Source organism: Peromyscus maniculatus, chromosome 20 (genome assembly GCF_049852395.1).
Source record: "Peromyscus maniculatus bairdii isolate BWxNUB_F1_BW_parent chromosome 20, HU_Pman_BW_mat_3.1, whole genome shotgun sequence".
Taxonomy (NCBI): domain Eukaryota; kingdom Metazoa; phylum Chordata; class Mammalia; order Rodentia; family Cricetidae; genus Peromyscus; species Peromyscus maniculatus.
The window spans coordinates 41,859,264-42,886,525 of record NC_134871.1 but is presented as its reverse complement, the minus strand read 5'-3'; the positions used below and the strand labels follow the sequence as shown (position 1 = coordinate 42,886,525).

Genomic DNA, 1,027,262 nt, shown 5'->3' with positions numbered 1-1,027,262 from the left:
TAATGACATTGTTTTAATGGCCGAGTAATAGTCCATTGTATAAATGTACCACTTTTCCCCCCATTCTCCTGTTGAGGGACATCTAGGTTGTTTCCAGTTTCTGGATATTGTAAGTAGAGCAGTAATGAACATGGTTGAGCAAATGTCTCTCTAGTAGAATGAAGCATCTGTTGGATATATATACCCAAGAGGGGTATATATATAGAAAATTATATATATATAATTTTAACTTTATTTTATGTGCATTGGTGTGAAGGTGTCAGATCCCCTGGAACTGGAGTTACAGACAGATATGAGCTGCCATGTGGGTGCTGGGAATTGAACCCGGGTCCTCTGGAAGAGCAGGCATTGCTCTCAACCACTGAGCCATCTCTTCAGCCTTGGTATAGATGAATCTTAAGGTCATACGAGTTTGTACTCCCACCAGCAATGGATAAGTGTTTCCAGCATAAGATGTCACTTGTTCGTTCATTCGTTTGTTTGTTTGTTTATTTATTTATTTCGAGACAGAGTTTCTTTGTGTAGCTCTGGCTGTACTCCATATCCTTGCCAGCATGAGCTGTCACTTGGTTGGTTGGTTGGTTGGTTGGTTGGTTGGTTGGTTGGTTGGTTGGTTGGTTTGATTTTTTGAGACAGGGTTTCTCTGTGTGGCCCAGGCTGTCCTGGAACCCACTCTGCAAAGCAGACTGACCTCTAACTCAGAGTCCACCTGCATCTGCCTCCTGGGTTCTGGGATTAAAGGTGTGAGCACCACCATCAGGCTTGTCTCTTGTTTCATCCATCTTAGCCATTCTGACAGGTGCAAATAAAGTAGCTTTGATTTGTATTATCTTGATGGCTAAGGATGTTGAACATTCCTTGAAGTGTTTCTCAGTCATTTGAGTTTCCTCTTTTGAGAATTCTCTGTTTAGCCAAGTGGCTGTGCAGCTGGGGCTACACAGAGAACATATCTCAAAAAAGCAAGAGAGAGAGAATTCTGTGTTTAGATCTGTACCCTTTTTTAAAAAATTTGTTTTTGTCTTTGTTTGGTTGGGTTTTTTTGGAGATAGGCTTTCTCTGTGTAATAGTCCTGGCTGTCCCAGAACTCACTTTGTAGACCAGGTTGGCCTTGAACTCAGAAGAGATCCATCTGCATCTGCCTCTGGAGAGCTGGGATTAAAGGCGTGAGTCACCACTGCCCAGCCCACTGTTCATTTCTAATTTTGTTAATTTGGATATGCTCTTTTCAGCTTTTAGTTAATTTGGATAAGGGTTTGCTTTGCTTCTTAGGTCCATTTGCTTGGAATTTCTTTTTCCATCCTTTTACCCTGAAGTGATGTCTGTCCTTGATGTTAAGGTGTGTTTCTTGGATGAATAGAAAAATGGATTCTATTTTTACATCCATTCTGTTAGACTGTGTCTTTTATTGGGAAATTGAGACCATTGATGGCTGAGAGTTATCAATGAGCAGTGCTGTGGATTCCTGTTATTTTGTTTGATGGTGGTGGTGGAGTGTGTGTGTGTGTGTGTGTGTGTGTGTGTGTGTGTGTGTGTGTGTGTGTTTTCCCTCTTTTGATTTGCTGGTCTGGGATTATTTATTCCCTGTCTTTTCTTGAGTATTGTTAACTTCTTTAGGTTGGAGTTTTCCTTCTAGTATCTTCTGTAGGGCTGAATTTGTAAATAGGTATTGCTTAAATTTGGTCTTATTATGGAATGTCTTATTTTCTCCATCTATTGTGATTGAAAGTTTTGCTGGGTATAGTAGTCTAAGCTGGCATCTGTGATCTCTTAGAATCCATAACACATCTTTCAAGGCCCTTCTGGCCTTTAGGATCTCCATTGAGAAGTCAGGTGGAATTCTAATAGGTCTACCTTTACATATTACTTGGTCTTTCTCCTTTACAGCTTTTAATACTTTTTCTTTGTTCTGTATGTTTAGTGTTTTTATTATTGTGTGCTGTCTTAGTCAATTTTCTACTGCTGTGAAGAGACACCATGACAGCAGGAACTCTTAAAAGAAAGCATTTAATTGGAGCTTGCTTACACTTCAGAGGTCTAGTCCATTATCCTCCTGATGGGGAGCATGGCGGCACACAGGCGGACATGATAGCTGAGAGTTCTACATCTAGATCTGGATCTGCAGGTGGCAGGAAGAGAGGGACCTATGGGCCTCGCTTGGGCCCTTAAAACCTCATAGCCAGCCCGCTTTGACACACTTTCTCCAACAAGGCCACATATCCTAATTCTTTCAAATAGTGCCTCTCTCCCTGGTGATCAAGAATTCAAATCTATGAGCCTAGGGGGGGCATTCTTATACAAACCACCACATGTGCTAAGGGAACTTTCTTTTCTGGTCCTGTCTATTTGGTGTTCTGTATGCTTCTGGTACCTTGATAGACATTTCCTTCTTTAGGTTATGGAAGTTTTGTCTATGATTTTGTTGAAAATGTTTTCTGTGCCTTTGACCAGGGTTTCTTCTTCCTCCATTCCTACTATTCTTAGATTTGATCATTTCATAGTGTCCCAGATTTCCTTGATGTTTTGTGCCAGGAGACTTTTTTTAGATTTAACATTTTCTTTGACCAAGGCATCCACTTGGGTTGTGTCTTGTGTTGCTCAGTGCCTGAGCGTCTCTCTTCCATCTCGTGTATTCTGTTGTCGAAGTTTGCCTGAGGTCTTGTTTGAGTTCCTAAATTTTTCATTTCCAGATTTCCCTCAATGTGTGCTTTCTTTATTGAGTTTATTCCCACTTTCAGGTCTTGAACTGTTTTATTAATATTCTTCCACTGTTTGTGTTTTGGTAGATTTAAGGGATTTATTCACTTCCTCTTTAGGACCTCTACCATATCCACAAAGGCTATTTTAAGGTCACCGTCCTGTGCTTCAGCTGTGCTGATAGACTCAGGTCCTGCTGTGGTGGGGTTGCTGGCCTCTAGGAGAGACACATTGTCCTGGTTGTTACTGTTTTTATCCTGTCATCTAGGCACCTGGTTTTAGGAAGGTTGCAATTCTAGGTGCTGATACCTGGTCTTGTCTTTGTTGGGTGGGTGTTTTGTTCTTTGGTTTCTGTTGCCCTCTCTGGTTCTTAGGAGAGAGTGATAGCTGTGTGGTGCCTGGTAGAGAATTCTTCGGGGATCCTGTTAGGTGTGGTCACTAACACACTTCCAGGTAAAATGTGTTTCTGAGTACTGGGAGCTGATACTTAGGAATGGGGATGGGTTGGGGCAGGGGCCTGAGTGGGTCCACAGGAGAGAAGAAAGCAGGGTATTCCCCAGGATCTGCTTATTTCCCTGGGGATGGGGCAGAGTGAGGAGAGGCCACAGCAGAAGGTCTGCTTTAGAGCTGGGGACGAGAGAAGGAGACTGGACTTGGAGGGATGGAGGGAGAGGCGAAGATCTGCAGTTAGCCTGTTTGCTTCTGTGGTCAGAGTAGCCTGCAGGTTCTCAGAGAGTGTCTGCTGCAGTTGGGGGCTGGGATAAATCAGTGAGTGCAGGGAGGAAGGTTAGCAGGGGAAGGTCCTTGTGACTGACAGGAGATGGGGGATGGGAATGGAGGCCTTCAAAGCAGTTCTGCTGCAGAGCTGGGGATGAGACTGGGGGATTGGATTTGGAAGACCTGAGGGAGAGGTGAAGATCTGTAGTTAGCCTACCTGTTTCCCTGGTCAGAGTGACCTGTGGCTTCAGTGTATTATTTTTTAAAGATTTATCTATTTATTATGTGTAAATACATTATGTACATATTATTATGTATATATGTATTCTATGATTTACTTATTATATATATAGTATTCTGTCTGCATTGTCCCTGCACGCCACAAGAGGGCACCAGATCTCATGACAAATGGCTGTGAGCTACCATGTGGTTGCTGGGAAGTGAATTCAGGACCTCTGGAAGAGCAGCCAGCGCTTTTAACCTCTGAGCCATCTCTTACCTGAAAAGCTGGCAGAGGAATTGATGCACACATGGAGTTTCATTGCACTTATTCAGCTGGAAGAGAACAGGCATCTTTCAAATACATTTTTAAAATAAAATAATGTAAACTTCTTGTGTCTTTTTTTTTTTTTTTTGAGATGTTTGTTTTTAAATCTTGTAAAAAAAACCTTAGCCGGGAAGTGGTGGCGCACGCCTTTAATCCCAGCACTCGGGAGGCAGAGCCAGGCGGATCTCTGTGAGTTCGAGGCCAGCCTGGGCTACCAAGTGAGTTCCAGGAAAGGCGTAAAGCTACACAGAGAAACCCTGTCTCAACAAACCAAAAAAACAACTTTGAGTATGTAAGTATACGTACATGATCTGTGGGGGTCAGGGAACAACTTCATCGTCAGCCATGTTGGTTCTGGGAATCAGACTCAGGTCGCCAGCCACGCCCTTACCAGCTGAGCCGTCATCGTGCCTGCCTGGTGTCCCAGCTTTTAGGGGAAAGCTATGTTGGGGTCTTAGTTTGTGTCAGGTTTGTGTTAGTTCTTTTTTACAAGTTACTGTACTTTATGTGCATGACGGTTCTGTCTGCCTGGATGCGATGTGTACCGCCTGTCCGCCTGGTTCCCATGGAGGTAAGAAAGGGGCATTGAGTCCCCTACAACTGGAGGTAGAGATGGTTGTGAGCCACTGTCTAGGTACTGAGAATCAAAGCTGGGTCTTCTGCAAGAGCACCAAGTACTCCTAACCACTGAGCCATTTTTCCAGGCCCCTACCCCTTTTAGGACAGTGACTCACTATGTAGACCAGACTGTCCTGGAACTCACTGTGTAGACCAGGCCAGCCTAGAACTCACAGAGCTCTGTCAACCTCTGCCTCGTACATGCTAGGATAAGGGTGTGTGCCTGCCTCTGCCTCTGGTATGTGCCTCTCTACTTGGAGTGGGTTTGGTTTTGGTTGGTTTTGGTTGTGCTTTGAAGGTCAAAGCCAGGGCTTTGGGTGTATTAGGGAAACATTCTACTGCTCAACTACCCCTCAGTCCTTTTATTTACTTGAAAATGAAAGATACTTGACACTTTGTGTGTGTGTGTACATTCTATGTCATGTGTGGTCAGGGGACACCTTACAGGGATCATCAGTTCTATCATGTGATAGTAAAACAGCATTTTGACAAAGGATCTCTATGTCATCCTAGCTGGTTTAGAACTTGATATGTAGACCAGGCTGGCCTAGAACTCACAGAGCTCTGCCTGCCTCTGCAGTTCTGGGATCAAATGCATATGCCACCACAAGTGAAGACCGTTAAACAAGAGTGACTTGTTTTATGATTATCTGGGTCTCTCTCCAGTTTGCTGCACTGTGTGATGGTGTGATGGTAACACATTGCTTGTCCCTTTCCAGGGCTCACCTGGGAGTAGTCGGTGTGGGGCATTTACACAGGACGACAGTCAAAGCTGCTCTTTGGGGAAGCTGTTGAGGACTTACCCCTGTGCCCTGCTCTGTAGACGCCTTAATCACAAATTGATTGCTTGCTTTGTTTTTTAGAGTCAAGGTCTTACTGTGGGGCTCAGGCTGATTTTTTTTTTTAAGATTTTTTTATTTATTATGTATACAGTGTTCTGTCTGCATGTATGCCTGCAGGCCAGAAGAGGGCGCGAGATCCATTACAAATGGTTGTGAACCATGTGGTTGCTGGGTATTGAACTCAGAACCCCTGGAAGAGCAGCCAGTGCTCTTAACTGCTGAGCCATCTCTCCAGCCCCAGGCTGATTTTGAAGTTTCCTTTTCTTCCTTCCTTCCTTCCTTCCTTCCTTCCTTCCTTCCTTCCTTCCTTCCTTCCTTCCTTCCTTCCTTCCTTCCTTCCTTCCTCCCTCCCTCCCTCCCTCCCTCCCTCCCTCCCTCCCTCCCTCCCTCCCTCTCTCTCTCTCTCTCTCTCTCTCTCTCTCTCTCTCTCTTCCTTTTGCTTGTTTTTAGGCTTTTCTAGACAGGGTTTCTCTGAATAGCCCTGGCTGTTCTGGAACTACCTCTGTGTACCAGGCTTGCCTTGACCTCAGAGATCTGCCTGCCTCTGCCTCCTGAGTGCTGGGATTAAAGGTGTGCGCCACCACTGCCTGGCGAGTTTCCTTTTCTGAGACAAGGTCTTGCTATGTATCCCAGACTTCCTAGTACTCACTGTGCAGCCTGCTTCAGCTTCCCAAGTGCTCGGACCACAGGCATGTGCTATCACCGCCCCTGGCTTATGACACTCTATTTCTGTAGGCTGTCAGCCTGTGGTATCTGTCTTGTGTGGGTTTACCTGGTGCGGTCTCACATCTGCTCAGGGAAACCCCACATCGTCATCACCCAGAGGACTGGAAAACCAGAGATGGTACCTTGTTGGGCTCTCTATCCAGGGTCACTGACTTTGGGGGGACCGCTTGTCCTTGTTTGGAATTATTGCAGGGGGGACTCCCAAGGGTATCCCGCACACGTGCAGGGAAACATGCTGGGCAGATGCAGTGGCAGGCTGGGCGAATGCACGCCATGTGGGCATGGCGGTGGTGGTGGCAGCGGCCAGTAATTCACAATGCAGACACTGCATCTACATGGAGAGTTTATTATAATACAGAGATGAAGAAAAGAGATGATAGGAAAGAGAGAGACAGAAGAAGAAGAAGAGGGGAGAGAGAGAGGTGGATGGTACGTACCTCGTGGGAGGAAAAAGCAGAAGGGGGGATTTTTCCTCAGAATGAGGCTTTTACATCAGGACGCAGGGTAGCACCAAGGGGTGGGATTTCAAGGGGTGGATCAGAATATTAACATTCCTCCGTTTTGATTATTATAAAAAGAGGCGAGTTACGGGAGCAAGTGGGGGAACAAGGGCGCTGAATTCTCAGGGCAGATCAGAATATTAACCGTTCCCATCTCCTTTCTTGGACTTTGGTGATTATAGAGTACACCGTAAACATCAACATGGCCCCATCCAGCCCCCCTGGATGATTTATGTCACCTGCTAGAAGGACAACACCCAGAGTCACCAAGGCCTACATTTGTGGAAGCTCCTCACCAGCATTTTTCTGTCCGGAGGTTGATTGCCAGTTGCCTAGTGAGCACCCGTTCCTATGGCAACATGGAGATGTTTGGCTTGGACTAAGATGAGGTACATGGCTGGATGCAAGCGCGTCTCCATCTGCTGTGTGGTGGAGCATGGGAGCCAGGTGCTTCTGGGTCACCGTGTCTCCAGGGGGCTGTTATTCAAAAAGAACAGCATGATGGGAGGCACCCACAAGCAGCCACGGGGAGCTGAGAGCAGCAGAGGGAAGACGTGACTCCTGCCTCACGCCTCCGCTTCACCAAGCCCACGCCTGAAGAGATTCCAGTGTTCACAGACCACTTCACAGAAGGCCCAGGGGGTCTCGGTTCCTCACAAGCAAGGGGCCATTGCTTGCAGGCTTCAGGGTACCGGTGGGGCCTGGCACAAAGGACCGTTGGGATCTGAGCCATTGGGGTACACTGGGAGTGTACCTTCCAGAACAGAGTCTATGTCCACATGGTATGGAGAGCCGGAGGCCTCCTGCTCACACTCAGATGTGCTTGCCTTCTGAGGCTGCAGAACACACCAGCGGCTGCCCTGACCGGGGCTGCATCCCAGCATGCGTAATCACACCGGTGTCCTCGGGGCTAGCTCAGCATTCCTTTGTAAATGAATCAGCTTTACCAAGTAAAAGATGGCAGTCATTTGAAACTTTTTTTTTTAAGGGTCTTGAAATGAAATGTTGACTGGTCTGAATGTGTGGCCATCCTCTTGCCTTTACCTCTCAATGCCAGGACTGTAGGCATTAGGATTTTAAGAGCATTAGGAGAAAGCAGTGCTCAGAAAAGAATAAGACACACCCAAGGTGGGGAAGAGGATGTGCTTCCCGAGGGAGAGGAGGAGAAAGTAAAATGTCCCTAAGCATGGTATAAGTGTCCCCTGGGGTAGGAAATGACTTGTCTGAGCAGCAGGCACATAGACCATTGTGGTGGTTCACAAGTTGCATCTCCAAAGTTTGCTAAGGTGCCTCCTTTTTTTTTTCTTTTTTGGTTTTTGACACAGGGTTTCTCTGTGTAGCCCTGGCCATCTTGGAACTAGCTCTGTAGACCAGGCTGGCCTAGAATTCGGAGATCCATCTGCCTCTGTCTCCCTAGTGCTGGGATCACAGGCGTGTGCCACTACCGCCTGGCCCCGCCTCCTTTTTTTCTCTCTCTCTCTTTCTGTCTTTTGATGAGTGGGGTGGTTCTGAGGACCCCTGGGATGGAATTATATGAATTATAGTGATATGATGAATTGTAGTCTGATATGGTGAAACCAGGAGCCAATAGGGTTGCACAAGAAGTTTAGTACTGTGCTTTCCCTATAAATGGGGTTTCTGGTGAAATCCTACAGAATTGCAGGTTTGTAGCTGGAAAGGGAGAAAGGCCTGAAGTAGTTAACTGTGCTCTGAAACTCCTGCCCAGGGAGCTTCAGGCCTACCCCAGTCACACAGGTGGCTTAGATGAGAACCGGGCAGGGGGCGGGGCAGCCACTTCCCCGTCCACTTCCCTTAAACACCTACACTGGGTTAGACTCAGCATGCCAGGTGGTTTCCAGCTCTTTGCTCTCCCTGCCCTGGGAGCCCACCAGCGAGCCAGCTGCCGGTCCGTGCCTGCCGCCGTGGGAAGAAGGGTGCCTGGGGTTCTGGCCTTACGTTGGAAGGGTTCCGAGAACCGAGTCACTCTGTTAGGACAACTTCCTCTTGCTGTCCGCCATTTGGGGCCCATAGTTCCCTTGGCGCGGACATCAGAAAAATGAGCAAAGAACAGTCAAAAAGCCCCTTTCTCCCTCTGTCCGGCAGCTCACCAGCAGCCCTTCCTTGGCCTCTTTAATCCAAGGACAAAGAAAGACCTGCCCTTCTCTTTGAAAGATGTACTTTCAGGACTGGGCTGTATGTAGCTGGGGCTAGAACACTGACCTAGCTTTAGCTCGTCCTGGGCCCTCTGGGGCTTTAATCCCCAGCACTCCGGGAGGAGTTACCATCCAAATAATACTTTGATGAATGTAACAGCTTTATTCTCACTGTGACCAAATTCCTGACAGAATTGCCCTAGGAGAGGAGAGGATTTTTTTGTTTTGTTGTCTTTTTTTTTTTTTTTTTTTGGTTTTTCGAGACAGGGTTTCTCTGTGTAGCTTTGCGCCTTTCCTGGAACTCACTTGGTAGCCCAGGTTGGCCTCGAACTCACAAAGATCCGCCTGGCTCTGCCTCCCGAGTGCTGGGATTAAAGGCGTGCGCCACCACCGCCCGGCTTGTTGTCTTTTTTTGTTTGGTTGGTTTTTGGTTTTTTATGAGACAGGGTTTCTCTGTAGCTTTGGAGCCTGTCCCAGACTAGCTCTGTAGACCAGGCTGGCCTCAAACTCACAGAGATCCACCTGCCTCTGCCTCCTGAGTGCTGGGATTACAGGCGTGCACCACCACCGCCCAGCTGTTTTGTTTGTCTTTGAGACAGGATTTCTCTGTCTGTGTAGCACTCACTGGCTGTCCTGGAACTTGCTCTGAGGACCAGTTTGGCCTTGAACGCAGAGACCTGCCTGCCTCTGCCTCTCCAGTGCTGGGATTAAAGGCATGCACCGCCATGCCTGGCTGAGGGAAGATTTCTTTGGCCTCATCATTTTGGAGTGTTAGGTCCATGGCTGCTTGGCTCCAGGGTGGTGGCTGGTGTGTTAGTGTATTAGGGAAAGTTCTTTACCTTCATGACTGACAGGGATGCAGACAGGCACCATACGGACCTCAGGATCGTAGCCATAACCAGGCTCCCACCATAGCTGCACCTCCTCCCTGCACCCATTCATGCCATGAGCCCCACAGCAGGTGATCTGGACACTGTCACAGACCTGTAGACTATGCTTCACCAATGACCTGGGCACCTTTGCAGTCAAGCTGATGGTCAAGACAACGGTCGAAGTGACTGGGTCATCTGTATCCAAATCATACCTCTATTTAACAAGCTGTGTGATATACATGGGCTCGCAAAGCAACTATTTCCCTTGTCTTTGGAGCCTTTCAGGAAAGTAAAGTCAGAGATTCCAGTTTACACACACATGTGTGCGCGCCCATACACACACACACACACACACACACACACACACACACACACACACACGTGTGTTTGTTTTCAGCCCTTACACATTACTCTTTTTTGTGGCTTTTAAATATATATGTATGTTATGTTACATTTTTATTTTTTGTATTGGTACACGCATGTGCATACACGCATGTGCATATACTTTTGCCTGCCTTCCATGGCGCATGTGTGGAAGTCAGATGATGACTTGGAAAAAGTCAGTTCTCTCCTTCCACTGTGGTTCCAGGGTTGAACTCAGGTCATCAGGTCTGGTGGTGGGAGTCTTTACCACTAAGCTATCTGACTGGTTCTGCTTCATCTATAAAGACAAGGTCTGACAATGTAGCACTGACTGGCTTAGAAGTCACTATGTAGTTCGGTAGTGGTGGCACACACCTTTAATCCCAGCACTCGGGAGACGGATCTCTGAGTTTGGAGCTGGCCAGCCTGGTCTACAGAGCAAGTTCCAGGACAGCCAGGATTGTTATACAGAGAAAGCTTGTCCTTTTTATTTTATTTTATTTTTTTTCCCCAGAGCTGAGGACTGAACCCAGGGCCTTGCGTTTGCTAGACAAGTGCTCTACCACTGAGCTAAATCCCCAACCCAAGAAACCTTGTCTTAAAAAAAAAAAAAAAAGAATTGATTATGTAGTCTGGCTGGCCTGTAACTTGCAGAGATCCTCCTGTCTCTGCCTCTGGGTACTGAGCTGCAGGTATGTGCCCGCATAGGACGGTGTGAAAGCTCCCAGAGCCAAAGCTCTGTTCAGTCAGTGACTATACATCAAAGAATGGAGCCTGGAGGACTATGAGTAACAGGGATTCCCCACCCTGCTGGATCCCATCTGCCTTCATTCTTTACAGTGATAAGACAGTTTTATTTTTAAGTGTCAATATTTACCAATGCCAGAAGTTATCGTTTTTGTAAAGACTGAAACTAATGTAATACTTTAGGTGTCGATTTAATGTGTAGCAGTTTATGAATGAACTGAGTACATTCAGACCTAGACGCAGGAAGAGCCTGGAGACCAGCCAGGGGGGTCTCTTGGGTGGATTGCCCCACTGAGCCTCTGAGAATGGGCTGTGCTTTAGAGTGGGTAGCAGGGCTCAGAGCCAGCTGTATGGTCCCTCTGCCTCAGTTTCCCACCTGCGGGATGAGGAGCCTCGATGAGTGTCAAGAACAGGTAGCTGAGCCCTTAGCTCCCATGGCCCAGGAGGTGATTCTGTCACGGGCTATCCAGTTTGCTGGTCAAGAAACAGCAAGGCTCTCCTCTCATCTTTCTTTTTAAATTGTGTTTTCTTTAAGAGTTAATCTATTCTTAGTTATGGGGTCTTTTATTATCTCAGGCTGGCCTCGAACCTATTATATGGTTGAAGCTGACTCTGAACTCCTGATCCACATGCCTCTACCTTTTCTGTGCTCAGATTTCAATAATGGGCCATCATGCCTGATTCATGTGGTGTTAAGAATAGAGCCTTACCCGCGGCTTCTGTGTGTGCTAGGCAGGCCCTCTGGCCACTGAGATACACTGCCAGCCCTAACCTTCTCACTATGACAACCCACTGAAGTGTGGAAGTCCGCGTTGACTACTGTGACTAAATGCCATAGACCATGGCTTAAAAACAACAGAAACTGGAGCCACTGGCCATGGTGATACATGCATATAGATCCACCTACTCAGGAGGCTGAGGCACTGTAGTAACACAGAAAGAAGGATGGGATAGAGGAAGGAAGGAAAATGGAAAGCCAGCAAGAGAAAGGAAAGAGAGCCAGGTGTGGTTGTGAAGGCGGAAGCCAGAGGGTCAGCCGTTCAGGGCCAGCTTCAGCTATTTATTTGGTGAACTGAGGCCAAGCTGAGCTACAGCAGACCTTGTCTCAAAACCAAAAAGCTAAGAAAGAGACCCTAGTGTCAGGTGATAACTACTTCACGGTCAGAGCTGGCACCTTATCACTGTGTCCTCGCGTGGTTTAAAAGGCAAGGCAGCACTCTGGGGTCTTTGTTGAGATGGGATCTATGTACCCCAGACTGCTTCACCCCCTATGAACTGGGATTGCAGGGGTGCACTTGTGGTCCTCTTTTATAAGGGTACTGTCCCCCTTGAGGAAGGCTCCTCCCTCACTACCTCTGACTCACCCTCCCCCCTTGGGTGAGGACTTCAGCAGGAGTTGGGGGACACACAGTCAAGGGGTCTGAAGCTGTCACTTGACCCACTAAATCCCAGGGTGGGAAGCACAGGGACTGGAGATGGAACACAGGCAGGGGTGGGTCCCATCAAGGGTCTACTTACGTTCCAGGTCCCTCAGCAAGAATGTCACCCCTGGCCTGGTTTGCATTCCCAAGCCCAACAGTGTTCCCATCCCTCAGGCACACAGGACCAGAGCTCACAGTGATGTAATGGGGGTGGGTGGGGAGGTGGAGGGGGGTGGGGGGAGGGGGCAAGTCTTGCAGACTATCACCCTGGTGATAAACACAGGTCCCAAGCTTCATACAGATCCTGTGACTCTTTCTGATCCCGTCGGTTTCTTCTCTGAAGTGTCCCAAGTCTTTGCCAACATTCCTATTATATTGTTACTTTCGCTTCCTTTTTGAGACCCTCATGTATTCTAGATGGATCCTCTGTACATTATATACGTACAAAGGATATATTGTTGAGCATCGCATCTCTATAATACAGTGCAAACATCTTCCGCTCTGTGGCTTTGCTACTCCGGTTTCTTTTTTTTTTTTTCTAAACAGGGTCATTCTATTATGCAGCCCTGGCTGTCCTGGAACTCATTATATAGACCAGGCCAGCAGAACTCACAGAGTGCTGGCTTTAAAGGCATGCACCACCACAGCCAGCAACAAGCAACATTTTTTTTTTCCTTTCGAGACAGGGTTTTTCTGTGTAACCCTGGCTGTTCTGGAACTCACTCTGTAGACCAGGCTGGCCTCAAACTCAGAGCTCTGCCTGCCTCTGTCTCCTAAGGGCTGGGATGTACAGGCATGGGCCACCACCACCCTGGGATGTACAGGCATGGGCCGCCACCACCCTGACTACAAACAACACTTGTGTGCTGAGAATCTTAGCATATGAAAGCTGGAGGGGGCCAAAGAAAGTTCTAGTGTGGCCCTGAGGACAAGAGGACTCTGTGGGCAAGTGTGTTGGGGACAGGTTGCATATTATCTATTACAGCCCAGGCCTGGGTTCTCTCCATGTTGAGTGGGTTCTGGGGCTGTGTTCCACAAACCTGAGCTGAACCGACCTCTGGATCTTCCTGAATTACCCAGGCTATTGTCTTCGGTTAGAGCAACAGAAATTGGACTGAGGCACAATTCCTGTTTCTCTCCTAGAAGCAGGATTCTTCATACATTGCTGAAGGCTCTGAGAAGGACTGCCATCAGAAAACTTTAGGATTTGACTCAATACTTCCCAAATTGACTTTGTTCCCTTTTTTCTTCCTAATATATATTAAAATGTGTTTTAATATATAATACATATTTTGAAACAAGGTCTTACTCTGTAGCTCTGGCTGGCTTGGAACTCACTATGTAGACCAGGTTGGTCTCAAACACATATAGATCCCCCTGCCTCTGCCTGCCAAGTGATGGAATTAAAGGCATTTGCCACCCCGTGTGCTTTTGAGATGGTCTATCTGGCAACCCCCCTGCTGTAGTCTCGGTGCTAGGATTACAAATGTGCATCACCACACCATCTTGAGGGAGCTCAGGGCCCCTAAGTTTGAGTCATCAGGCTCAAGGCATTGGAGCGTGCTTTGTGCAATTTTGCAGGCTCTCTTTTCTCTTCCCTGGGGGGTATTAATCAACAGTGGGCTGAGCTATGGAGTGGCCTGCTTCACTCTCTCAGCCTGTGTCTGGTGTAGCCTACAGCTACATCAGGAGTCCCAGCACAAGAGTGGGAATTGCATGGGGGTGGGGGAGGGGGCGCGCGGGCAAGAGAGGCCTCCAGTGTTACGTGCCTGGCCAGACTGGGAACTTGAGAAAGTTCTAGGCATGGGTGGAGACGACAGACGCTGTTGTAAAAAATTGAGTCCTCCTAGCTTGCAGGCCAGAAAGGAGGCCCCGTGTGGAGAGGAAGAGAGCATCCCCAGCTTTGCTGGTGGGGTCGGGGAACAGGAGGCTTGAGGATAGAAACGTCAGAGGGAGAGACGGTGGCCTTGGCTTGGGCTGTGGGTCGGCAGAGCTTTGGATGGTGCAACAGCAGAGGAGAGGGTGGCTGTACCCTGGAAAAGGGCACCCTGCACCGTAGTGCTGGGTGGCTGGATGTGAGCCCTGGATTTACCGGGGCACTGAGAGACGGGAGGCAATGGCGTCCTTCCACCAGCAGAGGGCAGTGTTGGGTCTCGGTAGAGACACAATCCCGCATTCCTGAGATTAAATCCTGCCTGGAAACAAAGTTCCCCAGCCTCCATCCTACTGCAGAGCCTGCAGCCTTTTTTTTTTTTTTCCCTCCAGGCCCCAGGGTTGTGCAGTGAAGGTGGAGCTGTGGGCCTCCTAGTGAAACGTGGCAGCTGGAACCGCAGGTACCCCAGGGCCCTGCTGCACACCAGCCCTGCCTGCTACCACCATCTTGCCGTCCTTAGGACAGTGGCCGCTTACAAAGGCGTCTCTCTGGGCTATAATTTTGCCTGTTTTGGACCTTTCCCTTCCTCTCTTCCTCCCTCCCTCCCTCCCTTCCTCTCTCCCTCCCTTTCTTTCTTTCCCTTAGAGGCAGGGCCCCCTGCATTGCCTCAGCCCCCGGGAGGCACACCTGGATGCTTAGGAACTCTTCCAAATGAAGTCAGGCTGGCTTGCTGGCTGCCGGCCAGCCACAGCCGCTGCACTTAGCTGCATCGACTGGATCCCATCCACACACACACACCGGGCTCCCTTCTCACTCCATTCTGGAGGGAGTGCCCATGGTGTCCATCCTCCCTGTAATGGGCAGCCATGCCCACTGCTGCCCGGACTTCCTGGTGCTCAGAAACACAGCTCACAATTTTATTTTTTGAGACAGGTCTCATGTATACCAGGCTGGCCTTGAACCATATCTCCACCTCCTGAGTTCTGGGATCCTAAGCATGTGTAATCATGTCCAGTCTTTTTTCTTATTTTAAATTTTAATATTTATTTTTGTGTGCATTGTTCTTTTGCCCGCATGCATGTCTGTGTGAGGATGCCTGATCCCTTGGACCTGAAGTCAGAGACCGTTGTAAACAGCTGCCGTGTGGGTGCTGAGAATTGAACCCCGTTCCTCTGGAAGGGCAGCCAGTGATCTTAGCTGCCGAGCCATCTCTCCAGCTCCTCAAGTCCAGTTTTTGTGGTGTTGAGGATCAAACCTGGAGTTTCTTTTCTTTCTTCCTCTTTTTTTAAAAAAATGTATTTTATTTTTATTTTTTGAGATAGGGTTTCTTTGTGTAATAGCCTTGGCTGTCCTGAAACTCACCTTATAGACCAGGCTGACCTCAAACTCACAGAGATCTACCTGCCTTTGCCTTGAGCGCTGGGAGTGTGTGCCACCGGGGTTTCTTAATGTCTGGAAAGCATTCTATCAGCTGCGCTCCTGTATGCCCTCCCCAACACAAGGTCTTGAGTAGGTGTTTAGTGCTCCATTGGGTCCCCAGCTCCCTTCCACCCGCCCCCCTCCCCTCTCCTCTCCCCTCCCCCAGCCCCCATCAGTTCTGTGTTGCTGGGGCTGAGCAACAAACAGTCTCTCCTGAGTTCAGGAAATCCTGTCTCCATCCCCCAAGTAGTGGTAACCACAGGGTCAGGTTTGTGTCAATCATTTGCAGGGAGACCCATGTCTTTCTTTTATGTATCCTAGATTGGCTTTAAGCACGCCATCCTCCTGCCTCAGCCTTCTGAGTCGCTGAGGTGGCAGCCCTGCAGTACCTCCCATCCCTCCTCCTCCTTTCGATGGGTATTGGAAGGAGAGCTGCTTTTCTCGCTCCTGGGACTGACTTTGAGCACTGCACAGGACAAGGAACCTCCCCCCGCCCCATGCCTGGATCCTTGCAGTAGAACCCTGTGGTCTTTGGCCTGGGCCCTCAGCGTGGGCTTTGAAGACGCTGCATGTGTGCAGGGTGAGGCAGGACCTGACACTGCCACTTCCACAGAAAAGGCTCCAGAGACAGTTGCACAGGACCGGGAGCACGTGCCAGCAACAAGTGGGGAAAGACGTGCTCAGAGCATCCTGGTCCGGGAGGCCTCAGAGCAAAGCCTGGGGGCTCTGACCCCTGGAATGGGGGAGACCCGACCACATCTGCTCCCTGACAGCTGATAAAATTAATCTTGAACTGGCTGTGCTTCCCTTGGTGCTTTATTAGGATTATCTAGGTTGTCGAGCCGCGCCGGGAGGTGGCGGTGTGGTCACGCGCACGGGCCTGGCCGCGTCCAAGTTCAAGCTCTGGGTGGGGAGCCAGCTTCCCGTCGCCGTTTCGTTAATAACTTAAAGAGCCAGGCCGAGGTGCAGGGGCGGGTGCGCGGCGGGACGCAGCCCGGGCTCTAGGCGCTCGGCGCGGGAGGACCCCGACTGGGTCGCAGTGCTGGGCTAGCCGCGCCCGGAAGCCAGACGTCGCCGCGCTCGGCTGCTGGAAAGGTCTCGGCCGGTGTGCTCTGGGTCGCCTTTGGGGTCCCGCACTCGGGGCAACCACTCGAGGGGCCGCCACTGCTCTCCCACCCCCCACCCATCCAGCTGCCCCGCGTGCGCGGGCCGCCTCCAGCCTCCTCCCCTGCCCCCTCCCTCTCTGCCACCTTCCCCCCTCTTTCTCTTCCCCCCCTCCTCCCGGCCGTCCCCTCCCTCGTCGTCCCTCTCGCCCCTCCTCCTCCCCTCCCTCCTCCCGCTCCCCTCCCCCCTCTGCTCCCGCCGCCTCCGCCCGCCGCCCCGGCCGCGTCGGGTAAACCTGTTCTGCGAGGCAACCGTGCCGGGGCGGATCGTGCGGTCGGCAGCTCCTGGCGGCTCGCGGCGTCGGGGCCCGTGGAGCGCGCGGTCGGTCTTCAGCCGCGGCCCTCGGCACCACCACCATGTACTCCGGAGCCGGCCCCGGTGAGTCCGCGAGGCGCCCGGCGCTCGTGCCGCGGCGGTTGGTGGGGGGCGGGCGGGGCGGGCGGGGACGACGGGGCCCTGTGGGGCCGCGACGTGGCCTCGGGGTGGCCGGACAGGGCCTCGGGGTGGGGAGGCCCAGCGCGCCCGAACGGCGCAGCCGGGACGCGTGTGGGGGCCCAGGCCCGGCCTGCAGCGGGTCGCCGTCCTCCCTGCAGCGCTCCTCCCGCCGGCCCCGAGCGCATCGCAGCGGGGTCCAGCCCGCCGGCCCTGGGGCGGGGAGCTGGACGGGTCGGGAACCGAACCCCGGGGCCCCAGGACCGCGATCGGCTGCTCCGGCGCAGTTCCACGGCGGGCAGCCGCCCTCCCCATTCAAGTGCTAATCGCCCTGCGATTTCCTAGCGGAGCGGGTGGCCGCCGTGGCACCCCTTCCCACCAGCGTGCCCGTTTCCCTGGAAAAGTTCCAGAAAACTTAAAAACACGAACGCGTTTTCCCACACCCCGTTTCCCGAGCAGAGTGGAGGGCCGTTTACTCGCGGGGCTGAGAAAACAGTCAAGTGTTGGAACGCTTTTTCGCCTTCTCCCGCCAGGCACGTGGCTCCATTTCCCGGCTGCCCCGCCGCTTGCTCGGGCTCAGCCTGCCCCCCTTTGTCCGCCAGGCTGTACTTGGCGCCCGCGGGCCCTCCCTGCTGCCCACCTGACCTAGTGGTTCGGCCCCGGGGCCTCCCCAGATCTTCCCCACGGTGGGATCTGGAAGCTTCCTAGATCTTCCCGGGTCCCCCGTGGTGCCTGCTCCGAGCCTAGTGCGCCGCCTCTCCTGATGTCATAGGGCTCCTCGAATGCCCACTGACCAACTTGTAAATGCATTCATTATAGGGTTTCCAGCAATTTGGAGGCCCGTTTAACCTTGCGCCTGGGAGGTGGCCAGGTCCTGGGGGCCGATGGTGGGGGTCTGGAGCCTGCCTTCGAAGTGGCGAGGGCAGCCTCCTGCCAGAGTGTGGGAATCCCCCAGCTCAGCGCTCTGGAGGAACCCAGAAAACCTTAGCTCTGAGGCTGTACGTTTTTCCAGCGTGTCAGTTTCTAGTGACTTCCTTGGGTAGGAGGCCAGGCTTTCCTCTGTTTTGTGTGTGGTTCTTTGAGCCCGCCATAGTGGGTCTTCGTTCTGAATAGAGGCAGTGGAGCCTCAGAGACGTTGAGGGCCCTGTAACATCCGGGAGCCAGCAGGCATTAGGGCAACCTGTTTGAACACTCGTATAGAAGTGGCTTCCCAGTCTTCTTTGACCTTGACCCACGCTTGGAACTACCTGTTTGGCGTGGATTCCTCCCAGACGGGGTGGAAATAAGAACCTACTGTGTGTTCTGCAAGGGGATCTTGCCTTTTAGAAAAGAATGCGGTAGCTCTCTGGATCAGCCCGTTCGTTTTTTTGGTCACTGGCAGCTTTGAAGATGGCTGCTGCGGCGTGGGCCTCTGTATTGTGGCCTGAGGGAGAGACAGTCCCCTCCAACCAGAAAGCTTTGGGCGAGAAAAGAGATGCCTGTAGGATAATTCTTGGCTAATGGCAGGCTGGGAAGGAACCCAAGTTGCAGGTGGGCCAGTGTGCTGTAATTGCAAGGCTGGAGTGCAGCTCCATTTTATTGTACATACCAAGGCTTTTAATTTTGCTTAAAAGGACCCCCCCCCCCCGACACACACACACATACACACACACAATCTCTTCAATGAGACGCAACCATATTTCCACATTTAGGAGAATGGAAGGCCATTGGATTTGAATTCTAGAAAACTTTGAACAGAGTTTCACTGCTCCTCAGCTTGATGGGAAGTAAATACTTAGTAAATTAACTTTAAAAATAGAATTCACCGCGGGTTCTTACCCCGCCTGTTACAAACAAATACTGTTACATGTGTGAAGTTCATAGCGTCAGGGGCCAAGGTTCAGAACTTGCTAGGTTTGGGTTTTTTGTTTTTGTTTTTTTTTTCCCCCTTCCTGAAGGATTAGTGGTTTAGGGTATGTAAATTCACTACCCTCCCCGAAACTTCCTACTAGTCCTACATAGTGGGTTGTAGGTGAGATCCGCCACCAAAGGTTCTTTAATCGCCCAGCGGGAGCTTCGCCTCCTGCCTAGGAGAATTTGCTACAAAATAACCTCTGTGACCGGGAAAACTGGGTTGGGAGTTGCCGGTGAGGACTGGGGTTTTGAGCATCGATGCATGCACGCACTGTGGTCTCCAATGCCAGCATTTGGCCCTGCTCCCCGGATTCTCCCCAACTCCCAGTTGGGTCTGAGGGTACCACTGCAGCTTGGCGGCTTCTGTGCCGCAGGGAAAATGGTGCCAACGCCTGGAATGCCCAGCATGGTGGCTGAGCATTTGTGGGAAATCTCCCCCCCCACCCCCCCGCCCCCAGCCCAGTAGCCTGTGGGGGAATTTAAATAAGTGTGGGTGGGGAGGGGGCATGTAAAAGCTTTGGTTTATACCTTCTTAGGAAGCAACATTTTGTAACTTTGAGTTTCTCTGTTAATACAGTTGGGTTCATTCTTTACAGTTCAAGAGACTGAGCTGCCAGTCTGATAAAAAAATGTTTCTTTTTCTTTTTTTAACTTTATGAATTGTTATTGTAGAAAATGTAACACATGATTTTTAAAAAGTTTCTACCGTGAAGTAATTTTACAAACATGAATGCGCCGTGTCTAAAGATTGGGTCTCTGCCTATCCCCTCCCTCCCCAGCAGATGTCTGCGTTCCAGCCGTGGCTTATCAGCTGCCTCTTCTCCCATTAACATCCTAAAGCAGATTCCAGCCCTGCCGCCTCACCCTGCCATGAATGTGTGTACAGAATACACACAGGGATTTCTTTTTCCTGCTCTTGCAGAGACAGGGTGGGCTGTAGAGCCTAGGGTTGTCGCAAACTGGTCCTCCTGCCTCCGCTTCCAGAGTCCTGGGATTGCAGCCTTGTGTCGCCACGGAGAGCTGGCACAGGTATATGTGAACGAACATGGCTCGCTGCCATTGTTACACCAGGTGCGGCCTCTCCTCTTGGCTCCAGAAACGCGATCACAATTAGCTTGCTTTTTAAAAATTATTTTCATTTATATGTATTCGTGTTTGCCTGCATGGATGTATGTGTACCGCATGTGTGCCCGGTGGCCCCAGAGGCCGGAAGAGTGCATCGCAGAACTGGAATCGCAGACCGTTGTGAGCCTCCACGTGGATGCTGGGAACAGAACCTGGGTCCTGCAGGAGCGGCAAGTGCTCTTAACCGTTGAACCGTCTCTCCAGCCCCTACAATTGATTGATAGTAGAATATGGAGTTAATGGAAGAAGATGTAAATTTGGGTGTCTGTCTTCTAAATCTTTCTTGGTTGTATTTCGGTTTTTTGAAACAGGGTCTTACTTTGTAGCCCGGGCTGGCTTTGAACTGGTTTATGTTCCCTGGTGGGAGCTCCCCAGATGTGTGCCATCATATCAGCTTTTGACCAAAGCCTTTTTTTTTTTTTTTTTTTTTTTTTTGAGCTGAGGATCGAACCCAGGGCCATGCGCTTGCTAGGCAAGCGCTCTACCACTGAGCTAAATCCCCAACCCGATCAAAGGCTTGAAAATGGCCTCCACCCCAAACGGCCTCCATCCCCTTTGTCTGCGTGTTCGACTTCTTATTGACACTGAAGGTCTTCAAATCTCCAAGTAGGCATCTCCCTTGCAGCCTGCCTCCCTTGGATCGGTCCTTCAAACTCTCTGCCTGGCCTTCAGAGTCCGCCTGCCTGCTTTCCTGTTCTCTGAGGGCTGAAGGAGACCCACATGCTCGCGTCCACTCCGACTCCCTCATCCTGAGGGTGCTTTTGCACGGGTCGCTTTGAGTTGCAGGGGCGGGGGGGGGGGGGGGGCTCTTTCTCCACGGCCCACTTCCATCTCAGGCGATCCAGGCGGAGGGAATCAGGGATGGCCTTTGTGTAGCTCAGATCTTACAGCCTGCCCTAAGGTGGGTTTCCCCTCCCCAGTTTTGGGCTCAGGTGTGGGGTGAGGCGTCAGGCTCGCTCTTCTGCATCCCCTTATCTGCTCCAGTTATCCTTCGCACCCTGCAGCTTCACCCCTCCGGCATCGCTATCTCCTGGGCAGCCCGGCCGTGGTGGCCCAGCCCCGGTTAGAGTGAAGCGCTTGTGGTGGTGAAATGGCCTCAAGCTCCTACTGATTTCCCACTTTCACCCCTAAAGCCAAAGAACCCCAAATCCCTATTTATTTATTTTCTCTTTGAGCCCAAACAACTGTGCCCTCCTGTGAGCTTTTCGGTAGAGCTGTGCAGGGCTCATTATCTAAACGGGGAGCTTTCTCCAGTCCAGTGAGGGATGGGGACATCGGGGCAGACCAGGCTGGGCCATAGCTAAGTCGGGAGCATCCGACCCCAGTGTGCACCCTTGCTTCACGCCCAGCACATCTGGAGTCCTTCCTGATGCCCAAAGGCACACATGTGGTGTCCCTGAGATGCTGTACCAAAATGTGCCACTGCGGGCCCCAAGCAGGGGCCCCACCAGGTATGTGTGAGGCGGCCAGAGCCTCTGCTGCCTGCCAAGAACACGGTGCCGCTGGCTCTTGGGTGCTGGACCAACATCTGGGGCGTGTCAGCAGACGCCGTGAACATGGTCGTCCCCTTCAGTCCTGTCCTCCTAGTTTGACCTCTGTGTGGGTCTCAGTTTCCGTGTGAGATGTTACCCAGGTTGCTCACAACCTCTGGACCTTGTGACCTGGATTCTTTTTCTGCCGCAGGGGAGCCGTGTGTACGTGTCCCCAGTCATCTTGAGAACGTTCTGGTAGGATGATTGGTGGTTACCCAAGGTAGGCGGACAGGGCCCACTACTGGGCAGAAACTGCTTCGCAATCACTGTGGTGCCAGGTGGTCAAACTCGTTCTGGAAAAACATCCAATAGCTCTTCATGTTGTGTTGGGATGGGAGGGGAAAAAAAGGTTGGGTGGTTGGGTGGTCAGGGCCCAAGGTAAGACATCTCTCTTCTGTGGAGGATGCTTTGGATCGAGTGACCCTTGCCTGGATTTCCTATTACGGTTGTAGGATTGACAGAGCTTGGAGCTCTGTGGGGGAGGTGACAGGCCCGCGGCTAGTCATGGGGACTGCCCTGTCAGCCCTCCCGGCCTCCTTTACCTCCTTCACCTGGGATGGGTTGTGGGTTGTATAATAGATTTTTTTTTTCTTTTGCTTCGATAATAAAGCACCATGACCAAGGCAACTTAGAGGAGGAAGTTTATGGTTTGGTGCTTATGGTTCCAGGGGGTCAGAGTCCATCATGGCGAGGATGCATGCATGGCTACAGGAACAGGAAGCCGAGAGCTCACGTTTTTCAGACATTTACAAGCATAAAGCAGAGCAAAATGGAAATGGCAGGGTCCTTTAAGCCTTCAAAGCCCACCTCTAGTGACGTGCTTCCTCCAAGGCCACACCTCCTAAGCCAACTAGGGATCAACTGTTCAAATGCCCCAAACTAGGGGCATTTCTCATTCAAACCACTACAGGGGTAAATGGAGTAAAACGAGCCACGACCTCATTGTCCCGGTGGGCTGTGAGTCTCTCGAGGAGACTGATCTGTGTACTTCATGAAGTTTGGGTGTGAATGATCCAACTAGACAGGCGCTGAGTTTGGCTGTACCTTCAGCCTGACACCCACTGTTCATGAAACACTGGGTAAGTTAGTTTCATGGCCATGGCAGGAAGAGAGGTCAGATGTCACCGTGCTTTAGGGCTATTAGGTTTGGGGTGCTGAACGGAGCAATCTGAAGCTGGGGTGAGTGCTGGAGGTGGGCCCGGAAAAGCCAGATGAAGTGGGGAAGGCTTTGGGCTTGAGCTGTCTGGGATCCTCAGTTCACACTCAATCAGCCCTCTGGCCCTGAACTGGATGGGCCTGGAGGAGATCCGGAATCACCTGCAGGCTTTGCCCCACCTTCCCCACAGGTGATTGCTGTCCCGAGGGGTGTGGGACTCCCAGGTGCTTCCAGTAGGGCCTCTGAGAAGGGGGAAAACATTCCCAAGAACGCCATGTTAGGCAGGATGGCAGGGCAGACAGGAAGCCCGAGTCGGGAGTGGGGCTGGGCCAGAAACCTGGCTTGCATGGGCCTGAGAGAACTGTCTCTGTCTTGGGCAATGTAGAGAATGGAAAATCAACTGACGACTTCCCAAGAGCTCCCAAACAGTTAAGTTTATCTGCTTCTTGTCTGTCTGCTTACCTGCCCCTCTTTTCTAAAAAAAAAAAAAAAAAAAAAAAAAAAAAAAAAAAAAAAATAGCTTAAGGGTGTACTCCAGGACTGCCATGCCGGGGTGCTAGGACTGTGGCTTGTCTGCTCCATCCTTGAGCCCTGGGGTGAACTTACCATTAAGGAGTTCCAGAAATGCCACGGCAACTGTGCTCTGCATTTTTAAGCACCCGCAGCCACAAGGCTTGGGAACAGCGAGGACCAGGACAGTAACAGGTGTCCTCGCTGGGGATGTGACCTGGAGGGTGAGCGTCTGTGGGTCTGGGAATCCTCCGGCAGCAGAGTCTGGTTTTCCTGGGCCCTGCTGTGTGGTCACCCATTCCTAAGGATGAAACTCCAGGGTTGAACGCCATGAAAAGACTTGGCGGGTGGCTGAAGTAAGCGGAAGACTCGCTGAGGAGTGTGTGTGCGTGTGTGTGTGTGTGTGTGTGTGTGTGTGTGTGTGTGTGTGTGTGTGTGTACGTGTGTGCACAGTGGCAAGCAAAGAGCAGAACGCCGTTGGCCTCTGAGGGGATTTGGATTTCATTCTGTTGGGTCACCCCTCCGTAGAGAATCCTGGTTGCCTGGGGTGGCAAGGAGTGGCCTCAGTGCTCACAGGAGACGGAGCCCTGGGCCTGGCTTCTCAAGAGAGTGCCAGGCCACTTATCATCGGCTGCCACTGGGAGGGTGGAGTGGCCATGCTGGGCCCCTGGGCGTGCAAGGCACAGCCCTCCTAAGCTCACGGAGGTGCCGAGTATCACGCCAAGGAACACTCATTTGGAAACGTGGGTTTTGTTTTTATTTTTGCACATTTTTATTGAGACATGTTCAGATTCATGTTGCCGAATGACAAGTGTGAAGAATCTTGCCAAGCTGGGTGTGGTGGCGCATTCCTTTAATCCCAGCCCTTGGGAGGCAGAGGCAGGTAGATCTCTGTGAGTTCGAGGCCAGCCTTGAGGTCTATAGAGTGAGTTTCAGGACAGGTTCCAAAGCTACACAGAGAAACCCTGTCTCAAAAAACAAAAAACAAAAAACAACAACAAAAAAAAAGAATCTTGCCAAGTCATCCTCCTATGATCAGACCTTAGATGCTGCTGCAGGTGACTCCTCCTCCTTTCCTGCCACTCCAGCCCTGGCCTCTGGGATGGCACCTGGGGCTTCCACTGGCCCTATGGAGGTTCCTTCCTGGCCTCCACCCAGAGTCTGATCAGCAGGACTCTGCAGTGTGTATTGCTCTCATTATCTAGTCCAAGTGGGTCTGCTTTGTCAACAGAGGGGAAGAAAGATGATTGGCGTTTCAGAGCAGGGAAGGTCTTTCAAAATGTCAGCCTTTAAAAAAAAAAATAGCCAAGTTTACGTAACAGAAATTTAACCGTTTAAGGGGCCGGAGAGATGACTCAGTAGTTAAGAGCACAGACTGCTCTTGCAGAGAACCAGAGAACCCGAGTTCCATTCCCAGCACCCACACTGCCTGTATCCAGTTCCTAGGGATCTGATTGTCTGCATCCACGGGCACTTATGTGCACTCACGTGCGCACACATACGATTAAAATAATAGAGATCTTTAAAGAATTCAAAATGACCCCTTGAAGAGCTGCTGAGATGCTCAGTGGCTCAGGGCTCCTGCTGTGCAAGCGAGGGCAGTGAAGTTTGGATCCTTGCACAGAGGGGGGTGGAGGCAGGAGAATGGCGGGGACTTGCTGGGAGTAAAAAAAAAAAAAAAAACCAAGACAGGACTTCCCAGGTTCAGGGAGAGGGAGAGGCGCTGCCTCAGAGGAGTAAGGTGACAGAGGACACCTGACACCCTCGTCTGGTCCTTTGTTAGTCTTGACACACACCTTCATCCATCAGGAACGTCTCCAGTCTTTGGTGCAGTCACAGTACCAATGTTAGTACCTAGTTCTAACCCCCATCCCTGCCCACCAGACTCAGAAGCCAGCGACTTACATGCTATTGAATTGCCTATTGAGGGCGTTTCTTAGGAGCAGAATCATGCAATACCACGGCCCTTTGTGTCTGGGTGTTTTGTTTAGCAGTCTGTTCTCAAGATTTTTCTTTTTCTTTTTTTTTTTAAGACAGTATTTCTCTGTGTGGCCCTGGCTGGCCTAGAACTCACTCCATAGACCAGGCTGGCCTCAAATTCACACAGATCCACCTGCCTCTGCCTCCCCGAGTGCTGGGATTATAAAGGCATGGCGCCACCACCATCACCACCTGGCTTTTCATTTTCTTTGTTATTACCACATAATCTGTCTTATGAATACGCCACCACTCTCCATCTCGCTGGGGTCCTGCCTTCCTTCAGCTGCAGTTAATATGCCCCTCTGAACATTTGGGTCTAGGTTTTGTTGTGTCCACTGTGTTTTCCCCGATATCATGCATGGGGGTTGATCTACTGGAGAACTAGCTTTCTGAGGACCTGGTCTCTTCACTGCCACCCCCTGTCACTGTGCAGACGCCACTGTGCACCTTGCCAGGCTCACTGGCATTTCAGAGTTTTAGAAAGTGAAGTGATATTTTGTTTTGTTTTGTTTTTTTAAGTGGGGAGGGGAGTTGAGGCAGGTTCTTGTCTGAAGATGGCTTTTGAACTTGATATGTAGCAAGGCAGACTGCATCCTGATCCTCCCGAGATCAGGTGTGGAGCACCAGGCCAGGTTTAGAAAGTCAAGTTATTTGGTAATCCTTTTCTGTCATATTTTATTAGCCATCAACCTGATGGGAAAAAAGACTTTTTCCCAGTTGTACCTAAGAGATCTAAGATCTGTTTATCTCGTTAGAACACATTGTGGAGTTTGCAGCCCAGACACTGAGTGAGTGGCGGAACCCTAGGAGTCCAGGATCCTGATCAGTCCTGGGGTCTGAGTATTAGCTGCCAGCCTGGGCTTCTGAAGCAGTGAACACAAGCTTGGCTCCTGCCCTGCCAGCTTAAAGCCCGGGGCACAAATGGGAACCAAGGGTCACTTCCCACATGCCTGGAAGATCACAAGCGGCCCTCACAGAGGGGGGTAAAGTGGGTGGGAAACCAGGAACAGTTTTTTGGCTGAGGAGGAGACTGAGAGGGCCACAGGGAGGCGGAGCAGAACACCGGTTGCTGTGGGCTTGGCCCACTCCATCCAGAAGGATGGGGAGCTGTCTCAGTATGTGTAGGTTCATGAGTGTGGTCACAGCAGGGCCAGGAGGCTGCCCTGTGCCTAGAGACCAGTTACGTTGTTTATAGACTTGGAAAAAAGTGGTAAGGGGCTTCTAGTCGTGGGACATAATTCAAATATACAGAAAAGTAGAGGAGAAAATCTAAAGCCTGTCCATGCCTGATGTCCTGCTTCAGGAATGGACCAGCCCCTCTGATCCCACATCTGCATCCAAGAACATCCTTTGTTCTTCCCTTTCCCTCCTGCTGGGAATGGAAACCAGTGCCTGGCTCCTGAATCTCGGAAATGACTGCAGCCTTCCAGAAGAGAGGAGTTGAGAGTCCTCTGTCAGCACCTGGATTGTGCCCCTGTCCACTCACAGGACCCATTATAGAAGCCAGGAAGTTCCTGGGTGCGTTCTGTACCTCCAGTGTTCGAGTCTGTAGCCCTTTCCAGCATGCTCCCCACGCTGGGCTGTGGTGGTTCCCATCCGTCTTGGCTCTTGTGGCCCTGCCTGTTAACTGTCGGCTCTCCCTCTGTCTGAGCCGATTTCTTCAGAGGAGTGAGGTTAGAAGCCGTAAGCAGGGTGCTGGGGTGCTCACTGCTGCTGGGGTGTCCCGTGGTGGACGTAGCCGGAAAACATTGTATCGGCAGATTCACCCACACTCACCACCCTCCTGTGTTAGTGGTAGAAGCCAGGAGTTCGGGACTGGCTCCAGCCTCCCCCACTCGTCACTGTAGCTGGTCAGCGGGTCGAAGTGCCTGGCCCTCATTACCCAGCGTAGTTGTTTATGTTGTATGCACACAAACTCCTGTGGCCAAGTGAGTCCTTTGTCACCCCTTGCTCTCAGCCCTGTGTCTGGCTCTCCCCACCTCTGGCCCTGCAGTCCACTTTTATTGCCCCGACTTTCGTCTTTCTCTGTCCCGTGAGGGCTGCCGCACACAGTCCTGGAAGCTCTCGTGGTTCATGGCTTTCACCTGCACCGTCTTGGTGCCTCTTCTGTTTTCTCCCTCCAGCTGTCACTTACCTGTGCCCTAGGCCCCCGGGAGCTCATGTCTCCCATTGTGTGGGGCCCTCTCTCTGCTGGGCTGGCAGGTAAATAGTCTGTAGTCGAGAATGACATGGCCACTGGGTTGTGGTTGAAATCTGAACAGCCAGGAGGCTGCGAGCCCTGACTTGGGCAGTCCACCTTGGTGTTGCCCTCAGAGTATCAATTGCCACCAAGTTCATGCCCAAGCTGTGGTTGGCAACTTGGCAACAGTGGCTGTTGAGGCCAGGGATGGCCACCTGCCACCTGTCATTGCGCAGCTTGGCATGTGCTCCCCTGGTGTCTGTGTGGCACTGATGAGGCCCGGCAGCCAGCGGCATTATCTTAAGAGGTGGCACTTGGTCCCTTGGCCTCCTTGTTGAACTTGTCACAGTCTGAGTGTGTACAGTCACCACAACCACATGGCCTTCAGTTTTGTTGTTGTTGGGTTCCTCGTGATCAAGGGGTGTGTGTCCCCATTTCAGAGAACTTGGGAGATAAAGCTGCAGGTGGGAGCACCTCAGAGGGCAGAGGGAAGCTCTGTGAATCCTCTCTTCCCGGTGCTCCGTCTCCCCAGGAGTGAGAGCGCAGGGTTCCTTTCCTGAGAGCTGAGAAGCATCATGGTGTCCTGGGTGCAGTCAGCACCTCTCCAGTGCCTGGTTGGCTCTGTCCCTGTCTTTTGGGATCCCATCTGCGCAGCTCCTCACCTATCAATAGTGACGCTACAGTCACCTGTCTGGAGGGTGGCCGGCTCACTGTTGCCGCCCTGGCCGCCAGCAGTTACTACTGCAAGAAGAGCATCAGTGACTTGGGAGAGAAGCAGATTCCTCCCTGAAAACACGGGCCGCTTGGGCACCATGACTCCACGCTAAGACACATCTGCACCTTTTTTTTTTTTTTTTTTTTTTTTTTTTTTTTTTTTGGTTTTTCGAGACAGGGTTTCTCTGTGTAGCTTTGCGCCTTTCCTGGAGCTCACTTGGTAGCCCAGGCTGGCCTCGAACTCACAGAGATCCGCCTGGCTCTGCCTCCCGAGTGCTGGGATTAAAGGCGTGCGCCACCAACGCCCGGCTCACATCTGCACCTTTTAAAGCGACTGCCTCCTGGGTGGGAACTGCGTCCAAGGTAAGGCAGGGCGGATGCTTGGAGAGGATCTGTGGAAATGGTTAGTGTTCACGGCTCCCTCCCTGCTCCTTGGGTTTCTCCCTTGTCTGTAAAGTGGGAGTAGCAATCGTGCTGTTACTGTTACTCTAAGGAGTAGCTGTGTGTTCATATGAAATTACTTCTGGCATCAGAATAATGAGCACTATGCACTGTGCTTTGTGGCCTTTAGTAGTGTGTAGTTGTCAAGTCGTGGACCGATTGTTCTTGGTCATGGGTCACGGTTAGTAAGTGTTCCAGGGTGTAAATGACTTTGCAGGGTCCTGTGTGGAGGTGTGCTGTGTGGTACACATCCTTGTGATTCTGAGCTTAGAGTGGGAAGGGGTGCCGTGGCTGCTCTGAGGAGTACCAGTGTGCTCTGGGTGCTGGTGAGGTAATGGCTGACTGGGCTGCGGGGTATAGGAGCTAAAGAGGACTGTGTGAGAACCCTACCTTGTCCTCCCAAGAGAACCTGCTGAGTCCTGTGTGGCCGGGTACCTTCAATCCCTAGCATTTTCCCTCATGTCCCGAAAAAGGCTCAAAATTGCAGATTAGGGATTACCAGCTGGGGGACAGTGACTGAGCCTCCCTCCCCAAACCTCCTTTGTGAATGGGAACAGGCATCTTTTGTTCTCACACGGGAGCTTCTAGGCATGTGGTCGGACGTTGTAGGGTTGTTTCAAAACAAAGCCCCGGGAGAGACAGCACAGGGAACTCGAATTCAATCCAGGTCTAGGACAGAGCCAGCCACTCAGGAGCAGAGGTGGTTTTCTTAGCACTGTGGAGAGCACTTGAGCTACTTACAGGAGGGTCGGCCTGGCTTAAAAACCAAGGTCTCCTGCAGGGAAGAGTGCTTCTGGGCTTAGGTCAGAGCCCACAGCACTGGACCCATATTGGGAACGAGGCTGGGACCTTTGATTAAAGAGCAAACGGATATCTGTCTGTCTGTCTCTGTCCCTCCCTCCCTCCCTCCCTCCTTCCTTCCCTCCCTCCCTCCCTCCTTTCTTTCCTTCCTCCCTCCCTCCCTCCCTCCCTCCTTCCCTCCTTCCCTCCTTCCCTCCTTCTCTCTGTCCAGGCTGACCCGGAACTCACAGAGATCTGCTTGCCTCTGCCTTCCAGACGCTGGAATTAAAGGCGTGTGCCACCATGCACTTTGATTTTTTGTTTGTTTGTTTTTAAGGTCGGTGTTTTGAATTCTGAATGCCGACCTGACTTGGTGGTGGTGTGCCTGTGGCCCCGCGAGTGCAGTAAGAACTGGTGTTTTTTGTTTTTTGTTTTTTGTTTTTTTGTTTTTTTTTTTAATCTGGATCCATCGGCTTGCTGCCTCCAAACTCGCCTTCACATTCTCTTGTGAAGGGTGAAAGCCCCTGGTGCTCAGTCATTTCCTGCCTTTCTATCAGAAGAGAGGTGCTCATGGATAGGGTGGGCCAGGAGCCATGTTTGAAGCATGGTTTGTTTGGGGGACCGCTGGCCCTGCTTTTGTGGGTCACTTTGGAGCATTCCTGACTTAGACCATTAGATGGTAGGATGGTGGCCCATTGGGCCATTTGCATCCAGTCCCTTTGTGTTCCTGGCCTTGGGGCTCCACAGAGCTGGAGCAGGAAGGTGCCAGTGTCTCCCCAGTTGGGACCCAAGTCTAGTCTCACACAAGCAGGTGCTCTGCTACTAAGCTTCATACCCAGCCTTTTTTTGTTTTTGTTTTTTGTTTTACAAAACTAAACTGACCGCCCCTCCCCACCCCCGGAAAGAAGGAAAGCAGTGGGTAACCTTGCTGTGAGCCGCGGCTGCAGCCCTCAGTTTCCCTGCCTACTACCGAGGCCTGGTGAGATGCATGATAGACCCGTCCTTTAACCCTGAGGCTTGGCTGCCAGGCGGGGATTGCTGTTTGCCCGTTCTGAGGGCAGAGGCGCCCCTGTTTGCTCAGCGGCTTTTCCCTGGTGCAATTTTATGTATTTTGAAGTGAACAATGTTTACTGTCTCTTAAGCTGGGCACTCAATAAATAGCTGTTTAAACTGAAATAACCAGATAACCGTGGAGGACACAGCAATTTGCCAAGCTTCAGACACCAAGGGCAGGATATGTGTCTGGCTCCCTAGATTTGGGGGTTCTGGAAATCCAGAGCTGGCACAGATGCCATGTGGGCCAAACTCCCTGCCCCCAACCCGGGCTTGGCTTCCGCAGAAGATGACTGACTCAGTCTGAGAACCGTGCAAGTGGGTGAAAGCCCCTGGGGCTGGGGCGGGCAATTGCTGACGACTACCATGACCTTGTGTCAGGTGGTGGCTTCCTCCCGGGGGACCTGGTGCAGTGTGCCACATTCTCACTTTCTAAGACCCAGCCCTTTGCCACACGCTGGGTAGTAGGTTCAGCTCTGAGCCATCGGCTTTCTACCGGTGGACAGAAGACAAGCTGGTGCCCACTGGCTGGGCCTGAGCTCCGTGGGACGGGCTGGTGGCCGCCACCCTTGAGAGGCCTCCACGTGTGTGTCAGAGCTCCCCTCCTCAGAGACATCTGGGGTGGGGCTGTGGGTGCTCTTGCTGTTTGTCAGTTTTTGAGATAAGGTCTCATCGTATCTCCCTAGCTGGCCTCCAAGTCAGAGATCCTCCTGCCTCTGCCTCTCTTAGGGTGTGTATCACCACACTCAGCCTGTGGCCTTGATGCTTTGAGAAGACAAGTGTAGATGGCCATTCATAGTCACATAATGACGTTCAGAAGACGGCTGAAGTGGAGCACAGGGCCTTCATCACCGTTATTGAGGATTCCGAATGCCTTTCTGCTGGGAATGCCTTTCTGCTAATGTGGAGACCAGAACCTGCAGCTTTCAGCTCAGCCCTCAGATGCCAGTGGCACAGGCAAGAGTCATCTGAGCAAAGAGTACTGAATACAAATGGTTTTTGCATTTCGACCCCAAGATGGCTCCTTACATAGCCACAGATGTTGGAAAGTTGGAAACACTTCCCAGTTGGATAGGGGGTACTCAAGCTATAGTAATTTCTACCTTGCCCTGTCCTCCCCATGCCAGCCTTGATCCACCCTTTCCCTCCCAAGGGTATGTGGTGTGTGTATGTTGGTTTCTTTTTGAGACAGGATCAGAGGCTGGCCTTGAACTCCATCTCCCCAGTACAGGAATGCATCACAGAGCTTATAAGGCCTTTGTGTGTTTGAGATACTGTCTGATTATGCCCTGGAACTATTGATGTTCCTGCCTCAGCCTCCCCAGTTCTGAGAGGCCCTGCTTCCACACCGATTTCTTTCTTTCTTTCTTATTTTGAAAGATGTATTTTTATTCTCATTTATGTCTGTCTTTCTGTGTGAGTATATATGTGTGTGGGAAGGTCAGAAAAGGCTGTCACTACCCCGGAGCTGGAATTATAGTTGGGATTACAGTTGTGAGCCTCCAGATGATGGTACTGGGAACTGAACTCACATCCTCTGCAAGAGAGGCAGGCACTCTCTACTCATAAATCCTCTATCTCTTCAGCTCCACAATGGTTTCTTAAAAGTTGGCCGCAGTGTAGAAAAAGCATGTTTAGTTGTGGGTCTGCAGAGTCCTGTAGCCAGGTGTGATTTTTGTAAGCCTTTTAATCATCCATTTTGGAACATAGCTTCCTGAGTCCCTGGACCTTCCCAACATTGACAAATTTGATTCCATGAGATCTAAATATCCTATTCGTGACTGTCACCAGGAGCCTGGGCTTTGGAAGACAGGAGCTCGTGGTGCAAATGGAAACTTCCTGATTTTCAAGTTCCCGTTATAATTTTTGTTTTAAAGCTGGAATTTCATACTTTCCCTTTTCTCTGAAGTGGCCAGCCATTGGCTCATCATTTTAAAGAAAATGTCTGCATGACTCCGTGATCTCAGCTGTGAACTGTTCTAGCCCCAATAGTGAACCTAACAAGATCTGCCCAGTGGTGCATCAGTGGTACAAATATTATGGGAGTCACCAATCACTTTCTTTTGAGACAGGGTTTCTCTCTGTAACAGCTCTGGCTGCCCTGGAACTCTCTTTGTAGACAAATTGGCCTCAGACTCACAGAGATCTGCCTGCCCCTCACCCCCAACCTGATGCTGGGATTAAAGGTGGGTGCAACCACTGCCTGACTAAAAATAAGTCTTAAAAAAAATTAAGGTAAGAAAGGGGGGAAGTCAGTATGGAAGCAGGGCCTCTCAGACCTGGAGAAGCTGAGGCAGAAACATCAATGATTATAGAGCATACATAATGAGAAGCAGCAATCAAATGTCATATGTCCTTGGCTAGGGGTGGGACTTTGTTGCCTATAGCAAAGAGCTGTGGTGGGCTCAATGCTCAAGGCTTTGGTGCTTTCCTTGGATCAGAGCAGCTCTCTTTAGGGGGACTTGCACACTGCTCATCTTCTCAATGAACGTAGACAAGTGAACGCTTTTGCTGTTTGGTGCAGAGCATTTTTCTTGCAGTATTTTGTATTAATTTCATACAATGTATTTTGAGCATATTCCCCCTACCTAGTACCTCTCTCCACCACATTTTTCACTCTCCACCCCTTCCCATCTAGCTTTGAGGGTTTTTTCTTTTCTTTTTTTTTCTTTTGTCCATCAAGTCCATGGGTTGCCTAGCTGCCGTGGAGTGTGTTTAACCTATCGGGGTCACACCATTAAAGACACCTGTCTTTCCCTCTCTCCGCCACCCTCACATTTCAGTAGCTAGATTGAGGGTGGGGCTTAGTGCCCTCCCCACCCCACCCCCTCCATGCTGGGATTTTTTTGTCTGGCAGGAGCCTGTGCAGGTACTGTGTGAGCCGTCACAGTTGATGTGAGTACTGTGTGTCACACAGAATTTCTGACTCTCAGGAGCTTTCTGCCCTCTCTGCCACAAAGATCCCTAAACCTTTCGGGGAGGAGGAGGTTGTGATATGAATGTTTGGTTTAGGACGGAGCACCCCAGTCTCTGCGTATCAACCGTTTGTGGTTCTCTCTGGAAATTGCCATCTGATGAGGACCTTTAACCTGTCTGTTATCTAACTGTGGCCCCTTTATAGTGCCACGATAGGTTCCATCTCATGGAGTGGGCCTCTGCTCTAATAAGAAAATGGTTGGCAATTCCTGTGGCGTTGAGGTGGTTTCCCCGCGTCATGTTTATAAATATCTATCTGCAAGTGTGTGCCGAGGCAGAATCTTTCTGAAAGTGGAACCACAGCGAGTGCCGTGACCGCTGACAGGTCAGCAATTGCACACTGTATCCTTGAGTGCCTTTGACTTGAGCTTGTTTAAGTCAGTATTTGTACACACAATAAGCCATTCAAGCCCCTCCCCTGCTGTTCCTGGGCATTTGGCCAATGTAATTTTACGTTTCTCTTTTTTTTTATGTGTGGGGGTGTGGGTGTGGGCGGGTGCCCATGGCTGTCAGGAGAGGCCATCGATTGATCCCCCCAGGCTGGAGCTACAGGCAGGTGCGAACCCTGCGTGCTGGGAATGGAGCTCAGGTCCTCTGGAAAAGCAGCAAGTGCCCCTAAGTGCTGAGTCATCTCTGCAGCCATGGATGTCAAGTTCTTAGAGATGCTTTCCCGCTGGGAGAGAGCCGGCCCGCGAAGGCACCACTCTGCCTAGGAATGTGCCATTTTTTTTTCCAGTGTACCTTCGCCATGGCGGAAAGCCACGTCCCCCCCCCCCCCCCCAGTGCCGTGTTACTCAGGCATCTGGGCAGTAGCCAGCCAAGTGACTGGGCTACACGGTGGAGTCAGTGCTCGCCCTCCTTGAAGATGGGGTCCTAGGTCAGTGGCCTGGAGCAGGCCAGCGCTTTCTGTCACAAGTCCCTAAGGGATGGAGAGTGGCGGCCCCTGTGCACCTCCCCTTGGCCAAGGGAAGTCACTGGCAGAGCCTGAGTTTAGAAGGGGTGATGTCCAGGGGGGATGATCCCCAAGTTTGAAGCTCGAATAGGTAATACCATGGGTGGGGTCTCAAGTGCAGACCGAAGAGGCCAGGTTGGAAATGGCACACCTACCTGTGTGGTTCCTCCCACGGGAAGTGGCCAGGGCAGGCAGAGCCATGGAGCAGAGCAGATGGAGAGGGATGGGAATAGGAAGCAATGCAGACTACCCTGCAGGCCTGTGAAAGTGTCCGGGATTAAGGAGGTAAATGATTTACATGCAATATTCTGAATGTGTTAGCCACACACCGCGCACACTCCAGTGGTTCAGGTGGTAAATTCTATGAATAGTGGGGTGGAGGCTGCCCTGACCACCCTGCCTCCCGATCTATCAGCCCCGCCTCCGAACAGCCCTTCTCTGGTCTGGAGGGCCCCGGGCTCTTGACTGAGAGGTGGCTTTGTGGCCAGCTGGCTCCTTGGTGACTTTTGGGTTCTGCCTTATGCTAAATACAGCTGCCTGAGCACCAGTCACTCTCCACTGGCCCAGGCAGAAGACCTTACCCACCCCTTCACGGACTGGCATTAGTAGATAGAAACTGTCACGGTGTAGGGAGGGAGGGAACTCTCCCATGAGGCCCACCACGAGATGAAGAACTATAAGCAGCTCATGACTGCTGAGAGAGGGAGCCAGTCTTCAGGGACAATCCCCACCCAGGGAATCCAAACCCAAGCTGTCGTTGTCCTAAACACACGCACACACAAACGCCGCTAAATGGGCTCAGCGGGGGTGTGTGATAATTGAAGAAGTAGTGAATTTTAGGAGTTGGGATAGGAATGGGGGGAGGGCGGCCTAGAAGTGATGTAAATACAGGACGCAAGTATGAAATGGTGAAAATAAATACTTTTTTTAAAGGTGTGTCTCTGCTGGAGCCTGTTGGGGACAACTCCATAATGGGGTCGTTTAAAAGACTGCAATCATGCCCTTCTCTGGCGCAGCCCAGAACTGAAGCCGCCTGTGTCTAGGACTGCTGTTCTTCAGTATTCGGAAGAATGAGGGAACAGTTTTAATTTATTTTAAATTGCAAGCCTGTCTGTCCTCAGGAAGGAATCGATTGAAGGGGCCAAACAGCCCTGTGGATTGTATCTGCTTGATTTCAACAATTTACTCCCTAATTAATTATTCTGACTAGGGAAAAATTTTCCCCTCTATGGGATGCCAGTATTTAGAAGTGACATTTCAAATAGCTGGTGGGACAAATTGGAGACATTTTCTGGTTTCTGTCACCTGTTAAATTTGCTTTTAAGAAGCCCCTCTGGGAGCTGTATTGGGTCCGAGCTGAGGAATTAAAATGAAGTTTGAGGTCTGCGGTACTCATGGAGGAGCGACAGGTACTGGTGGGAGCCCCGTGAGGGAAGTTTCAGTTCTCAGGACAAAGCTGAGGCCGATGTGACTTGGGATCTTCAATGTTTATTTCTTCATCTATTTCTGGTAGGAAGAACATTCTGGGTGTTGTCTGGAAGGACCCTCATGGATCCATGTCTTACTATTCCGGGTGTACCCCATCTTACGAGTGTGAAGGTGGCGTTTCTGTTTGTTAGACTTGAGGACAGGTGTGAGAATTTCTTGCATTTGAAGAGCAACTGACACAAGACACCGGGCATGTAAGCGTGTCACTCCCTGAGGGGACTTTCCTCTCTGTACTGTGGCAGCCAGCCTGGCTCACAGGGTCCTGGATGGTCCTGCTTGGGGTCCTTGTGTGTGACAGAGGCCTCTTGTCACAAGCAGGAGCAGAAGCAGCACCTTCCCTATACAATTCCAGTGTCGGTTTTCCTCCAAGCCAAGATTCTCGAGGAGTCTCCCATGTCTGTGTCGTGACGGCAGCTCAGAAGGATGTACAGGTCAGGGTAGATGAAGCCAGCGCGACACAGACCAGCTGAGATGGCCGTGGCAGTCCACGGCCCGTGGAGTCTCACCTTGTTCTCTTTCAATCCTGGGGCTCGAACCCAGGGCCTTCTTGTGCATGTTAGGCAAGAGCTTCTTCTGACTGAGCTACATCCTCCAGCCTCAGGCTGATTTCTCCTGCATGGAAAGGTAAAGGCTCCAGTGCTCTGCTCCTGCAGCTGCCCACACATTTAACTGCAGCCTCTTCAGCCTGGATGGGAAGGCGTTTGTGTGTGTCCATCCTGGGGCTCTGCACAGCTGGCCTTCTGCCCACCTTGTTCTTAACCACGAAGAGGGCCTTGCATGCATTCAACACATTCGAGACTCACTTTGGTATAAAGTGTGGTGGGCAAGGTGGAAGAGCCAGCGATGATGCCCACATTTTGACCTGAGTAGTGGCCCTGTGGCAGGCACGTGGTGGGTGGGAGCATTTATCATGGAGTCTTGGTGGCTCAGGGACACAGATTCAGAGTCGTCAATGAGGCCTTGCTTGTTTGGAGAGGGGACGGTGGGACTTGGAGCTGGCCAGTGTAATGCCACTCGGGCTTTGGCTGGGCACCTCCGAGGGAGCACAGAGCAGCAGGTCACTGAGAGATTGGAGGGACACGGGCCCAGAGTGGTCCGAGTATGGGAAGGAGCGTGGGAAACCATGTGGCCAGACCAGGTCTCAAGTATACCGGGGCAGAGCTCCCTGGTGGGACACAGCCCTGCAGGTTCTGGGTTACGAGGATGGAGGCAGGAGAAGAAGCCGAGGGGACAGTGGGTCCTGGCTGTGTCTTGAGGGGCTAGGGGTTGTGCTGTGCAGGAGCAGCTTTTTGCGTCAGGGGTTGGGAGGGCAGGAGTGGAGTAGGAGACAGGGAGGCCTGGACAGGTGATGATGAACAGATGGTTGAAAGGAGATGAACTCCAAGGTTTTGTTCTTGGAGTGAATGTCTGGTGGCGGACCTACCTGCTTTTCAACTGAGACATCTTGTTCTTTCTTTTTGTTTTTTTGAGACAGGGTTTCTCTATGTAACAGTCCTGACCATCCTGGAACTCGCTCTGTAGACCAGGCTGGCCTCGAAATCACAGAGATCTGCCTGCCTCTGCCTCCCTAGAGTGCTGGGATTAAAGGGATGCGCCACCACGCCCGAGACATCTTAGAGAAAGTTCTGAGTGTGTAACCAGGGGCCCAGCATTCTCTTCTCCTTGCTCTTGAGCATATTTTGACTCTAGGGCGAGTGCCATTCTCCTTGGGTGGCTAGCGGCCCTGCTTGCTTGCCTAGCTGTTGGCCTGTGTCTATTTCTCATGAACTGGTCTTGTTCACTTGAAGGGACAGGTTCAGCGTCTTTGTGCGCTGTTGAGAGGGACCCGGGCCTCTCTATCCTGGCACAAGCCTCCTGTCAGTGAGGTGGGAGTTGGTAGATGTTACTGTCGATGACTTATTGGACGTGGGGGGTCCCACGCCTCCTTCCTTTCAGGTTCCACCCCTCCTCACCTCACCTTTCTGTGTGAGATCATGTAGAGTGATAAGCTCTGAGGCGAACAGGTGACCCGAGGACAGTGAGCCCGGCAGTCTGGGCACTGGCTGGCGCTGCTGTCTGCCAAGAGGTCCCCATTAGAAGGGCCATTTGCCAGTTCTCCTGGGTGGCAGGTGATACCTTGGCTGGAGAAGGGACCTGTGTTTAGTAGGTTAGTAGAAGATGTTCATAGGTTCTGCTGCCTCAATGGAAAATACGACATTCATTCTTTCCAAGACAGGCAGAGGGCCAAGGCTTGCTTGTAGTTCCACGGGGTGGAGCTGAAGCGCGGGGGAGGGGCCCCCTTTGCTTTCTCCTCTTCTGAGCCTCCCACATGCGGCCCTAGGGTGCCCTGCCCCAGCCCCACGTCTGCCCACTCCCAGTGTAACATTTTCTTCCTGATTCTTTTTCTCTTAAAATGCATCTGGTCTCACAAACTGTAAGGATAACCTAGGCTTAAGCGGACTCCAGTTAGCGGATCTGCGAGATGATTTATTCATAGCCTGTTAGAGATTCAAGCTTAAGGTCCTGCCTGGTCTCCCCTCTCAGCTAAGGCCGGGAAGCTAGTGGTGACAGAGGCCCTGGTCCAGGCCTACCCAGCTACCCTGGCGTTGCACGTACTTGTTCCAGAAAAAGAATTAGAACGTGGCACCAGGCCTGGCCTTGATGAACCGCCACATTATTGGTTGCTATTGATGCTGGCGTGTGTGCCGAAAGAGCACGGGAATTGACAGGACAGTACTCTCCTTAATGGTCAAAGTTGACATGGTGACACTTTTCTTAGCAGGAGGGATGTGAAAGCAAGATCACACTGCTGTTGCCCCTGTGGACTCTGTAATTCCCAGTCCTGAGCGGTGCTGGGGAGGCGGCCGTGGAGGCATGCCCCTCCCGGTGTCTGATGAGTGTGGAAATGGGGCTGTTTTCTCCCGTCCTCACTGAGTGAGCGCTGTGCAGATGGGGAGAAGTTTGGGGAGGAGTCTTCCTATATGGGAGCTAGGTGGACAGTGGACCCCTGGCCAGGCGGTCAGCGTTGGTCGGAGCTGTATGGATGGCATCAAAACTGATGACGTTATTTTCAGTCGTGCAGATGCATTGTGAACGCCCCTAACCATGATGTGAGCCCAGGTCAGGGACTTGGACCTGTTTTGAATGGCAGGATTGCTGGCTGCGGGGCGGAGAGCAGGACCCCTCTCTGGACGAGGTCTCTGGGGGGGGCTGGAAAGCACCAGGGTTTCCCCCGGGCTGTGGGACTATGCGGCACATTAGCTGTGCCCCCACGTGGGAGTGTGTAGTTGTGGCCTCGAGTTGGGTACATTTCTAGGTATGTCTGTTAAAGGGGGGAGGCAGTGGCTGCTCACAGTAACTTTGTCCAACTTTTGGAGCCACGAACCGTTATCCCGGGTCTGCTCACGTTTGCTTTTGTGAGCTTTTTTGTCTTTGTTTTCTTGCTCATGGTTTGTTGAGAACGAGTCTTGCTGGGTAGCCAAGGGTGACCTTGCCCTTCCTGCCGCCACTTCCCAGGGGCTGGGGTTTCAGGGATGCGCCCCTCGCCCGGCCTGTGCAGCCCCTTCCTGTAATTACAGCTTTTGTGGTGGGTCATTTTTTGTCAGCTGCCGAGCATGAGGACCCTTCTTTGTGTAGGACGTTGTCTGCAGGTCTTCTCTCGGTATCCTTCATGACAGACAGTCTGTGGAGGCCGTGAAATAGTTCACGTTGCCCAGTACTCCTGGAAGTGGCCGTATTTATTTGCTCTTAGCCATGTTTTATGTTTTAAAACATTAGCAGTTTATAGTTTTGTGGCCTGTCTGGGATTTTATTTATATTTCGATGTTCGTAATTGAAGTAGAATGACGTCACTCCCTCCCCTCGCTTGCCTCCCTCCACTTCCTCTGAGCTCCCCCTCCTCAAATCCCTCCCACGTCCCCCTCAAGTTGATAGCCTCTTTTATTATTGTTACATATGTCCATAGATGTGTGTGCACGCGTGCACATGCATGCCTGTGCGCACGTGCACAAATACATATAAATACAAACTTCTAAGTCTGTTTTGGTGGTATGTTTCTGGTTTTCAAGGCTGACCCCTCTGGACTGGACAACCAGTAAGGGTGCTCCTCTCAGGGAGAGGCTAATTCTCACTCTCCCGGCCGCCATTAGTTGCCTGTAGTTCTTTGTCTAGAGGGTGGGTTTATTTTATGATACGTGGAAGGGGGTACATCTGGTTCCCTGCCTCAGTACTCAGTGGTGCCCATCCTGTTCTTTCTGGACTGAGGAGCGGCTTGTTCTGCTGACCATCACGGGCCCCACCTGGAGGGCTTTGTACACTTGGTTTTGTCTGTCTCCTAAGGATGGATTTCTGGGAGCTGCTGCCTGCTGTATTTCTGGAGCTGAACGCTCTAGTCCCTGCAGCTGTCCTGTGTTTTCAAGGCTACCTGGGTGACTGGCTGAGGACAGACACATCCTTACAGAGCTCATTCCATCGTGTTCTCTCAAAGTCCCAAACACACCTGCATGCTCTAAAGGGTGCAAAGTCATGTGACTGGGTAGACATAGGGCCTGGATTGGCTAACTCTTAGTATCTGGCCACCTCAGCTCCCTATCTATAAAATGGAAGTCCTTCCTGGCCGCCAGTGAGTTGACATTACCAAAATGATATACGGCCAGATGTGGCGCCTGGCATGGTAGAGGCAGCTTGACTTCTTAAGCGACTGGAGCTTAAAATTGGAAGGAAGGGAATGGTGGTGGTGGGTGGTGGTGGTGGTGGTTTGTGTATTCTATTGGAAGGTAGTTTCAGCATCTTGGATGTATCAGTTTGCTGGAAGAATTCAAAGCAACATGGGTACTTTCCTGATGCTGAACATAGATGGGGCCAGAAGGAATCGATTCTCACTCACCTTTATGCTTTGGGAGGAAAAAGATTTCGTGGTGGTGGGGGCGGGGGCGGGGGCGGGGGATTCATCCCTTACATTCCGAAGGAGCCGCCTGGATTCTTCTGAGGAGGCAGCTGATAACGGACACAGTGGGCCCACAGGAACTTGGACAGCGGAGTCCTTGGTCTGCCGCCTGGCCCAAGTGTCCTGGCTCCTCTCCCCATGCCATTAGGCCTGTATAGGTGCGAGAGATGAATTTGAAAGTCGGTGTAGACACGCCGACACCTTGAACCTGCTGATAGGTGTCTGGTGTCCCTTGCCTGAGAAGATGCTGACTGTCTCTCAAGGGAGCTTGGGATTTCCCCTACAGACAGGCAACATGGAATTATAAATCAATAAAGCAATTTTACTGGTATGGCCATTGTTATCAGATACTCTTTCGTTTCCCTGTGCATTCAGCCAGGCCACAGTTGAACATGAAGAGACCCAGCCGGCTCCTGTGGTCAGTATGCTTACATTCTAGCAAGAGCCCCCACGACCATAAAGCGTGGTGAGGTTAGCTCCAAGAGACTCGGGGGGGGGGGGGGGGGAGCCAGAGGACGGCTTTGTGCCCAGCTTCCTAAGCTATGTCGAGGCTCACCGTGGGGCGGTTTAAACAGGCGCTCAGAGCAGCTGGGCCACCTTGTGGAAGTCGTTCCAGAAAGAGTGACTGGACAAAAAAGATTTTTTGTTTTGTTTTGTTTTGTTTTGTTTTGTTTTGTTTTGTTTTTTCGAGACAGGGTTTCTCTGTGTAGCTTTGCGCCTTTCCTGGAACTCACTTGGTAGCCCAGGCTGGCCTCAAACTCACAGAGATCCGCCTGGCTCTGCCTCCCGAGTGCTGGGATTAAAGGCGTGTGCCACCACTGCCCGGCTCAAAAAAGATTTTTGAGATGGGTTCGTGGGCCATTTCTCAAAGGATGTCATGGTTGGAGTTTCATGTTGAACCACAAAAAATCCATTAAAAACCCCACTGTCGATAAGCTGTTTCAGTTCGAGACGAAAGTGGGCGGTCGGCCCTACACGGTGGGTGTTTTCTCTCACGGCTCACCCTCAGCTGCTGAGGGCGTCCTGCACTCACGGAGCACATTCTATCACCTGCCGAAATAAGGTCAAAACATTTTTAGCAGATTACTCATTAAACCAAAAGGGCCACACGAGAGAGTGTAGTGCTGCTTCCCCCGGGCCGCTCAGGGAAGCCCTCCTCCTCCTCCTCCTCCTCCTCCTCTTCCTCCTCCTCTTCCTCCTCCTCCTCCTCGCCCAGCCCCTTCGCGCCCCTGGAGTGTCACCTCCTCTTGCGTTTGCCCTCCAGGGCCTCGCTTCCTGTCTCATCAAACTACCTACGACCGTGGAAGATTCCCAGGGGGGATTTTGGTCAGCGTGATCAAATCAAAAGACTTGCAGGTACCATGACAGCCTTCAGAGATGACAAGTCTCCAGAGAGCAATCCATGCCTTCTTTCTTGTCACAGAGGGCTATCTTCTGTCCCCGCTACAAAGGAGAATGACCTCACTGAAGTGCCTGGTGATGGGAACAAACGGTTGATCGGGAGACTAGGTGATGGCCAGCATTCCTGGTAATGTGTCTCGAAGCTTTGGGCACTCTGGGACACTTACATTCTACAGTGGCCCCAAACAACTCAGGATCGAGGCACACCCGTAACCTGATTCCTACTAAGTGTTGGTCAGTGCTCACCTCCTGTGCTGCTCAAGCTGGGGTTAGGACTATCACAGTCCACACCGTTGGGGTGCTCACCCTTTCTGCTCGAGAGTTCTGTGTGCCCCCTTTCATCCACATTGCGGCAGTGACCCGGAAGGGCAAAGGCTCCTTCTCTTCCTGCGCGGGTTATGCTGCAGCTCCCTTGTGTCCTTGCTCATTCGCTCAGCTTACAGTAGAGTTTGCCAAGCTCTGGGAGTCAGAGCTGGGGTGGGAGGTTTCTGACCACAGGCATCGTTCCCATCCACGCTGGACTTGGCCGTGACTCTTGAGCCAGATGCGAGGCAGACGTGAGCGTGAGTGTTCCCGTGTTGGAAACCACTCCTCCGAAGCACAGGCAGGGTTTGAGTTTGTGTTCTTTGTTGACAGTTGGTTAGTGGTTCCTGGGGTCTTGCTTGACGGTGGTTTTGCTGATAGCACACAGTAGTTGTGTTCTCTCCCCAGCCAGGGAGCAGACGGCCCAGACACCATTCTTGGTACACATGCAAGGCTTCCTTTTTTTTTTTTTTTTTTTTTTTTTTTTGTCCAAAAAGACCATATTTAATGCAGCTCTGTCAGCATGGGTGGCATGTGGCTCACCTGCATGATAGCATCATGATGCCTCTGCCTCCCGATGCATGGTTATCAAACATGCATCCTAGTCTCCCAAAAGCACCAGTTTGATAGGACCCGCTGTCCGTCTGCGCTTCCTGCAGCCTGTCATGTCCCGCCCCGTTCTGGAGCCTACGGTGCTCAGCTCAGGCCTGGCCATCGTCTAGCCAAGAAACCTGTCAAGTCACTCAACCCTGAAGCGTCAGATGTTTCCCCTGCAGAGCTGACTGAGAGGCAGAGAGGCACGGAGGTCCACGCCTGGCACGGCCTGGGTGTGGCATGGGAGCTTAGGGTCCCTGGCTGTTTTTGTCACATTCTTTTCCTTTATAATTTCTGGCCAGTGTTCAGCACGGCACAGACTTCTAGAAGAAAGATGCGGGGTGTGTCTTCAGCCGTACTTGCTCTGAAGCCTCGGAAAGAACTCCGCAATCAGTGGGTCACTGGAGTGGCAGGGCTTGAAGTGTTCCCATCTCCCTCCATGGATGCCAGGGGCTATGCCTCTGGAGGAAGAGGTCTGGGCTCTGCTGTAGCCCTGCAAATGAAGTTCACCCTGGTCGTAGCTTGTCCTCAGTGCCAGGCCTTTGGTTTTTATCTTTTGCTGTGTTTGTTTGTTTGAGGCAGACTTCCTCGGGGTTTTTGTTGTTGTTACGGATTTTGGTTTTTCAAGACAGGGTTTCTTTGTGTTTCAGCTCTGGCTGTCCTAGAAATCATTCTGTAGACTAGGCCGGCCTCGAACTCACCAAGATCTGCCTGCCTCTGCCTCCCCAGTGCTGGGATTAAGGGTGTGTGCCACCCCCCACCCCCCACCCCGGCTGAGGTAGACTCACTCTTAATCTAGAATGGATCTTACTGTGGCACAGGTGGGTGGCACCATACAGCCATCCACCTGCTTCAGCTTTCTGAGTGTGGGTGTGCTTGTGTGGTGTGTGGGTGTACGTGTTGAGCCCAGAGGCTGGCGTCAGGGGTTTCCCGCAATTGCTCTCTGCCGTAGATATTTTTTTTTCCGACAGTGTCCCTCTCTGGACCTGGAGCTTACCAGTTGGCTAGACTGGCAGAGCAGCTCTAGGGGTCCGCCTCTCCTGACCCTCCAAGTGGGTTTTCTGAGGGGTGCTGGAGCTGTGCGTTCAGGTCCCCACGCTCTTATGGTAAGCGCTTTCCTGGCAGCCCCCCCACCCCGCTTTGTAAGGAACATTGAAGTCACCCAGGAGTGAAGTCATGCCACCTTTGTTCTGTTTAAAGGTCGTATAACTCATACTTAGATGTCACGGCAGGAATGCTTTCGGCAGGTGGGTGGTGACAGGAAGCAGCAGCCAGTCACCGCCCTTCTGGGAAGGCTGGTTATGGTCTCCCTGTTCTCCCTTCTCGCCCACTCACTGAGCCCCTCAGATCCTCCAGTGTGGTAGCCACTTATGTCTTTGTAGACACAGAACTGGCTGATGATTCAGCAGGCTGCACACCAAGGGGTGGGAGAGTGTCTCCTCATGGTTTCCAAGGTGACTTCCTGTTTCCCCGTCCGTGATTTGTCACGTGACACCTGTGGTCAAGGACATGGTCTCTAGCTGGTGCAGGCATACAGTGGCGCACGATGTGTGCTCACTACACAGTAGGTCCCTGACGAAAGCCTGGCTGTGTGGGGTTGGGCTTGAAGGACTCGTCGTCGTCGTCGTCTTCTGCATAACTGCACAGGTTGAGTGTTTGTTAAAAGGTTTATTTTAGCTGGGCGGTGGTGGCGCACACCTTTAATCCCAGCACTCAGGAGGCAGAGCCAGGCGGATCTCTGTGAGTTTCGAGGCCAGCCTGGGCTAAAGAGTGAGATCCAGGAAAGGCGCAAAGCTACACAGAGAAACCCTGTCTCGGGGGTAGAAAAAAGGTTTATTTTTATTCACAGCCGTGTGTGTGTGCCACTGAGTGCAGGTGCCCCTGGAGGCCAGAAGAAAGCACCAGATCCCCGGGAATTGGAACTACAGGTGGTTGTGAGCTACCCCATGTGGGTGCTGGGACTTGAACCTGGGTCCTCTGGAAGATCAAGATCAGCTAATGCTCTTAGCCTCTGGGCTATCACTTCAGACCCTGAACAGTTGATTTTTTTTCCTAGTTACTTTCTATTTATTTATTTATTTATTTATTTATTTATTTATTTATTTATTTATTTATTTATTTATTTATTTATTTATTGAGACAGTGTCTTCATGTGTAGCACAGGCTGGCCTCTTAACTCATGATCCTCCTGCCTAAGTCCCCTACATGCTGGGATCCTGAGTATGCAGCCCCATTCCTCTGGTTAATTCTATGGAAAATCTCTGGACAGTCACACCCATCTGCTTGCACATTTCCCAGAGTGCTTTCCATGTGGACCCATAGCGCTTATATGTGGGAGCGTTTTGTAACCCCCTTGCCCTGGATTGCCTAGTGTCGGGCCCCAGGGCTACATGCTGGCCCTGTGTGGCCATGCCAGGATGCACTGTGGAGGTACAGCTGCCGGGCCTCCTCAGGGCACCAGTCTCCTGATCTGAGACTTGATCCCGCCCATGCTAGCAGCCTGCTTGATGAGCAGATGCAGGAGAGGCCGGTTGCCATGGCAGCAGTAAATGGTGAACTGACGCACATTGTTGCAGCCATGGAGACAGCAGAGCCCTACCATGTCTGCAGGGTGCTGGCCTGACCTCCCAGCCGCTCCTGCCTCAGGAGGGTGGGTGCCACAGTTCCTGAATGGCCCCCAGAGAGGAACACTTGCCCTGCCCATCCCCCATAGACAGTGCAAGGGCTGGTTTGATGTTTTCAGGAGCTAGGCACCAGCTTCTGCATTCAGAGATGAGGCCACTGGCCCCCGGGGAAGCTGGTTCTTACACGTTCAGGTCATGAGTTCTCTTGTCAGCCTGGTGATGCTTGTGTGGGAATATTTTCTAGAATAATGGTTTTCATGGATGAAACAAAATATATAGGGTTGATAGATCAAATTAGTCATACTGAATAAAAGCCATCAAAATGCCAGATCTGATATGTGATACAAAATGAGGACTTCTTCATCACACGCAAGGGCAAAGACCCTCGGGTAATGGGAAGCACATCGCAGAGCTAGGGTGGCTGAACAACCTCTCTGGCCTCAGCCAACTTGGCCTCTTGCCACTGGGACAGACAGGGCTAAGCTTTCCTGAGATGACTTGAAGTGCCAGATTTTAGGTGTAGCATTCAACCCGAGGGAGAGATAGCCAGAATCCAATGGCTTCTCAAAGGAGCATGGATATCAGAAGAAGAATCCTGGGCTGGGATAGAACTCAGTTGGTAGAGTTGGTCTGTCATGTAGAAGGCCCTGGGTTAAACCCCAGCACTGTATAAATGTAGTGGCACACACCTATAAGCTAGCACTGGAGAGATGGGGACAGAAGATCAGGAGTTCAAGGCCATCCCTTGCACAGCAAGTTTGAGGCTAACCTGGGCTACATGAGACCACCTTGGGGAGGAAGGAGTGAGTCTCAGAATCTTGATATGGAGCTGCAGTGTAGAAATCTACAAGCTGGGCAATGGTGGTGCATGCCTTTAATCCCGGCACTCAAGAGGCAGAGGCAGTTTTAGGATAGCCAGGGCTACACGGAGAAACCCTGTCAAGAAAAAAAACCCACAACAAAAAAGAAAGTGATGTGCTGGGGTGAGGGTAGGCTGGAGGGGACCCACGGAGTGCATGTAACCTCTGGCTCCTGTCGGGTCCTTGCGTCCATGGTACACTCTGGGTGCCAGGAAGTGTCATCCATCCAGGAATGGTGGGCTTCTAAGCTGTGAGGTGCCAGGGCCACAGATGAGCTCAGTGAGGTGTCTACGTTGGAGCTGAGAAGCTGTAGACTCGAGGCCATAGCCTGAAGAGGACACAGGTGTATCTGGAAGGCCAGCACTGAGGGAGACTGCTATGTGAGCCCCTGCGGTGGGTCTTAGCTTCTGTCCCAGGATGGAGATGGAGGCGTGTTCTCTCGGGGCGTCGGCCCAGTCTCTGGGTGGTCCAGAGGCACTTTGGAAAGCACTGAGGTAGTTCAGAGACTAGGCTGTGGGCCTAGTGTGATGTTAAATGAAGGAAGGGATGGAAAAACCATGTCAGGTCTAGCTGGTGTGTGCGTACCTAGAAGGTACTTAACAGGGATTGTCTTGTGTGGGGCCATTCTCTACAGTTTCATTTTTTCTGTCTTTATCTTCTGTAACTTTTTATTATCAAGGTTGAAGAGAATAAAGTATACGATAGCAGTGACTCTGTTCCATCTCCACACGGGTAAAGAAACCAGGCCCCTTCACTCAGCCTTCACATGTGCTGTTGGCTGAGAAAATTCCTGTGCCAGAGGGCCAGGCCAGGTGAGGAGCAGTGTGCAGGCTGGCCAGGTCCTCCTCTTCCTAGGCCTGTAAGGAGAGGGAGCATAGGTTTTTCCAGAAGGCGCCATGACCTTCCTTGGTAGTGGTTTGTGGCCAGGCATAGCTCACCATCCTGCAGCAGGACTCCCTGGGTGGGAACAGTTTGTCTCCAAGCCACTTCCTGACTGCCCTGGGAGGAGTGGGCTGGGCATTCCACTCAGGGCTGCCCCACGCCACACCCCTCAGGACACCAGTTCCCCCAGGAACTGTTTACTAAACAGTGCTGGTCTGGGTTGTAGATGACGTTCCAACACCATCCCGTGCCCCCGTCCCACACGGCATGGAGTGGACGGTAATCTGGGCTGCCAGCGCCAGGTGACCTGCCCGAGAGCAGGTAGGAAGATGGGAACAGCAGGCCTCTTCTGCTGACGCCACTCACCTGCTGAAGACCCCTGGGAATGTGGTCTGGACCTACTCCCCATTGCTCTCCCCTTGTACCATCTGCCCAGCTTTTTTTGTTGGTCAGTCATAATGTGGGAAACTGAGGCCCTTCCAGCACTGATGGCTTGGGCCAGATTTGTGCTGGGGACCCAGGGCGTTCCTAGCCTCATGTAGGAGTCCTATAGGCTGCCTCCTGGACCCTCCTGTGACTTTGTATTCTCCAGCCCCCTAGTGTCCCGTTCCCTGTCTGGGGTTGGTGTCTGTGCTTGAACTGAGCATGCAGGCATAGCAATCACTCCCAGAGTGCAGCACTGTCCCTTAGAGGAGTGCTTGGGATATGCTTACCTATGCCCAGGGCGGGTTCTGTTGGCAGGTGTGTGTGTGTGTGTGTGTGTGTGTGTGTGTGTGTGTGTGTGTGTGTGTGTGTGTGTGTGTGTGTGTGTAGCCTGGGGGCAGGTCCCAGCATCCTCTGCCTTCCTGCGCAAAGCCCATGCTAGTGCAGATCCCCGATTCTCCCGGGACTTTTGAGGCCATCCTGTACTGCAGCAGGCTGGCTCACAGGCGCCTCTCTTGGCATCTGTCACAAACACCGAATCCCTTGGTCTTCTGGACCTGGTTGCTCATGCAGGAAGTGGATTACTCATGCTCTGTGTTTCCCTTTCGCTGTTTGTGATGTGGCTCTAAAAATGGAGCTCTATACAAATGTGCTAAGTGACCAGCCAGTCAGCAAACACTGGTGCCTGCCTGTCCCTGGTACCACGCTGTCTCCCTGCCGGGGAACCCGGTCCAGTGAGCCATGTCTAACTTGAGGGTGTATCACTGAAGGGTGGTGGCACTGCTCCTTCCCGGGGCCACCCAGGTCCCTTGTAACCATGAGGATCCACAGAATCCTAGTGGAAGATGCAATTTTTCTTCCCGGTCCCAAGCATTTTCTGAGAGGACAGAACTGGAAACACATGTAGAGCAAGCCTAGGAGAATGGCTGCCAGAATGATGTGTGTGTGTCTGTGAGTGTGTGTGTGTGCGCGAGCCTCTCTCTCTCTCTCTCTCTCTCTCTCTCTCTCTCTCTCTCTCTCTCTCTCTCTCTCTGTGTGTGTGTGTGTGTGTGTGTGTGTGTGTGTGTGTGTGTGTTGCCAGGGTTTGAAGGGAAGGGCAGCAGGTGTCTGGGGACTGTGCCTGGAGGCTGGAGAGAGGGCAGGGCCCGCACAGCAGGGAGTCTTTGGTGCTCTCCCTCACTTACCTTAGCATCCTCAGTGTCAGCCCATTGTGAGGGGTGTGTGGGTGTGCCTCCTTTTTGGCTCTTCCATCTTGGCTCCTTACCTGTCAGGTCCAGAGCCGGGCCCCACAGGCTCAGCCGTCCCCTCCCGCTTTGCTCTATGTTCATGCAGACCCAGCCCCTCTCCAGAGCTTTGGGTCTGATTCTCCCGCTTGTTTGGCAGTGTGCACTTGGGACTCCCCGGGAGTGATAAAAATAGGCCTCCGGTGTCTCCCAGGGACCAGAGTCTCCGAAGAGGGATCCCAGTACTTGGGAAGACATTTAGACCAGAGAACTTGCAAGGTCCAAATGTGATTTTTATATTCTGCGTGCCTTTTCTATGAAATGGCTGCATTTTCGTTCTTTCCAGAAGTAATGGAGAAGTAAGTATGTTGTGGAATCACACTTTCTGTTTCCCTGTTCCTTTTATTAACTCTGCCTGGAGCCCGAGCTGGTTGATGGTGCTCCTTAGTTCCCATGGCGGTGTGATGGGAGGGACTTTCAGGTGATCTGAGAAGTAGACCTTTGTAAATATGCCCTTTGATGAGGCCGCATCAGCTGTGACAGGGTGTGCCCTGGGTGCTCTGCTCCCCAGGAACGTTCTATAGATTGCCTTTGTAAACGGGGGTGTGCCCAAGCAAGACTCCCACGCAGTGCGTGTGTCTGAGCTTCCTGACTGTGGTTTAACTGATCCTGTGTCCTAAGCTCCCTCTCGACCAGTGGAGACCACCTGAACGCAGGGACCACACATCGGTTGACCATTTTTGTTCAGTGTCCTTTGACCTGAAAGGAAGGGACAGGTTTGTTGAGCTCGTCTGGATATTCTGTGTCCTGGTCAAGGTCTTCTGTGGGAAAGATGGCCGGGTCCTGCTGAGCTAATGAAAGCAAACTGAGTTCCTCCTGCTGGGTGACGCTCATCCAGAACAGCCCAGAGCAGTTTTTCTTGTGCCCCTGGTCCTCAGCCTGCCCCCAACATGTCAGGGCCGTCAGAGGGGGCTGGTGGAGGGGTGCCTGTATTCAAAGCTGTGAATATGTCACCTCTGAAGTTGCAGTGGTGTAGAGGAGAGACCTGACTGCTTCCAGATGGCACAGCTCGGCTCAGCGCGCTTTAGCTTTCCTAAAACAAACAGAAAGAGAGCAGGCCCGGGTCTTGCAAGCTTTTCCAGGCCCCGAGACAGTAAGAAAGGCTTGCTGTACTGTTCTTGGTGGCGTGCGTATTCTGTCAGTAGGAACTGGAGTTTTAGAAACACAGACACCTTATCTCTTGAAATAGGACATTGGAATGAAAAAAGTAAAAGTAATCTTTTATATGACAAATATATAGTTGTATTTCTCCTAAATTTGTGAGTTGTCCTCTCCTGGGGTTGGTTGGGGTTGGGGTGACGCATTGCCATGGCTGCATCCAGAGTAGTTAGTTGTGTCACAGTACATGCCTGTACCTGGTTCGTGTACTCCAGAGACAAAATCGGAAGAGCTTGAGCTGGAGGCCAGCCTCTGCCATCTGGAGAGTTCCAGGCTAGCCAGGACTACACAGCGAGACCTGGCTTCAGAATCCAAAGCAGAGTAGACAGAAGGATTTGAACAGCAGTGGGGACACCTTTGCCTTGACAAGTCTGACTTGTGTCACAGATGAGTCTTGTCTGGTGGGTCTCGCTTTCCTCACTGGTAATTCATTCTGCTCCATTTCTCCAGTCCCCCAGAGGCAGCACAGAGAAACCCGAGTCACCACAGCACACCTGATCCCACCCCACCTCCGCTCACCGCACATCACTGGCCAGTAGTTAGCCCAGGGGGTCGCCCCAGCACACTCTAAGTTGGTGGTTGGTTTAGTATTAAAACACCACCTCTCGGGGCTGGAGGGATGGCTCAGCAGTGAAGAGCACTGGCTGCTCTTCCAAAGGACCAGAGTTCAATTCCCAGCACCCACATGGCCGCTCACAACTGCCTGTAACCCCGGTTTCAGGGGATCCAACACCCTCACACAGGCATACATGCAGACAAAACACCAATACACATTAAAAAACAAAACAAAACAACAACAACAAAAAAAAAACTACCACTTCTGGAAAAGTCACATGGTCCATTGCCGGAATGGGGTTCTCGTGGTTTCCAGGGCCAGAGAGCGCCAGTCCTTGAGTAACTATGTGAGTCGGTGCAGCCCATGGAAGTCAGAAAATGTCACAGGTGCTGTGAGTGCCGCTGGGGCGGTTGGGGGTGGTGGCATGCACGTGCATGTGCGGGCTTGTGTGAGCTCCAGCTTCCTTGCGAGGTGGCAGAGAGTCCATCAGGTGTGTGTGGGTTTCTGCTGCGCCTCTCAGACCTAGGGATGGCAGCACAGCATGACATACTGATGCTGGGGTGGGAATAAAAGGAAATGGAGTTTGAAGAGAGAGGGTGTGGGGTAGCGCCCTCCTAGGTGATGGCTCCTGACCATTATGTGGGCTGGGTAGGACTGAAGTGGAAAAGGCCAAGTTCTTGGGCACCGTCACACACCTGGGCACGTGGACTAGATGCTGGAGAGCTACAGAGGCGTTTTTGAGGAAGGGTGGGTATGTATGCTATGACATTCAGGCCAGGTGTATGGGAGAATGCCTGGAAACTGGGATGGGACCCCAAAATCCCACCCAAGCCCCCCATGCTGGGGCTGTGCATGATTAGCTGGGGGACACAGAGGGAACGCAGTAAGGCGCACTGTGGCGCACTGTGTGGCCTCCTGGGAGGGCTAGGTCCCAGGCACGCTGATGGAGTGGGAGCTTGCCGAAGGGAGTCTAGCTGTGGCCACAGTGTGAACTCCCTGAGCCTTGGGGGAGAGATGGAAGTCCCCTGCAGAGAAAAACCTGTCTTAGTGATTTGGGAGAACAAGGAGCGGACCTTGGTGGGGAAAGGTTTGGCACGGTCACTGACCAGCAAGCTGCCCGAGGCAGACATACTGCTGCGTCCTCTGCCCCGGTAGGGGCCTCTGGGATGAGGTGGGAAAGCAAGATAGAGCATGTGGGGAGGTGTGGGCCTCAGGATCCAGAGGTGTGGGGAGGTTGGGCTGTGCGCCGTTATTCTGATGAACAAGTCCGAGTCGCCCATCCCTGATGTCTGATGTCTCCTCGCTGTCCCCAGTTCTTGCTTCTCCTGCTCCGTCGGCATCGCCCATCCCAGGATATGCCTTCAAGCCTCCACCTCGGCCGGACTTCGGCACCTCCGGGAGAACAATCAAACTACAGGCCAACTTCTTTGAAATGGACATCCCCAAAATTGACATCTATCACTATGAGTTGGACATCAAACCAGAGAAATGCCCGCGGAGAGTGAACAGGTAATCCCGCCCATCTGTGTACCTGGTTGACTTACACATGCTTGTCAGTCTTCAGTGCGTCTCCGGACGCTTTCCCATGAAGCTGCTATGATGCTTTTGGCATTGAGATGTAATTTGAGTACAGTGAAGCCCCTACATTGTTAATGTCCTGCTCCAGAAGTCTGAACCCAACACCTTCTTCTAGTTAGTTCACCTGCCCTGCCCACAGAGGCCATGCAACAAGGTATCTTACCCATTGGTCCTCACATCTGTGGTCTAGCATTTTCTTGAGATTCACCCATGCTGTTCTGTTTATTATAGCAGTTATTTTTAGCGTTAAGGAGTATAACATTGAATTGTGCCTGCATGTGGGGGCGGGGGCAGGTACATGTCCATGTGTGTATACGTGTGGATGTGGATGCCTGAGGTTGACGTTGAACAGCTTCCTTGATCGTTCTCCACCTTACTCATGGAGCCAAGGAGTCCTTTAAATCCAGAGCTCTCTGTTAAAGCTAGTCTAGCTTGTCCTGGAATGCCCATGTCTCCACCAGTGGCTGCCCATCTCCACCAGTGGCTGCCATGACTAGCTGGCATTTGCATGGGTTTTAGTGACCTGAACTATAGTCTTCGTGCTTGTGTGGCAAACAGTTTATCCATTGAGCCACCTCCTAGCCCTTGTTGAATACTTGATAATTTAGCCCTTCGTCTTCCTGCTAACGCTTGAGTGGTTTAGACTTAGACTGTTAGGCATGAAGCTCCCATGAAGGAGCACCCTCTTTTTCCATGTCTTCCTGTTGTGAATGGATATGGGCTTTCCTTCCTGACAGTTGCCAGGGCAGGGCTGGGTTTCACTACCTGGTGTCTGCCAGGCTTCTCCCCGGCAGCTGCAATGTTCTGTTTCCATCAGCGAGTCAAGGAGAGCGGCCTGGCTTAGCCACACCTTGTCAGCATCTGGGCCATTTCTGATTCTCTCCTGGATGTCCTGGCCGCTCCCGTGTGTGGCTTTACCTCCCCCCACCGCCCCACAGTCGATGAACATCTTTCTGTCCTCATGAGGAGTGGTGACACCTTCTGCCCTGATGGCTTGATTGGTAGGGTGTCCTTTTGCCTCTGCATGATCTGGGGTCTCTGTTGGGAATATTCTCCTCCAGTCTGAAATCCGCTTTCTTTTTGTATTAGCGTTTTGTTTTTTAAGATAGTGCCTTTTAGTGAGTAAAACTTCCAAGTTTAGTTGAAGTCTAGTTTGTAAGCTTTCAGAAATGACAGGGGTCCTCTACAAAGTTTGTCTCAGCAGAGGTCATAAAGATCATGTTTTCTTTGGGAGAATTACAGTTTGGGCTTTTGTGTTCAGAGCTGTGCTTCATCCTGAACTGGTTTTGTGTGCAGCCTGAGGTGAGGTATTGAAGAGGCTTTTCTGTTCCTGTCTATTTATCACAGTGCCTTTGAAAGGGAGGGTCAGTCAGCCGTGCACGTGGCAGTTTTGGTACCTGCTTTGGTCTCTCTTTAGGCCAATAATTCATCAGCTTGTCTTGTTTATGGTACACATGCTAGGCCAGCGCTCAGCCTAGGCTGGAGTCTTTACACTGCTGAATTCTCTGAGTTTGTTTTTCCAAATCTAGATCTTTGCTTCAAACAACAAACAAAAACCCAAGAGAATAATAAGCAGGAGGAAGAAAAAAGGCAATTGATTTTTTACCAGAAAACCCTTTGGAATTCTAAATTGCTACCATTTTGAATCTAAAATGTTATATTCTTTGCTTTTGTAGCTAGCTTCTTAAAATGTCATTTTCCAGATGCAGAGTGACAGCCAAGGATTGCAGAGGCTTATTTGGGGATGATGGACATGCATCACACTTAAGTGGTGGGATGGGTGTCCAAATTCCAACTCACTGAATCATTGAATTTACACTTTTAATGGTGAATTTTATGCGAATGTGAATGTTAATTCATTTAACAATTTGTATGTATTTGAGTGTTTTGCCTACATGTATTTTATGTGTACCATGTGCATGTGGTGCCCATGAAGACCAGAAGGAATTAGATCCCCTGGAACTTGAGTAACAGGTGATTGGGAGTCATCAGGTGGATGCTGAGAACCAAACCTGGTCGGCCCTCTACAAGAACAAGTGCTCTTAACCACTGAGCAATCTCTCCAGCCCCAACTTTAACAATGCATCTTATTTCTTACAATGCGTCTTATTGCATCCTTAATGCAGTGTGAGGAAGCCGGCTGGATATTGAGTGTGGGCAATGCAGAGACCACCCTTGTTCTGTCTCTGATTTTAATTGGGAGACAGTTCTTCATCTTTAGGATGTGATATTAGATGTGGGATTTCACAGTGAGAGCTCTTATCCTCTTCTGAGACGAGTCTCCAGCAATCAGCTGAATTCTGTCACTGCTGAGTTGGTTGTTGGTTATATCTTGTCATTTTTTTCATGCTAACATGAGTTGTGGTTTCTAAGCGAGCCGTGCATCTCTGAGAATCCTGTTGTATTCTTTCTATATAGGACTGGTTTGAGTTCGTTTCTGTGGGACGCAGATCTATGATTGTCTTTTGTTCTATTCCTATGTCAGGGTTGTGTAGCATATAATTGAGAAAGTGGCAAAATGTTCCTTCTTTGTACACTGTAAGAGCAAAGTGTGAGGCTCGGGGATGGGGAGATGGATGGGTGAGGAGAGCGTTTGTTGAGCAGGCATGAGGATTTGAGTTTGAAGCCCAGAGCCCACGTGAAGCTGGCCAGGTAGCTTGTGGCTGTAAGCCCAGTGCTCCTATGATGAGATGGGAGGAGGAAACAGGAGAGGCTAGCCTGGCCTAGTCAGCAAACAAGAGCCTGTCTCAAGGTGGAAGGTGCCCTCTGACTCCACACACAACCTCATACGCATATAGATTGGAAGAAAAAAATGTAAGATTTCTGTAATTCTACCATTAAATACCTCCACTGAAATGGGCTAGGTTGGGCTAGTAACTGTGTTTGTGGGAATTGTTTCATATGGCTTGATTTTTTTTTTTTCCCCTTCAGATATCAGGAAGTACCCTTCTGTTTCATTTTGTACATACTTGGGTAGTTGGTGTTTTCAAAGAGTCTACACATGTCATCAAAGTTACTGGATTTTTCTGCAGAGAGATGTTCATGATATGAGGTGGTGTGTGTTGTGTGTGTGTGTGTGGGGTATGTGTGTATGTAGTATGTGTGTATATGTGTTTGTTTTTTTTTTTTTTTTTTTGAAAAACAGGCTCTTGTGTAGCCCAGGCTGGCCTCAAACTCACACAGACCTGCCTGCCTCTGCCTCCAGAGTGCTAGGATCTCAAAGGCGTGCACCACTGTGCCAGGTCCCCATCTTATTCTTTGGTGTCTGTGGGCCCTGTGTGGAGTCCCTTGCAGGCTGAGTATTTTACATTTCCGTGTTTTCTTCTAATCAGGGGGTTGCAGTTACTTCAGTTCTTCGCCCAGAACAAGCATTGGCTTTGTTGACCACGACACTCCAGTTTTTCTGATCTCCACCCCCCCACCCCCCCACACCCCCACACCCCCCCACCCCCACCCCATCCCACCCCCACCCCCGCCTCCGCCCGGTCTCTGCTCGCAGGGTCAGCGTCACCTGTTGGCCTCTGCTGTTTCTTTGCATAGAGCCTCTCCTCCGAGTCGGTCTCACTTGTGGCTTTCGTTTAGTTAGAGGAGCGTTGGGTTCAAAGGTGTGCAGCCCAGCCATGGGTCTTCTTGAGAAACATTCCCCGTGGTGGGGGCAGTGTGCTCTGGTCCTGGGCAGAGGTGACAGGCAGTTTTAGTCCAATCCTTTACAGTCCTTTTTTTCTCATACAAATATGATGTGGACTTGCTTCTCTGCCAGTGGTCTTTTCAGCTCGTGCTTCATGTATTCTGAAGCCCTGTTAATAGGTACTGTCTGTAATTGTTGCGCCTTTTTGTTTTTAAAATACTTAAAAACTACATTTATTCATTGTCTCTCTGCACGCTCTCGCACATGCGTGCATGCGTGCGTGCGGGAGAGCGCATGCTCGGAGATTCGCTTTTGTAAGTTGGATCTCTCCTTCACTTGTGGGACCCAGGGCTGGAACTCAGGCTGTCAGATGTGGCAGCAAGCACCTTCACCCACTGAACCATTTCCCTGGCCCTAAATGTGGGGTTTTCTGGGTTTGGGGGGGTTTTGTTTTTGTTTTTTGTTTTTTTGTTTTTTTTGTTTTTTAAACAGAATTTTACTATGTAACTTTGACTGACCTGAAGCTCTCTGTATAGACCAGGTTGGCCTGGAACTCACAGAGATCTGCCTGCCTCAACCTGAGTGCTGGAATTAAAGGCATGGCACCATACTGCCCCCCCTAGAGTTGTGTCTGTATGTGGTTTTCAGGGCTGCTGCTCAGGATTTAAGGCTTGCCAGCAGGCACCTTGACCCGCTGAGCCGTTTTGCCAGGCCAGCTTTTCATTTAAACGTTTTATTACATGTATTTATGTTCTGTATGTGCTTGTGAGAGAGTGTTCATCCTACAGTGTGCACACGGAGCTCCAAACACAACTTGGAAGACAGCAGAGCTGGCTGGCTGTTCCCATTGTGTAGGTTCCCGGAATTGAACAGCCTCTGTTTGTGAGGTCAGGCTGGGTGGTGCACACCCTTAACCTCAGCACTCGGGAGGCAGAGGCAGGCATGTCTCCTAAGTTCAAGACTAGTCTGGTCTACATAACAGGTTCTAGACCAGGGTTAATGAGTGAGTCTCTCTCAAACATACCCACAAAAGGAAAAAAAAAAAAAAAGCTGCTCACAATAGTTCATATGTAATCTTAATGTTTTTAAGTTAGTTTTATTTATGGGTATGGGTGTGTTGTTTGTGTATTTGCATACACCTGCATGTCTACTATAGTACAGCAGAGGCCAGAAGCAGGAGATGTCCCCTGGGACAGTCAACTGCCATATTGCCCTGTGGGTGTTGATCCTGGATTCTCTACAAGAGCAACCAGTGCTTTTAACCTCTGAGCTAACAAACAGATTAGCTTAAATCCATCCCGCCCCGCGGCCCCCCCCCCCCCCAATCTTTTGAGAGGGTTTCTTTGTGTAGCCCTGGCTGACCTCCAACTCACAGAGATCCACCTGCCTCTGCCTCCCAAGTGCTGGGATTAAAGGTGTGTGCTACCACCATCCAGTCCCTCTTCTTATTTTTAATATTGTTTTTCCATTATATGACTACAGTGTGCCCATGTGTAATTTTCATGGGATTCATGTTTCTTGGACTTGAATCTTGGCCTTTTGTGATGTGTGGGACAACTGGCCTTGGTTTCTGGAAGCCTCTTTCTCCCCTTCCTTCAGAATTGCTGCTCTACTCATACTAGGCCAAGGACATCGACTCCAGGTCGGGGCTGTGATCTAAGAAGCAAAATGCTTTGACTGAAGGTAGAGAGGTGTGTGTGTGTGTGTGTGTGTGTGTGTGTGTGTGTGCGTGCGTGTGCGCGCGCGCGCGCGCGCGCCAGAGGTCACCCTTGTGTGTCATTCCTCATGTGTTTGCCTTGTTTCTGAGTCAGGGTCTGTCACATGGACCTGAAGCTTACAGCTCCGGCCGGCGAGCTCCCAGAATGCAGCTGTCTTTGCTTCTCCCAGCACAGGCAAACACGTCTCTGATGGAGCCATCTCCCTGACCCCTTGAAGATTGCTTTTGGTCTGTTGTGACGTCTGTAAGCGTTGCGTTTGTGCTTGTGGACAGTCCCTCCCCGCTCACTCATTGTTGAGTTTCCTTCCCTAGAGATTTTGTCATGGAATCTTCTCTTATGCTGTACGCCATCTCTGTTGCTGAATTCCATACCCAGGCTGTAATTGTGGTCCATTTATAGGATGCAGTGTACAGTGTGTTGAGGGAATCAATCCAGTCGCTATCTTTTCTGGCCTAGAAATCTCCACCTCAGCTCTGGATTCTGCCGATCTCCTGGGCTGTGGTTTGGAAACTGCTCCAGGGCCAGCATGCCCCAAGTGCATGAGAAGCCTACCTTAGCCCGTTCCCATCCTTCAGTCACCCTAATCCTCAAGCAGCTGCCTCCTGTCTCCTGTGCACATTTTAAGGCAAGAGGCTAAATCCAAAGCCAAGTGCATCATGGGAGAGCTGTAATCTGAGTTACTGACTGGTGTCCCGGGGGGTGCGGGTACCGGGTGAAGAAAGCACCCTTTGCTGGCGCACCTTCTCCTGTCACAGCTGTTGGGGAGAATGAATGTCTTAGGACTCTGTTATCTGACCTGCTGAACAATGTGCCTAGAATATGTTGAATATCAGATGAGATCCTGTTAATGTGCTCCCGTGACAAGTATGTGTCTGCATAAAAGCCACAGGCCCAGCTGGGCTGAGCAGCTGTCAGTGCTGAGGGTCTTTCCAGGTCTTTTATTTTGTCTCAGTGAAGATTGATAAGTGGGTGTGTGGGCTTGCTTGCCAGCTTCTTGGGACAGAAACCTCTGGGTCTCCGTGCTGTAGCGTACACGCGCCAGCCTGGAATGCGGGTGGGAAAAAGGCAGTCGTGTTGTCCGGGCTTTGTGGTTCCCGCGAGGCTCCTCACGGAAACCCTTTCTGAAAGGAGGCGTGGCTCAGGCTTGCACCAGGCACCGCCGTGTGGCTAGCAGTGGTCACGTGACCTGCCAGCGTCAGGTCTGGAAGAAGCCGAGGTTGCCATGGTTTGAACTGCGTCAGCTCAGTTGCTCAGCAACTGAGGGGGCTGGGAACTACAGGCTGAGGCCAGGGCCAGCCCACCAGGCTTGCAAATTACTGGGAGAGCTTCTGGCTGGTTAAATATGCAACCCTTGAATGTTTTCCATTTTGCTGTTAATTGTGGTATTCCCTAAATGGGTCCAGTCTCAAGACTATGATGGTCAAGGTGGTGTGACATTGGAAATAGTGTTGTGCCCAGTTGTGGGATCTCCCCAGTGTTTTGTGCTTGCCGTGGTGATTCTGTGTCCCTAGGATGCTACTCCCATCCCTAGTGGAGAAGAGCACAGCAGGACAGCTTGGCCGTGGACTCAGCAGGCAGGCAGCTGGGTGCTGATTTCACGCTTTCCCCGTGTCCTGGGCATAACTTTCCCTTGCTGCCCCCACCCTGCCCCTGTCCCCATCCCTTTCCCACTGTTCGATGCACTGCAGTCTGTAAAGCCACGGTGGGCCCAGTTTTGAGGCTCTGTGATAGCTCAAGGTGTGTCACTGTTAGTGCTGCGACACCATGATGAGTCCCGTGTGCCTCAGTCTCCAGCAGTGCCATATGTCCCTCCAGCTCAGTCCTGCCTACCCTAATAAGAGTCCCATACAGCCAGCCCTCGGGAAAGAGCTAGGCTCCATGTTGCCTGAGCTAAGGCTAGACTAGCCCAACATATAGTTCCTTCAGGGGAGTATATACCTGCTCATCCATGTCCCTTTCCTCCTGGGGTATAGACTGCTTTCGAGGTTTTTAGAAGTTGGGCCATTGGGTACATATATTAAGGTAAAAATATTACATGCCCCCTGGCCTGGTATTTTAGTTTTAAGTGATTATCTCAAAGGGATAGAGAGTGCCAGCCTTAACAGACACGGGAAGCGTGATCAGTGGCTCGCCCACGGGTTATGGCTTGGTAAGAGCTACATTAATAGGTGATGTGGTTTTGTTGGACATAGTAATAAGGACACATAATAAGGACATATTTCTTCAGGCCCCAGTAGGACAACCTCAGGCCCCAGATATCTAAGTGTGAAAACACGATGAGCGTGGGAGGCTGTAGCGGCAGGAGGATCGGTGAATTTCCCAACACCCACATCGAGTCACTGACAACTACCTGTAGCTCCAGCTCCAGGGAATTCTCCGGCCTCCGTGGGCGCTGCACTTCCATACACACACCCACACACAATACATGTAATTCAAAATAAAACAGAAATCTTTATATCAAACAACAAGATAAAATACAAGAACAATTTTAAAAATGTTGATGGGTCTGTGTTTGGGTAAAAGCTTGGATTGTTCACAGCCAGGCTCCTCCTGGGAAGGCTGGGCTGGGCAGCAGGCTGAGCAGACTTAGCTGTTTGTCACAGTGAGGATGCAGTCACATAAAACCTGCATCATTAGAAACGAACCAAAGTATGTGGGTTTGTGTTGGTCTGCTTGCTTGTTTTTTAAAAGAAGCTTCCAGAACTGTAACAGAAGTCAACAGCCAGTGTGGTTACTGCCCAGCAGATGCTGGGGTTTAGGAAGTAGGATGCAGGAGAGAGAGGCCTTGGTGGCCCTTACCACTGCCCCTTGCTCTCTGTGACTCTGCCTCGGTGTCCCTGCATATGAAATACCAATGGTAGTGTGACCTGTAGGTTCTCAAGGAGTGAGTTCTTCCCCATCCACAAGGAGAAGGCCCAGGAGCTGGCTGCTGGTATCCTTGTGTTCACCTTAACAGCTCTGTGAGGTCAGGAACCTAGTGTGTGCCTGGTGTTCAGCCCAGGGCTTCCTCCTAGATGTCTCTGCTTGACTTGGGGAGGGTAAGTGAGGGGTTTCATTTGGTAAGATATTGGTTGTACTTAACGCCAGTGACTGCTACAAGTGTGGTGCCTTGTTGTGTACCAGAAAATGTGGTCTATGGACTATGGGGGACACTCAGCCTCACAACAGAGGTATGGGTGTCCAGTCTACAACTTTAGGACAGAAATTCCAATGGCTACCCTTCAGTGTACCTGGTAATCTGAGGTTACAGTAGCATCCACATCTGTCCTGTGTAACTCACTTGTGTGACCAGGAAAATGAGGTAAAGCCCACTTCAGGTTCTTGGCTGGTTTCTCCCCCACCCCCACCCCCCACAGGACGGAAAGCCACATGGCATCAGAAGCCCTAGTCTCCTAAAGTGGCTTCAAGCTAGTGTGTATCAGACAGATGCCAGCCTGTGCCGCCTCCTCGACTTCATTGACATTTTCTTGAATTCTCTCTCTGTTTCAGGGAAATAGTGGAGCACATGGTCCAGCACTTTAAGACCCAGATCTTCGGGGACCGGAAGCCAGTGTTTGATGGAAGGAAGAATCTGTACACTGCCATGCCCCTTCCAATCGGCAGGGACAAGGTGAGGCCGCAAGCGCTGGGGTCCAGTCCAACTAGTGCAGTGGGGTTCAGACATGTTCCAAGGTTACGTATTTCTCTGATGATGTACAAAATCACTTATCTGGGAGGCAAGGGCAGCTGCTGGGTGGGGGGCTTGGTCATGAGGTGTATGGTGTGTGCTGAGGTTTGTAGTGAGGCTGATTAAGTGCAACCCACAGACCACTAGACACAGCCCCCCCCTCCCCCCGCCGTGTGTGCGTGCGTGCGTGCGTGCGTGCGTGCGTGCGTGCGTGCGTGCGTGTGTGTCTTACTGGCAACATAACAAGGCAATGTGCTGCAGCGGCCTCCTCTGCAGAGGGTGGGGGGTGAGTCAAGCTGGTGAGGTGGCCATAGAAAATGGTTACCTTCCCTTATTATTTTTATCTTTATCTTGGCTTTATTTAAAAAGTAATAAAGCTTCTACCCAGACTCTGCTACATCTGAGAAGGAAGGAACGGGCACATTTTCTGCAGGTCTGAAAATGGTTGTGTTGCTAAGTGACCAAGTTCCTTGGCTCTTCCGTGCCTGTCTGTATCCCCAGCGGGGCCAGGCAGTCTCCGTACCTGGTGGCTTCTGCTCGGTGTCACCACGCCGACAGGAAGGTACTATGTGAGGGCAGGGAGAGGCCCAGTGACTACACAGCTCTGTGTGTCATGTTCTGATCTCGCTTTTCCCAGTCACCAGTGGCACGTGGGTTGTCGCTGCCACTCCAGGGTAGGATGATGGGCGTAGGGTTCTGAGTTGGAGGGAATCCCAGGACTGAGTGTGAATGAGCTGAGCGGGCTCTCCCTGGCAAATTAACACGCTGTGAATTTGAGATTTATTGATCTTAAGGTTTTTGTGTTTAATTTGCACATTTGTTTTTGTTGAAAGCTCTATAAGAAAGAAAAGCATAAGGAGTTTATTCACAGTTTTGTTGGTACAAATTTATAATTAGACGCTAGGAGGAGCCTGAGGAGAGCCCTCCTGAGGGAGGGGTGGGGCGTCTCCGCTGCTCAGATGTAGACGCACAGTCACAGGCGTTTCCAGCCCAGGCTGGGGTGGAAATAGGTGTGGGTATGCCTTTCTTAGTAATAGGATGTGACACAGGCTGCTTCCCCTTGTCAAGCCAGCTACCTCTCCAGTGCGGGGTAGGCAGCCCCACTTCCTGTGTGTGTGTGTGTGTGTGTGTGTGTGTGTGTGTGTGTGTGTGTGTGTGTGGTGGTGCATCTCGGGGTCTCAGACACAGTGTGGGCTTTCATTACGGTCCTGGGTCTCTGTGTGCTCCTCTCCTCCCACAGTGTAGTGCAAGTAGCAAGGTTTGAAGAGCTCCAGCCCACCGCCCAAGACACATGAGCACCGGGCAGGGATGGTGGATTCAGTTCTTGTCTGTTTGCGCTAGCCTGCACATAGAGCATCTGGAGTCCCAGAGAGCTTGGGAGCCTTTCAGCTAGCACAGGGGTTTCCCTTCTGTCTGAGCCAATGAAAACTCGTTTTCCTCTCTTTTCCTACCAGCAAAGCTTTGTCTTTGTGGCCTTTTTTTTTTTTTTTTTTTTTGGTCATCTGTAGGAAGAAAGGACTCTCCTTGAGTCCGTTAGCTCAGCGTCTACCTGGTGGCTCAGTGGGGACTGTAATGCCTGGTGTGGGTACATGCCAGTGTCCACATCACATCACCCGCCCGATGAGCAGCCCTCTCCAGATCTCTTCTCATTCCTCCATGGGTGTTCACCTCACTGCCAGCCCATGTGGTCATAAAAGCAACTCCTCAGGGCTGAGAATACCTGTGTCCACCAAGCCCGTGGCCTCACTGTGAGATGGGACAGAACTGGGAAGTTACAAAGCAGTGGCTCTAACTTGGGGACTGAAGTCCTCATCTCTGTTTACCTTGGCTCTGTGTCCAGCCAGTGACTTCTTTTGTCAGCCGCCTCCATGTGTATAGCTTCTGACTGCTACCTCCTGGGCCGGGGCGAGTTGAGGGTCCCCTTCCTAGATGGAAGTTATAGCTGAGGTCCAGCTCATGAGAGCTCCTCTCTGTGGCTGCTAAGCTGACCTGAAGGTGTCCAGTAGCCAGGAGCCTCTGGGGAGGCGAGTCACAGGACACGCTGCTAAGAACTCAGATAAGTCTGCGTACAGCCACCCTCGTCACCTGCCGGGGTGCTTCTGGGTCCCCAGCCTACTTCACACGTGCACTGGGGAAGCTGGTGTCCAGGTGTTTGGAGGACCACTGTTCGGGTTGACTTTCTGTTGCTGCGGATAAACACCATGACCAAGAAAACTTGGAGGGGGAAGGGTTTACTTGGCTCACATGTCCTGATCAGAATCCATCACCAGGAAAGGCAGGGGAAGAATGAAAAGCAGGAACAGAGACACAAACTGAAGCAGAGACCATGGGAAAATCATGCTTACTGACTTGCTCCCCATGGCTCGCTCAACTTACTTACTTATTTTTTTTTTTTGGTTTTCCAGTATCAGGTTTCTCTGTGTAACAGTCCTGGCTGTCCTGGAACTTGCTTTGTAGAACAGGCTGGCCTCTAACACACTGAGATCTGCCTGCTTCTGCCTCCAAAGTGCTGGGATTAAAGGCATGCGCCACCACCACCCGGCATCTTATTTTCTTATACAACCCATGACTACCTACTTAATTGTGACACTTCACAGTGTGCTGTACCCTCCCATATCAATCATTAATCAAGAAACTCTCCCTACTAACCACAGCTGGTTCTTCAGCCCCAGCTGACCAGCATCAATTGTTTCAATAAAGCACAAAGTTTCACTAACACAGATTCTTAATTCAAATACGTCACTCCAGTGGCTTTGATAGTTTTTGTTTCTCCCTGAAACTTCCTAAGGCAGGCAGGCTTCCCTTGTCCCCACCACTCTCACCATTCTTAGCTTCCAAGCTCCCCAACAGCAGCTCACTAGGCTCTGAGCACTTCCAACCACCTTCCAAAAGAACAACATGGTCAGGTCTATCACAGCAACACCCCACTTCTGATACCAGTTTCTTTTTCTTTTTCTTCTTCCTTTTTGGTTTTTCGAGGCAGGCTTTCTCTTGTATAGCCTTAGCTGTCCTGGAACTCGCTCTATAGACCAGGCTGGCCTCGAACTCACAGAGATCTGCCTAACTCTGTCTCCAGAGTGCTGGGATTAAAAGCATTCACTACCACCGCCTGGCCTGACACCAGTTTCTATTCTTGTTCAATTTCTGTTGCTGGGATAAAAACAAAAGCAACTTGGGGGAGGAGGGAGTTATTTGACTTCAAGTTCAAATATTATTGAGAGAAGCCAAGGCAGGAGCCTTGCCTCTCAAACGTTGTTGAGAAGAGCCGAGGCAGGAGCTTGGAAGCAGAGGTTGAGGTTGACACCATGACAGAACATGAATCACTGGCATGCTCAGCTTGGTTTTCTTATACAACCCAGGACTGCATGCCCAGGGCAGCTCCACTCAAAGTGGGCGGGGCCCTCCTACATTAAGAAAATACTTACAGGCCAGTCGGTTAAAGGCAATTCCCTCAACTGAGGTTCCCTATTCCCAGGTGATTCTGTTTGTGTCAAATTGACCAAAAACAAGACCAAAAAAACCTACCCAGCCCAGGCTTTCCCAGAAAGCCTTTCGACGGCAGCTCCCTGGGCACATCGAAACAGGATATGACCTGCACGTCCTCATCAGGAAAGGATGCGTGGCACCAAGCCCTGCAGCTGTCCCTGCAGCCTGGCCAGCGCAGTGGTTGTGACACCAGACACCTGCTGGTGCTGTCACTCCTATGGGGATGGGGGTAGGTGGCCCTGCAGCTGAGGACAGGGAAACTTTAAGACACAGCTGCTTCTGTGTGTTCACAAACTCCCCGAACACTGTTTCTTTGTGTCGGGGTGCAGCTCTCCTCTTTGTTTCTTAGTGGTGCGCCATACCAAAAGACACTTCTTTTTGTTCTCCATTGGACTCCGTCTTGCAAGGATGTCCAAACAAGAGCTGCATGGCGCAGTAAAAAAATCAGTGTTTTCAGAGGTTGGTTCCATAGCCAGCTCGCTGTCTTCCCTACCCAGGTTGGTACCATGGGATGTACCAGCCATACTTCTGAACACACATCTGGGTTGTGTTTCCCTCTGAGTAGTGGCAGTAGGCCAGCCCAAAGCCCAGGCCCCTTGCTGCCCTTTCCTGGCCCCAGGGCCTTGGGCTGTTTGCCAGCCCAGTGTCTGGTGATGCATGGAAGATGTGGTGAACCAGGCTCCTTGCTGGAAGGGTCGGTACTAAAGGATAAAGCATTCCAAGAACACGGGACATGTCAACAACAGATAACAAAGCCACTTTGCTCACGCCCCCCCCCCCCCCCGCCGCCCCCAGTCACGAAGCACTGCGGTAGGCATGGATCACAGTGGTGATCCCACAGTGGACATTTAGTTACGGGTAGATTGAACAAATGTTACAGGAGAAAAGTAGCCATGTTGGGGATGTTGCCAGTGTCCTATGTGCTGAGGATTGATCTGAATGCGTTTTTGACCACTGTCCAGGATGCTGGCCACCCTCCTCACACAGCTGCGTGATTGCACATTTGTTAAAAGTGAATAAAGTTGAAGCTGGGGAGGTAGCTCAGTTGGTAAAAAGTGGAAAGCAGTGGAGGAAGACACCTAGTGTAGACCTCTGGCCGCCTCCACACATGCGCATCCCTGCACCTACTCAAAAAAAGTTAAAAATTGAATTTCTCATGCGTTTTGGGAGGAAATGACCTTTGTGCGTTGGTTCGGCAGGTGGAACTGGAGGTCACGCTGCCGGGAGAAGGCAAAGATCGTATCTTCAAGGTGTCCATCAAGTGGGTGTCGTGCGTGAGCTTGCAGGCATTACACGATGCACTTTCGGGGCGGCTGCCCAGCGTCCCTTTTGAGACGATCCAGGCCCTGGACGTTGTCATGAGGCACTTGCCATCCATGAGGTGAGGACATCAGCTGGGAGGGGAGAAAGGGCCATGAGCTGAAGCTCAGTGTTCTCAGAAAGATTGAGATCTTGACCAAGCAAGGGAGGAGCCAGTGGAGCCAGTGGTGATGGCCGGACATGTGATCTCCGTGGCAAACAGTCTGAGATGGAAGAGGGTAGTGTTAGAGTCATCACCAGTGACCTTGCCTGAGGGCACAAGGTTCACCTCCCTGGCTTTGAGCTCACCCCGCCCTGTGCAGAGTCCAGAGCAGCACCTGGACGGCCATCCTTGGGAGACTCCTCTGCAGCTTTTATGACCACGCCCAGCAACAGAGGCATCATCCTACTTCGTTAGAGGATCGCCCTTTACCACACCTAGCAGGGGGTGGGGATCATTTCTGTGGTTTGCCATTTTCCCAGTGGCCAGACAGTGTTGCACTGACTGGCACATGGGACCAAGGCCAGGGAGCCCCATCCAAACTTGGCTCTCACACACAGCACACAGTAGCACCTTAGAACGGTGGGAATGGAGCTGGGAGGTCAGAAGTAAGCAGCAAAAAGCAGGCTCAGTGCTGGGGCCCTGGGACTGACCCCTTTGTGCTCTGGAGAAGATTGGGTCTTCCTTGGGCTCCCTAGCTACACACTTTAGGCCCAGAGGAGACCGCCTCCCAGGGCCAGATGTCACTCTTGGCCTGGCCTGCCTGCCACTCCTAAGAACTGTTGACGGAAGGGAGGCAGGTAGGCACAGAAGTCGCCTGGAATGGTGATTAACAAAATCTCGTCGTCTGTGGTTTAAAAAACAAACCAGTATTTATTTTATTGTGTGGGGGGCATGCCACCGGTGTGTGGAGGTCAGAGGACAGCTCGGTAGGAGTCAGTTCCCCTTTTCTGCCGTGTGGGTCCTGGGGATGGAACTCAGGTCATCAGGCTTGGCGACAAACACCCGTACCCTCTGAGCCTTCTCACCGGCCACACTGAGTGGCAGGAATTCCTACGGGTCCTTTCTTCTGAATTCTTTTGGATAGTTTACACTGATTTTTACAGTCAGGAGACTGTCAGAACACACAGGATTGACAAGCACAGTCAGATGGGAGATGGGCATGCGCCCTAACTTCATTAACACCGTCTCTTCCCTTCGGTGTCCTGAGTGGTGGCGCGTGCCACGTGTCCAGTGGTCTATAGGGGGCACTGGAGAGAGTGTCCACCGCAGGTGGGTGGGCTCTAGCTCGGGTCTGCGTGTGTAACTGGCCTGCAGGCTCCAGAAGCAGGGAGCTCTCCACAGCCTCCTTCCTGCCTGTCATTGATGAATAGGGACCGGGTGCCAGCTTAGACGCCCCATGTGGTCCACAGCCACACGGGGAAGTGGCAGCTCTCGGACTTAGGGCTGACCTGCTCCAGCTGCCTCTGCCTGGTGGCTGTTGGGTTTCCACCGGTGCTAGTGTGAAGCCTGCTCCTGCATCTGTAGCACAGCCCTGGACTGTGTGCAGTGTAAGATGAAAATAAGGAGGAGGAAAGAGAATGGAAATACCAGCTAGAGCCTGCGTTCTGCATGAGTCTTAAGGCCGCAGCTGTAGGCAGAGCCTGTTCCCAGATGAACTCTTGTCCTTTGGAGAGATTCATAAGGAAGGTACCCTCGAAGTGTGGAACAGTGAGTCTGAGCTAGAACCACAGTGGGTCTTGTCTCACACTGACACTGAGCCTGGAGAGAGGTCCCCTTGCACCTCCATCAGCTAATGTGTTTAAACATCTGACGGTCTAAGTCTACAAGGCTACCGCTTAAACGCTGCATGAACGTAGACTACAACACCATATACTGAGCATGAATGGTCTCTGAGTGTAGGTGTGCCTGCAGGGATGACTGGAGGAGAGGCAGGGAGTCAGCCTGGCATTTCCTGACCGATTCCATCTGATTAGGAGAGGGCTTGTCTCCCTGGCAGGTACACCCCTGTTGGCCGTTCCTTCTTCACTGCGTCTGAAGGCTGTTCTAACCCCCTGGGTGGGGGCCGAGAAGTGTGGTTTGGCTTCCACCAGTCCGTCCGACCTTCTCTTTGGAAAATGATGCTGAATATTGATGGTAAGCCCAGGGCTTCACTGCAGGGTCAATGGGGGCCACGCAGCCTCCATTACATGGGGTGGAGACTTGAAAACATGCAGAGGAGGCCAGACCTTAGGAAGGATTCTTGTAGTCATCTCTAGCCTCCGGTGAAGCCAGAAATGTTGGTGTGTTACCAGCCTGTGTCAATCATCTCTTTGATATCTGAGGCGGTTCACAGTTGGGTACCAGAGCCCTTGGAGTATTCCATTCCCAGGGACCCTCGAGCCAGCCGGGGGAGCTGCCTCTGCCAGGCCCTTTGCACTACTAGAACACCCCAGGCGTGGGGTTGGGGCCACGCCCCTCACTTTCTCTCCATGTTTCCTGATTACTCAAGTTGTTGTTTCCATTGAGAAGGGTACCATTGGGCGCCAATAGATAGCCACTGTCCGTTGGTCCTCCAGCTTTGACGGTATATTAGAATTGTCACTGCTGTGACAGGTACCACCTAGAAGAAACCATTGATAGTAGTAAAGATTGGCTCATGGTTTCAGAGGACTCAGTCCGCAGTAAGCTGGTGTTGTCATTCTGAAGCTGAACACCATGGCAGAGAGTGTGACTCAGCATAGCTGCTCATCTGTCTCATCTCACGGTGGCTGGGGAGGAGGCGGATAGAAAAGGGGCAGGGATAAGTGCATTCCAGAAGGCACACCCCCAGCAGTCTACTTCTCCAGTCAGGACCGCCATTTGAGGTTTTACAGCCTCCCAGAAATGCCATCCGATTGTGAGTCCATCAATCCATTGGTTGGTTCAGAGCCCCCATGATCCAGGTAGCTTTCAGTGATGGGGTCCACAAGAGCTTTTGGGGGACATTGTGGCCCCCGTGCTTCCCCCCTGCTTCAGGAGAGTCTGAGTCATGCTTTGTGCTTGATCCCACTTCCGTCTGCCCGAGACCTACAATCAGGAGGAATGCTGCCTCCTCGGGTAGGAGATAAGTTCTGGCAGTAGCTCCAGGAAGGCCCCAGGTCACATTTTGCTCAGGGGCACACTGATTGCAAATGAATTGCACGAATGGAAAACCTCAGAAATGCCTCTTGCAGAAGGAGGCCAGAAAAGCCTACTGGCTGTCCTCTGTCAGGCTAAACTTGTTCAAGACCACAGTAATTCTTTGGATGACTTCTTCAGACTCAGCCAGTCTCTTACCATTCATTGCCTGTGGCTAGAGACAAGTATGGAATCTCCTTGGTCAATCCCTACCTTGGGGTGTAGAGCTCTGGGCATAGTGGCATTGGTTTTCTCATCACAAAGGGCCAAGGGGAGTCCCAGAGAGGAGAAACTAAGGCCAGGCCTCATGAGCTGCAACTAATTAGACACATGTGTTATTCTAGATGCCTCCATCAAATGTTCTTGTCTGTCTCTTGCTTTTCCTGCACACAGTATCGGCAACAGCATTTTACAAGGCACAGCCAGTGATTGAGTTTGTTTGTGAAGTTTTGGATTTTAAAAGTATTGAAGAACAACAAAAACCTCTGACAGATTCCCAAAGGGTAAAGTTTACCAAAGAAATTAAAGGTAAGGGACCACCCAGCAGACAGGCTTGGGGTGAGGGCCTCCTTTGAGGTTCCTGCCCATGCATGGATGGGGTTCTTGTTCCACTCTGATGAGGGAGGTGGGAGCTGTGGGAAGAGTGAGCCACAAGGCACACTGGCCCTGAGATAGATTGTTGGAACTCGTGCACAGAGGGGCCCATGATTCAAACGAGCACAACCACGTGGGTGGGAGCAGCTAGGATGTCTATCTGAGCCACAAACATTTGGACTAGAATCACCCTTAAAGAGGGGTAGTGGTGACACCCAAGTCTTACTATGCTGAATTTTGCTGGCAGAAGGCATCTCTGGACAAGACGGATCCAGCCATGGCATCCTGTGGATAGCCGCATTTCTTACTCCTCAGCTCTAGAACCCCATGGCTTCAGTTGTGGCCAAAGCCGCCATGTGTGAAAACAGAGTCCAGAGTGGGGCTTGGACTGTAGGTGCATGACAAGAGTGGCTCTGACTCCTGCTGTCTGTCACCAGGTCTAAAGGTGGAGATAACACACTGTGGTCAGATGAAGAGGAAGTACCGTGTCTGCAATGTGACCCGTCGGCCGGCCAGTCACCAAACGTAAGGCAGCTGAAACGGCCGTCCCTCCTTCCAAACTCAGGCCTGGTCCTGGTCATAGGATTGTCCTGCACGGATTCGTCTGTGCTCCTAAAATGCTAGTAGCTACTTTTGTGGCTCATTTACTTACTCTCCACTCTACAAAGTGAACCCCAGGGGCTAGAAAAATGCCTCAGTAGTTAAGAGCATGTCTTGCTCTTTCAGAGAACCCGAGTTCAGTTACCAGCACCCATGTAGGGCAGCTTACAACCACCTGTAGCTCCAGCTGCAGTGCCCTGGTACTGCCCTGGTACCGACATCCCCACATGCACAAATCCACACGCACACACACACAATTTAAAATATAAGTTGGGATTTTTTTGTTTTTAAATTTATATCTTCATTTTTATTGTTTGAATGTTTTGCCTGCATGAATGTCTGTTCACCGTGTGTGTACCTGGTCCCTATGGGGATCAGAGGTGGCATCAGATCCCCTGGAACAGAAGTTACAGGTATCTAAGAGCCACTATATGAGTCTGGGAATCAAACCTGGGTCCTCTGCAAGAGCAGCCAGTGCTCTTGACCTGTGAGACATCTCTCCAGCTCCCGTTTTGTTTTTTTGTTTTGTTTTGTCTTAGACAGGGATTCAATACATACACCAGGCTGGCTGGGGCCACTCACCAAGATGGCTCTGCTTACTGGGTGCTAGGATTTAAGGCACGTGCCACATGGCCAGCAAAATAATTTAGGGGGAAAATGGGGGTCAGGGAGTGTAGACAGATGGATCAGTGGTTAAAAATACTGGCTGTTCTTCCAGGGGTCCTGGGTTCAGTTCCTAACACCATGTAGCAGCTCACAATCATCTATAATTGGGGTCCCACGGGAGCACATACCCTATTCTGGTGTGCAGACATATACATAAAAATGAATAAATAAATCTTTTAAAAAACAAGCATATGAATTCCAACACAGAAATCCCATAGGCACAGGGGAGTGGAGGATGTGACCTTAGGTCTCGGAGGTGGCAGGGACACCTGTGGGCATCATTCTGACTCATGGTACAGCTGACTAGCTCTGCTGGCTGAGGCAGTTGCAAGGGTTAACACAGTATCTCTCAACTAATGTCCAGTCATGCTGTCATTTGCCTAGTGGCATGTTTACAATCGACTGTGTTTAGGAGAAAAGTGACAAGTTGAGATACCGTACCCTGCTCTGGGTCTGTTGCTCCTAGTGAGAACTTGTTGGCTTGGTTCATTCCCAGAACACAGACTATTGCTAGGGTACCCGGTCCTCATGGAACAGCAGGGTCTGATGGACTAGATCTGTGTCCTGTCACCTGCCCATTGGACAAGAGGTGACAGATTGCCTGGCAGTCTCCATGGAAGGGTCAGCTCAGGAAGGCTGGGCCACATGGCCTGTCCCACCTGGGGGCTGTTATCCCCCAGCGTGTGACACATAGCTCACCTCCCCTATTTATGGCTTGGTCACCTCCTCTTGTCTCAGTCCTGCAGGGAGGCCCTAGATCTGAGACCACCATTCTCTTATCATGGAAGGTTCCAGTTTCTTCTAGCCATTGGGAGCTTTTGGGTGTAGGAGTTACTTAGAGTCGCCACGGTCTGCTGGGAAAGAGACTTTCTGGATTCATCTTCCTGTGTCCTGGACTGTTTAGTAGAAACTGTGATTGGTGCAGTTTCTTAGCTGTGTGGCTGGTTGCTGTTTCCCAACAGGCATGCGCAGCCTGCGAGTTGCAGGGCTTGGTCCTGGGGAGGTGTGTTGGAGCTCCAGGGTCCAGGGCGCCTGGGAGGTTCTTGCCTGAGTTAAGTCTTTCCGCAGGTTCCCGCTGCAGCAGGAGAGTGGGCAGACAGTGGAATGCACAGTGGCCCAGTACTTCAAGGACAGGCACAAGCTGGTTCTGCGCTACCCTCACCTCCCGTGTTTACAGGTTGGACAAGAGCAGAAACACACCTACCTTCCCTTGGAGGCAAGTCTCTTCACTACACCCTCAGCCGGGGAGGAGGAGCCCCAGCCCAGCCCAGCCTCACTGGCGCTCTAGGACTCAGCCAATTCATGGAATTGTTGAGATTTGTCCCCTCTGTGTACCCCTCCCCCCAAAATGCCATGAGATTAGCGGCTTGGGTGGGAATCCCCGCCACCCCACCCCCCTTCCTTCCTTCCTTCCTTCCTTCCTTCCTTCCTTCCTTCCTTCCTTCCTTCCTTCCTTCCTTCCTCCCTCCCTCCCTCCCTCTCTCTCTTTCTTTCTTTTCTCTCTTTCTTTTGGTTTATTTCGAGACAGAGTTTCTCTATGGTGCCTGTCCTGGATCTCACTCTGTAGACTAGGCTGTCCTCGAACTCACAGAGATCTGCCTGGCTCTGCCTCCCAAGTGCTGGGATTAAAGGAATGTGCCACCACCTCTCGCCAGCCCCCTTTTTAAGGCTCTCACTGTGTAGCCCTGGCTGGCCCGGAATTCTCAATGTAGACCAGGCTAGCCCCCACCTCAGAGATCCCACCTGCCTCAGCCTTGTGAGCCCTGGGATGATGGGTGTCTTCCTTAGGCTTTCTGTTGCTGTTATGAAACACCATGACCAAGAGCAACTTGGGGAGGAAGCGGTTTATTTCACACACTCTTCCACATCACTGTTAATCAGCTAAGAAAGTCGGGGCAGACACTCAATCTGGCCAGGAATCTAGAGGTTGGAGCTGAGACAGAGGCCATGGAGGGGTACTGCTAACTGGCTTATTCAGCCTGCTTTCTTATGGAGCCCAGGGCTACCAGCCCAAGTTGACATCAACCACAATAGGCTGGACCCTCCCACATCAATCACTAATTAAAATACCCCATGACCCAATCCTCCCCCCCCCCCCATAATATTTTTATTGATGATTTGGGAATTTCATATCATGTACCCAGATCACATTCACTTCCTGGTCTTCCCAGATCTGCCTCTCACCCTTGTGCCCCTCCCCCAAAGAAAAGGAAAAAACAAAATACAGGTCTAATTTGTGTTGCCTGTCTACTTGTGGTCAAACTCCCAGTGGCCAGCCCCTAGAGGAAGCTTGAGTCCTTCCCTACCTGCACCTCGCCAGACAGAAGCCCTCAGGTGTGGAGAGCTGCCCTTCAGCATCCTTAGCATGATTGTTAAGAGTTCTCTTTGATGGTTTCCTGTCTAGGCTGTTACTTTTGGGGGTGGGAGCAGGGTACAGGCTACAACCCCATCTTAGGGAAGCAGTTTATCAGTTGAGGTTCTCTCCCATCAGATGCCTATAGCTTGTGTCAAATTGACATCAAATTAGCCAGCAGAACAGATGGGAGCCCCTCTCTTTGCCCTGCTCAAATCCAGAACTCTAGATTGGCACCAGCGTCCCCGGCCTCTGTGACCGGCAGTGCCACCAAAACCGAAGGACACGGGTCTGTCAGGCCAGGTTTGCTCAGTTCTGTTGTGAGTGGTAGGCTATGGAGCAGCCCTACCACTGGCCAGGACTCCGGCTTGGATACTGAGCCCCCCTGAAAAGTCTCCCTCCCACAGCTCATGTGTTGACATGTGTGGGTCTTCTTTGTAGGTCTGTAACATAGTAGCTGGACAGAGATGTATTAAAAAGCTAACAGACAATCAGACCTCAACCATGATCAGAGCCACAGCCAGGTCGGCACCGGATCGTCAAGAGGAGATCAGCAAACTGGTGAGCATTGGGTTCTCAGCTTCCTCCAGGATAGGGCACCATGGCAAAGGCACCCCTCCACACACATTCCTGCACTGTGAGCCGAGATGGCCCCTGGAAGGAGCAGACAGGCCCCCACTGACTTGTCTTCCTCTGTTTTCCTTCCTCAAGATGCGAAGTGCAAGTTTCAATACGGACCCGTATGTTCGTGAGTTTGGAATCATGGTCAAGGATGAGATGACAGATGTGACAGGGCGGGTTCTGCAGCCACCCTCCATCCTCTATGGGGGCAGGGTAGGTACAGATGGGTGGCAACGTGCGTGTGCGTGTGCGTGTGTGGGTGTGTGTGTGGGTGTGTGCGTGCACATATGTGCGGTTGTGTGTGCATGCGCGTGTGTGCGGGTATGCAGGTGTGCATGTGTGCACGCAGGTGTACAGGGCAGGGAGGGTAGCCTGTGTGTTCTCAGGTTTGTTACTACCCTTACTTGTGGGATAAACACTGGGCACTACAGGTGGTTGTTCTGAACTGCACCCATTGGGCCCATGCATGACAAAGACTCTCCTTGCTTGTATCCTTTTAACAAGTTTGCACATTGCTTTTAGTGTTTCTAAAAGTTTGTCTTATCTCATGAAAACTCCACCTCCTTCTAAAGAGTTTTTTCAGATGGTGTCTGACTCTACTCACCTCCATCTCTTCATCTAACCATCCATTCATCTGACTCCACTCAACCTCATCCATTTATGTTGTATACCGGGTGTGGGGGTGTTCACATGGGTCATGTGGTATATCGGGTGTGGGTGTTCATGCAGGTCGGTGGAATCAAGACACAGAGGCACCTCAACGATGATTCTTAGCCTTTTTCAGCTCAGGGTGGATTCCTCTCTCTGGACTGAACCTTAGTCACTTAGCAAAGGGCTTTTTCATTGGTATACAATTCACACCTTTAGCAAGTCAATTCCATATACCCAAACCTCTTAAGCCCCCCAAAAGGACAATGCCAAATGCAAATTCTCAGTGAAGGAATACCACAGTGTTCTGGTTTGTTCTAAACTAAGTTTTCATAGGCTTTGAACCCCTAGGAAACTCGCAGATAAGACCCCAAACAGAAGGTACAGGAGGCAGGAGGGAACCATCATAGAAGGCAGATCAAAGCTAGGTGCTAACACTCCAGAGTCAAACCAGGTGTAGCTCTGTGGGAATTCTCCCAACATATCCCCCCCTTTTTTTTATATGCAACAATCAATTATTTTGGAGATTATGTAGCTTTATAGTAAATTCAGCCTTTTCTCTATTTTACAATCTCATGTAAGTAAGCCAAAACACATTTTAAAGCCAATAAGGTTACTATAGCTAGCACAAGAGTAACACTTGCTAAAACAAGAAATCTATTAAAGTGATTGATTCACAGGGTTGAATGAGGCTATACTATCTGCAAGGCTTTCCGTAACATCCATTCCTGTCATATCAGGTCACTTTTTGGTAAAAGTTCTCTTAATTTCTTACTGTAAACCATAAATCATTTGAGAAGAATTAGGGTGACCCCTCAAATGCATTTTAACTTTTCCCCCAATCATAATTGATTTCATTAAACTTTAAAGGTGTAATACAATAAGACGTAACATTCCAAACACATTTTAATTTTATTTGCTCCTTCCATATTTCTAACTGATCTCCCAACGATATAACAGCTCGTCTCAAATCAGCTACCTCATTAACGATCTCATTATTTTATTTTGTTCAGTCCAAAGTTCTGTAGAATGCTTATGCCAGTCTCTAACGAACTCAGCAGTTTGAATTTCTTTATGATGCGCCACTCCGGCTGTTGCACGAGTAGCAGTCAATGCAATAATTCCCATAATAACTGCAATAATCAGTCCAACCATTCGACGTGTTCTTCTTAATATTCTTTCAGCGAGCTTCTGTACAAGGATCATCAGAGGTGAGTCTTGCCATGGCCTCAGCAACTTCACTGGTATCCAGATTGCTGGCCTTGCTCTAAGAATGTATAAACTTTCAGAGATTAAGTTTAAAGACATACTAGAATTAACACAGGTATGAAGGGTGCAGCGTTCACAAACGATGCTGTGACTATTAGGGTGCCATTGTATTTAGGCCCCTTTAGTAACAAGTATGGCAATGGTAAACATGCTGTGAAAGGATGACTTTGATTTGGTCTAAAGGACAAAGTATACTTATCCTTAATGTTTAACTTTCCTTCCCACACTTTAAGAGGGTGGAAGGCACTTGCTAATTTCCATAAGTTAGTCTGAACAGAATTGCCAAATTGCAGAAGAGGACTTGCCATTCCAACTCCATGCCATTGGATAGGTTCATTAACAGGAGCACTCATTTCTACAGTTCCATTCAAACTATAGCACTTCCACCTTAACTCTGAGTGAGAATATTTTCCTTGAGGGAAGCCTTAAGGGCTCCAATCAATGACGTCTCCGTGGGAGATATTAAGCACGGAGGTTTCTCGCTCTTACACTGTTGCCAATGTGCCCAGTCAGATTCCTTGTTGGTAGCCCACATCTCACAGAACAGTAGATTTGTGGACCTAGTAGCATTAATCTCCTGTCCTTGAAAACCAGATGCATGAAGCATATAAAACTTGATATGATAATAATGGGTAGTATTGACCATGGATAACCATTCTTGAAAGGTTATATTTGGACATTGAATTCCATTTCCCATACAAATAGGAACTCCTTGTACTCCCACAGTATAATTTTTAATCTCTTTACCCTCCTCCATTGGCTGAAGAGGACCTCAGTTGTTATAAGGACCAGGTAGCCAAGAAGATTCATTAGCCACTACAGGAATACCTGTATCTCCCCAACTTACTGCTAAGTTAATTGGAGGATTAGGGAAAAAAGCTTATAATTATGATAAGTTTCTTTTACCTGCACAGTTACCACCAGTAGCATACATAGCAAGGTATAAATTTGTAGCATTCTGAGGTTTCTGAATCATCCGAATTATTGCTTCCCCTTTGTCACAAAAATTCTTAAGCTGTCCCCAGGTGGGAGGATTAGCTGTCTGCTCCAAAGGCCTTTTGTGTTTTTTTCTTCCCAGAGGCATCTCAGCAGCCTAAGCATCTGGAAAATTTCTCTTGCTCATGTCTTAAGTTTTACTAACTTTGTTGGTACCCACAACTTCTCGTTTCCCCTGCAGAAACATAAACATAACCTCGACCCTACCTTAACACTTTCCCCTGGACAATTTTGATGTTGAGACGTTTGTGATACATGGGCTGACTCAATTCATCAGTTCTTTCCACAATTCAATGTCTTTCAGCAGCTATTGTTTCTGTCATGCCGTCTATTCTTGGGGGTCCTCATATCCCCCTTTTGTTTAACAAGCATCTCCTTTAGAGTGTGATTATCCTCAGTTGTTAATTGTTTTGGACTGTTTAAGTCTGAGACATCCTCCAAAATTTGAAACAAATTACTTATTTCTTGAGTAGACAATCCAATGGTAGGACACAACCAATTATTATCACCCCAAATCTTTGAAACTCATTAAGAATGTGGAACTGATCTCTCCTAATCTGTACCTTTTGTGGGTAAATTCTCTGTTTACTTAATTTAAATCCTAAATAACTAAGAGAATCTCCTCTTTGTGTTCTTTCAGGAGGAATTTGTAATCCCCAACAGGGTAAAATTTTCTGTTCCACTTTAAACATTTTTTCCTAAGGTATCTGTATCAGAACTATCCAATAAAATATCCATATATTGATAAATAATAGATTGAGAAAATTGTTTATGAACCATTTCCAGTGGTGGTTGTACAAAATATTGACATAGGTTGGGCTATTTAACATTCCCTGGGGAAGGACATTCCAATGATATCGCCTTACTGGTTGAGAATTATTATAATTAGGAACTGTAAAAGCAAATTTTTCTCTATCTTGTTCTTGGAAAGGAATAGTAAAGAAGCAATCTTTTAAATCAATAACTATAATAGGCCAATCTTTAGGTGATAAAGAAGGTAAAGTAATTCCAGGCTTACAAGATCCCATAGGTTGAATTATCTTATTTATCGCTCTTAAGTCAGTTAAAATTCTCCATTTTCTAGATCTCTTTTTTTATTTACAAACACAGGAGAATTCCAAGGACTAGTAGTTTCCTCTGTGTGCTTAGCATCTAACTGTTCTTTCACTAGTTGTTTAAGCTCCTGCAATTTTTCTTTAGGTAAGGGCCATTGCTCCATCCATATAGGCTTCTTATTTAATCATTTAAAGGCAGACCAGTTGGGTTACCAGCAGTGGCCCCAACTCCAAATTGGGATAGCCACTTTCTGTTCTATCCTGTTGTTGGACAACCTGCATAGCCTGCGATTTTCCTTGACAATTTTTCCTAATATCTTCCCCAGGAACATACCCATTTTTAACATCATTTCTAAAATTGTAGGAATATTAGAGTTCCCCATTGTGGTAACAAATCTCTCCCCCATAAATTCATGGCTACATCAGCTACATAAGGCTTTAACATTCCCATTTGTCCTTCCAGGCTCTATATATTTATTTTATCAATTCTACACTCTTGTTTTACTTGAGATAAGGTTCCAATGCCTACAAACTGATACATCAGCTTTAGTGTCTAGTAGGCCTGAAATCTCAATGCCATTTTTTTGTAATCCAAATTTAGCTTCTTATTGTTGATAACACTTTGTCCAAATACTTTGTTTTCAGTAGTTACAAAACCTCCTGTCCTATAATTGGAGCTGCTTTACCTTTAAATATGGGAGTAAAAACAGTTGAGCAACTTTACCACCAGCATTTATTTGCACAGTCCTTTTCACATAAGCCATCTGTAAAAGCATTCTAAACAATCTCTATAGGATTTTAAGGGGCAACTTTAATCAATACTGTGGAATAGTTTTATAAAGTGTTAAAGAGAGGATCCTTTTTATAGATCCCATGTAACATGTTTATTTAACTTGTCAATTATTAACAGTGTGGATCAAACAATTTGACTGTATTTTATTTAATGGAAAAATAATTTTTATAGGCTCTTTATCAGTAAGAGATCATTTTTATGAGCTTTCACCTTAGTAGCCATATTATCTACTAAGCTAACAGCTCAATCTGTTTCAGGTGTTACATTTTTATAGAATTTAAACAAGTATTTCTAGAAAGCAGGAGTCAAATTTTCAGTAATGATAAACAGACAAGAGCATACCCAATAATACAGTTTAAAATCATGAATTTTGTTCTTTTAGTACATTTACTAAGAAAATTAAACATTTAAGTTAACTAGACAATCAAGAGAAGAGAACGTCCTTTATACAATGAATGGCTAATATCTCTGGAAATTCAAGCAGCGTTGACTTAGTATCTTATGCTGTGACCACAACTGGTTTTTTTGTTTGTTTGCTTGTTTGTTGTTTTGTTTTTGTTTTTTTTTTACTAGAAGTTGTGCTTGTTTGAAAGTATGTCTCTCTCCCATGAAGGGACCATTGATAGTGAGTTATTCCCACTATTAGGGAAAAATAAAAAACATTTCCCACAAGGGATCTTTAATATTGAATTATTTCTGCTCTGAGGGAAAAAGCAAGAAACATTTAAACCAAAGTTAAGCAAACAGGCAACAAGAAAATTCTAAGCTCTGGGCTTGCTGTGCTGGCTGGGGCTGCAGCAGTGAGGCCCACCTGCTGTCCGTCTTTGTAATCCCTCAGCACTGCCCTGATGGGCAGATCTGTGAAAGAGCTGACAGGCAGAAAGGGCTCTGAGTATTTCAGCTATACTCAATTTCTTATATTGGAAAGAGCTTTTTTCTTATTCCATTTTTACTGAGAAGAGGCCTTTTTCATTCCTTTATTTTCCCTCTTCTTACCAGGAAAATCTTTTTTTCTTGATTGATTGAACATTTCTCCCTTTTCTATGGGGAAATTTCCTTTTACTTCCTTTCTTTCCCTTTTCTCTGCTAAGAAGGCCTATTTTCTTGATTTATTCTTTGTCCCAGAAGCCATTCTCTTTCTGTCTTTAAAAATTGTGCAGTTACTGCTTTTTCTTTTAACAAGCATTTTAGTATTTTTTTGCTTCTGAGATGGGGAGTTTAAATTCCTCATGACCCTTCCAATCCTGGAGTCCTCTTACCCTGAGAGCGAACTTTCCTCCAATCCTTAAGCTATCCAGATCCTCTGTTCTTCTTCTTCTCTAACGTTGGGCACCAGAATGTTGTATATCCGGTGTGAGTTCATGGGGGTCCATGGAATCAAGACACAGGGCACCTCAAGGATGATTCTTAGCCTTTTCCAGCTCAGGGTGGATTCCTCTCTCTGGACTGAACCTCAGTCACTTAGCTTTTTCATTGGTATACAATTCACACCTTTAGCAAGTCAATTCCATATACCCAAACCTCTTAAGCTCCCCAAAGGGACAATGCCAAATGCAAATTCTCAGTGAAGGAATACCACAGTGTTCTGGTTTGTTCTAAACTAAGTTTTCATAGGCTTTGAACCCCTAGGAAACTCTCAGATAAGACCCCAAACAGAAGGTACAGGAGGCAGGGGGTGACAATCATAGAAGGCAGATCAAAGCTAGGTGCTAACACTCCAGAGTCAAACCAGGTGTAGCTCTGTGGGAATTCTCCCCAAACATTTACCCATCCTTTCCTACCTCTATCCATGATTCCAGCTCTACTCATCCCATCCTTCTATCTACTCATTTATTCATCCCTTCCATCCATTCATTTTACTCTTCACTCCTGTCCACCTACAACTTCATCATCTGTCCGGCCAGCCAGCCATTTCTCATCCAGCTCGCCACCCTCCATCTAGAACCTGCCATGCTGTCCCTGTGCGTGGGTTCTTGACCGCGCTGGTTAGGGGGTCCTAGAGAGATGGAGACAACACACCGGTCATGGCCTGGTGCATTAGGAGTCATTGTTGGTCTGGGGAACCAGCAGCAAGAACGTTCCCATTTGTTTCCTCACTCCCAACCACTTTATTTACAGAACAAGGCAATTGCCACCCCTGTCCAGGGTGTGTGGGACATGAGAAACAAGCAGTTTCACACAGGCATCGAGATAAAGGTGTGGGCCATCGCCTGCTTCGCACCCCAGCGCCAGTGCACGGAAGTTCATCTGAAGTAAGCCTGCTTGAGACCTCCTGGTCCTGTTTCTGTCGGTCAGAGGGCGGGTCATTGGGGTTCTGATGTCAGCGGTTGGAAGCCTTTCTCTAACAAAGAACACTTGCCCAGCGAGGGTGACCCCCAGGACTTGAGATGAGAAGAGGTCAGAGCACCTGATCAGTGAGTTGAAAATACAGTCGAGCAGAGGAAATACCACACACAGGGGCCTGGGCTCAGTCTTCAGTACAGTAAAACGACAAAAAGCAGGATAAAAGTCCAGGCAGAGTGGCGTGGAGATGCACAGCTGTACTCACAGTCACCCAGGAGGCTGAGGGGCAAAATTTCCTTAATCTCAGCCTGGGCAACGCTTGACTCCATCTCAAAAGAAATTAGTCACTAAGGAAGTAGAAGTGGACACTTAACTCTGAGGTTTCCTCTTTTTTAAAAAAAAAATTCATGGTCTATGTAACTCTGGCTATCATGGAACTCAACTATGTAAACCGAGGCTGGGCTTGAACTCAGAGATCAACTGGCCTTTGCCTCCCAAATGCTGGGATTAAAGGTGTGTGCCACCATGCCTGGCTAAAATTTTTAATTAGATTTATTTATTTGTTGGTGTGGCGGGGTGGATATGTGTAGATCCACTGCAGCACGCATGTGGGTGTCGGAGGAAGTTGGTTCTCTCTTCCCACTATGTGGTCCCCAGGGATTGAACTCAGGCCATCAGGCTTTCCCCAGCACCTTTCCCTAGTGCTGCTGTGCCACATCTGCATTAAGTGAAACGGAAAACAGGGAACTGGATGGGGAGGGATTGTGAAACAGGGTGACAGTCGTGCTGGGAGCAGTGGCTGTTCCCCACGCACATGAGGGGAGGGGTCACAGTGAACCCAGCAAGCTTTGGCATATGCTTTGCCCTTTTTCCAGTAGCTCGGGGCAGGTGGGTACAACAGCCCGCAGAGACCCTGCTTCTCAGCCCAGGACACTGTGAGCATCGTTGGGCCAGTGGCAGGGGAGCCTGGGCATGACCAACCTTGACCGGTGCCAACAAGAATGTGCCCTGGGGTTGTACTTTTGTTCCAAGGCTAGAGGGAAGTGAGACATTTGTTTTCTCCCTCTCTGGGGGCAGGAAAAGGAGGACCCCAGAGCCTGCAAGGGTGTAACTGTCACCTGACCACCTCAGCAAGAGGCCCTTCAGTGACAGTGTCCAATGCAGGGCAGAGTTCCCCGGCCGGAGGCTGTCTCCCGTTGATTGGTGGCATGTGCTTCTAACAGAATGAGCCAGAACCCCAGTGAAAACAAAGGCAGAGGAGAGGCTGGGTCCTGGCCACCCCCTGCCCACCTTCCACCCGTGCCCTCCCTATCCAGAGGCATGCCCACCTGTCGGCATGATGGCAGGTGCACACACACGGGCTCTGTATATGTATGGGGAGGTGATTACCGACCCACTGGGTGGGAATCTTCACTGCTGATTGGACGTGTTCTTACTCTGAGCATAGACGCAGTCAGTCTCAGGGTCACCTGACTCTGCTTGAGTGCCCCTTGTCCTACTTTCTCCTGTTCCTGTGTCTGCTAGCCCAGCTTGTACCTGCATGGCACAGAAAATCCACTCTGTGTCACTAAGGGGAGACAGCAAGCATGCATTTCATATCTGCCATTTTATCCCAGCGTCGACATCCCTGGGCCTTGCGTGGGTGTGTAGCCCACTCCCCCTTCCATGGGTTGATATAGTTTTGATTTCTGCCTTTATCTGAGATTTAATTCTAGCATGGCAAGGTACCTACCCCCTACCTCTAGCCCTTGGAGGCCAAGGCAATAAAAGCTTATTTCTTCATTGTTTAGACAGTCTCGTGTGTCCCAGGTTAGCCTAGAACTCCATATGTAGCCATGAATGACCTTGAACTCTACACCCTCCTGCCTCTCACAAATGCTGAGATTCCAGGCATCCATCACCATGCCTGGAATGTGTAGTGTTGGGGACCAAACCTTTCGCATGCTAGGCAAGCGCTCTGTCAACTGAGCTGCATTCCCAGCCCTGAAGAAACTTAATTCTAACCTGCATAAACATGGTTTTTTGCTTGTTTTTTTTTTCTTTTTTTCTTTTTCTTTTTCCCAAGACAGTGTAGCCCTGTATAGCCCTGGCTGTCCTGGAACTCACTCTGTAGACCAGGCTAGCCTTGTATTCATGACTCAGAGATCCACCTGCCTCTGCCTCCCGAGTGCTGGGATCAAAGTCGTGGGCCACCAGAGACCAGTGGCATCCTCTCTCCACCCCCACTTTGTAAACCTTATTCAGAAACCCTAGTTGATATGGCATCCTTACCATCCGCTATACATCTCACCAAGGTTGCATTTTCCCTCAGGTCCTTCACAGAGCAACTGAGGAAGATCTCAAGAGACGCTGGGATGCCTATCCAGGGTCAGCCCTGCTTCTGTAAATACGCGCAGGGGGCAGACAGTGTGGAGCCCATGTTCCGACACCTGAAGAATACCTATGCCGGTCTGCAGCTGGTGGTGGTCATCCTGCCTGGCAAAACGCCTGTGTATGGTAAATGTCAGCTCTCTGCAGGCTTAGGGATTTGAGTGGCTTACGGTGGGTGTGGGTTGCCTGGTCCCCTTCCTGTTGACTGAACTGAGTGGTTGCTTCTTGCCCAGTCCTAAGCCAGAGAGGGGACAGGGAAGTCTGGTCGCTCTTGTCAGGGTTTGGAGTCATCCTCATTGTCTTGCATGAGGCCACAGTCCCAGGAATCTAGCAACGCTGTTGCCCATAATGTGACTTGAGGGTTGGTTTCATGTTCACGCTGTGGCTGTGGCGTAGTGTTGGCAGGTGGAGGAGAGTCCCCTAATGTGCCAGTGTTCCCTGAGGAAGCCCCACTGACCCTTGAGTCCCCTGGACTCAGCATGTATGACCCCTGCTACCACCCCAGTCAAGGGTGGGCTTCCTTATGTGAGAGGGTATTTGCTCATTTATCAGCGCGAAGCCTGGTAATACTGGCAAAAAGGGAATGAATCGGGTACAGCCTTCTGTTCAGGAGGCTCTCAGGGGGCGGGGAGGGTATATGGATAGGTCTGCAAGGTGAGAGCCGTTTGCTCCCACAGGCTTCCAGCCAGAAGGGTGTTGGTGTGAGATCTGGTGGTGCAGGGGCCAAGAAAAGCAGCTGTCTATTCTATCTAGCCACAGGCAGATACAGACCGGTGAAAGCCATGCTTCTCCCTCCAAGTTCAAAGGCTTTCTTACTCTAGTGGTGGTGTTTGGATTCCATGAGTATTGCCTCTGGAGTCCTGGTTTCTAGAACAGCCCTAGGAGCAATGACCAGCTGCTTCGGGAAGGAATCTGGAGATGGGGGAGTATAGATCCCCCACAGCTCTTTGATGTTGGTTCTGTGTTTGCCAAAGGTTTTGAGGAGGCCGGTGCTTTTATTTTTAGCTACCCAGGCATTTGCTTAACATGAGGTGTCATTCCTTCTGAAGAATGACGAAGCCTCCGTTCTAGCCGGCTTCTGCTCACCCCACCCTGGGCCCCGGTTCACAAATGGGTGGTGTGAGATGTGCCTCCAGCTTCCCGTCCTGATGAGGGTGAGGCAGGCCCAGGTGCCTGGCAGTGCCGGGTTCGGTCGGGAGCTCTGCCCCTCCACCTGCCAGCCCCTGCCACAGACGGGCTGCAGACAGGTGCCTGGGGCAGCTGCCGTGGCTGAACACTGCAGCGTGCAGTCCACGTGGGGGCCGGAGGCAGCCGCTCCTCTTTGGGAGCCGTGACATGTGTACCTCTGCTCCACAGCCGAAGTCAAGCGTGTGGGAGACACAGTGCTGGGGATGGCCACACAGTGCGTGCAGATGAAGAACGTGCAGAGGACCACGCCCCAGACCCTGTCCAATCTCTGCCTAAAAATCAATGTCAAACTGGGAGGCGTCAACAACATCCTGCTGCCTCAGGGCAGGTGAGGTGGCCCCACCCCGCTGCATAGACACCGGCTGGTTTGGATGGTCGGTGAGAGGTGTCTGCAGGTCGTGTGGGATGACTTCTGGGCTCCCTAATAGTTGGAAATTAGTGTGGGGCCACTGCCACCCCTGCTGCCTGTGCTGGGGCCAGCAAGCTCCACTACAGAGTTGTGAGATCGAGGTCAAGAGGGGTTTGTTTGGAATGCCCAGGAGATGGGCCCCCACACCCGTCAGCTGATCCCTGGAGCATTCCTGCGGTGTAGACTCTGGTGTTTGCCACTCGTAGCTCTCACTGGTGGGATCAGAGCACTCTGGATAGAAAGCTCCATATCGGAGCCAGTGTTGATGGGGCCTATGCCTGGCCCAGGAAGTAAGGTCCTCTGGGGGCCTGCTGGCTGCCGGTGTGGAGCTGTGTCTTCTTCCTCGTGTGCCTCCTGAGGTTAGAGGACAAGGCCAAAGTTAATGTTTGCCCTTCCTCAGACTGTGGACCTGTGGTGGAGGCAAAAGAGAGTGACCACAGTAATCGCTTTGGTTGAGGAACTGCCTATAAAGACCAGGGGGAGGATGGACAAGCCTGTGTTCTGGGGGACTGGCTGTGGCTCCGTGTGGCATGGACTCGGGTGGCCTCTTGTTCCAGCCTGTGCCAGGATGAGTCGGGGACAGGCAGGCTGAGGAGCCCAGATTATTTTGGAGAGAGAGACAGGTGGACTAGATTAAAGAGACTGAAGTGGGAGAGCGACAGTCCTCTCAAGCTCTTGGTCTAGTTAGTGTCAAAGACAGGGCCCTCATGACAGAGGAGTGGCTTGGGCTGGGCAGCTGGACTCTGGCCTGTGCCAGGAGAGAGGAGGAGGCTCGTTGTTAGAGCCCAGGCGTCCTCTGGTATTAACGCCACGAGGTTGGATGAGCACCCTTGAGTGAATAGCAAGGAGATCTGAGCCCTGTGCCCAAGGTAAAGTTCAGGGTAGCCGACAGAAAGAGGCGGCAAGGAGGGGAGGCATCCGAGTCATGGCACTCAAGGGAAGTGTGTCTTACATCACAAAATGCCAAGGAGCCATACTGTGTGGCCAGATCATTGGACCCAGTGATGTGGCAGTCACTGGAGACCTTGAAGGAGGAATCTTGTTGCCATGACAGCATAGAGTTGAGTTAGAAGGAGCCTGTGAGGCAGCAGCAGTCCGGGCTCCTGGGAAGCTTTGTTTGGCTACACATGAAAGATGAGAGGAAGCCGAGGGCAGGTGTGTCTTTGCTCATGGCAGGTGAGTCACATCCACCCCTGTGTCGGAAGACAGCTGCTACCCTACCCGACTGTGTCTGCTGGGTGGCTTGGTAGTGGTGGGCACCCAGCTCCTGCTTTAACTGTCCACAGAGGAGAGGGAGACCAGGGGACACAGACATCTTGAGCATGGTTAGCAGGACCATGAAAGGAGGTGACTAGGGTATTGGGAGTTGGGGGTACATGCTGTGGTTGGAGGCCCAGGATGCTACTTCAACTCCTTCTGTGCTCTGGCAGCCCCAAGAGAATGAGTCATGGGGCAGGTGAGATCCTAGAGTACCCTATGGAGGTAGGAGGCCTTGAACGAGGCCCCCCCAGTGCCCAGCCAAGACGGCTGTATACTCAGATCTTGCTCCGGTGCATCCCAGGCCTCGTTGTTGAACCCAGTAGGCTTTCTGTGTGTGTCTCTAAGGATACAGATTCTGTTGGGGTTGCTGGGGATGTCTCTCACTTGTAAAGGGCTTACATAGCATTGGTGAAGCCCTGAGTTCAAGCCTTGGCACAGCCTAAACCAGGTGGGTTTGGCGGTTCATGCCTGTCATCCAGGCAGGAGGGTGGAGGCAGGAAGATCTTTTAGGAAATGTACATATTACCGCTAGGGTTGTCCCCCAGAGAGGGACGGGAACAACTTGACTTATATTGCTTAAGTTGCCAGACATCCATGCGTTGTCCTAAGCCGGGGCCTCCCACACCCACTTTCTTCTAGGCCTCCAGTGTTCCAGCAACCTGTCATCTTCCTGGGAGCCGATGTCACCCACCCCCCAGCTGGGGATGGGAAGAAGCCTTCGATTGCCGCAGTAAGTGTCCACACTGTCCTCTGGGCTCTCCTCTGGTGCCATGCTGCTTGGGGCACCCTTGGCCCTCAAGGGCCGGTGGTCTGTTGCTGTGGTGTGGCGAGGAGAAAGACATGGAGCTTACTCACCTGCTTGGTTGGTCAGATCATGATTTAATGGCAAAATGGTGACTGGAGGGGCTACTGAGGGTGTCACAGGGGTGTGCAGGCTGCCACCTACCCTGCTGTCTGTGGCGTATTTGGTGGGCTTCCCCCGTCCATCAAGGCAGCCTTGGCTGACCATTCAGCAGCCGCTCCCTGTTCTCAGAAGACCTTCCCTGTCACTCTAGTCAAGAATCCAGGGTTCTGGAGCCAGGGTGGCTGAACGTGTTCAAGGAAGCAACAGGCTGTTGTGGATTGCTTGTCTGAACCTTAGTTCCTATCCCCACACGTGCCTTCTGGCACGATCAGTTTCTCCAACATGAGTGCCTCAGAGAAGTGCTCACCTGGTGTGGAATCGGACCTACAGGCCCTGTGCATGCATACAGCCTCGGTCTGAGTGGGCCCCAGCACCCCTTACTCGACATGGCAGTGGCATCCTTACCCCCAGCGGAGCCTCAGCCTCAAGCCACACTCTGCCGTTTCTCTCCTTCAACTAAGCTTAGTCTTTCTGGACTTCTCACACGTCCTGCTGCTGTACTTAGGACCGTGAAAGGACGTGTGAAGTACTTGCTCAGTGCCCGGCATACAGCAGGCTCCAAACAGACTTAACGCCGTTGTTTGATCTGTCTTAAAGGCTGGGGTATGGGATGCCGTATAGGACGAGACCCCATTCCAGCTTCCAGACTGGAAGGAGCCCCCATTTGCGTCATGTGCGCTGGGCAGAGTTCTCAGGTTTGGATTGCAGGTGGCATCTGGAGCTGGGGTACCAGGTCTTTGGCCACACTGGGGCTCCACCTGGTCACCATTAGCTTTTGTTTTTGTTTTTTTGTTTTTGTTTTTTTGTTTTTGTTTTTTTCTGGGTCATTGTGCACAGGTCCTCTCTCTCTGTAGGCTTTGGAGGCTTAGGCCAGTGTATCAGTCCAGAACACACACACATACATACACACACAGATTTATTGGGCGGCGTAGAGGATGTAGTCTTACAATGGAAAGGCCAAGAATAATCAGTACTTGTTCAGTCCATGAGGCTGGATGTCTCTGCAGTCCAACTTGCCAACAAGAGTTTGGACAAGCAGGCAAAATGCAAAAGGCTGCCACTAGAAGGTGCCACTCAGATTTAGGGCCGGTCTTCCCACCTCTGCTGATGCAATCAAGAAAATCCCTCACAGGCATGCCTAGCTGCTTGGGTTTAAGTTGATTTCAAACAAACAAGATTAGGCATCAGAGCCAGGCTTATCAAATTCTCAGGAGCAGAAATCTATGTGTTTATCCCCGGTGCCCACAGTTCTCAATCAATAGGAACAGGTTTCCACTCATGTTGGCTTATTTCTCTTTATACCAGCTTGAAATATCTCTGGGTCTATTTTCCCAAAGTATAAGAGGGAAATTGTAGGTTTGAGAGAAAAATTGTAACCCCAGGCAAGGTCCAGAGCAAGGAATTCTGGGAGGGCATAGAGACATTGTTCTGTAAAGCTTCTCAGAGGGGTAGCAGGTCGCCTGCTTCCCAGGGACACAGAGCCCTTGTCTTAGTGCTTTCAAGGTATAGGGAAGTGTTTCCCCCAGCTCGGAAGTGGGCAGGCCTAGCTGCAGCTGGCCAGTTTACCCTGGAAGCCCCATGGTGGGCACTCTGGCTGGCTCTCTGGTTTGCTCCTTCAGATGACCCCTTAAACAGCCAGCTTGTTCCAAGGGGCTGTGCCCTTCCTAGGGACCAAAGTCTGGAGGTAGTAAGTCTTCGATGCGCATATGACTTTTTGGAGAAGCGTTTGCTCTAGAAAAACTAGAGACTCCCTAGTTGCTTTTTTGCACAGGTAATTCAACCACCTCCTCTGACCTTATACACGGTGAGGGGCAGTTTTGCCTTTTTTTTTTTTTTTTTTCTTTTTGTTTTTTGGTTTTTCGGTTTTTTTAAGACAGGGTTTCTCTGTGTAACAGCCCTGGCTGTCATGGAACTCTGTACACCAGGTTGACCTCGAACTCACAGAAATCTGCCTGCCCATGCCTCCTGAGTGCTGGGGTTAAAGGCATGCGCCACCACCGCCCAGCCAGTTTTGCCTTCTCTTGGGTACCATCTTTAGAAGGTACTTTAGCAGCACCTTCTGCTGTGAGGGATGATGTGGGGAGATGCTTCTTCACAGGCCGTCCAGCAGGACCCTGAAAGAGGGACCCCTGGAGCCCTCGTCACCTGCTAACTGTGTGTCCCACAGGTCGTGGGCAGCATGGACGCACACCCCAACCGCTACTGCGCCACCGTGCGTGTCCAGCAGCACCGACAGGAGATCATCCAGGACCTGGCTGCCATGGTCCGGGAGCTGCTCATCCAGTTCTACAAGTCGACCCGCTTCAAGCCCACCCGCATCATCTTCTACAGGGATGGCGTCTCCGAGGGCCAGTTCCAGCAGGTGGGCTGCAGGCAACTGTCTTCCCGGCCTTTGCTGATTGTCTGGTCACAGGGTGGAAGGCAGATTACAGGTTCAAGCTATGCCATATGAGATTCTGGGGCCCATGGTGGGGGACGACAGGAGTGCCGTTGCAGATACAAGCTCGGGCGTATATAGGTGAGGGTGGGACCAAGCCAAGGAATATGAGCATTGGGTTTAGGGTCCAATGACAGCTTGGAGCTCTTTGAAGATAGTGTTCAGGGACCAATACAGTGGGATTGGAGAGCTGTGGGCCTCATAAGTGCCCAGAACAGTGAGAGGAGGGCCTTGCAGATACTCCAGCCAAACTTCAGTAGCAGTATGAGCCCACTGTGGCCTGAGGAGCTGCTGCCCTGGGGTTCCCCTGCTGGTCAGGGCTACTACTTTCTCCACCTCACCCTAGTCCAAGGTCTGAAGGGCTTGAGAATCTGCTTGCCTTGATCCCAGGCTGATGACATCCAACAGAGGACATGTGCATTTGCCTTCCTATCCGGGGTGCAAGCTGCAGCTCTTCCTTTTCAGAACAGACACTCGTGGCTCCTGGGAAGGAGTACACTGTCAGCCCCGGCCCTTCCTGGCCAAGCCTCCGGAGCTGTGCTCTACAAGAGCCTTGGTGACAGCTTCCACGGTGTACACCGTGACCCAGAGCCCCGCTGCCTCTACGTAGAGCTTTCTGTACTCGCAGGCTTTCCAAGTCCTCCTCTCTGGTAGAGAGGTTGGACCTGCCTTTCTCAGCTCTACCCCTCCGAGAATCCCAGATTCCCCACAGCTGAATTGTCTGCACTAGAGTTCTAGACATACTTTTGAAGCATTGTAAACAGTGTTTGATTGAGACTGTTAAATCTGAGGTGGCCAGGCATGGTAGCACATACCTTTAATCCTAGCTCATGATGCAGAGGCAGGCGGATCTCTGAGTTCCAGTCCAGCCAGGGCAGTGTAGTAAGACGTCTCAGAAAGAAAGGGGGAAGTGGAGAGAGACAGAGAGAGCACTGAAGAGCAGCTTGGCTGCCTATATCTGCAGTCCTAGCCACTCTGGAATCTTGGGTGGGAAGATTGCTTGAGCCAAGGCCTTGTGGCTAAGTTGAGTAGCATGAGGAGACACTATCTTAACCAAAGTCCAAGTACCCATCTATGTACTGCCATTCTGTCCCGGGACACCTTCACTTTCAGGGCTGACAGTTGACAGGTGGACGGAATGGCTGTTGCTGAGTGCCACTTGATGTCTCAGCCAAGGAGCTCAGGTCTGGCTCAAGACAGTGTTTGCCCCATGTGTCTTTCCTGTCCTCTCAGCAAGCAAGTGACAAATGGCTCGGTTGTCCACGTCCACGAGTCTTCACAGTGCTCTTTACTGAGCACTGTGAGAATATAATGAGAACATTGTGAATCCCAGGCCAAGCAGTTTTGTGCACTTTCTAGTTTTAACCATAAAACCTGGGTGCCCTCGGTCTCCATGTAGATAAAAGTTGGGCCATAATTTTTATTATCAAATCTATATAAACTAGAGTTGTCTGGGAAAGGGGAACCTCAAGAAGTTATCTCAATTAGCTCGGCTTGTCAGCATCATATCTGTAGGACATTTTCATATTGCTACTTGATGTAGGCGAGCACAGTCTACTGTGGGCGGCACCATCCCCAGACAAGTGGGCCTGGGTTGTATGAGGAAGCTAGCTGAGCTGAGTGTACTGGTGCATCCTTTTACTCCCCGCCCCTGGGGAGACAGAGGAGGTAGATCTCTGTGAGTTCAAGGCCATCTTTGTCTACATACTGAGTTACAGGCTAATCAGAAAAAGGGGGGGGGGGACAGAACACAAGCCAGTGAGTAGCATTCTTCCATGTTTTCTGTTGAGTCCATGCCCTTCCTTAGCTCAGTGATGGGCTGTGGTCTGGAAGTATAAGCTAGATGTAAGATACACCCTCTTCTCGCCCACGTTGGCCTTTGGAGTCTTTTTTACACAGCAGCAGAATGAAGCCAGGCAAGCTGGCTGGCAGAAGGCAGAGGGGTGCCCCTGGCCTAGCCCTGGCTAAGCTGCCTGCAGAGCAAGGCCCCTAATGGCTGCCCTCTCCTGCAGGTCCTCCATCATGAGTTGCTGGCCATCCGAGAGGCCTGCATCAAGCTGGAGAAGGACTATCAGCCGGGGATCACGTTCATCGTGGTGCAGAAGCGTCACCATACACGCCTCTTCTGCACAGACAAGAATGAGCGGGTGAGTCCCAGCCCTGTGGCTGTCACAGTCTGGGGAGACTGTCCTGAGAGGCAGGGCTTCCTGAGGATCCAGGCTCAGGTGTCTAGCAAGACCAACCACCCCCCCCACCCCACCCCCCGCTTTGGTGAGGGAAGTCCATGCGTGAAATGTCATGTGTCTGATCAATGATCTAGAGGTGTTTCAGAGACAAAAGTGTCAGAACTCATGGCAGTTCCAGTGATTAAACCCGGGTCCCTGTGCTTGTGTGGCATGCACTGTACTGACTAAGCCATCTCCCCAGACCCAGAAATGTGTTTTCTGTGCTTCACCCAGAAGGGCAGGACTGCGGGGTATCTACCAGACCCTGAAGCCAGTACTGTGAATCCAGACCCATCCGCTAGGGTCACCACACTCTGCTGCATGGTGGTCATTGTGGTTCAGCTCTGCCCCACGGCCTCCTCCAGGGTGGCCCAGTGTTTGTCTGTGGGGAGATGGGGGTGTACCTTGCCACAGTGAAAGGAACCACTCAGCAATACAGTACTATAGCTATGTTCTCCAATGTCTCCAGTGCTATATCCTAAAATGACATGAAGATGAAAGACCAACAAAAGCTCACAGAACCTCGAGGGGAAATTGACGAGTGCAGTAGCACACAGGTGGATGATGTGGCACACCTCTGTCAGAACCTGAAAAAGGCGAGCGTGGGTGGGAGCGGGTGGGAGCAGGGCCTGGAGATGGTGAGAAGAGCAGCAGGTGGCAGATTCACATGGGAGGACCAGGAAGCCTCGGGTGGTTTCTAAACCTTAATCTCGTAGAAACCGTATGTTTTGATCATTATGCAAATGAAGTTTAAGAAAGCTTGACACTTTCACTTGGCTGCCCGTAGCTCATGCATTACAGATAGAACAAAGAGAAAACTACAGAGCACTCAAACGGTTTCATACCAAATCAGCTCAGCCTGCAGACTCGAGTGCACCGATTATAAAATGAGAAATGGCCCTGCAGACCATGAAAGGAAGCCGTGGAGCTTCCAGGCCTGTGTCTCTGCTGCCGGAGGTATTAGTGCCTGGAGACAGCCTCCCTCCCCCAGGATGGGCACTAATAAGAAAGGAGTGAGGACGGCATGTGCAGGAGGGAGGGGACCCCCTCCATGGAAGCAGAGGAGACAGGCGACGGCAGTTCCTCACAGACAGTGACACTTAGCCGGAGAATTTTGAAATGTGTCACAGATGCTTATGGAGTTATATGTATTTACAAAATCATCTCTGGAGCTAAAACCCACATTTTTTTTTTTTTTTAAAGTCACCCATGCTGGAAGTCTTAGGGCCCAGAAAGCTTGACAGGCAGATTTCCTACACAGACCTGGGCTGTGGATCCTCACAAAACATGGCAGAGGACAGTAAAGGAGTAAGAACACACATTTTAAAACAACCCACAAAGCTTGTGCTGCTGTAGAAAGGAAGGGTTATTTACCACGTCATAACACTAAGTGTGGACAGGCGTGGGCAGTGACTGAGATCCAGGTCAGAGGCTCCAAGCCAGCATGTCCACACCCCAGCCATGAGGTGTTGTGTCTCCTTCTGTTTCCCTGGTCCTGCCTCCAAGGATAAGGCTGTTGGAGGACTGACCAGAGGACATGGCACCCAGTCCATTTCAAGAGGAAATGCCCACACTGGTGATGGGAGTACAGATCTATCACCAGCTTGGAACACGATTCTGACAGTTTCTGTGTCTGTCCGTCCTGCCAAAACAAGAAATGACCTGAGTGTTCAAGGAGATTGTGTATAGGAATTGTTTGCCTGAGCATAGTGACAAGCCTGTCACCCAGCACTCAGGAGGCCGAAGTAGGAGGATTGCCATGAGTTTGGTCCAGTCTACAATACTCCGTGAGTTCTAGTCCAGCCTGGGGTACAACATGAGACCCTGTCTATAAATAAACAATAGAGGGATTTTATGGCATTATTGTTTGTGCTAGCAAGAAAAGCACAAAAGTAACCACACCCAGCAGAATCTCTGTGTGTTTTGTATGTGTAACTGAAATATTTTTAGCTGAGCACAGAGGTCCACAGTGCAGTCCTAGCACTTGGGAGGTGGAGGTGGGGACCTCAGGAGTTGGTCTCGTGCTTAGCCCCATAGAGAACTGGAGCATAGCTAGTTTATTGGAGCCTATTCAATGCAGATCCTTCAGCAAACAGACTGCTTGCTGGTAGCATCTGGATGCAGTGTGAACAATAACCGCAGCCCAAGTTAAGCTCTGCCCGCCCGCCCCGCCCCGCCTGGTGAGCTCTCTATGTTGTTGCAGGTTGGGAAGAGTGGGAACATTCCAGCAGGCACAACCGTGGACACGAAAATCACCCATCCAACTGAGTTTGACTTCTACCTGTGCAGCCATGCTGGCATCCAGGTAAGAAGGGCGGCTCCATTTGACAATCAGGGATGTCTGGGTTGTTGTCGTACATTTGGGGTGTGTTGTGAGTACGCCGATGGAGCTCCAGGTCATGGTGGGTTCCTGCCCAGGTACCAGAAGACTGGGTCAGACTCTGGGAAGGAAGAAGTAGGAAGGAACCCGTGTGGAAGTGGGTGTGGTAAGACCAAGGCGCAAGAGACAGTGATGGTCAAGGCCAGGGCGTGTGGAGTGTTCTATTCTGGCAGCTAGTGAGCTAGAAGTCGAGACTACAGGAAGAAGCCACTGTGGTTGGGGCCTGGAGAGCACATGTCCAGCTGCATGCTACCAATAAAATGCCGGGACAAGGAAAGTACTGGAATGCTCTGTGGCTCCTGTAGAAGGCAGCAGTCTGCTGTCTTCCTGATGCTAGAGTAGGTCTTTGAAGACTGGCTAATAGAGGGTGGACAGAGAGGAGCCACCACCCTCCCTGCTAGGCAAATGCCACTCTTTCTTGCAGGAGACTTTGGAGGGGAAAAAAAGGCCATCAAATATTTCCAACTCCCACTTTTTAAATGTTAATATTAATATGTGGCTTTGATGGGAGATTTTTTTTCTCTCGGTACGATAAATAAAACATTGTAGAATACCTAATATATCCAGGGGGCATTGTCTTTCAAGCAGCCCCTTCTAAAATGTTCTTTCTTTTTGATTGCTACAGCAGATGAATGTTTATGGGGTGTGGGGCGCAGTGTGATGTTTTAGCACAGGTATGCAGCCTGTGATGGTGGAGGGGAGTACCCTCCACACCCATCCGTCTCCTCAGACTTTGGTCAGTTCTCTGTATTAGAAACACTGAAAATCTTCCCTGCTGGCCGGCTTGAGTCATGGCCACGTTTACTATTACTCAATGACCTGTGCATGGTGATGTTTGCCTGTAATCTTGTGCCGAAGAAGCCGAGACTGGAGACTGTTGAGTGTCGGGTCAGCCCAGATTAGTGTTTCAGGGCCTGGTTGGAGGGCAGGGGAATGTCTTAGCTGTGATTTTCCTGTATGTAAGTACACACATGTATAATCCATTTTAGAGTATGGGGGAAGACAGGGTGTTTCCCTTTTACTGAGGATGGCCTCCAATTGGACTCCTCCTTCCTCAGCCTCCCAAGAGCTGGGCTCCCAGGCATGTGCCAGCATGCCTGTCTTAGCAGGAATAATTAATTACTGTTGTGGTTCCTGGGAAAGGTCTCATGGTGATTCTTCCTGGCCCTCTGACCTCTTCCAGGGGACAAGCCGTCCTTCTCACTACCACGTGCTTTGGGATGACAATCGATTCTCTTCGGACGAGCTGCAGATCCTGACATACCAGCTGTGTCACACCTACGTGCGCTGCACACGCTCCGTGTCCATACCTGCGCCAGCATACTATGCTCACCTGGTGGCCTTCCGTGCCAGGTACCACCTGGTGGATAAAGAACATGACAGGTAAGTGTCGTGCCTGGAAGGCAGTTGAGACGAGGCTGGTTTCTTGTAGGCGGTGAAGAATGCCTTCCATGGAGGAAAGCGGCTGTCTCCTTGGCCATTTGTCAGCCCTGGGGCCATAGCCAGGCCGCTTTCCATGCATGTGTCTGGTTCCTGTTCTTGGATTGGTGTCCAGCAATGACAGTGTTCGTTGTGTCTTCCTCTGCAGCGCCGAAGGAAGCCATACCTCTGGGCAGAGCAACGGGCGAGATCACCAAGCGCTGGCCAAAGCGGTCCAGGTCCACCAGGACACACTGCGTACCATGTACTTTGCTTGACATGTTGTAGTGTTTAGCGATTGTGTACCAAGTTGGATTCACACGAGACCAGCTACACTCAGACCAACAGATGCCCAGCCCCTTCGTGACAGCCAGCATCAACATGAGACGTCTTTGGTTTTATTAGATCCTCCATTTTCCAGAATGCCTTCCGTCCCAGATTTCAAACTTGGATTTTGAGCTGCAGGCCTGTATTGAGACCCCATTGTAGGAAACATGGTTTGCCAAAACCCATAAGCTGCTCACTGAAAGAGTCCCATGTTTCCTAAAAACAAAATAGCAACAACAAAATGTCCTAAAACCAGTCTGTGAACTCTCAGGGCTTTAAAACATTAGTTTATTCGGTCGTTCGATTACTCGTTTTAAACACCTGATTCTCAATGAAATCAATGGGCTCCACCTAGCTGTGAAGGCTCTGAGCGTGAAAGCCACACCATCACCATTGGGGTTTTAAAGCCTGGCCCTAAGAAGTTGTCGCTAATGTTCAGTTCTAAGGGACGCCATGTGCCCTGCAGCCCCAGGGCAGATGGCTGCTAGGTATCCATGGTGTCTCTTGCCTGCCACTGCCTGCCCTCGAGGCCTAAACGAAGGCGTCGTGGCAGCGGACGGTCACATGTGTCTAGAGCAGTGACAGGTCCGAGAGATTGGCAGACAAGTGCCATTTTGATAAAAATTTATTTAAAAGGAGAAAAAAAGACAATATACTGACAGTCTAATCATAAGATTTGTCCTGTGGGACTGTGACATTTATTTTCCAAAGTTTCTAAAGAATACGGGTCTGTGGTGATAAATACAGTACAATCCTTTTTCACTGTTATGTCTTTAATGTAAGAGAAGAATATATATATATCTGGTTTGCAGTATTAATGTGCTAGGTAGATGCTGTTTTCCTTTTGTTGACTATGGGGTGCTTCTTGGGACCTGGTTCACATATCAGGAGCTGTTCGGAGCCTGGAGACAGGCCACCTCTTGTGGCTTTTAGTGCTTAAGTAGAGGAATATGCAACTGGCTTCACGTGACAGCGATGCACCCCCCCTCCTCCTCCCCCCCTCCCCAGTGTGGACTGTGTAGCCTGTACCTCTGGGAAGGACAGCGTGCTTGCCAGTAATTTGCCGTTCTCCCTGCCTCCTCCATGTGTGTCGCTCAGCCGATGAAGCACAAATGGAATTTATTTCTTCTTCCATTGCTGGGAACGAGTTCACGGACGAGCGCACCCCTCTCGGTGTACAGTTCTGGAAGGTGGGTTTCGTAGGATCTATGCACTGAAATGGAGAGAGAGAGAGCTGCCGGCGGGCGGCTCTGCTGGCGTGGGGCTGGCAGGTAGGCACGGAGCATACCCGAGAAGCCGATGGTGGACAAGGCCAGCAGGGAAGGCACAGACTGCTCTGGGTGGCGTTTGCTTCTGGGCCTCAACCTGGCCTGGCCACCCTAGAGACCACTGAACTGAGAGGGACACTCCAAGCGGCCCCGTGGGTGGCAGCAGCCGCTTCAGTGTGTGTGTGTGTGTCCCGTGGGACTCTTTGTGCTTCTCCTGAAGCTGAGCGAGAATCAGGTCCGTGTTCCACACCCGAGTTCCCGGAAGGAGCTGAGACTCCTCTCTCTTCTGTGCTGCTTTGTGCTCTGTGGGTTTTCTCCGCCCCTGCTGACGGTCGTTACCCTCCCCCACCCCCCACCCCACCCCCAGCTCTGCGTGATTTACCTCTGACCCTGCGGTGGAGCAAGGGTGCCCACCCCTGCCCTCCACTGTGGCTGGCACCTCATGCTTGAGGGCACAGTGCCACCTCTGCCCCATCACCCACCTGCTCTGGAGCTGGTGGGCAGGGCGGACGCAGCGACCTGGGAATTCATACCCGCAGCGGGATGTGTATCTGTGTGTGCATGTGGGTGTCTTAACTAATGACATTAGTCTCTTCTTGCTGTGTCTTTAAAAATCTTTTAAAGTGACAAACTCCAGTCTAAGAAGCACTGGGGCTGTCTGCTGTCCCATTGGCAAGTGGCACTTTCTCAAACTGTTTCCAAAAGGATATAAAAACACTCTTTCTTAGCCCACCACGCGTGGTCAGGCTGAAGAACTTGTTCAGCTGGTAAACTTTTAGACTCTGAAATTAGATTGTTTTCGGCCATTCTTCACACCGGATGTCTCAAAGGTGTATCTTTTGCCCCTTGCCATGGGATCTCAGTCATGCAAATGAGTGTGTTAGAATGCAGATTCTCAGGCCTGCTGCCAGCCTCTTGGATCTGGTGCAGCCAGCTGGGCATCTGTATTTTAGGCCACCCCCTCCCCCACCCCCACCCCTGTGGCTGTGGAGGCTTTCTGAGGCAGTCCCCCATGACGCCTCCGAGGGAGCAGGAAGGAACCCTGTCAGAGCTCACACCTAAGGGAGCACTTGTGAGCTGGGAAAAAAAAAAACCTGAGCTGGGAGTTTTGTTTTGTTTTGATCGTCTTGAAGGATAAGTTTTCTTTTTGATGGGCTAAAGTACTTTCTTTGGCTGATGATTACTTGTGACACTTTTAATACGGAAACCATCCCCAGACCAAATGTCCCCAATTGAGTTTAGATGCACATCGTCTACACTTCCGATGGTGCAGTTTATAAATGGCTGGAGTTCCAATTTCTCAGGTAAATAATTGTTTCCCCGGATTTTTGCCCTCCCCTTATTATTAGCGTAAGTTCTGAGACAGTGTGAGACCTCCGAGTCTTCTGCGGGAGCCAGCTATCAGGCTGCGCCCCGTAACTGGCGACAGGGGCCGCTAGCTCCTGAAGTATCTCCCGAGGAGGGGATGCCTGGCCAAGGCTGAGGACCGCCCACTTACTTGCTAGCTCTGTTTCCAACCCCACTGTTAAGTAAGGTGTGCCTTGCTTTAAGCAAACTGAATGTGATTATGTTGTTATGCCCTGTATCCATTTGCAAGGGAAACTAGGATGTGCCTGTCTCTTTAAGAGAGGCTACCCAATCAGACTCCCATGCTGGGACTCTTCCTAGTATGTTGTGAGATAGTCACTTTTCAAAACCCAGTCATGACTTCTATCCCTTTACCACTGTGTACACCATGCAGCAGCTTCTCCCTGTGCTGACGAAGCAGTTTAAAACTCGAGGGAGACCTCAGTGCCCCGTTCTGTAGATGAGCCCTTAGTTGTAATCTAGCAAAACTCCCATCTTGTCACCACTGTGTCGCAAGCCCAGATTCTCCTAGTTCCCATCAACCCTGAAGCTGAGCACACCTGTACTTCTAGAAAGGGGCTGCCTGGGGAAGTCCTCACATGCACACTTGATACTCCTTGGTCCACTCTGCTTTCTCCAGATTTGACCTCTTCGCCACTCACTCCTCACACCCACCCGCTTACTGGCCTCGAGGCCGCAGGGCCCTGCCAGTGGGAGGCCGCTAGCTCCATGCTGTCCGCAGCTAGCCCAACAACTGTTTTCCTCATGTTTACCTGTTACTGAGCGCTCGACAGAAAGACAGCCCCTGCAGTGGGGTTGGCCAGGGTTTTTTTGTTGTTATATGTTATTTTATTGTTTTTAAATGCAGATGTTGCTATTTATTTTTTTTTTCCCTCCTGCTCCAGTTTGATTCACCTGAGTTGGCTCTCCCAATGCATGTGGTACCTGATGGATATGGTAGAGATTATTTCCCCCAACTTTTATAAATGACCCGACGTTTACCTTCAGGCTTGCGGATGCTTTATTTTTGGAAGCCACAGATGTAGTTTTTCTGGATGAATTGTTTTTCTTATAGATGCAGCAGTATGCTTTTGCATTGATCTGCAGGGTGATTTGAATTTTATTTTTACAAGCAGTTTTTCAATCAAATTCTATATTTGATACAGTGTGTTAAGGGTAGACCAGCCCCGAGTCATGCAGCTGGGACCCCTGAGTGTCCAGGAGGCCTTAGGGCTGGGCGGCCTCTCTTGGCAGTCCCTGTGGTGGTAGCAGTGGCTGGTCACAGGAACCTTCAGGGTCCTTCAGCATGGCCCTGACCTCTTGGATTGTTACAAGGATTTTTCATGGGCATTTTGCTACGCAGGCAGTGGACAATCCCGGTGGCCCCGGACAAGCCATAAGCAACCTTCCTGTGACCTTTCCCTGACTCATTTTCCACCCCCATGAAAAAAAGGAATGTCCCCTGAGTAGCAGTTACACTCCCTTGGTGTTCATATGCCTCATCTGTGAATGCAAACATTTTGTTTCTGTTTTGAGCCCTTCCCCAAAGTAACCATGCTGGCTGGCTCACGGTAGGCAGCGTAGTGTACCTCTGTCATGGGTGCCCTGTTGCAGGCATGCTGACTCCCGGAAGTTGCACTGATCTTGCGACAGTTTCCTTTATCGCATCCAACTCCATATCTGCTGTACTCCTCTGAAGGGATTGTAAACAGATTCAGTGGCAGGAGTGATGTGGATGTGGGACGTTGCCTCGCTTCTGCGATCCCAACACACATTTCAGTATTATATGCTAGCGTGTGCGGACTGGACTCTGTTCTCTCCAGCACTGCGGACTAGCCTTGTCCTGCTTTTGGACAAGAAGTTCTCCACCTCTGGACAGGATGGCAGTGCTCTTTGAGACCTGAAGGCTTGAATGTAAACGGATTAGTTAGGAGTCTCTGTGGCACTTTTGGTCTGTTTTCTTGTGGTCCGCCAGGCCCCCCAAAGTATGTCATTCTAGTTCCATGTGACCTTTGTCAGCTTGGACAGCATCTGAATGGCCCAGCCAGTGTTAACAGGCCATCGCTGCATTTCTTTGACCAGCCCTCAACTTAAAGCTGTAAGGTCACGGCTATGTCCAGCTGTCATTTATGGTGCCATCCATGGATGGCAGGGATACCTGAAACCCAGTCCCTTCACGCCTTGTGACCCTGCTGGGGTTCTAAGTACAAGCTCTGTTCAGCCCCACATGAACTGTCTGTGGTCAGGGTACCCAGTGTCTAAAACAAGGAGCTTTTACACTCAAACCGCCGTGTGTGTGTGTGTGTGTGTGTGTGTGTGTGTGTGTGTGTGTGTGTGTGTGTGATGTCAGTGCCATTCCAGAGCCCTCACTTTGTGTCTTTTGGATTTGTTCTGCCATTTTATTGTCTCAAGTTGAATGTATCGGCTTAGCCAAATCACTACAGAAGGTGGTTTCTAAAAACCTTTTAGACAGATGCATAAAAGCTACCTCTGACTTCTCATTGGTTTGTGTTTGCTCTGAAGCATCGCTATCCACACTGAATATAGCCAAAATGTCGCCTGAATAAACCGAGTTGTGAACTCCTCTGTTCAGTTCTGGCTTGAAAACGTGTGTGCCATACTGTGATCTGGGGCGGCCCTCTCTGCTATCCAGGGGCTCCTCAGCACCGCCCAGCTACGAGAGTCTAGCACCAGAGAGGCTGGCAGAAGGGCTTCTCTGCATGGGGAACATGCATCCTCCAGGCTGGTGGGGGGAGTGACTGTCGAGGGCCCCATGCGGCCGAGCCTGGAGACAGCCCGTTTCTACCTGTCTGGGCTTTCCTATTAAATGTAATAAGAAGGCATCTTTTCCCCTGCTGGCTTATGAATGGGTTGTAAGTGGCTTGCTTCCCTGCTCTCTCCTACCTTTTTATACACTATAAACTCATAAAGGTGCTTCAACACCGACTCTCGTGCAGATAATGTATTTACAGCAGTTGCATGGATTCAGAGAGTGCAGGCAGAGCTGACCTGTGATCTTGGGACCCTGTGTGAAAGTGGAGGACTGAGCGCTGTCCTCTGACCCCAGGCTCTCTAGTGTTGGCAGTGCAGAGCTGACTTCCAGAGTTGTCATGGACACCCACCACCTCTAACCAGACCTCCTGTGTGTGCTTGTCCGCTTTACTGTCCAGAAGGTCATCCTCGTACATCATGGCTAGATCTACCTACATCCCCTTAGCCCCTCTCTCAAAGTCTCCTTGGGCTAATTTTGGAAAGTCAGCGTAAGAGTCCCCCACTAGTTGGCTTAGGAAATCTTGAGGACAGTTGGTCAGGGTCATGAAGGCAGGTGCTTGGGTGTTCAGGGGGATGGGAGGGCTCTGCCAACTGTCATCTTTGTGACCCTCCCCTCTAGTTCTGGGGCACGGTTGGCTGGGGCCGGGGGTGTCACCTTACATGCTTTTGACCTGGGCAGCTCACTGCGCTTAGAAGTCCTCACACATTTCTATGTGGAGGGACCGAGGCATGGCATGTGGGGATTCGTGGCACCCCAGCTTATATGGGTCCTCTGACTCGGCTGAGGGTTTGGTGAGACTCCAGAGAGGCACTGGGCTCGAGACATGTTCTGCCTAGGGTCGTGCCCGCCCTCAGAAGGCACCAGCACAGAGGCAGCCTCCCCTCTCATGACTCTTGTGAGGGATACCAAACAACCCAAGGCCTGGCCACTGCAGTCTTCAGCTAACACTTTTTTTTTTTTTAAACTGGTTGCCGTGAGAACTCTGGCTATGTGAAACCTTTCTATGCTCTGGCGGGTCTAGTTCCTCCATTCCTGAGGGCTAAAAACACTGAAGGAGCTCCTGTTTTGTTTAGAGCTGCCTTTATTTGAGTTCATTTAAAGCTAAGGCACCGGACAGTACCTTCTTCCCTGTGGGTGTCACAGGAAGTAGGTGTGGGGACCCTCCTCATTGGGTTCTTTCTGCCTCTTCAATGATGTTAAGGACATCAGTGGGTCACAAGAGCACCTCCACCAGCCATGAGCAGAGTGAGGTGCATATGTGGGATATCTCCATGTTGTAATGGCCACTCAAGGTGGGGACAGAGCAGGCCCTCCATCCTACAGAGCAGGTGGCCCCAGCCCTGCCTCCAGGCTCTGGCTGCCCTGGCTGGACACCTAGTCCCACACCTTGCCCCCTTAAAGTTTAAAGTTTGTTCCTCTCTGTCCTTTTAGAACCCTGCTGGGGCTGGTCTTTAGTTGACCCTGCCTAGAAAGCTCACCAGCCCTCGGCTCCTTCTTGTAAACTGTGATGCCACCCTGCAGCCATAGAGACCCCCCTCAGTCAGTCCCATCCTGGATTCTTCGTGTCCTAACACGCAGGCTCGCCTCTGCTGGGGTTTGAGGAGACAGGTGCAAGACCATTACTTGGTCGGGTGTTGATTACAACCACTGGCAAAGGCCGGTGTTGTGTTCTCTGCCCCTCAGCAAAGGTCTTGTGTTCTCTGCCCCTCAGCAAGCCTGCCTGTTTTAGTGGAAGTAGGGTTAGAGGGAATTGGAATCATGTCTTTGTGAATCTTGTGTGACGTCCTCAGGCGTAAGGTGCTATTTGGTCCTAATGTTTTGGAATGCTTTTTCCTTGTTGTTACTCTGTTCTGTGACTCTTGGGGGAGACTGCTCATTTAGATGTGCTATCACTTCAACCGAAAACATAGGACTCCAGCTTTGACATGCCTATGATGTAATTCTTATCTCTGACCTCAAGCCAGGGATGAAGCAGTTTCCTAGCCTAGTCTAATTAAAACCACCCTCCCTGGCAAGGGGTGTCTTTGTTGGTTTTAATAGGGGAAGTGATCTGTTTTATTTATTTTTTTAATTGCATAGAAAAAGCCTTTGCCTGTGCAGCACTGGCTGTGGAGGGGATAACGCATTAACAATTTTGGTTCCTCTTCAAAACCAAATAGACCGATGTGATTAAACTCGGAAAGGGTACAACTCAGCATTAAATTGAAATTTGAATCCTGTGTTTGAGAAGGAATTTCAGTGTAGTTGTTTAAGTTATGAATTTATGTTTTATAACTGTAGGGACAAACGCTCTTTTATTTAACAAAATAAAAAATGTTGTAAGAGAATAACTGTAAGTTTCTGTGCAGCAGAGTGGCTACTGCCTCATAAATACAGGAAAAGAATGTAGCCCTGAACCCAGACTCTCTTACCTCTCATACACTTCAGATTACCTGCCTAATACGTATGGAGGGGTTTCAGCCCTTTTCTCAATTTTTCTAGTTTTATTTTTATTTTGTAAAATAATTGAAAAAGCACCAAAAATGAATTCAGAAGTTTCCTAGTGGCTCCTTGCCCAGTCTTAATTCCCCTCCCCCCCCCCACTCAAGGGTTTTTAGAAGACATTTTGAATCAAGATGTATTTCATCCATTTAACGCTTGCTACATCCTGAGGAGTGGAGTAGTGGCTAGAAGGGCCTGTTTCAGGTGGTACTCTGTATGTCATGGACATGTCTGTACCTGTACAGTGGACCTGTGTGACAACGTCTTGTGCTTGCGGTTTAGAAACCACGCAGTGCTGTTTTGTAAATTGACAGTCTCTGTGTAAACTATTATTTATAACCCTTGGCCCTCTCTGTATAACTTTTCACTTGCTACATGGATTGTATAATTAATTATAAAATTACAGTACCTGCTAAACCCAATTCTGAGGCTTCATGTCATTGTCTTCGGTTTGATGCCAGTCTGTGGATTGTGAGGACGCCCAGGCCTTGCCTGATACCAGTAGTGATGTCACTTTAAATTAAGCCTTAATCAGATAGTGAATTTGTGCATTTCAGAGTATGCAAAAAAATAAAAATAATGAATAAAATAGGCAGCGTGAGTTTCAACTGTCCAAATCAAGATGCTCAATCGTAACTCAGCACATGTTCCCTCTGGAGTTAAAAAGGGCCTTTCGTTGCCAGGGTTACACTTCTCCTCCTCACTTGTGCTCTCCTGCGTGGCTTGATGAAAACAGATCATGTGCATTTCTGTGGCAGTCTATCTAGAGACCTTTGCAGGGACATCTTCAGACGTCTGATTTCTCTCCTCTGGTCGGAGAGGAGCCTTGGCTGCTGGGAAGATGATCGAGGCGTTGGTTTCACCAACCTGCTCATAGGCTAAGCTCTCTGCAGGTACTGCCACCTGTCGTTGCTTCTGCATAGAATACAACAGGTTTTTATTTCTGTAAAAGCATCTTCGATCTTGAGATAAGATAGAGGGGACCCAGCTTTCTTTACAATGTGGATCTACCTCAGTTAAACAGTTGGGTGCTATTTACTAAGTCTGTCAAATTAAATTGGAGAAAGTAACCAAACGGGTGGGACGTAACTAACTCCACATGAAACTTGAAATCATCACTTCCGTTTATTTAATGGTTTCTTTAATTTATTTTGTGCCTTTTATGTTAACCCTAATGCATTTTTGAAATTCAGAATAGTCATTTTCTCTTGCAAGTGGGGGAGCCCGACTGACCATGCAAGTATCCCATCCGACTGCTGTCGTTATTGGGATCCCAGCCCCCACTTGGGAAAATGTGTCCAAAAGCAAATTTTACACATAACATTGTACACATAACATACCCCAGCTCTCCTATGCATGTGTTCATAGCTATCCCTTCATTTCTGTGCCATTGAAGAGGCACTCCCCCCCAAAAAAAAGATACCCCAAGTACGTGTGTCTGCTTTTTTAGCTGTTCGTATCCCTCTCCCTCCGGCATGTTTTGTATAAGACTTTCTTTCATAAACAGCAAATGGCCAGTTGTCAATTCCATCTCCTGGTTTGCATGGTGAAAGTGCTAACACCATGGGCGGAGGAGGGGCAAGGCAAGCTCACGGCCGTCTGGAGGCCAAGGCTGGAGGTGGGGAAGATGTACATTCTGCGGCAGCCTGTGGTTTCTGAAGTCAGGAACACTTTTTGATGGGTAAGAAAATAAGATCGGAGATCGATGACTTTCCACACTTTTATATTTGGCTGTTTACAATTCTAGACTTTTCCTACTATGGCAATCTTTTTTAACAGTTCTTTGGAGGTAACACAATATTTTGGAGTCTTAATGAATTTGATTTTATACCAATAAGAAATAAAAGTTAGGGAGCTTTCCTGTAGTGTCTAGTCTCACTCTTTTAAAGAGATCTCTGGATTTTAGAAGAGAACCAACTGTACTTGGTGGCAAGACTCCGAAAGGTGATTTGGGAGCTCCCCACCCCCACCCCCCGCCTTGCAGGATCTCAAAAAAGGAAAGAAAAAGATGATTCTAGTTAGACATGTGTGGGGTTTCTTTTGTTTTTAAGCTTCCATCAGGTTGATACTTAAGCTGTATTTTATAGAATTAATCCCCCTTTAGTATGCTGCGTATGGATATGAAGCTCAGAGCTGTTGCACTTTCTCTGTACTCAATGCCCTACAATTGGCTTGCCGGAAGCATTTGTTTTAACCTTGACGAGTCCTTTGGGCAGGTGATGAAATTTACATAGGTACCTCAGTCCAAGACCTGCGTGTGCTGCATTTTGGTTCTTTTGTTTTGGTTTTCGGGGTTTTTTTTTTTTTTAAGCTTTTCTATGTAGCATTATATTTTACTTTATTTTGTTAAGATATTATATTTTTTTGGACCCCAGTAGACTGTCGAAAGGAACCCTAAACCGTTAGTATCCTTCTTTTTTCTCCCTGCAGTATGTGGTTCTAAAGGTCACCCCACAGTAGGAATCTTTCCCAAGCACACCTGAGGAAAAGGGTACTACGCTTCTCAGCAGGCCGTGCCGCTCAGATCCTTTGTGTTCATGCTGCTTCCTTGATTTCCTCCTCCACGTCACCCCAGGGTGGGGACCTCCAGTGCAAAGCTGTGGCATCTTAACTTTTACACACAGACCTCATGTCCACTGAGTCAGTAGCATGACCGTAAAGGCGTGGCCGGCGTGCAGCCGCTGGGCAGCCTGGCCTTGGAGCGGCTGCCTTCGTGTCTTTCCTTCTCAGCTCTCACCCACCGTGCCCGGGTCGGGTGGTCTGCATGGACAAGACAGCTGGTGAAGGAAGCGGAACGCTGAGACGCCGCGCATCTCTTGTCGTGTTTAAGCTTAGCTGGGTCCTTTCGAGTTTGTTTTCACGGCTTACTAGGTTAAATAGTTTGCACTATTTTTGCAATAAATTCATGGGAAACCTAACAGCTACTTATGTTGTTCTTACTGTGTGTATAAACTAATATTAAAAGTTTGGTATAGTGTTTTTTCACCTCCTTATGTAGCCCCCTAACATGCACAGAATGCTGTAAATCTGATAAAATATGATGTGAATGATATTTTATAAAGTTATTTTGTATGGTGTCAATTTGTTTTGCCGCATAGTATGTCAGCAAAAAAATAAAATAAAATTCCTCATATTTACAGCTGCCTATTCCAAAGGTGTCTCTGGTTACTGTCTCCCTTGAGATCATTGTCAAATGCACTGGCAGAGTCCAGTGTCCCTGGCAGAGTGCACCTTTCCTAGGGGTCTGGGTCCTGTTCTACAGTCCCGGGGCTGTGCCCAAAGGATGGACTGGCTCAGCGGCACTCCACACCACCCAAGGATCTGGGGTGGAGTACCAGAGCCAGGAGCACAGTGTTGTGTGTGAGGAGCTGGTGTCCCCACATAGAGAGAAATGTGAGAAGCCATTCATTCAGTTGAGCCCATCATGAGTGAAGCCCTGAGCTCCAGACAGTGTGAGGACCGAGTCCCGATTTTTTGGCCTGCTTGAAGCTAGCTCTGTTGCCCTGAATGGTGTGAACATGGTGGTGTTCTCAAGTCCCTGGAGGCCTCTTTTGACCCGTGTGTCTCTGTGAAGTGCAGGTGGTGCTGGGAGAAGGGGGTTGTCTGAGAAAGCTCAGGCAACTCAAAGTCCCTAGAATGAACTGAACTTTGTCATGGCGGAGCAAGTTCTGGAACCCCTAGGACTGCAGCAACAGGCAAATGGCTCCTGGTCCTCTGCTTTGTTCGTCCAGTCTCGTTTTCAACAGACAGTGGGCAGCTCAGTGGTTGCCAGGGTAACATGGAGATGGAGATGCTGGCAAGAGATTTTTCAGAGGGTGCTAGAACTGCTCTTAATAATGGGCACATGATTGCATGTGACAATCTGTACACCAAAAAATGGATTTTGAAGTGGCCTATTTTAAATCAATTTTAAAAACAGATGTGGCAGGCAAAGTAGGCCGAGAGGATCTTACTGTCTTTATTCCCAGCACAAGAGGCAGAGGTGGGAAGACCTCTGAATTCAGGGCTAGCTCAGCTGGTCTACACAAGAGTTTGAGGCCAGCTAGGGCTACATAGTGGGACCTGGGAGGGGGAAGAGGAAGGTAACAGTGGCCATTAGCATGTAGGGGACAGATTAACTACAGGAGGCATGGGTGTGTGGGGTGGTTTTTTGTTTTTGTGTTGATGTGTAACTACAAATTAATAGTGAGCAGGATTGGTGTGCCCTTATCATCCCTGGTATTTGGGAGGCTGAGGCAGGGTTACAAGCACCAGGCCAGCCTTGGCTACGTACAGCAAGACTATCAAACAAAAATAAAACTGTTTTTTGTCAAGCTTTATAAACCACAAGATGGTTTCACTGGATATAAATGATAACAGAAAAATGAGAACTATGCCCAGTGTCCAGCTTGCTTAAAACACAGTGTTTCAACTCATGTGACTGGTGAGCTGGGGCTCTCCTCTGGAAATGGGGCAGCTACCTACATGTTTCTGCTGTTTGTATTGGTGCCAAGAGCATGCACCCTGGCTCACATCTCCAGACAGAAGTGCTACCTCTGAAATTTCACAAATTATTAGTAAATTATTGGAAAAAGTGTAGAACCTAAACCCTCTTCAATAAATCATATTACTGTGAAATACATACAGACCTTTAATGGAAAAGGAAAAGCAAATTCTGTACAATAAAAATGCATAGTCCATTTGTTAAAAAATACAAAAATTCAAAGGCAGCACATGAACATGAGCTACACATGTAGCCATTTGTGGAAACAAGAAGTTCCTGTGACTAGACAGCTGACATGGAGCTTTCCAGGTCTTCCTGCAAGTTCAACATGAAGCTCAGAGGTATGTGCTGCTGTACCCAAAGGCACAGCAGTGCCACCTGCCCAGAGCTCTCCCGGCCTGGGTTGGGGGGAGGCTGCCCAGTCCTAGCCACTGCAGGAGGGATGCAGTGAGCTGCAAGCCGGAGCCAGCGGCACTGCAGCACTGACGGCTGTGAGGCTGTCGCGGAAGGCTCACGGCTCACTGAAGGCACTGACTGCTGCTGGCTAAGCCAGGACTTCGCCGATGATGTCACTTTCCTCATCGTCGTCCTCTTCCTCCTCTTCCTCCCTCTTCTCTTTGAGCATTTTCAGGTACTTACTAGCCAAAATCTTCTTTGGTAATATATCTTTAAAAAACAGGAAACTTTCATGTCAGTCATTGCTTATGGTGAACTGTGACTACAACAATGCAAGTTTCAAGATGTACTAGTTCCAGCTTGAAGCCTAGAATTGCTACTGAAGGACATGAAGCCCAGGTATACTTCTGGGTGAAGAATCACAGAAACTGGGATTGTTTCCTGGTGCACGCTTACAGACTGTTCACATCCCACAGCCCGTGAACATGGTTCTCTGACCTGATTTTGTGAACAACCCAAGCTAGCTGAGGAAATTGGGCTGGCCCCCTGGGCTTGACGGAAGCTCTTTCTAGCCAGGGTCTGATCCATGGCTGCATGTACCAGTTGCTCTGTTGGGGTGCGGGGTGGGCAGGACAAGTAGACACCTCTGAGTGAGTGCCCAGCCAGCCAAGCGTCTTGTATATATTATCAACTTCTACAATTCTTGGTGGCTCAAATAGAGAAGGCTAGAAAAGCCTCCCTGTGCCCGGGCAGGGTAAACTGAGGCATCACACAGAACAATAAAGGGACAGAAAGCTCACTACAAGTTTTTCTTAACCAGGGTGTCCCAAAGACTAAGTACCTGCCAGGAACTGAAGGGTCTCCGAGTCCTCGGCAGCACTGGCTAAGTCACTGTAGGTCAGTGCTTTCTTGGCCTTACCGCTGCCGTGTCTGTAGGAACAGGTGGCCAGATACTGAACAAAGAGTTCCTAAACCAACAGCAACACATCAAATGAAAGGTCAACTTGGAAAACTCACCACAGACTTTACAAGCTTAAAATTCCATTAATACTTCTGATTACCTTGGTTCCTCAAATTAAATGACAGGAAATCAGTTCACAGGAGAGAGAAACATGAGGTTAGAAAGGAAGCAACCTGTGTAGAGCAGGAGGCAGCAGGCATTTTCTAGCTGAGCTTCAGTGTGTAACATGGAAAGTATTTACAAGTGATTGTAAATAATGACTCTGGTTTCAGGGGAGTGCAGTGGTGCACTATCTGAAAACGGTGATAGGGTGGGGTGGACTGTCACCAGCTCTACAATAAATGGAGCAAAAACCCATTCAAAAGTTCTATCTGGCCTGCCAAGGACTTAATTTAGCTTACAGTTTATTGAGACTAGGTCGCACTCTGCAATTCAGACTAGCCTTGGATTCCTGGAGATGCTCCTGCCTGGGTCTCCCAAGTGCCTGGATTACTGATGTGAGCTGCCACCTATCCAGATCTCGGATGCATATTTTCAGTCTACTTGAATCCCTTGTCGAAGGTTGTTCACTCACGACTATAGTAAAAACCAACCACCTCAAGCTGAAAAGTGACATCTCACTTTGCCAAAGTATCTTCTGGGGTTGGGGGTGGTGGACTGACAAGATCCTAAGGCTCAGAAATAAGGTAAACTGAGCCTTTCCCAAGGTCCAGTATTAGTTCAGCTAGTAAGTGATGAGAGAAGTGTTTGCATCGTTTAGGTCCTTAGGGCTAGAATGAATCTGAACAGAAACCCTGAGTCCCGGGACCACACAGAAACATGTAGTTCACAATGATTTTGAGATGATTTAGAAATGTAAGATGTGTGCGGACTGCTTGAAAATAGTATACCACTGTTTAAAAGGGGCTTGTCACCCTAAGACTCCGGTATTTGGTGGTCCTGGACCAGTCCAAGCACACTGGGAACCACTGTATTTTGTCAGGCTCTACTTAATGTTGGCTCTTTTGCAAAGTCACAAGATTTTGCATCTTCCTTGGCCTTAGTTCAAAATACTGTAAAAAATACTACGCACTGAAGAAGCAGCTGAAAAACGATCTACCAGTAGGTTATCATGACCTGGTCTCCTAACAGGAATGTTCCCTGGACCACCGTTATCAAGACCAAGCTTTAAACCTGGAGCGGTGGTTAAGAATTTCTAATCCCCGCACTCAGAGGGCTGAGATAGCACCGCTGTAGAACCAAATGTGGCCAAAACCAATCGAGCAGGAAGGGCTTGGTGGGTGCCCGCCTCTAATCCCAGCACCTGGGGAGGCTGAGGCCGGTGGATCTCTTTCGAGTTAAGGTACTCCCGGTCTACAGAGTTCCGGGACAGGGAAACACACTTGAGATCTCTCCCGAAATATAAATCAGAATAGACATACAAAGCCATCTGTGCTGGGAAGGGGGCTGTGCGGTTATAACTTGTTTCTGGAGTCTTTCACTTGGGACCAACTGTTGTCTACAAAGATCCTGACAACCTGCCGAGGCCCTGAGGGCCGGAGATGGCCTCGACAGCCCGGCAGGATACCCGGGAAGCTTCGAGAACCGCCCCGCGTCACTCCGCGGGAGGTCAGCGACGGCACCCTTCAGTCGGAACGACGCGCTCCCCGCGGCCGCCCACGCCTCCTTCGCGCAGCCGCACCCTGGACGCCGAGAAGCGCGCGCGCGAGGCAGGGCGGGAATGACGCGGTGGGCGGGGCGCGAGGGACGCTGGGAACCAGGCGGGCCCTCGGAGCGGAAGCGGCCCAAAGGACAAGCGGCGTGGGCGTGGCTGAGACCACAATGGGGGGTGGGGTGGGAGGAAAGGACGGCGGGGGGGGGGGGCGGGAAACGTGCGGAGCGCGCAGGCGCAGGCCGAGGAGGCTGAGGCGCGCGGCCCCCCACAGGGCAGCCGCCAGGCCGGGCGTGTGCGGAGCCCGAGGGGCGGTTAGCGCCCCGCACCCGCCCCTCGCGCCGCCCCGCCGCCGGCCGCTCACCGTGGCCTTGGCCGTGAGCACCAGCGCCTCCTGGTTGATGCTGGACACCTCGGGGGAGCTCTTCATGATGACGCGGATGCGGGACAGGGGCAGCGACACGAGCCGCTGGTCCCCGCACTTGTCTTTCCCCACGGCCGCGTCCGCCATCTTCTGCGTCCCGGCGGCCCGTGATGCCCCGCGCGCCGGCGGCGCCTGCGCAGACGCCGCGCCGCGCGGTGGCCCGAAAGCCTGGGGCGGGGGGTGACGGCGCCCAGGAAAATTCCCCTCGGAAACCGGCCGCGGGCCGCCGAGGCAGCCGACCCGGAAGGAGCGCCTGCTGCGGGCCTCCTGAGGCTGGTCGGGAGTCCCCGAAGCCGCACAGGCTGGGACTTTTCAAAAGCTAAAAAAGAAAGAGAGATGTGTTAGGAGGCCTCGTTGCAGAGGTCGCCCGCCAGCATGTGCCGCACTCTTGTGATAGTCACAAAAAGTCGCAGAAAGGAGCAACGGTGTGGTCAGGGGACTAGGGAGGAGGAGTGCCCTCCCTGCCTGGGCCCTGAGGCCCCTGGGGGTTAGCCTGTAAAAGAGGTGAAGGAGCTAGATGGTCCTGCAGCCTCCTGTAATCCCACCCCAAAGCCAAAAGGATCGATCACCAAGCGTTCAAGGCCAGCCCAGCTACCCAAGCCCTTGCTGAAGAAGATGGCTCCTGTCTTAAGGAGTAGGAAGCAGATTAGGTAGAAGGAAGACTGTTTAGAAACTTTCAAGCAAGTAGAATGGCAGGAAGTCGGGGATCAGGGTGGGTGGAACCATGAGTCCGTGGAATTGTGCCCTAATGAGTTGTGAAGTGAAAATGGGAAAGTTGATGTGTGCCAAAGAAGACAAAACTAAATTGGCCCTAAATTTAATTGGAGGAACTAAACTGGAAGGGTTTTGTAGGTTGGGTCATGTTAGGTTTCATTGTTGTCTTTATCATAATGTACCCTGGCCCAAAAAAGCACATAATAGAGCTGTCCCTCAGGATCTTTGTGTTAGAAATCCTAGCCACTCCCTCAGCTACATGACCACACGTGTGCTGTGCGATGCCTGCGTGCAGTGCATGCGTGACTATAAAAGCGGGTTCCACCTATTCTCCCTCCTCTCTCGTCCTGCACGATCATTATATAGGCCTATGTATTCCGCTTCTGTTCCCTTCCCTTAATAAACTCTTACAGTGGATTTTGTTGTGCCTCGTGGCTTCTCTCTCATGGTAAACAGTGCTGCTTAATAACACTTTGGGGGATTGGTTCTAAGATCCCCACATATACTGAAATTGCACATGCTTAAGTCTTAAAAAAGAAGATAATGAGCTGGGCGGTGGTGGCTCACGCCTTTAATCCCAGCACTTGGGAGGCAGAGGCAGGCGGATCTCTGTGAGTTCGAGGCCAGCCTGGGCTACCAAGTGAGTTCCAGGAAAGGCGCAAAGCTACATAGAGAAACCCTGTCTCGAAAAACCAAAAAAAAGAAGAAGAAGAAGAAGAAGAAGAAGAAGAAGAAGAAGAAGAAGAAGAAGAAGAAGAAGAAGAAGAAGAAGAAGAAGAAGAAGAAGAAGAAGAAGAATATAACGGTTGCACAGACCCTGGGTATATTCTCCTCATATAACACCTGTCCTCTCTTGATTCCCTTGACGAGTGCTCTGTGAATGCCATGTGAGTAGCATGAGTAGCTGCTAGACAGGGAACAAGGAACAATTTCTATATGTCCAGTCAGCAAGTGTGATTTTCTCCCCAGCCTCCCCGCTCCCAATACCTTGTATTTAAGCTTGGTTGAAGTCCACAGATGTAGATCTTATGTCTAGTGTCAGGCACAAGGATAGAGTCAACAAGTTAACCATGTTGCCTGCTCTCAACAAGATTACATTCAGACCCAGATACACTGGAAAAGATACCATTTCCAATGGGAAGTGTCATGCCTGTGTGGTAGGCTGCCTCTGGGAAGTAACATTTGTGCTCAGATCTGAAGGAAAGGGAAGCCATACATTATGGGGACTTATATGGTAGAGAAGAGATTGTAGTAATATAATCTGTCAAAATAGTGAACCATCAAGCTACACTCCTTAGTAACTAACTCCCCTTCCCTCAGACCTCAGAAGCAAGAGCAATAGCCTGCAGTCATGTGACCCACTGTTCTTTTGACGGCACATTTCTTTCTTCCTTTCTTTCTTTTTTGGTTTTTACGAGACAGGGTTTCTCTGTGTAACAGTCCTTTCTGTCCTGGAACTACCCTTGTAGACCAGGCTGGCCTCAAACTCATAGAGATCCACTTGCCTCTGCCTCCCAAGTGCTGGGACTAAAGACGTTTGTCACCACCACCCAGCACTTTTTAATTCTTTAGGAAGCCAAGAATCTCTAAATGCCTAGACCTGAACCTACAGTAACAAACACTAAGACATGGCCAGACAAGGAACCACTCAACAGAAAACCCAAGAAATGCTATCAGATTGGACCTTGAAGGTTTTTTAGTTTGTTTCTTTATCTGGTTATTTTTGTACAGCTTGTTTTGAGAATGTTTGGAAACAGGTTGGGAGGAGATGAGATGAGGAAGATGTCTAGAGAGTCCAGAGAAATGAGAATTCCGAAATTGGAGGGATGAGAAGATTGAGTCATGTAGCATGAATTGTTAGAAGGTCTTATTAATAAAAACAAACCTGGGAGCCAGATATTGGGGTGATCAGAGAAACAGAATAAGCCACTGCCAACCTCACCTTGCCAATTCCTCAGCTGATCTTGTTTCCTCAAACTGAAAGCTTCTGAGTCCTCACCTGAATGGATCTCATCTGAACTGCTGCTCAAAAGTCTAAAAGATTAAAAAGCCTCTAGTTTCTGGTCTTCATACCTTATATACCTTTCTGCATTCTGCCATCACTTCCTGGGATTAAAGGTGTGTCTTTCCAAGCAAAGACATGAGATCTCAAGTGCTGGGATTAAAGGTGTGTGCCACCACACCTGGCTCTGTTCCTAGTGTGAGCCGCCAGTGAAAGCACCACCAGAGCAAGCCTTGCCAGCATGCCTTAATATCATGTCTCTCATGTTGACCACAGTACAGTGATGTATCTCCAAACCATTGTCTGTAGGATTGATCTCCAGCCCAAGAGCCCTCAAAGTGAGCACTGTCAGCAAATCATGACCTAAACCTCATGGTAGGTTAAGCTTTGCTAATGCAGACAGAGAAGATTACAGACATGCAGTAAAGACAGATCTAGATGGAAAAATACATCAACAGGTTACAGTGTGTTTAAAAATGTACATAGGATGGGGTTGGGGATTTAGCTCAGTGGTAGAGCACTTGCCTAGCAAGTGCAAGGCCCTGGTTTGGTCTTCAACCCTGAAAAAAAAATGTACGTAGGCTTGGGAGAGAAAAGAGAAATAGTATAGACAGTCATAAAAATAGTTTAAAGATAATAAAGTCTTTAAAGAAAGAATAAAATAATATAAAGGGAAAAAGCCACGCAAAGATGGGAAAAAAACAGAGAATCTGGATCCTGTATGTTATTGTATTGTCTTTGAATTTTCTGGTTGCTGATGAAGGAGTGACAGATTATGGAAACTGCTGAATTATACCAACCTATATATTTTAAAATGTCTTGGCTTCAAAATGGAAGGCAAAAGATGTGTTACTTTGCGGAAGAGGCTATGCTTTTATTTCCATAGGAAGTGAGAGGCTGTGAATTCATTCCAGGTTGATATGGATCAGATTTGATCAGGGAAGACCCCCTGAAAATCCTGGCTTCAGATATAAAGAAATAAACCTAGAAAAACTGCAAAACACATAACATATTTTACCTGTTTAAACATAGAATGAAAAATCATCTTTGGCTAACATGTACAATGCACAGTCTATACTTGTATTAATACAGATATGTATATTACCTTTAAAAGTTTATGCATTTTTGACTATGGTCTTTGTTACCAATACACTTGTCTTTAACTAATTGGAAATGAGAATGAATGCCACAGGTCAAGGCATCTTCTAACCTTTTAAAACTTGAATATTATCAGTCATTTGTTAGCTTTGGTAGCCTATTATTAAAGTCATTAAGTCGAAGTGTTAAAACTGTTAAAATGGCATACTAATCCCCGTTCTTTAAGGACCTTGTGTGCTCTACTCATTCAAGAGGCCACAGGAACGACCAAGTTTATGCATTTTCAGAGCAAGGGGACCAGACACCAATGAAAATGAATGGCCCAGGTGATCCAGCATCTCAAAATGCCTCTGTTACAGTCTCCTCAAAACTCTGCAGCCAGTACAGATTCAAGGCTATTGGTCCAACCTCACAAACTACTCCAGTCATGACTTAATAATTATCCTGATTTTCTTAAGGTTCCCACAGAGATACCAGTGCCCACAAACAACAGGAAGTAGTGTAGAGAATGACACCCACATTCCCAAGAGATGGGGTATGGGTGGGTCTTGGCTATTCAATGGATTATGGATATTTGACATTCTTTAGGGGGGTTGTTTACAAGTTGTTATTGGTCATAGTAAAAAAAATACACAAAGGAGTTAAATTCAAACATCTCTTTCTAAAGGAAAAAAGGGGGATATGATATAGAAATGATGAGATAAAAGGGAAGATTATTGATTCTACTTTAATTTAAAAAAACTATTAATCTCAAAATATTTTACATTGGTATAGATTCTGGTTTATTGATACAAATTTAAAGTTAATTTTGTTATACTGCATGTATGTTTCTACTCTTGTTTGGGGTATTGTGCCTATGTGACTCATTTAAACACGTAATGTATAATTTAAAAATATAGGGTAATAGTCATCTATAATAATCAAACTTATATTAAGTATGTTTTCAAGGCTAAACAGATATATTTATATAAACATATGATCTTCAAACACTTAAAAGACCTACAGAATATGGCACTTAAAATGTTTTAATAACAAAAAAATTAAAAATATCTTAATAACATAAAGATTTTTTTGACTGCACAACACGTCTGCTCCTGGCAACACCAATTTACTTCAAAGAAAATGATGGGCATCAAAGAAATTCCATATGGAGTTTGCTTTCTTTATGGCAAAAGCTAGCCAACTGGGCAAAGAAACTGCCTTTGCCTCAAGTGCTGACAGTATGCTGTCCAAACTGGACCAGCAGGACACAAAAGAGACTGCCAAGCTTTAAGGTAGGACAATCCTTTAAAATTCCCTGCTTCTCAAAAATGTCTGTCAGATATTCTAGGCCTGTAGGCCAAAGATGGATGCCCCAATGTTCCAGGAAAACTTTGGGTGACTGTACAGGCAGCCAGCTGTCTGTCTTGTTAGGTAACATTACACCCTTCTGGGTTCTTTGATGGAGTTAAAGACTAAATAATCAGACTTAAAGTTATAATAAAAGGTAAATACATATAAAACTTTAGACTCATAAAGATAAGATAAATAATAGAATATTTTCTCTAATTTTGCCAAATACAAATGGACTGCATATTGTAACTGTGATTCTTTTTGTTTTGTTTTGAGACAAGGTTTCTCTCTGTAGCTTTGGCTGTCCTAGAACTCACTCTGTATACCAGGCTGGCCTCGAACTCACAGAGATCCACCTGCCTCTACCTCCCGAGTGCTGGGATTAAAGGTGTGTGCCACCACTGCCCAGCTTATAACTATAATTCTTACTTGATAATGTTTTTGTTGTATATAGTTTTACTATGCTAAAGTTAAAACTTTCCTTTTTAATTAGACAAAAAAGGAGAAATGCTGTGGAATAATCCTGTATGCTGTGAAGATGTGTTGCTCTCATTATTAATAAAAAGCTGACTGGCCAATGGCTAGGCAGGATTTTCAGGGCAGAGAAAATGCTGGGGAGAAGGATGGAGTATGAGGAGATGCCATGAGATATAGAGTGCAGAATTTTAAGTATGTTCGAAGTAAATGAGTCCGGGCCAGCACATAGATTAATAGAAATGGGTTAATTTAAGTTGTAAGAGCTGGCTTGAGACAAGCCTAAGCTGGAGACAAGCCTAAGCTAGCGACTAAGCATTCATAAATAATAAGAAGTCTCTGTGTGGTCATTTGTGATTGTCTGGAGAGACAGAAAAGTTCACTTACAAGCTTCATTGTCTGTAGAAAGGCTGATAGATAGCCTTTGGGAAGAGGGAACCTCAGCTGAGAAAATATCCCCACCAGACTGGCCTGGGGGCAGGCTTGTGGTATATTTTCTTGATTGGTGATTGATGTCAGAGGGCCTGGCTCACTATGAGCAGTGTTACCTTAGAACTGGTGGTCCTGGATGCTGCAAAAGAAAAACAGGTTGAGCAAGCTATGCAGAGCAAGTCAGTAAGCAGCACTCCTCCATGGCATCTGTTTCAGTTCCTGACTCCAGCTTCCTGCCTTTCGTTCCTTTCCCGGCTTTTTTCAATGATAGACTGTGATGTAGAAATGTAAGTGAAATAAACTCATTCCTCTCCAAGTTGCTTTTGGTTTTTGTTGTTTGTTTGCTTGCTTGCTTGCTTTGAAATAAGGTTTCTATGTATAGCCCTGGCTGTTCTGGAACTCGCTCTGTAGACCAGGCTGGCCTGAAACTCAGAGATATGCCTGCCTCTACCCAGAGTGCTAGGATTAATGTTGTGGGTCACCATTGCCCAGCTTCCAAGTTGCTTTTGGTCATGGAGCTTTATCACAGCAATAGAAATGCTAGCTAAGACAGGGTGTATATTGTTTTTGAGACAAGATCTTGCTGTGTTGCTGAGGCTGGTCATGACCTCCTGGGCTCAATCAATCCCTGCATCCTCTAGAGTAACTGAGAACACTGGCCTGTACCATGTGCATAGCCTCACAAAGGTCCAGGTCCATTTGCTTGTCTGAGGTGATGCTTTTTTTATCCTATGAGTGAAGGGACCACCATGCTTCTGTTTTTTTAAATCTAAGATTAGTGGCACATACCTTTAAATCCAGTACTCAGGAAGCAGAGGCAGGTGGATCAGATCTCTGAGTTTGAGACTAGCTTAGTCTACAGAGTGAGTTCCAGGACAGCCAGGACTACACAGAGAAACCCTGTCTTGAAAAACTAAAACAAACAAAACAAATCTGAGACGCTTTTCATATACTTTTGTAAATAAGTGCTGGGCGCCTGTCCCTGGTATCTGTGGCTCTTCTGGGTAGTGACAGACTTGAGTGTTTGTGGCAAAGACTGTGTGGCCCACATGTCTCAGATATTTCCTATCTGTTCATGAGACTCTGGGTTCTCTGGTGGGGAGTAGGCACAGCTGGAAGTTAGATTCAGTTTCTTCCTCCCTCCCCCCTTCTTCCCTCCCTCTCTCTCTTCCTCTCTTCCTTTCTTGTGTGTGTGTGGTGTATGATTGTGGTCAACATATAGGTTGACATCCAGTGTCCTTCCTCTGTCATTCTCCACTCCAGTCTTTGAAACTGGGTCTTTTAACGAACTTGGAGCTCACTGAGTCACCGAGGCTGGCTGGTAGAATTCCAAAAGTCAGCCTGGGTATGCCTTTCCAGGGGTAGGGACTACAGGTGTGCACTGTTACAAATGGCATTTATGTTGATGCTGGGGATTGAACTCAGTTCTTCATGCTTGCATGGCAGGAACTTTACCCACTGAGTATCTCCCCTCCCTCCCTCACAGGTACTTCTTCTTGTGGGTTTCCACTCCTTTCCTACGTCATTTCTGCTCTCTGCTCTTAGGCCAGTGTCTTAGGGTTTCTGTTGCTGTGAAGAGACACCATAACCATGGCAACTTTTGTAAAGACAAACATTTAGTTGGGGCTGGCTTATAGTTTCAGAAGTTTGTCCCTTATTATCATGGTGAGACATGGTGGCATGCAGGCAGACATGGTGCTGGAGACAGAGCTGAGAGTCCTACATCTTGACTAACAGGCAACAGGAAGTGTTCTGAAACACTGGGCATGGCTTGAGCATATATGAGACCTCAAACCCTGCCTCCACAGTAATGCACTTCCTCCACCAAGGCCACACCCACCCCAACAAGGCCACACTTCCTAATAATGCCACTCCCTATGAGCTTATGGGGGTCAATTAAATTCTAACCACCACAGCCCGTGTGGCTCTGTACTGACTCTGCCTTCTGTTGTCATTGGGGAAATGCAGAGGCAGCCACTGATGCAGACCTTTGTGTCTTTGCTTCCTTAAGCAGAAAGTACCCACTAAATAAGGTTGGCTTCTCGTGTATCATGCCAGACATGAAACACTGAGGGTAGCTTTCTCCTACTGACTAAACTCCCAGGCCCTCTGACAGCTCTGGGACCTTCCTTGCCTGTGCCCATCTTGGTCTGTGTCTTGTTTGTTTTCAATGGAATTATTTGTCCTTTGTTGTTCGACAATTTCATTCTAGGTTTGGCCCCTTGTTGGCATGCTCCATCACTGTGCTGAAGAGGACTCCCATGGCCTTGAGAGCATGTGGTGGTGTTGAGTTTCTCACCTTATGGTGGTCTGGAAACAGAGCGTGGTAATAGGAAGGGGCCAGGACCCAGTTACACCTTTCAAAGGCATGTTCTGGAGCCCAGCTCCCTCCACCATCCCCACCTTCTATGAGTTCACTATCTCCTAACAGTCCATTCATCTTTTCAGTCTGTCAGTGGATTAAACCACGGATCAGGACAGCTCCAATCTCTGGAAACCACCCTGACATACACACTCAGAGGTGAGCATCCTTAACCTCTAACAACTAATCAAGTAGACAATCAAAATTAACCACCATGAGTCTGCAGGATGGCTCGGCAGGTAACGGTGATTGGCGACAAGCCTGAGGACCTAAGTTTAATTCCTGGACCCCACTCAGTGGAAGAAGAACTAAGTTGCGCAAGTTGTCCTTTGTCCTCCACAAGACTGCCCTGGCACACGCACACCTACACACATATAAACAAAATAAATAAATGTAATAAAAACTTAAAAGGTAGCAGTGCCTTTAACCCCAGGACTTGGGAGGCAGAGGCAGGCAGATCTCTGAATTGGAGCGAGTTCCAGGACAGCCAGGGCTACACAGAGAAACCCTGTCTCGAAAAACCAAAAACCATCCATCCAGCCAAACAACCAACCAAACAAACAAACAAAACAAACCCAAAATTGAGGGCTGTCAAAATGGCTCAGTGGGTAAAGGTGTTTCCATAAAGCCTGATGATCTGAGTTGGATTCCCAGGACCCACAAGGTTGAACACACACACACACACACACACACACACACACACACACACACACACACACAGCTTAACATAGTGGCACATGCCTTTTTTATCAGAGGCAAGCTGATCTGTGTCAGTTTGAGGCCAACTTGGTCTATATAGTGAGTTCCAGATCCCAGCCAAGATTACTTTCTTAGTTACTGTTCAATTGATGTGATGAGACACCATATCGAAGGCAACTCATGAAAGAAAACATTTAATTGGGGACTTGCTCATAGTTTTAGAAGATTAGTTCTTGATCATCATGGTGGGAAGCAGATAGGCACGGTGCCGGAGCAGTAGCTGAGGACTTTGTATCCTGGTCTACAGGCAGCAGGCAGAGAGACACTGGGCCTGATGTGGACCAGAGGCTGGTGCGGGCTTTTAAAACTTCAAAGCCCCACCCTTATTGACACACTTTATCTGACAAGGCCACACCTTCTCCAACAAGGCCACATCACGACCTAATCCTTCTAATTCTTCTCAAATAGTTCCACTCCCTGGTGACTAAGCATTCAAATACATGGGCCTCTGTGGGCCATTTTCATTCAAACCACACAGGCTACACACAGCAAGACTTTGTCTCAGAACTGTTGCACAAATCCTAATTGGTTTTATAATAAAAAGCCCAGAGCCAGATATTGGGGTAAATGCTGAAAGATCAGAGAAAACAAGCTACTTCTCACCTTGCCAACTCCTCAGCCCGAAGCGCACCGGAACTCCTGTCTCCTCCCGCCTTATATTTCTTTCTCTGCCCAGCCATATCACTTCCTATCTCAACCTTCCTAGTGCTGGGATTAAAGGCGTGAGACTCCCAAGTACTGGGATTAAAGGTGTGTGCCACCACTGCCTGGCTCTGTTTCTCTTTTAGACTGGATTAATCTCATGTAGTCCAGGGTAGCTTTGAACTCACAGATCCAGACAGATCTCTGCCTCCCAAGTGCTAGGATTAAAGGTGTGTGCCACCACTGCCTGGCTTCCTTGTTTAATGTAGTAGCTGGCTCTAGTAGCTGGCTCTGTCCTCTGATCTTCAGGCAAATTTTATTTGTTAGAGTATAAACAAAACATCACCACACAGAACAACAGCAAAAATAAAACAGAACAATAAAGAAATAAGACAAAGCACTGAGGGTATAATATCGATCTTTGGATTTTGCATAAACACCCCCACACACATGTGCACTCATACATGAACACATACACAAAATAAAATTAAGTATTAATTTCCACAGTGTGGGAGGTGGATGCAGGGAGATTAGATATTCTTGGTTATCCTCAGCCACAGAGTTTGAAGCCTGACTGGGCTAAATCCTCTCTGGAACATTACCACCAAAATGATGCAACTAAATATGTCCTGTGCCCATAGGCCAGTGGTTCTCAGCCTTCCTAATGCTGCAACCCTCATGTTGTGGTGACCCCCTCATCCATAAAATTATTTTCGTTGTTACTTCATAACTGTAATTTCGCTACTGTTATGAATCCTGATGTACTGATGGTCTTAGGCGACCCCGGTGAAAAGGGTCATTCAATCCCAAAGGAGTCGAAAGTTACAGGTTGAGAGCCCCTGTGATGGGCTTTAAGAATCAAAATGTTGCTTTTTGGTGGTGGTGGTTGGGGGGCTGTGGTGTCTTGACTGTCCTGGAACTCACTCTGTAGACCAGGCTGGTTTCAAATTCAGAGAGATCCTCCTGCCTCTACCTCTCAAGTGCTGAGATTAAAGGTGTGCACCACTACCGCATGACAAAATGGTTTTTTAAATGTATTTTTTGTTAGTTTGTTTTTGAAGTGAGGGTCTCATTGTGTAGCTTAGGTTGACTGAATTCTTGGTAATCCTGCTTCAGAGTCCTTCGTGCTGAGATCATAGACATAAGCCATCACATTTGGTTAAGATGCTTTTCATTAATTATCATTACATTTATTGTTGATGTACAATAGATTGAAAAAAAACACAAATGTGACAAATTCTGGCAGGAAACTTACAAGCTGGGTGTGGTGGTGCTGCTTGTAGCCCCTGATGCTCAGGAGGCTGAGGACTGATGATCACTTGAGCTCAGGAGTTCAAGACTATCTGGGTGACTTTAAGGAATCTGTCTCCAAATTTTTTTTTTTTTAAAGAAGGGGTGGAGAGAAAGAAAAAATAGAGGATTAAAAACAGATGGAGCTGCACTTGAATCTCTTGATACAAGTTTTATTTCTGTGTAGAAGGAATGGGGTCATGTTATGTAGCCCCACTGGCATCAAACTGGTGATTGCCGGGTGGAAGTCTCTTATGCCCTTGGTTTTTCATGTGCATGTACCTCTGCATGGGTATTTGTTCAACCTGGTAGGTCAACATCAGCTACCACCCTCAAGAGAGGTAGACCTTACTCTTGAGACATGGCCTGAATTCAGCCTGCCTAGCTAGCTGGCATACCCAAAGGCCTTCCTTTCTCTGTGTTCCCAGTTCTGGTGTCACAGGCGTTCACTGCTACACCCGCTGTTTTCCATGGATTCTGAGGATCGAACCCAGGTCTCCATGCATGTAAGGCCAGTCCTCTCTCGTCTGAGTTACCTTCCTGTCCCAGACTAGTGTTTTACTTTTCCTCCGGACTGATCTGGAGTTCACTATCCAGGTCTGCTGCCAAACTCACCGCAGCCCTCCTGCCTGAGGCTCCCCACTTCCGAGGTCGTAAGTGTGAGCGCTCAGACTTGAACTTTTGAGTGGGAGAGCGTTGGTAGCAATCTTGTCCCTAGTTGTAGTGGCTGTAGAAGCAACATCTGTTTACAGAAGCAGCTGGACAGGGACAGAAAGCACTGTGTTCTCTAAGCTGTGTTTGTGATAGTCAAGTTCCAACTGGGGGTCTTGGGGCAAGGGCTTTCTTTCTCCGTGTTATTTCCTGAACACATTACTTGTTGGTATGCAGCCCAGGCTGGCCTTGAATTCAGAATCCTCGGGCTCAACCTCTGGATTCACTACTGCCGGTCAGAACACATTATTCTATGTAATAAAATGCACTCATTTTTAAGTGTCTCAGTGATGTTGGACAAATACATACATCTATGTCATCATCACAAAAAAAGATGTGGAAATTCCTATTACCTCCTTACCAAATGTCTATTGTCTTTTCCTGTGCATTTTTAACGTGGGCCCAGGGCACACCTGAGCTGTCTGTCACTGTGGATTAGAGCTGTCTTGTCCAGAGCTTCATATCAATGTAGTTATCCAATCTTCCATGTCAGACTGCCTTCACTAGACATGTGAGCTTCCTCTACATCACAGAATATGTCTGCAGCTTGTTCTTTTTTCTTACTATGTAGTGGTCCCGTCTTCCTGTTATACATGGTTTTTGCTTTTTTCTTTTCTGCTATTGGTGGCCATTATGAATGAAGCTACTGTGGACATTCACACACATGTGGGTTTATTTTTTCTTTTAATAAACACCCAAGAGGGGAAATAGTGGGTTATGTGGCATGTATGTTTGAGGGGGATGGAAATTTTTGCTTAGCTCTATCCTAAACTGTTTGTGGCACTTTATGTTCCTCAGCAGTGAGCCCAAACCATAGTTCCTCCATAGCTGTGCCAACATTTGGCAAGGTCAGTATCTTCAATTTTGGTATACAGATGAAGTTAGAGAGTTACCTAGCTGTGGATTTTATATTGTTTATATTGTTTTATATCATTCCGGCACATTTCAAAATGGTAAGGATACTTTCTCCAGGAGGATTGCCTTAGTGGAGAGATCCAACTGAATCCCAGACTCTGAGAATTTGTAGCCCCAAGGAGGGTGAGGATGATGAGGGTGTGATGGCATATTTTGGTTGTCAATTTGACAGGCCACAGAAGAACCCTCACAGGAGGAACTGCCTTCAATCAAATTGGCCATAGGCATGTCCGCAGGGCCATTGTCTTGATTGCTAATTGATGTAAGAGGGTCCAGCCCACTGTGGGTGCTATCACTCCTCAGTTGGATCTGGGCTGTGCAACAAAGCCAGATGAATGTGAGCCCGAGTGCAAGCCAGTACGCAGCATTTCTCTGTGGCCTCTGCTTCAGTTTCTGCTTCAAGATCCTGGCTTCCCTCAAGGATGGACTGTAACAGGTAAGCTGTTGCTTTTGGTTATGGCTTCAGATCCCAGAATTAATAAACTAGCTTTCCTTATTACTATTAAAACATATTATTATGTTATTTATTTATATGTGCATATGTGTAGGGGGTACACATGTTGGAGGTCAGAGGGCAACTTGTGGGAGTCAGTTCCCTCCTACCATGTGGGTGCTGAGGAATGAACTAAGTCCTCTGGCTTGGCAGTGAGCACCTTTACCTGCTGAGCCTCTTGTTGACCGAAGAATTTTAAAAATGCATTTATTAAATATGTCTGTATATGTGCATGCGTGCGTGCGTGCGTGTGTGTGTGTGTGTGTGTGTGTGTGCTTGTGGAGGCCAGGAGTTTATGTGTAGCGTCTTCCTCAATTGATCTCCAGCTTATATTTTGAGACTGGGAGGTCACTGATCTGGCTAGACTAGCTAGCTGGCCAGCCAGACCCAGGATCTTTCTGTCTCCACATCGCCAGTGCACATGGCCATATCTCCTTCATGTGAGTCCTGGGGATCAAACTTAAGTCCTCTCCAGTTCCTTCATTTGAATATTTTGTCTCCTTTTTTTTCTTTACATGTGTGTCTGAGTGTGGTATGCATGTGTGCATGTGTATTTGCGTGTGTGTGTATGTGTGTGTGTGTGTGTTGCACATAGGTACATGTGCATGTAGAGGCCTGAGGTTGATGTTGGATATCTTCCTTGGTTCTCTTCCGTTTCTGTCAGCTTTCTCAGGAATCCCTCATTTTTGCCTTCTGAGGCTGGAATTACAGGCTGGCCAACATGGTCACTCAGCATTTTACATGGCTTCTCAGGACCCTAATTCCAGTCCTCACTCTTGTGTGGCCAAGGACTTTAACCACGGAGCCTTCTCCCTGCCCTCCCCACTTCTCCTTGAGATGGATCTTCTTCTTCTTCTTCTTCTTCTTCTTCTTCTTCTTCTTCTTCTTCTTCTTCTTCTTCTTCTCCTCCTCCTCCTCCTCCTCCTCCTCCTCCTCCTCCTCCTCCTCCTCCTCCTTCGGTTTTTTGAGACAGGGTTTCTCAGTGTAGTTTTGGTTCCTGTCCTGGAGCTCGCTCTGTAGACCAGGCTGGTCTGGAACTCACAGAGATCTAAAGGCGTGCGCTACCACTGACTGGCTTTTTTTTTTTTTTCCCTCTGTTTTCTGAGACAGGGCCTCTCTATGTAGGCCCAACTGTCCTCAGACTCACAAAGATCTGCTGTGTCTGCTTCCTAAGTGCTGGGGTTAAAGATACCACAGATGTACCCACATATACACATGAATAAATAAATAAAAATTTAAAAATAAAATTTTATTAATGCTGTAATATTTAAGATACAGACTATACAGACCAACATTCTAATGATAAGGCAATAGCATCACATATATAATATATGTTTCCAAATATATTATTATATATTACTGTATGTGTGACATTTGATACACAATGTAATGAAATGCAGTGTACTGAATAACTTGAATTCTATTTCTTTTTGTGATAAAGGCCTCTCTATGTAGTCCAGACTGGCCTTGAACTCACAGAGATCTACATGTCTCTGCCTCCACAGTTCTGGGATTAAAGCATTGTACCCCTGCATCCAGCATAACTTGAATTCTTAAATTACTATATTGAGAAGTAAACCACGGCCGATTCATTTATAGCTCTCTTATGAGGTCCTCCTCGGCTTGTCTACTCAGGATTTGCCCAGAACTCCCTGACCCAGGATCCCCGACAAAGTGACAAAACCCTGGTTTTCAGAGGCAATTTGAGGCAATTAGATCCTAATTCAACCCAGATGTCTTGTTTTCCTAGTATGGCCGCTAGCACCGTCTGACACCTGGTGGCCAAATATGGAATTGCAGGTTCCCCGATAAATCCTAGGATTTTTGGTTTTCTAATTCTTTTACATTCTTTTTTTTTTCTTTAGTGTAAAATTCCATCTTTATTAAACTGGATTATAATTTTTTGGACAATCTTTCTTGTTCTACAAGTGGGCACTCTGCATTGGTATGGACACTTAAGCACAAATATAATACTTAGGTCAACTAAGAAACTCTCACAAGTTCTTGTGTGTGAAAACGCTATTCCGTATTAGTGCAAACATTTGTTGCTTCTACATGACAGCCACACCAAGAGAATGATAGATTAGGCAAAAGGAAAAATTTTGGTGACTATGCATAAAGCCGTGAGTTTTGTTGACAGTTCATACCAATTTTCTTATAGTTGGAAAGCACACAGTATTGCCAAACTATTTCCCCAAATTAACCATCTCTTTGAGAATGAAGAACTGTTCTATTTAAATGACCTTACCAACATCCAATCAAGGCGTGATTTTGAAAAAAACAACAACAACAAAAAACCAAAACCCCCAAACCTAAGATGGTTTATTCTGAGTCAAACAGGAGTGATTGGCCTTGAACGCAAAGTCATTCCAGTTACCCTGAATGAAGTGTTTCCGCATGGCTGCGTTTTAATCATAATCTGAGGAAGGGTTGACCGTGTAGCTCTGTTGGTAGAGAGCTTGGCTAAGGCTCATGGCGCCCTGGGTTTGATCCTCAGCATAGTACAAACCAGGTGTGGTGGTACACGACTGTTAGCATGCAGGAGGTAGAGACTGGAGGGTCAGGAGTTCAAGACCAGCCTCAGCTCCTTGGGGAGTGCAAAGCCAATGGGCTATCTACTGAAAATATATTTCAGATGTATTTGAAATCTCACACAGACACCCACGCCAACTCCTGGGTCGCTGGCCTGGCCAGGCCGGGCATCTCACTCTTTTTCCCGACCCAGGCCGCTTTCACAAGCGACTCTGAAACCCATTTTCGGCCTAAATTAGGGTTCTTCCCGCGCTCGCACCTACGACCGCGCACGCGTAGAAAGAGGCCCACCCACCGATGACGCACCATTGACGCAGGCCGAGAACTCAGTTCCCAGCGCAACAAGCGCCGACGGCCCGCCTTCCGCTGGCGCTGTGCGTCACTTCCTGTTCTCCTCCCTCTTTTCTCAACCCGACGGACGATAGGTTCCGCCTCAGGGCGCGGTGCGCGGCGGGGCGGTGCTGGGAAAAGGCGAATCTTCGGCTGTGGATAGGACCAGCTCTGGGATGGGCGGAGTCGGGCGGAGCTTGGCTTCTCCCGGCCAATCGCGTTCAAATCTGCCCCCCTCCCAGGGCGCCGCGGCGCATGCGCAGTCTCAGAAGGGACGCTAATCCGCTCCTCCGGATTTTGCGAGCGTCTGGAGGGAACTCTGACAGCGGGCGGGAGGTGGGGCCTTGGGGACGGGTCTCTTGGCGAAGGCGTTGATTGGCCGGCTGCTGCCGGGCCAAGGGACTTCGTGGTTCACAGCCTTTTATTCTTTCATTCATTCTGTTCATTCATGGAGTGGATTGAGTGACACCAGGCTTTGCGGGTTTCGACCCTGTTCCCCAGGAGCCCATGCTTTGGATGACACTTCGGTGTCGCCCTCTGTCTCCTCTCAAGTCTGGTGTGATAGTGTTTTGCAAAAGGGAGATACAGCCTCTCTTCCTCCAGGCATGGCTACACCTCTGAACTCAGCTGTTGTACTTCCCTAGACCCGAGGGGCATCCTGGCTTGCAGCTTATTTACCACCGATTCCCTTTCCTTCACTTTCCATCCACCTGTGCCGCAGAGCTGTCTCGCACAGGCACTGCGAGGTGTGAAATGAGCTTAGACCACCAACCTTGGGGTTAACTTCCAGGCTTTTTGGCTGGAGATGCAGCTCGGTTGGTAGACCGCTCGCTTAACATGCATGTAGTCTTGGGTTTAATCCCCACATCCCTCTCATCCTGAATTGGGGAGGTGGAGGCAAAATAATCAGAAGATCAAGGTCATCCTGGATTACATAGCAAGTTTCAACACCAGCCTGGACGACACGAGAGCTGCCACGAAATCTTTGCTCTTTAGTTGTTGACTTTCTTATATGCATACCAGTATGTGAACGTTGAGTGCAGGTGCCACAGAAGTCAGAGTGGTCAGATCCTCTACAGCTGTGGCCACAGACATGAATGTGAGCCACCTGACATGAATGTTGGGCTTGGAACTCTGGTCCTCTGCTAGAACAGTGTGTGTGCTCTTAACCACTGAACCAGACCCTAAGTGTTGACTTTAAGGGAGGGTTGCTGTCTATACTGAAGTCTGAATTATCCTAAAGGAGGAATTAGCAAATCAAACTCAAAATTCTGGGGCCTCACCACCCAACACATTGACAATAGAGCCAACAGTATAATATACATTGTCTAATTCCCATATTTTATTTCTCAGTGGCTCCATACCAAAGAAGGGCCACAAGGAGTATGGCTGTCCTTTTAACTAGGGTGACCTGCCTTATAGGGACAGAGTGAGTTTATGTGAGACACTTAAGAGAAGCCCATTTATCACACATGATTCTTGTGTAATATTAGAGGGACCAGCCTTAATATTATACATCCTAGGGGCTCAGGAGAGAGAATTACTAACGGCGAGGACCTTTTTCAGGAAATAGAAGTTTCAGCACATTGAGCTCTATAGTCCACTTGCTTTAATTCCTCTGGCATAACATCCTTTATACACACCTTCAGTTCTGTTCTCCTGCCTAGCTCCTTTCTTGCCTGATTTCTCTCTATACTTATCTAAGTTCTGTCTTAATTCTCTCATCTTAATTCTGCCTCATCTAAGTCCTTTTCAGCTTGTTCTTACCCAGCTAGTACTTCCCTATCTGGCTCTTCCTCATCTCCCATCTCATTCCTCTAGTACTCTCTTCTAGTCCTTCAATTTAGTTCTTCCCCATCTCAGTGTGTTCCTCTCAAGTTCTTACTCATCTAGTTCTTCTATTATCTTTTCTCTTCTCTGTCCTCCCATGCCCTGGAAGCCCTGGTATATGTATACTTATAAGCAATATTCCCTTAGCAGTGCAAAGCCAGGCCTCCAGGGTCAAATGGAGGGGTGATAAGAATCACATAGAGAGGCAATAACCTTTAATTATCATTTGCAACCCCAAAGGGGAGTGACCAATGAGAAAATGAATTAACTAAAGGCTAGATTCAGGTAATATCTAAGAAGAGGGATCTTATGTGCTCAAACTTAAACGTGATTAGTAGAAAATGTTAAGAATCTATAAGTTGTTAAGTCAATGGGAGAAAATAAAACTGCCTTCTTTTTTCCTGTGGCTCCTATCTGTCCAAGCTATCTGCCGTTTTTCTGCAGGGTGGGGGGAAGTGTGCTTGGTCGCTAGGCAACCTGTGCACAGGTAGATGCCTCTGGTGATAGTTAAAGTGACATCTGGAACTGGAGGAAAGATTGGGGAAAGGAGGTAGTTAAGCTTAATTGCCACATCTGCCAGGCCTTCTCAAACAGGTAGCCTGGATGCTTAAGTCTGTACTTAGAGAGTACAGAGGTATCTCTGATAAGGTACTTTCCTCCATCTGGGGATGGACCTGGCCAGATGCTGCCAATAATGATAATTACAGGGAAGCTTGAACTGGGGTTCTGGCTGAGCATAGCTATCAGCACAGAAAGTTATCTAAATATTCCTAGAAGTGGTTAGGTAAGGAGTTAAAGGTCAAAGAATAGAAAGAAAAAAAACAAAGAAAAGAAAAAAACAAAGAAAAGAAAAAAACAAAGAAAAGAAAAGAAAAAAAAACAAAGAAAAAAAAGAAGAAAAAAAGGAGTTAAAGGTCTATAAAATTAGTAAGGATGTAAGAAAGGAGGGTCTGAGCTAAATTGTGTAAAGCTATTACTTAATGTCTACCTGACCTAGGTGGTGTCTCCTTGTGGAATTTGCCTTAAATCAGGAGATCTTCATGTGGACTGTTATTACTGCTAGTCCTTGAAAGTGGCTAAGGGAGATATCTGATTTCAGAGGAAGCCTTTCCTGAGGCTGTTCTCCAAAACCTGGAATGTGTATGTCCAGAAAGTGATCAGTCCACACTGTTAGCCCTTCTTAGGGAAAAGTCAATTGGGAAAACTATGAAGGCACACATGATTTTCATAACAGAAGACAGCTTATATATAACAAGCCAAATAACACCAAAAGCTTCTTGGAATTTGGCTTCCTCTGGAGGAATTCCCTGATCCCTCCAGGTAGTGACTTTGCCATAACCAGCTGAGTTCTTATGATATATTCCTGCGGCCCGTAGCACATGATCACATGGGAGTTCCATAAACTGTAACCACCACCACTGTGTTATTTGTGTCTGTAGTATACATGTGTGAATGTGGTTTTGTATGTGCTTGTGTATGTGGAGGTCAGAGGTCAACATTTTGCGTCTTCCTCTGTCACTCCCTACCTTAGTTTTTCAGATCTCTCAGTGAACATGGAGACAGTCATTTTTGTGAGGCAACTTGGCTCAAAAGCCCCAGGGATCCTCCTGTGTCAGCCTCCCCAGTGCTGGGGTTACAGACACACTCCACCATGCCCATGTTTGATGTGGGTGCTAGATCCAAACTCAGGTCTATGTCATGCTCGTGACACAAGCATTTTGCTGACTGAGCATCCATCTCCATCACTGCAGCATTTTGAGGGGAGAGTTGCAAAGGTCTAACCAAGGGGTTTCTTGGTGATGCTGAAGAAGGCAGTTAAATAGATTTTCTGCTCCCTGGCCTGTGAACTAGAAAGCCCAGGTGAGAGATAGCCTAGTGGTCAAGTGGGAGATAGAAGCCCCGAGAGCTGACAGTTTTTATCCAACGTGAAGTGGTCCTGTCACCCGACCAGAATATTCTTAGCTAGGACAATCTCGGAGATTATCCTAGGCAAATAAAGACATCATCACCTTATTACAGCGCCATATAAGGAATATGTAACTGAATTTGCCTCAGTTTGTATCCAATTGATTTCTTATGTTAATCCCGATAACAGCCCTTTGGAGAAATCATCCCATTTAGTAGATGGTGACATTGAAGGCATATAGTTCAGGAGTGATGGCTTGGGGCTCCAACCTGCACTGCAGTTTTAATTATGGCTATGATGATTGTCAATCCTATCCAGGCTTTTTGGTCCTATTCTTTGAGTTCCCATTACTGGGTATTTCAGGGAAACAGATTCTCTCTTTCTCATTTTTTTTTTTTGAGACAGAGTTTCTCTGTGTAGTTCTGGCTGTCCTGGAACTAACTCTGTAGACCAGGCTGGCCTCAAATTCAAGAGATCCTCCTGCCTCCAGAGTGCTGGGATTAAAGTCATGGGTCACCATCACCTGGCATATTCTGTCTCTTTTTACTGGACAATTTTCTCTCTTTCTCTTTTTCTATCTTTTCTTTTTCTTTTTTTTGTCAGTTGGTTTATTATTGTGTGTGTAAGGTGTGAAGATTTGAGTGTGGGCACACACACGTCTTGAAGCATGTTTGGAGATCAGAGGAGAGCTTCTGGGAGTCGGGTTTTTCCCTATCTGGGGATAGAACTCAGGGCATCAGGCCCAGTGGCAAGTGTCTTTACAAGCACAGCCATCTGGCTGGCTCTTTTCTTGTTTCTTTCCTTCATTCTTTGGCACCCTCATGTCCTCTTCAGACAAGGTCTAAGATGGCTCCACTGAGCTCCATCCCCAGGTTACTGAAGAATTTTCTAACAAGGCTTGTTATGGCCTGAATGGTTTCTCCCCAAATTCCTCTGTTGAGACTAATTCCCTATGTGACAGTTTAGGAGGTCTGGTCTTAGGAAGGTTGATGAGGTCAGGAGGACTCTGACCTTATTAGTGTGATTCATGTCCTTCAAAGAGGGAGGCCGGAGGGCTAGCTGAATGGATCTACCATGAAGACACAAGAAGTTAGCAGGCTGGAATCCAGAGAAGCTGGCCTATCAGTGCATTAGCTGCTGCGTGGCATAATAGCCAAGCGCTGGTAAACTATAAAGGACAGGTTTATTTGTCTTATGTACTGTGGAGGACAAAGTAAAGTGGCTCCATCTGGTGATGGTTCTGCTGGCCCAAGTGCCCCCTGTGGCACAGAGCTGCACACCAGACCGGGAGTGTGCTTGTTTCTGTGTCTGTTTGTCTGTCTGCTAGCCCTCTTCTTCCCGAGTGACCAGTATTTAATCCTAATCATACCAAGGATCTTAATCCTGATCATCTCCTAATGATCCACCTCTAGTTGCCAAGGTCAGATGACCTTTCCACCCCCCTCAGTACCTCATCACAAGGAGTAAACTTCCACATACGGGTCTTTGGGGGCACACTTCTTTTTTCTTGTGTACGGTATTAGTGTGGACAAAGAACTTAATATTACTTACTACAATGTATCAAACTTTCAAGGTCTTTCCCCAGAGAAAATAGCTGCACACATGTGTTTCTTCATAAAACACAATAAAAAAATGAGGATCTGTCTTTGTAGGTCCTAGTAATAAATCCTATCTTATTTAGGTATATTTTTATTTATGCATATTATAAATGATATTCTTATGCAGGATTGAGTTAAGACCCAGTAGTTCTTAAATAATGCTATCAAATTGCCATATAAATTCCACATGTAGCAAAGGTGAACAATCTTTGTAGTCAGGGCACACTTCAATCCTGGCAAGGGCCTCATGAAAATCTCACGTTGCTGGTGTCCTACCCTCATACTTCTAGCCTGCAGAACTGACCAGTAAACACCCCTGTTTAAGCCACCCAGCCTACCATCATGTTACAGAAAGCCTCAGTTAAAAGAAATAGGTGCCATCAAAGCCTCCACCCCCTCTAAGCATTCCGTTGGGACCTGGTGTGACCATGAGGGGGAGAGCGCTGTAAATAAATTAGGATGGTCCACTTTCGAGATAAAAAGTCCCATCGTGAGGTCAGAGCTTAATGACAGAGGCAGCTGGTGCCTGCTTGTCGGGACTTTCAGGTTGCTGCCCCTCCTCCCAAAGCAGAAGTTTAGCTCAGGGTGGAAAAAAATCACAGGCAGCCTGTGTACGTGACTAAGCCCACGCATCTGGAGGGCCCCTAAGTAACAGGATACCGGGGTGGGAAAAGCCAGAAAGAGAGTCTTTGTTGTGAGACATGAACATAAAAGAAGAAAGGATATAAGAAAGTAATGAGGAACAGGTGTGGTGTTGCATGCCTTTAATCCCAGCACTGGGAAGGCAGAGGTTAAGAGGAACTCTGTGAGTTCTACGCCAGCTTGGTCTCCATCGAAAACTCTGGCCACGTAGTGAGATTCTGTCTTTAAAACGAAAACAAAGGGTTGGGGATTTAGCTCAGTGGTAGAGCACTTGCCTAGCAAGCACAAGGCCCTGGGTTTGGTCCTCAGCTCCGACAAAAACAAAAAACAAAACAAACAAAAAACACAAGGAAACCTAGGTGACATCTGGTTAGGACTGTGCACCCCAGAATGCAGTCACTCAGTCAATGAGGAGCTGGAGGATGAATGTGTGTGATAGGGGAGATTGTTTTTGGTAATGAAGCTGTATCTGTCTGCTTTCCAGGTATGGCAAGACAGTGAGTAAAGTCTGGTTTTTGCTGCACTCTGTTTCTCCAAATCCAGCTTGAGTTTGGGCAAGGGCATTTTTTTTCTCATAGAACCGATTATTTTAGAAGTCTTTCCCAACTTTAGTCATCCATAAATGTCCCACAGGTAGTCTTTGTGTATCTTTGAATTTCCAGCCTTCGGAGGAGACACTAGGGAAATGTCACAGGTAGTAAAAGACAGCTCTGGGCCTGTCCTGGACACCCCAGTTTGGCGGCCTGAGGATGTGGGCACGCTTTTACTGTGCCAAGCTAATTCCTATCTACTATCCTTCTTCTGCTTGGTAAGGTGCTCCTACCCCCAAATAGGTGCCAGGGCGGTGAACTAATACAGTGGGCACATTTTAAACAGGGGGCTGATGCACAAAGATAAACACCATTCCCTATTGCCAGCTTCCCATCCTGCTTTCCAACTTGCTTATGTTATCTATTTATAGAGAATTAGAACAGAAAAGAACTAGGAAAGAGTCGGACATGCCCTGGATTGAAATCCTGAAATAGCACCAGCCACTTACATGTTCCTAGCCAAGGGGTGCATCTTTTCTGTACCCCAGTGCACAGCATAGCTCGGCTTTGAGGATCTGTGATAAGTAAGTGCTAAGCATGTGCCAGGAGCCAGAGCGCCACTGGCCGGAACAAGGATGAAGATGAGAGTATTATTAAAAGTGTGAATTATAAAATGAGTTATAAAACAGCACAGATACATAGCAGAGTAAATAAATGCTTGCTAGCTTTAAACAAGTGTTGGCTCAGACCACTTTTCCCTTGTGCTTGCTGAGTGGTCCACTCGGGTTCTCTACTGCTATTTTTTAATTGAAAAGAAATGCACGTGTATGGTAGAAAAACTTCAAACAGAACACTATAAACACACAAGCCCGGGCGTGAGAAAGCCCTGTTTTTTTCTTTTTCCTGGAGCCACTGTTATGTACCAATGCACATTCTTTTTTTTTTTTTTCCCCGAGGCAGGGTTTCTCTGTGTAGCTTTGCGCCTTTCCTGGAACTCACTTGGTAGCCCAGGCTGGCCTCGAACTCACAGAGGTCCTCCTGGGACCTCTGGGATTAAAAGCGTGCGCCACCACCGCCCGGCCAGTACTGATGCACATTCTAATCGCTAGTATCTTTTCTCCTTTTTATAAACTCATAGGGGCTTGCAACCCACGCTTCTTGGCAAGCTGGCTTCCAAGGGGCTCAGGAACTTTCAGGAGATGGATTTACTGCTGGGGCCCATGTCAGGAGCCTGATTTGACTGCAAAGGTAGCTAGTCTGAATCAGGCTTAAGCTTGACCTCATTCTTCAGAGAAAGCATCTCCTAGGCATTCTTACACCACACGTACCTACTTTTGCAACCTGTAAGGGGGTTTGTGGAGCGTGGTTGGGGCGTCAAGTCCCCTGAAGGCCACGTAGCCTGACTTAGTGGGGAATGCAAACCCAGCCCGGAGTTGGGGAACTGGCAGTTCCCACCATAGGCACCTCCCCTAGTATAAAGGCTTCGCGCCCTTCGCTCCTCCTCTGGCTCCTCCCATCTCCTTTCCCTTCCTGTTTCCTCCCCGGTCCTCCACTTTCTTCCCTAACTGCCAGTCCCTTTCTTCCAGTCCGAAGTCTTCCAGTCCCACCCTCTCCTCCTCTCTCTTGTCCCTCCTCTCTTCTTCCCGCCTCCTTCTCAGGCTCCAGGTCTCCTGGAAAACCCGGGGCAGATCTTCGGCCGGAACACGACTTGCGCATGCGCAGGAGCTGCGCCGGCTGGGTTGGTGGTTTGGAGGTTCCTGGCTGCTCCGTCCCGCTTCCCTCCAGGCCTCGGCTCCTGCTTGGGGCCGCTGAGCTGTGTAAGTGTCCCGCTGGGGTCCCGCGTTGGGGTTCCGGGCCGGAGGGGCTGGCTGAGGGATTAGCCCTGTTTGCACTTGCCCGGGTCCCCTGCCTGCTCAGGTCTCCTGCTTGCCGGGTCCACTGCTTGTTCAGGTCCCCTTGTGAGCCCAGATCCCCTGCCCAGCCGGGGACAGCCTGCTACCTGGTGGCCAGTCATCTGGCGCCCCGCCTGCACCTATGGTGCGGTGTGCGCACCTGAAGGATCTGCGTACACTTGTCCGGGATGGGCTGCACCTGCAGCCTCCAGGCGGGCCAGGCTGTCTTTGGCTCTCAGTCCCTCCTCTTTTCCGCTTTGGAGCCTGAACCTGGGCTGCACCGTGCGCCACGCCCCTCGCCCACAATGCTGCACTGGGAACCGGGTGCACCATCCCTAGCGGGCCCCGTCTAGCGGCCCAGTGCCTCAAACCCAGCCCGACTGGGCAGTTTCCCTGGAATGAAATCTTTGCTCTGTAAACTCCAGTTTGCCTCCAGTGACAGCTTGGGAGGAGAAAGTGTTTCGCTGCACCGGCCTTTGATCGTGCCTTTCTGTTGTAGCTTCGCTTCCTTGATACATTGTTAAGCAGAGCTTTCTGGTGTTAGGTCGGGTGACTGTGGCCTTTAACGGGGCTGCAATCAGGCTCCATTGAATTCCGGGAAAAGTATGAGGCCGACACACCCCCTTTAGAGACAGTGACTTTGCAGAGTGATGGAGTTACAGCTGTTTCCTTATCTGCCTTGTCTGTTATTACCAAACAGTAGCACCAGGTGCAGGACGTTGGAAACCTAGGAATATTCTCGAAGATTTCCTGATGAGGTTTGGTTTTCTTTTTTTAAATTGTTTTAGATGGTAGACTCGTGGGGGAGGGGAGGAGAAGATATTGTCAAGAAACTTAATCTTTAAAAAAAAAAAGTGGTGTTTGCCTGTAACCCTAGTGCTGGGGTAGGGGTTTGCCAGTTCAAGGCCAGCCTGGGCAACTTAGTGAGACCCAGGGTAAACAGAGCGAGGGAGTTAGGGCTCATCGGGAGAGAACTTTCCTAGCACGGGCAAGGTCTTGTGGGGGTTCTTAGCTCCACGTGCAGTCCGAAATTTTCACAGTTGCGTGACTATCACCATTCCAGAACATTTTTTTCAGTACTCAGAAAGAAAACCCTTACCTTTTAGAGAGTCACATCCTAGCCGCCGTGGACACACTTCCTTTGTTTATGGATTTGCAGCGTCTGGTCATTTCATGTTAGTGGAATCACCCATTGTCCACCTTTGGCTTCTTTTAGCCTACTGCTTTCCAGATTCATGTGTGTGTGTGTGTGTGTTGAGAGAGAGGAAAAAAGATAGAGAGAGGGGAGGGATAGTTAGTTGTTAGTAGGTACAGAGTTTCAGAGCTATAAGATGGAAAGTTCTGGAAATGGATGATGGTGACGGTGTACAGCAATGAATACTTTGCATGCTTTCAGAACTGTATGCTTAAAAATGGTATACCTTATGTTTATTTATTTGTTTGTTTTTGTTTTTTGAGACAGGGTTTCTCTGTGTAGCTTTGGTGCCTGTCCTGGATCTCGCTCTGTAGACCAGGTTGGCCTCGAACTCACAGAGATCCTCCTGGCTCTGCACCCCCCCCCAGTGCTGGGATTAAAGGCGTATGCCACTATCACTGCCGGACTATGTTTATGTATTTTTAAAAGATCTATTTATTTATTTTTGAGGAAGGGTCTCTTACACAGCCCTAGCTATCCTGGAACTTACTATGTAGATCTCTGCTGCCTCTGCCTCCTGAGTGCTGGGACTAAAGTGCGTGCGACCATGCTCAGCTCTTATTATTTGCTTGATCAACATAGTACATGTCCTGCTCCTCAGCTCTCCAGCTGAAGTGTATCAGCCTGTGCTTTCCAGGTTACAACTCTGTCACCAGTCAAATTCAGGACATGTTTGTCAGCGTGTGTGTGTGTGTGTGTGTGTGTGTGTGTGTGTGTGTGTGTGTGAATGTGTGTGAATTGCACCTAACTGCAGTGCCCTTAGAGGCTGGGGGAGGGCGATAAATCAGCTGGAGCTGGGTTTACAGGTAGTTGTAAGCAGCCCATATGGATGCTGGGGACTGAACTCTGGAACCCCAGACAGATGGTATGTACTCTTACTGCTAAGCCATCTCTCCAGCTCCTTTGCTGTTCTTTATTTTTTATGAATCTTCCTTTGAGATGGGGGAGGGGTCTTACTGTGCAGCTCTGGCTGGCTTGGAACTCACAGAGATCTGCCCTCCTAAGTGGCTGAAATTTAAAACACTTTTTTTTAAAGAGAAGATATGACTGTGTGGTCCAGGCTGACCAGGGACTCACGATCTGACCCTGGCCTCTTGAATGCCAGGATGGTGGGCATGAGCCACCATGTGTGGGTCATTTTTGTCCGTCTGCACAAAGACCACATCCTCACTAGCAGTTCTACCTGGTCCTGCTTTCCTGAGGAATAAATACATAGCCATTCTGTGGTGATGGATCAGGAGTCTTAGCTACCCTTGCTCATTAATTAGCTTGTTTCACTGTCAGAATCTGTGGCGGAATTCTAACCAGAAGTGTATTGAGGTCACATCCTAAACTGAGGGGTCTGACAGAGTTAGGATAGTGGTACTCCTGTCCATGAAGAGATTCCTATTTCTTCAAATCTGGACACTGGGAAAGTTCACTAATACTGGCGTATTTGGTCCATGGTTAGTTTCAACTTCTGCTTCTCACAGAAGAGACAAGTAGCCTTGTGGGGTACTGTGTGAAATCACTACGGCCACTCAGGGTGGTAACCAGGGTTGCCCCTGGGGCTTAACGGGGGTAGCCCTGGTGTGTGAAACCGAAGTCTCTGCCCACGCGGCTAATGGGGTCAGTGAGATTTCCGCATGGCAGAGACGCCTGTCATAGCCACTTTTCCCTTTGGACAGGCCCTCAGGATGAGTGTCCCCGACTACATGCAGTGTGCAGAGGACCACCAGACCCTCCTGGTGGTCGTACAGGCCGTGGGCATCGTGTCCGAGGAGAACTTCTTCAGGATCTACAAGCGGATCTGCTCCGTGAGCCAGCTCAGTGTGCGCGACTCGCAGCGGGCGCTCTTCATCCGCTACCGACACCACTACCCACCCGAGAACAATGAGTGGGGCGACTTCCAGACGCACCGCAAGGTGGTGGGCCTCATCACCATCACCGATTGCTTCTCTGCCAAGGACTGGCCACAGACCTTCGAGAAGTTCCACGTGCAGAAGGAGATCTACGGCTCCACGCTCTATGACTCCCGCCTCTTCGTGTTCGGGCTGCAGGGTGACGTGGCTGAGCAGCCGCGCCCCGACGTAGCCTTCTACCCCAACTACGACAACTGTGAGTCAGTGGAGAAGCGCATCGAAGACTTCATCGAGTCTCTTTTCATTGTTCTGGAGTCCAAGCGCCTGGACAGAGCCACGGACAAGTCCGGGGACAAGATCCCGCTTCTCTGTGTCCCCTTCGAGAAAAAGGACTTTGTGGGACTGGACACGGATAGTAGGTAAGTTTATGTAGGAATGGTTGACCTAGAAGCCCAGGGCTTGGTGCCTCCTCCTTACATAGGAAGCAAAAGGGATGTAAGAGCTTGGCCGCAGCAAGGACAGCTAAAATGTGGGCCATCGGCCACTAAATAGGAGGAGTCCCTTAGGAGTCAGCACAGACCCAGTTCCTGGGTGTCACGAGTCCCCTGGTGGGACTCCTGCAGTCATCACTGCCTGTGGCTTCTGAGCACGAGGAGCCAGGCTATAGTGAGCTGGGGTGAGCACATACTGAAAAAAGAACATAAAAATAGATCATGAATATTTTTTTTTGCATTGATAAATGTTAGGTTAAAAAAACGAAGTTAACATTCATTTCAAACTGTTTTATTTTTGAGACGGGGCTCATGTAGCCCAGGTTGGCCTCAAACTCTTTATGTCTAGGTCTGAGAGTGACCTAGAACTTCTGTTTCTCCTGCCTTCGTCTCCCAAGTGCTGGCAGCATTATAGACGAGCACCACCATATCTCACCTGTCTTAATGCTATGTTGGAAATCTCAGTACCAGGGTTTGCCATGTGCCAGAGAAGCATTTGACCTACTGAGCCACATCTATACCCCTGTTTTTACTTTTTTTTAAAAAAAAGATTTATTTATTTATTATGTACACAGAAGAGGGTGCCAGATCTCATTACATATGGTTGTGAGCCACCATGTGGGTGCTGGGAATTGAACCCGGGTCCTCTGGAAGAGCAGTCAGTGCTCTTAACCTCTGAGCCATCTCTCCAGCCCTATTTCTACTTTTTTTTTTTGACTTATTTATTTATTATGTATACAGTATTCTGTCTGCACATATCCCTGCAGGCCAGAAGAGGGCGCCAGATCTCATTACAGATGGTTGTGAGCCACCATGTGGTTGCTGGGGATTGAACTCAGGACCTTTGGAAGAAGAAGCAGTGCTCTTAACCTCTGAGCCATCTCTCCAGCCCCCTATTTCTACTTTTTAACTGGTGGTAACTAAAGCAGAGCATGGTGGGTCACACCTGTAATCCCAGCCCTCAGGTGGCTGAGGCAGGCGCATCTCTGAGTTTGAGGCCAGCCTGGTCTACAGAGTGAGTTCCAGGACAGCCAGGGCTACACAGAGAAACCCTGTCTTAAAACACAACACAACACAACACAACACAACACAACACAACACAACACAACACAAAACAAAACACAAACTGTGTGGCAACCAGACACTTGAATTAGCCTCACTGGTGGATGCTTCATCTGTTAGTACTGCTCTAGAGCACAGATGAGATTCTGAAGGGTTGGGCCCTAGAGTGCAGTCTAGGTCTCTGACTCCCAGGCCAGGCACTCTCCAGGTGTAGTCATACCAGGTCATTTCCTCATCCCGGAGCTGCAGGCGACCAGAAACACCACCCAGGTGCCCCTGAAGAGCCATCTGTATACACTGAAGTGTCTACATGCTCTGCATTCCAAGATGGAGCAGGACGGAGTCTGTAGGCTTTGTCCCTCGCCCTGTTCCCTGCACTTCCCTTGGATCACAATTACAGACTTAACTCTTCAGGCCGTTCCTTACGCTCTTAGTGCATGTCACTATCTTGCCACTGTGACTGCTAGCAGAAGAGGCGAGATGCAAGCCCTTTTGATAGAGAGAGCTCAGGGCGGCTGCGTCACCCAAAGGCTTGATGGCCCCAGGCAGGAGCCCAAAGCATTGAACTCTGTCCTGCTTCATCATAGAGAATTCAGGTCACGATCCCCGGGGAGGCTCAAATGGCGTCATGTGCCTGCTGTAGAGTGGGTGTCACCAAGTAGTGTGCTTCTGGAATTATCTAGAGTCACACAGCAACTTTTGGCTTGGTGCTGAGTTGACAAGAAAATACCACGGAATCAGCATAGGCCAAGGGCAGCCTTAGGGGTTGGATGCCAAGAGCGGCCCTGTCACACAGTCTGTGATGTTTAGCCGAGGTCTGGGTGGAATCTTCGTGTCTCACCTGAACTGATGCTTTTGGAGTATCTCAGGCCCGTTCTCCTTCACCTTTGCAGCAGGCCTGTAATTTCGTGGCCTGGCTTCCCGGGAGGAAGGATTAGAAAGATTAGCCAGCAGCTACTGAGTCAGAGCTGATGTCCCCGCTAAGCCCACTCCAAAGCCTTTACTTTGGACCTTGAGGGAGGTAACCATGCTGGGGGAAATGGCAGTCCAGCCGATTCAGCGGTTCTTATCCCAACACTGTAGTCTCAGTTTCCTGAGACGATCTGGAGTCAGGACAGAGCCACACACTTGCCCGCTCCTCCTGATGAAATGACACAGGGGCCTGGAGCTTGAGGGGAGATGTCTGGACGCACGCCCAGTGTTGGTTTGACGCGGCCACAATACGCTGATTGTACCCACACAGCCAACCCTGGGTGTGCATGGTCGTGAGTCCACACTCACACAGGCCCCACTCCTTAGAGCCATCCGGGGGTCTTGGACATGTAGTGTGTAGCTCTCGGAGTTATTTTGGTTCTTGTACGTTTCTAATTTTGCTTGTCCCTCTTTCTTTTCTTTCCTTTCTTTTTTTTTTTTTCTACCGTACCGCCCTGTGAGTATGTTGTTGGGTCTGAAAAGGTAGGCTGTGAACACACCACTGTGAAAGTGGCTAGTTTCCCCATGTGCTGTTCCCATTGCCGCCATTGCTTAAAAACAAAACAAAACAAAACCAAAACAACCAACACCGCTGCCTAGATCCCTGTGTGTTCCGAGCAGCCCTTTAATTGTTCATTTCTTTCTTTTAGAGTTTTAGCTTCCTCAGCACCTAACCCATTGGTGTTTGATGTTTGTCCAAATACTTGCTCCAGAGACCTCTGTGGTCTTTAGTATTGGTGACAAATGAGCCTTTACTAACTCCCGTTTTTTTGTTTTGAGGATGTGAGATGCCAGTTCATTTGGGTGGCTGCAGCGGTTTCCATGGGGGGATGTTTTAACGTGGGACACCGAGAGTGCAGCCCTGCTTGACCCCAGGCTTGGAAGCGAGTGAGGCCGCATGCGGTGGGTGGCTGCGGCTGTGGGATGTGCATGGTGGTGGTGGCCGCAGGTCAGACATGTGGGGAGCAGAGCTGCTGTGGGGAGCTGCCTGCCTTCTCTATTTGCTTTTCCCTGAGGGGCCCCTTCTCTATTCCTTTTTTTTTTTCCCAGCAGCTTCTCCCCAGAGAGGGTAGAGGCCATTTTAAGTGGACAGCAGTCCCTCTCTTTAAGAGGGCTCAAAGGTGACCTTTCTAAGGCCAGGAAGCAGTGACCTTCCAGATAGCTAGTTCATTGAGTCTTAAGCACGTGAGGACTGGTGTTACTGACTACTATTCTCTCTCTGCCTGCAGAGCTCTGCCCAGGCCCTCCCAGCCAGACTTTCCTCCCTGATATAGGCAGGAAAGCCCACTCCACGCCAGGGGAGGCTGATGGCATGCCACTCATCTGTGTCACAGATCTAGACCTCTCAGCATCTGAAGTCAGCCTTCCAGGCTGATCTTTGGCTGACCTAGACCCCACCGGCCCCATCCTTGGTTCCCCTCACTGTATGGCAAGGGTCTTATTCTGTATGCTGCTGCTACCATACACGGCCCCTGAGTCTCCATTTACTGTTCTGGCCAGGTGCAAACACTTTCATTTTGCATTTGCTTTGTCTCCATGGAGATAGACTGGACTCGTTGAGAGATTCCCTCCCCTTTAGGGTTGGGGCCGAAAGGAAATTATCGTCAGTAGTACAGAGAGTTGGGGTGATGCTGCAGGGAAAAAAACAGGGGTCCTCCTACGGTTGCAGGGCCTTTCTGTCACTCACTAGGTCCTGAATTCATTCATGTGACAATAGCTTGTCCTGGGCTTGTCACCTGCTCACTTAGCAGCTTGTCACAGGGACCATGAGACCATGGGGGAACCATGAATCGGTGTCCTGGCCTGTCCTCTGGGCATCCTACGTGAGGGACCAGGGCCCTTCTAAGTGCCCCTTGCAGGAGACACTAACTTCTTTAGTGAGGACCCCCTAGAGATAGTGTGGGGCACAGCTCTGGGCACTTGCTGTGTGTCGGGCCAGGTCCTGGGGACACACCAGGGCATGCTTCAGGGACAGAGGGAGGCTCCAATAGAATATGCGTGGTTCTGCCTGGAACATCTTGGGGTGCTGTACCCGGGTAGCCAGGTGCTGGAGGAGGGTGGCAGGTGCACATGGGCAGTCAAGAGGAGATGCTCCAAACAGCTGGGGTTGAATTGGTAGTCAGAGGAGGTGAGATGTACCAGCATTGAGTCTGTGTCTAGAACCTTAGAAATAGATAAGCTGATTTGGGGAGCCCTTTGGAAGCTGGGAATGGGGAGAGCGCCAATAACAGGGTATAAGGAATATGGACTCTTGGGGGCAGCTGACATGTGCCCGAAAGGTGTTATATATATGGAGGGCTGTCCGTCCAGATTGTGGAAAGCCTCCTGTAGCCAGGTCTGAGTAACTTGGGCTCTGGCAGTGGATTGTAGGAGGGAGCTTGTGTGGAACGAGTTGGGTGGCAGTGGTGGCCAAGAGACAGGTGAGGCCATCCTTAAGGGAAGGGCCCCTTGCAGGAGCAGGATGGGATTTCCAGCTAATGTCCTGTCCTTCCTGTGAACTCAAATGGAAGGTTGGATAGGGGTCTAAGGGGATGGGGAGGGGAGACAGTGCTTTACTCCTAAGTGTGAGCTACTGTGTTGCCTCGGTAGTCACAGGCTCAGTGCTCTCTGGGGGAAGAGGAGGAGAGGGGGAGAAGCCCGCGCAGCCAGCTTTCAGTCAACAGCTAGCGACCGAACCCGCGTACCTCAGATCAGCCACGGCATCCGAGGTGGGGTCGGCAGGCATGTTTTTGCAGCATTCTCAGAGAGTTTAGTTGGTGATGTAGCAGGATGAAGGCTCAGGCTGGTCAGACCTTCTCTCTTCTGAATCTGCTCTGTGATGCTAGAATCTAAAGCCGGCCAGTTTTGGAGCCTTAAAAAAAAAAAAACAGAAAACAAAAACAACATCTCCCCACCTCAGTGCCCACGCTCTGTCACGAGCTCAGCATTCCTTGGTGGTTCAGTGGCACCAAAAACCTTTACCCTCAGAGAGACGGGTCATTCTGGCAAGGACATGGCTTAGATAATGCTCATGTACAACTAGACATGCCACTTTGACACTTTCCTTTCTTGGTGGTACCAGGGATGGACCCCAGGGCTTCCCCCATGTACCATATGCTAAACGTGTGCTCTCTGCCACCAAACTACAGCGCCAGTCCTGCAGAGTAGTTCAAAATAAAGATTTGTTTATTTTTATGAGTTTTATGTCTGTGTACCATGTGTGTACAGTGCCTTTGGAGGGAGGAGACGGTGTTAGATCCCCTGGAGCTGGAGTTACAGACAGCTGTGTGCTACCCTATGGATGCTGGGAACTGAATGCAGGTTATCTGACAAAATGGCAAGTACTGAGCCACCTCCGGCCCCCAGAGTGATTTTTTTCCCCTCACTTAGGTGGTGAGGCTAGGCTTGGGGCAGTCTTTTGAGCTGAATATTCTCAGCTGCCATTCCAGTCCAGAATGGTAGGAGGCTGGAGGGCCTGCGCATGAGGGCGTAGAGTAGCTAGCTGGTGGTGGACTCCCCCCATCTCGGGATCTGTGTTGGGGATCCTTGGGGAGGAGGTTGAGGCATGAAAGTAACATGTAAGGTTGTGCCGGGAGTGGTGGCCCCTTGGGGGAAGGCCAGGAAGACTAGTCTGGAGACCTTGGGGTGACCGTGGCTGTGTCTGTGTCTCCTGGGGATGGAAGAGGAGCCCAATGCAGTCTTGCTTGTTAGCAAGGCCATCCTGGTACAGTCCTGTGGCCAGGGAGTAAGGTAGCCAAAGCTGATGTGTCCCCTCTGCATGTCTACACAGACATGTCTTCTGATAGTATTGGGTGCAGAGAAGCTGAATCCCAGCGTGGTCAGAGAGCCAGGGCAGCCCGGTAGAGTTGGGCTGGCCAGGGCTTCCCTTCCTGTTGGGATCTGCCTGTCCCTCTGATCTAGTCAGGACCTTCCCCACCCCTGTAGTCGCTCATACCCGAAAAGAATTGCTTCCGCTTAATACAGCTGCGGTTTGCTTTTTAAAAGAATCACACAGTTGAGGCTGTTTAATATTCAAAGGGTTTAGCAGTGTTTTCTGAGGGCAGGCAAGCTCCGGGTCGTGCATCGTTCCACAGCACGACCTCACCAGTGCTTAAGGAGCCCCAACCTGAAGCCCCTGCTCAAGCTTGCTCTGAAATTATGAAGACAAGGGTCCCGTTCGCTAAAGCCAGATAGCCGGCTGATGATGTAGCCCATCTCTTTTTATGGAATAATCTTAGGGCTGAAGTTAAAAGTGGGGAGGGGTCACTGATTTCCTAAAAAGCTGAGACATACGCCCTGTGATGTTGTTGAAACTGGAGCTATCTGAGAAGACGGCTCCGACTGTAACAGTGTCTTGAATAGGTAGCAAGGGTCTTGCTTCGGACTTTTTTTAAAAACCATGCGGCAGCACAGCTTTGAGGCCAGGACCCCTGCAGCTCACATGACTGGCAATGGCCGCTGCTGGCTTCCAACCTTAGAGCCTAACACCGCCTTTCTCAGCATTCGTTAGTGGTAGAAACTTGCGTAATGCTCGGCCCTGTGCTGGGGGAGGGGGAGAGAGGGGGAGGGGGGGGACGGTAATAACGAGGCGTTTCCCTGGAATTTTATCTTTTAGACATTACAAGAAGCGGTGCCAAGGACGCATGCGGAAGCACGTGGGGGACCTGTGCCTCCAGGCTGGGATGCTGCAGGACGCCCTGGTACACTACCACATGTCCGTGGAGCTCCTGCGCTCGGTGAATGACTTCCTGTGGCTAGGGGGTAAGGCAGTCTGACCAGAGGAGTCGATAAGTGGATGTGTCCACCGGTATTTGAATGTGACCAAAGAAAGGTGGAGGGGGGAAGCCGGCAGTGCCTGCTGATTGCTTTGTGGGGGCCGTTTCCCATGACCTATCTGCTGCTCATTCTGCATCTGCCTCGCCCTGCATCCTCTGAAGGAGGCATGTACTTTCTTCAGCCTGTATTCTTGGCCTCTGTTTTGGTTGCCAATGCCTACGCCCTCACCTCTTCACGCCAGTGCACAGTCTTCCTGCTCACATTAGGGATTATGAAGATGCAGCCCCCAGGGAGAGCATGGGGTGTGCAGTGTGTGTACAGGGACACCTTAAGAAAGAGATTGGGGCCGGAGAGATGGCTCAGTGGTTAAGAGCACTGGCTGTTCTTCCAAAGGTCCTGAGTTCAATTCCCAGCAACCACATGGTGTGGCTCACAACCATCTGTAATGAGATCTGGTGCCCTCTTCTGGCTTGCAGGCAAAACATGCAGGCAGAATACTGTATACATAATAAATACATCTTTAAAAAAAAAGAAAGAGATTGGTCACCGAGGGGGCGGCGGCGGTGGTGCCCCCCCTCCGCCCTCACCCCTACCCCATTAAGTAAACGAGTGTAACCAGCCATCCAAAAAGAACCCTAAAAATGAAGGTCCCGTGTATAAATGAGAAAATGAAGTTTCCCCTGAGTGCGCAGGCCATCGGTCACACCCTGAGCCTGGTCAGCCTCTCCTGTTGCCCTCTCGGACATGGCCTGCAAAAGACAAGTGGTCTCTGTGTGCTTCAAAACTAGTGATTTCCCCCCCGCCTTTTTTTTCTCTGACACAGGTTATCTCTAGCCTGTAACTCACTATGCGGACCAGGCCGGCTTTGAACTTACAGAGACACCGGCCTCCCCCGCCCCACCTCTTCCTCTGCCTCCCCAGTTCTGGGATAAAGGCATGTAGCACCATGCCCGGCTAACGAACTTTAACTGTAAACTTGGTTTTTGGGAAATGGGCATTTTTTTTTCCAACTGAGAACGACTGTTTGAGTCATCCTTAGCCCCTCCAGGGTGGCTTTTCTAACCCTCCTTTTACTTCTTCTCTTCGCCACCCAGCTGCCCTGGAAGGGCTGTGCTCGGCTTCCGTCATTTACCACTATCCCGGAGGAACCGGCGGCAAGACGGGGGCTCGGAGGCTCCAAGGCAGCTCGCTTCCCTCAGAAGCAGCCAACAGACACCGGCCAGGTGAGCCTGCCTCTCTCCAGCCTGCACCCACGCCAGTCTCTGAGGAGAGGTGTAGCCTGCTGCGCTGTCTTTTCCTTTCCATTAGGTCTCACGAATGTTTGTAGGTCGGGGGAGTCGGTGCGTTCTGAGGTCTCAGAAAATGTTTTCTTCTGGCTTATCAGTCCTGCTGGTACAGGGAGGGGTTCACGTACCGATGACTGCCGATTTCTAAACTCCTGCTGGAATTCCCCGGGCAGAACCAACTTGGATACCTGTGCGATGGGTAACACTGGTCCCTGGAGTCAGCTGATGCTGGGGCCAGGGTATTTCTGGTTTCATTGAAATTTTCCTTGTGAGCTAAGCTTGGCTTCCCGATGTCTGGTTCCAGTGGAGAGTGAAAGACTTCTCCGGCTGAGGAGACCCACAGATGAGCTTTTTGACCCTTAGTGCATTACTGGTCACATTGCAGCAGTTAGGCAGATGAAGATTGCCCTAACTCAAGGCCAAAGCCAAAGCCGCTAGGTGCTTTTTGGTTTTTAGAAATTTTTAGAAAACATCCACAAAGAGTAAACCACATTTCCCCCTAAATGGGGACAAAGTAGTGTCATTGCAAAACACAGCTGTCACTCGAAAGGAGACAGTTTATTCTGAACCAGATATAAGTGATTCTGGTCGAGGAACCTAGATTTCAGCTTGTCTGCAGTGACATTTTCCGCGGTGGACGCGGTTATAGTCACAGAACCAAAGACAGCCACAAACAAGTACACTCATCAACTCCATTGATAGGGACATCAGTGAGGCGGGTTACAGCAGAGCAGGGACATCTCTGCTCTGGGTCTCGGTTGCTAGCTGATGACCTTCATAGCTTCTGGGTCAGTGGAAGGTAGGGATCGGCTAAGTTAATCTCTCACAAGGCTTTTAACCTGATAGTCACAAGAATGTTATCTCAGAGGTGCTAAAGACAGCTCAGGATAACTTCGGCTCCTGGTCTATCACAATCAAACTCTGTAGTCATGGAAGTAGTCGTTCAGTCAGCCTGCAGACTCTCAAACAGAGGCATGGCTTTCTCAGGAAACTTCGGTCCCCGGTCGTTAACACGTTGGAAGGGGAGCCATATCAGTTCTCTCAGCACCCATTGTAGAGCATGCCGAAGCTGCTGAGTGAACTGGGTTCTGCAGGGGACCTGTTAGATGAAGGCACATAGTTCTTGAGGTCCCCAGCGTGCTTGTCTGCCAGAAGCCCCTGGTGGCACCTCCATTATCAAAGAGGAAAGGGAACAGGTTGAGAGGGGATGCTGAGAATGGGAGAAATCTGCCTTCTGGGCTTTGATCTCCCCCAGATGCACGGCTGGGTGCTGGGTGTTGTCGCGGGCCCTGCTGTGAGACCTCAGCCTTCAGAGTTTCACTCTTAGCCAGCTCCCAGCTCCCACGTGCTCATGTCTCCAACACAGCCAGCAAAAAGCAACTTCTGGTCTCTCTTTAGAGGCTTTTTTTTTTTTTAAGGTTTTTCAGTGTGCTGACTGCCCCCTGATGTGATTGCAGAGACTAGAAGTTCTTAGGGTAACATTTCATCTTTTTTTTTTTGCCTTGCTGGGTGTGGGCAGAAGCAACTTAAACAACCGAAGGACTGCTCCAGGTCTCAGGAGAAATGTCTTTATTTAGCCTCACTGTGTGTGAGAATGTTGGAACTTTTCACTGTTGAAGACAGCCGGAAGGCCAGGAGGTCGGAGACACCGACCGATGCACAGGCAGTGGCTTTCTGTGCATCCGCAGGCTGGATCTGGGGGACAGATGTCTCCTTTCAGATTCTGATCTCCAGACCGGTTGGTGGGTAGCGGCAGCCTTGCCTTGCTGCAGAGAGGTGAGCATTTACCGAAGACAAGTTAAGCTGTTACCGCCCTCCCTTGTGGCTCCTGAGTCTTCAGCCACAGAAGAGCAGAAATCTAAATGTTACATGTGACTGGGACCAAGTTGTGTAATCTCAAGGGACTGAGACAGGAGGATCACCATGAGTCTAAGGCCTGCTTGAACTACCTATTGAGTTCCAGGCCAACCTAGGCTACAGAGTAAGATCTTGTTTCAAAGATATTGAAAGGCAGGGGTGTGTGTGGCTCAGTGGGTAGAGGCACTGGCCACCGAGCCCGAAGACCTGAGTTTGATCCATGCGACTTACATATTACGTGGTAGAAGGAGAGAACTGACTTTCACAAGTTGTCTTTGGACCTTTCTCTCTCTCTCTCTCTCTCTCTCTCTCTCTCTCTCTCTCTCTCTCTCTCTCTCTCTCTCTCTCTCTCGGGCTGGGGAGATGACTTAGTGGGTAAGAACATGTGCTTTTCAAACATGAGAAACTCAGCACTGGGTGGCAGAGATGAGCTCTCTTTTTTTTCCACTTGCTGTGATAATATACTCTGTCAAAAGCGACTTAGGGGAGATGGCTGCTTCTCTTTTTTAAATATTTTTGATTTGTGAGTATGTGTGCATCCTAGGCACATGTTGGAGAGTATCTCTGGAGGTTTGAAGAGAGCATTGGATCCCTTAGAGCTATAGTTAGTAAGGCACCAGAAGTGGGTGCTGGGAATTGAACTCAAGTCCTCTGCAAGAGCAGCAGCAGCTCTTAACCTCTTGAGCAACTCACAACCATTTCTCCAGGCCCCTCAGTTGTTTTTGGAGAGAAATGCAAAGACTGGGAGAAAGTTTTCCAGCTGACTGTTACAAGGACCAGTTTCCTGCATCTCAGCTTCCCTAGCAGATGCACAGCCCCTTCCTGTTATACTGTCCTCTGTGAGCCGGTCTCTTTTGTCTGACATGTCATACAGTTTAGTTTAGTGGCTAAACAGCGCCACCTTTCACCGAAGCCGACTAATGCCTTTAGAAGCTGAACAGGTCTGTGAGCTCTGGATCATAATTTCTAAAAAAGCATCATGCAAACCCTAGGAGGATTCTTGCAGGGTGTTCCATAGGTGTTGCTGTTGCACTTATTATTATTATTATTATTATTATTATTATTATTTTTGATCTTTCTCACTTGGACAGGCTCCTTGAACATGACTTCTTCATTTCATGCTTCAGACTGGTCCCCGGTATATATCTGGAAAAAACTTTCTGGTTCCATATTATTTTTGTCTTGTCAGCTCCGTCTGAAGGTTTCAGGCATGCTGTCAGAGCAGCAGCAGAACTGGACTTTCCCTCCAGCATTAGGAACCAGTTAGCCATGACGTCACAGCTCTGCAGCCCACCCCAAGTTTCCCTCTCCACTCCTGTGACCCTCTAGGGTCAGGAAGATCTTGGCTTCCGGTTCAGCTGAGGTGGTTGTATGAGGTGCTATGCTCAGCTATATGCATTAGGTGTGTTATTGAAATTGTAGGTCATAGCCTGTTTCCCTAGTTGGGTCTGGCCACCCACCCTCAATAAGCCAATTAAAAAGAGCCAAATTAAAAGTGGGAAGCAGGAAAAGGAGATTTATTCCATGTGGCCAAATTGGGAAGAGGATTGAGAGTCTTGCTATGTAGCCTAGGCTGGCCATGAACTTGGTTCTGTTCCATTCCTCCCACCATTTCAGAGATTATAGGCATGCACTATAACATTGGGTGTTATAACCATCATTTTATAACGTTTGATGATCTCTAAGGAATTAGAGTAGGAAGAAATAGTGTTATGAGGCAAGACCCAATTAAGAAGTAGGAGAAGAGCCAGGGCCTGGTGCACAGGTTTATAATCTGTGGATTTATAATCTTAGTTAGTGGGGAGGCTGAGGCAGGAGGATGGTAAGTTCAAACTTCAAGGCCTGCCTGGTAATTGAGCAAAGACTCAGTCTCATATAAAATTAAGAAGTTGGAGGTGGATCTTGTTTGAGAGGTCCATACCTGTGCTCTCAAGGGCGTCTTAACCTTCTTCCTGAGTGTCTCTCTTTCTCTTAACCCTTGTACTGAAAAACGTCTTCTAGCTGGGCATGATGGTACATGCTTTGTATCCCAGCACCTGGGAGGCAGAGGCAGGTGGATTTCTGTGAGTTAGGCCAGATTGCTCTATAGAGCAAGTTCCAGGCCAGCCAGGGCTCCATAGAGACCCTGTCTCAAAAAAAAAAATCTCGTAACAAATTCCAATTCTGCTTTTTAAAAAGAGGAGTTGGGGATCTAACTCGGCGGTAGAGTACTTTTCCAGCCCACGTGAAACCTGGGCTCAGCCTGCACCACACACACATGCCCGTTGAGGGTCCAGGGAGGCTGAGCACTAGCAGGGTTAGTGTTAAGGATGCTGCAGTGTTATCTGACCTAAAGCTGAAGAGGCGCTTCCTGTTTTGCTTGATGTTTTTGAGACAGTCTCACTGTGTAGCCCAGGCTGGCCTAGAACTTCAGATCCTCCCGCTTCAGCCTCCCTGGTGAACATACACATACAGACATGTACATATGCAGATATGGCACACATACACACCTCCTACAACATTACTGAAAAAAAAAATAAAAACCATGAATAAGGGACTGTAGAGGTAACTTGGTTACCAAAGTGTGTGCCACTCAAGCATGAAGACCTGACATTTTTTGTTGTTGTTTTTGTTTTGAGGTGGGGTGTTTTGTTTTGAGGTGGAGTTTCTCTATGTATCCCTGACTGTCCTGGGACTCTGTAGACCAGGTTAGCCTTAAACTCAAGAGATCTGCCTGTCTCTGCCTCCCAAGTGCTGGGATAAAAGGTGTGTGCCACCACCACCACCCCGTTGAGGACCTGACTTCTACCTTCAGAACCAATGTAAAAAGAGCTGGGTATGGTGGTGTGTACTGGAATCTCAATGCAGGGGAGGCAAAGACAGGTGAATTCTTGGGTCGGCCAAGCATAACTGGCAAGCCCTAGGCAGTTAACAGACGCTGTCTCAGAAAAGAAAACAACACAAAATTTGGGGGATGTCTTCAGAGGCATGGCACACAGGGTTGACCTCTGGTCTCTCTCTCTCTCTCTTGTGTATGTGTACACACACACACATACACACACACACACACACGTGCATGCACATGCGTGCACACACACTCACACACACAAAAGATTGCTATATTATACAGCATACATAGCTCTCAACTGGCACTGTGATCCCAGAGCTTGTTCTTTACACAGACAATTGAACAAATGACCTGCCGAGCAAGAACATAGGCTGTTGGGACCTACCTTTTTGAATCTTATTAAACTGTTTAAAAATGACAGCAGCTAATGATGAGCATGAGTCTTGAGCCTGGAGCTCATGGGGTGTGCTTTGCTGTGATGGGGAATTACCTTTTGCAGAGAAGGCTGCCTGGGCCTCACTGACATTAGCAGATGAGGAAGGTTTTCCCAGCTTCTTGAGAAGAGCAGAGCTAATTGTTTCATGTGTAAGCTCCCTTTCCTCCTCTTCATCCCTTAAAAAAAGAATTATTTCTCTCTCTCTCTCTCTCTCTCTCTCTCTCTCTCTCTCTCTCTCTCTCTCTGTGTGTGTGTGTGTGTATGTGTGTGTGCATATGTACCACGTGTATGAAAGTGCTCACAGAGGCCAGGAGAGAGCATCAGATCCCCTCCAGCTGGAGTTACAGGCAGGTGTAAGCTGCACAGTATGAGTGCCTAGATCTGAATTTGGGTCCTCCGCAAGAGCAATACTCCTAACTGCTGAGCTATCTTTCCAGACTCCACCAGCCACTTTGAGACAGAGTCACTCATTCGGGCCTCAAGCTTACTATGTGGCCAAGGATGATCTTGACCTGCTGATCCCTTCTTCTGAGTACTGGAATTAGTGGCATGTGCCAACATGTCCTGTTCACCTGGTGCTGGGGATTGAACCCAGGGCTTGGGCATACTAGGCAAATATTCCACTCACTGAACTACAACTTCAGCATAAACCACCTCTAAACATTGCAAATCCTTAACTTTGATGAGAGTCCTGTAATTCACAATTCATTTTTCCTCTGTGTGTGTGTGTGTGTTTGTGTGTGTGTGTGTGTGTGTGTGTGTGTGTGTGTGTGTGTGTGAGAGAGAGAGAGAGAGAGAGAGAGAGAGAGAGAGAGAGAGAGAGAGAGAGAGAGAGAGATTAATTGACAGATTGATCTGGGGGGACTATTATTATATTACTATACTTCCTTTTGAGACCTTTGGTGCCTCAGTCTGGAGCGCTCATAGTAATTGCAAAGAAAAAAAAAAGATTCCTTTTGTTACTGAGTTATTGGTGAAACGAGGGTTTCTGAAACTCATTTAAGGAGAGTGATGAGCCTGAGTTTAGCAAGCAGCAGGAAGGGAAGAGGTAAGGGGGCTCTTTCCTGTTTGTTCCAGACACAATTAACAGCAGATTTTCTGTTCTCCTCACGGACGCAAAAGAGCACCGTGCCGCCATGCTGTTTGCTGCTCACAGTTGCCGGAGCGGCAGATGCGAGCGTCCCAGGCTTCTCAGGGTATATGCAAACTGTAAAATGTGTTCTACCAGCTGTCTTTAAACGTGGTTTTGTTTTCCAAATAAAAGACCGTAATCTGTTCTTTCTTCCAGGGGCGCAAGAAGTTCTCATTGACCCAGGTACATGATCTCCCTGCCTAGTGTCCTTTGGTTATCATTATTTTGTTCAAGTGCTTGTTTTCATGGTGTTGTGAATGAATGGTTCCGGCTTCTGGATTGTGATCTTTGGAACATTCTGATTTAAGTAACTTTAAATCAGAACTGTGACAAACCTATGATTGTTTGGTCCTTGTTTGATGGGGCACCCCGCTGCTTCATGTGTCTGGTGAAGAGGAGCAATTTCCCCCTAGCATGGTGGAGTGAATGATTGGAGAATCGTGCCTTGAATTCTCTGAATGCACCGAGCATGCCTATGCTGTTGATTTGGAATCCTTTCATGGTAATAATGACTTTGCTCTGAGTCTACGGCCTGCGCTCCTTTCCACAGTGATTGGAATTTCCTATTACTTTTTTTCATAGACTATTACTATTACTGTTGTTGTTGGCGAACAGGTCTTGCTATGTAGCCCAGGCTGGCCTTGAATTAGTGACAATCCTCCTGCTTCAGCCTCCTAACGTGTGAGCCACCAAGCCTGAATGTATATGTGATCTTAAGAAATCTTGCTTTTTTTTTGGTGATAGCGGTTGGGTCTTTCTCTTCTTGGTTTCTGTAATTAATCCAGCAGAAACTTGTTTAGTTACAGTGCTTAAGTATTTTGTGATGAGTTCAATTTTTTTTTGGCTTAATTAGAACCAATGGCCGAGTAGGTAATAGTGCAGCAGCAGATGCTTCCCTCAAAGAACACAAACCAGGCTTCCCACTTAAGCCGGCTGCTTTCATCTCGCGTCTAGATTGGAAGTGGAGTCACCTCAGGTCTGCACACTTGTACCGTCTGATTCAAGGCCTTGTCTCCACACTGCTAAGTTTCTCAGTAGGGCTTGTGGAGAGCGTCGAGGACCCAGATGCTAGCAATTTTTTTGTTTGCTTTCCAAAGAGAAATCGACACCAGGGCAGAGCTTCCTGTGACAGGAGCCAGTGACTTTCTGTACTTGGTGAAAGCTAGGTTGACAAGCCAGGCCTGGTGGTATACACCTGCAGTTAGCACTCAGGAGGCTGAGGCAGGAGCCAGCTTCTGCTATGTATCAACACCCTGTCTCAAAAACAAAAACACATCTCTCAAAAACAAACAAGCAAACAAACAAAAACCCTGGGGACTGGAGAGATGGCTCAGTGGTTAAGAGTACTTCCCGCTTTTGCAGAGAAACTGAATTTGGTTCCCTGCAACTGTGTTGCATGGCTAACAGATGCCTGTAACTCCAGCTCCAGGGAATCTGAAACCCTCTTCTGGAATCTGCTGGCATCTGCACGCACACATGCACACACCCACACAACAAACACACACGTATGCATGTAATTGAAACAAGACAAGCAAACTCAAAAATGAAATTAGTGTTGAATGCTTTGATATTATTGAGCCGAAACTGGTTAGTGGGGCCTGATATGAAATACTGAATTTCATTGTACCAGGCATAATTGTGGGAAAAGTAGATGGGGACATATTAAAATGACTTCTGCAAGTCAAACTTTTGTTGAGGTAGGGAAGAATGTGTCTGTCATTTGTGAAAACATTGAGAATAAGGTTCTGCGACTGAGTTTGCAGAGCTTGGAGCAGATACAGACTGGAATATGGCTGTGGGGGGTGAGCAAGTAACTCTTCACATTTCATTTAGGACCACGTCAGAGTCTGAGGTCGGTAAAGCCACCAACAGAGGATGCGGCTGCCAGTCAGCCCTGGAAGTGTGGAGGGCATTTTTGCATCCACCCTAAGTGAGGATAGCATGGACTTGACTCACCAAGGGAGACAGGCAGGGAGCTGAGGCTCTTCCTACACTCAGCCCTTACCTCACCAGGCCCCAGCGCACAGCCTGCACCTTCACGTCTCTGGTAGGAGCTGTGAGACCAGATAGAGCCTGGCCGTGTTTTACTTGGCCCTCGTTTGTAGCACAGACTCTGGCAGCTCATGGGGTAGTGCTCTCGGTAGAGGGGGGTCACTGACAGTACCCCTGAGACCTCCTCAGAGGCGATACCGTTGTCCAGACCCACAGAAAAAGCCTCTTTCACAGAGCCATCAGAAAGTCCGCCACTTGCATGTACGTTTGACCATCACGTGGAAAGAGGTTTGGCTTCCCCAGAGGAAGCTAGGTGGGCATCTCTGCGTGCTTGCTTTGGCTCTGGGTGCTTGTTTCACTGCTAATTAAGAACAGAGGGCCTTCCCCGTCACGTGCAGCAGACAGATTTCTGGGCTTTTGCTCTATCCTTTAAATGCAACGATTCCTTTCTCCATCCCCTTTCTTGCTCTGAACATGGTGTGCGCACGTCCAACCAGCACCTCCTTCAAGCCAAAGTGTTTTGGCTAATTTCATTCCGCTCTCTTGCTTTTCCCACTTTGGTGCCGAGGTTAGCATCTTCTTCCAATGACAAAAACTAACAATTTGCACTCGGTTGAGAATGCTGTTTAATTTTTAAAAGCAGCTTCAAAAGCGAGTCTACAACCAAGCACAGCAGGCCATGGTAGGACTTTCATCTCCCCAGCAAGAAACTCCACACCCTCTGTGGTCCCAGCTGCCATTCCTGTTTGTTTCCCCATCCTCCCCTGGGCTCCTGCAGTGGCAATTGACTTTCTCACTCCAGGCTGGCCGACGACGACTGTGTCCATCTCACATTTCATAAACTGCAGTCTTTCGGAACCGGCTTCTTGAACGTCATGTTTCTAAGGCCCATCCTTGGAGCCCCGCGCAGGACTTCACATCACATCAGCATGTCACCCTGGCCTGTCAACATGCCACGTTTTGTTTCTCTAGCCTGTCAGCTCACGCACCCTTGCATGAATGGACTCTTTGACTCCCAGGAGCAGTGTTATAGGAATTTTTGTGTGTACCTGTTTTAAATTCTCTTAACGTGTACAGAATCGTCTGCAAACCATGGGACAGGCCCAGCAGCCACGCCTGCGAGCTTGCCCCTCTGTGTCTGTCCCAGCGGCTGTCACCTTTCTGACTCCTGGTGGGTGTGCAGTGGTGCCGCGCTGCACTGCGGTTAGCACGCCGCGTGCCGGAGTTTCTCTTACAGTTAGTGAGTACCTTTGCAAAGTACACCCGTCACCGGCGTGTTTGCTCTGAGAAAGGGCTGCTCTCATCTGCCTGTTAATTACTGAGTTGCCACAGTTCTTTTGATGTTCTAGGTACGAGTACATGTCAGAGATGTGGTTAGCCAAATCCTGGACTGGCGCAGCACTGTTTCGTCTTGCAGCGGCTGAGTGAGAACAAGGGGTTCCGAAAGGCCAGGCCTCACCCCAGCCTTGCCAGGGCTGTCTGTTGGTAGCCACACGGGGGGTAGATCACGTGGTGCAGTGCCTGTGATCGGCTGACATCTGCTTGGAGGATGGTAGAGGCTTCCCAAAGCCCACACTGAGGCTTTTTAACCTGTTTGAGAAGCGTCTTTAATACATACGATGGGCACAGAGCAGAGAAGTTTCATTAACTAGATCTGACAAGAGAAAGACTCTTAATTTCTTGGCTCAGTTAAGATTTTCTGTCTGGGTTAAAGTATGTAGCACCCTATGGTAAACAGAGGCATGTCTGGGGGGCCACTGTTGGGGGGATCTGCCATCACACTTGTGTTTGCATTATTTCTTTCTGTCTGTTTCTCTGAGCAGTTTGCAGATTTTCAAGCGGTATACCTTTAGAATTTTATTTAAAAGCCATCCCTGGGTCTAGGGCAGTTTGACCAAGTTTTTCCTGGCTGACATGTGGAACTCCAGTCTCTGAAGAAAAGATTCCATGTTGTTCTATTGAGTTTATGTCAGCACGGGGATTTGCAGGCCTTTCCTCTCCACACTGTTGGTAGGGTTGGCTGTCAAATGCGGTCTTTCTTTGTTCCTGAGTTAGAGCCTTGGAAAAGCTTTGCTTAGTATGTGAAACTTCCCATGATGTGCCCATGTTTTCAGTTGATGAGAGCTTAGCTACATGCTTATTGAGGGTTTATCTCAATTATCTCAAGAGTTATATGTGTGTTCTTAAACATGACTTATTGTCAAAATCACATCCATTGTAGAGCTTTAAAGGATAACAAAATTACTTGTAAGCAAAAATAGACACATTTAAAAATTACTTCTTACCCACTTACATTTTTTTTTTCTTTGAGGCTGTATTTGTTTTGGGTCCCTTGAATTTCCATGTGAATTTTAGGGATAGTCAATTGGTGAAAAGAATCTGGCTGGGATTTTAATAGTGATTATTCTGAGTCTGTAGACCAACATGGGGTGCCTTACTTAACAGTCAGCTAAAGAATATGACATCTAGCTGGGTGATGGTGGCGCACGCCTTTAATCCCAGTACTGGAGAGGCAGAGGCAGGCAGATCTCTGAGTTTGAGGCTAGCCTGGTCTACAGAGTGAGTTCCAGGACAGCCAGGGCTACACAGAGAAACCCTGTCTCAAAAAACAAAACAAAACAAACAAAAAAGACTGTTATATCTTCTGGGGCTGGAGAGATGGTTTAGCAATTAGGAGCACATACCACTCTTGGGGAAGCCCTGAGTTTTGTTTCTATACCTATATCATCAGGTGATTTATAATTGCCTGTAACTCCAGCTCCAGGAAAAATCCACTGCCCTCTATTGGGCTCTATGGGTACTGCATTCAATGTACATCTCCATACACAGGCACATAACATATACATGTACATATATATCTGCATATACATAAGAAAAACAAAGAGGAATATTAAATTTTCTGATCTATGGACATGGAATATCTTTCTACCTATTTTTTCTTTGTTATTTTTTCCCCTGAAATATTGGGGATTAAGGTTCATATACATGTTAGGCAAGTGGTATTTTCTGGCTATCTCTTTAATTTTTTCAACTCTGGTTGGAATTTTCAGAGTGTACATACATATATATATATATGTATATGCTTGCAATTTTTTGGTTGAATTTAAAAAGATTTACTGTTGTTTAGGTGTATGTGTGCATGTGTGTGTTTATGTGCACATGTGTGTGTGGGTTTACCAAGGCCAGAAGAAGGCATTGGCTCCCCTGAAGCTGGCATGACAAGTAGTGTGAGCCACCTGATGTGGGTACCAGGAATCAAACCGTGGTTCTCTGCAAGAGCAGCAAGTGCTGTGGACTGCTGACCCATCTTCCCAGCCTGGTTCATTTACTCTTCCCTGTTTAAATATTTCGGTATTGGAGTGGACTTGTCATCTCATTAGCAGCTGGTTTGATGCAAGCATATTTAGGTATTTGACCTTTCAGGTGTTTAAGCTTCTACCCTACAGCCTGGCTGACATCCTTCCTTAGTTCACTGGCTTTGTTACCGTCTCCTGTGTGCAAGATCATGGTCCCGGGAAACAAGTAGTTTTTCCTTCTTGCTTTTGAATCTGGCTGTCCTGGCTGAGACCTTACCTTAGAGGGGGGGACACACATCAAGTCTCCTATCATTAGTATGATGTTAGCTGTAGGCTGGTTTTAAAGCCGTCCTTTATTGGCACGAGAACGTCTCATCTGTTCTAGCATGGGAAGAATTTTCCTGTCTTTCCCCTCCTTGTCTAGATGATGTCATGGCCTTTGCCCTTTATATTCTCATTCTCTCTCATTCTCTCTCTCTCTCTCTCTCTCTCTCTCTCTCTCTCTCTCTCTCTCTCTCTCTCTCTCTCTCTCACACACACACACACACACACACACACACACATTGTGATCATTGAGTTTGGGATATGAAGCTGATCTCTCGTCCCTTGCTTGTAGTTGTGATTGTTGTACCTTACTGGGTTCAGTGAGCTCTTGTTGGGAAGTATTGTCTGCACTCATGAGGGCTATGAACTGGCCTGCCCGGTTCTCCTCTGCTTTGCTGCCATTATCTGGCTTGGTGTTGGACAGTGTTGGCCTCACTGAGGAAGTCACTGGTCATGTCCCTTCCTTTGGTATTTTCAAGTAGAATTTGTGGAGAATAGGTGTTAATTTAGCCATAAATGCTTGTTAGACTTAACCATTGAGGCCATCTGCATCCTGCTTTTCTTTCTTGGAAGGTTTTTGGTTATCAGCTCAATGTCTGGTCTCAGTGGCACTGGCTTACAATCATGTTGGTGTGGGCAGTCAAAACAGATGACAGGAAAGATCAGGTCTGCTGTGTGTGGCTATCTTCAGTTTGTTTTCGTCTATCAAGTGAAATGAAATAAAGCTTGGCCCACTAAAACTGTGCAGAGCTAGGTTCCGGTTCCTTATAGACAATATGATTTTTGGTTGCTTCTTCTGAGATGTACCTACCAGCCTTGTACTAAATGAAGTCATCCACTCAGGGAGCAGGGCCACTCATATTTTCCTTCCTTATAAAGGGGACTTTTCCTGTCTTTTTCCTGGGCTAGAGAAGAGATGTGGCCTGTGTGAACAATGAAAGCCTCTTTCTCCCCTTCCCGATGCCTCTTTATTCCAGGGGGGATAAGATTCAGGAATTGGATGATAATTTGTTAGTGCCAATAAGACACTTCAAGACTCCTCCTCATCGTTGTCGTCGTGTATTAAATAGCAGTTCGTGCAGGACATGTGACTCAAAAATGATAGGCGCACAGAACTGAAGACAGAGCGCTGCGGTCAGGGCCGGGCCCCAAGCACAGCTGTAGAGGCAGTGGCTCCATCATCTTGAGAACCGGGAGAGCCCTGGCTCCTCCGGGCCCTGCCCTACCTGCAGGAGCACCCAGCTTAGTGCTCCTCTCCTGCAGCTGCTGTATTGCGGAAGAGAGCATGTGGAGCGGTCTTTGGTGCAGGTGGCACAGGTGGCGCAGGTGGCGCAGGTGCTGCAGGTGCTGCAGGTGCTGCAGGTGCTGCAGGTGCTGGCTTCCTCTAGTTCAACAGCAGGTATACGATGGCTGTCTTCTTGAACTCTGCTCCAAGGGATGCCTGCGTCTGTGAGTGCCCACATCTTGTGACCCCGGCCCTTGTGGATTTGAATCTAGTTCTTTAAGGACAGATGTGAGATATTTTCTTCCTCCCACCTCCTCGTGGCTCTCTGCTAAAGTTCTCCCTCTCTTTATTGCAAAAGGATTTTACACAGGATGCTTTTTTCCCCTCCCCATTTTGCAGGCTTAGCTTTTCGTCTCTCCATCGCAAGCCCATCTTTCCACATACTTACCTACTCATCCTTCTTCTGTCTTGTTCCAAAAAAAAAAAAAAATGCATGAGGGACTTCACAGAATTAGAGAGTGAAAGCATGCAATTGAGAAAACTAGCCCTGGATTAGAGAGCCTGGGTACCACACGTACTTTCGTGGTACCTGTGGCAGTGTGCCAAGCGCATCCTGGCCCTCTGCAGTTAGAAACACTGGACCCTGAGCCAAAAGTGGGGAGAGTGCGATTTTGGGAGATGTTCTTGTCTGTCAGATAAACACATGACTTAGGAGCTCAGCCACCAAGGCTTCAGCAGGTAGTTTTTGAGTGTTCTGTGACATCAAAGACAGTTATGTCTTTCCTTTTCCCAGCTGGAGTTCCCTCTGTAGTTACTTCTGTTCTGAAGACGGGAGTTCTCCACAGCCCTCTCCCTGTGTGAGTTTGGTGGCAAGGGTTGGTCAGAAATAGAAAGTGACAGCCACGGAGAGGCGACTAGCACTTTGAAGTGACTTTCTTGGCTGCTCTCCAGCTCAGGAAGTGGCTCATACATTTCCCCTCCTTTGAGGCCTCCGTGTGGTCCTCGGGCCATTGTCCATAGACCACTTTTATGTAAGGGATCTCATGTTCTTTAATGGAAAATCTTCACAGAGAAGGTAGCCCACCAGAGTTGGCCACGCTGCAGACGATGCTGCCGTGGTGAGATTGTTACAGCCCGCGGATAATCTGAAGACCCCGAGCGGGGTTTAGACTTCAGCGGCACGCACTTAGGTCTTATCTCCTGCACATTCCTCTTTAAAGTAATGAAGGGACCAAGAAATAAAAAAGCAAAAGACTGTTTTTTCTCTCTCTGTCCGCAGGTGCCCTCACCACCAATGGCATAAATCCCGACACCAGTACTGAGATCGGACGGGCCAAGAACTGTCTCAGCCCCGAGGACATAATCGACAAGTACAAAGAGGCCATTTCCTATTACAGCAAGGTGACTGGATGGCTTCATACAGTTTTTGCATCATTGTGTCTTTCCGGTCAGAAAGTTCCCTGTGGACATTATGTCATGTTGCAAGATCTTAAAAAAAAGATTCAGTGTAGATCATGCTTCAGTGTTTTGAGGGCACTCACATGTGCGTGTGCCGTGATGCAGGTGTGGAGGTCAGAGGCCAACATGGAGGGGGCGGGTCTTTCCCTCTACCATGTGGGGCTTGGTGATGAAACTCAGATCATCAGGCTTGACAAGCAAGTGCCTTTACCCTCTGAGATGTCTCGACAACCTGTTTTTTTTTTACTTGCTTTTGTAAATATTGTATTATTCTCTCTCTCTCTCTCTCTTTTTTCCAGAGCTGAGGACCGAACCCAGGGCCTTGCACTTGCTAGGCAAGCACTCTACCACTGAGCTAAATCCCCAACCCCGTATTATTCTCTAGTGCATAGTGCTACATGCCTAAAATGTTTGGGTTTTTTTGTGATTATAAACAGTATATATTTAATATAAATTTTGGAAAAAAACTATCCTAGCCCATTCAGGGATAATCATTGATATTTCTACATCAGCTTTCTGGACTTCTGAAAATCAATGTGTCCTACTTCTGTTGCTGTGATGAAACACTATTACCAAAAGCAACTTGGGGGGAAAAAGGGTTTATTTTGTCTACACATCCAAATCACCGTTCATCACTGATTCATCAGGACAGGAACTCAAACAGGGCAGGAACCTGGAGGCAGGAGCTGATACAGAGGCCATGGAGGAGAGCTGCTTACTGGCTTGCTCCTCATGGCTTGCTCAGCCTGCTTTCTTATAGAACCCAGGACCAGCTGCCCAGGGATGGCACCACCTACAATGGACTGGGCCCTCCCCTGTCAATCATTAATTAAGAAAATGTGCTACATGCTTGCCTGCACCCCCAGCCTGCACTGAGCCCTCCCAGCCTGCCTTGCCACCGTGGGCCACACTTATGGCTGCAGGTGGACGGCACCTCACCAGCCAGGCCGGAGCCTCAGAGGTCACCTAGTGTACCCTGTTAGCGAACACTGGAACTTCACCTCTGGGGAAAGACGAGTCTGCCCCGGCACAGCAGAGGAGTCAGGTGGCTCTGTCCCCACCAGGCCCCTAGGCCGCAGTCAGACAGGAGAATGTAGGCAGAGCTGCCGTCTCTAGCCATCTGTCTCTGTGCAGGTCTACAGCTTCAGATGCTGTTTTCTCATCACTCTGCTGCATAGACTGCTTAATCAGGGTCAATGATTTTTACATACATACATGGCCAGCACAGCGGCAGGCTCATTAGTACTGCTCAATAAAGCACTGGTTATTGCCTCCTCGTCCTGGGTTCGGTATTCTACATGGCATCTGCTCCTCATAAGTAATGTAACACAGACGGAAGGAGGAACTTCCTATCTTGCTTTTCTCGAGTTACGTTTTCATTTCTGTGCTTCCCTGAGCCCTCTCTGCTTTTCTTCCCTCACCTCCTCTGCTGAAGGAGCCGGAGCCTTTCCCATGCTACGCAGACCCCTGATTAAGTAGAGTTGATCCGGTGCTTGGCTTTCTTCATTCAGTACTCATCAAGAGGCCTCCCCCGAAACCGGTCTGCTCTGTGAATGGCTTCTTCCCGGACTCCTGAGCAGTGTCTCAGGGTCTGAGCAATGTCTCAGGGTGTTCTATTGTATTAGGAGAGATGAGCTGGAGACATGGACACACTGCTGAGATAGATACTGGGTTGTCTTATTTGACTTGGTGGAAGCCTCAGACAGCCTGCATGCAGCCTTACATCTCTCTTTAGGCACAGAAAATAGGCTCAGATCACCTGTCTACATCCGTGTCACATGCATGTAACTTGGCCATCATTATGAGTGTCCCGACGGTAGGGCAGTGGTCCAGGAGAGCAGAGAGCTGTACTCATTTGGTCCCCATGTCCAGACAGCCATTGGTGCACGTCTGTCATCACTCATGTCCTCTCTGCACACTCATGCTTCCCAGATCTGCTTTGCTTATACCTATAGCTTGAGAATAAGTTCTAAGATGCTCCTGGGCATGAACACTGTATTGCTGCAGTTTGCCGCCCAGTCCCACTGTATGTGGAGTGCTAGCTAAGGTCCACAAGGACCAGAGAATGGGGACTGTCCAAACGTGTCGCTTTAGGTCAGTGGTTCTCAACCTTCCTAATGCTGCGACCTTTTAATACAGGTCCTCATGTTTTGGTGACTCCCCCCAACCTTAAAATTATTTTCATTGCTGCTTCATAACTGTAATTCTGCTACTGCTATGAATTGTAAAGTAAAAATATCTGATATGCAGAATATCTGATATGTGACCCCTGTGGGGGTGGTGACCCACAGGTTGAGAACCACTGCTTTAAGTAGTAGTGGTTCGGATGAGCCCCACAGAACCTGTTCTGCTCCAATGCCTGAGGTATGGGTACAGGTGGTTCTGAGACAAGATCAGCAGCACTGAACACAGACAGCCCAGATGTCTTCTGCAAAGGGCACCACATTCCCAGCAGCTGCATTAAAGCCGCAGGTGTGAGAACAACATTTAAGAAAAACAGCAAAGCATCCATCCGTTATATGGGCTGAGCATCCCTAACTCAACAATCCAAATCCCCGAACCCGAACTCCTCTAAATGCTAATCACTTCTGGTCTTGAGGGGACCTCAGCCTGCCTGCCCCCCGTGAAAGTCTGTAACGTAGCAAGCACTGTGGTTGTACGATTTTAATCAGTGCAACACACTTAGATGATCATAGGTTCATTCCAACTTGTACCCATTAAGGCACACTCAGAAATAGCTTTTCCCAGAGGGTACCAAGGGCCTTGTGCATGGCAAGTGCTGCTGGGAACATCTGGAGTCTCGGTGGCAGCTTCCTAGCACTGGAGACATCCTTGCATTTTGCTGATGGAAGTGTTTACTTTACACCCGCAGTATAAGAATGCCGGGGTGATTGAGCTGGAAGCATGCGTCAAGGCCGTGCGAGTCCTGGCTATTCAGAAGCGTGGCATGGAAGCTTCAGAGTTTCTGCAGAATGCTGTGTACATCAATCTCCGGCAGGTGAGCAAGTGCCCATCTGCCTCTGTGGCGGGTGATTCAGGTCCCCTGGGAATGTGTCCCTCACTGTGATCCAGCTCAGTGATTGTCCGACATGATAAAAATTAAGGAGTCATAGCCCGAGAGCCAAATGCGTGTGATGGTTTGTATGCTCATCTTCTTCACCTTTGGGTATTGTATTTTCAAAATTCAGCATGCACCGTCCTCTCCCCATTTCTATTTGGAATCATAACCGTCGGCTCCCGCCGGCTTTGCAGCCTTGACCAGGCCTTCGTCGCTTGGGAAATGGCTTCCCGTTTGTAAATGCTGGGCCTTTGGGTTTACAAAACACGAGGCTTGTATAGCGCCTGTCCCACACCAGGCACCTCCCAAATGTTGGTAAAGCCTGAGCCCAAAGAGCATGCTGAGGATTGAACCCAGGGCCCTCTGTGGGCCAGGCTCGCACTCTTCCACGGAGCTGCGGCCCCCAGCCCCCGGAAAGGTATTTAATAAGATAGTCAGGAGAGCACTTAGTGGCGGATTGACAGCATTGCTTCCTAGCCTAGAGGCTGGGAGGCTGTGTGTAGACAGGTGGAACGGGTCTATAGGAAAGCCCAGGGAGCCAGGGCTCCGGCTGATAGCACTTGGCCCAAGAACACTGGGTAGAAATCCTGTTAAAGGAGACCTGGAGAGAAGCAGCAGCCACCCTGCCATCACTGAGTGGCAGCTTCCTAGTGAAGGCAGGTGTTGACTGTCCTGCGAATGACACGCATCAGAGGAATAGGTGCCAAGGGGAGCAGGTGGCCAAAGGACCTAGCCTAATGTGGTGGGAACCAGGGACATTGGAGGTGGCCCCTGAAGGCAGAATAGGAGATTGCCAGGAGCCTGGCTTTCATGGAAGCCATGATGGAAGCGGAGCCAGCAGCCACTAGGAAGTGGGGCAAGGAGGGCTAAGTCTCAGCGGGAGGGTACAGATGTTGGGGTCTGCTCTAAGAGCAGAGCAGGGCAAGATCCGGGTGGTGGAGCGTGCAGCATGAGGTAGCTGTGAGGCAAAAACCTGGTACTTTGATGTAGACGCTTCAGTTACCTGGGAAATGGCCTAAGACGAGATGTCAGTCTCTAGTAATGCTGAAATGTTCTGTTTGACTTGGTTCTGCCCAGGGTTCAGCACTGGGCCAAGCCCTGTGAGAGTGTGTGTGTGTGTGTGTGTGTGTGTGTGTGTGTGTGTTACAATTACATTGATTTCATTTGTATTTATCTGTGCATGTGTGTGGACACGTGTGCCATAGCGTGCATGTGGCCAGAGGAAAACTTGGGTAGTGTGTTCTCCTCTTCCCCCGTGTGGGTCCCCGGGATTGAACTGTATCGTCAGACTTAGCGACAGCACCTTTACCTGCTGAGCCATCCCACCTGCCTCCTAGGCTGGGTTTTTCAGAGATGCCGAGGCTAACGTTCTTGTAGAGGGCCAGAGGCAGGATGTCCCACGCCAGGCGTACACAAGCTTTGTGAAATGTGCATTGACTGAGATCCAGGACAGCGAAGACCCACCAATACCTGAGCTGAGGGATAGAAAGAGACCACCCAAGGGGCTAAAGAGTGGGGGTGGGGTGAGCCCCACTGGCCTGGAGCATGGAGGGCAAGCAGGGATCAGGGCGGTCTAAGTTTGCCAAAGGAGAGTGAAGTGAGACACAGGGCAAGGGTACTCCGAGGGTAAGAGAGTGGGACCCTCAAAGTGAGTGCTGGGCCTTGAAGTTGGTTTAGCCAGGTTTAGAGTTGATGGTCCTGTGTTGCTCTACAGGTCTGAAGCAGGCTAGTGCTGTTGTCATCAGGCTTAGGGGTTTCAGGAAACAGATTTGGGACACAGTAGAGGCTCCGAGCAGACCTGGAAGGCCCGGGGAATGGAGTCTGTTAGGCTTAGCTGTTACCGGAGGACTGGGTGGCTGCCAGCCATCCCAGCTCAGCTTTGCCTCTGCAGTTATTAAAGTTACCTTTACAGATTAAAGGTAGGGGATTTGGTCACACTGAAAAACTGTTTTCACAGTTGGACATGTAAACACACATTTTACAAAATAAAATGTTTTCACGGAAAACGTGTGGGCATTAATTTGGACCAGCTCTGCTGTTGCAGTGCATGGCCTCAGGCAAGCACTAGAGGGCAGCAGTGCTCCGTGGTAAATGTGGCCCTGCGGCATAGGGCGGTTACCGGCCTTTCTTCTGCCCGAAGAGGAAGGCACTTTGCAGTAGTTGACTCATCCTGATATTTGTCTGCTGGTAGAGCAGGCAGCAAAATAACGAGTTCTGGTGGCATTTTATAATCACGGTAAAGAGAAGAGCCTGTGGCTCTTCTGAAATAGAACAAGCTTTTGGTTCTTGGTGGAGTGTGTTCCATTGTGGAAACCGACGGGAATGAATGACTGGTCAAATGTGGACATTTTGGAAGGAAGGGCGATGTGATCAGCACAAGTTCCTCCATCTTTGAGACGGAGCTCCCTGCATGGAGCTCAGAACTGGTGAATAATACATGGGGCTTTAGCTGTGCTGGGAAGGGTCTCTGCAGAACAGATGCGGAGTCCCTGTGTTGTGGTAATTATCTGGCACTCCCAAATGACAGCCAGTAGCTGGCTCTGTACAGATCTGTGTGCTGGCCGTGAAGTTTTACAGACAAATGACAAGGTTCAGATGAGAACAGAGGGGCTGGGCCTTGAGTCCCCAGACCCAGGTTCAGTCAGTTTCCTCCCTGTGTGGCTAGAGGAGTCACGAGCCCTCTCAGTCTGTTTTCTGTGGGATGCCTGTGGCCACCTCACTCCTTGTAAGTTGCAAATGCTGCAGGGATGCATACTTAGTGCTACACACCTGCTGGGCACACCAGAATGGTTAGGAGTCTGCTCCTCACTGGCATCCATTCACAGACTGTTTTTTTTTTCTTTAAGTTTGAATCTATGTGTTCCTTGAGATTCTGTGATCTAAATGTAGCCATCCATATCCTCAGAGGGGAGCTTAAGAAAAAGGGACAGTCTCACAGGCACCAAATAAGACTGTGGCTTAGAGGTGAGGGGGTCTTTGGCTGGTGTGTTCATGCCGTCCCTCACTGGGAGGGGCAGGAGCCAGACTGTGTGTGTTTGTGTCTGTCTGTCTGTCTGTCTGTCTGTCTGTCTGTCTGTGCCTGCCTGCCTGCCTGCCTGCTTTTGAAGTCCAGTGAGCAGCGAACAGTCACGATCCACGCTGGCTGAGCTGAGTGGTAGGGGAACCGATGCTGAACAATAAAACCCGGAGGCAAATAATTCCCAAGTGAGTCAGTTCTACAGAAAAAAAAAAAGCGCGTGCTTCCACTGGATACCTTCTAGGGGGCTGCTCCGGATGCATGCATCCCGGGGATATGAGCACCGTTGCGATGCAGGAAAAGATGCACCGAAGGGTATCGTCTTCCTGGGCTGCACGGACTGTCCCCCAAGCAGCTGCCTTGCAGGGCTTGCGGGCTGGCGTCGGCGCCGGCAACGTCTGGGCAGCTTCCTCACCATTTGCAGCCAGTTTTCAAGATGGAGGAGAATCTGGAGGCGGAGGCGGACCCAGGCTCTTCTCACAAAGTCTCCCATTGTTCTTGAAATCCCCCTCTCCGTGATTCCTAAAGACGACCCTGCATCCCCGTGGCTCCCCTCACCCCCAGCAACACAAGGAACCGAATATATTTTTGTTTGCAACCCAAAATGGCGGGTGACCTTAAGAGGAAGTGCCAGTAAGGAAGTGTTCTGGGGGGGGGGCGGCGTGGGGGGACCTCAACCAGCATCTGACAGGTCACACAGAGGCACAGGGCCTTGACCTCTTTACATCCGAAAGTTCCGGAGAGATTGTGTGCCCTTTAAGAACATTTCGGTTTCGGAGGCTTTGGAGGAGACTTGCAAGCTCTTTGTCTCTGGCTAATTTTCTCGCCAAAGCCGTTCTGGTTTTATGCAGGCTACTCTGTTCCGATGTAAGAACAGCCTCTTTGCATTTCTTTTTTGATGGGTTTCCTTAATGAAGCGGTTGCTAAGGAAACCCTGCAAGAGCCTGGTAGGCACAGGAGTGATTGCATCCCTAGTACTTCTGTTAGTGGGAGCTCCAAGTCAGCCGGGCAGCAGAGTCGGGGAGGGGCTGTTGAATGCGGAAAGGGGAAGTGGGAGACTGGGACTGAGGTAAAGCCCAGACAGGTCAGCACTGGCCAGCGGAGCCAATGGCTTCCAGGGCCAGACCGCGGGGAATTCACGGATCTTACAAGGAAACCATTGAATGGGGAGGAAAGGCTGCTAGATTCCTTACTAGAGAAGGAAAGGGAGAAAGAGAGAGAGAGAGAGAGAGAGAGAGAGAGAGAGAGAGAGAGAGAGAGAGAGAGAGAGCGAGCGCGAGCGCGAGCGCGAGCTAGCTCTGAGAAGTTTCTGGTCCAACAAGGTTTTGGTATGTGGCTTGCCCCAGCGTCCTCAGGAGAGCCGGAATCTGTGGGGACAGTCAGAGCAGTCAGTCTCTTCACAGTGAGAGGGCAGGCTGTGGAGGCGATCAGGTGGCCTTGGTGGACCCTCGGGCAAGGCACTGCCGGCCGAGAGCTCAGTTTCAGAGCTCCACTCTGACCAGAAAAAGTGATAAAAGAAGGAAGTGACTAGTGTCAGAGGAAAGGCGGAGACCTCTGAGCCCTGCAGGTGGCTGTAGTTTTTTTTAGCACAAGGATGAGAGGGGTACTTCAGAATTCCTCTTTGGGGATGTGCAAGCCACCGTGTTCTCATAGGTTTGAGGAATCATGGATTTCCCCCTCGCTGCTTTAGTAGTTAGGAACCTTAGCGCTGAGTCCACAGATCCCTTTAATAATTACACCCTCCATATAGTGGGCGGGTGTTTTTCTGATCAGACCTTCCCTTGGTTTCATTTTAACCATAATCTCATTTTCTCTGTGCCTGGATTTTTATCTTTTTGTTGTCACTGCACTGAAGTTGTGTGTGTTGAAAAAAAAATTGATTTTAGATTCTTCTTCAGGGCAAGGCAGAATGCAAACAAATGCATAAACAGAGGGTGTCGCAGACACTCACTGCGCTGTAGACGGTCCAGGGTGTTTACCTCAGGGGGTTAAAGCTGAGCTGAATGTTAAAACCGTGTTCTCAGTAGGAAGAGTTTGGTAATGCACACAGACTCTGGAGAAGGGCCGGGGCCTTATTCATCTCTCCCGTCAGTCAGTCACCGAGCAGGCACAGGGCTTGTCAGAGACCAGACACTTACTAATCTCTGAGGCATGATTCATCTCGCTGCTCTCTGGAGCGTTGGCACCACTCTGAGCGATGACAGCGGCGACCCTTGGTAGAGACTCAGGGCGTCCTATGAAGAGGTCCCCAGCCTTTCTGCATCTAACACTTCAAGGCCCTCCCGTGAGGGATTGTTTTTATTTATTTCCCATTTGTTATGCGCAGCAGACTTGGTTTTTTATTTGGGAGGGCTTCAAGGCTCCTGGAAGATGGCTAGAGTGAGAAGTACGGCCAGCACTTGGCTGCCCACCCCCCAGAGCATGGAGCCTGGCCTCCTCCTTCCAACTCGCTTGCCTGGCGTGGGTTTGCAAGTTTGCATCCATCCTAGTGGATGTCAGTACTTGGTTCCTTTCTGTGGCTAGATAGTGACCACTCTGTCTACAGATCAGCTTTTCCCCTCATGCCCTGGTGAACAGCAGCGGTTTCCCAACAAGTTTTTGACTGTTGAATGATACTGCTGTGAACATTCACAAGTGGGGTTTGTGAACCCCGTTTTCACTCCTGGATGTACGCTTGGGTCATCCACCACTCTGTAGCTTTCTTTCCGAGGAATTGTTCGACTGCCATAGAGTGTTACCAGCAGGATCCGAGGACTCCATTCTTCCCACTCCTTCTTCTCCTCCCATCCAGATGCATCTTTTGGCTGCAGCTACCGCCGTGGGAGGGAAGTGATGGCTGCCTCTGGCTTGGGTCTGCATTTCCCTCGTGCCCCATGTTGTTGGGCAGCTTTTCCTGTGCTTACCGGCTGTCCACACATGGCTGGTACAGTCCTTTCTAGTTTTTGTCTGGTACAGTCCTTTCTAGTTTTTGTCTGTCTTTGGAGTCAGGGGTTGAACTCAGAGTCTCCTGCACACAAACACAAATGGTCCCACCCACTTTTTCGTTGTATGGGTGTAGGAGCTTGGTGTGATCTGGAGGGTGCTTTCTTGTCAGGTTTCTGCTCTACAGGGGTGTGCACCATTTTACTGTTTTCCTTTTGCATTTGAGAGACAGCGTTCTTGCTCTGTTGCGCAGGCTGGGTTTGAATTCCAGGGCTCCAGTGATAGGCACACTTTATCTTTCAAGCAGCTAAGACCCCAAGTGTCCACCATGCCTTCCGTCCTCCCTCCCTCCCTCCCTCCCTCCTTCCCTCCCTCCCTCCCTCCCTCCCTCCCTCCCTCCCTCCCTCCCTCCCTCCTTCCCTCCCTCCCTCCCTTATTCTTCCTCCTCCTCTTCTTTTTTGAAACAGGGTTTCTCATGTAAACCCTGGTTGCCCTGGAACTCACTCTGTAGACCAGGCTGGCTTGAACTCACAGGTCCACCTGCCTCTGCTGCCAGAGTGCTGGGATTAAAGGCATGTGCCCCCACCGCCCAGCACTACTGCCCTGTCTCGATGTCTTTCAAGGACATGCATTTCTGCTTGTGATGAAGTTCGGCTTCTCTGTGTTTTAGCTCAGATGCTTTTGCTGTGGTTCCAAAGAAATCACTGGACCCAAAGCTCCCCACTTCCTTTTTGGCAGGCTGTTTCTATGTAGCCCAGGCTGGTCTGATACTTGCTATGTAGAGGAGGCTAGCTTCAAATTCTGGGCAATCCTTGTGCTTGCTCCAGCCTCTCAAGTGCTGGGATTATAAGCATGTGACGCCATGCTTGACTTTTTATGGTAAATTTTAGTGTTGGAAGTATATCTTTTTTAACTTTGTTCTTTTTCAAGATTTTTTTCTGACTATTCTGGGTCTCTTGCATTTCCATATGAAGTTTAGGATCAGCCTGCCAGTTTTTTTTTTTTTCCCCCAAAGAAGTCAGAAGGGATTTGCATGCAGATTTCATTGACTCTGTAGATAAAATTGGGGAGTTTAGCCATCTTAACCATCATAGATGTGTGTGCCTGTAACCACGGCACTCTGCAGGCCGTGAAGGGGAGGGCAGAGAGTTCAGGGCCAATCTGGTACATAGTGAGTCCCAGAGTAGCCTAGGCTCCATAGTAAGACCCCAGCTCAACCTGCCTAACCTCCCTAAAAACCAAAACAAACAATATTGTCTTTTACTCCATGAGCACAGAATGTCTGTAATAAAGAGCCAGTAATTCCTCTCCATTCTTTTTCTTTTCCTTTCCATCCCTCTTGCCTTCCTGCCTCCCTTTTCTCTTCCATATCCACCTTTTTTTCCCTTTCTTTCCTCCTCTCTTCCTTCCTCTCTTCCTTCCTCCCTTCCTCCCTCCCTCCCTCCCTCCCTCCCTCCCTCCCTCCCTCCCTCCCTCCCTCCCTCCCTCCCTCCCTCCCTTCCTTCCTTCCTTCCTTCCTTCCTTCTTCCCAGCACTGTGCATTGAACCCTAGGCTTCACACACACCCTAGGCAAGAGCTCCACCCATGGGCTGCTGAGCTGCGTTCTCAGCCCTCCATGACTTAGCATTAACATTTCGGTTTTTATTTTGATTTGTTTTTGTTTAACTCATTTGCATTTTGCTTTGGTCACTTCCTGTTTTAATCTCACTGCTTGGGTTAGATGAGGTGTTCTAGAAATTTCCAGTGTCATTATTGTAGACAGTAGATTGTCTTCCCATTTTCCGAATTCACCGCTTTCTTAATTTGCTGTGTCCCTTTAGGGTTCTGTTTCATTTGGTGCTGTAACTTAAAAAAACAAAGTTCATAAAGGTTAGTAAAGAATTCTTTATAAGTTGTCTAAGTAGCTCTCCATGCTTCCCACAGTGATTTCTAACTCGGGGGCTCAAGTGACTCTAACGTTCCAGCTTTCTGGTCCCTTGCTGGGCCTACCTGCATGGGCCATTATGTCAGGCTTAGTGGAAAGTACGTGTAGTTTTGAATATGTCGTCTTTCTGTACGATAGCTGCAGATGTTGTGTAGAGGGCAGAATGTGTCTGTGTCTTGTAGATTGGAGGGCGTCCAGACTGTGTCCTTCCGCCTTATACATCCGCATCAGTATGGAGTGCCGTCTCAGGCGATTTCAAAGCCCCTTCCTGTAAAGCCTTGCTCTTCAGAGCTCTGTGAGTTCCTGAGGTTTTGGAGGTGGACAAGGGCCAAGCTGTTTTCTTTAGCATTCCTGGCTCACTCGTTTAGTTGTAGCCTGTGATTCTAAAAGTCTTTATCTACAGGGGCTGGAGAGATGGCCTGCTGTTAGCTGTTAGGAGTGTGCTGGCTGTTCTTGCCCAGGCTGAAAGTTCAGTTCCCAGCAACCACATCTGGTGGGTTACGGCCTCCTGTAATTCCAGTTCCAGAGGATCTTCTTCTGACTTCCATGGGTACCTGTATTCATGTGCGCGCGCGCACGCGTACACCCCCCCCCCCCACACACACACCTCAGCAGATCTTATGTCTTCTTCTGGCTTCCATGGGCACTTTTCTTCATGTATACACACAACACACACACACACACACACACACACACACACACACACACACACACACACACCCCTCAGCAGATCTTATGTCTTCTTCTGGCTTCCATGGGCACTTTTCTTCATGTATACACACAACACACACACACACACACACACACACACACATACATGCACACACACACATGCACACACACACACACACACCCCTCAGCAGATCTTATGTCTTCTTCTGGCTTCCATGGGCACTTTTCTTCATGTATACACACAACACACACACACACACACACACACACACACACACACACACACACACACACACCCCTCAGCAGATCTTATGTCTTCTTCTGGCTTCCATGGGCACTTTTCTTCATGTATACACACAACACACACACACACACACACACACACACACACACTCCCCTCAAAAATGAAATAACCCCTTTAGAGGTCTTGTAGAGGTCTCTGTTGACAGTTGTTCCCCATTGCCCTAAATGGCTACATTATTTCATTTAGTCTTTCCAGACACCGAAAGATTAGACCGTCTTTCCTTTTTCAGAGGACAAGGCAAAATGGCGCAGCTGGTGGCTGGATGGACTGTGGCTCAGACCTGCTAAGAGCACTGTGCTGCTCTCCGCGCCCCCCCCCCCCCCCCCGAATGTTCTAATAATGCCACCACTTTCCTTCTACTGCTAGAACAAGGTGGGGGTCAGCCCACTTTCCGGTGGGAAGTAGAGTGGTGAGTTGATACCGGAATGACCCATCTTATGACTAAGGCCTCTTTATCTCGAGTGTCTTTGAGATGCTTCTGCTGGAAATTTGCATAAGCATCTGGGCCCTGGACTCAGAGGTCGTGACTATGCAGCCTGCTGAAAAATTAGGACAAAGATGTGCTGATTAATGCCCCCCCTACATGAGCGGGAGGTCAGAAATGAATTCGGGGACTTGATTGCATCTCAAGATTTTGCCTAGGACCATTTTGCACTCCCCCAGATCCTTGAGCTGCCCACGTTAGCTCAGTGCAGCTTTGCCCCCCCCCCCAGAACTTGTATTAACCAGAAGCTTCCCAGTCACTGTTGGCATGGCATTGGAAAACAGTTGTGCCCGGGCTTTCTCCACAAGGGAGCTTTTCTAGGGTCTGAAGTCATTTCAGTTCCATCCATGGAGAGTACTTCTCATTTCCTGTCATGTTGTGTTCCTACGGTATGAAGAACGAGAGGCTAGACCACCTGATTGTGTAGCCTTCTCTCTGCAATAGAAATGGGACTCCCTGCATGGGAATCCTGGTGGTCAGAGGTCAAGAGTTTGGGCCCTCTCTTTGCTGTTATCTGCTGAAAGGGCCCCAGCTGAGGCCACCATCATCAGCGTCTGTTGTCATGTTCAGTATGCAGGATGTCCAAGTGAGGGTCTAGGGGGTCTCCCAGTATGTGATGGAAGTTGGCCTCTCTTTTATCTCTCTCTCCTTGTCCCCTGCCGGGGCTGATAGTGGCACACTGGAGTCCTTCTGAAGCAAGGCTGTGTCCTGTGCAGGTTTAATGGTGTCCATGTATCACAGACCTGATCAAAACACTTCTGGAAGCATTCAGAGTATCATTGAGACCTAAGGTTTCTTAGGCCAAGGACACAGGGGACGCTAACCAAGAGAGAAGGAATTGATATTGTGAGCTCTGTCCTATGACACATCTCTACTATGACAGAAGATTTTCTTAGGAAAGAAAATTGGCATCAGATAGGGAGAAAAGATTCACCTAACATGTATAACTAAGGACTTAGGGTTGGAACTCATGAAGATTGAGCCCAGCTCCATAGTAAGATGAATGGTCTAATTAAAAAACCTGCCAGGAGCTTTGAACAAATATCTCACAAAGGGAGATCCAAGTGTGGCCAGTAATCATAGGGAAGGGTGCTCAGCGTCTGGTTATCAGGGGATGCCAAAGTCCCACCAGCAGGATGGCAAAAGCCACAGCAGCACCTATGACGTCAAACACCTGTGATCCAGCCGGGCACGGTGTGGTCCTCGTGCGTCATCCCTGGGAGTGGAACTGATGCTGCAGCTCTGGAAGAGTCTGGCTGCCCCAGGGCAGGGGGAAGGAGCTCAGAGAGGAATAAGACCATGGGGCTGGAGGTCATGTATGAGAACATCATCAGGATAGCATCAAGGAGATGGTGTGAGGGATTTGGGATGCATGCGAGAGTGTGTGTGTGTGTGTGTGTGTGTGTGTGTGTGTGTGTGTGTGTGTGTGTGTGTAGCTGGGGAGCCCTGTGCCCCAGAGCCTCCTCACTCACTCAGCACTTGCTGACCCTTGTCTGAAGTATTCACCACACAGGCGGTACTTATTTTGTCCCTCAGCTTCCTGGCTCATTGGAATCTTCCCCATGGGTTCTAAGCTGGGGATCTGTCTGTTGTGAAGGCACAGGCCCCAAGGGAGGGGCCCTTTCTTCCTACATTCCCTGTGGGCTCCCCATGGGTGCAGCGAGTGCCGGCAAGTGAAAAGACATGGCAATGGCTTTGCCTTCTCTGGGTGGGCGTGGCTGGGACTGCGGTCGAGACTTGGCATGACTGTGAGGCATCGGGGCTGGGTTTTGTGGACTGCAGGGCTCCTGAGCAGCGCACACAGTCCTGTCCGGTCCGTCGGGCTGCTCCAGCCAAACGCTGTAGACTTAGTGGTGCTGAACAGTACAGGGTGCTTTTCCAAGGTGTCTGGGGAGGGCTGCTGCCTGTGCCCATGTGCCTTGTCTCCCATGAGACTGACTACCAAGGTCCAGCTATTAAAGTAGTGAAGTCCAGCAATCAAAGCCCTCTTTGGCTCACCTAATTAACATGCCCAATTAAAATTCAACATCTCATCCTAACACCGGGGTTCCCTTTGTTCCTTTATAAAGCACCATTTCCCTATGTGCCACGTCTGTCTCCTCTCTATCCAGAGGCAGTCCTTTGTCCCCGCTTCCGGGACAGATATCCCTTCCCCCTCTCCCTTGTTCTCTTCCCCTTCTCCTCATCCTCTGTCTCCTGTCTTTGTCTCTAATTTGTTGCCCCTTGTCCCACTGTGGTAAGTAAATCTCCTTTGTGCTGAGAACTTGGTCTTGGGGTGTCCTGAACCCATACCAATCCCTTTCTCTTACAGCAACAGAAGTCACTCAAAGGCAGTTGCATCACCATGGCCCACCCCAGCATGGGTCACAGCTCACAAAAGCTGGGAGCTGGAGCACACTGCCCGGCCTGCACTTAGCTCAGTAGGTTGGAGAGTGTCCTTTCTAAGTGACTCGGGTGGTTTAAACCGTTAGGGTCCACGAGAAGTCCCATGAAGACCGCCAGACACATGTGCAATCAACAAGAGTATTTAATTCTCCAGAGCAAAAATTCCAGCATGCTGAGGTCAGACCATCTTACAAAGTGGCAAAATGGTGGCCCAGAGAGAAGCTCGAAGGCTCTTTTTAAGCATAGGTAGGGGAATTCCAGCTGCGGTTAAGTGTACTTTGAAGTGATTGGGTGTAGACCCTTACTGGTACAGGAATCATTTTTATGATCTGCTCATAACATCTGGTCAGAAACTGTGGTTGTGGTGTCAGGGGTCTGTCTGTCTGCTGTGTCAGGGGTCTGTTTGATTGAAAATAGCTAGAACAGTTCCTGCTTGTGGCCAGGTAGGACCCTGATTGGCTACCAGACCGGACATACTTCCTGAGGGTCTGATTGAAGCCAGACATAAGTCCACATAGGATGATGGGGTAATATGGGACAGAGGTCTTCGCAAACTGGCCCCTGGGGCCAAAAAAAAAACAAAAGACCGACTGGCCCTGTTAGGGTTAGTCCTGTTATAAGAGGACGGCTGCTTCAAAACCTTTCAGACAGCTGGGCGGGCCTCAGAGTCTTCTTTGCAGCTTATCTCGTCTGGATGTGGCTCTCAGCAGCTTGATTGGTTACTCTGGCAGCTAGGGGATCTAGTGAATCTGGTCAGTTTCAGGGACTTCCTGAGGTTATTTTGAGTAGTTTACCTTCTACCTTAAAGCTTTCCTGCAGGATGGAATGTTTCAATCTTGGAGGAAACTGCTACACAGCCCCTTGTCTACAATGAAGTGGGTCTGGTTCTGGAATGTAAGCTGATTTAAAAAAAAAAGCCTAGATGTGGGCATCTAGTGGATGCTTATGAGCAGAGTCGTTATGGCCCCATCACCATTGAGATGGAAGAAGCGTGCTTATGAGCCAGGAGTTCTCAGATCTAAGTTAGGTGCTATTATCATCATCTTCTAGTCATGTGGCTCCACGTGATATGTTCCAAGAAGCTGAGCAAAGTCCCTTCTCCATCTCTTGCCATGGTGGACTCTTGTTCCTTTTATGAAGGATGCCTCATGCATTGTGTGACAACTCCCTTCTGCCAGAGAACCTTCTTAGCAAAAGGCTGGATGTGCTTGGAGCCATGGCTCATGGAAGGTCTTGGGGTGTTCACAGGGGTCCCACAGGGCCTCAAGTTCCAGGTACATTATGATTCTTGTTTTCTCTCTATGCTTCAGCTTTCTGAAGAAGAGAAAATCCAGCGCTACAGCATCCTGTCTGAACTCTACGAACTGATCGGCTTCCACCGGAAGTCAGCATTCTTCAAGCGCGTGGCTGCCATGCAATGCGTGGCCCCTAGCATCACGGAGCCTGGCTGGAGGGCCTGTTACAAGCTCCTTCTGGAGACACTGCCCGGTTACAGTCTGTCGCTAGACCCCAAGGACTTCAACAAAGGTACTGATGACCTGGGGCTGGGGTGGAAGTTGCTTTGTTTCAATTCATTTGAGCATCGGCTGAGTGTTGTGGGACTGTAGTGGGCACCTGTGGTTCAAAGGTGGCCACAGCCCTTTCCTGCATAGCCACTCATAACAGTGATGTCACAACAGGAAGTCCTGGAGCACATCGTGTGGCCTTGATTTTGCATCTTTGTTAGTGGAGGTCAGAAATTGCCCTGGTCTGTCTGTCACCAACACAATGCTTGAAGTCCTAATGTTTTTACTTATCCCATGAAATTTTGTTAGTTTAGCAAAATCAATGTACCTTTCCAGAATAAATATACTTGGATGTATGTGTATGCACACAGCTATACATTTGTGGTAGGTTCTGATTCTGTAATAGTGATAAATATTAAAACATAGTGTAATGTGGAATACAATGCTCAGTTAGTCAAAGTCTTAGTCAGAGACAAATTCCTTCTCTTGATTACTGCTTCAGATGGGGACCCAGAGCTAGTGATGATGTGGCCTTTCAATAGGAGAGAACTGACTTGTCCATCTGCTGGGGTGCAGCTGGATCCCCGGTGGTGCTCCCACTCTCAATCACAAATCCCTTCCTTCTCCATCCACCTGATGACTAGTGTACAGACATCACCCTCCCCAGACTCTTTAGTACCAGCCTTTCCAGGCAGCTCTTCACATTGACACCTCCATCCCCAGCAGATCAGAGTCTTTAGAAGGGGATTGCTTGGCTCAGAGATGAGGCACACTGTTCTGTGAAGGGCAGTGTGGTAAGCCTTCAAGGCCTTGCGGGCCACAGTCTGTTGTCTGGAGTGGCATGAAAATAGCACAGGTCATGTGCAAGTCAATAGGGCTTCATGGGCAAGTGTAGATGGTGTGACTTCATGGGCAAGTGTAGATGGTGTGACTTCATGGGCAAGTGTAGATGGTGTGACTTCATGGGCAAGTGTAGGTGGTGTGACTTCATGGGCAAGTGTAGATGGTGTGACTTCATGGGCAAGTGTAGATGGTGAGACTTCATGGGCAAGTGTAGATGGTGAGACTTCATGGGCAAGTGTAGATGGTGTGACTTCATGGACAAGTGTAGATGGTGTGACTTCATGGGCAAGTGTAGATGGTGTGACTTCATGGGCAAGTGTAGATGGTGAGACTTCATGGGCAAGTGTAGATGGTGAGACTTCATGGGCAAGTGTAGATGGTGTGACTTCATGGGCAAGTGTAGATGGTGTGACTTCATGGGCAAGTGTAGATGGTGTGACTTCATGGGCAAGTGTAGATGGTGTGACTTCATGGGCAAGTGTAGATGGTGAGACTTCATGGGCAAGTGTAGGTGGTGTGACTTCATGAGCAAGTGTAGGTGGTAAGGGCAGGTATAATAGCCTATACCTGAAATCCCAGCACTTGAGGGGGCCAAGGCAAAAGGATGGGAATAAATTTGAGGGCAGTCTGGTCTACAGAGTGAGGTCCTGTGGCAAAACAAACCATACAGTCCCTGCCTGAGCCTCCCTCCCCGTAGGGGCAAGGTGAGCAGGCAGAAGTCTGCTGGGCAGTTTTCCATTCACATGACCTGCTGCTGTTGTCCTTTTATGTTAGGCTCACAGAAGATCTTGTCTCTCCTGTGATCTTGCTAGCCAGGTCTCCTCCATCCTGCACCCCTGCTGAGGGTTATTTTTTTTTAAAAAATTAACCATGGACCTTGACATTTGTCTACGTTCAGTACCGTCATTGACTGTGATTCACTCTAGACAGTGTCTTATTTATTTAACTTTTTGAGACAAGGTCTCACGATGTCGCTCAGGCTGGCCTTGAACTTACTAGCAGAGGATGGCCTGGAACCCTCAGTCTTCCTGCCGTGGCCTCCCAGTCGGTAGCTGTACAGGCACGTGCCACCACACTGCTGTGTGGTATCACTTTGAAGTCGATTTTGTCCTTGACTTTAAAAATACACGTTTGAGCTAGTTTATTTATAATGTGTGTGTGTGAGAGCGCTATGGTGTGCGTGCAGAGGTCAGAGGGCAAGATGGAGGATTTATTTTTCTCCTGCCACACGGGTTTTGGAGATAGAGCTTAGCTCATCGGGCTTGGTGGCGCAGGCTCGGCCTGCTGAGCTGTCTGGCTGGCTCCTGTCCCTTCCTTTCATCTTAGGATTGTGTGCAGGGGTCAAGAGGAGGGTCTGGAACCCTTTCCAGAAGGTCTTAGACTCTGCAGACATGTTATGGCCCTTGCTCCTGAACAGAGGACACCTCTAGAGTGATACCCACTCTCTTCATGCGCTGGAAGAGCTGGACTGGAGGGAGGAAGGCAGCAGAGGGCGGGCAGGATGGTTATGCAGAGCCCGCGATGGCCCCGCGATGGCCCCGCGATGGCCCCGCGATGGCCCTGCGATGGTCACTTTGCTGTGAGTTGGAATGGACACGTGGGTGCTCTCAGCTGCTGTCAGCCCTCAGTGGCATCTGGATTCCTTCAGCCGGGTTCTTCCTCCAGTCCCCACGGAATTGACTGATCTAGTGTGGTTTTCTGGTTAAAAAGTTCCCATCTATTCTGTCACTTTGTCCCTTCCAGAGATAGGGTGGGACCCAAGGTTTGTTGAGCACCTGTTGCTTAATTGGCAACCCTGAGGGGAAGTGGGCCTGCAGACTGATGTGACGGATCCTGGGTGTCGGAGCTGGTCTCTGTATTTCTAAGCCTCGCGGGCTGCCCTCTTAGAAGCTGTGCTGGTCTCTGAGGCCCCCTGTCAGCTTCTTGGGCTGTCTCCATTGTCTGAAGAGTTCAGCTGTCACTACAGAACCCCCCTGCCCCGCCCCTTAGCTCTCAGAGCACTGCTGAGACCATGCAGCACTTCCTTGTGCAGAACGCCCCATGGAACCTGGGGACACCAGGTGCTCAAAACCTCCAAATGGGGTGACCATTGCAGGCCACTGTGGGCTCTGCATAATCATCCCCCCGTCCGTCCTCTGCTGCCCTCCTCCAGTCCAGCTCTCCAGCACTCCGAAGATGGTGGGAGCCATCCTAGGGGCTTCCCTCCCTTGTTCCAGGAGCAAGGACAATGCATCCGTGGCGGGGTCGGGGGGTGGGGCTCTGGATGCCAGGGGCTTGGCCAGGTGTGTCTGAGAGTCCCTTGAACACGGAGAAGGCTGTTCATGTCTGTCCAGAGGATGGGGAAGCCCCTGCTTTGTGTTGACCCTGCAGGAGCCCCCGTGGTTGTGGATAAAGAAAGGAGGAAGTATTCGGTGGGCCCGAATCAGGGCAGAGGTCAGTAGAGGAAAGTGGAATGAGAAGGGGCGATGATGAGTGAGGAAGGAATTGTAGGACTTTTGGGAGCCAAGGTCAGACTGAGTGGGATGAAGAGTTTGGCATCTAAATGAGCCTGGGCTTGGTCCTGGTGGCTGGTATGATGTTACGAGGCTTACCTGAGAACCAATCTGAACATGGGCGAAGCAGGAAAGGGACGGCATGATTCTCCAGGGAGCATGGCTCTTGCGTTCTCATAGGCATGCATTGACGGAGCACCCAGATTCTAGGAATCGGTGACTAGGATAGCCCTTCCCAAATTCCTGGCCTCTCTGTAGCCACCTCGGCAGCCCGCTTAGCACTTTTCTCCTTTCAGAAGAGAAATGTAGAGAAGAACGCCCGTGAAGTACATGGCACCCTCTCCACACTCGGCATTCCCCGCTTGCTTTTCCTGGAGCAGGCATGTGGAAGGGATGCGGCGGACTGGGGTGGTGTCTGGCCAGCCTCGGCACGCCTCCCACACCAGCATGAGCTCTCCAGTCCTCTTGCCAGAGTGACCCCCAGCTTTTGCAAAGGCACACCTGGTTGCTGTGTGGTGACTCCGGTGTGGCCTGGAGTGGCTCCTGCTGCTTAGAGACCTCTGTTGTGTTCGGTATGTGGTTTGGAGTGAAAGGATGGGTTATTGCTAGGTCTCCTTCACCAGTAGCAGCTCTGAAAGTGAGTCTTCTTAATTAAAAAATTGTAATTATGTATTTTTTTTGTGTGTGTGTGTTTGTGTGTGCGTGCGCGCACATGTGCGAGTGCATGCCACAGCTTGCATGTGGAGGTCAGAGGTTGACTTGCAGGAGTCGGTTCTCTTCTTCCCCTCTGTGGGTCTAGGGAATCAAGCTTAGGTCATCAGCCTTGGCAGCAAACTTCCTCACCTGCTGAGCGATTCCATTGGCCCTTCTGGTCTTCCTTTATATATATAAAATTTTCTTTCTATCAATTCACTTCCTTCTGTATGATTTCGTTTTATTTGAAAACTAGAAAAAACGGGCTGTTGAGATTTTTCTCGGTAGTTAAAAACACTCGCTGCTCTTGCAGAAGACCTAGGTTTAGTTTTTAGCTCCTACGTGGTGGCTCACAGTCATTTCCAAGAGATCCTCCACCCCCCTCCAGCCTCTGTGGGCACGAGGCACATATGTAGTGCTCATCCACATGTGCAGGCAAACACTTTACATACATAAAAGAGTAAACCGTAACAAAATTATTTTTAAAAGCAGTTTCTGACCCACAGAAAAACTGACCATACAGTGCAGAATTCTGGGACCCCCCCTTTCTCCATAGAGACATGGCCTTCCCTGGTAGCCAACCTTCCCCATCCGATGGAGCATCTGCTACAGCCAATGAACCAACATAGCATATCCTTACCCTAAGTCCACAGCTCACATCAGGGCTCACTCTTGGTGCCGGACATTCTTTGGGTTTTGACCAATGTGTGATGACTGGATCCCCCATTGTGGGCAATCAATATAGTTGGATCCCCCTAAAGATCCGCTGCAGTCTGTTCACCCCAGACCCCTGCAGCCACACAGCCTTTCATAATCTCCACCCCTTTCCTTTTTCTAGAATGGCATCAGGCATGTGGACACTCACCCCACAATTCCTGGTTGGCGCTCATGACTAGGGCAGCCATAAACAGCCATGTGAAGGTTTTATATGAATGCAGTGTTTCAGCTCCTCTGGGCCAATGTCCAGAAGCACAGTGGCTATATCATATGGCAAAAGTATGTGCAGTTTTGTAAGTGACTGGCAAACTGTCTTCCCAAGTGGCTGTCCCATTTTTCACTCTCAAAGATAGTGGGTGACAGTTACCTCTGCTCCGTGTCCTGGCCGGCATTTGATACTGTCTGTGTTCTGGACTAAGGTGTGCGGTGGGATCTTGTTATCTAGTGCGTATATTGAGCATTTCTTCCTATGCTTCTCTGAATGTCTTCTCTGGTGATCCCATTTGAAAACCAGGTTCTTTGTTCTCTGCTTCTATAATATGCATAACAGTTCTTTAGCAGTGTCTTTGACAAATATTTTCTCCCAGCGTGGGTCTTGTTTTCTCATTCTCTTGGCAGCTTATCTGCAAAACAGCAGTTTTCAATTTTAATGGCATCTACTTCATCAGCTCTTTCTCTCATGGATGGTGATTTTGGAGCTGTATCTAAAAATCTATTACTCGACCAAATGCGACCTACAGTTTTCATTGATCAACTTGTAGGGGCAATTTTTATAGAGCCCAAAGAAGTTCCGTAACCACGTAGACCCTTCTAGAGAGGTTTTTTTTGTTTTATTGGAGGTCCATTCTGGTGAACTATTTGTGAAGTCCACAGTTAGCGCCTTGGTTTACTGCCCGGTTGGTGGCCATCCCATGTCCTGGCTGGTCTGCTGGAAGGCCCGCCTTGGCTCTGCTGGGCCACTGCGCTCCTTTGTCAGAGCTGTGTTGACTGTACTTACGTGGGCGGATTTCTGCATTCTCTTTTCTCTGCTATCAATTATTTTGTTTGTCCGTTTGCCAAAATCCCGCTGCCTTGATTACTGTAGCTTTATACTAAGTATTGTAGTCGGGAATATTTTTATTTATTAAAAAACATTGCTCTTTTTGTGTATTACAGAAAAGTAGTTGTTCAAAAGTGGCTGTTCATATTAAAGTGCTATTTCCTGTTCTTTCTGTGGTACTTACAGCAGCTGCCACACAGAGTGATGCTCTGGGCAGGGACTCTGGACTGTGATTGCCTGGCTTGTCCCACTTCAGGGTTGAGTGAGGCTGCCTTGTCCCCTGTGGGTGCACATGCCCACAACACCTGTCTGATCCACGTCAAGGCAGGCGGTGGCCTCTTGGTAATACTTTCACACGACTAACCTGTTTCTGACAGCTCAGTGAGAGATACTGTGAGCACCATGGGACATATGAAAAGATGGAAGCCCAGGATGCCATTACTGACGGCGTGACCTTGGCCAAGCTGCCCCATGGCCTGCGTCTGTGTGTCTGCAGCTTGGGGACAGCAGTTGATGGAAGGGTTAAACCCCCCTTTAGGGTGCCGAGGACAGTGCTCAGCATGCCATCAGTGTCAGGTGGAATTTCCAAGGATGACACAGAGCGGGTATGAAAAGATGGATTGAGTCTTGAGAGCCATTAAGGCCAGCATCCCGCGGAGCAGAAGTCCATTGCTAGTGTGGTCTTCCAGTGAGCTTGATGGTGTTGATTGGAGTTTAGGCCGAGGCATCTGGACAGTCAGGGCTTAGAGTTACTGGCAGAAGAGAAAAGGAAAGGTCCTCGAGTTTGGGAAATGGGGAGCAGAGGGTCCAGGCTGATTTTGCTGTATTCTGGAGGGATTTAATGGGCTAAGAGTAGAACCTGTACAGAGAGGAAAGCGTTTTTGGAGCACCCAATGATCACTTTGGAGACGGGGGAGGGTGATTGTAAGATGTTGAGACGGGCCCCGTGAGTGGGAATATCATTCGATGTGTTTTCAGGGGACTCTGGGTGAGACTGAAGAGGCTTTTCGGTTACTTCCCATTGAGACTTTGAACTGTACTCCAGGCCGGCTTCAGGCTAAAAGCAGTTGGACTTTATGCAAAGGCACACTTAGAGTTGTCTTAGGTTTGTCTTTTGCACAGGGCCTAGCTGAGAACAGTCTGAAGTCCCTTTCCCACGGATGCACAGACCTCCTCCTCACCTGCCAGGCTTCCCAGTCACCCTCCAGCATCTGGCTGGATGCTGTTTCTTCTGAGACTGCCTTGTCGCTTCTGTCGAGATGGAATTCCTTTGTTTCTCTGTCCTCTGAACGCATGCTGTTCCTCCTCGGGCACTTGTTGTGATTTTTGTAAGCGCACTTAAAAACCGTCTGGGTGGATTACCCAACACCACATCACCAGCTCCTGCGGCCCTCACCGTACTGGCCCTTTGTCCTGTGCCTCCCGTTGGAGGTGTCCATGCGCACACCTGTGATAAAGGGCTGGACCCAGCCAGCAGTCACCACAGTGCCTGTGGCCAGTCATTGACTTTGTTCTTTGCTCTTTGCTTGCAAGTCTTAAGAGTGGAACATATTTCTTTTGAGAAATTCAAGCGATTCTGTCCTTTTTAGTTGGACTTTTGTTTGGTGGAGGTGGATGGGGGCATTTGCCATTATTTCATGAAAAAAGTGAGGTCCAATAGAGTGAAATGGTAAATGTCAGCTGGCTGCATTTCTAGACAATCAAAACCAATTTAAGTCCCACCTCCGCTTCAAGTGTTTCTCAGAGAATTAAATGGAAATCTACCCAAACCCCGATACTTGTGAATAAAAGCTAGGCTGTCGGATCTCTCAGGTCCAGAAATGTCTTCTGTCTCATTTGTGAGGTGAGTGTTTTTGCCAGCAGGCTTCAGAGGCTTGAGTTAGGACCCAGCTCATGTGTTCTGTGTATTTGCTGGCTTAGGGAACCACATCTTCTGTCTTAATCTTATTTGTGCTGCCGTGGGAGAAGATTTCTCTGTTTTGCTTTTTGCTCAGTCGTTTGCTGAATGAGAGATTAAATGTTGCCGAGGAACTTTGCTGAAAGAGACTTGGAATTGATTTGCTGAATGGCAGCTGTCAAAGCCGATTGTTGAACCTCCGTGACAGGATCGCAGACGAGTTTTGTCAGGAGTCAAACACTACAAATCTGTCTTTAGGAAAGCTTCAGTGTTTTGTAGGAGGACTCTGAACCACAGAGGAGGCACCATGCATGCAGGGCTCACTGGGGAGCTAGTTTGTCCTGGGTCTCATTCCCACCCATCCACAGTAGAAACTAGACCATTATCTGTTTGGAAAAATAACCAAGTGATCGTCACTGATTTCCTGCAGGAGATAGCTCTCGCTTTGGTAGTGCTGAGGTGAATGAGAATTGGAGCGTTTTGAAGGCATGACTAGCTTAGTCATGACTTGGACTCTTAATCCTCCTAAGATTCTCTTCTGTTCCAGTGTTTGGTCCTAGCCCCTTTGACCAGGTGGAAACAAGGCAGGAATGTGTCTCATTCACCACTTGTCTTCTTGATGCAAGATGTTGTCACCACTGTGTATTCCAGGAAGTTTCTGGAAGATATGTCACATCCCAGGATATATTGTGGAGGTGTTTGTGTGGGTGTTGGGTTGCCTTCCAGGTTTTCAGTTGGTATGTTATTATGAAGTATCCTAAATACACAGGAGCTAGAGGAAACAGCAGATGTGAACCCACCATCCAGCAGATCCCTGGAGCCGCACCATTTCGTCCCCACATACTTGAGTATGCACATGGGAAACAGAAAGGGGATTTTTCTAGGGTCAGGCTCTCATCTCGACCCACACGCTAGTTAAATACCCAGCATGCATCAGACCTCCTGCCAGGCATTAAGGATCCTTGGATGAATAAGACACATGGCTGCTGCCCAGGCAGTGAGGAATTGATGGAGGAAACAGAATCACGAGCTTACAGGGGCCCCACTGTGCCTGTTATTAGCTGAACTCTGTGCCTGCTGCTGAGCACACACAGAAAAGGGAGTGGCTGGCTGTGCAGGGCACGGTGGCCGGAGGCGAGGTCCGCCAGGGCCGTGAGTTGCGTGGAACATCTTAGGCAAACTGGCCAAGGTTAGGACGCACGAAGCAGTGGTCCATGCTCTCCGGGTAGCAGACAGAGGGAGAGCCTTTGACGTTGACTGAGTGTCTGATGATATAGACGCCTCTGTTCCGGGGATATTATAATAAGTACCAGACAGTCTTCATGTGCAGGGACTCATGATGCCAGAGTGGGAGTGAGGGTGGGGGCTGACACACGAGTAGGTAATTTTACCCAATAACCGCAGCAGTAGAGATCTGGTATATCAAGGGTTTGTTCTCAATGCAATAATGGAGCAGGCTGGATCATTAATCACCCCACAGAGTCAGAGGCTGATGCTGTGTGTTAAACACATTATATTCATTGAGTCATAATATTAGCATTTATCAGCTAGCATTTATTGAGAAGTTAGCATAAATGGCCAAAGCACTCTAAATGAGCGAGTGGCTTGCCGCTTTGTGACAGGCAGGACTATTGTTTCCCGGTGTGACTTCCTCCCCTGCCTGCCTCAGCTCGTGTGGCACACTCACTCCCCCTCCCCCGTCCCCACAGCATCCACCAGCATCTGCACCTCCTACAGGCTCATCCTTACAGGAAGTATACCCCGTAAGGGGAGGTGCTCTGTCCCCCTGACTCTCTTTCAGGTGTTTGTGTGTTAGAGTCTCAGTCAGCAACTCCCATGAGCTGTTGGTTTCTGGGGGGCATCAGTTCTGTCTGAGCCTGAACCCCTCTGTGTGTGTGTTTTTATGACCTGAGTCTTGGCTCAGCAGGACTCACCAGTCTGGTTGACGACATTCTTTAGGTAGGAGTGTTAAGGCTCAGAGTGTCTGACCTTCTTTCTGGTGTTGAAATCACACTGGGGTGTAGAGTTCAAAGTGCAGTCTATATGTTGAAGTCTCCATAGCGTCAGTGCTAATTCCATCAAAATTCCAATAGCATTCTTTACAGAACTAGAAAAAAAAAACCTTAAAATTCATACAGAAACAGAAAAGACAGCCAAAGTAATCCTAAGCAAAAAGAATACTGGCGTCACAATATCTAAATTCAAACTCTGCTGCAGAGCCAGAGTGATGAAGACATAATGATGCTGCCCAAACACGGCCACGTAGACCAGTGGAGCATAAGAGAGGACCCAGAAACAAACCTCCATGGCCATAGGCACCTAATTTTTGACAAAGGTGTCAAGCACATACACTGAAGAAAAGAGGCCATTCCACAAACCATACTTCCGGAAGAGTCGGGTTAGAGCCACGTTTCTCGTCCTGCCACAGAAATGAATTCTTAGTGGATCAAATACCTCAATGCATAAGCCACTGGGACTGCTAGAGGAAAAGATAGGAAAAATGTGCTAAGATGTGGGTATAAGAACCTTGTGAACAGAACCCCAACTCACAGGGAGCTACCCCAAGAGTTAGCAAATGGATGATGTGACATGAAAAGGCTTCTGTATAGCAAACAAGACTGACAGTGGGGTGAATAGATGGTCTGTAGAATGGGAGAAAGCCTTTGCCAGCTCTGCTTCAGACAGGGTTAAGATAAGAAGTGTACAAAGTGCTTCAAAAATTAGAAAGCAAACCCAAAGAGCCCACCAGGAAACGGGCTGATGGACTGAGCACCGTTGTTAAAAAAGACACACAAATGGCCGATAGATATTTCGAAGTGTTCAACATCCCTATTCAGAAGGGCGGTGCCAGTCAAAAACGTTCTGATATTCCATCTCATGCCACTCAGGAAAGGCTTTCATCAAGGTAACAGATGACAATAAATGCTGGAAGGGGGTAGGAGAAGAGGAACCCACTGGTAGGAATGTAAAATTGGTACAGCTGCTGTGGAAATCAGTGTGGGGGGTTTCCCCCAAAAATTAAAAACAGAACTACCGTATAACCCAGATTTGTCACTGCTGACATACACATGGAATATCTTACCACAGAGTTACCTGTACGTCTGTGCTTACTGCTGCTCCATGCACAATATCGAGGAAATGGACCAGCGTAGATGTCCATCACTTACCAGTAGATAATGAAAAGGGACACACAGTGGAGGTCTAGTCCACCATAAAGAATAATACGGTCATGTCATTTGCAAGAAAGCAGATGGAACTGGAAAATATTAAGTGAAGTAACTCAGGCTCAGAAGACACACAATACATGTTCTTCTTCACATGTTGATCCTACCTTCTAATTTTTACATATGTGTACATAGGAAGGAATGAGTGTGGGTAGAGTTCAGGAAACTACGGAGGCCCATGAAAGGGGAAATGGAGGTTTTTCTTTTCTTTTCTTTTCTTTTATTTCTTTTTTTTTTTTTTAGGAAGTTGAGTAGAGAGGCACCAGAACACATATGTCTGGGAAGTGGGGTACTGGGGCAGGAACACAGACGTGGGGAGGGCAAGCAGGGAGCTGGGGGAGAGGAGCAGGGTAGGGAGAGGGTCAACTAAAACAAACATATATGAAAACGTCCCGGGGTGTTGGAGAGATGCCTTAGCAGTTAAGAGTGCGTGCTGCTCCTGTAGAGGACCCCAGCTTGGTTCCCAGTGCCCATATCGGTAGCTCACAACCACCTGTAACTCCAGCTCCTGAGCGTCGCATGCCTCTGGTCTCCGTGGGCACCTGGACTCACATACACATAATTAAAAATAAAAATAAGTCTTCACATTGGGGGCCGGACAGATGGCTCAGCAGTGAAGAGCATCGGTCGCTCTGTGGAGGATCGGGTTTGCTTCCCAGCACCCACGTGGCAGCTCACAACCACCTGTAACTCTAGAATCAGGAGAATTGAATGCCCTCCTCTGGTCTCCGTGGGTGCCGAGCATGAGTGTGGTGCACATGTATACATTCAGGCAAACATACATAAAATGATAAGTCTAAAGACAAAATAAAAAAAAAAAACCTTAAAAATTAAAAAAAAGAAAATGTCACACGGAAGTCTATTACCGTGTATGCTAATTAATAAAAGTCTTCACGTGGGACTCCTTGCATCCCAGTGTGCAGACACCTGCTCTTTGTGTGTGTGTGTGTGTGTGTGTGTGTGTGTGTGTGTGTGTGTGTGTGTGACAGAGACAGAGACCTAGATTCAGGCTCCCTGTGGGCCATCCTCCAGTGAAACTGGTGACAGAGACAGGGGCAGCTGTGCCTACAGCAGACCTGCAGCAGGTCAGACTATCGTTTTCCCTAGCTTTCTCGTGCACCCAGAGTCTCCCGACATCGTGAGGGACCCCTGTGTCCACATCTTCTTTATAAAGGGTTTTATGGTGGAAAAGCTGTAGAGTTAGTAATTGTTGCCCAAAGGAGCTGGGATCCTGGGACTCTGCATTCTTTTTTTTTTTTTTTTTTTTTTTGTGATATATATTTTTTATTTTACAATACCATTCAGTTCTACATATCAGCCATGGGTTCCCCTATTCTCCCCCCTCCCACGCCCTCCCCTTACCCCCAGCCCACCCTCCATTCCCACCTCCTCCAGGACAAGTCCTCCCCCGAGGACTGTGATCGACTTGGTAAACTCAGTCCAGGGAGGTCCAGTCCCTTCCTCTCAGACTGAGCCAAGTGTCCCTGCATAAGTTCCTGGTTTCAAACAGCCAACTCATGCAATGAGCACAGGACTTGGTCCCACTGCCTAGATGCCTCCCAAACTGATCAAGCCAATCAACTGTCTCACCTATTCAGAGGGCCTGATCCAGCTGGGAGCCCCTCAGTCTTTGGTTCATAGTTCATGTGTTTCCATTCATTTGGCTATTTTTTTTTTCAATAATTGAGTAAAACTGAAATTTATTATATGCCACAGTCGTCCTAGGGACCTCCATGCTATATATATAGCCTCTATGGTTCTATGGGTTGTGGTCTGATTGTTCTTTATTTTATATCTAGAATCCACCAATGAGTGAGTACATACCATAACTGTCTTTCTGGGTTTGGGTTACCTCACTCAGGATGATTTTTTCTAGTTCCATCCATTTGCCTGCAAATTTCATGCTTTCATTGTTTTTCTCTGCTGAGTAGTACTCCATTGTGTATATGTACCACATTTTTTTCATCCATTCTTCCGTTGATGGGCATCTAGGTTGTTTCCAGGTTCTGGCTATTACAAATAGTGCTGCTATGAACATAGCTGAGCATGTATCTTTATGGTATGTATCAGCATTCTTTGGGTATATGCCCAAGAGTGGGATGGCTGGGTCTTGAGGTAGTTTGATTCCTAATTTTCTGAGAAACCGCCATACTGATTTCCATAGTGGTTGTACAAGTTTACATTCCCACCAACAGTGGAGGAGTGTTCCCTTTGCTCCACATCCTCTCCAACATTGGTTGTCATTGGTGTTTTTGATCTTAGCCATTCTAACAGGTGTAAGGTGGTATCTCAGAGTCGTTTTGATTTGCATTTCTCTGATGATTAAGGATGTTGAGCATTTCTTTAAATGTCTTTCAGCCATTTGTAGTTCTTGTTTTGTGAATTCTCTGTTTAGCTCTTTAGCCCATTTTTTAATTGGACTGTTCAGCACTTTGATGTCTAGTTTCTTGAGTTCTTTATATATTGTGGAGATCAATCCTCTGTCAGATGTGGGGTTGGTGAAGATCTTTTCCCAATCTGTTGGCTGTCTTTTTGTCTTATTGACTGTGTCTTTTGCCCTGCAAAAGCTTCTCAGTTTTGAGAGGTCCCATTTATTAATGGTTGTGCTCAGGGTCTGTGCTGTCGGTGTTTTATTTAGGAAATGGTCTCCAGTGCCAATGCGTTCAAGAGTGCTTCCTATCTTCTTTTCTATTAATTTTAGTGTAACTGGATTTATGTTTAGGTCTTTGATCCACTTGGACTTGAGTTTTGTGCATGGTGACAGATATGGATCTATTTGTAATCTTTTACATATTGACATCCAGTTATGCCAGCACCATTTGTTGAAGATACTTTCTTTGTTCCATTGTATAGTTTTGGCTCCTTTGTCAAAAACCAGGTGTTCATATGTGCATGGATTAATGTCAGGGTCTTCAATTCGATTCCATTGGTCCGTATGTCGGTTTTTATACCAGTACCAAGCTGTTTTTATTACTATAGCTCTATAGTAGAGTTTGAGGTCCGGGATGGTGATGCCTCCAAGGGTTGCTTTATCGTATAGGATTCTTTTAGCTATCCTGGGTCTTTTGTTTTTCCATATAAAGTTGAGTATTTTTCTTTCCAAGTCTGTGAAGAATTGTGTTGGGATTTTGATGGGGATTGCATTGAATCTGTAGATTGCTTTTGGTAAGATTGCCATTTTTACTATGTTAATCCTACCTATCCATGAGCATGGGAGATCCTTCCATTTTCTGATATCTTCTTCAATTTCTTTCTTTAGAGATTTAAAGTTCTTATCAAACAGGTCTTTCACTTGTTTAGTTAGTGTTATCCCAAGGTATTTTATATTATTTGTGGCTATTGTAAAGGGTGATGTTTCTCTGACTTCTTTCTCAGCCCTTTTATCATTTGTGTATAGGAGGGCTACTGATTTTTTTGAGTTGATCTTGTATCCTGCCACTTTACTGAAGGAGTTTATCAGCTGTAGAAGTTCCCTGGTAGAGTTTTTGGGGTCACTTATGTATACTATCATATCATCTGCAAATAGTGAAAGTTTGACTTCTTCCTTGCCAATTTGTATCCCTTTGATCTCCTTTTGTTGTCTTATTGCTCTAGCTAGAACTTCTAGTACTATATTGAATAAATATGGGGAGAGTGGACAGCCTTGTCTTGTTCCTGAATTTAGTGGTATCGCTTTGAGTTTCTCTCCATTTAATTTGATGTTTGCTGTTGGCTTGCTATAAATTGCTTTTATTATGTTTAGAAATGTTCCTTGTATTCCTATTCTTTCTAAGACCTTTATCATGAAGGGGTGTTGGATTTTGTCAAAGGCTTTTTCAGCATCTAGGGAGATGATCATGTGGTTTTTTTCTTTCAGTTTGTTTATATGGTGTATTACATTGACTGATTTCCGTATGTTGAACCATCCTTGCATCCCTGGGATGAATCCTACTTGGTCGTGATGGATGATTGTTTTGATGTATTCTTGGATTCGGTTTGCCAATATTTTGTTGAGTATTTTTGCATCAATGTTCATGAGGGAGATTGGTCTGTAGTTCTCTTTCTTTGTTGCATCTTTGTGTGGTTTGGGTATCAGGGTAATTGTAGCCTCATAAAAAGAGTTTGGTAGTGTTCCTTCTGTTTCTATTGTGTGGAACACTTTGAAGAGGATTGGTATTAGTTCTTCTTTGAAAGTCAGGTAGAATTCTGCACTGAAACCATCTGGTCCTGGGCTTTTTTTAGTTGGGAGACTTTTGATGACTGTTTCTATTTCTTTAGGGGTTATTGGTCTATTTAAATGGTTTATCTGGTCTTGATTTAATTTTGGTATTTGGTATTTATCCAGAAAATTGTCCATTTCTTCCTGGTTTTCCATTTTTGTGGAGTACAGGTTTTTGAAGTATGATCTGATGATTCTCTGGATTTCCTCATTGTCTGTTGTTATGTCTCCCTTTTCATTTCTGATTTTGTGAATTTGGGTGTTCTCTCTTTGCCTTTTGGTTAATTTGGCTAGTGGTTTGTCTATCTTGTTGATTTTTTCAAAGAACCAACTCTTTGTTTCATTGATTTTTTGTATTGTTCTCTTGTTTTCTATTTCGTTGATTTCAGCCCTCAATTTGATTATTTCCTGGCGTCTATTTCTCCTGGGTGAGTTTGTTTCTTTTTGTTCTAGAGCTTTCAGTTGTGCTGTTAATTCATTGGTATGGGATTGCTCCATCTTCTTTATGTGTGCATTTAGAGCTATGAATTTTCCTCTTAGCACTGCTTTCATAGTGTCCCATAAGTTTGGGTATGTTGTACTTTCATTTTCATTGAATTCTAGGAACTCTTTAATTTCTGTCTTTATTTCTTCCTTGACCCATTGATGTTTCAGGTGGGTATTATTCAGTTTCCATGAGTTTGTGGGTTTTCTATAATTTTTGTTGTTATTGAGTTCTAACTTTAAGGCTTGGTGGTCTGATAAAATACAGGAGGTTATTCCAATTTTTTTGTATCTGTTGAGATTTGTTTTGTGTCCAAGCATGTGGTCAATTTTTGAGAAGGTTCCATGGGGTGCTGAGAAGAAGGTATATTCTTTTGTGTTAGGATGGAATATTCTGTAGATATCTATTAGGTCCATTTGAGTCATAACATCTGTTAGGTCCTTTATTTCTTTGTTAAGTTTCAGTCTGGTAGATCTATCTTTTGGTGAGAGTGGTGTGTTAAAATCTCCCACTACTAATGTGTGGGGTTTGATGTGCGTTTTAAACTTTAGTAGTGTTTCTTTTATGAATGTGGGTGCTTTTGTATTTGGAGCATAAATGTTTAGAATCGAGACTTCATCTTGGTGGATTTTTCCTGTGATGAATATGTAATGTCCATCCTGGTCTCTTTTGATTGATTTTAGTTTGAAGTCTATTTTATTAGATATTAGGATAGCTACACCAGCTTGTTTCTTAGGTCCATTTGCTTGGAAAACCTTTTCCCAGCCCTTTACTCGGAGGTAGTGTCTGTCTTTGGAGTTAAGGTGTGTTTCTTGTATGCAGCATATGGATGGGTCCTGTTTTCTAATCCATTCTGTTAGCCTGTGTCTTTTTATAGGTGAGTTGAGACCATTGATATTGATGGATATTAATGACCAGTGATTGTTAATTCCTGTTATTTTTTTGGTTGTGTTGTGTTGTCCTTCTGTGGTGTATGTTGGTGTAGGATTATCTATTGCTTGATTTTTCATGGATGTGTTTAGCTTCTTTGGGTTGAATTTTCCCTTCTAGTGCTTTCTGTAGGGCTGGGTTTGTGGACAGGTATTGATTAAATCTGGTTTTATCCTGGAATATTTTGTTTACTCCGCCTATGGTGATTAAGAGTTTTGCTGGGTATAATAGTCTGGGTTGGCATCCATGGTCTCTTAGTGTCTGCATGAGGTTTGTCCATGATCTTCTATCTTTCATAGTCTCTATTGAGTAGTCTGGTGTTATTCTGATGGGTTTGCCTTTATATGTTACTTGGTCCTTTTCCTTTGCAGCTCTTAATATTTTTTCTTTATTCTGTGTGTTTAGTGTTTTGATTATTATGTGGCGAGGGGACTTTTTTTTTGGATCCAGCCTATTCGGTGTTCTGTAAGCTTCTTGTATCTTCATAGGTATTTCTTTCTTTAGGTTAGGAAAGTTTTCTTCTATGATTTTGTTGAATATATTTTCTGTGCCTTTGAGTTGGTATTCTTCTCCTTCTTCTATCCCTATTATTCTTAGGTTTGGTCTTTTCATGGTGTCCCAAATTTCCTGGACGTTTTGTGTTAGGACTTTTTTGTCTTTATTGTTTTCTTTGACTGACGAATCTATTTTCTCTATCGTGTCTTCAGTGTCAGAGATTCTCTGTTCCATCTCTTGCAATCGGTTGGTTATGCTTGTTTCTGTAGTTCCTGTTCGTTTTGTCAGGATTTCTATTTCCAGCATTCCCTCAGCATGTGTTTTCTTTATTGTCTCAAATTCATTTTTCAGATCTTGGAATGTTTCTTTCATCTGTTTAATTGCTTTTTCTTGGCTTTCTTTGATTTCTTCCCATTTTTTGTTCGTTTTTTCTTCCATTTCTTTAAGGGAGTTTTTTATTTCCTCTTTAATGGAGTTTTTCATTTCCTCTTTAAGGGAAGTTTTTATTTCCTCTTTAAGGGAGTTTTTTATTTCCTCTTTAAGGAAAGTTTTTATTTCCTCTTTAAGGTAGTTTTTCAATTCCTCTTTAAGGAAAGTTTTTATTTCCTCATTGAGGGAATGTTTTATTTCTTCTTTAAGGGCCTCTATCATCTTCTTAATGTCATTTTTAGGGTTGATTTCTTCTGTTTCTTCTGTCATGGTATGTTTAGGTCTTGCAGGTGTAGAATCACTAGGTTCTGATGTTGCCATATAGGTCTTTATGTTGTTGCCTGTATTTTTGCACTGGCGCCTACTCATCTCTTCCTCTGTGAGGTGCAGGTGGTGTCTGTGTCTGAGAGTGCCTCTCTTGTTCTAATTTTTAGTCTTGGTTTAGTAGGGGTTCTTGGTTAAATTGGTGCTTTTGGGCTATTTCTTCAGGGGCAGCTGATTTCGATCGGTGAATTATATACTTATGATTCTGGTGATCTGGTTTGGTGTCTGGGTAGCGCCTTCTTCTGTGTTCTCAGGTCACTTTTTGTTCATTTGTCAACTCCTCAGCTGATCTTGTTTCTACAGACTTTAAACTGTAGGCATCTGAATCCTCTCCCAGATGGGTTTCAGCTGAGCAGGGTAGTCTCACCAACACCTCCAAGTTGTTGGGTTTCACAGGATCAGCAGCTGGGCCCTGGGTTGTCCTCAGACGGAGTGTTCAGATTCGTTCTGGTTCTGACCCACGGAGATAGCTTCTTCCCCAGATGTTGGGGTTAGGGGCGTCCCTGTTCCAAGCTGTGTCTGCTTGTCTCCGTCCCTGGGCCTGTTTACCTCTGCGGTCCGCCTCCGGGCCTGTATGTCCCTGTCAGCTGCCACTGAGTCTGTCTGCCTCTGAGGGCCGCCACCGGGCCTGAATGTCTCTGTCGGCCGCTGCACGTCTACCTCAGCGGGCTGCCGCTGGGCCCGTCTTCCTCCACAGGCCGCCGCCACAGGCCTACCTGCGTCTGCTTGTCTTCGCCGCAGGGCCTGTCTACCTCTGTGGACCGCCGCTGGGCCTGAATGTCTCTGCCGGCTGCCGCCGGGCCTGAATATCTCTGTTGGCTGCTGCCGCTGGGCCCGTCTACCTCAGCGGGCTGCTGCTGGGCCCGTCTATCTCCGCGGGCCGCCGCCGCAGGCCTACCTGCGTCTGCTTGTCTCTGCCGCCGGGCCTGACTACCTCTGTGGGCTGCCGCTGGGCCTGAATGTCTCTGCCGGCTGCTGCCGGGCCTGAATGTCCCTGTCGGCCTCTGCCGCCGGGCCCGTTTACCTCAGCGGGCCGCCGCTGGGCCCGTCTACTTCTGTGGGCCGCCGCTGGGCCTGAATGTCTCTGCCGGCTGCCGCTGGGTCTGAATATCCCTGTCGGCTGCCGCCGCTGGGCCCGTCTACCTCCACCGGCCCCCGCCGCAGGCCTACCTGCGTCTGCTTGTCTCTGCCGCCGGGCCTGTCTATCCGATTTAAGCATTCTATGCGCAGCGTTCCGGGCTCGCAGCTTGGGAGGAGGCAGCCGCTGAGGCCCGGCGCAGCAGCTGAGCCTCCGACTCCTCCGCAGCTGGGGGCCACCGGGACTCTGCATTCTTAAGGAAATGCTTTCCAGTAGGCTGTGTAACCAAGCTTCGACCTTTCCTTTCAAATGTGCTGGGCTGTTTGGGAGGGAGGGGCCCTTCCAGTCCCTGGGGGACCTTGCTACCTATTTATCTCCCCACTTCTCCAGTGCCTCAGAGTTGATCACGAGGGCCCAACCAGGGTCGTCACTTCTTGAGGAAATGTCTCTCCGTTACTCAAATGCACGGGAAACCATCTTCTTCTGGAAGCCTATCAGGGCTATTTTAGTGGGATGTCTTCATAGAAGAGAGAAAGAAAGTGTAGTGTAAGGCTGTTCTTTAAAACTCTTCTTTCTACACTGGGGTTGGAGCCTGGGACCTTGGCCGTGTTAGGCAAGTGTTCTACCACTGGTCTCTGTCCCCAAGGAGAGACATTCTTAATGTATGAACAATGTTCTTCTCTGGCAACTCTGTACTTGGGCGTGGGGATGGTGGTAGGTGGAGGGGTGGTGGGGGTAGCAGTTGTGGGTAGGGTGGTGGTGGTGGTGGTGGTGGTGGTGGTGGAGGTGGTGGACAGGTAGTGGTGGTGGTAATAGTTTTGGCCATATGAGTTTGATCATGGAGGTCCTTGTCTGTGAGCTGCCACCTTTCACACTTGACCTTGAGTACTGTTTGTGACCTTTCCCACAGGCACACACCGAGGCTGGGCTGCCGTCCAGATGCGTCTGCTGCACGAGCTGGTCTATGCCTCCCGCCGGATGGGGAACCCCGCGCTGTCTGTGCGGCACCTGTCCTTTCTTTTGCAGACCATGCTGGACTTCCTGTCCGATCAGGGTGAGTGAACTCATGGTCTTTTCTTTCCAGGGATCCTTGGGTGTGGGCTGGGTTGGGGCTGGTCTTCATTTCCAGCCCATTGCTGCTGGTGGGTACCTGCTTCTGCGCCTCGCCGTTCTTCCCATGTTCCCTCTTGCTCACCCACACCCCTCCTTTGGTTTTCTGTATTCTCTTTACCCCTCTGTTAGGCAGGTGGCCTGTGGCTCTATGGGGTGGCAGTACAGCTGCCACTCCTCCCCTCCACACATCGCCACAGGGCAGGAAGTAGAGGCAGGCGACATGTCCCAAGGCCCGCTCCTCCAGTGACACCCACCTTTCAAAGGTATCACAACCTCCCAGCTCAGTGCCTACAGCTATGTTTTGCATTCAGACCACAGTGGGCTCCTTGTCCTTGGGGGACACTGGGTCAAATGTGAATGCCAACGTGTGGTGCTTGTGTGGGGAGGTGTGCAAGCCCTTAGACCACAGCTGTGTGGATTTTCACTACCCGGCGAGTCCTATGACTGGCATCTGGCTGGAGATGGAGCCAGCGGAGGTCGATAGCCCCTGTGTGCCTTTCTGGCTACTGCTGCCTTCTGTCTGGCTTCCAGAACCACAGGTGAGGCTGCCATGCTGTTCTGGGGGCCACAGCGTCTACCTACCTTCCCAGTTGCCTTTGTTCAACTTTCTCCCCAAGTATCTCTTCTCACTGTTACTGGGTATTGCCTCATTTCTGGGGTTCAGTCATCTGTGTATTTCAGCCCAGGTATGTTCACTTTGCAGCGTGTGAGGTAGCTCACCGTGGTGTTCCCCAGGCCCCAGAGAGTCATGGTGTCAGAAGAGGGCCTTGGTGGCTTCCACATATACCCTCGATCCCCATTGGCCTGGGTCCAGCCAGGTTCTTGGGAAGATGTCCCCTGCTGTGGGGTTGGTGTGCAAGTTAATGTCCCCTGCTGTGGGGTCGGTGTGCAGGGAGTTCATTAAAAGGACTCATGTCATCAACAGCCATGAAGCGAGGAGAAAGTGGCAAGATGTCAGAAGTGTGGACTTGGTGCAGCCCTAGCAGAGACTGCCATACTTAAGAGCTCAAGCTAGGATGGCCCTGTAGGTCTATCTCACCTTCCAGCTCCTTCTCTGACAGTAACTGGGTGCCGATCCTCTGTGGGGATATAGTTCTCATCAGTAGCTGGGGCTTCTGTCACCGGGTGGCCCGTCAGTGGATGTGGTGACGTACCAGGTCTTCATGTCCCCACATCCATGCTGTATGCCCACTGCTTACAGGAAGGGGGAGTGGTGTGTGGAAATTCTATCCAGCCGAGGTCTTCTGAGAGAGAGAGAGAGAGAGAGAGAGAGAGAGAGAGAGAGAGAGAGAGAGAGAGAGAGAGTGAGCAGCATCCTCACATGTGAGGTGTTGTATTCTATCCTGGAAGATGACCTGGGCCACGCGTCATTGTTCATGTCCACACCTCGCCATCTATGCTGCTCCCACCAGCAGTGGATGAGTGTTCCCCTTACTCCACATCCTAGCCAGCATGAGCTGTCACTTGTTTTATTGGTCTTAGACATTTTAATAGGTGTGATGAAATCTCAAAGTAGTTATGGTTTGCATTTACCTGATGAACTAAGGATGCTGAAGATTTCTTTAAGTGTTTCTCAGCCATCTGAGGTTCCTCTTTGGAGAATTCTCTATTTAGACCTGGACCCCAGTTTTTAATTGGGTTGTTTTGTTGGTATCTCATTTTTTGAATTCTTTATATACTTTGGATATTAGCCCTCTATTGGATGTGTAGTTGGTAAAAATCTTTTCCTAGGTATTCTTTGCCATACAGAAGCTTTTCAGTTTCATGAGGTGCCATTTACTGTTGATCTTAGTGACTGTGTTAACAGTGTTCTGTTCCGAAAAGTCTTTTCCTGTGCCAGTGAGGTCGAGGCTATTCCCTACTGTCTTGTCTGTCAGGTTCAGTGTATCTAGTTTTTTTTTTTTTTTTTTTTTTTTTTTTTTTTTTTTTTTTTTTTTTGGTTTTTTCGAGACAGGGTTTCTCTGTGTAGCTTTGCGCCTTTCCTGGAACTCACTTGGTAGCCCAGGCTGGCCTCGAACTCACAGAGATCCGCCTGGCTCTGCCTCCCGAGTGCTGGGATTAAAGGCGTGCGCCACCACCGCCCGGCCAGTGTATCTAGTTTTATATTGAGGTTGTTGATACTTTTGGAGTTGTGCTTTTTTTTTTTGCAGGGTGATAAGTATAGATCTATGTCGATTGTTCTCACACAGCCAAACAGTTTGACCAGCACCATTTTTTGAACATGCTGTCTTTTTTCCCTAGTGTGTATTTCTGACTTCTTTATAAAAAAAATCAGGTGTCCATAGGTATGTGGATTTATGTCTTGATCTTCAGTTCAATTCTGTTGATTGAATGTCTGTTTTTGTGCCAATGCCATGTGATTTTTTATTACTATAGCTCTATAGTATAAGTTGAAATCAGGGGTGGTGAGACCTCTAGCAGTTCTTTATTATTCAGAATTGTTTATAGCTATCTTGGGGTTTTTTCTGTGTGTTTCCATATGAAGTTGAAAATTATTCCTTCAAGATCTGTGAAGAATTGTGTTGGAATTTTGATGGGGATTACATTGAATCTGTAGATTGCTTTTGGTAGGATGACCATTTTTACTGTGCTAATCCTATCAATCCATGAGCATGGAAGATCTTTTCATCTTCTGACATTTTCTTACATTTTTTTCTTCAATATATTAAAGTTTTTTTTTTTTTTAAATCATACAGGTTTTCACTTGCTTGGATAGTTAGCCCAAGATGTTTTATATTATTTGAGGCTATTGTGAAAAGTGTTGTTTTGCTGATTTCTTTCTCAGTCTGTCATTTGTGTACAGGAGGGGTACTGGTGTTTTGTATCCAGCTACATTGCTGAAAGTGTTTATCAGCTGTAGGAATTCCCTGCTGGGATTTTTAAAGTCACTTATGCATACTATCATATCATCTGCAAATAAAGATACGTTGACTTCTTCCTTTCCAATTTGTATCCCCTTGATCTCCTTCAGTTGTCTTATTGCTGTAGCTAGGACTTCAAATACTACATTGAATAGGTATGGAGAGAATGGACAGCCTTGTCTTGTTCTTGATTTTAGTGGAATTGCTTTGGGTTTCTCTCCATTTAAGTTGATGTTGGCTATGGACTTGCTGTACTTGTCTTTGCTATGTTGAAGTATGTCCCTTGTATCCCTAATTTCTCTAGGACTTTTATCATGAAGGGCTGTTGGATTTTGTCAAAGGCCTTTTCTCCATCTAATGAGATGATCATGTGGTTTTTGTCTTTCAGTTTGTTTATATGGTGGATTACATTTATCTATTTATATAGGTTGAATAATCCCTGTATCTCTGGGATGAAGCCTACTTGATCTTGGTGGATTATCTTTATGATGTGTTCTTGGATTTAGTTTGCAAGTATTTTATTGAATATTTTTGTATCTATGTTCATAAGAGAAATTGGTCCATAATTATCTTTCTTTATTGGATATTTATTTGGTTTGGATATCAGGGTAACTGTCACCTTATAAAACAAATTGGGCAATGTTCCCCCGTCTCTGTTTTGTGGAATAATTTGAGGAGCATTGACATTAACTCTTCTTTGGAAGTCTTGTAGAATTATCTGCTAAAACCATGTAGCCCTGTTTTTTTTTGTTTTTGTTTTTTTTTTTTGAGGGGGGAAGCATTTTTTTTTTTTTTTTTTTTTTTTTTGGTTTTTTCCAGACAGGGTTTCTCTGTGTAGCTTTGCGCCTTTCCTGGAACTCACTTGGTAGCCCAGGCTGGCCTCGAACTCACAAAGATCCACCTGGCTCTGCCTCCCGAGTGCTGGGATTAAAGGCGTGTGCCACCACCGTCCGGCTGAAGCATTTTTAATGACTGCTTCTATTTTACTAGGGTAATAGATCTGTTTAAATTGCTTATTTGATCTTGATTTAACTTTGGTAAGTCATATGTATCAAGAAAATTATACATTTCTTTTAGATTTTCCAAGTTGAAGGAGTACAGGTTTTTAGTATGTCCTTATGATTCTCTGGATTTTCTTGGTATCTGTTGTGTTGTTTGTACTTTCTTCTCTAGTTTTGTTAATTTGAATCTTCTCTCTCTGACTTGAAGTTAATTTGGATAAGGGTTTGTCAATCTTAGTGATTTTTCTCAAAGAACCAACTCTTTGTTTCATTGATTCTTTTTTAAATTTTCCTCTTTTATTGATTTTAGCCCTGAGTTTTATTATTTCTTGCTGTCTGGTCCTTTTAGGTGTGATGTCTTCTTTTTGTTCTACATCTTTCAGGTGTGCTAGTAAATCACTAGTATGAGATTCCTCCGGTGTTTTTCATGTGGTCACTTAGTGCTGTGAACTTGCCTCTATGAACCACCCTCATCTTGTCCCATGAGTTTGGGTATGTTGTGTTTTCATTTCAGCTCTACAAAGTCTTTAATTTTCCTTCTTAATTTTCATCTTGACCCATTTTCTATTCAGTATTGAGTTGTTCAGTTTCCATGAGTTTGCGAGTTTTCTGTTGTTTTGGATATCCAGCTTTAATCTGTAGTGGTCAGATGGAATGCAGAGTATTACTTCAATTTTCTCGTTTTTTTTTTTTTTTTTTTTTTTTTTTGTTTGTTTGTTTGTTTGTTTTTGTTTTTTTGGTTTTTGGTTTTTTGAGACAGGGTTTCTCTGTGTAGTTTTGTGCCTTTCCTGGAACTCACTTTGTAGACCAGGCTGGACTCGAACTCATAGAGATCCGCCTGCCTCTGCCTCCCAAGTGCTGGGATTAAAGGCGTGGGCCATCACCGCCCGGCCTTCAGTTTTCTTGCATCTGTTGTATGTGAGTATGTGGTCAGTTTTAGAGAAAGTTCCATGAGGTGCTGAATGAAGATGTAGCCTTTTGTGTTTGTGTGAAATGTTCTATAAATGTCTGTTAGGCCTTTTTGCTTTATGACATCAGTTAGCTCCAGCATTCCTTTGTTTAGTTTTTGCCTGGATGACCTGTTTATTGACAGGAGTGGGGTATTGAAGTCACCCGCAATCAGTGTGTGAGGGTCAGTACGTGACTGAAGCTGTTGCAGTGTTTCATTCATGAACTTGGGTGCCCTTGTATTTGGTGCATAGATGTTAAGAATTGCAATGTTGGGACAAAGGAGCTTGTTTAGAGTGGGTCCTCTGGCCCCCAAGAGGCTTGGACCACCACTGGGCTCCTCTTGCTCTGTCACTGCCTTCTAGGATGGTACCACTGCTTGGCCTGCAGGCCTGGCATGGAGGGGCCACTGCTGCTGCCACTGCTGCTCATACTGTTTGCCTTGCTGGGCTGTGAGCACGGGGCTGCATTGTCTGTGGGCCACAAATGTGATGGTCATGCCTGGGGTACCGACAGGGTGGCCGGCGCCCAGGTCAAGGTGGTGCAGAGCAGCCTGGAGCTCTCACAGGTCCTGCCTCCAGACACACTGCCCATCCGCATGATCACCCTGACTCTGAGCAATAAGAAGATATCCTAGACGAAGAAGGGCTCATTTTCTGACTTAAGTCTCCATGAAAGACTTCCATGATCCATGCTGCTGCCCGAAACCCTGTTGATGTCAGTGATTCATGCAGCTGCCGGGAACCATGTTCATGTTCATGATCCATGTTGCCTCTGGAAAGCAGGTTGATATCCATGATCCATTCTGCTGCTGGTGGCTATGAGCAGGGAACCTTCCTTTGAAGTGGTATTGATAACGGCAGACTCATAACTGAGAATGAGAGACTTTGAAGGCTTCTGTGCCAACCTCCCCCCAAAGAGTCCAGACGTGAAGTCATTGAAGACAGTCCTTTAAAAAGATAAAGATGCTCATTTGTAGCTCTGCACAGTTGATGGCTTCTTCTGTGTGTGGGGGTAGAGGGGTGAGGTGAGTGGGGATACAGTTTTCTTTAAGGGGCTGGACATTGGGAATTTTACCATGCTCCAATGAGTATATGGGGAATACAAATTGGACTTTTTTTTTTTTTTTTTTTTTGGTGGGGGTGAAAGGGTGTGGACCTGGGAGAAATGTGAAGCATGTGTGGTCAAGGTGCATTGTATGAAATTCCCAAATTATTAATAAAAATATTATGTTGGGGAAAAAAGCTAAAAAAAGTAATTTCAATGTCATCTTGGTGGATTTTTTCCTTTGATGAATATGTAATGTCCTTCCCTATCCCTTCTGATTAGTTTGGTTTAAAGTCTATTTTGTCAGATATTAAAATGGCTACACCAGTTTGCTTCTTAGGTCTATGTGGTGTTTTGAATGAAAATGGCCCCCTTAGGCCCATAGGGAGTGACAATATTAGGAGGTGTGGGCTTGTTGGAGAGAGTGTGTCACTGTGGGTGGACTTTGAGGTTTCAGATGCACGACAGGCTATGTCGCTCTCTCTTCCTGCTGCCTTCTGATCTGGATACGGAACTCGCAGCTACCTCTCTAGCACCCTGTCTGCCACTATGCTTCCTGCCGTGATGATAATGGACTAAACCTCTGGATTGTATGGCAGCCCCAGTGAAATGTTTTCCTTTATAAGAGTTGTCGTGGTCACGGTGTGTATTCATAGCAGTAAAACCCTGATTGAGACAGTCTGTTTGCTTGGGATATCTTTTCCATCCTTTTACCCTGTGGTGTGATGTCAATTTTTGATGTTAAGGTATGTTTCTCGGATACCACAGAAGGATAGACCCTGTTTTTCCTGTCTGTTCAGTTAGTCTGTGTCTTTTTATTGACATTGATGTTGAGGGATGTCAATGAATAGTGTGTGTTGATTCCTGTTATTTTGTTGTTGTGGTAGTGATTGTGTGTGTGTGTGTGTGTGTGTGTGTGTGTGTGCGCGCGCGTGTGTTTGTTTCCTTTCTTTTGGTTTGCTGGTCTGGGATTATTTATTCCTTGTGTTTTCTTTGGTGTGGTTAACCTCTTTAGGTTGAAATTTTCCTTCAGGTGCCTTCTGTAGGCCTAGATTTGTAGGTAGATATTGCTTAAAATCATGGGATATCTTTTTTTCTCTGTATATTATGATTAAAAGTTTTGCTGGGTATGGTAGTCTGGGTTGGCGTCTCTGGTCTCCTAGAGTCTGTAGGAGAACCTTTCAGGCCCTTGTGACTTTTAGAGTCTCCAATGAGAAGTCAGGTATAATTCTAATAGTTCTGCCTGTATATGATACTTGGTCTTTTTCCTTTCTTGTTCTGTACATTTAGTATTTTGATTATTATGTGCTAAGGGGGCTTTCTTTTCCTGTCCTGCCTATTTGGTGTTCTGTATGCTTCTTGTACCATACAGGCATGTCCTTCCTTAGGTTGGGGAAATTTTCTTCTGTGATTTTGTTGAAAATACTTCCTGTGCCTTTGATATGGGTTTCTTCTCCTTTCTGTATTTCTGTTATTCTTAGATTTGATCTTTTCATAGAATCCCAGATTTCCTGGATATTTTGTACCAGTATTTTTTTTTATATTTAACATTTTTTTTTTTTTTGGACAGGGATATTCATTTCTTCTTTGTGTCTTCAGTGCCTGAGATTCTCTCTTCCATTTTTTGTATTCTGTTGGTGAGGCTTGCCTCTGGGGTCTCTGTTTGAGTTTCTAAATTTTTCATTTTCAGATTCTGTTTTTATTTTTTATTTATTCCATTTCTACTTTCAGGTCTTGACCTCTTTTATTCATTTTCTTCTACTGTTTGTGTTTCATTTCCTCTTTAAGGACCTCAATCATATTCATAAAGGCTATTTTAAGGTCTTTGTCATGTGCTTTAGCTATATCACAGTATTCAGGTTTCTGGGCTTTAGTGGAGACACACTGCCCTGGCTATTACTGATTGTGTTTTTATACTGTTGTCTAGGCATCTGGCACTGGGAAGATGTAATTCTTGGTGTTTATCTCCGACCTTGTCTTTGTTGGGTGGGTGTTTTATTCTTTGGTTTCCGTTGCCCTCTCATTTTAGGAGAGAGTGGTGGCTGTGTGTGTGTGTGTGTGGCCTGGTAGGAAATTCTTCAGAGATCTGATAGGTGTGGTCACTGGAGGTTCCCAGGAAAATGGGAACCTCTCTGTGAATTGGGAGCTGATTCTTAGGAATACTTAGGAATGGGGATGGGGTAGGAGGGAGGTCTCTGGTGTGTGTGTGTGTGTGTGTGTGTGTGTGTGTGTGTGTGTCTGTGTGTGTGTGTCTGTGTGTCCACAGTGGGGAAGAAGGCAGGGTGTTCCACCAGGGTCTGCTTAGTCCTTGGGAATGGGAGTAGAGAGTGAAGAGAGGCCACAGCAGGTAGTCTGCTACAGACCAGTGCATTGTATATGGAGGACATGAGGAGAGTGAGGATCTGAAGCTAGGCTCCCTGCTTTGCTGGCCTACTTGCTTCTCTGGCCGGCTTGGCTTGTAGGTTCTCAGGGGATGCTTGCTGGAGTTGGGGCCTGGGATAACAGGAGGAGTGTGGAGGAAGGTTGGGGAAGATCCTGGAGAGCTGCTGGAGATGGGGGCAGGGAAGCTGTACCAGGTGGTCTGCTATGGAGCTGAGGGTGAGTCTGGGGGTTGGATTTGGAGAAGAGGAGGGAGAGGTGAAGCTTCTGCAGTTAGGCTACCTGCTCCCTGTACAGAGTGGCCTGTGGGTTCCCAGGAAATCTCTAACCCGCCTTTTAAAGCTCTGCCGTTGATTCGTCCGTGGTGATGACCATGTTGTCCATTAGACACGCTTCTCCCTCCAGTCCCTTTAGCCCTTTGCCCTTAGGGTTTTGAAAGTGCTCCCACTTCTGATGGCTCTGCATTTCTCTCAGTGTGGATTGGTATAGCTTTCTACGTAGGACTTCTGGTGACCAAGTGGCTTGCTGTTGTAGGAGGGGTCCCATCGACAGCGAGGAGCCGCTCCACCCATGGCCGTCCCCACTGACTTCCTGTTGTGTCTCTTTTGCCTTCCTCTCTTGCCGCTGTTAGTAGTTGGGCATCCTGGAGGCTGCCCAGTGAATATCTCGCTGCTGGAAGCCTCTGTGACATTGAGCGACTGATAGGTGTGAGCTCGCAGAATGCCCAAGCCTCTAAGTGGGATGGCACAGCCTGGGTCTCTTCCTGGCTCTGTGTTTTTTATTTTCTATTTTTCCCCCTCTCTTGCCCCTGGGCTGCCACTGACCATTCCCAGCTCTCCTGGGATGAACAGACCCCTGACTCAATGACTCTAAAGAGACAGGACTGCACCAGGCAAGAATGTGGGGTGCTGCTGGGCAGAGGTGGCACACGCCTTTAATCCCAGCACTCGGGAGGCAGAGCCAGGTGGATCTCTGTGAGTTCAAGGCCAGCTTGGTCTACAGAGCGAGTTCCAGGACAGGCACCAAAACAATACAGAGAAACCCTGTCTCGAACCCCCTCCCCAAAAAAAGAATATGGGGTGCTGCCCGTGACCCTCGGCCTTGGTCATGACCCTATTCTCTTGTCCTGCACACCCACACCTTGCATAGTCATGTGTCCCCAGCCATGTTCACGTGGCTTCCTTCCTTTGAACAGCTAACACATCACTTGCCACTTGCTGAGTCTTGAGCTCTTCTCCTTGGCAATACGTAACTTCCTTCCATAGCAGGTTGGTCCCCTCCCCTGTACCTCGGGACTTCTCCATGCCTCGTCTTCCCCCGAGGGTCTTTCGTAAGTCCCCAGTAGATGGGATCCCTGCCTGTGTTTTCTCCCCCATGCACGGCAACAGGTGTCTTTCTGCGTGTGTGGTGTATCTGCCGCCAGTGCCATTTCATCAGAAGCAGTTCTGCTCCGTTCCGTTTTGTTGGATGTTGTGTCTCTCAAGGGCAGGAGCCCTGTCATCCCCTTCAGGTGCCCTGTGCTTTAGACAGGACATTGGAAACATTTAGTGCTTGTTAGCTGTCTGAGCTTGGACAAGGGGCCATTAAGTGGACTGATCTCGCCACTTGCCTACGTCAGGATGATGAGCTTGACCTTCTCCTCTCCCGAGACAGGGACTTTGTCTCTGCATTACAAGACAGCACAGAGCACAGACAGGACTGACGGCCTCACAGCTGCCTCTGCACTTGACAGGAACTGCCCTGCGTTTCTGTCATACTCACGTGTACACACACACACACACACACACACACACACTGGTCAATGGTGCTCAATGATGGCTGTCACTCACGTCCCGTGCCTGGGTGTGTGAGGGTGTTTTGCCAGCAGCTGGTTTGACTTCTTTCTTCTGGTGGCCAAAGAAGTCTCAGAGTGACCATGTGACGAGTCCTGCCTCAGTAGTCCTCTTCTCTCACCTTTCCTCTGACCCTATTTATACTTTTAAGACTTATTTGCCTGTAAACTTGTCTGTGTTTGTTGAACTTACTCCTCATATGATTTTCCAGAAAGAGCGTCACATTTGCAGATGAGTACTCAGGTATTTAGTCGTAGGTCCTGTTATTGAAAGTTCTTTTAATATGTGTATATGAACTATGCAGTGCTAGAAGATGCTGCCCAGGCTGCTGGGGGAAAAGGTCAATAGTCTCACCTTGTTTCTTTGAGACAGGGGGTCTCACTGGGGTCTGGAGCTTGCCCATTAGGCCAGGATAGCCCCAATGCTGGGATGGCATATGCACACACACACCACCATGTCGGCTTTTCACCTGAGTCCAGAAGATTAAACTCATGCTTGTATGATGCACACTTTGCTGAGCCGTTCCCCCAGCCCCATGCTTTTGTTTTTGTTTCGTTTGACGTTTTTTTGGGGAGGGGGAGGGCAGAGAGTGGGGATCTTGTTTTGCTATTGTAGCTAACACCATGGTGGACGTATTTGGCTTTGTAGCAGGAGATAGGTTTAGCCCCTGAGAGCTTCTTAGGTCATGGGCTCTGCACATTAGTCTGCTGTTTAGATGTGTGGCCAAATTGCCCTCTGACAGGATAGCTCTGATTTCATTCTGGCGGCGGCATCCTAATCCATTATGCACCGAGTGCCTCACTGTTTAATTGGTATTTTCTTGGTTATTTTCAGATTGGTTATTTTTTCCAGTATTTACAGTTGAATCTCTTTCACGGGAGCCCTCTTAAGACCTCATTTGGTTCTCGCTGCAACTTTGATGGGTTTGGTCAGAGAACAGTTATCCCACCTGTTGTACTGGTGAGATGTGGGCCGCCCAGTTTTCCACGACGGAGCCAGCCCTCAGCGCTAACCTAGTCCGTGTGCCAAAGTAAGAAAGACTTCTGTGTAGTAAGGATCTCTGTGTCATCTGCCTGGACACAGTACGCCTGGACAGCTCTGAAGAGCTCGGAAGGGCTAGACCATCTCCCGAGAGTTTCTTGTGTTCGAGCCTGAAGCTGGAGTTTCATGAACAATGGTGTTGACCATGTTAGGATGTGTCTCTTTAGCATGACTTAAAGATTTAGCATGATTTAAGACTGTTGTTGGAGCCCTGAGAAATGATTTTCCTGGAAGAGGATTAGCTTCTAGTCCACACAGGTGAATTAACAGTAACGTGGGAGCTAGGCTTCCAGTCCACATGTGTGAATTAACAATAGCATGGAGATCACTGCCCTTGACTTATTCCCACCATGTTTTTGTTTGTTGATCGAGCCGAATGGTTCTCCCTTCCTTCCTTTTCGGGAGTGACAGACCTGGCCTTACACTGGCTGGTACTGGCTGCTCCATTACGCATTCGGTATTGGGGACTCTTGGCCACAGTGTCCTCCCTCTTACCTTTCTTTCTAAGAATATCCTTCCTTTTCTTCTAGAAAGGCAGTTTGGAAGAACAGACATATTCCTGATAGCCAATCCCACAAATACTTCCTGATCAGTTACAGGAGTTAGGTTGGTCAGGGACAGCAAGGCTGAGTGCTGGGACACGGGTCTGAACCACCTGGGAAAAGAAAGGCCTTCCTCATCCCACAGCATTGGTGGAGTCAAAGCCACTGATGTAGCCACATCTTCCTGGAGTCCAGGAGGGGAGCCCCCACAGAGACTGGCCTGGCTGTCGGGGCCCTGGTGAAGTACTGTTGGCTTTAGCCTAGACCACCGGGTTCTGTGAGCCATCTGGTTCTCCTAGGAGGAAGGTTGATTCTTGGGAGCCAGCAGGACCTGGAGTAGCCAGTGCAGGAAAAGCTGTCCCTTTCTCAGTGAGTGTGTCCTGACGGAATCCCCACAGCACATGCTGCTGAGTCAGTCCCTGCAGAGAGCATCCTGGGAGGTGTTGTTCCAGCTGAGCTACGTGGACACGGTGGTGAAGATTCATTTTTTTTTTATTAAGAAAATTTCTACTCACCCTACACACCACCCACAGACCCCACCTCTACTCTCCTCCCACTCCCCAGTCCCCCCTCCCAAGCCACCCCCCCATCCCCACCTCCTCCAAATCAAGGTCTCCCATGGGGAGTCAGCAGAGCCCAGCACACCCCAGCGAGGCAGGTCCAAGCCCCTCCCCACTGCACCAAGGCTGCGCAAGGTGCCACAACGCAGGCACCATGCTCCCAAAAGCCTGCCCATGCACCAGGGATGGATCCCTATCTCTGTGTCCGGGTGTCCCCCAAACAGTTCAGGCTAAACAACTGTCTCCCATATCCAGAGGGCCTAGTCCAGTTCCATGGGGGCTCCACAGCCACTAGTCCACAGTTCATGGGTCTCCACCAGTGTGGCCAGTCATCTCTGCACCTCTTCCCATCATGATCTTGACTTCCCCCTCCTGCAGAATCCCTCCTCTCTCCCATCTGACTGGATTCCCGGAGCTCAACCTGACACCTGACCGCGGATCCTTGCATCTGCCTCCACCAGTCACTGGATAAAGGCTCTATGATGACAGTTAGGGTATTCACTAGACCGGTCACCAGAGTAGACCAGTCCAGGCACCCCCTGGATCACTGCCAGCAGTCCAAGGTGGGGTCATCCCTGTGGATTCCTGAGAGCTTCCCCGGCACCCTGCCTCTTCCCACTCCCATGATGTCTTCATCTATCATGGTATCTCCTTCCCTGCTCTCCCACTCCATTCCTGCTCCAGCTCAACCCTTCCATTTCCCTATGTTCTCACTCTGCATTCCTTGCCCTCCACCGCCCCCTCAGCCCACTCATGCAGATCCCATCAACTTCTACTTTGCTGGGTGATCCCTGTGTCCCTCCCAGGGTCCCTCCCTGTCAGCTAGCCTCTCCGGAGCCATCCCTTGCCCTATATCTAGTATCCACTTATGAGTGAGTACATACCATGTTTGTCCTTCTGAGTCTGGGTTACCTTACTCAGGATGATATTTTCTAGTTCTATCCATTTGCCTGCAAATTTCATGATATCATTGTTTTTTACTGCTGAGTAGTACTCCATTGTGTATATATGCCACATTTTCTTTATCCATTCTTCAGCTGAGGGGCATCTAGGTTGTTTCCAGGTTCTGGCTATTACAAATAATGCTGCTATGAACATAGTTGAGCATGTGTCCTTGAGGTAAGATTGAGCATTCCTTGGGTATATGCCCAAGAGTGGTATAGCTGGGTCTTGAGGAAGATTGATTCCCAATTTCCTGAGAAACCGCCATACTGATTTCCAGAGTGGTTGTACAAGTTTGCATTCCCACCAACAGTGGAGGAGTGTTCCCTTTGCTCCACATCCTCTCCAACATAAGCTTTCTTCAGTGTTTTTGATCTTAGCCATTCTGACAGGTGTGTGATGGTATCTCAGAGTCATTTTGATTTTCATTTCCCTGATGACTAAGGATGTTGAGCAATTCCTTAAATGTCTTTCAGCTATTTGATATTCTTCTGTTGAGAATTCTCTGTTAAGCTCTTGGAGCTCATTTTTTAATTGGATTGTTCAGTATTTTGAAGTCTAGCTTTTTGAGTTCTTTATATATTTTGGAGATCAGCTCTCTGTCAGATGTGGGGTTGATGAAGATCTTTTCCCATTCTCTAGGCTGTTGTTTTGTCTTATTGACCGTGTCCTTTGCTCTACAAAAGTTTCTCAGTTTCAGGAGGTCCCATTTATTAATTTTTGCTCTCAATGTCTGTGCTACTGGTGTTATATTTAGGAAGTGGTCTCCTGTGCCAATGCGTTTAAGACTACTTCCTATTTTCTCGGTGGTGAAGGTTTTAATTTCTGGTGTGACTCTCAAGTCTGTTCTCAGGAAGCAGGAGATAAATCCCCACAGAGGAAAAAGCATTTTGTGTTTTCTCTCTCTCTCTCTCTCTCTCTCTCTCTCTCTCTCTCTCTCTCTCTCTCACACACACACACACACACACACACACACACACACACACACACACACGCACACACACACACACACATTTGATGTCTTACTTATTTTTTAGCACGTCAGTCAGCTTTTAGTTTGGCTTCTCTTTGGCAAGTCTGTGGTGACTGGTGTAGAGGGTTCCAGGGAGGTGGTAATCACCCTCCCCTCTGGACTGTTGTGCCCAGATCGTAACCCCCAGAGAGACCACCAAGGATGAGCATACCAGAATGCAAAAGCAAGGTTTACTTCTGCTGCAAGTCATGACAGGGAACTCATCTCAAGCCATCTCAAGTGAGGCAGGGAAGAGTTACTCTTTCTTGGGGAAGTTAGTTTTTATAGGCAAAACTCATAACATTTCTTAGAGGGGAGGGGGTTAGTACTGGTCCATCCTTGATTGGTCCAGTTTTTCCCGGGCCTGGACTTTATCTTATTTTATCTTATCTGTTTCCCCTGTCAGGAGTTTTACAACTCCTCTCCGGGGTCTGGTCATGTTATCTCCGGAGAGGGGCATCTTGTGGTTAATTGCTTACCATCAGACATCCTGACTCTGTTCTTTTAAGTTCCTGGGGCTGGCGCCATCATTTCTGGAGACTTGAAACTGGCCTGGGTCTATCTATATTGAGATATCTTTGTCTAAGGCCCCCTTTTTGAGACAATAGAGTGAGGGTCTTGTTGTGCCTAGATCCGCGTCCCCAAAGCCGCCCCTGGAGACTTTAGGTACAGAATGCAAAAGTAAGGTGTATTCTAAGTTTACAAGCCTCCAGGGAGGCTCTTCCAAATCTCTCACTCACAGCAGGGAGGTTGGAAGGAGCGCTCCCCTTTCTTTGTGAGGCTAGTTCTTTTTTTTTTTTTTTTTTTTTTGATTTTCAAGACAGGGTTTCTCTGCGTAGCTTTGCGCCTTTCCTGGAGCTCACTTGGTAGCCCAGGCTGGCCTCGAACTCACAGAGATCCGCCTGGCTCTGCCTCCCGAGTGCTGGGATTAAAGGCGTGCGCCACCAACACCCGGCATTGTGAGGCTAGTTCTTAAAGGCACAGACCATATAATTTATTTTAACCCGCCTCCCTTTTTAGTCTTTTGGTCGAATATCCTGACTGTGTTTTCCAAAGTCCCTGTAGCAGATACAGCCACCTGGGGAAAAGGGGTCTAAGTTCTTATCTACACTTAGGGATCCTGGTTTAAGCTTCTCTTTGTCTGTAGGGGATAGAGTGGGGGGTTTTACTGAGGTATCACAGACTGCAGAGCACCTTTGATACTCTCTGGGTGGCTGGGAGTCATGTGGTGAGACTTGGGTCCCTGGTGAAGTGTTATGCTGGCCCGCCTAGTGGGTGGGAATTTGAACTGAGTGTGGCTCCAGGAGTCTTTTGAGGTGTATGAGTTCCAAGTGAGGGATGAGAGAAGGCAAGAGGCCTACTTTCTTGCTCTCCTTTCATCCCTTCTGAGTTCAGAGGCTGTATTGCACATGACCTGGGACCTGTTCTTTGAGCTCAGACCCTGGGCACCCTGTGCAGGTGGGTAGTCACCACAGGTGATATGTGCTTCTGGTGTGTTCATGGGTGGGACATGGATCCCACAGAACCTCTGATTTTCCCAGCTCTGTGGGCTGTGTGCAAGATAACTGGGAGGCAAGTGCAGGCCTTCATGCTGGGTTAAGAGTGAGGACTGGGGGGTATCTCAACCTGGAGGGTGTGGACTACTTCCCTTCTTGAGAATGGAAGGAAAGCTGGAGTCAGGGGTCTGGAGATAAGCTTGGGTCTCTGGGGGCTGGGGAACCAGGACAGCACAGAGAGACCACAGTTTAGGACTTTCCTCATTCTCTCTGACCCATCTGAAGTGACAGTACTCTAGTCTCCTCAGGTAACAGGCTGCGCTGACATTTGTTCATCTGTCTGTGTCCAGTGGTGTGGACCTGGCTGGGGAGACCTGGACTTCAGCGGGAAGAACACCTCTGACTGCTTTGGTTTCTGCACCTCTCCCAGGCTCGCTTGGCCCTTATGGAGTGACCCTTTGAGCCTCTCCCTTCCCCAGGGCCATCCCACCTTCCCTTGGGGGTTGTCAGGATTACAGAGGGGGCAGAAATGCTCACCAGGGTCCCTTTGATCAGGCCTCACTCTCAGGACCTCTCCACAGGAGCTAGTTCCTCAGGCTGGGACACTGGGCGTGAGACTTCACTGTGGACTCCACAGTCAGAGCCGGGTGGGGTGTGTTTGAGGGTGAGTGAGGATGAGGGTCCTCAGGCTGGGACACTGGGCGTGAGACTTCACTGTGGACTCCACAGTCAGAGCCGGGTGGGGTGTGTTTGAGGGTGAGTGAGGATGAGGGTCCTCAGGCTGGGACACTGGGCGTGAGACTTCACTGTGGACTCCACAGTCAGAGCCGGGTGGGGTGTGTTTGAGGGTGAGTGAGGATGAGGGTCCTCAGGCTGGGACACTGGGCGTGAGACTTCACTGTGGACTCCACAGTCAGAGCCGGGTGGGGTGTGTTTGAGGGTGAGGATGAGGGTCCTCAGGCTGGGACACTGGGCACGAGGCCTCACGTGTGGATGAGGGTAGTCATGTCTGTGTCTTTCCCTCTGCTCTGCTTCCCCCCAGGAAGCCAGGCCACTCAGTTTCCCTCCGTTTTCAGCCTGATTTTGTTATGTTGTTCAAGAGAGACTTAGTTTTGAGGGACAGAACTTACTTTTAAGGAAGATTGCCCGATGTCACTCTGACATTGTGACCCTTGCTCTGGTCCTGTGGAGTTGATGTCTCCAGGCTAAGACCTTGGAGAAGAAGGCAGCATTGGAATGTGCCCCGGGGCCTGAGGAGTGGGCTCTGGTGAGCAGAAGGTGCTAGAGGGGCCGTTCCAACCCAGGCCTTGTCTGAGTCTTTTCCGGTTTTTGAAAGCCGACCCCTGTCCTTCCCCCTCAGTCACTGTTTAGGATGTAAAATACCTACAGCTGCCACTGTTGTCCTGGTCACTTAGAGAAAGTCTGTATTCTTCCATGGTCCCACCCCAAAGGCAAGATTTTGAAAGCGTTTTTCCCAGCATGCGCTCCCCACCCTCGCATTTTCCCCATGTACAGTGTATCGGGATTCTTCGGAAGTTTCCATTTGCTTTCTTTCGATTTTCACCGGGGAAGGGGAGAAAGGAATCTGTGCATATGAATTGTTGGGTTGTAAAGACTCCGGGTGGGAGTTCTTCAGTCCAGGGCTATAATTTGTTTCCATTGTGATTGATAAGCTCCCCTTTGTTTGTTCGGAAACAGACAGAAGGGACCGAACAAAACCCCACGGAAATGGGGAGGGGGCATGGACTTCCTGTGATTTCTGTGTTGAGGAGATAAATGCCATGCAGTATGACATAATAGGTACTTTCTAATAAAGTATATTCTTAGCGGGGAAACCAGAAGTGCAAAATAATGAGGTGAAGAAAAACTGGTCGGATGTCAAAAATCTCCAGTGATTTACCAGTGATGGGGAATAATAAGTTGTCAAGATCTAGGCGGACCAAAATAGAATATTCTAGGGTGGCGCCAAAAGGGCCTCCTGTGGCTTCTAGAAGAGGTGGGTCTCCGTGGGGGTTAGGGGCTGCTGAGGTATGTGCTTGGCAGCATGTAACACAGTCCCATGGTTCTGTATACTGGTCCACCATCGGTGCTACAAACCACTGAATTCCATGGGTCTAGAACATTGCAAGCCACCCTAAGGGCATTCCAGCATTGAACTCTGGCCTCCCAAGTTCCCCGGGATGATGTAAACCTAGTTTAAGGCAATCTCCTGCTCAAAATAACAGGAAGTTGGAGTCTAGGATTTCCTGTAGCTACAGAAATTGCACATTCAGGAGCTACATGTTCTGGCACATTCTCAGGTTGGCCCAAGCCAGCTGGAGCAGCTGCTATTCTATCTCCAGCTCTCGTGTATGTCTCCAGGCTTCCCATCTGCTGCGGGCCACTGGAATATATCGTAAGAACTCAGCTGGTTATGGCAAAGTCACTACCTGGAGGGATCAGGGAATTCCTCCAGAGGAAGCCAAATTCCAAGAAGCTTTTGGTGTTATTTAGCTTGTTATATATCAGCAGTCTTTCTGTTATGAAAATCATGTGTGCCTTCATAGTTTTCCCAATTGACTTTTCCCTAAGAAGGGCTAACAGTGTGGACTGACCACTCTCGGGACACACACATTCCAGGCTTTGGAGAACAGACTCAGGAAAGCCTTCCTCTGGAATCAGACACCTCCCTTGACCACTTTCTAGGACTAGCAGTAATAACAGCCCACATGCAAGTCTCCTGATTTAAGGTAAATTCCACAAGGAGACACTGCCTAGGTCAGGTAGACATTAAGTAATAGCTTTACACAACTTAGCTCATACTCTCCTTTCTTATAGCCTTACTAACTTTATAGACCTCTAACTCCTTACCTAACCACTTCTAGGAATATTTAGATAACTTTCTGCGCTGACAGCTATGCTCAGCCAGAACCCCCAGTTCAAGCTTCCCTATAATTATCATCATTGGCAGCATCTGGCCAGGTCCATCCCCAGATGGAGGAAAGTACCTTATCAGAGATACCTCTGTACTCTCTAAGTACAGACTTAAGCATCCAGGCTACCTGTTTGAGAAGGTCTGGCAGATGTGCCAATTAAGCTTAACTACCTCCTTTCCCAAATCTTTCCTCCAGTTCCAGATCTCCCTTTAACTATCACCAGAGGCATCTACCTGTGCACAGGTTGCCTAGCGACCAAGCATACTTTCCCCCACCCTGAAGAAAAACGGCAGATAGCTTGGACAGATAGGAGCCACAGGAAAAAAGAAGGCAGTTTTATTTTCTCCCATTGACCTAACAGCTTATAGGTTCTTAACATTTTCTACTAATCACGTTTAAGACTATAGTTGAGCACATAAGATCCCTCTTCTTAGATATTACCCAAATCTAGCCTTTAGTTAATTCATTTCCCCATTGGTCACTTCCCTTTGGGGTTGCAAATGATAATTAATGGTTATTGCCTCTCTATGTGATTTTTATCACCCCTCCATTTGACCCTGGAAGCCTGGCTTTGCACTGCTAAGGGAATATTGCTTGTACGTGTATATATACCAGGACTTTCAGGGCATGAGAGGACAGAGAAGAGAAAGGAGAATGGAAGAACTAGATGAGTAAGAACTTGAGAGGAACAAACTGAGATGAGGAGAGAGAAGGAGATGGGAGAGGAGATGATAAGGGAAAGAACAAGATGAATGAAAACCTAGAAGGGCCAGAACTAGATGAAGGAATTAAGGTAGAACCTAGAGGGGACCGCAGGTAAGTGTAGACAGAAATCAGGCAAGAAAGGAGCTAAATATGAGAGCAGAATATAAGCTTGTAACTGACACAGAATAATAAAGTGTATGGACTAAGGAGTTTCGTGGACATAGATTCATTTTTTTCTCATCAAAGATTAATTATCAGCTGCTTGTAGATTCTTCCTGGACCCTGGGAGGGGACTATTGAGGGCCTTGCTCAGTCCCCATTACCCATCGTGCAGGCGGGGCCCCTGGCCTCTTTTGGCCTGGGAACATCCTTCTAGGCTTCTCGCTTTCTGTCAGAGAGTTACCCCATTCAGCAGTTACAGAAAGATAAGTAGTGGCGGAAGTGCCTCATTGCCTATCAGTCGTGATTGTTCATGCCTGAACTCTGTGTGAATTCCAGATGGTCAGAGTCCCCAGACCACTCAGTGTGACTCATCTAGGCTCAGGAAATGCTTGTTGAATCGGTTGCCTTCTTTTTTTTCCTCTGGCTTTGTTTCCTCATCGGAATGCGAGGGTTAATACCTGTCTTGTCCTTACTCAACTGTGAGGGCTAGAGAGAGTGTGTGCAAAGGCCTGGCCTGAGCTGGGAGTGAAGGGACAAGAGGAGCAGGGCATTGTTGGTTCCGATCTGCTTCTGACCTCCAGGAGCGTGTGATAGTAAGTGCTCCTCTCAGACTGCAGTATCCAGCTCCCTGTTTTGATGGCTGTCCACGTTGCTCATGGGGTCAGTGAGTGACCTAGGAGGAGGTGTTGGGTATGTAGAGAGGGACAGTGTCCTAGCTAGCTTTTTTTTTTTTTTTGTTTCCAACTTGACACAAACTAGAGTCATCTGGGAAGAGAGAACCTCAATTGAGAAGATGCCTCCATTGGATTGGTCCTGTAGGCAGTTCTGAGGGGCATCGTGGAACCTCAATTGAGAAGATGCCTCCATTAGATTGGTCCTGTAGGCAGTTCTGAGGGGCATCGTGGAACCTCAATTGAGAAGATGCCTCCATTGGATTGGTCCTGTAGGCAGTTCTGAGGGGCATCGTGGAACCTCAATTGAGAAAATGCCCCCATTGGATTGGTCCTGTAGGCAGTTCTGAGGGGCATCGTCTTGATCAATGATTGATGTGGGAAGGCCCAGCCCACTGTGGGCGGTGTCACCCCTGGACTGAACAACCCATGGAGAACAAGTCACTAGGCAGCGCTCTCCAGAAGTCTCTGCATTGGTTCCCACCTCCAGGTTCTTCCTTGAGTCCTTGCCTTGGCTTCTTTTCTCGACGACTGTAGAGTAAAAATAAACCCTCTCCTCCCCAAATTACTTTTTGGTCATGGCCTTTATCCCAGACTAGAAACCTAACATAGACAGGCAGGGAAACTTGATTTCCATGGGAGAATGTGTGGGCTTTGCAGTTGGCAGGTGGCTTTACCTTGGCTCTTGTGCCTGTCACATTTCTCCGCTCGCTCTACTGAGCCTGATTTCAGACTGTAGGATTCAAAAGTCCCATTCAGGTTAGCTGGAGGATCATGAGCAGCAGCGATGCAGATCGGCTGCAGCCAGCGCTGCAGAAGCACTGTGGCCATGTGCTTTACCTCCGCCAGGTTTTGGTCGTCCCCGCAGCATATGGTTCTCCAGCTCAAAGACTCCCCCCCTCACCGCCACCCCCACCCCCCAGGGTAAGGGTGTCACCAGCCAAGGGTGTCACCACAGAGCTGGTGTCTGTGCAGGATTTTCACAGGTGGGAACAGATGGGGGAGCCTTTATTTTTAGCTGTCCTGACTCTCATCTTTAAACCTTTAACTGATTTTTCCTTTTCTTTTTTTAGTGTGTGTGTATGTATGTTGTGTTCATGTGCACATGACCCAACTTGTGTGTGTGTGTGTGTGTGTGTGTGTGTGTGTGTGTGTGTGTGTGTATCGTATGCTTGTGGAAGTCTGAGGTAAAACCTTGGGTGTCACTCCTCAGGAACTATCCACCTTGATTTTTGAGACAGGTACCCTCATGGGATTTGCCAATTGTCTTTTAAAACAAGCTTTATTTGATTTTTAGTTATATGTACTGTGTCTCTGTGTGGGCATGTGTATGCATGCAAGCGCAGTGTCTGCGGAGACCAGAAGTGGGTTTGGGTCCCCGGAGCTGGAGTTTACAGTGGTTGTGAGCTCTCCAACATGGGTGTTGGGAACGAAACTTGGGTCCCTCTTGAAGAGCGGAACTCGTTCCTAACCACTGAGCCACCTCTCCAGCCCCACCAATTAGTCTTGATTTCCTTGTCAGCGAGCCCCTCAGGGATCTGCTGGTCCCTGCCTCCCCGGCACTGGGAGGACAGGTGCACACGACAGTCCCCACTTTTTATGTGGATGCTGGAGACTGGACTCCTGTCCTTACGCTTGGGCGACTTTACCAACTGAGCCCTCTCCCCAGACCTCCAACTTGTTTTCTTTCCAAAGCTTTTATCTCAACACTTGTTTACTGCTAAGTGTGATGTAAGTGCTCAGAATGCGGGCTCTGTATCAACGTGGAGATTGAATTCCAACTGAAATCATGAGGTAGGGCTTTTCACTTGGCGTTGTGATTCTGAAAATTGGCAACAAGGACCAACCCTCTTAAGAGTTGACAAGGTGAGCGGTTGCGACATGTCGCCTCTGCTCTCAACACAGTACCACCGCAGGCCAGAGCAGAGGGAGGGCGTGCTGCTGAGGGCACCGACCTTCCAGAAGCCGCCGTAAGGTTGCAGGTTGAACCTAGGAGCAGGGTGGACATCCGAGGTGGCAGCAGAGACCAGCTCCTGCCATCTCTGAGGTGACCCAGTGGTTTGAGTGCTGGTGCCTTGCTCTGTGCTCCAGGCGTTCCAGATGAGCTGACTCCCTCTGTCCTGATGCCATGCGTTCTGTTGCCAGTGTTCATGGCACCAGTACACCATGGATGGGTATTCATCGTGAACCCAAACGTCCGGCCCTGCCCTGCATCCAAGCAGCTCAGCAGGTGGATTTGTGAACCTCATGCCTGTGTCTGTGGCCAGTACGTGGGCACGGGTGTGGGGTGGTATGTAAGAGCATGGGTCCCACACCATGCTTCTCCTTGTCCGTCTGTCTGCTTCTCTGGTTAAGAGCAGTCTTCTGCTGCTAGGTACACCTGCCCGGTATAGCGTCTTTGTGTGTCATGGCCCTGGCACCAGTCCACTTCCTCACATGCTTAGTGTTTATCTATTGCTAACCCCCTGTCTTTCCTCACATGCGGCAGAGAGGTTACCTGCTTTGGCCTTGCCAGGGCGTCAGGGTCTGGGGAGTGCCTTTGATGATGGTTGTTGAGCGCTCCCCCTCTGTGTGTTGGGCCCTGTGTGCACCCTCATGCTCGCAGGCCACTGCCACCCTCCCAGCTGAGGTTAACAGCTATGAGAGGCCTCTTTTACAAGGGGAAGTTGAGGCAGAGAGATCAGCTGATGTGCCCTAAACCTCTCTGGTAGGGCCTGGAGGATCTGGGATTATAGCTTGGCTGTTCTACCCTCTAGGATGTGGGGTCCAGGACCCTTCTGTGTTGTCCACACTGTCTCAAGCAGGCCAGCTGAACTCAGTGAATGTGGGGTCATGCCAGCCAGTGATAGATCTGAACCCACTAAATCAGGCCTGTGTCAGCGGTTGCCTGATGCGTCTGACATGTCCCTGTAAAGAGATTATCTGTCAACTCAGACGCAATGGTGGTTGGTTTGAGAGACAAGAATTGGGTGAGATGGAAAATGTCAGATTTAATTTATTCAACTATTCCTTCATTTCACCGCCAGCTCATGCTACACAGCCCAAAGAAAATACATTAAAAGTTTGCCGTTCGTCAGTAGACGTGGCCTGACCGGGTTGTGCTGTGATGGGGACTTTATCTTGATGAGCCAGACCTCAGCCTCACGTTACTAGGCTCCTTGGGCCTGGGGAGGGTGGGACTCGAAAGGAGAGGTGACTTTACTTAGTGTCTGGAGAGGTCCCAGCTCCTCCTCCACTCTCCACTGGGCTGCAACAGAGCAGGATGATACAGCCGGAGGCCAGGTAGCCTTGGCAGCTGAGAACTGTCTTCTGTTGTAGCTTGCGGCCTCCTTGTCTGAAAATCAAAAAGGCCTTCAGATGCCGAGTGCCTTCCAGGGTGTTAGGGCTCTCATTTTTGTTCACTGGTGCCACCTTGGGAAGGCAGACCAAGCAGCTGCAAGAGAAGTTGTGGTTTCAGAATCATCACAAAATGAGTTATACGCCAAAGACAATGATTTGTTATGGAAAAAAGCTTATTAAAAACGGTAATTACAGAAAAGGTCAATGGAGGCATAAATTAAAAGCGTCTTTGAAGATTTATGGTGGGGGTTTAAGAGTGGAGCTCTTGGTCTGCTTGAATATACTCTGTGATTTAAAGCAAACAATTTGCTCATCCCCCCCCCCCCCCCCGAGTTAGATGCCAGTTTATGACCTCCGAGTGTCAGCTTCCAGATGAAGGCTGCCCGTCTCCCAGGGTCTTACCTTTTCTCCCTGTATTTCTGGTTTGCATCAAGGGTGTCATCATCATTTTTTTTTGTTGTTGTTGTTCTTGGAAGCTTAAACTTCTTGAAGTCACCTTGTCATCCTCTTCTTCTGTGTCCTCTGTTGGCTTGTGATGGCCGTCCTGATGTTGTCCTGATGTTTCCGTTCCTGTCCTATGGGATGCCTCTCCCCTGCTTTATAGTCACAGCCCAGGTCAGCCATTCAGCCCTGCTATGTGAATCAGTGCTGTGGCCTCCTAACGTCACGGTCCCGTCTCCTGGATCGGCCCCATCTAGTCAATGTTCACAATGAAGCTGGAGCCATCCCTTTGGCACATGAGTCGGACTATCATTTTAGTCTAATTTATTTTGCTCCCAGCCATTCCTTGGGCACCGTATGTATCCCAGGCAGTCTTTCATTCATAGAGCATGTCGTGTGGTTTGTACATGGCTCCTATTAGTGGGCTCAGCCTTGTCCTTGTCCTAGCTCCCCTGTTATGAAGAAGTCAGTAGTGTCTTCCTGTCTACCTCCTTGTTTTCATCAGTTCTCATCATTTTTCTATATCCCACCTGATTTCCTTGCTGGGTTAGGGGATCCCTGGGGACAGGGACCACGCTTATCTTTCATTTAACCTCATTTGTCAGTGTTTTTACCCAGAAAGCGGTCGAATCTTATGGAACTAAGTTAATTTAACATTGCCTTTCCTCAGATTGTGTCCTAAACTGTATTAAGTGAGACTCCATCAGGCATGTCATGAGACAGAGGGGGCAGGCTGGCGTGCTGTTCTCAAAGAGCCTGAACGCCTGTCCCTTGAGTGTGGAAAGTGGGATCTGCCTCGGACAGTGCTCAGTATTGGTTGAGTGTTGAGCGATGTACAGAATAGTTGGAAGGAAGGGAGAGGGCCTCACATATTAGAAACAAGAGGTTAGGGCAGGGAGGTGGAAGGCACATGGAGTTGGGAGGATCTTTTCACACTTCACCTTCTTCCTCCATAGACTAGGAATAGCTCTGGCTTTCCTTAACCTTGCTCTAAGAGACACAGTGAACTTCACATTTGGCAAAGTTCCAGAGACAGCTGGGGGAGACAGTGCAAGGTATTCAGTACAGTGCCTGGCATGGTGACAGGAGCAGGAAGCTGAGAGATCACATCTCAGCTGCACACAGGAAACAGGAAGTAAGGCAAGGCTATGAACTCTTCTTCCTGCAACGAGGCTCCACATCCTAGAATTTCCACAACTCCACCAAACAGCCACCATCTGGGACTAAGTGTTCAAATACACAAGCCTGTGTGTGGATGGGGGGAGTGGGCACTCAACTACTACACCTGATTTAAATGTAATACAACAGACATTTTCTGTATCATTAAAAACCTTTAATGCCGCTGTACATGGTTGGGTCAATTTTCATTTTGTTACAGTACCATGGTTTTACCTGACCAGTACTTCATGGCAGATTTCAGTTATTTACAGTCTTTGTTGGGTGTTTTCTCCTTTCCAGTGCTATATTAAAACCTCTGGAGAGCTTAAAAGTTTTCCTAGGTAGCAGTTTAAATGGATAATTATGTAATAAGCTGACAGCTTAACATAATTGCCTTTTGCTTTGGTAGAATGTGTTTGTATACTTGAAAGGAACATAGAGGAATATTGAATCTCTTGGTAGCTTGAATGATTGCTTATCGGGAACTCCAGCCTCTCGCCATGTAGATAAGTGAAGAACAGATGTAGAGAAATGTCCGTGGGAGGTAGGTCACGTGGCTCTGCACATGTTTATCTGATCTCAGCAGCATTCTGTTAGGAAGAGGCTTGTTTTCTTGCTTTCTTGACAGGCTTTAGGTGTTTCCCTGGCTGTCATATTATTAATCTTTGTCATGATGACAGGTGACTTTTTCCTTCTTTAAAGATGGCCTGTCTTGCTACAGAAGGGAGCAAAGCCGAGTCCACTTTTCTTGCCACGTAGGTTGTTTAAGTCAAGGGTGGTGCACTTCCGTAGAGGCTGAGGCAGGAGGATTGTGAATTTAGGGACAAACTGGACTATGTATTGAGACTGTGTGTGTTTTGTGTGTGTGTGTGTGTGTGTGTGTGTGTGTGTGTGTGTGTGTGTGTGTCCCTGTCTCTTATTCCTAGGGAGCAGATTTGAGTTACTCTCCTAAAGGTTTATTATTAATTTTACAAGCAAACTTTTTTTACATTAATTAATTAATCAGTTAATTGTGTGCACATATGCACATGCCTTCATGCCAGGGCATGCATGTAGAGGTCAGAGGGCAACTTTGTGGAACCAGTTGTCTCCACCCACCGTATTGACTCCAGGGATCTAGCCCAGGTCATCAGGCTCGGTAACAAGCACCTCACTGGCACAGAAACTGACTTTGATGTTGATTTCCTTATTTTCCACTTCATCCATGATTTTCTCTATACCTAGTTTGAGTATAATTTTACTTATTTCCTGGATTTTACAATGTATAGTTAAATAGTTGACTTTGGACTCTTATTTTTTTCCTCTAAGAATCATTTTAACGTATAATATTTAATTCTTTAAGAATTTATAGCAATTTTGATTATATTCACCTGTTCCTCTCCACTTCTCTCCCTCATTTCTCCTAGATCCATGCTACCTCCCCAGCCCCCTAACTTCCTGTTCTTTGGTTTTAATCACCCATTGAGTCCAATGTGTGCTGCCGATATACTCCTGGGGGGTGTGAGGCCATTCACTGGAAGTGTGTTCTACCCACCAAGAGCCAAACCCTTAAAGAAAACTGATTGTCCCTTCCCTGAAGCCATCAGTGACCATAGCTCCTGGGGGTGTGTGTGTGTCATAAGGCCTTCCTAGCTCCATGATAGAAAATGACTGGCTTGGAATTGTGCAAGCAAACCAGCGGCAGTGAGTTCATGGGGGAAGTGGGCCTGTCATGTCCAGCAGTCACTGTTTTACGCTGGTCCTCCCTGACCTCTGACTTTACAATCTTCCCGCCCCTCTTCTGTGATGGCCCTTAAGCCTTGGTGTGTGTGTGTGACATAGATGTCCCATTTGTGGCTGAACTCTGCACTGACACTCTCTGTCCTTTGACCAGTTGTGAGTTTCTGCATTAACGATGACCCACGGCCTACAGAAACTTCTCTGATGAGGACTGTGGTGGTTTGAATAAGAATGGCCCCCATAGGCTCATATATTTGCATGCACTATTTGAGGAGAATTAGAAGGATTAGAAGGTGTGGCCTTGTTGGAGTAGGTGTAACATTGTTGGAGGAAGTGTGTCACTGGTGGTAGGTTTTGAGGGTTTTTTTTTGTTTTTGTTTTTGTTTTTGTTTTTCAAGACAATGTTTCTCTGTGTAGTTTTGGTGCCTGTCCTGGATCTTGCTCTGTATACCGGGTTGGCCTCGAACTCACAGAGATCCACCTGGCTCTGCCTCCCATGTGCTGGGATTAAAGGCATGTGCCACCACCGCTGGGCTGGGTTTTGAGGTTTTAAAAGCCCACATCAGGCCCACTGTCTCTCTGCCTATGATCAGGGAATAGCTCTTAGGTACTACTCAGTTCCTGCCTGCATGCCGCCATGCTTCGCATCATGACGATAATGGATAACACCTCTGAAACTGTTAGCAAGCTTCCAATGAATGCTCTCTTTCCTAAGAGTTGCCTCGGTCATGGTGTCTTTGGACAGCAATAGGACAGTGACTAAGACAAGGACGGAGTACTGTATTATTAATCTTTGTGTGATAGAGATACAGATTTAGAGGACAGTTTGGTATCATGTTCATTCAGCAGAATGATAGTAGCAGATTAACTCTGGGGCCTGTGAGCTCTCCAGCCATGGGTGCTTGGTCAGATTTACTGCACCAGACCTGTTCCGTCCTGTGGAACTGGCCTTGAATTTAATCAGAAAGTGTTAGGTGAACCCCACAGCACTGTTGCCACTATGGCACCCATGGGACTATCATGCCACTTGGGTCATTATCGTAACTCACAGGTTCACAGTGGGCAAAACTATTGGTGACTTTGCTCCCCAGCAGCCTACATAGCATCGTCTAGTATCAGGAAAGCTAGCCAGCAGGAAGAAAACTCCCCGGTCAGTATGAACTTGATTTCTTCATGTCCTGTGACCAGAGTGTGTGGTGTCTTCAGCAGTCAGGTCTTTACTATCAAATTCTGGTGGGGAACCAAGAACAATGATAATAGCTTGTATTATTTTTTTTGGGGGGGTGTCTCTGGGACATCCCTGACCAATAACTTGAGGAGAAGTGACTCCTGTACCAGGCACTGGCCTTTCTGCTCAGCAGGCTATGTCCTTGGAAGGAACGTGTTCCCCTACATAGGGTAACTCTAGTTAAACTCTTTACATTGTCTGTCTGTCTGTCTCTCTATCTCCCTGTCTCTCTATCTCCCTGTCTGTCTGTCTATCTATGAAGCTTCTAAAGCAGTCCATTTTGAAGCTTCCCGAGTGTTAGTTATCTCTTCCGGACTGCCTGCCTTTGTCCTGCCTTCTCCCCGCTTTCCGCCCCAGCCTCCCTCCTCATTATTCCTTCCCCTCCCCGGGGTCACATCCTCTTCAGCTGCACCACTCCATTAGCCCTGCCTCTCCCCGTCTCCACCGACAGCCCCTTTCTAGTTTCTACCGGTTTAATGCCCAGAGCCCCACATGAGTGACAGCGTGCGCCCTTGGTTTATCTAGATCTGGGTTACCTTGCTCAGTACACTATCTTCCAGTTCCATCCATGTACCTGCAGATCTCACAATTGCGTTTTTCTTTCTAAGTGAATGAAATTCTATCGTGTCATAGGTACGGCACATGCTGGATTGGTTTCTACTTTTTTTTTTTCTGACACAATCTCACATTTTACTCCACAAATATCACTTGCAGAGATGAACGCTCTGCACCTTGTTATGTTTCGCTTGTTGAAAGCATTCCTCTCAGCGATTTCTACTTTTTTTTTTTTTGAGGAACTACCACACCAGTTTCCATAGCAACTGCACCGCCGTGTGCTCCCACCGACAGCATGCCAGGGTTCCTCGCTCCCTGCCTCCTTACCAGCATTTGCTGTCTTTTGTTTTCTTATTCCTAGCCGCTGTAATTGTGGTAAAAATGAAATCTCAAAGTAGTTTTAATTTGCCTTCTCCTCGTGGTTGAGGATGGTGAATACTTTAAAAATATTTCTTACGCTGTTTATAGTTCATCTTCTGAGGACTGTCTGTGCGGTTCCACAGCCCACTGTTTACATTGGGTGGCTTGTCTTCTTGTTAAGCTTTTGGCTCCTTGGATAGTCTAGGCACTAATCCTCCGTTGGTGTACAGCTGGCAAAGCTTTCCCCATTTTCTAGGCTGCCTCTTCGGTCGATGGAATCTCCTTGGCAGCGCAGACTTTTAATTCCATGGGTCCCACTTGAGGATTGCTGGTCCTGTTTTCTGTGTGGCTAGAGATCTACTCAGCCCTCACCTGAGCATGTATCCTGAAGTGTACTCCCTATGCACTCTTCTAGAAGTTTCAAAGTTTCATGTCTAACTTTGAGATCTTTGATATATTTGGAATTGATTTGTATGCAAGGGGAGAGAGACATTTCATTCTTATTCACATAAATATCCAGTTTTCCAATACCGTTTGTTGAAGATCCTGTCTTTCTCCATTGTGTACTTTGGCGATGCAGTTCCCTCTCAGGCGCTTCTGTGTTGTGCCCAGATCGTGACCCCCAGAGAGACCACCAAAGATGAGCATGCCGGCATGCAAAAGCAAGGTTTAATTCTGGATATCCAAAAGCAATACAAGCCTAGGCAGGGACTTTGTCCAATACATCCAACACAGTGGAGGCTGGAGGAAGTGCCCACCTGTCTGCAAGCTCAGTTTTTAAAGGGAAAAGTCACAAAGTTACATCATTTAGGGGTGCTAGTACAGGTACAATTCTGATTGGCTCGCTTCTAGGGACTTCTAGAAATTACTTCTAAGGGAGTGGTTGCCCGCCACCATTTCTCATTGGCTGCCCTCAGATGGGGGCATTTCTGTGGTCAGTTACCCTGGAAACCAGGGAGAGGACATTCCATAGTCCGGCAGGCATTACCTCGTGACTATCTTGTGACTGTGAACTTCTATACTCCCTGGTTTCTGGAATCTGAACTGACTGGTTTCAGTAACTAATGGCCTATTCCCAAAAGGAGAAATCTTACGCCTTAGTTTTTGGGTGAAAGCATTTCTAAGATGGCTCATTTTGGTCTCACATCTGGACATCTTGAATTTGACACAGTGTGTGTCGTTATCACTGTTCTATTGCTGTGAAGAGACACCGTGACCGAGGCAAGCAACTCTTGGTGGCTGGCTTACAGTTTTAGAGGGTTAGTCCATGATTGTCATGGTGGGAAGCAGACAGGCATGGTGCTGGAGAAGTAGCTGAGGGCTTTACATCCTGACCCAAAGGCAGCAGGCAGAGAGAGAGAGAGAGAGAGAGAGAGAGAGAGAGAGAGAGAGAGAGAGACAGAGAGAGACAGAGACAGAGAGAGACAGAGAGAGACAGAGACAGAGACAGACTGGGTGTGGCATAGGCTTTGAAACCTGAAAAACCCACCCCCAGTAACACACTTCTTCCAATGAAGCCACACCTACTCCAAGAAGGTCACACCTCCTCATTCTTCCTAAGCAGTTCCAAGAATGGGAACCAAGCGTTCAAACATAGGAGCCTATGGGGGCCATTCTCATGCAAACCACCAAAGTGTTTCTATTTCCATTCAGTTAAGAGGATTTTAAGAATGTCACTTCTCTTTCCTCTGGAGGTGGATGTCTGTGTCTTGTGGGTGTGTATGTTTGTGTATGTTATTGAGTTTAATTATTTTAACAAAGGGGTGTTAAAACTGCCAGCTATAGGGGAATTAGGAAACTTCCCCTTTATTTTTTTTATTGTATGTAGCTGAGGCTTAGAACAGGTGCTAAGGGATGCCCTAGGCAGTAAAATGGTTACGGTACTCCAGAAGATGAATATATCTGCCAGTTTATGGACTGACTTTCCTTGAGACAGAACAGCTAAGACATGCCTAATGAAAATCCCTAATACACCATTTAAATTTGCTCCTCATGGGCGCCCTGGCTCTCCAGACTCTGTCTTCTTTATGCTTGTCTTTACATCCTGTGACCTTCATATCTGCCCTCCCCTGAGGCAGAACTACTGAGTCATTCTTTTCTTTTTCGATGATGGAGCGTTTTCTTTGTCTGTCTTCACTCAGCACAGTGTCCATGGCCATCCATATTTTGGCAAATGGGAGGAATTCCTTTTTAAAGCCAAATAATATTCTAGTGTGGTTTTATTATTCATTTATTTGCTTACTTATTTGGTGTGTGTACGGTGTATGTATGGATACACACACACACACACACACACACACACACACACACACGTGTGTGTGTGTGTGTGTGTGTGCGTCATGTTCAGAAACTAGAGGTTGATGTTGTTTTGCACAGTATTTATTTTGGGGTTAGGAGGTCTGACTGAGTCTGGAGCTCCTGACTGGTTGGCTGATAAACCTCAGGGATCCTTCCATTTCCATCTCTCAAGTGCCAGGATTATAGGTGTACAGATGTACTCTGCCATTCCTGTTTTTTTTTTTAAAGATTTTATTTTTATTTATATCTGCATCTGTATGAGTGTATATCATATATGTACAGTACCCATGTACAGGCCCGAAGAGGGCATTGGATCCTCTGAACTTGGAGTTACAGATGGTGTGAACTACCTCACATGGATGCTAGGAATCTAAATTCTGGTCCTGTGGCACCTCTCCAAACCCTTCTCAGGGTACTTTTTATACATACCACGTTCTCTACATCTGTGTCTTTAGGTCGTTTGTATATCCTGAGCACTGTGAAATCGGGGTGGGTGCCCTGACGAGGTGCTGATTTCATCCTCGAGGGTTGTCTGCACAGGCGAGGATCTCACGTGGAGGCGACTGTGGTTTCTTCAAGAGGCACCGTGTTGTTTTCTGTGGTACCGTGCCAACAGGAGGCCCATCGCCAATGCAGCGGGGTTTGCTCTGTACCCTCACCATGTCACGGTGTGGAAGCACCCGCCCGCCACCTTCCTCTGGACTTGACTCAAATGTGGGATTTCAGGGTGTGTCAGCCGGGTCGGTACTGTTTCTTTTTCCTTAGGTCCCCCATCTCAGACTTGGGAAAAAGGTGTCCATCTTTCTTCCTCGCCTTGCTTAGATTCCGTACCTGACTAGGGCAGACACGGCTGTCTCAGGTTATTACTTAGAAAGAACAAGAATGAACTGTGAAATCGTGATGCGCTGGTCTTCACACCAGCGTCAACTGTGGCAACAATCAGTGGCCCGTGACCTGTTTACCATCAGGAGTTTGGCAATCACATTCTCTCCTCTTAGGAGGAATGGTATGATTAGGTGGCAGCTAGTTTTCATTAAAAATGCTCTTTTGGCCGGGCGGTGGTGGCGCACGCCTTTAATCCCAGCACTCGGGAGGCAGAGGCAGGCGGATCTTTGTGAGTTCGAGGCCAGCCTGGGCTACCAAGTGAGTTCCAGGAAAGGCGCAAAGCTACACAGAGAAACCCTGTCTCGAAAAACCAAAAAAAAAAAAAAATGCTCTTTTGTCTGTATGGTTTCTTTAATTTCTGGGGTGGAAAAATTAGCTCTCCAGGGCATTAGGTGCTCTTCATTTGACTGGCATCACCTTTGAAACTCCTGATCAAAACAAAATGAGATATTGATTCTCGAGTGAGGTAAATTAAGGCATTATGAGCTTCCACTCCCCATCATGGGCTATGAGAGGGTTAGGATATATCATGATTTCCTGAAGCTTGGCTCATGTGGCAGATAGATGCCAGGAGCCACCAGGGTTCTGAGCTTGCCTCTCCATGTTGTGGTCTCATGGGGCACCTATGGTCAGGCCTCACCTGTTGGCTCCTCTTTGGAACTTGAGAGGGTCAGCTCCCTTCCCCAGGTCCTTAAGACCCGATTCCTCCCTAAAGGCCCCAGTTTCTGACATCGGTGTATTTTTGGATGATTTCCCACACGAGTTCTCAGAGACACAGCACAGCAGTGGCTAAAAAGGGAAGCGTATATGACAGGATGTCCCCAGACCCTGAATGATAGCTCTCTGCTCTGCTGTAGCCAGGGGCAGCCATGGATATGGGGGTCCCCCATAGGAAGGCGCTCTAGGAAAATGCTGATCTGAAGCGAGTAGCAGGAATGCTGATGGGAAGGCTCACGGAGTGACACGTAGCTCACCAGGCGAAGGGCCATTGACAGTGCGCATGTGTGCTCTCATGCGCTGGGCCGTCTTCGGCATCAAAGAAAGACTCTTCCTTCTCCACTTGGGTAGCGTTTACCCAGAGTGGCACAGGGCCAGTTGGTACCGAGACTCCTAAGCCAGGCTTCGTTCCCAACATGGGACATGCTTGGTGTCCTTGAGCCCTCTGGAAGACTGTAAGTTGTAGGTTATTGGATCACTTGGAGAACTTTTTACTTTTTGAAACTTTTATTTCTGCTTTTGACCCTCTCTCTCTCTCTCTCTCTCTCTCTCTCTCTCTCTCTCTCTCTCTCTCTGACATGTATGACATGTATGTGGGCATCACTGGAGTCCAAAAGAGGGCGTTGGATCCTCTGGAGCTGGAGATACAGGTGGTTGTGAGCCACCTGCCATGGATGCTGGGAACTAAACTCAGGTTTTCTGGAAGATCAGCAAGCGCTCTTAAGCACTGCGCCATTTTCCACTTTGGGGACAAGTTCAAAAGTGATCCTTCTCATGTCTGCTTCCCACAGAGAGCATCTAAATGGGGTTCTAGCAACGGGGGAGTCCTTGCCTGGACTTTTAGGACTCATGGTCCCCAGCCTGAGTGGCACAATCTCTGCCCGTCGTCGTCTTGTGTTTCCCCAAGTGCAGCAACAAGACACTGATGTTGAAGGTGTGCTCAGTGCTGGTGTTGGCAGGCTGTCGCCCTGGAGTGTGTCACCTTGTCCCCAGGGAGCTCCCACACTTTTGTGAAAAAGGAGTCATTGCTTTTACCTTAGGGCAGCTAGGCTCTGCAGGAGGCATGCTTCCTGACCGAGTCGCACAGTGCCCGGGGAAGGGCGAGTTCTTGACTTGAACCCAGGTCTCATTTGGCTATCCCTTGTGACTGACTTCCTCTAGTGTTTTGAAAAGAAAAAAACTTTCTAGAAGGCGTGAGCTCCCTTGTCCCCTGCCCTGCTTCTCTTAAGCCTTTAAAATGCTGTACCATGGGTGTTGGGTCAAATGCAGGGCCTTTGACAAGCTGCTTTCTCCTCTTGCCAGACTTTTCATAACGCAGCATTGGGAAGGGACCATCTGTGCTCTGTTGGAGAGCCTTTTGTGGCTAGTGTCCAAACATCATCACCACCACCTGTGTCCTCTTTTCCTTCCCCAGTGACAAGGGATATGCGTGTGCGTGCGTGCATGCATGTGCGTGTGCGTGTGCGTGTGTGTGTGTGTGTGTGTGTGTGTGCGCGCGCGCGCGTGTGTATGCAGCAGTGGTTGCAGCAAACAGGCTTACCTTGCAAAGCTCACTAGCAGCATCAGAGACTTGGCTTGTGGCTATTTGCTTCCACGTCTGTCAAATGGACAAACCACAGTGGATGCTCTGTGGGGACGGGGGTCCCTGTGTGGGTGCTTGGTGCTTAGTAATTGCTGAGAAATACTGTTAAAAAATGCAAGGAGCTTTGGTCCTGCCCGCCAGCTTTATGGCCCTTGATCTGGCCGTATTTCTCTGGTGCTGGTCACATCCCGGAAGGTCACAGCTCAGTTCCCTCCATATCCGCAGGGCCTTCAGGGTGGCAGCTGCTAGTGTATCTTAAGGAATGGAGCTGTCACTGTCACTGGGTTCTTTACTTCTGATGGAAGCCTCCCTTCTGGGCTGGCCTGGATCACGTTGCTCCGGATCACACTGAACCAAAAACCACCCACCTTTACTTGGTTGACTGAACCCGCATTCTGTTTTGTTTTCTCCTCAGAAAAGAAAGATGTGACTCAAAGCCTGGAGAACTATACAGCCAAGTGTCCCGGGACGATGGAACCCATCACCCTTCCAGATGGCCTCACGCTTCCTCCCGTGCCCTTTACCAAGCTGCCCATTGTCAGGTGAGGCCGTGGGCAGGGTGCGGGGCACTGCTCTGCCTCTGCTGCTGGCCCTCTGGCTCATGACTTCATTTTAAAAAAGTTGTTCTTTATTTTTGAGAATTCCATACACGTATACAGCGAACTATGAAAATAATCTATCCCCCCCCATTTCTGTCTCCATTTCTCCCCATATCCCTCCCAATCCCCACCCTCACATCCCCGTTTTATGGCTCATGACCTACTTAAGCTTCACCTCAGGTCTTGGAGGTGACAGTAGCTTACTGAACTGAGGGCAGTGTGGTCCTGTTCCTGCCCTCGTCCATGGCTATTTTGTGATAGAGCTGTGGACAGATGGGACCCTGCTGATTTCTAGTCCAGGATGGAAATCGGCCAGACCGGTCATCTCCTGCTCACAGGTGTGGGCTGACTCTCTCTTGTGGGCCTGCTGCCAGGAATCAGGAACAGAGATGGTCTCTCCCCTTCTATTGTCTTGCTCACTCCCTGTGGCTGCAGTCAGCCTCCCGGCCCCCCACTGCCTCGGGAGATCCAGGCTGTGCACACCGCTGCACCCGCATGAACCAGGTCCTATGGGTCCTCCACTGCGCACCGATTTGGGAGGAACTTCTGAATCCCAGAAACATTTGTTTGAGGGACTGAAAAGAAGCAGTTACAGCATTGGCATTTTTCTGTGGAGCAGAGGGGTGTAGTTCTAGGGCCCCCCACGGCCTTTCATCTGTTGGTACTTACATGTCCTGGCCTTTGCTATGGAGGGGCCTGGGCTCCCCTCACAGCCATGTAGTATTCCAGGATGGTATCACTCACTCCTCTCTGGGTGGCAGCTGCCTGTTACTGATACGAGACTTCAGCGAAGCTCCGTGTGAGAGAGAGCATTTGGGGCTGTGCTTCAGAGATGCTACTTTTCTGCCCTTTTTTTGGAGGCCATTTTAGATGCAGAGGCCATTTTAGCTGCCCGATGGAATGACTGGGGTGCCGCCCTGGAAATGGTAGGAAGGGTGGCTGGACACAGAAGCCATGGCAGGCCGTGGCTGAGTCTGTCCTTCTCTCCACCCCCCCCCCCCCCACTTGCCTGCTTCCTCCCTCCCTCCCTCCCTCCTTTTCTTTCTTCCTTTCTTTCCTTCTCCTTTTTTTTTTTTTCTCTTAAATTGGAGACAGGGTCTCATGTAGCCCTGGCTGGCCCCAAACATGCTGTAATAGCCAAGGATGACGTTGAATTCCCTATTCTTTGGCCTTGACCTCCCGAGTGGTAGGATTACAAGTTAACTTTCTAGCCAGGCATGGTGTGCACCACCTTTAATTCCAGCACTTGGGAGGCAGAGACAGGTGGACCCCTGAGTTCCAGGCCAGCCTGGTCTACACAGTAAGTTTTAGGACAGCCAGGGCTACACAGAGAAACCCTGTCTTAAAAAAACCCCAAAACAAAGCAAAGTAACAACTATAACAACTGCCTCGCCCCCCCCCCCCCAAAAAAAAATAAGTTAACTTTCTTTTCTATGATGTTGGGGGTCAAATCCAGAACCTTACACATGCTGGGTAATTGCTCTCCCACTGAGCCCTGTTTCTAGCACAAAACAGTAAAAGGACTCAGGCTTCCTTAGTTCAAATCCCCACTCCCTAACGGGGCTGTGTTTCTGCTAGAAGCATCCACCTGCAGTTCTGAGGCAGGGGTGTGCTATTTTTCATCCTTGACAGTTGGAAAGAAAGGGTCTCTTTTGGGCTATTCTATGAGTAAGATTTAAAGTGGAATATATTTTTTTGACTTGGGATTGAGGGCATGATTCAGTTTTCAAACTTAAAGGCTAGAAAAGCCTTTCCTAACACTTCTGTATCTGCGTTGTGACTTGGGTCATTTTTCAATTTAGAAAGCCTTGTGTAATGGGATATTCTGGCCTCCTGGTGCTGCACCTGGGGGTCCGTCCCACTGCTCAACTCTTAGACCATTCAGGACCCAAGCTCAGGGAATGGCGCTGCCAACTTCAAGACGATCCTCCGCAGACATGCTCACAGGCCAGCCTGTCTGGACAAACCTCCGTCAAGATTCCTTTTCCAAGCAAATCTGTTTAGAGTCATGGACAGACCCTGTAGGTGGGGATGTCACCTCTTCTGAGTTCCCCATCTCCCCATCTTGATGACAAGCCGGTGCCAAAGCTATCTACGGGGCTACCATGTTTCCATAGAAATGAGCTGAGGACTACCAGAACGCATAACTACTAATCAGTTTTTTGTTACTGTGGCCAAGTACCCGAGGCAAAGCATTTTCAGTAGGGAAGGTTTATTTTGCTTCATTGTTTCAGTGTGTGTGTCCTTGGCTCTGTTGTTTCTGGGCCTGTGGTCCAGCGCCACAGCAGAGGAGTATGGAGAGGAGAGCTGCTCACCCCCCTGGCAGCTGGGAAGCCGAGAGACATGTGGATGGGCTGGGGTGGGGTGGGCAGAGTCCTGAGACAACATATATGCTTCAAGGATACATTCCCAGTGACCTGAGTCCTTCACCCAGGCCCCAGCTCATAACAGGCCCATGGTGAATCCATCAGTGCAACAAGTGCTTTTTTGCACCCACAGCCTCTCAACGGGGCTGGAGAGCCAAGTCCTTAGCACAGGAGGCTTTGGATGCTTCCTGTCTAAGCCATAAGAACCTCCACACCCCAAGGCAGACTTCATCAGTTTAGTATTAAAAACATCAGAGGAAGGGCGTGAAAGCGACCCCTGGAGACCGGGAAGAGCTGGGTGGTGTGAACACGGAGGACCGCAGAGTCCTGCTCTGCTGTACAGTAAGGTGTTTAAAAACAGCCCCACATCAGTGAGTCAGATTCCAGAGGCACTGTGCAGAATTGTTAGATACAAGTTCATTTTGTTGGAGATGCCTCAAAACTACGGTTCCTTGTTTTTAGAATAGATAGTTCATGCCTTTTCCCATTGAACTTTTCCTTGGTTCTAGATGATAAAACCATTTTAGCAACTGACAGGAAAACGCCCACCTGGAAGCATGTACTAGGCATACCCCAAAGTGGCTTCCAGTAATTATGTTGCAGTTTAATAAGAACCAGACATATCCTTGTTTACGTCTGCTTCAAGATTCACCTAATCACATGTGTTCCCAGTGGTCAAGATGAGCAGGGCCCTGGCCATGTGTGGGGTTCATGGATGGTTAGGAATGATGTCATCCTGGAATGATGTCACTGCCTTCAGTGCCTTTGGGTGCAGCAGAGGGCAGCCAGGAAAGACCAAAGCATTCCTGCAGAACTCTGAGGGAGGGCTAAGAGCAGCCAAGATGACCTCGAACCCCTGGTCCCCCAGTCTCCACTTGCCAGTGCTCGAATCATAGGCCCACACTACCATGGCCGGCGTGTTGTGGGTTATTTGAGAAGAATTCGGTGTAGGGTTCCAAGCTGTTTGTAGTGAGCTCTCATCCAATGACTGATGTCTTCCCGACTTAGCTAATAGGGGCATCTACACCGACAGGGACTCACCCTTCCCACAAGAGTTGCGCTTTGAACTGGACCGTGGGCCAGAAGCTGACCCGTGTTTCCCCTGGACCAAGGGTGGGTGGAGAATGAAAACACAAGGAAGAAAGGGCTCCATTAGTTCCCGTGCCATCCTTCTCAAGTGGCACGTTCGCAACCACTACCCAAGTTAGCGTTCCACTGTTGCCCAGCTTGATCCCTTTTAGCCACAGGACGCCAGGGAGACTCGGGATTCTGACATGTAAACTATGTCCAAATGGAATATATTGAGACAGTCCCGTCCTGGACACTCTATCCCTCTTTAGTTGAAGCAGCTTCACCTGCCGGAGCCAGCATCCTTTGTTCAGGAGAGAGCCAGGCTGAATGTAGATGTGGACTGTAAGTCAGGTGCCTCGAATGATGCTTTTGGTAGAGGATACATTTTATAAAATGACTTTTGATGGAAAAAGGTTGAGTCATGAGTATACACCATAATAAGTTACGGGTCATTCTTCTGGCTGGCCATGTCCTCAGAATTCTTGAACATAGGCAGTAAACCAGCTGTTTAGCCGGACGGTGGTGGCGCACGCCTTTAATCCCAGCACTTGGAAGGCAGAGGCAGGCGGATCTTGGTGAGTTTGAGGCCAGCCTGGTCTACAGAGTGAGATCCAAGACAGACACCAAAACTACACAGAGAAACCCTGTCTCGAAAAACAAAAAACAAAACAAAACCAAAACAAAAACCAACCAGCTGTTTGTTAGAATGGAGGCCTCCTTAGAATTCCTACTCCATCTTCAGTAGGGCTATTGCATGATACAGAAAATGTTGCTTGTTCTGAGAGCCCTGAGTTGCCCTGCCCTCAAGTACAAGGTAGTTCAAGGCTTGGTGGTTCTACCCAGTCCAGCATCCAGCAGTGTGGTTATAGCCAGCCTCAAGACTTGGCGTCTCTCACTCGGTCCAGCACTGCCATTTTGCACCAGTAGCCATTGTCTGTTGGCAAATAGTCATTGTTTTAAGATGGGGAAAGCAGAGAAGGCTTTACTGACCAATTGTGTGCGCCAGGTGCCAGGACAGGTACTAACATGTTACCTCAAGCCGTCCCACAATGCCCTGCAAGGCCACTCCCCTTTTTCTGCCCTCCGTCAGAATGCACAGGAACACTTGTGCCAGGCAGATGAAAAATGAAGTGGTAAGTGTGGCTCAGGCGAGGCAGGTAGGTGTGTGAACTGCCCCTAGCTATAAGCCTCTTTCATGGGAGGGCCTGGGTTAGCACACACAGGGTGATACAGAATATGCACTGTCTGTAGCAGGAGGCCACCCCGGGAGCTAGATCAAGAAGTGTATATAGGCTCCTTTTATCAAATCTCCCCCCCCCCCCCCCCCCCGTGGGTGGTGAAGGAGAGCGAGGTCAGGTTGGGTCTGTCTTCCAAGGGGTATCCCTCCCTACGAAAACTGGGGACCAAAGAAAGGAAACATCCTTCTAGCTACACATATTACCAGAGTACCGCTCCTTTGCTGATTTTATAAGCAAAAGCTGAATGAGGTTCAGGCCACTGGACCTCAAAGCCTTCAGTGTGTGTTGTCCCACTGGTAGGTCCTTCAGATTGTAATGAGGGTCTCCCTATCAACTCGAGGGCGAATCTCAGTCTGAGAGGGGCACTAGCGTCAGGCAGGGTCCTCGTGGTGGTGGGGGAGCATGTCACGCATGGGGTTCCTGCTGTCAGCAATGAATTTTCACCACAGTGCTCAGCTTCAAAAGATTCGGACGCCGGGTTTGAAGTTCAGCTTTTGGGAGCGTATTTACAGCATTTACTGAGAGCAACAGGTTCAAGTGCTGGACAAGGCTTTGGTACTCAGCCAGCTCACAGCTCGAATCAAAACAAAGCTGTGAGGCCATTCTGGTCCCAGATTGACAGTCTGATGGAGGAGTGTCTGCAGAGAAGGAATCTGAGAGAGTAAACCTCATTTTCTAAGTACTCTCTTTACATGGGCTATTATGGGTGGCGGATGTGTCCGGTGCATGTGACCTGAACCCTGTCAGGGCCTAGGTGCTAAGTGCTGTAGGGGCTCTTGGCATGAGGGAGGCTGGATTCCTCTAGGACAGTGGTTCTCAACCTGTGGGTCGAGACACCCTTGGAGGTAGAATATGAGATATCCTGCACATCAGATATTTACATTATGATTCATTACAGTTATGAAGTAGTGACGAAATAATTTTATGGTTGCTATGAAGAACTGTATTAAAGGGTCACAGCATTAAGAAAGTTGAGAATCACTGCTCTAGGAGTCCATCCCTTACTAAGTGACATCAGCTCGGTAAGGCAGTTCTTATCAGTCAGTGTGGGTTGGGCTGTGCCTGAGACCTCGCAGTGACTTACTGCACACAGCACAGTGCGTCCCACTCACTCAGCCTGGTGTTAGTGGGTGGCATCCTGGCCCCACGGTGGCATGCTGTGGGTGCTTGTGACCCAGGCCGTGCTGTCGTGTTCTTGGCCTCCTCAGCATCTGGCTTTGCAGGACTGCCACGTAGGGTACCAGGAAGCTGATGTATTAGCTGATGTATTGTTTCCACACAGGGCCGTGCAGCGTCTTCTCAGCCCTTGGGCGGTGCTGCATGTGTGACCTCACCTTCCTGCTCGCAGAAGCTAGGAGCTGGGGTGGAAACACCTGGGCCTCTCTCATCCTCATCCTTGTCTGTTCTGTTCTGGCCTAGCACGTTCCTGATCTCAGCCACCGGGCCAGTCCGGTCCCAGAGGCCTCGCCGTGCTGTGGTTTAGAGCTGGTGTTTCTGGTCATCGTCACTTTCCATTAATGGGACTGTGGGCTGCGCTTCATCTCTCTTTTGTCAGGTCCCGGGTGATAATGCAGAGATAATGGCAGCACTCGAGTGGAGCGCGTTTGAGGTGTTTGAGATGGTGCTGGGGGGTGGGGTGGGTAGCGCAGGGGCTGCATGTACTCAGCTTCCCACAGGTACCCGTTTGTAGTTGACTTGGATGACCTTGAGCATGACGGGTAGTACATCTTTATGAAAATACCCCTTTCATTCAAAGAGACTGGAGCGTTTGCCTAACCCCACAGCTGAGTTAATAATACTCCTTGAGATCACTTAAGACTGCTCGCCTGCTGTGTACTCAGCCTGTTTGTTTAACCTGCCTTTAAGAGAACAGTGTAACAGCCAACATTACTTGCTTTGCATTTCCCATGTAATCAAACTTTACAACAAAGACGACTGCCTAATGTTAATCTTCAGTTACGTACTGTTCCATGCTCCTGACTCAGAGCACTATATGTGTATGTTGTGGCTGACTATTCTGTTGAAAACAGCCAACAGGTCAATAACAACCTTGTTCAACAACTACCTTACGTGCATATTGAAAACTGCATGGATATTATTCCATAGCATGTCTGCAGTGCTCTCTGTGACTGGAGTCAATAATCTCTCCTGTTATAAAACTCGGTTAATTATGTCTGTAAAATATCCCTCATTCCTTCCCCATGTGACACTTTCTGTGCTGGCCAGTACAGAGCAAAGACCTCTGTTTTAGGGACACAGGCAATAGGGGCAGATCAGACTCACATGTCAGGCAGACTTTGGACAAGCCTACAGATGACAGAAAACACAGGGACAAGTGGAGAATTCAAACTTGGACTCATTTTTGGTCAAATTAATCTAAGGGGAACCGCTGAATTTTCTTTCCTTAATGTGACACTGACTCATTTTGGTGCCTCTAAAGTTATCTTTACTGCCTTTAACTCAATGACCGTGAGCATGGGGTCAATGGATGGTGAAGCAGCCATGTCCGAGAACAGCGTGGTGCGTGTCGGTACCTTCTGAAAGGTTTTGCACCCCCATAAGCCTCTCTGCCGACGCAGACATCCAAATCAAACCAAATCAGACCAGATTAGAAAAAAGCCCTGGTTTAATGGGTAAAGCATTCCCGGGTGATTCTCTGGCCCCCCAGAGAGGAGACAGGGATGAGAGACAGGAAAACCACGTGTCCGTTTTTCTGGGATGTAGTTTAAATACCCTATGGGAGTGGTCTTGAGCATCTTTGGGGGAGGAGCCATGTTTGGCAGGCTTTGAGGGGGCGGGTTTGGGGAAAGAGATGGGGGAGGGGAATTGAGGAGGCTCTTCCACCAGAACATTCCAGACTCTTTAGGTATATGGATGCCAGGGTGCCAGGGGCTGAGGTGGAGCTTCTACCAGAACATTAAGCAAAAACCTTTCACCACCTTCTCCGTGGTGGCTTCTGATCCAATGGAAAGGCTCTGGCTTCTGCTTACTGTGGGCAGACCTGTTGGGAGGAAACAGCAGGCATCAGAACAGTGGGCCCTGAGCAGGGAGTTGGCACACCATCCTCACCTCAGTCCCACGAGCAAGGCCTGACTGGGTTTTCATTCTATAGAGGAAACCTTTGTGTTGGAGAAGGTGACAGAGGCTGGACTCTTCCCCAGCCCAGGAGGAACCTTGCTTTCCTGGCCTGCTGGGTTGCCATGTTTATTCTGCCGCTTGGTCCTGTGGAGTGGGAACTCTTCTCTTCACCTTCTGTTTTTTTTTTTTTACTTAACTTTTTACTTTATTTATTCTGTACATCTTTCATATCATGTATCTTGATCCCATTCATTTCCCTGTCCCTTCGCATCGGCCCTCTGCCCCTGCACCACCACCCCCAAAACAAATTTTAAGAGACAAAAGGAAAAACAAATTAAAATCTCATCCTGTAAGCTGCAGTGTGAGGCAGTCAGGTATGCTGTAAACCCCTCTGTTCATATATCTTTACTTGCATATGTTCATTGCCAAGAGTCATTGGTCTGGTTGGGAGAACTGGCTGGCAGACAAACCCTATAGCTAGCTGCCCAGGCCCAGAACCAAGATTATGACTTGCCCCTCCCCCAGCCCCCCCAATATCCATTCTATCTATGATCTGCTAGAGTATGTGAAGGGACGTGACGCACAGACCCAAAGCTGCAGGACCTCCACAACACAGGGCAGCAACAGGTCAGCGCTTGTTTGTATGTGGTCCGGAGTGAGCGACCTGACGGTAAGTGTCTGCACTCTGCTTACAATGATAGGTGTGTGAAGCTGCTGAGTCTCCCTACCAGCCTCCGGCCGCAGAAGGTGAAAAGCCTGCTGGGGCAGACCATGTCCACCAAGAGCCCCTTCATCTATTCACCAATCATCCCTCACAGCCGTGGAGAGGAGCGCAGCAAGAAAATAGGTAGGCCGCTGTCCGTGCCCTGCTTAACGTCCTGGGGTTCAGGACTGAGTTTCTGGCCAGTTCTGTGTGTGCATACACTTGTATGTGCTTGCGCACACACTCTCCTGGAAATTCATCTCATGTGTTGCCTTAGGCTGGAAGTTGCTCATTGATCTGATTGTTAGAAACTTATTTCCTGAAAGATGATTCATGAATGGTCTAGAAGCCATAAAGACCTGGCTTATCCCTTGGCAGAGATAGGGAGCATGTGTGGTGTCTGCTGATTACCATCCTTCTTACAGAGGTACTATGGTCCAGGCACAGAGCTCCACACTGTACCTTGTCACTCCTTAGAAAGGCCCTTCCTCCCAAGGTCATAGTCATTCCAGTGGTGACTGAAGTGGGACCTGGAAACTCGGTGTCTAAACCACTACATTAGTACATTAAACACTTTGTTCTGGATGGATTTGCTTAAGCATAGGCGGTAACCCATCATGAACTCCGTAGGGAAGCTCAGTGAGGCTGTGATGTTTGATGGGTGGAGTGTGGGAAATGCATTTATATTTTCTCAAGTTAGTGTCTCACCATGTAGCCTAGGCTTACCTCAAACTCATTATGTAGCCTAGGCTGGCCTTGGACTCCAGTATTACAGACATGCCTTGGCACACCTGGCTAGTTAAATGCTTTTTTTGATTTGGGATATTGTAGCAGGAATCTTAAAAGGTCTTATTAATAAAATCAAACCTGAGGTCAGTTATTGGGGTGAATACTGGAAGATCAGAGAGACAGAACAAGCCACAGCTCCCTCACCTCGCCGGATCCTCAGTTGGTCCTGTTTCCTCAGACTGGAAGCCTCTGAGTCCTCATCCAGAATGAATCTCAGCTGAACTGCTGCTAGAAGCCTGAAAGCTTAACTAGCCAAATGCTTAACCAGCCAAATGCTTCAAGTTTCTGGTCCTCATGCCTTGTATACCTTTCTGCTTTCTACCATCACTCCCTGGGATTAAAGGCTCGCTTTCTAGGATTAAAGGTGTGATAAGTCACCATGCCTGGCTGTATCCTTGAACACATGGATTTCTGCCTCTGGAATGCTAGGATTAAAGGCGTGTGCTACCACTGCCTATCCTCTATGTGTAATAGTGTGGCTGTTCTGTCTCTGACCCCAGATAAGTTTATTAGGGTGCACAATTTTTGGGGAACACAATACCACCACAGGATATTTTCAACTTCCAGTGCATTCACTGGGATATACATTTAGGACTGTCTATATGAGAATAGGTTCCTACTACAAGCACATTTTCCCTGTCCAGTTCATGCAGGTTGAACACAAACACATAAAAGTGAAGATCAGGGTAAAATGCAAGTAAGTTCTTTGAAGTTTTGGGGCTATTAACACTGTCCCTGATGTTACTCACTAATCCTAGCACAGAGCCCATGGGCTTTGGGAAAGCCTGGGCAGGCCTAGAGTGACTTTGCCTTGAGAGAGCAGGGTGGCCTGCCCTGGTTTGGCTTTGCATGTTCTAAAATTGTGCCCTGTGAAAATGAGAGAGGAGGAGGAGCTGGCGTGTAGCTCACCGGCACAGTGCCTGCCTAGCATGCATGAAGCCTGGGATGGATTCCCAGCATTGAATGTACTGGGCATGGTCATGCACATCAGTAACCCCAGCTCATGGCAGGAGGATCAGAAGTTTGAAGCCATCCTTGGCTACATAGTGAGTTTAAGGATAGCCTGGGCTGCATGAGAGCTTGTCTCAAAGAGAGAATGAGAGCAATTAAAAAGGAAGTAAAGCAGGAGATACCGGGTAATCTCTCGAGAAAAGGCAACTAATTCTGGGTGCTGGCAAATTCTCCAGAATGTGTTTGAGTCTTTGAAATTCCATCTTGGTCTTTGGTTTTGAAAGTCAGCCTCCAGCCCACCAGGCATGGTGGCTCATGCCTTTAGTCCTAGCACTTGGGAGACAGAGGCAGATAGATCTCTGAGTTCAAGGCCAGACTGGTCTATAGAGCAAGATTTAGGACAGCCTGGGCTACACAGAAAACCCAGTCCCCCCAAAATCAAATCAAACCAAACCAAACAAACAACCAAACAAACAAAAAGAGGTCATCCCCAGACATAGGTCCTTTACCGCTGTACCTCTGTTCTGGAGAGCATATGGCAGTGAGAGAAATGTCTAATCAGGTACACTCAATAACAACTAGGAAGGGCAGATGACATTTCCCACTCAGCATGCATTAAGGGCAGGAGGAGAGAAAGACAATTGTTCCTTTGCATTGTGTGGGACCCTGGTACGAGCTCTGACGGCAGTGCCTCCCTTCCTCTTAGTGGATCCAGAGGATGGGGTCCTCCTGCACTGGCTCATCGACATTGCCATCATCCCAGGTACCTAGACTACTTAAAAACAAGACCCTGTCTCAAAAAAAAACACAAAAAACAAAAAACAAACAAACAAACAAAAAAGCCTAGGAGCCCCTTCATCCTATCATGCTCCAACTTGATACCTGGACCATGGTTTCTCTCAGCCCAGTGAGTGACCCACAGACAGACAAAAAGAATGACAGGGAGTGGGAAAATGTTCTCAGGACACCTCCCCTAACCCCAAGGGCGTCTCTCTTACCGCTGATAGTTCCTGATAGTATGGAAACTCTCCTGTTACACGCGCGGAGATTCAGTTAGAAACATTTGAAATTTAAGCCAAAGACACATCACAGTCTTCAGCAGGGAATCACTAATCAGGATAGTTCCGGAAAGACATTAGAAGCCATAGAAAAGAAATTACATTTTCCCACCCCAAAATATGCATTTGGAGCTGAAATGAGGCTTGTTCGTCAGTCAGAGCGTCTCCCTGGCATTCATGAAGAAGGGTTCACTCCCCCGTGCCCGTAAGCAGAGAAGCTGGCACCCGCGGTCCCAGCTCCCTGCAGCTGTGCGGGTTCCTGGAGTTGGTCAGCCTGTCTCGTCTCCTGACACAGTCTCACACAACATCATCATCTCCAAAGTTCCCACTTGAGAACCTCCCGGTTGAGTTCCCCACTCAAAACCAAACCAAACAAAAAAAAAGCCAATTTCCTCATATTTTAAGTCAGTTTACGATGTCGGGTTGGGCCACATCTGATCTGGACAAGCCTGCCGGCTAGACACTGTTTGCCTTGGTGTCTTCGGCAAAGGCAGACTATTTTCACGAAAAGTAGCTTCATCACCTCCTTATCCGTGAAGCAGGGGCTGTGCAGCTGGACTGGCTGCTAGGATGCGCGACCTGGACTGCCAGTAGTGCTGTGCCCTGCGCTAAGAGTCAACATGCGAGCCGGGCGTGGTGGCGCACGCCTTTAATCCCAGCACTTGGGAGGCAGAGCCAGGCGGATCTCTGTGAGTTCGAGGCCAGCCTGGGCTACCAAGTGAGCTCCAGGAAAGGCGCAAAGCTACACAGAGAAACCCTGTCTCGAAAAAAACAAAAAACCAAAAAACCAAAAAACAAAAACCAAAAAACAAAAAACAAAACAAAACAAAAAAAAACAAAACAACAAAAAAAAAGAGTCAACATGCTTGCTTAATGCTCTGTGGCTGTCGCCAGCTTCTTACTCCTCCCCCGGTAAATGGTCCCACATTTTCATCTGACCCAGCACTCCCACCCCGAGAGAGGAGAAATCCACCCCGGCTTCCTTAACTCCCCTCTGACATTTTTATCGAAACAAATGGGGTGATACTTTTCCTAGCGGGTTCTTCAGGGGAAAAAAAAAGCTTACCAGTGTTCCAGGTGATGCCCACAAAGCGCAGCCCAAGCTGCTGGAAGAGCCAAGCGAAGAGGCAGGATGGCCGCTGCTGGGCTGGGCAGGGTAGGGTGCAGCGTCTCCTGGTTTGTTTGCTTTGAGACAGGGTCTTCTGGCTTCCACTCTGGATGCTCCTGTTCCAGCACCCTCGAGTGCTGGTATTTCAGATGAGAGCCACCACACCTTCCTGGGTCTCCATGTCATTTGCAACAGGACTTCATGGCCTTGTGAGGCCCTCGTGCTAAGGTCAGCAGCTGCCCCAGAGACAGAGTAATGGCCTGGATGAGCCAGGGCTGTCAGGGGCCACCTTGGCTGCGACTGTAGCCTGGTCCTGCAGCTCTAACTTCCTACTGTGTGACCTCAGGTCCTGATAGCGCCACCCTGGGCTCCGGTCATGCCCTCTGTGGAGTGGGACCTTTAGAAATTGACTCAGGGTTGTTCTGGATCAAGTAAGAGACTGTATCTCAGTGATAGTCATTCAGAGACCTTTGGGGGCAGTTGTGTGTATGTGGTGGTATGGGATGCAGGCCTGAGTTATGACCACTTAGACACCATCCGCCTCTCCCCGGGCTGGTTGTGTACATGGTGTTAGGTGTGGCAGGTAAGTACTGTCATTTAGAGAGCACCTTTGGGGAAGTCATGTATAGCAGGTTGTTGGAATAAATCAGGAGTATGTCTGACCAGGTTTTAGGGGACACAGAGAAGTCATGCTCTTGCAAGGGGCCCCTATACCTGCTTAGGGTACCACCAATAGCCATCACAGCAGTCCATCACATGAACTCCTCGTGCCAGGGCAAGTGTATGGCCCGTGGCTCTGCTGGACACATGAACCAACTAACATAGCAGTGGTACCGACTCACCCTGGAGATCTTCTGTGTGTGTTTTGTAGATTTCCAGTGGGTTCAAGGAGATGTGTGTGAAGTTCAGCTGATGGTGTACAACCCAATGCCGTTTGAGCTCCGCGTGGAAAACATGGTATGTACCACCAGTCATTTGGCCGAAAACCTACTGTCATTGAAAACACCTTTTTGCTTAATGTTGGACATAGACATCCTCTGATGTATGTCTGATTTTACATCTGTTTACTAAGGTCTCTGAGCTTCCTGTGTGTGTGGAGGCCATGCTTCGTCATTCCTGTGTCTTGGCTTGGCGCTCAGTAGCATGTGATCGTACAAGCAAGCCTTTAATATATGCACACACTGACCTTAATTGATTAAATATAGATTTGAAATAGTCGTCTGGAGGTCAGGGCTCAAGGTTTAGTACAGGCCATGGGGTAAGAAAGAAATGTTTACACTGCATGGCTGTGACCCTGCTGTTCGGATTCAGAGACCTGCAGAAGATGTCACTCCCTTTGTGGTCGCGCCCCTCAGAACAGCTCACCCACTTCTGTGGTCAGGGGAAGGGGACTTATATAGCGTCTTCACGTGGGACTCAAGCAAGGCCCCTGTGCACACCACTCCATGGATTCATTCCCTGAGGGCTTTTCCCCCTCGTGTGTGTTCCTGCCAATATTCATGTTTTCAGGTGCGTGTGTGTGCAGGTGTGTGTGTGTACATGTGTGCATGTGTGTGGAGGCTTGAGTTGATGTTGGGAATCTCCCCTGATTGTTCGCCCATCTTAATTTTTCGAGCCAGGTTCTCCCCCAAAATCTTAGAGCTTGCCAACGTGACAAGTCTCACTAGCCAGCTTGCTCCACTTGTCCTCCGTGTGAGACTTAAAGGTCAGCCTTCACACCCATGTGGGTTCTGGGGATCCGAACTCTGGTCCTCTTTCTTGCTTGGTGAACTCGTTAACTGCTGAGCTATCTGCCCTGCCCTCCTTGAGAATCCATTGCCAATGTCAGAGGGCAGCTACTGCTCCATACATTTTTGTCTTTCTTTTGGCTTTTGAGACAAAGTCTCACCGTGTAACAGGCTGGCCTTGAACTCACAGCACTCCACCTACCTCTGCCTCCTGAGTCCTGGGATCAAAGGCATGTGTACCATACCCATGTTTATTTAAAAAAACAAATCTTTAAAAGTAGCTTTCACTTTTATCTGATTTAAAAATAATACGTGCTTATTATAAAAATGTTAGGAAGGCTAAAAGATTATAATTAACTATAAAGTTCCATTTGGAGATAGATAGCCCACAACTTGTGGTCAGAAACTTAAAAAAACTTAATTATGAAACATTTAGGCATAAACTCACATATACCCACCACCTAGTTAGCAACTGCCATTTGGCTTTAGTTAGCTTCAACAGAGGTAAGTGTCAATGTTTTTTGCTTAGGGACGACAGCCACGTGACTGGCTTTTCTTCTTCTGTTCTTGTCCATGACATCTGTCCACACCACATATACATCGCAGGAGCAGCCACTGCCAGCAGAGTGCCTTTGCCTCTGGTGTTCTCTGTAGACAGAGTTGGGAAAGGGCGTGCAAGGGTGCGCACACGTCCCCCAGGGTCCCTCCCTGCCTTCCTCTTGGATGCCGCCACTCTTCCCTCCTCCACTGTGAAGGGACAGCGGGCTCACGGGTCAGCACACTCCCTCCTGATCAGCGCGTCTAAGAGAAGTTCCTACTGCTTTGACCATTGCTCTGAGGAAAACCATCGTATCGGGGAGAATCATGGAATTCTTCCCCCGTGGAGGTCCTCTTTGCTCTGGTTGTGTTCCGTAGCTGCCGTGAAGTCTTGCACACGTGTGTGGTGAATTTACGCCAAGATGTTTATGATCTTTGTTAATGGTATTTCTCCTTTTTACTTTTCAGGTTCTTTTTTTTTTTGTCTAGATTGTAATAATGCCTGGGCTGTTACAGCTTTCTTCAGCCTTTACCTCTTTGCTGACCATACTTGCTCATTCAGGATTCAGTGAGGATCCCAAGGGGTGGCCTTGATCATGACTTTGCTTTTGTGAATAGATGACTAGAACCCCCTGAGAACTGATGTCTCTGCACTATGGCCCATCAAGGGGCAGCTTCTTGAGGCTGGGGACTCACGTAGTTCACTGGCAAGCTCAGTTCCTGCTCTACAATGAGATGAACAAACATCCCTACACTGAGATGCCCTGGAGTGAAATCACCCTCTGTGATATTTCCACACTGTATGTTTTTCTTTCGTGTTTAGAGAACTATTTATTTTTTCTTTGGGTCCACATTCTCATTTGGCAAAACAGCAAAGCAAGGAATCATACAATGATACACAGGGCTTCACCCCAGCTGGAGTTTTTGCTGGCCACTCTACTCTGAAGTTTTTGCTGGCCACCCTACTCTCGGGGTCCAGCTCACACCAGCCTCCCTTGAAGTGCTCTGTGGGTTTTCAAAAGCTGCTGGCCTTTTCATCCCCATAGTTCCTGCAGTGAATGCCACGGAGCTCATTAGGAAGTAGCTGTGCAGCATGGGTCTGAGCCAGGCCTCCTCACAGGGCTCCTTCACTTCTCGCAGGGGCTCCTCACCAGCGGAGTGGAGTTCGAGTCTCTTCCTGCGGCACTCTCCCTTCCTGCGGAATCCGGTTTGTACCCAGTGACGCTGGTTGGGGTCCCACAGACTACAGGGACGATCACTGTGAATGGTAAGGACAGTTCCTTGGTGGTTTCCGCATCACGGCACCTGGAGCTGGTTGCCTGACCCGTGATCCTAACCACCTTAACAATGAGGAGAATATAGCGTTTATTTCCAAAGTGACATGGTGGAAAAAAAATCCTGGTTTCGATGTGTGGTGTGCTGGGGCTGGCTGGGTACCCGTGTGCTCCTGTGGGGGCAGGGCCCGTCCGGTGCTTCCCTCTCGCTTTCCGCCTTCATGTCATTCTCCTCTGGGACAGCCCGGACTCAGCTTCTCCCACTGCCATCAAACCCCCTCCAGTGGCGCTGTACCCCCTTTCAGAGCATTGTGTGTCCGTGTAGACTCCACCTCCACCTCTGTAGTGTTTCCATCCAGCTCTTAACGCTTACCACAACGCCTGTCGCCAGGGGCCGGAGCGGTGCTGTTCTGGCGGAAGCTGGGCCTGCTGCTGAGTCTTTTACTAACTGACTCCCTTATACAGAGGTCAGCCTTGGTATGGTGCCTCCTCTTGGTCTCGTTCAGTCTCGTGGTTTCTGCAGGCTCTATTCCTGAAGCCTTGCCCTGCGGGGTTTCTCTGTTCCCTGGCTTCCTTCATCCATTATCTTACCCCCTTTTCCCTGCCCTCTCCTTTCCCTGGCTCTCCCTTCTTCTCAGTTTCTTTTAAAAAATATTATGTGTCTTTGCATGATGTGTGCATGTGTATGCTGTGGTTCTCTCCTCATGCCTTTATGTGTGCTCTGGATGGAACTTAGGCCACCAGGCCTGCATGGCAATCACCTTGACTTGTCAGACCGTTTCCCTGGACCCTTCCCTGGAGTCTTCACCTCCTCCTTTCTTTTTTCCCCTCTTTCCTCTTCTTGCTTCTTAACCCAACAAAGCCTCGGGGCTGTCTCCGGCCTTCGGTCCTGCATGCATGCTTCTGCTCCCCCTTAGGGACAGACCCCCCTTTCTTGCCATCTCCTCAGATGTCCTGTGAGCTTTTCATATACACCATGTTGCCCCAGGCCCCCCACCTGTCCTCCCTAAAGTGGCTTTTTTCTTATAGGCTCCCGTCCCAATGACACATCTTGCTCTAAGCAGCTACCAGACCTCTCTGTTAATACTTTATGAGATGCTACTTCTGCCACCTGCTTGGCTGTTTTCTGTCTGTCAGATCATAACTGTCTCGTAGGGTTTATCATAGAGCATGAGGAGCAGTCTTTTCTGTCTTTCAGCCTCCTTGCTGATGGGCCCAGCTTTCATACCGAAGCCCTTATCAGCCCCCATCAGTTGGTCAGAGGCCTTACCCTTTGTCCTGTCCTGTTTCAAGGCACATTCCTGAGCCCTGGGCCATCCCAACCTAGTATCCTTGGCCTCCTCTCTTAGAAGTTACACCTGAATGTCGCGAGGTTCCTGACGGTACCCACAGTACACCTGTCACCTGACCTTACATGGGTTTCTCCTTGAGGGCTTCTGAGCCTCTACCCGTTTCTCAGGGCTGGCATTCTTCCTTAGCCTGCCATCCTGATTTGGTCCCTCACGGTGTCCCCAGGAGGCTCTGCACACCTTATTTTCCATGGCACCAGGGGTGGCTTCTCTCTTAGCCTTGGCAGTTTTGACCATAGCTCAGCAGCATCAGTATGTATGTGTTGTCTGGGGAAGATGTTGCTTGCTGGACAGTTAGATGTATCTCAGCGAGATGGATAGAGATGCATGTGTGTGAGAACTAGGAGAAGCTAGGACCCAGTAGGGAGGTGGACAACAAAGGCCTGCCCTGGCAGGTGACCCTGATCTTTGAAGGTCTACCAGGAGCGGGCAATTGGAAGCAGAACAGAACCAATGTATAGGCAGGGACTCTAGGCAGAGAGTATAGCTTCTCCAAGGGTATCTGTTTGAGATCTGGCATATCTGGAGAGTAGAGGTAGTCAGAGGGAGAGAGTCAGGGTGGGGGCAGGTAGTGATGGGGCTGGAAGGAGATGGGCATCATAGGGGCCTCGAACATCCTGAAGCTCATCCGCTATCTTCTGGGGCTATCAGGGTAGCTGCCGTGTTTGTACAGAGGAAACTGGTCAGCCAGGCTTTGGAGTCACCAGACCACAGGGTAGAGCTTAAAAGACCTGGTGTCTGTCCTCAGAGAGCCCAGGCAGAAAGGACGCAGGCGGAGCTGTGGCTATGAAGGGGAGAGTTAGGCCCTAGTGGCTGGTCCAGGGACAAGACAGGAGCTAGTGTGTCTCGGTGAGTGTGAGAGCCTGGGAGCAGACCTTGGCTGGCTTTGGCATCAGCACTTACTTTCGGTGAGCCTTAGCTGCCTGGGTTAACCTATATCATCCCGACTGGCACTAAACATTGTCACCAGACTAGGGGTTACGTGGCCATGGTTTTAAGCACCGGTGATGTCTTAAGCAAAGGAAAATGATTGTAACTAAGTTACAATCTGATCATAACTAAGAATGATAAAGTAACCAGTGCTTCATAGACAGAATCCCATCAGGTTTTACACACAGGAAAGCATAAGGGTCTTAGTGTCAGAGGGGTCTCCCGGGAAGGAAATAAACCCCTTAGAAAGGAGACTTGGAGAAGCTCAGGGAGGGTATATGGGGGCTGCTGCTGTGACAGGGTGTGTGTGGTTGCTGTGTCGAGGGGTGTGGCTGTGCCAGGGCATGGATGTGGCTGCAGTGGCCGGGAAGAGATGCCTAGAGCTGCTCCTGCAACACTGTGCGTGGTGCCGACGGGGAAGGAGAACGGCTCCTCCCCAGGGAATAACTCCATTGTCCCTCTACGACGACGTAGCACAGGAACGTCGCCAATCTAGGCTTCTAGCCGCTGGCCATCGTTTAAATTTGTCACACAGCAAATACTATTTACAGAATCGTCATCTTTTGAAATTTCAAAAGCCATTTTAAAGCTTTGATTAAGCAATTTCGAGTGCTTATCTTGCTCACCAGCCTTTTCTTTCTGCACGGGCCACGTGCTGATCTTCAACCATGGTCCCCGCACATGCGCGCTGCTCGAGTGGCCGCGTCACCAAGCAGCTGTAACGACAGTAGTTGGCTTGTGAACCTTCACCTCTCAACAGAAGGGTTCTAAAGTATTTTTCAAATGCTCATTAAGTCACTTGATGCCTCAGAAAGGAATATTAACTCTCTCTATCATGATAGAGATGCTAAATCTGAAAGATGTATTAGCAAACGGCTGAGCTGGTGACTGCTAAACCGAAGACCGGGAGAGTACAGGGAGGGCTCTTTACGGAGGGCCCTTTGTCTCTGGACCTGCCCGCTGTGGGAAATAGGGCACAGATGGTGTTGTCAGCTTCATTCTGTCCAGGAACAGCCAACGCCTTTGGGGTACAGGGAGTGGTACGGGGGGGGGGGAGCATAGGTGATTGGCGGGGTCTGGTGCTCTCGTGGCCTTTGTGACCTTATCAGGGGCCTACGTGGCCAAGCCTCGCCAGGAGCTGCGAAACCACCCCTCCCTGTGTTGCAGGTTACCACACCACAGTCTTTGGGGTCTTCAGTGACTGTCTGCTAGACAACCTCCCAGGAGTGAAAACCAGTGGCTCCACTGTGGAAGTCATTCCTGCCTTGCCAAGACTGCAGATCAGCACATCGCTGCCCAGGTAGTGGGGCCGGGGGCGCAGGGGGCTGTGACTGGAGGGAGTGGATCTTAGAACGCTTTCTGCTCTTACATTTCTTAAAGATAGGGCAAAGGGTTCGGGTCCATCTGACTTGGATAAGGCAGAAAACATGGTGGAAGGATCTTGAAGGGACCAGAGAGTTAATATGTTCTCTGAAAATATGTCAGAATGCAGTTGACCGCTTTCTCATCAGAGCTCAGGGACAACTAGCGATTAGAATTAGAGTCGCCCACAAACAGTTAGGGCTTTAAGAAAAACTCCTGGTGCCTGGAGAGGTGGCTCCATGGGCAAAGTGCTTCCCGCATTAACGTGAGGGCCTGCGTTTGGACCCCCAGCACCACTGTAAAAAGCCAGGCCTGGTGGCACCAGACAGAGCTAGGAGGATCCTGGGTGTTCACTGGCTCGCCAGCCTCGCTGAAAGGGCAAGCTGCACATTCACCAAGAGCCCTGTCTTTAAAAGCCAAAAGCCAACAAAATAAATAAAGTGGACAGAGATGGAGGAAGACATCTGATATTGACCTGTGGCCTCCATATACCTACACACACGCACGCATGCACATGCACACACACACACACACACACACACACACACACGCACGCACGCACGCACGCACGCACGCACGCACGTACGTGCACACACACACACACACACACACACACACACAAGCACGCACATGCACACTCACACATACCCACACAGTGGTGGTGGGGGGGGATTCTTATGATTGTAAAAAATGGTCTTCTAAAAAAAAAATTAAGCTTTTTTCTTTTTTTTTTTTTTTTTTTTTTTTTTTTTTTTTTTTTTTTTTTTTTAAAGATTTATTTGTTTATTATGTATACAGAAGAGAGTGCCAGATCACATTACAGATGGTTGTGAGCCACCATGTGGTTGCTGGGAATTGAACTCGGAACCTCTGGAAGAACAGTCAGTGCTCTTAACCTCTGAGCCATCTCTCCAGCCCAAGCTTTTTTCTTTTATTTGTTTTTAGCATTCTAGGGAAGCATAAAAAAGAGTAAGCCTAGGAGGCTAGAGTAGCTGGTCAGGGCTTTGTGGTCTTGCCTTGCAGTTCTTAGCCCAGCCTCTTTTTTAAAAAATACATTCTTGGATTTTATGAGGTGGCTCCTGTTTATAGTACAAAGAGCTCCCCATCCATGGATAGTTAGAACACACTGTATTATATATAGTGGTATTTTCTGTTTTGTAACCACGTATGTAACAAAAGCTTTCTTTATGCATTACGCATTCTTTAAACAATGTAATTTAAAATTTTAAGTGAAAATAGTGTATCATTTCTTCCCTTCCCCTCCCTCCAATCCCTCCTCTGTGTCTCATTCCCCCACTCCAAATTCATGGCTTCTTTTTCTTTAATTGATATATATATATATATATATATATATATATATACATATATATATAATTGATATTCATATATATGAATAAATATATAAATACAATCTGCTGAGCCCATTTAGAGTCGTTTATAAGTATCTGTTTTTAGCGTTGGTCACTTAGTATTGGATAACCAGTTGGGGGCTCATCCCTGGGGAAGACTAATACTCCCTCTCGGCAGTCTTTCAATTGTTTATCTTATCCTTATCTAGTCATGGGGCCCAGTGAGATTTCCCCTACCCCACTTTGGTAGGTCAACTGGTGTCATTGTTGAGGTTTCAGGAGCGTCAGCTCCCCTGTCCTACCTGGTAGATACAGTCTCACAGCAGACATCTTGGTCCTGTAGCTCTTGCAAATTTTTTCCACGCCTTCTTCTGAGATCTTTTTGAGCCCTTGGTGTAGGGGTTGTGCTGTAGATGGAACCAGTGGGGCTGGCCACCCACAGTGAGTTGTTCTCTGCGGTTTTACTTGTCATGGCTTTCCGTAATGATCTCATCTGCTGCAAAAGAAACTTCTTTGCCCAGGGCCGGGAGTGACACTTATCGGGCTGGGCCAGAGCGCAGGCTCAAGAAATGTAACTTTCAGTGATTTAATAATGTACGTCGTCTCACCCCTCTCAGGATTGTACAACCACTTGTTTGTGGCTCCTATGAATAATAATAGTAATAATAGCCAATAGGAAATAATAATAATAGTAAAATGTGTCTTAGGCCTTTCCCAGCTGTTGGGTGGACCCTTTTCACTTGTCTGGCAGTGTTCTAGGTGGCAAGGCTGTGACAGGGAATGTGACCCTGTGCTTGTCAAATGGGAGAGAATGACAGGCAGCCTTCCAGCCCAACCATCGGAAGCTACAAGACGGGCAGGGAGGAGGCAGCAGCTGTGGGCTGTGGGGCGGGCGGGCAGCTGGCTCTGGAGGGAGTGCAGGGGGGAGAGAGGGTTGCGTGATGGGGGACATAAAGCAAGACAGAAAAAGCTAACTCCAAAGGGACCACAGATCTGACTCTTAAGAGCCGGAAGTCCCACATTTTTAGAAGACAGACTCTTGACCTTGGGGGTAGGATCCAGAAGATGGAACCTTGATAATTGGGACCTCATCCCGGTGAAAAGACAGTTGTTCTTCCAAAGATGCCATTAGGAAAATTAAAAGACAACTCACAGGTTGGAAGAAAGTATTTGCCCGGCACATATCTGATAGAGTTGTATCCATATGAAGCACTTTTAAAACTCAGTATAAAGAAGACAAATGACTGAATTCAAAAATTGGTCAGTGATGTGAATAATTCTTACAGCACGAAAGATACACAAGCATCAAATAAGCCACCTGGAAGGGTACTCGGGCCCATGAGTCTCTTTGGAGCTGCCACCCTCCTCCTGAGGTGGTGGCTCACACCCACTGGGGTGGCTGTGATCGGAAGACAGGCAGCAGCAGCCAGGCTGGGAAGGGGTTGCAGGATCTAGAGCCCTCGTGCATTGCTGATGGGAACGTAAAGTGGTGTGCCCATTGGGAGGACAGTTGGGCAGTCTTTCAAAAGATCAAACATCACTTTCGTGACCCACCTATACCTCTGTTAGGTAGCTACCCAAGGTGAGAGCGATCGTATGCTGTTGCCAGAATGTGTACCTGGTAGTTAAATAGCGGCAGGGACCCCCATGTCCATCAGCTGATGAGGGACAGAAGGAGACACACGTGGACACTGGAGCACTGCTCTCTCAGCAGTAAAAATGAGCCAGCTCCTGATACCTGCTTTGCCATAGATGGACCTCAAAAACACCATGCTGAGGGAGAGAGACCATCGTGTGTGACTCTTCTGTGAACTGTTGGGAAGAGGCATGCAAGGCTGCCAGTGGCAGCGGGGGTGGGCGTGGAGTTTGGTCTGACGTAATTACACCAAGGCTTCTTTTTAGGATGCTGGCGATGTTTAAGATGGGGTCTCGGGGAGGTGGTGCAATTCTGTAAGTTTCCCAAACTGCTCAGAGATAAAAAGCAGGTGAACGGCAGTGTATAGCTAGTTACACTTGGTTCAGTGGGGCAGGTAGATCGATTGTGGTTAGGATGAACACCTCACCTCAGCTGAGCACATGCAGCCTCTGGAAGGTGTACTGTCTCCTTCCCTGTGGCTGCTTTCAGCCGGCAGCTCAGAGGCCTTGCCTCAGTTCCCGCTGTTCTTAGTAGTTCCCAGGAACCCAGAGGCAACCCACTTAGAAGTGACACAGTCCTCGGCTTGTCCCCGGACCACTTTAGAGCCACAGAGAGGAGTAGGAAAGTGGACCTACCCCACCTTGGAGGTCCTCAGTGTCCAGTCCAGGAGGAGAAGGACGGGGGCAGGGGGCGGTCCTAAGGGAAACCAATCAAAGGGCTGTTGCCAGGGAGGAGGAGCTTGCTGGGGAAAGACCCTGTGTCACCTGCCCACCAGTCTGGACATCTCAAAGCTCACGTCTGCAGTCACACAAGGAAGGAAGGACTTGATACTCCAGCCGTCCCTCCAGCCATGTCAAGAACAACCTCAGTTTTCTTTGATTTTTGTAATAGCTTCATGAGATGCATCTGCCTCACCTTTTTGTTTTAGCATCCCATGGTGTTTTAATAAGGCACATAGATACTCTCTGGTGTCTCTGTGTTCCCGGTGGGAAGACCTGGAAAGCCTCTTCTTCTTCTTCTTCTTCTTCTTCTTCTTCTTCTTCTTCTTCTTCTTCTTCTTCTTCTTCTTCTTCTTCTTCTTCTTCTTCTTCTTCTTCTTCTTCCTCTTCCTCTTCCTCTTCCTCTTCCTCTTCCTCTTCCTCTTCCTCTTCCTCTTCCTCTTCCTCTTCCTCTTCCTCTTCCTCTTCCTCTTCTCCTCCTCCTCCTCCTCCTCCTCCTCCTCCTCCTCCTCCTCCTCCTCCTCCTCCTCCTTTAGAGAGAGGGTAGGGGCTGGAGGAGAGATTCCCATGGGAATGACTCGCAGTTAATGTGTTTATTTTTTAAAAAATATGTACATCTGTATTTTTTTTCTGAGGTGATTCACTGCATTAAAAAGTGATTATTCAAGTGGGGCTTGGCTGTAATAAGTTGTAAACATAGGAGAGGCTGAGCCATGGAATTCGCTCAGAGTTGTGGACTCTCCACCTGTGTGATAGTGAATGGTCAGCAGTAAAAGATGCCCTTCACCTTGGCCTCACCCCTTGTGAGCACAGAGTGGAGGCCGTGTCGGACCACCCGGAGCCTGCAGCCCGGCTTGCCAGCGACTTCCCCCACTCCATAACACCCCCCCCCCACAGTTGCGTGTGTTTGTGACAACTGAGCACCAGGCCCTGTGGGCACAGCCGGGGTGTCTAGCCTGTTTCTCAAGTGTGTTCCTGTGCGACGGGTCTCAGTGTGTGGCCCGAGTTTCCCTTCTTTCTCTCTTACTCTTCTCCCTGTCATTTGCCGTGGTTTCAGGTCTGCACATTCCTTGCAGCCTTCTTCCGGCGACGAAATATCGACCAACGTGTCGGTCCAGCTTTACAACGGAGAAACTCAGCCGCTGGTCATCACCTTGGAGAACATCGGACTGGAGCCTCTGGAGCAGCTGGAAGTCACCTCCAAGCTTCTCACCACCAAGGGTAGGTGGCCTGGGGACCGTCCGTGTGCTCAGAGAGCCGATGCTGGCTTACCCAAAGTGCAGCCGAGTCACTGGGAAGCCTAGGGCTGCAGGCTCTCGTCACAGTGTCCCTCAGCGCCAAGTTCTTCACCTGGAATTTAAGTAAGTTGCTTATGGGCTTTGGTGGATGCTTGAAGGCATTCGTTAATGTTGCTGAGTGACAAAACTTTTAAAAATAGCATTTTTATTAACTTTATTTTATGCAGTGTATTTCTATTATATTCACCCCCAACTCTTCCTAGATCCACCCCCACCTTCGTACCCATCTAATTTTGTGTCTTTTTTTTTTTTTTGTGGTGAAAAGCTCATTATGTCCAATCTACGCTGTCATATACTCTTGGATGTGTGGCCATCATCTGTAGCATGGTCAGTCTACAAAGAGCAACAGATACTCTTAAAAAAACATGGGCTCCCTTCTTCTAGCAGCTATCAGTTACCAATAGCTCCCCAGCTAGGGGGCGGGACTTCCTGTCCACCTCCCCTCTCCATGCTGGGGTTTCGTTTTGGCTTGGCCTTTCATAGGTCTCGTGCATGCTGTTACAATCACTGTGAATTCAGATGTGCTGCTAGCCTGTTATGTCCAAAGAACAGTTTTCTTGTAGTCCTCTGCTACCTCTGCTTCTTAGAACCTATCCACCTTCTCTTCCCTGATGATGGTCTCTGAGCTTTTGGAGAAGGGGGTGTGAGGTAGATGTCCTGTTTAGGGTTCAGTACCCCTAAGTCTCTTATTCTATGACCTTGTCCAGTTGTGAGTCTCTGTGTTAATCACCATCTACTTTAAGAAACAGCTTCTCTCTTGAGGATTGAGAGAGTTAATCTATAAGTGTAACAGTTAGTCTTAGGAGTCAGTTTAATACTCTGTCCATTTAGCAGAATAACGGTATTAGGTTCTCCTCCAGGGCCTGTGCCCTCTCTAGCCACAGGTTCTTGGCCCTGACAGTGATGCCAAGATATGGGTTTCATCTTGTGGAATGGGTCTTAAATCCAATCATAAAGTGTTTGGTTGCCTCCATGACATTTATACCACTTTTGCACTGGTGAGCATGTCTTATTAGACCCATTATTATTGTAGCTTAGAAGGTTTATACCTGGGGAAGATTGGTGATGACTTTTCTCCTCTGATGATACAACACCCTCCAGCATGAAAGCTAGCCAGCAGAGATGAAGCTAGATTTCTCTATGTTCTATGACCCAGGTATGTGATGTCTTCAGGAATAGTTTTCTATGGTGAAACTTTTCCCCATCTCCTGTAACCTATCTTGCCTTCCTAATTTAGAAACTGGAAAATATTTTTTTCCTTTCTTAAAAATAAATCCAAGTGATACTCATATGACTGTTGTTCACTCTGATCCCGCGTTCTTTCTGCAGCACAGCCCTTGTGTGTCTCTCCCTTAAAAGAAAATGTTGGCTGTCATTAAGAACACAATTCCAGTCTGGGGCATGGTGGTGCATGCCTTTAATCCCAGCACCTGGGAGGCAGAGGCAGGTGGATCTCTGTGAGTTTGAGGCCAGGTTGGTCTGCAGAATGAGTTCCACTACAGCCAGAGCTACATAGTGAGACCCTGTCTCAAAAACACAAACTACAAACAAACCATCCCACAATTGCATGTCATGGACATCACACTTAACCCTTGAAGCTGTGACCCAGCCAGCTGTTCTGTCTATTCCCCGTCTACCTCCTCTGTTCAATCAGTTCACTTTTGGGCTCCCAGCCCAGTCAGCACGCCTCTGAAAACCTTCCCAATCCCTGGGTGTTGGGTCTTTTTCTGTTATCCCAAGAGTACTCTCTGTTGACTCTCTGTCTCCAGTGGGCAATGAGTGTCTCAAAAACCGTGACTAGCTTTTTTTATTTTTAGGGCCTGGCACATCGTAGGTGTGCAGGGCTGCAGTGGAATGCCATTTTCATATTTAAATAAAAAGGTAGTGACAGCATCTTGTCTGCCTGTTGAGAGGATATGATAAATGTGGGGGGGTCACTCTGAAGCTCTTTGCTTCATGTGGTCCCTTGGGCTATGTGCCCAGCAGTGCTCTGGTCAAGCCATAGCCTCTGCTCTCTCAGGCCCTTCTTCCGTCCTGGAGGCCTTGGTGGCCCGAGGCCTCTCAGCACCGCCTCTGCTCAGGTGTGGCTTCTCTCTGACCCTGCTAGGCCCTGCTAGGCCCCGCTAGGCCTCCACGTTCTTACGCCTTTGAATTCTTCTGACTAGAGTGTTCTGGCAGCTACCACCCCCCACTCCTCACTCTTGTTAGAAAAGGATTCCCAAGTGTGGAAGAAATGAAGGATGTCATCGTAGCCAGCCCGTGCATCCCAGTCATCTTTTCTCCACAGTTGGCTCTTTCCTCTGTTGCCTCATTCTGTGTCTCTTACACCTCCTGTCTGTCCATCCGTCTCTCCAATGCTGTTTAAGATTGCAGATGGCAGTTCGTTTTACCTCCAAGTGCTTTGGCACACATCAGTGCAAGTCTAGTTCCTTTGTGTTAACCGTGTATACGTGACGTGTTCACCTTCTGAACAACACGCCGCGATGTTCAAACCCTTACCAAGGGTACCAGAGTTCCAACTGTACTCTAGTGTGGGACATTTCCACCCTCTGAGGAAGCTCCCTCAGGTTCCTTCCCAGGGACCCCCTTCTCAGAGGCAACCATACTTGTCACATTGGGTTACCCATCATGCCTTGCACATGCCTAACCTGGTCTCTTCTGTTTCTCAAGCAGGGAACCTCACTGCTTGTACTTCATAGGCAGGGACTCTGAAAGCAACAGAGGACAGCCACCTGTCTGAAGCCACAGATTCAGGGGGAAAGCAGGATGAGAAGCAAGATCCAAATTGTTTTTAATTTTAAAGATTTTTAGTTTTTATTTTACACGTATGAGTGTTTTCCTTGAATGTATGTCTGTGTACCGCGTGTTTGCCTGGTACCCATGGAGTCCAGAAGAGGATGTTGTATCTCCTGAAACTGGAATCAGAGATGCTCGTGAGCGTATGTATGGGTGCTGGAAACTGAACCCAGGTCCCCTGTAAGAGCAGCCAGTGTTCTTAACTGCTGCGCCCCGTCTCCGGCACCTGACTTTCAATTTTTAAAGCCACGGCACAGTGGGTTTCCTTTCGGGATTCCATCTATATGCGGATGCTTTTCAAGGCCCTGCTCTCAGCTCTGCTGGCCTCGAGGGAGGAAGACGTGCAGACGTGTAATGCCAGGCATCGTGTAGCCATTTCCGAAGCAGCACAGTTACAACTGAAAGATTAAAGCCATCATTCATTTTTTTATTACTGTCCCAAGCAGCGGTACATTTACATGTAGAATTAAATTAGCGAAAACAGGCCATCTGCTTTCAAAATATACAGAGGAAATAATCCCTGCGGCGGCTTGGCGGCTTGCATTCTGCAGTGGAGAAAAGCTGTTAGCATCAACAGATGACCCGCCTGACGTGAGGAGACGAGGAACTGGCCTCAGCTGGGAGCACTGGTTCCGAGGAACTGGCCTCAGCTGGGAGCACTGGTTCCGTGCTGGGGCCTGAGACTCAGCCATGCCTGTTAAAGGAGCCCCTTTTTCTGTAGACGCGTTGTCTTTATGGGAAGTCCAGTGCGCCCTGCTTCTTTAACATCCAACTGGGGATGTCTCTGGGTTCCCATGCCGTTTTCTTTGTTCTGAGTTACCTTTGTTTTCTACCTCAACAGTAGCAATCGCCATTCCGTTCCCCAATCTCCCAGTAGCAGGTGAGCGGCACATCTCACATTCACAGTCTCCATAGACGGCTCCAGGGAGGGGTGGTGAATTGGGCTTTTCTCTGCTGCAGCTTCAGGACAGAAGAGCTGGGGCACAGTGACAGTAAGTGTGGGCACATGGGGTGGGCTGTCCTGTGAACTGTGAGGCATGCTGACAGGACCCTGGAAGCCCTCAGGAAGCAGGCCCTAGGGAGCTTCCTTCCCTTGCACTCCGGTTTGCTTAAGTCGCCATCTGCATACCCTTTGTCTTTGCGGAGCGTGCTCAAGCTGCGCAAAGACAAGAAAACCAAGAAAGCAAGTGTGAACACAGAGCACATGGATACACATACGTGCCCCTAGGCCGTTCTTTTCCTTGTTTTGTTTTCAGATTCATTTCGCGCACGTGTGTGTGTGTGTGTGTGTGTGTGTGTGTGTGTGTGTGTGTGTGTGTACACACCTGCAAGTATGTGGATGTGCCTATGTGTTGTGCTGGTGCCTGTGGAGGTCAGAAGAGGGCATCAGATGCCCTGGAGCAGGACTTATGGACAATTGTAAGCAAGCTGATGTGAGTGCTGGGAATGAAACTCCAGCAACAAGTGCTCTTAACCACTGAACCTATCTACAGCTCCCATTCTTTTTCTTTTCAGTTTATGTGTGCGTGTGTTTATTGTATACGTGTGCAGGGGTGTGTGTTCACGTGGGCACAGGGGTACAGGTTAGAGGACAGCCTCAAGTTTCGTGGTCCTCTCCTTGTTTGAGACAGCTTGTGTTGCTTGCTGACGTGCTCACAGTGCTAGCTGGCCTGCGAGCATCCATGGATCCTCCTGTGTCTGCTTCTCACTTCTCCATAGCGGCACCAAGATTATATGTCCACATGCCACTATGCCCAGCCTTACATGGGTTCTGGAAATTTGGACTCAGGTCCACATGCTTTGTGGCAAGTGTTTTCTTCATAGAGCCATCCCTAGCCCAGTTCCTTCACTCTCTGAGTTTATTTATTCATTTATTGATTGATTGTTTTTTCAAGACAGGGTTTCTCTGTGTAGTTTTGTTGCCTATCCTGGATCTCGCTCTGTAGACCAGGCTGGCCTCGAACTCACAGAGATCCACCTGGCTCTGCCTCCTGAGTGCTGGGATTAAAGGCGTGCGCCACCGCCACCCGGCTGGTCTATTTTTTTATTGCCAAGTTTATAATGAATTATTTAAAAGTAGTTTTTAGTTCCCATGTAGTTGCTTAAGCACACTAAACAAGTCAAGAACGTGAAAATATCTGTTAATGCTCAACATTATTTTAATATATTTACTCTATGATGCAAAGATTAAACATTTAGTTAGTGTATCAGAGGTCATTGTGTCAAGCAGCATATTTTTATAATTTGGAAATAGTTATTAAGATAGACAAAAAACAGAATTTAATTTAAATTCAAAGATGGTCCATGTTTATCACCTAGAATCTTGATTGGCCCAAATTTAAACCCAACAGACTGATTCTGCAATACTTTTAACATTAAAGAAATTTAGTGTATGAGTTTTGAGAAATACCTTGTCAGAGACATCATAGTTATGAAGGTAGCCAGGTTTCCTGACTGATTCTGCACATACTTTTAACATTAAAGAAGTTTAGTGTATGAGTTTTGAGAAATACCTTGTCAGAGACATCTATATTGCCCACATACCATCTTCTGGCATCACATCTGATGCTTTTAATCATAGTTATGAAGGTAGCCAGGTTTCCTGTAAGTAATATTTTGTATGGTCAAAAGAAGTTAATGAAGTGATCAGTTCATTATGCCAAGTGTGCTTGTGCTTAATATCACCCTTTCCTGGTTTTTGAAGCTCAGATGTGTTGATTTTGGTTCATCATCAGTGTTAACACCATAACCACAACTACAAATATTGGTGTTACTTCCAGGAAAGGCAGAACTGGACCCTTCCTTCCACGCTCCCATCACTCAACTTGGACTGCTCTGTCAGGCCCGCCAGGTGAACACTGACATTCTTTAGTTAACAAGTGTAACGGCACCTACCTACACGAGTGTAGAAATTGTCCTTCCCGAAAGAAATTACGTACAACAAATTGCTTTCTAAAAATACAGAGATCACACCCGTGTCTCCTGTCACGCTGACAACTTCACCTGCATGCGCGTGCAGAGAGTTGAATGTCTGAACAGAGAGTGAGGCCTCAGTGTTAGGGCTTTGGCGGGTGAGATGCTCTGTGTCCCTTGCTTTCTCCTCCCATGGGTAGCGTCGTGTTCCTGAAATTAGAAACTTCTCCGATGGTGAAGGTTTTTCTATAGTGGTGTCCATTCTCAGTGCGAAATCACCAGCTTCATCGATGGCACTAAAGGAGACCCCAGCACTGGGGCAGTGACCATCGTTCGGACAGTACAGTAAAGAGCAGCTGGGTTATTGATTTCTATCTGGTGTTATTCTTCGATGCAGGACCACCCTGTTGGGTTCTGGAAAATCCTTTTAGTCGTTCCAGTCTGCAGCCAGTGGTTCTAGGAAGAGATAAACACAGGAAGGCCCACTTCCGAAGCTTGAAGCCAGATTCTCTGTTGCTGTAGCCACAGGGCCTCCTTCACACTCGGACTTACCTCTTAGCTGTGTCTTAGAAATACTCTCATGATTTGGCACCAGAAGGAAATCAGCTGTACCCTACCCATGAATTGGCTTAGTATTTGAATGCGTCACCCTTCAAACCTCAGAACTTAGTAATTAGTCAGCAGTACACTCAGACACCGTTTGAAGTAAGCCACATGCTTGGGAAGGAAGGGCAGGGCTGCCTGCACGTGGGGCTTTTGGTGCGTCTTGGTTATTTATTGGCCTTGGGCTGCGTGGGGGCCTGGGTGGCTGGTGATGCTCCAGTCTCCCCAGGTGATCCTGTGAGAGCACGTGGGATCCTACGGTTGCTCCTAGTCACTGTCACCTTGACTGCTTGAGCCATGTTCGACAAGGCAGCTGAGTGCTCTCCTCTGGGTGCTCCGCCTCCTCACGCTTCCAGAGCAGATGCCCACGTCTCAGGAGTAGCCAGAGCCTTGCCTGGCGCCTCTCAGGCAGGCAGCGACCACTGCCTTGGCGGGCTCAGAATGGGCGAAGTCAGCAGATAGCTCTGCGCCCCTGGTCTGCCAGGCCTGGTAACCCTAGGAAAGGGCTTATCCAGCTGACTTCAAATGAGACGGAGGGGGTGGGCCACCCTTGAAGAAGATGGGTAGCTGTACAGGTTTATGGCTTCAGCTCTTTTTTTCCTTGCCCTTAGAAATTGCATTTCTGCAAGAGTGAAATCGAAATCTTCCTCTTCTAGGCGTGTAAAGCCACACGGAGCCTTGAAACAGTAGCAGGGGAACTAGAGAGTTACGGCCTCGGCGGCTCCTCTCTCAGGGAGTTGAGCGGGCAGCCCCCGCTCTCCCGTGTTCCGTCCACATGGAACCCGGGGCCAGAGCAGCTCACGGACCCAGGGGTCCGGTAACGAGCTGCCTGGAGCTGCCACATAGACGTCACTCACCCTGCTGATTTCCTGTCTTTTGGGCCCAGCCTGCTTCTGAAGTTGTTATGCTATTTTTATATAATTACTGTTTTTAACATTATGGCCTTGCAGGGTGAGGTTTGAAAAACCGATCGTGTGGAAGACTGGTTTCCGCTTTGTGTGTCGTCAGAGAGGAGAGTGTCATGGGGCGTGAGGAGGAGGAGGAGGAGGAGGAGCCCATGTGTTTGCTTCTGGCAGGTAGATGAGTTGCTGAGAGCAGCCTCCTGTGGCGTAGTGTGAGCTAGCAGGAGGCCCCCAAGGTGAGCATTTCAGCCTGACGGTCAAGTGGCCTTGCCGCTCAGGGGCTGGTTCACTGGGACGAAGTCCCTGGCTTTGGTGACAGTCTCTGCTCATGCCTGGCGTGGTTCCGTGCCCCTCTTCTTCTTGTGGTGACGCGTAGGAGGCACTGGGCACAGTCCTAGCCCCGCACAGCCCTGGCCCTCTCAAGCACTGGGGAACACAGGAGTGCGGCCCACAGGCTGCTGTTGCTACTGTCCCCTCTGTCACTGTTGTCTTGTGGAATGTCACCTGGCTAGCCACCAGCCGGAGCATTGTGGTTCTTTGACGCGACTCAGTTTCTTAGCCTAGCATTCAGTTGTTGCGTTATACTGCTAAGGATCAAACTCATGGCCTTGACCATGCTAAGCATGCATTCTCGCTCTGAGCTACATCTCTCTCTGTTCTTCTCTCTTTCTCATTCTTTACTGTCTGGTTTTTTTATTTTTTTTATTTTTTTTTTGTGGTGCTAGGTGTTGAACTCGGGACCTTGTGTATGCTAGGCAAGTGCTCTCACCCTACGCTATACTTCAACACCTTCCTCTTTTTATATTTATTATTTATTCTTTTTAGTTTAGTGTTGTTTTTTTTTTTTTTTTTTGAGACAGAGTCTTATTCTGTTACCTAGACTGGCCTTGGACTCACAATGTAGCCCAGGCTAGCCTCAAACTTGTGGCAATTCTCCTGCTCTCAGATCCCCAGATGCTGGGGCCATAGGTGTGAACCATTCATTGTACCTGGCTTACCCTTTTACTTTTTGTAGCTAGGATTTTTTTTTTTCCTCCAGTGGGTTTCATCTGTAGCTTCCTTTCGTACAGTTTTTTTTTTTTTGTTTTGTTTTGTTTTGTTTTCTGGTGTCCACTGTATTTCAGGCATTGTGCTTTAGGGAGCAGGATGGCAGCAGTCAGGATCCCCAGGGGGCTCTGAGTGTGGCAGGAGACTGGGCTGTGAGCAGGGGCAGCATGCCCACAGAAACAGAGGGCAGGAGAAAAGCCACAGCGGGATTATACTCTTGCCTTTCCTGGCTCTGCTCGGTTCCTGTCTGCCCTCTGGTCACCAACTCTTCCTCTTTTTGTCCAACTCCTCCACAAGCCTGTGCCCAGCAGCGTCTCCCCATCTTGACCCATGCTGGGCACTGGGGGAGGGGAGCCCCCATGTGAGAGTCTGATCCAGGCCTTCACCTGTCTCTGCGACCCATCTACGAACACACATCCACGTGCCTAGAACCTTGCTGACCCCTGATAACCTTCTGTGATTCCCCACCCCCCAGCTCTGACCTTCATCCCTGGGCACAGTGTCCATTGTTGCTTGCTGGCAGCCTTTCCTGCCTCTTCTAGAAGGCTTGGCCGTGCCGCTCCCACCACGCCCGGCCGCTTACACCAGTCAACAACACTCACCTTGTCTTTGTGTTCTTCCACAGTCAGACATTTATTACATTTATATGCAGTTGCTGTGCCAGCACATGAATAATGCATGGGTCCTGTCCTCCGGAGCGCGCGGTTCAGCGTGGGAGTCAGGCATGTGTTCACCGAGCTCTGGCTGCACACCCTGAGTTGTATTACCTCCGTGTGACTGGCCGCCGAGAATGGGCCCCGCAGCTGTGCTTGCCGAGAAGATGTCAAAACTCCCCAGTGACTAAAAGCCATTCAGCTCGGCGCCCACTGGCACCCGGGCAGGATGGCGGTGTCTTTGTGTCTAGTTTGGCATTTTAATGGCAAATTCTAGGGGTCACGCTGGAGAAGTCCGCAATCTTAGCTGATCTCTAGACAGGGTGACATGCCTTGCCCACAGCACGGTGGGAATCGGTGCGCTTGGCTCATTGAGGGTGCGGATTGGAAGGAGGCGAGACAGGGAGAGCAGAAGTCACGGTTGGAGAGGTTTTTGTTTTTGTTTTTGTTTTTGTTTTTTTATGTTCCATTTCCACCAGGTGGGTTGGGTGCTTGGTGTGTTGTGCTTTCTGCCAGGAAACTGAAAAGAGGAAACAAGCCCACCTCTTAAGACTGAAGCGGGCGTGATTTCACAGGTCTGGTGTGGGGCTCAACAAGGGGCCGTGGAAGAGTGGATGCAGGGCAGCTTGTGGGAGTGGAGTCTGGCTCTCCTCACTTCGGTTGCCTAAAGTATGAAGGTTGGTGGGGACCTATCCAGACAGGAACTGTGCGGATTTGGTGACATGGTCTATGGCCTCCTGTTCATGGATGTGCCCACCTGGCCGAGCTGTCTGTGGCAGCACCGGATGCAGTCCCTGGCTTTCACTGTTTGTCTCCTCTCTGCTTCCTCTTTACCAGCTTGCATAGGCTGTGGCCTCAAAGACAGCGCCCAGCCAGGGGGTGGAAGCCTGGGGGACCTTCAGAGTTCATTTTAACCCTTTTAAGACCTGAAAGCCACCTACAAAAAGCCTCCCAATCAGGCAAGAAGAATGCTGTATTTGTAATCTTTCGAGGTAATCCCTCTGCCCCCTGAGAGAGCTGGTTCTCTCATGCAAATCTGGGCCTCTGAGAGGCTAGTGAGTTTTATTTCTAGGTAGTTGATGAATTCAGCAGACAGTTATCGAACCTGTTTGGTGTGCAGCCGAGGCAAAGTTTCTTCAGAGAGCTTTGTGCCGAGAGGAACCTGGCTTCTCGCCTGGCCCATTTTTGGAAACCACTCTGCTCTTGTCCCACCCTGCCCTCCCACCAGACCCTTATCCTTCTTAGAGCAGAGACCATGTCTTCCTTACAGCGCACTGGCCGGATGGGATGGGCGCAGCGGCTGGAGCAGCTTCTGGGTCTCCCACCCCATCGATTCCCATGTGCTAGGTTGCTGTGCTGAGATGTAACCTAGCCCCATTTAATCTCACAAAATTGAACACTGGTGCCTTTACTCACTCTTGGGAGTGACAGAGGATGTGTGGCTGTGCTCATTCAAGGAGCTGAGAGTGCCAATGTGGGGGGTTCAAGTTCAGGCCTGTGACCCCAGAGCTCACATGCTTGATTGAGTATTGAATTTTGTTCTCACTTTCTTTTCTCGAGGTATTGTTTACCTCCCATGAGGTTTTCCTGGGGAATTCTCCGGGCTTCAGTTCAAATGCTGGTTAGGTTCATATCTCAGAGAGGCTGGAGGATAGTGGAAAGGGCATTGTTCTTGTGCGATATTGCTCTGATTTTTCTTCTTGTCTGTCTTTTCTTTCTTTCTTTCTTTCTTTCTTTCTTTCTTTCTTTCTTTCTTTCTTTCTTTCTTTCTTTCTTTCTTTCTTTCTTTCTTTCTTTCTTTCTTTCTTTCTTTCTTTCTTTCTTTCTCTTTCCCTCCCTCCCTCCCTCCCTCCCTCCCTCCCTCCCTCCCTCCCTCCCTCCCTCTCTCTCTCTCTCTCTGGCAGAGTATCATGTAGCCCAGGCTGGCCTTGAAGTTGCTTTGTAGGCAAGGATGATCTCAAACTTCTGCTTCTGCTGTTTCTTTTGATCACGTGCATTCCTAAGACTCACGGGTGCTAAGCATCCCACTGGCCTTCCCTTCTGGCCTTTCCAAAAACCACCTACTGGGTGCTAACCTTCTGCATTCAGGATAAGAAAGGGAAGCTGACCCCCAGTGAAAGTGACATTCAGTGAGTTAGGCAGTGGATCCTCCATAGTAGGATGAAAGGGGCCTTGAGGTCTGGGGGGCAGGCTCTAGTGTTTAGGACCCTCGGCTGACCAGAGGTTCTGAGGAAGCACAGGGCACGTGTATGTGGAGCAGTGAGCAAGGCGACCTGGGAGGGCTGCCTAAGATTGAACAGAGACATCCCCAGGGAGCAGAAGGGAGGCTGCCAGGAACCCTGGTTGCCCAAGCCCAGAGTTCTCAGCACCCTTGAGAGGTGGGAAGGAGGATGTGTGCAGCTGACAGCCTGACCTCAGGTCAGGCTCTGTCTTGCTCTCTCCGGTTCCTCCCCTGCCCATAGCGCTGAAATCTGTCCCAGTGTGGAGCCAGGTCCTCGTGCTGGCTCTGATGGTGTGACTGACCCTCTAAAGGACAGGGTGCACCCTGGGGCACTCTTGCATGTCCTCGGAGCAGAGGGGCTTGCGTGCCAAAGGAAGTTTCTGGACACAGGGTTCTGTCCCTTGCTGAGAATTCAGTCGGCCTTACTGCTTCCCTGCAGATCTGTGGCTGAGCTTTTCTGGTTTTCATTGTGAGGTTCTGTGGCTCTCCTGATCTGATGCACTTTCTTCTCTTAACCTGTTCCTTCTTTTGCTTTATTGGGACTTGGTTACTTACTTCTCTCTAATTGTGACTTTCTAGTTCTGTCCCTAAATTCCTGTGAGGATCTTTTTGGTAGCCATAGCTTCCTGAGACTATGCAGGTCTTTGCGTTGAAGTCTTTGCTGTCTATATCTGGCTTTCCAGATATTTAACCTCTCAATCATCCAATCATTTCTTCTCTAGCCATCTTTCTCTCCCAGATGGTGCTGAAATCATGTGGTAACTCCTGGAGACCTTCTTAGTGGTAGAGCTGGGGATCCTGAAGGCCAGCAGATACTGGCTGAGCATATGTGCTGGCCAGAGCTCTCATAGCCCAGGACTTCCCTTCCGTTGTCCACTTCAGTTTCCAATAGACACTAGCAAGCATCTCACAGCTTATTGGGAAGATTGAGAACGTGTGAAAATGTGAGGTGTTCAGAACGAGCAAGTTAAGTGAATGTAAAGTGTTCCCTCACTCCCCCGTTCAGGAACGCCATCTTCTTCCGGCTTTGCTCCCGTTAGCGTCCGTCTTCAAGGGAACAGGGAGAAATAACCATGGAGGCTTAGATGGGCTGTTCTTGGCGTGTGGCTAGTTCTCTAGATGCCATGGTTGAGCTGCTTCTGGCCGAAAGGACACTGACCTGTTTTGATCTCACAGCACAGTCCAGCCTTGAGTGCTCACAGCTGGTGACATCCACTGATTGTTTTTCTTTCGCTGGACCCTGGCCCAGCTGTCCATCTTCTACTGAGTTCCAGGAAGTTGATTTATGGGTCGCTAACACCAGCAGAATCCAACATTATGTGGGAAGGGAATGCGTGTGGTGACTTTAGAGTTGTTTTGACCTAGAATTCTAGGTCTTTCTCTTGTTTGTGACTGTGGATAAGCTCCCTTATCTCAATAAGCCTCAGTTTCCTTCTTGAGACAGTTCATTTCGTCATAGAGAATTGGTTTCCAGAAAGGGTAGGATAGGGACAGCAGCTAGGTACTGCCACCTCTGTAAGTGAGGAACCTTGGTAGAAGGGTGTGAGCAAAGACAGGAAGGACCTCCTTCCTGGGTAGCAGGAGGGACCCATTTTAATGGTTTCCTGTCCCTTTGTTGGTGGAGGGTTGGCGTTGGGTAAACACTAACATTTTATGGTGGACAGGTGTGAGAGGCTACAGTAGTGTGCCAGTCACATATAGGCCACGTGAAGTCACAATCTGAGTGAATAACCATCAGGGCTGTGCAGGCTTTGCCGCTTGGTGGGAGCAGTGTTCTGCTCCTGTGGGCCCCTTTCAGGTTTTCTGAGGCTGGCTGGGGAGTTGGGACCCACAGGAAGAAGCAGAGACTGTGTGTGGCCCCATGTAAAGTAGGCAGCTTGGCTGGGATCTCATCTGGGGAAACAGTAAGGAGGGGACCCCTGTGATGCGGTGTGAGGCCTGCCCCGAACAGCAGATATGAGGCAGCTGTAGTGTGGACCCCTGACTGTTGGTCTTAGTCCAGGCCTAATTGTGAAGAAGGGAGGGGTCTGCCTGGCAGGAGGGAGCTGGAGGACAGAGACTGCATTTCCGTTCTAGAAGGTAGCCTGGCCCTGTCTCCCCCGTCCACACCTCTCCCTCCCTCAGGCCCCCTTTGCTTCAGTGTTCCCAGTCCACAGTCTCCTTGTGACTGCAGAGATTACTTCACTTAATCTTTGAAACAGCCCTGTGGTACGATGAGTATCTTTCTTTTATGCACAGGAACCTTGGCTTGGAGGAATCGTCAGTCTCTGTGACACTCAATTTAGTGTCAAAAAAGTGGCGAACCCGAGGCAGTTTCTCTCCACAGCCCGGGACTGGTTAGGCAGATGGACTGCTGGTAAAGGCAGGGAGAGCCTGCCCTCCACTTGCCCACCCACTGTGGGCTTAGCCCCCCCCCCCCCCCCCGCCCCAGTTCTCTGCCTGGGACTGGAGCTTGGGGTCTCCAAGGACGACCCACTCTCTCTCCTCTCCTCTGCCTCATCTCTCGGTGGACCATTGCTTTGCAGCGCCCGTGGTCTCGTGACTCTTGAGGGCACCGGCCCTCCCATCCACCACCCTGCAACGGCTTTTCATTTGCCGTTGTTCTTCCCTGGGGACAAGCGGGTCTCATGCTCCCTGGAGTCCATCCTTCTCACCCCTGTGTTCTCATTGCAGAAAAGTTGTATGGCGACTTCTTGAGCTGGAAGCTGGAAGAAGCCCTGTCCCAGTTCCCCCTGCAGCCCGGGAAGGTGGCTACTTTCACCATCAACATCAAGGCAAAGCTGGACTTCTCTTGCCAGGAGAATCTCCTCCAGGACCTGAGTGACGGTGAGCCTGTCCGAATGTCCGTGTTCATATTGCACTCGCGTCCCGTTGCACCTTGTCGCTTGCTCGCCAGCCGTTAGCTCCAGCTGCTTGGACTTGGTTAGCTGTGAGTGACTGTGTGTGTCTGGAAGTAATGAGAGAGCTTTTCACCTAAACAGATTCTTCATCCCCCCCGGCCCCCCCCCCCCCCCCCCCCCGCCCCACTGTTCTGTTGTCGTTTGCTGGGATGTAAGGATCCCAGTTTTCAGTGTAACCATAGCCGTCTGTCTCATCAGCTGTGATGAAATGCTCCCTCAGAGCCTGCCGGTTTGTGTAGGAGTCTGGGGCAGTGGGAATTCATCACAGCAGGACAGACTGACTAGGGATGGTGGTTCACAGATTCCTTACGTCAAGTTCTGAAGCCTGGATCCAGATACCGGAGGCCTGTGGGATGTATGAGTCAGCTCAGGGGACTAATGTCAAGACCCTGAGTGACAGGTTAAACACCAGACACTCCCTGTGGATTGAGACCTGAGGTCAGGGTTTGGGGTCCTTTTCCTGGTCCACAGATGGTCATCTTTGGGCTAGAAGATGACCACACATAGTAGACTCAGTCTCTCTCTCTCTCTCTCTCTCTCTCTCTCTCTCTCTCTCTCTCTCTCTCTCTCTCTCTCTCTCTCTCGGCCCTGACCTCATGATATTGTTCACCCACTTGCACCTGCGCACACTGTGTCTTTAGTACAGTTGGTTTGAGTGGTAGGGGCTTCAACATGGGGATTTTGAAAGGCTCCGATACTCAGTCCACAACATGACTGTTACTGGAGACAGCGTGCTTGCTCTATGGCCAGAACTCAGATGACTGCCTGAACTCTCTGCCTTCCTCTCCTGACTCGTGAGTGACCACAACCCCATTTCTAGGGCCGGGAGGATTGGGAAGTGTAAGAGTTCACAGTGTCGGTTGCAGGAATGAGTGGTCAGAACCCTGTGGATGGACTCTAACTTAGATACAGCTTGCTTTATTTGGAAGAGCCCTGTAGGTGAAGACAGAGCAGTGGGCGGTAGCAGGTACAGTGGCCCAGAGCCTAGATCCTTCTCTGTCTCTCTGGAAATGAATGTTTCATCCTTCTGTGCATGTTGTGTATGTGCTTGTGTGTGCACATGTGTGTTCTGCGCACACATACGCAGAGGCCAGAGCAGGACTTCAGGTGTCCCCCCCCCCTTTTTTTTTAAATCATTCTCTGCCTTGTTCTCCTGAGAAGGGATCTCTCACTGAACTTGAACCTAGTCAGCGAGCCCTGGAGTCCACCTGTCTCTGGCCTCCAGTGCTAGAATTATAGCCTTAGCGTGGCACTGGGGATTGGAACTCAGCTCCTCACGCTTACATGCAAGACTCTGACACACCGAACCATCTCCTCAGCCCCGGGATGCTGTTTTGAGGTCAGCCTCTCCAACGTCCCTGCACATGAATAATGCTCTGGTGTTGAATGGGAGCAAGTAGAAGTTAAGTGTTTCCTTCTTCTGTCATGAGAAGTTATCTCCACACCTTGCCCTCTGGGAGCACTCTCCAGCTGCCTGACCTTGGCCCATGACTGCCTGCTGAGTCTGCCTCTGCAGGCTCAGCAGCTGCACTGGCTAATCTAGCTGCTCTGCCCCTCAGCTTTGCATGGCCTGCATTGGATCGTGCAGATCTCAGGCCAAGCGTCTCCTTGCTACAAGGCCATTCCATCCACTTAGGCGAAGACAGTCTCCACTCTCCTTTCCTCCCTCCCCACCCTGTCTGTCACTCATCTTCTGTCTGTCTCTGATAAGAACAAAGGCCTTGACTCCCTCAGCCCCGCATCCCAGGGGCTAGGCTGTGAAGGGACCAAGGGTGTATGTGTGGATGACACACGTTATATAAAGGTCTCTTTCCCCTGCCCCCCCTTTCTCATTGTGGGGGTCCAGGTTGTGCTCCTGTCTATTTATTCTTGTGAAGATTGTCTCCCCAAAGACATCTTTAAGGAATTGCTGGCGATCCCGAGTCCATGTGCAGAGGATACAGAAACGAGCTGCCATGGGGTTTTGTTGTAACGGTTGCTTTGTGAAATTTTGCCTTGTAACTCTGTCTCAGCTCAGGCCACCTCAACAAAAATACCGCAGACAGCACTTGAACAGTAGACATTGCTCACACAGTCTGGAGGCTGGGGAGTTGACATCAAGGTTCCAGTAGACTTGGTTCCTGAGGAGGGTCCTCTTCTTGGCCTGAAGACAGCTATCTTCTTGATGTGTCTGCGTGTAGTGGAGACGAGAGCTCTGCTGTCTGCCTCATGCCGTGAGGGCACTGCTGCCACCAGGGCCCTGGGTCCCATGCCCTCACGGTAGGCATTAGGGACTTGGGCTGTGAGCGGAGTCCATCACTCCTCCCTGAAGTTTACCCCCCCCCCCCCACCATGTTGAGATGCCGTCCCTGAAGTTCTGCGAGAAGACTCTTCTTGATATTAGTGAGGATAGGAGAACAAGTGTTGGATGTGCCAGACATGGAAACAGTCTCGTGAATTTCACATATCGGGACGTGCAAGCATCAGGTATCAGGTGGAGGAAGTGGGTGTCGTAGTTAGAGTTTCTGTTGCTGTGAAGAGACACCATGGCCATGGCCATGACAGCGCTCAGAAGGAAGACATTTAGTTTTGGCTATCTTACAGTTTCAGAGGTTCAGTTCATTATCATCGTACCGGGAAGCATGGCAGCGTGCGGGCAGATGTGGTGCTGGAGAAGGAGCCGAGAGTTCTGAATCTTGGTCTGCAGCCAAGTAACACCAGGCCTGGCTTGAGCAGCTGAGACCTCAAAGCCCGCCTCCACAGTGACGCACTTCCTCCATCAAGGCCCCACCCATCCAACAAGGCCACACCTCCTAAATAGTGCCACTCCCTTTGGGCCAAGCATTCACACACTTGAGTCTGTGGGGGCCACACCTCTTCAAACCACCACAGTGGGGAAGGGGAGGACCAGTTTTGGGCTGGGGATGTAGCTCAGTGCAGAGTAGCTTGTCCAGAAGGCATAGAGCCGTGGGCTTGATTCCTAGAACCACTACCTAAACCAAATCTGACAGATTTTCTTTCTCTTTTGTCTGTTTGTAACCTGCCTCACGCTGTGGAGTTTTTCAGTCTTAGATAGAGGGTTACTAGCCCGACTTTTCCCCCCCAGGGAGGGAATTTGGCAGAGTGAACGTCATCCACTCCCGAGACTCCATTCAGAGGTCTGTTGCTGTAATGCTTCCTCAGATTGGTGACCCCTGGGACATGGCCAGGCAAATGTCTTCTTCCTGAGATTTGCATGTGAGACCCAAAGTAAGGCCCTGGGGTGGCCCTCTGCTGCTGACTACTGGTGTCAAGCTGTCCCTGAGGAGTACAGAGGCCTCTTGGTGGAAATTTTGGCTCCTTGCCTCTGGCAGGTTTCCTGAGGTTACTGTTCTGCAGACCCATTTGTTGAGATGCTGAATTCCTGCCTTTGTTTACAGTAGGGTGAGGCAGTTTGGGATTTATCATCTGGGAAAACTGCTTCAATCTTGTAAAATCGAATTAAATCAGCACTAGAATTACGGTTTCCAAGGGGTTTGCAAATGTAGGCTGACTTACTACCTGGTCAGTTAGATGTAGCAACCTGGTTATTAATGATACCGGTCAGTGGCTGCTTGGACTGTTCACACAGCAGTCACAGAACAAGGCACTTCTGAGAGGCTTCCCAGATAGCATTCAGTCCTCCTTTGGAGACAGCTGCAAGTTCAGTGGCAGGAACTTATTTGTTATCCCCGGGAGCTGGTAGAGGAACCCCTGTGGCTCCTAACTGGACAGTCTCAGAAACATGGAACTGGACTCAGTTTCTTTTTCAGGCATGAGCTCACATTAGCTACGGCTACTGAATTTAGATGCAGCTTTTTGAGCCTGCAGCAGTAAATATAGACGTTGCACAGTTGGAATACTGGCTTTAGTGTGGGCTGCAGACAGATGGACGAGGCACAATAGGTATTGAGCACGATCAGATCCGTGTGTAAAGGCAGGGCTTCCCCCTTTGTTATCGTTTATCTATCTGGGGGGCTTCTGGGCATTGAACGTAGGGCCTTGTGTGTGTTAGATAAGAGCTACTTTATTGTGCTATATCGCTAGCCTTTGAAAAAACTTTCCTTTAAAAATTTTGAGACAGGGTCTCACTAAGTTGCCTAGGCAGGCCTCCTTGAATTTGTGATTCTCTTGCCTCAGCTACCTCAGTTATTGGTGTTATAGGCCTGTGCCACTATATCTGTTCCCGTTTAAAATTTCCAACAATTCCCAAAGTAAGCTTTACTCCAATTCCTGATTTTCGTAAAAGATAATGGGAAAACTGGAGTCAGAGGAGGTTGAATAAATATAGCAGTTAAAGGCTTTGTTTAATCTTTACTCACAGCCTGGTTCTGAGACAGAGGGAAAGGGAATGTATGCCCGGATTAGGTAATGCTGTTGTGTCAATGACAGGCACATAGAAAGTGATAATGAAACCACAGCAGAAGGAACTGCTTCCTAGGAAGGACATTCAGAACTACTAAAGGGAGAGAGATGATTATGCTTATACTTTCTTTGATATGGTTCAGGGCAGAAAAGATGGTGTGAATATGAATATAGAAAATAAACATCAAATTATTGAAAACTAGTGCTTTCGCTGAAAGATCTATGGGTCTTCATTTCTATTCTTGTAGCTTTTCTCTAGGTTTGATATTTTTCAAAACAAAAAAATATAAGGAGGAAAAGTTGCTGCCGTGGAGTACTGCTTTGATCTGTTATATTTTGATTTTGAAAGTGAATTTTCGGAGCCAGTGGTTTTCTCAGTCTGTGGATTGTGGGGCAGCATTTATCTCCCTCCAGGGTATGAGAAGTCAACCTTCCAACCAGCAAGTGCTTTACAACCACCAGAAATTTCTGATTTCTTGGAATGTTGTGTTTGTGATGAGAAATCTTGGAAGATGGCGATAAGCTGTCTTCGATGTTGTGCGTCCTTAGGTTGCCTAATAAAGGAGACCAAACAAACACAGGAGGACCAAATACCCCTTGGAAAAATATGTAGCAAAAGCAAACATCAGGGTCCCCTGGAGACTCTAAAATATGAGCAACTGCAGAAAGGCCACTGACAGCTGGGAGGCCTTCCCATCACACAAGAGGAAACAGGAAGTTGGTAGCTGGTGGTGACAGACCAGCGACCCCTGAATAGCTTGAGGCCACTCATTTGGTCAGATCCAGACTAGCAACTGGAACATACACGTACAGGAGGGTTCTTGTATGTTCCAGGAGCATATGAGTGGAAAGTTCTAGAATGAGAATGAGGGCTCGACCGAGTAGAAGCTGTAGGAATCGATGTGGGGTAGCATAGTGAAGGGACAAGAAGACAGAGCTGTGTATGAGTAGGCATGATGCCCCTCAGTGCAGAGTGTGAGCTCTGATGACCAGAACACCATGGAACATAGAAAAAGGTATGTGTGTTTATCCGAGTCAGGGCAGCTGGGAGCCATCTCTCCTCATGGTCCCTGTCAACCAGCTCAGGAAAGGTGGCCAATGGGAAGGTTCAAGGTCAAGTCCTATGTAACATTACAGTGGAAACCCAGGGAGCAGTATGTCTTGCAGCATGCTGGGGTGCACGCTGAAGATATGTAAAGTCCTTTCAAGTAAGCTAAAAGACCCCAAGAAACAATTCAAGCTGTAAAGAAACGTAATTCCAAGTTAAAAAAAAATCCCAGCATTGGGATAGAGAGGACTTAGGAGAGAGTTCAAAACTCAAGCAGAGCTTTTGGTCTTGGGCGAGTGTTGGGGACACAGAAGATGAAGATGAGGACAACTGAGAGAATGAGAAGGGGAAATGGTGGGAGAGTGACATCTTTAGATGACACAGAAGACCTAGCACAGATGCACATGCATCACTTATGCATGCATCTTCACCTCATGCATGCATCTTCACCTCATGCATGTGTCTTCACCTCATGTATGCATCTTCACCTCATACATGCATCTTCACCTCATGCATGCATCTTCACCTCGTGCATGTATCTTCACCTCGTGCATGCATCTTCACCTCATGCATACATCTTCACCTCATGCATGCATCCTCTTGGATCACCTGCCATGAGACACCAGAGCAGAAGGCCATAGCCTATAAACCAGAATTCCAGAAAACTTCCTAAAGTGAAAGTAAATCCTTGAGATTTTTATTGAACAGCACACTGGGTGTATGAGAGTACTGACCCAGGGAGCCTGAGACATCTAATACAATTACTAGACTTCAGGCCAAAATGCTAAGTGATTTATGAAATAACAGAGATCTGATTATCACTGGACTCTTTTGACAGGGGCAGTATCTGTCCAGATCCAACAGAACAGTATGTTTTTAGACACTCACACAATGAAACCGGAAGCCAGGATTCTCAGGTCCAGAGCCTCCAGTTTCAACAATAAGGAGTATGGATTAATTGTCAGGATGCAGAAATGCAAGCATTATGCTCTCAATGTTTGCTTCTTGAAGATTCTGTGATAGAGGGCTGACTGGAAAGACAGCTAAAGAGACAGTATCACAAGGATTGTGAGCAACAAGTACCAAAATTCGGGAGGTCCTAGAAGGAATAGTGTACATGTACTGTGTCATGGCCATGCACACACCATGCTGATTTAAAAGGACTGGGGGAGAGGAAATTGTGTGTTCAAGTAATTTTTAAACTGATGTCAGTAATTATATTGTTAGGATTAACATTGGTATTAAGAATCCCTAAGTGTATATTATTGTGAAGTAAAGTAAATGATTAACTTTTTGGTATGTTCATGTGTGTAAGGGTATGTGTGTATGTGTGTGTGTGCCTGTGTGTGTGTGTATGTGCCTGTGTACATGTATTTGTGCATATGTGTGTATGCTCATATAGAAGCCAGAGGATAATCTTGGATGTCATATTTCAGGTGCTATCCATCTTTGTTTTGCATTTTATTTTATTTAATTTTTTGAGAAAGGAGCTCACTATGTACCTTTGGCTGGCCTGAAACTTTGTAGACCAGGTTGACTTTGAACTCATAGAGATCTACCTGCCTCTGCCTCCTGAGTGCTGGAATAAAGAGGTGCCCCACCATGCCTGGCTTATCTACCTTTTTATGAGGTAGAGTCTCTCACTGGTCTGGAATACCATGGAGACTAGGGTGAACTAGCCAGTGTGCATCCAGCCCTGAGATTACAAACACATACTATCTGAACTAGGTTTCTATTCCAGTGACTAAACACTGACCAACACTAGCTGAGGCTGGAGAGATGGCTCAGCAGTTAAGAGCATTGGCTGATCTTCCAGGGGACTCAGGTTTGATTGCCAGAACCCACATGGCGCCTCACGACCATTAGTAACTCCAGGTCTAGGGGATCCGATGCTTTCTTCTGACATCCACAGGAACTAGGTAGGCATGTGTTGCATAGACATACAGGCAGGCAAAACACCCATATACATTAAATCACCCCCCCCCAACCCATAAAATCTTGGGGAGGAAAGAGTTATTTCACCTCACAGAATACACCTCACAGAATCGTCAATGGAAGTTAGAGCAGAAACTCAAGACAGGAACTGAGAGACAGTCACTGAAGCAGAGACCAGGGAGGGATGCTTCTCCTTGGCTTCAGTTTGCTTTCTTATACTTCCCAGGGGTGGGACTGACACAGTGGGCCGAGCCCTCTACGTTAGTCATCAATCAAGAACACGGCCTCCAGGCTTGTGGACAGGCCGACCTGGTGGGGGCAGATCTTCAGTGGAGGTTCCATCTTCCCAGGTGGCTTTAGCTTGTGTTAAGTTGACGAAAAAAACTAACCACACGTTGATTTCACGTTGGGCTTTTTACACGGGTTTTGGGGATTGAAGTCAGATACTCACACTTGCACAGTTAATCACTCTACCGACAGAGCCATTTCTCTAGCCTGTGATCGTGTGTGTGTGTGTGTGTGTGTGTGTGTGTGTGTGTGTGTGTGTGTGTGTGTGTGTGTGTTGGACATGTTGTGTGGAGCTGCATATGTGTGTCCATGTAGAGGTCTAAGGTTGGTTGATCTTCACTTTATATACACAGATAGGGTTTCTCATTGAACCCGGAGCTCACCGTATTCGCCGTTTGTGTAGCCCACTTGTTCTGGGATTCCCCGTTTCCTTCTTTGTGCTGGGCTCATCTGCAGGCTGCCGTGCCCATGGCTTTCTGGGGATCCAGACTCTGATTCTCAGGCTTTCATAGCAAGTGCTTTATCCACTGAGCCATCTCCCCATCCCCTCATGACTTTTTTAAACCTCCATCACCAGAATCTGGTCTTGAACTAGTGCAAAACAGGAGGTAACAGATTTAAGGATATGAAATCAAATAACCGTCTTGCAGCCTGGAGTTTGAATTGAGTGTATCAGTAAGAAATTATTAGTTATTAAAAAAAAAAAAACAAGCAAACCATCAGTCAATCTCTCTGTCACTCACCCACCTTCCAGCCCTGTGCTCTGGCCAGCTCAGCAGCAGTGGGCTGTGCCCATGCCCATGGCATGGTGTCGGGCACCCCCACCCCCTTCCTGCTTCTTAGAGAAGTGGCTAGTTCTGAGCCTGGAACAGGAAGTGGATCCAGAAGTTCTGAGAACATCTGGAAACCCAGAGCAAGGGCAGGATCTGAGGGGATCAGCACTGATGTGGTACCAGGGACCATCCCGAGGAGGCCACCTGGCACCTAGGAGCCAGCAGTGTGATCCCTGCCTTTCAGTGAGCATGTTCTACCGCTGCGGGAGGCAGCCACTCACCTTTGGAGAATGACGGGAGCCGAGTTGTTTTTTTTTTGAAGGTGATAATTAGTGATACTTGCTCTCCCTTTCTCCTCTCTCTGTGTCTGGAGACTCTGACAGCTAGTGAGGTGGCTCTCTCCTAGTAGAAATGTCCCAAAGAACCAATGAAGATGGGATGGAAAATTCATCTTTGCAGTTCTAAGGAGATGACTGGGTGGAGGCACTGCCCACATGACAAAATAAGACACAGCCACCCAGAGTGCTCTTCCTGCTGGCAGAACACAGCAGTCCTGTGAGGTAGCGTTGTCCCTAGGTCACACACCTGAGGCTGATGGCTGCTCCAGCTCTGACTCCTGACAGGACCAAGAGGACAGGAACACCATTAAATATACCAATGGGATGTAGTGCACAGTCTAGGCTCCTGGAGACCCTGCTGTCAAGTGAAGGGATTTCCTCACGTGTATTGACAGGGGAAAAAAAGATGAAACCATGGACATGGAAGGTAGTGAGGGTGACACTATGTTGTAAATACTTAACACCACAGAACTGTCCTCTTAAAAACAATTATAGTGAAGGCCTGGCATGGTGGCACACGCTTTTAATCCCAGCATTTGGGAGGCAGAGGCACACAGGTCTCTGAGTTCCGGGCAATTCTGCTCTACACAGTGCATTCCAGGCCAGCCAGGCTAGACAGTGAGACAAATCCTGCCTCCATACAAGCAAATGAATGAATGATGTACAGGCTCACACCTTGATGAGGTCTGCTTAGTTATGTGTATCTTTTGTCCTCTGTTTAAATCTAAACTTTGTGTCACTACCCCGAAGAGGGATTTGTGTGTGAGGGGGAACACTGGAGCCCTTCTTTCTTGTACCTAATGTGGCCTTATTGCATAATCATCTTTTTCTGCTTTTCACTAAGAAATTGTAAAAAAAGATTAGGATGGTAATATGTTAATGTTTTACACACACACACACACACACACACACACACACATACACACACACACTCCAAGGAGACAAGGATGAAAGGATTTGAAATGAAAGAGACTGAAATGCCAGATCTGATAATGAACAGGTGCAACTACATTATAGTGTCTATGGCTCTGTGCTTAGGGAGTGGGGAGATGAAGACAGACAGACAGACAGACAGACAGACAGACAGACAGATAGGGGTCCACTGCCAGGCACAGCCTGACCTTGGGGAAAGAGGAGGTTATGGTTTCCATAGCTGTGAGGCAAACAAGCCTGTCTGCTGGCTGGCAGGATCTTAACTGTTTTTCTTCAGGTAAGAGAGTGATGATTCTGTTCTTGGTCTTGAGAGTTTGCATCCTTAGAATTCATTCAGCTCTACATTTATTCCATGTTGTTTTCCCCATTAGTGTGGTAGTTCACAATAAAATGGTTTTGAAAGAAGAAACAAGGTAGACATATCTCTGTTGTAATACTTTTTGCCTAGCAATTGTCTTTCTCATCTGATCAGACTGAAAAGTGATTTCTATGCTGAAGTTTTTCATAAAGGCGGTATCTGAAGATCAGGGCAGGCTGCTCCAGTCCCTCTCTGTCTGAAGGACATGTCTGTGTGCAAGGCGCTCTCGGAGGGATCGATAACACAAGCGTTTGATTTTTATTGGGACTGATGCTGTGGGTGGGTTGCTAGGTCTAACAGGCAGTGGAAATGTTCTCTGCTTTTGATTTCCTTCTCCATTAATTATTTAATTCTATTTTACTTTTCTCTGTGCTTTTTGGCTCCTGGTTTTATAAGAGAAATGTCAGCATTCCCCGCCGACAGTGTCTGTTAGACCTGATAATTAAACATGGCATTTCAGATTCAGTATGGAGAGGGGTGAGTCTTCAGCCTCACGGAACAGAGCGGGCTAGAGATGGCATCTCGTCTAAGCAGTTTGCTTGACAGAGCAGGAAGCTGAGTCCGAGACAGGTGGACAGTCTGTCCAAGGTGTCCCGAGGCGGTGCTGGTGTCACGAGACAGTGCTGGCGCCCTGGGCACAGGGGTGTTTGTCTTACTGCGTCTCCCTGCCCCAGAGAACAAACAAAACTGTTTCTAGATGAGTACAGAGGTGAACCGCTGTCGCGTTACTGTCTGAGGGCAGACGGGCAGCTTGTTTTTCTTTTTAATGGTGCAAAGCCACGGGGTTGTGTGTGTGTGTGTGGGGAGGGTCGTCTTCCCAGGCGTGGTATAAGAGGATGGAAGGATGGTGACCCTTTTGCTCAGGAGCTGCTGCTGGTGCCTTTTGAGAAGGGACCAGTGACATGACTGTGTACAGAGCGTTCCTGGACTCTGGCCTGCCATGTTGTCGGGGACTGCATGTTGGGTCACAACAGGACTCCCCATTGGTGGATCCTAGCTCACTCACCGAGAACTGAACCCTAGATTGGGTCACCTCACTGCGCCTCCTCTTTGAGCCCCCTTCCTCTCAGCAGATGACCTCTTTCGAAGGCCAGCAGAGGCCATTTGCAGATGCAGTCTCCTCCTCGTTTGCACTTGACATGCGTTTCCTGTCCTCATTCGTGTGATCCTGGCACATGTGTCTGCTGTCTCCAGTAGCCACCTTCTTCTTCTTGGCCTAGGGTGGCACGCTAAGTATCTTTTATTCAAACCGCTACAGATACCTAGTCACTCTTCTCCCTGTCTCTCGCGTTGCCTTCTCAAATTCATCTCTTGCTAATAATAGCGTAGACTGTTCTCCAAAGCAAGGCCTGTGCCTCTCCCTCCTTAGTCCCCTCTTGCCGGGTCCTTCCAGAGCCTCTTGTAGCTGTTCTGAGGCACTGCTGTGTGTCGGATGCTGTCTCTGGTGATGATGGATCTGCGTTTGTGCTCTTCCCTCTGCCTTCCGAGCCCGGCATTGGCCACTCCCTCTCCAGCTCTCGTGGGTTGCCTTAGTTAGGGTTTCTGTTGCTGTGGAGAGACACCATGACCACGACAACTCTTATAAAGAGAACATTTCATTGTGGTGGTTCACGTACAGTTCAGAGGTTCAGTCCATTATCATCATGGTGGGGATATGGCAGCACACAGGCAGATATGGTTCTGGAGAGGTAGCTGCTACATGTTGATATGCCGGCAACAGGAAGTAGACTGACACACTGGGTGGTATCTTGAGTATAAGAGACCTCAAAGCCTGCCTCCACAGTGACACACTTCCTCCAACAGGACCACACCTCCTAATAGTGACATTCCCTTTGGGGGCCATTTTCTTTCAAACCACCACATGGATTCTGTTCCTGGTAAGCTGTAGTGGCAGAGGAGGTGTTTCCTGTCAGTCTCCAAGGCATCTCTGGGTGTTGTTATACTTTCTCAATACCGTCTTCCTTTAGGGTGTCTCTTTTTGGGATTCTGCACAGGGAGGGCTGGTCCCAGACACTCGCAGTGGCTGTTCACTACTGGAGGGGGTGACAGTGTCACGAACCCAGCTGAAGTTCAAGGGTTGGTTGGCTTGGGATGACCTGTGTGACAGGCCCTTGAACAGAGCCTGAGTGGAGGTGAGCTCAACAGAGACCAGTCTGGGCACTGTGCAGCAGTGTCAGGCAGGCCACAGGAGCAGCATCCCAGGAGGCTTTTTAAAAAAACCCACTGGATAAGCTGGACATGTGTCCAGAGGAGCTGAGCATGATGGAGACCGCTTAAGCAGGTGGGTAGGCTGGACAGGAAGTATCACCTGAGGTCCACTTGGGATAGATTTTGGGATACAACAGGAAGGAAGAGCCGAGCCAGCCAGGCTCCCACCTCAGGTGTTCAGGCTGACTCTTGTCTGTCTTTCCTGACTATTTTAGGTGGTGGCAGCACCATCCATTGTATCTACACTACTTCCTGGGACATGTGGAGGAAGAAAGGGTAGGGAAGGGCTACTGTATCAAGTCTCAAAGGAGTGAGAGGCGTGAGATCTGGGGACAGATCCTAGATCTGTCCAGAACAAAATTTTCTGGAAGGAAAACTAGTCAAATCCACTGTCCACTGCCCTTTAGATCCTGGGCAAACAGGGTTACTGCATAGTGATAGCAACGGTCCTAACAGTGCTAATAGGATCCTGATGCTTCCGATGGCTTACCTTTTTTTTTTTTGAAATGTGTTTGGGAGTTTTGCCTGTGTGTATATCTGTAGCACAGGTGTGATGGATGCTTGAGAAAGCCAGAGCACTCAGATCCCCTGGGATTAGCGTTACAGATGATTGTGAGCTACCATGGAGGTGCTGGGGATCAAACCTGGGTTAGAGGAACAGCCAGTACTCTTCACCTTTGAGCCATCTCTCCAGCTCCCTAATTTTTTTCTCTTTATTATGTTATTTATATATGTCCCTCTACTGGAAGAGAAAGAGAAATAAGTGAATGTCAATTCTCACGAGAGATAGCGGAATTAGCAGATGCTATTTTGGGATTTAAAAATTTTGGGAAACAAAAGCAGAGTATCGTCAGCTTGAGGTTAAAGTGGGATGCCTTGTTTATAAGATGATGAGGGGGTGGTGAGTTCCAGTCTCCCCCCACCCAGGACTAGGACGACACATGCTTGTCGTCCTCTAAAAGGCAGTGACTCCAACGTCAAACCTAAGGCTGTGATAGCCCGCGCAGTGGGCTTGCATCCATGCATGTGAATGGAGAGGAAAAGGCACTGTGTCTTCATTAAGCAGCCAGCAAGGCTTAAGGCCCAAAGCTCCAAGGCAGAGCATTGATTTTAAAACTTATGAAAAGCAAATACTCTCCAGCTGTCACACAAAATCTCTTCTCTCCACAAATTAGCTTCCACACCGATGGCCCAGGCCTCTTAAGAACTAGCTTTAAGTCTCTCCTCCTCCCCCTGCCACCTACACCGTTCAAAAAAATGTTTACATTCCTGAAATGCACTTTCTTCTTTGCTCAGAGGTTCTGCACATGCATTAAGAACCACTTTTGTCATCCCCCAGTCTTTGACCTGCCGGAGTCCTCGCCAAGCTCTGAATCTTAGCCCGACATCACTCCTGGAGAAAAATCTTTCGTGTGCCCTTTCAATTAGGCCAGCCCCTCTCCGTACACTCAACACCATACATTTTGTAATACTTTTTAATTTATGTGAAATTGCTTTGTCTCTCCCACTAGACTCGTGCTGGCCAATACAGCAGCCACTGGAGAAATTACTTAAATTTAAAGTAATTAAAATCAAGTGAAATCAATAATCAGTCCTTTAGATGCTTAGGTGCACCATGCTTCGTTCAAGTGCCCATTGCCACATGTAGCCAGCAGCTCCCTTTCTGCACCACACAGAAGAGGCCAGTAGGGCAGAGCTCTACGGGATGGCACAGCACTGCATCCCAGGCTTCGGGGACCGAGGAGCAGGATACACAAAGCATACAACACGTATCTGTGAGGGGAAGGGGAGACTGTTTCTGGGGTGGGGGGAGAGGGACTGCAGCTGTGAGGAAGAGGGAGAAGAGGGGATGAGACTACCTCAAGAGAGTCATGACCCTAAGTGTAAAATTAAAGCAACAGTTTCCAGAGGGAACAGAGGGTAGCATTTTCACGACCTGTGTGTAGAGAACTTCCTAGACAAAATAGACAAACTAGACAAAGATAGCACTAACCAAAATGAAAGAATGATAACAAAATTAAGAAATTCTAGGCTGGGCACGGTGGGGCAGGCCTTTAATCTCAGCATTGGGGAGGCAGGGGTAGGTGGATCTCTGTGAGTTTAAGGCTAGCCTGGTGTACACAGCAAGTTCCAGGATAGCCAGGGCCATCCATGATAGCCAGAGCTATATAGAGAAGCCTGTCTTAAAACAAGCCAGCAAGCCAGCAAGCCAGCAAACAAACAAACAAACAAACAAACAAAAGAAATTCTGATCATGAATAGACAGCATTAAAAGAGCAAAATGCCTAACCACATACTGTAAGGAGGTGACATTTTTCATGGTGCTAAAAATTACACTCAACAGTTGACAGTGTATTTAGCATGCCCAAGACCCTGGGTTCAATTCCCAATACCAGCAGTTTTAAAGAGGAGGAAGAGGGAGGGGAGAAGCGAAGAGAGCCACTTTGAACATCTGCTTGGCTGTCAGACTACCAGAGCAGGCTGTAGTATGTTCTTCTGTCCAGATGTGGACAGAGCACCCATAGCAGTGCTGCTAAAAACAAGCTAAACGGCTACGAGACGTGGAACGGCTCGATACCATTTTGACACAGCAGCAAACCATACCGTGAGGACACATGTGAGCAGGAACCTCAGACGCCATGTTGAGGGGAAGGAGGGGCATGCCCACTGACTAGAGGCTTCTGGTTCCAGAAGTGTCAAAGCATGTCTTCATCTGATTGTAAGTCAAAGAAAGAGGATTGAAAAGAAGGCAGAGAACAGAGTATGTGTTTAGTACCCTGTAACAAGGGAGACTAACGGATCACGGTGGCAGCCACGATTGTGTGTCTTGGTAGAGAGTTGCCAACAGCAACAGGACTGGGAGGAAGCAGAGAATGCTGGGTATTATCATGCTGTGCTCTGGGCAGAGGCTGCCACACTGTGAACACAAACATGGAACTCCACCAAGCTGTAGCTTATCATTAGTGCTTGTGCTCGCTACTGTGTGCCACTCAGGCTTCCATCTGTAAAGTCTTCAAGCAGCATTTACAACAAAAATAAGACATCCCGGAATGAATCTGTAAAATACCGCAAGACCTTCCCAGAGGGGATTAAAGAATACTGCTGGAAAACCATCAAACAAGACAAACATATTAAAGAGATATACCATATTCATAGATGGGGAAGCTAAATAGCACAAGAAGGTCTCCTTTCCCCACAGTTCATCTATCAGTTTGAAACAGTCTGGATGAAATTCTAACAGACTACTTTGAAGAACTTGAAAAGGGATTCTGAAATTGCTATGAAAGAGCAAGGGGGCGGGGAACATCCAGATGGCACCAAAACAGTCATGTGGTGAGGACTGGCCTTGCCAGGTCTCAGAATCTCAAAGCCCATTGTCACAAGGCACTGAACAGCCACTGGATCTGTCCAGAGCTTTTGGACAACTCAGAGGAAGAGTAGGAGCTTTTCAAGTAGACAGAACAAAGGCTGTGTCCACCGGGGGGAAGGCTGTCTACACCGGAGGGAAGGCCGTGTCCACCGGAGGGAAGGCTGTGTCCACCGGAGGGAAGGCCGTCTACACCGGAGAGGAGGCCGTCTACACTGGAGGGGAGACCGTCTACACTGGAGGGAAGGCTGTCTACACCGGAGGGAAGGCTGTCTATACTGATGGTTCCCAAACCATGCTGAGCATTCTGGCCACTCCTGGTGCCTTCAGTAACCCCGATACCAATTAAGGGACAGCGGGAGGAAGGCTGACATCCCGAAGGTTCCAGGCAGCCACAGTGCAGAGGAAGGCAGAGAAGCCATGGTGTGCACTATAGGCAATAAATGGAAGGGCGTGGCAAACTAGATAGATGCAAGAAGCTCTGTACTTCTGGACCGTGCACAAACGAGGGAGAAGAGAGAAGATCAAATGGCCTCAGGGAAGGGCCGTGTGTACCCACTCTGTCTACTGACTTGGTCGGCGGGAAGCCCCGGCTCAAAACCACTCTGCACCAGCCATGTGGTCACGATGACAATGTGGAAGACAGCAGAGAGGGGTGTTCGCAGCCAAGAGGCCAACCAGGGACAGAGGCGACGAAGAGGAGAAAGCCTGAGTGAGAACCGAGAAGAAAGACGGGGAGGTGAGAGCCACGCTGGAGGTGTTTGGTCAGTCTGCTCCCTGAGCTCGCAGTCAAGCAGCCCCACTTCTCCAGACACCAACCATCTCTTTCTGTTTTGACAGAAGCACCTAAAGTCCCCGCCACTGGCCCCCCCCACCCCCCGCAGTTGTCTCTTGGTGACAAGTCACCCCAGCTTTGCTGGAGAGAGCGCACAGGGAGATCAGTGGTCCACAAACAGGCTCTTGTTGCCTGTGGTACATCACTTGTTGCTGATGAATGATGGACCCCCCCGATGGGACCCCCATCCCAGTGGCTTAGGAAGTTATTTTCCAGCCGGAATTTAGATCACAGAACCGAGTCAACCCTCCCACATGCCGGCCAAACACGGGGCCCTGGCAATATCTGCGCTTCACAGGTTATTAAACAGACCTCTGGGGCAACTGTGGTGGGTGGCGTGAGGCTGTCTGCATCCGCAGAGATGCGCTCCTGTGTGCCCCAGGGAGCCAGGGGCAGGCTGACCTTTCCTGTGGCTATGCCGTGGTGCTGTGAAATGACTCTCTGTGAGTCAGAAGGTGGGTAGGTGGCACAGCTAAATATAACGATGGGCAGGCTGTCCAGCACATTAACTTTGTTCCTTTGGAGCAAAAGCAGACAACCCCCCCACCCCCGAATACAAAACAAAAGCAATACGTAATGGCCAACACAACCCCAAAGTAATCAGAGGCCAGAATTAAAATCTAAGGCATAAACTCCCAATTTCAGCTCAAATATGAGGCGGGGAGGTAGGCAACAGAGACAGAACATTTAGTTCAAAGTCTTCCGTGAACCACTCAAGACCTACATGGGCCAGTCAGGTTGCGAAGGGGCTGGGGTCGCAGGTGTAGGGTCTCTCATCCCCGGAGGCCTTCTGTGAGGAGCTCAGTGGGCAGAGAAGAGAAGGTACCAAGGAAGGTTAAGGCTGGCTGGGGAGAGGGCAGCAGCCTGCCCTGGCTGTCTATAAAACAAGGCAGAGAAATGCATAAGAAGGATGAAAGCAGCATGGGGGTGCCGTGGGACCCCAGCCAGGGCATGGGTACCCAGGAACCAAAGCTCAGCCATCTCCCCATAGACCCGAAAGTCCACAGGACTAGGAACTGGGTATAGGCTGTGTCTGGTCCCTGAAGGCAGATGGCAGCTTGGGACAAGGTAGAAAACTTCTCACAGGGCTCTGAGGGGATCCCTGCATCTGATGGCAAAGGCTGACAGCAGGACTCCCCCAAGTGAAACCAGGGAATGGCTATCTGGAGCCTGAGGAGATGTGAGCGCTGAGTGAGGAAGCCACACCCAGGTAGGCAACAGGCGGGCAGGAGCTGGGAATTCAGAGACAAGATCCTGGGCTTACCCTTGAGATCTTCACAGCAGGGTGAGAAAGACCTAGAGTGCATTCGGGCAGACTCTCAGAGGGCTGGTGCTGGCCCAGGGGTGTGCAGGATGGCATGTATGATCTCCTGCCCTGGCCACCAGTGAGGACCCTGTGAGAACCGGCAGGAAGTAGTTGAATCGCAAGCCTGTCAAGTGTGCTGGGCACTGCTAACTAGTTATTCTGTCTATCCTCATGTTCTCCAACCCGAGGAAAAGTCCCTTTCAGCAAAAATCTTAGGCTTTCTTCTTAAAAACCCCGTTTGTAGAAAAACTCAGGCATCTCGGAATTGCAAAGAGAGAAAGAAACACTTGTGTGTTAAGACCACAGGCACACTGCCTCCGGCTTCTGAGTGCTTAGGGACGAGTCACTGTTCTTTAAAAATTAAGACTGAGAACTCCAACAATCCATATTTATTTTCAAAAGGGAACAGCAGACCAGGCCAGAGATGTCGAACAACTCTTATGATTTCAGGGGACAGCGTCAGGAGCAGGCAGGTTGTGAAAGGGAATGCAGCAGATTGCAGAACAATGGCCCACAAAGAAAAGCCATCCCTGGCCCACGGCGGTAACCCCCAAGCTGTCAGTCATGAAGCAACACACAACAAAACGTGCTTTGCATACAGCCCCGGTCTCCAGATGAAGCCTGTGCTGATGCCACTCCCCACAGCAGCCTGTCCCCAGTCTGTTCCTCAGAAGGGTGGCAAGAGGTGTCCTAGCCCACGGGAAGCAGAGCAGGTACTCACGGGAGCTCAGCAGGCCGCCGGTGAACCTCACGCTGCAAACACAGGCCTGTGCCGGGGCAGTGCATAGCTCACCACTGGCCACATCTGCAGCCCTCCAAGTGGCCTCTCCAGAGAATTGTGTGGGTCTCACCCCAGGACAGCTGCAAGTTACCTTCCACCTCAGCCCGTTGCTGCGATCAAGGAAGACATCACTTCCGATTGCCATCTCATCCAACAAAGAGACGATTTGGTAGCAGCTTAAAAATAGTCTCGTATCGGAAGCCTGGAGTTAACCCATCCCCTCCGTCCTGTGGAAAGGTGGCCACTTACGCATCCACACCAGTAGCTCCTGTACTCAAGGCTACAACCGTCGGGCCGTCTGGGAACACCGAAGAACACTCTTATGTGTTCAGGCAGACAATGGGAAGCCTCCAGATGTGTGCAGAAGGCCTTAGGTTTGGTGTGATCGCCGTGTCCACCCAGTGGAGGGAAAGCCGTGTCTGGAGCAGGCTGCCCCTGGGGGCCGGGGACTGCGCCTCTTGAAGTCCACTGTCACTGTGGGAGTTATTTTTATTTTCCTAAGCACATTGCAGCGTTTCTGAATGAATGAGCGTGCTGCCTTCTCTGTGGAAACGAAGAGTGTGGGCTCATTTCCGTAGCCAACTGCTTCTGCGGCTTTGGTTTCCTTCAGCATATTTTATGATAACCAGATGGGCTCTTTTGGCGTCCATGGATTCTATGAATATATGAGAAAGCATCTTTGAAAAATATTCTACCTGGAACAGCTTACACCGACAGACTCCCACGAGAGACCCATTGCCGCCTTTTACCTTTGCAAGTGTAGTTTATTTTAGTTACGTTTTATTCACGTTTATTTTAGGTGCCTGTTACGAAAAGTGTATATTCAGCCTTATTCATTTATGTTCGCCCCCCGCCCCTTTTATGGAAGCATGAAAAAAAAAAAAAAGCATACTGTCACTGGGCCTGGTTGCTAAGCCGTTTGGGGGTCTTTACCGTAGATTTGGTAGGAGCTTGGTGTATAGCGATCTCCTGGAGTGCTATAGAGCAGCCTGGGCTGGTGAGCTCAGTGGTTTTTTTTTTTCCCCCCTCATTGTGGCTGGTGGTTCTGAGTTATGGTTTTAGCTATGTGTGGCTGGACTGTGTAACACCGAGAAAGTCACTCACCTCTTTGGAACCTTGGCTTTCTTGGGTGTAGAATCAGTACAGTAATGCCCCGTGCACCACGGCCAGTTCAAGGACACATGCTCCGTGATCAGATCTGATAGGGTTCATCAGAGAGATAGGGCTGCTGCTGGGTACACGGATGTGGCCATAAATGAACAAGAGGGAGCTCCTGAGAGGAGCTGGCTCGCCTGCCTGTGGAGGGCAGGGAGTCTTGCCACAGGCGGCCTGCAAGCTGGAGACTCCCGGGAGCATGGATCAGTCCGAGAGGGAGCCTTGGAGGACACGGGTGTAAATTCTGGAGTCCAAAGGATGGAGAGCCTGGAGTTGTGGAGTCAAGGACGGGACAAGCTATCCAGGGTTCCGCTGATCGGATGATGTTCGCTCATGCCGAGGGCCGCCCTTTCCCTCCCAGTTCCCCAACTTGCAGGCCCACTCCCCTGCAGCCAAGCACATGCCTCGCCAGTCCTGGGGCCTGCTGTAATCTTTGCAGGCTGCCTCTGCTGGGGTGGCTGCTTTCTCAGCACCGCTAGCGCCTGCTTTCAGCTGTCACTTCCCAGTTGTCATGATGATTGTGATATTGTAGTTGAATTTAAGAGGAGCATTTTTTTTCAGCATGTGGAATTACATCCTGAATTGCCCACAGAGATTCCCCTAATGGAAAGATTGAGCACTATAAACGGTAGCTGTGAAGTTCTCACCACAAGCTTACTTTTATTCACGACTCAATCCGTTCTCGTCTGCCCTCCGTCCTAAGAGGGGCTCTAAACTCGCGGGTCCTAGTAGGCTGCCTTCATCTGTTTGTGGCTTTTCGGTCTTGTCTTCCTAGCCATTGTCAGAAAATCTGTTCTGCATTCTATTTGGAATGGCCGGTGTCGGCATAAAGACAGGTGTGATGACTGGATATCGTTTTCTGTTCTTCTCCTGCTCCCACACTGGAGAGTTCCTTCTCAGTGTGCTCTGTGACATCTTTTCCCAGCCTGTCTCGTTCACTTCGGCAGCTGCCCTGTCCCCTCTCCAGCTTTGCTCTTGCTCAGGCTTCTGCCCCAACTGGAGCTAGAAACACCCTGCCCATGTATGATGCTACCTGTCTTTTCTGCCTTTCGCCGGATTAGAGATCACAACTCTTCAACTATGAAGAGGCCATGAGCTTCAGGATGATTGCTTTTTGAGGTTTCTAGACAAATTTCCTGTGTGTGTGTGTGTGTGTGTGTGTGTGTGTGTGTGTGTGTGTGTGTGTGTAGTAGCCATGTTCCAGAGTTTTCCAGCTCTAAGCCATTGTAGATATGTATTTTCCCTCTTTCCTAGGACCTGGTATTCCTTGACGGTCCCCCGTGCTCAGCCTCTCTCCTGGGTGCAGGATAGTGTATAGTAGGCACAGCTCTCAGGCTAGAGACGGTGCTGGGAGTCAGAAGGAAGGATTGCTTTCAGTTAGCATACCCAGGGGAGGCCTTGTGGAAGGGTGGGGTCTGAGCTGAGGCACAGGTTTGGGGATATTGGGGCATGCAAGGATGATTGTCCCAGAGTGAAAAACTGAGGCCAGGACGGGGCACAGCAAGCCATGTGTCTTGGTAGAATCTTCTAGTCCCTTGGCAGTTGCTGGTCTGATTGACAGCTGGTCTCCAATGCCTGGGAGAGCTGCTTTGCCCTTGGTCTGCCCCTTCACTGAGTGTGTCATTCCTTGAGAGCCCCACTGGAACTTCTGGGTCATCCGTTCTCCACAAAAGCCCACTTTCCCCACACCTAGTCCCTAGAAAGAAACTGCCTGCCGAGGGGTGTTGTTGGCAGTGTGAACGAATGCCCAGGGAAGACTCTCTTAGGGAGTGGAGACTGCCATGTTCCTTCCTGTTACTAGGTGGAAACAAGACAAACCCCATCTCACAAAACAGACCGTCATGTTTTACCTGGGCCTTCTGTCTTCCTTCCCAGATGGAATCAGTGTGAGCGGCTTTCCCATGTCCAGTCCTTTCCGCCAGGTCGTCCGGCCCCGAGTGGAGAGCAGACCCACGAACCCTTCTGAGGGCAGCAAGACGGGGGACCTTGGCCACCTCAAGGTTAGTCCATTGGTGCCAGGACGCTCTTGGTGACAGCAGAGCCTTCTCCAACTCGGCGTTTGCAGAACTTTTCTGAAGGAGATGGCGGTTGAAAATGGTTTCTTCTCGTGTTTTATGTCTGTGGAATTTCTAGAGAGCAGTTCCGAGGCTGCTCGTGTGTCTTGTACTTTGGTGATGCAAAGCGCTTGTTTCACTATGACAGAGATTGGGGAGGCGGGCATGCCCAGTGGGGACAGTCAGGAGGAGACAATTTTCCCTTGTCCCTCTTCTTTGAGAAATACGTTCATTGCCCAGTTCTTCTCAGTTTGGATATTCACCTCATAGCATCTTTTTTAACCAATTAGAAGCTCTTGCAGGTACTGGTTTGTAAGTCCACAATTACTGGGGCTCTCTGTAGAAAGCTCAGGGCATGAGGGCCAGCAGGAGCAGAGCCTGCTGCTTGCAGAGAGGGTGTGACCAGGAGTCCAGGTGCCAGTTCAGACCCCGCCCAGGGGCACAGTGCACAGTGGGGTGCTGCAGGGCTCTGAGCTGTGACTGGGGGGCAGGTGCAGAGTCACGGCTTAAGTGAGTGTGCTCCTGGCCACCCAGTGGGCATGCGGCTTGCTGTCCCCATGCCAACCTGTGAGTGGGCATTGACTGACGGGGGGCTGCCAGAGGAGCTTGTCCTGAATGCCCAAGTCGGGTGGGAAGAGCTGTCCTGTGAACGGTTCTGGCTAATGCTGGTGCAGGGTGGAAGGGGTTTGTGTTCTGTGGAGTAGTGAGCTCCTCTGAGGAACGGGGAGGGCTGTTGCCAGTGGCTTGAGGTCTGTCTGTGGAACATCTGAGCATCCCCGAGGCAGAAATGATGTGATTTAATCGGACTTGGATGAAACCTGTAAAATCACCGACCTGTATCGTCATGGCCGATGGGGCCACCATGCACTTTCTTGGACCGGGTACATCACGTTTCCCCAGGTTTCTCTGAAGGATACAGGTGGCCGGCAGGAACTGTGTCCGTGCTCAGGACTGTTGATCTGCGTAAACAGTGGGAGGTGGGAGGACTTGATGACTGAAAATGGATGCTGTGTTTGTTGGGTGGACATCGGTGACAGCCTTCTTAGGGCCAAGGCTGCAGCTCAGCAGCAGAGTGCTCAGCCAGCATGCCCCAGGCCCCGGGTGCATGTCCCAAGCACACAAATTACATAAGCCAGACCTGTCTGCCTCTCAGAGTCCCGTTGGAAAAACCGGAGTAACAATGTTCCCATCGTGGACTTGCTGAGGGGCAGGGCAAAGAGTAAGACCCTGGGACTTCATTTTTGCAGCTAAAGAAAAAGGAGGTTAGGGCAAATGAGTCCGGGTGGCAGCTGCTAGCCCGGGAGCCACCCTGGAGGAAGCAGGGCTGTGGGCTTTTCCTTGCCTGAGTTACCTGGTGTCTAGTCTTGGCTCAGATTGGGGCTGGCTTTTATTGTCTAGCCCTCCTTTTCTAACTATCACTGGGGCCGGTGGCTACCTTTCGAATCACAGGTGATCTGCTGTGGTCCAGTATGACCAAAATGTGACAAGTACTCTGCTGAGAGCCCTCTGAGAGGATGCCAGCTCATGATGCTAGCTGAACACTGGGGGCCTCAGTTGGACTGTGCCAGGTACCACTACAGCTGCGCATAGCTTTGCTTGTGGGAAGCGTAGCTGGACCAGACCTCAGAGATGGGGCGTGGCAGAGCAGAGGCCTGGTGCACACAATAGTAGTCCTTTCCATGCTCTGCCTTCTGGTACTTAAACAGGCCTGCTTTCCACTTCATACCTACATGTGTTTTGCTGGAAGAAATTCTGAAATCTTGACAAAGCCGAGGCTTGCCGGGGCAGTGAGTTTTTGGCCCTGTGCCCATTGGCTTTGGAAGGTACTCGCCCTCCCTGTAAGCATCACATCTCTTGAGACCGCAGCTGGCAGGCATAGTAGCCACAGATACATCTACGGGAGCCTCACAGAGTAGCTAAGGACCGGCCTTGTACTTTAGGAACTTAGGGGAAAAAGTTGGAAAATTAAACCCAAAGTAAGCAGAAAGGAAATAATAATAAAAAAAAAAAAGCAGAAATCAATGAACTAAGAAACAAACAAAGTCCTTAAAATAGACAAAGTAACCAGAAGGTTGTTCTTAGAGAAAGTCAGTGAAATTTATCGACTTCTAGCCAGAGTGATTAAAGAGTAATTATGTAAATTACCAGTATCAGGACCAAGACAGGGAGCTTCTGCACAGGCTTTGCTGAGATGCGGAGGATAAGGGAAGCACATTATGAACAGCTTTATGCAGAGGACGCTGAGATAGGTAAGCAGGGGAGCTCTGTACCCATCAAGGGAAGGAAGTTCTTGTTAAAACCTTTCCACAGAGAAAACTCCTTAAGGGAGAAATAATAGGAAGTCTGTGCAAACCACTTTAGGAAAACTGTGACAGGAGGAATAAGGCCAGCAGGATGGCTCAGGGCTAAAGACGCTTACCATGCACGTCTGAGGACCAGGTTTGTGCCTGGGACCCACATGCAGGTGGAAGGTGAAAACTGACCTTCACAGGTGCCCTGTGGCATGTGTGCTCTCCCAGCTGTCACACACAGGGATAATGATGATATAATATTAATGATAATAATAATAATAATAATAATAATGAAAAAGAACGAGAAGGAATAAGACAAGCAGGTTCTGGAGAAAACACACAAAGCATATGTCTTAATTAGGGTTTTATTGCTGTGATGAGACACCATGACCACAGCAACTCTTATATAGGAAAACTTTTAATTGGGGCTGGCTTACAGTTCAGAGGTTTCATCCATTATGGCAGGAAGCATGATGACATGCAGGCAGACATGGCACTGGAGAGGTAGCTGCGAGTTTACCTCCTGATTGGCAGGCAGCAGGAAGAGAGTGCCACAATGGGCCTGGCTTGGGCATCTGAGACTGAGAAGCCCACCCCCGGTGAGGTGACTCACTTCCTTCAGCAAGGCCACACCAGCTTCAACAAGGCCACACCTCTTAGTAGCGCCATTCCCTATGAGCTATGGGGCCCATTTTCTCTCAAACCACCACAGCAAAACATCACCACTGCAGACTGTCCCCCACTCCAATCTCAGCTTTAGTAACTCCAAAGCAGGAGTTTAGCCTAGACTACCTAATAGGAAATACAGCATCAGCTGAGCAGGGCTCAGCTGTGGAAAGCAAGGTTGGTTTAGCATCAGGAAACCCACAATTACAACTCTCCATGTTCATAAACTAGGCAAGGAAAATTAAGTAAACAACTTCATTCAGGGTCATACACAGATTTTTTTTTTTTTTTTTTTTTTTGGTTTTTCAAGACAGGGTTTCTCTATGTAGCTTTGCGCCTTTCCTGGAACTCACTTGGTAGCCCAGGCTGGCCTCGAACTCACAGAGATCCGCCTGCCTCTGCCTCCCAAGTGCTGGGATTAAAGGCGTGCGCCACCACCGCCCGGCAATCATGCACAGATTTAACAAAGCCTGGCATCTATTTCCAACATTTTCTCTACCTTGAAATAGGGAAGAGCTTCTGCTGTCTGGCCAGCTATTCCCATGCTTCACGGGGAGAGGCTTGACCTGGGCTCTTGGGAATCCCTGTGACATTCCAGCAGCACCACACAGAGATACTGGCTTTAACGTAAGAACTAGATCTTTCATAATGCTCTTACATGCTTTTGCACTCCATGGAAGACTCTACAGAAGGATTCAGGTTAAACAAATAGCATACTTTCCTTTCCTTCTCCCTTCTTTTGCGCCTCTTTCTTTTTTATGTGTCTGTGTTGCTTCTGGAGGGCTTTACATTTTTATAAAGTTATTTACTCTTGTATGTGTTTGTGATGTGTGTATGTACGTGTAAGCATGCATGTGTGTGGTCAGAGGACAATTAGCAGAGCTGCCTCTCCCCTTCGACAGTGGGTTCCAGGGATCGAATTCGGGTCTGGAGTGTCTGCAGCAAGTGTTGGGTCTTAATGTAGGCCTCTTTCTGCCAAGTGGAATGAAGCAAAGTGGGCAGAGAAGGGGTGTGGGAGAGGCAGGGCGGTGGCGGTCCCTGAGCAGAAGGCATCAGAACAGAACGCTACTGCAGCAAAGGCTGCTGGGCCAGGGCGCAGTGCAGGGTGGGACTCTGACGGCATGCTGACAGGGACATTCAGATGGCCTGGAGGAGATAACCATGTGGACAACGGTGAAACTGCCCCAGGACACCCGTTCCAGGTGCTCACTGGTCCCTTGTGGCACTCATATAATTCCCAGCTGTTCTATTCTCACCACTGACCTTGGAGGTAGGCAGGCCACTGTTGGCCTCTGTCTTTCTGATGAAGACACGGTAGCCTGGATGCAATGGGCGATGGACCAGAATCAGCCCAGTAATTACATAGTAGATGCAGGGTGGCCCCAGACATCCAGTTCCCACCCCAGGATCCAAGCCTTCCAGAATGCTGCCAGCTCAGGGAAGGTGAGCACTTGAGCCTGCTGAGTCCAGAGAGCAGTGGGGCAGAGAGGCTGTGATGCCCACCGGGGGCCTTTCCATCTCCCAGGGCTACAACTGCATACCGTTCAGGGGAAATTATAGCACATCTCCACGAGGTGAAGGCAATGTCCAAGGTCCGGCAGCCTCTAAGCAAAAGTTAAATTCTAGCCCAGGTACTTCTGATTCCAAGGCTTGTGCATAAGCCATTTCCACCACACCACGATGTCACCGCCTGTACAATTTCTGTGCTTCTGAATTTATTGTGGGATACAGAACACCCCTCTATTGATTCAAGCTGTATTGATGGAATAGTCACGTCTAAGCCTTTTGGCCTGCCTGACCTCAGTTTCCACTCTGTGAAAGGCAGATAATAAGGCTTCCTCCCAGCCCTTGTCGGGAGGGAAGTGTCTGCTATTAGTCCTGGTAGATAAGAGAGGCTCACAAAATAGCAAATCCAATTCAGCTCCAAATTATTTCTAATCTGTCCCAGTGATAGTTACAGAGACAGGGAATTTTTCTCTGCAAAGTTTAAGCATAAAAGCTTCACAGGAATCCTTTAATCTGCTCAACAAATTTCAAAACTTAATAAGAAATTTAGAAGGGAGAGCTGGGAGAGAGTCTGTGGAATTCTAAAGCAAATGCTAAGTGAGGCCAAAGGAACATTCCTCCAGGTCTAGGTAGTGCAAAGCTAAGGCCTTTTGTGACCATGGCTGTTATGTCAAACTTTCTGCAGTGTGTGTGTGTGCACACTTGTGTGTTAGAGTGTGTGTGTGCATTTTTGTATGCGTGGGTTGGAACAGGGAATATATATGGGGATCAGAGAATAGCCTTGGGTGTTGTTCTTTTTTTTTTTTTTTTTTTTTGGTTTTTTCGAGACAGGGTTTCTCTGTGTAGCTTTGTGCCTTTCCTGGAGCTCACTTGGTAGCCCAGGCTGGCCTCGAACTCACAGAGATCCGCCTGGCTCTGCCTCCCGAGTGCTGGGATTAAAGGCGTGCGCCACCACCGCCCGGCCGGGTGTTGTTCTTAAGGTACCTTCTACTTTTAATTATGTGTATGTGTGCATCTCTGTTTATAGGTATGTGTACATGATTGCAGGTTTCCTTGGAGGCCAGAGGTGTTGGATCTCCTAGAACTGGAGTTAGAGGCAGCTGTGAACTGCCTGGCGTGGGTGCTGGGAACTGAACTCTGGTCCTCTAGACGAGCAATAAGGACTTTTACCTGCCAAGCCACTTCTGCAGCATCCGTCTCTGCCTTTTGTTGGAAATGGGGTCTTTCACTGGCCTGGAACTTCACCACACAGGCCAGGCTAGTTGGTCCACAAGCTTCCAGAAACCCATGTGTCTTCTCTTCCCATTTCTGCATTGCTAGAGATGCACATGCGTGCAGGTACATGCTGTACCTGTGTACATCACCAGGACAGGCTTTTTGTACGGGATCTGAACTCGGGTGCTCATGCTCGCAAGGTAGTGTTTTCCCTGATGAGGCATCTCCCTTGTAGCATTTTATCCAGTTCATGTGCCTGACAGCTAGTGAGCGGTTTTCCGGTACATGCTCAGCTCTAAGTGCTGGAAATAGAGCCACGCACAGAGTCCAAGAGTCACATTCTGGCCAGAGACTAACACTGAACAAGTACATACCAGATTGTGGTGTTTGCTGAGGACAGGCAGAGGCAGAGGCAGGTGTGACTTCTGTTCGCTGGCTTAGGGGGGTCTGCAGAGGCTCACTGCAGCCCTGGTGAGAGAGGGACAGATGTCACAGCCCCTTTACACTCTGGGTCATTGGTATGTCACTGAAGTCAGGCCATTATTTGGATGCTAACAGAAGCTGCCCATGTTTGAAGTATTCTTATGCCAGTTATTATTATTATTTTTTTACCTAGATGATTTCAAGTTAATTAAAGATAGCAGTGAGACTTACTGATGATGTCTGCATTTCTTCACTTTGCAAGGGACAGACACATGAAGTAGATCTTACTGAACGTGGAACCAATGAGACAGGAAGGTACTGAAGTGGCTTCTAGAGCCTCACTCCACCCTCTGGGGGTGGGGGTGGGGGGCTCTGTCATAGTAGTGTTACCCTCCCCCACAATCATCTGGAGGGCTTGCCTAGCCACCTGGCCTGGCCACCCTTACCTTCTGACCTGCAGGTCTAGAGGGCTGGGAATGTGCATTTCTGGGACATTGCTGGGTGATGCTGATAAGGTAGGGGCCTTATTTTGGGTACCATTGCTTCCCCCAAAAGGAAACATTGTTCCCCCTTTTCAATCTTTGTTATCAGTAGGACTGGTCTTTAGCATTCTTAAGAGGGCTCACACACCTTCCCCATGTACCTCACAGAGATAGGCATGTGGTAAAAACATGAGCTCATTTTTAGGTACTTCCATGACAGACTTATGTATAGTACCTAGGTTCCCAAAAAGGAATTTTCATAACCATTTGTCATAAAGCCCTGCATAAGCACATAGTTAAAATTAAGTCTAGGCATTAAGAGGTTGATCTGGGGGCTGGTCTGGAGGCCTTTACATAGCGACATGGAATCCTGTCTGCTCGAGCCCAGGATGTGCCCACAGTTAGGATTAATGGCTTCACAGCAGCAGAGGCCATCCAATCTTTGAATGCATGACCCTGTTCTGCAAAGGGCCGCACGGTTCATCTCCGGGGTCTCCAGGGACACTGGGTGTCATCTCAGAGCCAGGCAGGTCCTGTGGGACTATTATTGTGATCTGGCTTCTGCCACCGCATTCAGCATGATTGATCTGCAGACAGCAGGGAAGAGCCAGACAGGAAAAGAAAGCGTGTACTTTTATTGCATTCTTACCAAACAAGAAAATTGAGTTAAGTCTGCCATTTGGAATGACTGACAGTAAGCAATATGTTTGCTTTGGGTAAGGACATTTAGGTGACATGATTAGTCCCTAAAAATCCAAAGCAGTTTAGAGACCACATCAAAACAAAATAACCCTTACCCCCCCCCCCCTCCCTAAGTATCTACACTTCACCAGAAACAGCAAAACAAGGAAGGAGAAACCCCATGTTCATTGGATGTCAGACAGACCTGCAGTGACCCTTGCTTTTGGTCAGCTTTGTCGCAATGGACAGATTCCTTCAAGTTAGTCATCTATGAAATGATTGTTCATACTGCAATGAGAGTTCCTGTAGGGAGGCCAGCCCTGCAGAACCCAAATGCAGGAAAGGGCCCGGCTTCCTCAGAAAGAGCAGATGCATGGCTCCAGGTTGATGCACGTGCCGTGTGTGTGTGTGTGTGTGTGTGTGTGTGTGTGTGTGTGTGTGTGTGTGTGTGTGTGTGTGTGGTCTCCTGGAACTTGGTGGAGCTGTTGGTCATTTTCTTCTCTCTCACACTCTAAACTCCAAGTTCCTCAAAGGCAGAAAGTGGTACTTTCCCCTTGCTCTCCATGCTAGGAGAGAGTCTGGCCGTGCGTGTGGCCAGTAAGTGATTGTCACCACTGAAGGACAATGGATGCCCAGTGAAGGGGGTGGGCAGAATGAAACAGAGAGTACCGAGAGAGAAGGCCTTGTGAATGCCAGGGCCTAAGCCAACACAAGGGAGGGGGCATTTCTTAGACATGTTTGGAGCAAGTCTGTGGAAATGTTCCAGTAACACATGAGGTAAGATAGTGTGACAGGTAGGGACCCTGGACTGTAGGGCGACCTTAAGGTTCTGTGGGACTCGTGACTACATGACTTTGTTATCCCTACCCTACCCTGAATTTGTTAGCACTGTCAACCAAAACTTGAATAGCCTGGGTTTTCTTCCTTGTTTGCCAAGAAAGACAGGAAACAGAATTACCAAATGTCTACGAAGGAAGTTTGAAGGTGAGAAGCAAGAAAATAAATATAAGAATGGATAATGCATAAACTGGTTGCATGCTATGGAAAAGGCCTTGGCTGACTTTAGGAGGAGATCTATAATGTGGAAAATAATTATTTTACCTTTGTGTTTCTTATATTCCAGGTTTTCTGAGATTAACAAAAAAAATGATCCCAGAACTGGTACTATATTTTCTTAGATATTTTCAGATGGTCATATGGGTTTTTCAACCTAGCTTGTTTAATTTTATTTATTTATATTTTATGTATGATTACTCTGCATGTATACCTGCATGCTACAAGAGGGCATCAGATCCTACTGTAGATGGTTGTGAGCTACCATGTGGGTGCTGGGAATTGAACTCAAGACCTCTGGAAGAACAGCTAGTGCTCTTCTTAACTGCTGTGCCATCTTTCCAGCCCCCTCAACCTAGCTTATTAATAAGATGAATTAACTTTTTTTTTTTTAGATTATAAAACCAACCTTGCATTCCTGAGATAAGCCCTTATCTGGTCATGATGTAGCATCTTGTCTTGAACTACATACCGTATTCAGGAGGGAATCTGATAAGAGATATGTGGGATTTGAGGGTCGCAATAGTAGGTTGCCCAAAGGCTGAGTAAGATAGAAGGATCAGGGAGGGACACCGAGGCTGTACTTCAGCAGCATTCCTGGGAGCTATAACATTTATTAGGGATGAGAATCAGCACTGAGAATATGAAGTGATAAGGATGATGGCTCCATGGTTTGAGCTTCCGGGTGACTTGGGTACATATCATGGAAAGTGTAGGGGGGAAACAGGCAGTGGCCTATCCTGATCATGCTGTGTAGCCCTGCCTTTCCTACCTGCCAAGATGCCAGTCATAACAGAGCCCACTTGGGCTCCTGGACACAGACTCCTTACCCATCTTACGCTCTTTCCTCTCTTTGTGTGGTTCTCTTCAGTTTTTAACAAGTTTATGTAGTACATGCCTGATCCAAACCCCCTACTTTCCCAGTAGCCAATTAAAGGGGCAGTCTCCTGAGAATTCCTGCTTAAGTTCAAGTTAATAATCTCCCAATTTTCTGTATATCATGGTCCTTAAACAACATTAATCCTGTGTTAGTGAGCTTTGAATATGATCTCTTATGAACAGTGCTTTTACTGATGTCTCTGATCTCTCTAGATAACATTGTTCTGGGTTGCTAGACTTATAAATATAGAAATAAAGTAAACATATTTCTTGTGCTTTCAGAGCCCCAGCTCATGCATTGTACAGTATGAACTGCTTTTTGAAGTCTCTTGAGTTGCCTGGTAATTTATCCACATGTGTTCTTTGTTTGTTTTGTTGTTACCAATGATATCTTAATTCCTAGTAATGCTAAGAGTCCTTGTATATTGAAATTATTGTTTATTTTTATTTTTAATTGAAAGCCCCAATATTTGTTACATGATTTCACTCTTCTGGTATATGACAGCAGAATCCATGGTGCAGTGGTCAATCACTTTGAATAGTTTGTTCATAGAAGAGCTTTCAATGTGTGTGTGTCAGTCTTAAGATGCTGGGTATTGTGAGCAACCCTTGGGAGGGGTGTTCTCATGTTATCAGTACATACATGCATACATATATTGTGATGTCAACAGCCTTACTTCTTCCACACAAAAGTTTGAAAAAGTTGCATTTAACTAATCAAATTTGTCTTATAAGATTGAAGCAAGCACTGAAAATTTAAAGACTGGCATTGCTTTTTCTAAATTCTGAAGGATTGAGTGAAGATGGTTATACGTCTCTGCAAATGCATATGTATGTAGGAAGAAGTAATTACTCTTTGCTTTCTAATATACATTTGGCATTCGATTTTATCTCTTAAGGTTTTTCTTTTTCTAAAAATATTTTTCTTAATTATACAGTCTGTTTTGATCATATCCATCTCTTCTCCTCCATCTAACTCTTTCTGCATTCATCCATACCTCCCTACTCAGACCCTAACTTCTCATCATCCCGCCCCCCCCTTAAATAACCCATTGAGTTCAATTTGTGCTGTCCATATATTCCTGAGTATGCGGCCATCCGGTAGATCTTGGTCGCCCTGCTAGGGGCCATACTCTTAAAGAAAACCGACTCTCCTTTTCCCAGAAGCCCTCAGTTAGGAGTGGGAGTACACAGGCCCCTCCCACTTCCAAGTTGGGATGTTGACTTGCTTGATCTCATGCAGGTCTTGTGCAGGCAGCCATAGCCGCTATGAGCTCATGAGCATGGCGGTCCTGTATTGTTCAGAAGACACTGGAGCATGTTCCCATCTCCTGGACTGCTGGCTCTCCCTCTTCTCATCCTCTCTTCTGTGATGGCCCCTAAGTCTTGGAGCAGGAGTGATGTAGATATCCCATCTGTGGCCTGGCACTCAGTTGACATGTGCCCTCTGCACTTTCACTCATTGTAAGAGAATTGATAATTATTAGTACTAATCATAATTAATACAATAAACTAATAATTAATAATAAGAGATAAAATACTTTCGACAATGTAGTTGGCTGTTTGACCAACAATGGGGCCAAGATGGGTGCCTTAGATGGGGTGATAGGGCTCTACACCCGGTGAGGTTTCCTTTCACAACAGAATATCCTTGTGTTGGTCCTTCACCCATCACAAGTGGCTTTAAAATCCCCTGGCAGTCTATACCTGACTCAGTAATGTCATGTTAGTTCTAGAAAATGCTTTGTTATTTCTGATTCTCAAAGGTGTTCTTCTGTAAGTTAAAACATTTCGCTCATCTTCTGGGGCCGTTTGATTAACCAGAAGTACCCCCTTACCTTCATTGCCTAACTTGAAAGCTTCTCAAATTCTCGGCCCCGGCTGCTCCCCAGGTTTTAACATCGTCACAATGCATGGACTTTGTTGATTCAATGTTTTGATCCACTTAGAGTTGCTATTGTCGTTGTTGAGATTGTCACAGCTTGGCCAGAGGGAGCCTCGTTGAGCTGGCCGCCATGTCCTTTTCACATGGCTCTTAATCTTCGAAGGCTCCAGTCCTTGACAAGAAAAGATGAGCTGTTCTCATTTCACAGCAACCTGTAGTGTCAACTTCTTTGCTTGGGATGGGAAACTGAGTCAGGCTGGGAGCATGTACACATTGTAACAGTTGATATAGCCAATCCAGCTGGTAGGCGGCATCCTTGTGTGGAAGACTTGGGCTCGTCTGATGCCAGCCTTTCACATGTCCCTGGATAGGACATTCTGTTCATGCCTTCTTTTCCCTGCCGTAGTCTAACCTGTTCATCTGTGAGCCGAGGGTACCTCCCTCTTGTCACCTGGCTCTGCTCCAGGCACTGCTGTATTTGTACCCCACTTCCGGGGTTCCGCACAGAGCTAGGTACTGTCCTGTCCCTCAGCCCCATGCTCCCGTACCGTCCTTTTTCAGATTCTTCCCATTTGATCAGCTCAAGGGTGTAATATTGACGCAGTGAGTGGGAGTCACTGTGTAAGACTGTCTCCAGCTCTGCAGTGACTCAGTAGAGGTATGACTGTGCTTTTAGATTTACTATCAAGACCTGCCATCTGACAAAACATAGAAATGACAGTGAGATAAAATATTTGAAATTAGAACTGCACTGGGGAGGCAGAGATACTGTGTGGCGGCAGTATGCACAGTGGGCTTCGCAGACTGTGAACGAGGAGGCACTCTTTTCTGGAAAAGTTAAAAATAAAATTTGTAAAACATCAACTAAGTGTTGTTTTTTTTTTTAACTGAGATATTCCTAGAAAATTCCTGAATTTGCTTTCTTCTTTCTTAAATAACAAAATAAAAAATGTTCATCAAGACAGACAAGAAGGTTAGTAGTGTTTAGTAAGGAAGTAAAAACAGGATCGTCCTTTTAAAGAGGTTTAATCTACGATGGTCTAGAGAGTTCTGGTCACCTGTCTCCTCCCTCTGTGATAGCCCTAGGCCCCGTCTGTCCCACTGTACAGTTACACCATCATCTGTTTCTCAGCTTAGATGAAGTAAGGGGCTGTGGGCTGGACCACTCAGCTTCAGGATCGCTCAGCCCAGCTAGTGCTTTGAGAAGATCGGTTGCCAGCCTTGGCATTTCTGGAAGCCGACTGGAGAAACAGACTAGAAGGTCCCGTTGCAGACCTCCTGAATCAGGCTCTGCATTTCAACAAGACTGGACTATTCAAGTCTGAGATGTGTGCTGTGAACCCTCCTCCTTGTTCCGTGCTGGCGTCCCTTGCCAGGAGGAAGCCCCCCCTCTCCGCCCCTTGCCTGTTGTTGTTTGGCTACAGTGTTTTGTCTGCTGCGCTGGCATCATCTGTCCCCTCTGTCCTTCTCACTGTCACAGTCTCCCTTTGGAGTGCAGTGTCTGGCATGCTGAATGCGCTCAATAAATGTTTGCTGAAGAGAGAAATGTTCTTGGTCCTACCTCGGCATCCGGGATTACGCAGGAAGCGGACCCAGCCTTGCCTTTTAGGGACTCTCAGGGCAGAGACGTGCACCGACCAGAGCGACCGTTAGGACACTGGGTACCATCACCTCAGACGTCCAAAGGCGGCATGCAGGCTGGGTTCCTGGAGCAGGGTGGCTTGAGCGGAGCCCTGACTGACCCCCAAGCCACTGAGCTTTTTCCTCACCCCTCTGCACAGGCCTCCAGGGGAACAGTTGCCCTCTGACTTGCTGAGCACTGGGCTTGGACACAGTATCGGGTAACAGCTGGTTCATCACAGGTGTCCTTTGAGCTTCCAGAAAAAAACCCTCTGAGTCCTGAAGACCACCTGCTCTGCCCTGTCATTAGCCTGTGCAGTCCCCACCCCCCTGTCAGATCTAGGTCCGTTCCTTGTGTCCTCTGTGTGTGTTTTTTTTTCTTCTTCCCTATGCTCTTGAACAATACCGGTACTTTAAAAAGCAACACGAAACTCATTAAATGAATATCCCTAAGGGTTGGATTGTGGCCTGAATGTCAATACATATTTGGTAAAGAGAGGAAATTAAAACCCACATCAGTGTATCTCATCTGGATCACCTCAGTAGCGAGGCAGAAGAGTCCCAGCGGCAAGGCTGTGTTCCGTGTAAATAGCAAAAAGCCCCATGGGCTCTAACCAAAGGTCTGTCCTGTATCCCTGCTTCATCTGGAAAGTTACTGTGCTTCTGGGGCCCCAGGTCCCTTCTTGCTCCTGGTGGTGTGTGGGAGGCAAGACCTGGGCTGTTTCGTTTATGGGTCTTAGACAGGGATAAGAGAGAAATAATGGAGGCAGGTTTGTTTTCAACTGCAGAACCTTCGCATTAATGTCCAGGTCCGTGAGCATGGTCCATCCAAAGCTCACCCCTCGTGAAGTCCCCAAACCCACCCCAAGTTGGTCCCCAGTTTTCCTCTCTTTCTTATTCCTCCCTTGCCTTGCATCTCTTCTTCTTCCCGGCCTTCTCTGCTCTTCTTCCCCTCCGCCCCCTGATCTCGGGATCCGGTCTTTCACTTTTCACTCCCCCCCCCCCCCCCCCCCGAGTCTCCAGAAGCCAGTACAGTTCATTCCTACATGCTATTCCCACTCCCAGCATTACTCTACTTGGTCATTGCTAGGGGCACTGCAGATGGAGCTGTGTTTGCTCGTAGATTCCTGTGCAAGTTGTTAAGTGGTGTTATTTGCACGCAAGGCCTGGCTGAGGTGTGCATGTATGGGCCTGTCACTGCATGTATGCATCTTGAAATATCACAGAGCAGCTCCTCCGTGATCTGGGAGTTGAAAGGCAAGTAGGCTTCAGGGCTCCAGTAAAGGGACACCACAGGCAGAGACTTTGAGGGTGAGTTTAGGGCATATAGAGGGAACAGTTACTTCAGGTGGGTTGGATAGAAGGGTGCGGTCAGGGAAGGAGTGGCTGGGAGCGGTGAGGAAGCCCAGGAAAGCAGAAAGGCAAGTCTAAGGGCAGAGCCAAGAGTTTGCACCGTACCAAAGAGCTTGGAGTTTTAAGTGAGTGCTCCTGAGGCTTTAGCTAAGGGAGCAGGGTTGATGGAATTTGTTTTCAGAATTCATTCTATTAGCCCTAGGGTTAGAGTGATGGATTCAAATCCCCAGGCCTGGCCCAAACTTTGTGGCTGCTCTCCAGAATGTTGCCTTATATAAAACGATGAAACATTAGTTTCCACGTATTAGGACTCTGCCTTGTACACTGTGCTGTGTGCTTTGCATATATTCTTGCTAATTCTCCGACTAACCCTGAGAGGTACTGCCATGTTCATGGGTAGTGATGGTTTGCCCTCATCTTGCTGCCTGGAGGTGGCCTAGCTGCCTGACCATGCACTTCTGCCCCCCACTAAAATCCTTCCCCTTTGGTGAATGCTATGGCATTGGACACTGTGGTTCCCGGAAAGGCCGGAGAGTCCTCGTGCTTCTGGGAAGCTTTGTGGGAAGCTCAAATCTGAATTCTCCAGAGGTGTAAGAGACGAGCAGTTCTGTCCTGGAAGGCTCGTTGAACCCACTTCTGCAGATTTATGTTCAATGGACTCAGGTGAGAGACGCCAGCTTTGCAATGTCTACACACAAAACTGCTCCCTGTCTGAAGGCAGGGTCACCCCTGGGGCCGAGCTTGTGTTTCTGATTTTTAAGCTGAGACCTACAAGAACCTGTGCCTCAGCCCTAAGTGTGGCAGCTGAATTAATTCCCCTGGGGAATAGCCAATATCGCTGTTAGAAAGGCTTTTGGAACACATGTCCACATCCGAAATGTGATGATTCACGAACTGTGGATTTAAGAGAGTATGAGAGAACTTGTAAGCAGCTCAGCAATGGAGGTGCATGCGGAGAGGCACTCGAAGCCCCACTCCCTCCTGACAGATGTGCTCACACCTGGCATGTTCCTGTAGCCATTTCTTGGAAGTCTGGGGGTAAATAACCAGTGAATAGTCGAATAACTTAATAATAATAATAACTTATTATCAGTTAATGTCTTAGTTCCTTTTTTGCTGCTGTAACAAAATGCCTAGGGGTAAGTATTTTATAAAGAGAAAAGAGTTATTCCCTTCCTAGTCTTGGAGGCTGATCAACCAGTGTCGGGCATCTCTGGATCTTCATGGAGGGTGAAGCTTGTGTTGAGGACCATGTGGAGGAAAGAAAGGAAGCCAGAGAGATTCAGGCCTAAGGCTCACTGCATTATTATTATTATTTCTACCACTTCTTCGACTATCACTACATTATCTGCTATTGTGGGATAATAATAGAACCCATCGGAACCACACTGATGTCTCTTAGGTAATGCTCCTGTAACTGAGTCACTTCCTACTAGGTCCCACTGCTTCTCTATATATCCTTATTGGGCATTGCATACTCTTCTACCACATGAACCTTGGGGGGAACACTCAGACTACTTTCAAACCATATTAATTAGATTCATATTAACCATTGCCATGACAAGCATTGCATTTAACACGTACTAGTTTTTGGTGCTTAGAGCAAAACTACGTGGAGTAAGTCTTGCAGGAGCTATAAGCCACAGCTCTGTAGAGTGGGGCAGGTGGGGCAAGACGGTAGGTCAGAGGCCAGCAGTGTTGCTTCTGTTTGGTCTTTGCCTCATTCCTTTGTGTGGAGGGATGAGGACTTTGTCGATGGTGGGTTCTTCCACTCCACTTATGTACACACCTGCAAGGTAACACCCTTGGACCAAGGTCACTTTGTGGCCTTGATTTCTATCTTCTCAGCTTATCCACGTAAAGGTTTGTGCTCGAGAACTCACTAGAGAATGTAGAGATGCTCAAGGAAGAGAAGAGATGTGCAGACCGGGCCTCTACCCTGGTGTCCGGGACTGGAGGGTGTGGGATGTGACTGGGGCAGCTTGGGGGTGGTGTGTGGGGTGTGGAGCAGAGTCAGAGACTGGATGGCCTGTACCAAGAGCTATGAGAGCAAAGTGAGATTCCTGAATTTGTTCTTTTACTTATACATATTATTATTTTTTATAATAAAGTTATACATGTACCTAGTAAGAAAAGTCCAGAAAAATGTAAAAGAGAAAATTGGGGCTGTAGAGATGACCTAGTTGGTAAAGTTCCTTCCGCAAAATCTTGAGGATCTCAGTTCAGATCTCTACCACCCATGTGAAAACCAGACCAATGGCATGTACTTACAACAGCAGCTCTTCTCATGGTCTGGAAGCAAAAGCGATAGAAGAGAGTGGCCAAGAGTCCACTCCCAATGACTCATAGGCTTCCACTTCGACCCCACCTCCTAAAGGTCCCACTACCTCCCGGGAACACCATCCTGGGGTCTAAGCCTCGGCTCCTAATATGTCACCTCATTCCAAATGGCCCCTTGAATGCTTATTCTGGGCTTTCTCCTTGCATGGTCTCTGAGGAGGCTCCTATTTCCTTGACTGCTCCTGGATCCTTAGGGAGCAACTTGAGACCATGCAGAAGATGGGAGGGGGGGGGGGTCCCCGGATCCTCAGCGTGAGAGCTCGGATCCTGGCATTCTGTTCGAGGGTGGTGGCATGGAGGAGAGGCATGGCCCTCCTGATATTGGTGCTGCCTAATGGTGAAGGTGCACTTCAGCAGTCCCCAGGGGACCCCACTGGGGAATGGGCTGCTTTTCCGGTCTTCCAGGAAGCATCGCCCAAACAGAGTCTGAGCCTCTGTGCTGCAACTTCTTAATGAGATATTGTGCAGAAACGAACTCTAGTGAACACCGCTGATAAATACCGTTGCTTCAGCTGGAATAAGAATAAGGCAGCATCAATCCTCCATGTGGGCTTCTGTTTTCATTAGCTTTTAACACAGTTGTATTGATTCGCTTGAGTCCCCAAACAAGAGGACACTTTAAACCGCTGGTGTTAATTTTTAGTAGTGCTAAAAGTAATTATTCGGACGTCTTGATGACTGCACCGTCAGACAAATGTTTTAGCGCTGTGAATTCTCAATCCTTTTGTCAGGAGCTGATGACTTTAAGATTGTTTTCCTATTACAAGCTTTAATTAAAAAAAACAACAGGGTAATAGAATTGGATTTTTAATGAACTATTCAATCAAAAAGAAAAGGATCATCATTTATATTAGAAATAATACTCCTCATAATCAGGCATAGCTATTTAATGTCTTATAGCTATTTAATGACTTTTGGAAAAAGTTTTATTTTATTTTATTTATTTTTTTTTGGTTTTTCGAGACAGGGTTTCTCTGTGTAGCTTTGTACCTTTCCTGGAGCTCACTTGGTAGCCCAGGCTGGCCTCGAACTCACAGAGATCCGCCTGGCTCTGCCTCCCGAGTGCTGGGATTAAAGGCGTGCGCCACCACCGCCTAGCTAGTTTTATTTTTATTTATTTATTTATTTATTTATTTATTTATTTATTTATTTATTTATTTATTTATTTATTTTAGTTTTGAGAAAGGGCCTAATTTTTTAGATGAAGCTGGCCTGGCAGTCACTCTGTAGTTCAGGTCTCTCTTGGCCTTGTGATCCCCCTGCCTCAGCCTCCCAAGTGCTAGAGTCATATAGATCCAAGTTACCATGCCTAGCTTAGGGTTTTGTTTTTTAAAATTTTTAGTTTTGTGCGTGTAATGCATGTATGTGCCTGCATGCGTGTGTGTGCACACACATGTGCAAGCCATGGTGTAAGTATGGAGATCAGAGGACAACTAGTGGAAGTTGGTTCTCTCCTACCATGTGGATCTCAGGCATTGAACTCAGGTCATCAGGCTTGGTAGCAAGCATCTTTTCCCTCCGAGCTCTCTTGCTGGTCCTGGGGTTTTCTTCCTAATGGACCTAATGTAGGCTTTTGACCACAGGCACAGTATATAACGATGACCTAGGACCATTGGCATATTCATTTCCTTATCATTATCAATTTTTTGTGATAAGGTCACTAAAATTGTCTACATATCTTGAAATATGCAATACATTGTTATTAACCCCAGTTACCATACTGTGTGGTCAAGCACCAAGACTTCCTCCTGTCTGTCTATAAATTTGCACTTGTTGACCAGTATTAATTCTTTCTCCTCTAGTCCTCCATCCCACCTTCTAGAAGCCACCATTCTGTCTTCTTCTGTTAGTTCATCTCTTTCAAATCCTGCACACCAACAGGATTGCACAGCATCTGTCATCCCGTGCTTTAACACCGTGTCCTTTGGGTTCATCCCGTGTGTCACAAATGATAAGGTTCCCTTCTTATGGCAGCGTCGTAGTCCATAGTGTACATAGTCTGCATTTTGAAAATAGCTTCTTCTGGGCTGACACTGTAATGGTCACTAAGGTTGTCTCTGTGCCCTGGCTGCTGGAAATAATGCTGCTGGGAGCATGGGAAACTATTCACCTCCGTTGCTGTGAGTCCTTGCCTGGTAGTGGGGTCGCTGGATCCTATGTTCATTGTATTTTTTAAAGTTATTTTTTTGAGGCATTCCTACACTGTTTTCGAAGTGGCTTTGCTAATTTAAAATGCAACGGTGGTTCCTTTGTGTCCACATCTCCACCTACGCATGTTGTTGGTAGCCAGTCCTACAGGTGTGAGTTGGTATCCCATTTCTGTGAAGTGGGGTGATTCTGAGCCTCTCTTCAGATGTCTGGCAACCATCCATGTTTCTGTGGAGAAAAGCTGGTGCCAGCCTGTGCCCCTTTAATGGCATTGTTTGTTTTCTTCTTGCTGAGAAGCTTGAGTTCCTTATGTGTCTCGGGTGTTAGCCACTCACCTGGTGTCTGTCCCGCTGCTCCTTCCTGTCCGAGTCCCTCCCTTCCCACGCCCCATCTCTTCACTTGATTCTGTGGCTGGCAGGACCTCTCTGATTGAATGTGTTCCCCTAACCCTTTTGTCCTAGTTCCTTGTGCTTTGGGGCTTGTGTCTGATAAATCACTGTCTGGACTGACATCTTGGCGCTTATGTTTTTTTTTTTTTTCTAGAAATGTCATACTTTTTGGGTCTTAAATTTAAGTCTTCAATCCATTTGAGCCGATTTATATATATGATGAAACAGAGGGGTCTACTTTCATTTTTCTGCCTGCCAACACCCAAATTTCCCAGCTTTGTTTAGGAATTATATTTATTGTATATAATATGTATTATATACAACACACATACATATGTATTATATATAATACACACATTATATATTTACATGGACACACTCATGTCGTAGAAAATGTGGACATCAGAGGACAATTTAAAGGAGCCATTTCTCTCTTTCTACCATGTGAGTCCCTGGAATCAAAGTCAGGTTGTTAGCCTTGCTGGCAGGCAGCGTTACCCAGTGAGACTTCTCACTCACCTCCCCCAGCATTATTACTGAAGAGACTGTCCTTTCTCCATCATGTACTCAATATCTTTTCATGATTAATGAAAAAAAAATCTCTCAACATAGTACATATTTAAGGCATGTAACTCACCACAATCAAGGCCACCCATGATGAGCCTACAGCTAATATACTACTCAGAAACAAAGTGGAAAACTTTTTCTCTGGTATCTGGAATGAGGGGAAGATAACGGCCTTTGCCACATCTGTTTAGCAGCGTGCTAAGTGAAAACAGGTGGAAAAAAAAAGTTGTCAAAACCAGAAAGGACAAAGTTAAATCTTTTCTGCAGATGGTAAGACCTTGCATAGTGAGAACTTTGAAGACAGTCAGAAATTAGTAGCATTCCTGTGCACCAATAGGAAAAATGCCGGAGAAGGAAATTAGTAAATCAATCGCATTGATAATAATGACAAGAATGTCTTTGTAAATTTAACCGAGGAAGTGTGGCACCTCTACACTCAGAACTATAGAACATCAACAGAGGAAATGGAAGCAGAAAAAACTTACACAACAGAGAGCTAGCCCATATTCATGGATTGGAAAAGTATATATTAGTAAAATTACCTTGTTATTCCAAAAGAGCTACAGATTCAACCAGTCATGACTAAAATAACAGTGGCCCCATTTACAGACACTGGTAAAATATGTATAGAATCCCCAAGGACCCTAAACAGCCAAAGCTTAAGAGAACAAAGCTGGAAGCATTCCAGTTTTTTTTCCAAGTACAGTAAGATGTTGTGTTCAGAACAGTGTGATGTAGCCTAAAAGCAGACCGACACATAGACCAGTGAAATAGAATAGCAAACCTAGAAATAAACCCACACTTTGACAGCCAGTTGGTTTTAGACATTCACTGACTTTTTTTTTTTTTTTTTTTTTTCGAGACAGGGTTTCTCTGTGTAGCTTTGCGCCTTTCCTGGAACTCACTTGGTAGCCCAGGCTGGCCTCGAACTCATAGAGATCCGCCTGGCTTTGCCTCCCTAGTGCTGGGATTAAAGGTGTGCGCCACCACCGCCCAGCTTTTTTTTTTTTTTTTTTTAAATCCTTTAAAAAAAGAAATGTTGTTGGGGCTGGAAAGATGATTCAGCAGTTAACTGCACTGACTGTTCTTCCAGAAGACTTGGGTTCAATACCCAGCATTCACATGGAGGCTTCCAGCGGCCTGTAACTCTAGTTGCAGGATTGAATACCCTCTTCTAGCCTCCACAAGACTGATGCATGTGGTGCACAGACATACAGGCAAGCAAACACACACACACACACACACACACTACAAATAATTAATCTTTATAAAATGTTCTACTTCTCTGTAGAACAAAGATGAAATCTTTAAAAAAAAAAAAAAAAGAAAATTTTGTGATGGAGCGTGTTTATGTGTGCGTTTATATGTGTGTTTTGCCTGACTGGCTGATCAGTGAGCCCCTCGATCTGCTTGTCTCTGCCCTCCAGCACTGGGGTTACAGACACGAACCACCATGCCCGGCCTGTTTCTCTTGGATGCTGGTGGTCTCACCCAGGTCCTCATGCTTGTTCAGTGAGCGCTTCCCTCACCGAGCCACCTTCTCAGCCTACCAATAACTTCTAAACAAACAAGAGGGAATCCTAGTGAATAAGAACCAGAAGGTTCTTCAGGTCGGTTTTGTGAGTCAATCAAGTTAAAAGTGAGGAAGGTTCCGGAGTTGGTGTGGTGATTTACCTTCTCCCCTCCACTTCCTGTCTTTTGTATTTTTTTTTTTTTTACAACAGCCTTACGACAGGGGTTTTTGAGGATTACCTTCCCTGCTTTATAGATGGTTACTGAAGCTCGGGCTGCCCATTTTGGTAGCTTTAACAGTCTGCCATGGCTTCCTCCCCTTCTTGATAGGCAAATGCTACCTCTGCATCTAGTTTATCTCTGCCGTGAAGTTATGCCGGCAGTTCTTTAGCTGGACATGTGTTTGCATGCTTCCCAACCCCCCTGCTGGGGTGAAGCCTATCAGGTTTCTCAGTATGGGATACTTGGAATTCCACACATGGTTCCCATTGTCTCTGATGTTGGAAGTGACTGCTCTTAGTCCTTGGTGTGGCCATTGCACTGTCCAGGCGCAGGATGTGTGAGTTGGACTCTCTGTCCACCCCTCCTCCCCCCAATGTTGGGCTCTACACAGGGGAGAGTGGAATGTAAGGCAGGGTTTCTCCACTTCCCAGAGCTGAATGGTAGTCCTGGTGGGACGTGGGCCCTTAGGGGGAGAGGGCAGTAGTGTCTCCCGTGTCCAGTTCTTGGTATGTGGGGAAGTGTAGCCACCAAACCCTGTCCTATACTTTCTTCCTCTTCCTGTCCCCTGGCCCTGCCCCCAGTCCACGCTGTGTGCACTGCCTGTTACTCTGGCCCCTGCGGCAGGAAGATGTCTTGTCCTTGGCACATCAGTGAAGGGAAGGTGCCATCACTGGGGTCTATTACCTAGCCCCATAGTCTTTACAGGCCTGATACTCAGGTAGCCTATGACTGTGACACAAGCTAGGTCCTGTAGCAGTGCCAGGGTGAGTCTGCTAGCATGAGAGAGCGATAGTCATGGCTGGTGGAAGAGAGAGCCTCTGATGGACATGGGGGAGCAAGGGGATGAGCGCTCCCTTTGTTTCTTGTTAAGGTGTCTGTGCAAGCCTCTGGTCTTATTAGAGGTCACAAAGGAGTTGTCATGGGGGAGGGAGGCAAGTGGTGTGGGCAGGGGGCGGCCCTGGTGGGTGGTGCTTTGTCTCTCAGGCTGAGCAGTGGATTTATGTGCTTTATGATGATTCATAGACTTTGCCTGTGTTGGTTTGAATGAAAATGGCCCCCAGAGGTTCCTATGTTTGAATGCTTGGTCCCCACTTGGTGGAACTGTTAGGGAAGGATTAGGAGGTGTGATCTTATTGGAGAAGGTTTATCATTGGGAGTCAGCCTAGGGGGTTTCAAAGCCCACGCCATTCCCAAAATTCTTAGCTACTGCTCGGGTGTCACGTCTGCCTGCCTGCTACCATGATGGTGATGGACTCTAACCCTAGAAGCATGGACCCCCAATTAAACATTTTTCTTTTATAAATTGCCTTTGTCATGGCTACAGAAAAGTAACTAAAGCATTACCTTCATATTTTCTGTGTTTCATTTTATAATAAAAGCAGCATGTAGATGTGATTAAAGCCAAAAGAACAAGCAACTCCATCAGCAAATGGGGAAATGAACTGAACAGAGAGTTCTCAGAAGAAATACGAGCGGGCAGTAAATGCATTAAAAAAATTAAACTTCTTTAGACGTCCAAGTGCAAATCAAAACGACATGGAGATTCTGTCTCAGCCCAGTCAGAGTGGCTGCCATCAAGAAAACAAATAGCAATAAATGCTGGAGGGGATCTGCACAATTTATTAATTGTAGACAGAAATGGAGATCCATATGGAGGCTTCTCAAAAAAAGGAAAACCTAGAACTTCCATATGACTCAGCTAAGCTACTCCTGGGTTTACAGGGAAAGGAATCGAAATCCGCAAACCACAGAAGCACTATTCCCCATGTGGCCAAAGAGTGGAGCCAGCCTGGCCATCTGCCCACAGGTGAATGGGTAAGGAAATACGATGTAAACGTGTGTGTAGATGGAGTTTTCTTCTGCCTTGAGGAATTTTGTCATTTTGAGGACAATGGATGAAAGAGGCGATCATCATATTATGTGAAATAAACCAGACTCAGATAAACACTGTTTTCTCTCACGTGTGGTATCTGTATTTTTTTTAAAATGACACGAGAGTAGAAGAGAGACCGTTAGCAGAGGTGGGTAGTGGGGGAAATGAGTAAATAAATGACAAGCTCTTCTGTGATTTTCGCCACTGAGATTTTGGCAGTGAGGGCATCCCCTCTGTAGATGGCTTTTGGTAATAAGGCCATTTTCACAGTTCTGCCAGTTCAGGAGTCTGGGGTGTCCGGTCCTTTGTCTGGTGTCTTCTGCAGTTTAGTTTTTCAGTGTTGTCAAGTTCTCACTGGAGATATCTTTCACCTCTTGGTTAGGTTCATCCCTGGGTATATTACTTCTAGAAAGCTATCGTGTCTCTTGACTATATGTATCCTAGCTTCTAATTTTTATCTTTTTATGTGCATATTTTGGTGGGAGTGCATATATAGGTCGTGGAACTGGAAAGGGGCCCATGAGAGTTAAAATGAACAGATTTTAAGGGCAGTAGGATATGTGTGACATGCCAATGATGGGGTGCAAAGTGGAGGTGTGGGGGAAGGAGAGGAAGGGCCCATAATCAACCCAAACCAAAGTGTGTATGTGAAGGCCATATTTCAGACAAAGAAAATAATTTAAAAAGGGGTAACTAATTCCAGTGATTTATAAATATAAACATGGTTCTCAAAATGAGCACTCCCTCTGCCAGGCAGAAGCCAGGGCCAGTCTTGACTCCTTCCCTCACGGTTTCCCTCTGCCTTGAAGAACTGTGCAATCCTTAAGGCAGACACAGAGCTGCATTCCATGTCTTGGGTCAAGAAAGCTAGCACAAACAGGTTGAAGAGGGGGCATTTTCTGCAGTCTCCCAGATCCACCTGCCTTGCTGTGCCCACTCTGTTGGGTCCTTTCCCTGGCACCCTGCTGTCTTCCCAGCTCTGCAGCTCTCTGGTGGATGAGGCTGACCCCACACAGTTAGTTCAGTTTCTAACCATCAGAAGCATGTCCATTGTGTAGCTGGCTCTTTGTTTGGGGACGTTCTCAGTTCACCCCCGCACTCTTGGAGCTTCTTTGTGCCATGAGAGGTACCAGGTAGAACTCCGTGTTTGGTCTTTAATATTGCCCATCTCTCTCTCATTCCTTTGGTTGTGTCATTAGACACATGGCCTCTACATTCCTCCCTGTGTCTGTCTGCTCATCACCCTGTCTATCTACCTGTCCATCCATCTGTCTGTCCTCTCCTTCAATCCCCCTGCTTCTTCAGGCAGTTATCCAGGATCTGGGGAAGTAGGTATAAAGATGAATTTCATCACACCATATCTGCATGTAGGCCTTCTCCCAAGCATTCTGTTCCATCTGGGAGTATGCACCTCTAGGAAGGCATGGTTCTGTGATTTTTTTTTTTTAAATTACTTTCTGGTACTCAGTGCAGGACCTGGCACCTAGTATGCTCAGCACACCCTGTTTGGATGAAAGGGGGTGTAGAAGCTGAAGTGGAGAGGAACATCACCAGTTCTACAGCATCTCTCCCACATCTCAGAGTTGCACGTGAGAAATTGAGTGAGATGGTGCACACGGAAGCTTCTAGTTTTATCTTGGAGTGCAATACTCAGCTAGTCACATTGCTGTGTTTGGACACAGTGCTGCAGGAGCAGCAGACCACTGGGTCTTGTGGGTTGGGAGGGCTGCTGGGGAAGAACTGGTGGGCAGGCCACCGTTTGAGCAGTGCATGGCACAAGGCCCCATGGCTTGGACAGGAGGAAATGTCACGGGAGGTAAAGAAGGTCTGATTGCCAAGAACTTGCGATTTCGAAATTTGCATTTTCTTTAAGCACTTAGATTTAATGGTCAAATGATATAAGGATTTGCTCTGTCAGCTCCCGGTATTCTTTACTGGAGAATGAAATGGAAAGATTTTGCTTAACAAAATGACATTTTTCAGTGGATCAATGTGCGGGAGCTGGCTTCAGAGTGAGTGTGGAGGAAGGCTATGCTGAGTAGGAATTAGCTGACGGTGCACCAGCCGTGAAGCTGTGTTCTCTGTCAGTACAGGAATGGCTGGGGAGGTAGCCATTCTCAGAAATACTTGTGAAAGTGAATTTAAAGTAGAAGGCAGTTATTTTTGGAAGGCAACATTCCTAAGCTGTATTTCTTTTGATTTAGTTGAAATGTGCAGAAAGCAGATTAATGGACCTTGTTCTTGAGGGGAAAGATAGGCTTCGAAGCTTGTCTACTTCAGCCTGGAGACCATAATTTAAAGATTTTTTTTTGATGTATTGTGCACTAGAGACCTTGACATCAAGATTTCCAGGTGCTTGAAACAAAGAAGGTAAAAATCTGAGTGATTAATGGAAACTGAAGTCAGAGTGACCCCTGGGATACAGTTTCTTGGTCCACCCTGGCTTCTGGCACAGGTGGAGAGAAGAGTCCAGACTGCAGGCCTCTGCACCTCGTCATGAAGGCCATCGCTGAGGTTGTAAGGAGAGCCTCTGTCCTAGATTAAAGAATGGCAGAGATGAATGTGAAGGCCCCGTACCTTGGGGAGGGGAGGTCAGTGCCTCTCCCAACCCTGCTGGGGTAGCTGTGCCAGACATAAACTGCTGCTGTGGACACACAGATAATCCACATGAAATGCTTTGTGCAGAGGATGGAGGTGCTGGGAGATAGGCTGCCGTTCTGGAGAATGGTCAGATGCAGTGGGCAGGAGTTTCCCCATCTCCAATAAGAGGCTCCTAAGTGCTCCTGCTGGACGTGGTCTGAATGGAAAGAAGACAACCAGGGCAGGCCAGTGCAGAGAAGAACCACAGGGAGACTCTCAAGTTGAAAAAAAATGTAAAATTATCGAGGTGAAAATATTTAAAATAGTGGCTGGGTTGAAGAAGAGATTGGATTCAATGAAGGCAGAGAAGGTGAGTGAGTTGGGAGGTAGATCTCACCAACACTGAGTTGCTCTCAGCGGGGAGAGTGAGGCAGGAGGGAAATGTGAAAGGGATAGCCAGAGTGCTGGAAGAGAGGCCCTAATATCTGTGTAGAGGAAGTGCTAGCCCTGGAGGGAAGAGGAAATCTTGGAGAGGTAATATTCACAGAGATGGCTGAGAATTAGCTTCAAAGTTGAGCAAGTATGTCAAGTTTGGGGCTTTTACATTTAAGAAGGACGATCATTCCTCAGATCTAAGAAGTTTACTAATTCCCAGTTTACGTAAACCCAGACAAAATTCCACTATGTGCAGCATAATCCACTTCCAAACAACCAGAGTGAAAGGACAGACCAGGCTGGGAACAAAGGTGGTGATGACTGTGAACGTCCTTCAGGAAACACGAAGCAGGAAGACGCTTGGGTAAAGAAAGCAGCAGCAGACCTGGAGTTCTGTGTCTTCAACCAAGGCCTGGAGAGATGGTTCAGCAGCCAAGAGCACCCACTCCCCTTCCAGAGGATCCAAGATCTGTTCCCAGCACCCACAGCAGGCCACCACATCTGGGTTCTGTAGGCACTGCACCCATGTGCACATACCTCCTATCCCATACACATAATTAAAGATAATGAGAATTAATTTTTAAAAAAATACAGAAGGAAAAAAGGAAAAACAAGACAAGTCAGATAGCAAGGTAGTAGAATCCTGGATCTAACTATCAAAGCAGAGCACTGAGGTTTTGGGAAGAAAATACTGAAGAAAATCTGGGCCTGGGATAGGTCTGTGTGTGTGTGTGTGTGTGTGTGTACACTTGTATGTGTATATGTATATGTGCAAAGATTTTCAAGAACATAAGAACATGAATTTAGATGAATGACAAATTAAATGTTGTCATCATTAAGCATTTTCCAAAAATCATTCTTTTTTTGTTTGGTTTTATTTTTGTTTTTCAAGATAGGATTTCTCCATGTAGCCCTGGCTGTTCTGGAACTTGCTCTATAGACCAGACTGGCCAACAACTCACAGAGATCCACCTGCTTCTGCCTCTCTAGTGCTGGGATTAAAGGCGTGAGCCACCATGCCTGGCCTCGAAAATCATTCTTAAGGGAATGAAACGTTAAGGCTTGGCTCTGAAGTCAATGTCTGGAAAATGTCTGTCAAGGAAATCATATTAGCATATATGCAGCTCTGTCACCATAATACAGAGAACCTGATTTTAGAGACAGGAGAAAGATTGACATAACTGCTTCACCAGAGAAGATACACGGGTGACAGCTAAGTGATGGAAAGACACCCAGTGCCATCGATCAGCAGAGAGTTGCTAACTCAGATCATAGTGAGATGCAGCAGGGCACCAGTTAGGACAGTGGAAGGATGGGGATGAGGACATTCCTGTGTTGCTGAGGCTGTGGAGGGACTGGAACCCTTACATATCGTCAATGAGCATGTAAAATAGTACATGTTCTGGACCACCGTTGAGACAATTATTAAAGTAGACCATCACATCCAGATGTTTCCTCTAGGAAAATGAGACATAGGTTCATACAAGGATGTCATGGATGTTCATCGCAGCTTTATTAGGGATAGCCCCAAGCTGGAAACAATACCTGGCCTGAACAGGTGGATGGGTAAAGAGGCTACAGCATATCCTTACAGCGGAATATCACTGGGGGAAAAAAAAGAGATATCCATCCAACTATTCAGATGACTCTCAAAACCTGCATCCTCTGCTGCAGAAGCCATAGACAAAATCACGCTGTACTGGTTTTTTATTGTCATCTTGGTAGAACCTATAGCCAACCTGGGAAGAGGGAACTATTGAAAAGTTGCCTCTATGAATGATGAATGATGTGGAAGGGCCCAGTCTACTGTAGGCAGTACCATCCCTATGTTGGTGGGTAGCTGAGCATGAGTCAGGAGCAAGCAAGAGAGCAAGCCAACAAGCACTATTCCTCCATTGTTCCTGCCTCTAGTTCCCACCTTGCGTTCTTGCCATGACTTCCCTCAAAGACTGACTGTGACCTGGAAGTGTAAGGTGAAACAAACTTTTCATTCCCCTAAGCTGCATTTGGTCATGATATTTATCACATCATAGCAATAGAAAGCAAATTAGATAAAATATGTAAAAGCAAACAGTGATGCCAGACAGCAAGCCATTAGTTGTTGGGACGTCAGGTGGGACTGGACTAAGGAGCCATGAAGGGACTTGCAAAGGTGATGGAAGTGTCCTGCCTGCTGTATGCATTCATCATCACACTGGTTCACTGTTAGGTCTGTGCTCTACACTAACAGCAGCATCATGTGTTTTTGTTGTCGAATGTTCGTGACTCGTCATCGGAATTGATGAAAACACTATTTACGTCTATCGAGGTCTTCTATGACTGTCTCCCTCACCATTCCAACCTGCTGATGAGTTCAGTCAGCTTTTTCCTTATCAGATGGCTTAGTACATGTTGGTTCAATTCCTTCCTTCCCTGTCTCTCATTCCTCGAGAGGAAGGAATGTGTTTCCTCTGGGTACCACCCAGCACTGCCCAGTGTGGGGCATGGAGAATCACTGCATAGCAGTGTGTGTCTAGAACAGCATCACTGACTGGCTGCCTTCTCTATGCCAAGGTCAATGCTGCATACTCTTCCTCCACAATTCCTAATGCCAAGCAAATGTTTGCTTTACAGTAGAATTGCAGAAGTGATGGTGTCATGTTCCTACTGTGACAGAGCCTAGCCCACCAGGGGATAAAACCCAGATGATTTAGACACATGTTTGAGACTGTGCAGGGTCAGGATTAGAACTCTGGAAAGGCACAGACCCTGTTATCTCACGTAGAGATCTTCAGATGTGCCTGAAGGTCAGAGACTCCACTTCTGTTCTGGTTTGGGGATTGATCTTGTCAGCAAGGGGAGACAGCTTTGGAGATGGAGGCCCCCAACTTTTCAGTCTCTTTGATAGCAGCCTCTTTTGTGTAGATGGAGGATGGAAGGTGGGGAGCATCCTCGCCTTAGCTGCAGACAGGTTGGAAGGTGGGAGCGCCCCAGCCCTAGCTGGCCACACATTTCAGTTTATTAGCACCGTCACTTTCTTAATTGCAAATAAACTAATTAACTATGCAGCAGGAGCCTTGAAAACTCCTGTGGTGACTGCGCTGCCAATTTCTGCCTGTTCTCCTTCCCTTACAGAAAACATAAATCTCTTACTGGTTCTTAGCATAATGGAAATCCACAATTCAAAAATCAATTATTTTGGGAGTGAGTGGGTGAATTTTTTTTGGCGTCCTTTGTTGGCTGATTTTCCTGGAGGCTCCCTGTACTGTTTTCCGTGGAAGCATGGTAAGTGTTTGGCTGCTGAAAATACACTGAGCAGATCTTGAGATCTGATGATTGAAACTTAGCGACCCCAGAACAGCTGGCACCACATTTTTCTTTTCTAATAATTCTCTAAAGAATATTTTTAAATCACGTGAATATGTATCCGTGTGTGGGTCTGTGCACTTGAGTGCAAGTACTTGAGGGAGTCGGAGTGAATGTGGGGTCCCCTCGAGTTACAGGAGGTTGTGAGCCATCTGCTACGGAGTGTTGGGAATTGAATGCAACTCCTCTGCAGGAGTGCTTGCTCTTAACCACTGAGCCATCTCCCCAGCCCCTCTAATAACCCTTAAGGAGACTTTAAAGTGTCCTTGACTTCATTATATCATAAAAGCAACCTCTAGATAATGGAAAACAGTTTGGTAGTTCCTAAAAAAAAAACAAAAAACAAACAAACAAACAAGCAAACAAAAAAAAAAAACCACTAAGCTTTAAGTTCCCATAGGGCCCAGTAGCCAAGAGCACTGAAAACTGAAACTTGCATGTGAATATTCCCAGCAGCCTTATTCCCAACAGACAAATGGTGGAGACACCCTGCATGGCGGTGACCTGACACACAGATCCTTTTATACTCACATACTAGAATGAAACACTGATGCATGCTATATGATCACCATTGAAAACACATTCAGCCAATCACAGGGCACCCTATATTGTCTGATGCTATTCACAGGAAATTTGCACAAGACAGAAAGCAGGTTCCCGGTTCCTAGGGCCTTTGGGTGGGGAAAAGGAGAAGGGGAGATTGTGAATGGACACCAGATACCTTTGGGGACGGTGCAGTGGGTATCAGGGACCAGACCCTTGATTGAAAACATCTCCTGCTTAGACATGCAATGCCAAGGAAAAATTGGTGTGGAGTTGCCTCCATTGTGGGTACTGATCTGGCCATTCATGCATCGCCACTGGAGACCTACTTTTTCAGGCTCCAAATATGTGTATAGGTAGGGAAGGTTCTTAGCTCTCCCCCCCCCCAGAACATGGACAGAAAAGGAGGATTTCTTTGGTGAGAATAGCATGAGATAGAGCAAGAGATGTCTAGAAGTCACACAGTTACTGGCAGTTCATCATAAACCACATCAGGTAGTTGGTTGCTCACTGGCCAAGTCAAGTAATGCAGTCTGCAGTCAGGCGGTAGTGGCGCACACCTTTAATTCCAGCCCTTGGGCGGCAGAGACAGGCGGATCTCTGAGTTCAAGGCCAGCCTGGTCTACAGAGTGAGTTTCAGACCAGCCAGGGCTACACAGAGACACCCCCCCCCCCAAAAAAAAGCACCATGCAGAGAATGGTAGCATTCATTGTCTTTACCATCGAGGTTTGGTTATACCTCTTCAGTGTTTGTGTCTGTGGCTACCATCATACATAGCCTTATGGCCTCTGCTCCCTGACTTTGACTATTGAGAAGACTTACAACTGGCCACTGGTCTCCCTTCCTTTCCTCCTGGCCCATTCCGTATCATGTTGTCAGCAAGGGTAGTAGGTCAGGGGACATTTCTCAGGTAGACCCAGACACTAAGCTGTTGACTTCGGTCAAACCAGTTTCATTTCACTGAACCTCTGGTTTCTCATCCATAGAGCTAGAAACAGTGCTACTCTCCTCACAGGCATATTAGGAGACTTATTTGTAATAACAGGGAGAGCGAATTTTGTGTGCTTCTTGTGCGCCGGGGACTTCCCGAATCCATGGGAAGTGTTTAGCACAGAGCAGAGCCTTTGTGAGAGCTCAGCAAGCTATTATTATTATTATTATTATTATTATTATTATTATTATTATTATTAGCATACCTCTTAAGCTCACATCTAATTAGTCGATGCCTCTCATAAATCCTCCTTCATTATTCAGACAGTTCAAACTGGCATCGAAGTTCTCTGTCAGTGGGCTACATCTCTGCCTCTTTGTTTCATCTGTGGTGAACGTCTCTCCCACTCTTGATGGCGTATTCCCAGCCCACCCAGAAAGTGCCTCTCTGCTGCCACACTTTCAAATGCACTCAGGCTTTTGAGCCAGCTCAGTGCCGGGACTTGGCCTTGGTCTCCCTCTCCCAGGACACAGCTCTTCCTTTATGTGACTGTTGACGCCTGGAACTCGGGCACTCAATCAGCCTTCCTCCAAGGCTGGGTTCAGAAACATTTGAATGCACCCATGGCAACTGTCACATTGGCTATTCTCCACAGTATCCAGGTGTTGTTGAAGCCAGAGCCCTCCTTTCTTCGACCCCTGACAGCTCAGGGCACTCCTGTAGAGAGCTCTGACACTGGACCAGGCTGCCAGTGGGCTTCATGCGTGCCGTTACTTACAGTTCAGGGGCAGGACAGGTACTCCAGGTGCCCTGGTTTGCCCCTCTCATTGCTCTGTCGGGTCCCTGTCTCACTGCGATGTACCAGGAAGCTGGGTTGCACCAAGAGGGCACCGCAAAGACCTTTGTGGCAGAGAGCTGAACTCTTGTGTCCGTGACTCCAGCACTTTCTCTCTCATATCTTTTCATTCGCCATTCTTGCTGTTAATAACTTCTGTAAGATTGACCAGGACACAGCGGTGAGCTTAGACAATCACAGCTGCCCCCCCCTCCAAGATGTAACATTTTTCAGGAGTGCTCTTGCTAAGAAAGCAATAGCTAGGTTAATTTCTCAAAAGATCTGTGGTGAAATCTGGAATGTCTGGTGGATGGTTGGATGGACAGGCACTTGCAGCCGTCAGGGACTTCTGTTTATTCTCTTGTGTATGAGGGAATTAAGATGGAGGACATTCTGATAGCTGGCCGGAGACCCACACATGCCATGTGGTGCCACATGGAGCCTGCTCATCCCACCCCTTTCCAGCCTCAGGCTTGAGGGAGCTGGTGAGGGCAAGAAGGGAGGGCCCAAATTCCCGCTCCACACAGCAGCAGCAAGGGCCTGCGGTGAGCTCTGGGGAAATTTCGCTAGTTCTGGGCTTCTTTTGGGGCCCTGGACTGCATCCTTCCCCACACTGGACTCTTAAGGCCCCTACCCCATCTGGCCCCACACTGTAGGAGAGCCACAGGGCTGGTCTTACCCCTTCATTGCTCTCTCTCCTCTATCCCTGGCCAACAGGGAGCACAGAGCTGTGAGGGTGAGGCTGGCCTCCATCATGCAGCCCAGCCTCAGATGCCTGCCAGTGGGAAGAGTACTTTTCCGGGGTGTAGGGGACCCCATGTTCACTTCCGGTGTGTTCTTAAGTTCCTGTGTCAGTAAGGGTCTCCCTGGGGCCTGTAAGTTACTGAGTGTGGGATAGAAACCTGGCGACAAGTCGTGGTCTCTGTGTGGGTTGGTTTTCCTCTCCCCTCTGCTAGGACACCTGTCCTTTAAGTTCTGTGTGGAGAAAATGGCTGGCCAGTGAGGCCCAGGCCTGCACTCTCCTACCTATATATGACAAGAACCTATCCTTCTCTGTGACTGAAAAACACCTTAGGACTGCCTCTCTACTAGGTAGTCACATGCTCAAGGTGATTGGCGCCGGAAACAGTGGACTCAAGGACCCCTTGACTCTGGAATGTGGCCTCTAGAGCACCCAGGTCAGGCAGTGGGGCATCATGGTCGCCAAGGAGAATGGAGATGTTGTCAGGAGGAGTCTGTGTTCTCTACACTGTCTTCCAGGGCCGGCTGCAGAAGTTTCTGCTCCAGCTCCCTCGATCCCGGTACCCCTCCCCTCCCTCTCCTCCAGGCTCTCGACCTCCTTCTGCAGGACAGCAGCGTTTTGTGTCTGTGGACTTTCATAATCGGGCTTGGGAGTCCTCCAAAGGCAAAGGCTCCAGTCTTTCTCCTGCAGGCTCTGGTGTCTCCAGTGCCCCTAGTATTCCAGAGGACACAGCTCAGGGGTGTGGGTCCCAGCCAGCGGCGTTTGCTTACGATCCTCCCAGCAGCCCCGGGAAGGTGGTTTTTCTGCCGAGAACTCGGTTTCTCCCCTGGGGTGCAGGCTGAAATACCTTTGCTATGGTGGGGGTGGTGTGAGGGCTGTGCAGTGTGCCTGGCGCAGCGTTCCGTAGGCTGCACATCAACAGTAACCACTCTTGGAAAAGGGTACGATGGGAAGCAGCCACGCCGGAACACCTGTGCCTCCAACCCACTTGTCCCCACTTCTGGAAATCACAAGTGGTGAGCCTCCTGATTGGCGTCTGCTTGTTAATGCAGCAATCAAAAGGAAATTCGGACGGTGATTTTATTGTTTCCAATAGAGTGGCCGGGGAAGGTTATGTAACAAGTGCTCTGAGCTGATGCTGTTTTCAGGACTCCTGTTCTTTCTTTGTTGCTTTGTTCTTGCACATGTCCAAACCCATATTCGTCGCTGTTCTGCTCTCATGCTCTCAGAGCGTGGCCCTTGCCACTCCTGATGGCCCCCAGTGCTCTCATACATGCAGGTGTGGCCATCCTGGCAACCTGGGGCCAGGGGCCCCTCCAAAACAGCTAAGGAGAACCTGGTAGATGACAACTGCCCCTGCCCTTGGGTGACTTCTTGCTGTCCTTGAAGTTAGATGCCTGATTCCTCTGTGTGGCATTCCTTGCTTACATCTGGCCCTCCTTTTATTTATTATTTTATTTTATTTTTGGTTTTTCAAGACAGGGTTTCTCTCTGTAGTTTCGGTGCCTGTCCTGGATCTCGCTCTGTAGACCAGGCTAGCCTCGAACTCACAGAGATCTGCCTGGCTCTGCCTTCCGAGTGCTGGGATTAAAGGTGTGTGCCACCGCCACCCTCCTTGGCTCTCCTTTTAAAGCAGAGGCAAGGATGAAGGGTGGGGAGTGTAGAGGCCACCCCAGACCTGTGTCCCAGGGACTAGGCCCAGGACTAGTAAGTCAGATCTGTTGAGGCTTGCTAACTGCAGCTCCCACCCACTGTCTCCCCGGTGGAAACATTCTCCTCAGCCTGTAGACCTGCTCTTTGCGCAGAGTGACTTAAGGCATCTCCCTCACTAGGACCCAAGTTCTGTTCCCTGCTGTGTATCCATGTCTTAGCCAGCTCTGGGACATGGTGGGTGTTAGTAAATGCTTGCTGAGTTACAACCCTGGTGTTTAAAGGCCACACAGTCCCCTGGGGAGACAGATAGGAGAGAAGCAGCGGCAGAGCTAAGCATACATGTGCCTCTTTACGGAACCCTGGGAAACTCGGCTGTTAAAAGGTAACAGTGACAGCTAGCTGTTTATAGTGAACATTAGTTATATTTGGAGACTAGTTATTGAATAAAAGTCAAAACCATGATATAGGCCCTGTATATCCACCAGGATGCCTATAAAAGAAACCCCTGGAAGATAAAAAGTGTTGGCAGGGACGTGGAGAAATGGCGAGTTGTAACTCCTCAAAAAGTTAAATGTGGAGTTACCACGTGATTCTGCAGTTCTGCTTCCAGGTACAGACTGAAGAGAGCTCAAAGCACATGACCACACATCCCCTCAGCAGCATTGCTCACTGCGCTGGCTGGGGATGGAGCTTAGTGTCCATCAGCTGACCAATGGAGCAGCGAGCCGTGGAATAGCTGTGCTGTGCTGTGTTATTCAGCCCCAGGAAGGGAATGATGGCTGATAGATGCTGCAACCTGGGTGAGCCTTGAGCTTCAGGAGGTGAGCAGGTAAGGTGATGAGTCTGACGCTCCAGATGGGATGTTCAGAGTGTGTAAATCCACAGGGACTGTGGAGGTATGTGGGCCACAGGGCCTGGCTGGGGATCCAGGAGTAGCTGCCTAGTAGGTAAGGACTTTCCTTTTGGGGTGATGGAAAGGCTGGTGAGCTGTCAGAGGTGGTGGTTGCACCCTACCATAAATGCATCAATGCCACTGAATTTTCCACTTCAACATAGTTAATTTTATGTCAACTTCACCTTCAGCAACAACCATAAAAATATTGAAAATGACAAGTCACCCCATCACTTTGACAGGCTGGTTCTTATAGTGACAGGTAACAACAATACCATAGTAATTAGACATCTCTGTTCCCTTCTCCCTGTCTGGCATCACTGAGCCCACTGCCTAGTGGAGGATGCTTCTATCACTGATGACCACGCGACCTCCTCTCAGGTTTTCCTGATTTTATGCACGGCCCCAGTTTTCTCTTCCCTCCCGGCTGCGTGTTTTCTGGGTGCTGAGGTCACCTGCTCCCGGAGCAGGGTCATTCTGAACAGATCCATCCTGTGAACCCTTCCCTTCAGGGTTCTCTGTCCCTGGCTCTATGCTGTCCCTGGGGATGCAGTTCCAGGAAGCTCACATGCCAAGGAGGAAGAGGAGGAAAGCCTCTTAAACTGACATTCTGGTTTCTGCACTCACAAGTTGGGAGGAAGGGTATGTTTTCATTGGGAAACTTTCTCGTTGGAAGCTCTCATTGGAAGCCGGGGTAATGGCACGGGCTGTGGATGTCTGCTGGCATCCTCAGAAATGGAGCCGTTACCCTGATGAGCTGTCAGTGGTTCATCTGGGGGCTGTATTCTAGCTTGCCTACTGGGCACCAAGATGGGGATCATCATCTGACATCTCTGCCCTAACCAAGCTGGTCCTCGGCATGCATATGTGAAGGTGAGTTTCACGATAGAGACCCTTGGAGGAAGCAGTGAATGGCGCGCACACTAAGGCTCCCTGGGAAGGGTGAGCCTATGCTCTAGGCACTGGGGATTGCACGAGCAGAGAAGCACCCAGAACAAGATAAACTGCAGAAGGGGAGTGGGTCTGGTCAGACAGTGGTGAGCACTGGTACCGAAGACGCAGGAGAGGAGCAGGATCAGGGCAGCGGTCACCTTGGGCTTCAGGGTGGCAGAGAACATGTGTTCCAGGTAGATGGCTTTGGTTGGTGTTGAGGTTGTTACCAAAGTACATGTGAGCTCAGGTAAGTCCTTCCCAGGCCTCAGACTTCACCTTCTGCCAAGTGAGGATAAGAGAAGCACTCACGCCCTAAGTTGAACACTGGGAACAACTCCCAGCATACAGTTTACCCTGTACTCGCACTTATGATGTGACCTTATTGCTACCAGCAGGGCCACACTCATGGAGGCTTGCTTTGTAGTTGTCTGACCAGGCATTGTAGAGTAGGGGGTGCTACAGCCCCAGCATCATGGTAGCACTTACAGTAGACTGCCGAGGGGAGACGGGAGGCCGCTGATGGTAGCCCTGAGATAAGACATGAGCGTGAACCTTGTGCTTGGAGTGGTGATAGATGCTGCAGGGTGTGAAAAACATGATTGACAGGTCTTAGGGACTATTAGGTGGATTTTGGTTTCCTCTGAATGGAGGGGTGTGGCAGATGTGCCAAGATGTGCTCGGTCTGTGACTGTTTGTACTGCACAGGCAGGTCCTAGAGGGGCAAGCAGCTGCTGTCTAAATGAGTGTGAGCCAGAGGTAGACATGGAACAGCTAGTCTTGAGAACACCGTGAACTGAGGCAGCCACTCAAGGAGAGACTCTAGAACAAGACATGGGGCCACTGCGGAGATTTGGCAACTCCTGTGCCAGAGAGCTCAAAGAGATGCTCGGGAGAGTTCAAAGAAGAAAAAAAAAAAAAGACACATTACAGAAAGCAAAGGACCATCCCGAAAGACAGAAGCAGTCAAGGGAGGGGAATGTGTAGAATGTCTGCCGACTTTGTCAGAATGGTATTTGATGACCTGACCAGGTCACTAGACGTTTCTATAGGATACATTGTTGAGGCATCACCCAGATGAAGTAACGAGGCAGGAGGCAAAGTCTCTCATGGAAGTTTGGTTTTGAAAATTAGGAGAGAAAAGCGTCAGAAACGTGGCTTGTGCAGATGTGTCTCTGTCCCCTCTGCCTGGAGCCTCTGGCTCTTGCCAGCTGAGGTGTGTGTGTGTGTGTGTGTGTGTGTGTGTGTGTGTGTGTGTGTGTGTGTGTGTGTGTAACTGCTCCCCGCTGCGCTACCACAGACTTTGATGAGAGATATTTAAAGGTGGTAGTCTTTCTCAGTTCTTCATTTGTTGTGTTCATTAAGGATTTAAGCTAGCTGCGCTGTCCTTTGTTAAGGTATTTTTAGTTTCTCAAAATTTCTTTGCACTTGTTAATTAATCCTAAAATTAATCCTACGTGTGTCCCCCACCCCCACCCCCCACAGTAATTTCCAAGTCAGCTCTCTTTTTTTTTTTTTTTCTGTCGCTTCTTGGCCCTGAGTTAATAGGTTTTTGCACTGACCTTATCCATTCTGCGAGGTCTGAATTGGTAATTATAATCTGAGTGTCCCCCCCACCCCCTTGAAAGGCAATTTATTGAAGCAGGGACCATAATAACTAATGGCAAAGCTTGATGTATTCTGTATGGAGCGTCAGACCCATCTGGTTTCAGGACTCAGACAAGTCCCTCGGGGTTGACTTTCGCTTAAGCATTTGCTGTCCCCGCATCCTGCTGCCCACATCCTTCCTGTTCTCTCAGAACTCCATCACTCATTTGTTGCTTGATTTGGTGCTAGAATGGCATCCGATGAGGCTTCGAGTCTGCCGGGTGGTAAACGGCAGTAACACCCAGGGGACCTGACACCCAGGAGCTCGAGATGTTTCCTCTCCCCTCTGGGCAAGGTTCTGGGCACTGGAAGAGAGCGGTCCCTTTTTTAACAGCCCAACCTCCTGGTCAGTCACTGTGAGCCAGGCCATTCCTGTGTGCTGCAAGGCGATCCCCAGGGTGAAGCTGTAGGCTCACTAGATCTGGCTGTTCGCATGCCCTCTGTATTCCCGTAGCTACCACCGCCTGAGGGAGGAATCAGTTCTACAGTAATGAAAGAGATGGACTGTGCTTTGTAAAAAAAAAAAAAAAATTACTTCAAAAACTTGTATCAGAAATGGGATTGCTTGTGGGGAGGTGTGGGTTTGGGGGACTTGGTGGGCAAATCTGAGCAAGGTATGATGACATCTGTGTATGAAGGTGTCATAATGAAACTCGTGATTTTGTATGTTAACTAAAAGTAGTTTAAAAGCCGCATAAAACTCCAGAGAAATTGTGGTTGTAATACCCACCACACCAGAGTTACCCTTCGCTGTGTTTAAGGGTGCAGCCAAGCGTCATGAGGTGAGCCACACTACACTGTGGGTGCAGTGTGCCACCACTGTCTCTTGCAGAACTCAATTATGTTGGATCCCCCCATTTAATTATTTTGCAGTGTTAGTATGCTATAATGGAGCCTCTGATTCTTCTTCGTTCATTAAATATTTATTGACTGCCTACCTATTAAGTGTAGATGTAACCAACCGTCTTATTAAATAAGAAACACAGAAACAATGTAAAAGAGAAAGCCGAGAGGTCAGAGCTCAGAGCTAAAATCTCACCCTTCCTCCTGCTGTCCCAGCTTCGCGAAAAGAGACCTACCTCCTGTCGGTTCGTATTTTTAAAGTATGTTGTTCTGCCTTCTCATTGGTTGTAAACCCAAACACATGACTGCCTCGTCACTGTCTGAATGTACAGCCCCCTAGGTCTTAAAGGCATATGTCTCCAATGCTGGCTGTATCCCTGAACACACAGAGATCTTATGGGATTAAAGGCGTGTGCCACCACCGCCACACTCTTGCTATGGCTCTAATAGCTCTGACCCTGAACACACAGATATCTATGGGATTAAAGGCGTGTGCCACCACCGCCACACTCTTGCTATGGCTCTAATAGCTCTGACCCTGAACACACAGATATCTATGGGATTAAAGGCGTGTGCCACCACCGCCACACTCTTGCTATGGCTCTAATAGCTCTGACCCCCAGACAACTTTATTTATTAACATACAATCAAATTAATATTTCAGTACAAATCAAAATAATATTTCAATACAATTAGATTACCACCACAATTAAGGACTAGACTGAGCCCTGGGAATGCAGATCAAATGAGTTAGGGACTATCTTTAAGGAACTTAGACTCTGGCAAGGAGTATAACAGTGAAAATTCAATACCCAGCTCTGCTGGAGTTCTCCTCCGGAGAGCCCAGAAGCAGAGCAGCTGGTCCCCTGGGGAGTCTGGGGGAGCTGGGTGGCTGGGGCCTAAGGTGTAAGATCAAACACAGGCGTAGAGAGGTGGAGCGGGCCATGGCTGTCTCTACAGGCGTCATTTGGTTTTTCTCAACACAGGAAACTGGAAATTTCCACCATTCTGTTTTCTCCGGATTCTGCTGGTGCAGTGCAGTGCAGTGCAGTGCAGTGCAGTGCAGTGCAGTGTGTACCTAAAGAGAGAGGTTGCAACTCACTGCTGACGGGTCAGGTGTTGTGGCATAGCGACTGTCCTCACGGTCTGGTTCGGACTGGGGTGCAGCTCAGAAGAGAGAAGCACAACATCCTCTTACTTCCAGACTCTCGGATGCCCGGATTGGCTTCTAGAGGCTCCTGCCTGTCAGGCCTTTTAGGCTCTTTGCCCTGTGTGCCTGCTCTGAATGTCACAGTGGCCTTCCCGATAGTGTGTGCCTCTGACCACTCCTCTGTTTCTTTCCTTCCTCTGTCCTCTGAGGCTTAACCTTGCCCCCAGTTCAGATTGCTGTGTCTGTTGTAGCCATATATGACACAACTGAATGAAGTTACATTCGGGGCAGTGTGCACCAGAGAGCAGATCACCCATTGGTCCTCAGCCATGTCGTCTAGGGCAAGCCATGTCATCCCTTTGAGCTACAGCTTCTCTGTGTGTCAGGCCCAGGTAAGATTGACCTTGGTGCTGTGTGAGCAAAGTACCTAAGCTCAGGCGCAGCCCTGTCCTCTGGAAGGGGAGGATAGAGGAGCTGAGGTTCATGCTTTGCTTGAGTAAGAGGTTCCTTGCACTCTAGATTTGCTCAGCCATTAGCCAAGAAATGTCACTGGCCCCTCCAGTCCTCAGCTTCCTCTTCTGTGAGCCAGGGATAGTAAGAGCTGCTCCTGACAGAGCCAGGGTGCTTCTCGGAGTACTGGACACACTAAGGGGTTACAGTTAACACTCCATAAGCAGAAATCCACCATGCAGCCTCACATGTGTTCGGAGTCCTAAGAACATTTTCCCCTCTGGCTCTTGTTTCATAAACTCAAGGTGGTATGTCTCTTCTGCCCGCCTCCTGGGCTGTAAACTTAGGATGGGGCTTTGGGAACAGGGCCAGCATGCCTTCTGTTGGGCCTGTTTCCTCAGGCTAGCACAAGGGGATGGAGGAAATGCGGCAGTCGGTCTGCATAATGCATTGCAGTTCATCCATTTCACCACACAGGGCTGCCTCTCCTCACAGAAAGCTCAGGGAATGTTTAGGTGTGCTGCAGTCTCTGGAACCTTCTAGAAGGCTTCTCTCAAAAAGAGGCTCAGTTATTTGCTTTACAATCTTCACCCTTTTCCACTCCATACTTGGTGGTCTTTGGATTCACAGAACAAGAACTCCAGCTTCTTTCCTTTCTGGAGCGAATGGCCTGGGTGAAATTCTGAAGAGGTCCTCACCTCCTCTCTGAATGCTGTTTATTTAATATTTGGCATTCTTCCTCCAGGCTGAAGGTGCCTCATTTGTGGACATGACTCAGAGGCAGGTGGGCGGCAAGGCTTTGTAGGGAGAGACCCACAGTTTCTAATGACTTGGAGAGCGGTAGGATACAGGAGAGAGGCCATGGATTTTGAACAATAGATCAAGAAACACTTGCTGAGGGCCTATTGCATGGAAGGCTGTGCTTGGCCAGGGATCCTGCAGCTCATGAATGCAGAGTGCCCCGCCCTCCTGCCTACCTGCTAGTGAGAAGTAAAGAGGCATTTAAAATTTGAGCTCTTTTATATGAGATTTTTCGGTCTGAGGGAACAAAAGAGAAAAGGCAAAGTAGGGAGGGAGTCTGGTGGCCGTGGGGGTGGGGGGGTGGGGGGGTGGTTTGCCATGCGAGGGAGATTGAGTGCATGTGGCTTCAGCTCCCAGCCTGGCTGCAAGCTTCTCGCTTAGGTCGCAGACACAGAAGCCACACAGAAGGCAGAGACTGTTTGCCCATGCCGAATCCTTAGTGTTGAGGGTGTCAGCACCTGGGTGGCTCTGAAAGTGGCTGTTTAGTGAACAACTGATCGAATGTGTCCACGCGCGTGCGGGCTGTCACCTGGCTAAGCTGTGAAACTGTGAAGTAAGTCTCTGCATGGAAGTTTAGGAGAAGAGGCAGGATCAACTCAGGGGCATGCTTGGCACGGAGACGGAAAGCTCAGTCCTGTCCTCCCAGGGTCATGTGCCAGTCACCCAGTGGCAGCACCGAGTGGCAGCTGGAGAAAACAAAGTGGCCCTAATACCAGTTATCAAAAATAAACATGTAAACGCATGAGCTATGTGTCTGCCTTCCCTCACTGTCGTAAGAAACACTGTAAACTTGGTGGCCGAAAACAACACAGATTTATTATCTTGTGGGTCTGGAGGTTTTACTGCTCGGATATCAAGAACTCCCTGTGGGTTTGTGGTGTGTGTGTGTGTGTGTGTGTGTGTGTATACGGGCATGAGAAAGTGTGTGCTGATTCCTTGTCTTCTCTTCTCCAGCATCTAAGGAAACCCCCCTTTCTTGACTTGCCCTACTGTCTCCGACCACCGTGGGCAGCATGGTATTTTCACTCCTGATCTTGCTCTCCTCCTTCCTCTCCCAAGCACTCCCGGCAGTGGCATTCTGAAACCTACCTAGATAACTCCGGGGACTCTCCCTCTCTTAGAATCCTTCACTGGGTCACGCCTGCAAAATCCTTATGTGCAAGGCTAAACGATAACAGGTACCAAGGACTGGAACACAGATGTCTTTGGGGGAACAGACATTTCTTTCAGCCTATCACCATATATTGACTCACACAATCCCACAGTTAATTTATCTGAAGAACTAAAATGGGCTGGTGCACAAAGCTGCCTCTATGATGTCCTCGGTCACAGCATTATTTATAATGCTAGAGTTAGCAGAAGCAACATAAAAGTCCCGCAATGGCGAATTGATTAACTGATGATGATCCGTCCATGTGACACATGACCAGTGAGGATGAAGGTCTGGGAAGACATATTTTCATGTGGAAAGATATCTCTGACTTAAGACACAAAGGGCAAATCATAAAACAGAACAAGGATGCGAGCTGGCTTTGATAGAGAAAATGCCTTTGTTAAGCGTGCATAAGTCTGGGGAGCATGCTCAAGGAAGATCATGCCCATGTATGGTGGGGGTTGCGGGGTGGAATTCTAGATGGGCTTCTTGCTGTATAGATTTTTGTACAAGAAAGAAAGGATTGAATTTAGTGGAGAAGAATCTGCAGGAGAGTTGCTGATGAGGTTAGGTTTCCCTTTGAAAGGCATCCTCAACCCATCCTACCCCCACTCAACCTCCTCGCCAACCTCCCAAAGGCAGCTTCTGCTTAGTGCTCCTGAGTGCAGGCTTTCCTGGTCTCTGCCAAGCGCTCCTCCCAAGCTGCAGCTCATTTTTCCATCCATCTTGGTGGGCTCCTCATCCCTCCCACTGCCCACCTGTCCTGGGGGAGAGGGCAGGCAGCCGCTGCAGAGTCTTGGTTTCATGTCTGCATTTGGACCTGGCTTTTTAAGCCTCTTTCCTCCCTACGTGTGTGTGTGTGTGTGTGTGTGTGTGTGTGTGTGTGTGTGTGTGTGTGTGCGCGCGCGCGCTTTCACACGTTCTTATTTTTATGTGTTTTCTCAGCCATCTCTCTCTTCTGGAGATCCCATGACAGCCTCCATACCGGATTGGTGGTTGTGTTCCTTCATCGATGTTTCTGACTTAAACACCAATCCCTAACCCTCTCCCTCCTAAGGCTGCTGACCAGGGAGCATGGGTAGGGAGCTGATGTCGGCCTCTTAGCTCTCCCCTCTCACGGCAAAGCTGAACTCATCTCCACTGCAGATATAACTGTTGCCAGATTTCTATAAGGAATCGTGTGGCTTCTTACTTGCGTGATAGAAGGAAAACGAATGAAAAGTAATTCGTTAATGTTTTGCCTGCAGTGACAATAGAAGTGTCGTGCAGCATGTTGTGACCCTTTCCAGAGGCCACTGGAGCCTGTGACAGCTATGGAGCCTATGTGAGGCGTCCTCACCATTTTGGTACGCAGAAGCAGGCGTGGGGTGCATACAGCTGAGTGTTTGAGTTAGAGACAGTGTTTGAGTCTCCCGGTGCCCCAGCCAGTCCTGCTGGCTCAATGTATTTGTCACCAAGGTCAGAGAAGTCATAGGATAAAAGCCCAGGGTGTGTACAACCGTACAACACACATCGAGGGCTTCCTGCAGGTCAGGCCCCGCCACTGTCCCATCTTCATTGACTTTTGCCCTTGCTAATGAGAAAGAGAGTGAACCGAGTCTCTGAAGAGGTGAAGAAAGTTGTCCTTCATCACACAGCTGTGTGCTCTGAGGCCAGGCTCACGGGTCCCCCCTATCTGTAGCCCTCTCCATGCATTCCATGGGGAAAGTGCTGAGCACTTTGGCCATCTAAAGGATGCATGTCCTCAAACGTGGTAAACTCAGGAGGTTTGCCAGTGTCTCTGAAGGAACCTTTCCCACTTTACTTTTCTTTTTTGCTAGTGTTGGGTATTGAACCTGTGCTAGGCGGCACTCTTCCACAGAGCTACACTCCCAGCCTGAGAGGCTCATCTGTGTTGTTTGAATACAAACCCTTTCCCATCAGGCATTGCCAAATCAATCCCACAATTATACAATCGATTTTTCTCCCCTGCTCTTTTGGGCATTGATTGACAGCCAAAGGAGGGGAGCCACATGTCAATAGACCAAAGAACTTTATCTGTCTTCATTGAAGGGTTCTGTATCAATACAAATGAAACTCTCCTTTTAATTGACCGAAGCAGTTTCTCAGATGCCCGGGTCTGGAAGTAGTCCTTATGGACATCTGTGGGCTCCTATAGGTTGCCACATGGGTCTTCTCTTTCTACCAGAGACAGGGGTTCTCCCCATAGCACAGGAGTCACGAGCATGGCCTTCATTTGATCTCATACAGTGGTGGGAGTAGGAGTTCTTTCCCGGCTCCCTCTCTGCAGCTTCCTTGGTGGTCCAAGGCTTTGTTTGCTACAGCCTCACCGGGCCTGTACTGACAACTCCTTGCCCTGAGGAAGGTGTGTCTCTTCTGGACTTGCCACTCTATGAACGAGGCAAATGGATGGAGGGCTCTGGTAGGAGTTGCCGGACCACCCTGGGACACCTGCAACACATGCCAGAGCTGTTTCTCTGAGAGGTAGATAGGAGAATAGATAAGGCACACTCACTTGCTGCCTTCCATGTCAGCCGTATACTGTGCCCAGGTGGACTGTGGCTCCTTCTCCCATAGGGTTCTGCTTTGTAGCCATGATAGTCCCATTCAAATGATGTGTTACTTCAAACTTATAGGAAAGCCATGAAGAGGAGGGGTGTGGTCCTGAGTGGCTGTGGACTGGCTTAGTCAATGGCATCCGCTCGGGTTTTCCTGAGGAGGTGAAGTACAAGCTGAGAGCAGACTGATGCTCTAGCAAGGGGAGGAAGAGAGGTAGAGTGCTCGGGGGTGGGCCAGGAGAGCCACATGCAAGGCCACCGGAGGTGGGGGATCTGTCAGCAGAACAGTGAGGGGCTGGGGGGTGGGGGAGCTTGAGGACTGAAAATGAGGAGGGGCTAATGGAGCAGGCTGGAGGGTCCACTCCAGGTGCCATGTGGAGGCAGAGGGCCATTGAGCAGCCGCTGTGCCAGAGCAAGGTACACAGTGGAGGCTGGGAAGAAAGGGGCGGCATGGTGCCAAGGAGTGGGAGGCTTTCAGAAGTGCTTTGGAACAGCAGAAGATGGCACATGGTTTTTTTGTTTGTTTGTTTTGTGTGTGTGTGTGTGTGTGTGTGTGTGTGTGTGTGTGTGTGTGTGTGTGTGTGTGTGTGTATCCGTCCATCCCCTGGGTGTTTGGATGGACAGTGGAGTTTTTACCAGGCCTTGACACTTGGCAAAGGGATGGGATCTTGATAGCAGTAGCAGGATGGAGGTGACCATGACTTCAGTCTTAGATTTGGGACTCAAGATGCTTCTGAGACACCAAGCACAGGAGTCAGCTCTGTAAATTGATTGAGGACCCAAAGATCAAGTGTGAGTGGATGAGGCAGGGCTTCCAGACAGATGGTGGCAGGGACAGAGGGTCTGACATGAGCACCCTGCGAGCCTTGCAAGAACTCTGTTGAACTGGGAGAGTTGTGTGTGGTTTCTAGAGTGTGCCACAGATTGTAGGAAGGGAGAGACAGGTAGGGGAAGGTTGTGAAGAACCCTGTATTTTACAAAATTACAAAAAAGGGTACAGATTGCTCCCCCAGGACCTATCGTAATTGAGTATTAAAATCAAGTTTTTATTTTTAAAAAAGTTGCTTGGCCAGTAGTGAAGGATGTCTCTGAGGATTCATTCATTCATTCATGCACTCATAATGGCATGCTTAAGCCTTGTGTTAAATGCCTGGAGCAAATGTCACTAATGCAGAGACACTTTTTAGGACACTGGCTGTCTGTGGGGAAAAGATAGGCCTGCAAACGTAACAGGAGATGCAGTGTGGCCCATTGCACAAAATGTTTGTCCCATAGAGGAAGAAAGTTCATATCAGCAAATGGATGGTCCCAGGGCTCGCTTTCCAGGCAGAAGGGGCAGAAGAAAGTCAAGTACAGAGTACCTTAGAAAACAGAAAGTCCCGAGTTGGCTTTGTTGCTGGAGGTAAAGAGTGAAGCAAAGGTGGTGAAAAGCAGGCTCAGGGAAGTGAGGAGGGGGGATCTGAGCTTGGGCAGAATCCTAAGGTCTAAGGAAAAGGCGATGACAGACTCAGCCTTTTATCCCAGCAGGCTCTCCTTGGCAGCTATAGGGAGAATCTCTGTAATAGAAAATAGCGAATGAAAGGAAACCATAACCTAACGTGGGATAAAAGCATGTCTAAGGAACGTCCACAGCTGTATCACACCTGGGGCGAGACTGAAAGCCTTCCTCCTGAGGTCAGAAGGAAGACAGATGTCTTCTCTTGTCATTTCCATTCAGCCTCATATAGAAAGTTCTAGTCATGGTCATTGGGCCAGGAGATAGAATTCATGGCATCCAGTTTGTTTATTGTATGTATATGAGTGCTCTATCTGTGTGTACACTTTTACACCAGAAGAGGACCACCATGTGGTTGCTGGGAATTGAACTCAGGACCTCTGGAAGAGCAGTCAGTGCTCTTAACCACTGAGCCATCTCTCCAGCCCCATGCACCCAGTTTGGAAAGGAAGAAGCAAGATGACATTTTGTTTGTGGATGAAATGATCTTGGATGGTCTATGAAAACATCACCAGGACCAAGAAGTTCTGCAGAATTGCTGGGTGTGAGATATATATACAAAAATCAGTTCTATCTCTGGACATTTGCAAAGAACAGCCAGAAACTGAAGTTCAAGAAACAATGCTTTTCTTAATACTCAAGTCATAAAATTATTAGGAATAAACTTAACCCAAGCAGGTATTAACTCATATACCAATCATTGCAAAATATCATTTGAAGAAACTGAAGCCCTAACTCAGGAGAAAGGTATACCATATTCATGGTTTAGAAGATTTCATGTTGTCCTGATGGCAATACAGTCCACACAGATTTCAGACTTGGTGCCTTCTCCATTGAATTCCAAGCTGGTTCTTGTGTACAGATTATCGGGCTGATCCTAAAATTCATGTTTATCTAACATGAGCACCTGGGAATGCCTTTACCTAGCTAGAGCAAACGTAAATAAATAGGTGACAGTTGTGATGCGCAGTGGTGTCCGTGGCCTTGGCTTAGCACACAGGTGGCTTCACACTGGGTAATTATGGCAAAGGCATGAGAACCACTGACCTGAAGGCAGGTGCCCTTGTCATGCTTGGGAGGCCCTGGCACAGGACGTAGAGTGAGAGTGAGAAGGGGAGTTGGCTAATAGCAGACACTGGGTTGTGGGAACCCAGTGTTCAGGTTGGAACTGTTTCCTAAGCCCCGGGCTCTCCAGATATTATCTCTAGATTATCCAAAGGTGGCACAGTCAGAGTGAGGTCTGTGGGTAATCTGGTATGTGTAGTGTCATCATGGGGGTGGGGCTTTGGAGGGGGCACACATATAGGGAGGATGACACCTGCTCATGAAGGTGGCCATTCATTCATAAACCAAGTAGAGAGGCTAACAGGGGACCCAGCCTTGCAGCACTTGGAGCCTCCAGCACTGAAAGACAGGTACTCTGCATTTCACACCCCGCCCCCCCTCCCTGTTTGTGGTCATTTATCTCTGTCAGTCATACAGAGAGACAGTAGGAGGGATTACCCATGGTGTCCCATTCACCAAAGGCACAGAGCCCAGACCTGCCTAAAGTTGTGAGTCAGTGTCACTGAGTCATGAGTCAAAATGGGGTGCCTGTACCCCCGCTTTGCTCCTCACCCCTTATCTGCTGTCAATTGTTCCCCCCCCACACACACACACATACCTGTTCCTGTGATATTGATTATTTGAGCCCAAGTGTGGGAGTTTGGCATGCCCATCTTGCAGGCTTTACTTCCTTAGGTCAGCAAGTGCAAGGTGCAATATCCTTTGTCTTATTGCAGGAGAGTTTTCCCTGCACGCCTGTGGTATCTACAGAAGCAAGACAGACTTTTTTAAGTCTCTGTAAGAGACAGTACTGAGGTACAGCCCCCATCCACAGAGCTTGCCAAGGACCTGGAGCCCCTGTGAGTTTCTTTTCCCTAATCCTGGGCCCCAGGACCCTTGGAGGCCTGCTTCTCCCACTGTCCCCACCCCCTGCCCTGTCCCCTCCCTGGGCTCCTGTTCTTGAATGTGGCCATTGTCCATCTTCTGTCTCCTACCTGGTCTTACACCTTTCCTCTTGGTCACCCTGGTCTCCTCTCCTCTCTGGCCCAGTTTCCAATTTGTCTCCTTGTCCAGATCCCTTTGGCCCTTTGGCATCCACCCCAGTGACCGCTTTGAGCTTCAGGGGAGCTTCCTCCCCTGTAGACCGATGATAATACAGACATGCAAGGTCATTGTGATATAAAATGAGGTACTATAAGCACAGAACACGGTACCAGGGCCCACCATATGTTGAGCCCTCAGTGTCCTGGCCATGACTGTCCGGAACAGCCTGCCTGCTGGCTTGCCATGCCCTGCCATTCTTGGATGGACAAATGTCCAGTTGAGTACTTCCCCAGCTTGCTACTCTTAGCAAGGCTGGTGTGTGCTGGGCATTAGTGTATATGTGCAGACACATGTGTACACATGATCTATACACACACATGTGGGTATGTGTGGTCTGTATCCACAGTGGTAATGGAACTGCTCTGTTTCGCAGCACCCCTGTCTGCCCGGAACAAGGGTGAACAAACTGGAGATAATGAGCTAGAAATTGCTGCAAGTTACAGATAGTAAGCAGCACACTACCCCTGTGCAGAAGGTGTGGAATCACAAACAGGGCCACCCCTGCTCCTGTGTGGGAGTGGGAAGGCCCCCAAATCAGTTGCTTTGGATTTCCAGGTCTGTTTAAGGCTGCTTGGCTATTGAAGGCCCCCTAACCCTGTCAGTGGCACCGTGAACAACAGACTGAGACCAAAGGGGTGGCATGAAGCTCTTGGGCATAGCACCATGACACTCACGAGGCCTGTCACCCACAGAGCACTTTCCCAACTGTTAGCTTCGCTTTGCATGACAAGCTGCTACACCTTAGTGCATTGTAGATTGGCAGCATGGAAGACTCACCTGTGCCCTTCTCCCGTTTCACATACAGCGGGCTCCCTGTGAAAATCATCCCCATGTGCGCTTGCTCTTCCGAGAAGTGTTATCAATAGAACATGGCTGTAAATAGCGTCTCCGACTTAACAATTTGCAACACTGATCAAATATGAACAGATTGCAACAATAAATAGGAAAACTGAGCCCAGAAATCAGAATAGCTCCACCCAAGTTGTTCATTATCTCATTCACCTTGTGCCAAGAACTGTGAATGCCCCAGTTCTGAGCACGATGTCTGTGGCTTCTGCTGTTGTGTGGTAAAGACAGTGCTGTTAGCTGGGACTGAACCCCCGAGAGTTTTCTCTGAGATGCAGTAAGTCAGGGGGACGGGGAACCTTTAGGAAGCATCTCTTGGAGTTGGAACAGAGAGGATGTGAGGCATCGACAGGATGTCTAAGGAGGGTGGGATGTTGCCATTCCAGCTCCTGCCATCATCCCTGTGCAGAACAGTCTGGCTCTGGAATACACTGAGGTGACTGGGCTGCAAGAGCAAGAATGAGGGGAGCAGTTCTGTCTTTTTTTTTTTTTTAAGTGTAATATTGCTGGGCAGTGATGGCGTTCACCTTTAATGCCAGCACTTGGGAGCTGGAAGCAGGTGGCTCCCTGCGAGCCTGGACTACAGAGTGAGTTCCAGGATAGCCAGGGCTGTTACACAGAGAAACCCTGTCTTGGGGGGGGGGGAGTAATATTCTACTAATTCTTTGAACTTCATACATGCATATAACATATTTTGATCATATTTAGACACTACTCCCGGATCTACTCCCTCCTCCCCAATTTCATATCCCCTCTCCTTAAAAACAAAACAAAACAAAACAAAAAACAAAAAAACCCATCAAGTCTCATATACTCATGGGTGTGGGGCCAGCCACCGGAATATGGTCAATTTACCAGGGGCATTATCCTTAAAGACTTTCCTCCCCCTAGAATCCCATCAGCTATCAGTTAGGGATGGGGGCTAGTGAACCTCTCCCCACTCCATGCTGGAATGTTGACTGGCTTGATCTTGTGTGGGGGCCACAGCAGCTGTGAGCTCATGAGTGCAGCAGTCCTGTCACGTCCAGAAGAAGACACTGTCACGTTCCAGGCCTCCCTGACCTCTGGCTTTCTGACTCCTCTTCTGCTATGGTCTGTGAGCCTCAGGAGGAGAGGTTATGGTATAGCTGTCCTGTTTGTGACTGAGCATTTCGCAATCACTTCCTCTCTACACTCCGACCAGTTGTGAGTTTCTCTATTAACACACTCACCACACGGAGAGACTTCTCTTCTCAGCTCTGAGAGCTGTGCTAATCTGTGGATGTAGTGATACGGATTTATAGTGCAGTCTGACACTATGTACAGAGTAGGTTCAAGGGAAGCAGCTCGTAAGCTTGTTTTTGGATGGGGAGACCAGGAAGGACTGGGAATTCTCTTCTCCTCATGGAAAAGGATTCAGAACGTGGGTATGAAAGTTAAGTGAGATGCTCTTTATCCCACGGATTGCTCACACTGAAAGTGGAGGGACTCATTCCTGTTAAAACTCTGAGGCACAGGGTTATATGATACCCTGCACATGCCTGGCTCCCAGAGCACTCACCTTTCTGGGGTAACCCACACCATCCTGTTGGCCTTGCACACTTGGACTCGTACGGTGACTAAGGGCAGGGCTATGTGGATCTTGTGTTTCCAGGGACACACAGTAGGACCAGAGCAGAGGGATAACAGCACAGTTGTCTCCCCCCCCCCCATGTGTGCGCGTGCCCGTACCCTGATCCCTGCGCGTGCACACACCCTGGTCCCTCAGCTTAGGTGCTGGTCCTATGCACTTCTGAGCCTATGTTATTTTGCTCTGGCCTCTGCCTCGGCTTATACTGTTCTGTGAGTTAATCCCCTGGAGCTTGTGCTGAGAATTGGATTGACATTCATGTCTAAAAACATGTTGAAAACCACGGGGTGTTGGTGATTGAGCCCCGTCCGTCTGTCTGTCATAATTGTGCTCCTTTAGGTTGGATAGATGTTCATCCTTAAGACAAAAAGAATCCTAAAAAACAAAAAACAAAAAACAAAAACGTTTTAGTGAGTTCTGATTTAATCTTTGGTTTCTCGTCTTCTCACCCTGGAGTTATCAGGTTAAGATAAATGTAATGACTACTTTATGACAGCAGAATTGAAATGGGGCTTCTTATCTGACACAGACGACTTATCTGCCCAGCGTTAGCTGGTGTGACTTAGTGTCTCCTGTGACTTGATTATGCTCTCCTGTCTCAGGCCAAGCAGAGGCATCAGCCGAGAAATCTAGACACTCATGAGGCTCTGTCTGCGTGCTATGAGTATGTCCACTGCTCTTGATAAATAAATAAACAAAGCGACTCATTTAAATATATATTAGATCAGAGGTGCGGCGTTGTTAGCCTGGCAGAGGCATTCAGACATACAAACCCGCTTCTTGCCTGTGGAGGCACCCCACCATGCAGTTTGTAGCAAAGAGAGCAGAACTGGGGTAGGGTGGGGGTGGGGGGGAAGAGTAGATAAGAGGACCCGAAATAGACAAAACACAAAGTGGGTGTTTACCTATTTAAAACTTTAGGGCAGACTCAGACATGAGGCCAAGAAATGAGAGAGTGGGAGACAAGCCTGTGGAAGAAAGCCGGGTGTAGTGGTGCATATCCACCTGTCATCCCAGCACTTAGGAGGTGGAGGCGGAAGGATCAGGTGTTCAAGGCTAGCCTCGGCTACCTCAAGAGTTGAAGGCCTGCCTGGGCTGTATGAGACCCTGTCTCAAAACAGCAACAGTGAAAACAGAAATAAATAGGCACACAAACATAGAGAACAATGGCTATGAAATTGATAACTTCTGGCATCATAGAGGGTGATCCCCTATCCAAGTACTGGTGTAGTTGGGTAGTTAGCAAAATCATACCACAGGTACTTTGGTCCCCCTCCCTTTTTTATTTTCTTAAAGAAAATGGAGACAGACTATGGATATTAAGTCACGTGACCCAAGTTATAGAGTATTGAAATGGCTGAGCAGGTGGCTTCAGAGCAAGGAGATAGCATTCACAAAAACAAGAGACCTTGTACCAGCAGAGGCAGGCACAAGCCTTGCCATTAAGGTGGGGTGAATTAAAACCCAATTTATTTGCAGAGTATTATAGTTTAAAGAACCTTTTTTTTTATCTTTTCCAATGGAGGGGCACGTGGTTTGGATATTAGCCCAGTTCAAAAGCATTTTACGTGTGTGTCTCCACCCCTCTCCATCTCCTGCACATGTGTCTCCTTCTGTATCCCCGAATACTGATACACACTCCTCAAGTGTGGCTGTCAGTTCCTTGCCAAGCCCCCCTTAGGTCCTGTTGGCAGGATGGGTGGGCAGCTAGGCATTTACTGTGGCCATGCTCTCACCCCCTGGCCTTCATGCCTCTAGGACCCTCACACCTCCATAGCTGCCTAGCTACCTCCAAGTACAGCACCGTGCAACGTGCTTCCACACCAAGAAGAGGAATTTACTAGACAAATACAAACACTTTAAATATGTACCTGGAAAACCTTGGTTTTGAAAATTTTAACTCATATATCGAACATTTAGCAATTTGTTGATCATGTTCTATGCTATGTATGTTTACAAGACACTTTGCTAGTCATCTTCACTTAAGGAAATAAGTCCTGAGTTTAGGTGGAAGGTTTGAAACAAGGAAAGTCAGTAAGGTTAGAATTCAGCCCTGGGGTTGGCACGGAATTTCAACTGAAGTGGTTCAGGGAGCTCACACTTTCATTGTTCTTGACACAAAAGGCCTCAGGCCATCGCAGGAGAAATTTCAAAGGAGAAAGCCAAACGACTCGACAAGCTATGAAACAAGGTAAACATTTCATGGCACAGAAGTAAGGCAAACCCTTGAGGCAGTTAGCTGACCTCTGCATCCAAGAGTTTCATCGGTGGCTGGAATTTCAGCATAATGCAAACAAACAAACAAACAAACAAACAAACAACAGCAAAAACAGAACCCAAGATGAAATATTAGCAAGTCAGCATCTACAGAGAAGGAATCAAACTCTATATACCACGACTTGGGAGCACTTGTCTCAGAGGCACAAAGATGGTTCTATGTCAGCAAGTTGCTCACATCATGACTAGCAGGCTGAGAGAAAACAAACATGTAAAGTTTCAGAATAACTCAGTAAAGTCTACTGTTTGTCCACGATAACAGTATTTTTTATTTTTTTGTAAAATAAGATGGAAATGGAAATGATTAGGCTTGTAAAAGCTACTTATTAGAAAACTCTAGGAAATATTAAACTTAGTGATAAAACTTGACACCTGATCTCTAAAGGTGTTTGACCAAGACACCTTAACTCTTAAGCTGTGAGCAAGTCAAAGATGCCTATCATGTCTGTCCCCGCTTGAATATGTCCTGGCTCTAGTTAACGCAGGAAGAAAGATAAAGACATGTGATGTACATGGATTAGGACAAAGTAACTTGAACCTACCTGGTTGACAGATGAGAGGGTTCCCTGTGTGGAAAACCGAAGAGAATCGAGGTGCAGACTGTGATTAGCATTCAGATTTTCTTGATTCAAGATTTTTTTTAAAAAAAATCTCATTATTCAGTATCAATCCAGCTTGAAAAGCCTATCTGAAGTCTTCACATTCATGAATCAGCTCTCCACAGTACCTGGAAAGCAGAAACCCAATGATGCATTCAACACCTTCCTGAGGAGAGCTAAATAATGATGAACATGAAACACGAGTGGACCAGTTTGACTGGCCATAATATACCATGTTCATGGATGGAGTATTCAGCCTTGTGAAGATGTCAATTCCTCCCACCCCCCACTCCCCCATGCTAATCCACAAGTCACAGTTTACTCATGGCAAAATCCTGACGGGGCTTTTAAAACCAACTGCAAGAGCTGATGTTAGAATATTCATATGATAGGAACAGAAGCCAAGAACAGGCAGGACTAACTGAGGGATTTGTGCAAGTCGAGTGGTCCTGCTGTATCAGGCTTGTAATGTACTTGTGGCTAAGATGTTCTGATAAATGTATAGAGACAAATGGACAAATGGGAAAGAATAGAAGGCACCGAATCAAACTTGCAGACTTTCGAACATTGGACATGCCCTGTTTGTTAACTTTAAGGAGCACCTTTGTTGTCTCTGGAATACAGATACACCTTTCTCCTGTGCCTGGTGGTTGGTGTCAGCCAGGTGGCAGACCTAGCATACTTTTGTGAAAGCCTTCTGATTATGATTTTAGAACCGGGGACTAGAAGACACCAGTGAGCTGGTAAGATTTTTTTTTTTTAAATGGTGCTGGGACATTTGGTTACATATGAGAAACAAAATGGAAGGTTATCAGAAAGACAGGCCTCAGATGGGACAGATAAGCAGTATGAGAGTACAAAAATATTTAATGTTTTAGAAGACTCGGTGGGAGACCCTCATAAAGATTTTGGAGCAGCGAATGTGCAATAAATAAATAATATTTTTTTTTTTTAAATACTGGGCTGTTAGTCTTGCACCTTTACACTCAAGAGGCGTAGCTTCCTTTCCTCCCTGCCCTGCCCTGCCCCACCCACGGGTGCAGTGAGTGGGTGGATGTGGTGGATGAAGCAGAACACTGGGGTCTTCCCCCTCTTGCTCTCTGCCTTATTTAGGACAGGATCTCTCACTGAACTGGACATGGCTGGTTCAGCTAGGCGGACTGGCCAAGAAGCTGTCGGGATCTGCTGGCCTCCATCCCCCAGTGCTAGGGATTAAAGCCGAGGTCCTCACGTGTGTACAGCAAGAGCTTTTACCCACTGAGCCGTTTCTCCTGCCCAGGAAGAGCTGCTTCAGCATGGCAGGTCGTGACAACCCCAAAAGAAAAGGCCAACAAGCTCCGTGCCACTCACCTTTGTAAAGACCACTAAGCAGACCGTGAGAGCTAAGCCACATGTGTACTGTGGGATACGTGACTCTCTGTATATCGATAAGTTCCAAATATAGTTAAACAGGAAGAAAAGAATCCCCCCGGGGGGGGGGGATAATGTAGCTGGACACACCCAACAGAAGCCTAGTGTCTAGAACCAGTGATTGTCACCCAAGGATAGGTAGATAAAGGGAAAGGCCAGGGCTTGAGAGCTGGGGATCCTAGGGTTGTAGCTCAGTTGGTACAGTGATTGCCTAACATGTAGGAGTCAGCACTGTGTAAAACTAGATGTGGTGGTACATGCCAGTGATTATAGCACACAGGGTAGAGACAGGATGATCACGAGTCCCATGTATGACTAGGAGGCTGCTCCTCTCTGGCTTCACTTTGGCCAACAGATGCCCGGGCCCCACCTAGTGATGGAATACTTTTTATAATATTTATTTTTTCATAAATGCAGGACAGCTAGCCATACATCTTTATACTTGAGAGGTGCGGCTTTCTTTCTTCCCACCCTTGCCCTGTCCCACCATGCTACACATGGACTGGCAACTGCTTTTTAGCTGGGCACCATGCTCTGGAGATCTGTTGTCCAGGCACTGGTGGCTCCTGCCCTCAGCGTGCTCTGTGAGTGGGAGGGATCCAGGCAAGGAGAAAGACTTATGAGCTGGACCCTCCAGGCACTGGGCCTTGAGATTTCTCTGTCCCATGATTCCTTGTAGCAGCACTCTAAGTAGCCACCCCAGTAGCCTTCTTCAGCAGTGAAGGAATGTGCTATGGAGATGTGTTTAAGCTGAAGTTCAAGCCTGCATCTATCAGGTTCTTACTTCTGTATGTTTGCAGAGCCACCATCCTTAGGGGGAGCACAAGTAAAGCCTCAGGAACATTGGAGATGATTGCTTGAAGAAAGTGGACAATGAACAGGGCTACCGTGTGGCCACAAACTAAACTGGCTGGCCCTTTGCTGGGAGTGGCTGTTATCTCTCCCCAGTGTGGGCCCCTGGCAGAAACAGCCTTCTATGTGAGCATGGTATGTGAAGCATGCCGGTCACCCTGCTGTGCAGGGCTCTGGGGCCACCTTGTCCCACCCCAGCACCTGCTGACGGTTAAATCTGGACCCATACACAGTGGCCTGCTCTGTTTGGGGATAGAGGCTGTTTTCTGGAATTTTGCAATGAAATTAGAAGGTCATAAAACACTGCATTGTCTCTCATGTTCCTCCAGTGTTTGGTGCTCGTTGTTAGGGAAAGAGAGAAAATTAAAAAAAAAAAAATCTTCCTGTATGTGTGAAAGTATGTGCACAAGATGTGGTTTTTCTGAGGACACGTCTTCAAATGCAAGCGTGGGATCTATTTTTAGGTACCCTTTCTCCTAACAGTGCTGTTTAAAGATTCAGTTCAGGCTGCTAATAGGTATATTTATAACCATTCTGTCGACGGCCCCAGCATGAATGCTACTGCAGATGATGCTATTCTTGGAGGCAGTTGCCATGGTTACCATTAACCCTTTTGCTTGGGAAGAGTCTTATCCATAGGATGTTTTGTTTCCCCCAGGGTGCTCTGTGGCATGTGAAGGCATACATGTACTCAGAAACAGTAATAAAAAATGGAGTGCGTTTTATGCCTAAGTAATGTGTTCACTTTATAAATGAATGGGCAGTGCGATTGATTGACACTAACAGATGGTCTCCATTCTTGCCCTTTAAGCGGATGATGCTAAAGATAGCTTTGTAGCTACTGCCCGTCACTGACAAGCTGAAATGATCTCTTGAGTTTGAACATAGACAAACATTCGGAAATATACATTATTCTTATTTCTCTACTGTGATCTCTCAAATGCAACTACTAAATTATTAAGAACAGAAAACTGATGTATTTCTTCCAAATATTCATTCAGGGTAATATACCCTAGTAAGATCTGGAGCTAGCACCCCCGAGGGCGTTCATGGGTCCCACAAAGAAACAAAGAAGGGAGGCGTAGCCGAGCGGAGCTCCCCGTTCTGCAGGAGGCACTCACAGTGTTGGAACCGTGGCTGGTTCTCCTACCCACGGCAGCTTATAGTTGGAAGAGGGGCTCAGAGTGAAAGATGAAGTCAATATCATAGATAATGGAAATGTTGGGTAGAGAGATCAACAACTGGCCATTTAGCACTGACCCTCAATGACTGATGATAACTGGTAAGTCAAGTGAAGAAAAGCAGGAACTAGACAAGCCCATGGTTTTGGGGGAGGTGCAGACACCCCTCAGGCCTCTCAGGCAGTAGCTGCAGCCTGGGAGTCTGGGGAATGTAGCCATGTCAGTGGCAGAGAAGAAGATGGCTTGGGCATAAGTTACCGTCTCTCCAAAGGGCTTGGAAAGAACTGCCTTGCCGCGACTTCTGTTCTGTGAAGATGGCTGTGTGAACGGGCAGAAGGCCTGTGGAATGCGAGGTGTTTCTGTGTGGCATCTGAGTGGGGTAGACTTTTTCTTTCCTAATTGGTAGCGAGGAGGCTAGGTCTTTGAACTCCCTTATCTTTCAGCCAGTGATTGATGCGCACAGGAGCAGCCCATTCCCGCTCTTGTTAAATGCCACACTGCAGCAGCAGGCATGCAGTGGAAACAAGGTGGCATGCACACTCTTGCATATGCATTTATGGACACACAGCCCCCGCCCCCACCCCCTCCCCAAGTGGGAATCTTCAGAACCTCTCACTCAATTGCCAGAAAGGGATCCCTGGGATAAGTAGTGTGTTGAATGTAAAACACAGTTTGAGGGCATGGGAGGAGTAGGTGGAGGGTTACTGAGCAGGGCTCCTGCAGCAGGGGAAGGGCCTAAATACTAACCCAGCCCTCCCTCACCTGGCACCCAGCTGCTACCCTGTCCTTGGCACACAGTCCCCAGTGGGATGCCTCCAGAGGGCCTGTTTCCCTCTGGTTTCTCCCGCCTGCTGCATTAGGCTGTGAGTTGCTGTAAGGACGGGGACCGTGCTTTATCATCTGTCACTTCTAGAATGGCCTTTGCCATGCTTGACACTGTGAGTGAGGAATGAAGAGCAAGTGGGAATGAAAACAGAAAACGATGAATGGCTTTTGGGTGTAGTTTTTTTTTTTAAAGAATCAGTTAAGAAGTGTTCAACACATCTCAAGAAGACTAAAATACTGATGGGTTATATGTCTATCCCTTTGCCTAAGGGATGTTTTATTTGAGAAGTTCTGAAGCCCCTGTGCCTCGTCACAGCCTCCTCTCCTCCCCAGGGATGGGTCACAGTCTTCACCTGGGTGTCCACATAGGTCTTACTGCCCCTAAGAACAGAGCGCTTATTCAGCTATTTCTATGTCTACTTAGGAACTCCAGCTTTTTATAAACCGAACTGTGTGAGCTAGAGTGGAAGGTGGAAATTGGCTTCCCAGGCAACAGGAGGCAGATGCTTGGAGAGCGGGCACGGGGGATAAGTCTTAGGACTCACTTGGCAGTATTGGGTCTGGGGAGAGAACTCAGCTCAGCTTGGGGCTGTGACCAGGGAGTGCATGTGCTGCTGTGACTCCTCTATTGAGGGCTCCTTATCTTTCACACAGTCTTAGAGGTTTATGAAGGGCTCAAACATGCAGCATCTCTTTTCACCTGGGTTGGAGAGAGAATCATGGTGAATACAGTTCTTATTAATGAATGAAGGAGTATCATGACACCAGGGTGCTCAGGGTCATTCTTGAGAACATCTAGACAGCCATGAGTCCCTGAGAAACAGAGGTGTTCTGGGCCTGCCTTGGGTATCCACATTGGTATTCAGTGCTGTGAACCTCATTCACTCATCATTGTTTAGAAATAGGAGAATCTGACTTTGTAATACTGCCTATCTTGTCACTAGAAGAAATCAGCAAATTATCCAACAGGCCCAATATTGTCTGTGAATCATCTATACACCCTGATTACAAACTCCTACACTCACCTTCTAGAGTATTCAGGAATATGTCGTTTTCTCAACAATGTTTTATTGGTGAAAAAAAGCCATCAAGATTTATATATTTCTAGTCTTACCTTTAAAGTGTAGCCTAAACTGGTTGTGTTAGCTCTGACCTATAAATCTCAGCATGTGGAGACTAAGGCAGGAGGACCACATCTTTGAGGCCAGCCTGGGTTACATTGAGCAAGGCCCTGTAAATAACAAACAAACAAATGGATAAATTCTAATAGTTGCCTAAATTATCTGGTATTAGTTGCCTAAATTATCTGGTGTTATGATCCAGGAGCAAGGTACCAAATTAGCAAGCAAATGAAACGTAGACTTCAGAAACATCTGAGGGTTCAGTCTGTGCAGTTATATTCATACTAGCTGAGTAAGGATGCCACTTTAAAAATACCACGATGGCTGGGGAAGCCATACTATAATCAATTGAAATTCTGGACTTTTTTCTGTTTACCTTTCCAGGCTTTGTTTTTGTGGTGCAAGGGGGGTAGAACTCAGATTTTATGGTTATTTTTTGAAAAATGAGACCCTGAACTGTGTTCTATTTTCCACGTTGTTTTGGCTGCTTGGTGTCTTGTTCAATTCCACCAGAATACCAGGTTTCTGCTTCTGAAAACAAAAACAAAAAATATGCACTGTTGGGATTTTGGTAGGTAATGTGTGGAATCTTTATTTTGCTCTGGGTGTGTCTTAGTCACTGTTCTATTTCTGTGGCGTGTAATCAGATGTTTCCTGTCCTGACTGCCTGTTCACAAATACCTGGCAGCTGCTTCCTAAATTACCACACAGAGACTTATATTAATTGTAAATGCTTGGTCGATAGCTTGGCATGTTACCAGCTAACTCTTACATTTAAATTAACCCATAATTCTTATCTATGTTTAGACATGTGATTTGGTACCTTTTCTCAGTATGGTATTCTCATCTTGCTTTTTTGTGTTTGCTGGTGATTCTCTGACTCTGCCCTTCCTCTTCTCATAATTCTCCTTGTTTGGCTCTTGTGCTCAATCTCTTTTTGCCCAGCTATTGGCCAATCAGCTTTTTATTAGCAAATGAGGTAATTTGTATTCATAGTGTAGAAATGGATTGTTCCTCAGCAGTAGAGAGACACCATAACTGAGGCAACTCATAGATACAAAGCATTTAATTGGGGGCTTGCTTACAGTTTGAAGGAGTCATCCATTGTCATCATGGTGGGGAGCAGACAGGCATGCTGTTGGAGAAATAGCTGAAAGCTTTGCATCCTGATTTGTTGGAGGTGGTGGTGGTGCAGACACTGGGCCTGGTGTGAGATTTTGGAACCTCAGATCCCCACCCCCAGTGACACCTCCCCCAACAAGGACACACATCCTAATTCTTCTAAACAGCTCATCAAGTGGGAATCAGGCATTCAAATATTTATGTCTATGGGATCATTCTCATTCTCACATGGCTGGGTGATAACATCATCTTAATAGTAATAAACCTTAATTGGGCATGGTGGAACACACTTATTATCCCAATTCTGGGGAAGCTGAGGCAGAAGGACCAGGAGTTTGAGACCAGCCAGAGTTATATAGCAAGACCCTGTCAACAAGCAGCAGCAGCAGCAACAACAACAACTAGAATTAATAAGTGTAACTTACCTGAACATGATATGCCTTTCCATTTATTTAGATCTTCTTTAATTTTAGCAACATCTTTTACAATTTTCAATATGAATTTTTTTTACATCATTGACTAAATTTAATACTAGGGTTTTTTATTCATTCATATTTTGTTATAAATGGAATTATTTTCTTAATTTTCTTTTCCAGTTGTTCCTTGTCAACACATACATAAACGATTCTACTCATTCTGTATGAGATCTCGTAGCTTTTATATGTATTGTTTTGACTTCTCTATGTTTGGGATCTTGTCACTTGTCAATTGTAGATAGCTTTTCTTCTTTCTTTCCAATTTAGGTAGATTTTTCTTATCTAATTGCTTTGGCTGTGACTCTTTAAGTACAGCATTGAGTGGCAGTTAGGAAGCAGGCATGCCATGGCGCTTGTCCTTAGCAGAAAAGCTTCAGTCTAGAACGTGATGTTAGCTGTGGGCTCTCAGACAACCTTTATCGTGTGAGGAAGTTCCTTCGTTTTTTCTAGATTGATGAGCACTTTTCTTTGTTATGAAAGAAATGCTGTTGAACTTTTTTAATTGCTTTCCTGTATCCATTTAACAGTCTCATGTTGTCCCCCCTCCCCTTTATTACATTACAATGATTACATCACATCGAATTTTAAAAGTGGAGTCGTTTTGTAGTCCAGAAGTAAGTCCTTCCTGGTCATAGTATGCTATGCTTTTCCTGTGCTGTTGGTTTGGCTTCCTATCATTTTGTTGAGAAATTCTGCATCAGAATTCATTGAGAGTTGTGCCTTGTCTGTCTTGGGCAGTAGACTTGTGTCCCAGGATCACACCTCCCCTTCCTGTGGTACCTGCAGCTTGAAGAACCTTGCATGTGGCTTGCATTCCTTGTCATGTGCTTAGATTTGATGTAAGGGAAACACTGGCCTCGCAGAATGAGTTCCAAGTTTTCCCTCACCCCTATATATTTTGAGGGAGCGTTTGGGGGAGTTGGTCATAATTACTCACTTAAGGGTTGGTTCCACTTTCACGTGAATTCCTCTGGTCCTTGCCTTCTCATAGCTGAGGGCCTTTAATGACCAGTTCTTCTCTTATCTCCCTTGCCCGCCATTACACATTGCGGCCTCCTACACCAAGGTTCCTCCTTGTCCCAGTCATTCTTCCCTCACCCCGTGGTTGGCTTTCCTCCATTTATTACAGTCCCCTTGCCTCCACCACTAAGGCTCCCTGAATGTCTTCTCTAGCTATCAGTGTCCCTTTATTGTCCTGTGGCTTGTCTGTCTTAGGCAGTAGACCTGTGTCCTGGGGTCATCCCTCCCCTTCCTGTGACGCCCACAGCTTGAAGAACCTGGGAGTCACTTGGACAGGACAGCAGGGTGTCCCACGGACCCTGGACTGCTCCTGTCGCCATGCCAGCCTCTGCACTGGGGGCTCTTGGTGAGGTGATGCTGCAGAAGCAGCAGCCGGGCCTAATCTCATTTCTCAGTGAGTCATAGCACAAACAGGGAGATGATGTAAGCTTTCCAGACTTAAGTTTGGATGATAACAAAATAATACGAGAAAGAAATTTATATCGCTAAAAAGTAACACTAGCAAATAAGATCATTGGGTTTCAAGTTCAGAAGTGAAGTCTTACATGGCTTCCGTGCCCTTTTGATGACCTTGTTCACATCTTTTGAAAATTAGCCCTCCTTAAAGAGATAGTCCAAAGACTGTGGGTGGGAGGTACAAGGGCCCATGGCTTGTTGGCATGGGGTAATGGACAGCATGCTGTTATGTGTACCATGCTGTCCTGGACCTGGCTACTTAGAAGAGCCCCTGTCAATCACCTCTTGTGGCCACAGAGCATCTCCACCATAGTGTGTGGTGACAACAGTGATGTGTCTAGAGAGGAACCGGAAGGCAGGGACTACTGGGCCCAGGGACGCCGGCTATATTCCTGAGAATAGTGGGGTTCAGGCGGGCTGGGGAGCTCGTGCTGTGCCGTTCATCCAGTGGGCTGTGTATATAGGCCCGCAGCCTCTTCCGAATGGGTGGGAGGCATCGGGGAAGCGTTGGGGGCACACAATGGAAACACCGGTGGCTTTCTGTTAAACTCTGTGGCAGGAGGATGTTGCCTACCATGTGAGAGGAGGCCATCATAGACGGAGGGGCCAGTCGCGTACCTGCCTCAGGGAGGCTCCACCTTGGTGTTGTTCTCTGAGGTGACCCAGGAAGGAAAGGTCAGGTCTGCTCTCTAGGGGAGAAGAGTCGGCAGAGATGGTCAAAAGAAAGAATGTGTGATGTTGTGTGATATTTTGTGGTCTGACAAATAAAGCCTGCCTAGAGATCACAGGGTGGAGTTAGCCACTGGTTAACCATAGAGGCTAGGCAGTGGTGGCACAACACCTTTAATCCCAGCACTTGGGAGGAGGAAGCAGGAAGATCACGAGTTCAAGGCCACCCTAGGCTATAGGAGATTGATCCAGTCTAAAAGAGAAACAGAGCCAGGTGGTGGTGCATGCCTTTGATCCCAGCACTTAGGAGGCTCACACCTTTAATCCCAGCACAATTGGGAGGTGGAGACAGGAATATAAATCAGGTGGAGACAGGATCGAGGGCCCATTCAGTCTGAGAATTTGTAGCGACAGGAGCACCCCCATTCAGTCTGAGATTTCATGGAGGCTAGAGGTCTCTGGTGGGTGGCTGCGCTGCTTCTCTGATCTTTCAGCTTTTACCTCAATGTCTGATTTCGTGTTTTTATTGTTAAGATTAATTAGGATCATGCTACAGTGTTGTTGTCCACCATGGGCTCCAAATAAGGCTTGAGCACACCTTAGCTTTGACCTTAGCCCCTCCAGGAGTGGTAAGTGTTTAGGCTAATTTCCTTCCTTTGTCCTTTGTTGGTGGATGGATACAAAGGCCCCATGAGATGAGTCTCTGGGGTGTAGGAATGGGATGGATGGTGATTGTGTTGGAATCTGAAGGGACTCAATTCAATGCCTAGAGTAGTTCAGGATGGAGCTTCTGCTGGCCAATGCAGCAGGCCTCTGTGTTAAGAATCTTCAAAAGTTTGTATCCTATAACCCTTGATTCCACTTCTGATATCCTCCAAGGAAAAACCTCAATGTGCTCAAAGATTGGTGCACAGAGGGACATCACAGTGTTATTTATAACAAAGACAAAATTGGGAACAATCTAAATGTGAAATAATATGGGGGTTGGTTAATTGAATTATTGAACACATTTACAATGGAATAATAGTCATTGAGAATCTTTAAAAGGGGCACTATAAAATATTTTTATAGTCTAATTTCAGCTTATTAAAAATCTATTTTTAGAAAAGGGACCAGGAGGCAGCACATAGAATTAATGGCAGTTACCTCAGTGAAGGAGTAAGAGCTTATTTTAATTTTCTGAAAATTTTATGATGACTATCTATTATACTTAGCCATTAAAAGAACTTCAAAATAATCATATACTTCTAGAGGTCTCAAGCATATCCGAAGTGCTCACTTGTCTCCTAGCTCACTGACAGGAGGTTATGGGTCTAGTATTCTATGCTCTCTGAGTCTTCCTTGTTCCACAAACTGGGTGTTCCCTCCACACGCACAGCATGACCCCCAGAAGGAGGAAGCCACCTCGGGCCCTCGACTCTTCCCTCACATATCTGCCTTGCCATCCCTAGTGGCCTCTGCACTGAGGGGTCTCCCTGATCACTTTCCTCTAGTCTTGCCATATCTCTAATCTGAAGGCGTTCTCAAGTTCGCCATGATTCCCATGCATGCAGCCATTTTAGAGGAGGATGTTTGATTCGGGTTCGATGATGCTTCTTCATGATCAGATCCAGGGACTATCTTGGGCAGACTATCACAGCAGTGGTGCTATGTCTCCATCATATTTATCAGGTGAGGGAAGACTTTTGCTCGTCCCGGTTCTGATTAGGTCACCGTGGACATGTGAAGAAGGTGCCAATGGCCAGACTCCGAGACTGCTCTGAGGTGCGTGTGCACTGGGAGATCATTCAGGGACCTCACAGCTTACCAGACTTTCATTCACTCATGACCTTCAGAGCTCAGTCTCATTTTATAGCAGCTGATAATTAATCACTCAATTTATCCTGATACATAAATTGTCTCAGGTTTGACTAGTGGGGGGTCCCTATAGGCTACATGCCCCCCTTTTATGAATGTGTGCACAAGCACACATGCATATTGAAGCCAGATGACAACCTCAGGTACCGTTCACGTCTTTTTGATTTTTTGAGACAGGGTTTCTCACTGGCCTGAAACTCACTAATTAGGTTTAAGGTATTTGGCCAAACGAGCCCCAGGAAGCTGCCTGTCTGTGGCTTGCCGGATCTGGGATTACAAGCACACGCCACTGCTCCCGGTTTTCACATGGGCTCTGGGGATCGAACCCAGGTCCCGGTGCAAGAAGCACGTTTGTGACCGAGTCTCTTCCCTAAGCCCATTGCTTGCCTGTGATGCATTTCACTTGGTGGCATAAGCTGCTGAAAAGCACGGTTGTCTCTGACGATCCCGTTCCAGGCACTGTCCTAATCCCCCCTTCCTCTCCGTGTCTGGAGAGAAGCCTGCTCTCGCTGGCCTCAGGTATTTAGTCACTAGCTCAACCCGTCAAGTGTGATCAGCCTCCATCACCACTCCCTCTCCTCCTCAGGTCCCCGGGCCCCAACATGGCTCACCCCATGGAGAACTTGGTTGCTCTTTGGCACTTCCTTGGTTTTCCTGTCTTATACCAGTTTGGCCATCCCAAGAATGCACCCTCTCATCTCTACTGGCTCTTGTTATACTGGGCTCTTTGGCCATAAGCCCTCATGCAGATTACCCCTCCTCATGTGGACGCCTATATGGTGACTTCGTTCTCCTCACCCTGCTTGGGTTCTGACATCCCCCATCTGGTGTGATGGTTGATATTGTCACAATCCGGAATCACTGAGGAGACACACCACTGGACGTGTCTGTGAGGGAATTTCACCGTGAGGTGAGTCGGGGTGGGAAGACCCACACTAGATGTGGGCAGCGCTACTCCTTGGGCTGGGGTCCTGGATGGAACAAAAGGGAGAAGGCAAGCTGATCACACATATCCCAGGGCTCGTGCTTCCTGACTGCGGGTGCAGTGCGAGCAGCTGCCCTCACGACTTCCTCACCGGGGCCGCCTGGACCCCTGACCCGAGAGCCATAACAAGCCGTCTCTTCCTTCAGTTGCCTTTACCAGATGTTAACCTGTATCCCCAGGGGTGTCTCAAGCCTCATCCTGTCTGCCTCTTACATTTCTTGTTCTTGTGACCAAACTCCTTCCAAGGAGCAACTTAAACGAGGGAGGGTTTATTTTGGCTCGCATCTTGAGGTACTATGGCCCACCGGGATGAGAAATAGTGGCAGCCGGCTCCATGCAGCAGTGACATGAAGCTGCTTGCAAGCATCTCAGCAGATCAGGAAGCAGACAAGGGAGTTCCTGTGCTCAGCCGGACTCACCCCCACTCCAGCCTGGAACTTCTGCCCCTCTGCTGGGGCCACTCACATTCAGAGTGGGTCTTCCCTCCTCAACTAGTCCTCCCTGGAAACGCTCTCACAAACATACCCAGAGATGTGCCTCAGCGATTCGCCTCAGCTGTTTCTTCATCCGTTCATGTTGACAATGAAAATGGACACTCCGTAACTTCAGGACTGACCTGCCCAAGCAGAGGCTGGCAAAATTAGTAAAGAAAGTCATGTAGTTGGGTGTTAGCATGTGATTGAGAGGTGACCTGAGACCGGGAAGGGCCCTTGCCTTCTGCTAACAAAAGCTCCATGAAAATCAGCCAGGCGGTGGTGGCGCACGCCTTTAATCCCAGCACACGGGAAGCAGAGGCAGGCAGATCTCTGTGAGTTCGAGGCCAGCATGGTCTACAAAGCGAGTTCCAGGAAAGGCACAAAGCTACACAGAGAAACCTTGTCTTGAAACCTTGTCTCGAACCCCCCACCCACACCCCTCCCAAAAAAAAAAGAAAAAAGAAAATCAACCTACTTGGCAGAGCAACAAAGATTTTAGAAGAGGAGCCTTCTTAATGGGAGTTTAAAGGACTGTGAAGTTGCCTCCTCAAGGAAGGAACCAGTCTTCATGTCCCCTATGCCCTGACCTTTCCTTAGCACACTGACTCATTGTCAGAAGGGCTTAGCAGAGCCAGGGGCAGGTGGACAGAATCTTTGCAGCTGAGCAGGCCTGGCTCCAGGGCTAAGCTTGCCATTTACAGACCCTTGGGCAATTCACCTGCATCCCGAGCCTCAATTTTCTCTTGTGTAAATTGTAGGGCCTGTTAATCCCTGCCTCTGCCTTGAAGGATTGTTCTGTAGCTCTGCAGGGCAGGATCATAATGGGTATAATGGGTATTCAGTTAGCAAGCACCACGTCCTTTGCACTCTCTCAAAGAAGTGAACATGCCCCCCCCTCCCCCAAGACGTGCAGGGCAGAATGGGGAACAATTTCTATCCTGGCCTTTGTTCCCACCAGAGGTTGTTAGCCTGCACAGCAGCCTCAACCCCATAGCCAGCCACCCCCATGGTCTCTGTGGGTACCAGCATCTTTGTGGCTAGCTTGATTGTCCAGGACTCCAGTTCCCCCCCCCCCCCATAAAGACTCAGGTAGATTTTCCACTTCTCTGAAGTTAAAGAAGTCACACATCAAGCAGTCTTGATTGAAAGTTCCTGTGGCAACCATGTGAAGTAAGCTGTTAGCCACAGCCCGAGGAAAGGAAGGACAACACTTCCTGCCTTTGGTGTTGTTGGTAACAACAAATTAAGTCGGCTGTGAATCCTAACTTTTGTGTAAGTGGTTGTCCTCGCTGTCTTTGTTTTTGGCTGAAAGCCAATTTAGCTTTTCTTTGTGAATCATTTTGGTGAGTCAAGCAGATGCTATCTTTGTTTGTTGGCTAATAACTCGCCCTTTAAAAGTTACAATATCACTTCCACTTTCATAATAGAGGTGAATTTAGGCCTTGGAATTTATGACTTTAGCTTAAAACTGTCTTGGCTCGTACAGTCTTAAGGACCTTCTTTTTGGCCAGAAGCCGGCCCATCAGCCGGGGCAGACTCGTGACCTGGGGTTGTAGTTATTATCGTAGTCGCAGACTCGGACTGCAACGTTCGTGTGCGAACTCTACTTCTAGTTATGATAGCCACTTCCTGGGACAGGAATACCTTTGAAACCAAGAACGTCTCAGATGATGAGCGGAATGTGAGGTGAAGCTGGGATACAGGTTCATTGGTAGGATGAGTGCCTAGCATGCAGGAAGCCTTGGATTTGATCCCCAACCCTGGAAAAACTAGGCACTCTGGCAGGAGAATCAGGATTTCAAGGTCATCCTTAGTTACATAGTGAGTGTGAAGCCAGCCTGGTCTTCAGAAAGCTGTCTCAAAGATAAATACAAAACAAAAAATGCAAATGACTTTCTGAAAGTGTGTGTGTGTGTGTGTGTGTGTGTGTGTGTGTGTCTTCAATGATACACCCATCCACCTCCTTTAAATAAATTAATCAAGGAGGCTCAAGATTTTAGTTTATCTCACTCATGGAGTGCTTATGGAACACGCATGCATCTCAGATAAAAGTCAAGATGCCAAGGACTAGGCTATGCACTACACGTGGTCTTTTCTTTTGAGGTATTCACTGCCTGACTAGGAGGATTAGTGGGACACTGTGTGACATGGGGTGTGATACTACATGGCAGAATCTAAAGTCACCTGTGAGATGGGCCCCTCAGTATGTTTGTGAGATACTATATTGATTACATTAATAAGAGATAAGACCCACCCACTATGGGTGGCACCATTCCCTAGTTGGGATCCTGGATGGTGTAAATGGAAAAAGAGAGCTGAGCAGTGGCAGCATTCGCCACTCTCCACTTCCTGACTATGGATGTGATGTGACTAGCTGCTTCAAGCCCCTGCTGCCTTGATTTCCCCACCAGAATAAACTGTATCTTGACCTGTGAGTGGAATAAATCCTTTCTTTTTAAAGTTGTTTTTTATTGGAGTATTTATTGTAGCAATAGGAAAAAAAGACTAAGACACCATCACTTTAATTCTTAGCTCCGTAGGGAGAGCCGCCCTATCTCTTTGGTCACAGATAAAGCTATGGTGAGTCCTAATGCTAATTGCATGGAGGCGTGACTGTGGCTGCTGGAAGGATGCTGACTCAGATCTGGGACCCACTGTGTCCTGCTGTGTCAGGGGACCTGGAATCCAGCACCATTTGGGAACTCCCCCTGTGAACGCTAAGACTCATGTCCCCTTGTGGTGTGTGACATGCTAGCTGTCACCCAAAGAGCCAGAGTCACGACTGCACGTATGAATCAGGTCCCCCCGGGTACACTCTTAGGTGACTAGGATTCCCCTCTACGTCCTTGCCACTGGTGGCTGGTGGAGAACCTCAGTAAAGCTGGCCAGACTGAGTGGCTGCTTTTTGTCGAGTCTGCTCTGGCAGAATACACCGTCCTAATTAAATGTTTCTTTCCCATATAAAATTCCACAGTGCCTTAATTCAAATTAGAAAGTCACTGTTGTGACAGATGATGTCATTTAATTTTAGGATCATTGTGCTTCTGGTTATTCAACTGCAGACTAAATTGGACCCTATCTTGGAGCTTTTGTGCGTTTTTTGAAGCATTAACGTGTGTGCAAATGTCACGATGGGAGTGTGGATTCCCTTCTCCTCCGAGGGATCCGTGATGTGGGTGATGACGGGGCCGGCTAGCCACTTGGCTGCTTTATAACCTGGAGGCTGGTGAAACCAGTTCTGAAATGGAGCCGCTGCTTCTCCTGTGTCTGATGCCCACAGACTGTCTTAGTCAGGTGTGTCAGCGGAGCCCACCATTGGCCTCTTCTCCCCTCCCTTGAACCCTCATTCGGACCCCAAGGACAGCCTAAAGCTGCTCCCCTCTCTCTCCTCTTCCATATTGCAACCAAGAGCCCTTGGCCCTGTCGTCAGCCCCCACTTCCACTGTATAAATGAGGTAGGATCTAACAAATATGCTCCACTGGAAAGCCGCCTATTGGTGACTGTGGGGGTCCAGCCCCTCAATAGCCCCCTCCCAGGGTTCAGGAAGAATCTGCACCCAGCTGATAATTAATCGTTGAAGAAAGGAAATGAATCTATGCACACGAAACTCCTTAGTCCACACACTATTATTCTGTCACTTTTCTCTCTACAAGCTTATACTCTGCTCTCATTTTTAGCTCCTTTCTTGCCCAATTTCTCTTTACATTTATCTGTTGTCCCCTCTAGGTTCTATCTTAATTCCTTCATCTAGTTCTGCCCCTTCTAGGTTCTCATCCATCTAGTTCTTTCCCATCTCAGCTCCTCTCCCATCTTGTTCTTCCCCATCTGGCTCTTCCTCATCTCCCATCTCGTTCCTGTAGTTCTCTCTTCCAGCCCTTCAATCTAGTTCTTCCCCATCTCAGTTTGTTCCTCTCAAGTTCTTACCCATTTAGTTCTTCCATTCCCTTTTCTCTTCTCCGTCCTCCAGTGCCCTGGAAGTCCTGGTATATATACACTTACAAGCAATATTCCCTTAGCAGTGCAAAGCCAGGCTTCCAGGGTCAAACGGAGGGGTGATAAGAATCACATAGAGAGGCAATAATCATTACTTATTATTTGCAACCCCAAAGGGAAGTGACCAATGGGGAAATGAATTACTAAAGGCTAAATTTGGGTAATATCTAAGAAGAGGGATCTTATGTGCTCAACTATAGTCTTAAATGTGATTAGTAGAAAATGTTAAGAATGTTAGGTCAATGGGAGAAAATAAAACTGTCTTCCTTTTTTCCTGTGGCTCCTGTCTGTCTAAGCTATCTGCCGTTTTTTTTTCTGCAGGGTGGGGGAAAGTATGCTCAGTCGCTAGGAAACCTGTGTGCAGGTAGATGCCTCTGGTGATAGTTCAAGGGAGATCTGGAACTGGAGGAAAGATTGGGGAAAGGAGGTAGTTAAGCTTAATTGGCACATCTGCCAGACCTTCTCAAACAGGTAGCCTGGATGCTTAAGTCTGTACTTAGAGAGTACAGAGGTATCTCTGATAAGGTACTTTCCTCCATCTGGAGATGGACCTGGCCAGATGCTGCCAATGATGGTAATTATAGGGAGGCTTGAACTGGGGTTCTGGCTGAGCATAGCTTTCAGCGCAGAAAGTTATCTAACTATTCCTAGAAGTGGTTAGGTAAGGAGTTAGAGGTCTATAAAGTTAGTAAGGCTATAAGAAAGGAGAGTATGAGCTAAGTTGTGTAAAGCTATTACTTAACGTCCACCTGACCTGGAATTTATCTTAAATCAGGAGACTTGCATGTGGGCTGTTATTACTGCTAGTCCTAGAAAGTGGCCAAGGGAGGTGTCTGATTCCAGAGAAGGCCTTTCCTGAGGCTGTTCTCCAAAACCTGGACTGTGTATGTCCAGAGAGTGATCAGTCCACACTGTTAGCCCTTCTTAGGGAAAAATCAATTGGGAAAACTATGAAGGCACACATGATTTTCATAACAGAAGACAGCTGATATATAACAAGCCAAATAACACCAAAAGCTTCTTGGAATTTGGCTTCCTCTGGAGGAATTCCCTGATCCCTCCAGGTTGTGACTTTGCCATAACCAGCTGAGTTCTTATGATATATTCCTGCCGTCCACAGCTGCCGCCTCCACTCCTGATCCTTTCCCTATTTCCTATTGCTCCTCAGCCTTACTCATACATGAATGCTCTCAGGCCTTCTGAAGTTACAGGCAAGGCTCCCTCTGAAGGAGCAGTGCCCTCTTCCAGATGAATGGAGCCTGGAGCTTCCCAGCGCTGCTAACCAATATGTTCTCTCCTCCTTTACTTGCTTGCTGGTGTCTTTTGCAGCAGGGCTCCTGAGTCCAGAAGCCTTTCTTTCTGGACCTCAAACAGCTTCAGGCTCAGCTTTGGAGTCCCCGCCCCCCCCTCCCCCCAGTATTCTCTGGTCAGTTCCTTTAGTTCTGGGCGGCCTGCCTGTGTTCACACCCACTGCTCTGTCACACACCACCACTGTGTGGCCTTAGCACTCTCTACTGCTCTTCCTCCACCTCGCTCTACCCCAGAGGTCCTCAACCTGTGGGTCATGACCCCTTTGGAGGCAGGGTCAGATGACCCTTTCACAGGGATCACATATCAGATATCCTTCCTATCAAATATTTACATTGTGATTCGTAATAGCAGCAAGATTATAGTTACGAAGTAGCAGTGAAATAATTTTATGGTTGGGGGTCACCACAACGTGAGGAACTGTATTAAAGAGTCACAGCATTAGGAAGGTTGAGAACCACTGCTCTACTCCTTGGAGGAGGCAGTGAAGGGTGCATAAGCCTCTGCTTCTAAGGTGTGCAGACAGCATCCGTGACTTACTCAGGGCCACCCATTTGGCATGCTGTGTGGTCCTATAACTTTATCAAGAGCGTGTCTTTAAAGGATAGCGTTGTCTTCTCTAAAAATGGGAAGATTTAAACCTGAGGACCCTTGATGTCACCTTCTAAAGCTCTGAAAAATTCAGAGCCTCCGAGTCCTTGGAGCTCTGCAGTGAGGCTCTTTTCTATGAGCTCAGCCCCCAAAGGCAGCCATCGCACTGTCACCAGGCATTGTAGACGGACCCTCCCCACTGACCCTCCTTCACACTGGGCCAAGAGCTTGAGAGCTCCCTCCCCTGAGATGTTAGGATTGGTCCTGGGACTCCCTTTGGCCAAGTGAGGGAGGGGCATTGTGTCCCATGGAGAACACCCTCCCGAAGAGGTTATCATCCCCGGTCACTGTAAGTGGCCTCCCACAGACTTGGGTGATATGACTTGGTCCATGTCACACCCGAGAGAAGGAACCGATCCTGGATTATCCAGGTGGGCTGAAGTGATCCCCTGGGTTGTCAGAAGGGAGTGGGGCACAGGGCTCACAGACAGCAGGTGACATGGCCGTGAAGGCCGCAGGGGGAGGTGGAGCCAGGGCCCAACCCCAGAGTGAGTGCCAGTGCTTCTAGAAGCCAGAAAGACCGGAAGACTGATTCTGCTCTGAAGCATCCAGAAGCAGAATTCCGGCGTCCAGCTCTAGGACCACTCTGGGGCCACCCTGGTCTTAGCACTTCTGACCTCTAGAACTGTGGGGTTAATACAGTTAAGCCAGTGGGTCGGTGATCCTTCGCCACAGTGGTTTCAAGGACCTCAGACAGATTGGGTATGAACTTCTGAGAAGTCTACAGAGCAACATGGGTATGGCTGTCTTTCTTTTTCCTCCATCTTGAGGATACCCACATCCTGGAGAGATCCAGACCAGAGTGCACCAGGACCTGTCTGAGGGGGGAAGTTAGGTTGAGAGCTGCTACCCTGGCCTCCTAGTATCCCTTAGGGAACTGCACCTATACTCCTCTTGGGAACCAAAGGAGTCTGTCTTGTGAAAGTGCCTTCAGGGCCCTCAGGGACCAGGCTTCATGGTAGCTCTCCTGTTGAGCATGTGGCAGGTGGACACCCACCACTTGGGTTCCTGGGCAGCTGATAGTCTAAGTGGGAAGACATCAGTACAAATAGATGCATATGTGATTTTCTGCTTAGTAATCCCGCCGTACACAGTGAGGAAAGGGGTATCACGTAGTGAATGACTCTTCCAGGGATTGATGCTAAAATTGAGATGCACAAAGATGGGGGATATTTCAGCCAGCATAGGAGACACTGTGCCCCAGCTCTTGGAAGTTCTGGCCCAGAGGGGCTGTGGCTGTTTGCAGGGAGAGATGAGGAAGTGGACTTAGCTCACCCGAAGCCCCAGGATCTGCTGACTCAGGCCACTCAGGGGTCAAGCGACTTCATTTGATCAAGAGGCAGTGGATGCCAGCGAAGGTTTTAAGTAGGACTGAAATTTGCAATTTCACTTAAGAAAATAGCTGTTTTGGCTGGAGTTTGGAGATTAAGTGGAAGGGGGCAGATGTGGCAGCAGTGGGAGGCCAGAGGGGGCAGCTGTGAGCTCAGGCTGGAGCTGGGGTCTCAGACCTGTCACCATGGCCATGGGTGTTGTTGCTTGGATCTGAAGTACGTTTCCAAGGGACAGAGGAGTGGCTGTGGTGTGAGTGGTGGTGACCAGCAGCAGCAAGACGGAGGGTGGGCTGTTGATGGATCGGCAAGTCTGGGTAGGGGTCTGGCTTAAGGCGGGGACAGGAAATTCATCTGTGGAGGCCTTGGCACCGAGGATCTGCCTTGACATCCTCGGGGAGATGCCAAATTGACAGTTGTGTGCATGAGTCATGCTCAATACACAGAATAAAAGCGAAGATTTAAAGGGCTCAGGAAAACGTTTCCATGTTCGCACTCAGCAAACATCCAGTGTGTGCACTGGGCAAATAACACCACGTTTGGTTCTGCTGCGGATCTCGGATCTCGGCGCTCCCTGTTTCAGCCTCAGAAGCCAGGACAGAGCAGGTCTTGGGACTGTTCTGGTTTCTCTGACCTGAGGCCTTTGCTGACCCTACTAAGTGCTTTAGCTATCGAATGACTTCACTTAAGTTAGCATGGACTTCATACTCAGAGAAACACAGATCTGCCCCTGCTCCGTTTTTAATGGGGCAGCTCTCATGCCCCTTAGCTGGATCCTGAGTTCAGATCTCACAGGGCTGCAATTGAGGTGTTACTAGGGCCATGATTGCAGCCAGAGCCCAGCCCAGGACAGTGTCTTCAGCTTTCCTGTGTTGTTGGTGGCATCCTGTTCCTTTCAGTCCTTGACATAAAAACTTTGTTGCTAGCTGCTGTCTGCTGAGGATAGATAGCTCTTGACTTAATGTCACATGTAGGGTCTGCCATGTTGGGACTTCCCAGGGAGCCACTGTTTCCTCTGTCACAACACAGGGGAGAGACTCCTGTGAGGTGGGAGCTTGTCCAGTCACAGACATCCCGTCACCTCAGCCATGTTCAGCTATGGTCAGGGGAATGTGTCAGCTGAGGGTAGAGGTCACGGGAGACACCTTAAGAGATTCCCAGACCGGACTGCATCTAATTTGTCACTTGGCGTCTTCTGGAAGGAGCCAGAGCTCAGCAGAGGAGCCTTTTAGAAGGGATAAAGAGCCCTCATTGGAGCCCGCAGGCCTGCTACAGGGTAGGTGCACACTCTTACCTCTGGGGATGAGTCCCCAGTGTGCCTATGAGGATGCCTATGGCTTTGGCAGGAAAGTCTGAATTCTCTTCTGCCATGCCTGTTACTGCCCTCGCAGCTCCTGCTCTGGCTGGGCTCCGCCACTCTCCTGGGTCATGGCAGCAATTCTGCCGCCTCTCTTCCCTCAGCCAGGTGCCTTCTCCTGAAGATCTAACTGTTCCTCCCTGTGGTTTAGTAGAGCCTGAGCTCCCATGCCCAGTCTCTGTGCTCCCACACCTGGGCTTCATCCTCCCCACATACAGGCTTCCACATCCTTCCCACTCTTCCTGCCTCAGCCCTGTCTCCCAGCATGCCTCTCACTGTCTGAGGTACAGCGTGCCAATGCTGCCGCTCGTTGTTGGCAACACCAGTCTCTCACAAACCTAGGAGTCGTGCTTAGGCTTCTGCCCTTGCAGCCACTATATACCCCTGTGATATGTGTCCTTTCCTCACTTTTACATATCGCTGTGACATATTGGTGTCCTCTTTCTCCTTCCAGACATGGTTCATGGGTATCCGCTCAGTGCAGGCTTTCCCGATGACCTCTTAACCTCAGACATAGTAATCTGATTTTGTTCTTGTACTGTTCCCTCACTCTCCTGTTTTCATTTAGGCATTCTCAGGATCTTCCACACAACTTGTTGATAGCTTGTATGCCATATATTTCGACTGACTAGAGGGATGGATGGGTGGATGGTAGGTGAATGGATATGTGGATAAGTAGATGGATCTTTAGGTATGGATAGGTAGATGGATCTTTAGATAGGGAGGATAGATGGATAGATGAGTAGATAGGTAGATGGGTGTGTGGGTGGGTAGATTGATGGATGTGTGGGTGGATGGAGTTATAGACGGGTAGATGAGTAGATAGATGGGTGGGTGGGTGGGAAGATAGATGGATAGGTGGATGAATGTATGAATGGGTGGGTGGATGAGTAGATGGGTGGGTGGGTGAGTGGATAGGCAGGTAGATGTGCATGGATGGATGGATAGATGAATGGATGGGTGTGTGTGTATGTATGTATGTAAGGGGGATGGGTGGATGGATGGATAGATGAATGGATGGGTGTGTATGTATGTATGTAATATGTATGTATGTATGGGGGGGTGGATGGATGATGGATAGGTGAGGAGTGGATGGGTGGATGTAGGTATGTATGAACAGATAGGGATCTATGAACAGGTAGGTAGAAGCATGCCTGGTGGATGAAGGCACTGCAGTATCGCTATGTGCAGATAAAAATATGAAAAGCCAAAATCTACTTAAAATCATTTTCTGGAAGAATGCTCCATATTGTATTAATTAACTCAGAAGCTTGCAAATCAGGCAAATGCTAATGAAGGAAGGAGCTGGCAGAGTACCTGCCTCATTCATCACTTTCAGCTTAGGCATGGCCATGTTTGTTTTTCTGGGAAATAAGAGAATGAAATTACACCGTACTGTGAGTTGAGGAATTTTCACTAATTTCTAATTTGTGGGTACACTTTAGATGCTAACTCAAGGCTGGGGAATGTCTCCTCTTCCTTGGGCATCTGCCACAGTTCCTAACCCAAGGCTGTGTGTGTGTGTGTGTGTGTGTGTGTGTGTGTGTGTGTGTGTGTGTGTGTGTGTGTGTGTGCTTGGCTGGGCAAGTGTAGCCAAGGTGCTGTTGTGTGTCAGACTCCCCTCAATCTGTTGCCTACAAATTCATTGACCACTGGTTTTGTGACACTCACCTTTAGAAATCTGGATAAGATATGGGACCCAAGAATATAGTCTCATTGGGGGGCAGGGATGAGATGCATGCAGAAAGAGGAGCTGGTGAAGGTGAGCAGAGATGAATCTTCTGAAAAGCCCCAGGCAGTTCTGATGAGCCCAGCTGAAATGATGCTTCCTTCCATGAACTCAAGAGAGTTTTAGTAGAGAAGAGGCGGCATTTGGAGGAGCCCACCATATGAGTTGGAGGGTTCTGGACCACTCTAAAATCCCTAGTGTGATTATCAACACCCCCATCTGGAGTACTTGCCCAACCCCCTCTTACCTCAGTTTTCTAAAGCAGGCTATAGGATGGAGTAGTAGTATCAACAGAAGTGTGTCTGTTCATACATATGCTCAGATATATGAGAGACCCTTAGGGGACCAACTTGACTTCTTTATCTGTGTGCGTTTATGTGTGTGGGCATGTATGTGTGTGCATGCACACAAGCACACAAGCCAGAAGACAACTGTCTTAGGGTTTCAATTGCTGTGAAGAGACACCATGACCACAGCAACTCTTCTAAAGAAAACATTTAATTGGTGTGGCTCACTTATGGTTTCAGAGGTTCAGTCCATTATCATCATGGTGGGGAGCATGGCGGCGTGCAGGCAGATAATGGTGCTGGGGTAGTAGCTGAGTATCCTATATCTTATAGGCAACAGGAAGTTGACTGTCACACTGGGCGGTATTCTGAGCACAGAAAACCTCAAAGCCTGCCCTCACAGTGACACACGTCCTCTAACAAGGCCATATTCATACCAAAAAAGCCACACCTCCCAATACTGTCACTTTCTGTGAGATACATTCAAACTACTTCAACAACCTTGGCTGCCATTCCTCAGGGGCTGACCAATCTGTCTTCCCCTCCCCTCCTTCCTTCCCTTCTCCTTCCCTCCTCCTCTCCCCTCCCCTCCCTCATTTCTTCCTTTTTTCTTTTCTTCTTTTTTTTTTTTTTTTTTTTTTTTTTGAGATGTGTCTCTCACTGGATAGGGTCCCATTGGGTAAGCTAGGCTGGCTGTCCAGTGAGCCCCAGAGATCCACCTGTATCCACCTCCCCAGCACTGGGATCACAAGTTCACGCCACTGTGCCTTGTTGTTGTTCCTTTGTTTGTTTTTGTGTTTTTTAAATGTGGGCTTTGGGGATCAATCTCAGGTCCTCATGCTTGCAATACAAACGTTTTACTGAGTGCATTGACACCCCAGCCCTGTCTCCACTTGAGTTGTTTATACAAGTGGCCCTGCTCCTAGGGCTCCTAGAGGATGGCAGAGTTGAGCAGTGAGAATTGCCTTGAAGCCGGAGGGCAGATATGAGACTGGCATTGCGGATGCGGCTCTCCTGTATAGCGTGGTTACCTGTGGATTGGAGGGACCAGTCACTGGGGTCCTGTTCTGCTTGGTCATATACTGAGTTTTTGTTCAGCATTCTATCATCTGAATCATGGTTTTCTCTGGCTGTGGCTAAAATTAGCTTGCGTTTCCTGAGCTCATTCCAAATCACAGTCCTATGTCCTACAGGCTTGCTGCCTTCAGGGTTGTACTGTGGGGATTCTCTCCTTTCACCCTGGCCTTGATGTTATCCTGGCCCTCTGGTCATCATGCCTTATCTTACTGTAACACAGTTGGGCCTACCAGGGTTTCCTGGGGACTCTTAGTACCTCTGGCTCTGGCATAAAATTTGACTGTATTTGGAAGAGGCTCAATTAAGTAAAATCTCTTGACCATGGTTTCTGTGGTGGTTTGAAAGAAAATGGCCCCCAAAAGGAGTGGCACTATTAGGAGATGTGACCTTGTTAGAGGAAGTGTGTTACTGTGGGGCCCCAGGCTTCGAGGACTCTTTTGCTCCACCTTCATTCACTATGACACTTAGTCAACTTCCTGGTGCCTCCTGATCAAGATGTAGCCAGCATCACGTCTGCCTCTACATCACCATGCTCCTTGCCATGATGATAATGGTCTAAACCTCTGAACTGCAAGCCCCCACCTAAGTTAAATGTTTTCCTTTATAAGAGTTACCATGGTCATGGTGTCCCTTCACAGCAATAGAAACACTAACTAAGAAATAAGTTGGTACCAGAGACTAGGGGTATTGCTGTCATAGGCCTGATCATGTTTTTGTTTGGAGAAATTTGGACTTTGGTACTTGGGGTTAGGAAAGCATTGCAATGCTTTAAGTGCTGTTTAATGGGCCATACTAACAGGAGCATGGAAGACAGTGGTGCTGAGTGTGATTTGAACTGTGGGGAGCTGGCTCAAGAGGTTTCAAAGGAGAAGAATTGTAGTATGTTGCCTAGAAATCATTCTTGTGATAGTTTGGTGAAGAATGGGGCTGCTTTTTGACCTTGTCTGAAGACTCTGCCTGAGGCATAAGTGAAGAGTTTTTGGATCAATTCCATTGGCAGAGGAAATCTCAAAACAGTATAGACTCTGTTCTCTGGTTATTGGTGTTAACTTTAATGAAGATTTATAATGAAAAGGAGCAAGCTGATCAAATAAAAATACAAAATGTACACATTGAGAATAGGGGCACCAAGAAGTGGAACAGAGCTAAACCATGTGTTTAAGGAGATAATTGGATTAAGAAATGGAATAAAGGGAGTGGTGACTGCTGTCCCCAGATCTCAACCCCCAGAGAGACCACTGAGGATGAGTGTACCAGAATGCAAAAGTAAGGTTTAATCCAAAAGCAATACAAGCCTAGGCAGGGACTTCGTCCAATAGATCCAACGAAGTGGAGGCTGGAGGAAGTGCCCACCTCTCTGAAAGCTCAGTTTTTTGTTTTTTGTTTTTGTTTTTGTTTTTTTCCGAGACAGGGTTTCTCTTGTGTAGCTTTGCGCCTTTCTTGGAACTCACTTGGTAGCCCAGGCTGGCCTCGAACTCACAGAGATCCGCCTGGCTCTGCCTCCCGAGTGCTGGGATTAAAGGCGTGCGCCACCACCGCCCGGCCAAAAGCTCAGTTTTTAAAGGCAAAATTCACAAGGTTATATCATTTAGGGGTGCTAGTATGGGTACAATTCTGATTGGCTTGTGTCTAGGAATTCCAGAAATCACAATTCAATTTTCCTTCTAAGGAGGTGGTTGCCCATCACCATTTCTCATTGGCTGCCCCTAGATGGGGGCATCTGGTGATTACACAGTCACTATGGAAACTAGGGTTGGGACATTCTATGGTCAAACAGTTACCTAGGGAACCAGGGAGAGGACATTCCATAGTCCCGCAGTCATTACCTCCTACCTTGTGACTCTACTTTTACACTTCCTGGTTTCTGGAATCTGGACTGACTGGTTTCAGTAACTCCTGGCCTATTCCAGTAACTTATGGCCTGTAGCTAAAAGGAGAAGTCTTAGGCCTTAGTTTTAGGGTGAAGGTATTTTGGGCTTATTTTGATTCCACAGTGACCTCAGGGCAAGATCCCACTCAGCTAAGTTTCCAACTTGTGAAAAGGAACTAAAGAAAATCTTAGAGCCCAGATGTGGTAGTGCATGTCTTTAATCCCAGCACTGGGAAGGCAGAAGTTGATAGATCTCTGAGTTTGAGGCCAGCCTGGTCTAGAGATTCCGTTTCAGGACAACCAAGCTTAGGCAGTGAAGGACAGAAAGCTGATGAAGATGTAATTGAACAAGTGGGCCATGTTCCAGCAGCCCCAGTAAGCAGCAGAACTTGACAGCTTCGGCCATGTGGCTCTGGCATTAAGGATAGAAGAAAGGGGCTATGGAATTTGCCCCTGAGACTAAGGAAAGCCGCTGATTCAAGGCATGTTGTCAGGGGTGTCCTTGAATGGTGGACTAGAGAGGCCATTGTGTGAAGCTGTGACATTGAAGCCTGGATTGCCTTAGAGAAACCGAGATGTTGGAGAGGCCCGAGCCACGGGATACCTGCTCAGGAGAGCTGCTAACAGGGAGTGGAGCCAGCCCAGGAGAAAGTGTGTTGCAGTCAACAAAGCCGAATAGAGTTGGAGATCTGAAGAGTGCTTTGGCATCAGTCATGGAGATGCATAGTTTAGAGTTTGCCCAGTTGGTTTTTGGTCTTGCTTTGGTCCAGTATTTCCTCACTCTGCTCCCTTCCCTATGTTTTGCAATGGTAGTGTATATCCTGTGCATTATATGTTGGAGATACGTGATCTGCTTTTTGGTTTTGATTTTTACAGGGGGTTACAGTTAAGTGATTGCATGAATCTTAGAAGAGACTTTGGAACTTTGGACTTTTAAACATTGTTGAGACTGTGATAGACTATGGGACCCTTTGAAGTTGGACTAAGTGCATAACTGCATTATGATATTGTTACAAGCTTATGGGGGCCCAGGAATGGAATGTGGTAATTGGAATGCAATTGGCCCCCATAATCTCAGAGGGAGTGGCACTCTTAGGAGGTGTGGCCTGGTTGTCTTGTTGGACGTGCACAGACCTCGCTTGGGGTCCTCATGGCACAGGCCTCATCCACAGCCTCTACCTGTGCAAACTGGCTGTGCTGGTGCCAGGGCTTCATTATTTCTGCTGTCCCAATGTCGTGTTTGGACCCCTACAGTCCTTTTTGCTGTTTCAACCCCAAACACACTTGACACATCCCCGTCAGTTCACACATGCCCATGTTCTTTCTGTGTCTTGAGACCTTCCCATTGTACCCTTACCCTGCTGTGGGTCTGAAGCAGGCATGATCCTTTAAGACACTGGCACCTACTAACCAGGAGGGTACTGCCGCATTCTTCCTAAGATAAAGGTCCTTTGGCCAGGGGTCTGTGTCCCATGTCACACTGCTTTTCCTTACTCATCTTACTGCTGTTCACATAGTCCTGCACAGGACACCATTCCTAAAATCTGAATTGCAGTTGCTTAGTAAATGTGCAGTGAGTGAGAGTGACTGGTAAGAAACCAGCAAAGGGAAGTTGGTGAAGACTGTTTGTGAGCAACTAACAATGAGGCTGTGTCTGGGAGGCACCTCAGAACCCAAGAGATCTCAGCCAAACCAGCCTGAGCCTAGCTTGCAATATTTGTGATATTTGAGGAAAGGAAGCGGGGCTCCTCGAGGGCTTTCTAGCAGTGAGGCCAGGACGAGAGCTGCTGTGCAGCATCTGGAGCCACAGCTCTTGTGGAGGCTTGAGCCCAGAGGATTAAAAGTCACATATCACAGCCTCTTGCCCATCACTTGATGAATGATGTCAGGTTTAATATATGGTACTATTATCATCACCCAGAATTCCCCACAACCTCCTTTTTCCCTTAAGGCAAAAAAGCAGCAGAAGCTTCTAGTGCATCCGCTCTATTATTACTTCTCTGGTTATGAAAATGGCCAGATTGATAAAGGAGAAGGGCTTCCTAGTTCCCAAAATGTTCTTTTCCAGAGAGAACCATGAATATCTTCTGAAACACACCACCGCGTCCTGCTGCGACGCCTGTGCCGAGCCTCCTGCAGGAATTGCCTTATTAAAGTGTTCTTTTGATGGAGTGGGCTGGCATGCACAGGAAAAACTTGCTTCTGTTCAAAAAAACCACTCGAACATCATAAATATTTTAGGGAGTTTCATCTGCGCTCTGTTTTCTGTGCATTAATCTGCCATATTGATCACTTTTCAAGACAAAGTATCCTGCTTTGTTCTCACCAAAATCACACACACCACCACCAGTGTCTTTCCTTCTATGTTTGGTCCTCAGTTCATACGGAAGGTTCTCACCCCTGCCCCAGGAATCTGATGATTTCCCATCCCCTAACTCACATGTGCAGTCAGGCTCAGAACGTGAGGATTATGTGGTCTGTGTGTTCTGTCCCACCCAGTCCACTGGTACCCTATGCTAGTCATGTGCAAGGGTCTGTGTTGGCTGGCATGTCCTTTGTGCTTCTGGTCCCCCACGGCCCCATGTTCCAGAGGTGGCCACATACCAGGCCTGAGGCCCAAGCTGAGGAGTACGAGAAAAGGGAGCTTTCACTGGACATAACCTTTAGGATTCTTTTCAGAAACTGGTGGCGACGTCAGAGAGGGCATGGTGCAAACTGAAGAGAGGGTTTCTTTTCAAAAGCCTAGCGGTGGGAGGTGGGAGGTATGGCAAAGCAGTTGACTACAGCTGGCAACCTCTGGGGGACCCTGAAAACCTCCAGGTAGGGGGGCATAGGAGGACTGTGGGGAGAGCGGTTCCCCATGGGAGGACAAGGATCAGCCCACCTGGATTGTAGAGTTTCTTTTCTGGCCATACCCACTCTCCTGCCTCGTCTCTTGCTGATTTTGCCCACAGTTCTGGGTCCAGCCGGAAGCCCAGAGTGCAGAGAGCCTGGAGCTACTGTCGTCTGAGCCCTTCGCTTGCAGCGCGGTGCAGGCTAGAGGCAGGTTTTCAGGGACACACAGGGCATGTTCAGCCCGAAGGATTTAAGTGTCATTAATTTTCACAAGGCGTCTGTGCTGAATCTACCAAGCAGGCTTGTAATGACCCTCCCTAGTGTTCATTATAATAGGAAACAGGGCTTCGTGTCCCAAGATGTGACATGTAGCCCATGCTTTCAGGTGGAGAGGTTATGGGTTGGCAAATGAGGGGACAGATGTTTTGAGAGATTTGTTAGGTTGTCCAGCATCCCACAGTTTTTGTCGGGGACTGTGCTAGATGCTGATTTGGATTGTCTGTTCCATTCCACCGTCCCTCAGACCTTCTGTACATACAGGGCACAGTTATTTAGGAACAGAGGTTTGGAGTGGACTAAATTCTTGACCTCCCTACTTCCCAACTCATCCTGACAATCAGTGATTCAGATACCACCCAGAGAAAGTCTGCTATGTAATTTACTTACGATCTGTCAGTTTACATGCCTGTGCACACACGTGTGTATATCTGTCTTTCTCTTTACATTTTGAAAGCCAAGCATTTCACTTGACTCTTCATGCCTTTTCATTTCTCTCAGAATAAAGTCCAGCAGTGTTCCCAGGCCCCCTTGCCTCCTTACCATGCCAGCCCCATCTCTTCTCATAGCTGTGAGCGTTGGCACATGCTTATCTCTTGCCTGGGACCAGGACACTGTTCCTCCCAGCATCCTTCTCTGCACTGGTATGCCTTGAGTTCTCAGATGTCACTCCCCAGTGAGTGCTCTTCCCTACCCTCCTGCCAACTTGGTGCCTCCTTGTAATAACAGGTTCCACCCATCCTGGTAAGGAGCCACTTACTGAGTCTTTGCTGCTAATAGCTGGAGGCAGGCTATTCCTTTGTATATGCCGTTCCATTCAATACACAACCCTGTGCCGAACTGAGGATATGATAAGCAAATAAGAGAAGCAATGGCCCTCAGGAGGACTGACATGGGCCTAACACTGTGTAGTTACTGCATGATTGCCAGCCAGTCACAGCCCTAAGACATCAGAGAAAGGGGTCCAGGTGATCTGGGCTTGACAGCTGAGTGGAGGAAGGGGCAGGTGTCTGGTGTGGTTCCTGCCTGTGGCTTACCATGGCACAAGCCTCCTCTGACGAAGGTCACTGGCTGTCCCTTCTGTAGTTCTTTACAGTATCTTGGGGTTGTCACCACCCAGAGTCTGTGGAACCCAGGGCAGGAACTCCTCTTTGGGACAGTGTCCATGTGTCAGAGATGGCCTTCAGCAAATACTTCTTCTGACTGAACTCTGGGCCAGATGCTGAGCGGCTGTGAGGATGCAGGGCGGCTGTGAGGGTGAAGGGCAGCTGTGAGGATGAAGGGTGACTGTGAGGATGCAGGGCGGCTGTGAGGATGCTGAGCAGCTGTGAGGATGCAGGGAAACTGATACCAAGGGGAGGAAAGAAGATGGGTTGATATTTTGAGCATCTGCATGTGACTTGGACCTGTGAAGCCTAAGGAAAGTTACCTGGCAGGAGTCTCCTAACAAACCTTGGTTCATGAAGAGACAATGAGTGCAAATGCCTGGATTCCCTTTCTCCCTTCCCACCTTCACTTGCTCTGTGATGCCCTCCCAACAGCTTCCTCACCTTTGGCCTTGACTCACCTAGAGGCCTCCTGGACAGGCCCAGTTCAACTTGTTTCCTATTGGGACAGCCGCCATGAGAACACGTCCCATAGCCAGGAGCCTGTGGTAGGCATCATGCCTACTCCTCAGATAAGTCTAACAGGTGCTCTGGGGTAGGGTTCTAAGGTGCCTCCTTAGTTATAGCTTCCCTGGGATGCACAGGGAGAATGAACTGCAAGCCCAGTTCATTTCCTGGGATGCAGACCTTGGCTTGGATGGCATCGTTGCCCTTTGTTTAGGCGCCAGATGAGAAGGAAGGCAAGGAGGCTCTCAGAGTAGCACTAGCCTTGACTTTGAAGGTTCTGAAGGTTGAGCTCAGCCCATGATTCACCCACTGAGCATTCTGTCCTTTGTATTTCCTTTTGATCTGGGTACCAGACTTTTTTTTTTCTTTTTTAATAATGATTATGAACTGATTTGACCCAGCGAGATTTTGTTTCCCGTGTCCTTGCCATTCCAGGGATAGGCTGGGGTGGAGCCTCCTGCCACTCAAGACTGAGGCAATAGAGTGGCCCGCCCTGGGCTGCCTCCCTGGCTGCCATGCAGGAGAGTAAGGGGTAGGACTTAGGGGTAGTGGCAGGAGTACTGAGTGCAAGGCATTTCCTTCCCAGAGCCTCTGTCCACTGGGTGAGCAGTGTCAGCCACTGAGATGTTACTGAAGGGCAAAGCCAGCCCAGGAGTTGGGAGAGAAACTAAGAAGAGTTACCTCGGTAGAAGTTAAGTCTAGAAGACATCAGGATGAGCTGATCCAGAGAAGGAGGTCTTGATGTCCAAAGGAAGAAGGCAGCAAGAGGGGGTGCACTGGGGTGCCTTGCATAAGCCATGGTCCCAGAGAAGGCAGGCACGGTACCTCTAGCAGAAAGCATTGTTCTCATGGCTCTGAGACTCATACCTAACAACACAGAAGCAGGGAGGAGACAGATTCAACAGCATGAGTTGAGGCTCCAAAGAGCTGACTGTTGAGAATGAATTTCCAATTGATTTGTCAATTCACCATATGTTGGTGGAGTGTTCATTACGTGTCAGACGCTGTTTGAGCAGTCACCCTTTCCTGGAGATCTGCAGACGAAGCCTGTGGGTGCTGTCACTCATTATCCCTGTGTCACTGAGTCACTGACGGGAAGCCTAATACTGTAGGCTCTTTATTGGGAAGAGGATGGCCAGAAGTAGGGGAGGAACTGAGCAAGGAGAGAGGGGGAAGAGGGCCTCTTGGATTCCCTGTAAGCCACATTCTCACCAGTCAGGCTGCCACCTCTTGCTAGGAAGGTGGAAATAACCTAACAGGGCTTTCTGTGACTGTGCAAGCAAGTTTAGTGTTTGTGGCTTGGAGCCTTGGTATGGTACAGCACAGATAACTATCAGAGCCCGTTGGGGCGGAGTTAACTATGGCAGCTTGAACTTGGTCAGTGTGGCTGGTTAGGTGCAGCTTCTGTACCATGGGGAGTGTCAGAGAAGTACCATGTCAACCTCTTTGCTAGGCAAGGCTGAGGGCAGCAGTGTCCCCCCCCAAGACAGCACCCTGAACACAGCGTCACCAAAGCTGCCTCCTCCTTCAGAGCTGTGGCCTTTAAGCCACCCGGATAAATCATCAGGGATAACGTGGCTTGGTCGGGAGAGTCACACTGTATGTCCAGGCTAGCCTCAAACTTGCTCTATAGCCCAGGATGGCCTTGAACATGAACTACTTCTACTTCAGCCTTCCAAGTGCTGTCGCCATAGGTGTGTGCCACCACACCTGGCTCTGGAGCTGGCTCCCACACCACTTCCCACTACATACCTGTTATCTTTACAAATCGTTGCAAGTCCATGGACGGGTCTACAGTTACCCTCCTGGGGGGGTGGTCCTCGATGTGTTCTGTACCCCTTCATGTCTTCCCTCTTTAGTGTCTTCCTTTCTTGGCCCCGCTTCAAAATATGGCATCTCCTGGCTTGGAGAAGAAGTTTTACGGGGTCCACTCAGGCAGAGGTAGCAGCCCGCCCCCTGGTCTGCAGCCCACCCCCTGGTCTGCAGCCCACCCCTGGTCTGCACCCCAGAGCTGTCTGTGGACAACCTCTACATAGGTAGCACACACTACTTACGACCTCTTGCCATCTTTGTTTGAAGTTCTTGAATATAGACACAAGCTTCCAGAGCTGAGGATTCAGCTGTTGCCATTTTCTGCCCCTCTCTTCTGGGTGGATGGGCAGAGTGATAGATAACTCACAGACTCTGAAGCCAGGCCACCCAGGTTCAAGGCCTGGCTCTGTCTCTTCCCAGCCTGCTAGCTACTGTCTCCAGAGGTCATCAACAGCTCCTAGGAGAGTACCTAAAGTCAGGACTGTCAACAGCAAGTCTCAGCTGTGTCCCTAATACCTCCTCAACTCTGAGTGCTGTTCTAGAAGTTCATATTAGGGTCTCTCAACATGATGATTTTTTTCCTGGATAATTCTTTGTTGTGTTGGGGGGGGGTTATAAAATATAGGCTGTATTAGTTACTTTTCTGTTGCTGTGATAAGACCAAGACACCAAGACCAAAAGCAATGTAAGGAAGAAAGCAATTAATGTTGGTTTCCATAAGGCTGAAGCCTTCATAGCAGGGAAGGCTTGGTAGCCAGCCTGAGCAGGAAGCTGAATGATGAGTCCCCAACGTCCCCAACAGCCACTGACTGCGAACTAGTAATCAAGCCCAGGAGCCATTGGGGGTCTGGGGAGTGGGGCATTTCTGACTCAAACCACAGCATGGGGGAAATTGCGCAACATCCTTCACAGACTGCTGTAGCACTCAGCACTTCACTGGGTGTTGACTGTCAGCCTTTATATTGAAAAACATCCCCTGAAGGTGGAGGAAAAGAGAAAAGAAAAGAAAAGAAAAGAAAAGAAAAGAAAAGAAAAGAAAAGAAAAGAAAAGAAAAGGAAAGAAAAAAGAAAAGAAAAGAAAGCTTCTCTGGGGGTTGGGGGTGGGGAGCTCCTGCTTCTGGGTGGGTCCCTGCTCATTCCCCAGGATCCACTGAGGAAGTCTTACTGTTAGTCCGGTTTACTCATGAGGAAACAGCCACACAGTATTGAATTCCAGGTGCTTCCGGAAAAAAAAAAAAGATGTCCTAAACTTTCCTCAGTGGTCCAGAAAAGAGCTGATGGGACCGAGGAGGGAGTCACAGTGCTAAGCACAATGGAGACCTCTCTGCTCACCCTCGGCTCTCAGTCTGCACTTTGGGAGAGGCATAGCAGGGGGCCTTCAGGTTCTTTTCACCGGTTGGTTGCTCTGGCTGTTTGCACCCCTCCCCTGGTTTTTGTTGTTGTTTTGCTATTGGCTGTCAGCACTGTGTCCTCCTGGTAACTCCCAGTAAACCAGACAGTTCTCTGGCTCTTAAGAAACATTCTGTGTAAGGGTTGGGGATTTAGCTCAGTGGTAGAGCGTTTGCCTAGCAAGCGCCCTGGGTTCGAGCCTCAGCTCAAAAAAAAAAAAAAAAAAAAAAAAGAAACATTCTGTGTCACAACTCAGTGGAATAAGAGCCCCAGGGACACTGGGATCCAGCCACAGCCTGCAGGTTGCAAACTGAGCACGAACTACCCCTCAAGAAGCATCGTCTATGCAAATGAGACTCAGACCTCCAGTGTCCCAGGAGCCTACGCCCCCTCCTCTCCTGCAGGCCTCTGCAGTTACAAAGGGCCGGCCCTCCCATTCCCAGCTCCACCATGTCAGGAGCCAAGGGCTGAGGAGAGAGGTAATGCTGGCCCTGGAGAAAACCCAACCAAAACAAGGGAATGTGTGCTGGGCCACCGGCGCAGAAAGCATGTTCATTCTATAATCTGTTCTTTTGTTTGTTTGTTGTTGGGTATTTCATTTATTGAACATACATTTATTTTCAGGATATGCCAATGCAGATTCTGACTGCTCATATATATGGGAGTTTCAGTTTCACTGATGCTCAGGTTAGGATTTTCGATTAAATTTACACACATCTATTACGTCTCTTTCTTTTATTTTCACCTGAGTAGTCTGGAAAAAAAAATACCACACACATACACACATTACAGTTTTAAAAATTAGAGTTAACGTGGGGCTGTAAACTTTGAGAGAAGCAATCATTTTAAATTATATTAGTAACCACATAGTTTGTCTTCTACAGGGCGATGTGTGAGTTACAGCAAATGTTAACTACATTCTATTATGATCTGAAGGCAGATGCAAACTAACAATTAGCATATAAAAACTCCACAGAACAAAAGGAGCCTTCTGTCAATTAAACAGCCTCTGCAACCTCTGAGCTTTTACTGGGGTCAGATAACTGACCACCAGCAGGCAGGAAGGCAACCCAGCAAGCATTGTTATAAGCCCCAAGTCTATTATCACATAAAAGTACACTCCCTCCCCCAACCCCCGCCCCACACAACAAACAATCAGAACCACAAAATCCTTACGCAATTTCTTCCTGGCCGAAGGTTCTGGCATGATTCCTAGCCTCTGTTTCCTCATTTGTGAACCTAACAATAGGCTCTTCTCTGTAAATACTGAAGAATGAACGAGCACATCCAGGACACGGGGGCTTTTCCCTGGTGGGGGGGGGGCGGCATTCCTTGCGGCACCATATCTAGTATGATCCCCAGCGCGGTCAACAAATATGATGAAAATCCTTTGTCTTAAAGCTCTCCCAATACAAGATGCCATATTGCTGGATTTTTTTTAGAAATAGAAAAAGGTGGGACTTTGAAATTTCATCTTTTGGTTAGAAATTATTAGTGCGTCACAAATCGCCCTCTGGTGCGCGCTCGGAAACCCCGTTGCTTGAACGCACAAATTGCCCTTTGGTGTGCGCTCGGAAACCCCGTAGCTTTAACACACAAATTGCCCTTTGGTGTGCGCTCGGAAACCCCGTAGCTTGAACACACAAATTGCCCTTTGGTGTGCGCTCGGAAACCCCGTTGCTTGAACACACAAATTGCCCTTTGGTGTGCGCTCGGAAACCCCGTAGCTTGAACACACAAATTGCCCATGGGTGTGCGCTCGGAAACCCCGTAGCTTGGCTTTCTGGGTGACATAATCCAGAAGCTTTCTTAAAGCTCGTTTTTGAGGACGTGGTCCCTCTTGTGGTTTTGCAAAGCACGCACCAGTCTGCGATTAAAGCATTGGTTCGGCCGCCCGGTAGGGGTACGCCGGTCACCCCTGGCCTCTTTCACTAGGGCACCCAGGTTACCACTGCAAAAACACAGTCTTGAGTGTCCCAGAGTCTGCCCAACAACAGCGAGGAAGCCCAACCCTCCCACAGGAGGGGCAGAGAGGGGCGAGCTCTGGGAAGGGCCTGGCGTGGCAATGCCGTTTGTTCCCCATGCTCGCTGGTGGATCCGGCTAGGTTCCTTCCATTGAGCATTTTGCTGCTGCCGCCTGGTACTAAATACCTGAGTGAACACCCTCACCCCGCAGACCCGGTGGGACATTCATTTGTGTCGTATCCTAACTACGTGGATACTCTCACCCCGAGGACATTCTAAACTGTGGATCGCGTGTGACAGCATGGATAACCGAGGTAGATGCTGTCCCACTGGGACATGCGCCATGCGCCATGCGCCATGCGCCAGTCACCAACGGGGCACCCTGGTTTCATTGTTCCCTCTGTGCCTCCGCACCGAGTAGCTAGGCCGTCATTCTTACCCGCTAGATGGCATCGCAGAACACACTCGATACCGCACTGCCGCATTGCCGCGCCTGCGCACTGAGATCGGCTGGTTGCCACGCTGCCGCAGCAATTGTGTTCGGAGTATCCGCGTGGACGATCTTCCCGGCCGACTCAGCGGAGCATCCCTAGGCCTCAGACCCCAACGCAGCCACGCGCCGATACCCTGAAGATGCTGCCACAGTAGAGCCGCGCTAATTACCTGTGCGGCTTCACCGCGTAAGAATTGCTGGCCTTTGTGCCCACGCATAGAGGACTTGGACTATCCTTCTTACCTGATAGATGGCGCCATAGAGCGCGTCCCTACCCTGCAGAGTGCCGCATTGCCGCGCCTGCGCACTGAGATCTTGGCGGACTCGCCCTGCAGACTGCGTCACAACCGCCTCCGCACCAGATCTCGCCAGACGTCTCCAACCCTGCAGACTGCGGCACGACTGGGAGCTGAGCGGACATCTTGACCGCGCCTCTGTGTCCACGACCGAGGAGGAACCAGAGGCTATTGCGACGTTAGGCTGTGTGTGGTAGCCGATCCGAGTGCCGGCACCATGTATCTGTACGCTGCTGCCGTTCTTGTGGATGGTCCGGTTCCTCCAGGAAGAGCCGTGCCCTATTTGTTGAAGATGGTCGGGTAGAAGACCTACAGCACGGACCGCGGAGCCGGGAGTCTTCTGCTTGAGGTCTCTCATAACAATGTGGCCGAATGATGGGCAGGCGGCGGAGGCGCCGAAAAAATCCAGATGTCTGTGTTGGTGCAGCTCGTGCGTGGGCGGCCCTGAGGAAACTGCGAGCCCAGAACCCTACAGCTCTCGAACCGACTGGAAGCCTGGCCGATCTTTTCACCCTGGAGACGCTGGCACAGAGGCTCGCCATCACCCTGTGGATAGGTGCATTGTGGTCGTCACATAATGATCAGCCATGGAAGGTTCCCAGCCGCCTGGCTGGGACTTGGGCGTATGCCCTTACCCAGCCATTACCTGCCCAGCTTTTTGTCATCTTGATCCTGGGGAACTATACATATTTGTGGCTACACTTCAGTGACTGAACGGATGTCGTTACCCTGCGGATAGAGGCCCAGGGGGGCCGCGCACGGATACCCGGCAAAACGGCCTTGTGGGGGTGGATAGCTTTAATGGCGCAGTAAGGTTTTGTGTGGTATTCTTACTCCCGCGGATGGTGGCGCAGCGGAGCTGTGCACTGATAATCTCAGAGCACTTTACCTTGCACTGCTGCTGTTTGCGCACTAAGGAATTAAGAGTATGTCCTTATTTTGGATGATGGTTTAACAGAGTCGGTACTACCCGGTGGATGCCTGCATTGTGGTGTTTGCATACCAGATGCCCGAGTGGATCTTATCCTGGGGATGTTGATACAACAGAATTCCTTATCTTGTGGATAACTGCGTCATAGCAGCTGTGTTTGAAAGGCCTAAGAGGATCTTATCCCACGGATGGTTTCCAAGCGTCCTCCTCCTGCGCGTAACCACATTGCGACTGCCGCGTTTTGTTGTAGGGATGGGGGCACCGCGGAACGTCCTTCTTTATTCTGTGGGCAGCTGCATAGTGGTGGCGCGTACTAAGGATCGGAGCGGATCTTAGCCCCAGATATGGCGGTATAGTCAAGTATTTAGAACCCGCGGGAGCTGTACGGCCATAGCTGCGCAGTAAGGTTGAGGATGGTGGTACGACCGACCGAACACTTTTACCATGTGGATATATGCGCTGTGGTGGCTGGGCATTAAGGATCCGGGCTGGTGTTTTTCTGGAGCTGGTGGTACAGCGAAAAGCGTCCTTTCATTGTCGCATTGCGGCAGCTGCGCAGTAAGAATCTAGGCAGATAGCCTCATCTTGTGGATGGTGGCGCCATCTTGGGGATGGTGGCGCAGTGGAGCGCCCTCTCTCTGACGGTGACCTCATTGTTGCGGCTGCGCATTAAGATCTGGGATCTGTAAAGATGCGTCACAGCTACATCTGCACACCCAGGATCCGGGCAGATGTTTTTACTCTGTATGTAGCTGGGTGGATGACCTCAGCCTTGTGTGCCACCATGTTACCGTGGAGCCCCGTGTCGGTAACCCTCTGGATTGCTCTTATTCTGTGAATAGTTGCATCCCCGGGGCCATGCTCTCAGGACCTGCTCTAAGAATGTGGGTGGGCTTTCAAACCCTCCGGTCTGTTAACGGGTGCGTTTGTGCATCAGGATCAGAGCGTTTACTTCCACAGAACGTCTCACAGCAGGGAGCTGGGCGGATGTCTTTGTCCTGAGAGCTATGGTATGGCCCGGTGGAGTCTTTGCATTGTGGATAGCCACACTGGGTGGCATGCTAAGGACCCGGATAGGCTCTGTAGCCCTGCAGACGGCGTCACAGCTGCATTCACACATCCAAAGCCTGGCTTGGTGTTTGTACGTTGCAGATGGGCACGCTGTGGAGCTTACTGTACTTGACTGAGGAGCTGCATTAGCACAGTCACCCTCATGACCAAGGGTAGACATCTTTATTCTGGGGTTGATGCAGTAGCGCTGGGTGGTGATAACCCAGTAGGGCATCTCACCTCCCGGGCAGCTGCATGGGTGTCATAGGCACCAGGATGACTTGGGCAGACATCTCTGCCTTTGGGTTGGTGGCAGAGTGGAGGTGTGAATAAAACCAGCCAAGTTTCCATCCGGTTGCTACTACATCTGGAGGACTCCATAGGGCTTCCTTGCCCTCAGGAAGCCATGTTGCATCCCACTGAAAATGTAGTTGGATTTCTGCTCTCTGTGACAGCAGCACTGCTTTGAGTGAGAAACAAGAAGGCGGGTTGAGGGTGGTACCATGTGGTCAATGGTAGAGTGAGGACCTGGCCAGCAAGCCTTATCTTATAATGGAGTAGCCTATCTTGATGTCATTACCTTAAAGATGGCTGTGAAAGTTACCAGTTACCATGGCAGGTGTCCTTGTCCTGAAGATGGTGAAACTGCAGAGCTACACATTGATCATCCAGCTGGGGTCCTCACTGTGGTTCATGGCTATGGCTGTGTGGGAGTGATTGGGCGGATGCCCTTACTGCGTTGCTGGGGCAGAATGGAGCTCTCTGCAGGGAAGGCATCGTCAACGTGGACAGCGGTGGCTGTGCACTGAGTGGCTGGATTGATGGCCGCAGAGGATGGCGGCCCAGGGAAGCTGCAGACCCATAAACCAGTTGGCTTTCTTCAGACTGTCAATTTTAGCATGGATGCTACAGCTCCAAGGAACTGGTTGGGTATCCTTACCCAGCGAAGAGTGGTGCACTCTGGGTGTTTTCTGAAGACCTGGGCAGGTTTTCCAACCCTGCCAAGTACTGTCGAATTGTGGCTGGGCATGCACCAAGGAGGCCCAGGTGGACAGTCTTCTTCCTCTTTGGATTGCAACAGGACTCTCGTCACACCCTGAGGACCACAGCAGTCTCTGTCATCTCAACCGGGGGGAATCTGGAAGGCGTTTTGCTGGCTTCGATTCACGGTGGTAGCTGCTGTTTGTGAGCAGTGAGGCGCTCTCTGGGTCCCCTCCCATGGGACTACCCGGTCCCCTTTGCCGTGCCACATTTGCTAGGATCTTGTGGCACACTCAAGACTTTCAGTACTGACTGGAGGAGAAGACCTCTGCATTGCTGGAGCTCCAAGGGCACAGACATGCCTGCTCTCCAGCGTGCAGATCCTCTCCTGTATCCAGTCCCTTCAGAACTCAACCAGGTTCCACTCCAGGTTTTTCCAGGCTCTATTGACACCAGAAACTCCCAACTTCTAGCGGCTCCAACTGAATATCTTGGAGTCGTCTTTCACGCTTCTCTTTAGCCTCCATGCTTAGCACTGTAGTGATTTCTGTTTTCTCTGCCTCTTTAATGCTTCCAATGTCTTGCAGCTTTGATTTTACTCCCACCCCTACCCCTGCACCTTTACCTCTGCTCCTTGCCTCCCTCTGGCTCTACCCCATCCTATCCTCGCTGAATAGGTTGAAGGAATAGATGAGTACATGGCTACCTTACTGTCTTTGTCAAAGCTATTCCTTTGAACTGCTTTTTTTTTTTTTTATTTATTATTTTTTTTTATTTTTCAGATAGATGCAAGGCTGCCGCCTCCATTCCATCAGGTCTTTGCTGAACTCTATAAACTTGTTAACCCAGCAGCAAGACATGGATTGTAGCCACTCTCTCTTTTCCCACCCAGGGCAATTAGTTTGGATTGCCACCATAGCTCCCTAACTAGTTTCTAGTGTTTCCCCCCAGTAGTCTGTTGTTCATAGGTCCCTTAGTAACCCCATCCAAACCAAAGTGAGATTCCCAGCTGTGCCTCTCTGGCTACTCAGAAAAAAACCCACAATCCTTACACTGGCCTTTCCCCAGTCCCTCCCTCTTCCTCTGTATTTATCCCCGCTCCTTCCCCCTCTCCCTGGCCCTCAGCCCTAGTTTATCCTTGCCGAACAGATCAAAGGAATATGTGGATACATATATCCACACCTCCGTGGAAACTCTTACGAATTGTTTCTCCAGGTAGCCATGAGGCTGCCCCCTCCCCTCCAACAGGTCTTTGCTGAGCTATAAGCTCATCAGTGCAGTAGCAAGGCATGTATTATAGCTATACTCTTCTCGCCTAGCCCCCCAAACCCCCCGAATTCCTCACCCCTAGCCCCCCCCAGCCCCCCCCGTTCCTCACTCCCAGCCCCCCACCCCAGCTCCCCCGGGTTCCTCACTCCCAGCCCCCCACCCCAGCCCCCCGGGTTCCTCACTCCCAGCCCCTCACCCCAGTCCCCCCGGGTTCCTCCCAGCCCCCCACCCGAGTCCCCCCGGGTTCCTCACTCCCAGCCCCCCACCCCAGCCCCCCGGGTTCCTCACTCCCAGCCCCCACCCCAGCCCCCCGGGTTCCTCACTCCCAGCCCCCACCCCAGCCCCCCGGGTTCCTCACTCCCAGCCCCCACCCCAGCCCCCCGGGTTCCTCACTCCCAGCCCCCACCCCAGCCCCCCGGGTTCCTCACTCCCAGCCCCCACCCCAGCCCCCCGGGTTCCTCACTCCCAGCCCCCCACCCCAGTCCCCCCGGGTTCCTCACTCCCAGCCCCCCACCCCAGCCCCCCCGGTTCCTCACTCCCAGCCCCCCACCCCAGTCCCCCCGGTTCCTCACTCCCAGCCCCCCACCCCAGTCCCCCCGGGTTCCTCACTCCCAGCCCCCCACCCCAGCCCCCCGGGTTCCTCACTCCCAGCCCCCCACCCCAGCCCCCCGGGTTCCTCACTCCCAGCCCCACACCCCAGCCCCCCGGGTTCCTCACTCTTAGCCCCCCACCCCAGCCCCCTGAGTGTCTTCACACTGAACAAGATGCTTGTATACTGTCTTTTGCTTGTAGTGTTTTCCTGTTGCTTTAGGTAAGCTTCCTGTGGAGGGGTCCCCTTTTTGGTGATTGTTGTCTTCTAAGTGTGTCTGTTGTATTGTATCTTCAATAAATAAAATTTGCAAGTGTGCCTCCTGAGGAGCATGGGAAAGTTCTTTGGAGGTTAGAACCTTCACTGAAGTAAGGGGCAGGGGATTTTCCCTGAGGTCGTATCTGGCTGGCAGCCAGAGACCCACCCTAAGCTTAGGAGGAATGGCCTCTCCTGCTCCTTTTTCACCTCCTGCCTCACCCCTACTTGCTGTCTTTGTGAACTACTTGCTTGCTGAAGATGCAGCTGTGTGCGGGTGTGTATGAGTGTGTGTGCCCACTCCAGTGTGTGCACACATACTTGTGCATGTGAGTGTGCCTGTAGCAACGAGGCTGCCCAGCAAGCCCCAGGGATCCCCCTTATCTCTGCCACTTCTCTAGTACTGGGGTTATAGGTACATACTGCCATGTCCAGCTTTTTTAGGTGGGTTTTGGGAGCGGGGGAGTGCCCCAGGGCTTCATGCTTCTGGGGCAAGCGTTTTTTACAGGTGAAGTTATTGCCCAGTCATCAAGATGCAGTTCATAATTTGTGTATCTGCTTCAGGATTTCAAACACACACTGGCCAATCTCACGTGAAGCCGATGGAAAGGTGAAAGCCTCCTTCCAGTACACACGATTGACTGCCCTCAGCCCCAGCCCAAGGAAGTTCTTCCTATTGTTATCTGGGGTCTGCCAGGTTTGTATCTAGAGACGGTCGTCACCTTGTTGGGTCTGTTGACTCTCCAGCGTTGAGGAGCTGCTTAGGTCTCCAGTCAGACAGCTCCAGGTAGAGCATGTCTCTAATGCTCTCTAACGCTCACAGTGTCCTCGCTGCCTGTGCAGCTTGATGCGTGACTAGGAAAGGCACCTAGTGGTTAGCGTCTCAGAGAAGGCCTGTATTGCAAGGCGATACCAGATTGGGCTTCTCACAGTCTTACTCCAGCTAGGCCTATTTTAAAGCACACTTAAAATAATAAAAAAATAAAATAAAAAACAGGCCTACCTCTGTTGATCACCTGTCAGTTTCTGTTGAGGCGCCTGCTATGAGTCGGAAAGATCCTCATGGGTTGGCAGAGAGCTGGTAAGGATGATTCATGAACCCAGTTGTGAGTCTGGGAATGGAGGCGACTAAAACCCAAGTTATAGAGGGCCACCCACCAGGCTTTAGTCTTAGAGATGGGCTCTACATGGTGTCATGGAGCTAATAGCCATCTTGTTGGCCAGGCTTAAGCTCCTTGCTCGAAAGTATAGGGCTGCTTATAAAGAGGGCCCTTGCTCTTGAGGACTTCCCTCCCCTTCTCCTTATTGCTGACTCCTCCCTCTCCTCTTGTGACTGCCTTAGAGAGCTTTACCAAGCACTGGAAAATGCCAGGTACAGAACTAAGGAGCCCACCTGTAGGAGATGTGTGACCAGAGAAGCATGCTAGAAGAAAGCGAGGGGACAGTCCTCATCCCAGATTCCAGAGGGGCTCAGGCAGTTCAGATGCAGAAGAGAACTGAGTGTGGTCCGTGCACAAGGTGACGGTGACACACAGGGTAGAGTGGGAATTCTCGCAGGACACAGTGGTGAGGGCTGAAGTGCGGTCTGTGTGCCGAGTCCCACTTCTGTCGTGGTCATGAAGTCACCGATATCACCATTGGGCAGATTGGTAAGGGACTCAAGTAGTCCGGGTTCTCGTAATTGCTGAGCGGCAGAGCCAGCATGTTGGATGTTCCTGACTCAACAGTCCATCCTGTTAACCCTGCGCTGTGTGTTTATCACACAGAGATGCAAGCATGGGGCTTCCAGAGGTCTGCCAAACCTTTCCACTGGCCCCCTCACCACAAATGGGCCTGTTTTGAGGTTCTCCTCTCCTCATCAGGTTCTGGCCAGACTTAGGCAGTGGTACCTTTGGTCACAATGCACAGACGGAACGGACCAGGAGAGGTGATTTGAGAACAGATGGCCCCTGGTTCTTGGATTCATTAGCTGGTAGGTGGGTCACTCAAACCCTCTGATACCATTTTTCTTCTTTGTAAAATAAGAAAAAGAGTACACATAGTGCTCCAAATTCTGCAGGCCAGGGAAACCTGCTGTCTGTAAGCAGAGTTTGTGCTCCATTAATGGACGCTTCCGTGGGTGATTTGCGGAGAAGCTGTGTGGAATGTCTGGAGCTGGCCAAGCAAGCAAGAAGGCTGTTGGATTGAGGGAGCCACGGAGACCAGAGCTGCGGCTGGCCAGGGTTCTGGGGCAGGAGTGTGGGGCTGGCTGGAGGTGGGTCAGCAGGGGTGGGATGGGGCAGCCGTGGAAGGCCTTGGAAGCTGAGCTGGGGTTTGACCAAGTCATTGGCAGTTGATTGAGACGGCTGGGTGGGGGTAATTGTAGCTCTGAGTTTTCAGTTCTCGTTATTTTTGTAACTTCATCACGGCAGCGGCGCAGAAGCCTTTGAAGCCGACTTCAGAGGCCGCTGCCTCCACTGCACCCCTCCCCCCACTTCCAATGTCTTTCATCTCTGCCGCTATCTAGATCACCACAGTTAATTATTTCCCCCAATATTAGCTCCCTTACTCTGCGACTTTGTGACGAGGAGGAGGCTTTCCATCCTCTCTCCAGGAGAACCTGGTCATTTCTGCAGGAAACACCCTGGGCAGCAAGATTTTGGCAGCCTAAAAGTGGAGGCATCGGAGTAGCCACTCATATGACTACGGTGTGCAGGGTTGTTCCACTGAGCTCACTCTCTGGGAGTGTGGGAATGTATCTGGGGCTCCAGAGGCCTCTATCAGTAGCTCCTCCAGGAGCAAGAAAGAGTCACAGCAGCTGGTCCACCCTTCCCCTGGCCTTCCTTATCCACTTGGGTTAGGTATTTATGTGCATCAGGCCCAGTTTAGCCCTGGGTTAGAAAAAGGAGGAGGAGTCACAGCTGAAACAAGGAGGCAGGTCCCTCAGGGAGGCACAGGGAGTGAAGGACAGGACAGGGACAGCCTAGGACAGGTGTGTGGGTACGGGTAAGGGAGATGCACTGCCTGGCTATGGGCTCGGGAATTGCACCTGGCTCAGCTTTTCATGGGGCAGGGGCATGGGCTCCTATCCAGGAGGTGAACTTCACAGGACTTGTTCTCCTGTTTAGGGGTGCTTCCCTTTCTCTGTGCGGGCTGGGCTTGGGTCTTTTGGGCCCTGACCCTTCATTCTCCTAGCTCCTAGCACCCAGTCAGTGTGTCTCTAAACAGTCATACACATCATGCAACGGCATCCTTTGTGCTCTGCTCCCAGCTGGCTGGCCACCTCCCTGCAGGCACGGGGTCACTGTTAACGCAGCCTGGGGTCAGGGGGACCACGTCTGCTGTGTAAGCATCTGCCTACCCCAGCCTGGACTGGTCTGGTCAGCCTTTTGCTTTGAAGGGAGGACAGGTCACCTGAAGAGGGGGAACAGCAGTTTTCAGGGCCAGTGATGAAGTGTGCCGGGGGCCTGGCACTGGACTTGCACAGCCTGGATGTCCGGGAAACAAGGAATTATTTGGATTCGCTTCAATCCCTAGGTCTTCCAGGGAATCTGGAAATAAGTCACCCGGTGACGAAGCCAGCAGAGATAAGATCATGAGGATATGGTTTTTTTTTTTTTTTTTTTTTTTTTTTTTTTTTTTTTTAATGTGGCAGTTGTTTAATGTCAGGCAAAATGAAGATGAAGAAGAAGAGGAGGAGGAGGAAGAGGGGTGGGGGGAAGGAGGGGTAGGGGTAGTAGTAGGAGGAGGCAGAAGAGGAGGAGGAGGAGGGGGAAAGGGGATGAGGAGGAGGGGGGAGGAGATGAGGAGGGGGAGGGGGAAGAGGAGGAGAGGGAGGGGATGAGGAGGAGGGGGATGAGGAGGAGAGGGAGGGGATGAGGGGGAGGGGAAGGGGGATAAGGAGGAGGGGGATGAGGAGGAGGGGAGGGAGAGGAGGAGGAAGAGAAGCAGTAGCTGCAGCTGCTTGCCCTCTGATGCAGGTTTACTGTCAACACAGAACCCCTGGAGGAGCTGAGTCCCTTGCCTTAGTTCTAAGCAGGTGTCGTCCCAGCAGGGAGCCTGCTGTAGGAGCAGTTGGAGGGGGCAGAGTGCTGACAGATGTGTGGTATTGCAGGTCTTTCCTTAGCAAGGGGCAGAACCTATGTTCAGATGGCAGTGCCTAGTGAACCTCAAGCCCTGCCCACCTGCACATGTACCAGTGCTGAATAGAAACCGGCAGTGTCTCTGTCCCGTTCTGATGGTGTAGATGGGGTGTGTTTCTCTGTGTGAGGTCTCAAGTCTCCTGCTCTCCTTGTCCATCACACATTGAGCTCTTGTCCTGTGCCGGTCCACTGTACGGCTGAGTTATCTGTTCTGTTCAGTAGATGCTCAACCACCCTAGAGAGGCAGGTGGGAAGGTGAATCTGCCAGCCACGGCCCTTCACTTGTTCTAAACACAAAAAGCTCCCAGGTAAAAAGGCTTTGCTTGGGGACAGTATCAAACTCCTTTCGTGCATCCTGACAGACATTCCCAGGAGGCTGGCTAGGGTGTACCTTAATTCCACTGACTGAGAATGTTTTTTATGTGTCCTTGACACATCGAGGGTCTGATCGTGGTGTGCCCTGCTATACGGTGTGTGCACCTCATACCTTTCTGATCTCTGAAGAACATCTGACCTCCAGGACTCCACATGAGCTCTGAGTTCTGACCTAAGGAGCTTGGTGTGGAGGGAGGCCATAAAGCACTAGCCAGGGCCTGCATCAGGGAAGGCAGTTGGAAGCAGGCGGCTCCTGAGTTAGGCTGTAAGGTGGGTGGGAAGAAGAGCAAGCTTAGCTTGACATCAGCAGGGTGAGGGGGCTTGGAAGGAAGCTGTGCCACCACAGTGCAGACAGGACTGACTTGCCATTGACGAAGGGAGCTGTTGATACAGGTTTTCCGATTTTAAATGCTGAACCTCACTATTTCAGGGAGGTGTGGATCAAAACCATGGGCAGACACCCTTTACACCATCGGAATGGCCACCATTGAAGACGATGTAGAGAGTGCTGGCAGGGATGCTAAGGGTGCTCCTTACACTGTGGTGAGAAGGTGAATTACTGTAGCCATTGCGAAAAACTAAAAATAGAACTACTTAATGATCCAACAATCCTCCTGCTAGGTGCACGCCCCAAGGACATAAAACTTGCACACAAAGGAGATATGGGTATTCCTGTGCTGATTACAGCACTGTTCACAAAAGCCTGGTGTAAAAGCAATCTGTTCATAGATGCTTCTCACAGGATGAATGGGATAAGCACTATGGGTGCTATCTATCTCTATCTATCTATCTATCTATCTATCTATCTATCTATCTATCTATCTATCTATCTATCTATCTATCTATCTATCTATCTATCTACAATAGAATACTGTTTAGCCACAGAAGAGGGTGTGATCCTGGCACGTGTGATAGCATGGATCAGGCTCACACTGTGTTAGGTGAAATCAGCCAGGCACAGAATGGCCAATGCTGCATGGTCTCCCTCGTATATGGACTCTACAGGAGTTGATCTCCCAGAGAGTAGATTGCGGTGGCCGGGGCATAGGAATAAGCTGACGGTTATGAAGTTACAATCAGAAGAAATGGGCCACACAATAGGGTCGATGTTGCATAATGCAGTGTCCCTCAGAAGAAAGGGCTGAAAGTTTGATGCAGCAGGAATCCAAGTTCAAGGTCACGGGGGGTGGGGGGGTGGGGGGGTGCCAAGTCCCTGACTGACCACTGTTGAGTGTTTGCTTGGATCCAGACTTGGCCTTGTATCTCATAAGTACGTTATCGTCACATGCCTATCAAGAATAATTTAAAGATACAAGCCCCAGAGAAAGACAAACATAAGACAGTAACCAACCCTAGTCCCCAGGGACAGCAGTTACTACCATTATGTCTGTCACAGACAGCACGGATGAGAGCCTTATCAGCAGGGGATATCCCTCCCAATGTCATGTCACACCATACATATATTTAAGTGAAGCTTTACAAGTTAATTTTACTTTAATATAACTGAGGAGAAAGAACGATGATAAAATTGAAAACCGTGTTTATTTACAATGAGAAAATTTATTCCCTATGAGACCCCCGAAGGTGAAGAAGAAAGATAGTGAAGAGCCCGAAGAAATACAGTAGTTACATTCATAATTAAACCACGTGTTTCAGTTTTCTGGGTTGTAGATTGTGTGTGTGTGTGTGTGTGTGTGTGTGTGTGCTGTGTGTGTTGTCTATGTATGGATATGTGCATGTGAGTGTGAGTCAGAGGCATTGGACCCCTGCTGGGCTAAAGTTAGTTAGTTATAAGCTGCCTGAGCTGAGTGCTGAGACCCAAACTCCAGAACTCAGGTCCTCTGCAAGAACAGTGTATGCTCCTAACCATGGAGCTGTCTCACCAGATCCTCCCCCCGCCTCGTTAATTCTTGCTAGGAAAAAAGGGTGCTCTTTTCCTCACCCCTCCCATATCTCTCTCCCTGCCAACTCATTTTGTCTCTTCTAAGTTTTATGGCATGGATGATGTCCTGAGTTGATGATTTCACAAGCCCTCGGGCCTTCTTTCTTACTGAAGTGGAGAGATGCTCATAGCCTGCCCTTGGCATAGCCATCCATCCATTCACAAGGTGGTTTGTCTTTCTGAGTGTGTGAATCTTACTGTAACTGGAATTTTTAGAGGAAGAGGCTGCAGCATCTCAACAGGCTAGGCTTGGTCACCTCTCCACACAGGCCAATTAAAGACAGATGATGATGAGAAGCAGAGAGGTGTAGTCAGTGTGGCCGCACTGGGAAGAGGAAGGCATAAAGGGGTCCAGTGACGGCCAAGTCTGTCTTTGTGGTATTGATGGGAACTTTGGGTTTAAACAGAGGCAAGAGGTCATAAGGCAAGAGGTATGTGAATTAAGCAGTGGTCCATCCCTGCCTTTCTCAGGTCAGGTCCTGAGATGTGGTCTGAAGTCCTTATGGCTGATGGTACAAACTGGTCCTCAGGAGACAATTGCTTCTGTTTGCCTGCCTTGCCCTTGTGGATGCCTGCCCTCATCTGGGATTGGTCTGTCCTCTGAGGTTGTGTGACTACAGGTTTAGGGCAGTGATGTATCTCTGTGTTTTCAGCTTTGAAAAGGGTTGAGATAGGTTAGGCGGACCCTTGAGTGCTAACATGCTGACCTGTGAGGTAAGCAGGCGACGCCAAGGAGACACAGAATGTCAGTGGAGAGGCCAAGCTGTGTGCCTGAGTGAGGAACTGGCGTTTCCTAGCAGACACAGCCTCCAAGAGCCTGTTCAGTTATTGTTAAGAGTTCTTTTGCTTGAGGATGGCTACCGTTGGACAAATTCCTACATCTTCTGCACAATAAGCCAGTCACTAAAATACTAGCTCGGTGACCGGTATGTGTCAGGGTTTGAGGCATCAATGGGGTGTGCAGGACAAACAGACTCATGTGATCTTAGTGGAGAGGGAAAGTGACGAGGGTAAACACGGGAAAATGACTGCTGAGCACAGCCCTTCTAGGAAGAGACGTAGCAGAGGGAGGCCGAGGCTGGTTTAACTAGGACAGATGGACACACATGGCAGACGTGCCAAGGCTTAGGCTTTAAATGGTCCTCATTCTCGAGGAGCTGGGAAGACAGAGCCTGGGGTCCTGGGGACATCACGGCAGACCCTGAAGGGTGTGCTTGGCCTTGAGTCTGTGTAGTGGTGCTGTGGGTGGGGGGAGGGAAGGGTGGGATGGCACAGCCCGGCGTGACAGGAGCAGATGGAGAACGATGGGTGCCTGGCATAGGCCTAGCAGCCTGAGCCCAGGAGACGGCGACGGTGCAGCAGTTTGAGGAGAAGCCACCGTGGGAGCAGGGAACCAGGCAGAGAGCTCCCTCCTTAAAGCGCTGGAAGAAAGGCCAGAAGAGCCACTCACTGTTGGCTGTGAGCACAAGCACAGGCCCTGTTGGGTGGCTTTGGTGGGAGAGTACACAGGAGCCCTTAGGCTCTAGAGGGTTCCACAGCAAAGAACAGAGGAGAAGCCTTGGCTGGAGGGAGGTGGGTGAGGAGAGCCCACAGTTCCTCAAGTTGTGGTGATCCCCCCAACCATAAAATTATTTCCGTTGCTACTTCATAACAATTTTTGCAGTTTTGCTACTCTTATGAATCATAACGTAAACGCCCGTGTTTTCGGATGTTCTTAAGGCGACCCCTGCGACGGGGTCATTTGAACCTCAAGGGGGTCGTGACCTACAGGTTGAGAACCAGTGCTCTCAAGCTTTGGCCCCCCAGAACTAGGATGCACAGACAGATGTATCTTGTGCCCAGTTATAAGGACTTTTAGTCACTTCTCACTGATAAGGGCCTTGGGGCCCCCGTCCTACCTGTAAGGGAGAGAGCAGCCCTGCTCTGGGGGCAGGCACAGCTGACACCCCCACTTTCCGGTTTCATGTTGGCCTTCAGGGAAGGCAGGTTAGGGGCCTAGATCTTGGATGCAGGCCCTTATGCTTTGTGCAGGGTTTGGGTATTGTTCTGTAGCCATCCAGAAGCCCGTTAGCCAGGTAAGGCTTGTGCTCAGCACAGATGTCACCCACGGAGGTAGCCATTACCTGTAGATTAAGAACAGCTGGGTCCCATCTAAGGCAGCAATGGACCGAAGCAGGAATATAATGCCACCTCCACGGTACCATCCATTCAGGGTATTTTAGTGGACAATTTTGGACTGGTTGAGATTCATGGCTATTATAGCAGTGTAACATGTTCAGTATAGAAAATATCAAAAATAATGGAGGACAAACAAAATAAAAACTAGCCGTGTTTTTTGCATGCCTGTATATATTTTTCCCACACACATTCTTGAGTGCCTGCTCCATGGTAGGTCTTTTTCCAAGATTTTGGTTAAAATAGTCCTTTTCATGGGTGTTTATTTCCCTGTCTGCCTCCTGCGGAAATGAACGACCAGAGAGGGAAATGGTGTGCCTGGTCTTACAGTGGGTGCAACTCGAGGCTCGCCAGAATCCAGCTCTTTCCAGGTCGCTCTGATGGAAACGCTGTCCTGTTTTTTCTATGTCCTCCTGGTGACGGTCACATTTCTATGTTTTTCACTCAACATTCATCCTCTTTCTAATCTTAAAGGGTTTGTATGTTATGGGAACACGCTACATGTTTTATTTATTTTCTTCTCTCAAATGTTGGGCATTTTGCTACTGGTCTCTTTATCACTAATTTTTTTTTTTTTTTTAAAATAAACTCTCTTGTGACAAGCATAGTGGGCCCCTGTGGAAAGATTGTGACTAAATTCCAGATTGTCTTCTGAGTGTTCTCGGAGGTAGAGTGATTTCGTCAGGAGCTAGGAACGTCATAAGTCCTTGGGTACTTGCTGTCAGATTGCTCTCCAGAAGAGCTGTCCCTAGCCAGTGTCCCCAGCTGAATGTGAAGACACTTAATCCCCTCCCTCGACAGTGGCGGACGTCCTTGTTATCGCCTCAGACCTATGTGGGCTTAGCTGAAAAGGTACCATTTTGTAGTCTTGAACTAAATCAGAACATTTAGATTTCTTTTTTAACAAACTGGGGAAAGAATGGTTTATCTCTCACATTTTTTTTTTTTAAGTAGGAAAATTAATCTGAATATTGAGTGAACAAAAATACAAAATTAAGAACATTTGGTCCAGGGCTGGACTCTTTGAAGCAGTATTTTCAAATTTAGTACTCAGTAATCCTTACCATGGATGCCCCTTGCACACCTCTGTCACAACCGTCATGTTAATTAGGTGGTTAAATTGCTCAGAGAGATCTGGTGGTGCTGACCCCAGGGCCTCTTTCACCTGCCTTTGCTATTTGGGAGATGCGAATGCCCCGTTTCTGAGCTTTGGGGTTGGGGTTGTCTCAAACGCGCCAGTCCCAGACAAGTGCTGACTGGGCTCCTTTGTGTGGAGGAAGCCTTGAGTCAGGCATTCAGCATGCCTTCCTCCTAACAAGATGGACTGCTGTCTAATGAGATGTTTTAGATTCTTTCTTCCTTTAAATCCTTAGCAAAAAAATGTGCTCCTCAGCCCAGGCCATCAAAACATGTGGCTTTCGGGTGGCTGTTGGTCCCGATAACAGGCGTGTGGGGCTCTCTCACGGCTGGATAAGAACTCAAATTTCAGATAAGGACGAAATGGATTAGAATGCTTTCAAGCTTTTTTTTTTTTTCCCCCTACCAACAACACATCTTTCCTTGTTAAGGCCTCTTCAGTTTGATTGAATCCCCAGGCTTATTTGAGGGACTGCTGTATGCACAGGGTGCTGGGGCCTGAGTAATCAGGGGTGGGCATGCTGCCTTGTGACAGACAGGACCGGGCACTATCAAGGGCAGTGAGTGCTGGCTGAGTTCTGATCTCAGTTACCCCTATGGACTCCTGTGAGGGTGCCACCCAATGAGAAACATACAGTGAACTGAGCACACCCATCAAAGACTGGCTCCCCCTTCATAAGTGACCCTGTGACAGATATACCTTATGGAAAAACCAAATAAGGATTTACAATATCCAATTCTATTTTCACCCCAGTTCTGATGGGGCTCTGCTGTCTCCTGTGTACCCGGATGGATACCTTGTATGGTTCCGGTGCTGCTCTTAACAGGCTCTGGGCTGCCTTGCTGTGCAGTGGGTGTAGGTGTCTGGATCCGACCACCCCTTTGTGTAGTCTGCCCTTATCCCCTGCTCAGCCCGTGTCTGGATTTGCATCCTGTTTCAGGTCTCTGAGCTGAGATGTGGGTGGGGTCAGAGGTGCTGACCAGCCCAGACTTGCAGAGATAGTTTCTACCTAGGCTGCCTGAGCCCCGCTGTCAGAGTCCATCTCTTCTGCAGTTTTCTTCTTGTGCTTTGTTTGAAATATATTTTCTTCAAAAATTGTTTTAAAATATCATAAGAGTTTATATTCTTGCAAGGGACAATGTAGAGAGTTGAAAGCAGCGAGGAAGGCTTCCTTACCAACGTTAGAGGGATGAACAGCGTCTCCTCTCTTCGAGAGTCAGCTCCAGTTAATGGAGATGATGCTCAGGTGCTGAAGACATCTTGAGTTGCAGCGTTTCTGTTTGTTCTCATATTCTTGGGCCTTTACACACTTCCCACCCAATTTCTGTAGCCAAATTCGAGACTCAGTTCTCCATGCTCTGATTATATCCTTGTTCTTCTCTAAGGAGCCAAGCAAGTACCTAGGCCTCTCTTGCTGTCAGAGGAGATTTCCACCCCCACCAACCCCCGGGGGCCCCTGTACTTGGCCTCAGGTTTGCTAAGCCCTTCGCCCCCTGCACTTGCCACACCGTTCCTCTGGAGCGCCTTCCCTCACCCATCAATGGCCTCACCTGCCCTTGTAGTTCAGGGAGCATCACTGGGTGCCTGCTCTCTATTCTTGGCCTCTTCACCTGACTTATCACATGTGCAGAATCTCCTCCAAGCTCCTTCTCTGGCCAGCCTTGGCCCTAGGCTCTATCTGTGGCTTTGGGGTCAGTTCTTTGAAGTAGGGGTCCTGTAATGTGTGCCTTCAAACCTTTTTTTTTCTGCGAGTCATTTGAAGAAAAAAACCCAGAAAACCATTGGATTATCTGCTTTTTTGTTTGTGTTTTCAAGTCAGGATTTCTCTGTGTAGCAGCCCTAGCTGTCCTGGAACTCACTCTGTAGACCAAGCTGGCCTCGAACTCACAGAGATCTGCCTGCCAAGTGCTGGGATTAAAGGTGTGTGCCATCACACTTGGCAGGTGATTTTTTTTTTTTTATATTTCTCTCTTTTATTAAGCTATATGTTCCTTAAAAGCATGGATTATGCACATTCATCATTCATTCATTTATCCATTTGTTCTTAAGTATCTAGTGTGGGTCAAGTGTATGTTGATCCTTGTCTTCATGCAGCCTTCAGACAATGGGGAGAAATGTGTTCCTAGAAGCAAACAAGTATATATTTTTTTCGTGGTTGTATTTTATATATCTACATATTTTATGCATATATGTAAATATGTGAACTTTTTTTTTTTTTTATCATTCTAACAAATACCTGGTATAATCATCTTATAAATGAAGAATGCGTCATGGTCAGCAGCTTTGGCAGTTCCAGTCTGTGGTCCATTGGCCCCAGAGATTTCTGGCTTGTGAGGGAACATTGCTGGAGCGAAGCTTCTCATTTCATTGTCCAAGAAAGGAATGGAAGGGGGGAAGGGGAGGGGCCATGCTCCCACAGTTTTCTTCAGGTCAGTGACCTGAGACGTGCTAGACCCTACCAACTCCCGACTTCCATTACCAAGATATGGGCCTTGGAGGGCATAAAAGATCCAAACTGTAGCTATCATAACACACACACACACATACACACACACACACACACACACACACACACACACACACACACACACACAGTGACTGGTGTCTAAACTAGTAGACACAATAACCTGAACTCAGAGGCTAGCAGCTTGGGCATGGCTGTGGAGGGCACTAATGCTGAGGCTTCGTGAGAACCCCATAGCTGGTCTTCATGAGTATATCAAGTATTGTGGACTATGGGGGTCCAGCCCCTCAATAGTCCCCTCCCAGGGCCGGGAAAGAATCTACAACCAGCTGATAATTAATCTTTGAAGAAAGGAAATGAATCTATGTCCACGAAACTCCTTAGTCCATACACTTTATTATTCTGTCAGTTCTCTCTCTACAAGCTTATACTCTGCTCTCATTTTTAGCTCCTTTCTTGCCCAATTTCTCTTTACATTTATCTGTTGTCCCCTCTAGGTTCTATCTTAATTTCTTCATCTTAGTTCTGGACCTTCTAGGTTCTCCTCCATTTAGTTCTTTCCCCTATCAGCTCCTCTCCCGTCTCCTTCTCTCTTATCTGGCTCTTCCTCATCTTGTTCTTCCCCAACTGGCTCTTCCTCATCTTCCACCTTGTTCCTCTAGTTCTCTCTTCTAGCCCTTCAATCTAGTTCTTCCCCATCTCAGTTTATTCCTCTCAAATTCTTACCCATCTAGTTCTTCCATTCCCTCTTCTCTTCTCCATCCTCCAGTGTCCGGGAAGTCCTGGTATATATACACTTACAAGCAATATTCCCTTAGCAGTGCAAAGCCAGGCTTCCAGGGTCAAATGGAGGGGTGATAAGAATCACACAGAGGGGCTGGAGAGATGGTTCAGAGGTTAAGAACACTGGCTGTTCCAGAGGTCCTAAGTTCAATACCCAGCTCCCATATGGTGGCTCATAACCATCTGTAATGAGATCTGGCTCCCTCTTCTGGCCTGCAGGGATACATGCAAACAGAACACTGTATACATAATAAATAAATACATCTTTAAAAAAAAGCATCACATAGAGAGGCAATAACCGTTAATTATCATTTGCAACCCCAAAGGAAAGTGACCAATGGGGAAATGAATTAACTAAAGGCTAAATTCAGGTAATATCTAAGAAGAGGGATCTTATGTGCTCAACTATAGTCTTAAACGTGATTAGTAGAAAATGTTAAGAATCTGTAAGTTGTTAGGTCAATGGGAGAAAATAATGCCTTCTTTTTTCCTGTGGCTCCTATATGTCCAAGCTATCTGCCTGCCATTTTTCTGCAGGGTGGGAGAAAGTGTGCTTGGTCACTAGGCAATCTGTGCACAGGTAGATGCCTCTGGTGATAGTTAAAGGGAGATCTGGAACTAGAGGAAAGATTGGAGAAAGGAGGTAGTTAAGCTTAATTGGCACATCTGCCAGACCTTCTCAAACAGGTAGCCTGGATGCTTAAGTCTGTACTTAGTACAGAGGTATCTCTGATAAGGTACTTTCCTCCATCTGGGGATGGACCTGGCCAGATGCTGCCAATGATGATGATTGTAGGGAGGCTTGAACTGGGGTTCTGGCTGAGCATAGCTGTCAGCACAGAAAGTTATCTAAATATTCCTAGAAGTGGTTAGGTAAGGAGTTAAAGGTCTTATAAAGTTAGTAAGGATGTAAGAAAGGAGGGTCCGAGCTAAATTGTGTAAAGCTATTACTTAATGTCTACCTGACCTAGGCGGTGTCTCCTTGTGGAATTTGCCTTAAATCAGGAGATCTTCATGTGAACTGTTATTACTGCTGGTCCTTGAAAGTGGCTAAGGGAGATATCTGATTCCAGAGGAAGGCTTTCCTGAGTCTGTTCTCCAAAACCTGGAATGTGTGTGTCCAGAGAGTGATCAGTTCACACTGTTAGCTCTTCTTAGGGAAAAGTCAATTGGGAAAACTATGAAGGCACACATGATTTTCAAAACAGAAGACAGCTGATATATAACAAGCCAAATAACACCAAAAGCTCCTTGGAATTTGGCTTCCTCTGGAGGAAATCCTTGATCCCTCCAGGTAGTGACTTTGGCATAACCAGCTGAGTTCTTATGATATATTCCTGCGGCCTGCAGCAATCAAGTCCCACAGTGAACTATGTGAGAACTGGGTGTTGCTGCCTCTGAACTGAGCTGGTCACCAATGCCCCCTACTTGCCACATGCAGTAGAGGATGAGGAGGAACACAACTTGACCTAGAGGCTTCTCTCTCTCTCTCTCTCTCTCTCTCTCTCTCTCTCTCTCTCTCTCTCTCTCTCTCTCCTCTCTCCTCTCTCCTCTCTCCTCTCTCCTCTCTCCTCTCTCCTCTCTCCTCTCTCCTCTCTCCTCTCTCTCTTCTTCTCTTCTTTTGTCTCTGCTCTTTTTGAGGGTTGATCACTTCTACCTTGTCTTGGTGAGAGAGGACATGATGCCATTCTGACTGTGTAAACACAGGTGAGTAAACATAAGCTCACTCTGATAGTGTGATCAGAGAGCATAAGCCTGTCCCCCATACTCCTTGACAGCCGATCCGAGGGGAAGGTGCTAAATCTGTTGAGTAGGCTCTTCTGAGCTCTTGCCTTGCAGTGATATCATCAAGGGGACATGGCTGGCTGGTCTTCCTCCAAGGATTGCCAGCCAGACTACTTTCTCAACGCAGATCATCACAGTGACAGGTGGTGCTCGAGGGCAGGCCTGACAGACTGCTCTCTTCTCCCCTTCCCTGGGCAGATGTCCCTCAGGGTTGGCGGGAGGTGTCTGGGGGTCCATCCCACAGACCTCGAAGGAGAGCAAGCGTTCTCTGACTGTGGTTACAGCATCACCCTTTTGATCACCACCTTAGAAGTGGCTCTCACAAGAGATTCTGCTCCTGCCCCTTAGTTTTTCACAACCTGACGGCAGAGACAGCATCAGTGACGTAAGCCAGAACGCCCTGTGCCCAGTGTCTAAAGAGCAGTTCTCCCAGGAGCTCCTCTATTCCAGGAGCTGCCGCTTTCTCCCCTAGGAAGCTCACAACACCGGGTTGTGACGGTGAGGGTGTTCTGTGGCCTGGAGGTCTTTTTCCTTACAGAAGAAGTTGGTTATGAAACATGCAGGGAGCCAGGCATGGTGGTGCACACCCGCGACGCCAGCATTTTCCTCCTTGTGGCCCTTTCTCCCATTGCGCAGTCAGGCCCTTCCGGTGGTGTGGAGGAAGCCACACACCTGCTCCCTAGCCACAAGTGGTGGCTTTTCTGAGAGTCTCCTCCCCAGGGACATTGGTCTTCAGGGACAGCCTTCCCCACATTTCACTCACAGGGCAACGGAAGCTAAGGCGTGAGCCTGGGTGTAGATTGGGGATGCCCAGGCTCTGGAGGGTGAGCGCAGGCCCAGCCTGCCTTAACCAAGTGTAACCTCTGGCTGGAGGGATGGAAGAGGGAGGTGAGCTCTGGGGAAATGCTCCCTGCCCATCCACCTTGCCCCAGAGAACCTCATCACCATTTTATTTTGAGGCCTTTTACCTTCTCTAAGGTCTGAGTCCCTGGTAATGAACCCTTCATTGGGAGAGGGGCAGTAGGGACAAAGGGGATATCCGGACTCCTTCGCAAAGCAGTGGCAGCGGCAGCGACTCTGTTTTCTTCATCTTGCATGCTGAGTTTGCCTAATCTGAAGATTTAATGAGATAACGGATGTGAAAGTGTGTGTCCGGGACCTGGTAGGTGATTACGATTTTAACAGTCTAACGCATAAAACTTCAAACTTAATGAAAGAGTCCCCTATATCCTTCTGGTGGCTTCTGCAGTTCTTGGCCCTGCGTCACTCACCCACGCCGTCCCTTCCCGTTCCCAACAAGGACATCCATCGGCAAGGATGACAGTAGGGATGTCTAGGCACTTGTTTTCAAGTTGAACAGGGGTGGGAATCTCAACCCTACAGTGTTGACGATGGAAACACTCCCCATTCATTTCTACCTCCCTGGAGAACCTTCATTTCCTCCCTCTGTCAATCATGGTCCTGACTCCCCTTTGATTCATTCACTGGTGTCTATTTTAGAAGGCCAGGGAGCAGGCCCCACACTGTAAGTTCTCTTCCGAGCCTGGCTTTCTGTGGTCAGTGCCGTGCTCACAAGGTTCATTCATGTTCATACTTATTTCTGTTGCCAAGTCTTTAGTCCAGTATACAGGCATACCACACATTATGGCCTTACCTTTGACATGAGTTTTGGGTATTATTAAATGAAGCTGTTATGAATATTATTTTATAAGTCATTTTATGGGTATGGCATTTTATGGGTATTGGTCATGTGGAGACACTGGTATTTGTTTAAGAGTGGAATTGCTGGTAGTATGTTGAGTTCATACTTTATGTCATAAGAGTGGTTAGATCACTGTCTTGCAAATGGCTTCACCATCTGGTAACATGGGAGAGTTGCAGGCACCCCTCGTCCACCTGGCTGTTATCTCATCTTACATTCCAGCATGTTCTAATGCTGCACTTTTCTCACGAGCTCATTGGCCACTGATATGCTTTCTTTCCTAATTGCCTCTTGAAGTCGTTTGTCCATTTTGGGAGTGGTTTATATTTTGATTGCATGTATATACTCTTTGCATATGGTGATGTGCATGCACACACACATGTGCACACTTCAAGTAGCTACCTCTCCTAGTCTGACTTGCTTCTTTCTTTTAAAAAAAAAATCAGATTTTTTGAAGTGGGTTTTGCATGCATTAAAGTTCACTCATTTTGTTGTATGATTTTGTGAATTTTATTTCTTATCACACATTAGTTTTTAAGCTAGTATATAAAACAATGGATTTCACTGTGACTTCATATATTTATAGTTACATAGATTCACATTCATCTTCCTCATTACTCTTGTGTGTTCCTTGCCCCCACCTCCTTCTTGTCCCCTTCCTCTCAAGTAGTTCCCTTCTGCTTTCATGGTGTGTGTGTGTGTATAAACATGCTGTGCTGTGCTTCATACCCCCTTTTCCACTCTTGTTTGCCCGCTCTGGCCTTTAGAGCTCTTCTATCCCCACATAGACTTCCTTCTGTTTCCATGGATTAAAATAATACGCAGGAAAACATGTGCTGTTTGTCTTTCTGGGTCTGGCTTGTTTCACTGAACATGATCTCTGATTCCATGTTTTCTTGAAACTGATGATTTCATTCTCCTGGCAGCTGGTTAGAAGTCCATGGTCGATATGCACCCCGTCTTCTTCATCTGCCCATCTGCTGATGGACACTCAGCGAGCCCCATATCTTGGTGCCTGTGAGTAGTGCAGCAATAAACACGGTCGTGCAGGTGTTTCTGGTGTACCGACATAGATTCCTTATGTCTGTATGCAGGAGCGGGATAGCTGGATCATATGATGTTCTATTTTTAGGTTTTTGAGAAAGCTCCTCATCAATTTCCAGAGTGTCTGCTCCAGTTCCTGTTCCCACCACCAGGGAATTAGGCTTCCTGTCCCACCTGCAGCCTCACCAGTGTTTGCTCTCATTTGTTTCCTTGGTGCTAGCCACCCTTACCAGAAGGAGATGGAATCCATGTGTTTTTAATTTGCATTTCCCTGATGGATAAGGATGTCGAACAGTTTATATATTTATTGGCCATTTGCATTTTTAATTTGAGAACTCGGCTCATTTGCCCCTTTATCGATTAGATGATTTGTTTGTCTTGCATTTAACTTCGTGAGTTCTTTATAGATTCTCTATATTAATCTCTTGTCACATGTACAGTTGGCAAAGACTTCCTCCTTGCTCGTGGTATGCTTTGTTGTACAGGGCTTTTTAATTTCATGTGATCCCACCTGCTGCATTGTGCCCTTGCTTGTTTTTGTGAGTTTTGACAAACTCATATCTGACCACATCAACACTAGTAGAGTATGATCACTATGTCGAGTAGCAGTCCGGGCAGCCAGCACCACCTCTGGGACCTATCATTCCTGCAGCTTTTCCATGGTCCTCCTTCTGCGACTCTTGAGTGGCCACTATGGGCTGTCCTTATTTCGGTCATGTGCTGCAGAGGTGGCCCGAAGCCTTGTACTGTGGTGTTTTGTCTTTTTCTTCTTCTCTATTGGTCACTGACTGAGTATGTAGGCTTTGAAATATCTTAGCTACTTTTGTCCAGATGATTTCCCCCCCGCTTTTGTGCAGGGGACCCTGTCTTGTCCTCTGAATTCTTCCTGGAGCCTGTGTGAGATATCTGCGTTGTTCAGTGTGGCCTGGTGGCAGGAAGGAACTACAGCTTGAATAGGACCAGGTGTCCTATGTGCCCCCACACATCCAGAGGCAAGCACAAGGGGGACCAGGGCCCCAGGGATCAGTATGTTGCCTCCAATCAGCCTGTCTCCCCTTTGTTCCTGTCTCACCATGGAGCAAGAAATAGTCTGGCTTATCTGGACATTTTCCCCATGGTAATTGCTAATTAAATGCCAATTATTCAAAGAAAATCCTACATTACTTTAAGCTACCGTTGTGTGTGAACGTATATATTGCATATCCATGTATACGCACGGATGAGCTTATTTTAAATGAGGCCACTGCTGGTCAAGGTTCCTGAGGACCTGATGTGTTTAAGTTTCTGCTGCCACTGTAATCTGGTCCCGTCCCTGAGGATGACCCTCTGTGCTATAGTGACATCCCTTGCCTCCATTTAAAACAATTCAAAACCAAAGGAAGAAAGCATGCATGAAGAATCTTCCTGAAGATTAGAGCAAGTTAAATGCCAATTAAAAGAAACATTTTTTTTGGGCAGGATGTGGCTCATTTAGAAGACAATATATTATGCGATCCTTAGAAGATGCTGATTTGAGTTGCTCTAGTAAAATACCCAAGGTTGGATCATTTCACAGAGGGGTTTATTTGGTCATGTGCAGAAGGAACCAAACACACGCAGTCTCCTTGCTTTGTGACAAAGAGAGAGAGAGAGCTGATTTCAATCCTGCACTAACTCACTAATTGTTCAGGCTGGTGGAGTCTCCAGAGCCTTATCAGCTCCTAACAGTTCCACTGCCACTTGGCACCAAGCTTTGAGCATGTGAACTTGGGGGTCTGTCATGTTCTGGGTGTGTATTGGTCCCCCAAGTTCACATGCTCAAAGCTTGGTGCCATATACATTTGGGTTATTTGTATTCAGCAATGTGGCTGTCTCTAAGTTGTGGGCAAGTGGCACTGCAAGGGACTGCCCTGCAGTGAAGCCATAAAGACCCCTTCAGAGCTCTCAACCTCCTGTGGTCTTGCCTGTGTTCACCGCACATCCTCCCACCCCGAGGACTTAAGGGAGAGCCACATTACCATTACCCTGTAGAGGCCTTACCTTCTTATAAGGGTCTGAGCAATTTGAACTAACACTGAAGGTTAAGCCAACCTGCCCTCTGAATTGGAGTCCATTTCTATCACTGTTACTATGCTGGACCAGTGGTGGAAATGGGCAGAATTGCTTCTCTGGCCACAGGTCATGAGTTCTGCCATTGCGTTTACACTCTTGAGCACTTACATGAGCTGGGTGGTCTTAGGATGGAGGGCATCAGCATCTCTCTCACTCATAGGTGTACCTGCTCAGAGCTGGGGGCCTGGCAGATACTTGTTTGTATTAGGGAGCGGGGCACGGCCGGTTAGCTCCTGCATTTCAGAAAGTCGTTTTCTCAGCATCGTTTTAAAATCCCATTTTCCTTCTAATGTTCGTTATTCCCAATATATTGTGTATGCAAGGGAAATTCAAGGGTGAATTACTCAATATAGTAACACAAATTAAATAATCAAACTTGCGTTGACACCAAAGGGTTCATGTATAATTCAGGTAGTTAAGACTCACTGATTTAATTTATTAGGCGAAGCTAGATTGTGGTGCCAAATGAAGAGCTGTTACGAAGGAGGCTTGAACAAGTGTCCAGCATGGTGCTGTTTGTGGTAAACTAATTAGGGTTTGATTGCTGCCTACAAAATACAAATGTACTAATTAAGCGGTTTTGATCTAAGAATTTCGTAATATAGGTGATCGGCCATTTTGGCTTCACCTGGCATGCAAGCTCATCAGGAGGCTGGCTTAGATTTGCCCTTTGGAACGATGACTGTGAATGATAGTGATGTCTTTAAAACTAAAAAATAGTTCATTAAGTGAATAAGACTCCCAAGTCCGTCCTGCAGATGGAACAGATTCTTCCCCTTCAGCTGCCCGCTTCAATCTTTTGTGTGGCATGTGGCATTAGTGGTTTCTTAGTCACTGTTCTATTGCTGTGAGGAGACACCATGACCAAGGCAACTTAGCAAAGAAAGTGCTTAATCAGGCTTTGCTTATAGTTCCAGAGGGCGAGTCTATGGTCATCATGGTGGTCATCATGGTGGCAGGCACTGGAGCAGTAGCTGAGAGCTTACATCTGACCTACAAGGCAGAGAGAAAGAGAGAGAGGAGGGGGTTGGAGAATGAGAGAGCACACACCTGGGTATGGGTTTTTGGGACCAACAAGGCCACACCTCCTAATCCTTTCCAAAACTGTCCTGCCAACTAAGGACCAGGCATTCAAATATATGAGCTTATGGGGGGGATATTTCTGATTCAAACCAGCGTGTTCTGCTCCTTGGCCCCATAGGCTTATAGCCATATGATGCAAAAATGCATTCCATCTAACTTCAAAAGTCTCCATAGTCTTTCAGAGTCTCAAGACTATTTAAGAGTCCAAACTCTTCTGAGATGCAAGGCAATTTCTTAACTGTAACTCTTAGTAAAAACAAAAAGCAAATTACATACTTCCAGCATACACCCGCGCAGACTATAAATGATTAGTCCACAAAACAGGAAAGAGAGCATAGTTAGGGAATACTGGACCAACGCAAGACTGAAACCCAGCTGGGCAAACTCCAACTTCTGACTCAGGTGGTGAAGGTCTCATTCCTTCCAGCTTTGTTGACTGCAACATACTTCTCTTTCTTTGGCGGATTCCACTTCCTGTATGTGGTTTTCCTTAGAAGACATCCCAGAGCTCTGGCATCTCCAACGTTTTGGGGTCTCCAGTGCGTTCTAGGCTTCACTTTTACAGCTTCATGCCATGTCCTCTCCTGGCCATGATGCAGGGACTCCTGTGACACATGCCTGACCTGGTGACTTTCTTTAACTGTAGAGGAAGATTCCATCACCCTTTACTCCAGTATCTTTCTTGACTCTAAATCTAGGACTATGTGGCCAATTCTGCCAAGTTCTGCTGTTTGTGGGGGGGCGTGGGTGGGTGGGACTGGAATTTGTCTCCCTCCTTGACTTTCATTTGCTCAGAATTTCCTTTGTAGTTACTCTTTAGGTGGAAGAACTCCTTCAGGCCTTTTCCCTTCACAGGTTGCAGGATTGGTTGGGTGGGTTCTTGCCCTGAGGCCACCACTCCCTTTATTCCATTCGCATCAAATCTTTCTTTAAATTTATCATCTGCTTGAGAGCTGGGCTTGGCTTCAACATTAAGTTGTTCTTTTTTCTCTTCAAACTCTATATTTTGATTCTTTTCCTCCTATTTGCCCTTTTTCATTGTATATCTAAATAAGAGTGATTACTAATAACCATGTATTACAATCAATACTAGATTGTCTTGAAATCTCCTCTGCCAGTGAAATTAATATAAAACTCAATTTAGCCTCAGGCAGATTCTTAGGACAAAGGTCAAAAGCAGCCACATTCTTTGCCAGAATATCACAAGAGTTGTCTCTAGGTCACTTGCTAATATTCTTCTTTTCTGAACCCTCTTGAGCTGGGCATCCATTGCCCTTAGTACCAATGTCCTCCATGCTCCTAGGAGGATAGCCCATTAATCTCCACTTACAGCATTAAATTGCATTTCTAGTTCAGAGTTCCAACTTCTTCTATATTTCTCCCAAAATCTTCTTGGTCAGTAATACTCCAGTCCCTGGTACCAAGTTCTGTCTTAGTCATTATTATATTGCTGTGAAAAGACACCATGACTAAGAAACTTATAAAGAAAGCATTTAATTGTGGGCTTGCTTACACTTTCAGAGGGTGAGTCTATGACTGTCATGACAGGGAGCATGGCAGCAGGCAGGCAGTTACATTGCTGGAGTAGAAGCTGAGAGCTTACATCTTGATGCATAAGCAGGAAGCTGAGAAAAAGGGTAACTTTTGAAACTTCAAGCCCAACCCCAATTGACACACCTCCTCCAACAAGGCCATACCTCCTAATCATTTCTATAACTGTTCACCAACTATGGATTGTACTAGGCCTTTTCTTTTGGGCCACTAACCAGCTCCCAAATCATGACACAGAGACTTATTATTAGTTTTGAGTGCTCGACCTTAGCTTAGGCTTGTTTCTTGCTAGCTCTTTTAACTTAACTTGTTTCTCTTCATCTGTGTTTTGCCTCAGGGCTTTTTACCTTTCTTTCCTTTTGTATATCTTACTTCCACTGCTTCTCCTGTCTGGCTTCTGGCCCTGGGTGTGTCCCCCTCTTCCTCATTCTCTCCTCCTCCTTCTCTCCTGAGCCTTGATTCCTCCTTCTATTTATTCTCTCTGCCCACCAGCCCTGCCTATCTCTCTCCTGCCTACCTATTGGCCATTCAGCTTTTTATTAGACCCATCATGTGCCTTGTGCAGGCAAGGTGAAACAAATGCAACACATCTTCACATAATTAAACCAATGCAGCATAAACAAAAGCAACACACCTTTACACAGTTAAAGTAGTATTTCACAGCATAAACAAATGTAATATATCTTTGCCCAGGTAAAATAATATTCCACAACAAGGGGGGGGGGAGAACGAGGGAATCCGTGGCTGACATGTAGAACTAAATTATATTGTAAAATAAAATTAAAAAAAAATTCCACAACAAGGGGCCGAACATTCAAAAAATGAGCCTATGGGAGCTGTCATTGTTAGGGTTTCTATTGTAGAGAAGAGACACCATGAGCATGGCAACTCTTTTTTTCTTTTCTTTTTCTTTTTTTCCCCGAGACAGGGTTTCTCCATGTAGTTTTAGTGCCTGTCCTGAATCTTACTCTGTAGACCAGGCCAGACTAGAACTCACAGAGATTTGCCTGCCTCTGCCTCCCGAGTGCTGGGATTAAAGGTGTGCGCCACCACCGCCCACATCATTTTTTTTTCTTTAAATGGGTAAGGTAAGGCTTTCAGGGTGTTTGGGGCTTGTAGGCTGGCTGGCTAGTGAACCCCAGGGAATCCTCCTGTCTCTGCCTCCCCTGCATTTTAAGTACACGCCACCATCCTTTACATTTTACATGGGTGCTGGGGACCGAATTGAGTTTCTCATGCCAGTAAAGCAAGTACTTTACCCACTGAGCTGTTGACCCGGCCCTTGTATTGTTCTCTGAAATAGCTCCAGGTCTCCCCAGGCTACCTCTCTGACATCCCCAGGCAGTTCTGTTTCGTCTCTGAGTACCAACCATAGCCAGCACTGCGGATCTGCCACCCAAGCCATCTTTGTCACTGCTGGCCAGGAATTCGGACATCCAAAGGGACCGGAAGTTCCCACTGCAGGTCACACACTAAGTGCAGCGTCTGGAAGCTGTAAGACAACGGAATTAGCCAGTGCACACTCCCATGGCTTTGGTACCCAGTGAGCAACTCTTCCTCCTGTACATCCGAATGTTCCTTCTTGGACCTTTGTGGGGCCAGATGTGCTCCCCAAATAATGTCCTTGGAGCCAGGACAGGGCTGTGTCACTAGACTTCATTTAGAAGTGTCTTGTGTGAAGTCTCCACCCGTCGGGGGACTTTCTCTGCAGGTACTTTGTGAGAACAACTGAGTCAGAAGTTCCAGGAGCCAGTCATGCCGATGTCATGGTCCCTTCCATTAAGTACAGTTTCCCTCTGCCCTCATGCAGGCTTGGTTGCAGCGCCCCCTGGAATGCCAGGTCTGTAGATGTCTAAGCGTCTCATACAAGGAAGTGCACTTTTGCTTACAGCGTGCAGACATCCTTCATATCACTCTGCATCACTAGATTCTTTAAGACACCTAACATGCTGCAGGTATTCATGATGCCACGTTTAGCTAGCGATATGTGTACATACATACACACACACACACACACACACACACACACACACACACACACACACACACACACGTCCCTGAGGTGCTGGATTTTATCTGGGCCCAACATATCCTAGGTGTTAAGTAAACTCTTGGTACTTTTATCCTCCATGTAATTACTTCCTAGTTAATTTCTTTTCTGTGACCTATTTACAAACTGTAATTTAGAGCAAATCCAATTAAAATTCTGAGAGTCATCTTGGGGGGGGGCGGAATGGGCCATCCCGCTATGCCTGCTGTTGGGAGCTCATAGGTCTTTTCCCAGCATATGTCCACTTGTGCAGTTCAATTCAGGGCATTTCAAGGGCTGTTTCCTGGCTGACCATGGGGAAATCATATGAAATGGGGGCACCGTTGCTGTTCTGTGCAGCCCACAGCCATCTGGTTACCGTTCATACATCTTCCACATCTGTTCTCACCACAGTCTAGGTCTCTCATGAACTAAGGAATGACCCCCCCCCCCCCAGCTATCTCCATGTCTCTTGCCTGTGTCAGTGTAGACTTTATTCACAACGGTCTTACCACTACCAAGAGCAAGTATTGTGGAGTGGGAGGAATTCTGGACTCCCAATGGGAAGTCCAGGTTGCTGGCAGACAAAACCCCTGGCCCAGTGGTACAAAGACTGAGTTCAGTAGCCTGGCCCTGGGCCAGGGAGAGGTCCCTATAAGAGGAAGGCGCTCTGGTGAGTGTAGGCACTGAGCAGGTGGGACGAACATGGCAAAAAGGGCTTCCTTGGTCCCTGCTTCACTGGCCCCAGTTTAGAGGCCAGGAAGCTGAGATAGTGAATGAGTAGCTACAGCTTGTCTCCTAACCAAACACAACAGAACTTGAGCAGGTGTTTGGGCTTCTTTGGAGCAAGCCGGCACCTTTGTTTTGAATAGATTTTAACCGTGTGAAGATGAGATGGGAATTTAGTACTGAGGTGGCCCAGTGATCCAACAGGTAGGCCAGACCGAGTGCTGAAGGCTGTATTGTCCACCTGTCTGCATGTTCCTTCCTTTTGTCAGAAGGAATGTCGTCCCGCCACTGCTGGCTTCTGCCGCCTTCTGTTGGCTTATCTGGTCTAGAAGAGAGAATTGTGGTTCATCGACATGATGGGAACTTTCCTCCTGGTATAGGAAGCTGCCAATAGCTACCCATTTCAGGGACTCCTGGCCAGAGGCCTTCACCTCCTGCAGCAAACAGTGGAGTCTTCTGTGTGTCGAGCCCATCCGAGCCTCGATGCCTTGTCCTTTCTTCTTAGCCTAGAATAGCCCTGGCCCCAGAGAAATGCCTGGTGTTGATTCCAGTGCTACCTGCCCGGACTGTGGCCAGGATTCACCTGGCCCAGTGTCTTTAAAACCTCCAGAGTAAGAATCTCATGGCTTTTTTCTCTATACTGTGCTCTGGCTGCCCCCCAGCCTCCAGTCTTCAGACCTCTGGGATGTATGGGTCAATTTCTCCTGCATCTATCAACTCTCTGTGGCTGGGAAAACTCAATGCTGATCACAGAACTTCAGGGGTGTTCTGTGTATGCTTCCTTCCTTCCCAGGAGCCCAAAGCCTGCAGACTGACACCTGAGCTGCTAAATGGGCAAGGGCATTACTGTGTCCCATCCTACTACCTTTCAAAGAGTCTGTCATTACCAATTATAGGATGCCTTATTATTTCTTCTTCCTGTGTGTGTTCTTTTCAGCCTAGAATTGCATTTCCCCAAACTCCTCCAACACGGAATTCTAGGTACACACCAATGAATGTCACTTTGTGAAGCAAGAATGTGGAAGGAAGTTGCTGGTCTCCCACAATCCAGCACTGCTCAAGCACCAAGCTGGGCTTCACATTTCTCGAGGAAGGGGTCATGTGGGTTAGTGTATAATTGGAGTAGGAATTTGTTCTCCCTGCCAAATACAGCAGTTGAGTTATGAAAATTAATTAATTGCATATGTCATTGTTGAAAGGTACTGTGCCTTAATGAACAGTCCAAAAAAGCCACAGAAGACGGATGTTGACTAAATCCCCAGGTCCCAGGGAAGAAGGGATTCATCTCCCCTGGGAAGAGCCTTTTTGGAAAGACTGTTGTTCTTTGGGCCTCAGAGGACAGGATGAGTCCAGCTGGTGGGGAAGAGGGGTTAGCATCCTCAGAATGGTTCTGTCTTAGGAACAGGGACACAGGTACCTTGTGGGTTATGGAAAAGAGAGTGTGAAACATGAACCCAGAAGGGCAAAAGGGCACTGAGTACATTGATGAGCTCTTCTGGGTACCATGTGCTGGTAGGTATATTTGCTGAGTGACCACGGTGTGCCCAGGGCTACTGTATGCTGGCGATGAGGTTAAGGTACAGTTGGAGGGAAGGCAGGCTGTAAACACACAGGAGAACAGCCAATGCCAAGAAATAGGAAGGCCATGGCCAGGGCGACAGGTTGGCCCCACAGTGAGAGTCACAAGAGGCAGTGAGGCTCTCTATGGGGAAGCGCTGTCAAAGCCAAGCCTCAGTGAGTCACATAGACTCACAGGGCGGATGGAGAAGTAGGGAGAAACAGCAGCTGGACGCAGGCTAGGGGGTGAGGATGGGTCATGGGGAAAGGGTGGTGACAGGAAGCTTTCTTGGAAAAGCGGAGTTTACATTTCAAGCAAAAAAAAAAAAATCATGCTCTGGTTTATTTGTTTCTCTTAAAGACTTTCCTTTTGCAGATGGGCCTGCGAGGCAGCTTTGTGAGGTGCACTGTTGAGATTGGGGCTGGCAGAGAAGTGCTGCCCCGAGGAAACGCAAGTTCTCAAGTATTCTGGCCCCAGTAGAGTGGAGTTTGTTTGTTGTCTTTAATGTCCATGTTTGAGATGTCTTTAGGAAAATAAGCATTATCTGTAGGCGACTCTGATGATATCCGCTGTGGTGAGGCCTCTGACTCCCAGCGAGATTCCCACGCCCCTTGATTTTCCATCGTTCTCTGCAGTCTCACTGCCTGCCCCACTGTCCCTCCCCACCCCGGCCAGAGCCCCCCGCGGGCTTGCATGCAGCTCCCCAAATGGGATGTCGAGTTTTTAACTCCCTGTCCAAGGCTCTTCTGCTTGCTTACCATGTCTTTCTTCTGTACCCCGCTTGCCCCTCACTACCTCCTTGCTGACTTGGCCACCCCTTCAGGTGTCTACTCAGGCACCTCCTGCCTAGCTGGCCCTCATCTCCAAAGGTTCTTCCCCATGGTGAGCACCTCCTGGGCATGCGTGGAGGTGTGAGGGTCCAAGAGAAGCTGAGTTTAGGGCTAAGCACATGGTTGGAGAGCCATCCACATAAGAAGCCCTGTGGTAGGAGCTTGGAGATTCGAGGGCCTCATTTGATGAGAACTGGGCAGGGGTTTTAAGAAGGTTTCTACACTGGGTTAATACTCTGATTTATAGGCTGCTAAATTGACACCAAAACCCAGTGGACACTTACAAGGACTATTTTAGAACTCACTGTTAGTGGCGCCACAATCCAGTATCACAAACCCTATCTCTAGCACCTTATGTATTAAAGATTTCAAGTATCAACTATGAGAGAGGAAATTAATCCCCATTGTCATTTGTCACCTATGTGGATCTCAGCTCATTTAAGGGCTGGCTTGGGCATCTCCTAAAACCAGAGCAGACAGTCTCCCAGAAATCAGGAGTAGACAGTCCCTGTGAGGCTGTTATGGGATCGTGTATGTAGTAGGCTCAGAAGAGCGAAAGATCCTAGGTAAGGGAGATAGGACCCAGCTCAAGGCAATGACTGCAGGGAAGTGACTCCCTTGTCTACTCCACATATACTTCATTAGACATCAGTTTAATAGCTGTATGTGTGGGTCTGTGTTTATGTCTTGCATTTCATTAGAAACATTTGGCATGAGACATACTTTCTTTACAAAATTTTCAGTGTGTGATATAGTATTGTTAACTATAGGCCATAAAATGCCTGCAGTATAATATTGTATATCCACTCTACTGTTCTTCCTCAACTTACATGACAAAAGTATATAGCCCATTGCCCATTCTAAGCCTCTGGAGCAAACTTTTGGCTCTCTGCTCCTATGAAGTTTGCTGGGTTTTTTGTTGTTGTTTTGTTTTTTGGTTTTTCAAGACAGGGTTTCTCTATGGAGCTGTGGCTGTCCTGGAACTTGCTTTGTAGACCAGGCTGGCCTCCAATGCATGGAGATCCGCCTGCTTCTGCCTCCCGGGGGTTGGAATTCAAGGCATGTGCCACCATTGCTCGGTGAGTTTGCTATTTTACATTCAGATATATAAATCACTATTTGTCTTCTTATTTGACCCTTCTATTTACTAGCTTCATGTCCTTAGGTTTCATCCATGTTGTAGCAATGGTAGCTTGTCCTTGTTTGTTTGCATTTTGAAATAGCCTTATTGAGATGTAGTTGACACAATGAACTGTGCATATTTAGAACATACAGTTTTGACCTGTGTGTTAGGGTTCTCTAGAGAAACAGAACTCAGAATGAATCTGTATTTTTGTCTGTCTGTCTATCTATCCATTCACCCACCCATGCACCTGTCTGTCTTGTCTATCTACCTATCATCTGTCCATCTATTTATCATCTGTCTTTCTGTCTGTCTATCTATCCATCTATCATCTCTCTTTTTTGTCTATCTATCTATCTATCTATCATCTATCTATCTATCTATCTATCTATCTATCTATCTATCTATCTATCTATCATCTATCTATCAATCATCTATCTATCTGTCAATCAATCATCGAAAGGAGATTTATTAGAGTGGCTTACAGGCTGTGCGCCCATTAGTCCAACAGTGGTAGTCTACCAATGGAAAGTCCAAGAATTAGAATCTCAGATGGTCTTCAGTAGATGCTGAAGCCCTCAAGAAGTAGATTCTAATGCTAAAGGAATGGACTTGCCAGTCAGAATGAGAGTAAGCAGGCAAAGAACAAAAGCTTCCTTCTTTGATGTCCTTTATCTAGGCTGCCAGCAGAAGGTGTGGTCCTAATTAAAGTGGATCTTCCCTCCTCAGAAGATCTGCATTAAAGGTGGTTCTACCTATTTTGAAGGATTTAATTAAGAAAAATGCCTCCCAGGTATACCAAGCTGCTTGGGCTTTAGTTAATTGTAGAGGTAGTCAGGTTGACACAAAGAAAAGCCATCGCAACATACATGCATGCATACGTGAAATCTCTACCACCAAGGACATCAGCACGTTCATCACGATCCCAGGCTTGCTGGTGCTTCTGTGTGATTCCCTCTGCATTACACCTCACCAGGAAGATACTATTCTTTTTTCCATCGCTGTGCATTAGTTTGCATTTTCTAAAACTTTGATTTATTGGGTGCTGTGTGCTCTTTATCATCTTTAAAATTGTGTCATGATTTCACAGGTTTAAATAGAGAGTGTTGGTCATTTCCATGCCCTTATCTCCCTCTTTCATCCTCCTTCCCTATCTCCTTCCCTCATTCTCCTCCCTCTCCTCAACAAACCCCCCTTCTGCCTTTGTACCTTTTTTGTGTGTGGCCATTGAGTTGAGTAAGAGTTGTTTGCCTCAGCATCGATGGGAGGGTATTTAATGTAGCAAGGACAACTTGCCTGTGGTTATAGCATTGAAGAAAAGGAGCCCCTCCCACAACCTCCAGGAATTGCCAGTAGAGGGGCCTCATGGGCCACACCTCCGAAAGGAAATCAAATAGGGGGTCAGGGGATGGAGATGAGAGAAGCCACCTGACCATGTGGCATACAGGGTGATTGTCATCAGAAAGAAGACATGCCAAAATGGGACTGAGAATAGCAGACACCACGCTGAGCTCTTTTGTGAAGCCATAAAGCTAGGCCCATCAGCCTCTCACTGAGAGACCTTCTGAAAAACACCTGGCCAGTGCTCTTCAAGATGCCAGCATCCTGAGACAAAGGAAGCTTGAATTGTTGTCTCGGAACAAAGGAGACAACTAAATACACTCTGTGTGTCCCTAGCAGGGGCCTGACCCAGAAGGTGGACATTTGTCAGGCAACTGGTAAAACTTGAATAAGACTTGTCATTCATCAGCAGAAGTGCAGTAATGCTGGTTCCCTGCTTTTCAATTTCACAGTTGTTAACAAAGCCATTTACATTTGGAGACACCAAGGGTAGGCATGCAAAAATTCCTGTCACTGCCTCTACATTTTTGAGAGTCTGAAATATTCTCAAGATCCAAGAGCTAAAACAATTTTAATAGGGAGCAAGAACCAGTCTCAGCCCAGCTCACATTTGCCATTCTTCCAGGATAGGTTGTTTGGTTGTTTGCCACTATCCAGGTTAGAAGATGAAGAAGAAGTCTAAAGGTGAGAAGATGGATGGTTTATGTGTTCATAAACAAGGCCGGGGTGGCTGTCCTTATATCAGACAAGAGAGACCATGAATCCAAAGCTGCTGTGAGAACAAGAAGTTCATTATATAACACTAGAAAAGCCAGTTCTGAAGGAAGCCATGGCTGCCGTGAATACACAAGCCCCCAACATCCACACACCTGTATATGGCCATGCAAACAGTGATCAGCTGAAGGGACATGCACTGGCACAATAACACCCAGGAGCTTCAGGACCCCACTTTCAGTAGTGGATAACATCCAGACAGAAAACCAATGAGGAAGGGACAGAGAGATGGCACAGCTTATAAAGTGTTTGCCACCTAAGCACAGGGGCGTAAGTTTCATCCCCAGCACACGTGTACAAAGCCAGGCTTGGTGGCACCTTTGGAACCCCAACACCGGGGAGGCAGAGGCAACAAGATCTGTGGAGCTCACTGGCCAGCCAGCCTAGCTCAGTGAGCTGGGTCCAGGTCCCAGTCTTGTACCATTACAATGCCTTTGGGCCTGTTGCTTTGGGCATGAGCAGAAGCTGCTCCACCCATGTCTAGGAAGCAGAGAGAGAAGCTGATGAGTCCCCGAATCCCCATTAAAGGTCTATCTTTGATGACCTTTAGCCACCCTGCTAAGCTTCTGCTCTGAAAGTTGTCTGCCACTCCACAGTAACACCACATTGGGGACCAAGGCTTTAGCCAATGGACATTTGGGGGCCATGTGTCAAGGCCACAACACATTCATTGTCATAGCCCAAGGTAGCCGGAGGCTGTGCTTTCAGGAGGTGAGCTAAGGAGACTTCTCACAGGAGCTCCCAAGCAGCCTTGACTTTTGAAGATGCATTGCCCGCTCCAGCTGCTGCTGGGTGTATGGCTTCTGTCCAAGCAGAGCCCATGGTTTAGGCTGGATCTAGTGTTGCTCATCATTGTGTCCCTGACCCCTGATGGCCCTGGGTTTTTTGATCTTTCCTCATGCCTCACCTCATTCTGGGTAATGGGGAATGGTCTGTGCTATTTTTACTTTTTTTTTTCTTCTCGAGACAGGGCTTCTCTGTGTAGCTTTGCGCCTTTCCTGGATCTCGCTCTGTAGACCAGGCTGGCCTTGAACTCACAGAGATCCGCCTGCCTCTGCCTCCCGAGTGCTGGGATTAAAGGCACGCGCCACCACCACCCAGGCTGCTATTTTTACTTTTGATATCTGACTCCACTTTGGGCAGAAGCTGATAGAGGAGCCCCCGGTTCCCTGCTCACATCTGGCTTTGCTCTGTGGTCCCCCTGGTCAGCTGTCCCAGGCTGACTCCCTGTGTATCTACCCCCTCTCTGACAGATTCTCAGGGTTTTTCTGTGCCAGGCTCGACTCGGCTGAAGCAGATGTGCAGAGACCTGAGAAGGTTAGGCACGTGTGCCTGGAGCTCGCCCAAGCCAGCCCCGTCCCTCTCTTCATGCCTGATGTGTTTTCTTTCTTCTTCTCCAAAGGCAATTCTTGTTTTCTTCTCCACAGCCTCTCTTCGGAACCTGTGTACCCCAGTTCCCCCCCCACTACCCCCTTTGAGCTGAGATCTCCAGCTCCCCCAGCCAGTCCTGCCTCCTTGAAGAATGAGTGGTGTGCCCTTCACATTTCCAGTCGTGTTCCATCCAGGGCTATTCTTAGCAGATTGAAATGCGAGACCTCCCCCATGTGCTGGAAGGGGATGTATTCAGGGTCATTGTCATGTCTCTGGAAGTGGCCCACAGCACCCCGGAGCTTGTATTCCTGCACATGCATGCTGGCGAGGAAATGCTACAGGAACTTCCTGGCTACTTGCGGCCCCCCCCCCCCCCCCCGGCCCTAGGAGCTAGAGCTAGCTTCTCCACATGCCTGACTGAGACACTGAGTAGGGAGACACAGTGATGGTTGATGCAGAGTGGGTAGGAACCTGCTTGCTGTGGGAAGTCCCAGGTCTCTCTCTAGGACAGGCCCAGACGGTGGCACAGAAGTGTTCTGGCCACTTCAGAGCCATCTCCTAGACGGTTGGTTTTCTATTGGCTTAGCAGCTGCACATGAATCTACTAATATTTTAACTACCAGCTGTGGCCCCACGGCCCTTCAAGTCAGTGCCCCGCTGGCCACTGAGTCCACGGCCCAAAGGGACTAAGTCTCTATTGTTGTATTTACCAATAAAGACTCAGGAGTCAGATAATGAAGGAAAAATCCAGTAGACCAAAGAAGCAGCGGAGGAGCGACCAGCTGTCTTTCCACACTTCCAGATAAGAGACCTGTTCAGTCTCTAAGTCCCTCCCTACTCTTTCCTGTGTGTCTTCTCTATCCGTATTCCTGGCTTCTCTATGGCTAATTCTGGTCAGCTAGTCGCTGGCTCCACACCCTAATTCAAGGTTAACTTTATTAACACATTCTTGGTGTGTCACAGTGCGATCCTGCAACATTAGGCTTTTGGGTGTATATTTTCCTTCCACAGAACAGACCTTGTAAATATGTCTCTTATTTTGAAGATTTAAAAAAAAAAAAAGAGAAGAAAAGAAAATTGAGAGTCAGAGAAGGGAAAAGTGTGCCCATGTTTGTCCCATGTGGAGTTCATGCCTGAGCTCTGAGGTGAGTATGCACCCTTTAAGTTATAGTACTTAGAAAGTCTAGGCCCTTATAACTTAGAAACTGGGGGAGACAGGGGACGGCATAAGCCTCCACTCTCCTGGGTGATTTTGAAAATGCAAAATGGCAGCCTTGTGCTTTTGGTGTGCAGGGTTGTGCCGTTGGCAGGCCCCTCCTCTCGGAGCTGGTGAGGAGGAGAAACCTCACTCAGAGAGGTCTCCCAGGGCAGTGGGCATCTCAGACTGCCTCTACGACTTTATCTCCATAAGGAAGGAGGTGAGGCAAGAGAGTGACCCAGTGGCTGTGAGGAGCCCAGGGCACAGGCCCAATTGAGCCTGTGTTCCAGCTCATTTTCCTATCCTTTCACCAACACAAAGCCCGAGGTGGAATCACATCTGGCTCCTTGCCTTTTCTTGTGTTGTAAGGGACTGTTCTTTGAGCCGAACTGAGGCCATCTTTATGAGGTCAGCTGTGTCTACTGATGAGCATCCAGAACAATCAGGCCTGTGGACTGTTAAATTCTCTTCCAGAAGAAAGGTAGGGTATCACTGGACCCTTATCGACTGGACCCTAGTCTACTGTTTCAGCTACACCTCCCAGCCATTCCTATGTAAATCTTGCCCTAATTGTACAAGGCCCAGGTATGGAGGAGGTGCTAGTGTGTATAGTCTGGGAAGACTAGGAGAAAGGGCTCCATCTGCTCAGCCACGGGGAAGGTTCATCTGTGCTGGACATAGACCTTCCAGTGACATCAGTCTAGGCTCACTCATGCTCTGTAAGCAATCCCAATAAACTCAATGATTCCCATGGTAGACTTTGGTTTGTCATTGGGACTTCATGAAGAGGGGATAGACATTGATTAGTGTCCACCCCTGGAAGAAGGTTCTTGTAATAGCCTGTCAGTTGGGCAGTGCCATCCCATCTCACAGAGGAAGAAGAGGCCTAAATAGCCTATCAGTGAGGGACCACAAACTCTCCCTTCTAGGAAGAAAGGGAGGGTACCAAACATGACCATTGGAGGTGGGAGCAGTCCAAGCCAGAGTACCCTTCCAGCCAAGCTCTGCCAAAGGTGATTTTGCCATGCACTGGGTCTCCTGCCCAGTACAGATCAAGCTGAAATTGTATTTAAGAAAGGTCTCCAAAGTCCCCTTTCTTCTGGTTGAAAGTAGTAAGCTTAGCCATAGCTGCTTCCCATTTTCGTTAGCTAGAATCACATTGGTGCAAGAACAGCTCCCTGTTAGAAGATGGACGAGGGGGCATTCTCTACCTGGGGTTCCAATGCTAAGGTGGTGCTGGGAGTGATCTCCTGCCTCTTGGTTGCCAGTCTTTACATAGGTGTCACTAACTGTTCTCAAGTGGCAACAGAGGGAGCTGAATTGGGCCGATGTGACCTAGGACATTCTCATATTTAATGTCTGTAGCCGTTCACAGATGGGTAAGCCTTTATCATTGCACACACAAGGAATTCAAAGCTCAGAGAACAAAGTTACTTTCCTGGGTCCCAAACTGAAGTGCAAGGCTGTTGTCTGACCTTGGTCTTCAGACTTTGATTCTGTGGTGATTAATCTTCATGATCAGCCTTACTAGATTTATTTATTTTTACTTTTTATTAAATTAATTAATTTTTGTGTGTGTATGTATGTGCATGTGTACATATGTATTTTTTTTTATCTAAATCTCAATCATTCAGTCTTACCAATAAAGACTCAGGCGCCAGATGCTGGGGTGAAAACCTGCTAGCTCAGAGAGGCAGAGAAAATACCCTGCTGACCTTCCTTCTCTGCTGATGTCCCAGAAAAAAAAGAGCTTTCTCCTACACCATTTCAAGCAAAACTCCTCAAACTGAATGTCTCTCCCTTCTACTTCCTGTTCGTCTATCTGTCCTCCCAACTCCCTCTTACTTTTTTTTTCCTGTCAACTGGTTGCTTGCTCTACCTCTTGACCTGTAGTTGACTTTATTTAATCCTGTTTACAATATTCAAGCAGAAAGCTCTTGGATTAAAGATGTATGCTAGGGCTGAGCCAGAAACAGGTTTTTATAGTAAATAACTCAATCTTGGGGTTCAATATCTATGTGATCAAATATCCTGCAACACATATGGAGGCCAGAGGACAGCTGTGGGAGTATGTGTCCTGGGGGTTGAACTCAGTTCCTGAGGCTTGGCAACAAATGCCATCTCCCCAGCCCCTTGTCTGGATTTAGAATCGCCTAGGAGACACACCTAGCGATGAGGCCATTTCCAGAGAATTAACTGAGAAGGAAAGTCTTATCCTGAATGGGTGTGACCCAACATCAGTGGACTGGAGATTTGGACTGAATAAAAAGGTGAACAGGAGAACAACGGTTGAACACCAGCATTCCTGATGTGCTTCCCGATCTGCCCCGAGTGAGGAAGCAGCTTCCTGTTCCTGCTGCCATAGCCACATGCTGCTCCTGTGGTCATGCCATCCCACTGTGATGGACTGCCTGCCCTAATAAACCCTTTCTCCCTGTGAGGACTAGTTTGGTCAGACTTTCAGCCTTACAGAATTTAGAATAACCATGGAAAACAAGGCTCTGGGCATGTGCAGGAGGGATTTTCTTGGTTAGGTGGAGTGAGGTAGGAGATCCACCCTTAAAGTGGGCAGCACTGTTCAGTGAGCTGGGGTCAAGGACTGAATGAAAAAAGAGGAAGTGAGCTGAGCATGAGCATTCCTTGCCCTCGGCTTCCTGATGGTGGACGGTGTGACCAGCTCTGTCACGCTCCTGCCACCGTGTCCTTGAATGGTGATCCAGAGTTTGCCCTCCCCCTCCCCCCTCAAGTTGTCAGGTATTTATCACAGAAGCAGGACAAATCACTGGTGTTCTCTTCTGCCTTCCTCCCTTCCTTCTTTCCTTTTTTTCTTTTGAGACAGAGTCTCATGTATCCCAGACTTGCTATATAGCTAGAGGTGCCCTTGGGTCTCCCTCTCAGGGGGTCTCCCATCTCCCTTTACTCTCTATCTGTGGTAGAGATAAGGACTCAGTGAGAGAGGGAGTCGGGTGCCTTGGTGGCCACATGGCCCTTGTTAGGGAGGCGAAGCTCTGCATCTCATCTGTGCCAGTCCTGATCCCTCGGGATGACTTACGGACTCATCGCTAATCCTAGCTCCCCTCCGGCTTAGTGTTTTCAGCCGACACACTGTCTCATTCTTTTGTAGCTTACATTATTTAGCTATTCTTGGTCTTCAGAGTAAATCTGTCTTAGGTGAATGTAATTAGAAATGCATATTTGGCACACAAGGGATATTTTCTTCTCCTTCACAGCTGTGCATTAAAAAAAAGAGAAAGCGGCATCTGCAGGACTATCAAGTTCCTGTTTATAACAGGGATCATTCTCCCAGAGCTAGAAACTGTAATCCACTCAAAGCCGTGACTACCAATGCTGAAGGTGTTTCTTTTGTTTCTTCGTTTCCTCAGTGAGTGTTGCTCAGCCTTCTTCACCAGGCTGTGTGCCAAGCTCTGTGTTTAGCCCTGGGGTGGGGAGGGGGGCATTGTGCCTTCGAGGAGCCCTGAGGGATGGGCTGGCACTTACGTAGGCTTTGACTGTATGTGATGGCTGTCTGGTAGTAGAGTTTTAGATGGGCAGATGTGGGATTACAGCACGCCATTGGATTACAATGGGATTACAAAGGCCATGTGTCTGGCCATTATTTAGCCCTGGCTGAGCCCAGCTAGTGTAACTGCAAAGAGGGTCCTCATATCCATGCCAGGGCTTTCTCAGAAAGAGTAGAACTCTTTGGAAAAAGGAGTCAGACCATCCTTGGTACACATGTATCCCCAAGGCTCTACACATCCCAGGTGTTTGTGGCTATTTTTAAAGCCAAGACCCAACCACACTTGTTTTACTAATAACTTCTCCAGGTTTATTTTGAAACTCTTTCAACATGAGCTTGAAAGAACGATCTAGTGAAACTCCATGCCATTCCTTCTTCTCTCCTTTTGAAAGTCATTTGCGGAGTTTACTCCTGCTCGTTCTTCATCAGAGACCACCTCGGAGCAGGTGCCAGTTTCTGAAATTACCACCACCATACTGTGACCTTTGACATTGCTGCAATAATGTTACCCAACACCCATTCCATTCATTTTACCCAGTTGTTCCCAATCTTTAAGTTGCTGACATCTCCTTGTCTGTCTGGTAAAGGCTCACACCTCTTCCTCCCAGTGCTGTTTATTCTACGATTCATCCTCTCGTGGAGGTATCTTTGTGGATTTCTGTGGACTTCTCTAGTACTTTGCTTCTTCCTATTCTCATGTGGTCTTCATTTATCATGATCTCTTGTTCCTTGTTCTCCCTCTCTGTTCTTGCTCCAGCTGGGATCTCCCACTCCCCTAAGCTCTCTTTCCCGCGACCCTAGCCCTTCATTACCCCCACTCACATCCACATTGTTCATGTAAATCTCATCCATTTCTCTGTCATTGGGTGAACCCTGTGTCTTTCTTGGGGTCCTGTTTTCTAGGTAGCCTCCCTGGAGTTGTGAGTAGGAGTCTAGTCATCTTTGTTTTACATCTAGTATCCTCCTATGAGTGAGTGCATACATGTTTGTCTTTCTGAGTCTGGGTTACCTCACTCAGGATGATTTTTTTCTAGATCAATGAATTTGCCTGCAAACCTCATGACGTCATTGTTTTTCTCTGCTGTATTGTGTATATGTACCACATTTTATTTATCCATTCCTCAGTTGAAGGGCATCTAGGTTGTTTCCAGGCTCTGGCTATTACAAACAATGCTGATATGAACATAGCTGAGCAAGTGCCCTTGTGGTATGATTGAGCATTCCTTGGGTATATGCCCAAGAGTGGTATAGCTGGGTCTTGGACAGCCAGGCCCCAGGTGGAGCTCCAGAAGTCCAATTGGCGAGAAAGAGGAGGGTTTATATGAGTGAGAATTGTTGAGACCAATTGGAAAAAGCACAGGGACAATTAGCCAAACGAATGGAAACACATGAAATATGAACCAATAGTCTTCCTTGTCACTGGCTCAATATCCTCCCACTTCCATCATCGTGCCTAAAGACATTGCTGGCCACATGGCCAAGGGCTTGACTGTCATATTCTTACAGAGTGGAGCTCAGAGTAGAGGATTGGAACTTTCCATTCACATAAGACATCCATTCCTCCATAGGGAAGAAATCAAGTGTGTTCCATGGTTTAATAACTACAAATGAGGTGCAAATTTAAATATAGGGCTCATATTTGCTATTTAGCTATTTAGTGCATTAAGTCATTTTCTTTTCTATAAAATGTGGGCAATGGTGATATATTTCATTTTATGTTTAAAAATGTTTGAAGAAAAAAAGCTCCCAATTCAGAGAAGTACTCAGTGCACTGGAAACCCTTCCCCTGTGTATCTGGTGTATCTACAGTTCCTCCAATATAATCTCCATGGTTTCTCATACCTCCTTAAGAAGACAGTGTCTGTCCCCCGCAAAGGAAGCATTCCTGATTCTTGCACATCTCTTGGGTTAGGTCATAACTACATCTCACATGTTTGAGTGTCTTCCAACCTGCTTGACACCCCATGTGGTCCTGAGGTCTGTCTAAGAGGCAGTGTGTGATGGAGGTGGTTGACTGTGCTTCTAGACTCCAAGGGTAGAGGGGCCACTGGTGACTCAGTGAAGGCCACTGGCGTCCGGGGTCTGCAGGGCTAGTGAGATATGAGTGGCTTTGTCCCTGAGGCTTTCATGCTGGATGGGATCTGGCTGATGGCTTTACATCAGCCTGGGGATTCCAAGAGATGGGAGTGACTCCTGTCACGCCCCAGATGCTGGATCTAAGGATGAAATTCTGTGTGCCTGCCTCTGTGGGACCAGAGCCTAGTATGGAGCAGGGCCACCCAGAAGCAGGCATGTGGGTCCTATGGAGAGAGTGCGGCCTGCTGTGTACCTCAGAAGAGGATGCTCTTCACCTGGCCCTGAAGGTAGGAACCCTTCGGGCACATCCTGGATCCTGCCAAGGAGGACGACTTCTCCTCTTCTCTCTCTCCACAGTGCTTCTCCCTCACCCAGCCTGGACACTGTTGGCTTACCGTGGGGGCTGCTAAGAGGACAGGCTGCCTCTCTTGAATCAATTACTGTGTACCTTGCTTCAGTGTGTCTGTCCTTCAGGGAGCACTGGGAGAACGTGGAGTCACACATCCATCGACATACACTCTATGCTGTTTTGTTTTTATTGGAGAAGCTATGCTTGCTCTTAGTGACCCTGGGATGAGTGAGATGTTCCCATGATGCTTTCCTAGCCTCCTCTAGTGAGGACCTGGAAAGAAGCCCAGTCAGGCTCAAGCCTGTGGGAGTGTCAGGTCCTACTCTAAGCAGCAGAGGGACATGTGGTCCCTCTTCTGGGAGGGGAACAAAGGAGCCCCGTGTTAGTAACCTTTCTCATGATGTAATAAAATATATGACAAGAAGAAACTGAAGGGAGGGTCTGTTTTTTTTTTTCTCTGTTTTTGGGATACAGACATCACTGGGGAGAAACCATAACTGTAACACGAATCTTAAAAGGTCTTATTAATAAAATCAAACCCGGAGCCAGGTGTTGGGGTAAACACTGGTAGATCAGAGAAGCAGAACAAGCCACAGCCACCTCACCTTGCCAGTTCCTCAGCTGGTCCTGTTTCCTCAGACTGGAAGCCTCTGAGTCCTCATCCAAATGGATCTCAGCTGAACTGCTACTAAAAGCCCAAAAGCTTAACCAGGCTCTAGTTCATGGTTTTCACACCTTATATACCTTTCTGCTTTCTGCCATTACTTCCTGGGATTAAAGGTGTGTGTTGCCATGCCTGGCTGTTTCCAGTGTGGCTTTAAACTCACAGAGATCTAGGCAGATCTCTGCCTCTGGAATGCTAGGATTAAAGGTGTGTGTGTGTGTGTGTGTGTGTGTGTGTGTGTGTGTGTGTGTGTGTGTGCGCCACCATTTTCTGGCCTCTATATCTAGTGGCTGCTCTGTTCTCTGACCCCAGATAAGTTTATTAGGGTATACAATATATTGGGGAACACAACATCACCACACCATAACAATGGTATTTTGAGGTAGTTGGTCATTGCATCTGTCAGAAAGAAGGGAGCAAGTTATGCTGGTGCTCGGCTCAACCTCTCCCTTAACTCAGTCTAAGATGGTGCCACCTATATTTGGGGAGGGGGAGGTCTTTCAATACAGTTAGCTTAATGTAGATAATCTCTCACAGACGTCTCCAGTCTTGTTCCTAGTGATTCTAGAGTCTATCAAGGTGATAATCAATACGAGCCGTCACACGCATGTAGAGCCAACACTGACCTAGCTCTTCCCTGTGCTGGGCGTTGTAATAGTCCACTCTCCCATTCGGGTACCACTGCCCCCATGGCATCATTATCTTTCTTGCTGATCATCCTGCCTGGGCAAGAAGGAGTCATGTATAGGAGCAGGGGCACAAAGGGCCGGGAGCCAGGGCAGGGAGCTCTGCGGAGAAGGTTTAGAGAGGAAAGTCTCGGAGCTTTTGGACCAAGTCAGATCTTGATGGCTGCAGTGAGTGGGTGACATGGAGCAGGATGGTTTTAACAGCTTTAGCACTTGCCGAAGGCACACACATATATATGTGTGTGCGCGCGTGCGTGCATGTGCGTGCGTGCACTTATTCGCACTTGGTTATGCTGACACCCAAGACCAGCAGGGCAAACAGGCATGGATGGGGAAGGGTTAAGGACAGCTATGATAAAGTCTTATCTATATCTGGGTGACTGGGGCCAGTGATTTTTTTTTTTATGCAGGAGGCAGATGTTAATTCTATTTATGATTCTTTAGTACCAGTACCCAATTGCCTTTCTCTGTCAAACACCGACTCGGTAATAGCAATATTAACTAGCACTTAGAGCCCTCTTCCCAATGCCAGGCACAGCTCTAGGTGCTTTTCTAGCACCAGCTGGCCTTACCTTTCTGATAACCAGATAAGGAAGCCGCCCAGCACACCACTCACCAGGTAGCTGGGCACGCAGTGACAGCCAAGTCTGAGCCGGGCGGCGCACTCTGCTCTCACGGCCCGGACTATTATTAACTCTTCTAACTCCCTGCTGTCCAAGATGTGTTTTGTAAAACTGTGGACTACCCAGCATGGCAAATGTTTCATAGTTAGCAGGAGCCCTGAAGAGCATATAATGAGCAACTCTTCCCTGCGGTCTATTTCAGCGAATATAATGCAGTGTCTCTGAAGGGCCCCAGGAGTCGGTCAGGAGCAGAGCCCGCCGTCTTCTGTTCCCGAGGTTGTGCAGCCGTCTCTGCCTGGACGCTGTCTCTTTTGCCTTGACTTTTTGCCCATCTGGAACTTGTGTATGTATCCCACTGTCAGCTCCACACACCAGTGGGGTTTTCAAACTTGATGTGTTCCAAGTCCTCTAAAACCTGTCCACCTTTCCCCTCTCTCCTGTATTTCTCGTTTCTCCACTGAAAAGCCTTGAAGAAGCCCAAGCCTCCTTGTCCCTTTCCACTCAGTGTCTAGTTGTCTGGTTTCTTGGTTAGTTCTAATACCGCTTTCACGTGTGTGCAGAGTCAGACTTGACATTCACGGCCATTGTCAGCCTGCTGCGAATAGTTCTACTTCTCCAGCTTGTATCCCTCCACCCCTCTTCTTCTGTGCCTCCTGCCCCTGTGCCAGAATGTTCTCTGCCTCCGCAGACACCTCCTGGGCTTTCTATCCATCGGGAACAGCAGCTCAGCCCCGTCTGCCAGCCATGCACCGATGGGGCCCGCTCTGCCACCTCTCAGGGCTTATCCCCCACCTTTCACACTGACTCCCTGCAATTTCCTGTGTCTGGGACATTCTTCCAGGTCCTGCAGGGCTGGCATCCTTATCTTTCCTTTTACTTTCACCTCAGATGCCCTCATACAGGAGGTCCACCCTGCCTGGTAGAAAACTCTCACATTCTGTCTTTACCTTCTGACTGCTGGGACTATAGGTACTCCCCACCCCAAAGTCTCCCTTCTTTTTAAGAAATACATTCCCCCCAGGGAAGTGGCAGCACTTACTTTAATGCCAGCACTTGGGAGGCAGAGGCAGATGGATCTCTGGGTTTGAGGCTAGCATGGTCTACAGAGTGAGTTCCAGGACAATCAGAGCTACACAGAAAAACCCTGTCTCGAAAAAACAAAAACAATCCAAAAAACAAACAAACAAACAAACAAAAACCCCAAACAAAAAACAACCAACCAACCAAACAACAACCACAAACAAAAAACATTCTCAGAATTCAAGCACAGGGCTTTGTGCCTGCTAAACAAGCGTTCACCTAACTGAACTGTATCCTACACTGAGGTCTTGTTAAATGAATTATCTTCCCTTCCCAGCCCACCCTTCAGCTAACTACACACAAGAGACAAAACCATGCATTCGGTGCCAAGTTATGAGCTGTGTGCCACAGCACTGTGCTTAGGTGCTTCCATGAGGAGGCCAGACCTGGTCTCTGGGGCAGCACCAGCCTTTACCCATGGTCCTATTCTCCGTGGTCAGCTTCTCCTCTTCTGGATACATTCCCTGCTGGGAGAGCAAGATCTTTTGAGTCAGGCAGACCTTGTTTGAACTTGGCAAGCTTCTTCATTTCTTTAAGCCTCTGATAACAAGCGTTTGGGGCTAGTGATACCTAGGTAACTTTGTGATAGGTCTTGCAGTTTCTATGGCACTTTCCCCAGAGTCTAGACTAGAGTATAGCCAGTGCCCCACTGCACACATCCTTCTTCCTGGGAGCTCCCCCGTGAAGTTGCAGTCGTTCAGTGACATTGAGCATGTGTATGTGGAAACCTGTCCTTTGAGAATCTGAGTGCACCAAGCATGGCTCCTGCCCTCAGGGAGCTTTCATTCTTTGAAAGGAGCCAAGCCTTATGATGCTGTGTTGTGAGCAGTAGGCATTGTGGGTACCTATGCTGTGTGATATCGTGTAGGACTCCCAAAGGATCTGAGCAACATGCAGAAACGCAATGACCAAGAGGACTGTGCTGTTTGGATAGGAGTGTAGAATGATTGATGGAGGGGCCTTGGATTCTTTAGGGGAATGTGGACTTTGAAGTCACAATCTGCCCATGTTAGGGACTTCTCTACAAAAATTAACACATGATTCAGCAATAAATCTTACTCCACAGGGTAGACAGTTACTGCCCAGTCTTATGTTGGCTACAGACATTGCAGAAAACTAATAAAGCCAAAACCTGAATGTTTCAAAAATAATGAAATTGGTGTCCCCAGCAGATGTATCTAGAAAAGGGAGTAGAAGCCCTCCCCCCACAAATTATCAAAGCCAAGAATGAAAGAGGGCCATACCCACAGATCTACAGAAACAGAGAACATTTTACATAATGGTGTGCCAATTCGGTTGACAACCTGGATGACATGGACAACTTCTATATTCCAACTGCTTGAGATTTGTCTAGTAATAAATTGTTTCTTTTCTTTTTTTCTTTCTTTCCTTTTTTTTTTTTTTTTTTGGTTTTTCGAGACAGGGCTTCTCAGTGTAGCTTTGCACCTTTCCTTAAATTGTTTCTTTTTAATATTTTCATGAAATCAAATATTTACCTAATGCCAGGTGTGATGGTGCACGTCTTTAATCCCAACACTCAGGAGGCAGAGACAGGTGAATTTCTGAGTTCAAGCCCAGTCTGGTCTACAGCGTGAATTCCAGGATAGTCATGGCCACACAGAGAAACCTTGTACTGAAAAACCTCCCCAACAATAAAGATGCTTTCTACCAGTGTGCAATGTCTTTTGTGTTTTCTGTGAGTCTCCTGTCTCCTGAAGTACGTGTGCTTCTGCCTGGTGTAGGGAGAGAAACTCCTGTGGGTAAGGCCTGGGTTATTTATCTTACAGCCTTGTCCAGGTGTCTGGCCATTGTCTTCATCCAAAAGCTAATTTGATCATTGGATCATCTTCGCCCTTGGTCAAAACCAATTACATGTGGCAGTGTGGGTCTATTTTTGGAGTTGTTATTCCCATCCATTGATTTTCTGGTCCTAGCCAATATAAGAGGAACAAAATCATGGTAATTTTGGAGGTAATGGTGTTAGGACTGAGGCAGCAAACTGAGTTTACCCAGTGACATGATCTTTACAAAGCACATTCTTAATATAACAAAATGGCTAGGAGTCTATAAGGATGAGACAGGTCATGGGCAATGCTGGAAGGATGTGATACAATGATGGCCTACGTATATGAAAAGATGCTCCATCTTCATAACAAGAGAAATGTCATGTAAAGTTGAGGGTGTTGGAATCGTCACACTGTCAAAATTTGGGCAATTTTGGGGGTGAAAAATTTGGGCAAAAAGAATCACACCTTCAGAGTGATTTCATATTTTATTACTTTACTTTGTACTAGGGACAGAACTGGGGCCTCTGCATGGTAGGTAAACGCTGTGCCACTGAGCCACATCCAGCCCTGTCTTGTGGTGATATTTTATTTGTGCTGAAATGTGATTTTATTTGTATGTTAATAAATAAAGTTGCCTGGAGATCAGAGGTAAAAGTGAGCCATTAAGCAGAAGTCCGGTGGTGGTAGCACATGCCCTTAATTCGATCACATGGCAGGCAGAGTCTTTGTGTGGTCAAGGAGACAGCCAAACATGGTGACCCGATCCTTTAATCCCAGTACCAACCATAGAGACCTGGAGGTCTGTATAGACAGGCAGTGACGAGTAAGTCATGTGGTTGGGTTTAGAGCCAATGATAAGGCAGAACAGAAAGGCAATAAAAAGATAAGTCACACAGGAAGAAGGTCTCTCTCTCAGGTGAAAGATGGCAGTGAGTGGTAAGCTAAAGGTAGTCTTGGCTCTTCGCTAGTACTCTGATCTCTTTTAACTCTGTATTTGGCTCTTGGTTTCTTATTTACTAAGACTGTTTAGAATTCTACACTGTCTCCCAAAGCTTAGAGATAGGAAGGGCCCCTGATGCTGCTCTCTGCTCTGCTGAGGTCTGTCAGATACCTCCTCCTGCATTACCTTCTAGCCTTTGCTGCTCACCACCCAGACATGTTGGCTGAGGACTAGTCTAGTCCTCTAGCCTCTAGCCTGCTCCCTTTCCTTGGTGGCAGCACTAAAATACTCCACTGGGCTGCTCATAGCCCCTGGCCAATTTCCCACCCCTTTGTCCACTCTAAATCCTACTTCTTCTCAGCTAGCACAGGTCCTGTGGGTCTCCTGAACTGGACTGTGCTGAAGGCTGCCGTTGTTCAAACCAACCCCTACATTATCGTGGATGTGCTGTTTAATTTGTAGCTGCTTGGTATCTTTAAGGCATAATTAACACTGAAGAGAGAATTTGGCCAAAAGTGCTAATTAACTAGAAAGTAATGGTATGGCTCTCATTGGTTGGTTTTCCTGACCCCTGGTGGACTGCTGTGCTGGTCCAGTGGCAGGCATTGAGCCACAGCCAGTGGCTGGTCCTGGGTGTTTAGCTTCCTAAGTGGACCGCATCCTAGCTATTGATCTTTTGTCATATCACAGAACGAATCTGCAGTGACAGGTTCAATTGGGGTCTTCAGAAATTAGAGACCTGCTTATACTTTTAAATTGGCTGGGATGTGTAGGAGGGTGGTTGTTTTTTTCTCTCATAATAGCTTCACTTATATTAGAGACTGTGGAACATTAGATTAGTAATACAAAATGAACAATAACAGTTCTGATAAGAGCTGATCAAAATCTTGGGTAATATCTGTCAGAACACTCAGATTCTGAGCAAGGATATTGAACTAGAGAAGCGAAAAGCCTTTTCCAAGGTTATATGCAGTTTTAATTACTGTCAATCACAGACTCACTTTCTGTTCTTTAATGTGGAACCTGGGACTGCTAGAGTCCACCTAAGACTCCTGCAGATTCCACAGTTGTCCCACATCAGCGTGGCCAGCATTAAACATTGTTTAGATATTTCAAATGATTGTGTGTCTATTAATAACATCGGTGTCCAAAATCTAGTTTACTGGGTGTGTCTTACATCCTTTTCAGTGCAGTCTCAGACACTGTAGACTCATGGGTTTTGGCAAATGTGTGAGCTGGATGGCCATCCTTTCCACCAGGATGTGGAACACCTAATGATCCCAGAAAACATTCCTGACCCTTTTACAGCTAAGTCTCCAGTCCCAAATAACTCTGGTCTCCTTACTGAGACTAAAGATTGACCTTTCTAGTGTCTAGTGTGCTCTTGGGTCAACTATACTCAGAATAGCCACCTCAAGAGTCATCCATGATGCTGACATCACTTCCTGTTCCATTTCACAGGGGGGAATGTAGTTTTATAGGCACACTGCAAGCTGACTAACCATTCATCCATTCCTTATGGGACACTGTGGTTATTTCCAGTTTTGAGTTGCTGTCAATCATTTCTACAGACATTTTGGTATCCAGCTTCATGTGAATAGATGTTTTTATTTTTCTTGGTGAGTTTTATTGCTCAGTGGCAATATGGTAATTTTAAGTTAAAGTTTAAGATTAAAGTTTACAAGAAATTACTTAATCATTTCTCAAAGCAATTGTGCTATTTTACAGTACTACCAGCAGTTTCTCAGCATTCCAGTAGTTTAAAAAGATTTTTTTTTAAACAGGATCATGTCTCTAAACTGTTTTACCCCTTTTCTATATGTGTCTTTAATTGCTTGACATTGAACTTACATATTATCCTTATTTCTAAGTGTTTGGTGGAAATATTTAGTTACCTACCCTTAAGTGTGTTTTTTTTTTTCATTAAGGTTTTAATGGTACATTTTATAAAATGTACTTTTCCATGTGTTATTGGCTCAAAGTTATTTTAAAAAGTGTTAGGGGATTTTGAATGTTGTATCTGCTTTTTCTGTTGACTGTGTGGCTTACTTTTCCTTTCTGTTAACCAATTGTTAAAATAGTGAGAGACAGTCACAAGTTGATGCTCAAGAATTAAAACCATCCTTGCATTGCTAAGACTCATTTGGTCATGATGGGTGAGATATTTTAAATACTTTCAAAGTTGATTCACTAGTACTTTGTTAGGGAGTTTTTTATAGTTAAATGTATGGGAAATACTGGCCTTAAAATTTTTTTTAATAGACTCTCTAATTTCAACATTTGAGTAATACTGGTCTGATTAAAAAAATGGCACCTTTTTATAGTGTGTGTGTGTGTGTGTGTGTGTGTGTGTGTGTATGCTTCAGTGGATGTCAAAGGACAACTTACAGGAGTTAGTTCTCTTCTATTATGTGGACCTTGTGGATCAAACTCAGGTTGTCAGGCTTTGGTATCACGTGTGTTTACCTACTGATCTGCCTTGCTGGCCTTCTCCATCCTTTTTTCTCAAGCTGCTTGTATGAAATTGACATTTTTCTAAGCCTGATGTTTGATAGAATATGCTGGGTAACCAGCTGCATGTCAGGCTTCTTTTAGAAGATGCTTTTCCTGTGAATTCAGCCCCTGATCATCATGAAGCTCTTGGTTTTCTGCTTCTCTTTGGTTCTTTTTGGGAAGGAGTTCTTACTGTGGGACTGGTGGTGGGTGAGAGAGATTTGTCCTGACTGTGAGCCAGGCAGTACCAGAAAAACTACAGCTACAAATTGGGGCCAGTGTTCGCCCAAACTTATTCTTCCTTTCCATTCTTTTGCTTTCTGTGGGATCTGTACTGAGGCTCATTTTTATTTTTGACATTATAATTTTGTTTCCTTTTTCTTGACTAACCTGAGAAGGATGTCACCCTCTTGATAGTTTTGAGAAGTTGCAGTTGATTCTGTTATTTTTTGGGGGGTTGTCTGGGGTGGGACCATTGATTTTAATTTAAGAATTGTTTGTTTTTGCCCTCTTTCTTAACCTGTTGTTTCTTTGCCTCTCGTTCTTGGCCACCAGAGGTTCCATATACCTTGACACTTAGCTTTGGCGATACAGGGAACAGCTTATCTCAGATGTGTCTGGGCTCAGGACAATAGTGTAACACTTTCTTTATTGTCATGGCCTCTGCCCATAGTGGACATTCATCCATGTCAGCAAGTGAATGGTAGATGGGTGAATGAATATTCTTATGAGTGATGTCCTTGAATGGTGGGGTAGTAGAGTGAGCATGGGCTAGGCTGCTCCTAACTACACAGAACCTTGCTGTGATTGCTAGTTTTAATTGCCAGCTTGAGCGATCTATAGTCATTTGGCAAAAGAGTCTCAATGAGAGATTGTCTTGATTGGGCTGGCTTGTAAAGTATGTCTGTGGGGGATTATGTTGACTATATTAATTGAGGTATCGAGACCTCATCCACTGTGGGGATCCCCTGAGCAGGGGATTCTGAACTGTCTTAAGAGTGGAGAAAGTCAGCTGAACAGAAGCATGCACGCATTCATTCATCATGCTCTCCACTTGACTGTGGATGTAACTAGCAGCTTTAAGTTCATGTTGCCTTGATTCCCTTAGTGATGTAACATGGAATTGTGAGCCAAACAAACTATTTCTCCTTTAAGTTGCTTTAGTCAGGGTGTTTTACCACATCAGCAGGAGAGAAAACTAAAACACTTGCCTATGTAGACAGCACCTTCCTTATTATGGGTGCAATGCACACATCACTCAGTTTAGTGTTTTACATATACAGGTGCTCAGTACAGGTTACCATTTAAAGACCCCTGTATTACCTTGAGATTATCAGTTGTACTGTGCTTTGAAAACATATATTCTGTTTGTATTCCCGTGCTCATTGCAGCCTTCAGGATATCTTCTCTCAAGGTGAGGACTGAGAAAGTGCTCTGGACAGGAACCATATGGTTTCCAGGGAGGGCAGCTTTGCGCCTTCTTCTGCTCTGCACATCCTGTGCCATTTGCCTGTCAGCCCATTTTATGGTTTCATTAAACTATTCTAATTCTACCAGGCTGAGGCTGCTTTTCTCTTTTTCTCCCTTTTAATCATTAGGTGGAAAGGCAGCAATACTCAATTTCACCATTCCCCTCTCTGCTTGATTTTTATAACTTAGATCACCTCCCCCCATAATTATGTCTTTTCTCTAGTTCTCTACAGAGTAAAGAAACAGCCTGTTCCAAAAAATCGGAGCATGAGCTCTTCTTCCTTCTTCCCCAGTTCTTGCCAGTTAGCTCTGCCTGCACTCTTTGTTCACCCCTGGGTAAATTCTCCTATGGTCCTTCCTGAAGGTGGTTTTTAAGTTTGACTTGTGCTTGCCTCCTGAGCCTGGTTTTTCAAGGCCACCAGAGAACCTCTCTGTGTCCTTGGACACTGCGCCTGTGGTTGAAGCAGTAGGTGCCACTTTCTTGCTGGTTGATGGCTTGGCTTGCCCATTCACGTGCTCCTTTGTTCCTATGTTCATGCACTCAGCACTAACTGAGCTTTCTGAAGTCAAAGGCCACATTCACCTCAACCAAGTCCAGATTCTTGCACCCAAAGGATACCTGGGAGACTCTGAAAAGATGAATGAAGTCAGCCAGTTAGAGTCCGCTGTACTCAGAATCGACTGAAGGCATCTTGTATGATTTCAAGGGCTCTAGGACATGTTTGCAAGAAACCAGCTCTCTGGAGTTGGTGGCTCTGTGCTCTGGGCTGATGGGAGTGGAAAGAGAATTTGGGGTTTCAGAGAGTCTAAAATATGAGTGTTGAATTTAGAAAAATACTTGTTTCACTGAGTACTTTGGTTGTAAAGAAGAAATGTGGGTTGCCCTGGGTGGTTAGGAAGAAGGGTTTTAAAATGGGTAGAAGGTCCACGACGGCATCATTGGCATCACTGGCTTGCATGACACCCATACACATGAACATGAAGACAGTCTGAGTGGAGGGAGGCAGAGGGAACAGTGAGCGTACTGATGTAGGGCTGAGGACTTGAATGGACATCACTCCAAGGGAGATGCACAGTAGGTTTACAATCACAGGAGGAGAGAAGAGGCCTACATCAACCTAAACTGCAGTGAAATGTGGCTTCAGCCCAGAGGATGGCTCTTACCTCAAAAACAGAAAATGAATATCGGTGAGAAAAACCCTTGTGTGTGCTAGCTGAAGGGTCAAGTGGTAGATTGCTGTGGCAAATGATCTGGTGGTCTCCCAAAAAGCGAACGTAGAATAAATGTGTGATGTAGAGACTTCACCCTCTGCATGCTCCAAACAGACAAAAGTGAGGTGGTGACATTTGCACGCCCCTGTCATCGCAACGTTCTTCACTAGACACACAGGGTTGGAAGAAGCCTCACACGCATTGATGATTAATCACCGGCAGCCAGGCCACACGGTAGAGTGCTACTCAGGGAGGTGATCTGGTGCAAACCGTGATAGGGTAAAAGTCAAGAGCATTTTGATAAATGAAACAAGCCAGTCACAGAGGGACTGATGACCCAAGGCTCCCAGAATAGTCCACTGCGTAGAGGGTGAATGCGGGAGAGTTGCCAGGGACCAGGGTAGGAGGTGGTGGGAAGGTAGTGTGCAGTGCGTTCAGAGGTTTCTTTTTTTGGGGGGGGGGGTTGAGACAGGGTTTCGCTGTAGCTTTGGAGCCTGTCCTGGACTATCTCTGTAGACCAGGCTGGCCTCGAACTCACAGAGAGCTACCTGCCTCTGCCTCCCGAGTGCTGGGATTAAAGACGTGCGCCACCACCGCCTGGCCAGAGATTTCTTTTGGGAAGACAAAGAAGGTTTTGCAGATGTGGGACGGTGACCATGTGTCAACAGAGTGATGTGCGATGCTAAGAACCTCTGCCCTGAAGGAATTAAAATAGTGACTTTGATAGGAGTATTTTCTCTCAGTAGATCATCCTTTGGGTTGAAGGGTTTTTTGTTTGTTTTGTTTTGTTTTTCAAATAAATCTAGTTTTTAAAGTTTAAAAATCAGTAAAAGAACTGGGACCATGTTCATTTCTTCTAAGCCCTGTTGCTGGTAGTTTACTGGATGGGCAAGGTTGCGCAGAGGGAAAAGAATATGTTTAGTGTGTTTCTTTCTTGATTCTTCATGAAACTCTAAGGAGGTCAGTATCAGTCACAAGGAGGTCAGTACCAGTCACTAGGAGGTCATAGTTAAGGACTAGTTATGTCCCCATTAATTGGTGGGCTGAGGCTGAAAATGGCAAGCCACAGTGCCATGCCATAGATCCATGTGCCAAACTGGATTTCCCGGGTGACTCCCACCTTCTCTCCTTCCATCCGGCATTGACTTTGCCAACTACCTCCCCCCACCAACAAGTCCTTTCTCTGATACGAGGGGCACACACGTAGTTTCCTTTGATTTTTTAAAAAGCCTAAGGGCTATGGCTGCCTCCTCATTGCAAAAAAAGTGAGTCGACAGAAGCAGTCAGCACAGGCCAGATCCACCTTGCTGGAATCTGAGGGAGGAGGGCTGTGCCGGCAAGTTTTATGTCACTAGAGAGGAAGAAGCCTCAACTGAGAAAATGCCTCAATAATATGGCTATCGGCAGGCCAGTAGGGCATTTTCTTAATTAGATATTGAATGTGAGAGGGCCCAGCCCATTTTGGTTGGGTCCACCCCTGGTCAGGTGGTCCTGGGCTCAATAAGAAAGCAGACTGAGCAAGCCATGAAGAGCAAGCCAGTAAGCAGCACCACCCCCCCCACACACACAAACACACACCATGGCTTCTGCATCAGCTCCTGCCTCCAGGTTGCTGTCCAGTTTGAGTTCCTGTCCTGACTTCTTTCAGTGATGGACCATGGTGTGGAAAGAGAAGGCAAATCAACCCTTTCCTCCCCAATTTGGTCATGATGTTTCATCACAGCAATAGTAACCTTACCTAAGACAAGGGCCGAAGGTAGGCACCTCTCTTTAGCAAACTCTTGGAAACATGGCATCCTTTCACTCTGACTAGGAGAGAGTGAGCCCTGACTCCAGCACTTCAGCACGAACTTGGAGGCCCCAACACAGCAACACCATGGCTGAGCCCGCACATAGTGCCCAACTTCTGTTTTCAGGGCTGCTTCTGGAAAAGTCCTTCAGGGGAGTGGTTAGAGCTGGGTATTCTGGGAGCCTTCTCTGTTCTTCTTTGGCACAGAATGAACATGTTCAGGGGCTGTTACTGCACTGCAACCATTGTTCACCTCCTTGGTCCTCCCTGGCATCATCCTGTTATGTGCCGATCTGTTTCCTCTGCTGCTGCTGGTGTTATGTCTGGGAGGCATGAAGATCTGCCTCCATGCTTCCCGCTAACAGTTCTATCTGTCAAGTTCCTTTTTAATAATTGTGTGTGTCTGTGGGTGGGTTTGTGCACGTGAGTGCAGGTGACTGAAGAGTTCAGAGAAGATGCTGAACTCCTTAGAGCTGGAGTTACAGGCAGATGTGAGTCACTAGGCATGTGTGATGGGAGCAGAACTCAGGTCCTCTGGAATACAGCACAGGCTTTTAACCGCTGCGCCATCTCTCCAGCCTGTAATACCTGCCAAGTCTGAATGTAAAAGATTGCATAATAAATGTTTCTGACTTGGCCAGCCATAGGAAGTCTCTGCTGCAGAGTCTTCTCTGTTTCTATTTTTTTTAAAACTCATTCCCTGTAAGAAATACAGTGAAGCTCTTTGTTCCCAGCCCTACAGACTTAGGTGCTGGCTAGATTTGCCCTTGGGGTCCCTGCTGTCAACACCTGTTTGAGGACACTGCCGTGGAAGGTTCCATCATTTCAGTCAGGACTTAGCTAGGCCAAGATTTCTTGTTACCATGGCTACTTCCTATGTCCCACAGGCTACAGATCCCTCCAAAGTTGCCTTGTACTGAGTCGGGGACGTGGGAGGTGCCAGCTTTTCTACAATGCGTGTCCTCTGTCCTTAATATTTCTCTGCCTGTGTGCAGGGCCATGGGTGGGCCTGCACGCAGCTGTTCCTCCTGAGGAATCCTGCAGGACTTTGGGACTGGGGTCATAGTCCTGTAGGATTTACCTCTTGTGCTCGTCTCTCTTCAATCTCCGGTAGATGCAGCGCATCTAGGTCTTGCCTGTGGCTTCTTAGTATTCTTTCCTCTTACACCATTCCACTACCCAGTGCTATAGTAGATGCTGGGCATGAGTCTTCTCCCTGATACAGCAGCACTGTACTCTAAAACAGTGGTGGGGGCCCTCACTCAGCATTCCTAAGAATGGAGCTCTGCCTCTTCGTACCTTGTTAGTATCCCTGTATCCTGCCCCAACCCCTAACCCCATGCTCTTGGTCTGGGCTGCTCTCCCCCAGTATACAAAAATCTCATCTCAAAGGGAAGGATGGTCAGATATAACCAGACTAAACTAGGGCTGCACTTTCCATGTCTCACCTCCCCAGTATGTTGGCTGAATGCCTCTTGTGTTCTTGTATCACCAAGGGAGGCAGGGTCTACCCTCCTACTCTCCCATCATCCTTTGTAAGTGCACGCGGTAGGGGGGGTCCTGGGGAAGAGCCTAGGAGGGGAGAGTTCAGCCCCCATCGGCACCCTACTTTGTAGCCACCCACCATCTTTGTCCTGACGCCTTTTTGCCCATTTGGATGGTACTTGCCACCTCTTCATCCCGTGTCCTATTTCTGGTGTGGTGGCACTGCCCTTGTCTTTCGAGAAGGGCCTCTGCTGTGCCTCCCTCTGACCTCTCAGGCTTCTAGTTATGTCAGGCTGGGAGTAGAAGTTGCCTGCTACCTCCTGCATGGACGCTGCCCTTCCCAGCCATCTGCCAACGCACAGTGTGTTTTCTCTGTCAAGTGTGGTATCTTAAGAGGGTGCATATTGGAGCTCCTTCTCCCTGTACGTACAGCCAAGGACTGTTCAGACTTTCGGTACCACAGGAAAAAATGGTGCCAGATGCACAGTATGAGCTGGGCTAGTTGTGTGATCCTTTCAGGGGTGAGGGTCCTGAGACCCTCGCTAGGTCGCAGCCTGCTTCCCGGCGTGGAGCCTCACCTACTTGTGGGTACTGACTTAGTGTTTGTCTTAACTTTTTAGACTCTGGAAGCTGTCCTGAACTTCAAGTACTCCGGAGGCCCAGGCCACGTGGAAGGGTATTACAGGAACCTGTCTCTGGGACTGCATGTGGAAGTTGAGCCCTCTGTGTTTTTCACCAGAGTCAGCACGCTTCCGGCAACCAGGTAACCGGGCTGGGTGGGGTGGGGTGGGTGGGAGGTTGTCTCATGTCACTGGTTATCTTATCTCACTGTCCGGCAGAGCCATGCCTTTGGCAGGGCAGTGGTCCTTGGTGTTAATGGGCAGCGAGGATGCTGTGCCCACAGTCCCTGTGTGTGTGTGTGTGTGGCACCCTCCCAGGGCAAATTCTTTGCTTTGCTCTGTCTGAGCCTTCATCACTGGGGGCTCTGCATAGTGCTTTGCTTGTATTTGGTTCCTCCTGAGGACCACAGCCTTGTTCTCTGTGATGCTCCTTTGGCGGGTGAGATGAAGGTTTTTGTCTCAGGGCTCACTCTCCAGCACCACAAGGACCTTCTAGCTCAGCACAGTGTCAGCTCGTTCCATACAGGGAGTTATTTCCCTCAAGGTAACGCTCTCTGTTACCAACTCCCCCAGGCCTGATCTTCTTCTTAGGAAAGGGAAGGGTGAGTTTGTCTACTTCAGGGTCACATGTGGTGAGAAAGGCCATTGGTTTTCTCTTAGGTGGAAGGTGACAGTTCCTTATCTCATACATGTACTGTGGAAGTGGTATCAATGCTTCCCAGGAGCCCTTGGGATAGTTTATATGTGCAGCTCCTGGAGAATGGGGACCCACCTCCACTGAACTCCACTGTGGACCAGGTCAGCATTGTGTATGCTTAATTGAGCAAAACAGCAGCCATAACTAACACTCATCTGTCTTTCTTTGGACATCACAAATAGCACCCTGGCCTGTGCTGTTTATTCCTTTCTTGTATTCTATAGGGTAAAATAGAGGTATGGTGTCCATCATGACGCTGACAGAAAAATCCATTTAAACGGATCTGGCTCACTTACCCCCCGGCCACTGGAAAAAGGCTTCAGCAAGAATTAATGGCTTATCTGGGCCTTTTACCATCCCTTTTCATCATCTATCACTTTTTTGGTCCTCACTGCCAAGGTGGCTTCTACTTGAATTTGTATAAAGCTTTAAAGCTCCTGCCCCCAGGGCAGATTTGGCCAGCGTGCTGACAGCCAGTGTTAGGGTGTGCCAAGCCTTCCACACATAGCTCTGCTACATCATGTCTGCCTTTCTTGCTCCTTCTCTTCTCTTGCTGCCACTGCCCATCAAGACTTCTCAGATGTGGCACAGGTTTCTATGAATTCTCTTTTGTGCCTCATTGATATATGGCTGCTACCTCATGGCCCCTGTAGGTGTAAATGGTAATTTAAGGTTGAAGTGGACTTGGAAGCATTGGCTGTAGGCTGAAGCACTACTTTGGTCTTTGTTGCCAACCGGTAGCCTTCATCTTCTCTTGGTTTGGCTGGTGTATTTCTCTTTCCAGCTCTTGGGTTTGAGAGTGCACTTCTGATTTTCCTTTTCCACTATCCCTAAATCTAATTGATCTCAAAATCCTGGGATGGAATGTCACCATTTCCAGATCACTCTGGCCACTGTGTATCCATATCCTCATGGAGGGTTGACCAGTTGGCTCCAGCCCTGCTTGTCCCCAGGTCCTACCCAGCTTGCAGACAGATCCAGTGCTGAGGAGACTGTATTCAGGGTCTCTCCCACTCTTGTTTGGGATAGACCTTCCTCTCACCTGCTTCTCCCCATGTTCCTACCAAGTTCTGGTACAGCCAGTCATACCTTTACAGCCAGAGCTTGTGTCAAGGCAGTTCACTCCTGGGGGCTTCAACTGTATCTTTTCCCTAAAAGGGTCCTATTAATAAACTACCATTCTTCTATTTAACCCTTTGGAAAACATCTGCTTGCCTTTGAAACCTGTTTGACTTCCTGTACATTTCTCTAGCAGGAGTGTGCATGTGTGCTAATGTGTGTGTGTGTGTGTGTGTGTGTGTGTGTGTGTGTGTGTGTGTGTGTGTTTCTCTGTGCTTTCCTCACTTCTCTAACACATAGTGTCATATTCCTGGGAGCACTTCTGCCCTGTTTCCAGCCAGCACCGCCCCCCCCCCCCAATACCAGGTGCATCACACAGCCTCTTTGGAAACAGGGGCAGACAGAGCAACTTCTTGCTCTCCGCTAGCCTGATAGGAGCTTGTCACACACAATTAGTATGGAATGGGAATACAAATGCACACACAGGAGCAATGGAGCAATGGAACATCAGATGAGTGAATAAATAGAAAAGATCCAAGCTCCCTCTAGGAGTGGGGAGGAAGAGGAGGAGTGAGTGACTGAAAAGGATACAGACAGTACAGACTTACATGTCTATGTCCAAATTTGCCCCAGTGCAGACAGATTCAGCATTGCATTTAAAAGTGGAGCTTGTCAGACTCCATGCAATCGGAAGACATTAACTATGTGCCTCTTACAAGAAACCAGCCTCAAATGTGCACAATGTATGTAAACACTAATGTTTAGAAGGTTGGTATGAACTTATTAATATTAAACATCTGGGCTTTCAAGAGAAAGAGATGGGAAAATTTGTAGTGATTTAAGAATTGAGTTCTCAATAGCACATTACTGTCCTAAATATAAATACACTTAAAAAGATAATTTCAAAATAAAACTGGCACATGAAGGGGAGAAACAGATAACCCCATGGTATACCTGACTGTTTGAATATTATTCCCCGAGAATCTGATATGACAAGTTTACGAAACAAAACAAAACTCACAGGAAAATTGTGGCCAACCTAGACATTTTGGTTAACCAGCTCCACATAATTGTATTTATGGAAGAGTGATTGCTTATACTAGAAATTAATGGCCAAATCATTGGTGTGGCTTCTGCATCACACAAAGAAGAGTTCAATACCCCCAGAAGAAATTATAGAGAAGAAAGCATGTCAGTAAAATAGGGAGTGAAAGAGAATTTATGGAGTCAATGGAACCAAAACTGATACTTTAAAAAGATTAATAATAAAATTAATCATAACTAGGGCAATGAGTGGGGAGAAAGAGAAAACACAAATTGTTAGTAGAAGGTAAAAAAAGATGAAGGCTTCTGTGAGTTTTGTATATGCTATGTTTGGAAATATAAGAGGATACTGTAGCGAGCCTTATCCCAGTGAGTTATACAACTGAGGCAAAATGGATCAGTGTTTTGAAGGAGGAAAGTGGACAAAGTACTAAAACTGACACAAGAAGAAATAGAGTATGTGAATAGACGCTCTCTGTGAATAGACACTCTCTGTGAATAGACACTCTGTGAATGGACACTCTTTGTGAATAGACATTCTTTATGAATGGACACTCTCAACTAGAAAGTTTCCCTGAAGCGTTCTGTGGGACCCGGCAACTTCTCCAGTAAGTAGTTCAAGCTCTTAAGAAAACAAGCACAGTGCTTTTAAGGAAGCTCATTTCAAAAGCAGGCAAGGAGGAGTCCCTCCTGGACCCAACCTCATCATACTGCTGCTTTCCAGAGACACCAACCATATCACAGGAAGAAAAATCTGTAGGCCAGCAGCCTCAGGTATTCAAAGGATGAGTTGAAAGACAAAATACTAGTTGATTTCAGCCACATGTAAGGTATAATAGAGTACTAACCATTCCAGTTTATCCTAGAAATACATTTAGTTTTAAGCACTGAAAACTTAACCATTGGAATTTATCTCATTAGCAAAACAAAGGGGGAAAACCTGGCAATTGATGAAGGATGTTCTTGGACAAAATTCAATTCTTACTTAGCTGGGAACTCTATAAACTAGGGTTTCTGAAAGCTTGTCAGCACCAGGAAGTTCCTGGGCAGAGAGTCTACGGTTACTGTTGCTGCAGGGCAAGTCTGAACAATTTCTCCATGAACATGAGCCAGGCAAACCTGTCTGCTGTGAGCACTCTGTTATATTCCTTGTAATCCTTCCCAGAGCAATAAGGTTTCAAAAAGTAAAAATAATCAAAGACCTAAAAACTAGAAATGGATAGTTAAAAAAAACAAAACAAAACCTGTTGTCAACCACATGTCTGCTATTACACTGTACACATAGCCAGCTGTATTCCTGTTTATTAGCAACAATGAGAAATTTGAAGATAAAATTGAAAATAATGTTTCAATAAAACCAAAACACAAACCACAGGGATAAAGTTGTGAAAATGTGCTCTCTATCTAGAAAGTGTCAAAACACAGGGAAGAGGCTTGAATACCTGGCAAAGGACAGGCGCTGATTACTGAGAAGAGCTAGTTCCTGTTGAGATTCCAGTTTCCTCTGTATTGACTATAAACTCAAGGCAATCCCAACCAAAGTCCTGGCAATATTTATTAATTAAACCAGAAACTGGAAAGTTGTTGTTTAAAATATCTTGAAACAGAGCAGGAAATATTCCTTGACCTAAAAGAACAAAATTGGAGGAATTAAGTATGTGATTTGAAAACTTCTGTGCAGAGGCCATTGGCACCCATGAGGACTAGAGGTCAGTACACCCAGGTAGACAATTCATAAATAGACTTAGCAGAATGCACAGCCTGTTCTTGCTCCTCAAAGGAGACATAGCAAGGCAGCTTCCTGACTTGAAGCCAGAGATTTCTTAGATCCACTCAGAAAATTGCTAACTATAAAATAAAATGTTGATAAATAATTAATTTCATGAAAATTGAAACCTTATGCTTGGGCTGGCCAGAGGCTGCAAGGGGGTAAAAGCTTTTGCTATGGCAGCTAGATGCCTAAATCTGATCCTTGGGATCCAGCTAAAATGCTGGATGCTGTGGGCCACATCTGTGCCTCTAGCCCTCCTGTATTGAGATGGAAGCGTGAGAACCGCTGGAAGCTTGTGGGTTAGGTAGCCTGGAGTAGACAACGCAGCAGCAGAAGCATGGAGAGAGACTGCATCAGCCAGGTAGAAAGAAGGCAAGCAGTTCCTCCTGAAAGCTGTTCTCTGGCCTCCATGTATGTGCTCTGGCATGTTGCATGCCTGAGTGCTTTTTCTAAATAAAATAAACAAATCACACAAAAATTTACAGCCAGGCGGTGGTGGTGCACGCCTTTAATCCCAGCACTCAGGAGGCAGAGCCAGGCAGATCTCTGTGAGTTTGAGGCCAGCCTGGGCTACCAAGTGAGCTCCAGGAAAGGAGCAAAGCTATGCAGGGAAACCCTGTCTCGAAAAAAAAAAAATCACACTCATCAAAAGGCAAATCATGCCATAAAATATACTGCAGCATTTGAACAGGTATATTTTTTTTTATAATGACCCCCAGTCACCTGAAACATGTTCTGTGTCATTAATTGTTAGAGGAACATAAAATAAACCTATAGTTAGGCACCATTGTATACCTCCCAGAATGGCTAACATGAGTAACTGCTGATTGCATTCAATGCTGGTGAGGATGGGATTGAACTGGAATTTGTGGGCATACAAGTTGACCAGCAGCTCTTCTTGGAGCTTTGAAACATATACCTACCCAGTGAGCTGCCAGTTTCTTTTCTGCATGTTTATTTTAGAGAACTGAAAAAAAAATCTGTATCTACAAAAAAGACTTGTGCAAGAATTTATATAACAGCTTTACTTTCTATAACCCCAGTGTGGAAATGACTCTGAATACCTGTCAGCAGGAGAATGGGTGAGCCGTCTTTGATACAATCCCACAGGGGGATACCACTGAGAAACAAAAGGAACTTCTGGAACATGATGCCAGTCGAAGGTGTCTGTGCACACAGTTCCAGACAGTGACACCTTTGGTCAGAGTGCTTTGAGTAGTGGCTGGGTGTGGGTTGAGGGGGCGGGGTGAGAAGAAGTGGGTTAGGAAGGTATTAGGGTCTATTACCTTGGTTTTCTTAGACTTTGCCTCTGACACTTCCTCTCCCCAGGGAGGTCCCCAGTTCTAGGCAGACCAGGTTCGTCGGTTGCCTGGGAGGACCAGTGTCTTTCTGCCTCAGTGAAGTATTGTATGTCTAGTAGGGTGCTATCCCGGGGTTAAGATAGTGTAAGGACTCATCGGTCTATCTTTCATATCTTTGTCTGTTATCCCATGTAACTTGTCCTTTGATTTTAAAAAATTTAATGCTCACATGTAAAATTATGTGTGCAACCCAAGACGGCCCTTAATTTTTAATGGGTGAGATCTGGAAAGTTATCATGGGAAATGGGATGCTGCAGTGTTCAACACTGGGCCAGCCCATGGGAGGACCCTGGGAAGAGCGAAGCACTGATGAGCCCCTCTAGGTTTTAAGACTGACAGAATGGGCACCAAGCTGAAGTTCTATTTTCCTTGGTGACTACAGCAAAATCAACATGCATTTTGGGCACTCAGCATTAGCGGTTTATTGAAGTGGCATGCTGTGGTGCATTATGAATTCATTGCTTGCTTTTTGCTCACAGGTGAAGATTGTTCTGTCAGAATCATGCTGTGCTAGAATTCTACACATCTCACTTTTAAAGGCAGGCCCTTCTCAACACACTTGGACTACAGATGAGGCCGGGTGGGTGTTGTATGTTTTTCTCCAGCTCATGTAGCTTGCTGGTGACAGTTGATCTAGGTTTTCTTACTTCAAAGCCACTGCAGTCTGGACAGCCAAATGACCACCTGCATGTCAGAACTTTCATGGAGGTTTAGACTGATTTTTAGTGTAAACAGAAGCCAGGGATGTCAAAAGATCACCCTGGTGTGGGCCAGTTATGTAGAGAAGCTCAGCTGCAAATGTGTATGGGTCATTTGCTCCCAGAATTGTCAGGATTTCTGTCTCATTTCTATAGTTTTTCTCGTGTGTGTGTGTGTGTGTGTGTGTGTGTGTGTGTGTGTGTTGTGTTGTATGTGCATGCATATATGTAGATATGAGTGTGTGTGGTGTGTGTTGTATGTGCATGCATATATGCAGATGTGAGTGTGTGTGTGTGGTGTATACATGCATGCATGCATGCAGCTCTGAGTGTCCATGTGTATGTGTGGTGGCCAGAAGAGGATGTCAGGTACTTGCTCTTTCACACTCTACCTTGTTCCCTTGAGACAGGGTCTCTTACTAAACTTGATATGAGGCTGGCAGCCAGAGAGCCCCAGTGGCCTGACCCTCCTGTTTCTGCCCCTCCCCGCAGCACTGAGGTTACAGGTAAGTATTGCCATACCCAGCTTTTTTTCTTTTTTAAATTTTTACACGAGTTCTAGGGAATCCAAACATCCAAGCTCAGGTTGTCGTACATGTGCACCAAGTACTCTTACCCTCCAAGTCATCCTCACAGCCCCTCTTACTGGTAGGTTTTGATGTGACTGTCTTCTGGAAAGGAAAGGGCAAAGAGAAATGTTCTTTGTTCTGGGCATGTTATGTTCAGCATCCTGTTCTCGTTCCAGAATGCCCTTGGAGGTGGGCATCATGCTCTGGAGTGTGCAGTGGCTCCTCATGTCTTCTACCCATTGGCACGCGAAGGCTTGGGTCTACATGGGGCCTCTCAGCACCATACTGTGGCTTTGGGTCATATTTGTGTGAGCCAGGTGTCCAGAGACCTAGCTCTGATTCCTTCTGCTGTGTACATGTTATCATGGGAGTTGCAGTTTCAGGGTCTATCTGTCTGTCCCTTACTGAGAGACTGTGTCTGCTCTGTTCATCTCACCAGGGAGAAAAGAGAATCAAATTATTGAAGAGTGGACCATTTTCCCTAAATGCCATAAAATAGTAAAGATGAGAGGCAGACTGTTCTCCCTCCCTTCTTTTCTCTCTCTCCCTTCCCCTCTCCCCCTCCCCCTCCCTCCCACTTGCGTTTGGAAGATCAATTACCTCTGAGATTCCCATTTTACACCGAGCCGCCCGGTAATGTTCTTAGGGACTAGACTAAAATGGATCAGGCCACACTGCCCCTCTCTAGCAGCTGCGCTTCCCTCTCTCCCAAGGAGCAATTTCTTTCTAGACGGTTACAGTAAATGATCCAATCTTAGACATTCCTATTTGGAGCTATGTAGAGAATACCCTCCTCAGAGCAGAGTGCAGGGTGTAATAGGTATTTCGTGCGAATAGAAGCCATCCTTCTGGAGACACTGTTGCACTTGCTCTCTGTCATTTTAAAGGTTTCTGTTGGGGAGTGGCCCTCAGCTCCCCAGAGGTCCCATGCCCATAGTGTATAGCATCAAGGCTGTTTCAAGAGAGACCTTTATCAGGCTAGAGCTTTTCCAAGCTGCTGCACTTGCTAGATTCATTTTACACTTTGTAAGACTTTAGAATTTTAGCAATAAGATTCAGAAGTAAATCTGTATTTCATCTCAAATGCCGATAGCATTGATCTTGTGTGGTCATGAAATCACATGTTAAAAAATTATTTGTGAAGATTTGAATATGGTACCAAGTACAAGATCGATAAATGAACATTGAAGATCCTTGCTTCTTTCTTGTGTGCCATGTTCTTTGGGGAAAGGGAGGGCCAGTCCTGTAAGAAGATCTACTATGCACAGCTGGTCCTGGGAACTTCCATAGGATGCCACTGGCCTTAGCTGCTGGCCCATCTTCCTACCTTAGTGTTGGCTCTCTGAAGCCAAACACCCTGACCGGCTGCTGTGTTGGCTATACCCAGCACGGCACCTGCCATGATACAGGCACCAGTACTCAGTTGAATTGATAATTAATGCCAAGGGGACATGGGAGGTACATGACAGATCAAGAAAGAACCACCCGGTGTGAGCTGGTGCCATGAAGCCGTCTGTGTGAACAGTAGGAATAGCAATTGCTTCTTCCGTGAATTCGGAGGAAGCTGTGCAGTGGGGAGGCCAGAGCCAGAGTCCAGAATCCCGAGGGCACACTGATAGGCAAGATACAGGAGGAGGGGACTGTGACTCCTCCTGGGATATGCTTGAGTTACAAAATAGTCTGTTCTGAGCTGGTGAGATGGCTCAGTGGGTAAGGGCACTGCCCTCCAAGCTTGAAGACGCAAAAGAGAAGCAAATCCTAGAATTTTTTTCCTGATCTCCCTGTATAACACATACATACATACATACATACATATATGTATATATATACATACATACACACATTTACATACACTAAACCAATATTAAAAAATACTCTACCCTCCTAAGATATAAGGAAGAGACATTTCTAGCCTGTCACTGTTTGTGGCCACATGATGCCCCATTCACCCAGGAGCCACAAGGGGTCTGCAGAAGGCACTGGAGCCCAGGGACATCAACAATGGCGTTTGAAAGGGTTTGAGAGATGACACAGGAAGTCAAAGCATTTGCCATGCAAAACGCAGGACAAGAGTTTGCACCCCCAGAACTCACATAGATGATGGGTGGATGTGTTGTTCCACCTGCAATTCCAGCCTTGGAAGGCGGAGATGGGAGACCCCAGAAGCCAGCTGGCTAGTAAGACTAGACCAGCTTAATCTGCATTTGAATGAGAGACCCTGCCTCAAAGAAAGTAAGATAGCAAGTAATCAAAGAATATCCCTGACATCACCCTCAGGCCTCTGCAGGCTCCTGCACATGTGTATGTGCATCTGTACACAGGTATGAATGCATATTAAACATTTACGCAGTGCATGTTCCCCCCTCCCCCAACATGCACAGCAAAAGAGGGAAAAAGTGGGAGTGAGGTGCCCTCACTCATACTGATTACCAGCTCTGCCATAGGGGTGAGTTCTGGAATGTTTCTAAACCCTGGATCCTGATACCATGTTGTGAGGGTTAAGATAGAAAGCTGAATGTCAGATATTTAAGGCAGAGCCTGGCAAGTGGTATGGTCATAGGAGTTGGCACTCTCTTCCCCTCTTGTTCTTGGTCTCTGACCATATATCCCAGGTCATTCCTTTGCTCTGTTTATTTTTTTTTTATTTTTTATTTTTTTGTTTTTTCGAGACAGAGTTTCTCTGTGTAGCTTTGCGCCTTTCCTAGAACTCTCTTGGTAGCCCAGGCTGGCCTTGAACTCAGAGATTTGCCTGGCTCTGCCTTCCGAGTGCTGGGATTAAAGGCGTGCACCACCACCGCCCGGCTCCTTTGCTCTGTTTAAATCAATCCCCAGGACTCCTGGCCTATGAGGAGGACATAGCAGGTGACTGTACATGGCAGGTCATCTTGACTCAGTGGAGGGAAAGGAGGCAGAATCCTAGACTCTGAACCCAGTTCCTGACTCGGGAGGGCCACTGAATTGCTCTGAGCCTGGCTTGTCCTTAGTTAAAAGTAGTGGGGATATTATACTTAAGGGGAGATGTTTGTCCCCTTCTCCAGCCATTCAGACTCGTTACATAAATCCATGCTATGGGAAGTATGGTGAGCACCCCCATACCTGTTGTGTCTCCCACCAAGACGCCCGCTGGTGACATTCTGCAGACATTATCTTCTCTGTGCCCCTCCCCCGGCACTGTGCACAGTGCTTGTTACTGTTCTAAAACTAAAAATAAGACGTGGCTTCTGCGCCAGTTAATTATCTGTGTAATCCACGTTGATGGCTTCTCCGTATCAGACACCTGGGTCTCTGTATTTATGTAGAAACTGCATACTTTTCCACAGTCTCCCCTCTGCTCGGAACTAGTTGGCTTTCCCTCCTGGCTGTTTGTGTTGAGCATTTTTGTGCCTAAGTCTGTGTGCATGTGGAGAGTGTGTTTGAAAGAGAATTTCAAAGAATCTGGACTTTTAATGTGCACTATAGAAAATTCCTCTGCAATTCGTCCCTGAGAGTGTGAGATTATGACTTCCCAGCCTCATTAAAAATATCACTGTTATGAAAGAGTGAACAGTTGAGGTCTGTGCAACATCTCACTGGTTTTACAACTTTAACATCGTTAACTGGGTGTGAAGCTTAATATTCTTTATATTTATTGAGCTTTTGCTTTTTTCCCCAAGTGCTGCTTTATATGTAATTTTATCATATTTATTTTTTAGAAGATTTATTTTTAAGTGTGTGTGTGTGTGTGAGCGCGCACATGTGTATGAGTGTGTTTGGTGAATTCAGAAGAGGGTGTCACATCTCCTGTAGCTAGAGATATAGATGGTTATGAGTTGCCCCATGTGGGTGCTAGGAGCCCGACATAGGCCCTCTACCAGAGCAGAATGTATTCTTAACCACAGGGCCATCTCTCCAGCCCATATTTAAAATATTTTATTAATCTTTTTTATTGCCCAGAACTGTTGTGTATTAAATATTTTTAAAGGTGATCCAATTTGTCATGTGTTTAAAAAGGATTTACTTACATATATATATATATATATATATATATATATATATATATGGCTCCATTTATATATATGTACTACATGCATGTCTGGGTGCCCAAGGAGGTCAGAAGGGGCTGTCAGTGCCCCTGGAACTGAAGCTACAGATAGTCTGAGCCACCATGTGGGTGCTGGGAACCGAACCCAGGTCTTCTGGAAGAGCAGCAAGTGCTCCTAACTGCTGACACATCTCTCCAGCTTCCTAATCTGTCAAATTTTGTTACAAGTTGTATTTGTGTTTTTAAAAAGGATTTTAGTTTTATTTATTTATACGTGTCTGTGTGGAGGTATGTGCATATAAGTGCCTGAGGAGACTAGCGTTACAGGTGGTTGGGAACCACCTTGTGTGGGTGCTGGGAATTGAACTTGGGACTTCAGAAAGAACAGTTTCATAAGGGGCCTTTTTGAGTGCTTAGCTTCTGTCTGCATCTGCTTTAGGGAGTGCACTAAATTGTTCTTGGAAGCATTTCTTCCACTCCTGCTTTCTGGAAGAAACCACACAGTATTGTTATTTCTTTAATTACTTAAATAACTGTTTGGTAGAATTTGTCAGGAAAGAATCCTGACCTGGAGAAGATTAAAAAAAATATTAGATTTGATTGATTTAACGGGTGGGAGACTTTTGAGGTCGTTTACCTTTTCTTGGGTTGATTCTGGCAGTTTGTGTCCTCTGTCATCTGGGTTGTGACACTGGCGAGGGGGAACTCTGAAGTCTCCATGCTGCCCTCTCAGTGGCTTTGGTCCTGTTTGACTGCTCTCTCTCTCTCTCTCTCTCTCTCTCTCTCTCTCTCTCTCTCTCTCTCTCTCTCTCTCTCTCTCTCTCCCTCTCCCTCTCCCTCTCCCTCTCCCTCTCCCTCTCCCTCTCCCCCTCCCCCTCCCCTTCTCCCTCTCTCTCTTCATTCCTCTCCCTCCCTCCCTCCCTCCCTCCCTCCCTCCCTCCCTCCCTTTCTCTCTCTCTCCTTTAAAGTTTGATCATAAAATTATACTGACCTTTTTGAAGACTCAGGTAGTGTAAACCAGTCAGTTTTCTCTGTCTCTCTGCTCTTCTCTTCCTTGTTCTCTCCCTCTGCTTCCTGTGAGTTTCTTTATTTCCCATGATAAGAGCTGCTTGCCCTGTACCTCCAGTCTCTCCTGATACAGTCATTTAATGCAGCAGGTCTCCCTCTAAGTCCTTCATCAGCTGCATCTCAGTGCCTGGGTTTTTACTAACTGCAAACAATCCTGGTTTCTCGTTAGGGCTGTTTGAAGTGCGTTGGTCCATTTCCTCGCATTTTAAATGTCCCATTGACCATTCTGCTACCAACCTCTGGATTAATCCTGCTTCAGTTGAGAACACACTTTGTGTGCTTTTACTGTGCACTAGTGCATGGGTTCTGCAGGTGTGAGGTGGGGTTTTCATTACATGTCAGTCAAACATGGGTGGTTGCTCATGTCTCCTATATTGTTGATTTTATGTCTGCTCATTCTGCACATTTCCAAGAAGCTCCTATTGGTGTCTTTGACTCTAATTATGCTTCTCTCCATTTATCTTTTAAGTTCCCCCGGGGTCCTCATGGAGCTAAGTGCCCAGACATTAAGACTGATTGGGTATTCTTGGTAGATTCAGGCTTTCCTTCATTAAGCAATGTTCTTTATCACCACTAACTGTCCCTGCTCCAAAGTGGACGCTGCTACGCTCCTGCCTTTTACTGTCATAGATCTTAGTAAGCTCTCTTGCACTGGGTACTTGACATTTTTGTTGCTCTTTTCTCCTTCTTCCCATGCCAAGTTTCCTGGTAATGTTCTTGCCCTTTCTTCTGAAGGTCTTTCTGGAAGGCCCCTTTTAGAGTCCCGGCCTTCCCCACCCCTCCACTCCTGAAGGACATCCCCCCTTCTCCTTGGATGCAGACTTCTAGGTTACAGTCTCTCCACCCCTCAATCACTTGTAAAATGTCCTGCTTCCTCTGCCCTTCACAGTGTCTGATGACAGAGCTTCAGACTTTTCACACCCGTTTCCTGTCTCTTGCTTGTTCATCCTGGTAGCCTTCTCCCTTTGGACTTCCCTCTCTGCAGCTTCCGCTGTTTCTAGATATAGGATTCTTTACATGTGTACTGGGTGGGGTGTGCTGAGCTGCCAGGAACCGTGTGACATCGCAGACAAGTCCAGGAGGTTTTCTGCCATCATTTCTTCAGAAGCTGTGTGTAGCTTTTACTTCTTGCTCAGTTTCTTATAACATAGTTCTTATTAGGTTATACCCCTACTCCCTGCTTAGGATTATACTTTTCAGTATTTTTTCCTCTGTTGTTTCTGTTGGATGATGCTTCTCTACTGTTTCTGTGGAGGATCTTTAATTTTAGGTGTCTCATTTCCTTTGTTGGCTCCAAACATTCTTTGTACGATTTCCACTCTTCTAGAGTATTATTTGGGGATTTGCTTTTATGCTTGTAGATGGAGTACAGGCATTGGTGAGGGTGAGAAGAGCATGCACCGTCTCTGGGGTGGGGGGTGGCATGTCTCCTGGAGGTCTCTCAGTTCCGGGTGGTTTGTTCTCTGTCTTTTCTCCCCTTGTCTTCATTGTTACCACCCAGTGTATTTCTCAGCTCACTTTCCTGCTCTGATGCTTCTCCTGGCTCATCCTCATGCCTCCCCGCTTTCCTGGGATGCTCTCTTATGCCTTCTTGGGCACATCCTTCTCTAAGATAGGCATCTTGAGGTGCCCCACTGTTTTGTCCTTCACGTGGAGTTCATAGTTTCTGGTAGCAAATTCTTTCCTGAGATCTTCTGAGTATTTGCATCTAGTGCTCTGAGGTGCTGGGGTCTTGTCTGGGTCCTCAGGAAAATTCTCTTTTAGTGGGTAGTCCATAGTGTCTTTGGTTTTCTTGCATTGTCCCAGGGGCCAGCTGTCCCATTTCAAAGGATTTGTGGCACTCTCTGGTTCTTTCTGTGGTCTATGCCACCCCAGAACTGAAGACTTTAACCATGGTTACTTGGCCTGATTCCATGTGCTATGCTCTGGTGAAGCCTGAGGTTCCCACCTAACTGTCATACTGGTCTCTTAATCTCTGTCCTATTGCAAATCTCCCTCCTGTGTCCCCGCTAAAAGTAGGCGTGACTTGCCTGTGTTGAGTCTCCTGTGTGACTGATTGGCCAGAAGAACAGGGAGTAAGCTGGATGTGATGGATGCTGACACTATGGCTTGTAGGACAGAGACTCCTGGACCAGAGAGTGATACTCACCCATGTAGCCCAGTGCCTTCACGGTACTGTCTGTGTATGGTGCTGCCCACAGGCTGGACTGGAAGGCTCCCCATGGGTCAGGCTAGGAAGTGAAGCTTCTGTGACTCTTGCTGCTGTCCCTGGCATACACCTCTGGGATCCCAGCACCTTGCTAAGGAAGGTCATCGCAGCCCTCTGAGCTCCAAGCTGCCTTTTGGGTCAGGTCAGGGCAGTGAAGGGAAGCGCAACTCACTCCCAGGTCAGAACTTGGATTTGTCTCAAACTTTTTGAGTCTTGGACTCCACCTGCCCTAGCTGTGACTTAGGGGTGGATTTGGTTACAGACAGTGGGAGAGACAAAGTAGCTTGTGCTGATTTCATCCTTTTCAGCATTGGAATTCATCATCTCCACGCCCCCCCCCCCCCACCACATAAAACAGTTCACACCACTCATCTACTTCAAACTCTCAAAATAGCTTCCTGTCATGCTTAGAATGAAATCAATATTTTCTTATGACCTTTCCTCCACCATTAATCTTCTGCCAATCTCTTCTCTGCGTGTTCTGTGATCACACTGTGCCTCAAAATTTTTGCATTAATTGCACATTCTCTTTGGGAGGCTCTCCTCCAAGACCTTCATAAGATTGCTTTCTTGTCATTAGAGTCCCAAATCAAACATTGTTTCTTCGTTGAGAACCTCCTTTGCCATCAAATCTGAAGTTTTTTTTAAACCCCTGTTGATGTTTTCCAGGAGATGCACTTAATTTCTGAAAACTATTTGTATTATAGGAGTCTCATGCCCCGCTGCATTTCATAGCCTACTTTTTACACTAGCTGTTGCCATAGTAACCAGATTTATGCAGGTGTAGCCAGAGAGTACCTTGCCTCAGCAGTGCTCAGCCTCTTGCTTTCTGGAATATTCTAAATGCCTTGCCAAGGTTGCAGGATTGGATGACCCCAGGTACCCACTGCTCAGTGGTTTAACTCAGTGAAGTGTGAGATCCGGTCCTCCAGGAGACAGCTTGTCCAGCGAGGCTAAGATTTGTTGGGAAAATGAATCACCCTGTCTGCTATGACTTGGGTGCTCGGTTTTGAAGGAAACCACAAGGACCCAGGAAATGTAGCCCCAGCTGCCCCAGGGTGGCCAGCTCAGTTACTTACCCCATAAAGCCCTTGGTGTGGCCCAGCCTCTTGTCTTCACTCTGTGTGCACACGGCCCCTCTCCTGGCCTCTCTTCCTTGAGTCCTGGCTCCCTGCAAGCTCTTTTCTCAGGCTCTGCCTTCAGGATGAGCCCCTGGTCTCAGACAACATTCAAAATGACTTTCAAATACAGTTTCTAGACGATTTTAACCGAAACAAAGACAGGTGAAGGGAACAGCAGTCCAATGTTAACATTTTGCTATATTGTATTTATATTAAGTTTAATTAAAGACAGAAAGCTAGACTGTGCAATCTCCATCTATATTCTTCCTTCCCACTGATAAAGACTAATGTTAATAACACGATGGCGTATTTGAAAAAAAAAATCTTTAAAAGTGTAGTGCATGTGTTACCTCCTGTGACGTACTGTCCTGGCGTCATTAACGCAGGTGTATCCATGTGCCTTAGTTACTTTCCCATTGCTGTGATGAGACATCTTGACCAAGGCAACTTTTAGAAGGGTTTATTTGGGGCTTACAGTTCCAGAGGGTTAGTGTCTGCGATTACCATGATGGGGCGCATGGCAGCAGGCAGCATGGCGCTCGAGCAGTAGCTGAGAGCTCACATCTTGATCCACAAGCACGAGCTAGATGGGAATGGTGCAGGCTTTTGAAACCTCAAAGCCCGCCCTCTGTGGCACACCTCCTCTAACGAGGCCACACCTCCTAATCCTTCCTAAAGTCCTACCAACTGGGGACCAAACATTCAAATATTTGAGCCTATGGGAGCCATCCTCATTCAAACCACGACCACAACAGAACAAAGCAGGCTGTTCTTGCAAACTCATTTCTGACTCTGCACAGGGTTTGACGACCCCCTCATCCCCTATCACTCCCCACTCCCTGCCCCAGCCATCCTGTTCCATCCTCTTTCCTGTTGCTTTTCACCTAGTTAAAAGGAGCCTTTGGCTTCTATTAACCACATTGCAGTTAATGCTTTTGAGCGTGTCTTTGTGAGAGCCCTCTGAGTTAATACACATTGCCATGGAATAGTTAGGTCTAAGTGTGTTTATACATTGCTCAAGGAGGTAACCCCCACCTACCTACCTTCCTTCCTTCCTTCCTTCCTTCCTTCCTTCCTTCCTTCCTTCCTTCCTTCCTTCCTTCCTTCCCCCTCCCTCCATCCCTCCTTCCTTCCTTAGAAGTTGTACCAATTTAATTTATTTACACCCTACTTTTTGCTGATGTACATCTTGGCCAACTCTTGGTTCTGGACCACTTTTTAAGTGTTTCCATTAAGTTGAGTGGGAAACAGTGTCTCAGGGTTTGATTTCTTGCACTGGCTGCTAGCTTGATAGAGTGTCTGTTTACTGCCCATTGGAGATTTTCCAGGGTGGACTGACACTTCCCACCCTTTGCTTGATTTCATACTGAGTCATTTCTTATTGATTTATGGGAATTCTCAATGAAATCAGAATTCTGATTTGTTGTCAGTTTAATATACTGCAAATCCCTTTCCACAAGGAGTGTGTCTTAGCTTTTTAATGGTTTCCATTTATATCAAAGTCCCTAACTTTAACAGGGCCAAACACACTGTCTTTCTTTTATATTTTACATGTCATAACTCCTTTGTGAAATCTCTCACTTCTCACAAGCTATTCACTTGTTTTAAAAATTTTAATTTTTAAATAAATTTGAGATCGTGTTGCATGACTTTCTGGACAGTTGCAAACATCTACTCACCGCAGACAGGTCACTCATGACAGAACAATGAAATGTTCCTCTCAAGTCTAGCTTAGTGAGTGGGATTACTTTCAGGAACACCAGCAACGATGTAAGACCAGCTGTTCACCCAAAATCCTACCCCAGCAAGGGTGGCAGTTCATGGGAGCTGTGTCCCTAGGGCTTCTTGCACAGCTTGCCTACTGGAGAGCCTTGCCTCTCAGGATTTGTTTACTGACTACAATCTTGGGGAGAATGTTACAGGCTTGGGAGTCTGTAACATTCTGAGTTTCCTGAGCCTTATAAGTTGGATCAGCTTCTATCCTCCCTGCAGAAAGGGTATCTGAATAAACGTTTGAATTCTGAGGAAATTCAAATAGAGCTATTTTGTCACATAGAGCTATTTTGTAGACTTTTCAGCTCATGATGTGAGGTAGGGATATGGTTTCCTGTGCACAAAACCGTGCGTCCCAGGGCTTTTCTGAAATCTTTCTCCTAGGGAGCATCGCCTCTTAGTCAGACCTCCAGTTCCCAGCTCTGGGACATGCTGTGGGCTGTCTTCCATCATTTATGCTTTGGAAGATTTCTTGATGTCTAGCAGGCTTGATCTTTCCAACATTCTCTTTGTCATTGTTTTTTTGTGTGTTCTTGACACTTTTTTAAACATATATAATTTAGACTAGCACATCAGAATTTACTAAAACTAAAACTTCATTGTCCCTCTTTTTGTTAAGGTTCATTGAATTCATTTAGATTTAGAGAATCATGACTTCTTTTAAAATATGATCTTTTAATCCTCAAGCATAAAATCTTTTTATTCATTTGACTGCTTTACTAAATTTTCTGTAAAAACTTAAAATAGTTTACATAAATGTCTTACATACATTTATTATTACATTTATTCATAGATGCTTTCTGGGCTGCATTGCATTTATAAATCTATATTCTTTTTTTTTTTTTTTTGGTTTTTCGAGACAGGGTTTCTCTGTGTAGTTTTGGTGCCTGTCCTGGATCTCGCTCTGTAGACCAGGCTGGCCTTGAACTCACAGAGATCCACCTGCCTCTGCCTCCCGAGTGCTGGGATTAAAGGCATGTGCCACCACTGCCTGGCTAACTCTATATTCTTAAATATTTTTCTTTGTAATTATCTTCAGCTAATGCATAGAAATGTCACTAATAACATGAGGCTTTACCCTGCGACCTATTTGAATCTCTTGCTTTTAACTTCATGGGAAAGATTGCTTTAATTTTTTAACCCCCTCTTCCTGTTCTCCCTTCCCAATTCAATTTTCAAGAAAGCTGAGACCCTGTCTTTCTTCCTCACCTCCCTCTCTCAACTGTGTGCATGCAATAGTAGCTGACATGCAGGGGAGACTCACATCTGAGAAAAATCGATTGATAATTTGGGGAACATGTGGCCTCTGGCAGCTGAAATTCCTCTTCCCCATCTGCCCACCTTGGCCATAGACCTACATCTACCACTTCCGGTGCAAGTTTCTTTGCCCTCAAAAGCTCGCTCTGACTTCCATTCTCCAGGAGAAATCTCTTAGGCTTCCCTCCTCTTCAGAAAGGTGAATCCAGAAAAGCAAACAAAACCCAAGAATTGCACAAGAATGAAAAGTAAATTGTGTGTTCCCCTGGCTCATAAAGAAAATCAGCCACAGAGACGTGGAAAGACACACGAGCAAATGATATTAACGGTGGGCACAAAATGCTACCACAGTCTGGGACGGGAGTTAATTTGTGAGTAACAGATAGAAAACAAAGATCCACCAATGTATCATCGTGTTAACAGAAGGCCCCTCACAGCCAGTGACTCAGAATAGCGAGTGCAGTGACGCAGAGTCTATCTCTGCCACGTTCCCATGCAGCTTCCTAGGTACTGTGCTCTGCAAGTGAAAACAGCCTTCTGGGCTTTAAAAAATGGCCTTCTCCCCCTTCCCCATGAATGTTTTATGAGTTTCTGTCTCTGCTGAAAGATTTCACTATGATTAAAGATTTCATGAAGTTATGACAAAGGGAGGCCGGGTCGTCATTCCTGGAGTCTCCTTTGCCTAAGATCTAAGGGAAGAGGCTGCTTCTAGGCAGCTGTCAGAACTGAGCATGCTCCAAATGCCAGTGCCCCTGGGGAAGACACCCTTGATCCCAAGCCCCAGCATCAGCCAACATAAGGATATCCTCTGAAGGCCTCTGACACCACGTTGGCACTGTGTGTACCAAAGATGGCGACACTGTGCCTCCGCCTCCCTCCCTTGAGAAGCCCGATGTGCTAGGAAAGATTGCTTTGTGACCCCCCTGGCCTCTGGGCAGTGTCTGCTTTTATGTGTGTATGAACCCTGGATGTGTGTCTATGTTTCCTTCTCTCAAGGAGCCTACCAACTGTGAAGGCAAACCAACTTGAGCTCTGAGTCTGGAGACTCCACCACCACCTGGTGGCCCTCTCCCCAGCCTCCCCTCCCCTGTACTGCTCCCCCAGAAATGTCAGGACACAAAGGCAAAAATCCTACAGCCCTCTCTCTTCCTTTGGCTCGGCTTTCCAAATAACCAACAGCGCCCTGCCTCCTGCTTGGGGACACACCAGTGAAGTTAGATGTCTTCCCCTAGAAGGTCATGTTTTGATTCTACACAGAGCTAAAGATGACCCTGAGAGCAGCTCTTTGTCTGTATCTCTCCCTCCCTTCCAAGACAAACGGTTCCTCCTGTTTCCCCAAGGCCAGCCCAGCTGCCCTCTTACTCTGCTCTTGCAGTGGCCGTGGCTGTCCCTTTTAGATCAGCCAACAGGTATCGATTTCCTGTCATGTGCTTACCGTGGCGCCCGGTATTTGGGAAGTTGTGTTAGTTTTAGGCAAACATTCAACTGTAATGGGAACTTAACTGTAGTGATGAACACAAATGAAGCATGGGCTGTTGGTACTTTTAAAGTATTTCAGCCATATGGCTAATAAGTCTATAGGGAGGAGGCAGTGGGGGCGGGGCACCGCTGCTGTAGGAGGTGCCTGGTTTTCCAGGTCCTGGCCCCAGCTCTGCCATCCACAGACAATGGTTTGTGTCTCTTCTCTGAATGGTTGCTGAGCTTCAAGGCCTCCTTCTCATTCCAAGGAGGAAGGAAGGGAAGCCAGGGAGGCCGAAGGCTAGAAGCCTTTTCCTCCAGGCTCTATTACTTGGGGTCTGAGAAGACTGTGGCTCATTGGTTGGGATGCTACCATTGGGAGTACCCTTTGCTACAGGAGGTTCTTCACAATCCAGCAGCCAGCCCCCTGCTCAGTCTTGGGTAGCCAAAGACTTCCTCATTTGGACATCACCTTTATTTAGTGACACTGTATACCATGTATATAGATGGTCTTAAGAGCCAGCTGCTCGCCACTTGCTGAGGCTTGGAGGACTGAGCTACTTTCCAAGGTCCTTTGGTTCCTAGAGGGTTTGACAAAGTTCCAAGCACATGCCCAGAGGCCTTGGCATTATTGTAAACCAATCATCATCACCTGCACATCGTCAGGTAGTGGGACGTCCCTGGAGAGGAAGAAGGGGCTAAGTTGCTTCTCTTTGCCTTTGGAGAGTTCTGAACCCCCCTCCGTCTTTCCACGCAGCACCCGACAGTGCCACCTGCTCCTCGACGTCTTCAACTCCACAGAGCACGAGCTGACAGTCTGTGCCAGGAACAACTCTGAGCTCATCTTGCATGCCAGCGAGTGCCAGCGGTAAGTGACCTGCAGGGGCAGAGGAAGGCCAGGACCCAGGTGGGCAGAGCTTGGCAATGCTGGGAAGATGCAGAGCCTCCTCCTTACTCTCTTCTGGGCCTCTCCCCATACCAAGAAGCCATGCCGTCCTAGTCCAGTGTTTACATGGAATGGTATTTTTATTTCTTTAGTAGCAAGATGCATGAGGCCCCAGGTTCAACAACAACAAATCAGCAGGCCTGTGGCTTAGATCTCAACTCCCCTCTGCCATGTTTGTTCTAGATCTGTTTGCATATCCCTGTCTCTGTCTTACTTTAAAGAGTAAACTCCCCCCCCCCAAATGCTTGACATTGGTATTATTAGTCAGCGGGGAAATGCAAATGCAGAAATCATAGGGAGAAGCTGCTGTGCATTCATCAGAACAGGGAGATGAAAAAGACATCAAGGGAGCTCTGGGGAGGATGCAAATCTCCTGCAGCTCTTATGCTGGCATGGTCGAGAATCTGTAGCCACTGGGGACAAAGTCACACTTCCTTATAACACCAAACACACACTTGCCCTGTTGTGCCAACATTAGTTATTAAAAACTAAAATAAAATTCAGGGTGTAGGGCAGAGGAGGTGGCTCAGCAGATGATGTCTTTGCCATGTGTCTTGGTTAGGGCTTCTATTGCCGTGAAGAGACACTATGACCGCCGTAACTCTTATAAAGGGACATTTAATTGGGCCTGGCTTACAGTTTCCGAAGTTTAGTCCATGATCTGTTTAACAGCCCACCTGTAATTCCAGTATGTAGGAAGTAGAGATAGGGAACCCTCCCCATCCCGACCCCCACAATCCTGCTGAGCTACCTAGCCCACCAGCTGATAAGATAAACTCCAGGTTCAGCAAGAGACTTGGCCTCAATGTGTCAGATGCAGACTGATTGAAGAAAGCACCAGACATCAACTTTGAGCCACCCCCCCACGTGTGTGCACCCACGCACATGTGAACATGCATGCACACTCGCCACATGCATACATATGTAAAACACTAGCTAACCAAGTAAGTCAAGGGCCTGGAAGGACGGCTCAGTGGGTAAAATTGATAGTATCTTCTACAAGGGGAGTGTGGTGCACCCTGCAGCCAAATCACACAATGCCCAAGAGTTTGATGGGACACGAAAGCCGCCTTATCTACGGAGCCTCTTGTGCGATGGCACCATTTCTGTGAAGCCCTAGAATGAACAAAGGCAGTCTCCGGTCAGGAGAGTCTCAATGTGGGTTTCCTCTGGAGAGCTCAGGACAGGGCTTGACCCGGAAAGGGAGGAAGGTGATTTTCGGTGGGGGTTTGGGTTACGCCGCCGACGCCTGCATCCTCTGAACCTCAGTATTTATTCACCTGAGATTAGAGTTTGTCAACGGTACATCAAAAGGAGACATGGAAACCAGTGTCGAGCCATGGTTAAAAATAACCACGCAATGGAGTCTGGGCTTGGGGCAGCTGTCTGGTGCTACCTTGCAAATCACTGGAGATAATGGACTCTCTGAGGCCAGAGGGGGCGGATGGTGCTGAACTAGACTTAAGTGCTGCTCACTTGAAGCCACGGAAAGAATAGTTGAGCGGCGCCCCCACCCTTCTCTGCTCTCCCTCCCCAGGGTGACTGCTTGAAAGTGGTAGTACCATTCATGCCTACACTTCCCTGCTCTTACTGTGTGTATGTGCATTCACAGCCAAGAATCATTTCGAGAATTCTTAAAAGTTCTCTAAGTGTTTGCCTATCATATATGTCCCTTGGAAACTTAAAATAGGCATTGCACTTTGCAGCTAAATATAAATCCAGTCCTTTCATTTTGACTGCTATTAATATTTCATTGTGTAAATATGCCACCGTCTTCATTTCTATGCTAATTCCTCACTGTGCAGTGGCTTCCAGCCCATCCATATTTAATGTGATTGTTAATGGCATGTTTTAATGTACGTTAGGCCCGGAAGCCCCCTTGTGGGGCAGTTTGGGTTATGCTTTGGAGGCTGGAGACCCAGGACTTGGGGCCATTGCTGACCTTCCCTGTGAGAGGAGCCTGAAGCGCTCCCAGGATCACCTTGTCCTGCCTTGGATGGGACTTGCCACCTGGATCTGGGAATGTGCTGGGGCCTCTGCACTCTTCTGGCCTATGCCAGAGGCTGAGCAAATGCCATTTCTTCAGCTTCCAGGGAGGAGGATGAACATTTCTAAAAGCTTGGGTGCTGCCTACTGCTATTCCCCCTTAATTACGTGGTGAAACGTCTGCCATCTGTCCTGTCTCTTGGTCTGCATGTTTTCATGTAGCCCCTGATCCGAGAGAAGATAAATCTGGTCTTTTTTGTGACACCAGTATAAAACAATTTTAAGAAATTATAGATTGCTAAGCATATCCTGTGGCGAAGACTTGAATCGTTCTTGGCAACACGGACTATGTGATATTAATGACCCAAGTCGTAGATAATTGCAGTTTGGTTTTATGCTTCAGGCTTCTTCTTCTTCATGAAGCTTTTTGCTTAACTTCTCATTTCCGAGTGTTAGCTCATACCTTGTTTTATTCATTCACAAAATAGTCATTCAACAAATATTGATATTTTAAGAAGAAACTGTGTGGTAAGCTGTGCACCACTCCAGGAATGGCAAGAGAATAAATTATGACCCACACTGACCTTGGGAGAATAAACAGAGGATGGTGGCATGTCCAGTTAGCGAGGGTCCCCTCTATGTGCTCCCAGGAGGAGTTCTGTCTTTTAATCATTTTTCTCTTCCCTCCTTTTCCCATGAGAGACTAATGGAAACCCAGCTGCACCTTTGCTTAGATGCTGCATTCCTTACTCTCTTGTTATGGGAACCAAATGCCTGGTGAGAAACTACTTAAGGGAGGAAGGGCTTCTTTTGGCTTGCAGTTTGAAGGTATACAGTTCATCATGACGGGGAAAGCAGGGTGGCAGAGCATGAGACAACTGGTCGTGTATGCTTAATGATCAGGAAGCAGGAAGCAGACAGGAAGTGAGGCTTACTCAAGGCCCTCCCACAATGACCCACTTGTTCCAGTGAGGCTTTAACCACTTGACAGTTCCGTAACCTTCTACAACAGAGAGGGACCACGCGTTCAAACACATGAGCCTATGGGAGACATTTCATGTTCAAACCCCAGTAAATGCTTCTCTCGGCCAAATACCCCATCTTGTTGCTCACAAGCTTCTGCCTCTTCATGCCGGGGCTCTTTAGTTCATGTAGCAGTTCACTGGGTGGGCTTTTCCCCATGGGTCATATCTTGCCTAGAGTGTCAGGGCACTGATTGGATCTCCACCTTGTCCCCTGACCTGTGGCATGACGCAGTAGCTCAGGCTTTAGGGATACCCAAAGACAAGAGAAGATGCTCCCTGTGAGGAATTAACATCATCTTTCTTAAAAAAAAAATAACATTGCCATCAGCAAATATGCTATAAAATTAAGATATGATAATTATTGTGGATTTTTTTTGCTTAATTATCAGACCATTAAAATTAAATTTCACAGTAACCTTCTTTAATGCATAAATATCTTTATAATGTATGGTAATATTATTTCATTACATGCTTCAAGATACAGGCCTTTGTCTCACCCTCCCTCTGTCCACAGTCTTGCTAGTGTTCTCACATAGATCATTGGCTCTGCGGAATCCCACAGGTTGTTACAGCTTGGGTACCTGAACTCTTCTCCATGTAGATATCGACATTGTAACCTCTGGGCAGTTCTGTCTCCTGGGGTTACGCTGAGGTTGCGGAGTCCTGTTTCCCTCAGCCTAGAACTGCCCCAAAATCCTATATCTGACCCACCCCTTATTCTTATTCCTTCACTCTTGGTCCTTACAATGCTCCAAAGAACCCGCTGAGTCATCAAAGCAACACTTCATCTCGTGGAGCCCTTCTGCAAGCTCTCATTGGGCGTTATCTTGAATATACGACCTTTTCTCAACCCATGTCTCCTCATCCCCTTTTGTCATATTTCTGAGTTACAGGTGAGGTGTTTGCATTTTGTTTTCTACATTCTTAGTTTCTCAATTTGAAAGGAGAATGGGAGAGTCCTCCAGAGAGGATATTTCTAGAAATATGATGGTACAGGGTGTACCAGCTCAGTCTTTGAGCTGATGCAGAGAGGCTGTTTTCCATAGTGAGTCTTTGCAAAGGGCCCAGCCTGAGCCCCTGCCCAGCATCCCCTCTGCCACCCCGGGCTGCTGCCCCGGCAACTGGCAGCTGATGGCTTTGCTGATGGGAACCCAGATCCCTCTGGAGACAGTGGGAACCCCAAGATCAGGGACAGGAATGTCAGAGTTCAGCCTGGACAAGCAGTGGGACTGGGAGACCAGTGCCTTGGAAGACACAGCTGTTTTCTGACTCAGATGACAGGGAAAATGGTTTTCTTTTTTTCCTAAGCAGAGAAAAATAAGGTGGCACCATTGGGGTTCTATATACCACAGACCTTTGCAACCCAGATGTCCTGCCTCAGCTATTTTCCCTCTGGGCTTTTTTTCCTCTGTGCTTCTTGTATGGCCTCTTCCATGGGGGCCATGCCTGAAGTCTCTGTTTCACATGTGGAGGTGAGAAGGAGGGTTATGTACAGATGTCTTCCCAGCTGCTCACCACCATGACAAGCAAAGTATTGCCTGGGCCTGGAACGTGTCATGCCTTTTCAGCCTGGTCCTGTCACATGTAACTTAAATCACTTGGGGGTAGTAAGTCACCCTGCTCTGTTGAGGTCCCAAGGATAGTTTCATAAAATATTCATGGCGATCTATGCCCCCCACCCCATTGTTTTAGACAATGAAGCCAATCCTTGACTCCTACCCAGCACTCATCCACCCTATGTGATTGGTGGTAGGGGCTCAGTGAGTGGGAACTAATGAGGTTCATTTCCAGAACCCCTTTCACTATGCTGCCACAGTAGCCTGCAGCCCACCGTGGTTGTAAAGGCCCATTGGAAGACCTGTTTCCTTTCTGGGGAGACCATAGGATCAAGCTTTTGCTTAAGTCAGTAGATGTTATGAGGGCCCCATCTGCCAGGCTTCCTCCTGCTCCCTTATATGGGGACCAGGCATTCTCTCCTCACCTGCTGGGAATGAGAAACCACAGAGGTTGTTTACCAACAGGAATTTAAAAATCCAGAGTGGAGAGCGAGTCAACAGCCCATGCTGAAATGTCCAGGTATGACAGGAATGGTACCGAGTGAAGAGCCAAGCAAGGGTCAGTGTCTTTGTTAGGGTTTTCATTACTGTGAAGAGCCACCATGACCACGGCAACTCTTACAAAGAAAACATTTAATGGGGATGGTTCGCTTCCAGTTCCAGAGATTCAGTCCATTATCATCATGGCGGGGAGCATGGCGGCATGCAGGCAGACAGGGTGCTGGGGTTGAGAGTCCTACATCTTGACTCAGAGGCAACTGGAAGTCAACTGACTGTCACACTGAGTGAAGCTTGAGAAAAGAGACCTCAAAGCCCACCCCAACAATGACACACTTCCTCCAACAAGGTCACACCTCTTAATAGTGCCATTCCCTTTGGGGACCATTTTCTTTCAAACCACCACAGCTGGTAAAAACAGAAAAGCATAGGAAGGATCCTGCCTGGAAATGAGGCCTATGTGACTGATGTACCTGCAGGAATCACACACAGACATAGTATCCCCAGGGAGTCAAGGGAAGCCCATATTGCAGCCCCTCCTTCTAGGGACATGTGTGAATATTTCCACCTGTCCATTCTCTAGCTGGCCCCTCTAGGTACTTGGGCCAGGTGTGGCTGGTAGCTGTGGATCTAGCTCAGTTCTGCTGAATTCTGGTCTTCTCAGGGTCTTTTCTCCTCTCTGGCTCTCAGATCTTTATTCTTGTCCCATCCGATGGGTAAGCCAAGCCCGACTTGGCAAGAGTTCTTCAAGGGGAGCGTGTGGTCTTTTACTTGCAGATAGCTTAGAAGAGAGGATATGTGGTCCTGGTGTGGTGTTGCCTTTGTTATTGTGTTCTGGGCTCATCCCCGAAATGTCCAAGCCCACTGTTCCTGGAGCCACAGTACTCCAGGAGGTCTGGAAGCCAGGTTCACCCTTCTCTCCCAAGGGATTGGAAGCTGACTCTTATTGAGGCCTGACTGAAAACTCTGAAGTAAAACATACTCTCACCTCTGGACTATCAGATGCCTCTGCCTATTGGTTAGGAAAGTTCCTTGCCTTATCTTGTAAAAAAAAAAAAGTACTCCCCCAACTAATCAGGGGTGTGGGTGGCAGTGTGAGCTCTTCTGGTTCTTGGTCATGACCTTGGCTAGCCTTCTGCCTTTCTGATGTTCAGCTCCTCAAGCATCCAGTGGGCCATAATAATCCAGATGTACCTGTCTCAGGGCTAGGCATCTTCCTGCAAGTGCCAGAATAAGAGCGAGTTGCTGATCATCACATAGTATTGACACATGAGCCACCATTATGTAGTCTCACCCTCAAAAGCTTTGTCATGGAGGTGGAGGTACAGCTCAGTTGGTAGAGTGTTTCCACAGCACGCACGCACAGTTCTCTGGGTTCGATCCCTAGCACACCACGAATGTAGACACTTGGAATCCCAGCACTCAGAAGGTAGAGGTAGGTAGATTAGAAGTCCACCGCTATTTTTAGCTACATATTGAGTCTGAGGCCAGTCTGAGATAGAGGAGGCCCTGTCTCAAAAGTAAAGTAAAAGCCTCAACACCAAAACCACCTTCATCGTGGAGGCTTCAGATGTGTGCCCAAGAGAAGCGCACAAGTGGTTCAGCCTGTCTGGAACCACTATGTGCTTGTCACCTGCTTCTGCACGTAGTATGCTCAGTGATTTTCCATCTCTGTTCCACTCACTTCCCTCCATCCTGTTTTATCTGTGAACATTTTTATATTTAACTATAACATGAGTGGGTACAGTGTCATGCTTTCCATCAAATGTTTCCTCATTATCATTGAATACATTGTCATTCGAAATTTTCAGCTGCCGCAATGTGGTGCTTTATGACATTTTTTTTTTTTTAAATCGAAATTCAAGAGATGGACATCTCTCCAATCCGTTTTTAACCTGCATGTTTCCTGTTTGTCTCTTTTGAGTTTTTCATTGAGGAGGACAATCTCATAGCTGGGAGCTTTGCTAGCTGTGGCCCTTGCAGGGTACTAAGCTTGTTCCCTGGGCTTTTTTTTTTCCCTCCTTTGTTCCTCCCTAAGGTAATAGCAGCTTCTAGCTCAGTCCCATTCAGTGATCTTTTCATAGGTCCTATAGGACTGCTCGATGGTATCAGCATACTGGTCGCGCCTGTCTCTGTTTTCTCCTCACACAGCTTTCTTCTGTATAGTTCTAGTGACTGCATTTGCACTGGGCTGAGTCGTAGCCCAGCCCATAGTGTGTGCTCGCACGGGTTGTATCCTGAGTCAGTTCCATGGCCAGCAGCATCCCCGCTATCATCTTGTCCTGCTGCTGTGTCTGGGCTTGTGTGACCTGGAGGAAAGGGCACTTTTGTTCACATGGATGCTTTCGTTGGTTTGCATCAGGCGGTACCGGGGCACCCTCTGAGATCTTCATGCTCTCAGACGTCACTTGCTCCTGTGACATTTGGGGAAGGCCATTAGAAAGCAGTGTGCTGTGTAGATCAACAGCTCCTGGTGTGGAGTTGTGGGCTCACCCCGCCTCAGAGCTACACAGATAGCGGTGGCATGTACACTTGGGCATTTTTTGTTATTAATTCTTTTATTTTTTTATTTTTTGTTATGTATACAGTATTCTGCCTATGTGCATGCTTGCAGGCCAGAAGAGGGCACCAAATCTCATTACAGATGGTTGTGAGCCACCATGTGGTTGCTGGGACTTGAACTCAGGACCTCTGGAAGAACAGCCAGTGCTCTTAACCGCTGAGCCAGCCATCTCTCGAGCTCCCGGCATTTTTTTTTTTTTATCACCTTCAGAGCAGGAATGCGTCTCAGGTCCTACAGTGTACTAGAAAGGGAAGGAAGGGAGTAAGGATACTCATGGAATCTTAGAGTTGGAATGGTCCAAACCTGCCCTTGCTAGTACTACTCAGGAGCTTGCCTGTGTCCACAGGGCAGAAGCCAGCCTCTGCCTGGTTCTCTGGGGGAATTCGTCTCCTGGAAGACAGGCTGGGATTCGTCAGCAGACTGTTTGTGGCCCAGAAAAATCGCTGTGTGTTTCCTTGGCTGGTGGCTTACACATCATTTTTCAGATCATGGAAGAAATACTTCACAGTTGCAAACTGGCTGGGAAGTTGGATAACAAGGCAGTGTCACCGAGCAAAGTGCTTGCCTATCCGGGCGGATGGTGACACAACCAAAGTGAAATGAGGCTGACGTAATGGAGTCACTTCATTTGTGTTAGTTCCGAAAGTCTCCTCCAAGAAGTTACATTAACTCAGAAGACCTATTAGCCACTGGAACCTGCCCAAGATAGAAGCAGTAAAAGCCAGCTTCGTGCGAGGCGAGCTTCCTTTGGCTTCCAGAGCTTGGTGCTCTGTGCCTGCCGGCACTGGAGCAGGCCTGCCCCACAACTGTCTGTACTGGCCACTTGCTGACACCTTGGTACGCAGTACGTCCACAGTTTATAGCTTGCCAGTGTTACCTGAAGCCTTCCGATATCCATCCTGCCTCCTCTGCAACCCTTTTTATGGCACCCCTGATGACTCCTGGGGAAACTGAGGCTCAGTGAGATGAAGTGTGGGTCCCATTGGCACCGCAGGCCTGTGTTTACACCCACTGACTCACTCCTGCAGAGAGCCCTGTTGGACTTGCTCACTTGTGAATTGGGGTCCCACCAGGAGCCAGGCCCTGTTAGTCACCGGATATATGGGTGTTGAGAATACCATGGCTCTGAGATGAGCCTGGGAACTGGGGTCACCAGGAAAGGGGCACACGTGCTATGTGGGAGGTGTCTTACTAGACACCTCTCTGCCTCCCTGAGCCATGTTGCTGAGCTGTAGAGCAGGCCTCAGGCCAGCCCGGCGGGGGATGGGGGTGGGGGGGTGGAGTGCTTCACTAGTCCTCCATTTTGCTAGTAGCTGTACTGGACATGTGCTGTGCACATGCATCCAGAGGTAGGCAGGGGTATTTATACACACCACACATGCACATAAGCAATGAAATGTCCCTCTTCCTGGCTCATGCTTTGTGCCAGTGCACTACTGCTACTGATATAATCACCTTTTAAGAACTCACAGAAGGAGTGACGAGCCCAGAGCTCCAGAGCACTGCCTAGAGTCCTGTTCCCATTATGCTTCGGACTTTCCTGAATACCTGTGATACCCGTGAAGTGAGGATGAAGAGGCATGCATCTTGCAGGGCTGATGGACCAGGTGTTCCGCATCTAACCCAGAGCCTGTGTAGAGTTTGGGAGTGCTTCCCTAAGCGGTGGTCACTTCCTGCCTTGGATCACTGTCTTAGAGCGTGTCCTTGTGTTGGCCATTCAGAAGAAGAGAAAGGAAACCTAGTCGATGAGGTTTGGTTGTTCCCGCTCTGAGCAGAGGTGACTCTATGTCCATGTTATTCAGCAAATGTCTGCTGAGTCTTGCTGTCCTCCTGGCCCTGTCCTGCTGGATTTCAGGGTCACCTGAGCTCCAAGGAACACTCAAGTTGGTGTGTACACCCTACCCTGGGCATGCCTGCATTTAGAGCTTATTAGGGAGCAACAGACACATCATGATAAAATGAGCAGGCAGCCTTGTGGCAAAGGCAGCGGATGTCTTGGTGTCACATTTAAACAGAGCACACGCTGGCACCCTTTGTGTGTGTGTGTGTGTGTGTGTGTGTGTGTGTGTGTGTGTGTGTGTGTAAAAGGCAAAGCCAACGTGGGTATTGTTCACCTCTTTCCCACCACTGTTTCTGGTTAGTGTTCCATAGCAGAAGGAAAAAAAAAAATGAAGGAGCCATGCTGAGTGATGCAGTGTGATACTGTAGGATTGGGTATGTGTGTGTGATTTCTCTCTGGAGTTCTCTACTCAGACGCACCTACCTCCTTCGCTCCTGGTCCTTTATGTGCCTTCAAATTCTCACTCCCCTGTGACATGTGCTCTTGTGGCACCTTACCTGTGCCTCCTGCACTGGTCATATGGGATTATCAGTGTTCTGAGTATCCATGTCTCCATGACAGCCACCTTTGACAGGGGCCCGTCATCCTCATCTTTACTTAGGTCTCCGACTGTCCTTATGGGCCAGTGTTCTGATAGGGACCCTGTGTTCTTCATCTCTGCTGGTGCCTTAGCCTGGTGCCCAGGACAGTCCGAAGGGAGTGGAATCTGTATCATTTAGTTCAGGGAAGGTCATTTTGGAGGAACAAATAGCTCAGGGGGAGCTCATTGACTTAGATTTGTTTCTCATTGTAGTTCCGTGGCCCTCACAGTTGGCTTTTTCACTCTGTTGTGTTTTGTTTTCATTCCATGCCCATGTTCCTTGTGAGAGAAGCAAGGTCTAAAGAAGAGGAAGATGGGAAAGAGGAGGACCATGTGGGTTCCTGAGCAAGCCGCCTAGAGTGGCTTCTGGCACAACCAGGCTTGTCGGATGGTGTACACAGGGAACTGAGTGTGGGGCATTCCTGCATTCAGGTTGCTGTGTCCGCAAAGGAAGCACACCTTGTCTCTTATCACCTGGTCTCTAGGGTTAATTTTCCTGCCTTCTTTAAAAGATGCTTGTTTTTTCTTTTTTTTCCTTTTCTATGTCACTATGTGGACTCTTTTCCTTTGTGTCGCTTGCTTTTTGTTGGGAGACTTCAATGGAGCAATTATTGTATGCTAGGTAGTGTGTCAGGCGTAGAGCTGTGAAAATCACACAGAACTAACCCTGGCCACCGGTTGTGATGCGTGAACATGCACACTGCCGCTTGGTGGGTAAACAGGACTCTTGATGCTGAATGAGATTTTTATTGAGCACCTAGTAGACTCATCCAGCCATAGCCGTACAAAACAAAACAAAACAAAACAAAAAAAAACCCCAGCTCAATCTGCTCTCAAGAAGGTGATGTTACAGAACCAGAAATGGACTGGCATTATAGACACCCAGTATATGCTAGACCTGTTCTCCCTGCCACCCAGAAGGACAGGCTGAGAAAGTAAACACCAAACATCCATGCACAATAGGCTGTTCTTCAAGAGCCATTGCAGGCTGGGTCCCATACATACAAATCCTTCACTGTTGCAGAAACAAACGAGGACAGGCCTCGTTAGGAAGGTATAAGGAGGATCAGATATCTAGGGGACATCCCTTTTCCTGTCAGACTGAGGTGTTATGAGGCTGAGGCACCCTGTGTTCCCCATTGTGATGCCTCAGAAACCTGGCTAGCTAGCATTGAATACAGACCATGTGGCATCTAGTCTCTTTTCTGTGGCCACAAGACATAATGACCTGTGTCCAGCTACCCTCTAGGACAGTGGTTCTTAGCCTGTGGATGTCTCAATCAGATATCCTGCATATCAGATATTTATGTTACAATTCACAACAGTAGCAAAATTAGAGTCATGAAGTAGCAACAAAATAATTTTATGGTCGGGGGTCACCACAGAATGAGGAATTGTATTAAAGGGTTGCAGCATTAGGAAGGTTGAGAACCACTGCCCCTGGAGAGGTGATCAAGTCAGGTTCCTTCTTTATATCCTGGAGCCCTCACCTCTAAGCAGTAGCTGGGCGGAGGTGTTTGGCACTCTTGGCCAGAATGCTCTTCTTGACTTTGTAGAAGCATTCACTGTAGAATGGGGGTGTTCCTTCAGAACTAAGAGGTCCCAGGGCTTTCCCCCTCCCAAAGTGCGCGGGGATGTATGCTGCACAGGCTCCGAGGTGTCAGTCAGCCTGCTTTGCTGCTTTGCTGTGCGACAGCAATTATACTAAAGGATATTATTTTATCTCTCATTAGTCATCCCTCGCAAGCCTGTTCCACATGCAGCGCACAGCTTGCTCCCTATGACTAAAAGGTAATTGTATTGTTTGCTTGCTCTCAGTGTTTGGGAGGCCTCTGGAACGGAGAAGCAGAGTTCATGGCTGATGAATGCTAATGGACAGTCTGATGGGGGAGACGCTAGTGAGCTGTGCCAGCTGTGGGCTCCTGGAGACCAGGGGTGAAGCTTTCACCTTGGAAACCTTTCTTTGTTCTGGGCCCAGCCTTTTCTGCTCCATGGCATCTCAGAGCCACCTGTCAGCTACAATTCTGCAGCACCATGCCCTGAGATTCCTTCTGACTGTATCTGAACTAGGCATGCAGGTTGAGTCTGTGCAAAGGAAGCCAGTGGGATGGGTGAGCCGTGGAACTGCTAAGTTCTTGGGATCTACCTTGGCATCTACTTGGACAAAGACAAGTTTTCAAGGGCCCTGAGTGTGGGGAGCTAATGCCTCTGAGAGGAGAACCAGGCCATTAATGTACATTCTAAGAATGTACATGGGTTGTGATTACTCTTTCTACTGAATGGTCATGTCTAAACATGCATGACACTAAGCTAGGAGCTCAGGTCTGCCCCTCAATGAACCATCTTTCTTGCCTGGTGGCTAGAAGTAGTCCCCAGGCTAGGGGATGAGCACAAACCAGGACACAGAGGGTTACAGCTGCCTGGATGATGTAGAATTGACACAGCCAGGAGCCAGGGACAGCTTGGCACATCCCCTGCCCTGCAGTCTGTGTCAGCATTTTCTGTGGGATAAATGAACTGCACTTTGGTTCATCTTTGCACAGCATTCCTTTCCTGCCTTCAATGACTGATCCTCTCAAGAGCGGGCATTAATAACGGGGGTCAGAGGCCCTTGATAGAAATGTTCAGTATTTTAGGGGAATTAAAAACATACCCTCTATCGAAAATTGCTTCTCCCCAAGTTTATTGAGTGCACCAGGTTATACAGTGGTGCCGTATCATCTGGCCTGATTAAATTTCTTAATGTTTTCTTAAGAAACTCTCCATGCATCCTTTTGGAGATGCAGCTGTGCACATTTGTAGCACGTTTCTCAAATGTGCCTCTGACATCCACTAAACTGAGGGAGCCCACAATCCCAGGGGCCTTGGAGCTGGTTCCTCATGAGGGCCTTGAGGAAGGTGGAAGAGCTGGCTGGCTGCAACATGGCTTGGGGATTCCTCCGTCAGGACTATTGCATCTTTTCCAAGGCACTCTCTCTTTTTGTCTCTCTCTTGTTTCTCTCCATCTCTGTCTCCATGTGTATGTGTGTGTGGGGGGGATGTCATGAACCAGGTTCTCTGATACTGTGGTAGAATCGGGTGTGAACTGGTCCCGTGTACCATGCATGTGTAGTGTACCACATCTGCTTGTCTTGAGAATTTCTTCCCTGTTCACTACTCCAGATAGCTTCCCCACTGGAGACTTTGCTGGCTCCCAAAGACAGTGCCTTCTTCTGTGTCCTCCATGTCCCACACCTCCCCTGTCACTCCTCCCTCATGCTCTTGTCAGCCATCGATGTTTGTCTTCTTTTCTCTTCTCTTAGTTCCAGACGTTGGGGCAAATGGTTAACAAGTGTGGGAGGTACAGTAATGCTGTCAAGTCCCAGGGTGCACACACTGTAATCTCAGAGCCCTTGGCTCTGCTGCTTCTGTGGCAGAGTGGATTTTGCAGGTGTATCAACTGAAGGATGCCGAGATGTGGTGGGAACCCTAGATTATCTGGGCATGCCCAAACTGACCACAGGGGCCCTCATGAGGGGAAGACAGGACATAGGGTGGACATAGAGAGATACGCATGAAGAAGCATGCGGACTGGACCCTCAACCAGCCAATGTGGATGGCTCCTAGAAGCTGTAGAGCTAAGAAAGCAAATCTTTGCCCAAGAGTATACAGAAGAAACACCATCTTCTGGGCTTCTTTGCAGACCTCTGGGGCCATAAGATGATACATGTATACATGATTTTAAGTCATTAAGCTGGTAGTCATTTTTTAATAGCCATAACTAAGAGGGAGAGGGTGTGCAGTACATCAGGGAATACCCGGAGACACCAGGAAGGGCTCACATACCTCTCAGAGGTCCATCCTGGCCCCTTGCTCTCACTCAGCCTGGTACCCTCATTTTCCAAGCATGGATAACTACCCTGCCCCAGAAACCTCAGAGCAGCTGACTGATGAGGTTTAGAGAAGAGATGGCACTTGGTGCCACAACAATAGGGACTTAAAGCATAAGTTTTTGTCACACTAATGTGCTGTCTATTGTTCGGAGCCACTTGGGCTGAAATCCGGTATCTAAAACCTCCACGTTCAGACCGGATGCTGGCTGTGTTCCTTCTGCTGTTACTGGTTCTCTGTTCAGTCTGGAGTCCCAGTCTCAGCACTCAATCTTAGGACCACAGGAGTGCACATTTGCAGATGTGTGGCTCGCCCACTCCCAGCATGCCCAGGGAGCAGAAGTGAGGTGAAGCTTCTGCTTTCATGCCTTCCCTCACACCCAGCCTAGTTTCTTCCTGATGATGGTATTTAATCTTCATAGGTGACCCTTGCAATGGTATATACCATTAGCACCTTATAGGCAAGGACGTAGAAGCTTCTAGATGCCAAGCTTCCCCCCTCCCCACTCTGAAACAGAGAGCTGCTGCTAACTCTAGCCTGAGTCTGCTGGTATAAACTCTTGGGGTCCCCAGCTCACTTGTGTGCTCATAGTGATGGATGCATTCCTATGTTTTGGGGTAGCATGAATAGAAACTGGGTTTTCTGAACCCAATGATCTCAGGTAACATAAATATCATTGTCTTAGATCATAAGGAAGTGGTTTTTCTGCTCCATAATACTTGTACTGGGCACGTGGGACCACCTTGTTGTTAGAGCACACATCACTTCAGGTGCGACAGGCAGCAACAGAAGTTGGAAGAAGACAGTAGCCTGTCTGTTGTAGTGTTTCGTTATGTAGCTGTCCATTCTTCAGCAGGTGTACTGAGGCCACCACTCTGGTGCTGGGAACACTGTTCCTTCTGCTTATGCACATTCCTGGCGGATGCTCGCCCAGTCACAAAGCACCTGGAGATGGAAGCTGCTTGGAAGATGATATAGGCCCACAGTATAGTATTCATTCAGCACCATCCGAATAGCAGGAGTTGGTGTGGAAGTACTGATGCTGTCCGACAAGTATAATTGAAGTACTGGGTTCAGAAATGGGGCTTCTACAGATGCAGAGATCCACAACCAAGCACCAGGCCAAGCTCCGGGAGTCCTGTCGAAGAGAGAGAAGAGTGATTGTATGAGCAAGGGCAGTCAAGATCATGATGGGGAGCCGGGCAGTGGTGGCGCACACCTTTAATCCCAGCACTCGGGAGGCAGAGGGACATAGAAGCTTCTAGATGTCAAGAGTTTATACCAGCAGACTCAGGCTAGAGTTAGCAGCAGCTCTCTGTTTCAGAGTGGGGAGTGGGGAGGGGCTTGGCATCTAGAAGCTTCTATGTCCCTGTGCTCTGTGCTCTGGGAGTTCAAGGCCAGCCTGGGCTACAGAGTGAGTTCCAGGAAAGGCGCCAAAGTTACACAGAGAAACCCTGTCTTGGAAAAACAAAAAACAAAACAAAACAAAAAACCAAAAAAAAAAAAAAAAACCCAAAACCAAAACCAAAAACAAAAAAAGGTCATGATGTCTACAAAGACAACTGAACCAAGCTCATAGGAACTCACGAACTTTAGACTGACAGCTGTGGAACCTGCATGGGACCAGACTAGGCCCTCTGCATACGGGAGACAGTTGTGTAGCTGGATCTGCTTGAGGGGTCCCTGGCAGTGTGATCAGGATCTATCCCTGATGCATGAGCTGGCTTTCTGGATCCCATTACCTGTGGTCAGACACCTTGTTCACCCTTGATGCAGCGGGGAGGGCCTTGGTTCTGCCTCAGCTGAAGGTACCAGGCTAAGCTGACTCCCATGGGAGAACTTGACCTGTTGGAGGAGGGGATGAGGGGTGGGGTGGGGACGGGGGAGCAGGAGGAGGGATGAGAGGGGGAATCTGTGGTTGGTATGTAAAATGAATAAATAATAATAATAATAAAGAAATTGGGCTTCTAGCCCAGATCCTAGCTTCAGGGTCTGCACACGTCCTGTACCTCATGGCTCCTGGGCCTGCCATCTGCTCTTTGTGACTGGGCATGGGGCCAAATGAAGGCAACTTTGAGGACCTTGTTTAGGGCCCACCCCTTCTTTGTCTCTAGGTGAATGTGGTCCGTGGATGTCCAGGAGATTTGGAGAGGATGGATGCCTCCTTCAACTGAGGGTGAAGCAATGCATTCTCTCCAGGGCTCCAGGTCACCTCGGCCCCCTCCCTTTCAATGTTCTATGTGTTTGCCTAGTCTCCCATGTGGATAAAACACCTTCTTCCCTCACCACAAGGCCACCCAGCTACATCCAACCTATATAGCGTTGAAGGCTTGGCACTAGAGAGCCGTTCCCTCCTGGGACTCAGTCCTCATGAAAATATTTGAAACCTCAGACCAAGTCCTGGATACCAGGATGCTCGTCTCTACATTATTTTTAATACAGAAACAACCAAAATGTCTGGCAATGGGGCATGATTAGTAAATTGTGGTCCATTTGTATAGTTAACTTTTAGGCAGCTATCAAGAAATTGTGCTTTTACAGAATTTGTGCTGTTGAGCTGTGTGTCCCCCCGGCTTCCGGGCATTGCAGCAGACCTTCTGTTCTGTTATTGCCTCACTCTTCTCAGCAGTAGATGTCACACATATTCCCACAGAGCAGTGGTTTCAACCTGTGGGTCATGACTCCTTGGGGGTTGCATATTAGATATTTACATTATGATTTATAACTACAAAATTACAGTTATGAAGTAACAACAAAAATAATTTTATGGTTGTGGCTCACCACAACATGGGGAACTGTAGTTTGTGTGTGTGTGTGTGTGTGTGTGTGTGTGTGTGTGTGTGTGTGTGTGTGTGTTTGTGTGTATGTGTGTGTGTGTGTTTACTCTTGGCTCTTTGGGGACTCGCCACCCAGCTCCCAAATAAATCACATAAGGGCTTATTCTTATTTATGAATGCCCAGCCTTAGCTTTGCTTGTTTCTAGCCTGCTTTTCTTAACTTAAATTATCCCATCTACCTTTTGCCTCTGGGCTTTTATTTTTCTCTACTTTATATACCTTTCTTGACTTCTTACTCCATTGTTGGTTGTCTAGCTGGGTAGATGGCCCCTGATGTCCTCCTCGATTCTCTTCCCTGATTTTCCCCCCTATTTTTTCTCTCTGCCTGCCAGCCCCACTTATCCTTCCTCCTGCCTACCTATTGGCTGTCCAGTTCTTTGTTAGACCAATCAGGTGTTTTAGACAGGCACAGTAACACAGCTTCACAGAGTTAAACAATGCATCATAAAAGAATGCAACACATCTTCACATTGTTAAACAAATGGTCCACAGCATAAATGGATGTAACATTTCTTCAACTAATATTCCACAGCAGGGACCTGTATTAAAGGGTCATAGTTGAGAACCATTGCTATGGAGGCTGAGGGAACTTCTGCTTGTTTCCCAGAATTTGGACCACAGGGGAGTACCCATGTTAAGACCCAGCTTCAGGCTCTTCTTTGAACATAAGTGTTCACAGATTAGTACATGGAATAGGTGGTATGCAAAATAGCATTTGGAGCAAGATACCACCAGCCTCATAAAAATGAGCTGACATGAGTAATGGATGTGCCTATGAATGTGACTGGAAGAATGTAAGGCTGCAGCCATGGGGGTGGGTTATCACGGGTAAATGTTTCTTTTAGTGTTTCCAGCATGTGTACCACACAGAAGGCTTTATGGCTTGACACAGATACAAGTTATGTTGTGTTACCAAGCTGTGTTTTGTTTTTAAAGCATCACCATAGTCCTTTATCCATCGTCATGGTCTAGTGTGTGTTTGGTTTGCTGGCTTTGTCTGGGACAGATTTGAACCTGACTCTTGCCCATTTCAATTTGGCTTTCACCACCAGCCAAGGCTCCTTCAGTGTTGCCTGGGCTCCAGGGGCATCCACTGGACAGTTAGTCCTCTGCTCGTGTCCTTTGGACATGAGGATTGCAGAGTACTCATTGTGGGTCCTGGAGTGAAACCAAACCTGTACAGAGAAGCTCCTTGGGAGACTGCTGCTCACCCCCATGCTGGCCATCCTGTGTCTTGGCTGAGCTTGTCCCCCATGACAGCTTTGGAGTTTTCACTCACTCATGTCTGCTCAGTGCTGGGCCCTTCTCAGCTCCCCAAGATGAAGCTTAAGGATGTCTGTACCTGGCTCCATAGGGCAAGATCGTGTATGGGGTCACTCTTGTCATTGACATTACTCTGGTTCTATGGACTTACTCAATTTTTTGAGGTAAGGTTTCATAATGTATCTCAGGCTGGCCTAGAACTCCGGAAGTCTCCTAGTGCTGGTATACTATCAGCTGTCTGTGCATGGCAGCCTGTGTCAGCTGGTGAGCACTCCACCTTGCTTCTCTCTGCTCCTGGTTCCTGCCAGACCAGCCTGCAGGGCATCTCTGCTTCTGCTCTTCTGCTCAACATTACTCCTAAGTTTAGTGCCCATGCTGCCTGGCACTATTATAGGCTGTCCTCTGGAACTGGCCCTGTTTTATTCCTAGGATCTGCTGGGTCCCAGCAGTCACTATGAAGTATGTCTCCTGTTGACACCCGCCTTTGACTGACTCCAGAATTTGTATTCTTTCTGAAACACACCGCATCTGTTTGCTTGCATTTATCTGAAAACAGGAATAACTCCTATGCCTGGGTGTCAAAGGTGGCGTGTTATCCACTGGACGAATCTTTGGAGACGACCTCTGAAGCTGAGCATTAGCTCCCTCACCGCCAGAAGAGTCTGATTCCCCAGGCTATCTCTGTCCTGGGAGGCCTCGAAGACAGTTACTTCCATGTGTCCTTGATCATGGCACCTTCTACACCATGCTGTTTCCATGGCAACTTTCACAGCCCAGGCTGGTCCAAGTTTCTGTGGACAAAAGCAGTTGTTGCTTTTGGGACTAATCAGAGTTAAGCTATTTTTAGCTCTTATGAGGAACATCTTCTGTCTTTGGAATATCACAGGATAAGCTGCATCTTTGGGGTGTAAAGTGCTCCATGTACAATGAGTTTACCCTCTTCTCTCCAAAGCTGTGGTATACTTCAGAAAGCCTCTTGTCTACCCAGCTCTGTATGCTCTCACTCTCAGGTCTAGTTGCTTAGAAGAGATGTTGGGTCTTTCTCCAGTGAATTGTCATTTCTCCTGTGAATTGTCATTTCTCCTGAGCTGGTCCACGATGCTCTCTTCCAGGATAGGCTGAGGAGGACGGAAGATGTAGGGCCAGCTAAGGACCCACAGTAAGACTGTGCAGAAGCAGGGGCTGGTCTCATAATACCAAAGAGACTGTGCCCATGAATGAAGTTTCTAGATATTTGGCCAGCCTGGCTTTTTTTCCAGTTTGTAAGATGTTGGGGTCACCATGGTACCTCAGGGTTCTACTCTAGCCCTGTGCCTGGTAGCCAAGGTCAGCTGGGCACAGAAGGGTTTGAATGATATCTAAATTTCCATCCTAAAGATGGCTATAGATGAAGAGTTCTGTCTGCTGTCTCCTCTGTTGTTCTTATGACCTTGGGGAGAATGACCTTCTCTTGGGGAGCAGAGTCCCCTGCCCTAATCAGAACAGCCATTTTCTCATTAGGGTATGCAGAAGCCCCCTACCCCAGAACATGCTCCAGGCTCACCCGATCCCCCAGCAGCACTTCACATGGACTGTTCTGTCCTGTTGTCCACACAGCCTGATGGATGGAGTACAGTCTACTAGTTGTACCTCTGTGAATGCCTGCACTAGCCCCTCAACTTTTTTTTAATTAAGAATTTTTCTATTCATTTTGCATACCAATCCAAGATCCCCATCTTCCCTCCTCCCGCCCCTCCAGCCTCCCCCTCCCAACCCACTCCCCATTCCCTCCTATAAGAAGGTAAGGCCTCCCATGGGAAGGTACATTTAGTAGAGTCAGGTCCAAGCCCCTTCCTCTGCCTCAAGGTTGTGTGAGGTGTCCCACCATAGGTAGTGGGCTCCAAAAACCTGCTTATGCACCAGGGATAGATTCTGATCCTACTGCCAGGGGGCTCCTTAAGCAGATCAAGCTACACAACTATCTCTCTATGCAGAGGGCTAGTCCAGTCCCATGCAGGCTCCACAGATTTTGATCTAAATTCCATGAGTTCCACTAGTTTGGTTTGGTTGTCTCTGCAGGTTTCCCCATCATGATCTTGATGCCCTTGCTCATAGAATCCCTCTTTTCTGTCTTCAACTGGACTCCTGGAACTCCGCCTGGTGTTTGGCTGTGGATCTCTGTATCTGCTTCCATCAGTTACTGGAGAAAGGGTTTGTGATGACAGTTAGGGTACTCACCGATCTGATTACTGGGGTAAGCTAGTTCAGGCACCCTCTCCACTATTGCCAGTAGTCTAAGCCGGGGTCATCCTTGGGGATTCCTGGGAACTTCCCTAGCACCTGGTTTCTCCCTCTCCCCGTGGTATTTCCCTCTATCATGGCATCTCTTTCATTGCTTTCCCACTCCATTCCTGTCCCAGCTCAACCATCCTGTTCCCTTATGTTCTCATCTCTCATCCCCTACCCTCTATTTCTCACCCCTCAGTGCCTAAACTCTTATAGGCGACTTCAATCATCTCATACTTCTGGCCCCATCTTGGTCCAGATTACTCGATGCCCTGTCCATTCCTTCTTCCCCTTCAAAGCCCAGTCTCAGTTCCTGGCCACTGACCTCAGCCCCCTCTTTCAGCTGGCTCCCTTTTTTGACACATGTCACAAGCATTAGGCTCAGGAGTGGAACAGGCCATCCCAGGTCACACAGTCCTTTGTTCTTTGTCCACAGAAAGGACCCGTCTTAATCTTAGACAATCTCCATGATGTCCTCACTGTGCCTGGGCTTACAGGGAGGATGGAGAAGATGTAAGTGGGTCAGAAATCCATCCCTAGGTTATGGAGACCCTTAGAAAGAGATAGAGACAGGCATTTGAGCAACAGTGTCCCTGTGGAGTGAAGGAGGGTGAAGTACACGTATGCACCAGGCAAGGTCTGTCTATCTGTGTGGAGATCCTGTTGCTCTCTCTCTCTGCTCAGCAGCTTCCTTGTTCGCCCAGGCAATGATGGAAGCAGTGTGAGAAGAAGGTCTTTTCATGTTATCCCAACTGCTCTGAGTGTATACGTGCAGCTGTCCTACTCTGTCTAGAAGACACTCTTTTCTGGTCGTCATCCACTACCTCTGGCTCTTCTACCCTTTCTGTTCCCTCTTCTAAAATGATCCCAGAGCCTTGGGAGGAGGTGGGTGTGGTATAGATGCCCCATTTAGGATTGATTGTTCTGCAGTCTCATATTTTCTACCCTTTGGCCAGTTGTGGGTCTGTGCTAATCACCATTTGCTGCAAATAGAAGCTTCTCTTCTGAGGGTTGAGGGATGCAATAATCTATGGGTAACCACAAGTCATTAGGAGTCAGTTTTGTAGAGTGGGCTAATAATAGAGTGCATCAGTGAGGGCTGTTGTGACAGCCAATTAGAGAGCAAAGGTGTTATACACGTGTAGGGTGTGTCACACAAGAAGTGCCTGGTGCCCTTCTGTCCTAATGGCCACCACCATCCTCAGATGCTTCCTGAGTTCATTGCAGGACCCCAGGCCTGACCCCTGCTGAGCTACCTTTCCCTGTTGTTTCTCAGTCTTAAACACAAGCACCCAGACTCTTTATGTCCCAGCATCCCTCTGTCCTCCTGTTCTGTTTGCTGGACTCCTTGTACCCTCTTGTTCCTTTGTCTGGCCCACTTGCTGGGACTTTGTTCCCAGCTGCAGGAGAGAGCCGCTATAAGCAGTAATCAAGGCGTAATCAGTCCTGCGTGATCTCACCATCTCAGGACCTCTTGGTTGCATTCATACCTTGTTCTTCCAGGAGAATCCAGAAATCAGCCTTGGCCCTCCGGTGACAGACCCAGTTCTGACGGTGATTTCGAGACTTATTTAATATCTCAATTGAGTTGAGTCACTTAAGCTGTGAGCCTGATTCTTCCTCAGTAATAATAAGAGGAAGAGCAGCTTCCCAAGATCATTGTGAGGATGAAATAAGATGCTGGATGTAAAAGCCACTTAAAGAATGACAGGTACACACTAACACTGCCTACTCTTAACTCATTCTAAAGGTAACATGGGTCAGGACATTAGCCACAGAGAGCAGAAAGGAAAGCGCCAGTCATTACAAGGCTGAATGTATTAATAGTCTAGAGAAAGCCCAGTAGCTCAGATCTTGAGCTTAGAGAGATGGTTCACTTTCTTCCTTACTGCCCAGGGTGGAGCAGGCAGAATGAGAATTGCAAGGTTATCACTTATTGAAATTCTTGCCCCAGCAAGCTTGACAGGCAGGTAGTTGAAGCATCCAGTTTGGGTACAGAGTCTCCCTTCTCACTAGGACTGGTAGACCTGGATGGGGAGGTGCTCGCTTGCCAGGAGGCTAGAACAGTTTCATGCATTTTGGTTGCTGCTATCATTGGATCTAAAAACATCCCTTAAAGGCACACATATTGAGGACTTGGTCTCCAGCTGCTGGGCTCCGAGAGATGATTGCATCATGGGGGGGGCAACTTTATTAGTGGATTAGTACTTTGATGAGTTCAGTTCAGTGGTCTCTTAAGGCAGAGGAAATAGGTCACTATGCACATTCCCTACAAGGGCATATTTTGGCTCTGGACCTTCCTGCCACCTTTTCTGCTTCCCAACTGCTTTAAGGGTCTTTCTGCCTCCTATCATGATGTCCTGTCTTACCACAGACCCAGAAACGATAGAGCCAGCTCACCATAGCCTGCAACCTGTGAATCCATGGCCAAAATAAACCTTTCATTCTTCCCATAGCCTTCCTCAAGTGTTCCACTGTGTTTCAGTTGCAATGATTCATCAGTAATCATGCTCTGGGCTTACATCACTGTTTTGAGTACTTTCATCCAGTCAGGGCCCTCGGTTAGAAACAAGATGATCTAAGTTTATATCCTCCTCATCACTGAAGGCTTGAGGAGGCCGTCACCAGGGCTTAGTGACCTGCCTAGAACTGGGCATTCAGCTCCAGGCTCAGTGCCCTCCATCCCCAGGATTGTCCAGTCCAGTGGTATCAGCAGAAGAGGTGCCAATGGAGATCTGTGGGCTAGGTAGAGGATGGAGGATATGAAGCGGGGGTGGGGGTGGGGTGGGGGGGTGGGGTGGAGGTGTCACTGTAGTAGCAGCAGTGACAGTCTTTTCTTTGTCTTTAAGCCTCTGTGAGTTATTTTTTTCATTGTTTAGGAAGCTGAGATGACAAGAGAAAATGGGTATCCTCCCCTGGGCTCCCTTACGTACTCATCACTGGGACATAGTTTATGGTTCTTTCAGTGCAGACAGAGCTACAGCAGCTAGAGAGCATGCCTGTTTTTTTCCCCTGCATGTCCTTTCTGTCCTATTCAGTGAGGAGTGAAGACCATCCTCCCAGTTCTTAAGATGAAGTTGAACTCAGAGAGGTGATATCCCTAGCTGTGGGCCTCAGGTGAAAACACAGTAGTGAGGATATGCCCCTCTTGGGCTGGCTGCCTCCAGGGTGTGAAGGGAGGAGACATGATGATTCCTACACCTGTGCTCTGTAGGCTGATGGCTTGTGTACCATGAAGAGATGGTGCATCGGGACAGGCATGGGGACATATCTGTAGCCTCCTTGGATTCTTTTGGCTTGTGCTGATTGTTACTTTTATTTCTAGCCCTCTGAAAGCCAGCCAGTGGCACAACCTCATCAGTACTATGCCTGCTTGTGTCACACAAACTGGATTGAACTCTTGCCCTGTTGAAGATTAGGCCCCAGCCCATGGATGGCCCACTTCATGGGAAGTCAAGTCTGCTCAGTAGACTTTGACTGCAGTCTTAGCAGTTTCCCTAGGTCATGAGACCATCAGGGCCTCTGTGTTAGCCAGTGTTCTATTGCTGTGAAGAGACACCATGACCATGGCAACTCTTATAAAGGAAAATGTTTCACTGGGGCTGGCTTACAGGTTCAGAGGTTTAGTCCATTATCTTCATAGTGGGAAGCATGGTGGCACACAGGCAGACATGGTACTGGAGAGGCAGCTGAGAACTCTGCATCCGGATCCACAGAGCAGAGAGACACACCAGGCATGGTTTGAGCATTTGAAACCCCAAAGCCCACCCCCAGTGATGCACTTCCTCCAACAAAGCCACATCTACTCCAACAGGCCACACCTCCTGATCCCTGTCAAGTAGTGCCACTCCCTAATGACCAAGCATTTAAATCTGTGAACCTACGGGGGCCATTCCTATTGAGACTGCCACAGCCACCTTGGCAATGCGGAGGAGGTGAAGTTGATGGTTTTACTGCCAACAGATTCAGATTCAACTTCACACACTAATCCTAAAATGCCTTAGTGCTGTTCTTCACAGAGGGTAAGTTTCCATGTGTCATTGTCCTTATTCTAGTTATCACTGTCACAGTAGCATTTGATGACAAAAGTCACTGTCATTAAGTAGAATCAGCCAGAATCTGGAGGGTGGTTCATAGGGCTCCTCTGCCACCTATACTTTGGCTTCTCTTGTGTTTTGGTGATCATGGCACTCTCTGTCATGGTGAAGTACATTCTTTCTGAGTCTCTCTCCTGCTGTGGGATGTTCTGTATGTTAAATGTGTTGCTCTGATTGGTTAATAAATAAAACACTAATTGGCCAGTAGCCAGGCAGGAAGGATAGGTGAGACAAGGAGAGAAGAGAATTCTGGGAATTGGAAGGCTAAGGCAGAGAGACACTGCCAGCTGCCGCTGCCATGACAAGGGAGATGTAAGGTACTGGTAAGCCACGAGCCACGTGGCAAAGTATAGATTAATAAAAATTGGTTAATTTAAGATAGAAAAAGTAGATGACAAGAAGCCTGCCATGGCCATACAGTTTGTAAGCAATATGAGTCTCTGTGTGTTTACTTGGTTAGGTCCGAGCGGCTGTGGGACTGGCGGGTGAGAGAGATTTGTCCTGACTGTGAGCCAGGCAAGACCAGAAAAACTCCAACTACAATCTCCCCCTTTCTTGAGTGACCTCATGGACCATTGTAGTGTATGATTCTATGCTGGATGTCTGTTGAAGGCAATGGACAACTGTATCAGATGGATAGTTGATCATTAGTTACCTCTTCTCTTTTGCAAATAGTGGCTTCCTCCACCAGGACATATTTAGCCTGTTATACTACACACCATTTGCAGGGAACAACTCATTGGTACCAGTGTGTTCAAAGAAAGGCTTTAAACCATGATTACATCAACTTTGAGTTTCACCCCCCCTCCCAAAAACGCCCCATTAATGGTTTCTCTCCTCTCTCCCAATCGACTCCCAGCCCCAGGCAATCATTGATCTACTTTTAGTCTGTATAGATTTGTCCTCTCTGGACGTTCCTGACAAATGGGCTCAATTGATGCATGGTGCTTTGTGGCAAGGCTCTCTCCTGTGCTCATTGGCGTTGAGGTTTCTCACGTTGTGGCACCTGCCAGCTTTGCCTTCCTTTTAATTACTAACCTGTGTTCCAGTCTGTGCCTGTGGCGTGCTTCACCTGCCAATCTATCGGTTGATGGACAATGGATTTGTGTACCCCCTTGGTCTGTGGTGGATGATGTTGCTAGGAGTGTTTACACATGGGCCTTGGATACATAACCTGTCATTTCTCCTGGGTATGTAGCTAGGAGTGAAATTGTTGTGCTATATGGTAATTCCGTGTTTAACTTTTAAAATTCCTTCTCAAATCAACTTTGAGGGTTTATATCCCCCCTCCCCCGACTTGGGAATCTGTCGATTTTATCTAAGGTATAAAAGTTCACTTTTTGTTTGTTTTGTTGTTTTTGTTTTTCAAGACAGGGTTTCTCTGTGTAGTTTTGGTGCCTATCCTGGATCTTGCTGTGAGACCAGGCTGGCCTTGAACTCACAGAGATCTGCCTGGCTCTGCCTCCCAAGTACTGGGATTAAAGGCGTGTGCCACCATCACCTGGCAAAAGTTCATTGGTAAAAGTGTTCCTAATATTCCCTTCCCTTGTTTATGTCTTGGCATTATAAGGAAATCAGGTTTAATATTGGAATTGGCACCTTCTCTCTTTTCTTTCCTTGATCATTCTCACTAGCCATTTGTATTTTAATGACTTTGATACTGACTTTTTAATACCATGGTAATTAGGCCTAATTGACAAGCCCCTTCCCCTTCATATCAGGAAGGCAAAGAACAGAGCCTCCTGTGCTGGGCCTGGCCCAAAACTGCACCCCATGGCCAGGGAACCTGGGATGATGGACTTGCACTTCTCAAAAAGAATTTTATCTTTGAAATGGGGAGAAGCAGGTTCCTAAAAGAAGGGCTGCTGTGCCGTGAGGGAAGCAGGGGAGTGGCATTGGAGAGCCCTGGCAAACCTGGCTGAGCCACACTGGCTTTCTTGATATTTTCACGCAGGAACATCTGCAGGCATGCATGCCGAGAGACTGAGGCTCAGAGCCATTAATTAACTCCCCCCAAGGTCATCCAGCTACTATGGACAGAACTCGAGTGGAGTCCCGGTTTGTTTAACTCAAGTGCTTATACTCTTTTATCTCAGAACCTCCCTGTACTATGTTTTGATTATGAAGGATTGAAAAGCTATAGCTGAGGACAGAATCAAACCTATTAAAGTAAGAGGCAATGCACGAGCGCACAGACGCGTGCCCTGCCCCCACTTCTCCTTCGTCTTAGGAGTTTGCCCTGCGCTCAGCTCCTTCCCTCTGCTGAAGGTTGTCCAGTGTTGGAACAGAGCCTGGCACCTTGTAAACACAAGGAGGGTCCCTTCCTTCCGTCTGCAGCCTTGGAACACCCACTGCAGACAGAGGTGTGTGGTTTGGATCTGACGTTCTCCGTGTGCCATGATTTCCCTAACGTGCTGCCTGCCCTGTTTCACCGCAGAACACCAGGCACCTGACTTGTCTTCAGTTCTCCTAGAAGCCCTGAGCTTGGACCATGACTTCATTTCCTCCCTCATGAAGGTGTACACACCCTTCTCTTTCTGACTAGGCTCTGCCCCTCGCCCCCCCCCCTTTTGGTTTCTTTTTGCGTGTATTTATTGGCAAGGAGTTCACGTGTCTTAGAGTGCATATGGAGGGGTCAGAGTACCACTTGTGGGAGCTGGTTCTGTCTACCATGGGGGTGCAGGGATGGAACTCGGGTTGTCAGGCTTGTCAGCGAGCGCCATCATCCACTGAGCCATCTGACCTGCTCTAAGCCCTGTCTTTTAGATGTGAGACTTATCAATTCTGTGTCAAGACTTTTGTCACCTGCCTTCGGAGGTACTGGAGTGCCATCCTTACTCCCTCAGCCCCATCCTTATTCATTCTAAATAGCACTTTTCAAGGGATAGTGAAGAAGGGGAACCCCCAATATGCCCCTGCTGTTTCTCAGCGGCAAGGGGATGGTCACGAGTGAAGTTCAGGTGCCTGCAGTATCCCAGACATCTACAACACCCATTAACATTTAATTACCTTCACACATGTGGGATCATTAGCCTGCTTCCTGGACGACAAGACCGAAGCCCATAGCGGCGAAGGCATCCTCCGAGGAGAATCAGTGAAATTGGAGCAAGTATTCAGAAAACACCACCCAGCTATTTCCCCCTCTTGGAGATTTCCATGCTCAGTAGAGTCTTAAGGACTCTCAGAATTCTCTCACTTAAGAAGATGATTTCAATTTCTAATTAAGCAATTATACACCAAAGTTAAGTCTAACTTTGACAGTTTGCTATAGTTTATCTATGACCTGTGTGCATCTGGGTTCTTGCCCATCTGAACCCATCTATTCATGATCATGCATTAGAAAGAGAAGGGTAGACATCAGTGTTCCTTCCTAAAAATCCCACCTTGAGTGTCCCTGCTCTGCATGTCCTCTGCCTCCAAGCACCCCGTGAGGCCTGGTCCTGTCCTGGGGAGAGGCAGATGCTGAAGCCGCTTGCTATAAGGCTCTCTGCCCACCAGCACCACAGTTGCTAATGCTATTCAGCTCCCATCTTTGTTGATTTTTAGTTTTGTTTTATCTAATTGTTCCATCAATTGCTGAGGAAGTGGGGATCCAGAAATCTCCAGCCATGATGTGGAACTGTGTGTGACTCTCTGTAGTGGCCAGCAATTTTTGCTTTCTATATTCTGTTCTCTCAGCCCTGCATGTTCAAGATGATTGTGTCTTGCTGTAACTCGTGCTTTCTGCTGTCGATGCCCTCGGTCTCCAGGTTTATTTTGTGCTATTGATGTAACCACTCTAGTGTAGGTATGGAGTCATTTCCAAGGGTACCTACCTCTCAGCAGTTTCTCCCCCTCCCCCCCAGACAGGGTTTCTCTGTGTAGCTTTGCGCCTTTCCTGGATCTCACTCAGTAGACTAGGCTGTACTCGAACTCACAGAGATCTGCCTGGCTCTGCCTCCCGAGTGCTGGGATTAAAGGCGTGCGCCACCACCAGCCAGCAAAAAAATCACCTATTTTTATTTATGTGTGTGAATGTTTAGCCTGCATGTATGTCAGTGCACGGCACCATGCAATGCCTGTGGAGGCCACAAGAGGGCTCAGATCCTGTGGAACTGGAGTTACAGACAGTTGAGATGCAATGCAGATGCTGGGAATTAAACCTGGATCCTTTGGAAGAACAACCAGTGTTCTTAGCTACTGAGCCATCTTTCCAGCCTCATCAGTTTCTTTTAGACCTCTCTAAGACTTTTCTTCTTCTCATTTCTCTCTCTGTTTTGGGGGACAGGGTTTTACTTTTGTAGCCTACGCTGGTCTTGAACTTGCTCTCTTCCTGTCTTGGCTTCCTGGGTGCTAGGATCACAAATGCGAGTCACCAGACCAATATACTTGAACGCTTCATGTTTAAATTGAACCCTTTAAATTTCAAGGGCATATAGTTGATTTTTGCTTTTCTGTTACAGCAACATCTGCTTCTTAATGAGAATGTTGAGTTTATTAATATTTAAAGTATTTATTGGCATCTAAATCTGCCATTATATTTTTTATATGTGCCTCTATTTACATACTTGCATGCACGCACACGCACGTGTGTGATGTGCATATGGTCTTATGTCAGTGCATGCGCACTATGGCGTGTTTGTGGAGGTCAGGGAACAGACTCAGATGTTGACTCTCACCTTATGCATTGAGAATGCTTACTGCCCTCCTGCCAGGCTGACCATCCTTTTCCCCATTGTCACTCTGGAGTAGAGAGACCCCCCTCGTAGCCTTTACTTTACTGGCTGTGTTGGATACCAAGGCTGCAAACTTGGGGTGTGCGTGTGTGTCTGTGTTGACAGCCAGAGCCCTTTGCCCTTACCTTGGAATCTCTTTTACCCCAACCCAGCCCCTCTGCCAGAGTGCAGCATCCCCCAAACCAGGAGGAGAGCTAGTTTAGATCAGTTCACAGCCCTGCTGTGAGGCAGCCTAGGACTCTCAGCCCACACCTGTTATGCAGTAGGAGGACACAAGGGCCCTCATCCCAAAGTTCCTATGGATATGTGGCTGGGGGTGGAGAGGTACATCTACCCAGGTGCTTCACATCTTCCTGGCCATGGCTTCTCAGAGAAGGCTTCCTGAGGAACCATGGAGCTACCATTGGCCTGGCTGGGCTATAGCCCCGTCCTAGGACCCTGCCAGCATCTGTGGTCTTCCAGCTGGGTACTCCCTCTTTACAGGGGGAGCAGGTATACTCTAGCTGGGTGTATGATTCATTCTCTTTTTAATTTTTAAATCTCTCCCCATCTCATTATGGTGTTTCATTTCCTTCCATCTGGCGCTCTGAGACTTTCACAGTATGAAATTTAAAATGAAGATGATGAAGATGATAATATTGGTTGGAAGAGAACATGGAGGGCGGGGGGACCTTTGCAGTTAAAATAAACTTTGGTTTCTTCCCTGTTCTCTGTCCAGTAATTTGTGTCAGTGTCCAACAGAGATGACAGAGGGGATGTGTTAGGAGCTGATGCCACTGTAACCGGCTTCCCATACCTGGGTGCCGATTATGGGAGTCCCTGTTAGGAGCACTTGGGGGTGGGAGGTGCATCAGGGAAGGTATGCCAACTAACTGATTCAGCAGGGGCTCCTAAGCATCTTGCCAGCAGGGCCCAGTCCAGCTCACAGAGAGATTTGGCTTGCCTCTGAAAAAAAGAAAGGAAAAAGAAAGCTGTCACTTAAAATGTATAGGAGATTTCTGACTCCGTGTGGCCTCTCCTTCTCTTGAAACATCAGAAAAGGCTGGGGCTGCAGGTCAGCCCTGTGCTGGAGCCACAGGCTATTGTAAGTCCCATGCCATGTCCTCTCCAGCTCTGTCTACCCAAGAGGAAGCTGGGTCAGGTGGTTAGGTCTGGAACCCTTCGACCCACCGCTAACAGGTCTGGTCTCCTGGGCTGAGAGAGCATTTTTGTTGCTGTCTTGAACTTGGGTATTTTCTTTCTGCTCAAGGATTCGGGAGTTTAAAGCCCTTGGCTACCAGGGGGTATTCAACTGCCACTAGAGCTGGTCGGACTGTTCTGATCCCCTGTGTGAGCCAGCATGTGCCCATCAGGACTGTGGGGGCCCAGAGGCCCAGGGGATGAGGTGATGGGACAGAGGGCTGCAAGGTGCACACCAGCCAGAGAGCAACCCACATCATCTTCACACCAGCAGCTCTAGCGTGGAGCTGGGTAGGCAGAGCAGAACCTACCCTGGGAAGAGGGCAGCAGGCAAAGGGAGACTCATGGTTGGGCAGTCCCTGCCCTTTCCCATGGAACCTGCCAGACCCCTCTTTCCCCATTTCGTTTCCCAAGTTAAGCACCTGCCCTACACACCCCTGACTAGGTGCTCCTCCCTCTTTAGGTCCAGCTAAGGAGAATCCCCTTCTGGGGTCCTCCATGTCCTCACTCTAGGCTTTCATCCATTCTCAAGGCTAGTGATATGCCACATAATATAGTCAGAGTGTCCAGGAGTCACCTGTGGGCCTGTCTGCCTGCTTGTGTCCCCGTCTCTCTGTTTGTTGATGTCTGCCTGCCTCCATATGTGTTTCTGTCTCTCCCGTGTTGTCTGAGTGCAAAACAGTATTTTATTCTGCTCTCGTCTCCCAGCCTCAGAGATACTGAAGGACAAGGGCCATTCCTGAGAGGTGGCAAAGCCAGGGTGTAGCAGGAATCTTAAAAGTTCTTATTACCAGCCTGGGCTACCAAGTGAGTTCCAGGAAAGGTGCAAAGCTACACAGAGAAACCCTGTCTCGAAAAACCAAAAACAACAACAACAACAAAAAAACCAAAAAACAAAAGTTCTTATTAATAAAATCAAACCTGAGGCGAGTTATTGGGGTCCATGCTGGTAGATCAGAGAGACAGAACAAGCCACAGCTATCTCACCTCGCCGGATCCTCATCTGGTCCTGTCTCCTCAGACTGGAGGCCTCTGAGTCCTCATCCGGAATGGGTCTCAGCTGAATTACTGCTCAAAAACCTGAATGCTTAACCAGCCCAAATCTTCTAGTTTCTGGTCCTCACGCCTTATATATCTTTCTGCTTTCTACCACTATTCCCTGGGATTAAAGGCTTGGCTATTTCCAATGTGGCCTTGAACTCACAGAGATCCAGAGGGATTTCTATCTCTGGAATGCTAGGATTAAAGGTGTGAGTGCCACCATTTTCTAGCCTTTGTATCTAGTGGCTGTCTGTTCTCTGACCCCAGATAAATTTATTAGAGTACACAATATTTTGGGGAACACAATACCACCACACCAGGGGGACAGGAACGTGCAATACCTTATTCAACCATCACCTTCTGCCTTCAAAATATGGCGTGGGCTAATTCTCTATGGCCGGAGCAATGGGACAGCGAGGGCCTTTCACGTCCAAGCCTGCTGTTTTCAACCACCCTCGTGTGGCCTGGTTTCTCTCTGGGTGTCCTTGTAGCGAGCACTGGGTTGACAGGAAGACTCGAGGTGCTGTATGGCTCAGCTCCCCGAAGACTAGGTCAGAAGCCACTGCTTTTTCTTTTCACCTTTCTCTTTTTTCTTTTCGTCTCAAGTCAGGACACTACTGCTTGTCCCTAATTGTCAACTCCATGTCACTGGGGACTCTGCTGTTCCTATCTTAGCAGCGTGGCCTTTTCAATATTAAGCTGGACCGCTAGAGGATTTTTCTAGTTGAATTGATCTCTCACAAGCTTGGCTTTTCTGTTTTCAACCCCCCCAAGGGTGCAAACCAGCACCGGAAGTGGGTCCTTCTTCCTCCGAGTGTCCCTGTCCTGTTTTTTCACCTCCGTCTATCTGCGACTCATCTGGCACTGGAGGGAGCGTCAGGGCCTCAGTGACAGCTGCGCATCGATGGCCTTGTCAAGTGCTGGTTGGAGAAAGCTTCGTCGCCCGTGCTTAACTCGATTAGGAACTGCGGTGGCGGCAATAATAACACGTGACATTTATGTGAACATTTCCACTTCGCACTGTGCCGACCCAGTGTCTTCCTCCGCGGCCCTGCCTGTCTGCCAGGAGCTGATCCGCACCAGTGTGGTTCTAATCCCTTTCCCCTCCCCACACTGTGTGTCTCCCAACTTCCTGTGTGCGTGGTGCCTGCCGGGACTTGTCTGCTCAGGCTGATGCTCCTGCTTCCTTTGCCTGCCCCAACCTTTTCCCTCCATCCCATCCCTGTGGGCTCAGGCCTGGTCACCGCTTTTCATCTTCATGTAGCCTGCTGTCCCGGGCAGCTCCTGTCCAGCCACCCTGGAAAGGCATTGCCTTTCTTCTTGTGACAACATCCCCTAATCTCTGCAGACATTGCACATGTTCCTTTTAGAAGATAAGGAGAAGTAACTTTTAAATCACACTTAATCCCACCACCAAGGGTAATGCTGTTATTCTCCAGAGGCACATCGTATCAATATCTGTGTCTAAAGCACTTGGTTTATGTAAAGTGGTTTAGATTTGCTCTTTGGCAGCTGCTGTTCCCCGGCATCTGACAAGGGAGCTTTCTGGTCATTCTTCAGAAGCATGACTTTTCATGGTTTCCTAGTATCTGGTCGTTAGAGAGAGGTGGCCAAGCAGGCCCTTGTTGGGATGTGGTGGGGCCTGATCTGGCCTCCCTCACCTTCTCACCATTCTTCACTTGCTGACTCACCTTATTGGGGTGCTCCCTTATCCCAAGTCTGCTCCATGCCCATGCCTGGATCTGCCCTCCCCCAATGGCCCAAGAAATCCCTCTTTACCTGAGAAAATCCAAGTTGAGCAATAGTCCCTGGCTCTCAGACACAGCTCTGCCTTCTCATTTGCCCCAGCCCTGCAGGTGTGCCCAGTCCCACCTCTGCAGATGCATGTCTGCCTCACCCTGCAGGTGTGCATCAGTCCCACCTCTGCAGATGCATGTCTGTCTCACCCTGCAGATTTACATCAGTCCCACCTCTGCAGATGCATGTCTGCCTCACCCTGCAGGTGTGCCCAGTCCCACCTCTGCAGATGCATGTCTGCCTCACCCTGCAGATTTACATCAGTCCCACCTCTGCAGATGCATGTCTGCCTCACCCTGCAGGTGTGCACCAGTCCCACCTCTGCAGATGCATGTCTGCCTCACCCTGCAGGTGTGCATCAGTCCCACCTCTGCAGATGCATGTCTGCCTCACCCTGCAGGTGTGCATCAGTCCCACCTCTGCAGATGCATGTCTGCCTCACCCTGCAGGTGTGCACCAGTCCCATCTCTGCAGATGTATGTCTGCCTCACCATACAGGTGTGCATCAGTCCCACCTCTGCAGATGCATGTCTGCCTCACCCTGCAGGTGTGCATCAGTCCCACCTCTGCAGATGCATGTCTGCCTCACCCTGCAGGTGTACACCAGTCCCACCTCTGCAGATGCATGTCTGCCTCACCATACAGGTGTGCATCAGTCCCACCTCTGCAGATGCATGTCTGCCTCACCCTGCAGGTGTGCCCAGTCCCACCTCTGCAGATGCATGTCTGCCTCACCCTGCAGGTGTGCATCAGTCCCACCTCTGCAGATGCATGTCTGTCTCACCCTGCAGATTTACATCAGTCCCACCTCTGCAGATGCATGTCTGCCTCACCCTGCAGGTGTGCCCAGTCCCACCTCTGCAGATGCATGTCTGCCTCACCCTGCAGATTTACATCAGTCCCACCTCTGCAGATGCATGTCTGCCTCACCCTGCAGGTGTGCACCAGTCCCACCTCTGCAGATGCATGTCTGCCTCACCCTGCAGGTGTGCATCAGTCCCACCTCTGCAGATGCATGTCTGCCTCACCCTGCAGGTGTGCATCAGTCCCACCTCTGCAGATGCATGTCTGCCTAACCCTGCAGGTGTGCATCAGTCCCACCTCTGCAGATGCATGTCTGCCTCACCATACAGGTGTGCATCAGTCCCACCTCTGCAGATGCATGTCTGCCTCACCATACAGGTGTGCATCAGTCCCACCTCTGCAGATGTGTGTCTGCCTCACCCTGCATGTGTGCACCAGTCCCACCTCTGCAGATGCATGTCTGCCTCACCATACAGGTGTGCATCAGTCCCACCTCTGTAGATGCATGTCTGCCTAATCTTGCAGGTGTGCATCAGTCCCACCTCTGCAGATGCATGTCTGCCTCACCCTACAGGTGTGCATCTGCCTCCTAGTTGCAGGGCTTTGTTTCCTTAGCTTCCTGCCTAGTGCCTCTGTTGAGTTGGCTCTGACATTTTTGAGGGTGTAAATGTCCTTACTCAGGCAGAGGTTTGGAAGACACTTGGGATTATTCATCGCAGTTCTCCTTCAGGGGGACCGGCAGGGCCTGTGGGCCTTCTGTGTTCTCCTCGGATAGACACCATCTCAACAGGGCAGTTGACAGGGATACTGGGAAGGCTCTGGATGCGAGCCCCGGTGTCTAGCTTTCTCACCAGGCCCCATCCCTGAGCAGCCATGGCTCCCCCTGCATTGTACTGTTCTCCCCACCACAGGGCCTGGAGCAAGAAGAGCCAAGTCCTGGCACCACATTACATAAGCTGTCATTTTGAATAACTGATATGCCACCAGTGTGCCTCAGTTTCCTCCGTGTGCATGAGGAACAGCTCTTCGCTGGGAGTATGAGGTAGTTGATCTGAAGGTGTGTTATATAATAGCTTACCAAGCAATGGCACGTGACAACGGCAGAAGTAATCCTCTGCCACCACTAAATGCTTGATAGAGTCATAGAGCAAGTTCGCCGAGCTTGAAGCAGACATAAACGCCGAGGAGATCACACTCTTGGAACAGTAGTCATCCCAAGAGGCTCCTTGCACAGAAATGCCACACTACACCCATGTCCCAGTGGCAGGCTCTGGAAAGCTGCTGCGCCACGCACAGGGTCCACGTGCGTGACTAATCATCCACAGACTATGGTGTCCTGTTTTTGTCGTTTGAAGGCTGAGGAAATGGAGACTAATGCAGTTCCCCTCAGGACAGGCTGGAGTAGCAGGCCCTCCCTGTATAGAGACAGCGCAAGGCATGTGTCTTTCCCGTTCTCCATCCCTTCTCAACAGCTGCGCTCCTAGAATTCTCCCACTTCTGGGATGGAAGGCTCTAGGAGTCTAGGTGATGACCTCAGGCGTCTCTCTGTTGCTACCATGCTCTCTTCTCGGACCCCACAAGACTCACAGAGGTGAGCTGCAGAGAGTTTTTGCAGGAATGCCTTCTATTTGCTCATCCTTCTCCTCTGATTGGATCCAGTATTCTTCCTATGCTTAGGTGAGGAAAGTGAACCTCAGAACCCCCCCCCCCCCCCCCGGCTGCACCTTGGCAGCACAGCGTGCTCAGGTCACGCCATTTATCCTTTAGACACCATGCTGTACCTGCAGAGTTGCATCCCTGTCTAGGTGAATCCTGACCCTTAAAAACTTAGGCCCATAGGCCCATGGAGCTGGCCCAGAGTGTCTGCTCCCCAGCAGCAGAGGGGCCCCTTCTTTGGTCTGCAGGCTGGGCCTGGCCATTTGTCCTGCCTTGGATTTACTCAGCTGGTGGAAGGTAGCTTCCTGTGGATGAAAGAATTAAAGAGAATTGCTTAGCATGTTAAAAGTGATGGCTCACACAGGGGTTGATTGTTATGAGTACTGCTCAGAGCACTGGAGGCCAGTCAGCAGCACAAGGTCCAAGAGAGACCCACGAGTGGCACCCGGGGGTTGAGGTTTGCCATTGGCTGTGAAAATTGGCATGAGTGGGCACGGAGTGTTTCTCATGATTGCCGCCATTGTTCATTGGTAGACAGCCCTATAAGCAGCTTGCTCACCTGTACGTGCTCCTGCCATCTTGCAGTCGCTTGCTTCCCCCACTCCCCTCCCCTTCCCTCTGCTCTCCCTCGCTCCTTCCTCCTCCCGTCCTCTCCCGCCCCATACTGAACTCGAAGGCAAGAGATTCAGTCACATTTGCCTAAAATAGCGGTTGTCGGTATATGCGCATCTTATAGAATGAATCATTGGAGGCAGTGACACAGTCTAATCCATTTTGGTTTTTGGATGGTTGTCAGAAGTGATTTCTGCACAACACAGCTTCTCATGTTGGTTTCTAGAATTTACTATTAGCTAAGGTTGGAGAATTGTGGGTGGAATGCCATTACAATCCAATCAGGTACCTTTACAAGAACAGTAATGGCACCTCTTAACAGTGACCAGGCAGAGAGAGGTAGAACGCCAGTTAGATCTCAGGAGTGTGTAATCTGATCCCTACAGCCCAATGCAGGAAGAACAGAAGGCAAAGCCAAGGGGCAGTGGTGAAGGTACTGACCAGCAAGCAGAAACACCAGACCCCATGTTTAGGATAATGTCAACTCCGATCTTAGAGAGGAAAGGGACCTAACCATTACTAAGGGCCACCTGGGATAAGCCATGAAGAAATGGCATACCATCACTGGCAGTGAATGGGGCATCGTATTTAGGGGTATAGGTCTGGCCCCATTGTCTCTATGAGGCCACTGCTAGCTGGCAGGGTCCTGCTCTGACCTGGAATCCAAGGCATGGACCTAGCCCCTCTGCTTTGTTTAGGCTATGAAGTGCACGGAGTCGTGGGAAGCCAACAGTCATTTCTGCAGGAAAGACACATCATCAGCAGGGTGGTTCTCAGGACAACTGCCACATGGTCTCCTTATTCACAGTCCTATGTGTTTGTGTTCTCACGAGGCCGTAATTGTTAAAACATTGGAAGGGATCTTGGTTGCAGACTTTCCTGAGTCAGAACATATGAGCCAGGCAGGCACAGGGCTTGGTTCAACCCCAAGCCCTGGCCCCTGGGTATGTACCTGAGGAATTGCCTGGCAGCAGGACAGACTCAGCCTGGTCCGGAAGAACCGTCCTCAGACACCAGCACTGAACCAGAGCCTAGTGACCGGTGTGGATGGGCAGACGAGGGACTAGAGGATCTTGACAGAGAAAGATGCCTCCTAGGTTGGAAATGGGAGGTGCTTCTGAAAGTTGTAGCTTTGTCCTCCTAGGTCCAGAGGAACGAGCATTTATATACCAAAGGTATAAAAGGGATTGCAGGGGATTCCAAGAAGAAACACCTCATAGTTTTTCACTGGCTTAAGCCATTGTAATAAATAGGCTATCCCTAAATGTCAGTGAAGTAAAGCAGAGGTTGACATCATTCCACGTTCCACATGACCTTTACCAAGGCTTGGGAACCTTCCTGACGAGCTCTTTCCATCCCGAGAGTCAGGCTGGCTAGCCTCACCTTGTCCTTGCGGCACGGCAGAGAGAACTGACTCAAACACACAACGGTTCAGTGCCATCCAACATAGCACATGTCCTTCTGCTTGGCCAAAGCCACGTGGCTGGACATCCTGTCCCATGGTGGCTGTGCCGATTGAGGTGTGATGGTGTGAAGGGTCCTCGGTATCACAGCCCTGTGACTCTTTGGCCACCCCGGAGAGTCTTCAGCTCTGCATTCTCCATGAGCAGGCCTTCTAAGGGCTGTCCTTCTGACTTGAAAACCCGTGGGCCCCCGCCTTGTCTCTGGACTCTTTGGCCTTTTCCCTCAGTCTGAATTGTGTTGTTGCTCTTCCCGCCTGCCGCAATGCTTGACAGATTCTCAGTGAAGACGGAAAAAAAAAGCTTCTGCATAAATCATCCTGAGTAGCGTTTTCTAATTTGGATCATGGTGAAACAACTCTGGACGATTTTTATTCTTCATTTTCACCATGGTTCCTCTGACAGGCCATCGTCAGCTGCCAGAATGTAATCCATCAGAGTCATATATTTTCCGGGTGAAATGGGTTTAATCCCTCACCGTGGCAGTCATGTTTCCCTCCCCTCTTCTGCAGCACAGAACTTGTAGTGCTTAATGACACTATGATAAGAGGACAGTCAGAGTCTCGCTTCTATCAACGACGGGCTGACAAATGACAGGGAGCCATGTTCTTTTCTTTGCCTGGGTCTGCTGGGACTGTATGGACATGCAGTCTGGCCTGTCTGTGCAGCATGAAGAGAAAGCACACTTTCTAGACCAAGAGACCCAGAGCTCAGGCCTGAGCCTTGGCCAACTTGGGGGTATGCGTTTGTTTAACTTGTTCAAAGAGGGGGGCTTGGCTAGGAGTCCTGCAAGATTACATCTGTCTGTAATATAATGCACCCAGTGGGTAGCTGTCTCATGTGTACAGGCCTGGGGAAGGAGCAGCCATCCATCCTAGGGTGCACATTGCTTGTGAAGCCACTGGTCAAACTCTGGCTGAACAATGCCACTATCCCCCCTTTTCCCTGTAGAATTGGGGTATCAGTGCTACCTCCTAAAGTGGTTGTGGGGATAAGAGGCAAATTCAAGACCAGTGAAGTTGGCACCTGATAAACAGAAGTACTTTCTTATTAATGTTCTCATTTGTTATATTGGAAAACAGCCCGGCAAGGTTGGATGAATTCCCAACCTCATAGCTTCTGGTTATAGAGAAGTAATTGGAATGATCTGGAAGCTCCTTCTGATGCCTGTCAGGCAGCCTGGCAGGTAGCAGGGCAAGAGTCAGGTCTTCCAGCGCTTTGTATTTGAAGGGTCAAGATTACTGTCGCATATTAATCTGCCACCGGCACCTTCTTTGTCTTTTTAAAGTCTTGGCTAGATAAAACGGAGTGTGAGTAGCACAGCCAACTCCCTTAAAGGCTGTTTTCCATGTGCCGCGGTGAATGCAAAGCACAAGTTCATTTCCAAGCCTTTGATCTAGTCATTAACTCCCTTGTCTTCTCATATAATCCCGAGCCAACCCTCTCTCCTACCACACCACAGTCCACAGAATCACTCCCTATGCACTTAGATCTGCTTGTTTTTGCTCACAGTCTACGCCAACAACAGGTTGACTGCAGCTCCAGCCCCACTCCACAGGCCTGCCCCTTCTCTGCAGCGAGCACGGAGAGGCACAGGCATGTACAAAGCTCAAGCAGCATTGGCTCTACCCAACTATCATCTCCTCTTCTAGCCCTCTGAGGTATCTGAGAGATCTCGGAAATGATAGCTGTGAGTGTTGGCCAACACCTGCTATGAGCCATTCATGATGCTGAGAACCTTCTGGTGCTCTGTGCATGCTAGAGACATTTAGGGAAGTGACTGGTTTATCCTTAGCAGCAGACGTTCACAGGGTCAAGGTAGCTTTGCATGTTGTTCAGTGTGCTGCTGAACTAGAGGAACCCTGAGCTGCAGGGGTATGGCCATCTGTTCTTACAGATGAATAGGCCATGTTTTAGACTTCAGAGCTGACTGAAGAGTTGAAAGCAGAATGGACCAGGTAGGAAGGTAGGCAGGTAGGCAGGTTGGATCCTTGAGGCTCTGCCTTGCTCAATCATGGCTCCCTTGAACACCCTGGGGAATTGTACAGCCTTGATTGGCAGCAGTATCCAGCAGTATCCTCACAACCCTTCATGATGGGTACACGTAGCAAGGTCCCTAGAACTGCAGGGCCTGTTCAGAAGCTCAGCTTTAGATGAGGCACACTGCAATTGTTCTAAAGGCAGTGGAGCCCTGAGAGTCAGGAAGGAAAAGACCCTGGCTGCCCAAGGCCCAAGAAAGATGAAGCTTGGCCAGCCCCAAATCAGACATCACTGTGCCTGAGAATGGCTGTGCCCTACCGCTATTAAAGGCCCCTTCTTTAAAATAGCATATTAGATTTTATGTTTCACTGTAATGCATTGAGCTCTATGGATTACCTCCTCTGTGTGCTGTAGTATAAGACTTAGAGATGCCATTGATTGATATGTGGCCAACAGAGTACCCACTGAGTGACTCCGCAAAGGAAAGAGAAAGAAAATAGAGATTCTCTAAAGTTTAGAGGATTAATAAGTAGTTACCATAGTTTTAAGAGAATCGTGTGTGTGTGTGTGTGTGTGTGTGTGTGTGTGTGTGTGTGTGTGTGTACGTGTACATATACATTTTCTATAAAGAAAAGTGAAATCATAAAGTTTGCAGGCAAATGGATGGTACTAGAAAGGATTATATTGAGTGAGGTAACCCAGACTCAGAAAGACAAGCAATGATGTTCTTTCTCATCTGTGGTTCCCAGATGTGACTATACAGCATGGAGTAACCACAGAGGTCAGAAAAGTGTCTGGGGATCGTGATAGGGGAGGATCTTGGATACCGGTGACATGAAGTGGGAAATGGAAGAACAAGGAGTGGGCTCCAATGGGGGAGGGAGTCAGAAGATCGACACAAAAGGAGAAGGAAGGATGACGGACATAACAGCAAGGTTATTTGATAACGCCCCAAGAAATCATATTACTTTGTATTTACTGAAAATTATATGCAATGCATGGGAGTATACACACATACATACATAACGTACATATATAACATACATACATAGGGAAGTTATACCATGTGAGTGGACAGTAGACCCCACAGGACCCGTGGTTGGAACATAAGAAGTGTACAATTTCAATGACTGATTGGATCCTCAAGTCTTCTTGAGTCCTTACTTTACCTTCTTTCATAAAATATCTGCTTAAAAAAGATTCTTACCTGTTTTCTTTTAACCAGTGTCCGTGCTTGCAGAGTTTTAAGAATTCTTTATATAGTCAAATGTGGGTCTCTTAGTCCCTGACTTGCTTTTGAAGATAGAGGTCTGAAGTTTTGCCTAGACCCCGCTTCTCTTGTTTCTGGCCTTGCGTGTGTACCTTCACTACACACGCTGTCTCTGCTACTGTTCACATTTGGTCATGGAGTCTTCCTGTTCTGGGCTCTGCTGTGGTGTTGATCTGTGGGGCAATGATCTCGGTCTAGTTCTCCCGGTCTCTGCCTGGCTGGTTGGGGGCTCTGTCTACTGTATAACAGAGGACAACCCAAACCTCACCTGTGGCATCTGGGAGTCAAGCCCTGCCATCAGCGCCTTCTGAGGCTGCGGGGTGCGATCTGTGCAGATTTACACACGGAATTAGAAACTTTCCCCAACCCCGCTTCCCCATGTATGCGTGACAGAACCTGAGTGACCCATCTGCAGGTCATGTCAGTAGGAAGGTGTGCTTCTTTTGAAGTTCAGCCTTCACTGTGCTCTGCTGTTCATCTCCTGGGGAGGACAAGGCCAGTTAGAAGGTGCTCAGTGGGCATGCTTCAGAACCTATGGTGTGGGAGGATTATGTTCTTTTCTGCATAATGCTGCCCTTGCCTGTGTGCTTTATAAGAAAGTCAGATGGAAGCCCTGTGAGAAGGAAGCAGTATGCACAAGTCAGGCAGGTGAAGGGAGGGCCAAAGCACCACATATTAGGAGCAGGGCTGTGGGACCAGGATCAGGTATGATGCCAGTGTGGGAATGCCAACACTGGCAGGGCCAGGCTGCAAGTGGCAAAAGTTGCCATCTGGAAAGGCCGTGCAGGTCCAGAGTACACAGACTCTAGACTCAGAGAAGAGCAGGCCAGATGTCTTTGGGACTCTAGTGTTCTCAGGGGCTACCCTAGTGTATCTTACTGTTTCAATTAGTATCTTACTGTTTCTGTTGCTGTGAAGAGACACCATGACCATGGCAACTCTTACAAAGGAAAGCATTTAATTGAGGGGCAGCTTACAGTTTCAGAGGTTCAGTCCATTATTGTCGTGGCAAGAAGCATGGTGGCATGCAGGCGGACATGGTGCTGGAGAAGGAGCTGAGAGTCCTACATCTTGATCCCCAGGCAGCAGAAGGAGACTGTGAGCCATACTGGGCATAGCTTGAGCATAGGAGACCTCAAAGCCTGCCCCCACAGTGACACTCTTCCTCCAACAAGGCCACACCTCCTAATAGTGCCACTCCCTATGGGCCAAGCATTCAAACACATTGAGTCTACGGGGGCCATTCCTATTCAAATCACCATACTCGCTTTCATCATGACCAGCACCATTAGGCATCTCTGGAGTGAATGTCAAGGCTAGAGCACAGGACTCCACGACTCTGCAGCCCTACCTTGGAGGCCAAGCCTCACAGCCTTTCCCAGATCAAAGGATCAAGACCACAGCTACTCACTGCTTCCCATTTCTGCTGTAAGTTAACCCCAGAGCCAGCCACTCCCCTCCAGCTCCAAAGGGAGAGTCTGGTCCCGTCTAGACCTTTCTGTGGCCGTAGCTACAACCGTGATATGGCACTCGCTTCTAGTACTGCTGGAAGGCCTCGGTGTGGACTCCTGTCTGCTGCTGCTCCCTGCCGCTCCTCCCCACGGTCTGGTTCAGGACTCCATTCAGCCTGTGCTGGGACTACCTTCCTCCAGTTCTAACTCCCCCTCCCCAGCCTGCCATTTGTGGGATCTTGGTGTATAGTCGTCACTGCGGGAAACTTGCATCTGCCCTCCATGTTCCCTGTCTGTCCACCATGTTCCTCAATAGCTGTGTGGTCCTCAGGCATCCTAGTTTCCTCCACGGTAGAGTGGGAGCATGGCAGTGCCTGCCACCCAGGGCCTCAGAGAGCTGAGTGAGGGTGCTGAATATATAGTGTTCTGCCCGATGGGCTGTCCCAAGCTCTGGGATGAGTAGTGAATGTCCCAAAAGAGCTAACTGTGCCTGGTCCATAGAAAGAGCCTGTGTATCTCTTCAGAAATGGAGCCTCCTCTCAGTGTGTCTTTTCATTCTAATTTTTCCCTTGCACCATACTTCTCAAAATGAATTTTGACTTTCTAGATATGTATTCAAAATTTTATTTTCTAAATCTGTATCGCCTTACTACATATCTATATCCTATAAATATATTTGGTATTTACGCTATTTGTTGATGGTAATGAGGATGCTATCTTATACACATGCTAATTAGGCAGTTTCCAATTTGTGGATCCCTCTGAGAATCTCAAGGCTTGGGATATTTTGGTTGAAAATTGGGCCTCGGCAAGTACTCCAGATTGATCTTTGCCCAAGCCCTTTGGAGTATGCTCCTCCTTCTCTCACTCCATCACCCTCCCCCGCATTCCCAACCCAGGCCAGCAAATCATGTATGTGATGCAAGTCCTGCTGAAGGGAAATTAGTAGTTGCTGTGTAAAGAAGGCCGGCAAGGGGGAGGCCAGAGCTTAGGGTTCCCATGATGAGGCCTTCATAAGAGACTGCAGGGGAGGAGGCTGAGGCCTGGGCCAGGCATGGGGAGGAGGGGGGTGGAGAGGGCACAGGCCCACAAAGGTGAGATACAGCAGGGGCAGGCACACACAGCTGGCCCCCGTTCAGGCTTTGAGGTGAAGGAGAATGATCAGGCCAGTGTGAGCCACGGCTCCCAGCTGGCTGTGGAGGGCAGGGCCAGGGGCAGGTGGGAGGGAAGGGGTTCTGGCGAGAAGCAGACTTGGGATGGTGTTTAATTTATTGGGAGGGATGCCAATGAGAACATGTGCCAGAGTATCAACAGCAGGGCACAGCCAGCCCTTCCAAAAGGAGCGCTCCTAAACAGCAACAATAAGAAAAGAACACATGGCCTCAACGAAGCCTGGCCATCTCCATTTTGGTATATGTGTGTCATTTAAGACTCACAGTCTTAAGTGGCTATGTGACCCGGGATATTTCTCTAGGTCTCAGCAATCCCGGCAGCAGTAACCCGTGGTACCCTGTGCACATCTGGGATCAATGCTAGGGACCAAGTGGACCTTGGCTAGGTACCTGTGATGGTGTCAGGGCACAGCCAAGTGTCTCGGGAAGGCTTTGCTATACTGGATACAGGAGCATGCCTATCTCTCCAGAGCTCTAATGACCCCCTATGTAGTTCTGTTCCTGTGACTACACACAACTTAGACCTCAGTTTCCTCTTCCATTGGGTATAATCCATGATGGTGGGGTGGTATGAGAATGGAGTGATGGGATAGTGGGAACTGAGCATGTTGGGATGGGAATGGTAGCTCTGGGGCGGGGCATATGTAGCACAGGCAGTGAGCTTCTGGTAGCTGTTTGCTCACCCAGGTCTGTCCTATGCCTTGCTGCTGCTGTATCAGTCTGTCAGGGGCCGTACTTAAGTGGCAACATGCAGCAGAATTTGTGTCCTAGTACTGAAAGATTTCTGTACAAGAGCCCTGATACATCCTGGCAGGCTTGGTAGATTCACTTCCCACTCACAGGGGATTTTCATAATTTCCATGGAGCGTGGACAGCGGGAACTGTATGGTTCTTGCATCCTTTGTTGTGTTTTCATTTACCTTTGGGTTTGGCACATGGCAGGACCCATGGATATGGTATGTTGGGTTTAGCATCTATAGTTGTTCTAGAAAAAGAAAAAAAAGACCACCTTGTGATTTTGGTTCTGTTGGTCGTTTGGCATCTTCTTTACATTTACTTATTTATTTTTCATGCATAAGTGTGTGCATTTGTATAGCTTTTGTATCCTATGCATACATTCGTTTTTGTGGACACACAAATACCACGACATGCATGCATGTGGAGTCCTGGGACAGCTTGCAGGAGTCAGTTCTATCCTTCTCCCACGTGGTCCCAAGGATTGAACTCAGATGGTCAGGCTTGGGGGCAAGTGCTTTTGTCTGCTGAGCCATCCCACCAGCCTGGTTCTATGGCTTCTGATTAACATGATGAATGAAACACAGGTTCTTAAAGCCAGAGCTCAGAACCTTCCATGGAGCATGCTTGCCTTCTTTCTCCAGCTCCATCTTAGAGAATAAGCTGCCTCATGCTCTCTAAGTCTTCTCTCTCTGGATCTTCTTGGGTCTAGTATGAGAGGATAGTATGCCGTGTATGTCCTGGTCCTATCTGGTGTGAGCTAACTCGATTCCAGCTACTCCGTTCTCTGTGTCAGCACGAGGTTCAAAAAGTAAGGTTGCCTTCTTGCCATGGAGATGTTTTCTAGTCCTAGCTTTAGGCTCATGGTCTCTAGACAGTATCTGTGTGTCACTGGAATGGTGGGAGGAAGCAGGAACTTACTTGGATCCCGCCATGCACCTGGTGTTCCTCTGGCCTCCCTTGGGAGATGTTCTGGACCCTGTCTCAATTCTATCCACGCTCAGTGGAAAGGCTAGTCGCACTCAGGCCCCCTTAGTCGTATAAGGCAGAGAGCCTTCCAAACAGTTGGTTTTCTGTCGTCATTCAGAAGCTGGAGGGACATCTCTGCTGCGCTGCACATGCCCTGGCCTGGCTGGCCTCACTTAGGTAAAATGACTCTGCATAGACCAGTGACCTGTCCAAAGGCACAGTGAATTTCAAGGAGACCCAGGCATTCTCAGACTTCCCGGGAATAACAGAAAACTTGCCAAGAGTCCTGCTGACATTTTAATCTCCATACTGACATCTGCAGAATCCTTAAGCAGACTGGGGAGAGCCACAAAGCTCCATTTAGAAACAACCGATCTGGGCAGTGCAGGGAGGTTTCCTGGATGGAAGAAACAACCAGCCGTCATAGTTGTGACTATGTGGCCAGCTGCTCCTTGGGCCATCTTTGTCCAGCGTCTGCTTTGTGCTGGGCTCTGGGAGCACCAAGTTGAAGAAAACAGCATCGTTTGAGAAAAGGGTGAATGCAGTGGGAAACAGACACCTGATATGAACTTCAGTGGAACGATGCCTATGATTGCAGGACAGTGAGGGGCAATCCTACATAGGTCCATTAGCATTTGTGTGGCGTTTTATACCACACAAAACATCTTTGATCTAGCCCACTTGATCATTAGCACAAGGTCCTGTAATAGCCATATTTTCTCACAAAAGCCCTGTTGACGTACCATACTGTCCATCCACCTGAAGTGTACAGCATTCCGATGCATTCAGAGAGCCATGCTGCCATTGCCATAGTCCATTTTAAACCATTTTCATTACTCAAATAAAATAACAGCTAGAAGAATGTTTTTGAGGATCAGTTACACCAAATGAGCCGAGTGAGTGCTCCCAGATCCTGCAATGTGGGAGGTCCAAGGTGTGAAGACAATTGTGTGGCTGTCTCTGGTGACCCAGCTTCTCTGTGAAAGGAGCTGGAGTCCAGACTGTGTGACCCCAGGTCCCCCGCTTCCCCTCCATATAGCTCCCCACCCGTGAGAAACAACCCCGCGTCTGTGGTGTCCCTTCCTACACTTGAACTCCTGTCTAGTCCTGTCCCTTCTTCTCTTCTGCTGCACCACAAAGACTGTGGGGAGCAAGGCCATGTGCCCCGTTGCCCTGCCTTTGTTCACTTGGTACCCTCTTGGGCTGCAAGCTAGTGGCCCTGCCCCAATGGGAAAGCTGCTTCCTTGGTACTCATGTATGTGGGAATGTGAGGTAGTGGCTTGTGCTTCTCTCGCCAGAGATGCCCCTACCTCCTTGTCCTCATGCTTCCGGGGGGGGGGGGGGGGTTGCGGGATCAGCATCAGATGCCAGCCACGGGAGACACAGAGTAGGTTTTCCCTTTGATACAGAATAGCTGTGTGCAAATTTTAGATAAGTGTTGACCAGTGTCTAGGGGAGTATTCTGGAGCTCTGTGCTGGCGACTTCCACATTTACTGAATGGAGCTAGCACTGAATAGTGAATCTACAAAAATGGCCCCCAATAACGACCAAGATCAGGTCATGAGGGTTGGGTGCAGACAGGCAGGGACTTCTCAGGCCTTCAGGGTGTGTAGAGTTGGCACAAGCTTGATACTGCTCAAAGTCATCCAAGTTACTCAGTGAGGACAAGACAATAATAATACAGACAGCTGGCAAGACACCTTAACAATAGTAATTCTTTTTTTTTTAAATGAGAAATATATGAGAGTTTGAAAAACGGGAGTATTAAGACTCTTATACCACATTTTGCAAACTTGTAAAAAATGGTTCTAGGGACCAATACCAAGATCTTGTTCATGCTAGGTAAATGCTGGGCCAATGAGATACACACATTTCTTTGTTTGTTTGGTGTTTGTATGATGCGTACATGGGTCCAGGTGCATACCCCACACACCTGTGGAGGTGAGGACCCCTTTTGGAAGTTAGTTTTTTCCTCCCACCATGGGATCCATGACTCAAACTCAGGCCATCATATTTATGTAGCAAATGCTTCTTTAAGATTATTTTTTAGTGCTTTTACCTGGTCACCATACTACTACCATCATCCCCACATTTTTTTAAAAGATAGTCTCACTACATAGCCTGGGCTGTCCTTGAACTTGCTCTGTAGTCCAAGCTAGGCTTGAAGTCACAGTCACCCTGCTTCAGCCTTCTGAGAGCATACCCTAGCTATGTGGACTAATTTTTAATGGTGTAAGTATGTTCATAGAATTCTCTGTTAAGAGACTGTGATGACTTCCATGCACGTGTGTTGTGGATACAGTGACTCCTCTGACTTACCTAGATGTGCAGAAAAAAAATTTTAATCACATTAAAATATCAATACTTCAGAAAGAGATTATGGAACTAAAGTGTAGCTTTTAGGATCTTACATTCTTAGTCTTTACTTTCCCTTTTTTTGCACTTGTCTGTTTTCTAAGATTTCATGATAGACTGCTTAGGAAAAACCCCACAAAAGTGTATTTCACTTTAGGGGGTGTTCTTGCTATCTGCATGGACTGTGTTTACCCAGTGGTGCCTCAAGCCCCTGGGTCACCAGTCTTTCGGGTCAAGCTCTGAGCCTAGTGCCGTGAATGTATTGACTCTTCAGCCCTTTCTGGAGCCAGCATAGGTCTTGAGACTAGATCATTGGGTGTGATGTACATCTGGAAAAGCTACAAAGGTGATCATGGTTTTGCTGACAAACATGGCCACTCAGAGTCTAACAATACCATCAGCATCCACTTTTCCCCGTCAGCTGGTTCAGCTGGTTCATTCTGAGTCGTGTTTGGGTTGGAGCCACAGCTTAGGAGTCCTCATGAAGACTCCTTCCTCTCTACCTTCCTATTAACATCCACATAGCGTACCTTTATTGAGCACCTGTTATAGGCTTGATTAGGCCAAGAGGTGACGTTTTAGACATCAGGTAACCAACTCCTGCTCCACGGTAGGGACTGATAACAGATCAGAGTATCAGCCAGAGTACAGAGACAATGGGGAAGACTGTTGACTTGTAGTGTCGGGGGAGGTTTTTCATCTGCTCCTTCATCCATCTTGGCAATTACTTACCGAGTCATTACTGTGTCCTGGACGTTATCCTATACCTGGGGAGCCTGGTCACCAAGACCGAGTGCAGCTCTGCCCCTATGGAGCTCAATTTTAGTAGAATTGAGATACAGTTAACTAACTCAGAGATAAATCTTTAAGCTCATGATAAATGCCCTGCCAGAAATAAATGGAATGCTGCAGGAGAGAATAATAGAGGATAGGCTGCTGTGGCTGGGGTGAGCTGGGGAGGGGCTTTCCAGCTCCTGCTTCAGGAGTGAGGAAGGCTCAGCCATGCCCTGCCTCAGAACATTCTAAAGCTAAAGACTTAAGGCAGAGAGGCTCCTGCATTCTAGAAATGCATAGAAGGTCAAAGGGCCCAGAAAGCAGTGAGCATGTCCTGTTGAGGAGAGGTGGCTTTGATCAGAGAGCGGAACAGAGGACCCCCAGGTCTGTGGCTGGGAAGCTACACCTGGAGGGTAGGGGTTGTGGCAACTGTGGCCAGGGTGTGTGGGTCAGCTCCTGAGCCCGTTTGGCTGCACTGTGGAGTCACGTCAGGCAGAGTGTAGAGTGCAGAGCAAGGTCCCCAGGGCCCAGTCATGCCAGCATGCTCTGTGAATATCCAGAAAGGAGCCTAAGTCATGACCCAGAGCACTGTATGAACAGCATTCGGGGTCCATTCTGCCACACCCCATTATAGAATGGAAACCCGTAGTCTGGGGCGATGCAAGACTTCTCCGAAGTCTAAACCTATGGCTGCACCTCTTTTGGAAGTGTGTGTCGAGCCAGTTCTGCAGTCAGGGCCACCTTGGGAGTCATTATTTCATTTTCGGGGAATGAATCTGTTAGGAATTACCAGCGATAATGGTTCATCCGACTGTCTCATGCTGGCATGTGCTGACTCTCCAGCAGCTCTGGGAAGAAATTGCCCTAACTGATTAATTCTCCGTTGTTTTCTTTCTTCTCTCAGAATGGCTATTCAAGTGGACAAGTTCAACTTTGAAAGTGTCCCAGAATCCCCCGGAGAGAAGGGACACTTTGCAAATCTGAAGCAGCTGGAAGAAGAAAGGCAGGAGGCACGGGGCTTGGAGATCAGCAGCAAGCTGGACATCCGCTGGAGAATCCTATCCTTTTCAGTGTCCTGGGGCACGCAGATCCTGACTAGGGATTCTGAGCACCCGCAGGGAGCCCAGGGGTGCTTAATAAGTACTGAGTTTCAACTACAGACAGCTCCAAATGCCATGGCAGGATATGGACCACAGGGCTGGCATTTTCTCAGCCTCGTCACACTTCGGAGGCCCCACTTAATGAAGTATTGATCCTGAGTGGATAAAGGTCGTGTCGGGGCCAGTGGTAGTCCTGACTTTGGATCTCACGTTTCTTTTGAGTGTTGATATTCACGATAGTGACAGGTCCTCATGGCTGCCAATCAGTACAGGGCTTGAGCCATCCTCTGACTGACAGTGGAGGGTGTGGAGACAGTTGTCTGGGAGCCAAAATGGAGTTGTACAGTTTAGCAAGATGTAGAGAAACTTTGTAGAAGCAGTGAGAGACTTTTCTGTGAATTGTGTTGTGAAAAAGGAACGTTGTATAAAAATGCCTGAACCCACACAGGCATGTGATCAGAGTTCAGCTGTATGGGTGGAGGGACCCTGAGTGCAACTGCATGCCAGTCCCTGCAGAACACCCACACAGTGTGTCTTAGCAATGGGTGGAAGTTTATCAAAGGGCCAGATGTGAGAAATGTCCCACGAGCAGCACAGCAGGAGAGTGTGGCTTATTCGGAGTGTCTGCCAGGAAAATGCACTTCGAAGGTGGGTTTCTTCCCATCTTCTCCTTGGTGTGTGGACTCTGTGGCTGTGGGTATGGTCCGACTGTGCATCTGGACGACAACATCCCAGAAGATTTCAGCATCATGCTTTGTGTGTGCCAGAGACTGTGCTCAATTCTAGGGACAGTGTGATGAGTGCTGTCAGACCCAGAGCCTAGGACAGACTGGGATCTCCAGCACACAGGTTATGGAGACTGTGGCAGTGCCTGGTGGAGCTTTCCCTTCAGCCATGCAGCCAGCAGTTGCCCCACCGTAGGTGCCGAAATGGCCAAATGAAGGGATTTTAGAATAGTCGCAAGCTTAGTCTGAATTAAACCTGGCCTCCTTCTCCAGAGCCAGTCTCTAGAGACCATCTCTGGCTGAAGCAGGCAGAGGACAAGCCTGGAGCACACCCGCCAACATCCCTTGTTTCCCACTGCCTTCTGTGTGCTGAAAATCTCCCATCATAGAACCTTTCTCAAGGGTGGGGCCTCACATTTTAGAGGCTACCCTTCTGAGCAGGGTGGCCAAGGGTAGCTGGTGCCCCACCTGGATGGCACCGAGAGTATCTGTGCTGGTCTGGCAGACACTCGACACCCTGTGCAAACGGACAGGGTCACCAGATTTCCCTGGGGTTTCACAGCCCTGGAAGAATTTTAGGCACAGAGCCTTGTCTGGGCTTGATTGATCTCAGGCAGAACAACCCACCCAAGGCTGTGCTGTGCTTTATCCCGCCCTCTGGGACTGCTGCTTCCCATAGAGAGAGGTACCTAGCCCTGCCCCCTTGATGCTGGCGTAGGGATGAAGCTGCTCCACTGAATGGCTCAGGCTCTTCTTCAGTCTTTCTAATTGGCTTCTCCAGAAGGCTTCTCAATGGAACTCTGTCTTCTCATCTTCTGGAAAACACTAAACCTCTATAAATATGACTCTTTTAAGACCCAGTATGCTACATTTTTTTTTAATAGTCAGTCATGCTTGGAGAAATAGTTTTATCTAAATGAATTCTAATACAAACAGCCCTGTCATCAGTATAGTTGATGCCTTGATCATCATAAGTGAAATGCAGGGAATCATTTGGTATCTGCCTCCAGGGAATTCAGCTATCAGAGCTGTTTGTAATAACTTGGTTCCGGGGTCTTTCATCTTGCACAGCACAGCACAGCAGAGTCTTGGCAGGTGGAGAGAAGCCTGGCTGGATATTCAGTCAAATCACTCCCACTCTTGGACCCTTGATGGGCAGAGTAGTGAGGTTGCATGGACAGATTGGGTTGGTAGCCCCACCCATACAACTATGATGGCTACATGTGCCTTAGAATTACTTGGAAAGGAATCAGGGTCAATACACGGACAGTGTAGATTTCAGATTTGGCCAGCTGGAGAGTAGATGAAAGGACATTCCATGTACATCATGACAAGCCTCTGTGTGTGCACATGAGCTGGTGTGCACTGTGTTTATGTGACTGGATATGTGTTGAACATGCATACAGTTCTTGTACTCTTAGCACTCACCAGATACCAGATATTGATCAGATTCATTTATATAGCTTGCTTAATTTATTTAGGTTACACACACACACACACACACACACACACACACACACACACACACACACACACACCTTGCCATTCCTGCAAGTGCTGTAATACCAAGTTAATGTGTAGCTGCAAAAATCCGTTCAATTCTTAGATAGAGGACATATCAGATACTGAAGCGATAAGAACAAATAGTACACTTGATCTTAGCCAAGAAGTCCTAGAGGCTGGATAGAGCAGTTGATTTTTGCAATAGCTTTCTGATGTAGTTTTCTCACTTGGCCACTGATGAGAAAAACGAGGCCAGTGAGGTTATTTCACCTGCTCAAAGGTCACTCAGCTCATACATGGCCAGTTGGGACTTGGGCTGCCCTTAGTACTATGCTTCCAGCTCCATATAGGAGTCTAGGAGTCATGGCTAGGCCTCCTCTTCCGCCCTGGCCTTCCCACTCACCACACTACTCAGAGCAACTGTTGAGATGACCACATTCCTTGGACAAACTGATAATGAGCACCTGCTTGCCCTCCATCCATTTTACCATCTCCTCTCTGTAGAGCTCTAGAATGTTCCTCACAACAGGACTTTCTGTAGCGAACCAATTGCAGAACTCCTCTCTGGACCTCTCCCTGACAGCATGTCCGCTGTGGGTGTTTTCTGTCCAGTACAGTCACTGGCATGGGAGCTCTGCCAAGATGCCAGGGTACTTAACAAGATGAGAAAAATGGCATCGGTGTTTAGAAAGTTGGTGATGCAAACGAGAAAGTCAAGTAAGAGGCTCACTAATCATTGGCAGGAGTCTCTCCATGAGTATAATTTCTGTCTATGACAATTCGTTAGTTTACTTGAGCTCTAGTAGGGTTGGGCTATATCCTTGTACTTGTAACCCTTCACTCCAGAGCTGGTACGTGAGATGGAACTCATCTTCCTAGTCATGGTGGCCGGGGGCAAGGGAAGGACCATACCCACATACATATGCTGTCCAAATAATTTGCTGCTTCCTGCCTTAGCTCTCGCTCCTCTCTGTCTGTAGCACATTCCACCTCATCTTCCTCAGGGGTACCCACCCATCTTCTAGAGGTGTGGGAACTGAGACAACCCATTGGGACTCCCACACCCCAGAAAACCAACCCTTCCTCCTCTGGCCAATAGAAAATCCATGTTGCATTTGAATTGGAGTGTGCCTCACTTCTGTGACTGGTTCACACCCATCACCTGTGCTCGTCATGAGAAGACCAAGCAGAGGCTCTTGTCAACTACCACCATTAGTCATTTATTCTTATTTCTTATTTAATTAGTTGGTTGACATTTGTGCAGACTCTTCCCTTACTTCACTTTTTATCCCTCTAGAAGATGAGTGGGTGCTAACCAGGAAGATGATGTGGAAGAGTAAGCAGCAAATTATTGGGATGGCACACGTGAGCACACACATGTGAAAACATGAATGCTGAGTGAGGGGAGGGGAAAACAAGTCATGAGAGACTTGTATGTTATGCTGGGTTACAGGGAGTCCAGTTTTTTTGCCCCAAGAAGGATGGGTGGCCACAGAGGGGCTCTGAGAAATAGAAGATGGTGAGCCTTATTGCAATAGGCTGGTCTGATTTGGTGAGGTGCCCCAGTTCTTGGGGAGCCCTTTGGAAGGTACTGAATCTGAATGCCTGTGCATTGCTGGAGAGGACCACCTGACTCATGGGACTCACTCCTGTTCCGGAAGGTTTGCAGGGCAAGTCTAACACCCTACAGAGTGTGGAGAAAACCTCTCTAAGCACCAGGATTGCCCGTGACAGTGAGGAGTCATGTTTCAGCACCATGGAGAGCTCTCTGCCAGGCTTGTCCCTGTCTGGAAGGATGGGACAGGTCTGGCTGCGGTCTCATCTGTTCGCAGGCACAGGCCCTGATAGGACCCAACTTATGGGCAGCAGTGTCCTCACAGTCAGACAGAAGCTTTGATTCCTGGGTTCCAGGTGTATACAGTGAAGTATTCACACAGTGTGTCTAGGAGTGTGTAAAGTGGTATGCAGACAGAAGACTCCAGGGTCACCCTGCTTGGGTTCAAACCTCAACTGTCCACTTTCTTACACCCAAACCGTCCTGTTTCCGCCACAGGCCTGAGAACTGGGGGCAGGGTGTGGCTGTTTTAAATCTGTGATGGAAGTACATAATGATTCCCGTTGTAATCCCAGCACTTGGAAGACTGAAAAGGCTGAAGCTGGAGGATTGCCATGACTTTAAGGTCAGCTGGGGTTACAGAGTGAGACTAGGCTACAAAGTAAGGCTATCTGTTTAAAGAAGAAGGAGGAGGAGAAGGAGAAAAGGGAGCACAAAAAAAACAAAAAACAAAAAAAACAAAAGTAGCCAAGAAGGTGAATCTGACCAAATGATTAACAAATACTACATACACATGAACAGCAGCAACATGAAAATAACAGTCCCTGTCCACAGCCAGCATGCTCTGAAGTCCAAATTTCAATCATTGTCAGAGAATATGCATGGTAGATGCTTACCATAGGGCCCCTCCCATAGGCGGCACCTTAGAAATTTCTCTACAGGAGCAGAGTGATTCTGTCACCACCATAATTTATTTATCTCTCACCCCAAATGCCAAGATGTGCATATTAAGAATTAGCTGTCACTGTCTGTTCTGCGGTGATGCATCCTAGGCAGGGACCTTGGCTGACCAGCTTGGCCTCTTGTGGGTTCAGGTTCAGGTACCAGACGCCTTTGGTGGCTTTTAGGGCCACAAGGGAGAGGCTGTGCATACAGGATCAGCATTATTAGCTCAGCCATACCCTTTGTGGCTCATATCTGAAAGCAAGTAGATTCAGAAACAGGCAGAATGCTCCCTCAGCCCTCTCCTCTCACCCTGGTTCATCAGGAGAATGGGCTCGGCTGCCCACCTTGAGACTCGGTTACAAGTTTCTAATAAATAACTAATGTCCCACCTTCTGAGGTTTTAATCTCATGTAGGAGAATGTAAACCTTGGGATGAATTGTGAAGGAAAGCAGAAAGAAGCAAACAAAAAAATGAGCATTTTTAACCCAAAGGTGTGGGAGATTTGTACTCATGGTTTCCTCCTCTCAGACTAGAGTGGGAAATTATGGGACCAAGCTATGTCCACACACCAGCTTTCATTCTTAACGCTGGTCGCTCAAATAACTATCACCTTGTTTTAAATGGGTGCACGTGGTCAGAGACGTCTAGAAAGTAATTGGCTTATCTATTTGCCTTGTCCCTGCCTCTCTTTCCACAGGGACATCTTTAATCTGCTCCCTTACGTAAACTTTCAGAATTGCTCTCTGAAATGAGTGCTAACCAGTCTTATTTTCTAATGTTTTTAATCTAATCTATGCTGAGATAGCATTTTGCTTTTTCAGTTAATATAATGGTGGGAAACTTGACTCCAGCAGCAACTTTCTATTGCCCCCATTTCCAGCTGAGCACTATGGCAAGAACATGATACATATACCTTTCAGCATGGGCTCTGGCCAGTGCACACACCTATGCTCCCAAACAAGGCATTTCCCTTTCCGCAGATGCTGTGATGTGGTACCAGCTCAGCTAATGGATCAGAATGGAGTTCACTGTGGGCACTCTGCCATCACTAAGCAGGCTAGTGCTGAGCTGCTGAACTCCCTGGCCTCTGGTTATTCAAGTATAAGCACCTCCTCATTCATCTCATTAGAAGGAATGGCTAACACTCTTGTTATAGCTCCCTTCTCTATTGATGCTCACCAGGCCCCAGTGTTGCGGCTCAGAGTGCTTTCTCCCCCAGGACTTGATACCTACCCAGAGAATAAGTTCTGTGGGAGCCACGAACCCAAACCAGAAGCCTTAACTGCACTCTTTCTGCCAGCCCCATGCACACAGCATCACTTTCTGTCTTTGCTTAGAGTGAATCGCAGCATACCCAGCAGGGATTTGGTCAGGAGCTAAGACATGGGAGGCCTCTTTGTTTTGCTCTTTGCTCATTTACTTGTTTTGTTGGTTTGTTTAGTTGGTTTTGGGTTTCTTGAGACAGGATGTCACTCTGTAGCCCAGGCAGGCCTGGAAGAATTCTTGATCCTCCTGCCTCAGACTCCCAAGTGCTGAGATGACCAGACAGGGGTTTACCAGTATGCCTGATTTAGAGGTGAGGTTTGATCATTTTTGCAAGCTAGTCTATCACAGAATTGCAGTAGAGGGTCTGAGTAGTGGTCACAGGGATGCTCTGGCTTCTACATTCACATTCTCTGGCCGGGAAATCCCACACGGGGTAACTGCAGGAGACTGCACAAGGGATTCACTACCGTGATGCGCCCTCAGCCAAACTGTTGGTTAGGATCGCTTGGGATGGCCAGGGAAAACTGGCTCAGCAGTGAACCATTCTCAGGAAGAACAATGTCCCCTCGGAGCCATTAAATGGTGTATAAAGTGACCTTAGTGTCCTTGAAGCCAGCAGTGACCAGCAGCAAATGGTTCAGCTTCCCAAATGGTCTCTGAACATCCCCCGTCTCCCAACAAAGGGGAGCTTCAGGTTCCCATGGTCTGGTGGGAAGTTCTCTTTGCTGCTGCTTTTTGGGCTTCTGCCTCTGCTTCTGGGCCCCTCCCCCTCCCCGTCTCCCTCCGGTCCCTTCCAGAGACTTGGCTCAGCTGTCCCTTCCGCTGGGCAAGTTCCCAGTCTCTGCACCTGGCTTCAGCCCCTCATCTTCCCCGGCTCCTTTCCTTAATTGCAGAGTCCCTTCCTTCCGTCAGCATGTTTTTATTTATCTTTAATTTATCATCTTAACCATGGTGAAGCCTACAGCTCAGTTCTGCAGCCTCCCCCACGTGCATCTTGGGAGCGTCTCACATTCTCAAGGCGGAACTAGACCCAGCACCTCAAATCCCTAGCCCTTAGCCCTGGCAGCCAGGGTTGGGGCTAAGGGCTAGGTACTTGAAGTTCTGTCTATGGATATGACTGCTAGGTAACTTGTTTGTCCCTTTGTGCCTGGCTTCTCTTTAATTGTCTTCAAGGGACATGCACGTAATGTGTCAGGCTTCCTTTCTTTGAAGGCTGAATGGCATTCGATTGTGTGGATGGACTGCATTCTTTTTATTTAATCATCGGAGAGTGGACACTTGGGACGTTTCCACCTTTTGGCACTGTGAGCAGCCCTGCCGGGAACATGGCGTACATCTTTTTGTTTACATCCTGGCTTTGGCTCATTCAGGTGAACACATGGCCAGTCCTGGGGTTGCTGGAGGTCATTGTCTTCTGTTTGCAAGACCATCTCTCTCCTGTGTGCCCGTGACCTCTGAGACTGAGGTTGCAGTCTTACTTTAGTATCCCTAACCGACTGCCCTGTCGATCCCTCCTTGTTGAACTGAAAGGTGAAGCCTCATTCCCACGACTGTTGGAGGACCAAGCAAGAGGATTAAAAGTGCATTGCAGAGTGCTCGCCAATAATAACAGCACTTGAGCAAGCCTGCCCTGGGTGGTAATGAGATGGAGACACAGCATGTAGAGGGCTCTTCTTAAGAGAGAATTATGTATGGGGGGAAAAAAAACAACCTTTGCTAGATGGTGCTGGAAGACGGGGGATCCCTCAGGGCATAGAGCCAGCAAAGCAGTGGCTCACTCACTGAAACAAGGCAAGGAGGGGACTCCCCAGAGGGGAGGGAAACGGGACCCCACGGACAACAGGAACATCTACTGGTGCATCCGCGTCCTCCTCAGGACAAGTGTTCTTGTCCTCGTGCTATAGATGCTGAAGCCTTTTTTGTTTGTTTGTTTTTGTTCTTTTGTTTTGTTTTTAAATTCAAAGTTTATGAGAGGCAGTGGCAGAATTCAAAGATTCAACGTTGGGCTAATCTCAGGAGAGGGCTCTGGGCTTTGCCCAGCGTGAAGCATGGCCCCGGGCTGCCTTCTTGGGGTGCTGGCTTGCTGGCGTTCATTCACTGTCAGGCACTGTTAATGGGACAGCTGTGGGAGCCTGGTACTGTTGTGAGCCTCCTAGGGCCTCACAAGCTGCTGGTGAAGCCACCAGATGTAGTGTGTGTCTTAGAAGAGGACACAGGAGATCTTTCTGAGCAGAGATGGGTTGGAAACATTTCCTAGAGGAAGTGAGATCAAAGAGAAGATGAAGGAAGGATCAAATGAGGAAGGAGACAGAAAGGGGATGACAGACAGAGCATCACAGGGAGAGTCAGTGCATGCAGGCCTGAGGAGTTCCAGAAGTCTAGAGTAACTGGTTAGGCTGAGGGGTAGGCAAGGCTCCCTAGGCATCATGGGGGCCAGTCTGGCACCATCTCAGCCAATTCCGCCCCAGCCATGCTTTCTAGGCAGCCATAGTCTGTGTAGCTTTCTCTAAATGCCTGGTGGGGCTGCTGGCTTCAGAGATGTACTGGCCTGAGACCTAGGATCATGGGACCCCTTCACTTACTGGCCCTGCCTCTACCCCTTTGATTCTCTGCTCACAAGATGTCCCATGCCACTGTTCCCAAACTTGGCACATGTAATTTTCATCTTCACCATATGGGCTCAACATCAAGCCCTTTCCTGGCACCTCTGTCCCAACTGCCACCCTGCCACTGTGGCCCTGTCTCCCTTGGGACAAGGGGCAGGTTTGTTAAACAGAATGGACTTGCCAGAAGGAAGTAGGAAGTGGACTCTACTTTTGCTTCCAACTGTTAGTAAATGTCAGGAACTCACTTTACCCATTGGCTTTGCACTTGGGTATGGTGACTTTGATTTCGTGGGAGAGGCGAGAGGCTTGCAGACCTGCCGAGAGCTGCCCTGGGGTCTCCCAGCAGCTCTTGGTCTTTGCCTGCCATCTGCATTTCTAAGCCATGATTTCTTCATCCACTGACGCTTGCTGAGAGACTTTATGACTTCCTCCATTATGAACTCACTTGAGAGAGAGCATGTTCACAATAACATACGTAATTACATCGAGACGTATAACAGCCAACATGAAACCAGCACGAACCCAGTATATGTTGAGAAAACACCTGCTTGTCCTGAACAGTCAACCGCAGTCTGCACATTTTATTAAGGAAAAGTAACCTCAAATTTAGCTTTATTTCCCCCAGCAAGAACCATTGCTGGGAAAGGATTATCCCAGTAGCTCTTTCTTCCTTCGGTAATAGTCCCTTACTTGAATGGATTTGCAGGTGAAGGAAGGGGAAGCCGCTGTGCTTCTGAGATTGTTTTCCCACCCTCAGTTGAGGCCTTCACCATTGGGTAGACTCCTACTTGAGCAGAGGGGTGACCTATCTACTTAAGGCTGTTCTCATCTGGGGGTGTATCTGTCTAGAATTTCCTCTAACTCCTCTAGTTCTGGGGTGTAGCAGGAGCTAAGTTTTCCTTGACTGAGGCTTACCCGTCTCTGAAGCGCAGCGGTGAGGCGAGCATTGAGGGCCTCCTGAACCAGCTCGTCCTGGAACACCTGCAGCTGGCGCCTCTGCAGTGGGGTGAGTACCATGTTACCTCTGGCTTCTGGGTGGGTTGACAGGAGGGCACCCTAATGACCACCCCAGGAAACCACAGAAAAAGGAGTTCACCTCACCGTGTGCTGCCTTTGCGGGCAGGCAGGCAACTCAGCACCAGGTAGGTCTTACCACACCCTTGTCTCGAATGCCAGTTGAGTTTGGAAATGTCTGTAGCCCTTAGTTATGTGGGGTGGCAGGAGGGAATGAGGCATTTTCCTGCTTGCTCTTCTTCTATGTTCCTGGACTGAACTTTACAGCTTCCCATGCTGGGTGTGGACAGTATATTTGGTGAACTCCTTATCTCTGTCTGGTGCTCGTCCAAATGGGAGGCCGTCATTACTCGGCACAGCCCTGTTGATAGGGCTTGGTGTTCCTTTTGCAGCCCTGGATGCTGACCTAAGCTTATGCCTGTCTGAGTAAAACTCCTAGGTAGCTTGCAGCCGACACCTGTGTTTTGGGTGTGGTGAGATTCTTCTTGTGATCTGGAAGTGATTTGATCAGATTGTCTAACGGGATCAGCTATGAATGGCCATCTGTTATCTCTTTCTTCTTCCTCTCTACTCAGTAAATGTCTTGCCCCCTCTGACACCTTTCCTGGCATCTGTGTAGGACCAACCACCTTCCAGGGATGCTATGGGAGATTTGGGAGATTCTCGAGGAAGTCAGTGTGCTTAGAAGTCAGTGGAAGAGTGAGCAAGGGGTCAGAGAAGGGCTTGCTAATTGGAGTCACATGCCATGTTTCCCCTCAATCAGTGACTCAGGGTTGGCCCCAGAGCCACGATATTTCGGTGCTCATCCATGGAAAGGTTAGGGGTGGTTTTTTGGGAGGTCTTTTACATGGTTGAAGGGAAAATTTAGCAGATTGGATGTGATACTTTCTTCATAATTGGCAGGAAGGTCAGAGTGCCATTGTTAAAACTATCGTCCAAGAAGCAATACACTGGAAACCCAAGGACAGTTTCAATAGGTGGCTGTCATCTCATTGTGAGGCTGGGGAATGGGACTGTGTCCCCAAAGCCTGTCCACTAGTATATAGGACCATCTAACCAAGTTGCTGGGCAGCTCAGGTGGCTTGAATGGTGTGTCATAATCCTGGTGCCTGTGTAAGGCCTGCTGGAAATAGAGGTAGGTTCCATAACCACGCAGTCCGTGTGCTGTTTCTGTCATTTTACTAAGGTTTAAGCTAGATTCCATAAGTCAACCAATGAAATTGAAATAAGGCTTCCATTCCTATGCCATGGTACCCTAGAGGAACACTCAAGAGAAGGGGCCGTTATCTGCTTCAATGCCTCCCATGAGTTGTGATCATCCCTGGCAGGACCCCAGGGGGGTTTGGGGGAGATAGTCAGTGTGTCACAGGCTGGTCCTGTTCTGCTTAGAAGTTGAGAAAGGTCTACGTTGGCCATTGTGAGCACATGTTACATGTACACCGGCATGTGGACAGATATACGAGTACTGTCATTTATCTAGAACAGTGTATGCTTTCAGAAGTAATGTGAAGACCCACCTGTGTATCAGCTGAAGCCTGGAGAGGTCATTGTGAGGGGAGGGGTCAGATAGTATCATGGTGGGGTGATGATCCTGATCTTAGAGGGGTGTAAGCCATTGGCAGAGTTGACTCGTCTTCAATCTTGGAAAGCCCAAGTGGGCTTTAGACCACCAGGAGCCAGGCCATGTGATGGAATAAGAGAGAAAGCCACTGTTGTCTGCCTCCCTCACAGCTGGTCATATCATGCCCTATGTTTGCCAATAACACATGGTGGGACAGTGTCTTCATCTCAGTTTTAACCCATTTATCTCCATCTGTATCTGTTACCTGTACAGAGATTCTCATGGAGCCAACTAGCTCAGACCTGTAACTAGTGTCCTGGGGGTGATCTCAGCTCTCATACCTTAGACTGCAAGTATCCCCTTAGAGGATAAACTGAGGTCACAGCTCCCTCACGAGCCCACATGGCTTGCTGAGGGTTGGATAAGGCCACTCGGGCTGTTCCAGGCCTGAGCCACGAGAGTTGTTAGTGAAGGTTCCCTTGGTCACTTTGAAAGGAATCGATAGGTTGTTGTTTTGCAGTAGCTGGTTTCCAAGTGTGTATCTCAGCTGCTTGACAAGGAGTGAGGACTTTGTGTGGTGAGCTCCAGTAACTTCGGACACTCAAATCCCTCTTTGTAGGCAGGAACTGCACAGGACTCAGCCAGATTCTGCCACGTCTCACCTGGCTCTGAACTGCTAGGAGGGAGCAAATTAACATGGTCTCCTCTTCCCCAACTCTTGATTTTTTGACGGTGTTACTTTGTGAAAGTTCTCTATTTTCAGAGTAGAAAGCCAAAGAAAAATTGAGAAAGTTTAGGTAAAGAAAAATGAATCCTCTCTTATCCCTAAACGACCTCTATTTTAGTTTTGTACATTTCCAAGTCCTTTTGTGATTCCCCGGGTTTAATCTTGTTTGTATAAATGACTGTACCATCATCGTTGTACTTTCATATCCTTTTCCAAGCTCGACAAAAACATAAACAGTTCCCACATTATAAACAAGCCTTACACATATTGTTAAAGGCTGAGCTATTCATCAAATGGAGAGAAGATAATTTAATACTTGTTCTGTGGGTGAACATGGAGATCTCTCCAAATGTTTACCATGGCAAAAGTCATATGCCCTAGTTTTTTTTACCTGGAGTCTTTTCTCTTTTGGAGGGCTACAGCTTCAGTGTGGATTTCCAGAAGTTGCTGGTTCTTTAGAGGGTCTTGGCAGAGAGCAAAGCCAAGCTATGGACCTCTGTCTGTGCTGGTGACTGCAGTGGCAGGCGCAGGCAGGCATGGTGTCACCACAAAGCCAGGGGACGTGGGTTTGCTCCCTGGCTCTGCTACTTACACACGGTTTGCACTGTTGGCCAGGTTCTTGTGCCTCGGTTTCCTATTCTGTAATGCCAAAGGCACCAACTCCTCTGTGTGGGAAGAGTGCTCTCATCCCAGAGGAGAGAGGCCTCCCAACTAGTTCTGAGCAGGGGGCCACTGACTTGTTCTTATGTTGGCTATAGAGAGAGGGGAATGGGTTGCAGATGCCCCTAACTTATTTGCCTTTGTCCTGGTGTGTGCTAGCTGTGGACCTGGACTGAAGTGCTCCATCTGCAGAGGATCTGCAGCAAGGCAAGACACAGGGAAAACAAGGCCACGGGCTGGGCCAGACTCACAAAGGGCACTGAATTCAAGATGAGGCTGGTGCTTCCAAGATGCTTTCTGTCTGAGTCCATGAGTGTCCTGGATCATCTGTCTCTCTCTCTCTCTCTCTCTCTCTCTCTCTCTCTCTCTCTCTCTCTCTCTCTCTCTCTCTCTCTCTCTCTCTGTGTGTGTGTGTGTGTGTGTGTGTGTGTGTATATATACACTAATCTGGTCCTCTGTGAGGGGAAGAGGAGAAGGAGGGCTGTGCCCATCTTGTAGGAACCAGTATGCTGTCTGGCTGTCTATTCTGAAGAGCGTCGTCTAGGCTTTTCCATAGATACCCAGTGGTGGTGACTAATGGGCTAAGCTGTTTGCCACACTGATTGGAATGTCCCACTGCTATGCCACCCACTACCTCCTCCTTCCACTGATTCTTGTCTCTGTAGAGTGCTCTGTGTCTTCTGAGATGCAGCAGTGATTGGTCTGTGCAGTTTCTCTGGGCCCTGCCGTGAATACATATCAGGACTGCACCGCATTGCCAAGTGGGCATTTCCAGCTGTCTGTCTTCAGACAGTCTCCATGCAGACCCACCTGTGTGCTGAGTTCCAAGTTCCTCCCTGAGGGCAGCAACAAGGAGCATGGATAGTTAGCGCCAGTCTAGGTAGCAGCAGACCCCAGGGACTTCAGTGAGGGACACCACCCTGCCTGGCCTCAGAGAAGACGTGACTCCCTCACGTTTGCACAGCACAGTTCAGGGTCCCAGCTCTTCCTCACATGCATTTTTAAAGACCTGCCCAAGTCCCCAAGGTCATCATTACCTTTCCTTTAGACAAATAGACATGGACTCAGAGGTTGCCAGTTCTGCCTCAGGTCATGTGGGGGGAATTGATTCTTGGGCTGACGGGTTCATCAAGCCCTTCAATCAAAACCTACTGGCCATTGCTGTGTAGCAGCAGTAGGTACTTCCATGTGTGCTGGGAACCCATCCCTGCCTAGCAGACATCTTCTTCCTGATGAGGATTGGGGACCCAGGTTGGTCTCCTAATTGTTTGATTACATCCTGGTGAATGATAGCCCGGAAGCCGCCACAAAGGGTTATAGAAGCAGCAAAAAGAGGTGGAGCTGGAGCTGGATTCCCAGTCACCATGCTGAAAAGAAGTCAGCAGTGTACCAGGGATGACACGTGGACCCCATGGACACCAACAGAACTCACAGGCCTCCCTGGAATCAGAGCAACCTTAAAATTGCTCCGAAGCCTTCTGCATCCTAATAGTCCCCCCCCTCCGTCCCCCCGCCCCCGGCTCCGACAAAGGTACTTAGCATTTAGCTAGCATCATGTAGAATCAGGGGACCCAGAAGTTCTGGGCCCTTCTATAGCTTTTGTGATCTCTGGTGTGATTCCCAGTTTCCCAGCCCTGCTTCATGAAAACTGGGTCTTGTGGCCACCCTACCTTGCTGCTCACATTTAGCTCAGGAATCTCGCGTGGTCACATTTTCGCACAGAGAGTGGTAGGACGGAGGGGACCAAAGCCCTTCTGACTTGGTCACACACCTCCTTTCCCCCTGACTGCTGTCCAGTCTGCTCCCACCCACTGGCTCTTACTGTTACCTGTGTCTCTTACATTCTGTGAATCCACAGCAGAGGGTGGGAACAGCATATGTGCTGTTGAATGAGTGGAAACAGCCTTCAGGACGTACTTATTTATGAATGAATGCATGCATGCCTGACTGACTGATTGAATGAATGACTGATTGAATGAATGAGTGAACAAGTGAGGCTACAGTCTTTTCTTGGGGTGAAAGGCTGTGTTCTCACAGACCAGAACATACAGGGCTGTCCCTGCTGGTCCATGCAGAGCAGGCTCCTCAAGCTGTCTGTCGGATCCCGTGGGGACAGACTTAATTGTGACGATAGCTTTTCTGGTTGCCCCTCATTGAGTTTCTCATGCTGCCACCTAGTCACAGTGAGCTCAAGGGACTGCGACTGCTGGTCTGCATCCGTGCCAATTAGCACAGATAGAAATCAAATCTGGGTCTCTGTGGGTTTCTTAGTTCTCGAGTCTCACAGGACTCGGAGCCAGGCAGAGAGCCCCTGTCCTCAACCCTGAGCCATTGGTGTTCTCTTAGCATCCAGGGATACTGGCATTCTTAGGCCTCCCATTGCCTTACATCCACACAAAGCAAAGAGCTCAGGTAAAGTGTAGAGTGTTTTTGCCCACGGCAGGCAGGCCGGCCATGTGTAAGCAAATGGCTCGCTTATCCATGTGCAAGACCCTTCCCATTGGTCAATATTTATTCTCCAGAACAAGGCCATGTTTCTTTCCTTCTGTAGGCCATATTGGCTCCTTGGCATGCCCCTGCTTACAGGTCTCTTGAGCAGGGTAGCCACTCTCATTTCAGAAATGGAGCCTGGGACTCTTCTGTTTCCCAGCCAGGAAGCCACAGAGGTAGCATTTGAACCAAACCCAGGACCTCAGCCTCTGTCATGTTGTCCTACATGTGTTCTGTTCCTTAAATAAGAAAGCAGGTCTCAAGATATATGACGCCCTAAAAATAAGTGATCGAGATTTCAGGCTTTCTCCAGTTTTCCCATTACTTCTTTACAAGATAAAAAAGAAAGAACAAACCCTGGCATTTCCATCTTGCACGAAAATTTATCTCTGTGGATTTCACAACCTTTTGAAACCCTTGTAGTAGAGGACTCAGAGAGGAAAATATAGGCTATGGATAAAGATAAGGATAATTGGATGGGATGTCTGGACATGGGTCAGCTGGACTCACTGTACCAGAGAGTGGAATCTCTTGTTGTTCTTGGACACGTCACTCAAGGACAGCAAAGCCAGCAAGCACTCAAGGACAGCAAAGCTGGTGTGCTGCAGGTCTAGTCAGGAAGCTTGTCAAGGAGAGCCACGAATCCACTGACCATTGGCGATGAGGGCATTAAACAGGGCCTTGCTGGGAAGCCTGTGCGGTTTAGACTCAGTTGAGAACCCCATAGAGCCTGGGGAGTTGGGAGCTGTGAGGGAGAAAATCAATCACATTGTGATGAGAGCCAGCAATTGGCTGCCTAGCAGGTGACAGCTGCCCCATCCCTCCTTCCCTTACGATATCCAAGATGACCCTGCTTTCTCAACTCTCAGCTGTCAGGGGATCTCTTCGGGTTGGCTTGTCTCCAGCTTCTCTCTGAGACTCATGGCTCCTCCTGGTCTCAGAGCCTGCGTCAGCCCATCACTGAGGATGGATCTGAAAGCTACAATCTGTGCCACAAACCCCCAGGCTCACAGGGCTGCTCTTAGCATCCCCCACCTGCTCTCAGGGTGGATCCCATGCTGTCTCCTCTGTGCTGTTGGCTTCGACACCCAGTGGACTCTGAGTCGTCCGTCTGTCAGAGATAGCCATCCTCTTTAGGCTTGTGACAGATCAGGCTCTACTTACCATTCTCCCAGCCCCTAGGCCTTAATGGCAATTTCCACTCCTGCTGCTCCATAGTCAGGTTCAGGGAGGTACTCCACCATACATGCGAGTGGATAAGGTGGTCCATGAGGTACCCCCTGGTTTATAGAAGTGTTGTGGGATCCTAAGGAGGCCAACACAGCCGCTCCACAGAAGCAAAGCCAGCTTTGCCTCCCCGCTTGCCCTGTTCCTAAACTGTGCATCATTAACTGTCTTCATGAAGCTCTTCCCTGCTACCTTCACACTGGCTGGCATCAGTGAGAGCAGGGGGGCCAAGCCTTGCATGTACATGTATACTCACTGCGGGGCCAAATCTGCTTCCATGGACTCTCCTGTCTGTAAATTCTTCTGAATGCCCTGGGCATCTATAGAGGAAGTGCTTTGAGCGCAGTCCCAGGTTCAATTCCCATCTCCCCACTTCACTTACTAGAGGAAGATGCCCATGTTATCTTCTTTGGTGACTGTGTCAGATGGTCCCTGTCCTGAAGGCTGCCCAGAGCCTTCAGAAAACTCGGCTGGGGTGGTATTTTCCATCACTGTTATCCATGGGGACCCTGACATGTCCAGCCAGCTGTGGTGCTTGTCCCAAATTCTTCTACCAGGAGATCAAATCCATATCTTCCAACTACCTTAGCCAGGCTCCTTGACAGCCTGAAGCTATTCCCTTATGACTCTGCAATAAAGTATCAAGATATGGCTTCCACAGGGAGGAAGGAAAGAAGCCAGCCCAGAGCTGCCATCAAGGTGGGCATGCCCTCACTGGGGACATCAGGTGAGTCATCAGGTCATGTGGTTGTTGAAGCAAAGAAGCAAGCAGATCAAGTGTCCACTCCTTTGTGACAGCTGGTGCCACTGCCCTCATCCTGTAGTGGACTCGGGAGGCAGCTGACCTGGACCCTGATCCCAGCTTTGAGTGATCGTCTTGACCTGAGACCCAGAGGGTGACTTGAGGATTCAGGCTCCTTTGTACTTTTGATAGAAAGTGATGCCTTTGACCTCACAGGCATCTTTTAGGGAATTGGGCTTATCCTCAAGCCTTGGTGCCCTGTGTAGGAGAGAGATTGGGGCTCTGCAGTGGCCTGATGGAGCTGTGTCTAGACTTCACAGAAGGACAGTTTCTGCTGTGTTGGTGGGCACCCCAGCGGTACACAGGAAGTGGACCTGCTCAGAGTGTACCTGCCGATGGGATGTATGGATGGAGAGTGGAGCCCCAATGGGTCCTGTGGGTGGCAGGGCCTCACTCACCATCAGTCACCTCTGCCCCACTCAGGGGCTCACTCCTGCTTGGTCCTGGCATGAGGCAACAGGTACAGAGGAAGCATCCCCCGTCAGGTGTCGGGGGAGTTCCCATTCAGTGCAGACAGCACAGGGGCAGCACTCCCCCTGGTCCCCATAGTCCTGTACCCTCTTTCCTGCTATGGGATCAGGGGAACTCGAGGCTCCAGTCCTGCCGGTGCTCAAAGCTGCTTCTGCTCATCACAGGGGGAGACAGGGACTGGGCAGGCCAGATGCTGTTTAGGGTGAGAGACCAAAGGAACCCGAGAGACCCTGACCTTTATGGAGTTCCCCACTTCATATTAAATGCAGCAGAGTCTGTCCTCTTTCTCTTGGAGAAAAAGAGTCAAGTGCACCTTTGCTGGGATTTGGGGGGACATATGTAACCCCAAAGCATGTGCTGGAGGATGGCAGGAGGCTGCTGTGTGCCTAATGTTTGTCGACTAGGTAATATGTCCCAGAGGAACAGCCTGGATGTTGCTTTGTCCTTGTGCCTTAGAAGTTGGGCAGAAACCTAGGAAGAGTGAGTCCCTGCAACCGTGTGCTAGTAGGCTGGGAGCATCAGACAGGGGGGGTTAGTTCTTGACTTCGTGGTACCTTATGCTCTTTATCTACTTCTGGTGCTTCGAATATTTCACAGGGCAGGGAGCAAGGTTTGGTGAGGGCATTTCAAATTCTGATATTTAACTTGATAAGAAAGAGCAGCTATGTGCCAGCATGGGCTGAGGTACCTGGAACTGCTTGAGGGGACATCCCCTTTCCATCTGGGGAACCCTTAGAAGATCTGGTCCTTGAAGGAGGGCCAGCATCCTGGCTACTTTGAAGCCAGACCTTGAGTCTGATAGGGTACTTCAAAGGCTTAGCCCCTGACCTTTCCCAGGCAGGTTCTGACGACATCTGTCTCTTGGTGCCCAAGGTTGGCACTTCATCACTAGACAGCAGTGTGTAGGCAGCAGCTAGAAAAAAAAAACCCAACTAAGCAGGTGTTTAGTGGTGCCAGCTTAGCAGAGGACATGCCCCTTAGCTTGAAAAGGGCTTCCAGGCCTTCCCAAGCAGGCCAGTGTGTAGATCCTGGTGGGGTGGCAAGCATGCAGAGCACCCTCATTTCTGCCACAATAGATGCCCAGGAAGACCTGTGGCTCTGGCTTCTCCTGTCTTTATTCTGTAACCTTTACCTTGAAAAGCCCCAGTTTCTGAATCTGTAAAATGGGCATGATCTTACTCTATGCCACTGAGAAGAAATGACATAACCCTACTACGATATTTGGTACTGGTACCTGGAGGATGTTATACTCAGAGAGAGCTGTGTTGTTAAGCTTGGGTCAGAGGCTCCTGGGGATCTAGTGATAGTGTCTCTTTCTCTTTCCCAGAGCCAGCTTTGACCACACAGTAGAAGCACCATTTCAACCCACTGTCCCTGAAGGCCTCTGGGACAGTGAATGGCTAAGACTGCTGTTTCTGCAAGGGGTGGGGTGGACTTTCACAGGGGAGCCTGAGGATCAGGCTGCAGCACAGGGTACTGTCACGAGGGACCTCCAGACTCAGACGCAGGCAACTTAGGCAAGTCAAATGCTCTTTCTGACTTGTGGCAGGCCAGCCTGGACAGACTTGAAGTATGTCAGCTTGGTTGACTGCTGGTGGCCCTGGAAGACAGACTTTTTTCCAGGGTCTGAGGTAGAATTCACAGGTGGACTGAAAGCAATGGCATCCCACCTGTGGGAAGAGAGAGAAGGTTCCAGGTCAAGGCAGTGAGCTGAGGCTACAGTGGACGACAGAGGGGCATGTTAAGGGACAACTGGAGAAGGTGACTGCTGGTGACTGTGCTCCCCAGGATAGCACTCTGGATCACAGAGAGTCCTCATTGTCTCCAACCTCAAACAACAAAACAAAACAAACAAAAAACCCCATCTTACATGTGCAGAGGCCAGCATTTTGGCATGGCAGGTGGGGGTCACAAGTGTGACCAGCTCCTCATGACTGGGCCAGCACATCAGGGCAGACCCCGCTCTTCCCCCGCTCTGCACTCGTCTTTCTCATGCCAGAGAAGCTGCCCCACTGGTCCTTTTTCCAATCCCAGGACGGCTGCCCACTCTGCACCTGCTTCTGTCCCGGGCGCCAGAGTGTCCAGCCCTCCTCCCTGTCGTCATCGTCCTACGCCATGAGAGCAGAGAAGAGAGAAAGCCCGGTCCCTTCCCTGCCCCTTGCTAAGGAGAGTCAGACACAGACAACACCCGAAAGAGAAAGAAACCATTGGGGCTCAGGAGCAAGGGGGTGGATATTCAACCGAAACTACTGGAATAGTCTATCTGCCCTCACCCTTTTGCCCATACGTTCTTTCTCTCCACTGTCTGTAAGGAGTTTACCATACAGTGGAAGATGGGAAGCACCGGTACCTTGGCATGGTGGGGGTCAGGGGCTCCACCTCAGTGACAGCCTTCGTCTCCCTGGCACCCCGCCAGGCACCGTCTTTGTTACAGACCCTCTAAGAACATCTGAGGAAAGCATAGCCTGATTCTTAACTAAAAGCCACCACCCCGTTCCTGGATCCAGGCCAGCCAGCTTCCTCTAGGCAACTGTGCCGCTTGTAGCCCTAATGACTCTCAAGCTCTTTTGGGTGCCAGCTCAGTTAACAGTGAAGTCATTCTGTGAACCACCACATATGTGCCAAAGATCATCAAGTGTAAATATTTCCAACCAAGTCCCCGGGAAGTCCTTTTTCTTCCTGATCCATTTCCTCACCAAGCATTCCTTTTTGGTTGCCTGGTACTCCCCAACCTTTCCAGGCTGCATCTGTGTAGCTGTAGCATCCCTCTGCCTAGGCTTTCTCGGCAGGACCAATAGTTGTGCACAGCTGGACCAGAGTCCTGCCTCCTAGGACACAATATTTTCCAGGAAATTTGCCACTCATGTGTCACCCTTACATGGTGTCTGAAGGGAAGACGGAGCAGGGGGTCAGCAGCATCTGAGGGCACCCCAAGCTCCTGAGTTCCTGCTGAAGACAGGATGGGCATGTGAAAGGAGAACCATACTTGCTTAGGTTTGAGTCAGGTCAAGTTCAGATGCTGTGTGGGATTCCCTGGCCATGGCACAATGCTTCTGCGCACATGGGACTTTGCTCATGTCTCTCTTCAGAGCTTATCACATTCCTACACAGGTTTCTGTACTGTCCAAGAAGTCAGGCTCTGGATAGGCACCAGCCAAGTGTCCAGGACACCATCAGCTGGCCAGAGCCAAGAATGGGCATTTTCTCCATCATCACTTCTCCTAGAAGTTCCTCATGGAGGTCTGTGTGTGGAGAGCTGTAAATTGTCCCCAAACATGATCTCTTTCAAACTCAGATTTGTGGGATGGCTGTTGACGTGTGATAAACCCTTCATAAGAAAGTTGGGTGGGAAGGTAGAGCTTATAACTGGATGGCTGGATGGACTGATACACAATTTAGTGGATAGATGAAGGGTTAGGTAAGCGGAACAGAAAGAATAGATGTGTGGGTGGCTGGTGAAGGTGTAGATGCAGCTTGCCCTTGAGTGTGGATGAATGATTTGGTTGGGCAATTCACTGACATAGCAAAAAATCTTCCTAAAATTATATAATGCAGACTTTAGCGATGCTTTGGCATGTACTTTAGAGTATTACTCTTTCTCTTGGTGACAGTGACTTGTGACTAAAATGTTGTTATGGGTGGCTCAATTTCTTCTAGGGAACAGGTGATCTGCAAAACAGAATAGTTACTGGGAGCCCCTGACTACCTGAGGGGAACTGGGTTTGGGACTAAGTGGGAAGAGTCCCAACACTGGTCAGGATTATGGGGCCCTGGTAGTGGCTGGCTCAGCTGCTGAGTAGCCAAGCTGGCCACTGCAGAACTGAGCATTGACTGAGGTCATGCATGGGAGAGGACAGAGTGCTTTCCTAGCATGTGTGAGGCTCTGGGTTCAATCCCCAACACCATAGTCAACCATCATCATCGATAGTAATCCTCACTGTGATGGGCACTCAATACCAGTCATGTCCATCTTTGGGAATCTCAACACAATGTTGTCATCTCCAAAGTTCTCATGACCATGAGATGGAATTAGAAAAAAAAATCACAATTAAAAAAAAAGAAACCCTTATACCATGATAAGTAAGTTTGTGATTTTGTTAGGCTACTATCACAGCTGTCCTTAGCCATATAGAGCCTGCGAGTCACCAGCTGAACACCCCTGTTAGCAGCAGCCTCAGCAATTCTAGTATCTGCCCCACTCCCATCATATTCTCAGTCCTCTATCCTCATTTGTAATGTGTAGCTGATAAAAAAGCAAGTGCCAGAGCATTTGGGTGACGGTCTGATCTCTGAAGAGGTCAGGGAAGGGCTTCAGGTGTCACTGGGATCTGCTTTGACTACCAGGAAAGAGCAGAAAAGTCCTGGGAGGACCATGAAAATGAGAGCATTCAGGCCATCTCCTGGACAAGGTCCCAGAACCTCCAGGATAGTGGACATTGCTGCCAAGCCAGAGCAAAGCAAGCTGGAACAGCAGATGGCTGAGATATGTCTCAACAGGATGACCCGGAAAAGCTACCTCACCCCCTGGCCTGTTTCACTCTCTAGAAGGAGCCTATTGGTTCGGCCTCAGGACTGTAAAAGTCATCGAAACGGAGGCCACAGAGCATGGCGCTTAGCTCCAGAAATGTTCATCCTCATGGTATCACCCTGATGATACTTATCAAATATGCGCATGCTGGGAACACATGCTTGACCCACCAGACAGTTGTAAACATCACCCAGCTGTGGCAAACAGTTACTGCTCTGTATCCTCTGACAGCTCAGGAATTCCTGTTGCTAGATAGGGAACATAATGCAGCCCTGAAGCAGAGGAGAGCAGCATGTACACCTGCTGTACAGCTCAGGACACAGCGACACTCCCCAGAGAAGAGCTGCATGATCCAGGGTCCAAGAGGACAGCTAGCACCATCCTGTGTCTTAGGCCGAGGGTGCCAGCTGCTGTGATTCTCTGAAACAAGAGGCCTCAGGTTGTCCATGTTGCATATTGTGAACTGACCAAGCAGAAGCCTGCGGGACAATTTCACTCAACTTCTGACATCTGTAGGACACCATGTGCCAAACAAATCCGCCTCTGCATTTGCCGCACAGCCTGTCTAGACAGTAAACCCGCAGTGGGGCTTTGGCTTGTGAAGTGACATCACCCAGCATCAGAAAAGCCAACAAGCCGCCAGGGGAAGCTGCCAAAGTGAAACAGAGAGGAAACACAATGCTCTCAGACTGGAGCCTGCAGTACACTTCTCCAGAGTCTCTTTTAAGTACCGTAATTCATCTAAGTATAGAGGTTTCTATTTCAGGGTCTGGGAAGTAAATATATATATGCATATTGATGTGGAGAGCAGTGTCTATACATTTGTATGCTATATATAGACAATGATACAACTTGAGCTCTGTGCACACAGATTTTTTTTGTCATATATGTGTATATACAACCATAGATCTGTGCATATTCCTGACAGCCTACCCTGGTTCATATTACAGAATGATGGATGATCTCCTGGGTTGTTTATGGCCACCATCAGCTCCTTTAGTGTGTGTGTGTGTGTGTGTGTGTGTGTGTGTGTGTGTGTGTGTGTGTGTGTGTGTGTGTGTGGAAAAGCTCTCTCTTGCATACATAGGTTTCATTGATCTTTTATTATCATTGAAGAAGCAATATGTACTTCAGGGTTGGGGGACAGCAAATGATACTTTCTTTGTAGGGTGCTTGGAAGCTTGCAGAGGAGTGAACAATGCACTGGTCACCATGGATGAGCATGCATAGACCTGCAAGGTCACCAGCTAGCCATATAATTGCAGGTTGTCTTAGGCCTGCAGGCTCAGCTGTTGGGCCATAAACCATCACCTGCTACATTACTTATCTCCTGTTCCTCTGTACTTCTTTGCTATCCCAACATTTTCCAAGACAGCCATTCAGAATGAGTATCATCTGAGAGGGATAACAGCACCCCAACATATGGCCTGGGTAAGTGACCAGGAACCATTCACCAGACCCAAGTCCAGGTTCCCAGGATCCCAGAGTCCTGCTCACTGGTACAGGGCACACACCTGTCTCTTGCCATCTCCAACCACTCTAGGGAGGTAGATGCACTGTCCTCCCTTTGAGCCTGAGGCAGGGTTGGCTCGTTCTTCCCATCTTGTTAGGAGAGAGGGCTGGATCTGCTCCTTCCAGGAGTCCAAGTGTGTTTGCACATGAACTTCATTCTAGCTAAGTTAACAAAAGGCCTCCATCCCTTACCCAGAGTGTGCGGGTGTGCATGCATCTCTCCCACTCACTGTCAGCTCATGACCCTTGTTTTGGGGACATGTGGTATTACCATCTCAGGAACTTCAATTCGTTTCCCCATTTTGTGTATGGCAGGCCAGTGTTCAGTTTTCTTGGTCCAACACTTTGTTCTGGAAGTCCTGTGTCCTACCAATTCCCGGACTTGCACTCTCCCTCCATCCCTCCCCATTCTTCCTGTGCTTTCGGACCCCATGGGGCTGGAAGCTACACATCCAGATCCTGGCACACAGCTGCCTAGTAATAAGGATCACTGAACAAGTGACCAAAGGAAGGTATGTTCTGATTGACCGCACAGCGTCTCGAACTTGCTAATGACTTTGGGTGATAAAGAGAACTATTGATCTGAAGTGACATTGATTAGACAGACCACCCAGATCACTGGACTCCTGCCCCAGGCTGCTTAATCTGGCTCACCAGTGGCAGCGCAGTGGCCAGTGAGCACAGCATGCAGTAGTAGCAAAGTCTGAAGGAAATGGAGAGGTGCTTCCTGGGATGCAGTTTGGTGCTCGCCTGCGTGACCATTCTTTGCTGTGGTCCACTGTCACATTTGTGAGCACTGGGCAGCTTCTGATATGGCTAGAATAGTGTTTGTTGACACAGACTAGAGCAAGCTTAGCAAAGCACTTCCATTTTCTTTCAGAGACAGTCAAAACAGGTGTTTTCTAAATAGTTTGCAAATACTTATCTTCATTTATTTACACCCCTCCCTCCCCAAATAATTCACCATATTCATCTGGTGTTCAGTGCATTCATCCCATCCCACTAGGTCCTGTTTAGTGAGTTCTGTAGACTGTCGTGGGCCAGCTGGAGCCTGGGGCTCGGCAGATAGGAGAGCAGATAGAGTATTCTCTTGGCTGCCACCCTCCTCCCAGGCTGCTGCCCTCAGGGAGCCAGAACTGAGAGCTCAATTCAATTTAGGCTCGATCGTGATCTTGACTTCTGTAGGGAGCCTGCGCCCAGGCCAGCCCAGCTCTCCGTTCTTCAGGACGCTCAACAGCCTGCTGCTTCCCATTGAGCCTGACTGCCTCTCTGTAGCTGCAGGCTTCCGAGCCCCAGCTTTTCTGAGCACTCCTTCACAGTCCTCATGAAGTTCAAGCCCCCTCCCTCAGCTACTTCCTGCCGCTACTTGGCCTCCGTCTCACCGCTAACTCCCTGTCCCCCTCCTTTCTTTGCAGTCCCTCACCCATGCCCCCCCCCCCGAAGCAAAAGGCCACACCTTGTTTATTAGAGGTTGGTTTGACTAGGAGTAGCCGAGACCTCAAAATGATAGTGGCTTCAGTGAAGTGCATAGGCCAAGGGTGGTATGACCTGCCCAGTGCTGGGTTCCGGACTTGATCAGATCCTGGCCCTGGGCCGTGCATACCTCTTGGAGTCTGAGACACCACGTGCACCAGGTGCCATCAGGAAACAGAGAAGAGGCCATTTCATACCAGGTCTCAGGGAGCTTCCTGGGCCCTGTGCACCCATCCTCACCTTGTGCTCTATTGGCCCAAATGCAGTCAGTGTGCTATGCTGAACTTCAGCCACAGCTGGAGGTATGGGCTTCATTAATACCACCCACTATGGCCACCGGGAAGCCTGCCACTCAGATGCATTTGCAAGCTTTGATGGAGCAAACAGAAAGGTGCATCTCTGTTCAGTACCTCCTTGGGCTAGTTCTGGTCCATAGGTCCCTTGTTATCCTTCTTCAGCCCTACCACGCAGGGAGGAAATTGAGATATAACCTGTCAGGCCATGTGACCAGTACACGGAGAGCCTCTCTTATTCCAAAGCACTGTCCTTCTCAACTATCTTAGCTAGAGAAGCTTAATGCTGATCAAAGCAAATGTGCCCATGGTACGTACAATGGACCAGAAGGAAAATGTAAGGAGTCCAGCTGACAGGGAGATGGGCACCAGGAAGTGCGCTAGGACTGGGGATGTGCTAGGCCCTGGCAATTGGAAGCAGACTGGCGGCAGTGAGTAGCTGGGGCTTACCCATCACACCTGGCCAGCAGCCTCCATAGCTACCCAGAGATCTGAGCATCTCTGTAACCCGGACGGTGGCTCTGAAAAAGCGGGGGAAAGCCTTCATCTGGGTGAACGAGGAAGCTGTGCCTTGTACAAAGTTAAGGATTAGTTCTACTCTGCAGACCATCCTTCAGAAAACTTCTTCTAATTTGCAGTCAAGCCTGAAGCCTGAGGGCACAGCTTCCCCCCCCCCTTCTTCCTCCTTCCTTAACTTCAAGTGTGAACCGTGGAGTTTGTGCTTAGTGCGCAAATGCAGTGGCCATGCCTCAGAGCAGCCCCCCCACCCCCAACTCCTCTCACAGGGATCTGCAGCACACAATCCGTCCTCCTGGTTTGGAGATGTAATTTTTTTTTCATGTCTTGCCTTTCTGGAAAATTAATGGCCCCTCCATTTTTCACAGAAAGAACAATGAAGGAGTGTCTTGATGGGACGGAAATGCTCCATCGTTCTCTCTCATCTGATGACATGTTTAAAGCCCAATTATTTTAGGTGGAGAGGAGATGGAAGGGGGTTTATCCGGGTTGGGCCATCCCTCTCTGCCCAGCGCTCCGCAGGGGGACTCGCAACATGGTCTTGTGTAATGCCACGACATCCAGATGCACCAACAGTTGTCGTATTTTGCAAATGAGCAGAAGAAGGTTGGCCGAGGATCTCTTTTAGTCCATGCTGTTTCTGGTATGAAGTCTCTTATATAGAAGGGGTCCTGAACCTCCGGAGGGTGGGCTGGGGGCAGGTCTCTTTGGGAAGCTACCCATGTGGGAAGCCCCAACCCTACCTTGTAGCACAGAGGAACTGTGGGCTAATGTCTGCGGAGGGAGTGGGACCGGTGGGCACGTAGTACCAGACCTGCCTCTCGCCAGGGTGAGTAAGAGACCATGCGGTATACCAAGACCTATATGACCTTGCTGAATTCCCACCAGACGGGGGCCAATACCAAAGGCAACAGTCAGAAGTGGCCTTCACTTGCCAAAGTTATGGTAGCAGTAGAGTGATGGTACTCCGGGTGCAGGATTTCCTGGGGTGGGGAGTCTCTCCCACACCCATTGGCTCATGGTTCCTCCCATCTTGGGGCCTGCTGTGTGTGGTGGTGACTTCAGCCTCCTTCTTTCTCAAGTTGAGATCTCCTTGGGTGGAACCTGCTAAGTGTCAAACCCTGGGACAAATGGCCGAGGTGCCTATCTAACATATCAAAGTGGGCCTGGCCTTCAGGTTCTCCCAGCACCCCTCAGTCCCTGTCTGTTACAGGGTCCTCCTGGCTTGCATACCTTGCTCCCTACCCTGAATTCTCCAGCCCAGGAGGTTGGACTGCTCTTCCCTATGTAATCCAGCCGTTTTGGTTAACCTCCCCTTTTGTACCTTGTCCCTCGTGGCTGCTGCACCTGGGTCCCCTCTATCCCCTTCCCTTCCACCTGTCCCAACATGACCCAGCTCTGTCTGGTCATATCCACTCAGGACTCTCCCACATGTCCCTGCCTTTGGCTATGCTCACCCACATATCTCTAATAAACGTTCTCCTCCACCATACCTAGGAGAGGTCATGTCCTTTCCTTTCCTTTTTATTTCCTTTTTTTTTTCATTCAGAACCTGCCCTGAACCTTTTGTAAGACGTCTCTTTCACTTGTAAGGACCCTGCTGACCACTCTAAGCACAGCTGGATAATTCTAGATTGCCCCCACTTAAGTAAGCAGATCAACCCTTCCACTCCCTTGGCAGTAGGTATTGATCACAGGTTCACCACCCCGCCAGGCCCTGCCTTTGCCATAGGCATCAGAAGTTTGGTCCCTTTGCCACAGGTGTACACATTACAGGCCCTGTGTGTCTGGTTGCATCACATCTACTAAGGTACTCCGCTTATCTGAGACCTTTTCAGAGGTTGATTTGCCCAAGGCTATAGGACCGACCCCTCAATCCCCCTAGCAGGACATTGGACCAGGCAGGCCCAGGCTCACTGCCTTCTGTCTCTGCTGTTTCTCTGCAGACACCCAAATACCTACAGTATGCCCCACATGATCTCCCCAGTTCCGTGTTCACTGAGTGCCCACCATGTGCTAGGCACGATTCTGAAGTCTGGGAATGAACAAAGCAGGCTGGTCCTTCACCCCCATTCTGATTTCCAGGCCTGGACTGGGGCAGCATCTTGACGGGCATGGGCAGCCCATCTCTGAGCTTCAACTTCCTCATCTAGGGAATAAAAATCCTCAGAGCCCCTTCCTTGGATACCAAGGAAGGAGAATAAATAAGACCTTGGTCCAGGGCTTGACAGGGCGAGTTCTTTTTGTAACAGTAAGTGCAGGAGTGAAGGAGCCAGCTAGCCATTTGAAAACTCTGTACACTGTTACTGGGCAGGACAGATGGTGAGCTGTGGGACCTAGAGTGGCTACATGCCTGTGTGCTATGCTGTGTTTGGACTGCCCTGCAGTGCAGGAGGCTGGCTCCACAGCCTCACTTCCCTTGGAAGTCAGGCCCCTAAACCTGAGCCCCCACAACTTGCCCCTTCTCCATGGGGGTCCAGACTCCCTATGCATGAAAAGCCACTACCACTGGCTTGGCCAAGAAGGTCTGAAGAAAATGTTGTTCAATTTGTAAGCATGATGGTTGTTGTTGTTGTTTACCCCCTTACTAAGGCTCAGTGTTCACTTTGAACATCAGGTGTGGATGCTTGGATGGAGGCCTGTGCTTGGGACAGAGTTGGGCAGTAGAGGGAATTTTAAATCAAGGTTATGTGGATTGAAGCTGCAGCCCCCTGGGCTGTCCTTCAAAAAGAAGAGGGAGTGAGATAAGCCCTGAGGCTATGCAGAAGCAGTAATTCCACAGGCTGTGAAGTCAGCTCTCCTTGCAGCCATCAAGAGAGGGCCTGCAAATTTGCCAGCTGGTACCAGGACAATCTCTCAAAAACACAGCTGGGATGTGTGGTTGGACCATGCCACCCACTTGCTACTAGGACACCACCAGACACCCCCTGATAGTGTCCGTGCAACCCCTCTAGTGGCATGGTCAAGGTCCTCTGGAGGTCACAATGTTGCTTCATCCACCCCTGCCAACTGCCAAGACAGCCCCTTTGTGCCATTCCAGGCCCTTTCAGATGCTGCTGTCTTTCCCATGAAGACGTCAGCATGTGCATCTGAATCCAACCAGCTTTGTGTCCTCAGCATGCTGTGTTTTCCCTGACACTCCATAGATAGAGTCAGTTCTGCTGGACCACATGAAATGAGTGAACAGGTCCATCAAAGCTAAGGCAAATGCTTGCTCCTGTACCCTCACATCTTTGTCAGCATCTAAGGGCCGTGTGGACAGCCAGCCACTGAGGTCTCAAGGCCTCAAACCACAATGTCATCAAGAGATGTGGCAGCAATGAAATCTACTTCAAGGTGACCTGGACCTTGTGGGTGTATGTTCCTGCTAGGCAGAAGACGGAGGGCTGTGACTAGAGTCCATGGTTCACAGGAATCGGATACAACTCTCTTAGCTTTCCCTGGCTGCATAACAAAACACCAGGAACCCGTAGCTTCTCCTACAGTTAGTGACAGCCATCGATGCTCAAGGTATCAGTGGGTCACATATTCTGAAGGGACTGGGGAGACTTGCTTCTTTTGGCGTTTGTTGGTTCCTGGTTGTTACTGGCATTCATTAGCTAGTATCTACATCTTGGGCAGATCCTGTGTGGGTAGGCATGTTTTGGTGACAGGAAAGTCAGGGGAAAAAAGGCCTTGAATGGGGACTCAAGTCTACTTGAAGAAACCCAAAGTGTATTCATCTTAAGGGTGAGCTTTCCTGAAAAATCCCACTGGGGCCCTCAGCCCCTGGCTGCTATAATTTTTGGAAAGTGGAAAGCAAGAGCTGAATGGTGCCCTTTGAGGATTTGTGTGGGAATAAAGGAGTGAGTGTATGCAGGAAGAGGGAGATCAAGGGCAAAGTGCCTAGGAAGGCAGAGTCTACAGATACCCTTTGATACCTCCTCCTAACGCCCCACCTTGGGCCACATCCTTGCCCAGGGACCTCTTAGCCACAGCAAGCTTCCTCAAGGACCATTCCCTGCAGTGGCGCATGTCCATTGGGAAATGATGACTCTGCCAGCTAAACTCTTCATCTTTTTTCTTTTGTGTGTGTATGTGTGTATATATACAAGTGTGTGTACAAATGTGTGCAGTATACATATGTCCCTGTGTATGTATATGCCAGAGGTCAACTCTGAGTACCATTCCCCAGACCTTTTCTTATGACAGACTCTCATCGGCCTGGAACTTAATAAATTGGCTAGGCTCTCTGACCAGTGAGCCCCAAGGAGCTGCCTTTCTCTTCCTTCCCTGTACTAGGATTATGAGCACACACTACCACGCCCAGATTTACTTTCCCACATGGATCCTAGGGGTTCTAATCTAACTCATGCTTCTAAGACTTGTTCTTGATTGACTGATTGACTGATTGACTTGATTTCCCCAGCCCTAGACAAGTCTTCAGTGTGATCAGAACTCTTCTCCACAATCCGGGCATAGTGACACATACCTGTCATCCTGGCAGTTGGGAGGCTGAGACAGAAGGAGTTCAAACTCAACACCAGCCTAGCATAAAGAAGTCCTCCCTATGGGTCTCTTCCTGCCTTGCTTAGCCCAGAGATCCTGTGCCACTACAGTGTCTCATCCTCTGTGTGCCATGCTTTACATGGTTGCTCAGCTGTCATGTGATCATCTGTGTGCAAACAAGGACATGATGTTAAAATCTGGGACTTTATCAATTGGGTGACTTAGGTCTGTAAATGGACACGTTCATGTCCTGACTGCCTGGTCCCAAATAACCCTACTCAGAGGCTGAATATGAATTGTAAATGCTTGGCCAATAGCTCAGGCTTATTGCTAACTAGCTCTTACATTTTAAGTTGACCCATATTTCTACTTGTGCTTCGCCACATGGCAGTACCTTTATGAGCATGGCATATTCATCTCCTGCTCCCTCTGTGTCTGCTGGTGACTCCTGACTCCACCCTTCTCCTTCCCATCATCCTTAGTTTGGTCATCCTGCCTATACTTCTTGCCTGGCTACTGGCCAATGAACATTTTATTAAACCACTTCAAGTGACAAATCTTTACAGTATACAAGAGGATTTTTCCACAGCACAGATCAGTGTGTCCCCTACCATTTTGCCTCACCGAGTAGATGTTGGGGCTGAATTATGGACAACAAAGGAGAAAGCCAGGAGACAGCACTAGGGTTTGGATTCAGTTGTGGTTCCCTAGACTGTGAGCAATACTGGTTTGCATTTCCCTCACCCCACACTGATCGAAGCCCTGAGAAGAAGGGAACCAGAGGGAGACAGGGTCCAGTTATCTGGCCCACATCTCAGATAGAGGCTGTGGAAGGTCAAGGCTTGGAACCCCCTGGGAAGGGCACAGAGAGATGCTGCTTACGAAGCTGGGGCTCCAAGGGCTCCCATATCTCACAGCTGCACCCACAAGGGTGCACTTTGTTTTAACCACATGTTTAGAGAAGTCAGATGGCTCACCCAAGTCCACTCCTTGCCCAGAGTAGGACCTGGCGCCAACCTAAGACTGGCTCACAGTCTCACACCACTGGTCCCCTGGACCAGTGGTTCCCAACCTTCCTAATGCTTCGATCCTTTAACACAGTTCCTCATGCTGTGGTGACCCATAACCATGAAACTATTTTTGTTGCTACCTCCTAATTGTAATTTTGCTAGTTATGATCGTAATGTAAATATCTGTTTTTTGATGATCTTAGGTGACTCCTCCAAGGGGTGACAACTCACAGGTTGAGAACCACTGCTGTAGACTCGCGAGGGGCTCCCTCACCTCAGAGAACTGTCCCTGGTGGTAAGAGGTGCCGCACGAGCCCAACTGCACTGCAGGAGCCAGGAAAGCACTGACTAGCACCAAGTGCCCAAGTTTAGAAAACATCACCTCTGTCAGTGTGCCTTAGGGTGCCCAGGGCCTTGGCACATCAGCGGCTTCTCCAGAAAAAGTAGTTTCTAAGTTTCCAGTATTGCTTCTGGATGTATAGGACTTCCTGGCCAAGGCCAAAGCAAGTCAGGGTTACTGTCGCTTCAGACCTTGGAGTCCTTCACCTTTGACACAGAGGGGCTCTCAGCAGGTCTTTCATCATCAAGCACCACCCTAACAATACCTAAACACCCTGGCTCCAGCTGCACGCAGCACCCTGCCCTCATGGCTTGCCTAGGCCTAACCATCCTGCCCTTGCCTGGAGACCACACTACACATCCTTCTAAACTATACACCTAGCACTGCCCCCCCCCCGCTGCCCCGGGGCCTTCAGTGCCCCCTTCTTTCAGAACAGAATCTAAAAGACTCAGCACACCCACCCATAGACCTCATCACCAAGACTCTTCTCATACCCATGCCAGTCCACTGCCCTCCATCTCCGTTCCCCTCCTGTTCCTGTCCTGTTCTCCCTAGCTGGCTGATCTCTACCCCGGAGTTTCAGTTGGACAGTTTCTCTTCTAGGGAGGCCTTACCCTGCCACCACGCTGGGTCCTCACATCTCTCTACCTGTCCTCCTCCTCAGTGCTTGCTGTGTGACGCTCAAGTTTACACGCTCAAGTGCATGTTATTTCCAGGCAGGCTCCAAACTCTGTCATTAGTCACGGTCCCCGCCGACCCCACCACGCCAAGGTGTGCAAGCCAAGACATGGCTGCAGGAATGACAGGAAGCTTTAGGGAGTGTGGAACAGGGCAGATGTCACCAACGGACCTTTCTTGGTGGGTGTCGTTTCCATTAGCCACTGAAGCCATGAGGGAGAGAACTGAGTACCTCAGGCCTGCCCAGAGGAGCCTGTCTGTGTCCTTATGTGGGCCAGCAGGGCTGCTGACTGTGATGACAGACATATCAAGGTTACCTAGGAAGTCTTCCCGGCCTCGAGGAGAGAGAGAGAGAGGATCAGCCTCATGGAACGTTTTTGGCCCCATCAAAGGTATTTTTATGGCTATTTCTGACAGATGGTTCCCCTAAACGAAGCTTGATGTCCAGGGGTTGCCTAGGAGCTCTGACTCAATTTTCTTCCTCTTGTGGTTCTCCCCTTCACCTTTTACCTCAGCTGGTAGGTGGATGTGCAGTGGGGGATCAGGGCTCTGCCAGCATGTGGTCATGGGGGGAAACAGCCCACCTGAGAGAAAAAAGGATGCAAGCGAGTGTTTGGGCGGTTTCTCCTCCACGAGGGATGGAGCCTCCGTCAGTGGGAACATCTACCCACCAATGTCAGGCATTATCAGAAGAAGAGTCAGTCCCCAGCCTCTTGATAATGTATTGCCTCTGCTAGTGTGCTCTCTCTGTCTTTGACTGGCTGATCATGTCTGAGACACACCCAGTCTCAGACACTCAACCCTTTATTCACCTGGGAAGCACTGACCGCAGATCACGCAGTTGGTGCCGAGCGCTCTGTGAAGTTGTGAGGTTTGGAGTTCTGCTGTCATGGAGGCTGCCGCTCTGAAATGGGTCATCTAGCTGGGGAGTATTCCTGACAGGGTAGGCAGGGGGGGGGTCCCTTGAGTCCAGGGGTGAGTGTCTGTGGAGAGGGGAGGGCCAGACAGGCCCCAGTTCAGTAGCCCTTCCTCCACCGGGGAGGGAGGCTACCGCTCTGGTACTACAGAAGCGTTGAAGGGTGTCAGCAGACCCAGGATGGAGCCACAGAAGTGACTCATTCATTCTTACAGTGACATCAGCCAGGTCTGCAGTGAACCTCTTCTGTGTTCAAGGAACAAGGAAGGCGGGTGCCCCAGGGTAGCAAATACTGATACAAAGGACACACAGGTCAGCAAACCAGGGCGATAACAGCCAATAGCCTGGCATGCATGCTCTCAGACAATTTTTATGTTGTCCCCACCACACCCCATCTTCTCAGACTGTGAGTATCTAAGAAATTGGCTGCTGACATTCCTCTGTGGAGTAGGAGCTAATGGGTGTCAGTTCCCAGAGAGCATAGTGAATGAATGCACTTTACAGCAGATTTGGATGGCTGGGCTCCCGCCCTCAGAAATGAAAGAAATGGCTTCCAGACTCTGTCCCACCTAGATGACTCTCGGGGACCAGAGACCTCAGGCTGGGAACCAGTGATATCAGGAGATCCTGAGCCATCTAATGTGCCTCAAGGCGTGGCCAGAGACTTCACCAGGAAAGTTTGTTGTGTAAATAGCCAGATGGATATTGGTTAGCATTCATTGGGTGTTTGACCGTCACCCGATGTGGCTGTAGCAACAGAGCAAGACTGTGTATATTCTCAGTGATAGACATGACAACCCCACACTGCTGCTCTCTGAGAAAGCTCTGTGGTGGCCCCACAAAGGGACAGAGGTGAGCTGATGCCATGGGCTCTGGAGGAAAAGTGATGGTGAGAAAGCCCTTCTCAGCATCTGGGATGGGTACCTAGAAGGACAGGAAGTCAGATATGTGTGGGAAAATGGCGGCGGTGTGTGTGTGTGTGTGTGTGTGTGTGTGTGTGTGTGTGTGTGTGTGTGTGTGTGTGTGCTGGGAGGGGGAATGGGACAAGAGCCAGGTGGATGTGCTGTGGATGTCGAGATGCTTCTAGAGACAGGTGTTATCTAGACTAGGTCCACACCTTGGACTGTGTAAGTTAGTTGGCAACTTTGTGGAGCAGAAGACCCATGCAGCTCAGAGAAGGCCGCTCCTGGAGTATCTCCCACGGGAAGAGCATCCTCATGGACAATGCACCCTGCTCACAATTCTCCCTGCTCCGGCTAGGGGGCCTAGCTTGGCCTTGGTCTTTGCGAAGATAGGAAACGTTATGGAAAAGAAGGTGGTAGTTAGATAGCTAAGAATCCCTGACTGCTGCTTCCATCCAGCGGCTGCTCCTCCAGGGCTAAGCAAAAGCACTAACGCCACCAGCGTAGACCCGGCATCAAAACAGTGGCCATAAAGAGACATGACCTGTGTCTACTGGCGCTGGATGAGCCTTCCTGCTGGCCAGAGGGGTAACCCAGAGGTTTAGGGGTACACAGTCTTCTCTGTCTCCTGCTCTCCAGTCCCCACACTGACACCATGTTAGTGGAGATTAAGGGCCTTAGCTGCTGGACTCCTGGTTCTTTACCCATGGTCTCGTAGTGGAGAAGTACTATCTCTCTCTCTCTCTCTCTCTCTCTCTCTCTCTCTCTCTCTCTCTCTCTCTCTCTCTCTTGGTGTGTGTGTGTATGTGTGTGTGTGTGTGCAGACAGAAGTAACCCCTCTTTTCAAGCCTTTCTACCCCTTGCAGATAGATGGTGACCCAGTCTTCATGTTTTTCACCAGTATCATGAAACATGGAAGTTTTTAAAAAGATGGTTTCCTTCTCTAACTAGAAGCAGCCTCCTGAAAGAGCATGTTTTGTTTTGTTTTGTTTCCCATCACAAATGACATGTAAGCTAAGACTTCTCAGAGCCTAGTTCTCTGCTCATGGGGATTCAAGAATGTGCTGCAAACGACTTTGGGGAAGCCAAGCCTGTATCCCCTCCTTTGTCTTGGGAACACAGATGGATGTGAGCTGCCTGTTGGCCTCAGCAGCAAATCTATGCTTCTACATACTGTGGTAGAAGCCGGGATGAACACAGGGGCAGAAAGGAGCCATCTTGACCTGGGCCTGGCCTTGCTCACAGCCTTCTTACACATGGCCTCAGCAGGCTCCTGGTTCTCTGCTGATCCTCCTGCACACCTGTGTGGCCTCTCGCAGGGTGAGGCTTGGGGGACAATTAGTCAAGGCAGGAGCATGGAGCCCCGCATGAGTGCCGAGATGAAGATTCACTTGCCTGAGGGGAGGTACTTCCCTTTCTGAGTCTCCAGCTTTGGTGAAAACCATTGTTTGCAGTAGATGCATGGCTATCTGGAAGAACAGTCATAGGGTAACTTTTCCAAACAACTCACAAGGCGAGGCCCCACCTCAGCGGTGGTTTGCACGTCACATAACTGTCTCCCACCGCCGCCTTTTCTCAGCCACTCCTGTGAGCTTTCCAGGGAGAGCTTTCTGGTTTTTAATCTTCAGCCTTCCCTCCCATGTCTCCGCAAACCCAGTGAGGCTTAGCGTCTTCATTTCGCCCCGACAGCCCTTATCAATCTCCCCCTTAATTAAAGCGAGCAGCCTTGGTAGCGGGTCTCTCCTGCGTCATCTGGGACTGGTTTACGGCAACAGCATCGGATTGGCCTTTCTTCTGCCTCTGCCATGTCCCCCCCAGGGCTGTCAGCAAGGATGCCTCTCGGATACAGGAATAGAATCTTTGAGGCATAGATGGAGAGGGACATGGATGCACGGCTACCGCTGGGTAGATGTGGAGCTGGACAGGAGGACTGGGTGAGCACGTACGGGCACGGTGGCCCCAGGCCAGAAGTGGAGCAGGAGAGACAGCGCGGGTGCTATCACTGTCCTGAATCCTGAGCCAGGAAGGACCTTCAGGGCTTTGGGAATTCATTAACCAAATGGAGCATTTGTACAGCCAATTTATAAAACAAATTAAAGGCAGCTCTCTCGAGTCAGCCAAAAAGGGGTGAGGAAGCCAGAGGGCCCTGGTCGAGTAGGTGAGATTTTTGAGGGTGGCTTCAACCTCTCTACAGACCCCTCTTTATGGCCAGTGCCGCCGTCCAAGGCTCCAAGAGGAGAGGTCACATTCGTGACCAGCAGAACCCAGTCAATGGAAACACCCAAATCCCGCTGCCCAGGTGCCAGCACTTTGGCTTTTTCTTGCATCTTCTGGGCTGTGGTTTTATGTCCTGAAGTGGGTGATGGTGGCAATGGCTGGACCCTCAGATGTGAATGAGTTTCCTTGCATGCGCATAACCCCCCCCCCCCCACACACACACCAGAGGCTTTGGCCACACCTATTAGAACAGACCACATCTAGGAATCTTGGGCAAACAAAGAAGTTTGTAGCCTACCAGGACTAGGCCATGTTTTCAAAAGCTTGCTAAGACACCCCCTCCTTTTCCTCTCCGTCTTTTGGTAAGTGAGGTGGCTCTGTGGATGCCTGGGATGGGATTACAGTCTGAGGAGGTGAAACCAGGAGTCAGTGGGGTTGCACAAGGGTCTTAGGACACGTGCTTTCCCTATAAATGGGGTTTCTGGTGTGATTCCTACAAAATTGCAGGTTTGCATCTGGGAAGGGAGAACTGCCTTAAGCGGTTAACTGTGTTCTAATTCCTGACTCTCTACTAGCTAGAGCCTTCAGCCAGACTCCAGGGCAAGGGCCTGCTTTTGTCTTTCCATACCCTCCCCCGCAAATTTTCCTGTCTTCCCCTGCCACAACAGAACACCACTTAATTCTCAAGAACTCCCAGGTAGTGAAGGAGTCTTAGACTGTTTTAGATAGTTTTCTCTCCATTTTGCATCAGAGGCTCCCAGGCTCCTTGACCTGCCCATGGCTGGAAGGCTGGGCAGCCATGTTGATCATAGGCCATCCCAAACCAGTGCCTCCCAGGGCCAGAGCACCTTCTCATGGACATCACTCAGTTTTCTAATCCCTGTTAATGCACAGTAGCTCTGGAGTCAGCCCTGAGCTGCTTGCTGTGACTACAAATGACACCAAGTATGGCTCTGCTCCCTCCCCCCACCCCATGCAGGGGTTCATCCCTTCTCCATCCTGCCTGTGACTCAGAATGAAGCTAGGATGAGTCATCCCGATGGCAGGTGTACCTTGCATCTCTTCTCATGAGAAAGTCATACCCGCCAGCATCCATCCAGTTTGTCTAGAATGCTTCTTTTTTTTTTTTTTTTTTTTTTTTTTTTTTTTTTTTTAACCAGTTATGGTGTATTCTGTGGAGAGGACAGGGCATAAGGCAGTCAAATGCTATGTTTAGAAGAGACCTAAGCACAATATGAGGAGGATGCTTCTTTAGTCTTCAGTACCTACACCCTGCCTACCTCTGAAGCCACCTTAGGTATCACCAGCAACTCCTAGGCCAGCGTGACCAAAGCCAGCCAGTTCTCACCAGGAACACACTTTGCTGAGCAGGTGGCAGGGGTGTTCTCATGGGAAACTGAGGCAGAAGATGCTGCCATTGATAGGATCTTAAAGCTAGGAGAAACCAGCCTTTCTGAGAGCCCCAGGCTTCCCAAAGGTTCCCCTCTCGGTATGCCAAGGCTAAACTCATTCTTACCTGGAGGCTCTGGGAAATCTACCACCAAGCTCATTCTTGCTGTCAGGACTCAGGTCCTTGGCAGCTAAAGAGCTGAGGCTCTAGTCATCTTGTCATCAGCCAGGGTCCTGCCAGCTCCCAACAGCTACCATCATTGCCCAAATCCTTTGGTACCAGTATCGATGGGCGGAGCCTTTCCTATGTCTTCCTTCTCTGTGATCAACAGAAGAGATTGACCTATTGGGGTTTTTTGGGGGGGGGTTAAAGATGGGGTTTCTCTGTGTAGTTTTGGTGTCTGTCCTGGATCTCACTCTGTAGACCAGGTTGGCCGGAAGTCACAGAGATCCACCTGGCTCTGTCTCCCGAGTGCTGGGATTAAAGGTGTGTGCCACCGCTGCCTGGCGAGAATGACCTATTCTTAAGAGTTGGCCTGGGGAAGTCAGACCCTCCCCACACATCATCCACTTTTGGCTGACTAACGATCCCTAATTACAGGGGTCCTGTATAGCCCGCTGTCCTTACCAGTGTCCCATGCCAGCACCACGTGCATGCAAGGATGTTTTCCAAGGGTGGGGGCCACCCCTGGTCATCTTAGACACTTCCACAGGGTGTGGCACCTGATTTAACTTAGCTACAAGCTTGTGGGCTTCAAGGGTCAAAGCTGGGTCTAGGACTCACAAGCCGCTGTCCTCTAAACAGCACAGATGTTTCGTCCCTGGTCAGTTCTTGTGTGTTAAAAGCAGGCTCTATGGCAGCGGTTCTCAACCTTCCTAGTGCTGCAACCCTTTAATACAGTTCTTCATGATGTGGTGACCCCACCGATCATAAGATTATTTCATTGCTACTTCATAACTGTAGTTCTGCTGCTGTTATGGATTGTAATATACGTTTGATATGTGACCCCAGAGGGTCACAACCCACGTGTTGAGAACCACTGCTCCATAGAGAGGACGTCAGGAAGTCCGAGGAAGAAAGGGCTGTGTGCACTTTGTTTAGAAGACATCATCACACTGCCTCGGACTTGACTTGATGGGACCTATGTGTCTAGAATGTTCCAGAAGCCCCTCCTCTGGGAAGTCTGAAGGTTGGAATGTTTCACTCAGCTAGATCCTAGAAGAGGTGTTGGAGAGACAGCAGGAAATCACAGCCACTTGCCACAGGCTCCTCAAGGAGGGAAGCGGAATACAGCAGAGACAGGTTCACAGTCACTTCTCACAGACGAAAAGGGGTACCGAGTCACACACTCTAGAACAGCAAGTGATTCTCACAGCCCCACACTGCCCAGATTTCCTCCCATAGGCTAGACACCTCCAACAAGCAATTGGACCCACCTAGGCCTCAATTTCCCTTCTTTTAAGTTATGGAGAGTGATGCTTTCTGTCCCGGAAGCTTATGTTGAGTGACAGATGAGACTGAGTTTGAGGCGCCTTCTGTGTGATGCCTAATTCCTTACATGGAACAATACATAATTATCCCATACAACTGAAGCAGTTTGTGTGTGTGCATGCATACATGTATGTATAAGCTATGGTTCTCCCTGAAGCCTCTGTCAGGATTAAGTATCAGGAGAATTCGTTAATATCTAGGAGTGCCCATCCCTCACATCGCATCCCTGGCTGCTTATCTAAGGTCGGACACTCGATGCAAAGAGGACTAACAGAAGTCCGTGTAGGGCATGCGCAACCGCCTTCCACCTTGAGCACAGCCCCGCAGCCCAGTGTTTGATCGTGAACTTCCAAGGGCTCCTTTCCCAGCTCATGTCCTCTGTGGGCTTTTGAAATGGGATAAGAGCTCCTGCCTTTCAAGGTTCCTCAAGCACTAAATGCACACTCGGCTTTCAGCACTGGCCTGTCACAGGGTAAATGGGCAATCAGCACTGCTGGCAATGTGATTAGTGGTGTCCACTCTGTCACCATTAGTCAGCCCTGACATTTCAGTCTCCACCTGTGGTCTTGTCTGGTGGAGAGCTGGGTGCTGCTGATATCCCCTGGGGCTGTGATTGCCTGGCCATTGACTGTGGCTCACAGCCTAAGGAGTGTAGGTAGCTAGGGCTCAGGTGTCATAAGCTGGACCTTCCCCGTGGCTGCAGGCAACGTTGGCCTCTAGAGAGGCTGTTGGGCTCTTTGGTGACAGCAGTCTGCATTTGGCATTGGCTTGGGACAGCTCCTCCTTGGGGTCTGAGCATGCGTGTATACATTTGTGCTGTGTTAGATGCTGAGCTAGGTACCTCCTAGATTCACAAATTGAAGTGCTTTCTACCTCTGATCCCTAGAAAATGTCTGCATCTAGATACAGACATAGAATGAGGTCACAAGAGTAGGCCATAATCTGATGTAATTGGAGTCCATATAAGAAGAGATTTGGGTGGGGGCTGGTGAGATTGCTCAATAGGGAAAATCACTTGCCTGAGTTCAATTTCTGGAACCTACATAGAGGTGGGAGGAGAGAAAGGATTCCACAGTTTTTTCTCTGCATGTACTATGGACACACATGCCTGCACCCCGTGCGTATCATATATAATGTAATCAAAATATTTTTAACTTGTAAAAGAAGAAATTTGGACGTAGATCTGTACAGAGGGAAGACCCTGTGAGGAAGCAGGATAAACCAGCCTCCTATTGACACACTGATCTGGGACTTCCAGCCTCTAGAAGGACATTCTGTGAAGTCACATAGTTTATGGCACTTTCTTGTGGCCATCCTGGCAAACGGACTCTGTGTGTGTGGTGTGTGAGGTATGTGGTGGTGGTGGTTCTGTGTGTGTGTGTGTGTGTGTGTGTGTGTGTGTGTGTGTGTGTGTGTGTGTTTAGGGTGTGTGATGGTGTTTGGGGGTGGTAGTTGTAGTGTGTGAGTATGTTAAGGTATGTGGTGTGGTGTGGGATGGTAGTTTTGATGTGTGTGTATATGTATGTGTTAGCGTGTACAATGGTGTTTCAAAGTGGTAGTTGTATGTGCGTGACTGTGTGTGTGTTAGGGTGTGTATTAGGGTGTGTGATGGTGTTGTGGGGTGGTAGTTGTGGTGTGTGTTAGGGTGTATGATAGTGTTGGGGTGGTAGTTGTGGTGTCTGTGTGTGTTAGGGTGTATGATGGTGTTGCGTTGGTAGTTGTGGGGTGTGTGTGTGTGTGTTAGGGTATATATTAGGGTGTGTGATGGTGTTGGGGTGGTAGTTGTGGTGTGTGTGTGTGTAAATGTGTAAAGCTGGAGGTTGCAGAGCACCTTTGCTTTGATACTTTGGGGCCGTTTCTATTTCTAACTAACTTGAACTTGTCCCAGCAGTCTGTGTTTGTAGTCACTCAGACCCACCTCCTCTCATTCTGCCCCTTGCCACTTTCTCTCCTGTATGCACAGAGTGACAAGTTCTCTCGTATGTGGCAACAGGAAGTGCATGGTGTTTCAGTTCAGACCTAGCGGGATTGGAATCCTGTTTCTGTCACTCACTAGACTTGCCCTCTTGGCCAGCCACATCATGTCCTTATGCCTTCCTGAGCCTCCTCGCTCCTGAATGAGGGTGCTCAGATTACCTCCTTTGTGGGTCCTAAAGCCTGTTGGGAGGCTGAGAGAACATGCTGGTTGCTTTGCTGCACACCCTGCATCCAGGTGGCCATTGTGTAAACCACAGATAATAAAGCACCTATGCCCACTCTTCCCATATTTGTGTTGAGAGTCATAACCCAACATGCACAGTGGCTAACAGGCCTCTGGGCTACAGTACAGGAATAGGTATCTGCCTCTCCTTCAGCCCCCTTCACAGCATCTGCTGGGAATCACAGTCATGATATCCACAGATTGGTAGAAACATCACTCCTGGATAGCACATTTTTAGCCACAGCAGCCCACACATGTCCACATGGAAGGCTGGGCATGTGGTAGCCTCCTGGTGGAGTGATAGATAAAGGCTGAAGACTACAGCTCCAGACAGAGAATTTCATGTGGTTGGGTATGGATTAGGCTAGTGGTAGCTGCCCTGTGGCTTTTCCCTTATGTCCCATGCACAGGATGGCTATGAGAAGTCAATGTAATGGTAGCTTTAAAAAGTGGTGCAGTGCAGAATCAATGGCAGGTCACTATGCAGAAGAGAAAGACTTTGTACCATCCTGGAGTGTTTACACATTCTCTGTGTTTATACATCCTCATGCTGTAGTCCTGATATCTGTATCATGCTCAGAAGGGATGCTGTCTGTGCAGATGAAGATGCCTATGGTGAGAGAGAAAACCATGTGACCATGCTGATCCTCAGATAATTATGTAGAGGATATGGAAGGGGGAATGGAACTGTCTATTCTAAGTGTTACTCACACAACAGCAGAATACCAATGATCTACTCCTGACAGTCAACTTTAGATTTTTCTCTTTTTGGATGATACAAAGTGAGGCACATTCAGTAGAAAGCATATCTTTAATTTTGAATTTGGATCCTTTCCAACCAGCAATGTGTGGTATGACATCCTCTTAGTACTTGGCATGCTATGACCTTTAGCTCCAAAGTCACCCCAGATTGGAGGAGAGCAGCTGAAATGGCAGAGGCAACTGGGTGGCTTGGCTTTGATGTTGGGTAGGGTACGCATGTTCAATGCATTTCTGACCTACAGTGGGTGTGTCAGGGAGGAGCCTTATCTGAGATCCAGCTTGCTAGTATTTGTGTGCACATTGATGATCTGTCATATACTGTTTTTTTTTTCTTTTCTGAAGTTCAGACAGTGGGCTCTGGGTGGCAGAAGGGCCAGTGGCATGGTCCTCAGGAGCCAGGGACAGACAGTTCTCAGAAGCCAGGCAGACCAGGCGGGGTTCCTTCAAGTTGCTCGCTGGTCAGCAATTGCAGAGACAAAATGATGCTCTAATTGACCTCATCAGTCTGTCCTTAATAAAAGTTTCAGGCTAGTGTCAGACACCTAGAGCTTCTGAATCAGAGATATCCATTGTATTACTTAGATCCAGGTCAAGGGACCCCAGGATCCTCTTTCAAAGGCCATTTCCAATTCAGTCAGCACTTTTCTCATTGGTAGAAAATGTGAACAATTATCTTTAATAGACTGCCATCAGTGGGCCTTGAGCCACATCATTGCCCTTATTTCAGGACAATGGGTAATGCAATCTCCTAGGTTAGCTGTGGGACCAGAGACTATAGAGCTCCCAAAAGAGACTGGTGGAGGAAAAGCAGCTACCTTGTGGCACAGAGGATGGTCTGTCCTTGGCCAATTCAGACCAGAGCTCAGAGCTCTGTGTGCCAGCCACTGCCCAGCAGGTAGTTGCCATGTGGGCACGTGATGCCGGGTGCTGGGGAAAATCAGGAGAGGGAGGAGTCCAGGTCTGCACCACACCTGCCAGATGAAGTGCCTCAGGAACTCCCAGCTTCCCAGAGCCTCAGTTTATATCAGCCAAATGGAGGTGACCAGTTCTCTGGTGCACACCCCAACTGGTGGCAGCCCTAGGTTCAAAGGTGGATCTGCTGGGCCCACTTTATATGCTTATAGCTAGAACTCCAGGGAAGCTAGTGGTGGCTTCAACAGCTGCATCCTCAGCTCCTCACTGAATATTACCTGTTCTTAGGGCTCCATATTGTATCTGCCAGCTCTCACCCTTGTACCACACCTAAACACGATTGCAGAGATCCCCTGTAGCTCAGCCTTCTCATGTTCTGCACACAGGGACACTAAGGAGATCAGTTGACTGCCTAACTTACCCTAAGGTTATTCCATGGGAAAAATTATCTGTGACCTTCGACCTGGACTTTCAAATCCATATTGATGAGGTTGGCATTGGGTCCCTCCCAGACCTCTAACCCAGGCTGGGGTCTGGATACTCCCCCATATGAGAGCGTGTTTGAGATTGGATACACTGAAAGGCCATCCAACAGCTTCTAAAGCAAGGCCTTCATCACCCTGGACAGCCATTTCTTTTCTGCTAGACAGAGATGCACTTTGTCTCCGGGATCCAGGACTGGTCATCAGTACAAGGGTTAGGTTTTAAGCTGGCCACAGCATGTTCATGATCTAAGTGGGTCTGGAGGTACCCCCCCCCCCCCCCATTTCATGGGTGTTTGCTCTCCTCTTCGGGGACTATATCACTGACTGGTCTGGAGGCAGAAGGACAGAAGGTCAGGTCTCGGTCATCAATTTCTGGAGCTCTCATTGGAAAACAGGGATGACTATATGCTGCCTGATAGCACCCCTGGCCTCTAGGGGTGGGCTGAGAGACTGGCAGTCAGAGTGTGAGGAGACCACGTGGTCACGTGACTTCAGGAGATGATGGTAACTATGACCAGGGCTGTCAGGCTCAGACTAGGTGACATCAGTGCTGGAACTCGGAGCCATGTGGCCTGATGGGTGACTTCTAGGGTCCCTTCAAGCCCCCTCCCACTCCTCTTCCTTCTGTAGTGTCGTCACCACTTAGGTGAAAAGGTACGGGGAGGGAGAGGCTGGGAGATCTGGTATGCAGGGCTTCCATGACAGGGCCCAGGAAAACAATTGTCGGATTTCAGAACCGTGAGCTACTAAAGGGGGTTACTCTTAGGAACCATGCTCAAGTTTGCTGTAGGGACATTAGACGACAAACATCCAACCTGTGACCGATGAAGACACTATCTCCATGGGAAAGCGAGACTACATTGCCGCCAGCACCCGTGGGGCTGTGTGCTTAGTGACAGCTCGGAGTCCTGGGCCTTGGGCTCAACCGCCAATACCAAAGAGCCTCATCTGATGCATCTGTTGGCCTTAGGAGGGCATCCAAGAGGTCCCGGTGGCTGGTAATATGGATGAATCACAGGCCAGGGCGGTAGCAGGCAAGGCTTGGCCCTCTTTTACCAAAACAGTAGCAGAGACTGAAATGGGAGAGTAGAGCTGTGGTCCTCAATTGAATCTGGAATTGTAAGAAGTCATGGGTTCCCCAGACCCCATCTCCATCTATCTTTGAAAACATCCCACGAGTCTTATGTTTCCTGAATCTGTCATCTCCTCTCTCCCACATTGCAGCCTTGGCCCCGATCCTCCACTTCTGCAAACTGGGCAAATACTAGCCTCTTTTTCCCATCTACTTGAAAGACCCGCACCCCCTGCTCACTCCCACAGTAGGGTCCCAGCACCCAGACTTCTCTAGGAATCAGGCCCTCACTCCTCAGGGGTGAGAACCCTGGCTTCCTAGGGAGGCCATGATGACTGACGAGGCAGCCCTTCAGAGTCCTGTAAGGGATGGCGACTCATATAGAGCCTGTGGAGTGTGAGTGTCCATATGTAGGCTCTGGAGTGTCTCCTGGCCCTGGTAGTTGGCTTCAGCCATGGCCCTGGCCCTGTGAATGATGCAGATGGGGTACCAAAGCTCTCCTGAGCTGCATATTGCACTCTGAGCATCTTGAGCTAGAAGATGCCTATGAAGGCTACTAGTGGGAAAATGAGGAAGCACAGAGACCCCCGTCCCCACTCAGATGGCATTGCCTTCTCATCTGTACTTTTAACATGGGAGGGCCTTTGGCTGTAAGCTCAAGTGTTCCAGGACTTCGTGGCAGGGCCTCTAGTTTCCCAGCAAACATCTTGATGTGCAGGTAACGGAGTAGTTTCAAAAGACCTGTAGAGATGGGGCTATCCATTCCTGGTCCTGGGACCCTGGTCTGTTGCTGAATCTCTCCAGATGGGGATCCCTACAGAAGCACGACGGGGCACACTTCTTTAGAGGCTTCTGGGCTCTCTGTGTCCTGGGCAAGCTGGATGTCTACATCTTTCTGATGCATCTAGTTGCCAGCCCCGCCCTATAGGATATCTGGCTCCAGACAAGCCAACCGGCCGTGAAATTTCCCGTGGGTGGAAGTGACCTTCTCCTCAGATCTTATTAAGGAAATTAAATTTCCATTTTTATTGGGAACATTAATTGATCCCCAAAGAATTGAGGGCAGAGTGTCTTTATGTAGAGTTCCAGGTCCCGGGGGGCTGAGGTTGTTGCTCAGCCATGCTTCCCTGCTACAGCCTCAGCATCCCAGGATGGATGCCACACTTGCACCCTATCCTCCAGCATCCAGAATGACCTTCCTAGACCCCTGTATCTGGTGCCTGTTTCTACCTTGTGAATTACCAGAAATGAAAGGACCCTGGCCTCAGAAGGCAACAGTGCTTCCCCCAACTCCAATCCTACCCCACCCACCTGACCCGTCCAGCAGGCCAGGTTATTCGAGGGTCTCGAGGAGGGACCACCTGTGAATCAATGGGGGGCGAGAGGGAAAGGAGACCAAGCGCGTGAAGAAAGACAAAGCAGTCTGAGTTGCGTCAAGGCCTCAGTTTATTGACTGGTGTTAGAGCTTATAAACAGGGCTTCAGGTAGGGAGGGGGAGCAGGAGTGAGGAGAGGACAAAGAAAATTCCTAAGGAGGGTCAGCAGGAGGTCGCTTTGGTCCCAGGCCCCTGCAGCTAGCTGATTTAAAGAGGTTTATTTAATCCTACATTCCTAGGTTAGACTAAAAGCCTCTTATTTACACGAGGCTTGATAAATCGTGGAAGGTTACACAGGTTCAAGACACCGCTGTCCAGAGTTGGTCTCCAACAGTTCCCCCTCTTTTCTCAAAAATGGACCAAGTCCATGTGATCAGGGTTGCGGAGGTCCGAGAGAGCCTCTGTCTTAGGCTATACAGGGGGACTCCCACGCACGGCAGGTGCCATGTTGAGCCGGTGTAGATGACCTCTGTACGCTGTTGACTCCGGCGTGGGCCCTGTACTATTCCCGTCATTGAGTACTCTCTAGCAAGACCGTGGGGACATTAGGGCTTTAGGACACTGAATCTGAGTCCTTGATGGGGCTCCTGGCTGGCCTCCTAGGAATCTACTCTGTGATAATGAATCGAGACGTGTCGTGGTAAGGCCGAATCAATCTGATTTTTGATAAATCGAGTCAACGGCTGAAAGGCCCAGGGACCAAAGGTAATGAGAAGGAGAAGGAAAATAATCAGGGGGGCCAGTAGGGTGGGGATCAGGGTAGAAAGCCAAGGGGATTCTTTAAAGCTTTTATATAGAAGGGCAAACCCTGCTCCTAAGAGCAAGAGCCACATCTTACTGCAGCCCCATAAAGGCTAATAAAGGAAAAACCCACAAGATTACAATTCCCATACAATTTCGTTTCACAAGATCATGGTCTGGGTACAGAGTGATCACAGACAGGTAATTTGCATCAACAGGTACATTTTTCCTGAAACCTCAAGGGGGGTGGGTATCAAGGCAGGAGTGGAGTTTACACAAAGGTCACAGTGGTCCTTCCTGGAACACCTGCAACTATCCCAGTCACAGTTGAGCACATCTCTTAACAGAAATCTCTTTACATTGTTATATGGTTGCAGGGGAGATTGAACAATGGCTAAGTCAGGTTGCTCTTGGAACTAGATTTTTAGTTTCTCATTTCCTGGTGCTTGAAGTTTTCTCTTTTCCTGAGGCTTGGGGGTGTAAGCCTGAAGGGCTTTCACTCCCCCATTTTTTATTTGGCAAATTTTAATCTTAAAATTATGGTATTGCATTAGGTACCTTATGGCCTATTTTAGTAACTCATGGCCTGTAATGGCCATGCATAGTTCATGTACAATTAGCCATCTTGTCTCTATGTCAGGGAGTTTTCTTTTGACCCAGCATTTTAGCCTTTTCTGAACAAGGAAAATGGGACGATGTATTCTCTTCTGGAACTGCTTCAAGCTGGCATTGGGGTGTCGTTATTAGGGCCCCTCCCCCAAAAGGCTGAAAAGCTGGTCAGAGACTGGGCAGGGGGCATTTGTCAGTAGCATGTAGCTGCCTGACCCCATAGGGACAGAGAAGAATCATGTTAGCTGGGCTGGTCCACGTTAGCCTTTAGCACGTCCGGAGTCCACAGTCATCTGGAGCAGTGGAGTCAGCAACTGAAACTTGGAGGTGTCTGCCAGCCAAGTAGAAATCTGTTGAGACAGATTTGAACTAGGAACAGAGGTTAAAATTTATGAATTTATTTGGAACCCTTAGGTTTATACCCTTAGTAATAGGAAAAGCACTAATCCCAAGACCATGAGAGAGGAAAAATACCATCTTTAGGAATACTTATCTGGGTTCTTTCGACCTCTGTGGAGTGGGTCTATGTTTTTATGACTCTTTTGATCCTTTGAGGCCTTTTTGCAGAATGACATAAAAGTTTTAGATACATTAGTATTACCAATCTGTACTGAAATCCATATTGTAGACAAAGCAGATAAGGGGTATCTGTAAAACAGCAGAAGTAGACTTATACCTTTGAGTCCCAACAAGAACTACAGATTTGGGCATTTTACTTCTGTCCAGAAAGCCAGGTGTAAGTTGGACAGAGATTTTAAGCCTGGTGAAAAGCACTTTTAGGCTTACATTAGACATATCTATATGACATCTAAAACAAATCCAAAATGTTGAGCTTGTGACTGAACAGTAAGTGGTCATTGCTCTACCAGCTCATCAGGACTCCTAAATGTTAAGCTCTGAACCATAGAACAGGAGAGTAATCTGAAACATATCTTATTTTAGACTCATATCCGAACCTTTATGATTTATTTAAATTTTTACATCTTAGAACATTTTTTTAAAAGTGAGCTTACAAGCTAGCTATGGCCTTGCAGAAAGATCTGGTTGTCTGATGCTGCCATGCTGACAAAATTAGAGCTAGCCTAGTCATCAGTACTGTCAGAGATCTGAGAAGGATAAACTATATCTGAGTGCAGACCAAGAAGCATCCAATCCCATAAATTACAGTGATCAATCCCTACCCAGGTCTCTATATCGTTGGAGGTACCAGTTAGAACAACATCTATCTTCTACCACCATCAAGCCCATAAGGCAGAGTACCTTTTCTGTGGAATAGGGACTTGGAAGACTGACAGTGTCCTACTACTTGTCCACAGTCTGGGCTGGGTCCTGGAGGCAGGTGTTGCATTGGGGCATCTTGCCCTGTGGTCAGTGTTGTTTGCAATTCAGGTGGCATCTTCTTGTCATTCCATATCTTCTTTGGAGACCTTGGGAGTCATTGCTAGGATCTGGGGAGCTGGGAGTCTCTGTTTCCGATAGTAAGTTTTTAATCAAATAATTTAAATGTCATGTTCATCAGATCATTGACAGGTTTGAGGACCATTATCTATTAAATGTATCTGAGCCAAACAAATAATCTTGAAAATATCTCTAAGTTTGGTAATAATGATCAGGCTAATTTGTTCTCCTATAGATATATTAGTCAAATATACCTCTCAGTTTGTTTTTATTAAAATAGAACCGTTTATGCTTTAAACTAGTATCTGGATAGCCAGATGACTAGTATTAACTTGTATTCCTTAACACAAAGGACATGCATGCAAACTCAGACATTCAAAACCAAACATACATGTGGCCACATTTTCATTCATACCTGCAGAATAGACAGACATTTTTAAAACTATGACCCTTTGGAGTCTCCATGTAACAGCAGAATAGCAAGAGAAAGAAATCTGAAACATGTTTACTTAAACTTTAAAGTTAGACTTTAAAGTTTCATTTTTTTAAACCCTCATGACATGCTTAAGCCTTTAAATTTTTACATCTTAAACTGTTTCCTCAAGTCAAAAAATCATTTATTTAAACTTTTATCTTAACCAACAATAATTTGAAACCAATTTTTTTAAATGATGGCAAGTATTTGTAACACATTGAACTCAAATGACCAAAACCCATGTAAATTTTTATTTTTCCTGTGGAAACAAAAGCATAATTTTCTTAGTATCTTGAACTGGTAATTTAACATTTCTTTTTCAAGCAATATCAGTGTTATGCCCAGATCGAGTCCCCAAAGAAGCCACTGGAGACCTCAGGTACAGAATGCAAAAGCAAGGTTTATACAAATGAAGTTTACAAGCCTCGGCAGGGGGGCTAGTTCCAAACCTCTCACACACAGCAGGGAGGTTGGAAGGAGCACATGCCTTTCTTTGTGAAGCTAATACAGACCACATAATTTATCTCTCACTGCCCACGTCCCTCTTTAGGTTCATATCAGTAGTTTTTCATGTTATCTTTATTTTTTGTTTGTTTAGCAACCGTGTTTAGGAGTTTTATGAGCTGTCTCCCGGGTTTGGGGAGTTTGGGGAGTTTGGGGAGTTTTATGACCATTTAGTCTCTGTCAGATGGTCAAATATCCTAACTCTGTGTTTTCTTAAGTTTCTGTAGTTGATAAAGCCACCTGGAAAAAGGCGTCTAAGTTCTTATCTACATTTAAGAATCCTGGTTTTAGCTTCTCTTTGTCTGTAGGGGATGAAGTTGGGGGGGTGGTTACCAAGGTTTCGCAATCAGGACAGAGAAGGGTTAACAAGAGAAATTCCTGGCTGGCAGAAGAGACTTTGAAGTTATCACAGTAAAGGAAGGGAGGGGGAGCAGTGGTCATAAAGTATGTCCTTGGCTGCCAGTGTTCCTGAAAAAAAGTTTTTGTTAACTCCTCTGACTAAAGTCAGATTCTCTGTTCAGTGTTCACACAGTTTTGTCAGTTGCAGGCAGCCATTGTCCTGTCCAGAGCAGGACATGAGAATCTTAGCCCGCCTGTACTGAGAGCACGTACCCCCACCCTCGTGAGAGCAGCCAGCTGCCTAAGTCCTGACAGCAAGAGAGCTAGGGAGGGAGGGAGGTGGCTCTCGCTGTGCCTCTCTCTCCTTCTCTCCGGGAAAATAAGGGAGATGAGTAGCAGAAACAGATGACATTACACAGACAATACAAGTACCGGCACATCAGCACTGAGATGATGATGGCCTCACTCACAGCAAGCAAGCCTCTCGATTGTGGCTCACACATCCTTCTGGTGGGCTAGGCAAAGGTCTAGTGGAGAAGAAGGGGACTGTCCCATATCGTCCGTCACAGTCAAGTCAACAATGAGAACAGTTAACACACTACACACAAGACCAAGGGCACACGAAAGAAAAACTTTGCCCCAACGAGACAACCAACAAAGCTCCAAGAACAATGACAGCCTGATGTGCTCTGTGGAGAGTGACCCTCCAGTCTCAATCACACCAAAAACAATCCAGACTGAGAGGATCTCTGTCCTTGATCAAACAGACATCAGGGGGCTTTCACATCCCTGTCAGTCAGACATGCACCTTATTTCTTGGAAGAGAAACAGAGTGTAAAGTAACAATGACCACAATAAAACATACAAAAAAAACCCACAACATGGCTCTAACAATTTCCCAGGACAAAATACAAAGTGGCACTTCCTCCCACCATGGGGAAAGGTACCCAAAGATGCTCCTCTCCTGAGCACTCCCTGGAGGAGACACCTAAAATCAAATGGTCACCTCTGAGATGGCCCCAAGTGGCTCGGGACTAGGGGGTCCCTTGCCCAAATCAGGGAATGAGACGTCTCTCTTTCCCTCCCAGGATCACTGTCCGGACACGTCTGTCCCAGTGAGAGCCTGCAAAGTACAAATCAGTCGACCGGCACAAAACTTAATGAGACAAGACAGAGACAGAGACAAGACAGAGAGCGCTCTTACCGGTAGATGTCAATAAACCTCTGGACCCTTGAGGGTCCCGGTGGGGTCTTTTGGTCTTTTGTTCAATGTGATTTGTGGCAACCTCATTCTTACCGTCTTCTGGGACGGACACATCGTTTAATAGGTCCTCAGCAAGTGCCAGAAGATGTGACACCCTACTATTCTTTTCTGAATCCTATAAAACATCTCTGATTACTCCATAGAAACTAAAGAATGCATCGGGGACGTACTCTCCGTCCTTAAGCAAGTTATTGATAGCCTTTCCAACTTTATTCCACGTCAAAGGGTGGATGCCCGGGCCATTAATAACCAGCCAGGGACATTTTTCTTCCACAAAATAGAAAAACTTAATTAAATCTTTTTTTTCTTTCTTTCTTTTTGACTCTTATTCCCCTCTCCCTGATTTCTTCATTTCCTTAATGAAGAGAGCCTCTTTAGAGAGTGCTTTACCCATTGATTGATGAACGGCACTTACCTCAAGGCTGCCCGCGGCGCACGAGTGATGCTGTTGGGGCACCTCTACCCTAGTGAGTCTGGCCAGACCACGTTTTCTCTTTGCCGTCCAGTAGTGAGCCGCCTTGCCTCAAGCCCCACGTTCGGGCGCCACTTGACCCGTCCAGCAGGCCAGGTTATTCGAGGGTCTCGAGGAGGGACCACCTGTGAATCAATGGGGGGCGAGAGGGAAAGGAGACCAAGCGCGTGAAGAAAGACAAAGCAGTCTGAGTTGCGTCAAGGCCTCAGTTTATTGACTGGTGTTAGAGCTTATAAACAGGGCTTCAGGTAGGGAGGGGGAGCAGGAGTGAGGAGAGGACAAAGAAAATTCCTAAGGAGGGTCAGCAGGAGGTCGCTTTGGTCCCAGGCCCCTGCAGCTAGCTGATTTAAAGAGGTTTATTTAATCCTACATTCCTAGGTTAGACTAAAAGCCTCTTATTTACACGAGGCTTGATAAATCGTGGAAGGTTACACAGGTTCAAGACACCGCTGTCCAGAGTTGGTCTCCAACACCCACCAGAGTCTGGCTTCTGAGCCCGTCTGAGGCCCACATGCCTGGCCACGTGTCAGGATCCCAGGCCCATTGGTGAGATCCTCGCCATCCTCTCAGACTTGGGCCACCGCTCCCAAAATTCAGCTGGGACACTCAAAGCTATTTGGAGCTCAGAGGGAAGAAAGACAGAGTCAGAAACCCATGTGTTCAGAGTGCCCTGTCTGGGGCAAGTGGGCAGCTTTGCTGTGAACAAGCATCTGAAGCAGTAACCCCTCCCATCCGAGAGAGCCAGTGACAGGGTTGTTCCCAGAATCCACCGTCCTCCCCGATCCTCTCCCTAACTGTATGGGGGTGGGGGTGGGGATGAGGATGAGAAAATACCATAGAGATGTAAAATGTTGTAAACCCCCCCACCCCAAATCACAGCATCCTGATGGTGGAGTCAGCCTCAGGTCTTCCTGGCTGTCACAGTCTTAAGATGAGCAATGAATGTTATGTGCTCTCTCATCTCCCAGGACCCGAGCCTCAAGAGCTGTCTTCCTCTCTGTACCTATTCCCAAGGCCAATACTTGTGCCAGCTGCTCTCAGTTCGCCTCAGTGAGGACAGCCCTTGCCACAGTCCCAGCAGACCCTGAGGGACTGCTGCGGAATGCTGGTCCCATCCATGCCTTTTGAGACTCGGTGCACATAGGAAGGGCTCTGAGGGGCCCAGAGGGGAAGAAGTCTATTCATTAAATAAGACTCATCTGCTTCTAAACTCATTCTGTGGTGGAACTCGTTTAAGATCAGAGCTCCCTGTGGCAAGCTGTGACGTCTACTCTGCTTCCCACTGCCCTGGGAAGGTCTCTCAGGGGTCCTGGTGACCACAGGGGATGAATGTTGTTGTGGTCTGAATGTGAAATATACCCATAGACTCATTTTTTTCAATACCTGGTCTTTTATCTGGTGGTACTATTTGGGAAGGTTCTAGAAACCTTTGAGGTTATATAGTCCAGTCCCTTATCCTGTTTGCTCCCTGCTTCTGGACTAACTGACGCTCTATGGTGGGTTGGCCTCATGCTACCACCCCCATGACTTCCCTGCCGTGGTGTTCCACGCCGCCTCTAGAACTGAGAGCTAAAATACCCCCCCCCCAGGTTAATATGTCACCACAGCAAAAATGAAACCAATGCACCCGTCAGTGACGGTGGTGCAGTACCAGGCATTGCCACCCCACCCCCACTCCCCTGGGTGCCAGCCTCAGACGCATGCCCAGGAACCCAGCTACTCACAGCGACCTGTCTGCTTGGCCACCTATCCATTCTATAGAGGAAGAAACTGAGTTTAGGAGATTGCGTAACATGTCCCCCACAACTGCCCATCCTTTTCTAATCTCTAAGAGCCATTTTCAAAATCCAGAAAAATGGCCTGACTCCTGGCCACTTCCCCAGTGGCCTCTGCAGAGTCTTTCATCTGTTTCTGCCACAATGAGACAACAACCTATCTCCATGAGGCTCTGGACTCAGTGGAAACAGGCCATCTCATACATGTAAGCACTCATGTGAGCTATTCCTAATCCAGTATACAGAGGCCTGGCTGTGCCTTTGCCCCCATAGACCTAACTGTTACCAGCCAGTCTGACTTCCCTTAACTCTCCCAGAGACCTCCTGTGTGTAGCAGTCAGTATGAAAGGCCAGACTGAGTATGCAGAGGTCTGATCAGGCCAGCAGGCTGGCAAGGTGCCAGCCTACTAATATTACATTCTCCCGAGCTGACCCATCCAGGGCTTCTCCCTGCAGAAAAGACGCTTCCAAAGGGCAGCCACTCAAGACAGATGAGCTTCTCTGCTCATTTCTGGAGCCATGTCTGCTGGAGCAGCGTCTAGACAGGGCGGTCAGGAAGGGGTAGATCCAGCTCCCAGACTCAGCCCAGAGGAGGTCCTCAAAGCCCAAGCCTTCATTTTACCCAACACTGGGGAGCCTATGTATGGTAGGCCACAAGCCCTAGTCCACCAAAGCTAAATACATGGTGGAAATTGCTGATCTAATCCGTCATCTTTACCCCTAATTGAGTCTCAGCTCTTCCCCAGGGCTGTAGGCTGAAACCCAAACTCCTTAGCCTGGGGTCCTAGAACTTCCTTAATGTCTGGCTGGGTTCCTCACCCCACTCCTGGCCGGGGGCACCCTGATGACTTCCCTCTACCTACCCTGTGTTTTGACAAGGACTCAGCCAGGCCTCATCCTAGATCCCCACTCTGGACCCTGACTCGCTGCCTCCGTCTGCCCCTTTCTTCCCTTCTACATGTCAGGCCTCTTCTTACACCTAGCACTGTCTTTTCTATGTCACGTGAAGGTACTTCCCCTCTCATTACGTCTTTGAGGTGACTGGGCACAGGAAAGGGTGGCTCTCCCCCAAATTTCCATCCCCCCAATTTTATGTTGAAGTCCTACCCAGCACAGTTGTAGTTGGAGAGCAGGCCTCTGAGGAAGTCATTGAACTTAACTGAGGTCCTAGGGTAAAGGCCCTGAACCAACAGAATTAGTGGCCTTGCAAGATACGGCACTCAAAGCTACTTAAGCCTCAAGGAGAGGCCCAGGGTGAGCCAGCCTTAGGCAAGCCAAGGGAAGGTTCTCACCAGACATTTGCCCTGTGTCACTTTGATTGGACTTCAGCCTTGGGAACCACAGATACCCATACCTGGTGTCCAGGCCACACAGTCTATGGTGTGCTGTGATGGCTGTCCAAGATGAGCAAGACAGGCAGAATATGATGAGCCTTCTCCCGCATGTGGCCCCATGTCTAAGGATCTGTTCCCGCCGGTGGTAGGTGGTGCCCACGACGGGACACCTGGACAAGTAGTGTCGTGTAGGCTACCTTGGCATATGGCAGCCCCCTCTACTCTTTCTGAAGTCGAGGCAAAGGCTCTCCTATTTACAATCTGTTCAAACCCCTCTGCTTGGAGGTGGTAGTGGTGGGGCATCTCTGGTACCTACCTGGCCTGTGGCCCAGGCTACCACCTACTCAGAGAGTGTCCTTCATGTACAAAAGGTATAGACATAGTTGTGGATCCTCGCTCTCCCCTGGGCTCCAGTGGTAGGGCTGCACTGTGATGAACAGGGGTGCTGCCATGGCCAAGGAAAGGCCAGAGCTTCAGACTCTGCACAGCAGTCCATAGGCCCTGATAAAGCCATCCTGGCTGCTGCCAGGCCAGAAGCCAAGCCATTGTGCTGAGAAAGAACTCTCAAATCTCTCCTCTTTATTGCTCAGCCACTTAATGAAGTCTCAGAGTGAGGAACAATTTGGGCCCAGCCAATAGTCACGCATGGCTCTGTGATTCATGCTCTCACTGTAGTGCTCCGCGGGGAGACTGACAGCTGCTCCCGCTTTGATTTCTATTTACCGGGTTGTTCTAGTGCCTCCGGCTGCTGCTCTCTCCTCAGCACCCCCGAGGCTTCTGGGTCCATAAGCCACAGTGATGCTCCCGCCATGCAGCAACCCTGGCTCTGCTGTTGGGGCTTGGCCCAGAAGGCTCCTTCCTAAAAGGCACTCACTGCTAGCTGCACTTGTTAATTACAAAAAGGGTCCATACTCATGGTAACTAGTGAAATAATACAAAGCCGTGTAAAGTGTACCGAGAGACCACAGGAGCCCTTTCCCTGCCGGTCTGCCTGTCCCCTGCTCCTTACAGTGTGTTCTTTCCCTGTCTCCCGTGGCTTGCCATGTGATGGGCGTGACTGTTATCATTGCTGGTATTTCTCTGACTCCCCCTGAGGTCAGGCATCTCTCAGCAGCAGATCCTGCAGATTGCTATTTGTCCTCTCACTCTTCTGCTCCATCCTGTGTTTCTTTCCCTTGTCCACTGGCAGGAACCCGTCACCCAGGCTGGGAACTGTGCTGCTCTATGTGCTACAGGCCCATTTACCTAGTCCATTATTGCCTTTGACTTTTATTTTATGGCTTTGCCGAAAGTTTGGGTCGTTGGTTATTTTTTTTTTCATTGAGAATATTAACATCTGGAATTTATTTGTGCATATAGATTAAGATGACTCCTTATTCAATAAACTAAGATAAAACATCTAATAATACTTCAAGCCAGCTCTATCAGGACCCATTTACATTCTTTCTTCTCTGAATGAACATGCCATGTTGATGCTGTTATTTGGTTCCTATGTGGTTGTGTACATCACCTATGATAGGGGTTTGTCCTGTCATAGGGCAGTAGACAGTCATTGGAACACCATTCTTATGGTTTGCTGATGAGGTGTGCACCCAGAAGGCTCATCTATAAAAGTTCTAGTTCCTAGTGCAGCTAGTTCAGAAGTGAGACTTTAGAGACGTTATTAGGCCACATCAATGGAGAACCCATGGGTGGATTTGTAATTGAATAGCACAGACTGAGTCACAGTGGTCATGGGTGCAGAGGGCCACAGGTGCCTGGCTCCGAGTCACTCATGGGTGAAGGAGCGAAGGGTCTACACTTAATTCTTTCCAGCAGTGGTGAAGGGCTTTGACCTTTTTCAGGAGTGTGGTGCATTTTGATTTTAGCTCTGCAACACATTAACTGTAGGGCCCAGCCACATTGCTCACTCATAACCCCAGTTTTACAACTCCAGGAAGGGGCTGACATCTAAGCCTAGCTCCCTCTGAGCCTGTGATTGGTGGACCCCTTATTTTCCCGTGTCACCCAGCCTCAGGACCTTGGGTTTGCCTGTGGCATCCTTCCGCCCTCCTGCCCCATGAGCTAAGTCATCCCTCCTTGGGAGCTCCATGTCTGAGCAGGCTGCTGGACAGCAGCCATTTGGCTTCCCTTTCCCATCTCTTCTGGGAAGGCCATTGGCACAAGAAAGACACTGCTGCAGACTTTGACTCTGTCCCTGCTCCTGGTAGCTGTGGCCTCCCTGTTTGATATTACAGTTGGCCCTTTACCTGTTTGGAACGGAGCATTCTCATGGATGCTGTGGGGACATAGTTCAGCTTCCCCAGCCTCCACCACAGAGGTAGAAGCTCAAGGTGGTAGGGAATATCCTGGGCCCAGAGGCACAGGTAGTTGTTTGCCTCACTCCACTCAGAGACATAGACTGGAAAGACCATGGGCAGGTCCCTTACCTCACCAAGTCTCAGACTTATTACCATGAGCTCTGCTGAGAGCTGGTATCAGTCATCCTTCTGAAAGAAGACTCGAAGTTATCTGCTCTCTACAACAGCAAGTGACTAATAGGACAGGAGACTCACACTGGCCTCTTCTGTGAGCTTTGCATGAGTTCCACAGGAGCAGTTATGACAGACATTGAGGAGAAAGTTGGGCTACAGGGAGGCAAATGATCCACTCTGGGTCAGGCAGATGAGAATCCTCATCAGGAATGTCCCCGGACCCCATCTGACTCTGGTTCTGCTTGCTTGGCTATGGAGAGGCCAGAGATGGGTAGATGCAGATCTCTGAGGAGCTGACATGGAATACAGGTCTCACCCAGTGTTTGGATACTAGATGTCATCCATTGACTTCTTAGCTTTACTCTCCTATTACACCCCTGTCACATGTCTGTTCAGATCATCAGAGTCCTTCAGTTATTTTTATATGACAGTGTGGCTTTCTTATAGCAGAGCCAAGCATGCACTGCAGTTTAATTTGAAGTTTTTTCTTGTTCATTTTTAAAAATTATTTTTGAGACAGGATCCCATGTAGCTCAGTGGTTTCCAGCTCACTGTATAGCTGAGGATGACTTTGAACTCCTGATCCACTTGGCTCTACCTCTCAGATAGTGGAATAACAAGAGAGTGCAGTCATTGCTCAGTTGACACTCGGATGAAACCCAGGGCTTTGTAGATGCCAGGCATGAACTCTGCCACTGAGTTATAGCCCAGCCCCCACTTCCTTTTTATACAGAATTAACAACCGCCTGTTTTTTCTTGTTTATTTTTTCTATGAGTTTTACTTTCCTTGAAATTCCCCAAAGAGCCATGATGCCCTTCTCAATGCCACCACACCACCTGTCAGCTAAGCTCTGAGCTCCTCTTTCATTCTTAGAGCACTCCCAGGACCTGGCTCTCCCAGGTTCTGATCCTAGGAATGCTGCCCCCAACGTGCCCTCCCTGACATTCTTCTTCTTTGTCCCTCCTCCATGCCAGTCCCCATAGTTCACTCCGTCTCTCTCTTTATAGGTTCACTTACTCTGTTTCCCTGGAGTACATCTTCTGATGCATGAAAAAAAATATACTTCTGAAATATTGGATATCTGGGAAAAAATACTCTCATTCTCTCTCATACTTAATGGATCATTTGGCTGAGTTTGGAGTTTAGAATCCTTTCTCACTTAGGATTTTGAAAAGTGTTGCCCATGCCTTCCAAAAACTACATCTCTTAATTTTCAAAATGAATAGCTTATATAAAGAGCTTGCAACGCTGCAGTCTTATACAATCCCATGATGACTGAGGCACTGGAAGTGGCCTGCTTTCTCCCCTGGAAGGAGGTGTGTGGGGGGTATCGGATGTTACCTCCTTACTGTCCAGTATTCTGCAATTTTATGAAAAATGTCCTTACGATGTTCTTTTGAAATTTACCTCTAGGCCCTCAGTGGGTTATTCTGGAAAGGGACATTTTCTTTTCTGTTATCTACTTCTCTCTTCCCCTTCCCCAATGTCTCTTGTTTGCAGTCGGATCTTCCTGACTATACCCTGAACTTTCAGAAAGCTTATTTTGCCTTTCTGGGAATAGTCCACATTTAATTTCTAGTGTATTAAATTCATATGAAGTTCATTCTTGTTCTCTGTTGCCTTTTTATAGTGTCATTTGTGTATGTGTGTGTGTGTGTATGGTGTATGTGTGTGTGTGTGTGTGTGTGTGTGTGTGTGTATGCACCCGTTTGTGTGAGTATGTGTATTTGTAAGCTTATGAAGAGGCCAGTGATCAGCATTCTTTCTTTCTTTCTTTTATTTATTTTATTTTATTTTACAATACCATTCAGTTCTACATATCAGCCACGGGTTCCTTTTTGGGTTCCCCTATTCTCCCCCCTCCCCCCCTCCCCTTACCTCCCCCCGCCTACCCCCCATTCCCACCTCCTCCAGGGCAAATCCCCCCCCCCCCCCCCCGCCGAGGACTGTGATCAACCTGGTAGACTCAGTCCAGGCAGGTCCAGTCCCTTCCTCCCAGACTGAGCCAAGTGTCCCTGCATAAGCTCCAGGTTTCAAACAACCAACTCATGCAATGAGCACAGGACTTGGTCCCACTGCCTAGTTGCCTCCCAAACTGATCAAGCCAATCAACTGTCTCACTTATCCAGAGGGCCTGATCCAGCTGGGGGCCCCTCAGCCTTTGGTTCATAGTTCAAGGCATTGTCTTTCTTGATCACTCTCCTCCTTTTTAGTTTTAAATTTTATTTATGTAGATGCTCTGTCTACATGTACCTCTGCACACCAGAAGAGGGCATGGAATCCCATTATGGATGGTTGTGAGCCACCATGTGGATGCTGGGAATTGAACTTAGGACCTCTGGAAGAGCAGCCAGTGCTCTTAATCTCTGAGCCATCTCTCCAACCCCTGCTCTCCTCCTTCTGTTTTGAAATGTTTCTGTAAACCTGGTGCTACCTCCAAGGACAGGAGATGGTTAAGACTGCCCTGCCCCCAGCTACCGAATCAGCCCCCTTATTAGACTTCTGCTACCAAAGGAGAGAACTACTGAACCCCGAACCCTGCTCTAGGCAGGAACTGTGCCTGTATACAGAATGCCAAATGTCCCTTAGAGGACAGGTGATTATTCATTCTGTCCAAGTCTACAATTCCTTCTTGGTGGCCTGGGAGTAGACCAGCCATGCCATAGGATAGTGGTGGTCAAATCCTAAGCATGTCTGTTTGGTGCCTGCCATGATTCCCAGCAAGCAGAACACTCTCCCTCCCCCCCCCATTCTATTTTTTTGGACTTTACCTCAGAGCCCTGATGCTAAGGAGTCCAGACTTCATTCTGTACAGAACAAGATGCATGTTGCTTCCAAAGGTGTCATCATATAGATGTGGCATGGTTGTTGGTTAGCTTTAATGAGGATCTGATTCACTGAGATACCTAACGGCTTGGATTTCAGTCCAATCTGGAGGGGACCTCCCATTCCTTTAAAGCACACAAGGGGCCATTCTTCCTCACTCACTAGACTACAAGTCACATTTAATTCTCTCAGGCCAGCCTCTTGGGGTCTGTGGTTGATCTCCCCTTCCCATTCTGCCCCAGATAGTATCTCTGTGTAGCCCTAGCTGTCCTGGAACTGACTCTGTAGACCAGGCTGGCCTCAAATTCACAGATTCTCCTGCCTCTGCCTCCTGACTCTTGGGATTAAAGGCATGAGCCACCACCACCCTACTGTGATTGATCTTTCTTAAGTGAGGAGTTGCCAGCCTTTTTTCACTCCTACTAAGAACTCATTCTATGCTTCTCATAGACTCTGAATTTTGAAAGGCTTTATCTGTCAACACACACACTATTTAGAAATAGTGAGCTCACTGTCACTGAAGAGTAGGGTAGGCTAGCTCAGCCTTCCAGAGGTGGGTGCCAAACGCTGTGCCTGGCACACACTGGAGGTATTAGACACCATTTTCTCCAGCAAATGAGAGAATAAAGAACTTGGGACCAAGGTATATTGAGCATGTCTCCTGGGTGCACAGCTGATGACTGGCAGAACCACCGAGTCTGTGAACTCCTGATGCTGGATCTGCCCCTCTCTTGCACTGGGAGGAGGCTGGATCGGTGGATCAGGTGGTGAGTATGCACAGCCTTGAGCCTTCATACTTCCTGGCAGTTAGAAGACAGGTCAAACATACTCTCCTCCTCTTCCCCCAACTGCCATCCTTGTCCAGAGAAATACTGAGCCTGCAAAAGACTATGCACATTGGGGGACAGCTGTAATACACTTGGGCCAATAGCAGGGCACTGGCTGCTGGACGGTTCTGGGTAGTTCTTTGTAAGTCTGATGCTCAGAGATAGTGGGGGTATGGAGGAGTTGTAGTCTGACCCTACTGTATGCTCTGCCTTGTGCATGGTGCAGAGATGCCTCCTCTGCCTCCATTGTGCCTTGGGTCCCCACCCTGAGAATTTTCTCTTAAGACTGGGCTGCATGAGTTCATGGGTGGGATATACTATAGTGTGTCTGTCCAAGGAGAGAAACAACCTAGGCTCCTGCCCATTGTTCCCAGCTGTGAGGGCTCAAGACCACTACTGCCTGGGGTTGTCATACTCCTGTCTGTGTTTCAAGTGGTATAAATATGGCACTGTGGTCAGACATCCTAGAGAAGCTAAGCCTGGATGGGCGTGGGGCTTGTCAGAAGTGCTTGCAGATCTGAGACCTCCAGCAGGAAAGTGAATCAGGAGCATCTCAGGGCCAACTCGACAGAAAGCTCCAGTGACACATTTGGAGGTCACTTGTTTCTGATGGCTGCTGTCTCAGTTTCTCTCCCTGAGTATATAACTCTGACAAAAGGAGCAAGGTTTATTTGTGTTGTATGACAGGGAGGTCAAAGCATCAGGAACTTAAAGCCACCTGTCATGTTACACCCACAGATAGAAGAAGAGAGGAATGAATGCATGTGTGCCTATTGAGTGCATGCTGAGGGAATGGTAACACCCACACTGAGAAAGTCTTCTCATCTCAATTAGTACTCCCCATAGGCACGGGAAGAGGTCTACTCGAAGGTGATTCTAGATTTTTGTCAAGTTGACTATTAAAACCAATTATTACACTTGCCAAAGGTACTGATCTATAGCCTCAGCCAGGGCTAGGCATCCCAGGAAAGACAGCATAATGGTCTAGTTCTGAGAAGAGAGGGTAGGAGTTACATTCGTCCTGAGAAAGAGCCTGCCTCTTGGCCCTGGGGAGAGTGGTACCATCTCTTCTGATGAAGATGGATTTGTGCTCATGGGTTGGGAGACTTCACTTTATTAAGGATGTTCAAATTCACCCAGGTTGCCCTACAGTGGCAGCCAAATCCCTGTCCAAAGTGCTGACCCTTCAAATCATATGGAAATTCAGGGGACTGAGGATGGCCAAAATAATCTTGAAGAAGAACAAAATTGGACAATTTGTTCTTCCAAGTCCTGAAGAGTTGTTGCTTCCAGCTGCAATAACGAAGTGTGGTGTTGGCATTAGGATAGAGATTTCGATCAATTCAACAAGTCAGAGCCCAGAAATAAGCCCGGTGTTTATGCTCAATTAATTTCCTACAAGGGTGCCAAAACAGTTTAATAGAGAAAGGAAAGGAATTTCTACAGTGCTTGAGCAAGTGAATATCCACATGCAGAAGAACAAGGTTAATCAAATACCCAAATCTATATTATAAGAGTATAAAACTCTCAGAAGAAAACATAGGTGTAACATCTTCATAGCTTTGGATTCAGGAGTAGTTCCTAGGTAGACACTAAACATGTAAGAAAAAAAAACAGAAATAAAGAAAAAAGAAAAGCAGCTTTAGATGTCATGAAAAAAATTTTTTAAGGGTGTTTCTAAGTGTTAGAAGTGGGTGTGAGGTCTCAAGAAAATGACTATGATTTCAGCCATGCAGAGAGTCTCCTGCAGAAGGTTGCACAGCCATGGGAATTCAGGTTAGCAAGTACACCCATCTGGATGTCTGCTGGGGTTTTTATCCCTAATGCAAGGAGTCATATATCTCATTCTGATTGGTTAGAGGTGAGGGGTTACTAAGGGCACACTATTTTTAGGCAGGGTAGGAGTGAGGGGATGAACCCAAGCAAGCATTCTAATTCCAGGAACTGCTCCTTTGGAGGGACTTGGACCCTGATGAAAATGCAGGCCCCTTTGTCTTAATTGATCCTTTGCTAGAAGGGATTTTACGTCTTCTTCACATTTCTCATAACTTTTACATTTCTTTTCCTTTTCCTTGAATTGGCTCAACGTTGTCAGACTCCCCGTTCTGAGGTATTCAGTAATAACAAATTGAGAAAATGTAGGGGTTCGGCTGCTACAGCTGTTTTCAGTTAGTCTTTGAACTAATTCTTGTACACATGGGTTCCTACAATCGATTGTGCTCATGGCTCTTGGGACTGTAACAAGGGAGGTCGGGCCTGTGCTCTGGTGATGGGCAGCTCTTGGTCTAATTCTTGGATTATTCCAAGGAGGATTTGTGATCAGAGGTCCTGGCAATTTCTCAGAGCATCTCCCATTACTATTTGAATATTTTCCTGGAGATGTCTAAGGTTAGTGCCAGAAAGGGGGGGGGAAGTATATCTATCCCTAGGGAGTAGGCCCTTCCATGCTACAGAGCCATCTACTAGGGTGTCATCTAATTCTAGACATGGAGAAGACTCATGGCGGGGGGCGGGGGGGACGACACGACTCCGGACAAGTATATCTGTCTATCCCAGAAGGTTTTCTGTATCTGTTTCTAGAGAATAAAACTATCAAACTGAACTGTTAGCAGAAAGATTGTTTAATCATATTAATCAACAAGTTTCCTGTCATCTTGCCCTCTAACAAGCAGGTTTAAACCAGTCTTTTCTAAGTCTTAATTTTAAAGGCTCCCTTTGAACTGAGGTTGCCCATTTTTCCTGGGCACTGTTGTCCGAAGCCTTCTTTATTTGGGTGTGATATGTCCAACCTCCTTCAGACATCAGTGGTTAACAGGACCATAAAGGGCCCCTCCCAGGTCATTACTAAGGTATTCTCTTTTCATTTCTCATCACCAATCAGTTTCCAGGTTGGAAGAGATGAGCTGTAAATTCAAGTGGAAGGGTCTGGGTGAGGAGGCCTTGTAACCTAGGAAAAAACAGAGGGGAGGAGAGACCCAACACAGAGTTTTTGGAACACTGACGTCTTGTTTCGTGGTGGGAAGATCAGTGTCCCTTTCCAGGTATGACAGTCGATTATAGCATTTCACGAGGGGACAATCCTGGGTCCTTCTGAGGGACTGTGTGGATTCCAAACAAAACTATAGGCAAATGCTTTGTCCAAGACAGTTCAGGCCTTATAATTTGTCACTTAAGGGTCCAATTCATTCTTTCTAATTTACTGGAGGAGGGAGGGTGCCAAGGAGTATCGTAGTCCCAGTTGGTGTTCAAGGCCTCATGGGAGCTTTAGGATATTTACAGCAAATGGCTTCAGTTATCCAGTAGCCCAACTGTCTGACCATTGACTCTAAGAGTGGATTTGTTATGTGGATGGCTGCAGCACCGGGAAGTGGGAACACATAAGTATTTCAGTCAACTCTTTTCAGGCATTCTGATAACTGGGGAGTTAGTTCCTTAATGTGTCAAATCCTTTCCTTTATGCTTAATTAGTCTCCTTCTGTCCAGCATTTGCTCAAAGTCTTAACTACTCCAAATGCATACCTGGGACCAGTGTGCATACCCCTTCCTTTCCCTTCACATTTGTAAGGACCTGGTTTAGGTTGTATAACACACATATCTGGGCTGACTAGCTATTTGGCAGTTGTTCACACTCAATAATTTTTAATTTAATCCCATTGATTGCAGAGCACTAATCGTGTCTTTTCTCTCAAATTAGATGGGAGGGCCCACTTATAAATAGTTTGGGTCTCTGAGGAAAGGAGTCTCTATCAGCTCAGGACAGATTTCACTTTAGTTCAACCAAACTAGACAATAATGCTCAGTGGGTATAGAGGGATTCCCTCTGGCTAGGAATTCAGCAGGATTTAAACAGTTATCAGTGTCTGCAATTAAATCACCCTTTTCTAGAAGAGCAGCCTCCTGCTCTGGTATCTCAGAGTTTGTTAACCACCTCCTGGCCTTCTGCTGTAAAATTGCTCTTATTTGATAAAGAATGTTCACAGTTCAACAGCCACAAAAGTTAGCTCATGGCTCTGCTCAGCAAGGAGGGTAGTGGCAGCAACCGAGTGCATTCTGGAGTCCTCGGCATAGTTTTACAGATAGGGTGTCTGCTGCCCACCTTCCTCCTGCCCTCACAGTCCTGAGCAAGTGCTCCAGAGACAGTAGCTTTGTCTACACTCACCAAAAGATGACAGGGCTTTTGTAGAGAGGGCAGGGCCAGTATCCGGGCAGTTCCTAATCCCTGTTTGAAGACTTGTGCCGCTTCTGTTTCTTCTGCCTCCCACAGGAGGGGATCAGAGTCCACCTAGGAGTTTGCCATGGGAACCTTTGGTTTGGGTAACTTACAGGTCAGTCCAGAGTCTACAGTACCCCACCAGCCCCGAGAATTTTCTAAGTTCTTTCAGTTTGAAGGAGTGGGGTTTTACTTCCTCAGGATACCCTTTCTGGATTTAATTTTTGGCTCCTTCACTCATTCGATGACCCAGGGACTCCACTTCGTTTTCTGCAAATCGTGACTTCATTTTGGAGAGCCCGAGTCCCTCTTCTCCCAGGAAGTTTAAAAGCTCTGTTGTTGAATTAATGATGTCATCCTTTCATTCTCCTGACTGTAGTGAATCATCCACAGATTGAAGGAGTTTGATTTCTGAGGTTTAACCAGAATTTTTTTTCTAATATTCCTTCTAAAACTTGACCAAACAAACCAGGGGCTCCTGCAAACCCCCAAGGAAGGACAGCCCCTCTGTACTGTTTTTTCTCTTGCTGTCTGGACCTTTCCATCCAAAGGTACACAAAGCCCTACTTTTCTTCTGCCAAAGGACAAGTCCAGAAAGCACCCTTAAGGTTGATCATATATGAAGCCATTTGTGATCATTAGAACTCTTTGATAAGAAGGTTTAGGGGCTGGGATACTAGATGCTCACATTGACTGCTCTAGTTTATAACCCTCAGATCCCAGGCCAGTTCCATCTGATTTTCTTCCAGGGAGTATTAGAATGTTGTAGAGGGGGCAGGCAGGAATTGAGAAGTCCACCATCACAAAGATCTTTGATAATCAGAGCAATCTTTTTTTTCCTTCCCCAAGGAATAAGGTGGAACGGGAACTATTTAACTATTTCCCCTGGGTTCTGGGACTGGTTTGGATGGGGTAACCTTTAGCCTCTTCCCTCTGTTTCCTGGTTTTACCCAGACTTCATGGTTTATTTTGTCTCTGGCTTTAGCAGTTACATGCTCTAAGGAGATACACAGTTGAGCTTTAATCTCTCTTCAGTTCATCCTGAAGTCATTAGGTCTCTTCCTGCGAGATTTGTTCCTCCTCTGGGGCTAGAAACAATTGAACATAGGTTTTTCTCTCTCTTTATATCTAACTATAGCACCTTCTGGTACAAAAACTCTTAAAACCTTGGCCTTTAACTCCTGAAAATTGTAGCTATTGTCTGTGGAGAAAAGAGGGGGGAGACAGGCAAGAGCAATTTGCCCCAGAATCTATCAAAATGGGTGTTTCTTCTTCTCTCAGTGGTTTCACTAAATTTATCAAGGGCTCTTGGTGAGAGTCTTACAGATAATAGAGGTCCCAGCCTCCCCACCCCCCACAGAAGGGTCCCAGCACCCAGACTTGTCTAAAGAATCAGGCCCCCACTCCTCAGAAGGGAGTACCCTGGCTTCATAGGGAGGGCATGACGACTGATGAGGCCAGTCCTTCAGAGGCCAGTAAGGGATGTGGACTCACATAGGGTCTGTGGAATGTGAGAGTGTCCATATGTATGACTGGGAGTGTCTCCTGGTCCTGGCAGTTGGATTCTTCAAAAGTCACAAGGTGATGTTTTTCTCTTGCTTTTATAAGAAAATTTTGTGTCCCTTCTGTCTGGAATCCCCTTTTTTATCATGGACTCGTTGTGGGTGCCTTTATTTGATGGCCTGGACCTTAAGTTCTTGTATCCTGATCTCTCCCCATTGGCTTGGTTCATAGTAGCCATATTATGTAGTTATGTATATTATGTATATTAGTAGTTAGTGTTATTATAGCTGTGATAAAACATCAAAAGCAACTTGGGGGAGCAAAGAGTTTATTTTGTCTACATTTCCACATCGCTGTTCATCATTGAAGGAAGTCAGTCAGGTCAGGAACTCAAACAGGGCAGGAGCCTGAAGGCAGGAACTGATGCAGAGGCCATGGAGGAGTGCTACTTCCTGGCTGACTTCTTATGGCCATCGTTCTTATAGAACCTCAGCCTGCGTTCTTATAGAACCCAGAACCAACAGCCCAGGGATGGCACCACCCACAATAGGCTGGTCCCTCCTCCATCAATCACTAATTAAGAAAATGCCCTACAGACTTGTCTACAGCCTCATCTTATGGAGGCATTTTCTCAATTGAGTGTTTTCTCAGCTGATCTGTCGATCTTTCTAGAGACTCTATAGGCCTCTCTTTTTTCACTGCTGTAAAAAAAGACTTTGTTCATATTCCAGGACCAGGTACTGATTTCTCTCACCCCTCCTATGATGAAGTCTCAGAGATCCCTCATTAGGCGCCAATTAACCTCATTATCTCATGTGGGTTGTAGCCTAGGGAGTTGCTCATTTGCTATTGGTCCAGTTTAGTGTTTTCTTTCCCAGGCAGCCACAGTGTCTCTCATTCTCCTCCTCTCTTCATCAGAGAAGAACATAATCAATTTAGGTATCAGCTTGGGACAGGTACAGAGTGGGGACCCAAGGAATTGATGCACCTGCTCAGCCACCTCCTATGGATTTTCTATCAGAGGCCTCAGTTCCCTTTTTAAATTTTGGACCTCTAAACTGGTAAAGGGGATGGATGTTGACAAATCCTACCCCTTCCTGACCTAGAGCAACCTCCCTGAATGGTAATGCCCTTGAAGGGACTTCTCTTTTGGGAATATCTTTCTGACATTGTTCAATTTCCTTTCTTTATCTGAGGAGTGAGGGGTAAAAAGGAGCTTCCCAGAGAGGGGAGAAGGAAGGGAGATCTCCAGAGGATGGGGAAAGGGATCAAGATGAGCCCAGGCTGGGGCTAGAGGTTCAGGTAATGGGGATTCCAGCACCAAGAGGATCCCATTCAGGAGGGGAATCCCCTAAAAAATCTCTTTCTTAGGTCATTTGCAAAGCACACAATCTCTCTTCCTGATCCATGGGGCTTTTTATACTTAACATGTTCTATGAGAATCCAACACACCAGTCTTCACTGGACCAGAATTTTAGCCAAAAGTTAGAGGTTTAAGAATGGGCTCCTGGGTCTACATAACACAACAACATTCACTCATCTGCTGTTGCTTTCCCCCTGTTGTTTGGGGTTTATCTCCCCAGTACTTGAGCACATGCCCCAGAAGACTGTGCAGGGCAGGTGAGGGGGTGGTGGATATTCTTACTAGCCTCTAATCTCCAGTCATTCCTCTTACCCAAAGTGGAAGGCTGGTTTCTCATTCCTCTCTTGTATCTGTGATGTCTCAATTTCAGTGCCCGTAACTCCAATCATGAAATCACTTAGAAAGCATCACAGAGGCCCTTTATAGCTATTGGTGGAGCTGTATAAGCCCCAGACTAGGTTGCTCCCAAGCAGAGTCCATACAGACCACTTGATGACTGCTGAATTCCACTTGGGGGTTTCTTGCACTCTGCCCAAACCTCACTCCATTTTTTGCCATGTCCCTTGTGGAGTAAGTAATTGTGGAGCAGGAGGTTACGTTCACTTCACATTTGATTACTTCTCTCAACCACACTTACATAGGTTCCGGGATGTCCTGACCACCAAGGCAGTATTAAAACTTCATTTTTTTTCCTACCTTGATTTGTGCACAAAATTACCTGGACACCGCAGTACTCACTTAAGGCCCTTATCCCCAAGTTGTTGTTCTATTTTTGATACCCAGCTTCCATAGAGGAAGTGTTTCCACACCAAGGGCCACTGCAGCAAGGCAATAGTGTGCACCTCTCAGGTTGGGCATGGCTTACTAAGACCCCTCCCTGGCCATGGGTAATGCCCCTCACTGGGCACCAGGTGTTAGAAATGGGTCTAGGATTTCAACAAAATTACCACACAACCAAACGTATCTCAATAAGGCTTTAGTTTTCACTCCTGCAGAAGGGTGCTCAGGCGTGGCAGTTTAGTTGAGCTAGCACACAAGGGATGGGAAGTCGCCGGGGTGTCTATCCCTAAAGCAAGGGGAACCTGTGTCTCGCTCTGATTGGTCAGAGTTCGGCCTCACATTCTAATGGGACTGGTCAAACAGATTTTAGAAAAACCTGAAACCTGAGCATACATTTTGATTTCGGGAATTGTAGCTCAGGAGGTCCTTTCACCTAATGTTTAGAATGCCGTTTTCCTTGTCTCCCTTGGCCCTTCGTAGAAAAGATGCCGCATTGTGTCCGCATTTCTCCCTGAAGGGCGCCATCAAGGAAGTGAAAGATAGCCCAATCAAATCATACACTGATAAAGATCTGTTATCAAGTGGTGAGGAGAGAGAGATGGCTTGGCTGGTAAAAACAAAAACAAAACAAAACAAAACAAAACCCACTTGCCACGCAAGCCCGATGACCCAAACTTGATCCCACGTAAAGGTGGAAGGCGAGAACTGACCCGATGAATTCTTCTCTGACCTCCATCTCTGCACCATAACAACACGACACCTCCTCCCAATAATAGTAGATAAAGTTTTAAAACATGGTATTTACAAGATAGATGACAGGAAGACAGATGACAGACAGACAGATAGATCTTACCCATCAGGAGGAGAAAAGACAGATGACCAATGTAAAAAATGTGCCTGAGTAGAGATTTTCTCCCAAGAGGGCTACAAATGGCCAGGGAGCTAACATGATTCATTAGGCGTTTGGGAAACTCTAACAGCAGCCACAGCCAGCTCCGAGCTTTCAGCGGCTGAGATGGCTGGCATCCAGGAGACAGACATGAGCAAGTTGCTGCTGAGGAAGTCATGATGTCCTCACTGATGCTGGTGGGGAAACAAGCGGGGAGCCCTGCAGAAACTCCTCACGATGCCACCGTAGGGACTCAGCAGGCCCGCTGCTCAATTACGGAGGAATGAAGACAGGCTCCCTCAGAAGCACGCACTGGGATGCTGGTAACAGCTCTAATCATAACAGCTCAGAAGTGGCCAGGGCAGATGTCTCTTCAGGCTGATGAACAGATGAGGGAAAGGTGTCAGACCCAAGTCCTGGGATATGGTTAGCCAGGGAAAGAAATAGCGCAGTGATATGACACCGAGGACCCTTGAAAACATGTCGAGTGGAAGAAACGGGCTAGACAAGATCACGTATTTACAACTCCATTTCAGTGAAATGCCCACCACAGGCGAGCCTAATACAGAGACACACAGTTCAGGAATGGTTGCTGGTTGGAAAGTGCTGCTGTGGGGGAGCGTCACTACTGCCCTGCTGCTCATGAGCACAGCTTGCAGAACCAGTGGCCCAGGAGAGAGCCAGTGGCCCACTGGATGATTGTGGTGCGGCTCCCCTCCTCTGTGGGTATAGATCTTGAGCCTGGCATCACTCAGTGAATGGTCCAGGGCCCCGCAATCATGGCAGAACATGGCTCTGCTCCAATATGTTCAGGTTTTAGGAATAGATTATAGCACAGAAAATGCCTTGTACGAAGCCACTGCTATCACCTCCTCTGCCTCTCCCCGCTTCTTCCTCACTTCCACCCTCTATCCTCTTCTCCTTCCTCCATGTCCACCTCCATTCCCTCCTCCTCTACACTTCCCTTTCTTCTTTATTCTCTTTCCTCTTCCTCAGTCTCCTCCTCTTTCTCTTTCCTTCTCCCTGTTCCTCCTTTCTTCTCTTCCCAATTCTTCCTCCTCCTCCTTACCCGTCTCTTCTGAGCCCATTTCATGCTCTCCGTGAGGGTGCCAGGTTCTTAATGACAACAGTTTGAACTTGGCCTCCTTCTCCACATTGTGCTCTCTCAGTGACTATTCACAGTGACTAATGACCCCGAGCCCTGGGATCCCAGTTCGCTCTGTGCTATTTTGAGGCTCCATCTCAGTCTCGTAAGGTCTGTGCCCCCACCCCAGCATTTTCTGGGCCCAAGGAGAGCCCCCTGACACCTCTGACCCTCTTCTGTAGCACTTCATTTGTGGACTTTAGGGTGCCAGGTTGGTTTGTGGGTGGCTTTCCAGATCACTGGGTACCTTCTGATACAGAATGTTGGCCTTAAGCGCTCATCAGAATACCCACTTCCTGATGAACCTCCTTCTCCTGCTACCCCCAAGTAGCTCTCCCTGGCCAGCTTTGATTACAGATCCAATCAGCTGAGTTGCCTAGCAATTAAGCCACCTGGGGCTCCTGGGAAAGGCTGTGTTGGGAGCATTGGAGGCCAGGCTGCTGGGCCTACAGGGTCCCTGGAGATCATCTGGCCAGACTCTCTACTTTGTAGACACTGTTTGGAGGTCTCTGTATCTTTGGCAAGCACAGAGCTGCCTACAGACCTGGGGTGGCTTCTCAGAACTGTTCCCCCTACTCCTTCCTGGAAAGGTGATAGTTGGGTGATTCGGATCAGGGCAGACTGCAGACCTTACAAAGGAAGATATATATATATATATATATATATATATGATCATCACTGACCCAGACATCCGAGGTCCTCTCATCCGAGGCCTTCTCTTAACCCCACCATAGCCTAGGGGGAGAATGGAACCAGGTGCTTATTTTTCTGAGTCTGAGGTAGAGTAGAAAGAGTCTCCTGAGCAGAGTCAACTTCTGAACCTGCCATCATCCCTGTGTATACCTCCTTGCTTTCTAGGGAGTTGAAAAGATTTAGCTGGCTAGAGTATGAGAGTCCCTGGCATGTAAAAGGTGCTGGATAAATGCTAGTTCTTGTCTTTTTACTCCCAGTGATGTTCTTACCTTGGGTTTACAGGTGAGCTCCTTGCATCTTAGGGAGGTGGCGGGGGGTGGGGGTGGGGGCGGCGGGTTGCTAGTGACAGGTGATTTACAGAATAGGCAGGGCTTCCTCTAGGATCCAAGATGGCCTGGCTGGTTATCTCTAGGTAGTTAATGACCCAGGACCTGATTGGACCCTCTGCCTTTGCCTAAGCCTTGTACTAGCCCCTTCAATCAGGAGACACATGGATCCTGGGGCTCCTGAAGCCTGGGGGTTCTCTCCAGGCATGGAGTGCTTTGGAAAAGAGAGGAAGGAGGGGGGAGCAGTCCCTGCCACTGAGAGCAAAGACAGTGACCTTTAGATCAACCCCACCCACTCACCTTGCAGACATCCCTAAGTGGCATCTCTTTGGCCAAAGCTAGAACAGCACAGAAGTGCCTGCGGCTCCGTCCAGGCTTCTTTGTGGACCCAACCCAGGGTGACGGATAACAACTCAGGTGGCATCAGCAGAGAACACAGTGGGGCCATGGGCTCCCATACCCCCACCTTGTCATGCCTCGCTGGAAGACAAAGTACCTTCACAGTCCCCTATCGGTTTGTGAGAACCGTAGGCGATCGATAGGCTCAGAACTCCTGAATCTGATTAGCAGAGACGAGCCGGTTGGCACCGGCATTAGCAGAGCGCTCAAGTTCCTGTTCAAACAGGGCTAAGCTTATCTTTCAGAAAATAGACTGTTTTTGAGGCCTAATAACGGGCATTAAAGCCATTAATTAGCGATAAGATTCAATTTCCCCCGGTGTCCTTGCCCATGCGTGTGTCCTGATGCAGAGACTGTGCCTCAGGCATTTTCCACAGATGCATCAGCAGACACCTGCTGTCCCAGTTGGACAGTGACACGTGATAATAATGTTCTCCAGCCCAGAGAGGCCCCCAAATAACTCCATTACAGAGAAGGGTGAACCCACTCCCAACGCCCTCCCCACAGGTTGGGAGTAGCGGGAAGAAGGCAGCAGCCGGCAAGCTTGCCCTAATCTGATTACCGGTTTCAAAAGGAGGATGGTTAACACAGCGCTGGTTGACAGGCCTCAGCTCAGGGTGGTGGCTGTTTCTACCCCCTCAGTGACAGAACCCTCAGCTCCTGGCTGCTTCCAGAGTCTCAGGTGTCTTTATCCTTCATCCTAGTCTGAGTGATGAAGGAGCCAGTAACCAAAGCCATCGATGGCTCAAAAGAGGGGTCTGGGGCCTCAGCCCTAGTCCCTGCCGGTGGGGTGAGCAGTGGCTGTGTATACTGCCAACCCTCTGACTCCAGCCCCAAGCTAGACATGAGACCCCAGCCACAAAGGCATAGGGCCAACTTTCAGAGGCTGATGAGTCTGAAGTGGGGAGGACCTCAAGGACTTCCTTCCCTGCTGGAAAGTGGAGTTGGGAAGTGTAACTAACCTGGGCATGCCGTGGCTGGATCACTCACACCTATGAGGATAGGTGTGGGAGGCCACCGGGATGAGCAGTGGCACCTGTGGACTTGGCCAAGACTGCGGCCCCGCCCCTGCTGTCTCTCCCATAGCTCACAGTTCCTCAAAGGCATCTCAGGGCTTGGGGCAGGCTTTGAGACCCGAGAGCAGAGTCCCTCCCTACTTCCCGTCCTGTGCTATGTGAGCAGATGTGGGTCACACCTCCCGCTAGACAGGGAGGCCACATTCTTATTTGGAATGAATACCCTGTGGGAATGGAAGGGATGGCTACTGATTCATTTGGAAGAGACCCATGAATCCCCCCCGCCCGCCGCCCCGCAAAAGATCCAGGCTGGTATTCCTGGCAGCTTTTGCATGCTTTGGTGATATGCAGGTCAACCTGGGTGCTGATTTTTTCACTGTGTTTTCTTTACTCTGCAATTTGTTTACATCTTATGCAACCAATGTTCCTCGAGAAGACTGACTGAGTGCTTAATGTTTGAGCTTTTACTTCTCTTTCCACGTGTGCGTGTGCGTGTGCGTGTGTGTGCGCATGCGTGCGTGCGTGCGTGCGTGTGCGTGTGTGTGTGTGTGGTGCACACGCGTTGCTTGTATATTCATTCAGCTGTGGTTGCACACGTGGAAGCCAGAGGTTGATGCCGCGTGTCCTCTATTGCTCTCCAGCCTATTGTCTGAGACAGGCTTCTCACTGAACCTGGAGCTCACCATTTCCACTACACTAGGTGGCCAGGAAGCTCAAGGATCCACCTGTCTCCATCCCTTTAGAGCTGGAGTTACAGGCAGGCCGCGCCCAGCTTTCATGTGGATGTTACGGATCCGAACTCAGTTCCTTACCTTTGCATGGACAGTACTTTAGCTGCTGGGCCATCTCTCCAGTCTGCTTCTGGAGTTTTTTTTTAAAAAAACAAAACAAACAAACAAACAAAACAAAAAAACACAAGGTGCTTGGACCTAGTTTGACCTGTTGAATATCTTCATGGATCCTCTTACTGGGTTCTGACCCCTGGAAGGCAAACTAGCTCTGGCCATTAGTATGACTTGTAGGCTCTGTTGGGTTGATTTGGGTGTGCTGGGGGCTTCTCCAGCAGCTCTGCCTTGGAAACCTCCCTCTTCTCCTTGGCCTGCCACACCCCCACTTCTCTTCTTCCATCCTGAAGAGTCTTCTTTACTTGAAGATTTTGAGTAGAGTCCTAGTCTAGCGTAACCCCCAGGCTCTTCCGGAGGGGACTGGGAGCCATGGTGGCACACACAAACAGTACCAGTGGTGCTCAGGCAACACCACCCTTGGGGGAATCTAGGCTTGCACCCCCACTTGTCTAAGGTCCAGCTGGATGCCTAGGGAGACTCATCTCCGAGGCCCTCCATGTCACCTGATGGTGGAACTACAAAGACTTCATCTGTGAGTGGTTATGAGAGGGAGGTGGGAGAAGAAAGCACATCCGGGGTAGCGTGGGGCACAGACCAGCCATTCCATCCTTCTGCCATGACCGTGTCCGTGATCAGGAGGCATTGGTGGGTCTCGTGCCAGGCTCTAACAGCATCACCCGGCTGGCTGCTATGCCCACAGGACAGCCGTCTGTCCTGACTGGCTGTGCCAGGGGCATGAGCCCCAGGACTGCAGGCCTGGGGAAGGTCCCACATGGAGCTCTCCCTCGCTGGTGCTCTCTCCCCAGCAGCATCTACGCCCTGCCTGATCCTTAACAGTTTTGACAGGCCAGCCTATTTTTAGAACGCCGTTCCCACTCCTTCTCCCTGTGGGAAAAGGAAAGCAAGTTAAATTTTAGAATTAACCCACCAGCCTCGCTCCTCCAGTGTGTGCTCGTGTATAAACCAACCACTGGGGAGGGACTGAAATGGGGCGGCAGGCAGCGGGGGGGTGCGGGTGGGGGGCTGGGGCTGGGGCTGGGAAGGCTGCTGTGTGTGCTGATCACATTGTTCATCTCTGCTCTGGGTCTTGTCATCTGGGTCCCAGTGGGACACAAGTTCAGAGAAGTAAGCAGCTTGCCGGGCCACCGCCTAGACTGAAATCCCACAACCTCCGTGCTATTGCAGGTGGGTGCAAGGTGGCCCCAGGAGTAGTTGGCTGGTGGCATGTTTACCATGAGGGTGAGGACTGGTTTCTCCTCCTGACCCCCAAGTGCCTTTGGCCTTCCAAAGCTCTCACACCCCAACCGGTTTGGTCCTGACAGCACCCAAATCAAGATTTTCACCCCCTGTGCTCCCTGGAACTAGCCTCCAGCTGTCCAGTGATGAAGTCAAAGAAGGTGTTTCCTGTGGTGCCTGAGATGGGGTGGCATCCCCTAGTCCCCGGGCAGAAACTGGCCATGAGTACATTAACATGTAGGACCTAACCCAGTGCAGAGACCCACCGAAGAAACATAGTCAACTTGAAAAGAAAAAAATTAGAGCCAAGGTTAGCCATTGATTTTATAACAATGAACCTGACCAAGACTTAAAAAAAAAAAAAACCCTAAGTGATATCCATATCCTTAGTTTGACCTTAAAGCTTGAGCGGGACCCTCTTTCATTCTGAGGTTTGAAAGTGCCTCTTCAAGGTCACCGCAGCAAGGAGGAGGGAGATAGGCAGCCCTGGGCCCTTGCTCCCCCAGCTCCGCCCTGCAGAAAGACTTTCAGAAAATAAGCACAGCGGCCTCCACAATGCCCAGGGTGGCGGCAAGGCTAAAAGGATCGCCACTGTTCACAGCTCTGTCCTGTCTTCTCCTTGCATCTCTCCCCAACCTGGACCCCACTAGAGACACAACAGTTCCATTAGCTCTCAACAATGTCTCCTCCTCAAAATCACACCAGACAAGTGAGTGGCCCGGGCCTTGGCCACACTTGTCATGCTCACTCACACCTGTCAGCTGGTGCTCTTTCAGAGGACAGACCCAGCTTTGTGAGTCCTAGTAGAACTGATTTGGGGGTCTGGCACTTTGTAGGGCTGTGCCATGGTCAAGGTGTCTTAAACTTTTTCCACTCATAACCTCTTTTGCCTGATAAACTCTTACACGATCCTGGAGGATCGATCTCTCTCTCTCTCTCTCTCTCTCTCTCTCTCTCTCTCTCTCTCTCTCTCTCTCTCTCTCTCACACACACACACACACACACACACACACACACACATAAATGAAAAGAATTACTGATAATAAATCACAAAGAAGTTTATTTTAAAGCAATTTTTTGGTAGACATAATTTTATTGTTTGTTAACGACAAAAGCAAATTTGAGAAGGTAGGCATGGCTGCTTATTTTTACATAAAGAAGCGAATCTTGGGAGATTGTTTACTGCTGCAGGACAGAGAGCAGACTCGGGGGTTTCTAGAGCTGACTGACATCTTGGTTTTTCATTTGTTTGTTCCTAGAACACCACTTCACATACACACATGGTACCAAATGGCAGGGGGATGTTTAGGGCCATTTCAGAAACTGTTGGAGATTCTGTTCTAGTCCTAACTCAAAGTTTATTTAATAATTTTTTATAATTTATTTTATTTATTACCTCCTCCTATCCCTCCCTTTCATTCATGGTTTAATCTCATATATATATCTTGACACACATCTCCCAAAATATACAGATACAACCTGCTGGGTCCATTTAGTGTTGCTTGTCTTGATAATGTTTATAAGGCCAATCACTTGCTATAGGATAACCAATTAGAGGGTTCATCCTTGGGGAAGACCAAGTCTCCCTCTCTCAGCAGTCAATTGCCAAGATTTTCCCCATCCTCACTGGCATGTCAACCGGTGTCATTGTTCAGATGGCCGTATTGTCATTTCTAAGAGAATACATTCCCAGGGTAGACTTCTTGGTCCTCTGGTTCTTACAGTCTTCCTGTGCCCTATTCAGTCATGGTCCCTGAGCCTTAGGCATAGGGCTTATGTCATAGATGGATCAGCTAGGGCCAGGTAGCCCGCGGTCAGTTGTCTGCATTTTGACCAGCTGTGGCTTCCTGTAACCATCTCAGTCTGCTGCAAAAAGAAGTTTCTTTGATGAGGGCCAGGAGTGACACTGATCTGCGGGCATAAGGATAAGTATTTAGAATGCAGTTAGGAATTATATTAGTTTAGGAAAGTGATAGTAATAGGTTCTCCTCTAAGATCCATGACCCCATTAACCCAAGGTAGTTGGCTAGGTTTACAGTACCAAGGAATGATTTCGCCCCCTGTTGAGTGGGCGGCTAAAAGTCCAATTAGGCAGCTGCTGGTTACTGAAAAGATATTTGTGCCACTGTAGCACTTGAGGGATCTCTTGCCTTGCTGGTTATAGCTGTCATAACTAAGTAGGACTATTGGTTGCTTCTCTCTCTTGGCAGATTGCATAGCAACTCCTAGTACTAGGAAAGCTAGTCCTCATGGGGGAGATTTTCAGGTCAGATCCAGCTTAATTCCTCTGAGTGCTGTGTCTAAAGTGCATGGTGGTTTTTTTGCAATAAGGACTTACATTCAACTCCTGGGGGGCAGCCAAGGGCAACAGTGATAGTCTGTGTTGTTTAGGGAGTCTCTTCAACTTCTCTGACCAACAACTCAGAAGGAGGTTTGTGGTGGTATTCTAATTGTACTGAAATGTGATTTTGATTGTATGTTAATAAATAAAGTTGCCCGGGGGTCAGAGCTATTAGAGCCATAGACAGAGTGTGGTGGTGGTGGTGGTGGTGGTGGCACACGCCTTTAATCCCATAGATCTCTGTGTGTTCAGGGATACAGCCAGCATTGGAGACATATGCCTTTAAGACTTAGGGGGCTGTACATTCAGACAGTGACGAGGCAGTCACGTGTTTGGGTTTACAACCAATGAGAAGGCAGAACAATAATACTATAAAAAAGACGTACAGACAGGCTATAGCTCTCTTTCGGGAAGCTGGGACACCGCAGGTGGAAGGGTGAGATTTTAGCTCTGAGCTCTGACCTCTCGGCTTTCTCTTTTACATTGTTTCTGTGTTTCTTATTTAATAAGACGGTTGGTTACATGTTATGACTTACCAAATCTGCGTAGAACAGTAGAAATCTGAAGGGATTTTCAAAGCAGCCACGTAGTGTCCCAGGTATAAATCCAGAGAGAGAGAGAGAGAGAGAGAGAGAGAGAGAGAGAGAGAGAGAGAGAGAGAGAGAGAGAGAGAGAGAGAGAGAAAAGAGAGAGAGAGAGAACGCACAAGAAAGCATAGCCGGCTAAAGCTTAAATCCAGCCACGTGTTCCCTCTTGTGCCGAGTCAAGGCTTGGGTCTGGCTTCCTTAAGCTCCGACCATGTGTATTGGCTTTACAGGCAGGGCCCTGTTCGGCAGGGCAGGTCTGAGTTGTTTGTAACACCTGTAACACCGGCTTTAAGCAAGCAGGATTTAAGCAAGCAGCTCACCGATAGTCCAGCCTGAGGTTAAGCAGACCTAGACCCAGGCTAAGAAGCCACCGCTCGAACTAAGAAGCCGATCGCCGCCAGCCGCCGCCAGCCGCCGCCAGCCGCCGCCTGTCGCCGCCGGCCGCCTGCCGTCCTTGCGGGAAAGCGGACCTGCCGCCAAGCCAAGCGGTTTTTAATGGATTCTTGTCACGTTGGGCACCAGATATTGATGTAACCAACCGTCTTATTAAATAAGAAACACAGAAACAATGTAAAAGAGAAAGCCGAGAGGTCAGAGCTCAGAGCTAAAATCTCACCCTTCCACCTGTGGTGTCCCAGCTTCCCGAAAGAGAGCTATAGCCTGTCTGTACGTCTTTTTTATAGTATTATTGTTCTGCCTTCTCATTGGTTGTAAACCCAAACACGTGACTGCCTCGTCACTGTCTGAATGTACAGCCCCCTAAGTCTTAAAGGCATATGTCTCCAATGCTGGCTGTATCCCTGAACACACAGAGATCTATGGGATTAAAGGCGTGTGCCACCACCACCACCACCACCACCACCACCACCACCACCACCACCACCACCACCACCACCACACTCTGTCTATGGCTCTAATAGCTCTGACCCCCGGGCAACTTTATTTATTAACATACAATCAAAATCACATTTCAGTACAATTAGAATACCACCACATAGGTTTCTCATGCCTGGTACTGGGGTTTTTGTTAAGATGGTCTATGGCTCTGTGGAGAGCATTATCACCCCAAGTGGTGTAACTTCATTTAAAATACAGAACACACACACACACACACACACACACACACACACACACACACGCACACACGCACACATATTATTTATAAATTTTGATAAATATAAAATAATAAGATTCCTTATGGCTTTTCAAGCATCCTTAGTGTTATCTTTCCTACTCTGTAATTAAGGTGCCCCCTTTTTTCATTTTCCTCTTCATATCATCTGTCTCCTGCTATTATTTCTCTTTATAGAGCTTCCAAAAGCCATGATCCCTTTTTCCTTCCTTGGTTTCTGTGGTTACTCCAAGTTATATACTCACGTCCAAAAATTTGGCACTAGGAATCAGATCAAATCATGTGGTATTTGTAGTTCTGGGTCTGGGCTACCCCAACTCAGTATAATATTTTCTAGTTCCATTCATTTATCTCTAAATTTCATGATTTCACTTTTCTTAACAACTGAATAGTATTGCACACTGTATGCGCACCACATGTTCGTTATCTGTTCATCAATTTAAAGACATTTAGGCTGTTTCTATTTCCTACCTATTGTGAATAGGTCAGCAATGAACATGACTGAGCAAGTATCCGTGGAGGAGGATGTCAAGTCGTTCAGGCCTATGCCAGGATGTGGAATAGCTGCATATGGCGGGTTTATGTTTAGCTTTTCGAGTGTTCTCCACACTGGTTTTCCGAGCGGCTGTACCAGTTTGCAGTCCCGCCAACAGTAGATGTGGGCTTCCTTTTCCCCAAGCCCTCCTTCCCTAGTGTTGTTGGTTGTTTTGTTGATCTTGGCCATTCTGGCTGGGATGAGATGAAATCTCCAAGCTGTCTGAATCTGAGTTTCCCTAATTGATGAGGATGTTCAATACTTTTTGAACTACTTTTTAGCCATTTTTCCTTTTCCTTTTGAGAACTCTCTGTTTAGATATATAGCCTATTTTTGAAATGAGTCTCTTCATTTTTTTTAGTTCTTTATATATTCTGGATATTAATCCTCTGTCAGATGTATAACTGGCAGAGAGTCTCTCCCATTTTGTGGGCTGCTTCTTCTAGCTGATTGTTTCCTTAGCTGTTCAGAAACTATTTAGTTTTATGAAGTCCCATTTATCAATTGTTGGCCTTCATTCCTGGGCAAATTGAGTCTTATCAGAAAGTCCTTTCCCACACCTGTGCCTTATAGGATGCTACCTATGTTTTCATCATTTCAGGTTTTGCATTGAGGCCTTTGGCCCATTCAGAGTTCATTTTTGTGCAGGGCGATAGATATGGATCTAAGGTCATTCTTCTGCATGTTGACATACTGTTTTTCAGCACCATTTGTTGAAGATGCTTCCCTTTCTCCAGTGTGTGTTTCTGACATCTTTGTCAACTGTCACAGGGCTCTTCTACTTTGTTCCATTGACTTACATGCCTGTTTTGGTGACTGTACCATACTTTTTTTATTTATTTATTGCTGTGGCTCTGTAATTACTCTTTGAAATCTGGCATGGGTAATCCTTCCAGCATGTTATTTTTGCTTAGGGTTGTTTGGTTATCCAGGATATTTTGTGGTTCCATATGAATTTTACAGTTTTTTTCTATCTTTTGTGAAGAACGTTGTGGAGATTTTGATTGAGATTGCATCTCTAAATTCCTTTTGGTAGAAGGATTACTTTCACAATATTAACTATACCAATCCATGAACATGGGATGTCTTTCTGTTTTCTAGTGTCTTTCTCAATCTGTTTCTTCAGAGATTTAAAGTTTTTTTTTATTGTAGATGTCCTTCACCTCCTTGGTAATGTTCATTTCTAAGATAATTTATTGTCTTTGGAGCTATTGTGAATTGGGATGTGTCCATGAACTCCCTCTCAGCATGTTTGTTGGTGATGTATAGAAAGGCTGCTGACTTCTGTAAACTTTTTTTTTAACTTTAAAAAATGTAAGATTTTGTAAGTTGATGTTGTATCCTGCCACTTTGCTGACATTGTTGATTGTTTCTAGATGTTTCAGGTGGAATTTCGGGGATCTCATGTGTAACATATCATCTACAAATAGAATTATTTTGACTTTTTTTCCTACTTGTTTCCCTTTGGTTTCCTTCTCTTGCCTTATTGTACCAGCAAGTGCTTTGAACACTACATTAAAGGGTGTGGGGACAGCGAGCAGCTTTGGCTCGTTCCTGATTTTAGTGGGATTATTTCTTCATGTAGGATGATGTCGTCTATGGTTTGTCATATGGCATATTTATTGTTAGCTTTTTGAGAGTTTTCTATGCTAGCTTCCTTTATTTTACTTATATATTAGATTGAGGTATGTTCCCTCCAGACCTAGTCTAAGGACTTGTATCATGAAGGCACACTGGATTTTGTCAAAGGATTTTTTTCTGCATATATTGAGATGATCATGTGATTTTTGTCTTTATGTCCATTAATTTACTTGATTACATTTATTGACTTGTGTATGTTGACCCATCCACACATCTCGGGGATAAAGCCAACTTGATCATGGTGAATGATTTCTTTGATATATGCCTATATTCAGTTTGTTAGTATTTTATTGAGGATTTCTGCATCTATGTTCATCAAGGATTTTGACCTATAGTTTTCTCTGAAACTCAACTTAGCAGTTCAAATAAAAATTTTTAAGATCAAACATTCTAACATAATACAATCCCAAAACATACAAACTTGACACATGCTGATGAATGCTGGGAGGGAAATAGTCAATCTCTATTTTTTCTATAATTAAATCATTGTGTTTCTCTAAGAGCAGACTTGATAGATACAGTGAACACAGTGGAGTTCATAGCATACTGTAAACTCCACTCTAAGTCAGGGTGTTTCAGGCTCAATTTCCTGGCTTTGTGTAGTGTGGGAGCGTGCCCCACATGAAGTGAACATGTCCGTGTGTTCAGAGGCGAGGTTGCAGTGAGGTCTGGATGTATAGCACAACATAGCCAGAAATACCTCAGATTCACTGCATATTTGTTTTTGAATACATTTTTGGCTATCAAGCAGAAATCTTCTGCTGTTTTTAAGATTTTTTCACAACCTCTACAATCATTTACAGGACCCATATCAGGTTCTAACCCATAGCCTAATAAGCTGGGGCCTAAGGAGCTGGAGAGGTGTCTCAGCAGTTAAGAATACTGCCTGCTCTTCTTGAAGATACTGGTTCAGTCCAGCACCCATGACCTCCTGTAATCTAGTTACAACGTATCTGACAACCTCTTCTTAGCCTTCACAGGCACCAGACATGCACATGTTGCACATACATACGTGCAAGAAAACACTCACACACATATAATAAAAAGTAAGTAAATCCTGAAAAAAAAATTTAAGAAGTTGGGCTCTAACTGATAACAGGCTAGATGTATTTGAAGTGTGTGGCTTGATAAGCTTTCGCAAAAGTGTGTCCCTCATCATAGTCAGGGACAAGGAGCACCCTAGGACCCAGGTTTCTTCTTGGTCCTTCATAACATCTGCAGCCTGATACTCCTTCACCTGCCACCAGGACACACTTTCTGTCGCATAAACTACTTTTCACTTTTAGAGTTTATAGAGGTAGACTCAGGCCCTCTACAATCCTTGTTCCCACTGGATGCTTTTATACTAATCATTTTAAAAATCATTCATAGTTTTGAGTGTATCCGTATGTTATTCTTTTTACTACTGAATATAAAGCCATGGTACCAGTAGATCATGTTCCTTCGCCTCTCGCTTGATGGAAACTTGGCTTGCTCCTTGCTTTGGGCTATTGCAAATAAAACATCTATGGTCATTTGTTTAAATCTCCAATGGATGTATGATTTTGCTTATTTGGAATAACCGTCTAGGAGTGGAGTTGCTGGGTTGCATTCTAGCCATGTATGTATATATGTATGTATGTATGTATACATGTATGTATGTATGTATGTATGTATGTTTGAATAAGCTACCATACTGTTCTCCACTGTGGCTCTACCATTTCACATCCTACCAGCTCTGTGTGGGGATTCCAGCTCCTCTACATCCTCTACTGCCCTTGGTCATTTTCCCACCTGCTAATCACAGCAGGTGGAGAGGGGCATGCTCCTTAGCTCTTGCTTGCATTTCCTGCAGCTACACGGTGTCAATCATCTTACCTGATGGCCATTTTTCCAGCCATGTTTTCTTCTTCAGGAAGGAGTCTACTCCCCTTTGCCCGTCATTTTACCATGATCTTTGCTTTCTGTTAGCTCTTGAGAAAGATATCCTGAATGTAAGAGTCTTTCATCAAATTTGTGATTTTTAAACACATCCTCTGGGGCCACACCATTTATTTATTTATTTGTTTGTTTGTTTGTTTGTTTGTTTATTTTTAGTTCTTCTAACCGTGTCTTATAAGACCAGAGTGTAGATTTTTGAAGTCCTGTTTACTAAACCTTGGTTTTAAGAAATGTGCTTTTGTGTGTGTGTGGTTGTTTTTGCTTTTTTTTTTTTTTTTTGGTGTGTGTGTGTGTGTGTGTGTGTGTGTGTGTGTGTGTGTGTGTGTGTGATTCCTCAGGAGCCATCCACATTGGTTTGCTTGTTTGTTTTGTTTTGTTTGAGATGAGGTCATTGGTGCTGTCCAAATAGTCTGGGCTGGCCAGAGAGCCACCCCCCTGGGGCTAGGTCTACAAGCATGCAACACCAGGACTTTTCACACAGGTGCTTGTATGCTAACACACTGAAGAATGTAAAAGACCGCTTGGAGAAGTTTGGATCAAGAGCAACCCCAAATGTTCACTCTCCACTTCTCCCCCTGTGTCTGTCTTCCATCTGTCTGTATTCTGTGGCCTGTGACCTGTCCATTGTGTGTGTCTGATCTGCATCTGTGGCCTGTGACACCTGTCCCTAACAAAGGGATTTGCTCTGTATTTATTGAACAACACAGAAGCACACAGCTTGAGAAAGGAATGAAGGATGCTATTCTACAGAACTCTTTAATAGTTTTCCAAGGGAAGAACTTACTGACCCCAATTGACCCAGAATAGCACTCAAAACCACAGATGCTATTAACCTATATCCACATGTTGCTTCCAACATTTATGGGATATTTATTGTTTAAGGTTTCTTTCAGCCTGCTGACAGTTTTCAACAAATGATTACCACATCACATTCATAGGTTATTCTGGGTCAGGGGCACAGTTGAGTGCATTGTTTAAGATTAAAACTATGCATGAGCTTAGATAGCAAAAGCAGGTTACATGGGAAATCCAAAGCATAGTGAAATTGCTTACATTATTCTCTTAATGTCAGGCTAAACTTAGCAACAGAAACACACAGTAGGACAACAGGTTCAAGTACATAGTGTAAACGATCTTAAGGTGTGTTATTAACATAGCTGTAATAGGACAACAGGTTAAGTACATAGTCTTAAATAATCTTTTTTTTGTTTGTTTTTTTTTTTTTTTCGAGACAGGGTTTCTCTGTGCAGCTTTGAGCCTTTCCTGGAACTCGCTTTGGAGACCAGGCTGGCCTCAAACTCACAGAGATCCGCCTGGCTCTGCCTCCCGAGTGCTGGGATTAAAGGCGTGCGCCGCCGCCGCCGCCGCCGCCGCCGCCGCCGCCGCCGCCGCCGCCGCCGCCGCCACCACCACCACCACCACCACCCGGCAAAGTCTTAAATAATCTTAAGATGTGTTAGCAACATGACTATATGGTTTGGCAAAAGTTCCGTGTCTTTGAAGGCAAGAGGGATTTGTGGAAAAAGACATTAACACCGTTCGTTAGGGATCAAACCCTGGTCTCATGCTTGCATGGCAAACACCTCATGAACTGAGCCACATTTCCATCCTGAGGAACGTTGCTTCTGGAGTCAGTAGCTAAGAAATCTTGCTTAGCCTAAGGCCACAAAGGTTCCTACTTGCCTCCTACTGGAAGCTTTAAAGCAGTTGTTCTCAACCTGTGTGCTATGACCCCTCTGAGTTTGGATGACCCTTTCACAGGGGTCACCTACTACCCTCAGAAAACACAGCTATTTACCTTATGGTTCATAAGAGTAGCAAAATTACAGTTATGAAGTAGCAATGAAAATATTATGGTTGGGGGGTCACCATACCATGAGGAACTGTTCTAAAGGGTCACAGCATTAGGAAGGTTAAGAACTGCTGCTGTAGAGTGAGGTGATCTGTTTGGGTCATTTTGAGTTATCCTTTGTATAGGGTACAGGGTGTGGAATGACATTAACTTCAACATGTCTACATTCAGTCTTTATAACTATGGAAGACAGTCTTTGCTTTGACTGAATGGCCTTTGTGCTTTGGTTAAGAACCATTCACAGGTCTAGTTCTGAACAGTTCATTCTCTCTCATTCATCTCTCTGTCTCGAGGCTAACACTACCAGGTCTTCATTACCAGAGCTGTGCGGAAACTCTTGATTTCTGATGGCATTTTGGCTGCTCTGGGCCTTTTTGTGTTTTCATATGAATCTCTTAATTAGTTTGTTACTTTCAGTTTTTAAAACACGCTTGTTGGGATTTTAATCAGAGTTGTGTTGAATAAATAGTTCCATTTGCACTCCTCCTAATCACAGGCAAGGTGTGTATTTCTCTCCTGACACCAGCCATTTCTAATTCCTCTAGGGAGTGTTTTGTGGATTTCTCTGCAGCAAGTCACTGTTGCACGTCCACCGGACTTACTCCTAGCTACTTCCTGGTCTTCGTACTGCTGTGAATGAGAATGGCATCTTCAGTTGTAATTTGCAGATGTTTGTTGCCAGCATATAAAAACCAAGTGGACATCCACAGTCGATCATGTACCCTAAACCCTCCTAAGTCCACTTAGTTCTAGGAGCTGCTTTCCTAGATTCCATTGGATTTTCTCAGAAGTCGATAGGCATGTCAGCGGAGGATAAAGACAATTCCACTTCTTTTCTGGTCTGCTGCATTGTGTTTGTTCCTTCCTTCCGGAAGACTCCCAGGGCTGAGTTGAATAGCAATGGTGAGCGTCAGGCCTTTCCTCACTGCCCAGTCCCGGGAGGCATTGAGTCTTTCAGCCTGGTGTGTGGTGCTGGGAAGTTTTCATTGCTGCCCATTTCCTAGTCCCAGCCATTCTCTTGGATTCCTGGTGTGTGTGGGCTTTAGTGAAGAATGAGTATCCATATATGCCAAAGGCCTTCTCTGCCTAGATTCTGATAATGATAAGATTTCTCTTTCTTAATTTGTGAACATGGGAATTACATCGAATGATTTTTCAGATGCTAAACCAGCCTTGCATTCCTGAAATCAGCATCTGTGGGTCATGAAACAGCAATAAAGGAAAGAATGTTTGTATCTATGTATCTGCAAGGAATATCTGTAGTTTTATTTTACCTAATTTTACCATCAAGATAAAGCTGGACTCAGGGTGCATATGAGAATATTCCTTCATTCTTTTCTCTAGAGGAGTTCATGAAAAATCAGTGTATTTCTTTATTAAGCTCTTAGTAGAATTTTCCAGTTGTAAATCTGGACCTCATGTGTTTTAGTGTGAAGGCTGTCACCATATTTGGTTTCTTTAAGAACATGTTATAAAGAATAGTCTAGTCATCCATTTCTACTCGGGTCAACTTTGGTAATGTGTCTTTCAAAGAATGCATTCTGTTGCATAAATTTCAAAGAATGCATAAGTTGCCAAATCCAATGCCATAAAGCTTTTCATGACATTCTCTTCTTTCCTTTTAATATCATAGAATCTGTAGTGATGTTACTGTATTCATTCCTGTATTGATAATCCATGTCTCCTCTCAGCATTCCTGCTCATTTTGGCTGGAGGCTTGTTAATTCTATTGAGCTGCTTGAAGAACCAGCTTGGGTTGCATTGATTTTTCTCAATTGATTTTCTGTTTTCTATTTCATTGATTTCCACTTTGCTGTTCATTATTTACTCCCCTACTTTCCTTTAGATTTCAATTCTTCTCCTAGTTTCTTAAAGCAGAAGCAGAAATCATATATTTGAGTACTGTTTCCTCTAATGGAATTTAGTACCACGAATGTCCCTGTTGGTAGTGCCTGAGTGATTGATGCCTCATAGACCTTTATATATTGTGCTTTTATTTTCACTTCAAAATAATTTCTAACTTCTGATTCAATTTCTTCTTTGATCCGGGAGTTATTTGGAAATGTCTTGTTCAGTTTCTAAATATTCGGAGATGGTCCAGATAGATGCCTGATTTCATTTCATCACTGCCAGAGAACATACTTTGTGACTTCAATTCTTTTAAAGCTGGGGAAATGGTCCGTATTGATGAATATTCAATGTGTACTTGAAAAGGATGCATATTCTACCCCTGTTGGGGCAGCGGTTCTGCAAACATTAATTAGGCCATTTGCTCGTTAGTACCTCCCCAGCCTTCTGTTGCTGTGGCTGGTTTTTCTGTTTCTTTTTTTTGTATTTTTCAATGAGAAAGAGTTGAAATATCCGACAGTCATTGTGGATTTGTCTGTTTGCATTCGCGTCTGTCATATTTGACTTCATGAATCTTAGGGCTCTGTAGTTGGGCACATACTTTAGGATTCTTCTGCCTTCTGCCTGGACTGGCCCTTTTTACTTAGAAGGTGACTTTTATAACTTCCCATCGCTCTAATATTAATGAAGCACTGTGGCTTCCTCTGTGTAGAGGGATGTACCTTTTTCTCTACTTTCAATCCTGTCCTGTTCACTTCTGGATACATAAGGTGATCTTTTGTAAATGCTTGCCTTTTCCCCATCCTGGCAATGCCTGGCTTTTATTGAGTCTACTTAATGGGACGATTAGTATGCTTAAGCTGATGTCCTCCATCTTCTATTAGTTTCCATTGCTCTTTGTTCTACTCCTCTCTCTTCCTGCCCTCTCTTGAATCAATTCATTGATGACTTTTATGGGTCCCTTATTTTTAATAGATGCTATTTTTAAAGATCACATAAAAATTGAGCCAAAAGTAAAGAGGTCTGATCACTGCCCCTGCCACGCACGCCTGCCCAATACACAGAGTATCTTCAGTTCCCGGCATCCAGCCCTAGAATGGAGTATTTGTCACAGCCGGAGAGCAGCTTTACCCTCAGCCCACTCTTTGCACAAGAGCTCACTCCCAATGTTTTATGTTCCCCATCTTTGCTCAAGTGTATTATGACACAGATCTACCACAGAGCTTCACAACAGAATAGTCTGGTTGCCCCCAAACCCTTGTGTGCTCTGCCTGCTCATCTTTCCTCTCTAATTCTCTGGTCTTACCCATTATAGGATGTCATATAGCCTTTCAGAATGGTTCATTTCATCTAGTGATATCTAAGGTCCCCTGCCCCCAACATGCCCTTGTTCCTCAATAGCTCATTTCCGTTTGGTGCTGAATAGTGCCCCATCTACCTGTCTACTCACTGGAGGACACTGTAGTTGCCTTTCTGTTTTAGCAGTTGTAGATTAAGTTATTGTGGTGGTTAGCTACCTGTTGCTCTGACAAAGTGCCTAAAAACATCAAGAAGGAAAAGCTTATATTGGATTATAGTTTTGAGTCCATGGTCAACTGGCTCGACTTCTTTTTAGCCTGAATCAAGGCCAAGCCTCCATGGCGGAAAGATTTGGTGAGCAAGAGCCACCTACCTCCTGGCAAGCAGGAAGCAGAGAGGGGAAGGGGACCGGAACAAAATAGCCTTCCAGTGTGTGTTCCAAGTGACCTGCATCCTACAACTGGCCTCACCTAGAGTTTCCACCATCTCCCAATAGCACCACCTGCTGGGAGCCACACACACCACATGTGGGGTCAACCCAGAGCCAAATCAAAACCCCTACTATAACATCTGTGTGGCGGTTTCTACATGGACCTACGTTTTCCAGGTCATTTGGGCAACAACAAGGAGCATGCTTGCCAGATCCTCTGATAGGAGTATCTTCAGTTTTTTTTTGACCTCCACAAAATGTGGCAGAGCCAAGTCACATCTCCACTAGTAACAATTGAGCTATCTCCTACTCTTGAAGATCCTCGCCATATTTGGTAGCATTAGTGTGTGAGATCTTGGTCTTAGTAGCAAATGTGTGATGCTAGCTCATTGCTGTTTAAGTTTTCAACTCCATAGTGACATGTGACACTGAGCAGCTTCTCATGCTGCCTTCTCTACTTTGGTGGGGGTGTCTTCTCAGGTCTATGGCCTGTTTCTTATGTCAAGTCATTGGTTTTATTATTGAGTTTTTAGAGCTCTTTGTCTATTTTGAACAGCATCCTTGACTTGATGAGTCTTTGGAAATTATTTGTGTCCAGCCTGTGGCTTGTCTCCCCAATGTCCAGACAGTATAAACTTTCATCTTTATTAAAAAAAAAATTCACCTTAACAGTTCATTTATGGCTCAGGTCTTGGATACTACTGTGACACAACTGTTGCTCAAGTGTCATTTGCAGCACACCTCTGCTGTCTAGAATTTTCTCCTGTGTTATCTTATGGGTGTTAAATAGTTTTGCATTTTACATGTAGGTTAGTGATCTGTTTTGAGGGCAACTTTGTGAGGTATCTAAGTCTGCATATAAATCACTCTCTTTGTATGTGTATATGTGTTCTCACAGCACTTGTTGAAAAGGCTACCATTGTTTTGGTTTTTATTTCATTGCCTTTTCTCTTTGCCAGAGGCCAAGTCTATATATGCATTAGTGTATTTCTGAGCTCCCTGCTCGGTTCCATTGATCTTTTTCTGCATTCTTTCACTAGCACACATTGACGTGGTTGCTGTAGTGCTACATAGCAGGTCTTGAACTTTGGATAGTACCAGCTCTCTGACTTTGTTCTTCTTCTGCAATGGGAGAGCTATTCTGAGGTCCCTTTCTTCTTCCTGTATACCTTAGAGCCAGCATCTCAATGTCCACATCAGAACCTGCTGTGATTTTGTTTGTGGTTGCATTGACTCTATAGATCCAGTTGGAAAGGATCAACATGTTGACCACCCCAAGCCTTCCTATCTACCAGCATGGGATGTCTCTCCATTTACTTTGCTCTTTTTTGATTGTTTTCAGCAGAGTTTTGTATTTCCTTATGATGTCAATCCTGTACATCCTGTTAGAGTTAGGGTCCAACACCTCATTTTAGTGAGGATTTTAATGTTGCTGTGTTTCTGATTTCAATCTCTACTTGCTCATTGCTGGTCTATAGGCAAGTCTAACTTTTATGCATTAGCCATATATCTTGGAGAGTTTCAACTATGGTTGATAGGTCCCAGGGGAGTTGAGTTTTTTTGTTTGTTTTGAGGGGAGAGACTGAGAGGAGAGTTGAAGGGATTGATTCTTTTACATTTCCTAAATAGACAACCAAGCTGTATTTGTCAGGGTTCTCTAAAGGAAAATAACTGATAGAAAGACAGAATGACAGACTTATTAGATTAGCTTATGGGATGCAATCTGGGTAAGTCCAGTAATGGCCGCCTCATGTCAGAATGATGGAGAATCCAGTAGTTGTTCTGTCCCTGAGGCTGGATGTCTCAGTAGTCCCAATCTGGTGCTGGAGTCCTGGGGAGCTGCTGGTCTTTGGTCTACTTTGAAATCCCAAAGAAATTGGTTTGAATACAGGTAAAGGAATGCGGCAGCAACAGTGTAGATGGAGTTGCCATCGAGAGTAAGGACAAGCGGGCAAAGAGCCTAGTGCTCTTCTTCCCTGTCCCTTTATGGAGCTGCCACCGGAGGGGCTGCCCACATTTAAGTTGGGTCTTCCTATTTCAAATCAACCTATGAAGAAAATCACTGACAGGAGTGGCCAGTAGCTTGGTTTTAGTTGACTCCAGTCAAGTTGACACCCCGAATTATCCATTAGAAATGTCACCTGTGAACAAAGACAGTCCCCTTTGTTGACTTAATAGTGATGATTGTTTGGTTATTTCTAGCGAACACTTTGTAAATTAGAATACAGCCTATAACTTACCACAGTCTGTGTTGAAGTAGCATCATGTAAGTACACATACACTCTAAAAATCTTACCATAGGATAGTTCTAACCCTTCCCTGTGGGCCCTAATACTGTTGTTGTCTAGAACTCCTTTTATGCACATGTTATTAACTTAAATATTTCAATTGTAAGGGGTCTTTTTTTTTTTTTTTGTTTTTCGAGACAGGGTTTCTCTGTGTAGCTTTGCGCCTTTCCTGGAACTCACTTGGTAGTCCAGGCTGGCCTCAAATGCACAGAGATCCGCCTGGCTCTGCCTCCCAAGTGCTGGGATTAAAGGTGTGCGCCACCACCAACCCGGTGTAAGGGGTCTTATGTATTTGTTCAGGTAGTTACCATTTCCTGCTAGTCTCTCACCAGATCCTAGACTTGCTGGCTGTGGGTGAGGACATCCTCATGCCCCCGAGACACAGAAGGTTACTTAGAAATAATTAAATCCTTTCAGATACTGCTTTGAGATGTTTTCTTAAAGCAAGATCAGGGTAGCACATAGTTGAGGACCACTTGCTCGGCTCTGAACATAAGAGCTCTCCAAGCATGCTATCCAGTGCATCAAGCTGATGCTTCACTGCCTGAGTTCTAGGAACAAATGCTGCACCTCAGGCCATGCACCCTCAGCCCTCTTCCCTGTAATCCTCTTGCCTGCATCCTTGACTACTTTCAGACAGATCTCTATGGTTCCTTCCCACTCCCCATCCCATAATCTGTCTCATTTGTTCCTGTTCCCCCCTGAACCTGTGTGTGGCCTCACTATTCTCTACGCCTGTGGAATGGGAAACGCACCTCATCTATTTATATCCTGTCTCTCGTTGTTCTTTTCTGCCTAATGGTCAGAGTCATGGGAACCATATTTCACATGTATATTTCATCTGTTCTGGGCCTGTGTTTTGTTGGTTCCAGAGGAAAGCAAGTATGGCCCTGTTTCTCCATCTTGGCTAGAAGCATGCTGTTTGCTCTGCTCTGGTTTTGTTTTACAATATGTGCATTGAAGCGTGATCCTAATTAGTCTTAACAATAACAACCTAGTCAGATATCGAGAGTGAAAACTGAAGATCAGAGAAGCAGCCACTACACCAGAGACTTCTTACCTCCACGAATCTTCAGACTGAATGGGTGGCAGGGGTGGGGTCCTGTTTCCATCTGCCTTATATTCCTGTCTCCACCTCCCTAGTGCTGGTTTGAAAGGTGTGCACCACCACTGCCTGGCTCTTAGACTGGTTCAATCTCATGTAGCCCAGGGTGGCTTTGAACTCCTGATCTTCCTGCTTCTTCCTCTCAAGTACTGGGATTAGAGGTGTGTGCCACCACTGCCTAGCCTCTATGGTTAACTAGTGGCTAGCTCTACCTGCTGATCTCCAGGCAAGCTTTATTTGTCAGAACACAAACAAAATATCATACGACAGTGCATAATATGAGAAGTATCATGGCCAGGCTGAGTGTCCATCTAGGAAATCCCCCTTGTTGAGGAAAAAAACCATTCACTCATTCCTTCGCTCATCAAGGAAACTTTCTACAGGGCCGTAGGATGACAAAGTAGGTTGATGTTCCCACTGTTCCCACTGGGACCTGTTTGGATCCAGAACTAAGGAATTCAAACAGATGTCTTGAGTAAACTTAAGAAAAATAAAGCACCTGGCATCTGCCAGCCCCTGCTCATGTCACCTCTAAGGGACTTGTGTTCCAGTAGAAGTGGATAGGTGGCAGTCAGATGTGTAACTGTGTTAAAGGCTGAATGAGCAGTTATGGAAGGGCAGACTGTGTTGAATGTGACCATGCCTTAGGAAAAGAGCACTCTCCAGGGACGGCCGCTGTAAATGAAGCTTGAAAGGTGATCAGGAGGCTGAGGAAGGTCATGGATGTCAGAAATCATCCCAGAGTGGAAAGGCTGCATTCTGGGCTGGGCCAGGGACCAGGTGGGGGCGGGGCTCCATGAAGATCACAGAGAGGCAAAGCTGTCTTACAGGAGCCGATGGGTTAAAGGCACAACCCAGCTCCATCAATCAGCAGCTGAGGAGAAACAGTTCTCTTGTCATTGGATTCCTGTGAGGAGCTTTGTTTAGTTGTTTCCCTAATAAAATTTATAGTTACTTTGGTTGTCCGGAGAGCCCATTGAGGCCAAGCTCTGGAAGCACAGATTTTTTCTGTATGTGAGTGCATGCACACACACAAGTAGGTGATGGAACCTGCAGCTTCTAAGCCCTCAGAAGGCCCTGTGATGGCCAGGAGCAGGACACAGCTATAAACGGAGGCTACAGAGCCTCTGTGCCCAGCTGGCTGGAGATTTGGTAGCCAAGTGGTGGTTTCTCAGATCAGCTGCTGTGTAGAAACCTACCTCAGACACCTGTGCTGCATGGGGGCCTCTCTCCTTTCTCTTCTGTCCTTTTCAGGTCTGATCACCTTCTCCTTGGGTCACTGAGGACAGATCTGTCCCCCTGGACCTCAGGTCCCTGGGTTTATCAGAAGAGTTTATCTGATCCAAAGAGACTTGGAGTAGAGAGACACCACCCGTCCCCCAGCAGCCCTTTCCCTGAAGAGGATTACGTGGCTCCTGCTGAGCCTACTCATCTTTGTCTTCTCATCCTTGGGATGAAGTTTCAGGGCTGGCTGACTAGAACCCAGGACCAGATGAGAAGGGAGCCACCTGTCTGGTCCCATACATGTACCAAGGTGCTGTCAGCAAGACGGGCAGAGCTGAATGTAAATGGAGGACATGGAGGGGGCATCACACAAGCAGGGTCCATTACAGCCTAAGTGCCAGGACAGGAGGGACAGGAAACCATGGGAGAGAACAATTGTCTGGCCGAGGGGTCAGGCAGGCCTCTGAAGAACCCAGTGCTGCAGGGATATGGGCGAAGAAGGAAGAGATATAAGGAAGGAGGCATGACCCAGCATGCAGGACTTGAGCCCTGACCAGCCTGCATCTGCACTGGGGACACACTTGTGGCTGGCCCTTGGGAAGCCTACATTTACACCATGTCCGAAGCCAGTCTGCATCCCTCCCTCATGAAGTGGCCCTGGTCCCTTGACTTCATAGTGACCTGGAAGAATGGCTATTAACTTCTAGCCCTGTCCAGCCCGGGCCAGAAGCCCTCTTCTGAGAGATTCTGGGAAAAGCAAACCTATCAGCTAATGAAAAGATGAAACATTTACAGGAATAGGAAAGTCAAAGGGAATGAATAATGGCTTTCTAGTTCTTGAGCTCCAACTACCACATTTCTAGTTTCATTTGCTGTTCTGAGAGCCACGAGCCAAGGAAAGCTCATGCAGAGACCCCAGTTACTTTTAGACTTCCTCCAATAAAGACAGGAAGAGCCTGAGATCCTCCTACCCATCCATCTCTCTTGCGGCTTGGCCTTGTGTCCACCTGTCTCTCTGTCTCTGTCTCTCCCTCCCTCTGTCTCTCTGTTCCTCTGTCCCTCCCTCCCTCCTTCCCTCCTCTCTCTCTCTCTCTCTCTCTCTCTCTCTCTCTCTCTCTCTCTCTCTCTCTCTCTGTAAGTCTGTGTATCTGAACCAGGCCCCATTCTACATACCCTATCCTGTGACCTGGATGTGCCTCCTGGGTCCACATAGGCAGTGGACATTCTCAGGCAGCATCCCATGATCCCTCCTGGCAACCTTCACCTGCCTTGTCACCAAGCATTGCTGTGAGGGAACCCCATTTGCTGTTCTGTGACTTTCAGACATCGCCGTCTGGGTGTTCTCTGCGGTGTTCTGGGCGAGGGCCAGGAGCTGAGTCAGCTCCCCAGTGTTATCTGTGCTCACCCATGGGAGACTGCTCCTTTCCTAAGCTGTGAATTCTATCAGGGATGAAGTATTGAATAGAGTAGAAATAAGACATCTCAGAGGTGGGAGCAGCCACGATGGGGAGAGACAGCTGCTGTCATCACATAGCTCTGTCTAGGGACCTGGATGTCATGGTGACCTCTGAGGTCTACCCACCAGGAAAGGAGGGCCTGCTCCATCACCTCCCTCACTACTCTGGGCTATCTGCTCATGTAGGTCTCTGATCCTCATTGCATACAGTCTGATAAATCACCTGCTTTTAGGAAGAGGGGCAATGTTGGGGAGATCTGGCTTTGGGCCAAGACATGGTGTAGTGATTTGAGCCTCTGAGCCATGAGGCTGCTTGGCAGAAACATGCAGAGATACACCAAGGCTCCTCTTTGGCTCTGGAGACTCTGGATGTTATCGGGGACACAGGCAAGAGATACTAAGCAGGGTGGTAGGGATGGTCATGGGAGAGCCCTATGGGCAGAGACCTGAGGGCCTATGACAGGGTGTGGACAGCATCCTGAGTGTGGGGCTCAGGAGGCAGCCATCAAGAAGGGGGAGTGACAGGATCTGGGGTGTCAGCTCAGTAACAACCTGGCCCAGGCTGTCTTGTCTTTCCTCATACCAGACCTCCCTCTGAGTTCCTGAGAGCCGACGCTACACTGATGTCCCCATGCTCGCACATCCTAGTGCTGTGTCTTGTCCTAGGCAGGGACTGGTCTGCCCCCTTAGATCCTGAAGGGTGTAGAGGTTGCTCTGGAAAAAACAACAACACCCTTCTCTTCTTCTGAGGCAAGGAATGGTAGGCATACCCCAGTGGCCAGCTGGGTGGGCACCTACAGCTGGTCACTGAGCTCTGGGCTTCCGTTTCCTGTTCTGTGAAGTGGGCAGTGCTAGGCCCGTGAAGGAGTGGCACAGCCTCTCCCACACCACCAGCCCCCAGTGCTCTGTTCTTTTCTGTCATGGCTTCTCATGCCCATGTGCCAGCCGGTCTTTGGTGTGCTCGCCTGGCACGAGGGCACACAGGTGGCACTCACTAGTACTCACACACACACACACACACACACACACACACACACACACACACTCACATGCACTATTTGGCTTGATAAACGTTACCTTTCCATTCGGATCCCAAGTGACTTTATACGCAGGCTATAAATAGCCTAGGAGATTGGCAGGACGAATCGATCGCTATTAGCCACGCACCCTTCCCTCCCTCTGGGCCAGGCTACAGAATAATTAAGTTTCCTCTAAAGGGCTGTCACCGTGAGCTGAGTCATCTTCCTGCTCACCCACCCTGGGCAGATGTCCCAATCTCTGCCGGGAGGAGAAGCTCCCAGCCTATAGGATGCTGCCGAGACTCAGCAATAGGGCTGCAGGCCGTGGCCGAAAGGCATGGGGCCTGGGTCTGGACGTCTGCAGGAGTCACGTAGCCTGAGGAACTTGCTGCGAATGGCCCGCTTGATGTCCAGGGGACTGTGGAGCTGTCAGGGTTCCCACTGGAGTCCCTGTGCCCACTGCTCTGCCTGCTACCTAGAGATACTCTTCCAGGATATGCTGGATTGATGTATTTTGCATATTTTTTTTAAATTAATACTTTCACTAACAAAATAACATTATGAAAGTATCTAGTCCTCTCCTTAAATATATATAAGATACTTTAAATATTTGTTTTTACCCCCTCCCCCAGAGGTATGACAGTATCTTTTTCTTTAACTTTGGGCTTTTTGGGTATTTTATCACATCATTTAATTGTAACTTTAACTTAATTTTTATTTTTGAAATTAATACATGCAAGTATATTATAGAATGTAATCTATCTACTCAGTTTGGAGGGCTACGGTTACAAATGTACGTACCACAGCATCAGGCTTTATGTGAATTCTGGGAATTAGAACTTGGTTCCCAAGCTTGTAAAGACACATTTGAAAGCCCGACACTAGGCACTGCCTCTTCTCAGATACTCAGGGTTAAAGTTTCAGCAGATGAATCTGGAAGACATAGTCCCATCCACCTGTAGATATTAGTGAATATTTACTGTAAATAACACAGATTAGAGGGAGCTAACCCCTGCTGTCAAATTAACCTCTGCTTAGTGCAGGGAAAAAAATTGTCGTAAAATGAAGAAGTAGAATCTTTAGCAATCCCCATTGTCCAAGGCAGTGGCTGTTAAGGAGTAGGTATGTGGCTATAGGCTCTCTACTGGACAGGTATCTTAAGGCAAATACTGTCTGTCACCTATGCTAACTCGCCATATGTCATCATGTCCCTGCATGCTGAGGGCATATCTAAGTCAGGGTCTGTAATGGCTGTCTAGTATTCTGCTGCGCTAATGCTCCATGATTTACTCAGCCCACCCTGCAGTGCTCTGTACTGTGGGGTAGTTTCCAGACTCTCCATGTTATAACATTGAGAGGCAGCCCACATTACTAACCTTCCAGGAGTGAAATTGCCAAGTCAAAGGCCATTTGCGGCTCTCCTTATTTGGAGACCAGCCTCCATGAATCTTCCAACCCTTAGTCTCCCAGCAGCCATGTGTGAAAACTTGCGTCCCCCTGACTCTTGCTGGCCATAGCTTTTATTTCCCTTAAAGCTCTGTGCCCGTCTCCTGGGCCATAAAGGATGGCTCTGAGGCCTTTCCTTGTGTGTGTTCTTCGATTACTGGACAGGCTTGGCATTTTGCCCCATGCTTACTGGTTGCTTGTGTTTCTTCTTTGTTGAAGTGACCACCAGGCATGTTTATCGTTTCCCTAGTCCCCACTGGAAACCTGAACCCAGCCAGAAAGGCCACTTTGCATTGTTCCAACCCTCTTTTCTACCACTGCACTATGGCTTATCTCTCCTCTATCTGGAATCTTCTGCCCCACCTCAGCCTGTGCTACCCCTGCCCGAGTTCTCCACTGGTCCCCCTTACACAGACCTGCATCATCTCAGTTCTCCTTTATGTGGGGACCAGTCTGGAACAGAACCTGGAGATCTGGGATTTTTTTTCTTTCATTTCCTCCATCTATGCTACTGGTGTCTTGAGCCATGGGAATTGGATGGGTTACCCAAAGCCTTCTGAGGAAAGCGAGCCAAACACTCTGTCACATTGTTGGGTGACTCTGTTAGCCATTGCGTGTCTATGAATGACTCATCAGTTTCTTCTACTTGTGTATGTGTCTGGGTTTAGGGATGCCTAGATAGCCAGAAGACCCTTCGTTCCTTCCCAAGCCACTCTTCCCTCCCCTATGCCCTTAATCCATGCCCCTGGTCTCCTCATCGCTGTCAGCAAGTGGAGCGAGTCTGTGTCTCCTTCCACTCAAGCTCAGGATTTCCAGCTCACCCAGATGATAAAAATGACCAATCTGAGTTACTGCTGCTCTGTAACTGATGCAGGGTCCCTGCTTCCTGCTCTGTCCTAGGTTTACTCCATAGCCCCCTCCTGACCAAGACCTTTCCTAATGCCATCTAAGAACAGCCCCTCACTTCTAACCTTCACTGGACTGGTTGCCGTCTACCATGTGGGCATACACACACACACACACACACACACACACACACACACACACACACACACGAGCATATGTACATTCATGTGTCTGTTCACTTATTTGCTGATGTCTTCCATCAGAAGTAAACTCATGAGAGCCAACGACTTCATTTTCTTCTTCATACTGAGAGATGGCTCAGAGGTTAAGAGCACTGACTGCTCTTCCAAAGGTCCTGAGTTCAATTCCCAGCAACCACCTGGTGGCTCACAACCATCTGTAATGGGATCTGAAGCTCTCTCTGGCATGCATGCAGACAGAATACTCATACCTAAAAAAAATACATAAATGAATTAAATTTTTAAAAAATGGATGGAGAAACCCCAAGTGCTCTCTCACAGAAGAGAAACCCAGGTCTCTGTGACTCCATAAAGGTGTTTTACTTCTTTGCATAAGTCCAGTATCTTTTCCATTCTTCCCAAAGACTAAGCTGTGATAAGCTTAGTCTTATCACTCAGAGCTTCATTGGAGTCTCAGCCCTGCCCTGTGGCTTGCATCCGTTTCCCCCCGACTTCTCTCCTCTGGATAGCTTAGCTTATGGTTTATTAGGAATGAAGAAAGGGGATGTTTAGAAGCCTGTGCTGTATCTAGTACACCACATCAGGGCCACATTCAAGACCCAGGGAAGATCATTCTCTCCCCTACTGAGTGGCAGAATGGAGAGCCTTCAGCCATTCCCCTGCCTGAGATGCATACTCTTCTTTCAGGAATGTGGGAGGTATTAGCCCCGCCTACCTCTAACAATGCCCTCCCCGCCTCACACCTTCTGCATGTGTGGGTGCTGCACATGGCTGCGATACCCCCATCTCTGGGAGCCTGGAGCTGTAGGGGTAACAAGAGAGGCCAGAGGTCCCTCGGCAGGGTCTCAGCCATCCCTTTCCTGAGCACTTGTGCTTTGCCAGGGCAGAAGGTGACTCTGGAGATGATTCAATTATTGACAAGAACAGACTGTTTTCCAGAACCCTCATTTGCATAACAGCTATAACATGCAGATGGCAAGCTGCTCTTGGTTCTCAAAGCAAAGCTCTCTCGGGCGGGCGGGCTCCTGTGCTGCCTTAGAAGCACCTCTGAGGTACCCTTCAGGCAGCCCCCAAAGTGGGGTCTTCTTCCCTCCACCGATCAGCCTGCTGCAGCCCATCAGCCACCCCCTGTGTGGCCGAGGGGGCCTTGGTCACATTTTCAGGGGATGAATGTGTTTGTGTCCTGAGGCTGCCATGGCAAGTGTCATCAGTTTGTTGGCTTACACACAGAAGCGTCTGCTCTCCCAGTCTGTAGGCCGGAAGTTCAAGAACAAGGTGTTGGCAAGGTGAATGCCTTCTTGGAGCTTCAAGAGAGAATTGGTGTAGGCCTTTAACTAGTGTCAGCTGGAGAAGCAGGTAGAACCCAGAGACTTGGGTTGTCTGAAAAAACTGTTCACTTAGTGCTACAAAGATGAGAAACATCATGTCACCGAGGGTAGGGTGCCCAGCCAGACTTGTCTGTAGTGGGAGTCTGAGCGAGGAGCAAATGATCAGTGAATCTGTATGACAGTCTGGGCACTGTATTCGAGGAGTGACAGCACATGAAAAGACATTGAGGGCAGAATAAGCTCAGTGTACTGAGACACATGCTGCCCTTGGGTTGTGAGAGGAGCCAAGGGTAGAGTGGCGTCTCAGGAGCCTGCAAAGGCCTGGGTTTCGCTCTACACAAACTGGAAAGCCACTGGAGGTTTGTAAGCAGAACCAGGACATGCTCCACTGTGAGGAAGAAGGCAGACCTCAGGTGGCAGGGAAGACAAGGGTGGTACAGGGCACAGAGACCACCACCAGCTCTCTCAGAGCAGCAGGAGTGAGAACGGAGAAGCATAGAGGAGCCCCTCTGTCACTGGGTCATCTTTTATAAAATAACATTTGTATTTATCCTTTGAGAATTTCATACAATGTATTTTGTTCATATCCTTTTCCCTCAATCAACTCCTCCCAGATCCTCCCCCACCTCTCTACCTACCCAACTTCATGGTCTCTCTCTTCAAAAAAAAAAAAAAAAAAAGGAGTCCAATTTGGTGTTGGCCAACCACCTATGAGCATGGGGCCTGTTCTGGAGTGTGGTTGATACATCCAGTGTCACTCGCTGAGGAGAGCTGATGTTTTCCTCTTCCAGCAGCTATTATTTATAAAAAGCATCTTGGCTGGGATTTTGTCTGGCTTGTGTAGCGTCACAGTCTCTGAGTTCACATGTGCTTCTGCTCTGTTGGGTGTGGAAAACACTTTCCTTTAAATCATCGGCCACCACCGGCTCTTCCAGTCTCTCTGCCCCGCTCTTCCGCAAAGATATCTAAGCTTGAAGGGAAAGGCTTTGATATAGACATCCCGTTTAGGACTGAGCATTCCAAAGTTGCTTATGCTCTTTACATTGACCAGTTATGGCTTTCTGTGTTTATTGTCACCTGCTGCAAAGAGAATCTTCTGGGATGAATGTTGAGCAATGCACTGATCTGTGGGTAGAGCAACAAGTCATCGGGAGTTCTTTTATTGCCATCTTCTTTTTAGCAGAATAATAGTAATGGTTCTCTCCTATGTCCCATGATCCATTTAGCCTCAAGGTCTTGGCCTCATTGACAGTATCAGGTATGGGTTCCATCTCAAGCACCAAGCCTTAAATCCAATTTAAAAACTGGTTGGTTATTCCCATAATATTTATGCCACCATTGTATAGATGGACTTACCCTGTGGGCAGATTGTTATTCGGGCTCGCAGATGAGATTGTTATTTTTCTCCTCCAGCAGTGTGTATAGTACCTTTAAGCATTGTGAATGCTGACCAGTAGGAGTTAAGCTTCCAGGCAAGTACCAGCTAGATTTCTTCATGTTCTATGACTCAACTATGTGGTGTCTTCAGCAACAGGACCTTGATGTCAAGTTGTAGAGGGTAACCAATAGCATTGGCAATAGCCTATAATTTGGGGGATTCTCTAGTACCCCACTGGCCAACAACTCAAAAAGATGTTACCCATTCCGGGTACTGGGACTTTTTATTTGGTAGCATATGTATAGTTGGGATATTGGCCTCCATTATATGGGTCCTCTTGATAGGGAGAGGAACAGCGGGTGGGTAGAGGTGGTCTAGTTAGGTATACTCCTTCTATGTCAATGCCAGGTAGGTGGCTGAATGGGGTCTCTGTGAAGAACTGGGGCTCCATGTGGAGAACAGAGCCTCTGTGTGGATAGCTAGGGCCCAGAATGAAGGTCCTGGAAAGAACTGGTGGTCCAAATCCAGGCCTTAGAGGCAAGGGCTTCGGAACTGAGCATTGTGGAAATGGCAGTGTTGTCTTGTCCATGAGCCTGGTGGGGTTCCAAGAGTGGGTGGAAGGAGGCAAAGCTTGGACTGGCTGAGAATGATGGATAAAAGAGCCAAACCAGGTTGGCCAGAATGGGCAAAGGTTCCCAGGTGCTGCCCCTGGGACGTTAGCCTTGCTGCAAGAATCCAGTGAACATGAAGCAGGGTTGGTTTTGTTTTGAATCCACTGTCCAGCACATAGGAGGGTCAGTTGTAGGAGTGAAGCTGTGTAACATTGAGAATAGCCCCAGGGACCAGACTATGAAAACAGTGAGATAAACCCTGTACACATGTGTGTGTATGTGTGTAAATATACATACATACCCCCATGAACTGTCTCACACCAATATCAGCTAATTATAATTCCCATTTCTCTACAGGCATGTCCATCTCTCTCTGTGGTGTTTGACCTGGCTGCAGATGACAAGTCCAGTGTAACATGGTCCCTGTAGTTACTCCCAATTCTGAGGTCTAATCACTTGTCCCCTTCCAAATGTAGAAAGACAAAAAGAAGTGGCCTTGAGACCCAGTCTTGATAACCACATGCTGGGAATGCAAGCCCCATCACATCTTCACAGCAACCCTCAGTCCTGGTGAAGATTCCTGACTCACTAAAGGACAGATATTTAACAATGATCGATGGCAGGCTTAATGTGCAAGCAAGTAAAAGTACCACCAACTCCCTTGGGAATCATGGAGAAACTTAGGCATAAGGCAGGCTTGTGGTAGTGATATTTGTGGATTCATAACTAAGAATATAAAAGTTCTGCAGGTTCTAGAAGCTTTCCATCCTGAGAAAAGAAAAAGATAAACTGTGGCAAAATGAGGACATGCAAATAAGGCTAGTGGATGGATTGAGGATGGATGGTTAAATGATGATTGATGGATAATGGGTAGGTGGATGGATAGATGGAATAATGAGTGGGATAGAAAATAGATGAATGATGACTAAGTTATAGATGGGTGATAGAAGATGGAATAATGGATGTGTGAATGAATGATGGAAGGTAGATAGATGGTAGGTTGAGGGATTAGTGATTTGTAGGTAGATGGTGGATGGATACTGGCTAGATGGATGGAAGGATATTTGATGGCTAGATGAGTGGATGATGGCCAGATGTTATACATCCCCAGCTCTCAGTGGAAGGCTAAGACAAGATTTCAAGTTCAAGACTAGCTGGGCTGTATTTCATGGGTGGATGAGTGAATAGATGGATAGTAGTTAGCTTGGTGATCTGTAGTCTAGTGTTCTTTGAGTTTGTAGAGGGAGGAAAGATACTATCCAAACTTTTCTTCTGTTGTTGTAGTGAAGGTAGTTAGGTAAAAAGAAATTGTATGGGTCCCCCTAACTAGCAACACCCCAAAGCTGAGTTCCCCAATCTGGCTTCCCATGGCTCTGAGCAGTGTTAGAAGTGAGTCTTCTGAAAAGTCAGATTTGCTTACAGGTTAAGTTCAATCCCAGCGTCTGAAGCCTTGGCCTCTGGGTATCCCTAGCTTCTAGAGACTTAGAGGCATTTTCTTCAGAGCTGGCCTCTGAGCCTGTTGTGGTGGAGCGATGCCCTTAACTTTCCAGACTATGCCTGACAGAACGGGGCCAGAGGTTTCAGACACAAGCCAGGTCAGATGACTGCATTAACCACTGTGACCTTTCTCCTGGGCTGGGCTGGACTCATTTTAGATGGCATATTGATCTGCTGGAGCCAGGAGCAGCCTAGCTGTTGCCCAGGATGACCCTACCGCCTGTGTTTGTGGAGGGATACTGTCTTGATCTTTCGTATTTTAGTGAGTGGACCTAGGCATGTGTTTGATATGGGCATGACAGAGCCCAGGATGTATGAGACAGGTTCAGCCTGAAGGTTGGAGACTGTATATATATACACATACATACAATGGGTGGGATGAAGTCAGGTGGACACAGGAGGCTAAAACAATGAGCAGGATGTATGTCCTGACCAGAGGTTAGGAGTGGGTCTCACTAGATTATACTAGGGTATTGTTTATGTTCCAGACTATATTTAGAAGGGTGCATGCAGAGGAAACTCTAGTATACTGGCAGGTTAGGTCCTGGTGCAAGATGTATAGGGTCAGACCAGGCTGGGTATAAACTGGGTGGAGTGAGATGGGGAGGAGTCCGAGTTCCCTGGCTCATAGTAGGGGTACGAGTTGGGCTCCATACCCTAAGGGAGTATGTGGGACATACCACCCTTCATATTTTCAGAGGAGAGTGTGAGGAAGGCAAGCTTGGTTGGTGGAATGCTTTTCTAGCATGTGTGAGGTCCTTAATCTGATCCCCCTACCACCTCATCAAAGCATGGTAGCACTTGCCTATAATCACAATATGAGGATTAGAAGTTGAAGGTCATCTACTGCTAGATAGTAAGTTCAAGGCCAGCCTGGGATCCATTAGGTCCTACCTCAAGGAATGAACAGCAGGGAAAGGGCCTTTGGCTTCTGGGGATGTAGAGCGACATCCTGGACCCTGCCTCTGCCACAGACTAACACCTACATAGCAGAGTTCTATCCTGCACCTACTGTAGCTGAAAGTTTTCCTGTGTCCCACCGGGTCCACAGCCCCTCAGACCCAAGTAAACACACAGAGGCTTATATTAATTAAAACTCTTCAGCCATTAGCTCAGGGTTACTACTGACTAGTTCTTATATCTTAAATTAACCCATTTCTATAAACCTATACTTTGCCACGTGGCTTATGGCTTACTGGTACTTTTACATCTTGCTTCTCATGGCAGAGGCGACTGGCAGTGTCTCCTGACTCAGCCTTCCTCTTCCCAGAATTCTCCTTGTCTCTTATCCCGCCTATACTTCCTGCCTGGCTACTGGCCAATCAGCATTTTATTAAACCAGTGTACAAAAGCATTATCCCACAGTAACCCTTGGTGATGGGTATTTGTGGTATTGTTTGAGTCAGTGGACCCAATGGCCACAGTCCCCAGTCAGTATGGTCATAGGGTTGTGGGTGGCCAGCGGCTTTGCATGGAGGAGCCCTGGTGCTTCGGAGCTCAGCCTGCACTCTCTGAAATTTATAGGCCAGGATGAGGCTGGAGAGCCTCTGAAAGAGGACTGTGCGCACACAGCCCTCTTCTTGAACTCCAGTTCGCCTTAATTTTAATTTAATTCTCTTTAATCTTTAATGAAAAGTTGTAAAAGTAAATTATTTCCCCAGGAGAGGCAGAGGCTCCTCAGGAGCTGTTCTCAACTTGAGGGTAATTACACATGTGGGTCTCGAGCAACCTCCATGCCAAGGAGTGGCATTCTGGTTTATGAACTAATTAGCTACCTCAATAATTGTTAAAAATACATGCCATTTGGTGGATGGAGTGTGTGGTACCAGCTCCACCGAGCACAGGTCCTGGCAGGGACTCAGGGACAAAAAGCCACTGTCTGGTCTCAGATCACTGCAAGCTTGTGCCTCAGGAATTGGGAGCCAACTCCCTGGATTCTCCTGTCCTCCTTACCACCCCTCCACCTCCAACTTCAGCACTCTGACAGAGGCCACCTCCCCAGCAGCAAGGAGCCCCAGAGCGTAGATGTAGGAATGGTGGTGTATGGCATCGCTTTCCCAAGGACCAGTACCACAGCCTCTGAGTCAGACCCTCACTCTGCCTAAAACACCCAGGCCAGTAGAATTTGCAAGTGAGCAGGCATGGAGGAGTGCATGCCCAGGAATGTGCAGGGGGCAAGTCTGTGTATGTATGTGAGGACTGTGGGTGGGGGTGGAGTTTATGGGAACCAAATTACAGTTCCTGGACACCAATGTTTCTGGTACTGAGTGAGCTTCTTAGCAAAGTGAAAGCATCAGCTACCTGAGTCTGACCAGTAAAGAAGAAAATCAGTGTATTTGGTTGACTAGGCACTCAGCCATCAGCTCCATTGGCTTTGGAGAAGATGGGGCCGTTTGTCCTGAATGATTAGAAAGGAGGAGATTTTATGCTAAATCTATTTCCCTCAGAGGGCAGCTACTGGGTGGTATTGAGGGGTGGGACACCTCAGTGAGCGCTAATGTCACCTCGCAGGCTTGTTTATCCTTTCCTGTCTTATACCTCATCTATGGCCTGATGCTGATCCTTGACCCCTCCCAAAGCCGAGTCCCTCCCAGACCAACCCTGGCTGTCCAGGTTCAGGTCCATCCCCTCATCTGAAGTAGGCTGGAGCACCAACCCCCCAGCTATCCCTGTTTTTCCCTGCCTTGTTCCTGAAGACATGCTCTTTATCCCAAAGGTGAATTTTGTTTCTGAACTATATTTAGCAGTCCGCCGTTTTCCAGGACACCGGAGGCAAAAGAGGGGAGGTGTGTGTGAGGCAGGGCTGATGCGCTCCCTAGATCTGTAGCCATGGATGAAAAGTAATCCAGTCTTGGCTGTGGGAGCTCCATGCTAAAGGTGGATGAACTTGGGGGGGGGTGGCTAGTTGGGCAGGAAACCACAGGTCATTCTCAACCACCATACAGTCCTGGGTCGGCAGGTGTTTGAGCCCCTTGGTCGGGGGGGACAAGTATGTCTCTGCCTTCAGGAGCCCCTACATACTTCCACCCTGCCCTTCCCTGTCCTCCTCACTGCCCACTGAGTGATTCAGGAGGTTGGTGTGTTGGACCCAGGCTAACAGACATGCACCTGTTGGAACCTGTCACTGGACACCACCCTACACAGGAAGACACTTCACTATCTGGGGCATGGGTAACCCAGCCTCTGGAGATTGTGGTTCAGAGCCACTGCGAGGGACATTCTGGATAGATGCAGCCATTTTTGTCATGTCTCTCCTAAGTGACCCACTTCTTCTGCTATTTCCCCAGGTGCCCAGCACCTTTACTCCATACAGACCAGATGGGAAAGACAGCGATAAACTTGGAATACCATGAGGATCTAGGGCCCTCAGGACTGGGCCCAGCTGGCCTGCCCTGTGACTCTTATTCCCACCTTGCCTCTTACTCCTCTCTCAAGTAGTCTTTGACTTGCCTGGTCCATGCGACTTTCTATCCTGAGACATGGGGACTTGGGGGCACATAAGACACAGAGCACCAGGCAGCCTGTGAATCTTACGCCGGAGTGCCTTATACCTGTCTCCTGTTCTTTCAGGCCACGGGGCCGCCTATGACCAGCTACCTTACAGTCTCCTGGGGCCTGCAGGGTGGACCCCTCTAGACCCTGGTCCTCCTATTGTCTTCTGTCTATAGACCTGGTTTCTGCAGAGCCAGCACCCTGTCCCAGCATCTGTGTGGCAGCAGCCACTGTAGGTGGGACTCTGCGTCAGAGGGATTGAAGTCTGTCACTCCAGCTGCTGTCAGAGATGGGCGGGAGGGGACAGTGGTCCATGGTCCGGCTAATGCTTTCAGGAAAGAGGCACATCAATCCCAGGACGATTACACTCCCGATTCTCTTGGATCGATTATTCACCCCCGCCCCCACCAGGGACTTACTCTCTGGGCAGGACCACAGTGGGAACACGCCCTCTACTTGAAAGGCATCTCTTGGTTGTGCTTCCAGCCCGGTCATGTTACTGGTGGGGTTGGGGAGTTAAGAGGTCACAGGTGGTAGGGTGTGTCCAGAAATAATGGGGCCAGGGTTTGAGCTGAGCACTCAGCCCCACTCACTATCCAGGGACTTATTGGTCAGGTGACCACCAGGAGAGAGATCAGTTGGGACAGGTGTGGCATGCTGGGGGGATAGCAAGGGCAGTGTGAGGAGTAGAGAACACTGGCTCTGGGCCACAGGGGGCTGAAGGGATCAAGGTCAAGGGCCAGCCTCTGTTGGCCACCAACAGAAAGCCCCACTTGGAGTGGTTCTGGGATGACCCCGTCTTGGGATGAGGAGACAGAGACTCACAAAGCTGCCAGCTGTTAGGGGTAACTCACGTTTAGAATGAACTGATGGGGACCAGGAGCCACCACTACTAACTAGCCCGTCTGCCACCTCCAGACAGGAGGGGTACTGTCAAACAAGAGTCCTTTACCAGCTGGTCATCACTAGCAGGGCAACATCATTCAGAGAGGGAAGTGAACAGTGACTCAGAGCATGGGCCCAGCCCTAGAGATCAAAAGACCACCCCGCACACTGTGGTTCGGGGCCCCAGGAAGCTTCTGGCTAGCCTAGAGAAGGAACTACACAGGGTTCTGTGCCCAGCTCTCCCTGCTGCAGTCCCAGAGGTGTCCCCACCTTCCCTCACCAAGGGGTCTAGTCTGGCTTACTGGGCCCCTGCTTGCTCCAGTCACAGGCTTGGATCATGTGGCCTCCTAGATCATCTGCTCAATTCCCCTGGAGCCTGGCCTGAAAGTGTGGACTGGATGAAGGAGGTATTGGGGAGGCTCCAGGTACAGTGAGCCCTGGGGGGGGGGGGAATCCTAAGCCACCTTACCTCCCTCACAGCAGAGCCAGGCACATCCTGGTGTCTGTCAAGTTCTGCACTGTGGGGTTCCAGCTGTTTTCTGGCAAGACCAGCTTGTACATTTATGACACACAGCTGGCTTCTCTTGGGTCCTCACTTCTCCCCACAGCCTGGGTTCAGTGGGGATTGGGCACCTTTGCTTCTTGGCTCTGCCAGGCTTCCCTAGCCAGGAAAGACAGATAGATGCCACTGTGGCTGAGTTGGGGATTAGTGCCGACAGAGCTGCAGGTCTTACGCTGTCACCAGCACGGCCACTGCATTCATTTTCGTCACATTTCCTAGCATGGGTGCCAGGGAGCAGGACCTCTTCTCTCCTGCAGGCCTATCGTGGAAGGTCGCTTTTTCCCCAATCAGTATCCAAGAAGGTACAGAATTCCTTGTTCCTGGATACCATGGTATAAGAACTCTGAGGACTATGGTGGAGGCAGGAGGATGGTTGCAGGTGCCTGTCACACACTTGGCAGCTGGTGTGAACTGTCCGGTGCCTGGTCCCGAGTGCTCCCCAGGATGCAGAATAGCCCTGAGTGGATGGGATGGTCAGTTACCCAAGCCAGGCTAGAGTAGGCAGTCCTTCTGGGGAGCCTCCTGTCTTCTGTGTGTGGATGTGCTAGGATGCTGGAATGAAGCTGCTAGTTACAACCTGGGAGAACCCCTCCCTCATTCTTCTCCCCAGGAAGCAGGAGCACTCGTGCCAGCTTTCAGGACAGGAAGAAGGCTGGGAGTGTCCAAGGTTTCTCCTGACATGATAGGGTAGAGGTGAGGCCAGCATCCCAGCTGGCCTGCCTTGGGCTGTGCAGAGTCAGGGCTGGAAAAGGTTAACAGACAGGCAGGAAAGGCTGGAAGATGGGCCACAGCCTTGTCCTGGCAGCCCTTACAGCCCACACAGTCCTCTGCAGAGAAAAAAGAAAAACCTAAGAGCTGTAATGAGCCAGCCACCCTTCACTGGTTTGTTTATAACCATTTCTCCCTTTATGGAACCAGCCACTGCCACAACCTGCTCTCCCCATTTAGTTCAAGCAGCTCCAACTGCACCTGGTTGGGCTTACTGCTCAGGAAATAGTCATGACGACCTGGTCCGTGTGGAGTAGAGAGAAGAGGTAGAGGATTGTCAAGTGCCTTTCTGCATGAGGCCCCATGCCAGAGAAACTCAGGCTGGGGGCAGAAGTCACTGAGCTGCCCTACAGACTTAGCATGTGCTATGATGGAAGCCGGGATGGGTCCACCCCACCACCGAGTCCTTCCAGAGGGGCATTTCTGGAGCCTGCATACACAGCTCTCATGCTATTGCCCACAGCGTCACGCAGCATGACTTTGTATGTTCTCATCATAGCCATTAGTGTTGGCATCTGCTCCACTGCACAAGAGAGAGAACTGGGGTTCACCAAGATAGTGACCGTCCTCACAGGGGCAGCTAGTAGGAGCCGCAGCCCATCCTTACACTACCCGCGGTGTGTCAGAGTACCACTAGACATGCTTATGTGGATTACAGACTAGTGGCCTGGGACTCAGGACCACCACAGCACCTATCCTGGTCAGACTCAGGCCAGATGGTCTTGTACATTCAAAAATGAAAGATGCAGCTAAACCAGACTCTTAGAGACAATTGATACCCTGGAGAATGTAGATGAGAAGAAATGTCCCTTCCCCATGCCTATGATGAGCCCTCTTAAGCACTCCATCCGGTGGAGTCTCAATATGGTCCCACTCTCGGCTGACCTCACCTTTTTCCTTGCTACATTATAAACTTACCCTCCAGTAGGGTTCGTTTACATCCATATTCCTCATCGCTATGCCCGGCCATCAGTGTTGGGATGAATGAGGGCTACTGAGGGGTTTCTATAGCTGCAGCTCACCTGAGATGGAGAATGGGCATGAGTCCAGGAGTGGCAATAGCAGGGTAGGCAGGGAATGGGTCTGTCTGTACCTGGGCAAGTTTGAGAGCATGTGGCAGCCTCAGTGTGTCATCATCCCTAAACCCCCTTCCTTTGGGGACTCTGTACAAGTCATTCTCCCAAGACCCTCTGTCTGATGAGACCTGACCCTGATCTCGGGCACTGTGGGTATCAAAAAGTGTGTGTGGCAGGGCCAAGTCCATGGTTCTGCCCTCGCAGCAGAGGAAGCTGTGGCTGGAATGTCCAAGAGGAACACTACAGATCTGGGCTCCTCCCGAGTGGACAGCCTCTCTGGGCGACAGCTCTGCTCCTGCCACACCTGTCTCTACCAGACTATCTCAGGAAAATAGGGTCCAGTCACTCCCATGTGTCTTCAGTGCTCTGACACAGAGCAAGAAGTCGGACGACAGACCGGCTACCTCTGATAGTCTTCCTTCTCTTGCAGATGTGCTGGTGGATGGGCAGCCATGTGACTGTGAGGCGGCCGCTGCCTGCCAGGTTGGTGACCCCGTGCACTTGGAGGTGCGGCTGACCAACCGGAGTCCTCATAGCGTGGGGCCCTTCGCCCTCACCGTGGTCCCCTTCCAAGACCACCAGAATGGTGTGCACAACTATGATCTGCAGGATGTCATCTCCTTTGTGGGTTCCAGCACCTTCTACCTTGACACGGTGAGTGTGAGCTGGGGCGCAGTCTCCATGGGCAACCCACTGTGGCAGCCTATAGAGCCCTGCAACCAGGGATGAGGTCAACGGTGGTGCTCCTCCCTGTATGTACCCACAGCTCCTCCCTGCAGTGGTCACCCAGCCCCAGAGGAATCAGTGGGCCCTAGAACTTGGTTCTGATGCTTGTCCTCAATCACCACACATACTACTTCCTGTACTCCCTCTCACACTAAACCCAAACAGTTCAGGGAGAGAAAGAGTGGTAGCTCCTTTCTCTCTGTTTTGTTTTGTTTTTTGAGACAGGGTTTTTCTGTGTAGCTTTGGAGCCTGTCCTGGATCTCACTCTGTAGACCAGGCTGGCCTCGAACTCACAGAGATCCGCTTGCCTCTGCTTCCCGAGTGTTGGGATTAAAGGCGTGCACCATCACTGCCCAGCAATAGCTCTTTTCAAAGATAGAAGTGGCTTCTCAGATACATGCAGCCTCTCATCCCAGGAAGCACAGCCCAAAAACTTCGGATGGGGGCAGAGCCAGTGCGTCCCACCCCTCTCACATCACCCCGAAGTAAGGCAGGTTCGAGGCTCTCCCAGCAGCTTTGGGGTTGGAGCTACAGATCCAGTATGACGCCTCTTCCTTTCCCACTTCAGGTGCAGCCCGCAGGCCAGTCTGCCTGCCTCGGGGCCCTCCTCTTCCTCTACACAGGCGACTTCTTCCTCCACATCCGCTTCCATGAGGACTGCAAGAGCAAGGAGCTGCCACCATCCTGGTTCTGTCTACCCAGCGTGCATGTGCGGGCCCTGGAAGCACAGGCCTGAGCCCCTCAGGCACCAGACCCAGCTCTCCTCCCTCCCAGAAGTCACCCTGTGTGCCGTCTGCTCGGTTTCTGGCCTATTATGCTGAGTGACCTCACACCCAGTGCCAGCCTGGGTGGCCCTGTTCTGTGGCCAGCACTGTGGAAGGTCCTTCCTGGTCTGCCTTCTCCCTGTGGCTGTAAGAAGAAATGCTGAGCCACCCCTTCAGCCTCCTTAGGTCTGGCTCACCCCTAGAATGCCACTGACAACCCAAGCAAGGGAGGGGACAGTGTGGGGGACCAGAGTGAGCGGGTTTCAGGATGCTCCCTGCCCGTGTGTTCTGGGCTTAAGATCTGTGTATCCATGTTGTCATGTTCTCCAATAAAGGCATGTCTTGCTTACCTCACATCATGTTGCTTGCAGGCTGTGGGCTAGTGGGAGATGGAGATAGCATTAAGATGAAACCCACCCAGCCACACCCTGTCACGTGAGGCATCTGGCTCATGGGTCCCATGGCTGGCAAGATAGGCTGCATCTGTCTCTGAGATAGCCAGAGATACCAGGTTGCCTCCTCGACACTTGAGGCTCCAGGGGCCCTACTTGCTTCCCCTCAGAGCAGGTACTCAACCTCCTATGGCTCTGTTAGTCTCTTGTCACCCCAAGTTGCCCAGTGGTGTGCCTAGAGAATGTGGAGCCCTGCTGTGTGAGCCTCTGGAGAAACCCTTGTCTTCTCCTCAGAGGCCCCTGAGTCTGAGTCTTTATTTTGTCACATGAGCAAACTCTCAGGCAGGCACTGGAACACAGAGTTTGTCTGGGAGATGAGGGGATATTCTTGGATGAGGGAGGTTAGAATGGAGTCATAGCAGGAAGTAACTGAGCTGAGGTACTACCCTGGTGGACAGCTAAGGTTAAACTCTTCTAGAAATAACCCAATACTGTCCACCCAAGGAGCAATGAGAGACAGGAGATATACATGTGCAAACTCCCAAGTTACCCAGAGCTGTCCTGGGCCCACCTGGACAAGTGATGTCCCTTAGTTCCTAGGGAATAACCAGGCCTCAGGGCCCAGCAGATACCAGCCTTAGGCAGATTGAGTGCATATAAAATTCTAAAGAATTCTGGAACCAAAGATGGAAGGGGCCTGCCAGAGACCACTCAACCCATCAGAATGGATCCCCCAGACTTCTGTGAGACTGTCATAGGGGCCTCAGGAGCCCTATGGTCTGGGGGAGCTTCCCAATCACCTGGAACTCTATCTCTCAGTCCTATTCCCAGAGAATGGGTCTCTAGACTGCCTATCCATAGCCTCCTGCTGTCAACTAGGTAAGATGGGAACATTACAATATGCTGGGCCAGGGGCATGTAGTATCCCACTAGCCAGTCTTCCCCATCAGTCTCGAGTACATTCAGGGGAAATAAGCCCAGAAGGTTTGCCTATGCTGGCCAAGTGGAGACCCAGAAGAAGTCCTTTTGTGCTCTTCTCTAGGAGTTCAAAGCGGGGCCAACACCACTCACATCAACAGCTCCTTGCAACGTGTGCATGTTCTGTCCATGAAAATATGTCTACAGAAACATGTTTGAAAAATGGAAGGGTACACACCTACCTACATCATACCAAGTTGCAAGTGAAGCTATGCCTGGTATCAGCATGAGGGCCATGAGGAGGTACAGTGATATTGTGCTTTCTTCTGAAGAGCACATGATGATGATTGATGCAATACAGACAGACACAGTTACCACTGCAGGTCTGGGAAGGCTGATGTGGACGCAGCTCAGCTTGATTCTGAGTAGAAACATGTTGGAGATCAGTCCCAGTCATTCCAAACACACATTCTCAGAAGAGCTCCTGAATTTCAGCAGAGAGGCAACCCAAAGGGCAAGACAGCCCTCTTGGAGGAGATATAGACATAACCCATGTATCTTGCAAAACCAACCACAGAACTGGCTGTGCTGCCCAGGCTTCTACTCTCTGTCTTGGGAGGGGAGGTGATGAGAGTCAAGACAAGGAGACCTGGAGTGTTGAGGGTACTTGGAGCCTTCTTGTAAGCAGGCAAGGAGCCAGGGAACTGCTTTAGGATGGGTGCCCCTTGCTGCAACACATGTAGCTGGGCCTTCTAGCTGTGTTAGTAGTTGGGAATTGATACAGGGCCAGGAGAGGCCCTCTTGGTTCCTGACCTACATTGTCTACTCCATCCCAGGGTGCACTCAGCAGGTGCTTCCCAGGCCAGAGCAGGACATATGCCAAGCCACGCCCACTCAGCAACATGGCTGAATGGGTTGCTTGCTCTCATGTTGCCTCTTCCTCTCTGGGTAATAGCTGCCACCCTCAAAACACTGGGAAGAACCAGGATCCAGAAGATGTCCAAGAGGCTGGATTCCAGCTCAGCCAGTTGTCAACTCTGTGACTCCAGAGGGGTTACTGCAGTTGAGTCTTGACTTTCTGAGTAGGGATAAAAATGCTAACATTATGGTTACTTTTACATGAATGACCTCTTTGCTTTAATCTCCTCAATGTTGCTAACAAGGTTTCGGTGCACATGGGTTCCCTCTCCCCCCTCCCCATTACTGCTTTTCTTTTCGATCCCATCTATATGTCCTGTCATGCCTGAAATTCCACCTCCTCCAAGGACATTTACCATTTGTCTTTGCTGGGCTTCATCGGTCCTTTACGTGGGCTTGTTTGTTAGCTAACATGCAGCACAAAGCTTGACTTGGTGACACAGATGCTCCAACAGGAAAGGGACAGCATAAGGAAGGTGGTGAGCTGTCCCTGATGGGATGTGAGCACAGGCTGGACCGGACCTGAGATGTTTCAGATGATCCAAGCATTGTATAGTGCTGATGAACCTACACACCCAGAAAACTACTGCCATCATGGCATCCCAAAAGGCAGCCCTTGTCCCTATAAGAAGACATGAGAAGTGTGTGGTCATCTAGCTCTGGGGCCATCAAAAAGTGTCTTAGATGATTAAGACAAATGCTAAGTACAGATCAAAAGAGGTTACCAACGAAGCGGATGAGTAGCCCAAATGAAGCCTTCTATTGAAATTGGCTAGGAAAGAACATAGCTACACACCACAAGCAGACATCAGCAAGCTGTATTGAGGCTAAGAGTACTAGGTTCAGGGCTGGGTATATGGTTCAGTGGTTAAAGCTCTTGCCACAAAAGCAGTAAGGACCAGGGTCTGGATCCCCAGAACTCCCCATGCAATTGCCAGGTGGATGTAGGGGCCTATCTGTAATCCTGGCATAGAAGGCAGAGGCAGGGATCCCTGGGGTAAGCTGGATAGCAAAGCTAGCAATATGGGTGAGCTCTGGATTCAGTTGAGAGACCCTGCCTCAATAATAAGGTAGATCACAATCAAAAAAAGATTACTAGGCCTTCACATATGCATACACATACATACTCACACAGAAACATGTGAACACACACACATGTGAGCACACTACACACTCATATACATAAAGAGAGAAAGTAATAATAATCCATGGCCTAGTACTTGTTGGGGGACAAAATCCAGAAAGGAAAGCTGTGTCCTGCCTGATGTTGGCTTTTTCCTCAGGGGGGTGGGAAGGAAAAGAAGCATCCATTTTACACCTCCTTCTGGGGAAGGAGACAAATCCAGGGCCATTTCACAGGGTGCTGTTTGGAAGCTCCTTTTACTAACTGGGGAGCCAGATAATTACAAGCATTGTCCTCTCACTTTCCTTAACATTAGAAATAAACCCAGCCCATCCTCACACCCTCCGGCTTCAACTCTCTCTCCTGTGAACCCAAAGCCCTGAGCCTCGTTCCCTAAATGCCTTCCTTAAGCCCTAAGTTATTCACTCATTTCAGAGTGACTTGAGACAGCTAGGCCCTGTCATTCACATGTACCAGACACCTTAAAGACAAACAAATATTTTTCTTGGTGGCTTCACTTCTGTTCCAAAGACACAAGGATTTCCATGTGTGAAATGGGTAATTCAATTTTAAAAAGTCATGAACTATACCAGGAAAAATGCCATTAAAGTGAAAAATCCATAGAAAACAGAATCAGAAGATGCCAGCTCAAGGAAGAATCAGATGGTGAGATATACTACCCAAGACTGTAAAAGGGTGTGGTAGGTTTGAGAAGTGAAAAAGAATATTAATGTGGGCAAAAATATAGCTCATAAAAGAACCAAATGGAACCCGCATAACTGGAAATGAGAGCTGAGATGAAACATTTAACAACTAAGCTGAATTGCAGATTAAACCCAGCTCAAGAAGGAACTAGAAAATTGGAGTTTGGAACTGAAGATGTTATTTAACAAAGGCATCCCACACAGAGCAGAAAATATCAAAGCGTGAAGGACATGGGAAGAAACTCATCTCTGTGTGCCTAAGAGTTCTGGGAGGGAAGGTCAAGAGGATGGAGGGAAAGCTGTGGAAGAAATAACGCCTGAGGGTTTCTCACAGACTCAAGAAGCCCAGTGAGTTCCAAGGGGAAGAGTGACACATTTGGCTGTCGTGTAGTTTCAGAAGACCATATGGGAAGGGGTGACCCGAAAAGGAGCTAGAAAGACAAGACTATGACGTTCAGAGACATAGCAATCCAATGGACAGATGACTTCTTAAAAGTCAGTGGCATAGCTTCAATCCTGAGTGATAACAGTACTCTTCCATGTGTGAAACAATGGCAATGGTACATAAACCAAGAATTTTCTGATGACAAAATTTCATTAAAGGGAACGAAAAAGACTAGCCTACAGGCAGGGGGGGAAAGTGGATACTAGATGGATAGCAGAGGTATGCAGAAAGAAGAATAAGATAGGACGTAAGTGAGAAAGCCTGGGTAAGTATTTACTGTCTCAACAATAACTATAATGACAGTGGAATGGATTGAAAGCATCGTGGGATTTGCAAAACCAGTGAACGGGCACATAAATGTTTAGGGAATGAACGCAATTAGGGAGCTGCCAAGTGCTCTGCTTTTCCTGTCACTGGCTCGGGAAGGCGGTGAAGATGATGATGGGCTTTCGACTTGGGCATGGTACTCTACCTCTGCAAGTTTCCATCTGTGGCACACTCAGAAGAAAATGAACAATAGTGCAGGCAACTTTTAAATTAGCAATGCTTCCATGCCTAATTGGAATGAGGGAGACTAATCAACCAGCCCCAAAGAAAGTATGAAAGAAAAATTCTTTTAAAAAAAGGAAACAAAATTGCCCACTCAGTACCCAGACTTCCTGTGCCCTCCTTCAGGGTCAAACCTGGTGGCTCTCCCTGATCACACACACCATACCTTTTCTGCAATCCACCAGATCTACCTTGCACCCCACAACCAGTGCCCAAGTCTAGTCTGGCCACTTCCACTTGTGCCACAGTTTTCCACCAGGACACCCACCACCTACCTGCAACCACTCACAGGCCTCTCTGCACAGCTTCCAACCATCCCACCTACCCAGGCTTCCCATGTCCTCCTCCAGGGTCTGGTGAGTTCCCTTGACCACCTCATCCACACCTTCTCCCCAATCTGCAAGTGCCTGCCCTTCAAAGGAGTCCAGGCTTCAATCAGGATGTTCCCTCCATGCTCTCCAACCTTACCTCCCCAACCCACAGGACCCTCTCTTGCCATATCTAACCTTTCCACCCATCCAGATTTACCCCCACACTCCAGGCTTTAACTATTAAGCACATGTGTCCCTTATATAATTAAGGTACCCAAAATAATTTTATATACTGCAGAAAGAGTAGATCTCTGAGTGTTTTGAGAAGCAGAAGCCTAAGGTAAAAGTTATACTGAGTAATGTTGTGTTTGAATGTTTCTATTTTATTTAGGAATCATCCAGACCCAATGAGTAGCTACTAATTTATTCAGTTTACTTTTCAGTTTTATTTTCAGCCCAATGTTTTCAGATACCTAGAGAGCCATCAAACCACAAAGCAATGTCAAAATGCAACTTTGTAATTGTAATTACAGATTAAAACACAGATTTGAGCCAAGTGTGGTGACACACACCTGTAATCCCAACACTTGTGGGGTAGAAGCAAGAAGGTCAGGAGTTCAGGATCATTGTTGGCTACACAATGAATCTGGGGCTAACCTGGGCTATGTGAGACCATGCCTAACTAACAATCCAGTCAAGCACAACAGTTATGCTTTTCATAGATAAAGGAATGCTAATTCCTTTGATCGTCATACCTGCATTGGATTAGGAAGAACATAGAGTGGCAGTGAGGTCAGAGAGAGTCACAGGGCTAGACCCTGGAGGAAGACACAGGAAGTCTGGGTACCAAGAACATTAAGAAAGAAAGAAGGAGAGAAAGAAAGAAAGAAAGAAAGAAAGAAAGAAAGAAAGAAAGAAAGAAAGAAAGAAAGAAAGAAAGAAAGAAAGAAGAAAGAAAGGAAGGAAGGAAGGAAGGAAAGAAGGAAGGAAGGAAGGAAGGAAGAAAATTGTTATTTTACTTAATGCTGGTAAATCAGAATATAAAATTTATTTTTACTAAAATAAATCTGTAAATTGAGTGTTGGTTGAAATAAACAAGCAAATAAAAAAAGATAAAATTAGAGTGTTAATGGGTAGTATTTACTTAAATGTAAGCCTATTTAAAGAGTTTTTGAATTAATTTTTAAAAAATAGCTTGGGACTACAACACTAAAAACATTACTCTTTAATGTTTTTGTATATTCATAAAATGGTTTACAAATGTCCACAATATAACTTCAAATTATATCTATAGAATAATCCTAAGTCAAGGTCATATAACAGAATATGAAGTGTACAAAACAAAGAAATGTATTGAAAGCTGAGAGAGAGACAGTGAGAATGAGAGAGTGAGAGAGAGAGAGAGAGAGAGAGAGAGAGAGAGAGAGAGAGAGAGAGAGAGAGAAACTCTCATATAATAAAAACTCATCAATAATAGCTGATAACTCAGTGGAAACTTTGAAAGATGGCTAATCCAGACTAATACACCCAGCAAAATTATCTGCCATGATTGGAGGAGAAAGGAAAGCTTTTCATAATATAAACAGCCTTAAAAAATTATACAAACCAAACCTAAAGACAATACAGGAAGCATTAATTTGGGATAAAGAGAGAAACGAGTATAGCAGAGATACTATGGAAAGAAATTGAAGCCATAATTGTTAAAACACAAAATACCACTGAGAACACAAACACTACCCCCAAAAATCAACACTACGACCACAATTAACACACACATTTCAATAATAACTTTGAATATTAATGGCCTCAATTCTCCAATCAAATGACACAGACTGAAAGGATCAAGAAAAAAATCCATCTATCTGTTGCCTATAAGAAACACGTCTTAGTTTTAAAGATAGATACCCCACCTTAGACGAAAAGGATGATCAAAGTGCTCCAATCAAATGGGACTGGGAAGCAAGCAGGCATCACTAACCTAATATCTTTCAAAATAGACTTCAAATTAAAACTAATCAGAAGATTTAGAGGGACATTTCACTTAATCAAGGCAACAGTTAACCAAGAAGACATTTCTATCCTAAACATATGCACCTAATTTCATTGTAAAAAAATCTACTATTGGATTTAAAGAAGCAAATTAACATCTATCCATTAACAGTAGGTGATTTCAATACACTACTTTCTCTAATTGACAGGTCATATGGACAAAAAATAAACAGAAAATTCAGAATTAATTGACATCATACATCAAATGGATTCAATAGATATCTACAAAATACTCTATCAAAACACCAAAGGATTCATATTCTACTGAGGAGCACAGAAACATCTTTAAAATAGACAACACAATGGGACTCCAAACAGATTTTTACAAATTTAAGAAGATCGAAATCGATCCTTGTCAGATCCTATCTGACCATAATGCAGTAAAACTTGAAGTTGACAGCAAACCAATCTCCAGCAAATACAGACTCATGGAGATCAAACAGCTCATTACTGATGAATGAGTTAAAGAGAAATCAAGAAAGAAAATTTCAAAAATCCTGCAACTAAATGAAAATGAAATGAGGCCCCAACAGAACTACTGGGACACATTGAAAATAGTCCTATGAGAGAAATGTACAGTGTTAAGGGCCTAACATCAAAAAAAATTACAATCAGATGGCTGGAGGTGTTAGTGCATGCCATTAATCCCAGCACTCAGGAGGTAGGGGTATCTCTGAGTTTGAGGCCAGCATGGTCTATAGTGTGAGTTCCAGGACAGCCAGGGCTACGCACAGAAACCCTGTTTTGAAAAACAAAACAAAACAAACAAACAAAAATCAGAAAAAGCACAAACACTCAGATTAATGATACAACCAAAAAGTTGAAAAACAAAAGAAAACAAAAACAAAAAGCAGGAACAAGCAATCAAACTGAAACTCAGACACCAGAAAGAATAAGCACAGAAACCAATGGACTACAAACAAAATAAACAATAAACTAATATAAGAACTAGTTCTTTGAGAAGATAAACAAGATTGAAGATAAACCTTTGGTGCAACTAGCAGAAAGAAAGACAGGATCCAAATTAACAAATCAGAATTGAACAGAGAAACCTTACAATGGACACTAAAGAAATTCAGAATATTATAAGGGAATGCTTTAAAACCCTGATTCCATAAAGCTGTAAACCTAAAAGAAAGTGATTAATTCCTAGATTCGGCCAAAAAGTAAACAAGAGACCAACAACCTAAACAGACCCATAACAAATGAGGAGATTTAGATAGTAATAAAAAGCCTTCCAGAAAAAAAAAAATCAACGACCAGATGATTCACAGGGGAATTTGACCAGAGATTCAAAGAAGAACTACAGCTATCTCACTTAAACTATTCAAAGAATAGAAATGGGAAGAAGCACTCTCAAACGTCTTCTACAAAGCCAGTATTATCACTCTAATGCCTAAACCAGGTAAAGATGAAACAAAGAAAGGAAACTACAGACCAATATACCTGATGGATTTAGACTCAAAAGCTAGTATACATTAAAAAAGAGTATACAACATGACCAAATTAACTTTATCCCCAAAATTCAGAGATGATTCAACACATGCAAGACAATAACTGTAATAAACCATACACATGGATTTAAAGCAAAAAATCACATCATCTCAGTAGATATAGAGAGATCCTTTGACAAAATCCAACATGCCTTCATGATAAAAGTCACAGAGAATGTGGGGCTAGTGAGAACAGACCTCAACACAATAAAAGCTGTACACAAGAAACCCACAGCCAACATCATCCGAAATGAAGAAAAGCTTGAAGCAATCCCACCAAAGTCAGAAATGAGACAGGGTTGTCTACTATCCATTCTCCTTTCCAACACTGTGTTGAAAGTACTAGCTGGAGCAATACGGTAAGAGAAAGAAATTAAAGGAACACAAATAAAGAAGTCAAACTCTCCCTGTTTGCAAATGATATGATATTATACATTAGAGATCCCAAAAAGTCTACCATGAAAATATCTAGAAATGATAAACAAATTCAACAATATGGTAGGATAAAGAATCAACTTGCATAAATCAATAGCTTTTCTGTGTGTTGACAACAAACATACAGAGAATGAGATCATTAAACACACTCCCATTCACAACAGCCTCGAAGAAAATAAACTGTCTAGGAATAAATATAACCAAGGAAGTGAAGGACCTTTACAATGAAAACTTTAAACTTCTGTGGAGGGAGAGAAAAACACTAGCTAATGGAACGAGATCCAGTGCTCATGGATTGATAGGATTAATATTGTGAAAATGACCACTTAACCAAAACCTATTTACAGATTCAATACAATCTCAGTGTCTCATTCTTCACAGAAATAGAAAAAAACTATTCAAAAATTAATGTGGCACCACAAAAGATCCCAGAGAGCCGCAATCCTGAGCAAAACCAACAGTGCCAGAAGGATTACTATGGCGGCTCTTAAGATGCATTGCAGAGCTGTAGCAATAGAAAACAATATGATACATTCACACACAAAAAGACATGTAGAACAAAACAGAAGACCCAAACATGAGTATTGTAACTTCAGCCACTTAGTACTTGACAAAGATGCCAAAAACACACACTGAAGAAAGGAAAGCACTTTCAACAAATGGTGCTAAGCAAACTGGATGTGCACATGCAGAAGAATGGGGTCAGATCAGTATTTATCACCTTGCACAAAAACTAAATCCAGATGAGCTGAAGACTTTAACATGAAAACTAAAACAATGGAATTGCCAGAAGAAAACAGAACCTACATGATATAGGTATAGGAAAGGACTTTTTTTTTTTTTTTTGTGGTTTTTCGAGACAGGGTTTCTCTGCGTAGCTTTGCACCTTTCCTGGAGCTCACTTGGTAGCCCAGGCTGGCCTCGAACTCACAGAGATCCGCCTGGCTCTGCCTCCCGAGTGCTGGGATTAAAGGCGTGCGCCACCACCGCCCGGCAGGAAAGGACTTTTTAATAGGACTTTTTGACAACGATTGACAAGTAGGACTTCATAAAACCAAAACACTTCTGTAAAGCAAAAGAAACAATTAACCATGAAGAGAAGCCCACCGAATGGTAGAGAATCTTTGCCAGCCATATATCTGACAGAGGATTATTATCCAGAATATACAAAGAATTCGAACACAAAGAGAAAAAAAAAAAAGACCCATTTGAAAAATAGGCCCGGGACAGGAACAGAGAATTTTCAAAAGAAAAAAAAAATGGATAAGGAATATCTCAAAAAAAGTTCATTGTCCCTTGCAATTAGAGAAATGTAAATAAAACTGACTTTTGAGATATCACCATACTTCAGCCCCAATAGCGAAGACCAAAAAATGATAGGACAACAAGTGCTGGAGGGGGTTCCAGGAGAAGGGAACCCCCATGGCTCACTGTTGATGGGATTGCAAACTGGTGGAACCACCCTGGAAATCGGTGTTAAGAAATCTCAAGAAGCTAAAAATAAGTCTACCATATGACACAGCTATTCCACTCCTCGGCATATGGCCAAAGGACTTGACATCCTACTCCTAAGATTCTTGCTAAGTGTTCATTGCTGTTCTAGTCCCAAGTGTTAGGTAATGGAAATAACCGAAATGTCCTTCACCTGCTGACAGATGGATAGTGAAGTGTAGTGTAGAGGCATATTATGGAAAGCTGTGAAGAAAAATGAAATCGGGCTGGAGAGATGGCTCAGAGGTTTTTTTTTTTTTAATTTTATTTTACAACACCATTCAGTTCCACATAATAGCCACAGATTCCCCTGCTTTCCCCCCTCCCACCCTCCTCCCCTTCCCCCCAGCCCACCCCCCATTCCCACCTCCTCCAGATCAAGGTCTCCCCCGAGGACCGGGATCGACCTGATAAGACTCAGTCCAGGCAGGTCCAGTCCCCCCCCCTCCCAGACTGAGCCAAGCGCCCCTGCATAAGTCCCAAGATTCAGACAGCGAACTCATGCAACGAGCCCAGGACCCGGCACCACCGCCTAGATGCTCTTCCAGAGGTCCTGAGTTCAATTCCCAGCACCCACATGGTGGCTCACAACCATCTGTAGTGAGATCTGGGGCCCTCTTCTGTATACATAATAAATAAATAAATCTTAAAAAAATATTTAAAAAAAAGAAGAAAAATGAAATCATGAGGAAGGCAACCGAGACGCAGGAGGACAAATGGTACACTGTCTCTCACAGGAAGCCGTTAGCTCCAAAACTTCAGGTGTGAATACTGAGCCTGGAGTAACTGCAAAAGCCAGGAAAGGAAAGTGAGACTATTGCCAGGCTAAGGAGTTCAGGGAACAATATAGAGGGCCAACAGTAGAGTACATGCAATCTGATCAGGGAATGAGGGAAAAGGGGCTCTTTGGGGAGGAGAAAGGAGGTAAATACAGAAGGGAGGTGGAACCTGCTACTCAACAATATGGAAATGCCTGGTGCTGGCAACCCAGCTAATTATTCAGTGCTAGTGAAATCGTGGATCTAGGAGAACCACTACAACCACTACTTTACTAAACCAGCATAATCCATAACCACATTCTAAACATTTATCCTTATACCCATAAATAAGTGTAGTCTTCACCCCTCATCTAGGAAACTTTTCTTTGCGACAGATGAAGACCACTACAGAAAACCACAACCAATCAAAATGCAGTGTTGTAGAGACCAATTTCAATGTAACATACAAGCAAAGGACCAGTGAGACAAAACATTGCCAAACAAGGCATTATGAGACAAAAAAAAAATCTATAAAAGCACTATTGAATTCATTTTGTGTTGGCCATCTACTATTGGGCATGGGGCCTACTTTTAAGTGTGGTTTATGTACCCCATGAGACTCCATTGGAGAAAAATAATTTTTCCTTTATAAGCAGTTGTCAATTAGAAATAGCTTCTTGGGTAAGGATGGACGATTGTGTCCACTTCCTCCTCTCAGTGCTGGGAACTCACCTGGCTTGAACCTGTACAGGCCATGTGTATGCTGCCCACAGTCTCTGTGGGTTCATATGGGTGTCGGTCCTTTTGTGTCTGGAAGACACTGCTTCCTTAATATTCACCAGTCACTTCTGGCTCTTACACTCCTTCAGCCTCCTCTTCTGCATAGACCCTGAGCCCCAATGGGGAGGACCTTGATGAAGACATACCATTTGGTATGGATTATCCCAAGGTCACTCACTCTGCACATTGTCCAGTTCTGGGTTGCTGTGTTTGTTCCCACTGACTACAGGAGGAAGCTTCTCTGATGATGGATAAACAAGACACTGATCTTTAAGTACAGAAGAATGTCACCAAGAGTCACTTTATTGCTATGTTTCTTGAGCAGAACAACAGCATTTGGTTTTTCCCTAGACCCTTGAGGCCATGAATTTGAAAGAGAGCAAGGAAAGGTTTATGGGAAGGTTCAGAGGGAAGAAAGGGAAGGGAGAAATCTTGTAATTATATTATAATCTCAAAAAAGTGAATTGAGGGGAAGAGTGGGGGAGAATAGGATCAAAACATATTGCATGAAATTCTCAAAGCATTAATAAAAATATATTATTTCAAAAAGAAGGGCTTAGGGACTTAGTGGGAGAGTAATCACTACTGTGTACAAAATCCTGGTTTCTAACCTTAGTATCACATGATGAAAAATAAATAAGAAATAAAGAAATAGAAATGGCAGAATATAGACCACAACCATAACGGCATAAGAAATCCTAATACTTACATAAATGCACTGTGATATGTCAGGCATTATTCCAAGATCTTGTATAACCAGTATGTTCCATGTGACACATAAATTCTACACATCAATTCTTAAATATGTATATGGCTAAAATATGATGCTTTTTGTCTGCTTTTTTCTCAACTATAGGAGTATTCTTAATGTGGATTATTTCTTATTCCCGTATTTTAGTTGACAAAAGAATGAGGCTCCTTCAGCCACATTGCTAGAAAGCGGCTATAAAATAAATTGTAAAAACAAATTAAGTCAGTACTCATAAGGAATAAAAATTAATTATTCCAGATGAGAGACAAGGCTAATCCTGCAAGATCTGGGGTGTGATGTTTGCAATAGACATCAAAACATAAGACTATAGATGATGGGAACAGGATAAGATGTACCAGAAACCTAAGAAAAAGGATTTCAGGACATTGATGCTCACTTTTCTCCACCAGAAGCACCTTCCAGTATAACTGTGAATGTTAGTCAGTGAGGCAAAGCTTCCAATTGGGCACCAGCTCTGTTTTTCCATGGTCAGTAGCATAAGGAAGCCTTGTCTTCAGCATGAGTGCCTTACCATCATGTTATAGAGAAGAACCAATAGCCTTGGCAATAGTCTGTGATGCTTAGGGGTATCCATGGGACTCCTTTGTCCAATGACTCAACAAGATGTAACCCATTCCTGACACTGAAGGGTTTACTTGGTGGCATAGGCTGTCTAATTGGGACACTGTCCATATCTGCTATGATATGGTGGCTTCCTTTAAGCTCCTTTGATACGTGTATGTATTTCAGGAAGCTTCTACAGTAGTAGGTTTCCATATGGCTTTTCAAAAGGCCTTTAGAATTGTTTCTCCTCACATTTCCTCCATTACCCTGCCCACCCCATCCCCATTTAATCCTAATCTTATGTCCCCTTTGTCTTTGTAACACTAGCTTCTATTTCTCCTTCTTCAGGAGATTGTCCCTTTCCTTCACCCAGGCCTTTACTAGGTACCAGTGGCCTGTCCACAAAATAGGCTGGTGCATCAATGGTGCAACTAGGAGAATAACCAACCACTTTTTGAATAGGTTTGAGGCCCTCTCCATGAAATGGGACCCATACCCGATAATGTTAAAATGGCCAATAAACCAAGACTAGATAGCTCATGGGCCTGGGGGAAAACCTCCTACTGTTATTCTGCTAATGGGACATAGCAATAAACTGAGTCCTGATGGCGTATTGCTAGACCCACCGGTCAGTTTCTCACTCAGACCACAGCAGAAAAGCTTCTTGCAATAGATGGGAATTGACACAGTGACTCACAAATGAACAATATGCAGAGAGTGAGAGACTTAGGAGCACCTCGCTGTAAACGGGATGTCTTCATCAAACCTCTTCCCTCAAGGCTCAGGGATCTATGTGGGAGTGAAAATGAAAAGATTGTTAAGAAGAAATGTGGACTTGAGGTCTTACCCCTAAACAAGAAGCCATTTGCAATTTATCTGCTCTCAAAGGGAAAATCAGTTTTCTTCAATGGAGTGTCACTGGATGACACATTTTTAAACACATTCTAAGGCAGAATCCATTTTGTGTTGACCAACTACTCCTGGACATGTGTGTTTTGTTTTGATTTTGGTGTGGGCTTTTTGTTTCCTTTTTTGTTTGTTTGTTTTACTTTTTTGTCTTTTTTTATTTTTATTTTTTAAAGAGAGAAGGAGGAAAACAAACATGAAGTTGGGTGGGTAGGAAGATGGGAAGGGTCTGAGAGGAGTTGGGGGAGAAAGAAACATGATTAAAATGTATTGTATAAAAATTTAATTAAAAAAATCCAAGACAAAATAAATTATATCTAGAAATAGACAATAGCATCATGATAAAAGGGATAACTCACCAAAAACTATAATGACTCACTGCATACAACCAATAATATTTAAATATTTTTTTCTTTTTAAAAATTTAAATGGCTAGAAAGATTGCTTAGAAGTTAAAGGCACATGGACAAAAGGACCTAAATCAGATCCCTTGGGATTCATATGGTGGAGAGAGAACCAAATCCTGTAAGCTGTCCTCTGACCTCCACATGTGGGCTGAGGCACATGGACATACATGTACATACATCTATACCTATGCATAATAAATGTAATAAGTTTTAAAGAGATAAAATAGTGTTAAGGACTTTGGAGATGGTTCAGTCAATAAAATGCTTGCTGCACAATCAAAAGGACCTGAATGTAATACCCAGCACCCACATAAGATCTAGGCTCAGCTGTGTGCACGTCCAGTCTCAGGACTGGTGAGGCAGGGGTCAGCCAGTCTAGCCAAATCGATGAGTTCTAGATTCAGTGAAAGACCAAGACCCTGTCTCAAAAACAAGGGGGAGATGGTTGAAGACTGCATTTGGCATTGCCCTTTGGCTTCTACATGCACACATATGAACGCAAGCATGCATAATAACTAAAGTAAGAATAATAACCTGCCTCAAAAACTAAAGTATAACCTGTCCGAACTCCAAGGAGGAGCAAATCCACAACTATGGTGAGATTGTTTACATACATCTTTGATGGTGGTTGAATGAATAACACAAATACAATGAAGAAGAGAGAAGACCTTGTCAGATATGCTGCCTTCTGATGATAATCCCAATTCTTGGAAAATTGAAGCAGGAGAACTGTGAATTTGGGGATGTTGCTAAAATTCCTTCCTCAGGAAGGCATTAACAATGTCTCCCCTTCTCTCAAGGTTCCAACAACAATCTGAGACACAATTCCACCAAAATTCACTCTGGGGAACCAATGACTTTAGTGGGCTTCCTTATCAAATATAGGTGAGGGATTACTTACAGGGGTGTGAGAGCTCCTTCTCAACAGGCCACACCGGAAAGTCTTTACCTAGCAGGGATGAGAGGGCTTTCCTATGGCAGCATAACAGAAGCCTCCACCCTAGTCTTCTCTGGCCTATATACTTTAATCCCTGAGGTCACATGTAGTTAGGACAGCATTGTAAACAACAGGTGGTAGGGAGTGGTTCGATACTCAGGTGAGGGTCCAGTGACCCTCCCCGCCCATCTGTGAGGGGATGTAAATACTTCACAAGCCCAACTGGTATGATCTTTTGCAAGTGGGCACAGCTGACTGCCCCACCATGATGGTTGTTTAGCTTAGAGGATAGTCCTGTACTACTGAAGTCAATCTGGGTTAGCCAGTGAGTTGAAGCCCAACCTATACTACACAGTAATGCACAGTCTTAAAGTATATAAGTGTGTGTGTGTGTGTGTGTGTGTGTGTGCGCGCGCGCGCGCGTGCGTGTGAGAGAGAGAGAGAGATCACATATACATGATTTGAAATCTTCAATAAATGTGTTTGCCTTAATGAACACTTAGAAAAGTATTTCACTATGTTTGTAGAGACCTTTGTATCCAGCCCATGTATGACTTGGTGTGTGGCTCATTGTGTAGCTGAAGGAAACTTATCCTGTAGATACCATGTTATATCTTAGTTTTCTCTCTATTGCTGTGGTAAAGATCCTGGCCAAGAGCAACTTGGAAAGGAAAGGGTTTATTTCAACTTACAGTTGTCGATCATGAAGGGAAGTTGGGGAAGGAACAGAAGCAGAGACTGTGGAGGAACCCTGATGACTGGCTTGCTTCTCCTTGCTTGCTCACCCTTCACTCTTATACCATCCAGGACCACCTACTCAGGGTTGCCACCACCCACAGCCAACTGAGCCCTCCCACCTCAATCATTAATCAAGAAAACAAGCTACAGACAACTGGGGTTTTCTCACCTGAAGTTCCTCTTCCCAGATTACTCTAGCTCATGACACATTGAAAACAAAACAAAACAAAACAAAACAAAACAACAAAACAGCCAGGACAGCCTCTCAAAACAGAATGTTTAAATGAAAAACCAATCATCAAAAGAAAATTATAAGTCTATCTCATATTTGGACATTAAGAATCACTTTTAGGCATGAAATTTGCAGGCAAATGGATGGAACTAGAAAAAATCATCCTGAGTGAGGTAACCCAAACCCAGAAAGACAGTTATGGTATGTACTCACTCATAGGTGGATTCTAGATATAAAATAAAGAACAATCAGACCACAACCCATAGAACCATAGAGGCTATATATATAGCATGGAGGTCCCGAGGACGACTGTGGCTTATAATAATAAATTTCAGTTTTACTCAGTTATTGAAAAAAATAGCCAAATGAATGGAAACACATGAACTATGAACCAAAGGCTGAGACAGTTGATTGGCTTGATCAGTTTGGGAGGCAACTAGGCAGTGGGACCAAGTCCTACAGGCTCATTGCATGAGTTGGCTGTTTGAAACCTGGAGCTTATGCAGGGACATTTGGCTCAGTCTGGGAGGAAGGGACTGGACTTCCCTGGACTGAGTCCACCAGGTTGATCGCAGTCCTCGGGGGAGGACTTGTCCTGGAGGAGGTGGGAATGGAGGGTAGGCTGGGGGTAAGGGGAGGGGGTGGGAGGGGGGAGAATAGGGGAACCCATGGCTGATATGTAGAACTGAATGGTATTGTAAAATAATATATGTATATATATATACATATGTATATATATGTATATATATATAATCACTTTTAGATAACTTGTAGTAAAAAGGACAAATAACCATGGAAAATAAGAAATGTTGAAAATGATACAGATAATTCAGATCTGATGGGGACGTTTTATAGACTTAACTCCATCTAATCCAAAGAGGAAAATGTGAAAGTTAATGAGCTGATCACCATCCACAAGAGCAGAGAACGCTGGTAGGAAAGATTAAAGGAAATAGAAGGATGTAATTAAAGATAAGACCACAAATTAATAAAATAGGAAAGAAACCCACAACAGCAGAAAGTCAAAGGTTGTTTCTTGGAGAAAGCTGATAAAATAAAGACACCTCTGACTAGATTAATAAAAGAGAAAAGGTACAAATAAATGAATCCCAGATAAAGATGGAATGTCTGGCCTTACAGACAGCCATCTGAGGAAATTATGTGCACAGAAGGAAATTACAAAGAACCTGATTCTAGATCAGTGGTTCTCAATCAACCTTCCCAATGCCGTGACTCTTTAATACAGTCCCTCATGTTGTATGACCCCCTACCATAAAATTAATTTCATTGCTGCTTCATAACTGTAACTTTGCTGCTGTTATGAATCGTAATGTAAATATCTGTGTTTTCCAATGGCGACCCTTGTGAAAGGGTCATTCGACCCCCGAGGGGGTTGTGACCTACAGGTTGAGAAACACTGTTCTAGATCATTTGAAACTTAAATGAAAACATAAATTTTCTAGAAAAATGTAAGAATAAGAATTATGGTAACAAATGGACAGAGTAAATAATTATAAAGCTATTACAGAAATCAAATCAAGATTTAAAAAAATCTTTTCAAAAAGCAACTATAACGCTGGATGGAGTGTGCATGTGTATATGGTGAGTGTGTATGTGTATGTGCCTGGTGTGTGTGTATGCACATGGTGTTTTGTGTGTGTGTGTGTGTGTGTGTGTGTGTGTGTGTGTGTGTGTGTGCATTTGCTGAGGTTAGAGAACAAACTCAGGTACCAGTCTTCACCTTCCACCTTGTTTGAGACATGGTCCATTGCTGCTTGTCACTATGTGTGTCAGGCCCCCGGACTCCGAGCTTCCATTCCAATCTCCACTTCCCATCTTGCCTTAGGAACACTGGGGTTACAGAAGCTCATGCTATGTCTGGCTTTACATGGGTTCTGCAGCCCTCTGCCTTCCTCACTGTGCTGGGTGGTTTTTAACAGTGGATTCTAATAAACATTAAAGGGGCCAGTCATTATAATGGTTACATAAAATATTTCTCAATGTAGATAAAGGACATATGTTAATACCCAACCAACAAAGATAGCATGTGAAAGGATAGCTATACACCAAAACTTTAGGGCTTGATGTCAGCAAAGTTTCCTTGATGACAAATAGACACAGACTATCATGAGCAGGGTCTTTATTCAGAGGATACAAGATTGGTTGAATGGTAAAAAACCAGCTAATGAATCCACCACATTAACAAAGTAAAGAAGCAATGTTGTACAAGTCCTGTTATGGGGGTAGGAAAAGCCTTTGGTTCAAGTTCACATCCTCTCATGACTGAAGAAGCCCCAAGGCTCAGAAGAGCTCCTCTAAGCTGAGGCTGGAATATGGTTCTGAACTGGTGCAAAAGTAGCTATAAAAAACATGTGCACAGAGCCAGGTCTGGCAGTACAGGCCTGTCAGCCCATCTGCTTGGGAGGCTGAGGTGGGAGGGTTGCAAGCTTAAGGCCTGCCTAGGCTGCAGAGTTGCCTTCAAGTCCTGCTCGAACAACTTAGTGAGGCCCTGTCTCAAAACAAAGTTAAAAAGAAGGCTGGGGTGTAGCTCAGCAGTAAAGTGCTTACCCAGCATGCACGAGGCCTGCTATGTTCAATCCCTTATATCACAGGCATAGAACCAAAATAAACAAGAGTGCCTAATGCATATCTGTCTTAGCATTCTCTCTCCTTTAAAACATACATTTATTTTTTTGGGGTGGTGGTGGTGGTGGTGGTGGTGGTGGTGGTGGTGGTGGTGGTGGTGGTGGTGGTGTGTGCCACATAAGTGTAGATGCCCACAGAGTGCAGAAGGTGGAATCAGATTCCCCTGAAGCTGCAGCTACAGGCAGTTGTGAGCTGCCTGACATGGGTGATAGGAAGCAAACCTGGGTTATCTGCAAGAGCAGTTTGTGCTCTTAGCCACTGAGCCTTTTTCTCTAGTGGTCCCTAAGTGTTGTCTGTAAGATGAGGACCAAAGCACCTTTGCTTCTACTTCTTGTTATATTCACAATCCATTCTGTTGAGGAAAGGAAAATGACAAAAGTCTGAAGTCCAAAAGAGGCAATGAAACTGTTCCCAAAGTTGTGTATTAATATTATTAACACACGAAAGTCCATAGGAGCATTCATATTTATTAAATATAAAATCAATTTACAAATTCCAGAGTTGTTTTTCTTAATCTCAACACAAACTTCACAAAAATAAAATGATAAGACCACCTATAGATCTACATTTTAAAAAAATGAGCCGATGTTTGACAGAATAATGCCTTCCCAAAGATGGCTAAGCTCTATTTCCCAGAACCCATGAATATATTAGATTACACGGGAAAGGAGAATTTATAAGTATACATAAAATTATAGTTGACAATCACTGGACCTTAAGATAAATTATCCAGACAGGATCAAGGGAATTAGAAGGGGCTTTAAAAGGGAAAAAGAGGCCAAAGAGAACCAGAGAGGGTGACATGAAGACAATTTAACCCATAGCCTTGGCCTTGAAGATGGAGGAATTGGTTGTGAGCCAAGAAGATCCTCAAATCCTAGAAGCTGAGCTAGCCCAGAAAATAGATCCATCCTTGCCCACAGAATTCTCTGCAGTGAATGTACGCCTGCCAGCACCTCGACGTTTGCTCAGTGATATTCTATCTTCAGATCCCCAGAACAATTAGATAATGAATTTGTGTTGAATTAAGCCAAGTCTGCGGTCTTTGGTTGCAGCACCAACAGGAAACTGATTCAGAACCACAGAATAAATCTTTTCTTTTATATGTAAGGCTTTAGGGGGAAAGCTATAAAAATTTATTGAAGTACATTAAAGCACGGCTAAGTAAATGGGCTGAGAGACTCTTTCTCGTAAAGATGCAAATTCTTGCTAAGCTGATCTATAGATTGAGTGCTATGTCGATAGAAACCTTAATGATTTTCAGGTGGAATTTGACAAACTGTTTCTAAAATTTCTACAGAAATGCAGAGAGGCCCAGCAATGGCCAACACATTCTAGAAGATAAAGTTCTAAAAAGTGCATTGGAATAGGACTGAGGAGAAGGTTCTATCAGTAAAGTGTCCATCAGGCAAGCCTAAGGACCCAGGTTTGATCCCTTAGAACCCACTTTAAAAATCTAGGCATGGAAATACACACATGTAATCTGAGTGCTGGGGAAGTGGTGACAGGGAGATCCTTGGGGCTTTCTGGCCAGTCTAGACAAGCCACTCTTAGCTCTAGGTTCAGTGAGACATGCTAGCTCAAAATATAAAGTAGAGAGTGATTGAGGAAGACAATGGAATGGACCTCTTGTCTCTATATAAAGCACACATGTGAACACACATGTACACACTGCTGCACACATATACACTATATATTTATGTATATATATATATGTATATATATATGATGTATTGTTATACGAAACCAATTAGTGTAGTGTTGCAAGCTCACAGTAGACCTGTGCCCATATGTGCCCCTGGTTACAGAGAACACTGCCTGCCCATACTGACAGGGGAAATGATGACTTCTCCTTTACATAATTGTAATGAACATGATATCGGTGGATTGTATATATGAGTGCCTGATTTGATGACATCATCCCTACCTGTTACTATTTTTTTCTTTTATGTGGAAGCCTCAGCTGCTCCGTCTGTGACTCTCTGGACAGCGAACTCCAACTGCTGACTCAACCGGCCCTCCCTAGTTGGTGTCTGCTGGGTGTTTGTAAGCCCTGGGTGGATGGTATCAGTTTTCTTTTGCTCTCTCAACTGAGCCAGTCTGGCCATCCCTGCTGGATGTTGTTAAGTGCCCAATATGATGATGTTTTACCATCTTTCTGCTGCCCCTTGCTGTTACTTGTCATTTATTACTTTATATTTAGCTGCTGTGTATTTCATGGACTCACTCACTCAAACTGAAAGAACAGCTTTTGCAGATTGTTCTCTGGACTGTACAGAACAACACTGCCCAAGCAAGCAAGTGGCTGTAGGGAAAGAGAACTGTTGAGACCTACTGTCTACACTAGAAACTTCTATTTCAGGGAAGTCCTCAATTTTGACCTACTGTCCACACTAGAAACTTCTATTTTAGGGATGTTCTAAATGTAAAAAGCAAAGTGTAAAACATTTGGAAGATGTTTGTAGGTATTTTTATAATCTTAGCCTAGAGAATAGACATGCTAAATATGGCACAAATGCAGAGATGAAAGTGACTCAACTGTATAAAAAATCATACTCAACTTTTCTTTATTGCTACAGCACAAAAGAGTGTGTTATAATTTTGGAGTAATATGAGGAGGATCTGACAAAGATGATTTTTTTTGCTGTAACAAAATACCTGAGCTTAGGTATGTTATAAAGACAAGTTTATTTAGCTCACACTTTAGGAGATCAAGAAGCATGGTACCAATATCTGATCAGGGGCTGGAGAGATGGCTCAGAGGTTAAGAGCACCTGCTGCTCTTCCAGAGGTCCTGAGTTCAATTCCCAGCAACCACATGGTGGCTCACAACCATCTGTAATGAGATCTGGTTCCCTCTTCTGGCCTGCAGCCATACATGCAGGCAGAACACTGTATACATAATAAATAAACAAATCTTTAAAAAAAATCTGATCAGTGTTGATGAAGGCATCATAACCTGGCAGATGCTATCATATGAGAGGGAGGGGGCATGGTGAGACAGGAAGCCAGAGACCAGGGAAAAGCCACGCTCACTTTGTCCACGATAGTCCTCTTATGAAAATTAGCCAGCTTTGCAATGCCAGCACTAATTCCTTCTGAGAGATATGCTGCTGTGACTTGACCACCTTCAGGAGGTGCCACACCCTCAGCACTGACATACTGGTAACATAATTCCAACACATGGTCCATGGGGGACGCTCTCAAACTACACTGAAGGCATGGTGTATTGTTATATGATTATTCAACCTAGGAGTGGTACCAGTCATTATGTTTACATGAGTACAGCTACTGATGTGGCCTACTTGGGTCACTGGAGGTGTCTCTTGCAGGGAGGAGGGAAGAAAAGGAAGTAGCAGCAGAAGAATACCACTGCCAGAACAGCTGACAGGGGGCATTAATAGAGACTCTACCTTAATGAAACTTGGTCAAGTTAGTGTTAACTTGACAAAATCTAGAATAACGTGGGAGAGGGACCTCTGAGCATGCCTGTGAGGATTATCTTTATTACGTTAATTGCTGTGGGAAGACCCATCTTAATTGTAGGCAGGACCATTATCTGGTCAGGGGATCCTGAATGGTATAAAGCAGAGAAAATGAACTGAACACTAGCCTACATTCTTCCACTGCTCTCTGCTTCATGATAATAAATTTAGCATCACCGGGCATGTTCATATTGTCCTGCCTGCCTTCCCCACTATGATGGACTCCACCCTTCCTTGAACTGTGGTGCAAAAGAAACCTTTTCTACTTTGGGTTGCTTTTGTTAAGGTTTTTGTTTGTTTGTTTGTTTGTTTAAATCATAGAACAAGAGAAGAAACAAAGACATAAACAAAGACACAAGAAGAACACACGTGAAATAAGTTGCAGAATGTTCATGGCAAAAATTAATCACAAAAAGACATCACACTACACCATACTGAGAGTAAGGTGGTTCTGTTCATGGTGGCATGCCCATGTGGTAGAATATTATACGGTGGTGGATAGGCAACAACTGGCTCCATCACAAAACCATGATGCTGACGGCATAAAGAAGAGGACAGGGAGGTGTAATCAGTTTAATTTTGGGATTCCAAAAGTAAAATGATGCATTTACAAGAGATATGTACACAAGTAGAAAAAAAAACTAAAAAAGAGAAAGAAAAGATAAATGAGTGATGAACATAAAATTTAGCACACCAAGGGAAACATGGAGCTTGTGAGGAGGAAACAGTGGCTTCAGGACTTAGGTGATGTTTCATTTCTTCACTCACAGGGTGAAAACTTAATTCTGTGTCTTTGCCCGAAAACTGAGTTACTCAATTCAGATGACAAGCATTGTTACAGATGTGGCTTTGAGGGGAAGGAAGTCCTTTGGCACAGACTCAGGAAACCCTTAGAGAATGCTTCCTTTCTCCCTTCACTTTTAGAATTTACTTTGCCATTTCAAACCCACTGATTAATTAGATCTTGCTTCTGGTAGCCACCCAGGCCAATGCCTCCCCAAAATGGGTGAAGCCGGAGAGACTTCAGCACCACGGACAGCGTTCGGTGTTGCCATCGTCAGCACTGTGGACAGTGACCTGCGTGTCCGCTTTCAGCACCAAGGACAGAGATTCGCGGCTGCTCCTTGCGAGAACCCCTACACTGGTTCTCAACCTTCCTAATGCTGCGACCTTTTACTACAGTTCCTCCTGTTGTGGTGGACTCCCCCCCCCCCCGCCGCCTCCACCATAAAATTATTTTTCTTGCTACCTCACAGCTGTAATTTTGCTACTGTTATGAATCATAATGTAAATATATGTATTCCGATGGCCTTAGGTGACCCCTGCGAAAGGGTTGTTTGACCCCCAAGGCATCACGTCTAACAGCTTGAGAAACCACTGCTAGAGGTGATGGAAGCACGCAAGTCAAGACGTAGCCTGATTCCCTTCCCCATCTCCTACCAAACTGGTGGACGACTGTGAAATAGAACCCAGATCTCCTGAGCTCTGATCTATTGTTGCTCATCCTCTCTTCCTTGGCTTTGTTTAAATGCACAGGAACTGGCGGAGAGGTCCCCCAGGAGGCACACGTGACTTCTCTGTGAACCCGTAGAAGAGTGGGCTTTGCAGCCAGCTTTGCCAGGCTCAGATCTAATCTCTGCTCTCGCCATTGCAGTGGGCACCTGGGATACCCCAATGTGAACTGTCGCCTTTCTGTTGCTGGGAGAATTCAGCGACCCAAAGTAGAAGACAGCAATGTGTGCGACTAACAAATGGAACATTTTCCAAAGCCTGTTTTCCTTTGATGGATAACAAATCAGAAAGCAACTGGTTTTATGGGATGTTTGAACTTAAGAGATGCTAAAACATTATTTTATATTATGTCCTTTGGAAATAAACCCAGGAAAAATACCATACAAAACCTTGGCCTCTTCGAGGCCAGCCTGGGCTACCAAGTGAGATCCAGGAAAGGCGCAAAGCTGCACAGAGAAACCCTGTCTCGGGGGAAAAAAAAAAAAAAAAAACACCTTGGCCTCTTGTGACTGCTAAACCTCAGAGGATGTCTTAACTCTGTTCAGTCCTACTTATTTCAGATTTTTCAGTGGTCCAGTGACCACTGTCTAACAGGTCCTATGTGCTAATAAAAGCCAGAAAAAAATACCTCAAGGGGACCACTGTATGTGGTGGTACTCACCTTTAATCCCAGCGCTCAGGAAGCAGAGGCAGACAGATTTCTGTGAGTTTGGAGCCAGCACGGTCTACATAATGAGTTTCAGGCCACAGTACTTCACAGTGAGATTCTCTTTCAAAAATAAAAAGTCCAAAACATCTCAAGGGTCAAGAATCATTGACTGCACACAGAATTCCCAGAATAAATTTGCACAGGGTAATTGATTCTTTTTATATGCCACTGGATTCCTTGTGCTGGTATTTTATGTCAGATTCTTCACCTATATCCGTAAGTACTCTGGTCGGCAATTCACATTATTTTACCTTATTTGTATGGAAGTTATTCTAGATATATGGAATGAATAGGGAATTACAGAAGCTAAAATAGTTTAAACACCATGAAAGTGACTAGGTCTTTAGGAGTTAGGTAAGACTAAACTATGAATCTACCTGACTGTGGTTCCTTTGCTGGTCTCCAATGACAGTCTGATATGGTCTCTGATAGTTGGTATATTACATTTTTCCTTTAATTTTTGGATTGATTTTGGCAATATTCTTTCACTTAGAAATTGTCCCTTTCCTTGAGATTTCCAGTGTGCTATCATATACTTGCTAATTTCTTCTCTCATAACTATTTTTATTTCCCCTATCTCTAAGGTAAAGCTGACCAGGTCTGTTTCTTACTCTAATCCTGTCTAATTTCACTCTCCTTCCTTCTTCATTCTCTGTAATTAGACTCATAAGGGCTTTTTATTCCTATTTTATTAACTACTCCGAAGAACCAGCTCTTGTACTTACTTCTTTCCACTTTTTTATTATTAAAGTTTTTATGAGACAAGATCTCATATCCCTGGCTGTCATGGAACTCGCTATGTAGACCCAGATGGCCTTGAACTCACAGAGATCAGCCAGCTTCTGTCTCCTGAGTACTGGGATTAACTGCATGCCCAACTTAATTTCCTTTTGTCCATCAAATTCAGTCCTTATCCTTATGAATTCTCTCCTTCTTATCTCTTGTTGAGTCTCCTAATTTCTTGAGACAAGCAGTAACAATGAGGTGATGTTTAGCCTCTTTCAGTGAAGGCATTTGAGGCTGTGTCTAAGTAGTGTTAACTTTGTTTCTTATATTTTAATACATAAGTGTTCTCTTTTCTTTACTTCCTCAAAAGTCTGTATTTTCTCTCTTGATGCAAGGTTGTGTAGGGATGTTAAAAATTTGAAGTAAATATTTGAGGTTTTGTCTCCCTTTTTGTTATTTGTTGTTACTTGTGCAGGGTGTAGACAGAATAGGTAGCCTCTGAGAACCTTGATTTTTGCAAAGTTGTTTGTCTTATTGCATATTGGTTCCCATCAGCGGACTTTGGAAGTGTGACATTCTCCACTGTATATCCCATAACCTTATATCCACTGTTTACATTTTCTGATCCTGAGGTCATTCATTTGGCTTTTGTCATTTGCCTTGAACTTTTTTAAATGTGCAGAAAAGTAGAGAAATGAGTATAACGAACACCATGCACATCCCAGGTCATCCAGGGACTGTGCACACTCGGCCATGTTTGCCTTCCTGAGGTACTGATTTCATGATAACTCACATCTAAATGCTCAAGTCCGCCCCCCTTAATAAAGAAAGGTCCTTTCCCATATCACTGCCATACCATTGTTGTACATGAGAAAATTACACCAACATCTATAGTCTTCTAAAACCATGTCTATATTTAAACCCCCATAACCATCTAAAAATGACTTTAAAGGCTAGTATACAATGAATGGCCAGGCAATATAATCTGGATATTTATTAGTGGTTCAACACTCTTTTCATTTGGTAATTCTTTTATCTTTGTCTTGTTGTAGCAGGGTCATATTCAGCCCAGGTTGGCCTTAACCTCACTATGTATGTGGTCTACAATGACCTCTAACTTCTGGTCCTCCTGTTGTCCCTGTCCCAGTGCTGGGATCACAGGTGTGTGCCATCAGGCTAAATTATTTGTGCCCACAGACAAAGGAAATGTGAAGTTATCTTGATCTGATTTTATTTTTTATCAAGTTGTCTTTTCTTTCCTAAGCTTTTGTTTTTTTATATTTAGTTCTTCTATTTTTAAGAATAGGCTCTGAATTGCTTCATTGCAGACATTCTAATTAATTCATACATTTAGATGTGCTTGACATTTCTTGGAGGTAGGTATTCACCAGTCCTACTTTACTTTCATTTGCTTTATTAATTTTTTTAAGACATTGTCTCACTCTGTAGACCAGGCTGGCCTCCAATGCATAAGAAATTTGCCTGCCTCTGCCTCCTAAGTGTTGGAATTAAAAGCATGTGCCACCACACCAAGCATTTGCCCTCTTCTTGCAAATATTTCCCAATCCACTTATTGGAAATACTTTAAAGAACTTGTTGACCGTATTTCTGTAAGTGCATTTACTCATTTGTTCATTTTGCATATAATCAGTATAAAAGTATCTGTCTTTTATTTATTTTCTCTGTGTATCATATATGTGCACATGCATGTTGTGCACATGTATGTGAAGGACAGAGGTCAGTCTCATTGTTCCTTAGGAGTCATCCACCTAGTGTTTTTGAGACAGGGTCTCTCCCTGGCCTGGAGCTCACCAAAAGTGCTAGGCTGGCTGGTCAGTGAGCCTTGAGTATCCACCTTCCTCTGCCTCCCCAGCTCTTGGATTACAGGCATTCCTCACTATGCCTGGCTTTTTAAAATGGGAGCTCTGGGGATTGAACTCGGGTCCTTGTGTTTACAAGGCAAGCACTCCATTGACTGTACCATTGCTCTGGGTCTACTGTCTATTGTTTAATGGAAGATTTCAGTTCTTTCCATTATCATACTAACCTATTGATTGGCTCATTTTTAGACAGTTTTGATTGGATCCCTGACTAGAGTGGAGCTCACGATCCTTCTGTCTCAGCTCCCCCAAGTACTGAGATTACAAGTGTGGTTCACCTTTTTAGACTTATTTAATGACTTTATTTAAGGGGATTGCTATACTCCCCTCTCACCAATCATTTACTTTATGCCATCTCATTCTTTCTCTTTCCTTGTTTTTTATAGCTCGATCTTATTGTCTTCACCCCCCCTTCGCCCTGCCCCTTTTCACTTGGAAGCCCCTACTAGATCTTTCCATTACATTAAGGACCACATTTCTTCTTTGTTTATGTAACCAACCAGCTTCTCACTATTATTTAAGAGCAAAATTCCAGCTATTCATAAGGCAAGGTGTTCTATTTCTCCCTTCTCATTTCTCCTTGGTCCCCAAAGATGACAGGTCTAGAATTATTCTAATTTCTTCTGCTGCTCTCTGCTCAGGTGAAATCTTTGTACTCATCAGTCCCCACACACATTCCAAGGGTTGCTGAGCTTTGACATTTGTAGGACTATCATTAGAATCTCCCCTCTATTTCTAGAGTCCTCCCTTAGCACTTTTGCTAGCTAGAGACAAGTCTACTCTTCTTCGTCTTGGCTGGATTCTTCCACATGCCAAGGTCTGCTTCTCACTTCATCCTTCTTCATTCCCTGGTCTTTATATCTGTCTCACGTGTCCCTGGGTCTTCTCTGGAGCCTTTGCCTCATGTGTGGATATAGGATGTGAACCCTCAGTAGTCCCCTTGGGCTTCCTGGGGTATGTGAGACCAGAAGACAGGATGCTTTCACCAAGGTCACACTGTATAGCCCTGACTTGGCCATGTGACATGCTGTAGCCATGGAATGTATTCAGAGAAGACTCTGGGTGTTTGTGGATGGAAGCTTCCAGGAACAGTGCCCGATCTGTCACTTGCCCTTTCCCTGTCGGGGATCACAAAGGGCAAAGAGAGCCTAGCATGGAGCTAGGTGTGTCTCCATGAGCACAGCCCCCTGCTGACACACAGACAGGAAATGCGTCTTTGCCCCTTTAAGCCACTTATTTTGAACTTTCAAGCAATTTTTGCTACTGTTGCATCATCTACCCCTGTTAGTTGACTGAGAACCAGAAAGGATGCAGGCTTCTCTGTTTTTTTTTTTTTCTTTTTTGCAAATCTTGTCTGCTCTCTTGTCTGGCTCTGGGCCCATCCAACAATGTACACATTCTTTGCAGGATCCAAGAACTCAGATTGGATTGCTAGATGTCCTTGGGGTAGGATGCTGAGAAGAAAATGAATTAGTACGAGGGCAGATGCATGGGAGAGAAAACAAGGAGGTTGTTGGAAGAGGTCAGGAATGCGGGTACCATGCCGCGGTGCCCACATTGTCCTAAGTAGAAGATGGGTGAAAATGGAAGCTCACACAGCTCTGGGTCCTGAGCCTTGTTGTGAATCTTTTTCTGGCCAGCTTTCCAGGGGTGCTATTGGAGAGAGAGAAGTCATAGCTGAGAGAGACCCATGTTGGGTTGCTGGCAGGTCAATCTAGGTGCCTCCTTCCTCCTGTCCCAAGTGAGCCCTTTGCACATCCATTGCTTCTGAACTAGACTCCTACTGAAGGGCCCTTGGCATCAGCTGACTTCGGTGTTTCCCATATTTGAGACCCCACTTCTGAGATGGTGCCATCAGATTTCTCAGGAGAACTCCTTAGAATCGTCTCCCTTTTGGGGTTTTATGCAAAAAAAAATCATTTATTTTGGCCGAGCAGTGGTGGCACATGCTATTAATCCCAGCACTTGGGAGGCAGAGGCAGGTGGATCTCTGTGAGTTTGAGGGTAACCTGGGCTACAGAGTGAGTTCCAGGACAGGCTCCAAAAAGCTACACAAAGAAACCCTGTCTCAAAAAAAAACAAAAAAAAATTATTAATTTTCTAATTAGACTTATTTTTTGAGTAAGAACCTCCCTGTTTAGTTCAGGCTGGTCTCAAACTGTTGATCCTCCTGTCTCAGCCTTCCAAGGATGATCATGACTGGTTAGTGATTTGAAAAATGTTTTAAAAGGGCCAGAGATTTCAAGACCCAAGTGGTTGAGGAGGGACCTAGACTCTCTGTGTGCCTATGAGAGTCATCTTGTATCCACCAGGCCTGACCTAGGTACTGGAAGCTCATCATCATTGTAAGCAGCTGCTATGACTTCAGCCACTCCAGTGGTTTTGGTCCCCGTGGCTGGCACCATGGAGGTCATGGTGGCAGGGATTCCCAGCTGTGACACATTGTCTCCAGGATGTTTAGAGCCATCAGAGTTAGAAGAACCATTGCTGACACCAATTTCTAGGACCTTTTGTCCTCCTCAGTCAGAAATACCACCAGAGAGCTCTCCGGGCCTGCCCTGTGTTGCCAAGACTAGGGAATGTGGGTGCTGAGATGCCATAGTCACCCAGAGAGGTGCCCATACCTTGGTACCTCCTCCTCCATGTGCAGCATTTGTGGATACTGATGTGTGTAGATAAATCCAGGGTTTGTGCCTGGGCTAGTGTTTACATTTCTACTTTCATATCATGCAGTGAACCTTCCTGTACTTTGTTTAACTCTTTGGTCTTTGGGAGCCCCAATGTTGTGGAATATTATTTTAACTGTGTAAAGGTGTGTTACATTTTTTTCTGCTGCTTTTGTTAACAATGCAAATATGTGTTACATTTGTTTGATTAAATAAAACTAACCTGGGGTCCGGAAGCTGAGTCAACAACTAGCTGACAGGAAGTGGTAGGGAGGAACTATGTATAGCTAGGGTTCTTCTTCTTCTTTTTTTTATAGTTTCCACATTTATTTATTATTTACTTACTTTCTTTTTTTAATTTAAAAATTTTTTAATTCATTTTTCATACCAACCACAGATCCCCCTCTCATCCCTCCTTCTGCTCCCCCCCACCTCTACCTAACCCCTTATCCCCACCCCTCCTCCAAAAGTGTAAGTTCTCCCATGGTGGGGGGGGGACAGCAAAGCTTGGTACATTCAGTTGAGGCAGAATCCAGCCCCTCCCTGCTGCCTCAAAGGTGAACAAGATGTCCAACCATAGGTAATGGGATCCAGAAAGCCAGCTCATGCACCAGGGATAGATCCTGATCACATGGCCAGGAGCCCCTCAAACAGTCCCAGAAACACAACTGTCTCCCATATGCAGAGGGCCTAGTCTGGTCCCATGCAGGTTCCACAGCTGTCAGTCTAAAGTTGTGAGTTCCTATGAGCTTGGTTCAGTTGTCTCTGTAGATTTCCCCATGATGACCTTTGTTTTCTTGTTTGTTTGTTTGTTTGTTTTTTCCAAGACAGGGTTTGTCTGTGTAGCTTTGGCACCTTTCCTGGAACTCACTCTGTAGCCCAGGCTGGCCTCCAACTCACAGAGATCCACCTGCCTCTGCCTCCCGAGTGCTGGGATTAAAGGTGTGCACCAGCACCACATCTTCTTTATTCATTCTTTGGTTGAGGGGTATCTAGGTTGCTTCCATGTTCTGGCTATTATGAATAATGCTGTAGCTAGGGTTCTTAAGTAGGGGCTGAGCAAAAGGATGCCCCTTTTTTGGAAGTCGCGAGCAAGGACAGAAGGTTAGCTATTTGCTATTCAGCCTCTCTGAGGGAGCAAAATTTCACCTAAAGAAAGAAAGAAAGAAGGAAGGAAGGAAGGAAGGAAGGAAGGAAGGAAGGAAGGAAGGAAGGAAGGAAGGAAGGAAGAACCAATAACAGCAACAGCAACAACAACAACAACAACAAAACCCCCCAAAACAAAACAAAAACAAAAACAAAAACAAGAAAACCTCACAAAAACCCAAAATGTAGTTGGTTGTTTTACTCTTTACTCTTTGGGGGCCGGCCACCCAGCTCCCAAATAAATACATAGAGACTTATTCTTACTTATGAATGCCCAGCCTTAACTTAGCTTATTTCTAGCCAGCTTTTCTTAAATTATCCTGTCTAACTTTTGTCTCTGGGCTTTTACCTTTCTCTATTTCTGTATATCTTTTCTTTTCTTCTTATTCCATGTCTGGCTGGGTGGCTGGCCCCTGGCATCTTCTCTTCCCAGATTTCTTCTCCTATTTATTCTCTCTGCCTGCCAGCCCTGCCTATCCTGTCCCCTGCCTTGCTATTGGCCATTCAACTCTTTATTAGACCAATCAGGTGTTTTAGACAGGCAAAGTAACACAGCTTCACAAGAGTTAAACAAATGCAACTTTAAAGAATGCAACACATCTTTGCATCACTAAACAAATATTACACAGCATAAACAAGTATAACAATATTAATCTTCAATTAATATTCCACAACACCTTCCTGTACCAAAGACCTAGCACACAGGGGCGAAGGCTCTGTGCAGGTGCCAACTCGACTTCTCCATGTTTGATGAATTGTGTAGATGTTGTCTTCAGCAAAGGGGCCTGGCTGTCAGTTTGTGGAGAGTCACCTATAGTCTTGACCACAGCCTGGACTGTTTGGTGGTTCCCATGGGACCCTTTTGGCCCACAATTCAATTAGATGGTCCCAATCCCAGTACAGGGAACTTCATTTGGTGACAAGGGATGTCTAGTTGAGGCTCTGTCTCATCCGTTATTTGGAGGTTTCATTTAGGTTGCCTTTATATATGTATACATTTTAGGAAGCTTCTACTGTATGATGTTTCTATACTACCTCTCAAATGGCCCTTAATTTTTAGCTGTCTCTCCCTGTATTCCCTTCCTCATCCCCCTCTTCTCTTTCCCTGTCCATGTTAACCTTCCATTCCAGTCTTCTACCTCCCATCCATTCATAATTATTCTTTTCTCTAGGGAGATTTATCTGGCTCCTCCCACCAGTCCCTTACTTGATACCTAGCCTCAGTGGTTCTATGGCTTGTAGCTTGGTTACCATTGACTTAACAACTACTATCCACATATAAGTGAATACATACCATATTTGTCTTTCTGGGTCTGGGTTACCTCACTCAAGATGATGTTTTTTCTAGTAACATCAATTGCTTGCAAATTTCATTTTTTAATGGCTGAGTAATACTCATTGTATAACTGTAGCACATGTTCTTTATCTATTCTTCTGTTGAGAGACATCTAGGTTGTTTCCGATTTGTCAGCAGCAATGAACATGGTTGAGCAAGTGTCCTTGTGGTAGAATGAAGAGTCCTTTGGGTACATGCCCAAAAATGGTATAGCTGGATCTTGACGTAGATCAATTCCCAACTTCCATAGGAACTGCCACACTGATTTCCATAGTGGCTGCATGACTTTGCATTCCAGCCATCAATAAATGAGTGCTCCCCTTATCCCATGTCCTCATTAATATGAACTCTCACTAGTTTTATTGAACTTAGTCATTCTGATGGGTGTAAGATGAAACTTGAAAGTTTTGATTTGCAATTTTTTTTGATGAACTAAGGATGTTGAACATTTCTTTGTTTCTCGGCCATTTGAGTTTACTCTTCAGAATTATGTTTAAATCAGTATCTCATTTTTAATTGGGTTATTTTTCTCTTGTTATCTAGGTTTTTGAGTTTATATATTTGGGATATTAGCCCTCTATTGAATATGTAGTTTGTAAAAAAAATCTTTCCCATTCTGTAGGCTGCTGCTTTGTCTGAAAGATGATATCCTTTGCCATATACAAGGTTTTCAGTTTCATGGGGTCACATATATTAATTGTTGATTTTAGTGCCTGTGCTATAGATGTTCAGTTCAGAAAGTCTTTTCCTGTGTCAATGAGTTCGATGCTATTCCCCACTTTATTTTCTATCAGGTTCTGTGTATCTGATTTTATGTTGAGGTCTTTTGAGTGTTGTGCAGGGTGATAAGTATGGATCTATTTGCATTCTTCTATATGCTCACATCCAGCTTGACTAGCACCATTTGTTGAAGATGTTATCTTTTTTCCCAATGTTTATAGCTTTAAAAAAAATACAAAAACATGTGTCCATAAGTGTGTGGATTTATGTATGAGTCTTCAATTTCTTTCTGTTGATTGACATGTCTGTTTTTGTGCCAATACTATGCTGGGGTTTTTTTTTTTTAATCACAATAGCTTTGAAATAGCTGGGGATTGTGACATCTCCAGCCGTTCTTTTATATTGTTCAGGATTGTTTTAGTTATCCTGTTTTTTTTTTTTGTGTGTGTGTGTGTGTGTGTGTGTGTGTGTGTTTCTTTATGAAGCTGAAAATTATCCTTTCAAGATCTGTGAAGAATTGTGTTGGAATTTTGACGAGAATTGCTTTGAATCTATAGATTGCTTTAGGTAGGATAGCCATTTTTACTCCATTAATCCTATTGATCCATGAGCATGGAGATCTTTCCATCTTCTGATATCTTCTTCGATTTCTTTCTTCAGTGACTTGAAGTTGTTTATCATACAAGTCTTTTGTTTTCCTGGTTAAAGATGCCCCAAGATATTTTATATTATTTGAGGTTATTGTGAAAGGTCTTGTTTCCCTGATTTCTTGCATCTCTTGTGTGAAACCTACTTGATCATGGAAGATGATCTTTCCTCCTTCCTTCCTTCCTTCCTTCCTTCCTTCCTTCCTTCCTTCCTTCCTTCCTTCCTTCCTTCCTCCCTCCCTCCCTCCCTCCCTCCCTCCCTCCCTCCCTCTCTCTCTCTCTCTCTCTCTTTCTTTCTTTCTTTCTTTCTTTCTTTCTTTCTTTCTTTCTTTCTTTCTTCTGTCCTCTCTTTTTTGATATGTTCTTGGATTCAGTCTGCAAGGATTTTATTGAGATTTTTGACTCTATGTTCATAAGGGAAATTAGTAATTCTCTTCTTTGTTGGGTTTTTATGTGGTTTGAGTATCCGAGTAACTGTGGTCTTGAAAAATGAACTGGGCAATGTTTCTTCTGTTTTTATTTTGTAGGATGATTTGAGGATTGTTAGCATTAACTCTTCTTTGAAAGACTTGTAGAATTCTATGCTAAAACCATCTGGCTCTGGGCTTTTTTTTGGTTGGGAGACTTCTAATGACTGCTTCTATTTCACTAGGCCTCATAGTTTAAATTACTATCTGATCTTAATTTAATGTTGGTAAGTGGAATATATCAAGAAAATTATCCATTTCTTTTAGATTTTCCAATTTGGTGGAATACCGGATTTTAAAGTAAGTCCTTATTTTTCTCTGGATTTCCTTGGTCTCTACTGTTATGTCCCCCCTTTCATTTCTAATTTTGATATACTCTCTCCACCCAGTAGTTAATTTGGATAAAAGTTTGTCAATGTTATTGATTTTTCTCAAGGAACCAACACTTTGTTTCATTGATTCTTTGTATTGTTTGTTTCTATTTTATTGATTTCAGCACTGAGTTTGATTATTTCTTGCCATTTACTCCTTTGGGTGTGATTTATTTTTTTGTTCTAGAGCTTTCAGGTGTGCTGTTAAGTTATTAGTATGAGATCTCTCCAGTTTTTTAATGTAAGTACTTAGTGCTATGAGTTTGCCTCTTAGAACTTCACTGTGTCTCATAAGTTTGGGTATATTGTAATTCATTTTCATTTAATTCTGGAAAGTCTTTGATTGCTTTCTTAATTTTTTTCTTTTTCTTTTCTTTTCTTTTATTTTACAATACCATTCAGTTCTACATAACAGCCACAGATTCCCTTGTTCTCCCCCTTCCTGCCCCCCTCCCCTTCCCCCAGCCCACCTCCCATTCCCACCTCCTCCAGGGCAAAGCCTCCCCCGAGGACTGAGATCGACCTGGTAGACTCAGTCCAGGCAGGTCCAGTCCCCTCCTCCCAGATTGAGCCAAGCGTCCCTGCATAAGTCCCAGGTTTCAAATAGCTAACTCATGCAATGAGCCCAGGATCTGGTACCACTGCCTAGATGCCTCCCAAACAGATCAAGCCAATCAACTGTCTCACCTATTCAGAGGGCCTGATCCAGTTGGGGGCCCCTCAGCCTTTGGTTCATAGTTCATGTGTTTCCATTCATTTGGCTATTTGTCCCTGTGCCTTATCCAACCTTGGTTTCAACAATTCTCGCTCATATAAACCCTCCTCTTTCTCGCTAATTAGACTCCCGGCGCTCCACTCGGGGCCGAGCCGTGGATGTCTGCATCCAGATTCCTCAGCCCTTGGATGGGGTTTCTGGCACAACTATTAGGGTGTTTGGCCATCCCATCACCAGAGTAGGTCAGTCCCGGCTGTCTCTCAACCATTGCCAGCAGTCTTTTGTGGGGGTATCTTTGTGGATTTCTGTGGGCCTCTTTAGCACTTTGTTTCTTCCTTTTCTCATGTGGTCTTCATTTACCATGGTCTCCTATTCCTTGTTCTCCCTCTCTGTTTTTGATCCAGCTGGGATCTCCTGCTCTTTTTCCCTCGACCCTCGCCCTTCATTGCTCCCACTCATGTCCAGGTTGTTCATGAAGATCTCAGACCAACAGTCCAATTAAGAAATGGGCTACAGAACTAAACAGAGAATTCTCAACAGAGGAAACTCAAATGGCATTTAAGGAATTGCTCAACATCCCTAATCATCAGGGAAATGCAAATCAAAACAACTCTGAGATACCACCTTATGCCTGTCAGAATTGCTAAGATCAAAAACACTGAAGACAGCTTATGCTGGAGAGGATGTGGAGCTAGGGGAACTCTCCTCCACTACTGGTGGGAATGCAAGCTTGTACAACCACTTTGGAAATCAATATGGCGCTTTCTTAGAAAATTGGGAATCAATCTCCCCCAAGATCCAGCTATACCACTCTTAGGCATATACCCAAGAAATTCTCAATCATACCACAAGAGCACTTGCTCAGCTATGTTCATATCAGCATTGTTTGTAATAGCCAAAACCTGGAATCAACCTAGATGCCCTTCAACTGAAGAATGGATAAATAAATTGTGGCACATATACACAATGGAATACTACTCAGCAGAGAAAAACAATGACATCATGAGGTTTGCAGGCAAATGGATGGATCTAGAAAAAATCATCCTGAGTGAGGTAACCCAGACTCAGAAAGACAAATATGGTATGTACTCACTCATAGGAGGATACTAGATGTGGAACAAGGATGACTAGACTGCTACTCACATCACCAGTGAGGCTACCTGGAAAACAGAACCCCAAGAAAGACACGAGGTTCTTTCTTAATTTTTGTCTTGACACATTTCAATCAGTAGAGAGTTGCTCATTTTCCATGAGTTTGCAAGCTCTATGTTGTTTCTGTTTTTATGGATACCCGTTTTTTAATCTCTGGTAGTCAGATAGGACACAGGGTGTGATTTCTATTTTCTTGTATGTCTTAAGACTTGCTTTATGTCCAATGCTATGGTCAGTTTTGGAGAAAGTTTAATGGAGTGTAGAGAAGAAGGCATTGTGTGTGTGTGTGTGTGTGTGTGTGTGTGTGTGTGTGTGTGTGTGTGTGTTTGGGTGGAATATTCTGTAAATATCTGTTGGGTCCATTGCATTTATAACATGTTAGCTCCAGAATTTCTCTGTTTAGCTTTTGTCTAGATTACCTGTCCATTGGTGAGAATAGTGTATTGAAGTCTCCCACTATCAGTATGTGATTGAAGCTATAGTAGCATTTCTTTTATGAACTTGGATGCCCTTGTGTTTGGTGCAGAGATGTTAAGAACTGCAATGTTCTCTTGGTGGATTTTTCCTTTGAGTATGTAGTATTCTTCCCTATCTCTCTTTTTTTTTTAAAGATTTATTTATTTATTATGTATACAGTGTTCTGCCTGCATGTCTGCAGGCCAGAAGGGGGCGCCAGATCTCACTACAGATGGTTGTGAGCCACCATGTGGTTGCTGGGAATTGAACTCAGGACCTCTGGAAGAGCAGTCAGTGCTCTTAACCTCTGAGCCATCTCTCCAGCCCCTCTTCCCTATCTCTTATGATTAGCTTTGACTTGAAGTCTATTTTGTCAGATGCTAAAATGACTGCATGTGCTTCCTTAGGTCCATTTGTTTGGATTATCCCTTTTCATCTTTTTACCATGAGGTGATGACTATCTTTGATGTTAAGAAATGTCAATGAGCAGTGTTTGTGGATTCCTGGTAATTTGTTGTTGTTGTTGTGGTGGTGGTGTGTGTGTGTTTCCCTTCTTCTGATTTGCTGGTCTGGGATCATTTATTCCTTGTGTTTTCTTGGGCATAGTTATTCTCTGAGTTGGAGTTTTCCTTAGCGCCTTCTGTAGGCCTGGGTTTGTACATAGCTGTTTCTTAAATTTGGTTTTTATCACATAATGTCTTGTTTTCTCCACCTATGGTGACTGAAATTTTGCTGGGTATAGTAGTCTTGGCTGGCATTTGTGGTCCCTTAGAGTCTGTAGCACATCTGTTCAGGGTCTTCTGGCTTCTAGAGTCTTCATTGAGAAGTGAGGTGTAATCCTAATGGGTCAGTCTTTATACTTGGTCTTTTCCCCTTGAAGCTTTTTAATATTCTTTGTTCTATACATTAATTTTTCATTATTATCTGATGAGGGAATTTTCTTTTCTGGTCCAGTTTATTTGGTGTTATGCTCCTTGTACCTTGATAAGTATCTCTTTCTTTAGGTTAGGAAATTTTCTTTCTATGACTTTGTTGAAAATATTTTCTATGCCTTTGACCTGGGTTTCTTCTCCTTCCTCTATTCCTATTATCCTTAGATTTGGTCTTTTTATAGTCTCTCAGATTTCCCGGATGTTTTATGCCAGTAGTTCTTTTAGATTTAACATTTTCTTTGACCATGGTAGCCATTTCCTTTATGGTGTCTTCAATGCCTGAGATTCTTTCTTTCATCTCTTGTATTCTGCTCTTGAAGTTGGCCTCTGAGGTTCTTAAAATTTTCATTTCCAGATTTCTCTCAATTTGGGTTTTCTTTATTGACCCCATTTCCATTTTTCAGGTCTTGAACAGTTTTCTTCATTCCCTTCCACTGTTCATTTGTGTTTTCATAGATTTCTTTAAGGGACCTCTACCATATCCACAAAGGCTATTTTAAGGCCACTGTCTTGTGCTTCAGCTGTGCTGATAGACTCAGGTCCTGCTGTGGTGGGGTTGCTGGGCTCTAGGAGAGACACATTGTCCTGGTTGTTACTGTTTTTATCCTGTCATCTAGGCATCTGGTTTTAGGAAGATTGTAATTCTAGGTGCTGATCTTTGGTCTTGTCTTTTTTGGGTGGATGTTTCGTTCCTTGGTTTCTGTTGCCCTCTCCGATTTTTAGGAGAGTATGGTGGCTGTGTGATTCCTGGTAGGAAATTCTTCTGCAATTCTGATAGATGTAGTCACTGGCAGTTCTGGGTCAAATATGATTTAGGTATTGGAAGCTGACACTTAGGAACGGGGATGGAGGGTTGTTAAGGGGATCCACAGGAGGGAGGAGAGCAGAGTGTTCCACCATGATCTGCTTAGTTTTCTGGGAATGGTGGTAGAGAGTGACGAGAAGCCAAGACAGGTATTCTGCTCCAGAGCTGGGGATGAGCCTGGGGATTGGATGTGGAGGAGAAGATGAAGAGTGAAGCTTGCCTACCTGCTTCCCTGGCTACACACTTTGGGAGTTCCCGAAGAAATCCTGCTGGAGTTGGAGACTGGGATAACAGGAGGACTGGGGAGGAAGGTTGGAGGAGGTCTGTGAGATCTCCTGGAGATGGAGGCAGAGAGGAGGGGGAGGCTGCAGCAGGTAATCTACTACGGAGATGGGGGTGGTACAGGGGAGGGGATTAGATTTGGAGGAGTGCCTGTTGGAGTTGGGGGCTGGGATAAAGCATTGAGGAGAGGAGGGAAGTTTGTAGGGGAAGAGCTGTGTGATCCACTGGAGATGGGGGCAGGGAGGAGCTGGGGATGAGCCTGCAGATTGGGTTTGGAGGAGCAGAGGGAGAGGTGAAGATCTGAAATTAGCCTACCCACTTGCTTCGAGAAGTTCATATAGTGTGTTTTGATCATACCCACTCCTCCCAACTCCTCCCAGATCCACCTTCATCTCCCCATCTCCCCAACTCTGAGTTCTTTCCTTTCTTATTTTTAGTACTGTTTTTAAACCCATTACATCCAATTTTTGTTGGCCAACTACTTTTTGTAGTGGGGCCTACCCTGGCGTGTGGTTAACCTCCCAGGGGATCACACAACGAAAGGAAACTGACCTTTCCTCTTCCAGCAGCTCTCAAATGCCAATAGCTTCTCATGCTGGGATTTTGTCTGGCTTGAGCGTGCATAGGTCTTGTGCATGCTGTCACAGAGATTCTGTGAGTTTATGTGAGTTATGTGCATCTGCCCTGTTGGGTCTGGAAAACACTATTTCTTTGAAGTCATCCACCACCTCTGGTTCTTAAAGTCTTTCTACTCCCTCTTCTGAAAAGATCCGTGTGGGGAGCGGTGTGGTCTAGATGGCTCATTGAGGGTTGAACATGCCACAGTTTCTTTTCTTTTTTTTTCCCCCTTCATTTATTGTTTTTATTTGCAGGAGGAGTTGAAACAAAAACTTAAGGGTGTTTTTCTTTTCTTCCCTAAACATGAATCATTCAAGTAAAACCAACTTAACTATAGAAATTAGCAAAGTAAGGGGAAGTAGTAAGAACCCACGAGCAAAGGCTGGGAGAAGAGGAGGTGCAGTCGGCATAGACCACGTGCACAGAGATGATATGCTGTGTTCACCTGCTCGGGACCACCTCCCCGGAAGGCAAGCACAAGGACCCTTATTCTCTGCATGTTGACCAGTTGAGGATACCAGTGTGAATATCAGGCCAGTCATTAGAGTAGCTGGCAGGGACCACAGCTGGGTGAGATCCATGTGTTTGTTTGTTTAGACAGGCCATCTCATGTTACACCATGTTGGCTTTTAACACACTATGTATCCAAAGATGACCTTAAGCTTCTGACTCTTCAGCATCTCTCCCCGGAATTCTGGGATTACAGGTGTGTACCACCATGCCTGGTTTATGTGGTGCTGAGGACCAAACCCAGAGCTTTGTGCATTCTAGGCAATCACTCAACCAGTTGGGCTAGCTAACTCCCTGATTTGTTTGCTTATTTTTAAGAACAGAAGGGTTTTTTTTTTTAATTAAAGATGTATTTTATTTTACATGTCTGTGCGTGTGCACATGTCATTGGGTGCATTCATGTAGATGTCAAAGGATAACTTATGAGAGTCAGGTCTCTTTCTACTGTGTGGGTTCTGGGGAATTGAACTCAGATCAAAGGCTTGGAGGCAAGCACCTTTATATACTGAATCGCCTCACTTGCCCTATTAAGTTGTTGGTTTTTTTTTTTTTTTTTTTTTGGTTTTTCAAGACAGGGTTTCTCTGTGTAGCTTTACGCCTCTTCCTGGAACTCACTTGGTAGCCCAGGCTGGCCTCGAACTCACAGAGATCTGCCTGCCTCTGCCTCCCGAGTGCTGGGATTAAAGGCGTGCGCCACCACCGCCCGGCCTTCCTATTAAGTTTTATTTATTAAAAAGGCAGAAGAATGGGCCAGTAAGTGCCTCTTGACTCTGTCTAACTACTACCAACCCTGGGTAGTGAGGAGGTGATGGAGGGAGGTCATCAGTGCCATTGTTTGTTACCAATGTTCCCCACTCTTCCTGTGTCCATTTCATGAGTGGGGCCAGAAAGTGCCCCTTAACCTTTGTTCTGTGCCAAGGTTGGGCATTCAGAAATGGAGGCTGGGGTCAGGGATGTTCTCCACCGCTCAATAGGCATAGACCTGCCAGTGTCAGCTTGGGTAAGGACACATACTGCCCTTCATTCTATTGGTACTGATCTTGCCTCTCCAGTCTGTTAATGAGACTCTGATGATGGTCACTGGTTTACTGTCTGAACCAGTCCCCTGGGAGCTGTCAGCCAGCCTCTGACTGATCCTAGAAGGGACCTGGGCTCTAGGGGGGGAAATGCAAGACAGCTTTTTTGTGGGCCAGGTGGGAGACGAGCAGAGGATCAGGCCACCTTAAGAAATCTGAATTCTACTGATTTGGTTTTCTCTAGTGAGGAAGGGTATGGAGCTGCATGATGCCTCGTGGCAGAGAGTTTTGTAGGGGGAGCCCTGAGCTGGCTTTGCCTTTGGTTATTACTCTCACTTGCCAGGTGACCTCCACTCCAAGAAGATCCCATTTATCATGAATAATATTCCTACCATTAAAAATCTTCTAACCCTAGGAGCAGTCCACATCCACCCCCAAAGAATTTTATTCCTGCAATGGATATATGGATATCCTCTGTCCATTTGGGATATCAAGAACAATGTACTGACAAGTTTGAAGCCTGGAAATCCCCAGTGAGACCACCAGGACTTGTCAACCCGTTTAGGGTCCAATTCCCCCTGTCACCCACCCACATCCTTGGAAGCCAGGAGCCCGACAAGTCAAAGGTTCTGTTCCCTGAGCCTCTGTAAGACCCGGTCTCTGTGTCCTTCTTCCGTCACCGGCTTGTGTCTCAGAAGCTCTAAACCATCTTCCTTTCTTTGTTACTTCTGGTGTTCACATTGTTGGCACCAGACTCCGGGGACTCATTTCAGCATCTTTCGGATTTAACCCCATTAGCCACAAAAAAGCTGGGGCACCTGCTGGGTACCAGGGTCTGGAAGTTCCCATCTTCCTTATCAATCTTTATGCCATCATATCATCACGTGGTCTCACCCTTGTGGCTCATGCCTGCTTTAAAAAAAAAGGGGAGGGGGAATATAACCCAACCTGCCATTCCTGCAGTCCCTACCATTGTGTTAATTTCAGATACCTTGGCTCCTTACTATCCAGGGACAACAAGAGCGGCTTTCCAGGGTCTTCATTCGGACTTCTCCAACTATAACAATGAGTGGGTCCCCCTCAGACATGACACTCCAACCTGGGGAACAGAGAAATTGCTTAGTGGCACCAGATGTAGCACCAGAGTGCATTTTTAGCAGGCAAACAACAGCAACTCCAATGAGAGGAGCTGCAGGAGCCTGGGTTTAAGGGTCGGAATGATGAAAAGAGGGGATGTGCCCTACTGGTGGATTTTCAGCATGGACATGCAAGGTCCGTCTGGTCAAAAAAGAGCTCTGGCCTCCTGACAGAGAGACAGATGTGTGCAGCTGAGCTGCAGGTGGGAACCCAGGCAGAGGGAAGCTGCCGGACCCTGGTAGGTGCTCCAGACTGTGCCATAGATCCTGGTTGAAATCAACGGAGATGCTAAGTCTAACATGAGGTCCCCAGAACCCAAGCTGCCAACTTCCCTGTGCCCAGATCTTTAGCTTGGGTCAGTGGCTTCCAAAATGGGTTCCTAAGACCTGGTGTTCCTTCACCCATAGGCAGTCCTACCACTGAGTGAATTTGGAAAACTCTAATCACAGTACTACTCTGTGGGGGTGGTGATCCCTGTTAGTAGACCAACGCCTCTAAGAAGACCCGTGCTCCACCGTTTAACCCAGTGTCGGTGAAACAGTGTGGCTACGGAACATACTTGCTCATATACCAAGAAGAGTCTTGGAAATACGGGGTAAGCTTCTTGCCCCACAGTGGATGTGCTTTTCTCTGGAACCTGACACTGCTGGAAGACTAAAGTAAAGACTACCAACTGTGCAAATTGCATGGCTTTGGAGCTTGCCAAAGGCTGGAGGGGGAATCCTCTTCTTAGGGCTTATATCAGTTCCTTTTCCTGTTGGTAGCACAAACTACTCTGAGGGAGGAAAAACCAAAAAGCCAACTTGAGGAGGGGAAGGCTTATTTTGGCTCACAGTCCTTATTTTGGTAGATAGCTATCATCACAAGGACAGCATAGTGGTAGGAGCTTGAGGTAGCTGCTCATATTACATCCACAATCAGGAAGCAGGAATGAATGCTAATGCTCAGCTCATTCTTTCCCTTTTAGTCAGCCCAGGAATCCTGCCCAAAGAGTGTGCTGCCCACAGTGAAGGTTGAGTCTTCCTACATCAATGAATGTAACCTAGGTAACCCCTCACAGGTGTGCCCAAAGCCTAGTCCAGTCTAGAGTCTATCAAGTAGACAGTCACTATTAACCATCACGGGGTTCCAGGGTGGGAAGACTTCACGCTGCTGCTCTTTCTTCAAGTGGGGGCTATGAGAGAACTCACCCTCACCCGTGGAAAGTGGTGATGGTTCTGTACCCTCTGCCCACATTCAAAGATGGAGACGCAATTGTCATGAAGCATTTGGCACTCCCCAAGGACTCAGAATGTTCAGGGAGCCATTGGCAGCTCTGGTTTCCTTCCAGCAGAAAGAAACTGCCCTGGGCCAACAGTGGCATCAGCCTGGCATACTTGGAACAGAGTACTGTACCTCCCTCCCTTTCTCCAGCTTCAGGCCCTGTGGCCAGACACACAGTGGGGATGTGATGAAGTACTGGCCCAGGAGTTGCATCCTCCCTTCCTTCTTCATGGTGGGGCCAGAAGATGCTGCTGTCCCACTGGCCTCTCTCTGGGAAAGGGCTGCAGACACGCCCACTGTGTGTACAGAACAGAACAAACAAGTAGGCGGCAGAGTTATAAAAACCACGATGTGTTTTATTAGCTATTAAGATGCATCTGCTTTTATTAAAGAAAGACCCAGAGTGCAAGGAGGTCTAAGGATTGACTTTTGAAGGGGCACCGAGAAGCTGCGTGCCCACTCATCGGCCACAGCTGTGCCCTGTATCGATGTCCTCAATGCCTTCTCCTCCCTCTGTCTCTGCTCTTCCCTGGACCTCTTAGTCATGCCCAAGTCTAGTCAAGATGACTCAGGGTTACACTTACCAACCTGCAGCCCTACCCAGGGAGGAGAGCTGCCACTGAATCAAAGGTGGACAGGTGAACCCATGCCAGACAATGTCAGGGAGAATTTCTGAGCTTCCTTGGCAATTATCCAAATGATAATGACATTTTACCATTAAAGATTTTTTTTCCTAGCATTGAAAAAAAAAATCCCTGGGCTCAGCACCCAACCCTGGGAGTTGGGACTCTCAGAACCATCCCTGGGGCAGAGAGAGAGGTGCTGTCACCCTTCTTGTGCTGTCTGGGTATCAACCTGTAGTGGGAGCTGAGCATCTTTCTTGAGAATGGGTACTAGGGATTCCGGCAGAATAGTCAGGACCCAGGCTCCCCTCCAAGGAGCCCCAGTTTCGCCGGCAGTCAAAAGACCTTCAAGGACTGGGTTGTGGGGTGTGGACCGGGACCTTAGGACTGAAACAAACAAACAAACAAACAAACACTGGAGGCCTGGAGGGAAAGCTGGAAAGAAGTCTGGGGACAGTTGGTTCTAGATGGGAGTAATCCTGTGTCTTGGACAGGAGGCCCTTTCCTTCACCTATAAAACAAGGGGTTTGGGATAATTTCAAGCTGAAGTTCCCTTCCATTCCTCCCCCCGCCCCCCCCGCCCGAAGGACTGCGTGTAACTGGAGCTTTGTAAACCGAATACAAGCGTCTCTGCGCAAAGCCTGGAATCCTGTCCTCTGAGCTCAGCCCATACCCGCCTCCTCCCCGCTCCTACACTCGCCTTTGGGGACAGCTTGGACTTCAGCTGCAGTCTGGTTGGCTCCAAAGTGGGCAGATCTGTGGGTCGGAGTCCAGCGCCCCCTAGTGTACCCGAAAGGTACACAAGCCCTTTAGGACCCCTTGGAGGCCCGACGGCCCCCGTGACTCAGGGTGCCACCACTGCCAGAGCTGCAGGAGGCCTGATTGGGGTTCCGTCGTGGGCTGAGCCATGGCTCAATTAATTACCAGTTGCTGGGAATCCTTGTCGCTCGCTTGTGGTGACTCACCCCGCAGCCAGGCTCACTTGCCAAGCACTGGGCGGGGGTAGGGGGGGGGGTCTTGGGTCTTGGAGTCTAAAACGAATTTTGGGGAGCGCACCTACTCTAGTGGGGCTTCCCATTCGGGTACCCGAAGACCTCACGGAGACATGACTGTCCAGACATAGCGCACAGCGCCGACGCCCCTGCCTTGTGGTGCACCCACAAGCCTTTGAATTTGGGTAAAAAGCTTTTTTGCCTGGGAGCCTACATGAAGCCCCAAACCCACTGGGCTGAGTCTGGGTAGACAGAGGTCGGGGGTATAGTCCGGGAGACTGAAGAACATAGGACTTCTATATTTTCGAACTCAAAAGCTGGGTCTGATTTACAGGCTGCTCCTATCTCCGTGGTCAGCTTCTAGCTCCAGCCTCTTTGCTATTGAGCGGGGGGGGGGGGGGGAGTGATCACCAGATCCCTCCATCTGCATCTCTTCCTCAGCTAGAGACAGAGAAGATAACCTAGCCAAGGAAAGCAAGTCCCGGGGTCTCAAGACTTTGGTTTTAAAGTCCCGGTTGGCAGCAACACTGCTCTAGGGGTGTTTTGGGAGCGAGAAAACCTCTCTCTGGGCGACCTAAAGAGAGATGGATGGGTGGGGGATCCGGAGACCTAAAGAGAGAAATCTGGGCTTCTTCCCTGTATGCTAAGACTAGCTGCTCCTTGGCAAGATGCACTTGTCCCATCCCCAAGCCTGAACTTAGTGGGTGAACTTCGCGGCGGTTCGCTGGAGGGACGCTCTCTGCACTCCTCTCCTCTGCCACAGAGACAAGAAATGATTCGAGAAGAAGCAGGGAGGGTACTGAGGGAGAGGGCGAATGCGAATTCCCGTCCTTCCCTTCTTGAGGTGTGTGTGTGTGTGTGTGTGTGTGTGTGTGTGTGTGTGTGTGTGTGTGTCTAAGAGTGGTGGTCTGCACTATTCACCAGAACTCTAGGGGAAAGTAGCTGGGGTCAGCAGGTGCAGGACCACCGGAGATGCATCCAGCATCCCACCATGGGGACTGAGGAGGCTATCAAAACGCCAACACTCTAGGAGGCAGTGCTCCAGCCAGTAGGGTGCTGCTGTGCCAGGTGGCTGCTGCAGCTGGAAGTGTGTGTGTGTGTGTGTGTGTGTGTGTGTGTGTGTGTGTGTGTGTGTGTGCTCCCGTGCGCGTGCGCGCGAGTATGGGGGGGGGACCGCGAGGCAACTGCTGCTGCACTCCCAAGTGCTCATAGCCCCTTCCTCATCTATTCCTCACGCTCCCCTTTTCTCTGTTCAGACTCTAATTTGCCTCCACTGGCCGAATTTGTTTCTCATCTTCAGCTGCGGGGTTTCTCAAAACTCTCCACTTTGCCAAGGCTGTGTGCGCTCTTAGGGGAGCAGTGCTAGAAGGGACCCAAGCATTCGTGTTTATCCACCCATCCCAGCCAAAACCCAGGCGGCACTCAGTTCTACCCCTCTCCCTCCCCCTCAGGCCACCTCTCCTAGGCTCCATAGCAAGCCCCGTGCGCAGCACTAAGTCTGCTGCAGGAGCCGCCACTGCCGCCTCTCCAGCTGGCTGGGGACCAGGCGGGAGGTGGCGCGACCCGGAGGCTGCAGGAGGGAGGGAGGGGGGAGGGAGAGAGGAAGGCAGAGAAGAGATGAGAAGAGAGGAGGAGAGGAGGGAGGGAAGCCGGTCCTCGGAGTAGCCTGCCCCCCCCCCCCGTCCGCCCCCGTCCCTCCCGCCGGAGCGGGGCCGTCAAACGCAAACACGCGCGCACGCACACCCGCGAATACATACACTCAGGCTCCCTCCGGCGCGCACGCACAGCGCCTCAGGCAGACCAGAGCGGCGGCTGCCTCTCTGGACTCCTGGACGCCAGAGTCTCGGGATCTTCCCGCGGCTGATTCTCCTTTGCCCGTCCCTATCCCTACCCTTCAGTTCCTCCAGGCCCGCGGGACCACTCCCGCCCCGCCGCCGCCACCTCGCCGGCCGCCCCGGGAGGAGCTGGCTGGCTGGCCGGCCGCGCAGTTCCCTCGTCGCCCCCGAGGTAGCTCCGTCGCAGCTCCTGTCTTGGACTTCGCCCTGTTCCTGAGCTTCGGAGGCTGAGTGAAACAAACTTCGCAGATCGGCTGTCGCGCGGCGGGCACCCCGCGTGCCCCGCGCGCCCAGGTGGGCTTTCGGACCTTGGGGCATCGGGCTGCCTTGCCGGTTGCACCTGCTAGATAGACTCTCTCTCCCTGCTTGCAGGGGATTCTAGAGACATCTTCACTTAGCAAACTTTTCTGTTCCCCCAACCCAAGGGGGTGAGGAAAGCTAGAGGAAGAAGTTGGTGCCCGCGGGGCAACCGCCACCCTGGAGGGGATTCGCTGGGCCCCGCTAGCCGGGGAACGCATCCAGAGGGATGGGGAACCTCTCCCCGGGTCGCCCTCTGTCCCGGATCCTGATCCTGATCCTGCCCCAGCCCGGCCCGCGGGCTCGAGGGGCCAGGTACCGAGGACCACGCAGCCCGCGCGGAACGAGCGTGGGTCATCCTTACGCACGACTATCCTCACTGGGGCAAGCCGCCTGACCCAGGCCTGGCGTAGGGTGACCCGGGTCCAGGAGCGCTGGCCTCCCCGCTCTAGCGATGCCATAAACCTGCCTACCCTCATGCCTATCCCAGTGGTGATCACCACGCCCGCGGACCCCGTTGAGTTCGCGGAATCAACTGCCCTGGGTGCGCCCGTAGGGCCCGCAGAGCTCGTTGTGCCCGTGGAGCTCGTTGTGCCCGTGGAACCGGCTGCGCCCCCGGAACCGGCTGCGCCCCCGGAACCGGCTGCGCCCGCGGAACCCGCAGCGCCCGCGGAACCCTCTGAGCCCGCGGAACCCGCTGAGCCCGCGGAACCCTCTGCGCCCGCGGAACCCGCTGCGCCCGAGGAACCGGCTGAGCCCGCGGAACCCGCTGTGCCCGCGGAACCCGCTGAGCCCGCGGAACCCGCTGCGCCCGCGGAACCCGCTGCGCCCGCGGAACCCGCTGCGCCTGCAGAGTCCGCTGCGCCCGCAGAGTCCGCCGAGCCTGCCGAGCCCGGGACGTCCGCTCAGCCCGCTCAGCCCGCGAAACCTGCCGCGTCCGGTGAGTCCTGTGTGGTCATTGAGACCGGGGATCCCGCAGAACCCGAGAACGCTCCTCAGCTTGAAGGTGTTGAAGTTCGGGACGGTGAAGAGCCCGAAGATGAGGCCAACATTTCCACCATCAGCTGCGGGCTCTGCTGTTACCACCGCTTACAACTTCGACTCGAACGCAGAGCAGGCTTCGTCCGCGCGGCGCTGCATTGGGATAAGAGCGGTCCTTTGGTTTCTTTCATACTTGGCAGCTCCCTCCTAGCAGCCATGAAGCGGCAGAACGTGCGTACCGTGTCCCTGATCCTCTGTACCTTCACCTACCTGCTGGTGGGTGCCGCCGTGTTCGACGCCCTAGAGTCTGACCACGAGATGCGCGAGGAGGAGAAACTTAAGGCCGAAGAAGTCCGTATCAGAGGCAAGTACAACATCAGCTCTGATGACTACCATCAGCTGGAGCTGGTGATCCTGCAGTCTGAGCCCCACCGCTCTGGTGTCCAGTGGAAATTCGCGGGTTCCTTCTACTTTGCCATCACCGTCATCACAACTATAGGTAAATAGTGGGTGCGCCGCCACCGGGCTCGTGGGAGACACGGGAGGAGTCCCGGGGAAGTGGGGAAGTAGTGCGCGCTGTGTAAGGCTGGGTGGGGGGCTCCCAGCTTCCAGACCGGCCCCTGTTTCTGGATCTCATCCCTCAGGGGATGATCTCACTCCTCCAGGGAATCCTATCTGGTGCCCCACACCGCTCTGGTGTCTGGGCCAGGCTTGTAAACCCCCAGAGACAGAGTGCTGTTGTCTTGAGGGTGGAGGTGCCTACTTTTGCCAAGAGTGGCGCGCTAAGAATAATCCCACAACCGACACCCACCCACCACAACACCCCTGTGCGGGCTGCGCTTCCCTAAGTGGGTTCCAAGCCTTACACTTACTACCTCTTGGGGAATTTGGGACAAAGATGGCTTGGTGACAGGGGCTGCTTAGGAGGTTATAGGTGGTATTGGTACTGATCCTTCCTCATCTGGGGGCCTTTTGGGAGCCAAGATTTCAGCACCCATTATCCTTCCTTTGAGTTGTGGAGTGTGTTAGGTCCCAGAAGAAGAGTTTGCTCTTCTTTGGTTGGGATGGGGTTGGCAGCAGGTGACCTGCAATGCGGTCCTGGTGGGTTGGATAGGGCAGTGGGTGTGGATCAAAAAGAGTCTGGATGTTGTTTGAAAACGGGGTGGGGGAGTTTAACTCACTCTGGGAAAGAGTCTGGTACAGATGGGATTGCTTATAGGTTCCCACACTCAGGTTACTGTCCACAGAGCAGTCTCTGGTGGCTCCCTATGGCTGTACCCCACTGAGGCTGGGGTTGGGAGACACCTCTAGATTGGCACATGAAGATCTGTGGAAATCTGAGTGCCACACTTCATCCCAGAAGATGGGGTAGATGCCCTTCTGGTAGGAGGCAGAATGGTGTCTCTGGCTGGCCACTTGCCCTGTCATGGCAGAATGCCTAGGGCCATCTCCTTAGATCTGTGAGGACCAGAATGTTGACTCTTTTGCCCCTTATGAGAATCCATCTTCCTTTCCCAGACCTCCCTCTAATATTCCTATGATACTTTTTTTTTCCTGAAAAGCTCTGCATTACTGGAAGGGGGGGGGAGGGTGGAAAGACACAGGGTTTCAGGGTGCCATATGCAACAGGAAACACCAACCCAGGACAGACTCTTTCTTTCTTGCTTGAAAGGACTTTTTAAGAGTTGCATTTTAAAAATATGTGCTAAATTGGTGCAGGTTTTTATGTTTGAGGCAAGGAAGTCAGCCTTCCGTTGTCCACATAACCAGTTTTGCCAGGTTGGAGAAGAGACCAGCAGGTCACTGCGTCATTTCTGTCTTTGAACTGTGGTGGTGATACACAGATGTGCAAGTCATTGGTTCTGGTGGCAGGTATCTTTGCTGGGAGGCAAGAATATGCCTGTGACATAGATGGAGGGGAGAAATTCCATGGTCCCCTAAAAGTGCCTTTTGTGATCCAGCTCTGAAACAGGGGGATTTATTTTTCAGGCTGGTTCCCTGTAGTAAAACCAGCACAGAAAACCGTTGACTCGTCCCAAGATGTGGGTGACACAGGGAGAGGGCTGGGGTTAAAAGCAAGCACAGTCATGTTGCAGCATTCCTTAAAAAAGTAATTGAGGTTGAGGAAGCTCTCATTGGGGTATGCCTCCTTTATTGATATGATTGGCAGTACAGGACAGAAGCTTCTAATATTTGAACTCCAAGGGAAGAGAAGCTAAAAGCAACTGCTGTCTTAGCCCCCCCAGACAAGGGGCTCTCATCAAGACAGGATCAGGGCCACTTGAGAAAGAGAAATATGTTGGTTTTTCTCATTTCCTTTATTGGGTTTTCTACTGATTTGAGGAAAACATTGGAAACACACACACACACACACACACACACACACACACACACGTTTTCATGTGCATACACATGCACATGCACACATACATCCACACTCATGCATATTCATATGCATGCATGCATACACATGCATATACACACATACATCCACACTCATGCATATTCATATGCATGCATGCATGCATACACATGCACACATACATCCACACTCATGCATATTCATATGCATGCATGCATACACATAAATGCATATACATACAAACACCCACACTCTCATGCATATTCATATGCATGCACAATACACTTACATACATGTACTAACACACACATAAACATAATACTCTCACACACATGTACACGTATGCATGCACATACATACACACTCACTCACTTGCATACATGCACACATGCATACCCCCATGTACCCATACATACACATGTACCCATACATGCATGTACACATATACATACTTGCATGCATATATACACACATGCAGGCACATGCATGCAGAGAGATACACATCCAGACATGCACACACATCCCACATGCATCTACACACTTACTTGCATGCATTCATACATACCTGCATACATGCACACACATACATATGTCCTAAGGCATCTGTGCTTGAGTGCAAAGAGTGAAATCTAGAGCCTGCCATATAGGAAGACTACAGTGATGCCATTTTCTGACCTCCAGCCTCAGTTTCCCCACCTGGAGAAGGGCTATTATATAATAACCATTGGCAAGTGGCCTTTCCTCATCAGCTGTGGGCATGCAGGATCCTTACTCCAGTCCTGCACACTGCATTGCTTAGTAGGTGCTGAATCTATGTGCTTGCTTTTGACTGGCTGAGCCTCTCGCTACCTGGTCCTCTCAGTCATCCACAGAAGCACTTACATCTGTAGGAGACAAAGCACCTTTACGGTTACTCTTGTGTGTTTTCTTTTATTTTTTTTTAAATACAAATGCAAATGAAAGTGCTGTTAAGTCCAGGATAGAAGCCAGCCCCCAAAGGAATCATCTTCATCTTCTATTGGGCATGATGTTGGCAAAAAGGAGGCTCATTTTCACAGTTTTCCTTTTTCACCTACGTTTGGGTGATTTCTAGTGTGCATGTGTGTCAACTCTGCACCCAACACTCTGGTTGTGGCAGGAACCCTGAAGCTGGCTAGTGAATGGTGCTTCTTAGAAGCAGTTATTGGCTTCCTCTGGGAAATGGATTCTCAAAACGTACATAATTACTACTTCATTTCAAAGCTGTGGCTAGGCCTTCATGCAAGACTTTGGAGGCTATGACATGGACTCTGGTCCTAGCTCTCTGGGGAGTCCTGCACATAACAACTGCCCTCTTAATCAGGTCCAGTCCTGGTGCCCATTCTTTCCAGGGGCTTCCAGGTTGCTGCCACTTGTAGCTCTCCTTAAAGGATCTTTACTGTGTGGTTTTCAACTTGGGTGAGACTCCCTTGCTTGTAGCCCACTGACCCGGATTGGCTGTGCAGTTGAAGCATCCCCTCCCAGACCCACTGATGCAAGTGGGAGAAGGAAGTGGTGCTGAGGGGGCAGGGTCTGCATGGGCATAGGAGGTTTATGAGAATCATCTCTGCTTGGGGTTGAGGTCTTGGAGCTTGCAAAATATATGGCTGGTATAAACTTATTGCCTCCCACAGTGGGAGGTTCAAGCTAAAACTACCCCCACAGTTAACCTCTTTGCACAATGTACCAGAGATGGGATTTCCATCGCACTTGGGTTTTTTATTCTAACATCTGTGATCTAGGTTGGCTACCTTCAGGATCATTAAAAAGGAAGACATCAGAAGCCACCTGCGGAACTATGGCTGACAATTTAAAGGCTGGTTTGCCATGGGGGAAGGAGGGTTGGCTTGTGGGTTTTCTTCTCTAGCTACAGTTTTGGGGGACAGGGGAGAAGCACACACTTCCTGACTCTCTGAGCCCATTTAAAGCTGAAGTTGCTTCCAGATTGTTCTAGACAGATATCAAACTCTTTCCTTTCCAAGGTAGAAGCAGACTTTTCACAAAATGCACAGCATTCATCACAGGTTTGGGTAGTGGGACATGATTCACATTCTTGTCAAGCACCTGCCCTGCCTTGCGTGTGCTGCCTGCTTTGATACGTTGGGGACAGTCTAGATGACAAGATAAGGTCTGGCCTTGGCAGAACGTGCTGGAAACCCAGGTAGTTGGATGTAGTCTAGTGTGGAGCACAGGTACAGCTAAACTCAGTGAGAATCTTTATCTGTCCCGTGCCATCCACCAGGCTAAACACACACACACACACACACACACACACACACACACACACACACACACACACACACAGCACCCTTACCCCCCCCACACACACAGAGCATCCTTAACCCCGCCACACACAAACAGAGCATCATTACCCAGTATACAAACCACCTGCCTCACCGAGTCCTCCAAGCACCGCCCTTGCCCTCCTCCGCTCCAGTCAATCTCAGCTTTGTGGATTCTGATCATTCTACCTCAGGTCTGAACTGCCTTTGTTCCCTGAACCTACAGTGTCCAGCACAGTACATGCCATAGAGCAGGCATCTCACAAAGGATTGCAAAGCAGGACCAATGGGTCAGACAGGCTGATGCCTGAGGAATCATGGAGCTTAAACTCTCTCTCTCTCTCTCTCTCTCTCTCTCTCTCTCTCTCTCTCTCTCTCTCTCTCTCTCTCTCTCCCTCCCTCCCTCCCTCCCTCCCTCCCCTCCCTTTCTCCCCCTCTCTTTCTCTCCCTCCTTTCTCTTTTCACCCATGAGCTTGTGGGAACACTGTTCTGCTTGACAGATGAGGAAACTGAGGCAGAGAAGGCAATGAATACCAAGGTAGAGTGTATATGTAAGCAGGGTCTCCTTACTGCAGGCTCTAGCTGGAAGTCACCGCAGGTGTCACGATGGGTCTGTGTGCCTGCCTCACATTCTCGTACATTTGGGGAGCCTGCTCAGCCAGGTCCAGAGGATGGGTAGCCTTGGGAGCAAGAGGGTTCTGTAGTTACCCACTAAATAAATCTTCCTTTTAACTAAGTGGAGTGGCCTTAATAATTTCACCAATAGGGTTTACCTCTATCCACCCATGCCTATGAGCTTGCGTGCTTGTTCACTCTGTAACCACACAGCCACTCAACCAATCTGCCACCCACCATTTTAATATTACATCTTGGGTGGGCTAGCCATTCATGGCCTCACCCAACACCATAATCCACCCATTCATTCTCCATTAGCCAGTCATCCTCCAGTCCTTCGTGCGCTTGGACAATTTATTCCATCACCCAACACTGCACCACTCAGCCCTGCAGACACCTGCCATTCAACTTCTATTGATGCACATGGCAGTCGTTGAACTTTTCGCTCAGCATCTGACACTGTGTCACTCATCCTCTGTGAACCTGTCCTTCATTCCCCCATCTCACATACCATCACAGTTTCTACACACACCTGTCATTCATTCCCCGACCAGCCACTGCCTCGCTCAGTCCTACACACACCTGCCCTTCATTTCCCATCAGCCACTGCTTCATTCACTGCTCCACAGGCACCTCTCCCTGTCCCACCCACTCTCATACCGCTCACTCTTCCATGAAATTTCTCTCTCTGACATGGGGTGTCACTTGGTTCTGCATAGCCTGTCATCAGTTGCCATCCTTGCATTGCTCAGTCCACTGCACACCTGCCGTTCACTCCCCCATCAACCATTGCGCCACCCAGTTGTCTACACACATAGAATCCTTTCACGCAGCTACCTCTGTGTCACTTGGACCTCCATCCCTCTGTCATCCATCCTTTCCCCTGACACTGTATCTGTCACAGAGTTACTGGATGCCTATGATCCATTTTCCTTGATAGCCATTGTGTCACGTGGTCCTCCGTAGAACTAGCTCTCCCATCCAAGTCTCATTTGGTCCTCCACCCCCACTCCACTCATCTCCCCATTCACTATTACTTCACTTGGTGCTCCGTGCCCTTACCATCTGCTTCTTTATCTCTACCCACTTTTCACTCACCTCCCTCCCTCCCGTTATCTCTTCAACTATTTCGTCCTCACATAGTTGTTTTATATGGTCTCCCCACAACTGTCACTCAGACATCCAGCCACCATCTCATCGTTCAGCTCTCCACTCACCTGTCATTCACTCCCCAGCCTCTCTTTGTATAACGAAGTCCTCCACATGCCTGCCACTCCCCCCTCTCTACCATTGCCTTAGTTTTCCCATGATCTCATATAGTTTCCCTCTGACACATCATCACTCATGTGTCCGGGCACCTTCCATCCTCCCATCTCCCACTGGAACTCAGTTCTTCATACCTATCGCCCATTTCCTTGACGCCATTCTCTCAGCCACCATACACTGCTCATCCATCCCCCCCCCACCCCCATCTTTCATTGTGTCACTCGATCTTCCAGGTACCTGTCACTCGAGTCCTACCTGCCACTGTAACTCTCAGTTCTCCAACCCCCTCTCATTCACTTTTTCCAGCCCACCTCTGGACCACACAGTCTTCCATGGCACTGGTCCTTCATTTTCCATGGAACGCTAAATCCCTCCAACCTCCATGCCCTCTCCCTTCACTCCACCGCCTTCCACTGGACCATTCTCTCTCTCTAAACCCACCATCCATCCCCTCATCTGATGTCAATTGTTCAGTTCCTGCCCTGCCTGTCAGTCATTTTCCCTCCTGAGATGGTGTTGCTCATTTCTTCAAGTACTGGTCATTCATTTTCCATCTGCCCATGTCCACGTCATTCATCCCCCCACCTGTCTTTCTTTCTCCATTCACAATTGTACCATCCGGTTCTCCCTATACCTGTTACTTGTTCCATGTCCAGCACAGCTCTGCTGAGCTTTCACGCACCTCCTATCATTCCCCTCCTGCCATTTTGTCCCTCAAACCTTCCAGTATTTCCTCTATCCACCACAGTGTTATTCAATTGTCCAGCTGCCTGCCATTTATTTCTGGACCCATCATAGCTTCTTTTAGGTCATCCACCTACATCCTGTCATTCTTCTACTATCTGTTAGTGCATCATTCATTCCTCAATGCACCTGCTATTCATTCTTTCATGCCCCATTACATCATTCAATCCTACATGTACCCATCATCTGTTCCCATATGTACAACATCACTCATTCCTTGAATGCATATGTCATTCATTCCCTTATACACCATTAATCACTCAGATCACCTTGCAGCTGTCATTCATTCTTCTATGTACCATTACATCATGCAGTCCTTCATTACTCAGCACTCCACGTCCCTGTCACTCATTTCCTTAAGAACCATTAGATCACTTAGCCCTACACACACCTGTCATCCATTCCCCTATGTACAATGTTATCACCCAGTGCTCCATGTCCCTGTCACTCATTTCACCAAAGCTATTACATCATTCAATCCTCACTGTATCTATCATCCATTCACTATACAAGGATATCACTCATTCCTAAATGTACCCATCATTCCTTATACCCCATACACCACAACATCACTGAGTCCTCCATGCACATTAACTATCCTCTACACCATGACACCAGTCAATCCCCCATGTCACTGTCATTCATTCTCCATGTACCATGATACTACTTAGTCACTCCTGCCCCTGCCAGTTATTATCCTATACAGTATTACATCACTTCCCCATGTCCCCACCACTCCTTCCTCCACACACCTGTTGTTCATTTCCCTGTGCACCACCATGTCTCTCAGTTCTCCGTGCACCCGCCATTCATTCTAAGAACCAATGATTTCACTCCATCCTCCATACTCCTGCCATTCATTCTAAGAACCAATGATTTCACTCCCTCCTCCATGCTCCTGTCACTCATTCTAAGAACCAATGATTTCACTCCCTCCTCCATGCTCCTGTCACTCATTCTAAGAACCAATGATTTCACTCAATCCTCCATGCTCCTGCCATTCATTCTAAGAACCAATGAGTTCACTCCCTCCTCCATACTCCTGTCATTCATTCTAAGAACCAATGATTTCACTCCACCCTCCATGTTCCTGTCATTCATTCTAAGAACCAATGATTTCACTCATGCTCCATACTCCTGTCATTCATTCTAAGAACCAAAGATTTCACTCCACCCTCCATGCTCCTGTCATTCATTCTAAGAACCAATGATTTCACTCATGCTCCATACTCCTGTCATTCATTCTAAGAACCAATGATTTCACTCCATCCTCCATGCTCCTGTCATTCAATCCCCTGCACATCATTATGTCACTCAGTTCCCCACGCACCTGCCATTCATCTTCTCATGTACTTTCTCGTTACATGGTTCTCCATGAAACCATAATTCATTACCCATCAGCTGTTGCATCATCCAGCCATCCACTCACCCACCACTCTTTTCTCCATTTGGTAAAGGTGTCACCAGCTCTTCCATGCAATCATCACAGTTTCCCCATTACTCCTTGTGTCTCCAGCCTTCCGCCATTTTCTCACTCCTCCATCTGCCATTGCCTCACTCGGTGCTCTCTGCAGCCATAATTTGGTCCTTCCTCTGCCCTTACATCAGTCTGCTGTGCACTACCATTCACGATTCCAGTCACTGTATCAGTACGCCACGCACACACTTGTCACTTATTCTCCTCTCTGACCTTGTCACACTCATTTCTCCATGCACGTGTTATTCATTTCCTCACTGGGCCCAGTGTCACTCAATTTTTCATACACCCATCATTCTTTCACCCTTAAGCCTTGTTTTGCTCAGTCCTTAAATCTGTGGCTCATTCTATTCTCTGGCGTTGCATAACACAACCCTCCACTCTCTCAACATCTGGCCCCACTCCCCACCTATCAGGGCACTACTATGTCTTCCTGTACCTGTCATTCATTCATCCTTTACACCACATTGCTCCCCACCTATCAGGGCACTACTATGTCTTCCTGGCTTTCATTCATCCTTTACACAACATCACTCAGTTTTCTGTGCACTTGACATTCATTTCCCCTCTGCCAATATATCACTGGGCTGTCAGTGCACCTGTCTTTCATTCTTCATTCTACCAGTGCATCGATCAGCACACTTGTCACCTGCCATTATTTCCAACATCTGACATTGTATCTGTCACTATCTCCATCGCCTTCATTTCCACATCTGCCATTGTGTTTGTAAATGCATTCATTCTCCTCCCTTTCATTTTCTCCTTCCTTCCTCCATAAACGTATCACTAATTCTTCTGTCTGGTGTTTTTCTTATTCTTCCACAATCCTGCCATTTATTCTCCTACCCATCTCGTGTCATTCTTCCTTTTTACTAACTCATCTTCATCCACCATCTACTATCATGTTACTCATTCCTCACTTGCACCCACCATTGCATCACAAGTCCTCCTTGCAGCTTTCACTCATTCCCCTGCCTGCCTTTGTATCATTCTGCTACTCAAATACCTGCCATGTGTTCCCTGATTCTCCCTTGTATTCAAGGTCGACTCTACACCCATCATCCATTTCCTCATCTGCCACTAAAGCACCGAGTTCTCCTGTGGCATTCCTTCCCTCATTTGCCATTGTATCATGCTTTCAGGTACCTGTCACTCATCTGACAGACACTACTGTATCATTTAGCTCTCCATGTGTTCATTCATTACCATTCAATCACTGTCCACCATGCTCCTCTCATTTACTTCTGCATTCAGTCCATCCGTGCATTCAGTCATGCACCCAGGAAATCTTCCTCCCAAATTGTAGTTGATTCTGAGCGGGGGTATAATGGCTGCTGATACAGGACAGGGAAGGCTAAGCAGAGCCTGGAGTCCCAACTGTAAAGAGGCAATGGGGCTTGGGAGGCTGATTTAAGGAGGTATCCATACTGGAGGTAAGCTTTTTTTTTTTTTTTTTTTTTTTCTGATGGCACCTGGGTGATGAAGAATTCTAGCAGCTGAGAAGATTAGTGTGGTGTTGGTTGGGGATGATGTTCAGGCCAGGGAGCCTAAACACAAAAGAAGTGGAAGCTAGTGTGTATTGTTTTACAAAATGACTCTCATTGTGAAGGAGAAGTGTAAGTGATGGTAGAGAAGGCTTACAGAATATACAAAAGCAATCTCACCCCTTCACATTCACCTTCTTGGTGTTATTTATGTGTGATACTAGAATCATCCAACAATTGTGCATAGCTGCTTATAGCATAGAACCCAAGAAACAGTGAATTAAGAGAGCAGTGGTTATTATTCTAAATTAGGAAGCCTGGATAGACAGATGCCTGCAAAGCTTTAGCTCATATCTTTCAGCTTAGCTATCTTAGCTCACAGCTTACCCCCACTCACACACTCTGACTGAACATATGTGTTTTATTTGGCTCTTACATTGTTTGAAAACATGGAGCATTAGCTAAGAACATTTATTGATTTGTTATAGTAGGTTACCTTGATATTTGCTTTTTTATTTATAAACACTTGTTTTACTTTATTTGGCTTCCCCCACCCAACTTCATGTGCTGACAGTCAGTATGCTTTTTCCTTTCCCTTAAAATACTAAAGGCTATGTGTTGTCCTCTGTTTGCCACTTTGGCTGCATCCTATGGCCAGTTATTTGTAAATAATTTGCAAGTGAGTTTTTTTCTTACAATCAATGATCTGCAAGTGATTTTTAAGTGAGCTTTTTATTGTCATCAATTATCTATAAATAATTTATGACTTTATTTTTTTAATTCAAGAGTTAAGTGTGTGAGTTCTACACACTTATACAGTCATACAACATACATGCACATAAAAGCTTGTTAGTAGAGAGATTAGAATCATGAGCTTTGGAGCTGATTATCATTGACTGTCATTTGTTGAGCAACCTTGGGCATGTGATTTTACCTCTCTGTGCTTTGCCCTGTACCATCTATAAAATATGGAGAATAATACCAAATTGGCTGACAAGGTGTTTGGGACAGTTAGATTTTATTCATTGCATTCTAAACACGTAAGACAGCCTACATGTACTGGGTGTTACTGTCTATAAGGACATTTCAAAATGTTCAGTTTCTCTATTTTATTTTTTTTTTTTAGTTTTTGTTGCTAAAGGATTTACCTTTTACTGAGTCCTTCAGCTATGAAAAGAACATTTATTTATCTGTTGTATGTAAAGTTCTATACAATTCTAGTAACTCAAACTCATGTATGTTTTCTTTCTCAAGGGCTGGGAAATAATGATTACTGGTTTTGTGGAGCCTTGTACACAGTGAGCTTAGCACACAGTGTCTCAGGCTGTCATTATGTTGTTGACTTGTATGCCTAACTGGCACATGTGCTCTGTCCAGCTCACCACCATCCCAGTACCACCACACTTAGGTCCCATCACCCACACACCCCAGACACTTGGCTCCCCGGGTTCTCCAGTGTGTGTTCCTTGCTTTGTAATGATTATTGCTGTTAAGAGTCTCCTTGGTTCCTGAGGATGATCCACTGGAGTCTTATTTGGTGATTTGCTATTGAGGTTTATCATTGTCTCCTTTGCTTTATGTACTTTGAAGCTATATGGTTAGATGCATACAGGTTTGTGTTTGCTATTTTTTTTCTTGGAAGATATACCAAGCTTCTTTATTGCATGATGCGTTTTGTCTTTCTGTCCTAATGATTTGGAGCCAGCTTTCTTTTATTAGCACTTGTTATATAAATGTTAATGTTTTTAGCTTATTTTTACACTTTTTCTTCTAGGAAGATTTTGACATGGCTTGTAACCAAAGATACAAATATAGGTGAAAAGCCAGTGTGAAAATCTGGGGATCTATGTACACTCGCCTCTGTAGGGATGGGATAGAAGTTCATATTTTCTTGGGTAGAAGGGACAAAAAGGGAACAAATGCTCTAGGTGCCGTCACTGAGAACAAATGTCATTGAGCTGCACAGGTATGTAGTCTTGCGGCTTTACTGAATGACATTGCATTCATATTTGGAACACGGAGGAGATGAAGACCACACTGAGCCCTGGCTATGCAGAGGCTGCTGAGGCCTTGGAGTACCCAGGTGAGTGATGGTGATACTTGGTCTCCAGGGTCCACTGCCCAGGATTATTTTGGGCTTTAGCTCCTTTGATTTTTCATTATTATTATTATTATTATTATTATTATTATTTAGTCAGAAGGGTTATTCTAGCCAAGATTACCCTAACACTTCTCTAGAAGCCCCACCGAACATTCTTTTTTCTCTATCTCATAGGTTAGAAGTGGGTCACGTGCCTGCATCTGCCTTCTCTCTTTAGGCTTATGAGTATGAAACAAGTCTGGACACAGGGTTGGCTATTAAGTATGATGGCTGATGATGGAGCCCTAGGGTCTGCTCCCAAAGACAGAAGCCACCAGCTGCTGTTTTGTTATCTCAGGATATCCCCCAGAGACCCCATAAAAGTGAGAATAGATGAAGGAGCCCAAATAGGTGCTGGCAGGGGAGAACCCCTTAGAGTAGAGGGGAGGGGGGTGTGAGCAAGAGGAGGCTAGCATTGGGGAGGACTTCTTAGAGCAGAGGGGAGGAGGGTGAGGAGGAGGAAGCTGGCAGCAGGGAGTACCTGAGAGTGGAGGGGTGGGTGAGCCTCTCTCTGCCTGTTTTCTTTTTCTTCTGTTCTTTGGGCATCTGCTCTGTACCCCATCTCTCAGGAGAGGACTCAAAAGCCAACAGGATATTATTGTTCCTATCCTCTTAAGCATCTGCCCTGAGCCCAGCAGTATTTCCTTATAAAACAGGATTCTAAGCACCCTGTTCCCCCAATGCTTTCTCCTTCCTACAGGTGGCATTTGCCATCAATGCCAGAACCTTGCCCTCTCCATACATCAGAAGGAAGCTGCTGTGCTCTCCTTTGGCCTCTGCTGCTCCTGGCTGAAGTCCTCCCTTCTCCCGCACCCAGGAGACCCAGTCATTGGGAATGGTTTCTTTTTTCATCTCTGGGTTTTTGCTCTCCAGCTCTGCCTAGATCCATTCTGGGCACATGCAAGGCCCCTGTCTGGTTTTTTGGCTTCCTTTGGGGATGATCTAAGCATTTGTTTAAAGGGCTGGTGGGGGAGGAGGGCCACAGGGATTATGCAACCCTGCGTTCTGACAGTGTCCCACACCTGGCCTGCATTTATTGCATGCATTTGTTGTGGCTCAAGGCTGGCATTGATACACATTAAGTCCCTACCCTGCTTGAGAGCCATCAGTGGCTCCTTGTGACCCACATGGATGCTCACCCTGACCTTTGAAGTCCAGCTTCTTGCTGACATGTAGTCCTGACTGTCACTCCACCCCTGTCCCATGCAGACTGAGTCACAGGCTATGGTGGACACCCTCACCGCTCAGTACCCCTCCCCTGTACATCTTTCTTTTGCAGTTAGATGCTTCTCTCTTGGGTGTCTCTGCAGCCCCAGGGCTCCTGCCAGCTAAGCACCTGTCAACCTGTGTTACATCAGCTTTTCCCAAGCCAGACTTTGTCCCCTGCCCCCAGCACCTCTGTCCGGGGACCATGTTATTACCTGCCAGTGGCTGGGTTGTCCACCCGCCAGTGTCTAGCACTAAGCAGGCCCCCAGAGAATGTTTGTTGAATGAACATAGGCATGTAAATGGGACAGCTTTCACGAGAGCTATATTTAACTGTTCTAGAATATTCTCTGGGCCTTTCAGAAAAGCAAATCCTTGAAAAACAGCAGCCCACGAATCTGAACAGCAGGTGTTTGCAAGAAGCAGTGGGTGGGCTAGCAGGAGGCTGTCTGTTTCCCAGGAGGCCCAGGTTCACCCTGTGCCCCTCTGGCCCTCAGTAGAACCCAAGGTGTCTGCTGACTTTACTCCTTTCTCTTTGCATCCCAGGATGTCTCTACCAAGCAGGAGGAATCTAGATGGGTAAGGCAGCACTCTAGGTTGCTGGGACCTCACCACCATGGAGGGTTATCTCTTCAGAGTCCTTAGTGAGGCTGACCCTAACAAGCTTCTAGGGTTCTGGTTCTGAGGGCAGAAAGCAGTCAGTGGCTATATATCACTTGCAGCCCCTAGGCTTGGGGTGAACTTCCTCCACCCGCAGCCCTGGCTTAGTTCCCAAACAAACCTTCAGGAAATCTACAGGGTCAGGTCCAAACCACCTGCCACACCTCCCCCTTTCCTTTTGTCCCCTCCTGTTCCCACTCAGTGTTTTCAGCTGTAAAATGGGTAGAAATGGCTGCTTCCCAGAGGAAGATTTGATGAGCCACCTGGCTGGTCTCTGGGTCACAGCCAGGTAGACAGACAGTGAATGGCTCGTTATCATTCACATCATTGCCTGCCGTGGTACTTGCTGCTGCTCTGAGAGTCATGAAACAGACACCAATGCCTTACGTGTGTTTGGGGAGATGGATGCTTTTTCATGCTGCCCCTCTTCCAGCCTCAAGACTGTCCCTTATGGCCCCTCAGAAGGTGTGGTGAAGGATTCGCAGGCCCTTAGAGCTGCTATCTTCTAGGTTAGGGTAGTGGAAAATGGGACAGGAGAGCAGAGAGGGTGCTGTAGAGACAGGGTCTGGCAGAGGCTCTTGACTACAGCTAGGTTGCTTTCCTCTCTGTCGTCCTTAGGACTTAGACATTACAACTTCAGGCTCCTGCTTCCCACCACTGCTGGCCAATGCTGAGCCTGAGTCGTTCTTGGCTGGTCTAGGCAGGGATACTGCCAGCAGGAAGGGAGGCTGCCAGGTCCTGCTAGTCACAAGCACAGCTCCCAGGTCCCTGTAGTTGTGGGACCAGGTGGCTCAAATGAAGAGACCAGTGAGGTAGGGTCTGTGCCTGGGCATGTCTGGTGTTAGCAAATGATGACACTCACTTCTTCAATACAGCTGTGACATCATAGGGTGGCTATGAGTCAGGCCAGCAAATGGGCATGAGAGGTACACATGCTTCCAAGCAGGGGTCAACTTGGGCAAGGCAAGGACATGGGGTGGGGACTTAGTTCAAGCTATAGTAAAGAGCTTATAAATAACAGCAGTTTATGTCCCACAATTCTGGAGGCTGGAAGGCCAAGGCCAAGAGCAGAAGGTCCTCTTCCAAGATAGAGACAAAGACAGAGTTGACATCTCACCTCCCAAGACTATATAGAAGCAAGAACAAGGCTGCTCTCTGTCTGTCGGGTGATACTTTGAACCTGTATGGGTGGACCATTATGGCTTCAAACCCAAGTGCTTGGAAGACTTGCTGACCATGACCTCTCGGGCTTCACCCTAGGCTGAACAGGCAAGACTTAGCTAGTGGTGAGTGGGTTCAACCTGGGATTGGTTAATCACAGCATGTGGCTACCCTAAAGCTGAGGAGGATGAGGATGGGGCAAGGAGGGTCCAGGTGCCACAGAGTCCAACCCCTTGCCAGTGTCACACCCCTTACATTGCAGGAGACTCCCCAATCACTGGACTCACCAAGTTTTGTCTCCACTCTTACCCCTTTTCCTGGAGATCTAGTGGAGCTTGAGACCCTACAGGCCCCTCTGTCCGTGTGCCAGCTGTGGATCGTGGTACTCTTAGATGAAGTGTCCAGAGTCTGGGCCACCCCTGTCCCACACCCCTCTGTCTTCCTTCCACAGAGACAGTCCTCAGACCCAGGGCGTTGCCATGGGGATTGTGAGCTGGAGTCTATTTTGAGATCATGTTAGAGTGTGATTTTTTAGTTTTGTCTGGGCTGCCTGTTAGTTTCCCTGTTTGTCCAATGACGAGCTAGAGAGTTTGGAATGGTCTTGCTCCACAGATACTACTCCTTGATGTGGAGGACAGGCAGTTAGCATCCAGTCTGACCAGTATGTACCTGCTAGTGGTCCATAAGAATCTCCATGACCAGGGGATGATGAGATGACGGGATGCCTTCCTGCAGGAGGTGTCCTCAGCCGAGATTCAGCACTCCTGCTCACTCAGCTGACTGCTGCTGGCTGGTCCTGTCTACAGATGGCAAGGGAGTGGTGGATGCCCCAGAAGAGAGGGGGAAGGGCCCTTTAGCAGAGAGAGTAGCATAACAAGGGCCAGACGTGGAGGTGCTGGTGACATCTGAGAGTAGGGGTTGGTTCAGGGGCATCAGGGAGGTGAGGGCTGGCAAGTGGCTATTGCTAGGCTCCAAATGTAGACCCTAGCCATCTCCTATCTGACTTATCTGCTCAGCTTAGTCATAGGCTCTAGGTGAGGCTAGTTCACTACTTCAGAGGTCGTCTCCAGCCTCCCTTGCTATGCTCAGAGGATCCTGGGGGACTGAGGGTGAAGCAGAGCTCTGATTCCAACTTTATTGGCCTGCTCTTCCCTCCTGTTCCCATTCTGTAGACGAGGAAACTGAGGCTCAAAGGGCCCCATGGACTTTTCCAAGGTCCTATGTCATTGGCTTGTCTTTCACTTGCTATAGGCAGAAATCTTTCCCTGAAAATGCTGTTCTCTCTTCAGGGAAGCCCTCCTTGGTGACCCAGAGTGGCTACTCTCACCATGAGAGCTTTGGGGTGGGTCTCCAGGTGCACAGTATGCTGTTGGGACTGGTTGCATTTGCTTGCATTCAAGCATGTGCAACCTAATTCAGATATCTCTCTGAGCCCCGGTTTACTTACAAGAGATATGGGTATTTGTCACAGGGAGGGTTTCTAAAATACTGATGATCATAAAGTCCCCAACACAGGGCTAGACACCTCTTGGCTCCTTCTGCCCCTCCAAAAGCAGTGGCATTCTCCCAGTATTCTCTCCCCTGGACCTGCTGGGAGTCACAGAATCTTATGCCTCAGCTGTCCCCCAGCCCAGCTCAGGGCCTGGGAAATCTGTCGAGTCAGTTTTGAATGGGGGAGAGCCAGCCAGCCTTGTGTCTGGGCGGTGAGAGGCTATTTTGGGAGCGAGTCAGGGAAGGGGTGCTGTGCTTTCTTCGCTCCTCGTGACTACCAGAGGTGGTGGAGCCCTGCACGCCTGTCCTGGATGCCTAGTGAGCGCCAAGCCCGGGACTGAGCAGGGAAGGAGAAGGACTGTTATACGGCCTGACAGCCAAAGGCCACATGAGTCTAGCCCCCACCCCTTCCCACTGTCAGCTTGCCTACCAGCAGTGTCTGAGAGAGGAGAATGGAGAGCAGGAAACTCAGATTCTGATGTGTTAGGCTAATCCCCAGCTCTCCTACCTACAGGTAACCCATCTACCTGTCCTTTGCCAGTAAACCTTTGTCCCACCCCATCTATTTGTTTACTTATTTTCTCCCACCCATCCACTTGCCTATTTGAACTAGTTAGCTAGCCATTTATCTATCCACCTATCTGCCCATCCATATTCTATATATCCATCCACCCATCTGTCTGTTTTAACCTTTCATTATCTATCCACCAATCTATCTTCCACCACATTCCATGTGCAAATCCATTCATCTCTTCATTATCTACTACCTATTTGTCCATCCATTATCCATCTATTCATTTTCCATCATGATACCATGCATCTGTGCATCTATGCATCTTCCCTCCATATACTATGTACCCATCATTCCATTATTTCATTTTTCTATTCATTACTCATCCATCCATTATCCATCCATCTATCGATCCATCCATTATCTACTCATCCATCTTTCTGTCCACTATTCATCCATCTATTCTCTGTATATCCCTCAACTACCCATCAACCCACCCACTCATGCTCTTGCCTTTCTATTCCATACAGCTATCTGTCCATCCATTGCTCATCCATCCATATATCCATTCATCTATTAGTCTATCCACTCTCCATCTTCCATCAAACTTTCAACTATTCATCAATCCCCCTACCCATTTTTATCTCCATCCATATTCCATGCATCACCCATCCATTATCAATTCACCTTGTACCCATCATCTGTTCATCCATTTCTCCATCCACTGGCCCACACATCATTTCCAAGCAACCATCCTTTCATCCATCATCTATCTACTCTTTTTGCCCCCAAATACTGTCATCTGTGTTTCCTGTTGTACTGAGCCGCACAATAGATGGTAAACAAGTTACACTGATAATCTGCTTTCTCTACTAGAGATCTCCACTGACAATGAATTTGGCACTTACAGTGTGAAACTTATAGTATCCCTAGATGCTTGGAAAGATTTGAGCATGGTGCTCAGACAAGAGATGCGGGTGGAAGGGGATCAAAGAGATACCTGAACAAAAGACTCTTGGAGAAGACCAAGTTTCAGTTTGAGGACCACCTAGAAGTCTTTCTGTCCTTCTGTCACTCTGGCTGAGGAAAGAGCTTTGGGTCATGGCCAGAGGGGGGAAGGGTTCTGTGGTCTTAGAGGGACTGCCCAGAAAGCCAGGGATCTGAGGCTTACTGAGGGGTATGGGACAAGACAGTTGATGAAAAGGGGGATGAGGAATGTGGGGCAACTAGACAGCGTCAGGTCAAGGGATAAGAGAATGTCTGCCTGTCTGTCTATTGGACATATCTGCCTATCGGACACAGTTGATGGCCCGGCTTCCTGTCGGATACGGATGTGCTATGAGGCTGGCTTCTTTTCTAGAAGTTCTGTTCCTTGACCACTGCAGAGAGGGAAGCTCAGTGCTATGGGCCCTGGGCACCAAGGTTCTGGTGGCTTATGCTGTTCATGTAAATATTAGTAACACTCCCAACCTCCCCTGCTGTAGATGCAGAAAATCTGAATCAATCTCAGCTACCCTGACCTTACTCCTAACCTTCTGGTGGTTTCATTTTCTTCAGTGGTAGCATATTCACCTCCCACAGGGTAGGAAACTGGAACTCTGTTTTCCAAGGGAATGAATTGTTTGGGGGGGGGGGATACTGGGTTAAGCACATCTAGGCCTCTATCTAGTTTGTCATGTGGCCTCTATGTCATTGTCTTGCCACCTCTGGGCCTCTCCACTAACCATGGGTGATAGGAGAGAACTTGAAGCCTCAGTTTCCCCCTCTCTGCTCTGAAGGTCTAGGACCCAGGCATTAGGCAAGTCCTTGCACAACACAGAGCAATAGGTGAGTCTCGCACAGCACAGAGCAGACAGGTACCAGACAATCAGGAGTCTGTTATCAGGGAGTGGATCTGGCTGGCACAGTGGGGGATGAACTCAGCGTAGGCCTCTGTGTGCTGTAGAAGATGGATTTTCCTTGAGCTGATAATGCTGCCTTGTGTTTGCAGAGTGGTTTATAGGTTTTGAAAGTATGTCTTCATAAGTCTTCTGATCTGAGTTTTGAGTGTTGATTAAACAAGAGTATGTATATAGTGAGTAACTCAAGACTAGTCCAGGTTTTGGGATGAGGGAGGGAACCTCAGCCTTCCTTAGACTCAAAGCAGATAGAGCACAAGGACATAAAACATCTCCTGTTTTCTTTTCATTATGTTATGATAAATGAAAATGGACATAAAATATGTTCATGATATTTACCATTCCCAGTTGTATACTTGAGATATAATACATTTTAAAAGAGTGACCCCTGCCCCCTTGAAAACCACAGGGCTGGTAGTTTTGCCTTCACTGATAAAGCCACCAATAGCTGGTGTGTGTTGGGTATGGTCCATGATAGACATTGGGGCCATTACTTCTGCATCCCATCACATGGGGTAGCTGAAGAATGCTTTTATAGAGTTAACAGATGGGGATCCTACAAACTTCATGAGCTATAGCAATAAGCCATCCTCACAGTGCACACATATGTGGGCATCTGACCTCATCCACAGATCCATCCTGACACATCAAATTCTGATGCTAACATGAATCTAGAGTAGGAGCCCAGACCAGGCTCTGCCAAAGCTTGGCAGCATCAGACTGTGAGAGAGCCCCAGGTGAGCACTGAGGTTTGGGCAGCTAGGTTTGCACAGGGCTCAGACCTTGCCACATGTAGGCTAGAGCTCCTGGCCACTAGTCGTCAGTAGCATTTGGCAATACCAGTGCTTTGCATACTTAGGAACCCCCAAAAGACCTGTAAGTCCCATATAACTCCATTTGGAAGATAGACACTATTTAGTTGTCCCTCAGCTCTCAGTTTGAGGCTCCCATCCTGGAAGAACATTAAGGCAGACAGCATTAGTAGAATCTCCTTCCATGATGCTGGGATGGGGGGGTCTTTAGTATGAGGCATCAGGAGGCCAAGGACAGACAGGGGAGAACCCCTTTACACATATGCATTCCCCTATTCTTCCTTAGCCATACAGACAGGCCTAGCTTATTATGGTTCAGTTCTATCACAGATTAAAAGCAATACATGATTGGCAAAAGTTTCAAATTCTGAGTTTTTATCTTCTCTGGGGCTAGTGCTCTGCAGGGTAGTATTATGTCTATAGTCTAGACAGTGGAAGATTCTGCAGCTCCCTATTTCCATGCGAACATAGGGGGAAGTTCTGATCCCTGGGCTAGTGCTCTGCAGGGTGGTATTGTGTCTGTAGTCTAGATAGTGGAAGATTCTGCAGCTCCCTATTTCCACATGAACATGGGAAATTCTGATCCCTGGGCTAGTGCTCTGCAGGGCAGTATTGTGTCTATAGTCTAGACAGTGGAAGATTCTGCAGCTCCCTATTTCCATGTGAACATAAGAGGAAGTTCTGGTCCCTGGGCTAGTGCTCTGCAGGGTGGTATTCTGTCTGTAGTCAAGACAGTGGAAGATTCTGCAACTCCCTCTTCTCATGTGAGCATGAAGAGAAATTCTGATCCCTGGGCTAGTGCTTTGCAGGGTGGTATTCTGTCTGTAGTCTAGACAGTGGAAGATTCTACAGCTCCCTATTTCCATGTGAACATATGGGGAAATTCTGATCCCTGGGTTAATACTCTACAGGGTGGTATTCTGTCTATAGTCTAGATAGTGGAAGATCCTGCAGTTGCCTATTTCCATATGAACATAAGGGGGAATTCTGACTCCTGGGCTAGTGCTCTGCAGGTGGTATTCTGTCTGTAGTCTAGACAGTGTGAGATGCTGCAGATCCCCCAAGACATATGACAACAAAGGGAGGCCAAGGACACTGGTGTGCTGTGCTGCTGTGTCAATGCTCTGCCGGTATATTCAATGCACTTTTGACTTTCAATATCTTTGACTCACACTAGGTTTATTTGGAGGCAACCTCATCATTAGTGTAGGATACTTGCATTCTACAGAACACAAAATCTTGGTGGTGTGATAAGAAGCTGAGGAGAGAACGTGGGCCTGGAGATGGGAGACCTAGAATGAAAACCTCTGGGAACAATGCATTTCAGAAATGAAGCTAAGCATCTCCATGTTCCTATTTGAATTAAAGCAAAAATACATACCATTGGAAAGCATTCACTTCAGTGGTATTTAGCTTTCAGCATTGAGCAGCCATTATCTCTGTCTAGTTCTTTGCATTTCATCACCTAAAGCAATGTCTCACCCCCATTACTGGTCACCCCATTCCATTGTCTCTTTCCTTACCCCCACAACCATGAATTCACTTTCTTGTCTATGTAGGGCTGGGTCTTACAAATGGTATCCTATGATAGTTGGCCTTTGGGGTCTGGCCTCTTAATTTAACAGAGTATTTTGGGAGTTCACACATGTAGTGAGCATTAGCTCCTCTTTTTGGTTTACATCAAGATAATAGTCCATTGAAATATGCCACATTTTGCTTGTATGATTCTGGTTATGAGGAGGCTGGGGGTTTCCAGCTCTCAGCAGGAATGCTACTGTGTACATGCATGTACAATTATTACCCAGATTCCCGCTCTCTGCCTCTTTTGGTTATGTCCCTAGTAGTGGGGTAGCTGGGTATCATGGCAATTCTGGGTTTGACTTTTTTCTTTCTGCTACAATGGCAAGTTTCACATTGTCTTGTAGCCTGCTCCAGAATGGGTAGAAGTGCAACAGGAGCTTCAAGGCTGGGGTGCAGAGAAGGTATCCAGATAGCAGATGATGCTGTAGAAGAATGGATGTACTGGTTTGGCCAACCATGGCCCTGAAGGAGACAGCAATGGAGCCAGGTTTGCTGCTATACCTTGGACCAGAGGAGTCCCATGGCCAGCCCAGAGAAGGGAGAAGATCCAGGGGCCACTTGAGGGGGACTGCTCTGTGGTGTAGATCTCATTCCACCCAATGCTGGAAATAGCACACCTTCTCATTCTGGGTCTTGGAGAATAAGGGGAGAAAAATCAAGTTTGCTGGTCACTAGGAATTGTTCTAGTTATGACTAAAGTGGGTAGAGATCCAGGGTTGAACCTTCTATGGCTCCTGTCCAGCATGAGAAGCACCTGCTAGATCCATGTCTTCTGCAGGACTCAACTCTTACTTCAAAGCTTTTTCTTTCTTTCTTTTTTTTTTTTTTTTGGTCTCTAGTGACATGTATTTTTTGGACCCAATTTCATCTGGTGTTAGTACAGGCATGCCAGCTTTTTTTTTTTGGCCAGTTTGTGTGACATGCCTTGTGTCCATCCTTTTATTTAAATTTGCTCATGTCTTTGAATCTAAAGTGTATCTTTTATAGACAGCAGCACAGTCTTGGATCATAGCTTTTGTTTTGTTTTTGTCTATCTGCCAACTTCCAACTGCTGATTGGAGTGTGTGGTTAATTTACACTTAATGTACTTACTGATCTGGAAGGTGTTAAATCTGCCAGTGTGCTACTTGTGTTCTGTGTTCTTTTGTTCCTTTATTTCTCCATTACTGGTTTCTTTTGTGATAAGTAGATATTTCCTAGTGTGTCATTTCGATTCTTATGTTGTTTCTTTTATGCTTTAAATTAGTTCCTTAGTAACAGCTCTGCAAATAACAATGGGCATCTTTAAAAGCAGCTAGTTGGAGTTGATATCTTACAACTTCAGTGGTTTACAAAAGTTTTTTTTTTTAAATAGATCCATTCCTTCTCTCATTATTGTTGTACAAGTGAAACATTGAGGCACTTCTTAATCATTGCTTTATAACTAAGTACTGCCTCCAACACTGCTTTGCAATTACTACTTTATAAGTTAAGTAGCTGCCTTTTATATAGATGGAGAAAGATTATGAATAAAAGGATCTGATGCCCTTGTATATTTACATATGTAGTTACTTTGATTGCCACTCTAATTCTTTTTATGAATTTGGGTTACTGACTATAGTTCTTTCATTTCACTCAGAAGAACTTTAAAAATATTCATTGTAGTACAAATTTGTTAGAAATGGATACTTTTAGTTTTTCCCTTGTTGTTGTTTGTTTTTGTAGGAATAGCTTAATTTCTTTGTTTTTTAAAGAGGGATAGTTTAGCTGGGTATAGAATTTTTTATTGACTCCCACGTTAGTTTATACCTTTAACCATCTCAATTCACTGTCTGAGAACATCTTAATTTCTCTGAATTTACAGGATAATTTAAGTGGGTGTAAAATTCTTGGTCATCACTTTCTTTCAGCACATTAACCATGTCATCCCATTGCTTTCTGGACTCTGGTTTGGGATGAGAAGTCACTCATGGACCTTATTGTGGAATCACTCTAACAATGAATTGCTTTTTTTCTTGCGTGTTTTTAACATTGTACCATCACCTTGCACTTATAGTAGTTTAAACATGATGTATCCAAGCATGAATCTCTTGCAGTTTATCGTTTTTTGGCATTTGTTAAGCTTCTCAGACGTTCAGACTAACATTTTCATCGAGGTTTAAATGGTTTTGTTCATCATGTCTTTAGATATTTTTTTTCTGCCATTTTCACTCTTCTTCTAAACCTCTTATGAAACAAACACTCAGTCTTTTAAAGCAGAGCCCTGCGTGTCCCCGAGGCTCTGTTCTTTTTTTCCATTCTTTTTAGCTTCTTTCCCCGGAGAACACGTTGCACACCTGCAGATTCCAGTCCTGGCTGCATTCATCCATTTATGTACATATCATCCTGAGAAGAGCTGTGGCTTTTAGATCAGAGAACTCAGGGTGGCCCTCTCACTCTCACTGCTTATAATTTATTGGAACTGGGCAAATACTTGACCTCCCCAAGTACTTCTTACTCTAGGAAGTAAAGTGGTCATCTCCACTGGAGAGCAGACCTCACTGCTATTAGAATCCGGTCTAGCCCAATTGCTGGCTCTTACTTGGTTTTTCATTTTTGCTTTTGGTGTAAAACCTCCCAGGCCAGGAACAGTATGCTTTTGGCTAAAATACAAATGGCTGTTAGCAACAGAAGCAAATTAGAGTCCAACACATTCCCCATTTAGTCTATTTAGGTGAAGAAGTTGTGGCGCCTCTACTTGGAGTTGATGAATTAAAAATGATGCTTATGAAGAATGCTATTGGCAATAGACTAGTGTTGGCATTTTCTTATAATTGCTTATGTGCAGTTTTCTCTCAGCTGTGGAAAATGCATTTAGGAATAGGATTTGGGAAACAGAAAGAAAGGTTCCCAGGTCTGAGTGGAAAGATGGAGAGTAGATGTTCCTGAATTTCCATATCTCTTCTGTTTTCTCTTGTTTCTTCTTATTATGTGAGTTTCTCCATTGAGAAACCATTATTCCTATAGCCAGCAACTTTCAAAGGAGGAAAGTCTAAAAATCAGAAAAGAAACTAAAAAGAATTGGCTGGAAGTCTAGGGCGTAACCAAGATTGGATGGGTGGGGGTAGTTTCCATTCTTTTCTTGTTTGGGTTTTGGTATCTCCATCTTTGCATGGTTAGGTGACTTGCCCAGGCCATACAGCTGAGATATGGAGGAGGACCCCTAGGACTAGGGTTTTCCATCTTTAATTGTTATCTTGCAGTAATTATGGCTATCATGCAGCCCCTGGCGATGCCTGCCTCTACCCTTTGCCTGTGATGTCTCACAATGCTGGTTGATGAGAATTGGCTGTGACAGATGCACAAGTGTCCACCCCAGCAACTGTCATCCTTGCTTTTTTAGGAAGGCTATCAAGGACAAGGCTCCACTTGGGCATGGTTTTCTCACTGTGGAGCTTCAGCCAAGAAGCTTAAATAGGTAGATGCTTGTGTGTGGGGCCCTTTTTGGCCCCTTGGAATCCATCCAACCCCCTGCCTCACACACAGTAAGACAGTGAACTTAAGTCCTCATTCAGAGGTTTGGAAATCCAGTGCTCTGTGGCTCCGGGGAGAGGGACATACCAACAGAACAGAGATCAGTGTGAATAATACAGGCTAGCTTCTGGAATGGACTGCTGTAGAGTGGTCAGAGGTCAGAGATCATGTGGAATGTGAAAGCTGTTCCTCAAATGGCCCAGGCTTTCAGTGTGTCAAGGTCAGGGCTTCTCTTACTCTGATCACCTAGAAGTCTTGCTTCACTATGACGGAACCGAAGCCATTTGAGCCTGACACTATTAGCCTAGGGAGGGAAACAGTGCACTTCCTCCTGCTGGACCATGCCAACCTAAGGCTCAGGGGCTGCCCACTAGTACTGATTTTTCTTAATTCTATCACGGACTTCTCAAACATCAGCCAGATTTCTATCCTTTTTCCCCTTAGGAGTCTTTGATTTGTCTCTCCACATTTTCTCGTAGAGATTTTTGGATGGTGGAGAGTACAGGAAAGAATGGCAGGAAGTGAAGAAGGTTTTGTGCTGATGCAATGGGAGGACCTGGATTTCATTTCCTGACCAAGGGGACAAGGTGGACACCTCATTTGCCCTGTGGGTGTGGCTGACAGCAGGAGCTTAGGATCACGGCCCAGATCAGTTTGACATGGGAACTTAGAAAATCACCATGCTAAGAGCCCAAGATCATGGGCACCACCTCATCCATGCTGGGGAGAATATTGACTACCTGGAAAGATTAAGAAATGTATTTGGGGCTCATTTGCACCCTCTTTTCCCCAGGAGATAAGTTATTGAGTATAAAAAGGTTTTAGCTCTGCTCTCAGCAAACACTGGTCATTACTATTCTTATATTTTATCTATGCCAAAATGCTGTTGATTGATGGTACTTTCTGAGAAAAAAAAATCCACCATGTAACATAAGTTTTGCCAGTGAAAAAGTTTAGCGAATTTCCCTTTGATTCTTGGACCTATCCCAGGAGAGAACCTAGGCAGGTGGGACCTGTGCTTGCATTCATGTTTTGCATTGACAGATCTCCCGCCAGAGGGCACCCTTGTACCTCTGGTGATAGGCTGAGGGAGCGTGCAGGCCAAGGCTTCCACCATCCTGCCACCCCGTGGGCTATTTGTGGACAGCATTTCCAGAGCCGCTTCTAAAAGCAAGCTTGTGTGAAGGATAGGAAGCCCCAGCCTTTCTTAAAAGCACAGAGAAACTGTGAATATAAGCCTGAGATACGGGGGGGGGGGGGGGGGAGGCTGGAGTGTCCCATCCCAGGCAATTTCATGTCTAACTTGGGGTTCACATCACAATCTAGGCATTGACAGGTACCTCTGTGGCATCACATTGCCCCATGAGACAAGGTTTTGAGGCCCTTTTATGGATGGAAGCCATCTCAGTCTTTTCTTTTGACTACGTTCCAGAAGAAACCTATGCTTTGCATACTTAGAGGTCACAAAATGTATTTGGAGTTCATTTGCTCCTTTAAGATACAAAGTTAAAGGAAACTGACTAGGAAGCCACGTTCCTCTGGGGCAACAGAGAAGCACACCAAGGGCGTGAGCTTTTTCATTATATAAAACGATCTGCCAGGTTTCCTTCTGCAGAACACAGAGGGCCCTGTGAGAAAGCAATGGCTTAGCATGCGGTAACCACAAATACTGGTACCTCCCTCTTCCAGAGGAAAGACTAAATTCAGGAGGACAAACTCTAAAATGCCATGTGACTTAAAGAGACTGCATCTCTTTCATGTCGTCTTTTCCAGAAGAGCAAAGTAAGGGCTAGAGAATTTCGGGAGCTCGTGGGAGGATGAATGGGAGGCTAGCTGCATTGTGGGCAGAAGTGGGAACCATCCCAGAAGCACAAGGGGCTGAGGTTAGCGCCCTCCCCCAGCATGTCTCTTTTCAAAGCCACCCTGAGTCATCCTTCATTGGGATCTGTGCTTTTAATCCCTACTGTGATAAAAAAAAAAAAAAAAAAAACAAATCCTATCTGTCATTCATAAATATTTCATTCCTCTCCAGTAACAAATTCTCCAACACCACCTTCTCCATGCTGGGCAGCTGGAGGAGGCAGGCAGTATGGCACCCTCACCTGGCACCAGGCCCTGGGCAGTGATAGTAAACATGATAAACAGAAGGATGAGGCTGGGGAATGGAGGATAGTGACTGCTGTCTCTAAGGTGGCAATCTGGGCTCAAGTCCAGTGGGCCTGCTGTGAGTGCCGATCTTGACTCCTAGGCATTGTAGTGAGAATTCAAAGATGGCCTCTGAAAGCCCAGACTGGTAGCTCATGCTTGTCATCCAAACATTTGGGAGGCTGTGACAGGGGGATTTCTGTGATTTCAAGACAAGGCTATGTAGTGAGTTCCGGGCCAGATGGCACTAGAGAGTGAGACCTTGTTTAAATTAAAAAAAAAAAAAATCAGAAAAAAATGGCTTCTGTGGGAGGCTTTGGAAGCACTCTTTGAACTAGTGTTGAACATGAGTGACGGATAGGGGGAGCAAGACCTCGAATTCAGCTTTTGACCCATATGATGTTGTGTTGATTTCCTCTATTAAATACAACACATGGAGAACTGGTAAGTGCTTACTGTGTTCCCAGCACCCCCCTGTTATTCCACACCATTTGGCTTTGCACTCTGCTGTGCAGGTGAGCTCCATGGAGAAGGAGTGAGAATCCCACCTGTGTGGGTGATATTTACCACTACACGATTCATTTTTTTTCCCCCCAAAGACCCACATTTCCATCTGGTGTCTTCTTTTGGGCAGAGCCTCCTCTTCCAACAAGTGTGCTGTGCAGATGTGATGGTGTTGAATTCTCCACTTTTGAAAAGCTGAAAATGAAAGTTGTCTCCCTTGGGTGTGGAATTCTGGATTAGTGGTTTTCCCCTTGACTCTGTGCTGGCCTGGCTCCAATTGCTTTTTGGACTCCATTGCTTGTGATTGGAACTCAGCAGTCTAAGAGGTGTTGTCTCTGTAGTATTTGTGTTGTTTTTTTTTAATCTGTCTGCCTTCCAGCAGGCCTCTCTTTAGCTTTCTTATCACTTAGCTGACATGTGGTTTCCTTTACATTTATTCTACTTAAGAGTTTGCAGAGATGATTGAATTTGTCAATTTGTCTTTCATGGAATGTGGTTGATTTGGGCCATTATTTCTCTCATTTTCTAGAATGTCTTTTTGATACCCTCTTGCCCCTGAGGCTTTGTATCTTGCTTCTTTCGATTGTTTTCTCCCTTCCTTCTCCACACTGGTTGAGTTCTATCAAAATATACATTGCAGTCCTTCTCTGCCTTTTTGTCTCCCCACGCTTAACCTCTCTGGCCTGGTTCCAACTTCGTGTCGTGCCATTTATTCTCCTTTGTAATGGATGAGGGTACCTGAGGCAACATAGGTCAGTGCTAGCTGGGGTCAAAGGGTTCGGGTGCCAGAGAGAATGAGGCCAGGTCTCCTGGAGAGACCATAAAGGATAGAAGATGAATGAAGGTGGAATCGAAGCAGGAGGGAGATTTACATTTGGTAGATTCCTATTATGTTTCTGTTCTCAGAAGATCTGCCCAACAATCCACCGAGAAACGCCATCATCGACATATCAGTTGACAGAGACTCTCTGGGGTATAACATAATACAGGTGGTGAAGTGACCATGAGCATGTGACTTGAGGAAACATACCTGTCACCTTCCTTGATGGGGCAGGCTTTGAAGATGACTTCTAGCCTTCAAATTCTCAGACCAGACACTGTCCATGATGTACTTTTTTTTTTCCTTCTGGGCAATCTTCATTTAAGAACTTGAACTAGAACCAACAGCCACTGAGGCCCTTGAGGACTGTGTGCTCCCCCTCCATGAAGGTTACTTTTGATACAAGGTTACATTCTATTACCAGACCAACTTTCTACCTTTCCGGGCACTGCCTAGGCATGAGGATACAGCAGTGAGCAAATGAAAGAAAAGCAAGTTCTTCCAATTCTGTCTGACTTCTCCCAATTTAAACATTTGCTTTTTGCCTCATTCTCTTAACACAGGGTTACCTGACCTGCTAACTCACTTCCTGGCTTTCTTGTTTGTGGGCTTGAAGTCATTACCTCATTTGATTAGGGTCATTATACAGTTAGGCACCTGAGGAGTCAGCATCCTGCTGGCACATGGTGACTGTCCTTTCAGTAGTTACTCTTTATGGAGATCCATAGTAGGGATGTTCCATTTTCTCTCTTGAGTTTTTGTACTTGGGTAATTTTCTTAGTAGCAAATATGCTGTGCTACTCTAAGAACATTGGCATGCCTCAGCCTTCCTCATATCAAACCATCACAAGGGATACTTTCCAAACTAGTCTTCTTTCCCTCCTAGGTGGTAAGATAGTTAAGGCTAATAAGCATCCCTTATCCAAAATGCTCCTACCCATTTTTGTGCTTGGGGCTTTGGGAGATCTTTTTGGATTTGGGGATATTTGTGTCTATATAATGCGCTGTTTTAGGGAAACAACTCCAGTGCAAATACAAGCACCTCATAGCTTAGGGAGATTTTTTTTTAATCAAGCACAAAGTTTCATTGGATGAAATCTTCTACTTGTGGCATGATGGTGCTACTCCAAAAGTCTTGAGGGCACATATCTGCAATCTCAGCACTTGGAAAAGTGGAGGTAGGGGGATCAGGAGTTCAGGAACAGCCTCAGCTACGTAATGAGTTTGAGGTTAGCCTGGACTACATGAGACACTGTCACAAAACAAAACAAAACGTTTTAGGTTTTGTCGAATTTTTTGATTTTACATTCTGAGATTCGAGATACGTAATCAAATCCCTTTATATTGACATCCCCCCCATCCCTCTGATCCTAGTGCTCATGAGACTTTTGAACTGGTTCTTTGTCTTTCTATGCTCTAATCTCCTTGCTGTTATAAATGCCTGACGTTTCCATCTTTACTCCGGAAACCTCACAGAACCTTTCCTGACGACTGTCCCCACTCTTCTTCTCCTTCCCCTAGGATATGGACACGCTGCACCTGGTACTGATGCTGGCAAGGCCTTCTGTATGTTCTACGCTGTGTTGGGCATCCCTCTGACGCTGGTCATGTTCCAGAGCCTGGGTGAGCGCATGAACACCGTCGTGCGCAGGATGCTGAGGCGTTTCAAGAAATGCTGTGGCATGCGCAACACTGATGTTTCTATGGAAAACATGGTGACCGTCGGCTTCTTCTCCTGCATGAGCACCCTGTGCCTTGGGGCGGCTGCCTTCTCCCAGTGCGAGGACTGGAGCTTCTTCCACGCCTACTACTACTGCTTCATTACACTGACTACTATAGGATTCGGCGACTTTGTGGCCCTGCAGTCCAAAGGTGCCCTGCAGAAGAAGCCATTCTACGTGGCCTTCAGCTTCATGTATATCCTGGTGGGGCTGACCGTCATCGGCGCCTTTCTCAATCTCGTGGTCCTGCGATTCCTGACCATGAATACCGATGAGGAGCTGCTGGAGGGAGAAGTTGCGCAGATACTTTCTGGACCCCCAAGCAACGCGATACATGTGCCACGTGGCCACTTTAGCTTCCATCCTGTGGCCTTCCTGAGGAAACATGGCAGGACCCTGTGCTTTCTCTGCTACCCACGTGGTGCCCCCGCCCAAGATGATGATAATGACGATGTTCCCGAGGTTGTTACTGCGGGTCCTTCTGGTGCTGCTGTGGTTCACAGGAATGTCCGGGCTACTGTCCACTCCGTTTCCTGCAGGGTTCACCAGCTCTCCCCAAACACACTGAGGAACACCTTCTTCCGGACCCCGTTCGGCACCATCATCCCGCCTGGGTTCCACACCTGCAGGCATCACAACCACAGGCTGGTCCTCCGTCGCAAGTCCATCTAAGTGTGGGAGGGAAGTAGACGGAGTCATTTGTCATGCCGATGTAAGTTCCATTGGCCCAACTCCTCTTTCTCCCCTTATTTATTATTACTCTCCTTTTTCCTGATTACGGTCATCATCATTCCTTTCTTCCTTCCTTTCCTGGTTTCATTTCTTTCCCACCTTTCCAGCCAGGCAGAGCTGTCCAAAGGGAAAATAGAGGCCCAATCCTCTCTGAAACTGGCACCTGAGCATGAAGCATGGATTCCTTCCTTTCTCCCCAGCAGAGATATGCCTTACATTTCTCCCTACCCTGCCTCCTCTCTCTGGGGTGGCTTTCCTAGGACAGGTATGAGAACAAGAGCACCAAGACAGAGCTGAGAGGATGCCCAACCCGAAGCCTTTGACTGCCTACCTGTAGTGATGTCTCCGACCTTAACTCCTCTCTTTTTCCCCAAGGACTGGGTGGCTGTATGTACGCATGTGCAAAATGAGTGTGTGTGCTTCTGTGTGCAGGTGTGTTGTGCGACAAGGTGGAAAGTATCAGGTATTCACTTCCCTTCTCACTCATACAATTTTATTAACAGTCTCCTGGAGGCTGCTTCCCAACAAACTAAACCCTGCGAGGTTGATCACCTTGCCAAATTGAGCACATTCCACAAAAGCACTTTTGACCCAAGATGTATCATATGGCCATAGTTTCAAGTGGCTAGCTTCTAAATCTCATTCACTACTCTTCAGGGTGGAGGTGGGAAAGACCACGGATCAGGTCAGCTTACCAGTTTAAAATGAACTCTTAAGAAGCACGCACTTTTGGGAACTGGTGACATCCCCGCATCCCTGACACAAGGAAGAGGAAGCTAAGGGTGCCAAGGAGTAGTCAGAAGCCACCAGTGTCAACTTCCTCAAGACATTTTTAATTTCAGCATTTCCCGTTCCAACAGTTTTTCCTGTACCTGGAGTTGTCAGGGTAAATAGGAAGATTGTTGGGACCCAAGAGTCTCTATTTTATTATTTCCCTTTTCCTAATGATGATGACTGTGACGATGATGACTCGAAAGCCTCTACCTGCATGGATAAGAGTCCTAGTTTTGGAATGCTTGGATGAGAATGGGTATCAGAATGATGATGTGGTTTCTTTTCCTAATAAGAAAGTGACAGGGCATTCCTTGTTTAAATATATATAGAGAGATATATATTTCAGGAAAGATTCTCTAGATACATTGGGTCTGTAAATAGGGAGAAGTTCTCTTTACACGTTGGTCTCAGGAAGTGTTTAGAGGCTGTATCTTGGCCTACTGGGGAATTGTCGATCTCAGGGGATGCTTTTGTCTAGGTAGTGGAGAAATTCTTCCCCACTCTCAATAAAGGGTGGCCCCTTAGGGGATAGTTCAGACTAGAGAATATGGCACATGTAGGCCCTTTCAATCGAAGGAGTCAGAGGGCAGCTTGGCCTCTACATTCACTGAGGGACTCTAATTTCTCTCATCACCATCCCTGTCATCTCTAAAAGTCACCCATTCACTCATCCTCCCACTCCTTCTTCGTACACTGGAAGTTCCTGGCTTTTGGATGGAAATGGGCTTTGGCTACACTACGCATGCACAAGGAACGCACTTACTGATCTTCAAGATTTCTTAAAGGACACAGCATCCAAATGCCACCAGTCCCAAGCATGTGTGCCACTGGGCTGAAACCAGGAGCATCCAGGACTCCTCTGGAAAGTCAATGCATGCACTTAATGCTACACCCCGTGTTGAAATATCCCCCTTCGTCTAGGACACGGGACCTTCAAAAGGAGTCTGTGAACCTTAGACTCTCTTGGCCAAAGTTGACATATACAAACTTCAAGGTCTTTATCAGTTCACTTGTTTGAGATTTTGTTGTATGGAAAGCCCTGCACAGGGTTCTCAAGTCTGTCCAGAGAATAGAAGCAATCAATCTTCTTGAATGTTTTTGCTCTGCAAAGAGATTGTTGGCTCTTTTGGGTCACAGACGTGACAATCCTGATGCCTATATGCAGAGTACTTTATGCCTTGGACAAGGCTTCCTGGAACACATGTAGGAACCCCCTGAAAACTGTTGTAAGATTTTCCCTCAAATGGGGGGTATGTGTGATCAACTCTGATCTGTATAAGGCGCTGAGGCACTGAGAGAACCAAGGATCTACTCTCAGTCCCTACCCAGAAGGGTCCAGAAGGTGGACTTCCTGACACCAAGGTGTCCAGACTCAGCCCTCCAGTGGAGGAGGGACCCTGCTCTGTGTCTCCATAGGGCCAATCATTAGGCCCAGGAGTCAAGTCAGAGGGACATAGGCTCAGCCTATCTGTAGAGCTGGCTTCCCACTCATGGATCTGTGCAAAGTGGTCACACAGTGACCATTGTATGGAAAAGATTAAATGGCAGGGAGATGCCCTCTTCCTAGAAAAATATAGACAACACCTTCTATATTCTCACGAGGCTGACCCTCCCCTATTTTCTGCAAGGTAAAGAGTTGTAGAGTGAACTCGTTCTTGTAACACCTCCCTCCCCAGCCCATTTCTTCAACTTTTTATTGCCAGTTTATCTGTGGAAGAAAGGGCACCAGGTTGTCTCTTCCAAGCTCAACATAAGAGCATGGAGGAAGGGAATGAATCTTGGCCTATCTCCCTGTGAGTGGATCTTCTCGAATGACCTATTTGTTCCTTAGCATGGATTATTCTCTGGGCACGTCCAATGATGTGCTCCCTTGGGGTGAGGACATGGATAAGTCAAGTTCTGAAGGACTTTCCTCTTTACAAGATAGGAGTGGGTCACTTCCATGAAGAGCCCACCAATAGAGGCCGAGGGCCTCCAAGTGGGGGGCGGGCAGGGAGCTCCACTGATTCCCCCATTTTCAGAAGAGGAGACTGAGGTTCAGGAGGGTCAACATATCTGAGGTCATGTGTCCAGAATATAGGTCTTCACAATTCCTTTTGCTGTTGTCCTAGCTGCTTTGTGGCTGTTTTGAACAGCATTCCAAAGATCCCCCATTGCTGGACTGTATTGTGTCTCTGGCCAAGGCCTCTCTCCCTCTCTCATACACTTGGCAACTTCTTTCAGCCAAGTGATTGTTGTACACTTCCCTCCAGTTAACCAAACCCCTTCAACAGCAAGGGAGATGACCTCATGCCAGGTTATTTGCATAAGGGACTCAGCTTCAGGAACCGGAGGCTGGCTTGCTGTCCAGTTCCTGGAAGTCAATTTGCCTTGTATATACTTAATAAGATATCTGATTCACTTGAACTCTTCACTAAGTGATCTCCATCTTTACTTCATCAAGGACAGGAAGAAGTAGACAATGCTATGGAGTAACCCAGAGCTCTGGGCTTGCTGATTTCTAGTGTTCATCCCATTTTGACCCTCAAAGGTACCCATCCCAGGAAGAAAGTGCTGTCTCACCCTTTAGCCTGTTAGACTTTGAACATCAGAGGGAACCTCCCTCTCTGGGTTTTGAGATTCTCTGTTAGGCCCCAAACTGGAATCAGCTCTGTGCTTTCTGGTTGCCCCATTTAGTCCGAAGGCCAAGTCAGCAGTCTCCAAGCATGCTGCAAATGCCATATATCACTCTCTTGTAAGAGTTGTGAGAGTCATGGTGGGTGACTGATTGACAGGGGTGCTGACACTCAGCATGACCATAGTAAATGGCACACCTGTATGTTCTCTGTGCACTTGATTGAGAAGACATCTGGAGAGTAAGTAGAAAAGCTGAGATAGGTCAGTTTTATCCTTTTCATCCAGATATGAAAGCTGTATGGACCTTGAATCCTAGTGCCAATCTATTCCAGCTAGAATCTGGAGGGATCAGGGTTCTTCAGAGCTCTCCCTTGTCTGTGCACTCTGAGAGAAAGAAAGAAATCAGAAAATGAGGACCTATCATGGGGGCTGCCAGCCTCACTTCCACACATTCTTTCTAAAATAATGAGCTCTAAGTCAGAGAATCACTGAGAGTGTCCACAGAGGTATGAGATCTGAGGTGGATGCCGGAATGGGTCCATTCTACCAGCTCCAAGCTTGCCGGAATCTGTTCACTGTGGCTCAGTTCTGAAAGTGGTTATGACTTTCACACACATCCGAGATGCATTTCCCTCCAGAGTCAAGGTCTTTTCGGGACCCAGGAGGCATCTTAGGTGAGGAAAGAGCGGTAGGACAGGGAACGGTTCTTCTGTCTTGCCTCGCTGGGCTCTTGGAAGTCATTCCACTCCTTGAGCCTCTGTAGCTTTCTTCTTAAGATGATGGTCAAGGGAGGGTGGGGAATCTAGGCGCACTTAGCACAAGATGAGCTTGACCACAAGGACCTTTGGCTTGGATGATCTGGTCACCTTTGAAGATTAGGCCACCAAAAAACCCAGCCAAAATTGTGACAGGAGATGGAGAGCTGGAAAGGTGAAGAGACCCAAAGTGCTGGCATAGAGCATTGGTCATTATGTGGACCACGGTGTCACGAATCATGGGTTCCCTACACAGTGCTGGGCTTGTATTGACTTTCTGTCATCCCATCTTGACCACTTGTTGGTAGAGTTTGCTGCTTCAGGAACACAGAAGTCTATGATCATGATTCCCTTGACACCAACTTTGAAAAAAAGCCAAGGCTGACAGAAAAGTTGATAGGACAGTGCTATGGGTTTTCTGATACCTTTCACCCAGAACCCCAGCCTCAATACCCCCCCTCAACACTGAGTTGGTTGGAAGATAAGGTGTTGTGATGTCTACAGCTTTTAGGTGGTTCAGCCAAAGACAACATTGTATATCTCCCATGACAAGTGCATTCTCTTACATAGTAGTACCATTGTCACACCTAAGAAACTTAGTATAAGAACATCTAATATAATAATATAATCTGTATAAAGAATTCCCCAAGAGTGTCCCCCAAAATGTCGTATTGAGCTTGTTTGTGAATCTAAGACGCCTTCCAAGATCACACCCCACACCTGCTTGTCTTGTTGTTTCCCAACCCCCCAATTGAGGGCATCTCCCTCACTGTGTTTGTGTCTCTTGATAATTGATAGTTTTGAGGACCCCAGGCCCGTAGTCTTGTAGAATGCCCATGATCTGCTGTCGTCTGCTCGTTGCCTCGAGTTGAAGAACTGTTGACAAGAAAATGATGTAGTTGATGTTGTTTAGCCCTGATTTATGCATTGGATGTTTGTCTCTCTGGGGACCTCTGTGGTTAATGATTTTGTTGTGAATAAATAAGTCATATTAAATATTGTTTTCCTCTGTTAGGCGACCTAACTGCATCTTCAAGAGAGGCGTCCATGGATGCTGGGTTTCACTGTGAAGCCCAAGCAGGCTTCGGATTTCTGACCTCTCCCGGGGACCTCTTCCACGAGGGGCGAGTGTCAGCACCCTTCCCCTTAAAGACCTGTGGGAATGGCCCAGCTATACCTAGACAGAAGGCACAGAGCCATGGTCCTTGTAGGGTCCCTTGCCTGCAAATCTGTTGGGCCGCCTTGGCTCCTGGCAGCAACCTCATGAGTGGCGATGACCACCACACTCTCTCCTCATTCAATACCATAGAAGTGTGACTTATTGTCATGTCACTGCCCTAGCCATGAAGGGCTATATTTGTTATCTCTGTCTTTGAGATGTTTGCTCTGGCATGTTCTAGAGCACAGTCCTTTCCCTTCCAACCCGTGAGACATACCTGCTATGGCTGTGTGACCTTTGCTTACCCTCCTGGAGGGTCTCCCTGTTGCTCCGCAGCATGGAGGTAGAGATGGAACACATTGGTCCTCCCTTCAAAGTCCTTCCTGCCCTTTTTGCTCCCCTGTAGACTTAACCCTCCTCTGTGTTCCTCAATGTTTGCTCCTCATGGGTGAACACACGGAGAAGCAAATTTCCCATGGGTCAGCCCTAGGAGCAGAGAGTTAGAAAGCACTCGCAGAAGGGAGGAAGGCCCCAGAATATAAAGCAAGACCAAGCATGAGTTATCTGGCTGAAGTAGACATGGGGTATTCCAATGCAAATCCCTGGAAACAACCCAAATCCTGGTTTGCATTGCATTGCTCGCTATTCAATTGCACGTGCCTTGGGGGGTTGAGTGCGCCATTCACAATGGGCCTACAGCGCCAGAGGGTGGCTACGTCTTCAGACTATAGAAGCATGCTGGGATGTTTCTCCCTGTAGTAGGTGGGTCTGGTGATGGGAACATCACAAGGGAATCGGGTGGTGCTGTGTCAATTTCTCCACAGAGGTAGGGTGGTTTGGGAGATCATGCACATCGACACAAGACCCTGGACCTCTGGGGCTCTGGGAGAGACAAGAACGTGCACTTCTTGTTCCCTCTCCCATCCCCAGAGCAGCATGGTGTGGTGAAAGCTGCTTGGGGCTGGCATTTCACACACCCGGGACCAACCTCCATCATTCACAGGTGGGTGGTGGCTTTACCCCTCCGTGCCTCAGTTTTCACACTCCCACACTGGAGGTTCTGAGCAGTTACCACTGCACAGGGTGCTTGTGAGAACTACATGTGAATGTTTCCTGAGCACCTGCTTTGCTCTCGGGAAAGTATGTGCCCTTGGCCCAGCTCGCCTCCCTTCAGGTCAACTGGACGTTGTGCAGTCATCCAAAGTATAACTCCAGACCCATTCTGGTGCAGCGCTGTACAGATAAAACATCATGTCCTGTTGTACGCCCATGCTCTGCTGCTGGCAGGGGTGTGGGTGTTGGGCAGGAGGGCAGTCAGAGCTCTTCTGTTCAGCAGGTGGCTGACAAGGCTCAGAAAAGCTGCAAGACTGGATCTCCAAGACAAGGTGTCTGCGGATCCCAGAGGGCTGGTACTGAAGTGTGTGGGTGGGAGGGAGTGGAGGCCTCGAACACAGAAAATCATACAAGGGCACAACTTAGAAAAGGGAGGGAGGGGGTGTTACCTTTGAGGAAACCACATGGGTGGGGTTCACCCTGGAGAGGAGGCTTTGCATGGATTCCTAATGGAGGGGAGAAACTTCCAGGAATGTACCTGGTGCCAGGAATGTACCTCCTTTTCCTGCTTTAGTAATGAATGCTAAGATGGGAACCATGTGCTGTTTAAGCCTGTAATTGTCATTATTAACCTTGTAGACATTTGTCTTCAGGCATCATCTTCGTACCAATGGACCCTAGAGGACATGCCCTGGACCAACGGTATAGAGTTCTCTGGCATGAAGGGTGGCCAGCAGGCCCATGCACATGGCAGAAAGTGGCTGCCACCTGCACAGGACAAAGGGCTTCTGCTGGACCCCATCCAGTAACACTGTGTGACCCTTTCAGGTGACCCTTCCTGAGAGGTAGACCTGAGAATGACTTTGAGCATAGAAATGTTCAATCCAGTCATCCCAGCCAAGGATGGTTCTGAAAGGATTGGGAGGGGGTAGAGCCTCATCCTGCAGATGCTGGTATAACTGATCTTCTGAGAACATGGGGCTGGAAATTTTTCTCAAAGGGTACCTTGGTCTTGTCTGAAATTGTGTGGGGACACAAAGGTGGACAGTGGGAGGGGTGGGCTTGATCTTCTTCTCACTGTACCTTCATCATGGTGACAACTGACATGAAGGGCTATGTTGGGAGAGAGCTTATGGTCTGGAGGGAGGTGGGAGAAGAGGAAGGAGCTTGAATTACTCAGTGCATTTCGCTTTATAGTTTCCCATTTGCTCTTGGGTCCTGACCTCTTCGGAGGCTCCAATCCAGTTCTGGGGAGACTTGGTATCCAGAGAGCATGCTCAATTTGGAATGTGAGGGAGGATCTTGTGAACTCCAGGCATAGCTTTGGCTCTGGAAACAGTGTTGGCTTGCCTTTTGCAGCTTGCTGGGCAGTGGGTAGAGGGGACCCTGGGCATCTTCCTAAGAGCCAGCCCTGATGTGCCATCCTTATATAGGGTTGTGTCACAGGGCCTTGGCAACTCATTTCTCACCCTCCTCTGCAGAAGATGGAATGGCCAGGTCAGAAGTGGGTGTCTCTTGGGCACACACTGGTACACAGGAGATGAAACTCATGTCAGTACACCCTAGCTCTTTGCTGGCATTTGGTAGACGAGGTCAGAGGAGAGCTAGGTCAAGTCCTTACAAGCTGGCACAAGATTCCCAAGAATGGGCCAGTTACCCTCTCTCGGGGACTTTATCCTTTGCCAGGCTGAGCTGTATTGTGGACTTGTCACTGAAGAACTGGCCTGCATCAAGCTTATCACCCATCCAGTGGCCTTTCCTTCAGCTCCCTTGAACAATGGCATGGTTGTGGGTGGGACATTCATCAGGCAACCAGGCCCTCATACTCCTAAAGGGTCCTTGCCTTTTTTTGCCTAGAGAGGATGGCACAGTTCCCGATGTGAATTGCAACGGTGGGGACATTTCTGTGCAGTAGTGGCTGATGTTCACTTAGTGGTCCCACTGTCACTCACAGATGAGCTGGAGCAACTTTGCTACATTAAGAGTCACTCTGGAGAGCGCAGTGGGCAAGGCCCTCCCTGGCCCCATGAGGCTGTGAGTTCAGTGGACCACATGCTTCCAAGATGCATGAGCTCTTGCTGCAGGTTTCGGGAGCAGAGAGAGGAGCTAGAGCATGCCTTGACAATTGTTTTCATTTTTTCAAGCTGGAACATTAGAAGTTGGGTAGAAAAATAAAACTCAAATGAAACGGGAAAAATGCGATGAGTGGGAACCCAGTGAAGCAGAACCCACAATTAACAAGATTTCTCTGTAATTTGATGGCTCCTCAGAGAAGACCATATTCCAGAAAAGGGCTAATTATACCATTTGTTTATTCAGGCCACAAATAGCATCTTGACAGCTGGTTTTGGGTTGGGAAGGCCCTTCTGAGGTCATCTTAGCCCATCTTCTGCCTTATCAGAAACCTCCACCAAACAGACACTGTGCTGAGGGTAAAGACCCCCTGAATCCTGCTGGGCAAAATTTGCATCAGAAGTCAGGTTGGTCCCATTGGGAGAAATCTGGGATATTTTGTTATTTTCCCATACATTGATAGAAAGGTTTACAATTATACACAGAAGACAAGGAACAGAGGATGTCAAAGACAATGAACTGAATTTTTACCCCACAGTTGATAAACAGGGGAAGAAGATGCTGTAGCCTATTCCTAGCAGGTTAAGAAAGAATAGAACATTCCCGTCATAGCTGTACTGTCTTAACCTTAGCCCACTGTATATCTGTGTACCTCATGACAGCAAAACAAAACCAGCCCACAAGCAAAAAACAAAACACCTGTCATTTGTGACCCCAGGTATAGACATGAAGCTTGAATTGGTGTCAAATGCATCTCTGTCAAAATAAATGGCATGTACTCACAGGGTTCATGGGGGTGGGGGAGATGGGGGGTGGGAAGGTGGGGGGACATGGGGATGTGGGCCCTCATGTAATCATGTGTGTGTGTGTGTGTGTGTGTGTGTGTGTGTGTGTGTGTGTGTGTGTGTGAGAGAGAGAGAGAGAGAGAGAGAGAGAGAGTATACATGAACATATTCACTAGGTATCTTTGGATCTAATGTTTTTTTGTTTTGTTCTTTTGGGGAGGGGCACATTATTGAGTGCTTTTGTGTGGCGAGGGTCTGAAGGTGAAGCTGCCAAAGGCTGGCTAGAATGCCCCCATGGGAAGGGCAATGAGAACCTTCAGAGTGCCACAGGAAATGAGGTTGAAGTACTCTCTAGCCATTCTCACATTCCAGGAGGGTGACGGAGTGCGTCCTGAGCCCAGGTGCGGACTCTCCCTTTCTGTCCCAGGGTTGGGGGGTGGATTTGCATGACAGGTCCAGCACAGGTACCAGGCCTTTGGCGGAACCCTGCACCTGAAGAGGCAAGACCAGCGATCCCTGCCCAACTACAGAGTCGTCTGCGTTCCTGTGTGTGCCCCGTGTTCATCCTCTCTGGCCGCCCAGCCTTCAGGAGAGAGAGAGAGAGCACCTTCACAAAAGGCCTTAGGACCCTACCCCTCAAGTGAATATCAGATGTATTTGTTATGTAGCTTACCTGAAAAATGAAGGCATACCTGTATTACCAATGTTTACACATCTTAGTGGCCATATAGCTCATGTAAAATATGTACTTTATGCAGGGACTATAGCTTTTCTTTTCTTTTTTCTCTTGTAATAAATGTAGTAAGCAAGCTGTATATATTTCACATGTCTTTGCAGGAAAATCATTTGCTGCTGTAGACTTGTAAATTATTGCACTTTTCTATTTTTTTTTTAATTAAAGTCTCTGGCATGTTTGCACTGTGTTCTAGTCTTTCTCCGTCAAACAGTCGCCTACGGGTGGGCACTCTGAGGGTATGTCATTCATGCTTCCATTTCCCTCATTGCGCAAAGACTCCTATGTTCACATTTTGGGGTCCAGGCAGTCTTTTTCCTCCACTCCATGGTAGCCACCTGGGCTGCTAAGCACCCAGCTCTTGGGCCTTACAGGTACTCGGGGATTGCGGGGGGGGGGGGGGGGGGGCAGGGGCTGCGAACCCAGCCAGCTCACCTCTGTCTTCATTCCTTTCACTCATACCTAAGGACTCCAGCTGACACCACCCATCCACGGCCTTTGTCACATTCCCACCTGGTTTCCAATCAGCACTTCAACCCTCATTTGCACACAGATGAATTCTTCCCCTACACAAGCGGTCATCTCCTGTGGGTGAACTTGAGGACTCATGACTTACCTTTCCCATTCCAAATCTGAGCCCCCAGAATAGTCTGTTGGTTCTTCTTTCATCAGATCTCTACCCCCTAGCCCCGTACCTGTCCACCACCAACTACCTCCGTCTCCCATGGTGACAGAAGCAGCAGAAATCCTTGTACCCCATGCCGCACTGTAGCACCTGCTACCACCCATTCACCATGTCCAAACAAGGGGCTGAGGATTAAAGCAGAAATAAGACAGCAGGTCATTCATCTCAGTAGAATGCCCTTTATTGAAGGAGGGAGGAGGCCTTAAATACAGGCTTACAGCACAGTGGGAGAACTCTGGAGGGTAGAAGTTCGCTACAGATGTTTTATGTTCTTGCATGTTAGCTGTTTATACCAAATGCAGAATACACAAACAAGGAACTTCCCATAAGCTGTTTTAGGAGGAAGGAAACCAGCAGGGAATCAGCATAGGGAGGACATCTGATCAAGGTCAGCAAGCAAGGCAACAGCTACCCAAGGAACGGGGGTCAGGGCCCCACACCCGACCATACTGCTTCTAGGGTGGCATGTATATTCTTGAGACGGCACGGCCAAGGCTATGGAGGTTTATAGTTTCACCAGGATTCCAAGGTATGTTTGTGATGGTCCGAGACCAGCCAGAGAACCTCATCCAGCAGACAACATTCCCAGATATACCCACCACTCACTTTGGGGGGTGGTTCCTCAAGATGGGAGAGCAGTTTTATATACGATGGGATGAGAGATTAAGGTGACAAGTTGGCTCTGGAATTCACAGCAGCATGCCACTGTACGAAGACCATGTGGCAACCTAGCTTTTGGTCTCCCTCTGTACAAATGGGAATTCCATAATCAAAAAAATAAATAAATAAAAATAAAATAAAAAAAATAAAAATGAGGGGAGGTTTTAGCAAGATGTTGAAGTAACTACAATCACAAAGATAATTACATCAAATAAAAACCTAAATACTCAGAGATACAATGGTTTGTAGGCAGGAAGCTGAGGTGAAGTACCCCAGTGAGGAGCTCTTGCTGAGTAATTAACCTCATGGCCATAGGCCGCCATTATGGGGGGCCTTGAAGGAAGAGCTAGACCCATCGGCTCCCTTCAGTTTCTGGACAGTTAGGAGTGATAGGCGTCATGGATATCATGGCATCTTTCCATTTTCTTCAGCTGGGGAAGGGTGAGAACTCAGCTCCCTACAAGCTTCAATGTCAGAGCACACTGTCTTATCAGCTCTGTCCTGGGAAAAAGACTATAGGGCATGGCCTGATTTCACAGAGAGAGAGAGAGACAGACTGACAGACAGACAGACAGACAGAGACACAGAGACAGAGAGAGAGACAGAAAGAGACAGATACAGAGAAAGACAGACAGAGACAGAGAGACAGAGTAAGTAATCACACAAGTAGGTCTCCTCAACAATCATAGGGACAAGGACCTTGTGCCAGGTTGTGGGGTAGGTGCTTTCCATGCGAGAATGTGGCTCTCTGACAGTGCTTTCCATGGACTAGCCTGTAAGCTGCACATCTCAGCCCCACCACAGTGAAAGATGAACATGTAACCAAAAGGCCACACATACCATTCACTATGTTCCAGGTCCCCTTCCGCCGCACTACAGGATTTCTCAGAGTTCACTATCCAAAAGAAACTGAGCTTCCTAAGCTCAACACTTTGGACATATTTAATCAATGGATACATTCTCCCCAGATCAGTTGGCATTGATCAAACCCCAAATCTACTAGGGAGGGGCAGGGAGCAGCACTTCCTGGTCCCCTCAGTGGGGAGTCACATGATTCATTCTGGCCAATGAGCCTTGAGTGAAGTGACTTGGCTATGTCCTGGATGGAGTATTAAGTAGCAGCACAAAACCTTCCAGAACTTTCCTTTGTTATATAGACAAGAAGGTTTTAAGCTGGAGGCTGCTGAGCCTAGGTCCTGACCTTGCCACTGAAGGAGACACTCAGCAAAAGAACATGATGTCTTCAAACCACTCTGCCTTTGGGGGTCTTGGAGGGTCACAAGTAATCCATATTTGATCCTGAGCACATGGGCTGCTCAGGAGGTCAGTACAACATCTGATTTTTACAACATCTCTAGATGAAGCAGGGGTCTTCACAGAGATGTCCCCCACATAATGAATTCCTAGATCTGGTTATTTAGCATCATTGAGCACCGCCCTGGAGTGACCCACCCTATTTTAGGCTTCTCCTTTAGTACAGTCTTTGACATGCACACCCCTCTTCATTTAAAATGGGATTGACACTTACTTCCAAGTCTCCACACCCTCCCAACAACAGGAACACATACAAATGTCAAAGTTATCATGTGTAGAAACCGCTTTACCCCCTGACTCATCTTCCTAGACTTTAGTTTTCTTTGTAAAGGACCTTTGCTCTTCTAGTTATCAAGAATTCAGCTAGGAACATTCTGGAATATGTCTCTGGATTACAAAGCCATGAGGTCACCCCGTCACTAGGAGAAGACAACATCCATGTTACTGGTTGTTCCCCCAGAGTTCAGCTCACATTGTGTAGGATTCATTTCCTGTAGCTGCTCATTTTCACATTACCACATCACGGCATCTCCACCCCCTGAAGCCCAAGGACACAGCTACTCATTCTGGATGTCCTTCCAGATAGGCAGAATCTTGGGGACAGGAAAGTAGGAAGTGTTACATAATCTAAACTTGATCATCACCAAGTGATTCAGTAGTCCAGGAGCCAAGCCTACAGGTGGCCAATTGACACAAACCAGATTCACAGCCCAAGCCTCTTACATTAAGCCAGGGCTGCCCACAAAGGGGGGCCCCATGCCCATGTTTGTCTGATCTTTCTCTTTAGACTCCTGTAATTAATAATCATTGGATCTCATTTCCAAATTCCTAGGGAGAACCTGACTGGCCAGACTTAGTTTGGGCTTGTAAATATGTGACTAGTGCCCAGGCTGGCCCATAACATAACGAAATTTCTGCATAGGCATGACAGACTGTGCTTGCTAAGCATGGGGTCTGGTTCGTAGATGGCACCTGTGGAAGACAAAGGCATTTTTTTTTTTCAGAGACATAGCCTTGGCCATAGAAACATAACTTGGTGAATGTCTATTCTATTTCAAACGCTTGGCACTGCCTTGGTCCAGCTCATCTATGCAGAGGACAACAGGTCTGGATACATGCAGCAGCCCTTGGTTTACAGTGTAGATCAGTTGAAAAATACCTTATGGGGGCCATTCAGAGCAGAGTCAAATGTGTGACCCTGGTGCTGACCCAATGCTGAACCCCCAAAACGTCCAGAATATTAACTAATACAAAGCATATTAGATTCTATGGGTATGCTCAGCTCGTGCCCTGTCCTTTTTACGGAGGATCATGCATTTATTGAGTATCTACTAAGGTAGGCTCATTCTATGTTATGTTTTAAAAATTCAACTTGAGAAAATGTTATTAAAAGTCTATGGTTTGCTGGACACCTAAAAGAATACAGAAGCCAGATTCTGCACTAATGATAGAACTCAGTACCATATTTACTGATGTGCACCCCGCTGCCTGGGCTTGAGTGAGAAGGGAATGGTATAAATTTGCTGCCGAGAGCAGGTGTGTTCTTCAGTTGCATTGGCTAACACATTAAAGATAACTCCCCGAGTGTGCATCAGTGTCACATTAAGGAATGGAAACACAGTAACTTCCTGCTGGATTCATTTGACCAAAAGGGAGCCCAAATTTGAACACTCCACTTACAACAGTCTGTCGTTTATGGTTGCAGCCCTGTCTGCAGCCAAGTGAATAAAATTGCCCGTAATTCTGCCGTTAGGAAAAGAATCCCCACGGAGCTTTGGTGCATAATTCTGTAATGTGTTTATAAAGTGCCCTCTCTCTGAACACACAGAAGTGACACTTTGATCTGGTGCACACCTGACTAAGGGGGAAATCCACAAGCCAGCCAACAAAGGAGACAGATCTGACTAAAATATTCACAACCTTGAGCAGAAACAAATAGTATACAGTTAAAAGTGAAGTAAAAATAAGTGTAGGTCAAAGGACAAACACATCCTTAGGCTACAGATATAATGGATCAGACACTTACAGGATGTCGGCAGAAGGTGGAAGTTAGCTTCTTCACTGCCAGATGGGGGGCTTTTCTGCCCCACCGAAAGGTCCCAGTCATTAAAATTTGACCCTTTTTGCTAATTTTAAAAGTAAAAAGGAATGTGAATACCATGTTTTATACTCATTTTATGTGTTTACATTTAAATATTTGGTTTACTTGTAGCTCATTTTTTTTTGTAGGTACTGTCACTCATTAGGCCCCCTGCCCCCCAAATGAGCAGCCAGCTTTATCCAGGCAGCATCCATAGGTAACACTATTCTTCTCCTATACAGAAGATGGATGTGCGGACAGACTTCAGATGGGTTTGAGGACAGACAGGGGGCTGGCTCACACCTCCGCACACCCACATTGTTCTCAGCTGCCCACTGCTGACAGACTTTCTAAGTCATTCCATGAAATCAGAATCCAGTTCACAAGGGAACACCCAAGACTCTCCCCCCAAGTTTTCCTCTGAAGCAGTCTCTCTGACCACCTCCCACTGCCAGCTTGCCATCGCTGGGACAGAGTCTCCGAGAAAGTCAGGTGTAAGGGGGGAAAGTCAGTTCTGACCCCTGGGTTCAGAGGGTCCAGCCCACGGCCACTGGCTTCCCTGTGTCTGGATGGCGGTGAGGTAGAATGGTATGGTAGGAACGTGTGGTGGGGCATCTGCTCCTCTCATGGTGGCCAAGAAGCATGAAAGAGAAAGAAGGGATCAAGGGCCCCTCCAAGGCACACATCCAGTGACTTGTCTCTTCTGAGTACATGCACCCGCTAAAGTTTCCACCATCTTCCAGCAACACTGGGGATTGTATCTCTAATACATCAACACTTGAGGATTAGAAGCAAAAGGATTAGGAGTTTGGGGTCATCCTTGACTACACAATGAGTTTGGGGATAACCGGGGCTATGTAAGATCATGTCTCAGTAATAATCCAACCAAGCACAACACAGATTTATGTTTTCCATAGACATAGGAATGTTAAGCCTTTGATCAACAGACCTTTATTGGTTTAAGAAGAACATATTCCAAGTAGAATAAAAATATACAACTTAATTTTACCTAATACTGATAAATCAGAATATAAAGTTTATTCTTATTAAGACAAAATTTGAGTTTGAATGGGAAGTATTTACAGAAACATGAATCTATTTGAATTAACTTTTAAAACATTTGGAATACTTTGGAATATAACACTGAAAAAAGTGACTGTTTTAGGTGTAAAGTGTCTAATTAGTGTTTTAGTGTAATCATAGAGTAGTATAAAATGGCCACAATTTAACTTTGTAACATTTTGTCACCTTAAGGAAATGCCACAGCCACCTGCAACAGCCCTGGGCAACTCCTAATCTCCTTTCTGATTCCATTGACCTTTCTCTTGTGGACATTTCATATCAACAGACTTGTACCATATATATATATGTCTGATTCCAACTCCCCTCCCCCTTTTAAAGATTTTATATGTATGGATATTTTGCTTGCATGCATATCTATGCACTGTAGATGTAACCAACCGTCTTATTAAATAAGAAACACAGAAACAATGTAAAAGAGAGAGCCGAGAAGTCAGAGCTCAGAGCTAAAATCTCACCCTTCCTCCTGCTGTCCCAGCTTCGCGAAAAGAGACCTACTTCCTGTCGGTTCGTTTTTTTATAGTATGTTGTTCTGCCTTCTCATTGGTTGTAAACCCAAACACATGACTGCCTCGTCACTGTCTGAATGTACAGCCCCCTAGGTCTTAAAGGCATATGTCTCCAATGCTGACTGTATCCCTGAACACACAGAGATCTTATGGGATTAAAGGCGTGTGCCACCACCGCCACACTCTTGCTATGGCTCTAGTAGCTCTGACCCTGAACACACAGATATCTATGGGATTAAAGGCGTGTGCCACCACCGCCACACTCTTGCTATGGCTCTAATAGCTCTGACCCCCAGACAACTTTATTTATTAACATACAATCAAAAAAAAATTTCAGTACAATTAGATTATCACCACATTTCCCCTTTTCTATTTTAATAAAAAGAAAAAAAAGCAAAAGGTTATAACTAACAAAAGAAAAACTATATACAAAAGTACAATAACTATATACAATATATACAAGTAATAAATACCTAAACAGGTATTTGACAAATCAGAGAAAATAATTCCATTATCTATCCTATTTTGGTAAATCCAAGATGTATCTAATGCACTTTCTATCCTAATTAATTTTCAACTATAACTAACTAATCTTCAACCATAACTAACTAATCTTCAACTCCCTCAGAGACCCAAGAAGGGAATAATTAGCTAACAAAAATAAAAAACAGGAAGTGCATGCAAGCAACTTCCAAAAAATTTTGTGAGTTGACAGAAACAGCCAGCTGCCTGGGCAGTCACCTGAGGTTTCTCCGCAGTGTTGGGGCATCATCTTCAGCCTATAGGCTTAGTGTATCTGACAGACTCATTTGTGAAGTAGGATGTACACAAGGTCAACAGTTCAACCTCACATTGGGTGAGAGCAGTCCACATACCAGAAACACCTGAATTCCACTAGTGTCCTGTCATGATTCAAGATTTTAAATTCTGGAAATTGTTGACAGTTTTTAAATTCAGCTGTCCATTCTTCTTGGCTGTGTATATATGGCTTCATCTCAGCATCCCCTTCTTCTCTACATCCCTCTATTAAATGCCAGTCTACTTTTGAGAGGCATGAGCTTTCAGCTGCTGTTCCATTGTACAACAGAATCCATCGGCCCTCTGCCTGTTAACCTGCCTTCGAAGAAAAGGGCACTGTACCTTTTCCGGATGCGAAGGCCACTTCAGAGATGGGGCCATATTGTCCTGGCCTCAGAAGATGCCTTTTGATAAAGCCATAACCACACTTGTTTTGGCAAGAATCAGTAGTCCCTTGTTTCGTGATCTGTCTGTCCATTTTGTCCTGTTGATTCGAGGATACTTTGTTGTCCAGTGGCTAACTTTTGCCAGAATGAAAGTTGACTCCATATGCAGTTTCTTCAATGCCCATATTTTCTCTAAAGTAGATTGGTACTGCCAGGAGCCGACATGTCTCAAAAAAGAAAAATTTTCTAAGTTATTAAAACATTTTAAATGCCATATTCTGTAGATCTCTGAAGGGTTTGAAGATGACCTGTCTAAAACATCTCTGCTCAATTTTTAAAACATATCTAATATGACTACAAGTTCTATGATAATGTCTAACTACTAGCTTTCATTTCTTTATATCCTAATAGTTGATAATAATAACATTCAAGGATCAGAAATTTGCATTACATTGTTAAATGGATGGAATAAATACAATTAGAAATATACATATAGCATTTTCTAACAATATCAGTTTCAAATTTGTATACAATATAAAACAATTCAATCCAATGTAAAGTATTTAAAACTAGTAATTGTCTTTTTCTTTTCTTTCTTTTTTTTTTTAAACAAGAACCTTAAATCTAATCTCCTTTGCTTAGCCTTTTTCCTAACCCTTGACAATAACTTGTAACCAACCCCCCTAAATACTGAAAATTATCCCAGACCCAAAACCCATTAAAAAGACCAAAAAACCACCCGCCCCACACCACCTCTTTGGGAATGTGGGCGTCGTATTCTTAAAATTGCTTCCTGCTGGGTATGGGCGAAGTTTTCTTTATCCTGAAAGAAAAATTTTAGGTTAATTGTCAAATTCTAGGAGAGGTAACTATATCCTTCATTATCCAGTCTGTGTATAATGCCAAAGTTCAGGGTTTATCTCAAGTCCTTATTCAAGTAGTCTTTGAGACTGGATCATCTCAGCTAGTCATCTCAAATTTGCTCTGAGCACCTTGTAGTTCAAAGCTGATCTATGGATGATGTTTGTCAGCTTAATGATATTATTATTGTCCACGTGGAATTGTTGTTGTTGTGGGGCCCCATCTTCTTTCTGGAGACTTCAGTTGATGTTAGGCCTGGCCATGATTTCCTGCAGAAAACTGATAAGAGACTCGAACACAAAAACATATATATGCAGCTAGCCTTTTTTCTAGAATTAGTTAGTACTCTATGTGACCATTCATATCTTAACAAAGTTTAAAATATATATATATATATTAATCTTGTAAATTTTGATATAAAATTTATACTTTGAGAAAAGTTTAAAGAATCAGAATAGAATCAAAGAGTTGAGATTAGTAATAGAATCGTCCCTTAATTAATTTTGCTTTTGTCCTGTACCATAGCAGAAGATGGCTCTTATTCTGGCATGATACAGGGAGTTTGCATTTACCTTTTAACAACATGCTTGATTTTAAAGAAGGAGAGAGCCATTCTCCAACTCCAAAGTCAGCTTTAAATTTTAATTGAACTGGGACTGTTAGAAGACCAATAGTGTTAAATCTTTAGAGAAAAGCAGAAACAAACATTTAGGAAGACATAATTTTTTTTTTTTTAGATAATATATACCCATACACCGTTTCATTCTGTTTCTTGGGATAGATGATTTGTCCCTTTTCTTCAGTTGTCTCATTTGTCCAGTGTTCTTCAGATTCCTTAACCTTCATTCTCCTACAAGACAAAAACAAAAACCTTTCCCCAAGACTAATTTTGGGGATGTTTCCTTTTGACAAGTTATTATCTGATTAAATGAAAAGGCATGTGTTATTGATACAAGTTAGTTTAAATTGGATGTTCATGCTGGTTGATGAACTATCACCTCCTCAATTAAGAGGTCTGTCTTGTTCAAATAGAACCTTTATCAATTTTGATGGTACCCACAGCTTATCTTCTCCTGTAGAAACAAAAGCAAAACCACGTCCCCAATGTAATACATACCCTGGTTTCCATTCTGAGGTCAGCACATCCTTAAAGTATATAGGCTGATTTAATTCTGTAGTTTTTTCTATTATCCAATGTCTCTATGCAGCTGTTGTTCCTTTCTCATTGGCATTCAGAAAATTCAAAGTTAGAAGAGCATTATGCAGTCTATTTCTGGGGGTTTTTGTTACCCATTTCTGTTTATTTAGCATATCCTTTAGAGTTCTGTTTGATCTTTCTATAACTGCTTGACCTGTAGGATTACGTGGTATGCCTGTAATATGCTTTATATTGTAATAAGCAAAAAACTGTTTCATTTTAACAGAGACATATGATGGAGCATTGTCAGTTTTGATTTGTGCAGGTATACCCATGATGGCCATAACTTCTAGCAAATGAGTGATTACAGAATCAGCTTTTTCAGAACTCAAAGCAGTTGCCCATTGAAATCCTGAATAAGTATCGATAGTGTGGTGTACATATTTCAATTTTCCAAATTCTGCAAAGTGAAACACGTCCATCTGCCAGATCTCATTTCTCTGAGTACCCTTTGGGTTACATCCTGCTGGTAATGGCGTCTGATTGTAGAAGGAACAAGTAGGACATTTCTTTACTATTTCTTTGGCTTGTTGCCAGGTTATGGAAAAATCCTTTTTTAAACCTTTACTATTGACGTGATGTTTTTTATGAAATTCTGAGGCCTCCAGCACATTTCCTATCAATAATTTATCAATCTCATCATTGCCTTGTGCTAGAGGGCCTGGCAGACCAGTATGGGATCGAATGTGAGTTATATATAAAGGATGATTCCTTTTCCTGATTGTATCTTGTAATTGAATAAATAGTGAAGTTAATTCTGAAGCATCAGGGATAAATTCTGCAGTCTCAATATGTAACACCACTCTTTCAGCATACTGAGAGTCAGTTACTATGTTGAGAGGTTCTGAAAAATCCATCAATACCAACAGAATAGCATACAATTCTGATTTTTGAACTGAATTATACGGACTTTGAACCACTTTACTTAAATTTTCTGATTTGTAACCTGCCTTTCCTTCTTTGTTGGCATCTGTATAAAATGTACGAACTCCAGATATGGGTTTTTGCCGTACAATTCGAGGCAAGATCCAATCAGCTCTCTTTATAAGATCAATTCTATTGCTTTTGGGATATTTGCTGTTAATTTCTCCCAAAAAATTACTGCAAGCTCTTTGCCAAGGTTCACTTTCTGTCCATAATTTTTCAATGTCCTCCTTAGTTAATGGTACGACAATTTCTGCTGGGTCTATGCCTGCTAATTGACGAAGTCTCAGTTTTCCTTTGTAAATCAAGTCAGAGATTTTTTCCACATAAGTTTTTAATTTTTTATTTGGTTTATTTGGTAAAAATATTCATTCCAATATAATATCTTTCCTCTGCATTAATATTCCAGTAGGAGAACGCCTAGAAGGTAAAATAACCAAAATGCAATCCAGCTTTGGATCAATACGATTCATGTGTCCTTCATGTACTTTCTTTTCTACCAAGGCTAATTCTTTCTCAGCTTCAGGTGATAATTCTCTTGGACTATTTAAGTCCTTGTCACCTTCTAAGGTTTTGAACAAATTAGTCAGTTCATCATTTTTTACCCCAACAATAGTTCGTAGATGAGAAATATCTCCAAATAATCTTTGAAAGTCATTAAGAGTCTGTAGTCTATCTCTCCGAATTTGCACCTTTTGGGGTCTAATTTTTTGTAGCTCTATTTTATATCCTAAATAATTAATAGAATCTCCTCTTTGTATCTTTTCAGGAGCAATTTGTAATCCCCAGCAAGGCAAAATTTTCTTTACTTCTTCAAACATTATTTCTAAAGTATCTGCATTTGAGTCAGCTAGTAAAATATCATCCATATAATGATAAATTATAGATTTAGGAAATTTTTTATGTATCACTTCCAATGGCTGTTGTACAAAATATTGGCACAGAGTTGGGCTATTCAACATTCCCTGTGGGAGGACCCTCCATTGAAATCTTTTAACCGGTTGAGAATTATTATAAGTAGGCACTGTAAAAGCAAATCTTTCTTTGTCTTTTTCTTGTAAGGGTATTGAAAAGAAACAGTCTTTTAAATCAATAACTATGAGAGGCCATCCTTTTGGTAACAGAGTAGGCAAAGGCATCCCAGATTGTAGAGAGCCCATTGGCTGAATTACTTTGTTAATTGCTCTAAGGTCTGTTACCACTCTCCATTTACCAGATTTCTTTTTAATAACAAATACAGGAGAATTCCAAGGGCTGGTTGATTCTTCAATATGCTGAGCATTTAACTGTTCTTCTACCAGCTCTTCTAAAGCCTGGAGTTTCTCTGTTGTTAAAGGCCATTGCTGGACCCATACAGGCTTGTCTGTTAACCATTTTAAAGGTAGAGCTGTTGGTGTCTTTGGAAGATCATCAGTTATTGTGCCCTGTTCTTGTATAATATGGATGGCTGGTGACCACTTCCATATCTTCTAATATTTCTCTCAGTAACATGTGCTAGTTTATGATTTGTTTCTGAGATTGGAGGGATGTTAATCTGAGTATTCCATTGTTGCAACAAGTCTCGACCCCACAGGTTCATAGTTATGTTAGCCACATATGGTTTTAATTTTCCTCTCTGTCCTTCTGGACCTATACATTCGAGCCATCTTGCACTCTGTTTCACCTGAGATAATGTCCCAATTCCTAACAGTTGAACGTTTACCTCCTGAAGAGGCCAAGTTGGATGCCAAAATTCTGGTGCAATTATGGTAACGTCCGCACCTGTGTCTACCAGACCAGACAACAAAACACCATTTATTTTTATTGTTAATTTTGGTCTTTGTTCATTAATAGAAGTTTGCCAAAAAATTTTCTTTATGTTTTCTCCTGAATTTTCTATTCTCTCTGTTTCATCATCCTGACCAGCATGATTTATTCCAATAGGCATTTGGTTATTTAATCGCTCTCCAGAGCAGGCATTTCCTCTATGGCTGCAGGAAAGGTTTGAACTGGATTTGCACTGGGGGCCTGCCTGAGGCCCCTCTGGGAGTTTCCCGAAGACTGAGGCAAAGGATTACCCTGTCTGTCCTTTGTTGATCTACATTCGTTGGTCCAGTGTTTTCCCTTACCACACCTTCTGCATACTCCAGAAGGAAGGGGCATTCTGTTGCCATTGTTCCTTGAAGAAACATTGTTTCTGAGAATGACCTGTCTACAGTCCCTTTTCAAATGTCCTTGCTTTCCACATCCAAAACATCTAACACTCCTCAAACCTTTTGAAATTACTTCTCCTACCCATGTATCATCATGCTCATCAGCTTCAACATTAATTGTTTCTCTAATCCAATCTTCCATAGGTGCAGATCTTGCCCTTAATGGCCTGATTATTCTTTTGCATGCTGCATTCGCATTCTCAAAGGCCAAAGATTCAATTATTGCCTTACTAGCTTCTGAATCCGAGACCATTCTCTTTACTGCTGAAGCCAGTCTTTGTAAAAAATCTGTAAAAGACTCTTTTGGGCCTTGCATCACCTTTGTAAATGACTCAGATTTTTTTCCTGGTTCCTCAACTCTGTCCCATGCATTCAAGGCTGCCGTTCGACATAAAATTAGGGTTTGGACATCATATAAACATTGTGTTTGTGCTGAAGCATATTGGCCTTCGCCCATAAGCTGATCCTGGCAAACTTGTATTCCTTTATCCCTCCATTGTTTTTCTATGTTTTTAGCCTCCTCCTTAAACCAAGTCAGAAATTGAAGTCTCTGGCTGGGTTCCAGAACACCTTGTGCAAGGTCCCGCCAGTCCTGTGGTACTATCCTATTATATGTTGACCAAGTGTTTAACATTTGCTTTACATATGGGGAATGCATGCCATAAGATACTATTGCCTCCTTAAACCTTTTTAAATCCAACATTTCAATTGGAGCCCAAGTATTTTGTGTAGCCATTTGATCAGGCATCTGCTGTACGGTTACAGGATAAATTAAGGGTGACTGTGTGAAAACAGGCTTTCTTTCTGCAACCTTATGATCCCGACTTGAAACAACTTCACTGTTAATTTCTTCTGTCTGAATTTTTACAGGTTTAACAAGTTCTTCTAAAGCTGTTATCCTGGCACTTAAATTGACTATCTTTTTAAATATTAAAATGTGGATTATTATAGTGATAAGGTGCATAATTCCACCAATACTAATATTATATAGTTGTTCCATTGCCAGACTGCCTAAAATTTCGAACAAAAACCAATTTTCTTCCAATGTACACATAAAACCCATTTGTTTTTTTTAATGTGGAAAAAAATTCTTTTAGATAGTTTCCTTTAAAATATCTGATATATTATGACTTACCAAATCTGCGTAGAACAGTAGAAATTCGAGGGGATTTTCAAAGCAGCCACCTAGTGTCCCAGGTGTAAATCCAAAGAGAAAGAGAGAGAGAGAGAGAGAGAGAGAGAGAGAACAAGAAAGCGTAGCTGGCTAAAGTTTAAATGCAGCCACGTGTTCCCTCTTGTGCCGAGTCAAGGCTTGGGTCTGACTTCCTTAAGCTCCGACCACGTGCGTTGGCTTTACAGGCAGGGCCCTGTTCGGCAGGGCAGGTCTGAGTTGTTTGTAGCACCGGCTTTAAGCAAGCAGGATTTAAGCAAGCAGCTCACCGATAGTCCAGCCTGAGGTCAAGCAGAACTAGACCCAGGCTAAGAAGCCGCTGCTCGGACTAAGAAGTCGATCGCCGCCGGCCGCCGCGTGCCGCTGCCGCCGCCGCCGCCGCCGCCGCCGCGGGCTGCCTGCCGCCCTTGCGGGAAAGCGGACCTGCCACCAAGCCAAGCAGTTTTTAATGGATTCTTGTCACGTTGGGCGCCAGATGTAGATGTAACCAACCGTCTTATTAAATAAGAAACACAGAAACAATGTAAAAGAGAGAGCCGAGAAGTCAGAGCTCAGAGCTAAAATCTCACCCTTCCTCCTGCTGTCCCAGCTTCGCGAAAAGAGACCTACTTCCTGTCGGTTCGTTTTTTTATAGTATGTTGTTCTGCCTTCTCATTGGTTGTAAACCCAAACACATGACTGCCTCGTCACTGTCTGAATGTACAGCCCCCTAGGTCTTAAAGGCATATGTCTCCAATGCTGACTGTATCCCTGAACACACAGAGATCTTATGGGATTAAAGGCGTGTGCCACCACCGCCACACTCTTGCTATGGCTCTAGTAGCTCTGACCCTGAACACACAGATATCTATGGGATTAAAGGCGTGTGCCACCACCGCCACACTCTTGCTATGGCTCTAATAGCTCTGACCCCCAGACAACTTTATTTATTAACATACAATCAAAAAAAATATTTCAGTACAATTAGATTACCACCACAATGCACCATGTTTGTATAGTGCCTTCAGAAGCCAGAGGAGGCTGTCTGATGCCCTGGAACTGGAGTTACAGGTGGGTGCAAGCCACCATGTGGGTGCTGGGAATCAAACCCAGGTCCTTTGGAAGAGCAGCTATTGCTCTTAGCTGCTGAGCCATCCATCTAGGCCTCAGAATTCTTTAAGGATCATCTGTGTACTGGAGCTGGCATCATGACCGATTGTTTGACAGCATTCCACTGCAAACACCCAGGCCATGTCCCCTTTGTAGTTATTATGATCAAAGCTGCCACAAACATCAAAGTATAGAGTGTACATATAAATGTATTTTCATTTCTGTCAGGCAGCAGCCAGGAGAACTGTTGGGTCATAAATTACTCAGATTAAGATTTTGAGCCAGGCGGTGGTGGCACACGCCTTTAATCCCAGCACTCGGAAGGCAGAGGCAGGTGGATCTCTGTGAGTTCAAGGCCAGTCTGGTCTACAAAGCGAGTTCCAGGAAAGGCGCAAAGCTACACAAAGAAACCCTGTTTCAAAAAACCAAAAAAAAAAAAAAAGAGAGAGAGAGAGAGAGATTTTGAAAAGTCACTGACCTCCCTTCCAACATGGCTGCACATCATCTCACATTCTCCCTTTATCATTTATATCAGTTCCTGGTGGACACCCTGTTACTTCCACTGGATGTTGATTCTGTATGTCTTTGATGTCTAATTCGGATCATCTTTTGTTGTGTTTAATGGCGGTGTGGACAATGTAGACAACAGCTGGAAGAACTTTCTAAGTCCTTGGACCAGTTTTAATTGGCTTGCCTCTTCATTGCTGAGTTGTAAGAGGCTTCACTGACTTGGGGCATAGGTTCCCTTGTTGGACATTGTGGTTTACAGGACTCTCCAGGATGCCACTTGTCTCTTCACTTTCTTTGAGTTGGCCTCTGTAGGAATACCTTTTGTACTGAGTACATTAAAAGTATTACATTTCAATTTTCTGATTTTCCTGGAAAATTTGAGGGATAGCCTATTCATATGAGTGCTTCTTTATCTCTATAAGCCAATTAGAGGAGAGCTCATAGACTTCAAGAAGCACTGTAATCTAATTTATTAATCCCATCTGGACATAGAACATTGCCCACTTACATAATCAGACCTAAAGGATTTTCTGAATTGCAGACATGGCTGTTGATAGGAAGAAAGCAAAGGCTTCAGTTTACAATGTCAGCCATGATTCAAGGGCAAATGGAAACACCCCGTGGTCCACACAGCACAGAGGTTGCTCACTATCTTGGTTGGCACATAATTACTCACAAAATCCAAAAGAGACACACAGAAAGACTATAGAGCCAAACTATCTGTCAAGCAACAAGATGAGACCTTCACCAACCATCCGTTTGCAGTGACCACCAGTGTTGGCATCCAGGCATTGGTGCCACTAGCAAGAAGTAACTCGAAGACAGAACCCAAAATGTCAAATACAGAGTTAGTACACGTGGAAATTAAAAGTGGACTCAGTAGCATATACTGCCACTTTGTGCTTACCTCTATGAGCAGATAAACGCCTGGGTTTAAAGAGCCTGCTGGTCTCCAGCCATGGTTTAGCTGGCTCTGCTGGACACATCTGGAAAGCATCACAGATCCTAAAGGGTGGTTAACAAAACCCTTGTAAGTTTTCAAAAAGTAGTACCAAAACATGGCTTCCCAAACAGACACAATGGTTGCATGCTAACTTAGGCCCAGTTTTATTGACATGTACTTGACACACTGGAGCGCGTGCATGAAAGCTAATAAACACATTTGTCATCTCAAACACTTCCTTTATTATACTTAAAACTTGGCCACCTCTTAACAGATTCCAAGCATACAACACAGTGTTTATTAGAATCTTCATGCCAAAGCCTAGCTTGCTAGAAGTTATTTTGTATAACTGACCCCTCATCTCCCAGTACCTACTGTTCCCCTTTTTTGCTGAGTTAGAATGTTTTCTTTACACCCACATGCATGCTTAAGCTTCTAAGATTCTATGTCACTGAGTGTAGTGATCTCTAGGATCATATCTGCACTGTTGCAAGTGGTAGGATTTTAAGGATGAATAGCATTCCTGTCTGTATGCATATACATATTAATCATATACTAAATCAGACATTCTAATAAATTATAATAAAGGAGTATTATCCAGTAATTGTAAATGCTACTTACTCTCTTGGAATTATTCAGTAAAATAGGATATCCCATCATATTAGAAAAATGAAACATTAATACAGTATCAACTATTATTTTCTGGATCCAGCAGTCAGCTGGACATTTAGATTTTATTTTGTATCTTCATTTTCTTTCATAGATATTAAGGATATGGATCTTTCCCTTTGGTTAACCTTGTTTCTAAGAATTTTGTTCTTTTGGGTAGTATTATAAGTGTTTAATTTCATTTTGTTGTGCCCAGATCGTGACCCCCAGAGAGTCCACCAAAGCTGAGCATGTCGGAATGCAAAAGCAAGGTTTAATTCTGGATATCCAAAAGCAATATAAGCCTAGGCAGGGACTTCGTCCAATATATCCAACGCAGTGGAGGCTGGAGGAAGTGCCCGCCTTTCTGGAAGCTCAGTTTTTAAAATCAAAAAAAATCAAAAGGTTACATCATTTAGGAATGCTAGTACGGGCACAATTCTGATTGGCTCGCTTCTAGGGGCTTTCTAGAAATCATGGCTTAATCTTACTTCTAAGGGAGTGGTTACCCACCACCATTTCTCATTGGCTGCCCTCGGGTGGGGACACTTTTATGGTCAATTACCCTGGAAACCAGGGTTGGAACATTTTATAGTCTGGCAGTCATTACCTCGTGACTACTTTGTGACTCTGTACTTTTACACTTCCTGGTTTCTAGAATCTGGACTGACTTGTTTCAGTAACTATTGGCCTATTCCTAGAAGGAGAAATCTTAGGCCTTAGTTTTTGGGTGAAAGCATTTTGGTCTTATTTCTAAGATGGCTCATTTTGGTCTCACAATCTGAAGAGTTTGTTGTTAATATATAGAAATGCCACTTTTTTTTTTTTTTTTTTTTTTTGCATGCTAGCCTTGGATTTTGTTTCACTTATTTGTTGCATTTAAAGATGGTGCTCCAGGGGCACAATTGGTTAGCATGAGGTATTTTTATGATTGTATTTTAAGTATGTAGTGTGTTTGATATAGTGAAATGATTACCATAATCACATTAATATCTGTAGTTCCTTAGGAAGCAACTTAAAAAAAAAAAAGACACCTGAATCTGAACTTAGCACCTGTGCAGTGAGCAGTATAGCATTATGAAGCTTGGTTTGAAATGTCAGCTTGCCACAACTTAGAGTTACTTGGCAGGGAGCCACAGTTGAACTGTCCACACCAGGTTTGGCCTATAGGTACTTCTGTGGAGAATTGTTTTGACTGCTTTAGTTGAGGAGGAAGAGCCACCCTGAATGTGGGTGGTACTTTCTGGTAGCAGCCCAGAAAAAAAAAAAAAAAAAGGTCATGGAAGAAAGAACATGATTGTCTGTCACTTGCTTACTCTGGTGGTCACCCCTATCACCACGAGACTTTACCCTGTTGCTGCTACTGTTGAATCCTTCACTGATGTCAGAACAATCTTTCCTGGGATTCCACTATGCACTGAGGACCAGTAGTATCCAGGAATGCTCCAGGCCTTTGGTATTGTATTGGGATTGCTGAGGCACCTAGCCTTATAGACTGAGCAACTACTGGGTCATGATAGCCCCTGTTGGATTATTTCAGAAATATTGCATCAGCTGATTTAATAATTCCCTTTAGTGTATATTTATTCAGTCTCTTCTATTCTCCAGCAGTGGACCTTTGGTGAGTCCCCCTAGGCTTCTGCCAGAATCCCTTCCCACAACACTGGTCACAGTCCCCAAACCCTACTAGCACTGAGTCAGTGGCCCTTCCAAGCCTTGCTCAGAATGGCAGACTCCTGGGACGATTGGAATGAGATTTTGGTCACTGTGGTTTGGCCACACTTCCAGTGAGGAACTCCGAGGTCGTGAAGATGGTTGCTGCCTTCTCTCCCTTTTCCAGACCCACTAGACTCACCAGACTATTGGATGTCTACCCCTAATGGATAACCACTAATGGGGATATCTACGATCCTTAATACCAACCTTGCCCATTTGCAGATCCATCCCTTTCCCCACTGACTGCATTCTGTGCAGTGGAAAAGGATCTGAAGTTTTCTTCCAGTTAAACCTCCTTCTCTCTTTTTCTTGCTTTCCCAAGGAAGGAAGCTAAACCCGAGTTCTTTTTGGCCCCCTGTTTGAAGGGGAAGGACTACCTTGCTGCCTCCTTGAAATGATTCTCATTCAACTCTGTTTTCTGGCCTGGCGTTCTTCAGTCGTTGGCAGCAGTGTTGGTGGTGGGCATTTGTGTGTGTGTGTGTGTGTGTGTGTGTGTGTGTGTGTGTGTGTGTGTGTGTGTGTGTTGGGAGAGAGGGAGCCAGGTATATGACTGGCAGCATTCACACCTGTCATTTTTCATTTCCAGCTAGACTTCCTGCTTGAATAGTCCACAGACCCTAGGTTTCAGGGTTCTGCAGGGTGGCAGATTCCTGTCTTCCTCATGGCTGGTTTATAGCCAATTATAGTTTACAAGCTCTGCTCTCCATTGCCCCTGGGAAACATTCTGAAAACTGACTTCAGTTGAATTTGAAGAGTCCCAAATGGCTTCTCTGTGGCTTACAGAAATGCCTCCAGCTTAACAATGTTGCACCTCTCCACAGTGGAGACATCTCAAGGGCTTACTCCCCCCCCCCCCCCCGCCCCGAAGACACGAAGACACTCACCCACTTACATACTGGAGAACTTCGTATTCAAAGCTATCCCTTCTTGTTCCTGCCTCCCACTTTGTGACAGAACTCTGCTTGGAAAGAACTCTGACCTAAAGCTCCATAGCAAACTCTGCTTTCTAGATTTTGTTTTCATTGTGCCTCTCTCAACCTTTGGCTTCAGATCTGTGCCCTTTAGATATACATATTGGACCTTGTTTCTACTGATGGAATGCTGATTAAATGTGATGCTGTTAGATGCTTTTTTGAGTTTCTTATTACACTGTTCATAATTGTTTATAAGCCCTTCCATCTGCTGGTGGGCTAGGATGTGTTTGTGGTAATTGTTTTCATATAACTTTTTTTTTTTTTTTTTTTTTTTTTTTTTTGGTTTTTCGAGACAGGGTTTCTCTGCATAGCTTTGCGCCTTTCCTGGAGCTCACTTGGTAGCCCAGGCTGGCCTCGAACTCACAGAGATCCGCCTGACTCTGCCTCCCGAGTGCTGGGATTAAAGGCGTGCGCCACCACCGCCCGGCTCATATAACTTTTATTATGTCCTAAGAAAAACTGAATAACAAAATCAGTGTCCACTTCATTTAAATACCTTTTCAAAGTTATTGAGTCCTAGTCCTGGCATTTGCTTAATTTTAAGGTGTGTGCATGAGTATCAATATGTACTTAAGGTGTATGTATACATAAACATTTGAAAGTGCTTAAAAATTTAAGCTTTATTTTAATATATATATGTATATGTATGTATATATATATATATATATATATATATGACCATTTTGCCTGCATGTATATATATGTACCATGAAATGCTTTGTGCTTGTGGAGGCTAGAAAAGGGTGTTAGAGAGACCTTGTCTCATCTCCCTGCCCTGAAAAATATAAAAACCTGGTTCACCCATTTAAAGACATACAAAAGCTATTTGGAGGATTACCAGTAATGCTAATGTGCCTCATTATGATATAAATACATTTCCTCTTTTACACTGACTTAACTCTGTGCCTTCAGATGTAACATGTTTTGCCTGTGTTTATGACTATTAGATATTTGGAATACGATGCATATACTTCCTGATTTCAGCTACAGTTTCCCAGGTTTTCATTTAAAATATAATTGTTTTATTCAAAATAAAAAGATCCTGTAAACAAACAAACCAACAAACAAACGAAGGACAGTGGATGGCCTCATGCACATGTGCTAATTGGATCTAGTGGGTTGTTAAAAAGAGAAAGGAGACATGGGAGAGGGTGGGTTGAGGAGAAATCTTGGGGGAGATGGTGAAGGTAAATAGGGGGTGGATATGATCAAATTTCATTATATAAATTTTCAAGGAATTTTTTTAAAGATAGAGGAAACCATTTAATAAGGATATAAACTCATACATATAAAATGTGTATTGAAGATGGGCAATGGTGGCACACACCTTTAATCCCAGCACTTAGGAGGCAGAGGCAGAAGGATCTCTGAGACTGAAGCCAGCCTGGTCTACCATCTACAGAGTGAGTTCTAGGTCAGCCAGGGCTGCACAAAGAAACACTGTTTCTAAAAACAAAATATAAAGAACAGAAAGAGTGTTTTGATAAAGAAGATTAATGACAAAGGGAATAATTTTTATGTGATAAGATTTGTACTAAGATAAAGAATTAATCCAAAATGGGAATAGGCAAACAAGAACACAACTAAAATACTAAATTATGCTGTAAAAGTATTATGAAATTTAAAACTTAGACAACCTTGGTACAAAGAAGTTGATTCTAATTAAGAGTCATTAACATTCCTAAGGTCAAAAGTCAATACCCTGAGATAAAAACTAGTGCTTAAATGAAAACAGTGTAAAGATGCTTTTAATTCTTCATCCACATTGTGCTCTTCTAACTTTAAATACAATACTCACATTATGTCATTATGTAAGTGGTGTGCCAAATACAGAGGACAAGATAAAAATATCAGACCTGAGTCATAATGGCAAACAGTAGATTTCATATTACCCAAGGATTTCTTCCGCAATGGTGCTACCAGCTACGGCCTCTCTCATGAAGGTTGCCTTCCGGCCCAGTCAGTTTCCTTTTTACCAGTTTATAGGAATGGGTTTATAGCAAAAAGGGACATAGAATATTTGGCCTCTGTCAGATCCAAAGGAAACTCCATTTCCTCAAACTCCAAAAGGTAGAAATGGGCCCAAGCTGGACTTTAGGAGGATTTCTGTTGTTTAGACAAAACCCAGCATTCCTCAAGAACTTGTGAAGCCGGTTTCCCTCCACCAAAAGGAGTCATTTCCCTTACCTCTGACAGAAGGGACACATGGCTACCTGTGGCACCAGGCTCCTTCAGTATCACAAGTACTTGCTAGACATTTCAAAGCCCTTCTCACCTCCTCCCTTACCCTAGCCCCCTCCAGCTCACAGGTGTCCCTGCCCCCAGCTAGTCATTTTCCTTATAACCCTGCTATTCTCAATATGTTCCTCTCTCTCCCTCCCTCCCTCTCAGTCTCTGACTGTCTGTCTCTCTCCCTCTCTGCTATGTTCTGCTCCCGCTTCTCTCACTATGTTTTCTCTGTTCTCTAACCCCCGCTAGTCTCCTCTCTCACAGATAGCCTTGTTCAGGTCCAGTCTGCTGGCCATGTTCAGTCTACTTTCTCTCTCTGCTCTGGATTCTTCCAGGTGCCTCTGGCTGTTCTTGCTCTCAGATACACATTAAAAACCCTTCCCTTAACCATACCATGGAGCAGCCATGTCATCAGGTCAGTTTATACAGCCTCCATATAAAATGTGATGCTTGGCCAACAATGCTTTGCTGTGAACTGAAGGCTCTCAGCAAAAGCTCTACCTGCTAAGGTTGGTGAACACGTCAACGATTGACGAGTATCAAAATGTCACAGGCCCAAAGCCAAATTATATTGGGATCTAAAAGTTCCTTAAACAGTCATTTATTGCCTCTCTCTGTATGTCATCTAACATCCTGTGACAGAATTCCTGTGCTGGGAGAGTCTAGAAGCTTCTCTCAGTCAAAATATTCCTCATCAGGAAAAGATGAAATTCTTCAGAAGACACTCCAGCCAAGCAGACCTATGGTGAGTCATCAAGTGGTGACTCATCAGGATGTTCTGAGGCACCCCCTGTTCTGGATCACAGTTTTTCTTGGAGTGCCCTTTATTATGGCTTACTTCCTGTTAAGAGCTATTGGGGCCCAGCCCCTAATAGTCTCTTGTCCAGGGTCCGAGGAAGAATCTATCAACCAGCTGAGAATTTATTCTTAAGGTTGGCAAATCAATATATGCACACAAAGCTCATTAGTCCACTTTCTTTATTCCTCCCACAGTCTCTAGCTTTACATAGCCAAGCAATCGCAAACCTCCCCCTCCAGCCAGGTCACCAGGCCTGATTCCTGTAAGGTCATAAAGGCAGGTAAGAATTTTTCTGTGGCAGTGACTCTCGGGCTTTCTTTTACAGCCGGAAAGGGGAGTGGTTAAAGGAGGAGGTCAACAGAGAGCTAATGATGGGTTAGTATATTAAAAAGGGAATTTATGTGCTCAATCTACATTCCTAGAAGTGGTCAGGTAAGAAGTTAGTGAGGCTGTAAGAAAGGAGGTACTGAGCTAAATTGTGTGAAGCTATTACTTAAGGTCCACCTGATCTAGGCAGTGTCTCTGTGTGGAATTTACCTTAAATTAAGAGACTAGCATGTGGTGGTCTGGACTGTTATTTCTGTTTGTCCTTGAATGTGGCTAAGGGAGATATCTGATTCCACTACTAAAAAGGGAGAAACAGATGTGCCTGAGGGAAGGAAGCCTTTCCTGAGGCTGTTCTCCAAATACCTGGAATGTATATGTTCAAAGAGTTACCAGTTCACACTGTTAGCAATTCTTAGGGAAAAAACAACTGGGAAAGCTATGAAGGCACACGTGATATTTGTAACAGAAGACAGCTGATATATAATGAGCCAAATAGCACCAAATACTCCCTGAGATTTGGCTTCCTCTGAAGGAATTGCTTGATCCCTTCAGGTAGTGGCTTTGCCATAACCTGCTGAGTTCTTATAATATATTCCTGTGGCCCATAGTAACTTCCTTTGGGACAAAATTCTTTTGCATGCTGGGGCTCAGCCTAGCTAAGCCTTCGTCTGCCTTTCCGTATCATGAATGCCTATACCAAAGCCTTCTCCCGAATCACTATCCCTTCCAGACTACCCTGTAGGTTAGGCCTACTTAAAACACTTTCTTTCAAACCTCTCCAGTCTCCATGACTCCAACTCCACCTGATTCTCATTATCACCCTCACTGCCACTATACTATTAGGTCTCAGCTCTTGGATTCATTTCTCTAGGTTGAGATTGGCTTTGCATCCACAAGGACAGCACACCCCCTTTCCTGAACCAGACACAACTCAATTCTTGATCCAAAGCCCAAAGTCACCCTTGGAAAATCATCCTTTAGCTAATCCCATCTACTCCTGTGACCTTTGGAAGATTTCATACTCCTTTTCAAAAACAACTGGGTTAAAGTTCTCTTTTCTGCTTCTGATGTCTCTGATATCTCTAGATCATTAGACAGAAACCACCTTCCAAGTAATCTCTAGCTCACTGTGTTGGTTTACTTCTATGTCAACTTGACACAAGCTAGAGTCAGAAAGGAGTGATTGTCAATTGAGAAGATGCCTCCATAAGATTAGGCAAGCACGCAGTGCATTTTCTTAGTGATTGATAGGGGAATGCTCAGTCCCTGTGGGTGGTGCCATCCATGGACTTGTGGTCTTGGGTTCTGTAAGAAAGCAGGCTGAGCAAGTCATAATCCTAGAGCCAGTAAGCATCACTCCTCCATGGCTTCTCCATCAGCTCCCGCCTCAAGGTTCCTCCCTGTTTGATTTCCTGGCTTGGCTTCCTTCAATGAAGAAGAAACAGTGATATGGCAGAGTAAGCCAAATAAACCCTTTCCTCTCCAAGTTAATTTGATCATGGTGTTTTAACACGGCAAAGCTAACTCTAACTAGATACTCTCTTACTAGGTATTCTCTGTTATCCAAATTCCCCAAACCCTAGACTTAATAACTCAGTTTCAGAGGTACCTATTAGCCTTGCCTCCACTCCAAATCTATTTCTTTATCATTGTCCTTTTAATTATAGTCTATTCTGAATAACATGTACATTCCCCACTTTATTCTCCCTCTTTACTTCACTTTGGATACATAGCCCCAATTAAAGAGTTCAACTCTCAACAATCAGAACAGCTCTTAGTATCACTCAGCACTTGCTTGATGGCTCCAACATCACTTGATCAATGCCCTCCTTTCCCTTATCTGCATACATAGCTGCATTAATGGGTAGGGTAAACTCATAGGCATTGCTTTGGACCTCCAAAACAAAGGGGCCCATTTTTATTGACTGAACAGGTACCCTGGATTATGATCACCAGAATTCTGAAATAAGTGGTTTCAAAACTCATATCCACAGGCTCTGCTCAAGTCTGTCTGCTGCTCCCATTTATCCATATCACCACCCAACATGTGCATGAACAATATCCTGATGGTACCTGAGTGCAGATACCTTCTAACTCAGAGACTGCCTCCCAACTACCCATCATTGAACAAGAGAGTTTCCTAACTTAGTGATACTCGAATTCAACATGAAGCAGCCAGAGATCTTTAGCTAACCTAATCCTAGATTCTTTCTTTCATAGCTTCTTTTCTCTTCACATAAATAAAAAAGGTTGAAAACATCAGACCACACAGGCAGTGAATCCTTTTCCCCTTGCCCCAAGAATGGGCTCTTCCAGTTTGAAAAGCCCTATAACTTATAACTATAAGTTTATTAAGGTACACAATATTTTGGGGAACACAATACCACCACATTTCCTCTCTTTTTGTCTAAAATTAAAGAAAGCTTATAACTAATACAAGAAAAACTATCCAATAAGTATATATAATATATACAGCCAAAAAATATATTAATAATGTCTAGTCCATTAACATTTTACAGATTCAGATAAAAACTCCATTATATATATTAACAATGTCCAGTCCAGTAACATCTGATAAACTCAGACCAAAAAAATTTCATTACTTATCTTATTTAAAACAAGTAGTTTCTTTTTAAAGTAGATTCCATAATCTCCTTTTTTTATCTTATCATATACATATTCTCTCTTTTTTCTTTTCATAATATATTCAGTAGTCTACCTTTTGTCATTTTTATATCTTCCCCTTTTTCTTCAGTGTAGATTCAATGATCTACCTATTTATCCTATTATTTCTTTATCTTTTTTCTCAGAGTATATTCAATGATCTATCTCATATCTTATATATAATAGAAGAGCTACAGGTAGGACAATGACTACTGTCACATCACAGACTAACTGGGCCCATTGTTCTTCCAGATGTACCTTCTTTAGAAATGTCCTTGGGACATTTTATATACTCACCTCAAGCAGAAAAATGAAAAAAAAAGTCTCAATCTGGTTAAGTGATGACAGTTTGGATCCTGGACCCATATCCTTATGATAACACCTCCCTCTCCCTACTCCCTTACAAGGGACTTTTCAGGCTCTGCTTTCTGTGGGTGAGAGCCTAAAATTATGCTCCAGACCCCTGTTGTGCTGTGTTTCCTGCTTGCTTGAAGAATTAATAAAGCTCTTGCTTGAAGGATTCTTCAGCTCAGCTCCTTTTTCTCAAGTCCTTCTCTTCCCATCTCCAACCCTAAAACCTAGCATCACCCAAACTCCTGTAAGGAGCCCTGAACAAACTTACTGTTTCACTAGGCTATGGCTGGAATCATTCTTTTGGTCTGTCATTGGTGCCCTGTCTGGGTAGATATACAGTTATTTATGTCTCCACGGAATAAGTGATAAGATAGAAGTTCAGATGATCTATTTTGGTTCTGGGACTTACCAAGGTGCAGCTGGGTGGGACCTACTGGGTAGAGTTCCTGTGACAGTAACTACATTGTGTGTGTGTGTGTGTGTGTGTGTGTGTGTGTGTGTGTGTGTGTGTGTGATTGGAGATATATTAGGTGTGGGAGCCCATTTTCAGGTTCCTGGTGGCTTCACCCAGCAGGTCTGCATAGAGAGGATGATTGGACCATGGACCTGAGTGCAGGTGTCGAGATGGTCTGCACTTGGCTGTGCTGGGGGGATGTCTTTTGCTCCACCCCTTGGCATTTCTACAAATACTCTGGAGCAGAGACAGTCAGGACCCATGGAATAGGTTCCAGGCCCTCTTGAGGCTATCCTGTATTTTCTACCTGTTTCTCCCCCCCCCCCAAACCTTTCTAATATTTCCTTCTGCTCCTACTCAAGAGCACTCTGGGGAAATGTGGGGGTGGGGGGATAGCCCCCCCCCACAATTAGAGCTGTCTAGAAAAACAGAACCAACATGGTGTGTGTGTACGCATGTGCACTCATGTGCACATGCTTGTGAGTCTGGAGAGAGGCAGAATGAGGGGTGGACAAAGTCACTTTTAGTAACTGGCTTGTATGATCATAGAGTCTGAGAATCCCAAATCTGCAAGGCAGGATAGTGTCTGGAGACCCAGTGAACAGCTGACAGAGTTCAAGTTCCGAAGTCACCAGGCTAGTGACCCAGAGATGAGCCAGCACTCCAGTGTAAGGAAGAAGGGGTCTGATGGAGAATGGCCTTTGATCTGGGAGGTCAGGGTTTTGTCTGTTCAGGTTCTTCACATGATCTGACCCACCCACACATGGTAGGGAAATTAGCTTTGCTCAAAGTCTACTGATTTAAATGCTAATGTCATCTACAAAGTAACTTCATAGCAATGTATCCACAGATGTTTGCCTAAACAACTGGGTACCATAGCAACTGGGCACCGTTGCTATCATCAAGGGTGATGGCCTCATAGGAAGGATGATCCAGTGGTCCCTGCTGGGTTGGTGGTTGATGCTGGTGTGGTCAACTGCTCTGCTATGATGATGGCTGTTCATGGATCTTGGGCTTCAGGAACCTGGTGGTTGCATTTTCAGGAATGTTATAGAGAGCAATGCACTGACCATCTCTTTAGATGACAAGGCCCTAGTATTCTTGCTGGGATTTTACAGCTTTTGAGTTTTTAATGTGAAGCTGTCATTGTCCCTTTCACGTTTGGATTCGGAACTCTCTGGAGGATACTCACGTTTGAACAAAACTGTCCTGTTTCTTAGAACTGGAGGTAGACAAGGGAGAGCTGAATAGCTGGGAATGTGGAATTCTCTTCCCTCCTAGTGATTTACTAATGTCCCAAGGGTGACAAAGACCATCTTTGTCTCCTCATCCTAGACTGACTCTGCACGAGAATGGATTTATACATCAGAGAAGGTGATGTCAACCTGGGGCCAAAGACCCTTAGCTGATCTCTCATGAGAATCAGTGTCTAAGGAGGCAATAGAATCCTTGTTTATCCTCTCCACCTACCTGATCTGACCCACCCACACATGGTAGGGAAATTAGCTTTGCTCATTCTACTGATTTAAATGCTAATGTCATCTGCAAAGTAACTTCACAGCAATGTATCCACAGATGTTTGGCTAAACAACTGGGCACCATACCCACCCACCCATCCATCCATCCACCCACCCACCCACCCACCCACCCACCCACCTATCCGTCCTCTCCACCTACCCATCCATCCTCTCCACTCATCCGCCCTCTCCATCTACCCCGATTGATGTCTGGTTGTATCCTCATGGCATAGAAACCTTGAATAGTTTGGGGAGTGTGAGAGGATTAAAATTAGTTATTGAAACTTTCAGATTTTCTGCTTTTTCACTTTGAATCTGAAGTGTAATCCTCAGTATTATATGTATTTGTTTTATGCCTCCCTTACTCAGTAAAAATTTAACAAGCCCTATAGCTTACCAGTTCAGGAAATCAGCCCCACAGAAATAGCTCAGGTGGTAAAGCGCTGTTGGCACACAATGGTCTGAGTCTGATTCAGCACCCAGGTTGAAACAGCCCGACAAAGTGGTATGCGTTTGTAATCCCAGCACCATGGATGCAGAGACGGGCAAATCCCAGGTCTCACTAGCCAGCCTAGCCTACTTGGCAATTTTGAGGCTAGTGAGAGACCTCTTCTAAGAAAAGAAAAAAGAAGGAAAAGACAATTGAGGGAATCAATGAAAAGTTTCTGCACCCCGATAAGCCTCTCTGCCAATGCAGCAATCCAAATCAGACCAAATCAGATCGAATTAGGAAATGCCCTCGTTTAATGGGTAAAGTGCTCCTGGGTGATTTTCCAGCCCCCCAGAGAGGAGTCTGGGGAGACCGAAAAACCACATGTCTGTTTTCTGGGGTGTAGTTTAAATACCCTATGGGAGTGATCTTGAGCCTTTCTGGGAGAGGAGCCGTGTTTGGCGGGACTTTCTGAGGGGCAGGTTCTGGGCAGACCGGAACAATGTCTGCTAACTTCCATGTATTTTCTTGGGTGCTGGGAGAAAGAGATATTAGGGACACACACACACACACACACACACACACACACACACACACACACACACACACACATGTTTACATCCTGTATTTAACCTGAATGCAGACATACAGAAAATGAAGATGCCTGTGAGATCTGGTGTAGATGATAATGATACGTTTTACTATTTTAATAAAGGCCATGTTTCTCAAGCTGGTTCATGAAACAAAGTCGACCTACAGAACATTTCCCCAGCAACTTGTAAGCTGGGGACACCAAGGTTTGCAACAGTAATGGAGTTGGTGAAAATTTCTCCTTCATGTTGGATTACTCCATTTTAAACACTCCAGGAGGAAAGCATCTGCCTCACTAGATATGAAAAGCTGTCACCAAATTGCACAGAGAATTTCCTCTAGACTTCAAATTAACTTTCGTGGAGCTGCAAAGTAATTTAATAAGCTTCCATACAGTGGCAAACATGACCATACTGAAGTACAAAAATATCTTCCTTCTTCCATGATGCCGGGGATGGGTTCCAGGGCCTTGCCCATGCTAGGCCAAGTGTTCTACAGTAAGCCACACTTAAGCCACATCTTCCTTTAAAAAGTCATTTGCTCTTTTTCTCTGTGTGTGTACGTACATGCATTTGTACACAGGTGCATTTGTGTGGGTATAGAGGAGAGTGGACAACACTGGGTGTCACACACCTTTAAAATTACAAGACAGGGGTTCTTACTGGCTGGGAGCTTGCCAAATAGTTTAGGTTGCCTAGTCAGGGAAGACCAGGAATCCTCCTGTCTTTGCCTCCCTAGCTTTGGGATTATGAGCATGCATTGCTTGGCTTTTATTTTTATTTTTTTTAACCATAGGTTCTGGGGATTGAACTGACTGAGACATCTCCTCAGCCCCTCATCCCATTTTCTCTATGTGTTTTCTTCAGTGTGCTTTTACTTAAATGCTCAAGTATGTTACATGTTACCTAGAGTGTTCAGGCAGAGGAAGAGTATGAATGAAAGTCCTGGGGTGGTGGGGGGAGGCATTGCAAATTCCTAGTGTTGCCAAGACATATTGGTATGAGGAAGGGGAGCATAGGATGACATTGGAGAGGTGAGCAGGAAATCATGCGCAAACAAGGTGAGGGTCTGGGGTTTTATCTCAAGGACAAGACACAGAAAAGGCATGCGTCAATAGATATGAGCGTGCCCATTATGTATAATGGCTGTAGGATACTCTATGCTGGACAGCTCCTGAAACCAAATTATATTCTCATAAACACGGTGAAGCATGCTGGCACATAGACTTTAAAAAATCTTTTTTTTATAACCTCATGTGATACCTTAAAATTAAAACTTTGACCTGGTGTTATGCCCAGATCACGGGGACCCCCAAAAGACCACCAGAGACCGAATCCCACATGTAAAAGCAAAGAGCCTTTATTTCAAGCTCCAGAGCTCAGTCTCTTCTGTCTGTCCAACACAATGGTGAAAGCAGAGAGCCCTGAGCTCAGGTGGGGCAGGTTTTTTTTTTTTTTTTTTTTTTTTTTTTTTTTTTTTTTTATCATAGCAGAGGGTGGGGTGAGGGGATTTCCAGGGTCCACAACCCTGATTGGCCGACAATTGTCTAGGGGTATCTGTGAAACATAAAATAGGTGTGTGCTAGACTCAAGGACATCTGGCCACCTTATCTAATGGTTGGAATGTTTGGGATGTCAGGTACTTCCTCACCCCTGGGTGGATCCCTGGGTGGTATCAACTTAAGGCTTTTCCTGGATCTGGGTGTTGCCTGCCAGTAAGCCTGTCACAGAAGCTGTGTCTAGGCCCCTAAGCCTGTCATGGTTGCTGTGTGGTCAAGCTATTTTGGGGCCCCTTCACACTGGGTCCATGTAACTATTGATAGATCTGTAGTAAGTGGTCACATTTTACAACTGGGAACCATGCCGATCGGAGTGAGTTTGTCCCTTTTAGTTGGCATCGTCAGGTGACGGTATCTCAGGAGCGGGCTACGATGGCCCATGTGCCATTTCTGTTTAAAGTGTGATCTTGTTGGTTGCATTCTGCCTGCACCTCTCTTCTCCTTCCACTGAGGCCACATTTTCCCACCATCTTTGTGGCAGGATGCTGGTTTAGGCCCCGCCCCTCCAGCAGGGTACAGAAGGAAGCAAAAGCCATTGGAGGTGGTGGCGACTAAGCTTTAATCAAGGCTGCTCTGGACTCAACAATGACTCTGCAGGGTGCCGTTGTCTTCCTGAGTCATCTGCCTTCTTATGGCTGCTAGCTGGAAACAAGGGCCATTTGTGATGATTGCTTGCCTGCTCTTCCTGACCCAGAGGGCAACAGGAGCTAGGCAAAGCAATGGGGAAGCTGGCCCTGCTCCCACTCCCCCATCCTCCAGCTTCCCGATTGCTTTCTAAATGCCTAGCTCCCCGTTTTAAAGTACTTGAAATACCAGAGTATCTTCTCTCCACCCCCCACCCCTCACCCCCTGCAGTGAGAATCTTTTTGCCACACATCTTCCTGCCATGGGCACTGACCCACACATGGCATTTGCCCCCTACTTGAGGATTTTTAACTGCTTGTTTTTCTTATGTAGATATATAAGTCTTTAAAATGGATAGGCTTAGAATACATAAAATACGTAATATTAAGCCAAGTCACTTAAATTCAGATAACAAATCTGCTTATTTTCACTCATGTGTGGATTCTGATCTATTACATACTCCTGTATATAGGTAAACAGCTGTAAGTGTGAGTAGTGTATAACAGTTAGAAGGGAGTCTTAGCAAGGTAAGGTTAGGTGAGGAGAAGGACAGAGGAAGGTAGAAGGACAGATGGGCCAGGAAAGAAGCTTTAAGCTGTTTTCTAGTTTTAATTTTTTGTGTGTGGTGGATAAGTACATAAAAACACATTGACAGCAAAAGTGCAAACCCCAAGCAAAGCTCCATGACTTTAGAATGATTCATCTAACTGTATCAAAGTTCACTGAGATGTACAGGGTTTGGGCTGGACAAGTGTTTGAATTTATGTATCTCCATAAAATCTAGGCCCATGATGGAAAGCATACAGTATTTTTCTTTCTGCATCTGATTTTGCTTAATAGTGTTATTGCTACTTTGCTACAAACGATACAATTTCATTCCTCTTTAGGGCTGAGTAAAACTCGATTGTGTGTACACAACTTTGCATTTATACATTTCTCTTTACAGCTATGCTGATTCTCTAACTTGGCTATTGCGAATAGGGCTGCAGTGAGCCGGTGAGATGTTGACTTAGGGTATAGACCCAAGAGCAGACCATATGGCTATGGTTTTAGTTTGTTGAGAAACCTCCATTAACGATTTCCACAGTGACTGGAAACTACATAGCTACAGCCACCCGTAGATAGATGATGCCAAAAACATACAATAGAGAAAGAACTATTTCAACAAATGGTGTTGGCAAGACGGGGCAGTCACATAGACGAATGCAACCTGAATTTTCAAAAGTTAAAGGTTTTAGTGTACAAGATGTACAGAGCTTAGACCGTCACAATGATAAACTTGAGAGGTACTTGGTGTTCTAATGTCCACTGAGTGATGCTGTATGTACTACATGCCTGTTCCCAGAGGACAGTTTCACATACATGATAGGATATGTAGCATCATCCTGACCCCTGACCAGATGCAATAACATCCTCTACCCAAGGTGGCAACCCAAGATGTCATAGACATTGCCAAATGCAACCATGTTCATAAGATGCAATAGTCCATGTCTTCCTCTTTGGTCCCATCCCAATGTCTCTCAGAGTAAGAGGTTTTTGTTTTTTGTTTTTTTTTTCTTCTTTTGTTTGTACATTTAGTTTTTCAAGACAGGGTTTTTCTATGTATCTCTGGCTGTCCTGGAACTCATTTTGTAGACCAGGCTGGCCTTGAACTCAGATCTGCCTGCCTCTGCCTCCAAAGTGCTAGGATTAATGGCATGAGCCACCAATAAGATTTCTTGCCATATAATGTCCAGTATGCTGTGGGTGTTACACCCCTTTACTGTAGTACTGGGGTCCTCGCTGCCATCTGCCAATTGTTGACCCAGTTCAAGAGCCTCATTCTGAGGGGCTTTCTGATAGGCAACCACTGTAAGATTTTACAAGCAGGCCTTGAGAAAAGCATTCCTGGACCAGTTAGGTCTTCACTTTTTATTCTCATGGAGTGTTTCCTGGGGTCATTTCCAAGTAAGATGCATGCCATCGAGTGAGTTAACCCATGGGTAACTAGACTGCTTACCCCTGGAAGACTCAGCTGCTCAGGGCTACTCTGTCCAAGTGGTAAGGGCATTACGGAGCTCATGGTTGACTTTCAGTTCCTGTCTAGGATGGCGCCCAGAGGTAGAGGGTCTCAGGTGCTGCATATCTGTGGTGCATGCAATCAAAGCAGGCTCCCGTGGCTGGAGACAGCTATGGGTGAAGAAGGCAGATGTCTCTATGATGGGGACATTCACTCCCTTCTGCTCTAGTGGATTTTTGGAATCCTCACTGCTAGGAACTAGAACTAAACCTTTTTTTGAAACCAGAAGAACCAAGTAGAATTTAATATACAAAACAGGGGCTAAGATTATAATTATGCTATATCTCATTATCCTTTGGCAGCTAATAACTACCTTGAAATTTCAGGTTTGAGTTTGAGTCAAACATGGAGATGTGGACACATGCAAATGTCCATACAGCAGTTCTTAGATGTGCTGGAAGGCAAGGCACGTTTGGGCCATCAAGATGGAAGGTTATTAGACTACCTTTCCATTAGTGAAACAAAGGGGGAAGTTGACAGTGTGATAGATGGGGCATAAGAAGTTATGAAATGGACACATCAATACCTACAGCCTTATAGTCCTTGAATTATTTCTTCCACATTTTTTTTGAGAAAGTTCTAGCATATTGATTGGTAGGGGTGGGTTTTATGGACGTTGCGAGCTCCCCTTGAGGGGCCACTTCATCAGGTGAAGCCAATATATTGTCAAAACAAGGGGTCCTGACTCTTCAGGTAAAGTTATGGGTGCTCAGCTAGCCATGATTGCTCAGTAGGATTTGGGGGTTTGTGATTCATTTGAAAATACTAGTATCCTGAGCATTGAAATGGTGATATTCAAGTGAGTCTGGCTTTCACATGTGGATGCTAAATGTTATCTCATAACCCAAGGGCCCTCAATTTGGGTTTGGTTTTATAACATGAATCCTGTAGCTTTGAGAGATGAGAAATTCTATTCAAGAAGCCTTAGAAGCACTCTGATTCTCTAAGAATGCCTTGCATTGACAGTGTATAAACTCACATCTATCATTTTTAGGTCACCCAGCTATTCAAATGCAATGGAAGCATCGGGGCTCACTATTTTGTGTAGATGAGTGTGATAACACCCATAACCATGGAATTCAGGGTACAAAAAACCAAACCAAACAAACAAACAAAAAGAAAGAAAACAAACAAAAAAACAGGAAAAACTTTGTAGGTATCTCAAAGCAGATGATTTAATTCAAGGAATCACATACCTACACAACCACCTGAGTCACAAACGTTAGGGGAACCAACTCCAACTTGGAGGCACACTGTAGAGAGCCAGGTGACACCTGCTAGCCCAAGTTTAGGTCCTTAAGGCAACCATTAGACCTGCATGTCACAGATCCTCACTGGGCCTGAGGCCGGTTGTCAAGGGAATTGAACACAGTGACGCTTCCACTTGGCAAATCAATGCACTAGAGATGAGGAAATAGGTCAGTTTTAGTTTGCTTTGAGGCTTAGCATGAGTATTTCTCATTAAAAACATGTAATTTATACCCAGGGTCCCAGAAGTAAGGGACCTTGGCAGATACGGGTACTAGACTTCCAGTTCCTATGACACGGGGAAGACAGTGAATTCTCACTGCTTTCACTGAAACAAACAAGAGTCAACACAAAGAACAAATTCTGAAGTCTGTTGGATTGAAAAAGACCTAAGTTCTGAAATGGTGGGGGAGAATAAAAAACACAAATTGGCAGAAAAGTAGAATAGGAAGGGAAAATTTTTTTTTGTAACACTAAAGAACTCTTAAATTTTGATTCATCCTGAAATGTACAGAGATAATTGGGTGAAATGAGTGCCCAGCACTCGTGAAGTTTTGAAAGTAATTGTTTGGAAAGACGTCTTCTCAATAATCAATTATCACACTTAATTGGAGACATAAAATTTCCATTGCTAAATTTGCCAGGTGTTTATTTTAAAGTCTCCTATTTAGAATATGTTTATGCCATGGCCAAGTTGAGTTTTGATAAATCTTATTTCTTAATTATTCACTCAGAAAAATTAGTGATTTATGGTTCATCAGTACCTCAGAGCAAAATGTACTCTGCAGAAATGTCAATAAGGTAGGATTTAATTTATATCCATAATTTTATTTATTCCTAATTGAATTTTCCATTAAAGATGATGAAAATTCTCTCATACAGTAATCAAGCCTGAATTGAGTATGGGCTTAAAATCAGAGCTAAAAGCTTTGGATTCGATGTTGTAGGATATTTTGTGTTCTGACAAATAAAGCTTGACTGGAGATCAGAGGGCAGAGCTAGCCACTAGCTAACCATAGAGGCCAGGCAGTGGTGGCACACACCTTTAATCTCAGCATTTGGGAAGAGGAAGCAGAAAGAGCAGGATGTTAAGGCCACCCTAAACTACATAAGATTGAACCAGTCTAAAAAAAAAAACAAAAAAACCAGAGCTGGACAATGTTGGTTTATGCCTTTAATCCTAACACTAGGGAAATGGAGACAGGATTCCCCCCCCTCCCCCAATTTGGTCTGAAGATTCATAGAAGTAAGAAGTCTCTAGTGGCTGCTGCTCTGCTTCTGATATTTCAGCTCTCACCTTAATATTTAACTCTGGGTTTTTATTAATAAGACTAATTAGGATTGCACTTAATTCTGGTGCTCAATGTGGGGCAGGAACCCTCAACCCTGAGATTAAGAGTCTCTTTCTTGCTCTACCAACTGAGCTAGAGTGTGTGCCACTACTGCCTGGCCTCTATGGTTAACTACTGGATAGCTCTGCCCTCTGATCTCTAGGCAAGCTTTATTTGCCAGAACACAAAATATACAACATTTTCTCATTTTTGTCTAAATAAAAAGTGAAGGTTTTTAACTAACATAGAAAAACTATATACAATAAGTATAATAGCTATCTACAAATATATAAAAGCAATAATTACATTAACAATGTCTAGTCCATTAGCATTTGACAAATTCAGAGAAAATACTCCATTATCTATCCTGTCTTGGTGAGTCCAAAGTGTTGTTCCTAATTCACTTTCAATCCTACTTGTATTTCCAACCCAAAACTATCCTTTTATGTCTCTCAACCATATACACTTTACACAACTTTTGTGAGTTTCTTTTTCTGAATCTGGTAACAAGGAAACTATAACTACCTGGTCTTCAACTCCATCAGAGACCTGAGAAAGCTCTAATATTACCCAAGTAAACAGGGATTGTAAAAGTAAGAAATGACAGAAACAGCTGGCTGACTGGACAGTCACCCAAGGTTCTTCTATAACTTTGGAACATCCATCTTTGGCCTACAAGACTAGAATATCTGACATATCTACCTGTGAAGTAGGATTATTGAAGGACTCTCTCCCCTTTTCTTAACAAAGTTCTGTAGTCATTTTCTTTTCTGTCTTCCTTGTCTAATTAGCATACTGCCAGTGTTATGCCCAGATTGTGACCCCCCACAAAGAGACCATCGAAGACCTTGGATGTCCAGAATGCAACAGCAAGGTTTATTCTGCAGATACAAGTCTAGACAGGGACTCATTCCTACACCCAATACAGTGAGGCAGGGAGGAGTACCTCTTTCTTGGGGAAGTTAGTTTTTATAGGCAAAACCCATAAAATTTCTTAGAGGGGAGGGGGTTAGTACGGGTCCATCCTTGATTGGTCCAGTTTTTCCTGGACCTGGACTTTATCTTATTCTAGCTTGTCTGTTTGCCTTGTCAGGAGTTTTACAACTTCTCTCCGGGGTCAGGTCATGTTATCTCTGGAGAGGGGCATCTCATGGTTAATTGGTTACCATCAGACATCCTGACTCTATTCTTTTGTTCCTGGGGCTGGCGCCATCATTTCTGGGGACTTGAAACTGGCCTGGGTCTAAATATATTTAGATATCTTTGTCTAAGGCCCCCTTTTTGAGACAATAGAGTGAGGGTCTTGTTGTGCCTAGATCACAGTCCCCAAAGCCGCCACTGGAGACTTTAGGTACAGAATGCAAAAGTAAGGTGTTGTCTAAGTATACAAGCCTCCAGGGAGGCTCTTCTAAATCTCTCACTCACAACAGGGAGGTTGGAAGGAGCATTCCCCTTTCTTTGTGAGGCTAGTTCTTAAAGGCACAGACCATATAATTTACTTTAACCTGCCTCCCTTTTTAGTCTTTTGGTCGAATATCCTGACTGTGTTTTCCAAAGTCCCTGTAGCAGATACAGCCACCTGGGGAAAAGGGGTCTAAGTTCTTATCTACACTTAGGAATCCTGGTTTAAACTTCTCTTTGTCTGTAGGGGATAGAGTGGGGGGTTTTACTGAGGTATCACACCAGCAGTCAAGGCAAGGGCAGTTTCTTGTCCAGTGGCTAACTTTTGCCACAAAGAAAATAAATGCCATATGGAGTTTCTTCGATATCCATCATCTTCTCTGAAGTAGATTGGTGCTGCCAGGAGCAGATTATGTCTCATTGTCATTAAAAAACAAAACAAAACAAAAAACCTTATTTTATTAAAACGTCTTAAATACCATATTCTATAGATCTGTGAAGTGTTTGAAGAGCACTTGCCTATCTAAAATATCACTGTTTGACCTTGAAAATATACCTAACATGACAAGTTTGATTGTAATAGGTGACTAACTACTAACCTGCATTTCTTTATTATCCTAAATAATTTGTAATAATAACTTTCAAGGTCTAGAAATTTACATTACATTGTTAGATAAGCTGTATAGGTACAATACCTTGAACAAGAGTAAAAACATACATACAGTATGTTCTAACCAAAATAACCTTTAATTAGTATCAATATATAAATATCCATATCAATGTAAAATATTTAAAACTAGTAGTTGCATTTTTCGTTTAAAAGTAGATTCAATAATATACCTTTTATCATTTCTATAACTTATATACAGTATAACAAAAATAAGCTCAACTTTGTATCAATATACAAAAATCCAAGCCAATGTAAAATATTTAAAACTAGCAGTTGCTTTTTAAAAGTAGATTTATTAATTTACCTTTTATTCTATTTCTAGATCCCATTTCTTTTTAGAACAAGACTCCTGAATCTAATCTTTGTCCAGCTTTTTTCCTGACCATTACCAATAATAACTTGTAACCAACTCCCTAATTGATAAGATCCATAACCCACTGAAAGACCAAAACCACCCACCCTACCTCCTGAGAATATGGACGTCGTATTCTTAAAATTACTTCCTACTGTCTGGAGGTGATGGCATCTTTAGGAGACCCTGTAAATAATTGGGTTGTCAAGTCCTGGGAGAGCTAACTGTATCATTTGTTGTCCAGTCTCTGTGTAATGGGAAAGTGCAGGGCTTATCTCAAGTCTTGGCTAGAGTAAGTCTGTGAGGCCTCAGCCAGTCACCTGGAAATTATCCTGAGCAGTTTGTATTCCAAAGCTGATCTTTAGGTGGTATTTGTCATCTTATTCACATTACCATAGTCTAGGTGAAATTATTGTTGTGGGGCCTAATTTTTTGGAGCCTTCAGAGATCACTGTTAGGAAAGTTTATTGTTCATTGAAGAAAACTTAAATATCATTAATATCAAAACAGAAAATTTAAATTTTCCAATACTACTATACCTAAAGAAGTTTTTTTTTAAAGAGTCAAAATAAATTTGAGGGGTAAGAGATTTGTGACAATAGTCCCTCAATTTTGGTCTTCTGTCCCATACCAGGTGACTCTTTTGATATGAGACAGAGACTCTGAATTTTCTTTTAACATGCTTTTGTTTAGAGAAGGAGAGCCACACTCCAACTTCAAAGCCATCTTTAATTTTTACTTGAATTGGGACTACAGAAAGACCATTTGCATTATGTGTCTGTAGAGAAGAGCAGAAAGAAGCATTTGGGAAGATTTATGAAATATTATCCTGTTGGAAATGCGATATAAGAATAGGCCAATTTACTCTTTTTCCATTCATTCTTTTTCTTCAGATGTCTCATTTGTCTAGTGGTTTTCGGATTCCTTAGTTGGTTGCCTTCATTCTTCTGGAAAGACAAAAACAGAACTCTGCCCCAAGCCTAACTTTGGGGAGTTCCATTTTTGCAAGTTATATCTGATCAAATGAAAAGCATCTGTTAGTCTAATAAGTCAGTTTAGATTGAATGGTCATGCTGGTTGATGAACTATCACCTCTTCTCATAAAGTCTCTCTTGCTCAAATCTAATCTTTATCAAGTTTGATGGCATCTATAGCTTTTCTTCTCCCGCGGAAACAAAAGCAAAAACCTCTTCCCCAATGTAACACTCCATCCTGGTTTCTATTCTGAGGTCAACACATCTTTAAAGTATACACGCTGATTTAATTCAGTAGTTTTTTCTATTATTGAATGTCTCTCCACATCTGTTATTTCTTTCTCATTAGCATTTAGAAAATTTAAAGTGAATAAAGCATTATTCAATCTATCTCTGAGGGGTCTTTATTATCCTTATTTATTAAGCATATCTTTTAGAGGTCAATTAGATCTTTCTATAAGTGCATGTCCTATAGGATTGTGTGGTATACCTGTAATATGCTTTATGTTGTAATACGCAAAAAACTGTTTCATTTTACTAGAGACATATGCTGGAGCATTGTCAGTCTTAATTTGTACAGGTATTCCCATGATGGCCATGACTTCTAATAGATGTGTAATTACAGAATTGGCCTTTTCAGAACCCAAAGCACTTGCCCATTGAAATCTTGAATAGGTATCTATGGTGTGGTGTACATATTTAAAATTTTCAAATTCTGCAAAATGAAACACATCCATTTGCCAAATTTCATTTCTTTGAGTACACTTTGGGTTACTTCCTATAGGTAGTAGAGTTTGGTTACATAAGGAACAAGTAGGACATTTTATTTCCTTGCCTTGTTGCCAAGTGATGGAAATTTTTTTCAAACTCTTGCTGTTGACATGTTTATGAAATTCTGAGACCTCCAGCACATTTCCTATTATAACTGATCAATTTCATCATTACCTTGTGCTAGAGGGCCTGGCAGACATGTATGGGATCTAATATGTATTATATATGTGGGATGACTCCTATTCCTGAATAGTTCCTATGTGTAAATAAGTTAATTCTGATTCATCATGAATAAGTTCAGTGGTTTTGATGTGTAAACCAACTTTCTGTATATTGAGAGTCAGTAACTATATAAGAGGTTATATAAAGTCCATTAATACCTAAGAATAACATAATTCTGACTTTTGGACAGAATCATAAGGGCTTTGAGCCACTTTTCATACATTTCTTGATTTATAATCTGCCTTTCCTGATTTGTTTGCATCAGTATAGATGTAGGGGCTCCAGATAGTGATCTGTAACATATGGGGAACACCAATATCTGGACACCCCTTGGAGGAGGGGATGAGAAGGCACAGTATCAACAACACAGACACTAGGAGTCAGGTAAGAAGCAAGCAGCAGACTCATTTATTGTGGATATGGAGCAAACCTATATACTTTTTCCCAATTTCTCATTGGCAATTGGAGACTCTTAGCTGTGTTCTTTTTCATTGGTCCCCAGTGTTCTGATGGTTGTGCATCACCAATCACTAGGTACAGTGGCAGACTCCAAGTCGACTCAGTAGGAAATAGCTAGCACTCATGCCTATGTACACTACCCAGAACAGGGCATCTGTGGCTTTTATCAGGCTAACTGGCTGCATTCCTCCTATAACCATACAATGTGAGGAAGGATCCAACTGGTTCTTTTTATAAATTGAAGTCTCTTACTTTTGGGATATCTGTTAACCTCTCCCAAAAAATTAATGCAAGCTCTTTGCCAATGTTCATTTTCTACTCATAAAGAAAAAAATTCAGCATTAGTATAAGGTACTATAATTTCCATTGAGTCCATTCCTGTCAATTGGCAAAGTCTTAATTTTCCTTTTAGAATCTACTCAAAATCCTTTCCCAAATGTCTTTAATAATTTTATTCTATGTCATAAAAATATCCATCCTAAGATAACATCTTCCCTCCCCATTAGAATTCCTATAGGGGACTGCATAGAGGGTAAAATAACCAGGATGCAATCAAGCTCCAGATCTCAAATGATCCATATGTGTATCCTATAATTTCTTTTCCACCAAAGCCAATTCTCTCAGCTTCAGCTGATAATTCTCTTGGACTATTTAAGTCCTTGTCACCTTTTAAGGTTTGAAACAAATTACTCAGTTCTTGAGTTGTTACTCCAATAGTAGTCCTTAGTTGGGCACTGTCTCCTAGCAATTTTTGAAAGTCATTAAGAGTCCGTAATTGATCTCTCATGATTTGTACCTTTTGGGGTTGAATCTTTTGTAAACCTATTTTATATCCTAAGTAATCAATAAAATCTCTTTGTATTTTTTTCAGGAGCAATTTGTAATCCCCAAGAAAGCATTTTAAAAAAATTCTTCAAATATTTTCTCTAAAGTATCTACATTTGAATCAGCTAGTAAGATGTTCATATAACAGTAAATTATAGATTGAGGAAACTGCACATGAATTATTTCCAATAGCTGTCATACAAAATACTGGCATAGGGTGGGGATGTTTAGCATCCCTTGTGGGAGAATCTTCCATTGATCCCTTTTAACAGGCTGAGAATTATAGGTAGGCACCATGAAGGGAAATTTTTCCTTATCCTTTTTTTTTTTGTAGAGGTATAGTGAAGAAATAGTCTTTTAAATCAGTAACTGTAATAGGGCACCCTTTAGGTAACAGAAAGGGCAAGGGAATTCCAGGCTGTAAACAGCTCATTGGCTGAATCACTTTAACAGCCCTTAGATCTATTACCATTCATTTCCCACATTTCTTTTTAATAACAAATACAGGGGAATTCTAAGGACTGGTCGATTTCTCAATATGTTGAGCATTTAGCTGCTCTTATACCAGCTGTTGTAAGGCCTGCCTGTAATTTTTTTCTAATGACAAAGGCCATTGTTCCACTCAGACAGGTTTATCAGTCAACCATTTTAAAGGTAGGACTGTTGGTACCTTTGAAATATTAGCAGCTATTGTGCCCTGTTCTTGTACAACCTGTGTAGCAGGAATCTTAAAAGTACTTATTAATAAAATCAAACCCGAGCCGAGTTATTGGGGTCCATGCTGGTAGATCAGAGAGACAGGACAAGCCACAGCTATCTCACCTCACCAGATCCTCAGCTGGTCTTGTCTCCTCAGACTGGAGGCTTCTGAGTCCTCATCCCAATGGCTTTCAGCTGAATTACTTCTCAAAAGCCTGAATGCTTAACCAGCCACATGCTTAACCAGCCCAAAAGCCTCTAGTTTCTGGTCCTCACGCCTTATATATCTTTTTGTTTTCAACCACCACTCCCTGGGATTAAAGGCTGGCTTTCTGGGATTAAAGGCGTGTCACCATGCTTGGCTATTTCCAGTGTGGCCTTGAACTCACAGAGATCCAGAGGGATTTCTATCTCTGGAATGCTAGGATTAAAGGTGTGAGTGCCACCATTTTCTAGCCTTTGTATCTAGTGGCTGTCTGTTCTCTGACCCCAGATAAATTTATTAGAGTACACAATATTTTGGAGAATACAATACCACCACAAACCTGAATGGTTCATGACTCTTCTTTATAATATATTTTAATATTTTTTCCCAGAAATGTAAAACATATGTTAGTTTATGGTTTGAGATTGGAGTAATGTTAATCTAGGTATTGCATTGCTGTTACAAATTACATCTCCGTAAATTCATTGCTATATTAGCCACATATAGCTTTAAATTTCCTCCATGTCCTCCTGGCCCTATACATTTGACCCATCTTGCACTTTGTTTTTACCAGAGATAATGTTCCAATCCCTAAAAGCTGAACATATCTCCTAAACATAAGACAAGAAGAGGCCAATTTGGATGTCAAGATTCTGAGGGCAATTATTGTTACACCTGCCCCTGTGTCTACAAGACCTTCAGTGAAAAAAGTCCCTGTAAGCATCCAGGTCCCCTAATGTATCCAGGTCTCCCACCACCAGGAACCCACTCAATGGACTAGACCAGAAAATTTTGGTTGCTAGGAAGAGGTGGCCTTTCAGACAAGAACCATGACATTTCTGAACATGTGGTGGTGGGGTAAGGGTCACTCCTGTTTCCTAAGGACCACAGGTCATATCCTGGTGTTGGTTTGTAGAGCTCACTGGAGCTACTGTAGAGTTAGTTCACCTTCCAAGTTCATGTGCCTTGGCTGAGCTTTTATTCCTTTCATCTTTTATGAGAAGGGCTGTCCTGAGGCCCCTGGCACTCCTATGTCCCCTTTCCAGAGTGTAAGGGTTACAAGTGTGTGCCACCACTGCCTGGCCTCTGGTTAACTAGTGGCTAGCTCTGCCCTCTGATCTCCAGGCAAGCTTTGTCAGAACACAAAGTATCATTACAACAGTTCAGTATAAAAAAAGTTTACAAGTTGTACAAACTCTTATTAGGGTCTATTTTCTCTTAATGCATGGCAGGGTGGGGGTTGGTCTGATTATTTTTTTCAGTGTGCTGTGGTTTCAGATAGGTCTCATATATAGCTCAAGCTAGCCTTGGAATCTGTATGTTACTGAGGATAGTGCTGTAAATCTAATCCTCCTGCTTTCTCTGGCCACTATGTCCAGCTTCAAAATTCTCCTTAGGTCCTATGAATAAGTCATGAAAACATTCAATACCCAAAATGTGAATCATTAGAAAGTGATTAAAATATTGTGTATAATACAAGTGAGAAATTTAAGACTTCACTTTGGCAATTTCCTACCCAGAGGTTGCTAATTGAGTTAAGGAAGTATTTCTTTTTGTAGTCAAGTGCTAATGGGCTTCAACGATTTTAGCAGTAATTACTTGCTTCACTTTCAAAAATGTAAAAAACAAATTGAATTTTAGGTCTCTCCTACTGTGAGTCATGAAAAATTTGAGTAGATTCAATAAGATTAAAGAATCTCCTGTGCCTGTATATTTAAACATTTTTTTGTGAAAAGCCTTTCTATAGAAACTAAAGCATCTATACATAATTATTAATTGGGAGAATCTCAACATAATATCAATTTTAAGCATTAAAATTTAAGCCATGATAGCTATTAGATTATGGTATAGTTTGCTTGTGACTATTGGACTCTTGGTTCCTAGCTGGTTGCACTTGTGTTAGGAGGCTATGGAACCTTTAGGAGGTGGAACCTTAATGGAGGAAGTGGTCTTTGAGGCTTACAGTCCAGTCATGCTTCCTGCTGTCTGTCTGCTCTCTTCTCTCTGGTCCACTGCTATGTGAGCCTCATGGATCCACTTCCATGGATCCACTTGATACTACTGGCCTTCCCTGCCAGCATAGACTGTATCCCCCAAACTGCAAGCTGAGGTAACCGTTCTTCTCTGAAGTAGGTTTTTGGTTGTTTTTTGTTTTGAAACAGGATTTCTCTATGTAACAGTCCTAGGTATCTTGGAACTAGCTTTGTAGACCAGGCTGGCCTGGAACTCACAGAGATCCACCTCCCTCTGCCTCCTGAGTGCTGGGATTTAAGGTGAGTGCCACCACACCTAGACCTTAAGTAGTTTCTTATCAGGTGTTTGGTGACAGATTTGTAACATTTGCTTTTTCCCCCCATACCTAAGTTATGAATAGTACATGGACCTTTCTAAAGTTCATGTGGATTGGTTTAAGGTTTTATTTGTAAACCTTATTTAGTTTTAATTTCTTCATTTTTTTCACGTTTAATACTAAGCACTGATAGAGTTTAATTCCAAACTCTGAACTAAAGTTCTAGATTTTATCCATAACATGGAATAATATGAAGATAACTTGACCACAAACTTGAAAATACCAATTTAACTTTTTAAAACTTGAAGGAAATACTAGCAATCAATAGACTGAATGCCAACACTGCTCCATAGGTGAGGAACAGACTCTGAAAAATTGACACGAACACTGGTGACATTTTTCAGAAGTCCTCATTTTCAGAACTCTGGAAATGAAACAAAGGCTTGCAACAATCTAAGGAACAAACACCCAAGAGAAATAGCCAAATCTCACCAAGATCAGCAGGATTCGGCGTGTTAAGTGTGCCATCTTCCCATCCTCGTGACTCCTTGGTAGCCTTGACAACCACCATAGCCAACAACCACAGTAGCCCTAGAAACCAGGAGCCTGGCAGTCACTGGGAAGGACACAACAGAGGGAGTGGTCCAAGAACCTCCAACCAGAGAGTAACTGGGCACAAATATCTGGCACCACAAATGGTTGAGGTAGCATCACTGCATGGGGTTGTGAGGAGGGGGACTCTAAACAAATGGACATGGGGTGCCTACATGGTGACACACACACATCCCTGACATAATCCCAGCCACATTCAAGTGCATGCCCAGGATGACCCAGAAAACCTTGAGATTTCCCTGGGGATAATCTTGAAGCTCTTTGCAAATGCAAAATGAAGTCCCAAAGCAAGGGTTGTCAATTGTCTGCCCCAGTTGGCGTGGTGTATGCCAGTGCACACAGATTCCTTTTGCAAAAGCTTAGAGACCTATTGTCTGCTTTTTTAAGAAAAATCTCTGTCCAATCATCACCTGACCACCAGCCAACAGAGCAGTGACTTCATTCAGGTGGCCGTATGTGACAAGTAAGACAGATTTTCCAAAAGCATATGAAGAAAGTGCGTTTTGGAGCATATGAGTGCATTTCAGGGCAAAGGAAAAGAGATTTCTACACTGAAAGAAAATACCAAAGCCAAAAAAGATATAACACAAAATGTCCAAGAAATCTGGGACACCATGAAAAGACCAAACCTAAGAATAATAGGGATAGAAGAAGGAGAAGAATACCAACTCAAAGGCACAGAAAATATTTAACAAAATCATAGAAGAAAACTTTCCCAACTTAAAGAAGGAAATGCCTATGAAGATACAAGAAACCTATAGAACACCAAACAGACTAGACCCCCCCCAAAAGTCCCCTCACCACATAATAATTAAACAACTAAATGTACAGAATAAAGAAAAAATATTAAGGGCAGCAAAGGAAAAAGGCCAAGTGACCTATAAAGGCAAACCCATCAGAATAACACCCGATTTCTCAATGGAGACTTTGAAAGCCAGAAGGACCTGGACAGATGTAATGCAGACACTAAGAGACCATGGATGTCAGCCCAGACTAATACACCCAGCAAAACTTTCAATCATCATAGACAGATTGAACAAGACATTCCAAGACAAAGCCAGATTTAAACAATAATTATCCACAAACACAGCCCTACAGAAAGCACTAGAAGGAAAATTCCAACCTAAGGAAGTCAGATACACCCTCAAAAACACAGGCAATAGATAAAGCCACAGCAATAAACCCCAAAGAAGAGAAGTACACACACACTACCACCAAAAAATATCAGGGATGAACAATCACTGGTCATTAATATCCCTTAATATCAATGGACATAATTCACCTACAAAAAGACATAGGCTTACAAAATGGATACAAAAGCAGGACCCATCTTTCTGCTGCATACAAGAAACACATCTCAAATTCAAAGACAGACACTACCTAAGAATAAACGGCTGGGAAAAGACTTTCCAATCAAACGGTCTTAAGAAACAAGTGGGTATAGCCATCCTGATATCCAGCAAAATAGACTTCAAACTAAAATCAATCAAAAGAGATCAAGAAGGGCATTACATCCTCATCACAGGAAAGATCCACCAAGATGAAGATTCAATTCTGAACATTTATGCCCCAAACACAAGGGCGCCCACATATGTAAAAGAAACATTAATAAAGCTTAAACCACATATAAAACCCCACACATTAATAGTGGGAGATCTCAACACCCCACTTTCACTACTGGACAGATCTCCCAAATCGAAACTTAACAGAGAAATAAAGGACTTAACTGATGTCATGACCCAAATGGACCTAATAGGTATCTACAGAACATTCCATCCTAACAAAAAAGAATATACCTTCTTCTCAGCACCCCATGGAACTTTCTCTAAAATCGACCACATACTTGGCCACAAAGCAAATCTCAACAGATACAAAACAATTGGAATAACCTCCTGTGTTCTATCAGACCACCATGGTTTAAAGTTAGATTTCAACAACAAAAACTACAGAAAACCCAAAATCTCATGGAAACTGAATAATGCTCAACTGAATCACCAATGGGTTAAGGAAGAAATAAAGAAATTAAAGACTTCCTAGAGATCAATGAAAATGAAGACACCACATACCCAAACTTATGGGACACTATGAAAGCAGTGCTAAGAGGGAAATTCATAGCACTAAATGCCCACATAAAGAAGTTGGAGAAATCTCACACTAGTGACTTAACAGCACACCTGAAAGCTCTAGAACAAGAAGAAGCAAAGTCTCCCAGGAAGAATAGATGCCAGGAAATTATCAAAGTGAGAGGTGAAATCAGTAAAATAGAAACTAAGAACAATACAAAAATTAATGAAACAAATACTTGGTTCTTTGAGAAAAATCAACAAGATAGACAAGCCCTTATCCAAACTAACCAAAAGAGAGAGAGAGAGAATCCAAATCAACAAAATCAGAAATGAAAAGGGGGACATAAAAGACATTGAGGAAATCCAGAGAATTATCAGGTCATATTTCAAAACCGGACTTCCCTTCTGGACCAGAGGTGAGTATCCGGGCCCAGCCTGGACCTCATGCCTGGGCACCAGCCACTCCAGGGAAGACCTGCCCAACTTGGCCCCAGGTTCTGGCCACCCGGCAGGTTCCCTTCTAGCCCCACCGGGAAGGATCCCCTTCTCCAAGACCCCCAGCAGACCCTGCAATCTCCATGCCCTGCCCCCATGCCCATCTGCCTGAGACCCCAGCCACTTCCTGAGACTTAGAGACTGGCCCCCAACTCCCATCCTGCCCTGGACTTCCCTTCTGGACCAGAGAGAGACAGCACCCATGCTCCCATCCTGCCCCGGACTTCCCTTCTAGACCAGAGAGGCCTCCCATCCTGCCCCGGACTTCCCTTCTGGACAAGAGCTCCCATCCTGCTCCGGACTTCCTGTCTAGACAAGAGCTCCTATCTTGCCCCGGAGTTGCCATTTGGACAAGAGAGCTCCCATCTGGACAAGAGAGAGACTTCCTGAATCTGTCAGCTCTGTCTGAACCAAGTGTGCTGATAAGACCAAGAACGAACCACAAGGAGATGGGCAGACGTCAAGGCAGAAGTACATACAACAAAATGAAGAGCAATACAGCATCACCAGAACCTAGCCTGCCTCCAACATCTAGACCTGAACATCAAAAATTGGAAGAAGCAGAAGAAAACAGCCTTATGAATAACATGAAGAAGGTTGAGGCTTGTGTAGAGGAAAAGACAAAAAAAATGGGAAGAACACTATAAACAACTAGAGGAAAGGGCAAACAAATTGGAAGAAAACAATAAAGTCCTGGAAGAAAACAATAAAGTACTGAGAGAAAATCATGAAAAAACAATGAAACAAATAAAGGAAACAGTCCAAGACCTGAAAAGGGAAATAGAAAAAAATGAAGACACAAACAGGGAATGCTGGAAATAGAAAATCTGAGTAAATGATCGGGAACTTCATATGCAAGTATAACCAACAGAATGCAAGAGATGGAAGAGAGGATCTCTGGCGTTGAAGATACAGTAGAAGAAATAGATTCATCAGTCAAAGAAAACACTAAAGCCAACAAAGTCATGAATGTGTAGTGTTTATATAGGTAGCCATTTGTGAGAATTAGTGTTAAATATCAACTTAATAAAATCTGGAATTACCTGGCACTTGGGCCTCTGAGCAAGTCTGTGGGAATGCTGAGGAGTTGGGAAGACCCACTCACTATGGTTGGCATTATTCCCTGGGCAGGAGACCCTGGATTGTACACCAGTAGAGAAAGCAAGCTGAGTGCTAGCAGGCCTGTGTTCATTGCTCTCTTCTTCTGACTGGGTATGTGACCAGCTCCTGATGCTTTGACATCTCTGCTCTGATTATCCTGCAGTACATTTTCTTCATCGTTGTCTGATGGGGGGGACAGGTCGCTGTGGGTGGTACAACTCCTCTGCCAGTGGTCCTTGGTGCTATAAGCAAGCAGGTTGGACTAGTTATGAAGAGCAAGCTAGTTAGCAGTACTCTTCCATGGGCTCTGAATGAGTTCCTATGTCAAGGTTCTTTGCCATGAGTTTCCTGGATGATCGACTATTAGCTGTAAGGTGAAATGAACCATTTCTTCTCCAATTTGCTTTTGGTTATGGCATTTCATCACAGCAATAATACACCTGATTAAGGCAGTCATGAGGGGATTGTAATGGTTAATATTGTAAGGCAGGCTCTAGAATCACCTACATGACAAACCTCTTGGGAGGGAGTTTCTAGATTAGGTTCATTGAAATTGAGTTACAACACAACCATGGGCTTGGGTCCTTGTCTAAGTAAAGGAAAAGGGGAGCTAAACACTTTAGCTCTCTGTTTCTTGACTGCAGATGCAATGTGACCAGCTGCTTCATGCCCCTGCTGCTGTGCCTTCCCTACATGATGGACAGCTCAAACGAACTGAACTTCATTTTTCAAGTATTTTGTCACAACAATGAAAAAATATAAGGATAGGCCCCCTACCCCCCAATTCCAGTAGGCACTCCTTGGTAACTCAGGCCATGTTGGCCAGGGAGACGGGTAGGCTGACGGCCTCCAAGTCCAATCCTCCAATCTCACCTCTGGCTATGTAGCCGAGTCTGCATAGCCCCTCCTCACTCTGTCCCCATTCCCAGGGGAGTAACCAAGCAATCCTGGTGAATACCCTCTTCTTTGGTTACTCTGGCCCGTGCTTGAGGGGAATGAAGGTAAAATCCATTATCATAGTCCTGGGCCAGTGAAGTTCCTTCAGTACTTCCCTAGTAGAGCCCTGAGTGGACAGATATGGAGCCCTTCTGGATTCTTTGAGTTTATGAAACTCACTGGACTGAGCCCTAATTAGATTGGCATCATTTGATTCAGCAGCCAGTTGGGCAACCCAGCTCTAGCCAACTGGAAAATGCTGAGAGTCTTCCACCATGACCCCCCTCCTCCACTCTTTTGCCCAATAACCCTTGATTCCGATGCTTTAAGATTAAAATGAACAGTAGCACTCCAAAGATATGGCTGGCTAACTTCCTACCAGGGACGTGGAACAGTTTTACCTTCTAGGACACATTCATGCCCCAGCCCTATGCTCATGGGCTCTGTCCCCTCCTCTTTGAACTGGCTCTTCTATAGGCAGACTCTGCCTCCCCACTCAAACTTTTACTGTAGACTAGGAAGGAGAGAGAAAGTACAGCCAGCAGAAAGGAACGTAAGATGTGTCCTGGTATAGCCGGGGTGAGCGCGTCTAAGCTGTCTGTGCTCCACCAGGGGTCCGTGAAAGGTTGGAGCACTCACGATTATTTTAGTCCTTTTATATTCTTTTTATAGAGTATGCATTTGAAGTAAATAGTTCTTATAGCCTCTCTTATAACTCTTTTTTTTTTTTTTTTTTTTTTTTTTTTGGTTTTTCGAGACAGGGTTTCTCTGTGTAGCTTTGCGCCTCTCCTGGGACTCACTTGGTAGTCCAGGCTGGCCTCGAACTCACAGAGATCCTCCTGGCTCTGCCTCCCGAGTGCTGGGATTAAAGGCGTGCGCCACCACCGCCCGGCCTCTTATAACTCTTAAGCAGGAATGACTTAAAATTAATGATTTCTTGAAATGGGTTTGAAGTCAATGGGATATCATTTAATACTCCATTACCAACGCTGCATTCCATTCCTGCATCCACATCTGCACAGTGGAATCTGTCAGAAAGCAGATGGAATGGGAGAAAGTCAGAAAACCACATGCATGTCTTTTATTCACTTTTTCCTGTTTTTTTTTTCCCCTTCAACTTCTATTAGAAAAGATTTGAGGCCCCAAATTCAAGGTCATAAAGAAAAAGGAGATGGAAGACTCAAAATGGCCAAAGGATCTGGCATGTCTTCTCCATCTTGCAGGACAAGTGAGCAGAGCAAAGGTTCAGATCACCAACACAGAATGGGTCCTGCCAGTGTAACCCCAAGCAATCCACTAGGAAGTGCCGATTCCAAGAATGGATCCACCACCTGACACTGGCCATCCAATCACAGCTCCTGGGTGTTGTCAGATTGATTGCATGTATTCCTAAGAGGCAATTCTGGAACTCTGGAGAAGGTGCCCCGAGGGTCACATCAGGATAGAGAGCAGCTCTTGGATCATCCATGAAGCTCTCTGGATAGCAGCAGTCTGTTCTCATCTCTCCAGAGCTTTACTGATCTTTCCTCAGTCAATCTGTCCATCTGGTGATCACCCTCACATGGAGAGAAGATCCCTTTGGATCCTTGTAACTTGGGTGGAGCATTTTGTTGCCAAGTTCTTGAACCCATCAAAGACTTTGGTCCAGGCACACTGGAAGAGAAAAAAATCACTCGTTTAACGTCAGCAGAGTTCCCCAGTAGAGCTCTCTACTATGGGGACCAGCATCTCTGGATTTTCATATCTACACTCTGCAGCCCCAGACAAGCAGCCTAGCCAGGCTACTTTACCCCACTGTGATCTCTGTTATGGTTTGGGCAGGAAGTGTCCCCCAACAGCCTCATGTGTGTGATTATTGGTCCCAACTTTTAGAAAGGGGATTTTTAGCTTAAGTGGGTTTCTGGGGTTTACAAGCCTCACCCTGCTTCCTGTCCTCTTTCTGCTCCCTGGTCCATGGAGATGTGAGCAAGTGTGCAGTCTCAAGCTTCAGCGACCACAGATGAGTTTGTCTTGATGCTGTGCCTTCCTGGCCATGACAGACTATTCTCCTTAAATCAGAAGCCAAAGCAAACCCTTAACACTGCTTATCATCAAGTTATTTGGTTATAGTCATGAGAAAAGAAACTAGTACAAATCGCTTAGCGGAATCCACCCGGAAAAGGAGGCTATGGCTAGCCTAAACTGGCATCAGGTAGCTACTCCCAGCCTCTCAGAGAGCCATCTATGGCTGATTAAGGCAAACCATTGTCAGAGCCAGGCACCACCAGCTTCTTTCTGCTCTGCTTCAGACTTAGAGTGGTGAGAGCATGAAGGGTCTAAAACCCAAGTTGAGCTCTCTGGGTACACCCTAAAAGGAGTCTGAACCTTTTGAGTTTGAGAGCTTTGCACTGCTTTGGCCTGTGGGACAAGTGCCTTTAACTAGAAGCTCTAAAAGCCCGTGGCTTCCTCCACTCCAGACCGGTAATGGAAGAGCAAAGTGCTACTGCTTGCCTTGAAGTAACAAGTCCGTGATAGTGGCAAATGTCCTTGGAGGATGCCTCAAGTCTGAGATTACAGACTCGCCTTGGTACATTGTAGAAGACTCCAACTGAGGATGTGGCCAGCTCTTCAGGCCCTCTGTGTTTCCTTCACACTACAGGATATGCCTCTTGCTAAAAGTTCTTTGTCAAAGCTGGTTGTCTAGTATGTGGTAGGATGAGTGAGTTACTTGCATGTTTATTGACCTCAGAGGCCAAGTAAAGTAAGTGCCATTGCCTGAAATCTTTAGCAGCATTGTGCTATTGGGAGGAGGTCACAGTAAATTGAATTCTGCAGCACATGGCCTCCCAAGTGTCCAGAATTAATGTATATAGAATCAGAGAGTAGGTAAGTGTCTAGAGGTGGGCATAGGGATTAAGTGGCTTACAGCAGAGCTGTAGATTAAAATCAAAGTTCATGTCTTAGAAGCTCAGTCCCCCACATACCAGCATTTGGGTTGGAGATAGCCTTCCCAGAATCCCCTGCCAATGACCACACACAGTGAGGCACAGTGTCTTGGCCATCTCTGATCAAGGCTTGTATATGAGAGGTTTATCAACAGGAAGCTATAATTTGATGTACTAAAGTAGTCATGCCTACATCATGGTCTGTAGTTTTTTTTTTAAACCTTAAAATATATATTTAAGATTTTGGTGTAGCTCAGTGGTAGAGCATTGCCTAGGCATGTTCAAAACTCAATACTAGAGAGACAGACAGAAAGAGAGAGGGTGTCTCACCTAGGGTGAGAGCAGTGAGGAGGGGGGGGATGATGATGTTTAAGAAAGATGAAAAGCAGTATCATGCCCTTCTGGATACATGGTCACAGCAGTTACAACTTGACACAGATGTTGCTTAGCACTTTTGTTCACGAAGCCCAGAAGCTGATGTATCAGCCTGATTGTTTTCACATCCATCTCTTCAAAGGCCAAGGCTTAATGCATGAAGAGCTGTCAGCATAGATGGCGTGAGCAGACCTTTATCTTTGAGGTCCTGCTATCTTGTGATTCAATACTTTCCAGCCTAAGATTTTGTACCTGCTTATTCACAACTCGGAAAGAAAACCAAACCCTGTTCAAGTGGGTCAGATGAGGACCCTCGTATCTCTTTCCCTCAGAGAATGTTGCTCCATCTCCATCCACCAGGCTGGGCTCCCTAGTGGTAAAAAAAGGAGAGATGCTACAGCGGGCTTTTCCCTTTGCAGCCTGCCCTGAATTCAGTTTCAGAATTCCAGAGTCAGCTGGGATCCTGACTTGGTTGAGCTCCTGGAGTCACTCTGTAGATGGTCCTCTCTCTAAAGAGGGAAGACAGGTGAACAAACCAGAGATGTTGTAGAGACAGCCACCCTCTGCACCTTGGTCTCCTTAAAAGCACAGTTTTGATCTTTGACATGTCACAGTCTGATTGGTTTCCTGGGCTCACATCATGGGAATCTGACCATTGGGTCTGAAGGCCAGCTGCTCAGTGATGATTCCTGGGCTCCTTTGTAGCAAGGCCACAGCCTGTTATGCCTAGAACAGGGCTGAGTCCTGGAAGGCCTGAAAGTTCTCTAGGAGACATTGGCCTCTTTATGCCAAGGGACTCCTCAAAGCAAGGATAAACACGTCTTGATCTTCTAGGTGTTTGGTTTTCCTAATGAAGACCTTGGGGATTTTGTAACCATGAGCAGAGAGCACTAGCTGATATGCGTATGAACTCAAGGACCATCTAAACTGGCCCTTTAGGGTGATTGTTCCCTTTCTGTCTGAGCCAGGGTCTGGTGAAAACATGTCTCCTTAAGCTTTGGACTATCTAGTGGTGGCAGTGAGGGACTCTTGACTCTGCCCAGAAGCTCATGTCACATTCTTAGTCATGTCTGAATATCCATCCCTGGCATATTTCCATAAACCAGTCTCTCTCACTTTATAGTCTCAGTAATGGACAGGATTGGGAAGTGCAGAGTGTGTACTGAGGGCGTTTTAGAAGCCCCATAGGATTATGTATTTGGGACTGAAATGAACTTGGAGCTGAACAGCCTAGACCTGGCTCCTCCTTCGCTAAGCTATAGCACCACTCTGCAAGTCTTTCAGACACAAAACAGGGCTTTAGAGTCTCGGGAAAAAATAGGATATCCTCTATTAAAGGTTCCACTTTCCACATGGGCCAGTTCCTTTCATCGATGACCAGAATCCTCACTCTAAGGTAGGCAGAGAGTTGCCATAGCAGCAGAGGCAAGATGTCAACCAGAGTGGCCAACCAACTATTGAGTCCTTTTCCCATAGCCCTGCTAAGATGACATGCTAGCCACACCCTGGTCCACTCAGTTTCCTTCTGGCAAATTCAGTGCTGTGGTATTTTTGGCAACTTAGAATTTGCTTCAATACATTGGTCATTTGACAGAGACATTGCAGTGGAAAAAAAATCACTTATTTGTGTTGTGCCTTGGTTTCTTTCTGCTTACTAGTTTTTGACATGATTGTTGCATAAATCAAACCAAGGAAAACCCATAGGACAATTTCTATGTCTTGATCATAAAGGAACTTATAGCTTGTAATACTTGTTTTCAATAATAGTCAATCACATTACCAATTTGGAATTTAAATTGGCAGAAAATGTTTAGATTATTAAGAGTTGGAGAAAGACTTGAGCTGTTTCTAATTTGCTTGAGACTCAAACGATTTGTGCCCAAGTTTCCACACGAGTGAAGTGAAGCGGGGTTAGAACAGCTGCCTATGGGTCTGTGGGGGGAATTAAGGTGGTGTCAAGTGCTGGCCAATTAAGTGGCTGGTATTTCCATTTCCCTATTACAATGTCTGAGGGTGATGGATGATGATAATTTATTTTCACACAATCTGAGGTTCCTTATTTCCAGCAGTATAGTAATGATTTATGGCTTAATGCAATCAATTAGAAAAGAGCTATGTAATTTCTGGAAATTTTGTGTTTCTAAGTGTGGAAAGGCTAATGTATGGGGCGTTAAGCACTCAGCCTTGACTTCCAAGTACTTATTTGGACTACAGTTTGCTTTCCCTTTTCAATGTTAAAAAAAAAAAGCTAAAAGCTAAAACCCTAAAAAAGCTTGCATATGGAAAAAAAAGTTTTATAGCAATCTCCCATTTAGTCACTATTTTCTAATATTTGCTTTCTTACAGATCTAATAACCTTTAATGAATTTCAATCACACTGTTTCTTTTCCCACTAAGTATTTAATGTTCATTTTAGAGTTATAAGAGTTGCTTGTGTGTGTGGCGGTCAGGGACCGATGTCATCCCCAGTCACTGTTCACCTTATGTTTTAAGATAGGGTCTCCTAAGAGATCATTTCATTAGCTAGACTAACAGGCTGGCTGCTCCAGGAATCCTCCAGCCCTTGCCTTTCCAGTGCTGGATTACAGGCATGTGTCCTCCAATGTTTGGCTTTTAAGAAAGGGGTGTGTGTGTGTGTGTGTGTGTTCACGTCTACCTCATTTTTTCAGGTTTTTGTAACCAAGAAAAGGGAGCCAGATCTCCCAGAGCTGGAGTTACAAGCAGTTGTGAGTGGCCTGATGTGGGTGCTGACGATTGAACTCAGGTCCTCTGGAATAGCAGAGAGTACCCTTAAGCATAGAGCCATCTCTTTAGCCCTCTTTGTGGTTTTGCACATGGGTGCTGCAGGCTTGAAAAGTTCTCACACTTGTGTGGTAAACGCTGTTCTAAGAGAACCATTGCTCCAGCACTGGCTTATAGCTTTTATTTTCCCCTTAAAGTTAAGAGGAGCTACATATCAAACTGAAGCAGGTCTTAATTGTACCTTTGATGGGTTTGGTTGACATAAGGTCTAGTCATCAAAACCCCTATCACCATGTAGACAGTTAACCACTATCCCAGGAATTATCATAGGCACCCTTTCCAACTAATGCTTTTCTGTATTCCCTTAGAGACAGTGAATGTTGAGACCCTCTATTACATTTTGAAGTTTTGTATACTAAAATATTTCATTTACATTAAATTCTTGATTTAAAAAATGGAAAACCCTATGAAAATAGTTAAAGGGAATAGCCGAGGAGATGTGGGAGGATATAAGAGACAAAGCCCCAACTAGACAGCTCTTGCCCCCAAATGAAACCACCAGTGCTGGGAATGGGTTCCATCTAATTGAGCTGTTGGCCAAAGTGGCCTATGGCAACCCCAGAACAACCCAGGCTATTGCCAAGGCTATCGGATGCCATCTGCAAATTAACAGTAGGCCCCATTGCTGAAAACATGTACATAACTCACTGAACACAGAGAAGTCGAGCTGGTACCTAGAGCCTTCATCTCTATTGTTCATGGTACTAGGAGGTACTCTGTTCACTATCAGAGGAGGAAGTGAAACACCGACCCAGTACAAACTCTTCAATCTACAATGGTGACCGCCCTGCAGGATATGCTGGTACAATAGTGACCCAAAATTTGTGGGTGTAGCCAACCACCATCTGATTGGAATTAGGACATACTCTGATATGGAACCCATGATTGGCACTGCCTGGGTAGCTAAGAATTTGAGACTAGCTAGGCCATGAACCCAAGGGAAAACCAACTACTACTCTGCTAAAGGAACTTAGCAATAAAATGACTCCCAATGGTGTTTTGCTATACTCATAGATGAGTGCCTTGCACAGCCATCACCAGAAGCTTCTTCCTGCAGTAGATGGGAACAAATACAACTAGACAATGTTCAGAGAGAGAAGAGACACCTTGGAACACTCCAGTCCTAAATGGGCTGTCTCCATTAAATCTCTACCCCAGCTTTTTTTCTGTGGAAGAGGAAGTAGAAAGACAGTAAGAGCCAACGGGGATGGAAGACACCAAGGAAACAAGGCCTTCTAAACATAGGACTGATACACTGTGCTAGGTTGTTTTATATCAACTTGACACAAACTAAAATCATCTGAGAGGAGGGAACCTCAATTGAATAAATGCCTCCATAAGATTGAGTTGTAGGCAGGCCTCTGTAAGGCATTTTCTTGACTAGTGATTGATGGGGGAGGGCCCAGCCTATTGGGAGTGGTGCCATCCTGGGCTGGTCATCATAGGTTATATAAGAAAGCAGGCTGAGCAAACCATGAAGAGAAAGCCAGTAAGCAGGACCCCTCCATGGTCTCTGTATCAGCTCCTGCCTCCAGGTTCCTGCCTCGAGTTGAGTTCCCATCCTCACTGCTTTGATGATGAACTGGTATATGGAATTGTGAACAAAATAAACCCTTTCCTCCCCAAGCTGCTTCTGGTCATGGTGTTTTATCACAGCACTAGTAATTCTGACTAAGGCATACACAGATGAAGTCAGAGATGCTGGCAACATGCACAGGGTCCCCACATAGGTCTAAGCTGGATGGAGTGCCTGTGCTGAGATGGGAAGTGGATACAGCTCCCATCTCCAACCTGGAAGCTATCTCCAGTCAATAACCACTCAAAACAACGTTTTCTCCAATGGAGTCTCACTGGGTATATAAAACACGCTTAAGGAGCCAGCAGTAGATGGCCAACACGAAATTAATTCAATGTTATTTTTAGAGATTTCTCATCTCACAATGTTTTTTGGGGGACATTTCCCCCCCTTACATATCTTTTGCTTATATCTTTCTGATTTTTTATGAGTTTTCTCTGTGTGCAAATGTGTGTCTCTCAACGCCTGTGTTTTATTTTTCTTTGGCTCTTCCTGTTTTGTCCTATTCTGGCTTATTTTATCATTTATCATCCTTAATTAGATGCATTTGTATTCTATTGAAAGTGGATTTGGGTGGGTGGGGATGTGGGGAGGATGTGGGAGAGGGGAAATTAATCAGAATGTATCACATTAAAATATTTTTTAAAGGAAAACACTATAAAGTAGTCAAGGAGAATAGCTGGGAAGATCAGCCAGAGTGGGAGGATGTAAGAGGCTAATGGGGGTGAATATAATAAAAATTAGTGTATAAAAATGTCATAATAAAGCTATGTATAAGACACCAATGAAAGATAATAGAGGAATAACTTGACAACACTAGGTCTGAATAATAGCAAAAAAAAAGTAGTAAAAATAGCTTTAAATGGGGAAGCAGTTCCTGTCTCAGTAAAAACAAGTACTTCAATCCCCCACAGTCTATTCAGGTGTTCTTCCTGAATCTAGATCGCTGCCCAGCTTTAGGAGAACTGGACCTTGAAATGGTTTCATTTTGGAAAGAGAAATATTTGTCATCTGTGGTCCATGCCATCTCTTAAACTGATTCATGTGAACCTATAACACAAATTTGTGTAGCAAGATGATGTCATGTGCAGGGAGATAATTATAGATCATATTGATCAGAATAATTCAGATACAGGAAAAAAATGTCCTGTGTGTAAACTAGTTTACACACACACAAAGGTAGAAAGGGGACTGTTGAGAAGAGGATTGGGACTATTAGCAAGGAAAGGGGACAGGAGAGGGCAATGGAAGGTGACTTTGGTCATAGTAGATAATATACCTGATGTCATTATGAAGCCCACTGAAGCCCATTGCCTTGCACTGTGAATATATACTAATAAAAAATGTAAAGACTAAAATGACTGGCAGGGGAGGGGTCTGATCTTATTCTGTCTGCCTCTACTAAAATTTTGGAATCTAAAGTGATAACCAGATTTCTCAGGGTTAAGACCAGATAAATGCATTGTATAAAGGCTGTGTATTTAGAATTTGAAAAAGAGATAGCTCTAGGAATTTTTTTTTTTTTTTGATTTTTCGAGACTGGGTTTCTCTGTGTAGCTTTGTGCCTTTCCTGGATCTCGCTCTGTAGACCAGGCTGGCCTTGAACTCACAAAGATCCGCCCGCCTCTGCCTCCCAAGTGCTGGGATTAAAGGTGTGCCCCACCACCGCCGCCCAGCTGGAAAACATTTATATACTAGCTAGGACAGCCCTTTCCTGTCATTGAGATATTCAAACTCAGTCTCACTGTAGTACCTTCTTGATGTTAAGGTCAAGTGCTTCCTACATGTGATAGGGAACCGTGGCAGACCCTTTATAGAAGGAACAGGAGGCCTTTTCAAGAACATGCTATGTTACCTATAAATTGGGAAGAGTTTAAGAAAAAAGAAGCCTTCACATCACTTGTGGTGTGACAAGTGAACCAGAGACATGTGTACCTCTATTATACTAAACATGATGTTGGTCAAGGAAGCAAGCAGTTTTTGGGAGTAGAGAAAGCATTGCTGACAGCCTTGAGAAGGCTGATTTAAAAGTTATGAACACGACAAAGCCAGAAGAGGTAGAGATGGTATTTTCTAATAATTTCTGCAAAGCTGAAACATTCCATCTTGGAGGGAGGCTCCTTAAGATTCAGTAGATTCACAAATCTCAGGAAGTCCCTAAAACTGATGAGAGCCAAAAGATCTTTCCTCCCTAAAAATATAGAAACAAAACTGAGAAAAGAGTCTCCAGCCCTAGTTACTTGCAAACCATGCAAAGAAACTCAGGGTTCCAGATTTTATAAGTCAGCAGCCATGCTGGGGTGGATTCTTAGTTCAACTGCCTTTCAGAGTTGTTCATGCTCCTCTAAGTGATCCCAACACACACATTGGTCAACCAGTTGGACTTTGGTAGTATCATTTTGGTCTGTCACTTGTTCCCTATCATAGATGAGTAGACATTAGTTGATGTTTCCAAGGAGTAATGTTATAATTGATGTCCTTCTGGCTTCAAGAGTAGCTTGGCTTTTTTACCTCGAGGGTACCCCAGACATCACAATATTCTCAACCAGCATTACATAAGCTGTTATAGGTAGGGACATAGCTTCCCAACAACCACAGCTTCTCCTCAGCCTCAGTGGTACTCTACTGGGCTCACTGTGGTTGAATTAGCTTGAAATATAGATCACACCTCTGAGATCAATACAAGTTTCAATCCCAAAGCATTGTCTTTGAAAGTGGTCAATACCCAACATGGACAACTGTTTATATGCAGGTGCTTATATATCTAAGGGATGTAGTTGGCATGACATAAAAAGGCATGCCTGAATTATAATCTGTGGCAATTCTTACACCGGGCAGATGCTGAGTTTAATAAGAGATGGCGATGTATGGAGCTTCCAAACATTGCAGAAGGGAAGAATCCCTTGGAGCATTTGGAAAGGGGTAGAAATTCATTCAAGAGTCTGCCCCCTTCTCTCCTGAAGTTTCCCCAAACTCAGTCCTTAGATATTTTTGCAGTTGCTTCCACTTATCCCCATTTACAGCTCTAAAATCTCTCTACCATTCTACTTCAGAAATTTGCATTATAGGAAGAAAATAGGTTGCTTTCTTTATATCCCCACGTCTCTCCTTAAGTGCATGTTGAAAGAAAAGAGCTGCTTTTAAGAAGTGAAAGGACCAAACATTGAAAAAAACTTGCTTACCAGCAAAGCTATTTCCTCTGTTGGTGTCTGTTACCCCTGCAGTGTAGATTTTACATAGACATGCCTTTTCATGTTCTTTTGAACTTAATGAGCACCGTTGCCCATTAGCACATTCCAACACTCCCATCATTTAAATCCCTTTGATTCCCCCCTTTTCAAGCTATAAAATGCTTTGGCAGCCCCAGATGGTTCTCTCATGGTATGCTAATCAGGGCAATGTAGATGGACCATGATGTATGGAATGAGCATAGGTTTAGGAAGGAGCCTCCTAGAGCAATACACACCAAGCCTACATATTTACACCTATATTTTCTTTTTTTTTAAAGGCTTGTTTTTATGTGCATGTATGTGTGTGTGAGGATGCCCTGGAATGGGAGTTAACAGACAGTTGTGAGCTGTCATGTGGATGCTAGGAATTGAACCTAGATCCTCTGGAAGAGCAGCCAGTGCTCTTAACCACTGGGTTCTCTCTCCAGCCCCCTACACCTATATTTTCTTAAATAATTTGTGAAAGTGATTAGAGGATTTTCCCCATAGTTATGTAAGTACCTGAAATTCTGAGATCTTTCCTTTTGATGATATTTCACTAAGTCCTTTTATCCAGCTCTGCAGAAGCATTAGAAAGCAATCTTAACAGCCTCCCTCCAACCCTAGTCTAAGATCTGACAAAGAATAGAGAAGTGTATTAAAATCTAATATTTGGGAACTTCGTGACAATCAGCTTTAAAAAAAACCAGCTTTTAGGGACAATGGAGCTGGCAGAGCCAGTACTATACCCAAGCCAGGGTCTCTGGTGGCACATCAGCATATCAGCTAGACTTCATGTATTATGGTTTGTACAGGTAACTAATCATTTCCAGGATAATTCAAGAAGGTGGGTATGGTTAATACTATCAATGTGATAGCATCTAGAATTACCCAGTAAACCAGGCTATGGTTTCTAAAAGTTAAAGTGTAAAGGTACACTCTACATATGGCCAGTACCATTCTACAGGCTGGGGTCCTGTATGATGGGTGGGGAGTGCCCCGTCTTCCATACACTCCAGATCCTCACACACAAGTCTGAGCAGCAAGTCTGTGATTGGCATCTAGGTGTGCCTTCCTTTAGCCTGGCCATCTTCAGAACAAAACTTTCCAAATTAATGTTGGAATCTCAGACTCAACTTTCTGTGGCCTGGTAGAATTGGCAGTGAAGGAGAAAAGGAAAACAGCAATCTAACATTCACCATGATCAACAAAGCTTCCCTGGGAAATATTACACAGGACTAAGGAAACAGTAAGAAGCTGTCCCAGATCTAAGACTGCAGAGCAAACCCTGAACTAGTTACTTGTGCTTTGTAGACCTGCTTGCCTCTTTTCTTCCTGAAGAGCAGAACATTCACTCTTGTCCCTTAAGAAGGGACCACCACCAATATCCCATTAGCCAGCACATCCTGTTTGCTAAAGATAAAACTGTTTTCAGCAGAAACCTGCAAATATCAACTTCTGTGAAACTTGCTTAGCTCCAGGAAAAAAAAAATCTCCAGGAAAAGGACCACCACCCTATGATAGTCACAAGATTATGACAATTCCTAATCCTGTATGTATAAACCATGAAATTATTTCTGATCAAGATGGGTTCCTTAAGCAATAGCTAGAGACTGCAGCTGCATACTACAGTTTTTTTCTCTCCAAGTGCTGAAAACATCTCATGGGGAGACTAAAGCCCTAGCCTCTACCATAGGAGGAAAGCTCAGCCCTGCCTGATGTCTGATGGTGACTTTTTGGTCTCCTTTGTCCCATGGGTCATGAGCTTGACACTAAGCAGAGCCCATCACAGCAATTTTCTTCTGTCCAGTTCACAATGCAGGTGACCCAGATAAAGACCTCAAAACTTACATTCCTATTTGTCTTCAGTCATCTTAATTTTGTGGAGGATGGATCATGTTCTAATTAGCCATCCTGACTTTTCAGAATCAGCAACCATCTCTGTGAACCTCACAAACACAAAATAGCTTTCAGGCCTTGGGTCTATTGCTTTAGAAAAGTTTAAAAAGACATATAAAAGAAGCATCCTGCATGCCACCAGGAGCTGCCAATTTCACAAAGATGGTCTCAACATCCTTGATTTTTCAGAAACTGTTGGGAGATTTTTAATTGGCTCAGACCCCTACTTAGGCTTCCACAGGAACTTTTTCTGCTTTCCCAAATTTTTGAAGGGGCCACTGATCTTTGTCTTCCATACCATCTCACTTTGGAGGCTAGATGATCATTTATAGTGGAAGTGCTACCTTAATAATCAAGGATAGAGATGGGACCCAGTCATGCCTGCTACAACTAGCAGCTCTAAAATCATCCACAATTCCTACTGGGGTACTCTGGCATTTTCAGGGCTATTTGGAATGGCTGCATTGAGACATTTCCTGCCCAGGGTTCTAAAGACTTAATTAGGAATTTGTGGCAAAATTAATTTCAAAGGGGACACAAATGTACAATTAAAATACAAGGTAAAGGGCTGGAACCCATTATTGTCCTATAGACAGGAGATCAACAATATTGGTTCTGGCCATAGTCCACTACCCAGCAATGTTCTTTGGCTAGTTATTCAGGGCAACTTGATTCCCATCTTCTGCCATCCAAGATACTACACTCTGCATCCACTCATGGGTTTATCATTTCCCATGGCCACACATAGTCTCAATTCTTTGCTTCAGCTAAAGTGTGTCTTTATAGACACTTCTGGAAATGACATGGCTGCCTGCTACTCTTCCCCAGGTTCTTAAGTACAATGCATATCCTACACACCTCAGCTCAATGAGCAGAACTCTTTGCAGCAGTTTTAGATTTGTTTTTCCCCCCATCAATTTATAGTGACATATCCTATGAAGGGGTAGAACACAAACTTTGGAGATGACCTACATTTTGGACGCTGGATCAATAGTTATACCATCTGTCTTAGGGTTTCTACTGCTGTGATGAAATACCATGAACAAAAGCAAGTTGTGGAGGAAAGGGTTGATTTAGCTTACACTTCCACATTATAGTCCATCATCCAAGGAAGTCAGGACAGGAACTCAAGCAGGGCAGGAACCTGGAGGCAGAAGTTGATGCAGAGGCCATGGAGGGGTGTTGCTTACAGACTTGCTCAGTCTGCTTTTTTATAGAACTTAAGACCACCAGCCCAAGGATGGCAATACCCACAAATGGGATGGGCCATCCCTGATCAATCATTAAGAAAATATCCTACAGGGTTGCTTACAGCCTGATTGCATAGAGGTATTTTCTTAACTGAGGTTCCTTCCTCTCATCCTCTGAGATGACTTTAGTTTGTGTTAAGTTGGCACCAATCTATTGAGCACACTCATGCTAGGTTCTCCCTTGGCCATTGGCTGAAGGTAATATAAGGGCCAATACCTTGGTCCCCAAGATTTCTACACTTCTCCACTGCTATGCAGTGATAAAAGCCAGTGACAGTCATGTTCTGTGCCATCAAAACACCTCTCCTCTTGATTCAAGTAATTTTCTATTTCTAGAGAACAGTCTAGGCAAACAATTAAGCTGTGCAGCCACTGTGTTCCTTTCCAGTGGTGACAGGATTAGCCCCAGAGGGTTAGGTCCCAGCGCTCTCTGGCAGATGGCTGCACCTCATGTCTGCTCCTTTGGGAAAGCACAGTCTTTGCATGTTTCTAGTGACACCTGTTCTCGTTTTCTTTATGCCTTTGCTCACATGGGGAGGTTATAGAACATGCTATCACTCAGCATCCTGCCGCATTTGCCAGTATGGGCCATCCATAGCACCCCAGTTGGGTAACATTCTTGCTTATACCTGTTCTGCATTTAAAGACCTTCATGCACAGCATGAAATAGCTTACAACACAGGCAAGCCCTTATAACCCACAGGGCAGGCTATTATAGAAAAAAAATCTCAGCTGTCTCAATAGTTAGAAAAACAAAAAGGGATAATTCTCTACCCTTACCAGTTCTGTAAACAATGTCTTATTTTCATTATATTTTAAGACTTGAACAGAAGAGGAACTCACTGACACAAAGCAGTCCCAGTTGCCAAAAGATAAAACTTTGAGGTACTTGAGTTACTTGAGTACTTAAGGTACTATGACAGGATGGAGCAATAGTTTGTCCTTCCTCCATAATATGGTGGCAAGGATATGTATGCATTTTCCCCACAAGTTATGGAATGGAACATTTATGGGTCCAGTAAGGAGCCCGAGTCTAGAAGCTGACATTGGAGCCAATAGTGAGACCAAAAGGGCAGCTCTCGAGGCCAATAAAGCAACCTCAGAGGGGGCAACCTACACAAACTCCAAGGCAGACACCACCCACATGGTGAGAGACAAAAAGCCTGATGCAAATAATGGAGGAAAGAGCAAGACACCTGGCATTTGAAAAGAACCCAAGAGTTCTATTCATGTGTTTTGTGCTCACATGCATGCAGGTATGTCCAGGCAGGAGAGAAGTCTACAAGATCTACAGCCCTAGACCACTGCTTTTTCATCCAGTAGGCTTGGTCATGTCCTTCCATACCTATTTATACAAATGACTTCCTCCATTTGTGGCGGGGGTCAATCCTAACCAGGTGAAGCCCCAGTGGGCTCTGTTCAACTATTCCTGGTGGCCTACATCCAGCCTTGTAATTTAGACAGGATTTAGTATGTTGTTTGGATACATTTGTGTGACAGCTTATGGGGGCAGATATAGCTGGGTTCCTGGATGTTTGGGCCTGCAATGATAGAGTGGACGTGGTTGAATATGGTTGAATTACATTAGCACAGCATAGAAATGCAAAATGGTCAGATGTGGGAAGCAGAGGAATCCGAGTGAGAGCGTAAGGAGTAGATGAAGTCCTGAATGAATGTGTGGCCGTATCAAGGACCCCAGTGCCTCAGACGCATGGAGTGGCAAAGCCTTCTTCTGGTCTATGTGCAAACATCGATAGTATGCAAAAATTACCAACCACAGCTTCTTCCTCCTGAATGACAGCAACCAGGAACTGCTCCCCCAACAGGGACCTCCAAACAGATTAGCTGACCTAACTCTTCCTTGTTCAGCTACATATTAAAAGCTTGTCTCTTCCTTTAGCTGTATACAATACCCTGCCTTCTCATTTGGAAGCATATAAATAACACCAAATTTCTGGGCTGCTGTTGGTGTCTCTCAGAGCATATGGCCTACCTTATCCCAGTTTTTCTATCATTTCTTCATTACCCACTGCCCCAGTTAGCACAATCTGTATGCTCTGCATGGTGTGGACTTGTTCCTTGACAGTTTTTGGATGAGTAGACTTCACCATTGTCAAGTTTTAATTGCCATTTTTCTACTCATAAGCTTTATTATAAACAAGTTAAAAAAACACATTGATATGAACCAGACTCAAAAGTTTATATGCCAATGAACTTCTGTTCAGTTAGAACAGCCATTTGTGATGGGAGCACTATCGCTCCACATTGGACTTTATGCTTTCACTATCAAATATATTTGTATGCAGTTATCCACTACCCAAACTGAAAAGTCCAATATGTGTATATTTTAGCCAATAACATACACTAGCCAATAATATATGTATATATGTAAATAAATGTACATGCGGGTACAGTATAACATGTAGAAAATAGAGTAAGATAGATTAAGTGTTAGGCAATGAGGAAGAACCAAACGCAAGTAATAGACACAAACTATGAAAAGAATATAAAGTGAATTAATTTTCCTGTCTCAAGTCTCATGGACTTTGTTTTTCTACTTTTTTTTCATCTAGATCACAGCTTTCTAAACTAGATAGAGTTCATCCCATAGCGGGGGGGGGGGGGGTGTCACTGAATACACAACTACCAAAAATTCAAAGTCAAATGTGTCATGACTCTGAGGCATTTCTAGGGATGTTCGTTCACCTATGCTACATCCTCTGACTTCATTTGGTGGTTTTTTTTTTTTTTTTTAAAGAACCACCAAATTTTATTTGACTTTTAAGTCACTTGTCCCCATGGTCCCATTGTTCTCCATGTCAACTTTCCCCTTACAAATAAACGAACTGCTACATCATATTCCTAATCCCTCTCCCATAACATTCTGTCTATTTGATGAGACACCCATCCTTTGAACTTCACCTTCAAGTACCCAGAATTGACCCTGCTCCATCTGCCCACAAAGATAAGTCTAGTCTCTAGTCATAATACACAGAACAGGCACCAGCAGCAAAGTAGACAGATTTGGACTGCCTTATGGCCCTGAGAATATCCATGAGCTTCATTTGGTTCTTAATATACAATGTGCACAATGTTACCCAACAGCAAAGCATATTGCTCAAACACCTCAACTGAGACTTGTGCTATGAGTTGTACTTTATTGTACATAATAAAAGTTTCTGCTCTTATAGAAAACAATGATTTAATTATGGAAAACAAGGACTGTTTTCCCACCATCATTTTTCAACATGCATCAAATTAGTGTATCTTTAGATTATATTGTGTTAGAATGTTTGATTTTTAAAATTGCTCGAGGTGCCAGCAGGAAGTTTCATTAAGAAAAAATCATTAAATTGAAATTTGAATAGGACAGGATTTCCAATAATTTCTGAAATGACCCTAAACAAGCATCTGTCATTTTATCCATATTTATGTGAAGCAGTGTTCTCATCAGCATTGATTCTACAAATCAAAATATTGACTATGAAAAATGAAGCTGCTCTACATCCTGCAGCAACATTGAATCAAAACTCAACTCTTCGTGTAGACACATAAGGTCACTAGCTCAGATTTGCTTTCCTCTTCTTTGTAGATCAAATACTAGTTTCCTTATAGTTTATAAGTAAATGTTGACTTATGTAACTGTGTTATATGCCTACATACCAGGATCATGTGATAGTTTCTTGAACAAAAGACGCTGCTAGGAACTCATCTAGGCAATCCTCTTGAAGGCCTTCTGCTCTGCTGTGAGCCAGGAAGTCACCAGCTGGCAGTGCTGCCAGAGACTTCCTGAGCTGCCTAGCTGAGCTACCGACCTTTCCCAAAGTCACATCTTCCTTGGGTATTCAACATGCCGTAAGAGACCAAGAGTTGAAGGGTAAACATTAAGTAAATTTGTTTTGATGCCAGGTCTTGAATCCATACAAGTTCATTATTTCTTCTGCCCAGCCCTACTTCCTCCCAGGCTCCAAAGTCTAACAAATAACCCTTTTATCTGACCATTTCTCAATACCTACTTATAGAGAATACAACTAGTGAAACAGATGATGGACATAGAAGAATCAGATCAAAACTGGTTAGAGGACGTGGGCCTACATCACCATCTGGGCCCTTGTCACTGGTTTTGTGTGTCCAACAACTGTTGGGCCTTCTACTTGCCTCACTCCATCCCTATTCAAGGAGCCTTGGTATCTCAGTTGTCAAGATGCCCCATGTCTATCTGCCTTGGCAGGGGCAGGTGAGGTCAAACCATCCACTGTCTCACCACTGCAGCAACTCCAGCTAGAAGATGTTCTAGAGTCAGTGGAGAGGTCACACAACACCCTCCCTTTACCAACGTAAGTTGTAGGATCATCTGCCTTGGCAGCTGTACATGAGGCACGAACAATCTGGACAGGATTCAGCCACCAAGCTTAACTGAGGAAATCGCTAAAAGCAAAAGACTTAGTAGTCACACAGGTATGACTATTAGCCCAATCTCTACGGGCCAGTATGATTCTTATCATGAAAACATGCTGACAATTCAGTTGGAATGGTTACTGCAGAGAATAACTTAGTTAAGTTGTAGATTGCTGTTATTGACTTAGGTTTTTTTTTTTTTGTGTTTAGGTTCTTCCGGAAAGACAATGCCAAGAGGGAAAATGTAAGAAATAACCATAAGGAAGATCCAATCTGGCTAAATTTCTGGGAAAAGACATGCGGACATAAGAACCTAGCTGTATCTGCCTGTTCAAAACAAGAAAAGCCATTCCCTGACATGATGAGTATAGAAACAGACTTTATGCAAAGAACCTTCTTTCTGCCCTATATTACTTTCTTATTTTTGTCAAAATGCTTAACAGAAACAATGGGAGGTGGTTTATTCTGGCTCCCTTTTAGCTTACCACAGGAAAGGAAGCATCATGAAATCCATGGCAATGGAGGGTGGAACACCCATGACAGACTGTGGCAGTGGAAGCATGGAGCAGGGACTCATCACACCTTGGCAGGTCAGGAAGCAGATCACTAGACTGTAAGCAGGGCTAACTTATAATCTTCAAAGGCCAGGCCCCACAACCTTCGAGTATCCAAACACATGAGCCTATAGAGGACATTCCACATGTAAACCCTAATAAACCTCTGCAGTAATAAAGGGCTGCCCCTTTGTCCCACATCCTATGTGAGAACTCTGCCTTCTGCACCACCTTTGGCTACAAGGTAGTGTCTACCCTCTACAGAGCAGAGCTGAGGAGACTCAGGTGGGGTAGCCAGGTGAGGCCAGAACGTCGGCACCTTCACATTCAAAATACAGAGCACATTCCAAGGCTGTGGATCGAGTTGTCTCAAAAGCCTATGATACAGTCTAAGATTGCTCACTGCATCAAAAGAAACTTGTCATCTGTGATGAACTAAGAGGAGCACCTGGAAGGTAGACAGATATATTTCAAGTCATTTTCATAGAATTACAGAATTACAAAATTGTTGGGGGTTGGAACCCTTGTGATGCTAGGCATGTGTTACTATACTGAGTTATGTCCCCCATCTAAGGAACACCCTTGAAGCAACTGAACAGGGCAGAAAAAGATAGGATACTCCAGGATGAAGATTTAACTGGAATCTCTCATATAAACTTTAAAATTTGCAGAATGAACAAAAGAACTGGAGATGGGAGGTATAATCAATGATGTAAGATATTAATAGAAACACCAAAGTCTGCATACAGAAGTAGAATGACAAATTCAGGTGGGTCTGTATAGGCAGGATCTGCCTTCTAGATAACAACTTGCTCCTGACTCCATAGTAGGTAGGAACCTAGGTCATCAGCTTTGAGCTTCTATAGTTCATTTTAGCTACCAATTCCAGGTTGAACATGGGCCACTCCACATTTGCAGAGCAGGAAAGCTGTACCTGCCTCCCCAGGATACTATATAGACTACCTGCATCAAATGGATTGAAGTTTAGAAACAATTCTACTGAACAGAACATTAATGAGGAGGTGCCCCATGTCTCTATTTTGGACAAACCCTGAAATGAGCAAGCCATTTTTTTTTAACCCATCTCTGTCCCTCTGAGGGACACGGGAGCAAGCAGACCAGCCACATTCTTAAGAGGCAACTCACTCATGGATGGAGGCCTACTATTCCCCACACCCCTTAACTAGCATTACATCTCAGGTGGGTAGTTTGTTCCCAGAAGCTCCTGCTTGTGGAGCTGGTATCTTTGGGCTGAGAGAATAGCTGTAAGCATGAATCACTATGCAGGTCCAGACACGTAGGATGCATTCAGCTCTGTGTTCATGTAGCCATTCCTGTTCACTTCAGGTTTGCTCATGTTCAGAAGTCAGGACATCTTGCATCTAGGGCCAGAAAGGTTAAGAACCTGATAATTTTGGAACACAAAATAAGTGTTCCTCTAGAGAGAAAGGGCCTCAAAGTCACCACTTTTAAGCTGTGGCCTGCTCCTCAGGACAGTCACACAAAGAAGGCAAGTGACTTCCTTTGCTCTACTTAGTCATAGCTGGGTGATACACCACTAGGTTAGACTTGGGAGTCATAGGCTATACATGTAAGGGGCACTGCTCTGAAGCACCAGACATAGCCATCACCGAATTGGGCACAGAGCTGAAGAAGGCTCTGTTCATGTGTTGGCTATGATATGATCTGTCATGCCATCCAGTCTCAGTAGATACAATAGTGGATAAAGTGGACAGGCTTGCTACCTGGGTCCACTGGAGATCCCCAGCTGGGCTCCTATAGAAGTCCAAGCAATGCCCCTCATCTGCCAGCAACTATTCCACAAGGGAAATTGCTCTGGTAGTCACACGTGTTATAGGGTATCCAGAGAAAACTCACTGAACATGGATTTAAGGAAATAGAAAATCTTTATCACCTGGCCTCTGACTACACTGGGTGCTTGGGATCTCAGTGTAGCCGAGCCTTATCTCAGGATGAGCTTTTAAGAAACAAACAAAAAAACAGGTGCTGGGTTGACATACTTCAGTTAACAAGAACAGTTGTACTGTAGAATAATGGTTTTGTACACTGGTTTAATAAAATGCTGACTGGCCAGTAGCCAGGCAGGAAGTATAGGTGGGATAAGGAGACAAGGAGAATTCTGGGAAGAGGAAGGCTGAGGAGGAGGAGACACCAGTCCACTGTCCAGGGAGCAGCATGTAATGGCACACAGGTAAAGCCACAGAACATGTGGTGACATATAGATCAACAAAAATGGGCTGAGTTTTAAGTGTTACTCAGTGGTAGGCCTGAGCTAATGGCCAAGCAGTTTTAATTAATATAAGAAGCCTCTGTGTCTTTACTTGGGTCTGAGCTGCTGTAGACTAGGCAGGACACAGAAAAACTTCCAGCTGCACAGTTAGATGGAAGCAGAACTACAGAAGCCAAAAGCAAGGTTTGTACATTTAGAGACTTTCCCAGAACTATGTACTCTTATGGATCAGGGACTTTGTTTTCATTTTTGGCAGGTGGTGCTGTCTATGTGCCAAGCTTTACAGCCTGAATAGTGCTTTCATCACAGAGTCAGTTGTACTAAGGTCTGGGGCCCCATCACAATAGCACCAAAAGATGGACCACCAGAAAGAAACCTGGGAGTTCTCATTGGGATGAGATGTCAGGAGCTGGGTAGCACAGGATAACTGCATCTTGACATTCTGACCCAATAGAGCTGGTGTGATACAGAGGCTCAGACCATGGGCTCAGACTGTCAGCTCAGATGAACACCCCCAGCAGGGGGCTTAGACAGCAGGGTACCGGATCATACTGAGCTTCATTATCTTTTATCCCCATAGTTCCACAGTGGACAGCAGTGGCATTGAGAGGGAGGGAGGAGGCGACTCCTGAAAAGCATCCCCCCTTAAGCTGATCTTCAGTTCATATTTGTAGCTCTAGTTGGTCAGGCTATGATGCCACCATTTGTGGGATTGACCCTTTGGATTTACCAACTTCTAGCTCACACCAAGATTAGTTAATTGTTTCAGACCTGAGGCCAGACAAGATTACTGGAGTTACCAAGGAGACCATTTGTGATAACATTGCATCTAACATGAGGTGGGCTCACAATGACCTTTCTGCCTACCGAATCTGCCTTGTGACTTGAACTTAAATGTCCAACTGAGATTTCATCCAGGGAACTCTAAATTGAGTGAGACCTCCAAAGTTGTGGCTTCATTCCTGCTGAGCTACTCCTGGCCTGGCTCCAGAGCAACACCTAGCCCTAATCCATCCTTTGTTTAACAGATACCTTTTGTTTCTCTTATCACCCTATGTGAATCTTGTCTGGGTCTGCCAAGGATCAAAGGCCTGTGCAAAACTTGGTTCAGAAAACTGTGGAACCTGATAAATCAAGGAATTTGTGTTTGGCACTGTATCTTTGGGAGCTTCTTTCAAGGTTGTTCTGAGCATATGGAAGTCAACTGGCTAAACTGTAAATATTGAGAAAAATAAAAATGCCCTGGGTGAAGGGAAAGGCTTCAGTCCTTAGAGGTTGAACCCCCCCCCCCCCCGCAGCTGAGAAAGGCTAGATTCATTCTTAAGGTGTCCGAGTGAACCCACATACCCGTGCCATGACCATCTGTGACACAAAGTCCTACAATTCTGGGTGACATTAAAAGTAACATAATCAGAAACCCTTGAATTTTTTTGTCTAGACCATTTTGAATCAAGATATGGTAATGTTATAAGGATTAGTTAGACACTAATACACTATTAAAGTCTTCCAAGTGGTTCAGGGTAATTCAAATCAAGCCTTCGTTGTCACTAAGGCTGGAATCAACTAAATTCCAAGCATCTGGGAATGCCAGTGAGGGATTTTCTTGATTGGATCATTTGAGGTGGATAGGACCACCCTGAATATGGGCCACACCTTCTGGTGGTAGCCTGCATGAAAGTACGTGGAAGGAGAAAGCTTTTGTTTTTTATATGCTTGCCCTAACTCTCACTGGTAAGTCCATCAATCCTGCTGCTGAGACATTCCTTTAAACCCTTCTTTAGGATTCCAACACAGAATAAAGATTAGCAGAGACATCCAGCTTCATGGTCTACACTATCAGATTCTTGGCCTTCCCATCAGGTGATAGCCATTGTTGGGCTAGCCAGACCAGAGCCTGTAAGCCCCATTAATAAATACCCGGTCGATTTATTCTTTTAGAGAACTCTAACACCCATCTTTCCCAGATTGTTCCCAAAACTTTATGTATCTGTTCTCCTTGCTGCCCATGATACACTTCCATGATCAATAGCCAAAACCACCATATCTTTACAGCATGTCCCAGGCATCAGAAAAGGTTTTGTTTTTTGTTGTGATTTTTTTGAGACAGGGTTTCTCTATGTAGCAGTCCTGGCTGTCCTGGAACTCATTTTGTAGACCAGGCTGGCCTCAAACTCACCGAGATCCACCTGCCTCTGCCTCCCAAGTGCTAGGATTAAAGGTGTGTACCACCACCGCCTGGTAAGAAAAGTTTTACCAAGTTAACACATGTCTCTTATCTCAGGGGCCTAAGGAGGGCTACAGAGTTAAGATCTGTATGATGCGAGCGGGGCTGCTTACAGTGTAGACTGAGGTCTGTTGTATTGAACAGGAGTGCTTAAAGACTTTAACAGTCAAAGTTCCCTGAGAGTTTGTGCATAACTGTTGCTAGGCACCTATAAATTTCTGCTTTATAAATGGATTTAGCTCCACTTCCAGTTCCTGGATAACTGAGGCTTGTCCAAGCTCACTTATAGAAGCTCATGTATAGACCTTATAAATCCTAGGTCAGAAAGTCAGAATAAAAGATACTATTAGGATGGGAGTATGGGAGAATAGGAGATGCATAAGAATCTGGAGGATTCTTAGAGATGATTTCTTTAGTTACAGCAATTTTTACAGGGACAGCTGGAAATGACCTTCAGCAAAGGCCACCATATTTCTCCATCTGAATTAGTCTTGCAGATGGTCTGTAGCATGAATCTTAAAAGTTCTTATTAATAAAATCAAATCCGGGGCCAGTTATTGGGGTGAAATGCTGGAAGGTCAGAGAGACAGAACAAGCCACAGCTAAACTAAGCTGGCCAACTTCTCAGCTGGTCTTCTTTCCTCAGACAGGATGTTTCTGTGTCCTCATATCTGAATGGCTCTCAGCTGAACTGTGCTGCTAGAAGCCTGAAAGCTTAACCAGCCAAATGCTTGACCAGCCAAATGCTTCCAGTTCTTGGTCCTCATGCCTTATATATCTTTCTGCCTTCTACCATCACTCCCTAGGATTAAAGGCTCACTCCCTGGGATTAATGTCACCATGCCTGGCTCTTTCTAATGTGGCCTTGAACTCACAGAGATCCAGAGGGATTTCTACCTCTGGAATGCTAGGATTAAAGGTGTGAGTGCCACCATTTTCTAGCCTTTGTATCTAGTGGCTGTCTGTTCTCTGACCCCAGATAAATTAGGGTGCACAATATTTTGGGGAATACAATACCACAATGGTCTTTCTCCATTTTCTACCCTCAGTTCTAGGTTAAGTGCCTTTATTTGAAATGCTAAATATTGAGTCTCCTTCCTGGGAGGCCCTGGGGGCCTCCAGCAGCATCAATTCCTGGATTAGAATAGAGCCACCTGGATTTCCAATTTGTCTTCTCAGGCCAGTAACTTTATGCAGCTGAAAGGCCATGTAGCTGGAAGTCAGGCTGCCATGCCTGGTACTTTGAGTCCTGGAGACCTAGGACTGCTGTGTCATAAAAATACATTTCAGTTTCACATTGAGTATCCCCATATCTCAAGTTCTCCTAATTTCCTTGAGTTTCTAATGTGGTCAATTCTACCAACCCCTATGTCAGAGCAATAGACTTCCTTCAGGCAACTCTAGGACAGTCCTGTTCCCCTCTCCAGAACAGCCTCACCTAGCTGCTATCTACTGTCATTTGTCATCATGGATTCCTTCTTGCATAGGAACTCTCCCTTTTGTTTCTTGGAGACCAAGCTGAGCAATTTGGAAATGTATTTACAAATATTCCCTCAGAAGGCACCTGTGATTCCAAGGCTCTCAGCTGCTGTTGACTCAGACAGTACTGGGCTGCCAGTGGCCATGTCAGAGGAGTAGCAGGTGGCAATTGGGGTTTTAAGATGTCAGCCCACCAGAAGAAAAACTGATGGGTACATCTTGTTTAAAGCAAGGCTTGGGAGAGTACAGACCCCAGAATCTTTTACTTCTGCTGTACCTTTACGTGCTTTCCTCTGGTATTTGATATGATGTATAGGAATGTGGGGAGTCCCCCACTACCTGTGTTGTGTGTTTATCTCATGAAAACATCCTGATCTACTGGGCATTTTTATCTGGATTGCCAAGAAGATGATTCCTCCTTAAACTGTATAATTTTGATGAATAAAAATAAATGCAAGGATTTGCTACATAGTCAAAGTCCATGTATTCTCCACAGAAGCTGCTTCTGATCACAGCTCAAATTAATGATTAACTGGGAGCCAGAATGGTTCAAATTTCTTTCATTTTACTGCTGAGCACCACTAGGTGATACAAAGCTTCAAAATAGCTTTAGAGTAGATTCAGATGCCTTGCTAATGTTTTTAAGATAAACATTCCCAACCTTTAGTTCACAAAGACATATAGCTGAGCTGTCTGGCTAGGTCAAATACAAAAACAGCCCAATGATTGCTAGCTGGCAAGTGCTTAATTCCTTGCACCCAGTCCTGATCTCAATTTGTGAAAAATTCTGACTAGTCAGGGCTACAGAAAATCATTTGACTCTATAGGACTAAAATGAGGTGGTTTTCTTGGATAGTCAGGAGTTACACACAGGGCAGAAAGTACATTTTAAGATTTAAGTGTTATGTTATAGTATCATGAGCAGGCTGAGGGGATACTAAATATATACAGTTCTTGAGCCTGAACTAGAGGATTTATGACACTCTAGTGTCTTTTTGTCTGAAACACAGCACTCACCAGGCAACTCTGAAATCTAGAAGAATTCAGAATTTATGACTTCTAATTACAGAGTTGTCCGTTCAAAATGTTGACATAGTCATGGGTTAGTTTGAGTTGCCTTTCCCCTGCCTGGGACATGTTTTTATCTATAATCATTCACTTGAGAACTGTGACCTTTTTAATGATTCTTGTATTGCCTGAAAAAGTTTGTTGGGATATGAAAGTGGTAAAAAGACAAGAGTAGAGAGCAATGAGAGAGAACATTAGAAAATAGTATGATGAGAACATGGGAGAATAAAGAAAAACCATCAGGAGAGTGAGTGAATCCCCCCCCCCAACTCCTCAGATAGAAAAGTCATAGCTTCACCACACTGTGGATTTCCTTTTGAGCCCCGAGTGCTGCCTTAGAGGCTAGACCTTCTAAACAGCATTACAGAGGCCAAGAAAAAGTCTATCTTGCTAGTGACACCAAAGATTCTTCTAGTTGAATAGTTACATTCAAGTTCCGGTGCCAGATTCTGGTAGATGTAAGGGAAGCACCATCTCAAAGGAAACCTACAGAGGAAGGCAACACAGCACCTGGCCCCATTGGCGAGAGGATTTCTTGACTCAGATAATGAAAGGTGCATCTCCCAAAGTAAGGCCAGTTTCATAGGGTTCTAACTCGAAGTTCCAAATATTTGGAGTTATCTACCTTCAAGTGGAAGTGAGCTTTCAAATAACTTGGCTCCAGTATCAACTCTTAGAGTTGAGAAGGCCAGGGTTGGTCCTTAAGACTAAACCACTGAAACCAGGAAAGCAATCAACTCAACTCAGGTTCAAGATTCTGATGTCAAAACCATATTTTCTATATAAAAAAATGGGTCCTTGCAGACTCAACTCAGCACCTGTTGAATAGGCTTGGACCACCTTGTTTAGGTCAACTGGAAATCTAAATTATGAAAACACAAGGTGATGTCAGCCAGGGAAGTGAGTAGGATAACCACAGACTTTCACTTTTTACTCTCCTCCTCTCCAAAATCCATTTCCCCAGTCTTATACCCCAGCTTTTTGGCAGACCACCTGCAGCAGTACCCCATGCCCCATCTCTAGTGGATCACACAGATCCACCCCTCCAAATTTCCTTCCCTTTACCTCAGCCTCCAACTCCAGCAGTCACTTCCCAGGAACCCACAAGGCCACTCGAGCCAGAGAGGTAGGTGATACAACTGCAGATCTTCGCCTCCCTCCTCCTCTAAATACAATCCCCCAGGTATCTATCTTCTCTACCCCCATTTCCTGTGAATCTTATCCAACCTTCCCCCAACACTCATTCTGTTATCCTAGCCCCACATTCCAGAGGACATTCCCTAGGAACCTGCCAGCCAAATCTGCAGTTCAACTTGGTAAGGTATAAGAGTCTCCCATGTGGTATTGGCTTTGAAAGCATTGAGGGGTCACGAGAAGCAGTTACAACTTTGTAGCATAAGAGGCTGCATCTTCACCAGTGACCTCTCCTGATCTAAGTTATGGTGGAAACCCCAGGATGTAGGAGACCTGCAAGTTTGAAGCTTGGCACTGTGTGGTAGGGTCATAGTCCCCAAAGAGGCCAGGAAGCTATTGATGCAGTCTGTAGAGAACCCAGCATATTGGAGATTCTAGGACTCTGACAACTACAAGGACAGCCGCAGCTGTGGAGTGGAGCTGGCCTGAGCCTTTGGGACAAGCTATGTGTGTGCTCAGGATTACAGCCTGAGAAGTGGAGCTGCTCAGGTACTTTGGAGCCCAGGGCATCATGAATGGGTTCTAGACCCTAAGCACTGAACTTCTTACAATGTTGGGTTTGGGTTTTTACCTAGATTTGATAAGACACCAATTCCTATGTTGAAGCCACTTGGAGTCCCATGTGTCTTCCAAGACCAATAACTATGCAGCTGAAAGGCCCTGTTCTTTCCTCTTGCTGTAAGATAGCATTCAACTTATTTTATGGGAATGCACAGTTACAGAATCCGTTTTTAAACACAGGTTAGATATTTTTCCTGTACTTATTATATTTATGTGCACAAGTGTTTTGCCTGCATGTGTGTCTGTGCACCACAAGCATGCCTGGTACTCAGGGAGGTCAGAAGAGGGTGTGGGATCCCCTGGGGCTGGAGTCACAGTTGTGAATTGCCACTTAAGTGATGAGGATCAAACCTGGGTCCCTCTAGAAGAGCATCCCATCTAGTGCTCTGAACCACTTCATTTCTCTGCCCTCCCCACAAAACCGGTTTCATAATATGGTAGTGACTGTGCAGGTTATCTGAGGTATTGCAATAAGCTCTTAGTATTCCTGGAGCTCAATTGTGGGTTATAAGTTCTAAGCCTCTGGTTCTCTTTTCCATATCAGAACTACAAGAACATTTCTCTGATTTGCCTACAGCCTACTATAAAAGGACTGAAGCTACCGTATTCATCAGAGTCACAGAATTTACTGAGTCTACCCCCCTCAACTCCGAATTTACTGAAATGACTTGAGGCCACAGTCCAACAATTGCTAGCTATGAATGGAAAGAGCAAGAATGTAGCAGCTGCTCTGTCCTACAAGGCTGGGTGTGTTTCAGATGGTCTGCTGGGATCTGGAAGAACAAATGGATGTGCTGACGATAGATGGGGCAAGCAGGTGAAGAACACTCCCTTCTCCCATTGTCCTTATATAGACTTCCAGAAGAAGGTGTGGCCCAGATTAAGGGTGTGCCTTCCAGACTCAAGGTCTGTTGTCTTTCTGCCTCAAGATCCGGATCACAAGTGTGCCTCCATTTCTGGATTATAATTCATTCCAGATTCATTCCAAGTTGACAACCAGGAATAACCATCACAGCCACATTAAAAAAAGATCTTGAAATGATCTAATTGTAATTGCTACTTTTGTATGACCTAGCACTAAGTAATATTTACAATATTTTGTCCTCTAATTTTTGTTTTTTCCTTTTAGTGAAAATATGTTTTCCTCACATTAATATGTCCTGATTATAATTTCCTCTCCCTCCCCTTCCACCCAGATTTTGCCTCCTCTGTCTCATTAGAAAACAAACAGGCTTCTAAGGGATAACATAAAACAGAAACATCAGAACGAGACAAAACAAACAGAAGGAAAAGGCACAACAGAGACCCACTTGTTTGCATGCTCAGGGATCCCATAAAAACACCAAACTGGAAGCAATAATATATATGCAATATAGGGTAAATATACATATATGTATACATATATATTTGTAAGATTGGGGAATGTTTTATATTGTGGTATTAACATGAACATTTTGAAATAAAGGGTTATTGGTTTACTAGTGTCAATTTGACATAAACATGACAAAGGGTCAATTGTGCTGGTTTGTTTTTGTCAAATTGACACAAACATCTGAGAAGAGAATCTCATTTGAGGAACTGCCTCCATTAGGACTGGTCAGTAGGCAAGTATGTGGGCAGCAGGGAGGGGGCATTTTCTAAATTATTGATGTGGGAGGACCCTCTGAGCAGGTATATAAGAAAGTAGGCTGAAAAATAGGTGAGCAATCCAGTAAATAGCATTTTTCCATGGCCTCTGTATCAGTTCCTGCCTCCAAGGTTCCCCCAATGATGGGCTGGTGCTGTAAGCGGAAATAAATCTTTTCCCCCTCCAAGTTGCTTTTGGGCATGACCTTTATACAGCAATAAGAAACCTAGTTGTGGCACACCCTTAGCTCGGGATATTTATCCTAAGTGTGGGCAGTATCTGAGAACTACTCATGACGTGTATATATTTGTTATGCTTGTACTTGGACCAAACAAGCTGACTTGTGAGTTCTAGGTGCATCTATAGGCATCTGAACCTTGCCCATTCTCCTGAAACAATGCGCATGTGCAGGGACAGTCCATTGTATGTGACAGACCTTTGGATCTAAAGTAATCAATGCAGAAGGGCAACTTCAATAGTCAGGGCACAGTTTGGAGTCATTGGATAGGCACGACTTTGTAGCATAGGGTAGGGACTTGGTTGATGCGGCTCACTTTAGGAGTTCTACCATCATTCTCTGCTCAGAACGACATCCTGAGTCATGTAAGTGCCCTTCTAAAGCCTGCCTTGAGAAGGGCTACTTCCTCCTACTCCTCTAGATTGCTCCTTCAGCCTTTATTAGCGCCAATAACCACAGCAAAGGTGAGGCTGGGCCACTCTTGACAGTCCAAGCTGAGAGCTGTCCTGTGGACAATACCAGCGCCGATTTGTGATTCCATTAACTCCTCATGTCAGTTGCTGTTTTCTGTACTGGTTTGTCACAGACATTAGCCTTCAGAACTTAAGCAGACAACTTTTCCATCCTTTCTGATAATTGGAAAATTACCTGCAATGTCCCGTGATTATCAATGACCTCAAATATTATTTGAGGAGCCTTAAGGCATTCCATAATTGTGATGAAAGGATTATTTATATTAATGATTCCAATATCCAAGGCTGGGCTTTGAGCATCACTTTCTCAGCACCTGACACCTGTCATGTCTTCCGAGAGGAAACACCCAGGATTCAAATTCTTCACCTGGTCCTATAGCCTCAGCCAGAAAAATATGCTCAGTTTCCATACCTATGGTATATGGCAGAGAAGGCTGAGGGGGTCTCACCTAACAGCTATGTTGATGTGGGGATCCGCACTCCAGGGATCACGCCCTGTTCTAGACCAACAGGGTTATTACTATACCCAACACCTCTAGCTCAGTTTATCCAGTCATGCCCTCTACCCTTTACACTTTCTTTTAAAAAAAGTGCATTCAGTTCTCGGTGGCTTAAAAAGGTCACTCCAGAATTTCCCCCAGCTTCTCTTTAGGGATCAGGGCATGGCTCATCTCTTCTGCAAGCCCCAATAATTAAGGCTAAATTCTTCACCCTCCTGAACGTAGTTGAATTTTTTAAAACTCTTGAGGGAGACTTATTCTTACTTATGAATGCTCAGGCTTAGTTTGTTTCTAGACAGCTTTTCTTAAGTTATCCCATCTACCTTTTGCCTCTGGACTTTTTACCTTTCTCTGTTCTATTCTACCTCTCTTTCCTTCTTACTGTGTGGCTGGCTCCTGGCATCCTCTTTTTTCATTCCTCTCTCCTCTTGACCATTTCCCTACATTTCTCCTATTTCTTCTCTCTGCCCACCAGCCCCACCTTTCTTTCTCTCCTGCCTAGCTACTGGCTGTTGAGCTCTTTATTAGACCAATTAGGTGTTTTAGGCAGGCAAAGTAACACGGCTTTATAGAGTTAAATGCAACATAAAAGAATGCAACATATCTTTGCATCATTAAACAAATATCATGTAGCAGGAATCTAAGAAGGTCTTATTAAAAAAAAAATCAAACCTGAGGCAGGTATTGGGGTGAATGATGGAAGGTCAGAGAGAGAACAAGCCACAGCTAACCTCACCTGGCCAACTTCTCAGCTGATCTTGTTTCCTCAGTCTGGAAGCCTCTGAGTCCTCATCTAAATGAACCTCAGCTGAACTGCTGCTAGAAGCCTTAATGCTTAACTAGTCAAATGCCTCTAGTTTCTGGTCTTCACGCCTTATATATCTTTCTGCCTTCTACCACCATTCACTGGGATTAAAGGCTCACTTTCTGGTATTAAAGGTGTGAGTTACTATGCTTGGCTGTATCCTTGAACAGATAGATTTCTGCCTCTGGAATGCTAGGATTAAAGACGTGTACTACCACTGCCTATCCTAAGTATCTAGTGGCTTTTCTAGTCTGACCCCAGATAAATTAGAGTACACAATATTTTGGGGAACACAATACCACAATATCCCACAGCATAAATGAATGTAACACGTCTTAAACTGATACTCCACAACACCTGAACATGTTCTCAAGTCTGTACTTCAAAGGGAGTTAGATTCCAGAGCCTACATTTCTGCCCTTCTACAGGCCTAAGGGATGTCAGGGATAGTAGTGCTTTCTGAGAGTTCATATCTAAGAGCTACAGTGTCATGGTTCTCAGAATACTGGATTTAAGCCCCAATTTGGCCTTGGTGCAGATGCCATTATGTTCCACTATTATCTTTAGTGGTCATCTCAACTTGCTCAAGTCCAGGCACTATCCACTGTGATCTGGTGATGCTGTTCCTCTGCCTGGGCCAGGGGCCAGAAGAACTCAGTCATCAACCCCTTCATCTGGGACACACTTGCCAATAGGCTCCATGGCTACCATTCAGCTTCAAGGATGTGCACACAGCACCAGCTTTAGCTTTATTATTCAAGGTTACCTTACAAAGAGACAGGAGGCCAAGTCAGAAATTTCCATTGTCATTTGCCAGTGAGGAGGCTCCTATGGCTTTGTGGATTCTATATGGCAGCAGCCTTGGGTCTTGATTGGATGCAGTTAAGTTTTACTCTTTCAGCCCTGTGGTATATTTTGCAGCAGAATTTCTAGCTCTTGCCTTTGGTACCTGCCTCTTGCAGTCCTGAATCAAAGATCCTGCTGATTTGCATTTTTAATTGCATTTATCCTGTGGTTGCCACTTTGAACTTAGAATACTCCAGAAGACGCGTTTTTTCAAATATCTTCTGGCCCAGGTAGAAGTGGAGAGCTTAAGAAGGGCTGACAGTCGAGGAATGGGCTGAGCTATGGTCTGATGTGGCCTTTTAGTAGGTTCATGAGTAGGAAGGGTGTGCAGATGACACTTGCTGAAGTACATCTGGGTATACCAGCTGTGTTAACTGGGTGGTGCTCGTCAATGTCAGGATGCTATCCCCTCCCCTAAAATTCTAGGGACAGATTGTACAACTTTGAATCAGTGCAACTAGAGAATGGCTGGGTCTTCTGGGCACTAGGAAATACCTGCTTACAGCTGTCAGCACTTTCTTGGTAAATGCTTCATAGAAGTCCGTGGCCCATCAAAGGCTGAGACAGAAAGGCAAAGCTTCAGCATTAGGCATATGGTGACATCGTTCTGTCCTCAGCTTTGTCCTAAGCTCTCTTACTGCAGCCAGGCCAGCTACAGCAAAGTACCTCACCCTCTCCCCATTCTTAGGTCAGCATTAGGCATCTGGCCATCTACTCAACTGCAGAAGACACTCATTCACATTCACAGTGCTAAGAGTGATTAGTCATCACTAGTTTACTCTTCACAAAGCATGGCTACTGGGTTGGTACCCCTTGTTCCTATCTGCTCCCTTCTACAGAAATACATAAACTCTTGAGTGACAGATGGATGCATGCTTACAAACACTATACTGTGTCCTTTATGTTGCCTTCCATCATTACGTATTACAAATGCCCTGCCACCTCCCCAAACAACCCAATCTAGATCATGTGTGTTCATTGTTGAAATGAAGGGTTCACATGCCAAGTATGGAGCAATCTTTCTAGGGTAGTCAAACCAGCCAGTCGTTCTGCAACAGTTTCTAACTTTGATACAGCAAAAGCAGAGGCTCATGGTAAGAGCCTTGTTTCATGCTCCTGAACTACTGAGAGCTGTCTGCTCTTCTATAGGCTGTAGAAGAGCCTAGCTCCCACCCCACGTCTCTCACAATAGTGAGGAAATGCTCCGACTCTGTGCAAACTGGGTGGAAAGCGGTCATGTAACTTGTGGGTCCAGAGTAGTGTGCTCTGTATTGTGTTCCACAGGACCAGTGTGCTCAAAGCAGTGCTTTCACAGGCGCTCCAGTGTCCAGTGAGTTAACAGTTTGACTCTAATACAAGGTACTCCTTGAAGCTCAACCCTTCATAGTCAGTGTACTCATTAAGAGTTAGAAGCATTTCAGGTTAAGTAAAAGATTAGAGTTATTCAGTGTGGGGGCCCACAGAGGCTCACTAGTAAAGCCTTACTCAAGGTCAGAAAGTTTGACCTTGCTTTGCCCAGCAGGGCTGCATAATAGGATGATTTGGCCAAAGGTGTGGTTACCAAGTGTTTTGAAGGATCTATAATTGTTGATCCTTTATACCTTGACCTTCAAAGGGAGAGGGTCATGTGGTGGTAATCTAATTGTACTGAATTATTATTTTGTTTGTATGTTAATAAAGTTGTCTGGGGGTCAGAGCTATTAGAGCCATAGTAAGAGTGTGGCGGTGGTGGCACACGCCTTTAATCCCATAGATATCTGTGTGTTCAGGGTCAGAGCTATTAGAGCCATAGCAAGAGTGTGGCGGTGGTGGCACACGCCTTTAATCCCATAAGATCTCTGTGTGTTCAGGGATACAGTCAGCATTGGAGACATATGCCTTTAAGACCTAGGGGGCTGTACATTCAGACAGTGACGAGGCAGTCATGTGTTTGGGTTTACAACCAATGAGAAGGCAGAACATACTATAAAAAAAACGAACCGACAGGAAGTAGGTCTCTTTTCGCGAAGCTGGGACAGCAGGAGGAAGGGTGAGATTTTAGCTCTGAGCTCTGACCTCTCGGCTTTCTCTTTTACATTGTTTCTGTGTTTCTTATTTAATAAGAAGGTTGGTTACATCTACAGGGTCATTTGTCCCTCTTCCCTTGCTGATGTATAAAAAACCCATTAGAAATAAAATCCATTCTTGCCGAGGCTGTGGGGCTCGGTCAGCCATGGAACACTCGGGCCCCGGCGAAGCGCCGGGCGCAGACGCGGCGGGACCCGACCCTCAGCTGGCGGTCACCATGGGCTTCACAGGGTTCGGGAAGAAAGCTCGCACATTTGACTTGGAGGCCATGTTTGAGCAAACTCGAAGGACAGCTGTGGAAAGAAGCCGGAAAACACTGGAAGCAAGAGAGAAAGAGGAAGAAATGAACAGAGAGAAAGAATTAAGAAGACAAATTGAAGATGTTGAACCAAGACCGTCGGGCTCAAGTGCAGTCAGAGAGCACTCAAAACCATCGCCCAGGGACACAAGCAGCAGTGGCAGTGAAGACAGTTCTGACTCTTCTTCTTCTGATGATGATGATGAGTTAATTGGCCCTCCTTTACCCCCTAAAACGGTAGGAGAACCAGTCAACACTGTGGATGAAGATACCCTGGGCCCTTTACCTCCACCTCTCGGGGAAGAAGGAGAAGATGATGATGATGATGATGATGATGATGAACTAGAGGATGAAGGAGAAGAGGAAAACCCTGTCCAAAGGATTCCTGATTCTCACGAGATAACACTGAAGCATGGCACTAAAACGGTTTCTGCTTTGGGTTTGGATCCCTCAGGTGCCCGCTTGGTCACTGGAGGATATGACTACGATGTTAAATTTTGGGATTTTGCTGGAATGGATGCTTCTTTCAAGGCTTTTCGATCCCTTCAGCCTTGTGAGTGCCATCAGCTCAAGTCACTACAATACAGTAACACAGGAGACATGATTCTTGTTGTATCTGGAAGCTCACAGGCCAAGGTGATTGACAGAGATGGTTTTGAAGTAATGGAATGTATAAAAGGAGACCAGTATATTGTAGACATGGCCAACACCAAGGGTCATACAGCAATGCTTCATACTGGCTCGTGGCATCCCAAAATAAAAGGAGAATTCATGACTTGCTCAAATGATGCGACTGTAAGGCTCTGGGAAGTTGAAAATCCAAAGAAGCAGAAAAGTGTTTTTAAACCTCGGACAATGCAGGGTAAAAAGGTCATTCCCACGACGTGTACGTACAGTAGAGATGGGAACCTTGTTGCAGCTGCCTGTCAGAACGGAAGCATACAGATCTGGGACCGGAACCTGACAGTTCATCCCAAATTCCACTATAAACAGGCCCATGACCCTGGTACAGATACTTCTTGTGTGGCTTTTTCCTATGATGGTAATGTCCTTGCCTCTCGTGGAGGTGATGATACATTAAAATTATGGGACGTCCGACAATTTAATAAGCCATTATTTTCAGCCTCAGACCTTCCCACCTTGTTCCCAATGACCGACTGCTGTTTCAGTCCTGATGATAAACTCATAGTCACTGGTACCTCTGTGCAAAGGGGATGTGGCAATGGCAAACTTGTCTTCTTTGAGCGCAGGACTTTCCAAAGGGTGTATGAAATTGACATCACAGATGCGAGTGTTGTCCGCTGCCTGTGGCATCCAAAGCTGAACCAGATCATGGTTGGAACTGGAAATGGATTGGCAAAAGTGTATTACGACCCCAACAAAAGCCAGAGGGGAGCAAAATTATGTGTGGTTAAAACCCAGCGGAAGGCCAAACAAGCTGAGACACTCACCCAGGACTACATCATCACGCCTCACGCCTTGCCCATGTTCCGTGAGCCCCGCCAACGAAGTACGAGGAAACAGCTGGAGAAGGACAGACTGGACCCCCTGAAGTCACACAAGCCAGAACCTCCTGTAGCAGGCCCAGGTCGTGGTGGCCGAGTTGGAACCCATGGGGGCACCCTGTCGTCCTACATTGTGAAAAACATTGCTTTGGACAAGACTGATGACAGTAACCCTCGAGAAGCCATTTTGCGTCATGCCAAAGCAGCCGAAGATAACCCATATTGGGTTTCGCCGGTGTATTCCAAAACTCAGCCTAAAACCATGTTTGCCCAAGTGGAATCTGATGATGAAGAATCAAAGAATGAACCAGAATGGAAAAAACGAAAAATTTGAAGAATCTCGTTTAAGAGCTGTTTGCATGGTGCAAGAGGATAGGGTGCAGTGTCCCGCCCCGCCCCCCAGTGCTTATGAAATAAAAAATACATTTTTTCAAAAAAAAAAAAAAAAAAAAAAGAAATAAAATCCAGGCGACTGGGTTTTGACCCAGAGTACTCCTGAAGCTATGTCTTTATCTCCATCTATATTCCTATTTGATACTTCCTCATTCCTCTCTCCCTCCAAAAAGCTTTCAGTAGGTCAGAGGTGGCCTCTGATAATTCAGTAGACTCACATCACAGTTACCAGAAAGGATTCAGAAAGAACACCATTGCCCAATTAGAATCAGTTATGATACAATAGAAATGGACTTCAAAGCAACCACATGGACATCTTGGTAATGAATACATAAAGTTTAACGAGCTGGGTAAATAGAATAGGGATAGAGGGGCCAGTGTATCTGAAAGTTGATCAATAAAGGTAATAGTATCCAAAAAACACTATTGAGGTTGTCTATACAACCAGGAACGACTTTCTAGTAATTTCTATGGTCCCATTCCCATTTTTGAGGGAACTTGTGTCAGTCTAGAGATTTTTACTTCTCCCCTTCCCATTTTTCTATGGTTCTTCAATCTCCCCAAACACCCATTGAGCAGTGAGAAAATTTCAAAGAGACCGAGACTCAGCATTTTAATGGAACTTCAGCTCAATTTAGTGTAAACAATGTCATTATAAAGAACATCTCAACTGTGGCAGGCTCATGTCACTTCTGTCAAGGTTTCTAGGATAAACAGGTATCTCAGACATACCATGATATCTCTCCTTTAGCCTTCGGGTACATGAACAATGCAGATACAGAATCCATGGCCTTAGTGGATGATACAAGATGATAGTGGGCTCCCTGTACCACACTCAAGCTAACTGGAGCAGAAACATCTGGGGACAGGTGTTTCATAACAGCTATTTCATACTGGCCGCAGACTGATGAGGAAGGTATGACTCTTAGTTTTCATCTCACTGACCAGTCTGGATGATCATTTGTCAGGAAGCTTGCCTGTACTGATCAGAGATCTTTCTCCAATGTTCAACATAAGCAAAACATATCTAGGGATTACAAAGGCTGTGAACACTGCTTTCCACACAAGTGTAAGAGTTCCTTGGAGCAAAGTTATCCCAAAAACCTGCTAAAATCAAGGGTGTTATGTCACTGTGGTTGGTTTTAACATTAACTTGCCACAAAATTAGAATTATAGTAGGGAGTGTCAACTGAATGACAGTCCGATTTTCTTAGTTGAGGCCAGAAGACCCACCCGGATTGTGGGCAGCACCTTCTGGTAGTAAGCACTCCAGATACAAATGGTGTTGCAGAAGGAAGATTTCTTAGCCTTTTCTTGTTTGGCCTTTTCTTTCCATCAAGAGGATTTGTGATGCTCTTGCTGTTGCTGCTTCTGCTGCCTTAAACAGATAGCAGAACCAGAACTTCCATGCTTGTATTGTGGACTAAACCAGTGGCTCTCAAAGAACTTTCAGATTTCTGGGATCTCATTGGGACTACTGAGGCACCCAGCCTTGTGGACTGTGCAGTGACTGGATGGTCTGCTCTGTGGGGCTACTCCCAATGCTCAGGTTCCTTCCCACAAGGACCAAGCAACTACAGGATTCTCACCCTCTCAGGTATGATTCAGACGTTATTTTACTATAAGGAAGCTTAGTAAATTCACATGCACACTTTCATTTAACTTGACTGGTTTTGGTCCTCCAGAGAACCCTGACGGATGGATGTGGCTCTAACTTAGGATATCCTCACAAGAAATGAGGCAGAGCGGGGACACAAGCAATGGAGATACAATAGCCATGTCCTTAGAGGATGCTACAAGAGGAGATAGAGTGCACAACACTCTAACCTGAGCATGTCCTACAAATATGCATAGATACTCTTTGGTGGGCCTCTTGTGGTATACATGAGCCACCTGTGAGTATGACCCTCAAAGGCTGTAACTAGCTCCCTCTCAGAGCTGCCATCATTGACACCGGTACAGTAGGAGCCTGAACTTAGATGTGAATTTCCTTGCCAGACTTTGCCACAATAGGTGTGACACCTGACATAAGGAAGGAAGAGATAGTAACTGTGTGGATCCACAGGAAAGCACCTAGAACTGTGCTCTCATTTACCAGTAAATAGTATACTTGAAAACCAACTTTTCATCTGTTCCTGGGTCTCCACACCCTGTAAACACCTGAGGATAGTTACTTAATCCATGGAATATCTGGTGGGACATCTGCCGAGGGCAGTCTTTGGGTACACTACATCAGTGTTATTGTACTGCTCAGCAGATCATGCCATGAAGAAACACAGACTGTCAGAGGCTCATGCTGGAAGGCCCAGGCAAACGCTCCCAGAAAGAAGTTCCTATGACAGACATGGAGCCATTTCTCACATTGAGCTCCATTTTCTACCCCATGGTTCTAAGGAGGGCAAGGGAAACCTAGCAGCTATTTCATAAATTCATCTTTCTCTTTGACCTCTATGTGAAGCATGGATTACCAGTTTAAAAAAAAAAAAAATCACAAGCCGGGCGGTGGTGGCGCACACCTTTAATCCCAGCACTCGGGAGGCAGAGGTAGGCGGATCTCTGAGTTCAAGGCCAGCCTGGACTACCAAGTGAGTTCCAGGAAAAGGCACAAAGCTACATAGAGAAACCCTGTCTCGAAAAACCAAAAAAATCACAGAATATTTGGGAAAGCTAGTCAACCTTATTTCCTTATGACAGTGATTATGTCTACTCAAGTGTGCAACCTACTACTGATGTTCTAAGTGAGTAGATATATAGCATCACATGAGGCCTAGAGGATCATTTTTGTGATACTACTAAATCCATTATATATAAAGGACATTATCAGGCACTTAAAGACCTTGACAGCAATCAAGTCTATATGGCCTTAAATATCGATGTAGGATTTCTGTGAAGACTTCCAAGTCAGGATCTCACAGGTTGAGTTTAATGTGACCTCACCAATGGTGACTGATGTGGAAGTGATTTTGTCATTGAAAGTTAAAGCATATTAAACCATGGCAAGTCAGTCAAGGTATGCAGCCCCAAGACAAAAAGAACTTGGACTCATGATAAGATAAAAAGGGAGATTATGGAATCTACTTTTAAAAAGGAACTACTTGTTTTAAATAAGATAAGTAATGAAAATTTATTGGTCTGAGTTTATCAGATGTTACTGGACTGGATATTGTTAATATATATAATGGAGTTTTTATCTGAATCTGTCAAATGTTAATGGAATAGATATCATTAATGTAACTTTTGGCTGTATATATTGTATATGCTTATTAGATAGTTTTTCTTGTATTAGTTATAAGCTTTTTTAATTTTAGACAAAAAGAGATGTGGTGGTATTGTGTTCACCAAAATATTGTGTACCTTAATAAATTTATCTGGGGTCAGAGAACAGACAGCCACTAGATACAAAGGCTAGAAAATGGTGGCACTCACACCTTTAATCCTAGCATTCCAGAGATAGAAATCCCTCTGGATCTCTGTGAGTTCAAGGCCACATTGGAAATAGCCAAGCATGGTGACACGCCTTTAATCCCAGAAAGCCAGCCTTTAATCCCAGGGAGTGGTGGTAGAAAGTAGAAAGATATATAAGGCGTGAGGGCCAGAAACTAGAGGCATTTGGCTGGTTAAGATTTTGGCTGGTTAAGCATTCAGGCTTTTGAGCAGCAGTTCAGCTGAGATTCATTGGGATGAGGACACAGAAGCTTCCAGTCTGGGGAAACAGGACCAGCTGAGGAAATGGCAAGGTGAGATAGCTGTGGCTCGTTCTGTCTCTCTGATTTACCAGCATGGACCCCAATAACTCGCCTCAGGTTTGATTTTATTAATAAGAACTTTTAAGATTCCTGCTACAGACTCATCTATTCCAACCAAAGCCTCCCATTTTGAGGCTCTCTTCTGATGCCATATGTAACAGACCCCAGTCTAGAATGCCTCAGCTGCTTGAGTCATTGTGGGAAGACTATGGTGCTCTGCTGGAATACCTCCTCGTGAAAGGCAATTTCCAAATCTTAACATGCTTGTCCCGATTTGCCCCTCACAGGGCTCAATGGTTTCACAGCAGGCAATAGAACTGTGGCTCCATGGATTTCTGATGCATCAGACAGCTGTCACTAAGAACACAGGACACTAAGGTAAGTGGCTCAAATAGTTGTTTCCAGAGAATAATCCATATGGAACAATGCGAGCAGCTGTGATCTCTGGGGTACCTAGCCTCAGTTTCACCCATAGCAGACATGCTCAGCCCTTGGAAACCACCTGCCTTTCCCAAAGCATGACAGATTTTTAAGCCTCACCCAAAATATCGTTTGGAGATTGGTACACATTTCTACTTCTAAAACACTCTCAGGTAACTGATGGTTTATCAAATAAACTAACAGTGCCACATGCAGGGTTTATCCATCCCAGGCCGGGGACACAGAACAAAATCCACTATCAAAATGGAACAATGGAGGGCAGGAAGTATGAGAGATTTGGATTCTGGAATATTCTGACAATTAAGTAATTACAGAGCATATCTAATCCCCCACTCGGTATAAACAAATTTGTATGAAGAGATCATAGAACTAAGACCATCCTTTCACAGGGACAGATATGACACTCGAAGTGGGGATCCGGGTCCTAGAACAGCACAATATACCAGTTATCCCAGAAGCTTTATTAGATGTCAATCTCACAGTGGGGAAACTAGATTAAACCTATCACTAGCTTGATAGGTGTTTTAAAAGATTTGGGGTTCATATATAGAGACAGGATCCTATAGTGTTCTTTGGTTTAGATTGGATGCTATTAGTCCAATATTTTAATCTGTGCTATACAAAGTTTGGGTTTGTGCAGTCCTCCCAGTCCTGAGTCTAACTTACTAATTTGATAATTTACTCCCAGCTTGTAGTTAATTCAAGGTTAGACCATGAGGAGAATCACACGTGGTTCTATAAAACTTGTCATTTTTACCTTTGGTATATGATATTTAAGAATGCCTGGCAGAGGCCGATTTGGGTGACCAGTGTTGTCAACCGGGGTCATGGTATTGTCCGGACTAGGGCTATGGTGAAGGGCCATGTCTGAGTCCATGGCCCTGCTGCATCAAGGGTCTGTGTTCATGTCTGTAGCTCCTGATACTTTCAAAGACCAAACTGATGCTGGGGGTCTGGGCTACCACCTGGGACCATCTGTGCCTGGGCTGCTGCTTAAGACCACATCTGGATCCATGGTCCTACCACAGCCAGGGTCTGTATTGATATCCGTGGCCCATGTTGCCACCAAAGATCACATAGATGACCAGGGTCTGGGCCACAATCTGTGGCCATGATGTTGTCAACGGGTTGTGCAGCCACCAGGGACAGGCTGATCTGAGTGGCTTGCATTGTCACTCAGGGCCATGGTGTTGTCCAGGCCAGGGCTGTGCTCCTGAGGGCCATGTCTGGATCTGTGGCCCTACACCAGCCAGGGTCTGAATTGATGTCCATGGCTCCTGTTACCAATGAGGGCCATGCAGATGACTGGGGTCTAGCCAGCCACTCGAGACCACGTCAGTGTCTGAGGACCATGCTGCTGCTGCTGGGGCCATACTGATCTGGGTGACCTTTGTTACCAGTGGGCCATAGTGACATCTGGACCTAAGCTGCTAACCGAAGGTCATGTCTGGATACATTGTCCTGCTGCAGCTGGGGTCTGTGATGATGTCCATGGCCCATGCTAGCACAAGGGCTCATTGGAGCCATGCTGTGCTGACCCAGCCCCACCCTTCACTGGCCCTAGGATAGCTGACTGTGCCCCTTGCTGGATACTACAGTAGGAGAGCCAGCCCTGCCCCCTCAGGGAGAGTTCACCCCATACTCAGGGAAGATGACCTTATCTCTCACCACAGCTGTGCACCTACAGCAATTGGGAGGGGGACCCTGCACCTTGCCTGGGCAAAACAGAGCTGGCCCTGGTGATGTGTGGGGAACCCAGATCTCCTGCTCTCAGGTCCTCAGAACTGGTCCTGCTCCTTGCTTCAGGGCTGCATTGGGTGAGCTAGCCCAGGCAGCACTTGAGAGCTCACCTGACCTGGGTAGTAACCATGAGGAAAAGGTGGGCTGACCCACCCAGCTACCATTCACGCCCAGAACCAGGGCTATCAGTTGGCCCACCCAATATCCACTGAATCGATGAACTGTTGGAGCATGTGAAGGGGTTGAATCTATAGATCCAAAACAGGATTCTCCATGTCACAGGAGAACAGGATATCCAAGAGGACCCCTAGTGAGAGACCATTATCGGTGATGAAGAAACCAGAGGCCTCAGGCCAGACCAATGACTCAAGCCAATGAACACTTGCAAATAATGGACTAAAGAGTAAACTGTGACTCAATGGGCCACAACTTCCATGACAAGATTTGTTTTCTTTTTGTTTTTATTTTTTTCTTCAATTTGGATTTGGTTTGTAAGGGGCAGGTTGCAAGGGCAGAGGGCAGATGTGAGGGGACAGGGAGATAAGTGAGATCAGAATGTATGATGTGAAATTTAAGAAGCATCAATAAAAGGTTTTCAAACTTTTAAAAGAATGCCTAGCAGTAGGAGAAAAGGCTGTGCTGCATTCTGGCATGACATTTTAGAGGGGTCAAAGGACAAAGGAAATGCAAAGGGCAGTGGCTGGAGAGCTTTTCCAGGAGGAGCCAGATGTTTGTTGGCAATAGGTCAGAATCAAGTTGCTGTTCTCCTCTGGGGTCGAATTAAGTCACGGTTCTCTTGAGTACAACTTTATAGAATCTATACATGGAAAGGGAATCTATGACAATGACTTATAAGACTGTGGTTCAGATAATCCAACAGTAGCTGCCTATGGATGGAAGACCCAATGATCCAGTAGTTGTTCAGTCCATGAGGCTGAATGTCTTAGCTGGTCCTTCAGGATTTGTTGGAATTCTAAAGAAGTAGGCTCTAACGTCAGTAAAGAATGGACTTGCTAGTGAGGGCAAGAGCAAGCATACTAAGAGGGAGGCTTCCTTCTTCCTTGCCCTTTATATAGACTTCCAGCAGAAAGTGTGGCCCAGACTAGAGGTTGGTCTTCCCACCTCAAAAGATCTGGTTTAAAAGGTGTGTCTTCCCACTTCAAAGAACTAGGTTAGAAGTGGATCTTCCCACTTCAAGTGGTTTATATAAAACAAAAATTCCTTACAGGTGTTCATAGCCATTTTGGGGTTTTAGTCCATTCTAGATATAGTCAAGCTGACAACCAAAAATAGCCATCACAGAGAGTACGGAGACAGATCAGTCTTTGAATGACTGCATACTAGAAAATGCTCAGGTTCTTGATGTTTCTGGCATCCAAGAAACACTTGCTTACAGTTAGTGCTTTTTGGTCAATGGTCAGCAGTTCATGGCCAAACAAAGGCTTAAATACAGAATTATAAAGTTGTCAGGGCTGGGCACAGATTGCCTGCTGTGCCCCAGTCTTTCCCCGAATCCTCACTCTTTAGGTCATCTATACATGAATGTAGGGTTTCACCCTCTTTCTACATTCACATCATTTTCTGGTCACCTACTCAAGCAAGGCAGTCAGACATAGTGTATGTGTGTGAGTGATAGGGGTCATTGTTATGGGAAAGCCTGAACTACTACAGTGTCAGAATTTTAACTCTTACACCCATAGGTCATGGGAACATTAATCTTGTGACTTCTAGACAACACTTATGATATGTTGTATAACATTTCACATCAATATGAAACCAAAGGATCAAAAGATTACTAGAGCACTCTATGATCCTTGAGGAAATTAAGCATAGTATTTTCAGCCATAATGGCCTATTTCAAGTGTAGCCTACTTAGTTTCTATCTTTGTGGATGCAGCTGAGGCTCATTGGAAGAGCCTCCTGTGGATCTTCTGCCTTCTATCATAACTTCCTCTCAGTGGATACTCTTATGCAAACTAGAGGCTGACTACCTAGGTGAAGGAGATGGGATTGGCTCCATAGTGCTAGAGGACCATTTTGCTCAGAACAGAGGAACACAGCCCTAGGAAGTCATTTGGAGTGGAACTACTCAGACGTTCACTATCAATGTCTCTTAGGAAATGCATGAGGAAAACGTTAGGTGCCTTCCCCTTCCATGTCCCCTTCAGCAATTTTAAACAAGATCTCAAATAACTGATAGCTGAGGAAAAACTCTTGGGAGAAAGCTCACCCAGAAGTTAGCAACATAGGTTTTTGACATCAGAATTGTAGATTTCGAGGGTAGGAGACATTTAATAAAGGTTCATTCTAGAATATTGAGATATAATGTTTTGCATTCTAGCAATCGTCTCATGGGACATGGCCATCTGGGGATGATGACCTCTGACAGAGGCAAAAGCAGCATACACTGATGTTGCTGTTCTCCACTCTGACCAGAGAGCCTCCCCCCCCCCAGACCAAACAACAGGAAACAGAACATAGACAGCTGGTAGAGTAACTCCCGTGCAGAGGTAGCTTGTGTCAGGTAGCATGGTGGAGAGGTACTGAAGTCATCACAGACTAGCAGAGCTGCCAGCAAATTTTGTGGAACCAATGTTTCCTTTTATGGCCAAGCTGCATGCATCCTCAATCTTGTCAGCAAAGGTCAATGCAGCAGTCACCCCTAAACTTGGTGTTAGAGGTACACACCAGGAAAACGTATCCCCAGGAGGCCTTCTTGAAGCTGTCATTCCCCTGTGTTACAGGCTGCATGACCCCATTTGCTCTACTCTACGTGTCCAGGAAGACACTTGCTTCTCATGACCAAGCATCCTTGGTTTCATGGCCCTAGAGGCATGACCAGCACTAAGGAAGCTCATCTGGTTTCTGGGATCAGACATCTGACACCTGTAAGGTAGAAGCCAATTCTGCAGGTCCTTGCTGTACCGTCATTTGCATCTTCACAGTAGAAGGCAGCAGTTCCCCATGACCTAGATCTCAGAGCTCATATTGTTCAGTGCTCAAGATAGCGCCTCCCCTCCACAACCCCCACCTATCCAGGCTTCTGCGTTGCTCTGCTTCCCACTTTTACTCCCATGATATAAGTCTGACTTTCCATAGACTTGCAGGCATTTTCAGCATCAGAGATTTCATAGTAGGCCTCTGCACAACCTCACAGACTGTTCAGTCTCAGCTGCACAGGTGACACATCCATGTGTCAAACTGAGGCGGTTTCCATCATCCCTGAGAAGGTCAAGACCTATGTTCATGTGATCCTTTCTCCACCCCACCAAGGATTGCCAACAGTGGACCCTCAAATGTTAGTACTCTTCTCTCTCTGGTATGCAAAGGCTCTGCCTTTAGTATAAATTGATCCAGTTAGAAGTTTTTATGGTAAATTTTTATTCAGAGCTGAAAGCCAGCAAAGTCACCCCTGTACATGTGGCCTTCAGTTGTGTTATTTCTGGATCTAATTCCAGTTACATGGTTTTATTTATCTTCTATCCAGGAACTTTCTGGTTTGAACTGATCTCTCTCCACATAGGACAAGAATCTAATGTGGGCACAGGGAACTCAGAATGCTAACGGCTGGTAGGGGGAGAATTGGAAGAGCTCCAAGTTCTCAGTTAAGGTTCCAATATATCTTCATCTGAATCAGGTTTATAAGGGTCCCACTCTGTCCCATGGCTATAAACCTAAGGTGGATGAATTCTGTCTTCATAAGGGACACTTTGGTTAATTTGATATGGAGTGTCTCAACCTGCACTTTTTCTTGGCTTCTGATGTAGGAAGTCCTACCTGCCTCCTACCCAGTTAGTTTCCCATTTCTCTGGGTTGCAGAATATTTGATTAACTATGCAAAGATGTGTTGCATTTGTTAATCTTGCCTGCCTAAGGCATTGATTGATCTAATAAAAAGCTAAATGGCCTATAGCTAGGCAGGAGGTACAGGCAGGACTTCTAGGCAAAGAGAGTAAGTAGGAGGAGGAATCTAGGTGAGAGAGGGAGGCGCCAGGGAGATGCCAGGGGCCAGCCAGTCATTAAGGAAGCAGGAAAAGACATACAGAATGAAAGAAAGGTAAAAAGCCAAGGCAAAATATATATGAATAGAAACAGAGGTTAAGATATAAGAGCTAGTGGGGCAAGCATAAGCTAAAAGCCAAGCTTCCATAATTAATATGTCTCTGTCTTTATTTGGGAGCTTGTTGGTAGTCCAAAGAAAAGTCCAGCTACCTCTCAGTCAGGGCATCAGGCACTTTCCAGGGCAAAAACTCAGTGCACTCTATGGCCAATTTTCTAGTATCACCTGTCACAAAACACCTCTCTTCTCCCCTGCTACATACTAGAACCTCATGCTTGAGGGGACCACCCTATTCTTGTGAAGAACAGGATGCCCAAAGGGCTTGCTTTCCTCAGCTATGCTAAGGACAGCTATGGCACCAGCTTTTTTGAATAAGTATTAAAAGGTTACCTGACACAGAAGACTTATGTCAAAACTGTCACTGGCTGGTAAAGAGTTCCTAAGAGTGGCATTTACAGCCATAGAATCCTTAAGTGTCTTGGGTTGACTAAATGCTGTTATAAGCATAAACCTAATAGCAAAGACCTCTCTCTCCCCAGGGAGCATCAACCTTGGTTTGGGGCTGTGGCCTGAATTTAAGTTCCTGTTGATTTGACATTTTTTACCTTACAGTAAGTCTTTGGTCAGGTATTGGAGGAGGAACCACTATGAGAAGTGGTTTAATCTTAAACCATAGTTAGAATGGTAATTAAAAAATATTTGGAGAGAGGAAGGGTTGAGTTTTGCCCCAGTGTGGGCAATGGCAGAGTCAGGGATCAAAAGAGCTCTTGCTGGAGTGTACATCTAGAAGGCGACAGTGGTGTTTGTCATCTTGCAATGACCAGTCAGGATGCTGTCTTCTTCTGGAGTCTCAAGACAGGTTATACTCTTTGGAGGCCTACTGTCTTGGGAATGATGCCAGGTCTTGGATAGATGCTTCTGGGCTCTGAAAAGCACCTGCTTAGAGCTGTCAGCTCCTTTTGGTAAATGCCCAAGCAGAAGTAAGTTTGTGTCCCATCAAGCAAAGGCTCAGAGAGGAGGCAAAGCCCCACTGTTACAGTAGAGGGTGATAGCCCCATTCTGCCACATCTTGAGGCCATCACTATTGTCAGGCTGTCTCCAACTAAGAGTGTCGCCTTTTTTCTCTTTATCATACCTCACTTTCTAGGCATCTGCTCAGAAACAGGGAAGACAGTGCTATTTGGAAAGTCACCTGCAGGTTCAGGAACATTATGCCTTCCTCCCTGTTCACTGTCATAGGAGCATTAAAACCAGGAGGCTGAGTTTTCGCGGTGCACTGTGGGAGGAAGGTGGGCGCTGTTGTTTTGTGGAGGAGGCTTCACGACTGCCGGCTTTGGGAGACCGCGGCCAAAATGCCAGAACGAGACAGTGAGCCCTTCTCCAACCCTTTGGCCCCAGATGGCCACGATGTGGACGATCCTCATTCCTTCCACCAATCAAAACTTACCAATGAAGACTTCAGGAAACTTCTCATGACCCCAAGGGCTGCACCTACTTCTGCACCACCTTCAAAATCACGTCACCATGAGATGCCAAGAGAGTACAATGAGGATGAGGACCCAGCTGCACGAAGGAGGAAAAAGAAAAGTTATTATGCCAAGCTACGCCAACAAGAAATTGAGAGAGAGAGAGAACTTGCAGAGAAATACCGGGACCGTGCCAAGGAACGGAGAGATGGTGTGAACAAAGATTATGAAGAAACTGAGCTGATTAGTACCACAGCCAACTATCGGGCTGTGGGCCCCACTGCTGAGGCGGACAAATCAGCTGCAGAGAAGAGAAGACAGTTGATTCAGGAGTCCAAATTCTTGGGTGGTGATATGGAACACACCCATTTGGTGAAAGGCTTGGATTTTGCTTTGCTTCAAAAGGTACGCGCTGAGATTGCCAGCAAAGAGAAGGAGGAAGAGGAACTCATGGAAAAGCCCCAAAAGGAAACCAAGAAAGATGAGGATCCCGAAAACAAAATTGAATTTAAAACACAACTTGGCCGAAATGTGTATCGAATGCTTTTCAAGAGTAAATCATATGAGCGAAATGAGCTGTTCTTACCAGGCCGGATGGCCTATGTGGTAGACCTGGATGATGAGTATGCAGACACGGATATCCCCACCACTCTTATCCGCAGCAAGGCTGATTGCCCCACCATGGAGGCCCAGACTACACTGACTACAAATGACATTGTTATCAGCAAGCTCACCCAGATTTTGTCATACCTGAGGCAGGGCACCCGGAACAAGAAGCTCAAGAAGAAGGATAAAGGAAAACTGGAAGAAAAGAAACCTCCCGAGGCAGACATGAACATTTTTGAAGACATTGGGGATTATGTTCCCTCCACAACCAAGACACCTCGGGACAAGGAGCGGGAGAGATACCGGGAGCGGGAACGTGATCGGGAACGCGACAGGGACCGGGAGCGGGAGCGAGACCGGGAGCGGGAGCGAGACCGGGAGCGAGACAGGGAGCGGGAGCGAGAGGAAGAGAAGAAAAGGCACAGCTACTTTGAGAAGCCAAAAGTGGATGATGAGCCCGTGGATGTTGACAAAGGACCTGGATCTGCCAAAGAGTTGATCAAGTCCATCAATGAAAAATTTGCTGGGTCTGCTGGTTGGGAAGGCACTGAATCGTTGAAGAAGCCTGAAGACAAGAAGCAGCTGGGTGATTTCTTTGGCATGTCCAATAGTTATGCAGAATGCTATCCAGCCACGATGGATGACATGGCTGTCGATAGTGATGAAGAGGTAGATTATAGCAAAATGGACCAGGGTAACAAGAAGGGTCCCTTAGGCCGCTGGGACTTTGATACTCAGGAGGAATATAGCGAGTATATGAACAACAAGGAGGCTTTGCCCAAGGCTGCATTCCAGTATGGTATCAAGATGTCTGAAGGACGGAAAACCAGACGCTTCAAAGAAACCAATGACAAGGCAGAGCTTGATCGCCAGTGGAAGAAAATAAGTGCGATCATTGAGAAGAGGAAGAAGATGGAAGCTGATGGGGTTGAAGTGAAAAGACCAAAGTACTAATCTAGTTCCAACCGTCACCACACGGCTGTTCTGTTGGTTGTTTGTTTCTACAATTCCTAAAAAGGTGGCAAATGGTTTTTCTTTGTGAATGTGTATAAATCTTTATTGTATAACTATTTGTTTATAGATCTGCCTCCCAAGTGCTAAGATTAATGGCATGCAGCACCATGCCCAACATGTTCCATTAAAATTAGTTAAACTCGCTGTCTTCAAAAAAAAAAAAAAAAAAAAAACCAGGAGGCTGAATAGTGTCCTTTCACATCTTGCATCGTCAATACACACACATCCCTCCTCACCTAGGAACAAAGTCACCTGTGGCTCCTGATGGTATTAACGACCAGGATTCTACCAGTTATAGGGATCACACTTCAGTGATTGAGGCTCAACTCTTCATCTTAAAATAGTTTCTACATCTTGGATACAGAAAGCAGAGGTTTGTGAAAAATCTTTTACTACAGTCTGATGAAATGAAGGCCTTCAGGGAGAAGTCTGTCTCCCACCAACCTTTCGTTTCCATAGCAATGAGATGGTGTCCCTTTCCACATAGGCTGGGGCTTAGGAAGCCCTACATAGACTCTGGTCATTTTGGAACAGGACAGATTGTATAGAACTTAGAGATCAGTGGGTTTAGAGGCATGTACTGTGACAGAATATAGATCAAGCATCTATGGAGTTGACAGGGGAACAGGATACCCCCAGGCTATGGCCTTGGTGGCCTGGCTGCTAGTGGTTTAAAAGCTCAGCCACTGTAACAAAGGTAGAACAGCACTGGGCTTCATGGATTTCTGATGTATCATCCAGTGTCACCAAGGAAACTCATGGCTTTGAGTTCAAACAAGGGTTTACATACTAGGTATCTTGGGTGGAGGGATGTGAGCAGTCAGAACCCACAGGGAATATAGCCACGAACTGTGTTCAGAGCAGCAAAGGGGGGGGGGTGTTCAGTCTTTGAAACTCTTTAGGAGACATTGACTACTAGACAGCTCTTGCCCTCTTTAAAATTTTACTTAATTGACCCATGAACAGATTTCCAGGTGAGTCATGCCAAGGAAATAGATTGTACAGAGCTCTATCCCTGTGGGAGCGATGGATTACCACCAGTGCTGAACTATTGAAGAGATGCATTCTTGGAGATTTTGACAAATGATGCCTCAGTTTACTTTGTTATGGATAACCTTGGTCATTAATTTGACACACCCGGCCCGGACACGGACAGGATTGACAGATAGCTCTTTCTCGATTCCGTGGGAAGAGGAATTGTCTATCAGATTGGCTTTTGATCATCTAGCAGGGCATTTTCAGTTGCTGGTTGGCATAAAAGGGCACATCCTGCTGTATGCCGTATCATCTCTAGGCAGGTGGTACGGAGAAGTAAGCTCAATGTAAGCCTTGGAGCAAGCCACTACAGTTAGCATTCCTTGATGGTATCTGCTTTAGTTCCTGCCTTGAGGCCATTCTGGATGAACTAGCCAGTTTTATGATCAACTTGACACCAGCTGGAGTCAGTAAAGAGCCTCCATTTAGAAAATGCCTCTATTAAGATGGGGCTGTGAGCAAGCCTATAGGACATTTTCTTTGTGAATGATGGGGAAAGGGCCCAAATCATTGTGAGTGATGCCATTCTTGGGCTTATGGGTCCTGGGTTCTAAGAAAGCAATAAGCAGCACTCCTTCATGGCCTCTGCATCAGCTCTTTCCTTCAGATTCCTGCCCTGGTTGAGTTCCTGTCCTGACTTTTTTGATGTTACACTGTGATGTGGAAGTGTAAGCTGAAGAAACCCTTTCCCAAGTTTTTTTGGCTATGGTGTTTCATCATAGCATAGTAACTGTAGCTAAGACACTGGATTCCCTCAATGACTACGTTCAATAAAAACCTTTCCTCCCCAAGTTGATTTTGGTCACAGCAGAGAGGCAAACTAGAACAGCTTCACCGAGGGTCACTGGGTGGCTGGAGATCACAGCCCTGATGTCTGAGGCAAGGGACACATACCAACCCCACTGCTTTCTATTCAGTCTCCGGTAGAGTCTGCTATTGGCCAAACCCAGGAAGAAGGCAAAACACGGGCAGTGGCAGTGAGTAGGAGGGAGCTTGGGTGGAGAGAGAGAGTCGAAAGGAGGGCTCTTTCCCATATCAGGATTCTTCAGGGTGCATAGTTGCTTCAGAGGAGCCAGTGTTATCCCATCCCAAGCTGAACTTCACATTTCATTCTCAGCAGAGCCCATGCTGCAGAGTCTGTCACACACAGTGGTAGCCAGGTGTTTATAGAAGGAAGGTGGTACCTAGGGAGGCCTTCCTTTACCCTAGAGAGACTGCTGGAGTTTCTCCCATTGGGAGTGGCTCCCAGTGGCCATCTCACTCTTTGAGGTTCTAAGAGCACTGGCACGTTCCTTTCACAGACCAGGCTGACCCCCCACATAATCAACAAGTCTCCATAGTGGGATTAAGCAGTAAAATGTCTGTACACTATGTGATACCTCAGTAAGCCCCCCCCCCCACTCTATTCCCTACAGACAAAGAGAAGCTTAAACCAGGATTCCTAAGTGTAGATAAGAACTTAGACCCCTTTTCCCCAGGTGGCTGTATCTGCTACAGGGACTTTGGAAAACAGTCAGGATATTCGACCAAAAGACTAAAAAGGGAGGTGGGTTAAAGTAAGTTATATGGTCTGTGCCTTTAAGAACTAGCCTCACAAAGAAAGGGGAGCGCTCCTTCCCACCTCCCTGCTGTGAGTGAGAGATTTGGAAGAACCTCCCTGGAGGCTTGTCAACTTAGAAAACACCTTACTTTTGCATTCTGTACCTAAAGTCTTCAGTGGCAGCTTTGGGGACTGATCTAGGCCAGGCCAGTTTCAAGTCCCCAGAAATGATGGCGCCAGCCCCAGGAACAAAAGAACAGAGTCAGGATGTCTGATGGTAACCAATTAACCACGAGATGCCCCTCTCCAGAGATAACAAGACCAGACCCCGGAGATGAGTTGTAAAACTCCTGACAGGGCAAACAGATAAGATAAAATAAGATCAAGTCCAGGCCCGGGAAAAACTTGACCAATCAAGGATGGACCCGTACTAACCCCCTCCCCTCTAAGAAATTTTATGGGTTTTGCCTATAAAAACTAACTTCCCCAAGAAAGAGGCACTCCTCCCTGCCTCACTGTATTGGGTGTAGGAATGAGTCCCTGTCTAGATTGTATCTGCAGAATAAACCTTGCTGTTGCATTCTAGACATCCAAGGTCTACGGTGGTCTCTTTGGGGGGGTCACAATCTGGGCATAACACACTAAACTGTTTCCATACTCTGTCACCAGCTCTATCCCCATCTTGTCCTCAGTGGAAGACAGATGTGCAAACTCAGAAATCCCAGTCATTGGCTCCACCAGGGACAGTTTATTGGTGGAACCCCCCCCCCAAAGCCATGTGATGCAATCCCGGCATCAACATTAATAGTGCCCGAGTCCCTCCCTCTTTCCAGGGCCATAGGAGATTAGTCTGGCTATCAAAAAGCTGGGTTGATGAATTCCACTACAAAAAACAGTATGTGGGGATCTAAATGCCCACCCAATGACAAATGACAAAAGGTTAAATTGAGCTTTGGAGCACTTAGACCTTAATAGTACATCTTTATCAACCTCCTACCCCCATCAAGATTCATGGATCTATATGGAAGAGTAGTGAGAAAAAGATGACCAAGGAAACAGTGTCTTCCAACACAACAGGGCTGATGCACTTATGAACTCAGACTGACAGCAAGCACAGGACATGCACAGGTTCATGCTAGAGCAAATCCCAACACTGAGAAGTTGAAGTGGGTATAAAGTTCCATACCTTAACCAAGATGCCATTTACAACTAATTCTAATACACAATTAACACTGTGAAATGGCAAACCAGTTTTCTCCAGTGGATGTCATTGAGTGTTATCAAACACTGCAGGGCAGGCTCCATGGCTAGACTTCATGTGTGCTTTACTTGGTTTTACTGTGGTATTTTGTTTTGATATTTTTTATTTTGTTTTCAAAGACAGCATGAAGTTGGGCGGGTAAGGACATGGAAATATAATTGATATAATATGATCAAAATTGTTTTTGAAAAAGTTTTTTTGAAGCATTTTAGTTACAGAATTAGTAATAACTTATAAAAACTGTTTAGTTCCGAATAAAAAAGAAAATTAGTTTGAAAAGGAGTGTTCAGTTTTATGCACAATTAACTACAAGGCTATTCCTTCACAAAAGGAAATGCAATGCCCAAATTAAATGTTTAAAAACGTAGTTTTAATTTTGTATTTTTTAGCTTTAATCATCATTATACAATGTATTTTGATCATTTTCCCCCCTCCAACTCCTCTCAAATCCTCCCTACCTCCTTTCCCCACCCAAACTTTAATCTTTCAACAGAAGCACCTTAAGGAAAATACCAAGCCAAAACATTTAAACAAAACCAATTTTAAAAAATAGAAAGCCAAAACACCTCAGAAAGGCCATCAATAGACATGGCAGGACATGACCAAGCTATAATTTAAGAGTCACCCCTCACAGTAAGGGAACTAACTGTTTCTTCACCTGAGTTTCTGAAGCTGGGGCTCAGTATGTTATCACTTTTCTTTCCTGACATTTAACTTGAAACACTTCATTCCCCAAATTCAAGTGGATCCTATTTCAGTAGTCATAGCACATACTTTAACAGCCAGGGAAAGCTGTGTGTATGTAGCCTCTTACTATTGTCCTCTGAGTGTAATAAATATCCAGTTTCTATCTTCCAGCTGTATCCAAGGCTTTCCTCCTCTGACTAGTCCTCACAGGATGCAGCTATAGCCCAACCTCCAGCCCAGTTGGCTCTCAGGGTCCTTGGTAACCACCCCTCCCAACACACACACCAAGGGAAGCTAACAGATAATGACTTCCCCTTCCTATGGCTCCATTTGGTCTCTTCCCTTTTCTACCAGTAATCATGATAACCGGAGAAAATAAGTCCTTCGACAAACCTCAAGGTTTAATTTCTCTTTTGAGACAATGTTTTACAACCACCAGTCTGCCTGGGATGACTGCCCATAGCACCTCCAAACTCTACCACATAAGAGGATCCAGAGAGAAAAGCATGGAAGTCCATTGCCTGAGGAACCCCATTCTGGAAAGTCTTTCCTTTTACCAGACCTCAATGGGACCCCAACACTGAACAAGGTAAGGGGGGCTCTCAATACCTATTGCTGGACTCTGGTGAAAAGTCTTCCACAATGCTGCAGAAAGCCCACAGATCTGTCTATAGTTAGTGAAGTTTTGCAAGGCCCAGCTGAAACTTCTATGTTTCTGAAGAGGCCCATTGATCCCAAAATCCCAGAGAATAGAAGGCCAGTCAACATAGCCTTTGTCACCCAGTTGGCCCTCCATATTAAAGAGAAAAAACTTCAGAGGCTAGAAGGATTTGAAGAAAAGATATCAAAGTTTTTGGAAGTAGCTCACTGAGTCTTTAATACTTTCCAGAAGACAGGCAGGCACAATGGTTAGGCAGAGCAATTGTGCTAGTGCTGAGAGAAGTGGATGATAGTCCACCAGAAGGAAGTGATGAAGCCTCCAGAAGCAACCAGGGGATGGAGCAGGACCAGACATTCTCTAGCCTGAAATCAGTGTGTACTGATTTCAGAGGAAACCTTTTCAGAAGAAGACAGCCTCTAGTAGTCCTAGGATTTGGGGGATATCTGGCTATCAAAGAAGGTGGTCAAAATATACTGTAAAGGACATCAGCAAGGTCACTTTTATGAGACTATAGCAAAGCAATCAAGTTTGCCAATCAAGAGGCAAAGGAGGCTGCCCTAGAACCAACGGGGGTGGGGGTGGGGGCTCTGCAAAATTCTTGTGACCATACCCAAGTCAGTTTTACTGCTTCTTCCCATGTACAGAGGAACAACAGCTATCTATCTAGCTCTAGGCCACTTGTCTTCTATCAAGTCAAGACAGGATGGAAAAAACCTTCCAGATGGACATCTTTCCCTTCCATTAAGTGACCTGAGTCACCAACTCCATCAAGGAACCCACTTGGAGAGAATAAAACTAGTAGAACTATTAAGTTTTATGTGCCACATCTAGAAAATGATACCGGACACTGTGCACAAAACTTGTACACCACCTAAAAATCACTGGGTCACCATCCAAGATACCCAAGGGAGTTAGAACTCCAGGCAAGATACCTGGATAACACTAAGTGAACTTAATGAAAGTAAAACTAGGCCAAAATGGGTATAAGTATCTCCTTGTATTTGTAGATACTGTCTTGGGTTGGGTAGAGGCTTTTTACTACTAATCAAACACAGATAATAAACAAGCCATTACAGAAGTTAATCCCCGAATTCAGCCCAATAATTGGGTGTGAAAGTGGCTTGGTTTTCATAGCTCAAATCTCTAAATTACTGGCTAAGTTCTTAGGAATAACCTGGAAATTACACTGTGCTTACAGTCCTCAGAACTTAGAACAGAAAGGATGATCTGAACCCTGAAGGAGATTCTAACCAAATCAATAGAGACACTGGTGAAGGTTGAGTGAGCCTTTTTCCCTTTACCTTCTTATGGGCCCTATATATTTCCTTGTAGAGGTAGATTTGTAGAGGGGGATTTTCTGTTTTAAGTTTTTGGCAGACTTCCCCCTCTCTCCAACCTATAAGATGTATAAGATGTACATTTATCTGGAATTTTTAACCATTCCCTTCTCTAATCCCTCCAGACTCTGCAATATGTTTTATAGCATGTCTGCAAAACTATTAGAGACCCAGCCAAGGGACTCCCAACCTAACCCCACATTGTCAGGCCAGCCACACTATCTGGGTTAAGAATATCATCCAAAGACACTTGAGCCTTGCTAAAAGGGACCATATCCTATAGATCCTTTACCATACCCAGTGTATAAAGTTGCTGGAATCACTCCCCCAGATTCATGACAGCCAGCTCAAGTGGGTAATTGTAATTGGTTCTTACTCTTTGGGGACCTGCCACCCAGCTCCCAAATAAATACATGGAGACTTATTTTTTTACTTATGAAAGCCTGACTTTAGCCTAGCTTATTTCTAAGTCAGTTTTTTTTCTAACTTAAATAGTCCCATTTCTCTTTACGTTTTGCTTCTGGCTTGTTTTTTACCTTTCTTTATTCTATGCTATCTTTCCTTCTTATTCTGTGGCTAGCTGTGTGGCTGAGTGGCTGGCCCCCGATGTCCTTTTCTCCCCTTTCTCCTTGCTCCTCTCACCCTAGATTTCTCCTTTTTATTCTGCTTGGAACCCCCACCTAGCCCTCTCCTGCCTAGCTATTGGCCATTCAGCTCTTTATTAGACCAATCAGGTATTTTGGGCAAAGAAACAATTTTACAGAGTTAAACAAATGAATTGTAAAAGAAGGGAACACATCTTTGCATGTGTTTAAAACAAATATTCCACAGCATAAATGAATGTAACAAATCTTAAATAACTATTTCAAATAGGCAACAGACACTGACTGGTGGACCATCCATCACTTGTTTGGTGAACCCTTTAAATCCACCCAGCTCCCAGAGGTGGATCCTGGCCCACAATTTCCAGTAAGACATAAAAATGCCCTGAATCCCCTTCCCCTCCAGGTCCTTGGACATTCCCAGCCTTCCCGGGCCCACAAAACAACCTAACTTAAGCTGGGAAGCAAATAAAGAGATTTCATCACGCTTATCAATAAAAGGCTGGAATGTTAAGATTCAAAGGAAACACTAAATTCCTAAGGCAATAAAGTGAACTCAGCCTGGACTATATAAGGCTTTCTGGTGGCAAGATTAAAACAAATAAGCCAGCATTATAAGCTATGAGACTGGATCCCCTCTACCAAAAGGGGTCATTTTCCTTATATCTGGTAGAAAGGCATCACTGGTAGCCATTTGTCCCATTAGTATACTGAAGCTCTCAACATGCTGGTGACTCCAGGCTCCTTCAGGTATCATAAATACCTGTTACACATTTCAAAGTCCATGCTGGCCTCCTATTCCTTCACATCCTTCCTGTCTCCTATACTTAAAACTCCATCCAGGTCACATGCTGCCCTGCCCAAAGCTATTCATTCTCCTTATAACACTACTATTCCTGTTAAGAGCAGAGCATAGAGTGAAAACTTGTTTCTCCCCATGTTTCCTCTATTCTCTATACCCTGCTGTTCTCAAGCTCTTGCAGATAGCCCTGACTTTGTCAAATAGGATGTCCATGTTCAATCTTCTGTCTCCCTAGAATCTTCCAGATGCCTATGGATATTAGCAAGTCAGGGGGAAAAGTTATGAGAACTTTCAGAAAGGGTTACTCAAGACGGAGTGGGGGGAAGGGGGGCTGGGATTTGATTGGCTTACTTCATGGTTACCAATTTTTACTCCAGTAAAGGTGTTTTTCTATCTTGCTGTTTTATGCACCCTAACTCTTATTTCTGGATGTCAATTGCCTACTCCTTTTTATTCCTCCCAGCCAATAAAAATCCTGTAGAGACCAGGGGCCCTAAAATTCCCCAGACGATGACTTGACAATTTAACTCATTCTCCTAGAACCAGTGGGGAATAGAGTGGTGTGGTGGTATTGTGTATTCTAATAAATTTATCTGGGGTCAGAGAACAGACAGCCACTAGATACAAAGGCTAGAAAATGGTGGCACTCACACCTTTAATCCTAGCATTCCAGAGATAGAAATCCCTCTGGATCTCTGTGAGTTCAAGGCCACATTGGAAATAGCCAAGCATGGTGACACGCCTTTAATCCCAGAAAGCCAGCCTTTAATCCCAGGGAGTGGTGGTAGAAAGTAGAAAGATATATAAGGCGTGAGGGCCAGAAACTAGAGGCATTTGGCTGGTTAAGCATTCAGGCTTTTGAGCAGTATTTCAGCTGAGACCCATTCCGGATGAGGACTCAGAGGCCTCCAGTCTGAGGAGACAAGACCAGCTGAGGATCCGGCGAGGTGAGATAGCTGTGGCTTGTTCTGTCTCTCTGATCTACCAGCATGGACCCCAATAACTGCCTCGAGTTTGATTTTATTAATAAGAACTTTTAAGAATCCTGCTACAAGCGGCGGAAGTAGCCGGAGCGGGCGGGCGGCAAGGCGAGGCGAGAGCTGCACAGGGCCCTACGCGGCCGCCTAAGCATGTCGGACTTCGACGAGTTCGAGCGGCAGCTCAACGAGAATAAACAAGAACGGGACAAGGAGAACCGGCATCGGAAGCGTAGCCACAGCCGCTCTCGAAGCCGGGACCGTAAGCGCAGGAGCCGGAGCCGAGATCGGCGTAACCGGGACCAGCGCAGTGCCTCTCGGGACAGGCGAAGGAGAAGCAAACCTTTGACCAGAGGCGCTAAAGAGGAGCACGGTGGATTGATTCGTTCCCCCCGCCATGAGAAGAAGAAGAAGGTGCGTAAATACTGGGACGTACCACCACCTGGCTTTGAGCACATCACCCCAATGCAGTACAAGGCCATGCAAGCTGCGGGTCAGATTCCAGCCACTGCCCTTCTCCCCACCATGACTCCTGATGGTCTGGCTGTGACCCCAACGCCGGTGCCTGTGGTTGGGAGCCAGATGACCAGACAGGCCAGGCGCCTCTACGTGGGCAACATCCCTTTTGGCATCACTGAGGAGGCTATGATGGACTTCTTCAACGCCCAGATGCGCTTGGGCGGATTGACGCAGGCCCCCGGCAACCCAGTCTTGGCTGTGCAGATAAATCAAGACAAGAATTTTGCCTTTTTGGAGTTCCGTTCAGTGGATGAGACGACCCAGGCCATGGCCTTTGATGGCATCATCTTCCAGGGCCAGTCATTGAAGATTCGAAGGCCTCATGACTACCAGCCGCTGCCTGGCATGTCAGAGAACCCTTCTGTTTATGTGCCTGGAGTTGTGTCCACTGTAGTCCCAGACTCGGCCCACAAACTGTTCATCGGGGGCTTGCCCAACTACCTGAATGATGACCAGGTGAAGGAACTGCTGACATCCTTCGGGCCTCTGAAGGCCTTCAACCTGGTCAAGGATAGTGCCACAGGGCTCTCCAAGGGCTATGCCTTCTGTGAGTACGTGGACATCAACGTGACAGATCAGGCCATTGCGGGGCTGAATGGGATGCAGCTAGGGGACAAGAAGCTGCTTGTCCAGAGGGCGAGTGTAGGAGCCAAGAATGCCACGCTGAGTACTATCAATCAGACACCTGTGACCCTTCAAGTGCCCGGCCTGATGAGCTCTCAGGTGCAAATGGGTGGTCACCCGACTGAGGTCCTGTGCCTCATGAACATGGTGCTGCCCGAGGAGCTGTTGGACGATGAGGAGTACGAGGAGATTGTAGAGGATGTACGAGATGAGTGCAGCAAGTATGGGCTGGTCAAGTCCATTGAGATTCCCCGGCCCGTGGACGGCGTCGAGGTGCCTGGCTGTGGAAAGATCTTTGTGGAGTTCACCTCTGTGTTTGACTGCCAGAAAGCCATGCAGGGCCTAACCGGCCGCAAGTTCGCCAACAGAGTGGTGGTCACAAAATACTGTGACCCTGACTCTTACCACCGCCGGGACTTCTGGTAGAGGTGGCTGGGGGAGGGTGGGGGCAGGGCTGGCTGGGGGCTTTCCCCACCTGTCCCCCCCTCCTTTCTCCCCTCGCTGAAGATGATGGGCAGAGGAGTGACAGCCGAATGACAGCCGGCAGCAACTGGAATGGCAGCAATGAAGGGGGGCGGGGGGCGGGGGGCTAGGGCAGGAAGGGGCCTGGGCAAGTGCACACAGGCCCACACAGACACATGCACCCACAGACACAGAGGGAAGGGGCTGGGGCGGGGCTGTGTGCACAGCAGGGCGGGTAGGACCCCACAGCCCCGTCCCAGGCGGCTCCTCTATCCCTACACCCTCTCCTCCCCTCCCCATGGTAGGAACATAGCGTGTTTATATTTTATGGCCAAACTCTTTTGAATTTTGTTGTCTGGCCCTCAGTGCCCTGCCCTCCCTTTGCAGGACCACAGCTCCCGTCCTCTGGCTTCTGGTCCTCCCTGTTCTCCACCCTGGTTTCTTAAGTAGTTGGTTCTTCTCTTTAGTCTTACCCTGACCCTCAACCCGTGGTCTCCGTCCCGCTCCTCCTCTCTGTGGCAGTTTCATATTTGCTAATACGAATTTGCTCATTAAACATTTTGTTGTATTTTAAAAAAGAAAAAAAAAATAAAATAAAATAAATAAAAAAAAAAAAAAAAAAGAATCCTGCTACAGAGTGGGCTACTGAACTTAAAGTTATGCCATCTCATGGAAGTATTCCCAAGACTGCTTGAAGTGCTAAAACCATCTTGGGTAAATTGATCTCTAGTCACATAGACCAGTCATAAATTCCCCATAAATTCCTAGAGTAAACTAGTCTTTGTGCCAGCCACAAATTCCTATAAAGTGTGCCCCTGACCTCTGGATTATGGAAACTACCTGACCAAACTAACTGCTATCTCTCCACTTCTGTAAACAATACTTGCTTGTTGCAGATGTCCAGATGCTTTCCTGTATATGCCACTGTGGTGATATTGTGTTCCCCAAAATATTGTGCACCCTAATAAACTTATCTGGGGTCAGAGAACAGAACAGCCACTAGATAGACAGAGGCCAGAAAATGGTGGCCCCCACACACCTTTAATCCTAACATTCTGTCTGCATCTCTGCGAATCCAGTGTCACACTGGAAATAGCCAGGCATGGTGACACACACCTTTAATCCCAGGAAGTGATGGCAGGAAGCAGAAAGGTATATAAGGCATGAAAACCAGGAACTAGGGTTGGTTAAGCTTTTAGGCTTTTAGCAGTTCAGCTGAGATTCATTTGGGTGAGGACTCAGACTTTCAGTCTGAGGAAACAGGATCAGCTGAGGAATTGGCAAGGTGAGGTAGCTGTGGCTTGTACTGATTTTCAGCATTTACCCCAATACCTGGCTCCAGATTTGATTTTATTAAGACCTTTTAAGAGTTGTGCTACATGCCACAGTGGTTTTTGTTTTTAAAAACTTGAACAAATTGGAGCTTGCTGCTACTGCTTCGTCTACTCTACCTGGGACAGGCCCCTGGAGGTGAATAAAAGTTTTGTATAATTTGACTTATTCAGCCCTCTTTTTTCTCCTTCAGGTGTCCCAAAACATTTGTTATTTGCTCCTTAAAGACACCACTAGTGGACTCTTCTGACTGCTCTGCCTTAGCTATGCGGAAAGTCGTGTCCCGGTCGGTGGTTTGCTCCGACACCCGGGACCGTGAGGAATATGATGACGGCGAGAAGCCCCTCCACGTTTACTACTGTTTGTGCGGCCAGATGGTCCTGGTGCTGGATTGTCAGTTAGAGAAATTGCCCATGAGACCCCGGGACCAGTCTCGCGTGATTGATGCTGCCAAACATGCTCATAAGTTTTGTAACACAGAAGATGAGGAGACTACCTATCTTCGGAGGCCTGAGGGCATTGAACGTCAGTACAGAAAGAAGTGTGCAAAGTGTGGGCTGCCGCTCTTCTACCAGTCCCAGCCAAAGAATGCTCCTGTGACCTTCATCGTGGATGGAGCCGTAGTGAAATTTGGCCAAGGCTTTGGGAAAACCAATATATATACCCAGAAGCAGGAGCCTCCTAAGAAGGTTATGATGACCAAACGGACTAAAGACATGGGCAAGTTCAGCTCTGTTACTGTGTCTACCATTGATGAAGAAGAAGAAGAGATAGAGGCTCGGGAAGTTGCTGACTCCTATGCACAGAATGCCAAAGTGATTGAAAAACAGCTGGAGCGCAAAGGCATGAGCAAGAGGCGACTGCAAGAGCTGGCTGAATTGGAAGCCAAGAAAGCAAAAATGAAGGGGACCCTGATCGACAACCAGTTCAAATAATCTGGATCTTTTTGTGTTCAGACTGGAGGCTAGCACTTAGATCATGAAATCAAGAAGCTATTTCATCTTGGTCTAGTTTCTATGTCCCAGGAAAAGATTGTCTGACCATCCTATTGATTTTTCCTACATTGTTCTTTTCTTTCATTGAAGTCCTTGACTCCATTTCACTTGCTTTCTGGGTGGCAGATTGTTTTCAAAATCTTTGTATAGGCCGGGCGATGGTGGCACACACCTTTAATCCCAGCACTCGGGAGGCAGAGTGAGGCAGATCTCTGTGAGTTTTTGAGGCCAGCCTGGTCTACAGAGTGAATTCCAGGAAAGGCGCAAAGCTACACAGAGAAGCCCTGTCTCGAAAAACAAAAAACAAAAAACAAAAAACAAAAAACAAAAAAAAAAACCACTTTGTATAAATAAGTTTTCTGTCTTCCTTGTTACATACTGGAGGATGGTCTTGAACTTGTGATCCTGTCTTAGCCTCTCCAGTGCTGTAATTACAGGAACGCACCATCGTGCCTGGCTTCTGTACCAGTCCTCTTCATTTGAAGTATGTGGTGGTAATCTAATTACACTGAAATGTGATTTTGATTGTATGTTAATAAAGTTGCCCGGGGGTCAGAGCTATTAGAGCCATAGCAAGAGTGTGTCAGTGGTGGCACACGCCTTTAATCCCAGAAAGCCAGCCCTTAATCCCAGGGAGTGGTGATATAAAGCAAAAAGATATATAGGGCGTGAGACCCAGAAACTAGAAGCATTTGGCTGGTTAAGCTTTCAGGCTTTGGAGCAACACAGTTCAGCTGAGAGCTATTGGGATGAGGACACAGAAGCTTCCAGTCTGAGGAAACAGGACCAGCTGAGGAACTGGTGAGGTGAGATAGCTGTGGCTTGTTCTGTCTCTTTAAATAGACGAACAGTCAGGAAATAGGGCTCTCATTCGGGAGGCTGGGACACCGCAGGCGGAAGGGTGAGATTTTGGCTCTGAGCTCTGACCTCTCGGCTTTCTCTTTTGCATTGTTTCTGTGTTTCTTATTTGGTGGGACGGTTGGTTACATCTATAGAAGTACCCTTCTTCTGTGATATATTTAGGGCTAGCTAAGTGTCTAGTTTCTAAGGTAGGTGTTTTTTATTTCTTCTTCAAAGCTAATACAATGTCTAAAGACTTTTGAAAAAGTATGGTATAGGAGGAAAGTTGCAGGAATTAAATTTAAAATTAATTCCTTTTCATTTTTAAAAGGTGGATCCTTTAAGAGACTCTGTCTCTGATCTTCGAACTGTTCTTAGAATTGACTATGCTTTGAATCTTTCTCCTGTCAGTAGAAATCAGTTAGAAACCTGAATCTGCAGAAATATTTCTGTACTTAAAATATTAGCGTTATAGGTGAGCCATGCCATATCAAACTTCGGAATTAAAAAGGAAAAGCCATGTGGCTGGGGGTGTAGCTCAGTAATGGAGTGCATGCTAGGCATGTGTGAGGTCATCCCCAGCACTGGAAAAAAAAAAAAAAAAAGGAGAGCCAGATTGCAGATGCAGGGGTAGGATAGCTCAGGTCTGAATTGAAATATGGCCTTGCTAAGTAACCCAAAGGAGCTAGTCAGTCATCTGGGAGAATTACTGTGTGAGAACACAGGAGGGGGCATCGCGAGAGTAGCTTATCTATTGGGTGTCTTGTTTTACATTTGCTGTTTGCAGAGGACTGTTTGAAGTGTCGCTGCTTCAGTGAGGTCACTATCCACGTGGTTCTTCCCATAGTCTTATCTGTTTGCCTGGGATACGAGGTGTGAGCAAACATGGAGTGTGTTGCCCTCCTCCCGTTATCCCTGACCAATTGCACTTTTTAAGCACCCAGGGCTTGTGTGTGAGGTGCTGCCGGGAAGGAATTTTCTTTGCCTTTTTTCTGATTTCATTACTTGCAGGGAAAAGTAGGTGAGCGTAGAGGTACAGTTGAGCTCGCCAAAGCTCGGCTAGAGGATTGGGGATCGCGGCAGTGCGCAGAGTGGTACCGTGTTACTCCGCAGCCAGTGAGGAGGGTCCTTTGTGACTAATTCTCTGCACCTCAGTTCCTGTCCTAGTTGGGAGACAGAATTACTATTGTATGAATGACCAACTGTGTCTACCAGCCAGTGGCCTCTACCTTTACTCCACTTTATCCCCAAATTCCTATATGCAAAGCTTGGATATACCTACACCACCTCAGAAATTCAGGCTTCTAGTCTCAGGCCACAGCCTCTGATTATTGTTAGTCTCCTGTACTTCCTTCCTTGTAGACCTTTTGAGGTGTGTGTATGGATTTGAGGGGTGGTTATTTTGTTAGTAATGCAACATAATAGTAGTAATAGCAACATTAATACTCCGTACTCTCCACTGAGTACTTGGTGTGTGTCAGATGCTGTGGAAAGCACTTTAGAGGTATTAGCTCTTTCTAACAATACCTCCTATGAGATAACTTAACTCTTGTCATCACGTTTTTCAAATGAGCTCCTGAAGCTCAGACTTCAAGTTCCCCAAGAGCCACCAGCCAGTAATTGGTAGAGCCAAAAATCTGACTTTCAAACTCAAACTCTTTACTATGCTGAACTGCTTCTGTGGAATCCTTATTTATATGTATATGTATAGTTAGATCAGAACGTAATTCATTTTGCAAAACCAAGTGAAGTGCAATGTAAAAATATTCAGCTAGAGAACCCCCTAAAGCAATTCTGTGGTTATACTTCTACATATTTTCTGAAATATTTGCTCTTAGATAAATCCTAAGCATTTCAACATCTGGCTCAAATTACACATTTTGCTTTCTTATAGAGGAAGATGTATGTTTTGCAATATGTCATTAGTATCAAGTGAGCTTGTACCTTTCATTATATTTTATTCTTTTTATTGAAAATTATTAAAACAATATGACGTACTTTCTCTTATTAGTTTCTAGTATTTTTATAGCAACAGTGTTTTAATAAAAAGAGCCATATTGAAAAAAAAAAAAGACACCACTAGTGATTAGAGGGACAGAGCTCTTAACCTTGCCATAGACTCCATGTGGTACTTATAGACAGTAGAATAAAGAATCCTGGTGTCTAGTGAAGTCACAGAATCCTCTCTTCATGAGGACAGGGAAGGCAACAGAGCAACCCTAGCTTAGCAGGGAACCTAGAATAAGCAGGCAAGTGCCATCTTATGAATGGTGACCTGTTACGTTTAGTCTGGCTTCAAACCCTGGTCATTTTTCTGCCTGTGTTCCTACCCAACCAAGGGGTTTAGCCTCTGATCATTCTTTTTGTCCATTTGAACTAGGGAGGACTAGGGTTAGCACTTATGCAGAGATGCTCAAGTCCCAAGTTGAGGAAATGAAGGGGAAATGGGCAGTTGGGGTGAGGACCAACCCAGGTCCAGGATTTCTGATGTTAAGAGTTCCCACACAGATTAGCAACACCCTTTTAGAGGCTATGTTTAGCATCCTAGGTTCTAGACGGATCCATATCATCTCTATTACAGTTCCAACATCTTCCTTTATGGTTCTAGGAAGACCTAGTTTTTTTTGCCCACCCAGTAAGTAGGAAACTAAGAATGGAGGGCTCCACCATGCCTGTGTCTACAATAAGGGACCAAGACCTGACCTAAGTCTGTGATCTGCTGTCTCAAGCTATATAGCACATGTAAGGAAAGAGGTATCTTCCATGGCTCACTAAGAGACAGGTGATTTCTTGGCAATGGTTAGAGAGCAGTTGTGAATCCATGGAGAATTGTTTTTATCTGAATAGCTATTACCCATGGATGTGGGTCACATCTTTCCAAAGGCTGGGAGAGGCTGTTCCCCAACATACCATACCAAATCCTGTGGTATGTGGGACCTGAATGAGTTTGCCCATCCAGATTTGGGTTTTATAATGGAAATGAGGTATGTCATAACTTCTGATGCTACACCACCCTCCAATTCATATACCACAACAAACACTCTGTTTGTCATAGTGACCACTCTGGACTAACCAGCATGCAAGAAGTCTGCTCACCAGGCATCTGTTAACCAAGCAGTTCCATTTTTTGATAACCCAATATGTTTACTTCCAGATACCTCTTGAAGACACCATTACAGAACCCTAAGAGGCTGGCAACCAGAGCAAGCAACTTAGAGGTGCTGCCCTATGCAGCTGCCATGGGGTGGGCTTCTTGCTCATGAGAAATAAGTCATTCTCCCAATATAGGTCAAAAAGTGACAGCAATATGGGAGAACAGATCCATGTAGGATGCAGGTAGCCTGAGTTCAGACAAGCAAACAGGCACTGAGACCCACTTTCTAGAGCCATATAATCAAGTGACCCCCGCCCCATGCCTGTGGTACAGCCTTTAATTCTAAGTTCAAGGTGAGAGATGGGTTCATGTTGACGTTTTCTTAGTTTGACTTTTGCTTTGTATACACGTGACCACACTTCTGTGGTCCTTAGTCTCCGCTTTCATGCTCACTTGACCAAGCTTCCTAGAGTGAAGCTGAAAGATGAGTAAGAGGTTCCAGACCTGGACCTCTATGGCATCCCTTGACCAACTGAGATTTAGCCTTTGTCCAGCCACTCTTCTCTATATACAGTGGAAGCCTGGCATGACTGCCTTTGGATTCCTGGACCACCATGAAGGAAGGTGTTGATGTAGCCATAGAACTCTGAATACTCATCTGTGTTCTAGACTAAAAGCCTCATTAGTTAGAGCAGACTGGCAAAGAGGATCTCAGTACACAAAGTTGATAGCCATTCCATACTCACATGGACAACAAGGAGATTTTTATTAGGCCCCATAAAACCCCTAAATTCAAGGTCCTTCATCCAAGATTTCAGTTATCAAAGTTCTGACCGTTCATCAGAAGAAGGATGCTACCATGTGGAAGCCCTTGGCCCCATGAAGAGACTCACTTCTAACAGAGCTCATGTGACTAAGGTTAGAGTTGCAACCTGCCTCTGGCCAGCTGCTCACGTTGTAGCCCATGATTCTTTCTTCCACTTCATAGCCAATGCTTGGCCCCATTGTGTTTGGTCTAAATTCAGATTTTCCCACTGTGTTCAGTAGAAGCTTTCAGCTTAGGAGTAGAATCCACAGGAGTGGCTGGTTCCTGGACTCAAGTGAGACACAGGAGACACATTGCCTCCAAGGCCCTGGAGATACTATACATGCATGCATCTTCGATACCAAACCCAGACTTGGGCCACAAAGTCAGAAAAGGATAAAAGACTGAACTTCAGGTAACCCAGAGCCATGAAGGTAACAGTTATGGCTCCAGAGTCACACTTGTTTAGAGCCTAAACAAAATCAAATGGCTTAGACTAGACCAAGGGGTTTTCAAGACCCTATAAGAGACATGGTTTAGACTGTAAGCCAGGAGTTCCAGATACTTGAACTTAGATCCCTAACTTAGAAGCCATTGACATCACTTTCAACTGTAGGTACAGTGATGTGAAGGGAGCCCAGGCTGTGCTATCCCTGTTGAGGTTGGGAGCATGCCAAGCCCTGATATTTTTTAAAATTTGTTTTTATTTTATGCACATTGTGTTTTTACCACTGATGTCAGACTCATTGGAACTGGAGTTAGATCGTTGTGAGCTGCCAGGTGGGTGTGGGGAATTGAACCTGGGTCCTCTGGAAGAGCAGTCAGTGCTCTTAACTGCTGGGCCATCTCTCCAGCCCCCAAGCCCGGATCTTTTACTCAATACTCTTGAAAGCTCCTTGGCCAGTAGAATCTGTTTTCAAATACTTAGACAAAGAACTCATGCTGGCCAGGCTACCTTAGCCTATGTTGCCCTAGAGACCATGTGGATGTCAGCTGTTCATGCTCCTATTGAGTGTAGAGAGCAAGGAAGCTAACTTTTGCAATGGCATCTGTGGACTGAAGACTCAGTTGAGAGAGAAAGTAGGGCTTTTGGGACAACCACCACCCATCCCCAAAGTAACAGCCTAGACAGATAGCCATTGAAGAAATTCCTAAGAATTGTGATAAGGATGCTGAACTGTAGCCCTTCACTATTGATGGCTTCTGGTGGGGGTTCGGGTGGGGAAGGGCTTCGTTTTAAGTGGCTGGCTGCCGAAGTTTGACCATTTCCCAGTGAGCATATGGTCAACCCAAATTGGACTTTATTGGGGGGTGTCACTCAAGGCCAGGAGGGACAGACCTGAGAAGACTGGGAGGTGGGTGATCGGGTGTAATCAGGGTACATGATGTATAAAATACCTGAATAATCAATAAAAATATTGTTAAATCTAGAAATTCTAGACTGTGTGTGTGTGGGGGGGGGTGGAAGTCAGGACGGTAAAATCTCTTTGGAAAAACTTTCGTCATGGATTCTACACCTGAGCAGCTATCTCCAAAGCAGTAATTTTCGAAGTTGTCACTACCTTCTGGAAAGGTCTTCCAGGCTTTTAGAATTACCAGGGACAGGCCTCACTTCTCTGGAGCAAAGTCTGTCTTCTGGAAGCTTTGAACCTTCCAATTCAACTACTAGGATCATTTGAAGCCACCAGGTCCCTAATAAGCAAAGCACCCGAGTGGTTCCTGCCCATTTGACACGCTGTAGCACCTCAGAGATTGACCTCTCAGCTACACGCATGACCTCAGAGGTCAGCAGAGCACATCTCTCTACCGCAGGAGAGGCCTCTACACAAACTCCATGTGTATAGGCTTCGCTGTACGGAGGTGGCCGAGGTGTTACTAAGGTGTTTCAAGACCTTTTTAAGAGACATGCTTAGACTGAACCGTGAGTTCGAGAATACCTCAACTCTAGCCACTGCCAACACTTTCAACTGTGGGGACAATGACGGGAGGAGCCCAGGGCTGTGCTATCTCCATCCCCTCAGGTTGGGAACACGTCAAGCCTGGATATTTTTTAAGTTTCTTTATTTTAGTTAGGCACATTGGTATTTTACCATGTGTATCTGGTTCACTGGAACTGGAATTCCAGTGGACATAAGAACTTGTATTCTGCCCATGTTTGTTCCCTCTCCCCCTGCCTCCGGCCCCTGCTCACACTTCCCTTTTGGGTCTTGCTCTCATTCATGCAAATGCTAGAACCACTGCCCATGCTGGTGCTGCCTGAACTAAAATAGAGATTTCTATGCAACTAGACTAAGCATTCTGCAAACAACGCTGGTTTCCAGTGTACTAAACTGGAAACTTGTCCAAAGTGATCCTTGGAAGCCTTTGGAATTCACCGTTCAGCCTCCTGTAATTTTTTTTTTTTAAATCACTCCCACGCTTTCATGTCTGGAGAGTAGATAAGAGCTATGGAGAAGCCCCCTAGAAATGGGCTTTGCTTTGGAGGAGTCAGCAGAGAGAACTCCAGTGACAAGAAAAAAACAGGAATCTGAAGATACTCGGCTATGCCCAAGTTTCAAACAGGCCAGCGGAAGTACCCCCACACCTAATGTCTTACTCTTCAGGGAGCATGTCAAGACCTGCCCCTTAGCCCTCCTGTGTCTCTACCTTCATGAGGTAGAGGTGTTCCTCATCTGATCACTGACAGCAAGCTGCACCTGTGGGTAGCTTTTATAGTAAGGAGGGGGATTGCCTCTAGCCGTCTATTTAGCATCCATTCCCAGCTGCCTTTGTGTGGCTGCATCCACAGAGGCCTTTCAGCTGTTGCACTCTGAAGTTAGATAGCCGAATGGATCTCGGGAATGATCATCCCGGCTCTCTCATCTCTCAGGTGAGGGCACCTGTCCGTGTAGGTCGGACCCCAGGTTTGTGAGTTAAAGAACCAAAGCCGTAGCTCTGTCTATTTGGCTCCCGGCATAGGGTTCAAGGGTTGGAGGACTGAACAGAGGTACATTTACATCTCTCCTCTACCAGCTGCTAGTTGGAGAGCTTTTGAGGAAGATTCAAGGTGGAGAGAAAAAGCTCTGCTGACCTTGTATGTACAAGAGGACAGAAGTATGACCACATCTCCATGAAACAATGGCCTGTCTAGAACACTTTTCCTCAAGGGTGGCCAGCATCTTGATACAAGTATTGCTGCTGACAAGGTACACTGAATGCTGCTTGGCAAGACAGTCTGGTATTTGACCCTGTGTCTTTTGAAAGAAACTCTACACGTCTCTAAATACTACCTAACAAACGAGCTGTAGGATGCCGAGTATCTAAGTCCAGGGTACGTGTTTCTGTAGCAGAAGCGGCAAGGCCCCCACTTCCTAAGCAAATGGGAAAGCTTTTTCATTACTTTCCTGGCTTCCAGGAACAGCCCACAGTGGCCTCAGACTCCTCAGTTCTTAGCACCGGGATATTTGGTCTGACTTCCTAGGAAGGCTTAAGGACCCAAATCTACTTTCTTTAGTTAGAAAGGCAGTCAAATGTCTGGAACTTCAGCTCCTGGCAAAATCTGAATTCCATTCTGCTGGGAACAGCCTTGATCTGAGATTTTTCAGATCAAGGGGCTAGTTTGCTGGTTCTAGACGTGTGATCAGGGTATGGGGTTTATGCCCAACTAAATGCTACATCAGGGCGCCTTGCCTTATGTCCTGTAAAGTGAAGCTCCCATTTCAGGAACCCCCAAGAGGACACACACTTAGGAAGATCTCAGATACAGGAGTCCTGGCTTTACGGCTGACCTCACTGTTTGGGAGTTGAACAGCCTCAAGAGAAGGAACGTGACCCGACTTCTTGGGTTAGTCTCCTGCTCTGCGGCACTTCCCTTTGGATCCAAGGAACCGGTCGGTCTCAGGTACTGGATTGTTGAGGTTATGGAATAGAGCTTGCCACAAGATTCAAAGCCCAGGTCCCCCTATGTTTCCCAGCTTCTGATCTCTTAACATGGGGGCAGCCCACCCTGCTCTTAACACGGAAGGGGCTTTCCCCCCCTCACGCCCCCCTCCCCGGTTAAGGTCTTATCCCCACCCCCACACCTTTGCATTGAGTTTTTTTTCCTGGTTATAAGGTCCCATCCCCACCCCACCCCACCCCCCACTTTTGCATTTGCCCAGCCTGCTCCTTCCCAAACTTCTTTGAATTAAACACCCAACCATCATCACTTCCACTTTCTGACCCAGCCACTTTGGAAGAAGAGACCCAGAAAAACTTTTTTTCCCCTCAGGTCTTAGAGGTTGAGAGAGAGAGAGAGAGAGAGAGAGAGACAAAGTCAGGAGCATTCTCAGAGAGTGAGAGCTGAGCTCTCTCTCAGTAAGCTGACAGAAGGAGTGAGTGAGGAGAGCAAGGCTTACAGCTTTCCCTTTTATACCCTTCCTGTACCACCCTCCCATTGACAGGCTGGAGCACCTGGGCCCCAGCATCTCACCTGTCCTAACTCTTCAGCATCCTGATGGCCTGACTTTCTAGATGGATCAGAGGCAGCAGCTGGGCACATTGCTAAACTTACAACTTGAGGCTTGTGAATAGTTCCCAGAGAGGCTAGCAGCCGACTTGGGTCGATGCAAAAGCAATTCTCATCTCACAGGGAATAGGAAATGGATTTTACTGAAGCTAAGTATGAGTGATCACAGCTTAGGAACACATATTTAAGTTACTCTAAACTCTAAGTTTTGCTAGCAAGGCTAACAGTTTCGTGAGATTTTTTGGAAAAAAGTATGTACCCCACTTGTGTCCATGGCCATTAGTTTCTAGAAGCCTGGTTATTATTCCCTCTTGAGGGATTTAAATGTCAGATTTTCAGTGTTATAATTTTGTGTGAAAAAAAAAAGTTGACCCCATAAAGAAAATGTAAATGGCTAGAGTTAAGGATTTGGAATATTAATGCTACCATATGTGGGGTTGACTTATTTTATTTGACTAAGGAATGCAGCACACTCCAGGAATTAAAATAGTTTGTTTCTGTTGCCAGTGTGGATGCTGGAATCAAAGCGGCTTGAACTGCATTAAACTGTGAAGCTGTCCCTTAGTTGGTACATATGTTGCTGAATTTAGTTCATAAACTTTAAACAATCTTTAAATGCTACATAAGGGCGCCTTTCCTTATGTCCTGTAATAGGCATGTGTAAGCAATACAGGAAGTCTGTGTAGGTGAGTTAACAGTTAAAGAGACTAAACGAGTTTCGAAACCACCTTCATGTGTTTCTAAGAAGCATTAAAGCAAGTTTGCATCTGTGCAAGGAGGCAGGTGGTTGGCTTGAAAGAATGTGTTGATGCTGCTCTTGTGTGACAGTGAGCACCTCATCTCTACCCCTTCCTGAGTATAAACTGAGTTTAGAGCCCCTTACTAGCCTGGGTCCTTCATTCCCAGCTCCCACTCTTCACAAAGTAGGTGCAAGGTATCGCCGGCTGTCATCATATCTGCCTCAGAGTGAAACTTTGACCCTCTTTTTGAATCCCTGAACAGACTGTAGACCTTAACTTCCCCTGAAGTTTGGAAAGCAGGGTGTGGGGCTGTTGGGGGTTTGATTAGTTGTAAATGCTTGTGTTTATCAAAATGAGCTGTAAAGGCATGGGGTGCTCTTCTGGATTGTATGCATACATCCAAACACAGCATGCCACATGGTGAATAGATTCCATTTTTATTTGTCAATTGCACTTCAACAAAGTTGGAGTGAAGAAAAAAAAACAGGCTCTAAGTCATTATTATGATCATAGTTTGTAATAGGGTTTCAGGAGACCCCCTTATGGTTCTGCCTGCTTCTGTATAGGCCTAGTATTGATTTTAAAAACATAAACATTAACAACATAAAAAGTGAACCATTGCTGAGTGGTCCAAATGGCCTTAAGTGATTTTGAAATAACATTTTTAGTAATCCCAATTTTTTTCTTGTTCTTGGCTGACTTGGGTTTAATCATTTGGACTGAAGAGATTTTTATGAAATTGGTTCTTTATGCTCTGTTCACAGAGCGGCTTGATGCCAGTGATCAAAGGATGTATGTCAGGCCAGCCGGCTCAGATCAGGGCATCTCCTTGTCTTTAAACACTTTGTCTCCACGATTTGCAGAGCACCTCTGCTGTACAGAGAAATGATGTCGCTACCCCAAAGAGCAGTGGATGTAATAAACACCAACCTCGGCGTTGGCAGAACTTGCATTTTAGTGGGGGAAGCAGATAATAAACAAATGATATGCATTCCCACTTGTCAGAGGGAGACAGGGCTGGAGAGAGAAGCAAAGCAGATTGATGGTGTTCCAGGATGTGTGTGGGATGCAATTTAAAACTGAAGGCGAAGGTGACATTTGGCGAGGGTTGATGGAGGGAAAGGTCTGACCCTTGTGTCTATTCAGGGGAGAACCTGCTAGTCAGGGGAAATTATTTCTGCAGATCTCTGGGTGGATTATGCTTGGCTTATTCTAGAAATATCTATGGGTCTAACACTTCTTGTCAGTGGGGAGGAAGAAGATTAGGGGATAAGAGAGAGAGACTTCAAGGCCACACCACATGGGCTTTCAAAAGCCATTTGTCAGTGGGCTGGGGAGGACGGCTCAGTCAGTACAGTGCCTGCCGCAGAAGCATAAGGGTGTGAGTTCAGATCCCCAGCACCCACATAAAAATCCAGGCATCCCTGAAGGGGAGGCAAAAGAAAGAAGGGTCTCAGGTGCTTAGCTCCTGGCCAATCTTCAGCTGGTGAACTCCAAGTTCAGTGACTGACCCTGTCTCAAAAACAAAAAGAAGAGAAATGACTGGGGAAGCCAATGGATGCAGATCTCTGGCCTTCACACTCACACCATACAAACAGGCACCCTCCCCTCACACACATGTACACATGTAAACATACACAAGGGGGCACACCCTTGTTAGGATGTTATGTTGGCTTTTCCTATGACAAACTTAGAAAGCTCTAGAAGGTTTGAACAGCACAATCTGACACATTTATAAAGAGACAGAAGTGGATTTCAGTATCTATGTGTCTCTGAATCGGCTAAACCCAGGGGCCTGTTAGAAGAGCACATTCCTGGACCCTGCTTCAGGCCAGGTGACTCAGATGGAGCAGTCTGAATTTCAGCACACCCTCCCGGGATGATATCAATTACAGCATCCCCAGTTAAGTTTGAATTTCAGATGACAGTGACTAATTTTTTTTTTTTTTTAGAATATCTCATGGAATATCAAGTAACCATTAAAATTATTTGTTTGTCTGAAATTCAAATCAAACCAGGCAGCTTGTGTTTTTTAAGTTGTTAGCCCTGTAGCCCCACTTCTGATGCCTGTGAGAACCACAGTTCTAGAAGATGCTGGGGTCTGACCTAGATGCCTTCACGTGACCAGGATAATCACTCTGGCTTCTACCACGTTGACTGCTGATGGTGCTCAGCTGTCTCTTTTCTGCACAACTGCCTAGAATTAACCAGGATCAGTCTCCATGGCTCAGTGACTGAAGATTGCAAAGAGCTGGACCTCCTGCTTGGGGCCCGCCACGTGGTTTAAGTCGCAACCCACCCTACCACAGGTGAGTCAAGTCAATGTGCCTGACTCCCTTGGCTCTCCTCGATCCTTAGAAGAACTTAATACATCAAATGAATCCAACATCTCCCAAGCACTACTTCTAGGCTCCTTCCTCCAAGGTAGATGTTCTTTGCTATTTGGGGGGTCAGATCATTGAGGCTCGTATAGAAATTGGCATTTGACCCAGTGGTGTGGCTGGGGTGGTGGTGGAGGAGATGGTGAAGTTGAAAGAGGTCTGGAAACCAAGACATTTGACTTTTGTGGTAAGTTTGGGTGAGATGTGAGAGAAGTCATTAAAGATAAATCCAGGGCTTTGCCTTGGGGGAGAGGCAGCTTCCTCCGGCAAGCAGCCACGGCTGCTTTTGCATGTAAGTTGCAGCTGCCTTGCAGTGGTCCAAAGAGATGTGTTAAGGATCACGTGTTACACCACTCTGAGACTCATCTAGATCAATTCAGGGGCTTTCAGCACGACAATAGAAATTTCTAATGTGACAGGGATCAAGTTCACCCTGGATGGAGTCATTGATGGAGGATGGAGTACCTAGAGAGAAGTCCAGGGTCTCCTTGTTCCTTGTCAAGACCCACGAGGCTATGGAGACACTGAAGGGAGCAAACAGGAGGAGCCAACAGTCCTACAGGGTGTCATGGCTAAAGCCATCTTAGTAATGACATGAAGCACTTATGGAGACACCATGTGCTGAAGTCCACAAGTGCCATTTCACACATCGGCATGCCCCCCTCCCCTGCATTCATACATAGCCATACAAAATAACAGACAGGCATAGGCACCACCCCCAAATACTGGCGACTGCAACCATGTGCATCCTCATGGGAATGGAAGAAGGATACTAGGGTGAACCTGGGGAGAGCAGCTGAAGGAAAAGACCAAGGGGGACTTGACTGACAACTGCACTGATGTCCTGTGCAGTTGTCAGAGGGGACATCAGCGAGCCCATCCAACCTGTAGTCCACAGACCACATGCAGCCCAGAATACAGCCCCCCACAAAATCATGAGCTTACTTAAAACATTATGAGCTCTTTCTTTCTTCCTTCCTTTCTTCCTTTCTTCCTTCCTTTCTTCCTTCCTTTCTTCCTTCCTTTCTTCCTTCCTTTCTTCCTTCCTTTCTTCCTTCCTTTCTTCCTTCCTTCCTTCCTTCCTTCCTTCCTTCCTTCCTTCCTTCCTTCCTTCCTTCCTTCCTTCCTTCCTTCCTTCCTTCCTTCCTTTTTTTGGTTTTTCAAGACAGGGTTTCTCTGTGTAGCTTTGCACCTTTCCTGGATCTCGCTCTGTAGACCAGGCTGGCCTCGAACTCACAAAGATCCGCCTGCCTCTGCCTCCCGAGTGCTGGGATTAAAGGCATGCGCCACCACCTCCCAGCATGAGCATTTTCTTGTAATTTGATTATACAGTTCGGAAGCACAAACTTTATAAATGACAATGTCCCATCATGAAGTCAATGTCCTAGTCACACCAGACACATTGCTGGCTTTAATCCACTAAGTTTATGGTAGTTTCTTACAGTTCTACTCAGTCCCTCCATGCAAGGGGGTGGGTGAGTGGGGTGGATGTGGGTGGTAGGGTGGGTATGGGGGTGAGCTCTATCTCCTGGCCTGGGCCCTGGGCTCAGTGGCAGGGCAGAGGGTGAAGTCTCTTTCCTTCAAACTGGGCCAACCAAATCCAGGATGGGTAGTGATCTTTGTCTTATCAAGGACCTGCCTATTCTGTCCAGTGCACAGTATTTTCCTCTTCCAGCTGGAGAGGAGAGCACACTTTCACATTGTCTCAATGGGTCGATGTATTTTCAGTGGGCACCCTTTGATGGCTGTTCAGCTATTCCCTAAGCCCCTAGAAAGTTGCTTCTGTGTCTGGGATAGCAAAGATGAATGGTTAACCTATGAATAATGCTTCCTTAGTAAAAATGGCTAGAATGCTAATGATCACCAGTTTCTGAGAAGGATTATCTGCAAGATAATGCAAGAGGATGTCATACCCTCACCAGCACATCCTATATTTCCAGAACACAACACACAAGGCTGTTCTGAGTGATCAGCCTGGTTTGGGGTTTTTGTTTGTTTGTTTTCTTTTTCTTTTCTTTCTTTTTCTTAACCTCATATGAAGGACCTGAAGGCTGGGGAAGAAGCAGGAGGGACTTGGCTATAATCTCTGCCTTCAAGACTCTAGGCTGGTCCTATGGATGTTGCTATCACCCGAGCCAGGTTTTGCAATATGCACATGAAGAGCTGAGTGGCAAGCATGCTGCCCGGGTCTTTTCTCAATGGAAGACCAACCTTGAAGGGTATTGCCAGTCCTCAGCTTCTTCATCTTTGGGGTTGGTGGTCCTGTTCTCTAACTGCTTAAAGTGACAATGAAGCATGATGGGGACATCAGAGCCAGACTCCTCTACGTGTGGCCTTTGCCTTAGGCCATCCTGTTGGCCTAAATGGAGCTATACTCAAGTTTTTTTCTACTTAATTTCCTCCCCTCCCTCTTTTCATAGGTAATTGGCCTGAAAGACCCCTTCCATGCCTATGAATGCTCCTCCTTCATATTTTTCATAGATTTTCCCCAATTAACCTTAATCATGATGAATTCCTTTAGCATCTGCTTCCTAAAGGACCCTGACAGTCACACCCACATGTAGATGTAACCAACCGTCTTATTAAATAAGAAACACAGAAACAATGTAAAAGAGAGAGCCGAGAAGTCAGAGCTCAGAGCTAAAATCTCACCCTTCCTCCTGCTGTCCCAGCTTCGCGAAAAGAGACCTACTTCCTGTCGGTTCGTTTTTTTATAGTATGTTGTTCTGCCTTCTCATTGGTTGTAAACCCAAACACATGACTGCCTCATCACTGTCTGAATGTACAGCCCCCTAGGTCTTAAAGGCATATGTCTCCAATGCTGACTGTATCCCTGAACACACAGAGATCTTATGGGATTAAAGGCATGTGCCACCACCGCCACACTCTTGCTATGGCTCTAATAGCTCTGACTCCCAGACAACTTTATTTATTAACATACAATCAAAATAATAATTCAGTACAATTAGATTATCACCACATTTCCCCTTTTCTATTTTAATAAAAAGAAAAAAAAAGCAAAAGGTTATAACTAACAAAAGAAAAACTATATACAAAAGTACAATAACTATATACAATATATACAAGTAATAAATACCTAAACAGGTATTTGACAAATCAGAGAAAATAATTCCATTATCTATCCTATTTTGGTAATCCCAAGATGTATCTAATGTACTTTCTATCCTAATTAATTTTCAACTATAACTAACTAATCTTCAACCATAACTAACTAATCTTCAACTCCCTCAGAGACCCAAGAAGGGAATAATATTAGCTAATAAAAACAGGAAGTGCATGCAAGCAACTTCCAAAAAATTTTGTGAGTTGACAGAAACAGCCAGCTGCCTGGGCAGTCACCTGAGGTTTCTCCGCAGTGTTGGGGCATCATCTTCAGCCTATAGGCTTAGTGTATCTGACAGACTCATTTGTGAAGTAGGATGTACACAAGGTCAACAGTTCAACCTCACATTGGGTGAGAGCAGTCCACGTACCAGAAACACCTGAATTCCACTAGTGTCCTGTCATGATTCAGGATTTTAAATTCTGGAAATTGTTGACAGTTTTTTAATTCAGCTGTCCATTCTTCTTGGCTGTGTATATATGGCTTCATCTCAGCATCCCCTTCTTCTCCACATCCCTCTATTAAATGCCAGTCTACTTTTGAGAGGCATGAGCTTTCAGCTGCTGTTCCATTGTACAACAGAATCCATCGGCCCTCTGCCTGTTAAGCTGCCTTCGAAGAAAAGGGCACTGTACCTTTTCCGGATGCGAAGGCCACTTCAGGGATGGGGCCATATTGTCCTGGCCTCAGAAGATGCCTTTTGATAAAGCCATAACCACACTTGTTTTGGCAAGAATCAGTAGTCCCTTGTTTCGTGATCTGTCTGTCCATTTTGTCCTGTTGATTCGAGGATACTTTGTTGTCCAGTGGCTAACTTTTGCTAGAATGAAAGTTGACTCCATATGCAGTTTCTTCAATGCCCATATTTTCTCTAAAGTAGATTGGTACTGCCAGGAGCCGACATGTCTCAAAAAAGAAAAATTTTCTAAGTTATTAAAACATTTTAAATGCCATATTCTGTAGATCTCTGAAGGGTTTGAAGATGACCTGTCTAAAACATCTCTGCTCAATTTTTAAAACATATCTAATATGACTACAAGTTCTATGATAATGTCTAACTACTAGCTTTCATTTCTTTATATCCTAATAGTTGATAATAATAACATTCAAGGATCAGAAATTTGCATTACATTGTTAAATGGATGGAATAAATACAATTAGAAATATACATATAGCATTTTCTAACAATATCAGTTTCAAATTTGTGTACAATATAAAACAATTCAATCCAATGTAAAGTATTTAAAACTAGTAATTGTCTTTCTCTTTTCTTTCTTTTTTTTCTTTCTTCCTTCCTTTCTTTCTTTCTTTCTCTCTTTCTTTTTTTTTTTAAACAAGAACCTTAAATCTAATCTCCTTTGCTTAGCCTTTTTCCTAACCCTTGACAATAACTTGTAACCAACCCCCCTAAATACTGAAAATTATCCCAGACCCAGAACCCATTAAAAAGACCAAAAAACCACCTGCCCCACACCACCTCTTTGGGAATGTGGGCGTCGTATTCTTAAAATTGCTTCCTGCTGGGTATGGGCGAAGTTTTCTTTATCCTGAAAGAAAAATTTTAGGTTAATTGTCAAATTCTAAGAGAGGTAACTATATCCTTCACTATCCAGTCTGTGTATAATGCCAAAGTTCAGGGTTTATCTCAAGTCCTTATTCAAGTAGTCTTTGAGACTGGATCATCTCAGCTAGTCATCTCAAAATTGCTCTGAGCACCTTGTAGTTCAAAGCTGATCTGTGGATGATGTTTGTCAGCTTAATGATATTATTATTGTCCACGTGGAATTGTTGTTGTTGTGGGGCCCCATCTTCTTTCTGGAGACTTCAGTTGATGTTAGGCCTGGCCATGATTTCCTGCAGAAAACTGATAAGAGACTCGAACACAAAAACATATATATGCAGCTAGCCTTTTTTCTAGAATTAGTTAGTACTCTATGTGACCATTCATATCTTAACAAAGTTTAAAATGTATATATATATATTAATCTTGTAAATTTTGATATAAAATTTATACTTTGAGAAAAGTTTAAAGAATCAGAATAGAATCAAAGAGTTGAGATTAGTAATAGAATAGTCCCTTAATTAATTTTGCTTTTGTCCTGTACCATAGCAGAAAATGGCTCTTATTCTGGCATGATACAGGGAGTTTGCATTTTCCTTTTAACAACATGCTTGATTTTAAAGAAGGAGAGAGCCATTCTCCAACTCCAAAGTCAGCTTTAAATTTTAATTGAACTGGGACTATTAGAAAACCACGAGTGTTAAATCTTTAGAGAAAAGCAGAAACAAACATTTAGGAAGACATAAAATTTTTTTTAGATAATATATACCCATACACCGTTTCACTCTGTTTCTTGGGATAGATGATTTGTCCCTTTTCTTCAGTTGTCTCATTTGTCCAGTGTTCTTCAGATTCCTTAACCTTCATTCTCCTAAAAGACAAAAACAAAAAACCTTTCCCCAAGACTAATTTTGGGGATGTTCCTTTTTGGCAAGTTATTATCTGATGAAATGAAAAGGCATGTTTTATTGATACAAGTTAGTTTAAATTGGATGTTCATGCTGGTTGATGAACTATCACCTCCTCTAATTAAGAGGTCTCTCTTGTTCAAATCGAACCTTTATCAATTTTGATGGTACCCACAGCTTATCTTCTCCTGTAGAAACAAAAGCAAAACCACGTCCCCAATGTAATACATACCCTGGTTTCCATTCTGAGGTCAGCACATCCTTAAAGTATATAGGCTGATTTAATTCTGTAGTTTTTTCTATTATCCAATGTCTCTCTGCAGCTGTTGTTCCTTTCTCATTGGCATTCAGAAAATTCAAAGTTAGAAGAGCATTATGCAGTCTATTTCTGGGGGTTTTTGTTACCCATTTCTGTTTATTTAGCATATCCTTTAGAGTTCTGTTTGATCTTTCTATAACTGCTTGACCTGTAGGATTATGTGCTATGCCTGTAATATGCTTTATATTGTAATAAGCAAAAAACTGTTTCATTTTAACAGAGACATATGATGGAGCATTGTCAGTTTTGATTTGTGCAGGTATACCCATGATGGCCATAACTTCTAGCAAATGAGTGATTACAGAATCAGCTTTTTCAGAACTCAAAGCAGTTGCCCATTGAAATCCTGAATAAGTATCGATAGTGTGGTGTACATATTTCAATTTTCCAAATTCTGCAAAGTGAAACACGTCCATCTGCCAGATTTCATTTCTCTGAGTACCCTTTGGGTTACATCCTGCTGGTAATGGCGTCTGATTGTAGAAGGAACAAGTAGGACATTTCTTTACTATTTCTTTGGCTTGTTGCCAGGTTATGGAAAAATCCTTTTTTAAACCTTTACTATTGACGTGATGTTTTTTATGAAATTCTGAGGCCTCCAGCACATTTCCTATCAATAATTTATCAATCTCATCATTGCCTTGTGCTAGAGGGCCTGGCAGACCAGTATGGGATCGAATGTGAGTTATATATAAAGGATGATTCCTTTTCCTGATTGTATCTTGTAATTGAATAAATAGTGAAGTTAATTCTGAAGCATCAGGGATAAATTCTGCAGTCTCAATATGTAACACCACTCTTTCAGCATACTGAGAGTCAGTTACTATGTTGAGAGGTTCTGAAAAATCCATCAATACCAACAGAATAGCATACAATTCTGATTTTTGAACTGAATTATACGGACTTTGAACCACTTTACTTAAATTTTCTGATTTGTAACCTGCCTTTCCTTCTTTGTTGGCATCTGTATAAAATGTACGAACTCCAGATATGGGTTTTTGCCGTACAATTCGAGGCAAGATCCAATCAGCTCTCTTTATAAGATCAATTCTATTGCTTTTGGGATATTTGCTGTTAATTTCTCCCAAAAAATTACTGCAAGCTCTTTGCCAAGGTTCACTTTCTGTCCATAATTTTTCAATGTCCTCCTTAGTTAATGGTACGACAATTTCTGCTGGGTCTATGCCTGCTAATTGACGAAGTCTCATTTTTCCTTTGTAAATCAAGTCAGAGATTTTTTCCACATAAGTTTTTAATTTTTTATTTGGTTTATTTGGTAAAAATATCCATTCCAATATAATATCTTCCCTCTGCATTAATATTCCAGTAGGAGAACGCCTAGAAGGTAAGATAACCAAAATGCAATCCAGCTTTGGATCAATATGATTCACGTGTCCTTCATGCACTTTCTTTTCTACCAAGGCTAATTATTTCTCAGCTTCAGGTGATAATTCTCTTGGACTATTTAAGTCCTTGTCACCTTCTAAGGTTTTGAACAAATTAGTCAGTTCATCATTTTTTACCCCAACAATAGTTCGTAGATGAGAAATATCTCCAAATAATCTTTGAAAGTCATTAAGAGTCTGTAGTCTATCTCTCCGAATTTGCACCTTTTGGGGTCTAATTTTTTGTAGCTCTATTTTATATCCTAAATAATTAATAGAATCTCCTCTTTGTATCTTTTCAGGAGCAATTTGTAATCCCCAGCGAGGCAAAATTTTCTTTACTTCTTCAAACATTATTTCTAAAGTATCTGCATTTGAGTCAGCTAGTAAAATATCGTCCATATAATGATAAATTATAGATTTAGGAAATTTTTTACGTATCACTTCCAATGGCTGTTGTACAAAATATTGGCACAGAGTTGGGCTATTCAACATTCCCTGTGGGAGGACCCTCCATTGAAATCTTTTAACCGGTTGAGAATTATTATAAGTAGGCACTGTAAAAGCAAATCTTTCTTTGTCTTTTTCTTGTAAGGGTATTGAAAAGAAACAGTCTTTTAAATCAATAACTATGAGAGGCCATCCTTTTGGTAACAGAGTAGGCAAAGGCATCCCAGATTGTAGAGAGCCCATTGGCTGAATTATTTTGTTAATTGCTCTAAGGTCTGTTACCATTCTCCATTTACCAGATTTCTTTTTAATAACAAATACAGGAGAATTCCAAGGGCTGGTTGATTCTTCAATATGCTGAGCATTTAACTGTTCTTCTACCAGCTCTTCTAAAGCCTGGAGTTTCTCTGTTGTTAAAGGCCATTGCTGGACCCATACAGGCTTGTCTGTTAACCATTTTAAAGGTAGAGCTGTTGGTGTCTTTGGAAGATCATCAGTTATTGTGCCCTGTTCTTGTATAATATGGATGGCTGGTGACCACTCATTAGAACAATATCTTCTAATATTTCTCTCAGTAACATGTGCTAGTTTATGATTTGTTTCTGAGATTGGAGGGATGTTAATCTGAGTATTCCATTGTTGCAACAAGTCTCGACCCCACAGGTTCATAGTTATGTTAGCCACATATGGTTTTAATTTTCCTCTCTGTCCTTCTGGACCTATACATTCGAGCCATCTTGCACTCTGTTTCACCTGAGATAATGTCCCAATTCCTAACAGTTGAACGTTTACCTCCTGAAGAGGCCAAGTTGGATGCCAAAATTCTGGTGCAATTATGGTAACGTCCGCACCTGTGTCTACCAGACCAGACAACAAAACACCATTTATTTTTATTGTTAATTTTGGTCTTTGTTCATTAATAGAAGTTTGCCAAAAAATTTTCTTTATGTTTTCTCCTGAATTTTCTATTCTCTCTGTTTCATCATCCTGACCAGCATGATTTATTCCAATAGGCATTTGGTTATTTAATCGCTCTCCAGAGCAGGCATTTCCTCTATGGCTGCCGGAAAGGTTTGAACTGGATTTGCACTGGGGGCCTGCCTGAGGCCCCTCTGGGAGTTTCCCGAAGACTGAGGCAAAGGATTACCCTGTCTGTCCTTTGTTGATCTACATTCGTTGGTCCAGTGTTTTCCCTTACCACACCTTCTGCATACTCCAGAAGGAAGGGGCATTCTGTTGCCATTGTTCCTTGAAGAAACATTGTTTCTGGGAATGACCTGTCTACAGTCCCTTTTCAAATGTCCTTGCTTTCCACATCCAAAACATCTAACACTCCTCAAACCTTTTGAAATTACTTCTCCTACCCATGTATCATCATGCTCATCAGCTTCAACATTAATTGTTTCTCTAATCCAATCTTCTATAGGTGCAGATCTTGCCCTTAATGGCCTGATTATTCTTTTGCATGCTGCATTCGAATTCTCAAAGGCCAAAGATTCAATTATTGCCTTACTAGCTTCTGAATCCGAGACCATTCTCTTTACTGCTGAAGCCAGTCTTTGTAAAAAATCTGTAAAAGACTCTTTTGGGCCTTGCATCACCTTTGTAAATGACTCAGATTTTTTTCCTGGTTCCTCAACTCTGTCCCATGCATTCAAGGCTGCCGTTCGACATAAAATTAGGGTTTGGACATCATATAAACATTGTGCTTGTGCTGAAGCATATTGGCCTTCGCCCATAAGCTGATCCTGGCAAACTTGTACTCCTTTATCCCTCCATTGTTTTTCTATGTTTTTAGCCTCCTCCTTAAACCAAGTCAGAAATTGAAGTCTCTGGCTTGGTTCCAGAACACCTTGTGCGAGGTCCCGCCAGTCCTGTGGTACTATCCTATTATATGTTGACCAAGTGTTTAACATTTGCTTTACATATGGGGAATGCATGCCATAAGATACTATTGCCTCCTTAAACCTTTTTAAATCCAACATTTCAATTGGAGCCCAAGTATTTTGTGTAGCCATTTGATCAGGCATCTGCTGTACTGTTACAGGATAAATTAAGGGTGACTGTGTGAAAACAGGCTTTCTTTCTGCAACCTTATGATCCCGACTTGAAACAACTTCACTGTTAATTTCTTCTGTCTGAATTTTTACAGGTTTAACAAGTTCTTCTAAAGCTGTTATCCTGGCACTTAAATTGACTATCTTTTTAAATATTAAAATGTGGATAATTATAGTGATAAGGTGCATAATTCCACCAATACTAATATTATATAGTTGTTCCATTGCCAGACTGCCTAAAATTTCGAACAAAAACCAATTTTCTTCCAATGTACACATAAAACCCATTTGTTTTTTAATGTGGAAAAAATTCTCTTTTAGATAGTTTCCTTCAAAATATCTGATATATTATGACTTACCAAATCTGCGTAGAACAGTAGAAATCCGAGGGGATTTTCAAAGCAGCCACCTAGTGTCCCAGGTATAAATCCAGAGAGAGAGAGAGAAGAGAGAACGCACAAGAAAGCGTAGCCGGCTAAAGCTTAAATGCAGCCACGTGTTCCCTCTTGTGCCGAGTCAAGGCTTGGGTCTGGCTTCCTTAAGCTCCGACCACGTGCGTTGGCTTTACAGGCAGGGCCCTGTTCGGCAGGGCAGGTCTGAGTTGTTTGTAGCACCGGCTTTAGGCAAGCTGCTCACAGACCTAGGCCCGGGCTAGAAGTTGCTACCCGGACTAGGAAGCTGGCAGCTCAGACTAGGAAGCAGGCAGCTCGGACTAAGACGCCGGTCGCTTCCTGCCGCTTCCTCCGCCACCTGCCACCGCCTGCCGCCCTTGCGGGAAAGCAGACCTGCCGTCAAGCCAAGCGGTTTTTAATGGATTCTTGTCACGTTGGGCGCCAGATGTAGATGTAACCAACCGTCTTATTAAATAAGAAACACAGAAACAATGTAAAAGAGAGAGCCGAGAAGTCAGAGCTCAGAGCTAAAATCTCACCCTTCCTCCTGCTGTCCCAGCTTCGCGAAAAGAGACCTACTTCCTGTCGGTTCGTTTTTTTATAGTATGTTGTTCTGCCTTCTCATTGGTTGTAAACCCAAACACATGACTGCCTCATCACTGTCTGAATGTACAGCCCCCTAGGTCTTAAAGGCATATGTCTCCAATGCTGACTGTATCCCTGAACACACAGAGATCTTATGGGATTAAAGGCGTGTGCCACCACCGCCACACTCTTGCTATGGCTCTAATAGCTCTGACTCCCAGACAACTTTATTTATTAACATACAATCAAAATAATAATTCAGTACAATTAGATTATCACCACACCCACATGTGGAAATGTGCGTTTTCATCAGTATACAAAGCCCACGAGTTCTCACAATTCGAATACACCCACACCCGCAGCACCCAGATCAAGAGAAAAACATTGCCAAGTGCCAGAAAAGTTCCCCCTGCTCCTTTGCAGCCTCCTCCCACATAAAGTAACGAATCACCACAGTCCCGACTCTTGAGCAGCACTCTGAGCTGCAAGAAGAATGCCGCGAAGATGGGAAACGAGAGACCACCATACCTTCTGGAGACACACGCACTGCTCCTCAGCTTCCGCAAACCAAAGCCAGCCATCTGACCGCTTGGGATGGTAGAGTAGCTATAACTGCTGTCCTTGTCACCATTCTTTGGCTGTAAATGAAATTTGGAAACCCCATGATGGACTTCAAGAGCTTTCTCATCAGTGAAGACTCCTTTCTGCCTCGGACGGAGTGACCAGCCTTGACTGTCGTGACAGCCTCTTTGATTTTCCTTTTTACAACACAGGGATCTGTTGTGGTTTGAATGGGAAATACCCCCCACACCCCCCACCCACCCCCACACCATAGGTTCATGTGTTTGAACACTTAGTCCCCCCGTTGATGGAGCTTTTAGGACTAGGTGGAGCCTTGCTGAAGGAAGTTTGTCACTGGAGGTGGGCATGCTTTGAGGGCTTATAACCTTACCCCATTTCTTGTCTGTCTGTCGGTTCTGTCCCCATCTCTGTCTGTCTGTCCCTTCCTCTGTTTCCCGCGTGTGGGTGGAAATGTGATCAGTCAGCTTCTTGTTTCTGCCACCATGCCTACTTGCTCTGATAGTCTCCATCCCTCTGGAACCATCCGCTAAAACAAACCTTGTCTTCTCTAACCTTGCTTGCCATCCTGGTATTTTATCATAGCAACAGAAAAGTAACCAATACAGGAACTCACCCAGGATATCACATGTGTCAAGCACGTGCTCTACCGCTGAGATACATCGCAGCTACCATGAGGAGAATCTTGATGGCTTGTCCAGGCTAAGCAGTGACGGATGACTCGGGAAACCCCAGATAGCTGCAACTGAGAATTGTATGAGTATCATATCCCTATTAGATTCTCCTGAGTGTATTATCCTGGCTTAGTGTCTTGCAGGCTTTCAACTTGCTTGACCTCATCCCATGGTTGTTAACCAGTCCCTGGTGATACCGTGATGTCTACATCTGTCCCATGTCCCCTGCCATGTATATTCTACTTGTAGTTTCTCTGATCAAACCTTAGTGGGAACAATCACCCACTGCCGAGGCAATTATTCTGCTTGCAGTTTTCAAAAAGCCCCCGGGTGATACCACCATTATAGGCCAGGATATATCTTTAGTGACAAGTTTGCAATGTGGTCTGATGGAGACCACTAGACACGTGATAGAAGAACTCTCCAACCCGCGAACACTGTCAGGTGAGTGGACAGCCTAGAAAAGACCTGTAAGTCCTCTCTGGTGTGCCCTGCCTTGTGGGCAGAATTTGAACTCTAGCGTCACTGTTCTCTGCATGGCTCCTGTAGCCTGGCATTCTCTTGGGCTCTATGACATCTGTTAGAGCCCGTGAATGGATAGAGATGCAGACAGAGTTGTGACTTTGTGATTTCACTTTCTTATTTCAAGGTTGCTCTTTTGTTCGGTGACCTCTTCCATTCATCATGTCGCTTGGAGTTTGGGCTTCCTTGCTGCATGTATGTGTGTGTGTGAGGATGCCCTGGAATGGGAGTTAACAGACAGTTGTGAGCTGTCATGTGGATGCTAGGAATTGAACCTAGATCCTCTGGAAGAGCAGCCAGTGCTCTTAACCACTGGGTTCTCTCTCCAGCCCCCTACACCTATATTTTCTTAAATAATTTGTGAAAGTGATTAGAGGATTTTCCCCATAGTTATGTAAGTACCTGAAATTCTGAGATCTTTCCTTTTGATGATATTTCACTAAGTCCTTTTATCCAGCTCTGCAGAAGCATTAGAAAGCAATCTTAACAGCCTCCCTCCAACCCTAGTCTATGATCTGACAAAGAATAGAGAAGTGTATTAAAATCTAATATTTGGGAACTTCGTGACGATCAGCTTTAAAAAAAACAGCTTTTAGGGACAATGGAGCTGGCAGAGCCAGTACTATACCCAAGCCAGGGTCTCTGGTGGCACATCAGCATATCAGCTAGACTTCATGTATTATGGTTTGTACAGGTAACTAATCATTTCCAGGATAATTCAAGAAGGTGGGTATGGTTAATACTATCAATGTGATAGCATCTAGAATTACCCAGTAAACCAGGCTATGGTTTCTAAAAGTTAAAGTGTAAAGGTACACTCTACATATGGCCAGTACCATTCTACAGGCTGGGGTCCTGTATGATGGGTGGGGAGTGCCCAGTCTTCCATACACTCCAGATCCTCACACACAAGTCTGAGCAGCAAGTCTGTGATTGGCATCTAGGTGTGCCTTCCTTTAGCCTGGCCATCTTCAGAACAAAACTTTCCAAATTAATGTTGGAATCTCAGACTCAACTTTCTGTGGCCTGGTAGAATTGGCAGTGAAGGAGAAAAGGAAAACAGCAATCTAACATTCACCATGATCAACAAAGCTTCCCTGGGAAATATTACACAGGACTAAGGAAACAGTAAGAAGCTGTCCCAGATCTAAGACTGCAGAGCAAACCCTGAACTAGTTACTTGTGCTTTGTAGACCTGCTTGCCTCTTTTCTTCCTGAAGAGCAGAACATTCATTCTTGTCCCTTAAGAAGGGACCACCACCAATATCCCATTAGCCAGCACATCCTGTTTGCTAAAGATAAAACTGTTTTCAGCAGAAACCTGCAAATATCAACTTCTGTGAAACTTGCTTAGCTCCAGGAAAAAAAAAATCTCCAGGAAAAGGACCACCACCCTATGATAGTCACAAGATTATGATAATTCCTAATCCTGTATGTATAAACCATGAAATTATTTCTGATCAAGATGGGTTCCTTAAGCAATAGCTAGAGACTGCAGCTGCATACTACAGTTTTTTTCTCTCCAAGTGCTGAAAGCATCTCATGGGGAGACTAAAGCCCTAGCCTCTACCATAGGAGGAAAGCTCAGCCCTGCCTGATGTCTGATGGTGACTTTTTGGTCTTCTTTGTCCCATGGGTCATGAGCTTGACACTAAGCAGAGCCCATCACAGCAATTTTCTTCTGTCCAGTTCACAATGCAGGTGACCCAGATAAAGACCTCAAAACTTACATTCCTATTTGTCTTCAGTCATCTTAATTTTGTGGAGGATGGATCATGTTCTAATTAGCCATCCTGACTTTTCAGAATCAGCAACCATCTCTGTGAACCTCACAAACACAAAATAGCTTTCAGGCCTTGGGTCTATTGCTTTAGAAAAGTTTAAAAAGACATATAAAAGAAGCATCCTGCATGCCACCAGGAGCTGCCAATTTCACAAAGATGGTCTCAACATCCTTGATTTTTCAGAAACTGTTGGGAGATTTTTAATTGGCTCAGACCCCTACTTAGGCTTCCACAGGAACTTTTTCTGCTTTCCCAAATTTTTGAAGGGGCCACTGATCTTTGTCTTCCATACCATCTCACTTTGGAGGCTAGATGATCATTTATAGTGGAAGTGCTACCTTAATAATCAAGGATAGAGATGGGACCCAGTCATGCCTGCTACAACTAGCAGCTCTAAAATCATCCACAATTCCTACTGGGGTACTCTGGCATTTTCAGGGCTATTTGGAATGGCTGCATTGAGACATTTCCTGCCCAGGGTTCTAAAGACTTAATTAGGAATTTGTGGCAAAATTAATTTCAAAGGGGACACAAATGTACAATTAAAATACAAGGTAAAGGGCTGGAACCCATTATTGTCCTATAGACAGGAGATCAACAATATTGGTTCTGGCCATAGTCCACTACCCAGCAATGTTCTTTGGCTAGTTATTCAGGGCAACTTGATTCCCATCTTCTGCCATCCAAGATACTACACTCTGCATCCACTCATGGGTTTATCATTTCCCATGGCCACACATAGTCTCAATTCTTTGCTTCAGCTAAAGTGTGTGTTTATAGACACTTCTGGAAATGACATGGCTGCCTGCCACTCTTCCCCAGGTTCTTAAGTACAATGCATATCCTACACACCTCAGCTCAATGAGCAGAACTCTTTGCAGCAGTTTTAGATTTGTTTTCCCCCCCATCAATTTATAGTGACATATCCTATGAAGGGGTAGAACACAAACTTTGGAGATGACCTACATTTTGGACGCTGGATCAATAGTTATACCATCTGTCTTAGGGTTTCTACTGCTGTGATGAAATACCATGAACAAAAGCAAGTTGTGGAGGAAAGGGTTGATTTAGCTTACACTTCCACATTATAGTCCATCATCCAAGGAAGTCAGGACAGGAACTCAAGCAGGACAGGAACCTGGAGGCAGAAGTTGATGCAGAGGCCATGGAGGGGTGTTGCTTACAGACTTGCTCAGTCTGCTTTTTTATAGAACTTAAGACCACCAGCCCAAGGATGGCAATACCCACAAATGGGATGGGCCATCCCTGATCAATCATTAAGAAAATTTCCTACAGGGTTGCTTACAGCCTGATTGCATAGAGGCATTTTCTTAACTGAGGTTCCTTCCTCTCATCCTCTGAGATGACTTTAGTTTGTGTTAAGTTGGCACCAATCTATTGAGCACACTCATGCTAGGTTCTCCCTTGGCCATTGGCTGAAGGTAATATAAGGGCCAATACCTTGGTCCCCAAGATTTCTACACTTCTCCACTGCTATGCAGTGATAAAAGCCAGTGACAGTCATGTTCTGTGCCATCAAAACACCTCTCCTCTTGATTCAAGTAATTTTCTATTTCTAGAGAACAGTCTAGGCAAACAATTAAGCTGTGCAGCCACTGTGTTCCTTTCCAGTGGTGACAGGATTAGCCCCAGAGGGTTAGGTCCCAGCGCTCTCTGGCAGATGGCTGCACCTCATGTCTGCTCCTTTGGGAAAGCACAGTCTTTGCATGTTTCTAGTGACACCTGTTCTCGTTTTCTTTATGCCTTTGCTCACATGGGGAGGTTATAGAACATGCTATCACTCAGCATCCTGCCGCATTTGCCAGTATGGGCCATCCATAGCACCCCAGTTGGGTAACATTCTTGCTTATACCTGTTCTGCATTTAAAGACCTTCATGCACAGCATGAAATAGCTTACAACACAGGCAAGCCCTTATAACCCACAGGGCAGGCTATTATAGAAAAAAATCTCAGCTGTCTCAATAGTTAGAAAAACAAAAAGGGATAATTCTCTACCCTTACCAGTTCTGTAAACAATGTCTTATTTTCATTATATTTTAAGACTTGAACAGAAGAGGAACTCACTGACACAAAGCAGTCCCAGTTGCCAAAAGATAAAACTTTGAGGTACTTGAGTTACTTGAGTACTTAAGGTACTATGACAGGATGGAGCAATAGTTTGTCCTTCCTCCATAATATGGTGGCAAGGATATGTATGCATTTTCCCCACAAGTTATGGAATGGAACATTTATGGGTCCAGTAAGGAGCCCGAGTCTAGAAGCTGACATTGGAGGCAATAGTGAGACCAAAAGGGCAGCTCTCGAGGCCAATAAAGCAACCTCAGAGGGGGCAACCTACACAAACTCCAAGGCAGACACCACCCACATGGTGAGAGACAAAAAGCCTGATGCAAATAATGGAGGAAAGAGCAAGACACCTGGCATTTGAAAAGAACCCAAGAGTTCTATTCATGTGTTTTGTGCTCACATGCATGCAGGTATGTCCAGGCAGGAGAGAAGTCTACAAGATCTACAGCCCTAGACCACTGCTTTTTCATCCAGTAGGCTTGGTCATGTCCTTCCATACCTATTTATACAAATGACTTCCTCCATTTGTGGCGGGGGTCAATCCTAACCAGGTGAAGCCCCAGTGGGCTCTGTTCAACTATTCCTGGTGGCCTACATCCAGCCTTGTAATTTAGACAGGATTTAGTATGTTGTTTGGATACATTTGTGTGACAGCTTATGGGGGCAGATATAGCTGGGTTCCTGGATGTTTGGGCCTGCAATGATAGAGTGGACGTGGTTGAATATGGTTGAATTACATTAGCACAGCATAGAAATGCAAAATGGTCAGATGTGGGAAGCAGAGGAATCCGAGTGAGAGCGTAAGGAGTAGATGAAGTCCTGAATGAATGTGTGGCCGTAACAAGGACCCCAGTGCCTCAGACGCATGGAGTGGCAAAGCCTTCTTCTGGTCTATGTGCAAACATCGATAGTATGCAAAAATTACCAACCACAGCTTCTTCCTCCTGAATGACAGCAACCAGGAACTGCTCCCCCAACAGGGACCTCCAAACAGATTAGCTGACCTAACTCTTCCTTGTTCAGCTACATATTAAAAGCTTGTCTCTTCCTTTAGCTGTATACAATACCCTGCCTTCTCATTTGGAAGCATATAAATAACACCAAATTTCTGGGCTGCTGTTGGTGTCTCTCAGAGCATATGGCCTACCTTATCCCAGTTTTTCTATCATTTCTTCATTACCCACTGCCCCAGTTAGCACAATCTGTATGCTCTGCATGGTGTGGACTTGTTCCTTGACAGTTTTTGGATGAGTAGACTTCACCATTGTCAAGTTTTAATTGCCATTTTTCTACTCATAAGCTTTATTATAAACAAGTTAAAAAAACACATTGATATGAACCAGACTCAAAAGTTTATATGCCAATGAACTTCTGTTCAGTTAGAACAGCCATTTGTGATGGGAGCACTATCGCTCCACATTGGACTTTATGCTTTCACTATCAAATATATTTGTATGCAGTTATCCACTACCCAAACTGAAAAGTCCAATATGTGTATATTTTAGCCAATAACATACACTAGCCAATAATATATGTATATATGTAAATAAATGTACATGCGGGTACAGTATAACATGTAGAAAATAGAGTAAGATAGATTAAGTGTTAGGCAATGAGGAAGAACCAAACGCAAGTAATAGACACAAACTATGAAAAGAATATAAAGTGAATTAATTTTCTTGTCTCAAGTCTCATGGACTTTGTTTTTCTACTTTTTTTTCATCTAGATCACAGCTTTCTAAACTAGATAGAGTTCATCCCATAGCGGGGGGGGGGGGGTGTGTGTGTGTCACTGAATACACAACTACCAAAAATTCAAAGTTAAATGTGTCATGACTCTGAGGCATTTCTAGGGATGTTCGTTCACCTATGCTACATCCTCTGACTTCATTTGGTGGTTTTTTTTTTTAAGAACCACCAAATTTTATTTGACTTTTAAGTCACTTGTCCCCATGGTCCCATTGTTCTCCATGTCAACTTTCCCCTTACAAATAAACGAACTGCTACATCATATTCCTAATCCCTCTCCCATAACATTCTGTCTATTTGATGAGACACCCATCCTTTGAACTTCACCTTCAAGTACCCAGAATTGACCCTGCTCCATCTGCCCACAAAGATAAGTCTAGTCTCTAGTCATAATACACAGAACAGGCACCAGCAGCAAAGTAGACAGATTTGGACTGCCTTATGGCCCTGAGAATATCCATGAGCTTCATTTGGTTCTTAATATACAATGTGCACAATGTTACCCAACAGCAAAGCATATTGCTCAAACACCTCAACTGAGACTTGTGCTATGAGTTGTACTTTATTGTACATAATAAAAGTTTCTGCTCTTATAGAAAACATAATGATTTAATTATGGAAAACAAGGACTGTTTTCCCACCATCATTTTTCAACATGCATCAAATTAGTGTATCTTTAGATTATATTGTGTTAGAATGTTTGATTTTTAAAATTGCTCAAGGTGCCAGCAGGAAGTTTCATTAAGAAAAAATCATTAAATTGAAATTTGAATAGGACAGGATTTCCAATAATTTCTGAAATGACCCTAAACAAGCATCTGTCATTTTATCCATATTTATGTGAAGCAGTGTTCTCATCAGCATTGATTCTACAAATCAAAATATTGACTATGAAAAATGAAGCTGCTCTACATCCTGCAGCAACATTGAATCAAAACTCAACTCTTCGTGTAGACACATAAGGTCACTAGCTCAGATTTGCTTTCCTCTTCTTTGTAGATCAAATATTAGTTTCCTTATAGTTTATAAGTAAATGTTGACTTATGTAACTGTGTTATATGCCTACATACCAGGATCATGTGATAGTTTCTTGAACAAAAGACGCTGCTAGGAACTCATCCAGGCAATCCTCTTGAAGGCCTTCTGCTCTGCTGTGAGCCAGGAAGTCACCAGCTGGCAGTGCTGCCAGAGACTTCCTGAGCTGCCTAGCTGAGCTACCGACCTTTCCCAAAGTCACATCTTCCTTGGGTTTTCAACATGCCGTAAGAGACCAAGAGTTGAAGGGTAAACATTAAGTAAATTTGTTTTGATGCCAGGTCTTGAATCCATACAAGTTCATTATTTCTTCTGCCCAGCCCTACTTCCTCCCAGGCTCCAAAGTCTAACAAATAACCCTTTTATCTGACCATTTCTCAATACCTACTTATAGAGAATACAACTAGTGAAACAGATGATGGACATAGAAGAATCAGATCAAAACTGGTTAGAGGACGTGGGCCTACATCACCATCTGGGCCCTTGTCACTGGTTTTGTGTGTCCAACAACTGTTGGGCCTTCTACTTGCCTCACTCCATCCCTATTCAAGGAGCCTTGGTATCTCAGTTGTCAAGATGCCCCACGTCTATCTGCCTTGGCAGGGGCAGGTGAGGTCAAACCATCCACTGTCTCACCACTGCAGCAACTCCAGCTAGAAGATGTTCTAGAGTCAGTGGAGAGGTCACACAACACCCTCCCTTTACCAACGTAAGTTGTAGGATCATCTGCCTTGGCAGCTGTACATGAGGCACGAACAATCTGGACAGGATTCAGCCACCAAGCTTAACTGAGGAAATCGCTAAAAGCAAAAGACTTAGTAGTCACACAGGTATGACTATTAGCCCAATCTCTACGGGCCAGTATGATTCTTATCATGAAAACATGCTGACAATTCAGTTGGAATGGTTACTGCAGAGAATAACTTAGTTAAGTTGTAGATTGCTGTTATTGACTTAGGTTTTTTTTTTTTTTTGTGTTTAGGTTCTTCCGGAAAGACAATGCCAAGAGGGAAAATGTAAGAAATAACCATAAGGAAGATCCAATCTGGCTAAATTTCTGGGAAAAGACATGCGGACATAAGAACCTAGCTGTATCTGCCTGTTCAAAACAAGAAAAGCCATTCCCTGACATGATGAGTATAGAAACAGACTTTATGCAAAGAACCTTCTTTCTGCCCTACATTACTTTCTTATTTTTGTCAAAATGCTTAACAGAAACAATGGGAGGTGGTTTATTCTGGCTCCCTTTTAGCTTACCACAGGAAAGGAAGCATCATGAAATCCATGGCAATGGAGGGTGGAACACCCATGACAGACTGTGGCAGTGGAAGCATGGAGCAGGGACTCATCACACCTTGGCAGGTCAGGAAGCAGATCACTAGACTGTAAGCAGGGCTAACTTATAATCGTCAAAGGCCAGGCCCCACAACCTTCGAGTATCCAAACACATGAGCCTATAGAGGACATTCCACATGTAAACCCTAATAAACTTCTGCAGTAATAAAGGGCTGCCCCTTTGTCCCACATCCTATGTGAGAACTCTGCCTTCTGCACCACCTTTGGCTACAAGGTAGTGTCTACCCTCTACAGAGCAGAGCTGAGGAGACTCAGGTGGGGTAGCCAGGTGAGGCCAGAACGTCGGCACCTTCACATTCAAAATACAGAGCACATTCCAAGGCTGTGGATCGAGTTGTCTCAAAAGCCTATGATACAGTCTAAGATTGCTCACTGCATCAAAAGAAACTTGTCATCTGTGATGAACTAAGAGGAGCACCTGGAAGGTAGACAGATATATTTCAAGTCATTTTCATAGAATTACAGAATTACAAAATTGTTGGGGGTTGGAACCCTTGTGATGCTAGGCATGTGTTACTATACTGAGTTATGTCCCCCATCTAAGGAACACCCTTGAAGCAACTGAACAGGGCAGAAAAAGATAGGATACTCCAGGATGAAGATTTAACTGGAATCTCTCATATAAACTTTAAAATTTGCAGAATGAACAAAAGAACTGGAGATGGGAGGTATAATCAATGACGTAAGATATTAATAGAAACACCAAAGTCTGCATACAGAAGTAGAATGACAAATTCAGGTGGGTCTGTATAGGCAGGATCTGCCTTCTAGATAACAACTTGCTCCTGACTCCATAGTAGGTAGGAACCTAGGTCATCAGCTTTGAGCTTCTATAGTTCATTTTAGCTACCAATTCCAGGTTGAACATGGGCCACTCCACATTTGCAGAGCAGGAAAGCTGTACCTGCCTCCCCAGGATACTATATAGACTACCTGCATCAAATGGATTGAAGTTTAGAAACAATTCTACTGAACAGAACATTAATGAGGAGGTGCCCCATGTCTCTATTTTGGACAAACCCTGAAATGAGCAAGCCATTTTTTTTAACCCATCTCTGTCCCTCTGAGGGACACGGGAGCAAGCAGACCAGCCACATTCTTAAGAGGCAACTCACTCATGGATGGAGGCCTACTATTCCCCACACCCCTTAACTAGCATTACATCTCAGGTGGGTAGTTTGTTCCCAGAAGCTCCTGCTTGTGGAGCTGGTATCTTTGGGCAGAGAGAATAGCTGTAAGCATGAATCACTATGCAGGTCCAGACACATAGGATGCATTCAGCTCTGTGTTCATGTAGCCATTCCTGTTCACTTCAGGTTTGCTCATGTTCAGAAGTCAGGACATCTTGCTTCTAGGGCCAGAAAGGTTAAGAACCTGATAATTTTGGAACACAAAATAAGTGTTCCTCTAGAGAGAAAGGGCCTCAAAGTCACCACTTTTAAGCTGTGGCCTGCTCCTCAGGACAGTCACACAAAGAAGGCAAGTGACTTCCTTTGCTCTACTTAGTCATAGCTGGGTGATACACCACTAGGTTAGACTTGGGAGTCATAGGCTATACATGTAAGGGGCACTGCTCTGAAGCACCAGACATAGCCATCACCGAATTGGGCACAGAGCTGAAGAAGGCTCTGTTCATGTGTTGGCTATGATATGATCTGTCATGCCATCCAGTCTCAGTAGATACAATAGTGGATAAAGTGGACAGGCTTGCTACCTGGGTCCACTGGAGATCCCCAGCTGGGCTCCTATAGAAGTCCAAGCAATGCCCCTCATCTGCCAGCAACTATTCCACAAGGGAAATTGCTCTGGTAGTCACACGTGTTATAGGGTATCCAGAGAAAACTCACTGAACATGGATTTAAGGAAATAGAAAATCTTTATCACCTGGCCTCTGACTACACTGGGTGCTTGGGATCTCAGTGTAGCCGAGCCTTATCTCAGGATGAGCTTTTAAGAAACAAACAAAAAAACAGGTGCTGGGTTGACATACTTCAGTTAACAAGAACAGTTGTACTGTAGAATAATGGTTTTGTACACTGGTTTAATAAAATGCTGACTGGCCAGTAGCCAGGCAGGAAGTATAGGTGGGATAAGGAGACAAGGAGAATTCTGGGAAGAGGAAGGCTGAGGAGGAGGAGACACCAGTCCACTGTCCAGGGAGCAGCATGTAATGGCACACAGGTAAAGCCACAGAACATGTGGTGACATATAGATCAACAAAAATGGGCTGAGTTTTAAGTGTTACTCAGTGGTAGGCCTGAGCTAATGGCCAAGCAGTTTTAATTAATATAAGAAGCCTCTGTGTCTTTACTTGGGTCTGAGCTGCTGTAGACTAGGCAGGACACAGAAAAACTTCCAGCTGCACAGTTAGATGGAAGCAGAACTACAGAAGCCAAAAGCAAGGTTTGTACATTTAGAGACTTTCCCAGAACTATGTACTCTTATGGATCAGGGACTTTGTTTTCATTTTTGGCAGGTGGTGCTGTCTATGTGCCAAGCTTTACAGCCTGAATAGTGCTTTCATCACAGAGTCAGTTGTACTAAGGTCTGGGGCCCCATCACAATAGCACCAAAAGATGGACCACCAGAAAGAAACCTGGGAGTTCTCATTGGGATGAGATGTCAGGAGCTGGGTAGCACAGGATAACTGCATCTTGACATTCTGACCCAATAGAGCTGGTGTGATACAGAGGCTCAGACCATGGGCTCAGACTGTCAGCTCAGATGAACACCCCCAGCAGGGGGCTTAGACAGCAGGGTACCGGATCATACTGAGCTTCATTATCTTTTATCCCCATAGTTCCACAGTGGACAGCAGTGGCATTGAGAGGGAGGGAGGAGGCGACTCCTGAAAAGCATCCCCCCTTAAGCTGATCTTCAGTTCATATTTGTAGCTCTAGTTGGTCAGGCTATGATGCCACCATTTGTGGGATTGACCCTTTGGATTTACCAACTTCTAGCTCACACCAAGATTAGTTAATTGTTTCAGACCTGAGGCCAGACAAGATTACTGGAGTTACCAAGGAGACCATTTGTGATAACATTGCATCTAACATGAGGTGGGCTCACAATGACCTTTCTGCCTACCGAATCTGCCTTGTGACTTGAACTTAAATGTCCAACTGAGATTTCATCCAGGGAACTCTAAATTGAGTGAGACCTCCAAAGTTGTGGCTTCATTCCTGCTGAGCTACTCCTGGCCTGGCTCCAGAGCAACACCTAGCCCTAATCCATCCTTTGTTTAACAGATACCTTTTGTTTCTCTTATCACCCTATGTGAATCTTGTCTGGGTCTGCCAAGGATCAAAGGCCTGTGCAAAACTTGGTTCAGAAAACTGTGGAACCTGATAAATCAAGGAATTTGTGTTTGGCACTGTATCTTTGGGAGCTTCTTTCAAGGTTGTTCTGAGCATATGGAAGTCAACTGGCTAAACTGTAAATATTGAGAAAAATAAAAATGCCCTGGGTGAAGGGAAAGGCTTCAGTCCTTAGAGGTTGAACACCCCCCCCCCCCCCCCGCAGCTGAGAAAGGCTAGATTCATTCTTAAGGTGTCCGAGTGAACCCACATACCCGTGCCATGACCATCTGTGACACAAAGTCCTACAATTCTGGATGACATTAAAAGTAACATAATCAGAAACCCTTGAATTTTTTTGTCTAGACCATTTTGAATCAAGATATGGTAATGTTATAAGGATTAGTTAGACACTAATACACTATTAAAGTCTTCCAAGTGGTTCAGGGTAATTCAAATCAAGCCTTCGTTGTCACTAAGGCTGGAATCAACTAAATTCCAAGCATCTGGGAATGCCAGTGAGGGATTTTCTTGATTGGATCATTTGAGGTGGATAGGACCACCCTGAATATGGGCCACACCTTCTGGTGGTAGCCTGCATGAAAGTACTGTGGAAGGAGAAAGCTTTTGTTTTTTATATGCTTGCCCTAACTCTCACTGGTAAGTCCATCAATCCTGCTGCTGAGACATTCCTTTAAACCCTTCTTTAGGATTCCAACACAGAATAAAGATTAGCAGAGACATCCAGCTTCATGGTCTACACTATCAGATTCTTGGCCTTCCCATCAGGTGATAGCCATTGTTGGGCTAGCCAGACCAGAGCCTGTAAGCCCCATTAATAAATACCCGGTCGATTTATTCTTTTAGAGAACTCTAACACCCATCTTTCCCAGATTGTTCCCAAAACTTTATGTATCTGTTCTCCTTGCTGCCCATGATACACTTCCATGATCAATAGCCAAAACCACCGTATCTTTACAGCATGTCCCAGGCATCAGAAAAGGTTTTGTTTTTTGTTGTGATTTTTTTGAGACAGGGTTTCTCTATGTAGCAGTCCTGGCTGTCCTGGAACTCATTTTGTAGACCAGGCTGGCCTCAAACTCACCGAGATCCACCTGCCTCTGCCTCCCAAGTGCTAGGATTAAAGGTGTGTACCACCACCGCCTGGTAAGAAAAGTTTTACCAAGTTAACACATGTCTCTTATCTCAGGGGCCTAAGGAGGGCTACAGAGTTAAGATCTGTATGATGCGAGCGGGGCTGCTTACAGTGTAGACTGAGGTCTGTTGTATTGAACAGGAGTGCTTGAAGACTTTAACAGTCAAAGTTCCCTGAGAGTTTGTGCATAACTGTTGCTAGGCACCTATAAATTTCTGCTTTATAAATGGATTTAGCTCCACTTCCAGTTCCTGGATAACTGAGGCTTGTCCAAGCTCACTTATAGAAGCTCATGTATAGACCTTATAAATCCTAGGTCAGAAAGTCAGAATAAAAGATACTATTAGGATGGGAGTATGGGAGAATAGGAGATGCATAAGAATCTGGAGGATTCTTAGAGATGATTTCTTTAGTTACAGCAATTTTTACAGGGACAGCTGGAAATGACCTTCAGCAAAGGCCACCATATTTCTCCATCTGAATTAGTCTTGCAGATGGTCTGTAGCATGAATCTTAAAAGTTCTTATTAATAAAATCAAATCCGGGGCCAGTTATTGGGGTGAAATGCTGGAAGGTCAGAGAGACAGAACAAGCCACAGCTAACCTAAGCTGGCCAACTTCTCAGCTGGTCTTGTTTCCTCAGACAGGATGTTTCTGTGTCCTCATATCTGAATGGCTCTCAGCTGAACTGTGCTGCTAGAAGCCTGAAAGCTTAACCAGCCAAATGCTTGACCAGCCAAATGCTTCCAGTTCTTGGTCCTCATGCCTTATATATCTTTCTGCCTTCTACCATCACTCCCTAGGATTAAAGGCTCACTCCCTGGGATTAATGTCACCATGCCTGGCTCTTTCTAATGTGGCCTTGAACTCACAGAGATCCAGAGGGATTTCTACCTCTGGAATGCTAGGATTAAAAGGTGTGAGTGCCACCATTTTCTAGCCTTTGTATCTAGTGGCTGTCTGTTCTCTGACCCCAGATAAATTAGGGTGCACAATATTTTGGGGAATACAATACCACAATGGTCTTTCTCCATTTTCTACCCTCAGTTCTAGGTTAAGTGCCTTTATTTGAAATGCTAAATATTGAGTCTCCTTCCTGGGAGGCCCTGGGGGCCTCCAACAGCATCAATTCCTGGATTAGAATAGAGCCACCTGGATTTCCAATTTGTCTTCTCAGGCCAGTAACTTTATGCAGCTGAAAGGCCATGTAGCTGGAAGTCAGGCTGCCATGCCTGGTACTTTGAGTCCTGGAGACCTAGGACTGCTGTGTCATAAAAATACATTTCAGTTTCACATTGAGTATCCCCATATCTCAAGTTCTCCTAATTTCCTTGAGTTTCTAATGTGGTCAATTCTACCAACCCCTATGTCAGAGCAATAGACTTCCTTCAGGCAACTCTAGGACAGTCCTGTTCCCCTCTCCAGAACAGCCTCACCTAGCTGCTATCTACTGTCATTTGTCATCATGGATTCCTTCTTGCATAGGAACTCTCCCTTTTGTTTCTTGGAGACCAAGCTGAGCAATTTGGAAATGTATTTACAAATATTCCCTCAGAAGGCACCTGTGATTCCAAGGCTCTCAGCTGCTGTTGACTCAGACAGTACTGGGCTGCCAGTGGCCATGTCAGAGGAGTAGCAGGTGGCAATTGGGGTTTTAAGATGTCAGCCCACCAGAAGAAAAACTGATGGGTACATCTTGTTTAAAGCAAGGCTTGGGAGAGTACAGACCCCAGAATCTTTTACTTCTGCTGTACCTTTACGTGCTTTCCTCTGGTATTTGATATGATGTATAGGAATGTGGGGAGTCCCCCACTACCTGTGTTGTGTGTTTATCTCATGAAAACATCCTGATCTACTGGGCATTTTTATCTGGATTGCCAAGGAGATGATTCCTCCTTAAACTATATAATTTTGATGAATAAAAATAAATGCAAGGATTTGCTACATAGTCAAAGTCCATGTATTCCCCACAGAAGCTGCTTCTGATCACAGCTCAAATTAATGATTAACTGGGAGCCAGAATGGTTCAAATTTCTTTCATTTTACTGCTGAGCACCACTAGGTGATACAAAGCTTCAAAATAGCTTTAGAGTAGATTCAGATGCCTTGCTAATGTTTTTAAGATAAACATTCCCAACCTTTAGTTCACAAAGACATATAGCTGAGCTGTCTGGCTAGGTCAAATACAAAAACAGCCCAATGATTGCTAGCTGGCAAGTGCTTAATTCCTTGCACCCAGTCCTGATCTCAATTTGTGAAAAATTCTGACTAGTCAGGGCTACAGAAAATCATTTGACTCTATAGGACTAAAATGAGGTGGTTTTCTTGGATAGTTAGGAGTTACACACAGGGCAGAAAGTACATTTTAAGATTTAAGTGTTATGTTATAGTATCATGAGCAGGCTGAGGGGATACTAAATATATACAGTTCTTGAGCCTGAACTAGAGGATTTATGACACTCTAGTGTCTTTTTGTCTGAAACACAGCACTCACCAGGCAACTCTGAAATCTAGAAGAATTCAGAATTTATGACTTCTAATTACAGAGTTGTCCGTTCAAAATGTTGACATAGTCATGGGTTAGTTTGAGTTGCCTTTCCCCTGCCTGGGACATGTTTTTATCTATAATCATTCACTTGAGAACTGTGACCTTTTTAATGATTCTTGTATTGCCTGAAAAAGTTTGTTGGGATATGAAAGTGGTAAAAAGACAAGAGTAGAGAGCAATGAGAGAGAACATTAGAAAATAGTATGATGAGAACATGGGAGAATAAAGAAAAACCATCAGGAGAGTGAGTGAATCTCCCCCCCCAACTCCTCAGATAGAAAAGTCATAGCTTCACCACACTGTGGATTTCCTTTTGAGCCCCAAGTGCTGCCTTAGAGGCTAGACCTTCTAAACAGCATTACAGAGGCCAAGAAAAAGTCTATCTTGCTAGTGACACCAAAGATTCTTCTAGTTGAATAGTTACATTCAAGTTCCGGTGCCAGATTCTGGTAGATGTAAGGGAAGCACCATCTCAAAGGAAACCTACAGAGGAAGGCAACACAGCACCTGGCCCCATTGGCGAGAGGATTTCTTGACTCAGATAATGAAAGGTGCATCTCCCAAAGTAAGGCCAGTTTCATAGGGTTCTAACTCGAAGTTCCAAATATTTGGAGTTTTCTACCTTCAAGTGGAAGTGAGCTTTCAAATAACTTGGCTCCAGTATCAACTCTTAGAGTTGAGAAGGCCAGGGTTGGTCCTTAAGACTAAACCACTGAAACCAGGAAAGCAATCAACTCAACTCAGGTTCAAGATTCTGATGTCAAAACCATATTTTCTATATAAAAAAATGGGTCCTTGCAGACTCAACTCAGCACCTGTTGAATAGGCTTGGACCACCTTGTTTAGGTCAACTGGAAATCTAAATTATGAAAACACAAGGTGATGTCAGCCAGGGAAGTGAGTAGGATAACCACAGACTTTCACTTTTTACTCTCCTCCTCTCCAAAATCCATTTCCCCAGTCTTATACCCCAGCTTTTTGGCAGACCACCTGCAGCAGTACCCCATGCCCCATCTCTAGTGGATCACACAGATCCACCCCTCCAAATTTCCTTCCCTTTACCTCAGCCTCCAACTCCAGCAGTCACTTCCCAGGAACCCACAAGGCCACTCTAGCCAGAGAGGTAGGTGATACAACTGCAGATCTTCGCCTCCCCCCTCCTCTAAATACAATCCCCCAGGTATCTATCTTCTCTACCCCCATTTCCTGTGAATCTTATCCAACCTTCCCCCAACACTCATTCTGTTATCCTAGCCCCACATTCCAGAGGACATTCCCTAGGAACCTGCCAGCCAAATCTGCAGTTCAACTTGGTAAGGTATAAGAGTCTCCCATGTGGTATTGGCTTTGAAAGCATTGAGGGATCACGAGAAGCAGTTACAACTTTGTAGCATAAGAGGCTGCATCTTCACCAGTGACCTCTCCTGATCTAAGTTATGGTGGAAACCCCAGGATGTAGGAGACCTGCAAGTTTGAAGCTTGGCACTGTGTGGTAGGGTCATAGTCCCCAAAGAGGCCAGGAAGCTATTGATGCAGTCTGTAGAGAACCCAGCATATTGGAGATTCTAGGACTCTGACAACTACAAGGACAGCCGCAGCTGTGGAGTGGAGCTGGCCTGAGCCTTTGGGACAAGCTATGTGTGTGCTCAGGATTACAGCCTGAGAAGTGGAGCTGCTCAGGTACTTTGGAGCCCAGGGCATCATGAATGGGTTCTAGACCCTAAGCACTGAACTTCTTACAATGTTGGGTTTGGGTTTTTACCTAGATTTGATAAGACACCAATTCCTATGTTGAAGCCACTTGGAGTCCCATGTGTCTTCCAAGACCAATAACTATGCAGCTGAAAGGCCCTGTTCTTTCCTCTTGCTGTAAGATAGCATTCAACTTATTTTATGGGAATGCACAGTTACAGAATCCGTTTTTAAACACAGGTTAGATATTTTTCCTGTACTTATTATATTTATGTGCACAAGTGTTTTGCCTGCATGTGTGTCTGTGCACCACAAGCATGCCTGGTACTCAGGGAGGTCAGAAGAGGGTGTGGGATCCCCTGGGGCTGGAGTCACAGTTGTGAATTGCCACTTAAGTGATGAGGATCAAACCTGGGTCCCTCTAGAAGAGCATCCCATCTAGTGCTCTGAACCACTTCATTTCTCTGCCCTCCCCACAAAACCGGTTTCATAATATGGTAGTGACTGTGCAGGTTATCTGAGGTATTGCAATAAGCTCTTAGTATTCCTGGAGCTCAATTGTGGGTTATAAGTTCTAAGCCTCTGGTTCTCTTTTCCATATCAGAACTACAAGAACATTTCTCTGATTTGCCTACAGCCTACTATAAAAGGACTGAAGCTACCGTATTCATCAGAGTCACAGAATTTACTGAGTCTGCCCCCCCAACTCCGAATTTACTGAAATGACTTGAGGCCACAGTCCAACAATTGCTAGCTATGAATGGAAAGAGCAAGAATGTAGCAGCTGCTCTGTCCTACAAGGCTGGGTGTGTTTCAGATGGTCTGCTGGGATCTGGAAGAACAAATGGATGTGCTGACGATAGATGGGGCAAGCAGGTGAAGAACACTCCCTTCTCCCATTGTCCTTATATAGGCTTCCAGAAGAAGGTGTGGCCCAGATTAAGGGTGTGCCTTCCAGACTCAAGGTCTGTTGTCTTTCTGCCTCAAGATCCGGATCACAAGTGTGCCTCCATTTCTGGATTATAATTCATTCCAGCTTCATTCCAAGTTGACAACCAGGAATAACCATCACAGCCACATTAAAAAAAGATCTTGAAATGATCTAATTGTAATTGCTACTTTTGTATGACCTAGCACTAAGTAATATTTACAATATTTTGTCCTCTAATTTTTGTTTTTTCCTTTTAGTGAAAATATGTTTTCCTCACATTAATATGTCCTGATTATAATTTCCTCTCCCTCCCCTTCCACCCAGATTTTGCCTCCTCTGTCTCATTAGAAAACAAATAGGCTTCTAAGGGATAACATAAAACAGAAACATCAGAACGAGACAAAACAAACAGAAGGAAAAGGCACAACAGAGACCCACTTGTTTGCATGCTCAGGGATCCCATAAAAACACCAAACTGGAAGCAATAATATATATGCAATATAGGGTAAATATACATATATGTATACATATATATTTGTAAGATTGGGGAATGTTTTATATTGTGGTATTAACATGAACATTTTGAAATAAAGGGTTATTGGTTTACTAGTGTCAATTTGACATAAACATGACAAAGGGTCAATTGTGCTGGTTTGTTTTTGTCAAATTGACACAAACATCTGAGAAGAGAATCTCATTTGAGGAACTGCCTCCATTAGGACTGGTCAGTAGGCAAGTATGTGGGCAGCAGGGAGGGGGCATTTTCTAAATTATTGATGTGGGAGGACCCTCTGAGCAGGTATATAAGAAAGTAGGCTGAAAAATAGGTGAGCAATCCAGTAAATAGCATTTTTCCATGGCCTCTGTATCAGTTCCTGCCTCCAAGGTTCCCCCAATGATGGGCTGGTGCTATAAGCGGAAATAAATCTTTTCCCCCTCCAAGTTGCTTTTGGGCATGACCTTTATACAGCAATAAGAAACCTAGTTGTGGCACACCCTTAGCTCGGGATATTTATCCTAAGTGTGGGCAGTATCTGAGAACTACTCATGACGTGTATATATTTGTTATGCTTGTACTTGGACCAAACAAGCTGACTTGTGAGTTCTAGGTGCATCTATAGGCATCTGAACCTTGCCCATTCTCCTGAAACAATGCGCATGTGCAGGGACAGTCCATTGTATGTGACAGACCTTTGGATCTAAAGTAATCAATGCAGAAGGGCAACTTCAATAGTCAGGGCACATTTTGGAGTCATTGGATAGGCACGACTTTGTAGCATAGGGTAGGGACTTGGTTGATGCGGCTCACTTTAGGAGTTCTACCATCATTCTCTGCTCAGAACGACATCCTGAGTCATGTAAGTGCCCTTCTAAAGCCTGCCTTGAGAAGGGCTACTTCCTCCTACTCCTCTAGATTGCTCCTTCAGCCTTTATTAGCGCCAATAACCACAGCAAAGGTGAGGCTGGGCCACTCTTGACAGTCCAAGCTGAGAGCTGTCCTGTGGACAATACCAGCGCCGATTTGTGATTCCATTAACTCCTCATGTCAGTTGCTGTTTTCTGTACTGGTTTGTCACAGACATTAGCCTTCAGAACTTAAGCAGACAACTTTTCCATCCTTTCTGATAATTGGAAAATTACCTGCAATGTCCCGTGATTATCAATGACCTCAAATATTATTTGAGGAGCCTTAAGGCATTCCATAATTGTGATGAAAGGATTATTTATATTAATGATTCCAATATCCAAGGCTGGGCTTTGAGCATCACTTTCTCAGCACCTGACACCTGTCATGTCTTCCGAGAGGAAACACCCAGGATTCAAATTCTTCACCTGGTCCTATAGCCTCAGCCAGAAAATATGCTCAGTTTCCATACCTATGGTATATGGCAGAGAAGGCTGAGGGGGTCTCACCTAACAGCTATGTTGATGTGGGGATCCGCACTCCAGGGATCACGCCCTGTTCTAGACCAACAGGGTTATTACTATACCCAACACCTCTAGCTCAGTTTATCCAGTCATGCCCTCTACCCTTTACACTTTCTTTTAAAAAAAGTGCATTCAGTTCTCGGTGGCTTAAAAAGGTCACTCCAGAATTTCCCCCAGGTTCTCTTTAGGGATCAGGGCATGGCTCATCTCTTCTGCAAGCCCCAATAATTAAGGCTAAATTCTTCACCCTCCTGAACGTAGTTGAATTTTTTAAAACTCTTGAGGGAGACTTATTCTTACTTATGAATGCTCAGGCTTAGTTTGTTTCTAGACAGCTTTTCTTAAGTTATCCCATCTACCTTTTGCCTCTGGACTTTTTACCTTTCTCTGTTCTATTCTACCTCTCTTTCCTTCTTACTGTGTGGCTGGCTCCTGGCATCCTCTTTTTTCATTCCTCTCTCCTCTTGACCATTTCCCTACATTTCTCCTATTTCTTCTCTCTGCCCACCAGCCCCACCTTTCTTTCTCTCCTGCCTAGCTTCTGGCTGTTGAGCTCTTTATTAGACCAATTAGGTGTTTTAGGCAGGCAAAGTAACACGGCTTTATAGAGTTAAATGCAACATAAAAGAATGCAACATATCTTTGCATCATTAAACAAATATCATGTAGCAGGAATCTAAGAAGGTCTTATTAAAAAAAAAAAATCAAACCTGAGGCAGGTATTGGGGTGAATGATGGAAGGTCAGAGAGAGAACAAGCCACAGCTAACCTCACCTGGCCAACTTCTCAGCTGATCTTGTTTCCTCAGTCTGGAAGCCTCTGAGTCCTCATCTAAATGAATCTCAGCTGAACTGCTGCTAGAAGCCTTAATGCTTAACTAGTCAAATGCCTCTAGTTTCTGGTCCTCACGCCTTATATATCTTTCTGCCTTCTACCACCATTCACTGGGATTAAAGGCTCACTTTCTGGTATTAAAGGTGTGAGTTACTATGCTTGGCTGTATCCTTGAACAGATAGATTTCTGCCTCTGGAATGCTAGGATTAAAGACGTGTACTACCACTGCCTATCCTAAGTATCTAGTGGCTTTTCTAGTCTGACCCCAGATAAATTAGAGTACACAATATTTTGGGGAACACAATACCACAATATCCCACAGCATAAATGAATGTAACATGTCTTAAACTGATACTCCACAATACCTGAACATGTTCTCAAGTCTGTACTTCAAAGGGAGTTAGATTCCAGAGCCTACATTTCTGCCCTTCTACAGGCCTAAGGGATGTCAGGGATAGTAGTGCTTTCTGAGAGTTCATATCTAAGAGCTACAGTGTCATGGTTCTCAGAATACTGGATTTAAGCCCCAATTTGGCCTTGGTGCAGATGCCATTATGTTCCACTATTATCTTTAGTGGTCATCTCAACTTGCTCAAGTCCAGGCACTATCCACTGTGATCTGGTGATGCTGTTCCTCTGCCTGGGCCAGGGGCCAGAAGAACTCAGTCATCAACCCCTTCATCTGGGACACACTTGCCAATAGGCTCCATGGCTACCATTCAGCTTCAAGGATGTGCACACAGCACCAGCTTTAGCTTTATTATTAAAGGTTACCTTACAAAGAGACAGGAGGCCAAGTCAGAAATTTCCATTGTCATTTGCCAGTGAGGAGGCTCCTATGGCTTTGTGGATTCTATATGGCAGCAGCCTTGGGTCTTGATTGGATGCAGTTAAGTTTTACTCTTTCAGCCCTGTGGTATATTTTGCAGCAGAATTTCTAGCTCTTGCCTTTGGTACCTGCCTCTTGCAGTCCTGAATCAAAGATCCTGCTGATTTGCATTTTTAATTGCATTTATCCTGTGGTTGCCACTTTGAAGTTAGAATACTCCAGAAGATGCATTTTTTCAAATATCTTCTGGCCCAGGTAGAAGTGGAGAGCTTAAGAAGGGCTGACAGTCGAGGAATGGGCTGAGCTATGGTCTGATGTGGCCTTTTAGTAGGTTCATGAGTAGGAAGGGTGTGCAGATGACACTTGCTGAAGTACATCTGGGTATACCAGCTGTGTTAACTGGGTGGTGCTCGTCAATGTCAGGATGCTATCCCCTCCCCTAAAATTCTAGGGACAGATTGTACAACTTTGAATCAGTGCAACTAGAGAATGGCTGGGTCTTCTGGGCACTAGGAAATACCTGCTTACAGCTGTCAGCACTTTCTTGGTAAATGCTTCATAGAAGTCCGTGGCCCATCAAAGGCTGAGACAGAAAGGCAAAGCTTCAGCATTAGGCATATGGTGACATCGTTCTGTCCTCAGCTTTGTCCTAAGCTCTCTTACTGCAGCCAGGCCAGCTACAGCAAAGTACCTCACCCTCTCCCCATTCTTAGGTCAGCATTAGGCATCTGGCCATCTACTCAACTGCAGAAGACACTCATTCACATTCACAGTGCTAAGAGTGATTAGTCATCACTAGTTTACTCTTCACAAAGCATGGCTACTGGGTTGGTACCCCTTGTTCCTATCTGCTCCCTTCTACAGAAATACATAAACTCTTGAGTGACAGATGGATGCATGCTTACAAACACTATACTGTGTCCTTTATGTTGCCTTCCATCATTACGTATTACAAATGCCCTGCCACCTCCCCAAACAACCCAATCTAGATCATGTGTGTTCATTGTTGAAATGAAGGGTTCACATGCCAAGTATGGAGCAATCTTTCTAGGGTAGTCAAACCAGCCAGTCGTTCTGCAACAGTTTCTAACTTTGATACAGCAAAAGCAGAGGCTCATGGTAAGAGCCTTGTTTCATGCTCCTGAACTACTGAGAGCTGTCTGCTCTTCTATAGGCTGTAGAAGAGCCTAGCTCCCACCCCACGTCTCTCACAATAGTGAGGAAATGCTCCGACTCTGTGCAAACTGGGTGGAAAGCGGTCATGTAACTTGTGGGTCCAGAGTAGTGTGCTCTGTATTGTGTTCCACAGGACCAGTGTGCTCAAAGCAGTGCTTTCACAGGCGCTCCAGTGTCCAGTGAGTTAACAGTTTGACTCTAATACAAGGTACTCCTTGAAGCTCAACCCTTCATAGTCAGTGTACTCATTAAGAGTTAGAAGCATTTCAGGTTAAGTAAAAGATTAGAGTTATTCAGTGTGGGGGCCCACAGAGGCTCACTAGTAAAGCCTTACTCAAGGTCAGAAAGTTTGACCTTGCTTTGCCCAGCAGGGCTGCATAATAGGATGATTTGGCCAAAGGTGTGGTTACCAAGTGTTTTGAAGGATCTATAATTGTTGATCCTTTATACCTTGACCTTCAAAGGGAGAGGGTCATGTGGTGGTAATCTAATTGTACTGAATTATTATTTTGTTTGTATGTTAATAAATAAAGTTGTCTGGGGGTCAGAGCTATTAGAGCCATAGTAAGAGTGTGGCGGTGGTGGCACACGCCTTTAATCCCATAGATATCTGTGTGTTCAGGGTCAGAGCTATTAGAGCCATAGCAAGAGTGTGGTGGTGGTGGTGGTGGTGGTGGTGGTGGTGGTGGTACACGCCTTTAATCCCATAAGATCTCTGTGTGTTCAGGGATACAGTCAGCATTGGAGACATATGCCTTTAAGACCTAGGGGGCTGTACATTCAGACAGTGACGAGGCAGTCATGTGTTTGGGTTTACAACCAATGAGAAGGCAGAACATACTATAAAAAAAACGAACCGACAGGAAGTAGGTCTCTTTTCGCGAAGCTGGGACAGCAGGAGGAAGGGTGAGATTTTAGCTCTGAGCTCTGACCTCTCGGCTTTCTCTTTTACATTGTTTCTGTGTTTCTTATTTAATAAGAAGGTTGGTTACATCTACAGGGTCATTTGTCCCTCTTCCCTTGCTGATGTATAAAAAACCCATTAGAAATAAAATCCATTCTTGCCGAGGCTGTGGGGCTCGGTCAGCCATGGAACACTCGGGCCCCGGCGAAGCGCCGGGCGCAGACGCGGCGGGACCCGACCCTCAGCTGGCGGTCACCATGGGCTTCACAGGGTTCGGGAAGAAAGCTCGCACATTTGACTTGGAGGCCATGTTTGAGCAAACTCGAAGGACAGCTGTGGAAAGAAGCCGGAAAACACTGGAAGCAAGAGAGAAAGAGGAAGAAATGAACAGAGAGAAAGAATTAAGAAGACAAATTGAAGATGTTGAACCAAGACCGTCGGGCTCAAGTGCAGTCAGAGAGCACTCAAAACCATCGCCCAGGGACACAAGCAGCAGTGGCAGTGAAGACAGTTCTGACTCTTCTTCTTCTGATGATGATGATGAGTTAATTGGCCCTCCTTTACCCCCTAAAACGGTAGGAGAACCAGTCAACACTGTGGATGAAGATACCCTGGGCCCTTTACCTCCACCTCTCGGGGAAGAAGGAGAAGATGATGATGATGATGATGATGATGATGAACTAGAGGATGAAGGAGAAGAGGAAAACCCTGTCCAAAGGATTCCTGATTCTCACGAGATAACACTGAAGCATGGCACTAAAACGGTTTCTGCTTTGGGTTTGGATCCCTCAGGTGCCCGCTTGGTCACTGGAGGATATGACTACGATGTTAAATTTTGGGATTTTGCTGGAATGGATGCTTCTTTCAAGGCTTTTCGATCCCTTCAGCCTTGTGAGTGCCATCAGATCAAGTCACTACAATACAGTAACACAGGAGACATGATTCTTGTTGTATCTGGAAGCTCACAGGCCAAGGTGATTGACAGAGATGGTTTTGAAGTAATGGAATGTATAAAAGGAGACCAGTATATTGTAGACATGGCCAACACCAAGGGTCATACAGCAATGCTTCATACTGGCTCGTGGCATCCCAAAATAAAAGGAGAATTCATGACTTGCTCAAATGATGCGACTGTAAGGCTCTGGGAAGTTGAAAATCCAAAGAAGCAGAAAAGTGTTTTTAAACCTCGGACAATGCAGGGTAAAAAGGTCATTCCCACGACGTGTACGTACAGTAGAGATGGGAACCTTGTTGCAGCTGCCTGTCAGAACGGAAGCATACAGATCTGGGACCGGAACCTGACAGTTCATCCCAAATTCCACTATAAACAGGCCCATGACCCTGGTACAGATACTTCTTGTGTGGCTTTTTCCTATGATGGTAATGTCCTTGCCTCTCGTGGAGGTGATGATACATTAAAATTATGGGACGTCCGACAATTTAATAAGCCATTATTTTCAGCCTCAGACCTTCCCACCTTGTTCCCAATGACCGACTGCTGTTTCAGTCCTGATGATAAACTCATAGTCACTGGTACCTCTGTGCAAAGGGGATGTGGCAATGGCAAACTTGTCTTCTTTGAGCGCAGGACTTTCCAAAGGGTGTATGAAATTGACATCACAGATGCGAGTGTTGTCCGCTGCCTGTGGCATCCAAAGCTGAACCAGATCATGGTTGGAACTGGAAATGGATTGGCAAAAGTGTATTACGACCCCAACAAAAGCCAGAGGGGAGCAAAATTATGTGTGGTTAAAACCCAGCGGAAGGCCAAACAAGCTGAGACACTCACCCAGGACTACATCATCACGCCTCACGCCTTGCCCATGTTCCGTGAGCCCCGCCAACGAAGTACGAGGAAACAGCTGGAGAAGGACAGACTGGACCCCCTGAAGTCACACAAGCCAGAACCTCCTGTAGCAGGCCCAGGTCGTGGTGGCCGAGTTGGAACCCATGGGGGCACCCTGTCGTCCTACATTGTGAAAAACATTGCTTTGGACAAGACTGATGACAGTAACCCTCGAGAAGCCATTTTGCGTCATGCCAAAGCAGCCGAAGATAACCCATATTGGGTTTCGCCGGCGTATTCCAAAACTCAGCCTAAAACCATGTTTGCCCAAGTGGAATCTGATGATGAAGAATCAAAGAATGAACCAGAATGGAAAAAACGAAAAATTTGAAGAATCTCGTTTAAGAGCTGTTTGCATGGTGCAAGAGGATAGGGTGCAGTGTCCCGCCCCGCCCCCCAGTGCTTATGAAATAAAAAATACATTTTTTCAAAAAAAAAAAAAAAGAAAAGAAATAAAATCCAGGCGACTGGGTTTTGACCCAGAGTACTCCTGAAGCTATGTCTTTATCTCCATCTATATTCCTATTTGATACTTCCTCATTCCTCTCTCCCTCCAAAAAGCTTTCAGTAGGTCAGAGGTGGCCTCTGATAATTCAGTAGACTCACATCACAGTTACCAGAAAGGATTCAGAAAGAACACCATTGCCCAATTAGAATCAGTTATGATACAATAGAAATGGACTTCAAAGCAACCACATGGACATCTTGGTAATGAATACATAAAGTTTAACGAGCTGGGTAAATAGAATAGGGATAGAGGGGCCAGTGTATCTGAAAGTTGATCAATAAAGGTAATAGTATCCAAAAAACACTATTGAGGTTGTCTATACAACCAGGAACGACTTTCTAGTAATTTCTATGGTCCCATTCCCATTTTTGAGGGAACTTGTGTCAGTCTAGAGATTTTTACTTCTCCCCTTCCCATTTTTCTATGGTTCTTCAATCTCCCCAAACACCCATTGAGCAGTGAGAAAATTTCAAAGAGACCGAGACTCAGCATTTTAATGGAACTTCAGCTCAATTTAGTGTAAACAATGTCATTATAAAGAACATCTCAACTGTGGCAGGCTCATGTCACTTCTGTCAAGGTTTCTAGGATAAACAGGTATCTCAGACATACCATGATATCTCTCCTTTAGCCTTCGGGTACATGAACAATGCAGATACAGAATCCATGGCCTTAGTGGATGATACAAGATGATAGTGGGCTCCCTGTACCACACTCAAGCTAACTGGAGCAGAAACATCTGGGGACAGGTGTTTCATAACAGCTATTTCATACTGGCCGCAGACTGATGAGGAAGGTATGACTCTTAGTTTTCATCTCACTGACCAGTCTGGATGATCATTTGTCAGGAAGCTTGCCTGTACTGATCAGAGATCTTTCTCCAATGTTCAACATAAGCAAAACATATCTAGGGATTACAAAGGCTGTGAACACTGCTTTCCACACAAGTGTAAGAGTTCCTTGGAGCAAAGTTATCCCAAAAACCTGCTAAAATCAAGGGTGTTATGTCACTGTGGTTGGTTTTAACATTAACTTGCCACAAAATTAGAATTATAGTAGGGAGTGTCAACTGAATGACAGTCCGATTTTCTTAGTTGAGGCCAGAAGACCCACCCGGATTGTGGGCAGCACCTTCTGGTAGTAAGCACTCCAGATACAAATGGTGTTGCAGAAGGAAGATTTCTTAGCCTTTTCTTGTTTGGCCTTTTCTTTCCATCAAGAGGATTTGTGATGCTCTTGCTGTTGCTGCTTCTGCTGCCTTAAACAGATAGCAGAACCAGAACTTCCATGCTTGTATTGTGGACTAAACCAGTGGCTCTCAAAGAACTTTCAGATTTCTGGGATCTCATTGGGACTACTGAGGCACCCAGCCTTGTGGACTGTGCAGTGACTGGATGGTCTGCTCTGTGGGGCTACTCCCAATGCTCAGGTTCCTTCCCACAAGGACCAAGCAACTACAGGATTCTCACCCTCTCAGGTATGATTCAGACGTTATTTTACTATAAGGAAGCTTAGTAAATTCACATGCACACTTTCATTTAACTTGACTGGTTTTGGTCCTCCAGAGAACCCTGACGGATGGATGTGGCTCTAACTTAGGATATCCTCACAAGAAATGAGGCAGAGCGGGGACACAAGCAATGGAGATACAATAGCCATGTCCTTAGAGGATGCTACAAGAGGAGATAGAGTGCACAACACTCTAACCTGAGCATGTCCTACAAATATGCATAGATACTCTTTGGTGGGCCTCTTGTGGTATACATGAGCCACCTGTGAGTATGACCCTCAAAGGCTGTAACTAGCTCCCTCTCAGAGCTGCCATCATTGACACCGGTACAGTAGGAGCCTGAACTTAGATGTGAATTTCCTTGCCAGACTTTGCCACAATAGGTGTGACACCTGACATAAGGAAGGAAGAGATAGTAACTGTGTGGATCCACAGGAAAGCACCTAGAACTGTGCTCTCATTTACCAGTAAATAGTATACTTGAAAACCAACTTTTCATCTGTTCCTGGGTCTCCACACCCTGTAAACACCTGAGGATAGTTACTTAATCCATGGAATATCTGGTGGGACATCTGCCGAGGGCAGTCTTTGGGTACACTACATCAGTGTTATTGTACTGCTCAGCAGATCATGCCATGAAGAAACACAGACTGTCAGAGGCTCATGCTGGAAGGCCCAGGCAAACGCTCCCAGAAAGAAGTTCCTATGACAGACATGGAGCCATTTCTCACATTGAGCTCCATTTTCTACCCCATGGTTCTAAGGAGGGCAAGGGAAACCTAGCAGCTATTTCATAAATTCATCTTTCTCTTTGACCTCTATGTGAAGCATGGATTACCAGTTTAAAAAAAAAAATCACAAGCCGGGCAGTGGTGGCGCACACCTTTAATCCCAGCACTCGGGAGGCAGAGGTAGGCGGATCTCTGAGTTCAAGGCCAGCCTGGACTACCAAGTGAGTTCCAGGAAAAGGCGCAAAGCTACATAGAGAAACCCTGTCTCGAAAAACCAAAAAAATCACAGAATATTTGGGAAAGCTAGTCAACCTTATTTCCTTATGACAGTGATTATGTCTACTTAAGTGTGCAACCTACTACTGATGTTCTAAGTGAGTAGATATATAGCATCACATGAGGCCTAGAGGATCATTTTTGTGATACTACTAAATCCATTATATATAAAGGACATTATCAGGCACTTAAAGACCTTGACAGCAATCAAGTCTATATGGCCTTAAATATCGATGTAGGATTTCTGTGAAGACTTCCAAGTCAGGATCTCACAGGTTGAGTTTAATGTGACCTCACCAATGGTGACTGATGTGGAAGTGATTTTGTCATTGAAAGTTAAAGCATATTAAACCATGGCAAGTCAGTCAAGGTATGCAGCCCCAAGACAAAAAGAACTTGGACTCATGATAAGATAAAAAGGGAGATTATGGAATCTACTTTTAAAAAGGAACTACTTGTTTTAAATAAGATAAGTAATGAAAATTTATTGGTCTGAGTTTATCAGATGTTACTGGACAGGATATTGTTAATATATATAATGGAGTTTTTATCTGAATCTGTCAAATGTTAATGGAATAGATATCATTAATGTAACTTTTGGCTGTATATATTGTATATGCTTATTAGATAGTTTTTCTTGTATTAGTTATAAGCTTTTTTAATTTTAGACAAAAAGAGATGTGGTGGTATTGTGTTCACCAAAATATTGTGTACCTTAATAAATTTATCTGGGGTCAGAGAACAGACAGCCACTAGATACAAAGGCTAGAAAATGGTGGCACTCACACCTTTAATCCTAGCATTCCAGAGATAGAAATCCCTCTGGATCTCTGTGAGTTCAAGGCCACATTGGAAATAGCCAAGCATGGTGACACGCCTTTAATCCCAGAAAGCCAGCCTTTAATCCCAGGGAGTGGTGGTAGAAAGTAGAAAGATATATAAGGCGTGAGGGCCAGAAACTAGAGGCATTTGGCTGGTTAAGATTTTGGCTGGTTAAGCATTCAGGCTTTTGAGCAGCAGTTCAGCTGAGATTCATTGGGATGAGGACACAGAAGCTTCCAGTCTGGGGAAACAGGACCAGCTGAGGAAATGGCAAGGTGAGATAGCTGTGGCTCGTTCTGTCTCTCTGATTTACCAGCATGGACCCCAATAACTCGCCTCAGGTTTGATTTTATTAATAAGAACTTTTAAGATTCTTGCTACAGACTCATCTATTCCAACCAAAGCCTCCCATTTTGAGGCTCTCTTCTGATGCCATATGTAACAGACCCCAGTCTAGAATGCCTCAGCTGCTTGAGTCATTGTGGGAAGACTATGGTGCTCTGCTGGAATACCTCCTCGTGAAAGGCAATTTCCAAATCTTAACATGCTTGTCCCGATTTGCCCCTCACAGGGCTCAATGGTTTCACAGCAGGCAATAGAACTGTGGCTCCATGGATTTCTGATGCATCAGACAGCTGTCACTAAGAACACAGGACACTAAGGTAAGTGGCTCAAATAGTTGTTTCCAGAGAATAATCCATATGGAACAATGCGAGCAGCTGTGATCTCTGGGGTACCTAGCCTCAGTTTCACCCATAGCAGACATGCTCAGCCCTTGGAAACCACCTGCCTTTCCCAAAGCATGACAGATTTTTAAGCCTCACCCAAAATATCGTTTGGAGATTGGTACACATTTCTACTTCTAAAACACTCTCAGGTAACTGATGGTTTATCAAATAAACTAACAGTGCCACATGCAGGGTTTATCCATCCCAGGCCGGGGACACAGAACAAAATCCACTATCAAAATGGAACAATGGAGGGCAGGAAGTATGAGAGATTTGGATTCTGGAATATTCTGACAACTAAGTAATTACAGAGCATATCTAATCCCCCACTCGGTATAAACAAATTTGTATGAAGAGATCATAGAACTAAGACCATCCTTTCACAGGGACAGATATGACACTCGAAGTGGGGATCCGGGTCCTAGAACAGCACAATATACCAGTTATCCCAGAAGCTTTATTAGATGTCAATCTCACAGTGGGGAAACTAGATTAATCACTAGGATTGCCAACAGTGGACCCTCAAATGTTAGTACTCTTCTCTCTCTGGTATGCAAAGGCTCTGCCTTTAGTATAAATTGATCCAGTTAGAAGTTTTTATGGTAAATTTTTATTCAGAGCTGAAAGCCAGCAAAGTCACCCCTGTACATGTGGCCTTCAGTTGTGTTATTTCTGGATCTAATTCCAGTTACATGGTTTTATTTATCTTCTATCCAGGAACTTTCTGGTTTGAACTGATCTCTCTCCACATAGGACAAGAATCTAATGTGGGCACAGGGAACTCAGAATGCTAACGGCTGGTAGGGGGAGAATTGGAAGAGCTCCAAGTTCTCAGTTAAGGTTCCAATATATCTTCATCTGAATCAGGTTTATAAGGGTCCCACTCTGTCCCATGGCTATAAACCTAAGGTGGATGAATTCTGTCTTCATAAGGGACACTTTGGTTAATTTGATATGGAGTGTCTCAACCTGCACTTTTTCTTGGCTTCTGATGTAGGAAGTCCTACCTGCCTCCTACCCAGTTAGTTTCCCATTTCTCTGGGTTGCAGAATATTTGATTAACTATGCAAAGATGTGCTGCATTTGTTCATCTTGCCTGCCTAAGGCATTGATTGATCTAATAAAAAGCTAAATGGCCTATAGCTAGGCAGGAGGTACAGGCAGGACTTCTAGGCAAAGAGAGTAAGTAGGAGGAGGAATCTAGGTGAGAGAGGGAGGCGCCAGGGGCCAGCCAGTCATTAAGGAAGCAGGAAAAGACATACAGAATGAAAGAAAGGTAAAAAGCCAAGGCAAAATATATATGAATAGAAACCGAGGTTAAGATATAAGAGCTAGTGGGGCAAGCATAAGCTAAAAGCCAAGCTTCCATAATTAATATGTCTCTGTCTTTATTTGGGAGCTTGTTGGTAGTCCAAAGAAAAGTCCAGCTACCTCTCAGTCAGGGCATCAGGCACTTTCCAGGGCAAAAACTCAGTGCACTCTATGGCCAATTTTCTAGTATCACCTGTCACAAAACACCTCTCTTCTCCCCTGCTACATACTAGAACCTCATGCTTGAGGGGACCACCCTATTCTTGTGAAGAACAGGATGCCCAAAGGGCTTGCTTTCCTCAGCTATGCTAAGGACAGCTATGGCACCAGCTTTTTTGAATAAGTATTAAAAGGTTACCTGACACAGAAGACTTATGTCAAAACTGTCACTGGCTGGTAAAGAGTTCCTAAGAGTGGCATTTACAGCCATAGAATCCTTAAGTGTCTTGGGTTGACTAAATGCTGTTATAAGCATAAACCTAATAGCAAAGACCTCTCTCTCCCCAGGGAGCATCAACCTTGGTTTGGGGCTGTGGCCTGAATTTAAGTTCCTGTTGATTTGACATTTTTTACCTTACAGTAAGTCTTTGGTCAGGTATTGGAGGAGGAACCACTATGAGAAGTGGTTTAATCTTAAACCATAGTTAGAATGGTAATTAAAAAATATTTGGAGAGAGGAAGGGTTGAGTTTTGCCCCAGTGTGGGCAATGGCAGAGTCAGGGATCAAAAGAGCTCTTGCTGGAGTGTACATCTAGAAGGCGACAGTGGTGTTTGTCATCTTGCAATGACCAGTCAGGATGCTGTCTTCTTCTGGAGTCTCAAGACAGGTTATACTCTTTGGAGGCCTACTGTCTTGGGAATGATGCCAGGTCTTGGATAGATGCTTCTGGGCTCTGAAAAGCACCTGCTTAGAGCTGTCAGCTCCTTTTGGTAAATGCCCAAGCAGAAGTAAGTTTGTGTCCCATCAAGCAAAGGCTCAGAGAGGAGGCAAAGCCCCACTGTTACAGTAGAGGGTGATAGCCCCATTCTGCCACATCTTGAGGCCATCACTATTGTCAGGCTGTCTCCAACTAAGAGTGTCGCCTTTTTTCTCTTTATCATACCTCACTTTCTAGGCATCTGCTCAGAAACAGGGAAGACAGTGCTATTTGGAAAGTCACCTGCAGGTTCAGGAACATTATGCCTTCCTCCCTGTTCACGGTCATAGGAGCATTAAAACCAGGAGGCTGAGTTTTCGCGGTGCACTGTGGGAGGAAGGTGGGCGCTGTTGTTTTGTGGAGGAGGCTTCACGACTGCCGGCTTTGGGAGACCGCGGCCAAAATGCCAGAACGAGACAGTGAGCCCTTCTCCAACCCTTTGGCCCCAGATGGCCACGATGTGGACGATCCTCATTCCTTCCACCAATCAAAACTTAACAATGAAGACTTCAGGAAACTTCTCATGACCCCAAGGGCTGCACCTACTTCTGCACCACCTTCAAAATCACGTCACCATGAGATGCCAAGAGAGTACAATGAGGATGAGGACCCAGCTGCACGAAGGGGGAAAAAGAAAAGTTATTATGCCAAGCTACGCCAACAAGAAATTGAGAGAGAGAGAGAACTTGCAGAGAAATACCGGGACCGTGCCAAGGAACGGAGAGATGGTGTGAACAAAGATTATGAAGAAACTGAGCTGATTAGTACCACAGCCAACTATCGGGCTGTGGGCCCCACTGCTGAGGCGGACAAATCAGCTGCAGAGAAGAGAAGACAGTTGATTCAGGAGTCCAAATTCTTGGGTGGTGATATGGAACACACCCATTTGGTGAAAGGCTTGGATTTTGCTTTGCTTCAAAAGGTACGCGCTGAGATTGCCAGCAAAGAGAAGGAGGAAGAGGAACTCATGGAAAAGCCCCAAAAGGAAACCAAGAAAGATGAGGATCCCGAAAACAAAATTGAATTTAAAACACGACTTGGCCGAAATGTGTATCGAATGCTTTTCAAGAGTAAATCATATGAGCGAAATGAGCTGTTCTTACCAGGCCGGATGGCCTATGTGGTAGACCTGGATGATGAGTATGCAGACACGGATATCCCCACCACTCTTATCCGCAGCAAGGCTGATTGCCCCACCATGGAGGCCCAGACTACACTGACTACAAATGACATTGTTATCAGCAAGCTCACCCAGATTTTGTCATACCTGAGGCAGGGCACCCGGAACAAGAAGCTCAAGAAGAAGGATAAAGGAAAACTGGAAGAAAAGAAACCTCCCGAGGCAGACATGAACATTTTTGAAGACATTGGGGATTATGTTCCCTCCACAACCAAGACACCTCGGGACAAGGAGCGGGAGAGATACCGGGAGCGGGAACGTGATCGGGAACGCGACAGGGACCGGGAGCGGGAGCGAGACCGGGAGCGGGAGCGAGACCGGGAGCGAGACAGGGAGCGGGAGCGAGAGGAAGAGAAGAAAAGGCACAGCTACTTTGAGAAGCCAAAAGTGGATGATGAGCCCGTGGATGTTGACAAAGGACCTGGATCTGCCAAAGAGTTGATCAAGTCCATCAATGAAAAATTTGCTGGGTCTGCTGGTTGGGAAGGCACTGAATCGTTGAAGAAGCCTGAAGACAAGAAGCAGCTGGGTGATTTCTTTGGCATGTCCAATAGTTATGCAGAATGCTATCCAGCCACGATGGATGACATGGCTGTCGATAGTGATGAAGAGGTAGATTATAGCAAAATGGACCAGGGTAACAAGAAGGGTCCCTTAGGCCGCTGGGACTTTGATACTCAGGAGGAATATAGCGAGTATATGAACAACAAGGAGGCTTTGCCCAAGGCTGCATTCCAGTATGGTATCAAGATGTCTGAAGGACGGAAAACCAGACGCTTCAAAGAAACCAATGACAAGGCAGAGCTTGATCGCCAGTGGAAGAAAATAAGTGCGATCATTGAGAAGAGGAAGAAGATGGAAGCTGATGGGGTTGAAGTGAAAAGACCAAAGTACTAATCTAGTTCCAACCGTCACCACACGGCTGTTCTGTTGGTTGTTTGTTTCTACAATTCCTAAAAAGGTGGCAAATGGTTTTTCTTTGTGAATGTGTATAAATCTTTATTGTATAACTATTTGTTTATAGATCTGCCTCCCAAGTGCTAAGATTAATGGCATGCAGCACCATGCCCAACATGTTCCATTAAAATTAGTTAAACTCGCTGTCTTCAAAAAAAAAAAAAAAACCAGGAGGCTGAATAGTGTCCTTTCACATCTTGCATCGTCAATACACACACATCCCTCCTCACCTAGGAACAAAGTCACCTGTGGCTCCTGATGGTATTAACGACCAGGATTCTACCAGTTATAGGGATCACACTTCAGTGATTGAGGCTCAACTCTTCATCTTAAAATAGTTTCTACATCTTGGATACAGAAAGCAGAGGTTTGTGAAAAATCTTTTACTACAGTCTGATGAAATGAAGGCCTTCAGGGAGAAGTCTGTCTCCCACCAACCTTTCGTTTCCATAGCAATGAGATGGTGTCCCTTTCCACATAGGCTGGGGCTTAGGAAGCCCTACATAGACTCTGGTCATTTTGGAACAGGACAGATTGTATAGAACTTAGAGATCAGTGGGTTTAGAGGCATGTACTGTGACAGAATATAGATCAAGCATCTATGGAGTTGACAGGGGAACAGGATACCCCCAGGCTATGGCCTTGGTGGCCTGGCTGCTAGTGGTTTAAAAGCTCAGCCACTGTAACAAAGGTAGAACAGCACTGGGCTTCATGGATTTCTGATGTATCATCCAGTGTCACCAAGGAAACTCATGGCTTTGAGTTCAAACAAGGGTTTACATACTAGGTATCTTGGGTGGAGGGATGTGAGCAGTCAGAACCCACAGGGAATATAGCCACGAACTGTGTTCAGAGCAGCAAAGGGGGGGGGTGTTCAGTCTTTGAAACTCTTTAGGAGACATTGACTACTAGACAGCTCTTGCCCTCTTTAAAATTTTACTTAATTGACCCATGAACAGATTTCCAGGTGAGTCATGCCAAGGAAATAGATTGTACAGAGTTCTATCCCTGTGGGAGCGATGGATTACCACCAGTGCTGAACTATTGAAGAGATGCGTTCTTGGAGATTTTGACAAATGATGCCTCAGTTTACTTTGTTATGGATAACCTTGGTCATTAATTTGACACACCCGGCCCGGACACGGACAGGATTGACAGATAGCTCTTTCTCGATTCCGTGGGAAGAGGAATTGTCTATCAGATTGGCTTTTGATCATCTAGCAGGGCATTTTCAGTTGCTGGTTGGCATAAAAGGGCACATCCTGCTGTATGCCGTATCATCTCTAGGCAGGTGGTACGGAGAAGTAAGCTCAATGTAAGCCTTGGAGCAAGCCACTACAGTTAGCATTCCTTGATGGTATCTGCTTTAGTTCCTGCCTTGAGGCCATTCTGGATGAACTAGCCAGTTTTATGATCAACTTGACACCAGCTGGAGTCAGTAAAGAGCCTCCATTTAGAAAATGCCTCTATTAAGATGGGGCTGTGAGCAAGCCTATAGGACATTTTCTTTGTGAATGATGGGGAAAGGGCCCAAATCATTGTGAGTGATGCCATTCTTGGGCTTATGGGTCCTGGGTTCTAAGAAAGCAATAAGCAGCACTCCTTCATGGCCTCTGCATCAGCTCTTTCCTTCAGATTCCTGCCCTGGTTGAGTTCCTGTCCTGACTTTTTTGATGTTACACTGTGATGTGGAAGTGTAAGCTGAAGAAACCCTTTCCCAAGTTTTTTTGGCTATGGTGTTTCATCATAGCATAGTAACTGTAGCTAAGACACTGGATTCCCTCAATGACTACATTCAATAAAAACCTTTCCTCCCCAAGTTGATTTTGGTCACAGCAGAGAGGCAAACTAGAACAGCTTCACCGAGGGTCACTGGGTGGCTGGAGATCACAGCCCTGATGTCTGAGGCAAGGGACACATACCAACCCCACTGCTTTCTATTCAGTCTCCGGTAGAGTCTGCTATTGGCCAAACCCAGGAAGAAGGCAAAACACGGGCAGTGGCAGTGAGTAGGAGGGAGCTTGGGTGGAGAGAGAGAGTCGAAAGGAGGGCTCTTTCCCATATCAGGATTCTTCAGGGTGCATAGTTGCTTCAGAGGAGCCAGTGTTATCCCATCCCCAAGCTGAACTTCACATTTCATTCTCAGCAGAGCCCATGCTGCAGAGTCTGTCACACACAGTGGTAGCCAGGTGTTTATAGAAGGAAGGTGGTACCTAGGGAGGCCTTCCTTTACCCTAGAGAGACTGCTGGAGTTTCTCCCATTGGGAGTGGCTCCCAGTGGCCATCTCACTCTTTGAGGTTCTAAGAGCACTGGCACGTTCCTTTCACAGACCAGGCTGACCCCCCACATAATCAACAAGTCTCCATAGTGGGATTAAGCAGTAAAATGTCTGTACACTATGTGATACCTCAGTAAGCACCCCCCCCCCACTCTATTCCCTACAGACAAAGAGAAGCTTAAACCAGGATTCCTAAGTGTAGATAAGAACTTAGACCCCTTTTCCCCAGGTGGCTGTATCTGCTACAGGGACTTTGGAAAACAGTCAGGATATTCGACCAAAAGACTAAAAAGGGAGGTGGGTTAAAGTAAGTTATATGGTCTGTGCCTTTAAGAACTAGCCTCACAAAGAAAGGGGAGCGCTCCTTCCCACCTCCCTGCTGTGAGTGAGAGATTTGGAAGAACCTCCCTGGAGGCTTGTCAACTTAGAAAACACCTTACTTTTGCATTCTGTACCTAAAGTCTTCAGTGGCGGCTTTGGGGACTGATCTAGGCCAGGCCAGTTTCAAGTCCCCAGAAATGATGGCGCCAGCCCCAGGAACAAAAGAACAGAGTCAGGATGTCTGATGGTAACCAATTAACCACGAGATGCCCCTCTCCAGAGATAACAAGACCAGACCCCGGAGATGAGTTGTAAAACTCCTGACAGGGCAAACAGATAAGATAAAATAAGATCAAGTCCAGGCCCGGGAAAAACTTGACCAATCAAGGATGGACCCGTACTAACCCCCTCCCCTCTAAGAAATTTTATGGGTTTTGCCTATAAAAACTAACTTCCCCAAGAAAGAGGCACTCCTCCCTGCCTCACTGTATTGGGTGTAGGAATGAGTCCCTGTCTAGATTGTATCTGCAGAATAAACCTTGCTGTTGCATTCTAGACATCCAAGGTCTACGGTGGTCTCTTTGGGGGGGTCACAATCTGGGCATAACACACTAAACTGTTTCCATACTCTGTCACCAGCTCTATCCCCATCTTGTCCTCAGTGGAAGACAGATGTGCAAACTCAGAAATCCCAGTCATTGGCTCCACCAGGGACAGTTTATTGGTGGAACCCCCCCCCCAAAGCCATGTGATGCAATCCCGGCATCAACATTAATAGTGCCCGAGTCCCTCCCTCTTTCCAGGGCCATAGGAGATTAGTCTGGCTATCAAAAAGCTGGGTTGATGAATTCCACTACAAAAAACAGTATGTGGGGATCTAAATGCCCACCCAATGACAAATGACAAAAGGTTAAATTGAGCTTTGGAGCACTTAGACCTTAATAGTACATCTTTATCAACCTCCTACCCCCATCAAGATTCATGGATCTATATGGAAGAGTAGTGAGAAAAAGATGACCAAGGAAACAGTGTCTTCCAACACAACAGGGCTGATGCACTTATGAACTCAGACTGACAGCAAGCACAGGACATGCACAGGTTCATGCTAGAGCAAATCCCAACACTGAGAAGTTGAAGTGGGTATAAAGTTCCATACCTTAACCAAGATGCCATTTACAACTAATTCTAATACACAATTAACACTGTGAAATGGCAAACCAGTTTTCTCCAGTGGATGTCATTGAGTGTTATCAAACACTGCAGGGCAGGCTCCATGGCTAGACTTCATGTGTGCTTTACTTGGTTTTACTGTGGTATTTTGTTTTGATATTTTTTATTTTGTTTTCAAAGACAGCATGAAGTTGGGCGGGTAAGGACATGGAAATATAATTGATATAATATGATCAAAATTGTTTTTGAAAAAGTTTTTTTGAAGCATTTTAGTTACAGAATTAGTAATAACTTATAAAAACTGTTTAGTTCCGAATAAAAAAGAAAATTAGTTTGAAAAGGAGTGTTCAGTTTTATGCACAATTAACTACAAGGCTATTCCTTCACAAAAGGAAATGCAATGCCCAAATTAAATGTTTAAAAACGTAGTTTTAATTTTGTATTTTTTAGCTTTAATCATCATTATACAATGTATTTTGATCATTTTCCCCCCTCCAACTCCTCTCAAATCCTCCCTACCTCCTTTCCCCACCCAAACTTTAATCTTTCAACAGAAGCACCTTAAGGAAAATACCAAGCCAAAACATTTAAACAAAACCAATTTTAAAAAATAGAAAGCCAAAACACCTCAGAAAGGCCATCAATAGACATGGCAGGACATGACCAAGCTATAATTTAAGAGTCACCCCTCACAGTAAGGGAACTAACTGTTTCTTCACCTGAGTTTCTGAAGCTGGGGCTCAGTATGTTATCACTTTTCTTTCCTGACATTTAACTTGAAACACTTCATTCCCCAAATTCAAGTGGATCCTATTTCAGTAGTCATAGCACATACTTTAACAGCCAGGGAAAGCTGTGTGTATGTAGCCTCTTACTATTGTCCTCTGAGTGTAATAAATATCCAGTTTCTATCTTCCAGCTGTATCCAAGGCTTTCCTCCTCTGACTAGTCCTCACAGGATGCAGCTATAGCCCAACCTCCAGCCCAGTTGGCTCTCAGGGTCCTTGGTAACCACCCCTCCCAACACACACACCAAGGGAAGCTAACAGATAATGACTTCCCCTTCCTATGGCTCCATTTGGTCTCTTCCCTTTTCTACCAGTCATCATGATAACCGGAGAAAATAAGTCCTTCGACAAACCTCAAGGTTTAATTTCTCTTTTGAGACAATGTTTTACAACCACCAGTCTGCCTGGGATGACTGCCCATAGCACCTCCAAACTCTACCACATAAGAGGATCCAGAGAGAAAAGCATGGAAGTCCATTGCCTGAGGAACCCCATTCTGGAAAGTCTTTCCTTTTACCAGACCTCAATGGGACCCCAACACTGAACAAGGTAAGGGGGGCTCTCAATACCTATTGCTGGACTCTGGTGAAAAGTCTTCCACAATGCTGCAGAAAGCCCACAGATCTGTCTATAGTTAGTGAAGTTTTGCAAGGCCCAGCTGAAACTTCTATGTTTCTGAAGAGGCCCATTGATCCCAAAATCCCAGAGAATAGAAGGCCAGTCAACATAGCCTTTGTCACCCAGTTGGCCCTCCATATTAAAGAGAAAAAACTTCAGAGGCTAGAAGGATTTGAAGAAAAGATATCAAAGTTTTTGGAAGTAGCTCACTGAGTCTTTAATACTTTCCAGAAGACAGGCAGGCACAATGGTTAGGCAGAGCAATTGTGCTAGTGCTGAGAGAAGTGGATGATAGTCCACCAGAAGGAAGTGATGAAGCCTCCAGAAGCAACCAGGGGATGGAGCAGGACCAGACATTCTCTAGCCTGAAATCAGTGTGTACTGATTTCAGAGGAAACCTTTTCAGAAGAAGACAGCCTCTAGTAGTCCTAGGATTTGGGGGATATCTGGCTATCAAAGAAGGTGGTCAAAATATACTGTAAAGGACATCAGCAAGGTCACTTTTATGAGACTATAGCAAAGCAATCAAGTTTGCCAATCAAGAGGCAAAGGAGGCTGCCCTAGAACCAACGGGGGTGGGGGTGGGGGCTCTGCAAAATTCTTGTGACCATACCCAAGTCAGTTTTACTGCTTCTTCCCATGTACAGAGGAACAACAGCTATCTATCTAGCTCTAGGCCACTTGTCTTCTATCAAGTCAAGACAGGATGGAAAAAACCTTCCAGATGGACATCTTTCCCTTCCATTAAGTGACCTGAGTCACCAACTCCATCAAGGAACCCACTTGGAGAGAATAAAACTAGTAGAACTATTAAGTTTTATGTGCCACATCTAGAAAATGATACCGGACACTGTGCACAAAACTTGTACACCACCTAAAAATCACTGGGTCACCATCCAAGATACCCAAGGGAGTTAGAACTCCAGGCAAGATACCTGGATAACACTAAGTGAACTTAATGAAAGTAAAACTAGGCCAAAATGGGTATAAGTATCTCCTTGTATTTGTAGATACTGTCTTGGGTTGGGTAGAGGCTTTTTACTACTAATCAAACACAGATAATAAACAAGCCATTACAGAAGTTAATCCCCGAATTCAGCCCAATAATTGGGTGTGAAAGTGGCTTGGTTTTCATAGCTCAAATCTCTAAATTACTGGCTAAGTTCTTAGGAATAACCTGGAAATTACACTGTGCTTACAGTCCTCAGAACTTAGAACAGAAAGGATGATCTGAACCCTGAAGGAGATTCTAACCAAATCAATAGAGACACTGGTGAAGGTTGAGTGAGCCTTTTTCCCTTTACCTTCTTATGGGCCCTATATATTTCCTTGTAGAGGTAGATTTGTAGAGGGGGATTTTCTGTTTTAAGTTTTTGGCAGACTTCCCCCTCTCTCCAACCTATAAGATGTATAAGATGTACATTTATCTGGAATTTTTAACCATTCCCTTCTCTAATCCCTCCAGACTCTGCAATATGTTTTATAGCATGTCTGCAAAACTATTAGAGACCCAGCCAAGGGACTCCCAACCTAACCCCACATTGTCAGGCCAGCCACACTATCTGGGTTAAGAATATCATCCAAAGACACTTGAGCCTTGCTAAAAGGGACCATATCCTATAGATCCTTTACCATACCCAGTGTATAAAGTTGCTGGAATCACTCCCCCAGATTCATGACAGCCAGCTCAAGTGGGTAATTGTAATTGGTTCTTACTCTTTGGGGACCTGCCACCCAGCTCCCAAATAAATACATGGAGACTTATTTTTTTACTTATGAAAGCCTGACTTTAGCCTAGCTTATTTCTAAGTCAGTTTTTTTTCTAACTTAAATAGTCCCATTTCTCTTTACGTTTTGCTTCTGGCTTGTTTTTTACCTTTCTTTATTCTATGCTATCTTTCCTTCTTATTCTGTGGCTAGCTGTGTGGCTGAGTGGCTGGCCCCCGATGTCCTTTTCTCCCCTTTCTCCTTGCTCCTCTCACCCTAGATTTCTCCTTTTTATTCTGCTTGGAACCCCCACCTAGCCCTCTCCTGCCTAGCTATTGGCCATTCAGCTCTTTATTAGACCAATCAGGTATTTTGGGCAAAGAAACAATTTTACAGAGTTAAACAAATGAATTGTAAAAGAAGGGAACACATCTTTGCATGTGTTTAAAACAAATATTCCACAGCATAAATGAATGTAACAAATCTTAAATAACTATTTCAAATAGGCAACAGACACTGACTGGTGGACCATCCATCACTTGTTTGGTGAACCCTTTAAATCCACCCAGCTCCCAGAGGTGGATCCTGGCCCACAATTTCCAGTAAGACATAAAAATGCCCTGAATCCCCTTCCCCTCCAGGTCCTTGGACATTCCCAGCCTTCCCGGGCCCACAAAACAACCTAACTTAAGCTGGGAAGCAAATAAAGAGATTTCATCACGCTTATCAATAAAAGGCTGGAATGTTAAGATTCAAAGGAAACACTAAATTCCTAAGGCAATAAAGTGAACTCAGCCTGGACTATATAAGGCTTTCTGGTGGCAAGATTAAACAAATAAGCCAGCATTATAAGCTATGAGACTGGATCCCCTCTACCAAAAGGGGTCATTTTCCTTATATCTGGTAGAAAGGCATCACTGGTAGCCATTTGTCCCATTAGTATACTGAAGCTCTCAACATGCTGGTGACTCCAGGCTCCTTCAGGTATCATAAATACCTGTTACACATTTCAAAGTCCATGCTGGCCTCCTATTCCTTCACATCCTTCCCGTCTCCTATACTTAAAACTCCATCCAGGTCACATGCTGCCCTGCCCAAAGCTATTCATTCTCCTTATAACACTACTATTCCTGTTAAGAGCAGAGCATAGAGTGAAAACTTGTTTCTCCCCATGTTTCCTCTATTCTCTATACCCTGCTGTTCTCAAGCTCTTGCAGATAGCCCTGACTTTGTCAAATAGGATGTCCATGTTCAATCTTCTGTCTCCCTAGAATCTTCCAGATGCCTATGGATATTAGCAAGTCAGGGGGAAAAGTTATGAGAACTTTCAGAAAGGGTTACTCAAGACGGAGTGGGGGGAAGGGGGGCTGGGATTTGATTGGCTTACTTCATGGTTACCAATTTTTACTCCAGTAAAGGTGTTTTTCTATCTTGCTGTTTTATGCACCCTAACTCTTATTTCTGGATGTCAATTGCCTACTCCTTTTTATTCCTCCCAGCCAATAAAAATCCTGTAGAGACCAGGGGCCCTAAAATTCCCCAGACGATGACTTGACAATTTAACTCATTCTCCTAGAACCAGTGGGGAATAGAGTGGTGTGGTGGTATTGTGTATTCTAATAAATTTATCTGGGGTCAGAGAACAGACAGCCACTAGATACAAAGGCTAGAAAATGGTGGCACTCACACCTTTAATCCTAGCATTCCAGAGATAGAAATCCCTCTGGATCTCTGTGAGTTCAAGGCCACATTGGAAATAGCCAAGCATGGTGACACGCCTTTAATCCCAGAAAGCCAGCCTTTAATCCCAGGGAGTGGTGGTAGAAAGTAGAAAGATATATAAGGCGTGAGGGCCAGAAACTAGAGATTTTTGGCTGGTTAAGCATTCAGGCTTTTGAGCAGTAATTCAGCTGAGACCCATTCCGGATGAGGACTCAGAGGCCTCCAGTCTGAGGAGACAAGACCAGCTGAGGATCCGGCGAGGTGAGATAGCTGTGGCTTGTTCTGTCTCTCTGATCTACCAGCATGGACCCCAATAACTGCCTCGAGTTTGATTTTATTAATAAGAACTTTTAAGAATCCTGCTACAGAGTGGGCTACTGAACTTAAAGTTATGCCATCTCATGGAAGTATTCCCAAGACTGCTTGAAGTGCTAAAACCATCTTGGGTAAATTGATCTCTAGTCACATAGACCAGTCATAAAATCCCCATAAATTCCTAGAGTAAACTAGTCTTTGTGCCAGCCACAAATTCCTATAAAGTGTGCCCTTGACCTCTGGATTATGGAAACTACCTGACCAAACTAACTGCTATCTCTCCACTTCTGTAAACAATACTTGCTTGTTGCAGATGTCCAGATGCTTTCCTGTATATGCCACTGTGGTGATATTGTGTTCCCCAAAATATTGTGCACCCTAATAAACTTATCTGGGGTCAGAGAACAGAACAGCCACTAGATAGACAGAGGCCAGAAAATGGTGGCCCCCACACACCTTTAATCCTAACATTCTGTCTGCATCTCTGCGAATCCAGTGTCACACTGGAAATAGCCAGGCATGGTGACACACACCTTTAATCCCAGGAAGTGATGGCAGGAAGCAGAAAGGTATATAAGGCATGAAAACCAGGAACTAGGGTTGGTTAAGCTTTTAGGCTTTTAGCAGTTCAGCTGAGATTCATTTGGGTGAGGACTCAGACTTTCAGTCTGAGGAAACAGGATCAGCTGAGGAATTGGCAAGGTGAGGTGGCTGTGGCTCGTACTGATTTTCAGCATTTACCCCAATACCTGGCTCCAGATTTGATTTTATTAAGACCTTTTAAGAGTTGTGCTACATGCCACAGTGGTTTTTGTTTTTAAAAACTTGAACAAATTGGAGCTTGCTGCTACTGCTTCGTCTACTCTACCTGGGACAGGCCCCTGGAGGTGAATAAAAGTTTTGTATAATTTGACTTATTCAGCCCTCTTTTTTCTCCTTCAGGTGTCCCAAAACATTTGTTATTTGCTCCTTAAAGACACCACTAGTGGACTTTTCTGACTGCTCTGCCTTCGCTATGCCGAAAGTCGTGTCCCGGTCGGTGGTTTGCTCCGACACCCGGGACCGTGAGGAATATGATGACGGCGAGAAGCCCCTCCACGTTTACTACTGTTTGTGCGGCCAGATGGTCCTGGTGCTGGATTGTCAGTTAGAGAAATTGCCCATGAGACCCCGGGACCGGTCTCGCGTGATTGATGCTGCCAAACATGCTCATAAGTTTTGTAACACAGAAGATGAGGAGACTACCTATCTTCGGAGGCCTGAGGGCATTGAACGTCAGTACAGAAAGAAGTGTGCAAAGTGTGGGCTGCCGCTCTTCTACCAGTCCCAGCCAAAGAATGCTCCTGTGACCTTCATCGTGGATGGAGCCGTAGTGAAATTTGGCCAAGGCTTTGGGAAAACCAATATATATACCCAGAAGCAGGAGCCTCCTAAGAAGGTTATGATGACCAAACGGACTAAAGACATGGGCAAGTTCAGCTCTGTTACTGTGTCTACCATTGATGAAGAAGAAGAAGAGATAGAGGCTCGGGAAGTTGCTGACTCCTATGCACAGAATGCCAAAGTGATTGAAAAACAGCTGGAGCGCAAAGGCATGAGCAAGAGGCGACTGCAAGAGCTGGCTGAATTGGAAGCCAAGAAAGCAAAAATGAAGGGGACCCTGATCGACAACCAGTTCAAATAATCTGGATCTTTTTGTGTTCAGACTGGAGGCTAGCACTTAGATCAAGATGAAATAGCTTCTTGATTTCATGGTCTAGTTTCTATGTCCCAGGAAAAGATTGTCTGATCATCCCATTGATTTTTCCTACATTGTTCTTTTCTTTCATTGAAGTCCTTGACTCCATTTCACTTGCTTTCTGGGTGGCAGATTGTTTTCAAAATCTTTGTATAGGCCGGGCGATGGTGGCACACACCTTTAATCCCAGCACTCGGGAGGCAGAGTGAGGCAGATCTCTGTGAGTTTTTGAGGCCAGCCTGGTCTACAGAGTGAGTTCCAGGAAAGGCGCAAAGCTACACAGAGAAGCCCTGTCTCGAAGAAAAAAAAAAAAAAAACTTTGTATAAATAAGTTTTCTGTCTTCCTTGTTACATACTGGAGGATGGTCTTGAACTTGTGATCCTGTCTTAGCCTCTCCAGTGCTGTAATTACAGGAACGCACCATCGTGCCTGGCTTCTGTACCAGTCCTCTTCATTTGAAGTATGTGGTGGTAATCTAATTACACTGAAATGTGATTTTGATTGTATGTTAATAAATAAAGTTGCCCGGGGGTCAGAGCTATTAGAGCCATAGCAAGAGTGTGTCAGTGGTGGCACACGCCTTTAATCCCAGAAAGCCAGCCCTTAATCCCAGGGAGTGGTGATATAAAGCAAAAAGACATATAGGGCGTGAGACCCAGAAACTAGAAGCATTTGGCTGGTTAAGCTTTCAGGCTTTGGAGCAACACAGTTCAGCTGAGAGCTATTGGGATGAGGACACAGAAGCTTCCAGTCTGAGGAAACAGGACCAGCTGAGGAACTGGTGAGGTGAGATAGCTGTGGCTTGTTCTGTCTCTTTAAATAGACGAACAGTCAGGAAATAGGGCTCTCATTCGGGAGGCTGGGACACCGCAGGCAGAAGGGTGAGATTTTGGCTCTGAGCTCTGACTTCTCGGCTTTCTCTTTCGCATTGTTTCTGTGTTTCTTATTTGGTGGGACGGTTGGTTACATCTATAGAAGTACCCTTCTTCTGTGATATATTTAGGGCTAGCTAAGTGTCTAGTTTCTAAGGTAGGTGTTTTTTATTTCTTCTTCAAAGCTAATACAATGTCTAAAGACTTTTGAAAAAGTATGGTATAGGAGGAAAGTTGCAGGAATTAAATTTAAAATTAATTCCTTTTCATTTTTAAAAGGTGGATCCTTTAAGAGACTCTGTCTCTGATCTTCGAACTGTTCTTAGAATTGACTATGCTTTGAATCTTTCTCCTGTCAGTAGAAATCAGTTAGAAACCTGAATCTGCAGAAATATTTCTGTACTTAAAATATTAGCGTTATAGGTGAGCCATGCCATATCAAACTTCGGAATTAAAAAGGAAAAGCCATGTGGCTGGGGGTGTAGCTCAGTAATGGAGTGCATGCTAGGCATGTGTGAGGTCATCCCCAGCACTGAAAAAAAAAAAAAAAAAAAAAAAAGGAGAGCCAGATTGCAGATGCAGGGGTAGGATAGCTCAGGTCTGAATTGAAATATGGCCTTGCTAAGTAACCCAAAGGAGCTAGTCAGTCATCTGGGAGAATTACTGTGTGAGAACACAGGAGGGGGCATCGCGAGAGTAGCTTATCTATTGGGTGTCTTGTTTTACATTTGCTGTTTGCAGAGGACTGTTTGAAGTGTCGCTGCTTCAGTGAGGTCACTATCCACGTGGTTCTTCCCATAGTCTTATCTGTTTGCCTGGGATACGAGGTGTGAGCAAACATGGAGTGTGTTGCCCTCCTCCCGTTATCCCTGACCAATTGCACTTTTTAAGCACCCAGGGCTTGTGTGTGAGGTGCTGCCGGGAAGGAATTTTCTTTGCCTTTTTTCTGATTTCATTACTTGCAGGGAAAAGTAGGTGAGCGTAGAGGTACAGTTGAGCTCGCCAAAGCTCGGCTAGAGGATTGGGGATCGCGGCAGTGCGCAGAGTGGTACCGTGTTACTCCGCAGCCAGTGAGGAGGGTCCTTTGTGACTAATTCTCTGCACCTCAGTTCCTGTCCTAGTTGGGAGACAGAATTACTATTGTATGAATGACCAACTGTGTCTACCAGCCAGTGGCCTCTACCTTTACTCCACTTTATCCCCAAATTCCTATATGCAAAGCTTGGATATACCTACACCACCTCAGAAATTCAGGCTTCTAGTCTCAGGCCACAGCCTCTGATTATTGTTAGTCTCCTGTACTTCCTTCCTTGTAGACCTTTTGAGGTGTGTGTATGGATTTGAGGGGTGGTTATTTTGTTAGTAATGCAACATAATAGTAGTAATAGCAACATTAATACTCCGTACTCTCCACTGAGTACTTGGTGTGTGTCAGATGCTGTGGAAAGCACTTGAGAGGTATTAGCTCTTTCTAAGAATACCTCCTATGAGATAACTTAACTCTTGTCATCACGTTTTTCAAATGAGCTCCTGAAGCTCAGACTTCAAGTTCCCCAAGAGCCACCAGCCAGTAATTGGTAGAGCCAAAAATCTGACTTTCAAACTCAAACTCTTTACTATGCTGAACTGCTTCTGTGGAATCCTTATTTATATGTATATGTATAGTTAGATCAGAACGTAATTCATTTTGCAAAACCAAGTGAAGTGCAATGTAAAAATATTCAGCTAGAGAACCCCCTAAAGCAATTCTGTGGTTATACTTCTACATATTTTCTGAAATATTTGCTCTTAGATAAATCCCAAGCATTTCAACATCTGGCTCAAATTACACATTTTGCTTTCTTATAGAGGAAGATGTATGTTTTGCAATATGTCATTAGTATCAAGTGAGCTTGTACCTTTCATTATATTTTATTCTTTTTATTGAAAATTATTAAAACAATATGACGTACTTTCTCTTATTAGTTTCTAGTGTTTTTATAGCAACAGTGTTTTAATAAAAAGAGCCATATTGAAAAAAAAAAGACACCACTAGTGATTAGAGGGACAGAGCTCTTAACCTTGCCATAGACTCCATGTGGTACTTATAGACAGTAGAATAAAGAATCCTGGTGTCTAGTGAAGTCACAGAATCCTCTCTTCATGAGGACAGGGAAGGCAACAGAGCAACCCTAGCTTAGCAGGGAACCTAGAATAAGCAGGCAAGTGCCATCTTATGAATGGTGACCTGTTACGTTTAGTCTGGCTTCAAACCCTGGTCATTTTTCTGCCTGTGTTCCTACCCAACCAAGGGGTTTAGCCTCTGATCATTCTTTTTGTCCATTTGAACTAGGGAGGACTAGGGTTAGCACTTATGCAGAGATGCTCAAGTCCCAAGTTGAGGAAATGAAGGGGAAATGGGCAGTTGGGGTGAGGACCAACCCAGGTCCAGGATTTCTGATGTTAAGAGTTCCCACACAGATTAGCAACACCCTTTTAGAGGCTATGTTTAGCATCCTAGGTTCTAGACGGATCCATATCATCTCTATTACAGTTCCAACATCTTCCTTTATGGTTCTAGGAAGACCTAGTTTTTTTTGCCCACCCAGTAAGTAGGAAACTAAGAATGGAGGGCTCCACCATGCCTGTGTCTACAATAAGGGACCAAGACCTGACCTAAGTCTGTGATCTGCTGTCTCAAGCTATATAGCACATGTAAGGAAAGAGGTATCTTCCATGGCTCACTAAGAGACAGGTGGTTTCTTGGCAATGGTTAGAGAGCAGTTGTGAATCCATGGAGAATTGTTTTTATCTGAATAGCTATTACCCATGGATGTGGGTCACATCTTTCCAAAGGCTGGGAGAGGCTGTTCCCCAACATACCACACCAAATCCTGTGGTATGTGGGACCTGAATGAGTTTGCCCATCCAGATTTGGGTTTTATAATGGAAATGAGGTATGTCATAACTTCTGATGCTACACCACCCTCCAATTCATATACCACAACAAATACTCTGTTTGTCATAGTGACCACTCTGGACTAACCAGCATGCAAGAAGTCTGCTCACCAGGCATCTGTTAACCAAGCAGTTCCATTTTTTGATAACCCAATATGTTTACTTCCAGATACCTCTTGAAGACACCATTACAGAACCCTAAGAGGCTGGCAACCAGAGCAAGCAACTTAGAGGTGCTGCCCTATGCAGCTGCCATGGGGTGGGCTTCTTGCTCATGAGAAATAAGTCATTCTCCCAATATAGGTCAAAAAGTGACAGCAATATGGGAGAACAGATCCATGTAGGATGCAGGTAGCCTGAGTTCAGACAAGCAAACAGGCACTGAGACCCACTTTCTAGAGCCATATAATCAAGTGACCCCCGCCCCATGCCTGTGGTACAGCCTTTAATTCTAAGTTCAAGGTGAGAGATGGGTTCATGTTGACGTTTTCTTAGTTTGACTTTTGCTTTGTATACACGTGACCACACTTCTGTGGTCCTTAGTCTCCGCTTTCATGCTCACTTGACCAAGCTTCCTAGAGTGAAGCTGAAAGATGAGTAAGAGGTTCCAGACCTGGACCTCTATGGCATCCCTTGACCAACTGAGATTTAGCCTTTGTCCAGCCACTCTTCTCTATATACAGTGGAAGCCTGGCATGACTGCCTTTGGATTCCTGGACCACCATGAAGGAAGGTGTTGATGTAGCCATAGAACTCTGAATACTCATCTGTGTTCTAGACTAAAAGCCTCATTAGTTAGAGCAGACTGGCAAAGAGGATCTCAGTACACAAAGTTGATAGCCATTCCATACTCACATGGACAACAAGGAGATTTTTATTAGGCCCCATAAAACCCCTAAATTCAAGGTCCTTCATCCAAGATTTCAGTTATCAAAGTTCTGACCGTTCATCAGAAGAAGGATGCTACCATGTGGAAGCCCTTGGCCCCATGAAGAGACTCACTTCTAACAGAGCTCATGTGACTAAGGTTAGAGTTGCAACCTGCCTCTGGCCAGCTGCTCACGTTGTAGCCCATGATTCTTCCACTTCATAGCCAATGCTTGGCCCCATTGTGTTTGGTCTAAATTCAGATTTTCCCACTGTGTTCAGTAGAAGCTTTCAGCTTAGGAGTAGAATCCACAGGAGTGGCTGGTTCCTGGACTCAAGTGAGACACAGGAGACACATTGCCTCCAAGGCCCTGGAGATACTATACATGCATGCATCTTCGATACCAAACCCAGACTTGGGCCACAAAGTCAGAAAAGGATAAAAGACTGAACTTCAGGTAACCCAGAGCCATGAAGGTAACAGTTATGGCTCCAGAGTCACACTTGTTTAGAGCCTAAACAAAATCAAATGGCTTAGACTAGACCAAGGGGTTTTCAAGACCCTATAAGAGACATGGTTTAGACTGTAAACCAGGTGTTCCAGATACTTGAACTTAGATCCCTAACTTAGAAGCCATTGACATCACTTTCAACTGTAGGTACAGTGATGTGAAGGGACCCCAGGCTGTGCTATCCCTGTTGAGGTTGGAAGCATGCCAAGCCCTGATATTTTTTAAAATTTGTTCTTATTTTATGCACATTGTGTTTTTACCACTGATGTCAGACTCATTGGAACTGGAGTTAGATCGTTGTGAGCTGCCAGGTGGGTGTGGGGAATTGAACCTGGGTCCTCTGGAAGAGCAGTCAGTGCTCTTAACTGCTGGGCCATCTCTCCAGCCCCCAAGCCCGGATCTTTTACTCAATACTCTTGAAAGCTCCTTGGCCAGTAGAATCTGTTTTCAAATACTTAGACAAAGAACTCATGCTGGCCAGGCTACCTTAGCCTATGTTGCCCTAGAGACCATGTGGATGTCGGCTGTTCATGCTCTTATTGAGTGTAGAGAGCAAGGAAGCTAACTTTTGCAATGGCATCTGTGGACTGAAGACTCAGTTGAGAGAGAAAGTAGGGCTTTTGGGACAACCACCACCCATCCCCAAAGTAACAGCCTAGACAGATAGCCATTGGAGAAATTCCTAAGAATTGTGATAAGGATGCTGAACTGTAGCCCTTCACTATTGATGGCTTCTGGTGGGGGTTCGGGTGGGGAAGGGCTTCGTTTTAAGTGGCTGGCTGCCGAAGTTTGACCATTTCCCAGTGAGCATATGGTCAACCCAAATTGGACTTTATTGGGGGGTGTCACTCAAGGCCAGGAGGGACAGACCTGAGAAGACTGGGAGGTGGGTGATCGGGTGTAATCAGGGTACATGATGTATAAAATACCTGAATAATCAATAAAAATATTGTTAAATCTAGAAATTCTAGACTGTGTGTGTGTGTGGGGGGGGTGGAAGTCAGGACGGTAAAATCTCTTTGGAAAAACTTTCGTCATGGATTCTACACCTGAGCCGCTATCTCCAAAGCAGTAATTTTCGAAGTTGTCACTACCTTCTGGAAAGGTCTTCCAGGCTTTTAGAATTACCAGGGACAGGCCTCACTTCTCTGGAGCAAAGTCTGTCTTCTGGAAGCTTTGAACCTTCCAATTCAACTACTAGGATCATTTGAAGCCACCAGGTCCCTAATAAGCAAAGCACCCGAGTGGTTCCTGCCCATTTGACACGCTGTAGCACCTCAGAGATTGACCTCTCAGCTACACGCATGACCTCAGAGGTCAGCAGAGCACATCTCTCTACCGCAGGAGAGGCCTCTACACAAACTCCATGTGTATAGGCTTCGCTGTACGGAGGTGGCAGAGGTGTTACTAAGGTGTTTCAAGACCTTTTTAAGAGACATGCTTAGACTGAACCGTGAGTTCGAGAATACCTCAACTCTAGCCACTGCCAACACTTTCAACTGTGGGGACAATGACGGGAGGAGCCCAGGGCTGTGCTATCTCCATCCCCTCAGGTTGGGAACACGTCAAGCCCGGATATTTTTTAAGTTTCTTTATTTTAGTTAGGCACATTGGTATTTTACCATGTGTATCTGGTTCACTGGAACTGGAATTCCAGTGGACATAAGAACTTGTATTCTGCCCATGTTTGTTCCCTCTCCCCCTGCCTCCGGCCCCTGCTCACACTTCCCTTTTGGGTCTTGCTCTCATTCATGCAAATGCTAGAACCACTGCCCATGCTGGTGCTGCCTGAACTAAAATAGAGATTTCTATGCAACTAGACTAAGCATTCTGCAAACAACGCTGGTTTCCAGTGTACTAAACTGGAAACTTGTCCAAAGTGATCCTTGGAAGCCTTTGGAATTCACCGTTCAGCCTCCTGTAATTTTTTTTTTTTAAATCACTCCCACGCTTTCATGTCTGGAGAGTAGATAAGAGCTATGGAGAAGCCCCCTAGAAATGGGCTTTGCTTTGGAGGAGTCAGCAGAGAGAACTCCAGTGACAAGAAAAAAACAGGAATCTGAAGATACTCGGCTATGCCCAAGTTTCAAACAGGCCAGCGGAAGTACCCCCACACCTAATGTCTTACTCTTCAGGGAGCATGTCAAGACCTGCCCCTTAGCCCTCCTGTGTCTCTACCTTCATGAGGTAGAGGTGTTCCTCATCTGATCACTGACAGCAAGCTGCACCTGTGGGTAGCTTTTATAGTAAGGAGGGGGATTGCCTCTAGCCGTCTATTTAGCATCCATTCCCAGCTGCCTTTGTGTGGCTGCATCCACAGAGGCCTTTCAGCTGTTGCACTCTGAAGTTAGATAGCCGAATGGATCTCGGGAATGATCATCCCGGCTCTCTCATCTCTCAGGTGAGGGCACCTGTCCGTGTAGGTCGGACCCCAGGTTTGTGAGTTAAAGAACCAAAGCCGTAGCTCTGTCTATTTGGCTCCCGGCATAGGGTTCAAGGGTTGGAGGACTGAACAGAGGTACATTTACATCTCTCCTCTACCAGCTGCTAGTTGGAGAGCTTTTGAGGAAGATTCAAGGTGGAGAGAAAAAGCTCTGCTGACCTTGTATGTACAAGAGGACAGAAGTATGACCACATCTCCATGAAACAATGGCCTGTCTAGAACACTTTTCCTCAAGGGTGGCCAGCATCTTGATACAAGTATTGCTGCTGACAAGGTACACTGAATGCTGCTTGGCAAGACAGTCTGGTATTTGACCCTGTGTCTTTTGAAAGAAACTCTACACGTCTCTAAATACTACCTAACAAACGAGCTGTAGGATGCCGAGTATCTAAGTCCAGGGTACGTGTTTCTGTAGCAGAAGCGGCAAGGCCCCCACTTCCTAAGCAAATGGGAAAGCTTTTTCATTACTTTCCTGGCTTCCAGGAACAGCCCACAGTGGCCTCAGACTCCTCAGTTCTTAGCACCGGGATATTTGGTCTGACTTCCTAGGAAGGCTTAAGGACCCAAATCTACTTTCTTTAGTTAGAAAGGCAGTCAAATGTCTGGAACTTCAGCTCCTGGCAAAATCTGAATTCCATTCTGCTGGGAACAGCCTTGATCTGAGATTTTTCAGATCAAGGGGCTAGTTTGCTGGTTCTAGACGTGTGATCAGGGTATGGGGTTTATGCCCAACTAAATGCTACATCAGGGCGCCTTGCCTTATGTCCTGTAAAGTGAAGCTCCCATTTCAGGAACCCCCAAGAGGACACACACTTAGGAAGATCTCAGATACAGGAGTCCTGGCTTTACGGCTGACCTCACTGTTTGGGAGTTGAACAGCCTCAAGAGAAGGAACGTGACCCGACTTCTTGGGTTAGTCTCCTGCTCTGCGGCACTTCCCTTTGGATCCAAGGAACCGGTCGGTCTCAGGTACTGGATTGTTGAGGTTATGGAATAGAGCTTGCCACAAGATTCAAAGCCCAGGTCCCCCTATGTTTCCCAGCTTCTGATCTCTTAACATGGGGGCAGCCCACCCTGCTCTTAACACGGAAGGGGCTTTCCCCCCCTCACGCCCCCCTCCCCGGTTAAGGTCTTATCCCCACCCCCACACCTTTGCATTGAGTTTTTTTTCCTGGTTATAAGGTCCCATCCCCACCCCACCCCACCCCCCACTTTTGCATTTGCCCAGCCTGCTCCTTCCCAAACTTCTTTGAATTAAACACCCAACCATCATCACTTCCACTTTCTGACCCAGCCACTTTGGAAGAAGAGACCCAGAAAAACTTTTTTTCCCCTCAGGTCTTAGAGGTTGAGAGAGAGAGAGAGAGAGAGAGAGAGACAAAGTCAGGAGCATTCTCAGAGAGTGAGAGCTGAGCTCTCTCTCAGTAAGCTGACAGAAGGAGTGAGTGAGGAGAGCAAGGCTTACAGCTTTCCCTTTTATACCCTTCCTGTACCACCCTCCCATTGACAGGCTGGAGCACCTGGGCCCCAGCATCTCACCTGTCCTAACTCTTCAGCATCCTGATGGCCTGACTTTCTAGATGGATCAGAGGCAGCAGCTGGGCACATTGCTAAACTTACAACTTGAGGCTTGTGAATAGTTCCCAGAGAGGCTAGCAGCCGACTTGGGTCGATGCAAAAGCAATTCTCATCTCACAGGGAATAGGAAATGGATTTTACTGAAGCTAAGTATGAGTGATCACAGCTTAGGAACACATATTTAAGTTACTCTAAACTCTAAGTTTTGCTAGCAAGGCTAACAGTTTCGTGAGATTTTTTGGAAAAAAGTATGTACCCCACTTGTGTCCATGGCCATTAGTTTCTAGAAGCCTGGTTATTATTCCCTCTTGAGGGATTTAAATGTCAGATTTTCAGTGTTATAATTTTGTGTGAAAAAAAAAAAAGTTGACCCCATAAAGAAAATGTAAATGGCTAGAGTTAAGGATTTGGAATATTAATGCTACCATATGTGGGGTTGACTTATTTTATTTGACTGAGGAATGCAGCACACTCCAGGAATTAAAATAGTTTGTTTCTGTTGCCAGTGCGGATGCTGGAATCAAAGCGGCTTGAACTGCATTAAACTGTGAAGCTGTCCCTTAGTTGGTACATATGTTGCTGAATTTAGTTCGTAAACTTTAAGCAATCTTTAAATGCTACATAAGGGCGCCTTGCCTTATGTCCTGTAATAGGCATGTGTAAGCAATACAGGAAGTCTGTGTAGGTGAGTTAACAGTTAAAGAGACTAAACGAGTTTCGAAACCACCTTCATGTGTTTCTAAGAAGCATTAAAGCAAGTTTGCATCTGTGCAAGGAGGCAGGTGGTTGGCTTGAAAGAATGTGTTGATGCTGCTCTTGTGTGACAGTGAGCACCTCATCTCTACCCCTTCCTGAGTATAAACTGAGTTTAGAGCCCCTTACTAGCCTGGGTCCTTCATTCCCAGCTCCCACTCTTCACAAAGTAGGTGCAAGGTATCGCCGGCTGTCATCATATCTGCCTCAGAGTGAAACTTTGACCCTCTTTTTGAATCCCTGAACAGACTGTAGACCTTAACTTCCCCTGAAGTTTGGAAAGCAGGGTGTGGGGCTGTTGGGGGTTTGATTAGTTGTAAATGCTTGTGTTTATCAAAATGAGCTGTAAAGGCATGGGGTGCTCTTCTGGATTGTATGCATACATCCAAACACAGCATGCCACATGGTGAATAGATTCCATTTTTATTTGTCAATTGCACTTCAACAAAGTTGGAGTGAAGAAAAAAAAACAGGCTCTAAGTCATTATTATGATCATAGTTTGTAATAGGGTTTCAGGAGACCCCCTTATGGTTCTGCCTGCTTCTGTATAGGCCTAGTATTGATTTTAAAAACATAAACATTAACAACATAAAAAGTGAACCATTGCTGAGTGGTCCAAATGGCCTTAAGTGATTTTGAAATAACATTTTTAGTAATCCCAATTTTTTTTCTTGTACTTGGCTGACTTGGGTTTAATCATTTGGACTGAAGAGATTTTTATGAAATTGGTTCTTTATGCTCTGTTCACAGAGCGGCTTGATGCCAGTGATCAAAGGATGTATGTCAGGCCAGCCGGCTCAGATCAGGGCATCTCCTTGTCTTTAAACACTTTGTCTCCACGATTTGCAGAGCACCTCTGCTGTACAGAGAAATGATGTCGCTACCCCAAAGAGCAGTGGATGTAATAAACACCAACCTCGGCGTTGGCAGAACTTGCATTTTAGTGGGGGAAGCAGATAATAAACAAATGATATGCATTCCCACTTGTCAGAGGGAGACAGGGCTGGAGAGAGAAGCAAAGCAGATTGATGGTGTTCCAGGATGTGTGTGGGATGCAATTTAAAACTGAAGGCGAAGGTGACATTTGGCGAGGGTTGATGGAGGGAAAGGTCTGACCCTTGTGTCTATTCAGGGGAGAACCTGCTAGTCAGGGGAAATTATTTCTGCAGATCTCTGGGTGGATTATGCTTGGCTTATTCTAGAAATATCTATGGGTCTAACACTTCTTGTCAGTGGGGAGGAAGAAGATTAGGGGATAAGAGAGAGAGACTTCAAGGCCACACCACATGGGCTTTCAAAAGCCATTTGTCAGTGGGCTGGGGAGGACGGCTCAGTCAGTACAGTGCCTGCCGCAGAAGCATAAGGGTGTGAGTTCAGATCCCCAGCACCCACATAAAAATCCAGGCATCCCTGAAGGGGAGGCAAAAGAAAGAAGGGTCTCAGGTGCTTAGCTCCTGGCCAATCTTCAGCTGGTGAACTCCAAGTTCAGTGACTGACCCTGTCTCAAAAACAAAAAGAAGAGAAATGACTGGGGAAGCCCATGGATGCAGATCTCTGGCCTTCACACTCACACCATACAAACAGGCACCCTCCCCTCACACACATGTACACATGTAAACATACACAAGGGGGCACACCCTTGTTAGGATGTTATGTTGGCTTTTCCTATGACAAACTTAGAAAGCTCTAGAAGGTTTGAACAGCACAATCTGACACATGTATAAAGAGACAGAAGTGAATTTCAGTATCTATGTGTCTCTGAATCAGCTAAACCCAGGGGCCTGTTAGAAGAGCACATTCCTGGACCCTGCTTCAGGCCAGGTGACTCAGATGGAGCAGTCTGAATTTCAGCACACCCTCCCGGGATGATATCAATTACAGCATCCCCAGTTAAGTTTGAATTTCAGATGACAGTGACTAATTATTTTTTTTTTTAGAATATCTCATGGAATATCAAGTAACCATTAAAATTATTTGTTTGTCTGAAATTCAAATCAAACCAGGCAGCTTGTGTTTTTTAAGTTGTTAGCCCTGTAGCCCCACTTCTGATGCCTGTGAGAACCACAGTTCTAGAAGATGCTGGGGTCTGACCTAGATGCCTTCACGTGACCAGGATAATCACTCTGGCTTCTACCACGTTGACTGCTGATGGTGCTCAGCTGTCTCTTTTCTGCACAACTGCCTAGAATTAACCAGGATCAGTCTCCATGGCTCAGTGACTGAAGATTGCAAAGGGCTGGACCTCCTGCTTGGGGCCCACCACGTGGTTTAAGTCGCAACCCACCCTACCACAGGTGAGTCAAGTCAATGTGCCTGACTCCCTTGGCTCTCCTCGATCCTTAGAAGAACTTAATACATCAAATGAATCCAACATCTCCCAAGCACTACTTCTAGGCTCCTTCCTCCAAGGTAGATGTTCTTTGCTATTTGGGGGGTCAGATCATTGAGGCTCGTATAGAAATTGGCATTTGACCCAGTGGTGTGGCTGGGGTGGTGGTGGAGGAGATGGTGAAGTTGAAAGAGGTCTGGAAACCAAGACATTTGACTTTTGTGGTAAGTTTGGGTGAGATGTGAGAGAAGTCATTAAAGATAAATCCAGGGCTTTGCCTTGGGGGAGAGGCAGCTTCCTCCGGCAAGCAGCCACGGCTGCTTTTGCATGTAAGTTGCAGCTGCCTTGCAGTGGTCCAAAGAGATGTGTTAAGGATCACGTGTTACACCACTCTGAGACTCATCTAGATCAATTCAGGGGCTTTCAGCACGGCAATAGAAATTTCTAATGTGACAGGGATCAAGTTCACCCTGGATAGAGTCATTGATGGAGGATGGAGTACCTAGAGAGAAGTCCAGGGTCTCCTTGTTCCTTGTCAAGACCCACGAGGCTATGGAGACACTGAAGGGAGCAAACAGGAGGAGCCAACAGTCCTACAGGGTGTCATGGCTAAAGCCATCTTAGTAATGACATGAAGCACTTATGGAGACACCATGTGCTGAAGTCCACAAGTGCCATTTCACACATCGGCATGCCCCCCTCCCCTGCATTCATACATAGCCATACAAAATAACAGACAGGCATAGGCACCACCCCCAAATACTGGCGACTGCAACCATGTGCATCCTCATGGGAATGGAAGAAGGATACTAGGGTGAACCTGGGGAGAGCAGCTGAAGGAAAAGACCAAGGGGGACTTGACTGACAACTGCACTGATGTCCTGTGCAGTTGTCAGAGGGGACATCAGCGAGCCCATCCAACCTGTAGTCCACAGACCACATGCAGCCCAGAATACAGCCCCCCACAAAATCATGAGCTTACTTAAAACATTATGAGCACTTTCTTTCTTTCTTTCTTTCTTTCTTTCTTTCTTTCTTTCTTTCTTTCTTTCTTTCTTTTCTTCCTTCCTTCCTTCCTTCCTTCCTTCCTTCCTTCCTTCCTTCCTTCCTTCCTTCCTTCCTTCCTTTTTTTGGTTTTTCAAGACAGGGTTTCTCTGTGTAGCTTTGCACCTTTCCTGGATCTCGCTCTGTAGACCAGGCTGGCCTCGAACTCACAAAGATCCGCCTGCCTCTGCCTCCCGAGTGCTGGGATTAAAGGCATGCGCCACCACCTCCCAGCATGAGCATTTTTTTGTAATTTGATTATACAGTTCGGAAGCACAAACTTTATAAATGACAATGTCCCATCATGAAGTCAATGTCCTAGTCACACCAGACACATTGCTGGCTTTAATCCACTAAGTTTATGGTAGTTTCTTACAGTTCTACTCAGTCCCTCCATGCAAGGGGGTGGGTGAGTGGGGTGGATGTGGGTGGTAGGGTGGGTATGGGGGTGAGCTCTATCTCCTGGCCTGGGCCCTGGGCTCAGTGGCAGGGCAGAGGGTGAAGTCTCTTTCCTTCAAACTGGGCCAACCAAATCCAGGATGGGTAGTGATCTTTGTCTTATCAAGGACCTGCCTATTCTGTCCAGTGCACAGTATTTTCCTCTTCCAGCTGGGGAGGAGAGCACACTTTCACATTGTCTCAATGGGTCGATGTATTTTCAGTGGGCACCCTTTGATGGCTGTTCAGCTATTCCCTAAGCCCCTAGAAAGTTGCTTCTGTGTCTGGGATAGCAAAGATGAATGGTTAACCTATGAATAATGCTTCCTTAGTAAAAATGGCTAGAATGCTAATGATCACCAGTTTCTGAGAAGGATTATCTGCAAGATAATGCAAGAGGATGTCATACCCTCACCAGCACATCCTATATTTCCAGAACACAACACACAAGGCTGTTCTGAGTGATCAGCCTGGTTTGGGGTTTTTGTTTGTTTGTTTTCTTTTTCTTTTCTTTCTTTTTCTTAACCTCATATGAAGGACCTGAAGGCTGGGGAAGAAGCAGGAGGGACTTGGCTATAATCTCTGCCTTCAAGACTCTAGGCTGGTCCTATGGATGTTGCTATCACCCGAGCCAGGTTTTGCAATATGCACATGAAGAGCTGAGTGGCAAGCATGCTGCCCGGGTCTTTTCTCAATGGAAGACCAACCTTGAAGGGTATTGCCAGTCCTCAGCTTCTTCATCTTTGGGGTTGGTGGTCCTGTTCTCTAACTGCTTAAAGTGACAATGAAGCATGATGGGGACATCAGAGCCAGACTCCTCTACGTGTGGCCTTTGCCTTAGGCCATCCTGTTGGCCTAAATGGAGCTATACTCAAGTTTTTTTCTACTTAATTTCCTCCCCTCCCTCTTTTCATAGGTAATTGGCCTGAAAGACCCCTTCCATGCCTATGAATGCTCCTCCTTCATATTTTTCATAGATTTTCCCCAATTAACCTTAATCATGATGAATTCCTTTAGCATCTGCTTCCTAAAGGACCCTGACAGTCACACCCACATGTGGAAATGTGCGTTTTCATCAGTATACAAAGCCCACGAGTTCTCACAATTCGAATACACCCACACCCGCAGCACCCAGATCAAGAGAAAAACATTGCCAAGTGCCAGAAAAGTTCCCCCTGCTCCTTTGCAGCCTCCTCCCACATAAAGTAACGAATCACCACAGTCCCGACTCTTGAGCAGCACTCTGAGCTGCAAGAAGAATGCCGCGAAGATGGGAAACGAGAGACCACCGTACCTTCTGGAGACACACGCACTGCTCCTCAGCTTCCGCAAACCAAAGCCAGCCATCTGACCACTTGGGACGGTAGAGTAGCTATAACTGCTGTCCTTGTCACCATTCTTTGGCTGTAAATGAAATTTGGAAACCCCATGATGGACTTCAAGAGCTTTCTCATCAGTGAAGACTCCTTTCTGCCTCGGACGGAGTGACCAGCCTTGACTGTCGTGACAGCCTCTTTGATTTTCCTTTTTACAACACAGGGATCTGTTGTGGTTTGAATGGGAAATACCCCCCACACCCCCCACCCACCCCCACACCATAGGTTCATGTGTTTGAACACTTAGTCCCCCCGTTGATGGAGCTTTTAGGACTAGGTGGAGCCTTGCTGAAGGAAGTTTGTCACTGGAGGTGGGCATGCTTTGAGGGCTTATAACCTTACCCCATTTCTTGTCTGTCTGTCGGTTCTGTCCCCATCTCTGTCTGTCTGTCCCTTCCTCTGTTTCCCGCGTGTGGGTGGAAATGTGATCAGTCAGCTTCTTGTTTCTGCCACCATGCCTACTTGCTCTGATAGTCTCCATCCCTCTGGAACCATCCGCTAAAACAAACCTTTTCTTCTCTAACCTTGCTTGCCATCCTGGTATTTTATCATAGCAACAGAAAAGTAACCAATACAGGAACTCACCCAGGATATCACATGTGTCAAGCACGTGCTCTACCGCTGAGATACATCGCAGCTACCATGAGGAGAATCTTTTTTTTTTTTTTTTTTTTTTTTTTTTTCCATGAGGAGAATCTTGATGGCTTGTCCAGGCTAAGCAGTGACGGATGACTCGGGAAACCCCAGATAGCTGCAACTGAGAATTGTATGAGTATCATATCCCTATTAGATTCTCCTGAGTGTATTATCCTGGCTTAGTGTCTTGCAGGCTTTCAACTTGCTTGACCTCATCCCATGGTTGTTAACCAGTCCCTGGTGATACCGTGATGTCTACATCTGTCCCATGTCCCCTGCCATGTATATTCTACTTGTAGTTTCTCTGATCAAACCTTAGTGGGAACAATCACCCACTGCCGAGGCAATTATTCTGCTTGCAGTTTTCAAAAAGCCCCCGGGTGATACCACCATTATAGGCCAGGATATATCTTTAGTGACAAGTTTGCAATGTGGTCTGATGGAGACCACTAGACACGTGATAGAAGAACTCTCCAACCCGCGAACACTGTCAGGTGAGTGGACAGCCTAGAAAAGACCTGTAAGTCCTCTCTGGTGTGCCCTGCCTTGTGGGCAGAATTTGAACTCTAGCGTCACTGTTCTCTGCATGGCTCCTGTAGCCTGGCATTCTCTTGGGCTCTATGACATCTGTTAGAGCCCGTGAATGGATAGAGATGCAGACAGAGTTGTGACTTTGTGATTTCACTTTCTTATTTCAAGGTTGCTCTTTTGTTCGGTGACCTCTTCCATTCATCATGTCGCTTGGAGTTTGGGCTTCCTTGCTGCAGCAAAGAGGGAAAACAGATCCTTAAGAAGGTGAGTGTACTGGGGACTAGTTTGAGGGCGGTAACTGTCAGTGGATGGTGATGAATGGTACATTTAGTACAATCGATGACAAAGTTATAGATCTTATTATTTCATACTTCGCATTCGCAGCCCTTGCTCAGAGGCTCCAGAATATGAATAATGACCCTTTTACTGTGTAAGGGTCTAACCTTTACTTGGCAAATGAGATTGAATAAGGCGTATTAGGAATAATTTAAAGGACAAAACAGAGGAGTTTTTGACATGAGGTGGTGACCCAGAAAGGGGATAAACTTGTCATCTTTCTTAGCCTTACTTGACTGCCTGGGTTTCTAGAAAGTTCTTCCCACCAGGGAAGACTTGAGTCCAATGATTGATTCCAGCAGGGTATCCTTACCTTCCAACATGGACTGTGGTCCTGACCTTGGGCAAGTGATAAGAAGTCTCCCAGCCCAGACTCCCTCTTAGTAAAGACCAAACAGTATGATTCCTATGGCCCTCACATCCTTGTTCAGAGTTTCTCTGAGCATGCACTCTGGTTATGAAATTTCAACATCAGCTTTCTTTGAAAAATAGAATATGGAGTAATGAGAAAACCTCTCTGGCTCATTATTTGAAAAATGAAGGATTGGGAAGATTGATGTGTTTGCTTAGAAGAAAAACAAGCTTGGAGGTAAGGTCTGTAGAGTGTACCCTTTATGAAATTGTGGTTTTGATCACGAGGAAGAAGTTCTGCACTCCTGGGGTTGCTGCCTGACAGGAAGGTACAGGTTATTTATAGCTCTTGCCAGGCTAGAGAAAGGAGATGGACAGAGGGAGGGAGGTAGAGAGGGAGAGAAGGAGGGAGAAAAGAGAGAGAGAGAGAGAGAGAGAGAGAGAGAGAGAGAGAGAGAGAGAGAGAGAGAGAGAGAGAGATCCTGCCAGTTTTGTGTGTTCTGCTTCCCGTCTCCCACTCTCTCACTGTGCGGGTCACATTGTCCCCTCACCTTGCTATCTGGGTCACCCTGCTCTACCCTGCCTCTGACTCTCTATTGTCACAGTTAGCCCCTTTGTCCTGTTGGCTCACATTCTTCCTGTGCAGGTTAGGGGAGGGTTGTGTTTTGCTAATCCCCCACCCACACAAGTTACAGAATATGGGGGAAGTCAAAGGCCAACTAAGGCTGCAGAGATGTATAAACGGAGTTAGGTTCCACCAATATCTGCCACACATGTACAGGGTTCCCTTCTACTGACTGAGCTTCCAACTAGACTGCTGAAGCCAGCACTGGCTGAGGTAGAAGGATCACCATAAGTCTGAGTCCAGCGGGTTCCAGGCCAGCTAAAGCCATATGGTGAGACCTTGTCTTGAAATACTCATATAAATAAAATAAAACAAGTAAATAAGCATGCTACCCGACAGGAGTCCTGTGGTGCAGAATGCTACCTCACCTGACCTGAGATGATGATACATTCATATCTACTCTCCAGACCTATGAGTTGTCTCATTTGGAAAGAGACCTTTGTAGATAGAAAGGATCTTGTGATATAATCATCCTGGGTTATCCATGGCCCTTGACCAACGAGTGTCTCATCAGAGTGAGGCAGAGTGAGATTGACACAGAGAAGAGGTCCAGTCAGTGTGGCCAATAAGGTCGAGCTTGGACTTGGGCAACCACAGCCTAGGGTTACTTGCAGCCACTGAATGCTGGAAGAGACAAGGCGAGCCTTCAGAGAAAGCCTGGCCCTGTCAGCAGCTTGGTTCTTGGCTCTGATCTGCAAGAAAATGACTGTCTATGTTTTAGCCACTGATCCATACAGGTGCCCACCACAGTAGGTGTTACTATAGCAGGGGTTACCAAGAAGAACCCTTGATAACCCCAGTATCAGATTAATTTGCAACTGAGGTGTCTCTTTTGTAAGCCTGACTTCTTCCTTCCCAGGGAAACCTGCTTCTCAAGAAGTCCCAGAGACAGATGACCCTACCTCAGCTTGAGGGTGTGCACTCATTTCTCACGGGGGAACCTATGGCCTCATCCCAGTTCGATGAGCCTCCTGCAGATATTCTTGGATGTTCCCAGAGAGCCCGGAGGTTCCATGAGCTATCACTGGGTTGTGGAAGAAGCTAAGCTAGTGGGAGTTTAAGCAGTCCTCCTCCTGGCATGAGGGTGAAGCCCTCACCCATGACAGCCAAGTGGAAAAATAAAAGCAACCCCAACCTATCAACCAAAAACCATCCTCGTGGATGTCCTGAAGGAAGTGCAGGTCATTTTGTATCTGGACTCAATAGCTCATGAGTTGATCAGGTTTCTAATTTTTACCCAGACTCTTCCTGATGGGAAAGAGGCTGGAGTATATTGTCTTCTTTCTTGGCTTTTCAGATACTGAGATGCTAGAGAGAGGCAACTATGCCTAGCTTCAGCATCACGTTAAGGGACAGCATGTCAGAAGACTGAAGGGATTGACCTAATTCAGTATTCTGCTGAAATAAACCATTGAAAATTAACTTAACATCTCGTATGAATTTCTATCTTAAGAGAAATCTGCAGGGGCTGGGGAGGTGATTCAGTGATCAAGAACACTGGCTGTTCTTGATGAAGACACAGGTTCAGTTGCCAGCACCTACATGGTCACTTACAAGCTTTCATAACTCTAATTCCAGAAACCCTGGTGCCCTCTGCTGACCTCTGAGAGCACCAGCATGCGCGTGGTGTGCATATATACATGCAGGCAAAACCTTCACACATATAAAATAAAGATAAATGTATTTTTTAAAACAGTGGTCAATAAATTTGGGGGTAAGAAAATATAATAGGGCACAGGGTGTCATTGTGGAAACAGCTTGGATTTGGTTCTGGCTCAGCTACTTACTAGAGCCTTAACTTGAGACTTTCAAGCTCTGTCAAGCTTAGTTTTCCTGTCTGCGTACTAGGGACTTCTCCCTAGCCCTGTTCTCAGGTTCACACAGGCAAATGTGCTTATATCATAAAGACAAGAATTTCGTTGTTAGCCCCTTTATCATTCCCCAGCCTGTCTGTCAGGAGAGCTACCACAACAGCTATTTGCACAGCACACATTTAATATAAAGAATTGGAGCCTAAAGTTGTTGACTTAGCAATCGGGAGGGTAGAAAGGGCATGCCCAGGACCACAAGGCATTGCAGGGCACAGCATAAAAACAGGCTACAATGATGCACGTTGAAATCTGCATACTATAAAGAGGGGTCATGAAAGCTTCTGGAGATGGGGCTCCCCAGTTTGTGCTCATATCTCTGAGGTTAATGGACTTGAAAAAGTTAGTTGTTTCAATGTTGGGAACACTGTAAACTGGATTCAACTGTTCTTGTGGTGGGAACATCAAATAGGTACTTACAGCAGAGCAGAGAAATCACAGCTATAGGACCCAGATGCTGTCTGATGATACTTAACCTTTTGGTTGGTAGATGCTATGGTTTTGTTATATTAACACATTTCCAAAAAAAAAAAAAAAAAAAAAAAAAAAACTTTTAAAAAGTCTGTTAGTCATAGGATATGGGTCTGTCACAGAAATAGGCAAGGGATGACTATCTAGAAGGCTAAAGATAGCACAAGATAATTTGTAATTAAGCTCTGGATCTGCAACATTCCAAGCTCTCCACGGCCATTGATGCTCTAATCAGTCAATCAGCCTTGGGAAGGTTCAGTTGGAACTTCTTTGTAGGAACTTACCCTCGTGGAAGGAACAAATCCCTGCCAGGCTGAACTTGGGGGGCTGAACTCCTGGAAGGTGGGGATAGGTAGGAAGTCAACAGGGAAGGGAAAGGAAGGAAGCAAGACCCCTTCTTCTGCCTCAGGCCTATCAGCTTGGCTCTATTGGGCTGCTGTTGGCGGCGCTTAACGTGGAGCCAGGCAGAGTCAGTTGTCTATGTGAGAAATTGTACAGTTTTAGCCTGTTTACCGAGACACAGTAACTTAACAGTTGGCATACAGTCACCCTTCTAAGACCCTAAAGGGCCTCAAGAAGTAGCTACTTTGGGCTTCACTTTTGTGACATGGAAAAGCAGAGTGAGCCATCTCAGATCTCAGTGGAGGTGTTTCAGACTCCAGGATTAGAATCCAGTTCTGTCTGACTTTGAAAAAGTCTCCAAGGGTTAGCTTCTGACTCATTTGACTTCATATTCCATCGCACTGTTCAATAAATATTTATCACTCTCCTGATGTCAGGCACTATTACATGGAAATGGGAATATAGTAGTGAATAATTCATTATCTATCTCCCGCTGGAATTTATAGCCCCGGTGAGGCATTACAAACACACACACACACATTGCTAATGGGACACATCTCACAATGCTAATGAATTTAATGCTATGTTCAATCTGTAAATAGCATATAATGCTGCAGTATTTTACAAGTGAGGGAAACAAGGCAAGGCACCTTGGAATAAAATATTAGTAGACTCTCGCTTCCCTGTATTGCCCTGCTGATTTACTCTGATTTCTCTGGGCTGTTAAACAATTGGCTTCCGCACGTGCCTCCTTGTTCTTGGTTTCCGTGGACACATGTTTTATTCTCTTTAGTTTTTCTTTTGCAAATGTTGCCATCATATTCATTGTCTCATAGAAAAGATTCACTGAACAACTTTTGTGAGTCTGTGGGAGGCAGAGTGAGTTTATTTATTAAGCTGTGTTTCTTCAGTTTAGTATTTTACATTAAAATACCCAATGCAATTATGGATTGCAAATGTTCTTAAATTTTTAATCAATTTAATAAAGTTTGAGGCCACATATTGTGTTCAAAGATATAAACAGGGTCCTTGGTGTGATGTATTTTAGGTGAATTATATGCTTTAATCCTTTGGTCGGTTTCAATTTTTTTTTTAAAATTCTTTTAAAGTTTTGCTCTTTCAGTGTTTTGGCTAATACTTACTGTTAAAACAGCTTTCTTACGGTGTATGACTATACAGTTGTTTTCCATACCCATTATCCAGTTATATTTATTAAAATAGCAACTAGCTAGCTTTACATAATGCTTCTGTTACCAAACACCCTTGTGTACACAAACGCACTCAGCTTTCACAGCTCTGTAGAAGAGGTGGTTGTCTTCAGCTAGAAAGACCAAAGCTAACCCTGCCCTAGACTGCACAAATGCTCCCCCGCTGGCCTGGAGATCCATGTGGTCTAGTTTCAGAGCTATGGATTCAACTAGAGCTTTCCATTGCACATAGACTGTGGTGTGGTTCCGATAGACTTCGGGGTTCACAGGAGCCTCCCTTTGGCACTTGGAAGTATTATTTTATTTCCATCGGCAACTGTGTTCTTGCTGATGGGAAATCTGTTCTCCAGTGCAGCTCTCGATGGGTCATCTATTCTCTGTGGAAGGCTCTCCTAGGCCTTACTCATTTCTCTTCAGGCTATCAAGTTTCTTGACAGTTATGCCTATTACTTAGAACTCTAACCACCCTCCTCTAATGTGAGAGCCTACACCTTTAAAAAAATGCTCTTTTCTTTTGGAACATTCCAGGTCGTTATCTCTTTTGTCAACACCCATTTATTTCCTTCTTCTGGCACTTTCATTAGAGAAGTGATGGAGGTTTCCAGCCTAGCCTTTGTGCTTGCCAGGCACTGCCTTTCCTTTTTCATTTTGTTATTGCCCTGCGCTGAGTCCGAGGTGATTTCATCAGTGCCATCTTCCTACGCACTGTCTCGTCTGCCTGGTCCTAGTCAAGTGTGTACCCAGAGGAAATGAAATCAGATGCTGGAGGGGACACCAGCACTCCCAGGCTCACTGGAACGCTGCTGGCTGTGTCTGCGACATGGACTCAACTCGTGTGTCTGTCTGCATCTATTCCCTTTCTCGTTGCTGTGACCAAATATGAGACGAGAAGCAACTTAAGGAAGGAAGGGTTTGTTTCAGCTCGCAGTTTGATGGGAAAGTCCATCTTAATAGGGAAAGGCATGGTGGCAGAAGCGTGAGGCTGCTTCCTCCTGTCTGGGTAGATTAGGAAGCAGAATCTAGACAAGAAGTAAGGTCAACTTGTAAGCATCAAGGCTCACCCCTGGAAATCCACCCCAGCCCACCCTACCCATGGCCAGCCTCCCAGACACCAGCAGCAGCTGGGGGCCGACTGTCAAAGCAGAGCCTGTAGGGGACACCCCACATTCAAATCATAAGCACTGCCCCCAGTGAATGAATAGATGAAGATAATATCATAAATATATATTAGACTATTGTTATTCAGCCCTAAAATACAAAAGCTATCATTTGTGACAACATGAGTAAGTCTAGATCACTACAATATGTGCAATAAGTCAGGTATAGGATGGCAAGTGACCCAGGATCCTACTTTAACAAGTGGTGGATAGATCTGATCTTATAGCAGCTGAGAATATAAGATGGTTTCTAGAGGCTAAGGAGGGGTGGGGGTAAGAGGGATGGGGATAGGTAGGTCAGTGGGAAAAAGAAACTTTCTGGTACTGCAGAGTAGGGTGAACTTGCTTATTAACAACTATTGTCGATTGGAGATTTAAAAAAAAAAGTGGAGTTTATCTTAATGTGATTTTTAAAGATCACTGTGTAAGAATACAAACTACAAGCTTAGGATCTCACCTGCTTAGGATGTGCTTGTCAATACTTTTGTGTTTTATATTCAGGGAGGAGTGTGATGATCACCACAGTTTAATTTGGGGACATGTTCATTATCCCCGCTCTGCCTACACTCTCTGTCCCCAGCTTGTGCTAATTTACTTTTTGTCTTGTCAGTTCACCTGTTCTGAACATTTTGTACAAACAGAACCATGTAATGTTTTGTGCCTGGCTTTTCTCAGTCAGCATAACATTTTCAAGGTCTGTCTCTATTGGAGCGTGGATTATGCTTTGCTCCTAGCATGAAGTCATTCTGCCATATGCAAACTCCACACGCTGCCTTCCCATCTCTGATGGACAGGCAGATTATTCACACTTGGGGACATTATAAGTAAAATTTATGTGAATGTTCATGTGCAAAATGTTTGCATGGGCACATTGCTTTCATTTCTCTTGGGTATCCAGTGGAATTGCTGGGCCATGTGGCAGTGCTGTTTAGCTTTCTGAGTTTTCTAGTGTGGATGTACTGTTTTCCAGTCCATCATCAATGTGTGAGGTTGGGATTGCCCCATCCTCTTGCTGATACTTTCTATTGTCTGTTGTCTTGATTCTAGCTGTGTTAAGAGTATACAGTAGCTTCTCACTCTGGTTTCATTGATATTAATTCATGTGGTTATTGGATCCTTTGGGAAAATGTTTATTGCCCATTATTTTTTCTTTTTCTTAAAGTAACAACTATTTTAAGCTTATTTTGTCATTATTATTGGTGCATGCATGCGTGCATGTGTGCGTGCGTGCGTGTTTGGTGTGTGTGTGTGTGTGTGTGTGTGTGTGTGTGTGTGTGTGTGTGTGTGTACCTACATGTACTGTGGTGCATATAGTATTCTAGTCATGTGACAGTCAGAAGACAACTTTGGGGAGTTGATTTTTTTCTTCTGCTTTTATGTGGGTTCCAGAGATCAAACTTAGGGTCCAGTGCTGTGCAGCAATCACCTTTATCTGCTTAGCCTCAAAGAGCTATTTGTAAAACATGTATTTGAGAAGCGTCCTCTTTCTGGCAATACAGATTGAAACATTTTCCTGATTCCATGAGTTTTCATGTTCTTGGTGACAGAATCTTAGCATATAAGTTTTCAGAGTTTGTTGACACATTTAAATGCATTTTAGAATCATTTTTATGAAGATGTGTAATATCATTTAAAGGATTACACATAATCCATGTATTCCATTGGGTATTACTGTCATTTAACAATATTAATTAAATCTGCTGGGCTGTGGACACAGAATCTGCCAATGGTTATTTAGGTCTTTCTTAACTTCTGTCAATGCATGTTTTAGGTTCTCTGTGTATGGACACTGCCCTTCTTGTGTTAGATTTATTATTGTTTTCCTCCTCCTGATGCTCACGTGTAGGGTTATGTCTTTCTTCGTGGACTATTCCTTGCCAGTACATAGACAAATAGCTGACTTGTGTGCTGATCTCATTTCTACAGCATCACTGACTTAGTCATCATTCTGACTGTTTGTGATTCCTTCGTATTTTCTATTTCTAAATGTCATCTGCAGACAGAAATAGTTGTAACTCTTCTGTCCCATGACTTTTTTCTTACCCATCGCCCCTAGCTTGAAATCTCCATTAAAATGTTGACTAGAGGCAGCAATGGCAGACCTTCATGTTTTATTCCTGATTCGAAGGGAAAACCAGTCTTTGCTGTCAATTGTGATGCTGGTTGTGGGTTTTTTTCCAGGATATACTTCATCAGGTTGGAAAATCTTGTTCTCAGCTTGGTGTTTGGAAATGATTGGTTGATGATTGGTTGCAGTGATAAGAAAAGAATGTACAGCTTCATGCATACTAAGCAGGTGCTCCAACATTGGGCTCATACCCTGCCCAGTTGTTCTTCTTTTCTAATATTGTAAAAGGATGTTGAATGTTGCCAACTGCTATTTCTATATTTGGTATCATGGTCTTGTGAAATGGTCCTGGCAGTAGTTTCTTCAACAGAGGTTTTAAGCTTCTGATTACATGCTGGGAGCAGCCAGTCAATGCTGAACACTCAACTAGATACAGGACTGAAACACGAACATTCTAATGAAGATTGGCTACCCCCAACCCTCTCACTCAGACCCCCTTTTCCTTGGGGGTTCTGGTTCTTTCTCTTAGCCAAGAAAAATCCTTCTCCATTCACCAGCATCCATCAGAATGGGAGACATTCCTTAGTTCTTATTTCTGATGGGTCTTAGATCTGAACTTGCGCTACTTGGACTCCTTTGTATAAAAGACTACTATATGTTCTGCATCTGTCTGTCCTAGGCCCAAGTATCAATGGAAACTTTGCATACAGAGCTGAATAGTTGGCTATATTGGCAGTGGTCATGCAGGGTAGAAAGCCTCATGATAAGTTTCTGAGACCACCAGCAGTCTCTTTTGGGAATCCTAGACAAACTGAGGAGGATGTCACACTTAGACCTGCTCCCTCAGTTCATTTTCTGTTAACATTAATGGCTTATAAAGAAAGACATTGATTTTGTCTCATGGCTCTGGTTCCACATTGAGCAACCATGTTTGATGATGGTGTTTTGCTGACAGTGCTCCAACCTGGTAGAAAGAATAACACAGTGAGTGAGGGAGTGGACCAGTAACTTAGCTTCCACAACAGACCCACCCTCCAATAACACATCAGCTTATTGATCCACTAATTTATTAATGACATGAGTGGATTAATATACTCATGAGGACTGCTCAAACTAGACTAGGAGAACATAGAGCATCCTGCTTACCCTACAGTGTTCTGCATACATGGTGGTGTGGTAAGCCACACTGGGCACCCCACTCATATGTATCACAAGTTGAAGAAAAGGCTTCATCTTTCCTTTTTCACACAGAGTTCAGAGGAACCAAACTGTATTGCAGCCATAGCACCTGCTGAATCAGAACCTCCAGGAATCTTGGCTGGTACCTCTCAGGCATGCTAAAGTTTGAGAACGATGGCAGGAGAATAGGGCACTGGGAAAGGCTATTCAAAGCAAGGGCTTTGAGCCATAGGAGGTAGAACCAGAGGACCAAAGAGCAGGGAATGACAGTGGATAGAAACACTGGAGGATGACTCTGGTTTGGGGCAGAGACGCTTAGTCATATCATATATACAATGGGGAAAAAGAGAGCAGGGAACATAATCTTGGAGAGGGAAGAAAACAAGGTGCACACCAGACTCACCATATACTTTGGAGTCAGGTGACCTTGCTGTAAATCCCTAAGGAACATTTTCAAGGCCGAAGATCAGGAGTTCAAAGTCAACTGCATGAGCCCTTGTCTCAAATAAATAAACTAATAAATAAAATTAATTGGAGGGGGCTATTGATCCTCAAGATAATATAAACCTGACCCCCACAGGGGCCTGCAGTTTACACATAGCCTATTAGGCAGGGAGTTAAGAGGATTTTAATTCTTACTACCCAATGGTTGCCATAAGAATCAAAATAAGGCACCCATTTGCCTACCACTTAGCTGGGAGCTTGGTGCTAATAGATGCTCAGAGAGTACCAATTTCCATCATGATTACTGGAAATAATATTGATGGCATATTGCTTGATATCAAGTTTTCTATGCAAGTTTCCAATGCCCATGTCCTCATGGGAGGCCCAGGTGTGAGTTTGAGCCAGGGGACACCGACACTGGTGGTTTTCTTCTGCGTGTCACAAGACTGGCTCAGTGCACATGGAAGCCACTTCAGAGCTTGATCTGGGGCCTTTGTGAAGTGTGTAAGTCTTTGCTCTCAAGGAGAGGATGATTTGCAGCTTCAAGAAGTGAAATCAATAATGTGGATCCAGGGTATCGAGTATTTTAACGGACTCCAAAGAAAGACCCTAAGTTAATTCTGATTAATTCCAATGGGCACAAGAGGAATGTGGAGTTGTGCTCTGTCCTCAGCATTATTGTGGCAGGACCTACTTTCTCCCAGGCCTATCAGTTGGGAACTTACACCATACAGCATTATCACTAAAGACCTCATGCTCCTCCCTGTCACCAGCCCTGTGCTACCACTGGGGAATCAATGCAGAGCCCCTGGCTTGCTCTCTGGTGATGTTCTGCTGTGATTGACACTCATTTAAACATGTTGTGTGATATTCCTTCAAATCTCCATCCCCAATTCAGTGCTGTGGCTGTATGTTCCTTCAAATCTCCACCGGCAATTGGGTGCTTTAGCTATTGGTCACGCTCCTCTTCCAGCTTCTCCTGCAGAGTGAGCAGATAACAAGATGTCATAGGTTCTTCTCACCTCTCCCTTCTGATTTCTCTTTTCTGGTCTGCAGATGGTGTCAGTCTTCATTCTGTTCATTACCTGCAATGCCTTGTTGCTCAAAGAGCTGCCAGCGTACAGGGGAAATTAGTTTTCTCCAGTGGAGGGTTACTGGGTATATCTACTACACTCCAAAGCAGGCCTGAAGCCCAGGAGTAGTTGGTCTACACAAAATGAACTCAGTGGTATTTTTGTGGACTTTTGGTTTCATTTTGCTTTATTTTGGCATTTTTTTTTGTCTTATTGGTCTTTTTCCTGTTTGTTTTGATTTTCATTTTTGTCTTTTTCTATTTGTTTCTTGGTTTTTTTGTTTGTTTTGTTTTTAAAATTATAAAATGTTATAACCCACACACATACCATGACCATGGCAACTCTTATAAAGGAAAACATTTAATTGGGATGGCTTACTTACACATTCAGTCAATTATCATCATTCTGTGATATGTCAGTGCGGCGAGCTCCTCGGCCAGCGAGGAAGAACGACCACCATGCGAGGATCCTTCTCAGAACACACTTTATTGGAGCGCCTCTTGATTAAGGGAGAGCGGGAGGTGAGGGGCCCCAAGGACTAAACTGCAGCTGCTTATAAAGGGAATCAGGCAAACGTGCCGTACTGTGATTGGGTCCCGCCAGAAGGCAAGCACGGGGAGCCACGGGATAGGCTGAGGACATAAGGCCAATTACCATACTCGTGCATCATAGCCAAATATGGAGTTGTTTACAGCTAGGCTCCCAGGAAGCCAGCGCCATCTTTGAATAGCGGCTCCCTACAGTCAGCATGCCGGCAGGCATGGTGCTGGAGAAGTAGCTCAGAGTCCTATATCTTGCAGGCAACAGGAAATGGTCTGAGACACTGGGCAGTATCTTGAGCATATATAAGACCTCAAAGCCCACCTCCACACATGCATACGTACACAAACACACATATATATCCAGAGAGAGAGAGACAAAGAGAGACAATGAAAGAAAAAGAGAGATAGACACACAGAGAAAGACAAAATGAGTGAGAACATAAAGTTGGATGGGGAGGGAGGAGTATCTGGGAAGAATTGGGTGAAGAGAAAACCATGATCAAAATATATTATATGAAAAAAATTTACTTAAAAAATTAACTAATTGCTGCCAGCATTTCTGTTACTTCAGTTTCTACTGGACCAGATCTCCACTGCAGACTCCTTCAAGGGTCTATGCTCCCTTTGGGATCAATCATGGCCCTCTTCCTTAGTCTTCTGCAGTGGATGGCTCATCACAGACCCAACATCCATTGTCAAGGTCATTAGTCTGCCTCCCACCCTCTCTCCACACTTTCTGAGAGTCAGGAATGCTAGACATCATCAAGCTTTTTCATGAGGCTCAATGGTGACCTCATGCCGTAGAATGGCTCCATTCTCAGCACTGTGCTGGGATTTACATGACCCTCTTTGTATCCCATTGGTCTTCAGGATATGCATAAGAAATTATATGTGCCATAAAATAATCACTTATTCGCAAGGCACCTTAGCCACTTGCAGAAACTATTTGGAAACAAATAGCCTAAAGATGTTCCTGCAGCTTTGGTTATGAAGGACCCATCTTCTTACATGGATAGGTTTTCCCCATCTATAGCAGCATCCTCTTTTACATCTTTTAGCCCACTTGCTCTCCGCTAGGCTTTGTAATAGAGTTGTAGCATTAACAGTAGCAATGAAATGCTATAGGGATGCGTTGTGCTCACTGTGTAGTTTGAGCACTGTAGATTCAGCCACTCTATGTGAGGTGGAGTTCTGATACAGTGCAAAAACTTTGCTGGGACCTGTCTCACACCTGGGCTCTGCAAGCTCATTTTCTGGACCTGGATCCACGTTCTACTAATCCTAGATAGAAGCCCTAAATAGCCCCATCTTTCCATTTGCTTTGGTTTCATCATTTGTCAGGTGGAGTTGTTTGAAGAATTAAATAATAATAATAAAAAATACTAGGTAAAGTACCTACCACTCTCTTTTCTGGTCAGCGTCAGTTTTTATTTGTAATGTTGGGGTGGTGGGGGAATGTCTTTCTGTACGTTGTAAATATGTGAATAAATAAATATTTATTTATCAACCAATATGTGATTGGTTGATAAATAAAGTTTTGGCTTATGGCAAGGCAGTAGAGGCAGGCAGGAAATTCAAAGAGAGAGAGAGAGAGAGAGAGAGAGAGAGAGAGAGAGAGAGAGAGGAAGGTTGAGAGAGATGCCAGCCAGCCTCCCAAGGAGCAACATGTAATAGGACACAAGCAAAGCCACAAAAAACGTGGCAAAACATAGATTAAAAGAAATGGGTTAATTTAAGATATAAGAGCTAGCTATCAGAAAGTCTACCATGGTCATAGTTTAAAAATAATATAAACCTCTGTATGTTTACTTGGGTCTGAGTGGCTGGGCACTGGGTGGGAAACAGGAAAAATTTGAGCTACATTGGGGCATGTCAGATTCAACTAGGAACCTATACCCTGAAACATTTGGCAAGCATGTGTTTCTGATGAGTCAGCCAAATCCAGCTGCTGACTTCTGTGCAGCTCTGGAAGGGACAGGGTAGGTGATATTCCCAGAATTACAGATGAAGAATTACATTCATCCATGCAGAGATAAGTGAACTTGTCTTGAAGGGTGATTCTTAGTTGCTATATATTCTCTTAGTGCACAATTATGGAGTCTAGATGTTACATGGAGATGCCCTAAAGACCAATTCTATAACATTAGTGCTTAGGCAGGTTCAGTGCATACAAACTCTCTCTCTCTCTCTCTCTCTCTCTCTCTCTCTCTCTCCACCATTCATTTCTGTGTTTCTTTAAGGAATAAGAGAGTCCAGATGATTTTGGCTGTTTACCCAGGGTCATACATCTTAATCTCTAGAGCTCATTTAAGAATCAAGTGCCTGGTTTGGGGAGTGATGTGATTCCAATTAGCAGAAACTAGGTGCTCTTGTTCCCTTTTCTGTTGGAATTTCGCAACCAACTTTTTATAAATAATAATGGTGTATATCAGCTCACTTATTGGACCTATTTGGGTCTGGGTCCATATTACAATGCCTCTATGAGCAGGCCATACTGATTTTTAACATGCTTTATCATCATCATCATCATCATCATCATCATCATCATCATTATCATCATCATTAGTGTGAGTGCACAATAGCCCACAAGGTAGTCAAAGGATAACTTTTGAGAGACAGTCTCTCCCTCTACAATGGGTTCCAGGGCTAGAACTCTGTTCTTCAGGCTGGTGTGGTAGCCTGATGAGTCATCTTGCCAGCCTTGAGTAACTATTATTTTATCCTAATTTTACAGGTTTGGGACATGAAGCACATAATTTCTAAATCGTATGCTCAGTGACACCAGTGACGGAATCAGATTTCAGATCTACACAGGCTTCTCTTTTCTACTAAGCAATATATCCATGAAACTGCCATTTATTGGGCATTGGCCTGATACCTAGTATTTTACTAGGTACTTGAATATGTTAACTTCAGCATTTTATAACAACTCACCAAGTAGTGTGTCAGTCATGGAGACCCCAGAAAACAGATAACCATTCCCAGTGGTTCAAAGAGAAAGGCGTTAATGTTGGTCAGTGGTTAAGGAAGTGATTAGGAGACTGGCACATACTAGGTGTGGTAAATCAGCCTAGATTTGGTGACACCTGATATCACTGCCTATATTTTTCTGGGAGGACAAAGCAAACAGTGCTGTTACTGGATCCCAGTGCCAGAATCTCTTCGGAAAAGTAGAGACCACCATATGTCCCATTCCCCTGAGAGTGAGTAGTCCTGTGAAGCATGAAGCAAGGAAACGCTGTCTGGCCATGTGGAGGGAAGAGAAAAACCCCTGAGTTCCCTTTTCTTCAGGTTTATAGTCCTATCCTAGGACTTCTCATTGAATAGACATGAGAAAAATTGATCTTCTGGGGCTAGCCTTTTAAATAGAGGTAGTCAGGGAGAGAGTAGATTCTACTTAAGAGAACATGGGTCTAGGGTAGCCAACACATCTCACTTAGGAATCCTCTAGCTCCTCACTCATAACTCTTCTAAACATTTGTCGGCTGCTGCCTGGCATAAGTAAGGCTTCATAGTGTCACTAAGGATATTGCTGCCATCTGGCCATGGACTGTTGACACAGGAGATGCATGAGTGAGATTGAGGTCAAGGAGCTGTAGGTGATAAGTGGTCCTTCCTTGGAGACTTCTCATGATGTATGAACTAGATGACATGGATAAGCATCAATAGCACTCTTGGTTAAGCATCAACAGCACTCTTCATTCAAAGAGAGGAAGGGTGTAGAAGAGGAAGAGTTGTTTTTTTATGCTAAAATATGTACAGCTCTGCAGTCCCCTTTATTTGTGCTGTTGAGGAGACCATTGCTGGCATCTGTTATCACCCATTTCTACCACTGTACGTTACTTTTATCCTTAACCAGCCTCCCATTGGGGTCTTGTGGTGAGAAAAATATACTTCATGTAAAATTTTTTCCACACTGGTATTTTTAAAAAGCACCAATTTCCAACCTGGTGTGTTTGTCTTTATTTCTAAAGTTTCTATGTCCTCAATAGTCCTGATTTTTATTGGGTTGCTGTTTCCTCTAGTTGGTACTAACTATGGAATATAGATACATTAAGAAGTGTCCTAATGACCTCCACTGAATGCCACTCACCATTCTCCTTGCTCTGCCCTGAGCAATAAAGCTATTTCTCCTAGGTAATTTTAATCAATCATCCCAGCCATAATGGAAAGCACATCTGTGCTTGGTATTTTATGACACAGGGGACCTGAAAAAGCCAGGTGTGGTTAGACCTGGTAATTAGACCAATTTTGTGTCCCTAATGGAAGAGTTTCATGTCTGGGACCTAAACATCTAATTCAACAATACCCAAAGTTTCAACATAGGATGTGGGAATTTTTTTTGTGAGTAGATTATTGGGTCCCATCAATATGATGAGAGTGCTTACTTTTACCCTCAATTTTCTGGATTCATGCATTTGCTTTTGGGAAAAACAGCATCCTATTTTGGTCACTAGCTCAAAAATACATCAAATAGTACAGCCCAGGACTCCAATGTTGCAAAGTTTTGTCTTAGTTAATTCTGTCTTTTAGAGTTTAGTAGGACAGTCTAGTGGACTACTACTTCTGGATATAGCTGGTACAGGTAGATGAAGAAACATGATGAGTATGAGCCATGTGTATTGATTACAATGAAGCAGAATTCAAAGTCAGGACATGTAATACCATATAGATGAATGAAGAAGCCCACAAAAGAGACTATTAGCAAAAGTATGGTGTACAGTGGAGGTAGAATGGTTAGCATTAACTGTCAACTTGAAAAATCTAGGATCACCTGAGAGATGGGCCTCTGATCATGTCTTTGTGGATTTTATCTCATGTTATGTTGTTTTTGAAACCAGGAAGTAAAGAGAGATGAATGCTGGTCCTCTGCTTGCTTTCTCCTTTTTATTCACTACAACACCACAGTTCATGAATGGTGCTGCCCCCATTCAGGGTGGATCTTTCTATCTCTATTAGGCCTTCTGGGATTTCCCTCACAGATACACCATAGCTGTCTCCTAGAGGATTCTGAATTCCATCAGGTTGACAATTAAGACTGATTGTTCATCATAGCATAATAAGCAGGACATCTTGTCTACCTGGTAGGTGCATCTTTGGTATCGGGTACCAAATTGAGTGTTCTTTAGCAATTAGTCCCATAGGATGAATGTGAAGCAAAGATAACACATTTGGACAATAGCTTATAAGGAAGAGGAGGGTGAGAAATGCCTCTAAGGACAAATAGTTCAAGAGTGGTGGATAGGTTTGATTGAGTTCTCCACATCACAGGGAGAACACTGGATCTCAGAGGCTAAAGTGATTGCTCAGGGCCACAATGCTAAACTCTGGGAAACTGGAGCTCAAGAATAGGGTACCTACCTGTACCTTGTACTGAATACATGTTCTTTAAAACCAGATGATGATCAATGACACTTACTCAATTTGGTGGGAGGTGGGGGTGGGGTGGGGGGGTGGAGCGCTACAGCTTACCCTCAGCTTCTGGAGAGGAGAATGGGGCTGTGTTTTCTATAAGACTGGCTACCACACATCGTGCATAGTGTTTAGCAATATTCCCTCCAGTGCCTTCCCCTTGGGTGCTAATATGGCTGCCTAAATCTAGACATGAGAACAGCATTGTGCTGTAGGTTGGGTGGCTAAGTGTGGGAAGAGGGGAGGGCTGAGAGGGCTTACCACAGGGAGATCAAAAAGATTTCCAGTTTTGTGCACAGTAGTTATGTGAAGGCTGCAGTAAAGATAGTGTCACCCAAGTCCCTAAGGCCACTGTGTGCCATGGGAGGAGATCCAGTCTTAACTGTATATTTTAGTTAGTGAGAAAAGAGCTTCCATGAAGAAGTCAGTTTTTGATGTAGTTGTATATGTGATATCATGGAGTTTCAGTTAAAATGGGAAAAAAGCATTGAGTAGAGACTGTGCTCCTGTTTCCTGGAGGACAGCAGGAGGAGACCCTGAGTCAGAAAACATTTGATTTATTAGTCATTTCCATTTTCTGTGCGATTCATGAATTTTTTGTATAAAGACTCATTTTCATTCCCAATAGTTCAGGTTCCCAAAGGATACACACCTTCAGGATTTGGGCCTCATCTTCAGTAATGCCAGGCATGCAGATGGGCCCCCTGGTTTGGGACACTGCTGACAGGCCACCATCTCTGTGTTCTACTCATGTGCTTCTTACTGCCAGCTCCCAGATGGTGACTTCCAGACAACTTTTCTTTGAAACAAGATCTACCATTGTTCATTAAAACTGTCTTCATGTTAAAACCCACTAAAGAGAAAAAAAAAGTCCTTAAGAAAATGGGAACAATGGAATCAGTTTTCCTTTACAAGTAAAAGTATATTTTGACTGCAGACCCAAGATGGCAGGTCTACAATAGCTCCACCTTGTGGAAGAAAACCAGGAACATAGAGATGCTTGTTCATCCCAGGTTTCATTTTTTATCAAGACCTATCTTTAGGAGGCATTACTGAGAAATGTAATTCTTTTGTTTTTATACCCACAAGAACTCGTATCTAAGACTTATGTTGGGTTCCCTATACGGCTTAGATTGTATCACATTCCAAACTTAATGAAATCTTGGAAATGACTTCTACTCTACCAGTGGAGATTAATGACTGCCGCTTCCACCTCAGGCTGGCTATCATGCATCCGATGTCACAGAGCACAGTCACAGAGACCTTGGAGGCTCTCGGCTTGAATTTGATATTTAGGTAGATTTCTTAGCAAGCATCTATTGATACCAAGGTTATATTTCATTGCACCAGCTTTTGGAGGGAAAAAAAAGTGGCTCTTTAAAAACAATATCATGGTAGATAGAAAAATGCTGCCTGCTCCTGGTTCCCACTACTTGTTTTTCTTGTAATAGATTTTTACTTTTAATGTGTATGTAAATAATGACAATTTAAAGGCATGTTTATAGTAGTTCTCTGTGATGGCTAGTGGTGATGAGCAGCTTCGTGGAATCTTGAATTAGGAGGTGAGCGCTTGGGCTTGCTGGAGGGGTCATCTAGACCCTCTACAGCAATGGTTCTCAACCTTCCTAAAGCTGCGACCCTTTAACACAGTTCCTTGCGTTGTGGCGACCCCCAACCGTAAAATTATTTTGTTGTTTCTGCATAACTGTAGTTTGGCTACCGTTAAGAGTCAGGATGTAAATCTCCGATATGCAGGATCTCCGATATGTGAACCCCAAAGGGCTTGAGACCCACAGGTTGCGAAGCTGTGATCTAGCGTATGCTAATTGAGATAGGAAGACCCACCCTAACTGTGGGCAGCACTTTTCCCTCTGCTTGGGTCCTGGACTGCATCCTGCATGAAGAGGAGAGAGCAAGCTGAGCACTGGCACACATCGCTCTCTGCTTCCTGACCGTGGATGTCATGTGACCAACTGCTGCTACCAGGACTTTCCTGCTGTGATGGATTGAACTATGAGCCAAGACAAACCCTTTCTCCCTTAAGTTGTTTTGGTCAGGGTATTTTATCTCAGTGACAGGAGAAGCAGCAAAGACATTTTTTAATTGTTATTAAACATTTTATTATTATAAAACATTGCAAGGAGTGATAAATGAAGGTTTCATTTAAACATTGGCTGGTGAGATCAGTCCCGGCTCCATGGACTGTTGATACCCAATGTATCAACACACTGATGTATACACCAAGTAGACCCTGTGAATCCATAGCCTTTACACTAAAAGTCATTCATAGTAGGCACAGTGGCACATTCCCATAATCCCAGCACTCAGGAGGCTGGGCCAGGGGAATGGATAGGTCAAAGCCAGCCTGGGCTACATATTTGAGACCCTGTCTCAAGAAAATCATTCACATTGGAACAGAATTTCTCTTGAAAGAGTAACATTTTTTAAAAAAAAACTGTGTTAGCAGAATGATACATGGGTCTTGTGGAGCTTTACCTTTGAGTTAGCAAGTTGGCTCCAAACTTGGAATAGCTGAAGAGGGGAAACAAGGTCAGAACAGCTGGAAGATTATGAATGACAGAGGAAGGACTAGGCAAAGAGGACACTGTGGTTTTGTAGAAGCTCAAATTCTGAGGTTATCACCACATGGGGACTCATCCTTGCTCTGGGCACCAGTTCCCTCTGCTTACATCAGAGATCTCAGTAAGACCATAAAGCAAGTCTGTGCAGGGTGTAGACCAACCTTAAGTCTGTGTACTAAAGGTTTTTTCTGTTGAACAGAATATCAAAACCCAAATCATCAAAGAACTAAATAATCTACCCAAACCAGCATTTCCCAAGGGCTACTGAGTAGTGGAGTTGAGATCTGAACCCACACACCCTCCTGACCCCTATGCTGGATGCTCTGCTAATCCTTGCAGTCAGATAACAATAGTTCTTGGGAATTTTGGGAAAATCTCTTTGTGTTTGTTAATTTCTAATGAATCACAAATATTGGTTGTGGTTCAACCTGGATAAGGGACAGGACTTGGGAATCTATGCTGAGACTTCCCACCACCTGGAGAGGCTTTGACCCTGAAGAGAGCAGGGTATGGTGCCCTTAGAAGCAGAGTGCAGTTGGTGGGGGAGGTGCCTCCACCCCTGCGGCTGAATCACAAAGCTCCAAGTAAGTAGACCCTCACAGGGCACATTTGCTTCTTATTTGTTTAAACTTCCAAACAGAACAGTTGTGTTTTCACAATTCTTGCTCTGCTGTGAAGGTTTTGTAAGATTCATCAAGTCCGTATTTTGGAACCATCCAAACTATTTCTTATCAGATGAGATGGTCTCCAAGCAGCTCCTCCTCAATATTATCCATTCAAGCTGATTTTAGGCAGCTTGCTTACATGTAATTGTTTATGTGTGTGTGTGTGTGTGTGTGTGTGTGTGTGTGTGTGTGTGTGTGTGTGTGTGTGTGTGTGTACTGAGATAGAACCCAGAGCCTTTCGTACACTGGGAGAGTAGTCTACTTCCTAGCTACACTCCAGCCCTCCTTGTAATCTCCTGAATCTATACTGGAGAGTGAAGTGTCTACACAGTTCACATAGCAATGGTGCTCTCTTCCTGCTCTTCAGACTCTTACAACACAGGCTCCATGTCTCTTGTGCACACTGCAAATGCCCAGCACTTAGAATTTTGTGCATTTCCAGTGTTGGAGTGGGATAAATACACTCAGGATTTTAATTATATTTCACCTCAGCTGTCAGTGAATTAATGAAGTCACTGGAAGAAATATTTTCAAGCATTAGTCAAGTGAACAGATTTCAAAATCTGGTCATTTTTTTCCTTGACATAATCTTAAAATAGCTTCTTTACTGGATCCATGCTGCTAAACTGAGAAGACATCTTGCTGTTCCAGGCATGTCTATTTTATGTATAATCTGCTAGAGCAGGATCCACCCCATCTTTTGGGCTTGGGCCACTTTGGAGCACAGGTTGGTAGGGTGAATGATTTTCTATAAGGAGTGACAACTTCTTTGGTATCTTCAGGACCATACTTGACTTGCTCAGCACAGTGCTCCAAGAACCGCCCAATGATTCTCCACATCTGGTCAGTTTTAAACTCTATGCTGGGTTGTATGCCTGATAGGCACAGTAGGAAGCCCTTATTTATCCATAAGAAATTTATTCAAGAACCCCAACATGCCTTAACTCTGAGATAATACCAATTCCTGTATTTATCCAATGCCTTTTTTTTTCTTATACATAAACACTTTTGCTAAAGTTTTAATTTACAAATTAGGCAGAGTAAAAGATTTAATGTCAACAGTTAATCATAAAGTAGAATGCTTATAATACTATATTGTAAGATAAATTATGTGAGTAGTTATCATAATCTGTCTTGTTAAAATTTTATCTTATTGTACATTTTTTTTTTTGGTTTTTCGAGACAGCTTATTGTACTTTTATCTTTTCATTTAAAGGAAGAATTTGGTGGCTTCTCTTTGGGAATCTAAATTGCAAGCATGACTATTCTTGTGATTTGAGGTCATTATTAAGTAAAACACGGAGTACTTAAACATAAGCACTGTAATACTGTGACAATTGGTTTGATATCTGAACTGGCTACTTAGTGACTAACAGATGGGTAGCATATATCACGTGAATAACACCGGACAAAGAGAGAAGTTACATCATAACATAAGCTTTTATGCCACTAATCAGAATAGTGTATAATTTAAAACCTGTGAATTATTATTTCTGGAACTTGTCATTTAATGTTTTCAGAATGTGGTTGCCTAAGGACATCTGAAATTGTAGAAAATAAAATCTGGATGAGGGAAGACTTCTGTACCGACATACCTCACTTTACTACATTTCATTTTACTATACCTTATAGATATTATATGTCTCAGAGATTGAAGATTTATGGTGAACTTGCCATGTGATAAGCAAGCCCATTGGGATCAGTTTTCCAACATTTAGATAATTAAGAGCCTTTTAATAATGATGTATGTTATGCATATGTACTTGTAGTGTATGCATGTGTGTCTGTATGTTTGTGGTGTATGAGTGTGTGTGTGTGTGTGTGTGTGTGTGTGTGTGTGTGAGAGAGAGAGAGAGAGAGAGAGAGAGAGAGAGAGAGAGAGAGAGAGAGAGAGAGAGAGAGAGACTGGGTATCCTATCACTTAAGGGAAAAAGATATTCTTGAGACAGGGTCTCTTACTGAACATGAAGTTTGCCATTTTGACTAGGCAGGCTGCCTGGCCATAAAGCTCTTGAGATCTGCCTGTCCCTACCACTCAATGCTGGGTTATAGTCATGTGCATTCTTGGCTTATCACATGGGTTCTGGTGATTTAAACTCATATCTCCATACATTCACAGCAATCACTAAGTCAACTCCTCAGCTCATTGGATTATTTTAAAAATTGAAGTATGCTGGGTATTTTTAGACATAATTGCACACCTAGATTAATGTAGAGTATAGATATAACACACACACACACACACACACACACACACACACACACATATATATATATAAATCAAAATAGTTGTGAGATTCATTCTACTGTGGTATTTGGTTTGTCACAGTGGTTTAGAACCAAAAGTGCAGTATTTCCAAGGTCTGCCTATAGTTCTCAACTGTTGGGGGATATTTGTATACTGTATGAAGGTGTATCTTTGCCAAGGCACCTTCTGATTGGTTTAATAAAGAGCCAAATGGCCAATAGCTAGGCAGGAAGAGGTTAGGTGGGGCTTCTTGGGACAGAGAGGACTCTGGGAAGAAGAAAGGTAGGGTCCCCATCCAGTCACAAAGGAAGCAGGGCATGCAGGAGGAGAGGTGATAGCCATGAGCCATGTAGCAGGATGTAGATTAGTAGAAATGGGTTAATTTAAGTTATAAGAACTGGTTAGGAACAAGCCTAAGTTACAGGCTGAGCTTTTATAATTAATAAGAAGTCTCCATGTCATTATTTGGGAGCGTGCTGGCAGGACAGAGAAAGCCTTGTTATGCCCAACAAGGCAGATCTTGACCAATGCTTTTAATGCACATAAATATTTACCAGTTGAGATCAGTCTAAAATATTCCTTTGCTTAATACACTTGCAGTATGTTCAAAAGAACAACATATATTTGTTGGAATTGAAAGTGAATGAGGGGGCTGTGTGGTGGCCTGAATAAAGGCTCCCAGAAATACCCATGACACAGTCTCCAGAACATGTGACTCTTACTGTTGATGGCCTAGCATCTTTATAGCTCTGATGGTGCTAGGGATCTTGAGATAGGGCTGTGTCCTGAACCTTCTTGGGAACTAATGTGATCACAATGATCCTTATCAGAGAGAAGATATCCTGGAAGAGATTCAATGATGATTAAGAGTTATCAGAGTAGTATCAGGAGTCACTGAGGAACACAGTCATCTGAGGAACACAGGAGGTTACAAAGACTTGGAAAGGACACTGAGATGAACACCCTCAGGAGTCCACAGAGGGAAAATATCTTTTGACTCATTCATTTGACCACTAAGATGCATTTCAGGCTGGGCAAGATGGTTTAATGGGTAAGGATGCTTGCCATCAAGCCCACCAACCCAAATTCCATCTCTGGAAACAATAAGTTAGACCCAACAACTTGGTCCTGAAGTTGTCCTTAGACCTCCACACGTGCCTTGTGATATACTTGCATGCACCACACACACAAGTAAATACATTTTTGACTTCTGGAACTATGAGAGGACAGATGCATGACACATGAAGGCATAACATTTGGGATGAATGTTCACAGTAGCCTTGGAGCTGTTATGGGCTGGATAACTGCTTGTGTGCACCATCCCATCCTAGTCATATCCCAGAGCCATTTAATTTGTCCCAGGCATTTTCTCTATTAACATTCTTCCATCTTAGAGGAGACTTCATTGTTTCTCTTCTGCTCATAATGTCCTCTCTTATCTGGTTTCTGGGAATATGTGTTAGTATGAATGTGAGCATGGTGGCATGCTTCTCTGTAGTCTATAACTCATGGTGGATTGTCCTAAGTTAAGAGAGTATCTTAGAGTTTCTATTACTGTAAAGAGACACCATAAACATGGCAACTCTTATAAAGGAAAACATTTAACTGGGTGGCTTACAATTTTAGAGGTTTAGTTCGTTGTTATCATGGCAGGACATGGTGGCATGCAGGCAGACATAGTGCTTGAGAAGGAGCTAAGAGTTAATACATCTTGATCCACAGACAACAGGAAGTGAACTGAGACACTGAGCATGGCTTGAGCATGTATGAGACCTCAAAGTCCACCTCCACAGTGACACACTTTCTCCAACAAGGCCATACCTACTCTAACAAAGCCACACCTTCTAATAGTGCCACTCCCTATGAGCTTATGGGAGCAATTCCATTCAAATTGAATTCCATTCAAACTACAACAGAGAATTCCTTTCTTTCTGTTTCTAGTCAGACTAAATTGTGCTGACAAGTTTAAGATTCTCTATCTTTTATTGTATAATAACTGCTTGAATATTTCTTAATGAGTCTCATGAAGGAATGAGACTCATTTAGAGTCATTTAGAGCATTTCTTAATGAGTCTCATTCTTGGCCTAGCAGGCTTGGGACTCCCAGTCTTATAAAACCTTCCTGGAGGAGAGATGGACATTGGATTTTGAATGGGAAAGAGAATGGGAAAGAGAGCTTGTGTGTGTGAATGAACTGCACAGGTGGTGTGGTTCACCTGAATGCCTGCCTTCCTTCTGAGTATATGGTGTTTGGCACGTAGTAGGTAAGGTCTAAAGTAACATCACTATTGAAAACCTTAGACATCAAGTCTCTAATATGCCTTCATGTGAGAGGACATTCACATGTGCTTCCCAGTTCATTGCTGTGAGAATCAGGCACATCTCAACTGTTTGCCCCAGGAAAAGACCCTGGTTCCTATGCTGTTCTTTGGGTCTTTTCTCACTGCTGATTTACCTTATGTTGCTTCACTGTAGTAACACAGCTTTAAGTCACAGTATAAGCTGAGCCATACTGCTGAACTGTCTTGGGGAAAGACAGACACCTCTGTTAAGTGGTAATCACAACCACAAGGGAGACTGTATTTAGGGCATTAGCCATCAGAGCCTGCACAACTCACACTGGGTCCTCATTGAGTTCCAACAGAGAAGCACTGTTGACTCTTACAGAGACAGGCTTGGACCTCTGGGGGCGGGACAGTAATTGGAGAGGATCCTTTGTGGTGCTCTCTGTGTTTAAGCTCCTCTTGTGTACCCAGGAGAGGGATCAACCTGAAAAGGAAAGAGAGATCTAGTTCCAGCCATTAGGTGCTAAACAAGGCATGTATGCTTATGCTTACATGCTTCTGCCCCAAATGTTCTTCTTTGTCTACCATCACCACTGACAGTGTGGGTAGGTGCTTGGCTGTCTTCCTCATGTTTAGAACCAGTTTCCATTTCCACAAAACCTTGAGGCTTTGATCATAGGCCTGACTTAGGGAATTCATTGGTTACCTATTATTAAGAGATCACGTGAGGACCTAAAAGCTTGAAAGTCATAGGGGTGAGGCTGTGAAGATTATGGGGGACACCGGGGATCTGGGAACACAGTGAGGTTTCCTGCAGGTGACTCAGAGGATCCTTGATTTGCAATCGTCTCCTTATCAAAATAATTTAAAATCACATTGAAGGCATTAAAAGCTTACGAGAGTGCACACAGACATGAAATGTTGGACTCATTTTAGATGAAAGCGGATGGATTTTTGCATCTGTTCTTTGCAACTCATTATCCTATCCCCCACAAGTTCAACAAATTAAATCCTGGCTTGTTTCCATCTCATTAGGGATCAATTTGCATGAATTATAGGTTTGCATTATTCAGGATTTGTGTTTAATTACAAGAGTTGCATCAAGAAAAAGAAAATGAGACTCGGCAGAAGTAGCCCTCACTGTCAGGCTCTATGTATTGCTTTCAATGTTGCTTTTAGTAGCCAAGTATGGAAAATATTTCAGGCATAAAAGATGCTCAGTGAGGTTAGGGAGATGGGTGCATAAGTAAAATGCTTGCTGTGTGCACATGAAGACTTGGGTTCGAATTTTCAGCATCCATGTAAAAAGCTGAGCTCTGTGGTATCCACCTGCCATCCTAGAGCTGAGGAGGCAGAAGACAGGAGGGCTGGCTGAATCTGTGAGCTCCAGGTTCAGTTGGCCGCCTCATGCATGTGCACACACCTGCTCTTACTTACACATACATGTCACACACACACACACACACACACACACACACACACACACACACACATGCAATTAAAGCTTTGGTGAGTTCTTAGTTGTCTTCATGATGTATCCTTCCAACACTGCTGGATGATTCCAACCTCTGGGGCCCAGCCAGCTGCCTCGTCTCCAGTGGGAAAAGGAAGTGGGTGGGAAACAGAAAAGCACTTCCCAGTTTTCTGGCTGCCTGGCTCCTGCTCTGTGGCAAATACTGCTGTAGTTCATTTTATCTCTGCAATGAGACCACAGAGCACAACAGGGCACACATTAAACATGTGAGACTTGGAAAGCAGTGATTTTCCCCAAGCCCCTAGATGGAGCGACTGAACCCATGTCTGTCTGTCTGCCTGCAACTAAACCTTTGATCTTGGTTATAAGAGAGAACTGGAGCACCTCATTCTTGGGTATTTAGCCCCCTCTTATCATGTCGTGTCTTGATTCTTCTTCTCCAATTGTCTTCTTTATGCCAATATCAATCAACTTTTTCTTTCCAGACTTTCTTTTCATCATCAATGAGGGGGCTGTTAATCATCTGTCCTGTCCTGTGAGCCTCCTGTGAAATCACTCCCGATTAACTTTCTGCTGAGCTAAGTTTTTCTTTTCTTTTTCTTTCTTTCCCCCCCCCCCCTTTTTTTTTAACTGTTGATGAAAGCAAAACCCAAGGAGGGAAAGTGAACTTCAAGTTCACACAGTAGCACAGACATCAGCCTGGGCACTTCACTCACAAAGCTGCCTCCTTGGGCATCTTTCCTGTCTGGGTTCTCATTTTGACCTGCATAGATGACGTGGCCAGATGTTTCATACTCCAGATGATGTCCGCAGAGGGATGAGGAGGGATCCTCAAGAGATCCCAAGTGCCATCATTTGGCTGTAATACCAAGCTTAGCCATCTGGACATGGTACTAAACTGGGCAAGCTTCTTGTCTGTATTGCCTCATTAACATAATGAAGTGCCAGGGATCTCAGGCTCTGCACTCCTCCCCTAATTGTTTTAAAAACATTTTATTCTTTTCAGTTCAATTGAATCTATTTTCTTGTGGGGGGAAAAATCAAGAATGAAACCAACATAGAGTTTTAAAGAGAGGTTCATTTGTCTCATTCATTTGAGCAAAAGGCACATAATTTTTGTGAACGTTCCCAAACATTGCTCTCTGTCTTTGTAACTACACCTGCATATTTCATAAACAGCAGTGCTCACACGTGGGCCCCACACACATGCAATGCTGATGCCTCTTATGGGCTGAACTGAGACTCTCAAACTCCAGATGTTGAGGTCCTAACTCCTAGTACTTCAGAATGTGACTGTACTTGGAGACAGCCCTTTAAGGAGATAGCTTAAGTTCAACTGAGCCTGTTTACATGAACCTCAGTCCAACCTGGTGTCCTTATAGGAAGAGGAAATTTAGGTAGAGTCAAATATGGAAGGAAGGCCATGTAAAGATACAGGGGAGAGAGAACATGGCCATCTATAGCCACAGAGAAAGGACATTGAAGCCACTACCCCTTGGCACTGGGATGTCAGGTGTACAGCCTCAGGATGATCAGAAAAGTAATGTCTGTTAATTATTCTACTCAGGATGTGGAACTTTGGTTGGCTACCCTAGCAGAATAGTACACTGTCCTCTGAGAACAGAAGTGTCACTGCGTGGTTGTATTCTGAAGTTTGCTTGTCCAAAACCTCTTTATTGAGGTATCATTGAGATGTAGAGAGACTTTGTGTCTTCAAGGCATACAGTCATATGAATTTGGGATCATATTACCACAATGAGGGTAGTAAGTACATCTACTGTTTCCAAAGGTTCCCTGTGGTTCCTTTGTGGGCTGTCTGCTTTTTTCTTTTCTTTTGTTTTGTGATAAGAACACTTAACATATGACCCATCCTCTTGCACACACAATGCAGTGTTGTTAACCACAGGCTCTTTGTCACACAGCAGCTCCTCTCTAGAATGTGTTTATGTTACATAACTATACTTTTATATGCATTGAACAACTCGCCCCTCACTACCCTCTTCCCCTGGACCCTGGAAACCATCATTCAATTTTCTGCTTCAATGAGTTTGACCCTTTGAAGCTGGCTGTGTTCATTTGCGTTCTCAGAGGCATCAATGGGAGGGCAAAAAGAAATCTATTGCTATACCATTCTTTGCAGAGCTTGAGCATGGTTATATTGTGCTACAGCCTCCATTGTGCAAAGGGACACAGGGAGCAAAACATAAAAATGCATGCCCAGACAATGTGTTGGTTTTTCATCTAGAAATGTTCTCTGAGTTTGTCTACGTAGACCAGATGGCAAGAGTGAAGAATTTTGGAACCAAAAAAGTTTGCTGCTGTGGATTAAGCTGTAGACCTTTCAGAATTTACTTGCTGAAAGATCTGATCCCAAAGTGATTGTACTTAGAGATGGGGTGCTTTAGGAGGTGGTTTAGGTCAAATGAGGTGTCCTTACAAGAAGTGGGAGAGGCAGAGACAGTGAGAGTTAAAGAGTAAGAGCAAGAGAGTGAGCAAGTAGAGAGGGGGGGATGGAGAGAGAGGGATAGAAAGTGAGGGAGGGAAGGAGAGAGGGAGGGAGGGAAGGGTGGAGAGAGGGAGAGGGAGGAGGAATGGAGAGAGAGGTAGGAAGAGAGGTAGAGAGAGAAGGAAAGAGAGGGAAGTGAGAAAAGATGGAGGGAGACAGGGAGGAAAAGAGGGAGAGAGAAAAGGAGAGAGGGAGAGGAAGGGAGAGAGGTAGAGAGAGAGTGAGAGAGAAGAAGAGAGTGAGAGAGAGAAGGAGAGAGAGGGAAGGAGAGAGAATCTTAGTTGAGGACACCTAGTCTGCCATTAGGAGACAGCAGCCTGAGCTGCAGTACTGGCACTCATCCTGACAACATGAGGCAAGCTATGGGGTTTGTCACCTGTGGAACGGAACAAGAGTACCACCTCACATTGTTTTTGTGAGTTGATGTGGATTGGAAATTGTAGACACTCCTTGAGCTTGGGAGGTGTGCAAAGTAAACCAGTTGTTATGCCCAGATTGCAGGGACCCCCCAAAAGACCATCATGGAGACTGAATCCTGTATGTAAAAGCAAAGAGTCTCTATTTTCAAGCTCTGGGACTTGGTCTCTCTGTCTGTCCAACACAGCAGTGAGAGCAGAGAGCCCAGAGTCTGGGCAGGGTGGGGATTTTATCATAGCAGAGGTTAGGGTAAGGGGATTTTTCAGGGTTCAGGACCCTGATTGGCTGACATTTGTCTAGGGGTATAGGGAATGTTTGGAATATCAGGTATTTCCTCTTAGATGCAGACCCCACTGGGTGGGGTCAGTTCATGGCTTTTCCTGGGTCCAGGTGTGACTTGCCAGAAGCTGTTTCTAAGCCTGTCATGGCAACTGTGTGGTCAAGCTATTTTGGGGTCCCCCCCCACACACCAATGACCATTTCTCTTACACCAAGAGAAATCATTCCCCTCCGCTTTCCCAATGTAAACCCGGATATAAGAAATACATACAAAAATTGTCTTGTGTCCTTCAGTGCATCTTGTATGGAGACTGGTGTATTTAATATTTGAGTCTATTCTAGCACTTTTGTATGGTTGTCCATGCTCCTTCCTCCTTCACTTGCCGAGATCCCAGGGCAAGCACAAGCATTCTTGTGGCAATCCTCCTGCTCTCCTCACAAAACTCTAAACCTGCAGAGAAAGGAAGGCCCCTTTTCTCCCTATATGGCGGAGAAACAGCACCACCACTGTGACCGGACTTTAAAGGTGTGACTCCTGACCCTGTTGACAATGCTTCATGTGGCCCCACAGTCACGTGCCTCCTATTGGCCCATCACTCTCCCACTCTCTTAGCCTCCCCTCTGACTTCTGGATGCCATCCTCATCCTCACTGTCAGGAGATGCTGTAACTTTTAGGTCAAAACCAGGCATGATTCACAAAACAAAAGGTAGTATTGTCAATGCTTTCATTTCCACGCCTGCCCACCTACCAGCATCTGAGCCTTGGCCTACTGTCTTCTTTCCAAGGACCACCGGCAAATGCCTCCTTGCACAGCTCAGCATCTACTCTCCTCTACTTAGGGACATGGTTACAGTAGCTTTTCATGTCCCTGTCTCCTCATTTCCTGCACTGCAGTTGCTTGTTCCCATAAGCAAAGGAATATAAAGATTTCTTCACCTCAGGACGGTTGCTCCCTCTCTTTCCCCAAATGCTCCATTTCCTGCTCCTGTTTACAGCTCAGCTCCTTAAAATAGTTGCCTACTCTTGCCTTTTCAGATTCCTTTTTTTTCCCCCTCTTAAACACATTCTAAGCATCTGTTCACCATGAATCTCCGAGGAAATTGCTTTTGATAAAAACCTACCATTCTTCCATACTGTGAAACCCTGTGGTCATTTCTCAGGCACTTCTTAAACTGCAGGTAGCTCCTAAAACAACTAACGTTGTTCTCCTTCCAACCATTCTTTAAAAACTTTTCTTCCAAGGCTGTACACACATTAGTCAGAGTCTTGGCAGAGCTGGGTAGAATCCTGAACAGAGATTTTAGAAGAGAAATAGCAATAGCTGGGCTGCTTATAAAGGAGTCATGAGGGAAGAAATACCATTTCGTGCATAGACTAACAACTCTAAGAAGTCATTAGCTCACCTGGACCAGAGGGTGACATGGCTAGAACCCAGATGAGAATTGGAGACAGAGGACAGGTGCCCCTGGAGGGACAAAAGCATGACCACCATGCCATGAGGCTACATCTCTCAAAACTATGGTCAGACCCAACTAAAGCCCAGGAGCTGAATGAAAGTGACGTCTGTCCAGGGAAACTCACAGCTATGCTGTCATTTCTGTCCTCTTTCCTGTTCCTGGCTTCCCCCTCCTGTGTCTCCTGGACTGCCAGAGCCCTGCTCACACCTCTCTTCCTCTTCTTGATAAAGCCCTCAGCCTCCAGGCTTCTGTCCATTCTCTGTCTGGTGGCCTTCTGTATTTATAACCCCCTTGCTTTTCTCTGAATCCCCTCTTATGTATTCAGATACCTGCTCCACATCTGCCTTTGGTTAGGACCAGGCACCTCTTCTATAACACATCTATGGTTTAACTATGAAGAACCAACCCAACCTCCTCCTTCTTCCATCAATTTCATCTCAGCTAACGAGACTTGATCTCAGCTTTGCATTGCAGCACCAACAACCTTGAGATCAGATGAGACTATTCTTTCTCACACATATCAAATATCCAATTTTTGACCAAATAATGTTTTCTGTATCTTGAAAATAGTTTTTTAAAATCAAATTCTGCTCACAGATCTACTGCTAGCACGTTGGCCGAGCTGCTGTTACCAACTGAATAGACAATGGCTGTAGTCTCAGTCCTGGATGCTGTTGTATACTGTCCCCAAATCTGTGATTTCAGACTTGAGCCCCCCCCCCCATTCCCTACTAGGGCACTGGAAATGCTAGTGGCTGAAGGCTCCCAGTAAACTCTTCTCTGGGAATCATCTTTCATGAAGATAAGCACATAGGCAAGTCACACGTGTATGTCTTGGAATCAGCATGCGCCAGTGACAGCTCATACTAGGATAGTGTGCTTCAGAACCTTTACAGCTTCAGTCTGTGGGCTCAGGTGAGACCACTTCAATTGCATCTCTTCAAACCATCCTGCTGCAGCTTCCTGCTCTCTCGTCTTCCCACATACATCCTTCCCCTCCAGTAAGATCCCCAGGCAAGGTCCTGCATGCAAAATTCTCATTTCCAGATTTGTGAGGGGCACAGATCCAAGACAGCCTCCTCGATGACCTCCAAGACATCTTTCTTATCCACTCGCCCAATTTCTAAACACTGCAGCAAGAAAGCAGCATGGCAGTCCCCCAGAATGTTAAAGGTAGAATTACTCTAGAAGCAACTGTACTTCTGACTATTGCTATGAAAGAGTGGAAATCAATCGGGATCTTGAAAGATGTTTGTATGCTCATGTTCACTACAGCATTTTTCACAGTAGCCCCACAGTGGAAATGACCCATGTGTCCATTTGTAGACAGTGTTGGGATATCTACATGATGGAACATGGTTGAGCTTTAAAAAAAGGAAGGAGGGGTTAGAAAGTTGGCTCTGTAGGTTAATGCTGTGTACTGCTCTCTCAGAGGATCCTTGTTCCTTCCCCATACTCATATATTTATTTTAGTTTCAGGAAACCAGATGCCCTCTTCTGGTTTCCACAGGTACCTGCACTCATGTGCACATACCCCCCACCCTCATATACCATATAAATAAAAAAAAATCCTTTTTAAAGAAAGGAACTTCTGATAGATGTTCAAATGTGGATAAGCTTTGAGAGTATTCTGCTAATGGGAAATAAACTCACAGAGGCATGAATACTGTTTGATTCCATTTACTTGAGCTCTGGAAGGAGTCAAGTTCATAGAGAATGGTCACAGGATATAGGCTGCTTGGGGCTGTGTAGCACAGCTACTGTGGGATGGGGACAGTTTCGATTTTGGAAGACGAGCAATAGCGGTGATGACTGTACCACCTTATAAATATATATTCATGACACAGGTTAATACATCCAAACATGGTTACTGTAATACGTTTCATGTCGTGTGTGTATGTGTGTGTGTGTGTGTGTGTGTGTGTGTGTGTGTGTGTGTGCACTCATGTGTAGGCATGTAGACCAGATGTTGTACCATCTGTCCTCTTTTCCTTAAAGACTCTCTATTTTACTGTTTGAGACAGGGTCAGTCTCTCACTGACCCTGGAGGTCACTGATTCAGCAAGCCCCAGAGATCTGTCTGTTCCCTACTGCTCTAATGCTGGGATTGTAAACCTGAGCAACCACACCTACTTTATGGGGGTCCCTGGCAAGCATTTCACCCAGTGAACCACATCTAGTACCTGTTCTGGTATATTTGATTACAAATTTAAAAGTAGGTCTTAAGTTTTCCCTGGGAGTAGTCATTTCTGAGTGTCATCCTTTTAGTCAGGATAAGGCAAGGGACCTTGATGATCTAATTTGTTGTGTGACTTTATTTCTTCCTTTGCAATAGGAGGCTCCCTGAAGTTCCCAATACCGCAGACACCCACACAGGTGATTTTGCTGTTCTCTGCTTCCAATACACTATTTTACTACCTGTAAAAACACATGAGTGTTTTGCCTACATGTTTGTGTACCACATGCATGCAATTCCCATGGTAGCCAGAAGAGGGTGCTTGATCTTCTGGGATTCATGTAACTAGGAGCAGCCATGTTGGTGCTGGGAACTGAACCTTGCTCTCCTGGTAAACCACTGACTCACCGCTCTAGCACCACCACCCCTACCCTCACACCCTGCCACACTACATGCACAGCTCCCTCCTCACCTCCCTCAAGCCCTCAGACATATCTTCTCTGTGCCTGTCTTTCTAATCTCCATACCTTGCTGCAGCTTCTTCCCCATCCCGTTGCTCCTCTGAAGCCAGCCATGGTGTTTGATTCTAGATGCCCTTTGGAAGAATAATCCATCGTTTGGCTTCCTTCTCTGTATTTAGGATACTTGGGACTTAAAAAAAATGTTTTAGCAATTTACTCTAATGTAGGAAGGGCTTAATAGATGTTTCTACTTCATAGACAGTCCTACCAAGGACAAACATTTCTGAGCCCAGTCTGAACACACTCTTTGATTTTTGCTTCATGAGACTTCAAGAACATCCCTCATCATGCATTAAGACTGAATTCCAGCAAATACAGGCAGCAAATAGGCTCAGAGGAACATGGCTAGAACATGGCAGAGGTTCCAACACATATGATCAAGAACATCTCAGGAAAGTAGAGCAAGCAGGCAGTGGCAACGTTTGGTGAGCCATGATGGAGAACTTCCACTACTACCTCTGGGCCATGGCTGTACCACAAATCTGATTTTACCCAAGTATTCACAAAACATGTAGGTTAGCATGTGATTTGTTAGTAATATCCTGCCACACCTCAGAGACCGAAATTCCACAGAGGGGTCTGCTGACGATTGCACTGTGATTTTAACTTATGATGGATTTCCCTAGCCATGGGCAGAGGGAAGGGAGAGGATGAATTATTTATTTTAACTCCAAGTTATTGGACCATTTATCAAAATGAATGTAGGTTCATGATCCATTATGCATTCCAGCTTATTCCGTGCAAAGGTGTTAATGGGTTTTCCTGGACTTGGAGAGTTTAGGCTCTGCTGCCTGCCACACTCTACCCATGCCTTTAAACTGACTTGTGAACCTTCGGCACACAGCTGCAGACCCATGCAGACAGACACGAGCACACTGTCTGTTAGAGTGGCTCCTTTCAGAGCACAAAGTCTTTCAACTGTGCCCAGTGATAGAATCTTCCCTTTACTCCAAATAAATGTACCCACTTAAGACTTTTTATTCTCAACTTCAGATAGAGGGGAAATTAATCTTTGGGGTTATTTTTGTTTTGTTCTTACTAATGAAGGCAATCAACTTAATTTATCAATGTTTCAGACTCTTCTGTTCAGCCCATACGATGAACAAAGGAAATAAAGATACCGAACAAACCCATCAGGCCCAAAGCATCCCTCTTCTCCCAGGAGCCCGCCTTCCCCCTCCCTCATCAGCAGATTCCTAGGCAACGGCTCATCTGCTTTCTGTCATTCCACATACTGAATTTTTACAATGGAAAGCATGCAGCATGGACCACTTTTGTTTGACTTCTTTCATGTGGCATCATTATTTTGAAATCCATCCATATCTTGGTGTGTAACAATGGTTAATTTATCTTATTCTGTGCTGTAGTTCATTATGTGACTATACAAAGTTTGTCTATCATCAAGGTTGTGGCGGATGGCTGGGCCATTTCCAATGTGTGTTTAATTACAGATAAGGTGACTCCATCTCCTTTCTAGTTCTATTACCTCCACCTGTACCCACATATGCAAATTAAAATATAGGGTTCCCTGCATGGGAAAAAACAAGCTTTGTTTTTCCGTGACTCTTATATTTCATCTAATATAATAATTTTTAGTTTTTTTCTATTTTCTTGCAGATGGCATTCATTTTTCTTTATGGCTGAAGACAATTTCATTGCATGTATGCACTATATTATATACATGCAGGAGTAGTATAGTTGGGTCATACAGTAGTTTTATTTTTAAATTTTTGAGGAATGGCAATATTGATTTGCATAGTGGCTGCACTGGTTTATGTCTTCACTAATAGTGGGCAAGGGCCCCTCTTTCTCCACATTTCTCAAGCATTTACTGTTCTTTGTTTGATTGACTATAGCCATTCTGACTGAGATTTAAAAAAAAATTCTCAAAGTAGTTTTAATTTGCATTTCCCTGGTGGCTAAGTATATTTAACACTTGTTAAACTGGTTATTGACCAGTTGTGTTTCTTATTTCAAGAATTTTCTGTTGGGAGGGCTAGAAAGATGACTTATGGGACAATGCACTTACTACCCAAGTATGGGGACCACCTGGAGTTCTGGTGTTCTGGAGGCCGAGATGCAGGATGCACTATCTAATTCAGCAAGTGTGGGGTTCGAGGAGGCGACCCTGCCTCGCTTTCTAAGGTGAAGTAGGACAGAAGAACACAGGTGGTGATGATTTCACTGTCAACCTCAAGGTCCGAGTGAGTGGAACAAGTAAAAGAAAACCAACCTAAGGGCTCACTCATGCCACTTCCCGGGCTCTCGGCTTCTTCCCACCATTCAGCCTTTCTGTGCTTGGATTATATAAATCAGCCCTCTGTGTGCATGGACCCTGGATCTGTGGAGTCCACCAGTTACAGATGCAATAATAACGTAGTGGTAAACAATTGCATCGATATCGAATGGGTACAGGCCACTTTCTTGTCAGTCTCTAACAATACAGTGTAACCAACTATTTCATAATATGCTCATTGTATTAGATATCCTGTGTAGATGATTGAAAGTACATGGAGGAGGCAGGGGACATGGGTTAGTGGGGGAACGTGCTTGCTTTGCAGGCATGAGAACCCGAGTTCACACCCCAACACCTATGTAAGCCGGGTAAATGCCACTGGGCACTAGACACAGGGGCTCATTGGCCAGCTAGTCTCTCCAATCAGTAAGTTTCAAGTTCAATGAGAGACCCTATTTCAAAAAATAAAAGAGTAAATGAGTAGAAGACTTGCATGGTGGCTTGCTGGAGTCTAGCTCCGGATGAGGGCAGGGTCTGAAGATGGGTGGATGCAAGAGCAGCGACAGAGGGATCAGACATGGGATAGACACTTCTTAGTTTCATTGTAGGGAAGATGGACAGAGAGGAAGCACACGGAAGTCATCCCCAGTGGTACAGGTCCCAGCAGAGGATGTAAGGAGTCGGTGGGCTAAGGAAGGGAGCCCCAGGCCATGGTGGTTGGGAGAATCTTGCAGCCTGACTAACTAGCAGCCAGGGTGCTTCTTTATTTATCCAGAATTTAGTAAGCAGGGATATATTCATGATGTTCCAAATCATAGATCATATCATTTTTGGTTTTGGACATGTGTTTCAATTCCCTTTGCTCATCTTTTAGTCATCATTAATAAACTATGACAGAACAGTGTTATCATTTCCAATCATTTTCCCTCAAGTTTTGACATCATTAGTAAAAAGAGTTATCATTCTTACTCATTAACCCTATAACCCAATTTTTAAGATTCTAGAAGCATATGACAACCTGTTCTCATGCTGGTAGCTTTGGTTGTTTCAAGGACACTAGACCAAAATAAAATCTTCAAGCCACTCCAGGCATTTTGCCATGTCCCAAGCTGTGTATTATTAACTCTTAATGGTCAGAGTAACTAAAAAAAGTCCTCAGGCCAAAGCTGCTGCAGTTACTATTCAAATTCTGGCATAATACAATGTTTATAATTTACATCTTATTAAATTTGTCTATATGTTTAATCCTGGCATTCTGTTGTTCCTTGGTCATACATCACCACAGTGGCTCTGCATGTGCTAACTTTTCCAAGGAAGAAAGGTCCTGATGTCTCATATTTTTATAATCTTTCCACTCCATACTTTGCTCATCAATATGTCTTTGTGTAGGGCAGAGCTATGTGCTACATAATTGTCTGAGTGTACAGTGTAAAGAAGTTTGTAATCTGAACTGTGGACAATTCCTCTAGCCCACCAAATCTTACTGACCTTTTAAAGTTTATTTTGTTTTTAATATCTTGTTCCTGTGTAAGTACAGGAACAGATGCTTCAAGAATGTCTCATAGCCTCATAAAGAGACCTGTGGCTTCTTTATGTGTCACAACCTCCAAGGCATAAGGAAGACCATCAAGTAGATAAGGATATCTCCCAAAAAGTGGCGTGGGGGTTAGGGGGAGAATAGTATGCTCAGGACTGTCCTGGGGAAGCTTAGAAGCAGCATCCCTGGGAGAAGGCATAAATGATTCATAAGAAATGTTCCATCAATATAATACCCCCAAATTGTACAAATGTTAAAAGTGCCCCAAGTGTGCACAGGTGGATCTGAAAACCAAAGGTGACATGGCAGCCATCATGCAGCTCAGCTCTGCTGGATCTTTGTCAAGCAGCTGTGCTGGCTTTATGACTTCTGCCATTCCATTCAGATATGGCTGTACCAATGACTCATACCAGTAATCCCAGCACTGAAGCTAAGACAAGAAAACCAGGAATTCTAGGTCAGGCTTGGCTACATTGTCAAGTCAAGGCCAGTCTGGGCCACTTGAGACCCTGACTCAAAATACTAAAATAAATGAAACACCGATATCTGCAGATTCAATGCTAATCCCTACAAATAAGGGAAAACCAGTGACATGTGTCTTTCTGGGTCTAGGCTACCTCACCAAAGTGATGGTCCCCAGCTTTAAACATTTACCTACAAATTTCATGATTTCATTTCTCTAAACAACTGGATAATGATTGTACATTGGGATCACATCTTTATTATTCATTCATTAGCTAATGGATGTCTGGACTCTTTCTTTTCCTGGCTATGGTGAACAGAGCCACAACGTACATGGACAAGCATATATCTCTGTAATCTTCTAGGGTTTCGAGGAACTCCATACTGATTTTCATAGTTGATTGCACCAATGTTTACTCCCACCAGCACTGAAAAAGTGTTGCTTTTCCTTCACATCCAGGCCAGCATTTACCACCTCTGTTTTTGAACCTTGCGAGATGAAATCTTTTTTTTTTTTTTTAATATGGATTGTACTTTTTTTTTTTGTTCCGGAGCTGAGGACCGAACCCAGGTCCTTGCACTTGCTAGGCAAGCACTCTACCACTGAGCTAAATCCCCAACCCGCGAGATGAAATCTTAATGCCACTTTTCAAGCTTATGCCAGACAAAAACCCCAGCGTGGAGATGGGAGTTAAGCACAAAGTCCCACCCCTAGCCGAGGAGCTACTGGCCACTGATAGCTGGGAGACCAAGAGTCAGGTGTTTTGTTTTGTTTTAAGGGCGTGGCTTCTGGTAAGAGTCAACCACGCTCCCGTGGAAGGGCACACATCCAAGAGTGTATGGGCAGCACAAGTTGGATTTGAAACAAAAGAGAAAAGTTACAAAGTTGGGTGGGTAGAGGAGTGAGGTATATCAGAGGGGAGTCGGGGAAGGGTGAATATGATCAAAATATATCAAATTCTCAACAAAATAGTAAAAATGGGGGAAAATAAAATGAATTGGAAAACACAATATAAATTTTTGAAAAAAAAATGGAATGAAAGCAATTAAAAAGTGAAAAATGATGGAGGAAGACATCTAATCTCAACCTCTGGCCTGCACAGGTGGCCACACTTGCACACACCTATGCACATACATGTACACACACATGCAAAAAGTATATGGGAAGGTGTATGTAGATGACCATGGCTAATAAGGGACCTGAGTACCACAAGATATCCATGCCCATGGGTGTCTTGGACCCAAGTCCCTGTAGATAATTAAGGGATGGCTGGATAAGGCCCAGGGCTTTTTCTGGTTCTTAGCAAGAGGGAAATTGGGAAAACCAGCTGTTCAGCTTCCTGGAAGTGGAAATCCAATGCTGCTGCTGCTTTTAAATTACATCTTTAAAGCTACGATTGACAAATACTAATTGTATGTATTTATGAGAAACAACGTGGTGTTTGTTATGTGTAGACACTGTAGAAAGATTAAGCTAAGCTTTTAACATGTCCATTATCTCACCTACTTATTTTTTCAGTGAGGACATTTTAAGATCTACCATTTTAGCCCTTCTGAAGTAAACAATCTATTATTATTAACTATGGCCATCACACTGTGCTCAATACAGTGTTTTATTGTTTCTTGCTAGTAGAAAGAAACACATTTGATTTAAAAAATATTGATTATGTTATCCTGCAGCTGTGCTAAGCCCACTCATGAATTCTCAGGACATTTTTGTAGATACAGTGGGATTTTCCATATAAATTATCAGGTTGACTAAGAGTATTATTTTTTTCCTTTTCAATCCAGATGCCTTCCTTGCTCTCTCTTTCTCCATCCTTCCCTTCCTCGAGTTTCTGCTTCCTTAATTCCATTGTTCTGTCTGTTGAATGCTGGGAACAATGCAGGCTTGGTGGAAATGCAGAGGGCATCCATCTTGCTTCATTCTCAATAATAGAAAACATTTCGTCTTTCGCTGTATGATGTCAGCTGTGACTTATGGTACACGGCTTTCATTATGCTGTGGTCGATTATTCTACGGCTAAGATGCTGAGGGTTTTGATTAGAAACGCATTCTTAATTTTTGTAAAATGCCTTTCCTGTGTCTATTGAGAGAGTCTCTCTCCTTTAGTTTCTTAAAATAGTGAATCTAAATAAATAAATAAATAAATAAAATACATAGTGTATTTTTAATAAACCTGCTCCTCAGTTTCCTCTCCCCGACCCTTCCCAGCCCCCCACCCAGGATCCCCCTCCCTATTACATGTACTCGCTCTTTCTTTTTTAAAACCACTGAGTACAGATGGTCCTGCTGGTATGTGCATGTATGTCAAACCAGTTATAATTCCACCACGATTGACTGTTAAACAGGCCTTGACTATTTGGATAACCCCTTTGGGTCAGGTTATATAATCTTAAATATGGTGAGATCTAATTTAGTACTGTTTTTATCTTTCAGGAACATACAAGGATTGTGTATTTGGACCCATGAATCACTGAACAGTGCTGATTGAATCCACTCTCCCTTTATTCACACTCCCATCATAATCTCTGGGAAACACTTATCTATTTTCAGATTGATTTACATCTTTAGCTTCCACAGATGAGAAAGAAGAACACATGGTTCTTGTGTGTGTGTGTGTGTGTGTGTGTGTGTCTGGTCTATTTTACTTAGCATGGCGCCCACCAGACACACCTGTATTTCTACCAATGATGGGATTCCATGATGAGATTCTTCAAAGCGGAATCATATCCCACTTCATAGACATGCCACATTTGTGTTATCCACTCATCTGCTAGTGGCCAACTATGCTGCTTCCATATCATAGTGAGTGAGCAACTGTTGTGTTTGCAGTTGTTGTTGGTGTTTTGCACTGATGGTAGAGAACCCAAGAATTGATCTGGGATGCCTGGCTACACTTACTTGAGATCTCTGCACCCCCCAATTCCCACTGAACCATCAAAACCTTCAAAGCGGCTCCATCCTGAATTGTCATACCTTTCTTATAAAAAGCAATGAATCTTATTGCCTGGCAATTGATAAGAAATGAGAGAAGACAAGTTAGAAATTAAGAGTGAGCTAGGTACCTCCTTACCCCGCTACTGATTGCTAGTCCCTGCTTGGTCAGCTAGGAGATAGATGCTCAGTATGTTGAACTTCTCAAAGAACCAGACTTGGATGGATTTCAGTTAATTCTCTCTCTCTCTCTCTCTCTCTCTCTCTCTCTCTCTCTCTCTCTCTCTCTCTCTCTCTCACTCACTCACTCTTCAATCCCACCAACTTTTAGGCTCTGTCCCTGGTCCCCTATCTTGCCTCCTTTAGATTTGATTTCTTTTTTTTCCTGGTGCAGAAACTGAGGTCACGGATGTTTTTCTAGGTCAGTCACTTGGGTTGTTGATGCTCTATAAGAGATCTGGGATTAATGGCATGCCTGGATATTGAAATTTGTGACATCATTTTTATCCAATACTAAAGACTTTCTAAACTTTCCTTGTGAATTCCTTTTGAGCTCTGATTATTTAGAATTCTGTTGTTTATATTCCCACTATCTGGGGATTTCCCAGATATATTCTTGATTTGCTTCTGGACTAACACTATTGTCCTCCTTGGTCAACATTCCATTTGTACATTCTAAAGATACATATTTTGCAGCTCTCATATTGAGTGTTCCATCGTGCCAATCAGTTCTGGTGACTTGCTCATGTGGCTTGTGTCTTTTGTGCATAACTGATCTTCACAGATTATTATGTGCATCACTGAGACTCAACATTGAGAAGCCTGAAGAGAATCATAGATTTGTCTATTTCTCTTTTATCAGTCCTTTTTTTAAATCAGTTTTTGCATTTGTAATTCAAGCTCTTCAGGTGCAGCACTGAGGGGAGTAAGCTCTTCACCTCACCTGGGCAACACAACAGACCTGGCCCTGATGGTGTAGGTGTGAGTGAGCTGATCCTGAGGGCATGAGAGCAGGAGAACCAGCTCCATCCCTGAGGGCATGACAGCAGGAGGACAGGCCCTATCCCTGGCTCATTGTTATGTAGGGTGAACTAGCAGGGGCAATGCTGGAGAGCTCACCCTGGTGTTGAGGACAGGGGAGAGCTGACAGGCTGACCAACCCTGTAATTACCCAAGACCAGAACCAGGGTTATGACTTAGTCTACCCCAGTATCCACCCTATCTATGATCTGCTGGAGCCCGTGAAGGGGCACATCCTGCAGAACAAAAGCTGCAGAATCTCCATGGCCCAGGGCAACAACAGGATATCCAAGAGGAGTCCCAATGAAGGCTTCGTGTTTATGGTGTAGCAGAAATCAGAGGCCTCGAACCAAACCAACGACTCTTAGCAAAGAATGCTTGCGAGTAAAGATATAGGACAAAAGGATATATTGTGTGACTCAGTGTGTCACACTACAGCTTCTATGATGAGATTTTTATTTTCTCTTAAATTTTATTTTATTTTATTTGGGTGGGAGGAGTGCAAGGTCAGAGGGCAGATACGAAGGACAGGAAGATGAATGGGATCAAGATGCATGATGTGAAAGACACAAAGAATAAATAAAAAGAAAGTTAAAAAATAAATTCTCATTAGGCAACATATACATTTGAGGTTGTTATGTATTCTTCATAGTTCTTTTAAGTTTATAGATGGTTCATGTATACCTTATTAGTCATCAATATCAATATTAACTAAGTTTTTAATATGTGTGTGTAAACCCTGCAGGAACTATTAAATGTTTTCCTTGGCATTCTATTCATTTGACATTATTGTAAATATGATCACTTTCCTGGTTTCATCTTAAGACTTTTCATGCAAAGAGTGTAAAGCCATCAATTTTGTGCTCCAATCTTATCTTCTGCTACGTTTATTAGCACTAATATACTTAGAAGTCTTTAGAATTTTTCTCTACATGAAGTAGTGCCATCTGTAAGTAGAAGTTGTTGTCTTCTTCTCACTTTCCAATCTAAGTGCTTTTATTTATGGCTTTTGCTTAATGCCCTGGCCAGATCCTGTAGGCTAGTGTTGATGGAAGGGCGAGCATGGGCTCTGACTTTCATGGAAAAGTCTTCCACCTTTCAGGATTAATTATTCTGTCTGCTCCAAGTATTCATGAGTCCTCTTCTTCAAGAGAGAAGGTTCTCTTCTCTGCTTGGCTGTTAGGTGTTTCTTTCTAGAAAGCATATAGGAATTTTTTAAAAATTCTTTCTCAATGTATGTTGGTACAATATTGTGGTTTTGCTGTGTGCTTTGCAAAACATTGCATCACATTGACAGATTTTGTGTATTGAACCAACCTTGCATTCCTGGGTCAATGGCAGCTGGTCATTTTGTACAATCCTTTTGAAGTGTTTCTGAACTTGGATTGTTAAGGATTTTAGATCTATATTCTTAATGAATATCCTTCTGTATTCTTTTCTCCTCCTCCTCTTCCTCCTTCTTTTTCTTTTTTCTTCTTCTCTTCCTCCTTCTGGACAGTTGCTTGATTTTTTTCCAGTAGGGTAGTTAGTATTGGCTTTATAAAACAAGTCAGAATGTCTTCTCTTTGTGTTTTTCAAGACTTTGAGGAAAACTCAGTGTTCATTCTTTAAGCAAATGGCAGAAGCCACAAGGTCCTGGGCTTATCCAGAATGGAGCTTTTGTGATTACTAACTTGATTACTTTCCTTGTTAAAGACCTACTCAGCTCCCTGCCTCCTTGAATTAGTTTTTATAGTTCTGCCTCTTTAGGAATTTGTCCACTTTATTAGAATATTCAACTTATTTCCACAAACATGGCATTTCCTTATAGCCACTCATGTGTCCAATCTTAGTGGCATCTCCCTTTTCATTTCTCATTCTATAGTCTTTTTTTTTTTGGTTTTTCGAGACAGGGTTTCTCTGTGTAGCTTTGCACCTTTCCTGGAACTCACTTGGTAGCCCAGGCTGGCCTCGAACTCACAGAGATTCTCCTGGCTCTGCCTCCCAAGTGCTGGGATTAAAGGCGTGCACCACCACCGCCCGGCTCTTTTTTTTTTTTTTTTTTTAAGATTTATTTATTTATTATGTATATAGCATGTATGACTGCAGGCCAGAAGAGGGCACCAGATCTCATTACAGATGGTTTTGAGCCACCAGGTGGTTGCTGGGAATTGAACTCAGGACCTTTGGAAGAGCAGTCAGTGCTCTTAACCTCTGAGCCATCTCTCCAGCCCCGTCTTTCTTTTTGTCCTGGAAGTCTACTTATGAGCTTGTGAATTTTGGTCCTCTTAACTAACTGAAGGTTTTCTCCATTGCTTTTGTCTTCCTTGATTGTTTGATTTTGGTGTCAGTCTACTTCATTTTCTGGATTTTTTCACTTAGGTTACTCTTCTTTTTGTAGTGTCTTGAGATAGGGAGTTGGGCTATGAATTTGTGATCTCTCTTCATACTGAAGTTACAGAGAGGAATTTCCTACTCCACATGCTTTAGATGTACATATTTGGTATACTGTGTTTTGTTTCCATTAGTCTTAAAATATTTCTTATTTCTTTGAAATGTTTGACTTTGATCTACTAGTGACTTAAGAATGCATCATTTAATGTTAACATAGCTTTGTATTTCTCAAACTTTTTTCACGTTATTTATTTTAAGATGAGGACCCCATTTCCTAACTCAGCCTCTGGAGGGCTGAGAATATAAGTAGGCACTACAGTGGCTGACCAGACTTCCCTCTGATAATGAATTCTTATTTCTTCCCATTATTGTATATTTTGTTTGTCTTAATATCTTAATTTATTCAGAGGGCTTTTTGCTTTGTCCTCAAGGATGTACTTGAGCAGATAATGTGTTCTGCTTAATGGGATGGAGGACTCTAAGATGCCTGCTGGGTCTGGTTGTTCAAGTCACTTACTTGTTACTAATATTTTTTCTGCTTTTTGCTGAATTGTTTATTTTTACCTTCAGTCTATTTTTGTGACTTTTGTTTCTCTGTTGTTGATATTTTGTCTTACCTTCCACCACTCAAAGGGATTTTCTAGAGCTGTAGCTTGTAGCTGAGCTTTGTGACATGTGCACAGACAATCAGGTTAAGACACTCTGTTTTAGATATTGGCTGATACCCAGATGAGAAGAGAGATACTTTCTCCTCACATCTAATCCAGGTTTATCATAGTCCAAGTGGATTGTGCCAGAGGTGGGGCTGGGAAAGTTAAGGGTACAGATCTTTCCTTGAGAGAATAACTGAATAGACACAATACACTAGCTAACACAATGACAGAACGAAGAGAATATTAAAGAGAAATGTAAGTAAAATTAGACACACCACACAGTCACATTTGGTGATAACATTAATGTGGGAGATAAAGCTTCCTTGCTCTACCGGAACGGCTAGTGATAACCAGATGGTCCTGGCAGCCAAGGACATCAAGGGATGGGGGCTTCCTTTGCTTCTCCTCATTATAGGAAGACTCAATCTCCTTTCATCTGTCTCTTTCCAAACTCCTGAAAAATTAGAATCATGCAGACAGCTCACTATATTGACATTTTATTTTTCTAGACACAAACAAACTCGTCATCTACATGTTCATCGACTCTCATCTTCCCTCACTGGCTTTAGACAACTAAAGCAATATCACCAGACACTTGGCTTCATTGTGGTCAGAAACATGATGCATTTAAGATCTTAATATTACAGGCTGGTCTTAAACAACAAATTTCCAACACTTAGACTCTGTGGGCCATCTGCTCTCAGATGCCACTATTAAACCCTGCTATTTTAGTATGAATACAGAAAGTTTTATTTAAACAACAACAATGAAACAGCAGATACGATTTGGTCCATGAACTACAGCTGACACCTGGGTATTCAATTTGTTGAGACTCTAGAACTGAAAAATACACATACAAATCCTCATGGGACTCATAACCTTTTGGGTGCCTCTTGAAATTATTTTAAATTATTATTATTATTATTATTATTATTATTATTATTATTATTATTATTATATATTATGTGTGTATTAGGAGGGCATGTGTACCATGGTACATGCATAGAATCAGAGGACAACTTTGGTGAATGAGTTTTCTCACTCCACATTCCATGGGTTCCTGCATCAAGCTTAGGTTGCTAGTCCTGTAAGGCAAATGCCTTTCCAGACAGAGTCATCTCACCAGCTGGCATTTTTTATGTCTTAAGAGGGCCTTCCCTTCATAGTAGATTGGAAAACACACAAGAACAATTCTTTTAGCACTTCCTGAATAACAAGAATATAATGAATGTTTCTACCTCCTGACTGACTTTGACCAATAGAAAACTATGATGTCATGTTATGTTAAGCCTGGGCCTCCAGAGGAGTTGTAAGCTTCTCTTCTACTCACAGAGGTTTCCATGGGGATAGTCTGATTTTTTTTATAGGTGACAGAGCCTGCGTAGTGACAAATCTTGGTGTCCCTGCAAAGTTTCTGTTGGAATTCTAGAATCTGAGATGAAGCTCATGCTCAGCCAAACCCAATCAAGCATGGCTGGATATGCAGAGCTGCCCAATGGAGTCCAGCCCAAGGCACAAACCCACAGACTCAGGAACACGAAAACGATGCCATGGTAAGTGACTAAGCTTTTGGGTGTTTCAAATGAATAAAACCATTCTGCAGCCAGGCAAGGTAGAGAGTACTCAGGCTGTATACACACTGAGACCCTGTCTCAAAAGTGAAAAAACAAAACTAGACCCCATTCTGCTTTTAAACATATGCAACATGTGTTCTTCTAGAAGATGGAATGATTAGAAAATCAACCGCACTCTTGTGTAGATGTTTGTTCTCAAGGATGGTTACCTCTGCTTAATTAGGTTCTTCTGCTTAGAGAGTTGAGTTGATTACATGAATAAATTTAAGAACACTGAAAATGATGGTGATAGAGACATAATTTTGATACATTTTATTTTTATTGGGTCTTCTAAAAATTAAGTTTATTTCTTACAATACATACATATATGTATGGGGTACAGTGCTTTGATACAGGTATTCATTGTGTGGTATTTAATATTAAACATGCAGGTATCCTCAAACATGGATCATTTCTTTATGAAAACATTCAAAATCTTTTCATCTCTGTTTTCCAAATAAATATACATCGCCATTAGCTATGGTTGCCATGCTATGCCATAGCGCCTCTGAAGCTGCCTCCCTTGTCCATAACTCACTCCCTGTTCACCAACTTCTCACCTGCTGCTCTCCCTGGTTTCTCTTGGTCACCATTCTACTCTCAACTCCCATGACATCCACCTTTTAATAGTCAATGTATGACTGAGAATGATAATGCATGTTTTGTTGTTGTTCTCTATGTGGTTTATTTCAGTGGACTTCACAATATTTAGTTCCTTCCGTGTTGTTGGAAATGATGGTATCATATTCATTTCTTGGTTGAATAGGATTCCCTTGTGTATGACTGTTTATCAGCTAATACATGCCTACACTAACTCCATTTCTGGGGCCATGGTGGCTAATGGTGATACAGGGAGTGCAGGCAGATGTCTCTTCGACATGTTGTTTTCATTTTCTTTGGATATATGTCAGGTAGTGGGATTGCTAGATCATATGGGAATTTTTCTTTTAGTCTTTTGAGGAAGTTCTGTCCTGTTATCCATAATGGCTATACTGATTAATATTCTCCCACTAGTGTGTCTTTCTCCAACTAAACTTTGTTCTTATCAGTCCCCTTCCCCACTGCTCCCTCCTGTCCCTAACCCTCTCCTGCTGGTCTTCTTCCTTTCTTCCAGAATAGTCCTTCCTTCTACTTTCATGGCACATGTATTCCATGGCCCTCTATTTGCTAACAGCTATTCTCACCGGAGTGAGGTGATATCCTGCTGTGGGTTTAGCTTGCATTTCTGTGACAATGGGTTATGCTAAGCATAAAATGGACCCACTGGCCAGTTGTGTCTTCTAAGAAATATTTGTTTTGTTCTAACATCTATTTTTTTTAACTTAGGTTATTTGTGTATGTTCACTCAGGGAAAACTCTGACTATGAACCCTAGTCAGAAGGACTCCCACTCTGCAAATTGTCTCTTCATTGTAAGAGTTATTTTCTTAGTCTGGTGTATTTAGGAAGATGTATTCCATTGACTTACTTTGGCTTCTCCTGTCTCCTGTACTTTTAGGGGTTTGCCCCGCCCCACACACACAAATATGCTTTCCAATTTCAATGTCTCAAAGCACTTCCCCAAACATTCTCTTGTAGAATGGCAATGGGAGACGAAAGACAAACCTCACCCTAGTTCATGGATTTTCTCATTTTATGCCTTCAGTAACTATTTATCACTACGGGACTTATTCCCACTTGTCCTGGAGGAACTGATGTTTCTCCAGTTTTCCTTTAGCCAGCAATTTTTCATTGTTGCTGATGCACACGCCATTAAAGCTTCCATTAGTATAACTCATGCTTTTCTTTTAAATGTTTGAACTATCTCTATTTTTAAAAGCCCACTACTTTCTTTGAGAAATAAGGACCCTTTTCTTGTAACATTTCTGTAAGAACTTCACAATACATGTAGTGTTTCTACAATGACTTGTAAACAGTGTTAGATTGGAATCCAAGTTGGCACTTATCTAAAACATGCCAATTCTTCAAAGAACCATCGATTCATTTTTTTAACAATGAACTTATTTAAATAAGACATTTGACATGATTAGACTTTGTATGATTGAGTGTGTTTGTGGATTATCTGTTTTATTTGATATTCTTGTACAATTTTAGAATAGTACCCTAATATTTAAATTATTTTAGATCTGCTACATTTCTTGCTTCAAAGAACAAATTACACATGGTATTTTTATGGAAAACATTTTGGCTATTTTTCTGGGCTCAATATTTTTCCAGATAAACTTTATAAAAACCCCTGAGTTCACAGCATCATATTGGTACATAGGTTGGGGTTGTAGAAACCTAACTTAATTTAATGAAAATTCTCCAGCAGTGAGTGTGCCCACCTGGAGCTCATTAACCTCCTCTGTTTATTTAAATCTGCTTTGTGCCCATCAATAAGCTTTTGTCAGGTTTTAGTCTGCAGGAGGTGGTATTTTGGGGTTCCATAACTTTGTTTTCAAATAAGCTGCATTGATTTATTTTAAGCTTGTTGGGGGCATTTCATCGTGGTTGATGCTCCTTTTAGTGAAGAATGCTTTTAGTGGCTTTGATAATGTATGTTTACGCATACCAGATGTCCTTAAGAAGTGATTAACAGAAAACACTGTTTGTTTTGGTTTATTCTGAAGTCCTCTACCACCTCTGGCTCTTACAATCTTTCTTCCTTCTCTTCCAAGATAATCCCTAAGCTTGAAAGGAGGCGATGTGCTATACATGCCCTATTTAGGCCTAAGCTTCTCTAGTCCCTTATTCTCAACATCCTCACTATTTGTGGATCTCTATGTTCATCACCATGCACTACAAAAGGATGTTTCTCTGCTGAGGGCTAAGGGGTAAAGGATGCACCAATGTATGGGTATAGTAATAAGACGTTAGGGGCCAGTTCAATTCTATGTCCATTTAACTACATTCTACTGGTAGCTTTGCCTCTAGGACCTAGGGCCTGTTTAGCCACATGTGATTGGCGGCTGCACAGATAAACTCACAGGGTTATAACAGCATGCACAGGACTTGTGAAAGCTCAAGCCAGACAAATATTGACATAGAGGTGAGGATGTAGGTACAAGGTTCCATCCCAGGTTCGGAAGCTATTGGTAACTGATAGATGCTGGGGAGGGAGAGTCTGTCTTCTTTCATGACCATACTTCAGTGGATGGTCCCACACCCAGCTGTCTATAGGCAGCACAGATTGGACTCCATGGGTTTAAAAAAAAAAAGAGAGAGAGAGGACACAAAGTTGGGTGGGTAGGAAAGGAGAATGGACCTGGGAAGAGTTGAGGGATGATTATGGTCAAAATATGAAATTCTCAAAAACTAATAAAAATAGTTCTCAAAAAGAAATTCCTCACAGGGCAATTTAAATAAAGCTAGTTCTTTGAGACACTTGGCTACATATCTCTTTCCTCTTCCTCGGTGTATTAGTATGTGTCTGAGAGCAGAAAATTATCTACCTCTAGAAGTATTATATGCCTTCCGTTGATCCTGTCTTAGGGGAGACATGCTCTATTAATTCCCCGAGAAGCCTGCTCATCCATCCTCCACATTCTTTTCTGCCTGGCATTTGTAAGGAAGCCTTACTTGTCCCTCAGTCCAGAATTACCCACTCTGGTTGGTCCTTTCCCTGAGCTGACTCAGAACTCTCTAGTGACATCTCCATTACCTCCATGGTTCCTTGTTTCTCTGGATTCCAACATGGCGCAGGGCTCACCATTTTTCCTTCTTCTCCTTGGCAGAGATCCCTATATATCCTGACAATGATTTGGACTGACTTGAACCTTGGGGTTGAGGAATGCCAGCCAGGGCATGAGACAGACAAAATTGGTGCCACATGGCCCTTCCACTGCTCCAACATGCCAGCCAGAGTAAGTTCATGCTGAGACCATGTTCCATGTGTGCCCATCTGCCTGTGTACCTGGGAATGTAGAGAGTTCTCCTTCCAATGGATTCCATGGGCACCAGGCCAGCTGTCCTGCCTGGAGACAGGTGCTGTCTCCAGATGCCTCTCAGGGGCTCTCACAGCAGGGCACAGATGGTAGCTCTCACTCTACTGCTTTATGCATTGGCAGCCTCAGCCCAGCTCCAGGTTGCCCCCAACATTTCCCTGGCTGGAGAAGAAGGTGAACTAGGGGTGAATAATTAGAAACTGGTAAGGGTGCCAGGTTACACTCATTTCAAGTCACACTGGTCCAGTTTTTAAGGACTGCTTTACTAATTGGACTAGGCAAGTCTTAGTCAAGGTAATTTGAGTTCAAACAGGAGGGCATGAGGGATGGCTGCCACATGAAGTGTTGTAGCTGTGTGAGTGGGAGAAGAGAGACACCACAGGGCTCTAACCAACCTGAAGAGTTGGTTCCTTCCATCCTCCAGAGAAAACCAGAAACAGGCAAACCTTCTAAGATAACATTCATTTTTCTGTAGGAAGCTCTATTTTCAGGCATTGGGATATTCAAACCCAGAAATAGCTTCTTTGACAGGAGGTGATCTCCTTAGCAACGGAGGGGCTCTCTGGCCAGCCAGCCTCACCTACTTGGCCAATGAGAGACTGCATGTCAAAAATTCATAGCCTGCTTGGCCAATGAAAGGCCACGTCTCATAAAACAATCTGGATGATTCCTGAGGAATGACATCTACGGCTGACCTCTGGCCTCCATATGTACACATTCATTCTCTCTCTCTCTCTCTCTCTCTCTCTCTCTCTCTCTCTCTCTCTCTCTCTCTCTCTCACACACACACACACACACACACACACACACACACATTCATATGAATCAGCACACACATGTGCACACATGAACATACCCACAGCTTTAGACCAAGTCCCTCCCCTTTTATTTCATTCAGTCATTTAGCTGGTGCTCGTGGATGGTGCCAGATGCCTGGTGTTCTTCTGGATGCTGGGGAGAAAGCTAGGGACACATACATGACATCTGCCCTTTTGGCATTTCCTTTTTCAAGGAGCTCCAACCTCAAGCAAGCCAGTAGACATTCAGGCAATTTCAGATCACGACAAGAAACTAACTGGCCTGAAGCTAATGGGACAGGTGGCTGGGAAAAGCTTCAGAAGGAGGTGATTTGGAAACTCTCTGTGGGAACATCTGGGGTGGGGGCTGGAAGCTGAAAAGATGCCTTCAAAGAAAATGTCCTTAAGCATATTTCTCAAAGCAGAAGAAAATGGCTGTCCTGGATTTTCGTAAAAAGGTAACCTCAGAGGTTTTGCCCAGAGGACACAGTGACTTTTAATCAAATCAAAAGGAATCTAGCAGCTTCTGAGATCTTTGTATATTTTTCACAACACTTACTTCAAGTGTCAGAACTCCAAGTCAAAGTGACTTAAATTCAAAAACTAAAAACAAGGAGGAGGAGAAAGAATTTTAATGGCTCACTGTAATGGAAAGCAGGCTAGGCCAGCATTGGAGAATCAGCAGCCTATGACTATGACCAGAGCATCCTTTAGACCCCTTTTCCCTCTGGCCCTTTCTGACACTGGCTTTCCTTGTTGCAGTAGCAACAAATTCTTCCAGGAACAAATTCTTCTTGACCTCATGTGGACTGTGTGGCCTCTCTAGCACAGAAGGTAGCCAAGGGGGAAGCCTGATAAGCCCTCAGAAAAGGAGGAAGGTTAAAACCAGGCATGGTGGCATGCCCCTCTAATCCCCACACTGAAGGAAGTGTAGGTAGGAGGATCAGAAGTTCAAGGTCACCCTCTAGATATAAAATAGTGAGTTTGAGACCAGTTTGGGATGCATAAGATTTCCTTGTTTTAAAAAAAAAAGTCTGGCCGGGCAGTGGTGGCGCATGCCTTTAATCCCAGCACTCGGGAGGCAGAGGCAGGCGGATCTCTGTGAGTTCGAGGCCAGCCTGGGCTACCAAGTGAGTTCCAGGAAAGGCGCAAAGCTACACAAGAGAAACCCTGTCTTGAAAAACCAAAAAAAAAAAAAAAAAAAAAAAAAAAAAAAAAAAGTCTGGGAGGCAGGAAAAATAGAATAGCCACTGGACAGCTGTTAGGAGGCTGTTCCTGTTCATAGACTTTTTACTCTATAATTTACTCCATTTTGGAGATAGGTCTTAAGAAACTTAGGCTGGCCTTAAATTCACTGTATAGCTGAGCATGACCTTGAACTCCTGACCCACATGGCTCCAGCTTCAGTATACTGACTGGGATTACTGGCTTTTATTCACATATTTTGGACTACAACTATCAGTGAGTGAGGGTCTTGTTAGCGACCTGGAAGGAGGAGACAGGTTTTTTATTTTGTTTTTTCCCCTTCCCCTTCTCTACCTCTGGCACTGGAAAGTGTGGAGAACTGTAGCGGACAGGAGCAGCTGAGTCATGAATGGGAGTGTGGGAGTGGATGTCAAATCTGCCCTCCCAGTGCCATGATCTCCGCATCCATAATATGCAGAGAAGATTGGTGTCTCTTGCAGTGGATCCGAGCATGCCAGGCAGCACATAGCAGAAGTCTCGGCCCTCTAAGGAAGTCATAAATTATCCTGGGAGGGTCTGTGGGCAGGGTACACCACAAGTGTGGGAGCTTGAAGTGGCAGTGAGGCCCTGAAGGTGGTGGCCTTCATCAGATCATTCTAAGGATTATGCATCTCTCTGGCAGGGGATGAGGACAGGTGTCAGGCCCTCTTATAACATGGCCTACTCTGTGCTGAGCAGTGATTTGAAATGTTGTTCGATGTTCCCTGAGGCCGTTTCTGATTAGTATTGCTCATGGTGGTTTCTAAAGTCTCTACATGCTCAGGATGGATCATTTGATTTGGAGAAAAGGGATACATTTCAGTGTCCACTTGTGGTTAAGAAAATCCTGTACCATACAGATGGCATGGCATTAGAAATGATAGTCAGTGATGACACAGACATAGGAAATTATGTACAGTGAGTAACAACACCCAAAGTGGGGCATGCTACCAAACCACCAAAGAGACATGGTGGACCAAGAGTCCAAGGAACCATGAAGACTTGAATGGCTTATAAATCAGCGTGCGCGCACATGCACGCACACACACACACACACACACACACACACACACACACACACACACACACACAAAAACTTTACCCTTTGGAAATATACTACTGGGTTATATAAATATAACAGAAGCAAAGCAGTAGATGTCTGTTCAGAAAAGAAGCTATCACAATGCTCTGGATGAAATTTGTTCAAATGAGAGCATCTCTAGGCCAGGATGGGCCCTTGAAAAGGGAGGGAGAACATTAGACAGAAACCATGCAGGGTATGGACAGCTAAGCCTGATGGGGCTTTCCAGGGAAGGAAAGGATTTCTTTTAAAGCCAAGAATAAGGAGATTGAGGGGGGTAAAGAGAACGAGAAGGATGGCTGGGTGGTGGGGGGGATGAGAAGGATGGCTGGGTGGGGGGATGAGAAGGATGGCTGGGTGAGGGGGATGAGAAGGATGGCTGGATTTGTGGGGATAAGAAGGATGGCTGGGTGTGGGGGATGAGAAGGATGGCTGGGTGGGGGGCATGAGAAGGATGGCTGGGTGGGGGGGATGAGAAGGATGGCTGGGTGGGGATGAGAAGGATGGCTGGGTGGGGGGATGAGAAAGATGGCTGGATGGGGGGATGAGAAGGATGGCTGGGTGGGGGATGAGAAGGATGGCTGGGTGGGGGGATGAGAAGGATGGCTGGGTGGGGGGATGAGAAGGATGACTGGGTGGGGGGATGAGAAGGATGGCTGGGGGGGGATGAGAAGGATGGCTGGATAGGAGGGCAAGACGCCTCATCAAGCAAATACCCTTGAGGAGTCTCAGACCAACCCCCAGAACAAAGGAAAGTTCTGGCTTTTTATAGCATTTTGGAGCTGGAGGGAAAATTCACTGTGATTTAGTTCAACATAGTATACTTGACAAAGAGCACAGAGGAGCCAGGTATCATAAGTTGAGAGCTGTCAAGCCACAGCACCAACGGCTTCTTTTGTTTAAAATTTTATTTTGGAGGTTTTACTATAGTTACAACATTTCTCCCTTCCTTTCCTTCCTTCCAAACCTTCCCATATACCCTCTCCACTCTCCTTCAAATTCATGACCTCTTCTTTCACTGATCATTGTGAGATGCATATATGTATTTACATGTATATTCCTAAATATGACCGGTTCAGTCCATAAAATGTCACTTGTTACGTATATTTCCGTAGTACTAGACAACCAATTGGCGTGCTCTTCTCTGAGGAAGGCCACCTTTCCTGCTCCCATCCACCTTGGTATGGCCATTGGTGTTGTTCTTGTTCAACTATCCTTTGGATAGACAGACAGACAGCTCGTTAACTCTCTTCCCAGAGTGAGCTACAGGGAGCTGTGGACTGATGCAGACTGTAAGATTAGGCATAAAGGCGCAGGCTTGGATTCTAACCCTGTGGTTTGAGTAGCTGCCCCAAAGCATGTGCTAGAAACATGATTCCCAATGCAACCTGTAGGAGGGGAAGCCTGAAGGGAAGTGCTTAGTTGAGGGGGCTCCATACTCACGAATGGATTAATGCCAAATTTAAAGACCCTAAGGCTGGGGGCTTGGTCTCTAAAGCACAATCTCTCTCTCTCTCTCTCTCTCTCTCTCTCTCTCTCTCTCTCTCTCTCTCTCTCTCTCTGTGATTTCTATTTTATATATTTTGTCTTCATGTATGTCTGTGCATCCAGGCATGTCTGGTGCTTATGGAGGCCAGAAGAAGGCAGCAGATCCCCAGGAACTGGAGTTGTATACAATTGTGAGCTGCTGTGAGTGCTGTGAATTAAATCCCGGTCCTCTAGAAGAACAGCTCATGCATGCTCTTACCTGCTGAGGCATCCCTCCAGCCTAATCATAGCTCTCTTGCCCTCCTGGGTCCCACTATGGGATGATACAGCAGTAAGACTTGCAATGATGAGCAGATGCCAGCACTTTGTCCTTAGATTCACAGCTTCTAGAACCATGAGCCAACTAAGTCATGTGATTTGTAAACTGACTTGTAGTATTCTGTTACAGACAGATACTTCTACATTCATTTCATCTTCAAATGCATGGAGGACAGGCACTGACTCACAAAAGTGCTCAGAGATAGGACTGTCTCAGGAAGACAGTATCCTGTTCCAAGATGCTGACCCCTTAGGATGCTAAGATGGTTGATTATCTTTTCTTTCTGGACCAGGATTTGATTGTGAAACCCCATAGCTTCTACTCGGGGCCCCATAATAGGATTATTTCAGCAGAAGGATGCTTCATGGCTAATTGGCCTAGGGCAGGCATCTGAGCCAAGGTGTCCTGCTAGAGACAGGAGAAGGAAAAGATAGAAGACCTGCATCCTGAGAGGTACCATTGGAGACATTAAAATGGCTTTGAGAAGGAGCCTGTCACATCTGGTTGTTGTGATAATTAGATTAGGTAGCAGAGGGATGGAGAAGAAGGGTAGCATCCAATGTAGTCTGTTCAGGTCCTGCCAAGGGCCTTGGAGGTGCAGTTTAAAATAGCTTGTCTTCAGAAATGACCTACAGAGAGTCACGCTGGACACAACCCAGAGGCATAATGGCTACAGGGCCCTGGAATGCATCATTGCAGCATCTCCCAAGCTCATGTTAGGGAGCTGATTATGGCCTGAAACCTTCCATATGCTTCTTTGAAAATATAGGCTCCCTATTTCTGCTCTGAAACTTCTAGAACAGCTGACCTGGCTTCAGCCCCAGAGATCTCTGTAGATGTAACCAACCGCCTTATTAAATAAGAAACACAGAAACAATGTAAAAGAGAAAGCCGAGAGGTCAGAGCTCAGAGCTAAAATCTCACCCTTCCTCCTGCTGTCCCAGCTTCGCGAAAAGAGACCTACTTCCTCTCGGTTCGTATTTTTAAAGTATGTTGTTCTGCCTTCTCATTGGTTGTAAACCCAAACACATGACTGCCTCGTCACTGTCTGAATGTACAGCCCCCTAGGTCTTAAAGGCATATGTCTCCAATGCTGGCTGTATCCCTGAACACACAGAGATCTTATGGGATTAAAGGCGTGTGCCACCACCGCCACACTCTTGCTATGGCTCTAATAGCTCTGACCCTGAACACACAGATATCTATGGGATTAAAGGCGTGTGCCACCACCGCCACACTCTTGCTATGGCTCTAATAGCTCTGACCCCCAGACAACTTTATTTATTAACATACAATCAAATTAATATTTCAGTACAAATCAAAATAATATTTCAATACAATTAGATTACCACCACATTTCCCCTTTTCTATTTTAATAAAAAGAAAAAAAGCAAAAGGTTATGACTAACAAAAGAAAAACTATATACAAAAGTACAATAACTATATACAATATATACAAGTAATAAATACCTAAACAGGTATTTGACGAATCAGAGAAAATAATTCCATTATCTATCCTATTTTGATAATTCCAAGATGTATCTAATGTACTTTCTATCCTAATTAATTTTCAACTATAACTAACTAATCTTCAACCATAACTAACTAATCTTCAACTCCCTCAGAGACCCAAGAAGGGAATAATATTAGCTAACAAAAATAAAAACAGGAAGTGCATGCAAGCAACTTCCAAAAAAATTTTGTGAGTTGACAGAAACAGCCAGCTGCCTGGGCAGTCACCTGAGGTTTCTCCGCAGTGTTGGGGCATCATCTTCAGCCTATAGGCTTAGTGTATCTGACAGACTCATTTGTGAAGTAGGATGTACACAAGGTCAACAGTTCAACCTCACATTGGGTGAGAGCAGTCCACGTACCAGAAACACCTGAATTCCACTAGTGTCCTGTCATGATTCAGGATTTTAAATTCTGGAAATTGTTGACAGTTTTTTAATTCAGCTGTCCATTCTTCTTGGCTGTGTATATATGGCTTCATCTCAGCATCCCCTTCTTCTCCACATCCCTCTATTAAATGCCAGTCTACTTTTGAGAGGCATGAGCTTTCAGCTGCTGTTCCATTGTACAACAGAATCCATCGGCCCTCTGCCTGTTAAGCTGCCTTCGAAGAAAAGGGCACCATACCTTTTACAGATGCGAAGGCCACTTCAGGGATGGGGCCATATTGTCCTGGCCTCAGAAGATGCCTTTTGATAAAGCCATAACCACACTTGTTTTGGCAAGAATCAGTAGTCCCTTGTTTCGTGATCTGTCTGTCCATTTTGTCCTGTTGATTCGAGGATACTTTGTTGTCCAGTGGCTAACTTTTGCCAGAATGAAAGTTGACTCCATATGCAGTTTCTTCAATGCCCATATTTTCTCTAAAGTAGATTGGTACTGCCAGGAGCCGACATGTCTCAAAAAAGAAAAATTTTCTAAGTTATTAAAACATTTTAAATGCCATATTCTGTAGATCTCTGAAGGGTTTGAAGATGACCTGTCTAAAACATCTCTGCTCAATTTTTAAAACATATCTAATATGACTACAAGTTCTATGATAATGTCTAACTACTAGCTTTCATTTCTTTATATCCTAATAGTTGATAATAATAACATTCAAGGATCAGAAATTTGCATTACATTGTTAAATGGATGGAATAAATACAATTAGAAATATACATATAGCATTTTCTAACAATATCAGTTTCAAATTTGTGTACAATATAAAACAATTCAATCCAATGTAAAGTATTTAAAACTAGTAATTGTCTTTCTCTTTTCTTTCTTTTTTTTTCTTTCTTTCTTTCTTTCTTTCTTTCTTTCTTTCTTTCTTTCTTTCTTTCTTTCTTTCTTTCTTTCTTTCTTTCCTTCTTTCTTTCTTTTTTTTTTTTTTAAACAAGAACCTTAAATCTAATCTCCTTTGCTTAGCCTTTTTCCTAACCCTTGACAATAACTTGTAACCAACCCCCCTAAATACTGAAAATTATCCCAGACCCAGAACCCATTAAAAAGACCAAAAAACCACCTGCCCCACACCACCTCTTTGGGAATGTGGGCGTCGTATTCTTAAAATTGCTTCCTGCTGGGTATGGGCGAAGTTTTCTTTATCCTGAAAGAAAAATTTTAGGTTAATTGTCAAATTCTAAGAGAGGTAACTATATCCTTCACTATCCAGTCTGTGTATAATGCCAAAGTTCAGGGTTTATCTCAAGTCCTTATTCAAGTAGTCTTTGAGACTGGATCATCTCAGCTAGTCATCTCAAAATTGCTCTGAGCACCTTGTAGTTCAAAGCTGATCTGTGGATGATGTTTGTCAGCTTAATGATATTATTATTGTCCACGTGGAATTGTTGTTGTTGTGGGGCCCCATCTTCTTTCTGGAGACTTCAGTTGATGTTAGGCCAGGCCGTGATTTCCTGCAGAAAACTGATAAGAGACTCGAACACAAAAACATATATATGCAGCTAGCCTTTTTTCTAGAATTAGTTAGTACTCTATGTGACCATTCATATCTTAACAAAGTTTAAAATGTATATATATATATTAATCTTGTAAATTTTGATATAAAATTTATACTTTGAGAAAAGTTTAAAGAATCAGAATAGAATCAAAGAGTTGAGATTAGTAATAGAATAGTCCCTTAATTAATTTTGCTTTTGTCCTGTACCATAGCAGAAGATGGCTCTTATTCTGGCATGATACAGGGAGTTTGCATTTTCCTTTTAACAACATGCTTGATTTTAAAGAAGGAGAGAGCCATTCTCCAACTCCAAAGTCAGCTTTAAATTTTAATTGAACTGGGACTGTTAGAAAACCAAGAGTGTTAAATCTTTAGAGAAAAGCAGAAACAAACATTTAGGAAGACATAAAATTTTTTTTTTTTTAGATAATATATACCCATACACCGTTTCACTCTGTTTCTTGGGATAGATGATTTGTCCCTTTTCTTCAGTTGTCTCATTTGTCCAGTGTTCTTCAGATTCCTTAACCTTCATTCTCCTAAAAGACAAAAACAAAAACCTTTCCCCAAGACTAATTTTGGGGATGTTCCTTTTTGGCAAGTTATTATCTGATGAAATGAAAAGGCATGTTTTATTGATACAAGTTAGTTTAAATTGGATGTTCATGCTGGTTGATGAACTATCACCTCCTCTAATTAAGAGGTCTCTCTTGTTCAAATCGAACCTTTATCAATTTTGATGGTACCCACAGCTTATCTTCTCCTGTAGAAACAAAAGCAAAACCACGTCCCCAATGTAATACATACCCTGGTTTCCATTCTGAGGTCAGCACATCCTTAAAGTATATAGGCTGATTTAATTCTGTAGTTTTTTCTATTATCCAATGTCTCTCTGCAGCTGTTGTTCCTTTCTCATTGGCATTCAGAAAATTCAAAGTTAGAAGAGCATTATGCAGTCTATTTCTGGGGGTTTTTGTTACCCATTTCTGTTTATTTAGCATATCCTTTAGAGTTCTGTTTGATCTTTCTATAACTGCTTGACCTGTAGGATTATGTGGTATGCCTGTAATATGCTTTATATTGTAATAAGCAAAAAACTGTTTCATTTTAACAGAGACATATGATGGAGCATTGTCAGTTTTGATTTGTGCAGGTATACCCATGATGGCCATAACTTCTAGCAAATGAGTGATTACAGAATCAGCTTTTTCAGAACTCAAAGCAGTTGCCCATTGAAATCCTGAATAAGTATCGATAGTGTGGTGTACATATTTCAATTTTCCAAATTCTGCAAAGTGAAACACGTCCATCTGCCAGATTTCATTTCTCTGAGTACCCTTTGGGTTACATCCTGCTGGTAATGGCGTCTGATTGTAGAAGGAACAAGTAGGACATTTCTTTATTATTTCTTTGGCTTGTTGCCAGGTTATGGAAAAATCCTTTTTTAAACCTTTACTATTAACGTGATGTTTTTTATGAAATTCTGAGGCCTCCAGCACATTTCCTATCAATAATTTATCAATCTCTTCATTGCCTTGTGCTAGAGGGCCTGGCAGACCAGTATGGGATCGAATGTGAGTTATATATAAAGGATGATTCCTTTTCCTGATTGTATCTTGTAATTGAATAAATAGTGAAGTTAATTCTGAAGCATCAGGGATAAATTCTGCAGTCTCAATATGTAACACCACTCTTTCAGCATACTGAGAGTCAGTTACTATGTTGAGAGGTTCTGAAAAATCCATTAATACCAACAGAATAGCATACAATTCTGATTTTTGCACTGAATTATACGGACTTTGAACCACTTTACTTAAATTTTCTGATTTGTAACCTGCCTTTCCTTCTTTGTTGGCATCTGTATAAAATGTACGAACTCCAGATATGGGTTTTTGCCGTACAATTCGAGGCAAGATCCATTCAGCTCTCTTTATAAGATCAATTCTATTGCTTTTGGGATATTTGCTGTTAATTTCTCCCAAAAAATTACTGCAAGCTCTTTGCCAAGGTGCACTTTCTGTCCATAATTTTTCAATGTCCTCCTTAGTTAATGGTACGACAATTTCTGCTGGGTCTATGCCTGCTAATTGACGAAGTCTCAATTTTCCTTTGTAAATCAAGTCAGAGATTTTTTCCACATAAGTTTTTAATTTTTTATTTGGTTTATTTGGTAAAAATATCCATTCCAATATAATATCTTCCCTCTGCATTAATATTCCAGTAGGAGAACGCCTAGAAGGTAAGATAACCAAAATGCAATCCAGCTTTGGATCAATACGATTCACGTGTCCTTCATGCACTTTCTTTTCTACCAATGCTAATTCTTTCTCAGCTTCAGGTGATAATTCTCTTGGACTATTTAAGTCCTTGTCACCTTCTAAGGTTTTGAACAAATTAGTCAGTTCATCATTTTTTACCCCAACAATAGTTCGTAGATGAGAAATATCTCCAAATAATCTTTGAAAGTCATTAAGAGTCTGTAGTCTATCTCTCCGAATTTGCACCTTTTGGGGTCTAATTTTTTGTAGCTCTATTTTATATCCTAAATAATTAATAGAATCTCCTCTTTGTATCTTTTCAGGAGCAATTTGTAATCCCCAGCGAGGCAAAATTTTCTTTACTTCTTCAAACATTATTTCTAAAGTATCTGCATTTGAGTCAGCTAGTAAAATATCGTCCATATAATGATAAATTATAGATTTAGGAAATTTTTTACGTATCACTTCCAATGGCTGTTGTACAAAATATTGGCACAGAGTTGGGCTATTCAACATTCCCTGTGGGAGGACCCTCCATTGAAATCTTTTAACCGGTTGAGAATTATTATAAGTAGGCACTGTAAAAGCAAATCTTTCTCTGTCTTTTTCTTGTAAGGGTATTGAAAAGAAACAGTCTTTTAAATCAATAACTATGAGAGGCCATCCTTTTGGTAACAGAGTAGGCAAAGGCATCCCAGATTGTAGAGAACCCATTGGCTGAATTACTTTGTTAATTGCCCTAAGGTCTGTTACCATTCTCCATTTACCAGATTTCTTTTTAATAACAAATACAGGAGAATTCCAAGGGCTGGTTGATTCTTCAATATGCTGAGCATTTAACTGTTCTTCTACCAGCTCTTCTAAAGCCTGGAGTTTCTCTGTTGTTAAAGGCCATTGCTGGACCCATACAGGCTTGTCTGTTAACCATTTTAAAGGTAGAGCTGTTGGTGTCTTTGGAAGATCATCAGTTATTGTGCCCTGTTCTTGTATAATATGGATGGCTGGTGACCACTCATTAGAACAATATCTTCTAATATTTCTCTCAGTAACATGTGCTAGTTTATGATTTGTTTCTGAGATTGGAGGGATGTTAATCTGAGTATTCCATTGTTGCAACAAGTCTCGACCCCACAGGTTCATAGTTATGTTAGCCACATATGGTTTTAATTTTCCTCTCTGTCCTTCTGGACCTATACATTCGAGCCATCTTGCACTCTGTTTCACCTGAGATAACGTCCCAATTCCTAACAGTTGAACGTTTACCTCCTGAAGAGGCCAAGTTGGATGCCAAAATTCTGGTGCAATTATGGTAACGTCCGCACCTGTGTCTACCAGACCAGACAACAAAACACCATTTATTTTTATCGTTAATTTTGGTCTTTGTTCATTAATAGAAGTTTGCCAAAAAATTTTCTTTATGTTTTCTCCTGAATTTTCTATTCTCTCTGTTTCATCATTCTGACCAGCATGATTTATTCCAATAGGCATTTGGTTATTTAATCGCTCTCCAGAGCAGGCATTTCCTCTATGGCTGCCGGAAAGGTTTGAACTGGATTTGCACTGGGGGCCTGCCTGAGGCCCCTCTGGGAGTTTCCCGAAGACTGAGGCAAAGGATTACCCTGTCTGTCCTTTGTTGATCTACATTCGTTGGTCCAGTGTTTTCCCTTACCACACCTTCTGCATACTCCAGAAGGAAGGGGCATTCTGTTGCCATTGTTCCTTGAAGAAACATTGTTTCTGGAAATGACCTGTCTACAGTCCCTTTTCAAATGTCCTTGCTTTCCACATCCAAAACATCTAACACTCCTCAAACCTTTTGAAATTACTTCTCCTACCCATGTATCATCATGCTCATCAGCTTCAACATTAATTGTTTCTCTAATCCAATCTTCCATAGGTGCAGATCTTGCCCTTAATGGCCTGATTATTCTTTTGCATGCTGCATTCGCATTCTCAAAGGCCAAAGATTCAATTATTGCCTTACCAGCTTCTGAATCCGAGACCGTTCTCTTTACTGCTGAAGCCAGTCTTTGTAAAAAATCTGTAAAAGACTCTTTTGGGCCTTGCTTCACCTTTGTAAATGACTCAGATTTTTTTCCTGGTTCCTCAACTTTGTCCCATGCATTCAAGGCTGCCGTTCGACATAAAATTAGGGTTTGGACATCATATAAACATTGTGCTTGTGCTGAAGCATATTGGCCTTCGCCCATAAGCTGATCCTGGCAAACTTGTACTCCTTTATCCCTCCATTGTTTTTCTATGTTTTTAGCCTCCTCCTTAAACCAAGTCAGAAATTGAAGTCTCTGGCTGGGTTCCAGAACACCTTGTGCGAGGTCCCGCCAGTCCTGTGGTACTATCCTATTATATGTTGACCAAGTGTTTAACATTTGCTTTACATATGGGGAATGCATGCCATAAGATACTATTGCCTCCTTAAACCTTTTTAAATCCAACATTTCAATTGGAGCCCAAGTATTTTGTGTAGCCATTTGATCAGGCATCTGCTGTACTGTTACAGGATAAATTAAGGGTGACTGTGTGAAAACAGGCTTTCTTTCTGCAACCTTATGATCCCGACTTGAAACAACTTCACTGTTAATTTCTTCTGTCTGAATTTTTACAGGTTTAACAAGTTCTTCTAACGCTGTTATCCTGGCACTTAAATTGACTATCTTTTTAAATATTAAAATGTGGATTATTATAGTGATGAGGTGCATAATTCCACCAATACTAATATTATATAGTTGTTCCATTGCCAGACTGCCTAAAATTTCGAACAAAAACCAATTTTCTTCCAATGTACACATAAAACCCATTTGTTTTTTAATGTGGAAAAAAATTCTCTTTTAGATAGTTTCCTTTAAAATATCTGATATATTATGACTTACCAAATCTGCGTAGAACAGTAGAAATCCGAGGGGATTTTCAAAGCAGCCACCTAGTGTCCCAGGTGTAAATCCAGAGAGAGAGAGAGAGAGAGAGAGAGAGAGAGAAAGAGAGAGAGAGAGAGAGAGAGAGAGAGAGAGAGAGAGAGAGGAAAGAGAGAACGCACAAGAAAGCGTAGCCGGCTAAAGCTTAAATGCAGCCACGTGTTCCCTCTTGTGCCGAGTCAAGGCTTGGGTCTGGCTTCCTTAAGCTCCAACCACGTGCTTTGACTTTACAGGCAGGGCCCTGTTCGGCAGGGCAGGTCTGAGTTGTTTGTAGCACCGGCTTTAGGCAAGCTGCTCACAGACCTAGGCCCGGGCTAGAAGTTGCTACCCGGACTAGGAAGCCAGCAGCTCGGACTAAGAAGCCGATCGCCGCCGGCCGCCGTGTGCCGCCGCTGCCGCCGCCGCCGCCGCCGCCGCGGGCCGCCTGCCGCCCTTGCGGGAAAGCGGACCTGCCGCCAAGCCAAGCAGTTTTTAATGGATTCGCCCCACGTTGGGCGCCAGATGTAGATGTAACCAACCGCCTTATTAAATAAGAAACACAGAAACAATGTAAAAGAGAAAGCCGAGAGGTCAGAGCTCAGAGCTAAAATCTCACCCTTCCTCCTGCTGTCCCAGCTTCGCGAAAAGAGACCTACTTCCTCTCGGTTCGTATTTTTAAAGTATGTTGTTCTGCCTTCTCATTGGTTGTAAACCCAAACACATGACTGCCTCGTCACTGTCTGAATGTACAGCCCCCTAGGTCTTAAAGGCATATGTCTCCAATGCTGGCTGTATCCCTGAACACACAGAGATCTTATGGGATTAAAGGCGTGTGCCACCACCGCCACACTCTTGCTATGGCTCTAATAGCTCTGACCCTGAACACACAGATATCTATGGGATTAAAGGCGTGTGCCACCACCGCCACACTCTTGCTATGGCTCTAATAGCTCTGACCCCCAGACAACTTTATTTATTAACATACAATCAAATTAATATTTCAGTACAAATCAAAATAATATTTCAATACAATTAGATTACCACCACAGATCTCCATTTTAAAAAAGTTTCTGGGAGGTTCTGATGTGTGGTTTAGCAATCACTGGCTCTCTTTAACTTAAGCCTTGGAGAGATATAGAAATGAGGGGAGCAGAATAACTGGGACCATGTCATGCCATAGCACACCCACTCTGTGTTGAACAGTTCACACAGGATGGGCATGCATGCACACGCATACACACACACACACACACACACACACACACACACACACACACTCCTGTTGACTTTCTTATGTGCCAGCAGGTATTCCACTCTCCCTTTCTTCCTTGGTTTCTTTCATATGTTAATCCATAGATCTTTTGTATGGGCATTCAGAGACCTTACTCTGCCCTATGTTCCTGCTTCAGAAGCATCATGCGATTGGGAAGGCTGTGTGTCAATGAACTCATGCACAGGATTAGACCTTGTTTTCTTGGAGGATTATGAGGACCAGGAAAGCCCTTAACTCAGTCTGAGAAATCAACCCTGTTCATCCAGCTGCAAAGTGGTGCAGGCTCTAAACTGTAGCCCTAAGAACATATCTCCGAGCCCTCACTCAATTTCACCCCCATTGCCATGCCCTGTCTCAAGCCTATTGGTTAAAGTCCGATGGAAAAGGTTGAGTGACAATCAGGGTGTCAGTCACTACATATTCCTGCTTAATAGAGGCTTTTCGTCCATGCATATTTCTCTTTGGAAAACAATCACACATGATACAAATATTGCCCCAGATATGCCTCTTCAGAGAGCTCTTTCACATCCCTCTTCCCCAGAATTCCCTGACACCTAATTTCCAGTCATTTACTTTCAAGTCCCTACCTTCCTGTCAAAGTTTTAGTCTTTATTAATGAACCAGCACACACAGAAATCTCTGTTAATACATGCACATATAGATGCAAATTTAATAGCCAGAGTACATTGTTTAATGTACTTAGGCCTTGCAGGTATGTCCCTCTATTGAGTCTATCATCTCACTGTGAATATGGCTGAAGTTGTCCATTTTTGGATACTTTCCAATCTTGTGCTGAAGATTAATCAGCATCCATTAATAAGACCTGTATTTTTTTTCTTCCTCCGTCAACTGGACATAGGGAGTGTGAGGCAGTGGGTGCTAAATAAAGGGAGAAAAACAACATGGAGAGGGAAGGAGAGGGAAGAGGAGAGGAGAGGAGGGAGAGGAGGGAGAGGAGGGAGGGAGGGGGAGAGAGAGAGAGAGAGGCAGGCTCTGGGAAGCAGCTTATACAGCCTCAGGTCATTTTGTCCCGGTCTTTGGCATCTTATTTCCAGATGATGATGGATTAGTTCCACACCCACAGACCACCTCCGTCATTTGCAGATCAGACACGCTCTAGTTCTGTAGGGATACCTCAATGGTTTAGTAACTTAGTGGATTATGATCAAGCATTCTGTGCTTGGCTGGTAGAAACTGAGAAGCTTCTGAAAGAACAGTATCTGAAGAGGGTGGTGTAGCTTTACTTGAAATTCTTCAAGGTCTGCTTTGGGATTCTTCTGTCATGGTCTGCTAAGGGCTCCACAGATGCTGCAAAGTCCATCAGACCTGGGCTGTTTGGCTTGAGGGACTGGGCAGTTTTGGTGAAATCGTGGGCTCATGGATGCCATTTCTTCTGGTTCTCAGTCTGATGGGAAGGTTTTTGTTTTTGTTTTTTTTATTGTTTGTTTTCTTCTTTCATTTAGCTGATGAGTAGAGGACCTTGGCCAAATGAGGAATATTATGTCTAAAGCTCAGATGATCCTCTGAACATTATGCCTTTGCAATAGTAGTAGCCTGAACTTGACCTTGGAAGAAACATATTACTATGCTCTGGGCTCTGAAATCATTGGAAACACGGAAGCAGCTCCTTTAAATTTAATTCAGAAGGCCAACAATTTAGAATGGGCTCCTGGGGAAGTTCTGATGGCTTCCACCATTTGCTCACGTGGTCCAACACATATGATAATTTGCCTGGGGTAGGATGATGGCCTGAATGGCACCTAATCACTTGTTGAACAGATGGTTTTGCTCTTTTCACATGTCTCTTTTTTCGCCTGACCACTCATTCTTAAGAAAGCTGACCTAGACCTCCTAATAATGGAGTTCAGGGTTCCTAAAAAGGGCAGGAATGGTATAGCCTTTTCAGGATGAATCTGAGAATTCACACAATATACCAATGCTACATCCAGGAAGTCAAAGTAAGTCACCAGCCAGCTGATTCTGGAGGATGGAGAGAAGGGATGTGGACCGTCCTGCCAGGAAAGCTATAAGTCACCTTAGAGATGGGCATGGACATAGGAATGGAAGCCTTGGAAGATAGTACTTGAATCTGCAATGGGTCCCCTTTGAAGTGCTCAGGTCAGGTCAGTCTCAGGAGCACAGAGCAAGCTCTAGGAAGTGGGTGACATAAGCCTAACACTTTAAGAAGACAAGTCCCTGTGAAAGGATGAGACGCTGTCCAAAGGTAACCTTGGATTTTCTATGAGTTATTTATGAAGAGCATCATTTAAAGCATATTAGTTCTTTAATGGTTATTAACTTCAAATTACCATGGCACATCTCTCAGCTCATGGAGACACACCAGACACTCAACACCATATTTGAGAAATATTCTTCTAGATGGCAGAGGCTAAATGACAAGGCGCCTTAAAAAATCATTTTCCTGGAATTTCTTTGTCTTACTCTGTTCTGAATAAATGTTATTCCTGAAATTTAGACTAATTAATTCAGAAGAAAGTTTGGTTAGATGAAAATTAAGCCAGGTTATGGAATTCAGGTCTGCATCATCTAGACATATTTTCTGGGTCTTTCCTTCTAATATAGGTAGTAAGAAATTAAAAAAAAAAAATCTGAAGTCATGTGGCTGATGGATCAGAACAATTGTTAATAACACAGAAGCGACTCCAAACTTCACAGCTCCTGTGAAACATTCAAACGTGTGCGGAGCTATCACGCCGAACCTATGACCCATGACGGCTGTGCTGTGTGGTTGAAGACTGTTGACAAACCAACTCAAGACTTTCTTGAAGTATCCCAGGAATGTACCATGAACCATAGACAGTGGATTTGAAGTTAGCAAGTGAGGCTTTTGATTGCTCTTAGAGGGGTAATTCTAAAGACATTTCAGGACCATTCTGTTGTTGAGATGTTTGCAGTGTGTAAACTCCTGTAGACAGCATGTTAATTTTGTTTTGGTGTTTCTGTCTGTCATGCTCCTGAGCTCTTTTGAGCATCAGGAAGAGAGCAGTAAACAAAGTCCACAGTAGTTCCTGCCTCTAAGGAGCTTATAGTTCCCTGGAAAGTCAAGGACTCTGCTAATGGGAAGAGTGTTCTTAGAACAAATTCATTGGTGATGAAATGGATGTCTCACTAATAGACCAAGATGTCCAGACTCATACGAGTTACTAAGAAACCCAGAAACAAAAGTCCCAGTATCGATCCCGGTGTTTAAAGGTTGTCATTAAGCTCTCGGGCTTCTTTGGTCTTTGTGCTTTCCCTTGCTGAGTGATGACGTCTTGCCTCACTGGCAAGATGGCTCCCGCTATTCCATCAAACACTTCCGCCACTGTCACGTGACAGGGGTTGCTTTACATACGCCATTGCCCAAAGAGGGATCTGAATACCAGCAGCGGAGAGCGTCAGCAGAGTGCGTGACAACCTCACCTTTAATCATATTCTCCTAGTCTTTCATTTTGAGTTTGGTTGGTATTATTCTGTTTTTTATGGTGTTCATATTGACCTACAGCTGTTGGTCCCTGCCTCATAATTTTCCTCCCTCTGCCCATGATTTATTTTCCTACCTGAAGAAATTTTTGTTGTTGAGTTCAATGTCTCAATTAGGATGTGCTACAGAATGGAGAAATTTGAAACCCCGTTATGTATTTATTTCAATATTCATAATTTCTATATGTTTTAGAGAAATTCTTAGACCGTTATCACTTTTTTCTTTTTAGTTTGGAATCATTGATTGTACATGTTTTGACTCCTCCTTATCCTACATGTCCAGTAGTTTATCTTTCAAAGATTCCTAATGATAGATACAATTTATATATATTTACAAGGTGTATCATAGATAGAATGACTAAACAAGTTATATAACAAAGTCATTACTTCATATGTATTTTTGTGGTTAAAACACTGGAAGTCTACTCTTTTGGTAATTCCAATTATACAACATATTATTATATGATTTATAAATTTATTCTATCAAGTGGGAATGTATGTTTTCCTTTCTGGAGCTGGCCTGCTAAGGGCCAATATTGCATAAATCTTCCTGCCTTTAATCTTTCCCACCTTGTAAAACTTTTATGCATTTCTTTTAATCTCGTGAAACAGGTAAAACATTTGTTTATGCAAAGGCCCTGCCATGTCCTTACAACTTCATGGCCCGAAGCAGCAAGCAATTTCTTCTCCCTTTCCTTACTTTCCTTTCTGCAGGCTCTTTTAAAACTAGCTCGTTGTGAAATACTGAGGTTGTTCCCCAACCAATGAGGAAAATATACACCATCTGCAATTTGAATAAAAACCGAGTTTGCTAGCCCAGTTTGGGTTCCAGCCCAACCCACCCCCCATTTTTTCTTTAATTAATTTTTTTTCATGTTACATACCAACCACAGTTCTCCCTCTCTCCCCTTCTCCCGCTCCCCGCCCCCATCCACTCCTCATAGAGGGTAAGGCCTCCCCTTGGGGAGTCAACATAGGCTGGCATACCAAGTTGAGGCAGGAGCAAGCTCTTCTCTCCTGCATCAAGGCTGAGTAAAGTCTCCCACCATAGGGAATGGGTTCCAAAGAGTCAGTTCATGTACCCAGGATAAGTCATGAGCCCACTGCCAGGGGCCCCGCAGACAGATCTAGCCACACAACTGTCACCCACATTCAGAGGACCTAGTTCAGTCCCATGCAGATTCCCCAGCTGTCAGTCCAGAGTCTGTGATCTCCCACTAGCTCAGGTCAGCTGTCTCTGTGGTTTTCTCCATCATGATCTTGACACCCCCCCCCCTCTTGCTCCTATAATCCCTCCTCCCTCTCTTCAACTGACCTCCAGAAGCTCAGCTGAGTGCTTGGCTGTGGATCACTGCATCTGCTTCCATCAGTTACTAGATGAAGGTTCTATGATGACAATTAGGATAGTCACCAATCTGATTACAGGAGAAGGCTAGTTCAGGCACCCTCTCCACTAGGTCATGAATATTTTCATGCTAGGAGTCTTAGCTGGGGTCATCCTTTGTGGGTTCCTGGGGATTTCTCTAGTACCAGGTTTCTCCCTAACCCTATAATGGCTCTCTCTATCAAGATCTCTCTTTCATTGCTATTCTTCTCTGTCCCTCCCCCAACTCATCCATCTTGATCCCTCATGTTTCCATCCCCCATCCCCTTCCCATTACACACCCTCCCAGTTTACCCAGGAGATCTTAACTATTTCCTCTTCCTGGGACAATCCATGTGGGTCCCTCTTAGGGTCCTCCTTTAAATCTAGCTTCTCTGGAGTTGGAGGTTGTAGCCTGATTATCCTTTGCTTTGTGCCTAATAGCCGCTTATGAGTGAGTACATACTGTGTTTGTTTTACTGCATCTGGGTTACCTCACTCGGAATGATTTTTTTCTAGTTCCATCCATTTGCCGACAAATTTCATGATATCATTTTTTTAAACCGCTGAGTAATACTCCATTGTGTAAATGTACCACATTTTCTTTATCCATTCTTTGGTTGAAGGGCATCTTGGTTGTTTCCAGGTTTCTGGCTATTGCCTTGCTGAGTTTACTTTCAATTTGTTAGCGTGTCCTTTTGTGAGGCACTGAGATTATTCTTTATTTTCAGCATGTCTAACTGGCATTTTGCATGACCTAACTAGTATTTCCTTACCACCCCCACCCACCCCCATTCAGCTTGGCTAACCTCTGTTGTTCCACTCTTTGCTTCTATGAGATCAATGTTTCCAGGTTGATCTTGAACTCACTCTGTAGTCCAAGCAGGCCTTGCTCTTCTGATCCTTTTTCCTCTGCCTCCTGAGTACCTGGGAATATAGGCCTGTATGGTCAGGCCTGGAAATGTTGTGTTTCCTTGATAGCAGCCATTCTTACCAGAGTGAGGAGGATTGTCAGTGTGACTAGCGTTTCCTTGGTGACCTCAGGTGTTGGACATTTTTGTGTGTGTTTATTGACCATTTGGAGTTCTCCTTTTGAAAATATTCATTTCCCCTTTTACGGATTAGATGATTACATTTTTTGGGGGGGGGGGATATTTGTCCTTTAGAATTTGTCCTATATTCTAAATATTAATCTTCCTGTTTGATGTGTGAACAAAAGTTCATAGAAAACAGCTGTGCCTTCAAACTCAACCTGTTTTTGAGGATAATTGACTGGAATGCCAATGATTGTGGAGAAGTTAGAGTGTTGCTGGTTTGAAACCTAATTATAATGAATATTGTTGGGCTGTCTTTAGCCCACTAAATAGCCATTCCTTGCCCACCTGGGTGTCAGACCTAACATCTTATAAAAGATAAAAACCCTTTAGAAGGTATTAATAATGCCATAGTTTACACCAATCAAACGGTTAAGAGTGTCATAAGACAGCATGTGAGGCCTACAGCTGAGATCTCTTTGCTTTGCTCTAACTGCCTATTTAAGGTTTTTACCAGTGTATTTGGAAAGCTTGCCGCATCAGCTTCCAGTCCTCTCAGGATCAGGGACAGAGCAACTTGTTGCTACTTCACCATCTTCTGCTGATTCCCCGCCCCCCAAAGTTCCCTTTACCTCCCCCCATCTGCTCTGTTATTTCTCGTCTATGTCAGTTTCTTCTCTGTCTGTGCTTGATCTACCAGCACAAGAGCACTTAGCAACTGGAATTTATATATTTCTGAGGTCTAAATGTGTGGCAGGAAAATGTCTAGTTTCACCCATGTGTCTGGTACGCACACCATGGCTGCTTTTCTTTCCTGGTGCCTGGCTCTTCATTTTTTTTTATTTTTTTTTATTTATTTTTTTTTTGTCATCCTGAGATGGCTTAGTTCTCTCTCTTTCCTCTCACACAGTAAAGTGGTTTCCCTGACTTCTGGCCTGTTCTATGTGAGGCAAATACTTTTCCTCTAATAGCTGTGGTTCACAGACACATTCCATCTACTCTTGTGGCTCAGGAAATTGCTAGAGGTCAGCTGAGAGGGTGTTATTCCAGCTGAGATGGATTAGGGGTCAGTGCTAGTAAAAAAAAAAAAATGAGTTTTGTATTTTCTCTTAGGGTTTGATGGAATGTCTGGTGCCAGATTTTCTTCCACTTGGATGGAGAGAATGACCGACTCCATGGAGACAGCTCAGCTTCTGTCTTTTTCTTGGGGTACCTCCAATCTTGTTTCTATCATAGAGAGGCAGCTACCTGACAGGTTAAAGAGAGGCATGGAGTCCTCTATTCTCTTCCCATAGAAATGGGGTTGCTTCTCATCTCCTTTGAGCAGGTTAGCCTGGGATGCTATGTTCTGCGTGCACTGAGAACGTAGCATGTTGCTGAAGTTCCTATTAAAAGCAACAATGAAACAAGCAGAATTAGGAGATAAGAATTACAAAGGAAGAGAGAAAATAATAGATATTTGAAAATAAGCTCAGAAGATCATTTATAGTGAATCTAAAATAATGTATAGGAATCACAGAATGCCTGGAAGAGTAAGAGCTAAGAAGGCAAGCATAGCTCTGCATGAATAATGAGGAGGTAGATGATACAAGAGCTGAGAGGCCCTCGAAGAGGAATTCTGGCCTCATAAGTGGCTGGAGAGAAGACTCAGCAGTTAGGAGCATGTACTGCTCTTTTGGAGGATCTGAGTTTGGGTTCCCAGCATCTATGTGTGTCGCAATTGGCTCTAACTCCAATTCTGGGGGAATAAAAGCACACACACACACACACACACACACACACACACACACACACACACACACACGGATATTTTTTAAATGAAGGAAAAATTAACACACATGGCTAAAGTAGGCCTAAGGAAATGTAAACAGTAAAATGCTAATCCAGTGGCTGAGAGGAGATACATGTCCCTGGAATGTATTAATGCCTCCTTCAGTCTAATGTGTGAAAGGCCAAGACTCAACGGGATCAAATGACCAAAGAAAATATGTGGAAACAATTCACTAATGCCAAACCTCAGTGATCAATATGATAATAGAGAAAGATTACAGCTACACTGATAGAGAAATATAAACTAACACCATAATAACAAAAATGATCTCATACTGAACAGACCATCAACAATCAACAAAACTTGAAAGATAAGATGGTTTGCATCCAGGGTCTGTATCAAGTTCACATTAATTGCAGTGGATGAGAAACAAGGAGGCACCATGTGACAATATTAAAGAGGATCAATGTAGTGGTATTTTGTTCCCCAAAATATTGTACACCCTAATAAACTTATCTGGGGTCAGAGACAGAACAGCCACTAGATATAAAGGCTAGAAAATGGTGGCACTCACACCTTTAACCCTAGCACTCCAGAGGTAGAAATCACTCTGGATCTCTTTGAGTTCAAGGCCACATTGGAAATGGCCAAGCGTGGTGACTCATGCCTTTAATCCCAGGGAGTGGTGGTAGAAAGCAGAAAGGTATATAAGGTGTGAGGACCAGAAACTAGAAGCATTTGGCTGGTTAAGCTTTTAGGTTTTGAGCATCCCAGTTCAGCTGAGAACCATTCGGATATGAGGTTACAGAGGCTTCCAGTCTGAGGAAACAAGATCAGCTGAGAAGTTGGCCAGGTGAAGTTAGCTTTGGCTTGTTCTGGTTCTCTGATCTTCCAGTTCACCCCAATACCTGGCCTGGATTTGTTTTATTAATAAGACTCTTTAAGATTCATGCTATAAAGCAAGACTTTAAAAAATCACAATTCCATAAATTTGTATATGTACTTATTTATAAAATGGAGACAACAATGGACATCTGATGTGGTTAAATAGGATCATATGGGAAAGAGCTTAGAGATTTGACAAGTTAGACTAAGATATAGGAGTTTATAGCCCTCTGTTTATCCATGCATCCATGCACTACCCATGCATCTATGTACTCAGTGTCTGTGCCTCTCAGCTATTATCTCCATTATCTTTAGTTGCCCCCTTACCACTCACACACCTTCCTAGACCCTCACCTTCCAGCTCCTTGTCTTGGTCTTTACCTTCAGTAACTTTTCCCCTAGATTTGCACCCTCTACTCTCCAGCCCCTCCTTGCCTGGCATGGGTGCTGTGCTCCACTCTGCCTGTTTCCTCTGTCCTCTAACTGCTGCCGTTACCTGTGTCCCCACAACTTCCCTGGCCACCTCTCCATGCTCCCACCTAGGTTGCTCCTCTCTAGCTATTCCACCTTAAAAATATCTGCAACCCGAGTTTCTTCTCCACCCTTCTTCTCTTCTGAAGCTCTCTGGATCTTGTCTCCTCTTTCTTCTGGGTAACTTTAGGTATCTTTGGTATGTTTATTTGCAATGTTTCCAATTCTCCCACTCTTTACTCTTGGGCTCCCAGTCTCTCACCCTCACCTAGGCAGTGGGTTGTCCACTTGTCTGCCTCCCAAACTGCCTTCCCTTTTTTTGCTTCTAGCTCCTCCTTGGGCCTGGTCTTTCCAAACAGCCTACTTTGCATCTAATTTGTCAACACAGTTCCAATCACAAGGATCTCTGCAAAAATAATGAGAATAATAAATCTAATAAGATTTAGTGAGAAGGTATTATATAATCAAGGCTGTACTGAGCATTTTAAATGGTTTAACTTCTCTTCATTTTAATTGTTTCTGACTCCATGAAGTATCATTACCTCCATACATTTTTTTCAGATTTAGACATTAAACTCCATGTGGTCTGCTACATGGCTGCAAAGAGGTGGAACTCTTTACTGAGGCATCATTCCTGCAGGTAGGACAGGCTTCCTAAAACATAGCAAATATAACCTCAGGGGTCCCCTCTGACCTGGAAGGGCCCCCAACTTCTTTGCATGATGTATAATATTTGCTATCAGGGTCTCATGCACCTGAAGAACCAAAGCACCCCTGTTTCAAGTAGGCCCCTCACCTCAGCTTGATATAGGCCTGGGTTTTGAAATTCTCAGAGCTGCTGACATAGGTCCCAGGAACTCAAAAGTACAACATCAGGATGTTGGAAGGACTATCTGGTAGCAACTAATTAACTGCAGAATGCCCCAATGCCAGAGACAGTCTATAAAGTTTGATAAACAACTGGTCAAAACTGCACAGTAAGATAACATAGAAATTTTGGAAAGCCCGTAAAACTTGAGCCAATCAGAATCGTACCCATACTTGCACCCCAAACTGGTGTAACCTTGTGGATTTTGCCTTTAAAAGCTGAGCTTGCAGAGGGGCAGGCACCTCCTCTAGCCTCCACTGTGTCAGGGTGCTTGACCAAGGTCCCTGCTGCGTGGCTTGAACTGCTCCAATAAACCTTGCTTTTGCATTTTGGTGAGTTCATGTCTCTGGTGGTCTCTTGGGGGTCTTGTGCCCAGGGCACAACACTATCTATCCATCCTTACATCCTGCTAGTGATGGTTGTGTTTTGGCCTTACTTGGGTCATAATCCTAACTACACAAGGACAACCCCAATCCTCAGTGCTGAGTAAAGACCTTTCCCCTTCTTCCAACTCAGCTTCAGAGCTTCTGGTTGTTTCCACTATAAAAAGGTGAGGTGTTACAGCCAAACTCACATTCTTCTGTAGATCATGATGCTGAGGGTTTCCCTCGGTGAGTATCTTCACCAAATCTTCCCACACACCCAAAGGACTGTGGTACTTGGACCTCGGCAACATAAATAGGTCCCAGACCTGAATGAGAAGCCTCAGATGCGCCCCCCCCAAAAAAAAAATTTGTATTTTCGGTAACAACTGATGTGATGCATGTGCTTACAGATGCAAAAAAAAAAAAAAAAAAAAAAAAGACAGAGTGAGTTTAGGACCAGCCAGATCTGCTCCTGCCTGTGACTTCTGCAAATCACTGGGACACCAAGGTGCCCTCATCTGCAAATCAGGATTCTTTAATGTCTACCACAGGGGGCCGTTGCAGGGTCTGAATAAGATAAATCTCACTAATCATATGTGTTTAAAAGCTTAGCACCACACTGCACACAGAACACAGTCAATAATGGCTAGTCTATGGCCCTCCTGGTGGTTGGAGAGATGTGGGTGCATAATTGATGTGATCTGAGAATTGGAGAACAGAACACAAAGAACAATGTTCTCGTCCCCCAAGATCTGGGCTCAGGCTGCTTGAAATTCTTTTCTTTGGCTGGAGGCATTGTCTTTCACCCTTGTTAACATGCGGGTGCCCCCTGGGTAAGCCTTTGTCACTCAAAACATTCTGTAAGCTTTAGAAAAACCTTGCCATTGTTAATCAGCCTCTCTCCAGAGCGGGTGTGAGGGAAATTCAGATCCAAAGGCACAAAGGAGTAGAGGGTGGCTGAGGGGACTTGAAGTGCGGGTTGGGAAACGGGGATAAGACAACAGCCTGCAACTGAGATGCTGAACCTCTTCTGGGGTGCTCACTCCTGCAAGCACCTGGCAGCTGCTTATTGGAAGTCTTCCCCTCCGCCCCCTCCCCACGACTCCCTGTAGGGATGCAGTCAATCTGGAGGCCTTGTGGTCCCTATCAGAATCCAAGAGAGCGACTCAGTGTCTGCAGCAGCAGCAGCAGCACCTTGAAATGAAAATGGAGTTGGCCAAGAGATGCTGGCAGCTGCCACCCACGGCTTGGTGACACATCGGACACCAGCCTGGTTTTCATTTTCAGTCCTGAGATTACTTCTCCTCACCTCCCAGAGCTCCTAGCTCCCAGCCTTTCCTCTCATTGCCAGGTGGCTGATCTGCTTGGCAGGTGGCAGCCCTCAGGCCCCACTCCTCGCCTTTCTTGCCTTCTTTGCTCTGCCTGGAGCTGAAAATGTAGAGCATGGTGAGGCTTTGTCTACAGTGTGTACCGGGGGCCTTATTCCCCCTTCTTACTGAGCAGAGGGGATGAGTGGTGTGTGTCCTGGTCCTGCCCCTTAATTCCTAAACTCCTATCCAAGATTCATTCCTAAGCCATTGTTCCAGGCCTCCTTGATCTGGCTGTCCAGAAGCCAGGGTTCCTCTAACACAGCATGATCCCTCCAGTGAGGAGCTGGCCTCCCTCCTCTGTAGCAGTGGTCTGCAGAAACGTACAAAGCCCCCTCACTGGGGAGAAAGGTAAGGCTGTTTATGCAACCTTTCCATAAGGAGGGTCATCCAGCACAATGGTGTGTGTTTGGAAGGCAGGAGAGCTGCATACAAGACATGCCCCAGGGGCACTCTGGAAGCTGTTGGCAAGGGGGAAGCAATAGGCAGCTGACCACCAGCAGGGCATCCTATGCTATTGGTTTGGCAGCCACATTTAACTTTCCTCATTAGAACTGAACAGAAAATTGAGGCACACAGGAGGAAAGCTGGCAGACATCAATCAAGCCCTGACTGTGAGAAAATGATTGCCTCTGAGCTTGTCATGTGACTCCCCTGGGGGTTCTATAGAGGCTACAGTTCTAGGTGATATGGTTCCAGGCGCTCTGTCCATCATCCACATGTATCGTCAGTCTCCTAGTTCCTAAGCTTGGCTGCATTCTGCAACAGCCTTGACTAAAACAACATGCCAGGGTCTAAGGGTGACATCAGAACCCCAGCTTACGGAGATTAGGACTTAATTTGATGGGGGTGATTTCTAGGCTTGGGGAGGCTTCAGTGTCCCCTTAGGTGATCCCAATGGTAATACTGGAAATTACATCCTCATAGCAAGAGTTCATAGACATTTTATGAATAAAGTCACATGGTAACTACCTTAGGCTGTGTGGGTCTCATGGCCTGCGTTATAAAACCATTCAGCTCTGCTGATAGAACACAAGAGCAGCAAAGAACAACACATAATGATTGAGGTCACTGCATTCCAGTCAAACTAGCAGTGTACTGGCTGGTTTCATGTGTCAACTTGACACAAGCTTGAGTCACCATAGAAGAAGGAGCCTCAGTTGAGGAAATGGCCTCCATGAGATCCAGCTGTAAGGCATTTTCTCAAGTCGTGATCAATGAGGGAGGGCTCAGTCCATGGTGTGGGTAGTGCCATCCCTGGGATAGTGGTCCTGGGTTCTATAAGAAAGCAGGCTGAGCTAGCCATGAGAAACAACTCAGTAAGCAGTACCCCTCCATGGCCTCTGCATTAGCTCCTGCCTCCAGTTCCTGTCCTGTTTGAGTTTCTGTCCTGACTTCCTTCAGCAGTGAAAAGCAATGTGGAAGTGTAAGCTGAATAAACCACTCCCTCTCCAACTTGCTTTTGGCCGTGGGGTTTTATCCCAGCAATAGAAACCCTAACTAAGACAAGCAGTGACCACATCTGGCTGTAGGCAGTCATTTACTGAACCCCTATCTCCCAAATTACCTAACTGGGGCATGGATTGTAAACCACAAGGATTCCTGGACAGAGCTAAGGAAGCTTGTTTTGAAGAGAGAAGTCCTCTGGGGTTTATAGTCATTCATGCCTTCTCTCCTGCAGGAAAGACAAGATTCCCGAGGGGCAGGCTGCGCTCTCTTGTATGCTGCATCTCTGTGTTGGCTCAGATTGTTCAATAAAAGGATATAGAAAGAAAAAGTAGATGCATTAGTTAGTTTCCTCAAGCAACAACTTCAGGGAGGAAGGATTAAGTTGTGCTCATAGTCTGAAAGTACAGTCCATCATGGCAGCAGGAACAGTTTGTACTGAGGCTGCAGCAGTGTGAGGCTGCTGTTCACATCTTGGTAGACTAGGAAGCAGAGATAGGACAGGGCTAACAACTTTAAGGCACATTCCTACCAATATACTTTCTGCAGTGAGGCCCTGTTTCCTAAAAGTTTCACAAACTCCCCAAATGGTGTTATCCACTGGAGACCAAACGTTCAAACTCATGAGCCCATTATGGGGACCATTTCACTTTCAAACAGTAGTATAGGAATAAAATGAGTCAGCAAGGAATGCTGCAATGTAAAAAGGGACATAAAGGCAAAGATAGCTTCTGGTCTATCCTAGTGATGGAAGATATGATGATGCCTGAGTAAAGAAAGCCAGAAGGAAGAGGTCTTGAGGAAGGAGAATCTACATCCACCAGTTTAGCTGATAGGACTCCAAACAACTCCGAGGGAGCTTTGGGGCAAAGACCATCCATGAGAGGAGGCCCATGGCAGGAGGGCGACAGAGGTTCATGACCCACCTGCCATCATGGTGTCAGCTGCCAGCTTAGGTGAGTGGTAGAACCTGGATTTTCTGTGGAGTGATGAGTAAGCTCCTCCTTCTCTACTGGAGGTCTGGGCAATGTCCCTCCATGGCTGCCACAGAGAAAGATAACAGGGAAATCTTAGGTGTGATACAATAGAATAAGAAGAGGGCAAAGTAAGCTGGGTGGTGGTAGCACACACCTTTAATCCCAGCACTCGGGAGGTAGAGCCAGGAGGATCTCTGAGAGTTCAAGGCCAGCCTGGTCTACAGAGCAAGATCCAGGACAGCCAGGGCCACACAGAGAAACCCTGTCTCAAAAAGAAGGCAAAGAAAGGTGGGGTGAGCAGGGTTAGGCATGACCTGGGAACATGGAAGTTTCTAGGAAGCCACTGTTGGATTTCATAGGAGTCAATGTTTGTTCTTTCCTTCCACAGTGAAAACTCTCATTGTTCTCTACTGTGCCCCTTGGGAAGGAGAAAGCAATCATTTTATAGACCAATAATAACACGAGAAAATAGACCATGAACAAGACCTACTTTTGCAAGAATTTTCTTTTACCTTGTATTTACCACAGTGGCGTTGGTGTATTAAATTTATCTCTTGTTTCTGTCATGTACCAGATTGTCCAAAGTTTCTCCTGACTTTGAGATGCAAACTTTGTTTTCAAGGTAATAAAACTAAATCATAGAAGTTGAGGGTCTTGCCAAAGCCTACACAAGTGTTAAGTGGAGAGCCGAATGCAATATAAACTCTATGATGAATCTAGAATCTTTTAGAGGCTTCAGGCATATCCTGATACCTCCAAGTTAGACCATCCAAGCTACTTACAGACCCAGCCTGCTCAGGACCTGACTTTATTCACTCCAATGGGCACAGTGAGCAAGTATACATGGGGATTTGTTTTAAAGGGACCTCCAAACAGTTTTGTATGGAAGCTCAGGTATTTGAGAAAGTAGCAGATGTATTTCTAGTGCCAAAGGAAAGAAAAACAATGATAAAAACACAGTAAAAAACAAACAAATAACACCCCTGAAGTTCCAGACCAGTAAAAAATAACCAGGAAACTCAAAATAGTAGGGGTTCCTTCTGGGTAATCTTTTTTAAAAGTCTCTCTTTTTTTTCCCCACCGTATTTCACTTTTTCAAAAAAATAAATAAATAAAACAGCACCTTTGGGAATACATCTGTGGAAAATATGTTTTGTCCTGTCTTTCAGGATACCACCTCCTGAGTGGGGTTTCTGCTTCTATCCCCTTCTGTACACAGCCTGTTTCTTTTCTCTTCCTCCTCACTGAGCAGAGTCTTAGGTACCTGTCACTCTGAGGTAGACATGCAGGCCCTCACTGGCCTTGGGACCAGCATATTAGGGCAGCCTACCACTCAGCTGGCACCTGCAGAGAGAGGGAGAGAGAGAGAGACAGATAGATAGAGACAGACAGACAGACAGATAGACAGAGAGAGAGAGAGAGAGAGAGAGAGAGAGAGAGAGAGAGAGCGAGAGAGAGAGAGAGAGAGAGAGAGAGAGAGAGAGAGAGAGAGAGAGAGAGAGAGACTGGAGACACAGTCCCTTTTGGCCTAAGTAGGGGTGCTATCCTACTGTTCCTGCTCTGCCCATGCTTACCTGTGAGTCCCTGTGCTCAGGTCTCACTTATGGGGAAGAGGCCACTCAAGTGCATGGTGTCAGGGTCTGGGCTGCTCTTGCCTTTGGGTTCTGACACCTGAGGATCAGCAGAACCCAGCTTAGCCTAAAAGAACCCAGAATTGCAACCTGCATAAAGACCTGCCCACGAGGAAGAATTGGTTGCATTATTAAGACACTGAAATATAGCAACTAGTTGTCACTGCAGAAAAAGGTGCTGAAGCCTTAATCTTCCAGAATCAACTTCGAGATAACTGCGTAGCTCTTCTTTTTGATTAGTTTCCCCCATGTATATGACAAGGTACATAACTAAGTTATATAAGATAAGGTCATAGTTTTTACAATACTGGTGTTTGTTTATTATGTAAGATCCAAGAAGGCTGTGGCTGTTGACTATGTTGTCCCTGGCTATTTACTCCAGAGTGACATGAGTTAGGACAACATCAACAAGACAATATTCCCTTGATAAATGCTTTTTGAATGGATGAACGAGAAAGGCTGGCACAAGAGACAGGTCTGGGGAGTCAACAATGCCAAAGGGCACATCTCGGCCAGAGGATGACTTTACTGACAGTGGGTTTGATGCGGTAGGAACCTCAGAGAGCATTTGGGAGGCTTTGCCCTTACTTGGGTAAACTATTATTTTATGCAACAGGCTTTTGAGTCTTCAAGTTAAACTAAGTGGTAGTTTGCCTAGATTGGTTCAACACCATAGGAAGGGGAAATGTGACACACACTTAAAACAATCTCAAAATGTAGAAGGGCGAAAGACTTGCAAAGAGGCCCCTCTAGGTGCTCCTCGGGAGGTGGGAACTTTAGGGGCATGTGGTGCTGAGAATGAGCAGCAGGCCATGTATGTCACCCGAGGCTGTGTTAAAATGATAATAATAATAATAAAGCCCCATATTGGGTGACTCATGGAAACAGATATGAATTGTTTGATCATAAATATTAGGTAATTAATGAAAGTTAGAATATTCGGTTATTGATGAAAGTTGAGTGTTCAAAGCTCAGTGCCAGTAAGGTTGGTTCCTTTTGTGGGACTGGAGGGGAAGATCTATTCCAACACCTTCTAGAAGTTTCTGATAGTTGCTGCAATTTTGAGTGTTCCTTGGCTTGTAGATACAGAGCCATGATCTCTGCCTCTTCATTGTTACAGAATACTCTCCTTGCTTGTCTCTGTGTCTGGGTCTCTTTTCTTGTTCTCATACAGACGTGATTCATCCCATGAACTCATCTTGACCTGATTCTATCTGCAAGACACTGTATCCTTCCAAGTGAGGTCACATTTTCTGGCACCGGGGATTTGGACTTCCATGTATCTTTTGAGTGGACAAAATTCATCTATGGTCGCCTTGTCCTTCCTAGAGACTGAGTGTAACTTGTACAGCAGAAGGAAAAGAGCAGAGGGCCAAAACTTAGTGCTGGCTCCGGAGATGAGGCAGGATTAGTCAGGAGCTGGGGGGCTGAGTACCATAAACGGGGTATTGAAGGTGATGACTGGGCAAACTGGGTAGAAACGCATTGTAATCAGGCATGGGAAGTGGGCACTGCAGAGCCTCGTGGAGGTACAGGGAATGGAGGGGCTGGGCAAGGATTTCAGAGGGAGCTGGTGCCTGCGGAGTCAGAGCAAGCTGGGGTTTGAAGGGAAGAAGGGCATTCCCAGCAGAGGAAGAAATAAAGGTGAAAGCTGTGGCTACAGCCCGCCCTGTGGCTTAGAGGTGAAGCTGCCAGTACCTTGCCATAAGTGCAGCTGAAGAATTGGTGCAGGACCCTGGAAAGACAGGATGGAGTTGAGGAGTAAGAAGCACCTCTGAAAGTCTGCACTCTTGTGGGACAAGAGAACTACTGATTGCCTTACAAATTGTGGGTGACAGGCCATCAATCTGCTTTGCATTACACATAGACAAAACCAGCTGCTCATTCCAGCCTGGAGGTCAAAAGACTGTCTAGAACGGAGAGAGTAGCTTGAAAGCTGGAGTTGATAGGAGAAACGATGAGGCCTTGATCCAGAACAGGGTGGTAGAAATGGAGAGGATGGATTGGCTACGGAAATGCTTATGCAGGTTGAGGGGCCAGTGAGCAAGATGAAAAATGGAGGACCAATGAGTTCAGCAATCAGGGAAAAGGAAAGGGCAGAGAGAGGAACTAAGTCTAGGCCACTCCCTGTGAGCTCTTCACCTGAAGATCTCCAGTGGTGGTCAGCCCACAGCCTCTTCATTTCAGGGCTCCAAGTGCTTATTAGGACGACATTGCCTTTGACCATGGTGCTTAGAGACTTGGAGATGTCAGCTACTTGGGGCTGCAAACTGTAGGGGCTGATGCATGACTGATACCTGTAGGATAGAAGTCAGGGCTTAGTATCTCACAGTGGGCAAGACCGGATCACACATGAGAGACAGCGCTGTCCCAGAGCCCATGGTGCTGGAGTTCAGGGAAGGCACTGTCCTAGAGAGGGGAGACATGAAAAAAAAAAATTGAGATAAAGTGAATGCATGGGAACATACTCAACTAGACAGAACAAAAGTACTAGAAAGTAGTGAGAAAGGTGGGTGAAATGGACAAGGCTTCCTTTCAGGGTTTGATGCACTTTCAAGTGGAAATAACTACCAGAGAACTACTAAAATGTGTCAGGGACTGGAGAGATGGCTCAGTAGTTAAGAGCCCCGGCTGCTCTTCCAGAGGACCTGGGTTCAATTCCTAGCACACACACAGCGGCTTACAGCTGTCTGTAACTCCAGTTCCAGGGGGTTCGATGCCCTCTTCTGGTCTCCAGGGGCATACACACATGCAGTGCACAGACATACATGCAGGTGATACATCCATACACATCAAATAAAAATAAATACATCTTATTCTAAACAGCTCTAGGAGATTGCACAGCAATAGTTAGATGCTGTGGCAATAAGATGATGCTCTCTTTCTATTAATAATTCATAATGTTTTGTTAGCATATTGTAATCCCGTGGTAGATTTCTTGAGAAACAACTTGTGGTGCGCCTAGGGTCAGTTTTTTTTTTTTCTTTTTAAAAGAGAGCTGGAAGAAAGAGCAAAGAGCTAACTTTGATTTTTGTTTTGAGAGAGCATTTCATGTAGGCTAGGCTGACTATTAAGGGTCTGAGGCTAACGTTGATCTTGGATCGCCAACCTCACGCACTGCCTTCACTTCTGAAGTGCTGACCTGACAGACCTATGTGCCACCTCTTTGGTTTAGGTGATATTGGGGATCAACCTTAGAGCCTCCTCTATGCTGGGTTGGCACTCCAGCTGAGCTACAACTCCAGCCCCATGTGCCACCTTTCACGCTTCAAATTCATTATGGTGTGTGTGTGTGTGTGTGTGTGTGTGTGTGTGTGTGTGTGTTCCACATAATAAATTCAATGTTCTCCCCCCCCCCCACACACACACACCATGTGTGTGCATTCACATGTGTGCAAGCAGCTTTGCTTGTACAAGCAGGAGGCCGAGGTTGATACTGGTACCCTCCTTTTTATGCTCCACTGCAGTGGTTTTGTTCCGCCCATGACCTTGGACTATAGGACCCGAAGGAGGCGGTGCTGCTGGCCGTTGTGCATGACCTCTTGAAACATGACCTTTCCCCCTCTCCTTTTAAGGGGTCACTACAATGACCATGGCGATTCAAGATCAACGTTAGCCTCAGACCCTTCGGGCCCTATAGCCTAAGGTCATAGCGGAGCAAATACCACTACACTCCACCTTATTTTTTTGAGACAAGGTCTCTCCCTGAATCCAGAGATCACTGCTTCTCCTACTGGCCAGTGAGTCCCTAGGGATTCTCTTATCTCTGCCTCACCCCCCAGTGCTGGGATTACATGTGTGTGCTTCTGCTCTTAGATTTTTATATGGTTCTGGGCATCCAAACTCAGGTTCTCAGGGTTGTGAAAAAAGTCCTTTATCCACTGCGTCATTTCCCCAGCCCCTCATCATGTACTTACAAGGTTTTTTGTTTTGTTTTGTTTTTGTTTTTGTTTTGTTTTTTTCCAGATTGCTGTCCTGGGTTGGCCTTTGGGTGGGTCGGTCTTCGGAACACAAGAGGAGGTAAGTGGAGAAGCAGAAAGAGCCTCTGGACAGAGCCCTACTTCAAGGACACCAGGGCTTAATTATCGTGGAATAGAATGTGGGCACAAGGTGGGCGGACTGCAGGGACAGGCTGAAATCGATGTGGTGTCTGAGCTGAAGACTATAGCTGCCCGTGCATTGTTAGCAAACTCCAATTAGATCGGGGAGCTGGGCTGTATGTGGACAAAGCCTAGTTAGCATTCCAGGCAGGCTTCTAACAAGCTCTCTGGCAATGGCACTAACAAGTGAGTGCCGGGATGCGAGGGCACTGTCTCAGAATGAACAGACAGACCGGGTCGTAATTACAGCATCCTCTGACTGTCCTTCCAAGGGTGGGCTTAAACACCCATGTTTGTTGTGTCCTTCCAAAACCACAGTGAGATGGCAGCCCTAGGATAAATGGCCTTGGAAGGCCCCTTCCTGCTAAATCCCTGCGTCCCTGGGCTCTCCTTGGCTTGACCTCTTCTCAGGAGCTTTTCTTGGGGCCTGTGGTGCCCACTCTCTTGCCCTGCCTCTGGAAGCTGATGAAATATAAAGTGCACAGCTCAGAGTCCATTTTCAAGGAGATATTTAATCTGGATGTTAGTTCCTGATTCTATTATAAGCCTCTAGGATTTGGTGGCAGGAAGAGTGAGTTCTTTGAAGGCAATTGCCACTGCAGCTACCTAACACCTCTCAGGGGTTTAATCAGGGCCTGGCCCTGGTCTAAGCACTGCCTAATGCAAGCTCTCACCTAGAACACCCTCTGCGCAGGCAGGGACAGTTATGTAACTGGTTCAGAGGAACCAAGCTCGGAAAAGACAAATTGCTGTGCCGCCAGCCCAGCAACACAGGGGCCTTGTCCTTAGGCCCCTCCATCTCCTTGCCATCTCACACTGCCCTGACCATCCTCACCATGCACTTTGCCCTCCCAGTGACTTTTGAGGCTCAAATTTGAATCAGACATGCCATTCTAAAAATGGGCACCCAGCTTATTGGGAGGTAGGAACGATTCCCCGCATCTTTGCGTATGGGACAGCACTGATCATGACAATGAGTAGTGGGGCCAGGACCCTAAAAAAAACTCTGCCTAAAGCAAGAACAGCAGAAATCCTTTTCTATGAATTGCATTAGGGTCTGTTATCCTTGGTTGCTACATACTCTGTGCCCAAGAGGTTCTGAATACAGAATATGGAAGATGTGTTTGGAGCTTGGACGTATGAGCTGGACTGTTCACATGGTCCCCACTCCTTGAGAAAGGGCTTGATGATAGGAAAGACAAAAGGTGACAGAATCTGGGAGCCCATGTCCTGTTCTCCCTACTTTCTGATATGAAACTCTGAGGGACCTGGAAATTCTTGATTCCATCTTGTCAATGACTGCCCACTCCTCAGTGCAGGATATTGGGCAATGTAGCAGTGAGAATAAGCCTCTTGGACTTGCAAGGACCAGATGGGGGCCTCCAGCTGCGTCCCCACCTTCTGTCTTATGCATGTTGAGAGGGAGCTGGCCTGGATCAGAGCTTGGGGGAAAATAAACTCAGGCTAGTAGAGGGTCACGATGGAGAGTGGCTTGGAAGGATCTGTCTGAGCAGAGACCTCAAGGAGGAACAGCAGAGTCATGGAATAATCTGGAAAAGAGCCGGCTAGCATAGCAGTGCCAGGCAACAGACATGATGCTGGGATTATGTCCAGAGCTGAGATACAAAGGGAGTGTGTATGTGTGAGAGAGAGAGAGATAGAGAGAGAGAGTGAGTGAGAGAGAGAATGAGAGAGAGAGAGAGAGAGAGAGAGAGAGAGAGAGAGAGAGAGAGAGAGAGAGAGAGAGAGAGAGAGAACACATTAGAGCCAGGTATTTGAGCTCACATCTTATTCCAAATAAGGATTAAGGTAGGAAATGGCTAGGGTGATTTGTGCCATTGAGATTTCTGGTTATAAGTCAATGAAATAGAGATGAGAAAAATAAAATATATAAGCCAGCACAAAGCCATCCTGCAGTCACAAAGGCCCTTTGAAGCCAATGTTTCCATAGTAAGAACAGTGATCATTCCAATCTATATTCTAAGTGTATTTTATTACATCCTCTTTGATAAACTGGCAGCAAGATATTGGTGGCCAGATGCCTTTCGGATCACTGGACACGGCTCCTTGTGGATTGAACCTCTGAGGATGGCAAACTGCAGATGGCGAGGTTTAGGCAGTGTGATTGCTCATCCTCATTGTCAACGTCACTGGCTTTAAAATCACAATGGGAGCATGTCTAAGGCAGGTCTATGATGGTGCATCCAGAAAGGGAAGACCCACAGTAAAGCGGGCTGCATCGTTCTATGGGTTGGCTAAGATGAGAAGAATGAGCTGAGTCAGCATTCATCTCTCACTGCTTCCTGAGTGTGGAGGCAACCATGCTCCTGCCACTGTGCCTTCCTCACCTGACAGATTATGTCCCTTCTTAAGCTGAAGCCCATGCTCTCCTTTCTCCCTTAAGTTACTTTTTGTCAGGTAGTTGGCAGTGAGGAGAAAAGCAATAGAATACAGGTAGTGTCCACACAAAGGGCTTGCTTTATGACCATGCTCCCTGGGCCTGCCACTGCAGGGAAGAACAGAATGGAAAGCATTACAGAAGATGTCTACAGCCTACAGCCAGCTCTGTCAAGTTCTACTATCTTATAGTTTTTGCTATAGAGGATTTTCAAGTAATGGAACATTACAGATATGGTGGAAGTCCGCTCTGTAGCAAGGGTAACAGCAGACAGCTACAAATCACCAGTGTGTTGTGCCAGGGGCTCCCTATGCATCTCAGTCAGCCTGTTCTATCCCCACACAATCCTGCAGGGCAGGTAATAACAGCATCTCAGTCTAGACAAGAAAGCAAGGTGCATAGCCGTCTCCAAGACCGGTCTTGCTGGTAGACGGGCTGCTCTCTGAAGCAGATGCTGAACTCAGAACTCTATCACACTCTGATGACTTCAGATGTACAGCCCCTCTTGCATCTGTCCAAACTAGATACAAATGGGTGTCATGCTGCACTTGCTTTGATTTAGAGAACCTTTTCTGCTCTATGAGATCTAGCCCTGCAAATACAGCTTGTCATAGTTCCTTTATTTTTAAATGTTGCCTGGCTTTTCAACAATGAATGTTTTCTTTTTTCCAACTCATTATTAATTCATCTGTTGATAGATGTTTGCATATTTTTTTTTCTCTCACAGGTTGTACAAGCACATTTTGTCTTCCTATGAGCAGGCCTCCTTATAGATGTTTTAAAGTAAAAACATAACTCAGTACAGCAACAGTAACAAACCAAAGAGAAAAGGAACAAAAGGCCTTGGGCGATGTTTCTGAACTGTGCTGAACACCAAGGGTTGGATTTAAAAATTTATATCCACACAGGCTCTACTCCAGACATCCGAGTTCATTAGTTTGTTTTGTTTGCTTCTGTTTGTTCTAGTTCACTTGCCAGGTAATTCTAATGCACAGCTGCTTTCAGAACCACACTCTTCAGCCACCGACCTCCACCCAGAGGCACAGTGTTTGGAAATTTCATAGTTTTGACCAAATTACTTCATAATTAGCTTTCCCAATTTATTTCCTATGTGTGACCTATGGAAAACTGCGGCGCGCTCCTCGGCCAGCGAGGAAGAACGACCACCATGCGAGCATTCTTCTCAGATCACACTTTATTGGAGCACCTCTTGGTTAAGGGAGAGCGGGAGGTGAGGGGCCCCGAGGACTAAACTGCAGCTGCTTATATAGGGAATCAGGCAAACGTGCCGTACTGTGATTGGGTCCCGCCAGAATGCGAACACGGGGAGCCACGGGATAGGCTGAGGACATAAGGCCAATTACCATACTCGTGCATCATAGCCAAATATGGAGTTGTTTACAGCTAGGCTACCAGGAAGCCAGCGCCATCTTTGAATAGCGGCTCCCTACATCTCCCCCCTCTTTATTAATTAAGCAGCAGGAGAGAGTATAGGTCTGATTTCTGCAGCACAAGTATTTCATCCAATCAAGTTCCCACCTCATGATGTGTTGACCGATCGAGGATGAGTTAACTGTGCATAATTGCCTGCATACCTTCCCGAGTGCAATGGACCAACCAGTCCCTGGGGTGCAAAGGCTATGCATGTAACAATTGTCCGCATACCTTCCCATGTGCAATGGACTAACCAGTCCCAGGGGTGCAAAGGCTATGTGACTCCATGTGCAGTCAGACTTGCTCTCCTTGAAGGAAGGAAAATGTCCTACACTTCAAGTGCAGTGCACGAGCCTGGCATCCTGTGCTCAATACAAGTATGTGAAAGCTGTCCACATACCTTCCAGAGTGCAATGGACTGCCAGTCCTGGGGGTGCAAAGGCTGTGTGGATATTAGGTATTCTTTAAGGTAGAAAGCCAGATTTGAGGGGAGGAGCCACACTCCAAAGCGGCTAATGCTTGAGTGATAATGACCTTGTCATTTTTGTATGTGCTCGCAAATGGCAGACCAACCACAGACAAAACACGCATCCTCCAAGGCAGCATGCCAAAAATATACCCTACCCCCACCCATTCTAAACAGGGAAAAGGTAGAAGCAATCCAGGAGGACAGTCCCTCTGCCATGCTGAGATCCACTCTTGTGGAGTTGATGGTCACCACTGCCACTCTCAGTTTTTCCAGCGTCTCTTCAAATTCTCCGGACCAATTTCCTATAAGATAACGACGTCATCGCTGTTCCTGGTGAACTTACCAACGTCACCGCCATTCCTGGCGAACTTACTGACGTCACTGTTCCTGGAGAACTCACCGACGTCACCGCTCCGTGTGCTGAGTTCTGAATCCTCTTCGACCCCTCACCTGGTGTCCGAAGTTTCCTTCCCATCCCGGGTTTCGGCACCAGTTGCTGTCCGAAGTTTCCTTCCCGTCCCGGGTTTTGGCACCAGTTGCGGCGCGCTCCTCGGCCAGCGAGGAAGAACGACCACCATGCGAGGATTCTTCTCAGATCACACTTTATTGGAGCACCTCTTGGTTAAGGGAGAGCGGGAGGTGAGGGGCCCGAGGACTAAACTGCAGCTGCTTATATAGGGAATCAGGCAAACGTGCCGTACTGTGATTGGGTCCCGCCAGAATGCGAACACGGGGAGCCACAGGATAGGCTGAGGACATAAGGCCAATTACCATACTCGTGCATCATAGCCAAATATGGAGTTGTTTACAGCTAGGCTACCAGGAAGCCAGCGCCATCTTTGAATAGCGGCTCCCTACAGAAAACCTGGCTACCATTTGGTCCTGATGCTGTAACACATGCTCATTTTCCCTTGAACAGAGAGGCAGTTGGGAAGTGCCTGATGTGAGTTCTGGGAACTGAACCTGGGTCCTCTGCAAAAGCATTGCATATTCTTAGCTATCCAAGCTCTCTCTCCAGCCCCGTCTATTATCAAATACATGACTTTGATAATAGTGTAGCCCAAGCCCATTTTCTTTGAGTATTTTCATGATACTCTTGTGATTAGTATATTCCTGCATTTTTAAATGAAGGTGATAAAAAAAATGACATTGGGTTTGCTTTTTATACCAACTCTGGTGGCCTTCGATCTGTAAGTGAAGTGTTTTTCCCATCGGGATTAAACATTATAGTGGTGCTTGGGGTTCGTTTGCCTCCTCTCTTACTGCTCCCTTTTGGACCTGTCTGGTCACTGTTTGCTCCTGTCCCTTCACCTTCTCCCTTTTGCCTTCTTTTAGGAAGATTAATGCCCCCTTCTCATTGCATCCCATGTCTAGTCACACATCTCTCTCTCTTCTTCTACTCGGTGTAAAGTGATTCAGATTCAGGGCTTTGGTCTACAGTGGATTAACATGATAGAAACATTAAGGCAATAATGGGAGAGTGACCATTCCAGGATTCTAGCATCATGGGGGACATGGCAGAAGAAAGGATTGGTATCTGGTGTGTAGTAGGTCAAGTGTGTATAGGAAGCTGAAAGGAAACAAACCCAGCCAGCGACAGTAAACACTGAAGGTGAATGAAAGCACTTTACAGAGAGAAACACTTTACCACCAGCTCACCAGCACATCTGCGCAGGACACCAAAGGACGCTCTTCCGGCAGAAGAAAATGACCCCACGTGACACTGTGGTCATACTGAACAGAATGAAGAGCCAATGTTTAATATAAATGCAGACATTAGAGGCATAAAAATGACTGTGTGGGATCTGAGACGGGGCAAACAGTGAGAAAAGGGCATAAATAATTCAACATCATAGCTATAGCTGCCATTTACTTTCTGCAGGTAATGGAAGTCTTGACCACAGGGGTGGTGACTATCCTATGAGCGATGTCCATCAAAACTCTGACACCTGTGAACTTGGCATAAGGCACACTTACTGTACATTATTTATCAACAAAATTCATTTGAAGAGAAAAAAATGAGGAACTGGGGAGATGGCTCAGTTGGAAGAGTACTTGCCATATAAACATGAGGACCTCAGTTTAATCCTTGCCACCCATCGACTTTTGGAAAGTCACATGCTGCGCTGTGCACCCATAATCTCAGAGTGGGGAAGGAGGATTTTGGGGGCTCACTGGTCAGCCAATCTGAATGGGTGAGGTTTAGGTTCAATGAGAGACCCTGTCTCAAAAATCAAGGTGGAAGGAAGCTGAGGAAGACCCCCTATATCCACCCCTGACCCCCACATGCAGGTGAGAGGATTTGTTCTGGAATGACCGTGAATGTATGATTAATGTATGACAAGAACTGATCTAGTTCCATGCCTACAGAACTTTATAGTTGTCAGTCCACTGGCAGATCCTGAGGGAAAACCATCCCAGTCTCCGTTATGGGAGATATGTAAAATACATGTCTGCATGCATTTGTATATGTGTAAGTACATATACATATATGCATATACATGTAGACACAAAATCTTCATTTGTGCTTGCTTTATGTTTTGAATTAGCTTCTCTCATTTTTTTTTTCTATGATCAACTTGCTCACAATCAAGCCTTTGTCAGATTTTTCTTGTGTGAGTGGTTGTAATTGGTATCCAGAAATGCTGTTGATTTGGGGAAGGATGCCTTGAAATTCCTGTTTCTCAGAGCTGTATTTCCCACTTCGGTAATATACATGAACTGAATTGTTGTAAATGAAAGGTCCCTCACAGCCTTATAGTTCTATGTTGTTCTTTTCTTAGGGCCTGCTAAAACCTTCCAGAATGTCAAGGACACTTTAAGAATTACATTACATCACCAGAAAACCTTGCTATTTTGGTTTAAAACATGCCCGGTCCCTGTCTGGGTCACCTGAGGGCAATTCCCTCTGCGATTTATTCTTGTGGTCTGAGCAGGCATTGTCTGCAGAGACTTTGTTTTAAAAAATGAAAACAGAGTGCACTTGATTTTCCTCTCAGGAAACACAAAGTGTTCTGATGTAAAATATGGGTAAGATGCAGAAATGTGTACCGGGAAAAGCAACATCATTCTGAAATCCCATTTCGGCGAGAGGACCACTCTAATCAATTCAATGTCCATTTCCCACTCTCCTTTGTTGCTTTGATTATTTATACAATTATTTGTCTATATCCAACAAACATCCTGTCCTGAGAGGCAGATGCAGAGTGTATCTCATAGTCACCCTTGCTCAAGGCCTCCAGGGTCTTCCCATGGATTTGGAATGGAGTCCCGGAACCCAGCAATTCTCTGTAATCCCATCTTCCTGGTCCTTGATCCAGTTTCACCTACATCCTTTATAGTTTTCAGCACAGGCTCAGGTGATTGTAGTTCCATCCCGTTCCCCCCACCCCCCAGCGACCTGCTTTACTTCTTCCCATCATTCCTCATGCTAAAACCTTTTGATGATAGCCGAAGTACCAGCTTCCGGCCTGATGTCTATCTATTTGGGCAGATGTGCCTTTTAAAGGTGGATCCTGTTGCCCACTTCCCCCACCCCCTGCCTTTATTCAATCATGAGCCTCAGCCCTTGGCCCTTTCTGAGCCAGGATGCTCTGTCTTTAGCCCACACAGTTGCTTGTTGCCTGTTGACTCAGCCTGGTCTGACCCTGGAGGGCAATGACACATCACTTTGGCTCCATGTCTTTGTCTGGGTAGCACCTAATACTTTGTAGGCAATGTTTTGGATTTATAGACCTAATTATCTTTCCCCACCAGATTGGGTTGCTACTCCTTTGTAGATAAACACATGGTTAGGGGTCAGACCTGCCTCTGCTGCCTCCTATGATCTGATACACTGTCAAGAGTGGATGGGGGTCATGCAGTCTTGGGGGTTAGCTCATAGCACCTGTTATGGACCTTTTCCTGGGGAGATGTAAGGAAGCATCTATTCATCTCACATTAAGCACCAAGACCAATTGACCAAAGGACAATTTCATCCAAGCCCATCTTGGTGAGCCAGTACGTTGTTCAGGGTTCATTACACAAGTGTGGGTGAGAGGTTACTTATGGTAGCATGGGTGACTCAAAGGTGGCTGCGTTGCTGTCAAGTCCCATCCCAGAAGGGGTGAGTGAAGATGCAAAAAAAGTTACACCACTGGAATTCCCAGCCCAGTCAACCTACCACCTCTCATAACATATAGAACCCAAGACCACCAGCATCTAGGTATCTGAGGGACCAGCAGATAGAATCTCATGATGGTATACTACAAGAGAATGTTTAGTGTGCCATCTTTTCACCCCAGAAATAGTTCTCACGATGCAGTCATTGTGCTCATTTAATTGTCATGGCCACGTGGACCACAACAATCTTAGCTCCACAATGGCAGTCATCATGTCAGGCCCAGGAGGAAATTGATTTACATCACACCTGCTACTGAGAAAGAGCCAGGCACTTGTCAGGAAGGCAGAGCCACTCTGTGGGGAGACCTGTGGGTTGGTGGACCATGGAATTACAAGTTCTGGTGACTTTGGGGAAAGGCTGTCACATCCATACACTTCTGGAATTTGAAGGACATGTCTAATTGATTTCAGGGCCACAGCAGGAGATGATCTGAAATGAATCAGCAAACCTTTGAAGTATGTTGGGTATGTTTGGATCTCTATCCTGCAATGACAAGAACTGCTAAGGGTTCCAAAGTGGTACCCATTCATTCCTTGCCAGCTGCCAGGGTGGAGGCTACTGCCAGGGACAAGATGGTATGACCAAACTGTGCCTACAAAGGTCAGTGGCCCACCCCCAGTCTGTCATCAGGACTAGTTCCTCCAAGTGTAATGCTCCTTAGAAAATGTCCTCTATTCCTCTCCTACTTTGCATATAGGATTTGAGAAGTGCCTTGGCCATGCAGGCTGTGTTCTCACTCGGGACGTGGGCATCTATCTCACCGAGTTACAATGGAGGGCAGTACAGAAAAGGGATCCAATGGCGAGGATAAAATGCCTACGGAATGTGACTCTATCATATGCCAGTTGTGTGAAGCTAAGCCTGGGACGGGCCCTTTTCAGTTTGTCTCTGAAAGCAAAAGGAGTTAATGAGGACTTATGATACCAGTAGCCCCAGAGTGGACCAGGGATTTCCATGGTCTTAGTACATTGTTCAAATAACTAAAAACACACACAGACTGTTCTGTATCAGGAGTTTTTCCAGAAATGGATTGACAGTGTAGCTCAGATACCCTGCAAGTGAGCAGCGGGTTCCCTGAGCTAGAGTACTGCAGAGCCACCATTGTTGTCTGGGGCTTCCTCTTATGGGGTTAGGAGGAGGAGAGTTGGTTACAGTGGGGCATAGCGTGGATGTGGATGGCTCTTGGTTTTGACCAACAGGCTTAGGTTATGAAAGCTTTTTCTTCATTGTGCATATCCAGTCCCATAATGCATCTGCTTTTAATTGTGTACACGCCCAATTATGCACAGGTATAGGATGGTAAACAGGATTTTCCCTAAAAGTTCATTTTAAGGGCACAATTTACCTTATTGCACACAGGTCCAAAACCAGTTCAGGCCAGATCAACTTCCTGTCTCCTGTTCCCAGGTAAGTTTGTCTGAATGGAAGGTGAATGTAGGGGCAGTTCCCAACCAATTATGGAGAAGTATCACATTTCATTATGGGAGCAGGCATGTAAAGGGTTCCAGGTTATACAAAGTGTTAGGAAAGGGGCAGGTGTGGCTCAAGCCCAGGTGAATCCTAGGATGCTAAACTTTCCCTAGGCCTGCCTGTCTCACTTCCTCATGGGGACTTTGCGGGGAGGGACTGTCAGCATAGTGTAGCCAGAACACTAGCATTCACCAGCACTCAAGTCTTCTGTGGTTTGGTTTTAGTTTACTTTTTGAGACAGGTCGCAAGCTGACCTAGAACTCACTGTATAGCTCAGGCTACTTTAAAAATTCTGGCTATTCTTCAGTTTCAGCCTCTTGAGTACCACAGCGCTTGGCTTCCATTGTGATTTCAGTGACAACTAGACTGAAGGTTCTGAGCCTTTTCATACACTTATTTGACATTTTTATCTGTTGTTTTGTCAAGTGTCTGTTCAAGTGGTCTGTTCATTTTTAAGTGCGGTCTTTTATTTTGTTATTGATTTGAAGGAGCTCTTTATATATTCTGCTTTTATTTTGTTATTGATTTGAAGGAGCTCTTTATATATTCTGCATTCAAGTCCTTTGGAAGATACATTTTGAGTATTTTTCCCAGTGTGTTATTGACCTCATTATATTAATGCTGTGTTTGATAAGTTTATAATTTTAATGAAATTCAATTCACTTTTTGAGTCCATGTGTCCTATTTAAAGTTGTTTTTATTGGCTTAAAGTATGTATCCTTCTAGAAGCATTTAACATTTGGCTTGTGTGAACTCCGTAGTATCACATGAGGAGAGAGTTGATTTCTTCCATGTGTTAGCCTGTACTTCCTGTCAATTGTTGAAAAGCTCTTCTCTTTACCATCACACTGTCAAATAAAAAATTACCCACCACATCATCGCTCATTTCCTTCCATTCACCTGGTTTTGCTAGCTTCCTTTTGAACGCTAAAGTTTTACACTGTGAAACTCCAGCTTTTTGACCTTCCAGGATTATTTTCTCCATGGCTACTTTAGGGATTTTGCATCCTAAGATACCTTTAGAGACAACTAACCCCGTGTTAACATAGAACTTACTGTTAGTGATGAGGGAGAAGAATAGGGTGCATAATAAGATATGGAAAGCCTTGTGAAAGCCTTGCAAAGTTAGTGTATATATAAATATATATGTAAAAATGGCAAAAAAGGAAGGATAGAACACATACCACTCTTCTTTTCAAAGAGGCGGACTAAGTCCAGACATTGGTGTAGGTACAGAGGCACTCCAAGAGTCCGAAACTGACCTGTGATACTTCTAATATTGAAGTGCACAGCCCTGGGTGGACATTTAAGATGCTAATGAGATATTTGTAGCTAGATTTTTCCTGCCTTGCCCACAGTCAGGACAAATCTTTGTCACCCGCCAGTCCCACAGCTGCTCAGACCCAACCAAGTAAACACAGAGACTTATATTGCTTACAAACTGTATGGCCATGGCAGGCTTCTTGCTAACTGTTCTTATAGCTTAAATTAATCCATTTCCATAAATCTATACCTTGCCACATGGCTCGTGGCTTACCGGCATCTTCACATGCTTCAGTCACGGCAGCGGCTGACAGTGTCTCCTTCCGCCTTCCTGTTGTTTCTTTTCTCCTCTCTGTTAGTCCTGCCTATACTTCCTGCCTAGTCACTGGCCAATCAGTGTTTTATTTATTGACCAATCAGAGCAATTTGACATACAGACCATCCCACAGCAGATTTTCGTTACATGAACTCCTACATAGTGGGCTGGGATGATGTAAACACCACTCTACAAGCTAAAGAACCCGAGTTTGCCCAAGAACCCAGATTAAAAAAATAGGCATGGTGGTGAGCATTTGTAATCCCACTGCTGGGGAGCTGGAGAGGTGTGGATCTCCGGGACCAGCAGCCAGTCTAGTTGAACTGTTGAGCCCCAAGCCTGTGAGAGACCCTGCCTCAGAAGAACCAAGGAAATGTCTCCTGGTAATGATACTTGATTTTGACTTCTAGACTCCACTTGCATACACATATGTGCATACTTATAGGTAAAACTATTAGTAAACAGAGTCAAGTGGGAAAAAATGCCATGTATATAAAAGAGCCCAAAAGCTCATGATATACACATGAGCTATGTGGTAGTATGAATAGTGATGGCCCTCAGAATTATAGGTTTGAATGCTTGGTCATCAGCGAATGGCACTCTTTGAAAGGATTAGGAGGTGTGGCCTTGTTGGAAGAAACTTGTCACTGGAAGTGGGCTTTGAGGTTTTCAAAACTCGGAGCCAGTCCCAGTGGCTGGATGTAGAACTCTCAGCTACTTCTCCAGCACCATGTCTGCCCATGTGCCACCATGTTCCTTGTTGTGGTGGTAATGGACCGAACCTCTGAAACTGTAAGCAGTCCCCAATTTAATGCTTTCCTTTATAGGAGTTACCGTGGTCATCGTTTCTCTTCACAACAATAGAAACCCTAACTAAGACAAGCTCAAAAGCCCATGCTCCATGACTTATAAGCCCCGATCCTTTATGTAGCTGGTACAGAACTCTATTCTCTGGCTGCTTCCTCCTTTGGAAATGATCTTTCCCTGATAAGCTGACCCAGCTTCTCTGCTGTAACTGTGTATTTCTGCTCCATTTTTGTTTGGGGATACAAGAACTTAGAATCCCTACAGAGGTGTTTCTGAGATCAGCCGATATCAATGGCACTGGATACTGACAACAACTATTCATTAGAACTGTCGCTATATTGCTGGCAAGAAGCTCAGCCTTTGGGATCCCTTGTCACCTTGAAGCTGCAGTGTACTCTTAGGAACAAGGAAAGCCAGTGCATGCTTACAGACTAGACAGTAGGACATCAGCCTAACTTTCAAGATGTAAACTCTGCTCTCTGTCCCCACATCCGGAGGTCTTAACCCAATTCAAGGATGACTCTCAGACTCACCACCGTTCATTGAGTGGCCTGGCTAGGGCCATGCAGGCCAGTTGGATCCCTTGCTTCCCACAAAATTGTCCTGAAGGCCATCTCAGTTCCAGATCTCTCTGGAGCTTGGCAGACCCCTCTTTGAAGCAGCAACATGAATCCATGTCTCTCTGTTCAAACCTGTTTCTTATTTTTCTTTTAAGATTTTGATTGATATTCATTCATTGTAAAGTGTTGTCTATTTTCTCCTGTAATTTATTTTCTGTTTTACACACACATTACACACACACACACACATTACACACACACACACACACAGAGATCTCCTGTTATATCTATTTTCCAGCGAATGACTTCATTCTGACCAAATGATACTCCTTTGTGTGTATTGTAGTTGGGTGTTTTTTTTTTTCCTCTTTGCTCTTTACTCTTTGGGGCCTACCACCCAGCTCCCAAATAATCACATGGAGACTTATTCTTACTTATAAACGCCTGGCCTTTGCTTGGCTTGTTTCTAGCCAACTTTTCTTAACTTAAATTATTCCCATCTACCTTTTGCCTCTGGGCTTTTACCTTTCTCTATTTCTGTATATCTTTTCTTCTTATTCTGTGTCTGGCTGAGTAGCTGTGTGGCTGGCCCCTGACATCCTCCTTCCCTTCTCCTTTTTTTCTCCTCTCCCTTCTCTCTCTCTCTCTCTCTCTCTCTCTCTCTCTCTCTCTCTCTCTCCTTCTATTTATTCTGTCTGTCAGCCCAGCCTATCCCTCTCCAGCTCTTTATTAGACCAATCAGATGTTTTGGACAGGTGAAGAAACACAGCTTCACAGAATTAAACAAATGAAACATAAAAGAATGCAACATATCTTTGCATCATTAAACAAATGTTTCCACAGCATAAATGAATGCAACACATCTCAAACTAATATTCTAATATTAATAAACTAATAATTAATAAACTAATAATATCTAATAAACTAATATTCTGCAACAGTGTATAGATCATATATATATGTATATATATGATCTATACACACACACATATATGTATACACACATATATATACACACACACATATATATATATATATATATATATATATATATATATATATATATGTATATCAAGTCATCTGTGGGCACCTAGACTGCTTTTCTATTAGGAAGAATGCTGTAATAAACATGGATATGCAAGAGGTGTTGGACATACATGGTATACAAACTGATGTTTAGGTTCCTGTATATAATTATTCAGTGATCAAATCTGGATCATTTACATAGACACCACCTTGAGCACAACAGAAAGGATGTATCTGCCAGGCAGTGGTGGCACACACCTTTAATCCCAGCACTCGGGAGGCAGAGGTAGGTCCATCTCTGTGAGTTCAAGGCCAGCCTGGTCTCCAAAGAAGTTACAGGTCAAGGCACAAAGCTACACAGAGAAACCCTGTCTTGAAAAAACCAAAAAAAGAAAAAGAAAAAAAGAAAAAGAAAAAGAAAAGAAAAGAAAAGAAAGAAAGAAAGAAAGAAAGAAAGAAAGAAAGAAAGAAAGGATGTATCCATAGCAATAAGAATGAATGGATGAATGGGATCCTGTCGTCTTCAACAAGAGTGAGCCTGGAGGACATCACATGAAGTGCAGTGAGGCAGGCACAAAAGTATGTACATCAACTTGCTACTTTACTCCCCTTCCCTAATGAACTTTCTGTCCACAGCTCAGGATAGAGACCCAAGACACACATCTAGATTCAATTCTGGACTCACCCTTTTCCAGCTCTGCAAACTTGGATGCTGTGTGTGTATGGATTGCCATGTTATCATATAGTTCTTGAAGTGTCTGCCGTGTGCTCGGCCTGGTTCTAGGCCCTAGAGAGACAGGGATATGGTAGATGGATTAAATTCCATGCCTCATGAAGATTATGTCATAAACCATTTGACTATGTTGGGTGCAGATAATTGGACATAAATATGCCAGTTGCTGCTGAGAGCAATGCAGATAAATGGGGCGTAGGAAGGAACTATGGCCAGGATGGGCTGCATTTTAATTAGGATGATGACAAAAGTCCTCACCAGTGTCTCATCTCAGCAACTGGAAGACTAAGAGAGCAGGCCTCCGTGGGAAAGTGTGAATGGGCAGGGAAATTCAACAGCGGGGGGGGGGGGGGGGGGGGGGGTGTCTGCTGGGGGAGGAAGAGCCAGAGGCTATGGATGTAAGGAATTGGCAGGGAGAGTTATAGAAGTGGGATGGAGAAGGCCTGGGGTAGAGGATGGAGGCCAGCTGACCGAGGATTACGAGTTCCCTCTGAGAGGAAAGGGATGGCCAGGAGCTGTGGTTTATGCCATGATAGTAACTATTATGGTATAAACTAGGGTAAGGTAGAAATGGACAACTGAACAAACTAACCCAGACACATGGGTGGCTAACTAGGTGAATGAATGTCACTCACATCCAGTGAGGGCATTGGAAGCTGTCCTCTAGAGTATGTGTCCTTGAAGTCCCAATGGAAGGGAAGCAAGTCAAAGGACCTCATTGGCCTCTAAGAGCTGCCATCTAGGACAGACATGTCACCCCCACTCACTTTTGTGTTGAAGTCATTGCGAGTGCCCCCTACTGGTAAGGGACTGAAGGCGCTGCTTCTTTAGGACTCAGGAAGAAGAGGACTGGACATTCAGGGACGTTTTTCCTGCTCCTGGGGAAACAATGCACACCAAGGGCCTCCTACAGTGCCTTCCCCTCTGCTCCAAGCAGATGCTTATGCATGGCCCCTTTGCTTTATTCTCTTATATCTGGTTTTTTTGGCTTCCTGTCCTTAAGGGGTCCTGGTCCCCTTTCACCATGCTAGCCCCAGAATAGCCTATCTAGAACTAAGGGAGAGTATACCTGTGGTATGCTTAGCATATGCCTGTATTATGCCTAGCATATGCCTGTGGTATGCCTGACAGTTTGCAGGTACAGAACATTTTGCCACTCACAGTTTTGGCAAAACCATGGCACAGCCTTAAAGGAAGGTGAGGATGGCCCTCAGCTCGCAATGCTTCCCTTGGGTGCTCCATCCAGGGTAGCTCCTCAGTGGATATTGGCAGACCAAGTTTACCAAATGAATACCTATGAGTCGAGGAGTAGTGGATGGAATTTTGTGCTAGAAGAAAAAAATTTTTAAAAAGAGGCCAGGGAAATGGCTCAGTGGGCAAGGTGCTTGTTGCATAAGCATGAGGGCCTGAATTCAAATCTCAGTACCCAGACAAAAGCCAGGAGAGGTGAGCATTCCTATAGTCCCAGTGCTGGGGACTCACAGGCCAGTCAGTGTAGCCAAATTGGTAGGCCCGAGGTTCAGTGACAGACCCTAGCCCAAAAAATAATGTGAAGGGTGATTGATATCCAACATCAACCTCTGGTTTCTTTATCCATATTGCACACACACATGTGCACATGAATGTGCATGTGCGTGCATGCGCGCGCGCACACACACACACACACACACACACACCACTAAAAATTTAAAATGAACCAATCTTGAAGATTTTAATTGAACTAGGCACCGGGCCTTCTAGGTTTCTTCAACATCTGTTGTTTATTCTTTACACTAACCCAATAAGGTGAGTTTGGGATCATGATTCCTATTCCAAGATGAGGAAAGAGGGACACGGGGAAACTGTCCCCTGCTAGAGGTCACAGACCCACCTTCCAGGACCAGAGTCTGGCCTGGCTCCAAGGCCTTGTCTGAGGGTGTCACTGTGTCAACCACTGCTCCCATAACACCCCACTCGGCTTCCGTCACACTACAGCACTCTCTCAGGTGGCTAAAGATGGACGTGAGTTTCTTTTCTTGCCACATTTTCTGTGACAAAGGCCTGTCAGAAACATCTTACGGAGGAAAGATGTATTTGGGTTCCTGGTTTCCAAGGGTTTAGTTCATGTTCACGTAGCCCCGCCCACATGGACAGAGAGCCTGTGGCAGAGGTTGTTCAATTCTCCGCCAATAGGAAAAGAGAAAGGGAGGGACTGGGGACCTGGTATAAATGTCAAACACACGCCCTTATTCTAATAACCTATTTCCTCCATCTAAGTCCTGCCTCCCGAAGTTTCCACGAGCTCCCTAAATATGTCACTCAATGAGCACCAAACCTTCAAAACATGAGTCCATGGGGGACAGTACCCCTTTTCCAGTTGCAGATGACTTTTGCAGCAGGTAGAGGGTGAGGATCATTGGACACAATAGCTGTGAGATGGCCGTATCCGTAAAGGTTCTTGCAAAATCACTAAGTCATGAGCTTGTGTGGTAAGATCCACCATGGAGGAATGACATCTACTAAATGTACATATCCATCACTTGTGAACAGCAACAATGTGGCAGGGTCAAGGCTGTATCTCACAGGGCTCTGTGTGTCCAAGACAGGCTTCTCTCCACATAGCTGTTCTGAAGTAGGCTACCAGGCTGTAGGTAACAACAAGCCATGCTTATTTATGGATTAAAAAAAAATCCATACCTGCAGACACTTTCAAGGCTCATAGGGCAGAATATGTCCATTTAGTCTTTCTAGAAAATGCAAATTAATTCCTTCATGATTTGGGGCCAACTGTAGCTGCCAGCTTGGTGATACACCCTTATGGATAGGTGAGAGCGCTGTGGTATGTCCTTATCTTAACCTGTCTTCAAACACCCCCAGGAAGGGGGAAAGCTCCCCTAAGCTCTAGATCACAGGGACAGTCACTCATGAGCATGTAGGGGACTAAATGGTATCTGTAGCAAAGTATGGTACAGTGGAAAGCTTGCTTGCTGTGATGGAGGAGCTGGAGACAGAATTTTGGGGTGAGGTACCCAGAAGGCTCCTAACTATAGCTCTTGGGTCAAATTAGTTCTCATCCACATGTTTGCCTGCAGTAGAAGAAAGGGCAGGATGGATTTGGGGAGGAGCTGGGGTGAATGTCAAAATACATTGCATGAAATTTCAAAGGACTAATAAAATACAAAAAAAAAAGTGGAAAAAATTTACTTCATCATATGTTTTGGTCCTTTTAATTTTTTTCCCTCTGAGCCTTCCATCTTGTCAACTAGATTACCTTTGGGTGGCCTTTTTTATTATCCCATTTGAACAGCTGGCCCCATGGAGGGTGGTCCACCGCGGATCTGAATTTGCCACAGACAGATCTTCCTTGCCTGGGTGGGGTCTGCCTTTCTTGCAAGCAACACTGAGGCCTTCAAACTCCTACACTGCCTTTTACCTTCTCCCTTGGGGTGTCTGTCAATGTCTACTTTCTTCTATCAGGAACACACTTGCTTCTTGGCTTTGGTACTTTTTTTTTTGGAGTGGAATTCACCATGGTAACCTGGGAGTCCACAGCCATATCATATAACCTTGCTGGACCCAGGACTCCTTGTGGAAGAAACAACTTTGTATTCCCTTTTTCCCTGCATGCCTGCTGTGAGGGCTCAATGACAAAGCTGATACAGATGCAGAGAAAGTAAAGGACAAAAGAGTGGATTTCAGTCCCTGTACCGCCATTCTCTAGTCTGAAATTATGTGTTTCCCAGCCCAAGGCCATATTTCCCCTAAGCACTGGACTCAAGGGCAGATGCCCAGTGTGGGTTTCTATTCAGCACGTTCCTTTTATACACAAATCTGGTGAATATTTTTTCAAATGATTTTTTTAAAGCGTTTCTTCAAAATGACAAATGATAACTGATTCATTAGGAGTAAGAACACCAGAAATGCTTCTCAAATAACGGTGCGCTTCTGTATAAAATTAATTCTCTCCCCGGTGTGGTCCTTAGGCACTGACCCGGAGGTAGGCAGAGGTGTGTGCTCCTTTCTGTCCTCACTCACAGGTCTTTGGAGGAGCCTCAGAGAGGAAGACGCATCCCAGCTTCAAGTGACTTTCCAGCAGGTCTGATCCATCTGTCTCTGATTGCTCCCCATCCAGTCTCACGTCTGTCACTGCACCAAGAGACAGAATCTCACAAACAAGACCAAGTGAGACAGGGTAAAAATAGAGCTTGGGAGGACAATGATGTGCTGGAATTCTGCACCATTTCAAGGCTACCATGCAGATCCAACTTTGGAGAAAAATAGTGCTTTTCTTCATTCTTGGCTTCTTGCATTCCCATGCTCCTCACTGTCCCAGGGTAGCAGGAACCATTGAGGACCTCAGTCCTAGGCTGCCTGGAAGCACAGGATGACATGAATAGAGAACCTGCTAGGGTCTTTGCTGGGCATGGGTGGGACTCACATTCTTTACCTTTCACACAGTTCCCTGAATGAGCAAGATGCTTTATTGGGCAGACAAGGCCCCATAGGCCTAAAGAAGTTCCTTAGGCTTCCCAAGGCCACCTCTTGTAGGTGGTGGAGCCTGGACTAGAACATCCAGAGGCCATGTGGTCCCCTGTTGTGGAGCTCCTGTGCATTGATAAGGGAAAGCATCCAGCACACAACTTTCCCCAAGATGAGCCAGAAAGCAAGCAGATTCTCAGCCACTGTCTGGCTCTGTGCTGTCTGTGTCCTGTGTTTTTGTCTGTCTCACTTTCCAATTTTAGCTTGTTTTATATTTATTTACTGTGGGTGCATGGGAATCGAACTCAGGTCACAAACCTTGGCAGCAAGCACCTTTATTCAGTGAGCCATCCAACCAGCCCTGATTTGCATTCTTGTTTACTCTCTTGTCTAGACATAAACTAATTAGCTTCTCTTTCTGCTTTGTACCCATCCAGTCCCTCGTTCATTTCAAAGTTCTGCCCAGTTGCTTTCCACACCACAAAGTCTTTTCTGTTCTTTCAGGGATGACAACCCCCCTCTTCGTTCCTTATTAGCATGTATTTCCTCACTCCTGTCCATATCCCATATGCTGTGGCCTGTGCTGATCACTGGGTAGGAGATAAATGATGTGCGAGCCTTGGTCTTGTCTCTGCAGGGTGTCAGGTTCCAGAGGGCTTTAAGAGTAAGTGAATTCAGGGCCTGGCTGCTCAGGGTAGTTCCAGGTTGGGAGCAGTAAAACCAAGAGCTTTCAAAAGTCTGCCCTTGGCACTTAGTTTTTTGGACACTTCAAAGCCCCTTTCATCAGTTTGGACAATGACATGGGCTTTGTGATGTCTATGGTGACACTGAGGAGAGTGAGTGCCTATCAAAGTCCCCGGCTCACACCTGAGATCAGCAGTTTGTCGCCAAGTCTCCCCATTAGCCTCACCCTGTGTGTTCAAAGCGCTAACAGACAGTTCAAAGAACGCTTTCACATTTCCCCTCTCCCTCCAGAATTACAGGACCTTGCAAGCTGTCAGTAGTTAGCACACCTATTTCATACACAGTAAAACCAGAGACCAGGGAGGATAGGCATTCATTTGGGGCCCTACATATAGTTGGTGGCAGAACACTGATGGAGATCTGTATTAGTAAGGTTTCCCTGATCACTATTAACCCATCACAAAGCCAGAGGGATAACCAATTGGCTTTCTGAGCCTTTTCTGGTCTCTATTGCTCCCCTAAATCCATTCACTGTTTTACCTTGTTATAAGAGCACAACACCACTACCTGTTTTTAGAGGCCCGTTCAGCCTTTATCTCCCAGCAGTCCTTGCCCCCTGTGAAGCTGCCCTTCACTCAGGCTGTGATACTCCCTTCTGTTCTGGTTCAGTTCTCTTCCTGCGGTAGTCTCTTGGTCCCTTGAACACTTTGAGGAATTTTTTGTTCTTGAATGAGCTTGTTATTCTTTTTTTAACTCAAAGGATCTGCATTCTTCAGGGCTCTCTAGTGGGCCAGCTGCACTCATTCATTCTGTGCAGCTGTCCCATGGTTCTCGTCTGGCCTTCACCTCTCTCTCTAAAAAATGGGCTGTACCTCTAGCCACTAAAGTGTAGCCCATGGGGCATCTATGCTGGGATGTGGCCAATAGGAGACCAACTGACCAACTGCGGGGGGGGGGGGGGGGGGCTCCATTGAGTGAGATGATCCCATGGGGTTTCTAACTTCCTGGAATTCTAGGGTCACCAACACTACTACTGTGTTCTAGAGCTCTGTTGCTTTCCATTCATGGGTGTATACATGCATGGATCCTTCTTATATTCCTTCCTATGTATGAATATCTCATACCCCGTTCTGTTCCCTATTGCATTCAAAACTGCTTGACTTTATGGACTCCTGAAAGGTCCATTGATACAGTGACCTTGGTCATTATTAAAGCAAAAGGCAGGCTCATAAATGTTTACACTCACGTGAGGTAGACAACAGTATACATGTACATTCTTACCCAATGCACCTCCTGCCATCACATAGTCTGAAGGGATCTAGAGCATGTGAGATCCCTCAGATTATGACATTATCAACTACATATTGATGATAGGAGGCTGGCTGGACTTGTCAAGGTAGAAGCAGCATGTAAGTCATACATAGTGGGGAGACTCCTGCATTTTATATGATAGATGTTAAACCAATGAAGATTGGGGGTGCCTGCCTTGATTTTGTTATGTGTTTGGGATGTATCCCTAAATCAAGGTTATCTACACTTTGGCCTACACATAGCTAGAAACAGGTAAGTTGGCTATGAGGCTTTTGCACTTGGGGATATTTAACAGTAGCCCTGGCTTCCACCTTTTTAAGCTAGTGGTGACTACCTCTCAGACATGACAATTCAGGTTCTGTTCCAGCGTCACACAGCCCTTGTGGTAAGTGATTAGTAAGTTATTATCCTTAATCAACTACAGTGATATGGTTCTGTGCCCAGGAGTTAGAATTGAGGGGAAGCTAACCAACCAAGGTTCACTTGTTTACCATCACCCTGGTCCTGGATATCTGGTGGCAAGTACTCTAGAAGGCCTAGCTGCTAAAGGTGGGATGCTTACAAGTAGGAATCAGCAATGGATTTAAAGTATAGTTATTGCTCACTGGAACAGAGTAATAGGTATGTAAACTTTGTAGTCACTCAGGGATGTGTGCTCAACGGAACCTGTGATATATGGAGTACTTTGATGCTATCATTTTGAAATGAATGAAAAATCTTTATCAAGGGACTTGCATTTCTATTTTGTACTGAACCCCACGTATTATGTAGCCAGTCCCACTGCCCAATATCCTCATGCCAAGAGAGTTCCCTATCCTTTCTCTTTCTCCACATGTTTCTGATTTGGACATAGAGTGTGGAAAGGGATCTCACTTTACACTTCTCTGTGAGGTACCACACAATGACCTTTGGTAAAAAGAAAACTGGACATTCACAAAATTTTAAAAATTCTTATCATTGGTAGAAAAACAGGGACCGAGAGGAAGTGAGTTGTCTAAGGTCACTCAGCAGGGCCAGGTAAGTTCCTCAGGCCTCTCTATGGCAGTGCATTAGAATCCACTCAATAAAACCATCACAGGCAGCCTTCAAATACATGACACTGAGGCCCTGGACATTTATCATCCTCTGAGATAGGTGTGGCCAACAGGGAATGACCTAGATACTAATTAGAGAGCCTTATAGATGTACAAGAAGACAAGCATGTAGTTAGCTGAAGGTGAGCATGGTACATGCCCTTCGGGTAACTCACAGGCTGTGTGAGTTTCAAATTCTAAGGCTCTGGCTCAAACCTGAATAGACTCTGGACCGTCATTTTGACCTGTGTGGTCCTCAGCTGATCTCATGGTAGAAGATGATGTAACATAGCTACTGGAAGGATTTTGCCAAGTGTAAGGTGCTCCAGGTTGTTATCTGGAAAAGTCGTTAGGATTTAATGATGTGGAGTGGACAGAGGCCTCTTGGCAGAGATGCACTGTTAGAAGTAAGGTCACAGTGTGGGGGAACCATGAGGGCTGGGACTTGGTCAGTGTTCCTGTCCTTTAGAAATAACCCTCTGTCGGGCTGGAGAGATGGCTCAGTGGTTAAGAGTACCGACTGCTCTTCCAGAGGTCCTGAGTTCAATTCCCAGCAACCACATGGTGGCTCACAACCATCTGTAATGAGATCTGGCGCCCTCTTCTGTATACATAATAAATAAATAAATCTTAAAAAAAAAAAAAGAAATAACCCTCTGTCAACAGGTTATGAGTTCATGGAATCTGCTTCTTGGAGCATGCTCTTCCACACTGCAATATTTTTGAGGCTCTGCCTTCTTCCTGCAGTCAATATGGTTTCTTTAGAAGTTTCCCTGCTATGGTTCAGTAAAAGATCCTTTGTAGAAGAAGAGGGTGAAATGGAGTTGGTACCCTGCCTTCAGGATAACGTCACCGAACCCCAGTGCTCTGAAGTCATGCCTTGGACATCTGTGCCCACCAGCTAGTTCCCATTTGGTCTGTCATTTGACCTCCAGGTGGTCCAAAACTTTCCCTCGGCTTCTCTATCATCTTTACACTATTTCCAAAGTCTCTGTTATAAAGATGTCTGAGATCTGACAGGAAAATACCTCCTTTCCAGGCCATTTGTCCACTGTGGCCTCTTTTAATTAACTAAGTCCTGAGCAGGGATGATAAGAGAGACTCAGGAATCACAGGTTATTTGTGGAGCTCAAAGGAAGAAACTGAACCGGCAGCTCAGACGTATAGCTGCCTCCTCCGCTCTGACAATCAAGATGTCCATCCACAGCCATGGGCCTTGCCTTGCCCCCTCCTGTCTTCCTCAGCAGGACCTTGTGCTATGCTACCATGGACCCAGGGGCTGGGTGGCTTCAGGCTGTGCCTCCAAAGAGCTGCTTATTCTTTCATGACTCGTCTCATGGCTCTGGCCTCACTTTCTCCTGATCTGCTGGAAGCGGTGGGCCTCTCACCCATCACCTTCAGGACCCAGAACAAAAGGGGTCACTGAGTCATGCAGGCTGTGGCCTTGATGCTGGGAGACCTGGCTTTGAGATTTACTTCTTCAACAGGGAGACAGAAAACAGGAGTTGGGCAAGGGTGTAGGGCATGCTCTGAAAACAGACAGAAGAATGGAGAAGGAGTCCAGGCATGCTGTCACGTTCCTCTCAGCTCTGTTGAAGAGTCTGCTAAAATGGTTACACCTAACAGAAATCAGGGTGGAAGATAGATGGAGTCCAGCCTGAAAGGGGCACCAGCTGGCTACCTTCATATCCTAAAGAAGATAGCCACTTGGATTTCAAGGAAGAAACTGTGATTGACAACTCTCAATCTTTTGCAACTGGCTAAGAGTGAAGATTTTAGAGAACAAATATGTTTTACACTAGGAACAAAGAGAGCTTTAACAATTGCTGACTGAAGTGTCAGAAAAGCTGAAAAGGGACACAGTATCTCTTTCCTGTACCCTTTAACATACATGAGGTATAAATAAAAGATTATTAAGCAGAAATGGAAGAGGGTGTTATTTCTTTGCAACACTAACACTTTGGACAACATCCAATAAGCATGATCAAGGAAAATGATAGAGGATAAGTATAAACAAAATTAAAGAGGGATGTGGCACAAATGCAGGGCTGGGAATATAGCTCTGTGGTGAAAGAATACTTTTCCTAGAAAAACAAGATTCAGGTATCTCCATGATTAGGACATACACAGCCTTTATCCTTTAAATGATTTCTAAATAAAACATTATATGAGACCAACAATAAAAATTCCTGTAGGTCTTAACACCCTCAGCATATGACTTTTAAAAACAAACAACACAAGAATTTTCTTTTTTGTTCACGAAGTAAAGGAAACACTTCATAGTCTCTCTTGGCCAGACCCAATCTGCCGGCATCATTACTTTTGCTATTTGGGGCCATTGTTATATAAAATAAGGGTTCTTGGAATGTAAGAACCATGATGTCACAGTTGTCAGTCAAGGAACAGGCTTGCTAAGTGACTAACGGAAGTGAGCACAGTGTGAAGACACTGAGATGAGGGAGGATTTGCACCCAGAGCGAGATGGAATAGAACTGCTCACGCAGCCTTCCATTTAAAACTTATTTGCTTCTGGGATTTTTTTTCTTTAATGTTTTTGGATTGAGGATGACCATGTGCAACTGAAACCAGAAAAGGTGTCAGCTGTCATTCCAGTTTTATACAATGGCTTCCATAGATTAAGATTCTTTCCCTTGTCTTCTTAGCACCTAGACAGTGGCAGTATGAGAAGGAAAAACTCAAGCCACACTGTGCATGAGTGTAGAATCAAAACTTATTTAAGATCTATGACCTATGATCCAGCTAAAGCTATCCAGGGGTAGAGGAAAATTAAGTCATTTATCAAAGAACTCAGGGTCACATGTGGGCAAGCCTTTTTGCCTCTGAAGTTTTCTGCTCCATGGGTGTGGAGAAGTCTAAGCTCCCATAAATTGCAAACGAGACCTTGAGCAACTTCCCAGCTTCGGTTACTGATTCTGAATTTGGCTACTTTTCTCATTGCTGTGACCAAAATACCTGATAAGAATCCATGTCAGGAAGGAAGGGTTCATTTGGCTCACAGTTAGAGGGTACATTCCCTCACCACAGGGGGGGTGTGGCAGCAGGAGCCCGAGGCAGCTGGTCACGTGGCATCCACAGTCCCGAAGAGGTGAGAGATGAATGCTGGTGCTCACCTTGCTCTCACTTCCTCCCTTTCCTCTTCTTATTCAGTCTGGACCCCTGCCCAGGGATGGCGGGTCTTCCCTGCTCTCCTAGACCTCTCTAGACAGTCCCTCACAGAGGTGCCAGAGGTGTGTCTCCTAAGTGATTCCGAATCTAGGCATTTGGACAATGAAGATGAGCCTTGACTGTTCTCCCCAGGCCAGCTGAGGGTGGGTTAGTTACCAACTTGTCTTTGTTCGTCTACTGCGCTCTGCTAGATCTGGACGCTCCACCCTGAGAGTGCCTCAGTGCTGAGTGAACCAGACACACCATGACAGGTGAGGACAATACAACAGTCTTTATTTTCCTGGTCAATCTCTCCAGCAAACACAGATGAAATTTTAGGAAGACTCGGGAAGATGAAATCTTAGGAAGCTTGGCTATTGCAGGCATTGGCAGCTGGAGACAAAGGCTAGAAGACTCACAGGACAGACCTTCAACAAGGCCCATCTCGCTAAGCTCTTTTCCCTGCCAGAGCCCACAATGGGCCCTTTTAAGTCTCACCAATGGTTATCACAGAGACCCACAGAAAACTTGTGTTATAACCCCATTTTGTATGGAAAAAAAAAAGCAAAAAGCTTTTAAGCAGACTCAAAGGTAAAAAGGAGGACTGTGTGAATGAGTTAATCGATTAATAAAGTATTAACATCATGGCCTCCATGAAAGTCACAGCCTTGATTAATGAGGTGGCTCCTAGCCTTCCCTCGGCTCTCAGTGTGCTGCAGCGGTAGCAATAAGCTCCATTCCCTGCAGCTGGGGAACAGGTTCCCTCCCTCCTGAAGTGTGCTCCCACCCCAAGCTTTTCCTCTGTCCTCTCCCGCAGCAGGCGGGTGGCTGGGTCTGCAGGCCCACGGAGAATGCTGTTGCCTCCGCAGGGATGGGCAAACAGCTGTGGAACAACTGCGCACTCCCCGAGCACGTGGCACAAAGGACTGCCACATGGCTGCCAAGAGGAGGAGAGCCATCATTCAGAGAGACCTCACAGTCTTCCTACAAGATCTGGGCTTATATATATATTTTTTTCCTGGTCCTTTTCTTTTGTTTCTGCTCTCAATGGTGTACAGAAGCTCACTTTCAAAGCAGCCATTCAAAAACAAACCCAAACTGTCTGCATCTCGTGAGGGAGATCCTTGTCTAGTCCAATGTCACTAAACAGCCACTGATAGTGGCCACTAGAGGTTTGTGGAGGGTTAGGAGGTCAACATATTTAGTCACCCCAACTTCATCATTTCATATTTCACTGCACATTTGCCAAATAACCGCATTGTACCCTGGAAATATGTATAATAAAATAAAAAAAAATAGTTAAGATGGGGTTCAGTGGATGAAGGTTGCCAGCTCTGATGACCCAAGTTCAGTTCCCAGACCCGTATGGTGGAAACAGAGAACCAACCCTCCACAGTGTGACGTGGCCACCATTGGACACAAATGTTTAACAAATTTAATAGTGAAGGTGGAAAACTCTTTCATGCTTTTTATATATTCTGTAGTTTATAAGCCATGGGACGTCTATGGCTAGTGTGTGGTGGTGCAGTGAAGGACTGAGCCATCAACTACAGCTGGTGTTTGACAGTGAGGAAGAGAGGGCACAAGTTCAAGGTCTCCAAGCTGGTAAGATCCCTTTAGGGTTTGGTACCCAACCATACTCAGGAAAATACCCAGGCCGGAGAATTACATGTGTGAATTTGGGTGTCTTCTGGGTTCGAGGAGGGCTGTGGGCACTCAGGCTGTCACAATGAGCAAACTGGTCCTTTTGGAGCCTGGTCCTCCCCAGATTCAGCACTGCCCACCTGACTCCAGGTGAGAAAAGAAATCGCCATGTCGCTTGCTCGTCTGGGAGGGTTAGAACTTTCAGATTCTGTCCTGTCTACAGAAAGTGAGTGGGTTTGTGACTGTTGTCTGGTGATTTACTATCCTGGCAAAGGCACAGTGTGCATCCTGATGAGTCCAGGCCTTGATGAGGGTTTGGGTGTATTTTTTTCTGTACCTTCATGGCTTCATTGAACTTTGCTGTTTTCTATTTGTGGTATAATTGGTTTACTCCCACGTTTTATCATTCATCTTATTCAATTTTTTCTTCTATTGTGTTTGCTGTTCTTTTCTAGACATTTGAGACAGACATTTAAATTGTTATACTGAATGTGGGAGATGAAGGCTTTGGAATTAGGAGTTGAAGGCCAGTCTGGGATACACAAACGCTTGCTTCAAAGGGGGGAAAAAGAGCAAAGATAACAAAAATAATTTTTTGTCTTTATCTGATCAAATGTAAAATGTTTTGTTTTTATGTGCTTTGAATTTTCTATTATGCAATCTTGGCATAGTTTCATGGATACTCTTAAACATATCCTGTGGAGCCAGGGTCACTCTTTTAAAATGTATGCCCACTGGAGGTCATACACAGCAAACGGCTTCAGTGCACTTGAGAGAAGGTGAAGTTTTATGTTGCTGGCCACATTCATTGCAAGTTAACTGTGTGGTTTAGATCTTCTCTGTAATTACTGGGCTATGGTTGGCTGAGTCCATTATCAACTACTGAAAAAGTTATATTAAAATATTCCTCAGTGTGTGACCTCAGACAATTACATAAATGCACCTAGAAGTAGATTCTGCACTGACTGGTTTATTTCAGTCTATCAAATTTTGCTTTATACATTTTCAAACTAGGACATCGCATGCATACTGATGTATGTCTGCTGGATTTTCCCTGTATAGCTGTCAAACGTCTCTATTAGACAGATAATGTAACTGCTGATACATCTTGATTTAAAGGTTATTTTCCTGGCCTTCTAACAGGTACTTTGTG

General features: G+C 46.5%; 5 protein-coding genes, 5 long non-coding RNA genes and 6 pseudogenes across 27 annotated transcripts; 11 read left to right on the top strand and 5 right to left on the bottom strand.

The window, feature by feature from the left end:
• Positions 1 to 16,874: 16,874 nt before the first annotated feature.
• Ago2 (argonaute RISC catalytic component 2) lies at positions 16,875 to 101,144 on the top strand. 2 transcript variants are annotated; one of them, XM_006989198.4, is made up of 20 exons: positions 16,875 to 17,034; positions 52,189 to 52,384; positions 61,289 to 61,409; positions 66,152 to 66,333; positions 68,252 to 68,388; positions 69,784 to 69,918; positions 70,422 to 70,509; positions 72,319 to 72,466; positions 74,045 to 74,164; positions 74,315 to 74,437; positions 76,057 to 76,083; positions 81,104 to 81,237; positions 83,580 to 83,764; positions 84,995 to 85,154; positions 87,135 to 87,225; positions 89,567 to 89,761; positions 91,849 to 91,983; positions 94,265 to 94,366; positions 95,625 to 95,824; positions 96,030 to 101,144. In XM_006989198.4, the coding sequence occupies exons 1-20, from the start codon at positions 17,013 to 17,015 to the stop codon at positions 96,136 to 96,138; spliced, it is 2,610 nt and encodes an 869-aa protein (XP_006989260.2). In that variant the 5' UTR covers positions 16,875 to 17,012; the 3' UTR covers positions 96,139 to 101,144. The 2 variants fall into 2 exon arrangements, with proteins under 2 accessions (XP_006989260.2, XP_042120906.1); XM_042264972.2 differs by lacking the exon at positions 76,057 to 76,083 and having other exon boundaries at positions 16,876 to 17,034.
• Positions 101,145 to 108,668: 7,524 nt separating this feature from the next.
• On the bottom strand, positions 108,669 to 112,102 carry Chrac1 (chromatin accessibility complex subunit 1). Its single transcript, XM_042264973.2, has 3 exons — positions 111,912 to 112,102; positions 109,777 to 109,903; positions 108,669 to 109,205 (listed from the first exon to the last, which is right to left on the bottom strand). Exons 1-3 carry the CDS (start codon positions 112,056 to 112,058, stop codon positions 109,084 to 109,086), a joined length of 396 nt encoding a protein of 131 aa, XP_042120907.1. The 5' UTR covers positions 112,059 to 112,102; the 3' UTR covers positions 108,669 to 109,083.
• A 24,140-nt stretch (positions 112,103 to 136,242) lies between these two features.
• Trappc9 (trafficking protein particle complex subunit 9) lies at positions 136,243 to 626,188 on the top strand. Of its 4 annotated transcripts, XM_076556022.1 has the most exons (24): positions 136,243 to 136,380; positions 139,318 to 139,910; positions 142,479 to 142,499; positions 146,611 to 146,756; positions 147,866 to 147,994; positions 154,466 to 154,492; positions 162,426 to 162,547; positions 165,477 to 165,602; positions 178,681 to 178,897; positions 198,629 to 198,772; positions 233,643 to 233,769; positions 242,281 to 242,426; positions 247,060 to 247,145; positions 249,593 to 249,719; positions 253,173 to 253,305; positions 258,129 to 258,292; positions 272,178 to 272,330; positions 293,967 to 294,091; positions 443,520 to 443,662; positions 464,383 to 464,493; positions 513,827 to 513,980; positions 523,539 to 523,629; positions 624,775 to 624,998; positions 625,639 to 626,188. In XM_076556022.1, exons 2-24 carry the CDS (start codon positions 139,327 to 139,329, stop codon positions 625,804 to 625,806), a joined length of 3,468 nt encoding a protein of 1,155 aa, XP_076412137.1. In that variant the 5' UTR covers positions 136,243 to 136,380; positions 139,318 to 139,326; the 3' UTR covers positions 625,807 to 626,188. The 4 variants fall into 4 exon arrangements, with proteins under 4 accessions (XP_076412137.1, XP_076412138.1, XP_076412139.1 ...); XM_076556023.1 differs by lacking the exon at positions 142,479 to 142,499; XM_076556024.1 differs by lacking the exon at positions 154,466 to 154,492.
• LOC121824515 (uncharacterized) lies at positions 339,286 to 343,858 on the bottom strand. Its single transcript, XR_013046440.1, has 2 exons — positions 342,274 to 343,858; positions 339,286 to 342,043 (listed from the first exon to the last, which is right to left on the bottom strand). It is a non-coding gene; the product is annotated as an uncharacterized LOC121824515 (long non-coding RNA).
• On the bottom strand, positions 377,244 to 388,742 carry LOC121824514 (uncharacterized). 10 transcript variants are annotated; one of them, XR_013046438.1, is made up of 6 exons: positions 382,866 to 388,742; positions 380,543 to 382,443; positions 380,241 to 380,391; positions 379,458 to 379,641; positions 379,170 to 379,355; positions 377,244 to 378,219 (listed from the first exon to the last, which is right to left on the bottom strand). It is a non-coding gene; the product is annotated as an uncharacterized LOC121824514 (long non-coding RNA). The 10 variants fall into 10 exon arrangements; XR_013046432.1 differs by lacking the exon at positions 379,458 to 379,641; XR_013046429.1 differs by lacking the exon at positions 379,458 to 379,641 and having other exon boundaries at positions 377,244 to 378,105.
• LOC143269760 (uncharacterized) lies at positions 390,088 to 393,146 on the top strand. The gene is made up of 2 exons (XR_013046439.1): positions 390,088 to 390,215; positions 390,861 to 393,146. It is a non-coding gene; the product is annotated as an uncharacterized LOC143269760 (long non-coding RNA).
• A 47,062-nt stretch (positions 626,189 to 673,250) lies between the features above and the next one.
• On the top strand, positions 673,251 to 715,906 carry Kcnk9 (potassium two pore domain channel subfamily K member 9). 2 transcript variants are annotated; one of them, XM_006989196.4, is made up of 3 exons: positions 673,251 to 675,159; positions 704,851 to 705,762; positions 710,943 to 715,906. In XM_006989196.4, the coding sequence occupies exons 1-2, from the start codon at positions 674,157 to 674,159 to the stop codon at positions 705,720 to 705,722; spliced, it is 1,875 nt and encodes a 624-aa protein (XP_006989258.3). In that variant the 5' UTR covers positions 673,251 to 674,156; the 3' UTR covers positions 705,723 to 705,762; positions 710,943 to 715,906. The 2 variants fall into 2 exon arrangements, with proteins under 2 accessions (XP_006989258.3, XP_042120542.2); XM_042264608.2 differs by lacking the exon at positions 710,943 to 715,906 and having other exon boundaries at positions 704,851 to 710,923.
• A 50,883-nt stretch (positions 715,907 to 766,789) lies between these two features.
• LOC121824407 (uncharacterized) lies at positions 766,790 to 769,450 on the bottom strand. The gene is made up of 2 exons (XR_006066296.2): positions 767,652 to 769,450; positions 766,790 to 767,384 (listed from the first exon to the last, which is right to left on the bottom strand). It is a non-coding gene; the product is annotated as an uncharacterized LOC121824407 (long non-coding RNA).
• Positions 769,451 to 800,171: 30,721 nt separating this feature from the next.
• LOC121826761 (WD repeat-containing protein 70 pseudogene) lies at positions 800,172 to 802,287 on the top strand (annotated as a pseudogene).
• Positions 802,288 to 813,500: 11,213 nt separating this feature from the next.
• Positions 813,501 to 815,464, top strand: LOC143269757 (protein Red pseudogene; annotated as a pseudogene).
• Positions 815,465 to 824,302: 8,838 nt separating this feature from the next.
• On the top strand, positions 824,303 to 826,395 carry LOC143269758 (splicing factor U2AF 65 kDa subunit pseudogene; annotated as a pseudogene).
• A 56-nt stretch (positions 826,396 to 826,451) lies between these two features.
• On the top strand, positions 826,452 to 830,991 carry LOC143269759 (STING ER exit protein pseudogene; annotated as a pseudogene). Its single transcript, XR_013046428.1, has one exon. The product of XR_013046428.1 is annotated as an STING ER exit protein pseudogene (transcript).
• Positions 830,992 to 838,769: 7,778 nt separating this feature from the next.
• Positions 838,770 to 853,204, bottom strand: LOC143269691 (uncharacterized). The gene is made up of 3 exons (XR_013046264.1): positions 852,477 to 853,204; positions 851,810 to 851,919; positions 838,770 to 839,631 (listed from the first exon to the last, which is right to left on the bottom strand). It is a non-coding gene; the product is annotated as an uncharacterized LOC143269691 (long non-coding RNA).
• A 23,321-nt stretch (positions 853,205 to 876,525) lies between these two features.
• Positions 876,526 to 878,548, top strand: LOC143269756 (WD repeat-containing protein 70 pseudogene; annotated as a pseudogene). The gene has a single exon (XR_013046427.1). The product of XR_013046427.1 is annotated as a WD repeat-containing protein 70 pseudogene (transcript).
• Positions 878,549 to 885,331: 6,783 nt separating this feature from the next.
• Positions 885,332 to 887,295, top strand: LOC143269755 (protein Red pseudogene; annotated as a pseudogene). The gene has a single exon (XR_013046426.1). The product of XR_013046426.1 is annotated as a protein Red pseudogene (transcript).
• Positions 887,296 to 897,053: 9,758 nt separating this feature from the next.
• On the top strand, positions 897,054 to 897,922 carry LOC143269754 (STING ER exit protein). The gene has a single exon (XM_076556019.1). It carries the CDS (start codon positions 897,087 to 897,089, stop codon positions 897,753 to 897,755), a length of 669 nt encoding a protein of 222 aa, XP_076412134.1. The 5' UTR covers positions 897,054 to 897,086; the 3' UTR covers positions 897,756 to 897,922.
• The last annotated feature ends 129,340 nt before the right edge of the window (positions 897,923 to 1,027,262 follow it).

Excerpts from the sequence above, each read along its gene's own strand:
- Ago2 (XM_006989198.4), top strand. The coding sequence starts at position 17,013 with ATGTACTCCGGAGCCGGCCCCG. Across the intron at positions 74,165-74,314 it reads AAGAGGAGATCAGCAAACTG|ATGCGAAGTGCAAGTTTCAA; the intron begins GTGAGCATTGGG and ends TCCTTCCTCAAG. Across the intron at positions 91,984-94,264 it reads GCACAGACAAGAATGAGCGG|GTTGGGAAGAGTGGGAACAT; the intron begins GTGAGTCCCAGC and ends ATGTTGTTGCAG.
- LOC143269754 (XM_076556019.1), top strand. The coding sequence starts at position 897,087 with ATGCCGAAAGTCGTGTCCCGGTCGGTGGTTTGCTCCGACACCCGGGAC.
- Trappc9 (XM_076556022.1), top strand. The coding sequence starts at position 139,327 with ATGAGTGTCCCCGACTACATGCAGTGTGCAGAGGACCACCAGACCCTC. Across the intron at positions 154,493-162,425 it reads AGAAGTTCTCATTGACCCAG|GTGCCCTCACCACCAATGGC; the intron begins GTACATGATCTC and ends CTCTGTCCGCAG. Across the intron at positions 249,720-253,172 it reads AGGGACGATCACTGTGAATG|GTTACCACACCACAGTCTTT; the intron begins GTAAGGACAGTT and ends CCTGTGTTGCAG.
- Kcnk9 (XM_006989196.4), top strand. The coding sequence starts at position 674,157 with ATGCCTATCCCAGTGGTGATCACCACGCCCGCGGACCCCGTTGAGTTC. Across the intron at positions 675,160-704,850 it reads CACCGTCATCACAACTATAG|GATATGGACACGCTGCACCT; the intron begins GTAAATAGTGGG and ends TCCTTCCCCTAG.
- Chrac1 (XM_042264973.2), bottom strand. The coding sequence starts at position 112,058 with ATGGCGGACGCGGCCGTGGGGAAAGACAAGTGCGGGGACCAGCGGCTC. Across the intron at positions 109,904-111,911 it reads TGCTCACGGCCAAGGCCACG|GAACTCTTTGTTCAGTATCT; the intron begins GTGAGCGGCCGG and ends CTGTTGGTTTAG. Across the intron at positions 109,206-109,776 it reads GACCCTTCAGTTCCTGGCAG|ATATATTACCAAAGAAGATT; the intron begins GTACTTAGTCTT and ends TGTTTTTTAAAG.